The 1,083,389-nt window shown below is 44.9% G+C and overlaps 23 protein-coding genes, 4 long non-coding RNA genes, 6 other non-coding genes and 4 pseudogenes across 69 annotated transcripts; 16 read left to right on the top strand and 21 right to left on the bottom strand.

Moving 5' to 3' along the window:
* The first annotated feature begins 1,356 nt into the window (after nt 1-1,356).
* Nucleotides 1,357-97,514, top strand: Tesk2 (testis associated actin remodelling kinase 2). 8 transcript variants are annotated; one of them, XM_090334968.1, is made up of 13 exons: nt 9,227-9,302; nt 15,853-15,929; nt 31,495-31,799; nt 47,379-47,500; nt 64,320-64,368; nt 85,219-85,389; nt 93,743-93,825; nt 94,021-94,105; nt 94,286-94,369; nt 94,543-94,629; nt 95,486-95,603; nt 95,884-96,521; nt 97,368-97,514. In XM_090334968.1, the coding sequence occupies exons 3-13, from the start codon at nt 31,578-31,580 to the stop codon at nt 97,407-97,409; spliced, it is 1,701 nt and encodes a 566-aa protein (XP_090191094.1). In that variant the 5' UTR covers nt 9,227-9,302; nt 15,853-15,929; nt 31,495-31,577; the 3' UTR covers nt 97,410-97,514. The 8 variants fall into 8 exon arrangements, with proteins under 8 accessions (XP_090191091.1, XP_090191088.1, XP_090191089.1 ...); XM_090334969.1 differs by lacking the exon at nt 97,368-97,514 and adding an exon at nt 97,007-97,020; XM_090334962.1 differs by lacking the exon at nt 9,227-9,302 and adding an exon at nt 3,151-3,445 and having other exon boundaries at nt 95,884-97,449.
* LOC150061917 (U6 spliceosomal RNA) lies at nt 57,507-57,610 on the bottom strand. Its single transcript, XR_016536105.1, has one exon. It is a non-coding gene; the product is annotated as a U6 spliceosomal RNA (small nuclear RNA).
* A 24-nt stretch (nt 97,515-97,538) lies between the features above and the next one.
* Toe1 (target of EGR1, exonuclease) lies at nt 97,539-101,103 on the bottom strand. Of its 2 annotated transcripts, XM_090334970.1 has the most exons (8): nt 100,897-101,103; nt 99,876-100,018; nt 99,748-99,788; nt 99,530-99,626; nt 99,243-99,401; nt 98,786-99,045; nt 98,447-98,606; nt 97,539-98,367 (listed from the first exon to the last, which is right to left on the bottom strand). In XM_090334970.1, the coding sequence occupies exons 1-8, from the start codon at nt 100,946-100,948 to the stop codon at nt 97,744-97,746; spliced, it is 1,536 nt and encodes a 511-aa protein (XP_090191096.1). In that variant the 5' UTR covers nt 100,949-101,103; the 3' UTR covers nt 97,539-97,743. The 2 variants fall into 2 exon arrangements, with proteins under 2 accessions (XP_090191096.1, XP_090191097.1); XM_090334971.1 differs by lacking the exon at nt 99,876-100,018 and having other exon boundaries at nt 100,897-101,102.
* Nucleotides 101,104-106,394: 5,291 nt separating this feature from the next.
* Mutyh (mutY DNA glycosylase) lies at nt 106,395-111,990 on the top strand. Its single transcript, XM_090334972.1, has 15 exons — nt 106,395-106,531; nt 108,088-108,233; nt 108,324-108,363; nt 108,467-108,540; nt 108,674-108,715; nt 108,796-108,867; nt 108,944-109,057; nt 109,142-109,239; nt 109,320-109,464; nt 109,544-109,607; nt 109,800-109,991; nt 110,089-110,231; nt 110,315-110,467; nt 110,654-110,695; nt 111,811-111,990. Exons 1-15 carry the CDS (start codon nt 106,420-106,422, stop codon nt 111,931-111,933), a joined length of 1,560 nt encoding a protein of 519 aa, XP_090191098.1. The 5' UTR covers nt 106,395-106,419; the 3' UTR covers nt 111,934-111,990.
* A 383-nt stretch (nt 111,991-112,373) lies between these two features.
* On the bottom strand, nt 112,374-113,998 carry Hpdl (4-hydroxyphenylpyruvate dioxygenase like). The gene has a single exon (XM_090333765.1). It carries the CDS (start codon nt 113,811-113,813, stop codon nt 112,701-112,703), a length of 1,113 nt encoding a protein of 370 aa, XP_090189891.1. The 5' UTR covers nt 113,814-113,998; the 3' UTR covers nt 112,374-112,700.
* A 5,088-nt stretch (nt 113,999-119,086) lies between these two features.
* LOC150061921 (ATP synthase peripheral stalk subunit b, mitochondrial-like) lies at nt 119,087-120,188 on the bottom strand (annotated as a pseudogene).
* Nucleotides 120,189-141,415: 21,227 nt separating this feature from the next.
* On the bottom strand, nt 141,416-161,249 carry LOC150061922 (uncharacterized). Its single transcript, XR_016535859.1, has 3 exons — nt 161,086-161,249; nt 149,068-149,246; nt 141,416-141,883 (listed from the first exon to the last, which is right to left on the bottom strand). It is a non-coding gene; the product is annotated as an uncharacterized LOC150061922 (long non-coding RNA).
* Nucleotides 161,250-161,473: 224 nt separating this feature from the next.
* Zswim5 (zinc finger SWIM-type containing 5) lies at nt 161,474-257,247 on the top strand. Its single transcript, XM_090334974.1, has 14 exons — nt 161,474-162,238; nt 225,049-225,405; nt 235,020-235,168; nt 236,765-236,915; nt 241,352-241,531; nt 244,753-244,929; nt 246,293-246,439; nt 246,928-247,065; nt 248,027-248,287; nt 248,714-248,849; nt 250,204-250,361; nt 252,611-252,774; nt 253,630-253,711; nt 254,421-257,247. Exons 1-14 carry the CDS (start codon nt 161,617-161,619, stop codon nt 255,281-255,283), a joined length of 3,585 nt encoding a protein of 1,194 aa, XP_090191100.1. The 5' UTR covers nt 161,474-161,616; the 3' UTR covers nt 255,284-257,247.
* On the top strand, nt 171,361-171,919 carry LOC150061924 (large ribosomal subunit protein uL6 pseudogene; annotated as a pseudogene).
* On the bottom strand, nt 207,280-207,667 carry LOC150061925 (ubiquitin-conjugating enzyme E2 B pseudogene; annotated as a pseudogene).
* Nucleotides 227,265-227,740, top strand: LOC150061926 (large ribosomal subunit protein uL16-like). The gene has a single exon (XM_090333766.1). The coding sequence runs from the start codon at nt 227,310-227,312 to the stop codon at nt 227,649-227,651; it is 342 nt and encodes a 113-aa protein (XP_090189892.1). The 5' UTR covers nt 227,265-227,309; the 3' UTR covers nt 227,652-227,740.
* On the bottom strand, nt 228,643-228,913 carry LOC150061927 (small ribosomal subunit protein eS27-like). The gene has a single exon (XM_090334973.1). It carries the CDS (start codon nt 228,871-228,873, stop codon nt 228,715-228,717), a length of 159 nt encoding a protein of 52 aa, XP_090191099.1. The 5' UTR covers nt 228,874-228,913; the 3' UTR covers nt 228,643-228,714.
* Nucleotides 257,248-258,788: 1,541 nt separating the features above from the next.
* On the bottom strand, nt 258,789-262,644 carry Urod (uroporphyrinogen decarboxylase). The gene is made up of 10 exons (XM_090334975.1): nt 262,562-262,644; nt 261,878-261,990; nt 261,685-261,764; nt 261,532-261,594; nt 260,859-261,056; nt 260,609-260,770; nt 260,170-260,307; nt 259,912-260,012; nt 259,752-259,818; nt 258,789-259,027 (listed from the first exon to the last, which is right to left on the bottom strand). Exons 1-10 carry the CDS (start codon nt 262,579-262,581, stop codon nt 258,866-258,868), a joined length of 1,104 nt encoding a protein of 367 aa, XP_090191101.1. The 5' UTR covers nt 262,582-262,644; the 3' UTR covers nt 258,789-258,865.
* Nucleotides 262,645-264,138: 1,494 nt separating this feature from the next.
* On the top strand, nt 264,139-272,676 carry Hectd3 (HECT domain E3 ubiquitin protein ligase 3). The gene is made up of 21 exons (XM_090334976.1): nt 264,139-264,533; nt 264,679-264,839; nt 265,104-265,196; nt 265,276-265,411; nt 265,707-265,822; nt 265,912-266,025; nt 266,168-266,250; nt 266,655-266,820; nt 267,049-267,130; nt 268,250-268,432; nt 268,586-268,638; nt 268,817-268,881; nt 269,022-269,125; nt 269,355-269,474; nt 269,582-269,671; nt 270,589-270,795; nt 271,005-271,134; nt 271,231-271,305; nt 271,415-271,496; nt 271,591-271,662; nt 271,760-272,676. The coding sequence occupies exons 1-21, from the start codon at nt 264,165-264,167 to the stop codon at nt 271,842-271,844; spliced, it is 2,586 nt and encodes an 861-aa protein (XP_090191102.1). The 5' UTR covers nt 264,139-264,164; the 3' UTR covers nt 271,845-272,676.
* LOC150061930 (uncharacterized) lies at nt 270,688-330,623 on the bottom strand. Its single transcript, XR_016535965.1, has 5 exons — nt 330,528-330,623; nt 325,786-325,906; nt 312,796-312,927; nt 271,374-271,478; nt 270,688-270,774 (listed from the first exon to the last, which is right to left on the bottom strand). It is a non-coding gene; the product is annotated as an uncharacterized LOC150061930 (long non-coding RNA).
* Eif2b3 (eukaryotic translation initiation factor 2B subunit gamma) lies at nt 277,530-324,880 on the top strand. 3 transcript variants are annotated; one of them, XM_090334978.1, is made up of 12 exons: nt 277,530-277,582; nt 279,445-279,598; nt 283,216-283,361; nt 295,304-295,463; nt 298,339-298,450; nt 303,251-303,340; nt 310,876-311,003; nt 312,759-312,949; nt 315,541-315,618; nt 318,303-318,451; nt 319,567-319,670; nt 324,683-324,880. In XM_090334978.1, the coding sequence occupies exons 2-12, from the start codon at nt 279,451-279,453 to the stop codon at nt 324,733-324,735; spliced, it is 1,359 nt and encodes a 452-aa protein (XP_090191104.1). In that variant the 5' UTR covers nt 277,530-277,582; nt 279,445-279,450; the 3' UTR covers nt 324,736-324,880. The 3 variants fall into 3 exon arrangements, with proteins under 3 accessions (XP_090191104.1, XP_090191105.1, XP_090191106.1); XM_090334979.1 differs by having other exon boundaries at nt 277,559-277,628; XM_090334980.1 differs by lacking the exons at nt 277,530-277,582; nt 283,216-283,361 and having other exon boundaries at nt 279,522-279,598.
* A 338-nt stretch (nt 330,624-330,961) lies between the features above and the next one.
* Ptch2 (patched 2) lies at nt 330,962-349,176 on the top strand. Its single transcript, XM_090333767.1, has 22 exons — nt 330,962-331,153; nt 331,598-331,790; nt 338,728-338,917; nt 339,020-339,089; nt 339,253-339,344; nt 339,995-340,190; nt 340,966-341,087; nt 341,226-341,373; nt 341,457-341,588; nt 341,669-341,824; nt 341,909-342,001; nt 342,595-342,720; nt 342,812-342,930; nt 343,029-343,377; nt 343,498-343,810; nt 343,905-344,047; nt 344,132-344,312; nt 344,411-344,691; nt 344,822-344,959; nt 347,741-347,883; nt 347,965-348,064; nt 348,463-349,176. Exons 1-22 carry the CDS (start codon nt 331,079-331,081, stop codon nt 348,715-348,717), a joined length of 3,615 nt encoding a protein of 1,204 aa, XP_090189893.1. The 5' UTR covers nt 330,962-331,078; the 3' UTR covers nt 348,718-349,176.
* A 2,325-nt stretch (nt 349,177-351,501) lies between these two features.
* On the top strand, nt 351,502-351,616 carry LOC150061933 (U5 spliceosomal RNA). The gene has a single exon (XR_016536113.1). It is a non-coding gene; the product is annotated as a U5 spliceosomal RNA (small nuclear RNA).
* A 753-nt stretch (nt 351,617-352,369) lies between these two features.
* Btbd19 (BTB domain containing 19) lies at nt 352,370-359,769 on the bottom strand. Of its 2 annotated transcripts, none has more exons than XM_090334982.1 (8): nt 359,557-359,769; nt 356,873-357,086; nt 356,704-356,757; nt 354,975-355,034; nt 353,979-354,047; nt 353,773-353,904; nt 353,560-353,685; nt 352,370-353,428 (listed from the first exon to the last, which is right to left on the bottom strand). In XM_090334982.1, exons 1-8 carry the CDS (start codon nt 359,568-359,570, stop codon nt 353,294-353,296), a joined length of 804 nt encoding a protein of 267 aa, XP_090191108.1. In that variant the 5' UTR covers nt 359,571-359,769; the 3' UTR covers nt 352,370-353,293. The 2 variants fall into 2 exon arrangements, with proteins under 2 accessions (XP_090191108.1, XP_090191107.1); XM_090334981.1 differs by lacking the exon at nt 359,557-359,769 and adding an exon at nt 358,405-359,072.
* Nucleotides 359,770-359,884: 115 nt separating this feature from the next.
* Dynlt4 (dynein light chain Tctex-type 4) lies at nt 359,885-362,165 on the top strand. Of its 2 annotated transcripts, none has more exons than XM_090334983.1 (2): nt 359,885-360,062; nt 361,433-362,165. In XM_090334983.1, exon 2 carries the CDS (start codon nt 361,444-361,446, stop codon nt 362,101-362,103), a length of 660 nt encoding a protein of 219 aa, XP_090191109.1. In that variant the 5' UTR covers nt 359,885-360,062; nt 361,433-361,443; the 3' UTR covers nt 362,104-362,165. The 2 variants fall into 2 exon arrangements, with proteins under 2 accessions (XP_090191109.1, XP_090191110.1); XM_090334984.1 differs by having other exon boundaries at nt 361,436-362,165.
* On the bottom strand, nt 361,923-368,243 carry Plk3 (polo like kinase 3). Its single transcript, XM_090334985.1, has 15 exons — nt 367,965-368,243; nt 367,731-367,838; nt 367,520-367,636; nt 367,245-367,374; nt 367,047-367,134; nt 365,627-365,722; nt 365,338-365,536; nt 365,103-365,229; nt 364,231-364,322; nt 363,905-363,998; nt 363,683-363,766; nt 363,178-363,340; nt 362,949-363,078; nt 362,701-362,814; nt 361,923-362,604 (listed from the first exon to the last, which is right to left on the bottom strand). Exons 1-15 carry the CDS (start codon nt 368,172-368,174, stop codon nt 362,413-362,415), a joined length of 1,944 nt encoding a protein of 647 aa, XP_090191111.1. The 5' UTR covers nt 368,175-368,243; the 3' UTR covers nt 361,923-362,412.
* A 9,389-nt stretch (nt 368,244-377,632) lies between these two features.
* Nucleotides 377,633-380,821, top strand: Best4 (bestrophin 4). Its single transcript, XM_090333768.1, has 9 exons — nt 377,633-377,784; nt 377,872-377,966; nt 378,456-378,689; nt 378,867-379,021; nt 379,428-379,505; nt 379,734-379,916; nt 380,065-380,145; nt 380,288-380,442; nt 380,548-380,821. The coding sequence occupies exons 1-9, from the start codon at nt 377,633-377,635 to the stop codon at nt 380,819-380,821; spliced, it is 1,407 nt and encodes a 468-aa protein (XP_090189894.1).
* Nucleotides 380,822-383,108: 2,287 nt separating this feature from the next.
* Rps8 (ribosomal protein S8) lies at nt 383,109-385,847 on the bottom strand. Its single transcript, XM_090334986.1, has 6 exons — nt 385,771-385,847; nt 385,267-385,373; nt 384,797-384,896; nt 384,055-384,230; nt 383,566-383,695; nt 383,109-383,267 (listed from the first exon to the last, which is right to left on the bottom strand). The coding sequence occupies exons 1-6, from the start codon at nt 385,772-385,774 to the stop codon at nt 383,158-383,160; spliced, it is 627 nt and encodes a 208-aa protein (XP_090191112.1). The 5' UTR covers nt 385,775-385,847; the 3' UTR covers nt 383,109-383,157.
* LOC150061939 (small nucleolar RNA SNORD38) lies at nt 383,381-383,449 on the bottom strand. The gene has a single exon (XR_016536046.1). It is a non-coding gene; the product is annotated as a small nucleolar RNA SNORD38 (small nucleolar RNA).
* On the bottom strand, nt 384,964-385,067 carry LOC150061940 (small nucleolar RNA SNORD46). The gene has a single exon (XR_016536050.1). It is a non-coding gene; the product is annotated as a small nucleolar RNA SNORD46 (small nucleolar RNA).
* LOC150061941 (small nucleolar RNA SNORD55/SNORD39) lies at nt 385,458-385,537 on the bottom strand. The gene has a single exon (XR_016536044.1). It is a non-coding gene; the product is annotated as a small nucleolar RNA SNORD55/SNORD39 (small nucleolar RNA).
* Nucleotides 385,848-385,864: 17 nt separating the features above from the next.
* On the top strand, nt 385,865-396,887 carry LOC150061942 (uncharacterized). 2 transcript variants are annotated; one of them, XR_016535967.1, is made up of 4 exons: nt 385,865-385,908; nt 390,619-390,689; nt 390,992-391,088; nt 396,324-396,887. It is a non-coding gene; the product is annotated as an uncharacterized LOC150061942 (long non-coding RNA). The 2 variants fall into 2 exon arrangements; XR_016535966.1 differs by lacking the exon at nt 396,324-396,887 and having other exon boundaries at nt 390,992-391,158.
* On the bottom strand, nt 391,224-419,159 carry Kif2c (kinesin family member 2C). 6 transcript variants are annotated; one of them, XM_090334987.1, is made up of 21 exons: nt 418,978-419,159; nt 417,591-417,685; nt 415,128-415,229; nt 414,895-414,943; nt 408,975-409,097; nt 406,887-407,009; nt 406,119-406,219; nt 405,449-405,544; nt 403,375-403,429; nt 403,124-403,286; nt 399,725-399,815; nt 399,429-399,492; nt 399,263-399,354; nt 397,141-397,283; nt 396,364-396,568; nt 396,163-396,273; nt 394,938-395,005; nt 394,531-394,633; nt 394,316-394,429; nt 391,428-391,551; nt 391,224-391,341 (listed from the first exon to the last, which is right to left on the bottom strand). In XM_090334987.1, the coding sequence occupies exons 1-21, from the start codon at nt 419,045-419,047 to the stop codon at nt 391,259-391,261; spliced, it is 2,175 nt and encodes a 724-aa protein (XP_090191113.1). In that variant the 5' UTR covers nt 419,048-419,159; the 3' UTR covers nt 391,224-391,258. The 6 variants fall into 6 exon arrangements, with proteins under 6 accessions (XP_090191113.1, XP_090191116.1, XP_090191114.1 ...); XM_090334990.1 differs by lacking the exon at nt 417,591-417,685 and having other exon boundaries at nt 418,978-419,039; XM_090334988.1 differs by lacking the exons at nt 417,591-417,685; nt 418,978-419,159 and adding an exon at nt 415,365-415,687.
* A 3,701-nt stretch (nt 419,160-422,860) lies between these two features.
* Nucleotides 422,861-422,977, top strand: LOC150061944 (U5 spliceosomal RNA). Its single transcript, XR_016536111.1, has one exon. It is a non-coding gene; the product is annotated as a U5 spliceosomal RNA (small nuclear RNA).
* Nucleotides 422,978-424,460: 1,483 nt separating this feature from the next.
* On the bottom strand, nt 424,461-450,394 carry Armh1 (armadillo like helical domain containing 1). 5 transcript variants are annotated; one of them, XM_090334999.1, is made up of 13 exons: nt 449,946-450,131; nt 444,288-444,497; nt 439,837-440,064; nt 437,354-437,422; nt 435,743-435,909; nt 433,082-433,278; nt 429,578-429,662; nt 425,703-425,825; nt 425,560-425,632; nt 425,318-425,447; nt 425,159-425,236; nt 424,775-424,856; nt 424,461-424,662 (listed from the first exon to the last, which is right to left on the bottom strand). In XM_090334999.1, the coding sequence occupies exons 3-13, from the start codon at nt 440,040-440,042 to the stop codon at nt 424,541-424,543; spliced, it is 1,332 nt and encodes a 443-aa protein (XP_090191125.1). In that variant the 5' UTR covers nt 440,043-440,064; nt 444,288-444,497; nt 449,946-450,131; the 3' UTR covers nt 424,461-424,540. The 5 variants fall into 5 exon arrangements, with proteins under 5 accessions (XP_090191125.1, XP_090191127.1, XP_090191124.1 ...); XM_090335001.1 differs by lacking the exons at nt 444,288-444,497; nt 449,946-450,131 and adding an exon at nt 450,138-450,394; XM_090334998.1 differs by lacking the exon at nt 444,288-444,497.
* Tmem53 (transmembrane protein 53) lies at nt 450,382-467,477 on the top strand. Of its 3 annotated transcripts, none has more exons than XM_090335004.1 (3): nt 450,382-450,531; nt 462,700-462,821; nt 466,605-467,477. In XM_090335004.1, exons 1-3 carry the CDS (start codon nt 450,471-450,473, stop codon nt 467,256-467,258), a joined length of 837 nt encoding a protein of 278 aa, XP_090191130.1. In that variant the 5' UTR covers nt 450,382-450,470; the 3' UTR covers nt 467,259-467,477. The 3 variants fall into 3 exon arrangements, with proteins under 3 accessions (XP_090191130.1, XP_090191131.1, XP_090191132.1); XM_090335006.1 differs by lacking the exon at nt 450,382-450,531 and adding an exon at nt 460,605-460,905; XM_090335005.1 differs by lacking the exon at nt 462,700-462,821.
* A 3,503-nt stretch (nt 467,478-470,980) lies between these two features.
* On the bottom strand, nt 470,981-693,350 carry Rnf220 (ring finger protein 220). 4 transcript variants are annotated; one of them, XM_090334995.1, is made up of 14 exons: nt 692,655-693,350; nt 512,895-513,027; nt 504,381-504,426; nt 499,785-499,886; nt 491,452-491,494; nt 487,971-488,014; nt 487,379-487,511; nt 478,041-478,137; nt 477,772-477,858; nt 477,584-477,639; nt 477,402-477,480; nt 472,889-472,997; nt 472,693-472,767; nt 470,981-471,957 (listed from the first exon to the last, which is right to left on the bottom strand). In XM_090334995.1, exons 1-14 carry the CDS (start codon nt 693,277-693,279, stop codon nt 471,886-471,888), a joined length of 1,701 nt encoding a protein of 566 aa, XP_090191121.1. In that variant the 5' UTR covers nt 693,280-693,350; the 3' UTR covers nt 470,981-471,885. The 4 variants fall into 4 exon arrangements, with proteins under 4 accessions (XP_090191121.1, XP_090191120.1, XP_090191122.1 ...); XM_090334994.1 differs by having other exon boundaries at nt 487,893-488,014; XM_090334996.1 differs by lacking the exons at nt 499,785-499,886; nt 504,381-504,426; nt 512,895-513,027; nt 692,655-693,350 and adding an exon at nt 491,652-492,088 and having other exon boundaries at nt 487,893-488,014.
* A 52,155-nt stretch (nt 693,351-745,505) lies between these two features.
* Nucleotides 745,506-748,501, bottom strand: LOC150061948 (uncharacterized). The gene is made up of 3 exons (XR_016535968.1): nt 748,166-748,501; nt 747,632-747,833; nt 745,506-745,724 (listed from the first exon to the last, which is right to left on the bottom strand). It is a non-coding gene; the product is annotated as an uncharacterized LOC150061948 (long non-coding RNA).
* Eri3 (ERI1 exoribonuclease family member 3) lies at nt 748,487-889,022 on the top strand. 8 transcript variants are annotated; one of them, XM_090335014.1, is made up of 10 exons: nt 748,487-748,512; nt 750,970-751,045; nt 765,596-765,873; nt 782,878-782,994; nt 790,220-790,279; nt 794,003-794,094; nt 820,350-820,422; nt 830,827-830,883; nt 862,567-862,699; nt 888,486-889,022. In XM_090335014.1, exons 3-10 carry the CDS (start codon nt 765,619-765,621, stop codon nt 888,566-888,568), a joined length of 870 nt encoding a protein of 289 aa, XP_090191140.1. In that variant the 5' UTR covers nt 748,487-748,512; nt 750,970-751,045; nt 765,596-765,618; the 3' UTR covers nt 888,569-889,022. The 8 variants fall into 8 exon arrangements, with proteins under 8 accessions (XP_090191140.1, XP_090191142.1, XP_090191135.1 ...); XM_090335009.1 differs by lacking the exon at nt 748,487-748,512 and adding an exon at nt 748,519-748,880; XM_090335010.1 differs by lacking the exon at nt 748,487-748,512 and adding an exon at nt 748,519-748,880 and having other exon boundaries at nt 862,567-862,666.
* A 365-nt stretch (nt 889,023-889,387) lies between these two features.
* Dmap1 (DNA methyltransferase 1 associated protein 1) lies at nt 889,388-898,192 on the bottom strand. 2 transcript variants are annotated; one of them, XM_090335008.1, is made up of 10 exons: nt 897,866-898,192; nt 896,641-896,732; nt 896,199-896,394; nt 891,270-891,398; nt 891,015-891,182; nt 890,662-890,847; nt 890,445-890,516; nt 890,121-890,193; nt 889,702-889,997; nt 889,388-889,498 (listed from the first exon to the last, which is right to left on the bottom strand). In XM_090335008.1, the coding sequence occupies exons 1-10, from the start codon at nt 897,968-897,970 to the stop codon at nt 889,439-889,441; spliced, it is 1,377 nt and encodes a 458-aa protein (XP_090191134.1). In that variant the 5' UTR covers nt 897,971-898,192; the 3' UTR covers nt 889,388-889,438. The 2 variants fall into 2 exon arrangements, with proteins under 2 accessions (XP_090191134.1, XP_090191133.1); XM_090335007.1 differs by having other exon boundaries at nt 891,270-891,428.
* A 79,959-nt stretch (nt 898,193-978,151) lies between these two features.
* On the top strand, nt 978,152-978,932 carry LOC150061951 (serine/threonine-protein kinase 31 pseudogene; annotated as a pseudogene).
* A 59,439-nt stretch (nt 978,933-1,038,371) lies between these two features.
* On the bottom strand, nt 1,038,372-1,046,685 carry Klf17 (KLF transcription factor 17). 2 transcript variants are annotated; one of them, XR_016535860.1, is made up of 4 exons: nt 1,046,582-1,046,685; nt 1,040,899-1,041,739; nt 1,039,677-1,039,993; nt 1,038,372-1,039,057 (listed from the first exon to the last, which is right to left on the bottom strand). XR_016535860.1 is itself a non-coding variant. In XM_090333770.1 (3 exons), the coding sequence occupies exons 1-3, from the start codon at nt 1,046,636-1,046,638 to the stop codon at nt 1,039,749-1,039,751; spliced, it is 1,143 nt and encodes a 380-aa protein (XP_090189896.1). In that variant the 5' UTR covers nt 1,046,639-1,046,685; the 3' UTR covers nt 1,038,372-1,039,748. The 2 variants fall into 2 exon arrangements, 1 of the variants encoding a protein (XP_090189896.1); XM_090333770.1 differs by having other exon boundaries at nt 1,038,372-1,039,993.
* Nucleotides 1,046,686-1,083,389: the final 36,704 nt, after the last annotated feature.

Here is a 1,083,389-nt window from a genome sequence, read left to right on the forward strand (position 1 = left end):
TTGTTTACATATTTCACTAGGCATGTGGTTCATCTGGCATGGCAACCAGTACTTTACTAGTTTATCAACTACTTTCCACTAACCTCTGTGGGAGATAGGCTTGCAGGGTGTCAGATCTTTCACTATAGGAATATTGAACTTCAGTGTGGAACAATATATATGAATGGTCACCAGGTGGCAGCACATGATTTGTTGTCACAATAATACTGAAAAGGTTTTGGGCCAGAGGGTCTGGCCTGGTGTGATTGTTTTTTTTTCCCCTTTAGGGATTCTATGAGCTAAAATTAATCTACCTAAAACAGAGCTCTGTTTAAATTAGATTATACTCCTATTCACGAGTAATTTTCAGCATACAAACAAAAGACAAATTCAGCATTTAAACCAAACCCACATACAGCCTCTTCGGTCTCCAGTCTTTTTTCCCCCCCTAATCCTGGGGCTTAAACACTATTGCTGAGATTTTTGCTCAAGGCTAGTACTCTACCACTTGAACCACTGTGCCACTTCAGCTTTTTCTGTTTATGTGGTACTGAGGAATAGAATCCAGGGCTTCATGAATACTAGGCAAACACTGTCACTAAGCCTCATTCCTAGTCCCACCAATCTTAGTTTTTACTATAAACCTTTAATCTTAATTGCTTTCAAAACTACCTGTACTCCTCATTACTGTTATTAATATTTGAGGTGCTAAGGATCAATTCAAAGGCCCTACACACAACATATGCTCTGCCACTGGGCTATCTCCCAAATTCCTACTCTGATTTTTTTTGGTGGTTGTTATTGGTCACGGGGCTTGAACTCTGGGCCTGGGCACTGTCCCTGGCTCTCCAGCTAAAGGTCTCAGCTTTTTTTTTTTGCCAGTCCTGGGCTTAAGCTCAGGGCCTGAGCACTGTCCTTGGATTTCTCAAGGCTAGAGCTCTACCACTTGAGCCTCAGCACCATTTCCGGCTTTTTTTCTATGTATGTGGTACCAAGGAATTGAACCCGGGTCTTCATGCATGCTAGGCAAGCACGCTACCACTAGGCCAAACTCCCGGCCCAAGGTCTCAGCTTTTTGAGTAGGATTACAGACACAAGCTGCTGGTGCCTGGCTGTAGTCTAATTTTTATTTATTTATTTATTTATTTATTTTTTGCCAGTCCTGGGCTTGGGCTCAGGGCCTGAGCACTGTCCCTGGATTTTCTCAAGGCTAGGGCTCTACCACTTGAGCCAGAGCACCACTTCTGGATTTTTGCTATATATGTGGTACTGAGGAATCGAACCCAGGTCTTCATGCATGCTAGGCAAGCACTCTACCACTAGGCCAAACTCCCGGCCCTGTAGTCTAATTTGTTAAAAAAAAATTTTTTTTTGCCAGTCATGGGGACTGAACTCAAGGCCTGAGCACTGTCCTTGGGCTTTCTCAAGGCTAAAACTTCTACCACTTGAGCCACAGCACCATTTCCAGCTTCTTTCTATGTATGGGGTAATGAGGAATCGAACCTCGATCTTCGTGCATGCTAGGTAAGCACACTTACCACTAGGTCAAATTCCCAGCTCCTAACTTATTTTTTGTGTGCCTGTCTTGGGTCTTGAGCTTTTTCATTCAAGGTACAATTTCAGCTACAACCTTACATCCAACTTTTTGGTGATCCTGTGATCCTGACACCTGGTTCCAATTTCTAGTTATATTTTACACATCTGTCAAGGATCCCCTCTTTCAAAAGAACTCAAGATTTCTGAAGGTGGTTTCTTATCTCAGGGAGTGGCAGCACAGTACTCTCAGATCCTCTGAATCTCTGCTGTTCAGTCTGATAAGATTTTGAGCTCCAGAGATCCATGAGTATGGAAAGCATGTGCCCGTTGGATAGTATTTTTTAAATTTTTTATTAAAGAGTTTATTAACATTGATTTTTTTACATCATATTTCAAATGACATGTTTAACAGACAAGTATTCAAGAAAGGATTCTTTTCTTTTTTAATATTGTGGTTGTGGGGCTTGAATTCAGGGTCTGGGCTCTGAGTTTTTCACTGAAGGTTACAAGTGCTCTACCACCACCACTGGCTTTCTGGAGTTTTTTTTTTTTTTTCCAGTCCTGGGGCTTGAACTCACTGTCCATGGGCTTTCTCAAGGCTAACACTACCACTTGAGCCACAGCACCACTTCAGGCTTTTTCTGTGTATATGTAGTACCGAGGAATGGAATCCCAGGCTTTGTGTATGCTAGGCAAGCATTGTATCACTAGGCACTAGGCCACCCTCTTGCTCCATCCCTTTTTATTTTAGTCTTGGGGCTTCAACTCAAGATCTAGGCATCGTTCCTGGGCTTCTTTTGCTCAGGGCTAGCATTCTACCATTTGAGCCACAGCACCACTTCCAGCTTTATCTGTTTATATGATACTGTGGGATCGAACACAGAGCTTAACAGGCATGCTAGGCAAGCACTCTACAACTAAACCACATCCCCAGACCTTTTCTGGAGGTTAGAGACTTTCCTGTGCAGGTTGGCCTCAAATGGTTTTCCCTAGAATTCAGCCTTCTGAGTAGCTAGTATTACAGGAGTGAGCAGAATTTAATCTCTTCAACGAATTGTCCTCATTGTTTTCCTTAGCGAGTTGTTTGATTCTACTTACCCTTACTATCTCAAGTCACTAATATAGATTAGTTTTCACTCCCACTGTACTAAGATCCTTCTAGACACATTTTAGGGCTTTTCCTATCTCAGCCATACATTTACTATCCTAAGCCGCCCCAGTGTAGTACAACTCCCAATCACTTCTGTCTTTGACATTTTGATTAGCCCATCATGAATTAACTGTGCGGCTCTTCAACTCTTTGGACTTGGGTTTCCCCCAGGTGTATTCTTTGCTATTGGGTTCCGCTTTTCCAACACACAGCTTCTTCTGTTTTAGTCTCTACTTCCTTCCTATTGGTTTCCTTCGTCCTCCAAGAGTTGGCGCCTAGGGCCGTTGATTGGCTTCTCTGCACGCCCGTAGCGCCCGCCCTCGTACCACGTGGCCTTCCTGGCGCTAATTGGACAATTCCATTTGCTCATTTATCAATAAGTGACGATTGATTGGCCGCTCCTAGGGAGGGCCGCGGAGGGGGCGTGGTCACCGAGGCCCCTCCCCCAGCCCCAGGCGGTTCAGTGGCTCGGACTCGCAGTCCGGCAGACTTTCCAGCTGCCTTCTAGGTCTCGCAGGTCTGAGCCTCCTCTCAGACCCCGCCAAATTGGCGGCGGGGGGAAACAGGCCGCCTCACACGGCCATGGCAATAGCCTCCTCGTCCTCTGCCGCCGCTAGCCCCGCGGAATCGCCGGTTTCTGCGCGAGAGACCCTCACCGCCTCCGCAGGCTAACAAGCCGCTGCGGCCACCAAGCTGCCAGGGCTACTATGCTGCCTCTGGGCCACCACCTTTCCTTTTGGCCCGCGCAGACACCTCTCCGGCCGCTGGTTCCCGCCTCAGGTAACAGCGCGTGGGGGACGAAGCGGGGCATCCCGTCCCGCGCGCAGGTGCTCCAGCTCCTCGGTCCCGGAACCCTGGCACTTGGGTCGCTTAGCACTGGACAGGACCGGGTGACTTCCCTCAGTTCCTACCCGCTGCGGCTGGAACACTACCTCCTACTACCTCCTTCCCCCTCTCCCCCTTTGCCTTCTCCCTTTCCTCAGGGTACTTCTCTCAGAGGCGGGGAACCCTTTAGAAGTTACCTAAATTCTCTCGGGGACCTTCCTCATTTCCGAGATTCTGCAATCCTCCGGGTCCTCAGAAGACGCCTGCTTCACAGACTTCCAGCTAGCCCACCTCCCACTTCCCACCTCCCACTGAGTACCTCTTTGGGCTCTGTACCCGGTCCTGCCTCGGAGATCTAGACTTCTTCACTTATTTCCATCCAGCGTGCTTGTCACTCCGGACACCCACCCCTTCCCTCGGAAGAGACTGACTTCTCTTCCCCTTTTCCTCTTCGACCTTTTCCCTTCACGTAAAAGACTAGACTAAACCACTGTTTAAATGTAGCCAGAAATGAAACCCAGGTCTGTCTAATTTAAAAATTGCCAAGGAATTTGGACTTTATCTGTAGGCACGGGGGGCCTTGAAGTTTTGTAAGCAGTCTGATATGATTGGATTATCTCTAGTGAAAATCTAGATATAGTATTGAAAATGAAGACTGAAGGCCAAAGGACTAGGAGAAACTAGTATGCTTATTGAATTGGGGATAGCGAGAAATTCCAAGACCGTTCCTCCCCCCTTTCCCATGAGGTTTTGAAATAAGTGAATTACCTTTTTTTGAGGGATTTCTGGCTTATGCTACAGATGATGATGTTAATGAAAGTAGAGAATGTAAAGCAATTTGAGAGATGTAATGAATTTGATTTGGGCAGGTTCATTTTGAAATTTTTTTCAGATATGACTGGAAATGCAGGTCTGAAAATCAGAAAAAAAATACAACTGAATGCATAAAACTTGAGAATAAAGAGAAGGTATATGCTGGTGCAGTGGTTCACACCTGTAATCCTAGCTACTCAGGAGGCTGAGATATGAGGATCAAGGTTCAAAGCCAGCCTGGGCACAAAAGGATCTGAGACTCTTAAATTAACCTTTAGTAAACGGGAAGTGGGGTTTGGCCCAAGGGTAGGGTGGGTAGCCTTGAGCTGAAGAGCTCAGAGACAACATCCAGGCCCAGGGGGTAAGACAATAGCCTTGAGCAGAAGAGCTCAGGGACAGTGCCCAGGCCCAGAGTTCAAGCCCTATGAGGCACCAAAAAAAAAAAAAAAAGATATATCGGGAGACAATTTGACCACTTAGTACTGGATGTAATACTGAAGAGAAGAAAAAGGGCTGTGGACCTGAAGAAGCATAATTGCTTGGAAGATCATAGACACTGAATAAAAGAAGTTAAAGGAGTGAGACAAAAACTAGAATGAGCTGGACTCCAGTGGTTCATGCTTGTAATCTTAGCTACTCAGGAGTCTGAGATCTGAGGCTTGCCGTTCACAACCAGTCCCCACAGGAAAATCTTTGAGCCATCTCCAATTTGCCACCAGAAAAGCCAGAAGAGGAGCTGTGACTCTTCCTGGTGCTGTGACAAAGCTGAGGGACAGTGCCCAGACTGAGTGCTGGTGGTTCATGCTACAGGTATGAACTCTTGCTACTCCAGAAACTGAGACCTAGAACATCTCTGTTCAAAGCCAGTCTCGGGAGAAAAGTCTATGAAACATCATCTCCAATTAATCAGTAAAAATGCTAGACTGGAGATGTAACTCAAGTGGTAGAGTATTAGGCATGAGCAAGCAAGCCAGGCAAGAACTCCAGTCCCTGATGTTAAGCTCTGGTACTGGCATAAGAAAACAAGCAAAAGAACTGAAAACAGTGTGGCATTATATAGAAGCCAAAGGTAGAAAGAGTATAAAGATTCAAGGAGAATAACTCTCCAAAGGCAAGTAGAATGAGAATTAGAAGCTAATTAATTAGTAAGTCACTTGTTTCCTAGAAGGAATTCTTTTTTAAAAGAATTTATTAACATTGATTTTTATATCATATTTCAAATGACATATAACTAGTATTCAAGAAGGGAATCTATATATGAAGGTAGTTTTGATAGTGTGATGGTAACAGTGGTATGTCAGTTGTCAGATCACAGATTGAGGAATAAATGGGAGGCTGAGAGTAAAATACTCTTTCAAAACAATAATTGTGAAAGAAAACTGCCAGTTGAGACTATAGTAAACGTTAGGTACCAGAAAGATGCTTTAGAGATTATAATCACTTTGAGAATTGTCAGTACTCTTTGACAATTGAGAAAAATGTAAGATTTGAACAAGGTCTGCCTAGTTCTGAAGCCTGGGTTCTGTCTACTATGGTACATGTGTATTTCCCTTTTCCATATGAGTAAACTAGCTTGTAAGTTTGGGGAGAGTTTACCTTGATATTTCCTGACATCAAAACAATAAAGTCACCAAGGATATGATAGAAGAGAAAAAAAAGTGAGAAGGCTTTATTTATTTGCTTCTGGATATGTGTGTGTTGGTGTGGGTGTGTGTGTTGTGTGTGCCACTGTGTGTGCCATGTTGTGTGCTGGTCCTGGGGCTTGAACTTGGCTCAGGTGCTGTCCCTGAACTTCATTTTTGCTCAAAGTTAGCACTGTATCACTTGAGCCACTGCACACTTTCAGCTTTTTCTGAATAGTTTATTGGAGATAAAACTCACAGACATTTATTTGTTTATTTTTCCCAGTCTAGGGCCTTGAACTCAGGGCCTGAGCACTGTCCTTGGGCTTTCTCAAGGCAAGAGCTCTACCACTTGAGTCACAGCACCACTTCCAGCTTTTTCTATATATGTGGTACCAAGGAATCGAATCGGGTCTTTGTGTGTGCTAAGCAAGCACTCTGTCACTAGGCCAAAGTCCCAGTCTCTCATAGACTTTCCTGCCTGAACTAGCTTCAAACTACAATCCTTAGATCTCAGCTTCCAGGATAGATATGCTTACAGGCATGAGCCATCAGTATCTGTCTTGCCTTTTTTTTTTTTTTTTATGGTCCTGGGGTTGTCCTTGGGCTCTCTCAAGGCTAGAGCTCTATTACTTGAGCCACAGCACCACTTTCAGCTTTTTCTGTGTACCTGGTACTAAAGATTCAAACCCAGGGCTTCACTCATGCTAGGCAAGCACTCTTACCACTAAGCCACGCTTAGCCCAGCGTAAGTAACAAGGGCCTTACTTGTTTTTTTTTCCCCTGTCGGTCATGGGGCTTGAACTCTGGGCTTGGGTGCTGTCCCTGAGCCCTTCAGCTCAAGGCTAGTGCTCTACCACTTGAGCCACAGTGCCACTTCTGGTTTTCTGGTGTTTAATTGGAGATAAGAGTCTCGTAGACATGCCTGGGCTGGCTTTGAACTGCGATCCTTAGATCTCAGCCTCTTGAGTATCTAGGATTACCGGTGTGAGTCACCAGTGCCCAACACTAATAATATATTTGTAATGGCCCCCATATCATGAATTTTACATTTTCTTCGATCCAAAAGGAAGAGTGCACAGAAGATAATTAGGTTGATCCAGAAATAGATTTTGCAAAACAGAAGGATAAAATAGGGACCAACTTTACATTGCTTGGTGAGGGTGTGGGAGATAAGATTGATTTTGCCAGTCTAGAGTGTTAGTAAAATTTTGGCTGAGAACATGGCTCAAGTAGTATAATACCTGCCTAGCAAGCAAAAACACATCAGGAGATCCTGATTTCAACCCCAGTACTGCTAAAAAAAATTTTTTTTAAAATGTGAGTAGAGGCTAGTATATTTGGAGGATAAGGATATAATCAGAAATGTAGTTGGGAAGACCAGGTTTTGTAAAAATTATCTGAGTAGCTGGGGCCAGGAGTTTGGCCTAGTGGCAGAGTGCTTGCCTAGCATGCATGAAGACCCTCGGTACCACATACATAGAAAAAAGCCAGAAGTGGTGCTGAGGCTCAGGTGGTAGAGCGCTAGCCTTGAAAAAGTCCAAGGACAATGCTCAGGCCCTGAGCTCAAGCCCAGGACTGGCACACACACACACACACACACAGTGTTTCAAGGGAAGAAAAAAAAAGATATAACCATCTCATTGTTGTTGAAGGGCAATAGAAGTGAAAGTTATTTAAGTAGTCAGAGGTTGCAGGGGCTATGTGGAATATGTCATCTGCATGGATGTCACTTACCAAGAGGGCTACTTACCAAGGAGAAACTTAGAGATGCATTGGAGGTTCCTGGGCTCTTGTGAGTAGTAATAGCACTAGACAGTACAAATGTTTGTGTGTGAATTAATAGTAAAATTTTAGTTGTGAAGTATATCAAAGCTATGATATATTTTTCTTTTAAACAGATAGGTATTTGGGGGGACCGGGTATTTGGCCTAGTGATAGAGTGCTTGCGTAGCATGCACAACGCTCTGGGTTTGATTCCTTGGTACTGCATACACTGAAAAAAGCTGGAAATGATGCTGTGGCTCAAGTGGTGGAGCGCTGGCCTTGAGGAAAACCCAAGGATGGTGCTTAGGCCCTGAGTTCAAGCCCCAGGACTGAAAAAAAAACCCCACAAAAAACAGATAGGTTTTTGGGAACACAAATCCTCAAACACAAATACAATTTGTATGTTTTTATATATATGCAAAAGAAATATGTGAATTATGAAGATAAGGATTTCCTACCCCAGGATTTTCTTTTTTTTTTTTAAATTTTATTTTTTTTATTGTAATTAGTAAAAGGGTTACATGATATTTGCCAGATAGAAGGTGCATTAATTCACATACATTGATACCCTTTCACATGTCTTGGTACCCGTTTCCCTCCCCCCCACCCCAGGATTTTCAATAAGACTTTTTTTTTTTTTGTCAGTTGTGGGGGCTTGAATTCAAGGCTTAGGTGCTGTGTCTCTGAGCCTCTTTGCACTTAAGGCTAATGCTCTACCGCAGAGCCACAGTGCTACTTCCAGTTTTTGAGTAGCTAATTGGAGAAAGAGTCTCATGGTGACTTTTCTGCCTGGTTTGGCTTCAAACCATGATCCTCAGTTCTCAGCCTCTTGAGTAGCTAGGATTATAGGTATGAGCCACTAGCACCTGATTAGTTCAGTTATTTTTGCTAGTTAGTCAGTTAATAGTCTGTTGGACTCTTTGCTAGGCCTGACTTCTAACCTTAATCCTCAGATCTCAGCCCTGAGTATCTGGGATTACAGAGGTGAGCCATTGGTACCTAGCTTCCCTAGTTTCTATGTAAGTAGAAAACGGACTTGCTTTTATTTTTGCTTATTATTTATTTATTTATTTATTTCGGTAGTCCTAGGCTTGAGTTCAGGGTCTGAGCACTATCCTTGGACTTTCTTAAGGCTAGAGCTCGACCACCTGAGCCTCAGCACCACTTCCGGCTTTTTTGTATGTATGTGGTACTGAGGAATCGAACCTGGGTTTTCATGCATACTAGGCAAGCACTCTACCACTAGGCCAAACTCCCAGCCTGCTTTTATTTTTTTAAACCTTTATGAAAGTGTTTTATAGATACAGTCTTAGTATTATATACTTAATTTTGTTGTGTAAAATGAAGGTTGTGTCGGAATTTGAAAACTTGTAAGAAGAACATTTATGGGAATATTATCTCTTGTAGATAAAGCCCAATTATTACATTGTATTGTGTTGTGATAGCAAGTGTTCTGGACAAACAATTGTATTATACTAAGTCATCAATGAGAAATGACTTCATTGTGACTTCACCAGTGCTACTTTGCTGAGTAGCGAGGAGTGATTATCTCATCGAAAAGCCTACTTGTGATAAAATTTAAGCCTTTCATTCCTGAACATTTCAGAAAGGTAGTGTGATAAGTTGGGAATATATTAGAAGTCTGAATTGTAATAGACTGTTATTAACTATAATTATAGACAATTACTTATTCTCTCTAAGCTTTAGTTTGAGCACTGTCCTTGGGCCTTCTCAAGGCTAGAGCTCTACCACTTGAGCCTCAGCACCACTTCTGACTTTTTTCTATGTATGTGGTATTGAGGAATCGAACATGTGTCTTCGTGCATGCTAGGCAAGCACTCTACCACTAGGCCAAACTCTGCCCCCCCCCTTTTTTTTTTTGTATGTGTGTTAGTTCGGGGACTTGAACTCAGATCAGGGCCTGGCTGCTGTCTCTGAGCTTTTTTTGCTCAAGGCTAGTGTTGTACCTACTTCCTGCTTTTTGGTGGTTAGAGGTAAGAGCCTCATGACCTTTCCTTCAGTGGCTAGCTTTGAACCAAAATCCACAGATCTCAGCCTCCTAAGCAGGATTGTAGATATTAGTCACCTACATCTGGTGAGACTGGGATTCTACTCTTTTTTTTTTTTTTCTCTTCTAGCTTTGTTAAAGGCTAGTTCTCTACCACTTGAGCCACATTTCCAATTCTAGCTTTTTTGGTAGTTAACTGGAGATGGTCTCCCAAGCTTTCCAGTGATCATCAGATTTTAGCTTCCTTAGTAACTAGGATTAAGGTACAAGCCATGAGTGATTGGCTCTTTTTTGTTGTTGTTGTTGGTAATGGGGCTTGGGTACTATCCCTGAGCTTTTTTTGCTCAAGGCTAGTGCTCTGTCACTTGAGCCACAGTGCCACCTTTGTTTTTTTCTAAGTGGCACCGAGGAATCAAACCTGGGTCTTGTGTTTGCTAGGCTAACATTTTGCCTCTAGGCCACACTCCTGGCACTCCCAAAATAATTTTAAAAAACCTATCACAAGGTGCTGGGAGTGTGGCCTAGGGGTAGACTGCTTGCCTAGCATGCATGAAGCCCTGGGTTTAATTCCTCAGTGCCATATACACAGAAAAAGACAGAAGTAGTGCTGTGGCTCAAGTGGTAGAGGCTAGCCTTGAGCAAAAAGTATCTAGGAACAATGCTTATTCCCTGAGTCCAAGCCTCAGGACTGGCGAAATAAATAAAAAGTTTTTTTTCCTTTATACCCAATGCCTCATGCTAAGCACTTTTACACTACGCCATACCACCACCAGACTCATTTTGGTATTTTCCTTCTGACTTATTTGATTTTATTCTCATGTAGAAGTTAGATTTTTTTTTCTAGTCTTAGGGCCAGGGTAGGCTCTGTCCCTGAGCCTACTACCATTTGAGCCACAGCACCATTTCTGCCTTTTTTTTTTGTTTATGTGGCACTGAGGAATCTAACCCAGGGCTTCACACATGCTAGGCAAGCACTACCACTATGTTACATTTCCAGCCAGAAGTTCTACATTTTTCTGGAGACAAATTTCTGATTTTTTTCCCTTTAACTTTTGGATTTTGAGCTATAGTTCAAAAGGCAATCTACATTTCAATCCTTAGTTTTTAACCTATCCACTAAAAACAAGAAACAAGAAAACAACTATTGTAGAGGTCAAAGTGCTTTGTGAACTGTAAACTGTAAATCATTACATAGATGAAATATGATGTTATTTATTAATTTATCTTCTGGACAAGTTGTACAGAGGCTATCATCTCTTCCCCTGCATCAAATAGAATGATAGAATTTTCTTTTTGCAGTATGGAAAACTGGATGTCATTGCTCTTTTAGTTAATGTTTTCTTTGTACAATTTGCATAGGATTTTTTTTTTCCATTACTGGGTTTGAATTCAGGGCCTGAGCACTGTCCTTGGATTTTCTCAAGGCCAGAGCTCTACCACTTGAGCCTCAGCACCACTTCTGGCTTTTTTGTATGTATGTGGTAAAGGAATTGAACCCGAGCCTTTGTGCCTGCTAGGCAAGCACTCTACCACTAGGCCAAACTCCTGGCCCTGCATAGGATCTTTATTAAAATGACTTTCACAGGGGCCAGGAGTTTGGCCTAGTGGTAGGGTGCTTGCTTAGCACGCATGAAGACCCAGGTTCAATTCCTGGGTATAAAATACATAGAAAAAGCCAGAAATGGTGGCCGGGAGTTTGGCCAAGTGGTAGAGTGCTTGCCTAGCATGCACGAAGACCCAGGTTCAATTCCTTGGTACCACATACATAGAAAAAAGCCGGAAGTGGTGCTGGGGCTCAAGTGGTGTAGAGCTCTAGCCTTAAGAAAGTCCAAGGACAGGGGCCAGGAGTTTGGCCTAGTGGTTAAAGTGCTTGCCTAGCATGCATGAAGACCCGGGTTCGATTCCTCGGTACCACATACATAGAAAAAAGGCCGGAAGTGGTGCTGAGGCTCAAGTGGTAGAGCTCTAGCCTTGAGAAAAGTCCAAGGACAGTGCTCAGGCCCTGAGCTCAAGCCCAGGACTGGCAAAAAAAAAAAAAGCCAGAAATGGTGCTGAGGCTCAACTGGTAGAGCTGCCTTGAGAAAGTCCAAGGCCCTGAGTCCAGCCCAGGACTGGCACACACACAAAAACAATCTAGGGCCAGGGCTGTAGCCTGGTGATAGAGTGCTCGCCTACCATGCTCAAAGCCCTGGGTTCCAGTCCTGGATATCATGTACGCAGAAAAAGCTGGAAATACTGCTGTGGCTAAGTGGCAGGGAGCTAGCCTTGAACAAAAAATGTCCAAGGTCAGTGCCCAGGCACTGAGTTCAAGCCCCAGGACTGGCAAAAAAAAAAGAAATCTAGCCACACATCTCGAATGAGTACACACACACACACACACACACACACACACGCACATGTGTGTGTATATATACTCATGCAGACATCTGTATATATGTGTGTATACATGTATTATATATCTATATGAGACAAAAGCAATCATATTTACAAAATTATAAAATCATTTATATATATTTATATATAAATGACTCAAGGTGAAATGGGTAAAGGTATCTAGACCAGAACCTAGCATTATACGAAAATGGATGAAAAAGTAGTCAAGATCTGGGTGTCAATGGTACATGCCTGTAATCCTAGCTACTTAGCTGGCCAAGACCTGGAATATCAAGGTTTCAAGCCCTCATAAACAGAAGTCTTTGAGATTCTACCTCAAATTAACCAGCAAAATGCCATGCTAGGGGGATAACTCAAATGGTAGAGGACCAGCTGTAACCAAGAAAGCCAAGTGACATGCGTATGTGCACATGCACACTCTGTAATTTTAGTACTTGGGTACCTGAGGCAGTAGGATTATAAATTTGGTGGGCTAATAATTGCTAGACTTGAATGAAAGAAGCTTAGGGACAGTGGCAGACCCTGAGTTCAAGCCCTAGTCCCCCCTCCAAAAAAAAAAAAAAACCTAAGGAATACAAGATTTGATGGGAAAAGATAGACATTTCTCAAAATTTCCTCAAGAACCATGAGTTAACCAGTTTTGCTGGGTGCGGTGGCTCACGCCTGTAATCCTAGCCACTCAGGAGTCTGAGATCTGAGGATCATGGTTCAAAGCCAGCTTGGGCAGAGACTCTTATCTCCAATTAATCATTAGAAAATGGGAAGTGGGGCTGTGGGTCAAGGGGTAGGGAGGTAGCCTTGAGCTGAAGAGCTCAGGGACAGCGCCCAGGCCCAGAGTTTAAGCCCTATGACCCACCAAAAAATAATAATAACCAATGTTAACAGTTTTAGATTGCATAGTTTTCAGAGTTCTTACTCTGTATGTCTATTTTGTCAAAAGCAACTCTTACAGCTTGGCAGAGTGCCTGGCCCCTAAGAGGTGCTAAATAAATATTTGTCAACAGAATGAGGGAAAGCATGAATATCATTTCACATAGAAACTTTATTTTTTTTGTCAGTGGTGGGGCTTGAACCAGACCTTTTTATTATGTGTATGTGCATGTCCTGGAACTTGGACTCAGGGCCTAGGCTCTTTCACAGAGATTTTTTTGCCCAAGGCTAGCTAGCTCTCTACCACTTTGAGCCACAATGCCACTTTTGTTTTTCTGGGGTACTTAATTAGAGATAAGAGCCTCAGAGACTTTCCTGTCTGGGTTGACTTTGAACCATGATCCTCAGAGTTCAGCATCCTGAGTAACTAGGATTACAGTTGTGAACCACCACCAATGACTGGCTTTTTTTTTTTTTTTGGATCAGGATTAGGGCTTAAACTCAGGACCAGAGTGTTGTACCTGAGCTCTGTTACTCAACGCTAGCACTCTACCACTTTGAGCCACAGCTCCATTTTCAGCAGTTTAAATTTTGATGTCCAGATCTTTTTTTCCCCCTGCACTGTACATTTTAATTCTTACCATAGCATTTAAGTTTGTATGTTGTAATTCATTTGAATGTGATCAAGTGCATGGGTAGGCCCTTATGAAACTCATAGTCCAATGTAAGAGACAGATAAGCAACAATTAATGAGGTTTGTATATGGTATTATCCGAAGAGATTGATAGGTCAGAGAATAATTACACATGTATCAAGTACTGAGAACCACGTGGAAGAATCCAAGAAAAACACACTAAGGAAAAGCTATTATAGTCAGGTGCCAGTTTTTAATGCCTGTTATCTTGTCTACTCAAGAGATGAGATTTGAGGATGGAGGTTCAAAGCCAGTCCTGGCAGGAAAATCTTTGAGACTCTTATCTCCAATTAACAACCCAAAAGAGCTAGAAGTAGAGCCGTGGTTTAAAAAAAAAGAAAAGAGAAAAGAAAGGGGATGGGAATGTGGCTTGCTTACTAGAGTGTTTGCCTAGCATGCATGAAGCTCTGGGTTCTATTCCTCAGTACCACATAAACAGAAAAGACTGGAAGTGGTGCTGTGGCTTAAGTGATATAACACTAGTTTTGAACACAGAGAGGTTCAGGGACAGTTCCCAGGCCCTGAGTTTATGGCCCAGGACTGCCCCCTCCCCCCAAAAAAAAAGAGAAAATAAAAAAAGAAAAAGTGTCTAGATCTATGATGTTGTTGGTATAGCAAATTTCTAGCAAGTGTGAAGTCCTGCATTCAAATGCCATTATCACTGTTCTACTACTGAAGTACATCCTTAGTCTTTCCCTCCTCCCTCCCTCCTTTCTTGCCTCCCTTCCTTTATTCCTTCTTCTCTCTCTTTCTCTGTCCTGTCACTCTTGATTTTCCTCTTTTGCTATGTGACTTAGGCTGGTCTTCAGTAGCCTTCATGTCTCGGCCTCCTAGGTGGTTAGGAATATAGGCATGGACTGTCGTGCTTTGAAAGGCGAAACTTCAAAGAAAATTACCAGGAAAACTTTTTTTTTTTTTTGATTCTAGTACTGCAGCTTGAGCTTAGAGTCTGGATACTATTCCTTAGGTTGATATTCTACCACTTGAGCCACCGGTCCTCTTCTGGCTTTTGGTGGTTATACTCATATCTCAGCCTGCTAATTATCTAGGATTACAGACATGGGCCACAATTACCAGACTGGACAGGAAGATTTTTTTGTTATGGGGCTTGAACTCGGCCTGGGCACTGTCCCTGAGTTCTTCAGCACTAGGCTACTGCCCTAACCCTTGGGTCTGGATGCAGTCCCTGAGCTCTTTAGCTCAAGGCTACCACCCTACTGCTGGAACCACAGCCCCACTTCCCATTTTCTAGTGATTAATCGGAGATAAGTGTCTCATGTTATTTAGTGCCTGGGCTGGCTTTGAACTGAGATGAGATCCTCAGATCTCAGCCTTCTGAGTAGCTAGGATTATAGGTGTGTGAGTCATTGTGCCATTGAACAGGAAGATTTTTTTTTTTTGCCAGTCCTGGCTTGAACTCAGGGCTTGAGCACTGTCCTTGGTCTTTCTCAAGGCTAGAGCCCCTACCACTTGAACCACAAAACCGCTTCCAGCTTTTTTCTATGTATCTGGTACTGAGGAATTGAAACTGGGTCTTCGTGCATGCTAGGCAAGTACTCTGCCACTAGGCCAAACTCCCGGAGCCAAGAAGATCTTAATTTCATGTTTAGTAGGAAAATGAAAGACTTGGAGCCAGGCCAGATGGCTCTTGCCTGTAATCCTAGCTACTCTGGAGGCTGAAATCTGAGGATCAAGGTTCAAAAACCAGCCTGGGCACAAAAGGACCTAAGATTCTTATCTCCAGTTAACCTCTAGAAAAAGGGAACTGGGGCTTGACTTAAGAATAAGGTGGTAGCCTTGAGCTGAAGAGCTCAGGGACAATGCCCAGGCCCAGAGTTCAAGCCCCATAACCCACAAAAAAAAGAAAGACGTGAGTATTTTGTCCTTGAGAAAGCTTGCTACCTGAAAACCTATTGAAAAAAAAAAAGGAAAGAGAGCAGGGGCTGAGCCCTGACAAATGGCTGACAGATGGAACGATATCAACTTCAAAAGCTTCTAGAGCACAGCAAGAGAAACCATTACCAGAATTAAGAGATGGCCAGAAAAGGAAATAAATTCTTTATTATCTGTTTATTTGTCAGAGGATTAATATCTAGGGCATATAAAGAACTTTAACACCAAAAGAAAAATAATATAATCATGTAATTAGTAAATGGGCAAATGAATTGAATGTATACTTTTTTTTTCTGTGTAGGTGGTACTGAGGAATCGAACCCAGGTCTTCATGCTAGGCAAGCACTTTGCCACTAGGCCAAACTCCCAACCCTCAAGGTCAGTCCTTTATTATTGAGTCACACCTCCACTTCCAGCTTTTGTTAGTTAATTGATGATAAGATTCTCATATAAATTCCTGCTTGGGCTGGCATTGAACTGGGATCCTCAGATCTCCATCTCCTGAGTACTTAGGCATGAACCACTGGCCACTGGCTCTGGTATTCATTTTGGTAGAGTTTATTAGTTGGACAGTCACTTTTCAAATGAAGAATAACAAATGGCAAAAATTCATGAAAAAAATGTTCAGCATTTTATTTTTTGTTTTTGCCAGTCCTGGGCTTGAAGTCAGGGCCTGAGGACTATCTGGGCTTTCTCAAGGCTAGAGCTCTATCACTTGAGCCTCACTTCTGGCTTTTTTCTATGTATGTGGTTTCAAGGAATTGAACCTGGGTCTTCGTGCAGTCTAGGCAAGCACTCTACCACTAGGCCAAACTCTTGGCCTGTTCAGCATTCTTAACCATCAGGGAAATGCAAATCAAAACTACACTAAGCCCAGTGCCAGTGGCTCACACCTGTAATCCTAGCTACTCAGGAGGCTGAGATCTGAGGATTGCAGTTCAAAGCCAGCCTGTGCACAGAAGTCAGTGAGACTCTTATCTCCAATTAACCACCAGAAAAACTGGAAGTGGTGTTGTGGGTCAAATGGTAGAGCACTAGCCTTGAGCTAAAGAGCTAAGGAATGGTGCCCAGGCAAAGTTCAAGCTCCACTACCAACAAAAAAACAACAAAAAACTACATTGAGATTCTTCTTTACTCCATTCAGAATGGCTATCATCAAAAAAACAAATATTGGGGGTAGCATTCTACCACTTGAGCCATAATGCAACTTCCACCACAGTGCCACTTCTGGCTTTTTCTGTTTATCTGGTACTGAGGAATGGAATCAGGGCTTCATACATGTTAGGCAAGCACTGTACCACTAAGCCACATTCCTAGCCTTCAACCTATTTTTTTTTTTTTTTGCCACTTCTGGGACTTAAACTCTGGGCTTGGGCACTGTCCTTGAGTAGTTTTTGCTTAAAGCTAGTGCTCTGCTACTTGAGCCACAGCACTACTCCCCTCTTTTTTTTCTGTGTATGTGGTATTGAGGAATTGAACTCAGGGCTTTGTGTAAGAACTCTACCACTAGGCCATACTCCAGGTTCCCAGTATACTTTTTTTTGTAAGTTTATTTTTTTATTGTTGCTATAAAGGTGATGTACAGACCAGTTACAATGACATAAATCAGGTAAAGAATGCATTTCTTTTGGACTAAGTTACCCATTCCTTATACTCTCCTAGTTTATTCCTCCCGTCCTGACCCACAAGGTGTATAGTTCATTTTCAACATAGAGCTAATGTACTTCAAGAACTAGCTTTTGATCTATCTGGCACTAGTATATGCTATTGTGTATGTCCGTAATTAGATGAGTCCAGTTTTTATGCTAGAATGCCTTTGGTTTGAATGGAAACTGCAACTTATTTCACAGTAGGATGACAGACTCAGCAGTATTGCTTTTATTTCCAATTATGCATTCATCCTGAAATGTGACTGTATTTGTTATGTTGGTCCATAGAAAGAATAGCAGCTGAACAGACCTGTCATGTAGATTTGCCATGAGTTTGGTCTTGATACACTGCTAATGTATTTGTCAGTGTTCCTATTCTGGAAAGCAAATGGCAAGATTACATTATTACTCAAAATGAATTCTTTTTTTTTTTTTTTTTGTGGTTGGTCCTGGGGCTTGAACTCTGGGCTTAGGCACTGTCCCTGAGCTCTTCAGCTCAAGTACTGCCTTACCCCTTGAGCCTCAGCGCCACTTCCGATTTACTGGTGGTTAATTGGTGGTAAGAGTCTCACACACTTTAGTGCCTGGGCTGGCTTTGAGCTGCGATCTTCAGATCTCAGTTCTTGAGTAGCTAGAGTTACATTACACCCGGCTAAAATGAACCCCTGCTCCCAGCTGAATCCTTTTTTATTTTGGATTAATTAAGGAATTTTTCTTTCCATTCTTGAGATTGAATTCAAGGACTCACTAGTTAGAAATTTTTTACTATAGAAAGGAAGCAAAAATAGATATTATAATTTCTATAACAATATATTAGCATAGTTTGCTTGCATCTTTTTTTTCTGTTCTTAATCTTTAGGCTATAAAAGTCCACTGAATTCTTAGTTGACAATTTTTTCACTTTCTGGCTCTTAAATACTATGTATACTTGATTTTATATTTGAATAGACGTTGAAAAGTTTTAGCCACTGGTTGCCATTGCCCTATAATTTTTTTTTTTTGGGTGGGTCGTGGGACTTGAACTCTGCCTAGGTGTTGTCCCTGAGCTCTTCAGCTCAAGGCTACCATCCTACTCTTGAGCCAAGCCCCACTTCCGGTTTTCTGATGGTTAATTGGAGATGAGTGTCAGGTCCTTTTTGTGCCCTGGCTGGCTTTGAACCTTGATCCTCAGATCTCAGCCTCCTGAGTAGCTAGGATTATAGGTGTGAGCCACCATGCCAGCTATTGCCTTATTCTATATAAGGTGTGAATGAAGCATGTTTTTGTGAAATGGAGTAAAAAATAAACACTGTACATTAGAGAAAAATGATTGGGAATTAGAATATTTTTCTTGTCAGCTTGCCATTCATTTTTTTAGAGTCTGAATCAGTGTTGATTTTTATGTCTATAAGGATTAAATGATGAAAGACTTTTCCTTATAGGTTGATTGAGTTATGATTTGTATACTTTTCAGTCTTACTGTTCAGTGAGGGTAGAGAATAGGAGTAGCTTTTTGTTTGCAAATAATTTTCTGAAGAAATGTAGCTATGGTTCTGGAAGATGTATGCTTAGAATTGGAAACTACCAGATTTGATTTCCAAGACTGTCACAGTAAATGATAACATCTGAGGGTCTTTATATTTCTTCTTTTCATTGGAGATGATAGTACCTACTTGTAGAGTTGTCACCAAGATTAAAGTCATCATACATACAAAACTTGGGAGAATGCTTGGGCCTTAGTAAATGTGGCTATAGTTATTATTTCCAGTAATTCAGATAAGACTGATAAGACTTTGACTTGAGTGTCCTAAAAGTTTCCTTGATTCTCTGGAAAATGATTGTGGAATTCCCACTTTATTTTATTTATTTATTTATTTATTTAGCCAGTCCTGGGCTTGAGCTCAGGGCCTGAGCACTGTCCTTGGACTTCCTTAAGGCTAGAGCTCTACCACTTGAGCCTCAGCACCACTTCTGGCTTTTTTCTATGTATTTGGTACAGAGAAATCGAACCTGGGTCTTCATGCATGCTAGGCAAGCACTCTAACACTAGGCCAAACTTCTGGCCCTATTTTATTTATTTTATTTTATTTTTTGCCAGTTGTGGGACTTGAATTCAGGGCCTGAGCACTGTCCATGGACTTTTCTCAAGGCTAGAGCTCTACCACTTGCCACAATACCACTTCCAGCTTTTTTTTTTTCTATGTATGTGGTACTGAGGAATCGAATCCAGGTCTTCGTGCATGCTAGGCAAGCACTCTACCACTGGGCCAAACTCCTGGACCCTCCCACTTTATTTAAATTATTCTCTCTGTGTGTTGATACTGGGGCTTGAACTCAGGTTCTGGGTATTGTCCTTTAATTGTTTTGCTCAAGACTTGTGTCTTACCACTTGAACCACAGCAGCACTTGCAGCTTTTTGTTAAGGAACTAGAGAAAAGAGATTTTTGGACTTCCCTGTCTGGGCTTGCTTTGAACTATGATCTTCAATTTACAGCGTCCTGGGTAGGTAGGATGAAAGGTGTGAGTCACTGGCACCCAATGAATTCCACTTTTGAGACATAAATATAGGATATAGGATATATGGTTCATTAGTTTTTTGTTGTTTTTGTTGTTACTGTTATTTTGTTTTTTTTCCTGTTGTGGGGCTTGAATTGTGGGCCTGGGCACTGTCCCTGAGCTCTTCAGCTCAATACTGTCTTACCCCTGGGCCTGGGCCTTGACCCTGTGCTCTTCAGTTCAAGGATAACACCATACCACTTTGAGCCACAGCATCACTTCAGTTTTCTGGTGGTTCATTGGAGATTGGAGTCTCATGGACTTTTGTGCCTGGGCTGACTTTGAACTGTGACCCTCAGATCTCAGAGTAGCTAGGATTATAGGCGTTAGCCACTGGTGCCTGGCTTTCATTAGCTTTTCAATTTACTTTCTTATTTAATTATGACAGTCCTGGGGCTTGAACTCAGGGCTTGTGCACTGTCCTAGATACTTTTTGCTCAAGGCTAGCACTCTGCCACTTGAACCACAACACCACTTTGGACTTTTTCTAAGTGTGTGGTACTGAGGAATCAAACCCAGGGCTTTATGCATGGTAGGCGAGCACTCTACCACTAGGCTAAGCTCCTGGTCCTAAAATTACTTTCTTTAGTCAGAGCTTTTAATTGTTCTTTATGTAAGACAAATTATCTCCAATATATGTAAGCATTTTAGAAAAGAAACTTGCTTAACTTAAGTAGAAAGGAAAGGATTTGATCTTCTAAGTTTATAAATATTAGAACTGAAAACAGTTATTAAAAAATATCATGTATGGATTTATAAAGCACAGCAATTGTGACATTTTTGAAGGGCTGTTATAGGTTATTTCCTAGTTGAAGAACAAAAATGATTAAACTTTCTAACATTGTTTCATAATGGAGGCACTATTGGCATTTAGGGGAAGGACAATTCTTTGTTGTGCAGAACTGTTCTGTGCACTGTTGGATATTTGGCTTGCTTGGCTTCTGCCCACCTAAAGTATTGCCCACACCCTCAATATTATGAATTCTTCCTGATAATAAATCCCCAACTTCTGGCTAAATTTTTACATGTCTCTACTAGAAAAGCAGTAGAATTTGGCTTTGGCTTGAGACCCTTCTTTCTTCCTCCTCGTCCTCCTCCTCCTTTGTTCTTCCTCCTCCTCCTCCTTCTTCCCCCCACAATTCTCAGATCTCAGCCTCCTGAGTAACTAGGACTACAGGATGAGCCACCTGTGCTTACTTTTTTTCTTCCTTTTCTTCCTTCTCTCTCTCTCTCTCTCCCCCGCCCCCTGCCAGTCTGGGGCTTGAACTCAGGGCCTGAACACTGTCCTTGGGCCTTTTCCTTAAAGGTAGCACTCTGCCAGTTGAGCCACAGTACACTTCTGGCTTTTTCTATGTAGGTGGTACTAAGGAATCGAACCCTGGTCTTCGTGCATGCTAGGCCAGCACTCTACCACTAGGCCAAACTCTTGGCCCCCTCTTCTTTTCTTTTCTTTTCTTCTCTCTCTCTGTCTCTCTCTCTCTCTCTGTCTCTCTCTCTCTCTCTCTCTCTCTCTCTCTCTCTCTCTCTCTCTCTCTCTCTCCCTTCCTTCCTTCCTTCCTTCCTTCCTTCCTTCCTTCCTTCCCTCCCCCCTCCCCCCTTCCTTCTCCCTTCCCCCCTCTCTTTCCCTCTTTCTCTCCTTCTTTTCCAGGCCTGGGTGCTGTCCCTGTGCTCAAGGCCAGCTCTCTATCACTGGAACCATAACACTACTCTTTCCTTTTTTTTTTTATTGAGATGAATTGGAGGTAAGAGTCTCAAATACTTCTCTGCCAGTCTGGCTTTGAACCATGATCTTTAGGTCTCAGCCTCCTGAGTAGCTAGGATAACAGGCATGTGCTACCAGTGTCTGCTTTTTTTTTTTTTGGCCAGTCCTGGGGCTTGAACTTGAGGTGGAGGTAATGGACAGTGCCAAGGCCCAGAAGTTAAGTTCCATGACTGACAAAATAAATATATACCCCAAGGAGCATTTTTAGTTTCAAAAGGTAAGATTAGATAAATATGACCTATAGGCAATCCAGAGGCAGAAATACCTTAAAATCTTTTTTTTTTTTGCCAGTCTGAGGGTTTGAACTCAGGGCGTGGGCATTATCCTTTGGCCTTCTCAAGGTTAGTGCTCCACCTTTTGAGCCATAGCACCATGTCTGGCTCCCTCCTTTCTTTCTTTTCTTTCTTTCTTTGTCTTTCTCTCTCTCTCTCTTTTTCTCTTTTCCTCCTCTCCTCCCTTCTACTCCTCTTCCTTGTACTCAGGGCCTGAGCACTGTTACTGGGCTTTCTTAAGGCTAGAGCTCTACCACTCGAACCCCACAGCACCACTTCTGGTGCTGGTGTTGTTCTACGTATGTGATAACGAGGAATCAAATGTGGGTCTTGGTGCATGCTATGCAAGCACTCTACTGCTAAATCACTCTTGGCCTTTTTTTTTTTTTTTTACTCTTTCATCATTTTCTGTGTGTGTGTGTGTGCGTGCACTCATGCAAGACCATAAGCCCTTGTGTTGTTACTGGGTCATTAGTTACGGGCTTCACACACTCATTCATGAATGGCACTCTACCATTTCAGCTGTATGCCTCCAGTCCAAAATCCCAATATTTCAAACTGTGTATTTTCTGATTTTTGTTGTTGTTGTAGGTAGATTAAACTGGGCCTTAGGGTTACCAGAGACCATGTCTGCAGCCCTTTTGCTCATGGTTATTTTATTTTTTTGTCAGGCCTGGGGCTTGAACTCTGGGCCTAGGCGTTGTCCCTGAGCTCTTCAGCTCAAGGCTATCACCTTACCCCTGTAGCCACAGCAACACTTCCCATTTTCTAGTGATTAATTGGAGACAAGAGTCTCATGGTCTTTAGGACCCTGCTGGCTTTGAACTGTGTACTGGCTTTGAACTGCGATCCTCAGATCTCAGCCTTCTGAGTGGCTAGGATTACAGGTGTGAGCCGCCATACCTGGCTTCAAGGTTATTTATTTTTGCCAGTCTTGGGCTTGGGCTCAGGGCCTGAGCACTGTCCCTGGACTTTCTCAAGGCTAGAGCTCTACCACTTGAGCCTCAGCACCACTTCCAGCTTTTTTCTATGTATGTGGTACCGAGGAATCGAACCCAGGTCTTGGTGCATGCTAGGCAAGCACTCTACCACTAGGCCAAACTCCCGGCCCCTATTTTTTTTTTTTAGGTAGGATCTCACTTTTTGCTAGGCCAGTTTAGGACCATGATCCTCCTACTTGTGCTTTCTATTTAGCTGGGTTACAGGGATGAACTATCATCATTCAGTTTATTGGTTGACATAAAGTAATGTTCACTTCTTGCCCAATTTGACCTTGAACCTTGAGCCTTCCAATATCTACTTCCTGAGTAACTGGGATTATAGGTGTGAGCCATCTTACCTGGCTACTTTCTGCTTTTAAAATTAGTCATTTTCAGATTTTAAAAGATAGGGTGTGACTTTAGAGTATGGTCATATATATCTTTTCTGCCTTTTGTGGTTAATTAAAATTTGCTTGATGGGTGTGGTGGTGCACACGTGTAATCTTAGCACTCAGGAGACTAAGGTAGGACATTTCAAATTTGAAGCCAGACTGGGCTACGTAGCAAGACCCTGTTTGAAAAAAAAATATTGTTAGAGTCATTGATTATAGCTTGGTTGATTTCACTTAAATCATGGTTATTTAGTATGCTGGCTAAGGGAACAGAAGGCGTAGTTTGGAAATTTTCCCTTGCTCAACCTTTCTCCAAATGTATTAACAAAGTTCTTATTACCATGAAGGGGCTGTGCTTTTACAACGCATCCCAGTTGTCTAGTAATTAGTATTAGTGTGGCATGGAAGAGGGATTCCACACTAAATACTGGTGTTTGATGTAAGCTCTCTTTTATATTTGACTTGAGTAAGTTAATGCTATCTAAAAATTTCTGTAGTACTTTTGAGGTTTTAGCCTAAGATATAAATAATTCTTGGACCAAAAACTATATGAACTGCTGCAAAATAAAAGTTTGAAAATCCTGAGGTTTGGCTTGCATACTGGGCTATTTATTTGCCAAATTGCTTTCAATTTTTTTGGCATAAATATACTACATAGCTGTTGTATTAGCAAAGACTTTTCTTCTTCTTCCCATTTCCCCACCCCCATCCTTTCTGTGGTGCTGGGGATCAAACCTGGAGCGTTGTACATGCCACGCAAACATTTTCCACTAAACTGTATCCCCAGCAAACTTGTAAGTTAACAAAACAAAACAAAACAAAAACAAGGACTAGAAATTTGACCTAGTGATAGAGTGCTTGTCTAGCATGCACAAAGACCTGAGTTTGATTCCTCAGTACCACATGTGTCAAATAGGAAAAGCTGGAAGTGGTGCCGTGGTTCAAGTGGTAGAGCACTAGCCTTAAGAAAGCCCATGGACACTGCTCAGGCCCAAAAAAACCTGGCAGGTGCTGAATCCAAGATACTCAGGAGTGAGATCTGAGGATTGCAATTTGAAGCCTGCCCAGGCAGGAAAATTCATGAGATTCTTATCTTGGAGAGCTCTGTCTCAAAGTGGGTAGAACACTAACCTTGAGCACAAAGGCTCAGGGGCGGCTGCCAGGCCCTGAATTCAAGCCCCACCATTGATCCCTCCCCCCTAAAAAAAAAATCCCAAATCCTGGAAAGATAATAATACTAACCAGAGTCAACAAGTATTAAGTGAAAAAAAGAGAAAAACCTGATGTTGGTGGCTCACACCTACAATTCTAGGTACTGAGGAGGCTGAGAATGGAAGGTTTGAGGTCAGCGCAGGTGAAGATCATAAGACTCCTTCTCAATTTATAGCTGAGTGTGGTGGCATGTTCTTGTCATGTTAATCCATGTGCAGGTCTTTAGTAGGAAGAATTATAATTCCAATTCAGCCTGAGCTGAAAGACTGCAAGATTCCATCTCTACAGAAGGAAGGTGGGTGTGGTGGTACACACCTGTCATTCCAGTTATGACAGGAAGCCTAAAATAGGCCGATTGCATTTCAAGTGTACACCTAGAAAGGAAGTAAGACTGTGTTAAAAATGACCAGGACAAGCTGGGCACTGTGGCTCACACCTGTAATCCTGGCTACTCAGGAGGTTGAGATCTGAGGATCGCAATTCAAAGCCAGCCCAGACACTAAAGTCTGAGAGACTCTTATCTCCAATTAAGCACTAGAAAACCAGAAATGTAGCTGTGGCTCAAGGGTAGGGTGGTAGCCTTGAGCTGAAGAGCTCAGGGACAGTGTCTAGGCCCAGAGTTCAAGCCCCATAACCCCGGAGGGGCGGAGAGGGGGAAGACCAGGACAACATGCCTGTTATTCTAAGATTCTGGGGAATCATATGGCTGGTTATGGTGGTATGCCCAGCATTTAAAGAACATGAGGAAGGAAGAGGAGAATCACAGTACAGGCCAGCCAAAGTAAAAAGTGAGACCCTATCTTGAAAATACTTAACCCCGAAGGGTCTGGTGGAGTGTTTCAAGTGATAGAGTACCTGTATCCAGTACTGCCAAAACAGACAGATAAAACAAAATCCCAAACCTAAATATATCATTTGATGTATTTTTGAATAGAAAGAAACAAAACATTCTTGATGTATTTGAACTATCTCTTCACTTCGCTTTCTCTTTTTTTTTTTTTTTTGTAGTACTGGAGATTGAATCTAGCCTGCTAGCCAAATATTCTGTCACTTGAACCACACCCTCAGCCCTGAAAATCCTGTTTTCCTTCCTTGTCTCATTTCTCTTCCTTTCCATCAAAGCACAACATATCATTTTAGTTCTTTTTAGTTTATGTTCATTTTGTTTTGGTCGTGGGGTTTGAACTGTGGACCTGGGCATTGTCCCTGAGCTCTTTTGCTCAAGGCTATTGCTCTACTACTTAAGTCACAGAGCCACTTCCATGTTCGGACATTTCTTATTATCTATCTTTGACAATTGAATGTTTACTGTTTATGGGCTAGTATTTAATCAATAACCTTATGGCTATTATAAGGGTTAAATGAGCTGGTGTATAATAAAGTATTATAAGGCCAGGGACAGTGGCTTGCGCCTGTAATCCTAGCTACTCAGGAGGCTGAGATCTGAGGATCGCAATTCAAAGGCAGCCTGGGCACTAAAGTCCGTGAGACTCTTACCTCCAATTAGCCACCAGAAAACCGTAAATGGTCCTGTGGTTCAAATGGTAGGACAGCCCAGGCCCAGAGTTCAAGTTCCACAACCAAGACCAGAAGTTTTATAAGGTAGCTATTGTTTTCTTCCTGCAAATGGGAAATAAATGTAGAATTGATGCATGGCCATCTTCCTTGTTTTTGCATAGAAAACTGGATCCTCCACCTCAGGTGCCCTGAGAGCATTGAGGGGACTGATGTGTTTCATTAAATATGAAATATAGTAGGGTGTGAGGATATATGTCTATAATCCCAACACTCACTAGGTAGAGGCGGGAGAATCCAGGGTTCAATGTCAGATTGATCTACATCACAAGACCCTGTCTAGCATCAGGGACTAACACCTATAGTCCTAGCTACACACAGGAGGCTGAGATCTGAGGATTGTGGTTTGAAGCCAGCCCAGGCAGGAAAGTCCATGAGACTCATGTGTCTCATTAAGCTAATTAAATGGTAGTGTGCTAGCCTTGAGCAGAAAAGGATGTATGTATGTATATATGTAATATGTATGTATGTATACGTATCTCAAATAAAAGCAATGAAAAATCTGTAGCTGCCAAACCTGGAAAATTGGTTAGAGAAAACTATGTCTTATATATTTGTTCAGTTTCAGCTTACTATGGTTTATTTTTTGAAAGCTTCTTCTTCTTTTTTTGTTTTGTTTTGTTTTTATCCAAACTACAATCTGCATGGCTTTCCTCTGCACTTGTCTCTATCCTCTTTTCTATCTCAATGACTTGTTTAACTCCTTACAAGTCAGTGGAAAAACACAGAACAGTAATAATGAAATGGAAAAAGCTTGAGCATTGCTGCCAGGTGGAGCTTGCTTCTGGCTTTACCACCTGTAAATACTTAGGTTACTTTATCTTCTGATGCTTTTTTTTTTGTCTGTAAAATGAGGATAATGTCTACCTTGGACCTATGTTTTGAGGATAAAATGGAAAAATGGTAATAAAGTTCCTATGCCTAAAAAATAAGCAATTTGCCTTTCTTTTGTACAGCAGCCTGAGCTCAGCCAATATGTAAGAATCACTGGAGAGTTTAAATTTCCAGGCCTTATCTCAAAAGAGATTGATTTAGTAGGTCAAGCATGAGATATAGAACTCTGTGTTTATATAGGCTCAGGTAATTCTAAAGCAGATGATCAGCAGACATGACTTTAAGGAGTGTATTCCTGGAACGGTAAGTTTGGCCTAGTGGTAGAGTGCTTGCCTAGCATGCACGAAGACCTGGATTCCATTCCCCAGTACCACATACATAGAAAAGCTGGGAAGTGGTGCTGTGGCTCAAGTGGTAGAGCTCTAGCCTTGAGGAAAGCCCAAGGACAGGGCTCAGACCCTGTGTTCAAGCCCCAGGACTGACAAAAAAATATGTACTCCCTTAATGCCGAGTCTAATTTTAATAAATAGAATTAAGCATTTACTTAGAAAGTTTTCACTGTCTCATTCTTGTGTTTTCTTGACTTTCCTTGATAAGCTGTACTTGATGTAAAATTTAAAATTTTTTATCTTATATGCTAGAATTTTGTTTTGTTAGGATCTTACATTTTTATTAAAAGATTTTATTAACATTGACTTTTTATATCATATTTCAAATGTTAAGTTTAACAAATGAGTATTCAAGAATGGGATCTCTATATGCAATCATTATGTCTATAGAATATATATCCCATCATAGATTTTTATGTCTATGTAGTTATATTTATATCCAATACCATACTCAATGACCTTGAGTATTGAGTCCTCGCTCTTGTACTGTTTGGATCTAATATCCACATATCAAGGAGACCATGCGCCTTTTGTTCCTTTGGTCTTGACTTAATCTCACTCAACATGATTGGCTCTAGTTTCATCTACTTCCCAGCGAATACCATTATTTTATCTTGTCTGGTGACTCTGTAGAATTCCATTGCATATATGTACCACATTTTTTTTGTATCCATTCATCTATAGTGGGGCTTCTGGATTGCTTCCATCTCTTGGCTATTGTGAACAGTGCCATGATAAACATGGCTGTACAGCTGTTTATCGTTTTCTGGGTTATGATGCTCAGGGTAGATGCCCAGGAGTGGTATGGCTGGGTCATTGGGAAGGTCTATTTTTAGGTTTTTGAGGCACCTCCAAATTGCCTTCCAGAGTGCTTACACTAGTTTACATTCTCACCAGCAGTACAGTAGGGTTCTTCTTTTTCCACATTCCCGCCAGCATTTGTCATTGACTCGGTTCAGAATATTAGCCATTCTGACTGGGGCAAGGTGAATATTGGCCATTCTGATTGGGGCAAGGTGGTATCTTAGGGTTGTTTTTATTTGCATTTCCTTTAGGACCATGAATAATGAGCGTTTTCTCATATAATTCTTTGCCATTTTAACCTCTTTTTTTTTATTTGGTGGGTCATGGGGCTTGAACTCAGTCTGGGCGCTGTTCCTTAACCTCTTCTTTTGAAAGGCCTCCCTTTAGTTCCCTTGCCCATTTAGCGATTGGTTTGTTGGCTTTGGCAGGGTGGGGGGTGGGGATTAGTTTCTTGAATTCCCTGTAGATACTGGATATTAAGTATTTGTCTGATGTATTATTGGTAAATATCTTTTCCCAGTTGGTTGGCGGTCTTTCTACTTTAGTAGCTTTGTCTCTGTGCAGAAACTTTCTATTTTTAGGTAGTCCCATTTGTCAAGTCTCTCCAATCTGTTGTGACCCTGATACTCTGTTCAAGATTTTTTTGCCTGTGCCTATGAGTTCCAGTGTCTCTCCTACTCTGTGTTGTTAACAGTTCCAGAGTTTCAGGTCTGATATTAAGGTCTTTGATCCATTTTGAGGTAATGTTTGTACATGGTGACAGGCTGGGATCAGTTTTTAGTTTTCTGCATGTGGCTGCCCAGTTTTCCTAGCACCAATAATTGAAGAGTCTTTGTTTATTCCACCGTATATCTCTGGCTCCTTTGTCGAATATAAGTTGACTATAGGTATGTGGTTTTATTTCTGGGTCTTCTATTCTGTTCCATTGATCTTCTGGTCTATTTTTGTGCCAGTATCAAGCTGTTTTTGTTATTATGGCTCTATAGTTGAGTTTGAAGTCTGGAATTATAATACCACCTACATTGCTCTTTTTGCCTAGAATTGTTTTGGCTATTGTAGGTCTTTTGTTATTCCATATGAACCTTTCAATTACACCTTCTATTTCAGTAAACAATGTCCTTGGGGCCAGATGCAGTGGTTCACACCTATAATCCTAGCTACTCAGGAGGCTGAGATCTGAAGATCAAGGTTCAAAGCCAGCCCTATCCAAAAGGATCTGAGACTCTTATCTCTAGAAAATGGGAAGTGGGACTTGGCTCAAGGGTAAGCCAGTAGCCTTGAGCTGAAGAGCTCAGAGTCAATGCCCAGGCCTAGGGGTAGGGTGGCAGCCTTGAGCTAAAGAGCTCGGGGACAGCATCTTGGCTGACTTCAAGCCCTGTGACCCACAAAAAGAAAAAAAAAGAAAGTCCTTGGGATTTTGATGGGGATTGCATTGAAATTGTATATCAATTCTGGCAGTATGGCCATTTTTACTATGTTGGTTCTCCCTATCCATGAGCATGGGATGTCTTTCCATTTCCTAGTATCATTTTTGATTTCTTTTTTAGGCTTTTTTTTTTAAAGGGTTACATGATATTTGCCAGATAGAAGGTGCATTAATTCACATACATTGATACCCTTTCTTTAGGCTTTTATAGTTTTCATTAAATAAGGATGTTACATTTTTGTTGGTGGTCCTAATATTGCTGTTTGATAATGGCTTCATAGAAGTACTTGAATGTTTAATTTTTTTTTGAGAACTTGGAATATTTTTCCTTCTATAAAGTCTCTGGTAGGACTGACTTTTTTTTTTTTACCAGTCCTGGGACTTGAACTCAAGGGCCTGAGTGCTGTCCTTGGGCTTTCTCAAGGCTAGAGCTCTACCAATTAAGCCCCAGCACCATACCATTTCCAGCTTTTTCTATGAATGTAGTACCAAGGAATTGAATCCGGGTCTTTATACATGCTAGGCAAACACTCTACCACTAGGCCACACTCCTGGCCCCTAAAATCTTTCTTTCCTCTCTCTTTCTCTCTCTCTCTCTCTCTCTCTCTCTCTCTCTCTCTCTCTCTCTCTCTCTCTCTCTCTCTCTCTCTCTCTCTCTTCTCTTCTCTTCTCTTCTCTTCTCTTCTCTTTTCTCTCTCTTTTTTTTTTTTTTTGGGTCATGGGACTTGAACTCTGGGCCTGGGTGCTGTCCTTGAGCTGTTCAGCTCAAGGCTACTACCCTACCTCACAGCTCCATTTTCCATTTTCTAGTGGTTAAGTGGAGATGAGTGTCACAAGTTCTTTAGTGCCCAGGCTGGCTTTGAATCATGATCCTCAGATCTCAGCCTCCTGAGTAACTAGGATTACAGGTGTGAGTCACGGTGCCCGGCTTATATATATTTTTTTCACTTTCATTTCGTGTGTGTGTGTGTGTGTGTGTTGTTGTTGTTGTTGTTTTTGTTGCGGGTCATTAGTTCAGGGCTTTACACACTCATTCATGAATGGCACCCTACTATTTCAGCAGTGTGCCTCCAATCCAAAATTCCATTATTTCAAACTATGCATTTTCTGATTTTTGTTGTTGTTATTGTTGTAGGTAGGGGTTAAACTTGGCCTTAGGGTTGCTGATAGAACTAATTTTAATTAGTTAATTGTGTGTGTGTGTGTGTGTACACGTGTGTACGTGTACGTACGTGTGTACGTACATGCTGCTCCTGGGACTTGAACTCAGAGCTTGAACTCAGGGCCTGAGTTTTTTTCATTCAAGGATGGCACTACTTGAACCACAACTCCACTCTGGTTTTCTAGAGGTTAATTGGAGATAAGAGTCTCACAGACTTTAGTGCCCAGTCTGGCTTTGACTTCCATCCTCAGATCTCAGCCTCCTCCTGAGTAGCTAGAATTACAGGCGTGAGCCACTGTACCTGGCTCAAGAGGAATTTTTTTAGATGTGAAAATCAGGGCTAGAATGTGAAAGAAAACTTTTTTTTTACAAGCTTCAGTTATGTGTATGTACTCATTAATTTTTAAATAATTTTTCGTTATTAATAAAGGTGAGGTCACAGTTACATAAGTCAGACAAGGAATGCATTTCCTTTTGGAGAATTCCCTCACTCACTTCTAGTTTTTCCCTTCTATTCCACCCACAAGTTGTATAGTTTATTTTCAACATAGTGCCCAGTGAGTGCTGTGTTAATTCACCCTTCACCCTTTGTCCCTCCATTTCTTTCTTTCTTTTTATTTTTTTGGTCGGTTGTGGGGCTTGAGCTCTGGTGGGCCTGGGTGTTGTCCTCGAGCTCTCCATCTCCAGGCTACCATCCTACCCCTGGGCCTGGGCATTGTCCCTGAGCTCTTCAGCTCAAGGCTACAGCTCTACCCCTTGAGCCACCAGGTCACTTCCAATTTTCTGGTGGTTAATTGAAGATGAGTCTCATGGTCTTTAGTGCCTGGGCTGGCTTTGAACTGCAATCCTCATATCTCAACCTCCTGAGTAGCTAGGATTTACAGCATGAATCACCACACCTGGCTTCATGACTGTCTTAATGAATTTTTGTTTTTGTCTTGTTTCATTTAGTGTCAAACTGGAAGAGAAATAAAATTCAACAAAAACTTACTATGGTTGGATTTCCTTCTTAAAAGAAGTGATTTATTGAGATTATGGATCGGAGCAAACGGAATTCAATTGCAGGATTTCCCCCACGCGTGGAGCGTCTAGAAGAGTTTGAAGGAAGTGGTGGAGGAGAGGGGAATGTGACCCAGGCAGGAAGAGTTTGGCCATCTTCATATCGAGCTCTCATAAGTGCCTTTTCCAGACTGACTCGTTTGGATGACTTCACCTGTGAAAAAATTGGGTCTGGCTTCTTCTCTGAAGTGTTTAAGGTGAGTGATCCCTCAGCTTCTTTCAGCATCTTGCTGTCAGATTCACTGCAGAGTTGGTAGTTGAAATTCAGTAGGATGTAGATTTTTGCTTACTTGGGGTGCTGTGGATTTTAAGTTCTGTCCCAATATATTCATTGCTTTGTATGGTATTTTGTTTTCACTGTAGAAATGATATATGGTGTTCAAGAATTCAAAGCATGTGGAGTCTTTTTCATCCTTCTATTCTACTCATTCATATATGATACATGTATGTGCATGCATGTCTGTACATATGTATTCTGTATTGATTGCTATTTTTTAATTAGCTCACATCATCCTACAGAGGATTTCATTGTTACATTTTTTTTTACATGTTTGCATTGTATTCCCATCAGTCTTACCCCCTCTATTACTGGAGTCATGTACTTAGTAGGCAAGCACTTTCCCATTTTAGCTGTGCCCCTAGTCTGAACTGCGCCCATTTATTAATTTTTGTTTGGTTATTTTGAATCTGGGTCTAACTAAGTAGCCCAGGCTAGCTTGAAAGTCATAAACCTTTGGCTTGTACTTCCCAGGCTACTAGGATTATAGGTGTGTTCTACCACACCCGCATTAATTTTTTAAAGGATTAGTTGTGTGGCATTTATTCATTATTTATGAATAGAAGCCTGAAATAAACATTACGTAGTTGTGTTTTCTGGTCTCTATTTCATGACAAGATTATGAAGAAAGGTCGAAAGTATTTCTAGATATTTCTGTTTTGTAACTATGTTAAAAATGAAATACATAGAGAAGTAAAGCTAACAGGCTGTGTTATAAGAATGCAGGTAGGCTGGGTGCTGGTGGCTCACACCTTTAATCCTAGCTACTCAGGAGGCTGAGATTTAAGAATTGCGGTTCAAAGCCAGCCTGGGCACAAAGGTCTATGATATACTTATCTCCAAATAACAACCAGAAGACCGGAAGTGGTGCTGTGGCTCTACGTGGTAGAGGGCTAGCATTGAGGTTTTGAAAAGCTCAGGGACAGCACCCAGGCTCAGAATTCAAGCCCCATAATCAACAAAAAAGAAAAAAAATAGCATAAGGTTTTAGCTCAGTTTTGGGTTATGAAAACAAACTCATTTCAAAAAGCCGGTGCTAACTGGATACCAGTGGCTCATGCTTGTAATCCTAGCTACTCAGGAGGCTGAGATCTGAGAATCATGGCTTAAAGCTAGTTAGAGCAGGAAAGTTCTTGAGACTCTTATCTTCAGTTAACCAGAAAAAAACCAGTAGTGTAGCTGTGGCGTAAGTGATACAGTAAGAAAGCTCAGGGACAGCATCCAGGCCCTGAGTTCAAGCCTCAGGATCAGCACAAAAGAATGGATCAAGAGAATGTGGTATATAAACACAATGGAATTTTATTTAGCCATTAGGAGGAATGGTATTACATCATTTTCAAAGAAATAGATGGACCTGGAAAAAATTAGCTTAAGTGAAGTAAGTCAGGCTTATGCTTACTGATGGAGCACAGACAAAGTGTCAGTGTGTAATAAACAGTCATTTCCTAAAACGTCTTTCACCTAGCTATGTGGGCAGTTAGCTCAGATGTTCCAATATAATTGGTCTCAGCCTGTTAGGATTATAGCTGTGAGCTACTAATGCCTGGTATTCATAGTGAGAGAGAGAGAGAGAGAGAGAGAGAGAGAGAGAGAGAGAGAGTGTGTGTGTGTGTGTTTTGATCCTGTGGCCTGGGCCTGTTTTTGAGCCTTTTGCTGAAGGCTAATACTCTACCAGTTGAGCCACAGCTTTTTGGTGGTCATTTGGAAATAAGATTCTCATGGACTGTCATGCCCAGGAACTGTGATCCTCAGATCCTCAGATCTCAGCCTCCTAAGTAGCTAGGATTACAGGTGTGAGCCACAAGACCTAGCTCATTATGCTGTAATGTACCTCAATCACATTCACCTGCATTACCTTCTTTCCTCCATTCTCCTACTGGTCCATTTGTTACCAGGTAGTTCCACTTCTCCTTTCATCTTTTTTGTTATGTTTTGTTTTAATCTAGATTCTGCATTTCAAAGAATACATGTGATATTTGTCTTTCTGAGTCTGCCGTATTTCACCTGCAATGATGATACTTGGTTCTATCCATTTTCCTACAAATAATGTTCTTATTTATAGCTATATAACAATTGTGCAAATATATAACACATTTTGTTTAGCCATTCATCTACTGACAGACTTCTAGGCTGATACTATAACTTGCCAATTGTGAATAGTGATGGCCTCTATAAACATAGGTGTGTGCATTTCACTATTTGTCAAAATTTCATTCCTTTAAGTATGTATTCAGGAGTGGTATAATACTTGCTGTAATTTCCTTAATGATTGCCATTCTAGGTGGAATGAGGTGGAATTTCAGTGTAGTTTTTATTTACATTTTTTGATGACTGAAGAAAGTGGTTTTTCATGTATTTTTGACTATTTTACTTCTTTTGAGAAGTATCTGTTTGATTCAATTGCCCATTTATTGTTTGGATTGTTTGATCTTCTGGTGTTTAATTTTGGAATGCTTTATATATTCTACTTGTATATCCCTTGTCAAATAAGCAGCTAGGGAATATCTTCTCCTGTTCTGTAAACTTATCTCTTCACTGGTAGTTATTTCCTTTGCTGGGCTGAAGCTTTTGAAGTTGATGAGATCCTATTTGTGCATCCTTACTATTTCCTGAACTACTGGGTTCTAAGTCAGAAAGTTGCCTATTGCTAATCTTTTATTTATTTATTTATTTTTATTTTTTTGCCAGTCCTAGGGCTTGAACTAAGGTCCTGGGCACTGTCCTTGGGCTTTCTCAAGGCTAGAGCTCTATTGAGCCACAGCACCACTTCCAGCTTTTCTTTTTATGTATGTGGTATCAAGGAATCAAACACGGGTCTTCGTGTATGCTAGCGAAGCACTCTACCACAAGGCCACACTCCAGACCCACAACCCTAAGTTTCAAGTGTTTTCCCCCACCATGTTTTTATGTAGATGTTTCAAAGTTTTAGTTTTTACATTAAGGCTTTTGAACTTTTTTTTTTTCCCCAGTCCTGGGCTTGAGCGTAGGGTCTGAGCACTGTCCTTGGACTTTCTCAAGGCTAGAGTTTTACCACTTGAGCCTCAGCACCACTTCCAGCTTTTTTTCTATGTATATGGTACTGAGGAATCGAACCCCGGTCTTGGTGCACGCTAGGTAAGCACTCTACCACTAGGCCAAACTCCCAGCCCCTTGAACTTTTTTTTTTGATTGATCATGGTGCTTGGACTCAACTCTACCCCTGGGTGCTGTCCCTGAGCTCTTTTTCTCACGGTTAGCTCTTTTACTTCCACATTTCTACTTCTGGATTTTTTTATTAGTTAGTGGAGATAAAGAGCCTCATGGATTTTCCTGCATAGGCTGGCTTTGAACAGTGATCTTCAGATCTCAGCCTTCTGAGTAGTTAGGATTATAGGCATGAACTACCAGCCCCTGGCATATCCCAGCAGAATTTGTTGAATAGTTTGTCTTCTCCATTACATCTGTTTTTAGTATTTTTGTCAAACATTAGCACAGCCAAGGGCCAGTTTACTCATGCCCTAGCTATTTAGGTGGCTGAGGTCTGAGGATTGCAGTTCAAAGCAAGATGTGGTTGCCAGTAGGTTGCCTGTAATCCTAGCTACTCAAGAGGCTGAGATCTGAGGATCATGGTTCAAAGTCAGCCCTGGCACTAAAGACTGAGAGACTTTTATCTCCAATTAATCTCTAGAAAATGGGAAGTGGGGCTGTGACTCAGAGGGTAGGGCGGAAGCCTTGAGCTGAAGAGTTCAGGGATAACTCCCAGGCCTAGAGTGCAAGCCCAATCACCCACAAGGAAAAAAAAAAAAAAAAAAGCAAGATGTGGTAGGAAAGTCTGTCTTCTAGATTATCTCCAATTAAGTAGCACAAAGGCAGAAGTGGAACTACGCCTTAAGTGACAGAATACCATAAAGTACAGCACTGAGGCCTTGACTTCAAATCCTAGTACCAGCATAAAAACTAAAAACATTAATATAGATAAAAGTAATATAATAGACAAGTGAAATTAAGATGACAAATAAAAGGAAAAAAGAAGCAAAGTTATATAAAATAAAAGAAATAGAAGAAAACGAATGTGAGGAAGGAGAAAATATCAAAATCAAAGTCTGATTATAAAACAAAGAAAAGTTATACAGAGAAAATTAGACAAATGTAAAAGGAGGAGATTGTGATTTTTCTCTTGCAGCCCAACATAGGAAGCATTTATTTTGTGGTTTATAATACTTGTCTTTTCTTTCTTTCTTTCTTTTTTTCTTTTTCTTTTTTTATTGTAATTAGTAAAAGGGTCACATGATATTTGCCAGATAGAAGGTGCATTAATTCACATACATTGATACCCTTTCACATGTTTTGGTACCCATTACCCTTCCCCCCACACCCCCCACCCATCTTGGTTTTCCCCCCTTCCCTATCAAATTTCAAATAACCAAATACAAATAAATTCAATATATCAGATGACAAAGTGAGATACTATAACAATATGAGATAACCAAGGGACAGCAAAGGAGATGAGAGGACAACAATCATTCGTTATATGGCTTTTGTTTCAATATCCTGGAGGTCCTTTCAATTAGCTTCATTGTCTTTTCTTTCTTCAGAGTATATATTGTGTCCTTTGTTACCCTGCCTCTTGTCATTCACAGAATCATACAGAGGACACTTCTAATCCTCCAATTTAACCTCTGAAGCCCTGCACTTTCTTAGTTTACCTAATTCATTTTTTTATTGCAAATCTAATTTTAAGTTAGAGACTCAGCCCCCATTCTTAGTTTTAACTACTTGGAGAAACTCAGTTCTGAAATGATTGATTTTATGATCAGACAAACAGATACACACATACAATATTAAGCCCTTGATATTAAGTTTCCCAGTTTTTCTCTGGTATACTTCCCTAAATTAGAAACACCATGTCTGGAAATGCCAAGCTGCAGGAAACAATAAACTTATAAACTAAAAGAGTTCAATATTCTCCATCTGCTTGGTAATAAAAATTGATTTATTTATGTTCATGGTTATGCATTTATTATTTAGTACACATGCAATTTGTCATGAAAGCTTTAAGTATGTAGTATTATCAACAGATGTTGTTTCAGAAAACTAAGGGTAACATTTTTACAAGCAATTTTTTTTTTTTTCTGGAGCTGTATGGTTCAGTTGGAAGAGAGCTAGCCTTGAGCACAAAAGCTCAGGTACAGGACCCAGGCCCTGGGTTGAAGCCCCAGGACTGGCACACACACATACACAGATGGACAGATACACACACACACACACACACACACACACACGCCTGAGAGGGAGAAGAAGATAATGGCCCACTGCTTCTTAGGGGTCTACCCCATAAGAATGATTTTTCATTGCTTCTCAAAACTGCTTTTGTGCTGAATTTTCTATTGTTTTCCTTATTGTATTTATTTGGTTTTGCAATCCCTTTGAAGCACATGGGTTTCAGAGAGTTTTCCTTGGGAAGTTCACTATTTTGCAGTGCATAAATGGATGTATTTAAATGAGACCTCTCATATTTGTATTACATGTGCACTTAAATTTTGCACACAACAGTAGACAGGTGTAGCTTTCTGTCATATTTGCTCACTGTAATGTTTGCTCCAGAACTGATGTGGCAGCCTAGGTTACTAATTTGAAAAGTATTTTGTAGATGCCATTCGTGAGCTAATAAGCTCAGCACCAAGACCAAGGGCTAATTTCTCAGCAGCAATTTTACTGTATGCATGCTGTTCTGTTAGGAATACTTACTAAGATCTTTCATACCGACTATTCAGCTGGAAAAACAAATGAAAGCATGTATGTAAACTTGAATTCACTTAGTGCATGGAGATACTTCTGTAAATCATGTGTGAAGATGTGAAAGATAATTATAAAGAGCTCGTTCTAGAGTGAACTACTTTGCAGTGATTTTAAGGGTTGGGTGCTTTCCTTTTGTCATCTTTTAGCACCTTGTGAATACCACTATTTCAGAGTATAATTAACTATGTAATTAAGCCAGGTACCAGTGAATTATGCCCATAATCCTATCTACTCAGGATCTCAGTTCAAAACCCACCCAGGCAGACAAGTTTGTGAGACTCTTTTTTTTTTTTTCCCTTGGTCATGGGACTTGGTCTCTAGGCCTGGACATTGTCCCTGAGTTCTTCAGCTCCAGGCTACCACCCTACCCCTTGAGCCATAGCACCACATCCCATTTTCTGGTGGTTAATTAGAGATGAGTCTCATGGACTTTAGTGCCCAGGCTGGCTTTGAACTGCAGTCCTCAGATCTCAGCCTCCTGAGTAGCTAGGATTACAGGCATGAACCATCTCGCTCATCTTATTGTTTTATTTTTTCAATTGTATTTTATTGTTGGGGTGATATAAAGAGGGGTTACAGTTACATTCATCAGGTAGTAGGTACATTACTTCTTTTTTTTTTTTTTTTTTGCCAGTCCTGGGCTTGAGCTCAGGGCCTGAGCACTGTCCTTGGACTTTCTCAAGGCTAGAGCTCTACCACTTGAGCCTCAGCACCACTTCTGGCTTTTTTCTATGTGTGTGGTACCGAGGAATCGAACCCGGGTCTTCATGCATGCTAGGCAAGCACTTTAACCACTAGGCCAAACTCCCGGCCCCAGTACATTACTTCTTGAACATTAATACCCCTTCTGAGTTTATGGTTTTAAAATGTGAACATGATACACTGGTAGCTCAAAGCTGCAGTTCTCGTTACTCAGGAGTCTGAGATCAGTGGATCAAGGCTCTAAGTCAGCCTGGATAAGAAAGTTCACAAGATTGTATATCTGTTTAACAGCCAGAAGCTGAGATGGTGGTGTGACTCAAGTGGTAGAATGCTACTTGAATGAAAAGCTGAACAATAGTGCAAAAGCCTAAGTTCAAACCCCAGTTCAGGCACCAGTAAATAAATGCATAAATAACCACCAGTAAACAAAGAAACAAATGAATAAAATAAAAACCAACCACAGCCTTAAGTGACTAAATGCTCATTTCAATGGTGACCTGGATGGAATGACTTAGAAATAATTATGCTAAGTCAGCCAGCTCCAGAGAGACAAAGGATTTATGTTTTTCTTTGTATGTCTAAGCCAGATTTAGCTTATAAACTTACAAGAGAGGGAGAAGGGGAGAGAGAGAGGAGAGGGAAGGAGAGGAAGAGAGGACAGAGACAAGGGAGTGAGAAAATAGGTATAGGAGATAAATTGAAAACTTAGTTGGGCCAGGACTGTGGCTCACGCCTATGATTCTAGTTACTCAAGAGGCTGAGATCTGAGGATGGCAGTTCAAAGCCAGCCTGGGCACTAAAAAGTCTATGAGATTCTTATCTCCAAATAAGTGATAGCCTGAAGAGCTCAGGGACAGAACCCAGGCCCAGACTTCAAGCCCCATGACCTACCAAAAACAACAACAACAACAAAAACTTAGTTGGCAAGCAAAGAAAAATAGTTTTACTTATAGTTGATATTTTGAAATAAAAGACTAAATAAATTATTCTGAATATAAAAGCTACAAATGGATTCTGATGCAGATTTGTTGTATTGGGACTTATTAATCAGAAGCAGCATTGTCAGTTTTGGTTTGCTTTTCGAAAATGGGGGCCATCTGTAATAATGGCCTGAACAAAACCAGAAAAACTGGGGCTGGGATTGTAGCCTAGTAGTAAAGTGCTTGCCTAGAATGCAAGAAGCCCTGGGTTCAATTCCTTGGTACAACATACACGGAAAAGGCCGTAAATGGCACTGGGGCTCAAGTGGCAGAACGTTAGCACTTAAGCAAAAAATGTCCTAGGACAGTGCCCAAGCCCAGGGTTCAAGCCCCAAGACTGGAGAAAAACAAACAAACAGGAAAACAACTTTTTCTCAATTTGTAAAGTTGTTGTGTTTCTGGAAAATTCAGTCTATATTAAAATATCATGCAAGATGAATTTGTTTCTATGTAAAATAGAATTCGCATCCAACTGAGGTAATTATAAATGTTTTTCATTTATGTGAATGTCTGGCAAGACATTTGAATTTCATGTAGCATGAGGAACAATGCTTGCTTGTGAGGTTTGATCCTTGCAGGAAGTCTGGCATCTCTGGCCAGGAGTGCTGTCTGTCCCAATCAATGTCATAACCAAAACATTTCATCTGAAAATTTCTAAAGCACCTCCCAAGTGAATTATTATATCTACTCTGTTGAAAACTATCACTTTATTAATGTTACCATATATATTTATTGTTTTTCCCCCCTGCTCTGGGGCTTGAACTCAGGGCCTGGGCACTGTCCTTGGGCTTTCTCAAGACTAACACTCTACCCCTTGAGTCACAGCACCAGTTTTGGCTTTTTTTATGTGTTGAACCCAGGGCTTTGTGCATGCTAGGCAAGTACTCTACCACTAGGCCATGCTCCCAGCTCCCTCACTGTTGGTCACTACTAGAGCTTGAACTCAGGGGCTTGCTCTTTCTAGGGAAGTGCTCTTCCACTGAAAGACCACATCCCTAGCCCATATTTTTGCATTTTTCAAAAAGCATAGAAAGATACTCTTCATGTTTCAGGGAAATAACTACTAGGAATGGGCAGAGTAGATTGAGTTAATGTACCTGGTAGTCAAAAAAGTGACTTTAGCCTTATTTATATTGTTTTAATGTGTTACTTAACTAGAATATAAATTGAAGGGGCTGGGAGTTTGGCCTAGTGGTAGAGTGCTTGCCTAGCATGCAGAAGACCCAGGTTCGAATCCTCGGTACCACATACATAGAAAAAAGCCGGGAGTGGTGCTGAGGCTCAAGTGGTAGAGCTCTGGCCTTGAGAAAGCCCAAGGACAGTGCTCAGGCCCTGAGCCCAAGCCCAGGACTGGCAGAAAAGAAAAAAAAAAAAGAATATAAATTGGAAAACTACGTTTTCTGTCTCTGTCCCTATCCTTTCCTCCCTCCCTTCTTCCTTCCCTTCCTTTTTCCCTCCCTCCCCGCCCCTGTTGGCAATGAGTCTTGAACTTTAACACTTGAGTCACAGAACCACTTCTGGCCTTTTCTGTTTATGTGGTACTGAGGAATCAAACCCAGTGCATGCTAAGCAAGTACTCTATTACTAAGGCACTTTCCTAGCCCCCCTTTCTCTGTGTGTGTTTCTCCTGTCTCCTTTTTCTCCTCTCCTCTCTTTTCTTTTTTCCTCTTCCCTTTCTTTTCTCTGTGCCAGTCCTGAGGCTTGAACTCAGCATCTAGGTGCTGACCCTGAGCTGGTTATTTGTGCTCAAGGCTTTAGTGCTCTGTCTCCTGGGCCATAGCACTACTTTTTTTTTTTTTTTTTTTTTTTTTTGCCAGTCCTAGGCTTGAGCTCAGGGCCTGAGCACTGTCCTTGGACTTTCTCAAGGCTAGAGTTCTACCACTTGAGCCTCAGCACCACTTCCGGCTTTTTTCTATGTATGTGGTACCGAGAAATCGAACCCGGGTCTTCATGCATGCTAAGCAAACACCTTAACCACTAGGCCAAACTCCCGGCCCAGCACTACTTTTTTTTTTTTTTTTTTTTTTTGAGGCTTTCCTGCCTGTGCTGGTTTTGGATCTCGATCCTCAGCTCTCTACCTCCTGAGCAAGACTACAGGCATGTGCCACTGCTGCTTGGCTTACCATAGTTTCTGCCTCCTGAATAGCTAGGATTATAGACTTGAACCACTGGGTCCTCACTGTAATAGAAAAGTCCAAGAGACTCTTATCTCCAGTTAACCAACAATACTCTGCAAGTGGAGCTGTGATTTAAGTGATAGAATGTTAGCCTTGAGCACAAAAATGCTCAGGGACAGTGCCCAAGCCCTGCAAATTGCAGATATCATGACGCTTTGAACACTTTATTTTTTAATATTTATTTATTTATTTTTGGTGGTCTGGGGTTAGAACTCTAAGCCTGGGCTCAGTCCCTGAGCTCTGTCCCTAACCTCTTCAGCTCAAGGCTACTACCCTACCCCTGGAGTCACAGTGCCACTTCCCATTTTCAAGTGGTTAATTGGAGATAAGAGTCTCTGGTCTTTAGGATCTTTAGTGTCTGGGCTGGCTTTGAACCTTGGCCCTCAGAACTCAAACTCCTGAGTTGCTAGAATTACAGTCATGAGCCACCGCGTCTGGCAACACTTTGAATACTTTAATGTACATCTTCTATAAATATGTTCTCCTAGAAAGCTAGATCATTGTAACTTAGTCAGTTAAGTTTATAAAAATTAAATCATTTCATTTTCTCTTAAAAAATTTTTTTTTGGTGGGCCATGGGGCTTGAACTTGGCCTGGGCGTTGTCCCTGAGCTCTTCAGCTCAAGGTTACCACCCTATCCTTGAGCTAAGCCCCACTTCCCCCCCCCCCTTTTTTTTTTGCTAGTTCTGGGCTGGACTCAGCGCCTGAGCACTGTCCTTGGACTTTCTCAAGGCTAGCACTCTACCACTTGAGCCTCAGCACCACTTCTGGCTTTTTTTTTTTTCTATGTATATGGTACCGAGGAATCGAACCTGCGTCTTCGTGCATGCTAGGCAAGCACTCTATACTAGGCCAAACTCCCGGCCCATCCCACTTCCCTTTTCTAGAGGTTAATTGGAGATAAGTGTTTCAAATCCTTTTGTGCCTGGGCTGGCTTTGAACCTTGATCCTCAGATCTCAGCCTCCTGAGTAGCTAGGATTTCAGGCGTGAGTCTGACTTAAAATATCTTTCATAGCTTTGTTAAGAAGAAAAATTAAGAGCTAGGGGCTAGTGGCTCACACTTATAAGCATAGCTAGTTAGGAGACTGAGATTTGAGGACCATAGTTTAAAGCCAGCCTGGAAAAGTACATAAAACTCTTTAATTAGCCACTAAAAATCCAAAAGTGGAGCTAGGGCTGAAGTGGTAGAGTGCTAGCCTTGAGCACAAAAGCTCAGGGACAGTGCTTAGGCACTGAATTCAAGCCCCAGGAATGGCAAAAAAAAAGAAAAAAAAGGGGGGGGGGCAAAAATGTAGTGATTGAACCCAAGGCCCAAGGCCTCTAACATTCTAACACACTAAGCAAGAGCTCTGTCACTTGAGCACTCCTGGTGTCTGTTTTTGTTGTTTTTTCATTACCAACCTAAGTTTAAACTGTTTATTTAGGCCATCTCCTGCTATAAGCAAAGGAATGGAAGAACAGTTTGTCATTTGATGTAAGAAAGGAAGGTAAGCTTCAGGTCCCATCTATTTTTCTGGTTCACATGCAGAGGAATGGTCCAAACCAAAGCTGTGGTCTGGGGTACCCTTTTCTGGTGGTTAATTGGAGATGAGTCCCAGTGCTTTTGGTACCTGGCCTGGCTTTGAACCGTGATCCTCAGATCTGAACCTCCTAAGTAGCTAGGATTATAGGTGCGCCTAGCTTTTTTTGTTTTTTAAAACCAGTCCTGGGTTTGAACGTAGGGTCTGAGAACTGCCCTTGCACTTTTTCTCGAGGCTAGAATTCAACCATTTGAGCCAGAGCATCACTTCCAGCTTTTTTTCTATGTATGTGGTGTGGAGGAATCAAACCTGGGTCTTCATGCATGCTAGGCAAGCACTCTATCACTAGGCCAGATTTCTGGCCCCAGAAAATACTATATTTTTTTTAGAAGAAAGAAATCACAAATAATTCTCAGAGACAGTCAGGACTCTAGAGAAATGTGGAGATTTGGGTGTGGTCTTAAAAGGTAAGAATTTATCTATAGGGATGTAGGAAAGCAGAGAAAAGAATACTTATGCATATAAAGAACAAAAATGAGGGCTAGAGGTGTGATTCAAAAGGTAGAATGTCTCTCTAGCAAGAATGTAGCCCAGAATTCAAACCTAAGTACCAGAAAACAAGGCAAAATGAGTTACAAATATGTTCAACATTTTATCTTCAGGAAATAACTTTTTAAATTAGGTTAAATGTCAGAGTCAGGTTTGGTAGGGATAAGATGATCATTTAAATTCCAAGAATTATAAGACCAGCCTGAATATAAGTCTGTCTCCAAAAAGGAAGACAGTATTGGAAGGAAAGAAAAGGAAGAGAAAAGAAAAGAAATATCTCTGAGTTTTATGCATTGTTTTAGCATCAAGCTTTCTCAAAAGTGAATATTTCATTAAAAGTTCCATTTTCTGATGATGAGGAAAAAAGTGACTGTTAGGTGGAGAGACTTTATTCTGTAGAGTTGGAAAAATACTGTCAGTGAGTTCTTTGTATATAAATGTGCCTTTTAAACTTATCCATGCAGGATCTGAAAAGAAAAGCCACTTCTCTTTTCTCAATCACGAGGTGCATGACAGCAGATTCATTGATGAGAAGAGAATTAGGTTCTAAATCTCTCTAAGTGATCTAGACGAGGGGAAGGGCAGGACATTTTCTATTTTGTGGCTCTGAGTATTTTGCTACCCTGTTATTCTCTTCTGGTCTGGCCACTCTGAAACATTACCCTTTTTAAGAACAAAATGAGCTGTGATGTCTGTCTTGTACTGGTAGATATTTTAAACTTCTGGGGCTTAAGATCATTTAAATACATTTCAAAAAGTTACATAGAATGTGTCATATTTTCTTCTGAAATTCCTACTTGAAGTAAGATGGAGCGGGCTGGGGATGTGGGCATGCCCAAAACCCTGGATTTGATTATTCACTACCACATAAACGGAAAAAGCTAGAAGTGGTGCTGTGGCTCAAGTGGTAGAGTGATGATATCCTTGAACAAAAGAAGCTCAAGGACAGTGCCTAGGTCCTAAGTTCAAGCCATAGGACTAACAACAACAAAAAAGAATAACATAGTATAAATGGGTGCTGGAGGTTCATGCCTATACTCCTAATTGCTCAGGAGGTTGAGATCTGAGGATCACAGTTCAAAGCCAGCCTGGATAGAAAAGCCCCCATGAGACTCTTATCTCCAATTAACCACTTAAAAATCGGAAGTGGTATTGTACCTTAAAGGAATAGAGCACCAGCTTTGAGCAAAAGAGCTCAGAGACAGTGCCTAGGCCCTGAGTTCAAGCCCCATACTGACAAAAAACAAAAACAAAAAAACCATAGTGAAATAATAGTCATAAAATCTACAGAGTGATGATATTTTTGCATAACAAGCCCTTTTTTTTGATACTAAATCTGGGGCTTGAACTCAGGACGTTGGTGGTATCTCTGAACTTCTCTGCTCAAGGCTGGCTTTGTTTTTTTTTTATTAAAATATTTTATTAACACTGATTTTTTTTTTTGCCAGTCCTGGGCTTAAGTTCAGGGCCTGAGCACTGTCCTTGGACTTTCTCAAGGCTAGAGCTCTACCACTTGAGCCTCAGCACCATTTTTGGCTTTTTTCTATGTATGTGGTATTGAGGAATCAAATCCGGTCTTCGTTTATGCTAGGCAAGCACACTACCACTAGGCCAAACTCCTGGCCAACACTGATTTTTTTGCATCATATTTCAAATGCCATGTTTAGCAAGTATTCAAGAAGGGAATCTCTATATATAATCATTCTTCAGCTTAAGGCTACTGCCCTGCCCCTTGAGCCACAGCTCCATTTTCCCTTTTTCTGGTCGTTAATTGGAGATAAGCTTTTAGTACCCGGGCCTGGCTTTTGAACCATGATCCTCAGATCTGTGCCTCCTGAGTAGCTACAATTATAGATGTGAGTCACAGCACCTAGCTTTTTTTAACCAGTCCTGGGTTTGAACTCAGGGCCTGGGCACTGTCCTTGGGCTTTCTCAAGGCTAGAACTCTACCACTTAGCCACAGCACCACGTCTAGCTTTTTCTATGTATGTGGTACTCAGGAATTGAACCCAGGGCTTCATGGTAGGTAAGCACTCTACCACTAGGCCATACTCCTGGTTCAACTTGAGTGTTTTTAAATGATTATAAATATTTTGGGCTTGGTGTTTATACAATATAATCTATGAAAGTCTTACAGTTTATATTTAACCTGCAATACTGCTTCCCACACTCCATTTCTCCTTCTTTTCTTCCGTACATTCTTTACTTCCCTCCCTTCCTACTTTCCTTCTTTTTTTTTTTTGGTCAGTCCTGGGGCTTGAACTCTGGGCCTTGGTGCTATCCCTGAGCTCTTCAGCTCAAGACTAATGCTCTGCCACTTGAGCCACACAGCACCACTTCTGGTTTTCTGATGGTTAGCTGGAGATAAGAGTATCAGACTTTTTGTGTCTGGGCTGGCTTCCAGGTGTGAGCCACCAGCGCCTGGCAGAAGTATATTTTTATGATGCTTTGGGGAGGCTAAAAGTATGCACAGTCAATATCTTATAAAGATATTTTATTTTATTTTTTGTTGGTCATGGGACTTGAATTCAGGGCTTTTGTACTGTCCCTCAGCCTGTTTGTGCTCAATGCTAGCACTCTACCACTTGAACTGCAGCAGCACTTCTGACTTTTTCTGGGTGGTTTATTAGAGATAAGAGTCTCATGGACTTTTGTGCAAGGGCTGGATTCAAACCACAATCTCACTTCCTGACTTCCTGAGTAGCTAGGACTACAGACATGAACCAGTTCCCAGCTTTATAGAAATTTATTTTTCCAAGTTTTTTTTTTTTTGCCAGTCCTGGGCTTGAGCTCAGGGCCTGAGCACTTTCCTTGGAGTTTCTTAAGACTGGAGCTCTACCACTTGAGCCTCAGCACCACTTCCGGCTTTTTTCTATGTATGTGGGACGGAGGAATCGAACCCGGGTCTTCATGCATGCTAGGCAAGCATTTTAACCACTAGGCCAAACTCCCGGCCCCCAGTTCCCAGCTTTATAAAGATATTTTTACAGTTCATTAAGTGGTATATAAAACTTATGCATATTTATTTTTTGTGCACATTTAAAATTCCATGGAAGGGATTTTTTTACTGTATCCTGAGTCATCAGATTGACCACAAGGAGCGAGTTTAAAAATACTGACCCTGTTTTCTTTTTTTTTTTTTTCAGGTTTAAAAAAAGATATAATTGAGGCCAGTATTGTGGCCTAGTGGTAGAGTACTTGCTTTGCATGCATGAAGTTGGGTTCAATTCCTTTGTACCACATATACAGAAAAAGCTGGAAGTGGTGATGTGGTTCTAGTGGCAGTGTGCTTGCCTTGAGAAAGCTGAAGTACAGTACAGAGGCCCAAGTTCAAGCCCCAGGACTGGCAAAAAAAAATAAAGACATCATTATTGGGGCCAGGATTTGGCCTAATGGTAGAATGTTTGCCTAACATGCACAAAGACCCAGGTTCAATTCCTTGGTACCACATACATAGAAAAGGCCAGAAGTGGTGCTGTGGTTCAGGTGGTAGAGCTCTCGCCTTGAGAAAGCCCAAGGACAGTGCTCAGGCCCTGAGGTCAAGCCTGGGGACTGCAAAAAACAAAACCAAACCCATAATTTCTTTAGGTATTAACAATGGTTTTCTGCCCTGCTCAGTGTGGAACAGTTTTGATGTATGATAGAATAAATTCATCTTCCATCGGGGATATCAAATTATAATGTAGCTAGATATGTATTGTATCGAAAACATCTTGGCATGTTCCACAGTAGAGACTTCAACCTCATGTTTAGTTATTGCCCTTGACACTCTTGTTCTAATTCATTTTCTAGGTGCGACACCGGGCTTCTGGTCAGGTGATGGCTCTTAAGATGAATACGTTGAGCAGTAACCGTGCAAATATGCTGAGGGAAGTGCAGCTCATGAATAAACTCTCCCATCCCAACATTCTTAGGTAATGCAGTTACTTTTTCTTCCTTCCAGGAGCCACTACGAAAGTTGAAATATATGGAAGCCTTGCTACAATAGCATTGATGACTGAAATGGGAGGTTCAGGATTTAGTTCACTGAATTGTCTTCCCTGTGGTTTAGGTGTACTCTAGGTCTTTTCCTCCCTCTTGAGTCTAAATATTCTAGTAATTAGTTGCAATTATTAAGACACCTTTCTAATGTTTCTTTCTTCTCATTAGAGCATTAGTAACAGCTCATTAGAGCAGTTGTTTGCTGTTTCTAATTAGTACTTTATGAAAGAAAAGACCGATCTTTATATGGTTATTTAATTTGAAAAAAATTGTTTCATGAGGAATTATAATTAGTAAATAAAAATAAAAGCAAAATTATGTCCTTATGCTATTTACCCAGCCAGGATTTTTATCACTTACTGGAGGCAGTTTGCCATTGAGAATTATTATTACTATAATTATTGCTATTATTATCATTTACAGTACTGAGGTTGAAATCACGGCCTTGTGTTTGCTAGGACAGCACTCTTATCACTTGAGCATGCCTCCTTTCTTTAATTATTTTCCAGATAGTATTTGAGTTTTTGCCTAGGACCAGCCTTTTACTGAGAACCTTCTGTGTGTGCCTACCAGTAGCTGGAATTTCAGACATGTACCACCATACCTGTCCTCAGAATTATTCTTGCTTTGCAATATTAAAAGTACTATTCTGGGCTGGGAGTTTGGCCTGGTGGTAGAGTGCTTGCCTAGCATGTACAAAGACCCAGATTCGATTCTTCGGTAACCACATACATGGAAAAAAGCTGAAAGTGATGCTGTGGCTCAAGTGGTAGAGCTCTAGCCTTGATAAAGCTCAAGGACAGTGCTCAAGCCCTGGGGTTAAGTCCCAGGATTGGCAAAGAAAACACAAAGTGCTGTTCTTTTCTGGTAATTTATTGGGAATATTTTATGTATTTATTAGACTAGAGAAAAATTAGATCACTTATGATATGGCCTACATATTCAAGTATGTAAGTGGTACTTATGGTCAGTGGTACTAAATTATGGGGTTAGGTTATACTGCTTAACACTTTCTGTTTTTATGTAGAATCATTAACTTCTCAGTATACTATAAAAATATTCAGCTAGGGCTGGGAGTTTGGCCTAGTGGTAGAGTGCTTGCCTAGCATGCACCAAGACCTGGGTTCGATTTCTTGGTACCACATACACAGAAAAAAAGCTAAAAGTGGATGACTCAAGTGGCAGAGTGCTAGCTTTGAGGAAGAAGCCCAAGGACAGTACGCAGACCCTGAGGTCAAGCCCCAGGCTGGCAAAAAAAAAAAAATTTAGCTAGGATTTTTTTCATTTTCTTTTTTGATATTAAGATTTGAAACTCAGGGGTCTTATATGTGTCAGGCAGCCACTCTTCTACCTGAACCATGCCCCAGTCCTTTTTGTTTTATATATATCTTTTCAAATAGAGTATCACGTTTATGAGTAGACCTTGATCTTCCTATTTATGCTTCCTGATTAGCTAGGATGATAGGAAGGTGCCACTTGCTCAGCTTTTTATTAAATGATATTGGTTCTCCTGAAATTTTTGTTTGGGCTAGCTATCAACTCAATAGTCATGATCTCCACCTCCCACATTGAACCTAAGACAACAAGGTATGATGGCTGTAGAGATACACAACAGTTAATCAAATAAGAAAACACGAATTGTCCCTAATCAGAGTAGTTAGGGATAAAACCAGTATTAAAATTGGGCACATGGGGCCGGAAGTTTGGCCTAGTGGCAGAGTGCTTGCCTAACATGCACGAAGCCCTCGCTTTGATTCCTCCATACAACATACACAGAAAAGTCCGGAAGTGGTGCTGTGGCTCAAGTGGTAGAGTGTTTGCCTTGAGAAAGCTCAAGGACAGTGCCTTGGTCCTGAGTTCAAGCCCCAGGACTGGCAAGTTAATAATGATAATAATGATAATAATAATATATTATATTATTATAATGATAATATATTATTAATATAATGTCAGTGTTTTCATTTAACCTTTTTTTCCTCCCCTGTGATCCTTTTTTATCCATTTATTATAAACTGGGCTGACAAATGCACAGAAGACTGACTTTTTGGCATGTGCTTAAATAAATTTTATCCCATTACAGAAGAAAATTTAAAATCATTATATAATAGAACTAGTATATAAAAGCCTAAAATTGGGGACTAGACATGGTGGTGCAAAGTTAATTTGGAACCCTGTCAAACAACCACCACCACCAGGTAGAGTGTTCCATGCCTGCAATCCCAGTTATTCAGGAAGCATTTAGGACAGCTTTGGCCAAAAGTAAAACTGGAAAATAAAAGAAAAAGATCTTGGAGCATGACTAGTGGTTAAAGCACCTGCTAGACTTACTAGGGTTTGTTGTTGTTGTTTTGGAGGCAGGGAGGCCATGGGACTTGAACTTGGCCTGGGAGCTGTCCCAGAGCTCTTCAGCTCAAGGCTACTACCCTACCCCTGGGCCTGGGTATTGTCCCTGAGCTCTTCAGCTCAGGGCTATCACCCTTCTCTGGAACCAAGCCCACTTCCAATTTCTAGAGGTTAATTGGTGATAAGAGTCTCAGGTCCTTTTGTATTCATCAAAGCTATTATTACCTCCAACAGGGCTGGACTGGGTAGTTCCTGTTAAATATTTAGTGAATTGAAAGAATATTGTCCATTCTAATAAAAGAGTATTTATATAGTTACAAATATTTTGAAAAAGAGCTGAAGTGATTTTGAACAAAACTTAGGAACAGATCAAGCTAGCTGGTTCATCTCTATAATCTCAGCTGAAACTAGAAGTATGGCTCAAGTGGAATAGCAGCAGCCATAAGCAAGAAGGCCTAGTGAGATCAAGGCCTTGACTTCAAGTCTCAGTACTGACACAAAATGGAAAGAAAAAACAAAAAACAACAAAAAATTAAGAGGCCAGAATGTGGCCTAAAGAGTATGCAGGAGCAAGGCATAGTTGTGCATACCTAGAATCCTGCCTACTCAGGAGGTAGAGGCATGAAGATCATTGACCAAGGCCAAGCCCAAGCAAAAGTGAGACCATATCTTTAAAATAAAATAAAAGCTGGGCATGGTGGCTCAGGCCTGTAATCTTACCTACTCAGGAGGCTGAGATCTGAGCATCATAATTCAAAGCCAGCTTGGGCACTAAAGACAGTGAGACTCATCAATTAATCACCAGAAAACCAGAAGTGTTGCTGAGGCTCTAGGGGTAGGGTCTTAGCCTTGAGCTGAAGAGCTCAGGGACAGAGCCCAGGCCCAGAGTTTAAGCTCCCTGACCTACAAAACAAACAAACAAATAAATAAATAGAGGGCCAGGAGCATGACCTAGTGGTAGAATGCATGCCTAGCACGCACAAAGACCTGGGTTTGATTCCCTGGAACCACATACACAGAAAAGGCTGGACGTGGTACTATGGCTCAAGTGGCAGAGTGCTAGCCTTGAGCAAAAAGTATCCAAAGACAGGCCCAAGCAAAAGTGACATCATATATTAAAAAAAAATTAAGCAAAAAAAGCTAAATGCATGGTATAGTGGTAGAGTACTTGGTAAGCACGTGCAAGGCCCTGACTTTAAATCTCTAGTACTACTCTTCCTTCCTCCTCCCTTGCCCCCCAAATAGTTAGGAAAATATAAATGGGAATTCTAGTAAGACCTAACAGGGCATATCGTGACCAGGGCCAAAGGTGCAGAAAGTGATGATGCAGCCCATCAACCTCACCTTCAGATATTTACAAAATAGATCTTAAAGTCAGGTGTGGCCCTATGACCAAGTGAAGATGTGACTATAGGGCTATATCATTGGCTGTTTGGCTATTTTTTTGTTTGTTGTTAGCTCTTTGGAGCTAAGGACATCACTCATGGCCTGAGTTCTAGCCCACTACGAGCACACATGCATATATGTGCATGGGGGCGTGTTTGTGCCCCCACCTCCCAAGAATAATGAAAATGTATAAGAGGCCAGGCACTGGTAGTTCAGGCCTGTAATCCTAGCTATTCAGGAGGAGAGATCTGAGGATTACATTTTGAAGCCAGCCCAGCAGTAAAGTCTCCATAAAACCCTTATTTCCAAATTAATCAGCAGAAAACCAGAAGTGGTGTTGTGGCTCAAAGAGGTAGAATGTTAGTCTTGAGCAAAAAAAGCACAGGGACAGGTTCGGGAGTTTGGCCTAGTGGTAGAGTGCTTGCCTAGCATGCATGAAGACCTGGGTTCAATTCCTCAGTACCACATACATAGAAGAAGAAAAAAAAGCCAGAAGTGGTGTTGTGGCTCAAGTGATAAAGCTCTAGCCTCGAGAAAACCCAAGGACAGTGCTCAGGCCCTGAGCCTAAGCCCAGGACTGGCAACACACACACACACACAAAAAGGAAGCTCAAGGACAGAGCTCAGTCCCTAAGTTCAAGCCCTACAACCAATTTAAAAAAATAGTATGAGAAAAAATTTTGGTATAGGTTCTCAGAAAGACCAATGGGAAATGGAAGTGATAAGGGCATGGAACTGAGTTACAGATCTTGACCACAAGACTTCCTGGCATAATTAACCTTATTCAAAAGAGGCCCAATCAGCCCTGGCACTCAACAAAGTACTGTATTGTTTTCCTTAAGTGATGACTTAGATCAAGTGATAACAAAACAACCAATCTCTACTGTATGCATGTATAAAAAATTACATATACATGAATAAAACTTATATACCCCCTGCCTCAGTAACTTACCAGACTCCCTTGTTTCTTTCCAAATAGAAATTTTAGGAGGAAGAGAGAAAAAGAGTGAAAAAAAAAAGAGTGAAGATAAGCAGGTTAGGGGTAAGAAAAGAGAAAAAAAACTGCAAAACTTCATATCACTGGCTTGCTGGACACACAATATCTCCAGCAGCCTAGGACTAAGACATGTCCAAAAGATTAGGTGCTTACTATCTGGCAGGTCACACCAATACTCTTCTTACTCAGGTAGACTTTCCAAATCACTAATGCAGTATTTTTCTTTTTTCTTTTTTTTTTTGCCAGTCCTGGGCTTGAGCTCAGGGCCTGAGCACTGTCCTTGGACTTTCTCAAGGCTAGAGCTCTACCACTTGAGCCTCAGCACCACTTCTGGCTTTTTTCTATGTATGTGGTACCGAGGAATCGAACCCGGGTCTTCATGCATGCTAGGCAAGCACTTTAACCACTAGGCCAAACTCCCGGCCCCTAATGCAGTATTTTTCATATATGTGTATATATGTATATACACATATATATACACATATTTGGGGGTCCATTTGTCTGTTTGTTTAAGCAGGAAGTCCTTCCTTCCAAACTCATATGGATATGATGGCACATACCTATAATCTCAGCACTCAAAGCTGCAGGAGGATGATTAAGAGTTTGATCCAGGCCAGGCGTGGTGGCTCATACCTATAATCCTAACTACTTAGGAGGCTGAGATCTGAAGATCACAGTTCAAAGCCAGCTCAGGCACCAAATTCACTAAATTCCATGAGAAACCAGAAAACCAGAAGTGGGGCTGTGGCTCAAGGGGTAGGGCAGTAGCCTTGAGTTCAGGGACAACACCCAGGTCCAGAGTTCAAGGTCTGGGTCAAGGTCAAGCCCCACAACTGACAAAAAAAAGAAAAGAAAAAAAAAAGAAAGATTTGGTGCATGAAGGAAGGAATAAAAGAAAGCCTATAACAGGGCACTGAAGATATGGCCAAAGGAAAATAAACAAGTAATAATAGCTAACATTCGCTAATAATTTACCGCAGATCAGTGGGCCGGTAGTTTGGCCTAGTGGTAGAGTGTTTGCCTAGCATGCATGAAGACCCAGGTTCAATTCCTCGGTATCACATACATAGAAAAGCTGGAAGTGGTGCTTGTGGCTCAAGTAGTAGTAGAGCGCCAGCTTTGAGGAAAGCCCAAGGGCAGTGCTCAGGCCCTGAATTCAGGTCCACAATACTACTATTTTTTATGTTTTTTGTTTTTTTTTGCCAGCCCTGGGCCTTGAACTCAGGACCTGAGCACTGTCCTTGGGCTTTTTCAAGGCTAAGAGCTCTATCACTTGAGCTGCAGCACCACTTCAGGCTTTAAAAAATTTTTTTTTCTATGTATGTGGTACTGAGGAATTGAACCCAGTTCTTCATGCATGCTAGGCAAACACTCTACCATTAGGCCAAACTCCTGGCCCAATACTAGTATTTTTTTAAGTAAACAAATGCTATTTATTTATAGGATATAATGTGAGAAATCATTTTTGTTAGAAGACATGTGAAATTTACTATATTTTACACTGTTACTTCACACTATATTACTTTAAATTCTAACATAATAATTGAATATTTGTGGTTAATCAGAAATAAGAGTCTCACAGACTTTCCTGCCCTAGTTAGCTTTGAACCATGATCCTCAGATCTTAGCCTCCTGAATAGCTAGGATTACAGGCCTGAGCAACTGGCACCTGGTTAAGACATGTTCTTTAACCATTTATCCATCAGTTGCCACCTTGGTAGCAAATGAACATAGAAGCACAGATATATATACATCTGGGTGACAGCAGTTCTATTTTTGTTTTTTGTTTTTTTTTGAGCAGCCACCACAGTTTTCCATAATGGCTACGTCAATTTACATTCCCACCAATAGTGTACAAGTATTTCCTTGCCAACACTTGTCATCTTTCATCTTCTTAGTAACTGTCTCAAAAGTTAAGAAGCAGTACCTCATTATGCCTTTAAATTTGAATTCCTCTCATGATTGGTGGTGTTTACTGATTTATCATGAACTTATAGACCTTTTGTATATCTTCTTCCTGGTCCTGGGCTTGAATTTAGGACCTAAACGCTGTTCTTGAGATAATTCAGCTAAAACCTAGTGCTCTAATACTTGAGCCACAGCTCTGCTTCTGGCTTTTGGGGGTTATTAATTGGAAATAAGGGCCTTATGGACTTTGCTGCTTTGAATCACAATCTTCAGATCTTATCCTCCTGAGTAGTTAGGATTACAGACATGAGCCACCAGCACCCAGCTGTTTTATTTATTTATTTATTTATTTTTGCCAGTCATGGGCTTGAGTTCAGGGCCTGAGCACTGTCCTTGGACTTTCTCAAGGTTAGAGCTCTACCACTTGAGCCTCAGCACCACTTCAGGCTTTTTTTTTCTATGTATGTGGTACCGAGGAATCGAACCCGGGTCTTCATGCATGCTAGGCAAGCACTTTAACCACTAGGCCAAACTCCCGGCCCATTTATTTTTTTTTTATGAGAGTAAAGATAGCTAGATATATTTTAAATTGCTGTTGTACCTTTTCTTTCTCTTTCTTTCTTTCTTTCTTTCTTTCTTTCTTTCTTTCTTTCTTTCTTTCTTTCTTTCTTTCTTTCTAATTCTTTCTTTCTGCCAGTCCGGGGCTTGAGCTCAGGGCCTGAGCACTGTCCTTGGACTTTCTCAAGGCTAGAGCTCTACCACTTGAGCCTCAGCACCACTCCTGGCTTTTTTCTATAAATGTGGTACCATGGAATTGAATCCGGGCCTTCATGCATGCTAGACAAGCACTCTATCACTATGACAAACTCCCTGTCCCTGTATCTTTCTTTTTGTCTCTGTTTAGATGATAAACTTTCAGGGAGGGTCAACATTTTAAATATTTACTTCTGAGCTTTATGTAGAATTGTGAGTTCAATAAATATTTGACTGGCCGAATATGGATACCACAAAGGAACATTTTAATGTTACTTTCCTTGTGCTTGTTTAGAAAGAGTCTAAGCCTAAAGCCTATCTTACATCTGTGAACATTATAACACAGGATAGTGACCCAGTAAAAATTTATATGTGCTTATTATTAGTTTTCTCTTGACTTCACTGACCAATTATCATAAACCTTCAGAAGTTTGAAATGGGGTTTATGTGGGACAAGATAATTGTGTCTGTGGAGTTAGTCTTTCTAAAGGTAAAGATTTACATTTTTCAGCCGTGAGTGGCTGCTCTCATTCCCTGGCTACCAACTCTTACCATCTTCAACACTAGCAATGCAAGTTGAATCTTTCCCATGTGGTATCCCTCACATATTCTTTTTGTCTTCTTCCTGTGAGGACTTGGGTAATTACAGTACCCCACCTTGATAAACCGAAGTAATCTTCCTATTTTAAGTCAACTGATCAGTAACTTCCCTCCTTCCTTCCTTCCTTCCTTCTCCCTCCTGCTTCTCTCTTTTCTTTTTTTTTGGCAGATATGTTGGGGAATGGGGCTTCCTATGTAGCCCAGGTGATCTTCAAACTCAAAATTCTCTAGTCTCCTGCCTCCTAAATGTTGGGATCATAAATGTTGCTACCACACTTACTTGTTTAATTTTCATTGTTTTCAGTTGCATTTATTTAAGTTTTTGGTGCTAGTATCTGACCTTGAACTCAGGGCATCATGCTTTTACATAACTTGCTTGTTCAGGGCATGTGATCTGCCACTTGAGCCACATGACAGTCTGACATTTTTCTGGTTTTTGGGAGATGCATTCTTAGAGATTTTTCTGCCTAATCTGGCTCCAAAGCTCAACACTCCAGGTAGCTAGGATAACAGACATAAGCCACTGGTGCCTGGATTTTGTACTTTTTATTTTTGCCAGTTCCAGGGTTTGAACAGAGGGCCTGAGCACTGTCCTTGGGCTTTCTCAAGGGTAGAGTTCTACCACTTGAGCCACAGCACCACTTCTGGCCTTTTGTGTTTATATGGTACGAAGGAATTGAACCCAGGGCTTCATGCATGTAAGCACTCTACCACTAAGCCATATGGAATAATAATTTTGTTTTTGCTTTGTTTTTGTTTTTGTTTCTGGCCAGTCCTGGGCTTGAGCTCAGGGCCTGAGCACTGTCCTTAGGTTTTCTCAACGCTAGAATCCTACCACTTGAGCCACAGCACCACTTCTGGTTTTTTCTATCTATGTGATACCGAGGAATTGAACCCAGGTCTTCATGCATGCTAGGCAAGCACTCTAACACTGGGTCAAACTCTTGGCCCCGGAATAAGAATTTTATTATTATTCAGTAGTGTATAAAGGGATTACAGTTCTATAAGTTAATTATAACTTCTTGACAATGTCACTGCTTCCTTCATTCTCTCCCATTTTCTCCCTTTCATCCTTACCTTCAAATTACATTGTTCATTTTTACATGGTGTACATTGGATACAATGACTGCATCTATTCACCTTTCCTCCTTCCATTCCTGTGTTCCCCTTACCCCTCCAAAAAAACCATCTTTTCTACTTCCTGGTATTCATTTTGATAAACAGTGCTTTAGTTGTTCAGAAGAGTTACGCCTTTGGATTCCTCCCGTGCGTATACCTTCCCCTAGTCAGTTTGTTTGTGTGTAAATTCATTGAGCCCTGTACATGCTATCATGCCTAATTGTACTTTAGGTTTAACTTGTACATAGGAGAGAAAACATTCTCCATTTTTTTCTGTGAGCTTGGCTTATTTCACTTAACATGATTTGTTGTAGGTTCATCCATTTAAAAATATGTAATGAGCTGGGCACGGTGGCTCATGCCTGTAATCCTAGCTACTCAGGAGGCTGAGATCTGAGAATTGAAATCCAAAGCCAGCCTGGGTACTACAAAGCTCTTATCTTCAATTAATCACTAGAAATCTGGACATGGAACTGTGGCTGAAGGGTAGGACGGTAGCCTTGAGCAGAAGAGCTCAGGGACAGCACCCAGGCCAAGTTCAAGGCCCATGGACCCCTGTTCCCCTCCCCCCAAAAAAAGAATATGTAATGAGTCTGGCACCAGTGGCTCATTCCTGTAATCTTAGCTAGAGGCTGAGATTTGAGGACTACAGTTCAGAGCCAGCCTGTGCACAAAAATCTGTGACTCTTACCTCTAATTCACCACCAGATAACCAGAAGTGGTGCTGTGTCTCAAAGTGGTATTGCACTAGCCTTGAGCCTAAGAGCTTAGGGACAATGCTTAGGCCCAGAGTTCAAGCCCAAGACCAACTCTCTCCTCCGCCCCCCCCCCCGCCCCAATGGAAATGATTCATGAATTTGTGTGTCACCCTGTGCAGGGGCCATGTTAATCTTCTCTATCATTCCAGTTTTAGTATATATGTTGCTTAATCAGACACAGAATAAGAACTTTAAATTAAACTTCAGTAAATATTTTCTGAGCACTAAGTATAAGCAAGACAATATTTTACATATATAGAGAAACATAATTATATAGCATTTTAGTCCAGGCAGGATAACTACTGAAATAAATGATTTAAACTCTCATTGACTTACAGGCTTATTTCTTATCTTTGTGCCCATTTAATGCAGGTTGGGGAAGAGAAAGGGGAACTCTTTGATAAGCAGAAGACCTCAAATTGCACACTTTTAAATCAGCTCACAGATAAAGGGAGAACATGTAGAAGCTAATGTTTTATTAGGGTCAGGTTTAGAAATGACATAATCACCGTGTATATATAGCCAAACTTAGTGCTGTGGTTATAACCAACTGTAACCAACACAGGGAAATAAATGATTTGGTGACCCAGTAGATACTCTCTTCTACCTATAGGATCCCTACTCTCGAGAATCTTTTAAGTGAAAGAACTAGACACAGGTAAAACTTGAGGTAAAAGGCAGGGCCTGAGAGATGAAGACTACAGTTAAGGTTTCAAGATAGACAGAATATATAAGAAAGAGAAAATTTAATATTGATTGAGATGATCAAAGCACTATTTGAAACCACATCTCTTAAGTAGAAATTATTTTAGTCAAGTTTTGAAGGCATTTAATGGTATTTCATGATCGAACATGTAGCTGTGCCTGGCATATCAAATCTTACATATACCATGCTTGCTTTTATCCTATTATTTGGAGCTGAGTCTTTTTAAGAATTGGTATAGCTTAGAAAAATGGATTTCAGATATAATTTTCCTAGCAGCAATATGGACAAAACATATTTAGGAGTGGCAGGTTATATAACTCCAACATAGAAGATGATGGTGGATATAATTGGAGATAAGGGAGGCTTGAATCAGCTCACTCAGAACTCTGAATAATGTGTTAGGAATCTGGACTTTAATCAGGTGCTATGTGATCTGCTACAAAAGCTTTCTGAATAAGTAACAGCTTAGTAAGGAAAAAAAAATTGTGTCTTACTCATCTTTATACCCTTTTTATAACAATATGGAGACATAAGGTCCCGTGATTGAAGAGTACAGGTCTGAGTAACCCTCATTAGCTATATGACGTAGGCCTTAGTTTCTTTATTAGTATGATTGAGATAATAAAACTACTACTTAAAGCTGGGCACCAGCAGCTTGTCTGTATAATCCTAGCTACTCAGGAGACTCAGATCTAAGGATCATAGTTCCAAGCCAGCCCAGGCAGAAAGTTCTCCTGAGACTTATCTCCAATAACCTACTCAAAAAAGCTGGAAGTGTGCTGTGCCTCTACTGATAGAGTGCTAGCCTTGAGCACAAAGGCTTAGGGACAGCAATAGGTTAAGCTGGATGTGATGGGGACCTTGAGGAGGCCAAGACACGAGTTTTGTAGCCTGGCTAGCTTGGACTACAACGTGAGTTCCAGACCAGTCTGTGTCTCCTCTCTTTCACTCCTGTGGTTTAGAAGAAAAGATATAAGGCATGTGATAAAACATTTGAAAGGTGAGAAATGAGGCTGGGTATGTAGTTCAGAGATACAGTGCTTGCCTAGAAGGAGTGGATGGATGGATGGATGGTTGGATACATAGAGAGAAATGATGCTGATGCTGTAGAAAAGTGGTATAGATCAAGTGCATTGGTAATTGAGAGGTTGATAAATCACTTGTACTTGAGGGAAACAAAATTTGTTTTGTGGAAGAAAGTATTTGAATGGGGCTTTGTGAATAAGTAGAATCTAACTACATAGAAATGAAGATAGATGCACTCAAGGCAGGGATGGCCTGAGGAAAAAACCCAAAGGTTTGGAAAAAGCATAGTAATCCATGGGGAGCAATGAATTGTATTTCTGGAAAGAATGAGGCAAGTCAAGTGTCTGGTCAAAGTGTAGTTATCAGAGTTGAGCATCTCCTGTTGGCCTTAGAACAGTGGTAAGCCATCTTTTGTCTTGAAGAAGCCTTGCTACTCAACGTCTGGTCCATGGGCCAAGCAACATCAGCATCTCATGAGACCTTATTAGAAACTGAGACTCTCAGGCCCCACCTTGATGTATAGAAATTTAACAAGATCCCTTGTTGATATGTTTCCAATTAAAATTTGAGAAGCAAGCTGTGTACTTCAGTGTATGCCTTTAGTCCCTGACTGCCAAAATTGTCCCTAAAAAATAAAAATTGGGAAGCACTAGCCTAAAATACAAAATATGAAAGTGAAAATAGCAAGGTTGAGTCATCACTTTCATTCCCATGCAGCATACTAAGAAAGTACTTGCTTCCTGAGACAAACAATGGATGCTAGCTGGCATGGTTTTTAGAGATGGAAGTGGGAATAAGAATTGTTCAGAAGGTGATTTTTAAAAATTTTCCCTCCCTTTCTCCCTTCCTGCTTAGGCTATCTTCGGGTGTTAGAATTAAAGATGTGTGCCACCATGTCTGGCTAGAGTTGTGTAGTTTTCTTATCTAGTATTTCGGATAAGGAAATTGAAATTTATAAAGATTAAATTGTTTGTTTAATGTCTCCTTGATGGAAATGGATATATCCTTACGCTGTACTTCAGAAGTCGAGCAAGATTTTTCTGTCAGGGGTTAGAAAGTAAATAGTTTAGTCCTTGAAAGCCATGCAGTGTGTGTAATGAAGGACATTCAGCAATGCTGTTGTTTCAACAAAACAGCCACAGATCATACCACAACTGTTTTTCACTCAGACTTGATTTTATAGAGCAGGGCTTAACAACCCTGGGAGAGCCACACCTCCTGCCCTCAGAGCCCTTTAACGACTCCACTCTTAGGCTTTCTATCTTGTCCCTGGCCAGATGTAATTTTCTACTAGTCATCAGAGCCTGCACCCTGTTTTCAGTACCACCTAGATATTTTCTCAGTTGTTTCTTTCCTCAGGTTTCCATCGTCTCTGGGGCAACTTAGAGGAAACTAGCAGTCCAGAAATCACCGCTTGGAGTTATTCTGTGGTTACCATATTAGTTGAAATGTAGAAGAAGCATGTCCAAAAAACTCTTCTATACTATTACTGCTAGCCAGTTATGTTCTTCACTCAGCAATCACTCACTGGATTTGTCAGCTATTTACTCGATGCTGTGAGGTGTAGAAGTGTGTGTAGGGCCTGGACTCTGCCTGCATGGTTATTTATGGCCGACCCAAGAGTTATTGCTGTGCTTTGTACTTGTAGCCAGTCCCTTCCCTTCCCTGTTCTTTGCTCTTCTAAAGTACAGAGAGAGAGAGAGATTTTCTTTCTTGACAACCCAACCTCTGTTGTTTTATACCAATCACCTTCTAGCTTTATGAGTAGGTTCTCCTATTTCTCTTTTTTTTTTTAGCAGTACTTGGGTTTGAACTCAGGGCCTTGTACTTGCTGACAGGTAGGCTACCATTTGAGCCACATCTCTAATGCTTTCTGTTATTCTTCTTTTTTAGGGGGTGGAGGTTCCAGTCCTGTGGCTTGAACTCAGGGCCTGAGTGCTGTCCTTGGGTTTTTGTGCTCAAGGGTAGCACTCTACCACTGGAGCCACAGCTCTATTTCTGGTTTTTTGGTGATCATGGACTTTCCTGCCCAGGCCAACTTCAAACTGCAATTCTAAGATCTCAGCTCTTAAGGGGCTAGGATTGTAAGTGTGAGCCACCAGTGCCCAGCTTCTTTTGCTATACTTTCAAATAGTGGCTCATATTTGTGTCTGGACTGAAACTGGGCCATGACCATAATGCTTACACTTTCTACATAGTTGGGGTGAAAAAAGTGCACTGCCACACACACTGGTTGAGATGAAGCCTCATGAATTTTTTAGCCTCAAACAGCAATTCTTCTGATCTCGACTTTCTTCAGTAGCTAGGATAATAGATACAAGCCACTATGCCTTGCCTCTCTTCATCAACAGTCAAAATCAATAATCCATGGTTTTTATATGATAGATAGATGTAGATATAATCAGTTGCTTGAAAATAACTTCAGACATATTAAAAGTTGCTAGGTAGCCGGGTGCAATGGCTCACACCTATAATCCTAGCTACTCAGGAGGCTGAGATCTGAGGATCAGGCTCAAGGCCAGCCTGGGTACTAAAGTCCATGAGACTCTTATCTCCACTTAACCACCAGAAAACAGGAAATGGTGCTGTGGCTCAAGTAGTCCAGTGCTACACTTGAGCTGAAGAGCTCAGGGACAGAGCCCAGGCCCATAGTTCACGCCTATGGGGGAAAAAAAGTTGTTAGGGTTAATGTCTCACTCTTGGAATGCTGGCTACTCACTAGGCTGAGATCTGAGGATCTGGGTGGAAAGCTGCACTGTATATGAGACTCTTGTCTTCAATTAACCACCCCCCCCCCAAAAAAAAGCAGGAAGTGGAGCTTTGGCTCAGGTGGTAGAGAGGTAGACTTGAGCACAAAAGCTAATGAACAGCACCCAGGCCCTAAAATCAAGCTTCAGGATTAGCAAGTGTGTGTACACACATACAAGCACACAACCCCCCCCCACACACACATGCAGGTGTACACACAATTACATTAGAGAAAAAGTTTTTAAATATCAACTTTTCTTCTGTATTATTAATGCTTCTGGACCTTTTCCTTCCCTTCCCTTCCCTTCCCTTCCCTTCCCTTCCCTTCCCTTCCCTTCCCTCCCCTCCCCTCCCCTCCCCTCCCCTCCCCTCCCTCCCTCCCTTCCTCCCTCCCTCCCTCCCTCCCTCCCTCTCTCTCTCTCTCTCTCTCTCTCTCTCTCTCTCTCTCTCTTTCTTTCTTTCTTCTTTTTTTCTTTCTTTCTATTTTTGTGCTGGCCCTGGGGCTTTAATTCAGGGCGACTTTTTATGTGTATGTGGTACCAAGGAATCCTAGCTTTGTGCTAGGGTAGGCAGGCAGTCTACCACTAGGCCACGCTCCAGGCCTGAGTCTCACAAATTTTGAACTGCAATCCTCAGTTCTCAGCCTCCTGAGTAGCTAGGATACAAGTATGATCCATCAGAACCCAACTTGGACATTTTCTATGAATATATAAATATGTTTCTTCAATAAATGGAATGTTTCCTTTAACACTGTTTTAATTATTTTCCTATGTCAATGGATAAATACCTTCATTTTCTGTTATAGCTATATACATTCCAATCTGAATATACCATATATAAAAAGTCTTTTATTGATGAATGCATAGATGTATTACACTTGAAATAGATGTTCTTTGTTAGTATTTTGTGTTGCTATAGCAATACTTTAGAGTGACTTGTAAATAGAAATTTACTGTTTATAGTTTGGAGGCTGGAAAGAGCAAGATCTTTCTGTTTCACAGTTCCTCATTGTGGGTCTACACATTATAGGAGGGGCAGCACTCCCACCAGCCTCATTTATAAGGGCTTGGATGCCATTCAGGAGGCAGATACCTTATGACCTAATGGCTGCCTAAACACCTCACCTTAGGGATTAAGTTTCAACATAGGAATTGGGATGAAAAACACAAATATTCAGACAAACTTTACAAATATTTTACTCATCAGAATCAAGTATATTTGTATGATAAATTCCTAAAAGCAGAATTATGAGAACATTAAAAATTTTGTTGTATGCTATCACATCCATTTGAAAAAGTTGTGCCAAGAATTCAACAGTGATGTAATTTTATGATTCTATTTGGTTACTTTTTAAAATTATGTATTTGACCATAGCAGTGTTTCAAACCATGGGACTTTGTGCTTGCTAGGCAAATGTTCTATCTACCATTCCAGTTTTACCTTCAGCCCTTAAATTTTATATTTGGAAGAGGTTTTTGTATATTATAGAACTAAGTTCTTTGTCAACCACCAATTTTTTTTTTGCCAGTATTTTTTCTTTTATACCAGTCCTGGGACTTGAACCCAGGTCCTGAGTGCTGTCCTTGAGCCTGTTTGCTCAAGACTAGCATTCTGTCATTTGAGCCATAGCTCTACTTCCAGTTTTTGTTGTTATTGTTGGTTTTTTTTTTTTTTTTGCTGGTTAGTTGGAGATAAGAGTTTTAGGACTTCCTGCCTAAGCTGGTTTCAAGCTATGATCCTCAGATCTCAGCTTCCTGAGTAACTAGAATTATAGGCATCTTACCAACTTATTTGTAAATAGAGAAACAGACCCCAAAGAGGCCAGTGACATTTTTATTTCATTTTCCTTTTACTCTGTCTTTCTCTTCCTTCTCCATCTTCTTCCTCGTTACAATCCTCCTCATCACTTTTATTTTTTTTAATGAATATATAGTCAGCTGATATAGAGCTGTGACCAACATCACATGTCCTTACTTCCAGCTTCTCCCTATCCCAGGCTGTGTGTAAAGCTCCTGTCTCTTTCCATCATTGCATCCCTACTTCTCATCATCTTATTGGAGGAGTTATAGGATCATATAAGTCCCATGGGAGTTCATAAGAATTGTGTTATTTCTAACATATAAATAACTAGCTAGTTTCTCCATATGGAATTTATATTCATGTCTTTTTTTTTTTGCCAGTCCTGGGGCTTGAACTCAGGACCTGAGCACTGTCCTTGGGCTTTCTCAAGACTAGAGCTCTACCACTTGAGCCACAATACCACTTCCCGCTTTTTCTGTGTATGTGGTACCAAGGAATCGAACCTGGGTCTTTGTGCATGCTAGGCAAGCACTCTACCACTAAGCCAAACTCCTGGCCCATATTCATGTCCTTTTCACTTTTACTAAAATAAATCTTTTGTTTTTCAGATTCATGGGTGTGTGTGTACATCAAGGACAATTGCATGCACTTACAGAGGTAAGACTTCAATAAGTGTGTTGAGGTTACTTCTGAATTTTAGTGTTTGTAACTTTATAATATTTATATGTGTAATGGAAATATATGTGTATTTATGTCTACACAAAAATGGCAGTGAGGTTACTTCTGAATTTTAGTGTTTGTAACTTTATAATATTTATATGTGTAATGGAAATATATGTGTATTTATGTCTACACAAAAATGGCAGTGAGGTTACTTCTGAATTTTAGTGTTTGTAACTTTATAATATTTATATGTGTAATGAAAATATATGTGTATTTATGTCTACACAAAAATGGCAGTGTTGGGGCTGGGAGTTTGGCCTAGTGGTTAAAGTGCTTGCCTAGCATGCGTGAAGACCCGGGTTCGATTCCTCGGTACCACATACATAGAAAAAAAAAAGCCGGAAGTGGTGCTGAGGCTCAAGTGGTAGAGCTCTAGCCTTGAGAAAGTCCAAGGACAGTGCTTAGGCCCTGAGCTCAAGCCCAGGACTGGCAAAAAAAAAAAAAAAAATGGCAGTGTTAACATTGCTTTGTTTTTCCTTTTTTTTTTTTTTTTTTGTCTTCAGTCATAGGGCTTAGACTCTGGCCCTGGGCTCTGTCCCTGAGCTCTTGAGCTCAAGGCTGCCACCCTGCCCCTTGAGCCACAGCCCCACTTCTGGTTTTCTAGTATTTAGTTGGAGATAAGAGTCTCATGGACTTTAGTGCCCGGGCTGGCTTCGAACCACAATCCTCAGATCTTAGCCTCCTGAATAGTTAGAATTACAGGCATGAGCCACCACACCTGGCAATGCTTTGTTTTTCTGTTGTCCTGGGACAATCTCATTTTCTCTCTTTCCTCTCCCCTCTCTTCTCTCATTGCTGTACCAGAATTTGAACTCAAGTCTTTGCAATTAACCTGAACCACACCTGCAGCTCTTTTTGCTTTAGTTATTTTTCAGTTGCAGTCTTCAATTTTTTTTTGTCCAGGGACAGTCTCAGATTATTATCCTCTTTTTTTTTTTTTTTTCCAGTCCTGGGCTTGAGCTCAAGGCCTGAGCACTGTCCTTGGGCTTTCCTCAAGGCTAGTGTTCTACCCTGAGCCACCGCACCATTTCTGGCTTTTTCGATGTATGTGGTACTGAGGAATCGAACCCGGGTCTTCGTGCATGCTAGGCAGGCACTCTACCACTAGGCCAAACTCCCAGCCCCAGATTATTATCCTCTTATCTATACTTCCATGTAGGAGGGATTTCAGACATGAGCTACCATGTTGTTTTGTTGAGTTGTCTGCTTTGTTGAGTTGAGTTGTTTTGTAGGCTAGGATTACCGACATGAGCCACTGTGCCCAGCCTCCTTCCCCCGACCTCCACTTTCAGTACTGAGGAATGAATTCTGGCCTTGTGAACGCTAGGAAAGTGTTCTACCATAAAACTACATCCCCAGTCCCAATGGCTGTATCTTAATTCTCTTATGACTTGTCATATTTCTACATATGGATGATTGCTCTAAGAATATGACTGTTCAGGTATTAAATTGACCCTTGTTCCCCAGAAGATGCCTTTCTAAGTCAAAGGATAGCATCAACTGACTACAGACTCTTTTCTGGAAACAGCAACCAGCTGGGAAATGTTTACAATCCTGGTCTAGAATTCCACGTAGTGTTCTGGTTTCTGGACTGGTGTTATTTCTTATGGAATCAGCTTACATCTCCATTCTTATTCTATTTCTAGCCTAGGTTAAGTAGATAAATATATGGTAGTCATTTTTTATCTTCTTAGGATTAGAGAACTCTCTGTAGCACAAAGCTTCCCAAATTCTGTATTCAGTGTGAGCTTGAGAATGTGCTTGAATGCTTTTCTGAAACTGCCTCCTGGAATCTGATAGGTATAACAGGTAGGTCTCATTTGTATTTGTTTTGCTGGGAGCCACAGTCCCAGTTCTGAATTCTTTGTTTTGTTTTGATTTAAGACAGGATTCTCTCTGGGTAGTCTAGTTGATCTAAACTCAAGATCCTCCTGCTTTAGCCTCCTAATTGCTAGAATTATAGATGTGCCTTACCACATCTAGTCCTACAACTGTATTCTTTTTGTGTGAGGGTGTTGGTTCTGGTACTTGAACGCAGGGCCTGGGTATTGTGCCTGAGCTTTTTTGCTCTACCATTTGAGCCATAGTTCCATTTCTAACTTTGTTGTTCATGTTGATTAATTGAAGTTAAGAGCCTCATCAACTCTCCTGCCCAGACTGGCTTTGAATTGCCATCCTCAGATCTTAGCTCCCTGAATAGCTAGGATTTCAACTATAGTCTTTTATTTTATTATTATTATTTTTTTTTTGCCAGTACTGGGCTTAAGCTCAGGGCCTGAGCACTGTCCTTGGACTTTCTCAAGGCTAGAGCTCTACCACTTGAGCCTCAGCACCACTTCCAGCTTTTTTCTATGTATGTGGTACCGAGGAATCGAACCTGGGTCTTCATGCATGCTAGGCAAGCACTCTACCACTAGGCCAAACTCCCGGCCTCAACTATAGTCTTTTTTTTCTTTTCTTTTTTTGCCAGTCCTGGGCTTGAACTCAGGGCCTGAACACTGTCCTTGGGCTTTCTCAACTCTAAAGCGCTATCACTTGAGCTACAGCACCACTTTCAACTTTTTCTATGTATGTGGTTCCAAGGAATTGAACCTGGGCCTTTGTGCATGCTAGGCGAGTACTCTACCACTAGGGCAAACTCTCAGCCCTCAACTGTATTCTTTTTTTTTTGGTTGATCATGGGACTTGAAGTCTGGGCCTGGGCACTGTCCGGAGCTCTTCAGCTCAAGGCTACCGCCCTACCCCTTGAGCCACAGCAATCTGGTGGTTAATTGGAGGTAAGAGTCTCACAGACTTTAGTGCCCCAGATGGCTACTGCCCTACATCTTGAGCCACAGCAATCCTGTGGTTAATTGGAGATAAGAGTCTCATGGACTTTAGTGCCCCAGATGGCTTTGAACTGCCCTCCCCAGATGGCTTTGAACTGCTCTGTTTCCTCAGATCTCCTGAGTAGTGAGGATTACAGACATGAGCCACCGCATCTAGCTCAACTGTATTCTTAAAAATGCTTTAGATGATGATTTTTCTTTGTTCTCTCTCTCCCTCCATCCCTTCCTCCTCCCCTCCCTTCCTTTCTTCCTTTCAAAGTGGTAGAGCACTAGTCTTGAGCACAAAAGCTCAGAGACAGCACCTAGGCTCTGATTCAAGGCCCATTAAAGACCAAAAAAAAAAAAAAAAAAAAAAACTCTAGGAAGAAGAACAGACTGAGGAGGAAGAAACCAGGTGAGCATGTTGGTCTAGAATGGAAAGGAGGAGTTTCAGGAGGAGGGAGTAATTAAATATGACAAATGCTGTAAAGGATGAATGAACTCAAATGGTTGCTGTGAGTATTAATAAAATCCTTCTTTAACATAGTGCCTGGCATCTAGCAATTGTTTAATATATAGCAACTCTTACAGCTTTTATTATTAATAATGACTACTCCTGCCTTTGAACTCTAATTTATATTGCTGTTAAGGCCATTATGTTTTTGTTGTTGTTTTGTTTTGTTGGTCGTGGGACTTGAATTCTGGGCCTGAGTGTTGTCCCTGAGATCTTCAGCTCAAGGATATCACCCTACCCCACAGTACTACTTCTGGTTTTCTAGTGGTTAATTGGAGATAAGAGTCTCTTGGTCTTTAGTGTCTGGGCTGGCTTTGAACTACAGTCTTCAGATCTCAGCCTCCTGAGTAGCTAGGATTACAGGCGTGAGCCAGTGCGCCTGGTACCATTACTTTTTTTTTTTTTTTTGCCAGTCCTGGGCTTGAGCTCAGGGCTTAAGCACTGTCCTTGGGCTTTCTCAAGCTAGAGCTCTCTACCACTTGAGCCTCAGCACTACTTCAAGCTTTTTTCTATGTAGATGGTACTGAGGAATCGAATCCATGTCTTCATGCTTGCTAGGCAAGTACTCTACCACTAGGCTAAACTCCTGGCCCCTGCCATTACATTTTTAAAAAGATTTAAAAAATATTTTTTTACTAAATTATAACATGGCAAAGCACACATATATAAAACATGTAGGGCATTAATTTTTTTTCAAATGAACATATCCATACTAAGCACTCTTAAGTACGGGCTGGGAGTGTGGCCTAGTGGTAGCATGCACGAAGCCCTGGATTCCATTACCTGGAAACACATACATGAAAACGCTGGAAATGGTGCTGTGGCTCAAATGGCAGAGGGCTAGCCTTGAGCAAAAGTGTTCAAGGACAGTGCCCAGGCCTGAGTTCAAGCCCCAGGACTGGCAAAGGAAAAGAAAAAAGAAAGAAACAAAGAAAGTAAGAAAGATTGATTTCTGTTTCTGTTCTCAGAAGTGAGCCTACACATATAATAATCATGATAATAATAATAATTTTTCTTTTAAGAATTTGTAGGCCAAGCACAGTGGCACACACATGTAATCTTAGCTACTGGGAGGATCGTGGTTTAAATCCAGCCCAGGCAAAGAATTTGTTAGGCTCCATCTCAGCCAACATTCTTGGTATAGTGGAGTTCTTTTGTAATCATAGGTAGTGGGAGGCATAGCTAAGATGAGAATTACAGTAGGTGGTGAGCTCCAGGCAAAAATGTAAGATTCTGTGGGGAAAATAAAGTAAAAAGGGCTAAGGACTGAGCTCAAGTGGTGGGATGTCTGCTCACATATGTCATCCTATGAGAGCATAAAATAGGTTTGTGGTACAGCCATAAATCCAGACAAAAAGCAAAATCCTATTTCAAAAATAACCAATGCAAAAATCTCTGGGTGCAAGCCTGGCATGGTGGCTCATGCCTGTAATCCTAGCTACTCAGGAGGCTAATATATGAGGATCGTGGTTCAAAGCCAGCTTGGGCAACTAAAAAGCCCACCAGAGCCAGGCACCGGGGCTCATATCTCTAATCCTAGCTACTCAGGAGGCTGAGATCTGAGGATCTGGATTCAAAACCAGCCAGTGCACTAAAGTCCATGAGACTCTTATCTCCACTTAATCACTAGAAAACTGGAAGTGGCTCAAGGGGCAAGGCCTTGAGCTGAAGAGCTCAGGGACAGTGCTAAGGCCCAAAGCAAGCCCCACGACCCCCCCCCCACAAAAGTCCCAGAGACCCAGAGACTCTTCAATGAATCCCCAGAAAACCGGAAGTGATACTGTGTGTGGTTCAAGGGGTAGGGCTGTATCCTTGAGCTGAAATGCTCAGGGATAATGCTCAGGCCCAGAGTTCAAGCCCCAGGACCAACAAAAAAAAATCTTTGGCCCATTGTTCAGTGGTATAGTGCTTGCCTAACAAATACAAGGCTCTGATTTCAAACTTCATACTGTCAAGGAAAAGAAAGAGGAAGAAAAAGAAGGAATATCGGGGGGCGGGGGGGAAGGAAAATGTGCAGGAAGAGGACATCTTTAGCCATTAACATCTGAGTAAAAATGAAATATCATTAACTGGCTCTTTATTTTTATTTTTTTTATTTTTTGTCAGTCCTGGGCCTTGAACTCAAAGCCTGGGCACTGTCCTTGGGCTTTCTCAAGTCTAGTACTCCATGGCACCACTTTCAGGCTTTTCTATGTATGTGGTACCAAGGAATCGAACCTGGGTCATTTCATGCATGCTAGGCAAGCACTCTACCAGTAGGCCAAACTCCAGGCTCCATAAGTGGCTTTTCTTACTACATGATTTCTATGTGCTACTAAGTATCTACCCCTTCCACACGCCCACATTCTGAATATTCTCTCTGTATTCACATAGTCCTATAAAATAGATGAAATTTTCCCTCATAGTACAGATGAGAAATCTGAAGCTCAGTTAAATTTATATAAGGTCTGAGGGATCCTAGTAGTAATGCTGGGTTTTAAGTCCAAAGTCTGGCTGACTAAAATCTTGTGTTTGCTTTACACTTCAAAGCCTCTTGGGCTTGGCTATTGTTCATCCCTGCAACTTCAGTAACTGACACATAAACATGTGCAATAGAATGAGTAAATTGACCAGTGAATGAGCACTACTTTCTAGCACTTGAGCTTCCATCAGTTAGCTTCTCTGATACCTGCCTCTTTCTGCATGGTTTTTATCATCCATTTATTGAACCTTTTTATAGTATGTTAGTTTTGGGAGAGTAGAAGGATTTAGATAGTTCTATGGGAAGAATTTCTAGTGAATCCTTCTTCTAATCCCTCAGCATCATGAAACAATTGGGACAACTGAATTTACAAAGCTCTTTCTGAGTTAAACCTACGGGTTAACACAAGATCTGCCAAGTGTATTTTTCTTTTGTCTTTGCTAGTCCTGGGGCTTGAACTCAGGGCCTGGGTACTGTCCTTGAGCACTTTTGCTCAAGGCTAATGTTCTGCCACTTGAGCAACAGCAACATTTCCATCCTTTTCTATCTATGTGGTACTGAAGAATCAAACCCAGGACTTAGTGCATGCTTAAGCACTCTATCACTAGGCCACACTCCCAGCCTGTGGTTTTTTTTTTTTTTTAATTTAAATTTAATTTATTTTTTATTCTTTACTTTTTGGTCTGTTGTGGGGCTTGGACTCTGGGCCTGGGCACTGAACTCTTCAGCCCAAGGCTAGCACTCTACCACTCTGAGCCATAACACCACTTCTGGTTTTCTGGTAGTTAATTAGAAATAAGAATCTCATGGATTTTCATGCCCAGGCTAGCTTTGAACTGTAATCCTCAGATCTCAGCCTCCTGAGTATGTAGGATTACAGATGTGAGCCACTGGTGCCTGACCTCCATATGTATTTTTCCTTTTTCTTTCTTTTCTTTCTTTCTTTCCTTCTTTTTTTGTCAGTCCTGGGCCTTGAGCTCAGGGTCTGAGCACTGTCCTTGCACTTTCTCAAGGCTAGAACTCTACCACTTGAGCTGCAGCACCACTTCTGGCTTTTTTCTAGGTATCTGCTACCAAAGAATTGAACTTGGGTCTTTGTGCATGCTAGGCAAGCACTCTACCATTAGGCCAAACTCCCGGCCAATTAATATTGCTCACAAAAATGAAAAGAAAGGGACCGGGAGTTTGGCCTAGTGGTGGAATGCTTGCCAAGTATGCATGAAGACCTGGGTTCAATTCCTTGGTACGACATACATAGAAAATGACAGAAGTGGTGCTGTGGTTCAAGTAGTAGAACACTAGCCTTGAGAAAGCCCAACGATAGTGCTCAGGCCCTGAGTTCAAGCTCCAGAAATGGCAAAAAAAAAAAAAAAAAACGCAGACAGTCTAAAGGGCTAAAGGGCAAGAATGCAGAAATGCCTGTGAGTAGTGTAAATGTATGAGAAAGAGAAATTCATTGAAAGACCACCCTCTTTCCATAACCTTATTTACTACAGACTCAAAGCAGATACCTCTCAGGAACAAACATCTTGAGTAAAAGCTAAAGTTTTTGCAATAATCTTTGAGTCTCTAAGAGCTGGTTAGTATTTCTTCTCTGACTTCTGTCTACCATTCTCCTCTTCACTCTGGTACAGCCACAAAATACTCCTTGGAGTTCCTCAACCAGGCAAGCATACTTCTGTCTCCTGGTCTGTACTTGTCATCCCTCATCCCTGCTTAGAACACATTTTTTTTTTTTTTGTGGGTTATGAAGCTTGAACTTGGCCTGGTTGTCCCTGAGCTCTTCAGCTCAAGGCTACTACCCTGCCCTTGAGCCAAGTCCCACTTCCCATTTTCTAGAGGTTAATTGGAGATAAGAGTCTCTGGTTCTTTTGTGCCTTGGCTGGCTTTAAACCTTGATCCTCAGATCTCAGTCTCCTGTGTCTTAGGATTACAGGCGTGAGCCACCTTACCTGGCTGCTTAGAATACTTCTTTTTTTTTTTTTTTTTTTTTTTTTGCCAGTCCTGGGCTTGAGCTCAGAGCCTGAGCACTGTCCTTGGACTTTCTCAAGGCTAGAGCTCTACCACTTGAGCCTCAGCACCACTTCCGGCTTTTTTCTATGTATGTGGTACCGAGGAATCAAACCCGGGTCTTCATGCATGCTAGGCAAGCACTTTAACCACTAGGCCAAACTCCCGGCCCCTTAGAATACTTCTTATTCATACAGTTTCTTCTGAGAGTCCTTCCCTATTTGTCTATTATAATGGCAGACATTTGGCATTTAACACCAGATACAGCCCCTGGTCCTGGGGCTTGAACTCAGGGCCTGGACACTGTCCTTAGGCTCTACCACTTGAGCCACAGTACCACTTCCAGATTTCTTTCTTTCTTTTTTTTCTTTGTATATGGTACCAAGGAATCAAACCCAAGGCTTCATGCATGCTAGACGAATACTCTTATCACTGAGCTACATTCCTGACCCCACATTTTGATCTTTTTTTGTTTAGATAACTCTTCTCTCTACTGCTGATTACAGTTTTATTGCATCAGGAAAGATTTTAATTTGTTCATATATATATATGTATATATGAATACTATATAATAGCGTGTGTGTGTGTGTGTGTGTGTGTGCGCGCGCATCTTGAGGCTTGAATTCAAGACCTCGATGCTGTCCCTGAACTAGCTCAAAGCTAGTGCTCCAGCCCTTTAAACTATTTTAAACTACAGCTCCATTTCCCAAATAAGTATTTTTTTTTGAATGACTAAATGAACCAGAACAAGCAAGCAAGTCAGGAAAAACAAAACAAACCCTTTAAGGATAAAGTAAATCCCATAACCTCTTCTATTATTTGTGGGTGAGATTGCCAACTTCAAATTTTTATTTCTCAAATGTCATGAGAATTACTAACTAAAAATAAGAGCAGAAAACATGTACTACAATATATTTGGAAATTTTTTACTAAGTGACCAAAGCAAAAAAATTACATGAAAACTACCCTTTTCAAAAGTATAAAAGAGGGGCTGGGAGTGTAGCCTAGTGGTAGAGTGCTCACCTAGCTTCCTAAGCCCGAGGTTTGAGTCCTCAGTACCACCCCATACACAGAAAAAAATTGGAAATGGCGCTGTGGCTCAAGTGGTAGAGCGCTAGCCTTGAGGACAGTGCTCAGGCCCTGAGTTCAAGCCCGAGGGGAAACAAAAAAAAAGAGGAGGGGGGGTCCTCTGGAAGTAGAGGTGTGGCTCAAACAGAAGAACATAAGCCTTGAATGTGAGAGTGAAAATGTGAGGCCCTGAGCTCAAGCCCAGTACTAGTGTGTGCGTGTGTGCACGCACACTCGCATATACACACATGCGCAAGAAAGGAAAAAGAAAAAGATGTGTCCTAGCCAGGTACTGATGGCTTACACCTGTAATCCTAGTTACTCATGAGGCTGAGATTGGAGGATCTCAAAGCTAGTTCAGAGCCAGCCTGGGCAGAGAAGTCCAATTCACCAGCAAAAAGCCTGAATTGGAGATGTGGATTAAATGATAGAGTGCCAGTGAGTTCAAACTCCATTGGCCCAAAAATTAATAAGAAGAGGGTCCACTGATACCCCAGCTGAAGCTTAGACATAAGGGTTAAGGATACTGTGAAGCCCTTCTGAGTACCTGACTTACAAAATCACAAGCAAAGTAAAGTGATTGTATTAGTCACTACGTTTTAGTTTATTTTTTATCCTAAGCCCAGAGTCTCACAGCAAATCCATTCAGTGATTCTATGCCTAATAAAACCCTCCCTAGAGCCACCCCACACCTAAAAGACAGGTATGCCTCTACTGCCAAAGTTAAACCAATGCAGGACAGCAGGCAACTTTGCGTCCAACTCAAAGTAAACTAGGCCATGAAAGAATACTTTGTACTGAGATACACATACACACACACACACACACACACACACACAGAGGAAAAAAAATGAAAAGCAAACAAACGAGGAGACGCAGGAGGCACAACAAATGGCAATATCATAGCACATCAAGAAACTGGGATCTGGGTCTGGCTGCTCATTTTCATAAATTATGCATGAGTTTGGTTACTGAACCCATAGAGTTTCCTTTCATTGCAGGCTGTCTGATTATACAAGGCTTCTTATAAGTCTGACAAAGCCAATCCAGAAGCAACACATAGCAACCCACATAAAAAAAATTCCCAAAGTAGCTGCCCTAATAAAGAAGGGTATGGAGGTGCAAAAGGGAAGTAAAAGGGGGTTTGTGCATAGTCAACTGTCTGCAGCAGCTTGCAGGCCTCACCCCTGCCCTCATGGAACTAAGATCTTTTCTTTTAGTATAAAATATCTACTTGACTGAGGTGGTTTTGCTGTGACAAGAAAGAACCTCTTACTGGGAACATTCTGCAATTTCAGAATTAACTTAGTGGTCCTTGTGGCCAGAGTAGAAAAAAAAAAGTTTATGGTATAAAAGACTCCCTTAACTAAAACAATGTACACATGAAGTATTTTATTTGCTGAATCCTTTGTTCAAGGAGTATTGTTTTGAAATAAGGTCATACCTAAATTCAAACCCAGGCAGGCCTCTCAATCTTGGGATCTTTTTGCCACTGCAATCTTCCTGATTTTGCTTCCTATGTGCTGGTATTACAGATATGTACTGCTGTGTCTCATTGTGATTTTGGTATGTATTTCTCATTTGTTACAGAGACTGTCCTAAAGATATGCAAATGAAATTTCTAGGCTTTTTGTTCTGTTTCATTGATAAATATATGTCTTTATGCCCACACCAGAGTGTTTGCTAGAAGTCTCATTTTATTTCTTTCTGCATCAACTATAAACCTTTCTGTGTCTCCTTATTAGCCCCAAAGTAAAGGCAAAACTATCTGATTTCAGCACTTGGAAGACTGAGGCAGGAAGATCAACTTTGTTCAAGTTGAACTTTTGTTCAAGACCAACAACATAGGGAGACATTGTCTCAATAAAAACAAAGATTATCATCTTACTACTGCTTATCTCTGTGACCTCACTGTTTATTTCTTCATTGAACTCTCTGCTCCTCCTAAGCTATTCACTACAGCTGTGCTGAGCTTCCTTTAGCTCCCCAGTGGAACAGAACCCTTCTCACCTTTGGTCCTTTGCTCCAGCTTTTTCTTCTGCCTAAAACACTCCCATCTCTTCTCTGTCCAGCCAACTTCTTCTTCTTTTTTTTTTTTTGCCAGTGCTGGGGACTGAACTCGGTTCTGAGCACTGTCCTTGGGCTTTCTCAAAGCTAGTGCTGTAGCAATTGAGTCACAGCACCACTTCTGGCTTTTTCTATGTATGTGGTATGGAGGAATTGAACCTGGGCCTTCGTGCATGCTAGGCAAGCACTCTACCACTAGGCCAAACTCCTGGTCCCTTTCCAGCCAACTTCTTAGTACCCAGCTCAGCTATCACTCTGAAAGTTTTTTCTGACCTTCCAAGATTAGCTTGGTACCACTCCTATATGCTCCTGTATAATACAGTAATATTCTCCTAGTTACCCTTTCTATCTTAGTTGAATGACAGGTGTACCCACTACATCTAGCTTTTTCTGTTGAGATTGAGAGAAAGGGTATCTCGTGAACTTTTTTTTTTTTTTTTTTGCCAGTCCTGGGCTTGAGCTCAGGGCCTGAGCACTGTCCTTGGATTTCTCAAGGCTAGAGCTCTACCACTTGAGCCTCAGCACCACTTCCGGCTTTTTTTTATGTATGTGGTACCAAGGAATCGAACCCAGGTCTTCATGCATGCTAGGCAAGCACTTTAACCACTAGGCCAAACTCCCGGCCCTCTCTTGAACTTTTTGCCTAGACTATCCTTGTACCATGATTCTCCCAATCTCAGCCTTTAGAGTCACTAGGAGTATAGGCATGAGCCACTGCACCCAGCTAGGGGTGGTTAGTTTTGTTTTGTTGCCAGTCCTGGAGCTTAAACTCAAGGCCTGGGCACTGTCCCTGAGCTTCTTTTGCTCAAGGCTAGTGCTCTACCATTGGGCCACAGCACAGCTTCTGGCATTTTCTGTTTATGTGGTACTGAGGAATTGAACCCAGGGCTTAAAGCATGCTAGGCAAGCACTGTATACTAAGCCACATTCCAGCCCAGGGATGCTTTTTTGTAACAACAACTTTTTCTCCCCTTCTTTACTTTTCTTTTCTCCGGGATATTGCCTGCACTAGAATGATCTTGAATTTACTATATAGACTAGGCTGGCCTAGAACTCAGAATCATCTGTCTTCACTTCCAAGGTCCTGTGGTTATAGGCCTTCACCACACGGGTAGTACAGCTGAAGCTGCCAATGACTTTATAGTTGTAGATTCAGTGGTTACTTTCATAGCATTTGATACTTTCTTGATACTTTGATACTGTCTCTCTTTCTTTCTTTCTTTCTTTCTTTCTTTCTTTCTTTCTTTCTCTCTTTCTTTCTTCTTTCTTTTTCTGTGTGTATATGTGTGCATAGATATACTGTGATTTTTTAACTTAGTGCCTTATGCTTACTCAATACTCTCCTACTATGTCCTTGGCTGTGTTTTGCTTCCGTTATTATTTTTTAGGAAGGGTCTTATATTACTGCCTGGGGATAGTCTTGGACCACCATCCTTTGTGTATGGCCTTCTGCATAGCTGGGTTGACAGGCACATGTTTTTACACCCAGTTTATTTGTTGAGATGGGGCACTGCTTTTTTTTTTTTTTTTTTTTGCTCAGGCTGTCCTTAAACTTTAATCTTCCCAATTGCTCCCTTTTAGCTGGAATTAAGAGGCAGGAGCTGCAGTGCCTGGGTAATCACATCCTTTTGCAAATCTCCTTTAGCTTCTATTATGACTTCTTGCTTACTTCGTTGTCATCTTTAAATTTTATGGATTCCTTACTTAATTGTTTTCTCCTTTAAATTTTATGGATTCCTTAGGTTCTCACTTTATGCTTCAGAGTCCCCTGGGAAATCTCATACATTCTTTAGCATACAAGGCTCAACTGATACTTCCTAAATGCTAATTTCCTGCTCAGACTTCATTCCTAAACAGCAACAACTATTACTACTATTATTTCAGTCCTAGCAATAGAATCTAAGGCTTTGTGCATAGTAAGCAAGTGTTCTATTGTGTGAGCCATATACTCCCAATCCTCTTTTGGGAGTGGGGGTGGTAGTATCTTAATAACTTTGCACTTTTGAAATAGGGTTGCTAACCTTCACCTGTCTGACCTTGAACCTGAGATCCTATTGTCTCCACCTCTGGGAGTACAAGGTAAACCACCAGGCCCACTTTTATCCTAAACTTTAAAGTGACTCTTTAGGCTAGGCGCTAGTGGCTCACGCCTGTAATCCTAGCTACTCAGGAGGCTGAGATCTGAGATCATAATTCAGAATCAGCCTGCAGGAAAAATGAGTCCATAAGACTCTTTTTTTTTTTTTTTTTTTTTTTTTTGCCAGTCCTGGGCTTGAGCTCAGGGCCTGAGCACTGTCCTTGGGCTTTCCTCAAGGCTAGTGTTCTACCCTGAGCCACTGCACCATTTCTGGCTTTTTCTATGTATGTGGTACTGAGGAATCGAACCCCGGTCTTTGTGAATGCTAGGCAGGCACTCTACCACTAGGCCAAACTCCCAGCCCCGTCCATAAGACTCTTATCTTCAATTAACCATCACATAGCTAGAAGTGGAGCTATGGCTCAAATGGTAGAGTACTAGCCTTATGCCCAAAAGCTCAGGAACAGCATCCAGGCCCTGAGTTCAAGCCCCCAACTGGCATAGAAAATAAAAAAGAAAAGAAACCTACACATCTTGATGTCCAAATACTTGGGAGGTGGAAGAAGGACCATCATGAATTTGAGGCTAGCCTGGCCTACAAAGCAAATTATTGGTCAGCATGGACTACATAATGAGGCCCTACTTGTTTGTTTTTGTGGAGATACGGGGGCTTGAGTTCAGGCCCTGGGTATTATTGTCTTTTAGCTTTATCACAGAAAGATAGTGCTGTACCATTTCAGCCACAGCTCCACTTCTAGCTTTTTGCTGGTTAATCTGTGATAAGTCTTATGGACTTTCCTGCTTGAGCTGGCTTTGAACCACAATCATGAAATAACAGCCCCTGGAGGAGCTAGAATTACAGGTGTGAGCAATCAGCACCTGGCTTTAAATGAGTTTAGAAGGATGAATAAAAATTAGCAAATCTATAAAGGAGAAGAAGGGTGTTCTGGGCAGTAAAAGTCTTTTATTTTGTCACCAGAACTAGTGTCTCCTTTTTCTCTTTTTGAGTCAGCCCAGGCAAATTCTGATGAATGTCCTGGATGAGAAGCTGCTCCCTGGCAAACCCGGCCCTTGAGGATGTACAGGCGTACACTTGCAGTGACTGTGGATTCTTGAGCTGAGAACAGGAGGCTTCTTTGGAGCACAAGCCTCCCACAGGGTGCTCTTGGGATGCCTGTCCTGGAATTACCCAGCACAGTCACAAAGCTTTCTTTTCTTCTATAAACCAAGCCAGCAGATGGGATGTCTGCTAGCCTTTGTGTTTGGAACTGATCAACAAACATACAGTGGCCAGTACAAAGGCATTGTTGGGCTACAGTGAAAACTAGGTCGGGCCCAGGCTCTCTGTAGAAGGCCCATCCAAAGAGCAGGACTTCCATAAGCCACTGAGTTAGCGGTTTGCCATTTGTGTTCCTCCTTCCTTCCCTCCCTCCTTTTCTTTTCTTTTTCCTCCTCCTTCCCCTCTTCCCTCCCCTCTGTTTTCCCTTTGCTTTTTTTCTTTTCAACCAAATGACTTAAGATGTTTAGCTAGGCGAGGTGGCACATGCCTGTAATCCTAGCTATTCAGGAGGCTGAGATCTGAAGATCACGGTTCAAAGCCAGCCCAAGCACTAAAGTCCAAGAGACTCTTACCTCCTTTACCAGTAGAAAACTGGAAGTGGTATTGTGGCTCCAGGGGTAGGGTGGTAGCCCTGAGCTGAAAAGCTCAGGGACAGAGTCTGGCCCATAGTTAAGCCCCACAACCAACAACAAAAAAAGATGTTCAACTCAAAATTTAACTTAGCCAGGTGGGTGGCTCACACCTGTAATTCTACCCACTCAGGAGGCTGGGATCTGAAAATTGTGATTCAAAGCCAGCCTGGGCACTACAAAGCATTGAGACTCTTATCTTTAATTAATCACTAGAAATGGGGCTGTAGCTCAAGGGGTAGGTTGGTAGCCTTGAGCTGAAGAGCTCAGAAACAGCATCCAGGCTGAGTTCAAGAGCTGAGTTCAAGACCCATGACCCACCCAAAATAAATAAATGACATTTTTTGGGGGGAGGGAGGTCTTGAACTCTGGGTTTTCTAGTGGTTAATTAGAGATAAAAGTCTCACAGACTGGGGCCAGGAGTTTGGCTTAGTGGTAGAGTGCTTGCCTAGCACTCACGAAGACCCGGGTTTGATACCTCGATATCACATACATAGGAAAAAGCCTAACTAAAGTGGTGCTGAGGCTCAAGTGGTAGAGCTCTATCCTTGAGAAAGTTCAAGGACAGTGCTCAGGCCCTGAGCTCAAGCCCAGGACTGGAAGAAAAAAAAAAGTATTAAAAAAAATGTCTCACAGACTGCTTGGCACAGTGGCTCACACCTGAAATCCTAACTACTTAGGAGGCTGAGATCTGAGGATGAAGGTTTACAGCCAGCCAGTGGGGCTTGACTCAAGGGTAGGGTGGTAGCCTTGAGCTGAAGAGCTCAGGGACAGCCCCCAGGCCGAGTTAAAGTCCCACGACCCATAAAGGCACACACAAAAAAGTCTCACAGACTTTAGTGCCTGGGTTGGCTTTGAACTGAGATCTTCAGATCTCAGCCTCCTGAGTAGCTAGGATTACAGGTGAGAGCCACTGCACTTGACAAAATAGTTTTTGTTTTGTTTTTCTGTCAGTCATGGGACTTGAACTCTGGGTCTAGGCACTGCCCTTGAGTTCTTCAGCTTAAGGCTACCACCCTACCCCTTTAGCCAAAATGCCACTTCCTCCCTTTTTAAAGAAGGATTAAGGTTCACATTACTCATATATGATCTTGTCTTACCTTGATTACCTTTGCAAAGATTGTTTCCAAATAAAGTCACATTTATAGGTCCCATGGCTACCAGGGCTTCACCATATCTTTCTAGGGAACATAATTCAACCTCCATCAGATCCTGTAACATTACCTATGAACCATCATCAGGCCTCTGGTCTGATGAATTAAGTATAAATACTTCATCTTAGAATTCCAGAACTGCTACACTAATGAAAATACAATAACAGCAGCACTGTAAGGGCGAGGTAGCTCAGTGGTACATTTGCCTAGTATGTACAAGGCCTTTGCATTTTCCCTTGAATCCTTACAATTCTATGGGTTAGATGATAGTACCGCTGTCAGTCCTAGAGCCTGAACTCAGGGCCTACGTACCATCTTTGAGCCTCTTTGTGCACAAAGCTAGCACGCTGCCCCTTGAGCCACAGCACCACTTCTGGCCTTTCTAAGTGTTTATTGGAAATAAGAATGTCATGTACTTCTCTGCCCATACTGTGATCCTAAAATCTCAGCCTCCTTAGTAGCTAGGATTATAGGTGTGAGTCACCAGCACCCAGCATATTATTACTATTACTAGGTATTCTTCCCATTATATTATATATTACATAGTACATCATATATTCTATACTATATGATATATGATAAAATGAGAATATACATACATACAAAATACATACTAAGGAAATTCAGTAACCTATCTAGGTTTCCACAATTAGAAGTAATATTTGTAGAAGTAACTTGAATTCATATTCCTAAGTAAAGAACTTAGTGTCCACTTAAACATTCCTGTAGTGGTTTCTTTTAGGATATTGATGTATAACTTCTTTTAGTAATAAAGGTTTATGTTGTGCCTTTAGTTTGCACTTTTGATTATTGAGTGCCTTCTAGGAATAGCTGTGCCAGATATTCAAATTAAATGAAAGATTAAGTAAAGGAATTAAATGAAAGAAACTCTGTTGTAATAATTCATTAGACTATGAGAAGAGGCAGGTGTTGGTAAAGGGAAAGTTGGCATAGGTTACTGACAGTCACTGAGAGGAGCTAAAGTGCTTATAACATTTGATTGGCTGATAGTATGGTTTTCTGAATTTAAAGTTTAATAATAACTGGGATGGGGATAGGAGGGAAAAACTGACATTGTCCAAAAAGAAATGTATTCATTACCTGACTTACATAACTATAACTGCTCTGTATATCACCTTTATAATCACAATAAAAAAATAGCTGGCAGAGTGACTCCAGTAGTAGAGCACTTACATTCAAACCTTAGTACCACCAAAATTAATATAGAGATAGATAGATAGATAGACAGACAGACAGATACACACACATGTTGACACTTCTCTAAGTTATTTCAGTATATTACCAACGCCTTAGGTTGTTTCCTAGGGCTGCCCAAAGGAATAGTGTGAAAGAAATTGAAAGCAAAGCGTTTGTTACTCCCATCTGGGAAAGCTGAATATATTAGTGCAGTTGCTCTTGCCTTTGCATCCCACAGAGGGATTTGTGTAGGGTTCACACAGCTGAGTCTGCACTGGGAATTACTGGGGAAGTGAACCTTTCACTTAGTGTGTAGCAACCTAGAAATCTTCTTTGTTGGCAGATCGCAAGCTTCCTTTCTTCCTATAGGCAAAAGTCTTGAGACACTGAGAACATGTCGTTTCTGAGGGCCTACACATGCTTATCAGGCACACCAGTATATTCCCCAAGTATTCATCAAAAACAGACAATGGAGACTTTTTTGTGTGCTCTGTTTCTTATGATCTTCACTTTCTGGCTGGGTATATGGATTTCTTGGGCTTTCAGAAATATTACTGAACCAGATAGGTGTTTTTCTGAACCAGAACTGAGAGTCCTAGGCCTTCAGAAAGAACCTGAATGGTTCCTGAAGACTATCCTTCCACCTTTCTTTGCCACCATGCCAAAGAAGTGAACCTTGCCTCTCCATATTCTCTGTTGGAACTAAAGAAATTTTCACACATGATTAGATGCCAGCTAGTTGCCCCTGTGAGTTTCTTTTCATCAAATGGGCTCCTCAAGTATGAACCTTGGGCAGATTCAACCAGAGGGAAGAGAAGAAAGATTTGTGATAATGCCTTCATTGCACATTATTTTGAGATTTCCAAAGATAGATTTTTGAGTAGGATTAAGCAGACTGGCAGGTCTCCCTTTTGAGAGTTGTATATTTTTAACCATTCTCTGTCACATAGCCACCATTACAGGGTTCTGATTTGCTGCATTGTGCTGCCCTCTACTGGTTCATCAGAAAAATCTCACATCATACGGCCTTTAAGTTTTTCTGTTAAGAGTCTCATAATAATATTGTAAATTAGGTAAACGGATTATATCTACTTGATGTACGGGAAAACTGAAGTCTAGATAGCTTTATTAATTGATCGTTCTAAACTTAAATGCTAGCAGGAGGCAGAATTTGAGTAGAATTATTAACTCCTATTAGTAAGTTCCGTAGTCCTTTGTAAATTCAGTGACCCTCCTGTTCAAAAGTATTAAGAGATTAAATTTACACTTAGAGAAAGTTTCTACTTTTTATCTCCTTGAAAGAAGGGAGATAAAAGATAACATAAGTGTACCGGGAGTTTGGCCTAGTGGTTAAAGTGCTTGCCTAGCATGCACGAAGACCCAGGTTCAATTCCTTGGTACCACATATAGAAAAAAGCCGGAAGTGGTGCTGAGGCTCACGTGGTAGAGCTCTAGCCTTGAGAAAGTCCAAGGACAGTGCTCAGGCCCTGAGCTCAAGCCCAGGACTGACAAAAAAAAGAAAAAAAATTTAAAAAATAGTTACTTGTATTATCTCTGTTAATATACTTACTTACTCTTTAAAAAGAGGACTGAGGAGCCAGGTGCCAGTGGCTCACACCTGTAATCCTAGCTACTCAAGCATCTGAGATTTGAGGATCATTGTTCAAAGCCATCCCCAGCACAAAAGCCCATGAGACTCTTATCTCCAACTAACCACCAGAAAACAGAAAGTGGCGCCATGGCTCAAGGTGATAGAACACTAGCCTTGAGCTAAATAGTTCAGAGACAGAGCCTAGGCCCCTAGTTCAAGTCTACAACCAACCAACCAAAAAAAAAAAAAGAGGATTGAACTTTGAAGCCAGCCCAGGCTGAAATTTCAAGTCCAACGACTCTGCTGTCCAGTTATCTAACAAAAAGCAGGAAGAGCAAAAGACACAGCAAAAATCCAGAAGTAGAGGTATAGCTCAAGTGGTAGAGGGCTAACCTTGATCACAAAAGCTCAGGGACAGCACCTACTCCAAGTTCAAGCTCCATCCAAGGCCAGCATAAAACAACAGCAGCCGCAGCAGCAGCAACAACAATAATAATGTTGCTGTAGCCTATGCACAGGCTAAAACCCTTTCTTACCCAGCATACGCAAAACAAAATGTCATAAAGCTGGGCTTCATGAGAACACAGGCATGGTGAAGAACAGCCAGCTGTTTTGGAAGAATCTTCTTTAGGTTCTTTTTTTTTTCCCACTTACTCTTCAGTTTAATGGTCCTAACCACTTTACTGCAACTACCCTAGCCTCGCTTGTCAGTGACTTCCCGTTGCAAACTCTTGAGGACACTTTCAAGTACAGTTTATTGATCTGGAGCATTTGATACTGTTAGTCATTTCCTTTTTGAAATATTATCCTTGGCTTCTATGATGATTTCTTTGTTTAGTTCTCCTTTTTCTCCCTTTTCCTTTAAATTTGCCATACTTAAGGATTCTTATTTCCCACTTTTTCCTAAAGTCCTCGACTGCCTCAATTTACTATTTTGCCTTCTAATATTAGTATCCTGTTCAGACTTTGTTTCTAAACTTTGAACTTGATTTCATTATATTCCAGCTGACTTCAGGTGTATGTGTGTGCGTCTGTATATGTGCCAGCTAGTACTAGAGTTGAGGGCTTCTCATTCCAACTTTGTTTTATCTCCCAAGGCTAGTGCTCTACCACGTGGGCCACAGCTCCACTTCTAGATTTTTGCTGGCTAATTGGAGGTGAATCATTCAAATCTTTCTACTTGGCTAGCTTTAACTGTAATCCTCAGATATCAGACTCCTGAATAGCTAGGATCACAAATAACTGATGTAACTGAGTAATTTAACTTTTTTTTTTGTCTTTTCTTTTTTGGTATTGGGGATCAAACCCCGGCTTGCTAGGCAAGCCTTTTGTCACTGAGCTACATCCCAGCCCTAACTTTACTTTTAGCATTGTCATTTCTTTCTTTTTTCTGAAAAACTATATTTATTTATTTTTATTGTCGAGGTAATATACAGAGGAGTTAACATTTGTTAGGTAGTGGGTTCATTACTTCTCGCATATTGATATCCCTTCTTATGTTTTTGTCCCTGTTTCCCTCCCCCCTACCTCCTCCCAATCATCTTGTTAACATTGTCATTTCGTATAAATATTCCTCTCCAGGGCTGGAGTGTGGCCTAGTGATAGAGTGCTTTGGTAACACATACACAGAAAAATCTGGAAATGGTTCTATGCCTCAAGTGGTAGCATGGTAGCCTTGAAAAAGTTAAAAAAGACAGTACCCAGGCCACTATATTTTTGTGTTTGCTACCTACATTATCTCTGTCCCTTAATAGATTATGTTCAATTCAAAAACAGGTATCCCTGTGTACAGCAACTCTCAAATGCTTTTTGTTTTTCAGAATGGGCTTATGGTAATATAAGGGAGGAAAATGTCTATTTTCTAGATGTTTACTCTCTAGTGGTTTTTTTTTTTAATATTTATTTATTTATTTATTACCAGTCCTGGGGCTTGAACTCAGGGCCTGAGCACTGTCCTTGGGCTTTCTCAAGGCTAGAGTTCTGCCACTTGAGCTACAGTACCACTTTTGGCTTTTTTTTTTTTTATGTATGTGGTACTGAGGAATCGAACCTAGGTCTTCATGCATGCTAGGCAAGCACTCTACCATTAGGCCAAACTCCCAGCCCTCTCTAGTTTATCCCAAACTTAAACATTTTTAAAAAACAGAAGGTGGGTCTACTTTGTGTTTTTCAGTATATCAACTCTGGGAACCTGGAACAGTTGCTAGACAGTAACCTGCATTTATCCTGGACTGTGAGGGTGAAACTGGCCTATGACATAGCAGTGGGCCTCAGATACCTTCACTTTAAAGGCATTTTCCATCGGGACCTAACATCAAAGGTATGAGACTTTCACACCACTTTGAAAAACACTATCCTCTTTTCCAAGAAAGCTGTGTAAAAAAAGACATTGTTAAAACGTGATATATTTTCCACTTTAGGAAGAGTTTTATGAAGTTTGGGCTTCACTCAGAAAATTACTGAGAAATGTGTGATGTGAGACAAGTCATTCAACCTGTCAGTCTCAATTTTCTCATCTGTAAAGTGAGGTTAAAAATAGTATGATGTCTGACCTGGTTGGTCACGCCTGTAATCCCAGCTACTCAGGAGGCTGAGATCTGAGGATTAAAGTTCAAAGCCAGTGCTGGCACTAAAGACTGTAAGATTCTTATCTCCAATTAACCATCAGAAAACTGGAAGTGGCACTGTGGCTCAAGGGGTAGGGTGGTACAGCCTTGTGCTGAAGAGCTGAGAGACAATGCCCATGCTCAGAGTTCAAGTTCTATAACCAACCAAAAAAAAAAAAAAAAAGCAAAGAAAAAAGAAAGAAAGACAGATATTGTTAATGAGCTTAGAAATATGGAGCTCTTGGGCCGGGAGTTTGGCCTAGTGGTTAAAGTGCTTGCCTAGCATGCATGAAGACCCAGGTTCGATTCCTCGGTACCACATACATAGAAAGAAGAAGCCGGAAATGGTGCTGAGGCTCAAGTGGTAGAGCTCTAGCCTTGAGAATGTCCAAGGACAGTGCTCAGGCCCTGAGCTCAAGCCCAGGACTGGCAAAAAAAAAAAAAAAAAAAACAACACCCAGAACTGTCCAAATAAAATATTAAAAAAAAAAGAAATATGGAGCTCTCTTTTACAGGTTTAACATTTAACAGAGAACATACTTACTATTTATTACAGCTAATCTTTAGAAAGCCGGTATCTGTTCAGGTACCTTCCCAAGTTGAGGCAAGCAACACTTGACTTCTATCTCTGAGTTGTGTGATGCAGGAGCAGATGACATAAAGAAAAATAAGATTCTTGAGCTGTGAGGCTTATCAGTTTTCTCTCCTTGGGTCTCCAGGAAGTAGTTCTCATCTAAGAGCAGGAGCTGAGTGTGTCCACTTGAATGCATGTTTTAAGCACTCAGTGGGTCATTTTCTATCAGAGTGTTTGAGTTTCTGCCACCCTGTCAATTCTTTGGCATCAGCTGGTCTCTATAGTATTTTCTTGTTGTCCAAAGTTGTTTTCAGAGAAAGTTGGCTGTGCTACAAAGGAGGCAACAGAACTAAAGGCATAGGATATTGCCATGACAAGGCTTATTTAAAAAGATTGCCTGGTTACTGACGGAAGAAAGAGGAGGCCATCTAATATATTTAACATGGCTTCTGCCCAGGAGCCAAATTAAAGTCTCCTTGGAAGGTATATACGAATTTTGAACCTATTCAAGAATAACTGTCATTTCATTCCCTATCCCAGTATATACAGGAGCACACACACATACATATATGTATATATACATGCACAAAGCGCTTCTGTAATAGATGAAGGGGAAGGAAGCCTGTTGTAAGAAGCAATTTCCAGGGCTGGGAGTGTTGCCTAGTGGTAGAGTGCTTGCACGAACTAGCATGTATGAACCTCTGGGTTTAATTCCTCAGTACCACATACACAGAAAAAGCTAGAAGTGGTGCTATGGCTAAAGTGGTAGAGTGCTAGCTTTTTTTTTTTTTTTTTTTTGCCAGTCCTGGGCTTGAGCTCAGGACCTGAGCACTGTCCTTGGACTTTCTCAAGGCTAGAGCTCTACCACTTGAACCTCAGCACCACTTCTGGCTTTTTTTTTTTTTTTCTATATGTGGTACCGAGGAATCGAACCCAGGTCTTCATGCATGCTAGGCAAGCACTTTAACCACTAGGCCAAACTCCCGGCCCGAGTGCTAGCTTTAAGAAAGCTGAAGGATGGTGTCTAGGCCCTGAGTTCAAGCCTCAGGACTGGCAAAAAAAAAAAAAAAAAAAAAACCCAAAAGCCAAAAAAACAATTTCCAGGGCTGGGAATGTGGAGTAGTGGTAGAGTGCTTGCCTAGTGTGCCTAAAGCCCTAGGTTCAATTCCTCAGTACTACATACACAGAAAAAGGTGGAAGTGGCACCATGGCTCAAGGGCTACCTTTGAGTGAAAGAAGCTCAGGGAGGCTGGGAGTTTGGCCTAGTGGTACAGTGCTTGCCTAGCATGCAAGAAGACCCGGGTTTGATTCCTTGGTACCACATACACAGAAAAAAAAAAAAAACAGAACTAGTGCTATGGCTCAAGTGGTAGAGCTCTAACCTTGAGAAAGTCCAAGGACAGTGCTCAGGCCCTACGTTCAAGGCCCAGAACTGGCAAAAAAAAAAAAAAAAAAAAAAAAAAAGAAAGAAAGAAAAAAAAAGACCAGTATTGATTCCTTGGTACCACAAACTCTAAGTGGTGTGTGGCTCAAGTAATAGAGCTCTAGCCTTGAGAAATGTCCAAGGACAGTGCTCAGCTCCTGAGTTCAAGCCCCAGCACTGGAAAAAATCAAAACAAAAAGAACAATAAGGTATAAAGTCCCAGGTGACCTCATGTCGATGTGGCTCTGGTGTCGTAAGTAGCAGTACTGTTCCTAAGGGACTCTGGCTTTTGGTTTATAAACTAGTTACAACTAATTCCTGTGGGGAAGTGATTGCAAGGCAGAACCATTTGTATTCAGCTGCAGTATTCCTGAGCATGCATTCTAGGCTAGAAGGTAAGGTTGTATCAGTCTAGTAAGTTGATATGTCACTTCAGTTACCCAGCCCAAATCAGATCAGATCAACTCATTGTAGCTTCATTTCTTATAAGTTAGAAGGAGTTTGTGACAAATGATCCATCCTTCACATAGATATTTTCCCTATACCTACATGAATGTCTTTTGTTGTTGTTGCTGGGCTTCAACTCAGGGCCTGGACACTGTCTTCTCTGTGCTCAAGGCTAGAGCTCTACCAGTGGAGCCACAGCATCACTTCCAGCTTTTACTGTTTATGTGGTAACTGAGGAGTGGAACTCAGGGCTTCATGTATGCTAGGCAAGCACTCTACCACTAAGCCATATTCTCAGCCCTAGTATACACATTTTAGTATTCAGCTACAAACAGACTACCAGTTTTCAAAGCAGGGGAGATCACCGTAGACTAAACTTGGTAGGCTTTCTGGGAAGAAAGCTCTCCACTCCCTAAGAATTTATCCTACCCCTTCTGTGCTCTGAAAACTTTATCATATCATGCTAGTGTCCTAACACTAGTTAAGCACTATCTACTTTGTTCTGTCTGGGCTTGTTGTGTTAATGTTGTTAAAATAATAATAATAATAACCTCTAATCTCAGCATTTATGAGGCTGAATCCAGAGGATCACAGGTTCAAGGTCAGCCTGGGCTACACAGTAAGATCCAATCTAAACAAAACAGAGTAGCCTTTCTAGACCACCATCCTTTGATTTTCCTTATAGAGAGTGGGTATTCCTAGTGTCAATGGGCTTAAATCAGGAAGCACAGGACAAAGAGCTCCCTGTGTTTGCAAGTTGTGCTTCTATGGGTCTGGATTTAAAGAGGCACTCAGTGAAGGTACTTAGAGCTTACTTTTGGAAGGCTGGGAAGTCCACTAGAAGAGATATAATCTGTGCTCCTCACCATTTTATTATCGCAGATAAAGTTTTGGTTTTGTTATGTTTTCGATCAGTCATTGGGCTTGAACTCTTGGCCTGGGCACTGTCCCTGAGCTCTTTAGCTCAAGGCTAGCACTCTACCACTTGATCCATAGCACCACTTCCGGTTTTCTGGTGGTTAATTGGAGATAAGAGTCTCATGACTGGGCTGGGAGTTTTGCCTAGTGGTTAAAGTGCTTGCCTAGCATACATGAAGACCCGGGTTCAATTCCTTGGTACCACATACATAGAAAAAAGCCACAAGTGGTGCTGAGGCTCAAGTGGTAGAGCTCTAGCCTTGAGAAAGTCCAAGGCCAGTGCTCAGGCCCTGAGCTCAAGCCCAGGACTGGCAAAAAAAAAAAAAAAAAAAAGAGTCTCACAACTTTGGTGCCCCAGCTAGCTTTGAGCCGTGATCCTAAGATCTCAGCCTCCTGAATAACTAGGATTATAGCTGTTAGCCACCAGCACCAAGCTCCAGATAAGGTTTCTGTCTGATTGTTCTAGCATCTTGGGTTTCTGGGATTAGGTGTATTTTCATACTTACACAGAGCTGCTCACCAGACACTGATATAGGTTGGGCAATGGCCATAAGAATGAGATGCCCAAGTGGAGAAATAATGTAAAAGTGATGGAGTAGAAGGCTCTGAGGTTTCTAGATTATCTCTAAGGATCATGGTTCAAAGTCAGCCTAGGTAGGTAAGACCTGAGACTTATCTCCAATTAACTACTAAGAAGCCAGAAGTGGCACTGTGGTTTAAGTGGCAGAGCATCAACCCAGAGTGAAAAAACTAAGGGACAGTACCCAGGTCCTGAGTCCAAGCCCCGGAACCATTTGTCTGCCTGTCTATCTCTGTCTCTGTCAGTCAGTCTCTTTCTCACACATACACACAGATATACATACTCACTCACAAATACACATATACACACAAAAGAACACATGTGATTGGATACGGTGGAAGATGCCCGTAATCCCAACACATAGGCGGCTAAGGCAGGAGGACTGCAGAGGGAAACTTTATCTCACAGACAAAACCAAACGTGAATGTTGGAGGGATGTAGAGCACCCTGGAGTTTTTTTGTTTTTTTTTTTAATAATAATGAGAAGTGTCATAGCTTTTAGAAATCATTTATACTCTATTAGTAGATGACAGTACTGGCCACATAGAAATGGCTAGAATCCAATATGTACGCTCCTTGGGCTCTTAGCTTAGTTGGAGAGACAGGTGGGCAGGTCATTCATTACACTAGAGGAATGACTAAAGGATGGGACATATCACTCTAAACTGATAATCCCCTAAGAAACTCAGACTATAGCAGTTCCTGAAGCATTTTGGGGACATTTCAGTCCTTGATTGATCTGCCCTCTGAGGTGAAATGAACCTTTTCACTTTTCTGGAGATGTAGAATCAGTTCTTTCTTGCTTTTTTTTTTTTTTTTTTTTTTTTTTTGCCAGTCCTGGGCTTGAGCTCAGGGCCTGAGCACTGTCCTTGGACTTTCTCAAGGCTAGAGTTCTACCACTTGAGCCTCAGCACCACTTCTGGCTTTTTTCTATGTATGTGGTACCTAGGAATCGAACCCGGGTCTTCATGCATGCTAGGCAAGCACTTTAACCACAAGACCAAACTCCTGGCCCTTTTTTTTTTTTTTTTTTTTTGCCAATCCTGGGGCTTGAATTCTAGGCCTAGGCACTGTCCCTGAGCTTCTAGCATTCTACCACTTGAACCACAGCACCATTTCCACCGTTTTCTGTTTATGTGTTACTAAGAAATCGAACCCAGGGCTTCATGCATGCTAGGCAAGCACTCTACTACTGAGCCACATTTCCAGCCCCTTTCGTGCTCGATTCTATCTCGGTTTCTGAAATTAGTTTGTTGGGGTCAAAGGAGAAGTGATTACGCTACTTTTTGTGCCCTGTAGTGAGGTTTGAACTCAGGGCCTGGTACTGTCCCTTAACTTTTTCACTCAAAGCTGACACTCTGCCACTTAAGACAATGCTCCACTTCTAGCTTTTTGATAGTTTACCGGAGATAAAGTCTCATGGACTTTCTTGCCCAGGCTGGCTTGGAACCACAATCCTCAGATATCAGCCTCCTTAGTAGCTAGGATTATAGGTGTGTGCCTCCAGTGCCAACTTTAAGCTTCATATTATTATAAACCTGGCTTAAGTTCTGTCACCACATAATCTGTACTGGGGCTATGGTCAGGTTAGCTGAAAAATGTAACAATTTTCTGCCCTAGGATTAACCAACATTGGAGATACAGGCTAGGATCACTGCCCACATAGTGTAAGACCCTGTCTCAAAAATACCCCTTAGCTTATTAGAGGTAAATTATGTTTTCTGTGAGTTATATTTTAATAAAGTTGACAGTAGTCCTGCACAATGTTGCCTTTTTCATGGTGACTGGCCTGTATTGTATATCCGCATTGTTCCTGCTATAGGTTTGTGTCTTCAGCAGAGAGCCTTAAATCTGTCCCACTGGACAGGCCAAAAACCATGTGGGATGAGAAGAGGCTTTACTAGAGCCCACGGAGTAGCCAAAGATAGTGAGGGAAATCCAAAACTCTCGCAGCCAGGGGAGAAGTGTCAGGAAGCCTCCAAGTATCTCTAACAGGTGGTCTCTTAGCTGCATGTCACGACTATTTCATTCCTCACACATTCAGTACTAACAAATGCCAAATCCTATATAAGACCCCTGAAGGAAGTCATTAACCATGTCACAAGCAGGAAGATCAAGCCACCTAAGAACTCATTTTGTCTGCTTAGTGTTTGGAGCTCACAGGGTTCTTCAATGAGAATATGTTCCGCAAAAGCCAGGAAGGACTGAGCGGGAGAAAGGGAAAACAAGCAAGTGTTAGCAGCTAAACCTGACTAGCCTAGGTCCCTTAAAGGGAAGCTCAGGAATTTCTCAGAAAACCCCATAGGGGTTAATCCTTGTGAAGGCTCCTCTTCATTTCATTTTTTTCCCAGTTTAATCATTTATTGCAGGCATAACAGAGTTGGCGCATTCCATTCCTATCCTTATATTATTCCGATACCCTTCCAATTCCCTTCAAACCCTTCCCTATGGCCCCATTTGAGTCTTCTCCCCAGTGAGATTGCTCTCAAGCCTAACTAAGGGGACGGCCCCCCCCACACACACTTTGGAATAGAACCAGGGTTTGTGGTCTGTTTCATGTTCTCCACTATTAGATGGTTATCTTCATTTCATTTTTAATCACCACAGATGTAGAGCCCTAGTATTTGTAGGGGTTTTTTGTTGTTGTTTGTTTGTTTTCCAGTCCTGTTTTCCCCTTTGGCATCAATACCCAGCTATTAGCTGTAGAAAAACCTGGAGAGACAATGGTCACACTCCTTAGCTTGTTTCTTAACTACTTATGATATTGTAATCTAGAAATCCTTCCTACTGGATGGGTGGTTTGTAGCAAGTAGACATTAGGCCTCTACAAATATGATGATGAAGCAAAAACTGAAGGACTTTGACAGAGGTTACACACTGTAGTCATGTTCTGTTCCTAACCTGCTACTCCGAAGTTAACTTAGGAAACAAGATATTTCTAAGGCCTATAAAGCAAATAATAAATAGGACTTGATATTGGATCTTAGAGGCAGGAGTTTGAGTTATTGGTGAAATGGGAGGGAAGTGATCTGAAGTGCTACTTACTGCCTTACAGGCTCTAATGCCCTATACCCAGGGCTCTGGTTAATACACAGGTTGGCCTAAGGCCCATCTTCTCAGACAAAGTCAGGGAAGCGCTGATCCAGCAGGGCTGATAGGAGGACTAAAGCCAGGATAAGCACAATGACAATCCTTGGAAACCAGCCAGTGCACTTCCACTAGAGACCCAGGGTAGATGAAATGAAATCACAGGCTCCTTCTAGCTTAGGGAATAAAAGATTACTGTGTACCTGATGTAGAGAGTATAGAAGGTGGGTTAGTAATGTCTTGGCAACCAGATACCAAGGCTGGCTAGGAAGGAGAGCTGGGTTAGGTCACATAGGGCCTTGGTGGCCTCAAAATGTTTCTGAAAGCCAAAGCTCCTTGCTCTCTGCTACCTCCAGAGGGGGTGGGGTGAGGTGCCTCCTCAGGAGGTGGTGGAGAGCTATTTTGAAGTAGCTATCTGGGGAGAGCTGGTCACAGCTTTATTTATAGGTCATTTGGGTTCGTCTTTTCTCTGGAGGCAGCAGTATTTGTCCAGGAATCATGTTCTCATCCTCTCTCATGGATTGGATACTGTGAGGAAGCCTTAAACTGGAAGTTGTTCCTCAGGTGCTCACAGCCTGTGTGCTAGACTACAAAAGGAAGTGTCATAGGAAAGCGTGGTAGATTCTGGATTTGATTCCTAGCACAAAATAAGTAACAAGGAAAATGGGGGAGAGGGATTGGCTAGAGGGGGAGAGAGAACAGAGGTACAATATATTAAACAATGAATTTGGAGGATATTCAGAAGTGAGGGGCAAAGGTTTTCTGTGACAAGCTTAGGTTTAGATAAGCTGTAGAAGCACAGAGGCCAGTTAGAAAGAGCCAGATCAGACTGTGCATGTGAGGTGTGCTAGGGCTTGAGCCTCTAAGGCCTTATGTATGGGAAGAACATAGCCAGATCACAGACTTCTTGTGTTAGGAATGTTTTTGTGATCTTGAGGGCATTGAAGATTAGTGTGTCAACATGAGTAGTAGTTAGCTATGGCTGCCTGATTCCTCCATCTGAGCCTCCTTCCCTTCTCTGTTCTTTGGGAACTCTAGAACTGCCTGATAAAGAAAGATGAGAATGGTTACTCTGTAGTGGTGGCTGACTTTGGCCTGGCTGAGAAGATCCCTGATATTGGGTGAGTAGTCCTGATGGATGCTAGGGAAATCCAACTTCCTCCCCCAGAGACCAGTGTTTGGCCACAGTTCAGCCTGACTCCCTAAATTTAATCAGTCCTAGTCTGTCTGGATCCACCCTGGGGAGAAAATTCCCAACCATCAAAATAGCCCATTGTATCAGGCAAGCTCACTTCCCTTCTACTTCCATTCCATAGCATGGGATGTGAGAAGTTGGCTGTGGTGGGTTCACCCTTCTGGATGGCACCTGAGGTTCTTCGAGATGAGCCCTATAATGAGAAGGTAAGTGGAGGCTTGGATTTCCTTAGAATCCACTGTTAGCAGAAAGTGCCCAGGGTGAGGATCAACATCCTTTCTAACTTGGCTGAAATATGGGCAGTACAGCCCAGACATGGGCAATTGAGGGAGCAATACTGCACCCCTCAGTCCACCGAGGGAAACAGAGGTCTAACTACCCACCAGGCGGACGTGTTCTCTTACGGGATCATCCTCTGCGAGATCATCGCCCGCATCCAGGCTGATCCAGACTACCTTCCCCGCACAGAGGTGAGCCGTACGCATGCAGGCTGGGGTCATGAGGTAGGGCTGGTTTGGGGCTGTGGATCTATTTTCTCCTTGGGGAAAAGTGGCTGCTACCGAGAGGCAGCTCCTAGGATGGACAACAGGTGTGGGAGTTGATGACATTTACCCATGTCCCCTGTACCTTCCCCACATGGCAGAATTTCGGGCTGGACTACGACGCTTTCCAGCACATGGTGGGAGACTGTCCCCCAGATTTCCTGCAGCTCACCTTCAACTGCTGCAATGTGAGTATCTATCCCTTGGCCTTATTTCAGGAGCGAATTGACTTCTTTTTACCTGGTTATGACTGTAGGGAAGGCTACAAATTCAGTAGCTCTGTGAAGCCTCTTTTTTCTCTAGTGTGTTAGCACCAACCATACTTCCTCTTCAGGGCCTACTGAGGGTGAGAAATTTTGACCAAGAGAAGGGTAAACTGTGTCCCATTCCTCAGCCCGCAGGGCAGACCCACCATCTGTTGCCTTGGGTGTTGATAACACTGAGGTTGGGTTTTGTTATTCAACCATGGCTCCAGCCAGTCCAAAGACAATAAGAAAATGCTTTTCTTATTGGCCTTCATTTTATAGAGCTGGGCCTGATTAGTTATGACCAAAGGGCAACATGCTTTGTTCAGATACCCCAAACCAAACTAGCTCCAAAGAAGAGTGGAAAAAGAATCACGTGTTTTTGGAGGACACATACCTTAAGAAGTCTGGCATAAGAAAGTACAGTAGCCAGTCATTTTTTTCTGACCATAGCCATAGGGACTGCCCTAATGGTCTATGGCTTCTGTGAAGTTTTCTTAGAAGAACATCTGAATCTATTTTTTTTTTTGGCCAGTCCTGGGGCTTCAATTCAGGGCGTAGACACTGTCCTTTCTCAAGGCTAGCACTGTACCACTTAGCACTCTACCACTTGAGCCACAGCATCACTTCCCGCTTTTTCTGTTTGTGTAGTACAGGAATTGAACCCAGGGCTTCATGCATGCTATTCTAAGCAAGCACTCTACCACTAAGCCACATCTGATTCTTAAAAGACTCATATTTGATCTTTGGGGGTGGGAAAAGGAGGGTAAAGCTCGTGGATGCTTGTGGATGCCCACAGATGGACCCCACGCTGCGCCCGTCCTTTGTGGAGATTGAGAGGACCCTGGGGAAACTCTTGAGCCACCTGCAGGAAGAGGACATGGAGAGGGACAAAAAGCTGCAACCTGCAGCTAAGGGTAAGAGATCAGGACAGCCCAACCTGACCCTAAGGATGAAAATAGTCTGGAGGACCTTCCCTTCCAGGACTATTCAGGTCCCTAAGCAAGAGGGGAGGGCCATGAGATGAGTCTCAAAGAGTAGTTAAGCTGGCACATTCCTTCCCTCCTCTGAATATTTCTTCATTGATGAAACAAGACAATGGTACTTTACTTTCCAGAGAGAAAACACTGTAATAAGTGATATTTCTACTTAGTATGTCTAGTGGGAGTAACCCAGGCTTGATTCACTGTTATTCAGGATTTCTGGAGAAAGTTCCTGGGGGGAAGCGACTAAGCTCACTGGATGACAAGATTCCATACAAGTCCCCACGTCCAAGGCGTACTATCTGGCTGTCTCGAAGCCAGTCAGACATCTTCTCTCGTAAGCCCCCACGTGCAGTGAGTGTTCTGGATCCCTACTACCAGCCACGAGCTGGTGCTCCACGCACTCCCAAAGTTAACCCTTTCAGTGCTCGGCAGGACCTCAAAGGTGGCAAGATCAAGCTCTTTGATCTACCCAGCAAGTCTGTCATCTCCCTGGTATTTGACCTGGATGCACCAGGGCCTACAATGCCCCTGGCTGATTGGCAGGAGCCTCTGGCTCCATCTGCCCGCCGGTGGCGTTCTTTGCCTGGTTCACCTGAGTTCTTGCGTGAAGAGGCTTGTCCATTTGTAAGCCGTGAAGAATCACTATCTGATGGGCCCCCACCACGCCTTAGTAGTCTCAAGTACAAAGTAAGAGAGATCCCACCCTACCGGGCATCTGTCCTTTCAGCTGCTATAGCCCATGAGGCAATGGACTGCTCTAACCAAGAAGAAAATGGTTTTGGGCCCAGGTCCAAGGGGACCACCAGCTCAGGCCTTGGAAATGCCTTTGAGGAGATGGAGGTTGAAGAAGTAAGATCACGGGACTTGCTTGTAATTCCCTCAAGCATACGCCTACAAACCCAGGGAGAACAGGATGGGTGAGGAGGGGTTACTCCTACCATACTTTGGGGATGAATCTTCAGCTGAAGCCATAGGTGCACAGCCCTGACTTTTCTCTGGAACCCACAGAGAAGGCAGGCTGCTTAGCTTTTGGGCTTCCAGGGCCCACTGGCAGCGTATGAGAGGAAGCAGCAATGAAAGAGGCGTTCTAGTTAGGGCCAACCATTGGTACTAAGCCTCAGAGATCTACCAAGGAGCTTCAACTCCCACTTGTTCCTAGTGTACTTCCCCAGACAAGACCACCAGTGGACTCCTAGTTCTAGGCTAAGCCGGCAGGTGGCTAGTACCCCAGTTCTCCTACCCTGGGTATCTTCTGTCCTTTTGTGGGGCATATAAACTCCTGGATGGAATTCAGAGCTGACCGGGAGGCCCTAATAGGTATGACTGTTTTTTAGACTTGAAGACTGGGGTGCTTCTTGCCAGGATGTCTAGGACACTTGAATGATTGCTGTTTGCACTTACTGCATGGACAGACCACATCACTACATTTCTATGCAAGGGGGGAGGGACGAGATAATATGGTGGTCATGGCTCTGAGCTAACCTATTCAAAGATCTTTTCCAGTTGATTAATCTATTTTCCTATTTATAAAGGAGTCTTAATGTTCTGCCTCATAAGACTTTCAGCCTTGCGGTTGGGAGTGGGGGCTGGTTTTGTAAGCCCTAGGGCCTGCTCTAAGTATTTTGTTAACAGGTGATATAACCAGTTGGTTAAACGGTTTATACTTGGACTGATTTTCTTCCCTTCCTGCTATAGCTGGAGCATCGGGAACAATCTGTCCTTACAGAGCCGCAATAAGAAATAACCAAAGAATGAAGTTGGTCAAAATATTTTCATAACTTCTGTTGATTTTCTGGGTAAAAACCTTCCCAAGACACTTTCAGATTTAAAAATAAAGATATATTGCAGGTGCTGGTCAGCCTTCTTACTTGTGCTCTTGTACCTCAGCCTCTGAGGTAAAGCAAAGGTCCCAGAACAACGCAGCAGGATCTCTGCCAGGACTCCTTTACTCTGTTCCCCTTATCCACTTGCAACTCTCTTAGTTGAGAGCGTATTCACAGGCTAGAGAGACTCAACAACTCTGTTCTATTCTCTGTTCTCTTCCTGGGAAGAGTGCCAGGTAGAAGCTGGGTCAGCTCTTCCCCCAAGCCAGCTTCATCTTTTGGTTATGAGCTTTGGAGGAATGAGAGAACTGGCTTTTGGCTACTATGAGAGGCACAGCTTTGCCACTCAGATACACTTTGTTGTGACATTCTGGTAGCCAGGGTTCAGAGCTGCAGGGCTGGAGTTCTTGGCTCACTCCTACAAAGGCCATCACATAACCTGTCATAAAGGCATCAAAGCCAGCCCGGTGCAATCCATCCCCGGGTACTGGGTTAGGACTGGCTTGCCTCCCTGCCACTTCTGAGGAAGTCATATCAGTTATTCCAGGCTGAGCTGTCTTAAGCTCCATCCCCACATCATTTTTGTGATCTTGCTCACAGCCAGACTGGTCCTTGGCCAGGTCTTCGGCCACTTTTTGTTCAGTCTCCTCAGCCTTCATGGCACCATCCCCACAGACTTGCTTTGTGGGAGGACCGTCCTCAGTTTCTCCACAGGTCTTCGTCTCAGGCTGGTTCATCAGAGCCCTCCTCCGTTTTTCTTTCCTCCGTCGTCGCCGCCGCTTGTCCTCTGCCACAGCCTCATCAGTGTCAATGATCAGATCAATATTATGGGAGCGAGGACACTGTGGCCCCAGAGGGCACCAGCCATAGGCCTACAGGTAGGAAAGAGACTTAGAAGGGGTTCCAGTGTCAGAGCCTCCCCTCTCCCAGGAAATAGGCAAGAGTTCTCACCGAGAATTTGTCACAGATGCTGGTGGGATGAGGATGGTGGGTTGTAGGGGACATGCAGCAACGGTAGTCAATGTGGGCCCTCATGCTAGAAGGATAGCTGCAGAACTCCAGAATAAGGTGTGGGCTGCCAGCTGCACGCTGCTTCTCATTTTCCCGCTCACTGCAACAGCAGAAGAGGGTATTGCATCACTAACATGTAAGCCTTATGAGAGCACGGGTTCCTGATTTGCTCTGTGCACTGCTGAATCCTCAGCACCTAAAAAACAGTGCCTAATTCATGGTTAGCACTCAATAAATGTTAAGTGAATGAAACATACAAGACGCCACCATTTCCCTCACCATTTCCGGAAGGCATATTCTAGGTAGGAGGCCACAAATCGGACATGAAACTCTGCAGCATATTTGGTGTCATAAATGCCTGCTGGGAACATCTCACACAGGTCAGCAGTGAAGGTTCCCAGGTTCTCAGGCAGGTGGGCATAGAAATTCTGGTACAGGAACACCAAGTCTATAAGACCATTATGCAGCACCAGGGGCCGGCGGGCTCGGATCAGCTCCAGGAACAACGTTCGCACTGATTGGCTCTGGCTCTCATCACCCTAAGTGGAAGGGAAGAGGTCAGAGGGAAGCAGAAGGTTCCTTCTATAGACTACTTCTCTTTGGTTCCCTCATCTGGAACCAAAGTTGGTTCTTCCTCATTACCCAGCCCAGTTCTATGTATCCTAGTACGTCTTGCCTCCTCAGCCCTGTCCATGGTGAGGCATATGAAGAGGGGCTAGGGAAGTTAGATACCTACCTTGTCATTGCCCTTATGGTAGGGGATGCCCTGGGCATACTGCCGGTTAAAGTTGAAGCCATGCTGTACCAGGAACTGCACAGACTTTGGTTCTATAACATACTCCTCCGTGCACAGCAGAGTGAGATTGAACACCTGGACCAAGTAGGAATGTTCACCCTGAGAAAGAAGGCTGTATCAAGACTTGAGATTAAAAAAAACAAAACGTATACCTAGTGCTCTCCAGAACTTCAGCCATGCTGTGAACCTCAGCCACAGATCAGGGATGAGGATGACATAGCTCATACCTTCTCTGGCTGCTGCTTGAAACAGGCGAGGCCCAGTGACAGCACAGAACGAGTCCTGGCAGCATGACACACGGCCTTATAACGTTCTTCAATGCACCTTAAAAGTGGGTTTGGGAGTAGCTGTAGCTGATTTTGCTTCATGAATGACCCAAACCACCCCTCCAGGGCTGAGATCTATCCCTTCTGCTGGGGCTGGAACTAAAGAGAAGGCTACTTACTGGTTCAGCAAACTCTTCCTGTCCCCTAGCCCACTCAGCTCCTAAGAGTGGGTAAAGGTAGGGTTGTGATTGACCTCCGGCACCAGTCCCTTCTCAACCACCTGCCCTCCCTGTTTCCCAAGCCTCACCGTGTCAACAGCCACGAAGCTAGCTGTCTTTATGGCCAGCAGGAGAGATGGCCACATCTCCTTGAAGTTGTCGCTTTGCACATCTACCACAGGAACTTGGACTACTAGCTCCTCCCTAGATTTTGTGCTTTGGTTGATACCACCTGGGCATAAGGAGGGTGGTGGATGTTTATGCTCTGGCAGGGCCCCAGGGGAATAGACACCAAGCTAGGCTGTGGGGAATCCCATTGGTAGCTGCTTCTCTTTACCTCAAGCTCTTTTTCCTACCCCATGTGTTCTGCACATACATTTCAGAGTGGGGTATACCCTGAGTTTGGGAAGAGAACACTTGGGTCTTCCCAAGAAAGACTTTGGGAAGAAGTTACTTTCTCAGCATCACGATCAGTAGAAGGTAAAGTTGAAGGGGACATCTTTGATTTTTTTTTCCCTTACCCTCTGCAGGAAATATTCTGCAGGGCTCGGAATTTAAAATCCTTAAGCTCCATAAGGACGATGGTGTAAGTCTTTAATCTCCCAGCACTGGGGAGGGTGAGGCAATTGCCTCGAGTGCGAAGTCAGCCTAGGCTACAAAGCCAACCATGTCTCAAAAAGAAAAAAAAAAAAAGGCAAAACAAAGCCCATCCTCTAGTCACAGGACGCTGCTGCTCTCAGACGCCCCGGCCATAAGCTAAGCGGCGGTCCTAATGTGCCTCCAAGCCTGATGAAGACCCCACAGCTATCAACGCGTCCGGCTGAAGTTCTTCAGGCTCAAAGGCTCCACGGCTCCGTAGATTCCCACCCACTAAAATGAGCCCCACCCCGACCCCAAGCCCCCTCCTCGGCCCCCGCACAGCTTCCAACCCCTGGGGCTTTGCGGCGAGCACATTGCATGCCGGGACCTGTAGTCTCCTCGTGGCCGCCTAAGAACGAGGGGGGGCTAGCTCGCTGCACCTCCAGGTCAGACTCTAGAACTACGGTCCCCACGCTCTCCTCCTTCCCGGGACGTAGAAGCTTTTAGGGCGACCCCAGGAAAGCCACTCACCATCGGAGGCCACTGGAGCTGCAGCTACGCCATCCTCACTGCCTGCAGCCATGACGGCGCGCGTCCCGTACTGGATGCCGTGGGTACGCGGGACTTCCGCTTTGTCTCCAGCCGCGACGCTGCCTGGCAGGGATGGGGCGGGATCCTGCTTGGGGGTAGCTGCGGAGTCGGACTTCCGGACTTCCGCTCAGACCTCTGGGGCCTGGTGCCGGGAGCGGGCCCGGCGCGCGCTGAGAGCCTATTGGCTGGTGCGTCCGGCTCGAGCCCGGATTGGCCGGAGCCACGCCCCCTGGAGCGTCGGGAATCGCGCGCGGGAGCCGGCCCTTGAGGTAATTTCTGATCCCGCACGCCCGGCGGGAGCGCGGGAGCGTGCTTTCTCCCACGGAGCCCTCGGCTGGGCTGGGCAGGGTGGTCTTCTCAGAGCAGGGGGCATGCCTATGAGTTAGGGAAGGAGAGAGGCCCGCTTCGGGCTGGGGCGAGTAGGTGGAGAGGTTACAACGAGTGGGTCCCTGCAGCCCAGGAGCTGCAGGTTCGGGGAGCGTTCCACGGGACCAGGCTGCAGAACGGGGAGCGGCCGGCAAGCAGGGGAGCTTTTGATAACGTGGACTTGAGTTCAGGCTCTGCGGGCAGTAGGGATGGCGAGGGAGAAACAACGTGTGAAGCTGTTAATTGACCTGGAGGGCGTTTGGGCTTGATTCCTGCTGCAATAAGAAACGACCCTGCTGAAGTCCAGCCCCTCCCTGGGGGTTCTACCTGCCCTACCCACTGCCCACCAGCCCTTTCTCCTCGGCTGGGCCACGTATTTTTCTGTCACCTTTACTGAGAGCTTTTCATCATTGAGAGTGCTTTGGATTTCTCCCACCCTGAAAAAGGAATCATTTCCATTGACTCTACAACTCATCCAGTTATTTATGGATTGGTCTTAAGGCTTGAACTCGGCCTGGGCGCTGTCCCTGAGCTCTTCAGCTCAAGGCTACTGCCCTTGAGCCAAGCCCCACTTCCCATTTTCTAGAAAGGTTAATTGGAGATAAGAGTTTCAGGTCCTTTTGTGCCCGGGCTGGCTTTGAACCTTGATCCTCAGGTCTCAGCCTCCTAAGTAGCTAGGATTTTAGGCATGAGCCACCATACCTGGCTAATTTTATTTTTACTGTGTTGCTTGGTGGTGTTACAGCAGCACAAAACAGCAAGATCAAGACCACTTTTTAGATAGGAGAAAGAAGCTTATTTCCAGTGACCTGAATCAAGCTAGTGACAGAAGTTCAGACTCATGGTCTTATACAAGGGAGGAGAGACCCATGGTTTTATACAACCTAGTTACACACAAAATAGATTTTGATCAGATATACAAAAGTTAAGGTGGGGGTCAGGAGTTTGGCCTGGTGGTAGAGTGCTTGCCTAGCATACATGAACACCTAAGTTCGATTCCTTGGTACTACATACATAGAAAACAGCTGGAAGTGGTGTTGTGGCTCAAGTGATAGAGTTCTAGCCTTGAGAAAGTCCAAGGACAGTGCTCAGGCCCTGAGCTCAAACCCAGGACTGGTAAAAAAAAAAAAAAGTTAAGATGGGCTGGTGTCAGCTTCTGACCAGATGGCCAATTGCTTTCTAGTGGTGGCGAAATCATGACATCCTGCCGCTAGCCCTTTTGTATTATTTTTTTAATGCCTATGGGCTGTTGATTCAGATAGCCCCTACTGCATGCTGGGAAGTGCCTTCACCTGGAAGTGTCTTACACTTTGTTTACTTCAGTAAGAGGGCTTGAACTCTGGGCTTTTTGTTCTTTCTCTTGGCTCTTTCACTCAAGGCTATGAGTCATCACTTCAGCCACATCTTCACTTCTGAGTTTTGGTTAATTGCTGACACTAATTTCACTGGGCTGACGTCTCATCAGGATCTTCAGATCTCAGTCTCAGTAGCTAGGATTTATAGGCATGAACCACCAATGCCCAGCAGGTTAATTAATTTTACAGGTATTTGTTGTTTAGAAGTACATTATGTGAAGCCTCAAAGTAGATAACTTGAGAGATTGAAGCAAATAATTAAATGTGGGTAAGGCCTAGTGGGAAGGGATGAGGCATGTGAAGCCCTGACCCATTGACCTTCAAAACTATTTAGAGGATTGGCTCTTAAGAGCAAGCAGTATGACAGCCAAAGCCCTCCCAAAGGTACTTTATGGTGCTACCCACCCTTCCCTTCTTTACCTCCTATCACTTACCCATTCTCATTCCGCCTAACCATCACTGGCCTGCTATTGTTTTACTAACATGCCAGGCAGCCTCCTTGTGACCGTCCCAGCGGCTTCTTAGTTTCCACAATTATTTGTTCTAATTGCTGCTAGTCATTGGTCAAGTATCACTATAAATAAGGCCTATCTTGACCACATTCTTTTTTTTTTTTTGCCAGTCCTGTGGCTTTAACTCAGGGCCTGAGCACTGTTCTTGGCCTTTCTCAAGGTTAAGAGCTCTACTACTTGAGCCACAGCACTACTTCTGGTTTTTTCTATTGTATGTGGTACTGAGGAATTGAACCCAGGTCTTCTTGCATGCTAGGCAAGCACTCTACCACTAAGCCAAACTCCCAGCCCCACGTTCTTTTAAATTGTGGCATTCCATACTCATCTGGGCACTGGATACCCTTCATTTGCTCTACTTTTCCTCTTTTTTCCCCCCAAAAATGTATGTTATTGTTATTGTAGGGGTGATATGCAGATGGGTTACAGTTACATAAGTCAGGTAATGAGTACTTTTCTTTTTGACCCATGTCACCCCACAGATCTTTCTTTCTTTCTTTCTTTTTTGGTGGATCATGGGGCTTGAACTCGGCCTGGGCGCTGTACCTGAACTCTTCAGCTCAAGGGTAGGGCAGGAGCCTTGAGCCTTACCCTTGAGCTAAGCCCCACTTCCCATTTTCTAGAGGTTAATTGGAGTCTCACGTCCTTTTCTGCCTGGGCTGGCTTTGAACTTTGATCCTCAGATCTCAGCCTTCTGAGTAGCTAGATTATAGGCGTGAGCCACCATGCCTGGCTGATCTTTTTTTCTTTCTTTCTGTCTTTCTTTTCATTTTATTTTTTTTATTATTGAGGTAATGTATAGAGGGGTTACAGTTACATTAGCCAGATTTTTTTTTCCAGTACTGGGGCTTGAACTCAGCGCCTGAGCACTGTCCATGGACACTTTTTCTCAAGGATGGTGCTCTGCTACTTGAGCCACAGTGCCACTTCTGTCTTTTTCTGTGTATGTGATGCCCAGGACTTCATGCATGGTAGGCAAGCACTCTACCACTAGGCCACATTCCCAGCCCATACTTTTCCTCTTTATATTACTTACCATTGCTTTCTGTAAACTCCTTATGTGCATTACTTTTTTCTTTTTGGTCTGCTTTCATTGGAATAGAAGCAATATAATAGTAGAAACTCTTGCCGGGAGCAGTGGCTGCCACCCAGGAGGCTGAAATCTGAGGATCACAGTTCAAAGCCAGCCTGGGCACTAAAGACCATGGGATTCTTAGCTCCAACCACTAGAAAACCAGAAGTGGCCTTGAGCTGAAGAGCTCAGGGACAGCTCCCAGGCCCAGAGTTAAAAAAAAATAGTAGAAACTTTTGATGTTTTGCTTAAACTGCGTGATATATAGTAGGCACTCTAGGGAGATAATGGGAAGACATTAGTAGCTTTAGATAAAGAAGTGACATAATGTCTTGAAAAGGCCGCCTTGTTCTGGAGTGTTAGATAATATGCAGACTTGGCTAATAACCACTCAAGTCCAGCTACAGGGAACAAAGGAAGAAGTTGAATGCAGGAGGGAAGGTGGGGGGGAAGACATGGCAGGCCCCTCTCACCCATGTGGGCATGTGAGAAGAAGCACCGGCTATTGTCTGGGCTGACCTATATAACCTGTAGGATTTAGGGGGCGGAGAGGAAGTGGAGACCCTAAGGTGGTTGTGAGGACTCAGGGCTTATCATGGCAGACTAGGATTTATGGATAATGTCCTAAAGGATAGATAAGGAGGTCTGCAGTTGCTCAGACCTGAAGGTCACTCTGGGGGGGATGCTCTGGCCCAAATGGTTTATGGCTACCCAGGGGAGTGTCATCTCCAGGTAGAGGGTGGGAACTAATTCTTTACTGCCCTAATCAGAGCTTGCTGGTGTTTATGTAGGGCATGCTAAACTATGGGAAGGGGGGAAGGGGCCCTGGGCCAGGGCTGATGGTTGTTCTTGTGCAGGACATGCTGAGCTACAAGCTAACATACTAGAAAGGAGGCCCCTGGGCCTACACCATCACCATCATGGAGAATGGATTGTAAAATGAATTGTAGATTGTAGAATGAATCTAAAGAAGCTGGGTTAAAAAGGGGAGGAGATATGGGGCCGAGAGTTTTGCCTAGTGGTAGAGTGCTTGCCTAGCATGCAGGACGACCCAGGTTCAATTCCTTGGTACCACATACATAGAAAAGCTGGATGTGGTGCTGTGGCTTAAGTGGCAGGGCTCGAACCTTGAGGAAAAACCCAAGGATAGTGTTCAGGACCTGAGTTCAAGCCCCAGGACTGGCAAAAAAAAAAAAAAATTAAAGATGGGGGAGAGGAGAATGAGTCTTGCATGGAAGGATGCAGGAGCTGGACCCTGGGAAAGGAAAGGAGCTCTTCATATAAACAAGGAAGACCATGCAAATAAGTGGGAATTTGTACATTAATGTGTTTTCCCTGAGGAGGAAGACAGCTCTTGTGATGAAAATGAGGTGGTGAAGTCAAAGCTTTGGAGAGAGTTCAAGATAGGCTTAACAAGTACCACGGCATAACAGGAGCATAAGAGTGCACACTCCGGGTTTGAAAGATCAAGTTGCTTAATCTCCCCAAGTCTCCATTTCCTTAGCTGAAATGGAGGAATACTAGTACCTGCTTCTGGAGCCATCAGGAAGTTGAGCAAGAGTTCCAGTAAAGTACCAGTAAATGCTAAGTTATAACTACTAGATAGAAGGCATCCAGAAGGGTCAGAGAACAATGAACAGCCAAATGTATTTTCTCATTACTAAGGGTCAGCCAGATGTTTACTGTACCAGGAAGAGATAGGAATGGAGTAGCTCCTACCTCCATTAACTTGCCATTGGCAAACCGTTTTCCTTCTCTTAATTCTTGATTTCTCCTTTTCTATCAAACTAGACGATTTGGACTAGACATTTGCTAAAAGCTTCTCCAATGTAACCATAGTACATGAAGTGGATAGGAGAACCTCTAGGCACTTATATGCAAGGTTTCCCCACAGAAGACTTTGGCTCTTGGCCTATCCTCATTCTACCCTTCTTATTCTATGTGTATCCAGAGCTGTTGATATGATGGTCCCCTGAGACCATTTGCTAAACTACGTCATACTTCGCCAGCCAGGAACAAAACCATGGGCATCTTGAGAGACTGTGAAAGCTTCATGCTATATAAGTGGTGTAAGGCAGAGGTGTCTAGGATTCTGCAGGGGCCCCAAGTTTTAGCTTGCATGTGACTGACTCCTTTGGCTGTGTACGTGTTTCAGGCCATCATGAGGAAGCCCCGAACAACTGTGAGAAGTCACAGGAAGCAGGCAGCCTGTCTGGAAGGAAGGGAAAATCATGCCCTCAATAGCACCCAGGCCAAGCCTTCTGCCCCTGATGGTAAGAAACTTGTCCTGGCCAAACTTGCTGGGAACTCATTTCACTGACGATAATAAAGGGCAGATTCAAGCTGGGAAGGGAGTCTGGTATGTACCAGGGTCTAATTCTGTGTCACTGCATGACTTTGGAAGAGTTAGTCTAGTTGCTTTCTTTCCAGTAACATGGAATAGTAGGCTGTATTTCTTCTTTCATGAGACTTCCATGAGGTCGAATGAGTTTGTGAGCTTGAAAGTGTTTGTTTCTTGGTTTGGGGGGATTTTTGTTACTGCTTTTGTTTAGGTGCTGGCACTGGGACTTGAACTCAGGGCCTCACCCTCTTGCTCAAGGCTCATACTCTACTACTTGAACCACACTTTTTTTTTTTTTTTTTTGGTCTTTTGTGGGGCTTGGACTTTGGAATCTGGGCTTAGGCACTGTCCCTGAGCTCTTCAGCTCAAGGCTACCGCCCAACCCTTGAGCCACTGCACCACTTACAATTTTCTAGTGGTAAATTGGAGATAAGAGTCTCACAGTCTTTAGTCCCTGGGCTGGCTTTGAACCTTGATTCATTCTCAAAGCTCAGCCTGAGTAGCTAGGATTAGACATGAGCCACTGCGCCCAGCCCACACTTTTTTTTTTTTTCTAGTCCTGGGACTCGAACTCATGGTCTGAGAACTGTCCTTGAGCTTTCTCAAGACTGGAGCTCTACCACTCGAGCTATAGCACTACTTTGGGTTTTTTCTATGTATGTAGTACCAAGGAATCAAACCCGGATCTTCATGCATACTAGGCAAGCACTCTTAGCACTAGGCAAAACTCTTGGGTTTTTGTTGGTTAATTGGAGATAAGAGTCTCAGATCTGTCTACCCAGACTGACTTTGAACTTTAATCCTCAGATCTCAGTTTCCTGCATAGATTACAGCTGTGAGATACCAGCACTCCTGCTGATTTCTGATTTTGTTTTTGAAGTTACTTTTTTTTTTGGTCAGTGGTGGGGCTTGAATTCTGGGCTGGGCGCTGTCCCTGAACTTTTCAGCTCAAGGCTAATGCTGGGCCATTTGAACCACAGCACCACTTCCATGATTTTGTTTTTCTAATTTGTTATTTTATTTATTTTGCCAGTCTGCGGCTTGTGCTCTGGGCCTGAGCTTTCTCAAGGCTAGTACCACTTGATTCACAGCACCACTTCTGGCATTTTTCTATGTATGTGGTACCAAGGGTCGAACCTGGGTTTTCATGCATGCTAGGCAAGCACTCTACCACTAGGCCAAACTCCGAGCCTTGATTTTGTTTTTTAACATAAAGAAATACATACCCCTATATGGGTACATATTATGTCTAGCTGAAACTGTTGGGTATTCACTATGGCCCAGAAATAATGCAGCCAGCAGTACTACTCTGAGAAAATTAAGGTTATAAGTACAACTAGAGACCCTAAGGCCTGATACCAGCTCCAAAGATTAAGCAAGGCATTAGGGTGTGGAAAGTGAAGCACACTGCCTTGGGCTATTGCTCCCTGGGTCCCTGGTACACAGCCTGGTCAGTGATTATCCTTGAATGTCCTGGGGCCTCTGCAGGCCTGGTGAAGCAGAATGAAGAGGTATTGCAGGGCTCCGTCTGCCCGTACCATCTATTCAGGGACACAGCTGAGATCACGGTCTTTCGGAATAGCCTGCTGAGCTGGTATGATCAAGAGAAGCGGGACCTACCCTGGAGACGATGGGTAAGCAGGCAAGGGATAGGGACAGTGGGGAAGAAGGCTGACACTCAGCCCTTTTCACACTAATTCCCAGCCTGGGCTTGCATTGGACAGGCAGAAGATGAGGCTGACTTGGACAGGAGGGCATATGCTGGTCAGTACATCTCTTGAGAGCAAGGTTGCCTGGAAATCCTTGGGGCTGGGGACGAGGAGCCAGGCAGGTTAGCGGTGCCCTCATGCCTGTCTCTCGTCCTCAGTGTGGGTGTCAGAGGTGATGCTGCAGCAGACCCAAGTCGCCACAGTGATCAACTACTATACTCGATGGATGCAGGTAATGCCAGAGGAGGGAGGGGAGAGCTGGACCAGACCTCACCTGAGCCTGTATTTTGGGGGTGGATATAGATGCTCCCTTCCCATCACCCTCACCTTAACCTCATCTCTTTGTGTCTGCCTTGGGGCAGTAGAAGTGGCCAGCACTGCAGGACCTGGCGAGTGCTTCCCTGGAGGTGAGAGCCACCCCTGGGTGCAGGAAGTGGAGGCAACTGAGAAACAACCACTGATCCTTTGGCTCTAACTCCACCTACAGGAGGTGAACCAGCTTTGGGCTGGCCTGGGGTACTATTCTCGAGGCCGGCGGCTGCAGGAGGGAGCTCGGAAGGTAAAGAGGCGATAGAGAAGGAGAGGGCTAGGAACTCTGCTCTGTGTCTCACCTTGAACCTTCCTACCCTGTTCAGGTGGTTGAGGAGCTAGGGGGGCACGTGCCACGCACAGCAGAGACCCTGCAGAAGCTTCTGCCTGGTGTGGGCCGGTACACAGCTGGCGCCATTGCTTCCATAGCCTTTGGCCAGGTGAGCCCATAGCCCACCTACAGTTTGCGTGTGTCCACCCTATTTCCTCTTGCCTAGACTGACTCTTGGGTTCCTCTGTGCCAGGCAACCGGTGTGGTGGATGGGAATGTAACACGAGTGTTGTGCCGTGTCCGAGCCATTGGTGCGGATTCTAGCAGCACCGTTGTTTCCCAGCAGCTGTGGTAGGATATTGGGGTAACAGGAAATTTGGGGGGAGTATCTTCAAAGGGTCTTTGGCTTCCCCCGATGTCCTTTCTTTCAGGAGCCTAGTTCAGCAGCTGGTGGACCCTGCCCGGCCAGGGGACTTCAACCAGGCAGCCATGGAGTTAGGTGCCACCGTGTGTACCCCACAGCGCCCTCTCTGCAGCCAGTGTCCAATACAGAACCTGTGCTGGGCACACCGGAGGGTGAGCTTCCTGGGAAGGGGCAGTCAGAGGCCCTCGTGAGTGACCTGTGCTTCGTGCCACACTGCCTTGTGCCTCTCAGGTGGAGAAGGAACAGCTTTCAGCCTCACAAAGCCTGCCAGGCAGTCCTGATGTGGAGGAGTGTGGTGAGTGCCAGGTCTGAGCCTAACCCCATTCCCTCCCGACCCTGCCAGTTTGCTGCCTGTAGAAGGCTCACTGTAGTTCTATCCTCTAACCTGAGTAAGATTCTGCACCATGGGACCAAGCCTGCTCTACGCCAGGCCCAGAGAGCAGGCCTCAGCCCTGATCTCAGCAGGATTGGGGATGTCTGTTCCCAGCTCCCAACCCTAGACAGTGCCAGCTGTGCCCGCCTCCCACAGAACCCTGGGATCCCACCTTGGGAGTGGCCAACTTTCCTCGAAAGGCCGCCCGCAAGGCTCCCAGGGAGGAGTGCTGTGCCATCTGTGTTCTGGAGCAGCTCCAAGCCCGTGGGAGTGCCTGCCTTCTGCTGGTGCAGAGGCCCGATTCAGGTGCCTGAATACTGGGAGCGGGTGGAGTGGCAGGAGCACCAGGGAGGAATGGGCAGCAGCCAAGGCCTCACCCTCACCTGGCTGGCCTGGCTCTCAGGTCTGCTGGCAGGACTGTGGGAATTTCCATCCGTAACCTTGAAGCCCTCTGAGCAGCATCAGCGCAAGGCCAAGGCCCTGCTCCAGGAACTGCAGAGTTGGGTTGGGCCTCTCCCAGCAGCCTCCCTGCAGCCCCTTGGGGAGGTAAGTGAACAGTGGAGAGGTCTGGAACGATGGCTTTTGTGACCACCTCCAAGAGCCATTTTCAGCCCCATTTCTCCCCTCAGGTGATCCACACCTTTTCTCACATCAAGCTGACTTACCTGGTATATGGACTGACCCTGGAAGGGCAAACCCCAAATGCTCCTCTACCACCTGGCGCTCGCTGGCTGACTCGAGAGGAATTTCATACTGCAGCTGTCTCCACCGCTATGAAAAAGGCACTATCTTTGTTTTCTTCATTGTACTTTTTTGTGTGTGTAGCTTGTTCTATATGAACCTATTTCTTATAAACAGAAAAACAAAAACATTTTAAATAGAAGTGCTGAGGCTGAATACAGGTTAAGGGGCAGAGAACAGGAGTCAGCTCTTTTTAGAGGTGTTTTTGTTTCCCCGTTCTTGACTAGGTGTTCCGTATGTATGAAGACCATCAGCCAGGGAGCTGCAAGGTGAGTTTCCTGACCCTCTCCCAGACCTTTCTCTCCACCCTGAATCCATGTTTTTACTGACACATGGGTGCACAGTCTACGCTCCAGAGAACAGTTTTTGTTACAGCTTAGGGTACAGGGTGAGGACAAGAACAATTTGGTGAAGGCAGTAGTGTCACAAGTATGGGACCTGTTTAGGATAGGTTTTACAGAATATGAGGTTGGAAGCTGGCAATTCTGTTTGGGAGGCAAGGGTAGGGAAAAGCTGCTTAAGAAAACAGTTGCTGCCGAGCACAGTGGCTCACACCTGTAATCCTAACTACTCTGGAGGCTGAGATCTGAGGATCAAGGTTCAAAGACAGCCCAGGCACAGAAGGACTTGAGACTCTTATCTCCAATTAACCTCTAGAAATGGGGAAGTGGGGCTTGGCTCAAGGGTAAGGGGGTAGGTAGCCTTGAGCTGAAGAGCTCTGGAACAGCACTAAAACAGTTGCTAATCTGGGTCCTAAAAATAAGTTATTTTCTCCTGGTTAGGGAGGAGTCAAGCTGTAAGGATGTCTTTTTCTGACCCACAACGTAATCTATGGTGCTGAAGTAATTGGAAGAGGTCAGCAGGGCCTGTTCAGGTCAGCCAGGCCAAGACCAGGCTGTGAAAACATCATAGGTGAAGTCAGATTTTCATCTCAGGAAGATTTTCTCTGGTTGCCTTTTGGAGAGTTGGCAGAAAGAACAGCAGATACTTGGAGACAGGTAGAAAACTGTAACTGGCCAGGTCCCCCGTGGCTCTCACCTATAATCCTAGCTACTCAGGAGGCTGAGATCTGAAGATCATGATTCAAAGCCAGCCTGGGGCCAAAATCTGTGAGATTCTTTTATCTCCAATTAACCACCAGAAAACTGGAAGTGGCTCTGTGGCTCAAAGTAGTAGAGTGCTAGCTTTGAGCTGAAGAGCTCAGGGATAAGTACTGAGTTCAAGCCCCATGACTGACCCAAAAAAAAAACCAACCACACACACACACACCACCTCTGAAACTTTCCAGGATAGAACCTGAGTGAGATCAATTGAGTGGGAGGGAGTGGGGAGGGGATTCCCTGTGTCCTCTACTCCATACCTGTCACTGTCTATTTTTGCACAGGTTCAGCCATCTAGCCAGAAAAGGACCAGCAGGAAAAGGCCCAGTCGGGGCCAGCAAGTCCTGGAAAAATATTTTCAGCCCCATGTTCCTACTGATTCACCCGGCCTTAACAGTGCCACCTAATTATGTCTTGGGCCCGGATACCCTGTTGTTTAATAAAGTGCTTATTTTTGTAGTGAATTAGAGCTTTCTATGGCTTAAATCTCCCTGGCCCCTTCACTCTTCAACTCTTAGAGCTCCAGAAAGTGAAGTCCTGCTCATTCCTGGATTTCCACTGGCTGAGCTCCCAGTCAATCAGTCCATGGCAGATGGACTGCCTGAAGAATGAAAGTGCAACACTGCACAGAGCAGTGGTTTACACCCAGCCCTCTCATTCTGGATCTCAAGTCAGCTCTAATTGGAGCTGGGACCATGATTGAGCTGTCTGACCAGTCTGTTCTCACCTGCAACCATTGCTCCCTGGGGAGAAAAAAAAGCACAGAGGATTTGTCTTAAATTCCTACTTCAAACACTGAATCATATACCTAGGGAGAATCCCATCATATAAAGTGAAAAATACACAAAGCAAAGGTTTAATCACAAAATTGGGGGATGGGAATGCAATCAGGAAACAAAGGCTCCAAAAGTACAGTCTCTGTTCTGTGACCTAATTTTGTGTCATTCTTGGTTAGTTTTCATGTGTACTTGATATGAAGCTGCAAGCCTTTTAAAGTCCCATCCCAGTAAGAATCTCAAATGCTGGCTGGAACTGTAGAGGTGGAGGCCACACCTGGTCCGGAGGGCAATAGTTGTTCAGTAGCTGGGTGTTGTTCCGGTAGTGTCTCAGTTCCAGCAGGCTCAATGGACCCTACAGCACCAGGACTAGATGGCTGGCCTAGCCCTCGCCAGCTTCAGGCTTTCTGTGCTCTAGTAGCTTCCTCTTGCACAGACTGCCATAAAGCTCGGATGTTGTTCTGGCCAAAGCCTGTGGCCCCCTGTCTTTGAATCAGCTCTAGGAAGAAAGTGTCCTCCTTAAAGAGAGACTTAGTGAAGACTTGAAGCAGGAACTTGTCTTCCTCGCCATCTAGCAGGATGCCTTGCCGGGCCAGAAGACTAGGCTTGTGCCCTGCAGCTAGGATCTGCAGCTCCTTGCCCGGCTGTTGGTAGTACGCTTCTGGGGGTGTCAGGAGCTGGCCTCCGGCCCCCGCTATCCTCTCCGTAGTCTCAACGATGTTGGGCGTGTACAGCCCTACGTGCTGCAGCCCTGGCCCCCTGTGCCTGGCAAGAAATTGCTCCACCTGGTCCTGTTCACTGGTGGCTCCGGACAGTGACTCGGCCAGCACGAGGGTGGGAACCAGGTTGCCTGGCGTCTCCAAGGCAGTGAGCCGCAGCCCACCGCGCCCGGACCCTGCTGCCACCTCGAGACCCCGCTCCGGATCCTCGCCTGGGCTCAGCGGTAAGTGGCGGAAGCCTAGGCACTCGTGGAACCAACGCCTAAGCGTGGGAGAGCTGCCGGAGGTGCAAGCCAAGGTCAAGTGGTCCACGTGGCTGACCCAGCCCGGGGCTGGCGCCGGGGACACGTCGGTGAAGCCGGGCAGGAAGGGCCCGCGGTAGCCGGCGCGGTCTAGCAACGTCAGGCTGAGGTTGCCCGCCGGCGAGCTGACCACGGCGTAGACGGCGGCGCCCTGCCCATCGCGCACGCACACCGGGGTCACGGGCACGCGGTAGCCCCGAGCGGCCAGCGCCCGGGCAGCAGCGGCCGCATCCTCCACGTCGAAGCACAGGTTCGCGGCGCTGGGCACCGAGTGACTCGGGTCCAGGCCATAGAGAGGATCCCCGGGTCCTGCGCCCTCGTTTACCAAAAAGACCGCCTCTCCGCTGCGCAAGGCCAGCTGCCGCCAGCCGCCCGCCTCCCGCGCCGCCAGGGGCTGGAAGCCGAAGCGGCGCTGCAGGTCTCGGGCCAGGGGTTGCCCGGTCGGCACGTGGAAAGCGATGTGGCACAGACGGCGAGCGTGCGCAGCCATGGCGGGCCGAGCGTCCACCGGGACCTGCGCCCCGGGACCGTCCACGGGTCAGGAGGCCCTCTGGGATCTGAGGGGTGAAGCCGTGGGGGCAGTTCTGTCCGAAGATCCGCGTTCTCCCCTCTGGTGCCCGGAGAGGTCAGAGACTGAGTCCTGGAGGGAGCGGTCCTGACCAGGACCAGGCTCGGCACCGCCGGCGCTGCGCCAGCGGGGCGGGGCCGCGAGGGGGCGTGGCCGCCCGGGGCGGGGCCTCGCTCGTGTGGTCTGACTCGACCACGCCTCCCACCAGCTCCGACCTTGCAGTCAAGGGTGCAGCCAGGGATGCCGGCTGCCCTTTCCCAGGGCCTCTGGCCTGGTGGTCCCACCCAGGGCACAGAGCCTACTTCCTCCGCCCGGGAAATCACAATTGCCCCCTACATTCGGTGCCAGCCTCACTCTTCTCAGACCTCAGAGGGAAGGATTCAGTCCGGGTTGAGGGAGGAGCCCCAATTCTCCTCCACAGAAGGGAATTTCTGTTTATTCTTTGGAAACCAACTCCTTTAAGTACTGGTAAGATAGCTGTTATTGTTGTTTCTTTTGAAATGTTTTACGTTCTAGGCTTTTTCCTTAGACCCTTAAAATGGTCCAGGGAAATATTGAGAATACAGAGAACAAGTCAAGCAGTGTTTTTTTTTTGTTTTTTGGCCAGTCCTGGAGCTTGAGCTCAGGGCCTGAGCACTGTCCTTGGGCTTTCTCAAGGCTAGGGCTCTGTCACTTGAGCCACAGCACCACTTCCAGCTTTTTCTATGTATGTGGTACCAAGGAATGGAACCAGGCTCTTCCTGCATGTAGGAAATATTCCTTCCTTCCTACTCTAACCTTGTTATACTAAAATCCCTGTTAAAACTTACATTTTGGGAGACTTTTTGTGATACACCTTGATTGAAATGTTTTTCATATATGGATCTCAAGGACCTGCAATTTTGTATGGAAACTGGGAAACTGATGATGGAAACATGGGGACCTAGCTTACCACTGTCTAGTCTTTCACTTACCCTACAGTCACTTAAGGTCCAATCACAATATCAAGGTTCACTGTCAAACTGTTTACCAAGATGCATCCTAGAAAGGAAGCTGAGCTAGGATAATACACTCCTAGATTGATAAGTGAAAAGGATGAGCTTTACTCAAGGTCATGTAATAAATTAGCAAAAAGCTGGACAGAAGCTAGGGAACTGGTTCTCCACTTTCCACTTTCACAGTGGCTGAGATTACAGGAGAAGCCTTACAGAGATGAAGATAAGGAGGAAGATAGATTTTGCCCTTCTATCAGGACACTTTGCTGTGAGCCATTACTAGGCAGTTTCTTGACTAAGCTACTTGGCCTTTGTCCCATGCCAGTGCAGACCCTGACCTCATTCCTCTACTATGTCTGCAGCGTCCTCCGTGTGGTACCACTGTCATCGTACAAGGATTGTATAAGGAGATATGCAACAGCTACCATTTATGGAAAACGTATTTTGTATCACCTCACAATAATCCTATGAAGTAGACACTATTATTCTTGCCACTTTTGACCCTGAGAAATTAAGGCTTAGAGAAGTTAAGCAACTTGCCCAAAGTGATACAATGAAGTATCGGAATTAGATTTCTTTTTGCCAACTCTGGGACTTGAACTCAGGGCCTGAGCACTGTCCTTGGGATTTCTCAAGGCTAGAGTTCTACCACTTGTACCACTGAGCCACAACACTACTTCTAGCCTTTCTTTTCTTCTTCTTCTTTTTTTTTTTGTGGGTCACGGGGCTTCTACTCTGGGCCTGGGTACTGTCCCTGAGCTCTTCAGCTCAAGGCTACCACCTTACCCCTTGAGCCATAGCCCCACTTTCCCTTTTCTAGTGATTAATTGGAGATAAGAGTCTCACTGTCTTTTGTGCCAAGGCTGGTTTTGAACTATGATCTTCAGATCTCAGCCTCCTGAGTAGTTAAGTGCCAGCTTTTTTTCTATGTATGTGGTACCAAGGAATTGAACCCAGGTCTTTGTGCATGCTAGACAAGCACTCTACCAGTAGGCCAATCCTCAGAATTAGATTTTTGATTCAAGTCTGTCTGGCTTTAGAACATTTGTTGTCATGTTCACTGATCTGCAATAGCAGATCACAACCCTGAGCACCCAATCAGGCTTCTTTTTCAAAGTCCTCCCCTACAGAGCAGGCTGTCAGAGGTTCCCTTGAAATGCCTTGGACAATGGTATACATCACAAATGCCAGGCCAAAGCTCAGTTGCTCCTCTGAGAGTTTGGCTCAGACTCTGAGCTTTTACTTACGCCTTTTGCTATGGCACTCACCCTCTCTCCCTCCCTCCGTCCTTTTCTTTTTTCTTTTTTTATTTCTCTCTCTTGTTTGCTTTCCTCCTTTCATCTTTCTCTTTTTTCTTTATTCTTTTCTTGGGGGAGGGGGTCAGGGGGCTTGAACTATGGGCCTGGGCACTGTCTCTGAGCTCTTCAGCTCAAGGCTACCACCCTACCCCATGAGCCTCAGCTCCACTTCCCATTTTCCCATTGGAGATAAGAGTCTCAAGGTGCCCAGCTTGGAAACCTGAATCTTAACCTGCCTCTGACCTGGCTACCCACAAAGTCAGCAAGTGGATTAAGCAGCAAAACAGTGCCACATAGAGAGCTGTGGGGCCATGTTCATTCTTCACAATAGCCAAGAGATGGAAACAACCCAGTTGCCTCACTACAGATGAATGGATACAAAAACTATGGTACCTATATACAATGGGGTTCTAAATAGCCACCAGGCAAGATAAGACAATGGCATTTGCTGGGAAATGGATGAAACTAGAGCAAATCCTGTTGAGTTAGGTAAGTCAGGACCAAAGAGACAAAAGGTCTCCCTGATATGCTGGTATTAAATATAAATAATGCAAGGGCAATGATGGAACAGAGAGAAAGAGGGAACAACCAAATCCCTAGCAAAGGGAAGAAATGTACATAAAATCCAACCTGGGAGAAATGGTTTCATTGCCAATATTCAAAGAGTTAAATCTTAAGCTGGGAGTGGTGGCACATGCCTGCAATTCTAGCTTCTCAGGTGGCTGAGATCTGAGGATCTCATTCAAAGTCAGCCGGGGCACAAGAGACACTTATCTCCAATTAACCACCAGAAAATGGGAAGTGGTGTGTGGTTCAAGGGGTAGGGAGATAGTCTTGAGCTGAAGAACTCAGGGACAATGCCCAGTCCCAGAATTCAAATCCCACAACAACAAAAGAGTTAAACCTTTCATTCTATGTACGTCTAGAGATTTTTTGTATATTCCAACAATTATCAATTTTGTAGACTAGAAAGATGATACTTAGTACTATAAAAACAAAAAAGTGACTGTGATAATTGGTAGGAATGACTATGTCACAGTACTATAAAATATATGTAACCAAGCCACCTAATTGTAACAATTAAAAAAAAGGGGGTGGGACTGTGGGGTCAGGGATTGAGGCCTAATGGTAGAGTGCTCTCCTGGCATGCACAAAGCCCTAGGTTCAATTCCTCAGTATCACTTACTCAGAAAAAGTCAGAAGTGGTGCCCCGTGCCTCAAGTGATAGAGTGCTAACCTTGAGAAAGCCCAAGGACAGGGCCAGGCCCTGAGTTCAAGCCCAGGTTAGAAAAAAACGGAAAAGGCTATGGTAAGATAAGAAATAACACATAGTAAGGCTACTCCCTGGGTATTGGGAAAGCACTGAGAGTGCTCAGATTGTGGTAGATTCTGAGGAAGTTCTCTGGGAATAGGGTTCTAGGAAGGCTAGGGGCAGAGTGGGCTACTTACTTTGACCCTTCCTAGTCTGGGCTCCAATCCTAAAGCCTCCAGGCTCTTGATCCAGCTTCAGGAGTGAAAGCAGCCATCTCAGAAGACCTAGGGACATAATCACGGTCCAAGTGAAGGAGGTTTATCAGAGGGGCTGACGAGGCCATCGCCCTCAGGGGAATGGGAGCAGTATGGCGCCTGTCCCTTTCCTGGAGCATCCTTGTAACACCGAGACTACAGGTGGGAGGTACTTTGTGGTGACAGCTAGGTCTGGGTGGAGAGTGGGAGTGCAGACCTCTCCCAGAAGAACAGGGTGGAGTTCAGGTTTGGGTGGAAGGCTTTGGGGGGGGGGGCGATACTAGCTGCTCCGTGAAGGGGGTGCTGCTGCTGCTGCTGAGGATCTGAGATGGAGGGAATGCTAACAAGGAATTTCTGCTCCTGAGATACTTCTGTGTGGTGGAGGAGGACGTTCTAAAGGACCGCCTGAAAGATGATTCTGAGTGAGGCATGGGGTCCAGTACTTCACCTTCACCCGGGACAGATTGGCTTTTGGGGGGGGGGTGCTGGTCCAGGGGCAGTGTCTCTGCGCTTTTTTAGCTCCAACTATACAGCACCACTTCTGGTTTGGTGGTCCGTGGGAGATGAGAGTCTCACGGACTTTCCTGCCTGGCTTCGGAAGCGAAAGCGATCCTCAGCTCTCCGTCTCCGGGTTACAGGTGTGAGCCAGCTTGGCCGTTTAGCGGCCGAGGTGGCTGTGGATGAACCTCCTTCCGCGCAGGACACGTGTTTTCCTCAGTCAGGACCGGCAGAGCCCGAGAGACGCAGGTCCCGCGCTCCTGCTGCAGCCAGCGGAGGCGCTGACGGTCTTCTCCGTCTCTCCCTGAAGCCCGGCTTCACCTGTGTCTGGCTCCGCCCACCCCTCGCTGGGTCTCAGCCACACGACCCGGAAGCACACAACCCCGGAAGTTCATCCTTGCCGGACCCGCCCCTCCCTGGCTTTGCCCCGCCTCCCCCAGCCCTTTCATCTTTCCCTTCCGCCGGAAGCCACCCGGAAAGCTCCCGAATGTCTGGATCCGCCCTCGTGTTCGCCTGACTTCCCCCCCCACCCCGTCCGCTCCCCGCCCCCCCCACCCCCCCCCCCGCGTCCCTGAGCGTCTGTCGCTCAAGGCCTCAAGGCTAGCACGCAACCACTGGAGCCACAGCAGGCCCTTGCGGCTTTTTCCGTGCATGTGGTACTGAGGAATCGAGCCCCGGCTGCATGCATCCTAGACAAGCACCACCACTGGGACCACGAAGCCACCTGCTTTGTGGACGGATTGATGCAAGATCCGCCTGGGAAGGTCTGCGAATTGCAATACCCTTCCTCCGCCCAGTACCTGCGTTTCCTGGGTGACTGGCAACACCTGGAGGCAGTTACATCCCCTTCTCTGAAGTCACCTCCGGGCCGCGGGACGGTCCCGGCGACTTTCACGGCGACCTCTGAAGGGAGGTTAAGTTACATAACCTGCTGAGCTTGAGCCTTCCCCAGCGTCTTTAGATCTGTGCTACTCTGGGCAATTGTCTCCTTTTCCTGCTGTGCAGAGGCACTCTGTACCACGCGCTCCTCCACCCAGTTTAGTTTATCCTGTGCTCTTGGTCCTTTCCATGCAGCATATTCTGCACAGAGATAGGGTAGTCCGGGCGATTCCTTACTTCCCTGTATATACTCTATGCAGCCGGTAAGTAACCTCCAAGGCCATAGCAGTGTTATTCTTCTGGACATCAAAAAAGTAGTGGCGTTTATCAACAAGTGCATGCTGTGCCTTCTCTGTATCAATTGCTTTCTCGAATTGTTGGATGGAAGCCTGTTTCACCTCTTCTAGTTGGGCAATTTTTTGCTCATCGAGTTTATCAATAAAATCTGCACAAGGGACCAGAGTTTGGCCTAGTGGTTAAAGTGCTTGCCTAGCATGCACAAAGACCCGGGTTCAATTCTTCGGTACCACATACATAGAAAAAAGCCAGAAGTGGTGCTGAGGCTCAAGTGGTAGAGCTCTAGCCTTGAGAAAGTCCAAGGACAGTGCTCAGGCCCTGAGCTCAAGACCAGGACTGGCAAAAAAAAAAAAAAAAAATCTGCACGAGGCTCCATATTTTTTAAAATATATTTTTATTGTAATTAATAGAAGGGTTACCTGATATTTGCCAGATAAATGGTGCCTTAATTCCCACACATTGATACCCTTTCACATGTCATGGTCCCCATTTCCCTTCCCCCCTCCCCCACTCCATATTTTTTTTTTTTAACATCATAGACCATTAATCCTAATAATGCTAAGCCAGAGAAGGTCTCTGGAGTAATCACATATATTTCTTTGGGTAAAAAATACAAGATAAGCCCAGTTCCAAGCACATAGGGTCCTGGTACACCAGTTTTAGGGTAGAGAAACTGGAAGAATTCCTCTGGAATCACCCCCCAAACTGTACTTTTCCTCCATATTCGGGAAGAGGTGGTACAGGGGCAAAACTTTTTTCTGCAGTGTCCTGGGTCCCAGCAAGGCTGTGTTCTTCAGACAGGGAGCCGCAGCGCTGAAGGTGGAGGTTGTCACCTGGGACAACATGGCTAGCAAACCTCCATACAGCAGCACAGAATCCCTGTGACCTCCACCGGAGACTGTATCTGTGCTTGATTTTTTTTTCTTTTTTCCCAGTCCTGGGGCTTGAACTCAGGGCCTGAGCACTGTCCTTGGGCTTTCCTCAAGGCTATCACTCTACTACTTGAACCACAGCACCACTTCAGGCTTTTTCTAAGTATCTGGAATTGAACCTGGGTCTGTGTGCATGATAGGCAAGCAATCTACTACTTGAACCAAGTTGTTTGGTGTTTAATTGTAGGTGAGTTTCATGAACTTTCCTGCCCAGGTTGGCTTTGAACTATGATCCTCAGATCTCAGCCTCCTGAGTAAGGTAGGATTATAGGCATGAGCCACTGGCACCTGGAATGTTATATTCTTTTTTTTTGCCAGTCCTGGGCTGGAGCTCAGGGCCTGAGCACTGTCCTTGGACTTTCTCAAGGCTAGAGCTCTACCACTTGAGCCTCAGCACCACTTCTGGCTTTTTTCTATGTATGTGGTACCGAGGAATCGAACCCGGGTCTTTGTACATGCTAGGCAAGCACTCAACCACTAGACCAAACTCCCGGCCCCTGGCATGTTATATTCTATTTTATAAAATGTCATGGCAAACATCCCCTCCACCAGCCTTGTGCATAAAGTTTAAGAAAGGACACTTCAGAGATAATCCGTAGACGATATCCAAAGCACATTTGGAGACTAATTTCCATAATTGCTATGGTAAAAAGGTGTATGTATGTTTCTTTTCTATTTTTGCCAGTACTGGACTTGAACTCAGGGCCTGGGTACTCCTTGGGCTTTCTCAAGGCTAGCACTGCACAACTTGAGCTACATCATCACTTCTGGCTTTTTTGTGTACATGTGGTACCAAGGAATTGAACCCAGGGCTTCATGCTTGCTAGACAAGCACTCTACCACTAGGCCGCATTCTGGTGCCCCATCATTTTTTTTTTTTTTTTAAGAAGTAGTGGGGGCCGGGAATTGAGAACTCAGCAAATATAAGGCCTGGGATTATCTCTAGGCTACAGTTTTTCATATGACCTCTAGGTGTCACGCTTGGACTCACTTTAACCAAATCTTGGCTGGCTATTCTAGAGAGGTCAAGCCAGGCAAAGATGACTAGCTGTCACCTATAGTCCTAGCTACTCATGAGGCTCAGATCTAAGCATCTCAGTTCAAAGTCAGCCTGGGCTGGAAAGTCTACAAGACTCTTATCTCTAATTAACCACTCAAAAGCCAGAAATGAACAAAGAGCCTTGAGCAAAAAAGCTCAGAGATAACTCCCAGGTCCTAAATTCAAGCCCAAGGACTCTCCCTCTCTCTCCCCTTCCCCACACAGACACACACACACACACAGACACACACACACAAAGTCAAGTGATATCCAGCCTGGTTTATCCGCCCAGCAAACTGGAAAGGGCATGGAAGGATGCCTTGATACAGTGACCAACCATTCCATTTTTCCCTGACTGAACTTTCATCAATACAAGGGCAAGGAATTTGTATTACTAAACCAGATAATCGCAGGAGTTTGTGAGAGTTGATCAACCAATCACAGACAGAAAAACTGAATTTCCCCAAGTTTCCCCTAGACTAAGGTCTAGGTCCAGGGCTGGGAAGGTAGCTTTGTAGTGGAGTGCCTGTCTAGTAGTCATGAAGCCCTGGGTTTGATTTCTCAATACCATATAACAGAAAAAATGGGAAGTGCTGCTGTACCTCAAATAGAAGAATGCTAACCTTGAGCAAAAGAAGCCCAGGGACAGTGGCCAGCCTCTGAGTTCAAGCCCAAAACTGGAGAATAAGAAGAGAAAGAAAAAGTAGAGGAGGAGGAAAAGGAAGAAGAAGAAAGATCTAGGTCTAGTAAGAGAACCTAGCTCCACTTCAAACAGGCCCTAGTAGCAACATTGTGGATGGATACAGCATGCGGCCTGGTGGCTATCAGAATTCAGGGAGAGAGGATCTATCTATCTATCTATCTATCTATCTACTTTAAATTAACCACTTTCTGACAGTACAATAGCTAACATTTGTTGAGTGCCACTGAGTATAACACATACATTGTGTGTGTGTGTGTGTGTGTGTGTGTGTGTGTGTGTGTGTGTGTAATAGTTCTGGGATTGAATTCAGGGCATGGACCCTGAGACTTTTCTCTACCTTTGAATTTTGGGTAGTTAATTGGAGATAAGAGTCTCACAGACTTTCCTGCATGGGATGACTTTGAACCTTGAGCCTCAGATTTCAACGTCCAGAGTAGCTAGGATTTTAGGCACGAGCCATAGGTGCTCAGATGACATATTGTTTATCATCTGAACAGAAACCTTAGGAAAACATATTTTTCCTTGTCAGAAATGAGATATCTAGATGGAGTTGTAACTCCTCGGCGGAGCAGATACATGAAACCCTGGGTTCAGTCTTCACACAGAAAGAAAATTAAAGAGGGAGGAGGACAGGAGGATAAACAGAAGGAAGGAAGGAAGGAAGGAAGGCAGGCAGGCAGAAAGAGAGGAAGGTAGGGAGGGAGGGAAGGAGGGAGAGAGAAGTCTGAGACAAGAGAATGTAAATGACCAGCCCAAGTCAACCTGGAATTTTTTTTTTTGGGTGGTGGGGCTTGAACTCTGGGCCTGGACGTTGTCCCTGAGCTCTTCAGCTCAATGCTATCACCCTACCCCTTGAGCCACAGTGCCATATCCGGTTTTCTGGTAGTTAACTGGAGATAAGAGTCTCACAGGCTTTTTGTGCCCAAGCTGGCTTTGAGACTCGATCCTCAGATCTCAAGTCTCCTGAGTAGCTAGGACTACAGGTGTGAGCCACTGGCACCCAGCTATTTTCTTCTTGTCTTTAATTGTAAGGCTAGGAATGGGAGGTAGTAGGAAGGCAGTTATAGGTGGAAGAATTGAAGAGGGTATATGAACAGGGATTGGTAGGGGTCAAACAGCATTGACAGCTTGCTGCTGCTTCTTTTTTTCCCCCCAGTCCTGGGGCTAGAACTCGGGGCCTGAGCACTGTCCTTGAGTTTTCTCTATCACTTGAGGCATAGCACCACTGCCAGCTTTTTTGTTTTTTTTTTGTGTATGTTGTACCAAGGAATCACATCCAGAGCTTTGTACATGCTAGGCAAGCACTCTACTACCAGGTCATGCTACTGGCTTGACAGCTTGTTTCTTAAATGAGATCTTCTGCTTTGGGCTAGGTGTACATCTAGCTAGGAGATGTCCAAGGAGTCCTCTTAATGGCTCCAGCTTGCGTCCTCCTTGAGGAGCCAGGCTTTTGTAGAATCCAGGATAGACCCAGCCTGCTTTATGTGTGAATAGATATTTGAACTTGAGACAGGTACAGGGAAAAGTCAGGAGCTAGCCTCAAATGAGGGACAAGTGAGGGGTTTGAGATCTGTAGGGGTTTTGACATGGGTCATGCTAAGTACATTGTCTTTTTACCCAAAATTTGGGTTCATTGAAGAGCTGAGATGAATGCTATAGTCAGACTTCTCTTCACAGAGATATAAGGCTGGGTTTTATTTTGTCCATGCAGTTAGTCATATAGTATTCAACCTGCTGGGTACATTGTCATCTGGCATGTCTTCTGTCTTATGCCAGTCTCTATGAGATTTAAGAATCTTCAGCTCTGGGGTAGGAGCTTGCTGCCAAATGCAGTAGGTTTTGAACTACATAGGATCACTGCATTTCATGGATGATCCAAAGGCTATTACAATGCAAGATGTGCCCCACCCTGTCCTGCCCTAAAACCTACTGACCTGGTGACCGTGGCCGGTTTCCACTCCTGGCTCCATTTTGCCAGTCAAGTCCTCAGACAGGTGGACCTGTAGAAGTCCTTGCCCTAAGCCATGTCACTTACTGTTCTTCACCAGCTGAACTTGAACTCAGATCTCAGCCTCTTGAGTAGTTCATGCTTGTATTCCTAGTTACACAGGGGACTAAGCTCTGAGGATTGTGGTTGAAAGCCAGCCTGGACAGAAAAGTCCAAGACACTCTTATCTCCAATGAAGTACCACAAAGCTGGAAATGGAGTTGTGGCTCAAGCCTTGAATGACAACAATAAAAAGCTAAGGAACAATACCTAGGCTCTCAGTTCAAACCCTAGTAGTGACACAGGAAAAAAAAAATTATTGTGTGGTAAGTCATGTTTAAGTGCTTGCTAAGTATGATATGAACTCATATGGCCACATGAATTCCATACTTTGTGCTTTGTAAATGTAAAGACTGAGACTGGAGCGCTTGAGTAACTTGCCCAAGGTCACAGAGCTGTTAAGGGCAGTGTGTTTGGGAGTGGGGGAAGGGAGGGAGGATTTTAGACTTGGGTACTTAGGTTCCAGCTCACATGTACTGAACTACTCAGCCATGGTGCCATATGGAGTGGGACTGAATAAAAGAATAGCTATTATGATCATTGTAATTTAGCATTAAGTGCTTTTTATATCCACAGTGCTAAGTGTTAATTATTAGCGTATTTAGATGCAACATTTATCCTTTTTGTTCCTGTTTTTTTTTTTTTTTTTCCCACAGCCATGGCAACAAAGGGCCTTGTGCTCTCTATAGCAGAGCGTCCTGCCTTTGTCCCATCCAGCCTGGTGCATCAGTCTCTGCAAACAACAAAAGATGTGCCCAGCCGGCAGGCTGTCCCTCCCCCACCGCCGCACAAATGGAGGCTGAGGCCTCTTCGATTGGAATTGTGCTAGGAAGGCCGCAGACAGGTACAGATCAGCAGACCAGGAGCAGGGCTCACAAGTGAGGTCATGCTTAATAAACCTGATTAATTTCTTTGAGCAGCAACAATGCAAGAGGACAGGGGTGAAGGGAGAGACAATAATTCATCCTGATTCCAAGGCACAGGAGCACAGCTAAAACCAGTAGAGAGATTTTGTAAAGATGCTCTTGGGGCCTTGAGGGGCTCAGACATGGTGGCAGCAGGAAAATTCAGTGAGCAGAAGATATTTGCTCACAGTAATCTAGTAAGGAGGCTAAGAGACAATCCAGAGCAGGGCCAGAACACAGACTACTCAAGCCATCAAACCAAATCTGATCCAGGATACTTTCCTGCTTAAGTCTTTTGTAGTGGCTTCCTACCAATGACTCTAGTAAGAATGTAGAGAGCAATACTTGCACATATTTGATATTTATTATCTATGTGGTGCTTTATGGAGGAGGACACTGAGGCAGGCTGCTGAAGTAACCAGCCCAAATCACAGCTATTTATACTGAATGAGCATTCCAACCCAGTCAGCTCTTTCAGACTTATCCAATTCATATGTGTATTGTCCATCTGTTTTGTTGTTGGTCATGAGGCTTGCACTCAAGATGTGGTCTCTGAGCTCTTTCTCTCAAGGCTAGTACTCTACCTCTTTGAGCCACACTACCACTTCTGCTTTTTTTGGCAGTTAATTGGAGATAGGAGTCTCATGGACTTTCCTGCCTGGGCTGGCTTTGAACTTCCATCCTCAGACCTTAGTTTCCTGAATAGCTAGGATTATAGCTATAAGCCATCAGCGCCTGTTTATTTTATTTATTTTTTGTGGGTCATAGGGGTTGAACTTGGCCTGGATGCTATCCCTGAGCTCTTCAGCTCAAGGCTACCACCCTACCCTTGAGCCAAGCTTCACTTCCTGTTTTCTAGGGGTTAATTGGAGATAAGAGTCTCAAGTTCTTTTGCGCCTGGGTTGGCTTTGAACCTTGATCCTCAGATCTCAGCCTCCTAAGTAGCTAGGATTATAGGTGTGAGCCACCGTGCTGGCTTTTTTTTTTTTTTTTTGAGAAAAAAGCATTCAAATTCTTTGCGCATTAAAACAAAACAAAACAAAACAACCTGCACAAAGATCGGGGTTTGATTCCTTGGTACCACACACATAGAAAAAAGCCAGGAGTGGTGCTATAGATCAAATGATAGAGCTCTAGTCTTGAGAAAGCCCAAGAACAATGCTTAGGCTCTGAGTTGAAGGCCCAGGGCTAGCAAAAAAATAAATAAATTAAAAAAAAAATATATATATATTTTGTTTTACAGCTATGTAATTATTTGAGGTGTGTCTCATCTGTGTGATGTCTCACTAGACATCTATTCCCTTGATATTATAATGTGACATTGAATTTACTTTCCAGACTCCTTTGCTAGTAGGGTTCCTTCAAACAAATGCATCCACATTGGACCTGGAGCTGAACTGATTAGAGTGAGAAAGAAGTTTGAGGCATTTATTTTGTTGGTTTTGTGGTTGTAAGGCAGTTTGATCTGGACCTGCAAGTACAATGATATTTCCCTAATTTGAGAGCCTGATAGGTGGCACCATTCTAGAGCTAGTGGCTACCAATGACCACCCTCAGAGATTCATTTCTTGTTTGGAGCCACAACTTCCTTGAAGCCTAGAAGATCAGCCTCAAGTCTGTCTCTTCAACCCATCTCATGATACTGGAAACTAGCACTGGAATACCTTCCAATGGATCTTCTTCAGTCCAAAGGAAATTATTTTCTCTGATATTGAATCCTAACTAAAGCATGGGTCTAAGAGTTACTACATACATGACAAAATGCTTTGTTATTATCCAGGTCATTAAATACAGATGCAAGTGAATATTTATGGAATGTCACATATTTGGGTATCAGAGAGATACAATTTCAAACAAACATTTGTGGAGCAATCTATAAATATTTTCAAAATCTTACAGAACTTAAATTCTGTTTAAGTATACCTATTGATGATACTGTTAGGATTTTTTTGTTGTTGTTGGTTGTGGGGCTTGAATTCAGGGGCTAGGCACTGTCCCTGAGCCACAGTGGCACTTCCGGTTTTCTGGTGGTTAGGTAGAGATAAGTGCCTCACGGACTTTTCTGCCCAGGCTGACTTTGATCCTTAGATCTCAGCCTCCTGAGTAGCTAGGCTTATAGGCATGAACTACTGACACCCAACAAGGAAATTAATTTCTATAAAGACATAGGTCATCTCATAGAATCCAAAGCTGTTCTTGAGAGTGACGGTAGCTAAGGGATATAGTGCTGAAGAAAACCCAGATTACACTTCTTTTTCTGTATATCTCCTTCATTCTTTCTGATTATATTCTCTGCCTCCTGATTCAGGGGGTTTAAAAAAAGTTTCCATCTCCTCTAATAAGAGGATAGATAGACTGAAGCAGAAAAGAATTCTGGAATGAGTCTATGAGTAGCCAAGTCCCATTCAGCAAAGTTATGTACTCTAAAGGATGTCAAGCTTGCTTGCTAGGCAGCACCTCTAGAGTGTAAAGCTCTTTTTTTTTTTTTTTTTTTGCCAGTCCTGGGCTTTACCTCAGGGCCTGAGTTCTGTCCTTGGACTTCCCTCAAGGCTAGAGCTCTACCACTTTAGCCTCAGCACCACTTCTGGCTTTTTTCAATGTATGTGGTACATACATTGTCTAGGCAAACACTCAACCACTAGGCCAAATTCCTGGCACAAGACATTGTTTTTTTTTTGTTTTGTTTTGTTTTTTCTTTTTTGGTACTGGGGATCGAACCCAGGACATTGTACTTGCTAGGCAAACGCTTTGCCACTGAGCTACATCCCAACCCTTAGAGTGTAAAGTTCTATGGAATATAATGTAAATGGTGCCACTGAATGCCACCATCTTGAATCAATTGGTATGCCTGGATCCATATAGATTACATGTAGGGGGAGGTAGATTTTCCAGAACAAGAAACAACTATACATGAGGAAATTCTTGGAAACTCTAAAAGTAGGATCATGGTTATCTGTTCTAAAAATGTTTTAATATATTAGGTCAGCAAATGGCAAACTATGACCCATAGGCCAAATCAACTCTGACCCCTGTGTCTGTGGATGTAATTTTATTGCAACATCGTCATGCCAATTCGTGCTTTATTTGTGACTGTTTTTGATCTAGAATGATAGATTTGATCATCTGCAGCAGAGACAGTATAGTTTACAAAAACTATGGAATCAACTGTTTGCTTCTTTACAGAAACACCCAGCTGAGATCCTGCTTGGCTGCTCCAAAAGAGGCTTAGGAGGCAGCACATGCAGCACCACCTTGATGTTTGCTATGCTTCTCCTCCTTGAACTGCAGGATAGGAATTTGCTTTTTAAACAAGATCCCTAAGTGATTCATAGGCACACTAACGTCTGAGAGGCAATATATTAAACTCTTCAGTGGGTACAATCAATATTATTGAAACTTTCATTTCACATAGCCCCTTTCAGCCTGTGGGACATGTACAATGCCCTGGGCACATTAGATTATTGTATCACTATCCCTGGATTCTATGTAGTGATTATTTTTTCTCTCTAAGTCAGAGAGCAGTGTCATTTACTACCAGCCAGAGCCCTTACTGAACATCTTTCTGGACAAAAAGGATTCATAGCTAGATGCAGTCTGTCAGGTGCGTGTACATTCATTCAATCAAAGGCATACTTTGTATCAGGATTGGAATTTGGTGGATGAACAAATTGGCAGAGTTGAAGCCTTCACAGTGTTTTGAAGCTTTTATATGTCATCTACTTCTTCCTAAAGATCTTCCATAGGTGGGCCTCCATGAGGAAACTGGGGCTCAGAGAGGGTAACTGACTTACTCAGAGTCATATGGCTTGTGAGTGGCAGAGATGAAAATTGAACTTATGTGTTTCTGACACTACAGTTTATATATTTTCTTCTATGCAGCCCAGCTAGATACGGTTCTAGGAGATTGTAATCTAAATTAGATCTACAGCTAGAGAGCCAGTGTTTTATAGATAAGAAACAGAATATTCTTATCTCCTACCTCCCAGACATAGCCAAGATGATACTGCAAGATTGAGGCAGGCTAAAAACTAGAGGAGCTGAGCTCTTCTCCTAAGACCCGCTCTTTTGAAGTGATAAGTCTGCCTCCTTCATTTGTGAGAGAGACAGGTGATTCTAGTTCAATTACTCCTTCTAGACACCTGAAATAAGAGCTACACCAGACACCCTGGATTGGATAAGCACTGCCTTAGAGAGACAAGTGGTCAGGACTAGTGCTTTTCCTCCAAGAGACTCCCCCAAACTGAGGTCACCTTAATTTTCCAAGTCTTCTACCTCTTCCACACCTCTTCGGTCCACCTCCCCAGCTCCTGCCCTGCTTTGCTTCTCAATTGTGCCATTCTACTTTTTTTGACTCTCATTCTTTCAGGGTGTGAGGGCAGTGGAGGAGTTTGAGACAGAGTTTGCTATGTAGTCTAGTTTAGCTTTAAATTTGCAAATCTCCTACTTTGTCTCCTGAGTGCTAGGATTGCAGACATACAGTATCAGACCATCTTAAACTTTCATTTCTTTTGTCAGTCCTGGAGCTTGAACTCAGGGCCTGAGCTCTGTCCCTGAGCTTCTCTGTGCTCAAGACTTAGAGCTCTACCACTTGAGCTACAGCAGGGCCTGGAAATTGTCCTTGAGCCTTCTCAAGGCTAGCACTCTACCACTTAAGCCACAGCACATGCTTTTCTGTGTATGTGGTACCAAGGAATTGAACCCAGGGGTTCATGCATGCTAGGTAAGCACTCTACCACTAAGCCACACTTCCAGTCCTGAAATTTCATTCTTATATATTCAAATATATTTTCTCTGTTTAACTTATGTCCTGCACTTGGAGGAGAGAAATGAGGTAGGCAGAGAGAGGTGCAGAATTAGATACAGGTGCTGGAGTATAAATGAGTGGCTAAGAGGAGTAAAAGATGATTTTGAGGAAGGTTCTGGTATGGGAAAGGAGGAGGGAAATGTAGGAATGACAGACAGAGATTAGAATGCTCTATGGTGGGATAGGAGAAAGGAGATGGTTATGAGAAGCTAGCAGGGATGAGCCAAAAACTGCAACATCAACATCCCCAGCCACATCTAAGAGCAACCTTACAAGGAAAGTACTAGTATTTCCATCTTATAGAAATAGAGGGATTGGATCAATGTTCCAGCTTACTTGGAAGGCAGTCAAGCTAAAGTGAAGAAAAAGACAGGTCAGTTTCAAAATCCTGAAGTATCTCAATTAAAATATAGGAAGGACTATCAACAGTTCAGCTGAGTCCCAGGCTTGAGAGAAGGCTTTGTTGAAGCTACACTGGAAGACTTTTGTCACACAGTTCCTATAAACAGAATCTAGACAAGCATGTGCAGTTTATTTGAGGATGATCCCAAGAAATACTGTGAGACAGCAAAGAGAATAATTGCCAGTGAACAGACTGAGAGACAAAGTCATTGAGAGCTATTCATCAGATGGGATTAATACCCAGAATATAATCTATCCAGAATATATAAAGAACTTGAAAAATTGAATATCAACAAATGGGCAAATGAATTGAACAGACTTCTCAAAAGAAGTACAAATGGCCACTAAACAGAAAAAATGTTCAATATTCTTAGCTATTAGAGAAATGAATATCAAAAAAAGTACTTTGAAGCCAGTTCTTATGCCTGTAATCCTACCTAGTCTGGAGGTTGAGAACTGAGAATGGTGATTTGAAGCCAGTCCAGGCAGGAAAGCCTGTGAGACTCTTATCTCCCTCCAATTAACCACAAGAAAACCATGAGTGGCACTGTGGCTCAAAGTGGTACTGTGCTAGCCCTGAGTTCAAGCGCCACAACTGACAAAAAGAAAAACTACACACACACACACACACACACACACACACACACACCCCGCCCCCTCCCCACCAAAAAACTACTTTGAGATCAAGAAAATCAACAGCTAGGTAAGGTGGTACATGCCTGACATGCCTATAATACCTGTGCCAGTCCTTGGACACAGAGCCTGAGCACTGTCTCTTAGCTTTTTTTGTTCAAAGTACTCTACCTCTTGAGCCACAGCTCCACTTCTAGCTATTCAGTTGTTAATTGGAGATAAGAGTCTCACAGACTTCTCTGCCCAGGCTGGCTTTGAATTGTGATCCTCAGATCTCAGCCTCCTGAGTAGCTAGGATTACAGGCGTGAGCCACTGGCTCCCAGCTTCCAAGAAGATCCTGAGTTTGAAGTTAACCTAAGCTGAGCTACATACTGAGATCCTGTCTCAAAACACCACAAACGAACCACATCGAAACAACCTCCCCCCAAACAACAGTGAGCAAAACAACAAAGCTGGGAGCTGGGAGCTCATGCCTATAATTCTAGCTACCCAGGAGGCTGAGATCTGAGGATTTTGGTTTAAAGAAAGTCCATGAGACTTCTATCTCTAGTTAACCATCAGAAAACTAAAAGTGGATCTGTGCCTCAAAGTGGTAGAGCACTAGCTCTGAGCAAAAAGAAGTTCAGGGCCAGTGTCTAGGCCTTGAGTTCAAGCTCCACAATAAAATAAAATAGAATAAAAGAGTAGTGGGAAGGAAGGAATATATTCAGTGGAATTTACATTAGTGCAGAAACAATGGAGAACAGTATAAAGATTTCTTTAAAAAATTACCATGTAATCCAGTGATATCACACATGGATATATGTCAGAAGAAGTCTAAGTCACATATAACAGACATACCTATACACTTGTGTTCACTGCAGCATTAATCACAATAAACTATAGAATCAGCCTAGGGACCCATTAATATAATGAATAAAGAAAATAAATTATATACATTATATGTACAATGAAATATTATTCAGTCATACCGAAAAATGATAATGAATGAAGATGTATATATACACACATATGCATACATATGAATTCACATGTATTTACATGTATATTCACACATAAATATGCCGCGATGAAACACGCAAAATGTTGATCGAAAAAGGCAGGGAGATGGAGAGGAAGAAGAATAGAAAAATGGTGGAGGGTGTAAGTTTACTCAAAGTGCTCTATGTACATGTGGAAATATCACAATAAACCCTCCCCTCATATTACAACACATGCTAATTCAAAACAAAGAAATTGAGCTTACTTTTCTGTACTAAGGATTGGATCTAAGGCTTTGCACATACTAAGCATGTGTTCCATGTGTTCTACCATTGAACTATTTAGTTCTTCCCTAGGTCCCTCTTTGTTCTTATTTCTTACTCGTCCTGGGCTTGTCTTTTACCTTTAGGATTACCAAATGGTCTGTGGGTCGTTGAGTGGACCCTCTGGTTGTTGCCTTTTGTCTTTGTTTAGGCTCTGAGCCTACCTGTGAGAATTCCTTCTACCTCTCCCCACCAACTATCTTCTTATCCTTCAAGATTCAGCACAATGTGTAAGATTTGAGGCATCTTGATCCATTCATTCTTCCCCACCAAACTGAGAGTTGAAGTCAGAAGACAACATATGGTTCATCTTGTAGCCTCTCTCAGTGCTTGTCAGTCAGACTGAAGTAGTTTAGGAAACATTTGTGATCAAGCTGACTTCCTTGTACTTCCATGACACTTAGAGCTGTCATTACATCTGTGTCCAAATGCTTGACTTCCTACCAAGGAGCTGAGGTCCGGGAAAACAGTCTGAATTTTAGTTATGCTCAAGATGCAGTATTTTGAACACAAGAAGTTGCTTATGAGTATTTATTGAATGACTGATCAGAGAAGGAACATTTCAAATTAAATTGCCCTTTTCATGACTCCAGCAAAACACTGGCCAAGCCATCCAAAGGGAAGTTTGGTCATCTTTGTTAATCTATTTAGGGTACAAAAGAAATACGTAGCTGGAAATTGTATAAAGCTGGGTGAGTAATACAATGTAAGCCTCTGAGGGTGACAATGTTCAAAGGGACATTATTTAGTCGGGCAGGGAATTGTCCGTCCTCCGGCTTCTGCCTCCTGGCTGCTGGGATTATGGATGTGCCCTACAAATCCTCGGCAGCAATTTCTCTTACCGGGTTCAGTAATATGCAGCTAGATTAGATGATTACTTTAAAGCATTACTGTTTAGAAAAAATAAGATGGAATAAAAAATAAGTACTGGAATCCACAGTACTCCCAGACTTGAGTCAAGAGGAGACTGAGAATCACCCAGAAAAGGAGAGGTGAATGGCAGAGAGGAACAGGGGGGGTGATGTAAGAGTAAGTAGAGAGAAAGGAAGCAGTTTGACCTTGGAAAGTGTCTGGCATGGAAGATGAGCAAGAAAGGGACAGGTGACTAATCAATTACAAGAGGTTCCACCTACCACTGTCTGGATTCTGGAAATACATTGATGTGGTTTGAATTTAATAAGCATTAAAATTCTAAGAACACTTAAAACTGTCCAGGGAGGCTATGGAGTGAACATCATATGAGCAAATTTCTAAGGCTCAACCAGACACCATCTATTATGGATGGTTTGAGACTAACATATCCATTCTGCTACTATAGAGAGACCTTAATGACCCCTGAGGTCTTATTCCAAAGTTGTGAAAGGCAGAGGGAGGTTCATTCTGCTGTTTCATCGAACACTCCCTATGATTAATTCAGATACATTTGATAAGTCTTTTCTCTATACAAAAGGAGAGGGAGGAGATATTAAATTGTGGGTCTTTTCATGAACATTGCTATCCACTTACCACCCCCTCCTTCTCTTTTCTTTCTTTTTTTTTTTTTTTGGTCTGAGAGTGGGACTTGAACTCAGGACTCAAACTTGGTACCTGATGCTTTGCTCATTAGCTGGCACTCCACCAATTGAACCATGCCTCCAACCCCAAGAGTTTATTCTTTTTTCCCTATTTACATATCTCTACATAGTAAAATTCTATACTTAATAAATTTGGACAATAGTTTGAATGGGGCTGGGTTAAAGTGGAACCTGAGGCACAAGCATGGTAGAGTCTTGTTCATTAAATATAGAAATAAAACCAGGGGGCTGGGAGTTTGGCCTAGTGGTAGCATGCTTGCCTAGCATGCATGAAGACCCAGGTTCAATTCCTTGGCACCACATACATAGAAAAAAGCCGGAAGTGGTGCTGAGGCTCAAGTAGTAGAGCTCTAGCCTTGAGAAAGTCCAAGGACAGAGCTCAGGCCCTGAGCTCAAGCCCAGGACTGGCAAAAATTTACAAAAGATAAAACCAGGAAAGATGGACATAGTTATAATAAGGTAACTAAGAGTTCATTTAAAAGACTAAGCAGTGGGACTCAGAAACTGGTTGTCTACTGTTGGGAGCCAGAGTGGAATCAAACTGTACCTTGACTTGCATCAGACGATGGCTTTATTGTCTTATTGCTTTCTGGCCCTATTCTATGTAAATGACCTGAGAATTACCATATGAATGTAACACCTGGAGGTTCCCTGGGTCTGGAGGAGGGAAGAAGGGGGAGTGGAAAATAAACGCGGCAGTCTCGGCAGTCTTTGGCTGGACTGCGGACATCCCGGACCCGGTGTGTCTGTCTCTCTTCTATTTCTTCCTAGTCCTTGCCCCCGATTTCAGGAACCCCAATCTGCGAACCCTGGTTTGCTGCCGGTTGGCCCCGGCAGTCTACCTCATGACTCTTAGGCTGTTGCTTTATGTTACCCCTAACCCTCGTTTGTTTCCCCCTTCCATTTAGGCAATTTATCAGGCTATCATTGGTGTGTTTGAAACTCCTCTAGGAAGTAGCTGTAGGACTGGCTATGGAAGGCATTTCCCCTCCCCCACTTCAAACCCTGTTTCTAAACCCCTTATATCCTAGATTAAAATGTAAATGTCAAACAATGTAGAGTGTGTAGCATGGCAAGCTTTTTCCCTGAGGACTAACATTTTGTGCTAGGATAGAGAACAGAAGTGAGGTTCCAGTAATCAAAGAAAGATGATTCACATGTCTGCTTCCCTACCAGATTACAAATCTGATAGCAGGATCTTGGGCTTGAGTATTTCTACTCTTTAGCCCAGGGCTGACACCTAAAGGAAGTGCAGTAAGTTTTCTGGTAAAGTCAATTAAGCAAGAGAACATTCTTTTTAGAGTAAGGAGCCCTGTCTTAGAACACAATGATATATTTTCCATTTCAGGGAGAGTTTTATGAAGTTTGGGCTTCATTCAAACAATTACTGAGAAATGTATGATGTAAGACAAGTCACTCAATCTGTCGGTCTCAAATTTCTCATCTGTAAAGTGAGGTTAAAAATAGTATGATGCCTGGCATGGTGGCTCACACCTGTAATCCTAGCTACTCAGGAGGCTGAGATCTGAGGATTGAGGTTCAAAGCCAGCCTGGGCACTAAAGACCACAAGACTCTTATTTCCTATTAAACCACTAGAAAACTAGAAGTGGTGCTGAGGCTCAAAGAGGTAGGGTGGTAGCCTTGAGCTGAAGAGCTCAGGGCCCAAGTCCAGAGTCCAAGCCCTATGACCAACCAAAAAAAAAATATATATATATGAGTTATATATATATACATACACACACACACACACACACACACACACACACACACACACACACACACATATATATATATATATATATATATATATATATATATATATATATATGAGTAGCCAGGAGTTTGGCCTAGTGGTAGAGTGCTTGCCTAGCATGAACAAAGTCCTGGGTTGGATCCTTGGTACCACATACATAGTAGAAGCCAAAAGTGGTGCTGTGGCTCAAGGGTAGAGTGCTAGACTTGAAAAAGCCCAAGAACAGTGCTCAGGCCCTGAGTTCAAGCCCCAAGACTGACAAAAAAATAGTATGAGTTGCCAGCTCACATCTGTAACCATAGCTACTCAAGAGGCTGAGATCTGAGGATCTCAATGTGAAGCCAGCCCAGGCAAGAAAGTCCATGAGACTGTTATCTCCAATTAACCACCAAAAATCTAGAAGTGGAGCTGTGGCTCAAGTGAAAGAGTGCTAGCCTTGAACAAAAAAAGTTCAGAGACAGCACCCAGACCCTGAGTTTAAATCTCTGGATGGGCATATGCATGTGCACACACATGAACACACAAGTACCATGGAGTGGTTTGAGAAAATATGCTCTTCTACCAGATTTTTACTGTAAAACATGGCTTCTCAGCCTCAGCACCACTGACATTTTAAGTTAAGTGATTCTTTGTTTTGAGGGACTCTGCTGGCTTTCTTAGATGATTTGTGTCATATCTGGCCTCTAGTCACTAGATACCATAGTAAGTACCCCCCAAGTTATAACAGTTAAAAATGCCTCCAGCTATTGTCAGATGCCTCTGGGGGTAAAATTGTCTCTGGCCAAAACCTACTTCTATCAAATTATTGTAATTAATATATTACTGGTTCAGGGATAGACAGCCATTGAACAGAAGAAACTAGAAACAGACCTCTGTGTATATAGAATCTGATATAGGATAGATGGAATTGCCTATCAGTGGAGAAAGAATATTTACTAAATGCCCAAGTAATTGATTGAAAAATATAACATTGTCTCGCATTATTCATAAAAAATTTTGAGAATGGGGAGAATACCTTTGCTGCTTCAGGGTAAGAAAGATTTCTTAAATAGGATATAAAATGAAATGAGAAATATTTATACATTTTATGTTAAACATTATATGCACTGGCTGGGGAAATAATTCAGTATCAGAACACTTGGATGTGTGAACTCTGCCAAATATATATACATCAGTGGTATATACAAGATGAAAAGCTAAGTTGCAAATGAGAAGTTCTTTTTGGCACAGATATTATATATAAATAATTATATATAATATAGTAATATATAGAATATACATATATATGTTTTAATATATAAAACAACAAAGAACTAGTAAACACCTAAATATTGGCTATACTCATTTCTTATGCCTGATGTTACAAATTGTCACAAGTTGGGTGGCTTAAAGCAATACATAAATGCTGGAGGTATGGCCTCTAGCTCTGCCTTGTAGGTGGCAAGGTTCTGTTCCCAAGAGCACCAAAATACCACCACTACCACCACCACCACCAAACCCAGTCTATTACAATTTTGGAGATGTTCAAAACTCTTCTGGCTTCCCAGAGTCTTCATTTCTGTGGTGTTTCTTGGCTATAGCCAAGGGGCGCTTTCCTGTGTTTCTATCTCTGTCTTTCCATGGGTTTCTTAGAAGGACACAAAATTGTTCCTTCTTGTGCCAGTCCTGGGGCTTGAATTTAGGGCCTAGGCACTATCCCTGAACTTTTTTTTCCTCAAAGCTAGTGCTCTACCACTGTGTCACAGCTCCACTTCTAGCTGTTTGGTAATTACTTAGAGATAATAGTCCCTCAGACTTTCCTGCCAGACTGGCTTGCAATTACAATCCTCCAATTTCAGCCTCCTGAGAAGCGAAGATTATTGCATTCATGTTCACCAGCAGCACAGTGGTATTTTGAACATACTCTGCTATGACTTTTATTGAATCATGTGTGTTGCTGAGTAATTATATCAGTCCATTTTTTCATCTATAGTATCTTTTGAGTTTCACAACCTTTCTCCATTTTATTCTGTCTCTGTTCTCTTTTGTCCAAGATATCCATGTTTCTGATTGTATAGCATTCTCAAAGACCTCGTTGATCTTCCAGATATGTCAAGAGGATTCACTTCATTACAAAAGAGTTTTCCACAGACCCTTCCTGAATAATTCCTTCTCCATTTGTGGCTTTTGCTGAGATAATTGATTAGATCCATAGGTCAAGCATTTACTCTTTTCAGCAAAGTTCTCTCAGCTCCACACGGCTCTGATTCTGAGCATAGAATCTCTATAGTGAGAAAGCTAGGCATGTCAGGCTTGGTACGTGGTAGCACATTTATATATATGCACGTCTATGCATTGTGAATATATATGTTTGTATATATAACATATAATTATATGCCATATAATATGTGCCACATTGTCCACCTGATTATTAAGAACTTTCTCAGAAGTGGTTGTCATTTAATGGGCATGAAATACAAATATCCTTATATTCTTTTTTAAATAATCAGTACTGGGACCTGAAATCAGGGGCTGGGTTCTGTCCCTTAGATTTTTCACTTAAGACTGGCACTCTACTACTTGAGCTACAGCTTTACTTTCGGCTTTTTGGTGGTTAATTGGAAATAAGAGTCTCACAGAATTTCCTGCCTGGGTTTATTTAGAACCACAGTCCTCAGATTTCAGCCTCCGGAGTTGTTAGAATTACAGGTGTGAGGGGGAGGGTAATGGGTACCAAGACATGTGAAAGGGTATCAATGTATGTGAATTAATGTACCTTCTATCTGGCAAATATCATGTAACCCTTTTATTAATTACAATAAAAAATATATTAAAAAAAAAGAATTACAAATGTGAGCCACTGGCACTTGATTAACATCCTTATCCTCCCTGTTCATCTTGAGAACCCCATCCACTTACGCTTCTCTAGATTTCCAAGTTTGTTTCTTCCAAGTCATTATTTTATTCAGTAGTACCTTTAAACTAGTGTAAATACATGACTCTGGCTTTTTTTTTCCAGGAAAAGCAACGAGATGTATTGTTTACAATTATGTACTTGGGGGGATTTTCTGTTCATTCATAATCATCTCTGAAGGGGACTGTGATGCTCTGACCATTCACTTTCAGGTGATGCCACCACATTGTGCAGACAGATTCATCAGAAAAAGAGGGGGCTGGGAGTTTGGCCTAGTGGTAGAGTACTTGCCTAGTATGTATAAAAACCCGGGTTTGATTCCTCCGTACCACATACATAGAAAAAAGCCGAAAGTGGTGCTGAGGCTCAAGTGATAGAGCTCTAGCCTTAAGAAAGTCCAAGGACAGTGCTCAGGCCCTGAGCTCAAGGCCCAGGTCTGACTAGCAAAAAAAAAAAAAAAAAAAAAAAGGGAAGCTGGCTATAGGCTATAGGAAAAGAGCTGAAGGGGGGCAGGTATTAGTGTAGCAGTCAAATGTCCTTGCTTGTCTGTAAAACAGAGTCACTTGTTTGTATATATTCAAGGCCATTCTTGTATATGTGGTAAATACAAATTAATATCTCTTATTCCCAGTTGATGGAATGTTGCTCCAATTCTCTTATTTCCTATTAGATTGTAAGTATCTGGAGACTATGAACAGTGTCTAACATAGTGTCTTACATAGTATAGTTGCTCAAAACAAGTATTTATAGATTATTTGTAGATGGACAAGTATGAGGAACAAATTGGATTTCATTTCAACTTGCTGAACAATTTCAGATTTTCAGAAAAGTTACTGAGTGCATAAAGAGTTCCCATATACTCCTCACCCAGTTTCTTCTATTTTTAATATCTTATATTAGCATGGTACAGTTGTCAAAATTACCAAATGACATTACTATAAACGTCAGACTTTGAGTTTCAGTAGTTTTCTCATGTTCTGTTCCAGGATTCAAACCAATGTACCACTTTGCAGTTTTGTTCTACTTTGTATTTGCCACAATGAATTTAACTTGTCATGTTTTCTCAATATTCCTTGTCTAGAATGTTTCTCGGTCTATTTTACAATTTTGAAACACTTGTGGAGTAGTGACAAGGAACTCTGTAGAATGCCCCTCAATCTCAGTTTGTTCTAATTTTTTTCTCATGATTTGACTGGGGTAAATGAATTTGTAAAGAATATCAAAGAGAGGGGCCAGAAGTTTGGCCTATTGGTTAAAGTGCTTGCCTAGCATGCACGAAGACCTGGATTCGATTCCTCGGTACCACATACATAGAAAAAAGCCAGAAATGGTGCTGAGGCTCGATTGGTAGAGCTCCAACCTTGAGAAAGTCCAAGGACAGTGCTCAGGCCCTGAGCTCAAGCCCAGGACTGGCAAAAAAAAAAATATATCAAAGAGAGAAAGTGCCCTCCTCATTATATACATCAGTGACAAATGAAAACCATGCGATGTCACTAATGATGTTCACTTTCATCACTCGGTTAAGAAGGTGTTGGCCAGATATCTCCACTGTATAAAAACTCTTGATTAACAAGACTTGATGAATTCATGGAGGTACTGAAATACTGACACCCAGGAAGGGCATAGAAAGTCTACTTCCTCCCCTTTTACATCTTGCCCTGTCCAACTAGCTGCTTTCCTTTGTAATTTCCTTTATGAAGAACTAGTCAACACAAAGTATTTTTCTGAGTTCTAAGATGGGAGTGAGAGGGTGGAGAGTCCAGGGAACCAGTTAGAGGAATTAACAGAGGACAGAAACATTGGTAGTGGTGCAGGTTTAGTGGTTGGAGGTTGAGAGCTCTATTTGATGTGATACAGCTAAGGCACCTCCTGTGGATGAAGGTTATAGATGAGAGAAAGACAGGATTCAAAGTAGTGTTTGGATAGTGGGAAAATTTAAGTGTTTGATGGACAAATCTAGATTTTTTTTTTGCCAGTCTTGATGCTTAAACTGAGGGCCTGAGCTCTATCCTTGGACTTTCTTAAGGCTAGAGCTCTACAACTTGAGCCACAGCACCACTTCTGGCTTTTTCTATGTATGTGATACTGAGGAATCGAACCCCGGTCTTCTTATATGCTAAGCAAGCACTCTATCATTAGGCCAAACTCCTGGCCCTCCAGATCATTTTTAAAACTTTGGATTCTGAAAAATATCAAACACGTACAAAGTAAACTTGATGTGCCCACCACCTGTATAAGTATAGATTATTTCACATTCTACACTTTTATGTCTGTACCCACTCACCCCAATTGTTATTTTTTGCAATTATTTTAAATTAAAATTTATATATATTGAGATACAGAAGGTTAGTTATAGAACTTAATTATACAAATGAATACTCTTTACATCCTACACCCTATCAGGATACTAAAGCTCTGTTTTGTTCCTTGTTTATCAACCCCTTTCTCTGATTCCCTAAGAGGATTCTTCTGATTATTTTCTCTCTAGAGTAAGTTTGGCTGTTGATGAGTTTCATATACACTGATTATATAGTATATACTCTTTTCGTTCATGATTCTTTAGGCTAGCATTGTTTTTGAGAATTTTTCCATGTTAGTGCTATATCAATAGTTGTGCTGCAGCATGTCTACATTGTTTCATGTGTTACACTGTTGTGAATAAGAGCTGTCATGAACACTACTTGTACAAATCTTGTGGATGTGTCTTAATTTCTCCTGACTAAATACCTAGCGGTAAAATTACAAGCCAAGGGGTAGGTTTATGTTTGACTTTATAAGATGTTACCAAATCTTTCCTAAGGTGATTGTTTCACTTTATTTTTCTACCAGAACTATATGCGAATTTAGTTTGTCCCTTATCTTTGCTGATATTTGATGCCAGTTTTTTAAATCAGTTAACCAATCTAGTTAATGTTGAATGGTATCTCATATGACTTAAATTTATGCTTTCTAGACAGATGCTAGTGGCTCACACCTGCAATTCTAGTTACTGAAGAGGCTGAGATATGACAATCACATTTTTTTTCCTTTTTATTTTTTTTTACTTTTTTTATTTATAATTTTTTATGGTAATAAAAGGGTTACATGGTATTTGCCAGATAGAAGGTGCATTAATTGACATACATTGATACCTTTTCACATGTCTTGGTACCCATCACCCTCCCTGACAATCACATTTTGAAGGCAGCCCAGTCAGGTAAGTCTGTGAGACTCTTCTTCAATAATCACATGTGTGTGTATACAAGCAGAAGTGAACTTGTGGCTCAAGATGAGCAAAAAAAGCTAACGGACAGGCCCTGAGTTCAGCACACATACAAAAACGTGTGATTTTTTTCTTTTGTAAGTAGTGAGGTTGAGCTCCCCCCACCTACAATGTGGTATCAGCCTTTCATATATCTTTCTTTGTGAAGTGGCCAGTCAAACAATTTAGTCAAACTTAGGACAGTTTGAGGAGAATTGACACTATAACGTAAAGTCTTACAAACCATGAGCAGGATAAATCTTCTCTTATTTAGGTCTTCTTTAATCTCTCTCTCTCTCTCGTCAGTCCTGGGAATATTTCATAAAATGCAATTTTTCAGTATATAGATTTTGCATATGCTTTCGAAATTTATGCCTAAGTATTTTATGTTTTTGATGCTATTGAAAATTGAACTATTTTAAATTTGATTTTCTAATTGGCAATTTCTATCCCATACAATCTGTTGATCAGATATTCTAAAGAAATGTGTAATATACATTATGGGGTCATTCCAGGGTTCTGTAGCTGGTCCTAGTACCGGAAAAATGACATGGAGATTGGATACTTTTAACTAGTAAGGGATTCCTTTGATGGAATTGCTTGAAATTGGGTACAACAATGGTGCTGACATTTTTATTTTGGATGAACTAAATTATTTATATAGACTTGGGTCCTGTATAATTTTTTCCCCCAGTACCCTACACTAGCCAGCAGCAACCATCTCCAGTCATACGGTTGTCTTTCTTAAGGAGGAAGTAATCAATCCTAGGAGTTCTGTTCTCCTTTTGTGAGAACATTCATTCTGGAGAGAATAGCTATTCTCTGTGTCCTGGAATCTGAAAGAAGGGTAGTTCGGTATTGCCTTTCTGATTCCACCATAGACTTTGAAATGGGTCATCAAGAGAAAACAATTTATTCTGTGATCACATTGCATCCTTGGACAAAAACGTATCCCTGATTTCTTTTTTCTTTTTATTTATTTATTTATTTATTTATTTATTTATTTATTTTGTTGGTCATGGTGCGTGAACTCTGGGTCTGGATGCTATCCCAGAGCTCTTCAGCTCAAGACTACCACCCTACCCCTTGAGCCACAGCCCCACTTCCTGTTTTCTACTGGTTAATTGGAGATAAGAGTCTCACATTCTTTAGTGCCGAGCTGGCTTTGAACCTTGATCCTCAGATCACAGCTTCCTGAGTAGCTAGGATTTCAGGCATGAGCCACTGCGCCAAGCTTTGTACCCCTCATTTCTATTTAAGTACACGTTAGCATGACTAAAGTATTTACAGTTCAGGAAAATGAATCCCTTCCCCTGTGCATGTTTTCTGTTGCACAAGAGCTATTTAACTATCAGTTAGTATGGCTGGGCTCAATTTGGTCTTTTCTTTGGTCAGTCATGGGACTTCAGTTCAGGGCCTAGGTGGTCCCTGAGCTTTTTTTGCTCAAAGCTAGCACTCTACCACTTTAAGCCACAGGACTACTTCCAGTTTTATGGTGGTTAATAGGATATAGGAGTCTCATGAATTTTCCTGTGGGGGCTAGCTTTGAACTGCAATCCTCAGATCTCAGGCACCAGCCCCTGGCTCCAATTGTGTTTTATTCTGACTTTCCATCACATTGGACTTGGAGCCTTTTCAAGACTATGAAGTTGAAATGGGAAGCATTGTGAAAAGCTGGTGTGAATGTTCTGTTTACTCATGGGTTTTATATAATTTATTCATATTCTTGTAGGTCAGCAAAATGATTTCCATGTTATTGTAGTATTTCTAATTAACCAAAGTGAACCTGATTGAAGATGGGAGGACCACTCAGATGATGGATGTCTCTCTACTGAAATCAGCATTACGTTGGTAGAAAACAGACACTATGCCTCTTCTTCTGAGCAAAAGAGTCCTTGATGAGTAATTTTTAGATTTTTCACTTATTCTTAGCTTTTGGTTTTGGAAGAAAAGAGTGATATTTTTCTCCTAGGACTGAATATGTGTTCAGTCAATACAATTCTTATGTTGATTCTCATAGAACTTGTGGTATAAAAAGCAATCACATTTGATATGGCTAACGTGCAGTTCAGTGGTAGAGTGTCTTTTGCATGGTGTGAAGTTTAGGTTCAATCTCCAGTTCTCCCTACTCCTTCTAAAAAAGTACATCTATATTTCATAGAACTACAAAGTAGTTAGGTGGCTAGAAATGTTTCTAGCAAGGAGTCCTTTTGTCCACGGCTAGTACTCTACTCACCATGTTAGTACCATGTTGAAAGACACTTGCTTGGGTAAATAACACTCTGCCTCAACAAATCTCCAATATAGCAAGTTTGGATTTTCTCATTTGATGCCTATTAACACTCAAATAAATGTTTCTGTAAACAAGTGAGCTTGCATGATCATTTCTTCTTAATACACGTCTGGAGACACAATTGATCAGTTTAAGGAATATAAATAGTTCTATGGATTATTCAATTGCCTTCTAGAAAAACTTCAATTTACTTCTTTGTTAGCATTATAGGAAAGTGCCCATTCCCCCATATTTTCACTTACATTTATTACTAATAATCTAGTTTTTTTTCTGGTATGCTAAACAGTTGTTAAAAGATAGAATTGTTGGCAGGATAATCTTTGTTTCTGAGCCTAGTAGGAATATTTCTAGAATTTTGACATCAGTATATGATACTTGCTGGCTTTGTTCCAGGTCCTCCAATGGATGCCCCAAATCTCAGATAGCATCAAATCCTGTATATACTATATTTTTCATAGGTGACCTGCAATGTTGCAACGTAGTGTCAGTCTTTCCTTTCATGATTAATGCTCTGGCTTATTGCATTATAACTGCAGCACTTTGGGGCCATTATTATATAAAATTAGAGTTCCTTGAACATAAGCATTGTGATACCATGGTTTTCAATCTGATAACTGAGACAATTTCATGATACAGTGTGGCTACACTGGAACAAGAGATGATTCATATCCTGAAATGAATATGAATGGATACTATTCAGAATGGCACAAAAGTTAAAACATATGAATTGCTTTTGTTTGTTTGTTTAGTTTTTGTTGGTAGTGGGACTTGAATTATGGGCCTATGTGTTGTCCTTGAGCTCTTCAGCTTCAGGCTACCACCCTACCCCTGAACCACAGCCTCACTTCCCATCTTCTGGTGATTAATTGGAGATAAGAGTCTCTTGGTTTTTAGTGCCCTGGCTGGCTTTGAACCAGATCCTTAGATCACAGCCTCTAGAGTAGTTAGGATTACAGGCATGAGCTACCTCGCCCAGCTTCTGCTTCATTTGGATAGGGGAGGGGGGCTTACTGATGGTTAGTGGCTAAGATTGCAGAAAGTGAAAGTCCAGTAAGGAGGGACTGTATTCATCATGATGACAAGGTTTGGCTAATGTTCACAGTATTAGCTGAAACCTGGGAAAAGTGTCAGAGTAAAGAAGGCAGAGACTAATAGTAGATGAGTAACCTAGGTGCTGTTGCTCACATCTGTAATCCTAGCTACTCAGGAAGCTGAGATCTGAGGACTGCAGTTCAATGCCAGCCTGGACATAAAGTCTGTGAGACTCATCTCCAATTAAAACCTCCAGAAAACTGGAAGTGGTGCTGTGGGTCAAGTGGTAAAGTGATAGCCTTGAGCTGAACAGCTCAGGGACAGCACCCAGGCCCAGAATTCAAGCCCCACAACTGACCAAAAAAAAAAAAAAAGAAAGAAAGGAAAAGAAAAAAAGAAATATTACATTGGGAAGAATCCATTGACCGGGCTCCTGCCCCTATTAATGAACTTAGTGTGTTCAGTTTGAGATGGCTCTAATAACTTAATGGGTTGAATGGACATTTTGACTTAATAAGAACATGTGTTTAATGAGAATAAGATACCCTCACTTGCTAGCACGAAGTAAAGAAGGGAATCAAAAAACTTAGACGTAGGATAGTTGGAACAGACTTGCCATGTGCAAATTGTGTGTTCATTCTTCCACTGTAATTCCCGAGGAGGCCTGGAATAGTATACTACTGTCACTAGGGCACTGAGAAATTCATTAGAGAGAAGAGAAATACTAATGCACTGAGAAATATACAAGGGATCTCTGATTATTTTTCTTTGTAAAGTTGGTATGACCAGACAAGTGTTGCCGTTGAGATAAAACTCCCAAATTTCACTAGTAATGGTAGTAGAGATCAGGTGATGGTTCTTAGCTATGAAAAGACAAGGCAAGGGCCAGGAGTGTGGCCTAGTGGTAGAGTGTCTGCCTAGCATGCATGAGGCCAGGTTCAATTCCTTGGTACCACATACAAAGAAAAAGCCAGAAGTGGTGCTGTGGCTCAAGTGGTAGAGCTCTAACCTTGAGAAAGCCCAAGAACAGTGCCCAAGCCCTGAGTTCAAGTCCTGGGACTGAAAAAAAAAGAAAAATAAGGCAAGTAGGAATGTTATCAGTTTGCTTGCTGTAACCAAAGTATATATAGACTGGGGACTTTAAAGAACAATATTTATTTTTTTCACATTTTTTGATGCATTTATTGCCAAACTCAAACGGTATTTGCTTAGTGATAATGCCCAAAAAACATAATAAAAATAGAGCCATAGTTGTACATTCATCAATTTTTACAGAAGGCATAAATGTACTTTTATATTTATGAATTAAGAGTTCCACATCTGCACACAAATCTTTTTCATCTGGCAGAAACTCAGCACTCTAAACCAAACGGTTTAAGTTTCTCAGCTATTATGTAATACATTATGTAATAGAACGTACTTTACCCTTTAAATTACTTCAGTAGCCTTTTCTAGTTTGAAACATACATTGGTTTTATGTCCTCTGAAGAAAATTTTAATGTACTAAAATGACTGCAGAATATAACCTGCACCAACACTATTTAGAACTATGTAGGTGGTGCTAATCTAAAGCCAAAAAGATTCTTCATCCCATATAGTTTCTTTGGTCAGTCTTGTATATCATTTTTAAGTATAAATGGTATTAAAAAAAAGTGGAATGAGCAAGGGGCCTTATCACTAACTGGCTGGCTACTCACTGATTATAATAACTAATCCAATCTACATAGATAGTGGACCATCAGAAAAAAAGACAGATTCAAATCCAGTTACTATCTGGTTTTAGGTTTTGAAATTAGAAATTCCTTGAAACTCCAAGATTTAATGTATACACTGGAGTCAAAAGGACCCATTAAATGCTCTTTGTGTCTGGTGGTTATCTATATTCTCTTAGGGTACCAGTGCTCTGATCATTGTTTTTCTTCTTTCTTACCAACACTCTCCACCTCCCTAAACTGGCCTTACTTTGCAACTCTTGCAACATTTTGGTAATGTCCAGCTAGACTTTGGTCACAAATGTGACCCTCAGAGGGCTGTGCCTTATTGGGTCTTCTAGGTCATGCCAGAATTATTTTCTCGTCTGATCTAATTTTGGTTCAAAACAACAAATAAGGCCAGAGAGTTTGGCCTAGAGATAGAGTGCTTGCCTAGCATCCACGAAGACCTAGGCTCCATTCCTTGGTACCATATACACAGAAAGCCGGAAGTGGTGCTAACGGCTCAAGTGGAAAAGCTCTAGTCTGGAGAAAAGCCAGGTCAGTAAGCCCAGGACTGGGCAAAAAAACGTACAATACAAGGTTTCCTTCTCTTGGACTTTGAATGCCTTGGACACACTTGTGATCTAAGAGTAGACTACTTTATCATCAATTCTGGGGCCATGAATCTATTCAGGGGTTGGTAGTAGGGAACTTCAATGCATATGGCCCCTAAATCTGGACATAGTGTCTTTTCCTGTGGCCATGGCTGCATTTTTTTTTTTGTCAGTCATGGGACTTGAACTCTGGGCCTGGATGCTGTCCCTGAGCTCTTCAGCTCAAGGCTACTGCCCTACCCCTTGAGCCACAGCACCACTTCCAGTATCCTAGTGGTTAATTGGGGATGAGTCTCATGGACTTTAGTGCCTGGGCTGGCTTTGAACTGTGATCCATAGACCTCAGCCTCCTGTGTAGCTAGGATTACAGGCGTGAGCCACTGTTCCTGGCCATGGCTACATCTTCTAATCATCCCGTAAAGTGGATTTTCATAATAAACGTTTCAGCCCAAGTATAAAACCTGGGTCTTAGTTTTTAAAAACTTCCAACCTCTGTATTTGTAAGATGATCATGAACAAATCTTGTTTTTCCTGCCACACTGACGGGCATATAGCTGCTGCTTAGACGGCAAAAGAAAGTTTTCTAAGTCCTTTTTACATTGCTCTAGTTCTTTTTTTAGATTTGGGCAAAGAGCTGTTGGCTACATTCCCCCTAGATCCTTTCTCCTCTGGTTTTTGGGTTGTATCCTGGCCATCTTGAGGAAAAGAGCTCAGTAACAGTTCCAAAGCCCTGAGTTCAAGCCCAACAACTCACACCCTCCTCCCAAACAAAGCAAAATTATCTGATAGTTTTATTGTCAGTTCAGGGACTGGCTCCTAACAAGTCAATATTCTCCCCCATCTATGGGATCGCACTTGCTTGATTTTCCTAGGCCTACAGGAATTATTGTTTCCCATTCTCTGTAGATCCACTCCTGTGACTATCCTTTGTACTCAGTAGCCCTAACTAGAGGTTTCCTGCATACTATGAAATTTGGTCCATTTCTAGCAATTTCCCTTGCAGGAGAGAACGCATCTCAGTCACACTCAACCTCCAAAATATCAGTTCTTCAAGGCAGTATTTTAAGAGTCCAGTTTTCCTACCCTAGCTCATACAAGTGGTTGCCTGGTTCAGAGATGCCTCCATTTTCCTCCCTGTTGTTCTTGGTACCTTCAGGAACTCTTGTTTCATGCAGAAAGTTGCCTGGTTGCAGATGTGCCTGCTTTTATCCACCCTATGTCATTCCTGCTGCCTTCAGGGAACTCTAGCCGAAGCTCTCTGAGGAGCTGGAGCCCCAGAGCACAGCCTCTTCTCTAGGCAGCCCCGGCAGCTCAAGAACAATGTTTATTTCACATACTTTGGGAGTCTACAAAGCCCAAGGTCAAAGTGTTAGCAAATTTAGTGTCTCCAAGCTCATTTTCTGGTTCAGAGATGTTTGTTCTCTTGCTGTGTCTTCACATAATTTTTTTGGAATTTCAATGTATGAATTTTGTGGGGGAATAAATAACAAAATATTTAGGCTGGGCACCAGCGTTTCATGCCTGTAATCCTAGCTACTCAAGAGGTTGAGATCTTATGATCTCAATTCAAGGCAGGAAAGTCTATGAGACTCTGATCACCAGTTAACTACTGGAGAGTCAGAAGTGGAGCTGCAGCTCAAGTGGTAGAAAACTAGCCTCAAACAAAATTGCTTAGGGACAGCTCCCAAGCCATGAGTTCAAGCTCTACTACCAGCACAAAACAAAACAAACACAAATATGTAGTCTATAGCAGGTATATTTAGGACCTTTAGTTCTTAAGACATTCAAAATATCTCTTGGAATGAAGTAGATGATTAACCTGTGTAGGTTTTTGGTGTCCAAAAACATGATTGACTTACTCATGAATCATCATGTCTCTCCCAGTTTGATTTAAGCCAGTTTTCACAAAAGTAGTTCCTTGACTGACAGGAGACCTCTTTCTCTTGAGGAGTGATCCCGAATCTTTGCTGCAATAACACACCATAAAACTTTCCCTAGGTTTTCTCCAAAAGAGCTTTCAGCTGTTTTTTTATTGGAGCTGTGCACAGGAAGAAAGGGAACATTCAGACCTTTAAGATATTAGAGATACTTAGATACCACTCTTAATGATTGCTATTTACTAGGATCTAAAAAATGACACTGTGGCTCACTGTGGGAGCTATTGGAGGTAGATGCTAAGTAGAATCTCAGCCTAAGTTAAGGTGGGATCAGTTAGTCCAAAGATTCATTTTATGGTTATTTCCCCAGCTGTTGATTTTGTAATGTGAATAAATATGTTTATAATATCATTGTGGTAGAAAGGTCTAATCCTATGAAAATGTTAAATCAAAAACAAAACTGTATCATATAGGGTAGTAATGACAGAATCAAAGATTTGAAACAAGCTAGAATGAATGCTAAAGCCCAACAGATCCACATTTGACATAGCTGCTCTCCTTATGAAACGTTGGAGGCAGGGCGGAAGTTTGGCCTAGTGGTAGAGTGCTTGCTTGCCTACTATGCATGAAGCCCTGGACTGGGTTCCTTGGTACTGAATATTCAGAAAAGGTCGAAGTGGTGCTGTGGCTCAAGTGGTAGAGCTCTGGCCTTGAGAAAAACCCAAGGACAGTACTCAGGCCCTGAGTTCAAGCCCCAAGACTGGCAAAAAAAAAAAAGATGACAGAGAAAGAGAGAGAGAGAGAGAGGGAGAGAGAGAGAGAGAGAGAGAGAGAGAGAGAGAGAGAGAGAGAGAGAGAGAGAGAGAGAGAGAGAGAGAGAGAGAAGTTGGGTGGATCTTGGAGAATGACTATAGATTATCAAGTTATAAGACTGCCCCATAAAAGGATAGAATTCTGTTTTATGGCCTGTAACAGACTCAGAGACCATTATATAATGTAGTTACATCTCTTCCATAATCAAAATTGGGAAGTCTGGGAGTGAGAGTGGTTCTTCTCATTATTACAGCCTATAACCCATTCACTCAACTTTTGTTTGCCTTTTCAGTTACTTTGTGATCTTATAGTTTGGTGATCTTAGTGTTTAATGGGAATACAACAATAGCTTCATGGAATCAGTAGATAAAACTGTATTTGCTATTCACTGAACCAGCAGGCAGATTAAAAAAAACCAACTTGAATGGTATGGAGCCTCACCCAGAATCCTTATGAATGCTCTCCTAAACAATAAAGTCACAGGTATATAACTATTCAAATTGTAATAAGGCTTTTATTAGCATACATTGTAATATATGATACACTTTGATCACATTCACCCTATTATTCTTACTCTTCCTCCTACTTTTTTTTTTGCCAGTCCTGGGGCTTGAACTCAAGGTCTTGGGACTGTCCTTGGGACTAGTCTTTGTCAAGGCTAGAGCTCTATCACTTGAGACACAGCACCACTTCTGGCTTTTTTTGTGTATGTGGTACTGAAGAGTCAAACCCAGGGCTTTGTGCTTGCTAGGCAAGCCTCTACCACTAGGCCAGACTCCCAGCCCTTCTCCCTACTTTTTTTCCTCCTCACAGTTTTTAATGGGTTTCCTTATGATATTTCCATGTACACATGTAATGTACTTCAATCATGCACACTTCCACTATTGTCTTTTTTCACCTTCCCCATTCCACTGACCAGTATCTCCCAAACAGTGTACAAAAGCTTTTGAAATTTACCAAATCCCATTGGTCAATTCTTGCTGTTATATCCAGAGGTATTTGACTCATATTCAGAGAGTATTGCCTATGCCTGTATCTTGAAGTATTTTCTTGTTTCTCCATAGTAGTATCAAATATTCAGGTTTTACATTAAGGTCTTTGTTCCATTTTGAATTGATTTTTTTTTTTTTTGCCAGTCCTGGGCTTGAGCTCAGGGCCTGAGCACTGCCCTTGGACTTTCTCAAGGCTAGAGCTCTACCACTTGAGCCTCAGCACCACTTCCGGCTTTTTTCTATGTATGTGGTACCGAGGAATCGAACCCGGGTCTTCATGCATGCTAGGCAAGCACTTTAACCACTAGGCCAAACTCCTGGCCTTGAATTGATTTTATACAGGGTGAAAGAGAGAGATTTGTTTTCAGTCTTCTACCTGTAAATATTCAGTTTTCTAACACCATTTATTTTAGAAGTTACATTTTCTCCAATATATGTTTTTGACACATTTGTTCAAGATCACATGGATATATATGTGTGGGTTTTTGTTTTTGTTTTGCTAGTCCTGGACTTGAGCTCAGGGACTGAGCACTGTCCTTGGACTTTCTCAAGGCTAGAGCTCTACCACTTGTGCCTCAGCACCACTTCCGGATTTTTTCTCTGTATGTGGTACTGAAGAATTGAACCCGACTCTTCGTGCATGCAAGGCAAGCACTCTCCACTAGGCCAAACTCCTGGCCCGTGTGTGTGGGTTTTTAATTTTTATTTTATTTTTTTTGGTCCGTCCTTGGACTTGAACTCTGGGCCTAGGTACTATCCCTGAACTCTTCAGTTCAAGGCTACCACCCTACCCCTTGAGCCACAGTGACACTTCCGGTTTTCGGGTTGTTAATTTGATATAAGAGTTTCACAGTCTTACATGTCTGGGCTGGCTTTGAACAGTGATCCTCTGATCTCAGCCTCCTGAGTAGCTAGGATTATAGACATGAGCCATCAGTGTGTGGTTGTGGGTTTATTTTTGAGTCACCTGTCCCATTGGCCTTTATGTCTATTTTTGTGTCTGCATTATTCTGTTTATGTTACTATGTATGGCTTTGTAGTATAATTTGAAATTAGATATGATAGCTCCAGCTTTCTTTTTGCTTGGGATTTCTTTGGCTAGTTGGAGTCTTTTGTAGTTCCATATTATTTTCTTCTTTCTGGAATTGGGTCTTTGTATTGAGCTTCTTTGTTCAAGGTTAGTGCTCAACCATTTGAACCACAGCTCCACTTCTGGCTTTTTTGGGTTAATTGGAAGAAAGACCTCATGGACTTTCTTGCTCAGGCTGTTTTTTGTTTTTTGTTTTTGTTTTGCCACTTCCAGGGCTTGAGTTCAGGGCATGAGCATTGTCTTCGGGCTTTCTCAAGGCTAGAGCTCTACCACTTGAGCCACAGCACCACTTCTGGCTTTTTCTATGTATGTGGTACCAAGGAATTGAACCTTTGTCTTTGTATATACTAGGCAAGCACTCTAGGCCAAAAGTCTGGTACCTCAGGCTGGTTTTGAACTGTAATTCTCAGATCTCAGCCTTCTGAATTTCTAGGATTACAAATATGAGCCACTGGCGCCTGACTCACATAAATTGTAGAGTTCAGTTCTTTATTTCTGTCAGGAATAACATCGGAATTTTGATGGAGATTGCTCTCAGTAATAATACAGCCATTTTCACAATATTCTGCTGGGAACATGGGCAGTCTTTTTGTCTTTTCTTGTCATTTGAGCTATGCTTCCAGTCCAGAATTCTGTTAGGTAACTGGAGATGGAGTCTCACAGACTGGCTCACAGATTGGCCTTGAACCGCTACTCTCCAGCTTTTTGAGCAGAGTGTATAACACTCCTGACATTGGCATTTGGCTCCATTAATTGCATTTTTGAGATCCTTTGTTTTCTACCCAGATTTCAATTTTTCTTCTATCCTCAAGACTAGAAACATAGAGTCACAGAATTTGAAAGCTAAGAAAGACCTAAAATGAGAATTCAGAATGGATAGTGCAGGAAAATAAAGATAAATGCTGGTGTGTTCTCTAGTATGAAATGCACTGCTGAATGAAAGAGCTCACTTCATTAACCTCTTCTGAGTTGTTCACTCAAGCAGAGAACCAGAGAAAGTCTGAGGTCTGATTCCACATGGGGAAGTAACTCTGGGAGGTACAAGGGGCTAGATTGTGGGAGCCATGAAAATGCTTTTCTCAGATGTCTGGCTGAAGGGAGCATATTATACTGATTAGGTTAGCTGCTATGTTCTAAAATTCATCCCTAAATTCAGCCTGCTTTCTTCAGGCTGCTCCCACCTAAGGACAGAGTGCAGAAGGGTACCAAGATTTATTCCTGGGAGATACGCAACTCTTCTGATGGGAAATGTTATTTTATCAAAATTTCTTGAAATGGTACTGCAGTCTATCTTTCTTTTAACTTTTTTCTTTCTCCTTTTTGTTCTTCTGCACTGAAATATGTCTCTCAATAGTCTTCCCTGGCTGCTCACTTCTTCATGTTCCCTATCAAGCACAACATTTAATAGTTTTTTCAGTCATGGGTCTTGAACTCAGGGCCTGGGTTGTCCCTGAGCTCTTTTGCTCAAGGCTTGTACCTTGAACTACAGAGTCACTTCCAGTTTTCTGGTGGTAATTGGAGGTAAGAGTCTCATGGAGGGGCTGGGAATGTGGATTAGCAGTAAAGGTAGAGTGCTTGTATAGCATGCTGGGTTTGATTCCTCAGTACCACATACACAAAAAACCAGAAGTAATGCTGTGGCTCAAATGGTAGATTGGTAGCCTTGAGCTCAAGCCCTATGACTGATTAAAAAAAAAAGTCTCCTGGACTCTCCTGTCAGGGATGACTTTGAACTATGACCTTCAGATCTCAATCTCTTGAGTAGCTAGGATCACAGCCATAAGCCACTAGTGCTCAGTTTTAATAAATCTTCAATGAATCTTTAATAACTAGAATTGATATGTAGTCAATCCTGTCTTGACTAACATACCTCAAAATGTCCATAAAGAGAGAATGGGTGACATCATGTGCTACATTTACATAGTAGAATACCACCCAGTATAAAACCAGAACAAGCTTCCTTAGAATGACATAGATGGCTCTCAAATACATTATGCTTAGTGGAAAAAAAACAGACAAAAATAATTCATTCTATGCAACAACATTTAGATGAGTAACAGGTGTTTTGGGAACATGGGTATTGACTAGAAAAAGAGACAAGGGAACTTTCTAGAATGACAGAATATCCTACATTTTGATCTGTGGTATATGGGGAACACTTGAATTTTAAAAATGATCAGCCTTTACCATTAAGACTTGTGTATTATAATATATGTAAGTTGGCTCTACCACTTGAGCTACAGTGCCACTTCCAGCTTTTGTCTGTGATTTAATTGGAGATAGAGTCCCACAGACTTTCCTGCCAAGGCAGACTTTGAACTACTTTGAACTATGATCCTTGGATCTCAGTCTCTGTCTCTGTCTGTCTCTCCCTCTGTCTGTCTGTCTGTCTGTCTCTCTCTCTCTCTTTCTCTCTCTCTCTCTCTCTCTCTCTCTCTCGCTCGCTCGCTCGCTCGCTTGCTCGCACGCTCTCGCCTCTTGTCCTAGGCCTTGAACTCAGGGCCTGTACACTGTCATTGGGCTTGCCTCAAGGCTAGTGCTCTACCACATGAGTTACAGCATTACTTCTGGTTTTTCTATGGATGTGGTACAAGTAATCGAACCCAGGTCTTCATGCATGCTAGGTAAGTATTCTAGGCCATACTCCCCACCCCTCTCAGTCTCTTGAGTAGCTAGAATTACACTCGTGAGCCACCTGAACTTGGCTTACTTCCTGCTTTTTGGGGGGTGTTTAACTAGTCTCATGGACTTTCCTACCTAGCCTGACTTCAAACTGATCCTCAGATCTCAGTATGTTGATGAGCTAGGATTACAGGTGTCAACCACCAGTACCTAGATCCTTATAAGCTTTTTAATCACATTTTTACACTGCTGTTATAGCTTATAATTCATCCTCTGCTTCCAGGATCTACTTTCCCGATTCTTCTTATATACTTCTGTCTGACTCATCTTCCTGAAGCACAGTTATTTGACTGCATCTCTGCCAGCTTAAGAACATTCAGATTCCTCAAATTAGCATGTTGAAGCTTTGTACCCTGTCTCCTACCATCCCTACAGTTTGTTGCACGTCTCCTCACTAACTTTGTGTTCCAATCAATCTAGTGTACCTGCTGTTCCTATCAACCTCAGCAAGTGGGAACTACAAGTATACTAGAGATCAACTGGATTATCTTCATATTGGAATACCATCCCTATTTCCAAATGTCTCTTATTCCATGTCATTACCATCTGTATTTATTTATTTATGTGCTGTTTAATGTCTGTTTCCAGAAATAGACTATATAAGTTAGGCCGTCTGTATGTTGACCTTTGTATTCAAAGCATTAGAACAACAGTGCTAATATCAACAAACTGGTATTGTTTCAATATGAACCAATGTTTACGCTGATTTTGAAGAGCTGGAAAATGTCAACAATGATCTCACATAGCTCTCAATAACAATATTAACCTCCATATTTACTCCACACAAGTCACATATCCAGAAGTCCTTACTTTGGGTTTCATTATTATCCTGCCTAGTCTTGCCATAAATCACAATTGCTTCTTCTTCTCCTTCTGTTTCGTCCTCCTATTATTTTTATGTGTGTTCTAGTCCTGGAGCTTGAACTCAGGGCCTGAATGCTGTCTCTGAAGTTCTTTGTTCAGGGTTAGAGCTCTATGAGCCACAGCTATATTTCTGGCTTGGGGGGGGGGCGGGGAGAAGGGTAGCTAATTGGAAATAAGAATCTTATTGGCTTTCCTACCTGGACTGCCTTTTAACTGCGATCCTCAGTCTCAGCCTTCTGAGTAGCTAGATTTACAGGTATGAGCCACCAGTGCCTGGCTGTTCCTCTCATTCATGTTTTCTTTCCATTTTTACTACTTAATTATAAACAAGGGACTGGTTTTCATACTTATTTGGAAATCTTATAGCTCATTCCTGTCTAAGTTAATCAACCCAAATAGCCCATTCTGGCTAAATTTAATCCCTGTTCAGGAAAGATAATAGATGATCACTTTGATGGAGCTTTTATATTCAGTCTCCTGGGAAAGACAACTATAGTATAGAAAGAAAATTTTACTACATTCAGAATTCAACAAACAGAATTTATTCCTAGTTCTTACTAGGAATAAATCTGCTAGGGGCCCTGATTAAGATATAACTTTTCTGCACTATTCCTTATATAATAAAATGAAGGTAAAGGTACTAATCAGTTAGGGATAAATAATAGGGTTACTAAGTAGCATTTAGGAATCAATTGAAATTGAAATGGTAGTACTTTCCACTACACAATTCACTCAATTTTCTTCAGCAATGCTTTATTTTTCAGCGGAAAAATATAATAATGTACCAATTTTAAGTATCATTGTTATTCAATGTCCTTGGCTTCCTTATCTTTCTCCTCTTTTTCTATCAATTCGCAGCCTCATGTAAGGTTCCCCTCCCCCAATTCCTAATGTCCAGATAGTCTTAAACAATTCAGGAACTTTCAAATATAAACATATATATAATATATATACATGTTGTCAAAAATTTTTTTGTATTTGTTTAAAAATGGCAAATGTGTTAGAAAACACAAAATATAGTTTCATGCCTGTCCCCCCCAAAAAATCATCCTGTTAATCTAAGACACATCACCAATGTTAATACAAATTGTATCAGTTTTTAGAAATGATAGAAATTCTGCATAAGAAAAATTCCCCTATTAGCCAGGAGCGGTGGCTCACACTGTAGTCCTAGCTACTCAGGAGGCTGAGATCTGAGGATCATGGTTCAAAGCCACCCAGGGCACTAAAAAGTCTGTGAGACTCTTATCTCCAACTAATCACCAGAAAACTAGAAGTGTCACTGTGGCTCAAGGGGTGAGGTGGTGGCCTTGAGCTAAAGAGCTCAGGGACAGTGCCTGGGCCCAGAGTTCAAGTCCCACAACTGACAAAAAAAAAAAAAAGAAAGAAAGAAAGAAAGAAAGAAAAGAGGAAAGAAAAATTCCTCTATTACCATTATCCAAATTGAGGATACAACGATAACATTATTGGAATATATTCACAAGAAGTTGGTAGTCTTTCATTTCTTCCCTTCAAACAGATTCTCCTCATCATAGCCAGATTTTTCACTCACTGAGGATCCATTTGATTTATTGAGGATTTATTGAGGACCTATAAAGTGCTAAGTACAAAGCCTACAAAGCCTAGACTAATGGAGGAAAAGATGTAAAAATAATTTATATTCAGTGTTTTCAGCTATACTGATACATATTGACATCCACTTATTTGGTTCTCCATTGCCAATACTGTTTATCAAACTATATTTAATTTGGCATTTGAGATTATTCACCAGGTTGGGGGTGTATTTAGTGGTAGATTTCATGCAAATATAAAGCACTGGATTTGATCCCTAGCACTGAAAAAAAAAAAATCCAACTTTTTTTTTTTTTGTGGGTCGTGGGACTTGAACTCAGCCTGGACATTGTCCTTGAGCTCTTCAGCTCAAGGCTACCACCCTACCCTTGAGTCAGTGTAATTCCAAGAAAAATTCACTGCAAAGACCTTTCTTGGTGGGGGGGGAAATGTAAAGATTCATAGAGATAAAAAGGTGTATAGCTAAGATAAATTTGAAAGTCAAAGACAAAGGAAATACATCCTACTAATCACCTAAAATTTCCAAGTTTAATTATATACCACCAAATTTAGTTATTTAAGTGTATTATTGGAAGAGGGGAATAGATCTTTAGAAGTAAGATAAAGGGAATGGGAGCATGGAAGAGTGCTTGCCTAGCATGAACAAATCCTTGAGTTTGATTCTTCAGTACCACATACACAGAAAAAGCTAGAAGTGGTGCTGTGGCTCAGGTGGTAGAGTGCTAGCCTTGAGAAAGCCCAGAGACAGTGCTCAGGCCTTGAAGGAAAGAAAAGAAAAAAAGTAAGGTAAAACAGAAAATTGAAGGCCAGAAACAATTCTATGCACATAAAATAAGTTCCCCCACATAGGTCAAATGGTTTTAGAACAATTAATATCCCTTCCTAAAGAAAAGATTAATATTAGAATCATGAAATTTTAAAAATTGGGGGCTGGGAGTTTGGCCTAGTGGTAAGAGTGCTTGCCTAGCATGCATGAAAACCTGAGTTTGATTCCTTGGTACCACATACATAGAAAAAGCCGGATGTGATACTGTGGCTCAAGTGGTAGAGCACTAACTTTGAGAAAGCCCAAGGACAGTGCTCAGGCTGAATTCAAGCCCCTGGACTGGCAAAAGAAAAAAAAAATTGGATGTGAAAAAAAGACTTAAAAATGAAAACAAGAAAAGCCCTCTAAAATTATCAGAGGAAAATAGAGAAGGCTTTTAAATAAAATAATATGTGCCAAACATAAAACAAAAGTTAGGTATACAACTTCATTAAAATTTAAGACACTTCAGGAGTTCAAATAGTATGTGCTATGTGCTTAGTATGCATAAGCCCTGGGTTCAATCCCCAGCATCACCAACAAACACACACTTCAGTATAACAAAATATAGCAAAAACATAATTAACAAAGTTAATATGAGTAACCAAAGAAGATATTTGTAACGTGTGTAATGAAGCAGTACTATCTAGAAGAAATAAAGTAATAGAAATAAAAACAATTCCAGTAGAAAAATGATGTAATTAGGCAATTAACAAAGAGGAAAGATAATGGCCAATATATATAAGATGATGCTTAAATTCACCATTACTAAACTAAAACATTGGCCCAGCCACATTGAAATACAAATACATTTAGTTAAATGGAAACTATACATTCTATAGTCAGTAACTCAATTGAAGCTATATACCCTAGAGAAATTCTAGAATATGTATATATAAGAAAGCCTACAAATGTTGATTGATGTACTGTTTGTATTAAGAAGAAACAGGGGGAAAAACCCTTAAATATCCATTCTTAGTGAAGTAAAAATGCAATAGCTAACATTTACTGAGTACTTACCATACATTAGGTACTATTCCTTGTAATGTAAGTATATTAATTACATAATAATCTTACTGGATTTTTAACATCACCATTTTACAAATTAGAAAGTTGAGATATATAGGGTCCCTAAAGTATATATAGAGAGACAAATAGTGATGTTAGGCTTTGAAACGAAATATGATATTTTGTTGTCATTTTTTTTGTCTTGCTATATAGCTCACATTGGTCTAACTCCCTATTTGGCCAGAAACTGTGATCCTCCTGATTCAGCCTTCTGAGTTCTGCGGTTACAAGTTTATAACATCATACTGGGCTTCAGATGGACTAGTTTGTGTCACCAGAGGAGGAGTGACATTTTTATGTATATATAGGTAAAGCAAGAGACAAGTATGAGAATACTGTTATTAACTTAAATGTACATACACATATATATTTATAAACACAATTTAAAAATAGACTCTAGGGGCGAGGAGTTTGGCCTAGGGGTAGAGTGCTTGCCTAGCATGCATGAAGACCTGGGTTTGATTCCTCGGTACCACATGCATAGAAAAAAAATCAGAAGTGGTGCTGTGGCTCAAATGGTAGAGCTATAGCCTTGAGAAAGCCCAAGGACAATGCTCAGGCCCTGAGTTCAAGGTCCAGGACTGGCAAAAAAAAAGATATAAAAATAAGCTATTTATTTATTTTGCTGTTTTGGGGGCTTGAACTCTGCCTGGGCACTGTTTCTGAGCTCTATCACTTTGAGCCACAGGACCATTTCCAGTTTTCTGGAAATAAGAGTCTTACAGACTTTCCTGCTGGGAAACCAGGATCCTCAAATCTCAGCCTCCTGAGTAGCTAGGATTACAGTTGTAAACCAACAGTGCCCAGCAACTGTATATTAAAAAACAAACAAAACCCCAAACAAACCTCTGTTTAACACTTCTCTTGTCCCAATCTCCATTTAAAACTGTTTATCAGCAACTGATTTGATCGTATTAGCTGATCCAAAATGAAATATTCTTCCAGCAGCTTCCATATGTAGGCATGATTTTGGGTGTTAAGGATAGACAATTCTATAGGAATGGTTTCTACCTTATATCTGATAGTCAGGGAGATAAACATTGAAGGAATACTTACTTCCCCTCTCCCTCAAACAGAAATATTCTAGAAGAAGAACCTAAAATTGTGATGCCAGATTCAAGAGGGATCACCACTTTATAAAGTGGCAATACAATCACGGATATAAAGAAATATTAACTACTATAGGAAGTCGTCAATTTTATCTCTAATTCTTACAATTGTATGTTGAGACATTGTTAGTGGCTCCCCTTCACAAATGATTTCACGCCAAGTATCATGATTAGCATCATACAGAATTGAGAATGATTCACATCAACTGAAATTAATGTCCTGTGCTCTTTAATTTTGAGATTAGAGAGCAACCAAAGTTACTTTGGCTGCAGACTGTCTCCGATCATTTGTTCCCTCTCATATTCTTTGTCTCTCGCCGGCTCCAGTATCTCATCAAGTAGTCCAGACTGGCCTTGAACTTGTGATCATCCCGCCCTAACCCTCCACCATCACCTGTTTCATTTTTCTTCTCATTCTTTAGACACTCTATTTCATTCATTTTTGAACGCTGAGCTCAGCTATAAAAACAAAAAACTCTTTCAATATTGTTCTTGGGTTGGTCTAAAACCTGAACAAGGGACGGTCACAACTCTGTGCGGTTTATGGAGAACATTGGGACGAAGCTGTCGTTCCGCACTGATGTGCACGGACCCGCTCTGACACGGAGTTCAATCCGTTGGCCAGAAGACATCAGACAAATCAAACCAGGGAGGTGGTGTTAAATCCTATCAAGGTGTAAAAAAACAAAAAAACCGGTCTAGAAACGTGAGACTGGAAGCAGATTGGAGACGTCTACCAACATCCGCACAAAGTGATTTCTTTCCTAGGGCTGCAAGGTGCAGAACGCTCCCACGGACCCCACGAGGGAGCTGCAGCGCCGGCAGTGCGACCTTTGTCCGGACGCAGCCCCCCGAGGTTTGGCGGCTTTCCGGGCGGGGCGCGGGTCGAGCCCGGGGAGAGTGTTCAACCCCGAACTTTCGGATTCTTCCCCCCAAGGTCTTCCCTCGCATCGCTCCGCCCCGTCCTCTCCTCCGCGGTGACCGTCTCCTGTCAGGTCTGTTTACCTCAGGAGTCCGAAGAGGAGTTTTCCTCTCCGTGTACCCACCTGCTCAGGGCTTCGCGCAGATGGCTCGCGGGCCGCGGCCGTTGGTCCGCCCGGGCGGAGGACCCGAAGGCTCGCAGGAGGCTGCCCTGGCTCTCCCCACCCCTGGGCGGCCGGCGGTCCCGAGCGGGCGCTCGGCGCGCGTTCTGGGCTGCCTGTGCCCGGAGCGCGCCGGGGACTGGTGCTCGTTCCCGTGTCTCCTCGCGCCCGCGGCGGCCAGGATAACGCGCGCCGCCGCCTTTCGCTCGTCTCCGGGTTACCCCTGCCGGCCCTAGCTGGCGGCGCGCGCACACCCGACCGGCCCAGGCGCCCCACTCGGGCCAGCGGACTCGTGGGTTCCCTTTGCCCCGCCCCCAGGCGCCGCCGCTGGGCGCTTGCGCGGGGCGCGTGGCCGTGGCCGGGGTCTCTGCCGCCGCCGTCGCCGCCGCCGCTGCCACCGCTACCGCTGCCCGAGCAGCCGCCTCCGCCTCAGTCAGTCAGTCAGTCCCCAGCAATGGCGGAAGGAGGTGAGCGAGAGGAGCTGCTCTCGCCGCCGCCAGTCTCTCCGGCCAAGAGGCTGTGCCCATGGCCCAGCCCGCAGGCTCACCACCCCCGCGGCTTGCCCGGGGCGGCCGGCGGAGGGGTGGGGGGCGTCGGCAGCAGCTGCCTGGCCCCCGGGGCCCGCCCCCACCTGCAGCCGGAGTCCTTGCTGGACTGCGCGGCCAAGACGGTGGCAGAAAAGTGGGCGTACGAGCGGGTGGAGGAGCGCTTCGAGCGGATTCCCGAGCCCGTGCAGCGCCGCATCGTCTACTGGTCCTTCCCGCGGAACGAGCGGGAGATCTGCATGTACTCTAGCTTCCAGTACCGGGGCGGCCCGGGCGCCGGCTCGGCTGGAGGCGCCGCGGGGGCTTCGCCGGCCGAGGAGGGGCCGCAGCCGCCCCCCGGGGCCGCCGCTCCGGCCGGCTCCGCCTCCGGGGCCTCGGCAGCTGGGGCGTCCCCGGGGCTGGGCAGTGGGGCTGGCGCGGTCAGTGGTGGCGGCGGGGGCGGCGGCGGCGGCGGCGGGGGCGAGGGGCTGCCGTTCCGCCGCGGCATCCGTCTGCTGGACAGCGGCTCCGTGGAGAACGTGCTGCAAGTCGGTAGGTGCTCGTCCGTCCCCTCTCCGGTCCCCGGCCTCCTCCCCTGCAGGTGCCTCCTCTCTGTCCCAGCCCGGGGTCAACGCGGCGGCTTTCTGCCCAACTCCTGCATCCCCGCCAGAGGACAAACAAGTCACACAAAAAACTTTTCTCAACATTTCCTTTAAGTCCACTACTACGCTTGCACCCACTGGCCCTCTACCCCGTTTCTTTTTGTTTGAAGAGCAGATAGGTAGCTAGCTAGCGCTCTCTCGCGCTCTCTCTCTCTCTCTCTCTCTCTCTCTCTCTCTCTCTCTCTCTCTCTCTCTCTCTCTCTCTCTCTCTCTCTCTCATCCTTGTCCCACACCAGAGGCAAAAAAAAAAAATAGGGAAGTGTGCCTTTTTTTTTGTATGTACTAATTTCTAAATGCTCCCCCCCCCATTTAAGTTTAGAAAGGAGAGGATTGTGAGTGAATCCGAAGCAAGCGGTCTGGGAGTGTTTGAGGGACAGGCTGTCACAGCCAGTGTATCGCCCTAGCAGATCGAATCTCGGTGTAATTAACTTTAACATGGTGGGGGGGAAAGCAAAATAAAAACAAGAACAAGATACCTTGCATTTCAGACTATTTGAATTGTCTACTTTAATATTTTTTTCCCCCTGAACCAGTGATGCTTGGGCATTTAGACGGGACTAACAATAACCGAAGATGGAAATTGACAGCTTCTCCTTTCCACACCCCCCATCCAAGGGAAAAAAAAAAAAGCCACACAATCTGGAGTGGGGGTGGGGTTTCTCTTCCTTGTCAGACTAGGGTAAATCAAAAGCTGGTCACATTAGATTTCAAATGCTTTTCATTTAACAAGTCTTTATATGCTTTTGTTTCATCTTTTTTATATGAAAATGGAAGGTGATTTTCTTTTACTCCTCTTGAGCTTCTAGCCAGCTTGTTAATCTATTAAATATATAAATAGGCTGTACCTGATTTGTGGAATGATTAAGGGGGAAAAAAAAAAGAGACATTGTTTAACATCGACTTTCTGTGTGGAAAATTTTAAAACGTTGTTTCCCCCCTCGTTCGGATTACATAGCATTCTACATTATGGAAGTGTATACATTATGCATTTTATTGTACAGTACATGCCTATGTGTTTATTAAAGAAAATATTGATTTTTGAAAGAAGTTGGTAGGAGATTATTTCACAAGCTCAGGCATGCATATATTGACCCCATATATCTATCTCTCTTATACCCAGTTAAAACTAACCTTTCTAAAATTATTTTCATTTGAAGAGGAGTACATAGCAGTATTTCATATAAAGCAGTCTGCTTAGGGTTTTTGAGAAGCACTAAATCCTGTGTTTCTTATTAAAACAACAGCATACCATAATTTTTTTTGCAATTGTAAAATGAAAATCTAACAGTGAACTGAGAAAGTTTTGCTTATTTGAAAGATGTTAGTCCTTTCTGTGTTTCTGTGTATTTTAGAGTGAATAAACAGATAATTAAGGTACACAAGTTGAATACTAAAATGTTGAAAACATGAAAATAAATATAAGTATTAATCTGTAAGCTTTAATCTTTCTGAGTTAATGCTTAAGATTCTTGTTTAAAATGTTTTAAATGAAAGAACTTAAACTGTCACTTTACAGTAAGACAGATTTAAAAGAATGTTCAAACATTAAAGAGCAAATGAGAAAAAAGTAAGGTGATGTACAGAGGGATCGCTATTTCGTAAGTCAGGTAATAAGTACATTTTGAGCAGTCATCCTTCCCTTCCTTCACTCTCTCCCAGTTTCCCTCTCCCATCCCCACAAAAAGGTATCTATTTTAAAAGCGATTAAAAAGAATAGTTCAAGTCAAATTAGATTTTGTGGATAAGCTAGATCATGTTTAAATCAGTCATCCCTCTCCCCCTCTTGTGCCAGTACCCAAGACTTGAACTTAGGGCCTTGTGATTTATCATGGTTTTTTTCCAGTCACAGCTGGAGCACTTTACCACTTGCATATCCCTCCAGTCTGGCTTTTTTCTGATTAGAGATGGAGTTTCATGGATTTTTTTCCTTTGAATTTGCGTCCTCAGATCTTAGCCTCTTGAGTAGCCAGGATTACAGATATGAGCGACTGTGCCAAAACTCTTTAAAAGAAGATTCATATGGAAATGTAACCTTTTTGTATTTTTTTGGTTGGTTATGTGGCTTGAACTCTGGACCTGGGCACTCTCCCTGAGCTCTTCAGCTCAAGGCTAGTACCCTACCATTTGAGTCATAGCACCATTTCTGGTTTTCTGGTGAGATAAGAGTCTCATAGGCTTCAGTGCCCTGGCTGGCTTTGAACCATTATCCTCAGGTCTCAGCCTCCTGAATAGCTAGGATTACAGGCATGAGCCACTGCGCCCAGCTTAAATTTAAACTTGTTTTAAAGGCACAACCTAAGGAATTGGAGCTGGGGCTGAGTAAGTAGAGCCCAGTCAATGAGCAAAAATGTCAGGTACCAAGTTCAAGTCCTGGTCTTGGACTAAAAAAAAAAAAGACAACATAAGACAAAAGCTTTTTCTTTTTAAAGGAAAAAAGAAAACATTTTATTTTGTTTGTTTTTGCTAGTTGGGGGCTTGAACTCTGGTCTTGGGCGCTCACTGTCCTTGGGCTTTCTCAAGGCTAGCACACTACCACTTGAGCCACAGCACCACTTCCAGCCTTTTCTGAATATGTGGTACCAAGGAATTGAACCCAGGGCTTTGTGCATGCTAAGTAAGCACTCTGCTACTAGGCCACACTCCTAGCCCCCAAGACAAAAGTTTTGAAAGAAATAAAAGCAGATTGAAACTTCTATAAAGAGTATATAGGTTCTATAACATCTGATGGATTTCCATATACAAGTTAAATTCTGTAACTAAAATTACATTCCATGTGTCAGTTAAATTGTAAAATTTCTGGTTACTTTCCATATCTACTCAGTAATGAAATCCATAGGATCAGGTACTTTGTAGAAAATAACATCTCCCTCCCACCTCTGTCTGTCTCTGTCTCTGTCTCTGTCTGTCTCTCTCTCTCTCTTTTTGCCAATCCTGGGCTTGAGCTCAGGGCCTGAGCACTGTCTGTGGATTTTCTCAAGGCTAGAGCTCTACCACTTGAGCCTCAACGCCAATTTTGGCTTTTTTTTTTCCCCTATGTATGTGGTACCGAGGAATCCAACCCTGGTCTTTGTGCATGCTAGGCAAGCACTCTACCACTAGGCCAAACTCCCCGCCTGAAAATGACGTATTTTTGAATCAGAATAAAAGCTTTGTTTACCTTGATGTCCAAAAAGGGGAGAATTTGTTGTGTACAAAGGATATACCTTTAAAAAATAATAGTACTAAATCAGAAATACTGCTCCTTTAAAAGGGAAAATTGCAAATTTTCTTTTTCGTGGATATCTGTAAGTTTGAAACTGTGTCAGTAGACTTGCAGTCTGATCAGTTGTTGTTATAAAGATAATGGAGTACAGTGTTTTTCACAACCATATTTTTTATGTACACGTGTGTCCTAAGGCTTTACTTCAGAGGCTGGACACTGTCCCTATGCTTTTTTGCTCAAGTGTAGAGCACCCATTGGAGCCACAGCTCCACTTAGGGTTTTTTGATGGTAAATTTGAGATAAGATTCTCACAGGCTCTCCAACCTGGTCTGGCTTTGAACCTTGATCCTCAGATCTCAGCCTTCTGAGTAGCTAGGATTACAGGTACTTGGCCACAACTATATTTTTGTTTTTGTCGGTCATGGTGCTTGAACTCTGTCCCTGAGCTATGCAGCTGAAGGCTAGTGCTCTACCACTTATTCTGGTTTTCTGGTGGTAAATTGGAGATAAAAGTCTCATAGACTTTCATGCCCTGGCTAGCTTTGAACCATGATCCTCAAATCTCAGCTCTTGAGTAGCTAGGATTACAGATTTGAGCCACCAGCACCTGGCAACCATATCTTTAAGATGTTTTGGAAACATGGAAATAGCACTATAAACCTTGGAAAATATTTATTCAATAGTCTGCAGATATCCTAATAATTAAACAATTGTAATTTACTAATGGTTTTAAAATTTTGATCTTTTCCCATTCCAAATTAAATTCTCTGTTTCACAAAACTTAAAGATTTGTTCCTTCTCAAGAAATCAGAATCAATTAATAGAAAAGTAATATTAATAGTTTTTTCTCTTTAACACTAAAATTTATTTATTTGGACTTAAAAAACGATTCATCATGGAGGAGCCTTTTGTATCTAGCATAATTTAATTATGTGAATATCCAGAAATTTTAAATAGATTCTGACAGGCGACTTCCTCAAATCTCTATACTTATAGTCCATATATTTTCAAACAAGCACATAATTTGTCCTTTAATGATCTCCCAGACTAGAGCTTCAGTACTAAGTATTACCTTGTGGATGAGGTACAAGTACAAAGTTAACCATTATAGACAAAAACAGACCATTTTAGAAATTCATCTACAACTTAGACATCAAGTAATACGTTCATAATTGTGGCAGAAATTGTATATCATCTAAAACACGTCTCTGAACTTTTTCTGTAGTATAACTTTTGTGAAATGCGTCAGTAGTAAGTACAACTGCTGTTGATTTTATGTGTGTGCACATACATCTGTATATGTGTGCAGTGCAGGTGATTCAGTGTTGATCTGAACTATACCTGTAGCCCCCAGTATTGATTCTATATTTAGTTTGTTTTTATTACATTGGAGAAAAATACCTGACAGAAGCCAATAAAAATAAATTAATTTATTGGCTTTTATGTGGGGGAGTGGAGGTTTGTAACATCTCCACACTTGTTTACACCGTATTCCAGCTTTGAGTATTAGACGTTATCTCTGTTTTAGGAGTTTTGGGGACTATAGCTACATGGTAGAGTACAAAGTCCCAGGTTTGATTATCAGCACCATAAGTTTAAAAAAAACTATAAAAATCTAATATTACTGAAGTGTGGTTAATATATATATATGTATATATTTTAATCATGGGACTTGAACTCTGGGCCTATCCCTGAGCTCTTCAACTCAAAGCTACCATCCTAACCCCCCTTGAGCCACAGCTCCACTTCTGGTTTTCTGGTGGTTAATTGGAGATAAGAATCTCATGAACTTTAGGGGCCGGGAATTTGGCCTAGTGGTAGAATGCTTGCCTAGCATGCAAGAAGACCCGGGTTCAATTCCTTTGTACCACATACATAGAAAAAAGCCGAAAGTGGTGCTGAGGCTTAAGTGGTAGAGCTCTAGCCTTGAGAAAATCCAAGGACAGTGCTCAGGCCCTGAGCTGGCTTTGGCTGAGCTGCCTGGGCTGGCTTTGAACTGCCATCCTCAGATCCCAGCCTCCTGAGTAGCTAGGATTACAGATGTGAGCCATTGCACCCAGCTTTAACTATTCATTTTTAAAGAAAAAGACTACAAGTTTATTTATGCCTCTGTGAAACAAGTCATTTCTCTTGTTTCAACCATGACTATAAAAAGTCAAAGTATTGGGGCTGGGAGTTTGGCCTAGTGGTAGAGTGCTTGCCTAGCATGCACGGAGACCTGGGTTCAATTCCTCAGTACCATATACATAGAAAAAAAAGCCGGAAGTGGTGCTGAGGCTCAAGTGGTAGAGCTCTAGCCTTGAGAAAGTCCAAGGATAGTGCTCAGGCCCTGAGCTCAAGCCCAAGACTAGCCAAAAAAAAAAAAAAAGGCAAAGTATTAACTGCCAGTATATTACTATGGTGAGTATTATGTGGATATATACGTGTTAAATACAGAACTTTATACACTAGTGTTTGATATTAGAAATAGTTTATTATCTATTCAGGGTTATGAATATAGCTCAATGGTAGAGGTCTTGCCTACCATGTGCATGGTCCTGAGTTTGATGCTGAGCACTGACAAAAGGAAAAGAATTAATTTCAGATTACTTTTTTTTTTTTGCCAGTTCTGGGACTTGAACTCAGGGCCTGAGTACTGTCCTTGGGCTTTTTCCTCAAGGCTGGTGCTCTACCACTTGAGCCACAGCACCACTTACAGCTTTTCTATGTATGTGGTACTGAGGAATCGAATCCGAGTCTCTGTGCATGCTAGGCAAGCACTCTGCCACTAGGCCAAACTCCTTACCCAATTTCAGATGACTTTTATGTGAGTTCTTTACCTTGTAATTTATTTAAATAGTCATTCCTGGTGTAGGCAGCATAGGTCTTGGCTACTCTTAGCTGGTGTGCTAAGGAAGTCATAATCACTTTAATTTGTGGTTTTCTTTTTTTTTTTTTTTGCCAGTCCTGGGCTTGAGCTCAGGGCCTGAGCACTGTCCTTGGACTTTCTCAAAGCTAGAGCTCTACCACTTGAGCCTCAGCACCACTTCCGGCTTTTTTCTATGTATGTGGTACCAAGGAATCGAACCTGGGTCTTCATGTATGCTAGGCAAGCACTTTAACCACTAGGCCAAACTCCCGGCCTTAATTTGTGGTTTTCAGTGTAACTCTTCTCCCTTAGAATGGTTAATGTGATTTACCCAAAATGGTTCTCAGTAAATGTTTATTGAATAAATCAGTAAATTGTCTCAGTCCTTTTAAAATTTATCTAATTTGGACATATCTTGGTTTATATGTTACTGAAGCCTGGAAAAAATACTGGCATTTTATGACCTAATTTCTGGATGTTTCTAATTTTTAAAACATTACATAGATAAAAGAAAAATACCCTCAGTGCTTACTATTAACTAGGTCTTGAAGTGTGTGTATGTGTGTGTGTACAAGTCCTGGGTCTGGGCAGTCCCTATGCTTTTTTGCTCAAGGTTAGCAGTCTACCACTTGAGCCACAGCTCTACTTTCAGTTTTTAGCTGTTACTTGGAGATAAGAGTCTCACAGATTTTCTTGCCTTGGCTGTCTTCAAACTGTGATCCTCAGATCTTAGCCTCCTGTGTAGCTCAGATTATAGGCATGAGCCACTGGCACCTGGCTTGATTGTTTATTGAATTAGTATTTAGAGATTTATATAAATCCCAGAAAATAATTGTTCACCTTATTTGTGGAATTGATTTCCCTTATTTCTAAAGTACTGTCTTTTTCTTCTTTAGATTTCTTCTTTAGACTTTTCATCAAAACCTAAGTTTCTGAGTACTAGATTATATTGCCATCTTTCTGTAGGCAAGAAGCTTTTCACTGAATAAGTACTTGACCCTAAATCTCTGAAACTTGTTTTTGAAAAATTCTGTTTGTGCAGGGTGCTGGTGGCCCATCCCTATAATCCTAGCTACTCAGGAGGCTGAGATCTGAGGATCTCAGTTGAAAGTCAGCCCGGCATAAAAGTCCATGAGACTCTTATACTCCAGCCCCATGAAATTCTATTTAGTATTTTTCTTGTTTAAAGGACAGTTGTCAGTATGCACTTCGGCAAGTGCATATTAAAATCCAAGGAAATAACGTATGTTATACACATACTAGATTGTTTAAAGGGGAAAGATTTATAAGATCTGAGGAGAAACCAGAGTATACACACGCTAGATTGGTTACAAATAAAAAACTGAAAAAAAAAAAGACTGACAATACAAAGTGCTGGCAAAAATGTGGAGAAATTGGCTGGGAGTTTGGCCTGGTGGTATAGTGCTTGCCTAGCATGCATAAAAACCTGGGTTCAATTCCTTGGTACCACATACATAGAAAAAGCTCAAGTGGTGCTGTTGCTCAAGTGGTAGAGCTCTATCCTTGAGAAAAGCCCAAAGACAGTTCTCAGGCCCCAAGTTCAAGCTCCAGAACTGGCAAAAAAAAATGTGGGGAAATTGGAATTTTTCATACATTTGTGGTCTGGATACCAAATGGTATAGCTACTTTGGAAAATAATTTAAGTTAATTTTATAAGAAAATTATGAAATTTAGCAATCCTACCCCTAAGTATTTACCTGAGAGTAATGAAAGCATAGTTGATCTAAAGACTTGAATATTCATAGCAGCTTTATTCACAATAGCTTCAAACTGCAAACAATCAGAATGATTATCAAGAGAGAATAAATTGTTTTTATTCATACAGTAGAATATAGTTCAGCAATTAAACTGATAGCCCAGCAATGGATCTCAAAAGGATTATGTTAAACAAGCCAGACACAAAAGACTATATACAATTTATTTCAATGTATGTGAATTTTTAGAAAGTACAAAGCTCTTGGAACATAGATCATATGCTAGGGAGGTGAGTTTGAGGAAGCTTTAGGGGGATGATGTTCTGTGTCACAATTTGGTGGTCACATGATTATATTCACTTGTCAGAACTTACCGAATTGAATGCTTAAGATTGGTACATTTTAGCTGGGTGCCAGTGGCTCAGACCTGTAACTCTTACTACTCGGGAGGCTGAGATCTGAGGATCTCAGTTCAAAGCCAGCCAGGCCAGGAAGGTCTGTAAGACTCTTACCATCAATTAACTACCAAAAAGTGTATAGTGGAGGTATGCCTTAAATGGTAGAGTGCTAGCTTGAAGCACAAAAGCTCAGCAACAGCACCAACCCCAGAGTTCAAGCCCTAGGATTGACACACACACATACACACACACACACACACACACACACACACACACACACACATACAAAAAAAATGGTAAATTTTGTTGTATGTAAATTATACCTCAGTACAAGCTCAGGTTTATAATCCTAGCTACTTAGATGATGGAGAGCTAGAGACTGAGATTTGAGGCCAGCCCAGGCAAAAAGGCATTTAGGAGGCTAGGAGTTTGGTCTAGTGGTAGAATGCTTGCCTAGCATGCACAAAGACCCTGGTTTGATTCCTCAGTACCATGTACACAGAAAAAGCCAAAAGTGGCTCAAATGGTAGAGTTCTAGCCTTGAGAAAGCCCAAGGACAGTCCCAGGCCCTGAGTTCAAGCCCCCAGGGCTAAGGAAAAAAAAGGAGTTTAGGAGATTCCATCTTAATCAATGGCTAGGCAGTGTGGCTTGCACTTGCTATCTCAGCTACATGGGAAGCACAATGGATGCAGAGGTCCATGATGTCACCCTCAGTGACATGGGGAAGCACCAAGGAGTGTAGCCCAGGCCAGCCTGGATATAAAAAGCAACAACCTACTTTGAAAATAGCCTATGTTAAAAGGAATTGGAGGTGAGAAACTCGTGTTATAGAGAGCTAGCCTTACCAGTATGAGGTCCTGGGTTCAATCCCCGCTACTGAAAAAAGAAACGAATTATGAATCTTGTGTCAAATATGTTGTGAGAATAAAGCCCATTGTCAACAATCAGATTGTTGACATTCCAGAAATTGTTGACTTCACTCTGAAGGGACGTAATATTATCTGGAAGGGCCCCAGAGGAACTCTGTGGAGGGACTTCAGTCACATTAGCGACACTCTCCTTGGAAAGAAAAATAAGTAGCTTTGATTAATCAATGGTTGAGAAACAGAGGTAGTGGCTATTGTTTATGTTATCTGTATAGCTGTGTACAGAACACAGAGTTTCTGTTACAAGACAAGGTCTCTGTGTGCTTACTTCCGCATCAAGGCTGTTATTCAGGAGAATGAAGCTCTTGTTGAAATCCTAAATTTCTTGAGTAAAAAAAATGTATCTGAAGGGTTTACATGAGACCAGTTGTTGCTTGTTCAGTATCTCAAGCCAAGAAGGATGAGATAGAATCCTTGAAGGAAACAATATTGAATCTGTTTCAAATGCAGCTGCTTTGATTTGGCAAACCACAACAGTTTAAAAACAAGAATAACAGGACTATATGTGTAAATCAGAGCACTTACTCTAGGGTATATGGTGAGATATACACACACACACACACACACACACACATACAGAATTTGGGAGTGGCAGTTATGTTTCTAAAAAGGGATGGATCATCAGGATGAGGAAAAAGGTCAAGTGCTGTTCAATTAAAGGGACAAGTTACTAGATTATAAAACCAATCTGCAGTAGTTTATGCAATACATCTCTTAGATTAGAAAGGGAAAAAGTATTTTGAGTTCCAATCTTAGTTTCATATTAAAATTATCTGTAGGAAGCCAGGCTGTACCTATTCAGGAGGCTGAGATTTGAGGATCTTGTATGGAAGCCAGTTCAGGCAGGAAAACCCAATAAACTGACACCCCTCCCCTCAAAAAAAAGTCTGGAAGTGAAGCTATGGCTGAAGTGGTGGGGTGTTATCCTTGATCAAAAAAAGATAAAGCTTAGAGATGATACCCAGGCCCTGAGTTCAAGCTCCATAACTGGCACTCCCTCAAAGCAATCACCTACAGAAAAAATATTTAAACTGACAGTGCCATAACTCACTCCCTGATACTTACGCAAGAATCTGTAGAAAATGAGGACCAAATTACAGCATTTTAAAAAAGTTTCCAGGTATGTTCAGCCAATATTCAGAAACACTACTCTCAAAACAATTGGTTACCTTTATTAGTTTTTTTTTTGGAGAAAAACATGCAAACCTTTATTAGTTTTATTGCTTTTTCTAAATGTTCCATTTTATAATTTTTATAGCACAAATACAATGGATTGTGTCAACTTTCTCTTTTTTATTCAGTTTCATCTATCTTTCAGTGTACTAATGGATTTGAAAGAGAATTACTCTCTTACCACATAAAGACTGTTTCTCTCTGCAGTTTGGAAAGTTTTACTTCCAAGTATATATAAATTGTTTGCCATTGTCACTGTCATCAAAAGACACTTGGATTAATGCAATGCCAAGCTATAATTTTCTTCATGCTTGTTCATTCGTTTATAAAATTTAATATTTTTAATGTTCTATAAAATAGAACTTAATTTCTATATTATAAGGAGTACATAATTTAATATAGGAGACATAAAAATAGCATTCAATGCAATGTTTTATAATAAGGCAGGGAGTAGGAAATAATTAAATAGGGGAATGGGAACAACTGGATACAAATTGCCCTATTTTAAAATAATTACAGTTATAAGAAATTTAACAAATTATGTCTAATATTGCAATATTGAGAATACTATTGACTGTTACAAGTTTGATCCTTCATATATTTTCTTATGTCCTCTAATGCTGCAGTACATGATTAATTCAAAGGAATTATATTAATAAGGACAAAGACAGAAATATCAAATACTATTTTTTCTCAAAATAAACTTTTCAGATTTCTGACCTTACAATAGCTTTGTTATCTTTAGAAAATCTTTTTTATTTTTCTAGTCCTGGGGCTTGAACTCAGGACCTGAGCACTGTCCTTGAGCTTTCTCAAGGCTAGACCTCTACCACTTGAGCCACAGCACTACTTCTGGCTTTTTCTGTGTATGTGGTACTAAGAAATCGAACCTGGGTTTTTGTGCATGCTAGGCATTCTACCACTAGCCGTCATCCTGGCTCCTAGAAAATCCTTTTTTTAATGAAAATTATTGCTTCTTTTAGCTACAGAAATATGGTAGAACTGATGGCTAAAATAGCTCTTGTCCATCCGTTCATTATTTTGTACTCAATAAGCACATATGTTGTTTCTTTGAAAGCTTTGGTGACGATTACTTTTCCCCTATTCACGTGTGGTTTTATTTAGTAGAAGCCTTTTTTTTTTCCCCTCGTCAGTCCTGGGACTTGAGCTCAGAGCCTGAACACTGTTCTTGGGCTTTCTCAAAGCTAAAGCTCTACCACTTGAGTCTCAGCACCACTTTTGTTTTTTTTTTCTATGTATATAGTACTGAGGAATCGAACCCGGGCCTTCGTGCATGCTAGGTAAGCACTCTACCACTAGGCCAAACTCCCAGCCCCATTGAGTAGAAACCTTTATATTGCATTAGTAAATTCAAAGAAAGCCAGTCTTGTCTTTTCTCTTCTTTCTTCCTTTCTCTTTCTTTCCTTCTTTCTTTCTTTCTTTCTTTCTTTCTTTCTTTCTTTCTTTCTTTCTTTCCTTCTCTCCTTCCTTCCTTCCTTCCTTTCTTCCTTCCTTCCTTTCCTCCTCCTCCTTCTCCTCCTCCTCCTCCTCTGCCTCCTCCTCCTCCTCCTCTTGTTGCTGTTGTCTTGAACTCAGGGCTTAGGTACTATCTCTTCTGGGCACTGTCCCACTTCTGGTTTTCTGGTGGTTAATTGGAGATAAAGAGTCTCACAGATTCAGCTATCCAGGCTGGCTTTGAATCTTGATCCTCAGATCTCAGCTTCCTGAGTAGCTAGAATTACAGGTATGAGCCACTAGCTCCTCCTCCTCCTCCCTCCTCCTCCTCCTCCTCCTCCTCATCCTCCTCCTCCTCATCCTCCTCCTCCTCCTCTTCTTTCTCCTCCTCCTCCTCTTCTTCCTCTTCCTCCTCCTCTTCTTCTTCTTCTTTTTCTTCTCCTCTCTCTCTCTCTCTCTCCCTCTCTCTCTCTGTGTCTCTGTCTCTCTCTGGCTCTCTGTGTCTCTGTCTTTCCCTCTGTCTCTCTGTGTCTGTCTGTCTGTCTATCTGTCTCTCTCTCTCTCTACCAGTCCCAGTGCTTGAACTCAGGGCCCATCAATGACTTTGGGCTTTCTCAAGGCTAGAGCTCTACCACTTGAGCCACAGCACCATTTTCTTTCTTTTCCTTCCTTCCTTCCTTCCTTCCTTCCTTCCTTCCTTCCTTCCTTCCTTCCTTCCTTCCTTCCTTCCCTCCCTCCCTCCCTCCCTCCTTCCTTCCTTCCTTCCTTCCTTTCTGCTAGTCCTGGGGCTTGAACTCAGGGCCTGAACACTGTCCTTGGGCTTTCTCAAGGCTAGAGCTCTTTCACTTGAGCCACAGCACCACTTCTGGCTTTTTCTATGTATGTGGTACTAAGGAATCTAACCCCGGTCGTCGTGCATGCTAGGCAAGCACTCTACCACTAGCCAAATTCCTGACCTCCTTATCTTCTTTTACCATACAAAGATAGGATTACTATCTTGTTTCAGATCCTCTAACATAGTCTGATTTATTTCTACAACTTTATGAATTTTATATATTATGAATTTATGAATATTTTATGAATTTAAGACATTATGATATGATGTAATACAATGTATGATATAATGGTAATAATATATAACATGATGTATACTAAAATTTTAAGCAATGGTAACTCTTATTTTCAAGTATAAACTTAGAAGAATTTTGCACACACGCATGCGCATGCATGTATGTGTGTGTGCCAATACTGGTGCTTGAACTCAAGGCCTGTACTGTCCATTAGCTTTTTCATTCAAGGCTGGCACTCTTACCACATGAGCCACAGTTCTACTTCCAATTTTCTTATGGTTAATTAGAGATAAGTCTCATGGACTTCCCTGCCCAGGCTCGGCTTTAAATGTGAGAAGCCTCAGATCTCAGGCTCCTAAATGGCTATGATTACAAATGTGAGCCACTGGGCTGGGAGTTTGGCCTAGTGGTTAAAGTGCTTGCCTAGCATGCACAAAGACCCGGGTTCGATTCCTTGGTACCACATACATACAAAAAAGCCAGAAGTGGTGCTGAGGCTCAAGTGGTAGAGCTCTAGCCTTGAGAAAGTCCAAGGACGGTGCTCAGGCCCTGAGCTCAAGCCCAGGACTGGCAAAAAAAACAAACAAACAAACAAAAAAATGTGAGCCACTGTCACCTGGGTGGAATTGTAGCTTTTTGCTCTGTACTATTTTAGGGATTGTGATAGAGCTGAGAACTTCATCAGTTTGACCAGTTACTTCTTCTCTGTGTGTTTTATTTCGTGGTACTGTTTATTTGTTTGTTTGTTTATATATTTATTTCTGTGCCAGCACTGGAGTTTGAAGTCAGAGCCTAAGTGCTATCCTTAGCCTTTCCACTCAAAGATGGCCCTCTAGACCCCCCCCCCCCACACACACACACACCTCCTTGTCCTCCTTCATCTTCTTCTTCTTGGGCCTGGATGCTGTCCTTGAGCTCTTTTACTCAAGACTAGCACTCCACCAGTTTGAGCCACAGCACTGCTTGTAAATTTTGAATGGTTAATTGGAAATGAGTCTCATGGGACTTCTCTGCCCAGGCTGGCTTTCAACTACAATCCTCAGATCTCAACCTTCTGAATAGCTAGGATTACAGATGTGAGCCACTGGTGCCAGGCTCACTTATTTCTTCTTTTTGAACCCCTGAGAGCACTTCCAAATAATCTTAATGTTGATATTTGAAGACAGGAGATCTGCCTTAGTTTTCCTCATCTGTAAAAGTGTCAGGATATTTCCAAGATTGGTAAGTAAGCTTATGTATGATACTTACTTTTTTTTTTTTTGCCAGTCCCAGAGCTTAACTCAGGGTCTGAGCACTCTCATTAAGCTTTCTCAGGGCTGGTATTCTACCACTTAAGCCACAGCACCACTTCTGGCTTTTTCTATATATATATGGTATCAAGGGATCAAATTGAACCTGAGTCTTCATGCATACTAGGCAAGAACTTTTACCACTAGGCCAAATTTCCAGCTCCATATATGATACTTTTTAAAGGTCACTGTGCAAAAAAAAAATAGACTATTAAGTCTACATGTTTGCTTCTTCCTCTAGAATTCAAGATCAACGTGCATATTTGCCTGCTGAGTATATCTAAATGGATCCTTAACTAGCCATTCAAAACCAATTTTTCTAGTAAGGTATTAGCATCCAGAATATATAAAGAACTCCATCAACTCAGTGAAAAATATTGATTTAAAAATGGAAAGGGGCTTAAATATTTCTCAAATGAGTATATACAAATAGCCAATAAACACAAGGAAAATGGTCACTACTACTGTGAGATAAATGGAAATCAAAACAGCAATGAGATACCAATTCATACCCTTCAGGATATTATTTAAAATAAAATAAAATATCCCCCGAAGCCAGAAAATAACAAACATTGACAAGAATGTGGAGAATTGGAATCCTTTGGAGTAAATGATAGGGTAGCTGCTATAGAAAATGGAATAGTAGCTGGGTGCCAGTGACTCAATGCCTATAATCCTAGCTGATCAGGAGGCTGAGATCTAAGGGTCTCAATTCAAAGCCAACGGATGCAGGAAAGTGCATAAGACTTAACCACAAGAAAATTAACTACCAGAAAATCAGAAGTGGTGCTGTGGCTTAAAGTGGTAGAGGGTTAGCCTTGAATAAAAAGAGCTTAGGGATAGCTACCAGCCTCTGAGTTCAAGTCTTGTAACTGACCAAAAAAAAAAAAAATGGTATAATGGTTTCTTAAAAAGAGAGCCGGGCACGGTGGCTCATGCCCGTAATTCTAGCTACTCAGGAGGCTGAGATCTGAGGATTGGGGTCCAAAGCCATCCTAGGCACTTAAGAACATGAAACTCTTATCTCCCATTAACCACCAGAAAACAGGAAGTGTTGCTGTGGCTCAATTCTTGGCCTGGGTGCTGTCCCTGAGCTCTTCGGCTCAAGGCTACTGCCCTACCCCTTGAACCACAGCACCACTTCTGGCTATTCAGCTGAAAAAAAAATTTCATCGTTACTACTGTTACAGTGTTGTACAAAAGGGTTACCATTGTATAAGTCATGAGTACAAGTTGTACAATGTCACCCCTTCCTTTGTTTTTCCATTTCCTTTCCCCATCCCTACCGACAAATTACAGAGGTATTTTCCACATAGTGCATACTGAGTAGCATGATTGCATTTGTTTAGCCTTCCTTTCTCTACCTTCTCTTTATCTGTATCTCCCCCCACCCTTAAAGAAGACAAAGAAAACAGCAAAACCAAAACAAAACAAATCCCCAGGAAGTGGCACTGTGGCTCAAGGGGTGGGGTGGTAACCTTGAGCTGAAGAGCTTAATGAAAACTCCCAGCCCCAGAGTTCAAGTCCCACAACTGACAGAAAACAACAACAACAAAAAAAACCCCAAACCCACCAATACCACCCATTCTCAATGGGTTTTATTGAAGTCTGTTAAAATAAATTGATATTGTTAGTTTATTTATTTTCATAGGCTGGCTTCCAACTGCAATCCTCAGATCTCAGCCTCCTCAGAAGGTTGGATCACAGGCATGAACCATCAGTGTCTGGCAAAACAACTTTGTGCATTTAATAGCTACCTACAATTTTTTTAAATATTGAAAAATTTGAAAAGGTTTGCATTGAACTGATAATCTCTTTGAAGAAATATATAAATGGGTAGTGACCCAGAGGGAAATTAGTTTAATGTATATTGTTTGAATTGTTTTATGATGATAATGTATTCATATATTCCATGTATAATTATGGTAATAAAAAAGATTAAGGACAATATGGTTTATTTGGCTGCAATTTTTGTTTACCATCTTTGCCCTTTTTCCTTAATGTGGTTTAATTTAGGATACAGTGATATTATCTTTATTAAAATGATTAGGGCAGGTTTGTTTGTTTTTCCCAATACTAGGGATTGAACTCAGGGTCTTGACTATACTACTAGGTAAGTTCTCTGCCACTTGAGTTATGCCCACAGCTCTTTTTTTTTGTGTTGATCTGTCATGGGACTTGAACTCTTGGCCTGGATACTGTCCATGAGCTCTTCAGCTCAAGGCTACTGTCCTACACCTGAGCTATAGTGCTACTTCTGGCTATTTAGTGATTAACTGGAGATAAGACTCTTGTGGACTTTCATGCCTGGGCTGGCTTTGAACTGTGATCCTCAGATCTCAGCCTCCTGAGTAGCTATAGGCATAAGCCACTGTGCTGGCCTCTTTTGTTTAGGTATTTTGTTTCAAGAGAAGGTCTCACTAATCTTATGAGTTTGACCTCAAATTCATAATCCTCCTGTCTCTACTTTCCAAATAGCAGGGATTATAGTTGTGCACGACCATGCCTACTTTTGGTCAAGAGTTCTTAACTTCTTCAGGTCTATAAAGATCTTTAATGGATCTTTGAAACCCCTGAAATGATTTTTAGATTTTACAAAACATATGGACTTTTAAATAGAAGACAGTGCCTACTTTGATACTCAAGAGAGTTCCTGTACCAGATAAACTAAGGAAGCACTGGTTTATGTAAGAGAATATTCTTTATTAATCTAATTAACTCCTGTTGTCTTTGAGCCATACTCTGTGTGTGTGTGTGTGTATGTGTGTGTGTATTCGATAAAGCTGATCCATTAACTTTCTCAATTCTATTTTTAGGTTATGAGTAAAATAGTTTTCTTAAGGATTAATACAACCCTGCTATTTGCTATTTCTTTTGTTAACTATCTCAGTTTCAGAATCTCTGACACATTCATCCTGTTCTATCATTTAGCCAAACACTGCAGTATAAAATTTTTTTTGGTTTTTGTTGTTTCAACAGAAAGATGGCTTGATATTGTTACGTTACAGACTGCTGAGCTTTATAATTGTGCTAGCTAAAATAATTTCCCATGAAGCTGCTGAACAGAATAGGTCAGAGCTACTTCTTTATTTAATCTTCCTATAGAATGAGGAAATTGAGATTGTGTTCCCTGGGAATTAGACATGTACATGGAAATTTGTTTGCAGAGGGTACATTGGGAAGTGCTTTCAGGATAATGAACACTTAAAAGGAAATGAGGGAAGCAAGATTAGGGGTCAGAGAGATTGAATTGATGCAGTTGTAAGAGAGGTCAATTCTATGGGAGCTTTGTACGTAGTACTTCAGAATTTTTCAGAATAGATTTGGGCTGATTGGTGGGGAAGGAGCATAACCTTGCGTGGTGCACTTTCCTTGACATAGTGGAGATGAGTTCCATAGTTCCTCTTTAAAGAACTCCTTGCTGCCTAGCTTTAGGAAGAGCTTTCTTGAGGCTGTTTTCATCCATCAACTGGTTCAGGACGTGTCTGGTGCAGAGATGTTTCACCTATGGCTATACATTTCTAGGTTCATCGTACATATAGTTAAGCAGGATGAGATTTAAAAGTCTTAATTTTGGAAGTGGCACTGTGGCTCAAGTGGTAGAGCGCTAGCTGTGAGCTGAAGAGCTCTGGGACAGAGTCCAGGCCCAGAGTTGAAGCCCCACAACAACAATAAAAAAGTCTTAATTTTATGTTATATCATGAACCTCTTTGACAGGCAATACTTGCTTCAGAGAATCACAACTAGTTGGCTGAAGTTTTTTTTTGGGGGGGGGGGTGGCAGGGAGGATCATGGGGCTTGAACTTGGCCTGGGCACTGTCCCTGAGCTCTTCAGGTCAAGGGTACCTTCCTGCCCTTGAGCCAAGCCCCACTTTCCATTTTCTAGAAGTTAGTGGGAGATAAGAGTCTCAGGTCCTTTTGTGCCTGGGCTGGCTTTAAACCTTGATCCTCAGATCTCAGACTCCTGAGTAGCTAAGATTACAGGCTTGAGTCACCATGCCCGGCAGTTTTTGGATTTTGAGGGGTTTGAATTCAAGACCTTGTGTTTGTAAGGTGAACATTGTACTACTTGAGCCATATCTCTTCACTGAGCTTTTGTTAGGCTTGTATTGCAGTTTGGCTTCTTCCTTTTTTCAATCTTTAAAAAAGTATCTTGTAGGTCCCAAATACATATGGTGCATCCTGAGCTCCATTTTGTCTGATTTAGAGAACTTAACCTATTACATGCAGGCTGAAGATAGATTATGGTGGAGGACATAGCTGTAAGCTGCCAGTACCCATCTTAGCTGGAAGTTAGAAAATGATTGCCCTGGTCCTGCAGGAAGGATCTGGGCAGTGCATTCCCTGTGACTCTTGAGTTCACTTCATCTTCATACAGTGAGTTCCCTTTATAAAAAGAAACAATTCTTCTAGGAATTCCTTTAAGATCTTTTCTAGGAAAACTTGAGAGTAAGATTAGTAGGCAAATTTAAACCTTAGCCACTGTAGCTTGTCTTCTAACACAGCTGATACTGTCTGCCTTCTCCAGTTTATATTCTAGATTCTTGGACAGAATCTCTGGTGTCTAAGTGGTTTCTCAATCAAGGAGGACAGATGTCTTCACTAAGGACTGAGCTTCACTATCATGTCCTTTCTCACCCCTTGGTTATTTTATTGTTCATTACCATTAACAGAATATCAAGCAATGTTCAGTGATGCTAAATATCACCTAGTTTTTGATGTTATTTTTTATTGTTTGTTGATAAATCTGCCTTTTTTTTTTGCCAGTACTGGGGCTTGAACTCAGGGCCTGGGCACTGTCCTTGGGCTTTCTCAAGGCAAGAGTGCTGCTACTTCAGCCACAGAACCACTTCCAGCTTTTTTTCTATATATGTAGTACCAAGGAATGGAACCTGCATCTTCCTGCATGCTAGACAAACACTCTATCACTAGGCCAAACTCCCTGCCCTTACTTGTGCCATAGCACCACTTCTGCTTTTTTCTGTGTATTTTGTACTGAGGAATCAAAGCCAGGACATCATGCATGCTAGGCAAGCACTCTACTAGGCCATGCTCCCATCCCTAAATCTGCTTAATTTTATAAACACCATTCTGTTGTTAAGGTATCACATGAAGATCAAATAAAGATTTATATGGATCACAAATCCATTTTAATTTTCTTAATTAGTTTTTGATACATTATTATAGTACTATTTGCAGAAGTTTGTAGATTTTCATTTCATCTAATGTCCCCTGCAAATATTATTACAGCACCAGAATTATTGGCAACAAAAGAAGTCATTCAACCAAAACTCCATGGTTTGTTTTGTTTTTGTCGTGGGGCTTGAACTCTGGGCCTGGCCAGCTCAAGGCTAGCACCCTACTATTTGAGCCACAGCACCACTTTAGGTTTTCTGGTGGTTAATTGGGGATAAGTGTCTCATGGCTTTAGTGCCTGGGTTGGTTTTGAACTGCAGTCCTCAGATTTCAGCCTCCTGAGTAGCTAAGATTACAGGTGTGAGCCTCTGGTGCCCAACTTTCATGTTTTCATATTTTAGTAGTGTAGTTTGATTTAGAATTTAATTTAGTAATGAGTGGCTTCTAGTACTTATTTCTTAATACCTAGTCACTTTGTGATTAGACTTGATTATTGAGTTGGATTTTACTTTGCTGCAATGATATTGCTAAATGAAAAATATGTCATCTAGTGGGTTATCAAGAGAAATTAGCATTGCTGGAGGATTTTGTTAAGGAAGCTCCCTCGCACTGCTTTGAATTCAAGTTGTCTAATGAAGACTTGATAGGAGTAGTGAACAAGGGGAATCTAAAAGCAGATTTTACTCCTAACCCAGCACCTTTAGTGAGATAGACTTCATGTACTAGACAACTTACCAATTTAAATATGAAATTCCATAGTTTTTAGTATATTTACAGCCCTCTTCGCAATCAATTTTAGACCATTTTGTTATCTTGAAAGAAACTGTACCTGTTAGCTATCATTTTCTATCCTCTCTCTACTAGCCCTAAGCAACCACTAATCTACTCTTTCCCAATGGATTCACCTATTTTAGACATTTCATATAAATGGAATCACAATGTATTATCTTTGTTACTAGCATCTTTAGCATACATTCAAGGTTCATTTATGTTGTAGCATGTACCAATACTTAATTCTTTTTCTTTTTTTTTTTTTTTTTTGATGACACCAGGTTATATTAGGGCCTAACATTGCCTCGGCAGGCATTTTGGAGACGGAGTCTTGCGGATTTTTCTTCTTGAGCTGAATTCTAACCTAGATCCTCTTAATCTTACAGGCATCAACTATTGATACTTGGCCTTTTTACTAGTGAATCATATTCCATTATGTGGATATAACATGTTTTGTTTCTTATTCATTAGTTGTTATGCTTAGTTTCTGTTTGATTGTTATGAACAGTACTATGGAAATGTTTGTGCACGTGTGTGTGTGTGTGTGTGTGTGTGTGTGTGTGTGTGTGTGTGTTTTGCCAGTCCTGGGACTTGAACTCAGGGCCTAGGTGCTGTCCAAGTCTGTGCTCAAGGCTAGTGAGCCACAGTGCCACTTCTGACCTTTTTCTGAGTAGTTTATTGAAGAAAAGAGTTTCATGGGACTTTTCAGCCTGCATTGGCTTCAAACTGTGATCCTCAGATCTCAGCCTCCTGTGTAGCTAGGATTACAGGCGTGAGGCACCTGTGCCTAGCTTTCTGTTTTAAGTTTATGTGTATACATATTTTCATGACCATCAAAATATATAGTTTATACCCATGAGTGGAGTTGCTTGGTTATATTATAACTGTGCTTACCATTTTGCAAAATTTTTGGTCTAGGCCAGGTGCCAGTGGCTCATGCCTGTAATCCTAGCTACTCAGGTGGCTGACTTTGAGGACCTCCGTTCAAAGCCAATCTGGGCACTAAAGTCTGTGAGACTGTTATCTCCAAATAACCACCAGAAAACCAGAAGTGGCTCTGTAGCTCCAATGATAGTGTGCTAGTCTTGAGCTGAAGAGCTCAGGGACAAGCACCCAAGCCCACAACTGACAAGACAAAACAAAACAAAAACAGCAACAATTGCTGGACTATTTCCTAAAATGTTTACACCATTTTACAGTTTCACTAACAATATATGAGTGTTTTGTTTTCTTTTCAACTGGCCAACACATCATTTATCCTTCTGATTGTTGCTATTCCTATTTCTATATAGGGGAGTGGTATCTTATTGTGATTATGTTTTATTTGCATTCTTCTGATGCGATTTTGAACATTTTTCGATGTTTTCTATATATTTTTGTATCTTCTTTGGAGAAATACCTATTCAGATCTTTTTTCCTTTTTTGAAGGGGGGCAGTCCTGGGCTTGAGCTCAGAGTCTGTGCACTGTCTTTGGGTTTTCTCAAGGTTAGAACTCTATACTTGAGCCACAGCACAACTTCTGGCTTTTTCTACGAATGTGGTACCGAGGAATTGAACCCAGTACTAGGCAAGTACTCTATCACTCTACTACTCGCCGCCCCCTTTTGTCCATTTTCTTTTTTTTTTTGCCAGTCCTGGGCTTGGGCTCAGGGCTTGAGCACTGTCCTTGGACTTTCTCAAGGCTAGAGCTCTACCATTTGAGCCTCAGTACCACTTCCGGCTTTTTGCTATGTATGTGGGGTACCAAGGAATTGAACCCGGGTCTTCGTGCATGCCAGGCAAGCACTCTACCACTAGGCCAAACTCCCGGCCCCCCTTTTGTCCATTTTTAAATTGAGGGATTTGTCTTTTTCTGTTAAGCAATAAGAATTTCTTAAAAATTTATTCCACGTAAGTCCCTTATCAGATACCTGGTTTGGAAATAATTCTGACATTTTATTGGTTGCTTTTTCATTTTCTTGGCAGTTTCTTTGGGACCAACAAGTGTTAGATTTTGAGGAAGTAGAATTCATTTAGTTTTTTCTAAATTTTCTTTTAATGGTGAAGTTAGGAAATTCATTGCCTAACTTAAAAAAGTTGCTTCTATATTTTCTTCTAAGTTTTATAGTTTTAGCTTTTAGATTTAAATATATTTTCTACTTTAAATTGATTTTTGTTGAAATGTAGTTATATGTTAAAACAACTATTATTTCTCCATTAAGTCATCTTGGAATACTTGTTGAAAATCAATTGATATTTATGGGTTTATTTGTAGATGCTGAATTCTATTTCACTGATCTCTCTGAATATATGTATCTTTATGTATTACTGTTGCTCTGTAGCAAGTTTTGAAACATTAGAATCTTTCTACCTTATTTACTTTTTCAATATTAGTTGATTATTCTGGCTCCCTTGAGCATCCATACATTTTAGAACTAGTTGTTCACTTTTTGGAAAAGAAAAAAAAAGCCCTGTTCGGATTGAATTTTACTTTTTGATCAGATTTGTCAGATTCTGTGAATTAGGATGTGGTTATATTTGGGGAATTATATCATTTTTATCTATAATAGCATCTTAACCTTTAGTCTTCTGATCCATGAACATGGGATGTTTGTCCATTTATTTGGACCTTTAATATCTTGTAATAATTTTTATCTTGAGTACAAGTATAATATTTTTTTATTGAATTTACTCCTATTTCCATGAGCCTATAAGTGAAATTGTTTCCTTAATTTAATTTTTGGATTGTCAATTGCTAGTGTGTATGAATAATTTTTGTATATTTTTGTATATTTATTTTATACTTCTACCTTTCTGAATTCATTTGTTAAATAAATAAGATTTTTTTTTGTCAGTTCTGGGGCTTGAACTCAGGGCCTGAACACTGTCCTTGGGCTTTTTCAATGCTAATACTCTACTGCTTAAGCCACAGCACCACTTCCAACTTTTTCTGTGTATGTGGTATCGAGGAATCAAACCCAGGACTTTGTGCATTCTAGGCAAGTGATTTACCATTAGGCCCCCCTCCCAGCCCTAAATAAGATTTTTTTAAATCTTTCTCTTTAATCTGGAGCTGTTTGTCCTCATTAAGTCATAAATGGTGTTTGTGTTATAGAATGCATTAGACCAAGACAGTTTTGTTTGTATTGAATCAGGAATTGATTTTTATTTTATTTACTTACTTATTTATTTTGGTGCTGGTTCTGCCACTTGAACTCAGGGCCTAGGCACTATCTCTGACTTTTTTGCTTTTCCATATTGACATCTACCTTATTTGAAATTTTAATGTAGGGCTGGGAATGTGGCTTAGTGGTAGAGTGCTTGCCTAGCATGCATAAAACTCTGGGTTCAATTCCTCAGTACCACATAGAAATGGCCAAAAGTGGCACTGTGGCTCAAATGGTAGTGCCAGCCTTGAGTAAAAGAAGCTCAGGGGCAGGGCTGAGAGTTTGGCCTAGTGGTAGAGTGCTTGCCTAGCATGCACGAAGACCTGGGTTCAATTCCTCGGCACCATATACATAGAAAAAAGCAGGAGGTGGTGCTGTGGCTCAAGGTTAGAGCTCTAGCTTTGAGAAAGCCCAAGAATAGTGTTTTGCTGATATTATTGTTCTCACCCAAGTGGTTCCTGCAGAAACTGCTCTAGACTTTCTCTTGTCTATTCACCTTTTCTGTTAGTGTGATTTTTTCTGAAAAGACAAAAGTGATGATGTGCTCAGGCCCTGAGGTCAAGCCCCACAACTAGCAAAAAAAAACCCCAAAACCAAAAATAACCAAAGAAGCTCAGGGACAGTGCCCAGGCTGAGCTCAAGCCCAGGACTGACAATAAAAGAAAAGAAGAGAAAAATAAAAGAATCTGGGGCCGGGAGTTTGACCTAGTGGTAGAATGCTTGCCTAGCATGCACAAAGACCCGGGTTTAATTTCTAGGTACCACATACATAGAAAAACTGAAAGTGATGCTGTGGCTCAAGTGGCAGAGCCCTAGCCCTGAGGAAAAAGCCCAAGGACAGGGCTCAGGCCCTGCGTTTAAGCCCCAGGACTGGTATAAAAAACAAACAAACAAACAAAAAAAAAAACAAAAGAATTGTCAGCAACTGCCTAATTATCATATAATTAAAAATTAGAAAATAATGTAATACTTATTGAACACCTTGTATTTATCAAACACATTGAAACATTATGTAAATGATCATAAGTGTATAAAACTACTCGGGAGCTGGGATCTGAGGATTGCAGCTCATAGCCAGTTTGGGCACTAAAGTCCAGGAGACTCTTATCAGAAAACTGGAAGTAGTTCTGTGGCTCCAGGGGTAGGGCGGTAATGACGAAGGATGAAAAAAAAAGCCTCAATTCCCATAGCTGGTTATGTGTGGAGCTAAGATCTAAGTGTTAGCATTTCTTTAGTTCTATAGATAGTACAGTAAATACTTGTTCCCAGAGGGATAATGTTAAAAACTATATACTTGACAGAAGATTGGCATCTAAGATATATAAAGGACACATATACAAAGATATAAAGATACACATAGAAGATCATTACAAATGACTAGTAAGCATATAAAAGTTTTCAACATAACTAGTTACTAGAGACATTTAAATTAAAACTATAAAGAAATAATACTATATTCTTGCCATAATTGTGACTAAAATTTAAATCTTAAGACTGGTAAGAATGTGAAGGAATTAAAGGTCTTAAATACACATTGTTGTTGGGAATATTAAAATAGTGTAATCGCTTCAGGAAAAGGTCTAAACATGACCCAGGAATTCCAACTTAGATGAAAATGCATCTCACAATGCCAATAAAAACTTTGGGCAAGAGCTGGGTGCGGTGGCTCACACCTGTAATCCTAGCTACTCAGGAGGCTGAGATCTGAGGTTAAAGGTTCAAAACCAGCCTGGGCACAAAAGGATCTGAGACTCCAGTTAACTTCTAGAAAGTGGGAAGTGAGGCTGGCTCAAGGTTAGGGCAGTAGCCTTGAACTGTAGAGCTCAGGGACAACGCCCAGGCCCAGGGGTAGGCTGGTAGCCTTGAGCTGAAGAGCTCAGGGACAGTGCCCAGGCCAAGTTCAAGCCCCATGACCCACCAAAAAAACCCAAAACAACTTTGTGCAAGAATATTCATAATAGCTTTGGCCATAGTAGCCTCAGCTGGAATCGTCTCATTTTACTTGAATAAGAAAATAGCTAAGCATGGGCCGGGAGTTTGGCCTAGTGGTTAAAGTGCTTGCCAAGCATGCATGAAGACCCGGGTTCAATTCCTTGGTACCACATACATACAAAAAAGCCAGAAGTGGTGCTGAGGCTCAAGTGGTAGAGTTTTAGCCTTAAGAAAGTCCAAGGACAGTGCTCAGGCCTTGAGCTCAAGCCCAGGACTGGCAAAAAAAACACAAAAAAACAAAAAATAAAAAAACAAGAAAATAGCTAAGCAGATAACTACTGTTCAGCAATAAAAAGAAACCAACTACAGATATATACCAACAACATACTCAGATATAATGTTGAATGAAAACTCAGGTCTACTGAAAAGAGTATATAGTATATGGTTTTATTTATTTTTAAATTTAAATAATCGTGTGTTTTTAAGAATCAGAATAATGATTGCTTTTGGAGTGGATTGATGGACTAGTAGAAGCATGAAAGAATTTTCTAGGGGAATTTTTATATCCTGATTTTTTCCCTTAATTTTATTTTTTGTGTTTATTGAAAGTATGTGCAACCAATTTTTTCTTTTTTGCCAGTCCTGGGCTTAAGCTCAGGGCCTGAGCACTGTCCTTGGATTATTCTCAAGGCTAGAGCTCTACCACTTGAGTTTCAGCACCACTTCTGGCTTTTTCTAAGTATGTGGTACCAAGGAATCGAACCCGGGTCTTTGTGCATGCTAGGCAAGCACTCTACCACTAGGCCAAACTCCCGGCCTCCCAGTTTTTTTCTTTTAGCAGTCCTGTGGCTTGAACTCAGGGCTTTCCTCAAAGCTAGCACTCTACCCTTTGAGCCACAGCACCACTTGCAGCTTTTTCTGTGTATGTGGTACCGAGGAATTGAACCTGAGTCTTCGTGCGTGCTAGGCAAGCACTCTACCACTAGGCCGAACTCCCAGCCCATACAACCAATTTTATATATTGAACAGTATAATATGAGTGTGTTTGTTATCTCTAATAGGTTCTTTAGGATTTCTTTTTATATATATATATTTTTATTGTAATTAATAAAAGGGTTACATAACATTTGCCAGATAGAAGGTGCATTAATTCACATACATTGATACCCTTTCACATGTCTTGGTACCCATTACCCTCCCCCCACCCACCACCCACTCCCCGTATTGGTTTTCCCCCCTTCCCTATAAAGTTTCAGATTCTTTAGGATTTCTTGCATATTTATAAATCAAGATTATTGAATAGCTGTAAGAGTTTTACATCTTTTCAATGTTTCCGATTATTTATTTTCTTTGCCTAGTGGCTCTTTAGCACCTTTGCATTCCATTCCTACTCTAACTGTCGGGTAACTAAGTACTTTCTAGCTATGTTCAGTTATCTAATCTTTTTAGTTCATCAAATTTAGTATGTCTGCGGCCAGGAGTTTGGCCTAGTGGTAGAGTGCTTGCCTAGCATGCACAAAGACCAGGTTTGAGTCCTCGGTACCACATACACAGAAAAAGCCAGCGTGGTGTTGTGGCTCAAGTGGTAGAGCACTAGTCTTGAGAAAGCCCAAGGACAGTGTTTTGCTCATATTATTGTTCCCACCCAAGTGGTTCCCCCAGAAATTGCTCTTGACTTTCTCTTGTCTATTCACCTGTCAGTGTGATTTTTCTGAAAAGACAGAAGTGATCATGTCATTACCCTACTTAAAACCTTTTTGTGGCTTCCTGCTCAGATACTTGAACTTAATTGCTTTTTATCATTCTTTGTATAAAAATCAACATATGGCCTGGAAGGTCCTGCAGGATAGATATACCCTCTGTCTCAACAGAAATTGTTGCCTTAGCCTTTTTTTTTCTTCCTTGAACTGGACACCTGTTGGACTGTAAAATACAGGAATCATACATCAGTGTATACTCATGACTTAATAATGGTAGGTATCACTATATCAGTTGAATAAATAAAAATTACCGGCTAAGGTGGAGGTAGATACATTAATTGCCTTGAGTAGTGAGGGTTTCATATGGAAACTTATGTCAAAGTTCACACATCAAAATTTTAACAAGTTGTATATATTAGACAGGTTCAGTTTATTGCACATCATGTTTTTCCCTCAAAATTGCTGTGCCAACAACTGTTTTCTTTTTGGGGATATTAGCACATTCCTTTTGTCCAAAATCTTTCACCCTTTTTTGGCTCATCTATTTCCTACTTATCATTCAGTCTTTGTCTAAATAGATTTTCTCAGGGTCTTGCTTTCTATCTCAGTAGGTTAGATCTTCTTATTATATATTGTACATTTTCTATGAGAACATTTATGATTATTATGTAATTTTTGTATAATGTCATGGCTTTCCTCTAGACTGAAAATGTCCTGAAGTAGGAAACTATATCTTTCTTGTGTACTCTTGAAATATATTATAGGTACTGAATATTTGTTGACTGAATTAATAAATGAAACATGTGTTTATTGTATTTATTTTGAAAGTATTGATTAAGCCATGCTATGAGTCAGGTACTATTCTAGATCTGGAATTACTGCATTGACCTCTGATCTTTTTTTTTTTTTTCTTCTTGGAACTTTGGAACTTTAACTCTGGACCTGGGGTGCTGTCCCTGAGCTCTTTTGTTAAGGCTAGTGCTCTACCACTTTGTGCTATATCACCATTTCTGTTTTTTTGTTGTTGTTGTTTTGTTGTTTTTTTGGTGGTGATAAGAGTCTGGAGATAAGAGTCTCACAGACTTTCCTGCCAGGGCTGGCTTTGAACTGCAGTCCTCAGATCTCAGTCTCCTAAGTAGCTAGGATTTCGGACATAAGCCACCAGTGTCTAACTCTCATCTCTAATTTTGTATAAGGCACACAAGAACAAGCAGGGAGTGGGTGGAATAGGTAGAGCTGAGGCAATTGGAAAACATGGCTTCAGTGCTTATAGTCATATGGGTATTGGAATCTAGGCGTTGTGTTTATGACTTAGGAGTTGTTAGTGTCCTTGGTATAACTGGGCAGAAAAGGCATATTTGGAGATTGCTTCTTAGGGGCATGAGGTAATTAGTGAAGCTGTTTGAATTGAGCAAGGAGAGGATCACAGGTCTTGGTAGGATCATGCAGAATCCTGAATTTCTTCACTTAATCCTCCAGATGGTGATGAGGACGTTTAGGTTCAATCAAAGCTCTAGGTCTTTTCCTTGCATGCTGCTGATGGAATTACTAGATTATGATCATGGGTGAAATCTGATAGGACAAACATCATTTTCCCTAGACTCAATCTTTGTTTCAAAGAACACAGTCTTGTTGACCAGACATAGAAAAATAGTTATGATACAAAACAGAGCATAATAGAAGTGTAGAAATGCTAAAAGAAGGCAAAAGAAATTACAAAGGATGGAGGATATATAAATATTTAATGGAAGGTGAAAGATAAGATTTTAGTAAGGAGAAATGGTAGGAAGTTGTTTCTAAGCCATCATTTCCATTTGGATGTCTTATCTTCTATTCAAAGTAAGTAATTTTCCACAAACTCAAATCTTTCTCCCCATTTCCCTGTTGGTAACAGTTCTCTTTAACATGCAGACTATGGATCTTGTATTCCCTCTGAAGTAATGTCAGCCACAATAGCTACCATTTATTGATTCTTTGCAATGAGCCAGATACTGTGCTAAATGTTTTGCATAATCATTGCTTCACAATGCAGACAGCGAACTATATAGCTCATCTCTCTTGTAATTTAAATTAAAACCAACCAAAGTCTCTATAAGTTATATTTAGCAAAGATATCAGCATCACCTTTCCACATATTATCTGTGGTCTGAAGATTTCAGTAGATTTGTTGATTCTAAACATAATATCTGACTTCAACTTCCCAGTAGGGAAGAATCTTGGTAACTCAGTGTGGTACTGTCCTTTGTTGCCAGGTGGTACAAACACCTCAACTGTCTGGTTATACTGGTCTGTACACAGCAAAATTTCACTAGCTCTTTTTTTTAGATAAAATTTCATTTTGTATCTCAGGCTGGTGTCAAACTAGCAAGACCCCTGTCTCAGCCTTCTGAGTACTAAAATTACAGGCCTGTACTAACAAAGGCCAGTAATGTCTTCTCCAAGTGAAGGTGACTCCATGGACTTGCTAACTTTATCCGTGCTTCAGTTAATCCAGGGTGTCTTTCTATGCTTTTAGTTCGCAATCCCACAAGCATACAATGCAATCTGTTCTTTTTTTCTTTCCTTTGTTGGTCATGGGGCTTGAACTCATGGCCTGAGTGCTATCTTTGAGCTCTTTTAATCAAGGCTAGCATTCTACCACTTCTGATTTTCTGGTGGTTAATCAGAAGGAAGAGTCTCAGAGAGTTCCTACCTGGGATGGCTTTGAAGCCCAATCTTCAGATCTTAGCCTCCTGAGTAGCTAGGATTACAGGATAGGTCACAAGTATCTGGCCAATCTGTTCTTTTTAAAGACCCCTTCTGCCCTTGAGGAGTACAAGTAACTCAGTTTGGTTTTCTATGAAGTCTACCATCAGAGTCTTTCTATGAGAATCTCCCAATAATTCAAAAACTTTTTCCTTCATCTATTAAAAAAACTTATCTTTTACTTCTTCCTTGGTTGCTTATTTTTGCTTAAGCCAGAATCCTCCTTGCTTGTTGTATGTGTTGAGTATTAAATAATTTTACTAAACCCTACTCACTAAACAGGAACTTCTTTCTTTATATTTACATAAAACTAAGCAACTCTCTTTAGAACCAAAGTAATTTTCCTTCTCTTAAAAAATATGTAATCTGGGCCCGGGAGTTTGGCCTAGTGGTTGAGTGCTTGCCTAGCATGCATGAAGCCCAGGTTTGATTCCTCGGTACCACATACATAGAAAAAACCCAGAAGTGGTGCTGAAGCTCAAGAGGTAGAGCTCTAGCCTTGAGAAAGTCCAAGGACAGGGCTCAGGCCCTGAGCTCAAGCCTAGGACTGGCAATAAATAAATAAATAAATATAAAATAAAAATAAAAAATATGTAATCTATATGGGACTGGGAGCATGGCCTAGTGGTAGTGTTTGCCTAGCATGCATGAAGACCCAGGTTTGATTCCTCGGTACCATATATATAGAAAAAGCCAGAAGCAGTTCTGTGCCTCAAGTGGTAGAGCTCTAGCCTTGAGAAAAGCCCAAGGACTGTGCTCAGGCCTTGGGTTCAATCCCTAGAACTGGCAAAAAAAAAAAAATATATATATATATATACATATATGTATATATATGTATGTATATGTATATATATAAATAATCTACAGTTCTCAAACTAAGATTCCTTGGCAGTTGCTAAGATAAATAAGCTAGCCCCACAGCTTCAGAGGTTCTTTGTTAAACCTGGGAGTAGGCCTACAAACCAGCATGATATCGTATATGATTCAATTAAGGCCATATGATTCTGATGTAAAAAAATGCCTTTTAAAATTAATTGTACTAGTGGTAGGGCACTAGCCTTGAGCTGAAGAGCTCAGGGACAGCACCCAGGTCGAGTTCAAGCCCCATGACCTACCAAAAAAAAATAATAATAAAATTAATTGTGTTTGTGAATGTTAGGAAGGTTCTTATTTTTTTTAATTTATTTTTTGTGGTAGGAATTGAACCTAGGGCCATTACCACAGTTCCACTGAGCTATACCCCCAGCCCTAAAATGGTTTTAAAATCTGACAATAAATGCTGGTGGGGATATGGGGAAAAAGGAACCCTACTTCAATGCTGGTAGCATTGTAAACTAATACAACCACTGTGGAAAACAGTCTGGAGGGTCCCCCCAAAACTAAACATAGACCTTCCCTACGACCCAACCATACCACTCCTTGGGTATCATGAGCCAAAGACAGTGCTTAGGCCCTGAGTTCAAGGTCCAGGACTGGCCAAAAAAAAAGTCAGAAATGTATTTGTTGTCCCAGTGATGGATTGCTATCCTTAAGCAAAAAAGCTCAGGAACAGCACCTAAGCCTTGAGTTCAAGCCCTAGGATGAGCACATACAAACAAAAAGCCTGCTAACTTATTCGTTTCCATTTAGCACTTACAGATTATTTTACTGTATTTGTAACACTGTGTAGTTTGAAGAGATTTTTGTGGAATGTATCTCTTTAAGCAGCAATGATCTTACTCTGTGTTGGTGTAAATTAAATATAAATATAGGAAAAGGGCTACATGAAAAACTATTGTATTTTAAATGAGTTCAGTGTCTGTCTTTGGAACATGAGGGAACACTGAATATTAGCTACCTAAGAAGTCCATCATAGTGTACAGTTTTGCTTCTTTTAGAGAAACTTCATGATGCTCTAGAATATGCAGTTAGAAAGCTTTGGATCTTACAAAAGCCTGAATACTTCTTTGATTGGTTATATATTAAAGGAAATAGTCCACAGCATGGTGCCAGATGAGTGTAGAGCCCAACCAATTTGATCCTTAAGCAGGGAGAAGAATTCTATTCATCATTAAGAGGTTCAGTTGTAAAATGTTGTAATTATTTCAGCCTAAATTGATTTACAGCTATTTCTTTTCAATAAAACTTCTCTTTAAATTGTGTGGCAAGAAGACAGTTTTCATTTTGATGACCTTTCCTGCATTCTATTTTTCTTCAAGTCCTCCCACCCTGCCCTGTGGCCTACTCTGTTTACTATTCAAATCTGAATCATAATGTGCATCTGGAGAGATCCTGAGTCATGTGACTGATTGAAGTGTCTCTTGTCATTTATTAACACTCTTTGGATGTCTAATTATGACATAGCATTTGGTTATATCATGAAGAAACTTGCTTCTACTCTTGATAGCTTTAGGGGTTTGTACATATGTAGCATTACTTTTTTTTTCTTTTTCAGCTATACATAATCTTTTCAGGTTGTAAAATGGAACAAAGAATAACAGCCACATTGGACCTTGACAGGATCCTTTCACTTGAAGGACTACTCCTATAGTGAATGATTTTTATTCAAGTGAATATTCATATATTTCTCTGACTCTAATTTGTATGAAATGACAGCCTGCAGACCATTTTGTTTGATTACAATCCCTTCACCTTCATTATCTTTTATGTCTATTTAAACTCTGGACTTGCCATACCCATCTTGACCCTCCCCCACATCTCTCTGTTTGTATTTTCTTTCATTGCAATTTTCCTCTTTTCTCTTCTGTGGGTATTCACAGATTGTTTTTGAAGTTCATTAAAAAGGGAATGTGTTGTCTGGGTAGAAAATTACATTTGCATGCTTGAGAGGGGCCTAAGGGTTTTTATGGGGTTTGGCAAGGATCCTGCTTTTTGGGGAGGAAGAAGGCAGATGAGAAAAGGGAGGCATACGATGAGACTTTTCGAAAGGAAAAAAAGTAAGAGATGTTTTGATTTCTCCTAGCCCCAATTTTTTCTTTCTATATTATATATGTCTAACTGATTTTCTTTTTTTTCTTTCCTGCATGTATAAACCACTTGACTAACAATGGAACAAATTAGAGGCCTTTCTTAGAACTGTTTTTGAATGCACAATTGAGTTCTGCAAAGAGAAACCTTTCCTATGATGGTAATTGTACATTTACTAGTGGAACTGGCAAGTTGCTTCCCCCTCCCCCCCCCCCCCCCCCCGTCTCCCTCTCTCTCTTTCCCTCCCTCCCTTCTCTCCCTCTCCCCCTCCCTCCCTTCCTCCCTCTTTCTCCCTCTCCCTCTCCCTTTGTGGTTAGTTAGAAAGGGTTTTATAGGAAAGTTGTTTCTTCAATTAATATATTTCAACTAAAGGTATCTACATAGACGTTTTCCCATGTTTTGAATTAGAATTTACCACTTAAAGCTAGGTGCAGTGGTTCACTCCTGTTATCCTAGAGGCTGAGATTTGAGGATTGCAGTTCAAAGCCAACCTGGGCACTAAAGCTTCTAATCTCCAATTAACCACTAGAAAATGGAAAGTAAGGCTGAGGCACAAGGGGTAGGGGTGGTAGCCTTTAGCTGAAGAGCTCAGAGACAGCCCCAGAGTTCAAGCCTCATGACCACCAACAACAATGAAAAGAATTTACCACTTAAAAAAAATTAGATTTGGACCAGGCATCAGTGGCTCACATCTGTAATCCTGGCTATTCAGGGGGCTGAGATCTGAGGATCATGGTTCAAAGCCATCCTGGGCAGGAAAGTCTATAAAACTCCTATCTCGAATAAACTAGAAAAAATCCAGAATTAGAGCTGTGGCTTACGTGGTAGAATGCTGGCCTTGAGGAAAAAAAAAAAAAGTTCAGGGACAGCTTGAGTTCCAGCTCTAGGATGCTCCCTTCTCAAAATAATTAGGTTTGGGGCTGAGAGGTAGTACAGTCTTAGTATGGTTTCCTAGTATGCATGAGGTATAGGTTTTCAGACATTTTAGCCCTTTTTAAAGCTGGTAACACTCATCTTTTATTAAAGATGATGACATTTGTAATCTAGAAAATATCATTTGTGCTCATTGTAGCATTAAGGAACCATAAGACATTTATAGTAAAAGGACTCTATGGCTGAATGTGTTGGCTCAAACGTTATGCCGAATGTGTGTGATTCAGAGCAGAGTAGATTAGCATTGGGCAGAGAAATACAAATTGCTTTGACTATACTGTAAAGAATATTCATGGAGGGGCCGGGAGTTTGGCCTAGTGGTTAAAATGCTTGTCTAGCATGCATGAAGACCCGAGTTCGATTCCTTGGTATCACATACATAGAAAAAAAAGCTGGAAGTGGTGCTGAGGCTCAAGTGGTAGAGTTCTAGCTTTGAGAAAATCCAAGGACAGTGCTCAGGACCTGAGCTCAAGCCCAGGACTGGCAAAAGAAAAAAAAAAGAACATTCATGGAAAGGCAAACTGATTTAAGTTTTTTTTTGGTTGGTCGTGGGACTTGAACTCCAGGCCTGGGCATTGTTCCTGAGTTTTTCAGCTCAGGCTACTGCCTGACCCCTTGAGCCACAGTGCCACTTCTGGTTTTCTAGTGGTTAGTTGGAGGTAAGAGTCTCATGGACTTTTTAAAAAGTCCCTGGGCTGGCTTTGAACCGCAATCCTTACATCTCAGCCTCTTGAGTAGCTAGGATTACAGGCATGAGCCATCACACCCAGTATGTTATTACATATTATAAGCCACTTCACAGATACTTTTACTTAAATTACTTAAATATTAGGACAACAAAGCTGGGTAAAACAAAGTTGATAGGAGAATGTATGTATGCCATTTTGTGTGTGTGATCTGTAAAGTATGGAAATGGAGATACTTATATTCTATATGTATATTTTAGAGATCAGAGGTGATGTATATATTGGCTTCTGTTTCTATACTGTATAGTTATCATATGCTAAGTATATATGTAAACAGTTACAAACATATGTACTGAAAATTTTACTAAATAATTTGAGTTACATTATAATTTTTCATTTTATGTTGGATATTCCAATTGGCATGTAAACATAGTTTATTTCTTGCTTCAGGAGCCACCAGGCAGGGTGGCTCATGCCTGTAATCCTAGCTACTTAGGAGGCTGAGATTTGAGGATCATAGTTCAAAGCCAGCCCGGTCACTAAGGTCTGTGAGACTCTTATCTCCAATTAACCACCAGAAAACCATAAGTGGTGCTGTTGCTCAAGAGGTAGGGTGGTAGTGTTGATCTGAAGAGCTCAGGGACAATGCCCAGGCCCAGAGTTCAAGTCTTACAACTGCCCTTCCCCCCCCAAAAAAAATTCTTCTTATGGATGAGGGTGTAATTCAGTGAGGCTGTCTGTTCAATCCCCCACATCAAACAATAACAGTTCTTAACTTCAGTCAGTTCTATTTCTGTCTTTTGTAGTAAAACGTCAAGAGTTTCCTGTACTTGTTAATTTCAATTTTTCTTTACCTGTTTTCTCTAATATCCATTTCATCCAGTGTTTTCCATACTAATGCAAATCTCTTCTTATCAGAGACACCAGTAACCTCTACATTGCTAGTTATTTTCCAGTCTTTGACTTACTGGACTATTTGATAGTTGATCACTATCATCCTTGATTCATTTTGTTCATAACTTCTAGATATTACACCGTTCATTTTCTTCCTACTTTATTGATAGATCCATCTGCATAGTTTGCTCATCCTTTTTCATTCTGACTTTATTTCAATTTTAAAAAATGTATGATATTCTGATAAGTACCAACTTTTTTCTACACACAGTTCTGTGAATTTTAGCGCACCTTTAAACCCATGTAACCAGCACTAAAATGAAGACACAAATTGTCTATTACTTGAACATTTCCTTCATGTTATCCCATGTGGTTATATTTATATAAAACTATTGTCTGTATTTATATATTAAAGAATGTTATATGAAGTCGAGTGCTGGTGGCTCATATCTATAATCCTAACTACTCAAGAGGCTAAAATCTAAGGATTGAGGCTCCAAGCCAGCCCAGACACAAATTCAAGAGACTTTTATCTCCAGTTAACCAGCAAAAAACTGAAAGTGGAAGAGATGTGGCTCAGGTGGTAAAGTGCCAGCCATGAATGAAAAGACAGAAGGAGCCCAAGGCCCTGAGGTCAAGCCATGATAATGAGACATGTGTCCATGCATATATACACACATGCACACAGAATGTCATATGAATGAGATTATACAGTATGTAACCTGCTTTTTGTTATCTACTGTAGCTCTACCACTTGAACCACACCCTCAGTCAGCCATTTTGTTGAATTGGAGATAAGAATCCCTTGGACTTATTTACCCAGGCTGGCTTCAAACTATGATCCTCAGAACTCAGCCTGTTAAGTACCAAGAATTAGAAGTGCGTTATAAGTGCCTAGCTGACTTTAGTGGGTTTTTTGTTGGTGGTGGTGATGGGTTTTTTTGGTTTTTGTTTTTGGGTTTTTTTTTTTTTTGCCAGTCATGGGCTTGAGCTCAGGGCCTGAACATTGTCCTTGGACTTTCTCAAGGCTAGAGGTCTACCACTTGAACCTCAACAACTCTTCTGGCTTTTTTCTATGTATGTGGTACGGAGGAATTGAATCCTAGGCTTCATGCATGCTAGGCAAGTACTCTCCCACTAGGCCAAACTCCCAGCCCTGACTTCAGTGTTTTTATAGTTGTGACATATATTTGTCATTTATTCTCCCTTATTGCTTAGTAATATCTCATTATATGAATCTACCATTAATCATTTATACTATTAAAGGGTCTTTGACGTTTTTTCAGTTTGCATCAACTATGAAAAGAGCTTCTATAAGCATCGATAATCAGGGCTTTGTGTTACTATGGGTTTCAATTTCTCTAGGGAGAAATCGCAGGAGTGGGATTGCAGGGTAATATGGTAAGTATATGCTTAAGTTAAAGAAAAGGTCAAGTTTCCTCAAAGTACCCATATTTTTGCATTCCCACAAGCAAGTCATGAAAGTCCCTGTTGTTTTGCATCCTCACTAATACTTGCTTTTTGTTGTTGTTGGTGGTGGTCATGGGGCTTGAATTGCACCTGGGCATTTGTCCCTGAGCTCTTCAGCTCAATGCTATCACCCTACTCCTTGAACCACATTCCACTTCCTTAGCACTTGTTATATTGTTATTTTGTTTTGTTTTGTTTTACTGATCATCATATATATGTAGAATATCTTACCATCATTTTAGCTGTTTTTGTTGTTGTTTTTTGCTAATCTTAGGGCTTGAACTCAGGGCTTGAGCACTGTCCTTGGGCTTTCTCAAGGCTAGGGCTCTACCACTGAAGCCATAGCGCTACTTCTGACTTATTCTTTGTATGTGGTACCAAGGAATCTAACTTGTGTCTTCACGCATGCTAGGCAAGCACTCTATCACTAGACCAAACTCCCAGCCCTTTTATCATCATTTTAATTTGCATTTTCCAAGGGATAATGATATTAAACTCTGAGTGTGTGTGTGTGTGTGTGTGTGTGTGTGTGTGTGTGTGTGTGTGTATGTTTGCAGGTCATGGGGCTTGAACTTGGCCTGGGCACTGTCCCTGAGCTCTTCAGCTCAAGGCTATCACCCTGCCCTTGAGCCAAGCCCCATTTCCCATTTTCTAGTAGTTAATTGTGCCCTGGCTGGCTTTGAACCTTGATCCTCAGATCTCAGCTTCTTAAGTAGCTAGGATTACAGGCATGAGCCACCATGGCCAGCTCTGTGTGTGTGTGTGTGTGTGTGTGTGTGTGTGTGTGTGTGTGTGAGAGAGAGAGAGAGAGAGAGAGAGAGAGAGAGAGAGAGAGACAGACAGACAGACAGACAGACAGACACAGACAGACAGAGAGACAGAGAGTGACAGAGAGACAGAGAGTGACAGAGACAAAGAGACAGAGAGAAACAGAGAAGAAGACAGAGACAGACAGACAGACAGACACCCAGAAAAACTGAGACTTGAACTCAGGGTATGCACTCTGTCCCTGGGCTTTTTTTTTCCATATATTTTTTATTGTAATTAATAGAAGGGTTACATTATATTCACCAGATAGAAGGTGCATTACTTCACATACATTGATACCCTTTCTCATATCCTGGTCCCCATTTCCCTCCCCCCAACCCCACCCCTCATCTTGTTTTCCCCCCTTCCCTATCCAATTTCAAATAACCAAATATATATATATATATATATACAATATATCAAATAACAAGGTAAAATACTGTAACAATATGAGATAACCAAGGGACAGCAAAAGAGATGAGAGATAATATAGTACATTAAGGACAACAATCATTATATGGCTTTTGTTTCTATATCCTGGGAGTACTTTCCTTTAGCGGCATCCTATATGGCCTTATGTATCTAGGTTTTGCTCTATTGTAAATCTCTGCTAGGAGAGCCCAAGGTTTCTACTGATTATAACAAGTGAGGGAAACTATTGAGCCTATGTTCCTTTGAGTCTGGCTTAATTCACTTAATATGATTTTTTCTAAGTCTTTCCATTTCCTTACAAATGGGACGATGTTGTTCTTTCTGATAGCATAGAATTCCATTGTGTATAAATACCACATCTTGTTGATCTACTTATCAACTGAGGGACACCTGGGTTGGTTCCATATCTTTGCTATGGTAAATAGTGCTGCAATGAACATCGTTGAGCTTGTGGATTTAGTATGTCCTTGTTTCTGGATGATTCGGTAAATGCCAAGTAGTAGAATTGCTGGGTCATAGGGGAGTTCTATGTTTAGTCTTTTGAGGAACTTCACTGGGCTTTTTTTTGCTCAAAGCTGTCACTCTGTTACTTGGACTACAGTTCCATTTCTAGCGTTTTGGTGGTGAATTGGAGATACACATCTCATGGATCTTCATGCCGGGGCTGGCCTCCAACAGGGATAAACAGATCCGCCTGTTGAGTAGCTAGATTACAAGTATGAGCCACCAATAACCAGCTGAACATTTTTTAATGTGCATATTTGCTTATTTATGTGTGCATTCTCTTTGGAGAAGTAGCCAAATTTTGTGCCTATTTTAAAATTGGATTGTTTTCATCTTTTGAGTTTTGAGAGTTCATAGCATATTTAGGATACTAGTCCTTTGTTGAATGTGAGTTTTGCAAAATTTTTCTCCCAGTTATCAGCGTTTTTTTTTTCAGTCTTTTAATAGTACCATAAGTAACAAAAGTTTTAAGCATTGATAAAAATCCAGTTTATCAGGGCCGGGAGTTTGGCCTAGTGTTAGAGTGCTTGCCTAGCATGCACGAAGACCCAGGTTCGATTCCTCGGTACCACATATATAGAAAAAAGCCGGAAGTGGTGCTGAGGCTCAAGTGGTAGAGTGCTAGTCTTGAGAAAGTCCAAGGACAGTGCTCAAGCCCTTAGCCCAAGCCCAGGACTGGCAAAAAAAAAAAATCCAGTTTATCAATTTTTCTTTTATGGATCTTGCTTTTGTTGACATGTCTAAAAATTTTGCCTAGTTCAAGATAACAAAGATTTTCTGCCTTATATTTTTTATAAATTTTATATTTTTACATTTTACCTTGGTATGAATCTCCCCCTCCCCCCTCAATTGTGAAGCTTGAATTCTGCGACTGGGTGCTGAGCTCTTCAGCTCAAGGCTAATACTTTAGCCACATTGCCACTTCCACTTTTCTGGTGGTTAATTGGAGAAAGTGTTTCATGGACTTTCATACTCAGGTTGGCTTTGAACTCTGATCCTCAGATCTCAGCCTCCTGAATAGTTAGAATTACAGGCGTGAGCCACTGTGCCTGTCTCGACTTTTCTTATAGTAATAAAAATTTAACTAAGAAGAGTATCTCTGTTGCTCTATTTCTTCTCTTCTCCCTTCCCTTCTCCCTCTTTCTTTTTCCTTCTCCCCCTCTTTCTCCATCTTCTGCCTTCTTCCCTCTCACACTGGGATCAAACTCAGGGCTTCCTGTATGACAGACATACATTGTGCTTAGTGACTACTCCACTGAAGATTCTCATACAGGCTGTTTCTGCTATCCTAGTTCAGCTTTTGCTTGCCTCCTGACATCTTTCAGCATCCTGCTATTTTCTAGCTCACCCACTAAGAAAGGAAGTAATTCTTCTTACATATGCACTGTTTTCCCAGGATTACCCTCTGCTGTTTTTTCCATTCTGGATGGAAAGTCACTCATGAATTCTCGGCTGCTTCCTGTTCTTTGAAGGCTGACACTGTTATAAAAGCTAATTGGCATTGGACACAAAAGATTATTCATTAACTTTTTTTCTAAAACTCATAGCCCTTTCCAAGCCACACAGGCCTATCTCTTTCTTTTCTTCACCGCAAACGTTTTAGAATGCATTCGAGCAGAGTGCCCATATTTTAAAAATATTCTTTTATATACTGAATTTAGTTTTAAGTACTTTCTTAAAGGAACAGTTTTATAAATGGTGGGTTGATTTAGCCAGCTAACTCTAAAATGGTTTTAACTTGTATCACAAACTATTTCATTTATGATGAACAATAACAAAGCTTATTTTCTAGGACAGAGAGATAAATGAGTTGTCCTAGACTACATAGAGATTGGACCTACAAGGCCCCAATAATAATTAACTTTCTACTCAAGCAGAATAGATTCATAGACTTTATAAGCTACAGAGACTTCAGAGACAAAATAAAAATAGTAAAACAGTCCAAGTTACTTTGTGTGTGTGCTATACTGAGGCTTGAACTCAGAACATTATGCTCTCTAGGCAGGTGCTCTGCCATGTGAGACATACCTCCAGACCATTTTTTTTAAAGTTAGTTTTTAGATACAATTTTGTGCTTTTGTTTTCTTTTTTCTTCTGTGCTGGTACTGGGGCTTGAACTTAGGACCTGTGCTCTGTCTGTTAGCTTTTTTTGCTGTGGCCAGCAAGGTCATTGGGGTGCAGGGCTGTCCAAGCTCTTTGTCTTATAACCTACTGCCACATGCCCCACATTGCTAGACATAGAGCTGTTGGATTGAATGTTTGTCTGGCTGACTTTGAGTCTTTATTCTAATCCTTCCTTGATAGTCTTCTATTCCTGACTTTTGGATTGGGGATGTTTATCTGTGCCATCATATCCTGGAGGTATATAAAGTGTGTGGGGGGGTATGATATAAGGGCTCTTAACTAAGAGTTTTCCTTAGCCTCAATGAAAACTTTTGAGACTTTGGAAACTCTTGGGGATGAACTCAGTACATTTTACATCATGAAGTAGAGACAGCCTTTGGGGGTCAGGGACTTGTTATGGTTTGAATACAAAGGGTTCCACTGCAAATGTTTACATGTTGCATGCTAAGCATGCTGTTATGATTTGAATATGAACTGTCCGCCCCCAAATACTCTTGTATTTAAGGCTTAGTTCACATCTGGTTGAGAAGTAATTGGAACATAAACCTCTAACTAAATCTATGTTATGTTAAAGTATGAGTTCCTATAGGTTCGTGTAGTGAACACGTGGTTTCCAGCTGGTAGCATTATTTTGAGAGGTTATGGAAACTGTAGAAGCTTGGGGCCTATCAAGAGGGAAGAAGTTCCAGGAGGTGTAACTTTGAATGTTATACCTGGTGTGCACTCTCTTCCTTGCTCTTTGCTTTCTGCCTCTTCTACATGTTCCCACCACTATGGTATTCTGCCTCACCATAGGCTCAACATCAAGGGAGCTAATGGAGAAAAGTAACCAATACATTTCTTAATTGGCTACTAGGTGAAGGAGCCTGCTTTAAAGAAGTAGATTGCTGGGATTGTGGTTTTTTGCAGGGTCTATCTTGTGTCCTTCCCCTTATTGTCTGTCTCTCTGATTCTCCATCACCATGAGATGAACAGCTTTCCTCTCCCATGCCTTTCCACAATTACATTTTGCTTTACCACACATGGACCCACAACCAAGTGACTATAGACTGAAACCTCTGATGCCATGAGCCAAAATAAGTCTTTCTTCTTTTAGGCTGTTTTCTCAAGTATTTTGTTGTAGTTATGATAGATTAATACACATGATCTCATCACTGGGACCCATCACCATCTCTAATACACATGCTTTTGTGATAACTGTGTTGTTTTTTTTTTCCAGTCCTGTGATTGAACTCAGGGAGTGAGCACTGTCTTTGGGCTTTCCTCAAAGCTAGAGCTCTTCCACTTGAGCCACAGCACTACTTCTGGCTTTCTCTGTGTATGTGGTACTGAGGAATTGAACCCAGGGCTTCATGCATGATAGGCAAGCAGTCTATCACTAGGCCACGCTCCTGGCTCCATGACTGTTTCATTTTGTTCCTTTTATTTGGCCAGTTCTGGGGCTTGAATTCAGGGCCTCAGCCCTGTCCCTGAGCTTCTTTTGCACAAAGTTAGCACTCTAACATTTGAACCACAGTGCCATTTCTATATTTTTCTGTTTATGTGATACTGAGGAATTGAACCCAGGGCCTCATGAATTCCAGGCAAGCACTCTACCACTAAGTCACATTCCCAGCCCATGAGATGACTGTTTTCATTTCACATAATTCTCTGGAGATGCAAATTATATGGTGCTTTTGTATATTACCAATTTTCTTTTAAATTTTTTGTTAAATAGAATCCAGTGTATTTGTACAGATCTGGAACTTTAGCACTTGAGAGACTAAGGCAGGAGAATCATGAGTTGTAGGCCAGGCTACATAATGAGCCCTTGTCTCAATTTTTTTTTCAAAATATATGTCTTTTAATTTTTTCCTAAAAAAATAATGTAGTGGATAGGTTTTTACTTATAGTCAAGAAGTCATCTTCTTGGAACCAGACCTGAAGGTACATACCTGTTAATCCCGCCACTTGGGAGACAAAGGCTTCCCTTCTTTTCCTTTCTTACTTCCATTCTTTGCCTTGTCTCAAATTTTTAAAAAATGTTGAATAATTCCATTGCACAGGTGTACACTACCATTAACTTCTCACTATAGTTTAACTCTTCATTCATTAAAGGATATCTGATAGGGGCTGGGAGTTTGGCCTAGTGGTAGAGTGCTTGCCTAGCATACATGAAGACCCAGGTTCAATTCCTTGCTACCACATACATAGAAAAAAGCTGGAAATGATGCTAAGGCTCAAGTGGTAGAGGAGCTCTAGCCTTAAGAAAGTCCAAGGACAGTGCTCAGGCCCTGAGCTCAAGCTGAGGACTGGCAAAAAAAAAAAAATGAAGTCTTACTGTACAGTTCAGGTTAGCAGTAGTTGTATGCTTAGTTCTCTCTCTCTCTCTCTCTCTCTCTCTCTCTCTCTCTCTCTCTCTCTCTCTCTCTCTCTCTCTCTCTCTGTCTTTCTGTCTGTCTGTCTCTCTCTCTCTTTCTGTCTGTCTCTCTGTCTTACTGTCTGTCTGTCTGTCTCTCTCTCTCTCGCTCTCTCTGTCTCTGTCTGTCTGCCTGTCTGTCTCTCTCTCTGTCTTTCTGTCTCTGTCTCTCTGTCTTTCTGTCTGTCTGTCTTGTCTGTCTGTCTGCCTCTCTCTCTCTCTCTTTCTGTCTCTGTCTTTCTGTCTGTCTGTCTGTCTGTCTCTCTCTCTCTCTCTCTCTCTCTCTCTCTCTCTCCCTGTCTCTCTGTCTTTCTGTCTCTCTCTCTCTCTCTCTCTGTCTCTGTTAGTCAGGGGGCTTGAACTCAGGGCCTGAGCACTGTCCCTGAGTCTTTTTTGCTCAAGGCTAGTACTCAACCACTTTAAGCCACAGTGCTTCTTAGATTTTTCTGGGGGTTAATTGGAGATAAGAGTCTCATGGACTTTCTGCCCAGGCTGGCTCCAAACCACAATCCTCAGATCTCAGCCTCCTGAGTAGATTAGAGGTGTGAGTCACTAGCTCCCATCTAGCTTCTTTTTCATTTTCATTGCTGACACTCATCCCAGGGTATCACACATGGTACATAAGCATTTTCCCATTGTGCTATATTCCCAGCCCCAAAAGTATAGCTGGTAAAGAAATTGCCAGTCTGTTTTCTAGAGTTCTGTACCAATTTACATTCCTACCAATAACTAATGAGTGATTCCACTTTTCTACATCCTACCAAGTTTGTTGGTGTTGCTATTTATTTTAGCCATTCTGATAGATATGTAGTGATATCTCATAGTGATTTTAATTTACATTTCCTTAATGGCATATGGTGTTGAACATCTTTTCATCTGCCATCTGTATATCCTTTTTCTTCGAGTCTTTTGTCCCATTTGCTAATTAGATTCTTCAGTCTTTTAATAGTGAACTTCAAGAGTTTTTTTTATATATTCTAAATGCTAGACTTTTTTTTAATATGTGGCTTGTAAATATCTTATCCTAATCTCTATCTCATATTTTTATCCTTTTAACTTTTTTTTCATAGTGCAAGCATTTGTCCTGCTGATGAAGACTAATTTACAGTATTTCCTTTTATGGAATATGCTTATGGTATTTAGTCTAAGAACTCTTTGTTCAGTCCGTGGTTCATTATGGTTTTGCATTTTGTATTTAAGCGTATGACACATTGAGTTAAATTTCATATAAGGTCTGAATCTCGAGTAAGTCTATTATAATTTATTCCTTTGCATATATACTTAAATCATTTTTTCAAGGCTTTCATCTGATAAATTGCTTTTTTACCTTTTCTGAAGTTCAGGATTATAGCAAGTTTTAGGAAAACAAGGTTAACTAGATGTAAATAATACAACATTGAAATTCAAAACATAACACTGCTTACATTAGTAAAATAAAGAAAAGAAGCTGGGTGCAGTGGCTCATGCCTGTAATCCTAGCTACTCAGAAGGCTGAGATCTGAGGATCAAGGTTCAAAGCCAGCCCAGGCACAAAAGGACCTGAGACATTTTTCTCCACACTGAGGTTATGTATTTTAATAGCTTTACATGTAATATTTATATATAAAAACTTTAAGTGCTTTTCTCCAATTTAAAAATCTAAAGAATTAAAAAATAAGGCGTTGAATATTTGAAAAAAATTACAGATTTACAAAATGTGTAGATTCTGTCATGAAAACTCTACACCAACATTATACACTTGGAAAAAATACAAACAGGATATATTACAAATTTATGCAGCAATAACTTAGTTCATACCATTCAATAAAAAATACATTAATCAAGATACACAAGCCTTTTTTTTTTTTTTGGCCAGTCCTGGTGCATGAACTCAGGGCCTGAGCACTGTTCTTGGGCTTTCTCAAGGCTCGAGCTCTACCACTTGAGCTACAGTACCACTTCTGGCTTTTTCCTGTGTATGTGGTACCGAGGAATCGAACCTGGGTCTTCACGCATGCGAGGAAAGCATTTTTATCACTAGGCCAAACTCCCAGCCCAAGATACACAAGCTTTTTCTAGGTTCTAAACTGAAGAACTTTTTTTTTCTTTTTCTTTTTCCTTTTCTTTTGCAGAATCTTTAAAACCGGTGGCACTTAAAATTTGTTAGCCTTTCTACTGGGAGGTAAATTATATACAGCAATAATGAAAAAGATGAACAGACCAATTGTCTATTATAAATCGTTCCAGCTTTGCTCAACTTTTTTCTCATATTCTCGTTTGTTTTCTTCAGTTCATCCAAAAAAGACTAAATTGATGTTAAGATAGAAGATATATCATATGTTGGACTCCATCGATTCTGAAGGATATCTAAACATTTGCTACCATCAGTGTACACATTTGCATAAACATTTTGACTAAAAGCCTAACAGCTGGTGGTTTATTTGGATATTCTTCAGAAAATTCTGTTACTAGTGTAAAAGTACTATCCTCAAAGGGTGTCCCTTCTGGCCCATTCCACTGCGTGATGTTTTCTCATGGTGCACCACTGACCCCCATGGGTAGATCCTCTTGCAGTCACTTGAAATCCAATATGAGCCTTCTCTGAGCTGGGGTCAACATGCTTCCCCAGCTCCCCCACTGTCAGTCTCAGGACCTGAGGCTTTTATCTCTAGTTGACCACTAGAAAACTTAGAAAATGGGAAGTGGGGCTTTGCTGAAGAGTAGGATGGTACCCTTGAGCTGAAAGAGCTCAGGGACACTGCTCTGGCCCAGGGGTAGGGCAGTAGCCTTGGGATATAGAGCTCAGGGACAGCACCCAGGCTGAGTTCAAGCCCCATGAGACACACACACACACACACACACACACACACACTAAATAAATAAATAAATAAAAAATAAATAAATATTTCAGGGATGGGTAAGTAATCTATGGTGTATCTAGACAATAGAATGTTACTCAACCCTGAAAAGAAATAAGCTGTCAGGCCAGGAATTTGGCCTAGTGGTGGAGTACTTGCCTAGAATGCACGAAGACCCAGGTTCTATTCCTCGGTACCACATACATAGAAAAAAGCCAGAAGTGGTGCTGAGGCTCAAGTGGTAGAGCTCTAGCCTTGAGAAAGTCCGAGGACAGTGCTCAGGCCCTGAGCTCAAGCCCAGGACTGGCAAAAGAAAAAAAAGAATAGAAAAAGAGGTAAAATTTAAACTTCATTTCTCCCATCCTATTTGTTATTTGTTATTTTCTATAATTCTATACAGTTCTATTATACTATTACCATAATAGCTGTTTACATGTCATTCTATTCAGATTATAATATATTCAAGGAATATGTCTAATTTAATTATCTGTCTTCACTGATCAACTTTAGCACATTGTTCCAAAGATTATTATGATTGGTGGCTGAGTGAATGAGTGAATAGCTTATAAAATCATTTTGGAGAACTTGTCAACTATGTATGTGGGAGGTAAGGCAGAACACAAACTGTAGAATATTAGATCAAAGTTGACCAAATTTCTACCTTTAATAGGACCTGGAAATCAGGAAGCACATAATTTTTTTATTAAAGAGTTTATTAACATTGATTTTTTACATCATATTTCAAATGACATGTTCAACAAACAAGTATTCAAGAAGAGAATCTCTATATACAATCACTGGCACTTAGACTTTAGAACATAATTAAAATTAGGCTGAGGGTTTGTATGTCATAGATACAAATTAATCTATGTAATAAAAGCACATAATTTTTAGGAGAAAGATGATTAATTCAGTTTGGGCCTTGATGAATTTGAAGTGATTTCTTAGGAAATGCCCAGCAGGCACTTGGAAATGTAGGTCGAGAACTTAGATTTCTAAAGAAATTGGAGTTGCTAGCAAAAGTAATATTGGAGCCGGGTGCCAGTAGCTCATGCCTGTAATCCTAGCTGCTCAGGAGGCTGAGATCTGAGGGTCTCGGTTCAAAGCCAACTTGGGCAAGAAAATCTTTGAGACTCCTATTTCCAATTAACCACTAGAAACCTGGAAGTAGCACTGTGGCTCAAAGTGGTAGAGTGCAAGCTTTGAGCTGAAGAGCTTAGGGACAGTACCCAGGCCCAAAGTTCAAGCCACACAACGGACAGAAAAATAAATAAATAAATATTGGAATTACTTCAAACTCTGCTACTTCTCACTATTATTTTCTCTCGTATAGAAACCGTAACACTATCCTAATAATGCTTGTTTTTGTCCCAGAAACTTTCTTTCAATCCATTCTCTGCATTCCTGCAGAAAATGATCTTTAAAAAAAAAAAAACAACCAAATCTGGTCATAATATTGCTTTATTTAAAAAAAGCCTTGTGGGGGCCAGGAGTTTAGCCTAGTGGTAGAGTGCTTGCCAAGAATACATGAAGACCCAGATTCGATTCCTTGGTACCACATACATAGAAAAAGGCCGTAAGTGGTGCTGAGGCTCAAGTGGTAGAGCTTTAGCCTTGAGGAAGTCCGAGGACAGTGCTCAGGCCCTGAGCTCAAGCCCAAGACTGGCAAACAACAACAACAACAACAACAACAATAATAATAATAATAATAATAATAAACTTGTAAAGGGAATTGTGATGGGTGTAGTGATAGAGCACTTATCTACCAAATATGAACTGCAAATAAAACTTTTAAATAATTATTTGATTTTTTTTTTTTTTTTTTGCCAGTCCTGGGCTTGAGCTCAGGGCTTGAGTACTGTCCTTGGACTTTATCAAGGCTATCACTCTACCACTTGAGCCTCAGCACCACTTCCGGCTTTTTGCTATGTATATGGGGTACCAAGGATCGAACCTGGGTCTTCGTGCATGCTAAGCAAGCACTCTACCACTAGGCCAAACTCCTGGCCCCTTCTTTGATTTCTTTAGAAAAGAACTTGCAGGGTTTTATAGGATGAACAGAGGGGAGGGATGAATCTGTTGGAGAAAGATTGTTGCTGATTGCTATGTCTGAACATACCAATTGCAAGTTATAGGGGCCTGAAATATAGCTATTATGACAAGTGAAAAGTTCCCACTGGTCTAGAGTGATTTGAGGCCTGATGGCAAAGCTTGTTTCCTTGTTCCCATCACTCTGAGTAGAGCAAACGCCAAGTACATGAGTGAAAGAGGGAAATAGGAGACTAGGTGTCATATTGATACAGCCATTGCTGGCATCAAAGATAAAGGAAAGGGCCATGAGCCAAGGAATACAGGCAGCCTTTTACAGCTAGAAAGCTTGGGACCTGAAGGAGGATTGCAACCCTGCCAACATTTTAATTGAGCTCAATGAAACTCATTTTCAACATATGACTTCCAGAAAGTTAGATAATAAATTCGTGTTGCTTTAAGCCATCAAATGTGCGAATCCTTAATTATCAGTAGGCAACTAATAGCTCTTGAAAGATGTATACACCATAGTCATATAATCATCAGAATCCTGACATCAGAACTACAATTTTTATAGTAGAAATAGAAACTAATACAATTACTCTGGGTCTGGGTGTTGGCCCTGAGCTCTTCAGCTCAAAGCTACCACCCTACCCTTTGATCCACAAGAGCCACTTCCAGTTTTCTAGTGGTTAGTTGGAGATAAGAGTTTCACAGGGGGGGGGGAGTATGGCCTAGTAGTTAAAGTGCTTGCCTAGCATGCACGAAGCCCCAGGTTCGATTCCTTGGTACCACATACATAGAAAAAAAGCCAGAAGTGGTGCTGAGGCTCAAGTGGTAGAGCTCTAGCCATGAGAAAGTCCAAGGACAATGCTCAGGCCCTGAGCTCAAGCCCAGGACTGGCAAAAAAAAAAAAAAAAAAAAAAAGAGTTTCACGGGGGCTGGGATTTTGGCTTAGTGATAGAGTGCTTGCCTAGCATGCATGAAGACCCAGGTTTGGTTCCTTGGTACCACATACATAGAAAAAAAAAATGCCAGAAGTGGTGCTGAGGCCCTAGCCTTGAGAAAAGTCCAAGGACAGTGCTCAGGCCCTGAGCTCAAGTCCAGGACTGGCCAAAAAAAAAAGTCTCATCAACTTCAGTGCCCGGGCTAGCTTTAAATGGCTCCTGAGTAGCTAGGATTACAGGTGTGAGCCATCACATCCAGTTTGATTTCTTTCTATATATAACTCTTTCTCCTTTTCTCACTTCTGGAGAGCCTTTTCTAGCCCATATTAATCTACATTGATTATTTCACCTCTGTGTTTATCTCATACTATAACATTTCTTTTTTTCTTTTTTCTTTTTGTTAATTCTATGGCTTGAATTCTGGGCTTGGTGTTGTTCCTGATCTCTTTGCTTAAGGCTAATGCTCTACCACTTGAGTTACTTCTGGTTTTCTGGTGGTTAATTGTAGAGTCTCACAGATTTTCTTGCCTGGGCTGACTTTGAACTATGATTCTCAGCCTCCTGAGTACTAGGATTACAGGTATGAGCCACCAGTGCCCGGATGCCATATTTCTTATATTGTTAATGCAGTCCTTAAGTACCTATCTGTGTTCTAACTATTTACATTTTCAAGACTTAACTTAGGAGCAAAGAGTATAGCTTAACAGTAGAGCACTTGCCTAGCATACACAAGGTCTTGGATTTAATCCCCAGAACTGCAAATAAATAAATTAGTAAATCAAGTGATTTAACTCAAATATCCCTAATACCTAAAAGTCCTTTCTAAGCCGTTGGCCCCAGCCTTGAATGAGTGTCAGGTACTCTGTTCTGTTCTTTTTTCTTTTTTCTTTTTTTGCCAGTCTTGGGTTTAGACTCAGGGCCTGAGCACTGTCCTTGGGTTTTTGTTCTATGACTTGAGCCACAGCACCACTTCTGGCTTTTTTTTTCCCTATGTATGTGGTACCAAGGAACTGAATCTGGGTTTTTATACATGCTAGGCAACAAGCACTCTTACCACTAGGCCATACTCCTGGCCCCAAGGTACTCTGTTCTATGATATCCCTACCACTTGCTGATTTTTGTCACTAAAATTAATGTTCCTTCAATTATAAATCTTTACTTATCTGTTTGTCCAACTAGACAAACTAGGTATCACATTAAGGGCTTTAAATATGTTTAATGATGAATAAGTCTATCTCTTAGAATTACTGTGGATGTATTATATTCACCCCAATGTTGGAAACTACCTCCCATTCCCAAATTAGGGTATAAAGAAATAATTGAAAGAAAAAGCATTCTCCATGGCCACCATTATAAAATATGAGCTCTACCCCTGATGATAAGAAATGTGGCCTCTCAGAAGTTATCTTCTGAAATGTTTTGTTTTTATTTTACTTTCTCTTAATAATTCTGCATTAGAAAAGATCAAACATCTTACCTGTCATAATATTTTGGTTCAGAGACAGGTTTACTGTGGAGTTCAGACATTTGAGCCAAAGAAGCTTCTTTGATCTACATGTACTCTTTTTTTTTATTATTTTATCAACCTTTCAGGTAAGAGTGTTTTCTTTTCTTTTTCTGTTCTGAGGACTGAATTCAGCCTTGCACTTACTAGAGCAAGCAGTCCTCCATTGAACTAAGTCCCCAACCCCAAGACTATTCTCATTTACCCTACAAGAGTCTTATTATGTCCTTTTCTAAAAAAAAAAAAAATCCCAGGCCTCTAAATAATGGGGAAAAAAATCCCAGGGCTCTCTGAAATGGTCTTTCATGAACCACAAAAAAAAAAAACCCTCTTGAATGTAGATGTAGATTAGGTGGGGGAAATGTTTTGTCTAGCCTTTTTGTTTTTCCTGTAGGCTTAACCAATAAGTAAATTTGAGTCTCAGAACTCACAAGAGCTCTAACCTGCTTTAATTCTGAGATCATCATTAGTCTACATTGATTATTTCACCTCTGTGTTTATCTTATACCATAATATTTATATTTTTTGTTTTGTTTTGTTTATTGGTCAGGTATAGGACTTGAATTCTGGATCTGGACACTGTCCCTGATTTTTGTTTGTTTAAGGCTAATGCACTACCACTTGAGTTACAGCCTCACTTCTGGCGTTCCGGTGGTTAGCTGGAGAGTCTCTTGGACTTTCTTGCCTAGGTTGGCTTTTAAACTGTGATCCTCAGATCTTAGCCTCCCGAGTAGCTAGGATTATAGGCATGAGCCACCATTGCCCAAATGAGGAAGAATATTCTATGTAGCAATTTTTCTCACCACCATTGGTGTTAGAGCAGCAAAAGAGTTAAAAGCCATGTAAAAACATAAGGATGAGATTACATGGCAATATAATTTTGATTCAGAAGAGTTGCTGACACTTTTTTCTTTTTTTTTCAATGAAGAACCAACCATAACTCATATCCAAAGGATGCTATGAATGTCTTTGAAACCCAAGTGAAAAGTTGATGAGAGTGTCTTTATCTGATTGGTGTTTTTACCGAATCAGATTACTGTAGATTGTAGAAAAATGGTTTTTGCTCCATTTTCTAAAGTAAATGAAAAGTATTGCCCTGATTGAATTTGTTTTTGCATTCTTGCAGGCCCATAGAGGTCAAATTGCAAGAAAGAACAAAAGAATAGAAATGAAGTGTAATATGACCCCAGGACCAAAATGCAATAAATGTTAGGAATGGCATTCTTATTAGTAGTACATGAAACCTTCTTTAAATATAAAGAATGCAGGCGGGGAGTTTAGCCTAGTGGTAAAGTGCTTGCCTAGCATGCACAAAGACCCAGGTTTGATTCCTCAGTACCATATACTTAGAAAAAAAAAAAGCCAGAAGTGGTATTGAGACTCAAGTAGTAGAGCTCTAGCCTTGAGAAAGTCCAAGGACAATGCTCAGGCCCTGAGCTCAAGCCCAGGACTGGCCAAAAATAAATAAATAAATAAAATTAAAAATAAAATTTAAAAAAATATATAAAGAATGCTATGGGACTTGCATTCATCTCCATATTTTAAGGACCATATTAGAACTAAAATGTCAGGGAGTTTAGAAAAGATGATACAACTGCCTGAAAATTATTCTTTTGATTACCATAAGAATTTAATTACAGTTCATATGATATTAAGGCATACTAAGGCATAGGCATTTTTCTTTAGACCATTTGAAGTTAAGATCTACCTGAAATGAGGAAGTCTTTAGATATTGGAATAAGGAAGCCAGCTAGAATTATAGTTAAAACACTAAATAATCGGCCGAGAGTTTGGCCTAGTGGTAGAGGGCTTGCCTAGCATGCAGGAAGACCCAGGTTCAATTCCTCGGTACCACATACATAGCAAAAAGCCGGAAGTGGTGCTGAGGCTCAAGTGGTAGAGCTCTAGCCTTGAGAAAGTCCAAGGACAGTGCTCAAGCCCTGAGCCCAAGCCCAGGACTGGCAAAAAAAAACAAAAACAAAAACAAAAAAAAACACTAAATAATCTACAAACACATATAATTACAATTTCAATAAATTCTGGTGACCTGATTCAGTATACAGTCTCAGAGGAGTACAGTTTTTGTTATGGAAATAAAGAATTATATTTTGTTAGTAGTGGGCTTGAACTCAGGGCCTGGGCACAGTCCCTGAGCTTTTTTCACTTAAGGCTACTGCTCTACCACTTTGAGCCATAGTACTTCTTGTTATCTGGTGGTTAACTGGAGATAAGAGTCTAAGAGATTTTCCTGGCTTTGAACCACAGTCCTCTGATCTCAAACTTCTGAGTAGCTAGGATTACAGGAGTGAGCCATCAACACCCAGCTGCAGGGCCCCTTTTTCTTTTTGAGATAGTGTCTTGCTATGTAGCTCAGGCTGGCCTCAAATGGTGTAGAACCATCTACGATTGAACTCATGAATCACCTGCCTTAGGTTTCAGAGTGCTGGGTTTTCAGGGATATACTACCATATACTAAGCTTGCTTGTTGAAATGGAGTCTCACTAACTTTTTGTCTGTACTGACCTCAAACCACAATCTTCCTATCTTTGCCTCCCTGTAGCTGGGATTACACGAATGAATCACCTCACTGAGCCTGAATACAATTTTTTATTCATTTTTATTGTAAAGGTGATGTACAAAGATGTTACATATGTCAAATGAGTATATTTCTTTTTCTGAATACAATTTTGAAGACTCAAAAATAAGCATTTGAACAGTGCCTAGGCCCAGAATTCAAGCCCCATGACCTCCCCCGCCCCCGCAAAAAAATTTTTGCTCATTCAATATTGTAATTGATTTAAAATAGCTTTGGATATACTTTCCTTTTGAAAAACAGTTTATTGTTTTTATTTTCCATTCATCACTGATATAAACTACTGAATGAAGCAGAGTAAGTCCTAAAATCTTTGTAACTCATAACTTTAGAATTATGTGCTGTCCTTTTCTTTGTTTGAATTAAGAATCCAACCAAGTAGTTGTATTAATGTATATCATTTTGGCAACATATATACTTTATAAATATGTACATTATATATCTGTAGAAAATTGCTTCCATTGTAATATATTTCTTTCTAATCCATGTTCAAATCTATAAACTGAAGTGAAGAAACCTGATATGCAGTTCCTATTGATTGCCTACCAGTACACAAGATAACTTGTCTTAAGTCTTATGAACCATAGAATGATTACCAAAAAGTGAAAGTACTATTTTCAAAGTAATTACGTTTTTCACATTTTAGAGGGTTTTTTGTTGTTGTTTTGTTTTGTTTTTGCCAGTCCTGGGGCTTGAACTCAGGGTCTGGGAACTGTCCTTGGATACTTTTTGCTCAAGGCTAGCATTCTGTCACTTGAGCCACAGCGCCACTTCCAGCCTTTTCTGTGTATGTGGTTCTGGGGAATCGCACCCAGGGCTTTGTACATGCTAGGTGAGCACACTACCACTAGGCTACACTCCCGGCCCCCTATTTTAGAGGTTTTAATGAGTTCTTCCATTTCATCTTTTTTTAAACAAGCTATTTCTAAAATAACAGAAAAATATCAGTCTTTTAAAGTATACACCTAATTCTCACAGAGTTCCAAGTAGAAGAATATCAGAAAACTAGGTAATGCAAGTGCATGGCTGGATTGGAGAAGACTTGTTCTTTAACTGTAACTGCTAGGGATTGCAGAGACCACTGCTTCTTAAAACTAGTGCTGAGAAGGGCCATGGCCATTCTTCAGAGGTTAATACAAGGAAAACCTCTTGATTTGTCAGAGGAGTCTGGGAGGGGAGCAGATGGCTTTGAGAAGGGCCCTCCAGCTTACTCAGCTGCTCCTAGAAGCATAGAGTGACCTCTGTAATACAAACAAACCAAGTAGCTCTCAGGGTAATGGGGCAGCATCATTTGTATGCTGCAACAACAATACTGCTCCTCACTTTATCTCTCACACCCTCACCCAATGTGTGGGCACCATCTGTTTCTTGTGATTTATATAGGACCTGGCCCTGGCTAGTTGGGATTATTATTGAAAGGTATCTGTAAGTAATGTGTTATATATAAATTACTCTCACATGAATCTGATAAGCAGATAAGTTTTATGTCCATTTACATAATTAAGAAACTGAGGCAAAGAAGAATTGAGGGCATTGGAATCATAATGTAAGCCTTCTAATTTTTGGTCTATTTGCATCCTGGTACTAGTCACAGAACCATTCCTTTGCTACTGTTTAGACATTAGCTACAAAGCTATTGAGTTTTAGCATTCAAGAATATTTGTTATTTTGCAACATTATTGTCAAGGTTGTAAGCCTTTTCATTGCCACTGTTTTGGTAGGGGATAGAAAGGAGAGAAAGAGTGACCTGCTTTATTTTCTGTCAGTATATTGCTGTGGTCTTCCAGTAGACAGAAAATAAGAAGGTCCAATTTACTTTATAGTTTTATCAAAGCCAAATTTATTTAAATGAACACATTCTCGTTCAAAAGAGTTAGTTTGTATATTCATATATATGTATTATACATATATGCATACACATTATATTTAAACTGACTAAAGAAAAATTATTCATTCTAGTAAACCACAGCTCTCTTTTTCTCTGTCATTGGCTGAAATAACATTCATTTTCATGCGTTAGCACCTGCCTAGGAGCCTGGTGAATCAAAAGAGCAATGAGCAAAGTGGTTTTAATTGCCCAGGCTTTGCTAGAGCTTTTCTTGCACTCAGAAACACAAAAGACTTTGAATGGTGTCAGAGGGCTGTACTGAGAAGTGCTTTCCTTTAGAACTCTAAGCAGATGATTCACTTACTGTGGTGAGCCATTGTCTTGTACAGATGAGTTCATGAGCCCATCTTAGTCCCAGCTGTGAGAGCATCACAGAGTACTTGTGAGTTGCAAGTTGCCTTAAACAGTTGCCCAGGAAACCAGGCAAATGTCAGCTTACTGACTTATCGTTAATGCAGAACTCTGTCTTTATAAAATTGTACTTGCCAATTAGCCCCATAAAGTTTATATACATAAATTGAAGTGTCCTGTTCACAATATCGTAGTGGTAGCAGTACAGACTATGGAGCCAGACTACCTGTCTTCAAATCCTAAACATAGTTTATAGGTTGTATGATCTTAGACAAGTTCCTTTGTCTCTCTAGCCTGTTTTCTCATCTGGGGGTGGGGGGGAGGGAAGCAAGGATGGGGAGCTGGGGGAGGGTAAGGGAGAACAAAATTTAACTTTGTTGTGAGGACTTGACTAGTAAACACCTGAACCCTCTTTTGCATGTACTAAGTATTCAGTAAATGTTAGCTAATAAAATTACTCATATTTTAAATTTCTTAAAAACAGATTATGTTGGGCTGGGAGTTTTGCCTAGTGGTAGAGTGCTTATCTAGCATTCATGAAGACCTAAGTTTGATTCCTTGGTACCACATATATAGAAAAAGCTGGAAGTGGTGGTGCTATGGCTCAAGTGATAGAGCTCTAGACTTGAGAAAGCCCAAAGACAGTGCTGAGGCCCTGAGTTCAAGCTCCCGGACTGGCAAAGAAGAAAAGAAAGAAAGAAAAAAAAGAAAGGAAAAGAAAAAATGTTATGAAAAGGAGAAGAAAGATAACTGCTGTCCATTGAGGCAAGAAAATGAATTAGAGAAAATAACCTTGGTACATCAGTATATTAACATATATAAATTGTTACTTTGCTCACCATTCCAGAGAAACTGGTTAATTTGCTGATTTTATTTTAATCACAAAATCAGGAATTTTATAAACATGTTTAATCCTCTGTGAATTATAAATATAAATATGTAATTTAAATTTCAGTTTAGTGTTCATTTATTCATCCATCCATAAACACTTAGTAAGCTTTTAGAATATCCCTGATAAAAATATAGAGATGAAAACCATATCGCTTACTTTCAAGGCATTCATAATCTAAAGGGAAAAGGCAAATATGAAAACTATTAATTACACTGATGGTTGCTGTAATAGAGGTATGACTGAAGAAAAGCAAAAGCTACTGAAGAAGCACTTAATTAGTTGTCCAAAGAGATTAGGGAAAACTTTCAGTTTTAAGTGGAGAATAAGTTTGAGTGGAGAATAAAGAATAAGAAGTAGGTGAAAAGGCTATATGTAGTATAGAGAACTTCACATCTAAAAGGATAGAGACTAAGACAATGAAAAAGACAGATTGCAAAAGTCTGGTGTGTTTAATATGTTGAGAGGTAGTAGGGAACAATTCTGAAGAGAGGAAGAAACCACATCAAAAGAAATTTACGCATTATCCTATAATCAGTAGGAAACCATTAAAATATTTTAAGCAAACTTTTTTTTTTCCTTTTTTCTTTGTTTTGGGAGATCAGTCTTAGAGTTTCAATCCAGGGCACGGGTGATGTGTTGGCTCATTCACTCAAGGCTAGCACTCTACTACTTTGAGTCACAGCTCCACTTCCATTTTCCTGGTGGTTAATTGGAGATAAGACTCTTACAGCCCTTCTTGCCTCAAATGGTTTTGAACTGCAGTCCTCAGATCTGAACCTCCTGAATAGCTAGGATTATAAGTATGAGCTACCAGTATCTGGCCAGCAATTTTTTTTTTTTTGCCAGTGGTGGGGACTGAACTCAGGGCCTGAACACTGTTCTTGGGCTTTCTCAAAGCTAGAGCCCTATCACTTGAGCCATAGCACCACTTCCAGCTTTTTTCTATGTATCTGGGTACCGAGGAATCGAACCCATATCTTTGGGCATGCTAGGCAAGCACTCTTACCACTAGGCCAAATTACCGGCCGCAGCAAATATTTTTAAAAATGAACATTTTTCTGTAATTCTTTATTCTGCTAGACTGTGTGCAAGCAATAGAAACGTTAGTTAGATAAAGCCTGGCACGGTGGCTCACTCCTGTGATCCTAGCTACTCAGGAGGCTGAGATCTGAGGATCAGGGTTCAGAGCTGTCCCGGCACTATAGACCATGAGACTCATCTCCAATTAATCACCAGAAAACCAGAAGTGGCCTGTGGCTCAAGGTGTGGGGTGGTAGCCTTGAGCTGAAGAGCCCAGGGACAGCGCCTAGTCTCACAACCGACAAAAAAAAAAAAAGATAAATAGGTTACAACTTTGTAGTAATGATATGAATATTCTATTCATGTTCTGGAAGATGAGTAGAAGTAAGATTTTTGTCAGGAAGATATAGTTAGTCCAGACAAAAGATTTTTGAGCTCTTTGGTTGAGGCACTGTTAGGATAGTTCAAATAGTAAGTCTGGAATGGAGGTACTTAAGAGGAAAAATCTACAAAATTTAATAATGTATTGGATATGGAACAAAAGATGCTAAGGATAAATCCCAGAGTTTCAGCTCCTACCTGCCTCTACAGCCTGTTACGTGCCAATTTACCCCTTCCTAATTTTCTCTGCTTTCTCTTGCTGAAGCACTTTTGCCTCTCTTCCATTTCCACTTTTCCTTCTCCTCTTCTTCTTCCTACTCTCTGTCTCTGTTGGTCTTTATTTGACACCCTCTCTTTCCCCCTTCCTGTCCCTCTCCCCTTCCTGCCAGCCCTAAAATCCTCTTTACCACTACTATACCATTTCCCATCTCTTCACATAATTAATCCCTGCTTAGACTATAAACCAATTTTGACTCTCATTTCATCAAGTTCATCATCCTTTAACACCTTTGAGCTAGTTCAGTTTTATACTGTTGTATATTGTCCTATCATTGTATATTTCTCCTTCATGGCACTTACCACAATTACAATTAAAGAATATTCTTTGTGGAATTTTGTTTAATATATTCCTGTCAGAGAGCATTATATCTTTTTAGTAGATAGATGTGTCCTTGATATCTAACAGAGTATATGTTAAATAATGATTAGTTGAATGACTGAACATTGATTTGAAGGTATTTATTTAAAAATGAAAGAAATTAACATATGTCTGAGTTTTAAGTGTTCAAATTTCCTATAATCCCAAGATGGAAAGACAAATGCTATGCTTTGGATTTTTTGTTTATTTTAGGCCACCACATTGAATCTTACTGGGAGACTACATGTTGTATATCCTATGCCACTGTGTCTTAGGATTTCTTTTTTTTTTAAATCAGTTTAGTAACTGAATGGGTATCATAGTGGCTGAATGTATGTAAACAAAGATTAAAATCGAGTTTGTATGATTTAGGCATATTTTAATTATAAAAAAGATTAAAGCAATATGAAATGTTACTATCTTTCCTCATCTTGGAAAATGGGGTAGATGTTTTGAAAATGTTATAATGGAAGTAAAATGTAGCTTTAGGAGTTTAGACTCTGAAGCCCAACTTCCTGGGCTCAAGTCCTAGTTCTGCCCTTGTCCCTTCACCAACAAAAACAGGAATAATAATAGTACTAAGCACAGAGTACTGTGATGAAAATTAAATGATGGGATGTATGTAAAAGGTCTTAGAAAGTATCTTACACATGGTGGTGCTCAAAATATATTACTGATTTAAAATTTATTTTCTCTTTAGGCTATCTCTGTGGGAGAGCACTTACCTAATATGCGCAAGGACCTGGGTTTGCTTATTAGCTCACACAGGGGCCAGGAGTTTAGCCTAGTGGTGGAGTGTTTGCCTAGCATGCACAAAGACCTGGTTTTGATTCCTCCATATCACAGACATAGAAAAAGCTGGAAGTGGTACTATGGCTCAAGTAGTAGAACTCTAGCTTTGAAAAAGCCCAAGGACAGTGCTCAGGCCCTGAGTTCAAGCCCCAGGACTGGCAAAAAAAAAAAAACTCACATGTGTACATGTGCATGCATATGCACAAACTCATACTCAAACACATTAAGGAAGAAAACATATAGATTGAATTGAAGAAAACATATAGATTTATGTTTCCCAGGGTATTTCAGAATGTGAAATTAAGGTCATTTTAAATTTTGTTCTCATGACTACAATCATGCAATAAAAGTGAGGCAATACGGGACTGGGAGTTTGGCCTAGTGGTAGAGTGCTTGCCTAGCATGCATGAAGCCCTGGGTTCGAGTCCTCCATACTACAAACAAAAAACTGGAAGTGGTACTGTGGTTCAAGTGGTAGAACACTAGCCTTGAGAAAGCCCAAGGACAGACAGTGCTTAGGCCCTGAGTTCAAGGCCCTGGTCTGGCAAAAAACAAACAAAAAGTGAGCCAGGCCAGGTGACTCCCTCCTGTAATCCTAGCTACTCAGGATGCCGAGATCTGAGGATATTGGTACAAAGCTAGCCCAGCACTAAAAATTGTGAGAGACTTTTATCTCCAATTAATCACTAAAAAACAGGAAATAGCTTAAGGAGTAGGGCGGTAGTCTTGAGCTGAAGAGCTCAGGGACAGCCTCCAGACCCAGAGTTCAAGCCCCACAGCCTACCAAAAAAAACACAAAAAACAAAAAACAAGCGAGTTTTGTCCTTGATTCTTATTTTAAAGAAAAGGAAAAGAGTTAATGTGAGAATTAGTTTTTATTAGAAAGCAATAAAATTTTAACATAGCTCACCTCTAAATAACAGGTCCAAAATAGTGATCTCTTCTGACTATTAAAGCCATAATGTGGCTGTCACATCTGTAATCCTAGCTATTTACGAGGCTGAGATTTGAGGATGGTAGTTCAAAGCTAGCCTAGGCAGGAAAGTCAATGAAACCTTTTGTGTTGTTTTGGTAGGTCATAGTGCAAACTCAGGGCCTGGGTACTGTTTCTGATCTCCTTTTGCTCAGGTGAGTGCTCTACTACTTTGAGCCACAGCTCCACTTCTGGTTTTGTGGTGCCTAATTGGAGATAAGAGCCTCACAGACTTTACTATCTGGGATGGCTCCAAACTCAATCCTTAGATTTTAGCCTCCTGAGTACATAAGATTATGGGCATGAACCACTGGCACTAGGTTTCATGAGACTCTTATTTCCAGTTAACCACCAGAAAATATGAAAGTGGGGCTGTGGCTGAGGTAGTAGAAGGCCCTCCTTGGGCACAAAAGCTGAGGGACAACCTCTAAGCCCTGAATTCAAGCACCAGGACTGGCACATGTGCACACACACACACACATATAATCCTCAGTTATAGAAATATTGAATTACACAATTATTTTGAATTTTAAGGGTTTTTTTGTTTTTGTTTTTGTTTTTTTCCAGTCCTGGGCAAGGCTAGAACACTACCATTTGAGCCTCAACACCATTTTTGGCTTTTTTTCTATGTATGTGGTACCGAGGAATCAAACCCAGATCTTTGTGCATGCGAGGCAAGCACTCTACCACTAGGCCAAACTCCCAGCCCTATCTTAATTTTTTTTAAAAATAAAAAAGGGTTCATTCAAATATGATTATGTTCTTATTAGTTAAGGACTAAGGAAGAAGTGCAGAAATGAGAAGCTATTTCTCTCCAAGCATGCCTGCTCACTCAGCAGTAAGACCACTCTAGCTGTGGCCAAGAGTAAGATAGTGAGAGCGCATCATACTAGGAATTAGGCAACCAGATATGCTATTTACTCTGTAAATCTCAGGCTACTCACTTTACAATGTTAACATCAGATTTCTTTTTAGTGAAATGATGATAATAACTGCTCTGCCTATCCTTCAAAAGTACATTGTGAGACTCTTCTATGGATTTACTATTATGATTTTTATGCAGTTTTTGCTAATGGGTCTCCATGTAAAGGGATTCAGAAATAACTTCCCCAATGGCCAAGTTTCACAGTGGTTGGAACAAAATTAGGAAGTATATTCTTAATTTTCCTAAGTTTCCAGAGTATGTAGCACATTCTTTTTTGGTGGTATTGTGGTTTGAACTCAGGGCCTTGCACTTACCAGGCAAATGCACTACCACTGGGGTCATACCTTTAGACTTTTTTGCAATGATCAAATTTTCAGATATGGTCTCATGCTTTTGACTCAGGTCCAAAAGCAGTCTTCCCATCTCTACACCCTGAGTATCTAGGATTACAAGTGTGGGCTGCCATTCCAGGCCCAGTAACAAATGAAAATAAAATTTATTTTCTGTTCACAATGCGTGGTCCTTTTAAATAATCTGAAATTAGCCTTACCTTTGATCCTATCTCTATAGCAGCTAGCATACCATGTTGTAATCCTTTACTGATTATTATTTTTTTTGTCAGTCATGGGGCTTGAACCTTGGGCGTGGGCGCTGCCCTTGAGCTCTTCAGCTTAAGGCTAGTGCTCTACCACTTGAGCAACAGCACCATTTCTGGTCTTCGGGTGGTTAATTGGAGACAAGAGTCTTACAGACTTTAGTGCCCAGGCTGACTTTGAACTGGGATCCTCAGATCTCAGTCTCCTGAGTAGCTAGGATTACAGGTGTGAGCCATCAGCACTGGCTCTTTACATTTTAAGGATTATAGCACAGATAATGCTGTGGAATCAGACCAGGTTCCAAATCACAAGTCTACTACTTGGTAGGGCCTTGAATAAATAACCTTTCTGAACTCCATTTACATACAGTTAATAAAGAGGACAGTACTCATTTCTTAAGGTTGTTGTGATGAGGTGTTAAATGAATACAAAACTTCTGACAAAAAAAGGCACAGGAATATTTGATAGTCACACCACCTCCTTTTTTTTGTTAGCATTCTTAGGCCTGGTAGTCCTGTGTTTAAGGCCTCATTGAACTTTTGTTGAATGATTGAAATGGTTAGATGAATATATGTTCTTGTTAAAGGGGAAAAATCATATTTAAAGAACTAAATATGTAGAAGAGCTTAGGTTTTTCAATTTAGTTATAACTTAAAGATATATTCTCAGCGGGCCGTGATGGCTTACCTTGTAATCCTAGCTACTCAGGAGGCTAAGATCTGAGGAGAGAATCCACACCCCACGATCAACAAAAAAAGAAAGAAGGAAGGAAGGAAGGAAGGAAGGAAGGAAGGAAGGAAGGAAATATAGTCTCTGCATTTCAAAGTTTTGGGTGCTGGTTGGGTGTACCTAATAAGTAGAGATATAACACTATGTAATTGTACTGCATTAAGCTCTAACCTGTATAACTTAGAAAGTTTATCCTCTTTTGGGTATTCCATATGGTCACCAGTTTGTAATTTTAAAAAAGGTGGGGTCTTGACCTCAGGCCCTTAAGCTTTTATGCTTAAGGCTAGCACTCTACCAGTTGATCCACAGCTACACTTTGGGTTTTTGGGTTATTAATTGGAGAGAGTCTCATGGATTTTTCCTGGCTGGGCTTGCTTTGAACCACAATCCTCAGATCTCAGCCTCCTGAGTAAACTAGAGTTACAGGTTTGAGCCACCGATGCCCAGCTGTTGGAATTTTAAATAAGGAAGAAATATTGTCCTTAATTCCTTGGTTTTCCTGATAAAATTATTTTCATTTGTAGTGTTTACCTTACTCTAGATTTTAGTGAAATTTTGTGACCTTACCTTTGCCTGTACCTCAAGCTTAACAGGTATTTTTAACTTTAAGTGATTTCCTTCTTAACCATTTTGAGACTGTGCTAAAAAGCACACATAGGTACAAAAGTTTTCAGCTGGTTTGCTGTCGCTAGAATAAGAAGTTTTTCGAGCTTGTATATTCCTGCAGCAGAGTAATATTTGAGTTTCATTGACATTTGTGTCTGTGGCAAAGCCTACCTAAGATATAACAAATTGTACACTGATCACTAGAAATGCAAAATAAGACACTTTCAAATTTATTACTACTGAATCTCAATAAACAGAATTTTTTTTCTTTTTTCCTTAGGCTTCCATCTGAGTGGCACAGTAACTGAACCAGCCACTGCTTCAGAACCAGCAGTAACTTACAAAGTTGCAATCAGTTTTGATCGATGCAAAATCACTTCTGTAACATGTGGCTGTGGGAATAAGGACATATTCTACTGTGCTCACGTGGTAGCACTCTCACTATACAGGATCCGTAAACCAGAACAAGTCAAATTACGTCTTCCTATTTCAGAAACGCTTTTCCAGATGAACAGGGACCAGCTACAGAAGTTTATTCAATATTTAATCACGGCCCATCACACTGAAGTTCTTCCTACTGCACAAAAACTGGCAGATGAGATTTTGTCCTCCAACTCAGAAATCAACCAAGTAAACGGTAATTGTACTTTTTTTTTTTTGCTAAAAATGGCCTTTTCTACAATCACTGTCACCAGAGCAACCCTCTCCCCTCTATTATGTTGATTTATTGCATTTTAAGAGGTTGGGAGTTTTCCTACAATTATAATAATTTAATCTTAATCATTCCATTCTGTCCAAAGAACTATGTGCTTAACTCTTAGTGTCTTAAAGAAATTAAGTTGTCTTCTTCATAAAGATCTTGGCAGGAAGTATTAGCACTGTTCTATTTCTCAACTTTGGTGAGAAATTCATTAATCATAATATATATTTAGTAAAGAACTTAGAAACTAGGGCTACAGTACAGTAATAAGAGTGATAGCCTAGCATGCCCAAAGCTATGGGCCATCAGTTTGATCTCCAGCATCATAAAAATAATAAAAAAATTATTTCTTAAATAATAAGGCACTGGTAGCTTACCCCTATAACCCTAAACACCTAAAACTTGGAGCCTAAAATCCAGAAGATTATTGTTCAAAGCTAGCAAAAGACTCCATGAAATTCCATCTCCAATTAACTAGCAAAATGCTGGACTGGAGGTATGGCTCAGATGGTGGAGCACCAGCCATGAGACTAGCCATGAGCAAGAAAATTGAGCATGCATGAGGCCCTGAGTTCAAGCCTCAGTTAATTTTTAAATCAGTATGTGTACATGCATGTGTATGGACAGAAAACCGGAAGGAAATTCACTCTTATATCCACAGTGGTAATCTACAGCTCCTAAAATTGTAGATGAACTTTTAAAATCTCATATAATTTTATAATAAGTATGTAATGTTTTATGATTTAAAAAGACATTTAAGAATGAAATAAATATTAGCTTCGTAGACTTACTAGCCCCTTCAGGAAAAGTCTTATTTTATTGCTTCATGCTAATTTGGGCCTCAACTCATAACAATGGTTTGCTTCTATTTATAAAAGACATCTTTTCAGCTGGACAATATGGCTCACACCTATAATCCTAGCTACTCAGGAGGCCGAGACCTAAGGATTATAGGCATGAGCTACCAGTGCCTGGCTCACATTTCTTTATCCATGCAACTGTTGAACACTTCTTAATGTGTTTATTGGACATTTGCACTTCTTTTCCAAACTATTTATTAGTTTATTTTTCCACTTGTTACTTTATGAGTTGAGAGTCTTACGCACCTGGCTGGCTTTGAACCGCAATCCTCAGATCTCAGCCTCCTGAATGGCTAGGATGACAGGCATGAGCCACTGGTGCCCAGCTCTAGGCTGGATTTATTTTATTTTATTCTATTTAGGTTTTTTTTTTTTTTTTTTTTGCCAGTCCTATGCTTGGGCTTAGAGCCTGAGCACTGTCCTTGGGTTTTCTCAAGGCTAGAGCTGTACCACTTGAGCAACAGAACCACTTCTGGCTTTTTTTTTTCTTTCTTTTCTTCTTTTTTTTTGATCGGTTGTAGGGCTTGGGCCTGGGCACTGTCCCTGAGCTCTTCAGCTCAAGGCTACCACCCTATCCCTGGAGCCACAGCACCACTTTCAGTTTTCTAGTGGTTAATTAGAGATAAGAGTCTGACAGTCCTCTTTCCCTCCGGCGCGCCACTGAAGATTCTGGTGTCACCATGGGTCACCGCCCCGCCCCGTGTTACCGGTATTGTAAGAACAAGCCATACCCAAAGTCTCGCTTTTGTCGAGGTGCCCCTGCCAAGATCCGCATCTTTGACCTGGGGCGGAAGAAGGCAAATGTGGAGGAGTTTCCACTTTGTGGACACATGGTGTCTGATGAATACGAGCAGCTCTCCTCTGAAGCCCTGGAGGCTGCCTGTATTTGTGCCAATGAGAACATGGTAAAAAGTTGTGGTTAAAGATGGTTTTCATATCTGAGTGCGACTTCATCCTTTCCATGTCATTTGCATTAACAAGATGTTGTCCTGCACTGGGGCTGACAGGCTCCAGACAGGTATGCAGGGTGCCTTTGGGAAGCCCCAGGGGACTGTGGCCAGGGTTCACATTGGCCAGGTAACCATGTCCATCCTCACGAAGCTGAAGAATAAGGAACATGTGATTGAGGCTTTACACAGGGCCAAGTTCAAGTTCCCTGGTTGCCAGAAGATCCACATCTCCAAGAAGTGGGGTTTTACAAAGTTCAATGCAGATGAGTTTGAAGACATGGTAGCTGAGAAGCGCCTCATCCCTGACGGCTGTGGAGTCAAGTATATCCCAAACCTCAGTCCTCTGGAAAAGTGGCAAGCCCTGCACTCATGAGGACCCCCACCCACCGGGCTACATCATCACACCCACCCCACTGACATCATGCTCACCAATAAAACATGCATTGTAAAAAAAAAAAAAAAGGAGTCTTACAGTCCTTAGTGCCCGGGCTGGCTTTGAACCAAGATCCTCTGATCTCAGCACTCTTAACTACTTGAGCTATACCTCTAGGCCTTTTTATTTTGTTTAGTTGGCAGTACTGGGGGTTTTGAACTCTGGGTTTTAGACTTTCTAGGTCAACATTCTACTACTTGAGCCAGACCCTTAGTCCTGTTTTGTTTTGTTTTGTTTACATTTTTATTAACATACATTAGTTGTAACAAAGAGATTTCATTGTGATATGTCCATACATGCATACAACCCCTTCTATCACTCCTCTTCTCCTCTCCTTAAAACTATTTCAGCAGGTTTCATTATTATATTTTTAGACATATGTATAAAATACTTTGATCATATTTATCCCCTTTTTCCCTCTCCTTTTGCCCTCCCTTTGAACTAGTTTCATAATCTCTTTTTTTAAAATAAATAGTAAGAGTAAAATATGCTGGATAAGAGAGACCAAAAAGCACACTCGAAGTTTTTAACTGCTACTAAGTAACAACTGTGTATACAGATTTTATGTTAAGGATGTCTTGTCCTCTCTCTGTGTATAATCAGTGATTGGTCAATACTTGTTTGTGGGTCCCTATGCTAGAAATGGTAATTTAATTGGTCTGGATATTTCCTGAACAAGGACAGATTTGAGTGCTCCAGGTGCTACAACCACTTTACCAAATTACCAAATTATTCAACAGTATTTTTTTTGCCAGTCCTTGGGCTTGTACTCAGGGCCTGAGCACTGTCCTTGGGCATTCCTCGAGGCTGGCACTCTACCACTTGCCTGGCTTTTTCTATGTATGTGGCACCTAGGAATTGAACCCAGGGCTTTGTACATGCTAGGCAAGCCCTCTACCACTAGGCCATGCTCCTGGCCCCAGTCATTCTCTTTTTTTTTTTTTTTTATATCCAAAATGTGTTTATTGGGACGGTTTCCCACTCATCTTGGTTGACGGTGCTTTTAGTGCTGCTTCCTTCTGAAGGAACATCCTTCTGTAAGCCTCGCTTTTCCTCCTGTAGGCTGGCAGAGGACAGTGGAGCAACCAACACACAAAACTACTGTTTGTGCATGGCTAAAGACCGTGGTGATTTTATAGCATCCTGGGCATTTCACATCCATCAAGTAGGAATTTGGGCTCTGCACCACGCGCTTCTTCTTGTGTTTCCTCTTCTCCTCTTCAGGAGAGGGATGAAGGAGATCCTTTGCGAGAGGCAAAGCCTCTCACAGCCGGAAAGCCAGTCATTCTCTTTTTAAGGACTAGATCCTACATATGAGAGAATATTTGTCTTTCTTAATCTGGCTTTTTTTTTTTTTTTTTGCCAGTCCTGGGCCTGAGTTCAGGGCCTGAGCACTGTCCTTGGACTTTCTCAAGGCTAGAGCTCTACCACCTGAGCCTCAGCACCACTTCCGGCTTTTTTTTGCATGTATGTGGTACCGAGGAATCGAACCCAGGTCTTTGTGTATGCTAGGCAAGCACTTTAACCACTAGGCCAAACTCCCAGCCCTGGCTTATTTTATTTAACATGATGAATGATGGATCTCTAGTTCCATCACGCCCTTGCAAATGACATATCATTGTTTTTGGCTGAATGGTACTCCAGTGTGTGTGTGTGTGTGTGTGTGTGTGTGTGTGTGTGTGTGTGTATGTGTATGTGTGTGTGTCCCACATTTTCTTTTTTCATTCATTTGTTAATGGGTGCTTTGTCTAGTATTTTGGTTCTGTATTTTGGCTTGTGAATAGTGCTGTAAAAATGGATTTCTCAGGTATCTGGACTGTTTGTTGACTTACATTTCTCCAGATAGTTTCTTTAATTTAAAGCTAGTATAATACTGTATTATTAAGTTGTTATGCAAGTTCCTTATTCAACAAATATTTGTTCAATGCACTTTTCTGCATGTTACAAATATACCAGTAAGCAAATTTCTGTTCTAGTGTGTATTCTGCTGGGCATATTAATTTTGGAATATAAAAGAAGAATAGAATATAGTATTTGCTTATATCTAGATGACCCATGTATTTGTTCAATCTATAAACATTAACTTGGTACTATAAATTCTACTAATATTAACTCAGTACTATAATGAGTTACAAAAATAAACATATCCTTTTTTTTGTCAGTTGTGGGACTTGAACTCTGGACCTGGGTGCTGTCTCTGAGCTTTTCAGTTCAAGGCTACCACCTTACCCTTTGAGCCACAGTGCCACTTCTGGTTTTTTGGTGGTTAATTGAAGATAAGAGTCTCAGGTCCCTTTATGCCCAGGCTGGCTTTGAACTTTGATCCTTAGATCTCGGCCTCCTGAGTAGCTAGGATTATAGGTGTGAGCCACCTCACCAGGCTTTAAAAATAAACATATTCTTAAAAAATCTTTTAGTTTGTTTGGGAATATAAATTGCATTGTGAGGTTTAAAAATAGTGTTCTTAGCTGGGTGCCAATGGCTCATACCTGTAATCCTGGCTACTCAGGAGGCTGAGATCTGAGGATCCTGGTTCAAAGACCGCACAGGCATGAAAATCCTTGAGACTCTTATCTCCAATTAACCACCAGAAAACCAGGAAGTGATGCTGTGGTTTAAGGGGTAGAGTGCTAGCCTTGAGCTGAATAGCTCAGGGACAGCACCAGGCCCAGAGTTCAAGTGCCATGACAGACCAAAAAAAAAAAAAGAATTGATGGTAAAGTGCTCTGAAGAGTATTATTTCACCTAGATGCTGATGACTTACACCCATAAACCTGCTTGCTTGAAAGGATGAAATTGGGAGGACTGATGTTTGAAGCCAACCTGGGCAAAAAATTACTCCAAGTTACATAAGAAAAAGACTAGGGGACTGGGAGGTTAGCCTAGTGGTAGAGTGCTTGCTTAGCATGCAGGAAGACCCGGGTTCGAGTCCTCAGTACCACATACATAGAAAAAAGCCGGAAGTGGTGCTAAGGCTCAAGTAGTAGAACTCTAGCCTTGAGAAAGTCCAAAGACAGTGCTCAGGCCCTGAGCTCAAGCCCAGGACTGGCAAAAAGAAGGAAGGAACGAAGGAAGGAATGAAGGAAGGAACTAGGAAGATCAAGGTTCTAGCCAATTTTAGCAGGAAAGTCCACAAAAGTCCATCTCCCCTCAGAAAGCTGAATGAGGTAGCATATACCTGTCATCCCAGTAACTATAGTAAGCCTAAAGTAGACTTAGGTGGGGCTGGGAGTTTGGCCTAGTGGTTAAAGTGCTTGCCTAGCATGCATGAAGACCGGGGTTCGATTCCTCGGTACCACATACATAGAAAAAAGCCGGAAGTGGTGCTGAGGCTCAAGTGGTAGAGCTCTAGCCTTGAGAAAGTCCAAGGACAGTGCTCAAGCCCTGAGCCCAAGCCAGGACTGGCAAAAAAAAAAAAAGTAGACTTAGGTGTATACCTGGGCAGGAAGTATGACCCTACCTAAAAAATAACCAGTAACAAACAGTGTTCAAAGCATGAGTCAGCATTAGAGTGCCAGCCTAGCAAGTTCAAGGCCTGAAGTTCAAACTTAGTTACACACACACACACACACACACACACACACACACACACACGGAGTTTACTGCCTTTATTTGCTGAGCATATGGGCATAGAATTAGATAGACTTTAGCAAGAGGCAATGGATATATTACTGATTAAGTGATGAGGCAAAATTGGTTATTCCCAATTAACCACTAAAAAACCGGAAATGGCACTGTGGCTCAAGGGGTAGAGTGGTAGCCTTCAGCTGAAGAGCTCAAGGACAATGCTCAGGCCCAGAGTCCAAGCCCCAGGACTCACTCTCTCTCTCTCTCTCACATACACACACACACACACACACACACACACACACACACACACACACACGCACACACTAAAGCAGAACCTCAGCCTCAGAAATGTTAGTTACTGTATATTTAAGGTTCCCACTTTTCATTGTTGGATTCATTCCCATTCTCATTGGTCCTGATTGTAGAGATGAGAGAATACCAACAACAATAAGAATGGCTAGATTTTGCCCCCAGAATCTTTATTTATATATACATATATGTGAGTACACATACATGACTACAAATGAATGACAGGGCCAAAACACAAAGGACTTTTGCATGCAAGCTAAAAAACTTGGACTTCATGGTATATTACTGAGGACTTTTGAGCAGAGAAGTTATATGATTAAAATTGTGCTTTAAAATAAAAGCATATAGTAGATACCATAAACTAGATTATATTTTATAAATACCTGAGAAATAAATTAATGTGTGACCCATTCTAAATTCCTAGAGAATAAGATGCACTAAAACAAATCAGCAGAAGATATGTCTTATTTTGAAGAATTAGAGTTTACTTAAGTAGAACAACTAACATAGGGAGTCAAGGAAAAAGACTATTGGATTAAAATGTGATAAGAATTTGTGTCCAGACAGGGAATGTGGCTTATGATAGAATACTTGCCTATAGCATACATGAAGCCCTGGGTAAAATCCCTCAGTAGCACATAAACAGAAAAGGCCAGAAGTGGTCCTGTAGCATAAGTGGTAGAGTGCTAACCTTGAGCAAAAAGAAGCTCAAGGACAGTGCCCAGGCCTTGAGTTCAAGACCCAGAACTAGCAAAAAAATAAAAAGAATTTGTGGCCACTCATGGTGGTACAAGCCTGTAATCCTAGCAACTTGGGAGGTGGAAATCAGAAGATCATGGTTCAGGGCCATACTGGGCATAGAAATTCACAAGGTTCTATGTTAGTCAATGGCTGGTCAAGATTGTACATTCCTGTCATCCTAGTAATAAAAGGAAGCACAAATAGAAAGATCACCATCCAAGCTGGCCTAGACATAAAATGAAGCCCTATCTTAAAAATAGCTAATACAGGGGCTGGGAGTTTGGCCTAGTGGTAGAGTGCTTGCCTAGCATGCCCAAGGACCCGGGTTTGATTCCTCAGTACCATATACATAGAAAAAAGCCAAGAGTGGTGCTGAAGCTCAAGTAGTAGAGCTCTAGCCTTGAGAAAGTCCAAGGACAGTGCTCAGTCCCTAAGCTCAAGCCCAGGACTGGCCAAAAAAATCCAATACAAAGCTGGAGTATAAGTTGGTAGCAAAATGCTTGATCCCTAGCACCAAAAAAAAAAGAAATGACAATTTTTTTTTTTTTTTGCCAGTACTGGGGCTTAAGCCCAGGACCTGGGCACTATTTTGGGGCTTTCTCAAAGCTAGTACTCCACCACTTGAGCCACAGCCTAATTCTTGGCTTTTTCTTTGTATGTGATACTAAGGAATCAAACCCAGAGATTCATGCATGCTATGCAAGCACTCTAGCACTAGGCCATGCTCCCAGCCCTGACATTTTTTTTTTCAGTCATAGGGTTGAACTCAATCCTGGGTACTATTTCTGAGCTCTTTCCTGGGTACTGTTTCTGAGCTCTTTTTCTCACGGCTAGTGGTCTACCACTTTGAGCTACAGTGTCAGTTCTAGAAATGACTATTTTTAAAATTAAAATAAAGACACCATGGCTCACACCTGTCATTCTCACTACCTAGGAGGCATAGATCTGAGGATTGTGATTCAGACAGCCCAGGCAGGAAAGTCTGTGAGACTCATCTCCAATTAGCCACCAGAAACTGGAAGTGGCACTGTGGCTTAAAGTGGTAGAATGCTAATATTGAGCAACAAAGCTCAAGGACAGTGCCCAGGCCCCGAGTTCAAGCCTCATGACTAACCAAAAAATACAAAGACATGAGCTAAAGGGATGCATAGGGACAAAGCATATGTAAAAAAGAGTCAAGCTTCCAAATCCTGTCCAAAAACTGTGACTCTAAAGGTATCTCCCCCAAAGTCTGTCATCTGAAAGCTCTAAAAACTCTGGGTTTGGGGGCCAGGAGTGTGGCCTAGTGGTAGTGTGCTTGCCTGGCATGCATGAAGCCCTGAGTATGAGTCCTTGGTACCACATACACAGAAAAAGGCAGAAATGGTACTGTTGCTCAAGTGATAGAGCACAATCCTTGAGAAAACCCAAGAACAATGCTCAGGCCCTGAGTCCAAGCCCCAGGGCTGGCAAACACACACACACACACACACACACACACACACACACAATCTCTGGGTTTTTGTCCCTGCAGCATTACGTAAGTGTGATTGGCTAGGTTATTGGTTATTGATGATCTACTCAATCTTCAGCCCTTTTCTCCTTCCTAGAAGTTGGGTGTATGTGGCTGAAAAATCCCAACCCACTAATTCTGCTGAAGGGTAAATAGAATTAGGCTTCCTTACCCTAACTTCTGGAGGGCTTTGGGCCTGTGCTTCCCAAATACTGTGAGTCAGTTGATTCAGCTTACTCATGTAACCTTGCATCAAATACACATGCACTACGTTAGGAAACCTTGAGGCAATATTTATCCAGCAGCCACTTTTTTTTCTAGTAAAAGTATAAACAAGCACCATCACCAGATAGACTGCTGGTAGACAGAGGGGGAACCTGTAAATAAAGTGACACTGGTGCTCTAGGCAGAGTCTGTGCTGGGATGGACCAGCATAGAGTGCCATTGGGTATTGGTGCTGTGTGCTGCTGCCTCCAGAAAGTCTGAATAAAGCATAATTGCTGCCTGGATTTTTTCCCCAGAATTTTGGCCTACTGTAATTATAAGAGAACCACCACCAGTGTTACATCTGCCTTGGTGAACAGAGCCCATGGTATTGTCTAAGCCTGCCTGTCGACTCACTCGCATACTTAACACTTTGAAGATTCTAATGATTTTAGCATTATTTGCTGTGAAATGGAATAGACCAAGTATAAATTTCATAGTGTCACATTTTTATTTCCTTCTAGATTTTTTTCATTCATAGAACTTAGAAAATAATACAACTACTGGGTGTGGTGGTTCACGTCTGTAATCCTAGCTACTCAGGAGGCTGAGATCTAAGAATCGTGGTTCAAAGCCAGCCTGGGCAAGAAAGTCCATGAGACTATCTTCAATTAACCACCAGAAAACTGGAAATGGCACTGTGGCTCAAGGGATAGAGTGGTAGCCTTGAGCTGAAGAGCTCAGGAACAATGCCCAGGCCCAGAGTTCAAGTCCCACAACTGATAAAAAGAAAAGAATACAACTGTGAACATGAAACTAGCATTAGATCTTTTATATTTCTTTAAGCCCACACAGGTGACAGAGTACATATTAAAGCAGACTAAATAAATACAGATACTTAACTAAAAGCTCTAATTTGCTCACAAAATTTCCTTCTTGCTATATAGCATGTAAATGCTAGTGATTCATTTCCCCATGTCCATTTCTTACAGGTGCCCCTGACCCCACAGCTGGGGCCAGTATTGATGACGAGAACTGTTGGCATTTGGATGAAGAACAGGTGAAAGAACAAGTGAAGCTCTTTCTTTCGCAGGGGGGTTACTATGGCTCTGGAAAGCAGCTTAACTCAATGTTTGCCAAGGTAAGATATCAGAAGAGTTTGGTTAGTTTGTTTGTTTAAGACTTTAAGTAAACACATTCTGCCTTCATGCCTTGTACCTAGTTTTATTTTGTACTGAAACCTATTGGCTAACCAGAACAACCTGAGCAAGCAGCAGGGAGCCCTTCAACCTTACCCTGGTAGTCTTCCTTCTCCAGGCACTAAATGAGCTAGCATTTTTGGAGGATTTGAGCCCAAAACTGCTTATGGAAAAGGAGAGTTTCAATATTTCCCTGAAAAAAGCTAGAAGGCACACATGAGAGGACTCTTTTCTTTCCCTCCTTCTTTCCTTCCCTCTTTCTTCCCTCCATCTAGCTTTCTCTTTCTTCTTTCTCTTTTTTCTTGACATTTTTGGTGAAATAATTCATGTATCATTTAATTTACCCATTTAAAGTATACAATTTGGGCTGAAGATACAGCTCATTAGTGGAGTACTTACCTAGTTTATACATAAGGCCCTAGCTTATATAAAGCCCTATTTTTGATCCTCCACATTTCCAAAAACAGATAAAAATAAAACAATAGTTTTGAAGTATATTCACATACATATGTATGTATATATAAAACCATCATCACTGTCAATATTTTTATCACCACAGAAAGAAGCCTCGTACCTCTTTGCCTGTCATAGTCTTAGCATCCATATCCCTCTCCCGATTCCTTAGCAATCTCTAATTTACTTTTTAATTTCTGTAAATATCCCAGTTCTGAACTTTAATATGAATATGATCATCTGTATAGTATGTCATCTTTTTGTGGCTGGCTTCTTTTACTTAACTCAATGTCTCAAGGTTCATCTGTATTGTAGAAGGAATCTGCTTTTTTATTGTTGGGATGATGTATAGAGGGTTACAATTACATTAGTCAGGTAATGGGTACATTACTTCTTGAACATTGATACCCCTTCACATGTTTTTCTCTCACATTTCCTCCCCCCACCCCTCCCAATCATCTTGTTTTTCCCCTTCCCTTCCCTATTTCAAATAAAGAATCAGTACTTCCTATTATTTAATGATTTGATCTCAGCCTCCTGCTTACTTGCTGGCACTCTACCTCTACTTGCACTGGTTATTTTGAGATAGGGTCTCATTTTTGTTCAGGCCAACACAGGGACACAGCATTTCTCCTATTTTAAAGCTTCCTGCCATAGCTGAGATGACAGATATGAACCTCCATGCCCAGGCTCTCTTATGTTGAGATCGAGTCTAGAAAGTTTTCTTCCTGATCTGACATGGAACTCCAGTTCTTCTCAGCCTCCTAAGATTACAAGCACGAACCCCATATGTAGCTTCTTTCTACTGTACATATGTGTGTGCACACATGTATGTCAGTACCAGTCTTGAACTCAGAGTCTTGAACTCTTGATCAGCTTTCTTGCTTGTAGCTGGCACTCTACCACTTGAGCCATACTGCCAGTCCAACATAGGAGATGGAGTCTCTTGGTTCCATCTTCAGTTATCATTCAGATCTCAGGCTCCTGAGCAGTTAGGGTAAATAAACATGAGCCACTAGCACTCAGCTCCCTTTTACTTTTTATGCTATGTAGTCACCAATCTCTTGTCTCTCCTTGCATGCCAGGTTAGAGAGATGCTGCAGATGAGAGATTCCAATGGAGCCAGGATGTTGACACTTATAACAGAGCAGTTTATGGCTGACCCACGACTCACGCTGTGGAGGCAGCAAGGAACAAGCATGACAGAGAAGTGCAGGCAGCTCTGGGATGAACTAGGTAAGTCCCCATCTCCCAGAAGCTCTGTCATGCCAGCTTACTCTCTAGCACCAATGTCAGTGATTATTTGCCATCAATGATTACATGGAGTTTGCTATATCTGACTTGTAGAAGATTGTAAGTTCTACAGAGGCTACTGAGAGTAACTCCAAACTCACTTTTGCTGTTTCTCTAGCATTGTACTTAGATGTTGACATTAGTGTTCTGTTCCCATGGTTAACTACATAGAAGCTTTTGTTGAAGAAAAACCTTTTCACTTGGCTTCTGTTGCATGGCATTAGCCTAGCTTTCCAAATACTTACCCACTCTGAGTCTGCACTTCTATGTGACTCTTAGCCAGACCTTTTTTGACAAAAGATAGTTTCCAATACTTAGGCTTTAGCCTTCCATTCTTACTCTGTACTCCTGTATGAACATTTTTGCGTGTAATGGCATTAGAGGTTACTTATGTGATGAGCTCACCCATATCTTCTTTCCATTTTCTAAGTCCCTGTTCCATATTAGCAGTTTCCTATTGACTGTTTTTGTTAGAAAGTCCAAAATAAACTGGAGTTTTCTATAAAATGGTTTCTCATGACTCTGGTATAGGTACTTACCAAACTGACTTTCCAGCAATCATTTTCCTTTCGTTTCCTGCATGTAGTCACCTACTCCAGTTAATACCTTGACTGTTAAAATAAAACATAATATCCATTTTCACTTTTTATTTCCCATCATCACTGCTCTGATTATTCACTTTACAACTTTTAGACTTGATTAGAACTGTGGCTCTTGAACGGCCTCTCTTTCTAGATTTTCTTTGGTTATAATTTATCTTTTTTATTCCTCTGCTTCAAGGCCAGTTTTATAATGTTAATACTCAGGTCCTCTTCCTTTTTCCAGAATCTTCCATACCCTAAATTCACCATCCATTCATGGCACTATTTGGGAGTTACACTGAAACGATAATAATGTAGTATATTCTAAAAGTTCTAATATAGCTCCATACCTCTGGCATCCCAAGAAGCAGCTGGGCACCACAGTAGCTCACACCTGTAATCCTAGCTACTCAGGAGCCTGAGATCTGAGGATCAAGGCCGGCCCCGGCAAAAGGACTTGAGACTCTTATCTCCAGTTAACCTCTCGAAAATGAGAAATAGGGCTTGGCTCAAGGGTAGAGTGGTAGCCTTGAGCTGAAGAGGTCAGGGACAGCGCCTAGGCTGAGTTCAAACCCCAAGACCCACCAAAAAAAAAGGCCAGGACTGGCCAAAAAAAAAAAAAAAAAAGCAGATCTTGCCATTCATAGAAAGTATTACAAGAAAATACTACAACTTAGAATTTTAATGAGTTTTCCTGGACCAGTGCGTGTATTTTTTTTGTGGGGGGAAGGGAGGACTGGATTTTATTGCCAGTCCTACCACTTGAACTCAAGGCCTAAGCACTGTCTTTGGGCTTTCTCAAAGCTAGCACTCTACCACTTGAGACACAGCACTACTTCTAGTGTTTTCTATGTATGTGGTACTGAGTAATTCATGCATGCTGGGCAAGCACTCTACCACTAGGCCATATTCCCAGCCCCTAGTTTTTACACTATTTAAGATACAAGAAAACATGCTTTTTTACACTTTTTGTGGGGGGGGAGGGGGTCATGGGGCTTGGACTCTGGGCCTGAGCACTATCCCTGAGCCCTTCAACTCATGGCTACCACCCTACCCCTGGAGCCACAGAGCCATATCCAGTTTTCTAGTGGTTAATTGGAGGTAAGAGTCTCACTTTGTTTAGTACCTGGCTGGCTTTGAGCTTTGAACTGTGATCCTCAGATCTCATCCTCCAGAGTAGCTAGGATTACGGGTGTGAGCCACCACAACAGGCTTTTTTATTCATTTTTTTTCTAGTCCTGGGCCATGAACTCAGGGCCTGAGCATCGCTTTCTCAAGGCTAGAGCTCTACCACTTGAGCCACACTTTTTCTATGTATGTGGTACCGAGGAATCGAATCTAGGTCTTCCTGCATGCTGGACAAGCACTCTACCAGTAGGCCAAATTCCTGGCCCTTTTCTTATACTTTTAAAGGTTAATGTGTTTTGTTGTTATTATAAAAAAGATGTACCTCCAGTTAACCACTCGAAAACTGGAAGTGGTGCTGTAGCTCAAAGGGTAGGGTAGTAGCCATAAGGTGAAGAGCTCAAGGACAGTGCCCAGACCCAGAGTTCAAGTCCCACAACCACTGACAAAAAGTCACCAGTAGCTTTGATATTGCCAGATACAATGATCACTCCCCAATTCTCATTTTTCTTGACTTCTCAATTTTCAGTAAAGTTGATTCTTCTTGAAAATTATTCTTCTATTAGCTTCTATTCAAGTGCACCCATTTTATTTCCTACATTCATTAGTACTTTTCTCAGTCTGACTTGTAGCTTCTCTGCCTTTCCTCAACCCTGAATATTAGGTATCTCACCAAGGCCCATTTCTTGTTGGTATTTTCTATGTAAGTGATTTGATTTACTGCTGTTAATTGAAAACACCATACAAGTGCAAGTGAGTCTCAAACTTACATCTTTAAGGATTTGTGAAATAAGTAAGTAGTATTGCACTTGTCTAGCATACATAAGGCCCTGGGTTTGGTCCCTAGCACCACCAAAAATAAACTTATATACCTATCCCTGATCTTTTCCTTCTGTTTTGTACTGTGCCAGTTGCCAGTCACTTCAAAAAAAAGTCTTGGGGTCCGGGAGTTTGGCCTAATGTATATAATACATGATGTAGTTAAATTTATAAATTTATATTATCTATATATACCTTAATATAAGGCCTAGCTGTCAGGGTCCTTCGTCCCCAGTCCCTCTCTACTAGCAGAGGGGATGGAGAAAAACACACTCCGACCAGTCCAAGCCACGAGAGGAAAGGGCCCACTGTCCTCCCGCACTTAGCCTTCTTACCCCAGAGCACGAACAGAGACGCCATGCAGCTTCATCAAGGCAGGAAAATCTCTCTCTCTCTTTATTCCCCAAATCCCTCCTCCTTATATTGGGTGCGGGAGCCTATCAGTATAAAAGATGGACAGGACAAAGAGGTGTTTTATCCCTATTACAAGCCTCAGCAGAGAGTGATCAGGATATGGCTTTACACGGCTCCCAACACCTAGCTATAAAATAAATGTAAGAATTAGATATTGTATATGTAATGCATGATAAATATACAAATTTTAATTTCCATTATAGCTACCTTTACTTACAGTTTTTACACTTTAATTTTTAATTTTTAATTTTTTTTTTGCCAGTTCTAGGGCTTGAACTCAGGGCCTAAGCACTGTCCTTGGACCTTGTGAAGGCTATCACTCTACCACTTGAGCCACAGCACCACTTCCAGCTTTTCTATGTATGTGATACTGAGGAAATGAACCCAGGGCTTCATACGTACTAGGCAAGTGCTCTACCAGTATGCCACATTCCCAGCTCCTAGATTTTACACTTTTTAAGATACAAGAAATCATACTTTAAAAAAATAATTTTCAAGGTTAATTTGCTCTATTGTTATTGTAAAAATTATGTACAGGTGCTGAGAGTGTGGCCTAGTGGTAGAGTACTTGCCTAGCATACACAAAGTCATGAGTTTGATTCCTCGGTATCACATACGCAGAAAAAGCTGTGGCTCAAGTGGTAGAGTGCTAGCTTTGAGCAAAAGAAGCATAGGGATAGTGCCCAGGCCCTGAGTTCAAACACCCGGACTGGCAAAAAAAAAGAAAGCAAAACAAAAATGATGTACAGGGCCAGAAGTTTGGCCTGAGTTCAAGGCCCAGGACTGGCAAAATAAAATAAAAGAAAAGAAGTAAGAAATAATTATTTTTTTAAAAAAAGGGTGAAAAAGTGCAATAATAGAGCTCACTGAACACTAATGAAAGTAAACTAAACAATATATAGGTGGAGAAGGAGGGAGGACTGGGAGACAGTAAGGGAACAGAAGACACTATTAAGGGCTGGGAGTTTGGCCTAGTGGTAGAGTGCTTGCCTTGCATGCACGAAGACCTGGGTTTGATTCCTAGGTACCACATACATAGAAAAAAGCAGGAAGTGGTGCTGAGCTCAAATGGTAGAGCTCTATCCTTGAAAAAGTCCAAGGACAGTGCTCAGGCCCTGAACTCAAGCCCAGGACCGGCAAGAAAAAAAAAAAAAAAGGAATAGTTTCATCAAATCATGATTTTCATATCTTTTATTACCAAGTAGCTGTGATTTCAGGTATAAGTCTGGAAAACTTATTTGTTGCTCTTCAGTTTGGGTGCTAGGGATTAAACCTCAGGATCTTATGCTTGCTAAGCATACACTATTACTTCTGATCTCCCCCTTCAGTTGCTGTTGCTTTGGGAAATTTTTCTACTACCCATAAAGGAAACTAAACCTTTAAATCTTACACATACATTAAAGATCAGCTTTCAATAATATGAATTGCTTTATTTTCTAGGAGCATTATGGGTATGTATAATTTTAAACCCACATTGCAAGCTGGAAGAAAAATCCTGTTGGCTACAGCAACTACAGAAGTGGAGTGACCTGGATGTCTGTCCCCTAGAGGACGGAAACTATGGACATGAACTACCCAACATCACCAATGCACGTCCCCAGAGTGCCAGTCACAGTCCAGGTGAGACAAGTGTCTTTTTAGGCTCTTTGTGCCTAGAACTTCAGAAGGTGGAAGGTAAAGCCTCAGAACAATGGCGACTAGACAGCCTGTTAGCTATGTAAATTGCCATCCTGAGTAAGAATAGCCTGTGTTTTTTGTTTTGTTTTGTTTGTTGTTGTTTTGCCAGTCCTGGGGCTTCAACTCAAGGCCTAGGCACTGTCCTTGAGCTTTCTCAAAGCTAAGGTTCTACCACCTGAGCCACAGCACCACTTTCAGCTTTTTCTATGTATGTGGTACCGAGGAATCGACCCTAGAGCTTTGTGCATGCTAGGCAAACACTCTCTCACCAGGCCAAACTCCTGGCCCCATGACCCTATCTAGTGGATCTTAACCTCAGATTGGGTTGATTTGGGTAGTCAGAAGATCTAACTCAAGGGAAAGATAGAAAGACTACCAAAACATAAATTTCCTGCCAACAGCCTGTCTTGCTAATTCTTTCTCTCTTTCTTCCTTTTTCTTTCTTCCTTCCTTCCTTCTTTCCATCTACCTACCTTCTTTCCCTCTTTCTTTCTTCTCTCCCTCCTTCCTTCCTCCTTTCCTTTTTCCTTTCTTTCCCTCTTTCTCTTTTCTGTAATATGAAAGGGTTTATTTGTGCTATTTCTGTACATGCATACAGTCTTACTTTTGAACAAATTGACTATTGCTCTCCTCTCACCTCTTCCCTTTTTCAAACAACATTTGGTGGGTTCACTATTATTATTATTTGTGGGTCATAGAGCTTGAACTCTGAACCTGGGCACTGTCCCTGAGCTCTTCAGCTCAAGGCTACCACCCTACCCCTTGAGCCACAGCCCCACTTCCCATTTTCTAGTGATTAACTGGAGATAAGAGTCTCAAGGTCCTTTTGTGCCTCCGCTACTTTGAACCTTGACCCACAGGTCTCAGCCTCCTGAGTAACTAGGATTATAGGCGTGAGCCACTGCGCCTGGCATGTTTCATTATTCTTTTGCTGTATTTATGTGTGTATACATCTACACACACATACACAACATATTTTCTTTGTCTTTTCATTGTTAGTTGGGACCTCAGCTAATTCTATAATTTAGCTCTTTGAACATGCAGATGAATTTTGGTTTTGAGGAGCTTCCATACTGATTTCTGTAGTGTTAGACTAGTTTACATTCCTACCAGCAATATATGAGAGTTCCCCTCACATACTTCTTGCCAGCATTTGTTAAGAATTTGTTTCCAGGTGCCCATGGTCTATGCATATAATCCTAGCTTCTCAGGAGGCTGAGAACTAAGAATCTCAATTCAAAGCCAACTCTGGCAGGAAAATCCATGAGACTGTCCCAAAAGCTGAAATGGAGCTGTGGCTCAAGTGGTAGAGTACTATCCTTGAGCAAAAAAGCTCAGGGACAGTGCCAGGCCTGAATTCAAGTTCCAGGACTGGTGCACACATGCATGTGTGCACACACATATATACATACACACATACACACACACAGAAACACACATAGACACACACAATTTTTTTGTGTGTGTGTCGATTGTGGGGCTTGAACTCTGGGCCTGGGAGCTGTCTTAGAGCTCTTCAGCTCAAGGCTAGTACTCTACCAATTGAGCCACAGCACCCCATCTGTTTTTTTGGTGCTTATTTGGAGATAAGAGTGTCAAGGACCTTTTGTGTCCTGGCTGGCTTTGAACCATGATCTCAGATCTCAACCTCCTGGGTAACTAGGATTACAGGCATGAACTACCAGTGCTCAGCTCACCCACACAATTCTCTCTCTCTTTTTTTTTTTTTTTTATTTGCCAGTCCTGGGGCTTGAACTCGGGGCTTGGGCACTGTCCTTGGGTATTTTCGAGGCTAGCACTCTACCCTTGAGCCACAGCACCACTTCCAGCTTTTTCTCTGTGTATGTGATTCCTGGAAATCGAACCCAGGGCTTCATGAATACTAGGTGAGCACTCTACCACTAAGCTATGCTGCTGGCACACACAATTTTTGATGATTGTCATTCTCACTAGAGTAAGATGAAATCTTATTGTAGTTTTCATTTACATTTTCTTTTTTCTAAGGATGTTGAGCATTCTTGTTTCTCTTTTTTTCTCAAATTTTTCTTGGCAGCATTAGAACTTGAACTCAAGGCTTACCATTGCTACAGAAGTGCTCTGCCACCGGGCACAGTGCTCACGCCTGTAATCCTAGCTACTCAGGAGGCTGAGAACTGAGGATCACAGTTCTGAGTCAACCTGGACACTAAAGTTCATGAGACTCTTATCCAATTAATTACCAGGAAACCGGAAATGGCACAGTGGCTCAATTGGTAGAGCACTAGCCTTGAGCTGAAGAGCTGAGGGACAGCGCCCAGGCCCAAAGTTCACATCCCACAAAAAAAAAAAAAAAAAAAAAAAAAGCTTACTCACACAGTAAGATTCTATTTGCCAGTTTTGTCAACTTTCCTTATTAGGGAATAAGACTATAAATTTGGAAATATTGGTATGATAAAAGTACCAAAACATAACAGCTTTAGCTCTTTTTTAATTTTTACTTAGTTATTTGTGGTGTTTGCTGTGTCTTCTTTTTTTTTTTTTTTTTTTTGTGGGTCATGGGACTTGAACTCAGCCTGGGTACTGTCCCTGAGCTCTTCAGCTACTGCCCTACCCTCAAACCACAGCTCCACTTCCCACTTTCTAGAAGTTAATTGAAGATAAGAGTCTCCGGTCCTTTTGTGCCCTGGCTGGCTTTGAACCTTGATCTTATCCTCCTGAGTAGCTAGGATTACAGGTGTGAGCCACTGTGCCCTGCTGTGTCTTCTTATTTTCGTACTTTGTTTCAGACAAAGTCTTAATTCAGTGTGAAGCCCATGAGAGCCTGGAACTCATGATCATCTGGAATCAATCTCCTGAGAAATTAAAAGGAAACCTTTAATATAATAAGGGTCATACTATAGATGATACAAATTATGGATTAGCCAGGGAAAGTATCTGCTTGCTTCTCTCTTGCTTTGACACAGTTTATATCCTCATTATTGAGCATCTGAGCATCACTGCCTCTCCTAACTTCCATGTGGCTCTGAGTTCTAATAGAAACTGATCTTCAGTAGGAGACCATAGGCAACCATGTTTTTGTATAAAGATTCACTCACCCAAGAAGAATGATACCTGGACACAATGGTTTGTCTCTCATTGCTCTCAGGGGTTAGAATTAGCCAATACTATTTGTTTTCTTTCTCCAGACTCCTTATCCCAACCAAGACGAACAGTGTTCACTAGAGCCATTGAAGGCCGCGAATTACACTGGCAGGACAGCCACCTACAGCGAATAATCAGCAGTGATATATATATAGCGCCTGTCTGCCAGCGAGAAAATGAGCGACTACTCTTTAATTCCCATGGTCAGCCACTGTGGCTTGGTAAGTCTATCCATATTCTACTATAAGAATTTCAGATCAATTGAAGAAGGTGGGGGCAGGGAAACGGGGACAAAAACATGAAAAGGGGTATCAATGTGTGAGAAGTAATGTACCTACTACCTGACAAATGTAACTGTAACCGCTCTATACGTTATCCCGACAATAAAAAAAATAAAAAAGAATTTCAGTTCAAGGTGCTGGTGACTGATACCTGTAATCCTAGCTACTCAGGTATCTGAGATGTGAGGACTGATATTTGAAACCAGCTCAGATAAGAAAGTCAATGAAACTCTATCTCCAATTAACTACTCAAAAAGCAGGAAGTAGAGGTGTGGCTCAAATGGTAGAGTGCCAGCCTTGAGCCAAAGAGCTCAGGGAGAGTTCCCAGGCCCTGAGTTCAAGACAAGGATTATCATCATCAATATTAGTTTTAGGGCCCAACATCACCTCATACTAGACCCAAATGAGCAATACCAGCTACAGTGTGGACAGTTTTCACACACTCATTTCAGGCCTTTACTATCAACTCAGGATATGTATTTGAAGCCTAAGCTATATAAATATGTGTTTAGCTGAGGTATAGTAACTTCAAATCAGAATTTATATGTAGTCCCCTATGTTTGGAGAGGATAAAAGAATGAATACATCTTGAAGTATTTTTGAGTGTTAACAGAGCCATTAGACATCATTATACATTCTTAATTGTCACCAGTTACTGAACATTATAGTCTCTGAATCATATTTTTTGCTTAAAATATACTATTTAAAACTTACTTACCTTATGCTATAACTAGGACACAATTTACATTTGTCACCAAACTTTTCCTTTCCTCTTTCCCATCTTCACACTTTCTTTTATAGCACAATAGAACTGTTCCATGCTGAGCTTAATATTCCCTCTGAAATAGTTTTGTGGCTTATTATCATTCTGTCCTTGACTTTATTATAGTATACCCACTCCAAAATAAACATTCTCTTAAAAAATACTCATTTTCTATATACATTTTAATCATTTTCTCCAGTTTCCTACTTCCATCCCTCTCCCCATATTTTTGTCTTTCTTAAACTCTTGCTGAATCTTTAAATATTCCTATCTTTTTCTAAGAGCTTTGGCAAACTGTGGGTCACCATCTGAAGTTCCCTGTATTCACAGATAATACATTTTATTTTGTATATATCCCTTCTGTACTATACCATCACACTGAGGCTTCAATGTAGCTCTTTCAAGGTAGCATTTGTGACTTTTTTTTTAAAAAGTAGAAGATATAAGGTTGAATTTGAGGAATGAACTAAATACAAGCTTCCTTTGTCAAGCACGAGTTCTTTAATTTGAAATGTTAAATAAAGTATTCTTTCCTGGTAGAGCATGTGCCTACAGCTTGTGCTCGAGTTGATGCCCTGCGTTCTCATGGTTATCCAAAAGAGGCCCTCAGACTTACAGTGGCCATTATTAATACCCTGAGGTTACAGCAGCAGCGACAACTAGAAATCTACAAGCATCAGAAAAAAGGTATAGTGATCTGAAATTATCTAATTTATTTAGGACTACTGCTAATAAACATCCTCAAGAAATAGGCCAGGAACCTAATTTTCATTATTATGGTATGGCAGAAGCTGGGAAAATCAAAGTAATTCTGTCTTCTATGGGGAGTATCTTCCTTTTTATCTGTATGCATCTCAGTTTTATCATGTAAAATGGAAACATGGTACTTGCCTCACTCCTTCTCAGTACAAATAAAAAGCCCACTAAGGTCCTATATGGAAAGTTCCTTCTTAAGCATATGTTCACATAATATACAATACCAGCAGTCAATCTAAATTCAGACCACAACACCTTGAAGCTGGCTCTAAGGAACTATCAAGCAAAAGCAAGGCTATAAGGGGAGCTTTTCTTGTACTCTAATGTCAAGGTCTGAATGAGACTGATGAGACCAAAGTACAAAACATGAGTAATAAATCTCTATTATTGTCTAAAACTTTGAACCTACTTATTTCCAGAACTGTTGCAGAGAGGAACCACAACCATCACAAACTTGGAGGGCTGGGTGGGCCACCCTCTTGATCCTATTGGCTGCCTGTTTCTCACTTTGACTGAGGCTTGCCGCCTGAATGATGATGGCTATATGGAAGTGTCAGGTATAAGAATCAACCTGAGAAGCTGAGATTGCCCTCGCAGCCCTCTTGTCCCTGTAAAACTCAGCTCTACCTCTCTTGAAGCTACTTTTTTCCATTTCATTCAAAGGACACCTGCTTCCTCTCTTTACCACTTTCCTTTACCCCTATGGTCTGACCTTGTCCTCCTTTCCCATTTTACCTTACCAGCTTTCTTGCATCTCTTTTTACCACAAATACCTTCAGAATGTACTCCAAAGTGGAATAAAAACAGTTACAGGAATTTCAGGAGTCAAAAACCAGAACTTCAGAGCAATTTGGAAATGGGAGCGAACTTCCATGAAAAAATGTATGTGTCCACCAAATACAGTGGTTCAAGCCTGTAATCCAGCTGCTTGAGAGTCAGAGACCAGAAAGATATCATGATTTGAAATCAGCCCAGGCAAAAAAGATAGTGACACACACACACCCCCATCTCAACCAACAAGAAGGGCTCGGTGGTTCAAATCTGTCATTTCATCTATTGGGAGGACTAGGTGGGAAAATCACAGTGTTGAGGCTTTGGACAAAAAGCAAGCCCCTGTATAAAAAATAACATAAAACAAAACATGTTGGAGTTTTGGCCCAGAAAGTGTGAGGCTTGGGACCAGGAGTTTGACCTAACAGTAGAGTGCGTGCCTAGCATTCACAAAGCCCTGGGTACAGTTCTTTGGTACCATATACACAAAAAAGGCTGGAAGTAGTGCTGCAGCTCAAGTGGTAGAGTGCTAGCCTTGAGTTGAAAAGCTCAGGAACAGAGCCCAGGGCCAGAGTTCAAGCTCTACTACTTATATAAAAAGCTGGAAATGGCACTGTGATTCAAGTGGCAGAGCACGCTAGCCTTGAGCAAAAAGTGTCAAAGGACACTGAATTCAAGCCCTAGGACTGGCAAAAAAAAAAAAATCTATTAATCCTGTCTAAAGAATCTGGTGTTTGTTGCCCTCAGATATAAATGAAAGTAGACTCCCTGTGTACCAGCATGTACCTGTAGCATCAGGCTGCCCAAACAGTGGTGAGTCCTACTTGTCATTGGCCCTGGAAGTTGCTCTGATGGGCATGGGTCAACAAAGGGTAATGCCTGAAGGCCTCTACGCACAAGACAAGGTATGCCGTAATGAGGAGCAACTTCTGACCCAACTCCAGGAGCTACAGCTAGATGATGAGCTGGTACAGATACTACGGAAACAGTGCATCTTATTGCTGGAAGGTAAGTAGAGGACTATTATCATAGTATTTGGGGCTGTGAATAGACTTCCCTCTCTAGAAGAGCTCAGGTATAGGAGTACTTAGGACATTAACATGTGACGAAATTTCCCATGGCTAGCAAACACACATAGGACCCTAAAGTTCCCACATCTAGGCTAGCAAATGGAAATATACAGATAAATAACTGGCTGGTTGGCAGAGAGTTTGGCCTAATGGTTAAAGTGCTTGCCTAGCATGCATGAAGACCTGGGTTCGATTCCTCAGTACCACATACATAGGAAAAAGCCGGAAGTGGTGCTGAGGCTCAAGTGGTAGAGCTCTAGCCTTGAGAAAGTTCAAGGACAGTGCTCAGGCCCTAAGCTCAAGCCCAGGACTGGCAAAAATAAAATAAAATAAAATAACTGGCTGGTTTATCTTCTTCCTGCAGGAGGCCCCTTCAGTGGGCTAGGAGAAGTCATCCACCGAGAGAGTGTTCCCATGCATACCTTTGCCAAGTATTTGTTTTCAGCTCTGCTGCCTCATGACCCAGACCTTTCCTATAAATTAGCCTTACGTGCCATGAGGTGGGTAGCCCATTTCTAAGCCAATTGCCTCCATTTCTCTTTCTTTGCTTATCCTGCTTTTTTTTCTTTCTTTTTTTTTCTTGTGTGTGTGTGTGTGCTGATCCTAAAGCTTGAACTCAGGGCCTGGATGCTATGCCTTAGCTTTTGTGCTCAAGGCTAGCACTCTGCTACTTGAGCCATAGCTCCATTTCTGGTTTTTTGGTGGCTAGTTGAAAAGAAGAGTCTCATGGATTTCCTTGCCCAGGCTGACATTGAGCTGAGATCCTTAGATCTCAACCTCCTGAGTTACTAGAATCACAGGCATGAGCCACCAGCACCTGGCTCCTACTTTCTTTTCTTTCCCTCTTTGTTTATTCTGGTGACTTCTCACCACACCTACCTCACCATGGCTATTAGTTTCATGTTATAATTCCTATCTGAAATTCCTTGTTCATGAACCACTTGGCCTCCTAGCTATATATTCATGGTACCGTGCCTAAAGAAGCCCCTGAAATACTAATAGATATAGAGTATTTAAGATCTGAGTCTTTCTGTTCTGAAGGTATGTAGCTGAGATGTTTGAGCCCTTCAGCAACCAAGATGAGTCACAGTTTCTGTGTCCAAGTCTCCAGAGGAAGTAGAGATAAGTATGTGTACTTCAAGACTTGGAAACAATGATCTATGGGAATCTTGTTTCCAAATGAATATAGGATCCTTGATCTGGGATGCAGCAGAAAATATAGAAGAGTTTTAGACTATATGACTAAAGTGACTCCTCAACTAAAAAGAAAATTCCTTGTTTTGCTGGGTGCGGTGGCTCACACCTGTAATCCTAGCTACTCAGAAGGCTGAGAACTGAGGATCACGGTTCAAAGCCAGCCCGGGTACTACAATTAATCACCAGAAAACTGGAAGTGGCACTGTGGCTCAAGGGTAGAGCAGTAGCCTTGAGCCGAAGAGCTCAGGGACAAAGCCCAGGCCCAGAGTTCAAGCCCCATAACCCGGAAAGAAAGAAAGAAAGGAAGAGAGAAAGAAAGAAAGAAAGAAAGAGGAAAGGAAAGGAAGAAAGGAAGGGAGGGAGGGAGGGAGGGAGGGAGGGAGGAAGGAAAAGAAAAGAAGGAAGGAAGGAAGGAAAAGAAAGAAAAGAAAAGAAAAAAATTCCTTGTTTTAAAATAACCAGGCTCTTGATTTGTTTTTCAAATCCATTTGCAATGCGAACTATTCAGCTTGCATTTTTACAAGTGCTCAAACACTTGCCTCAAATATAGTAGCATTGATTTAACAACTTTTGAATTTCTTCTCTCACTAATTCTTCCCTAGCAAAGGACAAGCCAGTATCTAGATGTTGGCTAACAACTTTTCGTGGGTTTTCTAGGTTACCTGTTCTAGAAAACTCAGCTTCTACAGGTGACAGTTCACAACCTCACCATATGGTGTCTGTGGTACCCAGCCGTTATCCTCGCTGGTTCACACTTGGACATTTGGAATCACAGCAGTGTGAACTAGCCTCCACCATGCTGACTGCTGCCAAAGGTAAATATAATGTATTAGACTCCCAAGCCACCACTGTGCCTTCTTACCCATGGCCTGTCAAGAACTTGGCTTGCAGTCTCCTAAAGAAGAGAAGCTGGGCCGGGAGTTTGGCCTAGTGGTTAAAGTGCTTGCCTAGCATGCATGAAGACCCGGGTTCGATTCCTCGGTACCACATACATAGAAAAAAGCCAGAAGTGGTGCTGAGGCTCAAGTGGTAGAGCCCTAGCCTTGAGAAAGTCCAAGGACAGTGCTCAGGCCCTGAGCTCAAGCCCAGGACTGGCAAAAAAAAAAAAAAGAGAGAGAAGCTATTTTTTCTTTCCTGAAATTTTAAGTGGCAGAGATCCTCATGTTGATTGCTAATCAGAAAGAATTGGATTCAAGGGGCCGGGAGTTTGGTCTAGTGGTAGAGTGCTTGCCTAGCATGCACGAAAACCTGGGTTCGATTCTTTGGTACCACATACACAGAAAAAGCCAGAAGTGGTGCTTTGGCTCAAGTGGTAGAGCTCTAGCCTTGAGAAAGCCCAAGGACAGTGCTCAGGCCCTGAGTTCAAGCCCCAGGACTGGCAAAAAAAAAAAAAGAATCAGGCTGAGAGTTTAACCTAGTGGTAGAGAGTGCTTGCCCAGCATGCATGGAGACCTGGGTTTGATTCCTCAGTACCACATACATAGAAAAAAGCCAGAAATGGTGCTGTGGTTCAAGTGGTAGAGCTCTAGCCTTGAGAAGGGCCAAGGAGAGTGCCCAGGCCCTGAGTTCAAGGTCCAGGACTGGCAAAAAAGATAAAAAGAAAAAAAAGAAAGAAAGTAAGAATTGGGTTCAAACCAAAAGTTTGCCCTAGTTACTAACTATAAGATCCTGAATATGAGAATCAAATTATCTTCAAGTTAACTTTTAAGCATTAACTTTTAAATATAACATTCTAAAATAATGAGTTTACTTTTCCAAGTCTCAATCTGATACTAAAGTGCCAAACATTTTATACAAATTATTGAATACTGTATGGACAATGGAAAAACATAAGGCAGTCTTTCCTAAGTTGAGTCACCATAAGTCAAGGACCATCTGTTTATTAATATCCAACAAAGGTACATACATGGAGACTTGGGTGCTAGAGCAACAGGGGAGGATCAAAGATAAAATGTAAGGAGTACAATATTTCTTCAGAAAATATAATCAAAACAATCGAATTATGTATTATTCTTTGTGGGAATGTAAAGGTACTGAGCGTTGTATAGCCTAGACTGGTCTCATACTTGAAGTCTTCCCGCTAGCATTTCTGGTTCTAGGATAGTGAGATCCTATCTCAAAAAGAAATTTAGCCAGGTGCCAGTGACTTAAACCTGTAATCTACTACTTAGGCAGCCAAAATCTGAGGGTTACAGTTTGAAGCCAGCTGAGGCAGAAAAGTCTGTGAAACTCTTCTCTCCAGGTAACCACCAAAAAAGCAGAAGTGGAGGTGTGACTCAAATGGTAGAGCATCAGCTTTGAGTGAGAAGTTAATGGACAGCATTCAGATCCTGAGTTCAAGTCCCTGTACCAGCCCATGTGTGCACGCTCATGCACATGTATATACACACACACACACACACACAAATTAATTACTAAAATAATAGCATAAAAAGACAGGAAAACTACTTGATGATAGGTCTGACATAAAATGTACAGATTTGTAACAAAAACTATAGGAGATTGCCAAGATAAAGATCTATATAAATGCAAAGACATACTATAGTCATAGATTCATTAGAAAACTAAATATTGTTAAAATAGTGATTCTTGCTGGGCACTGGTAATTCTAGCTACTTAGGAGGCTGAGATTTGAAGATCACAGTTCAAAGTCAGCCCGGGAACAAAAGTCCATGAGACTCTTATCTCCAATTAACCACCAGAAAACTTGAAGTGGTGCTGTGGCTCAAAGTGGTAGAGCACTAGCCTTGAGCTGATGAGGTCAGGGACAGCACCTAGGCCCAGAGTTCAAGCCCCACAACCAACAAAAAAACTAAAATAAAGCTTTAATGTATATCGAGTAAAAGAGATACATTAAAAAGGTGGAGAGAGTATTTATGTAACTGCCTTGAGATAGAAGGAGCCACCAATTAGCTTAGTAGGGACAGCCATAAGGGATTCGTAGCATTCAGAAATATTCTATGAATTGATATTAGTCAGTTCAACCAATACCTGTTGTGTTCAACTGCCCAGGGAAAGTGTAAAGCGAACTCTGTTGTTCCTTTCCCTTCTCCTTCACCTATAGGTGATACTCTGAGGTTACGAACTATTCTGGAAGCAATACAGAAACACATCCATTCTTCCTCCCTCATCTTCAAACTGGCTCAAGATGCATTCAAGATTGCTACTCCCACAGACAGTAGTACAGACAGTACCTTGCTCAATGTGGCCTTGGAACTGGGATTACAGGTATGTGGTAGGAGTGGGTAGGTCTCTGGCTTAATGACAATCAGCAGAAGATAAATACCCTTAAGGAACTGAACATGGACTTGTTCTTTTTGAATCCTCAGAAAATAAATTCTATGCCAGGCAAAATATACAGACTCTACAAATTAGGCTCCATTTTAAAGTTAAAGCCAGAAACATATTAGCTTTGGGATCTATGATGTCCCTATCTTCTGTCTACTTTCCATCTCTACAAATCAAGCAAAGTAAGATAAGAACTTTATTTTCAGGCTGAAGGAGTGATTCAAGTGGTTAAGCGTATCAGCCAAGCAAGCAAGCTGAGCAAGTAGGACCCCTACTTCAAACCACAGTACCATAGAACTGACCAGAAATAAAAGAAGGGAGGGAGAGAACAGACCAAGGCACAAGTGGATCATGCCTGTAATTGTAGCCACTCAGAAAGCTGAGATCTGAGGACTGTGGTTCAAAACCAACATGGGCAGGAAAGTCCATGAGACTTTTTTTTATCTCCAATAAACTACAGAAAAAGCTGGAAGTGAAACCACTTGTGTCTCAAATGGTGCAGCACTACCCTTGGACAAAAGAAGCTCAGGAACAGTGTCCAAGCCCTGAGTTCAATCCCCAGCACTGGCGCATACACACAAAAAAATGAATTTTTATTTTTATTTGGTCCGAGTCATCAGTGAAGCTTATTTAACTAGTGGAAGTTATCAGAAATTAAACCTACCCGTACTTATCAGGGGAAAGACAATGTTTAAGCACGCACAAAAAATGGTTGCATAGATATAAGAGGAAGTAGGAAGGAAGGAGTCACAACTGCCATTCCCTTACCACTATAAATTCCTCATTTGTGCCCAGGTGATGCGGATGACATTATCAACTCTTAACTGGAGGCGCCGGGAGATGGTTCGATGGTTGGTGACCTGTGCTACAGAAGTGGGTGAGTGTCCCACTTCCTTCTATCCCCAGGGGAGTGTGTAGGCCCAACTCTTTAAATGGGACTGTGAATCTTTAGTGCTGTCATAGTCCTGTCCCTGGTTCCCTAGAAGTTGGGGCTGCTGGTAGCAGCAGATGGCCTCTGTTCTGCCACCCCCAGCTCCACTCCCATGCTTGGTCCATATCCTCTTGTCAGCACACTTCAACCCTCTCAGAGACGTGTGTAAGAGAATGAATTTTCAGCCACTCTTACTCATATACTTACTTGGGAGATAGAAGGCCCCAATCCCTTCTGTGCTTCTGAGAACAGAAGCCCCACATAATTTGGAAGCTCAGGGACCCCTTTTAGAGCCCAGAGCCCCAACATAAGACCCTTTCCAGAGGCCCCACTTCAGCTCGAACTCCCAAGACAACCCATGCTTGGGACAGGCAAACTATAGGCTCTGTTGCTCCATCCTTGTGAGGAGCTAAGAATTGCTGCAGAGATCTACAATCCTCTGACCCAGGGAAGGAAGGGATGGGAAGAGAGCCCAAACAGGGTCTGGCCATCTGGGATGCTCCCCTTGCCCTGGTTTGCCTCAGATCATCTCAAGGCTGCTGAGGAGGAGGGAGAACTCGTCTCTGCAGGCCAAGTTCAGACCCCAAATGGTAATGTGGGCAGACCTGGATCAGGACCCGGATGGCCACTGCTGAGCTCAGGCTCTCCCTGACAGGTGTGCGGGCCCTCGTGAGCATCTTGCAGAACTGGTACACACTCTTCACCCCCACCGAGGCTACTAGTATTGTGGCTGCCACAGCTGTATCCCATACCACTATCCTGCGCCTCAGTCTTGACTATCCACAGCGGGAGGAACTGGCTAGCTGTGCTCGCACACTGGCCCTGCAGTGTGCCATGAAGGATCCACAGAGCTGTGCCTTGTCAGCCCTTACACTCTGTGAGAAAGACCACATTGCCTTTGAGGCAGCCTATCAGATTGCCATTGATGCTGCTGCTGGTGGTATGACCCATTCACAGCTGTTCACCATTGCCCGCTACATGGAGCTCCGTGGCTACCCGCTACGTGCCTTCAAGCTGGCCTCACTGGCCATGAGCCATCTTAACCTGGCCTACAACCAGGATACACACCCAGCCATCAATGATGTGCTCTGGGCTTGTGCCCTCAGCCACTCGCTAGGCAAGAATGAGCTGGCAGCTCTCATCCCCCTGGTGGTGAAGAGTGTGCACTGTGCCACGGTGCTTTCAGACATCCTGCGGCGGTGCACAGTGACTGCACCTGGCCTGGCTGGCATCCCAGGCCGCCGCAGCTCTGGAAAGCTCATGTCCACTGACAAAGCTCCACTGCGCCAGCTGCTGGATGCCACCATCAATGCCTATATCAATACTACACACTCACGTCTGACACACATCAGCCCCCGCCACTATGGAGAGTTCATTGAGTTTCTGAGCAAGGCTCGGGAAACATTCCTGCTGCCCCAGGATGGCCACTTACAATTTGCCCAGTTTATTGACAACCTCAAGCAGATTTACAAAGGCAAGAAGAAGCTGATGCTGCTGGTTCGGGAGCGTTTTGGCTGAGAAAGCAGGTGTCTCACTGTCAGGGCAGCCTGGGCTCCCAGGTACCATCAAGTCAGGCTAAGGACACTGAAACATTTGTCCACCCTGAGAGGACTCTGAGCACTCAGAGCAAAGGATGGGGAGAGTCCAACTGTAGCCAATATGCCTGCCTTGGCAAATTTTTTTACAGCCCACTGTTCCTGGAGGATCTGGGCCCTTCATATTGATCAGAAACCCCACAACATGCCACCTCACGCCCTTATATCCTGCGTGTCCTGGGCATTGGCCCCTCTCCCTTGGCAAACACAAAAATTGTTCCGACTCAGGGATTGCTTAACCAGAGAAACAGAAGCATTTATGGTACTGTACATACTATAGTATATGTGTTGCCAATTATTGTAAAGTTGTAACTATTTATAATTCCAGCTTTGGTTTGATGAGCACTTAAAAGTAGCTGTGGGTGGGAGGATAGGCTTGTTTTCTGAGGAGACTCAACCATTTCTCAGGTTTCCCTTGCAGAGTGTATGATGTTGTCAGTGGACAAGTGGGGGTGGCAGAGAAAAAAATGGACAGTTAAAATAAATCCCAAGTCTTGTCTATGCAGAAACCCCAGCCTGAAGACAAAGAATCTGTAGCCCAATAGTGGGCAAGGGGCAGAGGCCAAGACTGGACTTAAAACTCTTGCCTCTCAAAGCAATGAAGATACTGAAACTCCTGCCCCTGCCTCACACACTCTCTCAGGAGCCTGCTAGTCCCTGGACAACAGGTTCAGGGAGAAGATGAGTCTGAGAAGCCACTGAGTTCATAATATGCATCTGCTGTGGTCACCTTTATGTTAGTGAGAATCTGGTTTCATCTCCAATTCTCTGTATGTGGTTGTCAGTATGGCTAAATACATGTGTCTATGTATATATGTGATACATGTTTATGTTGAACTGTAGATTTCTGTTCACTGTTTAATTTGCAAATGTGTGATAATATGTATCTGTAAGTCTACTCCTTTGCATGTACATGTACACATAAGTGTATGTGTATAAACATGTTTGTGTCTGTGTGTCTACCTGCTAGCCATGGGTCTGTTTAGTGTACCTTTATATGTATAACTAAGTTATTTCTATATTAGTTACATTCATGTATTCATGTTTGAGGATCTGCATGAATGTGTCCATTCTCATGGATTTTTTTTGTTTTTTGGGTTTTTTTTTTTTTACCAGATCTCTTTCCTATTCCTTAGTCTCTTTCTCCAACTAAACATTTGTTCCCACCTCATGCCTCCTCTGTTCACCTTTCTCTCAACAAACAAGCCTCTAAACACCAGTGTCCATTTTGTCCTAAGACTGGTTACTTCAGCTTCAATTCTTTTCTCACCAATGCTTGCTTCTTTTCTCCTGCCTTTCTACCTCAAGCTTCCTCTGCCTGCTTTTGTCATAGTCCCATTGGTTGCTCATTTGGAGACTGAGGTGGTTATGCCTTTGGCCTTCCCCTTCCTAATTTCTAGCTCTAGTGGACAACCTGTCTTAGCCTTAGCTTATCTTCTCAGTGTATTATGTTCCTGCTACCTTCCTGACTCATATGCTCAGCCTAGAATCATTATAGGAGGTAGCAAGGGCATTCAAGAGTCAATTGGATACCAATGTCTTGGGTGTTTACTGTTTTGTGTCTTAGTTCTGAATTAGAGTGGGGTTTGATAGGGAAGGGGTGGTGTAGCTAGAGTGTGAACCAAGGACCTGTCTGCTTTACTTTTCTCTTTAGCAAACTATTTATGTCATCTTTTTTACTTCGAACTGTCCAGTAAGTTGTATTTACTGTTTGTGGCTACTAACGTCTTGCTGTCCAGCCAAGGGCCCCTCCAATGTCTCAGCCCAATGGGTTGGTTTAAAAAAAAGCCACTCCCATTTCTGTATCACAATTGTCCTTTTTTTAGCAAGTGTGTAAACTCGATGCTTTTCTATGAATAAATCATGGATCACAGAAAAGAATTTTCTAAAAGCAGAACTTGTGTTCTCTCAATAAATAAGGTCCTTCTTTTCCTTTCGCATTGCTCTGGCTGGGTAAGGAAACTGGCTGAAGCCTACAATAGATATAGAATGACAGATGTATTTAATGTCACACCAGACCCCTCTCCAAAGCTCACAGGCTCCTCAGAGCCTTGTTCTCAGAAAATGAGAAACTCAGAAAATAACGTGAGCAGTGAATGTGGCTTAGTGATAGAGTACTTGCCTACCATGCATGAAGCCCTGCATTCAATTCTTCAGTATCACATGAATAAAAAAAGCCAAAAGTGGCTCTGAGGCTCAAGTGGTAGAGTGCTATGCTTGAGCCTGGGCTGAGTTCAAGCCCCAGGACTGGGGGAAAAAAAAATAAGAAAAGACTAGGTGCAGTCGCTCATGCCTGTAATCCTAGCTACTCAGAAGCCTGAGATCTGAGCATCGCAGTTCAAAGCCAGCCCGGGCACTAAAGTCCGTGAGACTCTTACCTCCAATTAACCACCAGAAAACCAGGAGTAACGTTATACGTTATGGTTCAAGGGGGTAGGGCAGTAACCTTGAGCTGAAGAGCTCAGGAATAGTGCCCCGGCCCAGAGTTCAAGCCCCACGACCAAAAAAAAAATTTTTTTTAATTAAATAACAATGCAATGACTGTGAATGCCAGAGGATCCTTTGGATTCCCAGACCTTGGTGATAGCCCAGTTTAATCATCTTAGCTCTGGATCTTTAGTGTCAAATCTGAAGGTTTGTCAGATATGGTAGTGCACACCTGTAATCCCAGCAATCAGGAGGTGGGAAAATCATGAGAGTTTTTTGTTTGTTTTTGTGTATTTGTTTTTGCTTTTAGTTTTTCTTTTTTGTGTATGTGTGGTCATGGGGCTTGAACTCTAAGCTTGTGCATTGTCCCTGAGCTCTTCAATTCAAGGCTACCACCCTTCCCCTTGAGCCACAGTGTCACTTCCCATTTTCTAGTGATTAACTGGAGATAAGAGTCTCACATTGTTTAGTGCCCAGGCTAGCAGTGAAACGATCCTCAGATCTTAGCCTCCTGAGTAGCCAGGATTACAGGTTTGAGGTACAATGCCCACCGTGAATCATGAGTTCTAAGCCAACCTAGCTATTAAGGAATACCCTATCTCAAAACAAAAACAAACTTTAAAAAGGCCAAAATTTCTTTAGCTTATCTAGACTCCATCTCCCTCTACAGGATCCTCAAGTGTTTTAGCCATTTTGTGTTTTTCTTCAGTCTGTCTTCCCCAAACTCAAAGCCCTATCAGCTTGGCCTTTGTGTTAATGGAGACCCCATCCTTTTTTCTGTAAATGCCATAGCTAGCCCCATCTTCTGGGAAGTTCTACCAAATCTCATGTAGCTCTGGGACTTAGAGCTCAATGATGGTAAAAACCTGACATTAATTACTATAAAGTACACGTTCATTGATATCTGAATCCTAAGATATGTAAGAATGCAGAGAAAGCTTCATGAAAAGAAAACAGATTTAAGGAACTAGAAAGGGCACAGAACAAAACCACATACTAGATTCCAGTTCTGAAACTTTTATTCTATTATTAGAAATAATCATCTGTATTAGTGGTACATAAAAGGAAAACTCTGTGCTTAGTTCTTTCGAAGTAGACGTGAGTATCTGTGCACAGCATCCACAAAGGCACCTACATGTTCTGGGTCCATGTCAGGATAAAGTCCATGGCCTAAGTTGGCAATGTAACGTTGTGGCCCAAAGTCATCCAGCATCTGCTGTACCAGCTGCCCAATCTCCTCCTAGGAGACCAAGATGGCACTGTCTGTATTGGGAGCAAGCCGCTGTCCTTCCTATATGTGATAGTGGCTCACAGATACGCAGGTATGCCTCCATACAATGCTGTTTAATCATTAACTTAACAGAATTTATGAGATGCCTTATATGGATCAGGCACTAAGAAAACAAATGAGTAAGAAAAATTGTTGGGGCCCAGAATGTGACCTAGTGGTAGAGTGCTTACCTAGCATGCACAAAGCTCTGGGTTTGATTCCTCAGTACCACATATACAGAAAAAGCTAGAAATGATTATGTGGCTCAAGTGGCAGAGAGCTAGCCTTGAGGAAAGCCCAAAGACAGTGCTCAGGCCCTGAGTTCACTCCCCAGGACTGGCAAAAAAAAATTATATATATATATCATCAGGAGTAGGAATATAGCTTAGTGGTAGAGTGCTTGCCTACCATGCATGAAGCCCTGGGTTTGATCCCTCAGTACGACATAAACAGAAAAGGCCAGAAGTGGCATTGTGGCTCAAGTATAGAGTGCTAGCCTTGAGCAAAAGAAGCTCAGGGACAGTGCCCAGGCCCTGAGTTCACGCCCCAGAACTGGCCAAAAAATGTGTGTGTGTGTGTGTGTGTGTGTGTGTGTGTGTGTGTATGCACATACACATATACACATATATATACAAATATAATCATAAAACTGTAATACAAAGACAAACGTGTTCATAGGAGCCTTATTTGTTACCTCAGAGGCATAGAGAGCACAGGGGTCCAGGTTGCCCTGCAAGGTCACAGTCTTCCCCACACGCTCCCTAAAAACAGAGCCAGGGCCGCGTTTCAGTAACTGCGTATTTAATAGCTACATCTCCTCTAACTCAACTTCTAACAGCCCCTCCATCACTCACCGGGCTTTCTTGGGGGTCATTGTCCAATCAAGCCCAACCACCTGGTAGCCAGCCTGGGCCAGCTCCTCTAAGGCAAAATGTCCATCCTTAGCAAAGATGATCTAGAGGGAAAAGAACATTTCAGGCTATGCCTTGGCTATACCCACTGTCTTTATTGACTGTGCTGCTGCTGCCCTCCAGTGGCAACTTCAGCCCATTTCAAGCATGCTCTAAAAGGTCAACAGACACAACTTGACTCAACTTTATCCCATTCCTCACCATGGGTACTGGTGCCAGGTCAGCCTTCTGCAGCCCAGCTTTTACTCTCTTTGCTATATCACGGATGTATGGCAGTGCAAACTTGTTAAAGAGCTGTGGGCCAAGATGTCCTGCATGGGACTCAAAGAGCTGTAATGCCTACAGTTAAAGGGTAGTAAAGAAAAAAAACAAAAACACTTCAGGCTACACATACAGAACATGCCTCGATTTTCCCCCAAATGACTTTAAATTCCGAATCTGCCTGACATAGAAATCTAGATAAAAAGTTTAGATTTCTCTGTATCTCAGAACTGGTTTTAGTCAGAACATTGGTCCCTTGCTTGGCTGCTCCAGCCAGATTATTGGAGGCGAGGCTAAGAGCCCTGGCCTCACTACTTTAGTAGACTATTGCTTCTATTTCTTATCATCAGGTCCATGCCTATCTGTCTTCACAACTCACCTGGGCACCAGCAGCCACTTGTCCTATTAGATATGGGACCAGAGCATCAGTGAGGATACGAAGCAGCTGGTGACTAGCCTGAGGTTTTTGATAGAGCCAGCGCTTGGCCTGAGCCATAGTGCTTGAGCCGCCTCCCTCAATCATGTATGTCATCAGGGTCCACTGCAGAAGGATACAAAGATGTGGAAAACAGTCTTTTTTTTTTCCTATCAGAGTAATTTCCTCATACTCCAGTTCTATCCCATATTACCGGGGCACCAGCAAACCCAATCAGTGGCACACGCCCAGCCAGCCGCTTTCGGGTAAGAGTGATGGCCTGGAACACGTAGCCTAGCTCAGTGGCCACTACTGCTGGATCCTGCAGACGTTCTAGATCCCGCTCTTCTCTTAATGGCTCTGGGAAGCTGGGTCCTTTGCCAGGTACCATGGTCACTTCCATGCCCAGTGCCTGGAAAGGAATAAAACATCTGTGTCCCCAGCCTAGAACTACATGTAGAAGGGTTCTGTTCAGCAATTGCCAAGAAAAAAAATGAAGAATAAAACTCAAGCACATCTTTTCAACCTCATAATAAAGTACTCAATTCCTTGAATTTCAGTAGGATGGCTAGTATTTCCAAGAATGTCTTTGTTCATTCGTTTGTTTTGTCTGGTCATGGGGCTTAAACTCAGAACCCAAGCACTGTCCTTCAGCTCTTTTCCTCAAGGCTAATGCTCTACCACTTTGAGCCAGTTTGCCACTTCCAGTTTTCTGGTAGTTAATTGTAGATAAGTGTCTCACGGGGCCAGAGCTGACCTTGAACTATGATCCTTAAATCTCAGCCTCCTAAGAAGCTGGGATTATAGGCATTAGTCACCAATGCCCAGCCTCCCCTCCGTTTTTTTTTTTTTTTAACTCAGTCCAGGATCACGTTTGAGTAACATACCTGAGGTACAACAAGAATGTCAGAGAAAATGATGGCAGCATCCAGAGGAAATCGTTGCAGTGGCTGTAGGAAACAGGAAACAGGTTCTAGGCTCTGGTTCTAGGTGGCAAGCTGAAGGAGTAAATCCCCCCCCCTCTTATATAAACCTCTCACCTGTAGAGTCAACTCACAGCAGGCCTCAGGAGAGCGACAGGTGCTAAAGAAGTCCTGGTTAGCCCTAGTTTCCCTAAATTCTGCAGACCAAGGAGAAGATAGAGCTCAGGGGTGAGGCCTAAGAGCCCTGTCTGCCTCTGGAAAACTTTCACCCTCCAGAGTTTTGCCTAGGCTATGGGGCATAAACTCTGACCTGGTAGGTAGCGGCCTGCCTGCCGCATGCACCAAACGGGAGTATAGTCTGTTTCTTCTCCCCAGGCTGCACGCAGGAATGTGTCATTCTTCAGCTCGGGAAAACCCTGGGGTCTGACAATCAGGTGCGGGTGGAGGTAAAGATAAGTGTCAGTATGCTAGGCTGGGGGGTTGGAAAGGCACAGGTTCTTGAGGCAGATTCCCTCTAGGACCATTATCTTCCTCCTCCAGACCAGCTCTCAAGCTGTGGCTCCCCACCCATTCCACCTCCTATCGGGTAGGTGGTGCACAAAACTAGAAGGGCCGGTGTTGGGGCCTCTTCCCCAGTTCAAACTGGAAGGACCTGGGGAAGGGAGAGGGGAAGAGATGGAAGACCAGTAAGAATAATTTGGGAAAAGCCGGTCACTCAAGTAGCGAATCTCAAAGAAGAATAAGAGTTGACCGTCCCAGAATAAAGATGTTCCTTAGAAATGGCAGGGTATCCCATGAAAGAATGTCTAGGGAGCGCAGTCCAGCAGGGCAGTCCTGGAATGAGGGTCTCAGGAATCCACGATAGGACGATTCGGGATTCCAGCGACGGGCTGATATTGGGAGAGCTCCACGAAAATGGTGAGTCAGGGGGATCCCTAAACTGGAGGAGTTAGATCAGAAATCCCGCTAGCCAGACCCCTCTCGGAGAACTCACCCTGACCCGTTGGCCTCCATGGTGAAATGTAACTGCGAAGACAGCGCTCCGCTTTTAAGCCTGCCCCCAGCCCAGACTCCGCCCCTTCCTGGCCGGTTCTGCGGACACGCCTTGCTGAGAGCCACGTGACTGGGTCAGGGTGACAGCTCAGGGGCTGTCTGCGCAGTTGCCGGTAGGACCCCGACTATTTTTTACCGTAAAGTTCAGTGTTGCGGCGCAGAAACAAACGCTCCGCAGAAATAACTTCGTTATTAATTACACTGTAAATCGGCATGCAGAATTCCTTGTCATGGGACAGTCTAAGAATTCCAGAGGCTTGGCCCAAGAATCTCGTCACATATACTCTCCTAATGATTTTAGCAATCTTATCCAGTAGGCATTCAGCAAATGATAGAAAAATGTTGTAGGGGGAAGGCGGGGAGCGTGGCCTAAAGCCGGATGTAGTGTTGTGGCTCAAGCTCTATCCTTAAGAAAGCCCGAGGGCCAGTGCCTAGGCCCTGAGTTCAAGCCCCAGGACTGGATTTAAAAAAAAAAAAAAAAGTTGTATGGGGAACTGAAATTTGTTATACTATGTATTACCTACTAAGAACTAGAACTATAATAGATACACGGTGTGCTGAGCAAACCTGCCTCAGCATCTAATGAAGTACAGACTGCTCAGCCAACCTAATGGAGAAATAAATCGGCAAACGTTAAAGTAGATAAAGATTATCAATATTCTTCCAAGCATTTTAGTAACATGCTCCTAGGATATCTAATGTATTTTAGAATATTTCTATGATTTTTTGGAAGGAAAAGGCAAAAAGCTCATGTAATAATCCAGTTTATTTGATGGGGTGGTTGGTTTGAACGAGGGTAGTAGCAGTGGAGGTAAAATGATAGCAGTGTTGGGCACCAGTGGCTCACGCCTGTAATCCTAGTTACTCTGCTTACAATCACAGTTCAAAGCCAGCCAGGACAGGAAAGTCCATGAGACTCTTATCTCCAGTTAACCACCAGAAAACCAGAAGTGCCACTGTGACTCAAAGTGGTAGAATACTACTAGCCTTTCGCTAAAAAGCTCGGGAACAGCACCTATGCCCTGAGTTCAAGCCCCGTGATTGATCAAAATAATAATAATAATAATAATAATAATAATAATAATAATAATAATAATGATAGCAGTGAGCAGGTTGTAGCCCACACCTACTTGTCCAGTATTCGGGAAGCAGAGGTACCAGCCTGGCCTACTACACAGAAAGGCCCTGTATGTAGTGTGTGGGGGGGGGGGGCGGAGAGAAAGAGAGAGAAAGAGAGAGAGAGAGAGAGAGAGAGCACGAGCTCAGTAACAGTAATAATGGGAATGGAAAATGAGTATTGTAAATTGATCAAATAAAATCCACCAATCTTGGGCTTCGTTGGGGGGAAAGGCGCACAGAGGTAGATTTAATCGTTGATTTAATCGTGTTCTACTCGGCAGAAGTGGAGTGTGCGCTTAATCCAGAACATACGGTAAAGGTTGGCGCAGGCGGGGCTGGGCGCGGTGGGAAGCTGGGCTCCCTCTCGGGACCGCGGCTCCCGGCGGTGGGTTGCCCCTTGGTCTCCCCCCAGCGACTCCTTCGCCATGGCCGGCCCGGGTCCCGGCGCGGCGCTGGAGTCTCCGCGGCAGCTGCTGGGCCGCATTCGCTTCTTGGCGGAGGCAGCGCGGAGCCTCCGCGCCGGGCGGCCGCTGCCGGCGGCGCTGGCTTTCGTGCCACGAGAAGTGCTCTACAAGCTCTACAAGGACCCCGCGGGACCGTCGCGCGTGCTGCTGCCGGTGTGGGAGGCAGAGGGCCTGGGGCTGCGTGTGGGCGCCGCGGGCCCAGCCCCCGGGGCCGGCTCTGGGCCCCTTCGTGCTGCGAGGGACAGCATCGAGCTCCGGCGCGGTGCCTGCGTGCGAACCACCGGCGAGGAGCTGTGCAACGGCCACGGGCTCTGGGTGAAGCTGACTAAGGTGCGCTGTAGCTTCCGGGACCCCGCGAAGACCCTGGGACCCCAGGGGAGTTCCCGGCTGCTCCCTTTCCCTGCCCTATCTTGAGCTGACATTGCATTTGGTGCCCTTTGCCCCTGGGCCGTGCCCGTCGGGCGCCTCCCTGCAGGAGCAGCTGGCGGAACACCTGGGTGACTGCGGGTTGGATGAAGGCTGGCTTTTGGTGTGCCGCCCGGCGGAGGGCGGGGCCCGCCTCGTCCCCATAGACACTCCTGACCACCTCCAGCGGCAGCAGCAGCTCTTTGGCGTGGACTACCGGCCGGTGCTCAGGTCCTGCAACGGATGCAAGAGGGGTTTGCTGTCAGATGGTGGGGCAATGGGGGTTTCCGAACCCATTGTGTGGTGGGGGCGTACTATTAGAACGAAGGCAGGGTTAAGAGCAGAAAGAGACAAAACCTGAAGGAGGCTGGAGGTGAACTTCTAGAGGCTTGGGGCTAGAGTTCAGGAGAATGCTCTAGGTCTTGAAGGGGATATGGGGAGGCCGACTGATGCCCCCCACCCTCAACAAACTATTCCCCATTTCTATTCTCACAGATGGGAACAGGTGGTGGACCTGACATATTCACATCGCCTGGGATCAAAGCCTCAGCCGGCAGAGGCTTACCCAGAAGCTGTTCAAAGGCTACTGTGAGTGAGCTGGGATGAGATGGGTGGGGAGAGCTCCAGCTCTGAGTCCGATCTAATTAAGGGCTTGGAATTACTTTAGCTATGTGCCCCCAACATGGACCTACGAGTGTGACGAAGACCTGATCCACTTCTTGTATGACCACCTGGGCAAGGAGGATGAGAACCTGGGTAGTGTGAAGCAGTATGTGGAGAGCATAGATGTTTCCTCCTATACGGTGGGTGCTGGGATTCTTCCTGCCTGAAGCAAGATGTAGCCACACCCCTTAAAGCAAGAACCAAAATTCCATCTCCAAACCCGTGCCAAACCAAAAGTCCTGCAGGCCACACTTAGTCCAGCTCCACTTGTCCAGTCCAACTTGGACATTCTATAGAAAACCCCAGACATTCTCCAAGCCCACCCCCATGCTCACCTTTTAGCCCAACTCTACCGCATTATGCCCCTTGACCTAAAGCACATGCCAGAGTAAAGGTGAGGATAACCTCTGACTCCACCTCCCTGTTCCTCTCTAGGAGGAGTTCAATGTGTCCTGTCTGACAGACAGCAATGCAGATACCTACTGGGAAAGCGATGGGTCTCAGTGCCAGCACTGGGTACGACTTACCATGAAGAAGGGCACGATTGTAAAGTTAGTAAGCTCTGGTCAGGACAGGGTGGGTGAGCTGTATGCCTGTGGATGCACAGAAATGTACCCAGGTGTATTTTCTCACCCCTCAGGAAGCTGCTGCTCACAGTTGATACCACAGATGACAACTTTATGCCTAAGCGAGTGGTGGTGTACGGAGGTGAAGGAGACAATCTTAAGAAGCTGAGTGACGTGAGCATTGACGAGTGAGCAAGCTGGCCTGGGGTGGGAGATTGGGGTATGATCTTAGCAATGGGACCAGGCCTAGCTTGGAAGCTTAAATTTTGGTGGGACCTCAGCAAGGCCTGAGGAAGAGGTAGCTGAAGTGCTTCACACCTGTCTCCTCAGGACGTTGATTGGAGATGTCTGTGTCTTGGAGGACATGACAGTTCACCTACCTATCATTGAGATCCGTATTGTGGAGTGCCGAGGTAGGGCTTCCGTCTGTAAGAAGGAAAAGGGAGCCTACGATAGGAGTGAGGCAGGTGACATTGAGTGTGAAAGGAAGGGGATGGACTTAGAGGGAGGATGTCAATTTTAGCTAACTAACTCGAGGATTTAAGGCCTAGGACCTAACCTAGTGGGAGACAGAAGTTAGGGTTATATGAAAAAACTAAATTGGGATCCACAGGCATCCAGTAGTATAGAGGTAGACAGAGGAACCAGCAGCAGGTATGTAGATATCAGATAAGAGAATGTGATTCCAAAGATCTTAAGTTTCTAGGAGCTAAGAATGACAAAAAGCTTAGCATTAAATAGCCATGTCTGAGGATGAAAAAAAAAAAAAAGAGCAGCAGATGCAGTAAATGACCTTACACTGATCTCTCCCCCTCAGATGATGGGATTGACGTTCGCCTACGAGGGGTCAAGATCAAGTCATCTAGACAGCGGGAATTAGGGCTAAATGCAGACCTGTTCCAGCCAGCCAGTCTAGTGCGATACCCACGCCTGGAAGGCACTGATCCAGAAGTACTGTACCGCAGAGCTGTTCTCCTGCAGAGGTGGCTATGGTCCTGGGCCTACAAGCCCCTCTCCTTTCCTCCATCCCTGAGTCATGTGCATCAGCACAGAGGAGGCCCCAGGGTCTTATAGTATAAGTTATTCTGCTTCCAGAAGGATCAGAGCAGCCCCTGGGCCCTACTGTCTGACACAATGTGTTGGGAAATTGGGGATCTTGCATCTTACATGCCAAACTCTTTAGATGCAGTTGTCTTTACCTACTATCTCAGATTCATCAAGATCCTAGACAGTGTCCTGCACCATCTAGTACCGGCATGGGACCATACTCTAGGCACCTTCAGTGAGATTAAGGTGAGTCTGGCCTCTCTGGTACTAGTCTGGGCAGTAGGCTTCTCCTTCCTGATAACCTAGTTTACTTTTCAACAGAGGTCCTAAAACCTACTCTGGGGCTAGAGATTTACCGACCTTGGGAACTGGGAAGAAAGCCAGAAACAAGTGATCAAAGTTTAGTATTTTGGGGAATGGTGAGGGCTATTTCCAAAATGAATGTGTGGAATATGTAAGAGCAGTAGGAAGAGAGATGACATCCTAGCCAGAGAAGCTTGCATGAAAGGGTCACCCTGGACACTTCCAGAAGCTGCGTATGACTTGAGAAAAGTATACAGATAGATGTGAGTATGGATGAATACACAATGAAGCTGGAAGAGTAAGCAAAAAGCAGGTTTGCTTAACCAAAGATCCTGAGGGCCAAGCTGAAAAGCCAGGGATTTTTGTCCCAAGTCAGTAGAGCAATAAGAAAAGTTATGAAGTAATAATACTATTTGTTTGAGAAAGCTGCTCCTGGCTGGGAGTATGGCCTAATGGTAGAGTGCTTGCCTAGCATGCATAAAGACCCAGGTTCAATTCCTCAGCACCACATCCAGAGAAAAAGCCAGAAGTGGTGCTATGGCTCAAGTGGCAGAGCTCTAGCCTTGAGAAAGCCCAAAGACAGTACTCAGTTCAAGCCCCAGGACTGGCAAAAAAAAGAAAGAAGGAAATAAATAAAGGAAGGAAGCAAGCAAGCAACCAGCAAGATCCCCCTGGTAGTTTCACTAAGAAAGGGACTGGGGCTGGGCCCCAGTGGCTTACACCTATAATGGTTGCTACTCAGGAGACTGAGATCTGAGGATTATGGTTCGAAGCCAGCCTGGGGAGAAAAGCCCATGAGACTTTTATCTCCAGTTAACCACCAGAAAACCAGAAGTAGTACAGTAGCTCAAATTGGTAGAGCACTAGCCTTGAGCAAAAGAGCTCAAGGACAGTGCCCAGGCACTGAATTCAAGCCCCAGTACTAAGAAGGAAGGAAGAAGGGGGGCAGCGGGGGGGAGGACTTGGAATGGTAGAATTGGATCCAGGTATAGAGGAAAGTTCCAGGGCTTGAACAAACACCGACTGTCCACTGATCCTGCTCTGGCCATCTGTCATCACCAGCAAGTGAAACAGTTCCTACTACTATCACGCCAGCGGCCCAGTCTGGTAACACAGTGCCTGCGTGACTCAGAGAGCAGCAAGCCCAGCTTCATGCCTCGCCTATATATCAATAGACGCCTTGCCATGGAACATCGTGCCTGTCCCTCGAGGGACCCTGCCTGCAAGAATGCAGTCTTCACCCAGGTCTGGACCACCCGAGTTAGACTGGGGGAGAGTCAGTAAAGGACCTAGGCAGCTAGTTTAAGAGGAACCTGAAGCCAGGTCTTTGAACAAGTATAGAGCCAGGTTTTAACACAAACCTGCCTAAAAGCACTTCCCCTTTTTCCATTCCCCAAGGTTTATGAAGGCCTCAAGCCCTCTGACAAGTATGAAAAGCCACTGGACTACAGGTAAGCCTTGAGGGTAAGAGACACAAGTATACATGGGGAACACACATAACACCCATACCCTGCTCCTGGCATCTTCACCATTACCACTCTGTTAACTCTTTTCCTGATAATCTCTGGGCTGATGAATTAGCCTAAAGACTGGTCCAACTTAATGACAGAGATCCACTCCCACTTACAGGTGGCCCATGCGCTATGACCAGTGGTGGGAATGTAAATTCATTGCAGAAGGCATCATTGACCAAGGTGAGGGCTTAAGGAAGGATGACACACAGCTGGCTTGTTGCCTTATAGAGTACTAAGGACTCTGGGGAGCCTGGTTATAACCCCCACCATGGGGGATAGGCTGTTGTGTGTGTGTCCAGCTAAGGTCTCCCTCATTTCAGGGGGTGGCTTCCGAGACAGCCTGGCAGATATGTCAGAAGAGTTGTGCCCTAGCTCAGCTGACACCCCTGTGCCTCTGCCCTTCTTTGTGAGAACAGCCAACCAGGTAATCTTCCTCCAAATCCCACCCCCACATTTCTGCTATTCCGTCTCTGCAAATCTTCAGGTGCCAGATTGAGTTGGAGAAGGAGCAGAGGAGGTTATAGGATATCTAGGGCAACTCAGGCAGACAGGGAGAAGAGGAACTTTCCTCTTTGGGGGGAAACTTTTGGTATGCCTTGGGTCGGAAAGTAGAGTCTACCCAATACTGTGCTGATAGTTTTGTCTCTGGACAGGGCAATGGGACTGGTGAGGCCCGGGATATGTATGTACCCAATCCCTCCTGTCAAGATTTTGCCAAGTATGAGTGGATTGGACAGCTGATGGGGGCAGCCCTTCGGGGCAAGGAGTTTCTGGTGAGTAGCCTGATCTTTAGATCAGCCCTGCCTGAACCCTGAAAGAAAGGGGCCAGAAAATTTGGCAGCTCAGGAGGAGAAGACAGTACTGACTGTTTACCGCCCAGGTTCTGGCTCTGCCTGGGTTCGTGTGGAAGCAGCTGTCTGGTGAGGAGGTGAGCTGGAGCAAGGACTTCCCAGCTGTGGACTCTGTGCTGGTGAGTAGGACTGGAACCAGTGTTTCTGATCCCCAGACCTTAAAACTTGGTACTCCCCCAGGACTTTTCTGCACTCTACCCTCTTCTGCTATACCCATGCTCCTCTGCATTCCCATATACTACCAAGATTTTGGTTACTAAATAACTATATAACTAAAATTAAATAGCTCCTAAAATCTTGACCTCCAGCTCCTGGGACATCACCTGCATCCTGGACATTCACCTCAAGATGGCGCACTTGAGGCTCAGGATTAACACTTTCCCCTTATCAATTGACTCCTGGCTTCCTCACTGTTCTGAACACCATTGTTACCCTTCTTCATGCCACAGCCCACAGTGTAATTCTTCACTCCTTCCTCATCCCCACATTGTGCTAGGTCTCCCTCTAGAATATTTTTCTTTCTCTCATCTGACTACCATGCTCCTGGTTCAGGCCACCTATCCTTCTACCCTAAACATTGCAAAAGCTAGTACTTTTTCTCTCCTTGTTTAAATTCTTTGACAGCTCTGCCCAGAGCTTGGGACAGAGCAGGCTCTGTAAAGGCTTTACATGATCCCTGTATCTCTCGCTAAAGATAGGGTCATATTTGGGCTCCATCCAAACCTTTCTCCGGCCTTTTGCTTTCAGCTTTATCTAAGATATTTTCTCCCCTGAGTTCCCTTATAGCACAGCCAATTCCAAATCATCATTTAGGTGTCAACTCAAGTACAGGTGTCCTCCCTAGCTTCCATGGCTGCTTAGGTGTTAGGTGTTACTGTAGTTTTTCTAAAACCCTGTATCAGTCTCCTCATTCCCCATTGCCTGCCTGTGGACTCCCTTGACTGTTGCCTCTCTGTTTACCCATGAACATCTTGAGGAAAGACAGAATGTCTCTCCCAATGAAACGTTGACTGCCCTTCCTTACCCCAATCCCCAGGTGAAGCTCCTGGAAGTGATGGAAGGAATGGATAAGGAGACATTTGAGTTCAAGTTTGGGAAGGAATTAACATTCACCACCGTACTGAGTGACCAACAGGTTGTAGAGCTGATTCCTGGGGGCACAGGCATCGTGGTGGGATATGAAGACCGTTCTCGTTTCATCCAACTGGTGCAGAAGGCACGGCTAGAGGAGAGCAAGGAGCAGGTAGTAGCCAGAGGCCAGTAGAGCAGAGAACTTCACACCATCCCAAGCCTCAGGCCCTAATTACCAAAGCCCGGGCTAGTAGGCCAACAGTACCAGTCCTAAGAACTCAGGCCCCTACCATAACTGTGTCCCACAATACAGAGATGCCCCCAGCGTAAGCAGAGAATGGCACCCTTTCTCCAAGTTCAGCCTTGCTCCTTTTTCCCCAGGTGGCAGCCATGCAAGCAGGCCTGCTAAAGGTTGTGCCACAAGCTGTGCTGGACTTGCTGACCTGGCAAGAGTTAGAGAAGAAGGTGTGTGGGGACCCAGAGGTCACTGTGGATGCGCTGCGCAAGCTCAGTGAGTTCCAGGCAGTGGGGAGGTAACGCTTACTGGATGACTAAAGGACTAGGTTGGGTGATACCTAAGAATGAATTCTGGCCTTGTCCCCTTCAGCTCGGTTTGAGGACTTTGAGCCATCTGATACCCGTGTGCAGTATTTCTGGGAGGCGCTGAACAATTTCACCAATGGTCAGTGGAGGAGGGCAGCATGGACTCTGTCTTTGGGATGCAGTTAGGGTGGAAGTTATCTAACCTACCTCACCATCAGGGCCAGCTGATTTCCTTCTTTTCCACCCAGAGGACCGGAGCCGCTTCCTACGCTTTGTCACAGGCCGCAGTCGCCTTCCAGCACGGATCTACATCTATCCAGACAAGCTAGGGTGAGTATAAGTGCAGCAAGGAGGACCAAAAGGGCCCCCCGACAAACTTGCCTCTACAGATCTTCCTAATCCATGGCCCCTCAACACCCCCCAGCTATGAGACCACAGATGCGCTGCCCGAGTCTTCCACCTGCTCCAGCACCCTCTTCCTACCACACTATGTCAGGTGAGTTTTCCTAGGCTCAGGCCTAAATGCCCAAACTGGAGGCTCCTTTGTTCTTGGGAGGGGGGCGAAGGGGCCTGACTGAGTCCTTGCCCCACAGCGCCAAGGTGTGCGAAGAGAAGCTCCGTTATGCTGCCTACAATTGTGTGGCCATCGACACCGACATGAGCCCCTGGGAGGAGTGAGGCAGTGCCCACTTCCCAGAAATGAACACACCTGTCCTGCCCAGCTGCGGCTCTGTGCTCCATGCTGAGCTGATGTGTTAAGACACCCACAGGGTAACGCAGAGCACCTGCTGCTCCTGTGTGCTTGGAGCCAGGGCAGTAAGTGGACAGTGGTCCAGCCCTCCTCGTGCTAAGGCTTGCTTCCTGAGAAAGAGGGAATCTTCCACAAGCCCAGCACAGCTGCCAGGCCTGAGCTACTTGAAGGGGGCCAGTCTGCTCCTCACACCATGGACTTTGATTCCAATTTCTGTTTTTCCTCTTCTGACTTAGCCATGGCTCAAAGTTTTCAAAATGTTGGAGGGAAGGGTATTTTTCCCATCAAGCAAGAGGCCATGGGTGGAAAGGCATGATGACCATCCTCTCTGGTCATCTACCACAAAAGAGGACCAGAGGAGCATCCCCACCCTCACATTCTGGCCTCTCACTCCTGTCCCTCCATGCCAGAGCTGTGAGCTTTGTCCATCTTTACTGACAGAGTGCCACTTCCTGGCTCAGAACTTCCATCTACCCAACATCAGCTCTTTACTATATTCACTCCATATCCACCACTGTTGCAGCATCGCCAACCCACTCCCCATCTGTGGTTCACCCCAAGATTTTATGCAGATTAAAGATACTTAGGACCTCTCCAAGATTTTCTTTACCCTATAAAGCCTAGACGTTAAATTTGTTCTTAGGGCTATGTAAGCCCCTTACCAGTCCTCCCTGCCTTGAGAGCCTCCGTGACACTCCTTCAAAAGAAAGTCTTACACATGGGAAATTTGAATAAATGGATGAATTATTTCCTTCAGAATGTTTTTGGGCTCCTACGATCTGTGTTTATTGGGTTTCCTACTAGGATCAAAAAGAACCTGGATAGTTGGGCACTGGTGGCTCACTCCTGTAATCCTAGCTACGCAGAAGGCTGAGATCACCGTTAGAAGCCAGCTTGGGCAGGAAAGTCTGTGAGACTCTTATCTCCAGTTAATCAGAAAAAAGCTGAAGGGGAGCTGTGGCTCAAGTGGTGAGGACTAGCCTTGAGGAAGAAAAGCAACACCCAGGCCCTGAGTCAAGGCCCCAGACAAGCACAAAAATGCACCTATAGGGCCAGATACTGGTAGCTGACACGTGTGATTCTAGCTGTTCAGGAGATTGGGGTCTAAGGATCATGATTCAAAGCTAGCCCAGACAGAAAAGCCATGGACTCTTACCTCCAATTAACCAACAAAAAAACTGGAAGTGGGGGTGCGGCTCAAGTGGCGGAGCACCAGCCTTGAGGGGAAAAAAAGCCAAGCAAGAGGATGAGGCCATGAGATCAATTCCCAGTACTTCCAGAGGGTGTGGTGGGAGAGGATGAGAGAAAGAAGAGGGAGGGAGAGAGGGAAAAGAAAGAAAAAGCTGGAGAATTGCAATGTCCTTGAAGATCTTTTTTTTTGAGGGGGGGTGGTCATAGGGCTTGAATACTGTCCTTGAGCTCTTCAGCTCAAGGCTACTACCTAACCCTGGGCCTGGGCGGTACTCTTTGTTTAATTGGAGATAAGAGTCTCACATTCTTTAGTGCCCTGGATGGCTTTGAACGTGACCTTCACATCTCAGCCTCCTGAATAGCTAGGATTCAGGTGTGGGCCACTGCACCAGGCCTGGAAGATCTTTGGTAGCTAGACTCTGCTAGTAGCAAAAACACGCATTCCTAATAAGCTGAAGTTGAACGAGAATAAGAGCCCAGAAGAGATAAAGCCTGTCCTGGCATCTTCTGGGATGGGTGTGTTGTGACTTGGAGGATAGAAGTCTACTTCTTAAAGCAAAAGAGCAGAAAACTATTATATAGAGGACAAAGTCTTGGGATGACTGATAAGACAACCAGGTGAGGATTTGGACACAAATAGCATCACTGTAGAAAAAAGCTGTAAGTGGTGCTGTGGCTCAAGTGGTAGAGTACTGGCCTGAGATAGCCCAAGAACTGTGCACAGGCCTTGAGTTCAAGCCCGGGACTGGAAAAAAGTTAAAAAAAAAATAAATAGCATCACTACCAGCATCTATCACTTGCCACCCAGCTAAGGTACAGAAACCTCATGGGGGACAGCCCTCTTAACAGGAGAACAATCATACCCTCAAGCCCAATCTTGGGGCCCAGGTGTCTCAATAGATCCAATGTGAGACAGTGCTAGGCAAATTGCAAGTTGCCAACTTTGCAACTCATTCTTCGGTTGTTCTTTAAGGTTCATTCTGATGCTACTTAGCTGAGAAGCTCCTTGTACCAGCTCATGAGTTTCCTCTTCAAGAGCTGCATCCCACACTTGCCCAGGCTTAGCTCCATATAATTCTGAGCCTGAACACACAGCCTGGCCTCCTGGGCAGCCTCCACTTGACTCCTAGAACCCATACCCTTCCTCTCCCCAATCCCTGTTCCTTGGGTGGTCCCCGGGAAATTCCCTCTCTTTCTCTCGCTCTCTCTCTCTTTTTTTTAACCAGTCCTGAGCTTGAACTCAGGGCCTGAGCCCTGTCCTTGGGTTTTCTCAAGGCTAGAGCTCTACCACTTGAGCCTCAGCACCACTTCCAGCTTTTTTCTATGTATGTGGTACTGAGGAGTCGAACCCAGATCTTCATGCATGCTAGGCAAGCACTCTACCACTAGGCCAAACTCCCGGCCCCTCTTTCTTTCTTTCTCTCTCACCCTCAGAGCTGCAGAAGTAGGAACTAAGAGGCTATCACACCCCACTCAGAGCTGCTCTCCTGCTCTTCCTAGCAAAGCTCCTGAAGGGCCACCTTCTCTGGTCTTCAGAGAAGGCCCTGCTGTGCATGTCCTGTAGAAGGTGGTCATCCGTCTTCAATCTCTCCTCTACACTGTTGATTTTAGTCTTTCCATTTACTCATTCATCCATTCAACAGCAAGCATGGAGCATCTATGTCAGGCACCACTGGGGGCTAAAGCACTGATTATATTTGCCTTCCTGAATTTAATAGTGGAGACATAGAGCATATTAAACAAAGAAATAAATGAACCATATTAAATAATGGTGTAAGAGCTAGAAAGAACAAATGAAACATGTTTAGGAAATAGAACAGAATGGTTCTAATCAGTGGGGTTCAATGAGATACTTTTTTTTTTCTTTTTTTTTTTTTTTTGCCAGTCCTAGGGTTTGAACCCCAGGCACTGTCCTTGGAAACTTTTTCTCAAGACTAGTGCTCTGCCCCTTGAACCACAATACTGCTTCTGGCTTTTTCTGTGTATGTGGTATGTGGTACAAACGAATCAAACCCAGGGTTTCATTCTTGCTAGAGGAGCACTCTGTCACTAGGCTACGCTCCCAGCACCCCCTTTTTTTTTTTTTAAAGAACGGGGATTTGAACTCAAGGCCACATATTTATTCTCAAACACTTTAGCCACAAACCTAAATGTTTTTGTTTTTGTTTTTTAACCTGAAACACACTACTGTTTATATTTCCCTTTGTAACTAGGGTGACAGGTGAAAATACCTTTTTCAGTTGAAAATCACTTTTTTCAGTTGAAATGAACTCCTATGAACTTTTTTCACCAGTCTGGCCTTGAACTATGATCCTTTTGATCTCAGCATCCTGAGTAGGTAAATGATTTACTGGGCCTGGTTAGTTATTTTTCATACAAAATCTCATATTTTCCTGTGGCTGCCCTGTACCATGATTTTCCTACTTTCACTTTCCAAGTAACTACAATTACAGACAAGAGCCACTGGCCCAACTGCAATGCCACATTTTTAGGGAGAATGACTGACACAAAGGCCCCCTGAGAATCATGTTAAGTCCTAGATTATAATCTGATATGCTGATTAGGTTTCCTTTCATATGTGAAGTCTCACACATGGTTTCATAAAAAAGCCCATATTTTCTACAATTAATATATGCTAATATATAAAAAGCTGTGCACTGGTGGCTCGTGCCTGTAATCCAAGCTACTGAGAAAGCTGAGATATGAGGATCATTGTTGTAGTTTTTGTTGTTTTGTTTGGGTCATGGAGCTTGAACTCTGGGCCTGGGCACTGTCCCTGAGCTCTTCAGCTCAAGGCTACCACCCTACCTTGAGCCACAGCCCCACTTCCTGTTTTCTAGTGGTTAATTGGTGATAAGAGTCTCTTGGTCTTTAGTGCCTTGGCTGGCTTTGAACCTTGATGCTCAGATCTCAGCTCCTGAGTAGCTAGGATTACAGGTGTGAGTAACTACATCCAGCTTGAGGATCTTTCTTTGAAACCAGCCTGGTAGGAAAGTCTGTGAAACTCTTATCTCCATTTAAGTACCAAAAACAAAAGCCAGAAATAGAGCTGTGGCTTTAGTGGTAGAGTGCTAGCCTTAAACACAAAGGACTGTACCCAGGCCGAGTTCAAGCCCTGGAACTACCATACACACACACACTTAACCTATTAGCTTAGAATATGAGTATGTACATCATTAACTTTTAAAACCACCAACATTGGGCAGGGAGTTTGGCCTAGTGGTAGAGTGTTTGCCTAGCATGCACGAAGACCCAGGTTCGGTTCCTCGGTACCACATACATAGAAAAAAAAAAGCCGGAAGTGGTGCTGAGGCTCAAGTGGTAGAGCTCTAGCCTTCAGAAAGTCCAAGGACAGTGCTCAGGCCCTGAGCTCAAGCTCACGACTGGCCAAAAAAAAAAAAAAAAAAAGATTGAGTTACTAAAAAAAAAATAAATAAATAAAATTAAAAAAAATAAAACCACCAACATTAAAAATTCTGTATATACTCCAAAAGAAATACTAAAGTGCTAGTTAGTGAAATTTCTAAGTTTTTATGTTAGAGAATGCAGCTTCATTCTCTATCACTAGTCATTAACTTATCATTAATCTCTTAGGCAACCACTAGATTTATATACAAAAATAAAACATAATGTTTTGAAATTAACTGCCAGAATAGTTTTTTCATTTTTATTGTTCATGCAGCACTCTAATTAATAACAATTCCCTGCCCCCATACAAGTCCACAGCCAAATTAAACTGGTAAATATTATGATGTGGCCAGAAAATTCCCTGAGAGATCTCTCGCAGACTGTGGGAAATATTTGAGTCACGGCCCAATTTTGGAATGGTTTCCTTTGTTTTTCACAGTTCAGAGCTTGCCCTTCTGAACCTATCACTTCCCTCATGAATTCCATGTGTATGTATGTGTGTGGGTTGTGTACACACTCCCCTTGGGGAAGAAAGGAGAAATAACCACTATGAACAGAAAATAGACATTATAGGGAATAGCCTGTATTTAGTAAGCATTTATTATTTCCTTTAGTAAGCATTTATTATTTCCTGTACTTTAATAATAATAAATAGTAAGCATGAGGCTAGGTACAGGAGTCATATAGGTTGACATAATAAGAAGGAAAGTTCAAAAGAAGACCAACAGTAGGGCACTGGTGGCTCAGGCCTATAATCCTAGCTTCTCAGGAGGCTGAGATCTGAGGATCATGGTTCAAAGGATAGCAACTGCAAAATCGGAATGTCCCCACGCGCCGGAGGAACTTGAAGGGCTCTAGGACCGCCCAGTCTCTTCCAGCCACGCCTCCCCTTCTTTGGGCTGAGGAATGGGGCTTCCTTTTCGTAATCCATCGCTCGGTGTTCACCCCTGGGCCACGGAGTCTGGCCCGCGCATCCCATCGATATGCTCGGCCATCGCGCGCCTGCGCTCTGGGACTGTCGGTCAGAGGCGGCGTGAGAAGCGGCGGCGAGGCGCTGGAAACTGAGGTAAAGCCGCGGCTCCGGTCTTGGCCGGGCAGTTGGCTGAACCCGGGTGGGTACTGGAGAACCCCTTTCGTGTGAGGGAGGCGAGTTCGCTGAGCCAGGACCCGAAGCGGGTAAACAAGGGGTAGTGAGCCCCGAGGTCGAGAGCCGGCCGCGGAGCCAAGCGTCTTGATTAGAAGGGAGGGTGGGGAGGATTCGAACCAAACACCGCGAGCAACAGGTGGAGAAAGTGAATTTCGAGGAGGAGAGGTTCTGCTGCAACTCACCCTGACACCAGACCTCCTGAACTCCTTCATGATCCAACGCTGGGCACTGAGATACCAGGACGGTCATGTCCCCACCTCACGTGGCGCCCAGTGGACGAGACACTCACGGGCCTGTTGGAGGCTGTCTCAGCTCTTGACAGCTGGAGGTGTCAGGGGGCGCTGGGACCGAAGCCGACCCGAGATGCCTGTCCTAGTTCTTTTTCACCCCGAGATTCATTGGAGAGCATTTGAACTCCCCATCCCAGCGACCTGGGTTCGAATGCCTTTCTGCACATGGTGAACTTGGGTCTCACAGGGGGCTGTTGTGAGGTTCAGATCCTCATTCTACACACGCTGAGTACCCGGCATCTGACGGAGAATTCGGGGATGACCCGCCCACACCCGGGCTGCAGGGAACTCACTCTTAGACATTCGAACCCTTGGAGTTCCCTTGTACCTCGGTGTGAGAAGGGTTAGATGACTTCATGGGCAAGATGATTGTTGAGCTGTCTTGTAAGTTTAATAGTGGATTCGTAAGCACAGGAGAAAAGCAACCGAAGGAGCAGGAACAGCAGTGCAGCTGGGCATAGTGGCACAAGGGTAGTCCCAGTTACCTTAGATTTTGAAATGAGCCAGGAGTTCCAGGCTGTAATATGCTTTATACTCAAGTGTCAGCACTAATTTAGATATCCATGTGATGATTTCTGGAGAGCTAGGGACTACCAGGTTCCATGTGACGATCCATAGTGGAATCATGTCTGTGAATACATACTGTACTCCAGGCCGAAAAACCATCGCCCCTGCCTCTTAAATAACATAGAGGGAGAATAGTTGCTCAAGATTCATTGCCCTCATAGACCAGCATAAAACCCTTTTTGTAAAAAAGAAAATAGAGACTAGAGACAAGAATTAATGAAATAGCATGGCTCATTTGGTTCAGAAAACTTTTCATGCTTTAGCCTCTGTCCAGTAATAAACAATTATGCTTGTAATGGAATGGGCATTATTTTGTAAGTTGAATATAAAACTTATTTCCTTCTTTCCTTTTTGAGATGCAGGGAATCAAGTCTAGTGCCTCATGCATGCCAGACAAGCAAACCCTTGTTTAATCTTAATAACAACTCAGTGAGACTATAATTATCCCCATTTTACAAAAAAAAAAGAGGCATAGAAAAGTTATGAAGCTTGCTCTAGTTCACATAGCTAATAAATGGTAGAGCTAGAGTGTGTATCTTGACAGTCTAGCTCTAGTATCTGTGGACTTAACCACCAGGTGACCTTCTAAAAACTAAGGATGCTGTGTTAAATGTCAAGTCTCCGGTTATACCACGTAGGACAGAGATAGAACTCAAACTCTTTGACGGTCTGATACTCTTTTCATAGTATTAAATGTGTTGAAAGTTACATAATGCCAAAGTGAAGGTTAAATTCCAAACTAAGCTGAGTGCTGGGAGCTCATGCTTGTAAGTAATCCTAGCTACTCAGGAGACTGAGATCTGAGCATCATGGTTTGAAGCCAGCTGGGCAGTTGCAAATGATGCATCTGATGTATCAGCAACTTAAATAGAAATGGGTGTGTGTCTTTTTTTTATTTTTATGATTTTTTTCCTGTGTTTGCAGTTTAAGATGGAATTTCAAGCAGTAGTGATGGCAGCTGGTGGGGGATCACGGATGACAGACCTAACTTCCAGCATACCCAAGCCTTTGCTTCCAGTTGGGAACAAACCCTTAATTTGGTATCCACTGAATCTGCTTGAGCGTGTTGGATTTGAAGGTGAGTTATGACAGTGAGTGAGATTTACCTATAAAACTTTTAGTTTATAGTTATAGTTTATAGGTCAGCATTATGAGGGTAAGAGAGGATGAATGATAAAAGACTAGTGATTAAAGACTAGCCTCTTTAAGTTAGAAAGTCTCTTTGTTGCTGCATGTAAAAGGTTGAGAAGATAGAACTGGTCTCCACAGTGATCTAAGGTGAAACTTGTAAGGATATCACAAAGAGCAGATAGGGAGTCTTAAGTGCCTAGTGGCTTTTACTTGCTGAGAATCTGCTATGTGCTGGTAATACATTAAGCATATATATGAGTAAAGATTGAAAAGATAGCTCAGGCCAGAATTTTAAATGTAGCTCAGACTTCTATAACTTCAAAATCTGCTGGGAAGAATTCTGTTTTTGCTTGAATGACTGAATGGGAAATGAAGTCGTTAAATAGGAAAAGGAATGAGAGATATGTAATAGATGTGAACAAACAAAATGAATTTAGTTTTGGCCACATTGAGTTTGAGGTATCCTAGGGTCAGGTAGAAAAAATTAAAATACTGTTGAGATGTAACAGATTAGAGTGCCAGATTCTGGGGCCTGGTCACATTGTGAGCCAGTGTTGATTCTTGTATAAGAGTTGCCTTCCTGAATCAGATTCAAACATTTCTATGTGATTGACTATATGACACTAGTGTTGAGATAGGTTTTAGAAATTTTTCTCTTTAGAGTCTAACCCCAAAATAAAGGTGATTATAATACATCTTAATACACTAAAGATGGTGGCACATGCCTATAATTCCTCAGAAGGCTGAAGTAAGATTTCAAGTCCAAGAATAGCCTGGAGAAGATAGCAAGACCCTGTCTCTAAAAATGAAGTAAAATAAAGTATCTTTCTTTTAGCAGTATCTTTTTTGGCAGCACTAGAATTTGAGCTTAGAGCCTCATTTTGCTATGCAAGCACCATATCACTTAGGCTATGCCCCCAACCATTTAGTAACTCTTTGTGGATCTGTCATCATTGCTGAGTGTGCCCCTGTGTGCCTGTGTACACGCACATGCGTGTGCATTCTGGAGCTTGAATTCAGAGCCTGGGCATCGTTCCTGAGGTTTTCTGATTAAATCTAGCCCTCTTATCACTTGAGCCTCAGCTCCACCTTTTTAGTAATTAATTAGAGATAATCATCTCAGGGGCTTTCCTTCTCTGTCTGGCTTTAAATTGAGCTCTTCATATCTCAGGCCTTCTGAGTAGCTAGGATTATAGGCATGAGCCTCTGGCTCCTGGTCTACTCTTTTTACTTTATCCTATCTTCTTTAGTTAACACCTGGGAGTGACCTTTTGTGATACATTTAATACGTACTACCTAGAAAATTCTTTTCTTTTTTTTTTTTTTTATATATTTTTATTGTAATTAATAGAAGGGTTACATAATATTTGCCAGATAGATGGTGCATTAATTCCCATACATTGATACCCTTTCACATGTATTGGTCCCCATTTCCCTCCCCCCTAGAAAATTCTTTTCTTGCTGAGGCTCACTCAAAATTTGAGGCATGCTTCCTCAAATATATATCTTCTTTTTTTTTTCCTGTGCTGCATTCTGGTTTTGAACTCGTAATCCCTGGCTTTAACTTCCTGAGTAGCTGGAACTATAGTCTACTACCTGGTGAAAATAAATCTGGCAGACCTTGAACTCAGGAGTAGTTAGGATTATAGGCATGCATCATCATCCCATCAAACAGTATTAATGGTCGTGTCCACTATGCTTCCAGCATACTTTGTTACTCTGTTTCAGCACTTTCTTTCTAGGACTATTTCATACCATAGCTAATGCTGTAGGAGATTCTGCCATCTAAGAGCAGATACTAAATCTAATTCATTTTGTATTGTCAGCTTTATGTGTCATAGTATGGATGAGAAATTTTTGTTGGAGTTTGGTACTAGTGGCTCATGCCCGTAATCCTAACTACTCGAGAGGCTGAGATCTGAGGATAACGGTTCAAAGCCAGCTTGGGCAGGAAAATGTGTAAGACTTTTTTTTTTTTAAAGTGGGTCATGGGGCTTGAACCCTGGGCACTGTCCCTGAGCCCTTCAGCTCAAGTACTGCCCCACCCTTGGAACCACAGCCCTACTTCCTGTTTTCTAGTGATTAATCAGAGATCAGAGCCTCATAGTCTTTTGTACCCAGGCTGGCTTTGAATCACGATCCTCAGATCTCAACCTCCTGAGTAGCTAGGATTACAGGTGTGAGCCATCTTGCCCGACTTGCATTCTTAGTTCTTGATGCAATTAACTACCAGAAACCCAGAAGTGTTGCTATGGCTTAAAGTGGTAGAAAGCTAACCTTGAGCAAAAAAGCTCAAGGACAGTGCCAGGCCCTGAGTTCAAGTCCCATGACCAACAAAAAGGAAAAAAATGTTTTAAAATAGGGCAGTAGCCTTGAGCTGAAGAGCTCAGGGACACCCAAGCCCAGAGTTCAAGTTCAACAACTGACCAAAAGGAAAAAAAGAAGAAGTTTTTCTTGGACTTGAATGGATGCTTTTAAAGTATATCTCTTCCACGAAGTCTTAAGGAAGACTTTATTAACTAATCATCTCCTTGTCTTGTTCCTCCAAGTTAAATTTCTTGAGTATAGATATGGTGTTGAGTTCTTTTCTGAATTCTCAGTGTTCATTTGTCCTTTTTGGGGAGTCAGTGTGGGACTTGAACTCTGGGCCTGGGCATTGGCCCTGAGCTTTTCAGCTCAAGGCTAGTCCTCTACCCGAAGTGGTGCCATAGCACCACGTCCAATTTTCTGGTGATTAACTGGAGATAAGAATCTCAAGTGGGGCCAGGAGTTTGGCCTAGTGGTAGAGTGTTTGCCTACCATGCAGGAAGAACTGGGTTCAATCCTTGGTACCACATATATAGAAAAAGCTATGGCTCAAGTGGCAGAGGTCTAGCCTTGAGAAAGCCCAAGGACAGTGCTCAGGCCCTGAGTTCAAGCCCCAAGACTAAAAAGTCTCATGGACTGTTTAGTGCCCAGACTACCTTTGAACTGCAACTGCAATCCTCAGATCTCAGCCTCCAGAGTAGCTAGGATTACAGATGGGAGCCATCAAGCTTGACACTAATGTCTTTAAATCTAAGGGATTTTGTTTTTGTTGGTCCTGGGGATTGAACTCTGGGCCTGAGCGTTGTCCTTGAGTTTTCAGCTCAAGGATACCACCCTACCCCTTGAGCCTCAGCCCCACTTCCCAGGTTTTTTGTTGTTTTTTTAGTAATTAATTGTAGATAAAATGTCTCACAGTCTTTAGTGCCCGGGCTGGCTTTGAACCTCGATCCTCAGATCTCAGCCTCCTGAATAGCTAGGATTACAGTCATGAGTCACTGCATTCAGCCAGTTTCCTCTTTTTGTATTTTGCTTTTTGGGGTTTTTGAGTCAGGACCTCACATGTAGCCCACACTGGCCACAAATTTAAAATCTTCCTGCTGCATCTGTCTATCCCAGTATAAAACACATTGAGAAGGCTCAGTAGTATTAGCAATTATTATTTTACCTAGTAACAGGACACATCTAATTGAAATAGTGAAATCATTGTTTAATGGAATGAAGTTTTATTTTTGTCCTTTTTTTTTGTTCATTCTGTAGAAGTCATTGTGCTTACAACCAAAGATGTCCAAAAGGCTGTGTGTTCAGAATTTAAGATGAAAATGAAACTAGATATTGTATGTATTCCTGATGAAGCTGACATGGGTACCGCAGATTCTCTACGCTACATATATCCAAAACTTAAGGTGAAAAATTATTTTTTATTTTTTGGGTGTTGATCTAAGGCTTGAACTCAGAGCCTCAGTATGTTTTTGTCTTAAGGCTAGCACTCTACCATTTGAGCCACAGCTCCACTTCCAGCTCTTTGATAGTTAATTGGAGATAAGAGTCTCATAGACTTCCCTGATTGGTCTGGCTACAAACCACAATCCTTATATCTCAGTCTTCTGAGTGAGTCACTAGGATTTTAGGAGTAATCCAAGAAGAAAATTATGTCTTGACTTTTTATTGGTGATAAATAAAATCTTGTATCCTACCTAGTGCATTGCAATTTACACCCCCCCACACACACACATACACACACATTCTGTTTCACATACTTTATACTTTGTTGCCCATGTAGTCTTCAACTGCTTTTTGTTTTGATTATTACGAAAGATTGAGATATTCAGTTATCACTATCTGGTTTCCAAGTACAATGTCTCTTGATCATTGTTATCCCTTCCATCATTCTCCCCTGTTCTCCCATCTCTACCCTCAAGTTAGGTAGTTCAGGTTTTATATAATTACATTGGATATAATGACTGCATTTGCTCACCTTCTCTTCCTCCATTTCTGTGTCCCCCTTTGTCCTCCCTCAAAAACATGTTTCCACTTCCTGGTATTCATTTTGATAAACCATTGGTTCTTCAGGGGAGTTATACCTTTGGATTCTTAACTGCATTATCCTTTAGTCAATTTGTTTGGGTGTATAAAACCCTGTATATGTGTGTTTATATTTTAGATCTAACTTCTGCATATGAGAAAAACATGTACTGTTTTGTTTCTCTGAGCCTGACTTTTCTTGACATAATTTTTCTATTTATTTCCCTGCAAATGACATATTCTTCATTCTTTCTAATAGATGAATAATATTTCATTATATATTTGTACCTTGTTGTCTTGATCCACTTATCTGTTGTAAGGCATCTGGGCTATTTCTGTAACTGACTGTTGTGCATAGTGTAACAGTGTATATGGATATACAAGTGGCATTACTGTATCCTAACGTAATATTCTGGGTAAAAACCCAAGAGTACTATTGCTGGATCATGGAGTAGTTCTGTGTTTAGTTTTGTTGTTATTGTTGTTTTGTGGGGGCACTGTCCTTGGGCTTTCTCAAGATTAGAGCTCTAGGACTTGAGCCACAGTACCACTTCTGGCTTTTTCTATGCATGTATACTGGGGAATTGAATCCGGGTCTTTGTGTGCATGCCAGGCAAGCACTCTACCAATAGGCCAAACTCCCAGCCGCTCTGTTTAGTTTTTTGAGGAAACTCTCAGCTGCCTTCCAGAGTTGTTGTACTAGTTTACATTCCCACCAAAGAAAATCAGGCCAAGAGTGTAGCTCAGTGGGAGGGCACTTGTCTAGCATTCATGAGGTCCTGGGTTTCATTCCCAGCACTTGCAAGGGAGAAAACGATACATTTCAGAGGGTTTCATTTGCTCATTATAAGAAAAATTAATATGTAGTGAAAGAAATATGAGTAGAATTGACTCTACAGGTAAGAAATTGACTACAAAAGATTTTTTAATGCCATAGGTCTCTTATGAAATAATATTTAAAATTTTAATCTTTTTTGATGAAGAAACTAACAACATATGACTAAAAGAGCCCAGTCTGTCCAGTAGCTTATGGCCCATAAACTGAGACATATTTGAAAGTTGTTGCCCTTTGGGAAAAATTCAGTTTTTATTATGTTGCTATATTATTTGAGTTGGGGCACAGACTTTCTTCTGCCTAAAGACCTATTAATATTTTCAGCCTGTCTTTGTAATAAATACAGGCCAGGTAACCAGGGTTCACACCTGTAATCCTCGCTACTTAGCAGATTGAGTTATAAGGATTGTTGTTCAAAGCCAGTAGAAACCAGCCAGGGCAGGAAAGTTTGTGACTTTTTTTTTTCTTTTTTTCTTTTGCCAGTTCTGGGCTTGAGCGCAGGGCCTGAGCACTGATCTTGGGCTTTCTCAAGGCTAGAACTCTACCACTTGAGCCTCAGCACCACTCCTGGCTTTTTTCTATGTATGTGGTACCGAGGAATCAGACCTGGATCTTCATGCATGCTAGGCAAGCACTCTACCACTAGGCCAAACTCCTGGCCCAAGTTTATGACTTTTATCTCCACTTAACTACCAAAACAGCTAGAAGTTGAGCTATTGCTCAAGTAGTAGAGTGCTAGCCTTGAGCAAAAAACCTCAGGGACAGCTACCAGGTCCAATACTAGCATTCTACCACTTGATCCACAGCACCATCTCCTACTTTTCAGTCATGAATTGGAGATAAATGCCTCATGAACTTTCCTGCCTGAGGTGGTCCAAACCATGATTCTCAGATCTCAGCCTTGAGTAGCCAGGACTATAGGTGTGAGTCACTGGTAGCTGACACAGCCAGAAACTCTTAAGTAAATATTATTGCATAAAGCTTAATTTAAGGGGCTGGGAGTTTGGCCTAGTGGTTAAAGTGCTTGCCTAGCATGCACAAAGACCTGGGTTCGATTCCTTGGTACCACATACATACAAAAAAAAAGCCAGAAGTGGTGCTGAGGCTCAAGTGGTAGAGCTCTAGCCTTGAGAAAGTCCAAGGACAGTGCTCAGGCCCTGAGCTCAACCCCAGGACTGGCAAAAAAAAAAAAACTTATTTAAAAACTAGAAAATCTAATAGGATCCATATATCTTTACAACTTTTGTTTCTTGGTATCTTTTTATTTTATTTTATTTTTGCCAGTCCTTGGGCCATGAACTCAGCCTGTCCCTGAGCAAAAGTTTGCTCAAGCCTAGCACTCTACCACTTGAGCCACATTCTTGGCCTATTTCTTGGTATCTTTTTTTTTTTTAATTGTAATTAGTAAAAGGGTTACATGATATTTGCCAGATAGAAGGTGCATTAATTCACATACATTGATACTCTTGGTATCTTAAGTGAAGATGATTCTAGTCTGTCAGGAAGACTTTCTATCCTTTGCTAAGGTCATATGTTCAAGAAGCCTAAGTAAAAATGCAGTCTGTGATCAGCGCATAAAACAAAGCTTGGGCCAAGTGCCAGTGGCTGTTTTATACATGGTTCTGTTTTGGTACCTTAAAAATAGAATGCAGCTGGACATAGTTCATACCTAGACTCCTACCTTCTTAAGAGATTGAGGTTTGGAATAGCAATTCAAAGCCAGCCCAGTCAGACAAATCCAAGAGACTGTTAACTCCCATTAGCTAACAAAAAGTCAGAAGTAAAGCTGGATACTGGTGGCTCACACATGTAATCCTAACTGAGATCTGGAGATCATGGTTTGAAGCCACCCCAGGCAGGAAAAAGTCCATGAGAAGTCCCTGACATGAATGGCAAAAAAACCCCAAAAAACCAATGAGGCTCTGATTTCAAGGTCCAATACTGGCAAAAATAAATAAATAAATTATTCCTTAGATAAATGTTTTGAGGGCCGGTTAGTGAGTTATGTTAAGAGACCTGAGCAAACTAAACCTACAATAGTTCTGTAGCCTGTATTTCTGCTTTTGCCAGTCCTGGAAACTGAACTCAGGGACTGAACACTGTCCTTGGGTTTTCTCAAGGCTAAAGCTCTACCACTTGAGCCCCAGCACCACTTCCATCTTTTTCAATGTATGTGGTCCTCATCCATTTCATCCATGCTAGTCAAGCACCCTACCACTAGGCCAAACTCCCAGTTCCTGCACAGGAATCTTTCTTTGTCCTCAGGCACACACTTAACTTCTGTTTCAGTATTATAAGGCAGAAAGTAGGAATAAGGAAACCAGCATGCTAATTGTTAGAACTTATATAAATCCTTTGATGTAGAAAAAGAGACTATTGTTACATGTCTTAAGAAATAGTTAACATGCTACAACAGAGAAAAAACTATACCGGTGAAATCCCCTTCCTGGAGACAGCTAGTGTAAGATTGGGCATGTATTATTCTGTTTTTGGATGTTCAAACAGCAAAGTACTTTCAGTTGAGTATTTGATGTCTTTATCAAACTACAAATCTCTGTCATTCTTTACTAGAACCTTTGATTTTGCCTAAAGTTTTGTTTTTGTCAGATTTCTGTCTTCTTGGTAAGAATAAATATAGTTTGATCAAGGGAAGATCTGAGAACTTAGCCCTACCCTGCTGAAAGACTTTCATTAAGTGGTGACTTCCATTCTGATGGAAAGAAAAGCTGCGGAGGGTCTCAGCATACTCCTGATGCATTTTTTGACACTGTTCTTGGCTTAGTTAACAACCCAGGAGTTTATGACAATAAACAACTTGAGTTTAGGGGATTTTTTAGCTTTTTATTCCTTCAGAAATTCTCAATGGTGCTTTTCTTTTTATTATATTACTCTAGCTCGTGTGTGTGTGTGTGTGTGTGTGTGTGTGTGTGTGTGTATACCACAAATTTGAAATGTTTTCATCCCACCTTCATACAGATTGTTACTTGTTAGAACTCTGTAAGATGAGACTTCTATAGCTTTGTATTTTATTTAGTACTCAGAAAACTTGTAATCTTTGAGTTCAATGTCTTTCTTTCCTTTCCTTTTTTTTTTTTTTTTAAGTCAGTTGTGTGACTTGAAGTCAAGGCCTGGGTGCTTTCCCAGAACCTCTCTGTGCTAAATGCTAGTGTTTACCACATAGGCCACAGCATCACTTCCAGTTTTTGAGTGGATAGTTGTAGATGAGAGTCTCATGAGACTTTTCTACTTGGGTTGACTTTGAACCCCAATCCTCAAGATCTCAGCCTTCTGAATAGGCCTAATTTCTTTTCTTTTTTCTTTTCTGTTTATATGGTACTGAGAGATGGAACCCAGGGCATCATGCATGTTTGGCAAGCAGTCTACCACTAAGCCATAGTGAGCCTTTTTTTTTTTCCCAGTCATGGGGCTTGAACTCTGGGCCTGGGTGTTGTACCTGAGCTCTTCAGCCCAAGGCTACTGCCTTACCACTACTTCTGATTTTCTATTGGTTAACTGGAATTAAGAGTCTCACCGACTTTAGTGTCCAGGCTGGCTTTGAACCATGATCCTCAGATCACAGCCTACTGAGTAGCTAGGATTACAGGTGTGAGCCACCCCACCCAGCCTGGCTGAGCCATCTGTCCTACTCTGAATCGTAAGATAACACTACAACTTGTCAAGTAGTGTGATCCAGTACAGTTTATGGAAAGTCAGTAAGCATTCTGTCACCAGGACCAGGAGTTCATCTGAAGGACCTTGTAACTACTGAGACCCTTTGGTTCATTTTCTCCACCAACCTTTCCCTAGTTCCCTAAGGCTGAATCACATGTCATGTTTCTATACTTATGCAAAAGACTTGGGTGGGGGGCAAGAACTATATTTGGGCCTAGCTAGAGGATGCTGTACACACACTCATGCATGCACAAAATTATGAATAAAACATGAAGGGAAAGTTTGTGCTAACATTTGGAACAAGGTCCTTATTCATCATTATATGATTATTTGAGGATGAGTTTCAGTGACTTCACAACAGAGGATTGATATGGCATTGGGCTGCTTAGTGTTTAGTATTTGAAACCTCCCAGAAAGCTTTAAATTTAGTGATATGTTACTGATCCTAAACCCTAAACATGTTCTCCTAAAAGAATTCTTTTTGTGAAAAGGTAGGGTAGCATGATGAAAAGAATATATTCTTGCCAGGTGTGGTGGCTCACACTTATACTCCTAGCTACTCAGGAGGCTGAGATCTGAGGATCTCAGTTCAAAACCAGCACCTAAGCCAGCCCAGGCACTAAAGTCAGTAAGACTCTTCAGTTAACCATTAGAAAACTGGAAGTGGCGCTGTGCCTCAAGGATAGGGCAGTAGCCTTGAACTGAAGAGCTCAGAGACAGTGTCCAGGCCCAGAGTTCAAGCCCCGGTACTGTAAAAAAAAAAAAAATATATATATATATATATATATATATGTATATGTATATATATATATATTCTTTCAAACACAGGTAGACTTCTAAGTCTAATTTTTATTTTATTATTCTTTACTTGCATGACCTTAAGTAAGCTTATAAGTTCCTCCTAAGCTTTTCATCTGTGACATTTTTAGTTATTCAGTAAATATGTATTAAACAACTACTATATGCCAGGCAGTTTTGTTTTGTTTTTTTTCCAGTCCTGGGGCTTGAACTCAGGGCCTGGGCACTATCCTTGGCTTTCTCAGGGCTAGAGCTCTACCACTTGAAACACAGCACCACTTCTGGCTTTTTCTATATATGTAGTCCCAAGGAATTGAACCCACGTGGTTATGCATGCTAGGCAAGCACTCTACCTCTAGGCCAACCTCCTAGCCTTTTTTTTAAGCCAGTCCTGTGATTTGAACTCAGGGCCTAGGTGATGTCCCTCAGCTTTTGTGCTAAAGTCTCCTTGATTACAGGGCCTACGTGGTAAGCAAAAAGGCTACCATTGAGTTATACCCCTACCAAGGTTTTAAATTTTTATTTTTTCCATTGATAGATTGATTGTCTGCAATGGGGCTTTGAACTCAGAGCATTATGCTCTCTTGACTTTTCCACTCAAACCTGGCAGTCTTATCACTTGCGCCACACCTGTACTTCCAGCTTTTTGTTTTTGTTGGTTAATTGGGAATAAGAGTCTCAGTTTTCTGCACGGGCTGACAGATTTAAGCTTCCTTAGTAGCTAGGATTACAGAATGTGAGCCACCAGCACCCTCCCTATCATCTCCTTTAAAAACATCTAATTTTAAATTTTTATGAAATATTTATGTATATGTTATCATTTTAATGATTTCTATATTTTAAAATAAATTTACAAGGTCAGTGATGATAAATTCAACCTTTTTATGTTTGGAGAACAATGTTTTTAGGGTATCTTTAAGCAGAACAATGACAGAAAACAGTGTACATTGGAGTATGAATTAGAGTAAGAGAAAACTAGAATGACCAAGACGAATACAAGACTGGAGCCTGAAGAGATATAGGAAGAGATATAGGAATATAGGCAATGTTGAAGATACACAGGAAAATGAGGGAATGATAGGGACTGGGCAAGAGGGAGAATTTCAGCCCTGGATATAGCAAGATTTCTGACTTTGATCCTGAATGGTATCAATTAAGCTAAAGAACACAGAAAGAATATTAGCTCTTAGCCTAAGGATTATCGTATTTCTTCTACACCAAGTTGGTAATTCCTTCATGTTCCTATGGCTCCAACTTCAGTGAAAATGAAGTGGCAACTGGTGTTCCTCTGCATTTTAAGGACTATAAACTAGGGAACTTTCCTAAGCATTTCGACAAAACAAAACTAGCAAGGGTCTCCACAAGTTAACTGTTGAAGTTTATTAAAGCACAAAACTACTTTTGAGAATTTAATTGGATTAGGCCATATAAGAAGATGTAAATTGTGGCCATTTGTACTCACACCAAATAACTGAATTCATGAGTTTCATGTTGGCAAGGGGGTGGTGATTTTAATCCTGGCCGTTGTTTGAGGAAGGGCTGAGTGGGTAAAAACATAGTGAACTACCATGTTCTGATAATTTTTTCCCAGAGAAGTGTATTTTTTCCCTTGCTGTAGAAAAATTGTTTGCCAGATTATGTTATTTATAACAAGCTGTCATGGAACAGCTGCCAGAAAAAGAAACAGATTACTCCCAGTAGTTCTCCTCACAGTCCCCCTTCATCCCCCACTACCACACACACATATCCGGTGTTCTGATTTAACCTTCTTTTTTTTCCCCTTTAATTTTACTCAGTGGTTTTGGCCTCATAGAAACTATTCTTGTAATGAGAGATTTCTGGGCTTTGCCATGACATGGTAAGTGGGTTTTCTGAACTTAATTTGTGTACATTAGTCAACACTAACTGGCAGCTGGTTTTGTTTTGAATTCCTGGCTGTCTTGATCTCTCACTAAATACTAGAGTGATATCGTCCTTGGTGACTGTGTATGTTTTTACACTGTCAACATTGCATACATTTGTTATCCCTAAAAGCTGTGCTTTTTGCCCTTGAAATTATCCTGGCTTAGGATAGAGTAAGTGAGAACTGGTACAACAGTGAGGAGGGAGCCTCCAGTTGGTTTCTATAGAAGATGCTTACTTGGTATTAGAAAATAAGTGGATCCTTCAAATAGGGCAGCAAAGAGTTGGAGTTTACAAGGAACTTTCAGACTAATTGCATTTCAGATGGAACAACTCACATTTCAAACACACACACATACTTTAAAAATATTCTAATATAGGGACTAGGAGTTTGGCCTAGTGCTAGAGTGCTTGCCTAGCATGCACGAAGACCTGGGTTCGATTCCTCGGTACCACATACATAGAAGAAAAAAAATCCAGAACTGGTGCTGTGGCTCAAGTGGTAGAGCTCTATCCTTGATAAAGCCCAAGGACAGTGCTCAGGCCCTGAGTTCAAGCCCTACGACTGGCCAAAAAAAAAGAAAAATTCTAATATAGCAACAAAAAAAAAGAAACTTCTCTGACTCCTGTCAGTTTTTCTGATTTCTTTTCTGTGGGTTTGTCAGTAGAAGTCCAAATGCAATTCTAGAATGGGATTCACATTTCTAGAATTAAAAAAAAAAATGAAATAATAATCCTTTCCTTTCATTACAGTTTTCATTAAAATGTAAAGAAAAATAATATTATGAAAGTCTAAGAATAATTTAGTTTTTCTTTTTCTTTTTTTTTTTTTGATGAATAGAGGGGTTCCAGTTATATTTGCCAGATAGAAGGTACATTATGTCTCACACATTGATACCCCTTAGGCTTTTTTGTTTTTTTGTCCAGGATTTCTGCCTTTTGAAAATAGTGCACTGATGAGACACAAAGACTTTCCTTTGAAAGTTGTGGCATTGCAAATAAGATGAGAATGTGTTGGTTTTCAGGGAATCTTTTATGGCTCCTATTCTGGAACAGAGTAAGGATAGGGTCTGATTCAACAGCCGTCTCTTGTCTGTATTCCAGGACCTCCTCTTACAGACTGATGCCTTTCTTTTCACACTGAGAACAGATGGCAACCAGACATTAAAAGAATAAAATCTATTCCTGGTGATCCTTAGGGATTTTGTATTCAGTTGAGCAAAAAGTCATACAAAAGCAAAAAAAGAAATGAGCCTATCAGCCAGTTCACAATTATGCAGGACTTGTTCAGCATTTACAATACTAACACATTTAAACATTTCACTAATACTAAATAGTAATAGCATTTGTTTTCCAAGACAACATTGTCACCACTTTAAAAACTCCTGCATCAGGCCTGGGAGTTTGCCTAGCATGCATGAAGACCCGGGTTTGATTCCTTGGTACCACATACATAGGAAAAAGCCAGAAATAGTGCTGAGGCTCAAGCAGTAGAACTCTAGCCTTGAGAAAGTCCAAGGACAGTGCTCAGGCCCTGAGCTCAAGCCCAGGACTGGCAAAAAAGAAAAAAAAAGCTCCTGCATCAGGGTCATTTTCTTTACTTAGAGGTACATCAATTAATTATAAAACAGTTAATTTGTAAGAGTCAGTCATTAGAAAAACTTAGCAAAACAGGACATTTTTTCCCCCCTGGCAAACTGTTATCTTCATAATGATAAGATGTATCAACTCTACTATTTCAGTGACACTTGTTTGACTTGTGCCAGTCCAGGGGCTTGAGCTCAGGGCCTGGGCACTGTCCCTGAGCTTTTGTGCTCAGGCTAATGCTGTACCATTGAGCCACAGCTCTACTTCCAGCTCTTTGATAGTCAATTGGGGATAAAATTCTCATGAATTTTTCGGCTCAGGCTGGTTTCAAACCTCAGTCTTGAGATCTCAGCCTCCTGAGTAGCTAGGATTATGGGCTATGGGCACCCTGCTTTATTTTTTTTCTTCTTCTCTAAGTGTTAACAGTAGGATACAGCTCTAGTTATGACTGGATATTCTCCACCTTTCAGTGCATTATTAGAAATAGGATTCTATAGACTAGCTTGCATGTCTATGGTCAGTGCCCAGTATCTTTTAAGGGGTAAATTGTAACCTTAGAAATTTCTTTTTTCTGGGCCAGGAGTTTGGCCTAGTGGTAGAGTGCTTGCCTAGCATGTACAAAGACCTGGGTTCAACTCCTGGGTACCACATATATAGCAAAAAGCTGGAAGCGGTGCTGAGGCTCAAGTGGTGGAGCGCTAGCCTTGAGAAAGTCCAAGGACAGCGCGCAGGCCCTGAGCTCAAGCCCAGGACTGGCCAAAAAAAAAAAAGAGAAAGGGGCCGGGAGTTTGGCCTAGTGGCAGAGTGCTTGCCTAGCATGCACGAAGACCCGGGTTCAATTCTTTGGTACCCCCACATAATAGCAAAAAGCCGGAAGTGGTGCTGAGGCTCAAGCGGTAGAGCTCTAGCCTTGAGAAAGCCCAAGGATAGTGCTCAAGCCCTGAGCCAAAGCCCAGGACTGGCAAAAAAAAAAAAAAAAAGAAAGAAAAAGAAAAAGAAATTTCTTTTTTCTGAAAAGATGATGGGAATAGAAACCTCATATTATATTAATCTCAGTGAAGATCCAAAAACAGCTGGGTACAAAAAGCCACCTGCACAAAATTATTCTTTTTTTTTATTCTTTTTTTATGGTTTGCTTTTTTTTCCATATTTTTTTATTGTAATTAATAAAAGGGTTACATTACATTCGCCAGATGGAAGGTGCATTACTTCACATACATTGATACCCTTTCTCATGTCTTGGTCCCCATTTCCCTCCCCCCAAAATTATTCTTTTTAATTAGTTCTGATTAACAGAAATTTAGCATAGAAACGAAAAATACTTCTATTTATTTTAACTAGTTTATCTTGGTTTTTGTTCTTGAGCTACGCAGATAAAATCTGAGTAGCTAGATTAATAGTGGTTAGTAGTAGTAGTAATAGTTGTAGTAATAGATTATCAAGTATTTAAAGTGGACTATTATCTCCTTCTGTTTTTCTTTTGAGAGGTCTTCTTGCTGTGTTGCCCAGGCTGGTGTCAAAAATGTGATCACCCTGCCTCAGCCACCTGAGTAATGGGATTATAGGGTTGCATTGCTGCACCTGGATTCTAGCAGACTTTTCTACCTAGGCGCTTAAAACCTCAATTCTCCAATTCAGCCTCCTGAGTGGCTAAAATTTCAGGCATGAGATATTTGGTTGTTAGAGCTGGCTGTTCTGGTAATGGAAATAAAAATCCAGTATCTCACACATGTGCTCTACCACTGATCTATACTCCGGACCCTTCATTTGTCATTTATAAATGCCTACTATGTGCTATAGGCCTCATTTTTCTTATCTATAACAATAGAGACAAATGAGCTTCATATAGTGATATGCACCTGTAATCCCAATACTTGAGAGGCTTCAGCTGGAGGATTGAAAATTCAGATTGTAAATTTGGGACTAGCTTGAACTACATAATGAGACTCTGTATCAAAAAAAAGCTGAATAAAAAGATTAATAACAATAATAAAATACTGATTATATGGTTTTGTTATAATAGTAAATCAATACTTTGTAGATATTTCAGATTGTTTCTTAGAAGTCTAGCTGGAAGCAGGGTGTGGTGGCTCACACCTGTAATGTTAACTGCTCACTGCTCAAGAGGCTGCGATCTGAGGATACAGAGTCTTATCTCCAATTAACTTCTAGAAAATGGGAAGTGGGGCTTGGCTCAAGGGCAGGGCGGTAGCCTTGAGCTGTAGAGCTGGGGGACTGGGCCCAGGCTGAGTTAAAGCCCCGTGACCCACCAAAAAAAAAAAAAAAAAAAGTCTAATTGGATGTTAAAGATAGTAAGGATCACAGAGGCAGTAAGGATCACAGAGGGCAGCAGATTTTGGACCTTCCCCTCTCCCCCTCAAGCACAATCCATTAGGCAATCTCATTTATTTTACTTTTTGTGCTACAGAAAAGGCATTAAATATTTTATTTGTGTGATTCTAAACTGTTGTGTGCTTACCTTGTGATAAATTGAGTGATCTCATGATATTGACTTTTCTTATCTAATAGACAGATGTTCTGGTACTCAGCTGTGATCTGATAACAGATGTTGCCTTACATGAGGTTGTGGACCTGTTTAGAGCTCATGATGCATCACTTGCCATGTTAATGAGAAAAGGACAAGATAACTTAGAACCAGTTCCAGGTCAAAAGGGGAAAAAAAAGACAGGTAAGAATGATTGGGGTTTATTTTTTGTTGGGTTTTGTAAGTGGTTTTTTTATTATTATTATTTATGCTTTCATTAAGAAACATTTAATGAAGAATTGCAATGAACTATGAATACTGTACTAGGAGTTGATTACATAAAGTCAAGTAAGATACATTCAGGTGCCAGTGGCTCCAACCTGTAATCCTCGCCATTCAGGAGGCTGAGATTTGATCATCACAATTCAAAGCCATCTGGGCAGAAAAGTCCCTGTGAGACTCATATCCAGTTAACTACCCAAAAACTGGAAGTGGTGCTGTGGTGGCGCTAGCCTTGAGAATAAAGAGGGTGAAGGACAGCACCCAGGCTCTGTGTTCAAGCCCCACAACCACTGCCAACAACAAAAAATAAAATACAGTTTCTGTAACTAAAGGCATGAGTCAAGTAGTGGAACATCAGCTGTGAGCAAAAAAACCTGAGCCAGAACATGTTACCCTAAGTTCAAGCCCCAGGACCAACACACACATAAAGAAGATACTCCAGAATCCAATTAAAAGCTAGAAGCACTTTGAGAGAGGGACTGTGGGGGGGGAGGCAGGGACCTGGGCACTGTCCCTGAGCTTTTTTGCTCAAGGCTAGTGCTCTACCACTTGAGTCATAGCTCTGCTTCTTTTTTTCTTTTTTTTTTTGAGGGGAGGGTGCTTAATTGGAACTAAGAGTCTGACAGACTTCCTGCCTGGGCTGGCTTCAAACTACGATCCTCAGATTGCTGCCTCCTGAGTAGCTAGCATTACATATGTGAGTCACCAGTGTTCAGCTGTCAGATCATTTTGTATATGGGGAGGGGAATTCAGAACTATTTAGTTTCTATTTAAGACTCAAATAATTGAGCACATATGTACTTGTCTCTCAATATCAATGAGTGATTGATTCTAGAACCCATGGAGACAACACACATGTGCTATGCATGTATATTTGCATGCTCACGCATATATGCTTTGCCATGTACACATACTGCAAAATCTGTGGATACTCATCTCCATATATAAAGTGGTATGTGTAGTATTTATACATATGTGTTATATATATCTCCCAGATATTTAAAATCATCTCTAAATTACCTGTAAAGCCTGAAACAATGCAACTGGTGTGTAAATAGTTGTTATACTATATTTTTTAAAGAACTTATTAGCATTTATTTTTACATCGTATTTCAAATGATATATTTAACAAACAAGTGTTCAAGAAGGGTTATGCTATATTTTTTAGGGAGTAATAACAAGGGAAAGGCTAAGAATGTGGCCAAGTGTTAGAGGCTTGCTAGCATGCATAAAGCCCTGGGTTCAATTCTTCTATACCACATACATAGAAAAAGGGGGAAGTGCTGTGGCTCAAGTAGTATAGTGGTAGCCTTGAGCAAAAAAGCTCAAGGAGGGGCCAGGAGTTTGGCCTAGTGGTAGAGTGCTTGCCCACCATGCATGAAGACCAGGGTTCGATTCCTCGGCACCACATACATAGAAAAAAAAAAGCTGGAAGTGGTGCTGTGGCTCAAGGGTAGAGCTCTAGCCTTGAGAAAATGAGAAAAGTCCAAGGACAGCGCTCAGGCCCTGAGTTCAAGCCCCAGGACTGGCGGGAAAAAAAAAAAAAAAACCAGAAGGAAGGAAGGAGAAAACCAAAGGAAAAAGGTTGTGTATGTTCTGTGAGCAAGAAAATTGAGCAAGAAGCCAAGAGCCAGTGGCTCACACCTATGATCCTAGTTACTCAGGAGGCTGAGCTCTGAGGATTGCAGTTCAGAACAAGCTTGGGCATAAAAGCCCATGAGACTCTTATTTCCAATTAACCACTAGAAAACCAGAAGTGACACTGTTGCTCAAAGTGGTACAGCACTAGCCTTGAGCTGAAGAGCTCAGGGACAGCACCCAGGTCCAGAGTTCAAGCCCCATGACAAAAAAAAAAAGTCCATGAGACTCTTATTAACCACCATAAAACAGAAGTAGAGCTCTGGCTCAAAGTGGTAGAGAGCTAGACTTGAGTGAAAAATGCTCAGGGATAGCTCCCAGGCTATCCAGCGTTTTTTTTTCAGTCCTGAGGCTTGAACTCAGCCTGGGCACTGTCCTTGAGCTTTCTCAAGGCTAGTGCTCTACCACTTGAGCCACAGTACCACTTCCAGTTTCTTCTGTGTATGTAGTACAAAGGAATTGAACCCAGGACTTCGTGCATGCTAGGCAAGCACTCTACCACTAGGCCACACTCCTAGCCCTGTACTTCTTTCTAAAATTCCACATGTATAGCATAAAATCTAGTGCATAGTAGACATTCAGTTAATATGAATGACCTTAAATATTCTTACCTGGGACCAGGAGCTTTGCCAAGTGGTAGAGTACTTGCCTAGCATTCATGAAGTCCTGGGTTCTTCCCTATCACATACATAGAAAATGCAGAAAGTGGTACTGTGGCTCAAATGGTAGAACTCTAGCCTTGAGAAAAGCCCAAGGACAGTGCTCAGGCCCTGAGTTCAAGCCCTGGGACTGGCAAAAAAAAAAAAGCAATCCTGCCTGTACAACTTCATTTTGTCAGTCATGAGTCTTGAACCGTGGACCTGGGTGCTGTCTCTGAGATCCTCAGCTCAAGGCTATTGCTCTACCCCTTGTGCCACAGTGCCACTTCCGGTTTTCTGACTGTTAACTGGAGGCAAGAGTTTCTCATAGGACTTTCATGCCCAGGCTGGTTTTGAACCACGATCCTCAGATCTCAGCTTCCTTTGTAGCTAGGATTACAGGCATGAGCCACCAATACCTAATCTAAACAATATAACAGTATTTTTACTGCCCTTTTTTGTTTTTCATTATTGCTATGTGGATTGGCTGATTTGATTTTTTTTTTCTTTGTATGATTCAGTGGAGCAGCGTGACTTCATTGGAGTCGACAGCACAGGAAAGAGGCTGCTCTTTATGGCTAATGAAGCAGACTTGGATGAAGAGTTGGTCATTAAGGGCTCCATCCTGCAGAAGTAAGCCCTAAGGATTGCCTTCTTGGCAATTCTCCTTGTCTTAAAACAAAATAAAACCACCCACCAAGGGAAAGAGGGAATGAAAACTAGATGATACTGTGTGAAATTGACAGAAGTATGTGAATGTTTTCCATGAGACAGGATGAAGGCTTCTCACTGTATGAGCTTACCTTTCCTTGTCTTTTCTTGCCAAGGTAACACCAATGCTGCATAGGAGTAGGGCATAAAGCTGTGGACAAAACAGGACTAGTTTCCTTTTTTTTTTTTTTTTTATGTGTTGACAGTGTAACTCAGTAGTAGATCACTTGTTTGTCACATGCAAAGCCCCAAGTTTAATCTCTATCACTGAAAAAAAAAAATAGTTTGGCCCTATGTGGTGGCACACACCTATAATCTCAGTTATTTAGGAGGTAGAGGCAAGAAGATAGCAGTTTGAGGCCTGCTAGGGCAAAAAGTTAGTGACACTCTATCTCAGAATATTATTTTTTAATATGAGAATATAATATAGTACTTCCGGTCTGTGTGTTTGCACACCCATGCGCGCGTGTTCCAGTTCTGGAGCTTGAACTCAGAGCCTGGGCGCTGACCTTGGGCTTTTCTTGCTCAAGACTGGCACTCTACCACTTGAGCACCACTTCTAGCTTTTTCTGCTTATGTGGTATCAAGGAATCAAACCCAGGTCTTTGTTCATGCTAGACAAGCACTCTCCCACTGAGCCTGAACTTCCAGTCTTTTTTATAAAATTGAATTTCCAAAAGTAGGAGCTAGCTCCTATTGGATGAAGACCAAAATTATCTTGGGAAAGGATTTTGTTTAAATAGGAAAGTCAGAAATATCTTTTTTAGATTTTATCACTTTTGTGATGATTGTAGGAGAAAGGGACAATGAAGGAATGAATGTACATCTCATCTATTTTCTCAGAGAAAGTATTACTTGATTTTTGACATTGTTATTTCTTTGGGGTTCTAGGCATATTTGTATTAGGATAAGACACATATTGAGCAGGACATCTGCTAAACCTATGGTCAGGTCTAGAAGCAATTTCCCAAGCAAGCTTAGTCATCAGGTAATACCTTTATTCCAAAAGACTCATATTCTTACAGCTTCATTGGATTTGGACAAAGCCCATGTCTCATTGGTATATTTAAGACTTGTAGATACACTGTGTATAGTGAGGAAGAATATTAGCATCATATTGGAAATTCAAGTACAGAGAATTTGGGACTTCACCCAGAGAGACCAGCTGTGTAGCCTTGACAGCAAATCATTCTGTTTCTCTAAGCCTCAGTTTCTCCAGCTGAAATTGACTTAGTTGGACTTTAAAAACACCACTTCCCAGCTAGAATTCCTATTTTATTTGTAACAGACATGTGTTTTTAATAGTTTGTGGTTTTAATGGTTTGGTATTTGTGCCAAATACTTAATAAAGAATCATGAAGCTTTTTCTTCAATGTTATGGTCTTTGAATTCTAGTTAAGGGTTTTTTTTTTCATTACTGAAAAGTATTGAAATTTTTTTAACAAAATTATCTTTTAAAACAGTTATTTCGAAAGCCTTGAGCAATAGAAGCTTGGGGAGAGTCCTCAGTTCCTGAGTTCAAGCCCCACCACTGGCAAAAACAAGAACAAAAAAAAAAAACAAAAAAAAAACAGCTGGGGGCCGGGAGTTTGGCCTAGTGGTTAAAGTGCTTGCCTAGCATGCATGAAGACCCGGGTTCAATTCCTCGGTACCACATACATAGAAAAAAGCCGGAAATGGTGCTCAGGCTCAAGTGGTAGAGCTCTAGCCTTGAGAAAGTCCAAGGACAGTGCTCAGGCCCTGAGCTCAAGCCCAGGACTGGCAAAAAAAAAAAAAAAAAAAACAGCTGGGCACGGTGGCTCACACCTGTAATCTCAGGAGGCTGAGATCTGAGGATCAAGGTTCAAAATCTGCCCAGGCACACAAAGGACCTGAGACTCTTATCTCCAATTAACCTCCAGAAAACAAGGAGTGGGGCTTGGCCCAAGGGTAGGCGGTAGCCTTGAGCTGAAGAGCTCAGACAGCGCGCAGGCCAAGTTCCAGCCCCATGACACACAAAAAACAACAACAAACAAACAAACAACAGTTATTTAGCCAGGCACTGATGGCTCATGCCTGAAATCCTAGCTACTGAGGAGGCTGAGATCTAATAAGCATGGTTCGAAGCCAGCCCAGACAGGAGTTGCTGTGAGACTCTTACCTCCAACTAATCATGTGAAAATCAGAAGTGATAGTAAAAACCAGAACTGGTAGCTAGTCTTGAGCAGAAAAGCTTGGGGACAACACCCAGGCTCTGAGTTCAAATTCCATGACCAACAAATAAAGGAGAAGGAAAAAGATATCTTTTAAATGGAATAAAAGCTTCACAAGTTCATCTTCTAGTTCATTTGTACCTAGGGTGATAGAAATTCAGTAATGACCTCACAAATCATATCCAAATCTTTATTTCTCAGACTATAGAAGATGAAAAATGGTTTACGCTCTTATTTTCTCGGGTGTGGGAGTCTTTATGCTAATTAATTCCTAAAGTACATCTCTAATTTGCAGTTTAGGGGAACCTAGAATCACAAACCTTTCCCAAAGTGTTTCTAAGGTTTGTGTTGTCCAAAATGGACAGAGACTTTATTTCATACTTCTCTATAATCTCCTTGGTGGATAAGAGTTATGCTGCCAAGTCCTGATCATTCCAGGTCTTTAGTAAAGCACAAATCAGATCGTTCTTAGTTTTCTTTGTCTGGTCCAGCTTTTTTGTCCAGCTTTCTTTGTCCAGCTTTTTTGGATATGCTAAATCAGTTATCACATCTTTGACTTTTCAGTTCTAAAATTTTCTTGTCATCTCTTTTCATAGTCTCTGCCCTTGCAGAGAGAAGAGAGATAAAGAACTTTACAGTCATGACATTTAATTTCAGAAGCGGTAGGGCTTGATGCCTACGTTTGCTTTTCATCCTTACCCAGAATCCTGTTTACTTCATTTCAATCTCATTACATTTTTCTACACGCTCCCCTCCCCTTCTCTCTTCTTTTATTCCCTTTTATCCCTTTTTCACTTCTCTCTACCTTCTCTCTTTTTCATCCAGTGTAGATCCTATGCCTCCAGCTTTTCCCTCTGTGCCCTCACTATCCTCTTGCTGTGTTTGTCCTTCTACTCTCAACTTTCAATTACTTTGAACTTCCCCTTTGTCTGTTGTATGCCTTGTTAAAGTTTCAGGAGACTATTATGCAGTACCATTACAAATTCATGGTTCCACCAACACAATCAGGACATGACCCTACTTACTCCTTCTCAGGGAAAATCCTACCTGATACTAATTTATCAAGTATGCCACTCCTGCTCATAATCTTATCTTTACTCAGACCTATCTTCTTTTCCATTGCAATCAGGCATAATTTATGCCTTTTCCCCCACACTTATCTCCCATCATTGAAACCCTATACCCTTGGTTTTCTAGCACGCCCCAGAATTTGCAATGTAGATCTCTACTAGCTTTTTCCTTAGAATTATAAATATAGGCCAGGAGTGTAGCCTAACAGTGGAGTGCTTGCCTAGCATGCACAAAGACCCAGGTTTCAATTCCTTGGAACCACATATAGAGAAAAGCTGGATGTGGTGCTATGGCTCAAGTGGTAGAGTGCTAGCCTTGAAGAAAGCCCAAGGACAGTGCCCAGGCCCTGAATTCATGCCCCATGACTTACAAAAGAAAAAAAAGAGAGAAAGAAAGAAAGATGGATGGATAAGCAGTAAGAAAATAAGTTCCAAGACTGGGCCACATAGTTAAGATACTTATATTAACTTATTTTTATGCCAATCCTGAGACTCTAACTCAGGGCCTAGGCTCTGTCCATTTGCTAGGCACTGGTGGTTCGTGTCTGTAGAATTAGTTATTCAGGAGACTGAGATCTAAGAATCAAGGTTTAAAGCCAACCCTTACAGACAAATCTGAGACTTTTCTCTCCAGTTAACCAGCAAAAACCTGGAAGTGGGGAGATGGCTCAAGTGGTATAGTTACAGCCTTTGAGCAAAAAAGCCAGGCAAAGAGTATGAGGACCTGAGTTCTAGTCAGTACTGGTAGAAAGATAGATAGATGGAAGAGAGAGGGAGGAGGGAAGGGGGAGACATGGGAAGAGAGGGAGGTATAGTTGCAGAAAAGGTAAATGTTTTCTTATACAATATTGGCAATCTACCACATGAGCTACATCTCCACTACAAAGACTAGCACATGCCAAATCTTGACCTTCAGAAAGTGAAACAGTTAAACTGGGGTGCCGTGGCTCACACCTGTAATCCTAGCTACTCAGGAGGCTGAGATCTGAGCTTTGCAGTTCAAAGCAAGCTAGGGCACTAAAGTCCATGAGACTCTTATCTCCAGTTAACCACCAAGAAACTGGAAGTCACACTGTGGTACCACTGCCATAACACACTAGCCTTGAGCTGAAGAGCTCAGGGATAGTGCCCAGGCCCAGAGTTCAAGCCCCATGACTGACAAAAATATATATATATATATATATATAGATATATATATATATGTATGTATTAAAATGGTTAGTGTAAAAACAGAAAAATGTCTCACCAAAATTTTTGAGAGCCTAAAAGCCTCATAGTTTGAGACAGAGTTTCCAGAAAACTCTTTTATGTGGTAGAATCAAAATTGGTCAACATCCTAGCCTACCCAGGATGAGGTGAAGGCAGTATGGCTTCATAGTGGTTTCTAGATGCATATTACCTGATGATAGAATAAAATATGTTACCTAATTGTAAACCCCTTCTTTTCATTCTTTTTGTAGGCACCCTAGGATACATTTCCATACAGGCCTTGTAGATGCCCATCTCTACTGCTTGAAAAAATATGTTGTGGATTTCCTAATGGAAAATAGGTAAGAAAGAGGGAGGCACTGGTAGTTCATGCTTAACCATAGGGGATCTAAGAACCTGACTTTATCAGCTCTGTCTTTAGCTGATAGATTTGGAATATGCAGGAATATTAAGGGAAGAGAATTACTTCTCTGTGTCCAATATGATCTTTTCCCCTCAATTAGGAAGGTCAACATCAAGCTATGGTAATCATATGGAATCATACAACACTTTCCTGAAAATTGTTCGTTCTTTCTTTGCTTCTCACCCCTCCCAGGACACCGTTACCCAGCTCCTGTACGACTTGTTCTGTATTTCATTCCATCAACACATATATACTAGGCATACTTTATGAGGGGGCATTGTGTTAAACCTACTATGTGATCATTATATATTTTAATGGAAATAGGAATCTGTATCAGAAGTAAGAAGCAAGTTAGGAGAATAATGCCAGACAGTAAGGGAAGAAAACTAAGGAACGACCTGGCTGGGTATTAGTGGCTCATTCCTGTAATCTTGGCTATTCTGGAGGTGATTTAAGGATCATGGTTTGAAAGGCAGTCCAGGCAAAATGGTCCCCCATGAGATTTTTTTGCTTGCTTGTTTTTGTTTTTATGATTTTTTTTATTGATTGATTGTTTTTGTCATCGGTTGTGGGGCAAGATCTCTAGGCCAAGGCGCTGCCTCTGAGATGTTCAGCTCAAGGCTAGCTCTCTACCATTTGAGCCACAGCATCACTTCCAGTTTTCTGGTGGTTAAATGGAGATAAGAGTCACAGACTTTCTTTCCCCTGTTGGCTTTGAACCATGATTCTCAGATCTCAGCCTCCTGAGTAGCTAGGATTACAGGTGTGAGCCACTGCGCCCAGCTACTGCCAATAAATTTATTATATAAGCTGTGGTTGTGTGTCAGCTTTGACTCAAATTAACCTTTGTGTAGAGAAGTGTTTCAGGAGGAAGCTGGGTGCACACCTGTAATCCTGGCTACTCAGGCTGGAAGCTGAGATCTGATATTTGTGATTCAAAGCTAGCCCTGGCAGGAAAGTCAATGAAACTCTTACCTCCAATTAACCAACAAAAAACTGAGAGTGAAGCTGTGGTTCCATTGGTAGAGTACCAGCCTTGAACAAAAGAGCTAAGCAAGAGCATGAAGCTCTAAATTTAAGCCCTAGTACTGGCACACACAAATAGAAAAATAGAAGACTGAGTATAGCTCAGTGATATAGTGCTTGGCTAACTAGCACAAGACCCTGATTCACATCCCTAGTTCCACTATAGAGAGGGAGGTAAACAGAAAAGGAGGGAGAGAGGATGTTAGTTTAGCTAGTAAGTTTTAGACCAAGGTCACGATGTTCATAATGTTGTACCTCTTCTTGGCAGTCTTTGATCTGCCTCCATTTTGACTAGGAAACAGGAATAATAATTATGTCCTTCATTATGTTGCTCAGGCTGCTGCCTTATAGGATTTGCCTAATGCTGAACTCAGCAGAAATTGGAGGGACAGCTTCATATCATCTCTTAAAATTACTCTTTCCAAATCTCCTTGAGCCTCTGCTGCTGGGGCTGTGTGCCAAGGGTTGTTTGCTTGCCTCTCTTGCAGTGACAGTCTGTTTGGTCCATAATATAAATATCATGGCTCTGAAATTCTCCAGCTGTCCATGCTTTGTCACTTCTTCTAAAGGAACTGACTTGTTTTCTAACTGAGGGGGCCCAAGGAACATTTGCTACCCACATAGTGTGGAACATTAAAATCAGAGAACATATAGCCAAGAATGACTGTTGTTTCTTTCTCTGTATTCATATGGAAATTCTTAATCTCTATCATCAAAGGAATAGAGGGAAAAAAAATCACATAGAAATTCAATATAAGAACTCTAGCTTACACAGAATTTTTCCAAGATGTTTAACTTGATCCTTTAAAAATAACACGCACAAAAAAATAAAAATAACACAGACCATGAACTGTGTAGCTCCATGGTTTGTATTTTTTTTCTTGCCCTCCTCAGTCTGTGCTTCTGTCTTGCCTTCCTATCTAAGCAATAGCAGTCAGATTTATAGGGTTACCAATACTTCAACCCTTCTCAGGCCTCGAGTATTGTAACTAATTTCCATATTTTTCGTTTCCTTACTCTGGGACACATTCCATACTTCTACCAAAACTTACTGAGAAGTAAAACGGATCTTTTTTTTTTTTTTTTTGCCAGTCCTGGGCTTGGGCTCAGGGCTTGAGCACTGTCCTTGGACTTTCTCAAGGCTAGAGCTCTACCACTTGAGCCTCAGCACCACTTCCCGGCTTTTTTCTATGTATGTGGTACCGAGGAATCGAACCCGGGTCTTCATGCATGCTAGGCAAGCACTTTAACCACTAGGCCAAACTCCCGGCCCCTAAAACAGATCTTTTTATTTCTACTTAAAAGCTACCACTGGTTTTCAGTCCAGATTTTCTTGACCCACGTGCTTCTTCCACACTATGGCTTTCCTTGCCTACTCTGATCAACTTCATCTCCCTCTACTTTTTCTCCTTAAGTACACACTAGGCCAGTGCCACCAGACTATTAATTCCTAGAAATCAGAAACAGATTTTGCAATGAAGATAACTAGGGAACATATGCTGTTCACTCATCCTAGTGTACCAAAGCCTAACATGGTGATTGGCATGTTATTACTTAATATAAATTCACTAATTTAAAATTCTAACTAGGTCTCCATATAAGAGAGAAAACTGAAAAACATGCTAGCCTCTTACTTATCTGCTTTCATTCCCTATACAAAGTATAAATAAAAAGCATACTTGGAGCTAAGCACAGTGGCTCACACCTGTAATCCTAGCTACTCAGGAGTCTGAGATCTGAGGATCAAGGTTCAAAGCCAGCAAGGTTTGGAGGGGGGGGACTGCCACAAAAGAACTTGACTCTTATCTCCAATTAACCTCTGGAAAACAGGAAGTGACATTTGGCTGAAGGGTAGAGCAGTAGCCTTGAGCTGAAGAGCTCTGGGACAGCACCCAGGCAGAGTTCAAGGCCCATGACCCACAAAAAACAAAAAGCACACTAGGGCCAGGAGTTTGCCCTAGTGGTTGAGTGCTTGCCTACCATGCACAAAGACCAGGGTTCAATTCCTTTGTATCACATACATAGAAAAAGCTGGAAGTGGTACTGTGGCTCAAGTAGTAGAGCTCTAGCTTTGAGAAAGCCCAAGGACAGTGCTCAGGCCCTGAGTACAAGCCTCAGGACTAGAAAAAAAAAAGAATGGCATAAAATTGTAAAGTTTGATAATTTATACAAAGAAGAAAGTCACACACAATTAAACTTACTATGAGAGAATATGCAATGGAAATCTTGTATAAAGTCATTATCTAACATAGATGTTATCATTAAAAGATTTTGAGAGGGGCCAGGAGTTTGGCCTGGTGGTAGAGTGCTTGCCTAGCATGTGTGAAGACCTGGGTTCAATTCCTCGGTACCACATACACAGAACAGCCAGAAATGGTACTGTGGCTCAAGTGGTAGAGCACTAGCCTTGAGGGAAAAGCCCAAGGACAGAGCTCAGGCCCTGAGTTCAAGCATCACGACTGGCCAAAAAAAAAAAAAAAAAAGATTTTGAGATACATAATTAATCATTATGACTACATTAAAGAGGAAAATAAAACTTGATGCACTCAAAAAATAATTTAGTAAAATTCAGTACTCCTCTATACAAGCTAGGAATAAAAGAAAACTTCTTTAACTTAATAATGAATAACCAAAATATCCTTCAACAGTCTTCATTACAAATAAACAATACAGGGCCTGAAGTTTGGCCTAGTGGTAGAGTGCTTGCCTAGCATGCACGAAGACACGGGTTCGATTCCTCAGTACCACATACATAGAAAAAATGCCAGAAGTGGTGCTGTGGCTCAAGTGGTACAGCTCTAGCCTTAAGAAAATCCAAGGACAAAGCTCAGGCCCTGACCCCAAGCCCAGGACTGGCAAAAATAAACAAACAATACAATACAATACTATTTATAATTAAGAATAAACCAAGCCTGGCACAGTGGCTCCCGCCTGTAATCCTAGCTACTACTCAGGAGGCTGAGATCTGAGGATCTGGGTTCAAAGCCAACCCAGGCACTGAAGTCTGTGAGACTTTTTTTTTTTTCTTGGCAATCCTGGGCTTAGGTTCAGGGCCTGAGCACTGTCCTATGGTTTTTTCAATGCCAGAGCTCTACCACTTGAGCCACAGCACCACTTCTGACTTGTTTCTGTGTATATGTGGTATCGAGGAATTGAACCTGGGTCTTCATGAATGCTAAGTAAGCACTCTACCACTAGGCCAGACTTCCAGGCCCCAGAGTCTTATCTCCAAGTAAGGAACAGAAAACCAACTAGAAAACCGGAGGTAGTGCTATGGCTCAAGGGATGGGGGGATAGCCTTGAGCTGAAGAGCTCAGGGACAATGCCCAGGCCCAGAGTTCAAGTCCCACAACTGACAAAAAATAAAATTAAATTAAAAAAGAAAAAACAGATAAAGTGGCATTATAACATGTGCTTTGACTTTTCACTGGCAACAATTTACAAAAAAGTAAGATACTTTTAGTCATTATATTCAATGTGCATACTGTATGTAAAAAATGAACTTGGAACAAAGTAGCTTGACAGTAGGGACATGAGGGGAAAAATGGGGGAGAACAAAAGAAAGGGTGACATTGACCAAGAAACATTGTATTTATAACAACTTCTGGAATTGTAACCCCCCTACAATTACTTAATTATAACATTGAAAAAAGAAAGAAAGGAAGAGGAAGGAGGGAAGGATCACTGTGGCTCAAAAGGGTAGACTCTAGTCACCATTGTCTCACACCTGTAGTCCTAGCTACCCAGGAGGCTGAGATCTGAGGATCGTGGTTCAAAGCCAGCCTGGGCACTAAAGATCCTAAAGACCAAGAGACTCTTATCTCCACTTAACCACTAGAAAACCGGAAGTGGGGCTGTGGCTCAAGGGGTAGGCAGAATCCTTAAGCTGAAGAGCTGAGGGACAGCACCCAGACCCAAAGTTCAAGCCCCATGACAAAAAACTATGTACATCTTCTGGTAGATAACTCCTAATTTTTTTTTTTTTTTGCCAGTCCTGGGCTTAAGCTCAGGGCCTGAGCACTGTCCTTGGACTTTCTCAAGGCTAGAGCTCTACCACTTGAGCCTCAGCACCACTTCTGGCTTTTTTTCTATATATGTGGTACCGAGGAATCGAACCCAGGTCTTCATGCATGCTAGGCAAGCACTTTAACCACTAGGCCAAATTCCCGGCCCTAATAACTCTTATTTTTTTTTCCTTTCTTTCTTGTCGTCCTGGGGTTTGAACTCAGGTCCTGGACTCTGTCTATGAGCCTCTCTGTGCTCAAGGCTAGTGCTCTTCCACAGCCCCACTTCCAGCCTTTTCTATTTATATGGTTCTAAGGAATTGAACCCAGGGCTTTATGCATGCTAAGCAAGCACTACCACTAAGCTACATTCCCAGCCTTTACTTGTATTTTTTTCTTAAGAATCTTAATTTTAATATTTTTCCAATGTTTTAATTAATCACAAGAATTATAATACTCATCTGTAGATTCTGATGATCATTTCTATTATGAAAAGGACACTTTTTCTTTTTTTTTTTTTTTGCCAGTCCTGGGCTTGAGCTCAGTGCCTGAGCACTGTCCTTGGACTTTCTCAAAGCTAGAGCTCTACCACTTGAGCTTCAGCACCACTTCTGACCTTTTTTTTTCTATGTTTGTGGTGCTGAGGAATCAAACCCCAGTTTTCGTGCATGCTACGCAAGCACTCTACCACTAGGCCAAACTCCCGGCCCCACTTTTTCTCTTTTTTTTTTTTTTTTTTTTTGCCAGTCTTGGTGCATGAACTCAGGGCCTGGGGTTTCTGAAGGCTAGAGCTGTACCACTTGACCACATAAGCACTTCCAGCTTTTTTCTATGTATGATGAACTGAGGTATCAAACCCCAGTCTTCCTGCATGCTAGGCAGGCATTCTACGACTAAGCCAAACTCTGGCCCGGAAAGGACAATTTTCCTCCTCTGGAATATGTGTATCTTTGTATTTTCATTATCTTATATTGTCCAAGGACTCCAATACAATCCAAGTTAACAATTATTCTTGTTTATTTATTTATTTATTTTAAAGATTGGATCTTGCTATATATTATGTTTTCCAGATAGGATCTTGATATATTTTGTGCTGGTCCTGAACTCCTAGGCTCTACTTAAGGCTCTCTTGCCTCAGCTTCCCCAGTAGCTGGTACTATAGGCATGCCACTCTATCTGGTTTATTTTTTTTTCTTTGTTTTTGGTTTTTTGTCCCTTGTGGAACTTGAGCTCTAACCCTGGGCATTGTTCCTGAGCTTTCAGCTCAAGGCTACTGCCCTGCCCTACCCCTTGAGCCACAGCACCACTTCCGGTTTTCTGGTCCCTAATTAGTGCTTCCGTTGATACTATAAAAGGGGGAAGGGCTAGAGGTATTTGTCCAGCAGGTACAAAGCCCTTAGTTCAAACTCTAGTATCAATTTTATTTTTTTTTTGTCAGTCCTGGGGCTTGAGCTCAGGGCCTACACACTGTCCTTGGCCTGCTCAGGCTAATAATATAGCTGGGTGCTGGTGGCTCATACCTATAATCCTAGCTACTCAAGAGGTTGAGATCTGAGAATCAGTTCAAAGTTCAAAGTTAGCCTGCGCAGGAAAGTTCACGAGACCTTTATCTCTAATTAACCACCAGAAAACTGGAAGTAGCACTGTGCCTCCAAGTGGTAGAGCTCTAGCGTTGAACTGAAGAGCTCAGGGACAGTGCCCAGGCCCACAGTTCGAGCCCCACAACCTACAAAACCAAACAAAAAAACATATATTAGCCAGCTACAGTGGCTCAAGAGTGAAATCCTAGTTACGTGGAAGGCAGATATCAGGGGACCTTGATTAGAGGCCAACCTGAGCATAAAAGTTTGGAAGATTCCATCTCAACCAGTAGCTTGGTGTAATAATATGTGCCTGTTATCCCTGCTATAGGAGAAGAACAATGGCTGGGCACAGTGGTTCAAGCCTATCCTCCCTAGCAACATAAGGGAAAAACAGTAGGAGGATTGAGCCTAGGCCAGCCTGTGCATAAACCAAGATCTTACCTTGAAAATAACCAAGGCAAAAGGGGCTGGTATCATAGCTCAAGTGGTAGGATGCCTACTTTGCAAGCGTGAGACCATAAATTCAATCTCCAGCAAGTAAAAAAAAAAAAATACCTATATGTATATATACATGTATAGGTACACATATACACCTATGTAGATGGGGTTTATGAAAAAAATTCATGTCTTGACCTGAGGGGAATAATTCTCAGATTCAGTACATTTTCCCCTCTCATTCCCAGCTTAGAACTTAAAATGAGAGTTCCAAACTCCAAATATATCTTACATTTTATTTCTTTCAGTCCCAAAGTGACATGAAAGAATTTGACTTTTCTTGATATGCAGAGTTGTTGTTTTTTTTTTTTAATCCCAGTAGGATCTAATCAGGTCTCTCATATTGGGCCATTGTTTCTTCCTAGGTCAATCACTTCTATTCGGAGTGAACTGATTCCATATTTAGTAAGAAAACAGTTTTCTTCAGTTTCTTCACAACAAAGGCAAGAAGAAAAGGAGGAGGATGTAAAGAAAAAGGAGCTGAAATCTTTAGGTCAGTGCTTCCGTTGACACTGTAAAAAGGGGAGGGGCTAGAGGTATTTGCCCAGCAGGTACAAAGCCCTTAGTTCAAACTCTACTACCAATTTTATTTATTTTTTTTGTCAGTCCTGGGGCTTGAACTCAAGGCTTAAGTACTGTCCTTGGGCTTTCTCAAGGCTAGAGCTCTACCACTTGAGCCACAGCACCACTTGTGGCTTTTTGTCTGTGTATGTGGTACCAGGGAATTGAACCTGGGATTTAGTGTATGCTAGGCAAGCACTCTATCACTAGACTAACCTCGCGGTCCCTCTAGTACCAATTTTTTTTTTTTTCCAGTCCTGGGCTTGGGCTCAGGGCATGAGCACTGTCCTTGGACTTTCTCAAGGCTAGAGCTCTACCACTTGAGCCTCAGCACCACTTCCGGCTTTTTTCTATATGTGGTACCAAGGAATCGAACCCGGGTATTCATGCATGCTAGGCAAGCACTTTAACCATTAGGCCAAACTCCCGGCCCCCCTCCAGTACCAAGGGTAACCCTACTCCCTCAAATCTAGATAAGTGATAGATAAATTTTGTCACTCTTCTCTTTAGGGACATTCTTCTATCCCAATTCTCTGTTCATAGCACTATTTGGCTATGTTCCTCACTAGACCGTTATGTCTTCAGGTAGAAGCTCTAATGCTGAGTCATACCTCTGGCATCCATTATACCTTTAAATTCAGCTTACTGGGGCTTGGGTATGTGGCCTAGTGGTAGAGTGCTTGCCTAGCACAAAGCCCTGGGTTTGATTCCTTGGCACCACATACACTTCTGAGTGCTAGCCTTGAGAAAGCCCAAGGACAGTGCCCAAGCCCTGAGTTCAATCCCCAGGACTGGCAAAAAATTTAAAAATAATAAATAAATAAATAAATAAAATTCATCTTACCAAGTATCTCAGGCTCTAAGCAGACCTACTGCTGATTTAACTTAGCCTCTCTGTCAAGAAAGATAAAGGAAGCATACAATAACAGTCCAATCAGAGACAAACTAAACTGTCTCCATTCCAAGAGATATGTCTGTCATGTTTGCTCTGTCACCTCTGACCTGAACTAGTAGGTAGGGAAGGAATGAAGGAAGGAAAGAAGAAAGGAAAGAAGGAAGGAAGGAAGGAAGGAAGGAAGGAAGGAAGGAAGGAAGGAAGGAAGGAAGGAAAAGGAGAGGAAAGGGAAGAGGTGAAGGAGATGGGAGGAATAGAGAAATATATATGTATGTATGTATGTATGTATGTACGTATGTATGTATGTAAAATAAATGGTCAAGATTTGAAATCTGCCCTTTTTAGCTCTGTGACCTGAATCAGATTATTCATTATTCTCTGTTTTTATATAAAAGATAACAAAGTTTTGTTGTGAGAGTTGAAAATATAATGCCCAATTTCTTTAACTCCCAGTGATGGGCTATTTCTGTCATAGCACAGCTATTAGGATAAAGCCACTGGTCACTAAAGTCCGGTACTTATTTGTATTATTTCATTTATAAAGGTCATCTATGTTAATTTCCCAGTAGTCCTTGATTGTTTATCAAAATTACTTTTAAACCTTCTTATTAAGCATTTTTATATCACATAGTATCTCAAACACACAAAAAAAACACTCTTTTAACTTACTCTCTCTCGTTTTGAGTTCCAGGAGGAAAGTGTTAGGTGTTATCCTCTTTGAAATCTTGACTGAGTATATATCCTTTCTGTCTTCTCTCGTTCACTTACTTGTTTTGGATGTGTGTTCTGAAGATATTTATAGTTTTATAAAAGAACCCAATGCACTCACCTTGGCTCCTTATGATGCCTGCTGGAATGCTTGTCGAGGAGACAAGTGGGAAGACTTGTCCAGATCACAGCTGCGCTGCTATGTCCACATCATGAAAGAAGGGCTCTGCTCTCGAGTGAGTACATTAGGACTCTACATGGAAGCAAACAAACAGGTAAGAAGTAAGAAGATAGGTTTAGCTTCTAGAAAATGGGAAGTGGGGCTTGGCTCAAAGGTAGGGCAGTAGTCTTGAGCTTAAGAGCTCAGGGACAACGCCAATTCCAGATATCAAGTCCCATCTCACACACACACACACACACACACACACACACACACACACACACAAGATGGCTTTAGAAGAGGAATCATGATTCAAGCCCCATCACACACACACACACACACACACACACACACACACACACACACACACACACACACACACACACACACACAGATGGGTTTAGAAGACGAATCATGGAGTTTGTACCCCAAAAGTACACTTATTCTTTGTCTCCTTAGATACATAGTAACTTATTCAGAATCCTTCCTATTTCCAAGGCTGAATAAGACATATCACATGAGGAGAGACCATTGAGAGACCCAGGTAGAGCAAGGGGAAGTAAGGGGCCTGGTCTTAGAAGTAGGAACTCTATGGTTACAAGGAAAGGCTAAGATTTCCAGGAAGGCTAACTTCTTGACTATGGTTTTAGCATCTTCCTCATATTCTGTTCAGCATAGAAATATCTATAGTAGCCAGATGCCTGTGGATCACACCTGTGATCCTAGCTATTCAGGATGCTGAGATCTTAGGATTGCAGTTCAAAGCTAGCCAGAGCACTAACGTTCCTGAGAGTCTTATCTCCAATTAACCACCAGAAAATGGGAAGTGGCGCTGTGGCTCAAATGGTAGAGCAGTAGCCTTAGACTGAAGAGCTCTGGGACAATGCCCAGGCCCAGAGGCTGATATGTACTCTAAAAAAGAATGAGAAGAAGAGGAAGAGGGAGAAAGAGGAGGCAGAAAAGGAGGGAGGCAGAGGAGGAGAAGGAGGAGGAGGAGGAAGAGAAGGAGGAGGAGGAGGAGGAAGAGGAGGAGGAGGAGGAGAAGAAGAAGAAGAAGAAGAAGAAGAAGAAGAAGAAGAAGAAGAAGAAGAAGAAGAAGAAGAAGAAGAAGAAGAGGAGGAGAAAAAAAAAATGGTTGGGAATGTGGTTAATGGCAGAGTGGCAGAGTGCTTGCCTAACATGTATGTGTCCCTGGGTTCAATAAGTGAATATAGAAAGTGAAGGCCTGGAATAGTCTAGTGGTAGAGTTCTTCCCTAGCATACATGAAGCCCTGGGTTTGATTCCTCAGTATGACATACACAGAAAAAGCCAGAAGTGATGCTGTGGCTCAAGTGGCAGAGCACTATCCATGAACAAAATGTGTCCAAGGACAGTGCCCAGGGCCTGAGTTCAAGCCCCAGGACTGGCAAAAAAAAAAAAAAAGTGAAAGAAAGAACACTATATAGAGTGGCCAGATGGCAAAGACTCAAGGAAGGATTGTCTGAGAGAATTGTCTGGAAACAGCCCAATAAAGAGTCTTGCCCCTCCTTCTAATCCTACAGTGTGTGAGCTACAGACAGTGAATGGCTTCCATTGAAAGGGGACCACTGCCCTCAAAGATAAGCCAGATCTTAAAACAGAGGGTAGAAACAGGAACAGTGAAGTGATTGGGGGCATAACAGAATTCTTCAATGTATTGTGAGTCCAGGAGAATCATTTAAGAGGAAAGGATGGTAAGACAAGTAACAAAATTCAGAGGAATAAGGCTGTAAAATATTAAGGTAAAATAGGAAAACATAATTGAGGGAGCTACATTGGAATTACATTCAGAGATAATAAGAATGAGATTATGAAAACATTAGCTATTGGCAATGTTTCTGGTGGAACTCTGAAAACTGTCATATCAAGTACCATAGGGTTGGATGTAGATTGAGATTTGAGATTTAAAAACAAAAACAAAACTGACTCTGGAAACTTCAGGACCCATACAGGTACATGACTATAACCTTAATCCCAAATCTTAAGCTTGCCTCAACCTGAATTGGTTATATCCATGGGAATCCCCTAAATCAGAAAACTATGAGAAATCAGAATTGGTCCCATGTTTACCCAGTACTAGAAGCTGTTGGCCTGATCAGGAAGCAGATTTATAGATAGCCTAAAGCTAGAAAAATAATCTCTGCAGTACCAGCAACTGTGCAGGTTGGAGTGTAGTAAAGAAGATCCCAGGCCTGGAACGGAACTGGTCACATGTTCAGTGTAACCAGTGCTAGCAATGCCTCCTTAGCTAGTGTGGCCATCACATACAGTGTTCTCACTAATATTCTGCCCATGCTGATAGGTCAGTAACCAAAATCTCCTAGACTATTAGCCTGTTTTTCAGTTTTCTCATCCAGGAGAAAGAATACTATGAACTTCCCTTTTACATGTTCTTTTGACTGGTAAAGAACACAGATTCCTTCTCAGGATCAGTCCTGATTATAACATTTGTCTAAAATCTTTTCTAGCCTTACCTTATACATGGCCACTATAATCCAAGAGGTAAGCAGGAACATAGCATGACTATGGTCAGGAGAAAATAAGGCCATCTAGACACTGCATTCTTGCCAGACAAGCAACAGTGGCTGAGAACTTCCATATCTTTATTAGGTATAGGATTTTATCTAAAGTGATTTCTTTTTTTAGATGTTTTTCTGGACTTTAGTGACCAAACTTTTTTCCTCAAGGTGCCCAAACTGCTGTCTGTCCTTTGTCCAGAAGAATCACTGATTCATTCATCAGCCCAGATTGTCAGCAAACATCTGGTAAGTGCTAGAATGGGCAGGATAGGTGTGGGACATTTTCTGGGAGCACTGAAACTTATCCTTAAGAATTAGGTTGGGGGGCCGGGAGTTTGGCCTAGTGGTTAAAGTGCTTGCCTAGCATGCATGAAGACCCAGGTTCGATTCCTCGGTACCATATACATAGAAAAAAGCTGGAAGTGGTGCTGAGGCTCAAGTGGTAGAGCTCTAGCCTTGAGAAAGTCCAAGGACAGTGCTCAGGCCCTGAGCTCAAGCCCAAGACTGGCAAAAAAAAAAAAAAAAAAAAAAAAAGGTTGGGAACATAGCCTATAGTAGAGTACTCGCCTAGCATGCAGGAAGCCCTGGGCTCAATTCCTTGATACCACATACAAAGAAAAAGCTGGAAGTAGAGCTGTAGCTCAAGGCAGAGTGCTAGCCTTGAGCAAAAAGTGGTCAAGGACAGTTTGCAGGCCCTGAGTTCAAGCCTCAGGACTGGCAAAAAAAAAAAATCTAGATTGGGGAGCTGGGAGTGTAGCCTAGTGGCAGAGTTTCACTCAGAATATTTTCTGCTGTACTAGTGCATGGCTCAAATATAGCACACCTGAATAGCAAAAAAAAAAAAAAAAAAAAACAAGCCCTGAATTCAACCCTAGTCCCACCAGCACCAAAAAAGATAAACAGAAAAATGAAAGAAAACAAGCTCTGAAGCTTAATCCCCATCTTAAGAGGCTAAGAAAAGAAGATTTCAGGTTCAAGGATAGTTTGAACTACATAGCGAGAGCCTATCTCGAAAAAAAAAAAAACAAAAACAGTGGTTGCTAGGTGCGGTGGCTTATGCCTGTAATCCTAGCTACTCAGGAGGCTAACATCTGAGGATCAAGGTTCAAAGCCAGCCCAGGCACAAAAGGACCTGAGACTTTTATCTCCAGTTAACCTCTAGAAAACAGAAAATGGGGTTTGGCTCAAGGGTAATGTGGTAGCCTTGAGCTGAAGAACTCAGAGACAGCACCCAGGCCAGGTACAAGCCCTCTGACCCACCAAAAAAAAAAAAAAAAAACAGTGGCTCATACCTGTAATTCTAGCTACTCAGGAAGCTAACAGGAGGACTGGGAAGAGAAGCATGGCTCACTTGATAGAGAATGAAAGCAGCCACAGGTATCAAGTTCCAGTGATAGTCTCAAACTAAAGAAAAAAAAAAAAGAATGAAAAGAACAGGAAGATCATGATTCCATGCCATAAAAGTCTGAGAGACTCCATTTCTACAATGGGAAGCTAGATGCAGTGTCATACACTCATGGTCCCAATAAGTATACCAATCCTAAAGTAAGTAGATCAGGGCTTAGGCATGCACATAGGATGAAAAGCAAGATCCTAAAATAGCCAAAGATCCCAGTAGCCAAATAGATCCCAGATAACCAATAGATCCCAAAAATAGCCAATAAGAAATAGGGCTAGGGGCCAGGAGTTTGGCCTAGTGATAGAGTACTTGCCTAGCATGCAGGAAGACCCAGGTTCAATTCCTTGGTATCACATACATAGAAAAACGCTGGAAGTGGTGCTGAGGCTCAAGTGGTAGAGCTCTAGCCTTGAGAAATCCCAAGGACAGTGCTCAGGCCCTGAGCTCAAGCCCAAGACTGGCAAAGAAAAAAAAAAAAAAAAAAAAAAAAAAAAAAAAACCAAACAGAAAAGAAAACAGGGCTAAAAGTGAAAAGTATGGCTTAGTTGTAGAGTACTAGACTTACAAGCAGAAAGCCCTAAGTTCAAACCCCATTGAGGGGGGGTGGTGAAAAAAAAGATGATTTATAAGGTAAGTGCTGACTCTATAAGGAAGGGTCCATTTAATATTGGTCTCTCTCTCTTTCTCCCTCCCTCCCCCTCCCCTTCTCCCTCTCCTTCTTCTCCTCTTTCCCTCTCCCTCCTTCCTTCATCCTCTCCCTCTCCTTCTCCTTCCTTCCCCCTCTCCCTCTCCCTCTCTCTCTCTTTCCTACTCCCTCTCCCTCTTTTTTTTTTCTTTTTTTTTTTTTTTTGAGTTTTGGAGCTCAAATTCATGGCCTGAGCACTGTCCTTGAGCTTTTTCACTCAGATCTCAGCCTCCTGCATAGCTAAGATTATACATGTGAGCCATCAGCCTCTGCTTTCCTCTCTTTTCAAGGGAAAACTCATGCTTCAGTATAGATTTGAATTGATCCCAGAGAAATACTTGATACTTGAAAATAGTTGAAGAGTCTCTATAAAAAAAATTTCTAGGGCATACCACATACATAGAGAAAAAAATAAAAAAGCTGTAAGTGTACTGTGACTCAGGTGGTAGAGCTCTAGCCTTGAGAAAACCCAAGGACGTTGCTCAGGCCTTTAGCTCAAGCCCAGGACTGGCCAAAAAAAAAAATTATAGCTGGTCTCCAGTGGCATACGCCTGTAATTTAAGCTACTCAGAGGCTGAGATATAGAGATCACAGATTAAAGCCAGCCCAGGCAGGAAAGTCAGGGAGACTCTTATCTCCAGTTCATCACCAGAAATCTGCTCTGGCTCAAAGTGGTAGCGCGATAGCCTTGAGCAAATGAGCTCAAGAACACCCAGGCCCTGAGTTCAAGCCCCAAAACTGACAAAAAGAAAATAAAACATATATTATTCTCATGTTCAAATGACTTGGGGGTGCTTTACAGTTGGTTGAGATAGATGGACAAGATTTACTCTTTGCCTTTTGCAGGTTGGAGTTGACAGCCTCATTGGACCAGATACACAGGTTGGAGAGAAGTCTTCCATTAAACACTCAGTTATTGGTTCATCCTGTCTCATAAGAGATAGAGTGACTATTACCAATTGTATTCTCATGAATGCAGTCACCGTGGAAGAAGGGTATGTTTCCCTTTGTGCTCACTTGAGGCAAGATTCCTAAGTATCCCTAGAAGGCTTTGGGGAGCGAGTCCAGCTCAGGAAAGGACTTGCTATGGAGAAAAGAAAGGAGTAGCACCTAGATCTTTTGAAGCCTTAGTATTACTTCTGTAATGAAAGACATGATCTCTCAGAGCATCATTGTGATCCTGGGAGAAGCTGCCTGCCTGGCCTTGGAGTCCTGCTTGATGAATCTTGGCTTGGTGAGCTGTTGACAATTGTAGAGAAACACTGCACCCAGGCCTGAGGGTCATTTTCCCTTAGTATCCCAGAGCAACCCTGAAGGCAGAGATATAGATGGAGCAGATCTGTAAGCTACTGTGTTTTTGAGGGCAAGCTTTTCTTCAAGTTATAGAGAAGTTTCTCATTTGAAGATACTTGTATGTGAGAACTAAGGTCTCTTTTTTCACTCGTTGCTGGTGCTCTATCACTTTTACTTTCATGAAGTCACTTACAACATCCTAAAATCCTGCTTTATGAACAGCTTAAGTTTAAATGAGAAGAACTGAAAGAAGTTTAATAAGCTGGGCACGGTGGCTCTCGCCTGTAATCCTAGCTACTCAGAAGGCTAAATCTGAGGATCAAGGTTTAAAGCCAGCCTGGGCACAAAAGGACCTGAGACTCTTATCTCCAATTAACCTCTAGAAAATGGGAAGTGGGGCTTGGCTCCTGGGGTAAGGCAGTAGCCTTGAGTTGAAGAGCTCAGAGACAGCCCCTAGGCTGAGTTCAAGCCCCATGACCCACAAAAAAAAAAAAAAAAAAAAAAAAAGATGTATAATAATTTTATCCTTCTATGTAGGCCTCAGGTATAAAATGTAGGTGTGATTAGTAGGAGAAGATTTTTAGGAGGTAAATGATTTTCAGTCCTTTTAGGAAAGGAACTTTGCTGAAGCTAAAGCTTAGGGAGCCTTGAGCAAAAACACTAAGAGGCCAGTAGTTCATGCGTGTAATCCTGGCTACTCTGGAAGCTGAGATCTGAGAATGACTGTTCAAAGCTAGTCCAGGCAGAAAAGTTCATGACATGGTGGGGATGGTGACTAGAGCTCTTAATACTCTCTAACTTGGCTCTTGTGTTACAGAAGCAACATCCAGGGCAGTGTCATCTGTAACAATGCAGTGATTGAGAAGGGAGCAGACATCAAGGACTGTTTGGTTGGAAGTGGTCAGAGGATTGACACCAAAGGTAAATAAGAGCCCAATTTACAATCACACATGATATCTACTTTATATATATATTTTTAACCTTTCTACTTTAGCACAGATAAGGCTCAGTGGGCGAGATGTGAGAAGCCAGCATATACACACACTGCAAGTAAGAATACAAATATAAAGCCATCTTTGAAAAGCAGCTAACATCACTGTCAAAAAAAACTTTTTGTTGTTGTTTTATCAGTCATGGAGTTTGAATTTGGCCCTAGGCACTGTCCCTGAGCTCTTTTGTTCAAGGCTAACACTCTACCACTTAGAGCCACAGAGCCACTTTTGGTTTTTTGGTGATTTATTAGAGATAAGAGTCTCACAGACTTTCCTGCCAGGGCTGGCTTTAAGCCTTGGTCCTCAGATCTTAGCCTCCTGAGTGGCTGGGATTCCAGGCATATGCCACTAGTGTCAAAAATTTAACCTTGACTTAACTGTTTCCATTTCTAGGAATTATAAATAAACCTATTAAAAGGATACAGTATACTAACAAAAAAATTCAAAACATTAATAGGTCAAATGGCCCAGATTGGCACTGATTTGCAGTTGTTTAGACGACACAGGACAAGTAATGCAGCAGAAACTCTGGAACTAGCTCTGTCTTCCTGAAGACCAGTAACATTTCCTCTGACCTGGTGTGAGCCACCACACCTGGCTTTTGATCTGGTTTTTAAGGGAGCTAGTCACCAAGATTCCTAGTCTGAAAAACACCAAGAGCCATCCTCAGTGGCTTAAAGGTGATTCTATAAGCTGTGCTCTCCAGCAACTTATGCAAAGATTATATAGTACTTGAAAAATATACAATGGGCCAGGAGTTTGGCCTACTGGTAGAGTGCTTGCCTAGTACGTACGAAGACCCGGGTTCAATTCCTTGGTACCACATACACAGAAAAAAAAAAAAGCTAGAAGCGGTGCTGAGGCTCAAGTGGTAGAGCTCTAGCCTTGAGAAAGTCTAAGGACAGTGCTAGGCCCTGAGCTCAAGCCAAGGACTGGCAAAAAAAAAAATACAAAAACTGGGTGAAGCTGAGTGCCAGTGGTTTACACTTATAATCCCAAATACTCAGGAGACTAAGATCTTAGACTCATGGCTCAAAGTCAGCCCTGGCAGGAAAATTCATAAGACTCCTACCTCCAGCTAACTACACCCCAAAAAACCAGAAGTAGAGCTGTGGTTCGAGTAGTAGAACACTAGTCTTGAGCAAAAAAAGCCCCAGGACCAGCACACAAAAAAAAGGGAGGGGTGAACTGGGTGAACAGGACAAATTTTAATTATCCTTAATTTGATTACATTTGTGTGTTGTATGAATAGGAACCAAACTCAAGGATATACCCTTATGCTAGGCAAATAGTCTGCTACTGAGCTGCATTCCTATTTCTGACTGAATTTTTTTTGTTTTTGTTTTTTTGGTGGGTCTTCGGGCTTGAACTCTGGACCAGGGCCATGTCCCTGAGCTCTTTAGCTCAAGGCTACCGACTGACCCCTGGGCCGACCCCTGGGCCTGTGTGTTGTCAGCTCAAGGCTACTACCCTACCCCTTGAGCCATAGTACCACTTCCAGTTTTCTAGTGATAATTGGAGATAAGAGTCTCATGGTCTTTGGTGCCCAGGCTGGCTTTGAACCTTGATCCTTAGATCTCAGCCTCCTGAGTAGCTAGGATTACAGGTGTGAGCCACCACGCCCAGCCTGGAGTGTTTTTGTGTGGAGTGTGTGTGTGTGTGTGTGTGTGTGTGTGTGTGTATGTGTATGTGTATGTGTATGTGTATGTATGTATATGTATTTGTTTGGAGTGGGGAATTGTACCAGTCTTGAGTCTTAAACTCAGGGCCTACATGCTGTCCCTGCATATTTTTTCTCAAGACTGATGCCCTACCACTTGAGTCACAGCTCTATGTCTAGCTTTTTGGTAGTTAATTGGAGATAAAAGTCATGGGCTGGGAGTTTGGCCGAGTGCTTGCCTAGCATGCATGAAGACCCGGGTTCAATTCCTCACTACCACATAAACAGCCAGAAGTGGTGCTGTGGCTCAAGTGGTAGAGCTCTAGCTTTGAGAAAGCCTAAGGACAGTGCTCAGGCCCTGAGCCCAAGCACAGGACTGAAAAAAAAAAAAAAGCAAAAACCATGAAATAAGCACAGCAGGATATTTATGGCATAGGCTGATTGAGATAATTCCTAACCTTTGAGAAAGTAGGATGACACCATCCTGCTGAAAGAATCAATCCCATTGACTATGGCAGCCACATCATTTTCCTTTTCTCCAGCAAACGGAAGCCTTCTTTAGTTTTTTGTTTTTCCTCAAGGTACAATTCTTTATTTATTTGTGGTGCTTGGGATGGAACTTCTATGTGCTAGGCAATTTGCCTAGACAAGTACCATTCCTTTTGTCACTTTTTGTCTACTTCTGTCTGTCTGTCTGTCGATCTATCTAGTCTTACTAGGCTCAAGTGATCCTCCTACCCTGTGCTCACCTAGTTGCCAATTTAAGAAGTGATTTTTAGATAAAATTGGTGATTCAAGTCTTTCACACCAAAGTGTATATATAGTATATGTCAAATCCCCAGTCAGAGTTAGGGGTGGGGGGATTTTCATCCTGAGACCTAACATTCAAATTCCAGTCATTTTCCTAGCTCCAAGCCCCCATATTCAGTCCTTTACCTCAAAAAGGTGATTCTGGGCTGGGAGTGTAGCCTAGCAGTAGAGTGCTTGCCTAGCATGCACAAAGCCCTGGGTTGGATTCCTTGGTACCATATACACAAAAAAAAGCTGGAAGTGGTGCTGTGTCTTAATGGTAGAGCATTACCCTTGAGCACAAAGAGGCTCAGGGACAGCTCCCAGGTCCTGAGTTCGAGTCCCAGGACTGGCCGAAAAAAGGTGATTCAGTCGGACATGGTGGCTCACGCCTGTTATCCTGGCTACTCAAGAGGCTGAGATCTGAGGGTTGCCTTCAAAGCCTACTCCAAAGCCTACTCCAAAGCCTACTCCAGCACTAAAGAACAAGAGACTCTTATCTCCAGTTAACCACTAGAAAACTGATAGTGGGACTGTGGCTCAAGGGGTAGGGCGGTAGCCATGAGCTGAAGAGCTCAGGGACAGCACCCAGGCCCCAAAGTTTAAGCCCCTTGTCCCACAAAAAAAAAATAATAAAAGGGGCCGGGAGTTTGGCCTAGTGGTAGAGTGCTTGCCTAGCATGCACAAAGGCCTGGGTTCGATTCCTCGGTACTACATACATAGAAAAAAGCTGGAAGTGGTGCTGAGGCTCAAGTGGTAGAGCTCTAGCCTTGAGAAAGTCCAAGGACAGTGCTCAGGCCCTGAGCTCAAGCCCAGGACTGGCTAAATAAATAAATAAATATGTATGTGGGCCAGGAGTTTAGCCTAGTGATAAGAGTGCTTGCCTGCCATGCACGAAGACCAGGGTTTGATTCCTTGTACCACATACATAGAAAAGGCCAGAAGTGGTGCAGTGGCTCAAGTGGTAGAGCTCTAGTCTTGAGGGAAAAAAAAAAGCCCAAGGTCAGTGCTTAAGCCCTGAGTTCAAGCCCCAGGACTGGCTAAATAAATAAAATAAAATAAATATGTGATTCTGGTAATCCAGTGCAGACCTCACTGCTCTATCCCCCCCCAGTACTGAGTTTGAACTAATATCCTTATACTACCTCACCTTACTTGTTTAACTAGTACACAACCACGTGAGCTACACCTCCAACTCACCTTTTTGCTGGTTATTTTTGTAGGTAGAATCTTAGCAACTTTTCAGTTGGCTTCAAACCATAATCTTCTTCCTCCTGAGTAGCTAGAATTACAGGCATGAGCCACTGCACCCAGCTCTTACTACCCTTTTTAGCACTTAAAAAAAAAAAAAAAAAAAGGCCAGGATCATAGCCTAGTGGTAGGGTGCTCGACTAGCATGCACAAAGCCCTGGGTTCTATTCCTTGTTACCACATACTTGAAAAAGCTGGAAGTGGTGCTGTGGCTCAAGTGGCAGGATGCTAGTCTTGAGCAAAAAGTGTCCAAAGACAGTGCCCAGGCCCTGAGTTCAAGCCCCAGAAATGGCACAAAAACAAACTTCTCACAACTTTTTTTGTTGTTGTTGTTGTTTTTGTGGGTCATTTGTTTTTTTGTTTGTCATTTGTAGCTTATTATTACCTTATACCACACTAATTTTTCTCCAGTTTATTATCATAGAGTCCCTGATAGTCTGTGTTTTGAGGTTTTTCTCATAGCTAGGTGAAAAACTATCATATCTGTAAGGTTTTACTATCTGTAGTTTCAGGCATCCATTGAAGTCCTTGAATATTATGTGTGAGGTTTCTCTTTCTCCCTTGCATGTATGTATTCTATTAGCCTCTGTTTTCTCTATTCCCCACCCCACTCCCCTCCTGTCCTTCTCCCTCTCTGTCAGTTCTGGGGCTTGAACTCAGTGCCTGAGCACTGTCCTTGAGTTTCTTTTATCAAGGCTAGCACAGTGCCACTTCCAGCTTTTTCTGTTTATGTGGTTTTTGAGGAATTGAACTAGGGCTTCATGCATGCTAGGCAAGCACTCTCTAACACTAAGCCTCATTCCCAGCCACACTTCTGGTTTTTGCATGGTTACTTGGAGAAAAGACTCTCACAGGGACTTTTCTGCCCATGCTGACTTTAAACCATGATCCTCAGATCTCAGCCTCCTGTGTAGCTAGGGTTACAGGCATGAGCCACCAGCACCCAGCCTCCTCTTATTTTCTGCCTCTGGGTACACCACAAATTTCATGTTCCCCTTTCTCACATCCTCATGTTCTTCATAGAGAAATTCTATCCAATCCTTAAGACCCAACTCCAGATACCGTTGTATGAAGCTTCCCCAAAGCAAGGTTCATGTCCTTCTGTGTCAGGTTATGTTCTCAAGAGTAGAACACACACATGCAATAAGAGAAATGTTTGTAAAAAAACAAATCAGAAGAAGTTGTGTTTGAAATGAACTCTTTTACTGCCAATTCTCTAAAAATCTTTTTTTCTTTTGTAGCTAAGCGGATAAATGAAGTAATCGTGGGGAATGATCAACTCATGGAGATCTGAAATCTGGCAAGTTGGACTCCTTCATTTGGCCCCCAGAACTACAGCTGTTGGCTGGCCCACCTGTTTGACTCTGTATTTATTTTCCAATAAAGACTTCCAAAGGCATGGTAGAGACTTGTGGAGAAGTCTCTGGGTGCCAGATATATACAGTGTGTTCATGGATCATGTGATAAAGACCATGTAGGGCAAATGTATGGAAAAGGACAGACCAGAGGCCTAGCTCTTTTGTACTGAAAGTTAATAGGCTATTGAAGTAACTGACTACTGATAAAACTCTAGGGAAACTAATTTCTGATTGGCTACCCAGCCCAAGCCATAAGTACCTCTCACTTAAAGGACCTGGAAATACTTCAGTACCTGATCCTAATCAGGCTTTCTAGACCCATAGACCTAGCTGCTGCCACCTCTTGGCATCAGGCTAAGATTTACTTACTTTCTGCTTCAATACTTACACCACAGATACTCAGCAGCTGCCTCACTATTCTCATCTTTCCTGCCTCTAGCCTTTTCTCCAACTTAACTATTGTCCCTTGGAGGCTCTTTAAAGCAAATAGGAGGAATGCCTCCAGCTAGTCAACAAGCCTGACCAACAAGTTTTCTGGGAGGCTAGAGCCCTATCTGAGACAATAATCTAAGCCAACCATATCTACCTTCCCTTGTCTTGGGAAGCCTTTCAGCCTAATGAGGAAGAGCCAGAAACCTTCCTGATTCATACCACTTTATGTCCTAATGATAGATACTCGTGCTTCAGATAATTGAGAAACAAGATTTTTATATTCACAACCCTTCTGGAGTTTTATCCACCTATTTGCCACCCCTACTCCCAAACGTAAGTACACTCTCCCTACACTGCTTTTACAACCTACGGGTGTTTGGTAGAAGATAAAAGTGGCTCCTGGGGTGAGATCTCACTTCCTAGAATTATCAAAGTAAAGGTTTCTCTTGATGTCCTCACTGTGGGTGGTAGTAATTATAAAGAATGGTTTGAAATACTGGTTTCTACATTGTTTAAAAATTTCAAGACTCCCAAATTCATTTGCGTAATCTTACCTGATCTTAGTGTTCTCACTGAGAAACAGGATGCACATTTCTACCCTGGGGGAACTCTACCTCCAGCAGCCTTATGGGAAGCTCAGTAGCCAAATTCCTCCCACTGGTTAGGGCTGGGTTCCTGAAAAAAGTTAGCTAGGTTAGGAGAGGAGCTTCAGTGGCTCTCAGCAGAAGTCATTGGAATCAACTAATAGGACTCAGAGGGAGATGGGGATAAGCAGCTGTAGTGGTACCCAAGATGATCTCCTTTGACACTAAAATAAATTTGTGAGACTCATGTAGTGCTAGAAATGGAATCTTGGCCTAGGTAGCACAAGAACTTGCCTTCCAGTGTGAGATGAAGAGGGAGTTGACTTAACTGTCCTATCCCCTTCCTGTCCTTCCCCAAATGAGCCCTCAGATCTTGACAGTAAGATAGAAGATAATCTCTCCCTTGCCTTCCTTTTCCACATGTCCATTCCACTGTCTCCATAGCAAGAAAAGAAGGAAGCAAAAGCAAACAAAAGACAAGTTTCTCATCTGGGAGCAGGCCCCACAGTATGCCATTGTCCAGAACTCCAAGACTGGAGGCTAAATACTCAAAGTGCTTCTCTCTTTGTCTGCCTGCCTGACTGCCTTCCTCTCTCCAAACTTCTCCCTCCCTGCCTTTCCCCCAGCAGAGCTCATGTTTGTTTCCATTGTAGAAGCTACAGAGAAGTTCTATCTAAAGCCTAGTAAGTAATTAAATATCCACTGGTTGGCCAACAGGCAATCTCCCTCTCTAATGATTCTTGATGGAAGAAAAATAAAAAAATAAAAGAGAGGATCAAGGTGAGCCTCCAATGCTGATTCAGGGAAGACTGAGAAAGTGCTGAGAAACTACGTCTTAGAGCTTGCGAGGTCAGATGAAATTTGACAGCTATTACTCCAGGAACCCCTTCTCCTCAAAATCTCATTCCTGCTTATTGGCAAGCACTCCTAATGCTTGGAAGAGGACTGACTGCTAAGACTATTCTGCAAGTTATTTCCTAAGGCCAGAGCTGAACTTCTCCCCAATCCACTACATTCCCATCCCACTCTCATCCCCAGTACAAGGAAGAAAACTTAGCCTAGGCTCCAAGAGCAATCCAGTGGCCTACACTACTGAGACGTTATTTCTATGTCCAAAGAATTGCAGGGGGTAATACTATCCATAGTCATCATGCCTCTACAGAGGTACGTAAAATCAAACCTTTATATGCTGCTTCCTAAATAGTTTACTATAAGCCAGGAATTTATGCCAGCACTTGAGAAAGAGGCATGGTCCCAGAACAACCTGACTAATGTAGCAAGACCCTTTCTCAATAGAAGCAAAAACAAAACACTGAGTCTGTCTGAGGAGAGGGAGAAGAATCACATAAAGAAGACCTGAATAAAAGGTCTAGAAAAGGGGCTGGGAGTTTGGCCTAGTGGTTAAAGTGCTTGCCTAGCATGCATGAAGACCCGGGTTCGATTCCTTGGTACCACATACATAGAAAAAAGCCAGAAGTGGTGCTGAGGCTCAAGCGGTAGAGCTCTAGCCTTGAGAAAGTCCAAGGACATTGCTCAGGCCCTGAGCTCAAGCCCAGGACTGGCAAAAAAAAAAGGTCTAGAAAACTACTGGATAGAGCTAACCCAGAGGGAAAGGCTGGGCAGGAAAGCATTGTATTTGAAGTCCAAAATGCCTGGGCCTTAGCCTAAGCCATTTTGGACTACTCAGAAAGATTTTATCAAAGTCCTTCCATAAATATGAGGAAACTGCTTTGGTTCCTCACCTCTGACTCCATACTCAAGGTAAAGGGCCATTCTCTTATCTCTAGTTGCAAACCCTGTCGCTAAATACTTAATAGATGCTACTGGCCAGAAGTTGCCTGAGGGAAGGGGTACACATGCCAGACTCACACCTAATAGGTGGGGTTGAAAATTATCCTTCCCTCCTCCACAAGGCATTCAAGGGTCATTGAATCTGCCTAGTCCAGAAGCAAACAGAGGTAAAAAGCAGAGGGAATGAGAAGCCTGAGAGAATGCTGGGAGAAGAAGGCTTGACCTGGCTCCCTTTGACTCCCACATGGATTGGCCTCTAAAGTCAGACTAGTCATTTTCCACCAACACGAGTACATACCCACCCAATTTTCCGGTACCATTCTGCATCCGTATGTACTGCTCTTTTAATCATTATGTCGATGTCAGATTATGTGACTTGCCTAATATCTCATGGCTTATATTAGAAATACTCAGATCTTGAACCATGCCTCCTTTCAGATATCTTCCCACCTCTCTCATCCAGTTCTCAATTCTGGAACCCAGCATCCCCTTAATATCCCCATTTACAATCCTTTTCCCCATAGTCTCTGTGCTCCCCTCCAAAGTGCAGCAAAAGGGTAGACATGTTTGCCTAATTGCTTGGTAATTATATTCTTGGTAATATTTGCTTTTTTCTTTGTAAGTCTTTGGTTTAAGCCCAAGACACAAACCCTTGCCAGGCACCAGTGATTTCGGTTAGTGATTAGCTACTCAGGAGATTTGAATTGGGTGGATCTTGGTTCTAGGTCAGCTTAGGGGAAAAAAATTTATAAAACTTCAACTCAATAAAATGAGCATGGTGGACAAGGTGTACACCTAGGCAAAAAAATCAAGACCCTGCTAGGCACAGTGGTTCATGCCTATAATCCTAGCTACTCAGAAGGCTGAGATCTGAGGATCAAGGTTTAAAGCCAGCCAGGGCACAAAAGGACCTGAGTCTCTTATCTCCAGTTAACCTCCAGAAAATGGGAAATGGGGCTTGGCTCAAGGGTAGGGCGGTAGCCTTGAACTGAAGAGCTCAGGGACTGTGCCAGGCTGAGTTCAAGCCCCATTACCCATACACACACACAAAAAGCAAGACCCAATCTCAAAGAAAATAGCACTGTTGTTGCCAGTCCTGGGGCTTGAACTCAGGGCCTGGGCACTGTCCGTGAGCTTTCTCAAGGCTAATGCTCTATCACTTGAGCCATAGTGCCACTTCCGGCTTTTTCTGTGTATGTGGTACTGAGGAATCAAACCCAGGTCTTTATGCATGCTAGGCAAGCACTCTACTACTAGGCCACACTCCCAGCCCCTGCACACAAGTTCTGAAAAATCTGTTTCTGCAATGTGTAGTAAGAACATAAAAATGTTTATATTAGCTGGGTTGCCACTGGCTTATGCATGTAATCCTAGCTACTCAAGAGACTGAGATCTGAGGATCATGGTTTGCAGCCAGTGTGGGCAGGAAAATACAAGATTCTTATCTCTAATAAACTACTCAGGAAAAGCCAGGAGTAGAGCTGTGGCTCAAGTGGACAGCTATAGCCTTGAGCACAAAGAGGCTTGGGGACAGTGCCCAGGCCTTGAGTTCAAGCCCAAGTACTGGCAAAAAAAAAAAAAAAGTTTATATTTTTTGACCCAAACAATCCCACTTCTGGGAATCTGTCCTAAGGACACTCTGCAAATGACTGATACAAAGACTATGCAGTAAACACAAAATATTTATGATGTAATGATAAAGAAATCAGAAAGGAGGGACCAGGAGTTTGGCCTAGTGGTTAAAGTGCTTGCCTAGCATGCACAAAGACCCGGGTTCGATTCCTCGGTACCACATACATAGAAAAAAAAAAAAAGCTGGAAGTGGTGCTGAGGCTCAAGTGGTAGAGCTCTAGCCTTGAGAAAATCCAAGGACAGTGCTCAGGCCCTGAGCTCAAGCCCAGGACTGGCAAAAAAAAAAAAAAAAAGAAATCAGAAAGGATTGACCAAAGTTGGCCAAAGATAATTGTTGTGTTAGAATCATGAATTTATTGCAGATTCCTTTTCTCTTTCTCTGCAAATTGAAATACTGATTTACCCTAATCTTCCACTCAAGGTTTTCAGTTAAGAATTCAACAGAATTAGCACACTCAGATGGAATAACTCTCTCTTCCATTTCCAGTGTCTTATATTCAAGTTTCTGCAACTCTTAGTGGTTCACAATTATCGATCACTTACTATCTAGTAAGGGAAGCAGCTTGCAGGACTCTAGATAAGTTATTTCATCATTAATGCAATAATACATATATAGGGGCCAGGAGTTTGGCATACTGGTAGAGTGCTTGCCTAGCATGCATGAAGACCTGGGCTCAATTCCTCGGTACCACATACATAGAAAAAAGCTGGAAGTGGTGCTGACTCTCAAGTGGTAGAGCTCCATCCTTGAGAAAATCCAAGGACAGTGCTTAGGTCCTGAGTTCAAGCCCAGGACTGGCAAAAAAAAAAATACATATATCCATATGTACATGTATATATTGAATGTTATAAGGACCACAAAGAAGCAGTTCCCTGCCAGGAGGGAGGTATGATTCAATGAATGCTTCAAAGGTGTGATTGATTCAGTTCAGTATTCTAAGATTATCTGCCAAGATAGAAGCGCCAGTTGCACAGAGGCAGAAGTGCAAAGAACGACATGGTGTGCTTAGCCATGGCATGTGGCTCTTCAGAGCTGGAAGGAATATTAGGTGGGTGTGAGAGACATATGGGAAAGTGTTAGATTGTACGGGGGCCCTGTGCTTCCATTGGACCTAATTCTTTAGAGCTCTCATCCACATTTGCGTTTTAGGAAGAAGATTGTGGAAACAGCCTGGAGCGGGTAAGAATGGAGGTCAAGAAAAGTGAAGTCTTTGGGTTTGGGCTGTGCTGGGAAGAAAGTATGACTCCAGTGGGACCGACAGCCGCTCTTTCTCAGCATCCAGACTTACACTTGGCCAGTGTGAGGCTGCTCGGGAATCTCCCTTCCATCTCCTCCCGGAGGGCCCCGAGGGTGGGCGGGAGGCGGGCGGGGTAGGCAGGCGAGGCCTGGGGTGGCCCAGCCTGGGTGGTCTCCAGCCCCGCCCCCTGCGGCGCCGTTACCTAGCAGCGGATCCGGCTGCGCGGCTCTGGGTAATTTGCCGCTGGCTCAGCCAATGGGAGGGCGTCTCCCCAGCTCCCTTTTCTGGGGCTCCAACCACCACCCGAGCACTGTGGTCGCCACCCGGAGCTGCGAGGTGTGTCTCTGCCCTCCAGTTCTAACCCTGCTTTGGTCACTGCTGTCCACCAGGTAAGGATAGCCGCGCCCCGGGGCCACTGCCCGGCACTTCGGCCTCGCAAGCCACCACTACGACTCTACACCCCGAAGATTCCCCTACGACTACGCAGCTCGCAGCCCCGGTGAATCTCAACGCGGGGCGCGTGTACAGTGGGACCAGGCTAGCCTATGGGAGCTCTCAGATAACACAACTTGGGGGCGTCCGCGCCCCCCATCCCCGCCAGCATGGCTCGGCCGCCACCCTTGGAAGAATTGCCCCGCTGCTGCCACACACTTCCAGTTCCATCCACTGCACCTCAGGTGAGTAGACAAGCTGGAAAACTTGGGAACAGTTTTGTCACTTGGCCCTCTACAGTGCAGTGTTGTCGTGTATCACTGGCTATCATGGTTTTTTTTTTTTTAAGTTGTGCCTATGTTTCCTTGTCATCTGAACAGTAAGAATGAGTGTGTCTGTAGGTTCACCTCCGTAACCACCTGACAACGTGTGTGTGTGTGTGTGTGTCTGTGTGTGTGTGTGTGTCTGTGTGTGTATTCGTGTCTCCTCTCAGAAAATGAGTCTGTGATTTTCTTAGAGCAGGAAAGGAGTTAAGTCTCCCAGTTTAGGTTTGTGTGTGAAGGTGTTTTCTGTCCTGCATCCAGAAGTCGAGGGATTAGGGCTTAACAGAGGGTGTACCTAGGGACAAAAGGGAAGAATTTCTTGCAGTGCTGTAGTGACACTGGCTGACCCTTCTCTTTCCATCCCAGATCCTAGCTGGGAGCCTGAAGGCTCCGCTGTGGCTTCGTGCTTACTTCCAGAGCCTGCTCTTCTCTCTGGGCTGCAGAATCCAGAGACACTGTGGCAAAGTGCTCTTCTTGGGACTGTTGGCCTTTGGGGCCCTGGCACTGGGTCTCCGTGTGGCTGTTATTGAGACTGACCTAGAACAACTCTGGGTAGAAGGTGAGTTGTGAACACTGAACACAGCTGCTTGAGTATGTTGAGCCCTAAATAAAGGGGCTAGTCACTGAGGCCCAGCAAGCCTGGCCAAGGGCCTGGATGAGGCATCAACTGACTAGAACCCGTGGACTTGGGTTCTCATACCCATAAATGTATGCCTACAGAGATGGCAGCATTCGTGACTGGGATACTGAATATTTATCTGTGATTCTGTGCATTTGTTTGCCTTTTATTCCAAACCTGTGTGTGTGTGTGTGTGTGTGTGTGTGTGTGTGTGTGTGTGTGTGTTTGTTGTGTTATGCCTGTCCTGGAGCCTGAACTCAGGGACTGGGCACTGTTCTTCAGTTCTTTTGCTCAAGGGTAGCTTAAGCCACAGATCTGCTTTGGACTTTTGGTGCTTAATTGGAGATAAGAATCTCACAGACTTTCCTTGTTGGCTGCCTTTGAACCCCAGTCCTCAGATCTCAGCCTCCTGATTAAGCTAAGATTATAGGCCTGAGCCACAGGCGCCCAGCCCTGTGTGTATTTTTTTTTTATATAGTACCAGTAGGGTTTACAAAGGCAACTAAAACAAGACCCATCTTTAAAGTTGCGTGGAAAGTAAAATATATACTATGAAAGTACATTATAATACAGAGCAGAGTATGATTATGTTGTGTAAGAGAAGACTAGAGTCACTTTTTTTGTGCCAGGCCTGGGTCTTGAACTCATAGCCTAGGCACTGACCCTGAACTCTTTTGCTGAAGGCTAGTGCTTTACCACTTGGGCCATACCTCCACTTGTAGCTTTTGTGTGATTAATTGGAGATGAGAGTCTCACAAGCTTTCCTGTCTCAGCTAACTTCAAACTGCAATCCTTTAGATCTCAACCTCCTGAGTAGCTAGGCCTACAGATATGAGGCACCTGCATCTAGCTAAGGAAAATCATTTCTTTCTCTTTTTTTTTTTTTTTTTTTTTTTTTTGTTGTGGGGCTTGGACTCTGGGCCTGGGTGCTATGTCTGAGCTCTTCAACTCAAGGCTACTGCCCTACCCCTTGAGCCATAGAACCACTTCTGATTCTCTAGTGGTTAATTAGAGTCTCCAAGTCTTGCCAGGAGACTCTTGGAAACTCTTATGTCTGATTAACTTCTAGAAAATGGGAAGTGGGGCTTGGCTCAAGTGTAGGGTGATAGCCTTGAGCTGAAAAGCTCAAGGACAGCACCCAGAGTTCAAGCTCCATGACCCACCAAAAAAAAAAAGTCTCCAGGCCTTTAGTTCCCTGGGCTGGCTTTGAACCAGGATCCTCACAGCCTCCTGAGTAGCTAGGATTACAGGCGTGAGCCACCACGCCTGGCAGGAAAATCGTTTCTGACTAGGAAAATTAGAAAAAGTTAGGACCCAAAGTCCCAGCTCTCAAACAGGAAGTTCATTTGAGCCCAGGAATTCAAAGCCAGCCTTGGCCACACAGGAGAAGCAAGATAGGAAGGGAGGGAAAGAATGAAAGAAAACAAGGAAGGAGAGAAGAAATAGAAAATTTAGGACTGAGAGGCTGAGAAAATTGAATAAATCATCTGAGCCAGAATCATGTTCCCAGGTCTCGTGCAGCCATCAAGTAGAAAAGCTCCAGACCACCTCCCCTCTCCTCCTGCTCTCCACCTCTCTCCCCCGCCCTGCCACAGACTGCCAAGGTCAGAACAAATCCTCACTTCCTAACGGGAAGCACTAGGTAAATTTTTCTTCATAATAATTTCATCATAACCTCTTTCCTGAGGCTCGGCTTCACATGGTAGCTACTAACAGGATCAAAACTCTGTTTTATTCTTCCTAAGAAATTTCCTTTTGTGGGTTCCTCCTCCCTACCCCCACTTTCCTCAGTGTTGGCCCATACTCAAAGGCAAGACCCAGGTTGTTGGAGTCTCATACCCTTGAGTTATTTCAAATGCTGGCAAGTTCCCGGATCTAGAGCAGATGTTTCTTGGAGCTTGCCTGCCTGCCTGCCTGCCTGCCTGTTAGGCATCCACACCCCCCTCCCACCCTACCCCCAGCCTTCTTCAGACTCTTAAAAACATTCATGCCCTAGGCCAGCCCTAGGGTCCAGAGCAGATGTTTCTCTCTGCCTGCCTGCCCCAGCATCAACACACGTGTGTATACATGCACATATACATACCCACACCCATACCACTGCTGCCTGGGTGGTCCCAAATGACTTGTAAATTTCCTACCACAACTGAAGTAGTTGTGTTCATTCCTTCCTTCTCTTCCTCTTCTCAGCTCCCCAGATCTTCCCCAGCCAAACACTGCTTGAATCTCTGTTTCCTTGTTCCTGACCCAGGCCTCCAGCACAGAAAGAACTTACCATTACCAACTTTTTGCTACTTAGAGGAGTGTATAGGATCCCTAGGCTTTTGTTTTATTTTGTTTAACTTAAGTTCAGAATATTATGCTGTCCTGCATCAGTTGAGTGTGACTTAAAGCGGTGGTTAATTTGTTTGTTTGTTTGAGAAGGGTTTTGATATGCATCCTAGGTTGGTCTTGAACTCATGATCCTCTTGAGTACTAAGATTACAGGCACGTATTGGTACACTGAGCTACAAGCAATGGAGCCTTTTCTGTATTTGAGCTTTATTCAATTTCCTAAGCAATAAGAACCTGGCCAAGTTGAATACAATATCAAAAAATAGAGGACCGGGAGTGTGGCCTAATAGTAGAGTCCTTGCCTGGCTTGCATGAAGCCCTGGGTTCGATTCCTCAATACCACATACACAGAAAAAGCTGGAAGTGGTGCTGTGGCTCAAGTGGTAGAGCACTAGCTTGAGAAAGCCGAAGGACAGTACCTATGCCCTGAGTTCAAAACCCTAGGACTTGCAGAGACGGAAGGAAGGAAGGAAAGGAGGGAGGGAGGGAAAGAAAGAGCTGAGTGCTGGCTCATCCTTGTAATCCTAGCTACTCAAGAGGCTGAAATTTAAGGATTACAGTTCAAAGCCAACCCAGGTAGAAAAGTCCCTGAGATTCTTACCTCCAGTTAACCACTTAAAAATCAGAAGTGGCACTGTGGCTCAAAGTGGTAGAGCATTAGCCTTGAGCACAAAGAGGCTCTGGGACAGTGCCCAAGCCCTAAGTTCAATCCCCAAAACTGAAGAAAAAGAAGAAAGAAAAGAAAGTAGAGGAAGAAGCAGGATATTGGCTATCAAAGTTCTGAGCCAGAGTTTAAGATCCTCCCCAGCTTTGCCATGATAAGACTTAGAATATGACTTGTTTGCTTTTCCTGATCAACTCCTCTGAACCCCTGTCCCTGATGAAAAATCTCATGTATCTAATGAGTATTGACTGGATCTTTGAAGGAGACAATCTAGAATAGGAGTTATTCCTAAAAATAAGGAATATACAGCCATTTTGTTGAGAAGTTGCGGAAACCAGGCTCTGGTAGCTCATGCCTGGGTAGCTACCCTGGAGGATGAGATCTGAGGATTGCAGTTCAAAGCCAGCTTGGGCACAAAAGCCCATAAGATTCTTATCTCCAATTAACCACCAGAAAACCAGAAGTGGTTCAGTGACTCAAAATAGTAGGGTACTAGCCTTGAGCAAAAAAGCTTAGGGACAGGGGCCCGGGAGTTTGGCCTAGCGGTTAAAGTGCTTGCCTAGCATGCACAAGGACCCGGGTTCGATTCCTCGGTATCCCACATACACAACCAAGCCGGAAGTGGCCGAGACGAGACACAACCAAGCCGGAAGTGGCCGGAGCGAGCGGGCCCGGAGCGAGCGGGGCCAGAAAGAGAAGGAGGGAGAAAGAAAAGAAAGAAGGAAGGGAGGGAGGGAAAAAAGAGACAGGTGTATAGTATTTGTAACAGGAAATGTAACAGGAGGGGGGAGGAGGGAGAAAGAAAAGAAAGAAGGAAGGAAGGGAGGGAGGGAAAAAAGAGACAGGTGTATAGTATTTGTAACAGGAAATGTAACAGTAGAGAAATTCTGGGGTGGAAGTTCCAGCAGCCTGAGAACATCAGCAAGAACCAGGTTCTCTTTCCCCTCTTTCATCTTTAGCGTGTTAGGACTCGTGTTCTGAGACTTACCCCAAGGAAACTAATGCAATGGGAGAAAAAATAAGTCATCTCTTTCTTGCACCCCTCTCCCGTTTGTTTTTGTTTTTCTTTGGTGCTAGTCATGGGCACTGAACTTAGGGCTTGGGCTCTGTTCCAGAGCTTCTTTGCTCAAGCCTAGCACTCGCACTCTATCACTTAAGCCACAACACCACTTCTGGATTTTTCTTTTTTCTTTCTTTCTTTTTTTTTTTTTTTTTGGTTGTTGTTGTTGGGCCTGGGGCTGGAACTAGGGGCCTAGGCGCTGTCCCTGAACTCTTCAGCTCAAGGCTACCACTTGTGCCTCAGCACTACTTCTGGTTTTCTGGTTAATTGGAGATAAGAGTTTCTCAGACTTCGATGCCTGGGCTGGTTTTGAGCTGTGATCCTCAGATCTCAGCCTCCTTAGTAGCTAGGATTACAGATGTGAGCCACCGCTCACATCTACTTCTAGCCTTTTCTGTTTATGTAGTTAGTACTAAGGAATCAAACCCAGGGGTTTTTGCATGCGAGGCAAGCTCTTTACCACTAAGCCACATTCCCACCACTTGTACCCCTTTTAAAAGTGAGGAAAGAGCTAGATGCAACTGACTCAATCCTGTAATCCTAACTAACCAAAATTGTAAGAATAGCACTTTGAAGTTATGTTGGGGGTGGGGGTTAGTAGGAGAGTCCAAAAGATTCCATCTCCAATTAGCCAATAAAAATTCTGCCTAGAGGTATGGGACAAGCAGTATAGTGCCAGTCATGAGCAATAGAGCCAATGGAGAGGGCAGGGCCCTGAGTTCTAACCCTAGTAACAGCACTAAATACATAAATTAATAAATAATGCATCCATGGCTCATGGTTCACATCTATAATCCTTGCTACTCAGGAGGCTGAGATATGAGAACTGCTGAGAATCACAAGCTTAGGCAGACAAATCCTAGAGATTCTTCTCTCCACTTAACCAGCAAAAAGCTGTAACTGGAGGCATAGTTCAAGTGGTAGAGCACTAGCTATAAGTGAAAAGGCCCACTGGCATAGTAAAGAAAGAAAGAAAGCAAAAGCTTTCTCACTGAATTCCCATTTAGCCTCTGACAAGCATATCCTCGATGTAAATCCTTCACTTGGCAAGTGCAATGGAATTATGTAATTGGCTTCTTAGTCCCATCACATTTCAACCCCTAATGCTAGGAAGGAGCCTGACTATCCTTCATCATCTGGTCTTTGAAGGACTCGCCAGTGAAATCAAATCAGTCTGTTAGCTAAGAGAAGAGGGAAGAGATCTGTCTTTTCATTCTCATTCTCCCTCCCCCCCCCTCTTTCTTTCTCTGTACTGAGGTTTGAACTTGTTCTTGTTAGACAAACATACATTTCTCCTCTCCCTCCCTTTTTTTGGCTAGTCTTGGGGCTTGAACTCAGGGCCTGGGCACTGTCCTTGGACACTTTTTTGTGGGTTGTTCTTTGTTTTTTGCTTTGTTTTTTTTGGCCAGTCCTGGTCTTGGGCTCAGGGCCAGAGCACTGTCCTTGGACTTTCTCAAGGCTAGAGCTCTACCACCTGAGCCTCAGAACCAGTTCTGGCTTTTTTCTATGGATTTGGTACCGAGGAATTGAACCCAGGTCTTCGTGCATGCTAGGCAAGCACTCTACCAGTAGGCCAAACTCTTGGCCCTGTCCTTGGACACTTTTTGCTCAAGGCTAGCACCCTGCCACTTGAGCCACAGTGCCACTTTCAGCTTTTTCCATGTATGTGGTACCAAAGAATTAAACCCAAGTCTTTGTGCATGCTTAGGCGAGCACTCTACCACTAGGCCAAACTCCTGGCCCTATATTTTCCCTTTTATAAAGGAAAAAAAAAATTCTGGGGCTTAAACTCAGGGCCTGAGCACTGTCCTTGTGCTTTCCTCAAGATTAGTGTGCTACCACTTGAGCCACAACACCACTTCTGGCTTTTTCTAACAAACGTATTGATTTGGTTTTGGTTTTGCCAATCCTAGTGCTTGAACACTGTCCTGTACACTGTCCCTGAGCCTCTTTGTGCTCAAGGCTAGCATTCTACCACTTGAGCCACAGTGTCACTTCTGACTTTTTCTGAATAGTTTATTGGAGATAAGAGTCTCACAGATGGGGGGTGTCGGGGGGGGGGAAATGGGTACCAAGACATGTGAAAGGGTATCAATGTATGTGAATTAATGTACCTTCTATCTGGCAAATATCATGTAACCCTTTTACTAATTACAATAAAAAAAATTTTAAAAAAAGAGTCTCACAGATATGGTGGGGCACAGTGGCTCACACCCATAATCCTAGCTACTTGGGAGACTGAGATCTGAGGATCAAGGTTCAAAGCCAGCCAGGGCACTAAAGACAGTGAAAGTGAGAAGTGGTGCTATGTCTCCAGGGGTAGGGTGGTAACCTTAAGTTAAAGAGCTCAGGGACAATACCCAGGCCCAGAATTCATGCTGGGAAAAGTGCTTGCCTAGCATGCACGAAGACCTGGGTTCAATTCCTCAGTACCACATACATACAAAAAGCTGGAAGTGGTGCTGTGGCTCTAGTGGTAGAGCACTAACCTTGAGGAAAAGCCTAAGGACAGTGTTCAGGCCCTGAGTTCAAGTCCTGGGACTGGGACTGAAAAGAAGAAATCCAATCAACCTGGTTCGTGCTTAAAGATGCACAAAAACCAAGCAGTTGATGCTTTTCCACTTCCTTGGCAGAGCTCCAGATTCTGAGATGAGGGGCAAGAGCTTAGGAGTGCACTTGGACCATGGCAAGGCTGGAAGGGAGCAGGCAGAGCCTCTGCGCTTCTTGTCCTGAGATTCCTAAAGGCTAGGATCCCACTAACTGCCAGAAGTTTAATTCCTCCATGGGCCCTTTTTCCCAGCTTTCTCTTTTTCCTCTGGCAGTGGGCAGCCGGGTAAGCCAGGAGCTTCATTACACCAAGGAGAAGCTGGGGGAAGAGGCTGCATATACCTCTCAGATGCTGATTCAGACTGCACGCCAGGAGGGAGAGAACGTCCTTACGCCTGAAGCACTTGGCCTCCACCTCCAGGCAGCCCTCACTGCCAGTAAAGTGCAAGTATCACTCTATGGAAAGTGAGTCTGACTGAGCCCCTGAGTGGCTGAGGGTGAAGCCTGCTGTGGGAGTTCTGGAGTGGAAATCTCCACTTCTGTTCAGAACATCTGTACCTATTTCAGGTCCTGGGATCTGAACAAAATCTGCTACAAATCTGGAGTTCCCCTTATTGAAAATGGAATGATTGAGCGGGTGAGTATCCTCAGCTGTCTGGGGATAGAATGAGGGGCAGGGCATCACCCCCATAGACTCCTCAGGAGGTGGGGCCTACTGGGAGAGGAGCAGCATCCTACTGAGTCCCTGGGGAAAGTAACCCAGGGACTGATGTGCCTGGGGTGTCCTGTGTCCTTGGCAGATGATTGAGAAGTTGTTTCCGTGTGTGATCCTCACCCCACTTGACTGCTTCTGGGAGGGAGCCAAACTCCAAGGAGGCTCTGCCTATTTACCGTGAGTGCTGCCATAGCTGCTGCTCTTGGGTCCCCCTTCATCTCCTGCCAGGGACTTCCCCTACAGAGAGGATGGTGGGAGTGCAGAACAAAGTGGAAGACAAAGCAATATTATGTTAAGTCTTCCCTGTCAGGCTAAAGTGAAAGTCTGAGCTGCCTAAGGTTGTCACATCTACCTGGAGGTTGTCACATTACCCCTGGAGGAAAGGAAGACCTTGTTTAGACAAAACACAATAGCTAGATCTCAGCAGAGGAACAAAAGATCCCCACAGAGAGACCTGCCTGAGAGAAATTGGCTAGGTATCAGCTAAACTATTGCTTAAACCAAAAAGAAAACCTATTAGATGCAGGTGCCTATCTGGTTATATATTAGAACCAAGAGTAGAGTAATAGTGAGGCAAACAGCTTGGTACAAACTCAGTGGGGCATTTCTGGGTATTTCTGTATAACGTTTATTTGTCCTGACCTGTCTCAGTCCCTAGTAGCCATCCATAGCTCACTGCTGCAACCTGGTGGGCTAATAAGGCATAGCAACTCTGAGAAGCTGAACCATATATACAAGGGGAGGGTGTTGTAGCATTTGTTCCAGATCAGCTATTTGAAGGACAAATATTGAATCTTTGACCCTCCTAACTCTGGGCCTCCCCCCAGGGGCCGGCCTGACATCCAGTGGACCAATCTGGATCCAGAAAAGCTGCTAGAGGAGCTAGGCCCCTTTGCCTCCCTCGAGGGCTTCCGGGAACTGCTAGACAAGGCACAGGTGGGCCAGGCCTATGTGGGGCGGCCTTGTCTGGATCCTACTGATGCCCATTGCCCATCTAGTGCCCCCAACCATCTCAGCAGACAGGTGAGTTCCAACCAGATCTGTTAGAGAAAGACTGCTTTTTTTCTCTTTCCCCCTCCTTAGGTATTCCTGTATTCTTAGAGAGCATTCAATGCTCTGCCCATCATTTCCCCCAGGCACCCTCAAGTGGCACATGGATATCTTTTTCCTTTTCCAAGCCTAAAGCTAGACTTTATCATCATAGACGATTCAGGAAAACGAAACAGCTAACTGTGAGTCCAGCAATGGTGGCTCACACCTGTAACTCTAGCTACTCAGGCAGCTGAAATCTGTGGATCACAATTCAAAGCTAGCGTGGGCAGGAAAGTCTCTAAGACCCTATCTCCAGTATACTAAGAAAAGGTCAGAAGTGGTGCTGTGGCTCAAGTGGTAGAATGCTATCTTTAAGAACAAAGAGGCTCAGGGACAGCACCCAGGCTCCGAAGCCCCCCAAGCCTGGCACAGGCACCCATGCTCACACACAGAGGTAACCATGAATACATTAATATCACACCTAGCATCCCACATATCTCCATGGCCCTGTGTGAGGTACATTTTCCCGTCTCCACCATAGTTATGCTAGCTCCTCCCAGGCAGTGCTGTCTGTAGCTTTCTGTCTGCAGCACACTCCCTGCTCACTCTATATACAGAGTAGGTCAGAGGCTCAAGAGAACAGTCATCTAGACTTAAGGCCTACTGACCACTGTGGCAGGCCTGGTTTGTGGAGACACAAGCCCACAGACACCTGCTCCCACAGCCAGAGGCTTGAGTATGAAACTCATCTCCTGTCTGTCCCCAGGCTCCCACTGTGGCTCAGGAGCTAAGTGGTGGCTGCCATGGCTTCTCGCACAAATTCATGCACTGGCAGGAGGAGTTGTTGTTGGGAGGCATAGCCAGAGACCCCCAAGGACGACTGTTAAGGTAGGACTTCCCTGAGAGTTGGCAAAGGGACCCCACAGGTGGGAATCCACACCCTAATGCCAAAGGGCCCTGAAATGGGGGCGTGGACCAGCTCTGACTCTTTGGTACCCTACATCTCCCCTCCCCACACCTCCCCAGGGCAGAGGCCCTCCAGAGCACCTTCCTGCTGATGAGTCCCCGTCAGCTGTACGAGCACTTCCGTGGTGACTATCAGACGCATGACATCGGCTGGAGCGAGGAACAGGCCAGCACTGTGCTGCAGGCCTGGCAGCGGCGCTTTGTACAGGTCAGTCCATGTGGACGTGGACAAGGAAGGGCGCCCAAGGCCACTCCCCCGCCTGTCTCCTCAGAGCCACCCTGTCTCTCCAGCTGGCACAGGAAGCCCTTCCTGAGAATGCTTCCCAACAGATCCACGCCTTCTCCTCTACCACCCTGGATGACATCCTCCACACGTTCTCTGAAGTCAGTGCTGCCCGCGTGGCAGGAGGCTATCTACTCATGGTGGGTCCCACACCTGGCATCTTGTCCCACCTCCACCCTGAAAGCCCCAGTCCAACACTGTGCCCTTTCTCTGTCCACAGCTGGCCTATGCCTGTGTGACAATGCTACGGTGGGACTGTGCTCAGTCCCAAGGTGCGGTGGGTCTGGCTGGGGTGCTGCTGGTAGCCCTGGCAGTGGCTTCAGGCCTCGGGCTCTGTGCCTTGCTTGGCATCACCTTTAATGCAGCCACTACTCAGGTAAACTTGGACTTTAGGACAGACTTTGGGAACTGTCACTAGACTACACAGCTCCTCCAGCCTGACACCCCTCTACCTCTTCAGGTGCTACCCTTCTTAGCTCTGGGCATTGGAGTAGATGACATATTCCTGCTGGCACATGCATTCACAGAGGCCCTACCTGGTACCCCTCTCCAGGTAAGGCTCCATCCTGTAGAACAGCTCAAATGAGGTATTTTAGCCTAGTGGTTAAGATCATCTTGGGAGTGAGGAGCTGTTGGCTCACATCTGTAATCCTAGCTACTCAGGAAGGTGAGATCTGAGGACTGAAGTTCAAAGTCAACCCAGAAGGAAAATCGTTAAGACTCTTATCTTCAAAACACCAGAAGTAGAGTTGTGGCTCAAGTGATAGCATACCAGCATTGAGTGAAAAAGCTAAGGGACAGTGTCCAGGCCCCAGTACTGGTTCACACACACACACGCCTTGTTTTAAGTGAACTTGGGCTCATTTGTTCTTTAACCTCAGTCTCCTCATCTATAAATGGAGATAATGATAATAGTGCTTGTATCTTAAGGGTTGCTGTGAGGATTCATGAGAAAAGGTAAATGCTTAGCACAGCCCATGACTTATTCACAGTACTCATTAACTGTTGGCTGCTGTGGTATTGTTGTCCTGTGATATTGTTGTCACACCTCTACCAAGTTCCTGAGCTTCCCGTTTGACTCTACCTTAAAGACCCACCACCATCCTCCCAGTGACCCTGGGGCCTATTCTTGCTGTGTCCTGGCAGGAGCGCATGGGCGAGTGCCTGCAGCGCACAGGCACCAGTGTCGCCCTCACATCCATCAACAACATGGTCGCTTTCTTCATGGCTGCCCTGGTTCCCATCCCCGCCCTGCGGGCCTTCTCCCTGCAGGTGAGGCTTCATGCACAGACAGGGGAGCTGGGGTGGGCATGGGGCTAGAAGAATACTTCATCCAGCCTTTGTGCTCCCCTCTCCTCCCCAGGCAGCCATAGTGGTTGGCTGTAGCTTTGTAGCTGTGATGCTTGTCTTCCCAGCCGTACTCAGCCTGGACTTGCGCCGACGCCACTGCCAGCGCCTTGACGTGCTCTGCTGCTTCTCTAGGTACTGTCCTGGCATCTCATGCCTTTCCTCCCTCCACCCCGCCACGACGCATCCCTTCACCACACAGACCTGTCATCTACTCCCTCTTCCTCTTCCAGCCCCTGCTCTGCTCGAATGATTCAGATTCTACCCCAGGAGCTGAGTGAGAGGACAGTACCAGTGGGCATTGCCCACCTGACGACCACGGTGCAAGCCTTTACACACTGTGACGCCAGCAGTCAGCATGTGGTCACCATTCTGCCTCCTCAAGCGCACCTGGTGTCCCCACCTTCTGACCCACTGAGCTCTGAGCTTTTCAGCCCTGGAGGGTCTACACGGGACCTTCTGGGCCAAGAAGAAGGGACCAGGCAGAGAGCAGCCTGCAAGTCCCTGTCCTGTGCCCACTGGAATCTGGCGCATTTTGCCCGCTATCGGTTTGCTCCCTTGCTGCTCCAGGCACAAACCAAGGTAAGTATAGATGGAGTGGTACAGAAGCACAGTACCCATGGGCCCCAAGAGGGGCAGCAGGCCTAGCCTACCACCTGAAGGCCAGCCCTGTGCCTCCAGCTTAGTGGCCATTTCTCACAGGCTATGGTGCTGGTGTTCTTTGGGGCTCTTCTGGGCCTGAGCCTCTACGGAGCCACCTTGGTGCAGGATGGGCTGTCCCTGACAGATGTGGTACCTCGGGGCACCAAGGAGCATGCCTTCCTGAGTGCCCAGCTCAGGTACTTCTCCCTGTATGAGGTGGCCCTGGTGACGCAGGGTGGCTTTGACTACGCCCACTCCCAACGTGCCCTCTTTGATCTGCACCAGCGCTTCAGTTCCCTCAAGGCTGTGCTGCCCCCTCCTGCCACCCAGGCGCCCCGTACCTGGCTGCACTATTACCGCAACTGGCTGCAGGGTGAGAGGCCAGGAGGTGGGCAGGGAGGCGGGCTGCCACAGGGATGTCTTGCAGAACCATGGGCCAATTGTGGCCTACACTGTGGTTCCCCCAGGAATCCAGGCGGCCTTTGACCAGGACTGGGCTTCTGGGCGCATTACCCATCATTCCTACCGCAATGGCTCAGAGGATGGGGCACTGGCCTACAAGCTGCTTATCCAGACTGGAAATGCTCAGGAGCCACTGGACTTGAGCCAGGTTTGGAGAGGATTAGAACATTCAGAGGGTGATGGAGGCTCTAGATCTCATAGTCTAGAACTTCAGTCATCTTTGCCTTTGCAGCTGACCACAAGAAAGCTGGTAAATGAGGAGGGACTGATTCCACCAGAGTTCTTCTACGTGGGGCTAACAATGTGGGTGAGCAGTGACCCCCTGGGTCTGGCAGCCTCTCAAGCCAACTTCTATCCGCCTCCTCCAGAATGGCTGCACGACAAATATGACACCACTGGGGAGAATCTTCACAGTGAGTCCCAGGGGTGGAGCTCCACCTAGAGCCTCAGCCCCCACAGGCCCTGTCCATTCTTCCCATGCTCACTGTCCCCCTCCTTCTGCCCTTCACAGTCCCAGCAGCCCAGCCCCTGGAGTTTGCCCAGTTCCCCTTCCTGCTGCATGGCCTCCAGAAGACTGCAGACTTTGTGGAGGCCATTGAGGGGGCCCGGGCAGCATGTGCAGAGGCAGGCCAGGCGGGGGTACACGCCTATCCCAGTGGCTCCCCCTTCCTCTTCTGGGAGCAGTATCTGGGGCTGCGACGCTGCCTCCTGCTGGCTGTCTGCATCCTGCTGGTGTGTACCTTCCTGGTCTGCACCCTGCTGCTGCTCAACCCATGGATGGCTGGCCTCATAGTGAGTACTTGTGTGTGTGGGGGGGGGGGGGGAGTGAGGTTGCAGAGACCCAGTGTAGGCCCCCAGCCCTACCCTATGGAGTCCAGCACCCCTGCTGACAGGAGCCATGAGTGAGCGCTGCCCTCCTCAGGTGCTGGTCCTGGCGATGATGACCGTGGAGCTGTTTGGGATCATGGGCTTCGTGGGTATCAAGCTGAGCGCCATCCCCGTGGTGATCCTCGTGGCCTCTGTAGGCATTGGTGTTGAGTTCACAGTCCATGTGGCTCTGGTGAGCGCAGGTCCCGGGGAGGGATGGGACAGCTGAATACTCAACCAATGTGGCTCAAGCACTTCTGTATCCTAGAGATATATTTTTTTTTTGGTGGCGGGGCCGGGTGGGGGGTGTCAGTCCTGGGCCTGAACTCAGAACCTGAGCACTGTCCTTGGGTTTTTTCAGGGTTAGAGCTCTACCACTTGAGTCACAACACCATTTCCAGTTTTTTCTGTGTATGTGGTACCAAGGAATCGAACCTAGGTCTTTGTACATGAGAGGCAAGCACTCTACCACTAGGCCAAACTCCTGGCCCCAGTTAGGGATTCTTTAACTGTTTGGAATAACCCAGTAGTGTGCCCTATTTTTTTTTTTTTTTTGCCAGTCCTGGGGCTTGAACTCAGAGCCTGGGCACTGTCCCTGAGCTTCTTTTGTTCAAGGATAGCACTCTACCACCAACACAGTGCCACTTCTGGCTTTTTCTATTTATGTGGTACTGACATGCTAGGCATGTACTCTTCCACTAAGCCATATTCCTATCTCATAAGGCCCTGATTTGATTCCCAGCAATAGAGAAAAAAATAGGAATTCTAGGTGGTAAAGGTAGATAATAAATAAGTAATCAGTCATTTCTGCAGTTGTTTAATGAAAGAATCAAAGGTTAAAAAATAGGAATCAGTGAGTCTTTTTCTTTTTTCTCTTTTGCTGATCCTGGGGCTTGAACTCAGGGCCTGGGTACTGTCCTTGGACTTTTCTCAAGGCTAGAGCTCTACCACTTGAGCTACAGCACCACTACCAGCTTTTTTTCCATACGTATGTGGTACCAAAGAATTGAACCCAGGTCTTCATGCATGCTAGACAAGCACTGTACCACTAGGCCAAACCCCTGTCCCTGTCCCTGAGATTTTGTGCTCAACGATAGTGCTCTACCACTTGAGCCATATCTGCACTTCCAGCTCTTTGGGGTTAAATGGAAATAAAAGTCTCATGGACTTTGCTTCTCAGGCTGGCTTCGAACAGCAATCCTCACAGCTCAGCTTCCTGAGCAGCTAGGATTACAGGTACTTGGCTTCAAGTCTTCTTCTTTTTTTTTTCCTTTATTGCAATACTAGAGGTAAAACTCAAGGCTTCATACATGCCAACTAAAGTGCCCTACCACTAAGCTACATACTCATCTCCAAGAAAAAACCATCCTCTTGGATAGTCTTCCTGTGAAAGTGATCAAAAAAAGATAGAGGCCAGGAGTTTGGCCTAGTGGTAGAGTGCTTGCCTAGCATGCACAAGGACCAGGGTTGGGTTCCTCGGTACCACATACATAGAAAAAAGCCACAAGTGGTACTGAGGCTCAAGTGGTAGAGCTCTAGCCTTGAGAAAGTCCAAGGACAGTGCTCAGGCCCTGAGCTCAAGCCCAGGACTGGTCCAGAAAAGAAAAGGAAAGAAAAGAGATAGTAGCAGCATGGCAGTGTGGGTGTGGAGGAAGAATGCTACTACAACGGAGAATATAGAACTGAGGAGGGCACAAGCCTCTCCTAAATCACATTCTCTGGCAGAGGAAGTGACACACATACCAACTGCAGTCACCAACATAAATCTAACTACACTTAGCCGGAGGCAGGTGGCTCATGCCAGTACTACTCAAGAGGCTGAGGTCTGAGGCTCTCAGTTCAAATCCAGCCTGGGCATGAAAGTCCACAAGACTCTTATCTTCAATTAACCACCAGAAAAACTGGAAGTGGTGCTGTGCCTCAAGTGGTAATGCACTAGGCCTTGAACTGAAGAGCTCGGGGACAATGCCCAGGCCCAGAGTTCAAGTCCCATGACTAACTGAAAAAAAAAAATAGGCCCAACAAACATCTCTTCATTTCTAACATCCAACCCTATAATAACAGACCAAAATATACTCCTTGAATAAAATGAACAAAGAAGCCATGTATCTCTCATCCTAGCTACTCAAGGTGCTGAGATCAGAAGACTTGTTCAAAGCCAGCCCCACCAGGAAAGTCCATGAAATGCTTATCTCACAGTAACCAGCAAATAGCCAAAGGGGAGCAGTGGCTCAGGTGATAGAGCGGTGGCCTTGAACAGAAAAGCCTTAAGGACAGTGCCCACCCCCAAAGTTCAAGCTCCATCACATACACATGAAAAAGATTGGGGTATGAGGCACAAAAGGACCTGGGACTCTTATCTCCAATTAACCTCTAGAAAATGGGAAGTGGAGCTTGGTTCAAGGGTAGGGCGGTAGCCTTGAGCTGAAGAGCTCAGGGACAGCACCCAGTCTAAGTTCAAGTCCTATTAAAAAAAAAAAGACTGGGGTATGGCCCAGTGATAGAGTACTTGCCTGACAAGATGAGGCCTTGGGGTTGATCCTAGCATGCAAAAGAAGGTCAAAAACAGATTTGAAATCCTTTGAAATGCCAGCTGAGCAGTGACTAACTAACACCTGGATGTCCATCTTTCTATACCTGAGTTTGTACTTTCTTTTTTTTTTTCTGTAAAGGACCAGGTAGTAAATACTTCGGCTTAGCAAGCCATACAGTCTCTGTTACAATTCTGCCATTATTCCACAAAAGCAATCATAGATGACAATGTCACAGTAGATTATAGCTTGCTAGCCTCTTCTGGACATCCTTCTTTGTCACCAGATAGCACTACATAGTGTCATCTTAGTGGATATCTTCCAGATAATTCTATGAACTCAATTCACCTGGCCTTTCATGGGCCAAGCATGACTGTCCTATGGGAACGGAAGAGCTGGCCATGATTGGCAGAGAAGGAGCTCAGACCATCCTCTTCCTCCAGGGCTTCCTGACCACCCAGGGTAGCCGGAACCTTCGGGCTACCCAAGCCCTAGAGCATACATTTGCCCCTGTGACTGATGGGGCTGTCTCCACGTTGCTGGGTCTGCTCATGCTTGCTGGCTCCAACTTTGACTTCATTGTAAGGTATGGTGGGATTGGAGGAGGCAGTGGGCCTGCCTGACTGGCCTCAGGGCTTGCCCAGTCTGACAGCCCACAACCTCCCAGGTACTTCTTCCTGGTGCTAACAGTACTCACACTCTTGGGCCTCCTCCATGGACTTATGCTGCTGCCTGTGCTGCTTTCCATTCTGGGCCCCCCACCAGAGGTAACCACACCCTCCTTTTGTTCCTACTCCCATGGACAGGGTGGGGACAAGCAGGAGAAAGGCAGAGCCATTACTAAATGCCCTCAGTAGCCAACAGAGAGGATTCAGAATATAAAGTCCTTCCTAACAGGTGCAACTACCCCCCCCCCCCCGCCCTTTTCCAGGATACTGTACATCTGCCCTCAGCCTTCTCTGGAAACTACCTTAGCCTTTCAGGACTCAGCAAGGTGCTGGGCTTGCCCAGGCATTGATAGCTTGATGCCTGTGAACTCTTCTACCCTGCTGACCAGCAAGACCTCAGCTTACCAATATTCATGGTATTCACCACAAGGGAGCTGCTGAAAGATGTTGTAGCTCCAGTAACCCCCAGACTCACTGAGACCTCTCTCTTCCCCCAGATGGTCCAGATATACAAGGAGGGCCCAAGGGTCCTGGGTCCTGCAACTCCACAGGGACCCAGACTCAGGTGGGGGGCATCCCCCACCCTCCGCCAGAACTTCGCCAGAGTGACTACCTCCATGACCTTGGCTCTCCACCCACCCCCTCTCCCTGGAGCCTACATCCATTCAGCCTCTGATGAGCCCACGTGGTCCCCAGTTGCCAGTGGCTCTAGCAATTTTGGTTCTAGAGGATCATTTCCAACCACTGAGTGAAGAAACAGTCAAAGCAAGGAGACCCTGCTTGGACCTCCTAAAGTCACTGGAAAGCAATGGTGGCACATAGAATGCCAGAGGGATCTCCTGGAGGGCCTGTGACAGCTGTTTTCATCCTCTTCCCTGTCTCAGACATCTACCTACCCCGACGACAGTAACCCCCAGATTGAGAGCATCCTGGCACGTGGGGGTCCCACTGTGCCCATAGCTGCCTGCGTGGGAATGGAAGCAGCACTTGGGGCTGCAATGTAGCCCTGCTGCCCTCCTGCCCCACACCATCACCCAGGCAGCAAAGGACCCCTGCAGCACACCATCCTGGCCCATCTCTGCTTGGTGACTTCTGGGGAGGACCACCTCTCACCACATAAATTATTTATATGAAGATGTTTATTTTTGTAGTATATATAGATGTTAGCTCTGTTGAAAGTTTTATTTTTTAAAGAAATATATTCTATTTGAACTTCTCTTAAGTGACTGATGCTTTTCCTTCAGAACTGGGAGTTTGCAAAAGAGGATTGAGTATAGGAAATGACCACGTGGTGTGCAGGGCCTGAAGTTCTGGGACCTTGTTGAGTTGTGGAGTCAGAGTTTTTGTCATATACTTAGTAGTAAGTGTTTAGTATACAAAATGAAATTTTTTTTGCGGGGGGTGTCCATGTGAGCCCATCTCCCAACTTTCTGCTTCATCAGCATGTGGTGCAGGGCAGAAGAGCAAAGACAGGCAGAAGGGGAAAGGGAAGATAGGAAAACAGGACCTGGCTGCAGTGAAATTTTGTGGACAGAGGGACAGAAGCCACAACTCAGAGCATCATCCAAGGCAGAGCCTCTATACTAGCAGTCAGCCTGATAACTGTGGCCTTGGCCAGCATACAGGTAGAGAAACTCAAGAATTGGAGGTGTTAGCTACTGGGTAAGGACACTGAAATCAAGTTGTGTGCATATGAAAGTTGACTAGCCCTGTCTTCCAGAGACCTTGAAGAGCCTGGCCATATCCCTGGGCTCAAGTACCAAGCCTTACCCATTGGGGTGGGAAGGTCTTTTCTTTGTCTTCCTAAGTTATCCCTGGACTAATAAATACATATACCCTGGGAGCTAACGACCCATTCTACAGGAATGATCCTGCCCATCAACATAGCCTTCTCACACCTCACTACCACACCCAAAGGCCAGAAAATCATGTTCTGACCAAATGTTACACAAATATACACATCAGTCAAATCAACACTAAAATGCCTAAAAAGAGAACACAGTGGAAGATATAATCAAGAGGCTGAAATCTGAAAATCGAAGTTCAAAGCCAGTCTGGGCAGAAAAACCTGTGAGACATATCGCCAATGAACCACCATAAAAAAGTGGAGCTAGCCTTGAGCACAAAAGCTCAGTGACAGTACCTAGGCCCTGAGTTCAGGATCCAGGATTGCCCCCAACCTAAGAAAAAGAAAATTAACTATCTGGCAAATATCATGTAACCCTTTTACTAATTACAATAAAAAAAGAAAAGAAAAAGAAAATTAAGAGAAGGTAACTTAGAAACTAGTTTAAAAGGGGTCCAGCATGTGCAAGGAATGGAGGCTGCATTCAGGTCCAGTTGTGTTTCGAGGGACATTTGGGTGAAACAGAGACAGCTCACCAGGCTAGAATAGTATTAACAAACCTCAGAATTTCAATATTTTCATCTGTGAAATTGGAGAATTGAAGCATTTCTGGTGGCAAATCTTCTAGCATGTCTTTTTCTGTTGTTAGTCTGAGGGCCTTGGGGCCCTGAACCCAACCTTTTGTGCTCAAGGCTACCACTCTACCACTTTGAGCCACGATTCTACTTCCAGTTTTCTGTTGGTTAGTTGGAGAAGAGTCTCATGGACTTTCCTGCCTGGTCTGGCTTTGAACCACAATCTTCAGATCTCAATCTCCTGAGCAGCTAAGATTACAGGTATGAGCCACCAGTGCCCACCCTTGCAGCACGTGTTTAGGTGTGTATGTGTATGCATGTGTACACACACACATGTATACACTAGAGATGTATACACTTGGGGAATGCCCAAGGAGAGCAACATTTCCACATCCTCAATCCCTTTCAGGATCTGTGTATGTCTGTGTGTATACACATATGTGCATATGTGTATGGGTGCCAGTCGTGGAACTTGAACTCAGAGCCTAGGTGCTGTCCCTTAGCTTTTTTGCTCCACTTTCAGATTTTTTGTGATTCATTGTAGATGAGAGTGTCACAGACAGTGTGGCATGAGTGGCTCATGCCTGTCATCCTAGCGACCCAAGAGGCTTGAGATCTGAGGATCGAAGTTACAAGGCAGGAGGAATTGGGTACCAGCTTCTCCAGGAAGATAAGACAATCTGCCTCATGTGTATAGACTGGGCCCAGTGAGGGACCCCTGGGAGGGCACCTGGCACGAGCCGGCGAGTAAGTGCCCAGAGCTCTCTGGCCTTGGGCCAGAGAGGGCGGGAAGGGAAGGAAGTGAAAGCTCAGTGGCTCTACGCCCCCTATGGCCCTGCTGCAGGGTCCCAGAGCTGTGCCGGGAACCTGCCCAGCCCCGTCAATTTGCATACCCATAATGCACAACGATTTTTTTTTTTTTGCGACTTCATGGTGCGCGAGTGGCACCCCCACTCCTGAGTGTGTTTCTCCACCACTGTAGGCCCGACCACCTTCTAGAAGTTTACCTGGTTGTAAATGACAGCCTTGCAGTGCCTCCAATTCAGGCAGTTAACAACCATAAGTGTATTAAGTGTGGGATCTCTTGGGGAGGTTGGGCGCAAGGGTGAGGGAGTATGCTCTGGTTTCTCTTCAGATCGTATAAATCTTTCGCCTTTTACTAAAGATTTCCGTGGAGAGGAACAACTCTGAGTCTTCAGAAATTTTTTGAGGCCTCGTTTTGTCGAGGCTACGTTTGTTTGTTCAAAGAAAGCCTGAGCTAAAGAGTTTAGTGGAGGAACAGTTCCTGGGGCTGCAAACCAAGCTACCCATGAGAATGAGATCTGGTGATGATGATTCAGAGCCAGCCCAACCGCAAAACATCACCTGAAAGGGCAGTATTCTTGAGCTCAAAAGTACAGGGACAGGGCCAGGCCAAGACCAACGAAAGAAAAAAAGTGCTGAGGCTAGGAGTGTGGCTTAATGGTAGACCATGCTTATTAGCATGCACAAAACTCGGTGTGATTCCTCGGTAGTGGCTCAAGTGGTAGAAAGCCCAAGAACAGTGCTCAGGCCCTCAGTTCAAGTGCCAGGACTGGCAAAAAAAAAAAAAAAAGTACTTTGAGGTTTATTGGGCTGTCTACTCTCCATTTCACTAGTGGGGTTTTGTTTTTTATTACCCGAACAACAGCCAGAAGCACTGTGAAGGAAAACTATCCCAGACATTTCTATGGCTTTTGTCCTGAGCCATTCTCTCAGGCAAATCACTTTGCAATCAATCATCTGGGAGTCCAGGAAGGACCAGATCACTAGCTAGGCAGCAATGATTTATAGCAAGGCTCCATTAGACCAATCCCAAGACTGCCCTATGTCCCTGCTGAACACACCTGTGACTCGGGACTGTTTCAACTATGCATATCTTCTCACCCCCCTGTCCCCCACCTCAGAGAACTTATAATTTAAAAACAATATTTAAAAACGTTAAGGAATTAAATGGGATTTAATAACCATTCATTAAACATGTACAAAATTACACACCTGTAATCCTAGGTACTCAGGCTGAGATTTGAGGATGGAAGTTCAAAGCAAGAGATCCTTACCTCCAATTAACCAGCAAAGAGATGGACCTACAGCTGTGGTTTAAGGGTAGAGCACCAGCCTTGAAAAGGCCAAAGCCAAGTAGGCCAAGTAGAGAGTGCAAGGCCCTGGGTTCAAGCCCCAGTACCAGAAAATAATAGTGCATGGAGAACAAAGCACTCCTCCAGACCCCCAAGGGATCTGTCTCCACTGTAATTGAGGTCTGCTGAAAGGCTGAAGTGGAGGCTTGATAGCGCTGGAATGTAGAGTGCTTGCCTGGCATGCATGAGCCCTGGGTTCGATTCCTTGGTACCACATAAACAGAGCCGGAAGTGGCTCTGGGCAAAAGAAGCTCAGGGACGGTGCCAGGCCCTGAGTTCAAGACTCAGGATTGGCAGAAAGGAAGAAAAGAGAGAAAGAGATCTGACAACTATAAGGAAGAGACACAAGTTTCTGGGGCGTGCACCCTCACAAATGAGCCACTCCATGGGCACAGGGGAAGATGGAAGCTCCACTTTACACCGGGTCTGAGGTAGATGTGGCACACTGAGGGAGAACTCCTTTTCCAAGAGCCTGGTCTAGTCTGAGCTGCTGAGACGTTAGCAAACCCTCACCAAGGGCAGAGCCCGTGGGCTCCGAGAGCAGAGAGTTTAAGACGCGTAGCATTTGGGTCCTACCCGGCCCCACCCACAGGCAGTGATCCCCAGAGGGATCGCGGGGCATGCTGGGACCGGAAGCCAGCTCCTGGAGCAGAGAATGCCGGGAGCTGTAGTTCCCGAATTCTCTCAGCCAGGCAGGCAGGCGGGCGGGCAGGCAGGCAGGGAATTCTGCCGACATGGTTGCGGGACGGGGTCACTTGAAAGGTAAATCCAGAAAGCGGTGGTGCTCCCGGGGCGCAGTGCCCCTCCGCCGGCGGCACAGGGTGCTCCGGGCCACGTTTCCTCTCCGCAGGGCGTGGCACTTCCAGGCCTCCACGATCTGCTCCACCTGCAGGGGGACGCCAGTCACTGCGCAGTCCCGCAGGACGCCCTCACCCCCAGGACTCGGGGCAGCGGGGCCGGGTTCGCGGAGGGTCCCCGCTGCAGAATGGATCGGAGCCTCGTGCAATGCGTCCGCACCGGGATGAGAGGTTCCCGCCGGTTCTGCTCCTCCAGGGCGCTCAGCTCCGCAGCGGCCAGCAGTTCCAGCCTCAGTTCTCCAACTACAGGGGCTGCCACCTCCGCCACCGGCCGCTCCAGCACCGCCTGCAAACGCCAGCCCTGAGCCCTGGCCAGGCGGCACATCTGCCCCCCTCCTCCCTGCAGCCCCGGGCTCCCCTAGGCCACACTCACCGCGCCCACGCGTGCCCAGCCCCGGACCGCCCCGACCAGCTCCGCCTCGTCCACGCAGAGCCGGTCACTGCGCAGCAGGGCCAGCAGTGCAGAGGCCGACAGCTCCAGGAAGCCCCGGGTCTGCAGCGCCTCCTGAGGGCCGGGGGGTTGGTCAGGGAGGTGCACAGGGGGTGTGTGGGTTTGGGAGTGTGGAAAGGGAAAGGTACCTGGCTGTGGCCCTCAATGAAGGCTATGCACCGTTCCTGCAGCGGCCCCAAGCCAAAGGTGACAGCCACCTGGGAGAGGAATGCGGGAGGACGGCCCTCGACACTGGGGACCACCACTGTAAGTCTAGCCCTGGGTGAGGAAGCTGACAGCACCTGTGGCTCCCGCCCCCCAGGAGACTAAACCCAGCCAAACCTGTGTCGACACACCCACGTAAAGGACTGTCCTTCAAGCCCTATCCTGATGCCTTGGCGTGGCTTTTGAATGCCACCCTCTGCCCCCTTTCCCTCCCCAAAAGTGAGACCATTTTCCCCTTTTTTTTGGTGCCAGGACTAGGACTTGAACTCCCCCCCCCCCTGAGTTTCTTTTGATCAAGGCAAGCACTCTACCACTAAGCCACATTCCCAGCCCCTTCTCCTTTAGCTTTTTCACTCAAGGCTAGCGTTCTACCACTTCTGGCTTTTTTTTTTTTTTTTTTTTTTTTTTTTTTTTTTTTTTTTTTTTTTTTTTTTGCCAGCCCTGGGGCTTGAACTCAGGCCTGGTCACTGTCCTTGGGCTTTCTCAAGGCTAGTACTCTACCACTTGAACCACAGCACCACTTCTGGTACCGAAAGGTAGAACCAAGGCTACTAGGTGCATGCTAGAAAGGTACTCTACCACTAGACTACACTCCCGGGCCCTGCTTCTGGCATTTTGCTGATGAATTGAAGATAAGAGCCTAACAAACATTCCTGCTCAGCCTGATTTTGGACCTTTTTGTCAGACCTAGCTAGGATTACAGGAATGAGCCAGTGGCTCACTTGAGGCCCATTGACTTTTCCTCCTGTACCTGACTGAGGGGATAGGCCCTGGATCCCACAGGTCTGAGTATAGAATGTATATGTCCCCTCTCACGTACCCAGATTGTTCCAGAGCAGATCTCCTAGGTCCTGGTAGCAGCACCTCAGTACCACACACTTAAAGGCATACTCCTTCAGTACCTGTTTAGCAACACTTACCTGCAAGGCCTCACAAACCAACTCCACATCCAGCACCTTCACTATGAACTCCAGGCACAGCTAAGGACAGAAATCAGAGAGCAGACTTGAAACAGTGAGTCACCCAGACTCCTAGCAGCCTCAGACCCATCTGACTCCAAGGCCTGACTGAAGACACAGACTTGCTAGGGCTTGAAATTTGGCAAACCCAGAGGGCAATGAGGCTAGAAAAGTCAAACCCAGAAATGCATCTTCTAGCATGTTTGCTTCTGATCAGATCGGATGATACCATGCAAATTTTTAATTCTTTCCTCCCAGGACACTAATCTTTGTCCACTTCCCACTTCTTTTCTGGTGTGCGTGTGGGTGTGTGTGTGTGTGTGTGTGTGTATACTGAGGCTTGAACTCAGGGCTTCATGCTTTTGCCTCATGCTTTTACCCCCAATCCCCTACCACTTGAACCACACCTCCACTTCTGGCATTTTGATGATTAACTGGAGATAAGAGTCCCTTGGAAAGTCCAGTGTGATGGCTCACACCTGTAATCCTAGCTACTCAGGAGGCTGGGATCTGAGGATTGAGGTTCAAAGCCAGCCTGGGCACTAAAGTCCATGAGACTCTGTCATCTCCAATTGCACCCAGTAGCCTTGAGCTGAAGAGCTCAAGGACAGCACCCCGGCCCAGAATCCAAGCCCCATAATCCACAAAAACAACAAAGAGTCCCTTGGGTTTTTCTACATTGGATCTGCGTTTAAACTATGATTGTCAGATCTCAGCCTACTGAGTGAGTAGACAGAATTGCAGAAAGGGGCCCCAGCTCTGGCCAACACATCCGCCCCCACCCCCCATTTTTTTTTCTTTTAATTTGGTTTTAGCATCATGAATGCTAGACATGTGCTCTGCCCTTGAGCTATATTCTCACCCTAAAGTTCAGATTTCGTTTTGTTCTGTTTTGTGGTGCTGGAAACTGTACAGGTCTAACCCACTGAACTGTACCCCCAATCCTTTGTTGTTTTTTTTCTTCAATGCTGGGGATTGAATCATGACTGCTTTTTTTTTTTTTCCAGTCCTGGGCACTGTCCTTGGGCTTTCTTATGGCTAGCACTCTACCACCTGAGCCACAACAGGACTTCTAGCTTTTTCTATGTTTGTGGTACCAAGGAATCAAACCCCTGGGACTTCATGCATGCTAGGCAAGTACTCTACCACTAGGCCAAACTCCCAGCCCTGTTATTATTATTATTATTATTAATATTATTTTACCAGTTCTGGGGCTTGAACTCAGGACCTGAGCACTGTCCTTTCTCAAGGATAGAGCTCTACCACTTGCGCCACAGCACCACTTCTGGCTTTTTCTATGTATGTGGTACCAAGGAATCAAGCCCCGGTCTTTGTGCATGTTAGACAAACACTCTAGGCCTAGCACCACTAGGCCACACTCCCAGCCCCACCCGTACTTTTTATTTATTTATTTATTTTTGCCAGTCCTGGGGCTTAGACTCAAGGCCTGGGCAATCTCCTTGGACACTTTGTGTTCAAGGCTAGTGCTCTGCCACTTGATCCACAGCACCACTTCTGCCTTTTTCTATATATGTGGTATCGAACCCAGAGCTTCACGTATGCTAGGCAAGCACTCTACTACTAGGCTATGCTCCTGTACTTTTCTTTGTGTGCACACATGCTCTCCTCAGATTAGTGTGAAATGGTATGAACTGACCCCACTCGAGGCGGGAACTAAGGCAGAGCCTACCTCTCGCAGATCCTCCAGCCCGTACTCCACGGCGGCCGTCAGCACCTCCAGCACCTGGTTTGGAGAGCAGAAGATTCCCTCTTGCCTGGCCCACTGTATGAGGGGAGGATGCCTGCCTTTTGCGCCCCCAGCACCTCCCACCCCTCAGGCCACTGCTTAGTGGGCTCACAGTATGACGGTGCAGCGTGACACTGTTCGTATACAGGAACTCCAGTACTGCCAGGAAAGCTTCAGCTGGTACAGTGCTTAGCACCACAGGACTAGGTATTCCAGAATCCAGGTCTGTACTCAGAAGTCTCTGGAAGAAGCTGCATCTACAAGCCAGCAAGCACCGATGGGCGAACACCTCCTGCCTCTCTTGACCAACCACGAAGCGAACATCACTGAGGGAGAGAGGGGGGAGAATCCAGAGCCGGGAGCACAACTTGGGCTTTCCCACTGCCCACTCTGACTTTTAGGCCTTAGTTTCCTTTTGTGTATGTAAGAATTGGGGCTTAGGAAGTGGCCCTGTGGCTTAAAGTGATAGAGCGCTAGCCTTGAGCTAAAGAGCTTAGGGATGGTGGTGCTGGGGGCCCGAGTTCAAGCCCCATGATGAACCAAAAAGAAAAAAAGAAATAGAGCTTATGCTTCTGGGTGCAGGTCTTGGACACCTGGGCCTGAGTTCTAATCTCAGCTCTTCCCCATAATAATATAGTGATTTCCTGTCTGGCTTTTCACCCAGAAGATCTCATTGGAGGTGACTGTGCTTTGTCACCTAGGTAAGATCGACCCCACCCCTCCTCACTAGTCTTAGCCTAAAGGGTAGAGGAAACTCGCTTGACTCCTCCTCCTCCTCTGGCTGCCAGCTCAGCTTTTTTCAGCTCTCCTCCAGAAAAATGTGGGTGTGGGGTACAGAGTGTGCACACAGACACAGACCAGTGATGCACTGAGGTCAGACCGCATTTTCCATCTTCCTGATCACTTCCGGCCCCAGCCTCTGGGTGTCTGAACAAGATAAGCCAGTAGAAGGCAGGGGAAAACTTGAGCTTCCTGAAGCCATCTATAGTCCCAGGCCTAAGGCCTGGTGTTCCCACTACTCAGGCCAGACTGTGATCCCCAAAGCAGGGTTGTGGGAACCACTGATCCTTTCTGAGGATGGGGACAGAAAGGGGAGTCCTGACTGGCCCTGCCCCAGTCCATGCTAGTCCTGGCTTCAGACAGCACTAACATCTTGGCCAGTCGGTGCATGGTCAGCATCCTTGAACTACTTCCTGTCTAGGTCACTGGTTCAGTCCCTGGAGCTTTCTTTCTCTTGTGAATCCCCAGTTCCCAGAACAGTCATCTGTTCCTCTGCCTCTTCAAAAAGGGAGGCCCTCACACTAGCTGAATGTTGGCTAGGAGGGAGTCAAGTTACAATCCACCCCTCCGGATCCTGAAACGGAAGTCTCCTTGCCGGAAACAGAGAAGGAAAGAGTTGAGCTCACACAGCAGCCCCAGGCTCCGATTCTTGCTGTTCCCCACCTCTGGCGTCTCCGAGGGCCTTGGTCACTGAGTGGCCAACAATCACCTTCCGTATTTGATATCCCCACAGACTGAGGTCATCAGGGAGAAGTCCAACTCCTCATTCCCCATCTCCCCTTCACCCAGGGCCTCCCTGGTTAGAGACACAGGCCCAAAAGAGCTACCTAGGGAAAACCCCGCCAACCAGGCCCACACCCTCACCTGTATCTGGGGTTGTTGACAAGGCTCCGGAGTGCTGTGGAAAAAGACACAGCCTGTCCATGCACAGTCAGTCCTGACGTCTCCATGGGTGAGATGGTGTAGGGGGGAAACGAGTAAAAGGGCCTAGAAGGCCTGCTGAGGCTTCTGGTCTGTGGAAGATTTGACCAAGGCCCTAGAGCCAGCCAGGAGCCCGAAGAGGGAGGATTAGGGGCTTAAGAGGCCTAAAGTTTAGGGAGGAAAAGAAGGCCAGGTTCCTTAAAGAAAGTGTTTGAGTCCCATGGAGGAGGCCAGAAGTTGCATGGATGGTGACGAACACAGAGGAGGTCCTGGAGAGACCGATGCTGGGAGAATCTGCCAGCAACAAGGCCTAGCCTGGGAGCCTGCCCAGGCAGCAGCTGGTAAGAAGCCTGTGGGTTTCCATGGAAACAGGAGCAAGGCTTGAGAAAGCCCCGCCCATCTCCTTACAGTTCCAGGGAAAAATCTCTGCCTGTGGTAGGGCCCTAAGCTGAATCTGAGAATCCCAGCACTGGCCCCTGTCTGTTCTAGATTCAGAGTTCAAGCCCCTTGTCTTCCTAATTCCTTTCAAAGACTCACAAGTTAGATCTTGGCTAGGGAGGCCAAAAGAACCCACCTCAAAAGGGAAAATAAGAACCTTTGGGTGTTTCTCAGGAAAAAGATTTAGCTTGTTTAGGAGGTAGCTGCACCATCCTTCCATGAGGGTCAGCTCATGAGGTGTCAGCTGTGACACAGGTGGCACAGTCTCTAGCATTCCTGAAACACAACCCTGGAAGGGATTCTGTAGGTACTGAGGCATGCAAAAGATGTGCCAGCTCAGGACAGGCCCCAGGGCCCCAGGATCAGTCAGCATTGGTCAGGAGATGGAATTTGCACTCCCTCCTGAATCACAGCAGCCTCAAGCCTGGGTCTCCTAAGTGGAGTCTATGGGCCTCTCCTCCCCGTCACACAGCCCTGAACTGAGGAAGTCATCCAAGCCCCACCCAAGCTCTGCCTACAACAGAAATCTTTGTCCTTGTTGAGGCGGACAGAGGAACCATGACATGCTCTTTCCTGTGGGCCCAGACTCTGCATTCCTGAACAACCACCCCAGCAGCCTCAAGGCTTTCCCATACCCCCAAGGCCCACGTGACTCACAAATGGCAAGTCATCTGGCCATTATATACAGAAATGGACAATGGCTCTGGAGTCTTCAGGCCTTCTTTCCTTCTTCCCTCTTCTTGTTGGTCCCTAGTAGTAACAGGTCTTTGAACTTCAGGTCCCTGAGGGAATTCTTGGGCTCCTTAGCCTCAGAGCTAACTTAGGGGCATGACAGATGTTCACAGTAGTAAAACTCTGGTTATACCAGAGTCAGGCTAGAGGGAGGAACTCTGGGAGGGAGGTTTCTTGCCATGGCAGCCATAGCAACTGCACAACACAGCCCTTCCCCCACCCACCTTGCAGTGAAGTCAGGCCGAGCCAGCCAGGTGAGAACTCAGAAGCCAAAGGCTACAGGTGACTCAAGTGCCTGAAGGAGTTTCGGGGGAAGAGGGTGGCCATCCCAGAAGTGATTCTGTAGGTGGAGTCACAAGCTGGAGCTGAGGGTGGAAGGTGCCCTGAAGGTCACCTGGCCCCAGCCTCTTCTAAGAGCCTACCCAAAGCAGGTAAAGTTGGAAGATAGCTGGATTCAATACTTCCTGGGCTAGAGGGGTTCTGTGGGGAAGGAGTTGGGTCTATTCCTCCTCTTTAAGAACTTGGAAGCCACAGCTGGGTGCTGGTGTCTCATGTCTATAATACTAGCTATTCTGAGGCTGAAATCTGAGAGATCTGAGGATATTGGTTCAAAGCTAGCCCCAGCTGAAAAGTCCACGAAACTTATCTCCAATTAACCAGCACAAAGCTGGAAGTGGAACTGTAGTACAATGGTACAGTGACAAGTGGTACAGTGCGAGCCTTGAGCAAAAAAACTCAGAGATAGCATCCATGCCCTGAGTTCAAGCCCAAGGACCAGAATAAAACATTAGAAACGCCATTCCCACTCTTCAAACTGAGTCAGAAGCCATCTTGTTGTCCTTTTCCCTGGTTATCTCAGGTCAAGGAAATGTACTTAGTTCACGTAACCAATGACATAGTGATGAAGGGAATGTGGAATTCTGGGTGGCAGAGACTTCAAAGAATTGTAGACAGAACATTATTTCCTGCTGTCTGACAGACCTTAATCCTCAGAGCATCCAAAAAACCCAAACAGCTTATCTGATCCAGTTGTTCCAAAAAACAGCTGGTAAGGGGTAGCCCCCATGCAGTGATGGAAACCTGTAGGCTTAGTTGTTCCAAAGGCTGAGGTGGGGATTGATTGAGCCCAGGGGTCCAAGGCCAGCTTGGGTAATACATAAGATGCCCTTTGAAAACAAACTGCTAGGCGCCTGTAATCCTAGCTACTCTAGAGGCTAAGATCTGAGGATCACGATTCAAAACCAGCCCAGGCACTAAAGAACTAGAGACTCTTATCTCCAAACAATCACTAACAAAAAGTGGGAAGTGGTGCTGTGGCTCCAGGGGTAGGCCAGTAGCCTTGAGCTGAAGAGCACAAGGACAACACCTAAGCCAAGTTCAAGCCTCATGACCCACACACACAAAAAAACCTAATAAACTTTTTTTTTTTTTGGTCTGTCATGGGGCTTTGAACCCAGGGCCTTGCTGCTATCGCTGAGCTTTTTTTGCTCCAGTATTCTACCACTGTGAATCACACAGTGCCACATCCTCCCCAAAGTAACACTTTTAAAAAGGAGACATTGGGGCTAGGAGTTTGGCTTAGTGGTAGAGTGTTTCCCTGGCATGCATGAAGACTGAGGTTCGATTCCTTACATAGAATAAGCCAGAAATGGTTCTGTGACTCAAGTGGTAGAGCTCTAGCCTTGAGAAAACCCAAGGACAGTGCTCAAGCCCTGAGTTCAAGAAAGAGGCATCACTAAGCAAGACGAGTGCAGAGAAAGAAATGGCCAGTAAAAGCCACTCAGAAGTGTGGGTCTTTCAGCAGGCAAGTCCATGGCTGGCAAGTGTCTGTCTCCTGGACACCAGGAAGAAGAGAGTGCCAAAGACCCAGTGCCCAAACCACCATCAGTGCGGCCCAGAAGCCGGCTGCCCAGCATTGATGAAGTCCGATCCACTGGTCTAGGCCCAGCCTCCCGCCGAGGTTCAGTGCCAGGCCTACCCATGTCCCTGTCACACCGAAACTCGCTGGCTGGATCAGGAGCTGGTCATGGAGGTCGGCGACAGTCCTTGGGCCCGGTGCCTCCTCTCGGCTGGCGGGTCAGTTTCTCAGGCCTGCCCCTAGGGCCTATCCGTCGAGTGGCACCTTCCTATCGGATGGAGCCCGGTCCAGGGGAGCACTGGGAGACGGCACATGCACAGCGTGTCCTGGAGGCAGTGTTGCATGCGGGGCTGTGTGATGCCAGCTACTCTGGCTTAGAGGCTGGGCAACTGGCACGGGAGCTGTGTGAGCAGGTGCGCCTGCGCCTTCGAGAGCTCAGCCCACCTCGATACAAGCTGGTGTGCAGCGTTGTGTTGGGGCCACGTGCAGGCCAGGGCGTGCATGTGGTCAGCCGTGCCCTGTGGGATGCAGCACACGATGGGCTAGCCTCTGCCACCTTCACCAATGCCTCGCTCTTTGCAGTGGCCACAGTCCATGGGCTATACTGTGAGTAAGCAGACCTCCAAATTCTGCAAAATGATTTATTATCCCAGGAGAAAGCCCCCCTGGGGCTCACATCCCAATAAATAAATGTTTCTCAATAAATAAAAGTGGTCCATAAATAATACCCCCTAGCAGGGGGGCTAAGGCTCAGGCTTAACTCAGAGAAGGGGTAAGAAACAGCAAGGACAGGCTGCCCCTAACTCCAGTAAAGCTGGTCCCTGATTCCCTGGGGGGCTTCATCGAGGAGCCCCCAGTGAGGCACCGAAGGGACAGGGAGAGTCTTGCAGGCGGGGGCTCCGGCCGGCTCTGCAGGTTGGGGTCTAGGTGGGACTGCGGTCACGGAGCAGGCGCAGAGCATAGCAGAGTCGCTGTCGCAGGTCCGGGGAGCAGCCCAGCTGCCGAAGGTGTGAGGCGAGGTAAGTACAAGCACTTCGATTTCGAGCCACGAAGGTCACAAGGAGGGGCTCCCAGCCACTGAGAATCAGCTTGGTGTGGTCCCCATAGAAGTTCACCTGTGCACAAGAGGGTGACAAGGCTCAAGCCTTGTGCTCCAGGCTCAGAAGCCCGTCCCAGCAGACCTTCCACCCAGCTCCAGCATGCACTCTTACCTGGACAGTACCGTCGCTGAATATCATGAGCAGGGCTTGATCAGTCTTGACCCACTGCAGCAACAGGGGAGGACCTGGTACCTCCACCTCTTCTACACTTGGCAAATCTCCACCCTGGGAGCAAGGGCAGGGACGCGTCACTGATCTGACCTGAGCTGGATCCTGCCCCATGGATGAATCCACCAAAGGAAAATCTGGGGGGATCTGGATGTATTTGTTGTCCACACGCCTCAGCCCAACCCGAGTACCTTCATGAGGTGCTGCTCCATGTAGGAGGCAAAATACCGCAGGATGCCCAGCTGAGGCTGCAGAGCCCGGGGCACAGCACCCACAGAGAAGGAGAAATGCTTTGTGCTGGTGGGGTTGTAGTGCACAGTCCTAGATGGGAGGGCGCAGGTCAGAGAGAGAGAGCCCTGCACCCACATTCCGTTCCTCCCCTGCCGTGGTACAGCCTTGTGGGGCACCCACAACACTTACTTCCTGTTGGCTGACAGGGCCATGTGGGTGCCATCATTGAAGAGAACGGCTACTCGCCGGCTGGACAGTTGATACCCAAAGCCAAACTTGTTGGAGTAGTCAACCCACTTGCTGACCCACACAAGAGGCTCTGGCTGTGCCAGTGGAGCTGGGTTCTGTTCCGCTGTCCCAGGAAAGGAGAAAGTGAGGACTGAACCCTTAGCCAAGGCCAAAGAATTCCCCATATCAGAGCCAAGAGTGGTGGGCACGGTGGCTCATGCCTGTAATACTCAGGAGGCTGAGATCTGAGGATCAAGGTTCAAAGCCAGCCTGGGCACAAAAGGGCCTGAGGTTCTTATCTCCAGTTAACCTCTAGAAAATGGGAAGTGGGGCTTGGCTCAAGGGCAGGGTGGTAGGCTTGAGCTGAAGAGCTCAGGGACAGCGCCCATGCTGAGTTCAAGCCCCATGACTCAAAAAAAAAAAAAAAATTCCCCACATCATTCACAGGTACCAGACCCCACCTCACCTGGGGGCATAAAGGCCACACAGTTTCTCAGAGCACACAGAGCTGACTCCACCACTGTAGCCACAGTCAGACCTTCCTCAAACCCTGAAGGGAACAGCACTGCGATTTAGGCATTATCCCCATACCCCAGACCAAGGTCAGATCCCTGTCAGCTTCTTCACTCTGGTCACCAGTGTCTACTCCAGCAATATGTGGCACCTATGGTCCTCCCTGGTTCCTTACCATCTCCAGTGCTTGCCAGTGTCCCACGGGGAGAGCTGTCTTCGGCTGCTGTCTCTACCAGGCTGACAGGAGCTGGACCAGAAGCTGCTGGTGCCTAGAGGGTTGCGTTAGGAGAACAAGTGAAATGAGTTCCACAGTCCAAATCCTTGAAAGTCCAGGTCCAGCCTGGCCCTGGCTTCCAGGGCACCTCAGGTCAGCCCTAGCTCATTAATGAGATGCAGCCAATTAGCCTACCACGAGGCTAGATGCTTCATCAGCCTTTTATCCCAGGCTTCCCTCAGCTGCTAGGGCGGATGAGTCAGAACAGTGCCCACGTGAGCACTCACCTCAGGCTTGGCATCTGGATGGCCAATGGATGTACGCATGAGGCCGCTCACCAAACATGACACTTCGTCCCGCTCCTCAGGGTGGCTCTTATCTGAAGTGAGGGAGAATTCTGCCCTTAGTCCCCCGGGGATGGCAGACAGGCCTTCCCGAGGGCTTGGGCAACCCTCTTCCCCCAGGAGTTCACAGGCATCGCATGCCTACAAAGTGGATACAATGTTTGAACTCAGGGCCTGGGTGCCTTCTCTGAGCTCTTCAGCTCAAGGCTAGTGCTCTACCCCTTGAGCCACAGCACCACTTCTGATTTTCTAGTGGTTAATTGGAGATCTGTGTCTGACTGGACTGCTGTGCCCTGGCTAGCTTTGAACCTGGATCCTCAGATCTCAGCCTGCGAAGTAGCTAGGATTACAGGTGTGAGCCACCATGCTCACTGTCCTGAGATTTTTTTTTTTTTGTGCCAGTCCTGGGCTTGAGCTCAGAGCCTGAGCACTGTCCTTGGATTTTCTCGAGGCTAGAGCTCTACCACTTGAGTCTCAGCACTACCACCAGCTTTTTTCTATATATGTGGTACCGAGGAATCGAACCCGGGTCTTCATGGATGCTGGGCAAGCTCTCTACCACTAAGCCAAACACCCGGCCTCTCCCCTGAGTTTTTTTGCTCAAGGTTAGTTAGCAATCTACCACCTGAGCCACAGCTCACTTTCAACGTTTTGGTAGTTAATTGGAGATAAGAGCCTCATGCGCTTCTCTGCCAAGCTGGCTTCAAGCTTTGATCCTCAGATCTCTGCCTCCTAAGTAACTAGGATTATAGCAATAAGCCACTGGCAATGGCTGATTGACAGCTCTTATACCTCAGCTGACACCCCAGACTCACTTTTGTTCTTCTTCCTGCCAAACAGGCTCTTGGTAACTTTGGCAAAGAGACTCCTGGCTGGGTTGGGAGGCGTCAGATCTGGGACTGTCACACAGCTGCTCACAGGGAGCCTGTCAGGAGTATAGCCCTAAGGAGGAGAGCCATGTCAACAGAGACCCCGAGGGCCCTCTCCCCTGTCTCCATGTGTTCCTTCAGGAACATGCAGGCTGAACTCGAATGTTAGGAGGTGACAGACCTTGGTAAAGAAATCATGGCGCAGGATCTGCTCAATAGAGGGGCGATCTCGGGGTGAAGCTCGTAGGATAGAAGCCAGGAGCTGCCGAGCAGGCAGCGAGAGGCTCGCAGGCAGCGTGTAGTGAACCTGTTTGATGCAGCGGTACGTTTCCTTCAGGTCAGCTGTCTCAAAAGGGGGGGTCCCACACAGCAGTGTGTACCTGCAGGCCAGGGATAAGGATCAGGAGTGGTGAAGGAGGAATACCCTCCCACACACCCACCACCTGTCTGCCAGTGACTGTGTCACTCACATGACACAGCCCAGTGACCACACATCTGCCTCAGGGCCATGGCCCTGTCTCAGCAGCACTTCTGGAGCCACATAGTTGGGAGTGCCACAGATGGTCCTGAAAAATGGTAGGAAAGAGATGGGGGGGTGTTCAGATCCAGCCTAGCAGCCTCCATTCTTGCCCCCACTGTGAGTCCAGACAAAGCAGCTGCCTGTCACCAAAGGCCAGAGAGCTCCTGCTTGTCTTGAGACAATGGATGCTGGGGATGGCAGCTGAGTCCCCGCCCACCCGCCCAACCCAGCTGCTCAGTTGCTCAGCAGGACAGGGGGAGGCCTGACCCCCAAGCAATGGCCTCCTCCAAGGTCAACACAAAGGGTCCAAGAACTGATCTCATCCTCCACCAGTCTGTCAAAAACTCATCAGGCTGTTACCTTCCATAGTCTGTGCCATACCCATACCAACAACACCTCTAATCCCCCCATAGACCCCAAACCTACCACACATGCTTACCTAGTCACAGTAGCCACAGTGGGGTCATCTTTTATATGTGTATTTGCACCAGTACTGGGGCTTGAACTCGGACCCTCATACTCTTGCTTAGCTTTTTTTTTACCCTAGGATAGGGCACTACCATTTCAGCCATATCTCCACTTCTGGATTTTTGATGGTTAATTCCAGATAACAACTCCTTGCTGGGTGCCTGTGGCTCACATCTATAATTCTAGCTACTCAGGAGGCTGAGATCTGAGGATTGTGGTTCAAAGCCAAGCCCAGCACAAAAGTCCATGAGACTTATCTCCAGTTAACCACCAGAAAACTGGAGTGATGTTGTGGCTCAAGTGATAGTACTAGCCTTGAGTTGAAGAGCTCAGGAACAAATAACCAGGCCCAGAGTTCAAGCCCCATATCAAAAAACAAAAACAACAACAACAAAAACCCAGCTTCTTGTATTTGTCTGCCTGGGCTGGCTTTGAACCTCCATCCTCAGATCTCAGACTCCTGAGTAGCTAGGACTATAGGTATGAGCCACCAGTGCCTGGCCTCTCAATAGTCAGTCTTCTTATGCACATTCTGCCATTCCCACACTCAGTCTCTCTCATACACGTACGTGCTGCCTGGCCTGTATTACTGCCCCCACCATCACAGGCTCAGTTATACAATTCCAAAAAATCTCATACACATATAACCTCCCTCCATCTCTGGAACTTAGCTCACCTTCCCCATCGGTATCATACCTATCTCAGTCCTCCAGGGTTCCCACCAGACCCAGCAACCCAGGCCGCCACCTCCACCCTCAAACACTCAACACAAACAGCTCATCACCCTTCCCTATTATCACATGCTCACATCAGGCGGTCACCTTGCCTCCCACATACATACTGTCTGTCTGTCTGACACACACACACACACGGACTGTACCATCCCTCCCTCAAACACTCACTTCTTCCTCTGCTCCGGAGGCTCTAACCGAGCTGCCAGCCCAAAATCCCCCACCTTCAGTTCCATGTTCTCAGTGATGAAAAAATTTCCTAGACAGGGCCAGAGGGGTAGATCAGATAACTCCCCTCCTCCTTCCCTGTCCCTCCACACCCTACCGTAGGTCCCTCCCTCCTTTCCCCTAGCTGAACAGGAGTCTCACCCAGCTTGAGGTCTCGGTGCAAGATGCCCCGCTGGTGCAAGTACTTGAGGCCTGAAAGGATCTGCCGCAGGTAGTAGCGTACTTCGGGTTCCAACAGGGTGTGCCGAGCCTTCCAGATGTGGGCCAGAGACTGCACAGAGCCACGGCCTGAGGCCCAGCTCGCCCTCCCTGACCCCCCACCCCCGCCCCCACCGGGCTGGCTGAAAAAGACAGAGCTCCAGGTCCAAGTCTCAAGACAGCTCTCCCCCCCATCTCTTCCCACCCCTGTGCCTCACCTTTCGGCTGCAGAGCTCCAGGAAAATGTAGATATTCTCAGCATCCTCGAAGTGGTGTGAAAAACGAACGACATGGCGGTGCTGGAGGTCTCGGTGCAGCTCAATCTCGTTTAGGATCTGCGGAGGGGGCGCCGGCCGGGTCGTTACCTTCCCGGGGTCCCCAAGCCCCCCTTCCCCTCCCCAGCGCTCGCCCCTCGGGGCCTGGTGCCACCTTCTCGCGTTGATGCGGCTTGGCGACGCGGCTCTGCGGGATGACTTTGACGGCGTAGGCGCTGCCAGTCTCCGTGTCCGTGGCTTCGTAGCAGCGGGCGAAGCCCCCCTAGGAGAAGGGCGCATCAGGCCGGCGCCCCAGACGCCGCTCTGGCCCGCAGACGTCCCCACGTGAGGGTCCCGACGGGGCTCCTTCTCACCCCAGCTCCACCACCCCACACCGCCCCCGACCCACCTTGCCCAGCAAGCGCCCTTTGAAGTAGGTACGGCCGCTGTGCGGGTCGGTGATGAGGCGTCCAGGGTCCGGCGCCGGGGTCCCGGCCAGCATCTCGGGCTCGGATCCCGGCAAGGCACTCGGAGGGGGTCCCGGCCCGGCGGGGGGCGCGGGCGGGGCGGCAGCACGCGGGAAGGGGCGCGGGGACAGGAAGCCGGCGGCGGGCTCCATCCCGGCGGCGCGCAGAGCGCGAGCCCGTCTGCCTCTCGGTTCCGCCCGGCCCCAGCCGCGCGTGGCGCTGCCAGGTTTCGCTACGCAGCGCTCGCCCGAGAGAGCCGGGCGTTTTTGTCAATGAACGCCTGCCTCCGCCCAGCCTGACGTCACCGAGAGCCACGCCCCCTTCCCGTGGGCGAGTCCGATGGAAGCCACGCCCCCTGTCAGGCCTGCGGGCGCACCCGAAGCTCCACCCTATTTGGCACCCTTCCAGCCTCCGCCTTCTCCTCTGTCTCAAAGGCTCAGCCACAGTGCTTGTCTCCGGGCTTGTCGCCTTGCAGGGGCTGCGCAGATGTAGGGACTGATATTTGTTCTCCCACCCACCCTGTCTTGCTGACTGTGTCCTGCTAATAACAGCCTCTTTCTATCCCTGTTTTTCGGGACAGAAGTTGAAGTCAGGGTGGAAGTCAGGCATCTGAGAGCTAGGAGAGTAAAGGCAAACCAGAAGTGGTGCTCCGTTTCTTGGGCGGGGCACCGATACTGTCCTAGTGCTGCCCCCTTTAGAACTAAGGAAAAATATACCCTAAAAGCCTGGCTTGCTTGGCTAGGTCTGGCTGCCCGACTGCAGGCTGGCTTTGGTGGACAGAGTCTAGTATTCAAGACTTTATTTTATTTTATTTTATTTATTTTTTTGTCAGTCCTGGGCTTGAGCTCAAGGCCTGAGCACTGTCCTTGGACTTTCTCAAGGCTAGAGCTCTACCACTTGAGCCTCAGCACCACTTCTGGCTTTTTTTCTATGTATGTGGTACCAAGGAATCAAACCCAGGTCTTCGTGCATGCTAGACAAGCGCTCTACCACTAGACCAAACTACCAGCCCTTCCTTGGGTTTCTCAAGGCTAGAGCTCTACCACTTGAGCCAGCACCATTTCCAGCTTTTTTCTATGTATATGGTACTGAGGAATTGAACCCCGGTCTTCATGGATGCTAGGCAAGCACTCTACCACTAGGCCAAACTCCCAGCACTCAAGACTTTTTTTCACGCTCCAGGCCCCCCATCTTCTGCTACCTACTCCTATATATCCCCCCCCCCCTCTGTTTTGTTTTGTTGCTGTTGTTTTGGTGGAGGGAGAGCATGCTAAGAACATGCTCTACCTCTAAGCTATATACCTAGCCCCTCAAAATTAGTAAGTTCCTTTATAGACCTCTTATAAGATCCTTTTTCTGGTGATATTAGTTCTACATGCTTGCAGATCTCAGGCTCCTATGGGATCTTTATCCCTTCTGAAGTACCCAGTGCTTTTATTCTGGTGAAAAATGGAAATTACAAAGTTTCAAACGTTAGGAGCTGTGCACAGTTAGTTTTGTGCTCACCAGGAACAGTAAGACCCTGCTCAGTACCCATCTTTCATAGGGTGAGAGTCAGAGACAGGACTGAAATACCCCTGAAAATTTTGAATTTGTCCCAAAGTGACAGTAAGGACTTCTTGTTTGTGCTCAGGTTTCAGTTTAACTTGTCCATCTACATATACAATGCTTTTTTGGGGGGGTCGGCAGGGGTGCTGGTACTGGGGCTCGAACTCAGGGCTGCCTTGGTGCTATCTCTTAGCTTTTTCACTTAAAGCTGGTTCTCTATCACTTGAGCTACAGTTTCACTTTTCTGCAGTTAACTGGAAAAAGGAGTCTCACAAATTTTCTTGTCTGAGCTAGCTTCAAACCTCAATCCTCAGACTTCAGCCTCTTGAGTAGCTAGGATTACATCTGTGAGCTACTGGCACCCAACTGTACAACAGAGTTGGCCCTAACCTCATCCCCCTCCCCCAGGCCTCCTTTCCATCTCGCAGAATCCCTCAAATCTGTTTTCACTCTGGTCCAGCCAATCAATCACTAAATCATTAAGACCTCTCAAAATTTTGGAAACGCCTTCTAAGTGCTAGGCTTGGAATAAGAATGGTCAAGGTGACAACCCTTGTTTAGTTTACTTGATTCTGCTTTATGGAAGCAGATACTAGACAAGTCTATAAACAAAGTAATTGTAGGCTGTGAAGGAAGTAAACGAAAGAACAAACCAAGCACCTACTGCAAAGAAAACAAATACGTATACCTAATTCCTGCCAAGTTTATCTCACTAATATCTCATCTGCATGTACTTGGATCTGTCTTGCCCTCACACACAGGTCTGAGTTGGTCTTTTGACTCAGCAGCCCACAGGTCTCCCATCCTCTGGCTTAACTCCATTTCCTGTCAGAGGTCCTATGTTCTCAGCAGACTCACAGGGAACTACTTCAAATTTTCCCTTCACCACCACCAAAGGGAGACCCCAAACAGGCTGAGATGTGGAAAGCCACAGGTAAATAAGCATGTGGTGGGCAGGAAGGGCTTGAGTGCCATGCTCAGGAATTTGGTCTTTATCCTCACAGGTCAGCAATTCCTAAGGGATAGAAATGGTGGGGTGATAACCAGGCCTGGTGGCTCTCAGCAGTAATCCTAGCTACTCAGGAAGCTGAGATCTGAGGATCTCGGTTCAAAGCCAGCCAAGGCACTAAAGTCCATGAGACACCAGAAAACCAGAAGTGGTACTGTGGCTCAAGGGGTAGGGTGGTAGCCTTGAGCTGTAGAGCTCAGGGACAGCGCCCAGACCCAGAGTTCAAATCCCATGACTGGGAGTGTGGTGGGGGGAGAAATGGTAGGCTGGGAGTATGTGTGGCCTAGTGGTAGAGCGCTTGCCTAGCATGCAGGAAGTCCTTGGTTCAATTCCTCAGTACCACTTACACAGAAAAAGCCAAAAGTGGTGACTCAAATGGTAGGTAGACCGCTAAACTTGAGGAAAGCCCAGGGACAGTGCTCAGGCCCTGAGCTCGAGTCCAGGACTGGCAAACAATCAAACAAACAAACAGCAAATCCAAATATCTCTGTATTAGGTTGCTAGAACTGCCATAACAAAATACTGTAAGTTGAGTGATTTAAGTGGCAGAAATTTATTTTAGCAATTCTGGGGTCTGTAAGTCCAAGGTAAAGATTTGATTGATTTCTAGGTAATTTCTCTGTTTCTGTTTTTCTCTCTCTTTCCGCCCCTCCGTCCTTACTTTATCTGTTTTATTTGTTTTGATGGGGAAGGTTTTTTGGTTGGTGTTTGAGACAACATCTCTCTATGTAGATTAAAGGTATATACCACCACACCCAGCTAGGATTATTATTTTGAGTGGCCTTCTCTGGTTTCATATGATCTTTATCTGGGTCTGAGCAACTTTGTCTTGGGCCTTGAACTCTAGGCCTGGGAACTGTCCTTCTATCACTTGAACCTCAACATCACTTCTGGTTTTATGGTTAATTGGAGATAAGAGACTAATGAATTTGAGTGCTTGGACTGGCTTTGAACCGAGATTCCCGTGATCTCAGCCTCCTGAGTAGCTAGAATTACAGGCATGAGCCATGCCCCCACAGTCCTTATCCTTTTAGAGAACTCCAGTTAGATTGGATTAGGTTTATCTTAATAGCTATATCTAACTTAATTATTTTTTCAAAGACCCTAGCCAAGCATACCACCATTCAGAGGAACTGGGGGTTAAGATTTCAAAGTATGGGGCTGAGTGTTTAGCCTAGTGGTAGAGTACCTGCCTAGCATGCAGGAAGACCTGGGTTCAATTCCTCGGTACCACATACATAGAAAAAAGCCAGAAATGGTGCTGTGGCTCAAGTGGTAGGGCTCTAGCCTTGAGAAAGTCCAAGGACAGTGTTCAAGCCCTGAGCTCAAGCCCCAGGACTGGCAAAAAAAAAAAAAAAAAGATTTCAAAGTATGAGTTGGGTGAATTGGGAAAGGGCACAGTTTAGTTCATACAGCCTGTAATTTATTTATTTGGTACTTGTTCTGAGACTTGATCTTAGGGGCTGGGTGCTGTCCCTGAGCTTATATGCTTAAAGTTAGTGCTCTATCATTAGAGCTACACATCCACTTCTGGCTTTTTGATGGTTAATTGAAGATAAGAGCCTCACCAGGAGTTAAAATTCTTATGGACTTTCTTTCCTGGGCTGGCTTTGAACCATGATCCTCAGTTCTTAGCCTCCTGAGTAGCTAGGATTACAGGAATGTGCCACAAGTTTATTTAATTGTTTAATTAATTTATTTTTGCACTGGGGATTTAACCCAGTGCCTCGTACATGATAGGCAAGCATTTTATCACTCTACCATTGAACTATACCAGTACACTAATGGCTTTTTATTTTATTGTCAGTATAGGCTTAAACCCTGGGCCTAGCACTGTTCCTGAGCTTTTGTGCTCAAGTCTAGGGCTCAAGTTTGGGCCACTGCTCCCTTCTGGATTTTAGGTGGCTAATTGGAGATATGAGTCTCCAGCTGGGTGCTAATTGCGCTTGCCTGAAATCCTTATTACTCTGCACTCTGAAATCTGAGTATTCAGGTTTAAAGCTAGCTCTAGGAAGGAAAGTTTGAAAGACTCTTACCTCCAATTAACCACCAACAAAAGTGGCCTGGTGGGTCAAAGTGGTAAAGCCTTAGCCTTGAGTGAAAGAACTCAAGGACAAGGCCTGATTTCAAAACCCAACAGATTTCCATCTCCCGAGTAGCTAGGATTACAGGTGTGAACACCAATACTTGGCTATGACCTTTAATTTTATAAGAAATTTTAGTAAGCTCCACACACTGGTTTTGGCTGAGAGAGTAAATGGACCTACTACCTGAGATTCAGAGAAATACTCTGGCCAGAATATAACCCTGTACCCCATAAACCTACAGAATATCATCTCAGAAGCTAGGTCCCCTGGCTCACACCTATAATCCTAGCTTCTCAGGATGCTGAGATCTGAGGATTATGATTCAAAGCCCACCAGGGCAGGAAAGTCCAGTTATCTCCAGTTAACCACTAGAAAACAAGACTTAGCACTGTGGCTCAAAATGATAGAACATTATCCTTGAGCTGAAGAGCTCAGAGACAGTGCCCTGGCCCAGAGTTCAAGGGTTATGACAAACAAGACAAAACAAAACAAAAGACAGAAAGAAAGGGAGGGAAGGAGGAAGGAAGGAAGGAAGGCAAACGAAAGAAAGAGAGAGAGAGAAAGAAATGAAAGACAACATCATCTCAGGCTTAGCGGTAGAGTGCTTGCCTAGCATGCATAAAGCCCTGGATTCAATTCTTCAGCACCACATAAATAGAAAAATCCAAAAGTGGCTCAGGTGGTAGAGTGCTAGCCTTGAGCAAAAAGAAGCCCAGGGACAGTGCTCAGACCCAAGTCCCAAGACTAGCAAAACAAAACAACAAAACAAAAAGCAAAAATAAGAATATCATCTCTCGAGGGAAATGGGGGCCAAGACATGAAAAAGGGTATCAATGTTTGTGAAGTAATGCACCTTCTATCTGGTGAATATAATGTAACCCTTCTGTTAATTATAAAAAATATATGGAAAAAAAGAATATCATCTCTCCTATAGTCCAGCTCACTAAGAGAACTTACTTTCTGGGGGGTGCTGGTAGTGGTACTTGAACTCAGGTCTTGGGCATTGGTTTTTTGTTTTGGGGGGTTTTTTTTGGTCATTCCTAGGGCTTGAACTCAGGGCCTTGTTGCTGTCCTTGAACTCTTTTGCTCAAAGCTAGTGCTCTACACTTCCAGTATTCTGGTGGTTAAATGGAGATAAGAGTCTTTTAGACTTTCCTGACTGGGATGGCTTTGAACCATGATCCTCAGCCTCCTGAGTAGCTAGGATTACAGGTGTGAGCTACAGGGCTGGGCTGCATTGATCATATTGATGATGCACAGTGACCTATCATGTAGATGTGATCTTGTTATCCCCACTATATAGATGAGAAAACTGAAATCTGTCTGATTCCACTTTTCACAGTGTCTCTTTTCTGCAGTCATGGGGTTCCTGTCTTCAAACCTGTCCCCTTCCTACAGTGACCCATATCCTGCTGAGGTTTTCTGAGCTCTCTGGGTCTCCATCCCCCAAAAGATTCTATTAGCCTTGCTGCCCGGTTGAACACACGTCCCAGACTCCCTGTCTCCACAGCAGCTCAGAGTCAGACCTGAGGAGATGAGGGAGTGAGAGATGCCAGGTAGGCTAGCACTTACCAGGGGCAATTGGAGAGTGACCTTGGGGATGGTTGGTGTGTGCTACAGCCCATAGTAAATTATGTGCTAATCAGGCTAACACAGGAAGACGGTGAGTTCAGGCTAGCCTAGCCTACACAGTAAGACCCCCCAAACCTACCGGGAAAAAAAAGTGCTAACAGCTAGATTATTCTTTGTGTTTACCACTGTGCTATTCTGAACCATTTATACTGATAACTCACTTAATAATCACAACTCAGACTGGCATTATTGCCTCTGCTTCTCCATGGAGAAACTACGCATGCAGAAGTTAAGTGGCTTGCCAAGGCCAAGGCTAACCCTCTGACTCACGTAGGAGAGAGGAGGGAAGGGCAATGGAGGGCAGAACTCCAAAGAGGGAGAAATAGATGTGGGGATAAGCAGGGTGGGACGAGTGATTTATGGACTGCAAGGTTCCCTCTCCTGAGCCATAAACTGGGGGGAAGAGGCCGTGTGTGCAGTGGGAAGGGAGATAAGCTGATCCAGGAAGGAGGCCGAGTGAGTGGCCCTTCCTAGGGTGGAGGCTTTGGGTCCTGTAGCTTTGCCCTGGCTCTGTGGGAAACTCACAGATCTGCGTGCTAGTAGCAGAGTGGTGCCTAGAACCTCAGAGCAGCCACCCCAGCTGGGCTGCCCTGGGCAGCTGCCAGGGAGACCCAGAGGCTGGCTGCCTAAGGCCTAGAACATCTTTCAGTGATAAGCAGCCTGCAATGCTCAAGGAAAGGCACAGATCAAAGCTTAGGAAGGGGCTGCGTGGGCCCTCATGGCTGAGGCTCTGGAACTGTTCTTACCTTCTGGAGCTCACGTTCTGATTGCTTGTATGTGCTTGTGCATGTGCACGCGTACACACACACACACATCACACACACACACTCCCCCCCATGTTTTCCTTTACTCATGGAGGTTTCTCATCTGAAAGGAGGACATAACACCAGTCAGGCCATGAATAGGTTTTCAGACCATGACTCATCTGAGAAAGCTCACAAAAAAGGCAGGCAGGGCAGGCTGACAGTGGTAGAACTGGATGTCTTTCATGTTAAAAATAGAGAGGGAGAGTGGCAGAGAGACAGAGGGAGGTGGAGCAGGAGGAAGAGGAGGAGGAGGAGAAAAGAGATTGGGAAGGAGGGAGGGAAAGAAAAGAAGTCTTCCAGATTTCAAGTCTTTATTGTTGCTTACAGGCATGTGCCACTACGCCAGGTATTTCTTCCTGGGTTCTTTACCATTCATGCTGTCTGCATTGTACAATCTATGGCATAGAGACCTTACTATCCCTTTTTACCTTTGATTGGAGTCTGGTGTGGGAGGCAACACTGGTATAAGGGGGTGAAGAAAAATAGTTCTCAGCTGAATCTTGAAGGAGCAGTTAAGAATGAGCCGGGCACAGTGGCTCACCCCTGTAATCCTAGCTACTCAGGAGGCTGAGATCTGAGGATCAAGGTTCAAAGCCAGCCTGGGCACAAAAGGACCTGAGACTCTTATCTCCAATTAACCTCTAGAAAATGGGAAGTTGGGCTTGGCTCAAGGGTAGGGCAGTAGCCTTGATCTGAAGAGCTCAGGGACAGTGCACAGGCAGAGTTCAAGCCCAGGACCCCCACACACATACATACACAATAATAATAATAGTAATAGTAATGAGGTCTGCCTCTTTTGGGGTGTAGCTTGGTGGTGGAGGATATTTAGCTTGCCTCAGATCTGGGATAGATAGCCAAAAAGCTCTCCACCTCCACATCTGCTACCAAAAAAAAAAAAAAAAAGCTAGATTAGAGGACTATGAGAAGTAAATGTGGTGACTCTCAGAGAACCCGGGTGTAGCGCCAGGGGCCCGGGGCCCATCCTGGCAGAGCATCCAGAGAACGGTCTCAGCTTCCTCATATCTGAAGCATGTTCTGGTTCAGGAAAGCTTGGAAGGCACCAGGAAACAAGTAGGTAGAAACCAAAGGGAACAGATTTGACGTTTAGCAATACTAGCTGAGGGCCCACAGTGTGCCGAGCTGTGAATACTCACGATTGCCTTTGAGGTTGGCGTTATCCATTGTGCTTTGTGGAAGAGGGAGCTGAAGTTCAGAGGTTAGGTAACTTGCACAAGGTTACAGAAAGCTGGAATTCAGATCTGTTTCTGACTTCTGAGCTCAAGCTTATAATCACTTGTCCACACCTTTTTGTTGTTGTTGTTTTGGGCTAGTCCTGGGGCTTGAACTCTGGGCCTGGGCACTGTCTCTGAGCTTCTCTTGCTCAAGGCAAGCACTCTACCACTGGAGCCACAGCATCACTCCCAGCTTTTTTTTTTTTTTTTTTTTTTTGCCAGTCCTGGGCTTGAGCTAGGGCATGAGCCCGGTCCTTGGACTTTCTCAAGGCTAGAGCTCTACCACTTGAGCCTCAGCACCACTTCCGGCTTTTTTCTATGTATGTGGTACTGAGGAATTGAACCCGAGTCTTTGTGCATGCTAGGCAAGCACTCTACAACTAGGCCAAACTCCTGGCCCTGTCCGGCTTTTTCTATATATGTGGTACTGAGGAATCGAATCCGGGCCTTTGTGCATGCTAGGCAAGCACTCTACCACTAGAGCAAACTCCCGGCTCCAAGCAGCTGGTATTTTAATAGTTTATCCTGAGTCTGTCTTCCCAGGATGCCAGTAATCGCAGTCACTCTTGTTTGAAGGACATAGAGTCGTCTATGATGAGCTGTGGAGTCAGGGAAGATGGCACTTCTGCCACTAAATGGCCAGCCTCACCTTGCAGGGGTAGAAAGGCAGGTCAAGTTCCCAGGACCAGAGGAAGTTGAGTGACAGCCTCAATTCATCAATGATAACCTTGTTCCAGCCTAACTTTATGGATCTAGTAGATACTTAAATTTGTGAGGAGTGAAGACTGGTTCAGTTTTCCAGGCTGCTGCTCAGAGAAGGTAGGCAGGATGAAGGAAGATGAACAGGCCCTGGGCTCTGAGAGACCAGATAATCAGGTTCCAGAACAAAGCCCCAGGGAAAAGTGTGGCTCTGGGCTGGAATGGAATTGGGGTTTTCTTTTTCTTTTTTCCCCTTGAGTCAAGGTTTGGCAATATAAGCCAGGCTGACGTCTGACTCAAGATCCTCCTGCCTCAGCCTTCTAAGTGCTAAGGTCACAGGTGTGTGGGAGGCTTGGGGCCTTGCTGGAAGTACGGCATCTATTTATTTCTGCAGGTGCAAGAGCTCAGTGTCTCACTTTGCCCAGCTTCACTCTGGCTTCACCTTTGCTTTGCAGCGGATGGGTTGTATTTGTCCGCCCCAGTGTCTACACGCAGAGTAAAGGCTGGGATGTGGGTGACAAGAGGTGACGAGCTTGGGGAGCTAAGCTTAGTGATGTCTTCAGAGACGGGTGACCTTCTACCCTAGGCGCCAGCACCATGACAGTTTCATACACCCTCAAAGTGGCGGAGGCGCGCTTCGGAGGCTTCTCGGGGCTGCTCCTGCGCTGGAGGGGCAGCATCTACAAGCTGCTCTACAAGGAGTTCCTGCTCTTCTCTGCCCTGTATGCCACACTCAGCATCACCTACCGGTAAGGGAGACCCTCAGGGCTGGCCTGGCCTGTGGGGGCCTAGCTGCCCATGTCCCTCTAGCTCAGGCCTACCTCTGTTCTTCCTAGGTTGCTGCTGACTCAGGAGCAGAAGCATGTGTACGCCCAGGTGGCCCAGTACTGCAGCCGCTCTGCGGAGCTCATCCCCTTGTCCTTCGTACTGGGTGAGGTCCCCTTCTGTTCTCTTTACTGTCTTCTTTCCCCTGACCCTGGCTAATAGCACTGAACAGCTGGAGCCAGCTAATGCTGCGTCCAGGGCTTCCCCAGGCCTGGAGCCTGTCAGGCACTCGCTGGACCATCACTCTGCACAGACATGAACCCCACTCAGGCGGGGGCCTGGAGGGCAGCTGGGAAGAGGGACCGTCCCCCCCCTCTGGAAACAGACTGAGGGTTAACCATCACCTGGCCTTGAACTCCTCTATTTCCCCTCCTCCCAAAAGGTATGCCCTTCTCCCTCTGGTCCTGTTCCAGCAGGGTGGTAGGAGGGAGGAAGAGGCAGAGTTGATGAAGCTGAACATGTCCCCTCTCTCTCTGGGTTCAAGAGCCAGGCCAGGGCCCCTGCGGGGTGGGGGTGGGAGGATGGGGCAGTGTGGGGTGGGAAAGCCTCTCCCCCGGCCTGCTTCCTGCCCCCACTCCCCACGTGGGCTCCGCAGGTTTCTATGTGACCCTGGTTGTCAACCGCTGGTGGGCTCAGTACACCAGCATCCCGCTGCCGGACCAGCTGATGTGCGTCATCTCGGCCAGCGTGCACGGCGTGGACCAGCGCGGCCGCCTGCTCCGCCGCACCCTCATCCGCTATGCCAACCTGGCCTCGGTGCTGGTGCTGCGCTCGGTGAGCACCCGCGTGCTCAAGCGCTTCCCTACCATGCAGCACGTGGTGGACGCAGGTTCGCGGCCGGCAGGGGCTGGCGCTGGGGCTGGAGGTCGGACCCCAGCGGGGTATTCGGGGCCCCCTGGTGGCATGCTCCGGGACTGCGGGTGGTGGATGCCCACGAGCGAGGGCAGCTGTAAAATGCTGCCCTCTGGTGGCGGAGCGGGGGTCTGCACCTACTTCACCCTCGCAGGTTTTATGTCCCTGGAAGAGAGGAAAAAATTTGAGAGCCTGAAATCCGACTTCAACAAGTACTGGGTCCCCTGCGTCTGGTTCACTAACCTGGCAGCCCAGGCCCGCAGAGATGGGCGAATCCGTGATGACATCGCTCTTTGTCTCCTTCTGGAAGTGAGTCAGTCCAGGATCAGGGCACATGGCCTTCCATAGTCTAGTTATGCAAACAAATAATTCTGGATGGTACTTAACACTTCAATGGCACTACCAATATAGTGCCACACATTCTTGGAAGCAAGTACTTGTATTAGCTTACTTAACTCTCAAAATAATGTTTTCCCAAATGAAGAAACTGAGGCACAGAGCAGTAAAGCTAGTTAGTTTCTCCACAAGCAGTTAGTGGAGATGTAATCTACAGTCATTCTGGCTCCAGGGCCTGTGTTAGCCACGACCTTGCTAAACTGCTTCCCATCCCAGGCACCCAGCCTGATAATCTGAATGCAGATTGATTCTCAGGTTTGTTCCCTTCCTAGTCTTCCTCCTCGGCTCTGCTGACCTCTTCTTCCTGCTGTTCCACCAGGAGCTGAACAAGTACCGTGCCAAGTGCAGCATGCTGTTCCACTATGACTGGATCAGCATCCCTCTCGTCTACACCCAGGTAACTGCCTTCACCTTTCCAGTCCCAGTGCCTCTGCATGATTCTCAGGAGTATTAAGAGCTGGTCCTTACCCAGGGCCCAGTCCGAGAGGCACTTCACAGGCAAGGGCTTATCGTCAAAGGGTCTCTTCCTTTTGGGCAAAATAATCCTATCCCCACCCTATGACTTGTCAGATTCCTCCCAGGTCCTCAGAAGCAAGAATGGTAGTTCTGGTTTTCCCTTCTCCAGGTGGTGACTATAGCTGTATACTCCTTCTTTGCTCTCACCCTGGTTGGCCGGCAGTTTGTGGAGCCAGAGGCAGGAACTGAAAAACCTCAGGAGCTTGAGCCACCACCAGCCCTGGGGGACCTGGACATGTATGTCCCTCTCACAACACTGCTGCAGTTCTTCTTCTATGCTGGCTGGCTCAAGGTGGGCACTTCAGATGATCAGGTCAGCCCATTCCTCAGAGATGTGGGCACAGGAAAAAAAAAAACAAAACCACTGTTGCACTCTAACACTGGGGACAGAGGGACTCTGGGTCCAGATGACACGGTCTAATAGGTCATCTGATTAACAGGTGGCAGAACAGATCATCAATCCCTTTGGTGAAGATGATGACGATTTTGAGACTAACCAACTCATAGACCGAAACTTGCAGGTGTGTGGGACCAGGATCTAGGGGTAGCTGCGAGTTGTGGAGCTGGGGTCCAGGGGCCTCGCCTTGGCTCCCTCCCCCAGCAGCTCAGTACAGGTGGAAGAAGAAGGAACATCTGCAGCGTGCTGTCTTTCTGCTAGCCCAGGTGTCCCTACTGGCAGTGGATGACATGTACCAGAACCTGCCCCCCGCAGACAAGGATGCATACTGGGATGAGGAACAGCCACAGCCGCCCTACACAGCAGCCACAGCGGCTGACTCACTGCGGCCTTCCTTCCTGGGTTCCACCTTCAACCTGCGGTAAGTGGTCCCTACTAACCAGATTCCTGGCCTCCCCAGGAATCCGGGCACCAGCGTCACTGCCCCATCCCTGACTGGTCTCAAGTTCTACCCTCCGACCCTCAGAATGAGTGATGACCCGGAGCAGAGCGTGCAGGTGGAGGCCTCCCCGAGGCTGGCTGGGCCTGTGCCCACTACACAGACCCCACTGCTCAGCCGCTTTCTGGGGACTGGTGCACCCTCTCCTGCCATCAGCCTCCGGAACTTTGGTCGCCGAGTTGTCCCCCGGACCCCTCATCTGCTGCGCTTCAGAGGTGAAGAGGGAGGAGAAGCTGAGGCTGCTCAACGCATTGAGGAAGAAGTAACAGTAGAATTGCCAGATGAACACCTGGAACCCTGAGACTGCCCTCATGTTGTCCCCAACACAGCCAAGCCCAAGGCTGGGGTGAGGAAGGAAACTTGGACAAGGCTACAAGGAGTGAGGCCTCCAGTGCCTGGAGTTTTGTCCACTGTTGGATACCCCTGAGCTCTCACAACATAGAGACGGAGCACAAGTGTTGCTGAAAACAGCAGTTGTGTTGTTGGTCTTGGAATGACAGCTCGAGTCATATATGAAGACCCCCTCATTTCAATTCCTCTGTACCACTACATAGAAAAAGCCAGAAGTGGTGCTGTGGCTAAAGTGGTAGAGCTCTAGCCTTGAGAAAACCCAAGGACAGTGCTCAGGCCCTGAGTTCAAACAAAACAAAACCCAAAACAACAAAAAACATGTATAGAAGCATACACTTTCATAACCTAAGTAGAAAAGGCAGTGAATGTCTTGGAACTTTATCTTTGCCACGCAAGTCCTGGGACTTGAACTCAGGGAATGGGCATTGTCCTTGGACACTTTTTGCTCAAGGCTAGCACTCTGCTACATGTGGTAGCAAGGAATCAAACCCAGGGCTTCATGCATGGTAGGTGAGCACTCTACCACTAGGCCAAACTCCCGGCCCTGTTCTGGAACTTTTGTTATGAGAATGTATACACATTACTTATCTTTAAAACTGAACAGGAATAAAGGGCTTGGCAATACGACCTAGAAGCTGATTTGACTGGAAGCGGGAGCTAAACACCATCAGGACTATTTATTAAGCTTTCCTCTCTACTCCCCATGACTATGGTAAGCCTGAAATGTCCAGAAGATGGGAAAGAGCCTGTGGGAATAGCAAAAGACTGTTGTCTTAGGGCCGGGAGTTTGGCCTAGTGGTAGAGTGCTTGCCTAGCATGCACGAAGACCCGGGTTCAATTCCTCGGTACCACATACATAGAAAAAGCCAGAAATGGTGCTGTGGCTCAAGTGGAGAGTGCTAGCCTGAGGAAAAAGCCCAAGGATAGTGCTCAGGACCTGAGTTCAGTCCCTAGGACTGGCACAAAAATAAGTAAAAAACAAAACAAAAACTGGGTGAGGGAACCAGACCTGGTGGCTTAAGCCTGTAATCCTATCTACTCAGCATCAAGGTTCAAAGTCAACAGCACAAAGGATCTGAGAATCTTATCTCCCATAGAAAAGGGGGAGAGGATTGGCTCAAGGGCAGGGTGGTGGCCTTGAGCTGAGTGGCCTAGCTTGAGTTCCAAGCCCAATGATACACTGTGCTTCAAGGAGGCCGTAGTCTTGAGCTGAAGAGCTCAGGGCTACACCTCAAAGGGGAGGCACTGGGAGTTTGACCTAGCGTAAACTGCTTACCCACATGCTAGGGTTCAATTCTCAGGTACCACAGAAGTGGTGCCGCTCACATGGCAAGGAATATGGCCTAGAGTTCAAGCTCCAGAAATCTTTTCCAAACCCACCATCTGCAAAAGTAGCTAGGATAAAAGGTAGATAATCAAGACAAAACGGTCACTTGAAACCTGTGTACAAGCACTTGGAAAAACAAGCCAGTAAAATTGACCACAGTTCAAAGCCAGCCAGGGTAAGTAAGGAAAAGTTTAACTAGCCAGTAATAAGCTGGTAAGACTGGCAGAACTAGTGCTCTAGAATGAAAAAGCTAAATATCTAGTATACTTGCTTGCCATTCTCCAAGACAACTTAAATCAAGATGTATAGTTGTGTGGCTCACTTAAATCCTAACTACTGTTATAGCTCTTGGAGTTGACTGCAATTTGACGATATATTTTCTTTGTGGGTCATGGTACCCAAACACTGGGCATTGCCCCTGAGCTCTTCAGCAAAAGGTTACCAGCACTACTTCCCATTTTTCTAGTGGTTAATTCAAGATAAATCTTAAGGATTTTAGTGGCTTTGAATGAAATCCTGAGATCTCAGTCTTCTGAGTAGCTAAGATTACAGGTGTGAGTCACCACACCCAGCCATTAAATTCACATTTTTTTTGGTACTGGGGATCAAACCCAGGATGTTGCTTTTGCTTAGCGCTTTGCCACTGAGCTACACTGCAAGTCCCATTTTCTATACTGAAATGCTTAAAGAAATGGCCCCATGGACTAATGGTAAAGTACTATTTTAGAGCAAAATATCAAGGACAGTGCCCAGGCCCTGAGTTCAAGAACCAGGACGGGGGGAAAAAAAGATCATGATTTGAACTCAGCCCCAACAAGAAGTCCTTGTGAGAGACCATGAGTAGGGGGGAAATTTATGGTGTGATAATCCTACAACAAAAGTTGCAAACCATCAGAGAAATAGAACAGAGTACATAGAATAAACACCTTTATTACATGAGCTAAGGATGGTAGATGACTTTATTTGCCTTTCCGGGCCTTGATCTTCCTCAGATAGAATTCCAGCTCTTTGCCTTCCAGCACATAGCCATCTGCTCGGCCACACTGGCCTGGTCTGGATGCAATGCAGGCTGAAAAAAAAATACAGGGGTCTTAAGAGAAACAAAGTGACAACAGGCCAGATATTATCTATTCATCTCTTCTGTTGCACGGATATCCTGACCTGCTAGGCATAAAAGCCCCGTCTCCTCAGATATACTTTGTCGTCACATTTATTCAGTAGCAGAACTGGACAAAGTTTTCATCACCGAGACAGGTCCTACCAATGCTAACCACAATTTCCCATTTTTTTTTGCCCCCATGCCAGGCAGAACACCGTATCCCGGGGTGTGCTAGTTTTCCCCAAAATACATCCAACAGCCAACTTACCAAGAAGCTTGCCCTGCTGGAATTGCTCCTCCAAAAGACTGCTGATCTTGGCATTCTTTTTCCTTTCATCATATTTCTTCTGAATTTTCTTGGATCGCTTTTTGTTTAAAATCTCTTCCTCTTCAGGAGTCTGAGTAAAGAGGACATAAATTAGTGCAGGGAAGAAAGGTCATTAGAACCTGTGAGCTTTGTGCTAATGGCTGCTTCTTTTGTGGGCACTGTCCTTGGACACCTTTTTAAAGCTAAGCCCTCTGCAACTTGAGCCATAGTGCCACTTCTGGCCTATTCTGTGTATTTGGTTCTGGGGAATAGAACACAGGGCTTCGTGCATGCCAGTGGACCATGATAACACTAAACTATGCTCCCAGCCCCAATGCTTGCTTCTTTAGCACTAAAGGCAGTTCTTCCTTCAGCAATGGAGCATTTTTATCACAACAAAGTCAGAAAGCCAGCCCCCAACCTATACATGCTTTGGAGGGAAGGACTCACCAGCTTGGCCCCCTTCTTGCGGCCCAGGGGCATTGCATAGTGGGATTCGTACCACAGCCGGTAGGGTGTACTGTCAATGAGCACGATGCAGTTCTTTACCAGGGTCTTGGTGCGGACCAGCTCGTTATTGGATGCATTGTAGACAACATCAATGATCCTTGTTTTACGAGTACAACCTGTTCACAAAAAACAACGAATAAAGGTCAGAATTAAAGGGCTGGAGTGCATCTCAGTGGGAGAACATTTGCCAGGTGCACACACGTACAGGAGACCCTGCCTTCAATCCTCACCACTAAAACAAAAACCAAGCTACCATTGTTATCAATGATGGAACCCAAAATTCCAATGTCAGGGCCAGGAGTTTGGCCTAGTGGTAGAGTGCTTGCCTACCATGCATGAAGACCCGGGTTTGATTCCTTGGTACCACATACTTAGAAAAAAGCCAGAAGTGGTGCTGAGGCTTAAGTGTTAAGAGTTTTAGCCTTGAAAAAAATCCAAGGACAGTCCCCAGGCCCTAAGTTTAAGCCCAGGACTGGCAAAAAAAAAAAAAAAAAAAATTCCAATGTCATTGCAAGCTAAACCTCATACCCATCTACTGGTCATTTCCCACAATTAGTTGGTGGGAAATGAATCACCCCAACACAAAACAACAGGGTCTTTTAGTAAGGACCAACTTCAAGACTAGCCTGGGCCTAGCACATTTCAGTGCTCTGTTCTTACCCATCCCAGAAGACCTACTCACACTCAGATCCCCAGGAAAAGTTGCCCACATCCAGCCTCAGAGCGCGGTATTTCTTGTTGCCGCCCCGAACTCGGACTGTGTGTATGCGACGGGGGCCAATCTGGAAAGGAGGAACCAGGTTATCGGAGAAAACGACTCAGAAAAGGTACGTGGGCTGGACTGAGGCAGCTCAGTCAGTGTAACTATGACAAGTCCTTGCATTGGCAAGTGGCAAATTAGCAACCAGGACGGCCGCAACCACGCCTAAGGATACTTTCTCATCATTCTAGCCACCGTCGAAAGAAAAAAAAAAAAGCAACCGCAGACAGCCAGCCATGTCTACAGACCACAATTACGACCCTTCTCATGGTACCGGAGCCCAGCCCTCCAGTCCCAACACATGGCACCGATCTCCACCAAACTAAGTCCTGGGGGACGGGCGCCAAAACCACGTTGCAAAGCCCCTTCCCCACCGGCAGCCAGGACCATACCTTAGTGTTGGCAGCAGGGCGTCCCAGCTCATACTTCCGCTTCTTGTGGTAGGGCTTCCTCTTGCCCCCGGTCTTGCGGCGCTTGTGCCAGTTGTCCCGAGAGATGCCTGCATGTGGGAGCAGGGAGGCGAGCTTGAGCCACTGGGGCTCGGCCGAAGTTCGCCCGCTTCACATAACCGCGCCGGGCGGGCCGCACGCTCAGTTCTCCAAGGTTGGCTTCCCCACGACGTAGTCGGGAGTTTGCAGCATTACCGAGTTGTCATCATGCACGTGCGGCCCGCCTGGGCTTCCTGCCCGCGGCAGCCATGTTCCTGCCGATTGCACCCCGGGCCCCTGGCGGGGCCCTCAGCGGGCTTCGGTAGCCCAAACCCCAGAATCTCTCTTTACCTTAGCTGTTCAAAGCCGAAGGCACGGGTGAGTGCACTCCTAGGCTGGCCGCGGGTGAGGATGGCTCCGGATTGAGGGCACCCTCCCTCCCAGGTCCCCGCATAGAGAAAGACTCACCCATCGCTCGGCGCTGGCTGGAAAGAGGAAACGCAAAGCCTCACGGTCCCATTTGTGATACGCGGCCCCGCCTCCTCTACATCACTTCCGGCCGCGATGAACGGGAGGTGGAGCTGCTGAGCGGCAGAATGGGATTGGGTGAAACAGTTTCAGCGGTCCTGGGGCTGCCGAGGGTCTAAAGGCCTCCGCAGACTCTGCCAAGAATCCTGGGCGCCCGCCTCTCAAGCTGAGTCTCAGGCCTTGGGGAGCTTAGTTCTACTCAGGAGGCTGGAGGTTTGAGGTTTGAAGCCAGTTAGGGCAGAAAAGTGCTTCTCTGTAATGACCAGCAAAATGCCAGGCTGGAGACTTGGTCCAAGTGGTTGGATGCCAGCCAAACAACTCTTGGAACTTTTGTTGTTGTTTCTTTTGGTAGGGCTTGGGCACTATCCCTGAGCTTTTTCGCCCAAGGCTAGAGCTCTCCCCTTGGAGCCACAGCGCCACTTCCAGTTTTCTAATTGTTAATTGGAGATACGAGTCTGTCTCTCAGACGTTTTGGTGCCCAGGCTGGCTCTGAACCATGATTCTCAGATCTCAGCCTCCTGAGTAGCTAGGATTATAGGCGTGAGCCACCAGTGCCCAGCAGACCACTTCTGTTTTTCTGGTGGTTAGTCTTAGGGACTAACTTGCTAGAGCTGCCTTTAAACAGGTCCTGGGATCTCATCCTTCTGAGTAGATAGGAATACAGGCGGGAGCCACAGGCACCGGCTCAGTGAGACTCTTGCCTTCAATTAAGCACTACAAATGCAGAAATGGAGCTGTGGCTCAAGTGGTAGAGCTGTAGTCATGAGCACAAAGCTCAAGGACATGCCAGGCTCTTAAGTTCTTTAGTATGACACACACTAAAAAGCTGTCAAGAGCCATTATTTTGCACTAAGCTCCTGCACTAAAGACCCAACACAGCAGACTAAAATTCAAAATGCAGGAACAAAGTGTATAACTTAAATGGTGGATGGCTTACCTGGCATGCCTAAGTGATTTCCCTGGGAGGATGAAACTTGCAATAAAGTCACCCAATAGCTAAGTTTTTGAAACAATCCAGTTTCTTTCCCTTTTTCTTTTTTATGTATTTTTCTGGGTGGTGTTAGAACTGGGCTTTGGTCTTGGGCTTGTATTCTGCATCTTTAGCCACACCTCCATCCCTTTCTGCTTTTCTTATTTCCCAAATAGGGTCTTTTTCCTAGTTCAGGTCTGGATTGTGATCCCCTTATTTACTCCATACCTAACTTGTTATTGGTTAAGATGGATTCATTCTGAACTTTTCAAGAATGTCTTCAAACAAAAGTTCTCTCAAAGGCTGGTAATTTTCCTAGTGGTAGAGTGCTTGCCTAATATGCACGAAGGCTCGGGTTCAATTTCTCTGTACCACATATATAGAAAAAAGCTGGAAGTGGTGTTGAGGTTCAAGTGGTAGACCTCTAGCCTTGAATTTAAGCCCAGGACTGGCAAAAAAAAAAAAAAAAAAAAAAAAAAAAAGCCTGAAATGGTGCTGTGGTTCAAGTAAAAGTTCTCCCAAGCTCTACTCCTGTGCCTCAGGAGACCTCTATCAGAGGATGGAGGTTCAAAGCTAGTCTGGGCACTAAAGTTCATGAGACTTATCTCCAATTAATCAAAAGAAAACTTGAAGTGGCCTTGTGGCTTAAGGGGTAGTCTTGAGCTGAAGAAAGGGACAGCACCCAGGCTCAGAGTTCAAGCTCCATAACCAAAAAAAAAAAAAGAATTCTCCCAATCTCCCCCCACCTTTTTAGCCAATTGTGGGGTTTGAACTCAGGGCCTAGGAACTATACCTGAGCTTCTTTTATTCGAGGCTAGTACTGTACCCGTTCCAGCTTTTTTTGTTTATGTGGTACTGAGGAACTGGACCTAGGGCTTCAAATATGCTAGGCAAGCACTCTATCACTAAGTCACATTCTCAGCCATGAAATGCTTAGGGCATTTTGCCAGTATTCGGACTTGACCTCAGGGCCTGGGTGCTGTCCCTAAGCCTCTTTGTGCTCAAGACTCGTGCTCTAATACTTGAACCACAGCACTATTTTCAGCAGTTCTTCCAAAATGACTCTCCCAAATACTTAAGAATACAGGCTGGGGCCACTGTCCCACTGCTTTTCTTTCTCCTCTCATTCGCTCTTTTTCTCCCATCCTTTGTTCTCTGTTCTTTTTAGTGCTGGTATTGGGGCTTGAACTCAGGGCTTTGTGCTTTTGCTTGGCTTTTTTTGCTCAAGGCAAATGTAGCTTTTTTGTTGTTTAGATAAGATCTAGTAGATTTGTTTATTTGAGCTAGCTTCAATCCTCAGATTTCAATGTTCAGCCTATATAGGATTATAGGCTTATGGGTGTAAGCCATTTTTTTTTTTTTGTGGGTCATAGGGCTTGAACTTGGCCTGGTCACTATCCCTGAATTCTTCAGCTCAAGGCTACCACCCTACCCCTGGGCCTAGGGGTTGTCCCTGAGCTCTTCAACTCAAGGCTATAGCTCTACTATGGAGCCAAGCCCTACTTCCTGTTTTCTGGAGGTTAATTGGAGAGGAGTCTCAGGTCCTTTTGAACCTTGATCCTCAGATCTCAGCCTCCTGAGTAGCTAGGATTACAGGCATGAGCCACCATGCCTGGTTTCAAGATCTAGTCTTCAAGACTAGAGGGATATTTATTCAATAATGGGTAAAGGTCAAACAACTTACATTGGTAAGGGCACTTGATGAGAATACTTTTGGGCAAAGAAATACATACATATACATATACATATATATATATATATATTTTTTTTTTTTTTGGTCAGTCGTGGGGATTGAACTCTGGGCCTGGGCACTGTCCCTGAGCTCTCCCCCTTAAGGCTAGTGCCCTACCCCTTGAGCCACAGCATGACTTCTCATTTCTAGTAGTTAATTGGAGATGAATCTCTCAGTCTTTAGTGCCCTTTAGTTCCGGGTTGGCTTTAAACCTCAATCCTCAGATCTCAGCCTCCTGAGTAGCTAGGATTACAGGTGTGAGCCACTGTGCCCAACTGGGCAAAGAAATTTTTTCAGCAGGGCTGAGAACATAGCTTTGTGGTACAGGGCTTGTCTGGCATGCTTGAAGCCTTGGGTTAGATTCCTCAGAACCACATAAACAGAAAATGCCACAAGTGGTGCTATGGCTCAAGTAGAGTGGTAGCCTTAAGCAAAAGAAGCTCAGGGACAGTGCCTAGGCCCTGAGTTCAAGCCCCAGGACTGGTAAAACAACAACAACAACAACAAAAATTCCTGCAAATATCTGTGAAAAGTTAATTTTTGTTGGACCTAGGGCCTAGACACTGCCCCTGAACTCTTTTGCTCAGTCAGTGCTCTACTACTTTGAATCACAGGGCCACTTCTGGTTTTCTGGTGGTAAGAGTGTCAAGGATACGTGGAAGGCTGAGATTTGAGGATCTCGGTTCAAAGGTAGCCAGCACACTAAAGACTGAGACTCTTATCTCTAGTTAATCACTAGAAAATGGAAAATGGGGCTGTGGCTCAAGGGGTAGGAGGGTAGGCTTGAGCTGAAAAGCTCAGTGCCAACACCCAGGCCCAGGGGAAGGACAATAGCCTTGAGCTGAAGAGCTCAGGGACAGCACCCAAGCCCAGAATTCAAGCCCCATGACCCACCCAAAAAAAAGTGTCAAGGACTCTTCCTTGCCCAGGTTGGCTTTGGATCTTGATTCACAGATCGTTTTTTTTTTTTGGCCAGTCCTGGGCTTGAGCTCAGGGCCTGCGCACTGTCCTTGGACTTTCTCAAGTGGTAAAGCTTTAGCCTTGAGAAAGTCCAAGGACAGGGCTTGAGTTCAAGGCCCAGGACTGCCAAAAAAAGAAAAATGGCAGAGGAGTAGGCTTGAACTGAAGAGCTCAGGGACAGTGCCCAGGCCCAGAGTTCAAGCCCTATGACCGACGAAGAAAACAAACAAAATACAATCTTTTTTTTTTGTCCAGTCCTGGGGCTTGAACTGTCCCTGAGCCTCTTGGTGCTCACAGCTCTACCACTTGAGCCACAGGACCACTTCCGATTTTTTTTCTGTGTATGTGGTACCAAAGAATCAAACCCAGGGCTTCATGGGTGCCGAGAAATCACTCTACTGCTAGGCCACACTCCCAGCCTAAAACCATTTTTTCCCCCTTCACTACTGGGAAATGAATAGGGCTTTGTGTTTGATAGGCAAGTATGTTACTAATTGAGGTATTCCCCAAGGCCATTTTTTTTTTTTTTTTTTTTTTTTGAGATTGGGTCTCGAAATCTTTTTCCCTTTATTTAGGGACATAACCTTCATTTCCATTTGGTTAATGCACACTCCAGGACATAGAATCTAAGCCTTCCCATGCCTTAAACTTAAGTCTTTTATTCCATCTAGCACACAATTCATTTTTCAGTATCAAATTGGTTGTTGCCTTTCAGATCCTTGTTGCTCCATCAAGCCAAGTTGTTTTCTTGGTGGTGGTTCCTGTAAGGTCTGCCAAAAGGAAACTCCATGCAGTTCAGAAGAGGGTTTATTGCATGAGGAAAGAGCAGACTCCTGCTGCTTAGGGCGGGAAGTGAGAGATTATATAGGGAGAGGGGTGTAGCCACAGTGGAAGTGGATGTGATCTCAGAGGATGGGGAAATACCTCAGTGGGGACCTCCCACTGCCCCCAGGCATGCCAGTTGCCAGGGTTACAGGTGCTGAGCAGGGATTTAAAGGTGCAGGGGGAGAGAGCCAAGGGAAGAAGTCATTTCTTTCAGTGGGACCTAGCAGTTCCTAGTCTTTTTAATTTGCCCTAAGTAGACTGTATGGAATGGAGAGACTGTAACTGTACTTCCTATCCCTAGGGAGGACCTAGATTCACAAGCTCCAGTACTGCTGAGAAGTCAGAGGCTGGGTCTTCAACCTGTCATTGAAGGTAAGTATGGATCTGGCCTCCAAGAAGAACCCAGAGTAAGTACTAGCAAGAAGCCCAAGTCACAGCAGTGTGCTCGGTCTCAAAAGGCTCAGATATATCCCAAGCTCATTACACTCATCACTCAAAGGGATAATTTTTTTTCTTTATTGTTAAAAGTATACAAATACATAAAGCATCTTGGACTTCAAAAACAAAGGAAAAGGTCTCAGAAACAGTTTAAAAAGTATAAAACATACAACTGCTTTATCCAAGCATGTAGAAGATAGCTAAAAGATGGGATAAAAGTTCCTCCTCTTTTTCAGAGCCAAGACAACAGTGGGGAGCCTCCAGAAGCAGCTTAGTCCACTCTCAGAGAAAATGCTATCCAGTCAGCACACCCTTCTTGATGGAGAGAAAAGGGTAACATATGGCTTACCTAAAAGCTCTTTCCTCCTGCTCCAAATGGAAGGAAAGGAAAGTTGTGTCCCTTTCCCAGCTGCCCTAGGCCCAATGTTTACCCTTGGTATTTACCAAAATGTGTTCCTGCTCAAGACCTTCCATGTGAAACCAAACATCTTTATTTGAGGTGATCACAGGGGCCATTTCTTGCTGCTTATTTGTTTGCTAGCTTGCTCTTCCAGCTGCATGGCTAGCCGCAAGGCCTTGATAACATCTGGAATGAATCAGAAGTGATGCATGGGTGTGTGTGAGTACTCGGAGGCACCTACCCACACAGTGCACACATGCAGCCACACCTACCTTGCAGAGCTGAGAAGTGCTTGGCTTGCTGGGCCAGAGCAGATTCTGCTTTGTTCACAAAAGTCTCCAAGTCGTAATCTGGTTGTTCTGTCATCTCGGAGAGCTCAAGCCAGCCTGGTCCTTGCTAGAACAAGGGGGTAACAACCAAAATACTTCATCACATTATCCCTGCACCAACTGCCCACAATGTTGCTAGCTATGCAAGAGGCCATTCCTCTGTTCATGCCCTATGCCTTTCCTCCTAACCTCCCTCCCCTGGGAATAGCTCAACTGGCACTCATCCTTCTCCTACCCAGACTTACCGTAACTCCATCACTGCTCCTGCTGCCCAAACCAAAAGGTGGAATAACAACTTCCAGTCTCACAAAATCCTGCCAATTCTACTCCTTAAATGGTTTTTGAATCTCATGCCCTCACTCAAATCTCAAGACCATGGACATGGCCTGGTCTATGTGCTATCATGTATCTTGAACTCTTCCCAATTCCTAAGTGCTTCTATCTCCCAAGCTCCTAAGCTGGACTCTATACTGTGGCCACAGTGACATACCCTGTGTGTATCCTGCACCCACACACAAACCAGTACTGGTTCAAGTCTCTTAGCATTTTCACTCAAGGTTATATCACTCTACTACTTTTTATTTATTTATTGCCAGTCCTGGGGCATGATCTTAGGGCCTGGACACTGTCCTTGGACACTATTTGCTCAAGGCTAGTCCTCTGTCACTTGAGCCACAGCATCACTTCTGCCCCTCCCCCCCCATACATGGTTCCAGGGAATGGAACCCAGGGCTTTGTGCATATGCTAGGTGAGTACACTACCACTAGGCCACATTCTTGGCCCCTCCTCTTTTTTCCTTTCCCTTATTCCCCATCTCTTCAGTAATGGGGAATGAATGAATCTAGGGCCTCTCACATGCAAAACAACACACTGCCAATGTGCCCTCAGTCATACATTTATGCAAAATCCAATAGGAACCAGGTATGGTGGCACATGCCTGTAATCACTTGAAAGATTGAGGCTACAGGCTTGTGAGTCAAGGCTAGACTGGACTAAATATAGTGAGACTTTATCTTGAAAATAAAGGGCAGAGCCAGGTGCTAGTGGGTCATGTCTATAATCCTAGATACTCAGGAGACTGATATCTGAGGATTATAGTTCAAAGCCAGTCTGGCCAGGAAACTGAAAGACTGACTCAAAAAGTCAGAAATGGTGCTGTGGCTCAAAAGGTAGAGCATTTGCCTTGAGCAAAAGCTCAAGGACAGTGCCTAGACCCAGAGTTCAAAGTCCCAGGACTTTGATAAATAATAAATAAAATAATGAAGGGTGGGGATTCAGCTCAGTGGTTGAGTACTTGCAAGAGACTGATACAACAAACCATGTCACTACTTTGCTAAATCCCTTCAAAGCCTTCCACTGTCTTCATAATGTCCAAGATTTTGGTACAAACTATATATAAGCCTGTTAGCTTCAGGGCCCTGCTGATCTGTCCAGTCCAGTGATCCTCCTTTATATTATCTCTTCAAACCATTGCTTGGACCACAGTGCATCTTGCATTTGTCCTACAAGTGCCATATCCTTTAAACCTCAGTATCCTAAACAGTCCAGGTAGGTGAGGACATGCCTAAGCACTTAGCCATCACAGCCCCGCATCACAAGTGCTACAAATTCTTCCTTTCTGCTCTGTAATCCCCAGAATGCCACTATGATAGGAGGTATTTATCGTTCCTTAATAGCAGAAGTAGCACCTCCCACTTACCCAAGTCCTACCATTTAATCATCAAACACATCATTCTATCTCCCCCAATTTAGGGATGAAAAAATTGAGGCCCACTGAGGCTGACTTTCACAGGAAACTAAATCCTGATCCAGAAGGGACAGGATTGACCTCAAGTCTACTTAAGAGTATACTACCTATAACTGCTGGTTTAGGCCCATAATTGTAGCATAAGAGTTGGAATATAGGCCCGGGAGTTTGGCCTAGCGGTTAAAGTGCTTGACTAGCATGCACAAAGACCCGGGTTCGATTCCTTAGTATCCCACATACACAACCAAGCCGGAAGTGGCAGAGACGAGACACAACCAAGCCGGAAAAGTGGCAGAGACAAGACTGCGACGGCGACAGAGAGCGAAAAAGAAGCGAGCTGAGCTGAAGTGAACAGAGCCCAACCGAGTGGTGGCCGGAGCGAGCGGGACCGGAGCGTGCGGGAGCGAGCCGAGCCAGAGCCAGCGAGGCCGGAGCGAGCGGGGCCAGAGCGAGAAGGGGCCAGAGCGAGCAGAGCCAGGAGCAAGCGAGAGCTGGCCGGGCCGGAGCGAGCGGGGCCAGAGCAAGCCAGGAGCAGGGCCGGGCCGGAGCGAGCGGGGCCAAGAGCAAGCTGGAGCGAGCCGGGCGGAAGCAAGCGGGGCTGGAGCGAGCGGGGCCTGAGCTAGAAAGAGGGCCTAGCCGGGCCGGAGCAAGCGGGGCCCGAGCGAGCAGGGCCGGAGCGAGCAGGGCCGGAGCGAGCGGGGCCAGAAAGAGAAAGGGGCCAAAAAAAAAAAAAAAAAAAAAAAAAAAAAAGAGTTGGAATATACAATGAATAAAAAAGCCAAGTTCTCTGAATTTTCACATTTTCAGTAAAGGGAGCAAGAGGAGGCTTAGCAGCTCTAGCCTGGAGGACACAGAAAGGCATAGTTATGCCAGATGATGTGATCACTAGTTGCCCTAGAAGAACAGCTAGACTAGACCAACGGGTAGAGAATAAGGAATGCTAGTGTAGGGCACTGCCTCTTACCATCCCAACCTGAAGACTCATGGGAGCAAAGCTCAGGTTATGTCCAGTAATGGTGCTGAATACTTGCAGGGGTTACCAGTATGGACATGCAATGCCTCCCTGGCAGAGCCAACCCCTACCTGTATAATCTCCTTGAGCTCTTCCATGGCTCTCTCCTCCAGCTCCCTGATCTGAGTCATGGCTTCATTAAAGCTGGACATCTGGGAAGACAGCTCATCTTCTTCTTTGGAGAACTGAGGGGTCCAAAAAAAGACAACAATATAGACTACATGGTGTGGTTCCTACCTCAGAGACCACATTTTCATCTTCCCTCCCTTCCCTGCAGCCCTCTTACACTGCTTGAGATCAGAGCCCTAGAGTTGGTTTCCATCTCTTCTGTTTCCATTTGAATTGGCTGCTCTCCACTGGGCCCACTGTGGGGGCTTAGCTCCTTGACTCTGAGGAAATAGGAAGTTTTGGATCTCACAATAGCCCCCTCGGCACTCAGCATGGAGTACAATGCCATACAAGTTAAAAGGCTTGAGATCCAAGGTTAAGAAGCAGTAGCTTTGCCACTGGGCATGGGAAAATGAACTGGACAAAACCCTCATACAACGCTAAATGGAGCTGGGAAAGGTCTAGCTCCACAAGCTGAACTTCCATGACTTAAACAGTCACCGAATCACAGGGAGTATATAGTGTATCCCACCCTCTTCTCCCATCACTGCCATTCCATTCCCTACCCCTTCAGGCTAGAGGTACCTGTCTGCATATCGTAGTGTGTTTAAAGTATATTCACAGGAGCTTATGCCTGGGGAGATCATGGCAATCTGCAAAGAGGGAAGAAATAGAAGCTGTGATTCACAGGTGGAGATGGCAGTCAGCCTGCTCCTGGAGTGGCTGCTGATGACACTGGTAAAGTAGGAGGAGGACGCATTAGGCACCCATGTTGTACCAGGCAACTTGCCTAAGAAGCAATGCAAACTAAAACAAAAAAGGCAGAGTGAGGTGGCTCACACCTGTAATCCTAGCTACTCAGGAGGCTGAGATTTGAGGATCGTGGTTCAAAGCCAGTCCAGGCACTAAAGTCTTATCTCCAATTAACCACCAGAAAACCAGAAGTGGCACTGTGGCTCAAAGGGAAGGGTGATAGCCTTGCTCTGAAGAGCTCAGGGACAGAGCCTGGGCCCAGAGTTCAAGCTCCATGACTGACAAAAAAACAAAAAAAGCAACTGTTTTTCTTTTTTGGTCTGGTCTGGGGCTTGAACTCAGGGCCTTGGGGCTGCCCTGGAACTTCTTTTGCTCAAAGTTAGTGCTCTACCACTTGAGCTACAGTTCCACTTCCAGCATTTTGGTAGTTCATTGGAGGTGAGACTCATGGACTTTCCTGCCCAGGTTGGCTTTGAACCACAATAATCAGATCTCAGCTTCCTGAGTAAATAGTGCATTAAAGACATGAACCACTGGCGCCCAATAGAAAAAAGAAATACCCCCCCCCCAGCTTTTTTCTTCATGATCTGAGGATCATGGTTCAAAGCCAGCCTGGCACTGCATGAAAGACTGTTGAGACTCTTTTTCTCCAATTAACCTGCCAAAAAAATGGAAGTGGCGCTTTAGCTCAAGGGGTAAGGGTGGTAACCTTGAGCTGAAGAGCTCAGGGACAGTGCCCAGGCCCAGAGTTCAAGCCCCACAATTGACCAAAACAAAACAAAACAAAAACCAGTCTCAGGCACTTTCCTGCTTGGGCTGGCTTCAAATTGCAATCCTGAGATCTCAGCCTCTTCAGTAGTTAGATTACAGGCAGGAGCCACCAGTACCTGACAAAGAGCAGGTTCTTTCCTCCTTGCTTGGGGAGGTAAGGTGGAGGATCCAGCAGTAAAGGAGGTTAGAAGTCCAGTAAACAGGCTGGAATTGTAGGCAGCCAGGACTGAGCCTGCTCTCCAGGGACAGAACTAAGTATCTCCTCCGTACCAAAGTGACTACTCACCATGCAAGTCCTTGAATTCTCCCCGATAAAGGAGTCTCTGAGCACCTGTGTCAGTTTGCTCTCTCGGAATGGGGTGTGAGCCTTGTTCTGTCCTAGAGCCCTGATACATTCCTGTGAAGCAGCAGGAACAATTAAAGACCCGTCTTTCCCTGCCTTCCCAGCTGCCCTCCAGGCACTACCACTAGCTCGGGCCTCTGCTACCTTCAGGGCCAGAAGACTTTTGTTGATTTCTGCACCCTCCATGCGAGTTTGCCGGTCAGCACTGGAAGTATCTGCCCCTCGTTCGTTTCCTGCCAAATCCACCAAAGAAAACTTGCCATACAATTTCCCTTTGACTCGAAGAAGAATCTGGAAGCAGGCGTGTGAGCGAGAAGAGTTGGAGTTGGCAAATGTTTGCCCAGAGGTCCTGTGGCAAAAGTGAGGGGGGAGGCAAAGAAAAGTTATAACCTTCTGGGATCACCAATCTCCAACTTTGGAAATCATAATATCCTAGGAAGTCAAATCAGTAGGCCTTAGGCAGAACTGCAGAAGGATGAGCCGTATCTGCTCTGGGGCACATATAAACTATCTGAGAACACTTGAAGGCCTTGAAGAGGGTAGCCCCACCCTGGACCTCCATAGTTGCCTGTCACCCCAATATACCACACCAGTATGTCTCTACTTCTGTACAAAGGAGCTATTGCCCCATTCCTTCTATCCAGTCAGGAAGCTCAACATCCACAAGAAAGGGGCAAGGACAGTCCTATACATGCAGAGAAGCATGTCTATGAATAAAGCCTGCCCTGGTTAGAGTTGGGTTGCTTTGATTTGGTTGAGAAGCCTCTGCTTTGGGTTATCTGTCCCACTGAGAGCCCAGAAAGCAGAAACCCTACCAGTCTTTACCAAGCTGGCAGAAAGCAGCACTATAAGAAACAAATGGCATGAGTAAGGCTAAAACCAGCCATTAGGTGATAGCCCCTTCTCTGTTAGAATTCTGACCTGCAGGCACTGCCCACGTTGATCATCTTGATGACATCATCGGCGGAGTTAACCAGGTACTCCTGCAGCCCCACCACCTGCACCTGTTGCTTGCCATCCTCCAGCACACGTAACTTGGCTTTTTTGTTGAGCAGATCAAACAGCTGTGCAAGGCAGAGAGCAAAAACTTAAGGGTATGAGTGCAAGGTACCCCGTCCAGCTCCTCCATTCTCCAGATATTAGGCTAGTAGAGTACACTATACTTGGAATCTGACCAGTTTATCTCAGTTCAGTTTGGATCTGCTACTTTTTCCCCCCCCCCCCAGTCCTGGGCTTGAGCTCAGAGTCTGAACACTGTCCTTGGACTTTCTCAAGGCTAGAGCTCTACCACTTGAGCCTCAGCACCACTTCAGGCTTTTTCTATATATGTGGTACCAAGGAATTGAACCCGGGTCTTCGTGCATGCTAGGCAAGCACTTTAACCACTAGGCCAAACTCCCGGCCTGGATCTGCTACTTTTTAAAAATTATTTTTTGGTTATTTTTATTGTTGGGCTAATGTATAGTGGGGTTACAGTTATATTCATTACTTCTCACACATTGATACCCCCTCTCATGTTTTTGTCCCCATTTCCTTCCCCCCATCCCCGTGGATCTGCTACTTTACTAGTTGCCAGAGCTAAGCAAGTTACTGAACCATACTATTCTGTTTCCTATTTGTAATTCCTACCTGTAATTCTAACTACTCAGGAGACTGAGATATGAGGATCCAGTTTCAAAGCCAGCTCAGGCAGACAAATCTGTGAGATTCTTATTCCCAGTTATGCAGCAAAAAGCTGGTAATGGACATGTGGTTCAAGTGGTAAAGTGTGCCAATTTGAACAAGTGAGAGAGAGGCCCTGAATCCAAGCAACGACCCCCCCACTCAAAACAAAACAAAACAAAACACCCTCTCAGTTCAAACTCAGTACTGATACAAAGCTCAGGGACAGTGCCCAGGCTCTGAGTTCAAGGCCTAGGACAGGCACACATCACACATGTATGTGTACACACGAACATGCCACAGGCACACAGTACAGTGCTTAGTAGATACTAGCCTGTCAGTAAAAAATATTAGCTACTTTTATAATCTATGCTCTTTGCTAGGGAAGGCAATCCTATAAAGTGTATAGACCACAAAGAGATCCTTGATCTGAGCATCAAGGTTCAAAGCCAGCCTGGGCACAAAAGGACCTGAGACTCTTATCTCCAATTAACCAGTAGAAAAAGGGAAGTAGGGCTTGGTTCAAGGGTAGGGGGGTAACCTTGAGCTGAAGAGCTCAGGGACAATGTCTAGGCCCAGGGTTAGGTTGGCAGCCTTGAACTGAAGAGTTCAGGGACAGTATCCAGGATGAGTTCAAGCCCCATAAAAAAAGTATACATACATGTATATATTAGTGAGTGTGTGAATGAGAATGTATAAAACTGAGGAGAAAGATTATGAGGGAGGTATATTAAAGGAGAGCAGAGCATACACAGCAAACCTTTCATCTGAGAGGGAGCCTGAGGATATGCCTATTCTTTTTTTGTTTTGGTCAGTCATGGGCTTGAACTTGAGGCCTGGCTACTGTCCCTGAGCTTTTTTGCTCTTCCATTCTGAGCCACAGCTGTACCTCTTGTTTTCTGGTGGTTAATGGAGATGAGAATATCATGGGCCAGGTGTTGGTGGCTCATGCCCATAATCCTAGCTACTTAGGAAGCTAAGATCTGAGGATCAACTTGGGAAGGAAAGTCTGTTTGGCCCCTATCTCAAATTAGCCACCTGAAAAATAGAAGTGGAGCTGTGGCTCAAAGTGGTAGAGCATTCGCTTTAACTACAAAAGCCCAGGGACAGCAGCCAGGCTCCAACTTCAACCTCAGGACCAAAAAAAAAAAGTTTCATGGACTTTCCTGGCCAGACTGGTTTCGAATTGCGATCCTCAGATGTCTGATGCTCTTATTCAGCTTTGGTGCCATCTCACTATCAGATTTTCACCTCCTTACATAAACCTGGGCTGAGTAGCTCAAATCTAACCTACAGCTAGTAAGTTATTTGGCTTCTAGCCAACTTTGTTTTGGAAAATCAGGAGCTCCCTCAGCACAGATAGGTACTCCCTAACTATTACCTTCCCATTGTAGATCTCAAAGAATGTCACATAGACTTCCAGGCCCAGGTTCCGGTAACGGGACTGTTTCTTCAGGAGGAAGACATCCCGGGCTGAGGAAGAGAGCCTGGATAAATAACATACCTTTCTGCACCCAATCCCAATTGAGACAAAACATATTACTCACAGGCCATTGCATAGATCCCTTTGGATGCATTCTGTGCTTTACCAGACAGGTCTCCACCCATAGTCTACAAAAGGAAAAGTAGACAACTATGATTAAACTTGCTCTGGGCCAGAGCACCACTGGCTGTATTGCTAAAGTGGGCCACATGAAAGCCAGGAGACTGAAACTGCTGATACCCGGTATAGTGAGAGTGTCTGGTGGTGGGGCATCTGCACTGAGAGGACTTTCTACAAGACATTCTCTTCATTTTTAGGAGTCTAGTATTATGCTACCTCTCTGCAGACTTGAATACTCACATGTGTCTTGCCACTTCCTGTCTGTCCATATGCAAAACAAGTTGCTTTTCCCCCTTCAAAAATCGTCTGTACCAGTGGCCTTGCTGTGAACCTAGGGGAAAGGATAGCGGAGAGGGGAAGGCATTTGAACAGTCAATAATCTGTGGGATCTAAGAGGCACTGGGAATATGAGGGCTCCCCACTACCACCAGGGTGGATTTGGCTGATCTGGCTAGCTAGGTGGGTATCCCTTCCCTCTTCCCTTATGGCTCTATGTGCATCCTTCCCAAAGCTGCATGCCTGGGGGAAGCGGATCATCTCCCCCAATAGAAACTATTCTTTGGTCAAGGGTAGATTAGTAGCCATGTTCCCCTGCTACAACCTCCAAAGAGCTCTCCAAGGCTAATGGGAATGTTTCCAGGAACTCCTTAAACAGATATTGAGCAAATTTGCAAACCCATTACTCTTATCCTTTAATTTTAATTTTGATAGTAATAGAATTGAGGGATCACATAGGCTAGCAAGTACTTCAAAATCCTTATATGTAATTTGGTATATGACACCCTCCCCCTCTTTGCATAATTTCTAGATTGGTAATGCTTAATAAAATGTAAGTGCAAGACAGTTATGCTGAGTCAAAATGCACATGTTCAATACAGAACCAATCTTTTTTTGATCTGTGGCTAGCTAAATACACAGCTATATAGTTCAAGAATATAGAGGGCCAACTGTATCTGTTTCTAATGCAAAATCCCTGAGGTCCTCCAAACCTTCTATGTATAGCACTCTGCTCACCTGCCTTAGTAGTCCATCTTCATCTTGATCCCAACTAACTAATCTAAATTACTAGCTCAATGGGGTGAGGGGGCTGGGGGTTGTAATCTGCCAAAACAGACTGATATTCACATTCTAAATGTCCAGATTCTCTTTTGACACTGGAGATAGAAGTTGAAAACCTCAGCTTGGGGGATGTGAGTTTGGCCTAGTGGTGCTTGCCTAACATGCACAAAGACCTGGGTTTGATTCCTTGGTACCACAGTCATAGAAAAAACTGGAGGCTGGGTGCAGTAGCTCATGCCTGTAATCCTACTCAGGAAGCTGAGATCTGAGGATCAAGGTTCAAAGTCAGCCAGGGCAAAAAAAGGACCTGAGAGCTTATCTCCAATTAACCTCTAGAAAAGAGAAGTGGGGTTTGGCTCAAGGGGAAAGTGGTAGCCTAGAGCTAAAGAGCTTAGGAACAGTGCTCAAGCCCAGGGGTAGGGCGGTAGCCCTGAGCTGAAGAGCTCAGAGAAGTGCCCAGGCCTAGTACAAGCCCCACAACCCACAAAAAAAAAAAAAAGAAAAAAGAAAAAAAAGCTGGAAGTGAAGCTGGGCACGGTGGCTCACACCTGTAATCCTAGCTACATAGGAGATTGAGATCTGAGGATCACTGTTCAAAGCCAGCCTGGGCACTAAAGACAGTAAAACTCTTATCTCCAATCAACAACTAGAAAACCAGAAGTGGTGATGTGGCTCAAGGGGTAGGACAGTAGTCCTGAGTTGAACAGCTGAAGGACAACGCCCAGACCCAGGGGGAGGGCAGTCGCCTTCAGCTGAAGAGCTTAGGGACAAACACCCAGGCCTAGAGTACAAGCCCCACGACCACGACCACGACCACCATCACCACCACCAACAACAAAAGCCGGAAGTAGTGCTGTGGATCAAGTGGTAGAGTTATAGTCTTGAAAAAGCCCAAGGACAATGCTCAGGACCCGAGTTCAAGCCCCAGGACTGGCAAAACCACCACCACCACCAGCAACAAGAAATCTGAGCTTGACAGACAGCCTACAGCAGCACCCAGGGAATATTTTATGCTTTATGTGCTAAATAAGAGTCTCTGTCACATTTTTCTGTTTGACACAGGGTTTCAATAAGTAGACATGGCTGGGTCATGAACTTTCTCTATCTTCCTATCTTGGCTTCTTGTGTGTTAGGATTGTAGGCATGAGTTACCCCACCTATCATTTTGGTTTTTGGTGTGTGTTGCTACTAGGGCTTGAACTCAGGGCCTCACATTTTCACTGAGATTTTTTGCTCATGGATAGCATTCTACCACTTGAGTCATGCCTCCAAGTCTAGCTTTTTATTTTAGGTGTCTAGTTGTAGATAGGAGTCTTTCAAGACTTTTCTTCACAACTGTCTTTAAACCACAATCCTCAGATCTCAGCCTCCTGAGTAGGTAAGATTACAAATGTGAGCCATTGGTACCACAAATTTAAAAAAAAATTGTGTGGGAGGAAAAGAAAATACAAAAACACCTAGAAGTCAGTAATTCCAGCACCTGGGAAGCTCAGGCAGGAAAGTTGAAGGGCACTTTGTGCTAAACCAAGTGCAAGGGACTTTTTGAGCAAGAACCAGTCCCACAAATCAAAGGCTCAAAAGTTATGTGAATATAATCATGTGAAAATGATCATATAAAATATTATTTATCAAAATGAACTCCAAGAAATGGAAATGAGGGTTTTTTTGTTTTGTTTTCTGTACTTTTTGTCTTGTTTGTAAGCTTATCTGTTTTGGGGAAGATGAAGACGGCACAGAAAGGGTGGGACAAAGGGTGAACAAATGGGCAGTAATATACCTCCAGACACTATGCTGAAAATGTATTACACACCTTGTGGGTGGGGATGGGAGGGAGTAAACTGGAGAGAGCAGGGGAAGAGGTGACTGTTCAAAAAGAAATGTAGGGGCTGGGAGTTTGGCCTATTGGTAGAGTGCTTGCTAGCATGCACAAAGACTTGGGTTCGATTCCTCAGTACCACATACATAGTAAAAGCCAGAAGTGCTGTTGTGGCTCAAGTGGTAGAGGGCTAGCATTGAGAAAACTTAAGGACAGTGCTCAGGCCCTAAGTTCAAGCCCCAGGTCTAGCCAGAAAGAAAGAAAGAAAGGAAGAAAGAAAGATACTCATTATCTAACTTATGTAACTGTAACCCCTCTGTACATCACCTTTATAAGAATATTATGTATACACACATACTATATATATAATATGCTATATATACAATATACTATGTATGTACATATATACTATATGTACTATACTACACACACACACACATACACACACACACAATGGCTAAGAAGCCAGGTGCTGGTGGCTCATGCCTAAAATCCTATAGCTATTTAGGAAGTTGAAAATGAAAGGGTTATGATTTAATGCCAGCTTGGGTAGAAAGTTAGTGGGAATGGACCAGGTGGCTTGAGCTCCTGGCCCAAGCAGGAAACAAGATGTTATCCTAAAAATAACCAGTGAAAAATAGGCAGAAGGTTTGGCTCTGTGTTATACTAACCGCCAGCAAGCACAAGGACCTAAATTCCAACTCGGTACAATCAATAAGTCTGTCAGTCACTCAATGAATCAATCAAATAAGAAACAGACTAACCTGTAGACAACTTCATTGGAGGCTGTTTCGTCAAACGCAAAGTCAAAACAGAATGCCTGGTTCTCTAGATACTTTGTTAAGTCCACTTTTAATTTGGGTTCATGCACCAGGAGGAGGCACTTGCTAGGAACAGAAATCACATCGATTTCTTTCTTGGCCAGTTCTGCAGAGGGAGAGAACTTCAGGGGATGCTCCCTGGACACAGGAGACCTGCAGTCAGTCTGAAGCCTCTTTTTGACTGACCGACTTACCTTGCTTATTTAAAGGGCGTTTCCTAACACAGACACAGATCCTGTGCTCTTCAATCTGTAAGAGGATCAGAAAAAACATAAGAAGGGTCAGAGCAGTATCAAAAAATTTGTCCAAACCTCCCTGCCCTGCCCAGTCAATGGATACACTGGATAAAATCTTAGTGATCTTGTTAATCACGCTAGAACATAGGAAATTGCATTCATTTCCCTCAATTTTCTTTTTTTTTCTTTTCTTTCTTTTTTTGTCAGTCCTGGGGCTTGAACTCAGGGCCTGAGCACTATCCCTGGGTTTTTTCTCTCAAGGCTAGTGCTCTACCATTTGAGCCACAGTCCTACTTCTGGCTTTTTTTCTGTGTATGTGGTATTGAGGAATCGAACCTGGGGCTTCATGCATGCTAGGCAAGTAAGGCAAATACTCTACTACCACTAGGCCACACTCCTGGCCCTACCTCAATTTTCTTATTCTGCTGCCTACAAGGGTTTTCAGCACTACTTTTATAATTATTAGCAGCAGTCTAGCCAATCTATACTAGAGGAGATAGGATACCATTTGTAAAGATCAGATTCTCTCTCCTGAGCCTCACTAGCTGAATTCCTTCAAAGAGTATTAAAAAAAAAAAAAAGTGCCAGGGGCTGGGAGTTTGGCCTAGTGGAAGAGTGCTTGCCTAGCATTCGCGAAGACCCAGGTTCGATTCCTCGGTACCACATACACAGCAAAAAGCCAGAAGTGGTGCTGTGGCTCAAGTGGTAGAGCCCTAGCCTTGAGAAAATCCAAGGACAGTGCTTAGGCCCTGAGCCCAAGCCCAGGACTGGCAAAAAAAAAAAAAAAAAAAAAAAGTGCCAGGCATGATGGTTACACACCTGTAATCCCAGCACAGAGTAGACTGGTAGGACCACTAGTGTAAAGCCAGCCTACACTATATAGCAAGGCTTTGCCTCAAAAAAGGGAGACTAAGAGTGGGCTATCAGCTAGTTCAAATAGTAGAACACTTGCCAAGCATGCTTGAGGCCCTGGGTTCAATTCTAGTACCACAAAAAGGGGTAGGCAAATAAGAAAGGTGGGTATATGATTCAGTAGTAGACTTGGTGCTCAGTATACAGGAGGTCCTATGTTCGATCTCCAGCAAAAGCTGATTGCTGACAGCTAACACTTGTAATATTAGCTACTTGGGAGGCTAAGATAAGGAGGATCAAAATTCAAAGCCAGATTAGACAGAGAAGTCTCAGTCCAAATAACAGCAAAAACAGCTATATTAGAGGAATAGCTTAAGTAGTAGAATATAGTTGTGAGCAAGAAAGCAGAATATGAGACCTGAGTTCAAGCCTTAGAACTGATGGAAAAAAAATATTTAGAAAAGCCGGGCGCAGTGGCTCAGGTCTGTAATGCTAGCTACTCAGGAGGCTGAGATCTGAGGACTGCGGTTCAAAGCCAGCCTGGGTACAAAAATGTCTGTGAGATTCTAATCTCCAATTAATCCCCAGAAAAAACCAGAAGTGGCACTGTGACCCAAAGTATTAGAGTGCTAGCCTTGAGAGAAAAGCTCAGGGATAGTGCCCAGACCCTGAGTTCAAGCCCTATAACAACAACAAACAAACAAAAACCAATGGCTAAAGATCCCTGCATGGTTTTGTTTCTGCTGCCCCCAAAAAACTGGGGCTTAAAATCAGGGCCTGAGTTACCTTTTTTTTTTTTTGCCAGTCCTGGGGTGTGAACTCAGGGCCTGAGCACTGTCCTTGGACTTTTCTCAAGGTTAGAGCTCTACTACTTGAGCCACAGCACTACTTCCAGTTTTTTTCTATGTATGTATGTGGTATGGAGGAATTGAACCAAGGTCTTCGTGCATGCTAGGCAAGCACTCCACCACTAGGCCAAACTCCCAGCCCTTGTTCTACCATTTGAGCAACACCTCCACTCCTGGCTTTTTGCTGGTTAATTGGAGGCAAAAGTCTTGGGGATTTGTCCCAACTGGCTTTGAATTACAAACCCTGTACATATCTCAAGGTCTTGAGTAGCTGGTCCCTGTATGTTTCCATTTCTTGTAAAGGTAAGTTTTCTGTCTCTCAATGTACTTACAGGATCAGTCATTGTAAGTGGATGACATTCCAAAGTAGTTCGATATTCCTTAATCATCCGGGCAAATTCCCAGTTTGGAAAACTACTGTCGTACTCCTATTTGAGAAAAGAGAAAAATGTGAAGATATAAACACTCCTGGAATTAGCACTAAAAGGTAGCAATGACGCTCTTCAGTAAAACTTTATAGTTAAAGTCTTCATCCTGGCTCCAGGGTACAAAAGCCTTGGGGAACAATAGGCAGGAGAGTCTAGGCATGCACCATAACCAACTAAGAAGTAGGACAGGCTCGCAATTCCACACTTCTATTAGGAGGCACAGCAGCACACTATACTTCCCCAATGAACCCATTTCAGGGGACTTCATTGCAGACACTCTCATCTTGCAATAGGGGGAGCAAGTGACTGCCCAGCATATTAGTATGTGATGAGCTTCCTTATTGGACAATTGGCATCAGGAGCTGTTCATTTGAGGGCCTTTTAGATAACTTCTGAATGATGTATTTACTTTCAGAACAAATCTGATGAGGAATCAATTACATTTTCTGGATATCAGAATTGGCATCTCAGAAATGCTATGGCCCAAGTAAATTTCTGTTGCCCGTAGTGCTTCGGTTCAGGAGGCCCATTGGCCTGTTCTAAAACCCTTGCCCAAATCTCCCATAGAAGGTACCTGGGCTCGCTTTATTCTTATTTCAGAGTTTTGGGCCCTCTTCTCTTCCCGTTTGGTCTTCATTTTTTCAATTTCCTTCACAATACATGATTTCCTCCGAACTAGGGGGGAGTGGGAGAAGGAAGTCAGTCTTTACTTGTCTAGGTCAGCCTGCTGTTCTTTGGCTGTTTTGTTGAGTTCTGGGCCTTTCTCATGAACAGGTCTTCTTTAGATCCTTGCCTGTAAATTACTATGCACACTAAGCAATAAATGTGAATCTTGGATCGATAAGTGAATGGAATAATGACTTGGCTAATGTGAGGTCAGAACAGTGACAATAGTACTATGGTTCTGACCCCAACTCTCTTTATGCTTCCCTAACCACCCAAAAAGTGAGGCAGCCCTGTATGGTTTCTAGGATCAGTGTGATAACACCAGAATCACCCCACATCAGGGGGCTTCTGCATAATCTTTTCTTTTTTTTTTTTTGCCAGTCCTGGGCTTGAGCTCAGGGCCTGATCACTGTCCTTGGACTTTCTCAAGGCTAGAGCTCTACCACTTGAGCCTCAGCACCACTTCCGGCTTTTTTCTATGTATGTGGTACCAAGGAATCAAACCTGGGTCTTCGTGCATGCTAGGCAAGCACTTTAACCACTAGGCCAAACTCCCAGCCCAATCTTTTACATCTTTTAACAGTCCATGGCCACATGAAGCCTTGCCTTCACAATGACACATCTTAACTACCTGTTCCATACCAGAGAAGACTAGCAGACAATTCACTGTATGTACCTGAGTTCACAGGGTGTGTAGAAGAGCTCCCTCGGATGGGGTGGACTTGCTCTTCCACCTCCTCACTGATCATTGTCAATGGTATTTCAGTTCCTGCAGGGCATGAGGGTCTTCCAGAGCCAGCTGTGAGGGAATAAGAGTCACTAGAGAAACAGCAGGTACATTGCAGCTGTCTTCACTGTGGTCTTGGCAGGTCATGGGCCAGAAGGCTACTGCCAGCTTAGCAAGAGCTCAGACTCTTCCAACATGAGCAGAACTTAGGCTTTTCCCTTTACTTTGGCCCACACCTGAACCCAACCATCTTCTCTGCAATGGCAGGCTCCTGGGCTAAACGTCTTATTTTATTTTTTTTGGTGCCGGTCCTGGGGCTTGAACTCAGGGGCCTGGATACTGTCCCTCCCTAGACATTTTTGCACAAGGCTAGCACTTTACCGTTTGAGCCACAGCTCTACTTCTGACTTTTTGGTGGTTAACTAGAAATTAAGAGTCTCATGGGCTTTTGTGCTCAAGTTGGCCTCGAACTGTGATCCTCACTCAGATCTCAGCCTCTTGAGTAGCTAGGATTATCAGAAAATATTCTCCTTCTATTTGGCAGTAGAAATTAAACTCAGGGCCTTAGATTCTTTTTTTTCTTTTTCTTTTTTTTTTTTTTGTGGGTCTTGGGGCTTAAACTCTTGGCCTGGCTCTTCAGCTCAAGGCTACTGCCCTACCCCTTGAGCCACAGCCCCACTTCTCATTTTCTAGTGGCTAATTGGAGATAAGAATCTTATGGTCTTTAATGCCCAGGCTGGCTTTGAACCTCAATCCTCAGATCTCAGCCTCCTGAGTAGGTAGGATTACAGGGGTGAACCACCGTGCCCAGCTAATTTTTTTTTTTTTGGCCAGTCCTAGGTTTAAGCTCAGGGCCTGGGCACTGGCCTTGGACTTTCTCAAGGCTAGAGCTCTACCACTTGAGCCTCAGCACCACTTCCAGCTTGTTTCTATGTATGTGGTACCAAGGAATCGAACATGGGTCTTTGTGCATGCTGGGCAAGCACTCTACCACTAGGCCAAACTTCCATACTCCCACCATCCCCCCCAACTAAATTTTTGTTTTTTGTGTTTCACCAGTCCTAGGGCTTGAACTCAGGGCCTGAGCACTGTCCTGGGCTTTCTCAAGGCTAGAGCTCTAGCACTTAAGCCACAGCACCACTTTCAGCTTTTTCTATGTATGTGGTACCAAGGAATCAAACCCAGGTCTTCATGCATGCTAGTCAAGCACTCTACCACTAGGCCAAACTCCCAGCCTGAGTCCATGAAGTTTTGATTCCAATTAACTACCAAAAAGTTGGAAGTAGAGCTATGGCTCAAGTGTGGTAGAGCACTAGCCTTGAGCACAAAAGCTCAGTGATAGCTCTAAGTTCAAGCGCCCCAAACTGCACTCTCATCAAACAAAGGACAAAGCTAATTTATGCTATTAGAAGTTAAAATTATATTTAGTAAAGGGGAGGCCCCGAGTTCTGGCACTGCTAAAAAAAAAAAAAATGAGAAGTCAAGATTATAGGTAGGCCGGAAGTTTGGCCTACTGGCAGAGTGCTTGCCTAACATGCATGAAGACCCAGGTTTGATTCCTCAGTACCACATACATAGAAAAAAAGCTGGAAGTGGTGCTGAGGCTCAACTGGTAGAGCTCTAGCCTTGAGAAAGCCCAAGGACAGTGCTCAGGCCCTGAGGTCAAGCCCAGGATTGGCAAAATAATAATAATTATTATTACTATTAGTAGTAGTAGCCAAAAAAGGAGGAATGTGAGCATTTCTAGGGAACTGTTCAGAGTGCTGCCAGTGCTGTCCATGAATGTAATTAGTTAACAGAAACTCACTGAACTATGAACTAGATTACTGGCATGAGCCACTGTGCCCAGCTCAGTTGAGTTTTTTAGAAGTGTAATGAGAAGTTTCCAGTTCAGGAAACGGTGTTGACCAGGTAGGGGAAGAACAGTATTAGTGCCAGGGTAGTGGAGGAATTATAGGATGTTCTACCACAGACACAGGAAATGTGTGAGGAACCCACATCAATGTCTCAAAAAGGGTCATTACATTCACTACTCACTGGGAACTGAAAATTGCTTGCGGGTGTTTGTAGACACAGGTACCTCCACTTCCATTTCATTCTCCTGAGTGGTGATATGAAACTCTGAGACAGTAGACATTCGAGTGGAGCGTCTTCGAAGACCTGAAGATTTGAGCAATCAACCAGTGCTGAAAGATCAGGATGGCAAGAGGAAGGCAGACAGGGCAAGCCTCTAAGGTCCTGTACAAGTTAGCAGGGAGACCAAGTACTGGCATCCCTTAAATATTTGTGTATGTCCTGCAAATTCAAGGCTACCTGAAGGCAACGATACCATCCATAAGAAACCTGGCTTAGGTAAATAAAGGGAAGCTACAGCAAATCTGAAATCATTTCTGTAGAGATAGACCTAGTTAAGTCCTGAGGAACAAAATTATGTATGTATGCATGCTTCAATTTGCCAATTCCAAGGCTTGAACTCAGACAGGGCTTTAAGCTCATGTGGCTTGATTGCTTGGATAGCGAGTGCTTTAACTAACACTTAAGCCATGTCTACAGTCTAGCATTTTGCCTGTTAAATCAGATAATCAGTCTCAAGGACTTTTCTGTTTAGCCTGACTCTGACCATGGTTTCTTGAATAGATATGATTACAGGTAGGAAAACTGGCACCTAACAAATATTGATATTTTTTTCTTTTGGTTAGTCATGGGGCCTGAGCTTTGGGCCTGGGCACTGTCCCTGAGTTCTTCAGATCAAGGCTAGTGCATTACCACTTTAAGCCACAGCACAACCTCCAGTTTTCTGGTGGTTAATTGGAGATAAGAATCTGACTTTGGTGCCCAGGCTGGCTTTGAACTGTGATCCTCATATCACAGTCTCCTGAGTAGCTAGAATTACAGGTGTGAGCCAATGGCACCCAGCAAATATTACCAACAGCAACAATACCTACTATTGTACAACCTTCCCACATCTTTAGATTTAGGATGTGGGCCAGCGGCTGTTTACTATGCATAAGAACCTGAGTTCAATTCCTAGTACTACCTTCACCAAAAACACACAAACACACACATACACAAATACCAAAGGCTGGGTGCCAGTGGCTCATGCCTGTAATTCTAGCTATTCAGGAGGCTGAGATATGAGCATCACAATTCAAAGCAAGCCTGGCCAGAAAGTCTGAGATTCTTTTTTTTGCCAGTCCTAGGCTTGAGCTCAGGGCCTGAACCACGGTCCTTGGACTTTCTCAAGGCTAGAGCTCTACCACTTGAGCCTCAGCACCACTTCTGGCTTTTTTTCTATGTATGTGGTACCGAGGAATTGAACCCGGGTCTTCATGCATGCTAGGCAAGCACTTTAACCACTAGGCCAAACTCCCGGCCCCAGTCTGTGAGACTCTTATCTCCAATTACTCACAGAAAAAGCTAGAAGTGGGCTGGGAATGTGGCTTAGTGAGGAATACTTGCCTAGTATGCATGAAGCCCTGGGTTCAATTCTTCAGTACCTCATAACCAGGCTCAAGCGGTAAGGTATTAGCCTTGAGAAATGGAAGCTCACCTAAACCCAGCATTCAAGCCCTAGGAACTGCAAAAAAGAAAAACTAAAAAAGACAGACAGACAGACAGACAGACAGACAGACAGACAGGGAGGGAAGGAAGGAAGGAAGGAAGGAAGGAAGGAAGGAAGGAAGAAAGAAGTCACACACAAAAAAATCCCCAGGAATCATGGTGTGTAATTGTACCCCTCCCAATCCTAGTATTAAGGAAGCTGGAGCAGGAGGATCATCAGTTCTAGTCAGCCTGGGATACACAGTAAAACTGGTGAAAATCAAAACCTAAAAAAGCTAGCTACTAAAGAGGCTGAGATCCAAGGATTAAAATTCAAAGTAAGCCTGAGCAGGAAAAGTCTGTGAAACTCTTATCTCCAATTAACCACCAATCAAAGTTGGTGGCTCAAATGGTAGGTGATAGCATTGAGCACAAAAGCTCAGGAACAGAGCCCAGGGCTCGAGTTCAAACACCTGGAATGACACAAAACAAATGAACAAATTCAAGGTTGTATTGTAAATAACATCTTATAGAACATTAAAAGACAAGAAGTAAAGCCAGGTGCGGTGGCTCATGCCTGTAATCCTAGCTACTCAGGAGGCTGAGAAGTGAGGATCATGGTTCAAAGACAGCCCAGGTAATACAAAGCTGAGAAACTCTTATTTCCAATTAATCACTAGAAAACGGGAAGTGGGGCTGTGGCTCAAGAGCAGGGTGGTAGCCTTGAGTTTAAGAACTCAGGGACAGCACCCAGGCCCAGGGATAGGGTGGTAGTCTTGAGCTGAAGAGCTCAGGGACAGTGTCCAGGCCAGAGTTGAAGCCCCATGACAACCCCTCCCCCATCCCACCCCCCCCCCCCGCAAAAAAAAAAAAAGACATGAAGTAAGTTATTCAATATCACCCAACTAAGACCCACAGACAGGGTATGAACCCTAGTGTGTCATATTATGAAAGCAGGGCTTTTCTTACTGTTCCAGGTTGCTTTACAGAGCTCATCATTGGAAACCTACAGGATCTATTTGTAAGGAAATGGAAAGACTTGGAAAAAAAATCATATTAACTGAAGTAAGCCAGACCCAAAGGAATATAGGCGCAATGGTTTCCCTCATTTGTAATAATCCTAGTAGAGGAATAAAGTAGCGCACAACCTAGATATATAAGGCCATACAGGATGAGTCTAAATGAAAGGATCTCCAGGATGTGGAAACAAAGAGCTTTATTTTGTGTGACTGCTGTTTTTTTTTTTTTGGCCAGTCCTGGGTTTGAGCTCAGGGCCTGAGCACTGTCCTTGGACTTTCTCAAGGCTAGAGCTCTACCACTTGAGCCTCAGCACCACTTCCAGCTTTTTTGTATGTATCTGGTACCAAGGAATCGAACCCGGGTCTTCGCGCATGCTAGGCAAGCACTTTAACCACTAGGCCAAACTCCCGGCCATGACTGCTGTTCTTAATGTATTATGTTACCTCTTCTCTTTTGTTACCCTTTGGTTAGTCTCATATTGTTACAGTATCTGACTTTGTTACCTGGCATATTGTATATATGTTTGTTTATCTGAAATAGGAAAGGGAAGGGGAGAAAACAAGATGATGGGGGGGAAGGAAGGGAAATGGGGACAAAAACATGAGAAGGGGTATCAATGTATGAGAAGTAATGTATCTACTATCTGGCGAATATAACTGTAACCCCTTTATATATTACAATAAAAGAAAGAAAGAAAGAAAGAAACCTATAGGATCAGATACATTGGTTTCCCGGAATTTTTTTGTCTTCCTTGCTAGTACTGGAGTTTGAACTCAGGGCCTATGGTTGCTTGGCTGGAGTCCTACAACCTAAACCATACCTTCAGCCTGGCTTTTTGCTATTTTTAGAAATAAAATCTTGTAAATTCTAGACACCTCATGACTATAATCCTAGCTACTCAGGAGGCTGAGATCTGATGATCACAGTTCAAGGCCAAATCAGGCAGGGAAGTCCATGAGTCCATTGGTTATCTCCATTTAACCACCAAAAAACTGGAAGTAGAGCTGTCGCTTAAAGTGGTAGAGCATTACCTTTGAGCAAACAAGAGCTCAGGGACAGCATCTAGGCCTTGAATTCAAGTCTCCCAACAGACAAAAATAAAAAAGGAAATGTACTTTTTACCTGTCTTAGGTAACTATAACCCTTCTGTACATTACATTTATAATTAGAAGACTCTATTAAAAAAACATAAAAAGAAATGCATGGTTGCCGGGAGTCTGGTCTAGTGGTAGAATGTTTGCCTAGCTTGGACAAAGACCTGGGTTTAATTCCTCAGTACCATATACATAGACAAAAACAGAAGTGGTACTGTGGCTCAAGTGGTAGAGCTCTAGCTTTGAGAAAGCCCAAGGACAGTACTTGGGTCCCGAGTTCAAGCTCCAGGACTGGCAAAAAAAAAAAAGAATGCACTCTCTACATTAGTTATATAATTGTAATCCCTCTGTATATCACTTTTACAATATCAATATATTTTTTTTTCCTCTTCTTTCTGTTGGTCTTGCAGCTTGAACTCAGGACCTAGGCACTGTCTCTTGAGCTATTTTGCTCAAGGCTAGATTAGAAACTAGGATTATAGGTCTGAGCCACCAGCACCCAGTTAACAGTTTTAAAAAAAAAAAAAGAAACAAAATTAAAATAAAGTAAAATAAAAAGCCAAGCGAGAGCCCGGCCTATGGCTCATGCTTGTAATCCTAGCTACTCAGGAAGCTGTGATCTGAGAATCGAGGTTCAAAGCCAGACTGGGCACTAAAGACCTTGAGACTCTTATCTCCCATTAACTACTAGAAAACTGGAAGTGGAACTGTAGCTCAAGGGGTAGGATGGCAGCCTTGAGCTAAAGAGCTCAGTGAGAGTACCCAGCCCAGAGTTCAAGCCCCATGACAGGGGGGAGGGGGGGAAAAGCCAAGCAAGAGTTTGAGGTCCTGAGTTCAAGCTCCAGTAGCAACAGACATACATAAAAAAGCTTAAGAGAAATGGTTGAGTAATATCTGAGCTTATCAATTTCTAGAAATATAAATACTTCTATCTATAAGAAAAAAATTATCACCTATATTTCAAGTCATAAATTTTGAAACAAAACTTGGTATTATAAATTCGAGCCAGTGGCTCATGCCTGTAATCCTAGCTACTCAGGAGGCTGAGATCTAAGGATCAAGGTTCAAAGCCAGCCAGGGCACAAAAGAGCCTGAGACTCTTATCTCCAAATAAACCTCTAGAAAACGGGAAGTGGGGCTTGGCTCAAGGGTAGCTGTAAGCTCTTCAGCTCAGGCCAAGTTCAAGCCCTGTGACCCACAAAAACAAACAAACTTGGTATTAATAAGTATGAATACCAATTTGTACTAGTATCATCCATTTTGACCACTTCCACTTACCAGTGGTTTGATGTTGATGTGAAAGCGAGGAACGTTCATTAGAAACTGAATTTTGATCTTTTCCCAGGCTACTAATATGTTGTACAATACTCTTTCAAGACACTGGTTAGTAACAGCAGGCTGCAGCTCTCACTCAGCCATGAGATCACAAAGATGGACAACTCATACCCTAAAGTGTACTGTGTTGCTAAGCTATGATGTTCCTCAAGTTAACTGTATTAAGTGCGGTTTTGACTTTTTGCCAGTCCTGGGCTTCAACTTAGTGCCTTGGCACTGTTCTTGAGCATTCTCAGGGCTAATGCTCTACCACTTGAGCCACAAAACTACTTTTGGCTTTTTCTGTGTATGTGGTACTGAGGAATGGAACCCAGGGCTTCGTGCACACTAGGCAAGCAATCTACCACTATGCCACACTCGTGGCCCTATAGAGTGAGCTACCGTGATAGCTTCCCATGGAAAAAGCTAAAGAATAGTGCTCAAAGCCCACTGCCAGTGGCTTCCACCTATAATCCTAACTACTCAGAAGGTTGAGATCTGAGGAGCAAGGCTAAAAGCCAGCCTGGGCAAAAAAGTCCATAAGGTTCATCTCCAATTAACTGTTCTGCTTAGAAGGGGCATTTGGCTTAAAGTGGTAGAGCATTAGCCTTGAGTGAAAAAACTCAGGGACAGTGCCTAGACTCTGAATTCAAGTCCCATGATTGACGAAAAGGAAAAACAAAAAGTTCAGGCTAAGTTCAAGCCCTAGTACTAGCACATGCACATACACGCACAAAAGGATTCTTCTTAGGGGTTGATCATGTGGCTCAAGTGGTAGGACAGTGCTTTTTAAGTTCAAATACCTACATTCAAACACCAGTATCCCCCTCCCCCACCCAAAAAATATTTGGAACACAACACAGACCTACCTCACATGCAGATCACGTACTGAAATTGGAGTAACAAATCTGCTTCAATTTCCACAACTCTGAGCCCTAGTATCATCACACCTAGTGCAAATGCTATAATTACAGTGGAAATCTGTTTACCTTCTTTTGGGGCAGGAATTTTGGAGTTGGCTGATTTGCGCTTTTGTTTCTGAAAAAAGAAAACAAATCACGTGTATGTATTCATATATATATACACATACATATATGCTCATCAATTTTATAGGTCCCAAGTGCTCTGTTGAAGCTCTAAGCAGGTCCCAGAAAACTAATCAGCAAAGAAATAGTAAGTGAAGTTCTAGATCATTAGCTACAGCCAGATGACAAGTACCTACCTGGATGGTAACATTTTCCTGTAGTGGCAAATTGTCTTTTGGGTGTAATGGAAGAAGTTGTAAGAGTTCTGGGTTTATTGCAGCCACATCATCAAAATCAATCTATAAGGAACAAGTATGAGTTTCAGTAAACAACTTAGTGTTCAATTTAAATGCACATCTACAATCAAGGCTACTTTTCCAGACTTTACCAGCCTTAAATTTTACTAAATACAAATCATCTTAATAACGATTTACCATCTAGAAGGCTATGAGATTCTGAAATCCAAGACAATGGTTGACTGTCAGTGATGAGAGGAAAGTAAAGAGGAAGAAAGTCAGGCAGGCCAATAGTCATGTGGTCGTCGGTGGATCTAGGCCACTTGGCTCTCTACCAATAGCTAGATGGTGAGATCCTGATGGGACACAGGATTACTTATTGCTGGCTGACAAGGAGGAGGAAATAAGTTCTGTCTGGCAATTGTCAAAATGGAAGCCCCTTCAGGATTTTACAGGCAGGAACAAGTTTCACAAAGCTACTACCTAAATCTAAGTCTATCTAAATTTTCTACTGGACCCAGAAATTTCTTCCCTAGTTGCAGCTGCCTGCTCACACATGTGCCGAGGTCACAATTCTTGGTTTACATCATCAAAGCCTTGCAATACTTTAGGAATAACTCAAACTTCACCAGCATAACTACAGCAGGTACAAACACACTAAACTGTGCTAAAGGTGTAGTAGCTCAGTGGTAGGCTGTTTGCCTAGCATTGAGGCCCTGAGCTTGTTTCTTCACAGAAAAACACAGCAAATGAGTGCTATTTTATTATATTTTGAAATGTGAGCTGAAGCCTTTAGTTAGCTTTTGTAGGCCCTGATTACAGGCGTGAGCCACTGCGCCCAGCTCTATCTACTCTTTTTTTTTTTTTTTTTTTTTTTGCCAGTCCTGGGCTTGAGCTCAGGGCCTAAGCACTGTCCTTGGACTTTCTCAAGGCTAGAGCTCTACCACTTGAGCCTCAGCACCACTTCTGGCTTTTTTTCTATGTATGTGGTACCGAGGAATCGAACCGGGGTCTTCATGCATGCTAGGCAAGCACTTTAACCACTAGGCCAAACTCCCGGCCCCTCTATCTACTCTTCTATCCTCCCCGTTCAACATATATTTATTAACTGGCCTATACAAACAGGCACAAATAAGAGAATAGCATGCAAGGGAAAAGTAATAAAAGATTTTGCCTTCAGTGAGTGTAAAGAAAGTTTAAAGGAAGACAAGTCTACAGAGGGGTAGAAAATAAAGCAATATAGGATAAGGCATGCTGCAAAAGCTGTCAAGTGCCACCTTTCCTTTTTTCTTTTTTTTTGTCGGTTGTGGGACTTGAACTCTGGGCCTGGGTGCTGTGCCTGAGCTCTTTAGCTCAAGGCTACCACCCTATCCCTTTAGTCACAGTGCCACTTCTGTTTTTTTGGTGACTGATTGGAGATAAGAGTCCCATGGACTCTTTTTAGTGCCCGGGCTGGCTTTGAACCACAATCCTCAGATCTCAGCCTCCTGAGTAGTCAGGATTACAGGCATAAGCCACTGTGTCCAGTGTCTCACCTTTCTTTTCTTTTTGCTAGTCTCAGGGCTTGAACTCAGGTCTTGGGTACTGTCCCTGAGCCTCTCTATGTTCAAGGCTAGAACTCTACTACTTGAGCCACAGCACTACTTCTGGTAAAGTGCTAGCCTTGAAGTTAAAGAGCTCTAGGGTAGTGCAGAGGCCCAGAGTTCAAGTCCCAACAAAAATAACAAAACAAACAAACAAACCCCACAAATGTATGTTACAAATTACAAAAATTAAAAAAAAAAAGAGGAAAAAAAGAAAAAAAAAACCATATATTTTTATTTCCTCACTTGGGTTATTGATTTTGTTATTTGAAGTGTGATTACCTCTAATGTGCACTCCAAATCTGCTTAGGTGAGTGGGCAAGGCTTTAGGGTATTTTGTTTTCTAAAAACACCAGAAACGTAACTGCTTCAGCTTAGGACAGGCCTCACCAGGCAATTATTGGCACATGCCTCAGCCTGAGCCTGAGGCAGGAGGATCTTGCGTCGGAGGCCAACCATGTCTATGTAGGGGGGCACTGTCTCAAAAAACACACAAAAAGAACAAAGGGGAGTTCGGCCTAGTGGCAGAGTACTTGCCTAGCATGCACAAAGCCCTAGATTCAATTCCTTGGTTACCACATACACAGAAAAAAAAAGTCAGAAGTGAGGCTGTGGCTCAAGTGGTAGAGTGCTAGCCTTGAGAAAGCTCAAGGATAGTACCCAGGCCCTGAGTTAAAGCCCCAAGACTGCCCTCCCCCCAAAAAAGGCATAACTACAAAAATCCGAGTGCATTCAGAGAGCCATGTTTTTAAGATTGGAGAAGAAAGGGCAGCATCAGAAGCTAAGCTCAGAGTAGGTCTGAATGATGTTCAATGTGTACAAGCATTTTCATGGAACCTACCTCCTTGCCTTTTGTGGCACCTCCTTCTGTCCATTCCACTGAAACACAAGAAGTCTCCACATTCACGGTGCTTATGTTGGCACTGTGAATTAAGCCTATGTAGGAAAAAACAACAACAAAAAAAACATACACAGGGTTTTATCTTCCTATCCACTGAAAGCCTTACTTTTAGGATCCACTTCCCTTTCTGTTTCTCAGAGATTTTTTTATGTGGAGCTTACCTGGGAGAGACAGCTGATTATTCATTTGTTCTGCCAGTCCTGGGGTTTGAAACCAGGGCCTGGGCACTGTCCCTGAGCATCTTTCGCTCAAAGTTAGCACTTTACCACTTGAGCCACAGTGCCTTTCTGTTTATGTAGTACTGAGGATTTGAACCTAGAACTTCATGCATGCTTGACAAGCACTACATTCCCGACCCCAAGCTGATTAGATTTCCCCTTTCCTTTCTTCTTTAAACAAATCAAAAGCATAAAGACTAAGAGACAAAAATAGACCTGTGGATCTTCACCCTTATTTTACAGTGAGGTGGGTTGAAAACTTTTTTTTTTAAAGAATTTAACAACATTGACCTTTACATCATATTTCAAATGACATGTTTAACAAACAAGTATTCAGGAAAGGAATCTCTGTATGGAAACGGTTTTTAAAACCCAGCTACCTGAGGACTTATCCCTACTCAAAGGAGAGTTTTGTGTGGACATCTGTGGCTCACGTCTGTAATCCCAGCTACTCAGGAGACTGAGATTTGAGGATTTCGGGTTCAAAGCCAGCTTGAGCAGTAAAGTCTGTGAGACTCTCATTTACAATTAACCACCACAAAGCTGGAAGGGGAGCAGAGGTAAAGCACTAGACTTGAAGCAATAAAGCTAAGGGACAGCAACTCCCTTGTGGGGCCCGATCCATTCTCCCAATGAGGGGGTATTAGTCCAGCCAGAGCTACAGAAGACAACAACAGGAATCCGGATTTCCAGCTTCCCGGGACCAGGGATCTTGTCTCGTTCACCTAGGGCCACTGTTCACAGCACAGAGGTTAAGGGCCTAGGAGGCCGAGGGCCCTCAGACGCACAGCAGTGTCGGTGAATTTGGGGAGGAAGTCCTTCTACACGCCCCAATTTCATGAGAGGTCCAACATCCACCGAAGAAGCCTTCCCTGTCAGAGGACAGGAAAGGGGCCTCCCCGCTCACACACGGAGAGGGGAAGGCGGACGACAGTGCAGACCTACGGGCGGTGTAGGTAGGTGCGTGCGTGCGTGCGTGCGCGTGCCCGCGCAAGCGGGGACTCCCCGAGCGCAGTTCAAGACCCTGCCGTTTGGAGGCAGGGCAGTAAGCTCCCCAGTCCTACGGCTCACGCGTCCCCCACCCCAGGCCTCGGGACCCCGCCCCTCACCATTACTGCGTTGGATCTTGATGGCGAGACCAGGGAACAAGCGGGCCTGAAGCGTCGAGTCCATGGGCATCCGGAAATCGGCCAGGAAAAGAAACTCTCACCAAAGCGAAAAAAAATAAACACACACAACTCTGACAAGCGAAGCGTCTCACCGTCGCGTAAACCGCCGCTGTTTAAATCCCGCGCGCCAGCGTCCTTGGTGACGTCATCGCGCCAGCGCGGGCCTTACTTCCGTCAGTCAGCAGCGCCCAGCGGAGCCTTGTGGGTTATGTAGTCTCCCGCCCAGTTCCTGGCCCCGCCCACCTGTCTGGCCACACCCCTGGACAGCTACTCAGCTTGTTTCCATGGGCCCGAGATCCTGGTCTTGGGTTTTGTTTTTTGTGGTTCGTGAGGCTTGAACTCAGGGCTTGAGCGCTGTCCCCGGGCGCTTTCACTGAAAGGTAGTATTTTTTTAATGCCAATACTGTGGCCTGGAAGCCAATTCTTGGCTTTCTTACACAAGGCTGGTTCCTCCCTTGTCAATCCTAGGGCTTGAACCCAGGGCCTGTACACTGTCTCTGGGCTTTCTCAAGGCTAGCTACTCTACCATTTGAGTCACAGTGCCACTTCTGTGTATATGGTACTGAAGAATTAAACCCAGGGCCTCACACATAGTAGGCAAGCATGCTGCCATGTTCCTGGACCCTGGTACCCTATCTCTTGATTTTATGGTGATTAATTGGAGGTAAATAGCTAAGATTACAGGCATGAGCCACAGAGGTGATATTATGGAGTGCTTTCTTGGAAATCAGAGGGTTCTGAAATATTAATGCCCCAGCAGTGGCAATGAAGCTAACCACAAGCATGCCAAGTAACACTGGACTTGTATTCAAAGTTTGGCTCCATTTCCTGATTTTCTGTCAATTCGTTTCCCACAGGGTAAGAGAGGTTCGTTCTATCTTGGCCAGAAAATGGAGGGAGGGGACGGGAGTTTGGCCTAGTGGTTAAAGTGCTTGCCTAGCATGCATGAAGACCCGGGTTCGATTCCTTGGTACCACATATAGAAAAAAAGCCAGAAGTGGTGCTGAGGCTCAAGTGGTAGAGCTCTAGCCTTGAGAAAGTCCAAGGACAGTGCTCAGGCCCTGAGCTCAAGCCCAGGACTGGCAAAAAAAAAAAAAAAAGATGGGGGGAAAAAGGGACAGAGGAGGAGGTGAATCAGTGGAGTGGTTTGGGCAAAGACCAGTCCCCTAAACAGTCATTAATGGTCATCTTTAGGGTGGTGAAACTGCACTCCCACCTTAAAAGTGGACCGCCATCCCCCTTCACCAATCTCCCATCCCTTCCTGAGTATTATTTTTTCTCCTGGAGCTTCATTTTATTCCCTCCCTCTGTACTGGCTTGCTTCCCACCAACATTTAAACATGCTCACCACTTTATTATTTATGGTGAACACACCGTCTCATGCTAAGTAAGCATTCCTTCACCAAATTTCCAGCCCCTGAGAGCAGACCTTTCACTTTGAAGCCTCAGCTTTTTCCCCTCTCATTTCTCTCTTCATGCTAAAGATAGAAACCAGAGCCTTAAGCATGTCAGGTAAAGTGCATTATCACTGAGCCACATCTCCACAGCTAACCAGCCTTTTTTAGGAATTTCTTCTACAGAGCCAGGCACTGGTGGCTCACACCTGTAATCCTAGCTACTCAGGAGGCTGAGATCTGAGCATCAGTTCAAAGTCTGAAAGACACTTATCTCCAATTAACCACCCCAAATCGGAAGTGGAGCTGTGGCTGAAAGTGGTACAGCACCAGTAAAAAAAAAAAAAAATTCCTTCTACAGTCAGCCATCATGCTCCGCCTCCACTTCCTCACTTCCTCCCTTATTACCTCCATGAGGCTGGCCTCCTCTCATCCTCACTCTATAGAAACAGTTCTGGCAGAGGCGATCAGTCACCGCCCTGTACTGAATTCATGTACTCTGCAGTCCTTACCTCATTTGAACTTTCATTTACAATGTTGTCCACTCCTTTAACTTCTGCCTCCCCCCCCTTTTTTTTTCTTCCAGTCCTGGGGCTTGAACTCAGGACCTGAGCATTGTCCTTGAGCTTTCTCAAGGCTAGAACTCTATTGCTTGAGCCATAGCACCAATTCCATCTTTTTTCTATGTAAGTGGTACCGAGGAATTGAACCTGAGTCTTTGTGCATACAAGGCAAGCACACTACCACTAGGCCAAACTTCCGCCCCCCACTTTCTTTGTGTGCTGACAATGTACCCAGTTTTCCTCCTAATTTCCTTCACATGCTCCTTAAAAAAATACACTTTTGAAACAAGGCCTCATTATGTGTGTACCTCAGGTTGGTTTGGAATTTGCTATGCAGCTGGACTCAAATTCTACTCAAACTTGGATCTCTGACTTCTCTTTGTGTCACTGTTCTCTAGGGACCTACCTATCCTTTACTGTGTTTTCTCCTCACTTTACATACTTTCCTCAGGCAATAGACACCCCAAAATAAAGGCACGTTCTGAAATTAGAACTTCAACACATGCCGTTTTTGTGGGAGGAGAGATAGGAAAATGTCACCCCTACCACCATATGCTGCTGCTGTTTTGAAATACCAGTCTGAAAAGAGCAAAAGCAAGCAGACAAACCCCACAACGAATCTGATCATATCCTCCTTGAGTTAGGGTAAACATAAAATGCCTTTGGGATCACTGAAAGTTCTGTATCATGTATTCAAAAAATTTTTTTTGGCTGTTTGTGGGTCTTGAACTTGGGGCCTGGGCACTGTCCCTGAGTTCTTCAGCTCAAGGGTAGCACTTTACCACTTTTGAGTCACAGCGCCACTTCCAGTTTTCTGGTGGTTAACTGGAGGTAAGAATCTCACGAGGCCTTTCCTGCCCTGGCTGGCTTTGAACCATGATCCTTAGATCTATGCCTCCTGGGTAGCTAGAATTTCAGGTATGAGTCAGTAGTTCCTGCTTTTAAGTTTTTAGTATTAATTTATTGATACTCACGATGAAACCCAGAGTGTTGTGCATGCTAAGCAAGTGCTCTACTACTTAAATATATCTGAGTTTATTTTTTTAAATTCAAGAGGTTTTTTTTTTTCTTCTGGGCTGGGAGTTTGGCCTAGTGGTAGAGTGCTTGCCTAGCACGCACAAAGACCCGGGGTTCCATGCCTCCGTACCACATACATAGAAAAAGCCATAAGTGGTGCTGTGGCTCAACTGGTACAGCTCTAGGCTTGAGAAAGCCCAAGGACAGTGCTTAGGCCCCAGGACTGGCAAAAAGAAAAAAAATAAAGTTGTTTTTTTTTTTTTTTTTTTGTGGATGGCTGGACTTGAAGTGTGGGCCTGGGCCCTGTCCCTGAGCTCTTCATCTCAAGGCTACCGCCCTACCTCTGGAGCCAACCTGGTGTTCAAGTGGTTAACTGGAGGTGGGAGGCTCATGGACTTCAGTGCTCCGGCTGGCTTTGAACCGTGATCCTCAGATCTCAGCCTGACAGGCGGGAGCCACCGCGCCCGGCTAACAGGAGCTTTTTTGATTCCTGCTGTCCTAAGGCTCACTTCCTTGTTGCACCTAACTTCCTTTCTGCCCTCTAGCGGCGGCCTCACGCGTCGCGGCGGGTGGGGTGGGGGCACCAACGCAGCCAAGGAATTTCCGGAAGCCGGCGGGCGGCGACCCGGGCTGATTTACATACCCACAATGCATCGCGCGCACTGCTGTACGTACATTAAAGCCAGATTAGATTCTTTTTCTTTCTAAATTTCTTCGCTTCACGTGAGGTAACGTTCACATACTGAACTGACATAAGAGCTGAAGTCACCATCTTTCTTGGGTAACTAATGACCGTTGGTGATCAAGGAGTTGCGGTTATCCGAGTGCTGTGTGCTGGGGCCTCACGACATACTCTGGTTTCTCTTCAGATCGTATAAATCTTTCGCCTTTTACTAAAGATTTCCGTGGAGAGGAACAATTCTGAGTCTTAACCCAATTTTTTGAGGCCTTGCTCTTCGCAGGGCTCACAATACTGTTTAAAGAAAAGAACCTGTACAGTGTTGATGGTTGTAGTTAAATAACTGGTGTTTTGCCTTGACGTACGCAGAAGTGTTGGGAGTCGAGGTGTTCTTTATTACCCAAGCTGACTTGGAGCTGGTCGCTCTCCAGCTTGTACTCGCTTGTGCTGAGTGTCACAGACATACTCCACGATCGATCACTCCTCCTCTGTGTCCCCAAACACTCCAAAACTTTAAGAAGCCAGCGACACAGCACCGGGGTTTTGGCCTAGTGGTAGAGTGCCTGCCTAGCAAGCATGAAGACCGGGGTTGGATTCCTCCGTACCACATACACAGAAAAAGCCAGAAATGTCTCAAGGCTCTATCTAGCCTTGAGAAAGCCCAAGGACACTGCTCAGACCCTGAGCTCAAGCCCCGGGGCTGGCAAAAAAAAAAAAAAAAAGCCATCAACACAAATCCCACTCCCCTCGGGAGGGAGGCAAAGTATAATTGCTTTTTTTTAGACACATACACATATGCTTATATGATGTGCAAAGTGTACGCTATACATAGCTTCAGAATGGACACATGCTAGGCAAGTATCCTACCACCCTAGCTTCACTACAAGCAGGACACATATAAAACAGGAAATTTATTTAGCTTGATGGAAAATAAAAATATAACTACAATGTTTTCCTTCTTCCTAGGTCTAAATAGAAGGAAGCTGGGGGTGTGTATCAGCTTACAGAAAGCTTGCCTTAGAGCAAATGTTCAGGCCAGTGATGCCCTCTTGTGCTCTCCTAGAGAATTGCTGCCATGTGACCTCTCCTTTAACTTGGAGACATTTAAGTACCTGAAGCATCCATTCAACATGCTAGGTATTGTCCTGCATGTTTGGAATATAACATACCCTGATGGTTGAAGCCATGATGAAAGAACATAGAACTGGGAATGTGATTTACCGATAAGAGTGCTTACCTAGCATGCATGAAGCCCTGGGTTCTATTCCTCAGTACCACATACACAGAAAAAGCCAGAAGTGGTGCTGTGGTTCAAGTGGTAGAGTTCTAACCCTGAACAAAAGAAGCTTAGGAGAAATAGGAAGTGGAGCTGTGGCTCAAATGGTATGGTAGAGCACCAGCCTTGAGCTGAAGAGCTCAGGGACAGTGTCTAGGCCCAGAGTTCAAACCCCATGTTTGACAGAACAAACAAAACAAGCAAACAAAAAGACCTGGTGGGTATGGCATGTATGGCGTTTTGGAGAAGATTGTGGGGCCACCTGGGGCTAGGCAGGCCTCATGTTCAGCCCTGAGCTTTGCAGGAAGCTGGTGGCCTTCCCCTACAGACCTGTGTTTTGGGAAGCAAATGCATCCCCCCATCCATCGCGACAGGGCCCATCTGATCTCCCTTCTCCACACCATGTACAACAAGCAGATGTTGAGAGTGTTTATTGAAGTCTTCCCAACAGCTGATCCTCGTCCCTGCCCCCCGACTTCCCACCCAGGACCCAGGGGAGATGCCCTCTCTGCCAAGCTTTCCCATCAGGAAAGGCCTGGGCCTACTTGGTTTGACATACAAACAGTTACTCTTTTTATTCTAGATCCTTTGCTTTCTCCTCCTCCTTTTCCTCCTCTTCTTGCTTCTCCTCTTCCTCCTCCTTGTCTTCCTCCTCCAAGGACATGACGTATTCCATAGGATTGGAGTGACGGAGGTCTGAGAAGAAGTCGCCCTTATAGCCCCTGTACAGGGGTAAGGCTTCACGCGGTAGAGCCGGGTGAGCCGGGGCACGCGCCTTTGCCACCAGGGCTCCTCCGGCCCTGCTCACCTTTGGTGACATTGACCTTGTTGGCTGCCAAGATGTCTGCCTGAATGCTGTCTATCTTCCGGTACAGGTCCTCAGCGCTGCTCTGAGGACAGGAGTGGGAGGGCAGTGCGGGGGACCCAGAGGTGGTGGGCGGCCAGGCGGGGCGGGGCCCGAGGGCGGGCCCTGGGGCGGGGCGGGGCCCGTGGGCGGGGCCTGGGACGGGGCGGGGCCCGTGGGCGGGCCCTGGGGCGGGGCGGGGCCCGAGGGCGGGCCCTGGGGCGGGGCGGGGCCCGAGGGCGGGGCCGGGGCGGGGCGGAGCCCGAGGGCGGGCCCTGGGGCGGGGCGGGGCCCGAGGGCGGGGCCTGGGGGCGGAGCTGGGCCCGTGGGCGGGGCCGGGGCACTTACCAGGAACAGCTGGTAGAGCTCCTCCCCCATGGACCTGCGCACGTGCTCCTCCACCAAAGGGAACATCTGCACGAAGAGCTGCAGCCCACCCGGCCGTGAACGCCGGGCGGTGCCCGCCCTGCCCCGCGGCCCCGCCCCCGGCCCGCCCCGACCCCGCACCTCCAGGGTCATGCTGGCCAGCCGCTGGCTGTTGCTGTGGTCCGTGTTGCCCATGGCGGTCAGCAGCGCGTGCACCACGCGCATGTGCAGCAGCTCCTCCGCGATGCTCAGGCTGCCTCGCACCAGGATCCTGGCGGGGGGACGGGGCCCGGGTCTCTCCCACGGCGGCCGGGGGCACGGGGCCTCGCTGGCAGTGCCAGGGCTGGCCGGCCGCACCCCACCCGCCTTCCCTGCCCGCTTACCCGATGGTCTTGGCGGCCGCAGCCTGCTGCAGGAAAAGGGGCAGTTGGGCCGTGAAGTCGAGAACCGAGGAGTCTGGGAGAGGCAAGCGGCCTTGAGGCAGAGGCCCCTTCCCGGGCCCGCCGGCCCATCCAAGCCGTCCTACCTAGGATCATCCTGGAGGGCAGTTTGGACTTCTCCTTGAGGGATGGGATCAGCAGGGTCACAAGGCCCTTGAGCAGGGGAAAGCGCACATCGTAGTTGACCAGGTCCTTGATCAGCTCGATGGCTAGGAAAGAGCAGAGACACTGGCGAGGCAGAGGCAGTGGCTCGCGTGACTTCCCTCTCCACTCTCCTCGCCATCACCCTTCTCTGGTACCCAGCCTTCCCTGAGCAAGACCTGGGGAGGTGACAGCCCTTCCAGGCCTCCTGGGAGGTGTGGAGGCCACATGCCTACAGGACCAGCCCTAAGGAAAGGGGAAGCGGGAGGGGGAAGGGTTGCGTGGTGAGCCACCTTAGCAAGGGCCGTGGAGAAGGTTAGAGTATTGGAGGGGAGAGTTCCATGCTGAGGCTCCACTTCTGTGGGGCCCTTTATTTTCATTTTATTTAAAAATTTTTATTCTGTGTGTCATGGGGCTTGAAGTTGGGGCCTGGGCACTGTCCCTAAGCTCTTTTTGCTCAAGACTAGCCCTCTACCGTGTTGAGCCACAGTGCCACTTAATTGGAGGTAAGAGTTTCATGGACTTTTCTGCCTGGGCTGGCTTTGAACTGTGATCCTCAGTTCTCAGCCTCCTGAGCAGTTAGAATTACAGGTATTAGCTACCAGCACTCAGCTTTGTCAGATCACTTTATAGGATAAAAGTGTCACAACTTCAGAGGGAAAAGAGTTATTTATTTATTGTTGATTATGGGGCTTGAACTCGGCCTGGGTGTTGTCCTTGAGGTTTTTTTTTTTTTTTTTTTCTCTCAAGTCTATCACTCCACCACTTCTAGTTTTCTGATTAGAGGTAACAGTCTTACGGACTTTCCTGCCCAGAATAGATTCAAACCGTGATCTTCAGATCTCAGCCTTCTGAGGAGTAGCTAGGATTACAGGCATGTGCCACTGGAGCCCAGTGGAATCTTAAAAGTTAAACTCTGCCTACACACACAGCCATTTCCAAAGTGTTAAAAAGTTCTGAAAAGGTTTGTTTCATGGTAAACCAGTGTCTCTATTCTTTCTCTATACTTCCAGACAGGACTGCCACCTACTGGTCATACTTGAGAAATGTGCTTCTGTTCAAGTTTGCTTCCTCTTTCAGCAGAGAGCCAGCAAGAAGATAGATACATTGCACTGAGCCCCAAATCAGGCATCTTCCTGACCATTTTATTTTCTACCACTCATGCCTGTGCATTCCACTATCTCCTTCCTCATATTCTGTTCAAAGCCCAATGTTAAATCACTGAAAGTACTTTTTAAGGGCTAGGAGTTTGGCCTAGTGGTAGATTGCTTGCTTAGCATGCATATGCACGAATACCTGGGTTTGATTGCTTGGCACCACATATATAGAAAAAGCCAGAAATGGTGCTGTGGCTCATGTGGCAGACCACTAGCCTTGAGAAAGCCCAAGCACAGTGCTAAGGCCCTGAGTTTAAGCTCCAGGACTGGCAAAAAAAAAAAAAAAAAAAAAAAAAGCACTACTCTTTAAGCTAGACTTGGTGGCTTAACCCTGGAATTCTAGTTAGTTGGCAGGTAGAGATGGGGATGGGGTGAAGTAGGATGTGGGTTGAGGTCAGCCTCATAATAAAAGTTCAGGAGACTCAATCTCAACCAGTGGCTGGGTGAGGTAGCACATGCCTGCTACCTCAACTACAGAGGGTTGTGGTTTCAAGCCAGCCAGACAGGAAAGTCTGTGAGACTCTTCTCCACCCCACCCTTTTGCCAGTCCTGGAGCTTTAACTCGAGCCCTGCCACTGTCCCTAAGCTTCTTTTGTTCAAAGCTGGACCTCTACCACTCAAGCCACAGCTCCACTTTTAGCTTTTGAAATAAGTGTTTCATGGACTTTTCTGCCCATGATGACTTGGAATTGACAGCCTCAGATCTCAGACTCCTAAGTAGCTAGGATTACAGGCTTGAGCCACCAGCACCCCGTAGCACACATGTGCTGAGCTGCACAGCAGAGTCAGAAGCCCCAGAGACTGCCAAGGCTGAATTCTCCCTGAGCTCTTACTCTCTCATAATACAACAAATATGAACTACTGTAACCTTTACAAATATTGAAAAGAAACTTAGTTTGAGTAGATTGGTAATTTGGTAAATTAGCCATTCAGCAAATTGATCATTTGGCCAATTGACCTTTTGGCAAGCATGCATTTGGTGAATTAATTTACAGTAAATTAGATTACTTATAATTATCATACACTTGAGCCACAGCGCCACTTCCAGCTTTTTCTGTTTATGTGGTACAGAGGAATAAGCCACATTTCCAGCCTGAACAGTTCATTTTTTAACTTCAGTTCTGCAGCAGCTCCCCCTTGTGGACACTTTCATAAGTGCAGTCTATATTCAGTCACATCAAGACTATTTTTTTTTTTTTTAATGAACTTGGGCCAAATTTATTGTCACAGTAAATGTTAAAGTAAAAAAAATAGACACTTTTATAAAACATAATAGAAAGAGTACTAAGCTAGCAATCATCAGATCTGAACAGGAAGATTGATAAGTTGAATGACTTTAGGCCAGATCACATCTCTCCGATCCTTGATTCTTCTTCATCTGTAGTTGAACTACATCCCTATGGTTCTTTCCTATCACAAAGTTTTATACATCTACTACATTCAGTAAACCAATAGTCATTGACATGTTAAGCACATTTCACAATAACTAAATTTATTATTTTTTAGCTTTACTTCTGTTTTTATTTCCTTATTTCCTTCTCTTTTTTAAAATATTTTTTTATTGTAATTAATAAAAGGGTTACATGATATTTGCCAGATTGAAGGTGCATTAATTCACCTACATTGATACCCTTTCACATGTCTTGGTCTCCATTACCCTCCCCCCACCCCCTCCATCTTGGTTTCCCCCCTTCCCTATCCAATTTACATCAAGACTATTTTGAAGTGCCTACAAAACAGACTAATTCAAATATACTCTTTGTATATTTCTTATGTAACTGTATTCTGACTTATATAATTGTATTCCCTCTATAAATCACTTTTATAATAATGATTAAAGGGGCCGGGAGTTTGGCCTAGTGGTAGAGTGCTTGCCTAGGATGCATAAAGACCTGGGTCTGATTCCTTGGTACCACATACATAGAAAAAAGCCGGAAGTGGTGCTGAGGCTCAAGTGGTAGAGCTCTAACCTTGAGAAAGTCCAAGGACAGTGCTCAGGTCCTGAGCTCAAGCCCAGGACTGGCAAAACAAAAAACAAAACAAAACACCCCCCCCAATAATGACTAAAAACTTCAAGCTGGGTGCAATGGCTCACAACAGTAGTCCTAGCTACTCAGGAGGCTGAGATCTGAGGATCACAGTTCAAAGCCAGCCTGGGAACTAAAGAACTTGAGACTCATCTTCAATTAATCACTAGAAAATGGGAAGTGGCGCTGTGGCTCAAGGGGTAGGGCAGTAGCCTTGAGCTGAAGAGTTCATGGTCAGGGCCCAGGCCCAGAGTTCAAGTCCCACCACCAACAAAAACAAAACAAAACCAATCTGGGTGCTGGTGGTTCATGCCTGTTATCTTAGCTGTTCAGGCTTCTTTTTTTTTTCTCTTGGAGATAAGTGTCTTACAGGCTCTTCTGCCTGGCTAGATTCAGATCTCAGCCATCTGAGTGTCTAGGATTATAGGTGTGAGCCACTGGCATGTGGCTGGATTCTAACAACAGTTAAAGCACAATGTAGCTGATTCAAAGCATGACTATGACTGTCATATCCTTAAAAACTGCTGAGTGCCACTGACTCAACATCTTCCACCCAGGATGGACAATAAGCTCTGTGTGACTTGAGAGAAGAGTCTGAGGCCCACCGCCTTCTCTCCCCTGGAAGTGTCTCCTTACCTTCATACTGAACTTCCAAGTGCATTGTGCCCAGAACCTTCAGCACACAGTCCACGATGCTGGGGTGTGTCGTTCCGATGATCGACTGTAAGACAGGCAAGAAGACAAGGTGGTTTAGCTCTTGCACTAGTGGAATGAAACCCCAGCTTACAAATCAAGAGGTGCTATGGGGAGGGATAGAGAGAGGAACCAAACCAAACAAACCCCATAGAGTGACAGAGATGCTGCACAGGTCGCTATTGAAGCATCTGGGTCAGGATGCACTCATGGGAGGCTACCTGGTCTGCGGGAGTGTGGATCAGTTACATCTCTTTCTCAGGAGCCTCACCCATTGGCCAACCCCTCTTTTCTACCTTTTCCAAATGACTCACACTCAGCTCAGGGGCTCCTGGAAAGCCTAGAAGGCTTGGGGAATTTAAAGGAAAAGACATCACTACTGGGCACCTAGAGGCTTATGCTGGTAATCCTAAGAAGGCTGAGGTTTGAGGATCCCAGTTCAAAGTCATCCTGGGCAGACAAACCCAGGAGACTCTTATTTCCAATTAACTAGCAAAGAGCCACAAGTAAAGTTGAGGTTCAAGTGGTAGAGCACCAGCCTTGAGTGAAAAGCTAAGGGACAGTGTTCAAACCCTGAGTTCAAGCCTTAGTACTGGTGCACATGCACACTCATACACACACACACACGCACAAGAAAAAGAAACATTAGATTTCTATAAATCACTTTAATAATGATGATGATGATGATGATAGAAGCCAGGTGTGGTGGCTCACACCTGTAATCCTAGCTACTCAGGAGGCTGAGATCTGAGGATCAAGGTTCAAAGCCAGCTTGGCACTGAAGACCATGAGACTCTTATCTCCAATTAACCACTAGAAAACCGGAAATGGCACTGAGTCTCAAGGGTAGGGCAGTATCCTTGAACTGTAGAGCTCAGGGACAGAGCCCCAGCCCAGAGTTCAAGCCCCATGATGGACAAAAAAAAAAAAAAAAAACAAAGAAAGAAAAAAGGAAAGAAAGAAAGAAACATAAATAAACACAGGGTATTCCCATTTTAAAAAATCATTAGCAGGAACCACAGTTAGTCTATAAGAGGAAGGTTCTAGATTCATAAAACAAAACAAAACAAAAACAACCTCAAAACCAAATTCTACATTTGCATCTAGCTTGGCCTGCCTTTCAGATGGGCACCTGGGAACCATGAGAGCCTACCAAGTCTATCAAGTTAGGAAGTAAAAACCTTAATTCCTTCCAAGCTAAGCTGAGTTCTCTCCCCCCCACCCACATACTTGAGCCTCTTTGTGTTCAATGGTAGTATTCTAATACTTGAGCCACAGTGCCACTTCTGTTTTTCTTTTTTTTTAATTTAAAGAAATTTGAATGCTGTACTAAAAAATTGAACCCAAAGCCTCATGCATATTAGGCAAATATTTTACCTTCAAACCATATTCCTAGGCCCACTTCTGGTTTTTGAGAGGTTAAAATTGGAGATAAGATGGGCTGGGGGTTTGGCCTAGTTGTAGAGTGTTTGCTTAGCATGCACGAAGACCTAGGTTCGATTCCTCAGTATCACATACATAGAAAAAAGCTGGAAGTGGTGCTGTGGCTCAAGTGGTAGAGCTCTAGCCTTGAAAAAACCCAAGGACAGTGGTCAGGCCCTGAGTTTAAGGCCCAGAGCTGGCAAAAAAAAAAAAAATGGAAGTAAAAATTTCACAGGGACTTTTCTGCCCATACTGGCTTTGAACTGCCATCTCAGCTTCCTGAGTAGCTAGGATTACAGGTGTGAGCCACTGGCGCCCCATTGATCTCAACCTCTTGCTGGTATCTTACATGCTGCTGTCCAAGTGCCAAGTTGGCCACGCAATTTATTGTTTTTATCAGTTTTTAGTTCAGTGGCACTAAGCATATTCACAAGATGCTGTACGTCCCTACTTCCACTCGTTCCAGGTCTTCTCTCTATGTTCATTCTTCTTTTTTTTATTGTTGGGATAATGTAGAGTGGTTAGAGTTATATTCGTCAGGTAGTAGGTGCATTACTTCCCACACATTGATACCCTTCTTGGGCATCCTTCCTTGTAGAGATCATTATTCTATTTTTTTTTTTTGCCAATCCTGGGGCTTGAACTCAGGGCCTGTCCTCGGGCTTTCTCAAGGCTAGAGCTCTACCACTCTGGCTTTTGGTATGCATATAGTACCAAGAAATTGAATCCAGGTCTTCATACATGCTAGGCAAGTACTCTACCATTAGGCCACACTCCCAGTCCCTATTCTATCCTATGCTATCCTCTGTGTGTGTGTGTGTGTGTGTGTGTGTGTGTGTGTGTGTGTGTGTGTGTGTGTGTCTGTCTGTCTGTCTGTCTGTGCAGGATGGTACTGAATCTTGAACTCAGGGTCGCATGTCCTCATTTGTTATTGTTGTTTCCTCTAGCAGTTGAGCCATAGAGCCATTTTCTGGCATTTTGCTGGTAAACTGGAGATAAGAGTCTCATGGAATTTCCTGCCTGGGCTGGGTTTGAACCACATCCTCTTAGAGCTCGGGCTCCTGGGTAGCTAGGATTACAAGTGTGAGCCACCAGTACCTGATGAGATCTCTATTCTTTTTTTTTTTTCTTTTCTTTTGTGAGTCATGGGGCTTAAACTCAGCCTGGGTGCTGTCCCTGAGCTCTTCAGCTCAAGGCTACCTCCCTACTACTGGGCCTGGGCACTGTCCCTGAGCTCTTCAGCTTAAGGCTACTGTCCTACCCTTGAGCCACAATCTTACTTCCCATTTTCTAGTGATTAATTAGAGGTAAGAGTATCAAGTTCTTTAGTGCCAGGCTGGCTTTGAACCATGATCCTCAGATCTCAGCCTCCTAAGAGGCTAAGATTAGAGGCGTGAGCCACCGCACCTGGCTTCTTCATCTCTATTTTTGTCTTAAAAAGAAGGAAACTTAGGCTCAGGTAGGTCGAGGCCAAATCTTTCCTACAATGGATTACTCTCTTCATTTCACATGGAAGGAGAGGCTGGAGATGCAAATAGCTTCCCAGGATGTCTTGGCTCAGAATCCCCACCTCCTCACCTTCTCCCACTCCACTTAGGGGTGAATGTTTCTACGAGTCAGAGCAGAGCCACTGACCATCCTTAGGCATGGGGTCACCACGTGTGTCCTAAGTACAGCTCCACTTAAAATCTAGGACTGAAGCCAAGGAAGAAGCTCGGCTAGCTCCACGAGGGCGATCTGGCCTGTCACACACACTGTCTACTCACGCACCCTGGCTCTTTCCCTAGTATCTTTTCTGCAGACTTCTCATTATCCTTGTTGTTTGTCACAATCACTTTGAAGTCTGCCTTAAGTAAACAGGACAGATCACTGCCGGGATACATGAACTCTGTGATCCACCTGGGCCTTCTAGAAGAGACACTGATTGAGGCGTGAAGGAAAGACATGCTGCAGGAGGCTGAGCAAAGGTAATTGGGAGACAGAGGCAGCCAAACAGGACCCCAGAAGCACGCAGCCTCGGCTCACCTGGGCTGTCCTGAGCGTTTGCAGGGACAGCTGCTGAGCTTTCGGGGACACGCAAGGCAGCAAGGCTATTAGACCTTTATATACTTGATTCTGGTACTTGGGGTTTCCATGGAGCAAAGAATCTAGCAGAACCTGCACTTCCTCCTGGGTCTCTTCTGACTTAGACTTTGCCAGAAATTCTGCTATGGATCGCACACCTGGGGGAAAAAAAAAGAGAAAATGTTAAATTGAATGGGACTTGTGAAAATAAACCCCACTCAAGATTGCATGGTAGCTGGCACCAGTGCCTCTTGCCTGTAATTCTAGATACATAGGAGGCTGAAACCAGAGGATCTAGTTTTGAAGCCAGCCCCAATAGACAAATCTGAAAGGTTTTTATTTTTTTTTCAGTCCTGGGCTTGAGCTCAGGGCCCGAGCACTGTCCTTGGACTTTCTTAAGGCTAGAGCTCTACTACCTGAGCTTCAGCACCACTTCCAGCTTTTTTCTATGTATGTGGTACCAAGGAGTTGAACCCCAGTCTTTGCGCATGCTAAGCAAGCACTCTACTACTAGGCCAAACTCCCGGCTGAGAGGTTTTTTGTTTTTGTTTTTATTTTTTTTCTTTTTGCCAGTCCTGGGGCTTGAACTCAGGGCCTAGGCACTGTCCTTGAATTTCTTTTACTCAAAGGTCATGCTCTACCACATGAGCCATAGTACCACTTCCAGATTTGTTTATGTGTTACTGAGGAATTGAACCCAGGGCTTCATGCATGCTAGGCAAACATTCTACCACTCAGACACATGAGATTCTTATCTATGATTAACCAGAAAAAGGCCAGAAGTGAAGCTGTGGTTCAAATGGGAGAATGCCAACCTTGAGTGAAAAAGCTATGAGCAAGAGCATCTAGCCAGAAATTTGTGTTTTAGGGGCTGGGGATATAGCTTAGTGGTGGAGTACTTGCCTAGTATTTGTAAAGTCTTGGGTTTGCTACCAAGAGGAGGAGGAAGATGAGGAGGAGGAGGAAGAAGAAAGAGATTGTTTTAGTCCTACATTTTGTAGGATCATTAATTTATTTTATTGTTGGTCATGGGGACTCTGATCCTGGGCGCAGTCCCTGAGCTCTTCAGCTCAAGGCTACTGCCCTACCCTTGAGCCACAGCACCACTTCCGGTTTTCTAGTGGTTAACTGGAGATAAGAGTCTCATAGTCTTTCGTGCTTGGGCTGGCTTTCAACCAGAATCCTCAGATCTCAGCCTCCTGAGTAGCTAGGATTACAGGTGTGAGCCACTGCACCTGGCTTTAATTTTTTTTTAAGATGTGTGTGTGTGTGTGTGTGTGTGTGTGGCACTCTATCAAGGAGCTAAAGCCCCTGCCATAAAACACAATTGTGTGGTTTTTTTGTTTGTTTGTTTTGTTTGGCCAGTCAGTCCTGGAGCCTGAAGTCAGGGCCTAGGCACTGTTCTTGGACACTTTTTTGCTCAAGGCTAGCTCTCCATCACTTGAGCCACACTCGGCTTTTTCTGTGTATGTGGTTCCGGGTCATTGAACCCAGGGCTTCAGGCATACTAGGCAAGCACTCTATCATTAGGCCAAACTCTTGGCCCAAAACATGCATTTTAAAAAATGGATAACACTTGGAGTGTATGCAGTTTACAAAATGCTTTCATGCACATTGTCTCACTTAACCTGAGAAACTGTAGGAGGGAGGTTTTCGTCCCCGTCGTTTCTTTCCTCTTTTTTAAAATCGGCAGTACTGGCATTTGGACTCAGAGCTTCATGCTTACCCTAGGGCTCTACCACTTGATCCACATCCCAGCTTTCCTCCTCCCCTTTAGCTTTTAGAGTCCCCCCTCACCCCCAGCCCGGGTAAGGTCTTGTGGCTTTGCCTGGGGCTGGCCTTGGTCTGCAATCCCCCTTATGAACTCCACACAGTTGGGGCCACAGCCCTGTTCCAATCATGCCTAAGTTATTGAGACAGAATCTTGCTTTTTCCCCAGGCTGGATTCAAAACAATGATCCTCCTCATCTTTACCTTGCAAGTATCTGGGCTTACAGCTGTGAGCCACTGTACCTGCCGAGTATTCCTTTCTAAACATGATGACACTGGGGCCATGGAGTTGACAGAAGGGAGAATTCTGATCAAAGTCCAGGCTAGGAAATGCTTTGAACCAGAGCTGCCTGGGGGTGCCATTGTCTTTACATGCCTCAGTCAGAACACTTGAAATTCTAGAAATGACTGGGTTGTTAGCTTTCTCATCAGATGGTAAACTCTTTGAGAACAGGGCCCGCATTTTATTCATCTTTGTATCCCTTCTCCCTTTGCCAGTATCAGGCGCATCATAATCAGGAATTTTACTTTCTAGAGTTATTCATAACTCAGTTTCACACAGGATTTTTGGCAGCAATGAAATCAGTCTTTGTTGCAGATGTGTGAAAGAGAACATATTTAAAATGGAGGATTTCTAAAAACCACCATTGAAAAGTGTGAACAAATGATGAATCAGTTAAGTCATAAATCCAGCCTTCTGGTGGTCATATGGACAGAGGCTAATTGAGTCCACTGTTCTAAATGCTTCCTGTGCAGCTCCTTGCTTTGGGACGGACGCTCCCACAGAAGGGTGGGGGACCCTGAAAGAAGGGCGATGCAGCACTCCCCCAGTCTGTCACATGTAGTACTCACCGTAGCTTTCACAAATGAGCTCCTTGTACTTCCTGCCAGAGTTTGCAATAACCTGAAGGAGTTTGATGGATTCCTTTTTGTCTTCTTCCTTGATCTTCTCCAGCCCAAGGATTTCCAAGAGTGTCAGGACACCTCCAACCTCAAGAAATTCTGTCAGGTACCGATTGCTGTGTGTGGAGGGGTTCAGGGAACAGTAATGAAAGCCTGTCCAGTTGCTTGCCCCTGACCTTCAAAGGAGTTCCCAGGTCCTTTCTTCAACTTTGCCTCATATCAAGGAAATGTCCATAGGAAAGTGATATAGTTCAAAATTCTTCCTTCCAGAAAGAAGTACTAGATTTGTGTGTGTGTGTGTGTGTGTGTACACGAGCGGGTGCATACGCATGTGCACATGCCAGTACTGGGCTAGTACACACCAGGGCCTTGCAACGCTTGCCTGTTTTTTGTTTTGTTTTGGTTTTTATTGTTGTTGGTCCTGTAGCTTTAACTCAGGGCCTGGGCACTGTCCCTGAGGTTCTTTCTTTCCTCTCTTCTCTGTCTCTGTCTCTGTCTCCCTCTCCCTCCCTCTCCTTCTCCCCCTCCCCCCCCCCCCCCCTCTCTCTCTGTGGGTTATGGGGCTTGAACTCAGCCTGGGCACTGGGCTGGAGCTTTTCAGCTCAAGGCTACCGACCTACTCTTGAGCCAAGCCCCACTTCCCAATTTCTAGAGGTTAATTGGAGATGAGTCTCAGGTCCTTTTTTGCCCAGGCTGGCTTCAAACCTTGATCTTCTGAACTCAACCTCCTGAGTAACGAGGATTACAGATGTGAGCCACCACTTCCAGCTTGCTTATTTATTTATTTGTTTGTTTATTTATGTCAGTGGTGGGGTTTGAACTCTGGGCCTAGATGCTGTTCCTCAGCTCTTTAGCTCAAGGCTAGCGATCTACCACTTGAGCCACAGTGCTACTTCTGGCTTTTCCTGTGTATATGGAACCAAGGAGTCAAACCCAGGGCTTTGTGCATGCTAGGCAAGCACTCTACCACTAAGCCAAACTTCTGTCCCTGTCCCTGAGCTCTTTATGTTCAAGGCTGGCACTCTATCAGTTTGAGCCACAGTGCCACTTCTGGTTTTCTGGTGGTTAATTGGAAACGAGTGTCTCACAGGCTTTCCTGCCTGGGCTGGCTTTGAACCGATCCTTAGATCTGAGCCTCCTGAGTAGTTAGAATTACAGACGTGAGCCACGGCACTCAACTGAAATTCTTTTTAGCATTTCCATTCTCTGGGTTTTCCAGCAAAGCAATAAATGCCCTTTGTCTGAGTCTAAGTGTGAATTGAGTGTCTATAATTCTCAGTCAAGGGAGTGCTGAGTAGTAAATGGCCAATGGGGAACTTTGAGTGATGGAGCAGATAGCCAATGAGGAACACTGGATGGAGGAGCAATGGAACAGATGGCCAATGGGGAATAGAGGGTGGAGAAGCAATGGAGTGTGGCGGGGACACACTGGGCCCATCCCAAAGGCGACCCATTCCCCTCCTGGTATCTAGACTTCCTGGTTCCCTGTGGTCTGAGTCTGGGGACATCGCAAGCCTGACCTGCCATTGATCTGGGGCTCACCTCTGCAACACAACTCACCTGCTCACCGCTGACAGGAAGATGCCGATAGACTTCAGAATCTTCTCTAAGCACAAGCCAGTCATGTAGCTGCGCATTAAGTTAAAGAGGACTTTCCGGGATGGTTTTTCATACAGGCGCCTGACCTTGCGCCTAATCCCCAATCCCACCCAGGGCCTGGGATGACAAAGCAGGCGAAAGGTGCACCCTTTTCCCTGCTAGGATGCAGGATGGGAAGAGGGGGCACTGGATCAGTGCTCGTTCTCTAGGAAGTTCCTCCACTGTAGTTTGGCCTCTTTGGTTGTGACTGTTTGCTAGAAAGCAAGGGGGGCTACAGGACAAAGTTCAGGATTGGTTAATATATAAGTCTTGCATCCTTGAGTCTTAGCATACTTCATTTTTTTTGGTGGGGGAGGGGCTCAATCCTAGACTTTGTGCATGCTTGTCCTGAGGCTTGAACTCAGGGCCTGGATGCCATCCCTGAGCTTTTTTGCTCCAGGCTAGTGCTCTACCACTTGAGTCAGAGCTCTACTTCCACCTTTTTGGTGGTTAATTGGAGATAAGAGTCTCATGGACTTTCCTTACTGGGCTGGCTTCAAGCTTCAATCCCCAGATCTCAAATTCTTGAGTAGCTAAGATTACAGGTGTGAGCCAATGGTGCCCTGCCACCATCCCTAGACTTCTCTAAAAAGAATTAGCTTCACTAGCCTTATGAAGAATTGCATGGTTTCCTAATAAGAATAACAAGAGATGGTGGAAAATTAAATCCTGATTTAAAACAACCTCTGTATTTAATGTTATGTTTTAATGTGTGCCTTTGCAAAAAGCCTCATTGTAATAAAGCACCCAGAGCACGCATCAGCTCGGATACAAGGTATGAAATCAAGCCACAACAGAGAGAGAACCCGTCAACAATTACTAGCCTCATAACCCATCGCACGCTCTTAGAACACTTAAGAAATTAGCTGGAATTATTGCAGCTCATGGAGGATGACTGAGAGCTTCCAAGACTGATAAAGGCTAATGTAATGGGTTGGAGGTAATGGTGCTTTGTTGGGGGGTGGGGGAGAGCCGGGTGGGGGAGGCAAATTATCTCTGCTGCACCCAGGCTCCCAGGATGCCAATAGAGGTAGAGACAGATTGGCTCATTAGGAAAGGCTCTTTACTGCAAGTAGAGTGTCTTCTCTGGAGCCAGGCTCTCTTGCCTGTTGCCGCCATAGCTGGAGTTCAGGATGAGCCCTTATGGTGCCTCTTCTTACCTGTCCTCTCTTTTCTCCCAATCCCTGCTTCTCTGCACCCTCCTCCTTTTCATCAGTTCCTAGTTAGGCTGATCAACTCTTGTGACTTCCTTTTCTTCCTCCTGTCCCAGGATGGTTGTGTATGTGGTGAGTGTGAATGAGTGTGTGTGTGTGTGTGTGTGTGTGTGTGTTTGCCAGTCGTGGGGCTTGAACTCAGGGCCTGAGCACAGTCCTTGGGCTTTCCATGGCGAGAGCTCTACCACTTGAGCCTCGGTATGAGGTACTGAGGAATCAAATCCCGGTCTTTATGCATGCGAGGCAGGCACTCTTACCACTAGGCAAAACTCCCAGCCCCCTAAAAAATATCTTTAAACAATTAATTTCTGTGAAGTGCTTGCCTAGCAGGCATGAAGCCCTGGGTTAGATTCCTCAGTACCACATAAACAGAAAAAGCTAGAAGTGGTGCTGTGGCTCAAGTGATAGAGTGCTAGCCATGAGCAAAAATGGCTCAAGGACAGTGCCTAGACCCTGAGTTCAAGCCCCAGGACTGGAAAAAAAAAATGAGATGAGGATTTAATTTTATTTCTAAAGGCGGGAAAGATTTTAGCATATATAAATATTGTTGAAAAAAGTCAGTAGCTAGGCACCTGGCAGGCTCAACCTTGTAATCGCATCTATGTATGTGTGTTTGCAGGGGGTGGGGGCTGGAGATCTGAAGATGGTTTGAAGAAGCCCAGGCGGGAAAGTCTATGAGACTCACCTCTAGTTAACCACCAAAAACCACAAGCGGGCTATGGCTCAAATAGTAGAGTGCTAGCCCAGAGCAAGAAAGCTTAGGAACAGCATCCAGGCTCTGAGTTCAAGCCAGGATCAGCATCTGTGCATGCAAGTGTGTGTGCACAAAAGTGTGTGTGTACACACACACACACATGCACGCACAGAATTGGTAATAAGGTTAAAGGGAAAGCTACAGGATAGAAAAAGTGAAGACTCTAAGGAGATGAGAAGAAACTCAAATAGGGAAAAAAAACAGATTCACCCTACAGAAAAGAATAGCTTCTTTCCTTCTGATGAGAAAAGAAAGATAGAGGAATGAGGACACACAGGTTGTGAAGACAGGAAATCCATAAAGTTCTTGACTTTTGAGATATTTTTAGATGTCATGCTCAAAGATGTGAAAGAGAATCAAGAGAAACAATTCCTCAACCCCCCGCTCCCCATTTGAAAACTGTCTACTTTTTTCCTAGACTGTTTGGTAAAGGATACGTGATTCTCAGCCAGGTGGTCAAGCGTACCAGGAACAGGCTGGCTCCCTGGGAAAATTCCTGCTCCAGTTCAGGGGCAGTCTTTCCTTGATTGGATTCAAGGAAAATGTTGAGAATGTGACTCCTTGCCACTTTGCCAGCATTGTCCCACTCCTGTAAAAAACTCAGGAGCCTGCTAATTGCTGCCTGCTCCTTTATAGACGTCATGGCCAATCAGTCTTGAGGTTGACTGCGAAAGGATGGAAGAGAGACAGGTCATCAGTCGGTGCAGGACTATGCAAATCTGTAGCCTTTCTATTGATTTTCTGGAGACTTGGTGAGCTTCTGGTATGGTGTGTGTGTGTGTGTGTGTGTGAGTCCGGGAGCTTGAACTCAGGGCCTGGATGCTGTCCCTGAGTTTTTGTGCTCAAGGGTAGCACTCTACCACTTGAGCTACACTTCCACTTCTGGCTATGGGTTGGTTACTTGGAGATAAAGTTTCAAGGACTTTCCTGCCCACACTGGATTTGAACAGTGATGCTTAGATCTCAGACTCTTCAGTAGCTCTGATTATAGATGAACACCTGGCTTGAGACTGGGGTCTTTCAGTTCCCCTCTCCTGCTAAATTGCTCTTTAACCTTGTATGTAGAGCTTTTACACTAACTCTTAAAAAAAGTTAGTGGGAAGAAAAACTTCATATTGCATAGTTGGATTAATGGCCTGAGCTTTGTAGGAGTCTATGTCCTTGGGAATGTTTTCAATGGGGGAGGGAAGGTTTGAAATAAACCCGTTTTCCAAAAATAGTTGTGATTGAAAGTGTTATTATCCATAACAAATGTTAGTCAGTGCTGATGGGAGAAAGGCGTGTGTGATTCTTTTGTCTAACAGACAAGTGAAAGTCATATTTCACATTACCATGGGGTTTTCTGTGATTTACAGAATATTTGTGAAACATTACTTGCAAAGGCCGTGATTGATATGGAGAGAACAGCTTGTTGTAGGGGAGATGTGTATTTCACAAAGACTGTTCAACATGAAATTTACAGTCCCATAAAGTGCTTCTACATCTTCGCCAGAGATCTAGTTAAAAGGACTTTACAGTCTGAAACATCCGAAAATTGATTCTAAATTAACGTTTCCTCGCATGTATTTGAGATATTGATGGGACTCAGCTATCAGAATTTTATTAAGAAGCAAGAATCTGAGGTATGCTCAGACAGACAGACAGACAGACAGACAGATCTCCACTGCCTCTAAGGCCACACTGGGAATGTGTTACAGGGGAAGGGAGTCCCACAGAGCTAATCTCAGTGGGGTAGACAACCACACCATCCTGTTATCTTTAACAACGGGGTGGGCAATGGGGACCAACATAAATGCCCAAATGACCAAAGCCTCTTCTGAGATGATGCCATCAATCACAGGAATGTCATTATGGTCACAAGTATGAAAATAACTTTCAGAGGCCATCACCACCTTTAATAGCCAGACTAGACTAAAGAAAAAGAAAAATGGAAGGGTCTACGGGTAGAGTGCTTGCCTAGCATGAATGAAGACCTGGGTTCAATTCCTTGGTACCACATACATAAAAAAGAAAGCTGGAAGGGGTGCTGTGGCTCAAGTGGTAGAGCCCTAGCCTGGAGAAAGCCCAAGGACAGTGTTCAGGCCCTGAGTTCAAGCCCTAGGATTGGCAAAAAAATAAAATGGGGATGGATGGCTATTCTAGACAGTGCCAGCATTGGTTGTATCAGGATGGGCCGTTCCCAGAGTCAAACCTCAAAGCCCTGTGAAACAAACGACCAGCAATGCTAGGTCACAAAGTCAGGCATGCACCATCCTCAAGGTAGTCCCCCAGGGACCAGAGTCTTCCTCTGTGTGCCACCTGTGTACACTAAGAGCCTGCAGCTCATACCTGCAATTCTAGCTACTCAAGGGATCTGAGGATCGTGGTTTGAAGCCAGCACAGGCAGACAAATCCAAAGAGACTCAAGTGATTCAATGGCAGAACACCATCCCTGATTGGAAGAAGCTGATGGTGCAAGGTCCTGAGTTTGTGTGTGCACTGTGCACACACAAAAGAAACCTAGTGTCCTCCCTCCCTCCCTTACTGCCTTCCATTTTTTGGAAGCCCCATGGGGCTTAAACTCGGTATGGATGCTGGTGCTGTCCCTGAGCTTGCTTTCTTTTCCTCCCTCTCCCTCCCCCTCCCCCCTCCCCCGTTCCCCCCTCCCCCCCCCTCTTTGCCAGTCTTGGTGCTTGAACTCAAGGTCTGGAGTACTATCCCTGAGCTTCCTTTTTTTTTTTTTTTGCCAGTCCTGGGCTTGAGCTCAGGGCCTGAGCACTGTCCTTGGACTTTCTCAAGGCTAGAGCTCTACCACTTGAGCCTCAGCACCACTTCCGGCTTTTTTCTATATGTGGTACCGAGGAATCGACCCCGGGTCTTCATGCATGCTGGGCAAGCACTTTAACCACTCGGCCAAACTCCCAGCCCCGCTGAGCTTCCTTTTTGCTCAAGGCTAGTGCTCTATCACTTGAGCCACAGCTCCACTTCTTGCCGTTTCTGTTTATGTGGTACTGAGGAATTGAACCCAGGGCTTCATGCATGCCAGGAGAGCACTCTACCACCAAGCCACATTCCCACCCCTGTCTCTGAGCTTTTTTGCTCAAGGCTTCCACTCTACCACTTGAGCCACAGCTCCAATTCTGTTTTTTTTTTTTTTTTTTTTTTTCTTGTAGTTAATTGGAGGTAAGACTCTCTTGGATTACCTTGCTCCCTGACTGGGTTTGAAATGCAACCCTCAGATCTCAGTCTCCTGAGTACCTAGGATTACACGAGTAAGCCACCAGTGCCTGGCAGGTTTTCTCTTTTGGTGGTAGTTCTAGGTATGAAACTCAGGGTCTTGCTAGACATGTACTCTGCCACTCTGCCATGTACGCTGAGTTCTATCTCCAGTTCTAGTGGCAGCTTTTGATTTGAAAGTAATCCAAATCAATGAAACGAATTTACCATGTCCTCACACCTTCCCTGGCCCTCTGCTGGTCTGATTTTAGTGCTTAGGCCATCACTCTTCTAGCCAGCAGCTCTGGATTTGCCCTCCTTATCTGAACTGCTAGTTGCCAGTTTCTGCCAACTACCTACATCTGCATGGCCACTACAGTAGTGATTTTGGCCCCAATCCCTCAGACAGATTCCTGCAATGCTCCTAAGTCCTTTTCAAGGCTAACCCCACCATAAGTTGGCTGATTTACTTACTTGCCAGTGCCAAAGCTTGAACACAGGGCCTGGGCACTAAGATTCCTAAGTAGCTAGGATTACAGGCATGAGCCACCAGCAGTGCCCAGTTTCTTTTTCCTCTTCCTCCCTCCCTTCCTCCTCCTCTTCTTCCTCCTTTCTTCTTCTTCCTTCCTCTTCTTCCTCTTCCTCTTCTTCTTCTTCTTCTTCTTCTTCTTCTTCTTCTTCTTCTTCTTCTTCTTCTTCTTCTTTTGTGGGTCATGGGGATTGAACTCTGGGCCTGAGCATTGTCCCTGAGCTCTTCAGCTCAAGGCTACTGCCCTACCTCTTGAGGAGCCACAATGCCACTTCCAGTTTTCTAGTGGGTCTTTTGTGCCGGGCTGGCTTTGAACCTGATCCTCAGATCTCAGCCTCCTGAGTAGCTAGGATTACAGGCATGAGCCACCATGCCAGGCCTCAGTTTCCTACCTATTTTGATTCTTTCCATCTCTTTTGACTTCCCTTAAAGTTTTGTTCAATACTAACCAACCCAATCAACCGAATCCAGAAATAAACCAAATTCAGAAACAGTCTTTCACTGAGAGTCTACATATCTTCCCTTCTTCCCTCCCAAATTTCTCTATTAGCCCTTCATGAATAAAAATCTATATTCAGGACCGAGAGTTTGGCCTAGTGGTTAAAGTGCTTGCCTAGCATGCATGAAGACCCGGGTTCGATTCCTCGGTACCACATACATAGAAAAAAGCCGGAAGTGGTGCTGAGGCTCAAGTGGTAGAGCTCTAGCCTTGAGAAAGTCCAAGAACAGTGCTCAGGCCCTGAGCTCAAGCCCAGGACTGGCAAAAAAAAAAATCTATATTCAATGTGGCATTCAAGACACCCACCTAACCTCATCTCTAGTCAGATCTGAACTTCTTCACCCTAGAAGAGCTCTGTGTATCTCAGCACTGAATCTGCCTCCAGAATGCCCAGCTGCCCCTTCACCCTTTGGCAACTTTACTGAGCCAGTTAAAAGCAAGCTGAGGGGCTTTTGGTCTTAAGGTTTTTGTGTCTGTCACCTTTTCCTTCCACTTGCATGTGAGTTTCTCAAGGGCAGAAGTTGGTCTTCTCTAGCTCTATGTCCCCAGGGCCTGGCATGAAATAGATGTTTAATAAATGCCCACTGTGAATGAATGAAGCAAGTAGCTAGCTCCTATCCATGGTTATATCTTGATGTCCATGATATGTAGGTTCATAAAATTACCAACTTTCCAAAGCTTCCATGTGCAGAGTGGCGGAATCTCCATTCAAGGCCAGTGCAAACCTATGAGGCATTTTACAGCCATGACAGGAAATAGCAATGTCAGCAGCAGTGTCATCTTTGGACACTGAGGACAGGGATTCAGTGCCATGAACGGTCAGTTAAATTGTAATTGGAGTGAACTGTTCTTCTGAAAACCATAATGTTCTTTAGCTGCAACCAAATGGCATCCAAGAAAGAGAGAAAATTTTTTCGAAATGTCAGGGAAATTATTTCCAATTTGGTGCTCACAAGCAGACACTCTAATGATCAGTGGAAATGAGAAGCAAACAAATTAGCACTAATGGAAAATGGCTTTTGGAAAAGGGGATTTAATTTATAGTCAACCCATCATGGATGGCACCCAGCATGCAGTAAAAGTCAGCTTCACCAGCTTGATCATAAGAACTGGAGCACGCAGAGAAGGCCAGAGAAAAATGTACAGATGCCATCATGCTTATTGGAATCTCTCCGTCCTAAGTGGCAGCCAATTAAAAGAGCCATCATTTTACCTTGGAAAGAAAGTGGTGGGAGAAACCAAAGCACATGAAATTAAAATCCAGATTAGGAACCTTGGTCCAAATAGGTTTGTTTGTCACTTTCTAACCTTGGCAAAGTGTTCAGCAAGGAACACCGATCTACTTTGTCTCCAGCACTGAGTGGACTCTCTGCTTTTAATTTCCTCTCCATCTTCAGAGGTGATTAATAAATATAGACTCATTCATAAATCATTTCCACAGCAGCCAAATGGTTCCTCTGCATGCAGGGAAACTCAAATCAGAAAAATCTCAAACACCAGCTCCCAAGCCAAGCCAAAGGTCCTTAGAAACTAGCAAGGGGAAATATTAAAAATTAAGTCGTCAACAGGTCTTGTTTCTGAATAAAATTTCCTAGAGGGCTTTTTCCCCCATTTCCTAAATAAAAAACACATCTGTGAAAGCAAGAAGCCTCCAAAGTATGGGCTATTAGCCTGGCCCCCTAACCCCTGATGGCCTTAAGAGACAAGAAAGCAGTCACTGTCTACTGTCTCTGGTGGGTTGCATGCAGAATGAGATAGAGGCCTTCTCCTTGTGTTTCCATCTCTTGACTCCTTCTGTTCCCAGTCTCCATTCAGAGATAGGATACTGTCATCTATCTGTTTATCTATCTATCTATCTATCTATCTATCTATCTATCTATCTATCTCTATCTATCTATCTATCTATCTATCTATCTATCTATCTATCTATCATCTGTCTGTAATGAAGATGTGTTTGGCACTGGTGACTCACACCTGTAATCACAGAGGATCAGGAGGCTGAGATCTAAGGAGCACAGTTTGAAGCAAAGCCAGCCTAGGCAGAAAAGACTATGAGAACCTCCTAACCAAAAAGCTCAGGGATAATGCTCAAGGCCCCGTGTTTAAACCTCAGGACCAGCATGCATGCATGTGTGCACACCAACGTGTGTGCGCACAAACACACACATACAAGATGCAGATATACACATGGCCTACATGGGTGTAGGCCTAGAAGAACCAGGTTTGTCAACATCACTGTTTTCTACCACCACATCTCTCCCACTGGACAAGGGACAAGAGTACATGTGGACCTGTCACCTCCTATGACAATGCCTTCAGATCCTGTTTAGGTTCTTCTTGAGCAGATGTCACTCTTTTCAAGAGCTATATCCATGGTGATTTGCTTCTTTTTAAATCATATTTGCTGGCCAGATGCGGTGGCTCATGCCTGTAACCCTAGGTACTCAGGAGGCTGAGATCTGAGGATCAAGGTTCAAAGCCAGCCTAGGCATAAAAGAACCTGAGACTTTTATTTTCAATAAACCTCTAGAAAACGGGAAGTGGGGCTTAGCTCAAGGGTAGGCCTTGAGCTGAAGAGCTCAGGGACAGAGCCCAGGCTGAGTTCAAGTCCCACGACCCACACAAAAAAAATCATAAACAGATTTTCAACCAATGAACATTCATATCTATTAATGAAAAAAACCTCTTGATGTTAGGTCCATTGTATATTTTGACTTTTTTTGTACTAAGGATAAACTCAGGGTGTTGTGCAGCAGGCTTTGTGAAGCATCATATTTTCAAAGTTTTCAAGGAGCTTTCAAGGTTTGGAGATAAGAGTCATGTGCCCAGGCTGGCTTTGAACCACAATCCTCAGGTCTTAGCCTCCTGACTAGTTAGGATTACAGGCATCAACCACTAGCACCCAGCTTCATCTACACCTTTTAATGTTTCTATTAATCAAATTCGTGAGTACCCCATACCACTTGCAGCCATGCAAGCACTGGACTATGTTCTGTGTTCCAGCTTGGCTGCTCACACGCTGAACCCTGGTCATCACCTGCAACAATTCAAACTCCATTACTAGCTTTCTTTCTTTTTTTTTTTTTTTTTTGCCAGTCCTGGGCTTGAGCTCAGGGCCTGAACACTGTCCTTGGACTTTCTCAAGGCTAGAGCTCTACCACTTGAGCCTCAGCACCACTTCTGGCTTTTTTCTATGTATGTGGTACCGAGGAATCGAACCCGGGTCTTCATGCATGCTAGGCAAGCACTTTAACCACTAGGCCAAACTCCCGGAATTCTGGCCTTTTCTATGTATGGCTTTTTCTATGTACTGAGGAACCTTACCCGGGTCATCGTGCATGCTAGGCAAGCACTCTACCACTAGGCCAAACTCCCAGCCCTCATTACAAAGTTTCTGATTACAATTCCCTCCTTCAACTATTCCAAGACACAGGTTTTCTGAGTGCACTGAGATATCCAGTCAGTAATGTAATCTCTCTGCTATCTAGTTGAGATTCTAAGACCCATCATTTCAACTACTCTGTTTCAGGAATCCTTCCTTGTCCTTTGTTTAAGTCTGATGAAACTCAAATTGGGTTAATTTAATTCACCTCTGTCTACCATTAAGTGACTGGATGTTGGGGTAAAATATACATCCCATAACTATGTAGACTACTGTTACAAATGAACTGTTATCAACTTGGACAGCCATCATAACTGCCCAGAAAGCTCCATGCTTTTCAGTTACCTCCACATCATCTCCAATCCTACTTTCACAGGCTAATCTCATGTCCCTATTTCACAGATAAAATACATCAAATGAGAATTCCCTCAACTTCCTGTTACCAAATTTAGCAGTGCACTAATCTCAACACATGTGCTTCCTTTCTGCTACAATTCAAGCATGTTCCCAGCATCTCTACTAGGTTTTTGGATATCCTATCTATCTAATCTCTGTTCCTAAGGCCAGCACTTCCTGTTATCTTCTTCCTATCATGTGATCTCCCAATCCCAGCCCCCCCCAGCCTTGAACAGAAGGTGTAGGCTATTGCTTTACCACTGAAGCCAAAGCTCCACTTCTGGGTTGGTTTTTTTTTGGTGGTTAACTGAAGATAAGTGTCTCACAGACTTTCTTGCCCAGACTGGCTTTGAACCGTGCTCCTCAGATCTTAGCCTCCTGAGCAGTTAGGATTACAGGTATGAGCCACTGGTGCCCAGTTTTGATCTTTCTCTTTTTTGTTGGAACTATGCCAACAGTATCTCTTCCATCTGAATTAAAAACCTATAACTTCCTTCTGGATACTGCATTCTCTATTTTCGCAGATAGCTAAACTTTTTGAAATTGTCTGTGTCCTCACCTTCCCATTCACTTTTCCAGGCACTACAACCTCCTGAGTAGATAGGATAATAAGCATGAGCCCCAAGTACCTGGGCATAACTCCACGTTTCTATTTCCAATGTAGACCTGTCTTGTGAACTCCAGTCAGGCTTGCTCAGGTGTTTCCTGAACAGAATCATTTGGATGTTCTATCAACATTGTAAACTCACTTTGAGAACTGACTCCTTCCTAAAAATCCTTTTTGCCCAAATTAGGAATTTGGAAGTCATCCTCACCATTCTATTTTCTCCACACCCACGCAGTCAGCAACTGCAGCCCTTTGTAGCTATAAGTATCTAAGGAATGCACATTTTCTTCTCCCTTTCAGCTACAGATCCAAGCTTTTGGCTATTGTATTGCTTTCCCATCACTGAAACAAATTCCTAACTTGCCTTTCGCAATTCTTAATGCATTGTTTGTGCTCTGTTCTAATGTCTGATCATTAGCCCCATTGCTGAATGCCCTACAGTGACTCTTCACATTCCTCCCGATAAATCGAAGCTCTGGTGATCATGGGTACAAAGTTTGCTGGGAATTTGTTAACATCAGCAAAATCAACCTAGAGGTTAAAAGTGGGATTTAGCATGAAACATTTCTTGGGCTCACAACTGTAATCCTAGCTACTTTGGAGGCTGAGATCTGTGGACCAAGGTTTGAAGCCAGCTTGGGCAGTGAGACTCTCACCTCCAATTAACCATCAAAAAGCCAGAAGTAGGACCAGGGGTTTGGCCTAGTGGTGGAGTGCTTGCCTAGGATGCCAAAGATCCGGGTTCAATTCCTTGGTACCACATACATAGAATAAAAGCCAGAAGTAGTGCTGTGGCTCAAAGTAGTAGAGCTCTAGCCTTGAGGAAAGCCAAGGGCAGTGCTTAGGCTTGAGTACAAGCCATAGGTGTGGCAAAAAAAAAAAAAAGCCAGAAGTAGATGTGTGGCTCAAGTAATAGATGGAGAGGCCGAGCAAAAAAGTCAAGTAAGACAGACCCTGAGTTCAAGTTGCAGTGAGGCTCCACACACAAAAAAACAACTTGACTCATGTAACTAACGCAGACAAAAAATTCCCTGCAAGTTGGTCTGCTCTTCCAAGGTTTCTCTCACATTCATTACTCCTTTGGCCAGAAGATGCTTTGTGTAATTTCTGACATTGCCATAGCCACTCACACCCTCTATCTTTTCTTTCTCTCTTTCTGGGGTGATCTCTCATCTTTTTTCCTTCCCTCCCTACTTTGCTTTTCTTTTGTTGGTCCTGGGGCTTGAACTCAGAGCCCAGGCACTGTTTGAGCTTTTTTTTTTTGGTCCAAAACTAGTGCTTTAACATGTTAGCCACAGATCCACTCCAGACGATAACTGGACGTAAGCATCTGACGGACTTTCCTGCCCAGGCTGGCTTTGAATCTCAGTCTTCACATCTCAGCCTCTGGCTCATTAGGATTACAGGTGTGAGCCATCTGTGACTGGCTTTTTTACTTGGCCAGTATTGTGGTCTGAACTCAGACCTTGCTCTTACTGGGGCCATTATCATTTGAACAGTGCCTTTTTTTTGGTCCCTGAGAGGTTTTGGGACTGGGATACCTTCTACAAATGTCTCCCACATAGCTGGGATTACAGGTGTGAACTAAAGCACCCAACTCACTTTCCTTTCCTGAAGCGTCACTTTGTCACAGATGACCCTGCTTTCAGATTCTGCTCCCCAAACCCTTATTAATTCAGTATTTATCCTGCTCACAGGATTGATGGTGGTTCGTGTATGGTTTCTCCCATTAGGAATTATAAGCGTTAGGGTCAAACGTTTGATTCTCACTAGAACCCATGGAACTTAGCTCAGACTCGGGGACATAACAGGTGTTGGGTAAATACTTGTTAAATGCACGGATAAGTGCAAGGAAGCTGCTGCACTCCTCACCCCCTCGGTGTCCCTCGCTGCCAGCATATTCTCTAGGTCATTAACTGAAGATCGCGTCCTACCTACCCAGCCAATCAGAATGGGTCGGCGCGGGCCGCCTAGTCGGTTTAGCTCGGTTTTCTACTCCAGGCCTCTAAGCGGCGGCTCAAAGTTAGCAGCTGAAAGTCCACGAGCACTCTCGTCTGCCCAGGAGGGTAAAAAGCCGCTCGGACAACAGACCCACCTAACTCCAGGAACACAGCAACTCAACACTCTTACCTACACGGGAGGGGTGGGGACTCTTTCTGACCGGCATCCCAGATGACCAATAGATAACCCGGATTTAAGAGCTCTAGCCAATAGCTGCAGACCATAGATCTGTAGAGGGCGGAGCGTGGTTGCTAGGGAAAGGCTAGGTGGGGGGGCGATTGAAGGCTCCGGGGGACTCCACGGTTGCTAGGAAGGGGAGGTCACAGAGCGCGGCTCGGGGATTGGGCAGCGTCGGGAGGGGGGGGTGGGGTCTGGGCGGTGCCCACCGGCGCCCGGGCGAGGCGTGGGCACGAGAGCTGGAGTTCCGGCAGTAGGCCCGAGCTGAATGCCGGCACCCTCACCATGGCGTCGGTGGAGCTGGACTACACCATCGAGATCCCGGATCAGCCCTGCTGGAGCCAGAGTATGGAACCAGGGTGGGGACTACTCGTGGGGAGGTGACCTGTGAGTCTGCGGGTCCCGAGAGCACCTGCGGCCCCGCCCCCTCGCGGCCCGCCCCCCTGCGGGGTCTTGGAGGTCTTGGACTTGGCGGGTCTCAGAGAGCCCCGCCCCCGCGGCCCCGCCCCGCCCCGCCCCTGCGGCCCCTGCAGCTGGGCGTCTCTCTCCTGTCTGTCCACGGTTCTCAGGCCTTGCTCTTGTTTCTTAAGTTGCTGGGAGCTGCCTCGAATCCTCATCTGGTTCTTTTGTTTGGGATCAAGCGTCCCACTTCCAGGCCTGCGTTGCCAGTGGTGCTTAGGGGTTACACCCATTATTTTCCCCGAAGGAAGGAGGTTCTCAGAATCCTCAAGATCTCAAGGAAGCCCGGGACTCAGAATTTCTAACCTTCTACTCTTGGCAGTGCTTAACAGAGCAGTCTGGTCCAGCAGAATACTGATAAAATCCTACTTTATTTAGTTATTTATTTTGTAATTGAACTTCAGTTTCTGCCTTTGCAAATCCAGGGTAACAATAGAAAACTCCCCTGAAGGAATGTTGGTTGCACAAATGAGATTATTTATGTGAAGGACCCAGCATAGGGCCTGACGTGGAGTCAGTTTAATTATTAGCATTTAGGAGTCATGCCCCCCACTGGAGCCATGCCCCCAGCCCTTTAGTTGGCATTAAGGATTAACAGTATGCCCTCCTTCCCCTAATATTGAAGAAAAATGTGTGGGAGGCTGCACAAAATTAGTAATCCTTTAAGGCCGACCTGTGACCCTGGCAGGATAAGTTGAGAGGTCCAGAGAAGGAGAGCTGGTTCTGCTGGAAATCATAATAGAGCAGTATTGGAGCGAAGGTCAGCCTGAGCCCAACATGTCTGTCTCCTGCATTACTCCAGCATTACCACCAGCCTCACTGCCCTGCACCTTAGCCTCTTATATTGCCTGTATATTGCAGTGGCCTTCCCTGGGCAGTTGATAGTGCCTATACTCTTCAGGAAATCCTTTATCTCCTTACTGCCCTCAGGGTAAAACCAAGTCCAGGTTCCTTCTATTCATTGTTTGTTTTGTCCTGGTGCTGGGACTTGAACCAAGGGCCTGGATGATGTTCTTTAGCTTATTTCCTCAAGGCTAGTGCTCTACCACTTGTACCACAGCTCTCCTTCTGACATTTTGTGGTTAATTGGAGATAGTTCTACTAGACTTTCTTGCGTGGGCTAGTTTCAAACCTTCACCCTCAAATCTTAGCCTTCTGCGTAGTTAGGATTGCAGGTGTGAATCCTTCATAATTTAGCAGTCCTTGCCTATCTCTTTGCTCACTATGTTCTTTCAGTGTTCAATGTGAATTTTATGATCTGGCAACCCCAAACTCGTGATTTTTTTTTTTTTTTGCCAGTTCTGGGGCTTGAACTCAGGGCCCGTACACTGTCTTCTTCTCAAGGCTAACACTGTGCCACTTGAGCCACAGCACCACTTCCAGCTTTGTGGTACCGAGGAATCAAATCTGGGTCTTTATGCATGCTGGGCAAGCACTCTACTACTAGGCTAAACTCTTGTCATTCTTTAAATACCTCTTTCTTCTCTGCCTTTGCTTCTGCTCTTTTTTTTTTTTTTTTTGTGCCAGTCCTGGGGCTTGAACTCAGGGCTGCACTGTCCCTGAGTTGCTCTGTGCTCAAGACTAGTGCTCTACCACTTGAGCCATAGTGCCACTTCTGACTTTTTCTGTTTATGTGGTGGTGAAGAATTGAGCCCAGAACTTCAAGCATGCTAGGCAAGCAACCTACCACTAAGCCACATTCTCAGCCTGCTTCTGTTTTTTCCCCTATCTGAAATTCCCTTTCTCCCTCATTTGCTCAGCTCATCATGTAAGACATACCTCTGCTGCTTTTCCAGAATCTTCTAGACCTTTTCAATAGCAATGTATGTTCCTTGGTTAAAATCTAGGAAGAAGCCGGTTGCGGATGGCTTATGCCGGTAATCCTAGCTACTCAGGAAACTGAGATCTAAGAATCACAGTTCAAAGCCAGCCCAAGCACGAAAATCCATGAGACTCTTATCTCCAGTTAACCACCAGAACATCACAAGTGGCTCTGTGGCTCTAGTGGTAGAGCACTAGCCTTGAGCTGAAGAGCTCAGGAACTTGAGCTGAAATGTTGAGGTCCAGAGTTCAAGTCCCACAACTAACAAAAAAAATCTGGGAAGAGAGGTAGCATCCCTGAGCTCTCAAAGACAGGTTGCTTTTCATTACATCTGCACCTGTTGGTTTAGGGTTCTTGGGTCTATAGTTGTAAAAGTCTTGACTGCTACTTGAGATGAAGTCTCATAGAATACCATCAACTGCAAAGGACTGGGGCTGCCTTGTGCAGGAACAGAGGACAAATCTCCCTGCCAAAGTGGGCAGCCTGGCTCATGCCTAGCGACTCAGGAAGCTGAGATCTGAGGATCAAAGTTCAAAGCCACCCTATGCAGCAAAGTCCATGGACTCTTTATCTCTCCAAGTCACCCACAAAAAGCTGAAAGTGGAGCTGTGGCACAAATGGTAGAGCACTTGCCTTGAGCAAAAATGCTCAGGGACAGTGCACAGGCCCTGAATTCAAGCTCTAGGAATCTCTCTCTCTCTCTCTCTCTCTCTCTCTCTCTCTCTCTCTCTCTCTCTCTCTCTCTCTCTCTCTCTCTCTCTCTCTTTCTTTCTCACACGCACACACAGACAACCTGAGGGTTGTCTTGGTTCATATTTTTGCTTTTATCTAGATCTATGGCATTTGGCAAGTTATTGAACTTTACTGAGCCTCAAATTTCTCCACTGGCAAACAGGAATAATGTGGTGGGGGGGGGGATGTGCCTGGGAAGGAGAAGGTCCTGTGTGTGCATTTCTTTCCCTGGGAAGGTCCTTCCTTCCATCATAGGATGTTTCCTTCCATTAGAAAACACTTCTCCCATTCTTGAACCACAGTGAGTCTTCCTGTCGATTCTACTTTCTGTTCAGCATTTGCTGTGACTTGGCCTTGAGGTAGTTGCCCCTGTCTCAGAAGTGATGCAGTCACAGGCATCCTTCAGGGAGCTGTGGTTCGGGGACTGAGGGCTTCTAAGCAGGTGGTTTCAAAACCAAGTAGATTATTTTGATGGGCTCAATACTGAACAACTACTTCCTCTTCCTCTTTTAAGAGACAGTTTCATGCTTTCAATGAATCTCCCTTCTCCAAGAGAAATACCTCAGGAGCTGTCATTGCTTCCTCTGAGTTATGTTGTGTCCAGACAGGCCTTGGTTTATCATTTTCCTTCTCAGAGGGGCATGCCCAGAGCTGACCTGGGCATCAGAGAGCCCTTTTTCTAGTCCTCTTCCTTTTCCTTCTTGCCTTATGCTCTTGCTTAGATTTTTCACTTACACTAGCACTCTTTACATGAGCCACACCTCTACTTCTTTTTGGCTAGTTAATTGGAGGTAAGTTTCCTGGATTTGTCTTCCTGGGCTGACTTCAAATCTCAGTCCTCAGATCTTAGCCTCCTGAGTAGTTAGGATTACAGGCATGAGCCACCAGTGCCTGGCCCAAGCTGCCTTCTTAGAAGTACTTCATGCTGCGTTCATGGCTAATGAATGTTTTTTAAAAGTCATTCATAAAATTAATGGGACTGGGACCCTGGGGCAGAGACGAGAGTTTGCTCTTAAACAGAAGGCTTTAAGGTAATCCCCAGAGGAAAGTGAAAGGTTTTAAACATCAAACTTTACTTTCAGCTTTTTTTTTTTTGGTCTGTCATGAAGTTTGAATTTTGGGCCTGCATGCCACCTCTGAGCTCTTTAGCTCAGGGCTGGCACTCTACCACTTGGAGCTACAGTTCCATTTCCAGTTTTCTGGTGATAAATTAGAGATAAGAGTCTTAGACTCTCCTGCCTTGGGTTGGCTTTGAACTGTGATCCTCAGATCTCAGCCTCCTTAGTAGTTAGAATTACTTGAGTGAGCCACCAGCGCTGGCCATGGCCAGCTTCTTTACTGCTCAAAGGCCAAATAATGTAGTCATCTTGTCTTAACATTCACATAGCTTTCCCTTGTGCCAGGAAGGTTATATTGAGGTCTGGACCACCACAAGAGGCTAAGAGGATGGAGGTTTGGGAATACTGACAGATTCTTGGTGAGCAGCAGAAAGTACAAAAGGAAGGTGTTTGAGGAAGTTGCTGGAAGGAGCAGGGCTCTGGCAGGAGGCTGTGGTGTGCTTTGAGTAGAGGAGAATGAGTCAAAAACTAAGATCTTCTTAGCTACTCAGTAGGCTGAGATCCTCAGATCAACAGTTCAAAGTCAGCCCAGACAGACAAGTATGGAAGACTCTTGATCAAAAAAGCTAAGCAAGAGTGCAAGGCCCTGAGTACAAGCCCTTGTACTGGCACAAAATAACAACAAAACCCTTTAAGATCTAGTTTGATCCTTTAACATCAGTACTTAGGAGACTAAGGATGGAGGATAAGCTAGAGGTCAAACTGGGCTAATAGTAAGACCTGATCTCAACAAAATAAAACAACCCAAAAAGCCTGAGGTAAGGCCTAATGGGAGGTCACCTGCCCAGGGTACATTTAGTCCTGAGTTTTTATTTTCCCTTGCATTACAAAAAAAATCAACAAAACAACAATCTAAAAAGCTATCACCAAACAGACCTCAAAGCCCCAGGAGGGAGGAGAGTGAGAGAACAGTAGGTCCTAACCTAATTTGTGGGCCCCCCCAAAAAAAGATGCGGTCACTACCATCGCCTAACAGTTTCGTTTATTTGGTTCTTCCTGTCTTCCACCCTGAAAAGAACCCTTTCTAAGTGCTTACTCTTTGTTAGGTGCTCCGTTAGGCCCTGTATTTGAGGTCGAGACCTGACACAGGTCAGCTTTGCCAGGCCTGTTATTCTGAATGTCTCTCATGTTGATCATGTCCGCACTCTACCCACAAGCCAACCTGCCAGGAGTTCCCTTCATTAGCTTATTTTTCTTCACCCTGACCTTGTGAGGTGAAAGCGTCCTTCAGCGTGTTTTACAGTGAGGAGCAGGTGTGAGGTGAGAGGTAGGTGATATTTCTTGCCCAGAGTTCTTCCATATTGTGGCTGGAGAGCTTTCCTCAAAGCCTGTATTTGCCAAGATTTCAGTTGCCATTAGGAAAGGGCTGCCGTGATACAATGGCGTTTCTAGGAAACAGTGAGGGACAGTCACAAAGAAAGGGGGTGTCCATTAAAGTATTTTTATTACAGCCCCAAATTGGAAATAACATCATGTTCAATAATGGGAGATTGGTCACCGTAAATTACGAAACATTTTGTAGCAGCTCTGAAGCCACTAAAAATAATGCTGTAGACATATATAAACTGACAGGGAAAGACATTTGCAATATATTGCTAAACGGAAGAAAGCAGATTACAAACAGTAGGATTCCAATTTTATTAGGTATTCAGCAGTGTCTCCTTTTTTTTTTTTTAACAGTGAGCATGCATTGCCTGTGAAGTAATAATGATTTTGATTGATTGAACTCTTTGTGCCGGGAACATTGCTGAGCCCACTATAGTCAGGATCTTATTGAAGTCTTTAAAATTATCCCCATTTCACAGATACAGAAATTGAAACTTAAGGGAACCTGCACAAGTGACAGAGTCAGAAATTTGAACCCTGGTATAGTTTTGTACAATATGTACTGTTAGTAAGTGCTTGATTCTGTGTTGGTAAACTGAAGATAGTTTGATTTCAAGATAGAAGCAATGAGACTCTACAAAACGTATTTTGGGGAGCAGAAAAAGTAGGGGATCCTTTGGTTATTTGTGTTAAAAAAAATAAGCCAGTTCTTTGTGTTTTGATTCTGGCTCACAAAGAAAAAACACACATATTGAACCACAAACCCTCATTCCTGTCAGCTCTCTCCTTTGTCTTCCCGCTGGGCCCCTGGGATACACACAATCTAATTTATGCCTGAGTTTATGGCTTGCACTGTTGTACAACATACATATTTGTAATTCTTGTATTCTCAGTGTTGGCGTTATTTGTAGAGAAATTGTGGATGACAGGGAGCTTGGGAGATTGAATTGCCAATGTGGAAAAGAATACTTATGCACTGCCATGGGGCTTCTGGGTATCCTTGACCTCTTTTACTTCTTTACAGCTTTGATGGGACCACTTCCCCTATTGTTGCAGTTTTCCAAGTCATTTTCACTCCTCTTGCCAAAGCCGTACATATTGATTTTAAATCTTTTTTTATTTTCGTACTGTTAGGAGTTGAACCCAGAGCTTGGCCCATCTAGGCAAATGTTTTATGCTGAGCTACATTCCCAGACACATATTGATCTTTTTTTTTTTTTTTTTTGCCAGTCCTGGGGCTTGAACTCAGGGCCTGGGCTCCATCCTTGAACAATTTTTGCTCAAGGCTAGTGCTGTGCCACTTGAGCCTCAGCACCACTTCTGACCTTTTCTGAGTATGTGGTACCAAGGAATCAAAGCCAGGGCTTCATGCATGCTAGGCAAACACTCTACCACTACACCACACCCCAAGCCCTAGAATTCATCTTTACAATGTACAATGGTTGGTTTTTATTAGAATTATAGAATTATAGATCTTCACTGCTGTGTAATTCTGGAACATTTTCACCTTGCACATATCAGCGATCCCTGCCCAGTCTCTTTTCCCTCTTGCCCTTGACAGCCACGAGTCTGCTTCCTACTGACACATTTGCCTAACTTGGATTTTTTTTCTTTGTGGGACATGGGGGCTTGAACTCTGGGCCTGGGTGCTGTCCCTGAGCTATAGCTCAAGGCTACCACCCTACCCCTTGAGCCACAGCCCCACTTCTGGTTTTCTAGAGGTTAATTGGCAATAAGAGTCTCAGGTCCTTTTGAGTCTGGGATGGCTTTGAATCTTGATCCTCAGATCTCAGCCTCCTGAGTAGCTAGGATTACAGGTGTGAGCCACTGCGCCTGGCTCTAACCTAGATATTTTATATAAGTGGAATCATACAATATGTGACCTTTGGATCTTACTTTTTCATTTAACATGCTTTCAAAGTTTAGTTGAAAATGAATAGTCCTTTATTCCTTTTTATGACTATCCTGGATGTACCCAATTTTGTTATACATTTCCACTGAAGGAATATTTCTACCTTTTAGTTATCATTGCTCTGAAATTCCATGTACAAGGTTTTTGTATTTTGGTTCTCTTGGGTATATATCTGGGAGTGGAATAATTAGGTCATATAGTAACTTTTTTGTTTTACAAAAAAATGTATTATTGGGCCGGGAGTTTGGCCTAGTGGTTAAAGTGCTTGCCTAGCATGCATGAAGACCCGGGTTCGATTCCTTGGTACCACATACATATAAAAAAGCCAGAAGTGGTGCTGAGGCTCAAGTGGTAGAGCTCTAGCCTTGAGAAAGTCCAAGGACAGTGCTCAGGCCCTGATCTCAAGCCCAGAACTGGCAAAAAAAAATGTATTATTACAAAAAGGGTTACAGTGATATAAGTCAGGTAAAGAGTAAGGGCAGTGGCCTGTAATCCTAGCTACTCAGGAGGCTAAGACCTGAGGATTGAGGTTCAAAGCCAGCTTGGACATTAATGTCCGTAAGACTCTTATCACCGGGCCGGGAGTTTGGCCTAGTGGTTAAAGTGCTTGCCTAGCATGCACAAAGACCTGGGTTCGATTCCTCGGTACCACATACATACAAAAAAAAAAGCCGGAAGTGGTGCTGAGGCTCAAGTGGTAGGGCTCTAGCCTTGAGAAAGTCCAAGGACAGTGCTCAGGCCCTGAGCTCAAGCCCAGGACTGGCAAAACAAAAACACACACACAAAAAAAACAAAAAAACCCAAAAGACTCTTATCACCAATTAACCACCAGCAAACTAGAAGTGATGCTGTGGCTCAAGGGGGCAGTAGTCTTGAGCAGAAGAGCTCAGGACAACGGCCAGGCCCAGAGTTCAAGTCCTACGATAGACAAAAAAAAAAAATTAAAAAAGAGTGAGTACATTTCTTTTTGGACAATGTCACCACTTCTTTTGATCCAGTCTGATCTAGTTTGATCTGGTTGGAACTAGTTCAACCAGTCTGATCTTTTTTGTTTGGTACCAACCTACAAGGGTTAGTGCCAAAGGCCCTCAAAGTTAGAAGCAGGACAGAGAGAAGAGCTCTGGCCAGTAGTGTGAGCAAGAGAGGAACAGCAGTTTGTGCACAAGGGTGGAGGAGTCAGGGTCCCCATGTGGCCACAGCCATAAATCTTTATACTTTAGAAAGGGCAGTGGGAACAAGGGCCGTGGTCCAACAATGCTGGCCACTGGGGACGTGGAACTAAATAGAAGACCCACTTTCCTGCTTTCATGGAGCCTAACAGTTAGTGGAGAGAGACAGACATCAAACTGGTAATTGTATAAGTCAGTGATCAATACAGATTGGATCATGGCCACTTCTGTATTTCAGAATCTTTATTTGTTCTTCATTGCTATGCAATAATTGCTGATTCCTCAGTGTGGTCAGACCCCGATCCCATTCTTGGCAGCTACTTCTGCCCACTCTTCCTTCCCACTCCCAGCATTCACCCCTTCCCCAGGAGTGCTTGCCACACCCCAGATGAGCTAGAACATCTCCATGCCCCCTGCCCTGCTCTATCTACCCAGCATGCTCTCTGATTCCACTTTCAAGGCCACAGTAGCAAACATGTTTTCGTATGGAAAACCTTTCTTGGTCACAGTTTCTCCTAGCCATGTTTCCAGGGTACCATGGGCTTTCTGGGATGATAGTATTTCATGTAGAGTCAGAAGGGGCAGTGTGGTTCTAGCAGGGAGGCCTAGATGAGGCTCTGCGTTAGGAAGGAGCATGGAGCCCAGGACACTGGGAAGAGCACATGTTAGGGGACTGGGGAGGCCTACAAGTAAGGAAGAACAGGTGCAGGAGCAGTCTCCAGTGCCTGGTTGGAGAGCTAAGGAACCAGTTGTTCCCTTTAAGAACATCAGGGAAAGTGAGGCACTGGTGGCTCATGCCTATATTCTTAGCTGTGTATGAGGCTGAGATCTGAAACTAGCCTGGGCAGAAAAGTCAAAGAGAAATTACATTTCTGGGCTAGGTGTTGGCTCACACCTATAATCCTAGCTACTTAGGAGGCTGAGATCTGCGGATCTTGGTTCAAAGCCAGCCTCAGTAGGAAAGTCTGTGAGACCTTTATCTCCAATAATCTACTCAGGCTCTGATTTTTCAAGCCCCAGGACTGACATTCAACAACAACAACAACAAAGAAGTCTTATTTGTAGTGAACCAGCAAAAAGCCAAAAGTGGAGATGTGACTCAAATGCAAAAACACTAAGGGAGCCGGGCGAGGTGGCTCATACCTGTAATCCTAGCTACTCAGGAGGCTACGCTCTGAGGATCAAGGTTCAAAGCCAGTCCAGGCACAAAAGAACCTGAGAGTCAAGGGTAGGGTGGAAGCCTTCAACTGAAGAGCTCAGGGAAAGAGCCCAGGCCGAGTTCAAGCTTCATGACTGCCTCTTTCCCCCCCCCCCCCAAAAAAAGCTAAGAGTCTTGAGTTCCAGCTCCAGTATGGGCATAAAAAGCCAAACAAAACTCTGCACTTCAGGGAGAGGGAGTCCATTCTCAGAGAGAGGTAGCCAGGGAGGGGTCAGAAATCCAGTAGCTCGACCTCAGAGTTACAGGATGCAAAGAGTAGCAGTTGATTATTATCTAGGCCTGGGTTTCACTGCGAACAAGATGAGGGTAGGGGTGGGGAGAAGTCGGGGAGATATTTGGAGCCTCCTGAGGCAGATCAGGAACCCAGGTGAGACTCTACAAAGGCTGGGAGGGGTGCAGAAGCACCAGCAGCTTCTGCTCCTGGCTGAGTTGCAGCCAGCCTAGAAGCCCTATGGGTGCAGGCAGTTAATCTCTGAAGGCCAGAGTCCTCCCGCTACTAGAGAGCAGGAACATTGAACTTTTCAATCACATTAATTTCCACAGGAAATTGTTGTCTTCCTTTTGTCCAAAGGTTAGTGATTTATATTTACCATCCTCTTAACTAGCCTTGAAATTTACTGTTGCCAGGTCACCACCGACATCCATAAATTTCAGGTTGGCAGCGGAGCATAGCCAAGTGGCTCGGTCCTTGGAAGGGTCCACAAGCAGTCCTTTGGAGAGGGCAGCCGTTGTAGCTATAGACAGTCCTTCGGCAGACATCTGCACGCACTTCACAGGGAAATGTGAGAAAGAGGTCTATTGGAGAAGACTACAGGAGGCCCCTTCAGAAGGTGCCGTGGTGGGAGCAGCTGGCATGAGCCTCTCGTGTTTCCTGCTATGGCCTGAGCCACTAAGGTGCTCAAAGTGTTTAGAGTTGGGTACGGGGCCGAGAACCCCGGCTCTGCACTTCTGGTGGGACCACAGGTGAGTCCTTTAACCACACGGCCTCAGTTTCCTTATCTGTGTCAGTGTTGTCACAAGGGGGTAAACCTCAGACAACATAGGCTGTGTTGTTCTCGGATAGGACAGGGTAGCTGTGGTATGGACTGTTGGCCTCATGTCCCTGCTTGCATTCTTTCTTTTTTGTCAGGCATGGGGCTTGAACTCGGGGCCTGGGTGTTGTCCCTGAGCTCTTCAGCTCAAAGCTACCGCCCTACCCCTTGAGCCACAGCTCCACTTCCTCCTGTTTTCTGGCAGTTAATTGGAGATGAAGCTCAAGGACTTTTTAGTGCCTGGGCTGTATCTGAACCGTGATCTTCTCTCAGCCTCCTGAGTAGCTAGGATTACAGTAGGTTTGAGCCACCAGCACCTGTTTTTTTTTGGTATTGGTCCTGGGTCTTGAACTCAGGGTTGTCCCTGAGCTTTGGTGCTCAAGGCTAGCATTCTACCACTTGAGCTACAGCTCCACTTATGGCTGTTTTTGGTATTTAATTGGAGATAAGAGTCTTGCGGATTTTCTTGATTGGGCTGGCTTCTAATTGAGATCCTTGGATCCCAGCTTTCTTGAGTAGCTAGGATTGCAGGTGTGAGCCACTGGTGTCTGGCTCCAGTTTTCCTTTTAAGTTTTCCTATCTGCTCAAGATTTATCTGTCAAGGGCCAATAATACTTGAGGCAGTATGGGCTTTATGATCTCTTTTGTAGCTACTCAGCTCTGTTATCTTAGTCAAAAAATAGTTATAGATAATAAATTGGAGGAGTGTGGCTATTTGCTAATAAAATGTTTTTTTTGCTTTTCTTTTTGTGTTGTTAGGGATTAAACTCACTGCCTCACTTATGCTTGGCAGGCACTCTACGAATGAGTAATCCCTACTCCTTGCTCTTCAATAAAACTTTATTGGTAGACATAGAACTTCAATTTCAGCTGGGTGTTGGTGGCTCAGGTTTATAATCCTAGCCACTCAGGAAGCTGAGATCTGAGGATCATGATTTGAAGCCACTCTGTCAGCAAGATTCTTATCTCCAGTTAACTACCAAAAAAGCTAGAAGTGGAGCTCAAGTGATAGAGTGCAAATCTTGAGTAAAAAAGTTCAGGGACAGTGCTTAGACCCTGAGTTCAAGCCCCAGGATCAACACAAAAACAAAATGAAACTTTAATTTCATATAATTTTCATGTATCACAACTTTTATTCTGACTTTTTTTAAACAAATCTCTGTGTAGTCTAGTCTAGGTGGTCTTGAACTTGCAGTCTTGCCTCAGCTTTTAATGCTGGGATTATAGGCATGTTCCACCATATCTGGATTGATTTTTTTTAAACCGTTTCACAATGTAGAAGCTGGGATTTAGGATGTAGCCCAGTGGTACAGTGTTTGTTTAGTGTTTGCTTCATATGAAGCCCTATGTTCAGAGGCCGTATAAAGACAGGCAATGGAAAGCTGGAGGCATGGTTCAGGGGGTAGCCTTTGGACAGAAAAACAAAACATAGGCATGGTTCTGATTCAGCTGATGGGCCATGGTTTGCTAGCCCCAGGTTGGAAGGTGAAGGCATTCCCTTTATTGTCTGGGCTGTCTTTGAGTCATTAAAAAAGGTACTCAGTGAAGTCCAAGTGCCTGCATACAGATCTGCAAAGAGGCTTTTGGCAGGAGCACTGTCAGGGGCCTGGAGTGGGGGGCTGGTACCTGTTGGTTCCCTGCCTATAACCTCAGTGGTGTTAGCGCTGGATTGGCCAAAGATCCCCATTTTTACCTCTAGTGTTGACAGTCCACATTTGTGTTTCAGAGGACAGCACCAGCCAAGATGGGAAGGAGGGAGGGACGCGACAGCCCGTGGTGATTCTCTTAGGCTGGGGTGGCTGCAGGGACAAGAACCTCGCCAAGTACAGCGCCATCTACCACAAAAGGGTGAGTACTGCAGGCGTGTGGAGAGTCAATGTATGGGGTGGTGGCTTGTGGGGGCTGCCATTTGTGGGGTCTGGCTATCTGTGTATGTTCTGTGATCAACCTCAGGCCCCTGGCTGTCTCACCTGGGCTTCAATGAAGGCTGCCCACTAAAGTGGTAGACCTAGGAATGCTGTCAGGAGTGGCTGTGTGGAAGATGAGTCTCAAGGTCTTGTTCAGAATCGGCACTCCTTTGCTGCCAGTTTAGTCCTCCCGTTCCCCTCGGTAGTCCTCTGACTTGTTTCCCCAGTGGGTAGCCTTGTATTCCCTACTTGTGGAGTCAACCCAGGCTTCCAGTCCAAAGCAAACTGCCTCTGTGGGAGGCAGGTGCTTGGGCTGGGTATGCTGGCGTAGTTTATGGCCCTAGCACTTTTCCCCCTCTCTACCAGGTGAGTTTGTCTTAGACTGGCCCTGGATATCCCCTCAGGCTACATCTACCCCAAAGCAGGTATGTCAGTACAGACAGCCCAGCGCCCAGCTCAAAGTCTGGGCTGAGGAGCAGGTGTCATCTGGAAGGAAGGCCAGGTGATGCCTTCTTCTGCCTCCACTTGCCCAGGTCTGCATCCTGGTGTCTTCACCAGAATGGGATGGAGGCCCTGGAATGAGGAGGACAAGAGGAGACCTAGGTTTGACTTTGGAGTCTCCCCTTAAGCCAAGACTGGCCCTCTTAAGTTGCCCTTTTCCTTTGTCTTACTCTGCAGGGGCTCAGTTCTGAAGTCTATGTGCTGGCTGGGCCTGTTTGCCTGCCTTCTTCTTTTATTTATTTATTTATTTTGTGCCACTCCTGAGACTTGAACGAAGGTCCCAATGCTGTCCTGGAGCTTTTGGGCTTAAGGCTAGTGCTACAGCACTTGAACAATAGCTCTACTTCTAGCCTTTTGCTGGTTAATTGGAGATAAGAGTGTCACAGATTTTCTTCCTGAGCCTGGTTTCGAGCCAAGTTCCTCAGATCTCAGCCTCTTGATTTTGAGGCAGTTGTGGTGACGCAGGATAGAGGGGAAGGGGGTAGGGCTCTTGAGGCTGGTGGTGCCAGTGGAGAGAAGGTGGTGGTTCAGGAGCTTGTGGAGTGGTAGAATGCTAGGTTTATGAGATGTGGAGTAAGCATCACCTGATGATGAGCTCAGGGTGTATCTTCTAGGCTTTTCCTGTGCATGTCTTCTTTCTGCCTAAGCATGACTTAATGAGTGTACTGTTGTTAGCCTGCTTTGTTGAAGCCTTGAGTTCCACCTCTCATATTAATAAGTTTTCACCGAGTTTTGTTTCCAGCCCATGTTCAGATGCTCAAATTGTACTCAAAGTGCCCTTCCTAGTTGATTTAGCCAAACTGGGGTCCAGTCCAGAATCACAACATTGCATCTGCTTCCATTGAGTTGTCTAGCTCCTTTAAGGCCACATCCAGAACAGCCCCTTTTCTTACAAGTAAGAGAAAAGCTCCTAGCTATGTGCCAGTGGCTCATGCCTGTAATCCTAGCTACTCAGGAGGCGGAGATCTGAGGACCACAGGTTAAAACCAGCCAGGGCAGGAAAGTCTGTGAGACTCTTTATCCAATTAATTTCCAGAAAACCAGAAGTGATGCTCTGACTTAAAGTGTCAGAGTGCTGGCTTTGAGGTTGGAAAAGCTCAGGGATAGCACCTAAGCCCTGAGTTCAAGCACCATGACCACCTCCCCCCCCCCCCAAATAGCTACTGCTGGATGCTCATGGCTCATACTTTCAACTACTCAGAAAACTGAGATCTGAGGATTGCCATTCAATGCCAGCATGGACAGGAGTCTCTGAGATTCATATCTTCAATTAACTAGTAAAAACCAGAAGTGGAGCTATGACTCAAATGGTAGAGCATTAGCCTTGAGCAAAAAAGTTAAGGGACAATATGTAGGTTCTGAGTTCAAGCCCTAGTACTGGTGGTGGCGGCTACTTCCTCCTCCTCCTCCTCCTCTTCCTCCTCCTCCTCCTCTTCCTCCTCCTCCTTCTTCTCCCTCTTCTTCTTCCTCTTCCTCTTCTTTTTTTGGTTAATTGTAGGGCTTGAATTCAGGCTGTGACTGTGGCTGTCCATTCCTGTTTGGCTGTGGGTTTTTCAAGAACCATACTCACATAATTCTCTCCTAGTTATTACAACTATTTCTCATCACTGCTATTGGCTGACAGTTTACTTTGTGCTAAGTGCTGTTTTAATCACTTGAGATACCTTGTTATGCTGTCAGATTGGCCTTGAACTTGAGATCTTCTTACTTTCGTCTACCATGTCTTATGATTATAGGTATAGCCTCAGTGTCAGGCTTCAAGTACCATCCCAGGTTGAGGGGGTATGGCCAGCAAGAAGCAAAGAGGCCACAAATGGGACCTGAATATACCTTCAACCCCTGGAAGGCACCATTATGTGATACTCAGACTAAAGCAGGGCCTTCAGGATTGCTGGGCTTTGTGGGCCCTGTGGAAGTTGGGGTACTGATTTAGTTTATGCCTACCACCCTCACCATGCCTGGCCAGACACTCGCCCCCCACACTTTTTTTTTTCCTTTCAATTGTATTTTATTGTTGGGGTGATGTGTAGAGGGGCTACCGTTACATTCATCAGGTAGTGGGTACATTGCTTCTTGAACATTGATACCCCTTTTCATGTTTTTTGTTCTTGTTGTTGTTGCTTGTGGGGCTTGATCTCTGGTCCTGAGCTCTTCAGCTCAACCCTATTTCCCTACCCCTTGTGCCATAGTGCCACTTCTGGTTTTCTAGTGGTTTATTGTAGATAGGAGTCTCATGGACTTTAGTGTCCGGGCTGGCTCTGAACCGTAATCTTCAGATCTCAGCCTCCTGAGTAGCTAGGATTATAGTTGTGAGCTACCATGCCCAGCTCCATGTTTTTCTCCCAGTTTTCCTTCCTTCCTCCTCCCACGTATCTTGATTTCCCCCTCCCCCCACCACTTACTTTCTGCCACAACCTATGGCCAGGCAGGCTGGCTTTGGCTGCCTTTTCTTTCCAGACTAGGAGACCTCATCTAGAGGTTTTGTAATGTATTTGGTCTAGGCGATGAGAGGTACAGAAGTCTAAAGGGAGTTTGAACCCAAATACAGAATATTTTGAGGAAAAAATATTGGTTGTGTTTGGAATTTCGAAGTGAGTTTGAAAAGTGACTTAGACCTGGGAACCAGATTCCCTGGAGGCAGGCAGTTATGGGCTCTGCTTTCACCATCTTGGCAGGAAAGTGACATTGACTAGAGACGGAGGTGGTGTGGTCTTGGCTCACAGGTGGCCTCTTGTGGTGAAGGCTGGGACCTGCAGGCTTCCTCTCAAGGTGTTGGTCTCCTGGGAAGTAGGAAGGGACAATGCAGAGCCAAGTAGCCTCAGCAAGATATAGCTGAGCAGCAAGGCCTTAAATGTGTGAGGTCTGGGGTGTGGGTGGTGGGGAGGATAAACGAGGGGGAAACCAGAGTGAAAAGACTGCCTTCGGGGCAGCTCAGATGTCTTCAAAATGGGTCTCCAACTCCAGGCCTCAAATACCATCTTGGTCTGAGAGAGTTTGGCCCACATTGTCTCCCAATGGGCCTTGAATGTACCTACAATTCCCAGAAGATGCCTGTGCATAAACAGTGAGCTTGCACTCTGAACAAACTAGGGCCTTGAGCACGGCTGGACTTGTTGGGTCTTGTGGAGGCCTCGAGGTGGTTGGGCCCCTCTGACTCACCGTGTGTCTGTTCTTTACCCCCACTGCACCGCTGGGGACTGACCAGGCCTCTCTCCTCTCCCAGGGCTGCATCGTGATCCGATACACAGCCCCATGGCACATGGTCTTCTTCTCTGAGTCCTTGGGCATCCCTTCACTTCGCATGTTGGCCCAGAAGCTGCTTGAGCTCCTCTTTGATTATGAGATCGAGAGGGAGCCTCTGCTCTTCCATGTCTTCAGTAATGCTGGTGTTATGCTGTACCGCTACGTGCTCGAGCTCCTGCAGACTCATCGGCGCTTCTGCCACTTGCGTGTGGTGGGCACCATCTTTGACAGTGGTCCTGGTGATAGCAATGTGGTAGGGGCGCTGCGGGCCCTGGCAGTCATCTTGGAGCACCGGCCGGCCATCTTGCGCCTGTTACTCCTAGTGGCCTTTGCCCTGGTGGCCGTCCTGTTTCACATCCTGCTTGCTCCACTCACTTCCCTCTTCCACACCCACTTCTATGACAGGCTACAGGACTCAGGCTCGTGCTGGCCTGAGCTCTACCTCTACTCAAAGGCCGATGAAGTAGTCCTGGCCAAGGATGTGGAGCGCATGGTGGAGGCCCGCCTGGCTCACCAGGTCCGAGTGCGCTCTGTGGATTTTGTGTCATCTGCACACGTCAGCCACCTCCGTGAATACCCTAGTTACTACACAAGCCTGTGCATTGATTTCATGCACAACTGTGTCCAGTGCTGAGGTCTTGCTCCAGAAATAAACGTCTGACACCTCCCTCCAACCTCCCTCTGTCCTGGGGAACTGGTGGCAGTTTGCTTGTCCCAGAATCCTAGGGTATGAGTGCCCAGGCAGGTTTCTGTGGGAGCCTTACAGTTAATTTGACAAATGAAACAGATGCTGATTCCTGTTTCATTTAGGTTGTAAAGGGTTAATAAAGTTGGGGATAAGGTCAAAGATGAACGGTAGAATTGTTGTTTTTTTTTGTGACAAGAACCGTTAACATGAGATCTACTCTTCACAAAATTCCAAGTTGCAAGAGTTTCTATTTTTTTTTGGTTGGTTGTGGGACTTGAACTCAGGGCCTAGGTGGTGCTGTCTCTGAACTTTTTCTTTCTTGCTTTGTTTCTTTCTTTCTTTTTGCCAGTCCTGGGCCTTGAACTCAGGGCCTGGGCACTGTCCTTGGGCTTTCTCAAGGCTAGAGCTCTACCACTTGAACCAAGCACCATTTCTGGCTTTCTGCTATGTATGTGGTACCTAGGAATGGAACCCTGGGTCTTCGTGCACGCTAGGCAAGCACTCTACCACTAGGCTAAACTCCTGGCCTTGTCTCTGAAATTTTTCATTCAGGGCTAGCACTGTGCTACTTTGAGCCACAGCACCACTTTCAGTTTTCTGGTGGTAAGCTGTAGGTAAGAGTCTCACAGACTTTCCTGTCCCTGCTGAGAGCCTCAGATCTCAGCCTCCTGAGGAGTTAGGATTATAGGTGTGAGCCACTGGTGCCCATCAAGCTTTGAGGGTTTTTTTTTGTTGCCATTTCCTAGAGTTCATTTTTCTTTTTTGTTGTTGTGTTTGTCAGTTGTGGAGCTTGAACTCAGGACCTGGGCCCGAGCCTCTTTGTGTTCAAGGCTAGCACTCTACCTCTTGAGCCACAGTTTCACTCCTGGGTTTTGAGTGCTTAATTGGAGATGATTCTCACGGGGACTTTTCTGTCCGGGATGGCTTCAAACTGTAATCCTCAGATCTCAGCCACCTGAGTAGCCAGGATTACAGAAATGAGCCACTGGCACCCAGCATTTTTATTTGTTTTTAGAAGATTTTGCTATAAGGCCAAACTGGCCTCAAACTCCTGATTCACCTGGCTTAACCTCCTGAGTACTGGGTTTACAGGTGTTCTACCATGCCTGGCACTGATTTATGGTTAATTTATGGTACTGGAGTTTGAACTTGGGGCAGGTGCTCTTCCACTTGAGTCACTTCACCAGCTTGATTTTTTTTTTGGGAGGGGGTGTCATGGGGCTTGAACTCGGCCTGGGCGCTGTCCCTGAGCTCTTCAGCTCAAGGCTACCAGCCCTACCCTTGAGCCAAGCCCCACTTCCCATTTTCTAGAAAGGTGAGTGGGAAAGAGTTTCAGGTCCTTTTGTGCCCGGGCTGGCTTTGAACCTTGATCCTCAGATCTCAGCCTCCTGAGTGGCTAGGATGACAGGCGTGAGCCACTGTACCTGGCACCAGCTTGAATTTTTTCTTTTTTTTTTTTTTTGCCAGTCCTGAGCTTGAGCTCAGGGCCTGAGCACCATCCCTGGACTTTCTCAAGGCTAGAACCCTACCACTTGAGCCTCAGCACCACTTCTGGCTTTTTTTCTATGTATGTGGGTGGTACTGAGGAATAGAACCTAGGTCTTCGTGCATGCTAGGCACTCTACCACGAGGCCAAACTCCTGGCCCCCAGCTTGAATTTTGATTACCTTTGTAGGGAGGTGCTAGAGGGTAGTGAGGAGAGATGAAATCTAGAAAGGCAAATATCTACCACATGCAGCACTGTCCCCTCATGATCCAGCAATCTGAGATAAATGTCAGGGAGGAGCTGAAGACAAAGGGATTTGTTACTTGCCTGACTCTCTCACACTTTAGAACTACTACCATACTTGGTATCACTGGATCTGATAAAGTTGCAAACTGTGTGTGTAAGAAGGAAGGTAGTTATGTTATGATGGGGAAATGGGAATAATTTACTCCTGTGTCCTGAAAACTAGGATCAGGGCTTTTTTTTTTTCCCCTGAAATGATATGTTATTGAAGGAGGATCCACTCCATTGTTCACACAGAAGAGGTGGCTTTTGGCCTTTTAGTCCTGAATCATCTATCATTCCGTAAGTCATTGCTGCACAGTGCTGGCACACAAATACTTGTTGATTGAATGTCTGGCTTTGGAGATTTGGCAGGCAGTAAAGGGAATGGTTAGGAAGATTTGATTGGGAGCTGGCCATTGGTACTCTCAGAGTGACATTCTGCTACTCTGAGTTCTATCTGCAGTGCATCAGCCTTCCAGGAGTCCTGCTGCAGCCTGTGCTGTGGCTGCATTCCTAGCCATGGCCAACAGGTGGCAGTGCTGCCTGTGCCATGAGACAGCTCAAGGATTCCCTAGCAGGGCAGGCTTCAGTGGAATGCCCTCACTCTGGGTTAATGTGTCCTATTAGAGAGCATATGGCCCCCAAGGAGTGGATAACCAGCCATCAAGGTTCTACTGAGTCAAGGCAGGGAAAGGGGTGAAGAGACATAAAAGAAGTCAGCTTCCCCAAAGCTGAGTGTTTATGACAGTGCCCTCAACCTCTTACCCGTTTTGCAAATGTGCTTCTTTCCCAGACTAACAGCCATCACTGGGACTACTCTACCTCTTAACAGAGGCCATAAACATTGCCTGTGATCTCAACAGATCTCTAGGATCAGTGTTGATATCTGTCACCATGAAGCTGGGTATGGGGCCTGGGAAGAGCCTTTGCTGGGCTCCAAGGATAGCTTCTCTTCCATGCTCCTGCTGGAGCGGGAGCTACCAACTACACCCAGTTCTACAGTATTGCTTGTCAGGATACATGGAGAAGTACAGGTATCTGAAGACAGAGGGGATTTGGGCCTATGAGAGGTGGAGCCAGGTTGTGAGAATACCAAGGAGTTTGGAATCACTGGCGAGACTGGGCCCTTGATGTGGTAAAGTCCATTCTTCTAATTGGTGTAGTGGTATAGCTGTAATGGCAGCTGCTGAGGAGGTGAAGGGCAGGACAATCACAGGTTAAAGAATAGTCTGGGCCAACATTGTCTCAAAATAAAGCAATCTGGGGTATAGCTGAAGCAGCACAGCATTTGCCTATAGCACACACACAGAGGGCCTTAGGTTCGATCTAATGTACAGAAAAAAAATCTGTTGTGCATGAGATTTACCTGGTTTTGAGCACCAAGCATCCCCAGCTACCTCACTGGCTGTGGGGAGCTCTGGAGATGAGAATGTCCCATCTCCAGTGTTGGCAGCCTAGTGGCGGTTCCTTGACTCGAGCCCATCTTGATTATACCAGACTGTTGGACACTAGGGGACTAGAAAGGGACAGTGACCTAGGGCTTGTTTTTGTCCAAGGTGGTAGCTGCTCCTGCCCTACCTTAGGGTATAGGACTTGCATCCCCTCTGTACCCCAAGCTCTGACCTCTTCTGTGATTAATGAGCTGACGATTCTGCATCGATAAGGAATTAACCTAGAGCCCCTACCCATCAATAGTCAGGAGCCCAGCGTCCCCTGTCCCCACCCCCATCCCTGCTGGAATGCTCCAGGGCTGGCCAGGCCAACCCTGATACAGCTTCACACACCTATAGCTAAGGCCTTTCCTCCACACAGCTGCCCAGAATTAACGCTTTAACTGCCTTAGTCTACTGCTCTTTCCCATCAGCCTTTTCTCTGCTACACAGACACATAGGCAACAGCTGTTTATATTGGTTTAATCCATGTCAAATGTAGTTTACAAAGGGGAAGGACAAGTACCTTTGTATAGAATATACAGACACAGCATCACACCATGGGGCCCACGGAAGGGGCAGGGCGACAACACTTCCCCCTGGGAACGCAGCTCTTCTCCCAGAAATGGTTCTCAGCAGAAGGCTGGGCAGCTGGGTGCCCTCAGCCAGCACCAACTTCAGCCTCTGCTTCAGCTCGGGTCCCAATTCCTGCCCCACCATCAACTCCTTATAAAGAGCCCCAAGAGCTAAGACTAAGGAGAGGATCATGTCCCCTGGGGTGTATACCCCATGTCTGGGAGAGAAATATACACCACTGAACACCGAGCACATGGGAGAGGGAAGGGACGCCACAGGAGAGAGGCAGGCACCCCGAGACTTGGATGGGCCGAGCCCCCAACCAGCCCTCAGCAGGGTACTGCTTCCACGGTTCTTAAAAAATGAAGAAAATCATACAACCAAAGGGGAGGGGTGGAGGGCAAAGGAGTTGTCCCATTTATACACAACATTGTAAACATACACGGTCTATATTACATGTGCTTCAGTCTGGTGTTTGCCTGTCTCTCATCTGTCTCTCATCTGGGGGTTGGGGGATCAGGAGCCTTGCCCCACTATGCCCCATCCCCACCTCCCTGCCCACCCTAGAAACAGAGACTGGAACGGGTATGGTCCCCAAGCTTGGTGGGAGCCAATAGGCAGGACTGCTCCCCTCTGGCTCCAGAGTCCTATACGTGTGTATGTGTGTGTGCAAGTGTATATGTGCATGTATGTACATGGGAACGTGTGTGCAAGTATATACAAGGGGGAGGGTCACTGTCACAGAGGCTGGGGGCAGGTGGGGTTGCTCAAGGCAAGGCCTGCTCAGGTGGTTAGCTCACAAGTAGATCCTCCGCAGATCTCCAGGCGCTGTGATCGTGTTGCACTGTGGACATAGCTTCTTGGCACCCTGCAGGGACAACAGGGGGGTCCTGGTTAGCCACAACATGCCACAAGCTTGAGCACATGAGCACCTGGGCCTGTAGCCATGTCTGTACCATGTATGCGCTGGACCCTTGGTCTCTAGCAGCCAGACTGGGGATGCTTGGGCAGCCTCTGAGGCAGGCAGGCACACTCCTGTGTTGGGGGGACGCCAGGATCAAACCGCCTGGCCAGCCCCGCAGCAGGAGCCCCGGTAATGAGAACAAGGCTGGGTCCAGCTGTGGCTGCCTCGGCCCTAACGAGATTACACGCGGCCTTTGATCAGGACACAGAGCCCACGTCCAGGCCTTTTATTGCTGTCTCCGGGCGACATTTTAATGGCTGCTCCAGAGCGAAGAACAGGGGCAGGAGCAGAAGGAGCTTAGTAATGGGAGGGGGAGGGGCAGAGGCTCTGGTCCTGCTTACCCACCACCCGCCTCCTCCTGATATGGGGGTCTCACCAATACATGGGATGTAGCGGGCTTTCTGGGGGAAGGAGCAGGGGGAGGGGAGAACACTGGGAACCTAGAGAGTAGAGAGTTTAATATATCTGTGGTAGAGTGGGGGGGGCAGACAGTGGTTGTGGAGGGTAAATATCCTGGCTCACTGTTTTACACTCCTGGCTCTCCCTGGCTTCCCCTAAGCAGGCACAAGCACAGGCACACTCGACATCTGAACAGTACCCCAAACAGCCACCCGCTCCCCGGCCTCCAAGCTGCCTCACCAGGGTCCGCAGCCAGCACTCCTCACAGTGCACGTGCCAACACTGGATCGACGTTAGTGGCATGGAGTATGAGTCCTAGGGAGGAGGTGGGCAGAGAAGGGGTCCATGAAGTAGGCCGAACTTCAAAGAGGCCCACTCTAACTCCCCAGAGGGTCCCAAGGCCTGACCAAGAGCACCCCCATTCCCTCCAACTCACCATGCAGATGAGGCATTTGTACCGGTCTCCACGAGATAGTTGACGTTCAAGTTCTCTGACCCGAGCCTTCAGGGCCTCAAATGTGGTGACAGCTGAATCTTCAGTGATTCTGTAGAGGAGGCACAATAGGGAGCAAAGTGGCACCGCAATCTCAACTTACCTGCAGAGTCGCATACACCTATTTCTCAGGGACATCACCAGTGCACCTTCCCCAAGGGCCCAGAGCTGTAGCAGCCCACATTCTCGAACTCTGTTCCTCAATCTCCACCTGATGAGTTTCCAAAAGATATCTGAGAACCATTCTTAACTCCTACTCCACAGTAGGACTTCCCAAATCTATCATTTCTCTCCCCAATACCTCTGAACTCTTTACCTCTCCCTCCACCAATTCCACCCAAATAATTGTTTCTATTAGTCGCTCCCCTTAGCTCCATCCCATTTGCCTAGCAAGTAGAATTTGCATTCTGAAAGTAAAATTTTGTCATCTTGATTTCTAACACTTCAAGGTCTCTCTGAGTAAAGTGCTACTAAACTCTTAGTGAGCACAGCCCACCCACTGCAGCACCCTGCCATGTTATAGGTCATCCACACAAACTTATTATTCTTTCCTACCTGCTCCCCCAGCCTCGCAGATCTTCCCATGCACTCATTAGACTCATCACCCATCCCCTCTAGGAAATCTCCTGCAATGCTCCCAGACAGCAACACCACTAGAGGCTCTGAACTCAGCCCTACTGCAGCCCTTCATCAGCCCTACAGCAAAGGTGTTGGGTCTCAATGGTTAGACTGAGTTGCCTGAGGGTAGATGCTTACTGCTCCAGTATTTATTGTGGACAGAAGCTCCACTTTGGGCATATGAGCAAGAGTGAATACTTGCTGAGTGATGAGCCAGTCCAACCTCTAGGGAAAGGGTAAAAGATGTGGAGACCTGTCTGGATCCCTCATATGCTAGCTTTGCGCACAGGGCTAACTTCTCTGCAAGCCTGTTTATTTCTTCCTAGCCTGTGCTGCCACGAGAGTCCTTACTCTGTCCAAGCCTTACATTACAGGGTCCCTACAACTTTTCCAAGATTGACAGTCTTGATAAACAGGGACCAACTAGGGAAATTCCAATGATCCCTCTCCTAAAACAAATTAATAGCAAGGATGTTCCTAGAAGGAGAGAGATAGGATGTGGGGAATGAAATGCTACAATTATAATTACAGGAACTTATTAAAAACGTAATAAATACCAGGAACTATACTGAAGGTTTGGTAATTTTCTTTTTTGGAGCAGTAATGGGGTTTGAACGCAGGCCTTGCACTCACTTAGTCAACTGGAACTCTGCTAGTTGAGCCATGGCTCCAACCCTGCTCTTTGCTGGCTATTTTGAAGAAGTAATCTCAAGGACTTTTTCACTGTGTTGGCTTTGAACCTTGATCCTTTCACATCTCAGCCTCTTGAATAGTTAGGATTACAGGCATAAGCCACTGGCACTGGGCTACATTGGTTATTTTTGAGAATGGATCTTGCTTCCTGTCTGGTTTGAACAAAGACTGAGATCCACCTAGTGCAGGCTTCCTGTCATATCTAGGATGACAGGCACACACCACCACATGCAGCTTTTCCCCTTAAGAAGGAGTCTTGTAGACTTTTCTTTTTTATTTTTCTTATTTATTCTTTTTCGCTAATCCTGTGCTTGAGCTCAGGGCCTGAGCACTGTCTTTGGACTTTCTCAAGGCTAGAGCTCTACCACTTGAGCCTCAGCCCCACTTCCAGCTTTTTTCTATGTATGTGGTTCCGAGGAATTTAACCTGGGTCTTCGTGCATGCTAGGCAAGCACTCTACCACTAGGCTAAACTCCCAGCCCTTGTAGACTTTTCCACCATGGCTGGCTTGAAATCACAGTCCTTCCAATCTCAGTCTCCAAAGTGGCTACGATTATAGGCATCTGCCACAACTGCCTGGCTATTAATATCTAATTCACACCTTATATACATGTGAGAAGATTCTAATAGTCCATCATATAAAGGAAACTAAAGCACAGAAAAATGAAGTAGCCTGCCCAAGGTTCACCCAGATTTCGGAAGATGAGATTTCAATGAGCAGGATCTTCAGGCCAAGGAACAGTAGAAACAAAGGCCAAAAGCTGAAGAAGTCCAGTTAGGTAGATGGTGCTAAAGTGAGAAAGACTTGCCTGACAGGCTTTAGATGCCACATTCTGAATTGAAGTTAATCTTTTTCTAAGTTTTTGGAGTCCTGGGATGATAGGCATATACCACACCTAGTTGTAGCAGTAACGTTTAATGTGCTATAACGGACTTGACTCTCTGGCTTTTTTCTTTTAGGGGATCAGAAGCAACATGGAATGTGACTCCCTCATGGTTATACCCCTAAGAGTACACTAGATCCAGCATCCCAAAATTCTCTTCGCATTGTTTCTTCAGGGATGTGAGAAGGACTCTGCTTCTAATTCTTTCTAATAATGAGATTCCCTGGAGTTCCCACTCAGTCTTCTAGTTCTGGGAAGCTTCATGATCCTCTTCTTCCTCACAAGCACCTACATCTGGCCCCTTCATTAGCATTTTGCTCAGTCTCATATGTACCATCCATCTAGATGTTGGTAAATACTCAACAATGATGGGGATCCATGCTTTCTTCCTCTATAAATACCATGTCACAGCCCAGCACGGTGGCTCATGCCTGTAATCCTAGCTACTCAGGAGGCTGAGATTTGAGGATCTTGGTTCAAAGCCAGCTTGGGCACAAAAGGACCTGAGACTCTAGAAAATGGGAAGTGGGGCTTGGCTCAAGGGTTGGGTTGTAGCCTTGAGTTGAAGAGCTCAGGCCAAGTTCAAGCCCCATAACCCACGACCAAAAAAAAAAAAAAAAAAAGATCTTTTTGTGCATTTCAGCTGGGGAAATGAAGGCCTGCTCCATTTCCAAGAATTCCAAGGTTGCATGAGGGGGAGCTGAGACACAGTTCATCAGCCCACTTATTCTGAAATGTTCACTATTACCACCTCTCATCTTCAGTGAACTATCCATCCTCTAGCCCCTGGACCCAGCTTGTTTGTGAGCTACTTCTGAAACCCGCCACAGTACAAGGTGGCCAGACTCCTGGAGGAAGCACCATCACCTTGCCTTTCCTCTTCCTTAATATTTGAAATGAACATAGGGCAGAAACTCATACTCCAAGTACAAGGGAGACTGAAGGCTCCCAATCTTGGCAGAACCATAGAGATCTCCGTGTGTAGGAGTCAGCCAATCCTCAACTTATCCCAGACAGCACCACCCGCACCCACTGGAGTCTATGCTCACACAGGTGGGACAGAATGGTGACTTTCCCCAGCCTTGGGAGGGTACTACTTTCAGGGATGGTCACTGGCTCTGGCCCCCACCTCCCCCTCGGGCGCCATCCCTGATTAATGATCTTGTCTTTCTGATTTATGAGCAGCCCCTCCAGACGAGGGTGGGCGCCCCTTATAGCCCCGCCCGCCCTGCTCAGCTGGAGTAGGAGAGAATTATTAAATAAACATCCATACGTCATCCCCCCTCCCAAGCTGGTTGCACCGAACCCGTACGGCCCGCTCTGGCGCTGACACGGAGCAGCTGCGGTGATTCATGGGCAGCCGGGCCCTGCGCCTCGGCCCATACATCATGCCAGCAGCACTCGCGGCCCTGGCCGAGATAAACTGATCAACCACAACGGGCTGGAATGAATTTATGACAACACAAAATGGAGGGAAACAAATGGGAGGTGACCCTGGGCCACCGACCCAGCCCTGCACTGGCCTGCAATCCACTCTTCTGGCAGGAAGCAAGATGGAACACTGGGTCCTAGAATGAAGAGGCTGCCTTTTACCCCCAGGCAACCTAAGCTGCCACTTGGAGGGAGTGGGTAGGTGCAGGGAGCTAAGCGATGGCCAATGGCAACAGCTCTGGGCAGCCTAGACTGGACAATGCCACTTCTTGGTAGCAGAACTGGCCTTGCTTGCACTTCTGAAAAAGCAGTAGGATGTCTAGCTGGTAGCAAACCCTGTAACTTCTACAGGTGCTGGCTAAGGGCTCCCCAGTCCTGGATAAGATACCAGTGGGTCCTCTCTTACTCTGCCACAGAACCCTAACCAAAAATTCCTAGCAGAAGTGATGAGACCCAATGCTCCTACCTAAAACCCACTGCGAATGCCACCCGGGACAAGAAAAATGAAACCAATTTAGCTCCCGATTAAGAAACAGAAACTGGAGATGAATCAAGTGCGCCGGCTGGGCTGGGCGGCCATACATCACATTCCCTGGGCAGAGGCCGCCTCAGCGGGCAGGCAGGCAGGCAGGCAGGCAAGCAGACTGCTCCTCCCTCCACAAAGGCTCCTAGGGCCGTGGCCCAGTGATCAATTCACAGAGTACGCTTAGCACCAGCTGGGCTCCACTGCCGGCTGTGTGCCCAGGGCAGCAGAACTGAGCTGCACTCAGAAGGCCAGAAGGCCTGGCAACAGGCCTTTATGCTAGTAAAGTGCCCCCTGCCACACTCACTTCTCGATGTCGCTGTTCTTACAGGTCTTCTGCATAGCCTCCTGCTTGCTGCTTTCTCCATTGCTGGTGGATGGCATCTCTGTGGGGACAGACAGGGTGCACAGGTGAGGGCTTGAGTTTGAGCCAGTCACCATCACCTAGAATGCCCTCTCCTCTCCTCACTTGACTGAGGTGGGACTTACCATCACTGGCCCACTTGGAGAACTCTGGTGTGATGCGGGTGCTGGGAGGCCCACCACTAGAGAGGAAGGATAAAGAACAGGGCTGAAGTCAGGCAAGACAGCCCTAATGGTGGTTCCTGGGTTGAGGCCCGCTTGTGGGCTTCCTTATCCCTCCAATCCCATCCACCCATGCTTGTGCCCACACTTGCTTTAGGACTGCACCCCGGAGCGCCTCTCTCTCCTTGGCTTCACCAGGTTCCTCGCCTGTGCAGGGGATGACATCAGCCTCCGTGTATCTGACATGGCGGTCAAGGACAATGGATCCTGGGTCGTGTGCAGTACGGCAGAGGGCTGAATCCTTTCTTCCTTGGTCAAAGCTGAGACTGGCCCAGGGGGTCAGTACCAGAGGTACTATCTACTTCTTGTCCTCATTGGCCTACCCACCAGCCCACCTTGTCCCACAGCGCCCCAAGGATACTGTGGTTTCCCATACTCCAGTGTGTCATCCCCATCCACATCCAAGTCAGCATCACTGTCTGGGTTCTCTTTGCCACTGCACATGACGAAGCCAGAGCCTGTGGGAAACAGAGTGTGAGAAAGGCCAGGGACCAAAAACTCTAGATCAAAGGTGATCCTTTTGCTACCTTAGGGCTAGATTAGGCCCAGACAGAAACTTGGGCTTGGGATATTTAGAAGCAGATACTTGAGTGCCCCTGACTCTGACACTGCAGTCTCTTTCTTCCTTCTGTGTAACTGTTCCTTTTGGTCACTGCATGCTTCTTTAGGTAGTCTCTGTTTGAACACTATGCTAGGTCCTTAGGAGACACCACGCCTATGCACTTGTGTTCCAGGTCCATGAAGAGAGGACAGACTAAGCTCCGGAAGATGTTACCCCGTACCAGAGCTGGGTCTCCTGATGTCCTCACTGTCCAGTGTGATAAGTCAGTCAAAGAGAACAGTCTGGTCAGGCCAATCAAAGCCACAGAGTGGGACCCCCAGCCAGCATTCTGATTTTGGCCGCCAGGTCCTTGCCAGCAAAAATACCAGGCAGCTGTTCAAATATTTGGTGTCTGAAGCGCCTGACATTAATTATTCATCTCTGCCTCGTGCAGCCCAGATTCCTGGACAAGTGTAGTTATAAAGGGATTAGGGAGAAAGAGAAAAGGGAGGATAGGCATGCACACCTGCTTCTCAAAGCAGTCCATGAAAGCAACCAGGCTGGCTGGGCAGGCCAAAGGCCAGATAGGTCGGCTGACACTCCTTTCCCCTTAGGAAGATTTGCATAGTTACAAGGCAAACTCTTGACTAAATAGGGAGAGGTGTGCTACTGAGGCTACACCAGGTAGCTCACCTGTCAGATCATTTCTGACTCCCAGGACCACTCTTTCTGATAGTCCATGGGCAGGCACTACAGAACTTCCCCTAACCTCTGCTGTTTCCCAGTGGGTCTCCTGCTGACCCATCAACTCATTCATCAGTACAGCTGCCCAGCTTAAGGAAGTCTGGAGGAAGTGTATGGCTCTGCCCAATGATCTCAAATATCTTCTTGTCCATTTTTAGCACTCTTAGGTCCTTACACACCAATTAGGGTAAGTCTTGAAAGCCTCTTGTCTTATTGCTTCATTCAGCTTACCAAATAGTTCTGACCCTTCTTTTTCTTGTTCCCAAACCCCTAAGACTCTCCACTATATGCACAGCCACCTCTGTAACTCTTTGGTTAGATCCATAAAGATTTAGCTGTATCTATTACTCTATATCCTCTCCAGAGCCCTGTGCATATGGACGTGGAGACTGGTCATTGTGCTCCTAGATTCACATTGCTCGAGACCTTTGTCCATGCTGTTAAAACCCATCTGGGATGTTCACCTTTCTTTTTTATTTTTTTTTGGGGGGGGGGCAGTCCTGGGGCTTGAACTTAGGGTCTGGGCAGGGCACTGTCCTTGGGCTTTCTCAAGGCTAGAGCTCTACCACTTGAGCCACTGCACCACTTCTGGCTTTTTCTATGTATACAGTATGGAGGAATTGAACCAAGGTCTTTGTGCATGCTAGGCAAGCACTCTGCCACTAGGCCAAACTCCCGGCCCTGGATATTCACCTTTCAAGAGTTGAAAAATTACCTTTATCTTTTTTATCCCGTCAGTCTCTGGCCTTGAGTCTACCCATTCCAGAGGAAAACAGGGATAGGAAAGGGAACAAATGCTACCTAAGCTCCACCTTCCCTGACAGTCCTCATTTACCTTCTACCTGAGGTCTCAATACACTTGAGGCAGCAGGGCCATTAAGCTGAGAAAACACCAAGTTACAGCTTTGCCTCCTGTTCACAGCCAGGTGTTCTGACAAGCAATTCCTACCCTGTGGGTGAGTGGCACCTCTATAAACCCTCTGACAGTTTGGGAGACAAACTCTGCCATCAATCAGAATGTAGCTATCAGGTTCACTTACAGCCCACGCCCTCCAAGCCCTGCCAATCGTCCTTTCTCAAGTCCTCACAGCTCAGAGCCAGCCTCTGTTCAACTGCCTGCCCTGCCCAGTGGGTGAGCAGAAAGGAAGCAGAGAAACCTGGCACTATTCCTGAGCCCAGTATGGCTCTCTTGACAGAGCAAAGTAAATGACAGCCAAAGCGGCCTGGAAGTCCCAACACGTAAAGCAGCCCTACTCTCTTCCCTCTGTAGTCTCCCTGCATGCTCATTTACACTAGGACTCATAACTTCAGTAGGCCCTAACTACTGTGTTTCCCATATCCTATATGTACTATGTCCCATGCTGTTGAACCTCCTCATGTCACCACAACAAATGCTTATTGGGCAGGTCTGACTCAGCTCAACTTATGATGCCTTCTACCATGAACTTGTAGTGACTATGCAAAGTCACTGCTATATAAATCTTTGCTGAAGGAATGATGTCTTCCATCTAACATTCTTTCAATCTTTTTGTGTTGAGAATAGACTTTCAGGACCTTGTTCTTATCTTCCATGTGCTATGTGGTAGGATATATGTTTCTTCCATGGTATCTACCCAGACTCTGTGTGTGTGTGCGTGTGTGCGTGCGTGCGTGCGCACAGGAGTACACTGGTACTGGGGCTTGAACCTAGGGCCTGGGAACTGTTTTTTCATTCAAGGCTGGTATTTTAAACATTTGAGCCACTCCAATCTCAGCTTTTTGCTGGTTAATTGATGATGAGAACTTCACACTTTTCTGCTTGGGCTAGCTCTGAACTGCAATCCTAAGATCTCAGCCTGAGCACCTAGGATTACAGGCATGAGCCACTGACACCAGCTCCACCCAATTTTTTTTTTTTGGTGGTGGGGTGGGGGTGCTCATAGGGGCTTGAACTCTTGGCCTGGGTTCTGTCCCTGAGTTCTTCAACTCAAGGCTACCGCCCTACCCCCTGGGCCTGGGTGCTGTCTCTGAACTCTTCAGCTCAACGCTACCACCCTACCCTTGAGCCACAGCCCCACTTCCCATTTTCTAGAGATTAATTGGAGATAGGAGACTCTCTGATTTGTATTGCCTGGGCTGGCTTTGAACCTTGATCCTCAGATCCCAGTCTCCTGTGTAGCTAGCTAAGATTACAGGCGTGAGCCATTGCCCCTGGCTCACCAAGCTCTTATGTAACTCCAAAATCACATGTAACTCACTGTATTATCTCTTACCAGCTGGAAAGCTGCAAGGGTCTCAAGCCTGCCTCATTGCTGTTTTTGGCATCACCCAGTAGAACTGGCCACTCACAGCAGTTGCCTTATTACACATCCCAATAACACTGGCTAACTACTGGAAACATTTCTCAGTGAGGGCCTGGGAACCCCATACCATAAGAAAAGCCAGGATTGATAGGCTAGTGGCTTACAGAAACCTACCAGGATACAGCCTTCCCTACCAGTCTCCAGCTCCTAGCTGGGGAGCAATCTTCTGTACCTCGGACAAGGGAGATGAGAAAGCAAGCATGACATATCTTGTCTGTCAGGGAAAAGGCCTCCCTGCTTCTACTTTGACCCTGATCCCGATCCTGACCCTGTCCCCCAGCTAAGACAGATGTTGGGAACCTCTCCCTACCCCCACAGGTGTTCGGATCAGGCTGCCACCACCAATTTCACTCTGGTGCTTGCCCCAGCCTGCTCCAACCTCCTTCCCAGCACATTAAACTTTATTTTCTTAATGAAATGTCACTTGCTGACTTCTGGCAGAATCATAATAAAAAGAAACGGCCATAAAGCCATTTTATGCAGACAGAGCCCTGCCAGCTTGCCTCCCCCCTCCCTTGCTTTGAGGAAAGCTCCACAGTCATTTTATGTTCTCAGCTGCTGGAATATCCCAAGCCAGTACTCAGAGGCAAGATGGCACAGATAGCTCCTTTCCAAGTCTCTGGCTCCTCTTCTATGTAGCTTTGGGAGTAACAGGCAAGCTGCCACTCCTGCTGCTGCTATCCTGGGAAGAGCTCAATTCCATGGACCTGCAGGATGATCCAGAGTATCCCTTAGTCACAAAGGCAGCCTCTTGCTATGATTCTGCCCCGAATGAAAGTGATACAAAAGGCTGGGCTCTCCTAGGCAAACCAAATCTGAAGGTCAACTCTGTCCAGCAAAGTGAGTTGCCCAATCCTGGATGTGCAGAAAATTCCTTTCCTTCCAGTAAAAAATACTTGGCAACACAATGGGAAAGGGTGAAGTTCAGAAATGATATGTAGGTCTAAATCTTATGAAAATTACCCTTCTCCAATAAACTCATTTCTTCCTGGGTCATTGAGAAGGGGAAAAAAGATCAGTGTTAATTTAATCAATTGATCACATGATTGATTGAGAAACTGGAGAAGCTGGTTTACTGGGAGTAGTAATGTCTTAGAACCTGAAACCACAAAAAAGGAGTCATTGATTTCCTCACCTGCTGCTCCCAGCCAACCCAGAGCCCAGGGAGAAAGTCTTGAGGCCTTCCAGAGACCAATGCTCAGCAACAGGGAGGGCAGGGGCAGCAGCTTCCGGGGAGTTTTACACTGGAATTAGTTACAGATGCAGTTACGGTGTCTTGTGTAAACGCCATCGATTGGGGAGCTGACAGTCTGGGGAGCTGCGATGCGGGACAATCAATCGGCCTGCAGTGTCACCTGCCACCTCGCTGAACAGTTGACAATGCAATTATCCAGTGTGGAGGCAGGGAGTTGGCGTGTGTCAAACGCACTTAGCCACTTTCCGGGCCTTCTCGATAACGTGTTTCACTGCCTCACGTCAGAAGAGACGCACAGAGACAGACGCCGTTTAAAACCATTGATACTTGCTCCTTCTGCCTGCACTCTCCCTGTCTCAGTTTAACAATTGTGTTGCAAAGGCGATTAAATCCTGTCTATTGCCACAGGGGACAGAAGAGGTCTTGCTCCTTGCCATCTCTTTTCACCCCTCCCACCAGGCAACAGTCATAACTAAAGGTGGTAAGGAGTTAAGACGCCGAACCCCTCCATTCAAAGGCTACCTCCTGCCATGCCTTATTCCAACACCTATCACTGACAGGACCACAGGGCAGAGCTGCACCCAGGATCACTTAAACACCTGGGGCTTCCATCTGTGGGGAACTGGCATGCTAAAGGAGTAGTTAAACCAAGACCTATACTTTTGGCCTCACAATACCTCTTAGCCTTTTGCCCCATAATCTGGTGCTAAAGTTTTGATAAAACAAATTTCAAAACAGCTGTGACAAAGCTATCCACTTGTTCTCTCCAATGACTATTCCAGGCTACAGCAGGGCAGAAGCCTTCACAACTAAATGTTTCAATATCCTCTCTCTTCTTACTTTACCTGTCTGCTTCATAGGGCTAGATTCCAGCAATGCACCCCCCTAGGGCTCAAAGATAGCTGCAGATTCCTGCCACTTTCAGTGTAGCATCCTGTCACTTATTTGAAACTAATCCTATGTCCTATATCCCTTTCCCATGTGATGAGTTTTGGGTTCCCCAAATTCAACCAGGTGAACTCTCTCACAGGTAATCAATATAATCAATATAGCTTACTACCACAGGTCTCTTCTGCAGGAACTAGGTACAGGGAGCAGTAGGAAATGAGAGAGAAGGCATGCCATGATTCGTGTCACATATTTTCTTTGACTCTAGGAATGGGCAGCTTCATCACAAATACTTTTCTCTGGCCCATTTCTGTAGCCTGGAAAGACCCCTACTCCACACAGGTTTTTGGTAGGGTACCCCAGAGGAACATCTATTTCTAAGTGCTGATCTCTTGAGTGAAGTGCCAAGCTCTGTGTGCTACTATGCAAACAGCACTAGCAGTTAATTAAGAAACCTCGGCCAGGGCCGGGAGTTTGGCCTACTGGTTGAGTGCTTGCCTAGCATGCACAAAGACCGGGGTTGATTTCTCGGTACCACATACATAGAAAAAAAGCCAGAAGTGGTGCTGTGGCTCAAGTGGTAGAGCTATGTATGGCCTTGAGAAAACCCAAGGACAGTGCTCAGACCCTGAGCCCAAGCCCAGGACTGGCCAAAAAACAAACAAACACCCTACTCCAAATCTTGGTCAGAAGCACAGCTGAGTGGTAGAGTGCTTGCCTAGCATGCACAAAGCCCTGGGTTCAATTCCTTGGTACCACAAACACAGAAAAAGCTGGAAGTGGTGCTGTGGCTCAAGTGGTAGAGCTCTAGCCTTGAGAAAGCCCAAGGACAGTGCCCAGGCCCTTAGTTCAAGCCTTAGGACTGACAAAAAACCAAGCAAGCTAGCTCATTTTGAATGAAGCATTGGCACTGAGGCACATAGTTTCATGTTTCCTCAACACAAAAACCTCTTACAACTTATACTCTTGAAACCTTTATCTGTTTTCTTGGCTTTTAAAAAAGAAAATCTATCTGGGTGCAAGTAGTTCACACTGGTAATCCTAGCTGCTTAGGAGGTAGATACCTGAGGACTGCAGTTCAAAGCCAGCCCAGACAGGAAAATCTGTGAGATTCTTATTTTCAATTAACCACCAGAAAACTGAAAGCGGCACTTACGCTCAAAGACAACACCCAAGCCTGGAGTTCAAAGCCCACAACTGCAAAAAAAAAAACAAACCCAAAATGTATCTATGCAGGGTGCTCTTGAGTTGTGGCTCAAGTGGTGTAGTGCTGGCCTTGGGTAAAAAAGCTCAGGGACAGTACCCAGGCCCTGAGTTCAAGCCCCAGGACTGGGAAAAAAAAAAAAAACCCACCCCCCCCCCAAAAAAAAACCCACCTATTTTTGCTTGGATCTATTGATGTTTTTCCTGTTTGGCCCTTTACTTTGCCCTAAAATACCCAAGCACCCAAGTTCCAAGATACCTGGACCTCCCACTCACTAACCAGGGGTCCCCCATCCTGATTCCCTTGCCAAGTGTCTCCATCAAAACACTTATCATGGTCTCCTACAACAGATTACATTCAAGGCAACAGATCTGACCCACCAGACCAGCTCCTAAGGGGGTAGGTGAAAAGTATTGCTGGGGATGATGAAGGAGTCCTAGTTTGGGAGGAGGAACAGGTGATGATCAGATAGAGGAACTTATCTGCAATTCTTCAATTCTTTCATATCTAACAAGAACAGCAATCTCTGTTCTGTCAGCACGCATAGAAGGCTTAAATGGGCCTTGCTGCTCGCCTGCTCATCCTGCCTCTGCCTTCCTTTCTCTGAAGTCGGCTGGGCAGCTTCTTCAGCTGGCGTTATCACTCCCTCTAACCGGTCTTGGCAGGCAATCTAATTCCTCCTGAAAAGGTCACCGCCATTTTAACTGCCTTTCAATCACATTAAGCACGCGCTGCCCGGCTTGCGGCCTGGCCCGCCCGGCGGGCGATCAATGCACTGCACTGACACCGGCCCTCCTGGCGGGGCCACACCCAACCCCCCAAGAGTTGGGGCCTAGTGGTCCTGGCTAGGAAGGGTAGGTTGACAGATGGTCAGCTTTTGCAGGCAGGGTTTGGGGGCAGAGGCAGTCAGGACCAGCCAGGGCCTCCCTTTGATAGCCCCCCCCACTGAGGAGGCTCAGCCTCCTCCGCTCCACTGAGCCAGCTCTCTGCTTCGTGGCCCCCGCTGATCTCGCTGTAGAACAGCCTTTCAAGTCAGCCTGTCTTTTGACTGCACTAAGCTGTTTAAGAGGCGGCAGCAGCTTCTATCAGGAAAGCTGGAGCAATTCTCTGCAGATAAAGGCACCTCCAGCCTTGTTCCCTCTTCAAGTCTCACTCTCATTCCGCTCTCCAAATCGCTCAAAGAAAAGCCCCTTTGAACTCTCCTCAGGAATTCTTGAAAGAAACAACCTCACAGTGTAAACACTCAGGGAAAACTGATACCCGCCCAGGGCCTAAGAGCCCCTCACACAGCTCTGCCAGCCCATCCCAGCCCTGGAGAAGACTTAACCAAATCAGCAGGCTCCACTCAGCCTGACCCTCCCCAAGTCCTGTCAGGTGCCCAGAAGCCATGAGGTCCACTTCTGTGCCAAGAAAACTTATTAAGTTGCCATAACCATGGAAGACATGAATAGTTGCAGCTGCCAACAAAGCTGAGGCAGAGCGGCATTCTGGAACTGACCTGCTGAGACTGCCATCACACACCTGTGTGCATAATTCCTGAGCTCATGGGCTCTGCTATTCATTCTTTCAAAGCCTAAGATATACTAGAATTCCAGCACATGCATGAAAATAGTGTAATGGCAACTAACACTGTTCAGCTCAGGAGCAAGGAAACCTTTCTGACTTATGGTTTGGTTTGTCATCAGACTCACTGGACATCTGAGAGAAGCCCAAAGGTGTAAGGTTCCATCTGGACTCAGTCCCTTCATCTAGTCTGGCACTGCAGAGGCCAGTCCTTAGTTTGGCCCAGGTTGCATAGCCCCAAGGAAGCAAGACCCCCTTAGCAGCTGCTGTGTGATTCCCCAGAGACCATATACAGCGGTACTCCCAAGGGAGTTACCAGCAAACAGGAGGCAGATGGGAAGCAGGCTGGCTCCTTTAATGACCCCAAGCTGCAGTGCCAGCTGTGCATGTAGACAGAAAGAGAAAAGGGCTGGAGGGCCAGGAGGCAAATAGCTACTCCCTTCCCCTGCCATGGCAGGGGAGTTTGACAAGAGGACACTTTGTGCACTCAACTAATTCTGCTGTTTGATCAGGAGGGGGCAACCATGACCCATCAAGGAGCCCTGGAGATGGCCTGGGCCCTGCAAAAACTCCTCTGCAGCAACTGGGGAGAATCAGGGAACAGGGAGCAGCTGGATCCAGGCCCCTCTTGCTTCGGGGCAGAGGGTGCCCAGGGAGAAAGGATGGGATTAGATTCACCAATGAAGCTCATGGGAGGTCAAATTTTGCTGTAACTCACGTTCTCCTTTGTAACTGATTTCCCTGACATAGGGAGGAGGAGGAGGAGGAGGAGGAGGAGGAGGAGGAGGAGGAGGAGGAGGAAAATCCAATGTGTTTGTCTGGAAACCCTCAGGGCCCCCAATGCTGGAGGTGTACAGCAGGTTGCTGGATTCTCATTTATCAGCCTTAAGAGGGATGGAGTGATAAATGCATAACCGTCCCTTTAATATTTTATGCAGGTGCTAACGCGGCTTGGCTGTCACCTTCAATGCATCACCCGAGGCTGAGAGCCCCCCTCGTCACTCCTAGCTTGCAGCCTCACAATTCCATTTCCCCACCCAAATACATCCATTTTAATATGTACACCACAGGCAGGCAGCATGGTCACAAAGGAGTCCCACCACCAGCAGTTCCCACGTGGTAGCACAGATGACCAGTCACTAGCTGTGGCCTTGTGGCTTCCACTGGAGATACCAAAAGCCTGCCACTAGAATGCCACTGCCTATGTGTCAGCTGCTAGTACCTCGAAAGCCACCTTCCAGGAGTGTAGTGGCTCGTATCCGCTTCTGCCCACACCACTCATACTCCTCAAAGCGGTTGTTGTTTTCATGCTCAATGTCCACAGCATCATCCTCAGTCATACAGGAGCCTTCCCTCTGTAAAGAGCAGAGTAAAGTCAAGCCAGGCTCAGACCATCCCAACCAACCTGCTCCCTAGAGCCTGCAAGGAAAGCACAGCCCTAACCCGCCCCCTCCCCTCCAGCCCTGCCCTGATGCAGTATGCCAGCTGGGCCTTTGGCACTCACGATGTTTGAAATTAAAACCAACCTAGAGGACAAAGAACTGTACCCCTTCCCAATAATTTTCCATAGGAACCCCAGGAAGGAGGGAGTAAAAGCAAAGAGGGCAAAGAACGTAGGCAAAGAAACAGCTGAGATCACATGGAGGAGACCCCAAGAGCCCACAGATTTAGGAGCAGTCAGCAGCTAGTGTCAGGGGAAGATGGGAGGAGGAAGGTGGTGGCAATAGCCCCTCTACCTTAGAAAGGCAATGCTCCACATGCCTACTCATCTCCTGCTCCGATCCTGCCAGGGGGCGGTTGCACAGGGGACATACCTGCCCTTCATCTTGCTTCCTCCGTTTCATTTTCCCAATCCGAGCTGCATAGAGAAATGGAAAACAAAGCAACAGAATAAGCAGACGGTCACTAGCTTTGTGGCTCAGTCCCAGTGATGCCAACACACCCTGACCTGCTACCAGTCATTAGTCCTTTTATTAAATGCTTGACATGGTCCTCATTGCAGTGCTTCTTACTCCTTTGGTGACTGGGCATTGCCCAGAACATCTGGGAGAAGACTGATGCTGGACCAAGGAGTATGGACACCATGTGGCTCTTTGGCCAAAGCTGGCTCAGGCTCAATTTATTTCTCCCTATCTGTAGTACCCAAGGAGTTCAACATGCAGAGACATTTCATAGTACTGTGATCTCCCCAAAAGATCAAGACCCAAGATTCCTCTAGAGTCTGGATTTGGTCAGCTGTTTACTCATCAGTTAAAACCACTTTTGGCCAGGAGTGGTGGCTCACGCCTGTAATCCTAGCTACTCAGGAGGCTGAGATCTGAGGACTGCAGTTCAAAGCCATCCGGAGCTTCTAAAGTCCCTGAGATTTTTTTTTTTCTTGAGGGGGGTCATGGGGCTTGAACTTGGCCTGGGTATCGTCCTACCCTTCAGCCAAGCCCCACTTCCCATTTTCTAGAGGTTAACTGGAGATAAGTCTCAGGTCCTTTTGTGCCCTGGCTGGCTTTGAACCATGATCCTCAGTTCTCAGACTCCTGAGTAGCTAGGATTACAGGCATAAGCCACTATGCCCAGCTCCTTAGACTCATCTCCAATTAACCAACAGAAAACGGGAAATGACGCTATGGCTCCAGGAGTACAGCAGTAACCTTGAGCTGAAGAGCTCAAAGACAACGCCCAGGCCCAGAGGTAGGGTGCTTAGCCTGGAGCTGAATAGCTCAGGGATAACGTCTAGGCCCAGAGTTCAAGCCCCACAACTGACCAAAAAAACCCCCAAAACTACTACCACTTTGGGTGTAGGGCCAAGAGCCCTGAGGTATGGGCCCTAGCATCCTACCTAGATCATCCCAAGAGGAATTTCTCCAATGTGCACTGGTTCCATTTTATAGGAAAGGAGACTGAGGGTATGGGTCAGACCTTGGCTACCTGGGTCAGAAGGTCCAGGGTACCTGAAGAGGGTAGATCTTATTATGCATACCCAAACCTGTCCTATCATTTCTAATCAGTGCAGAGGGGGTTGGCTGGCCCCAGAGGCAGAGGATTGCCTGCCATGCTGTCCTGCAGGAGGTTCAGTTCCAAAGTGCACACCACAAGCCCTCAGCACTGCTAATTAATGCTGAGAGATGCAATCATTTCTAATTAGCTCACTAATCCTTCTCTGCAGTCTTCCTGTCAGTGAAGCAGGAAGGGGTCAAAACAAGGGACTCTTCCTCCTACCCCTTCCAGGATGCAAGAGCAGGATCAAAGATGGCCACTCTGAGACCACACTGATGGGAGAGGAAGGGAGTATGCCAAGAAGGGAAACATTCTCTACTGAAGGGCCATGAAGAACTTTCTTATGGATGTTGACCCTGATTGGAAGGTCATGAATGAGGCAGAGGAACAGAGGTGAGAGTTGTTATGTTAGAGGTTCTATGTATCTCACGCTTAAAGCCTGGTACTTTATTCAGTCTATATCCTGAAGCTAAGATCGCATTTCTACATTTTAACAGAAAAAGAAACCTGAAGCTTAAAGCTATCAAGGCACTTGTCCAATATAAGGACCCAGGGTCCTTCTTCCAGTGAACAGCATGAGCAAGATTGATCCCCCTATATGTTAGGGCTTCAGGGCTTCTGCTGGTTACAGATCTGAGGCAGAAAGCTTTTCCAGCTCCAGAGCAGAATGACCCTACAAAGACCCAAATAAAAGGAAAAGCCAACAAGAACTGAGTGTAGAATTTGAGAAATGTTGGTCTGTAGCTCAGATCATCTCTCCAATTTCCTGTGTTTCCACTACAGAAATGTGACTATGTTCTGAGGCCCTTTACTTGGCTGGTCTAACCCTTGGAATCCTATGTTCAGGCATCCTTGACACTACAGAGCCAGATCTGGGATATAGAAGGGGTACAAGACATCATATATACGAGGGTCTTGGGACTTCTAGAAGTCTAGTATGGTGTAATGTGCCAACACAAAGGATTCTCACCTGCCTAGAGTTTGAGTGCACTTCTGGGTAAAAAGGGGCTGATGATAACAATGTCAATAAAGAATCAATGACTGAGTTGGAAAAAAAAATATCTTGGGACTTCTAGATGTTCTTTGTCTAGGACATGTAGGACTACAGAAAGCTAGGCCCAGAAAGCCACTTGATGGGTTGTGTTTCATCTGGACAGTCTCAGGTAAGTAGGCAGGTTTTTTTCCCCCCTCTTGCCATTCTTCTTTTAAGTCCTGAACTAAGCAGTCTGGCAAGAAGTTTTGTTCTCTACTGAAGGTTACCTAGAAGTTGGAAGAAACAAAGCATTTGCCAAGGAGGTGGAATGGCATGGTTGGAGAAGCATAAGCTTTGGAAGTAAACAAATTTCACTCCGATCATGGCTCAGTTACATCCCAGCTATATGATTTTCAACAAATAACTTCCACCTCTCAGATCCTAAGCTGCCCTATTTGCAAAACGTGTGTTACCTTTCTCTCTCAGAGGTGTGCTTAACATAGTGCCAGCTTAGCATAGTGGTGCTTAACATAGTGCCAGCTCTCCCCTTTTCCAGGCTGGGGCTGAGCCTGGCAGCAGCAACCAAAGAGACATGGGATCTTGAACTACTACATTCTCATTCACTTACCAACTGCCCTAGAGACCCTAAAGCCCCTTAAAACCAACCCCCATATACACCACATCAGCACAAAAAGAGAGGACCATTCAATTGTGTTCAGCAAACAGGATTGCTCCAGAGGTTTGAATCCAGAAGGGGGACCGCCAGGTAGTGCATACACGGGCTGCTTTCAGAGGCCTCTAAGAGCTGTCGAACCCACGCTGATCACCTTTGTGAAATGTGGGCCGACTGATAACTCAAAGAGCCCTCGGATGAGTTAGTTCCTGTTGCCGTGGGAACTCCAGATCTCACTGCATTGTCAAGTCGCAGCGGAGAGGCTGTATTCATACTACTGGGCACTGATTAAAAACTAGAAGAAAAACATTCTCAGCGCCCCGCCGGCTTGAATAGTGAGGTCCCAGCAGTTAGCAAATTCAAAGCTGAGCTCCCGACTGGAATTGTGTAGCTTGTTCCTCATTCTCCGACACTTATTGCCCCCCAGGGTTCTTCGGGGCCTTTAGAGAGGCTTTCAGCAAGAGCTGGGAACCATAACCTCCATTAGACAGACGGGGAAACTGAGGGCAGCAGCTTTGGTTTGCACATATTCAGATGCTGTGACTGCAAAGGAACCAGTGGGCCCCCACAGTGGAAGAGACCCAGGCAAGGCAAGGACTGTGGGCAGCGCGGGAGGAGGCCGGGGGTGGGGCGGAGGGAGGGGCCGGACCAGACTCACCATTCAGCCGGGTCTGCCGGTTGGCTCGCACTCGCAGGAAGGTCTGGGAGAAAAATCCCCGGCAGATGCAGAAGGGGGGGGGAGAGAAAGAGAGAGAGAGAAAAGAGCGTCAGGTGCGATCTGGTGTCCTGGTCCCCAGCCCTAACATCCGACCCCTGCCCAAATGCGCCCCGCCCCAAACAGCCCGTAAACAAACCTACTTCCTCCCTCCCGCCGGTGCCCCTGCTCCGCCGGCCGCTCCGGGCCCTCGGCATAGCCGCCGGAACTGCTTTAATAAGACCCCGTGGCCGCCGCGCGGTGCCGCCCCTGCCCCGGCCTCCAGCTCTTTGGACCCCGCGGCCGCCCAGCCGGCGAGGGCGGCGATGCAGGCGGATTCCCCCCGGCTGCCCGGCGGTGGCGGCACCTCAGCTCCCAGCAGCGGCGGCGGCCATGTTGGCCCTGGTCACGTGATCCGCCGCCGTCGCGCGCTGGAGGTGAAAGTTCACCCTGGGCTGGGGGTTGGCCGGACTGGGACCAGGAAGCCGCCTATTTGCACTCCAGCCTACTGGCTGGGGCTGCCCCCGGGGTCCCTCCTACCGCCCCTGAACGACCGCCCCGGCCTCCGCGGCTGCGGGGACTGTGCCTCCGCCCCGCGCTCCTCCCTCCGCGGGACTCCTTCCGGCCGGGCCTGGCGGGCCCTCCGCTGCTCGCGCGGCCGTCGGGTCCGGTGGCTGCGAGGGGCCGCGCTTTGCTTGGGCGTCAGGAGTCGGAATTCCCGGTCATCCTCCGGCCACCCCACCGTCGCCGACTCGGCCCTCAGCCCATGGCAGCCCTGTTGAGAGGATTCCCGACACTTCTGTCTGCCGGACACCCCTGGGCCCCTCACAGGCACTGCATACCCCTCTCGGCCTACAGTCGACTCCAACCTCCCCGAGCAGGTGCCTTCCTTCTGGGTTCTCAGTTCATCGAGGGAGGCCATCGTTTACTCAGACGTGGCCCTTGACCCGCCCCTTTCATTTATCCTTCACCTTCAACCCTCTGAATCCGGGGAATCCATCTCTAAAGATCTCTTAATTTTTCTTATTGCCATCTCTCTTCTACATCTACTCAACCTTTAAGGACTAATGAAAAAATGATGTGTGTACATGTCTGTCTTCATCATAGCGTGCGTGTGTGTGTGTGTGTGTGTGTGTGTGTGCGCGTGCACATATGCGGGGGGGGGCAGTCATGGAGCTTGAACTCAGGCCTGAGCACTTTCTTTCGGCCTCCTCAAAACTAGAACTCTACCACTTGAGCTATAGCACCACTTCTGGCTTTTTCTATGTATGTGTTACCAAGAAATAAAACCTGGGTCCTCCTGCATGCTAGGCAAGCACTCTACCACTAGGCCAAACTCCTGGCCCTATAGGCTGTATAATATTTTATCGGTGGACTTGACCACTCCTGGATGAGACTATGTGTGAATCATTTGGGTGAACCCAGAGCCCAGCATGGTCCTGGCATTGGTAAAGACGTCCTTCAGTGTTTCTTCAATGGCTCTGCCTTCCTTTTTTGTCAGTGCTTTAGTTCTTAATCGCATTAGCTGCCTCACTTTGCAGCTGTCTCTAAGCTTATCTGTTGCTCTTCAGTTTCTCTTCTTTATCCTCCACATATTTGTACGAAATTAATGTTTACCCTTGTTTAAACCCTTCAGTGATTTTTTTCCACCTACAAGATCGGTAAAATGGCATACATGCCTGCCTTGTCTGCCTCTCCAGTGTCTTCTACCACATCTAACTTTCCTCATACTCCTGGCACTTAGCTTTGCTGAGCTTTTTGAGCACCCCATGTTCAGTACTCTGGGCTAGATGCCTCCCAATATATTGTTTAGTTAACTTGTTCATCCTTAAAGCTCTGGGCAAGCCTTTGTGTCCCTTTCATCGTAATCCCCTGAGTTTTTACAGTTCCTTGGCTTCCCTCTGATGACATGTATTTTGACTATATTTGCCCTTTGTATTAAGAATCATTTCTATTCCATCATCCAGCATAGGGTGTAGCAAGAAGGGCTAGCAAGTGGGGCAAGGGCACTGACAAGCCCTGACCCCAGTGCAGAACTGGAGGATTGTTCTAGTTTGGATCTGGAATGTCTCCAGAAGGTCCATTTGTCAAAGGTGCATTTGAAGTTTAGATCTGATACATCCTTTTCAGATCTCCTTTGGATTCTCAGTGAGAATCCAAACCAGAAACCAATACCTTCTGCTTTTAAGGCCCAGCTCAAAGATGCATGGCTTTATTTTCATTGCTAAGAAAACAGACCTGGGAAGAGGAAGCGACTTCTCTAACCTAAGCTAGGAGAATTGAATCAAAATTTGAAATCAAGTACCCAGAATCTTAGATTGTTAGGTATTATTCAGTTTTCTCTTACCATAACAAATAGGTGATCAAGCTATTTGGAGAAAAGGTTTATTTGGCTCTCAGTTTTAGAGGAGACTTTCTAATTAGTTGGCCTGGTAGCTCTCTGGCTGTGCAGCACAGGACCACACCTGCTCACCTCATGCTGGGAAAGCCAAAAAAGGAGGAAGAGCCTGGAGTCTTGACAATTCCCTTTGAGGGAATTCCCCTAAGACCACACCTTCAACTGAGTCCTACCTACCACTTCCACAGCATGGGCCAGAATGCAAAACAGAAACTGGGACTAATGGCTTTTAAGACCCAGTGATTTGGGGGGGGGGGAAAGGGACTGGTCATGGGGCTTAAACTCTGGGCCTGGGCTGTCCCTGAGCTTTTCAGCTCAAGGCTACTGCCTTACCTATGGGCCTGGGCTGTCCTTGAGCTCTTCAGCTCAAGGCTACTGCCTTACCTCTGGGCCTGGGCATTGTCCCTAAACTCTTCAGCTCAAGGCTACTGCTTGAGCCACAGTGCCACTTCCGGTTTTCTGGTTTCCTTGTGGTTAATTGGAGATGAGTCTCACAGTTTTTAGTGCCTGGGGCTGGCTTTGAACTCAGATCCGCAGATCTCAGCCTCCTGAGTAGCTCAGCTTTTTAAAAGGTGGCCTTTTTTTTTTTTTTTTACAGTCCTGGGACTTGAACTCAGGGCATGGGCATAGTCTTTGGGCTTTCTCAAGGGTAAAACTCTACTGCTTGAGCCACAGCACCATTTTCAGCTTTTTCTATAAATGTGATACCGAGGAATCACATATATAGAGTGCATGCTAGACAAACACTCTACTACTAGGTCAAACTCCTGGTCCCAGTTAAGTGATTTTTTTTTTTTTTAAAGCCTGGCACTAGTGTCTTGTGTCTGTAATAACAGCGACTCATAGGCTGAGATCCAAGGACTGGGGTTCAAATCCAGCCCAGTCAAGTAGATCCTTAAGATTTGTCTCTAACTACCAAAAAAGCTTAAAGTGGAGCTGTGGCTCAAGTAAGTGAGTGCTAGCCTGGAGCACAGAAGATTGGGGACAGTTCAAGCCTCAGGACTGACACCAAAAAAAAAAAAAAGAAGACAAGAAAAAAATATATACAGACAACGGTATCAAGGCAACTAATGGCCAGGCATTGTGTAAAAAGCAGGTGAGGGCCAGGAGTTGTGGCCTAATAGTAGAGAGCTTGATTATCATGCATGAATGAAGCCCTGGGATTGATACCTTGGTACCACGTACACAGAAAAAGCTGGAAGTGGTTCTATGGCTCAAGTGGTAGAGTGCTACCCTTAAGCAAAAGAACAAGGCGCTTGGGCCGGGAGTTTGGCCTAGTGGTTAAAGTGCTTGCCTAGCATGCATGAAAACCCAGGTTCAATTCCTCGGTACCACATACGTAGAAAAAAGCCGGAAGTGGTGCTGAGGCTCAAGTGCAGAGCTCTAGCCTTGAGAAAGTCCAAGGACAGTGCTCAGGCCCTGAGCCGAAGCCCAGGACTGGCAAAAAAAAAAAAAAAAAAGAACAAGGCGCTGTCCCTGAGCTCCTCAGCTCAAGGCTACCACTCTACCCTTGAGCCAAGCCCCACTTCCCGTTTTTTGTTGGTTTTTTTTTTTTTTTTGGGTGGATCATGGGGCTTGAACTTGGCTTGTGTACTGTCCTTAACCTTTTCAGCTCAAAGCAACCACCTTACCCTTCCTAAGCCTGGGTGTTGTCCCTGAGCTCTTCAGCTCAAGGCTACCACCTTACCCTTGAGCCAAGCCCCACTTCCCATTTTTCTAGAGGTAAATTGGAGATAAGAGTCTCAGATACTTTTGTGCCCATGCTGGCTTTGAACCTTGATCCTCAGATCCCTGCTTCCTGAGTAGCTAGGATTACCATGCAAATCACCAGTTTCCCTTCTAACATCAATGAGCATTCTCCTTCCCAACAGAGCTATTAACAGGTCCCTCAATACATCATCATTCCATGCTACAGCACTCAGCCCAGTATACACTGTATAGCCTTTATCTGAGATCAGTTTCTTCCTTGTCCAGTGAGTATCTCTGTGATGCTTGTTCTGATTTTTCCTTCTGCCCTGACTTTAGGAACTTATTTATACTTTTCTCACAGCACTTAAAATAATGGGCCATAATGATCTATTTGCATATCTAACCCTGCAAAAGCCAGGACTTTGGGCGGAACATGAGTGGTACTAGATAAAACTTTGGATAAAGGAAGGATAAGACAAGGTCTTTGCCTTGGAGGAACTCCAAGTCTAGTGAAGAGTCAAGATTTGTTGTGATAGATTAAATTGGCCAGAATTCTTTTCAGCTTCTCTCAAGAGCTGCATTTCCTCATCCCTTGATTAAAAGCTAACTTTTTGCTCTTGCTTTGCCTGATAGAAAGTGGGAGAATCATGGATGTGAATACCAGATTCTAGCCTCAAGCCTTGCAAGTTTGCTTTTCACTGTCTTAGTAGGGTACTACTCAGTGACTGCTAAGTGAAGGAGCTGAGAGAACTAGGGTACCTCCAAATTCCAAGATATGAGGAGGCCAAGTTGGACTTCTGATGAGCTGCATAAATGAAGGAATGCCTAGTCAACTCATAGAATCCCCTAAAATGTTAACTCGTGTTAAGCCAACAAGTTTTGGGACAGTTTGTTATCCAGCAGAAGCTAACAGAAGCATACCTGAGTGATCACAGTATGAACCCAGTAAGAATGAATGGTGGGAAGTAAGAGGGTCACACAAAGGTCATGAGAAGCATAGCTAATGCAGAAAGGCTTTTTGGAAGAGATGGCTTTTGGACAAGATGTTGAAGGATAAATAAAAGAGTACTTGGGGCAAGTGGTAGAACTCTAGCCTTGAGAAAGTCCAAAGACAGTGCTCAGGCCCTGAGCTCAAGCCCAGGACTGGCAAAAAGAAGGAACGAAGGAACGAAGGAAGGAATGAAGGAATGAAGGAAGGAACTAGGAAGATCAAGGTTCTAGCCAATTTTAGCAGGAAAGTCCACAAAAGTCCATCTCCCCTCAGAAAGCTGAATGAGGTAGCATATACCTGTCATCCCAGTAACTATAGTAAGCCTAAAGTAGACTTAGGTGGGGCCGGGAGTTTGGCCTAGTGGTTAAAGTGCTTGCCTAGCATGCATGAAGACCTGGGTTCGATTCCTCGGTACCACATACATAGAAAAAAGCCGGAAGTGGTGCTGAGGCTCAAGTGGTAAAGCTCTAGCCTTGAGAAAGTCCAAGGACAGTGCTCAGGCCCTGAGTTCAAGCCCAGGACTGGCAAAAAAATAAATAAATAAATAAAAGAGTACTTTTCTTTAAAGAAGCAGCTTGTGTAATGATAGGAGGGGAAGGGCACATTGGAAGGGCATCTCGTGGGAGGGGGAACATTTATTCACAGAGCATTGCCATTGCATTCTTGGAAGGCAGTGTCAGTAAGGGAAGTTGGAAATATTAAATCCAAATGACTAAAAGCCTCAGTGTTATGCAAAGGAGTAAATTTTATCTTAGAGGAAGTTAGTGAATCCATTATTTTAAAAGTATACTTTAGAGCCTAGAAGTTGGGTCATAATCTGGCTCTAGAGACTTTTGAGGGACAGCTGGATTGGCTGTAAGGGTTTCCTCAATTCCCAAATCTAATTGTACATAAAACACTACATAGAAATGTGGGTGTACATGTGTGTGTATGTTTGTGTGTGTGCCTTTCTAGGCAAAAGGCTTTCCTCATATTCTGTAGAGAATATAAAAGGATAGGAATGGAAGTTTGGGAGTTGAGGTTTTTGATTTTTGTATTTGTTTTTGTTTTTTGTCTGTCCTAGGGCTTGAACTTGGCTTGGGTGCTCGCTGTCCCTGAGCTCTTCAGCTCAAGGCTACTGCCCTACCCCCAGAGCCACAGCACTACTTCTAGTTTTCTAGAGGTTAACTGGAGATAAGTGTCTCAGGGACTTTAGTGCCCTCACTGGCTTTGAACCTTGATCCTCAGATCTCAGCCTCCTGAGTAGTTAGGATTACAAGAGAGAGCCACTGTGTCAAGTTGAGGCTTTTTGCCTGTTGATTCCTCTTTGTATAGTTCAGCTGGTGGTTAGGTTCATGGTGAGGCGGGAGGGTGGGGCCCTTAACACTTTCCTCTGCATATCCTTTTCAGAATATAGCCTTGTCAGCTCACACCTGTAATCCAAACTACTCAGGAGGATGAAATCTAAGGATGGCGGTTCAAAGCCAACCTGGGCATGAAAGTCCATGAGACTCTTAAGTGGTAGAGTGGTAGCCTTGATCTGAAGAGCTCAGGGACAGTGCCCAGGTCCAGAGTTCAAGCCTCATGACCAACTTAAAAAAAAAAATAGAATATAGCCTTGTCTCTCTCACAGACCAGAATTCCTAGTTGAACCATGTTGCCTGGATAATGACAATGTACCCCAGAAGCTGACTGGGAAGTTTCTCTTAAAACAGAGTTCATGAGAACTGGGATGTAGCTCAGTGTCAAAGTGCTTGCTTAGCAAGTGCAGTGTCCTAGGTTCAATCCCCAGTACCAAAAAAGAAAAGTTAGAATTCATGAGCTAGGTGCCAGTGACTCATGCCTATAATTCTAGCTACTCAGGAGGGTGAGATCTGAGGATCATGGCTCCAAGCTAGCTTAGGCAGGAAAGGCCAATGGAAGTGGAGCTGTGACTCAAGTGATAGAGAGCTAGCTTGGAGCTAAAGAGTTCAAGGACAATGCTTAGTCCCTAAGTTCAAGCCCTAGGACCAGGACCAGCAAAAATAAATAAATAAAATAAAAACCAGTTTGTGAGCAGGATTCCCTCCTTAACACTGGCACTTTGAGCTGTGCAGTTTGAGTTCTATACAAAATCATACATTACACAAGGTGCCAGCAGAGGCTAGTGTCCAGCCTAAGCTTGGCATTCCACTCCCCAGGCTCTTTCCTGATGCTACGCTATGTCAGCTGGGAGGAAAGAGTGCCTAAACTAAACACCTTTGTTTAGTTCCATCCAAGAGCTCCTATGTGCTGGAGGCTCCATGGCTCTTTACTCAGCTTACAAATCCTGCTGTTCTGCTTTTCCACATCAGATCAGGGCTATATTTCCCCCTTTTCACATTGGGCTCTCTAGAATCCCTGCTGCTATTTAGACAAATGTTTCTTGTAGCAGGACCTTGTTTTTTTTCCATCTAATGGTAATTTCCAAAGGCAGAGCTCTTCTACTCAAAACAAGGCTTCTGGGGGATGTTCTCTTTCCTTCCTACCTCACAGAAGGCCTATCCATAGCTGTGCCGGTACTTTTTTTTTGATCGGTCATGGGGCTTGAATTCAGTCTGGGCACTGTCCCTGAGCTCTTTAGCTCAAGGCGCTCTACCCTTGAGCCAAGCTCCACTTCCTGTTTTCTAGAGGTTAATTGGAGATAGTCTCAGGTCCTTTTGTGCCCTGGCTGGCTTTGAACCTTGATCCTCAGATCTCTGCCTCCTGCGTAGCTAGAATTACAGGTGTGAGCCACAGTGCCTGGCTTATGCAAGTACTTTTAAGGTTCCTTCCCAGTCTGATTGTTAGGAGTATTATTATTCCCTGGTTGCCTAAGGTACCCAGTGTCTGCCTGTTTCTGTTTCTGGCCTGATACCATGGATTGGATTGGCAGGACTGCAGGGTTGAAATTACTCAAGGGATCCAGCTTTTGAAGGCTGAAATCTTCAGTGAGGCAAGGCTGTTTCTGGGTCTCTCATAAAACCCCAAAGGATACTTCTTGATAGATAGGATGCTTCAGAGGTGCTCAGAATCTGAAGAACCTTGGCATCCCATCCTGAAATCCGTCTTTTTAATAAGGCCCTTTCCCTGACACCTGGGCCTTCTGAGTTCACTTGGGAAACTAGACACAGAGGGTTCCAATCACAGTTCAGGCCTCTGGTCTCCCAAAGTGAAAGGAGTTAGCACCCTCCATGGTCCTGAAGCTGTCTCCCAGGTGACCTAGCTGTCACATCTCCTCACCTGGTATCTGTCTGAATGGTGCAGGTCATCAGTGGCAGATGAGTGTGGTGATGCTGTTGGAGACTCTCCTTCCCTCTTGATGGAAGCAGACAATAGGAGGGACTGGAAGAAGAAAAGGACACGTGGCTGAAAGAGACCTACAGCAGTTCCCTGGAATTCCCACTCCTATCAAGCATTTGCTAGTAAGGCAGAAAGGATAGCAGAGGGCAGAAGGCTACTACTCTTGAGGTTTTTAAAGGCACATGGTCAAGCTCAGGAATGTGGGTGTGGAAGGGGGTAAGTTATAGACCCTTATAGGAAGTCTCTTCCACTACTGTGCTGGCTAATCTCTGCCCAGTGGGAAAGGCTTCCCAGCTTACTCCCAGTAGGCTGAACCATACATACTTTGTTCTCTCTCCCTTAGAGAGCAGACACTCTTGGATCCCTATGAAAGGTTGGGGCAAGGATTTTGGCTTAGTGGTAGAGTGCTTGCATAGCATGCACAAAGACCTGGATTCGATTATTTGGTACCACTTACATAGAAAAAAGCCAGAAGTGGTGCTGTGGCTCAAGTGGTAGAGCTCTAGCCTTGAAAAAACCCAAGGACAGTGCTCAGGCTCTGAGCCCAAGCCCGGGACTGGAAAAAAAAAAAAGATAGAAAGAAAGGTTGGGGGTAAAGCCACATACTTGTCACTCTGCCTGCCCCTAATACAGGCTGATGGCTGCCCTACTAAGGAGACAGTAAATTAAATAGTATGTATGAGTTTCCTGTGTGCAGCTAGGGAGGTATGCTGGGTCCATTTATCCCTGTGCTATGGCGATGACCCCGGCAAAATACCCAGCAAAACTAATCCCCCCACGTCAATCCCACATGGCCTCTTCTACATACGCCTGCAGTTTAGATTAATAAACTGTCTGCTTTAAATTGTGTGCAAGCACCACAATTCTAAATACCACATGGCACGTTCAGCCTGAGAACCGGCTCTTGCCAAGGCCTGTTCAGTTGCAAATGGGGGGTAGCCCAGAGACCTGAAAGCAATCCATACTTCCTTCCCCCACCTTCTCCAGCGCTGAGCCGGAAGCACACAATTCCCTCTGAGTCTGCCCCAGCTTAGAAAACCATGCCAAATCGCCAGTGACAGCCCAAAGAAAGCAATTTGGAAAAGATGGAGCAGCCATTTATCCTTCATCTCCGACTGAGCCTTAGGATGTGACCTGCATGCTGTGGCCATGTTGTACATCCGAAGGAAACAGGCACCTCCCTCCCTTGATGTGCCTGTAATTCAGCAGCTGGAGGAGAGAGGAGGCTGCAAAGGGCCTGGGGTGGTATTTCCTATAACTAGAGCTTGTTCTTTACCTAGCTAAACCTTTGGAAGGGCTGGCGAGTGACTCAATCCCAGCCCAGAAAGGAGATACTGTCAGGCAATGTCCTTTTTATGGTCTCAAGGAAGAGGAACAATGTAGGTCCCCCAACCATGAGGAAACCTCTACTTTTGGGTGATCTCTCTCTCCTCTCTCCTCTCTCTCTCTCTCTCTCTCTCTCTCTCTCTCTCTCTCTCTCTCTCTCTCTCTCTCTCTGTCTGTTTCTCTCTCTCTCTCTCTCTCTCTCATTCTCTATCTCATTCTAGGTTAGAAGCCCTGAGAGGCCTCAGTATTACACCTGGGGCAAATGGAATAAAAAAAGGTCACTGGTGCTTTTTAAACATGGACCAAAAAGCAGTAAAATGTGTTTTGAAAAAAAAAAAAATCCTGGCATTAAATCATGACTTTTTGCCTGGCTCTTCGCCTCATTAAAAGTGGCCTTTTGGAAGGTAAAATTATCATTGTAAGCGATAAGATCTTTAAGAAAATAATTCACGGCTTCTTCACCCTTTAATATGATAGCCGCCACCGGCTAATTTTTTTCTTAATGGCAACGAGGCCATCAATCTTGTCTTAGGCCCCCTCACCCTCTCCTCCTCCTCCCTCCCTCCTTTCTGTCCTCTCAGTCTCTTGCTTCAACCTTCTATCTCAGTTTCTTCTCATGGCTTGCTTCCCTAGAGCCAAGTCAAGACATAGGATAGACTAGGAGCTGTTCAGCTTTGTGGATGTTCATCTTTGGGGGTGTGAGCATGTATCTAGAAGTGGGGAACAATTTGTCCCTTGTCCCTAATCTGATGATCAATATGCCTAAGTCTGTGGAATGAAGGAATGTGTTTGAGATTAAAAGACTTCTTGAGTGTGTATTTGGACATGTGGGTCTGTGCTCATCAGGAGGACAGAAATTGTGTCTCCCAAGGTTTGTTTAGAGACCACAGGCTTCTGTGTGTGTGTGCACATGTGCACGCAACGTGCCAGTCCTAGAGCTTAAACTCAGGGCCTAGATACTGTCCCTGAACTTCATTGCTCAAAGTTACCGCTTGAGTCACAGTTCACCTTTTGAGCAGAACTTTCCCGCCCAGGCTGCTGCCCTCAGAGCTCAGCCTCCTGAGTAGCTAGCATTATAGGTGTGAGCCACCAGCATTCTGCTCACCTCTACTCTTTCAAAAGGTTAACCTCCCCCCTTCTCCTGCCTCCTACCCCTCCGCCATGTGGAGCTTGAACTCTGGGCCTGGGCACTATCCCTGAGCTCTTCAGCTCAAGGCTATTACTCTACCATGTTGAGCCATGGCACCACTTATGGTTTTTGGGTGGTTAATTGGAGATAAGAGTCTCAAAGACTTTCATGCCCTGGCTGACTTTGAACTATGAGCCTCAGATCTCAGCCTCCTGAGTAGCTTGGATTACAGGCATGAGTTACTGCACCCAGCTTGGGCCAATATTTTTTTTTTTTTGGCCAGTTCAGCTTGAACTCAGGGCCTGACCTAGACTTTCTCAATACTTGAGCTCTACCACTTTAGCCACAGCACCACGTCTGGCGTTTTCTATGTATGTGGTACCGAGGAATTGAACCCAGGTTTTTGTGCATGCTAGGCAAGCATTCTACCACTAGGCCAAATTCCCAGCCCCTTGGGCTAACCTTTTATTTGGATGGCATTTTTTTTTTTTTTTTTGCCAGTCCTGGGCTTAAGCTCAGAGCCTGAGCATTGTCCTTGGATTTTCTCAAGGTTAGAGCTCTACCACTTGAGCCTCAGCACCACTTTCAGCTTTTTTCTATGTATGTGGTACCAAGGAATCAAACCCGGGTCTTCGTGCATGCTAGGCAAGCACTCTACCACTAGGCCAAACTCCTGGCCCCTGGGCTAACCTTTTATTTATTTTATTTATTTTTTAAAATATTTTTATTGTATTTAATAAAGGGGTTACATGATATTTGCCAGATAGAAGGTGCATTAATTCACATACATTGATACCCTTCCACATGTCTTGGTCCCCATTACCCTCCCCCCACCCCCCTGGGCTAACCTTTTAAAAGTAATATCTGAAGCCAGGTGCCAGTGGCTCATGCCTGTAATCCTAGCTACTCAGGAGCCTGAAATCTAAGGATCATGGTTCAAAGCCAGCCAAGCCAATTGATCATTTTTTTCCTTAGAATCCTGGGATATCCTGCTTTCTGTGACCCTCCTAACTTACTACTCGATCCTCTTCTATCTCTTTTTTGGCCTCCTAAACATTATCTTACTAGAAGTGCAGAAATTCCTGAGATTCTTTTTTTTTTTTTGCCAGTCCTGGGCTTGAACTCAGGGCCTGAGCCCTGTCCTTGGACTTTCTCAAGGCTAGAGCTCTACCACTTGAGCCTCAGTACCATTTCCGGCTTTTTTCTATGTATGTGGTACCGAGGAATTGAACCTGAGTGTTCGTCCATGCTAGGGAACTCCACCACTAGGCCAAACTCCCGGCCCCCCCGAGACTCTTTTTTAAGTGATTTCACTTTCGTGCTCATCTTCCTGGATTATCCCTCACTGAATTTAAACCCACCCACCCCAAGCTTCAACATCTACTTCTTACTCCTATAACTTGTGAGAAGAGATTATTGTGAGAACCATTGGAAACAGGGCAGAAAATGCTTAGTAAGTAAGGCTTTAGCCTTCCTCTCCAGATCTGCCTCTGGCCACTTATGGAGACTACTTGATACAAATTACATTGTTGTGTTAGGGCTCTTTTGGTCCTTCCTTTGTTCCAGGTACTTGGCATTCACCCATTGCCACCCCATCTGACACTTCCCAGTTTTTCTTCCATAGTGTCTGTCCAGAGGGGCAGATTGTCTCTCCAGATGGACCTAGCATTCATTGTTCTCTTGTATCTGAGCACGTATGTTCGTGCGTGCGCGTGTGCGTGCACACACACATACACACACACACACAATGATCTGGCTTTTAAGTTCTTGTACTATTTGTGTAGACCTGTATTTCTATGTTTTTCTTCATCTTCCTCTTTTGAACCTCCCAACCTTAGTGTCTGGGTTGCTGGAAGCCCCCAGACATCTCTTGATTTGGGTCCCTTTCCTAGATGAGCATTCCTTTTTCATAAACAGAATGCATTCACAAAGTCAGATGCATAGACGCTCAAGGCCTCAGGCTGATGTTGAAGTCCTGGAAATAGTCTGGAGGCCTCAAAGAGCTCCATTCTTTCAGGAGGAACCAGATCTGGGTAGGCCTATTAGGGTATATAGGAGGAAAACCATAGATGGCCACCTACCTTGGGGGTGCCTGGAGCCATGGCATCCTTCAGAAGGGAATTCTTGCTGCCAAGAAAGAAGAGAACAGGGTAACCATTCTATCTGCTGCCCAAGTCAAGTGAGGATAGAGTATCAAGAAGACCCCCAAAAAGAAGGTATAGCCAGTCTGTTCCAGCCAGCTCAGAGACTCTACCCAGTCCATTCAGCTGTGAGGCCAAGCCTAGCCCAGCCTAGCTAAGAACTATGCTGGTTATTTGGAGTTGACACAGACACCTGGTATGGTAGACTACCCACTGTATCTTGGGAATCAGATTTTACCTGGCTCCTGAGATTCTACCAGTTCTGGAGACCCCCTTCTCTCTACCCTCTTACCCCAGCCTGCTTCTGTTCCTATGGGATTGAGGTGATGGAGCTGACATGGCTCTTGTCAATTCTCCCTGCAACATGCTGTAAACTGTGTTAGGCTAGGAATGATCTCCTCCTGATTCAATTTGTCAGCCCCAGGCCCTCCGGCATTGGGCGCGGCAGGCGGGTGAGAGCTGGGCCCTGAAATATGGTGGGCAGCATAGAGCAGGCAGGGGCTGGGGCTAGAGGTGATGGATGGGCTGTGGGGGAGGCAAGAACTGTGTTTAATAACAAAATTGGTATGCAAGGCCACATCTTGTGCTAAGCATGAGTGATCCAGAGCCACAAAGTATTACAAATCCCCGCTAAACAGATGCTGACAATGGAACAAGACGTATCAAATCAGATCCACTTCAGAAACATTAATATCCCTGTTCCTGTCCCTCCTGCCTGCTGCCCCCACTACACTTGCCTACATCTGTGCTTACACTTTTGCGCACATGCATGCACACGTGCACACACACAAATACGTGCATATGGAGGGGTTGGCTGATACGTGCATGAAGGCAGATGCAGTCCATTTTCAGAGGGTCCCCACAGAGACACAGAGGAAGTACACACGTGAAGCATACCCACAGATTATAAAAAGAAAAGCGCAAAAGAGTCAGACATGCATCCAAGACAGAACACAGGGGGCATACATGGACTTACATAGTGTGATATGGAAAACATTCATACAGATGCTCAGGCACCCATAGGCCCAGATGTAGATACACCTTATGTGCAAGCAGAATCATAGACAGACACAATGGTTCTCAATGTGGGGAGAGACGTTAGGCAAGTACTCTATCACTGAGCTATATCGTGAGCTCCTGGAGATATTTTTTTTTTTTTTTTTGGTCAGTCCTAGATTTAAGCTCAGGGCCCGGGCACTGTCCTTGGACTTTCTCAAGGCTAGAGCTCTTCCACTTGAGCCTCAGCACCACTTCCAGCTTTTTTCTAAGTATGTGGTACCGAAGAATTGAACCTAGGTCTTCGTGCATGCTAGGCAAGCACTCTACCAGTAGGCCAAACTCCTGGCCCCTCCTGGAGATATTTTTGATTGTTGAAACTTGGGAGAGGGGATTGCTTCTGGTATTCCCTATCTTCTGGTGGGTAGAGGTTGTTAAATATTCTACAGTGTCTCAGACAGCCTCTCACAATACAAAATTATCTGACCCAAAATGTCAGAGCTGAGGTTGGAAAGCATTGGTCTAAAGCCCTACACACACACACACACACACACACACACACACACACACACACACACACACACACATATCCACAGACTATAATTCTGCCAACAGGCACACAAAAACATGCAGTCACCCTGGGAGATCCGTACATGCATACAGATATACAGGGCTACAGGGCCATATTCTCAGAGACATGACCATAAAGACAAATTCACAGTGGCTACACAGGCTGGCTGAATTACTGCTCATGCACATAAGTCCATATAACCACATGTACAGATGTGGAGACCCATAGGCACCTATACCCACCCAGACACTCATGTCCCCACAGATGTGGACACTTGTAGATACTCCTGCGCATATATCACAGGACAGAGTCCACGGGTGTGACTGAAGCAGGATAGGCCAAGAATGTGAAATAAGAGCTGTTCACTAGTCTGAGCACACAGTTGAAACATCACAGATTGGGAAAGATAGCCAGAAAAGATCCAGTTCTATTACATTCTGATTACAAATGGTCCATGCTGCTGGGTAATGGTGACTCATGACTATAGTCCAGCTACTCAGGAAGCTTAGATATGAGGATTGCAGTTTGAAGTCAGCCTGGGCAGAAAAGTCTGAGAGACTCATCTTCACTACAACTACCCAAAAAACTGAAAATAGAGCTGTAGCTCAAGTGGCGTCCAGCTCGGGGGTGGCACCCAGGCCTAGAGTTTAAGCCTAAGGATAGGCAAAACAAATTTTTAAAAAATGGTCCATGCTCAGCCTCCTTCTCCTGTCCCCACATCTAGGCACTGGGGGTACAGTAAAGAAACTGAGCAGCTCTTGAGGAATAGCTAGATAGTTTCTGATTTTATCAGTACTGACATCACCACTCTGCCTACAAAGTGAGAGTCTAGTGTACATACTATTCTTACCACACCTTGCCTTGGTGAGTACTGTCTAGATTCTGGAATTACGTAAGAAGAGAGAAGGAATGAACAGTTATTGTGCATCCATTGTAGATGACAGGCCCAGACTTTATATATGTTAACTTACAGACTCTTCACCAAAACTTTACAGATTTATCTACTAAGTTGATACTTTTCTCACAGAACATGAAGGGGCTGGAATTTGAGTTTATTTAACCAAGCCCAAATTGCTGATTTTTTTGGGGGGGGGGGGAGTTGTGGAGGTTAAATCCTGGAAGGATTACAGGCATGAGCCACCAGTTGGCCCCTGTGTGTGTGTGTGTGTGTGTGTGTGTGTGTGTGTGTGTGTGTGTTCTAGGGCTTGAATTTAGGGCCTAGAAGCTGTCCCTGAGCAAGCCTCTGTGTGCTCAAGGCTAATGCTCTACCTTTTGAGCCACAGTGCCATTTCTGGCTTTTTCTGACTAGTTTTTGGAGATAAGAGTTTCTTAGACTTTCCTACCCAGGCTGGCTTTGAACCATGATTCTCAGATCTCAGCCTTAGATTACAAGCATGAGCCATCGACACCTGACTCAAACTGCTGATTTTTAATTTTCCATGCCTGGCTCTAAAGATACTCAAGACTTAGGCTGTAGGGCAGAAGTCTGAGTCCTTTTTCTTGCTTGCTTGCTGTGCAACTAAGGGGGAGTGTCTTGCTGACACTGGGCTCCATCTTGCTCTTTTGGTGGACATAATGGCGCCACTGAGCATCTGGTTTTGCAAGCATATCCTTTCTCCCTTTCTCTCTCTCTCTCTCTCTCTCTCTCTCTCTCTCTCTCTCTCTCTCTCTCTCTCTCTCTCTCTCTTTTTCTCCCCCTTCTCTCTCTCTAGCAATGTTCTTCCCTTTCTTTGCATAGGGCTGGTTCTACCACAAACTACTTTTCTTTCTCTGAGCAAGGGTTCTCTCTCCCCTTTCCTCCAACAACTGCAACACTTCCAAGTTTGCCTGGTCCCCTAGAGACTGAGGAGCAGAAGAGAGGCCTTAGAGCCTGGCTCCTGCCCAGCCCATCAGCTCTGCCTTCCATCCCTCCTTGTTTCCACAGCCCGCCCCCAACAATTTCCTGCCTTGCTCAGTCACTCGCTGCCTAGTGATCCATGGGTTTTAAATTATAACTGGGACCCAGGAAACGCGTTCCTAAGTACAATATTCATGGGCTGGGCTGACACTTTTAATTAAGGTGATTTACACTGAATTATCCTTGGAAATAAAGAAATGGTGCACTGCCTGGGAATAAACCATCATCACCAGCCGCCTTTGTAAGTTACACTTCGTTTTAATCTATTTGGGGAATTGTTTATCTAGTTCATTACCCAACCAAACACCGAGGCCAGCCTTAAATAAGGCTTAAGTGGGGGTGGGGCACTGCCATCTCCACACCCGCTCTCCTCCAGTCACCCAGCCTCAGCCTTTTAAAACACTACCCAAAGAGCCAGTTCTCGCAGTAGCTCAGAAAGCCTTCAAAAGAGGAGATCTTTAAGCCCAGCCAAGTCCCACTTCTAGATTGTTTCCTTTCCCCTCTTTTTTCCCCTTCCTCTCCTGCCCTTCCCTCCCCAGCTCCCACCTGAGGGCTATAGAGAGGTCTAGGAGGCAGACCCTGCCATCTGCCCTTCCATCTTTGGTCCCCACCTATGTCCCTGCCTCTCTCTTTTCATTCTAGTTCTAATGCGCTCAGTATCCCAGAGATGTTTTGGCCTCTGCTTGCCCCAGAGTTGTGCCTTTCTTCCTTCAGCCTATCAACATTTACTTCTCTGCCTCTACCACCTCCCAATCATCAAAGAACCAGAATGTTTCCTCCTTACTAAGTACCCCAAGCTAAGTCCTCTAGCTTCTTTCCACCCTTTTCTTTTCTTTTTTTTTTTTTTTTTTTGGTTGGTCATGGGGCTTAAACTCTGGGCTTAGGCACTGTTCCTGAGTTCTTCAGCTCAAGGCTAATGCCATACCCCTTGAGCAAAAGTGCCACTTGCAGTTTTCTGGTGGTGAATTGGAGATAAGAATCTCATGGACTTTAGTGCCCAGCTGGCTTTGAGCCACAATCCTCAGATCTCAGCCTTCTGAGTAGCTAGGATTACAGGTGTGAGCCACCATGCCCGGCCTCTCTCTTTTTAAATCTCTGCAGCCTGTCTCTTAGAGGAGAATGGCCTCTAGTGCCATTCTCCTACAACTCATGTTGCTTATGAATGCTGCTATGACACCACTCTGTCTAGGACCCCTTCCATTGTGAAGACCTTCTATGACCAGCAGGGGTGTGTGCATACCTGGTGTCTATGGGGTTGGAAGGTACCTGCTTTGTAAACCTTGGCTGTGTGGGGAATAACAGGCCATTCCTAGAGGGTCCTGAACAGGCTCCTCTGAAATAATCTGGTCCCAGAACAGTCCCTGAAAAGAAAAAGAGCTCCTCAAGCAGAGCTGAGTGGGAGGCCGAAGGCATAGTGTAGCATGATCCAGCATCATTCCCAGGCTCAGAAGAGGGCTAGGCTGGCTGGGCACTGGTGGCGCACTCCTGTAATCCTAGCTACTCATGAAGCTGAGGTCTGAGGCTGGAGGTTCAAAGCCCGTCTGGGCAGGAAAATCGGAAGTGGAACTGTGGCTCCAAGTGTCTAGTAGAGTGCTAACCTTGAGCGAGAGAGCGCCCAGGCTCGGAGTTCAAGCCCTGCGAGAAAGAAAGAAAGAAAGAAAAGAAAAGAGAAAGGAAGGAGTTAGGATGAGAACAGGAGGGCAAAGGAGGCAAAGGCAGGGTTAAGAGGAAAAGCAGAGGAGAAATGTGAGAGGGAGGAGCTGAGAAGGGAGCCTGCCCTAAGGAAGGGAGCATTGGAGAGCTGGGGAGGAGGCCTTGGCTACTGGCATTTGGGTTTTGTCTTCTGCGTGACTCAGTTTCCCTGTCTGTGAAATGGCTGGAAGGCCACTCTGTTCAGGATACCGATGGTGGGGAAGGAGGGAACTGGGTGTCTCGGTCACTTCCTCACGTCCCCCTCCCTCTGCTGCCCTGCAGAGAGCAGGCAGGGGCGGGGCAAGGGCAGCCAGGGCCGCGCTCCTCCCCACGTGCCAGCCGCCCGGAGGGAGCTGACACGCTCCTGGGGAATTTATCACGCACCCAATTACAATGTTAATTGGCAAGTTCCTGAAATCAATTAATTCGCAAATTTTTTCCAATTAAAAATCCAGATAAATCACGAGGGCGGTGGCGGCCGGTCCAGCTCGCAGGCCGGTGGGCGCAGCGGCCGCGGGGAGCGCAGCCGGGGCGGCGGCGCGGGGAGGGGGCGGCGGGCGCGGCTGCCCTTGAACGCCTTTGCCGGCCGGTCGGACTGTCAGCGCGCCGGGCGCGGCGGGGCCGAGACAGATAAAACCATCGACCCGTCGCCGCCAGCGCTTCGGCTTTATCGATCCGACGGGAATTTCACTTGCTGTGCAGATCCCGCTGTCCGGCTGTCAGACACCCGGAGGGAGGGGGCGTGCCGGGGGCGCGGGGCGCGCACGTGCGGAGGGCGGTGTGACGGGCTAGGTGGGGATCAGGGCGTGGAGGAACGGGGTGCTCTGAGAGGACTTGGGATGAAGAACTGGGGCCTGGCCAGCCACACGTTGCGGGGCGGAATCGGAATGGCTGAGAACAGGGGGGAATGCGGTGGGCAGAGCAGGGTGGAGACCGCCGCTAAGAGGCAGAGAGCCTCCATTCTCCACGACCTCGGGGGGCATGCGGCCTTTACAAGGCTTTGCAGACCCCCTCCCTTTCTGCCTCTGTTTTCTGTTCTTGTTCCCATTGGAAGCAGTTTACACAGAACTCCTGGACTGCCCAGGTGCGGCACTCCAACTGCAGGATATTTCTTTCACTAGCCGGTGGAGCCCTTGGATGTCAGTGCTGGAGGGAGGGGTGGGGTGCGTAAGAGCCTGGGCACTGGTGTCCTGATGGCTTGAGTTCTAATGAGTCTTTACCACTTACTAGCTGTGCAACATCAGAGAAGTCATGTAACCCTTCTGTACCTCCTCATCTGTAAAATGGAGGTGATAATTATACACCATGTAAGGATGTTTTGGTCAGTAGACCACATGAACTACAGTGATACCATAAGATTATATTGCCTAGTGACATGATAGTTTGTGTAAGTTTATGCTAGAATTTTTGCATGGCAGAATTGCCTCAGGGTTAATTTCCCACAACATATCCCTATAATTAAACAACACAGATTAAATAAAACAACGCAATGTAAAGTAGTTGGCAAATAGTATTATATGAGGCTGTGATGATTACCGATTAATAACCTGTGGGGCTTTTAAAGTATGACCACAATTTCTGTAGGTGTTTCTTCCTTTAACATGCAGAGTTCAAGGCATTTGTGACTTATGCCTGTAATCCTAGCTACTCAGGAGGCCAAGTCTGAGGATTTCTGTTTGAAAGTCCTGGAGACTCTTATCCCCAATTAACCAGCAAAACGCGGGAGTTGGAGATGTAACTCAAGTGGCAAAGCACTAGCCTTGGGTGAAAATGCTAAGGGATAATGTGTAGGCCCTCAGTTCAAGTTCCAGTACACACAAACACATAGAAAGAAAGGAAGGAAGGAAGGAGGGAGGGAGGAAAGGAAGGATGGAAGGAAGGAAGACAGGAAGGAAAGGAAGGAAAAAGGGGATCCAGTTTTCATCTTTGCTGCAACATTTCATTTGGAGCCCTAAGTTGCCATATAAGGAGTCCATCTACTCCAAGGCTATGAGGCTATGAGGAAGCCCAGTCTACACAGAAGCCATGAACAGATGCTTTGGGCCCTAGTTACCACCAACCATCAGACATCTGCATGAAGGAACCTCTAGATGACCCCAGCTGAGGCCTCAGACATCTGGAGGAGACAGGCCTTCTGTACTGTCTGAATTCCTAATCCCACACATTGTATGAGTGTAATGGAATAATTGTTCTATACTGCTAAAATTTGAGGTAGCCCCCCCCCTTTTTTTTTTGCCATTTCTGGAGCTTGAACTCATGGTGTGAGTGCCATCCCTGCTTGTTTGTGCTTAAGCTCTTCTTACATCTTTTTGGTAATTAATTGGAGATCAGAGTCTCACAAACTTTTCCTGTCCACCTGGCTTCAAACTTGATGCTTAGATCTCAGCCTCCTGAATAGCTAGGATTATATATATAGGTAAGAGTTACCAGGACCCAGCTCTTTTCTTTTTCCTTTTATTTCTCTTTCTTCCCTTCCTCCTGTCCCCTCTCCCTTCCTAACTTCCATCTCCTTCCTTCCTTCTCTCTCTTTCCTTTCCTTTTTTTTTTTTTTGTGCTGGTCCTGGGGCTTGAACTCCGGGCCTAGATATTGTCCCTTAGCCTTTTCTACTCAACAGTGGTACTCTGCCAGTGGAATCACAGCTCCACTTGTGGCTTTTGGTAGTTAATTGGAGATCAGAGTTTCATAGATTCTCCTGCCCAGGCTGGCTTTGAACAGCAATCCTTAGATCTCAGCCTCTTGCATAGTTAAGATTACAGGCATGAGTCAGTGGTGTCTGGCTAGGTAATTTCATAATGATTCTCCTATGTTCCTTTGGTTAACGTGGCTTCTCCCAAAGCCTCTGAGAAAGCTTAGTCCAGTCCTTTAACAGGGACAGGATGTGTGTACACGCCTGAACATATTCTCAAGATTGTCATCTCCCAGCCCTTGAGATTCATGGAGGAAATACTTCTCACACTCCCTTGGATGGTGGAACCAGGCTGGAGGGAACGACTGGACAGGCTTTAAAAAGAAAATCTTCTCGAGACCTCAGCTGGCAGTGCTGGGCCCGTGGCAGTGGCTTGTTCCCTGTGTAGTTCCCTTGAATTCTGAGACTGGGGCCTGAAGAGTCATTTTTTTCCCCCATTTTTCTCTCCCAAAAACTAAAGCAAGAAGAGGAAAGGTAGAACCATTCAGCTGGAGAAGGAACACTGAAAAGGGAGTACTAGAGAATGGCCGAAGACTCCTGCTTCTCCCTACAGGGAGTGGTGAGACCTCCCTGTAGAATCCCCCGTGTCAAGCTCCTCATAAGTGGCTTACCTGGTAGGCAGCTGGGCCAGTTGCTCAAGTTCCTGCTCCATATGTTCCTGCAACTCGCTGGGCCTCAACAGGACTTGACAGATGGGGCAGATCGGAGCCTGGCTGTCAAACAATGCTGCTGCTTTCTTCTTGCCTGGCCAGGAAGGAGACATGAAGGAAGACATGAAGGAAGGCCAGACACACATGAGCCAGGCTAGTCCCTTGAGGGGAAATCCAGTATCTCAAGTCTCTGGCCCAAGTCTACTTGCTATCTATTAGGGATTTTTTTTTCTTTGTGTGTGTGTGTGTGTGTGTGTGTGTGTGTGTGTGTGTGTACATGCCTGTGCGTACATGCCTGTGTGCACATGTATGCATGTGTACATGCCACTCCTGGGACTTGAACTCAGGACTTGGGTGCTGTCTCTGAGCTTTTGTGCTCAAGGCTAGCATTCTACCACAGCTCTACTTCTGGCTTTTTTTTTTTTTTTTTTTTGGTGGTTAATTGGAGGCAAGAGTCTCACGGATTTTCCTGCCCAGGCTGGCTTTAAACTGTGATCCTTATCTCTCATTCTCCAGAGTAGCTAGGATTAGATGTGAACCACCAGTGTCTAGTTTCCCTAGGGATTCTTGACCTGGAGGAAGGGTGAATCTGAGGTTCTCAGAACCAGTGGGCGTCACTCTTTACAGCTCCACAGGCTGTGATCATAAACCACACCTCCTCAACCAGCGGTCCATCTCAGAAATCTGTTGGGACACAATCAATGCTCTGTGCAATCAAACGTTGATCACTCTATTTCACAGATGTTTAATCATACCATCAGCCAGATTATAGAGTGCCCTGCATCCCTGTTCTCTTCTCACTGCTATCACATTCCCCAGATCTAGGAGAATGGAGACAAGAGAATGGGAAGAGATTCATTCTTGAAGTCATTCAACAGATACTCTCTTTTGCTCACTCTTAACCAGACCCAGTGCAGAGCAGTGGAGTCCTAGGATAGAATCAAGCCTAGTCCTTGCCCATCTAATTGCCTGGGAAAGACCAACAGGGACCAAGTGATTTCCAGGCTAGCATTCTCTCCTTTCTTCACTTTTCACACATTCTGTGTGCTGGATGATTTCATTGAATCTGTGGCCATAATTTCCACCAGTATCTTGTTGACTGCAGACCATATGACTCTGCTCTAATCCTTCCAGGGCTCTGTATCCAAATATCTAGTAGACATCAATGCTTAAATGTCATATGGATTTCTGAAATTCAGTAATTCACAATTGAGCTCTAGGGCCGGGAGTTTGGCCTAGTGGTAGAGTGCTTGCCTTACCATGCTTGAAGAACCAGGTTCAATTCCTCGGTACCACATGCATAGAAAAAGCCAGAAGTGGTGCTGTGGTTCAGGTGGTAGAACCTTGTCTTGTGAAACCCCAAGCACAATGCTCAGGCCCTGGATTTAAGCCCTAGGACTAGTTTAAAAAAAAAAAAAAAAGAGCTCTTTAGTCCTTCCAAACCTGCCACTCTTTCAGTGATGTACATGTTGTCTTTTTTTTGGGGGGGTGTACAGGGGGAAGAATCCTGGGGCTTGAACTTGTGACCTGGGCACTGTCCCTGAGCTTTTTGTGCTTAGAGCTAGTGTTCTATCACTTGAGCCACAGTTCTACTTCCAGATTTTTGCTGGAAATTGGAGATAAGAGGCATAGACTTGTCTTCCAATCTTGATCCTCAGATCTGAGATCTCAGCTGGATTACAGGCATGAGCCACTGGCATCTGGCTTATAAGGCAATGTTCATTTTTTTCCTTTCTTTTCTTTTTTAAGAATTTTTTTGCCAGTCCTGGGGCTTGAGCATTGTCCTTGGGGTTTCTCAAGCCTGGAGCTCTACCACTTGAGCCGCAGTACCACTTATGGCTTTTTCTCTGTATGTGGTACCAAGGAATCAAGACCTGGTCTTTGTCCATGCTAGGCAAACACTCTACTACTAGGCCAAACTGACCGAGCAACATCCATTTCTGATAATGATACCTTTATTCATCCTGTCCTTCATTTGCTTTCCTACCCTTCTCACATTCACTCAACTACCACATCCTCTCCATTCTACTGCTTAATAAATATTCTTGGAATCCATATTCTTATTTAGGTCTCATGGCTTCTCCCTTGGATAACCTTATGGGTCTTCTGCAAGCTCATGATTCAGAGGTCTGTCTCTTCAATATGCCCTTCTAATAGTGTATACCCAGAACATAAGCACAGTGGAGACTGGCTGAAGCCTGAACTCTATTTACACTCGGTCACTAATGGTAACTAAGGACAAAACATCTTAGAAAGAAGCTTGCAGGTGGCCTAGTTCATCTTCCTTGAGGAACTGAGCCCATTTCCTGTCCCCTATCCAGGACTCCAGGTTTGCTTATAGTCATGGGGTCAAGAAACCCTAGGTATGCATGGGGCTCTGTTTACTGGACTTCTTCAGCTTGAATCTTCCTCCATTCTTCCCTCTGGTGCCAAGAGAGGGTAAAAGAAAAATCAGCTTTCAGAGAGATAAAGACTGCTGGTGACTAGGATGGATATCTGAGTCCTTTTGGTAGATTAAATACAGAATGCCTAGTTAAATTTGATTTCAGATATATGATAGTTTTTTTTGTTGTTTGTTTGTTTGTTTGTTTGGTAGGTCATGGGGCTTGAACTGGCCTGGGCACCCTCCCTAAGCTCTTTAGCTCAAGGCTACCTCCTTACTCCAGAACTTGGGTGTTGTCCTAGAGCTCTTTAGCTCAAGGCTACCGCCTTACCCTTGAGCCAAGCCCCACTTCCCATTTTCTAGAGGTTAGTTGGAGATAAGTATCTCAGGTCCTTTTGTGCCCGGATTGGGTTTGAACCTTTATCCTCAGATCTCGGCCTCCTGAGGATAGGATTACAGGTATGAGCCACTATGCCTGGCTTGACAGTTCTTTTTAAGTGTGTGTCCCAACTATTTCACAGGACATATTTATACTATGGATTATTTTTTTCTAAAATCACATCTGCCTAGGTGCTCTGGTTTTCTTTTCTTTTCTTTTCTTTTTTTTTTTTTTTTTTTTTTTGCTAATCCTGAGCTTGAACTCAGGACATGGGCACTGTCCCTGAGTTTCTTTTGCTCAAGGCTAGTGCTCTACCATTTGAGCCAAAGCACCACTTTTGGCCTTTTCTATTTATGGAATACTGAGGAATCGAACCCAGGGCTTCATGCATGCTAGGCAAGCACTCTACCACTAAGCTACATTTCCAGCCCGTGCCCTGTATTTTTATTTGCAACCCCAAGCTTGAGGGAGCTTCTAGTTCAGGCTAAGCACAGAACCCATTTCCTTTTAAACCAGACCCTGGAAGATTATGACTTTCCTGGATGCTGGGATTGAGTCATCTGAGGACTCAAAAGAGAGGAACAGTTTAGTCTGGGTATGTGTTCTGGGTTTAAGAAAGAAAGAAAGAAAAAGGCTTAACCAAAGAAGTAAAATTTAAGTTGTACTTTAGAATTAAACCAGGCATGGAGCCAGTGGCTCATGCTTGTAATCCTAGCTATTTAGGAGGCTGAGGTATAAGATGTGAAGATGGCCTTTCCAGCATAGGCTGGAAAGTCTGTGAGATTCTTAGCTTCAGTAAACTACTCAAGAAAAGCTGGAAGTGGAGCTGTGGCTCAAGTGGTAGGTTGCTAGCCTTGAGTGAAAAGAAGTTCAGGGACAGTGTCTTTCCTTCTCCCCCCCTACCCCCCGCAAGAAGTATATGGGAAAAAATGATTGAATTAAGGAAAAAGTTATGATTTCCTTGTGGGCAAGGTCCACTTCTTTTTTGTTGTTGTTGTTGTTGGGTCATGGGGCTTGAACTTGGCTTCAGCTCAAGACTAGAGCCCTAACCCTGGGTCTGGGCATTGTCTCTGAGCTCTTCAGCTCAAGGCTACTGCCCTACCCTCAAGCCAAGCCAAGACTCAGGTTCTTTTGTGCCGGGGCTGGCTTTGAACCCTGATACTCAGATCACAGCTTCCTGAGTAGCTAGGATTACAGGCGTGAGCCAGTGTGCCCGGCCAAGGTCCACTTCTTATTCATATATATTTATAGGCAATTAGTAGCAGGCCTATTTGACATAGACCAAATATTCAACGATGAATCAAATGAGGAAAGGACGAAGATAGGGAGAAAGATGGTCAAAAGACAGCTTGTCCTCAAAACCAGACAGTTGAGAGGTCAGCCATAGAAGCTTTTTTTCCCCAGGGTGTGGCTAGGTCTAAGTGGTGGGGAAGGGGTCCCATTTTCATGAGCCTTGGTGATTGTGCCTTCAGTATTCATACAATAGCTACAAGGTAGTAGTGAATGGAAGAAGCAGATGTGGTCTTGGTCTGAGATGTGAAAGGTAAAGATTCTAGTTTCAGTGTTGCCCCTTATTCATTACAGTCATCCAATTTCAGACGTGAGATCCTGAAAAATTTCCAGGACATTTTACAAATAGGGAAATTGAGGCGCAGAACTGAATAGGACCTTGAATGCCATTCTTGAGCTCATAGCTTTATTTACCCAGCAAACATTTATAAAACAATTATGTCAAGTATTATTCTAGGGGAAACAGGAGCTCAGAGATAAATAAAACACATTCTTGGCTTCTAGGAAATCACAAATTAGTGGGAAAGCCAATAAAGAAAGCCAGTATTCCAGTCACTGGTGGCCAGAGCCATGAAAGATGCAGGAGCCATGAAGGGTCCAGGATTCAGTTTCCTGAAGTCCTGGCCTGCATGTCTGGGAGCCAGGCACCAGTATTTCCAGATATCTATTCTCATTTTATCTGCTTTTCAGCACGAGCTTTTTCTGAACTTAGCCTCTGTTTCCCTATCAGGATATTGGACCCTCTTTTTGGGTCCCAGCGTTAGGATGGACACTGACAGGGACCAGCCTCTAGGCTTCATCCCATCCCTATTTTCTTAGAGGTTAGAGTGGCAGATGTTAGTATGGTGATGAGCCCCCCATTTCCCTCCACCCCCCCCCCCCCCCGCTGTGTTCCCTATAATTTTATATTGAGACCTGTGGTCATGACGTGGATTTTACTGCACTAACGACATGGCCTGCCCAGGTTTAATGACAAAATCCATACTCTGGCCCTGGGCCTGCTCCTCGTTTGCATAATTTCCAGAATACAGCTCCCTGAAGCTTTTGACCTGGACCATTACAGTGGCCATAAAATGGGCCATAAAACGCTGGGGATGGCCAAAGGGAGGTGGGGAGAGGGAGGGCCGTGGTCTTGCTGGGGTGGGGATGAAGCCCTCCACCCTCTACTCTTCTTAGGCTCAGGAAAAGACATCCCCTGGTGCTTCTTCTCCACACTTCCCAGAATCTGGGAGTTCATCTCAGACGGATGAAGGCTCCCAGAAACCCTCAGTAGGTTACCCACGGGGGTGCAGGCACCCCTTCTCCAGCTCTGCAGGCGGCATCCCAGGTGCACGTCTGGAGCCCACCTGCCAGAGCATCCCTGGCGCCTGCCTTTGACAGTTGCTCCAATAGCTGGGCAAGGCCTTTGCCACAGGTGGGTCCAGGTCATTCAGTCGTAGGGTGAACCCTGCCCCTCTGTAGGACACCTAATCCCTCCCCCGCTCCCGGGGGGGGGGGCAGGTTCGGAGACTGGCAGAGCCGGCGCTGTGGGGAGCGGAGGGAAGGCCCGAGGGGATGGGGACAGGGACTGGGTCGGGCTGTCAGTGCTAAAGATGATGAATGGGGGAGGTGAGGCGGGAGGCCCGGTGTTATCGGCGTGGATGGCGGCAAGTGCGGGCGCTCGCCGCTCCTGCTAATCCCCGGGCGCTGCCTCAGCCCTTGCACTGATAACGAGGAAATGGGACTGACAACAATTTTTAGCTGAGAGATTCTTCACCAAAATGCCAGGCGGCCGGAGGTCTGACAGCGCCTGATTGAGTGTGTGGGGTGGGGGGACGCCCGCAGCCCCCTCCCCTCCCATGCAAAGATGGATCGCTCATTCCGCCTCCAGTCCACATTCATTAGAGCCACCCTCCCCGCCACCCCTGCGCGCAGGGCCCGCCACCGCCACGTCCCCGGCCGCCAAAGCACGAGGAGGGCAAGGAGGGGCACCCACTCTTCCAGCCGAACATCTGGGCAAGCGCAGCCCCAAGAGGAAGGGTTGAGAGGCCTTGTCTGGAGGCTTCCTGATCGGGTGACCTTGGGCTGTGCTCAACGAAGAGGGACTGGCCGAGTGAAGAGGGAGAGGAGGTTCAAGCCCGCGGGGCCCTCAGGAAGGGCCGGGCTCCAGCTGGCCAAATCTTCAAGGCCTCTGCTACCTGGGGGCCTAGATCAGCCCTCTGCTGCCCTCCTCTGTTGGGAATTACTGACCACTGGGAACAGGGATCTCATGCCCACCTAAGCTACTCCGTGTCTGCCATCTTCAATGCCATCACTGGACCACTAACCCATGTCTGGCCTTGCAGCTCCCCAAAATGTGATTGCCTCTCTGTCATGGCCAGTTTTTTTCTTTTTTAAAGTAGAGGGTAAGTTTATTTGAAAGTGAAAGTTGTGAAAAGAAAGTAGTGAGGACTATGCATTTGGAGAGAGGCCCTAAAGAGGAATCCCCCTCCCCAGTTAGTGGCCTAGGGGTTCAATCCTTGCTTCTCTCTTTACCTAAGTAGCAATTCCCAGACCACAATAGTATGGCTTGACTGCCTGGTGTCTGACTAGAGATAGGGAACATGATAGTGAGGATGAGCTTACTGACAGAAGGCGGTGAAACCTAGGACTTTTAAGAATATGTAAAGGATAGCTGGGCATTGGTGGTTCACACCTGTAATCCTAGCTACTCAAGAGACTGAGATCTGAGGATTGCAGATCAAAGCAAGTCCAGTCAGGAAAGTCTGTGAGACTCTTATAACCAATTAACCACCAGAAAACCAGAAATGGTGTGCTGTAAGTGGTAGACTACTAGCTTTGAGCAAAAATTGCTCAGGGATACCTCTCAAGTCCAGAATTCAGGCCCCAAACTGACACAAAACAAAAGCATATAAATACTTGTGTTCTATTCTTCCCTTCCCTCACTCCATCCTTCAAAAGAAGGATCTCCATTTTCTAGTGACCAAGATGCAGAATATAACTTAAGCAGAATTCAACAGAGTTGCTTCTTACTCCCTGTATAACCTTGGGCAAATCACTTAACAATTCTGAGCGTTATTTCTCCTTGTGCAAAGTAGTGCTAATGATATACAACTCCCAGGACTTTTGTCAAGATAAAATTAAATCAAAGCTGTTTCCAAGTAAAGTCATTATTGTTTCCAGTTTGTTGACCATTGGTTTGTTGTGCCTATATCTGCTTCATCCTGGTGTCTACCTGGCCTTGCCCCTTATCTAGGCTTCTTTCCTGTGATGATGATCACCTACCACTTAGTGGGTACCCAGGCCCATCTGGCCCCTGTATAATTCCTTCTCCTATCTATCCATACCTTTATGTACCTTACTGGTTTTTAAGTCAGACTTAGAAGGAAAGAAAATGAGTTGGGTTTTAGATGTGCTTAGTTAGAGGAACTGTGAACATGCTGAGTAAGCAGTATATGTAAATCAGAATTAGAATTATAGGCCTGTCATATAGATAAGATTGAGGTTTACCACTGTATTCGTTATGCCTAGAACAATGTCAATCCTAGGGTAAGTACTCAGGAAATATCTACTAATTGAATAAGTGAATGAAGTTAAGAGTATGGCCGGAGTTTGGCCTAGTGGTAGAGTGCTTGCCTAACATGCAAGAAGACCAGGGTTGGATTCCTCGGTACCACATACATAGAAAAAAGTCGGAAGTGGTGCTGCTGAGGCTCAAGTGGTAGAGCTCTAGCCTTGAGAAAGTCCAAGGACAGCGCTCAGGCCCTGAGCTCAAGCCCAGGACTGGCAAAAAAAAAAAAAAAAAAAAGAATAGGTAAGAGATCACATAAGGTTAGAAGAGTCAGGAAGAGAATCTCAACTCTGAACAGGTGAAGGAAGTTTACATCATCAAGGACTGAGAACACTAAAGAGGTAGGAGAAAAACAAGAAAAGGATGATTTCACTGAAGCCAAGAAAGGAAGTTTTGGGGCTTCAGGGGTGTCATTAAGAGTCAAATGTTGCTGAGAGATCAAGATCATCAAACAAAAAAGTTCCCCATCCATATATCCTGTCATATATAGCACAACCCTCTTCCCTCCTCTTCATCCATCTATCACAATCCCAACCATTGAATGCCTCATCTCTCCTCTCTTGCTCATCCCCTCCTCCTCTTCTCTCCAGAAAACCATGGTTGGTGCCTCTGCTGGGTATGGGACAGGAAGAGTTAACATGCTGACAGACGGCATTTTTTACCTTCAGTCAATATGAACAAGGCCCCAAGACTATGATTCCAAACATCTGGATTTCATCAATATGTGATCTGTCATCGTATATTGGCATTCCCCAGTCCCCGCGCCAGAGCAATGCAGCTGGTTTTATTAATACGTCAAATACATTATCCGTGTAATACACTTGTCTGGCTGGGGCCTCCCGCTGGGGCGGGGCGGCGGATTTGAATGTATGATGAATCAGTTTGCATTACATGTTCGTAAGTCATCATTTGTCAGGATTAATAGGCATCCCTGGTCGAGGAGGTGGGGGTAGGGCAGGCGGGGAGAGATGTGTATTTAGCTGTAGCCCACACTTATATGCTGGTGCCCAGGGACACTCGGGAAAACAGCTGTGTACCCTTTTGCCCACACGCCAGGATAGTGGCTGGTGCTCAAAGGTGAATTTCTTGTTTTGTTTTGTTTTTGAAAGCAGTTCTACATCACTTGGAACCAAGTAGCCCTATTGGTTTCTGCTTTGGGCTTGCTGAGCACCTGAAAAAAATATAGCAGGAGCTATTTGCACAAGACAGCTAACTCACGTTTTAGGATTCAACCTAGAATTCCTTCTTCCAGGGAGACTTCCATGATTCCCCCAGACTGGTGTTAGTCATCTCCTCTGTATTGTCTCTTACTGCATTTTTTCACAGCATTTGCCACAATTACTATGGCTTCATGTGTCTATAGCCTTTCTGCCTGCTTGCTTGCCTGCATTCCTTCCTTCCTTCTTTCCTTCCTTCCTTCCTTCCTTCCTTCCTTCTTTCCTTCCTTTCCTTCCTGTCTTCATTATTGCCTTCCTGCCTTCCTGCCTTCCCACTCTGGCTATTTTTTTTTAAAGGATAGAATCTTCTATGTAGCCTAGTAGCCCAGGCTGGCCTTAACTTGTGAGCCTCTTGCCTCAGCCTCTCAAGTGCTGCAATTACAGTGCCTAGCTTTGGATAGTAAATTCCTTGAGGGTAATCATTAACTTATTCACTACTACAGCTTCAGCATCTAACAGAGGGCCAGGACCCAAAGTAAGAGAGAAGTAATAGTAGGAGTAGACATGATTACTGACTTTCTCAAATCCCCAAAGATATAGACATCCCTGAAGATGAGGGCTTTCTCCCCACCCTGCTCTGGTTTAGCTGGGTCATTTGTCCTGCGGCACATGCTTTTTTCATTTTTATTTTTATCTGTTCCTTGTCTTTGCATAAGGCATTCACCCAGCATCAGGTTTCACACATGTGACCTATATATCAAGATGGAATACACAGGGGTGGCAAGTCATTCCCTTACCATCTTCTTTCCTCCTCTTTGCCTACAGAAGCTTAGACTGGCACTTAGACTGGCCATTCCACATGGCCTCTTACAAAAGCCTGGCTGGCGCTCTGACTCTTGGGATCGATGCTATTGTCTGTAGCAATATGTTGGTGTCTGACTGAACTAGATATGACTGCTGAGTGGCCAGTGGCTAACATCTGCAGGGCAGCCAGGTGGAGCTCAACCTAAGGACAGGTTTAGACTTAGATTCAGTTGAAGGGTAAAGAAAGGCTCCTGGACAAGGCACAATCAAATTCACTAAGTCCTGGTCATAGTACTTGAGCCTTTGGCCCCATGAACTTTTGCTGTAGCTAAGTGCACCGGCTGACCTGTTCAGAGGCTGATAAGTCTTCAAGGGACCAGAACTGTTTCATAGCGCTGACCTTGGTTATTCCAAATGTAACAATTGCCTCCTTCTTTTTGAGGAGCTATACTTTGTTCTCCTCCTCCTCCTTGAGCTAATAATTTCCAGATAAATCCTGGTACTGGGCTGGGCCAGTGGTGGGTAGAACAGGTAGGGTCTGTCAGTAGTGTCTGGGATTAGGCTTTGGGAATGGCAGTAAAGAAAAATATCCACATATGGACCAGACACACCTAGAATCTCCAGTGTCTGGACACACATAGGTGCTCACACAGGGTGGGCACTTTTTTTTTTTCACATCTAAGCACACATACACACACCTGAGCATCTATGTTTACATTCAGGGGCAGCCTGAGTTATACCTGCCCATTCTCCTTGGCATACCTCTACACTCCCCAATCCCCAGCCAGTGCCTGCCTTGCCATGCAGCCAAAATGCCAAGACTGTTGTGTGTAAAGTAACTTCAAGTGTGCTTTACCCCCTGCTGGCTCTGACTATGGGCTTATAAAAATGAAGTTGGAACCTCCACAGCTGTGGGCAATAAATCCTGAATGGTGGAGGAGGAGGGGGCCGGGTTACCTGCTTTCTAGGCAGATGGGTGGAGCACGGGGCACCACCAACGATGGAGATTGGATGGGCAGTAGGCCCAGCTGCCTGGCCTTAGGCACTGCCTGCTGACCGAGCCTAGGGAGGTGCCTCCCGGCAGACCTGCATGGTCAGAACCACAGCACTGGGCAGAGAGCAAGGACTGAAAGTGCAGGCAGCTCAGGGAGGTAGAGGAAGAGGAGGGTTAGGGTGGGGAAGAATGAGCAAGACAGCCACGTGCTGCTGAGGCTGAGGGGAGCCCTCACATCTGGAGATCAATTAGCATCAATTACTGACTTCATTTAATTGTCGTCCAAGATGAATTTGTCATTTTTAGCTGGGAATTAATGGGAGACCTTCACCTCTCGCTGGCAGTAGCAGCAAAGCCAACAACGGTCACCCCCTACCCCCCCCCCCCAGCCTCCTGAAACCCTGCTTTCCTGCTTGGGGCAGGGGCAGGCAGCTTCGTGGGGCTGTGGCTTCGTGGGCAAGCTCTAGCCCGACCTGCTAGAGCCCAGGGCCAAGGAGGAGGCCATGGGTCCTGGGTAGCAGTCCTTTGCTGCCTCTGGCTTCAGCCAGAAATTAATTTGCTGGGCTGAGCATGTTTACCTTTTCCCAGCAAAGGCGAGACGGTAAACAGCGGCCCAGCGGCTGAAATTGAATTGATAACTGCATCCACGCGCCAGATAACGCCTAAAATAATACGCCGATAAGGAAATTCGATTTGATTTGTTGCTGCGCATCAGATTGGCCCCATCTGTAGCTGCCTGTAATCATTTTCAATTGCGTTGGGAAACCTTATTTGTCCTTAAATATTTCTGTCATTTTTCATTGCTGGCGACAGATCCTTGGGCAGGTGGCAGGGGTGCGCTGCCTCTGTGGGCGAGGGGCGGCGGCCCGAGGAGGAGGAGGGGTGGTGCGGACCCGGGAGGGAAGGAGGCAGGGAGCAGGCAGCCGGGCGGTGACAGCTGTTCCTCCAATCAATCACACTGTCGACAGGGAGGGACGACTGGCTGGCAGAAATTGAGTTTGCCTCACAGGGGACGATTGAGCAAATTAATAGCCCATTAGCCAAGCAGTGACCTGAGAAATGAAGGCACAGGGGTTCCTGCTCGCTCAGGCCGGCTGGGGTGGGGCAGGGCAGGGGAAGGGTCCAGAGAAGGGACAACCAGAGAGGGAGTGTGGGAGGAAGAGACACGGAAGGATGGATGGATGGATGGATGGAGGAGATGGGAAGATGTGTGGGTAGGGTGGGAGAGCAGACAGTCTAAGAGGAAGACCTCAAGTTGGGACAAGAAGGCCAGAGATACGGAGAAGTCCCAGGAGTGATGCTGAGGGTGGAGGTGGCTCGGTGGATGCCTCTCTACCACCTTCCTGGGGGTGCCACACTGAGAAGCTCCCCTCCACCCACAATCCTGGGCTGTGATATCCTTCATGTCCTCCCTCCTACAATGCTGACCTATCCCCAGACACACCTCTCCCTTGCAGTCTTTTGCAAGGTAGGATGCTATTGTCCCATCTCTGTGCTTCAAATTCTGTGAGGTCAAGTCCATCATTCTCTATATTTACTGAGAACTTTGATACCTCTGTTCTCTAAGCCGGATGATAACCACCACCACCACCTCCTCCTCCTTCTCCTTCCCATCTTTCTCTTCTTCTCCCCTCTCCCATCTCCCATCCTCTTCCTTGACTTTCAACAGCCTACTGTGCTCTAATCTAGAACTTTTTCCCCTTGCCCCACCTTCCCAGTCCTCTCATGGGTTTTGGACCCATTAGGTTTGATTCCCGGTCAGTCTCTCAGCTCTCAAGCCTTCACTCACTAATGCCTAAAGCCTGGATTCCATGGTATATTACTTCAACACCCTCTTGTCAACAGATGCTTTTTGCTTTCTCCTCCATCCAACCAGTTTCCCTTTTGTTTTAGTCACAGAGGCAGCTATGTGTAGCAGTAAATCATAGAACTATGCAGATATGTGCCAGTAAAAATCCACTTTCCACAAAAGCTAATACTATTTTGCTGCTTTGAGTGCTTTGCCCTACTTTTGTCCCCTGTCTCTTACCAAGTGGCTTTACTCCCTATTTCACTCTGCAGTTGGGAGTCCGTTAGACGTGAATTCACTCAACTTCTCTCAAGCCACCTTCCCTCCATTTTCAGTGGGAGAGGTATTCATCTTCCTGTTTCAGTTTAATCCCTTCTCCTGGGCTCTCTTCTCCCTGTAGAATCCAGTAGAGATTTCTACTGGGATGTCCGACAGGCTCTTGGAGCACAGCAATCCTGAAATTTCAGGAACTTCTCTTCCTCTGGCCCTGCCTTCCTCTGTTTTGTGTTTCGATGAGTGGCACTGCTATCCTTCCCTAAATTGACAGTCTTGACTCTTATTCAGGACCTTGCATCCAGGAAATAAACAGTGGTTTATATCTCCATCTCCAAAGTGCTCAGTGCATCTTCATTTCCCATTGTCCTAGTTCAGGCATCTCAGCTTTTTTTTTTTTTTTTTTAAACTATGGTGTCTCCCAGCACACATTTCTTTCCCCTCTAGTCTACTGACTTCTGTATAGATAGAAAGAGCTTTCTTTTCTTTTATTGTGCCTGTACTGGAGGCTTTTTTTTTTTTAACTGGTTAATTGGAGATAAGAGTCTCTGAAATTTGTTTGCCAAGGCTGGCTTCAAACTAGAATCCTTGGATCTCAGCCACCTGAGTAGTTAGGATTACAGGTATAAGCCACCAGTGCTTGGTAGAAGGAGCTTTTTTTTTTTTTTTTGCCAGTCCTGGGCTTGAGCTCAGGGCCTGAGCAGTGTCCTTGGACTTTCTCAAGGCTAGCGCTCTATCTACCACTTGAGCCTGAGCACCACTTCCGGCTTTTTTCTATGTATGTGGTACCAAGGAATCGAACCCGGGTCTTCGTGCATGCTAGGCAAGCACTCTACCACTAGGCCAAACTCCCGGCCCTAGAAGGAGCTTCTTAAAACACAAATTGAGAGCTGAGTGCTGGTAGGTCACACCTGTAATCCTAGGTAGTCAGGAGGCTGAGACCTGAGAATAGAGGTTCAAAGCCAGCATGGCAGAAAAGTCTGGGAGACTCATTACCAATTAACCACCAGAAAACTGGAAGTGGCACTGTGGCTCAAAGTGGTAGAGCCTTGAACCTTGAGCAAAAGAGCTAAGGGACAGAGCCCAGCCTTTGAGTTCAAGCCCCATGACAAAACAAGTAGACAAATACTGCCCCCCATTAGATCCTGCCATTCAGCCACCTAGGACCCTTTCCTGGCCCCCTCTAAAGCTCACAGCATAAATTCTAAAATTCCGAATTCCACCCTGGCCTCCTCTTAGTTCACATCTTTAGCAATTCCATTTGCTACAGCTATTCAACACTCAGCTCTTCTTTTTATTCTCACTGACCATAATGTCCATGATAAATAAGTCTTACTTATTCCTTAAGACCATCCTCAGATAACACTTCCTTTCTCCGATGGTTAATTACACTATTTTCATGCTATGTTACTTTGCACAGCTATCACTTCATCATTGCACATATGAAATATTACACTTGGGCATTTATCCATGTCTTACCCACCTTGAGCTCCTTGAGGGCAGGAAGGTTATCTGATTCATCCTGATCCAGTTAAGACATAGTCTGGGGTTGGGTATAGAGTGGGTACTGAATGATTCAGTGGCTAAGTTAGTGGGAGGAGGACTTAAAGGACTTGTAGGGAATATCTGGAAGGTGAAGGATGAGAGTAGCAGAGTGCGGGGGAGAAGGAGACAGAAAGAGGTAAAGGAAAGCTATGGGGGTGATATTGAAATTTCCTTTGGCATAAATGCAGCTTTGTTTATGATCAAGTGAAATCAAAAGCTCTAAGGGTTTTTTTTGGGGGGGGGTGGAGGGGGTCATGGGGCTTGAACTCTGGGCCTGGGAGCTGTCCTGGGAGTTCTTCAGCCCAAGGTTACTGCCCTACCCCTGGGCCTGGGCGTTGTCCCTGAGCTCTTTAGCTCAAGGCTACTGCCCTACCCCTTGAGCCACTTTCTGTTTTCTAGTGATTAATTGTAGATAAGTCTCATGGTCTTGTGCCCAGGCTGGCTTTGAACTGAGATCCTCAGATCTCAGCCTCCTGAGTAGCTAGGATTACAGGCGTGAGCCACTGTCTGGACTAAGGATTTTTAAATATGGATGCTCTCAAAAGATATAGCTCTGCTGGGCACCAGCGGCTCACGCCTGTAATCTTAGCTCCTCAGGAGGCTGAGATCTGAGGATCTCAGTTTGAAGCCAGCCTGGGCAGGAAAGTCTGTGAGACTGTTACCTCCAATAAACTACTCAGAAAAAGCTAGACATGGCACTGTGGCTCAAGTGGTAGAGCAGTAGCCTTGAGAAAAAGTAGCTCAGGGATAGCATCCTGGCCCAGAGTTCAAGCCCCAGGACTGGCAAAATAAATAAATAAAAGATAATAGTTCCATCTGTATTCTTAGTTCTCAAATATTTGTCAGGTGTTCAAAGATTGGTAGGAGGGGGGCTCACAGTGAACCTGTGAATACAATTGCACAGTAATTTCCATGTCCCGAAGCATGGACAAACAGACACATGCACCAGGACAAACTGATGCTCATATGCTCCTGGAAGGGTCCTGGCCACCTCTAGCATCCTACAGCCAGTCTCCACGCTGGCCCACCACCCTACCCGGAACCCCTGGGCAGCGCGTGCTCTCTCTCAGCAATTTCCCTACCCAAGAAAGCTCTAAGGGTTTCAATTACCGGCGCGTGGGATTTAGTGCCCTGGGCTTCTCTGACTGGAGGAGATTTATTTGAAGGTTTAGTGTCGTGGAGAATTCACGTCTTCACTCCCAGGAGCCCAGCTTCCGTCCTGAGCCCCTAAATCAGGAACCAAGATGGGCTATTGTCACTTACCGCATTAGCCTCGTTAGCGGGACCAGGAGGGGTGATTAATAGCAATGCACACACAGCCATCCTGCTCGCTGCGGCTCCTGCTGCGGCTCCTGACCTGGGAGGGGGTGGGGAGTGGCTCAGGCTGTTCCTGGATGACAGAGGACTCTGGGATTAGCCCCCTCCCCCATGCTAGGTCGGGCTCTTCCAGATGTAGAGACAGTTCAACTGCAAGCCTAGCCTCTGGGGGCCTGGCTCCTGGGGACGGAGGGGGCTGAGAGAGCAGGCTATGTGGAGATGAAGGAGTGAGTTTCTTGTTCTTACATATCCCAAGCTCTGTTGGAAGGCACACTATTAGCCAGTGATGCATCAAGAACTGTGAGCCTGTCTGCTGTCCTGAAAGGAGGAGGGGCAAACTAGTGGGGCAGCGGGGGGTGGGGGGCACCTCAGGCTGTGAGAAAGAATGGGTGGGTGAGAGAGAGATGGAGGTCAGTGAGTGTGAGCAGAAGAGGAGAGGGAGGAAGGCCACTAGAAAGGATTTGTTTGTGGGAATGGTATGTGTGAGATGGAGATAGGGCTGTATGACAAAGGTACATTGTGTGCGGTTTGTAAGAGGTGTGTCTGGGGGTGGTGGTGGTGGAAAGGCATACCACCAGAAACCAGGGTGGAGGGGTGTGATGGAAGCTTGTGTGTGTGTATGAAAGAGGCAGAAAAATGGAGGGTGAGATAGGAGAGACAGACAGGAAAGACAGAGGGAAGTGTGTGTGTGTGTGTGTGTGTGTGTGTGTGTGTGTGGCAGAGAGAGATTTTTTTTAAAGTTTTGGAGTTAGGCCAACCTGAATTTGAATTTCAGTTCTGGCTACTTCATTCATTTATTTATCCATTCATTCAACAAATGGGTACAGAGCATCAAGTGGCTTTTATCTTCCCTGCCACATTTTTCTTACCCATAGAAGACAGAGAATCATGATATTGCCTAAAAGGTGGTTGTATAATTCTGTAATGTGATTGATGTGGAACAGTTTACAAGAACACAGAATCCAGCGCATGATGTAGCTTAGCATCTGGACACAGGTCAAGCACTGGTAGTCACGATGCCGGGTGTGGCACTGCATGCACATCTGTATCCCAGTGCTTGGGGGGGCGGAGGCAGGAGGACGGAAAATTTGAGGCCACCCTGGGCTACTTAGCAACCCCATCTCAAAAACAACAGCAACAAAGAAGGAGTAGTCACCCAGCTAGTGTTTGCTTGTCAATCCTGTTCCATTCCTTTTTTCTTCTCTCTCCCTCCCCTTCTCAATCACTGTTGAGCCACAGTATTAATTATTAGAACCAATTGACTGTTTAGACTCTGATGTTTTAACTAATCACCACTAATGGCAGGCACTAGTGGGCAATCACATTCATTTAGTTCTTAGGCAAACCTCTTCTCACTGTGCAAAGCAGACCAGAGGAGAGCCAGCAGTGACTGAGATTTGGAATGATGAGGGTGGTCTCGGCTGCCCAGATGTCCTTCTCCTTCCTTGGCAAGCCAGGCCCTTCAGTGGTCAGTTGAGTCCTGCCTTGGAAGTAGTTTGGCTTCCTTCTCTATCTTTGCACATTTCCACTCTTTGGCCTCAGCCTCCCCTTTTGATTTAGAATTCTGTCGTGAGAGTCTCTAGCATCCACCACCCTGGACCAGAAAAACTTTCCCTGTTCCCCTTCTCTGAGTTGCTCTTTGTCTCTCTTAAAATCCCATTTCCAGAAAGAGGCATTCAGATATCCATCTGTACAAAATCCTACCTTCTCACAGGACACCAACCTGCTATACTCTGTCTATGTGGCTGGGGGCTTGAATGAAAAGAGAGAAGACAAGCACGTGTCCAGCATTGCTGAGCCTGAAGAGAAGACTGGGGGTAGGGATGTGTCCTGAGCATCCTAAGACATTTGCTCACATGTCCTGCTTTACTTAAAGTGAAGCCCCATGTCTCAGCCTGTACACTGCCATCTTTCACACTGAGTCTAGACCTATACCTTCTCTAGCCTGGCTGGGAGGCCAAATCCCAGCATTTAGGAATGTTAGCTTCAGTTTGGGTGGAGGCCAGGCCGGGCTGGAACACAGGGCCCAGACATCTTAGAGGAGGTGGCTAGGTGCCCAGTAGGTGTCGCTGTGGTTCCAGCACTAGGAGGGGGTGTTAGGCTGGCGTTCTTTGGCAGGTGCCCCTTGGCCTCTTCCCCTGCATCACACCTGCCTACAAGGGAAGTTTTACGTGGGCTTCTCAAACTTAAGAGTACACACAGAACAGTTAGGGGGTCAGATTGAGATGTAGGTTCTGATTAGGCCTTGGGGGCCCAAGGTTGTATTGCTTTAAGCTCCTTGGTGACTTCCGTGCTACTGGCAGATGCCCTGTGCTTAGCAAGGCCCTAACTAAGCAACCTGCCAGTGGGAGGGACACTGATGCTGTTCTACTCTGAAGTTAGCCCACACTCCTATTTTTAATGATAGGCTCAGCTAGAGTAGCATAAAACAAGCAGCTTTTAGACATGCCCTAAACCAAAACCAAACCTCAGTTCTCTGGATCTGTCCTGCCCTGCCTCCTAACCCAGCTCTGGAACTTAAATCAAAACCCAAATCCAATCCTAATTCTTCACATTAGCCCCCATTTCAATGGCTTATCCTAAGGCTAAATGTTTCCCCAGCCTCTCTGAATATCTCCTGGGCCACTGACATACTTGTCTCTGGATATTAGCCTGGACCAGGACAGTGAGCAATGGGGTGAGGGGTCATATGGCTGGATCAAGCTCTTCCTGAACTCAACACAGAGGAGCACCACAGTGTGGAGATGCCATAGACCCTCCCCTGAAGACCCTTCGCTGTTGGGGAAAGTGGAGTTTTATTCTTGTTGCTCTACTCTATCTTAAGGGCTCCATTTCTAGGGATGTGGAAAGAAATTTGCCCATCAGTTCTTCCCTAACTGAAGAGGGAAGAGATTTGGCTTTATGGATAAATAGGCAAGGCATCCTCCAGGGCTTTTCTTTAAGGGACCTTCTTCCTTCCTTGTTCTTCCTTCCTTGTTCTACCCCCTGTCTGGCCCTTCTGTATAGCACTGAAGCAGAGTCTAGAAGTAGAACTGTGGCTCAGTGTCAGAGCACCAGCTTTGAGCTAAAAGGGCTAAGGGACAGCTGGGTAGCTCATACCTGTAATCTAGAAGGCTTAGATCTAAGGCTCGAAGCCATCCCAAGTAGCAAAATCCTTGAGACTCTTATCTCCAATTAACCACCAAAAAGCTAGAAGTGGAGCTGTGGCTCAAGTGACAGAATGATAGCCTTGAGCAAAAAAGCTCAAGGACAGTGCCCAGACGCTGAGTTCAAGCCCTAGTGCTGGAAGAAAACAACCACAAAAACAAACCCAACCAACTAAATGTTAAAAAAAAAAAAAAAAAAGAATCCACCCCCCCAAAGCCCAGAGTCCTGCAGAGGTGATAGGTAACATGAGCTAGACTTTGAGAATTTATCCTTTCTAAGTCCTCAGGCTTTCCCTGCTGTGGCATACTCTTCAGAGGTGGTGTACAGGTGGCATACAGGTGGTGTAGGTGGCCCTTCAGAGAGGAGCCATCACTCGCGCAGTGAGAGCTTGTGACATTACAAATACTTCTACACGGATCCCAAACTTCAACTTCCAAAAGCTTTGTCCTCTCTACCCCCCTTTACAAATACATCTACTTAGGAAACATGTCCTTGTGTTTATGAAGCACCTCCATATCTATAAAAGGTCTCCACAGTTTTACAAATCACTTTCTTATCCCCATTGAAATAAAAGGTCTGTTTGAATACCTTAGGAAAGTTAGTTAATTTCTCTGTGCCTCATCTGTAAAATGGAAAGAGCCAGAGTCTCTGCTTTATGAGGTTATATACAGTCACTCAAATAGTGCCTGACACCTTGTAAGCACTATATGTCAAGTATTTGATATTATTGTAGTTACTCTTATTATCTAGCATTTTAGGTTGATACTTAGCACTTTAGGTGGAGAATATTTCTTTCTTTCCTTCCTTTTCTTTTTTTCTTCTTCTTTTTTTTTTTTTTTTTTTGTGGGTCATAGGGCTTGAACTCTGCGCCTGGGCATTGAGCTCTCCCTGAACTCTTCAGCTCAAGGCTATGGCCCTACCCCTGGGCCTGGGCCTTGTCCAGGTGGCTACACCACCCTACCCCTTGAGCCACAGAGCCACTTCCCGTTCTCTAGAGGTTAATTGGAGTTAAGAGTCTCTCCATCTTTACTGCTTGGACTGGCTTTGAACTGCGATCTTCAGAGCTCACGCCTCTTAGCCTACTTAGTAGCTAGGATTACAGGCCTGAACCACCAGCTAAGTAAATAGCTTTTTTTTTTTTTTTTTGCCAGTCCTGGGCCTTGGACTCAGGGCCTGAGCACTGTCCCTGGGCTTTCTCAAAGCTAGAGCTCTACCACTTGAGCCACAGCACCACTCCCAGCTTTTTCTATGTATGTGGTACCGAGAAATGGAACCTGGGTCTTCGTGCATGCTAGACAAGCAGTCTACCATTAGGCCAAACTCCCGGCCCTAGGTGGAGAGGATTTCTTTACATAGGAAAATGTGAAATCATTGTCTAGAGTCACAATGCTAGTAAGCTTAAGATTAAAATCAATTGTATCCAGACCCTGGTGGCTCATGCCTGCCATCTTAGCCATATGAGAGGCTTGAGATTGAGAGCCTCAAGATTCTAGGCGGGCATGGCAGGGTTCACCAGGGACTCCATGTTAGTGGAAGAAGCTAGGCATGCTGAGCTATACCATCAACCCAGCCAGGACGTGAAACCTAAAGTAGGTGCTTCATGATCTGGGCATACTTGCAGGCAGGAAGTGAGACACTGTCTCAACAGTAACCAGTGCAAAAAAAAAATGCCTAGAGGTATGGTCTAGTGATCAAATGCTCACCTAGTAAACATAAGGTTCTGAGTTCAAACCCTAGTACTGTAAATAATGAATGAAATCTGGCTGTGGTAGTCTAGGGCTGTATCTGAAATGTGGCCAGAGGAATCTCAGGAAGGCTAGGTCAGCTTAGCAGGAGTGTAGTTCTAATCTTCCTTGCTTCCCTCCCATCCAGGGATGAAGGAGCAGGGAGGGGAGCCTCATCTGCTTAACTGAATCCAGGATAAGTGATGGGACCTGGGGAGTTGGCTTGGGCTTGGAACTGTGTTGGGAATAGAGATCTAGTGGGGTTCTGGCTCTGTTCTGTGGCTGGCTTATTAAGATGAGAGGCATTAGGGCAGCTCTGGGCCCAAGCTCTTCGTTCCTACATGCATCTTCTCATTTCTCTCCACATTGGCATTCACGACCACTCTAATCCCTGCTCTGTATTGGTACTTAAGCATAAGAGAATCCTAGGGCTAAGGCTGAGCCAAAGTTGGGGACAGGGTTAGGCAAGGAGTCTGGAAAGGTAGAATGTGGAATTCAGAGTCAGGAAGACCTTGTCTTGAAGCCAGTTTTAACATTGATAGCCGTGTGCTTCTGGCTAAGTGTTATCTCTAGGTCTGTCCACCTAGAGATTCCGGACAATAATACTGCCTCCCTGCTGCTTTAACAAATGCTTGGGGTGTGTTACATGAAGTACAGGAACTTGTATAGAGAGGAACTTAGCAGGCCTTGCTGCCCTATGGGGGGAAATTGTGGATCTTTAGTGCCCTGGGAGTGTAGGACCACAAGGGCTGATAACCTGGTGGCCTAGGGGAGTCTTCCCCCAACTCCCTAGCCCATGCTACAGTTCCTCTGCCCACGTGAGACTGGACATTCTGCAGGCACAGCGATCAGTGGTCAACAGGAAAACACAGGCCTGTGTCATGAGGAGGGCAGCTGGGTAGGGGGTTGGGTTAAAGGCTGTGTATAAAGAAGGCCCAAGACAGAGGGGCATCTGGGAGGCCTGGCTGGGCACAGCATGTTACCCGCTGTGCAGTGGGCCTCTCAGTCACCAACACATCTTCCTGGCTGGAGGGCTCAGCACGAGAGCCCATAAGTGGGCTGTGGAAAGGAACCATGCCTCAGATAGGGCCTGCACCAGGGAAGGCCTCTGCCTCCACCCTCTGTCTCTGTCTTTGGCCTATCTGTCCTCCCCCCTCCCCCCGCCCCCCTCTCTCTCTCTGTGTCAGTCATGGGGCTTGAACTCAGTACCTGGGTCACTGAGCTCTTTTTGCTCATCACTAGGACTCTACCACTTCCAGCGCCCACAGCTCCACTTCTGGTTTTCTGGTAATTAATGGGGGATGAGTCTCACAGGTGTTTCTGCCTGGGCTGGCTCTGACTGCGATCCTCAGATTTCAGTCTCCTGAGAAGCTAGGATTATAGGTGTGAGCCACCAGCACCTGATTTTCTTTCTTTCTTTCTTTTTTTCTTTTATGACCTCTTCCAAATTTAGTTCTAGAATACCTTGAAAAATTTGGGTATCAGTAAGCCAAACTCAGAGACACAAATGGCACATGTTTTTTTTCTCATATGCAGAAGCTAGATCTAAAATACCCTGGGACATGATATATTATATAGAATTCTCAGCATTCACACACAGTGAGACCAAAGGATGATTTTTTTTTTTTCTTTTTGGCCAGTCCTGGGACTTGAACTCTGGTCTGGGTGAAAACCCTTTTGCTCAAGGCTTACATTCTACCACTAGAGCCACAGCAACACTTCTGGCTTTTTCTGTGATTAACTGGAGATAAGAGTCTCATGGATGTTTCTGCCCAGGTTGGCTTAGAATTGTGATCTTCAGATCTCGGCCTCTTAAGTAGCATGAGCCACCAGTGCCCAAGCCTAAAGAAGATACTCTTAGGAGAGGAACACAACACAATGCTTATGTGCATCTGATCATATAAAATAATACTGAAATGAACTTGAGGAAATGGCAACAGTGCTTTTTCTTTTGTCGATCATGGGGCCTGGGCGCTGTCCTTGAGCTCTTCAACTCAAGGCTACTACCCTACCCCCTGAGCCATAGAGCCCCTTCCTGTTTTCTAGTGGTTAATTGGAGATAAGAATCTCACAGTCTTTAGTACCTGGGTTGTCTTTGAATGGCCATCCTCAGATCTGAGCCTCCTGAGTAGCTAGGATTACAGGCGTGAGCTACCACGCCTGGTTACAAGTGCTTTTTTTTTTTTTTTTTTTTTTTTTTTTTTTTTTTTTTTGCCAGTCCTGGGCTTGGGCTCAGGGCTTGAGCACTGTCCTTGGGCTTTCTCAAGGCTAGAGCTCTACCACTTGAGCCTCAGCACCACTTCTGGCTTTTTGCTATGTATGTGGGGTACCGAGGAATTGAACCTGGGTCTTTGTGCATGCTAGGCAAGCACTCTACCACTAGGCCAAACTCCCGCCCCCCCCTTTTTTTTAATTGCTGTTTTTGTTTTCTTTTTGCCTTGCCAATTCTTGATTGTTTATCTGTGTTTGGGAGGGTAAGGGGGACAAAGGGTGAACAAATGTAGCACTGACACTCACTAGACACTGTGTTGAAACTGAACTATACAATTTGTGATGGGGGGATGGGAGGGAAAAACTGGGACTGAGCAAGCGAAGTGGTGACCTTATGCAGAAAGAAGTGTACTTTTTACCTGACATGTTATTGTAACCCCTTTGTACATTGCCTTTATAATAACAATAAAATAAAACATTTAAAAATGTGGCTGTCAGACTTTAGCAGGTACAGAGGAGTGAGGGCCAGGCTCAGCAACTCATAGGCTGGGAGATGGCTTGGCCCTTAGATGGATGAGAGAAGGGCTAAGAGGGAGAAGAAAGCCTAGGCAAGGCTCAGAGGAGAGAGGCTTCCTGGAAGAGGCAGGGGCAGAAGTGTGGAAGGTGAGGAAGGGAAGGAAGTGTAGAAGAATAAGCAACAGAGGCACCAGGAGGTGGTCTACTGGGCCAGTGAGGCTGGGATGGGGGAGGGAAGAAGGAATAAGGGGTCCCCGCAGTTGTGGTCAGTGCAACCTCCCCTGGGACTTTGTTGTACAGGCATTTTAGAGCTGAGAAGACATATGGACCCCATATGGTTGAGTCCTCTCAATATTTAGACAGGGGATTGAGGCTAATGACTAGAGCAGTGCTTTGTAGACAATGTGCCCTGGCCATGTCTCTAACCACAACCTAATAAACCAGGACCTAGCCTAGCATGAAGCAGTTTGGTTCTTCTGTATCTGTTTTACCGAGCAGGGAAGTCATCTAGGTCAAGCAAGAGGACCTAAGTCCCATCACCAGTACAGGTGCTGCCAGGACCTGAGGGCCAGGTCTCCTTAGCAAGGCCTCTAGGGACATCTGGGTGGATCCCTGCTGACCACTTGCTGCACATACTATACTGCTCTGGCCTCACTGAGTTGTTCAATTTTTTCAAATGGGACATTTTCCCCTTGGCTTTGGCCTCCAGAGGAGGGAGGTGAAAAAGTCCTCCCCGGCCTGCATCCACCCCCCTCAGCTCTGGTATCCACGGCATCATTGTTTATGGGCTTCCTGAGGAAGCAGTCCTAGGGAAGGGTTGGGCTCAAAGATCAGAGATGGCCTTCCACCTGCCAGGAAGGAGCACACGAGCAAAAGGAGACAGTAGCTTAAGCAGAGACTCATTCACATTTAAGTTCACCGCAAGCCCCCGCCTAAAGCAGCAAGTGTCTGGGGCCTGGCCTTTGGGCTATGAGAGCTCTAGGGATGAGAGACTCCTAAAGGTTGGGAAGGGCCCACCAAGAGGAAGCCAGCTGGACAGTGGCGGCGCACACCTGTTACCCTAGCTACTCAGGAGGCTGAGATCGGAGGATTGCCGCTTGAAGCCAGTTCAGGTAGACAAATCCAGAGCTGCTTACCTTCAATTAACCACCAAAGCTGATGTGCTTCACTTTCACAAGGCTGTGGCAGAGCACCAGCCTTGAGTGAAGAAAGGTAATGGACAGTACCCAAGCTCCTGGTGTAAGCCACCAGTGGGGAGAGGGGGAGGAGACAGAGAGAGACAGAGACAAAGAGAGACAGAGAGGGAGAGAGGGAAGGAGAGGAAGAGAGAGAGGGAGAAAGAGGGACCTAAGAGAGAGAATGCTGAGCTTCATAGAGGGCAGAACACTAAGCTTATGAACAGGGAACATGGTGGAGGCAAAGATGGAGAGAAAAAGGAACCCAGTCCCTACCTAGTCTTTTCTTGCTAGCAGGACGTGGGCTGCCTCTACCAATGGGCATTCTGTGCTAGGAGGCCTGCCCTTGGGATGTGCTGCCTGGATGAACTGGGATGTCATAAATCACACCTGTGAATTCTGGCTGTGGCACTTGCTCCCTAGCTCTGGCTTATGACAGAATCCTTTGAAGGTCCCCCATGGGCCTGCACCCTCACTGCCTCAGAGCTGCACACACCAGCTTTGATGTACCCTATCTATTCCTGGAAGTACCATGCTTTGCAGATCTGGTTTTGCCTTGGACACACGGACTGTGTCTATTTCTCTTATAGCATTTAGTGTCACCATTTGTGCCAGGGCCCACAGCTTGCACTCCTTCCCCATGTAGCCTTAACTTAAAGCAGCTGATGACCCAGTCTCCTTTCCCTACCTCCAAGCCAGGAGGGTCCAGGGTATAGAGGTGTGATCTTAGAATCATCTTATTTCCAGTGACAAATTTCCTTGATACTTCCCAGCCTAGGTGCTGTGTACACACACACACACACACACACACACACACACACACACACACACACACACACACTATGAGGAGAAAAAGAGAAATGCAAGATACAGGACCTGGGTATTGTCCCTGAGCTCTTCTGAACAAGACTAGTGCTCTACCACTTTGAGCCACAGCTTCATTTCCAGTTTTTCTGGTGGTCAGTTGGAGATAAGTGTCTCACAGGCTTTCCTTCTTGGGCTGGCTTTGAACTGTGATCCTCAGCTCTCAGCCTCCTGAGTAGCTAGGATTATAGGCGTGAGCCACCAGTGCTGGACACAAGCCTGTTCTTTATATATAAAGTGGAGACAGGAATTCTCTGATCTGATTCTTATGATGTGTGAGGTTAAGACGGATGCTCTTCTCTCTTTGGGAGGATAAACTCTGGTTATCCCTATTTCACAAAAGAGACACCGGTGGTCAGAGAAGCTTGGTGACAGAGCAGGGAAATGGAGAGGCTGAATTCAAACAAGTGCTCTCTACTTTGTACCACTCTATAGCTCCCTAGAGGAAGTGATGACTTAACGGTGATGTAGCTAGGAGAGAGGTTTCTCCTCTGACGAACTGGGTTGAGTTCAACTGGGCCACAGAGCAGAGCAGGGGAAGTTCTGAAAGAACAGTGCTAGGCAAGCGTGCCTCAAAACCAAGGACTACTTAGGGACTGCATGCTGTGTTGTCCTGGGAGGGGGAAGGGTCCTGATAAGTTCTAAAGGAGGAGGCAAGCCTTGGCCACAAGCCTTGGCCACTGCATGAGGGTTGGTATAGAAGTGCTTGGCATAAGGGAAGCCTGAGCTCACAGTGCCTGAAGGGAAGGAGGAAAGCCAGAGAGAGTCTTCCCCAGGCCAGGGTAGTCTATCCTGATCGTCCATGTGGGGGTAGGGACTGGCCACCTGCCACCTTCTCACACCTGAGCCTGGGCCCTGCTCATAGGCAGCCCTGGCTCCAACCACCTCTGCCCCCTGGCCCAGCAGCAGGCCCAGCTGGCTCACCTTCTCAATCAATACTGTGCTCTTAATGGGCCCAGCCACCAGCACCAACCAGGGGCATTAAATGTTAATTATATCTATTTGGATTTGAAAAATTTTATTACTCAAGTTAATTATGGCTGGAGTCATAAAAAGGTTTCAGAGTGAAAGGGCTGCCTTATTGGGGCCACTTTCTCTAAGACAGATTGGAAAGGCAAAGAAGAAATAAAAGCATCAGGCTCGGAGGGTGGCCACTTCATGTCTACTAGGCTGGAGGCTCTGGGCTCAGGACTGGCATCCTCCAAGAGCCTCAGCTGAAATCGCTCAACTCAGCTTACCCACTGGCTGTGGTTGGTACCCCCAAATACAGCAGAGGCCTCTCCTGGAGGGGCGGGGCCACAGGCGGCTTCTGGAGATCAGGATTTCAGCAGATGCTCAGGGTTTCTCTCCAAGTGGTTCAAACACTGGGGCCTCCCCCTGCCCAGCTCCACCCAACCCTGCCTGATTGCTTCCTGCCAAGCCCCTCTCATGATTCATGGGCCTGACCTTGGGCTATAAAGTGTCCACTCTAGCGGGCATAGAAGCAGGATTTACAGCCCTGGGGTCAGCTATAGGCAATGACACACACAATAGCTGAGTCATGGGGTGCCCCATTCCCAGCCCACACATAATTCTTTTGCATGCACAGGTACACACACACACACACACACACACACACACACACACATCTAGGTAGAAACACAAATATAATTCATGCCCAGGAGCTATCTGATTTTACACCTCCAGTAACAGAGTGCCATTTGTGGGCAAGCACTGAGCCTAAGATGCTTTACAAGCATTTGTCTAATGCTGAATGCTGATTCCGTGAGGTCAGTTGAAGTCAGCATTACTCATTTTATAGAACAGAAAGCAAATGAAGACTTGGCAGTTTGGATTATTTGAACACACAAGAGGACCAGCTCTGCTGAGAACTCTGGTGCTCCTGCTTTTCTGGAGGCATTTCCCTCACTCTAGATTATTTCTCCCTGCCCCCCAGCTTGTGGGTTTGTGTGTGTGTGTGTGTGTGTGTGTGTGTGTGTGTGTGTGTACTGGGACTTTGACTCAGGACCTGAGCACTGTCCCTAATGGAAAAAGCTTGAGCCACAGCTCCACTTTTGGCTTTTCGTGTTGTCTTTTGGTCAGTTGTGGGGCTTGAGCTTTTACACTCAAGGCAGGTACTGTACCACTTTGAGCCACAGCGCCATTTCCAGTTTTCTGGTGGCCAATTAGAAGTAAGAGTGTCATGGACTTTACTGCTTGGGCTGACTTTGAACCACAATCCTCAGATCTCAGCCTCCCGTGTAGCTAGGATTACTACCATCGCCCAGCTCACTTTTGGCTTTTTGATGGTTAATTGGAGATAAGAGAGTCATGGACTTTCTTGCCTAGGTTGGCTTCGAACTGTGATCCTTAGATCTCAGCCTCCTGAACAGCTAGGATTATAGGCATGAGACATGGGTGCTTGCTATTTTTTTCTTTCCTTTTCTGTGTTCTGTTCCTCTGTCTTCAAGGTTGTAACTTCTGAAAGTACCTTTCCCCCACCCCTCATCCCAGGTCCTCTGATTCAAGGCTAACTCTTGTGCTCTTTGCATTCTGAAAACTCATTTTCTTCCACGGCTCTCTGCAGGGTTCCCAGACCTGCCTCCACGTGGGCACCTCTCCTGATCTGTCAACTGCCCAAGGGTCATCCCATGCAGATGGCCTGCTGCCTACTCAAATGACACATACTAAAGTTGGAAGTAATTCTCTTCTCTTTAAAGTGGAATCCTACCAAGTGAATACTTCTTGTACCTTTCCCAAACACAGAGCCACATGAATTAATATGTTGAGCAAATATTCTCTAGGAAACCATCAATATTTCTCCTGACCCTCCCCATGCTAGAGATTGAATCTAGAGCCTTGCACATGCCAGGTGCACATTGTTCCACAGTGCTACATTCCCAGCCCGAATAACTACCATTTACAATACCCACGGAGCCCAACGCGAGAGGCAATAAGAACAGATGAGGGAAAGTTGTAGAATAGGAAGATCTGGGCTGCTACTGGCCCTGTGGCTTACCAGCTGTGCCATTTTAACCAAGTCCCTTGAAGTAAACATCCATTATATGCTAACTTTTGTGATTTACTTCAACATTTATTACAACCTTCATAATACTATGTCTCCCATTGATTAACTGACTCATTCATTCATTCATTCATTCATTTGTGGGTTTGACTCAGGGCCTTGCACTTGCTAGACATACACTCTATCAGTTGAGTTATAGACAGGGTTCCATACTTTTGCCTGGAACCATGTTCATTCTACTTATACCTCCTATATAGCTGGGCTTATAGGCATGTGCCACCAAGTTCAGAAGAGAATCCTGTTTCAGAGCTAGAAAAACCAGACAGAGTGGTGAAGTGAATTCCCTTGAGATCACAAAACTTAGTAAGTGGCAGAGATAAGGTGTGTGACCAGGAGGGCTGGCAGAAATTGTGTGTGTGACACCTTTCACTCAAATTTCATTTTTGTTTTCTTGGCTTACTATTGTGTTGCCAGCATGTAGGAACCCATTGTGTATCTTTTGCAAAAAAGGGCACAGATCAATGATTAAAATGCCTTCATTAAATGCAGTAGTTTGCTGCAGTCGCTGACATTGGCAAAAGCAGAGTCAAGGTTGAAGTGAAGAACAAGCTCTACAGTGGTTTCATGGTGTGATCAGGCATCAAATGGACAGTCCATCCAAGAACTTAGGGGAGGAGAGAAAGGCTCATCTTAGAGACCCAAGAACTGGAGAAGAATCAAAGGGTGGTTTTCTGTTTGGAGTACAGAAGAGTGCTGGAGCTCCAGGAATGGGACAGATAGGCTCTAGGGGGACCCAGAAAATGATTCAAGCTCAGAAGAAGGAACAACGCCTACCCTATCTGTAACCTGGAAGACAGAGCTGAGCTGGGGGAAACTCCTAGGGGCTGATGGAGCCGGAAGAATGGTGATGCCATGTAAGACCATCTTTATCTGTAGGGTAGAAATGTGAGTTTCTCTCCACTGCTCCCTCAGATGCCGAGTGTCTCCATCAAGAGGAGTCTGGGGACTGAATTAGCCATGTTACTTCTAGCTGTGCCAAGAGAAGCCAGTGGAGTGATTCTCAGACTTCATGTACCTGAGTGCTAAGCCCCAATCCTGCCTATATCAGAACTACTGCCAGTAGCAGCTGGGATTTCCCCAGCATCATGACAGGCTTTGGGGAGAGCCAAGCCCTATTTCCACAGCTCTAGCCAGCTAAGCCTTCCTTGAGTGCAGCAATAAAAGGGGGAAAATCAACATCCCGATGATCTTGTTTATGGTGCTAAGTAAGCTGTGCAGCTTAATCCCAGCCAGGTTAATGAATTTACGACTTGCTTTGGAATTTGACAAGGGCTGTAAAAGAGGAGTGAACCACTCTCAGCTCCTTCCCTGATGGCTGGGCTGCTATGGCTGGGCTAGCCTGGCTTGGCTGCTCTCGTGAAGGAGGGGAGACTTCAGTGGTGGGTTCATGGCCAATGATCTAGGCTCTGAATTGAATGGATGAAAGGAGGGACAATTCAAGGGCCAAAGGACACTTCCTGTGACCTTCCTGCTAGGTTAGAACACCGCTCCCCGCCCCCCATCAATTTCACCATCTTTAAGACTTTTAGTTTTTAGTCAAGTGACTTAATCTCTTTGAGCCTTCATTTCCTCATCTGCAAGGGACAGGTGATATTTCCATCTCAGCATAGCTGTGAGAAGAAATTAGCAGTGAATTTTGAACGCTAATTATTTCATTCAGTCTTAAATCATCATTTGCTGTTTGCTCGTCTATGTCCCCCTACCAATTTACCCATTCATTCAGAAATTCAATAAATCTTTATTGAAAAATTAGACTGCATGCCAGGCCCTGGGTCAGACACAGTTTGGAGTGAGGCACCCACTTTAAACTATATGAAGGTGAAGACAGGAGTGTGGAAAGGAAGGGTATTCTAGTCACCCTGCAAGCACAAAGGAAGGAGATGTTAAATGGCTGCTCTAATGGGGACCAAATTGAAAATAAAGCTTCTCACTGGGAGGATACACTTGCAGGAGACCTTCACATGCTGACAATGTCTACCTTTTCTCTTCTTCTCTTTCCTTTCCTTCCTTTTTTCTTCTTTTCCTTCCCTTTCTTTTCCCTCCTCCCTTCCTTCCTTTCTTCTTGTACTTTTCTTCCTCTTTCCTTCTCCCTCCTACCCTCCTTCCCCTTCCTTTCTCCTTTTCTTCCTTCCTTCTCTTCCTCCCTTCCTTCCTTTTCTACCAGTACTGGAACTTGAACTCAAGGCCTTGAGCTCTTGTTTGGCCTTTTCTCTCAAGCCTGGCACTACTACTTAGGCTGGACCTCTACTTCTGGCATTTTGGGGGGGTGGTAGTGGTGGTGGTAAATTGGACATAAAAGTCTCATGGAGTTTTCTCAGTGAAACTTGAATCCTCAGATCTGAGTTTCTTGAGTGATTAGAATTACAGGCATGAAGCTGGGCATAGTAGCTCATGCCTGTAATCCTGGCTACTCAGGCGGCTGAGATCTGAAGATTTCGATTCAAAGCGAGTCTGCACTCTGGGCACTAAAGTCCGGGAGACTCTGATCTCCAATTAACCATTAGAAAACTGGAAGTGGCCCTGTGGCTCAAGGGGTAGGGCAGTAGCCTTGAGCTGAAGAGCTCAGGGACAGTGCCCCAGCCCAGAGTTCAAGCCCCACAACTGACCAAAAAACAAACAAACAAAAAATTCAGGCATGAGCTCCCTAGCAATATCTACATTTTCTAAATAAAAAATCAGAACCAAGTGGGGCCCTATGGTAATATGACAGGTCAAAACACACAGCTTTGGAATTTGGGACATTTGGAGTTCCTTAAACAGATGAGGCAGCACTTTCTAGGACCACTGTTAGAATAGTTATGAAAATGAAGCTCATATTGTCAGTGAGAGAGCTTGAAGCTTTGTCTCATTTGTTCATAAATCATTCTGCAAGGTGCCAAAGGCAAGGACCATGCCGCTCACTTTGGGTATACAGCCTCTGGCACAGAACCATGTGGAGATTAGGGCCCCAATAAATGCTTCTCAAGCGAATAAATGAATCTTTGTATAAATGTACATATCTGCTCCTGGGAGAGGAGCAAAACTCCACAAAAGAGACATCAATACTCATCATTTTCTCTTCCTTCTCTCCCACCCCTTCTTGAAAGTTCTCTTCCAGGATTGCCAATGACTTCCATTGTGCCTGGGTAAGTCTCAGAAATCCTCATGTGCTAGTGGCAGCACCTTTGGTAACACGGGCCATGCCCTTCCTGCAAGTTTATTTACTTGGCATCTGGCTCCTCTCACTCTCCTTTGCCTCAGTTACACATTCCTTAGTCTCCTGGCTGTGGCAAGGACAGACATGTAAAAGGGGCTTGTAATGTGTGAGCCAGAGGTCTTCTCTAATAGTCCCACCCAGTAAGCCGAGACCTAAGGATCTTGAGCAGATGTGATTCCCACTTAGCTGGCCAAAGAGGAAAAGTATCAAAGTGGTCTGCAGATGCCAACGCTGACAGAGGCCACACAGAATTGGGAAGAGGCATGAATATTGTGCTGTCTGGCTTGTCTCTTGCTTGAACTCAGAGCCTGTCCCTGAACCTCTTAGTGCTCCAGGCTAGCAGTGCCACTTCTGGCTTTTTCTGAGTAGTTTTATTATTATTATTATTATTATTATTATTATTATTATTATTATTATTATTATGTTAGAGATAAGAGTCTCACAGACTTTCCTGCCTGGGCTGGCTTCAAGCTGCGATCCTCAGATCTCAGCCTCCTGAGTAGCTGGGGTTACAGGTGTGACCACCAGCATCTGACTTATCTTTTAACCACACCAGCACCAGCACTAACACCTATTACCTGTTCCCAGGTGTCTGAGTGGTCTGCACTGTGACTTCCTATCTCAGGGTGTTTAAAGAACATGAGTGGGTCACCAAGACCAAGCTTGGGTCAAAGAGAATAGGAAGCCCAGATTCTAGACAGGCCCTGATGCTGTTACATGGTCTTCCAGGCTTCTGCCTTTCCCATGTTCCTGATCTCTTCATAGAATCTACATCCTGGTCCTTTGGCAATTCTTTCTTCAGCCCAGAGGATGACTCTCAGGAAAAATATTGAGGCTTTGGTTCTGTGTTTCCTTTTCTAATGTACTAAAAGCCACAATTGCCTGGCCAGAGGATTCATTTCCTCTGGATACTTCCCCTCCTGCCTTCTCAGGCACAGGCATGTGTACAAAGGAGCTTGCCCTGGCCAGTACCCTGGGGAGGCCTTTTGCTCTCCAGGGAGGGTCCCTGTGGGCTCCACCTGTCCAGCCGGCCCCACTCTAGGGGACAAGCAGCTGGGACCCATCCTGCAGGCGTAGAGGCTGAAACAGGCTAATGAATCCTGATGGGAGAAGTGACCTTTTCCAAATGCCACATGTCATTGGATTTTATATCACACAAGGACAATGTGCCATGGGTATTAAAATCGTTTTTCCAATAGTTATATATGTGTGTGAGTGTGGCGCACACTGTGTATGACGAGAGGAAAATCCTAATGAAGATGTCATCAGATGAACCTTAGCTCCTCGCAGCAGACAAGCTCCTTCAGGATGCTCCCTCTCTCCACAAGGAGTTGGCTTCGACCTCAGTTTGCTTTTCTCCCACAAGGTTCATCTGGGCCAGACTCTAGTCCTCACTCCATGTTCTGGAAAAAGCAAGATCGGAAGAGGGCAGCTACCTAGCAAATGGAGGCCCTGCTAGACATAGCTACCAGATACGCTGGTTTCTTTAGTCTCCTAGGGAAGCTGTAAGACATTTTGGGAAGGAAGGGTACAACAGGAAAGGACAAGCCAGGTGGCAGGTATGGAGCTCAGAAGCTTCCAGAGTTCTGAAGGCCAAGAGAACCTAGACCCTTATATTACCTGCTGGAAATCTCAAAAGGACTCACTGTATAGGCCATCTCTGCCACCTTCCTGACAAGTAGCCTGCCTAATCATTTCTCTCAAGAGCCAGGAGGTTTTAGGCATGTCTAAAACAGTATCACTGCTATTAGAACTCTCACACCTAAGCTGAGCATTGGTGGCGCAGGCCTGTAATACTAGCTACCCAGGAGATCTGAGGATCATGGTTTGAAGCCAGCCTGGGCAGGTAAGTCAGTGAGACCCCTTTCTCCAATCAGCTACTCAGAAAAAGCCAGAAATGGTGTTATAGCTCAGGTGGTAGAATGCTAGCCTTGACCAAAAGGAGCTTAGGAACACTGGCTAGTCTCAGAGTTCAAGTCCAAGGACAGGAGAAATAAAAAAGAAAAGAAAAGAAAAGAAAAGAAAGAAAGAAAGAAGAATCTCAGGGACTCTCTTACACACACACACACACACACACACACACACAAATACATAAAAAAAGACGCACACAAAGGTAGACACTAGCAGGCCACATGTGTAATCCTAGCCTCTCAAGAGGCAGAGATATAAAGGATTGAAGTTTGAAGCCAGCCCAGGGGGGAAAAAGTCTGTACAGCCAAAAAAAAAAAAGCTGGGTTGGAGACATGGCTCAGGTGGTAAGAGTACCAGCCAAGCAAGCATGAGGCCCTGAGGCAAATCCTAGAGTGAGCCAAAAACCAACAAAAATCCCTTACAATTGGGGCTATAGTCCCTTTCCCTGGAAATTCTACCCAGACTGGTCAACGTTTAATTCATCAGTCTGTGTCAACTTGGACATGTAACAGCCTTTTGGAAATCTGAAAGAAGAGGAATGTTTCCTAGTTGTCTCTCTCTATTCACCATTCTCTAGTTTACCTGTGAGTCCCAGGACAACCTGACTGCAAGAATCCTGAACCACAGACACCCAGTTCTATTCTGCACAGAATAGCAGGCCCATTTTCTATTGTCATGTTGGAAAAAGGCAAAACGTCTAGAGAATCTCAAGGCTTAAAATCCAAGCCCATTTAAAACACACAACACCCATGTGAAGAATTGGAGTAACTGAGTAATTCTTGCAATTCAGCTTTTGTATCCCAACACCAGATGAAGGGATAACTCTCTTCTTTGAACACTTGTTTAGGATGCAGCCAAGGCCAGGCCATGACTTCGGTGGAGATCTATCTACAGGAAGTTATCAGAAGACACAGCATGGAGAGAGGGACACAGGCATAAATAATATCCATGAAGAGTTGGTTGTCCCCAATAGGCCCAAAGTTCTAGGAAATAGCTTCAAATACATATGCAAGTTTTTTTTTGTTTTTGTTTTTTTGCCAATCCTGGGCTTGAGCTCAGGGCCTGAGCACTGTCCTTGGACTTTCTCAAGGCTAGAGCTCTACCACTTGAGCCTCAGCACCACTTCCAGCTTTTTTTCTGTGTATGTGGTACCTTGGAATTGAACCCGGGTCTTTGTGCATGCTAGGCAAGCACTCTACCACTAGACCAAACTCCCGGCCACACATATGCAGTTTATTCCCATTCCTATTCTTTTACTCAGGCAAACAAGCCCACAGGTAAGAGACTGCTTATTCAGTGATTGAGCCACTCCCTTTCTAGGCCCCACAGTACCAGAACTCAGAGTCACAGCTGAGACTAAGGCTTCCTAAGCCTACATTGGGATTACAATCTAGCAAGCAGTACTTGCTGAAGCAGTTAGTACTACCATCAGGCCTCCCTATCTTTTGTTTACTCAGACTTCTTAGTAGTCTGAGTATGACGTTTGTTTTGCCAGTCCTGGGGTTTGAACTCAGGGCCTAAGCACTATCTTTAGGCTTTCTCAAGGCTAGAGCTCTATCACCTGAGCCACAGTACCACTTCAGGCTTTTTCTGTGTATATGGTACTGAGGAATTGAACCTGGGTCTTTGTGCATGTTAATCAAGCACTCTACTACTAGGCCAAACTCCTGGCCCCTGTATATGACTCTTGATCTTATCATTCAATAATTGTGTGATCTTGGTTAAGCACTGGAACCTTTTTTTAAATATGCAGATAACTTCCTTACCTCTAGTCATTATAATGAGCATTGCATGATTTTTCATAAGACATTTAGAACAAAGAATGTTTGGCATATAGTAAGCATTTAACAAATACTACTGCTGTGAAGGTCATAGATGCTAAATAATAGGAACATGTCATACTTGGGAAACTGTCAAGGTTTGTTCTATGGGAGTAACTAGAGTTGTAGGCCAGTTTCTACTCTCCCAAGTTGACTCTGGTCCTCTAGATGGATGGATCACTAGTTTGACCAGTGTAGAACAGAGAAGAACTATTTATCTCCTCATGTGTTCTGAGATATGGATGATACTAGATGTCTGGGGGTAGGTACAGCACTTGCTGGCTTATTCCCAATTCAAAATTTTTTTCAGCTTAATTACAAACAAATAAAAACATTTAATTTGTACTCTACATTCCTCAGAGAACTGTATAGTTTGTGATGACACCTCACTAATACATACATACATACATATATATACATATATATATATATTTCAATCAGTACCCAACTTACTACATGTTAGACACTGATAGCTGTGAAGTTGAAGCCTAGGAGAATAATTAGGGAAGGATGATAAGTGAGTGTTCCTTGGAGTAAATAGTTCTTGAGTTTAGTCTTGATGGATGAGTAGAAATCCAGCAAAGACATAAAGGTAAAGGATGTTCCCAGTGAAGAAACAGAAGGACAAAAAGCACAACCTCTGAATCTGAATCTTCATCCACACATTTACTAGTTATATGGCCATGCAGCTAGTGAATTATGAACAATGACTAGTAAAGAGACTTAACTTCTCTCTGTCTCAATGTCTTCATCTGTAAAGTAGGGAACATAGGGGCTGGGAGTTTGGCCTAGTGGTAGAGTGCTTGCCTAGCATGCACTAAGACTTGGGTTCGATTCCTCGGTACCACATACATAGAAAAAAAGGTGGAAGTGGTGCTGAGGCTCAAGTGGTAGAGCTCTAGCCTTGAGAAAGTCCAAGGACAGGGCTCAGGCCCTGAGCTCAAGCCTAAGACTGGGGAAAAAAAAATGTCAGGGCATCTTTTCTCGATCATTTTATAGAAAGTCATCCTTACCATGACTCTATCTTCACATGCCATTATGCTCTTCATAACACTGCTCACCCGCTCAAATGCCTTGTAATCTGTTTTCCAGCTTTATATCAAAAGCTCCTTGCTAGCAGTCCCTTTTTTTTTTTTTTTTTTGGTTAATTGTGGGCTTGAACTCTGGGCCGGGGCACTGTCCCTGAGCTCTTCAGCTCAAGGCTACCACTCTACCACTTGAGCCACAGCACCACTTCATTTTCTAGTGTTTAACTGTAGATAAGAGTCCTATGGACTTTTGTGCCAGGGCTGGTTTTGAACCACGATCCTCAGATCTCAGCCTCCTGAGTAGCTATGATTACATGTGTGAGCTACCAGCACCTAGCTGCAAGCAGAGCTTTGTTCACTACTGTTAGCTCCAGTGCGGAGAACACAGAATATGTTAAGTGCCCCAGGATTAGTGATGCACAGCTAAGTGGTGATAAAAGTCACTAAAGTTGAGGATATCAAAACCAGAGAACTAGAGTACTAGACAGATCCCTTTGTGAGCCCTGTAATCTCCTAAAATGGCCAAAGGAAATGGTGCAGAAAAGACTGGTAAAGAATTACAGGGTAGGAACAACCAAGAAACCAGTAGAGGAAGTGATAAAGGATAGTCTAGCCAAGGGTATCACAAGGTGTGAAGGGAAATGTGATTTTCATTTTACATAAGGGTGGAGTAGTGGCCTAGGAGACAGCGAGGTTTGAATCTTGGAAGAATGAATGACCTCAGAAACAGAGAACTACAGAGAAGGGGGGGCCTTTTCCCAGCCATTTGAAATACAGTTAAGCTGGAAAGCAGAGGAAATATAAGCCAAAGTTTGGTAGTAGCCAAAGTTGTGGCTTCTAATGACAGGGCAAGGAGAGAAGGAAAGAAAACACAGTAGTGTGGAGATTAAAACTACTCTGAAAGCTACAGGGGTCTTGGGTGGTAACCAAGGATGAGTAGGAGGTGAAGCCTGATAGGAACGATGGGCCTGGGATTCCCTCTGGGACTCCAGGAACCAGGATTCTTGTAAGGTTAGAATGGCTGTGCTTCACAGAGCTAGAGTGGAAGTGTATTAAACAAAGTTATTCTAATTATCTCGATTATTTAGTACTCCATATCATCTCGTTTTGTGTTCTCTCAACCCCTTTGGCTCTATCTCTATAGATATAGGCTGTACCTTTACAGAAACTTGCAAATGCCCAATCTTGACCCGCCTATTAGCTCCTGGAGTCTGTTTCCACTTGTTAGCAGTCCCCAGCTTAGTTCCTTCCCAAAATGAGGCCAGGGTAGAGAAGGCAAAATGAGTTGAGGTGAGGTGGAGAAGGGTGGAGATTCACTTCTTCACCGAGGCTTGAGCCCCTCCACATAACTGCACCAAGCCTAGCCCAGCTCAACCCAGCCCCACCAACAGTACAGCAACGGTCCGGCTGAAATAACAAGTCAGAGACTGAAAAACTGGCTGGCCCTCTCTGTTTACTCAGCTTTTTTCCCCCCTTTTTCTTTGGACAATGCCCTGCTGGGTTGAGGCTGTCCTGCTGGGTTGTTGCTGGGGCTCCCCTGCCAAGATGGAGCCCAGCTGCTCAGCTGTTTACAAGGCAAATCCGGTTTACACTGGAGCCCATCCTGCCAGGCTGGGTTGAGGAGTTCCAGTCAGAGCTCAGAGCCTCTCCTGGCTCAGGATTTCCCCAATCTTATCTGGAGAGGGTGATTGGGTTGGGAAGGGTCCAAAGGCTAGAGAAGGCATCAGCTTCAAGATGGAGAGCAAATGGTAGAGCCTGCCCTCCCCGCACCCCTCTAGCTCTCCCTCCTCCCCCCAGGAACCTGAGGGACAGAGCTGCTGGAATCTCCTGGCTTCCATCTTTTGTTCTTTCAAGTGGTGAACTTGTGATAACAAAGATGGCCGCCCCCTCCTCATCCATCCATTCTTCCTAGTAGCTAAAGTCTGGAAAGGAATCCGCCATTCTCTCAAAGCTACTGTGAAGATCAAAGGAAGTTATGCATATGCAAACACTTGGAAAGCATCTGTCACTATGACCTATGGTAATTCACCAGAGTGAAACTCTCATCTCTGGAGTTGAGGATCAAGTCCCTAGACTAGTAGCTTCTCAAGAGCAGGAAGGCCCATGACCTAGTCAACTTGGTGGCCCTAGGGCCCGTGACAGAGCATGACACCCAGTGGGGCACAATTATTTCATGTCTTAAACAGATGTTTCTTCTTGAAGCTTGCAGAGCAGTTGGTCAGTAATAAAAACCAGAGTGATAGCAAGGGCTCCCGAGGAGTCAGTCCACATAGAAGGCTATATAAGCTTTCTGGAAAAATCTCACCTGTTCTGTGGGTCAGGAAAGGTTGTCCAAATGTGGTGGGATCTAAGGTATACCACCCAGATGTGCTTACTCAGGAAGGAAGGGAGAACTGTAGAATTCCTTAATATTAGCACAGGGGCAAGTTGACTCTGATGCCTTTGGTTCTTGAGTCCTGGGACACAGGAACTGTCTTGTTTTGGCTTTCCTAAGTAAATTTATTAAGGAATCACAGTGAAGTCCTGGGAGGCTTTGATTTCTGCTACTTGGTGGTTCTTTTTCCTCCTCCTCTTTCTCTTTCTCCTCCATTCTTTCATCTATTTAATTAGCATGTTTCTAAAGATAGAGTCTTGCTATGTAGCGCAAACTGATCTCAAACTTGCCATCTGTCAACATTTGCTTTCACCACCACACCCAGCCCTAAAGTCCTAAACTGAACTTCAAGAGTATAGGCGGTGCATGGAAGGCTGCAGAAAGCTCATCTCAATGAGAAACGATTGAAAGCTGGGTTTATAAGTGTGATCAAATGAATAAATGGGCAGCCAAATGAAGTAGTGCAGGCCAGAGGGAGTTCTAAACAGGCTTGGAATGTCAAGAAAAGGCCTATGAGAAGAAGAGAATGGCCCAGCTGAGGAAATCCAAATATGATAGTCTAACAAGAGGTGAGAGCACTCAGAAGGGACATGGAGGTGATGATTCCAGAGAGGGTCAAATGATGAAGGCCTTAGGAAGTCCAGGTCGTGATTTGGTGATTATAAAGTTTCTGTTCCTACCCTTGAGCTCTCTGGGGGAGTATCAGACCATTTATTGTCAGTCCTAACACTCTAATTCTCCAATGTGAACACTCTGTTTAGAATATTCTCTGTTCTGATCTCTTTCTAGACTTGCTACTGATCCTAGTTCAACTTTGTTTTCCATGATACTCACCTTTAGCTTTCTTCTTTGGATTGTGGCCTCCTCTCTTCTCTGGCCTGCTCTCCCCATGGACTGAAGGCTCAGTAGTGACCTTTGATTATCCTAATCTGGAGACCTCCCTTTTCTAAATGCAATAGTCCATGTGCAGACCTGAGGCTCGGCCAACCACAACTCTCCTCCTTGCAAACCCTTACGAGACCCCATTTGTCCTCAAGATAAGCAAGATGAAGCTCAGACACTTAGCATGGAATGCATAGAGGTCTAGGGAAGGATAAGTGGATGATGCATGTGAAGCACCGGAAACACTGCTTGGGACACTTTTGGCATCCAATTAATAATAATCATTATTATACATTGTAATAATTATATCATTTATAATTATAAGCTATGCCTCCCCTGAAGTATTCAAGGTCTTTGTCTTCGGCCTCCTTTCGTGGCCTCTCCTTCATGCTTTCTCCTTGAGTGCCTAAAGAACTCTTCCAAGTCTTTTTGTCCTTGTCCATTTCAGCCAACATGATTTCCACCTGTAGGACCTTCCCTCCACCTTTTGAACTTTCCATCATCTTCCCCAAGGACAGCAACAGAGAATCTACAACAAAACATTTTCCTTAAACAATGACATTGTAGAAAAAAGGGATAACTTGAATCCTAACAGGAAACAGCTCAGGGCAGAGATCCAACGTGCCCTTTGAGGCAGATCCTTGCAAGCTGGCTGAGAAGTGACTAGACCAAAGAAGCTCACCCCCTGGAGAATGGCGAGTCTTGCTGCTGTGGAAGCTGACAGGTTAGAAGTAAAAGGACTAGTACATAGGATGTACCAGGGTGAGATGAGGCCTTAGTTAATAAACATGGAGGATTCATTCATGCTGATGATTTAGCCACAAAGGAGGAGCTTACTGTTCAGCGAGGAGTGAGACAGGTACTTAGTGATTAGAGTCCAGTCTGACAAATATTAGAATAACAGTGGTGGGTAGCACTGAGGCCTGCACTCCAATAACAGTTCCTTCCTTAATGAATTTCAGGATTGGCCACACGCGATAAGCATTCTTGAGCCCTTACATTGTGCCAGGCACTGTGCTGGGTGCTGAGGACACAGAAGATACAAAGATGAATGAGGCAATTTCTGCCACCTAGTGGGAGGAGACAGCTACGTTTAAAAATGCCACAAGGCAGTCAAATGTCACATGTCCCCACACTGCTTCCTCTTCCATTTAATGTGATGGGAGTCATTATCATCTAATTCCTCAAGCTAGAAGCCTGGATATTATCTCTGACTCTAAGATTTATGTTTTAGACAAACCATAAAACATCTTGCGGAGGATGGATTACAGGGAAAGGAGGCTGGAGGCAGGGAGACCAGCTGGAGGCCGAGGCAGTAATTTGTGGAGACACAGAGGTGGTGGCCTGGGTTAGGTAGGAGCCTTGGAAGTGAAGAGGGGTGGATTGGTCTCACAGCTGTATAAAAGTAGGATTAGCAGAATTTAGAGACTGATTAAATGTAGAGATTGAAAAAGAAAGAGGAGTCAGAATAATCTGGGGCTTCTGAGTAGGCATCTAAGATCATGATGACATTGAATAAAATGGGAACCAAAGGAAGGAGAAGAACGATAACATTTTATGTTGGATATACTGTATTTAAGTGCCTTCATAGGAGACATGTCTAGTCTGTGTTTGCAAAGTGATCACAAGTTCAGGAGGTTGATTAGAAGTTAAGATTGAGAAGCCATTAACACACTGGAGTGGGCTATCACCATGGTGCATCATGCGTAGATAATAGCAGAGCAAATGCATTCATTTGTTCAATGTATTCGTTGAGCATCTGCTATACTCCCAAGTACTATTCCTAAGTATGCACCTTGCCTTCTATGGATGGAGGAGATAACCAACAAATAAAAGCACAACAATCTATCAAGCTGGGATAAGGACAATGCCACAGTATGATTCAGGGTAAAGAGCTGCTAAGAGGGACAACATGCTGTTAAGAGCTAACTTGTGAAAGGATTGCTGAAAGAAGTGCAGAGGAGATTGCTTCAGACAGAGAAAAACAAATGTCCCAAGGCTCCGTATATTCCAGAGGTGTCAAGGCCAATGTGGTTTAGAGGCTAGGACAGAGGGCAGAGGTGCAGGAAGAGGGGTGGGAGGGGAGGAGCAGATCACGATCACCATACAGGGTTTTACTTATAGGTAATCAGAAGGCTTGCAAATGTTTGGGGCAGGGGAACCATAGAATCTATTTTATGTTCTCAAGGACTATTTTCTGCTATGTGGGGAAGATTGTAGGAGGGTAAGAAAGGAAGCTGGGGTATTTTTTTTGCCAGTCCTGGGGCTTGAACTCAGGGCCTGGGCACTAGCCTTTGGACACTTTGCTCAAGGCTAGTGCTCTGCCATTTGAGCCATAGCACCACTTCTGGCCTTTTCTGTGTATGTGGTACCAAGGAATTGAACCCAGAGCTTTGTGTATGCTAGGCAAGCACTCTACCACTAGGCCACGCTCCTGGCCAAAGCTGGGGTACTTTTAAGTACTATGGGTGAAGGGTGCTGGCAGCTTATATTTCCCTCAGTAAATGTGGGGAATAGGCTGAATGCCTTCCCATTTGCTGACATATCAGAACAGTAAGGAAAAAAGTGTTGTCCAGGCCAGGAGGTGCTGTGGAAAGGAGACTTCAGCTTTTTTCTCTGTTCTATGTAGCCACATGGTCTCACCGCCATTCTGTCCTTCACTTCCACTAACACAACTAAGACCTACAGAGAGCTCCTGCATGTAGTACTTGGTCTGGGTGCTGGCCAGCCAGTGTGGAATGGGATTGATCGAGAACCCGAATGCCAGTAGGAGAAAATAAATGTTTTTATTACCTTTTTATTTGATTTTTTTTTTTTACAGTTTGAGGGAAATCAAGTGTTTTACCATGAACCCACCTCTCCAGCCTAAAAACAAACCATTTCAAAAAGTTATAAATGTTACAAAAAAATCAATCAGGGTCCTGAGAAAGTGGCAAGGGACAGGTACCAGGTGAAGCTCCTGTGGGGGTGGCAAAGGATGGGGCCTGCACCCTCTCTGGGTTTGCATCAGCATTGCCAGTGTCCTTTGGGACAAGGGATGGGAAAGCATACTGACTACAATCTTAACTTGGCTCTGTTCTCTTTCCCATTACCCAAACAATACCCCATCATTTCCATTGAGACCTGCAGAGAAACAATGGCTCCTCCTTGCTTTGTGCTAGGAAGATGGCACCTTCTCTGATATCAGTCTCCACTTAAGGGACCTCACAAGATTATCAAGGAATCCAGGTCTTCTAGAAGTCCTTGGGATCGAGAACCACTGGCAAAGGAAACCCCAGAAGCCAACATGGAACTGCCACTCCCTTCAGACTGTGAGCTCCTCTTTGCGCCCAGGACACCGCAGGCCCCAAGTGAGTAATGAAGGAAGGAGCATCCTAAAAAGGAACTCTTCCTGTCCACTTTTCTCAGCTCTCCACGGCCTCCCTTTTCTCTTTCTGTCTTTTCCTCTTAGTAGCACCACACATCTTCCCAGCAGGCCTTGAAAGCTGCTTCTTCCACAGGCTGGGCAAAGATCCTGGGCCCTGTGGGGTGGGGTCCAGGCTAGTCAGAGCCTAAGTCAGCAGCTTAGCCTCAGCCCCACCTCGGCAGGCGGTGCCTCTGGCAGCAAAGTCATGGCCCTGATTCCTCTGTCTTCACGTTTAAGAACATCTCTAACTGCTCCTTGGATAGCTCAATTAGTAAAGTGAATATATTATATAAAGTCTAAAAGATTAAACTATCATCGTCAGCCCATAATTTCATGAAGAAGTCAGGGGACCGTATCCCTCTTATTAACTCTATAACAAATGTGATGAAAATGTTCAAATAGAATGTTAATGCAATGTTACGTGTAATTTTCCCAGGCGATTTTCTGCTGAAATATTTCTTTATTAATAGTAATTGAGGGTATAAATTATGAATGAGGCGATTTTCTCCTTTCAGTAGGAAAGACGTACTAATGGCAATAATTCTTTATAATAATTTTTGGGGATCGTGGGGCGGGGAGACAGGCTAGTCTAAAAACAGACAAAAGCCCCTTTCCAGAACCTCCCTTGGGGAGGCGACACCTTTGCCACAGCTAAACTCTCTTTTGCTCTTCACACCTCAGACTGTCCACAAATGAAATCTTTGTTCTTCATCAATTTTTTCCAGAGGCCTCAAGGTCTGCTTAGAGGGCTGAAAGGAAGTTTTTATGTTTAGTTCACAGACCAAGTTCTGACGCCAAACTTTTCTGCTTAGAAACGGCAATGTCAACAAGACCAAAGGCAGTTTCTCTGTTGACCTTCCAGATCTAGTTAGTCTTGACCCAAACTGTCTTTGTAGCCTTCTAGAATATGTTCAAGTAAGATCAGCCCTCAGGAATCTTCCCATCTAGCCCTCATCCCATTCTGTGGAAGGAGAGGGGGAGAGGAGTGATTCCGAGACCCACAGTTCCTTGATGAGTGTACTGGGATTCAGCCCCATGGCCCGAATCTCAGCCTCCCCCTTGTAGACCACTGCTGTCCTGGGTTACAGCTCCATCCTAACCCGGTCTAGAGCACAGGACTTTGGCTACTTTTTGACCAGACTTGTCATAGGTCTGTATAGCACATTAAAAAGGCAAGAGCTACAGGCACCTTCTATGTTTTGCATAGTAGTTGGACTAGTGCATTTCTCTGAGGTCTTTCTTTAGGTAAAGATACACCATTTGCCATTCTCCCCATTCATATGTTTAACAGCCATTAAACAAACATTGATCATGTGCCAGGCACTGTGCAAAGTACTAGGGTTATACCAGTGAAAGATGAATTATCCAACTGAGAATGAAGATTAATTTAGCACTCTCAAGAGTGTAGGTGGGAGAAAGCAAGAACAGGTGCACAAATACCCATCTGAAACAATGTAGGTAAGCAATGCATGCTGATTTCACAGACTTGGTTTTTAGCATTTGTTGTGTGTGTGTGTGTGTGTGTGTGTGTGTGTGTGTGTGTGTGTGTGTGTGTGTTTTCATTCTTGAGACAAGGTCTCACTATGTAACCCTAGCTAGTCTTACATTTATTATCCTCCTATCTCAACTTTCTGAATATTAGCATATTCTCATTGTTTGGGACTATTATTACAATGTTTGAGGAACTGACAAGCAGTCACTGTGGCAGGAGCAGAATGAGCCAGTGAGAGTGGTGGCATAAAAGCAGAGAGGCTGATGAAATCAGGTCTCTGGGAGCTGACTGAGAGGAATAGCCACTGGAGGGTTCTCCACAGAGGTGTGGCATGGTGTCATCTACTATGTTAGAAGGGACACTGTGATGGATCATTATTGGACTGTAGAGATGGAGAGAGAGAGAGAGCTGTCCTGCTGGCTCTGGTGATGCAGGACAGAGAACTGTAGTGTGTTGAGTCACTGAAGGAGGAACAGATCTGGAGGCAGGATGGCAAATTCTAGTGGTGGAAATGTAGAATCAGAAGTCAGACAAATGGGAAGATCCAAGAGTGTAGGCAGAGTCTGGACTCTAGTGTCCCAGGCTGCTTTTTGACAGTGACCTCTGAGCTTATCCGGGTGTCCCCCAATCTGTTTTTATCATCTATCCCATGGCCCGTTTCTCCTGACTGCATATGAGCTCTAGAGGGTGAGGGCAAGAAGTGGGCCTGGTGACTCCCCCGACCTTCACTCAGTACCAAGCAGGTTGCACAGTGAACCATGGCCAGAGTATGCTGAGTGAATGAATGAATGAATGAATGAATGGAGAAAGAGCAACAACAGCTTATGTTCGGTGAGGCCATCCTGAGCATTGGGGGCTACCTCAGCAGTTCTCACGATTGCCGTTAAACAGAAGCTGTTCTATTAGAACCACCCCTATGCAGAGAGGGTAGGCCTTCTCCAGATCTCAGATATCCCATGAGTCTCTGGTGCTAGCCATTCCCAGTGTCATGCATCCAGCCTCTTAGTCTGTCACCGTTAGGAGTATCTGGTTCTTCCCTGGAGCAGGAGAGAAGGTCCTTCTCAGTTCTAAGACTGCTGGAGACTGTACAGCTGTCACAGGATCCCCACACTGCTGCACATCTAACCCCACGCCTTTCCCTTCACCTTCTTGCTAGTACCCCTACACACTGGGGTCACTGTAATATTCAGACCTTGTTTTTGCTCAATATACCACTCTTCTAAGCCTTCTTTAGATTTTTCTTTGTTCCTAGCCAGAACCCATGAGCAAGAACATTTCCTTTACTGTGCCTCCAGGAAGAACACTAACCTACTCACTCCATCCACTCCCAACAAGCCAGATTTGGAAGCCTGGCGAGGGCTAGGAAACAATTTTCCATCAGCTCTTCTTTGTCCTTCACCATCTTTGGCCTTTCCTTCTGTTTATACATAAGAACCTTATTGGGAATATTCTGAGAATCCCTGGCTGGGGCAAGGCCTCAGTCTATGTAAGAAGGGTGGCTCAGCTTTCTTTCCTCTGATGAAGCAGAAATGAGGGGGATGTGATGGGAAATAGAGCTGTGTTAGTGATGATCTCTGAGAGGTCATAATGACCTCTTGACCAGAGGTCACTGGGGTGACCTCCAAGGGCATCTCTGTGTCTCCCTAAGCTGTGCTCAGCCTCCCTCTCTCAGGGAAATCTACCCATTAGAGGCTGCCCTTCAAATTAGGGTAATGTACAGGGCTCTTGTACCGGCCCCTATGTATAGCAGCAGATTCGCAGCTTCTCAAGCTTACATCAGCAATGTGGATTGCTTGTCTGGAAAAATTCTAGCCCAGTCTCAGACTCCTAGTCCCTATTCTATACTAGGCCCTTTCTGTAGAATGAATGCTCAAGGCGAGCGCAGGCAGCACTGATGGGAGAGGGCGATGGACTCTCATGGCCGAAACTGATAGCCCCAGCTCCAGCCCAGATCTTTCAGTCCCCTCTGTGCCCATAGGCTGGGTTCTTGGAGACAGGCAGGCTTAGCCAGAGAGGGGCTGAGGACTCCACTCACCCCCTCCCTTCCATGCTTAGTCTTGGCTCCCCTGGGTACGTGCCTTCCACCTCAGGCCCCCTTCCTTGTTGAGCCAACAGCTCGATCTTGATCTCTTGAACTGGAAGGTCGACTCCAGAGGGGCCCCCTCTGAAAGCCAATGCTAATCTGGTTAGAGGCCGGGCTGGACACCACATTCCCTCTGTAGGACCAAGTGCAAGTGAAAAAATGCCAATTACCAGATGACAAAAAGGGTCTCTGCCCCTGGGGAAGGGCAAACTAGGGGGAGGGAAAGGAGGGGGCAAAGTAACTGAACACCTTGCCGGAAATAGCTGCTATCAGTCCACTTAGGGAGCCATCAGCCCCTGCAGATTTATGGGCAGCGTGCCCCTTCTGATAGATCGGACTATTTAAAGGCAGCTGAAGCCTCCATTTATATCAATGTGGAGCTGAGAGGGAGGGTGAGAGGTTGAGGTGGGGAGGGGAGAGTGGCACTGGGGGCCAGTCCCAGTTGGAATTGGATCTAGTGCATTGGCCTCAGGAAGAGGTAAGGCTGCCGGGCAGGAGGATGGAGGGGTCACAGGGCCTGGAAGGCGATGACCAGGTCAAGCCCCATGGGTACGCCATAGAGGGCAGAGGATGTGGTAGTGGAAGAGAAACTTCCAGCCATCTCTTTCCTAGCCTAGCCTCTATGCGAGCCCCCCAGGTGAAATGGGAAGCTAAGGCTAATGCTAAAGTATAACTAACTCCTCATTGCTAGCCAGGTCCCTACCTCCCCAGCTGCGGGGCATGCTTGCCCTCCATGCAACCTCCCCCTCGCCTGAGTTGAGGGAGAAGGAAGGGGTAATTGTGTTAGGCTGGGGGCATTAGCCGCTGAGGAATGGGCCTGCTGCCTCCTGCCTGCTTGTCCCCAGCCTGCACTTCCTGGGGGCAGATTAAGCAGCTCCCATTGCTCTCCCTGGCTCTCCCTGGGCCTTCTTTCTTAACTCCATTACTCCTGGGTTGAGGTGCTTGCCCGACCCATGGTGGTCCCTCTGATAATTCACCTCTCAGGAAACTCTGCCTTTCTGACCTCTCCCTGCCTCCCGCCCCACTCCCTCCTTTGGCCCTCCCTTCTCTGCTTTCTCCCCAGGCTTCTGGATCTGAACCCAGCTAGCCTTAGTCTCTAGGTTCCATGGCAAACTGCTCTGAGTGTCCCAGTGTAGTCCTAAGCACAGTACCGTTGTCCACTTGTCAGTTACTGCTTGGTTAATTCGTTCATGCAATCAGTCCATTCCTGGGATTCTGGGTGAACTCTTTTCATAGGCTGATTCCCATGCTAGGTGCTGGGGAAGCAGAATTGATTCCCAGAAAATCCTTGTTCCCTGAAAATCCTTGAACTTTGCAATTCTATGGGCAGGTATGGCCAGAACTGTGTTTTCCAAGTTTACCCTGGCTACAGGTGGAGTAAAGAGCAGACTAGTGAGGATGAGGCAGGAAAACAGAATAAGGCTTCTCAATCGTGGTTCGATAATTGTGGTTAAACATGTGGATGATTAGGCATGATTGATTACATCAGATTCTCTGGGCAGAGATCCAGGATCCAGGAATTTTGAAAAACACCTGTCCAGGGGCCGGGAGTTTGGCCTAGTGGTTAAAGTGCTTGCCTAGCATGCATGAAGATCCGGGTTCGATTCCTCAGTACCACATATATAGAAAAAAGCCGGAAGTGGTGCTGAGGCTCAAGTGGTAGAGCTCTAGCCTTGAGAAAGTCCAAGGACAGTGCTCAGGCCCTGAGCTCAAGCCCAGGACTGGCAAAAAAAAAAACAAACAAAAAAAAAAAACACCTGTCCAACTGAGGAAGTACAATGGTCAGCCAAGCCAGTAAACTTTTCAGGAAGGCTACTGTACCCATCTCGGCAAGAAATGACTGTGAGCTGAACAAGGCAAGAAGGGGAGGGGAATTGAGAGCTATTTCTCTTAGAGTTCTTTTCAACAGTTAACTTTTCTCTCTGGTCTCCTTCTTATTCCTCAAACTCTTAGCAAATTACCCTAGCTATAACTCCAATATAAGAGACTGAGACCAGTGGGTAAATTCTAAAGAGTCTTAAATTGTGAATCTACAGGGCTCAGTAGAGTTCCACTGGACTTGTATCTAAATGTGGTATTAGACTGAAACACTGAGCCCACTGACAGCTGTGATGTGGGTCTCTCACTCAGGAGAGAATAGTGGAAAGGAGACTTGAGTGACATCAGCCCTGACCCCAGAAAAGACCTAGAACGAACAATCAGAGAAGTTAGGAGAGATGGGGTATAGGAAAAAAGGAACTAATGTTGTGGGCTTCATGCCAAGCTGTCCACACACCTCATGGTTGTCTCATGTGGGCTATATGACACCTTTCAAAGAAGGTACTTTAGGTCTGAATTTCAGTTGGAGGAACAGGTTTATGGGGGTTAACTGCCCAAGGTATCATTAGGCCATTCAAATTTGAGAGCTAAGGTTTGAAATCAGGTCTGTCCACTGCCCAGGCGACTTTGTATTAGGTCATTTGACCTACAGGAAACAACAGAGGCCCAGAGAATTTCAGGAATGAGGGAGGAGCCACTGCTGTTGACTTGTAGCTGCTCCCTTCTTCCTGTACACCTGGACCCATTTCCCTGGATGGCCTTGAAACAGGCACCATCAGGGCAGGGGGAGGAAAACTGTACCCCCAAGCTCTCACTGTCAGATCACCTCCTGCAGCGGAGATCCGATGGCTCAGCCTCACTCAACCAGTATGGAGAAGGTTCAGCTCAGACAAGCCCGGCCTGACCCAGGCAGGATAGAAGGCACTTCCCTTCCTTCCAGACCAGCTCACAAGAGTCCTTTCTCAATCAGAATCCCACAGCTGTCCCCTTCTTGGAGAAATGCTCCTCCCCACATTCCCAGCCTCATCAAATGCCTCACCCTTGGTTCTTACCACAGCACTTAATTCAAGTCTTTGAGACCTTTGGCCACAATATATTTTTGGTTATTTAGAAAGGTGTCCATTATTCCCAGACCTGTACAGCAACTCAGTGAGTCAGAAAAGTAACGGTAGGTTGAGGATGGAAGGGCTGGGTTTATGGAAGGGAATGGGGAAGGAATGAAGCCTTCTTTGATTTATAATGGCTAAGATGTGATACTATCTCTAGGCTTTCAGTGATCATTTCCAAAGATTTCCTGGGGGCTTACAGGGGTTTTGCCTACCTTATTTGGGACTTCCTTGAGTTAAGGGTGCTCCAGTTTCTTCTGGACAGCCCCCACTCAGCTTCTTCGGGTGTCTGGGACCTGCTGAGGCTGATGCCAATACTGACACAGTGGCGGCAACAATGTGGCTGAGAGACTGAAGGCACTCCTATATCTTTGCTCAGGAAATGGCCTCATAAAAGTGCCAAGGAGACGCACCTATGGATGCTTGTTAAAGTTTTATTACTAATCACCTCCAAAGTCAGTGAGGCAGAGGGAGAGGGCTGGGAAATGGAGTCATCAAGGTGGTGTCATCAGCCTTAGCATCAGAGGCTCGGACTGCCACACGGGTGTCGGCAGCTCCAGCTTCTGGCAGAGCCCTACAAGCTCCATACAGTTCTGGGTACATCAAGGTGGGCCTTCCTGAATCTCTCCTCAACTGGAAATGGACAGCTCCTCATTTATTTCTTGTATTCATAAGATCACCAAGAGATGGTCAAGCTTCCTGTAGAGCCATCCAGTTAGAGGAATTTCTTCTCACGTAAACCACTGTATTGGTCTGTTTTCCAGAGTTGTAAGAAAATACCCAAGGCTAAGTGCTTTATAAAGGAAAGAAGTGTTTTGGGCTCATGACTCTGATGGCTGGAAGGTCTCAACAGCACAGTGCTGGGCCCCTGCCAATGGCAGAGCATAGAAAGAGAAGCAGCCATGTACAGAGAGTCCAAACCTGTGGTGTAGGGTTGCTTCAGTGAGAACTGACTCCACAAGATCAGAATGACTCTCTTCCTATGGTAATCTCCCCAGAGACCCAATTCCCTTCCACTAGGCCTTATCTTTTAAAGGTCCCACCATTTCTGTAGTTCTGTAGTTCTATAGTTTTGTTTTCGGAGACCGGATCTTGTTAGATAGCCCAGACTGCACTCATCCTGCATCAGCCTACTGACTGCTGCAGGTACAGGTATGTGACACTGTGCCCCGCCCTACCACCTCTCACTATTGCTACATTGGGGATCAAGCTTTCAGCACATGAACTTATGCACCGATATGGTCCCCAAATGAATCCTGTATTTAACTCTTCTAGATAATTCCACATGGCTGCTGAGATTATTTTCCCTTTAATCACAATGGGTTTAATTCCTTAACATGGTATGCAGATTCTTTTAGAATTGGATTCAGCTTATCTTTCCATTCTCTTACCCATGGACACATGATTTGATTTTTCTCCTGAAATCTACATGTCTCTGCCTAGAAACTCCTTCTCTCTGAATGCTAGGCCAGCACATATTCTTTGGAAAGATCCTCCCCCACCAACATCTTGAGGGAAGGTTTTCCTACTTCTTGGGCTGGGTTAGCTCAGTGCATGTTTCACACTGTTTTACAATCATCTTTTCACTTGTACATGTACCTCATAGACTGTAAACTCCTCTAGGGCAGGATTCATGTCTGAGTCATTTCTCCATCCCCAGGAGTCCAGTTTGGCATCATTGTTTGCTGAACAAAAGAATTAATGAAGAACTGTTATGATGCTTACATTCCTCAAGACTAGAGCTACAGAAGAGTGAGGACAGTGTGGGGTCATTCATTGAGATGACCCCAGTGTACGACAGGTCACCGGAGTCCAATAACTATTGGTAAGTGAATAAATGAGGATTAAATAAGCTCACTGGTGTGAAGACACTCTGGAATTCAGGAAGAAATGATTACTTTTATTGTTCTGTCCACACGTGTTCCCAGCATCTTTTCTCTTATCCACTTAGTCACCACCACCTCTGCCCCCTGCCCCCAGGAATTAAACCTATGAAGTAGGAAAAAATAAGTGAAGATATTGGAAAATCTTGAGGTGCTTTTCCTGTTTGGGAAATGATGCCTGCCTCTTCACTCCCATAGCCGAACGTTCATCTTCCTGCCAATAGCTTCCAATATGGAGAAAGAGGCAGAATCTTCATCTGTTCAATCAGCTCTCAACACAACTTTATAGACAAGATGCTTCTTTTGGGAGCCAAGCTGCATACTAGTGCTGGCCAACTGAATCAAAGCTAGTTTCCATTCACCAGGAGTCTTAACTTCTCTCAGGAGGAAGTGGGACCTGCCTTCAAGTGGCTCCAGCCTTTTTAAAAGCCCTCCCACTCTGAAGCTCAGCTCTGCTGGGGGCAGCTGGATGGCTTTGCTGAAGCCAGGGAGTGAAGAGCTTGGGATGCAGAGGTTGTCAGCAAGCCTAGAAGCCTAGCAAGCCCAGGAAATGTGTCTTTCCCACAGGGAGCTCAGGGTTCATGGAGCTACAGGCAGATGAGCTCTGCACGACAGAAGACTCCAGAGAGGCAGTTCTGGAGTGACTTCTTGACTATAGAAACTTCCTTTCTGGCAGATCACAGGTCACCCTACTCAGGCAGATAGTTTTTCAGTGATATAGACAAGTGTGTCTTGCTTAAAGTGGGCCAAGGTACCCAAACCCTGCAGAGCCAGTGTCTCTTCCACCCACTGTCCCACTCCATCCATTCCACTCACTGTCCCAGGGAAGCTAGAAGCTTCTAAAGGGAAGCCAAAGTTTGCTCTAAGGTCCAGGTCAGTCCCTTTCCATGAGTCAGATCTGTGGCTCCATTCTCTAACAAGTACTACATACCCAACGCAGCACCAGCACCCCTCCTCCCCACCATTTCTGAGCTAGCCTGAAGCCTCCCTAGAGATGCCTCTGTCTCACTGGCTTGAGCTCTGTGGTCCTGTGGAGCAGCCCCCTCTCTTTCCCTCCCTCCCATCTCTATATATCTGTCTAATGAACATTTCAATAAGCCGAGCACAGCTTTTTCCACTTAATAAGCAGAGTGCTGACTTCATTGCGGGTTTGCTCTTCACTTATCTGTTCGGGGTTTTAAATCATTTGCAGGAAAAAAAGCTTAGCAAAGGGAAACCTGCTATCCTGGCCATGGGCTGGTTCTGTCAGCACCTACCCTGCTAGGGCTGAGGGGGAAAAACCTCATTCCCACAAACCTGCAGGGAAGCGTGAGGAAAACTCCCAGGACAACCAAGAGACTGAGATTGCAGCTGGAGGATGCTGTATGTAGTCTTTGCCATCAAAGAAGGTTCTAGAGACAAGGCGAGAGTAGCAGGGGATACTGCTGGTCGTATCCCACTTCAAGCTGTGTCTAGGGAAAGATTGGAGGGCAAGTGAAGTCCAAAGGGAGACAGTCTGCATAAAAACAAGTTTAATGAGCATCTACTCATTAAACTTAGAGTTAGGCACCAGGACATTCCCTGACCTCAGCAGTGTTACTGAGTCCCTATATGAAGGTGGAGAGGGAGGAGTGCAGGCTGCACCGGGATGGGTCGTGGGGGCTAGGGAAAGTTTCAATGAGGTTGAAGCTAAGGTCTGAAGAAATAAGGTGAAGACAGGTGACAGTCCAAGAGACACCAAAACAATTCAATAATGGACCAAATTCCCCAGGGATGCTGCATGCTGTATTTTTTCTATTGAAACCATGCATGGTAGTGGCAAAGGACATAGGCTTTGGAGTAAGACCCACCTGGGTCTGAATTATAGCTCTGTGAAAATATTAACTGTGTGATCTTGGAGATGTTATTTAACCCCTCAGTGCCTTGATATCGACATCTCTATTTGTAAAATGGAGTTAAAAGTTTCCCATTGTAGAGTTGTTGTTAAGGTTGATACTCAATATAAAAAAAATATTGTCTTGGAAGCCACAAGTTCAAATCTCTGTACCACTATTACCACAAAAATAATAAAAAAATATATGAAGCTCCTTTCATACAGAACATGTTCAGTAAGCACTGGATGTTACCATGAATAGTATTAGCATATGTGTTTTTCCTTTCGATTCTGTAGTGAGGTCCTTGAAAGCTCAAAGTCTTCAAACATAATGTATCTGATCAGACAGGCAGCAATGGAAGAGATAGATATTTCACATTGTGCTAGCAAATAGTCCAAACATGGTATGCATTCATACGTAAGTGTGGGGGGTTGGCAGTTAGGAATAGGCCAGGAGAGGCTGTGTTCCAGCTTCTTTCTGGATCTACTTGGCAGAAAGATGTCAGGGTAAAGGGCACAGAGCCAATAAAACATGGACAAGCACAAGGCGATAGCTTTTGTGATAAACAAGCCAAACCTCTTTTCCAGTGCTCAGCTCCACTTGGTCAGCCACAGTTCTGGCACAGGACTTGGAAATCCTTCTTCACTTAGCAGCTCCCAGAGGCTGCTGGCCAGGAAGCTAAGGCAGCCGTGAATAAGACATCAAGCAGAAGGAGCACATAGTTCTTGAGGTGTCCAACTGGAAAGGCCTACCTGCAGGGCTCAGCTGCAATGATGCGCCTTGTCCTGGAGAAGACCCATGGTTATAAAACCCTCCTCTGCAGGACAGACAGAATGACCACTCTCTAGCCTGGAAATGAGAGGGCTGCTGGGAACGTGAAGGAAATCCCAGATGGTGTGGAGATGACTGGAGTCTCATTCACAAAATCTCCAAGTTGTAGAAAGTAGGTTTGCTTTGAAACTTGAGCACTTGTGGGTGAATAAAGGTGGTTACTGTTTTGTACAATGGCCAGTCAACTTAAGAAATCCATTATCCCAAGTGGTAGATCTAGCAGAAAACATAAACCAGTTGAAAAGTATTTGGACAAGTCTATGAAAGACACAGTCACATATATCCCTGAATCAGGGTTTAGCCTCCTGAATGAATAAATGAATATGGATGAGCCTGGTTTTCAGGGTATTTCAATTCAATGCAATAAATATTCATGGAATGCCTACTGTGTGCAAAGCATCATGCAAGATGTAAAGCTGAATGGTTTCTGTCTAGAGGCTTACACTTTCATAAGGGGATTAGAAAAGACACAGTCAACACAGGGTCAACATAGTGCTCTAAAAAAAAATGCAAGCAACTATAGGCAATCTAAAGGGAGCAATTCTGTGAGGTTTGTTGATGTGTGAAACCCGCCTAGAAAAACAAGTTGGCTTTTAGCAGGTAGAAAAGGAAAGGAAGGTGCTGGGGGCATAGCTCAAGTAGTAGAGTGCTTGTCTGGAAAGCTCAAGGCCCTGAGTCCAAACCTCAACCAAAAAAGGCATCCCAGAAAGAGAGAATGACAAGTTAGGGGTGGGGGGAGAGAGAGAGGGAGAGAGAAATATGTTTTGGTACAGATAATAGCTTAGTGAGGGAGAAAAAGAGAGAAGAAGAGAGACGAGGATGCTCATTATCCCATGACAATCGGGTTCTGGGAGGGTGGGCAGAAAGCTTCTTGTAGCTGTCCAATTTCTAGACTCAAATAACTAAGCAGAAAGAAACTCCTTGTGCTCAGCTCTCCGAGAGATGCAGAGAATGAGGTCCCATGGTCCCCCATTAGCTCATGGGTTGTCTTTGGTATTTCTGGTCTCCTGGGGTTCTCAGCAGGCAGGGACATTCAGCTCAGTTGTGGGGTGAGCACCTTGGTTCTAGCAATATTTATGCAGAGGGGGAACTTCAGTTAAAAATGAACATTAAGAGCAGCCTGGAAGAGGCAAGAGAGGGAAGGAGATATCCTAGATTGGTCCAGCAGTCATAGGATAGCAGCAAGGACTTGAGGCAGATAAGAGACTATTACCCATTTAGGTCATCATTAATGGCTACTTGTTGAGCATGTTATGCAACAGGCACTGTGTTAGATCTAAGGAAATATAGTACCTTCCTGGCCTGGTGGGTAGGGGAGAAAATCAAGTGGAGAGATAATTAGAAAATGGTGCGGTGATCGAAATAAATCCTGGGTAAAGGCCCAGGATTGCTGAGAATTCTCAGCAATGTCAAGAAAGGCTTCAGGGATCATGTGAGCTGGGGCTAGGAAGATAGGCAGGAGTTCAACAGGTAATGAAAGGTCTTTGGGCATTCTGGGCAGAAAAAACTGTGTGTGAAGGCACACAGGTAAACAGGAATGGGACCCTTCAAAGGAAGTAATTCAGAATGGCTGGAATTCAGGGTATGCAAGATAGTCCAATCATAAAAGACCTTAAATGTTATACCAAGGAGTCTGGACTGGATCTTGTCGGCAAGGAGTCATTGAAGGTTGTTAAGGACAAGGAGCAACGTGATTGGCTTTGCATTTCGAAATGTCACTCTCAAAACAGTGTAGAATCATTGGTGGGGAGACTACTTAGGATGTGACTGCAAAAATCGAAGAGAAAGATCTGTGCTTAAACAGTGGAAATGGGAGATAGAGGAAGAGGGGGCTGTAGAGGGAGATCAGTGGTAGAGTTGCTTGCCTCATATATACAAAACCCTGAGGTTGAGCCCCAGTATGAAGGTGGAAGGAAAACAAGAGGCAGAGACCAAAAGAAGATGAAGAAGTGGACAGGTAAGGTAAGTAGAGAAGGTTATTGTCTAACACCAGCTTGCTGAGCAATTCCAGCTGAGACCAATGCTGATCTCGCACCTGCTGCATGCCGGCAACTGCTGCACTGGGTCCCTCGACCCGGAGCATAGCCTTGGAAGCCTTCTTGGGGAAAAGGTAGCTAGTTGTAGACTCCAGATCAATTGGAACTATCGCTGTATCAAAGAAGCAATTTGTTAGGACACCCCAAAGCAGGAGAAAGAGTCTCTTTCATTTTCCCCTCAGAACCCCCTCCATGCTTACCACACTGCTGGTTCCCCACATTCTGGGCTCTCCTGATCACAGACTCTTGTTCCTTTATCCTGGGAAGTCTGAGTATACAAGGAGTCTCAGCTCTCCTCCTTTCCATCCCTCCTCCAGTCTCAGGACTCAGGCTGGCTCCCAACACCTGGAGTACCTCACCTTCTTTGTAAATAGTTACTTCACTAAACTTACTTTTTGTTATTCCATTTGTATGATTCTGTTTCTTGTTAGAATGCTGACCAGAAAAGCAGAACTCTTCAGAGATGTGACACTGGCTTGACTTAATTGTTCTAGAAAGTTCCATTGTATTTTATTTACTATGAATCTTTAATTCTGTGTTAATACATGCTTTACCCTGCTAAGTTGCTGGGTAGACTGCAGAGGAAACAAACAGATATCTAATCTCAGGCCCTTGGCCTGAACATTTTTCATAGCTCTACCTAGCTGTTCATTTGTACAGCTTTACAGAGAGCACAGTGGCCAAGAAGAGAACTTTTCATCTAGTGAGATTCACAAGGTCAGATCTGGATAGCTAGATGGCTTGAAACATTCCTTCACTGTGTGTGTATGTGTGTGGTGGGGTGTGGGTGTGTGCATGTGTTTGTGTCTTCATGAATGTATATGTTGCACATGCTGATACTGGAGCTTGACCTCAAGACTTAGGTTCTGTCCCTTAGCATTTTTTTTCTCCAGACTGGCACTCCAATTGTGTCTTTTTGCTGGTTAATTAGGGATGAGTCTTATGGACTTTTCTGCCTGGGCTGACTTCAAACCATGGTTGTCAGAGCTCAGCCTCCTGAGTAACTAACATTACAAGTGTGAGCCACTGGCGGCCAGTATCATTCATTCTTATTGTCGACAAATATTTGTGAAATATTTACCATATTTAAGACCCTAAGCCAACAGATACAACAAATAGTAAACAAAATGTAATCCTAGTCTCTAAACACAGTCTTACTGGAGAAACAGTTAATTAAGCAAGTAATTATAATTAAGTAACCTTATTAAAAGACTGAGCAGGGGGTTATGTGGAAATATGCAAAGTGGCACCAGTCCTGATTGTGGGAGGTGGGCAAAGAAGGCTGTTCAGAGGAAGTGTGCCTGGGCTGAGGTCCGAAGGAGATCTTGGAGCTAAGAGGAGTAGGGGTGAGGGAGAGGGTGGGAGAGATAGGGAGAAGGAGGAGGGAAGAATGTGCACAAAGATAAGCAGTTGAAACTGGTGCTTGGGAAATGGAACGTAGGTCAGTGTAGAGCTCAAGGGGGAGAGTGGTGAATGACGAGGCTGGGGAATGGGAGAGACCAGCATATATGCGGCCTAGGCTGTATTGAGGACTTTAGGCTGTTCTGAGAGGGATGGAGAGTCACTGGTGGTTTTTAGGCAGGGAAGGAATCTGATCAGGTTTTCACGGAAGTCCCTGGCTGCACAGGGAAATGAGTCTGGAAAAGGAGGACAAGAGCAGGGAGAGGTCTCAGAGGCGGACACAGTAGCCTAGCACAGGAACGAGGAGGCTTCAAAGGATTCGACCTGTTGAGTTGATGCTGGGGAGATAAGGGAGACAGAGGGGCTGAGTCCCTGACCCATGCCCACTTAGGTAACCAGGGAAGTGGAGGAGGAGCAGATCTGGCAGGAAGGTGAAGATGGGAGTTTTATTTTCATGTGCGTGTGAGTGTGCGTGTGTGTGTATGTGTGTGTGTGTGTGTGTGTGTGTTATACATGTGTGAGTCTAAATGAAGTCAGTTATAAGACTTAGAGTTTCCACGATCACAGGTTTTTTGGAAATTGGAGCCCCTTTCTCTGAGCACCTTAGGATAATCTGGTACTAGGTTTGGCAGAGCCAATCAAACAACTTCTGTACCTCTTGCTTCCAGAGCCTGATGCTTTGATGGCATTTCCTAGCACTGAAGGGCAGTCAGTCCCACTGGAGCTTTAGACCACTTGCAGCTCTGGGTCAGTCTCTATCACCAGAAGGAGGTAAAAATGGAAGTCTGTATGAGATGAAGCACAGTGTCTAACTGTGGGAACATCTGCAGGAGGAGTTTATTTAGGTAGTAGGGAAACTGGGGGGGGGGGGGGAACTGAAGGATACTGAGAAGTAATGTGGCAAAACTGTAATTCTAGGATGTACCCTAAGTGGTGGTGACGTGCACGGTGAATTGGAAGGCTGATGGGGTTGTTGCTACAATAATGTAGAAAGGTTTTTTTTTTCTTTTGCTAATCAAGTTAGTAAAGATTTAAAAATTGATAATATGGATGATGTTTTAGGAAAATGGACATAATCATTCACTGCTGATGAGATTGTGAATTGGTATAACCTTTCTAGAAGGCCTTGTATCAATTATATCAACAGCTTTTCTTTTAACATACATTTCTATCTCTCTCTCTTTTTTCTCTCTCCTTCTCCTTTGTCAGCCATAGGGCTTGAACTCAGGGCCTGGGCACCATCCCTGAGCTCTTTTTTGCTCAAGGTAGTGCTCTACTACTTTGAGCTGCCTGGGGTGGCTTTGGCCCTCAGATCTTAGCCTCTTGAGTAATTAGAATCACAGACATGAGCATTAGTGCCTAGCACCTTTCTTTCCTTTTATTTCCATTTCCCTTTCTTTCCTTTCCTTCTTTGCTTGTTTGCTTTGCTGAAAATTAAAACAACAACAAAAGAACTAGAGTCCTTACACATGCTAGGCAAGTACTCTTCCCCTAAGCTATAGCCTCAGACCCAACGTTCATACCTTTTGGCCTACTAATTGTTTTTCTAGGATATTAAATCTAAGGAAATGATCAGAAAGGCTCAAAGATATGCATGTTTAAAAGTATTCATTAATGGAGCTGGGAGTTTGGCCTAGTGGTTGAGTGCTTGCCTAGCATGCACAAGACCTGGGTTTGATTCCTTGGAACCACATACATAGTAAAAAAAAAAAAAAAAAAAAAAGCCAGAAATGGTGCCGTGGCTCAAGTGGTAGAGCTCTAGCCTTAAGAAAGCCCAAGACAGTGCCCAGTCCCTGAGTTCAAGGCCCAAGACTGGCAAAAAAAAAGTATTCATTAGTGCTGATGCCAGTGTCTCAGGCCTGTAATCCTAGCTACTCAGGAGGCTGAGATCTGAGGATTGCAGTTCAAAGCCAGCCTGGGCACCAAAGTCCAAGAAACTCTTATCTCTACTTAAACATCAGAAAACTAGAACTGGCACTGTGACTCAACATGGTAGAGAACTATCCTTGAGCTGAAGAGCTCCCAGGCCCAGTTTAAGCCCCATGACCAACAAACAAACAAACAAACAAACAAAAGAAAGAAAGAAAAAAGAAAAGAAAAAGGAAAAGTATTTATTAGTGTTATTAATAACAGCAAAAAGGAGAATGAAGCCAGCTAAATATTCACCAAGGGGAGAATGGCTGAACATATTAAAATATACTATATGATGAAATATTTTAACATCATTAGAAAAAGGGCTTGGAAGCATATTTAATGGAATTAGAAAATGCTCACAATAAAATGACAAGTAGGGGCGAAACAATTCAAATGGAAGACAATGTCCTGAGTAGGATTCAGAAAGAGAAAAAAGGACATCTGGAAAAACTGGGGAAATGCAAATACAGTGTACAGTTTAGTGTGATTAGTTTAAATAACTCTGCTCCCCTTACCAAGTCCTGAGGGCATGGGTGCTGTTCTTAAGCTTCTTTTGCTCTAGGTTAGCTCTCTACCATTTGAACTACAACACTTCTTCTGGATTTTTCTGAGTAGTTTATTGGAGATAGGAGTCTCATAGGCTTTCCTGCCAGGGCTGGCTTCCAGCCTCAATCCTCAGATTTTCAGCCTCCTGAGTAGCTAGGATTATAGGCATGAGCCACTGGCACCTGGCTTTACAGTTGATATTTCTTTCTTCTTTTTTTTTTTTTTTTTTTTTTTTTTTTTTTTTTGCCATTCCTGTGGCTTGGGCTCAGGGCCTGAGCACTGTCCTTGGGCTTTCTCAAGGCTATCACTCTACGACTTGAGCCACAGCACCACTTCAGCTTTTTCTATGTATGTGAGGAATCGAACCTGGGTCTTCATGCATGCTAGGCAAGCACTCTTACCACTAGGCCAAACTCCCAGCCACTAGTTGATATTTTTTGATTGTTACTACATATCAAGCATTGTGCTAAATGCCTTCCTTTCCACATTCCCTTGAATCCTCATTACTGCCCCATGACACAGATAATTATGGCAGCCCACTTCACAGATAAAGAACCAGAGACTCAAGTCATATAGCTTTTAAGTGGTAGAGACAGAAATTCACATTCAGACATTCCTGATTGTAAGGCTGGTGATTTTCAGTTTTGCATGGGAAAAGGGACATATCATTATCAGATGATTAGTAAGGTTATTTCGAGAAGGTGAGATCAGGGGTGTTTATTGGGGAAAATAAAGGCAGGCATTTAAACTGGCAGTAAACTTGGGTATAACTTCCAAAAACCACAGAGGGGAGGAGGCAAAGAGGAGAGGGGAGGTAGGAAAGACAATGACTTTATGTTCTGTTGCTCTGGGGATTCTAGAAATATCCAGACACTATAAGCAGCTTAGAACTGTATCTAGGCTGTAGAAGGAGAAGCTGCTTCAGAGTCTCATGGCTCTTAGGACATGACTCAAGTGACACTAGGAGAGTAGGCACATTTGGGAGGAGGGTATGGAACTACAGAAAGACTGTGGGGTGCAGTACAGCCCAGCTTCCTCTGAGGTGCCACCAAAGCCACTCATAGGCTCAAGATTAAAAAGCTTGGAAGAACCCATCATTTATTGATTGCCTGGCTGTAATACTTTGGTATAGTTCCTGGGACCCAACCTTGGGGCAGAGATAAAGATACAAATTTGTAGCTTGTTCTGGACTGCCAGGATTTATTTTCTGGAGAAGTTCTTGTTTCTTAGGATGGATTGTGCATCTTTTTAGAACCTTTCTCTCCTGGTTTCCCCATTTCTTCCTCCTCTCTTTGATAACCCTTACCAGATGGGTTATCTAGAAGAACTCTGCCCTGTTACTCTGAGTTGGGAGAACTCAGAGAGAATCAGAGTCCTGCTGCCTAGAACGTGTGGAACCTCACTTAGCTGCTTGGTATCCAATAGCTTTCTAGCTAATGTGCACTTTAAGACATCTTAAAGTGGATCCCTCAAGGTGCTCTTTCCACAACCCCAAATATCCCCCCCACCCCTTACTGCTGCTCTTCTTGGCTACAGGAAAGTCAACCTAGGCAATTGAGTCATAAAACCAGAAGTCTTTGCAGGTCAGGGGACACATTCTGCATGTAGTTTTTTTTTTTTTTGCCAGTCCTGGGCTTGAACTCAGGGCCTGAGCACTGTCCTTGACTTTCTCAAGGCTAGAGCTCTACCACTTGAGCCACAGCACCACTTCTGGCTTTTTTTTTTCTATGTATGTGGTACCGAGGAATCGAACCCGGGTCTTCATGCATGGGAGGTAAGCACTCTACCACTAGGCCAAACTCCCAGCCCTCTGCATGTAGTTCTGTTCCAGGGCCTTTCAGAGCTGCAGGCTGAGGACAGGACTCCTATGGTGGCTTGGATCTCTTTTTGGAAGTTGGACAGATGGTGCCCAAGCATAGGATAAATAAACCAATGAAGTCTGAGAAAACAACATCCCACCACTTTTCTTCAGAGCCGCAGCTCACCCCCTCCTCAGTGAAAGGGTGGGAGTGCCAGCTAAGAGGCTGGTGTGGAGAGTCTCCCATCCCTGGCTTCAGACCCTCCACCGCACACCCCTGCAGCTTGGCATGTTTGTTTAACATGGGGAACACATGCTTTCTGTGAAGTATTGTATTTTCCCTCTGAGGCCCTTCGGTCATCTTGGAGTGCCCAGCTAAGAGGCAGAGGGGGGAAGAAGTCACTACAATAGAGAGGCAGAACTGGATGGAAAGAGACCTCAGGCTGGTTGAGTGAGACACAGACAGAAACACAAGGACCCCATGCAGGAACAATGTGCAACAAGAAAGACACTATCCCGTTGAAATCCATCCCTTCCGAGACGCACAGAAAAGGCAGAGAGAGAATTTTAAAAATCCCACTTGCAGATGGGTGTTATTTGTGGATGGTGTGCCACCTTCATTCAAATTTGGCTTTTAATTATCAAATGTTCCCTGGGCTTCCCACTAAGGCATGGTGCTTGGTGTGGGTGCTAGTGTCCTGTTGGGGCAGATGGCTGAGTGCATGACATGTGATGCTACCCTGTCTATTCTTTCCATTAAGCAGACTTGTTTAGTGGAAAGAAGGACTCATTTCTACCTGGCAACATTGAGGGAGACATTACTGGGGACAGAACCTCTGAGCAGGATAGTAAGGAATGTTCAAGATGGTACCAAATGGAGGCTGGGTGAAGGGCAGGGTGGAGAGCTTGGAGACAGCAGAACATTCCAGGTAAAGGAAGGGAACAGTGAGGCCATTGGGGAGCTTTAGACATATGTTGGAGTAGTATTTTTGTGAGATCGTGCTAGCAGCAGAGTGGAGAATATATGGTAGAATATATGGGAAGCAGCTGGATGGTAGATCCCATCTGGGAGGAATTTTACATATTAAGTGTGTCTCCACTTATAGTATGAGGACTCAACTAAAGCAAGGAGCCAAACATATTGAGTAAGAGGAGAGCTAGGAATAAGAGGCCATACATAAGGGATGGTAAGGAATCATAGGCTCTAGTGATTGGTAAGATATGTAAGGACCAGAGAGAAGACAGAGGATGTCTAGTTTTCCATTAACTGAAGGTTTAACGCAGCTATTCATGCTAGTGAGGAAGAAAGGAGAGCAGTGTGTGAGTGTGTGTGTGTGTGTGTGTGTGTGTGTGTGTGTGTGTGTTGGGGGTACTAATGGTTGTGTAAAAAGCCCAGGTGGAGATTATCAGTATGCAGTGGGTATACAAGTCTAGAGCATCAATGCCAAAGCCCACTTCAAAATTTCATGACTGGGTAATTGAGAGGATGATAATGTCATCAACAGAAATAAGGCTCTGTGTGGGTGCATTATCATGGGGGAGGCGAGAGGAGAGATTCAATTTTGAGACGTCTATGGGACACGGCTCTGAGGACGTTCACCAGGCAGTTGGAAAAAATGGGAGCAGAGCAGCAAGAGGTCAGATTTGGAGCTTTATATGCAGGAGTCCTCTAAATAAAGATGATAGCTGAGCGCAGGAACGATGAGCTCATCAGATTAAAGTGCTCATAGAGGGAGGAGGGTCAAAGACAGAACACTGGGGAACACCTCCTTTTCTTCAGGTGGGAGGAGGGTGAGGAATGAAAAGGAGCTGTGGACAAGGAGAACCAGGGATGGCAAGAGAGAAAAGGGTTTCAGGAAGGTGGTTGGCAGAGTTTCCTAAGAAGGGAAAGGACTAATTTGGACTCCAGATTCAGATGAATGACCTTCAAGAGAAGGGATTCAATAGAGAAGAAGCACGATGGCAGCACAGAGCCGGTGGGAAGATGGGGAGACGGTTAAATATAAATAAGCCTTTAAGCAGCGAGGCAGCGATGGAAATGCAAAGAGTGCTGAGGGTTTAAAATCTTGTGCATTTCCACACGGGGAAAACTTGATCTGGTTGTATTTTGTAATACACACAAGGACACATCTTTACTTTGGCTCTTGTGGGGCTGTTGGCCGTGCTCCTTGTCCCATGGCCTCCTGTGGTCACAGATTCTAAGGCCTTGTATGCCAATGGCCCCAATGAAGGGTCCCTGTCAGCCCCTAACATCCATGAACATCTCACTTCCTTCCGACCCTCTTCCTGCCCTGTGGTCTTCTCTTCCTTTATTGATGGAACATTTACTATGCCTCCTCAGGTATGATTCAGGGTTAGAACAGATGAGAAAGGATTTCTTAGAAGAGACCAGAGTCATGCTCGGAAATTCAGTAGTTTGGACTGTTCCAAAAGGATGGAGAAGGTAAGAGGAGGGTAGATTTGGGACATAGGTTTGAGATGGGGTCTCCAGGACTTTCAGACTAATTGGAAATGTGCTAAAAGGAAGGAAGAGAGAGAGAGAGAGAGAGAGAGAGAGAGAGAGAGAGAGAGAGAGAGAGAGAGAGAGAGAGAGAGAGAGAGAGAGAGAGAGAGAGAGAAAGAGAAACAGGCCCAGAAACCCCAGGTTTGGGTAGCAGGGAGGAGTCAGATGTGATTCCTGAGGCTTCTCTTGCCTGCCCAGAGCCAGAGCTTGGTGCATCGACAACCGTGAGGCAAGCACTCAATCTCGGGGTAACATGATCCTGTAACGCAGGGCTCCTCTGATGTGGGCTGCTTGCCTTTTACAGCATTAGGGGAGCAACATTTCATGGAAAATTCAATAAATCCCCCTGTACAGCCAGACGTCTGTAAACAATGGCTTCCAAATTCAATCAGGCTGGGGACCCGCAGCAGCATTTATGAGCTCTAACGTGGAATATTATATAGGGGGTGAGTAGCAAGGGACTGGGGGAAGGGACTTCCTGGAAGAAGAAAGCTCCTGTGTGCTTCTCATTCGTAGCTCCTTACAGGTAGATCTCCAGGTAGAAGTCTTGGTCATGGGAACTCTTAGGTAGGGCCTGGGGCCGCTGAGCCAAGGCTCTGGGCTTGGGAAGGACGAGCACTTGGTACTAGCTGTACTTTAGTCCTGTCTGTAAGGATTGTGAATGATAAGTAACCAAGGCTGTGAACTTTCCAGTGCCTGCGATAACCTGTACCAGATATCCATCTGAGTATGATGGACAGTGGTTATGGTGGGCATAGCTTATTGCTTTTGTCTCATAGTAAAGGACTCAGAACTTGGAAACCTCTGTTCTCTATCTAGCCTTTCCTCTCCTTTGGCTCTGGTCTGGTAAGGATCTTCTGAGAACGAGTCTCTGTCTCTCAGGCCCTTAATTTCATACAGAGAATCTGCAACCAGGTCAGGGCCTGTATGGAAAGGTTTTGATGAGTAGGTTGCAGCCTGCTATTTTGGGGAGACTCAGAGGTCTCGTCCATCTGTACACTCCCTGATAGATTTTTTCCCTTCCCTTTTATTTTTGTTCTTTGCACTTTAAATGCCCCTGTGCTCTGGCTAACTCTCCCCAAATCTGACTCCTTCATACCCTTTTGCATGCTTTCTTCAAGCATGCCAGTGTGAGGGATTATGGTGTGAGGGAAAGAACAAAGGCTCTGAATTCACACCAAGTTCTTGCCATTTCCCAGCTATGGCCCTTTTCTGAATCTTTTCTGATTCCTTTTCTGAATCTCAGTGTTATTTTATATAGGAACATAAATAATTGCCTTGTAGACCCTTCAAGAGAGAAATGACACAATGTATGAAATTACCTGAGAGTTCTGGCATTGAATAAGCATGACATGCAGGTAGCATCTTCACCTCCTCCTCCTCCTCCTCCTCCTCCTCCTCCTCCTCCTCCTCCTCCTCCTCCTCTTCCTCCTCCTCCTCCTCCTTCTCTTCCTTTTAGATTCCCCCATGCACCCCTGCAGAGCTTCTAAGTATGCTCAAAGCTGCTTCCCTCCCAACAAAAGTCCATTAGCTCTTCTCTCCTGCCCTGCTCATTTCCCAGGCCCCTTTGCAACTGGCTTTCTTATGCAGGCTTGATTTGACTCAGTAGGCTATGGGTGTGCTGAAAATGGTAGATAAGAGGTAGCATCAACACTCAGAAGGTTACCATTTATCTTTCCTTCCTCCCTCCCTCCCTTTTAGTTATTTTTGAGCTACAGTCTGGCCTGGATCACGAGCCTCCTATTTACACTGAGATGACAGGTGCTCATGATCACGTTTCCTTTGGTTGTTGTTGGACTTGACTTCTGGGCCTAGGTGTTGTCCCTGAGCTCTTCAGCTCAAGATCACTACCCTACCTCTTGAGCCACAGAGCCACTTCCAGTTTTCTGATGGTTAATTGGAGATAAGAGTCTCATGGACTTATTAGTGCCTGGGCTGGCTTTGAACCATGATCCTCAGATCTCAGCCTCTTCAGTAGCTAGGATTACAGGTATGAGCCACTGTGCCCGGCTTACTATCACTTTTTAAAGGTTGAGATGAGATCTTACAAACTTGTCTGGGTTGATCTTGAACTATGATCTTGATCCCAGCTTCCCATTTGTTTTCTTGGAAAGACTGCAGTAAAAGCTCCACGAGGGTAGGATTTTCACCTGCTTTAGTTTTGGCTTGATATCCAGGGTCAAGAGCTGTATTGACACTTGTCTAGGTTCAATAAGTATTTCTTAACTGAGCTAACTAATCCTGCCTTTTCTATTTTCCTCTGGGTTTTCTCTGGTCCCAGGGGGAGAATGGAGAGTTTGGTCTCCAGAACACATAGCAAATACTCTTGAATCAGAAAGAAGGCTAGGCATAGTGGTTCATGTTTATAATGTTCTGTGCTTCAAGGTCAGCCCTGTTCAAAAACCGTGAGACCTTATCTGAAAAATAAAGGGAAAAAAGGCTGGGCTTCTGACACAAGTGATAGAATGTCCTTGGAATACTGGTTGGGCTCACCCATGGAACAGGTATATGGCAGAATATCTGCTAACAGGCTTCTCTCTTTAGCTTATCGCTAGAAGTTTAAGTCTGGTAGGAGGAAGGAAGAGGTGATTCTTACAGGTAAGCTTCATGTGGGCTCTGAGCTAACACATACCTGCCTTTGGAAGGAGAAAAGATGTATCATCTGTGAATATGGACTGGCTATGCACTTCTCTGCCTTGTCACAGGATGGTTCCATGGAGTTTCCTGGTCAATCTTAAGACACAATCCAGCCCCAGGGTAGTAAGAAGTAGTATTTATAAAAGGTTCACCATGCGCTAGGCTCTGCACAAGCACTTCATGCACTATTGGCTCATTTAAACTTCATAGCGGCCTAGGGAGAAGATCCTAGTGTTATCCTCATTTTACTTACAGGAAACCAAGGCTTAGGTTAAATAGTGTGTTCTCTCAAGACCAAGAAGAAAGATAAGACACAGTCTCAGGTCTGGCTGATTCCAGAGCACAAGGTTCTGACCACCAAGTCCTTTGTCTTACAAGAAGGCAAGGGAGCTTATACCTATAATTCTAGCTTTTGAGGAGGCTGAAATCTGAGGATCAAGGTTCAAAGTTAGCCCAGGGAGACAAAACAATGAGAATCATGAACCCAATTAATCAGCAAACAGAAGTGTAAGTATGGCTCAAGTGGTAGAGTGCCAGCTATGCCCAGAGTGGGCATATGTGTAGACACATACAATATACATGTGTACACACATACACACACACACCCCTCCAGATCTCCTGCCAGGCGTTCTGACCGGAGAAGGGAAGATGGGACAGAGGCTAGGCAAGAACTGATGCTCCATGAACTTGGCATGCTGGAAGCCTTGCTGGATCTCAGGCTTGAGCTGGGCTGTTTGCTCTCACACGTTCAGCTGCCCAGCAACACCATCCCACTGGAGGAGAGGTCCACCTTTGGTTTTTCCAGTTAGCACAGGGAGGGAGGAGTCCAAGGCAAGAGATCCCAGGAGCAACTACACCGATCCCACCCTCATCCCATCCCCAGCTGCTAGGTTTCTGGGCATTACTCCTGGGGCAGGCCCACAAAAACAATGCTTTTTATTTTTTAAGGCCCAACATAGGATCATAGGATGGCTCATTTCCTGAACACCTCAGTCCTGTACTTGTATCCATGAGGACCTAGCTTCAACAGCGACTTCTTGGCTAGCCTGTTCTGAGTGCGCTCGCGCGCACTCTCTCTCTCTCTCTCTCTCTCTCTCTCTCTCTCTCTCTCTCTCTCTCTCTCTCTCTCTCTCTCTCTCTCTCCTCCTCTCATTCTCCCAGCTAGCCGCTGTAAGGATCAGTCCCCAAAGAAAAATGCCCAATTTGTCATGTCATGTCCAGCTGTTAACCTCCCGTTGGTAAGCCAAGGGGAAGACTTACTTTCTCCTATTTATTTATTTGCCACTTGGACAATAGAAGGCCCCAGGCCTGCTGAGTTCTCCATAATAAAGCCACCAACGATCTCCCCCACACCAATCCCCTCCCCTCCCCCCCACCCCCATGTCAACAACACTAGTCAACCTGCAGGTGTCACTGGGCATTAACCCCGAGCTTAACTCTGGCTCTGCTGAACTGGAGGGAAGGGGGAAGGGGTAGGCAGCAAAGGTGGGGGGTCTGATGGGGAGGTCTCAGCACAAAGAAGAAGGCCTGGGGATGGGCTGGCTCATAACCATCCCTCCGGAAAGCTCACTGTGCTGAGGCTGGGGGAGGGAGGGAGGGATCAACCAAATAATGCAGCTCCTTCTTCCCAGCCTCCCCAGTGGTCTCCAGGCAAAGACTTGGCCAGCCGGTGGCAGGCGCCCCACTCACCGCACCTAGCAACCCTGCTGAGAGACGGCCCTCCAGGAATGAGGCTCAGTGGGCTGGCTCTAGAGCTGGCCTGGGCAGGACTGAGGCAGGGAGAGGCCCTTCAGGCTTCAGGCCCCCTCAGGGTGCTGGATTCTTTCTCCAGACCTTGTTCCCTTACATCAGGCTTCTTTGGCCCAGCTCATTTCTCCAAGAGAGAGTTTCAGGAGGAGCCACTGGCAATATTCCTTGATGGCCTGTGTATTAAATGAGGGTAGAGGTAGGGAGAATGGGTTGCTCCTTCTTCAGGAGCATGACCTCCATTCAGATGTCAGAATGAGTTACAGGTCACCCGGCGGGGCAGCTCCTATAGCCTCTCTGGGGCCATGCACGCCATGCTGTTAAGAGTACTACCTTTTCTTCCCGAGGCTCAGGTTTCCCCTGGGGGTGAGCTGCGGAGGTCTGCAGTAGCTGGGATTGTGCACTCACGTCACTCCCAAGCTATCTCTGTCGTTCTCCACTTCCAGGTGAACACGCCACTCCACTCAAGATGTTCTCCCCATCCTACCATCCCACCCCACAGGACAATCTTTTTTGGGGGGCAGACTGAACACTGTCCTTGGGCTTTCTCAAGGCTAGAGCTCTACAACCTGAGTCACACACTACCACTTCCAGCTTTTTCTATGTATGTGGTACTGAGGAATCGAGCCCAGGACTTCATGCATGCTAGGCAAGCACTCTACCACTAGGCCAAACTCCTGGCCCCCACGGGACAATCTTAAGTACAGAGGTGCTGGAAGGGAATTTTCCAAGGCAAGTCAGTGCAGACTGAGTTTGTAATTCTCCACTGATGTCCTTGCGGAGGCGTTGGCCCAGTGGCATCCAGCTAACTGATGAAAGACTGTCAGGTCCTGCAGAGATGCCTATGTGACTTTGTGGACTGGCTGACACTAGGAATTAGAATGGCAATATTGAGGGAAAGGGGAAGAAAAGATTGTGCTATAAAACTACCCAAGGGTCCCCTGCTGTCCACTGTTCTTCGTCTACACTGGGTATCATGTGTATAAGGATCAGCTGGACAGACTAGGAGCCTAGAAAGTATGGAGACAGAGGTCAATAATCAGAGAGGCCAGAAGGAAAGAGGACCAATTAGAGTTTATTGGGTCAAGCCTACGCTGTCCTATAAAATAGGCCTTAATTGCCACAGGGGTCACATTCTGTGAGGGGCAACAGAAGTTAAAATTTGCATAGCCTACAAAAGGCTCCTAGTACTGAAAAGAAAAGTTAAAAGTTTTCTCAAAAGGAATCCTTCCTTCCTTCCCTGCTTCGCCTACTGGGGCACAGTACTGGTCCTGTCCCTTAGTTTTTTGGTGTTTTTTTTTTTTTTTTGGCCAGTCCTGGGGCTTGAACTCAGGGCCTGGGCACTGTCCTTGAGCTTCCTTTGCTCAAGGCTAACATTCTAGCATTTGAGTCACAGTGCCACTTCCAGCTTTTTCTGTTTAAAGGGTACTGGGGAATCAAACCCATGGCTTCATGCATGTTAGGCTAGCACTCTACCACTAAGCCACATTCCGAGTCCATGTCCCTTGGCTTTTTCACTTAATGCTGTCACTCTACCATTTGGGCCACAACTCTACCTTTAGCTTTTTGGTAGTTAATTGGAGATAGAGTCTTCAAGGGCTTTTCTGTCTTGGCTGACTTTCAGCCAGATCTCCACTTCCTGCCTGAGAAGCTAGGATTGATTATACACGTGAACCATCAGTACCTAGTTTCCAAAAGAATCTTCCTCCCTCCCCACCCTCTTTCCTTCTTTGCCAGTCCTAGGGCTTGACTCTGGGTTTGAGCTCAATTCATGAGCTTTTTGCTCAAGGCTAATGCTCTACCACTTGAGCCAAGCTATTCTTCCAACTTTTTCTGAGTAGTTTATTGGCGATAAGAGTCATTACAGACTTTCTTTCCCAGGCTGGCTTTGAACCATGAACCTCAGATCTCAGCCTCCTGAGTAGCTAGGATTATAGGCATGAGCCACAGGTGCTTGGACAAGAAGAATTTAAGTTTTATATTCTAAAAATATCTATACCCAGGAGACATTTGGCAGAAGGAGTGTGATAGTTGCAAAGATTCAACACTAGATGACCAGAATGGAAACACAACTGACCCACCTTGAGATGCCAGATCACTGCTTCAGTGTGTGAAGCCCTGCGAACTACCTTAGTCCCTCTCTTGGCAGGTCACCACCAAGTTCCTTCTGGGAGGCCCTGAGACCCAGACTCTTCCAGTAGGAGACAGGTTGATGACTGGCCAGGAGCTACGACTATGAAGCAATTGTCTGAGCACTCTTTCTAATAGTACTCAAAAGTTATGATCCTAGAGACATTATCATTTAGCCTAACATTTCATGGAATAGTTCTGGATTTGAACTCCGACTCAGATGATTATTAGCTGTGTGACTTTGGGTAAGTTACTTGACTTTTCTGAGGTTTGGTATCCTCTTTCATAAAATGAGCATAAGCGTACCTAAATTAAGTGAAATAATCTAAGAGAAATGCCTAACGTAATGCCTAGCACATTGTAAAAACTGGAATAAATGTTAACTGCCATTTCTTTTCCTTGTCTGAAACGTATGCCTCAAGGAGGAAACCAATTTGTTGTTGCTAGTAGCCTCTGTGGAGGGAGACAGGCAGCAGGAGCCCACATCCATGGCACCTGTCTTGTCCTCTCCAAGACTCTGAACTTCTCTCTAATATTACCATCAGTCCTGGATAGAGATACTCGAGTGGTTGGCTTGTGTGGGAGGCATACACACATTTCTTGTCTGGCCTGAATAGCAGGCATTAAAATGCATTTTGGTTCACCCAGGACAATAAAGAAAAAAAAGGAAGCTTTAAGTCACTAATAAAAATCAAATGTAGGCAGTTTGCAGGACTGATCAGCTCAGAGCTTTGCTGTTCTCTTGTTAAGGGTCTGGAGCCATAAATAACTTCCCCATAAGAAGGCAGAGGCGAGGGGGAGTGAGTGAGAGGGAACGCAACCACACAAAATTTTTCATTTTTCTCCATAAATCATTTCAGCGTGCGATAATATTTGTTTTTTCTAATGAGTCTCTTGTGATCCATTCCAGGAGCTAACATCAGGGCCTGTCAGGGGGTGATGTGTGGTACAGTTCAACGCTTTACAAAAACTGCCTGCTACACAGATTTTTTTCCCTCTCTTCCTTATGCTAAGTATTCATGAAGCCCATTATTCTGTGCTCATGCTTTACAGATTCTTCCTTTCTGATCTTTTCCTTTGGGCAGCAGCGGTTCTGTTCTATGCCTGCTGACACTGTGGGGCTGTGTGGAAGCCTGGGGAAGAGCTGGGGGCAGTAGTGGGAGAGCAAGGCTGCTTGCTCTTGGGAGGCCATCAAGTATAGACTTTGATCTCGGATGGGCTGGAGGAGCATTGTTCAAAGTTCACCCGAAGCCACTGTGGGACAATGCCTTCTATATGTTGGATTTCTCTTGGCCAACTGATGGACCCTACCACAGCGGGAAAGACCACCTGCCAAGTAAGATCCGATTAGTAAAGCAGGCTGTGCCTACCATGCTCAGAGTTACGAGTTTATTCTGGAGGCAAAAGGTATCCCGTAGAATTTCTACAAAGACCAGGGCTTAGCAGGGTGTGGTGGCTAGATCTTATGTCCTGAGTACAGTAATCCCAGTACTTGGGAGATAGAGGCCAGGAAATGGGGCTATCCAGGCTAGCCTGGGCTATTTATTGAAACCTTGTCTCAAAATGAACCAAAACAGCCCCAAGGAGATTTGTATTTTGGAAGGATTTTTTTTTTTTTTTTTTTTTTGCAGGCTTCTTGGAAGAGGAGACCATGGTATAAGAATGCTTTTATGTTATTTAGATACAGTATGGAGAAAAGTAGGTCATAGACATTAAGGAGGGAGAAGGAAATCAGAAAATTTTCTGCTTCCTGGCCACCATGAGGTGAGCCACTTCTTCTGCCACACCCTTTTCCCACCTTGATATTCTGCCTTGCTTCAGGTGGCCAGTGCTAAGGTAGCAGACTCAGAGATGAGAGATTGGGGGAAGGAGCAAATTTAGGTAATCCCTACTCAATCTTGAAGGCTGATTTCAGTGATTTTCAACGGATTTAGACTGGCTTAGACATCTCACCATCTCCTGGTTAGTTCATTCATTCTTTTTGGCTCCTGTAAGATATTTTTCACACCACTCCCACCTTCAGGCACTCGCCACACTATACGGTTACTGTTAAGGTCCTTGAAGGTGGGGCCTATGGTACATAAATCCTTGTATCTTAATAATACAGTAAATGGCACATAGAGTTATTTTATGACACTTACTCAAATAAACATACAAATGATGCATAAAAAGAAGGAAGACAGGCTGAGTGTGGTGGCCTACACCTGTAATCCTAACTACTTGGAAGGTGAAGGGAGAAGGAACTAAGTCTAAGGCCAGCCAAGGGCAAAGTTAATATAAGATCTTATCTGATAAACAAACTAAAAAAGCAAGAAGAGTAGGTGTGTAGTGCATGGAAGACAGCACTACAAATGGAAAGCTTGGGAATTTAAGAGTGGGCACAAGAAATAGGAGTCACCTAAGGAGACTGGGCAAGAATCCTCAGAGAGTTAGGAAAGTTCTAGAAAATTATTCTGGTCTCATACAAAAATGAAATGAAATATGACAAAACCCCACAGGATTTGGCAATTCTGAGGCTAGTACTGATGTTTGTGAAAGAAGTTAATTGGAACAGAGAGGGCAGAAGCCAGACTAGCCAGTTTACTTCTGCATGAGATAGGAAAATATGTAAATGTATCTTTCAAGAAATATAGCTAAGCAGTAATTTCTTTAAAAAAATTCAGGTAGTATCAGGGGAAATATAGGATCAAAGTGAAATATTTTGGGGAATGGTATAGTGTTACAGTTTGGATGTGGTTTCCCCCAAAAGGTTCAGGTAATACAGTCCTGGTCCTTCTGAGCACCCTCAGCTATATGGTACTATTAGTAAGGGATTGGATGGTGGAGGCAATAAATGCATCAATAGATGAATCTAATGATGAGGTCATCATTGAATGGCTACTGGAGGGAGGATCTAGATGGAGGAAGGTCACCAAGATATGCCTTTGAAAGTTATCTCTTGTGAGGTGCTGGTAGTTTATGCCTGTAATCCTAGTTACTCAGGGGGCTGAGATCTGAGGATATCAGTTCAAAGACATCTTGGGCAGAAAAGTCCATGAGCTCTCCAATTAACCAGCATAAGTAGAGGTGGAGGCATGGTTCAAGTGGTAGAGCACCTACCTTGAGTGAAAAGCCAAGGGAGAGTGAGAAGTTTGAGCCCTAATTCTTCACCAAAGGGCAAAAAGTTATATTCTCTTTCTCTTTCTCTCTCTCCCTCTCTCCCTCCCTCCTCTCCTCTCTTCTTCTTTTACTCCCTCCCTTGTTCCCTCCCTCCCTGACCAGTCACTATGATATTCTGTCTTGCCTCAGGTCTAAAGCAAGGAAACTATCTGCCTTTGGATTGAAACTTCTGACACTGTGAACCAAATAACCTTTTTCTCCTTTAAGTTGATTTCTCTCAACTATGACAGAATACTTGAGAGAAATACTGATTAACACAGGTTAAACCAGGCAGAAAAGAAAGGATGTAAGAGAAGAATCCAAAGAAAGTTAGGTAGATCCTGGCTAGATAGCCATACTCAAACAATATTGATCAGTGTTTGATAAAGAAGTCTCCAGTGACATATTATGGGATTTGTCCTTTGCCCTGCTCAGCATTTTTATCAACAACTTGAAGCCATAAACAATTTAACTAACAAATTTACAGTGAGACAATGCTAGGGATAGACAAGATGGGGTACAGAATTAGAATTTTAAAAGAAGGAAGGAAGGAAAGAAAGAAAGAAAGGAAGGGAGGGAGGGAGGGAGGGAGGAAGGAAGGAAGGAAGGAAGGAAGGAAGGAAGGAAGGAAGGAAGGAAGGAAGGAAAGAACATTTCTAGCCAGGTGTTGTGGCCCATGACTAATCATAACTACTCAGGAGGCTGAGATCATTGTTCAAATCCAGGCTTGGCAGGGAAGTCCATAAGACTCTCATCTCCAATTAATCAGCAAAAAGCAGTAAGAAGAGCTGTGGCTCAAATGATAAGTACAAAAGCTCAGGGAAAATACCCAGGCCTTGAGTTCAAGTCCCAGGACTGCTACACACACAAAACAAAACACAAATATACTTCCACATGCTGGAAAACAAAATTTAATAGAGAATGTGACTCATGTGGCTAAAATAGAAATTATGGAAGTAGTGGAACTTTGAGGCTGCAGGGAAGGAAACCTGGGAGCTCTGGGTGATTTGATATTATACAAGGATTTCTGAAGCCTGTGGCCACATTAGCAGAGGTACAGTGTACAGAACAAAGGAGGGCTTGTCACACCATCAACACAGAGAACAATCTGCTCTCATTTAAGTTTCTTATCATCCAAGAGACACCATTGATGAGGACAGATTTTGTCAGGATAGAAGGATGTCTTGAAAGCATGAGTTGTGAGAATTGATTGAGATTTGAGGAAAGAATAATCTGAGAACTGTGAGAAGAATTTCTAAGTATTTGCCAATTTATCACATAGTGAAGAAAAGAAACTACCTCTAAAGAGATTCAAAGGGTAGAGAATTTTTGAAAAGCAATATTTGGGCTCAATAGGAAGAAAAAAGTCTATATCCTCCTCCATACATAGACAGAGGCTTCCTAAAATGGAAAATAAGATGCTGTGTATATGTGAATATATGTCTTTTTTAAAAACTGAGGGACAGTTTATAACATATAATGAAGTCTTAAAAGAATGTGGAACACATATACATTAAGAACCACGGACTAAGCAGGCTGTTGGTAGATCACATCTGTAATCCTAACTACTCAGGAGGCAGAGATTTGAGGATTGAGGTTTGAAGCCAGCCCAGGCAGGAAAGTTGATAAGACTCTTCTACTAACTAGTAAAAAGTCAGAAGTAGAGATATGGCTCAAGTGATAGAGAGCTAGTTTTGAGAAAAAAAAAAAAGGCTCAGGGACAGCACGCAGGCCCTGAATTCAAGCACCCATACCAGCAGAACAGAACAGAACAGAACAAAACAAAAACCACTAAAACAGAAGAACCACAGAAAACAGGAGAATGCTCTTTCAGTATGACAATTACAATGGAAACAGGCCTTGGAGGAAGCACAGGTTTCCTATCATGGGACATGTTCAATGGTCGAGTTCTGAGGTCTCATATAAGAAGATGTGTGTGTGTGTGTGTGTGTGTGTGTGTGTGTGTGTGTGTGTGTGTGTGTGTGCAGAGGGGGAGAGGGGAGAAAGATAAAGGGGAAGGCAAGACAGAGGTAGTGAGATAAACACTGTCATGGGCCGTTTCCATCATGTACTCACAAGAGCATAATAAAGCCCTTGTAATATACTAGAACTTGTGTGGTCCCGGGGCCTAATTTGCATACTAATTACTGAGTGCAAATGGGACTGAGAGGTAGGGAGGGGAGGGTGGGGGGGAGGCATGCAGGGAGCAGGGGCCTGGACTGTTTGCTCTGCCATTTCATATCATGCTAACAAGCTAATCCGGCGTGCAGTTAGCTCCTGATATATAACTGCTCATTAGTATTATAATAAAGTACATGAAACAACCATAAAACGTTATATACTGCACAAGTGTTGTTTTCTTGCCAATTATCTGCAGGCGGATTTATCACCACAGTTGTTTCGAATTCCCCTTGGTGAGGTTTGGGCGGAATAAAGAAAGGTGTTGGTGGCGGCAGCAGCAGAGGGGGGCCTTTTCGAGGGGCAGACCATGTGTTTTCTTAAGTAGCACTTACTGATGCGCCATTTCATGAGCGTGAAGGCTCGAGATCCATCCTTCCTCATCTCCATGGCTGAGGAAAGAGGAGTAGGGTTCAAGGCCCACAGGTCTAAGGTTCTGGAGACTCATGTCCCACAGCCTCTGGGACAGCCCAGAACCCCTAAGTATAGAGACTTTTAGGCTGTACCACTCATTTCAATCTGCCAAAGGCCCTGTTCCAGGAGGCCTAGCTCAATGCAGCATCCTCATCCCCAAGTGCGAGATCCTAAGGGATCTGCCCTGGGGACCAGTGGATCCTGGAGACTTCTTTCTGCCTCAGGGCCCTGAGGATGTTCTCATGCTCCACATATATTAACTGTGTACTGGAGAAACTGAGAACAGCTCAACAGCCAAAGGGAGCCCTGATTCACCCTGCCAAGCGATTGGGCCCAAGTCACAACCTCCTAATGTTGCTCAGTGCCACCATCACCAGCAAATACCAGCCTGGCCTTGAAACAGAAACAGAGCAGCCGTCTCTCCAGTTTTCTGTGTTAGATCAGAAGGACATTTTATGTGGCTTGCCACCTCTCATGCTTCTACAGCCTGTCTCACTCTTCCCAAGCGGAGGGAGCTTGCAGCATGCTCAGTACGGCCTCCTAGGAAGGCTTCTTAGAGAAGCCCATAGCCTGGGGCTTCACCAGCTCCTCACAGTTTCTCTTCTCAGGAATGGCCATGGGGGCCGAGTTCCTTAAAGGGAAGCTTGCTGGCTGGACGTCTCCGTTGGACTGCAGGTATCCTCCCTCACCTGTAAGTGCTCACTTCCCCATTGTTCTATGGGATGCTGAAGCATCAGAAAGCAGAGGTGGGAACAGAAATGCAGGGCTCTGCCTCCAACAGTTTATGACCATCCCTGGTCATATCCATTCTGCACAAACCAGCAGCTCACCTTCCCCCCTCTTTGAATAACAGCTCCACTTGAAGAGCTTTCAAACAGTTTAAACACTTCGAGATAAGTTCTTTGTTGTCTTAGTTCTTTATACCTTCCTAAATGTGATCCATATTTCACTACAAATGGTCAGTGAAGTCACCACTGGTTGATTTTTCTGATGCCGTAGGCAAGGTGAATATATCATAGACTTTAATGATCACATCTCTCTCTCATACACAATTCTAAGTTTCATGACTGGGTTATTATGAAGGCACCATTATGATGATGATTTCCATGAGTAGAGTGTCCACCTCTCTGATTCTCAATCTCCAAATCAAAGGAGAGAACAGTAGAGTGATGATGATGGATGACTGAAACCCAGCACTTGGGCTTCAGGTATAACCTTCAGTGGATTTTCCACTCTGCCCCTCACAGTATGTACCTGCATCACTGAGGTGGGTCCAGTTTCTCCTCACAGAGACTGCTTTCTTTTGTTTCTCTGCTCTTGTTCATTCTGGGCCCTTCCCTGGAAAGCCCATCCAGTTTTCTATTGTCAGGTCTTCTTAATCTGGGTAAGGCACTATCTCTTTCAGAGACTTTTTCTATTATTCCACTCTTAGTATACCAAGGGAGCCCCTTCCCTGCCTAAAGAACCCTGTGTTTACCTCTATCTCAGTGTCCATCAGTGGCTTTTGAGCCTCTTCAGGGAAAGTGTCTCAAAGGTGCCTTATTCTTTGTAGGCTCTGTTGCTCAACCTTGCTGGCCCAGGGTAAGGACTGAATCCATGTCCTCATATATTACACAGTGAGGGAGAATCAAATGGGACTGAGGCTTTAAACTCACAACAACACAGAACCAAGAGCCTTTAGTAAACTTTACTCTTCCCTTTTAGCACTACTATAATTTAGATCTTTTAATAACTATTTCAAGGCTTAGTCCCCAACGTGGTACTTTTGGGAGGTAATGGAACCTTTTAAGACATGGGGTGTATTGGAAGGTCTTCTGGCTATTGGAGGTATGCCCCTCAAGGGAATAGTGGGGCCTTGTCTCTTTTGCTCCCTAATTTATAAGGTGAACAACTTTGTTCAGCCTCACATTTCTGTCACGATGGACTACCTCGACACATGACTAAATGCAACAGACCAACTATGGACTGAAACTTCTAAAACTGGGAATCAAAACGACCCTTTTTCTGTCTATAAATGTATTTCCTTGGGTATTTTTTTCTTTACATTCCTAGAAAACTAACAGAGGCCCCCTTTAGGAACTCAAAGCTGAGGTATCACCCTCAGAGACCAAAGTATAATGTGTTCTGTTTTTGTAGTTCTTATAGGAGCAGTGGGGACTGACAGTCTTCCAGAGCAGGCAGTTGTCCTCCCCAACCAAGGCTGAAGCTCTGCTCTTACTCCCATGCTGCTGTCCCAGGTCTGCAGGGGCCAGTCAGCAGAAGGCCTCAGCAGTCACCTAGACTTGTGCTATTCCCATCTGTAGGAGCTAAAGATGGACATTGAGATGACTGAGGCCTTTCAAACGACTGTTGTGGGGACTCACTGAGACAGAGAAAGTCTTGGTTCTCCGATCAATGCTCAAGTGATATTGTTCCATATCTTTTTTTCTCTTACATGGCACATTGTTAAAATTTAGAAAAAAAGAAGTCAGAAAGCAAATCTGCCTTTCCTAAGCTAATCAACTTCAGAAAAACTGTCTTCCTATTTGTAAAAAAAAAAAAAGTCTACCCATAGTTTTAACAGGGAATAAAATATGTGGTAAAATATGCCAATATAGGGCCAGGAGTTTGGTCTAGTGGTAAGAGTGCTTGCCTAGCATGCATGAAGACCCAGGTTCAATTCCTCAGTACCATATACATAGCAAAAAGCTGGAAGTGGTGCTATGGCTCAAGCGGTAGAGTTCTAGCCCTGAGAAAGCCCAAGGACAGTGCTCAGGCCCTGAGTTACATCCCCATGACTGGCAAAAAAAAAATGTGCCAATATATGCACATATCAGGTGTCTTTCTCTGATACAGAGAATAAATAGGAGAAGATAATACTAAGAACCATAAAGGCATGAATTAATATGTAAAATGCACACAGAAGAACAGGAATAAAGGAGACATGACTCAGCAGTGGAGAGAGTAAGTGATTTAGATGAGAAATTCCTATGGGTTATCTGCTCATGTACTACTCAAAGATATTCATAAATCAAGGACAGGCTAGCCCTCTCCTAGGTGAGATCTGAATACCATTCTTTGAGAATCCAGCATAATAACCTATGTAAAGGCCTATTATAATCCAGAGAGCTTTTACATGTGTAAGACCTTAATATGAATCATTAGCAGCAAAGACAGAAATCACCAGTCCTGACTTCATAGGGGAAAGAAAACAGTATATTTACAAGGCCAATAAGGGCAGAGGCTGTCCACTCTTTTATGGCCCCATCAGGAAAACTCACAACAGTTAGTAAAACTGTAGTTCATTAGAAGATTTCAACTCATTTCAAGAAAGTATTTTCCTTAAAAAAAAGATGCTGTTTTATTTTTAGGTAGTTTATGAATACAGTATGTTTTCAGAAAGTATTTTCTAACATCAGAAGATGTCTAAACAAGAAATGCTCTGAAGTGTAATGGGATCTCCCTTAGCTAGGACCTAGTAGCTCCTATGATCCTAGCTTCTCAGAAGGCTGAGATCTGAGAATCACATAGTTCAAAGCAGCCTGGGCAGGAAAGTCTATGAGACTCTATCTGCAATTAACCACCAGAAAACCAGAAGTGGAACTGTGGTTTAAAGAGGTAGAGCATTTACCTTGGGCAAAAGAACTCACCCCCCCAAAATAGATCTCCCTCATAAGAAGTAGTCAAGCAAAGACTAGAAGATAATTGATAGTGGGTGTGTTTTTGTACACGTGTGTGTGTGTGTGTGTGTGTGTGTGTGTGTGTGTGTACACATGAGCTGGTCCTGGGTCTTGAACTCAGGGCCTAGGTATTGTCCCTGAGCTTTTTTGCTCAAGGCTAGTGCGCTACCACTTGAACAACAACTCTTCTTCCAGGTTTTTGGTGGTTAATTGGAGATAAGAGTTTCACAAATTTTCCTGCCCCAGCAGGCTTTGAATATCCTCAGATCTCAGCCTCCTGAGATACCAGGATTATAGGCATGAGCCACCAGTCCCTGGGTGCTGTTTGTTTTGGGGTTTTTCTATACTGGATAGATGATCCTTAACTCCCCAGCTCAAGAGATTCTTCTGCCTCAGCCTCCCAAATACTGTGACTATTATGCACATACCTTCACATTCAGCTTAAAAACGATTATTAATGGCTGCACAGTCTTTTTTTTTTTTTTTGCCAGTCCTGGGCTTTCGCTCAGGGCCTGAGCACTGTCCTTGGACTTTCTCAAGGCTAGAGCTCTACCTCTTAAGCCTCAGCACTACTTCTGGCTTTTTATCTATGTATGTGGTACCGAGGAATCGAACCCGGGTCTTCATGCATGCTAGGCAAGCACTTTAACCACTAGGCCAAACTCCTGGCCCTGCACAGTCTTTTATAATATGACTCTATTATATTACTTAGCCATTTCCTTGTTATTGACCACTTAGGCTGTTTTCAAATTGTTTGTTATAAATAATACTGAAATGATTCTCCTTAAGCATACTTTGTTTTTCAGGTGACATTTGCTTTTTATTTTTGGCTTATTTTTCTTTCATTGTTGCAGAGTAATTTTTGAGGTTTTTGGTAACCCATTTTGTGCTTACACTAACAAAAGTCATTCTCTAGCCAGATACATAGCTATATCTAACACAGATCTGGTTACAGCTTTATCCATTGCATGAAACTTCTTGAGTCTGAGGTGTTTTGTAAGCACTCATGGAGAAGAGTGAGTTGGAATGGGGGCAGGAAGCTCGGAGACAGGTTGAGGTTCAAGTTATATGTGTCTGTGTGTTTAGAGAGCAGGTGGAATTACAGTTATTCAGAGTAGATGTAGTGAGGTGAAGGACGCATGGTACTCGAAAGCCAAACGATGGGAATAAGGAGCAAGGGGTGTACTAGATCTCAAGAATTGCATCAGAAAAGTTCAGAGAGAGGGGCCAGGAATTTGGCCTAGTGGTAGAGTGCTTGCCTAGCATACACGAAGCCCCAGGTTCGATTCCTAGGTACCACATACATAGAATAAAGCCGGAAAGTAGTGTTGACACTCAAGTGGTAGAGTTCTAGCCTTGAGAAAGTCCAAGGGCAGTGCTCAGGCCCTGAGCGAAAGCCCAGGACTGGCAAAAAAAAAAAAAAAAAAGTAAACAGAAAAGTTCAGAGAGAGACTCTGAAGAATCAAAATGCCAGCAAAGTAGTGAGACAGAGCAGAGTCTACAATGGGCCAGTGGATGGGAAATGCGGAAACAGGAGTAAAGGAAGATTGCTTTTGAATAAGTTACCAGCAGGAGAAAGAGGAAGATGGGCTTGCAATTAAGATGTGTCTGGTTAGATGGAGATTATAAAGATGTGTGAAGGCAGAGGAAAAAGCATTGGTAGAAAGCTGGGCTCCAGGGACTCATGCTATTTGGGAGGTGAGACCTGAGGCCGGCGTTCTAAACCAGCCCAGTCAGGCAAGTCCATGGAGATTCCACATTAACCTCCAGTTAGCTTCCAGAAAACAGGAAGTAGTGCTATAGCTTGACATTTCAGAGCAGTGACTTTGAATGAAAAAGCTCAGGGACAGTGTCTAAGTCCTGAGTTCAAGCTCTATGACTGACCAAAGAAGAAGAAGAAGAAGAGAGCAGAGATAGTGTCATAAAGCATAAAGTTTCATGGAGTGATAGACACTGGAGATGTAGTTCAGTGGTAGAGTACTTTTCCTAGCATGCGCAGGGCTCTGGAATTGATCTCTAGAACCACAAAAGAATCGGGGTGATGACCGTAGGACTGTCTAAATCTTGTCAGTGAAGTGAGTACCGGGATCAACAGTAAAGTTAAGAGGAGAGAAGAGTTAAGCTTCTTGGTCTCTCTTAACTTGGAAGTGCAGGAGAGGAAGTTGTGCAAGGAGAATGAGGTAGACAGAGACAGGGCAGAAAATCTTTTTGGGAGAAGGGTTCAAAACAGCTGTTCCAGAAAAGGAGAGAGAAGATCGATTATGGGATAAGGGAAGAGTCTGGCCAGAACACTCAGGGTCGCTCTGGTGTGCGGTTGTGCCTCCGTGGGTACAGTAGTTCTTCCCTACTCTGTGCATTCCATCTTTCCAGCTGTGTAATGTTCTTCCCCTTTTTCTCTGAGGGGATGGGGGGTGGGGAGTCAGCATGATTATACTTTAATGTAGAAACTGTGACATCTGAATATAAATGTTAAATTAAATGGACGTTACCTAAAAAAAAAAAAAAAAGAACACTCAGGGTCTTGCCAGTGTTGACACAAGTTGCAATAGTGATGTGATTTTCAGTCAGGCATCACAGGCCAGAACAGAGGAGAAAGTAAATGCTGTGAGGATTTGCAATCTGAGGCAGGGAAATGGGTAGGATAGAAAGGCAAAAAGGTAAGGAAATTGCATGAAGAAATTCTTTAAAGAGATTGACCAGAGGGTCAAGGTTGGGTAGGAAAGGAAGTGAAGCTAGGAGGGGAATGATGGGCTTGTTAAATTAGGAATGGTCCATGGATTGAAGGTCTAAATGAGGTCAAAAATCAGATTTAATAGGGGTGAGGCAGCAGGATAGATGTAAGGATAGAAGGCTCTGTTTAGAAAGGGAGAATTTTGGATTTATGATTTTTTTTTTTGCCAGTCCTGGGCTTGAGCTCAGGGCCTGAGCACTGTCCTTGGATGTTCTCAAGGCTAGAGCTCTACCACTTGAGCCTCAGTACCACTTCTGGCTTTTTTCTATGTATGTGGTACCAAGGAATTGAACCCAGGTCTTCGTGCATGCTAGGCAAGCACTCTACTACCAGGCCAAACCCCCGGCCCCTGAATTTATGATTTCTAAAGTGAAGAAATACCAGACTGAAGGGGCAGGGGATGTGCTCCCCATCGCCTCAGCCAGGGTGGCAGGGATTCAGATGGTCCATGTGGATGTTGACATTCTCCGGATGAAGACAGGGACAGAGAAATGAACAGACTGACGCTGAGCTGAACACCAGCATTTATACTGAACAGAGGGGTAATGTCATTAGCAGAAGACAAGAAGGGATCTCAAAGCCTTCCAAAAGCAGGGTGCTTCTGTAAGGGTGAAGGTACTCTTTCATAGGCAGCAGAAGGTACCAGCAAAGGCATACCACTAGGGTGAATGGATGCCAGGCAGTCAGGCAGCAAAGGCAAAGGCTTTTGGTTTTGTTGTTGTTGTTTGCTGGCTGGTTGAATTAAGCAGACATGCATTCCAAAAAGAACTGATAAGTCTACAGAGCCCTGTGTGTGCTGGATGCTGCTTCTAGAGGAATGCACTGCAGCCAACAGCCTCTCCACATTTTGCCAAAGGTGGCCCCACTCCCTCTCAGCAAGGCCCCCACACCAAAGTCCTGGCACCAAAGCCAGGCAGGCCCTGACACGGGCTGCTGACCAGTAGGGATCTTCTTGTTACAGCTTTTTCCCCAGAGATAAATAGGCCACAGTAAAAAAGATTGCTACATCCTTTCAATAAAGATTTTTTTTTCTTTTCCAGACAGCTTGAGAAATGTTTTAAAAGCTTCTCACATTTCCAGTGAAACCCACAGAGAAGAATTTTGCTTGTTATCAGCCCTGGAAGCCTCTGATAGACGGGTGACATTTTTTTTCCCCTTTTTCTCTTTCTTTTTCTCTTTTCCTTTTTTTTTCCCCACCAGCTGAAGAGAGAGTCACAGTGTGTTTTATAACTGGCTCTCTGCATTTCAAAAGCTCAACGAGGGCTCTCTGCTAACCCCGATAAGCCTTGGGCTCTTAGCGTCTTAAATACCTCTGACAAGCTATACATTACAGCGCTAATAATTTGCCAAATTTGCGCCCATAATATGATATCTGTAAAACGTCAAGGGCAGTAATGCGATTAGCGGTCTCAAATGAAATATCGAACATTCAGCGTTTAGGTCCTGAATAGGGGGAGAAAGGAAAGGAAATCAATTTCAAAAGCAGGAGGGAAAAAGGCGATAAGCGTGTAATAAAAATAGAGAGAGACAGAGGAGAGATGGAGAGGAAGAGATGGTTGAGCGAGACATGGGAAGAGAAACACCCAGCAAGCATTCATTTTTTTTCTTTCCCCAAAGCAGGTAAGAAATGTTTAAAAAAAAAACAACAAAAAAACTTTCATAAATTAGTTTGACTATGAAGCAGAGAATAACATCTGATCACCACAGCAACCACGGATGGGTGGGGGCTGGGAATGGAGGAAGGGGCTGGCCTAGCCTAGGGACCAGCCTTTCACTCTCTGTCCCCAACAGCCTGCTTCCATAAAACACAGGAAGTTGAATTACAAGGAGACTGAGGGTGGGCTCTCACCCTGCCCCCACCCACCCGAGGTGGCAGAGTCGTAATGGACTAATTATCTGGCCAGCAGAGTCGGTGGTGGCGGCAGTTCGCAGGAGAGAGGGCCGGGGCTATCACATACCAGGCTCTAGACTAAATAACAACATCTCACACCTGCAGCTTTACGAGCCCTTGCCAAGAGCAGGGAGTGCAAGTGCCCCTCCTGCTCCCTCTGGGTTCTTCTGGTGCACTTTTGGGCCCCCACTCCAGCCAGGCCGTGGCTGAGCTCCTCATGGGGAAGAGAGTTCTCACCTTCACCAAAGCCATGGTCCATGGCTCAGTCCTTACGTCCTATAGGTAAGTCCACAAGCAGGGCTCCTTCTTTTGTCCTCTTCCACACGCTAGACCAGGTAATTCTTCAGAGATGTCCACAAGGCAAGGGAACCATGCCATGAAAAGAACCCCTGCCAGGGTTGCCTGAACCTGCAGCTACAAGGCTCAGACTCAGAGGCAGGGAAGGACTGAGTGAAGAAGTTACTGGTGGGCCCTCTAGGGTTTGGGGGGACAGGAGGATGGTAGGAGGCCCTCAGCACCTCCATCTGCTTTCTCCTTTCACATCTCTCCCCTAGTACCATGCTCCATGAGGCAAAATGGTTCTTTGGAAATGTGGTGTGCTTGCCTAATCTGCACTATTTGGACTTGGCAGTGACTCCATAACCCTGAACCCCCTTCTTTTTCAAAGACATGGGATGGAGCTACCTCAGAAGGGGAAGCTGTTGCTGATGGGTGCTGCAGAGGCAGGGCCTAGTGGGGGGGAGGGCAAGGAGGAAGAGGACCACCAGCGCCCTCTGTCCCTTGGCCTCTCCCCAGCTGGAGGATCTCAGCTCTGTAGGCTGCTCACCTAATGAAAAGAGGGGCAGAGAGTGGTGAGCAGCCCGGGGGAAGGGAAACGCAAACAGGCCTGCCTGAGGTTTTCCTCAGATCCTTCCTTAGGGCGGCCTGGAATGGCCATTATAGGGCCACTTCTTGCGGCACCACGAGCCATTAAAGCAGGAGAGCTCAGGGAGCCATCAGCACAGCGCAGATGACTTCCCCAGATGTGGCAGTGGGCAGGACGTGGAAGCCCCCAGCCTCAACTCTACAGACAAAACATTCCCGCACTAACCGTCCTCGGAAACCCCACTGCCCAGAGCCCCTCTTACAGATGCTTTCTAGACCATTTAGCAGGAGGCAGTGTTTATTTTTGAACATATGTTCTTCCCCATCTCTTGCCTTCCTTCTCCCTTACTGGTCTTTCCATACCCAAGGCTACCCTATACAAGGGCTGCTGTGGTTACTGCCAAGTTCTGATGCCAGTGTGGGTAGCATGCTTTGTTTTGGCTATGATAAGAGCTTAACTGTGTGCATCTAAGCTTGCCTGCAAACACACACACACACACATATACACACACACACACACACACACCATTCCCATTTGCCTACACCTCCATTAGTAGAAAGCATATACCACAGGGGCCGGGAGTTTGGCCTCATGGTAGAGTGCTTGCCTAGCATGCACCAGGACCCGGGTTCAATTTCTCGGTACCACATATATAGGAAAAAAGCCAGAAATGGTGCTGTGGCTCAAGAGGTAGTGCTCTAACCCTAGGCCCTGAGTTCAAGGCCCAGGACTGGCAAAAAAAGAAAAGAAAAGAAAAGAAAACATATACCACATAAGCTCAAGAATGCAAACTCTTCAAGACCAAGCTGTGTTTGAAAGTGGGGTACAGTAGTAGAGAGTTCAAAGGCATTATCTTTCTATTGGGAAGGTGAAAAGGTTCCAGGTCAGGTTCTAGCTCAGAGCTAGAACAAGGCTCTGCTGATGTCTCTTTCTGTCCAGTATAGTGTTGTGTTTGGTTATGCTCACATCCCTCAGGCAAGGTTGCTCTCTTTTCCTCAGTCAAATAGAAGCCTAGTCCTTAAGTGACTAGCTCAGATTTCACCCTCTTTAAAAAGCCTTTTTCCTTAAACAGCCCAGAGTTTATCTTCTAAGACATAGGAGATTCACATTTACTAGGTGCTTATTGTATGCCAGGTGCTATTTAAAGCATTTTGCAAATTATTTAATTTGGCTTTCGGAAATCTAGACAGCACTGTTTCTGTTTTATGGACAAGAAAAAGAATTCTGAGACCTTAAGTGATGTATCATGTTCAACTAGCAAGTGGTAGAACTGGAATTCAAATTTATGTCTGATTCAGAAATCCCATGATCTTTCCTTTCTGTGATGGAGTGTCCACATGGAAATGTTTGCAAACATTTGTCACAGCCCTTTCTAATGTGTGGCCCTCAGGAAAGAGAACAATACATTGGAGTAGGGTGAAATACAGACAAGATCTTTGATGTGTGTCCCTGTACTAGGGCTTGAACTCAGAGCCTGGGCACTGTCCCTGAGGTTTTGTGCTTAAGGCTAGTGCTCTACCACTTGAGCCACATCTCCACTTCTGGTTTTTGTTTTTGTTTTTGTTTTTTTGGTGTCTAATTGGAGATAAGGGTCTCACAGACTTTCAGAACTAGTGGCTCATATTTATAATCCTAGCTACTTTTAGTTATTTAATTTTACTGTAATGTGGACAAGAGCCTGATATCTAAGAATGGCAGTTCAAAGCCAGCATAGTCTGGAAAGCCTTGAAACTTTTATTTCCAATTAATTATCAAAAAAAAAAGCCAGAAATGGAGCTATGACGCAAAATATTAGTACTAGTTTGAGCACAAAAGCGCAGGGACAGAACCTAAGTTCAAGGCCAGGATTAGCCCAAAAAATATTAAAAAAAAAAAAAAAAAGATTCTCAAGGACTTTCCTGCCCCAAGCTAGGTTTGAACCTCAAATCCTCTGACCTCAGCCTCTCTAGTAGCTAGGATTGCAGGTGTAAGCCACCAGCGCCTGGCAGAAATTTTCTTAATACAACCCAATGTCTTAGCCATCTTACTTCCTAGTTTCATCTAATTTGATGATCAACCAGACAGATTTTCTCAGATACATTTCCCTCTCAAACTAGTTGGCCACATAAACCTTTTCTCCTCGTTCCCTCTATCTGTAGTATCCCGCCTTCACTCATTCACTTGCTAATTTATTCACTGATTCTTTCATCTGTCCAGTAGAGATGAATTGAGAGCCTACTGTATGGTAGGTATAATAGTATTGGGGTGCACTGGTGGTACAGGTTTTCTCCTGTGTATGTAGTATGATAGGGTGATGGGCATGACTTGAAGAATGACAGAAATAACTGTGCAGCCACAACAGGGAGAAGTTCTGCAAAAGCAATCCCTATTGCCCCAGGAGATGTGACCTTCTTAGGGGAGTTATGGAAGGCTTACCAAAGGAAGCAACGGTAATGCTGAGATTTGCTGAAAACCAGGTCTCCTATCTCAAGCCCTAATCTTGTCCAGAAAAGTTAAGTCGTGTGTGTGTGTGTGTGTGTGTGTGTGTGTGTGTAAACCTTCCTCTTCCTTGACAGTCCAGACCAGGTCTCTATTCCATTCTCTATTTTCTCTAGAGCATCAGTTAGTTAAAGTTTACCATCCTATAGACTATAGCCTCAATGAAGACAAATGATGTGTTTTCCAATTTCTTGCTTTATCAAGGCAATACTTAGCATGCTGTTCAAAAGATGTTTGCTGAATGGAATGGGCCAGCTTGAATTTTTTTTTTCTGTACTAAGGAAGAACCTAATGACCTTTTGTTTACTAGGCAAGTGCTTTCCCACTTGAGTCATGCTCCATTCCTGAATAGGCTATCATGATTTCCTATTCTATATTCCTGCTGCTAAAATTTTGGAGTCCAGCACATGAATGTGCATTTATTAGATACCATATTATTAAATCACCCCAGCTTACTGGTATTCTAGGACTTCCTATTATTTACTGAGAATGTGCTGTTTACCATGGCCCATATTTGATATTAGTGAGTCCAAGAAACTTGGAGAAGTGCTATAACTTGAGGGAGCTAGCTGAAGAGGTCAGTAATTTGAATGTAGTTGTTATGGGCTGGGAGCGTGTCCTAGTGGTAGAGTGCTTACCTAGCATGCACAAAGCCCTGGGTTCGATTCCTTGGTACCACATTCTCAGAAAAAGCTGGAAGTGGTGTTGTGGCTTAATAGCAGGGCACTAGCCTTGAGCAAAAAGTAGCTAAGAGCAGTGTCTGGGCCCTGAGTTCAAGCTCCAGGACTGGCAAAAAAAATGTTGTTGTGCCCATGTGATATGGTATCCCAGAGAAGAGAACTGTTAAATCTGTGCTCAGGCCCTGAGCTCAAGCCCAGGACTGGCAAAAAAAAAAAAAAAAAAAATATGGCTGGAGAATAGTTGTTTAGGTAAGGCTTGAGTTCAGTTTTACTGTAATGTGGACAAGAGGCAGGTCTTCCTGTTGTAACTGCAAAGAAAGCATTTATACAGTCACAAGGGAGGTGAGACAAGTGGTAAGGTACAGACAACCCACCAAGGTCAGAACTTAGTTTCCTACAATTGTCAGTCTGTCTCTTTCTGTCACACATACACATTGGACTTGGTCTTTGCTTTGCTTTGTTTTTGTCAGTCATAGGGCTTGAGCTCTCCAGCTCAAGGTTACCGCTCTATCACTTTGACCCACAGTGCTACTTCCAGTTTTCTGGTGGTTAATTGGAGATGAGAGTCTCACAAACTTTCCTTCCAGGCTGGCTTTGAACTGTGATCCTCAGATCTCAGCCTCCTGAGTAGCTAGGATTACAGGTGTGAGACATCAGTGCCTGGTGGACTTGGCATTTTCTTTCTTTGGAGGGGTCATGGGGCTTGAACTCTGGGCCTGAGCACTGTCCCTGAGCTCTTCAGCTCAAGGCTACTACCCTACCCGTTGAGTCACAGCCCTACTTCCTGTTTTCTAGTGATTCATTAGAGATAAGAGTGTCAGGGTCTTTAGTGCCTGGGCTGGCTTTGAACTGTGATCCACTGCTCCCAGCTTTGGTATTTTCTTTTTGTTCTATTTTTTTCCTCCTCATCTGAAGAATTCTGTTTGATACAAAACATGATAGTTTCTGGTCATGTCCCCGTGAATCCATTCTTCACAGTAGCCAGGAGTTGCATTTACTATGTGGATCCGATCAAGTAAGCACCACTACCGCCACAATCACTCTTCCCAGTGAAATCTTTCCCATTCCTGGAAGTCGTACTTCATTCTGCAGGAGGTCTAGGAGGTTTGTGACTTGGGTCTCAGCCCCCAAGGCTACCATTTCCCCCATGCCAAGCCATAGTTTTCTGAACCCTTTCTTTTCCTGCTTGGCTTTTGCATCTACCACTTCCTGTTTGAAACTGGCACTTACTTCTCCATTCTGCAGGATGTGATTAGAGGTATTGTTTTCTCTGGGAAGTTTTGGTGCCTTCTGTTCATATTTTTGCCCTGGGGATCAAACTTAGGCCTCCTTCCTCTTCTTTCTTCCTCCATCCCTCTTCCTCTACTTCCACAGTGCTGAGTCTTGGGGTGCCACTGTGTCTGGCTGCCTTCTCTTATTAAGCCCACAGCTTTAGATTGTGGTCCACTTTAATGATAGAGATGACCATTGTTCATTTTAATGTCTATTTTCTTACCCATTTCTTTCCCTTTCTTTCGGTTACCATATGTTCATCATGCCTAACATGATGCTTCGCACATACTAAGTTTTAAACAGTTGTCAAATTAATGATTACATCCATAAATGACGGAATGAACAGATTTGCCCTTGTTGGCAAAACATTGCAGGCCTATTGATGACTGGGCCTTTCTTTGCGCATCATTCCACATCTAAACTCTTTTCTTCATTTCTCTCCACCCCTCCCTATGTCTCCAACAATCTGTCCTTCCATTCCCCTCCCCTCCTCTGTAAATGCTTCTTCTGCCTATTGGATTGTATTAGAATCCTGACAGCTTCCCATAGTTCATTTATGCATTCACTCATTATTTACTGAGCACCTGCTCTGTGTCAGGCACTTTGTTTCACAGTGAGAACATAGTGTCAAGCTGCCAAGAGTTCACTTTCTAATCAGGATTAATCTCTGAAGGCTCTCCATCCTTTTTCTGAAACATATTCCAGGAATGCCCACTCTCCGGTTACCCATGTTAGATTTTACCCACGGAAGACAAGATGGTAGAAAGGAAAGAACATGGGCTTTGATGTCAGAAAGCAATGGGTTTAAACCCAAATGTTCTCTCTCCCTTTTTGTGGTACTGGGATTTGAACTCAGGGCCTTGTGCTTGGCTGGTGCTCTGTCACTGGAGCCATGCCTCCAGCTCCAGATCCAAAAACTTTTTTTTTTTTTGCCAGTCCTGGGCTTGAGCTCAGGGCCTGAGCACTGTCCTTGGATTTTCTCAAGGCTAGAGCTCTACCACTTGAGCCTCAGCACCACTTCTGGCTTTTTTCTATGTATGTGGTACCAAGGAATCGAACCCGGGTCTTCATGCATGCTAGGCAAGCACTTTAACCACTAGGCCAAACTCCCAGCCCCCCAAAAGCTTTTTTTTTAAATTACAAACATATACCATTCAGTCTGTCTTTTAACAAAAATCATATAATACACTATAATACAATATATGAATGTTTATTCTATGCTTGATAATATATAAAGTAGTTCTTATTCAGTGAAGAATAAGAGACATATAGTTATCTCTCTGTATCTTTGGGGACTGGCTCCAGGATCCCTCACCCCATATCAAAATCATGTCCCTTCTACAAAATGATAGAACATTTGCATATAACCTATGTACATCTTGCTGCACACTTTCATTCATCTCTCTGTTACTTCTACTACAATGTAAATTTTATGTAAATCATTACTATAAGACTGTCTATCCCAAAGATAGAAGCAGTATGTAGGAATCAAACATTTTGGAATCAAACACTCTGCAGGCCTCTGTTTCTCCTCCCTCCCCCCTTGCTCAGAGTTCTTGAATTCTCTTCCAGCATCATTAGAATTTTCTGCCTGCTCCTTTAGGGCTGCTCAGAAAAATGTTATTATATTGCATTGTTAGAGAATAATGACAAGGAAAGAAGGTCTGTATGCATTCAGAACAGCTGGAGTATATTTCTTTTCTTTTCTTTTCTTTGTCTGTTGTGAGACTTGAACTCTGGACCTGAGCGATGTCCTTAAGCTCTTCAGCTCAAGGCTACCACCCTACCCCTTGAGCCACAGAGCCACTTCCTGGAATTTTTTTTAAAAAGTATTTTCCTCCTGTGACTGGTTGACGCTGTAAATGTGGGCCTGGATCTGGAAAGGTGACTGTAGTCCTGTCCGCATAGAGTTTGCATTTAGTGAAAGAGACAGATACCTAAGAAAGACACAGGGAAATGTCTACTGCAAGCCCTCCTACATACTTGAAAAATAGAAAAGAAAATAAATAAAAAACACATGTAATCTTTTTTGTTGTTGTTGTTAGCCTAGGCAGTGTTCTCTGAGGAACTGGCATTTAGGCTAAGATCTGAGGGATGAGAGGGAGTCAGCCATGCGAGGAGGGAGTGAGCGTGAAGGGAGCAGATGCAGGCCCCAGAGGCGTGACAAGGGTCAGGGGAGACAGGAGCCGATCTTCCCTGGATTAAGGATTATGGATTTGATGCTAGAGGTCATGGATCTTAACGATTTCTGGGCTGCCAGGTAGAGAGGCTGGACTAGGAGGTGGCCAGAACAGAAAAGTCAAATAGATGATTCTAGCAGTGTTGGGGGACAAATGAAGATGGCACAGTTAGGGTGGCACCACAAAAGTGGGGCAAATGGGAGGGCACCTGAGGGATGTTGTCCAGGCAGTATGTCATGATGTGGATTCATGGGAGGAGAAAAGGGGAAAGGTCAAAGGGTATCCCAGCTTTATATGTTGAACAATGGAAAGGAACAAAGTTAGGAGAAAACAAAAGTTTTTTGTTTTTTTTTTTTTCATGCCAGTCAGTCCTGGGGCTTGAACTCAGGGCCTGGGCACTGTCCCTGAGCTTTTATGTTCAAGGCTACCACTTGAGCTACAGCTCCACTTCTGGCTTCTTGCTGGTGAGTTGAAGATAAGAGTCTCACAGACTTCCTTGCCCTAGTTGGTTTTGAGCTGTGAGTCTCGGATCTAAGTTTCCTGAATAGCTACGATCAATTCCAGGTGAGAGCCACCTGTGCTTGGCCTTTGAAAAGGTTTTAATTATTTTAATAATCATTACATCATTGTACAAAGGGGTTTTAATTCAACATATCAATTTGTGAGAGCGTATCTTGATCAAAGTAATCCCCTTCCCTCATTCTGGAAGGGAAGGTTCTTAGCAGAAGTTTCAGCCAGTTAAGTCAGAATTCATGCTGCAGATCCAAGTAGAAAAAGCAAACAGGAGGAAATGGTCATTAAAGAGATGTCTGATTTGACTCTAGAGGTGATGCATCTTAAAGATTTCTGGGCTGCCAGGTGGAAAGGCTGGAAGAGGAAGTGGCCGGAATGGAAAAATCAAATGGATGATTCTAGCAGGGTTAGGATGGTGGCAGGAGAGGAGGAAAAGTTAGGGTGATGAAATTCAGTCACCAATTAGAACCACAATTTCTTAATTTACAAAATGAAACTAATACATGAAATGAGATTATGTAAAACCACCTGGCACTTAATTAGGTACTCAATAACTAATGTTTTCCTGAACCTTCTTCTTCCTTAACTGTACATTATCCTCATCTTCCTTTTTCTTTTCTGTTTTCTTTTTTATGGTACTGGGGTTTGATGGTTACAAGGCCTTGTGCTGGCTTGGCTTTGTTTGCTTGGCTCGCACTCTACTTGAGCCAAACCTCCAGCCTTTCAACTTTTTTTCTGGTTCCTTAAGCCCTTCCTTCCCCTCCCCCCATTATCTTTCTATATTACACACAAATTGTCATCAAAATGACAACTTTAAGGAATCTTAAAGGAATGAAATGTCAGGATTAATTGATTTCATATTCACGCATCCGACAATCATTTAGTGCTCTCTGCTTAAAATATGTTTCTCTTTGCTTTTTCCATGTGTAACAAACTTATCCCTAAGAGCTTACTGTAAGCTTTTGGCAACATTGCCACCTTCCCTGGGGTCTCCAGCTAAGGGGGGTGCTTGCTTCTTCTAGCAGGGGCTACATTTACACCTGTGTTAGCCTTTACTACATTATATATCTCTTTGGCTGGCTGATCTGGCAGTAGACTATGAATAGTCCTGGAATACAAGGACTGTTTTTTGTTTTTGTTTTAATATATTTTTTATTGTAATTAACAGAAGGGTTACATGATATTTGCCAGATAAATGGTGCCTTAATTCCCACACATTGATACCCTTTCACATGTCATGGTCCCCATTTCCCTTCCCCCTCTCCCCCAGACAAGGACTGTTTTTAAAGCTATATGCTTCTCCAGAACTTAAGACTAAGCAGTCTATTTCAAACCCATGGTTGTATCACCTCCAAGGGTGCTGAGATGCCTTAATTTAAAGTTTAGATCTACCCTTTCAGAAGGGTATGGTGGGGCAGCTCAGGTCAAATCTAAGGAAGTTACTGCTAGAGCTTTAGCAATTCATCTTCAGATCAACACTGATAGAAGCCAAATACCCAGAGCCACTTGCAGCCAAACTGTTAGTCAGATCCCTCTGGGATTTTTGGGAAAATGCATGCAATTTACAATGTTAATATGTTATACAGAAGTATTACATGGAGACAAAGTTGCTATCTGTGTAAAACATTCTAAAAGAGGAAAATCCTTTAAGCTGTAGCTATTTCCCCTAGACCTTGGAACATCTACAAAGCTAGGAGCCTGAGATTGTCAAGAGAAGGGGCGTTCAAACATGGTGAAACTTTGATAGAATGTCAGCCATTTTCTTTTCTTTATTCACACTCTCAATTCAGCATATAAAGGGAAAGTAGTTGGGCAGAATACACACAGTAATCCCGGCACCTGGGAAGTAGAGGCAGGAGAATCAACAAACAAGACCTTGTCTCAAGAAACAAACAAGCTAGGTGCCAATGACTCATGCCCACAATCCTAGTGACTCAGGGGGTTGAGATCTGAGCTGGTTCAAAGCCAGCTTAGGCCAGGAAGTCCATGAGTCTCTTTTCTCCAATTACCCAGCAAAAAGCTGGAAGTGGAGGTATGGCTCAAACAGTAAAGTACTAGCCTGGAACAAAAAAAGCTCAGGTACAGTGCCTAGGCCCTGAGTTCAAGCCCCACAACCACCACCACCACAACAACAAAAGAATAAGAAAATTAATAAAAACAAGAGGCAAATTAAACAGGAGACCTGAAAATCTTGATCAAGAATGATGCGTGTCAATGTTGGCACCAATAAATAAATAGCCCCCAGATTCCAAACGTCCGGGTCTTTCTAAAGAGAACTATATCCTGACGAGAAGCAATCACTTCTTCCTTTCCACTCCCAGAGCATGCCGCTCCCATAAATCACTTACACTGGGTCTGCCATTCCTGTACTGAATACAGTACCTGACACACGAGCTGCACCTGTATTATTTAGGGCCACTGCTGTCTACTGAATTGTTCTGACCTCGCTGTCAGGTGATGTTAGTCACAGTGCTCTTAGCTCTGCACCATTTCCATCTGGGTATAGACACCGCAGCACCTCCCCTGCCCCCAGCAAGGATCATTCAGTATCCTGTATTCTGGATTTCCTGAGTGGTCTGGGAATTGTCTGGTTGGTGAGCTGAAGATTTCATTCAAACACTGAAGAAAAATGGAATGGACACAGACTCTTGGCTTGTTTCATGTTATGGGTTCCTAAACAATCCTTATTTTATACTAACTTCCTGCACTCCTTTTTTTCAGAATTTACTTCCATTTACACAGCACCTCCCTGGCACAGTTATTGCTAGGTTTATTCTTCACCAGGGCCTCCTTCCTAGGTTCTCAGTATAGCCCAACCTAGCCGAGATCTCTCAATCTTACCGCTGTAAGCTCTTGACTGCTGGGATTACAGGCATGCGCCACCATCTTCATTTATTGATATTAGCTTCTGCTACCCTTTCCAGAGATGTCAATCCTTCAAACATGATTAGTAAGAGATAATTAGTAAAGAATAAACTTTAGAACCTCGAGTGCCACTCTACAATCTCAGTTCTGTGACTCTGCCACTTTCTCTGGACCTCATGTGAGGCAAACATTTGATTTAGTTTCCACACATCTAGTAAACTCCATGTGGAAATGGTTTTTGTCCCGGAAATGACCACTAATTAGCATTAAGAAGTCAGTTGGCCAGGCACTGGTGGCTTACATCTGTAATCCTAGCTCCTCAACAGGCTGAGATCTGAGGATCAAGGTTTGAAGCCAGCCTGGGCAGGAAACTCTGTAAGATTCGTATCTTCAATAAACTACTCAGAAAAAGCCAGAACTGGCACTGTGGATTAAAGTGGTAGAGCACTAACCCTGATCAAAAGAGCTCAGGAACAGCATCCAGGCCCTGAAATCAAGTCCCATGACCACCACCACCACCACCAACAAAAAAGTCAGTTGTTCAACTACAGAGCTTCCAGGGATGTGTATCCTGGAGAACGTCTTCATCATGTGAACTTTACCCCACATTCCAGTTCCACTGCCACATGTAGATAGGTTATGTACAATGGTTATCTCAGTTATCCGCAGTCTAGTACCCTGGATTCATTTAACAAATACCGAAAGCCTGCTGGGAGCTGGACACTGGGTTAGGACACTAACCAAGAGGATCAGCATCCTGCACTCAGAGAGGGCATGGAGGGGAGTGGAGATCAGACATCAAGCAACTTGAATTATGCAATCTGTTGGTTTGGTTACATGCAGGACTAAGTACTATGAAGACAAATATGAGATATCATGCAGCTGTGTGTACACTGAATCCCAACAAGGCCTGTGGTGGTGAAAGCAGAGGATGGTCTGATATATGACTTGAATGGTTGTTTCTTTTCTCCTTGCTCAGGCTCTTTCTACTTTTTGGAAAGAAACTTATAAAGCTACTCTGTGCCTCTCTTTGACCAAAGATGAGAATAGAAGGCATTGATGATGCCGGTGTATAATACACACATACCTGGGCATTGTGAACACATACACGAACACACACATGTGCGCGTGTGTGCACACAGACACACACACAGAGACACACACACTCACACACACAGAGCTGAGGATGACCCATGAAACATGCCCTAAGGGGAAGAAGAGGAAGAAAAAAAATGAAATCCAAACAGTCTTTTTCACCCCGAAAACATATAATTTTGTGTAAATTTTTACTTTAAACATCTCTCTTTTCCTGAGCTGTGATATGGGTCCTGTCAAAGCCGGGGCCAATTACTGCCATTAGGTTCCCATCATGTCACCGCTTCTCCCCCCGTGTGGAAGGCCCTCGCCTCACAGGCCTATAATCTGCACTCACTTTCACTCCATCACTTTCAGAAGGAACAAAATTGTTTTGTGTGTTTTTTTTTAAAAGGGCCTTTATTTGGCCCCTGTCAACTCTGAAAAGAAGAGAGAGAGGGAGTAAGAGAGGGGGAGAAAGAAAAGAGGAGAAAGAAAGATTGTTTAAGTGTTTAACCATGAGATTGCCAACAGGAGGTTTACAAAGGGATGCAGCCCAGCTCATCTTAGGTCCTAGGCTTAGGGACCCTTGAGACCCCAGATCCTGTGCCTTGTTACTTTCTCTGCCTCTGGGGAAGGAGTGAGTTTTTGCCCTGAGAAGAGATCTCAGAGATTCAGGTCTCAGGGCCTTGGAAGAAATCTATCTGAGGGCATCACTGGAGAACAACCTGGTTATGAATTGCTGAAGCAGCTACTGAGAATGTTTGTCATACACCCCAAATGGGGCAACCTAACCAGGTGCCAGTGGCTCACACCTGTAATCCTGGTTACTCAGGAGGCTGAGATATGAGCATCATGGTTCAAAGCCAGCCTGGGCAGAAAAGTTAATGAGACTCTCCTCTCCAATTCACTACCAGAAAGCTGGAAGTGATACTGTGGTTTGAAGTGGTAGAGTGCTAACCTTGAGCAAAAAGGGTTCAGGGAGAGTTCTCAGGTCCTGAGTTTAAGCCCCATGACTGACCAAAAAGAAAGTGGGACAACCAACCTTTTGGGACCCCCAAACCCCCCTAGAACACTGACTGTGATGGGACCGTGGGTCAGAGAAGACCCCCAGAACTACTAAAGATGCTGGTAGCAAGATGAAATGCAAAGATGAAAGCTGGCCTATTGGTTGGGTTGCTTCGTGTGGTTTCTGCCCCCCCCCCACTCCCTCCCTCCCTCTGTTCCTGGGTCAGCAGGCTACTCTAGGAGTTTTCCTTGTTGGAAAACTCCCCTGTCGTTTCTTCTCCTGTTGAGGGCTAAAGCTCCTCGCAGCCATCTGAGGGCCACTCTTCTGGCATTGTAATCCCACCTTTCTGAAATCTGCAGACACTTATCACACCCTCTCCACTGGCAGGCCCAGCATGCCTCTCCACGTCACTTAGCCAAGCTAAACAGATTTAGCCCCTTTAATCTTTCCTCATTAGCTGGCAATCTGAAAAGGAAACAAATGCTCACCCCATACAGGTTCAAGCTGTTGCTTTAACCTTGTTAAAAAAAAAGAACGAAAGAAAAAAGTGTGTAGGTGCTGGGGCTGTGGAGTCAGTAGGCTCGTTACCATATGGAGCCACTCCCTCTCCGCCAGCCACTTAGGGGTGACTCTATGAAACCACCCTAGCATGTCAACCTCCTTTCTAGTTCCAAGAGCTCCACACCCAAACTTTGTACCTGCAGCCTCCACAGAAAGGCAGCCGTCAGAAAGAGCCTTCTCAAGACTCTATGATGAGCTAGAGCAGTCCTCCCCACCCTGAAATATGTTCATCAGTTCTAGCCCGCCCCCTACCCCTTGGAAACTCAGTCTGGGATTTTTTGAGTTCCTCTGTTAGTCCTTGATGATGTCTACCCCTGTTTCTTCCGTTACATGCCATTTGTTCTTTCCAAGAGGCGTTGTTAAGCACTGTCAGAAGGGTGCCCTTCTCCCTGGACGCATTCCCTGCATTTGCATACCTACACCATGGCAAAACCTGAACCTGTTTTAACAACAGCCACTTGTGGTGTGCCCATTATGACACATCTGGTTTTCTGTTTCCAATTTGATCACTTAGTGTTATTCTGTTTGGTGTGGTTTGGCCCTTAGGCATGCTCAACACACACACACACACACACACACACACACACACTGCAATTTTATTCTCCTCTTAGAGATGATGGACTTTCTCTTCCCTCTCATTGTCCCTAGTGTGCAAAACTGGTTGGCTGAAGACTTTAGGACTGTTGTGCAATTTTTGAGAAGACAGGGGTCTTGTCTGTTTCACTTCCCCACATTCCTGATGGCCCCTTTTACTTTCTATGATTTTCCAGAGATAATTATAAGTGATTCCATCAGCGCTCTGCTTAGCATGTTCCCAGAACACTAGCTTTAATACCTCGTGATGGATGTCGTCCTGGCTTGCTCATATGTGAAACCTTTACATTTTCTGAGTATTCTCCTACCTACTTTCTATCAGTAACGATTTTTGCACAGTCTGCATTTACTTCCTAATTATCCAAATTCCTTTTTGTCATTTTTCTTCTTAAAGACTGATCTAAAAAATGAGCTGAATATCTGAATACCTGTAGGAGGTAAGATGAATCTCCTGATGCTCTTCATTTATTAGCAGTCTCTATGCTCACTGGTCTTCCCTACCTTTTCCCTCACCTCACCCTCAATCTATCACTAAACATGTTGATTCCTTTTAACCCTTCACTAGTTTCCCTCCCTTTCTTCCAGTTCTTCCTCTTGTCTACAAGCCCCCGGATCTATCCTTGTCTTCGCTTCTGAAGCCAATCTCTTCATCTTGAAGGAAACTAAGATGTCCTCAGCCCAAACTATGGCAACAGTTTGAGCCTTTCCTTTTTCCTTGCTCGCCCTTCGAACTGGAGATAATGTGAGCGTTCTTCCGCAGGCCTCCACAATGGACTGGCATCTTGGAAACACTCCCGGAAGTGGAAGCTTTCCTGACGCACCGAGAGGGCCTCCCATCACACCCTTCAGTCCTTTCTTTGCCTCCAAAGTGTGTTCTGGGGTCCTAAAGAAATTTTTTAGATTTCAAAGCAATAACCAAACCTCCCTACCTCTTACTTATCATTTTGCTTATTTTTCTCAATGAGTTGCCATCTTTTTTTCTTCTACTCATTTACTTAGTCTGTGTTATATCCCTGAGTGATTCTCCTAAGCACTGGGGAATACAATAATGAGTCACACAGCTAGACATTTACTTTTTTTTTTTTTTTTGGCCAGTCCTGGGTTTGGGCTCAGGGCCTGATTACTATCCTAGGACTTTCTCAAGGCTAGAGCTCTACCACTCGAGCCTCAGCACCACTTCCGGCTTTTTTCCATGTATGTGGTACCCTAGGAATCGAACCTGGGTCTTTGTGCATGCTAGGCAAGCACTCTACCACTAGGCCAAACTCCCAGCCCGACATTTGCTTTTATAAGTCCAAACCTGCAGAGGAAAAAACTTCACTAAATACTCACCCAACTCAATCAGGCCACATTACATCAAGGATTAGGATTTTGGAGGACAAGATTTATATTGGGAGGACAGAGAGGCTTCCTTGAGGAATACAGTTCACTGAGACAGATGATAAGACTGGGAGAGGTTGGGTAAGGTAGGTGCCAGTGGCTCATACCTGTAATCTTAGTTACTCAGGAGGCTAGGATCAGAGGATCTCAGTTCAAAGCCAGCATTGGCAGAAAAGTTCATGAGATTTTTACCTTCAATTAACCAGCAAAAAACCTGAAAGTGGAGGTATGGTTCAAAAGTGGTAGAGTGTCAGCTTTGAGTAAAAAAGTCTGGGCTCTGAGTTCAAGCCCCATAAGAAGCAGGAGTGGGGGTGTAGGGAGGGGGAGAGGAATAGAAGAGAGGTGCTCATTACCATGTTTGTTTTCTAATCCTCACCTGTTTCTCTGAGGAAACCTAGGGCCAGTGAAAAATTAAATGCCAATGCTGGATTTATTTCCTCTTTTGCCTCAGCTAACTTGAGTAGTTTCCCTGATTTTCTCATCTACAAAGAAAACTATCCGTACTTGGCTAAAAGAAAATATAAAAGACACCATTTTGCCAGGTGCTGATGGCTCAGGCCTGTAATCTTGGCTATTCACAAGGCTGAGATGTGAGGATCGTGCTTCAAAACCAACATAGGAAAGAAAGTCCAAGAGGCTCTTTTCTCCAATTAGCCACTAGAAAACAGGAATCGATGCTGTGGCTTAAAGTAGCAGAGCATTAGTTAGCTTTGAGTGAAAAGCTTAGGGAAAGTGCCCAGGTCCTGAGTTCAAGCCACATGCCCGTCACCACCACCACCAACAAAAAAAGACACAATGTCATTGAAGAGCCCCAAACGAAGCTGCAGGCAGGCATAGGAATGGTGAGAATTTCTCAGTCTCTTAGTAAGGATGGCCAATTTGAAAATGGCCCTAAGTGATGCTAATGGGCTATCCAGGGGACAGAGACTCCATTTTGCAGATGCAACTCTCTATCTTCATTTTCTCACGCTAGGAGGATTAATCCTTTCCATCTCTCTCCACAGATTAAAACAAGGCTCAGAAAATGTCTTTGAAAACTACAAAGAGTTCATCAAGTGACTGAAGTCTCCCACCACTGGAGATCCGGGAAGAGGAGAAGGCACTGAGTTTGCCTTGTGGAGTAAGGAAGAGAAGCAGGACGAAAGCTTGCTGTGAGAGCCGGGAAGATAGGGATGGCTGTGGGATGGAGCACTGGGGATATGAGAACTGTAGTCTTTGCCTCTGATTTCCAGCTGGATTCTTCTCTATTTTATTCTATGTTGCCAATGGGGAAGGGGAGGAAGGCGCTGTAGAGCTCATCTAGGCCAAAGCACCAACTAAAAGTAGAATCTCTTTGACAAATGCCCTTCCATCATCTGGCACAAGAGTAGATACTAAAGAACAGGCTTTCTTGTGGAAAGTGAGGGAAGAGGCATAGAGAATAGGGGGTAGCCATTGGTGGAAGGTAAACGGGTCCTGTCTATGAGCACCTGAAGCCTCAATGACCACCTGCTCATGCTAGGCTACGTGTCCACTTCTCCTGTGCTGGCCATCCTGGACGTATACATGCAAACCCAATAGCTCCCCAGATGGGACCTAGACCAAGAACACAGAGGGGTTTCCAGAATATTCACCAGGAAAGGGTTCTTCTGCCTAGCCCGAGGAAACAATCCACTGTCCACCGCCCCCTCTCCAGCCCAGCCCAGCCTAAGGAAAGAAAGGTCATTCCCTCCTTCTCCCTTCCACAGCAGCTTTTCAAAGGTTAAATTCAACCAGCCTGCCCCACCCCCCCTCACGCCCACCCCCAAACAAGAGAGGAAAAGTTAATTGAAAATGCTGTTTAATTTTTCAGCTCCAGTGGATCCTACCCCAGCACAGATGGCTCCCCCAGGACTGTCTGTCCCCAGCCCATCTCCACTGCTCCCCCCCCCCACAAGCATTGGGGGGGGGGTAGAAGCACAGCTAGCAGTGGCTCAAAGGGAGAAAAAAAGAAGGGGGAGTGGGTGTGGGGGGGCACCTCCACACAAAAGAGCATTCTGAGCCCTTGGTTCCCTGGCCCAGAGAACAATGCTCCCGACTTGATCCTTTCATAAAGAGAGTTTCTGGTGTCAGGAGACAGCCGCCCAGCGCCCACACCGGCCACTTCACTGCCCACCACCAACTGCTGTGCTGGCTGGGCTTCATTCTGCGCCCCCACCCCCTGCGTCCAGCTGGAAGTGAGTGCAGTACCAGCCCCCACCCCACTGCCAAGCCTTCTTGCTACTGTTGCCCCTAAAGGCTCTGACAGGGCCCCAGAGAGGCCAGCCAACTGAGATGAAAGGCTAGGACTCTAACTGGATTACCCCAACCAGCCCCAGGACTAAAGAGGCCAAGAAGCCCTAATTAAAGCCATCCCCCCTTCTTCCCCTGCACCCCACCCCAGTCACTGCAGCATGTCTCCTTTTATCCCAGGTTCTCCACTTTGTTCAAATTTCCGCTATTGATGAGTTACTAGGCTCTGGAGAGGTGGGTTAAGTGGAGAGAGGAACAAATCCCTTTGGCCTCCTAGAGCTTAGCCCCACTGGCTGTCAACTTGTTTGGACTTTGTTGGCCCCTCTGGTGAAGCCAAGAGGGAGAAAACTCCAGGAGGAAGAGGAGAGGGAAGGAAAAGAGTCAAGACATGTGGCTGGAGGCTACAAGGAAATCTTCCCTGTTTAGCCAAGGTGTAGGCCCATGTCCCCTCCAACGAGAAGAGCAATAGAGACTTCTTTCCCAGGACCTCTGTGGGGGCTGAGGCACCTCAGATTCTCTCCTACTCTCCACTGCCTTCATTTCCTTACCTAGAAATAGCCACTTCCTTTTGCCAGAGCACCTGATGAGATAGCCAAGACTCAAGCATGGGTACGTTTAGCCTACACGTTGTGTTTCCTTCATGATCTTTGTAAGACAGGCATTTTTGCCTTTATTTTACCCATGAAACCACAGTACTCTGTTGTCTATAAGTTTATGACACTGGGAAAAATGAAGGCCCAGTCCCAAAGTGGTTGAGTCTTGTCTCTAAAGTTCTTACCTTGGTCAAACTCCCAGATGGTAACCAGGCTCAGTATGGGCCTGAGTACCCTTAACCAGAGTGTTCTCTGTGATGGAGAGGGAAGAGGTTTCATATTCCTTGGGCCATCCAGCCTGTGGGGTACTGCTGGGGGCTGAGAGTGATCCACAGGGGCAAACAGTGAAAGCCAGGAAAACCCCCTAATGGGAAATCAAAAGACACCGAGGGCTTCTGGCACCCTGCCCTCCATCCCATTTCATGTCCTTCCATGTCAGCATTCTTCCAGGACACAACAGACATGGGTATGACACTCAGCAGGAAGCAGCAGTGGTCCCCTGACTTGGTGTGATGGTATGGAGAGGTGAGTTCCAGTGGCGCCCAGAAAGGAGTGATCACTTTCCATCTTCCTGTGCTCCCAGCTCTTCTGACCACAACCAGCCTGGGAAGGGCTGCCAGTCTTGGAAGCAAGGAAAGGGACAATAACCTCTGGGCTTGGATGCCTGGGTCCATGAAAATGCATGTTCCTTTTATGTGATTATTCTTTTGTTTTGTGTTGTTTGCTGCCCAGGGCAGAGGTAAGGAAGAGAGGAGCTCCATTAACCCAATTTTCAAAATTGGAAGGTAAGATGGGATACCTCAGAGAGATGTCACATGGGTGTGGGGGGGGAAATCTACTATCCAGAGTAGGGCGGAGATTGGGGCAGGGCATGGGGGGGAGGGGAGTGGAGCGGATTGGAGGGAGGTCAAGGGAGAAACGAAGAAAGAGGAAAAAAGAAAAACCCAGCAGTGCGCCATGTCGCATTGTTCATGCTCAGCCCTTCAATTTGCTCTCTGCATTCTCCTGCCGTGGGGAGAATGTTACGCTGGCTTAAGGGACAAATCAGACACAAAATAAAGACCAACACTCAGCAGTAAAGCAATTATCGCAACATTTTATGCCAGGACTGTTCCTTTTGAAGGCAGCCTGGTGCTACCCGCCTGTACCTTAACCCGTTCCTAATAACCATAAAGTTACCATTATTTACGGTACAAGACATTAAATAAATAATGCAAACTCAGGCAAGCGAGCAGTCTGAGCAGAGCTAGGCAAGAAGGCTTCCCTGCTGTGGGCCAGCCGCAGGGGTTAACGCTGGTTGGAGGGACTCTCACAGTGACCTGGCTACAGGCCTTGTGGCCTCACTCGGGCCTCTTCTGCAGGATGCTGTGTAGAGCCAGAGAGGTGGATGGCTCACTGGCCAGGAGAAATCAGGTGCAGTCTACCAGCCTAATCAAGGGGGAATCTGGTTAGCAGTGATGAAGCCCATGAACTTGGCCGGGTGCCTGTTTGCCTGGCTTGCCTATGAGGGTACCAGGGCCTGGAGGACCTGTCTCTGGGAAGTCTCCTGAGACAATGTGGTAAAAAGGAACACACACTCTGAAGTCAGTCAGAGGTAGGTTCAAGTCCTGACTGCTACTTAGAATCTATATAAGGGTACACACATGACAAACTCACCTAAATGTGGTTTCCCAGTGGTACAATGGGCAAAATAGCTGAGTATGTGGAACTGTGAAGAGGACTGATGTAGGCACAGAGAAAGCAGTGAGCACGGTGACTGGTACTGGATATCTACTTCATGGTATTTGTCTTTCTTTCTGACAGGAATTCTTCCTCTTACTATTACAGTTCGAAAGTAATGATTTGGTTACTGAAATCTAAATCATGTGGAGGTCACCCAAAGTTTCTACTTCTTCGGGATGGAGAGGCCAGAGAGACAAATTTGAAATTTGAAAACAAAACAAAACAAAAGGACAGAGGCCAACTTCATGAGATAAAAATAGTCCTGTGGTTTTGGCAAAGGGATGTTCTATAAAGAAATTCTCACCTATGCCAGGAAAGATACTAATGCCAATGAGACACAGTGCCAGGACCTCTTGGGCCTTGTCCATGACATGCTAGCTACTATCTAGAAACCTTCAATATGGAAGGGAAACACTGCTCCTCCCTCTGGTCTTTCCTATTCTAACCAGCCCTTCAAAATACCTGTCTATGCAGAAACTCCAGAGAATTCAATTCTGTGATGTGTTATTCTAAGCCTAGATTCCTGAAAGGACTCTCACAAGGACTAGACACCACAGATGGTCGCTGTCCACTTCCACCAGCCTCTCTGCTTGCCAGCTTCTACTCTCTCCATGTGACCACAGGGACCCAGTAAAGATTAGAAAGGACTAGGCCCTAGATACTCTGGATATAGTGTCTTCCCTAAAGCTTTTATGTATTAGCCATTTATATCACACTCTTGGGTAGATTAGCCCAAGAACCAACCAAAGATTTAGGTGCTAGACTGGATTGGCCCTCACTGGCCTGCCTTGTACCTATTGTAAAGGATTTTTAAGGAGCTTCAGGGTCTTCTAACCAAGAATACAAGTGTTGATTGGCATGTTAGAACCATAAGGATAATCAGAATCACCCAGAAGCTGTTCAAAATATAAACTGCTACATCTACACTTGGAGTTTCTGATGCAGTACCCTGGGTGGGTTCTGAAGGGCTGCATCTCCAAGTTCCCAGATTATACATATCTTACTGGACAAGGCTCGGAGAACGCTGGCTGAGGAAGCTTTTCTCTACTTCCTCTGTCCAGCTGAGATCTGGACCTAACAGGTGAACAGAAAGGCATGGGGTGGCTGGATCGCTTTGGGTGGAGATGGTGATGCACGGTCTAGGATTCAAATTGTAGTCACACACCAAATAGATCCTAAAAACAGCAACATAATTTCTGTCTGTACTGGATCCTGTGAGGTTCAAGAATAAACATAATGCCTCTTTTTTTTTTTTTTTTCCCACCCTTAGCCTGGTTTTGGAGACCTAGCCTTTCTTGCTTGGTGGAATAAGTTTTTCACCTTTGAAAACAAATTTGATGAATTCTTCCAGTGTACCAAAATTAAAGATAAGAATAGTAAAGCAATATCAAAGGCAATATACTCATTTTTTTGTATCCTTGTCAAGTGAAGTTAGATGTAATACATGCTACGACGTATTGTGTACTCTTGTAGTATTATCTTACTAGATTATTATTATTCGCATTTGTTTTGCTGTTGTTATTTTCTGTTGGGAATGGGCTTCTTGAGGGAAGTTCTTACTTTCTCAGGACCTGGCACAAATATCTAACAAAGAATGCCAAATAATGGCTTAATGAATGAATATATGATCCACAAAGATGATGCCTAACACTGTGAAGATGTTTATTAAATATAAATATAATAACCCCAGTCTGGGGGGGGGAAAATGGGGACCAAGACATGAGAAAGGGTATCAATGTATGTGAAGTAATGCACTTTCTATGTGGTGAATATAATGTAACCCTTCTATTAATTACAATAAAAATATATGGGAAAAAAGAATAACACCAGCCTCATATTCTCTCTTTTTTTTCCTGACCCTTTTACTGTCAGTTATTTTCTAGGCTAGAGTTCAAAGGTTTGTCTTGGGATTCTCATTGACAGATCCATAATATATGGAACAAAGAATACATAACTGTGCCACTTAGACCCCACAGTTTTCTTACTAGGATCATGCTGCAGCTTTAGCCAGAAGCAAGTGTGTGTGTGTGTGTGTGTGTGTGTGTGTGTGTGTGTGTTGTATGTGTAACAAATTTAGGAAAGGGAAAGGATAGAGCTTTTCTCCATCACATAGCTATGAGGTCAGTGGCACTGAGCTGGTGAATGCCAACACCTGAATTTGGAATTGCCAAATGTTCTAACCCTGTTCCACAGCAACTCCCTGCTCCCGTCCTTTCTTTTTCCTCTCATCTTCTAGAAAGGAGTATGCTGCCTGTTTTAGACTGCAAGAAAGAAAGAAAGAGCTCCAGGCTTCTCTGCTTTCTTTTTGGAAGAGCTGAAGTGCACTGGAGGTGAGCAGAAGCCAGGAGAAGGCAAAGCAGCTGATTCCTCAACACCAAAGGGTCCCAAGCCCCCTTGCTCCCCTCCCCCAAGCCTCTGCACTTGTCACAGAGTCATTCCAGGCAAAGAATTTCTACAGCCTGAGATTGCTTGGCGAGGAAGGGGGAGAGGGAGGGAACGTCATTCTTTCCTGGCTTAAAAAGTCAAAAGCCCTGTAAGACAGCCACTGCTCAGTCCCAGATAGGTGTCTTGATGTTCCCGGGACTGGTATTTCTCAATCTGGTCCTGTCAAGGAAGATGGAACCCCTCTCTCCTTCATCATCTTGGCCTCCCTATCCCTAGCCTTTTTGCCAACTTGGGTGTCCCACCACTAATAGCCAGCAAACAGGACTCTATCTCCAGAACCTACACCCTCCCCCTCAACTTTAGCATTAACCTTTCTCTTTCTTTCAACAAAAGCCAAACTCTTTCAAAGCCAACCTGATTGAAATTCAAAAACTTTCCAGGGCCTCTGCACCACTCTCCACTCCTCCCCATATTGACAGCTCTAACCACCCCCCAATCTCCAACCCCCCCACCCGCACCCCCCTACAGCAATGTATAAAATAGCAGAACAAAGGCCTCTCTCCACACCCCCCTTCCCACAAGCACAAGACTCTCCCTTTGTATCATTGTATCACTTCAGGCTGGTGCAAAAGCTGCCCCGGCTCTGAGCGGCCCATTGTCTACACCACCCCCACCCCCAGCCTCTTGCAGCTTGGAGGCCCGGGTGCTGGGTCTTGCTTATTTGGCCAAACCAAGGGAAGTTGAGCCTTCTGTGAGGTCTCTGAGCTCACCCTCTGGCCACAGAGAGCCAGGATCCAGTCTTCCTGAACAGTTCCTGTCCCCAAGGCTTCCTAGGTCCACAGGGTGGATTCCAGGGTGGACCCAGAACAGCTCCAAACTTGCCCCCACATCTTCCTGGATACCAGATGGAGCTCCTCCCTCCCCTTTCTCTTCGGAGATCAGCTCCCTCCCTCTGCAGCAGGAGCAATTAGAAGTCTGGCAGGCTCTGGGGAGGGGAGGGGCCCAGGTGGTAGCCAGGAGGCTATTAGAAAAGGGAGAAAGGCAGCCAGAGGCACCTCCCCATATAGGGCCACTGGGGAGGAACGACCAAAACACTTTTCAATTAATGAATTAATTCAACAAGTATTTATTGAATATCTATCTTATGCTCATGGTGGTGGTGGGGGGACGCAAGAGAAGAGCAGTCACCAAAACAAAGTCCTCCTCACTGAGCTCATTTCTCAGTATGCAAGCAACAAATCACTGCATAGCATTTCAGGTAAAGTCTACGTAGAAAACCAAGGTTGGGGGTGCGTGGGGACTTTATTAGCGGAAAAGCCTCCAATATGGTCAGAATTTAGAAACTAGATAGTGAAAGAGGGTCTTAGAAAAGAGAATTCCAGCCTGTGGGCACATCAAGAATTTAAATTGTATATGAAGAAACTGAAAGAGGGCATGCACAGCAAGTGTAAGGTCCCGAGTTCAAATCCCAGTAAAACAAAACAAAAAGAAAGAAAGAAACTAAAAGTTGAAACAGAGACCAAAGAGAGGGTAGGGTATGAGGTTAGATAACATAGGGGAGGCCAGATCACTCATGTCTATATAAGGAATTTGGCTTTTTTCTGAACAGGGGCAAGCCAGAAGAACCACAGAATTTGTTTGCATACTGAAAGGTTTTATGGAAAGAGTAGAACTGGGAGGACATTCCAAGACTGTTCTGATTTATATGTGAGAGATAATCATGGCCTGGACCAATGTAATGTGGTAGAGATGAGAAGTGGTCAGATTTGGAATCAGATGGTAGAACCAGTAGGATTTGTTGATAGGTTATATGCATGGTCCAAAAAGGGAGTCAAAATGACTTCAAGGTTTTGGCCTGATCCAAATGAAAGACCAAAATAGCCATTTACTTATATGGCAGAAATAAAGGAGGCAGTTAGAAAGCTGAGAAATGGCATGTTTTAAAAGTATTGTAAGTATGTATGTATTTTTGTGCCAGTACTGTAGCTTGAACTCAGGCCTGGGAGCTGTCCCCTAGCTCCTTTTACTCATGTCTGGCACCCTACCACTTGAATCACATACCCAATTCTGGGTTTTTTTGGTGGTTACTTGAAGATAAGAGTCTCTGAGATTTGTACATCTGGACTGGCTTCGAACCATCCTCAGATCTCAGCCTCCTGAATAGCTAGGATTATAGGAGGGAGCCATCAGCATCCAGCTAAAGTTGCATTTTGGACTTATGGGCTGCCAATTGATGATGCCCAATAAAGCCACTGAGTATGTGTTGAGGGAAAAGTTTGGACTAGATATGGAAATTTGGCATCTTCAGCATAGAGCTGGTGTGGAAGCCAGGAGAACAGATGAGATCACGTAGGCAGGAAGTACAGACAAGGAGAGAGGAACAAGTTTGTCTTTCTATAGTTCAGAGCTAAGACAAAGGAGGAGGAACCAGACATTTGGCAATAGGGAATTTGATAAAAAAAAAAATCTCTGTTATAAAAACTATGAGGGGGAAGTCTACATCAAGAATGAAAGGAGAGGAAGGGAAAAGAAATGGAAAAGTAGCTGTAATGGAAGTGCAGCCAAGGAGAAGGCTTTTTATAAAGATAGCAACATTATTGCTCGCTTGTGTTCTGATAGGAATGAAAGAAAATTGGCTGATGGAACCTTCTGGAACCATACCTTACTGACCTTCTGAGGAGACTCACTGAGCCGTGACAGTGCCAGTTTAATGCTGGTGACTAATATTAAAGAAAGTAAACCTTCCAGACACCGGCAGCTCACGCTGATAATCCTAGCTACTCAGGAGGCTGAGATCTGAGGATCACAGTTCAAAGCCAGCTTGGGCAGGAAAGTCTGAGAGCCTGACCAATTAACCACCAGAAAACTGGAAGACACACTGTGGTTCAAAGTGATAGAGCACTAACCTTGAGCAAAAGAGCTCAGGGATAGCATCTAAGCCTTGTGTTCAAGAGCCATGTCTATATAAGGAGGAATCACTCTGACCCCCAAATAGATTTGCTTTCTTTAGCAACATCCTGAGTTCAAACACCAGTATTACCAAAAAACATGAGTGTAGCTCAGTGATAAGCATGGAAGGAGGACAACAAAATTTCTTGTGTGTGTGTGTGTGTGTGTTGGGGCTTGAACTCTGGGCCCGGGCACGGTCCCTGAGCTCTTCAACTTAAGGCTACCACCCTACCTCTGGAGCCACAGCATCACTTCCCCTTTTCTAGTGATTAATTGGAGATAAGAGTCTCGAGGTCTTTTTTTTTTGCTAGTTGTAGGGCTTGAACTCAGGGCCTGAGCACTATCCTTGGGGTTTTCTCAAGGCTAGAGCTCTACCACTTGAGCCACAGCACCACTTCCAGCTTTTTCTACGTATGTGGTACCGAGGAATTGAACCCAGGTTTTCATGCATACTAAGCAAGCACTCTACCACTAGGCCAAACTCCCGGCCAGAGTCTCAAGGTCTTTAGTGCCCGGGCTGGCTCTGAACCATGATCCTCAGATCTCAGCCTCCTGAGTAGCTAGGATTACAGGCGTGAGCCACTACGTCCCGCTAACAGCAAAAGTTTTCAAGCAGAATAAACTGTATACCATGGCTCAGTGGTGAAAAAGGAACTGAAAGTAGATCAGGGTAGCTAGAACTCAGGAAAGCAGAGATCCATTTTGCACACTCTGTGTCCCAGAATTTAGAATATTGGCCAGCATGTGTGTATTTATTGGTTGAAGATGACTGGATGGATGGATGGATGGATGGTTGGATGGATGGATGATGGAACAATCTTAAGAGATAATGCCAGAGACGTAGTCAAGGGTAGGTTCCTGTGGAACTTTTTAGAAGCTTCACTAAGAAGCGTGGACAAAATCCGAAAGACAACGGGACGCCTGTCTGGTCCTATACTTTAGCAAGCAATGTAACTGAACAATGGAGAACAAGGAGAGCCTGGGTGATGGGGTGAACAAAGAGACCATCCACTGATGTGGCAGGGCAGATCACTGTGAGGGGAGAAAGAACAATGAGTTCAGCTTTTGACACATTCAATTTCAGGCACGGGGAGGGGGGAGGGGCTGTTGGACCCTGGTGAAGAAGTTGTAAGGCATGCAGTTCTACCAGAGTGAAACTCGGAAGAGGGATCTAGTCTGATGACTGAGATTTAGAGTTGTTAATATGTATATCATAATTGAGAATAAATGGGATTATCTTTGGAACAGAGAGGTATAGACATAAGGAAGGGAAGAAGGAAGGATGGATGGAAAGAAGAAAAGAAGGAAGGAAGGAAGGAAGGGAAGGAGGGAAAAAACTACTCTGAATCACTTTGGTTAGAAACCTGCAGGATGATGAATGCTGAGGAAGAAAGGGAAGGCCTGAAGTAATGAAGCAGCATTCCCTCCAATCGCTTCCTGTAGAGCTGGGTGCAGGGGAAAGAAAGCTACATGCCCCAAGTAGACAAGGGTGACTTACCACATCAGTAGTCCCTACTTTTCCCTTCTGCCCTTTGCCATCTCCACAGCAGCATGGCTCTCCAGTTCAGCGTGGTGCTGGTGGGTAATAGATTTGTGTGATGTGGGTGATGGAGCAGAGCAGAGCTCTTATTCTAGTTTTTCCGTCCTTCCCCCAATAATGAAACAGCCCCTCGCCCCATCTTGTTCACCTAGCAAGTTGCTAAAATTAAAACGTAATCAAGCATGTTCACTTAGGAATGCTGAATAATTTTTACAGCCTGCTCCAGAGAGCAGGGAAACTGCTGGGCAGACAGTTGCCATGTGAGAAGTCCAAGTGGATCTCCTCTTTCTCATGGACTGATGCCAAGCTCCTGGTAGACAGAAAGACAGCGGGGAGTGCCCTTGCTTCTGCCAAGCTAGTGACTCTGAGATGAAGAGTCTTGGCCAGTAATGACTCCTCTGGACCACTGCCTCAGAATGGGGCAGGATTTTTGGATTTCTGGCTTTCTCTTCTGACCAGTTCTGTCCTTTTCACTAGAAGAGAAAGGGTTATAATAGTGTCACCTTTCAAGTAAACTCTGAGACTCAGAACCTTCAAGTCCTATAGTAACTGAATATGCTGCCCCAGAGACATATTTGAAACAGGTGCCTTGTCCTTTCTTAGTATGTCCACATTGCCCAGATACTTTTGATCTTAGTTCCTAGCCTAAACCAATGAGTACATAATTCTTGGCTGAAACTAATGAGTATCTGATAATTCTCTTCCTACATTGAAACAGGTATTCTACCCTGTGCTAAGAGTCCAAGCTCCTTCTGTATAAATGACTTACTCTTTATGCCCTTGCACCCACATCCACTCGTGTGAAGCATCCTCCTGGAATCCTGGGTGAAGACCAGGGCTCATCAGTGTGGTTACACTCCAGTATGTTACTCTCTGTCCACTGGTGTGACAGTCCTTTATTGACCCATCTCTATCAGGTGATAATCATTGCCATCGGTCTTAGTGTTACTTCATTAGATGAGATAATTTCCCCTAATTAAGTCTTCTGCATGAAGGCCAGACCTTGTGAGTTTATGATTACACACTTCCTACGCTTACTACACAATACTCACTTCATTCCCTCAAGTTCAACATGCCCTCATTCCCAGGTCCATTAGCTACCTACATTTATTTTATTTATTTTATTTTATTTTTTGCCAGTCCTGGGCTTGAGCTCATGGCCTGAGCACTGTCCTTGGGCTTTCTCAAGGCTAGAGCTCTACCACTTGAGCCTCAGCACCATTTCTGGCTTTTTTCTATATATGTGGTACTGAGGAATCGAACCTGGGTCTTCGTGCATGCTAGGCAAGCACTCTACCACTAGGCCAAACTCCCAGCCTCAGCTATCTACATTTATTTCACACATCCGGTACTATGCTGTTCCCAGGATTCCCCTTTCACATGTCCTCCTGCTTCTGCTGCTAGAAGCTGGCTTCTAAATTCCTAGAACAAATATTTCCCCAAAGTTAATGTTACTTCACATCAGAAATCCCAAGGGATCTGGATGCACACTCTACCCCCGCCACCCCCCACATCCCCGCCCAAAGGCCAGGATGCCTTGGAAAACTGCATGTTTCCACTATAAAGCAGAAACCAGCTGGGGGAAAACCTGACCTGGCCAAAGAGCTTGCTGACTGGGAGCAAAAGATCAACAGTAGCTTGGACCTAACTTGGCTCTTGCTTCCCTCAATCGAGGTAAGCCAGGTAGAGGCTCTCCTTTATTATGGAATATATTTGGTGAGTGGCACATTTTCCTACTTCTTTCATTTATAGATCCATTCCTCCAAAATACACTCCCCCCCTTTCTGTGTTCCCATTGGTTCAAAATAGAAAAGACAGAGGTCTCCAAGTTCTGAGGGTTTTGTCATACCTAAATTCTGCCACTCTCTAACCAGGACCAACCCCTTCCTGCTGGTTGTCTCATTCACCACAAAGCTTCCTGAGGCCGAGGCAGCCTTCACCGTTCACACTGTCATTCAGCAGGGCTCTAGATCCCCTCAACAGAATGGCTCTCAACCTTGCCTTAATGTTGCATAGCCACAGTAGCAAACCACTCCCATTCTGATTCCACCTCTCTGTTCACCTCAATACGAACATTGCGCCCAAACCCCTACAGCAGTGATTCTCACACTTAATCATCATCAGATGATTCTAGAAGGTATGTTAGAAGGTAGTTTTCTGAGCCCCACCCAGAGTTCCTCATTCTGGAAGCCTGGAGTATCCCTAGAGATTCACATTTCTCATAGGTTCCCAAGTGTTATTGATACTGCGAGGTCAAAAAACATACTTAGAAAACCATTTCCCAGCTGGGCGAGGTGGCTCACGCCTGTAATCCTCACTACTCAGGAGGCTGAGATCTGAGGATTACAGTTCAAAGCCAGCCCTGATACTGAAGAACTTGAGACTCTTATCTCCAATTAAGCACTAGAAAACTGGAAGTGGCACTGTGGCTCACGGGGTAGGGCTGTAGCCTTGAGCTGAAGATATCAGACACAATTCCCAGGCCCAGAGTTCAAGCCCCATGATCTACAAAAAAGAGAGAGAGAGAGAGAGAGAGAGAGAGAGAGAGAGAGAGAGAGAGAGAGAGAGAGAGAGAGAGAGAGAGAGAGAAGGAGGAGGAGGAGGAGGAGGAGGAGGAGGAGGAGGAGGAGGAGGAGGAGGAGGAGAAGAAGAAGAAGAAGAAGAAGAAGAAGAAGAAGAAGAAGAAGAAGAAGAAGAAGAAGAAGAAGAAAACTATTTCCAGTATTCTGCTGTTTCAGTTCCTTGGCTTTCTCTCTCCACTGGACTTATCCTTCTACTTCAGGCAGGGACTGATCATTGTGCCATTTGTAACACCTGTCTTGAACAGCTTGCCTTCCAGTCTCCAATTCACTCCATGTAGTGTCCCATGCCAACCTCAGCGGGACTCCACTTTACTGACCTATTTTTCACGGCCCCTTACCCTATCCTACTCTAACCTCTCTCTAAACCCAGCTTAGATTTCACAGCCCACTGTTATTTTCTGTTCCTTCCTATAGCTTCCGTGAATTGGCTCCTCCTTCTTTGGTTATACTCTCCTAGAAGATTTCAAATCCTAGTTAAGTCCACCTATTGCATCTTCTATCACTTTAATTGAGTAAGTAGGAACAAGTGAAAGATGTCTCCTACCTGTTTCCACCTTCTCATATGCCAACCCATTTGTGTCTACCATTGCCTTCTCCCCTATTATGTGGGTGGCCTGTTACTCAAAGGCAAGCTTCTCTACTTGTTACTCTGGATCCCATTCCTTCTAACTTCCTTACACTTACAGTCGTTCCTCACGATATTGTGGTTCACTTACTGCGGCTTCACTGTAGCACAGGATTTAAAATATATGTATATCGTAAATAATGATCTCTCATCTGTGGTGAGAGCTGCATTCCAGAGGGGACTCCCCTCCACACCCAGATAGGTGAAAATCCGAGAAGCAGCTGATATAGCAAGGGACAAGTATGTAATACTGCTACTTCTCGGATTTTCACCTATGGTAGGGGTCCCTGGAATGCAATTCCTGCAACAGGTGAGGGAACACTGTCGTAGTCTAACGCTATGGCTCCATCCCTACACCATTCCTGCACTTCTTCTCCTCACATGGGCCCTGTGTCATCTCACATCATCCCAAGACAAGGGAAGACAGCACAATATTCTGAGTGTGGGTAAGAAAAAAACTGTATTTACATAACTTTTTTTTTTTTTGGCCAGTCCTGGAGCTTGAACTCAGAGCTTTAAGCACTGTCCTTGGGCATTCCTCAAGGGTAGCACCCTACCACTTGAACCACAGCTCTACTTCTGGGTTTTCATGCATGCTAGGCAAGCACTCTACCATTAGGCCACACTCCCAGTCCCAACACATAACTTTTGTTATATGATTACTATTTTAGTATTAGTTATCGTTAATCTCTGACTATGTCTAACTTATAAACTAAACTTCATTGTATGGGGCTGGGAGTTGTAAGCATGTAGATATAGGATAAGATGTAATGTACATAAGATTTGGAAGGTGGGGTGCTGGTGGCTCACGTCTGCAAACTTAGCTTCTCAGAAGGCTGAGATCTAAGGATCATGGTTGAAAGCCAACCTGGGCAGGAAGGTTCATAAGAATCTTAAACTCCAATTAAACACCAAAAGTGCTGGAAGTAGAGCTATGGAACAAATGGTAGAGCTGTAGCCCTGAGTCAAAATAACTCAGGGACAGCACCCAGGCCCTGAGTTCAAGCCCCAGGACAAGAAAGGAAGGAAGGAAGGAAAGAAGGAAGGAAGGAAGGAAGGGAGGGAGGAAGGGAGGAAGGAAGGGAGGAAGGGAGGGAGGAAGGGAGGAAGAAGGGAGGGAGGGAGAAAGAAAGGAATTTGGGAGAACCCATAATTAACAGTTTCAAGCATCTACAGCTTCAGGGGTCTTGGAATGCTCTACAAATAAGACAGACCACTGTACATAAGGGTGGAATTTTGGGGTAAAATAGTAGCTCTAGGGGTTGGAGGCATGGCTCAGGTGGTAGAGCACTAGCTAACAGAGTTGTGCCAGATACTGAGTTTGAGTCCTGGTCCCAAACAAAACTTCTATTTTTAACTTTTTGAGAAACTTACAGATTATTTTTCCAAGTGGTTATACCATTTGAACAGGGAATAAGTATTCTAATTCATTCACATCCTTACTGTAACACTTTTAATTAGCTGACTTTTTCTTTAAAAATCCACCTAGTGGTTGTGAAGTTGAATCTTACTATGGATTTGATTTGTATTTGTCTAAGGACTAAGGATGCGGAGTATCTTTTTACATGTTTATAGAGTGTCTATATATCTTCTTTAGAGATACAGCTATTCAGATCTTTGCCCATTTTAAAATTAAATTATTCTTTTTATTATTGAGTTTTCTTCTTTTCTTCCAATCTGATGCTTTTTATTTCATTTTCTAACTTAATTATTAGGATCTTCAGTATAACATTGAATAGAAGCAGTGAGAATGGTTTATCATTGTCTCCTTCTGGCTCTTAGAAAGTATCCAGTCTCAGAATTAAGAGAGAGTCTTTTTCTCTTTCCTTTTCCTTCCTTCCTTCCTTCCTCCCTTCCTTCCTTCCTTCCTTCCTTCCTTCCTTCCTTCCTTCCTTCCTTCCTTCGCCAGTCTTGGGGTTGAACTCAGGGCCTGAGCACTGTCCTTGGGCTTTTCCCTCAAGGCTAGCACACTACCACTTGAGCCACAGCACCACTTCTGGCTTTTCTTGTATGTGGTACCAAGGGATAGAACCTGGGTCTTTGTGCATGCTAGGCAAGCACTCCACCGCTAGACTAGACTCTTGGCCCGATCTTTTTCTTGCTCGGTATAGGGGTTGTACCTGAGATTCTAGTTACTTGGGAAGCTAGGATTGGGAGGTATGTGATTTTAGTCCAATCTAGAAAAATGTTTACAAGATTCCATCTCAATCAACAAAAAGCTAGGTGTAATCATTCTGACACACATTCAACAACTGTAAATAGGAGAATTGCAGTCCAGGCTGGTCATGGGTAAAAAACAAGACTCTATTTGAAAAATAACAAAAGCAAAATGGGAGCCAGGCGCTAGTGCAGTGCCTTATGCCTATAATCTTAGCTACTTAGGAGGCTGCGATTTGAGGACTGAGGTTTGAAGCCAGCTTAGCAGGAAAGTCCATGAGACTCTTATCTCCAATGATCCATCAGAAAATCTGAAATTGCACTGTGATTCAAGTGGTAGAATACTAAATAGAACTCAAAGACAGTGCCCAGGTCAGGAGTCCAGGCCCCATGATCGATCAACCAACCAACCAACCAACCCACAAAAGCAAAAAGGGTTGGGGACAGGTCTCAAGTGGTGGAACACCTTCTTAGCAAGCACAAGACTGAAATCCCAGTACTGAAAAAATCAAGTCTCTTCTTGGTTTGTTGGCTAAGTTTTGTCATATGCCTGTTTTTGGCCACTATTGAGATAATCGTGTAGTTTTTGTCTCTTCTATTAATATGGTTATTACACGGCACTGATTTAAAAATATTTATTTATTTAGAGACAGGGTCTTACCATATATACTAGCCTTGAACTTGCAATACTCTGGCTCAGCCTCTGAATGCTCGGACTACAGATATATGCCAGTGAATTGATTTATTTTGTATGTTCAACCATCTTTGCATTGTTGAGATAAATCTCATTGGATCATGCTGCATGGTGCTGAATTTAGTTGAGAATTTTCACATATATTCATCAAGATTAATGGTCTGTAGTATTATTTTTGTGACTTTTTCAGTAGACAAATAGTGGCTTCCTGAGATGATTTTGAAAAAACCTTTCTTCTTTTCTTTTGTAACACTTTGTGGAGGACTGGTATCCATTGTTCTTTAGGTTTAGTAGAATTCATTGGGGAAGCCATCTGGATTTGAACTTTTCTTTGTGAGAAGTTTTAAAATTAAAATCCAATTTCTTTTCTTGCTATAGGTCTATTCAGATTTTCTTTCTTCTTCTGATAGTTTGTGCTTTCCTTTCCTAGTAATTTGTGTATTTTATCTAAGTTATCTATTTTTTAAATAAGAAAAGTTGTTGATTTATTCTTGATTGATTCATGATGTGTGTAGTTGCATTATGAGTGATCAGAGAATATTACAGTTATTACCCATAAAAATGCAAACTTAATGGCCTAACTTTTAATGATCTTTTTTTTTTTTTTTTTTGGGTGGATCATGGGGCTTGAACTCTGGGCCTGGGCGCCGTCTCTGAGCTCTTCAGCTCAAGGCTACCACCCTACCCCTTGGTCCACAGTGGCACTTTCCCTTTTCTAGTGGTTCAATGGAGATAAGAGTCTCACGTTCTTTAGTGTCTTTAGTGCCCCGTCTGACTTTGAACCGTGATCCTCAGATCTCAGCCTCCTGAGTAGCTAGGATTACAGGTGTGAGCTGCCACACCCGGTTTATTGATCTATTTTTGGGGCATGGCATTATTCATGGTATTCCTGATTCTAATTTTTATTTTGAACAATGGTAGTGATATTGGGTGCTGGTGACTTATTCTTGCAATCCTAGTTCCTCAATCTAAGGACAGCTGTTTTAAGTTCACCCTGGGCAGAAAAGTCTATGAGACTCTTGTCTTTAGGTAACCAACAAAAAGCCTGAAGTATAGTTGTGGCTCAAGTGGTCGAGTGCAAAAAGCCAAGTAAGCACATGCCAGTCCTGGCCACCCTGCCCCACAGCCCTGAAAAAAAAAAAAAAAAGAATGGTGGTGATCTCTACTTTTTTAGTGTTATGTTTTAAGTTTTCTCTCCTTTTCTTATTCAGTCCTGCTAAAGTTTTATCAATTTGTTGGTCTTACAGATAACCAATGTTTGACTCATTTGTTTTCTATTCTGTATTTCATTTATTTATGACCTACTCTGCTATTTTCATTTTTCTTTTCCTTCCTTCCTTCCTTCTTTCTTCCTCCTCCTTCTTCTTCTTTTCTTTTCTTTCTTTTTTTTTTTTTTGGCTGGCCTTAGGGTTTGAACTCAAGGTCTGGGTGCTGTGCTGAGTCCCATGGACTTTCCTGCCCAGGCTGGCTTTGAACTGCTATCCTCAGATCTCAGCCTCTGGAGTAGCTAGAATTACAGGCGTGAGCACTAGCTTTATTTTCATATTTCTACTTGTATTAGGTTTAATTTCTTCCTTCCTTTCTGGTTCCTTAAGTTAGAAGATTAGGTTAGTGATTTAAGTTCTTTTTTTTAAATGGGTGTTTACAACCATAAATTTCCCTTGGAACTTGTTTTAGCTTCGTCCTGTAAGTTATAGCACTGTGTTCTCATTTTTATTTATCTAAAGGTACTTTCTGATTTCTCATGGGATTTCATCTTCGATTGAGTTTCTCCTCTTTTGCACTTAACTATCCTTAAGAAACATATTCAGAATAAAAAAGAAACGTTTAAGATCTCTTTTTTCAGTTTACAACACATTATGTTACCCAACTGCGTTGATACATGGAAACATATATTTATATTCAAGCACACTATATACATTCCAACATCTAATAAATATATAGCTTGGTACACTGACTAATTTGATAAATTCAATAGTATTCTCTCTCTCTCTCTCTCTCTCTCTCTCTCTCTCTCTCTCTCTCTCTCTCTTTCTCTCTCTCTGTGTTCCCTGAAATTTTTTTTGCTCAAGTCTAGCACTCTACCACTTGATCCACAGCTCCACTTTCAGCTTTTTTGGTGTTTAATTGGAGGTAAGAGTCTCATGGACTTTCCTGCCTGGGCTATGAAGCACAATCAGGAAGATTTCAGCTTCCTGAATAGCTAGAATTACAGGCATGAGTCACTGGCTCCGGGCCAGTATTCTTATTTTTAAATATATATATACATACATATATATATCCCTATCTATCTGTCTGTCTATCTATCTATCTATCTATCTATCTATCTATCTATCTATCTATCTATCTATCTACCTACCTACCTACCTACCTATCTATCTATGGAGAGAGAGAGAGAATAACTCTCAAATAGGTAGATTTCTCAATAGAGGTAATTACTGAGCCCGGTTTCTAAGGGCAAACAGAGCTCATCAGTTGGGCAAAATGATAGATCATTTTCCAGTAGTGGAAACAGAATGTATAAAAGCAGAGTTGTAAAACAACTCTGTTATCCCATTCCCTGTCTATGAGGTTCTGGTGAACAGGTTTCCCCCTTCACTGTGTGCTAGTAGATGTGAAGTAGGCACAAGACAACTGGAGCATTATGTTCTTCTGTCCTTGACGACTGATTCAGGAATGGACAGACATCAAAGCCAAAGGGATGCAGTGGGTCTTTGATAGGAATTTGAAAAATACAAGTTTGCATTCTCATGCCAGAAAATGTCCACCAAGCAGAAGAAAACCTAACTCATCCTCACATAGTTGAAATCTAGGAGATGGACAAGAACCAAGAGAGAGTGCTGGAAACACAGGGACAATTCAGTAAATATTCATTGTATAAACAAATGAGCGAGCCATGTACAGAACAGAATCCTAAAGAATACCAGGAGTTCACAGCTGAAAGTCATCTTACCTTGCTTTGAACTTCCATATTTCTCAGAATCCTGTGTATTTATACCTTCTATTTTATAGTATAGCATAGAATAGTATATAGTTTGTGTTATATCTTTTCTTAGTATCGAATGTGTATTTGATCCTACTTATTTGTATTGTAGATAAGATTTTATATGGCTTCTTGCCTACCTCTTCAGCATTTGCTTTTATGGCTCCATGAGTTTGGTAAAACTTGCTGTTCTCTGCATAGACCAAGCTTTTATCTTTCCATAGCTCCCTTCTATCCCACCAATACCAGAGTGCTCCATCTCAACCCATCAAGTACTTTGGGAGAATTAACCAAGGGAAGTCACTGTGCTCAGGGACTTATTTCCCGTATCTCTAACTTGAATTTTGAAACCAACATCTCTACCCCCACCCTATTCTCACTTATAATAATAACTAAAATTTAGTGAGCACTTGCTGTTTACAAAGTGTTGTGCTAAAGCTCTTTATATAGGTTATCTCACTTATTTCTTACGTTAACTCTAGAGTTAGTATCATTGCCTATTTATTTATTTATTTAACTGGAAATAAGAGTCTTACACACTTTCCTGCCTGGGCTAGCCTCTGCTCTGGACCACAAAGACCTAGGGCTTCCCAGATGGGCCTATGGTTGAACAAGCACAACACACATGCCCCATAGACAGCTCTTTTGGAATCATCCTATGTTTCTAGCACCTGAAGACTATTATTTACACTGTAGCTCCTATCTTTCCTGACCAACCGTTTTGATCAAGAACAGTCTGATTTATTTGGTCCTGGATCTGTAGGCCAATGTTAATCTGTACATGGTTTAAATTCTCACCGGTTCCCTTGGAGAGAGAGAAAAAAGAAGAAAAATCAGGCCAAAATTCATTTCCATTTTTAAAGTTATTTTTAAAAAAGGATGATGGGGGCAGAGAGCACATGCCTGTCTTTTGAAAGGAATGATCCTCTGTCTCTTGCCCGTGATTTTCTCTGACTTTGAAGCTCTGGTCCCTGCTGGAGCCTCTGAGCTCTCCCAGGCTATGTGCTCCCGTTGAAGGTGATGAGAACAAAATTGGGACAGGTCACCCCAAATCTCTCCCACCCCTTGCTTTGTTCTGAGTGAATGTTCTCTCTTTCTGAGCTTTGGCTTATAGCAAAGAAAAGGGCAGCTCCTACTTCATAAGAAAGAAGAGAGGCTGGGAAGCTGTCCTTCTCCCCCCAAGAATTCAGTGAGTTGCTGAATAATAGGGAAAGAAGAGTCAGGGAAAGGAAGGACAAAACAATATATATTTTTTAAATAAGAAGAAAAATAAATACAATAGAAAATGACACAGCACAGCTCTAAGCTCTTCTTCTATCAGGTTTCACAGAGGGGCAATAGATTTTCTTCATTGCTAGCCCTGACTTATCACAGCCTTGTTTTTAATGAGGTATAATAAGGGGAACATTTTGTAACAACACGGTTCCCCTATTTTATCCAGCAAACAGCTGTGTCATGCTTGTGGCTGGAAGAATGAATCATATCTCTGCCGGCATATGCTAACTCCCATGTAATTACCCTGCATCTTAAATAAAGCAGGCCCTAAACCTGTCGCTCACATTACAAGCAAACGGTGCAGACCTCATAACTGGGGCCTCTATCATTACAATTAATTTATCACAGAAGCAACTGAGATTAGAGGAGGCTCGAATTAAAACCCAGAGCATGGAAGAGTCACTGCGGTGACACTGAAAAACAGGCTCTTGAGAGGTGGCTGGTTCCTGCCCTGCCTGACTAATGTCTTTCCTGGGGAAAGGAGCTGGAGTTGGATTTTGTTTTCTTTACATTCCCCCCCCCCAAAGGTTTTTACTAAAGTGGATTCAAAATGATGCTGGAAAAATTCCACCTGATACTTAACCAGAACTCTGAGCAAGAGTCACCATTTTCTCATTCTTAAAAGACCACTGTCTCTCCATAGGAGCAGTCCCCCGGGAACTCCCATTTGTTTTTGTTATTCGAAAGGAATTTCTCATGACATCAGTTTGTTTCCTTTCAGGGGGCCAAGAGACTGGGGGGAGGGGGAGTAAACAGTCCAGAACTTTGGCCTTGGATAGAAGATGCTGTTTGTGTCTCTTCAGCAGCGTTTCTCAGAAGACAGGATTCCTTCACTGGACCACCCAGGCAGAAAAATGACAGAGGTAACCAATTTCCTCAGTTCTCTTAAGGACTTGCACAACTGGATGGTACATTCTAGAAGTACAGGAGAGAGATTCATCCATTACGGCTTGGGGTTGTCTTTGTGGCATGTGTGCTCACTCTGGTTCTAAGCAGCTGAAGACATTCAGGTTGATGCAGCTACTGCAACAGAGACCAGCAGAGACCCCTGCTCTGAACCAGTATCAGTTCTCACCCACTCACTCATACATGGACTCTTTCCATCCTAGGAACAGATAGTGTTATCTTCCAACCACCTTACCTATATTTCTAAGGACACATTAGATTGCCAGACACAGGAACTGGGGGAATCCTGTTAGCCTCACTGAGCTCAGCTGTCAACCTTCTGTGCCACCAACTGTGTGGCATGCTCATTGAACTCTAGATCATTTTCTTGCTGGGCAAACAGCTAGCCTGCATTTCAGCCTCCTTTGCTGGGAAGTGGATATGCCTAGATTCTTCATCGGATGGTAGGTGGAGGTGATGTGTGCCATTTCCCTTGGGGCAGTAAAAATCGACCTGATCTTACATGTTCTTTTCTCATATGTCAGCTATTACATCCAGCAAAGGATTCTGGACCTTCAGAGGAGGGCTAAGGCTGAATTCCAAAGTTACCAGGATGAGGCAGCCTTCTAAACAAGATTTTATTTAATTCAGTAATCTCAGCCGACACTGACTGACATATAAACCCTGAAAGTGACAGGATCTAATGTGAACTTCAGCTTGTGAAAACCTGGGATGGAAAACCTGGAGGCTGGAGTGGGGGGAAAAGTCACTGTTCCTGGGTCCTAGAGCCATCCCGCTACTTATACAGGAAGAGCAACTGAACTCCAGGCTAGCTGTGGGTCAGATTCTCAGAAAAGGAGCTTATAGTATGGAGGTGGCATAAGGGAGGGGGTGTTTCATAGCCCTGCATGTTTTATTGTGATAGGCCTTGGAAGGCTTGAGGCAGAAAACATAATAAGGGGCAAGGCCATCTAGTTCAAACAGAACAACAAATGTGTATGTGAAAGCAAATTACAACTCCATCTCAAAGCAGATGTGCACCATGGTTAGTTTCCTCAGCCATCTCTGATCTGGTCCCTTTGCTACCCTGCAACAGCTGGACACATCTTCCTGGAATGACTCTCCTGGGTAAAGCAATCTGCTTGCTCACCAGCTCCAGAGTTCTTCAATGTAAGAAGGACCTCAGGCATCTCCATACCTGTTAGGCAGTTCAAGGCCTAGAACTTGGCAACCACTTAGTATCTGCTACACGAATGAGCACAGAGCATTGCATATGTTGGTAAGATAACTACATTTTCTAGGTGAGATAGTCCAGCCTTTCCTTCCTCATCTACAGTTTGAGTTGTTTTCTAAAAACAGTGCTGTGAGACTAACACTAGCTCCTCCATGTGCTTTTTCCATATTCCGCATTTTTTTTTTGGTCTGATAAGAACAGGTACTTGAAAACTGGGCTTCTGGCATGGACAAGGGCAGAGCAGGGCCAACTGACCACAGTTCCAAGGACTCCATGCCCTTGAAAGGTCTGTATTGACAGTTTGCTGGAATAAATGTAAAGAATCTGGTTTCAGATCCCTAGAATTTAGGGATGGCAACCAGAAAATAGCTCCTGGTCTTCCTATAGGAAAACTTCTAGCTCCACTTAAACTCTTCATGATTCACTGTGATCCTGCCAAAATGCTTTGAAAACAGTCAGCACTATACATTGAATGGGAACGGATCACTATTAGGACTCTCAAAAGACTCCCCAAAGAGCCTGGCAGAGCAACAGATTGGAGATCCATCCCTAGGAAGTGAAGCAGTCCCTAATCAGAGAACATTCCCTGCCTCTAGGACACTGCAATCTGTAAAGATTTGCCAAGCAGAATTTTAGAACTGCTGTGGTGTGATATTTTGGGGTTTCTTTTTTTGGAGGGGGAGAGTACTGCAATTTGAACTCAGAGCCTCATGTTTGCTGAGCTGACACTCTACCACTTGAGCCACTCTGCTACCCCTTGGATTGATTATTTCTGTGTGCCTCTACTTCTTCCCCTTTTTGAATGCAATAGTTTACTGCTATTATCCTGTAACTATTCCACCAAAGGAGGAGAACAGTTATATAGTCTTCAGATCCTCGGGTTTCCAGATCAATGTTCAGGTTTATAAAGATATGACCAGTTCTGGATTGGTATAATGTTTAGAATAACTATATAGCAACAGTTTTTGGTTTTTTTTTTTGGCCAGTCCTGGGGCTTGAACTCAGGGCCTGGGCACTGTCCTTGAACTTTCTCAAGGCTAATGCTTTACCAATAAAGCCACAGCACCACTTCCAGCTTTTTCTGTGTATGTGGCACTGAGGAATCAAACCCAGGGTTCCGTGCATGTTATGCAAGCACTCTACCACTAAGCCATACTCCTAGCCCCCAATATATTATTATCATCATCATCATCATTATTATGACTATTACACAGGGTCTACTATGTAGCTCAGACTAGCCTGAAAGTTGCTACCTAGCTCAGGCTGGCCTCAAATTTGAGACTGGCCTTCCTCAGACTCTGAATTGTATACTAGGGGTCTGTATGTCCATGTGCAGCTCACTAAAATCGGAGGGATCCTGGAATTGTGGATGTGTATTTTTAGGTGGGAAGACGTGAATGTGTGTGAATAAGAGGTAGATGGTAGCAAGCTAATTATTGTTCAAAAATATTGTCTCCTTCACTACACTTAGAGAAAATTTTACTTCCCTACTTTTTATGCAATTATATTAGTTTTTGACCACCAACACATTAATGACCCAAGCCTGGTTTGGGTCATTGGAGGGCCAGCTGTGTGGCTGGCCCAGGAGGGGTAACAGCTTGCCCCCGGAAGCCACTGCCTCTTCTGCTCAAACTGTAGAAAGAACATGCATGAATCAAACTGTAGCTCAACCTACTAGGGGTACAGAGATGCCTGGCTGACCTGAGATTAGATTAGAACACCCGCAGGTGATGAGAAATAAGTACTACCGTTGTATGCAACAGGGATTTATATGCCTGGCTGTTATATAGCAATAGCTGGCTGGTTCTTTCTCATTCTTCAAATTCAACAAGTATTTTTCTGACTCAAGACTGTTAAAATAGCTTATACCTTCTTTCTGAACATGCCCTTGCTCATTGCAGGTCTTAACCTCAGATTTTAATTTAAATGCATTTCTTCAGAGACCACCCTTGACAGATCACCTTATTATTCCATATAGTTGCCATTTATTTCACAACACTCATCCCCATTTGTAACAATAAATAATGCCTTTTCCTTGTTTGTTTTTCCCACTGGACTCAGCCTTATAAGGGAAGAAACAGATCAAGGTATTCACCAATGCATTCTCAAGGTCTAGGTTTAAGGTGGGTGCCTAGTAGGTTGTCAGTAAATATATATTCAATAAAGGAATTTTAAACTGAGTGAGTGAACCTAGCTATGTTGGGAAATACTTGCTTACACTCTACCTTATTATTTCTAGATCAATATTTATGGCTCTGGGTCCAAAATGCAGCTCAAGTCAGCTGCTATGTCTGTCAGAGCCAGACAAACGTTTTCATTAAATTTGGCAGGTGGGTTCTATCTACTTCAAAACACAAGCAATATTCACAAAACACATGCATACACACAGAGCTTAATTCAAGGTTATGGTAGCAGCCCGAAACCCTTAACTCTCTTCTACCTGATGATTCCAGGCCCAGAGATACCTTCTTCAAGCTTCCTGCCTTTAACATGCGCTATTCCAACTACAAGCTCTCAGTACCAATCTTTGGAAATGTTTCTCGAGGCACAGATCACACACTATGAGCAAAAGAGGGCTCCAGAGCCTGGGCATCTGCTCATAAGGGAAGGGCATAAGGAAAAGTTGGGAGACAGATCCTGGTACAAGCTACCAAGCTTATTGGTTTTCTGGCTTTATGTGAACGTGTGTGTGTGTGTGTGTGTGTGTGTGTGTGTGTGTGTGTGTGTCTGTGTGTGTATTGGTTGCTGGACTTGAACTCTGAGTTTGGGCGCTGTCCTTGAGCTCTTCAGTTTAAGGACAGCACTCTATCACTGAGCCACAGTGCCACTTCTGGCTTTCTGAACAGGGACAATGCCTAGGTTCAGGGGTAGGGCGGTAGCCTTGAGCTGAAGAGCTCAGGGACAGTGACCAGGCTGAGTTCAAGTCCATGACCTCCCCCCACTGAAAAAAAAGTCTCACATTCTTTGTGCCTAGGCTGGCTTTGAACCTTGATCTTCAGATCTCAATCTCCTGAGTACCTAGTATTACAGGTATAAGCCACTGCACCCAGCTTCCGCCTAATATTTCTAAGAGTGTTTTGTGTTGATTCACATGATTATAATGTTTTTCTTGTCACTACTTTATAGTATTCAATTCTATGAATATGCCATAATCTGCTTATCCATGGGGGGGGGCAGTTAATGGAACTTTGGGTTATTTACATGCATTGCTTTGTTGTCACTATTAGCAGTGTTGTTCATACACATTCCTTGTAGTGTATGAGAAAGTGTTTGAGAACAGATCTGCTGTGTCAAAGAATAGAAACTCCAGAGGCTGGGAGTTTGGCCTAGTGGTAGAGTGCTTGCCTAGCATACAGGAAGACCTGGGTTTGATTCCTTGGTACCACATATATAGAAAAGCCAGAAATGGTGTTGTGGCTTACTAGCCTTAAGGAAAGCCCAAGGACAGTGGTCAGGCCCTGGGTTCAAGCCCCAGGACTGACCAAAAAAAAAAAAAAGAATAGAAACTCCAGTACATGAACTCAGATCTTTATTTTTTTCTTCATCATATCCCCAGAATCTAAATCAGTGTAGGGTACAAATTAGGAGACCTAGGGCCTGGAGTTTGGCCTAGTGGTTAAAGTGCTTGCCTAGCATGCACGAAGACCCGGGTTCGACTCCTCGGTACCACATACATAGAAAAAAGCCGGAAGTGGTGCTGAGGCTCAAGTGGTAGAGCTCTAGCCTTGAGAAAGTCCAAGGACAGTGCTCAGGCCCTGAGCTCAAGCCCAAGACTGGCAAAAAAAAAAAAAAAAAAAATTAGGAGACCTACTAGTTAATTTAATTAATTGAATAAACTAATAATAAATTAATTGAATAATGCTTTTCCAAAGTAATGATCCTAACTTATAGTCTCAGCAGCCTATCAAATAATTATTATTACTATTAAAACCAAATATAAGCTGCTCGTGAAAATCCATGAGACTCTTATCTTCAATTAATCACCAGAAAACCCGGAAGTGGGACTATGGCTCAAGTGGTAGAGTGCTAGCCTTGAGCTGAAGAGCTCAGGGACAGTGTCCAGGCCCAGAGTTCAAGCCCCACAACCAAATCAAACATAAATACTTCTTCCCTGCTCATGAATTCCACATTAGGCTTTCTCTGTTCCATAGCTAATAGAACTGGGATTTTCATTATCTCTGGGCTAAGTTAGCCATTCTAGGCCTCAGTTTCCTTACTTGTAAAATAGGGATCACAATGAATCTGTCTATAAAGATTTAATACACTCAATAATGACACCCAATAAACAATAAATCAAATTACAGACAACCTTATTCAATGAATTGTTTAGTTAATCCAAAAAGTTCCATAAAGCAGAACATCATTAAAAGGATATATCCATACTTTTCTTGAACATTCTATTTTAACTTAAAATACATGAATATAGATTCATTCTCCAGTATATTGATGTAAGGCCAAAGCATGTGTCTCCTAACTGGCTTTCCAGTTCTTTCCTGCACAAATCATACTCATAAAACATTGTCTAAAATTATACTTTTTAGTAAAATAAGAATTTAAAACAATTAGAATATAGATCCCTTGATTGTTGTGCTATTTTCCTCAATCAGTCTTTCAATAGCAATTATTTTAGACATTCATTCTAGTTTGCAATTTGGCTTTCATAGAGAAAAAAAGCCCTTCAAATTGTGTATCATTGAGCTTATAAAATATGTAATGAAATTAGGCAATTTCAAGAACAATTCTTCCTGGCCTAAAGAGGGCTGGGAGTAAGTTCAATTGAATTCTGGTAAGCACATAGCAGTCAACCAATAACAGTGGCAGCAATCAACATACTGTTGAATAGCAAAATCAAGAGTCATGATCAAGCCAGGCTTTAGTGGCTCATACCTGTAACCCTAGCTACCTCAGAAGGCTGGAATTTGGGCACTGTGGTTCCAAGCAAGCCTGGACAAGAAAGTTTGTGAGACTATTCTCTCCAATTAACCACCAAAAAGCTGAAAGTGGATCTGAAGCTCAAGTGGTAGAGTTCCAGACTTGAATAGGAAAGCAAAAACTAAGCACAGCACTAATGGGTCAGCCAAGAGTACACTATGACCATCAGTTAGTACACTTCATACAGGGTATGAAAAATGTCTATTAGCTTGGCAAGTAAGTAAGTGAAAGCTGGATAAGAGAACTACTGTACCTTTTCCCCTCTCTGTTTCTACCATTAGCCTAGTTATAGGGACCTATTCTCTCCTAGGAAGAAGAGCCCCGACAGAAATGATCTTCTAATTAGACTTGGTTCGTTGTTTAAATAAAGGATAGAAGAAATGATGGACAACCCCATAAAACAAAGCCTACTAAGTTAAAGATCTCAAAATATTTAGTTGTTGAGGCATTGCTCCAGATTTTTGATAATTCCTTATCTCTGATGAGCTGAAATGGGAATCTTAGTGGGGAAAAAAGTTCTAGCCTCAGACATTGTCCTCTGATGGGCACAGCACATGGACAGGATGAAGGTCTGACTTTAATTAGCCAGCCCATCACCCTACTAAACTCCACTGAAACCAAAACAAACCAGGCAGTCCCATATGTCATAAGAATTAAAGGCATGGTTCCCACTTCCTAACGATGCTTTTACAGAAACCGTTCCACTGTAAAACTTTATGATTTGAATCTTTATAGCCGCCAGCAGAGCACATGTTCACTGCCTTAAATTATAACTTAATCACAATAGAAGCTGACTTTCCAGCCCTTTGCAGTCAAGACGGGAAAGGGCAGGGACCCACAGAACAAATTGCTTGCTATTCCTCTGCACACCTGCCTCCTCCTAGGTTGGAATCTCTGCCTGCTGTGGTAGTCCCAGGAAAGGGAAGCGACATGAGGAAACACACAGCTCTCAGTCAGGGAAACCCAAAGGCTTAGACCTTTCAGAAAGGTCGAGGACCACGCACACTGTTCTGGATAGGACTCGTGTGGCTTAGTTAGGATGATGTGAGTGCTGTCAAGAAGCAAGGCAAGGAAGATCAGGGGTGAGGAGGGAGTAACAGCAGGTACTGAGATCCCACCCCATCCCTCTGATGACTTATTTCTTTGACTTTGGTTGAGCATTCTGGATTGTTGCATCTCCTCTGTTCAACATGGCTAAAGCATGATGAGGAAGAGAAAAGACGTTGGGGCCGGGAGTTTGGCCTAGTGGTAGAGTGCTTGACTAACATGCATGAAGACCTGGGTTCCATTCCTCGTACCACATATATAGAAAAAAGCTGGAAAGCGGTGCAGTGAAGACAGTGCTCAGGCCCTGAGTTCAAGCCCCAGGACTGGCAAAAACAAAACAAAAAGAAGATGCTGAACAGGAAGGCTAAATCTATATCCTAAAGGTATCACATTAGGAAATCTTTATTTTATTAGTAAGCCAATAAGGAGCAATTAAAAATTTTGAATACTGAAGCAACACAATGAGGTTGCTCTTTAAAAAATACTCTATATCCAAACAAAGATATGAAAATGGTTCAAAATTGAAGAGATATTCAACATCATTAATCACTAGGGAGATGGGAAACAGCACCACAATTAGATACCACTTTGTACTCACTAGGATGCCAATAAAAAAAAATCAGAAAATAAAATGTGTTGCCAAGACATGGAGGAATTGGAGCCCTGATACATGGCTGATGGGAATGGGGTAAATGATGGAATGTCTATGGAAAATACTTTGCAATTTCTCCAAATGTTAAACAGAGAGTTACCATGTGACCCAGCAATTCCACTTCTAGGTATATACCCAGGAGAATTGAAAACACATGTCCACACAAAAACTTATACCCTAATAGCCATAGCACATTACTTGTAATAGCTAAAAAGTGCACGCAACTCCAGCACCTCTCAACTGATGAATGGGCAAAGTTTGCTAAACTCATATAATAGAATATTATTCAATGATATAAAGGAATGAAATACTGAAACATGCTACATTAATGATAAAGCTTGAAAACATTGGCAAAAAAGCCAGCCACCAAAAGCCACATGTTATAAAGATTCTATTTATGTGCAATGCCAGAATAAATAAATCCATGGAGACAGGATGCCAGGAGATGGAGAAAGAGGAGAATTGGGCAATACAGGGTTTCTTTTATATGTGACAGAAATGTTCTAGAATTAGGAGTTTGTGATGCTTGTATAAAGTATTCTAAAAATTATTAATATGTGCACTTCAAAATGATTAAAACAGTAAATTTTTATCATATATAATAGAGAAGAGTGAGATTTAAAAATAAAAGCCAAGGAGACTAGTTAAAGCTTATAAAAAATGATCACAGTAAATGGAAGAAAAATGAAGGAGGAGGTAACACTGTTAAAAAAGAAATGTACTCATGATCTGACTTATATTCATGATCTGATTTATATAACTGTAACCCCTCTGTACATCACTTTTATAATAATAAAATAAATTAAAAAATGATCAAGGTGAGCTGTGACAAGAGAGAGAAAGGAAAATCCAACAAGGATCAGGTAAGTCCTTACAGGAGGATAGTGCAGAGGAGACAGACTGGAACACATTTACCGAAAATACATTCTCTGGTGTTTAGAGAGGGCGAGCAGATTTACAATGCGATCGTTCATCAGAATAGGGAACAGAAAATGAGAAGTGGATTGGAAGGAAGAGTTTATTCTGAACATATTAACTGTGATATCCTTAATAGGATTTCCACTCCTTTGTTCAACTAATATGGAATGAATAGATACCTACTGTATACCTGGTGGAAGCGTCCAGCGACAGTTAGAGACATTTCTGGAGTTTGGTAGAAAATTTTAAGTTGGGCATGAATAATCAGGGAGTCACAACACAGATTGGATGAAAATGTTTAGGACAAAGGGATAAAGGAGAAGAAGGCTGAAGATAATCCTTGAGAATTATAGTCTTTTGAAGGCCAGAAGTTTGGCCTAGTGGTAGAGTGCTTGCCTAGCATTCACGAAGACCCAGGTTCGATTCCTCAGTACCACATACATAGAAAAAGCAGGAAACGGTGCTGTGGTTCTAGTGGTAGGGCTCTAGCCTTAAGAAAGCCCAAGGACAGTGCTCAGGCCCTGAGTTTAAGCTCCAGGACTGGCAAAGAGAAAGAGAGAGAGAGAGAGAGAGAGAGAGAGAGAGAGAGAGAGAGAGGGGGGGGGGGGGAAGAATATATTATGGTCCTTTGAAAGAGACTAAGAAACAGTAGCAGGAAAAGGCAACATTATCAGAAATATTAAAGAGAGGTCTAGTGAAGCCAGGAAACCAGAGTAGTGGAGGTCAAGCAAGACAGCACTGGGCTGGAGAAATAATGGGAGATAAGAAAGTGGAGGGCTGGCAGTTTGGCCTAGTGGTAGAGTGCTTGCCTACCATGCACTAAGACCCGGGTTCAATTCCTCAGTACTACATACATAGAAAAAAAAGAGCTGGAAGTGGTGCTGAGAAAGTCTAAGGACAGTGCTCAGGCCCTGAGCTCAAGCCCAGGAGTGGCAAAAAGAAAAAGTGGAGGCAGTCATTCAGTCAATGGTTAATTTTTTGAAAGTCTGTTACACGTTAGGCCAGGACAGGGAGGAGGTCTTAGAGAGATCTGGAAATACGAGGAATGACAAAAACAGGATAGAAAACAGAGGTAGATTCAGACATAAAGAGAAACTAAGAGATCTGCAGGGGTAGAAAGGAAAGTCAGAAAGGGATGTGTTCTTTGTGGTAAGGTCCATGGTATGGTCACAGAATGGCCAGATGACTGAAGTGGCAATAAGGATCTTTAGAAATTAATAGGCCAAGAAACTATAATCATAAAGTACTGGATCATTCTATCTACCAAGTGAGAACATTAATAGTAAGAGCCAGAAAATAGACAAATGATAGCAGACTACATACCTGAAGAGTAAAATAGCAAGAACTGCAAAGAAGGGGGGATTTTATTTATGCTTGGTTTTTCTTCACAAAGAAACCCTACCATTCCATTACCAGCTGCTTTGTGGATACTCTGTAAATAAATTGGTCAAGAGACCAATGTGCATTCTCAAACATATTTCTAATCTGGCATGTACTCTATTATTTCTTTTCAAACCTAAGTTCCCTTCTGTTATTTGTCTCCATGAAGGGCACATCACCTACCCAGTTGTGTGTGCCAAAAGCTGAAGACATTATGGAGATGTAGGACCATGTCACTCTTGAGATGGAATCCATTGTCAAGACCAGTCACCTGCAGTTTCTGAACATGTCTTACCTGTGTCCAGTTGGCTCAGCCTCTGCTGCTCAGATACAAGCAATCAGCATCTGTCTATAGCATCTGCTTCCGACCTGGGCACAGCTGTTCTTGCCTCCCTCCAATCTGCTCTCTGCTAGCAACAGGATTGAAGTGGGAATCTCATCAAGACTCGAGTCTCTTTCCCCTCCATTCTCAAATTCCTTAAGGTCTTCCTGTTGCTCCCTTCATCCCACAATGTCATCATTGTTCTGTCTTTGCCACCCTGTCTCTGTCATGGCGCTAAGTATAAAGTTGAGCATCATTTCATAGATTTAACATGCTTCAGGCCACTTCACACTTTTTTTTTTTTTGCCAGTACTGGGCCTTGAACTCAGGGCCTGGGCACTGTCCTTGGATACTTTTTGCTCAAGGCTAGTGCTCTGCCTCTTGAACCACAGCACCACTCCTGGCTTTTTGTATGTATGTGGTACCGAGGTATCGAACCTGGGTTTTCATGCATGCTAGGCATGCATTCTACCACTAGGCAACGTTCCCAGCCCCATACTTTTTTTTTTTTTAATATAGCTTCTAGATCTTTCCATTTTAGGAGAGTTAGGATTAGGAAGGATTACTGTAATTGATGGAGAATCTTCAGTTAATCTAATTAAGGCTTTTGCTGGTTGCTATTGCCTCATGTTTTCTTTCTCTTGTTCCCTAAGTTCTTAGTCATTCTCATCTAAGTTTCCTATCTGTTGGATCATTCTCTTTGGCTCTCAGAACATTCTGCATAATTCTCCATAATGCCTGCCATAGTTGCAATTTTACAATTGTTTGCGGGGTGGGGGAGGGAACTGTGATTAATGTCTGTTTCTAGGAGGATGGGCTGTGCCTGACACACAGAAAGAACTCAGTAAATATTGATTGATTAAATGAATGATATATTAATAAACTTACTCAACATTAAGTGGCAGAGACTGGGTCTCTGGAGGGAAGGAATTAAGTGGGAAGTTTTCAAAATAAACGCCAATTTGCCTTCCATTTGTGAGGTTTGGGGGGTTGTGTGTGAATTTATATTATTTTCCCTTAGTCTGGACCTTATCAATGTGCCTCCACTGATAAAGAATCAAAGACCCTGAGGGATGGAAGGAATTCGTGTCTTCAGGTGCTAGAAATCTTTCCTTTATCAGAGGACTGAAAGAAACTCCTGATCAACTTTAATAATTGGTCATTTCTTTTTTATTTATGTTTTTGGTTGTGGGACTTGTATTCTGGGCCTGGGTGTTGTCCCTGAGCTCTTCACCTCAAGGCTACAACCTACCCCTTGAGCCACAGCACCACTTCTGGTTTTCTACTGGTTAATTGGAGATAAGGGTCTCTCAGACTTAGTGTCTTGGCTGGCTTTGAACCTTGATCCTCAGATCTCATCCTCCTGAGTAGCTAGGATTACAGACATGAGCCACTGCACCTGGCTGGTCATTTATTCTCTACCTGAGCATATCTAATAAGAGTGTTCTATTCTTCTCAAAGAATTTCTTCTGACTTAGTATTGTACAAGTTAGGCATCTTTTTCATAAGATTGTTGGCCTTTTGTATTTATGCCTGAAACCAGTGCTAAGTGTTCTCTTTTTTTCCATCTCCCTCCTTTCTCTTTCTTTCTTCCTTCCTTCCTTTCTTCCTTCCTTCCTTCCTTTCTTTCTCTCCCTTTCTTTTTCCCTCTCTTTCTCCCATCCTTCCTCTCTCCCTCCCTCCTTCCCTCTTTACTTTTTCTTTTCTTTCTGCTATTACTAGGGCTTGAACTCAAAGCTTCTCCCTTTTAGCCTTTTGGCTGGCACTCTACCACTTGAGTCACTCCTCTACTTCTGCTTTTTTACTGGTTAATTGGAGATAAAAGTCTTTCAATATGTCTACCCAAGTTGACCTTGAATCACCATCTTCAGATCTCAGTTTCCTAAGTAGGATTACAAGAATGAGCCAATGGCACCCGGCTTCTTTTAATTTAAAAAAAAAAAAAAAAGAAAAAAGAAAGAAAGAACTAATGTATAAACCCTGTAGATTAAGCAGTCATTTTCCACATTACATAAAAATATGTTTTCTCATGACATTACTCAGGAAGCCTAGATCTAAGGATTGAAGTTTGAAACCAGCCTGGGCAGGAATGCTCATGAGACTCCTGTCTCCAATTAATTACCAGAAAAATGTGTGTGGAGTCATAGTTCACGTGGTAGAGCAAAAAAAAAAAACAAAAAACCAAACAAACAAAAACCCAGGTACTGGGCTGGGAGTTTGACCTAGTAGTAAGAGTGCTTGCCTAGCATGCACAAAAACCCAAGTTCAATTCCTCGGTACCACATATATAGAAAAAAAAAAGAAAGCTGGGAATGATGCTATGGCTCCAATAGACAGCTCTAGCCTTGAGAAAGCCCAAGGACAGTGCTCAGGCCTCAAGTTCAAGGCCCAGGATTGGCAAAAAAAAAAAAAAAAAAAAAGCCCAGGCACAGCACTGAGACTCTGAGTTCAAGCCTTAGGACTGGCATGTATATATCTCCTGCCCCCCCCCCACAGTTTTACACCTTATTGATCTTTTGATATTACTTCTGGTCATCCAAAAATTTCTGTTTTTGGTGGCACTGAGGAAGAAAATACCTCAACAATTCTATTTTCTGTGGAATAAAAATTTAAAGGTATAAAAGAATATGAAATGAAAGCTAAATCTGTCTTTCACTCTGATTTTCTGACTCACTTCTCCTCTCCAAAAGTGAGAGCTGTTAGCAGTTTCTTATCTATCTTTCCAGAGCTTATGTAAGCAACGACAGAATGTATGTAGATCTGGCTTTCTTCCCACAAAACACAGAGAAAGTGACACTGGCCTCCACTTCTGCACCTTGCCTCTTGGCTATCAACACTTGATCTATTAGAGACCCTTTTATATCAGCACATAGAGTTGATAGATATTACCAAATTGCCCTCCATCGAAGTTGAACCAATTTATACTTCCATCAGCAGTACACGTGAATATCTCATTCCATATCTTCACTACTTCACTACCCTTTTTGATCTCTACCAACCTTACAGGCAAAAGAAAAGACATGTATATATTTCCCAAAGACTAAAATGGAACATCACATCACAGATTTACTGGGTTTATGGCCATTTAAAATTTTTTATAGCTTCTAGACCTTTCCATTTTAGAAGAATTAGGATTAGGAAGGATTACTGTGATTATGGGGGGGAAAAAGAATCTTTAATCTAGAGATAGCCACATGCTTTTCCACTGGTATAGCAATGGGAGGGGCTGAATTTTATCCTCAGTTTTAATCAGCCACACATCTGTGACTCAGGATATATGAAGGAGAGAGAGAAAGAATATGGGCTTTAATGTCATGAAGACTTCAAAAGGCATACCCTCTTCCTCCCCTGCTTCTCCTTTTCATGTTAACCTGCTGAAGTTTTACTATGTCAACATGCTGGAGATTCACAAATAAAAATCCCACCATTCCCAGCCATCCGCCCAGAAACTCTTGATATAATGAAAGAGCTGGACACAAAACCAGTACACGTAATGGAAAATGGATAATAATGGTGATATGATGTTGATGAGACATGGGTAAGAGGTGGCAGCTCTGTGGATGATGAATTGGGAAATGGTGACACCAGAGACAAGGATGGCAGTTAAGGCAAGCTGTTCAATGAGGATGAAAAAGAAGAACCAGATTGTAGATATAGAGAAGCAAGAGAAGTAAGACAGAGATTTGGGAAAGAGTGGGGAACGAATGAGGATACACTACAGCAGGTTGAGGATGTACCTGAGGGGTAAAGACAGATTGCTTTTCTTTGATATGTTGGCTCTCAGATTATTAAGATGGTTGTTTACCAAACACCTGCTCTCTCCATTCCTCTATCAACATCTTCTCTGTCCCACTCATGTGCCTTGTTCACATGACTTGCTTTGTCTTCAGAGCTGGGTGTAGTGACTTTTCTACTCTTTGATTTTGGACTTGGCTAGGGAATTCCTTCAATCAATGGAATGTTAGCAGACAATGAAAATACAGGCTTGAAATGTGCATGCAAAAAGATGTGGTCTCTGAGGCTGCCACCTTCCACCCCGAGAAGATGTCTCTGGTAGCTGCTAGTTCATGGATAATAAAGGGCCATAGGAAGACCCAGACCTAACTTAGAGTTGAGAGCCAAGCCTACCTGAGCCTGCTCTAGATCAGCTGCATTTCAGGCAATCCACATATGTACTTACCACCTAATGGCACTGAATTTTGAATCCATTTGTCATGCAACAGTGCTAGTTCATCTTTAAGCTAAATACTTCTTCTTTAGCTGCTCATCGTATGCCTCCCCCTTCTCATTTCTGTCAGACTGCTCTGAAAGATACCTCAACCAGTTAGGATGAACCCCCTCTCTCTAAGAGTCATCAAACTAGAATTCTGCACACATGCAGCCCTCTTCCCCATCTTCTTTTCAACTCTTTTTTGAGAAGTAGCCATATGGCAAAACGGAGTCTGTCAGTGAGAACTGGATTCAGAATGACTCTAGACCCAGCAAGATGAAAACTCAAGTTCTATGAGTCAATCAGAAAGGAGTGGTCCTCAGCTTCTGGCAAATTCTGGGGACTCAAGTGATTCTCTAAACCAAAACACAAGTTCTAAAGATATTCAGAGCATCAATATGAAAATCAGTCACATACCACTTATCTATAGCCAAGCTTCAAAAGATGGTATTGTTTACATCCAAAACCATCTCAGCCTAGAAGAAAGATAAGCAGCTAGTCCATGTTTTGTGACATCTGAGGTCTCCTTTGAAACAAAAAAAAAAAAATTACAGTGCCCTATCTATCTATCTATCTATCTATCTATCTATCTATCTATCTATCTATCATCTCTCTGTCTTGTGCTTGTCCTGGGGCATGAACTCAAGGCCTAGGTGCTGTCCCTGAGCTTTTATACTTAAAGCTAATGTTCTACCATTTAAGCCACCTCTGGCCTTTTCTGTGTAGTGTATTGGAGACATGCACTTTCCTGCTCTGGCTGGATTTGAACTGAGATCCTCAGATGTCGGCCTCCTAAGTAGCTAGGATTATAAAGGTGAGCCACTGCGCCCAGCTCCATACATTTTAAGCTTGGTGCCTCTTGTATCTTAGTGTACCAAAGGACATGTTCATGCCCCTTTAATAAGCTCTGGCCCTGCATTGCCAGTGCCAATACCCACAGGGTTAGCATAATGGCAGGAGCTGACGAGGGCCATGTGTACACAGGACAAACTGCTGTCTGGTAGCTCTGCATGGAAGACACAGTGACCCATGTAAATGGATCCCATTAAACCCAAGTAAACAAAACATATTTCCAGCTCAATTTCTGCTGAAACAGACCCCCAAATTGCCTAGGGCCACTCCCAAGCCACTCCAGCAAAGTGAAATGGGAAATCAGAGTGGAAACAGTAGTCCTAATTTTAAGGTATTTTATGTTCCTAGCTGGTAAATGCCACTCTTTCACATCCACATGTTTCTGTGAGTGTAAGTCACAGTGATTGTTCATGTACTGGTGTAGAAGTTACTGTATTTTCATGACTAAATAGTCTGAAAAGCAATGGTGTAAAAAGAAATGTTTGGGGTAGAACTTACTAAAAGTAAGTGTTCTGGGCTAGGAATGTGGCTTAGTGGTAGAGGGCTTGTGTAGCATACATGATGCCCTGTGTTCGATTCCTCAGTACCACAAATGGAAAAGGCCAGAAGTGGTGCTGTGGCTCAAGTCGTAGAGTGCTAGCCTTGAGCAAAAGAAGCTCAGGGATAGTGCACAGGCCCTGACTTTAAGCCCCAGGACTGCCCTCCCTCCCCTCAACAAATAAATGTTCTTTTAAAATACCATTGTTCGATATGGATTCGATAACTGGAATAGAGTTAATACTTAGTGAATGTTTGCTATGTGTTAGTACCTGTTTGATCATCACAACAGCCCTGCAATATGGGCACAGAGGGAACTGAGGCATAAAAACTAAGTAACTTGCTCATATCAGGAAATGGTACACCCAGGATTCTAAGCCAGGTAGTTTGGTTTGTGAGATTGTGCTCATAAAGTACACAATCGTATAAAAATATGAAAAAGGTACTAGTCTATACTAAGATGATCTCACAGGCATACTTAAGTTTCTTGTTTTATCTTAAAGACGTGGAAATCCCAGATAATTTGATATGGATGTGTTTATTCAAGAATCAGGGCTCTGTCTTTATGGAAAGGTTCTTGGTTTTCTACCCAAAGATGATTAAGTAATCATGCATTTCTAAGTTAAGATAACACCCTGAGAGTATATATGCAGTACTGTTTGTGAATTCCTGCTCTGATTAGCCAAGCTAGTAGCAACGATTAACCTATTTTAGAATTATAAAATTTAGAGATGGGATGGCCACAGATGAAGAATCCATTATCTCCCCTAATCTGAATAGTCCATTCCTTTACTTTATTAACATCTTTTATTTCTAACACCCACTTCCAATCTCAAACAGGAAAAAAAAAAAAAACAGTTACAAGTGGGAACCTGCCTACTTTTATAGTCTTATGGTGAACAAGTCAGTTTCTCTTGGCCCTGTTTCTAATTGCAACAATTATCTAATCTGCTCTACATCTCTGCATGTGGGTTTCTGCTTCCAATTGTAGAAATTGAACTCATAACTGTTCTTCATTCATTTATTCTGAACATTACTATTCTGTGAATAATGTATAAAATATTATAACATATGATATGCAGTACATACATATGTGTAATATATAATTGTACCATGTCCTTATTGAAATGTTACAATCAGCTTTTTCCTCAAAGCATTTAGTTCATTGTACTATTATATGATCATTTTGTTTCTTTAGTGTTTGAGGGAAGGAGGAGAGGAACAGAGGAAGAAAGGAGGGGAGCTTAGGCCCAGATTATTATAGGGATGCATGTCGCTTGCAGGGAAAGGAAAATGGTTCAGGATACTAGGTTGAGTCACACTGGAGCCCAGATCTGCTTACCTGAACAAAGTGGGTTGGAGGTGGGAACAGGTAGGAGAAAAGATGGTGTAGGAAGACACATGTTTCAGATGAAGGGTACAGAAGGTATCAAGATGCACAGGCCAAAGGAGTGGAGATATTACTCGGAAACTCAAAGAAAGCCTCTTGCCCCAGCATGGAGGAGACTAGGAGATGAGACTAGAGAGGGAAAAGGGCCATGTCCTATATGATTACATGTAGGCTGTGTAAATAACTTGGATCCTTATTGGAAAAGCAACAGAAAATCATTTAAGCAAGGAAATAACACTTTTGAGTGTGTGATTTTTTTTGAGGGGGGGAGAGGTCATGGAGCTTGAACTCTGAGCCTGCATGTTGTTGCTGAGCTCTTCAGCTCAATGCTATCGCCCTACCCTTTGAGCCTCAGCCCCAGTTCCTGTTTTCTAGTGGTTAATTGGAGATAAGAGTATTTTAAAGCCCTGGGCTGGCTCTGAACCATGATCTTCAGATCTCAGCCTCCTGGGTAGCTAGATTGTAGGCGTGAGCCACCACCACCATGCCTGGTATCTGTCGTGTAGAGAGCAGACTGGAAATGTGGGGAGTGCCACTCCTCTCCTAAGCCTTCTTCAGTCCCATGCTGTGTTAAGGCTTCCTCCTGTGTGTTTCCACTACAATTTAGGAAGGTCCCTGAAGGCTGATACCTGGTCTGTTTTATTCACTGCTGAATCCTCAGTGCTGAAAACATCATTTAGTAGGTTGCTTTTTAATGTTACAAAAATAATATACCTACATTATGTCATTTCTCATGCAACACTATTTTCTTATTTAGTATTTTAACTCTATAGGCTTTCCAGTGCTGTAAAAGCAAATGAACTTACTTCCTTCCTTCCTTCCTTCCTTCCTTCCTTCCTTCCTTCCTTCCTTCCCTCCCTCCCTCCCTCCTTCCTTCCTTCCCTCCCTCCTTCCTTCCTTCCCTCCCTCCTTCCTTCCTTCCCTCCCTCCCTCCTTCCTTCCCTCCCTCCTTCCTTCCTACCCTCCCTCCCTCCCTCCCTCCCTTCTTTTTCTTTTTTTTTTGATCAGTGGTGGGGCTTGAACTCACAGACTAAGTGCTATCCCTGAGCTCTTCTCAAGGCTGGTGTTCTATCATTCTGAGCCACTTCCAGTTTGAGGGTGGTTAACTGGAGATAAGCATTTCACGGACTTTCCTGCCAGGGCTGGCTCTGAGTTGCGATCCTCAGACCTCAGTCTCCTGAGTAGCTAGGATTACAGGAATGAGCCACCTGGCACTAGGCCAAATGATTTTTCTCATAGGAAGAATAACACATTTACAGCTCGGGCTGTAAACAAAATTCATATTTGCTAAAGAGAGGAAAACATTTGTCCCACTACCAAAATGCTTTCCTCTGCTCCAGCATGTGATAACCTTATCTGATAATAGGAGCATCAGGCCCGTCATAATCAAATAATTTCATAAGTTCTGAAGTGGAGGGGAATTTCTTTATCTCCTAAATTAAACACCTCCAAAAACAATGGTAATTGTCTTGACCGGGATAACCCAATAGCTTTTATATGTTCTTTCTTCCTGAAGGTCTTAGGATCTTTCTCAAAAATCAACAGAAATCTTATTCTGGAGACTTGGCACTGACAATATAGTCACTAGAATGACAAGATCTCAAGGCTTAGAAGAATTCTTTAAGGCCAGTCAATTGACCCCTCTTCCCCATGACACACTGAAACCCTCTCAGTATATTGCTTATCACTTGGCTATCCAGTCTCAACTTGACACAAGTTCAGGTGTCAACCTGGGATAGCAGGCAGGTGTGACCCTGGTCCTAGCTACTCAGGTGGTTGAGATGTAGGGATCCTGGTTTAAAGCCATCCTGGACAGGAAAGTTGAGACTCTTATCTCCAATTAACCACCAGAAAACTGGAAGTGGCATTGTGGTTCAAAGTGGTAGACTGTTAGCTTTGAGCAAAAGAGCTCAGGGACATCAGCCAAGAGTTCAAGCCCCATGACTGATAAAACTTAAAAAAAAAAAAAAAGAATGTAATATTGTTTTATTCATTATATTTACAAAACTTAGAGAGCCAATAATATCCAATGTTGGTGAAATCATTCTTATTACACAGTGAATGTTTTCACTTACTGTGGGGTATGAGTAACTTTTTTTTTTTTTTTTTTTTTTTTTGCAGGTTTTGGGGTTTGAACTCCGGGCCTGAGCACTGTCCTTGGGCTTCTTTCTCGAGGGGCTAGTGCTCTGCCTCTTGAGCCTCATCATCACTTCCAGCTTTTCTATATATGTGGTACCAAAGAAACTCGGTCTTCATGCATGCTAGGCAAGCACTCTACCACTAGGCCAAATTCCCAGTCCCATGAGTGACTTTTTGAAGGGTAATTTGGCACCATCAAACAAATATTTAAGTCCTTACACCCTTTAACCCAAGACTTCCACTTCTAGAAACTTACTTCCAGAAATAAGTGGATATTTCTGTAAAATGATATGTGTAAAATACAACATAATTAGTTATAATAGCAAAAACCTAAAGTGAATGAGAAGGCTTCAGCAGAGGAAAAAAACTAAATAATTATTGTACTTCCAAAATATTCCAAAGCTATTCTGGTATTAAAAAGACTAAGATAATTCTATTATGTATCAACACAGAAAAAAATTTAAAGACACATTGTTAGATTAAAAAAAGCAAGAACTATGTTTATGGAACAAAATGGTATTTCTAGCTATATAAATATATATAATGGGCCGGGAGTTTGCCTAGTGGTTAAAGTGCTTGCCTAGCATGCATGAAGACCCGGGTTCGATTCCTCCACATATAGAAAAGTGGTGCTGAGGCTCAAGTGGTAGAGCTCTAGCCTTGAGAAAGTCCAAGGACCGTGCTCAGGCCCTGAGCTCAAGCCCAGGACTGGTAAAATAAATAAATAAATAAATAAATAAATAAATAAATATATATATATATATAATGTACATAGACACAGAAAGAGCTAAATATTAGATAATAAACAATAATACATCTGTGGAAGGGAATAGAATTAAAGAAGTCAAGTAAGAGAAACTTTTGTTTTTTTCAAGCTTATTTACTATTATTGCTTTTGAAACAGTATGAAAATAATAATCATAACTATTTACAGTGCTAGAGGATCAAGTCTAAAGCCTGGAACATTGCAAGATAACCTTCTGCCACTGAGCTACCTCCCCAGCCTGAAATTTTTAAAAATTATTTCTGTAATTCAAATTCTTTGCAATGAGCATGCGTTGGTGTTTTACCTATATGTTTTCTTAAACAGTAATAATAATAGCAATAAAATCCTACTGCAATCTATGCAGTAAGAAGTACAAGCTCAAGCAAGGGCACTGGTTTTGAGAAGAGAAAGAAATTTCTCTTTCACGCTTTTTTTTGGGGGGGGGGGGGTAGGGGGAGGTCATGGGGTTGGACTTGGCCTGGGCGCGGTCTCTGAGCTCTTCAGCTCAAGGCTACTGCCCTACCCTTGAGCCAAGCCCCATTTCCCATTTTCTAGAGTTTAATTGGAGATTAGAGTCTCAGGTCCTTTTGTGCAGGAGCTGGCTTTGAACTTTGATCCTCAGATCTCAGCCTCCTGAGTAGCCAGGATCACGGGCGTGAGCTGCTGCGCCTGGCTTCCAGGCTCTTTTTAACACACATTGTGTTATTTCCATCATTTGAATCATCTGAAGGCTGCAATTAAATCAGCTTCTGTTTCTCCAGGCACAGAGAATGGATTCAATTCTTCATCTTCAGTGCCTAGCAATGTATTTGTATTTTGTTAGATGGTGCATTAAGTGTGTGTTGAGTGAATCATAATTCGAAAAATAACAAGGTAGAAGACAGTTTTTGGTAACTAAGTAAATGAGATGGGGGGTGGAGAAAAAGGATTGGAAAAGGAAATGGTATCATTATCAAATAACAAGATGACATTTGAAGGAAATTAGGGTTGATAATTGCTAGCATTTAATGTCTAATGGTTACTATGTACAAATACTGTTTACTATGTACAAATACTGTTTTAATGCTTTGAACCCACTGTTTCCTACAGTTCTTCTTTCTTTTTTTGAGGGGAGGGTTGGTTGTGGGGCTTGAACTCTGGGCTTTAGCACTGTCCCTGAGCTTTTTAGCTCAAGGCGACCACCCTATCCCTGGAGCCACATCACCACTTCTGGTTTTCTAGTGGTTAATTGGAGATAAGAGTCTCTTGTACTTTAGTGCCCAGGCTGGTTTTGAACCGCCTCAGCTCTCAGCCTCCTGAGTAGCTAGCATTACAGGTATGAGACACTGTGCCTGGCTCCTCTTTTTTTTTTTCTTTGGTGCCAGTCCTGGGGCTTGAATTCAAGCCTAGACACTGTTCCTGAGCTTCTTTTGCTCAAGACTATCACTCTACCACTTGAGCCACAGCACCATTTCTGGCTTTTTCTGTTTATGTGGTACTGAGTAATCAAACCCAAGGTTTCATTCATGCTAGGCAAGCACTTTACCACTAAGCCACATTCCTAGCCTCTACTTCACGTAGTTCTAAGAACAATCTTGTATTCATTCACACAAAGAAAGAACAGGTGGGGCAGGGAGTGTGGCCCCCAGGACCACCCCAACCCCCATCCCCCAAAAAAGAAACAAAGAAAAGAAAAAGCAAGTATAGGAAAGATATATTCCCCAGGTCATTCACCAAAAGTTGTGATTCTCAACACTTTCCTAGACTCACGACTTTAGCCAAATATCTTTGGCTCATAAATACACTTTGATGTGCTGAGGTTCTCAGGAGTGGCTCATTGAGGAGAAATATCCTCTGGACAACTGGAGACTTAGAATCTGTAGCATCTTAAGAGTGTTCAGGGCTAGAGATATGAATGGGAAGCTGGGTGTGAGAGCATGGTATCTCAGAATCATCAAGTTCCCACATAAAAGCCAGGTACACATCATACCAAACACTCAACCATGTGCTTACTATGTCAAAGTACTGTGAGCTGGTATTTTGAAATGTTAGTACTTCTAGTATTTTTTAAATTTTTATTGTAAACGTGATGTTTACAGTTGCACTGTCCTTGGGCTTTCTCAAGGCTAGAGCCCAAACACTTGAGCCACAGTACTTCCGACTTTTTTAATGTAGGTGGTACCAAGGAATTGAACCTGGGTCCTCATGCACTCTACCACAAGGCCAAACTCCCAGCCCACACATTTCTTTTTGAACAGTGTCACCCCCTCCCTGATTTTCTTCTAGTTTTTTCCCTCCCAGCCCCCCTCAACCCCCAAATTGAATAGTTCACTTTCAACATAGTGTCTACTCACCCTTTGTCTCACCTTTTCTGTGCTTCCCCTCCCCCGCCCCTTATCAGATAAACTTACAAGGCAAAAGGTATACAAATTCAAAACAGTGACAAAAGGGGAAAAACAAAACAAAAAAAGAACCACCCACAAAAAGTAAAATGAAAACCTTCTCTTTCCAGCATTTAAAAAAAAAATTCTAATGTCTCAATGTTCCTAGCTATTCTGTAAGCATCCTGAGGGCAAGGACAAAATACTAAATATCTTTGTATTCACCTGATTATAGGGCTCACAGTGTATTTGTTGATTGAATATCTGAGAAAATATTAAGAAATGAGTCTCAGAAAATCAAATGCAGCTGAAAGTGGTGGCTCACTCCTATAATCCTAGTTGCTCAGGAGGCTGAGATCTAAGGATTCTGATTCAAAGCCAGCCCGGGCACTAAAGTCCATGAGACTTTATCTCTAGTTAACAAACAGAAAACCGGAAGTGGCGCCGTGGCTCAAGGGGTAGGGTGGTAGCCTTGAGCTGAAGAGCTCTGGGACAGCTCTCAGGTCCAGAATTCAAGCCCCATGACCAAAAAAACAAAAAGAAGGAAGGAAGGAAGGAAGGAAGGGAGGGAGGGAGGGAGGGAGGGAGGGAGGGAGGGAGGGGGGAGGGAGGGAGGGAGGGAGGAAGGAAGGAAGGAAAGAAAGAAAGAAAGAAAGTCAAATGAAATCAGTGAGGTCATTTCTTTATGAACTAAACGTCTATAAAAACAGGTTTGTAGGAGGATGGGTAGAATGGGGTACAATCACATTAAGTGAAACAAGCTAGTCTCACAAAGATAAGTGTTCAATGTTTTCTCCTATGTGGAACTTGGGGACAAAGGAAGGAAGAGAAGGGATAAGAAAGGGCCAGAGTAATGGTCAAGTTTCATTATATGCATGCATGGAAATTTCATAATGAAAGCCATTACTTTGTACAATTATTATATGCCTTAAAAAGCTAATTAGATGAATATAAAGATTCCCTTCTTGAATACTTGTTTGTTAAATATGACATGTGAAATAAAAGTCTTAATAAAATCTTTCAATAAAAAATACATATTCCTTAAGGAGAGTATGAGATAAAGAGGATGTGTATCACACACACACACACACACACACACACACACACACACACACACAAGCTAATTAGACCTTTAGGACTGAGAAAGTGACAGAGTGAGCAAGAGGAGTCGGTCTCACACCAAATAAAGATTTTTCATCACTGTTATAAAGGTGAATTGTAGGCATCTGAAAGTTTGGAGCTCTGTGTAGTGGTACACTCCTGTTAGTCTAGACTTTGGGAGGGAGAAATGGAAGGATCATGAGTTCAAGGTCAGCTTAGGCTACAGGTCTAGACCCTGACAGGAAGAGACAGAAACAGAAAGACAGAGAAAGAGGAGGTGAAGAAGGGAGGGCGAGAGGAAGGAAGTAGAAAGGAAACGAGAGACATAATGAGATAAAGAAAGAGACACACAGAAACCGAGAGCCAGAAACGCAGTGAAGAAGGAAGGAAGGTACCTCGTTTGGAGAGGCAAACTGGCTGCTGTAAGGCTTATATCAGGTGGCATTTTCTCTTAATCACTTGGTCAAAATCCAAAGTCCAGCTTTCAGCCTGTTGATCTAGAAATTCAAGAGCTAGCTCAGGGAGACTGCTATATGCACAATCAAAAGTATAGAACCAGTTTCAGTTTATTAATTCACCAAAAGGCTATTAAGTGCCAAAAGGAATGTGACTGTTGGGCAGATCAGATACTCATATCACCCTTCATCCTCCTGTATCCAAGTCATGTGCAAAGCCAAGAGGGTAAAGCCAGAATGAGCACATGAGCGGTTAGTAATAGGATTAGAATGTTGAACACCACCTCAATAACAGGGTGCATGACACAGAAACAGCATGCGCTTCTGAATGGACAGACCCTGACACACTTGCTAAGGGCAAGTCACTCAACATTACCATGCTCTATTATTTTTTTTGTCGGTTGTGGGGCTTGTCGGTTGTCTGGGTCTGAGTGCTATACCCGAGCTCTTCAGTTCAAGGCTAGCGCTCTACTATATTGAGCCACAGTGCCACTTCTGGTTTTCTGGTTATTAATTTTTGGAGATGAGTCTCATGGACTTTCGTCCCCAGACTGGTTTTAAACTGTGATCCTCAGATCTCAGCCTCCTGAGAGGAGGCTGTAATTCAGCTAGGATTACAGGCATGGGCCACAGGCACCCTGCCAAGCTCTAGTATTTTAAAGGTGAATGATGACACTGGTTGATTGTGTGAAAATTAAATGAGATAACTCATAAAACGTCAATTAGCCCTATCATATAATAGGCACTCAATAAATGGCAGCTACATATCCCTCTGCATCAGAGACATACCCATTAAGGTTCAAATCAGCCTTCCAGAACAGTCTTTTTGCTCCGGACAAAACTGGGCAAGCAAGTCTGAAGGCAAACATCCAGTAAGAAGGTTGCAGAATGATCCAGATACATAAAATATAGCTATAAAGTAGCTCCTGCTTAAATATCAGGGGAAATGTGTGTGTGTGTGTGTGTGTGTGTGTGTGTGTGTGTGTGTGTGTGTGTACACTGTCAAAAGATATGAGATACTTAGACTGAGTGCTAGCGAAATCCTAGGTACTTGAGTGCTGGTAAAATCCTAGGTGGAGATCTGAGGTTCAAAATTCAAAGCTAGCCTGGGCAGAAAAGTCTGTTAAGAATCTATGAGACACTTAAATCCAATTAACCAACAAAAAGGTGTGGCTCAAGTGGTAGTGTATCAGCCTTGGGGGGAAAAAAGCCAAGTAAGAGCAAGACACCTTGCGTTCAAGCCTCATTACTGGCATAAAAAAATAGTAATAAAAAGAAGTGGAACTGTGACTTAAATGGTTATAGCACTAGCCTTGAATGAAAAAGTTCAACAATAGTTCCCAGAGGCTCTATGTTCAAGCCCTAGGATCTGCACAAACAACAACAACAAAAAACAATAAAAAACCCCACAAAGTATAAGAGAAAGAGAGAGACAGAGAGATATTTAGGAGTTATTTTATACAAGAATTTATAGTCCCAAGAGCAAATTCTAAAGTAGAGAGAGAGAAATTTTAAAAAGGAAGGAAGCAGGGGCTGGGAGTTTGGCCTAGTGGTAGAGTGCTTGCCTAGCATGCATGAAGACCCAGGTTCAATTCCTTGGTACCACATACTTAGAAAAAGACAGAAGTGGTGCTGAGGCTCAAGTGGTAGAGTTCTAGCATTTAGAAAAATCCAAGGACAATGCTCAGGCTCTGAGCTTAAGCCCAGGACAGGCAAAAAAAAAAAAAAAAAAAGGAAGGAAGGAAGCTGGAAGGGAGGGAGGGAGAGAGAGAAAGAGGGAGAGAGAGAGGGAGGGAGGGGAGAGAGAGAGAGAGAGAGAAGAAGAAGAAGAAGAAGAAGAAGAAGAAGAAGAAGAAGAAGAAGAAGAAGAGGAGGAGGAGGAGGAGGAGGAGGAGGAGGAGGAGGAGGAGGAGGAGGAGGAGGAGGAGGAGGAGGAAGAGTGTCTTAGTCCTCTAAGGGGCTTGCCATGCCTTAGATTAGGACTTAGAAAGAATGATGGGAAAGGGCAGACCCATTGACCAGTACATGTAAACAATGCCCTTCTAGAAATAATACTAGTGTGCTTAGTAGAAAGACAACAATGAAGTTAATGAGAGATAAGGACAGTTTTCAAAGGAGGTGATTTTCTTTAATTTTAAAAGATAAATAAATATTACCCAAATTAATGGCAAAGGAAAAGGGTAAGGCAGATGTATATATAGACAGATTGGTATTTTAGGAGCTGTAAGCTGATTAGCAGAGATAACATTTATAGTAAAATAAGATGGGAAGCAAGGCTGGAGAATATGGCTTAGTGGTAGAGTGCTTGCCTACCTAGCATGAACAAGGCCCTGGGTTCAGTTTTCAGCACCACAAGTAAAAGAGAGGAGAGGAATTCAGAGGTCCAGTAAAAGATGAGAAGTGTTAGGCAAAGAGAAGATCGGAGATTGTCTTTTCTTCCATGATGTCTAGGAGTCATTTGGAAGGGTTGTAGGCCTGAAAACTACAAGAATAAGGTTTTTCTTAGAAATAGACACAAGTAGCTATGAAATGGATACAATAAAAAGGTTCTAGATTAGATTTATAGAACTTGGTTATAATATGTAAGTTATAAGAGACATTCATAAAGTATAATAAGTTATTGACATGAAATCGGGAAAGAGACAACCCAATAGTAAAATGAGCAAAGCTTCAAATAGGCACATCGAAAGGAAAAAATTCAAAAAGAAAAGGAAACATTTTAAATAAATATATTTAAAAATGTTCTTGTGTAGAAGTGGTTCTGTGGCTCAAGTGGTAGGGTGGTAGCCTTGAGCTGAGGAACTCAGGGACAGAGCCCAGGCCCAGAGTGGAAGCCCCATGATGGACCAAAAAAAAAAAAAGTTTTTCCTTATTGGTAACCAGGAAAATGCAGATGAATATTAGATTTAGAAATTATTATGCATCCACAAAATTGTCAGAAATTAAAAAGCCTGGGGCCAGGAGCATAGCTTAGTGGTACAGTGCTCGCCTGGCATGCACGAAGCCCAGGGTTTGATCCCTCAGTACCACATACACAGAAAAATCTGGGAGTGGCACTGTGGCTCAAGTGGTAGAACACTAGCTTTGGGCAGAAAGTGTCCAAGGACAGTATGCAGGCCCTGAATTCAAGCCTCAAGACTGGCAAAAAAAAAAAAAAAAAATAGAAAGCTTGATAATTCCAGGGTTACTACAGTTGTAGAGCATCACAGATTATATGCCACTGGAAGGAGAAAAAACTTGTAGAAACTATATTTTGAAATATAGTTTGAGGGCTGGGAGTTTGGCCTAGTGGTTAAAGTGCTTGCCTAGCATGCATGAAGACCCGGGTTCAATTCCTCGGTACCACATATAGAAATAAGCCGGAAGTGGTGCTGAGGCTCAAGTGGTAGAGTTCTAGCCTTGAGAAAGTTCAAGGACAGTGCTCAGGCCCTGAGCTCAAGCCCAGGACTGGCAAAAAAAAAAAAAAAAAGAGAAATATAGTTTGACATTAGCCAATCATGTTCAACCCTTGACCCATTTTTCATAGGAGCCAAAAATAAGAGAAAAAATTAAACAAAATGTGTTTTATTATTAGAATGCATAAATGAAAGGGTACAGTCATACAACAAACAGAATGAATGAACTCTAGTTATGTGACATATGATAGCTAAAGTCTACAAACATGATGATGGACAGAAGAAATGAAATAAAAACAGTACAGGAAAACATGATTTCTCTTATATAAATGTCTAAAAATGCTGAACTAAGCTATGTTATTTAGAAATGCTTACATAGGAAGTAACATTATAAAGAAAACCAGCCTATAATCCTAACTACTCAGGAGGCTGAATGTGAGGATTGCAGTTCAAAGCTAGCCTAGGCAGAACAGTCCATGAGATGCTTATACCAATAAACTACTCCGAAAAAGAGAGAAGTGGAGCTGCAACTCAAGCGGTAGAGCACTAGCCTTGAGCAAAACAAGCTTAGAGACAGCGCCTAAGCCCTGAGTTCAAGCTCCAGAACAGGCATTTAAAAAAAAAAGAAAACAAAATAATCACAGAAGGTAATGTCACCCGAGGAAAGGGTGCTTCCCATGCCATGGTTTGTCTCCTAGTGCAGAAGTGTCTCGTGCACGGCCCTGCGTGTATGCTATATTTCACAACACAACACAAAACAAAAATAATGTACTTGGGGGAAAAACCAAAAGTACATAAACAACTATATACTGTTAGATGTGTTTATAGACCAAAATAAAAAAGAAATAAACAATAGAAGGCTTTACCTAGGAGACACATATGAATTGAAACATGAAGGATTGGCTAGAATTTAGAATTGGCTAAGAACAGAGGAAAAAGGAAATACTGTGTAAGAAGAATAGTATGTTCCACCTGAAAGAAGCCGATGAGAACAAAAGCATAATCAGAGAGAAGTAATTAATTTTGTATGACTAAAATAGAAGTTTAGAGGAGAATAGTGAGAAAAGAGGCCTAGAAAGGGAGGCCAAAGTATCCTAGATTTTTTTTTAATACATGCTGATGATCCTGGGGCTTGAATTGAGGATTATGGTACAAAGAAAGCCATGTAGACAAATCTAGACAAGTCTTATATCCAACGAAGCAGCGAAAAGCCATAAATGGAGGGGTGGCTCCCCAGTGGTACATCGCCAGCTTTGAATAAAAAATCAAGCAAGAGTGAGAGGCAAGTAGCCTGTAATCCTGTAATCCTAGCTACTCAGGAGGCTGAGATCTGAAGTTCTTGGTTCAAAGCCAGCCCAGACAGGGAAGTCCCTGAAACTCTTATCTCCAATAAACCACCAAAAAACTGGGAATGAAGCTATGGCTCAAGTGGTAGAGTGTTAGCTTTAAGCAAAAGAGCTCAGGGATAATGTACAGGCCCTGAGTTCAACCCCTAGACCTACCTCCCATCCCACACCCTCAAAAACTACAGGTCAGAGGCAAGCTCATCCATGATCAATACTTCCTCTACAGAAATACTCCCTCAGTGGAGGACGCTGTTGTATGACCACTAACTAGATGCACAATATTTTATTTAAACTTCTGAAATTCCAAGTTTCAAATCTATTATCTGTACATGTACCTGTTAAATAATGAATATTAATATCCTTTCCATTTCTTCTTAATCAGTTACTAATTAGGAATATCGGCCCCAGACTTAGACTAAGTCCCTCTATTCTGTGCTGTCTTTTTTCCCTCCCTCCCTCCCTCTTTCCCTCCCTTCCTTCCTTCCTTCCTTCCTTCCTTCCTTCCTTCCTTCCTTCCTTCCTTCCTTCCTGTTTTTGTGAAACTGTGGCTTGCTAGGCATACACTTCGCCACTCAGCCACATTTCCAGCTCTCCCCGCTCCCTTCCCTATGCACACTGGTTATTTTTATTTTTGCCAGTCCTGGGTCTTGAATTCAGGGCCTGAGCACTGTCCTTAGGCTTTCTCAAGGCTAGAGCTTTACCACTTGAGCCACAGCACCAATTCCAGCTTTTTTGATGTTGTTGTTGGTCATGGGGCTTGAACTTTGGGCCTGGGCTCTGTCCCTGAGCTCTACAGCTCAAGGCTAGTGCTCTACCATTTGAGTCACAGTGCCACTTCCAGTTTTCAGGTGGTTAACTGGAGGTAAGAGTCTCACGGACTTTCTTGCCCAGACTAGCCTAGAACTGTGATCCTTAGATCTCAGCCTCCTGTGCAGCTAGGATTACAGGTGAGCCACCGTTGCCTGGTATTCCAGATTTTTCTGTATATGTGATACTGAGGAATTGAACCCAGGGCTTCATGCATGCTAGGCAAGTGCTCTACCACTAGGCCACATTCCCAGCCTAAAAAGGTTTTTTAAAAGGAAAAAAATAAAATGACTCAGTAAAAATTAGAACTATATGAAAAATAACAATAACAAAACTCCACTAACTTAAAATACCAAGACAAGTGGGAGAAGGGATGTACAACTTTCAAAAGAATGAAAATTGGGCTGGGAGTATGGCCTAGTGGTAGAATGCTTGCCTAGCAACCATGAGGCCCTGGGTTTGATCCCCTGGTACCACATACATAGAGAAAGCCGGAAGTGGTGCTATGGCTCAAGTGATAGAGCACTAGACTTGAGAAAGCCCAAGGACTGTGCTCAGGCCCTGAGTTCAAGTCCCAGGACTTGCCCCCCACCCAAAAAAAAAAAAAAAAAAAAAAAAACGAATGAAAATCTTTCTTATAAAAAGAGCTCTTAAAAAATCTAAAAATCAGGGCCTGGAGTTTGGCCTAGTGGTTAAAGTGCTTGCCTAGCATGCACGAAGACCCGGGTTCGATTCCTTGGTACCACATATATAGAAAAAGCCTGAAATGGTGCTGAGGCTCAAGTGGTAGAGCTCTAGCCTTGAGAAAAATCCAAGGACAGTGCTCAGGCCCTAAGCTCAAGCCCAGGACTGGCAAACAAACAAACAAACAAACAAACAAAAATCTAAAAATCAATAAGAGAGGGAACATAGCTCACTGGAAGAGTGCTCACCTAGCATGCACAAAGCCCTGCGTTTGAATCTTGGTACCACATACACAGAAAAGGCCGGAAGTGATGGTGGGACTCAAGAGCTAGAGTGCTAGTCTTGAGAAAGCTCAAGGACAGTGCCCAGGCTCTGAGTTCCAGTACTGGCAAAGAAAAAAAAAATCAGTAAGAGAAAGAGAAAGATAGATTCCGATAAAGGACATCAACAGGCAAATCAAAAAAGAAGATGAACTAACCCTAAAAACAAACAACAACAACAAAAAACCAGAAAAGACCTACTGAAGTTGTCAAAGATAAAAATACTATATTGTGTTGATAAGAACCAACTGGTGATGCCAATAGGCATAAATTATTTTATTTGCCTTCCTTTTATCCAGTAATTTTTGAAACTATAGCATAAGAAAATAATCAGACACATTGAGGAAATAAGTTACAGAGCTGTTCTCTACAGTATTGTTTTTGTTTGTTTGTTTGTTTCCCAGTCCTAGGGCTTGATCTCAGAGCCTAAGCACTGTCCCTAAGCCTCTTTGAGCTCAAGACTAATGGCTAACACCCTACCACCACAGGGTCATTTCTGGCTTTTTCTGAGTAGTTTATTGGAGATAAGCATCTCATGGGCTTTCTTTCCCTGGGCTGACTTCAAACTGAGATCCTCAGAATCTCAGACTCTTGAGTAGCTAGGATTTCAGGAGTAAGCCACTGGCTCACAGAATTGTTTATAATACTAATGAGCTGAAAACATCCTAATTAGACCAGAGATGGGTTAAAACAACAACAAAATATGATACATTCTTGCACTGGAACACCAAGTAACTATTAATAATGGGAGTAGAGATCTATATTTATGGATATGGAGCAGTCCATGTAAGAAATGAATAAATGAAAAAGGAAGCCACACACAAGCATATTAGTACAAGCATATTGTATAAAAGAACGTCAGTCTATTAATCTGCCTTCTGTAGAGGAATCTAGAAGGACACAAACCAAAATATTAATGATTTGTTCTCTTTCTCTACTTAAAATCATCGCAGATAGGTAGTATCGGAACATCCACAAGATTCGCTAGTCTAAGGCTGTCCTTTCCTCTCATGGCTCCCAAGGGACCAAGAAAATATTCCACACCCGGTATCTGGCTACAGCAATGAGAAACTCACTGGGAGCCCAGGCCAAATGTGCCTTATTTACGGCTTCATCACCAGTGCCTACAATTGTGCAGCACATAGTAGGCATTTGATAAATAACTGCTCAATTAATGAATCATGGCCAAGCCCCATTTTTACAATGATAAATATATTTAAATGTTACTTTGTATGTCAATCTTAAGTGCAACATTCCCAAAAATCTCAAATATAGGACTTCTATGTTCTATTTCCTGTACACTATTGCAATGCAAATATTTATTTTCCTTTTCCTTGTGTGTCCTTTGCCAGAAAAAGTTTGAGCAAAGGTGAGTAGTGTCTTTGTGCAAGGAAGGCCTCTCCCACCGCCTCCCAGGGTGAGAAATTCACAAATGAGAAAAATGAAGGTTCAGTGTGGTTGTTGAAGGTCACACAACCTACCCCAGAGAGGAATCAGGATTCAAATCCAGGCCTGTTTGTCTTGACAACTCAAGGTTCAAAGCAAGACAATGAAAAGGACATGTACAGGACCATGACAGCTAATGTCTGTGCTTCCTAACAAGTCACCATCTCTTAGCCCTGAGCTCCAGGTCTGAGAGGTGCTTTTTCTTAACCCTTGGAGAATCCAGAGGATGATTTGTCACCAGGGTTATTAGCATTTCTCCCTGGATATCGACAGCTTGTCTTTCCTCCCTCCAACCAGTGACTGATTTCTTCAAATGCTCGCCAAATACAGCCCACGTCACCATGGTAAACGTATTGACAGAATCATATTAACAGCTACCAAGCATTTACAGGGTTGTAAGTTATGCAGGGCGGGGGGGATGATTAGAAAAACATTCAGAAATAAAACAAGTTCAATCAACAGTGACAATTATTTATTTAGAAGCTTCTAGTCTGAACAGGTTTTTTTTTAAAAAAAGTATTTTTAATTGCTAATTATGGTTTCTAACAGGATTGGGGCCTCAATCAGAGCTGCTCCTCCTTAAAGCTCATCATTAATATTTTAGTTGCTCAGCTCAGAAACTCTGTTCATGCCGTGGACTCACCCGCAGCATTGTGCGTGCAACCAATGTGAGCCCCAGCTACTGTCTGGACAACAGAAAATTCTAGTGCAGCGCTTGGTTTGCTATACCAATCCCAATGTGAGCCACTCCACCCGCCATAAACACAGCCATCACAGAAGTTCTCACTTCTAAAGATTGGGGTGGGTTCAATAAGCAAAACTGTACTCTAAGCACCTAAACAAGGGACAGTTTTTCAAAGGAATGAAGTATCTTTTTTTAAATGTTAATTTGCACCTTTTATTAGGGATAGAGGAACCCAAAGTGTTGCCTTTGGCAAAATAGAATACAAAACAGTTTGTTTTCAGTTATGAATTCCCTGGATACTTCTAGGTGACCCTTCTGACAAATAAGGTCAGTCTCCAGACCCAGGAAGGAGCTAAGGGTAGGGAGGCATGGGACACTCTGAGGTGTGGGTATAGAGTGGCAGAGCCTCTTCTCCCATGTTTCCAACTTCACATGCTTCTTAAGGAGGATCTAATCCTCATAGGAGGTTTTAATCTGTTTATTTGCACACATCTCATCAGCACCCTGCTTTGTGGAAGACTGTTTGATGTCCCAAGAAAATGACTTCCAAGTCTTTTAAAGCCTGTTTTGATGTGAACCAGAAAAATCACGTTTTGTCAAAAGCGAGCGCACTCAACTTGAACCTCAAAAGGTTCAGGACTCAGAAACCACATGGTTCAAGTGGGATTCACAGTGGGCAAAAATCACTTCCTTGTCTTCTCCAGAAAAATCCCTTCCCTGATCTTCGTGCTAACAGTATCAAGTGCCCTGTTGGATCCAGTTTTCTTTTTCTTTCTCTTACATACACCTACATTGCTGGGCTACAAAACATCCTGGGGGGAAAAGCAGGTGACCCTTGAGGAAGTGGCTATCACTTCCTAGGAATAAAAGCCATCAGCATGGGACCGGGAGTTTGGCCTAGTGGTTAAAGTGCTTGCCTAGCATGCATGAAGACCCGGGTTCAATTCCTCGGTACCACATACATAGAAAAAAAAAAAAAAAAAAAGAAAAAAAAAAAAAGCCATCAGCAACTCCACCCTCTATTTCTAGACATGGGAGGGTCGTGTGTGTGCGCTCCAGAAGTCCCAGCAGCTCCAGGTGAGGGTCAAGTGATTTATAGACCCTAACAACAATGATTACATCCTTCCTCAAGGCATTTAACTAGGTACAAAATGAGAGCTCCCTGGGAGCTCTCTGGGAGCATTTGCAAAGAAAGGCAGAAACTGGCTTCAGGGAGGAGCTACTCAGGACCATGCTATCAACCGAGAAACGAGGGAAGGGATCTGACTCTCCGGAAAATCAGGTGCAAGAGCTGGGTTGAGATTGAAGACTCTTCCCCTAATTTTCTATTGCCAAAACACTCTTACAGTTTTTCCTCTTGAGAGTTAAAAACCCAGTCACTCAAAGGCCAGCAGTTTAGACTCAGTAGATAGAATCTTAATCATGAAGGGAACCAAGGCTATACCTCCTGCCTCAGGTCTCTGATGGACACGGGTTCCCAGAGCTGGACTCCCATTGGTCTCCCCTAACCACTGTCTCCAAGAGGCCTCGTGTCGCCATTTATGGAGAACTTACCATGTGACAAACCCATTTTCTCGATTTGGGAAATAAAACAAAAATGGTAATGTCATGACCTGCCCCCCCACCCCCAGGTACCTGGCTAAGTGCCAGCCATCATTGTGCTTAGCACCTGGTTTGTTGCAGATTGCTCATTTTTTGGTTGTTTTGTCAAGGTTTTTCTTGTGGGGAGGAGGGGCTGGTACTTACTGTTTTATAAATTTATTGATCACTTATTGAGTACCTAGTATGGGCAAGGTACTATGGATGTTTCAATAAGCGGAAGGTGTTATTTCTTCCTCATCTCTCATTGTGGCTACTGCAGTGGCCATTTTACAAGACTTCTATTACCAACTTCCCCTAACTCAATCCATTATGGGTACAGCAGCCAGAGCAATCTTTTTAAGGGATAAATCACAACATGGTATGTCTCCCTGTGTAAAACACTCTGTGGCTTCCTGTGTACCTAGAATAAAATCCAAACCCTCTGTGGCCTTGAAGATTTATGGAGGTCTGGCCCTCTCTGTCTCATCTGCTATCAAAGCACCCCAAGCTCACACTTTCTCTCTACTCCTAAATAAGCCCGAATCCTCTCTTCACAAATCCTTCCATAAGTGTTTCCTGCTCATCATTCATATCATTTTCAGGAGCATACTGGGCATATTTGATAGGGTGGTACTTTTATGATAAGCAATTTTGATAATCAGTCATAACTACTACTTTATCGATCAACTCCTTAGAACAATTGACGATTTAAAAAGAATAAGCTTGTGTGCTTGCTTCATTGCTTACTGGCTTGCTTTATTCATTCATTCATTCATTTATAGCAGTTCTGGGGATCAAACGTAGGACCTGGTCCCTGTTCCTCAGCTTCTTTTGCTCAAGGCTACAACTCTACCACTTCAACCATAGCTCCACATCCAGATTTTTTTTTTTTGGTAATTTATTGGTGATAACGGTTTCATAGATTTTCCTTCCCAGGCTGCCTTTGAGACATGATCCCCAGATCTCAGCTTCTTGAGTAGCTAGGATTACAGGCATGAGCCATCAGCATCCAGCTAATAAATTTTATTCTCAAAGACAAACTAAGTCTGCTGATGTCAGAAAGATTCTGCATATAACTGGAAGTCCTCCAAATTCTTTCTTATAGATGATACTGTTTATTAAAGAACAAATCATTTTAAAATGTGCTAATTTAAACCTTACCTAACACATCAAAACTCAAGAGTAACCACATTTTTGTTCACATTTAGACAGTTTTAGCATGGAGAAATATTTTGCAACTGACACTTTTTAAAGCCTCCAGTGCATGGTGATTCTAAAACCAACTTTTAATGGATTATTGTTTTAAAATTCCTCTATAAAGTAACCAATCCCCCTCCCCAATACATACTTCTACCACAATTCTTTTAAGTGCCAGAGTATAGGGAATGGTAGGGAATGGGGCATAGTGGGATCAAAGAAGCAGAAGAACATGAATGCATAACATCCCAGAAACCAGTGGAAGGGAACCAAAGGATGAGGTAGTCTGTTGTAACCAATACTACAGAAGGGACAGAGGACTGTCCCTCCTGAACTGGATACCAGGCCCAGTTAGAAGCAGGGCCCAACGTATTCCCTCTCCCTCTCCCCCTCCCCCCTCTCTCTCGTAGAAAGATGAAGCCAAAGAATCTTCTCCTGGTGAGGTGGTAAATTAGTTCAAAGGGAAAAATCTCTTGTATTTGGTCTTAACCATTTCTTGGTATCACAGGCAGGAAGATAAATGAGCGCATATCAGGTTGAACCTATGGCAAGTCTACGTTCTATAGATCCTAAGCCTGCAAAGGACTCAGCCAATGGCTATGACCAGTCCTGACAGGAAGACAGTTAAGATGATAGTTAATGCGCAATCTTCTGACCCTCCTACTAGGATGTAGTACCAGTTTGAAAAATGAAGGTACACAGAGTTGGTTAAATGGAATTCTGTTTACCTCTCATCTGTTCTGTCCACCGACATGCATGAAGAAAGTAGCAAGCATTTGACCACCTGTAAGTTCCTTCATTTTAAACTTCTTTTTACTACATAGCGCTCAGAGCAGTCTGTGCTTTTTTTGGATTGTACAATTGAAGTAATCATCAGTTAACCTTCTTATAAACGAACTCAGAAAAGAACGTTAAATCCCTAAATAACGAAATCAGACACTTTCTCAGCAATTGTGACGATAATCCTGCCCACATGGCCATTTAAAAGAAGCAGAACCAACTAATTCATTTAGGAGCCAGAAGAATCACTCAGTTTTATCAATTCATCTTTTCAAGATTCGATCTTTAAATGCTAGGCTATGGGTCTTTACCACAATACAGGATTCCAAATTATCTTTTCAAAACCAACTTTTGTTTAAAAATGGTATTGAGACTTCCAGAAAAACTGCAAAGATAGTAAAGATTTCCCATATATCCTACACTCACTTTCCCCTACTTTTACCAGCTAATATTAATATGGTACATTTGTCACAGCTAATGAACGAATATTGATCACAACATTATGAACTAAAGCCCATAGTTCATTCAGATTTCTTTACTTTTTACTTGATATTATTTCTGTACCAACATCTCCAAATTATCTTTTTAAAATCATAAACTAGATTTTTTCACTGTAAAAATAACACATTCACACACACTATTTCGTCAAATAGTATAGAAGAGCAAAAATAAATTGCATTTCTCCTTTCTTCTCTATTAGGCATATTTCCCAGAGGAAACTACTGTTAACAATTTCCTATATATTCTTCTAAATGTATTATATTCATATATAAAGACAAAAATATGTCTCTCTCACACACATTTCTATAGTAAGGGGCTTCTTTTTTCTCTGCAATTTGTTTTACATATAAGCACTTTGTGTTCTAACTCAGTTTTTAAAACCACATAATATTTTACTATATGGATGAATTATAATTTATTTTACCAATTTCCTACCAATGTACATTTAGGTCGTTTCCTTTATCACATTACAAATAATATTATATGGAACATGTCTTTTTTTCCAAACCTGGGGCTTAAATTCAAGGCCTACGTGCTGTTTCTGGACTTCTTTGTGCTCAAGGCTAGCACTCTGCCACTTGAGTCACAGTGCCACTTCTGGCTTTTTCTGAATAGTGTATTAGAGGTAAGAATCTCACAGGCTTTCCTGCCCAGGCTGGCTTTGAGCTGGGATTTTCAGACCTTAGCCTCCTGAGTAGCTAGGATTACAGACATGAGCCACTGGCACCTGGCAAGAAATATATCTTTATATACTTGACTAAATATATGCTGGATAACTTCTTGTAGTTGAATTCACAGAATTATAATGATATTTAGGTCCCAAGGGCCTGTGCACTACCCTTGAGCTGCTTTTTGTTTAAGCCTAGCACTCTATCATGTGAGCCACAGCTCCACTTCCAGTTTTGTTTTTGATTTTTGTTGTCGTTGTTGTTTTGTTTTTGTAGTTTATTGGAGATAAGGCTTTCCCATCCAGACTGGTTTCAAACAGTGATCCTCAAATTTCAGCCTCCTGAGTAGTTAGGATTACAGATTTGAGCCAATGGCTCCCAGCTGACATTTAGACTTCTAATAAATTTTGGAGGCCAAATTGCCTAAAAACTCCACTACTTTTACTCCTACTAACTGCATATACATATCATATCATATCAAACAAATCATTCATTATTCCTTAGGATGCTTCAAGTTTTCCTTCTTCTTGCAACCTCCAACTTTTTGTTTTAGCTCTCTGGTCACTAGATTATCCTCCTATTTTTCCTGGTGGAGATTGTGCTATACTTTTCCCTCCTCTCTACTACCCCTCTTGATTTCCTTCCCTTGCTTCTCCAACAGCCCTACTTTTTCTTCTCACAAATTCCTCTTATAGTTTCTCTGATCCTCATCATAACCGAATAAAATCCACACATGTAACTGAGCACCAGTGGCTATAATACTAACTACTCAGGAGGCTGAGATCTGAAGGATCATGGTTCCAGTGAGCCCAGGCTGAAAAGTCCACTAGCTTCTATCTCCAAGGCAACCAGCAAAAAGCAGGGCAGAGGCATGGTTCAAGTGATAGCGTACCGGCCTCAAAGCCTTAAATTCAGTTTCCAATATGGGGTGTGGTAAGGAAGGGAGTTTCCCCAACCTGTTGTCCTGTTTAACCAAGACAGAATGTTGTAGGGAAAGCTGAAAATACTGGAAAGGATAAATGTACTTTGACATAATCCAGGGAAAAAAATGTCCAGGAAAAGTATTGTTGGCTTGTGCCAAACTTGAATCTGTTTCTCTTTTTTCTTCTGATTTTCCCAAGTGGAGAGAATCCCTCCTTTTAGATCAATGGTTCATAATTCTTATTCATCGCCTTTGAGTTAGAGTGAAGGCAAAAATAGAGGTGGAATTTAAAATACCAAAGTGGCAGATGGAAAAGTAACAGCAAATGAGCAGGAAGGGCAGGTGAAAAAGCAAAAGGAAGCTCTGGGGGAAAATCAACTTCTCAAGTATTCTGAGAAAAGTTCTCTACTGAGTTCCATCACTGTTCCCTTAATTCCCAAATGACAAATCCAGCAGGAATGGGTTGGAGAGTAAAGCACAGAGGAAGCAAGAGGGAAAGTTTCTTATTTCTCTTAGTGCCACTTTCCCCACTCCCAACTTCTTATCCAGCAACACTCGATCCACCACCAAGAATCAGCTTAATAGAATAAACCACTTAGGGCTAAGGCTCACGAAAAGTCAAAGACCCCACAATCTCTGTGCCCTATTAAGCTTCTTAGAAGTTAGAACACTGCTACAGAAAGCGATAGCAAGACCAAGCTACTTAGAAAGAATGCAAGGTACAAAGTCGGGAAGAGAGAGGCCACATTGGATTAACTATAAAAAGGGCTGGTGAGGTGGGCCCTGAAATGGGCACTCATGTAAACCTTCTAGTCAAGATTTAGGAGAAAAGTATTTTAGAATACTCAAATGGGATGAGATCTGGATGGGGCAAAGGCAATGTATTTCTTAGGATAAAGGGGGAAAACACAACCTTAAGCTTTATTTAAGTAGAGTAACTATGAGAAATAATAATAATAATAATAATGAGGAAAAATTAAGCAACTTGTAACAGCTCCATCTTAGCTCATATCTCAATGACTCTAGGTGCCCCAACATTTCTTGTTCTCTCCCCAGGTAGGTGTGAAAGAATAAATGACTTCAGGATTGCTATCTGAGTGGCTGGCCACGAAGTGGTAGAGAACTGTACAAAACCAAGTCCCTTTTGCCCCACTGAAAGTTCTAGAGACTTACTGGCAGCTGGGCATGGGTGGTTCATATCCGAGCTACTCAGGAAACTGAGATCTGAGAATCTCAGTTTGAAGCCAGCACAGGTATGAAAACCCCTGAAATTATTTTCATTATTATTATTATTATTTGCCTGTCCTGGGGCTTGAACTCAGAGTGTGGGCACTGTCCTTGGGCTTTCTCAAGGCTAGAACTCTACCCCTTTGAGCCACAGCACCACTTCCAGATTTTTTTTTTCTGTGTATATGGTACCAAGGAATTGAACCCAGGGCTTCATGCATGCTAGGTGAGCATGCTACCCCTAGGCCCCCACCTTCCAGCCTTGCCCATGAAATTCTCCAACTGACCACCAATAAATAAATAAATAGCCAGAGGTAGAGCTGTGTCTCAAGTGGTAGAGCATCAGCCTTGAGCAAAGAGGCTAATGGACAATACTCAACCCAAGTTTAAGACCTAGTACTGGAACAACAACAAAAAGACACTGTCCTTTTCTACTTAGAAGTCTACTGTGATATCCTAGCAATTTTTACTTTATGCATTTCTTGAGAAACTCAAAGAGAGGAGTCATTGCATAGGCTCATGCAACTAACTGGACCAGTAAAGAAAGCAAGCTTACAGGTACCTGCTCCTTAATATCAATTGGGAATATGTTTTGGCTATCAAACTATTATCAATCTCTAAGAGATTAAGGCTTGCCAGAGTCATTGTCCCTGTCATAGGATCAAGAGTAGAGGTATGTGAGGAGGGAGAGCCTGGTTCAAGAGACTTCAAACTTATACCCAAACCATGGTAATGTTAATCAGAGCCAATATTTCTTGTGCCAGGCACTATTCCCAGAATTTTATTTGTATTTTATATTAACTCATTTAATCCTTAAAACAACCTCAGAGATTGGCAGTGGTGCTGGCCTTTCCTTACCCTAGGGAAACAGAGGCACAGGAAAAACATGAGTGCATCTATTTCATCTCAGAATTGGCTTTTTTTTTTTTGTCAGTCCTGGGGCTTGGACTCTGGGCCTGGGGGCTGTCCGTGAGCTCTTCAGCTCAAGGCTACCGCCTTACCCCTTGAACCACAGCGCCACTTCTGGTTTTCTAGTGGTTAATTGGAGATAAGAGTCTCATGGACTTTAGTGCCCAGGCTGGCTTTGAACCTCCATCCTCTGATCTCAGCCTCCTGAGTAGCTAGGATTATAGGTGTGAGCCACCACACCTGGTAGAACTGACTCTTCTTAAACTAGTAGACCTCTGAGATACTTAGAGGGTCCCCAACTGTAACACTGTGTTTTGAGGACCTTTTTTTCTCTTTCTAGGTTATAAGTGTCAGGCAACGCATTCGTACTGGAAACAGAAATAAGTGAGACATCCACCTTACTGCTAGGAACTCTGCAGTGTAGTAAAGAGGACAAAGGCTTGGTGAGTGGATCAAGATGGAGTGCCTACTAAGGAATCCTCCAGTTTCCTAGAGAATGGAAAAAGCCTGAGAAATACACCTGAAGGGCTTACAGCAGCCTCTGCACACAGTAGGCATCTCCATGTAGTTTCCTTACACACATCTTCCTTAGGACTGGACTCAGGGTCTCATTCAGGCTGCTGAAGCACATTATCACAGAGCCACATCCTCAGTGCTCCTAGGCTCATCACCTCATGCCACTCTGAACCACAGGCCTTCTTCTCCAGGAGGTTTTGCCTGGAATGTGGGGTAGAATCTCTTCTTCACTACTTTTTGCTTGTCTGCACTGCTTAGACACTCTATGCTGCAGTTTCTTCATATATATATATATATATATATATATATATATATATAAATGGAGACAATACTGATCTATCAGGATTTTATGAGGATTAAATTACTACCTTGGAAATAATAAATGTTTACATGGAAAACACTTAGTAGTGCCCAACACATCAAAAGTGCTCCAAAAGAGTTGGCTATTATTTTTAGAAATAGTGTTACATTTCTGCCTTGGCAAGCAGTCATTTCACTTGTAATAACAGACTGAGTTTAAATGCCTCTGGTCTGGTTAGTTTAAGGAGGATGTGAAGTCTTGGGGACTAAATAGAAGGAGAACAGTTCCCTTGGGAAGTGGAAGGAATAACCCTGGAACTTGTTAATTAAGATCTTGTTAATGAATCTGCTTGTTAATGGTGTATTAAATAATCACAGAATGGAGTTTACCACATAAGGATAGCCTTTTTCGAATGCTTGCTCTTTCTAATCCTCTTGGCCAAGTTCTAACTTCTGAAGGTCTTGCCGAAGGGGAAAAGCCTCCCTAAATCCTTCCCAATTGGATGTAGTCCCTTTGTCTTGTCCTATTGACCCATACAGCAGGGCTTTCAAGCTTAACAGCTGAGGAAGAGGCAGAAAGCCCTCTTCATCTACATTCTGCCCTTCATCCCTCAAGCCAATGCACTATACTTCTGAGCCAAAACATCTCTCTACAAAACTGGAAGAAATCCCTAGAAATAAAAACAATAAATAAAAGGTTCTCTGAAATTTGCTGAGAAGAAAAGCAAAAGGGGATCTATGTCAGAGTCCTTTCAGTGGCATCTAGTAAAATAAAATTTCAACTGAGATGTCTTATAGCTGAAGACAAAGTGACCTACCAGCCAATGTTCACAAAACAACTATAAAGTCTCAAACCACCAAGGAAAATGACATCGCTAATGCCAGAGAATGGACTTCTCTTCTATAGCCCAACTTCAAGGATAGAACACACAAAAGGCTCGTTCCCTCAAAGCTGAATTCTTATAGTTCACAAACTATTTTCATTCCTTAAGATCCTCTTTAGAGGTGACATACTTGGAAGTGTGTGTGTGTGTGTGTGTGTGTGCGCGCCCACGTGCGTGCGTGTGTGTGAGTGTGTGTGAGATTTACATTTCACTTTTATTTAATCTTTTTTGGCAGTATTCAGTCTAGTACTTGCTAGGATGGTACTCTACCACTTGAACCATGTCTAGCCCTTTTCTGCTATGGTTGTTTTGGGGGTAGGGTCTTATTTTTCCCCCTGAGGCCAACTTCAGATGGAGATTCTCCTTTCTATAATTTCCTGTAGCTAGGATTACAATTCGCACCATACACCACACACAACTATGATTAAGAGTCTTGCTAACTTTTGTCCTGCTGGCTTCAAACCACTATCCTACTCTCCATCTTCTGAGTAGCTAGAATTACAAGTCACAGCAGTCACCTGATATATACTTACTTTTAGACTATAGAGCAAGTCATGTTATCCTTTCTGACTCAACCCTTTTCTAAAATACAGCAAGGATCATTCACACACAGCTCAGGCTCACAGGAACAAAGCCATTTACCCAGAGTTATGCAGCTAATAAATGAGCAGCCTAGAACACTTCACTCTGTGCTCATTCCCTATCACTAAACTGTCCCTTTATTTTTAGTTACCCCTCCCCACATATAAATGCACCATGATATGCTCAGTGTTGTGCTGGGCACTGTGTGGTCCTTTAGCAGATGCCAAAACAGTGAAGTCAGTTGGCAGCCCCAGCAGAACTCAACAGAGGAAAGAGGTTCTGGGTTCATCTATTCTCACTCCAAATATTTATTGAGTCCAGTGGTACATGAAGGCACACATGGATAGACACACCATGTTGAAGAGATAGACTCTTGGGAATCCATGAGAGGGACAGTAAGCAAGTAACTACACTATTTGTGGTGAGTGCTAAAAAAGCGTCCTTCTAACTCTAGAAGCAAGGTTGACAAAGGACAGACAGCTCCAACGCCACAGGCCCCTCAGCCTCAGAATTCACCTCCTGGCAACTGTCTCACAGAGGGTGTTAGCCAGAAGTGAAAGCTAGTCTGCAGCCAGACTCAGTGGCTAAGCTAGGGTGCATCCTAGCTTCTTCGGGGCTGGAGATGTAGGGATCTCCAGCTCTGTCATAAAAACCTGTGACATCCTATCTCAACCAATGGCTGGGCATAGTGGTACGTGCCTGTTACCCCCCAGAGACAAGTAGGGAAATCACAATCTAGGCCAACCTAGTTATAAAAATAAGACTCCACTGTGAAATAACTAATTGTTTAAGGGGGAGGGGTGTGCTGTAAGTAAGCTGGTCTAGTAAGTAGAAGCAATGACTTCAATTTCCAGTACCCCCCCAAAAAAAATCCAGTCTGCAGGTGGTAGCGACTAATTAGGTCATAGAGAAATTCCTCTAATCCTCCAACCCTTATTTCTTTACAAATGAGCATTTGAAAGTTTAAGAGCTGAGGAAGTGGGAGAGAAGACAGGCAAAAGGAAAACAAAAACAAAAAAAAATGGAAACAACCACCACCCAACCAGGCCCCTGCAGCCACTTTTGGCAGAACTACAGTAGCATTGAGAAGACAGCTGCTGGCCAGAGCCCAAGGAGCACTGAGGCATGCTGGCCTCCTGCACATCTGGCTAAGCACCTCGAACCCCTCCGCTGGGCTGCCTCATAATGACAATATCGCACCAAGAAGAGGAGGTCTGAACACACATGGTCAGCTGATCAGCAATAAGGGAGAAAAAAAGGAAGCAAGGAAGTGCCAACGGGGAGGGAGAGGGGGCTAGATGCAGCTGAACAGATGCTCCCTATGGTGGGAGGCTGTGAGGCAAGGTACTGCTGCAGCTCTGAGCCGGTGTGTTCACTTTTATTCTTCCAGACTCCAGTGGAATGTCATTCTGCCCTCTTTACTTGCTTGCCATTTTGTCTCTTATTCGCTTGGTCTTAACTCTTCTTCCTTTAAGGCTAAGCTCCTCACCAGGTACTGGTGCCTCATCTTATCAACCTAGCTAGCTCAAAGCCAGCCTGGGCAGAAAAGTCCATGAGACTCATATCTCCAATTAACCCCCAGAAAGCTGCAAGTGGAGCTGTGGCTCAAGTGGAAGAGTGTTAGCTTTGAGCAATAAAAGCTAAGGGACAGCACCAGGCAATGAGTTTAAGACCCAACAGCAACACACACACACACACACACACACACACACACACACACACCCCAAGCTCTTCTGAAAAAAAAAAAAAACACGTAAGAATCATACAAGCTGGATGCTGGTGGCTCTCACTTGTAATTCCAGCAACTCAGGAGACTGAGATCTAAGGACCATGGTTCAATGTCAGCCTAAGTCAGGAAAGTCCATGAGACTCTTATCTCCAAATAATTACCACCAAAACTTCAGAAGTGGAGCTGTGGCTCAAGTGACAGAGCACCAGTTTTCAGCAAAAAACTAAAGGACTGTGCCCAGGCCCAGCCCTCCCACCATTTTCTAGTTATGTGTATGTGTGTGTGGCATACAAAAGAATCATTAGACTCAATAAGGAAGACTACTTCTAAATACACAGTGTTCCTCAGGATTCTGAAATGCTGGTCCAATGTGGGCCCTGGGAATCTGCATTACCTAAAACAGTCTCCACCAGTCCCAGTGGATCCTCCCTCTCCACACCACATACTTCTGATCCCACAGTACCACAGGTGATCTGAAGCAGGCAATGTTAGATCACATTGGGACTGATTTTCTCTCTTGAAATTCCACACTTTTTTTCCCCCTCACCTTAACCTCCATGCCCTCCAAAAGAGGAAGTGTGTTCTCTTTGCAGACATCACTGGGTGAAAAGTTGTGTGCCCAAGAGCTCAGGAAATGCCCAGATGATGAAGATAAGAAGTTGGGGAGGGGAAACCACAATGGGGATGGCTGAGGACAGAGGTCCGGGTGGAGGGAGGGGGGATTGTTTTAGTATGTCTGCACACTAAAAGACAGCAACATCATTAAGTTTGCTTTGCCTTCTTTTCCTTCCCTCAATACCCTTAACACCATATGCCTAGCCTACTCCATAGATGTCAATCCTGAGCAACGTACCTTCCTAATGAAAGTTTGCCAAGAAATCCTGCCAAGAATCTTGGGTGCTACATGGCTTAGTTAAGGCTAAGCAAGCATTCCAGGTCCTGAGACTACCATGTAGCTGTATAGGACAAAGTATACAACTGCAGGAATTTAGTAAAACATTGGCAGGGTAATGCCGCCCTCACTCGCTAAATAGTGGCCGAATGTCTACGGGTATGCCAACTGTGGCTCCAGTGCTCACAGATCTGCTGCTGGCGAAGATATCAGACATTATCAGAAAGTGTTTCTTACTGACGTATTCTTAGAAAGTTCCTTTCTCATGCTGGGCCTCATTACCACGTAAGCACCAAATGGACAGCCTGAGGAAAGGCTGCTGTCAGGTCACAGATATTGGTGAGGAGAAATACTATTCTTGCTTTATTGTGAACAATCCTTGGCTGCGCTGGGGTCTTCCATTCTCAGATGTTATACTTTGCCTCTCACCCCCAAAAGAAAAGCATACTCCATACCTAACTCCTTAGAAAAGTATCTCCTTGTCAGTTTTTCAGATATCAACTTAAAGCTAGCTTGTTGCAGAAAGCTATCCTCGACTCTTAGGCAAGATCAGATGCTCCTACCTACTTCTTGTCAGTCCCAATGGATTTTACACTTCCCCTGTAAAAGCACTTACCACAATACCCTGCAGTTGCTACCTAAACTTGATGTTCCAGTAAGTTAGCGGCTGTAATCTATTGTGTTCATCATTCTAACCCCCAAACACTTTGCACCGTGCTTGAAAGAATGTAGGCATACTTAGTAAACATGGTAACATGATTAAATGGGTCAATGAGTGCATCATGGCAACTGAATCATACCTTGTACTCTGCCATCAATAAACAGCTAAGACCAAGCAGTACCATTTGTTCTAGAGTCCGCATATCTTTAGAGACAGAAAGAGCTTCACTGGATCGCCCAATCTAGATTCCAGGAGACATTTCCTATTGTCAAAGACAGATGCAATGAAGGCTTCAAAGTTAACCAAATATTACCAAGAACCCAAGAGCTACCTTTGCCATAAGCCACCATGCTAGTTCTGCCACAGACCTGGTAGTAGTTCTCACTTCCTTTAATTTACTCAACATCTCAAAGACTCAGATTTTCCATGAAAGAGATTTAGGCACTTCAATAGTAGGCACTACGAGAAAATGACAATAAAAAGCTACTCTACCCACACTGGGAAGTTGGAAGTAGAAAAGAGCATTTGCAATGAAGCATCCCTGTGGTTAAGAAAGGGTTAAGGCCACATGTCTGGGTTTTTTACCCGTAAATCAGCCTTGACTGCTGCTCAGTCTGAATGAAGCCCCACCAGGTTGGCCTGTCAGGAAGGAAACCCATGCGTCCAGACTTTTGTTGTTCTAAGGATTTTTTTTTTTTTAAATTTTACTGCTCAGGAAGGAAGCTGAAGCCTAGGTCCTAACTGCAGTCCTGCTGATTCCTTCTAGCATGTGCCACTGCCCTACCCCTTTAGTCACCAAAGATGCCCTCTTTCATCTCCCAGAATTCCTTCTTAGCTAGTATGATGGCATTTGGACTTACATCTCAAGCTCCTGGCCCTTCCTTAAAAAGGAAAAAAAAAAAAAAAAAAAAAAGCTGGGCGGCCGGGAGTTTTGCCTAGTGGTTAAAGTGCTTGCCTAGCATGCATGAAGACCTGGGTTTGATTCCTAGGTACCACATACATAGAAAAAAGCCGGAAGTGGAGCTGAGGCTCAAGTGGTAGAGCTCTAGCCTTGAGAAAGTGCAAGGACAGTGCTCAGGCCCTGAGCTCAAGCCCAGGACTGGCAAAAAAAAAAAAAAAAAAAAAAAAAAAAAGCTGGGCATGGCTCACACCTGTAATCCTAGCTACTCAGGAGGCTGAGATCTGAGGATCAAGGTTCAAAGTCAGCCCAGGCACAAAAGGACCTGAGACTCTATCTCCAATCAACCTCTAGGGAAAAACAAACAAACAAAACAAAACCAGGAAGTTGGGCTTGGTTCAAGGGTAGGACAGTAGTGTTAAGCTGAAGAGTTCAGGGACAGCACCCAAGCCGAGTTCAAGCCCCATGACCCATAAAAAAAAAAAAAATGAATGTCCAGCATTTCTTCTTTGTGATTATATACTGGAAGGGACTAGATACAAGAAGAGATTGGAATTGGATGCTCTGTGATCTGCAGACACTGTGTGTATTCCTAAAGAAGTACTGAACCATTTTCTTTAAAGAAACCATGAAGGAGCCAGCAGGGACAGAGGAGCACGTCACTGGCCTCCAATGGCTACTTCTGCTTTGTGCATGTATGAACATAAGTCTTCCCAAATATGAACCACTAGACTGAAACAGACTTAAATCCAAGATCCTCAAGCAGAGGCTCAGTCTTTCTCACTCCTGTCCTCCACTCCCCACTTCTCCACTGACATACAGAGTCATTCTCTGGTATTCCAAAGCCCCATGGGGCTTTCTTTCTACAAAGAGAAAAACTGAGTTTATTTGTGCGCCCGGGGTAATGGACAACCCTCTTTTACTCTTAGGAGAATGCACACAGACACTATGTGAGAGGCCAGTCTCCGCCCAGCCCTCCCCCCCTCCCACCCCTCCCCAGTATTCCCCACCCCATCACAGCCCTGCTGCTGTATTTCTCCCCTGACCTGCAAGGCCCCTTCAAGCCCAGGCCTAAGCCTTCTCCAAGCAGAGACAATCCATCATGCTGTGGGACTGTGACACACACAGATGGGGGAAGGTTCACAGATTTGTCTCACATAGGCAAGAGGGTAAAAGTGTCTGTATAACTTAAAATCTAAGGACATACTAGAAACTCTGGGATTTTATATTCTAATAGGAGTCAAATACCATTGTAGCAAACCTGAGTATACATAGCCCAAGTTTCTGGCACTCATAAATTCTAATAAACTCATTTATTTCACATAATACAAAATTCCATAATAAGAAAACATTATGAGATCAAGATTCTCTGATCTGGGCTACCACTAGGGTGGTATCTAATCCAGTCAAATATCTTTTGGAGTCAGAGCCTCAGTTTCTCTATCTATAATAATAATTTGCTTCTAAATAACACCAGGGCTAATAACACCATCTTAGTGGATGGGAAAATAATGAAGGGAGATGAAGCAGCTGGCCATCACAGAAAAGGGCTGCCAGCCTCCTCTCCTCCTTCTTCTTCCTCTCTCTGTCTCTCTCTGTCTCTGTCTCTCTCTCCCTGTCTCTGTCTCTGTCTCTCTCTCTCTCTCTGTCTCTCTGTCTCTCTCTTCCCCCCCTTGTCATAAGGCACAGAATGTGTGAAAGGATCTTAAATACATGCTAGTTTGTTAATGACCCTCTGTTTGGCTACATCAGTACTTCCAGCAAGAAAGATTATATCACCACATTGTTCTGGAAATAATAATAGCCATTGTGTATTGAACTCTGAGTTTGTGTGAAGAACTATTCTAAGTATAATCTGTGTAAATGATCTCATTAAGCTCTTCAAAACAACCCTTTACGGCTGTATCATTCTCATTTTACAGGTAAGAATACTGAGGCCAGAGAGGTTATGTAATCTGCCTAATATTGATATCACACAGCTAGAAAGCAAAAGGTTTGAATTTAACTCAGAGACTACACTCTGAACTATTATATTAATTCTCCAACTTTGATCTGAAGCATGTTCAAGTTGAAGCTCCAATGAGCAGAAATGTCTGGATTTTTGTTGTTGTTGTTTGTTTGTTTTTGGAGCCTGTACTAGGGCTTGAACTCAGGGCCTGTGCACTGTCCTTGAGCTTTTGTGCTCCAGATTCATACTCATCATTTCCAGCTTTCTTTAGGTGGTTAATTGGAGATAGAAGTCTCATGGACTTTCTTGCCCTGGATGGTTTTGAACTGTGATCTTCAGATCTCAGATCCTGAGTAGCTAAGATTACAGACATGAGCCACTGGTGCCCAGCCAAGCACAGCTTTTGTTCCTTTAATAAATGTCTATTATGCAAGGCTGTTCTGAGTTGATTTAAATCGAATTCCAAAAAGCAAGGTTAAATGAGAGCAACATAGGATTAGCTGGGCACCTAACTGGGAGTCATATACTTCCCCCACAAAAAACAGTGAAGGCCTCTCCAGAGCTGGTCCTTGTCCCCTCCCTGTAGCAATCTGACTTTGGTCTCTGCCACTCTAAGATGGATACAGAGCCATAAGTCTCAGCCAGCAAATGAATTTCAATGGAAAAAGACAATTTTCATCCGGTGAGTCATACTCAGGCTTACTGAACTTGATTTCTCATGAGACTCTACCCAAAGGGGCCTTCTCCACCTTCACAGGCTCCAGAGCGCCTAAAGCTCTGGGTCTGCTCAAGAGAATGTCTGAGGTACAACTCCCTCTATGGTTTCCCCTAAAAAAATACAACTTTCATTTCCTCTGGGTCATCTTTAATTATAACACATTCCACCAGAGAAAACTGACAGTCAAATATCTGAATTGCCAGATGGTTACATGTGTCTACAAAGCTCCTCCTATCACTTGACTGTTTCCAGCTTCAAGAAGAATCTGGGCTAGAACTTTTCTCTAAAATATATGCCAAAAGCAGATTCTGCTATAAGCAACGTAATACTGTGGTGAAACATTTGGAAAGGGGATACTATTTTTAAGTTATGAATGATTTTTCTTACCCCAGATAAATGATAATGTAAGTCTGTATTTGAGAAAGGGGATTTTTATGTCCCTCTTTGTCTTTATCAAAACTCAAGCCCTAAATAAGTTCTTCCTCTCTTTTCTTAAACTCCTAGCCTGTAGGCTAGCAGTCTTACAGATTCCATTTGTGGAGTTCAGCAAAATGGCCACTGATGAAATCTTCTAATAAAATCTAGATTATAACAACCACCATCAATGTATTCAGTATCAAACTAGAATTTACTGTACCCTTTGATGGGCTTGGCATCAATGCAAAAAAATCTTAACACTAACATTAAAATGTGATTGAGATATTAGTAAAGTCTAATCCACTGGGCAAGGTGAAGTACTGCTATTAATCCAGCCTGGACCAAATTTACTGATTCTTTCCACAGCCTATCACTTCTCTAGACCTAAACCCCAGACTCCCAATCAAAGACCTTTTCCTGGAAAAGGTATAAGAAAATAGTAGAAAAATTTTCTCCTTACAAAAAAAAAAGAAAGAAAAAAGTCCTTATAGCAGACACATTGAGGAGAATACATTCTGTTCAACCACAAATGCCAGAACTCAAATGATACTTTTAAACAAAATTTAAAGCATTAAGCAGCTGAATACCAATAAATTACTCTTAAATCTGCACTTCATCTTTAAGAGGGATAAAATGGTGCTGAGAAATGCTGTAAAAGTGTTAGAATAGTCCACTCCAAAAATTATTGTGATTTTGGTGTTAAAATCATGTGGACTTTACAATAAAACTGTACCATCCCTCGAAGTCTCAAGTATTTATAACAGATCATGTTCCAGCCTGCGCTCTGATATTTATTAATCAAGTGCACGTGGTTAATGAGTGAACAAGAAGAAAAAAACATCTAAAAATGTAACTCTGTAAAATGCATTGTTAGTCCAGGTCCTGAGTAACTACCAAGATGACATTTCAATGTGTGCTAATATCTATCAACTAGATAAAGTTAGTTAATAAGCGTTAAAAAAAGAGAGAGAGAAACCCAATATAAAAATGTGATTGTGTTTTCAGTTTCCTCTTCCCAGCCTAATGAGGAAAGGGGGTGAAAGGAGAGAAAGACTTTTGTTATTTGGAGACAATGTGTTTTTTTTGTTTTGTTTTGTTTTCTAACAACAACAGAGGGGAGGGGGGCACCAAATGATCAATCTGGGGCCGCTGGCCGGAAGGCAGCCCCGGAAAGCTTCCCGTGGGAAGAGTTCCAGGAGCGGCCGGGACGTGGCCGAGCCCGCCGCGGACGGACGGGGAGAGAACCGACGGGGCCGCGGCGGTCCTCGGCCCCGAGGGGCAGGTCCACCCAGGGGTCCCCGGCACCCCGGTCCCGGCCAGGGCGTACCCCCTTCTTGCCCTCCTCCCCCTCGCCCTCACTCCTGCCCCCACCCCCGTCTCTTCTGCACCGACGATGAGCGGGAAACCGACCCGGGGCGCACTGTGACTTGGGGGCGCAGGGGCCCTGGGTGGGCAGCCGCCGCGGTGGGGTGGGCAGCGCGCGGACGTCTCCCCCTCGGCCTCCACGTCCCCGCCGAGCCCCGACGGCGGCGCCGGGGTCACCCGGCTCGCGGCCCGAACTGGGCGGCGGGGGGGCGGGGGCGTCCTCAGCCCGGGCGCGCAGGCCGCGCCCCGCGGGGCCGGGCCTCCCCCGCGCCCCCGCCCCCGCGCCCTCTCCCCACCACGATCAATTACCAGCCACCCCTCTGCCAGGCGCGGCTCGGGGCCGACGCGGCCGCGGCGGCCCGGATCACTTCTGCATGACAATTGAGGGGAGGGCGGGCGCAAGGCGGGGGTGGGGGGGCGGCCACGGTGTCCGTTTTCTCACCATGGTGATTAGGCATTCCGGGGGCCGTGGGGCGGGAGGAGGCAGCCACCGAACTGCGGCGCGGAGGAGCGAGGGCAGGGGACCAGAGAGCCGGAGCCAGAGCGAGCCCAGGCGGCCCGGCGCAGCGAGCGGCGCACGGAGCCCGGCCGAGCTGAGCCAAGCCAGGCCAGATGGCTCTGCAGCCATCAGGGACCGCTCCCGTCCAGCCCGGCCCCACTTTAGCTGTGCAAACATTTCTTTATCCCAACAAGACAATTAAACCCAGCAGCATGAAAAGGGAGTCTCCGTGACTGTATTGGGAGCGAACCACCAGAAACAACCACACACATCACAGGAGTGCTTGCCCACCGCCTCCCCCCCCCCCCAACCACACATACACTTGAGGAGGGGAGAAGGGGAGGAGAAAAAGCCTGTGGGGGAAGACCGCCCCCCAGCAGCTGAATCAAGCGTAGATCTGGCAGTCAGGCCAGAGGGACCCATGTAACCCCCCAGTCTCTGGTGATTTTGCTGGCCATTCATATTGGTCATCTGGCTCCAGCCACAAGCCAGTAGTGGGGCTTGGTGACCAGGAAACTGTCCCAAACATCCTCCCCCTCCCAAGTCTAGACTAATGTTCTTGCTTGCCATGTTCCCGATGCCCTTGGAAAGTATCCCCCCCTCCGCCCCCCACCCTATGCTGTCTTCAGCTGGCCCTCATTTCAGGCAGCCTTAGCTTAGATGGGCTTAGCTGATTCCTGGGCCACAGGGTCTTCAGTGACATATGCCTTTATAAAGACACATCTCAGAGTACAAAATACCATCTCCTACTCAGGGCTTTGGGGACCTGAGAATGGCTTTTCAAATACATCAAAGATGAGAGCAAAGCAAAACATCCAGGAGCTGCTGGGAGCCATCAGATTTCCTGTCTACCTGTGAATCTGCCAGAGCACTGGGAAGGAACCAGGGAAGAGGGCCAAACAAGGCCACTTATCAGTGCCCAGTGCCTATCCCTGCAGTGAACCAGAGAACAAGGCCAGACACAACTCAACATGGGCGGTTCTGAGTCCTCTAGGCCTGGAGGTGAGCATGCAGTACCAGCCAACTCCAGTTTGGGCTCAGTGGATAGACAGGCAGGCTGGCCAAAGGTTGTGTTAAGTCTGGGTACAGGGCTGCCTAAAAAAATTCAGTTTCCATCAGGAAACACACATGACTGGAAACAGAGTGCTGAGGGGATAATAAATGTATGGATTCTAGCACAAGGCAGCAGACAGTACTTACCTTCCCTTTTGTTGTAAAGTTTCCTTAATGAGGAATGTTTATTTTAAAGGCCCTGGGAAGCATATCTGGAGACACTTCATACGTAAGACACAACATGGACTATTTGTAATTGGTCCATAAATTCTAGCATCATTTCCCTGGACTAGGAGCCTTGGGGAACTGTTCAGGGAGTGACAATAAACGGGAGTTACCTCAGTCCCCTTCCTGGGGAATTATGCATCCTCCATGAACAGCTTCGCATAAAACACTTCTCCCATGTTCCAGGGCAAATAAGTCAGTCCTGTAGAGCAAAAGCTTCCTTGTTCCATAGAGTACCACACCTACCTCAGGATCACCTGTGGTGGTGCCAGGTGGATGGACAGGCAAGCCAACTGGAATCATCTACTAGGAGAGAGAATACTTTACCCAAATAGCTATACTTCTGTCTTCAAAAAAATAATGCATATTTAATCACCAAAGAAAACCTGCCTCTCCAAACCCAGGTTGGAGGAATGAACACGTGTGCATTTTACCATGTCTGCAGGCCCCTCTTTCAAAGGCATGTGGACATATCTGCATATGGATGCAGTATGCAAGCAGGGGGTGGCTGCAACAGTAAAAACCTGTCAGTGTTTCCATTATAAAACTGCTGTGTTTTTTTTTTTTTTCAATGACCTACAACTCAGTCATAAAACTTCTCTGAGTAAGGACACACCCCTCCCACATTAAACCCTATACACTACCCTACCCCCACCCAACAAAACTCTAAGGCTAAGTGCTTCTTTAGAAGTTTTACTATCATATTTAACAAAAACATGTTTTACATTTTATTTATAAGAGAACTGAAAAAACCAGTTAACCGTGTCAGAAATTAATTCTACATTTTAATAACCAAAAAAATTGCTCAAATATACTTGGTTCATTTTGGCAATCTGAGCAAAAGCACTGCATCCTATTTCTTGCCTCTTGAACATTTGCTCTCCTCTCTCCTCTCGCCTCCCTAACCCCCCCTCACTGCCCCATCTGCCCCTGAGCTCTCTCTCCCTTTGGAAGCAGTCTTGTATACTGTCACTCGATTATCTGAGAAATATTACTTATTTCAAAACGGTTCTGTAGGGAGGGCCTGAAAGGCATCTAGTGGGAATAATCAGGCCTTCTAACGGCCCTTAAATATGTATTTACATAAAACAGACCATAAATATTCCGACACACGTCGGCATATGACAGGAGCCAAGAAAGCTGCTGCTGACTTTGTCATAGTGCTTCTTCAGCCCTTCCTGGCAGAAAATGTTTCTGCCTTCCAAAACCTCAAAATCAAAAGCCCAAATCTCTCCCAGTCTTACCCTGTGCAGGCTACTACACTACCTAAGACAAGGGGAAAGAGAAAGGAGCACTGAACCAAGGCTACCCACAGGAGGACAGGTTCCTCTTCACTTGACACCTTTGTTTCTGCTTAAAGATGAGCCACAAATGCAACTCTGACTAGTAATATGGACATGTAGAGACATCCTCCCTCCCTAAACCCTCCTCCAGTTTTCATGTCTATGGGCAAGAAAAAGAAGACCACAAAAAAAAACCCTTCAGGGAAGAATATTTTAAACAAATAAAAGGGGAAAGGACTCCAATTTATATAACATGACAATTTGAAAGAAAGAAGTTTCCCCCACCCTTCTGATCAGAATCCCATTAATTTCAAGGTCAGAATTCCATTTCACTTTGGGAGACAGACTCATTTAATTTTTCTCCACCCAGGCGTATTCCTGTGTGAGGGATCCATCTCCAGGGGGGACGGCACCACCACACAATGCAAACCAGGCAAACAGAAGAGTTATGGCTTTGACACTCCAAGGGGAATGGATATCCACATCTATGAGTTCCGACTTGACTAACAAGCTTCTGCCTGCTCTGGGAAGTCTGAAATCGGCTTGGACTAAAAACATGGCAAAATGGAGCGGCTGCCGGATCTTGGTAGGTGAAAAGAAAGGACTCTCCATCTCCAGATGTTACTTTGTAGACTAATTAGCTTCCAGAGAATTTCATTTTCAACTTGTACTTGGAGGAAAAAGGAGCGGAGTGAGTCACACCCCAAACCCAGAGCAGTCAGAGCTAGAGGTCAGTTTACAGCTAGGCTTGATCTTTTACCCATCACTCAACAAATGAACACTTAAAAATAAAATGAAACAACAACAAAAAAATAGACAACACAATGCCAACACCTGTCCGGCAGGTCTATCCAAGTCTACAGAGAGTAAAAAGGTGACAGAAGAGCGAGAACTAAGTGCCTAGCCACACTAGCAGTTGTCTGTCAGACAGCAGCCTTCTCCCTTAAGTGGGGAGGTCTCTGGCTTACAGACGCTGACATAAAAGACACACTTGCAACATATTTCAAAACCAAAGAGCGATGGATTTACAAGGCAGGTTGATTTTATGATGACTTTTATTGAAAAGGTACGCTGGGTGTAGGCAGATGCCTTTTAGCGCAGGAAAGTTAACACAGTGCCTAATTCAAGGAGACAGCCTAAGGAAGCAGTGCCGACAGGGGAGAGAGCTACAATGTCTCTATTACTCTCCTCGGCATCATAAAGAGAAGAGAAAAAAAATGGTATTCATGTTGGTGGTTATTGAGAGGACAGGAACACACACACACACACACACACACACACACACATAGAGAAGAGGGGAAGGCAAACCTCAGAAGTAGTTTTCTTAAGAAAATAAAAGGGAGCAAATCTTAGAACAAAGGGTTAGTGGGAAAACACGCTCAGTTCATAAATTCTCACCAGGCTTAAAGAAAACTGCTCTGTCTACCCACAGCCCAAAAGCTCCAAAACACAAGTATTTTCTGGTTATATCAGAACAGAAGATTGCAGGGTTCAGCACTCCCAGTCTGCAAGTTTCAAATAAAGGTTTAGGTCCACTGATGAGTGAGCCTAGTCAGAGCTCAACAAGCCACTTGGAGAGCATGAGAAAAGCCATTTCATAAGCAGGAATTAATAATAGTTGTGAACATCAACTACAGAGCATTCCCACAGGCCCCACCACGTCAAGTGCTAACAGGGAGCCTCAGGAAAAGTGTCCAGCAAACCTGTCACATCCCAAGAGAAGTCAGCTTTCCAGCCTTGCAATCACAAGGAAAACACAGATGTTTGAAATGCTTTATGGTGATGGACGATACCTTTGTCCTTCTCTGAAAAATAGCCTGATGTACATAAGGACTGAGTTGTGAAAATAAAAAGCACGTGGAATCTGCTGGCTGTGCTACAATGTAAAAACTATAATAATAATAATAACAATAATAATAGTAACAGTAGTGAGTCATAATCAGGAAGGGACAAGTTTCCTCAGACCTTCTCAAGTTCTCTAGGAACCTATGTCTGTAATGGAACGATCTTCACTCCAGTGTACCTATGGCTCCCTCTTTCCCTCCACAGTCCCCAGAGCAGGAGCCAGTCATGTCCAGAAGAGAAAAGACAGTGCTGAGGCCAACTTGCCTCTAGCTACCTTCAGGAAAACATGATCAGTTCTCATTGATGAGAGACAAGCAAAGGTTAACCATCCACAGCTATGGCAAGGAAAGCGGCCGGCCCTGTCACCACTCTGTCGACCTGTTGAATACTACTGCAAGGCAGGACTTACTGGGGGGTGAGGGAGGACTCCAATCAAAGTACTTACATCTGTCGTTCCGATCCTCTGGGCTAGATGAGGCTTCTCGATCAGAAATGAGGCCAGAGACAGCAAAAATCTTCTTCCCCGTATCATCAACCTTAAGTGAACCGGGGGAGCTAGATGGCAGCTGTGTCCCAAAGTCATATTCCTTGCCATCTGCATCTGAGAAGCGCAGATGGGGAGACTCTGTGTCATGGCAGTTCTTAAGTCGCTTGGCAGGTGTAAAGGCTGACTGGTAGCTCTCCCGGTCCTCAGTGGATGCAAAGGGACGGAAGGCCCCCACACCACTATGATTCAGCATACTGATTGGGGTGCAATCTAGATTTGGGGGAGCAAACTGAGGGTGGAGGTGTAGTAAAGAAGGAGGGAAATCACGATTGGCAAAAGTGCCTGGCACTCCACCTTGCCGATGGTACATAGAGGCAAAGGTGTAGGAACCATTGGTAAAGGGAATATGCACATCCTTATCTACCGAGACAGGTACACCAAAGGGTCGTGGCTGCTGACAAGGGATGGAAGCATCCCGGCTGGCCTCGGCTGTGGATGCCAGGACCATCAGCGCTGGCGATGCCAGAGGGTTGGGGAGGTAGGATGAGTTCTCCATTTTGAAGGCTGCCCGGTGTAAGTCCATTGGAGTCTCTTTTGATGGTCAGCGTCAGACAAGAAGCAGTCTTCCCTGGAAAGGAGGAAGGAGAGCACCTTGGATCTGGGCGGGGAATATTACTGAGGAATCATGTCCTTCTAAGACCTGTGGAGACAGCAAAGAGAAAAAAAGAGAGAGAGGAAGGACTGTCAGGGGAGAGAAAAAAAAGGGAAACCCCAAGTGATCGAAACCCCATCCTTCTGGCTTACAAATGCGTGGGCAAGAGATACCACAGGCTTTAGGAGCCAGTGGGCAGCGGCAGCAGACCATTTTCATTCAGGAAAATCAATAGACAACTTACTGTGATGTACGCGTAGCTGACTTTGGTCCCTACACGTTCCGGGTGAAATGCGTCTGAGCCCAGCAAAGAAAAAAAAATCATAAAATCTCCAAATACAATATTCCCTGAGTAAATGAGCTTTGGAAAGCCAAGGGGAGGGAATCTATATTTTCTGAGGCTTCTACCTACATACACTACTCATGTGCAGGCCTGATGTTCAGAGATCAGGTTCTATCTATCTGAGTCCTCATGTTTGCATGCTCTCTTCATCTCCCTGAACAATGCCCCAAGACTGAAAATCAAATGCCTACATCACACACATCTTGACCAGAAACATCTGTACATGTTAGTTGGTACAAATTGTACATGTGACTAAATCACTCACATTGACACATATATTTTCATGTATCATCAGAGAGTGTTTCCAGAAAGAAGTGCTATGTGAACAAACAGCAACACAACCCTGCAATCACCCAGGCTTTCTATTTCACTTTTCTGAGAAGGAACAAAACCATCATCAATAAGATCCTGGACACCTCTGACAATATTTAAAAACATAATAGGTACCTTTGGCTCTCTAGAAGCATCTGTCTTCCAGAGGCAACAAAGAATGGATTGGTAATTTTAGTTACTAATGCACTCAGTCTTAAGTAGATTTGTAAATGGCCTTGGATTTGCCATTAACATTTAGAGCAAAATGTTAACAAAATTTCTGACTTATTCTGTTCTGCTTATTGGCCCAGTCAAAGCTGATGTTCAATAAAGGCCCCAGAACAAACTGGAGTCCAGAGAGTCTTCTTTCAGCTTCCCTTGTACATTTTCATAGCCACTGATTTGGTTTCAAAATTTATATTGACTAGAGAATGGAGGAGGACTATATATCAAGAGCTAGAATATAAGATGAATACTAAAACTTACTACCTGCAATGCTATGAACTCAACAGAAACTGAGTGAAAGAAACTCCAAGTGTAACTAAAAATCACCATCTGCTACAAAAGGTAACCTTTAGCTTGAAATAAAAGTGATCGACCCTCCCTTTTAAAAGACCACCTCCTTAATGCAGTATCTTTGGTATTCCCTCAAACAGAGAATCCTGCAATCCTCCAGACTTAATGCAGTACGAGAGAGTATTTCCTTCCCCCATCCTGTAGTAGATGTGTCAATGACTGTTATTAATTGGGAAGATGAGTGGACACCATCAGACTGCTTCCTCATTTGGCTTCTTTCCTTATAGACATCATTGCTAAATTACCAGATTATGTATCTCACATTAACGGATTTTCCTCTCTTCCAAATTTTAAATAACTTTCCTGTCAAGTTATAGCAGTGCAGGGAATGATCTGCCAAGGACAGCCAGTTAGCTTGACAAGTCTGGGAATCCTGTTTTTGGCTGTTTTCAAGTCAGATTAATGGTCACACAACATGGATGCTCTGAATGTGGGAGTCTACGAAGATAGTCATCACAGAAATAATGTCTACTGACAAGTCATCATACACAGGCCAGCAGAAAGAAAAGACAAACACAGGGGTTAAGGGGAGGACTGTTTCTCTCCAGAATGAACCCCCACATTCTTTTTTACTTCTTTGGATCACCCCATTATGTTAAATAAGTTTCATGAATTAGTCATCTGGAGGCAGCACTAGATACTCCAACAGAACATAGTGAAACACTCAAAGCTGTGTATTCATTTGGAAACTTCATTATAATGAAAATAAATTTTTTTAAAAAATGTTTTTCTCCAGGCCAGGTTTCTTTTACTCTCCTGTTGCGTGGTCCTGATGGGAGAGGAGGGGTGTTTCTATCTTTTTCCTTTTCTTTCTCCCCTTCTCACATTAACAACTTGTATAGATGATGCTTCAGCAGACCACAGTCATTATGAAAATCTATAGTTAATACACTCCCAATGTCAAAATGTCATGGGTTTAAACACAGAACCCAAAATAAGAAAACTAACTGACCCTCTTAATTAAAAAAATATGGATTGTAAGATAATCAGCTTGATGGAGTATTTGGGTGACTGTAAAGAACCAAGGAAAGGGAAGGTAAGTAACTGTTACTTTTTCTGCTTCTATGCTGATTTTTTTTAATTTAGCACTTCGTGCAAATCCAGATTAAAATAACTCCAGCTATTGATCCAAGCAGTGGAATTGACATTAATTTTAGTTCACTTCTCACTTTGCAAAGGGATCAATAGGAAGTAATAACAGCTGACATGCCCGCTGAAAGGAGGAGAAAGAAGGGCTGAAGACAGAAATCGAAAAGCAACCAAATAAATCATCAGCTACTTTTCCACGGCATCAGACAAACTCCAAACAGATTGCAAAAAGTCTTTGTTGAATTAACTAAACAAGGAGGAGGGATCAATCCACGAAGCTAAATAAATTGTCTGGCAGGCGGGCGAGGTTGGACAGAAGGACCCACTCATATTGAGTTTTGAAAATTTTCAGATTCTTGACGTGATGGGTTAGGTTCCGTTCTGTATGAGCGAGTTTGTTTGTGTCTTAAGTCACACACCTGACCCTGGTTTGTCTTTTTTTTTTTTAAGTGATTACAAGACGCCAGCGAATTGAATAATTAGTGATTACTAATTGCGTGGTTAAACATGCCAGACCCAAGACAAATGAAACGAAAGAGCCGGCGTGCGCATGGAGAACGTGTCTGAATCTGGGCAAAAGGCGCCGCCGTCCGCCCTTGGCGGGGCAGACTGGACACTTTTTCGCGCAGGGGGCAAAAAAAAATCCTGAACCCAGAGAGCGAGAGAGGGAGAGCGAGAGAGAGAGAGACAGACAGAGAGCGCGCAAAAAAAGATCTCGGAGAGCGGGGCCATCCCCCACGCCCCACGCGTGGCCCACGCCTGTCGAGGGTTCGGGCCCCGCTCCCCGCCCCGGGGGTCGGGTGGACGGAAGCGGCGTGGCCTCGGAGGCAGCTGCCGCCGGCAGCGTCGGGGAGGCAGACGCATTTGCAAATGACTGCCACAAAGCAAGCTGCAAAGGGCTCTTTCCAGGAGCGGAGCAGCTCAGCGCGCCCACCGAACTGCGTCTCGGCTGCCAATTAAAATGCACACACAACCCTCCCCTGCTTATTACAACAGGTGACATTTTTGTGGTCTCTGAACCGTTTCCAAAAAAGAAAAAAAAAGCCGAGACTTAAAAATAATAGGAGAAATCAAACGGTATTTTTCCTCTGCATAAACTAACTTTAAAAAAAAATTGAACGGGCAACTTAAAAAAGAAAAGCGAAGGACAATGGGAAAGAAGGCTAGAATAGCGGGGCGACTGTGAAGAAAGGAGGAAAGAGTTTTGGGTTTTTGGGTTTTTTTTTTTTTTTTTTAGCCTACAGACGTCCCTTGAAGAAAATGTCTCCCCCTCCCCACGCGCTCACCGCCCCACCAAATGCCCTGAGGGTGTTCAGAAACACCGCCCCAACAGAAATTTCCTCCACTTCAACCAGCGCTCCGAAAACAGAGGGGGAGCAGGGCCCCCGCCAGGCCGGCGCGTGGGGTTCGGCCCGGAGAGGCGCCCGGCCCGCGTCCGCCCGAGACCCGCGTCCTGCTGGGCCGACCGCTGAGATCCGCACCCGCCACGGCCCGCCGGACGCGAAAGCGCGGGGCCGCGGGGCTGCGCTGGGCCACCGGGTGCAGCCTTCAGCCCAGGAAGTCTCGATTCAGAAAAGAATCCGCCTGCCAACACCACCAGCTCCTTGAGGGAAAGCAGCAACGCCCCCATCAACTTGGGGCGCCGAGCCGAGCCCCCTCTCCCTGGGTCTGACCTCTCTTTCTCTCTCCAGGGCTCCGCTGCCTTTGCACAAAGAATACTTTAAATCCCCACCACCCCGGCACCACACACGCGGCTTGAACTTTGGGGGAAGCTAAGCGCCAGTCCAGGAAGAGGCGACGAGCAGCCGGGGCCGGGGTCTGCAGCCCCGCGGGGCCTCGAGGTGGGGGGCTCCACACAGCCTGCCTTCGACCAAAGTCCAGGGACGTGGAGCCCCGAACAGCTCCGCCCTGCGGGTCCTCCGGGCTCCGTCCTCCAGCGCCACCGCTTCGGCGAGCAGCCCCGGACTCCTCTACTCGGCTCTCCCGCGAATGCGGGCGAGGGCTGGGGCTGCCGGGCCCTCGCGGAGCCCGGACGGTGGGCGCGGGGCGCGGGAAGGCTGTGCCGTCCGCGCGGCCGCCACCTGGCCGCTGCGCTCGGCGCGGTTGGCAGAACAGGTGTGTCGTTCCCCACTCGCTCGGAGCCCGGGCTCCGAGGCCGGCCCCGGGCCCCGCCGGTCACCAGCGCCCGTCCGTGGTGGCCGCCCTGTCCTCGGCCTTCCCCCACGTCGCCCCTTAGCTCAGGAAAGAGAACTCAAGCCACTTTTACCGGGGTCTCCGCCGGCCTGGAGGGATCCGAACCGCAGACGCCCGCAGCGCTTTTCCTCGGCGCTCCTTCGGCCTTAATCCCCTTCGCTCGTTTTCCCTTTGCGGGAAGAGCACCGGGCAGACCGAAAAAGAAGGCCAGACGAGGCGGCGCAGAGCCCCGGTCTGCGGCTGCCCCCACGGCAACTCACTGCTCCCCCACTCCACCGCCCGCCCTTCTCCATTTCCCCTTTCTCTCCCCATCGCCTGTCTGGGCTGGGTGCGGAGCCGAGGCAGGACGCACGCCGTGGCTGCTGGGCAGCGGGGGCCGTTTTCACCTCCGCTGCTCGGAGGACCGGGAGCCGAGAGCAGGCGGGAGACCTCGGACGACCCAGGCAGGCCAAGCAAGCCAGGCTGGGCTGCGCCCCACCCGGACGGCCCCGGGCCTCGGCAAGCCCGCGGTCGGTCGCACGTCCTGCTCGGGGCCCAGGCCCCGGGCCTCGGCTGAAGCCGCAATTAGGACCCCAGAAAACAGCGCGTTCGTAATAGGAACAGAGAGCATTTCCTCCACCTTCCAGCACCCGGAGTCCCCCCTCCTCCCCGCTACCTCGGGGCTCCTGCGTGCCCTCGGGGGGTGGGGGGCGAGGGTCACCCAGGTCTTGAGCTCTTGCGGGGGTTCCTGGAGCGCGGGGACGGACCGGGCAGTACCCTCCGATGGCCTCACCTCCGTGGGCGGCCTCGCCCGGGGGGCCATACGGAAGCTCTCCGCCCAAGTTTGTTGTGCCCTGAAAGAAAAGGCTTTTTCTTACAACGCACAAAGGCGAAACGCCCAGGCCGAGCCCTGAAAAGCCCGGAGTTGCAGGGGCGGGGGGGGGGGTGTTGGAAGGCTCGGGAGCGCGGTGGTGGGGCCAGGCTCCGGGCAGGGAAGGTCGATCTGCCCGGGCTGAGGAGCGCGGCGGCGGCCGCGGCACTCCCCGGAGCAGCCACGGCGTGCTCGCGGAAAAGTTTTGTTCTCAAGTCGGGAGGAGAGAAATTGTTAACTCTGTTGAAAGCAGGTCTAGTATTTAAAAAGAAAGAAAAAACACTTTAAAAATAAAAAAAAAGATCTGCGCGCCCGAATCTATAAGACGGCGCTCCACCTCGATCCTTGGAACCGTGGGGAGCACGCGAGCCCTCCCACCCGAATTCTGGGAAGCCCCCCACGGACCGCGGGGCCGCCCGCTCCGGGGCCAGACCGCCCCAGCCCGGAGGAGCCGGGAGGGAGACTCGTTACATTCCGTCTGCTTTACCTCGGAAGCGGCCACCTGCCTCCTGCCAGCCAGCAGTGGATTCCCACCCCACCCCACCCACCCCCTCCTTCCCACACCCGCCCCATTCGGAAAAAGTAAACGGACTCTCCGGGGACCCCAGGTCTCTCCTCGGGTACCCCACCGGGCCGGCAGTGTGCTGGGTTGGGGCGGCTGGGGTGGCTGCTCCACGGATCTCCCGGGATGGACCCCGCCCGAAGCCTCGGGCTCCCCCGCGGAGTGCCACCCAGCCGGAAATCACCGCGGGACGCGCGGGGGAGCCGGGCCAGGGAGCACACTCGAGACTGACCCGAACAAAGTGGCCACGGCGTTTATTTAAAGATGGAGAAAACAAGTCCCGCTCCCTTCCCGTGGCGGCCCCCTCCACCCGCCCCTGCTCGTCCAGTTCTCGCCCCGGTCCCTCCCCCCCCCACCCCAAATAAAATAGATTAAGGAAAACTCAAGACGGGAAAGTTTGAGCGAGGCGGCGCGAGGAGCGCACCGGGCACCCGACGCGCGGCGCTTCCTCCGCTGAGTCCGACCCGAGACGCGCCGGTGCGGGTCCCCGCCCCGGGCCCGGGAGTGAGCAGACGCCCGAATCCCTGGGAGACGGACCTGGAAAGTTAGCCGGGTTCCTGAGCCGCCCAGCCACGCTCGCACCCACACCCCTCTGGTGTACGCACACACACATCCACACCCCTTTCTGATCTCCGTACTTGCCGTGGAAATTCCCGGGGAGACCGGTCACACTTTTCAGGGCACGGAGGGAAGCCGGCGGGGAGGGTGGCGCATGAAAAGTCCCGGGCGCGCGGAGCCGGCGGCGGCAGAGGCGGCGGCGGCGGCGGCGGCAGCGGCGGCAGCGGTCGCAGCAGGCGGCTGGCCCCGGGTCTGTGCTCGCGAGCTGCCTGGGATTGCATGTACAGATCAAGAGACTGTTGGTGTGAGAGAAGGAGCAGTGCTGCCTCTCAGCGCTGGCTCTAATCAGTGAATGAGCCTCCACTCTCCCAGGGACTCGGAGGCGCGCGCGCACACGCACACACACACACACACACACACACACACACACACCCGCACACAGACGGGGGCGCACACACATTCTCTCACACTCACACACATACAGGCACTCTGAGCACTGAATACATTAGGGCACGGAGGGACTCTGGGAAATGGAGTCCAGACAGACCCAGAGCACTCCTGAAGAACAGACCTGCTGGCCCTCACAAAAGGGCTTGGAAGTCTTGGGGTAGCCTGCCTCAGGGATGACTACGGGGACTGGGGGCTTTTGTTTACCTCTCCCCCTCTCCTCCTTGCCCGTCTCAATGAATGTTTTGATGTCCTTTCTTCTTTCTTGAACCAAAAGTAAGCCAGGGTAAAATGGATACATCTTTAAGCCGGACACCCAACCTTCAATCCATGTGTGTCGTTTTGTATCTAAAATTTTTTAATGAACAGTTCTTTAAAGAAATGGTTTGTTGGATCAATCAGAATTCTATGGTTACGACCAATGCTGCGCCATAAGTCACAGGATTAAGGTTGTGTGTTTAGGAACTTCTGATCCCCAAATCCTGCCTTCCTCATAAACCCAGCCTTTCCCCAGAAAGATCTTAGTGTTCTGTTCTTAGAATGCTTCCCTGGGTCTTTGCCTATAACAATAAAATTATAAATGAAGATGAATGAAACTCTAATACTTGGAGTGGAGAAGGCCTAGTTTAACACCAGATTTGCCAGTGTTTCGTTTTATCATTGGTGTTGTTGATGTTTATATTTCTTTATCTTCACATCTTTTAATTCATGAGGTAAATAGGGGACTCTGGTAGGGATTAACTTTCTTTCCTTCTCCTCCTCCTCCTCCTCCTCCTCCTCCTCCTCCTCCTCCTCCTCCTCCTTCTTCTTCTTCTAAAATTAAGACAAGGTCTCACTGGGTAAGGGTTTAGGAACCAAAAAAAAAAATCCTGGGATAGAAAAGGAAGGTCCTCACTTCAGCTCCCAGTTATCCAATGTTTCTAGGCCCTTGAATTCAGTAATAACACAAAAGTAAGGAGCCAGAAAAGATTGTTTAGTATGTCAAGGTAAAGCGTGGAGAGAGAGAGAGAGAGAGCGTGGCTCCCTGACTTGCAGAAGATGGGAGGTAAGAGGCTCTAAGAGCTAACATTCTTGAAAGTCCTCTAGGAGCGAGGCTATGGGACTCAATGCCTTTGCATAATCTCATTTAATCATTAAATTATTCTGCAGATGATATTATCACTAGTTTATAAAAAAAGAGACTGTAGTTGATAGGCTTTTATGAATATAGTTAACAAGTCTAGTATAGCAGGTAGTCCTAGCACAGAAAGCAAAGCCCAACCAAAAACAAATCCTGGTTTAACAAGTCTTTCCTTTGTTTTATGGCTGTTTCTAAAACCTCAGATTTCTTAAACGGGGGAAAAAATAGGTGTCCCCCCCTTAGAAGTACATAAGGATAATTCATCCTGCAAAGAACCACGTAAAATTACAAATGGTTTAAAACAGAACAAGATCCATTCTTAATAATATCCATCATCCCTTTTATGTTTAATGTTAGTGTAGCATCTAAATATTATGTGTGCTCAAGTATAGATGGGTTATGTCTGTCAAACATGTTAAATTAATACTTTTTTTGCCAATCCTGGGGCTTGAACTTAGGGCCTCAGCACTGTCCTTGAGGCTTTCTCAAGGCTAGAGCTCTACCACTTGAGCCACAGCACCACTTCCAGCTTTTTGCTATGTATGTGGTACCGCAGAATCGAATCCAGGTCTTTGTGCATGCTAGGCAAGCCCTCTACCACTAGGCCAAACTCCCAGCCCCTAAGTTAACAATTCTTTAAATAAATAGTTCATTGGGTCACCTACTGTTCTGTGTGTATAACTCTTTCTGTTTCTGTAATTCATGAGATCAAGGTGGACACCAACATCCACTGTGCTAGGTAGGCACTATTCTTTTCACTGGATCGTGCTTTCCTGTTGGATTGTAAATTGCAGGTGAACAGGAACTATGTTGATATTATTGAACATTATTAAAAATGTATAGACATACCTTATATGGACAAGACTCTGGATTGAGCCTCCCAGCACCACAAAAGAAAAAACAAGTGCCCATGGTTTATGCCTGTAATCCTAGCTACTAAGGAGACTGAGATCTGAAGATTGCAGTTCAAAGCCAGCCCAGCCAAGAAAGTCCTATGATATTCCTATCTCTGCTTAACCCCTTGAGAACCAGAAGTGGCACTGTGGCTTAAAGTGGTAAAGCATTACACTTGAGCCAAAAAGCTGGGACAGTGCCCAGGCCCTGAGTTCAAGCCCCACTACTGACAAAAACAAAAGAGAAGAAACAGAGATTTCTATCCCTAAAGAGTTCAAAATCCAGTAGAGGAGCTAAAGAAAGTCAGAATCAGGCCGGGAGTTTGGCCTAGTGGTTAAAGTGCTTGCCTAGCATGCATGAAGACCCGGGTTCGATTCCTCAGTACCACATATAGAAAAAAGCCAGAAGTGGTGTTGAGGCTCAAGTGGCAGAACTCTAGCCTTGAGAAAGTCCAAGGACAGGGCTCAGGCCCTGAGCTCAAGCCCAGGACTGGCAAAAAAAAAAAAAGAAAGTCAGAATCAATTTGAGGACTGCTATGATTAGGGTAACCACAAAATTTAAGTTTGATAATGAAAGGGATGCTCTTAAAAACTATGCTGGGGCCAGGTGTGGTAGCTCACACCTGTAATCCTAGCTACTCAGGAGGCTGAGATCTGAGGACCAAGGTTCAAACCCAGTCCAGGCACAAAGGACCTGGGGCTTTTCTCTCCAACTAATCTTGAGAACATGGGAAGTAGGGCAGAGGCTCAAGGCTAGGGCGGTAGCCTTGAGCTGAAGAGCCCAGGCCCATGACCCACACAAAAACAACATCAAAATATATGCTGGGTTTGGGCCAGGAGTGTGGCCTAGTGGCAGAGTGATTGCCTAGCATGCATGAAACCCTGGGTTCAATTCCTTAGTACCACATATGCAGAAAAATGGTGCTGTGGCTCAAGTTGTGGAGCACTAGTCTTGGGAAAGCCCAATGACAGTTTCAGGCCTTGAGTTCAAGCCCCAGGACTGATTGGCAAAAAATTTAAAAATAATAAAAACTAGCCAGGTGCGGTGACTCACACCTGTAATCCTAGCTACTCTGGAGGCTGAGATCTGAGGATCAAGATTCAAAGCCAACCTAGGCACAAAAAGACCTGAAACTCATCTCCAGTTAACCTCTAGAAAATGGGAAGTGGAGCTTAGCTCAAGGGTAGGGTGGTAGCCTTGAGCTGAAGAGCTCTGGGACAGTGTCCAGGCTGAGTTCAAGCCCTATAATCCACAATACATACATACATACATACATACACACACACACACACACACACACACACACACACACACACACACACACACACTATGCTGGGATGACAGGGTGAATATGTATCATCCCGTACCTGGCAATTGAATGTACACGGGATGTTTTGTGCATTCATTCAGTAGTTATTGAGCCCTCTCCTGTGATATTTTGAAAGAACTACTTCCCTGAGGTAGAAATGGAGTTGGAGGTATGATTCAGGTGGTAGAGCCCCAGCCAATGAGTGAAAAATGTCAGATACTGAGTTTGAGTCTGAGTGGAAGGAAGGAAAGAAGGGAGGAAGGGAGGGAGGGAGCGAGGGAGGGAGGGAAAGAGTGGCAGAAGTGGACCAAATCACAATTAGCTTTGACTACCAAGCTGGGGAAAGTAGGGTTTATCATCAAGATTATAGGAAGCCACGCGAGAGATTTTAAGGGTTGTGACACTGTGAGATTTCTGTTTCGTAAGTGTTCGTTGTTGGGTAGACACAGGGTAGAGATGAGGCAGGAAAATAAATGAAAAAAATTCTATCACAGGTAACTCAGTTGAAAAATTCTAGACCTGAACCAAGGTATGAGGGCCATAGGAATGGAAAGGAGCGAGCATACTTCAGTGATGGCTAAAAGAATCAGCTGAGCTTAGCCACTTCACTGTGGTAGATGAAGGAAGGCAAAACAAATAAAATACCATCTATAAACCCCGAGTAGGCTTTATCATGCCGCAAGATGCTTATACTTTAATGCTCATCAGTTGTAAAGGCTTCTTCAGATCAGCTTATAGAGTTCTTGCAAACCCAATGACCATTCTCACAATCATCGAGCCAAATGTTCCTTTTTTCTTCCCCACTCTCCCTCCTTCCCTCCTTTTCTCTCTCTCTTCCTCTCTTCCTTCCTTTCCTTTTCTTTTCCCTTCCCATAGGTCTTGGACTCTGGGCCTGAGCATGTCCCTAATCTCTGCAGCTCAAAGCTGGCCCTCTACCACTTGAGCCTCAGCACTGCTTCCAGTTTTCTGATGGTTAATTGGAGATAAAAAATTTCACGGACTTTCCTGCCTGTGTTTTGAACTGTGATCCTCCGATCTCAGCCTCTTGAGTAACTAGTATTCTAGGAGTGAGCCACCGGCACCTGGCTTTATGCCGGGTTTCTAGCTGCTACAGTATGCAATGGTCCACACTGAAAGGCAAGTACTTAGAAAGTAAAGGAAATAATTACTGTTTAAAAGGAGTATGTAAATGAAACAAATTAATGCAAACTACCTCCAGAAACCATAGCAAAATTATATAATACAAAACAATAAAAACGGTAATACTTCACTAATTCATAGGTCACATGTACAGCAATCTCAGCTGTCCAAAACACAATGAAGCAGGAAATAAGCAAAAAGAGTCCCAGAATAGCCAAAACAAACATTACAAAAATCCATGCACTAAAGTTAACACATTTTACTCCTAGGATTTCACAAGCCTTCACTCAGAGCTGATTTACTCTTTCTTAAGTACAATTCTAATAAGCTTGATTATTTGGCTTTCCCATTTACAGCTGATTAAGATTGTCAAATTAAAAGGGGGCAGCCATTAAAAAGAATGAGATCGAGTTGGATATACTGACATGGAGAAAGGCTACTATACTGTCAAGTGGGAAGGAAAGAAAATCAAAGGCCAGTATGCATATCATGATTCCATATTTGTGTCTATATATGTACATACACTTTGACAGAAAAAGGTCTGAACATCAAACTGTTAGCAATGGTTATGCCAAGAGAATAGGGAAGCAGATGTGGAATAATGTGTGTGCTTGAGAAAAGGTAAGTGAAGGGAGGAGTTTGACTTTTTTTTTTTTTGCCAGTCCTGCGGCCTAGACTTGGCTGAGCACTGTCCTCGGACTTTCCTCAAGGCTAGAGCTTTACCACTTGAGCCACAGCACCACTTCTGGCTTTTTCTGTATATGTGGTACCCAGGAATCGAATCCAGGGCTTCATGCATAGTAGGCAAGCACTCTACCACTAGGCCATACTCCTGGGCCCAGGAGTTCGACTTTTTACTTCATTTATTTTTGTCCATCTCCAATGTACAGATACTAGTTTTGTGATTTTAATATCAAAAAGTAGCACTGTGGCTCAAGTGGTAGAGCGATAGCCTTGAGCTGAAGAACTCAGGGTCAGTGCCCAGGCTCAGAATTCAAGCCCCATGACAAAAAACAAACAAACAAACAAAAAAAACGAGCAAAGGACCCAGAGGGAAGTAACCTCATGCCTGTAATCTTAGACTCAAGAGACTGATGTTTGAAGACAACTCAAGCAGAAAAGTGGGAAAAACTCCCATCTCCAATTAGCCAGTAAAACGTTAGGACTAAAGGTATGGTTCAAGTGGTAGAGTACTAGGTATTAGCAAGCAAGGTAACAGATCCATTAGGCCCTGAGTTCAATCCTTGGTCCTGGCACAAAACCAACCAACCCTTAAAACCCAGGGTTGAAGTCATGGGTCAGCAGTAGAGCATCTACCTAGCATGTGTGAGGCCCTGAGTTCAAACCTCAGGACCAACAAACAGACAACTGACAAAAACCTAAAATCCCAGAAAAGAATAGGGTTATTCAATGTGGAGGCAAAAAGTCCTATCCTATCAGTGGCTCCAGTGGACATTACGATTTCCAATCTAATATAACCGTGTTATTTTCAAGGAGAATTCACCAAGGAATATGTTATGCTTAGTATGTTTACTGATAAGTTTATTTATAAACTTAGTATGTTTTACATATATGCTTTAAACAGTATATTTTGATACATCAGGAAGTAAATTTCAGTGGCCTGGGAAATACACTTTTGTATAACATGCCAGTCCTTGAAAATGAGGCGTAAATGGGGCTGGGAGTTTGGCCTAGTGGTAACAGTGCTTGCCTAGCATGCACGAAGATCCGGGTTCGATTCCTCAGCACCCCACATACATAGAAAAAGCCAGAAGTGGTGCTGTGGCTCAAGTGGTAGAGTGCTTGCCTTGAGAAAGTCCAAGGACAGTGCTCAGGCCCTGAGCTCAAGCCACAGGACTGGCAAAAAAAAAAAAAAAAAAAGAAAAAAAAAAGAAAGAAAATGAGGTTTGAAGATGTTGCTTTATAACAAGAACAGATATATATGGTTCAGAATAAGGAATGACCTGCAAATTGAACACTCAACATTTATGGAGTGTCTCCAAGTCTCTACTATTAATTGTCTACTAAGAACATAGCATAAATTGAAAGCTAGTTTCTGCTCTAGAAGAACTAATGGTCCAGCAGCAGAGAAAAGATACACATAGGGTAAAACATGAGTAGTGCTATCATGGAATGCCTGCAAAATAAATAAATAAATGAATAAATAAATAAATAAATAAATGTATGTATGTACTGAAAAAAAAACACAAAAGAGAGAAGTTCACCCTGCCAGAAGCTATTAGGAAAGGAGGAGTCAACACAAGTGGGTACTCAAAAAACTGACTATTCTATGGGACATTTTTGTTTTGTTAAAGAATGACCATCATATAGGATGACTTTTAAGTTGGGATTTGAAGAATGAGTTTACCAAAGGACAGATGTGGGAAGAAACTTCTAGGACAAGAAATAGCACATGTCAAGGTGCAGAGACATGAAGTTTTCTCACATACGTAGATATCAAACTTCAAATTTTTCCAACAGAAAGAGGTGATAGTGCCTAAGACAGTATCTAAGCTGCTTCACATTTGTCACTAGCTTGGAATTTATGCATCCTATCTTTATCTTGAAAAATAAGTGGAAGGACCGGGAGCATGGGCTATTGGTAGAGTGCTTGCCTAGCATGTATGAAGCCCTGAGTTCGATTCCTAGGTACGACATACTCAGAAAAAAAGCTGGAAATGGTGCTGTGGCAGAGCTCAAGTGGGCCTTGAGAAAGCCCAAGGACAGTGCCTGAGTTCAAGCCCCACGGCTGGAAAAAGTAAAATAAGTGGAAAATTTATCTTCGCCTCTATAATCATGCTTTTCAACACTTCTCAAGAATCCCATCCAATTATATATCTACTAACAGATTAAGTTAGAGCCCTCAGGATCCAATCAGTTTTCCCAGACTCTACTTCTGAACACTGAATTGAGGGCTGAGTCTTCAACAATAAGGGTTTTTTGTTTGTTTGTTTGGTTGGTTTTGAACATTTCTTATCCAAACCCTATGAAGATATAAATGTAGACTAGAAGAGTCAGTCAATGGATTGTGATGGGTCTTGTTTGTCGCATTAAGGAACTAGACACTTTCAATCTCTAGCTCACTTCTATTTGGACATTAAAATTGTTTAGTCATGGTGTCTTCCAGAAAGCTGCTCTGTCCAGAAACCCTGTTTTGTTTTGTTTTTTTCCCCCAACCTTTTTTTCTATAGCATTCAGTACTTTTATTTACCCTCTAAACGGGTGGTATTAGAATGATAGATTAACCTTAAAGGCTCACCTACTGGGGTGTGTGTGTGTGTGTGTGTGTGTGTGTGTGTGTTGTCTCCTGAGGCTTGAACTCGGGAGCTGGATGCTGTTCCTGAGATGTTGTTGTTTGTTTGCTTGACTGTTTGTTGTTTTTCTCAAAGCTAGTACTCTACAACTTCTGGCTTTTGAGTGATTAGTTGGAGAGAAGATTCTCATGGACTTCCTGCCTAGGTTGGTTTTGAATTGCAATCCTCAGATCTCAGCCTGTGAGTAGCTAAGATGACACGTGTAAGCCACCCACACTGAGATGGACTTGATTTTCTTAAAAGTAGAATTCTGACTCAATTAATTTGCATGAGTTAATACTCTAGATACTGGTATGCATATGGAAACAACTGAGTTAAGTAAGAAGGTGATAATCAGAAAGCATTCCCTGGTCTAAGCTTCTTGAAGAGAGGGACTGTTTGTACACCATTACATCCCAAACATTTCACACCTGAAACACCATAGTAGGTGACTGATAAATAGGTAATATGAACAAGTGAGAAGAATTCAGGAAAAAATTCTGAACAGGAATAATATGATCAGAACAGAATTTTTTTAAAAAGCTTTGGAGGCAATGTTAATTGTAGACAGGAGAGGGACAAGACTGGAAATCAAGAAATTAAGGGATAAATTGCAAAAAGGAAAAGAAATACATATATAAAAATATATAGGGAGGGGATGAGGAGAGAGAAATGGGGACAAAAACATGAGAAAGAGTATCAGTGTGTGAAAAGTAATGCACCTACTACCTGGCAAATGTAAAACTATAATACCGCTATACATTACCCCGACAAAAAAAAAATAATAAATAAATATATAATACCCTTTCTTAATAAGTGTTTCTCTAATTGGTTAATTAGAAAATTAGGTGTTTGTTTTTATTTTACAAGGCCGATCTTTTATTCTCTTAGGATTTCCTGATGGAAGAGATTTAGTTACATCTCTCCTGACCCCTCCTCCCCCAACCCGGCTGAGCCTTCGTGTACATCTGGAGGGCACTGAGTGCTGAGTCTATGTCTTATTCATCTTAGTATCTCCAATGCGTAGGACATGACTGCTCAATAAATGTTTGCTGAATGAATGAACACATAAATTGATCTATTAGTATACTGTACTCAAGCTCCGATCAAGAGTAGAGGACCTAATGACCTCAGTGTGTAGGTTTCTGGATACAGGAAACAGAACAAATAAGGCAAGCCTAGTTCCGGAGGTACACCTATTCCACAGGTAACACAGGGTAAATTTCTTTCTGTGACCCCTCCATCCTCATTCTGAAGAATAACTCTCATTGAGTGAAAATCAATAAAAGTCATTTTAAGGGAAGTAGGTTTAGAAAAGGCTCCAAAGGAGGAAAAAGGAGGAGGGAAAACTTCAAGTTCAACCAATTTGGACTTTTTTTTATGAGAACTTGTAAGCTTCAAAAAAAAAACCCTTTAAAAATTAAACTCTGCCTTTTCACATTCTTTTTAAAAAAGAAATCCTCCACACAGAGACCTGCAGTCTGTTCTGAGATTTTTTAACCCAGTTAAAATCCACTTAGTTTTTTAACCAAGAAAGAAAAAAAATGGAAGTTGAGTGCTCGTGGCTCAATACCTGTAATCCTAGCTACTTAGGAGGCTAAGATCTGTGATTTGTAGTTCAAAGCCAGCTCCAACAGACAAATCTGAAAGATTCTTATTTCCAACTTGCCAACCCACATCCAGAAGTGGAGGTGTGGCTCAAATGGTAGAGCACCAGACTTGAGCATAAAAGGTCAGAAAGATTAGCAGGCTGAAAAAAAATTGATTAGGAGGCTGGGACCCACACAAACAAAAAAATCACAATAGCAATAATAAATCCTCTAGTGTCCAGATCAGCACCAACAAGAAACTCTTTCAAGTAACTGCAGACAGCTCTTAGAAACATTCTACTAACATGAGTTTATTTTATTTTGCCAGTCCTGGGGCATGAACTCAGGGCCTGGACACCATCCTTGAGCTTTCTTGAGGCTAGTGCTCTACCACTTGAGCCACAGCACCACATTGTTTTTTTTCTGTTTATATGGTACTGAGGAAGTTTTATTGTTATTCTAGAGGTCATATGCAAAGGGGTTACAGTTAAATGAGTCAGATGAGTACAATTCTTCTGGAATCATGGATCCCCTTCCCTCATTCTATCTACCCCAGTTTTTCCCTCCCTTGGGCTTTCTCAAGGCTAGAACTCTACCACTTGAGCCACAGCACCACTTCCAGCTTTTTACTATGTATGTGGCACCGAGGAATCGAACCCGGGTCTTTGTGCTTGCTAGGCAAGCACTCTACCACTAGGCCAAACTCCCAGCCCTTCCAAGTTTATTCTTCTCAATTATAATGAAGACAAAATGTACCTAGAAGCACCACAAACTGTTGAATGATTCAAAGACCATGGCGATGATTAGGGTTTGAGGTGGTCCAATTATTTTGGGATGAAGTAAAACCTAAATAGGGTATACAAGGATATGAGATTTTGTGGTTGGTTGTGGGGCTTGAACTTAGGGCCTGGGTGCTGGCCCTGAGCTTTTTCACTTACGGCTAGTGTTCCAACACTTTGAGCCACAGTTCCACTTCTGGTGTCTGGTGGCTAATGGATGATAAGAGTGTCTCAGACTTTCCTGCCTGGGCTGGCTTTGACCCATGATCTTCAGGTCTCAGCCTCCTGGGTAACTAGGATGACAGGCATGAGCCACCAGTACTCTACTTGAAGATAAGATTTTAATACTGGATGATGGAAAGTATCCCAGGAATAATAGCCCTGGAATGACCGGGAATAAGTTACTCAAGGATGGCACCATAATGAGTATTTACAGTAGATAAGAGGTATTAAAATTTGAGATAGATACATAGCACCACAGTTAAGAATAAAGGAAGACGGCCGGGAGTTTGGCCTAGTGGTTAAAGTGCTTGCCTAGCATGCATGAAGACCCGGGTTCGATTCCTCGGTACCACATACATAGAAAAAAGCCAGAAGTGGTGCTGAGGCTCAAGTGGTAGAGCTCTGGACTTGAGAAAGTCCAAGGACAGTGCTCAGGCCCTGAGCTCAAGCCCAGGACTGGCAAAAAAAAAAAAAAGAAGAATAAAGGAAGACATATATTTTGGGGGGAGATTTTGTTTGCTTTTGCCAGTCCTGGGGCTTGAACTCAGTACCTGGGCACTCTACCACTTGAACCACAGCACCACTTCGAGCTTTTTCTGTGTGTGTGGTACCGAGGAATCCAACCTGGGTCTTCGTGCATGCTAGGCAAGCACTCTACCACTAGGCCAAACTCCCAACCCAAGACAGATATGTTTTTAAGTCTTGTTTCTAGCACTAATTGGTTGAATGACCCTGACACATTTAACTTCACTCAGGTTCACTTTCCACAACCTCAAAACAGAGATAATGTCAATATACCAGCTTCACCAAGGTAACATGAAGATTAAATGAAAGGTACCCAACCACAGTTCTTAGCAAATAATAAACATTCCTCAAGTGATAGCTTTATGCTTTGTTCTCCAAGAATCAGTTTCAGGGTTGAAACTTATAGGGATTGAAAAGGAACTATGTTTCTTTGAACAGTGTAGAACATAGCCAAATAGTATACAGAACATAACCAGCCCTTTTGCTTTCCCTCTGTCCAACAAAGCAGTGACATCCCTGATGATTTCCACTTGGAACAAGATATTAGCATCTTTACAATTTGATTTTGTGTCATCCACCCAACAGTCCTCTGAGTTCCACTCACCTCCACTATCATCCTGACTGTCCTTCTGTTGTTGGACAACAGAACGGTCTGCAGATTCCAGATTTTGTTCTTTGCATCTATCCATTCATTGATTCAATAAATATTTATTGAGCACTCATTTTTGAAAGATGAAAAGCTATCCGTCATTGCCTCAACTTCCTACTTCCTTTCTTCACGTGCAGCTCTTCTCCCTGCTCTCTCTCTCACTCCTGTTACAGAGGAGGAAGAAGTCCTCTTCCTTAGATATGCTACACCTTTCACCTGTGCTTTGAAGCCCCAACTTTCTTTGGAGGTCTTTGCAACCCACTGGTTCCTGTTTGCAACCTCTTCCTCTTCAAGGATTTCAGCACTTAAACACACTGGAGTATCTCCAAGGAAGACAAGAAAGAGAGAAGGAAAGAATAGTTCACCATCATCCTTCCTCCATAACCTTCTTCAGCTCCAGTATTTTCTCTTTCCTCTTTTCCTCTCATCCGAAGCATTGCTTGTAGATTGTCCCCACTCTCAGTTCCTACTTGTCAACCCCATCAAGCTCTAAGGTCATCAAGTTTTACTTTTTTTTTTTTTACGTGACCAGTGCCTTTTAGAAATGCTTTCTTCACTTGGCTTCCGTGGTGGCACATTGTTCTAGTTTTCTTCTTTTCTTTCTAGGTATTCCTAATTATCCACCTTGGGCAGAGCTTCCTTCATAAGGTCACTGGATGTTTGTTCAGAAATTTGCTGTAATATACACTTCTTTTTCCATCTTTGTTCATTCTTCTTTTCCTTCCTCCTTCCTTTCCTTTCTCTCCCTCTCTTCTCCTGCCTCCCTCTCTCTCTCCTTCTCTTCCTTCCTTCCTTGCCTTATATGAGCAAGCACTCTACTCACTGAGATGTCACCAGCCCAACTGTGGCTTTTATGTAAGGTTAATACATTCACTCCCATAACTTTATTACCATTGTTACACCTAAAACTATCAAATCTATAGCTTCAAACTCATATGTACAATCACCTACAAAAGCCTTTCATGAGTATATTTTATTAGTTTTAAACTCAAACGTAGATTCATCAGCCTAAATCTGGCCCTCCTCTAACGTTCCTTGACTTAGAAAATAATGGCATGAGCTAACTAGTGGCTAAAGACAGAAATTGGAGAATCATCCTCAACCATCCCATCTTTACTACTCATGACAAATCAACTACTAATTTTGTCATTATATGCCCTATATATTCCTAAAAAGCAAAACCTCTCCCTTGTTATAAATAGTCTGTTATTATGACAGCTTCCTTAAAAAAATCTGTTTACATGTAAGTATCCTTAGTTCTTAATTACAACTGTTCAATGACCTTGAGATAAAGTCTCAAATATGCCTACAAGGGCCTGTGTGGGCTGGGAGCCAGTGGCTCACACCAATAATCCTAGCTACTCAGGAGGCTGAGATCTGAGGATCACGATTCAAAATAAGTCTGGGAAGGAAAGTTTGTGAGACTCTTATCTCCACTTAACCAGCAGAAAACTGGAAGTAGAACTGTGATTCTAAATGGTAGAGCACTAGCCTTGAACAAGAAAGCTTAGGGACAGTTTCCAGGTCCTGAGTTCAAGCCTCCTGCTCCACCACCATCAACAAAAAGGTCCTGTGTGTTCTGACTTCATTCTACATCCAGCTCATTCTATGTCCATTTTCCTGCTTTTCTTCCCTTTTCAGCCATATTAATCAGGATCCTCTTCCTGCTTCAGTATGTCTCTACCTTTCATCTCAATACCTTGCCCTGTTCCTCTCTTCTATCAGTCACTACCTGCCATCTAACTACTCTTAGTGGTCTTTGGGGTTTCAGCTTAGCAGTTCTGGAATAGGAAATAGTTAGTTAGTTGCCCATTAATATATTCACATAATGCCCCATTCTTATACTGTCCCCATTTTTATACTGTCTGCCTTCCCTAATAGTCTATAAACTTCAAGAAGACAGAGGCCATTCCTGTCTTGTTAACCAGTGCATTCCTGGTGTATAGCATAGTGTCTAGCAAATAGTTGGTCATAAAAATGTTTTAGAGTTAATTCATACAATCAGCTGCAGTTCGACTTCAGCTTTATTTCTGCAAAGACTTCATTGAACTACCCAGGTAGACAATTTGCACACTCATATCACTTGGTATTTGCACTTAATACAGTGCATTATAATTATTTGTTTACATGTTTAACTCTTTCCTAATATATTAAATTTATGGATATTAAGTTTCACATCCCTGATTTTTTTGGGTGGTGTTTAGGATTAAACTCAGGACCTCATGCTTATTAGGCAGGTTGCTACAATTTGAACTATGCCTTAGCCTCGTGTGTGTGTGTGTGTGTGTGTGTGTGTGTGTGTGTGTGTGTGTGTTGCCAGTCCTGGACTTGAGCTCAGGGCCTGAGCACTGTCCTTGGACTTTCTCAAGGCTAGAACTCTACCACTTGAGCCCCAGCATCACTTCCTGCTTTTTTTCTATATATGTGGTACCAAGGAATCAAACCCGGGTCTTCATGCATGCTAGGCAAGCACTTTAACCACTAGGCCAAACTCCCGACCTATATGAGACCTGAAGGGAAGTCAAAGATAAACTGTAAAGTATGGTCTAGCCTTTGATAGAAATGAGAAACGGGTAAAAGATTCTAACAGGAAATGAACACAATTCTAAGCATAGGTATTTTTAATTGAGTACTAAAGTTTGAATTTAAGGACTTGTGCTCTCTAGGCAGGCACAACTCATTAGTTAAGCTACACCTCCATCTCTATTTGCTGCCATTATTATTTATTTTTTTTTTTTGGGTAAGACTTTCAGTCCTGATCCTCCTGATCTCTGCATCTCAAGTAACTGAGATTACAAGCGTGAGCCACGGCACCCAGTTAACACAGTATAGTTATTAACAGTGGTGGAGACCTAGGGGAGAATTTATACTCTGCGCGAAAGTCAATAATGCAATGAGGTCCTAAAAGAGACACCAGAAAAGTAGTTCCCAAGGTAGAAAGCAGTCTGCTGTAGCCAGGAGAAGATAACCGACAGGATGTCCAAGTCACCTGGGACACTCACAGTTAGCAAAGTTGTCCTAGTATAATTAATGACAGGGCTATCACCTTATACTCTCCAATGTGTTCCAGCAAAGTTACATTGTCAGTCTCTCAGAAGATCATGTAAATTTGGAAGGCTGAGTGATGTAAGGGCAAAACTGTTTAGGACAGGAGCATGGCAAGTTAGACTGTTTTCTAGTAGAAGGGGTATGCTGTCATGAATTTTACAAGAGCTAGCTATGAAATGAAGCAGGTATTTTGTCAGCCACTTGCAAATAAATGTTGTCACTTAATCCTTACCAAAAAATAAAACAAGGAGGAGGAGGAAGAAGAAAGGAGAGAGAGAAAGAGAGAGAGAGTGGGGGGGGGAGCGAGATTTGGCAAAATCAGAGGCAAAAAGAAGTTAATCTTGATTATAATATATGATAGCTATGATATCATTATCATTTTTAAAAAAGTAAGCAGGAGAAGGCTAACCTAATAAAAGAGACAAGAACTGTGTGTAGAAGTAAAAATTGCTGTAAAAGTTGAAGTAGTTGAGTGACACAAAGGCAGAGTATGCTCAAGGAGTCATGCAGTAACTTAAAAGCTGTAAGTTGGAAAACAGGTTGACGTGTGATGATTTCTTCAAAGTGAAGGAAAATTGCATTTTAGCAGTAAATATCCTTCAATCTTTCCCAAGAGCTAAATAAGGTCTCTTTACTATGCAATAATAGTAGTCTCACTTTTTACTGCCTCTCTCATTGAATGAGGTCTAATAAGCAATTATACCTCAGCTCCGCTGCATCTTTCCCTCTCTTTCTTTTGAAGACTAGAACGAGTTGAACACAGTAGTAGCCCATAGGTACTTAGAACTCCACTTCGTGTCAATTGGTGTTAAGACGCACTTTGCAAAAATGGGCCACATTTTAGAATGCCTTTGGTACATCTGTTTTTTCAGATACAGCATAGCCTAGTAAAGAATAAGCTCTATAAACAAGAAAGCAAAAAGCACTACCTAGTTGTAGGACTTAGGAAAACCATATAGTTTATTATCTGAATAGTCATTAGTCCATTTATATTGCAATTTTTGGGGATTGAATTCTACCATTGAGCTACATGTCTGGTTCTAAACCTACTATTGAATCATAAAATTAGCTAAATAATCCATTTTCCTCCTTCCCCCTCCTCACCAGATAAGATCTCACTATGTATTTTTTTACTGTATTAAAGCAAGAATTTTATAATCCAATTTACATTTCTTCCCACAGTTGTCTATTCTGTTATTTAGAACTGACATCCTGAGTTATTCCACTAACTATGTATTCTAGGCTGCCCTTGATTAGAAATGTATATGATAGCTATGTAGCTCAGCTGGTCTCAAACTCAAATTCCTGCCTCACCCTCCAATGGCCAGGATTATAGGCATATACTACTATTCCAAGCTTCTTTTCTTGTTTGTTTGCTTGTTTTGTAATAGTATCTAAATATTTACTACATAAGGATTTATGAAGCTTATGAGTTTGAAGAAGTGCTAGAGATCAAAATAAAGCTTGTATTTAAGTAATAGTTTGAGTTTTATGGCTTCTTAATTTGCATACAAGTGAATCAATAAACAAACATTTGTTTATTGCTCACTCTGTATGCAGAAATGAAACCAAGTATTTTATCAAAGACAATTTGGATTATAAGAAACATTTAAATTTTAGAGCTGTGAAACCACATCTTTTTCACAGTTCTAAATTTCATATTATTTCATAGGATTGATTATACGTAGGTTAACAAAATAAAGAATTTCCACAGTTAAAAAAAAAGAATGCATCCATACAAAATAGGTTACTGTTAGAGATAAGGCTCTCAGAAGCTTAGTGAAGCAAGAAGTATTCCATGTGTGATACTAACCTGATTCTGCTAATGCCTTTTCTATTGATTCTATAAGGTGTTCACAAGTAAAGGACAAATTAAAAACTAAGCTTTATATTTTTCCTCCTTTAATGTGACAACTTTCAATTTGTAAAGACTTCTGAATTTTATCATTATACTAATCTGAAAACACTTTGAGGAGGGGAGTTGAAATTTAGCTAAATAGAAATCGCATACATTAAAAATTAAGCAAGCACAAGTGGGGCTGTGGCGCAAAGCGGTAGATCACCAGCCTTGAGTAAAGAGAGCTCAGAGACAGTGTTTAGGCCCTGAGTTCAAGTTCCACAACTGCCAAAGGGGAAAAAAAATAAGCAAACACATAATATGCTAAAATAAGAAGTAAAATCCTAGGGAAATGACCCAATTATTTACATGTTTTTAATTGTATTTTATTGTCAGGATAATGTGTAGAGGGGTTACAGTTACATTCATCAGGTAGTGGGTACATCGCTTCTCAAATCTTGATACCCCTTCTCATGTTTTTGTCCCCTTTCCCTTTCCCCTCCCCAACTGTTTACGTGTTTGACCCACAAAAAAATGAACTACTCAGGAGGCTGAGATCTGAGGATTGTGGGTCCATGACAGTCTGGGCAGGAAACTCAGTGAGACTCTTTTTTTTTTTTTTTTGCCAGTCCTGGGCTTGAGCTCAGGGCCTGAGCACTGTCCTTGGACTTTCTCAAGGCCTAGAGCTCTACCACTTGAGCCTCAGCACCACTTCCGGCTTTTTTTCTATGTATGTAGTACTTAGGAATTGAACCCGGGTCTTCGTGCATGCTAGGCAAGCACTCCACCACTAGGCCAAACTCCCAGCCCTCTGTGAGACTCTTGTCTCCAGTTAAGTTCTAGAAAACTGCTAGTGGAGTTGTAGTTCAAAGTGGTAGAGTGCTAGCCTTGAGCAAAAGAGCTGAGACAGCACCCAGGCTCTGAGTTCAAACCCTATGACCATCATCAACAACAACAACAACAGAAAGTGAAAATACCTTGAAAAAATAGTTTGGACTTTATTTTTCTATACTTAGCAAAAATTAAAATTGTGCTAAAGCTGAGTGCTGGTGGCTCATATCTACCTTCCTAAAGAGGAAGGTGGAAATCAGATTGATTGTGGTTCAAATCAGCCTGGGCAAAAAGTAAGACCCTATCTCAACACACACACACACACACATACACACACACACACACACACACACACACACACACACACACACACACACACACACACCCCTAGACACTGGGCAGTGGTAGCTCATGCTTGTAAACCTGGCTACTCAGGACTGTGATATCTGAAGTTCACAGTTTGAAACCAGCCTGGGCAGGAAAGTCTGGGAGACTTATCACTAATTAACCATCAACAAGCCAGGAGGCATGGTGGCTCCTGTCTATAATACTAGTTACTCAGGAGGCAGAGATCTGAGGATCAAGTTTCAAAGCCAGCCCTTGCACAAAAGAACTTGAGACTCTTATCTCCAATTAACCTCCAGAAAACAAGTGGGGCTTAGCTCAAGGGTAGGGTGGTAGCCTGGAGCTGAAGATCTCAGGGACAACACCCAGGCCTAGTTCAGGAGCTGAAGATCTCAGGGACAACACCCAGGCCTAGTTCAGGAGCTGAAGATCTCAGGGACAACACCCAGGCCTAGTTCAAGCCCCACGACCCACAAAAAAAAGAAAGAAAGAAAGAAAAAGCCAGATGGTGAGCTATGGCTGAAAGTCATAGAGCACTAGCTTTGAGCACAAAAGCTCAGAATAGTGCCCAGGCCCTGAGTTCAAGCCCTAGGATTTTTTAGGTAACAGCTGACTTTAAAGCTCTATGTCCATCGATCACCAAGGGTCAGCCAGAATTAAACCCAGTAAGGTTTGTTCCTATTTTCACAGGTCCAAGTTGCAAATACAAGTATTTGATTTCTACTGTTATGTAAAAAAAATCCCTGCAACCATTTTCCTGATTAGTTACTGTATTCTACCACACACAAACCCCAATGCTCCTATTGCTTACAGAAAACACTGACATTTGGTTTCTGTCTTTTCTTATAACCTGAGTCCTGCCAGCATCATAAGTGATTTTATAGTTAGCATGTAAAACCCACATTGTAGTCTTCTTTTTGACAGTAGTAGAAGCAATAGAGGCATGGGCAGTGCTTCATGCTTGCTAACCAGGCATTCTATCACTTGAGCCATGTCCCAGCCCTTTTGCTTTCATTATTTTTCATAGCTCTTGTAATTTTGCCAGTGTATCAGCCTCAGCCAGCCAATCCCCGAGCCTGTGCCTCTTTCATGTTGTTACTCAGTCCAGGTTAGCCTTGAATTATCTATATAGCCCATACTATGTAGGCTTATGAAGTTCCTGCCCTAGTCTTTCAAGCACTGAAATTACAGGAGAATATGTACTCAGTGCCAATTTTGAATAATCTTACAGATAATATTATATTTTATCAAACTGGTATCTTAATGTTGCTTTAATTTTATTTCCTTAGTTAATGTAAAGGTAAACTTGAGAAATTTCTGAAAGGTTTATTACAAATTAAAATCGATTATATTTTTGGTGGGAGGTTGTTATTTCCTTATTTATTATTAGGATCTCTTAATATATTGTTGCTACTATTCCTTTATTTGTTATATGTGTTACAAATATATCTCTCTAGTCTATCATAGATTCCAAATTTGTTCAGTGTTTTTCATTCTATTGTTAAATTTTGAAGAAGGAAAAAAGAAAGGAAGAAAAAAGTTGGAGGTGTGGGGGTGCGGCTCAAGTGCCTTCTCAGAAAGTACAGGTCTTATATTCAACCCCAGGACCGGCAAAAAAAAAAAAAAAAAAAAAAAAGCAAGCAAGCAAACCAAGAATCATTTCAACAGGTGCTGATGGCTCAAGCCTCGAATCCCAGCTACTCAGGAGGCTGAGATCTAAGGACTACAGTTTGAAGCTAACCCAGACAGGAAAGTCTATGAGAGTCTTAACCAGTAAGAAGCTGGAAGTAAACTATGGTTCAAGTGATAGAGACCATCCTTGAATGAAAAAATTAAGTCCCAGTACTTGTACAAAAAGTAAACAAACTACAAAGAAATATTTTAACAAGATTTTAAAAATATTCTATGTTTCTCTTTGTTTTCTATTTCATATTTTTCACTTAAATTTTTGCTTAATTATCAAATTCACATAAATTAAGATGATAAAATATAGATTATCAGATTCATAAAGAACAAGTTCAAAAGTATAAACCATAATACAAGTTGATTTACAATTATATCGCCATTGTAACATAAGCTAAAATTATAGCATAAGTTACAGTGGAGATACAATTTTCTATTGACTAGAATGCTTGAAACCCTGTCAAAGACACCCCTCTCAGTCTTTAAGTACCTGTGTAACAGAATTAGTAAAGCAACACCCTGACAATGTTCCAAGAACTAATAGCAGAAAGGAGAATATTATATCCAGGGCATCTCATCAGCCAGAAGAAATAAATAGCTCTGAAGATTCATGATGGAAATTCCCAATATTTTTCCAATATCTTTCTCCCATCGACAGTGCTAGAGTTGATCTCTTTGGCTTTCCTATATTCCAAGTGTCAGTATGGTTGTATTTCGAATCATACTGAAGCTTTCTTTCCTTGGATGTATTAATAACTCTAATTAGTACAGTCAAATAGCAGTTCCCAAGGGCCTATGAGACTTTGGGTTCCCTTTCATCACCATTTGATTAAGTTAAATTCTCTCAAGGACAACCTTATTGGTGAGTTGTTAGTCCTAACAATAGTCCTGGGAAATAAGGCTAACATGAAGGAAAAACAAGTACTGACAAGGACAATGTATAGCAGATGAAAAGTTGATACTACAAGAAAGTAATTAAAGGCTGTTAGGCCTGGAAACAAATGGTGGAAGCAGTGAGGAGACTAGCTGGTCAGTCACATGCTGGTGGAAGCTGCAGCTGGGGAGAGTAAGCAGGAAGATGTCACGATGATCTAGACCAGGCCAGCTCCAAATTCTAGAGGCAGGGTATATAACAAACTCACCTCTGTATCATGTTTATGTTTTGTTTTGCCAGTCCTGGGGACTGAACTCAGGAGCTGAGCACTGTCCTTGGGCTTTCCTCAAGACTTGAGCCACAGCACTAGTTCTGGCTTTTTCTATGTATGTGGTACCAGGGAATCGAGCCCTGGTCTTTGTGCATGCTAGGCATCCCGGCCCCTATGTTTTTTTTGTTGTTGTTCTGAAAAACAATCATTGCTTTTATGGTGACAAAGCCAGAGCCACAGATCAGGTAAAACAGTGGTCTTCAAATTAGTCATACATATCTATCAATAAAAAACATATACAGCAGGGTGTGGTGGTTCATATCTGTAATCCTAGCTACTCAGGAGGCGGAGATCTGAGGATCAAGGTTTAAAGCCAGCCCTGGCACAAAAAGACCTGAGACTCTTATCTCCAATTAACTTCTAGAAAATGGGAAGTGGGGCTTGGCCCAGGCCCAGGAGTAGGGTGGTAGCCTTGAGCTGAAGAGCTCAGAGACAGCGCCCAGGCCAAGTTCAAGCTCCATGACCCACAAAGAAAGAAAGAAAGAAAGAAAGAAAGAAAGAAAGAAAGAAAGAAAGAAAGAAAGAAAGAAAGAAAGAAAGAAAGAAAGAAGAAAGAAAGAAAATAAGAATATGCGCCCCTAATATATGTATGTATTTATTTATAAATTACCATTATTGATTAATATCCTGAACTATAAAATATACACAGGGAATAATTCATTGTAATGTATGTAAATCCATTTCACAATCATTCTGAAAACATTTTTTTTTTTGCCAGTCAAGGGGCTTGAACTCAGGGCCTGAGCACTGACCTTGGACTTTTCTCAAGTCTAGTTAGTGCTCTACCACTTGAGCCTCAGAACCACTTCCAGCCTTTTTCCATGTATGTGGTACAGAGGAATCGAACCTGGGTCTTCATGCATGCTAGGCAAGCACTCAACCACTAGGCCAAACTCCGGGCCCCTTGAAAAGATTTTTTGTCAACTTCTTTATTCCCATGTAGTTGTATTTATCTGAAAATCTGTTTAGTAGCTCCTATCAGTCAAGGTTATTACTTGTGCTACTGCTTGTGTTATTACTTCTGTTTGTACTATTCTCAAGCCATATTTTATGGCAGGAATCTTTCAAAATCATCTGTTTACTCTGAGAAGATGTTTAAGTCTAGCATGGGTAATCAACAAATCACTTTATGGACAATGGTTAACTATAATGTGTCCTAAGCTCCCCTATCATCCCCTTAGGTTGTTTCAGTCCTTTTGAGGCTCAGTTAAAAAAATAAAATATGCCGCCTGGGACTTCAAACTGAGAGTCTTTAGGGAGTAGCAAATGTAGCATAGTGTTGGCTCTTAAGTTCCCTTATTTATCTAAAGACAGTATCCACCAAGAGAACACAATTGCCTTCCAATTTTTTTTTTTTTTGCCAGTTCTGGTCCTTGAACTCAGAGCCTGAGCACTATCTTTGGGCTTTCTCAAGGCTAGTGCTCTACCACTTGAGCCACAGCACCATTTCCAGCCTTTTTCTATATTTGTGGTACCAAGGAATTGAAATCAGGTCTTCGTGCATGCTAGGCAAGCACTCTTACCATTAGGCCAAACTCCAGGCCCTGTCTTCCAATTTTCCTACTTAAGTTTCATTAACTAAAGAAGACTGAAAATTATATCACAAAGGAAGAGACTGCAAAACAATGTCCAGGGGAACATTGTTTTGGTCATTATCTGTTCTCCAGACTCACTCTCACCTGTAAAAGTCATTTTCTGGGCCGGGAGTAGAGTACTTACCTAGCACGCACCAAGCCCTGGGTTTGATTCCTTGGTACCACACATACACAAAAAGCTGGAAGTGATGCTGTGGCTCAACTGATAGAATGGTAGCCTTGAGAAAGCCCAAGGACAGTGCCCAGGCCCTGAGTTCAAGCCCCAGAACTGGCACACACATACACACACATACACACGTCATTTGCTAACCCTCTAAAATTGCCCATAGCACTTCCATTTCACTCTACCCTATGAGAAGAGTTGGGTTGTTTTGTTTTTGTGCCACTCCTGAGGCTTGAACTCGGGGGCTGGGTATTATCCTTGACCTTTTTTTTTTAATCAAGTCTAGCTTTCTACCACTTGAGCCACACCTCCATTTCTGGCCATTTGGTAGTAAGTTGGAGATAAGAGTATCATGGACTTTCCTGCCTAGGTTGGCTTTGAATAACCATCCTCATATCTCAGCTTCCTAAGTAGCTAGCATTACAGACATGAGCCATTGGTGCTAACTGAAGAGGGTTTTGAGCCTTAATTATCTGACTCTTCTTTGAGTATCATGCTTTATATGGGTCTCAAGCACATATACATATTAATAAATATATGTGCCCTTTCTCCTGTTGATCTGTCTGTTGTCAGTTTGTTTTGGCATATTCAATTCCCCACCATTAGTGGGAAAGTTTGAATTTCCTTATTTCCCTGTCTCCACTCAGGATGCCACATGTCTTCTATATGACAGGCAACCAAATGACATACCAAGGGAGAATACTTGTATTAATGTGCATATAAAATATCAGTTGAGCCTAGTTTTAAAGACTAAGAATATCTCTCAATTGGATTTCTAGCGTTTTCTTTTTCTGACCTAAAAAAAATTATCTTTGAAGATCTCTAGACTAGAGAATTTCTTCAAATAAGATGATCAGAAGTCTTCTAGTTGGCATCCTACTTCCTAATCAGGGGTTTTCCTGGAAATGCAGTTGCCAGGAAGAAGTACATTCATCCTTGGCTGGCATGTTTTCCAAGTCTTTTTATGAACTGGCATGGTAGATGAGTGTACTCTGAGTATTTGCATGGGTAAGGGGTTAATATGGTCTTTCTTATAGGTACTAGTGACTACAAGTATCCTTGTCAACCCTAAACTCAGCTCTACTCCTCCATTTTCCTGGTGGTTCCACAAGAAGAGACAGCATCTCCAGTAGATTGTTGATAAAGAAGCTTTTGGAGGAGGCTTGTGAGAGGCCCTCATTTCAGTGAACTAGGGGCCTTATGCCCCTATTACTCCTCTGGATCAGGGCTAGAAACCTGAGTGTCCCCTTCTCTGGTGTAGCCACTATTTAGAGCCTCTAGGAGGCTGAAAGCTCCAAGGACAAAAGTATAGAAGAAGGCTGGCTCCACCTGGAGGCCAGCTGATTTACCCTAAGGATGATATCCTAGGTCAGGGGAGAGTTCAAGTTCATGTATGCCTTCCTGGCCACCATAGGGTTGGCTTGCCTTTCCTATCCCAACTGGTTTCAAATCGGGATCCTCAGATCTCAGCCTCCTGGATAGCTAGGATTATAGGCATGAGGCAGAGCCTGTTCTTATACACTTTGATAAACTTACATGGAAAAATGGATGTTTCCGCTAAAGCCCATTGGGAAATGTATTGATCTGTATTATATAAGATACACAAATACAGTGAAGAGGTGGGTCTCCCCAGCGGCCTTGCTTCCCATACTGCCACTGCCCCAAAGACCTTTCTACCCAGATTCTGGAACTGCTGCTACAAATGCCCTTCATCTGGATCCTCCAGACCGTTGGGTCCCCATGGCCAGCTTTCTTGGTGGTCTTGTCTGTTTTCAATGCTGGTCTTTCACACTCCTCAAGGGAACACCTGCAGTGCTAACTAGCTAAATGTTTACTCCTCTTTCTGGAAGGAAGATGAAAGCAAGCAAGGAGAGCTGGGTACACAGACATCCATCAACAGAGCTTTTGATCTCTTCCCTGAGAAGCAGCTACACCCAAGCCAACTGTAACAAGTTTTACTAGCAAGCTTTCCTATGCTATCCCATCCAATCTGGAATGGAATCAGCACAGCGGTGAGCCTCTTCCATACCACGTTCCCCTAAGGGATTCGGGGTACTATGACCACTCTGCAAGTGTTTCAGCAGGACCTACAGCTAATTACTGTGGTGTTTGAACAGCAACAGACTCTAAATTCAGAGCTCTAAACTCCTTCTATGTGCAGTGCTCACATCTTAGAGTTTGTCTTACAGCCACAGTTAGAAGGAAAAAAGACACACATTCATTGGGCACCAAGGCCGGCTCTGTCCCACACTGCCATCCGTGAGCTCTTGAATGCTGATATAGGGTCAGGTAGATAACGAACACATGACATGGCTGAGAAGGGAATAGGTAAAGTCACTCCATTGGGTGGTATGTGTTAGCTGAAACTGGTAGATTCAAGGGAGAACTCACATAGTGTAGTTCTTTAGAAAGGCAAAGTTTAGCAAAATAAAACAACACCAAGAAATGGGTACTCCAAAGGGGCAGGGTGGGGGGCAGGGTGGGGGGCAGTCATGGACAAATGAAGAGATGAGAGGGATAATGCCGTCCAGAATTCAATGTATGTCCCACAAAATTAAGAGTACGGGAAGGATAAGTGAAAATGTTGAGAGGTGTGACATTGATCAAGATAGACCATATTCATAAACTGAGTTGTTAAATGGCGACTCCTTGGCACAGGGACATAAAGATAATTTTTTTTGTGTGTGGGTTATGGGGCTTGAACTCGGTCTGGGCACTCACTGTCCCTGAGCTCTTCAGCTCAAAGCTACCACCCTACCCCTGGGCCTGGGTATTGTCCCTGAGCTCTTCAGCTCAAGGCTACTGTCATACCCTTGAGCCAAGCCCCCCTTCCTGTTTTCTAGAGGTTAGAGATAAGAGTTTTGGGTCCTTTTGTGCCCGGGCTGGCTTTGAACCTTGATCCTCAGATCTCAGCCTCTTGAGTAGCTAGGATTACAGGCATGAGCCACTGTGCCCGGCTAAAAATAGTTTTTTTTTTTTAATTTTTACAAAGGGAAAATTCTGTTAATAGAAGTGGGGATTTCCTGGGGCTGGAAGTGTGGCCTAGTGGATAGAGTACTTACCTAGCATGCTGGAAGCCCTAGGTTTGATTTCCTGGTGTCATATACTCAGAAAAAGCTGGAAATGGCGCTGTGGCTCAAGTGGAAGAGTACTAACCTTGAGAAAGCCCAAGGACAGTGCCCAGGTGCCCAGGCCCTCAGTTCAAGCCCCAGGATTGGAAAGGAAGAAGAAGAAGAAGAAGAAGAAGAAGAAGAAGAAGAAGAAGAAGAAGAAGAAGAAGAAGAAGGAGGAGGAGGAGGAGGAGGAGGAGGAGGAGGAGGAGGAGGAGGAGGAGGAGGAGGAGAAGGGGAAGGGGAAGAGGAAGAGGAAGAGGAAGAGGAAGAAGAAGAAGAAGAAGAAGAAGAAGAAGAAGAAGAAGAAGAAGGAGGAGGAGGAGGAGGAGGAGGAGGAGGAGGAGGAGGAGGAGGAGGAGGAAGAGGAAGAGGAAGGAGAAGGAGGAGGAGGAGGAGGAGGAGGAGGAGGAGGAGGAGGAGGGGAAGGGGAAGGGGAAGGGGAAGAGGAAGAGGAAGAGGAAGAGGAAGAAGAAGAAGAAGAAGAAGAAGAAGAAGAAGAAGAAGAAGAAGAAGAAGAAGAAGAAGAAGAAATGGAACCAACCTAGATGTCCCTCAGTTGATGAGTGGATCAACAAGATGTGGTATTTGTACACAATGGAATTCTATGCTGCTGTCAGAAAGAATGACATTGCCCCATTTGTTAGGAAATGGAAAGACTTAGAAAAAATCATATTAAGTGAAGTAAGCCAGACTCAAAGGAACTTAGGCTCAATGGTTTCCCTCATTTGTCATAATCAGTAGAAACCTTAAGCTCTCCTAGCAGAGATTTACAATAGAGCAAAACCTTGATTCAAAAGGCCATATAGTAGGACGCTAAATGAAAGGATCTCTAGAATATAGAAACATAAGCCATATAATGAATGATTGTTGTTCTTAAGGTACTATGTTATCTCTCATCTCTTTTGCTGTCCCTTGATTATCTCATATTGTTACAGTATCTCATTTTGTTATCTGCTATATCGGATATATTTGTATTTGGTTATTTGAAATTGGATAGGGAAGGGGGGAAAACAAGATGAGGGGTGGGGGTGGGGGGGAGGGAAATGGGGACCAAGACATGTGAAAGGGTATCAATGTATGGGAATTAATGCACTATCTATCTGGCAAATATCATGTAACCCTTCTATTAATTACAATAAAAAATATATGAAAAGAAGAAGAAGAAGAAGAAGAAGAAGAAGAAGAAGAAGAAGAAGGAGAAGAAGAAGGAGAAGAAGAAGAAGAGGAGGAGGAGGAAGAGGAGGAGGAGGAGGAGGAGGAGAAGAAAAAGAAGAAGAAGAGGAAGAAGGGGTTTTCCAAGAGGAGATGGCAGGCAGTAGGTAAAGTAGAAGAATAGCAATCAGTGTAGGCAAAGAAGTGCAGGAGACCAGCTGTGGCTCGGGCCAAACAGCTGGCTGGCCAGCAAAGTCTTTAGGATGTCATTCAGGACCCAAAATGTGCCCTCAGCAGGGTAAGTTATTGCAATGTCCTTGCAAATATAAAGTGCTGTACAAACACTAAATCTAGAATGGCTAATAATTTTGTTATGTTAAAGCATTTGTGTCAGGTAATTAATGTACTCATTGTGATCATTTAATTTTATGGCAGGTAGTGTAGGGCTGGACAGAAATAGGGCTCTTTGGCCCAGTCCTCTCATTTCTCCTTAGATAAGCCAGCAACAGAAGCTCCCTGGTCTGCCGAGCCAAGGCCTCGCTGGGGGGAGGAGCTGGGGGAATTTAGCACCCAAATCTCCACACTGGGATTTCCTTTCTCCTTGGCCCCTGGTGCCTAGATGCCCTAGTGCCCCCTGGTGGTTCCAGAGGCACTACCATTTTCTCACAGGAAATTCACAGCCCATTTAGTGGGGAAATAGAAATTGGGTCTCCTGTACACAAACTTTTCACTTGACTAGTGTGTCACAATGGCTCCAGGTGTTATAGGCAGCTCCTCTTTACTGCTTCCAAGGCCAGCATGTAGGGTAGAAGGCTCTGTAGCAGTAAAAGCTCTGGAGACTTGGTCATCTTGCTTCAAGAAAGCTCTGAAGGGAAACTGACCAGGATCCTGTCCTGTGTGGTCTGCCATGGGGCTAAGTATCCTACGTACAGTAGGGTACTATGCTCTATTCTTTCTCCTTGCCCATCACCCCTTTACTTCCTCAACACAATGCAAGCCAAGGTAGATGCTTTCCTTATATCCCCAGACAGTCTCATCATTGGAAGCCCTTTCTATTTAAGTAAGTCCTCCCAAAAAGCCTAACCTTCTGTCCTTCCTCAGTCCCAGTCTGTTCTACTGGCCTTGAGAGAGGTTTTGGGGAACACAGGAGTAGCCTTGTCTCTGCTCTAAATGTGCTCTCCAACCTAACATATATCTGCGGCTATAGAAATGGTCAGACATCTATGTATGTCTAGACCTTCTTACTGATTCTGTATGCCTAGAGGTGGCGACCGGATGACTTTTCTGTGCTGGATTTGTAAAGACTGGCTCTCATAATACTGATTTCTACTTTACAGAATCCCTTATTATGGTCAAATGCATTCTTCTTTTTTCCTCCCCTCCCTTCTCCCTTCCCCTTCTTCTCTTCTTTTCTCTCTCCCTATCTTTGTGTCTCCATTACTCTTCCTGGACAGCTCCCACTTCTGGGAGCCTGCTTTCCTAATAGTGAACATATTTACAACTGACCCAGAAAGGTTTTTAGGGTATATCTTTTCCTTACTAATGTCAGCAATGATTACATGGATGACTCAGGTGAGAGTATAGGGAGGATAGTGGGCTAGCTAACCCTGTCTCTGTCAGTCCCAGAATCATTGCATGTTTAGATGGTTGGACCTTACTTCCCTCAGGTGAGGGCAAGACACAACTCTCTCTTCTAGATCAGTATTTGGCATAGAGCTCCATATTCATTAGCTTGTGTCCCATGGAAGAAAATAATACTACTACTGTCTATTGAGGTATTACCATGAGACAGAGACTACAGAATTTTTTATATAAATTTTGCCCTATCGAATTTACTTATATTCCTATGACATTGAGACCACCGTGGGCTCATATAGGTAAGTGGCTTGCCTAACATCATGTAGTTGCTAGGAAGCAGGGCTGGAATTTGAACTCATGCTGCTTATGCTAAGCATCTATATGAATAACCACTTCTCTATACCACTTCCTTGTGATATATTGCTAGATACACTGGCTTCCTAGCCGAAATATTTATCATTGTCTACTCTGTCCCAGGCATTGTACAAGGACTTTGGGAAATTGACTTTGTATCAGATAAATTGATTGACATTGCAGTTTGCCAGTCACTGTACTAAGGTACTAAAGATGAGTCTCCTATCCTGTGAATAACTGATACCTGCAGAGAGAAGGGCCCTGAGTACTTTCTTATGCATAGGTGGCTATGTTGGTATCAAGCAGCCTTGCCAACCTGGCTGCAGCTAACTGGATCAGGGACAGGCACCTGGACCAAACAGCAATCTGTTGGTGTGGAGTCCAGGAAAGTGTTAGATATTGTAGAAGCAAAAACAGAGTTCTACATGATTATAATGGTGAAATGTAAGAGTTGAGATCCATAAGGGCTTAATTCGAAGATAGCAATGACATCATCTAATTTCTAGCACTGGGCTGTATCCCGTGAAATGTCCAATTCCCAGAGTTTGTTACATGGCCTCTGTGAAGTCTCACTGTGTGGCTCCATCTTCCTTATTTTTATTTAAATCCTTACAATTGTCCTCTTTTGTAGGACAATCACAGTTTATCTTCTTGGAACTCGCAAATAAATAGGTAATATGGGGAGACAATGCAGCAATTGTAATAAAGTGTAAGTACTGTTGTGGAGGAAGGTCAGGAGGCCGTGACAGCAGAGGATGAATCTGCTCCAATCAGAGAAAGTCAAGGATGAATCTGCTCCAGTTTTCCAAAAGGGAAGATACAGCTTCTACTTTACTCAGAGAGAAGCCATCATCTTAACATGACCCACAATGTCCTACATAATCTGATCCTTCATCTCTACCTTCCTGCCTACATTTCTATTCTTTTTTTTTTTTCCAGTCCTGGAGCTTGAGAGCTGTCCTTGGGCTTTCTCAAGGCTAGAGCTCTACAGCATCATTTCTGGCTTTTTTTTTTTTTATGTATATAAGGTACCAAGGAATCGAACCTGGGTCTTCATGCATGCTAGACAAGCACTCTACCACTAGTCCAAACTCCCAGCCCCTACATTTCTATTCTTATTTCAGTATTCCTCTCTTTACTCACAGGCCCAGCCTCACTGGTCTCCTGGTACTCCTGAAACATGACAGCTCCTACTTTATTTAGGATATGAGGTGTTGCTACCCTCTTTCCCTGGAAGGTCTCCAGATACCAATGTTCAACTCTTTCACGTGGACTTTTTTTTTGCTTTTGCCAGTCCCAGGGCTTGAACTCAGGGCCTGAGTACTGTCCTTAGGCTTTCTCAAGGCTAGAGCTCTAACACTTGAGCTACAGCACCACTTCTAGCTTTTTAAAAAAAAATTGTATCTTATTGTCTGGATAATGACTACAGGGGTTACAGTTACATTCATCAGGTAGTGGGTACATTACTTCTCTAACCTTGATTCCCCTTCTCATATTTTTATCCCCCATTCCCTCACTGTACCCCCTCCCAATCATCTTGTTTTCCCCCTTCCCAGGGTTCAAGCCCCAGGACTCACAAAACAAAACAAAAGATTTTATTTGGCTGTAAGAACTTCCCAAGGCTAACAATTGAAGACTGTCTATAAGCAGCACTCCGTAGAGCTGAAAAAATAAGCCCCTGGTTTCTGAAAGTGGACCTGGTCCCACCATTCACCACAATTTACTCCATACCACTGTGTGTGTGTGTGTGTGTGTGTGTGTGTGTTTTCTGAGAGTATCTTCTCCAAAATTTTCATAGGCCTCTTCCTAAGAGAAATTTAGAAATGGAAGGTTTGCAGCCAGGTGCAGAGGCTCATGCCTGAAATCCTAGCTACTCAGGAGGCTGAGATCTGAGGATCAAGGTTCAAAGCCAGCTTGGGCACAAAAGGACCTGAGACTCTTATCTCCAATTAACCTCAAGAAAATGAAAAGTGGGGCTTGGCTTAAGGGTAGGGTGGTAGTCTTGAGCTAAAGAACTCAGGGACAGCGCCCAGGCTGAGTTCAAGCCCCATGACCCACAGAGAAAAAAAAAAAAAAGGAAAGAAAGGTTCGCAGAATCAAACACAGAGCCCATGGTTGCAGTTGGTCTTGGGGCTTGGGGCTCTAACTTATATGCACATTATATCCCTTTTCTGCTAACAGTTCTAGATACTGATCTTGATAACTTAATGTGTAGCACAACCTAGACAAATCTCTTTGCCCTTCCCAGACTGAGGTTGCTGCACATAGGTATCCTGCATTAAAATCCAAAGGGAGTGCCAATAAATGCTCATGTACTAAATGGGTAACATCTGGGTACTCCTACTATGTAACACAGCCTATTGCCTTCTGATGATCAGAGTTGATGATGTCTGCCCAGATGTGATTTTTTTTTCTTGCTGTTTTTTTTTTCTTTCCTGCCTAGTATGAAGAACGTAGAGAACAGAAGGAGCAGCCTCTGCCATATGGAGCCCTGTCATGATTCTGGCTGTGTCTACTAACAGAAGTATTTTCCTTTTTGGAGCCAGGTTCTTTAAATTTGCAAAGCCAAGAATTTTACAACTTCCACAAGTGAATTACTGAGAGTAAAAGTAAATGAGGCTGTTCCTACTTCTTCCTCTTGGTTTCTAAACCCAACTGGGACCTGTATCCATGTAATGGCCTTTGATTTGAAGTGTACATTGTGTGCCAGAACAGAATCTCTCAACTTTAGCACTGTTGACTTTGTTTGTGTATCAGTCCTGGCTTTGAACTCAGGTCCTGGGCATGGTTCTTGAACTTCGTTGCAGTCTACCACTTGAGCCACAGCTCCACTTCCAACTACTGATATTTTTGACTGGATGATTTCTTGCTGGGGTGTACACACCCTTGGCCTCTTTTTACCAGATGCCTATAGTACTATTCTTTCCCTCTGCCAGCCACATTCCCCACCCTTACTATGAAGGTTAGAAAATCTGATATCAAGATACATTGTCCTGACAATAAAAATTATGTTTCAATATATTGTCAGATATCCCATAGAGGGCAAAATAGTCCTCAGTTTAGAACCAGTAACCAAGAAGTTTGTGCCAACTCTTATGAAGCATCCTGCCTGAAATAGGTAATTCCATTGTTCTATCAGGCTGGAAGTTTCTGATGTTGGTGTAACCAATGGATTCCATTCTGTTAGCACACTTTTATTTATTTATTTATGCCAGTCCTGGGGACTGAGCCCTCAGGGCCTGAGCACTGTCCTTGGGCTTTCTCAAGGCTAGAGCTCTGCCACTTGAGCCACAGCACCACTTCTGGCTTTTTTCTGTGTATGTAGTACTGAGAAATCGAACCTGGGTCTTCATGCATGCTAGGCAAGCACTCTACTACTAGGCCAAACTCCCAGCCCTCCTGGCCTATTTTTATTGTTATTATAAAGGTAATGTGCTGAGTGGTTTCAGTTATGTAAGTCAGGTAAGAAGTACGTTTATTTTTGGACAATGTCACTTCTCTCACTCTCTCCCAGTTTTTCTTTCCTATCTCCACCCATGAGTTGCATAGTTCATTTTCCACACAGTGTCTAGTACTTGGGCTTCACTTTTTAATCTCTTTTTCTGTGAAGCACAGTATCTTGTCTGTCATGATGTGAATCATCTGAGATCTGATGCTGCGTTGGATCACTCTATGTGATTCTTCAGTTAGAAGTGTTGGCTAAAACCCTGTAGGAAGAAAAGGCAAGTCCATAATCAAAGATGTGTCTATTCCTATCAACATCAACTTCTCCTCTTTCCAGAATGGAAAGATCCTCAAATAATCAACTTGCACGCTTGGTGGCTAGTGACATAGTGGGACTTCAGCATTGATCTGTGCTATTGGTGGGTTGGACATTGTAAATCAACCTTGGGAATCTGTACAGTTGGACTCCTGATCAACTTCCATCCATCCCTACCTTCATGGTAACTTCATCTATGCATTCCCTGTGCCACTATTAGGGTAGCTAGTGCCAGGGGATGGTTGATATTAACTGGAGGGTGAGTTATTTTGTTAACTTGATGGCTTATTGGTTGTTTCATAGTAGATGCTCTTTCATGGGAATTAACATGCAATAATGATTTTCATACTCATTTCATATATGCCCATTCTCATATATCCACTCACCTACTACTACACCAGCCCACTCCCTGTCAGTGACCTTCCAATCTTCCTTCTATCAGGCTTCTGGTCAGTCATCCTAGTCACAAACTGCTGCCCATAAGCCTGCATATATTATAAAATTAAAATGTTTCTTTCATATGAAGCAGAAAACCAGTACTCTACACATTAGTAGAATTTTCCCCTACCATTGTTTTTTAGTGTCGCACTGTGTACTTTTAACTTATACCAATACTGAAGCAAAGTAAGGTTTAGCTTCTTTTCATAAAGAACGAGGAATTCCATAATATATTTTTCTACATGACCATGTGTGAGCAGAAAGGGGCCTGGAATACCTGCCTTATAGTCTGCTGTGTCCTCTAGTACTACTGCTCATTTTCAGTCTCACCTGTTTCATTCCCATCTCAGAATTAATGATTACTGGGCCTACCCCATCTTATAGTTTGGTAGGTTTAAGACTGTGTGTGTGTGTGTGTGTGTGTGTGTGTGTGTGTGTGTGTGTGTGAAAGAGGGGGGGGGAGTTTTCTTGAATTCAGGGCTTGAGCACTGTCCCTGATCTTTTTTTTTTTGTCGGTTGTGGGCCTTGAACTTGGGGCCTGGGTGCTAATGCCTGAGCTTTTGTGCTGAAAGCTAGCACTCTACCCCTTGAGCCACAGCTTCACTTTTGGCTTTGTGTGGTTAGTTGGAGATGAAATTCTCAGAGACTTTCCTGTCTGGGCTGGCTTCTCAATCTCAACCGCCTGAGTGGCCATGATTATAGGTACAAGCAACTAGTGCCCTGCAGGATTTACATTTTAATAAGAGAATCTGCCTTTAAAATCAGGCAATGGCAAGGAATGTACTGTTCCTTCAAACAATGAAGATAAGAATTAAGGGGCTGGGAGTTTGGCCTAATGGTTAAAGTGCTTGCCTAGCATGCATGAAGACCCGGGTTCGATTCCTCAGTACCACATACATAGAAAAAAGCCGGAAGTGGCGCTGAGGCTCAAGTGGTAGAGCTCTAGCCTTGAGAAAGTCCAAGGACAGTGCTCAGGCCCTGAGCTCAAGCCTAGGACTAGCAAAAAAAAAAAAAAGAATTAAAATGTTTGCAGGGAGTGTGGCCTAGTGGTAGAATGCTCGCCTAGCAAGCATGAAGACCTGGGTTTGAGTCCTCTGTACCACATACATAGAAAAAGCTGGAAATGGTGCTCTGGCTCAAGTGGTAGAGCTCTAGCCTTGAGAAAGCCCAAGGACAAGTTCAAGCCCCAGGAATGGAAAAAAAAAAAAAAAGGAATTAAAATGCTTTTAGTTTTAAATTTTACTGAATCTTGCTGTATTAGCACACATTCTATGTGTCAGACACTATTCTAAACTTTTTATATGCAATTAAAAATTGAATCCACATGCCCAGTGCAGTGGCTCACGCCTGTAATCCTAGCTACTGAGGAGGCTGAGATCTGAGGATCACAGTTCAAAGCCAACCCCGGGCACTAAAATTTGTAAGACTCTTATCTCCAATTAACTGCCAGAAAACAGGAAGTGGTGCTGTGGCTCAAGGAGTAGGAGTGGTAGCTGAGCTGAAGAGCTCAGGGACATTGCCTAGGCTCAGAGTTCAAGTCCCACTACTGACAAAAAAAAAAGAAAGAATTTAATCCACATGACCTATTAGATGTTATTATTGTGCCCACTTTGCAGAGGAGGAAGCTAAGACTTAGGAACAAGGTCTAAATCCCATGCTTCTGGGACTCCATGAAGCTGGACCCTATTGTTTGCTGGACAAGCCCTATTTGAGCTATTTTCCCAACCAAGGCTTATTCTTTAAATAGCCATATTATTCTCCATTTTCTTTAGACCAGTTCCCACAAACTAGAATGAGGAGAGAACTGTGTATATGACACAAGCCTTGCTTCTTCTGTGCTACATGAAGAACTTTGGGATTTTCTTGTGTTCAATTCTTCATTCAGCACTCACCACCTCATTGGTGCAGATTTTTTTTTAAGAGCATGTCTTGCTGCTTTACCCTTGTCACTTCCCTTAGGAAGGTTGTCCTACAAGAGGAGAGTTGTTGCTAGAGTAGGGCAGGGCAGGCTCTATGGGAAAGGATGTATTTGCCAAGAATTTCTCTGAGGGCTGGAGAAAGGAAAGATGGATTGGCCATTGGATTCCGAGATGTAAACTCTCTTCCTTTGCTTCAAGAGTGGTCTCTATTGGGGCTGGACAGAGGCGCGGACAGTTTGGTCTTTTGATATGTGTTAGTCCATGTGTTAGTCTTCTCTTTTTCAGAACTCTCTGGTCCCCTAAACCTCAGCAGTACCCTGTCCCACCTCATCATTAGAACTATTATTTACTTTCTACCTCATAGCTCAAGTCTCTTCTTAGTAGCCACTCATCCACTTGATGATTCCTTGCCACTCCTAGTATATTTGGACCTATAGTCAGACCTTTGGCTCAGGATGTATAGTTGAATCTAGGAAGATTAACAACTATAGCAACTTGCATTTAGTGAGCACTTACAGTGCCTGATCAAGTGCCACGCATTATACAGGGATGATTTTCCTTAGCGCTCATGCCAACCTTCTGATTGAGGCCTTGGTCCAGTGCTGGAGGTAGAAGACAGAATGCAGAGGTAGCTCTTTGGTGAGAATTTGGCTGCCCTCTCCTTCCTCCCATACTCATTCAGCCCCTGCACCTGCTGTTCTGGTTTGCCTCCGCTATGGGCTGGCCTCCTCTGGCCTCTTCTGAACAAACATCCCTGGCTAGCTGGGCTCCTTCTCTCTTCCTCTTAAGCTTTCCCTTGCCTTAGCTGTTCCTTCTGTCCAGAATCTCTGCTTCCCCTTTTCTGCCTGGTAAAAATCCTTATTTTTTTTTTCATGCCTCGCTTTAATGTCATCCTGACCTCACTGCCCTCCCCTGTCAGAATTAATTGGTCCCTCTTTTGTGTTGCTTAACAGCACTTAACCACTGAGAACTGCAGTTCCTTGTTTGGTCACTCTCTCTGTGAGAAGAAATGCACAGGACTGGTCTCATTCCCCTCCTTGACTTGTGCTCAGGGGCTGTCCAGTATTTGAGGAAGCCTACTGGGATTGGGGAAAAGGGCTAGGATGTTAGACTAGAAACAACTCTGAGAAAGGACCTTTGGTTCTGTCTGTCTAACCTCTTCCTCGCTGGCTTGCCACAATGATTTCAGTAACTAAGATCAGATTTCCTCAGCTGAAAATAGGTGGACCTCCTCTCCAGATGAATCTCCTTCAGTGGCTCACCTGCCACCTGCCTCCTATCTGGTGTCCCCTCCAGCCCTGGTGTTCCCAGCTCTCCTCCATTTAGCAGCATCTGCAGATTTCATTAACTTGCTACTTAACCCCTCTCACTCAGATCAGCTCTGAAGATGATAAATCAGGCCCAGGGCCTGTCCCTGCAGCAGCCCTCCTCTCCACACCCCCTCTAACGAGGCTCTGGCTGCCCCTATTCATCATTGACTGCCCTTTCCTCCTGTAGTTTCATTGCCTGTTCCCCCCGCTCCTAATCCCCCTCCCCAGATAGTGTCAGAATCACTATAGTTCAGCTATTTTGGATTGAATCTAGACTTGAGGCCAGGATCCTGGAGATGGTGAGTTTTCTGGGTCAGACAACCTCTGTCCCTAGAGGTTTATGGGCCTTGACTTTCCTGCACAGTAGCCTAACCCAAAGACAACACTCGGGCTGTATGTGATGGTTGGCCATGGCCTGGGAAAAGATGGGGAAGGTTAGGGAAAACAGCCATAGGGTCAAGTGCGTTTGTATATAAGCAAAGGTGGGGCTGAACTTAACGTGGACCTGTACTCTCATTCCCTTTTCTTTCTTCCTCAAGATGTCTCTGAAGCTGCCCTTCTCCTCACTGGTCCTTAAGGGCAGGTCAGAGTGAGGTTAGGATTTCTCCAAGACTGCACAAGGGTCCTTCCATCCCCTCACCCTCTTTCCCTAAGCCCTGCCTAGACATTATCTGGGTTTCATTTTTCTTTTTCTTCTTCCTTATCCTACACTCTTCTAGGTCCCAGGTCCCTCCTTCTTGCCTTATTCCTATTTCTCTACCATGTCTGCCCTGATCTTACTTTTTTTCTAAGCATAAACTTTCTAATAGGAACCACAGTAAATATGTCAGGGATCAAACCTTTTTGTAGTTCTGAGAAGGACCCTTCTGTTGTTTCCTTTCTTCAGATCTCTCTCCTCTCTGGAGCCCCTTTCTAGCCCATTTGTCCTCATTCTAGCTATTATATCCCCTGACTCCACACCTTCCCTGTCTCTAGCCTTCTCTGGAGACAATGTTGGAGAAGGTAGAAGATCCTGCCTGGATCGCAAGAGGTTCTTCAAAAACCCCTATCTGGCTCAAAGTGGAATCTTCCACCCTTGTTTCTTTCCTGTCCCTTCCCAGACCCTGAATGATCCTCCACTCTCTCTGCTGGTCAGCAGGAATCCCCCCTACCAGCACCCTTCTTCTGTCTGGAGGGAGGATGTGTCAAGGCTATTGGAATGAACACGTAGTCCCCCCCCCCCTGCACCCCATGTGTGCTTTTGTCAGGTGCTTTTTCTATGATGTCTTCATTACCACCTAATTGGCCAAATCTCTTTTCTTTATTTTTCTTGTTAAAACAGATTTAAACAACGAGTTCAGTAGCTCAGCCATTTTCAGACCCTCATTAATTTCCCACCTTCTTATTTATTAATGGGGCAACATCCTTGCTGGTATTTCTTGTTCCCTGGATATCTATGTAAAAGCCTGCCTTGCTCATGCAGCCCCTGGGACTAGTGCTAACTCACTCTGACTTTATGCTGCCCTCAGCTGCTCTGGTGTTCCCTCCATTGCCTCTCTGGTCTTATAGTTCTTCATGGTCAAGGGCCTTCCACTGACTACCTAGAGGGAGGAGAGCAGGGGACAATGTGTGCAATCTGAAGCTGCTTTCATGTGTATGAAGTGGACTGAGGAGTTCTCTCCTCCACCCCTTCTCTCTATCTACTGTTTCAGATGCACACGAAGCTGACACACGCAGTCTCATTCACTCTTGAAGCTCCTGGGGAAACTATAGATCAGGAAGCAGCAATGACTTGGCCAGGGGCATTTTGCTTAGAAGGAGTAAAAAAAGAATATGAGTTTGCTTTTTCCTAGCTCCCCATTTTGAGCATTTCCCCCATGCCAGCTTCAAGGAAGCCAATTTAGAAGAGGTTATGGTTGGGATAAGTATAAGTATTATTAATTCTTGTTATTGTTTGGCTTTTAGACAAGGTTTCACTATGTAGTCCAGGCTGGCCTTGAACTTGAAGTCCTCCTGAGTTATAGCCATGTACCACCACTCTCAGCCATTAGGATAAACCTTGATAAAGAGGGACAGTAGCATACTGGGAAATAAGAGTCAGTGCTCTGAGGATTAGCTGGACAGAGGTTAGCAAACTGAGGGAGTGATCTATTCTTTCCTTTTCGAGGTGTGTTCCAAGTTCACATCCTTCCATATGAGTTAGTCAAAAGCCTCATGTCCCAATGGTAACATTACTGACCGTTGGGGGCAGTTATCTCCTGCCTCTGAAGGCATGAACCTGTGCATATGGTCTCCTTCAAGGCTTACTCTGGGTTATTATCTTTTCATTCTGGCTCTCCAGGAGCCTCTGCCCATGTCTCCAAGTGAGGAGGCTGCACCTGCTGCTGTTCACAAACCTCATCACCTAGGGATGAGGTGAGCATCAGTCATCACTGGGCTTTTGCGAGAACAGCTACCTCTGTAGTGGCCAGGTCTGGGTCTGTGCATGTACTAACTCTACTATAATTGTTGGGGCCTGATGGTAGAGCCTTGTTAGGGTTTTCCCTAGGCTTTTTAATGAGAAATACGATGTGAGTAGACGCTTACCGTCCTATAGAGCCCAGGGCTCAGTGACCAAGGCTGCAATGGTGCCAAGACAGTTTCTACGCTAACAGGGAGCTAGTCCTAAGACCCCCCCCCCCATAGCTTCTACCAAATGCCAAGTCATTGTTCTTCCCTTTTAGAAATGAATAGTAATGGGCAGGCCTTTAGAAGGTTTAGGGAGAAGAGGAAGAGATGGGGAGTACTCAGAGTAGAATCATCCTGCCTGATCTGGAACCCCAGTCTCCTCCAGCAAGCAGTAGTCCTGAAGCAAGCAGCGGCTGCTGAAGGGGAGTCCCTTGAGGCCGAGCCCTGGGAACTGTGTTTTTACACTAAAAGACCTTGTTTCTTGTCTCATCCTGGTCATAACCCTGCTTAATAGAGACATTAAGATGAATGATTGAGGCTGCCTCTCACTATAGCCAGAAGGAGGAGTAGCTTGCGTGACCCTGGACAGGGGACACAGTGGGGATGGGGTTAAGGTAAGAGGGGATTTATGAAGCAGCCCCCTCCACACTGAGCCTCAGCTTGAGTAGACTCAAACCCTGTGCTCCCTAAAAGCTGCCAGTTTCACCTAGCAGGCTGTTTGGCTCAGCATCCCCAGCTTTATTCTGCTTCCTCCAGCATCTGGGAGGACACGGTGTTAGCAAGGGAAGCTCTACTTGCATGACTGTGGCTTTCAAAGGGCTTTAAGAAATATAAAACTTCTCTCTCTATAGCTTTTCCTATTTATAAAACCAGTAGATTTTTATTGAGCATTCAAATATTTCAAAGATGGTGTCTGGTACTATATGAATGTCACATCTGATCTTCACCATAGTCCCAAGATACAGGCCAACTTATTACCCCCAATTTACAGATGAGAAAACTGAAGCTTAGAGTAGTTAAGCCACTTGTCCAAAGTCATCCAAATAAGAAGTCATGGCGTTTAGGCTATGAACCCAGGCAGTCTGATTTCAGAGCCTGTGTTCCTAATACTGTCACAGTCCGCTGCCTCTGGTTTTACAAATTGACCTAGCTTGGAATGGGGAGGAGGGCAGAGGAGAACTGAGGTTTTGAATCAGAGAGGGAATTGATTTAGAGGTCAGAGACAACAGTTAGGGATAAAGCAGGCTCATCTCTGGATGGGGCTGCCGTAGCTGCGGGGCCCCAGGGAATGTTGCTGAGACAGGCCTCATTTAGCATGTTTATGACAGGTCTGGTGGAGGGCAGCTCAGGAAAAGCTGGCTCTTCTAGGTGACACCTAACACTTCTGGGAAGGAAAATGTCGTGGTTTTTGTCTTGCCCCTCACTCTTTCACTCGACACTTTGCTAAATATGGAATAAATATTCAATAAGCAAATGTAGATGCTAAATAAAAGAGTCTCAGTAAGCCTTGTGCCTGACTAAGGAGCAAAGAAAAATGCTCCATGCCTGCTGATGTGACAATGCAATTGGCGAAGATGGGCCAAAGATGCAGAACCTTGCTCTTCTAGGTGTGGACTGAGCAGCAGCAGCAGCATCAGACTCATCAGGAAACTAGTTAGAAATGCAGAATTTGAGACTTGTTCTAGATCCAGTAAACACAACTTGCATTTTAACAAGGTGATTGAAATACATACATATTCATAAAGTTTGAACAGTGTTGCTCTGACATGGGTGGGGCTACCTTAGATACTGAGTGGCTTAAAACCCTTCACTGGCTCTTTATTACTTCATAGATCAAACCCAAATTCTTTAAGAAGGCTTTATACAGTGGTGAGCACTAGCTAAGTGAGTCCTAGCTAAGTAGGAGGCTCACGCAGGAAACTTTCTTGAGCCAGGAGTTGGAGACCAATCTGGACAATGCAGCAAGAACCAATCAAAAACAAACAAACAAAAATGATGATTCTTATGATTTTTTTTTGCCAGTCTTGGGGCTTGAATTCAGGGCCTGGGTACCATCCTTGGGCTTTCTCAAGGTTAGAGTTCTACCACTTGAACCACAGCACCACTTCCAGCTTTTTCTATGTATGTGGTACTGAGGAATTGAACCCCCGTCTTCGTGCATGCTAGCACTCTACTGCTAGGCCAAAGTCCAGCCCTTATGATCTAACTCTTCTTCCCTACCAATTCACTTATCACATACTCTATTATAATCACATTGTTTCTTTCTTTCTCTCTCTTTTGTGTGCATGCATGCATGTGTATATGTGTCTGTCTGTGTGCTAGTACTGGAGCTTGAACTCAGGGCCTTGGTGCTGTTTCTATTTTTGCTAAAGGTGTGTGAATTACCACTTGAGCTACAGCTGCCTCTCCCTGTGGTTTCTCCTTATCCTCCCTCATAGGAGCCATTTCTTTGGCATTGCTAGGAATGCTCTGCCCTCTTCACTCTTGTCTTCTCTTGTTCTGGGACATTATTCAACTTTCAAGACTAGCCTTCAACATCTGTTCTGGAAAATCTTTCCAGCCTGTGCTAGATGTCTTCAGATCCTCACTGCAACTTACTTTCTTTCCCTCTCTCTCATCCTCTCCTCTCCTGCTTGCTCTTTCCCTCTCTCTTTCACAAGTGGTTTTAGAATCACAGTTATCACTCTGAGTGACCATGATTTCTTTACTCTTTTATTTTTTGGCAACTGTCCTGGGGCTTGAACTCAAGGCCTGGCTGCTGTCCTGAGTTTCTTTTGTTTCAGGTTAGTGCTCTACCACTTGTGCCACCATGCTACTTTCAGGTTTTTCTTTTTCTTTTTTTTTCTTTTTGCCAGTCCTGGGGCTTGAACTCAGGTCTGAGCACTGGTGTTGGGCTTTCTCAAGACTGTCACTCTACCACTTGAGCCATAGCACCACTTCCAGCTTTTCCTATGTATGTGGTACCAAGGAATTGAACCTGGGTCTTCGTGCATGCTAGACAAGCACTCTTACCACTAGGCCAAACTCCCAACCCATCTTTGAGGTTTTTCTGATTGGAGATAAGAGTCTGATGGCCTTTCCTGATCAGGTTGGTTTCAAACAATACTCCTCAGATCTCAGCCTCCTTTGTAGCTATGATTACAGGCGTGAGCTCCCAGCATCTGGGGACAATGATTTCTTTACAGTTATGTTTTCCTCATTAAAGTTTAAATTCTTTGTGGACAAGGATTGCATCTATTGTTCACATTCCTTTTTTGTGCTCCTATGAAGCCCAACACAAAGCATTTCAAAAAATTTTTTTTCTTGAATCCTGAAGAAAAGTACACACTCAAGATTATACACTTAGTAATGACCTGGGAAAAGTAGACTGGAGTTCCTGGAGGTGCCCTGAAGGCTTTGGATTTAGCACTCTCAGGTCCTGAGGCTCTGTAGCCCTGGTACCGCCTAGAGCTGAAACTGCAGACCAAGCTCCTGTCCTGCACAGGGCAGGACAAGAGGCTGAGGTTTGGAAGCTCCCTGAATGGGCAAAGCACTTCCAGTAGAGAGATCACCACACCAAAGGCTTAAACATATAAGCACAAAAAGCACTTTGGTGAGTAATAATTAGTCCTGCTGGAAAAAGGAAGGAGCTAAAAGAACTACCAGAAACTCAGGCTTAAAGGATAGGTTGAAACTTGAGTATAGAGGACTTGAATGCCATATCAAGACCAGGGAGGAAAAGCTATGAAATCTACTACAAAGACTACTGGGAAGGTAAGAGAAGGTTATAGCAGTAAGAGGAGTGTAGTCACTAAATCCTGAGGGGAGGAGATGCAGTGTAATGAGGATACTTGGCTTATATCGAGTGTGAGAAAATTAAGCAATATACCTTGATTTAAAATATTTATTTGAATCTACTGATTTACATGGAAACCATATTTTTCCTGTATTTTAGGACTATTTTGTGAGAATTAGATGTGACAATACTTAACAACCTATAACTGGATCAGGTAGATAATCAGTGTGACCTGAATAGAAGCCTGTGATAATATAATGCTCACTATATTGCTGGAAGGGTCAGCAGAGCTGCAGCAAGAGCAAGAGTGAGAGTAAGGAAATGTGAGAATCTTTAGTAGAGGAGAGAGCCCAACAGAGTAATCCAGTTTCTATAGTGGGACTACAGGTTGAAAGAGAATCACACCTCTGGTTCAGCATCCTGGCTCTCAAGTGAACTTACCCTGTCTTGGCTATTTTGGTGGTTGTAAATGTACACAATGAAAAGAGAAAGGACTACCTAAATGGAAAGAATCCAAACAGCACTGCTGTGAGTTCCACTCTCCACCTACTCTGTTCCTTCTTGAGCCTCAGCCTCAGCCTCTTTGCCCCCACAACCTTTGCCCAATGCCCCAGAGAGAATTGTGAGTCACATGATCCACAGGTGTGCCTCACAAATCGTATGAATTCCAGTTCCACACCACCTGTGCAAGGTCTGCCTGGGCTACCTAGCTGCTCAAAGCAAGTTCCCTAGAAAAAAGGGGAGACCAAAGACTCAGGTACCCAAAAGGGCAGAAAAAGCAGTTCAAAAAGAAAGGAGTTCCTTCTAAAATGGTATGTTGTCCTGTTGGGATCTATGAATCAGAAGAATATATATCATGAATATGTTTGGGAAAATGAGGGAGCCAGGCAAACACTGGCACTGATCAGTGACAGAATATCCCTCGTAGGCAAGTGGAGCTTGACGGTGAGATAGAACAGGTAAAAGGGAGGAGTTTAGGTGCTGATGACTTGTCTCAAGGGAAAACTGAAGATAGACACAAAACTTACTAAGTATTTATGCTGAGTAGACACTGCAAGTGTCTTGACTATACTGGAGTCATGGATATGATTTCCATTTATAAAGGAGGAAGCAGACTTAGAGAAGATGACTTATTCTTCAAATATAGACACATGGAATACAATGGCAATTAAGACAGTCTGTTTCCTTGAGGATCTCAAGGAAATAAGATGATACCTCAGTTCACGAAAGCAGTATGTGTCAGAACCAGAACTTCAATCCTTGACATCTGGGTTCAAAGCTCAGCACCTTCTACCATTCTAGGTATATAGCTGTTGATCTCAGGAACCTGGCAGCTCTTTGCTGCCAGCAGAAACAAAGAATAAAGCAAGGGCACTGAGAACTGGGATGTGGCATGGTGACTTAGTAATATATTAGATTGGGGAGAGATTATTGGTGCCTGTAGGATGACCAGGCCATGGAGATTCCTCTGAAACAGAACTGATTCCAGAGTCTAAAGGTGACAGTTGTTTAAGCTATGGGAGCCATTGGGGCACTGGAAATAGACTTTAGAGAGACAGATTGAGGACAGAGCTGGGAGGGAGGGCCGGGAGCATGGCCAGTGGTAGAGTACTTGCCTAACATGCACAAAGCCCTGGGTTCAGTTCTTTGGTACCACATACATAGAAAAAACCAAAGTGGAGCTGTGGCTCAAATGGTAAAGCTCTAGATTTGAGAAAGCCCAAGGACAGTGTTCAGGCCCTGAGTTCAAGCCCTAGGACTGGCAAAAAAATAAATAAATAATAAACAAATAATAAAAATAAAAATCAAGCTGGACGTAATGGCCATGGCAGTGGCATATGAGAATGAAGTCCAACAATATGGGCTGCTAGGACAACATTCCCACTTTCTAGGATTGTCATCTCTTTTTGGCTTCTGTTGAGTCTAGCGGATATTGACAGAGACAGCAACTCCTTGGCTTTCCAACAGTTTTCTCTTCCTTTTTGAGAAGCCTGGGTCCCCCATCTTTTCCAGGGATTCCTTGCCTCTGACTATGGGTAGCCCAGAGTAGACCTTGTACAGGCAGTTCAAGGTAAGTCAGACAGATTCATAGCATTTGGGAGACACAGTTGTGGGTCATGGGGATCATGATTCTCTAGGGGGCAGTGGGTAGAGCAGGGTGAAGTCAGAGGCTTTCAGACCAGGAGGTTAGGACTAGAGAAGGGACAGAGACTAAGTACAGCGTGGAGCAGCTTGGGAAAGAGAGCTTCCCTGGGCAGGTGGCTCCATTTGATTTCCGATTTAAAGGGGGAGGCTTAGATAGCCAAGAAGAAAAAGGCTAATAAGAAAAATATTAAACTGCAGTGTGTGTGTCCCCAGGGACTTCCTGTTGCCATGACTGACCTCCCGGAGAGCGCCATTCGTTCCCGAACATGGCAGCTTTATAGGCACTTGTAGGCCTGCAAAGAACACCAATTTGCTGCTGCAGTTTGTTTTGATAACGGAAACTTTCAATAAATCTATATTAAAATCAAAGGGAAAATTAACTAGGCCCCAGTGAGGGGTACAGAGATAAGGGAGCACATTCCCCCCCTGGCCTTAGCCACCCCACATCTATCTCTTAGTTCAGATTTAGGTCACCAGGGAGATGAATGGCTCAGGCTTGTGGGGAACAGCCCTGGGGAAAGCAGGGAAAGCAGGAAAGGAAGGAAGGCCAGGTCTAGCCCTACTGTTTCTCATGCAGCAGAGGAATCCAGTGGATCGGGGTGGTCATGTTGGGAGGAAGAGTGGAGAATGGCAAGAATAGTGGCAATGACAGCCACTCTTTAATGAACTCTTTATGCTAAGGACTATACTAAGCATTTTATATTTGATTCTAATAAGTATTAGTATTATCTCCACTCTAGAAAGGAAGAAACTGATCCTGAGAGAAGTATTGGACACAGCTAGGACTCAATCTTCAATCTGTTTCTGAGCCTATACCTCTCCTACTAATACACCATACTGCTATCTGTTGCATGTAGGTATATAGTAGTGGCAGCAGCAGTTTTTCCAGTTCCAAGATACACTTATTATTATTATTATTATTATTATTATTATTATCAACTCTGGGCCTGGACATTGTTCTTGAGCTCTTCAGCTCAAGGCTAGCACATTACCACTTGAACCACAGTACTGCTTCCAAGATAAATTATTTCAGACTCAGGTTGGGTTCTCCCAATCATGACAAGTTTTGGGGCTGTCATGTACTATCCTTGCACCTTGCATTTTCTTCCTTTCAATTGTTGGTTACTGTTCCAGCTTTGATAAGTACTTTGTTCTTTTTCTTGGTGGCTTGAAGAAAAACTACCAATTTGGTCCAGTCTTTGGTTCCTCTTGTCAGTTTCCATTTTAGTCAGTTATTTAATCTAGAAGCTAAAAGACAATGAAGGGTATATTTGAGTCTGTACATTGAATCTAGTTCATATGCCCTAATTTACGTGAATTCCCTTTTGGGTGCTCTAGGACTCAACTATACTGATTCCAGACCTCACTAGAAGGTAAGCTCTTTTTGGACAAAAGACCAGACACCTCATTCAAATATTACAACAGTTTGAGAGCTCAGTCTATACTTGAGTGAGGGCCTTAGCCACTTATTTATTGGATAGCTCAACTAGGTTGGGTTTTGACCCCACCCCCACTTCAATATGCCCACCATTTCCAGACTCAAATAAACTGTGTGCTTCAGGTGTGGGATCTGGCACCCCTGTGGCTACCAGAATGTTTGGGAAACCCAGCCCTTCCTTTCTTTCTGTCTGGGATGAGATCATTCTATGGAGCTTATCTAGAATTCAATCCGCATGACAGTGAAACTAGCTGTTTTCTTTGAAGGTCTAGGCAACTTGATGATATGCTGCCATGTACTTTGATTCTTTCCTTCTTTGACTCACTTCTCTTTTCCCTTCCTTCTTGATGCTTAGACTTATTCTTTCCAATTGAATCTAAGCATATAAGCCTTGCCTCAGGGTTTGTTTCCGAGGAAACCTAATAACACAAAACAAAGGCAAGGTTTTAGGGAGCCAAACGCTGAGTGCGATGCAGTGCAAGGCACCAAGTATATTCTGAGCTCTCAAACTGTTCTATTATTTGAATGATATGCCTGGTTCTTGTCCAAAAATAGCTTACACTCTGGTGAGGTTCTGGAATCTGCACAGTTGTAGTCTTAGAGCACCAAAATGTTGCATATTCTGGAAGGAAATCAGGGCTACATGGAAAATGTTTAGGCTGGGCCTTCACAAGACCTCTAATCCAGACAGGCAAATTTACTTCATTCTTGTAGCTAAAAATGTTGCCAGAACCTTATTCTTAGGCTAGAACTTAAGATACAACAAAGCCACAGACATGTGAGGCCATCTCGTGGCCTCTCATTTACATTATTTTATTCTTATATTTACTTCTTCTTCCCATTACATATACATATATTATTTGTAAATATTTACCAATAATTTTTATCAAATATAAGCTCCTCAAAGATAAAGGTTTTGTGTCTTATTTACCACTTAATCCTCAGCAACATACAATGCCTAATATATAGCAGAGATACTGAGCTGGGTGTCAGGGGCTCACGCCTATAATTCTAGCTACTCAGAAAGCAGAGATCTGAGGATCATGGTTTGAAGCCAGTCTGGGAAATAAAGTCTGTGTGACTCTTATCTCCTATAAACTACTCAGAAAAAGCTGAAAGTGGTGCTGTTGCTCAAGTGGTAGAGCCCTAGCTTTGAGTACAAAGAGACTCAGGGGCAGCACCCAAGCCCTGAGTTCAAGCCCCAGAACTGACAAACAAAACAAAACAAAACAAAAAATTCACACACGTGTGTGCATGTGTGTGTGGAGTGGAGCAGTGTGTGTATACATTGTATGTATGTATGTGCACACATCACACACACACACACACACACACATACACACAGAGGAGTAATTGAAGGCTTTTGTCTAGGTAGCAAGAGGAGGAAGACCTAAGAAAGGGGATAGGCAGATAGATGTGCTTCCACTTTCATGACATTTGGGATGAGTGATATCTGTCCTGGCTGCTTCTTATCCTCTCACTTGTTCATGAACAAGTATGATTGTTTCATATCTAACATGTACTGGGTATAACTGATACAACATGAACAATATAGAAATAATACTTAACCTAAAGGAGCTTAAATTCCTGGGGGGAAAGATGATAAGGACATAGATAATTACAAAACACTTCAATCAATTCTGTAGGTGCACAGTGAAATTGCCTAACCCCTTATGTGAATGAGATTAAGAAAGGCATTTTCTGATATGGGGATTACCAGGCATTTCCAGCTCAGGCAGAAACCACTATGTTAAGATTTCAGAGGTGGAGGGACTGCAGGTGGCAGGCAGAGGTGCTTGTTAACTGAAACTGGCCTGTGAAATGTGTTCCGATGAACTGAGAGGCTGTCAAAGTCATCACTGGTTTGGTTACCATGGAGGTTTCCCAGGTCATCACCTGTTATCCTAGAGAAGGCTTTCCTAGAGAAGCACAACCGGGATGTAAGAACATATCCTTGATTTTGACAAAGGTTCTCCCAGCTGGCAGGAGAGACTGTGGAAGCTTGTGGCCAGAAATCCTTTCAACCCTTTAAGTGTCTTCAGTAGAGACATAAACAAGTCAGTAGCTTCTTTCTTAGAAAGTCCTTTAGCTATCTGAGCATTTAATTTTCTTACCCTAATTCGCCTCCCTTCCTCCTAGTTCTCTCCCAGGCCTTCATCAGAATAGATAATAGTGATTATTTGAATGAATGAATGAACCATAAGGAGGTGTCAGCTAAACAGAATATGTCAGTTTATGAGCTGATACTCACCCCGTGCAGATATGTGGGGGAAAGGAGGTGGGTATACTTGAATTGCTGTGGGCCTGAAGAAATCTCCGTGTTTTTTTTTTTTTTTTAATCCCTTTCACTGCACAGAAGTGACCTCCCCTTGTCTTCTGAGTACGTGAACCCACAAGACTACAAGTCCCATAAAGCCAGTGGCCGGCAGCCACCATCTTGGCACACCTTAGCACGCATGCGGGAGGAAGAACAAGCCCTTTAGGAGAAGAAGCCCCGCCTCGCAACAGCCCATTGGTCAAAGGGGTAGGCAGCGGGCTCAGCGGTTGGCCACGGCGCCCGCCCGTCCACCGCGTCGGTAGGGGTCAGAGTGCGCGGAGGTGAGTCGGTGTGTTGTGGACTCGTGGTGCTGGCTGCTGCTGTTGAGGCGGCCAGGAACGGGCTGTGGGGAGCGGGCGGAGCTGGTCCTGCCCCTGCCTGGCCAGCGCCACAGTCGGCGCGGGCCGCACCCGCCGCCACCAACTGCCCTGAGCGCCTGCTGAGGCCGAGGGAGACGTCGGGGCCTGCACCTGGAGAAAGCCTGCCGCGCTGGCCCCAAGGAGGGGGCGTTGCCATGGCGACAGCCTCTCCCGCAGCTGATGGGGGGCGGGGGCGGCCCTGGGAAGGAGGGCTGGTCTCTTGGCCTCCTGCCCCTCCCCTTACGCTCCCCTTGACTTGGATGGGCCCGAGTTGGGGGCAACACCCTGGGGTGGGTGTTGCGGAGAGGCCCCCAGCTTGGGCCCTGGTGTATTGCATGCGGGATGTGGGTCAGGGCGCGCGATTTGTGCAGCCTGGGGGGTGTGTTGGGGGTGAATGTTGACCCTAGGTGCATGATCTGAGTAACGTTTTAGAGAAGGGTGGGGGTGGGGGGGGAAGGGGCATTGCTTGGGAGATTGATTAAAGGGGCTGACTTGTTAGATGGGATTAATGGAAACGTTGAAGAGGTTCAGCCAGAACTAGAAACAGAGGCAAGGAGATAACTAGATAATATAGTATGACCCTTTTCCTTTCATCCTGGACACCCGGGCACCGGTTAGCAGTTTCCCTCTTTGTAAACATGAAGTTGTAGCACTAATGGTGGAAAGAGGAAAGGAGAGGCCTAACCTGGCAAGCTTTTTGTTTGCCTTTACTGTAAGTGGTCCAGCAACAGGTGTCTCCTCAAACAAAACAAAAATGCATGAAGGTGGGTTGAGGCTTGACTGTATTACATTAATTGCTCTGTATTGACTTGGAAGATGGTGGATGCGGAGCCCTTGGAGCCCTTCGTTGGGGATGTGGAGGTTTGGTCTTAGGGCTGGATTTTTGCAAGGAATACTTACCCGCATTGTCTCTGCTAGAATTCTCTGGCCATTTCTTTGGCTTTTGCTCTTTTCAAGTATTTCATCAGTTTTCCAGTAGCATCAGCAAAGCATGGATCCCATTGGCTAGACTATATATACTCTATTGGGCTATAGTGGGCTGTGATTGGCTGAGTGATTTTTGATTGTAGAGTTTCTGCCAGAAATTGGCTTCATCAAATGCCACTTTATTCTGACTTCATCATACACAGCAAACCTTGTTTTAGTGGGCTCGTTCTTGGAGCTTAAGTGTATTATACCTGAATCCCCTACCACTTAAAAGCCAATTTATAAACAGGGACTTCGAGTGTGACTCGACTAATGTGAGTCTGTGATCTTGGTTAGAAACCCACTTGGCTGCCTTTGGGATGGAAGTACAGAGTGGGGGTAGGGAATGGAACTGCCCGGAAGTGATTGATAAGGTTTCCTTTATGGATTCTGTGGTGCTTCACTGGAGCTCAGAGCACTTTGGCAACTTAAGCACTCCAAATTAAAAGCTCATTAACTATTCCTGCTCAAAGATCCTGTAAATAATCAGCTTGCTAGGTCATAGAGCTTGGCTAAGAGCTCTTCCTCCAACTTGAAATTTCCAAATAAAATTGCTTTTATTCCATTTCATTTTGAGAAGTGTTTTCTCTGTGGTAGAGCAAATTGGTAAGTGGCATTTTTCCCAGGTGATATTAGTTAAGTCTTAAATGTCCATTATCAATGGATTGATCAGTTGATTGTAGCTATTTCTTTGTGTGAAGTGCAACTTCAGATCCTTTCAAAGATCTTAATTTGGTGATATATATGACAGGTAACCTTTATTTATTTATTTATTTATTTGCCAGTCAGGGCCTGGACAGTCCTTGAGTTTTTTTTTTTTTTTTTTTTTTTTTTTTGCTCAAGGTTACTGCTTTACCACTTGAACTCCAGCACCACTTTTGGCTTTTTATGTGTACGTGGTACTGAGGAATCTAACCCAGGTTTTCATGCATCCTAGGCAAGCACTCTACCAGTAGGCCACACTCCTGGCCTCCCCTTGATGTATTGATTTGGGATTGGTTACTTTGACTTTTTAGACCTTGAGGTAGATCTAGAAGTTTCTTAAAATATTTCCTGCTTTGTGTGTCCTTTTGCAACATGGCATGTGAATTTGTAGCAGCCAACTCCTCCCTCAGTTCTGGCTCATTTGTTTCTGGGTTCTGACTATTGTTAGCTTTATATACTCCTTGTCCTGGATAGGACTGCAAATTATTCAGTGAGCAACCACTTCATGAGCATCTTTCTAAGTATACTACCAGCGAATATAAAATTGATCTTCAAAAACCAGATGTAACTTCTGAAAGTTTTGTTGTAGGGTTAGTAGATGTTATCTCAAAATGAGATTAGCAGTTTGAGGTATATTGTGATTCTTATTGGGGATTTGATCCTTTGTATGGAGGTAGACTTGTTGCAGAGATGTGTGTTTGTCCACAGCATTGGGGCTTTCCAGCTCTCGCAGAACCTTCAGCATCCCCAGCAGCCAGTCTTGGCATCTTCGAAGTACGGAGAGGTGAGAATCCTGTTGCATGGTTATATTTGGCCTTTTCTGAGAATTTAGCCTTGGTGGGTATGGGATGGGGGTGGATACAGACTATATTTGTGTGTGTCTATGTAGATAGATAGATAGATAGATAGATAGATAGATAGATAGATGGACAGATGATGGTATATATGGTGTCTCTATATATGGTATGGATATCATATAATGGTCTGTACATATGGTATCTATACATCACACACATGTATCTTATATACAGGCTCTAAATATTGTTAGCTTTGTATCCTCTTTGTCCTGGATAGGACTCCATATAGATAGATAGATAGATAGAGAGAGAGATAGATAGATAGATAGATACTATATATACCATCTCTATATAGCTGCTTTTGATTAGGTAGTATGTACTCAAACCTATTGAAACTTATACCCTAAGTCTAAAGAGTAAGGGGTAAAGGTAAAAGTTGAAAGTAGACTCTGAAGATTGTAATCCAGGGACTTGGAGGTTGTTTGTTTAATAACAAAGCACTAGGCACTTTGCTAGTGTTTAGAATTGTAATGGTGAACAGGCAACTATTGTCCCTGATATCAAGGAGATAGGTAAAAAAGAGATAGCTTTGCTATTTTCAAGAGTGCTAGGGGCTGGGGAGTAAGATGTTTCCTCTGGACTTCTGGACTCTGGGATGACTTCCTGGAGGAGGTTACCTCTTGGCATAGAATTAGATGAAGCAGAAGGGACCAAATGTCAAAGTGTGTTGGATTTGAGAAAGTTGTTGTTTTTTTTTCCATGGGGATCATGGGACTTGAACTCTAGGCCTGGGCATAGTCCCTGAGCTCTTCAGCTCAAGGCTACCTGAGCCACAGCCCCACTTCCTGTTTTTTAGTGATTAACTGGAGCTAACAGTCTCATGGACTTTAATGTCCAGGCTGGCTTTGAACTGTGATCCTCAGATCTCAGCCTCCTGAGTAGCTAGGAATACAGGTGTGAGCCACTATGCCTGGTGAAAGTTTATCATTATTAATAGTGCCTCAGTAGGTATGTGTGTGTGTGTGGTGAGAAATAAAGAGGCATGAGAAATGAAATAGGAAAGATAAGCAGAGACCAGGTGAAAGTTTATCATTATTAATAGTGCCTCAGTAGGTATGTGTGTGTGTGTGTGTGTGTGGTGAGAAATAAAGAGGCATGAGAAATGAAATAGGAAAGATAAGCAGAGACCAGGGCTTTAAAACCTTGAGGATTAGACCAGAGATGACTATAGTTGTGTGTGAATGGAGGAAGAAAAGAAGATCAGAGTTGTCAAATTTTCTATAAAGGACTAAATAGTAAGTATTTAAACTTTGTGGGAGAAACTATTCAGTGGCACAACTATTTTATGCAACTTGTTGTCATAGACATATGAAACAATGAACACAGCTATGTTCCAGTAAAACTTGTAGAAATAGATTTGGTCCGTGGGTGAGGTGGTATGGGATTGTAACCCCAGCACTGGTGGGTATAAAACAGGAGGATTGAGGCAGGAGTTTGAGGCTAACCTTGGATCCATAGTGAGACTCTGTTTCAAAAACCAAACCAAACCAAACCAGAACAAAAAAGTTATAAGCAGCAAATTTGACATTGCATTTATGCTGTAGAAAGTTTTATTTTTATGTCAGTATAAGGCCTGGATTGAAGGGTATGGGTAATTTATGGAAGAAGCAGAGACTAGTAAGGAGGCTGTGGCAGTTACATGGGTAACATTTGTACATTTCCACCTTTGTAGCACGGTTTGATTCTTAAGAACTAAGTATAAGGGCTGAGGGCTAACTATAAGGGCTCAAGTGGTAGAACAGCTGCCTAGCAAGCATGAAGAGGTCCTGAGTTCAAAACCCAGTACTACCAGACAAACCAAGTACCAAAAAAACGATGTATAGGGCTAGGAGTGTGGCTTAGTGGTAGAGTGCTTGTGTGTAGCATACAGGAAGTCCTGGGTTCGATTCCTCAGTATCACATAAACAGAAAAAGCCAGAGTGGTTCTGTGGCTCAAGTGGTAGAGCACTAGCTTTGAGAAAGCTCAAGGGCAGTGTCCAGACCCTCAGTTTATGCCCCAGGACTGAAAAAACAAAACAAAACCCTAAGTATAATTGGGTTTTACATACCACTGTTTATATTGATTCTTTAACTTCTTAGCCAAAATTTTTTTTTTTTTTTGAAATAGTAGGTTGCTTTCCATGACTAGGAAACAAGGACAAGAAAGTGTAGAATTAGAAGGTTTGGAGGATTCCCCCCTGTGTTAGCCCGTTGGCCCTCCCCCCCTTTTAGCCACAGAACCATTTCCTGTTTTTTGGTAGTTAATTGGAGATTATTTTGAATCTCATAGACTTTCCTGCCCAGACTGGTTTTGAAACTCAGTTCTCAGATCTCAGCTTCCTGAGTAGCTAGGATTTACAAGCATGTGCCACTAGCACCCAGCCTGAGGATTCTTTTTGTAAAGTATTGAGTGTTTGATGAGTAGGCTAGGATCTATAGTCCCGTGTCTGCAGTTACAATCAGTCATTATCCTTTTGTCTTCCTCTTCCTATGACCCTTTTATATTCTCTGTGATTGAGGGAAGCTTGTAAGTTTCTGATAGTAGTGTTCTGATAGTAGTGAACAGGTCTCTGGATTTCCCTTTCCTATCTCTTTTTTTTTTGTTGTTTTGTTCCATGTGACATAGTTCATTTTTATTTTAGTTTTCAAATAGTGGACTTACCACAAAAAGAAAGTTGCATAGTCATGGGCACAATATAAGTAAAATATATACATTTAAAATTTTATATATACATAACTTTCCTCTTTACCATATGCACAAAACCTTTCCTATTTCTTAAATGGAGATAATGAGACTTAACAGGATTAAAGGCTTTAATGGTGTATATAAAGCTTCTACCTTTTTTTTTGCCAGTTATGGGGCTTGAACTCAGGGCCTGAGCACTGTCCTTGGACTTTTCTCAAGGCTAGAGCTCTACCTTGAGCCACAGTACCACTTGCAGCTTTTTTCTATGTATGTGGTGCCGAGGAATTGAACACAGGTCTTCGTGCATGCTAGGCAAACACTCTGCTACTAGGCCAACTCCTGGCTCCACTTTTTTTTTTTTTTTTTGTGATGAGAACTCAAGGCTAATGCTGTACCACTTGATCCATAGCTTCCATTTCTGGCTTTAGTGGCTAATTGGGCATAAGAGTCTCACAGACTTTCCTGCTCAGGCTGGCTTTGAACTGTGATTCTCAGGTCTCAGCCTCCTGAGTAGCTAGAATTATAAGCACAGTAGTTTTGTGACCTGGTCTTTAGCTTAGTATGCTTTGGGTTTACATCCCTAGACTAGAGACAGTCTCTGTGATGGCACTCTGCACAAAGGAGGAAGTTGTAACTATAGCAAGGTGCTGTTCTTTGTAATGGAAAATTCACATTCAGCAAAAGTTTTATTTTTTAGGATAGACATTAGTTCCAATATTGTCTGTAAAACCAGTTGAGTTAAAACAGTTTCTAAGTAGGAATCCACCAACATGTTAGGGTCCTTGGCTTTCTGGGATCATTTATTAACAGTGCCAACTTTGTGGCCACACATCTTTGTAAAGTGCCTCTTGAATGTTTTTTCTTTTCATCATTACTCTGGGAAATTGTTTGGGCAGTCAGTATTTGTTTGTTTGCTAGTGTGAGAAAACTTAGGCCCAAGAAGGTTGGTTATTAGTGAGTTATTCAAGGTCACACTGTGAGGTACTGACAAAACTAGTGCAGACTTGCCCCAGATGAAATTGTTAGTTGATTGCTATGATTTTGTTTCCTTTGAGTGAGAGATGCAGAGTCATTGCAGAGCTGCAGTATGATACATGCCTTGTCCAGATCTAGTAGGAATGATTCAGATTTTATTTTATTCATTTGGTTTCTTTTGGGTTTTAATTGATGACTGCTTTGACCAAACGTGTTGGGAAGCAGAGTTCCTTTGGGTTGTTGGTTTTACTCTTTCCTCCATTGGGGGACTCTTCCTAGAGAGCCTTAGGTTACAAGGGATTGCTTTGATATGTTCAAAATTGTGCCTTGTGCCCCACAGCTACAGGTAAAATCAAAAGGCAGATAATTTATGGGAGTGTCAAAGCTGGCCGCTGGCACCTCAGAAGGCCATTAGTATGCCTGTTCAGACCCTGTGTCCTTGCAATTGATTCCTCTTTGCATGAGCCTGATTTGGGAAGCTGTAGATCTGTGGATAGTGATTGGATGTGACAGTCCAAACACCGGTCCCTAAATTAATCCTTTTAATGGTATTCCAGCATCAAGGCAATCTCTCTCTCTCCCCCCCTCTCTCCTTCTCCCCCTCCCTTTTCTCCCTCCCTCCCTCTCCCCTTCCACCTTCCTCCCTCCCCCTCTGCTCCTCCCCCTCTGCCCCTCTCCCCTCCCTCCCTCTCTCCCTCCCTCCCTCTCTCCCTCCCTCCCTCCCTCTCTCCCTCCCTCCCTTTCTACCTCTCTCCTTCCCCTCTTCTCCTCCCCAGTGGAACCCTACCCCCAAACACAGTGAGAGAATTGAGTGGACTGGAAGAAAGAAAAGAAGCTTTGTTTGGTGCTTGGGTATTGTCTGTTCCAGCATGTTCTAACTCCAGAGCAGTTAATATCATGACTTTGGGCATATAAATTCATTCAGCAAATCTTCACTCTTTGTATCTGGCTCTGTGCTAGGTGCTGGGAATATAAAAATGAACAAAATACAGTCCTCAACTTTAAGAATCTGATTTAACGTTTCTTAGGCTTTTAAAACTCATGTACCACTGGTATAAAACTGAGGCCCTACCTCAAAAACAAACCAGTGTTAAAAAAAAAAAGCTTGAAGATGTGGCTTAGGTGGTAAAGCACTGCCCAGCAAGTGCAAGGCTTCAAGTTCAGTCCCTGGTATCAACAAAGAATGAACTGTGTTACTGAGTCAAATTTAAGCAATTAACTTTATTTTACTGGAGAAAAGCTACTGAAAGGGAGATTTAAACTAGGACTTGAAGGAAGTGGTAATTTTCCTGGTGAAAAATGAAAGTGCATTTCATAAAAAAGGGAGTAGCTTTTGCCAGAGTCCAGATAAGGTCATATTTAGGGACTTGAGCAAGAGCTGACTGTGCCTCTTTCAGTTTCACGCTCAGTAGGATGAGAGGATTTGAACCTTTATAATGGTATTTGGAAAGGAGACTTGAATTCCTTGTAGTGGCTTGCCTATTATTATTGTCATTCATTGGGTTTGAACTCAGGGTCTAGGCACAGCCCTTGAGCTCATTTGCTCAAGGCTAGTGATCTAGCCTTTGAGCCTACAGTGTCCCTTCTGGTTTTCTCACGGACTTCCTTCCTGGGCTGGCTTTAAGCCATGATGCTCAAATCTTTGCCTTCTGAATAGATAGGATTACAGGCATGAGCCACTAGCAGTAGGCTGTACTGCCTTTTTTTTTTTTTTTTTTTTTTTGTCAGTTGAGGCTTGAACTCTGGGCCTGGGCACTGTCTCTGAGCTCTTCAGCTCAAGGCTAATGCTCTATCACTTTGAGCCACTGCACCACTTGTGGTTTTCAGGTGCTTAACAGGAGATGAGAGTCTCACAGACTTTTGTGCTGGGGCTGGCTTTGAACTGCAATCCTCAGATCTCAGCCTCCTGAGTAACTAGGATTATACACATGAGCCACCAGAGCCCAACTGTACTGCCACTTTAATTCAAGGACTCCCATGTTATGGGTTCCAATTTTTTTTTTTTTAAGTTTTATTGGGGGTGCTGGGGTTTGAACTGAGTAAGGACTTTATGTTTGCTAAGCAGGTGATTCACTGCTGGGTCATACCTCCAGGCCTTTTTTGTGCCAGTAGTGAGATTTGAACTCAGGGCCTTGTACTCTCATTTTTTTTTTTTTTTTTGCCCTTAAAAATCTGGTACTTTTGGGACTGGGAGTTTGGCCTAGTGGTAGAGTGCTTGCCTAGCATGCACGAAGACCCAGGTTTGATTCCTCGGTACCACATACATAGAAAAAATCCGGAAATGGTTTTGAGGCGCAAATGGTAGAGCTCTAGCCTTGAGAAAGTCCAAGGACAGTGCTCAGGCCCTGAGCTCAAAAAAAAAAAAAATCTGGTACTTAAAAAAATATTTTTATTAAGGTGTTGTTGTACGGAAGGTTTCCTATTCTATAAGTCAGGTAATGAGTACATTTCTTTCTTGGGGCAATGTCAACACCTCCTTTATTTTCCTCCACTTTTTTCTCCCATCCCTGTCTGTAAGTTACATAGTTCATTTTCTAGGTAGTGTATACTGAATAGCATGATTACATTTATTTACTCTTTCTCCCTCCCTTTCTGGGGTTCCCATTTGTTCCCCTCATTGAATAAATCCCAAAGCCAAACCAAATGCCACCACCAGCAACAATATAACAAGCCCATAAGGCTGGTGCTTAAATCTCACTTTCACTTCTAGCTTTTTGCTGGTTAATTGGAGATAAGAGTTTTCTGCCTGGGCTGTCTTTAAACTATGATCTCAGATCTCAGCTTTTTCTTTTCCTTTTTTTGGTCAGTAGAGGGGCTTGAACTCTGGGCCTGGACGCTGTCCCTGAGCTATTCAGCTCAATGCTAGTACTCTACCACTTGAGCCACAGCCACTTCTGGTTTTCTGGTGGTTAATTGGAGATAAGAGTCTCACAAACTTTCTTGCCCAGGCTGGCTTTGAACCTTGATCCTTAGATCTCAGCCTTCTAAGTAGCTAGGATTACAGGCCTGAGCCACTGGCGCCCAGTTTTTCTCCCTCAGCTTTCTATGTGGCCAGGATTACAGGCATAAGCCACCAGCACCTGGCCTTGAGGATGCACTGATTATTTTTGAGATAGGATCATGCTTCCTGCTCAGGTGTGTATCTGGAATGCAGTCTACTCATTTTAGGTTTTAGGTTTTAGGTCATAGCTGGAATGCGAATGCCAGGTATTTTGTCATAGTGTACAACCTCTTTTCATTGAGATAATCTTGTGGCTTTCCTTACTAGGATGGGCTAAAACTATGATCCTTCCAGTCTTAGCCTCTCATATAGCTAAGGGCAATACTTGGCAAAAATTTTTCCTTCCTTTTTTTTGAGGGCCATTCTTGGGGCTTGAACTCAGAGCCTGGCCTCTCCCTGAGCCTCTTTGTGCTCCAGGCTAATGCTCTATCACTTGAGCTACAGTGCCACTTCTGGCTTTTTCTCAGCATAAGTTATTGGAGATAAGAGTCTCACAGATTGTTCTGCTTGGGCTGGCTTTGAACTGAAATCTTAAGATCTTAGCTTCCTGAGCAGCTAGGATTATAGGCATGAGTCATCAGTGCTCAGCCCTTCCTTTTTTTTTTTTCTTTTTGGGAAAGGAGGTAACTGTACTGAGAGTTGAACTTAGGTCTTCATGCAGACATTCTTCTCTGACTTGAACCATTCCTAGTCCAGGCTTTCTTTTTAAAATCTAAAATAAATTGCTACGAAAAAAATTTTTGGGTGCTTTAGACAACTGAAATTGATAGACCTTGTTAGCCCTGTGGCTACTGGAATAATCTATCAAATGGGAACTATGGATCATCATACATGGAACCCCAGTAAAACCCCACAGAGTTGAGTACTTTTTGGGTTTTCTTTCCCCTTTGACAGTCTGTGGTTTTCATAGAAAGTCCTCTAGCAGTACAGATGCATTCATCAGATTCTCCAGGTTATTTTTAGCTACTTGAGAGAAAGCCTGGGACCTAGTGAGTTTCAGACAGGTAATATAGTATTCTTTGTTGTTGCTTCTTGACCTTAGCATCTATGGTTCCAAAGATCAGACCAGGGACTCATCCCAGGACTGTGAACTAAGGAGAAACTAAAGATAGGGTTTTTAGTCCAGTTGCTTCCAGTCTGGACCTGCCTCTGGTACCTTGTTTTCCTCTGAAATGTACCCCTACCTCCTAGTCTGGCCTTTAATGACATGAATTAAAGGATGATGTGAACCCATACACTCTAAAAGATCTCAAGATTGTGTGACTGGAGAGGTGGAGACTATATTATAGTTTCCTGATGGACTCCTCTTGTCCCATTCCTGAGGCTCCTCTGGCTTGTGGATGTTGAAGGATGACTCCCTCCTTCTGCCCTCCCTTCCCCCTCCAGTAATGGAGGCTATAAAATGTCTATTTACCCAAGACACCAGAACGACTCCTCTGTGGTTCCACTAATCTGGTGATTTGGTGCTTCTTTGGTCTCTCAGGTAAATACAGATTGAGTCTTTTTATAAAGGCATATTATTTCCCTCATTAAATGTGTGTCTTGGCACATGTGTTATTTACCTGATAGACAGTAATGGCTGCAGAGGAGCCGTTGGTGTCTGTTGTGTAAATACTCTGCACAGAGACAGTTCTCCAGGGGCTCTGGCTCAGGCCTGTTTCTCCAAATCGGGCCAGCTCAGGGCAGTCCCTATTTACCCCTTTTCTGTCTCTGTTGGGGGAGCTGATTCCTTCATTTTGAAGTGAGAACTGTTTCCTCTCTTTGTAGGCTGCTTACTACTTTTAATTTGCTCAGAAAGGGATGTCTGAGAATAAATGGGTATACATTTTGGTTCTGATAAAAGATAGTTCACAGAAATAGAGTCATAAACTGTTTCTTTTCAGTACTGCCTTTAAATCATATAATCAGCCCAGCACTGGTGGCTTATACCTATCTATAATCCTAGCTACTGAGGAGTCTGAGATATGAGGAACCATGGCTTAAAGCCCGACCAGCCATGAAAGTCCATAGTACTCTCCAATTAACCACTAGAAAACTGGAAATGGTGCTACAGCTCAAATGGTAGAGCACTAGCTTTGAGCACAAAAGGTCAGGGACAGTGCCTAGGCCCCAAGTTCAAGCCTCAGGACCAGCCACCAAAATAAACCCTAACCCCCCCCCCGAAGTTCTAGATGATTTTTATAAATCTGTGGACGTAAGTTATGCAAATCTGTAACTATAAAGTATGAAGGCATAGTGGAAAAATCCCTAAAGTTGCCAAGGGATAGAAGAACTAGTAGAATGCTGCAGCTAGAGTTACAGGAATGTTTCCTAAGAAGAACATGGCAGAGAGGAGAGTGTCCCATTGAAGGGTATAAGGTGTGTCTGTGGGGGTGTTCTTTTGAAGACTGAGCTGGTTAAACTGTAGTTTGAGGATGCTTTGAGGACTGACATGCATACCTTCTATGCACACTATGGGGAGATCTCTTCTTCATATCCTATATGTTTTGTTTTTCCTTTTAAAAACTACATTGTAAGCTGGGCACTGGTGGCTCACATCTGTAATCCTAGTTACTCAGGAGGCTGAGATTTGAGGATTGAGGTTTAACGCCAGACTGAGCAGGAGAGTCCATGAGACTCTAATTTCCAATTAACCACTAGAAAACAGGAAATGACTGTAGCTCAAAGTGGTAGAGTGCTAGCCTTGAGCTGAAGAGCTCAAGCCCCATGACTGACAACAAAACAAAACAAAAGCCCCAGAGACTACATTGTATATGGACTTCGTTATGTTTGTATGTATGTATATATGTATGTATGTATGTATTTATTTAATTGTCCTGGGTATTGAACTCAGGTCCTTATGCAAGTTTCCTCAGCCCTATACATAAAGTTAAAACATAATTTTTTTGAAATAGCCCCAAATTGGTATAGAAATTGTAAGTACAATCTAAAGAATTTTTTCCTTAACCATTTGAGGATTAAGTTCTTGGATTAATGCCCTATCTCCCTGAATACTTTTGAGTATATTTCCTACAAGCAAGGACATTTTCTCACCTAACCACAATACAGCTGTCAAAGTCAGGAAATTAACATTGATATGTTACTGCCATCTAAGCCACCAATCCATTCAGGTTTTTCCAATTGTTCCAGGTTTGTTCTTTGTAGCAAAATGATATGGTTTAGAATTGTAGTTTGCATTTACTTATTATCCAGTCTCTTTAGCCTCCTTTAGACTTTTCTAAGAAAACTTTCCTTGACATTCATGATTTTGATTCTTTTGAAGATTACAGCCTGGTTATTGTGTCCTTCAATTAGGGTTTGTCTGATATTTTGTCATGATTAGATTAGATAATGTCTTTTGCAGAAATGTTATCTTTTTTGATAGCACATGATTTTGCTTTACCCTATTATTGATGGTGCTTATTTTTGCTCCGTTGATTACAGTGATGTTTGCAAGGCTTCTATATCATAAAATTACTTTCTATTGTAATTAAGCATTTTGTGGAGAAATTCTTTGAGGTATGTAAACAGCCATCTATACACTTTTAGTTAGTTGTATGTATGAATGTTTGTATGTATGTATGTACTTATGTTTTCCTCATTTATTCAGGATATAACAATCTGCTAGTATCATTATTTACTTGGCAGTGGGAGTCCCATGTGTCCCTTTGATATATTGCCTTCATTTTTGAGCTTTTCTTTTTCTGGGACAACAAGGTATTTCAGGCTCATCTTGTACATTTTCTGCCACAGTCCTGAAATCAGTTATTTCTCCAAGGAGCTCTAGTTCTCATAGTGGAGAATGATATTTAGAAGGCAACAACGTGCTATTTGCACTCATCACTACAGAGTGTTGCTAGAACATAGCTCTGTGTGTGTGTGTGTGCATGCCTGTGTGTACGTGTGTGCCAGTACTAGGGCTTGAACCAAAGGTTTCCCTCTCTGGCTTAGCTTTTTTTCTTCTTAAGGCTGGTTCTACTATTTGAGCCATACCTTCCAGGGCCTGAGCACTGTCCTTGGGCTTTCTCAAGGCTAGCCACAGCACCACTTCTGGTTTTTTCTATATATGTGGTACTGAGGAATTGAACCTGAATCTTTGTGCATGCTAGGCAAGCACTCTACCACTAGACCAAACTCCCGGCCCTAGATGAGAGTCTTATGGCATTTTCTGCTGGTACTATTTTTGAACTAGGATACTCAGATCTCAGTTTCCTATGTATTTAGGATTCTGCCTCTAGCAGAATTAATAATATTCTTATTGCTAATTCCAGTCCAACACCACTGATTTTCTCCCCCTCCATTTCCAAATTTTATTTTCATATCAGAAACCTGGTTCCCATTACCTATGTTAAGTCATATGTATTTATTTGCTCAGTTGTTTTGTGTCTCCTCCATCTCTACTGTCTTTTACCCCTCCCGAGTGCTGCTTTTATCCTGCACATGATTCCTCACATTTTGCTGCCTTCAACATGGATGCGTGCCATACAGGTTACTGCCACAATACCTTTCGCACCTTTTCATGCATGGCTTCTTCATCCTGCCAGGGTTCTGCCATTCCATCTAGATCCCTTCTGAATCCTCCATTCCAACTGGTGTAGATACTTGCCTTATTCCACTGCATTTAAGTGTTTATTGTTGTCATTGTTTGTATGGGATGTGATACTGGGATTTGAATTCATGGACTTGCACTTGCTAGGCAGGTACTCTTACCACTTGAGCCATGCTTCCAGATTTTTGTGGATTAGTTATTTTTTTTCTGATAGAGTCTTTCACTTCTTACCTGGGTAGTTCTGGACATATGCCTCCTGTAGCTGGGACTACAAATGTATACCCCATGTCCAGGTTACTTGTTGAGAGAGTCTTGCTCACTTTTTGCCCCAGTTGGCTTCAAACCCTAATTCTCCCATTCTTTGCCTCATGCTGGGAGTTACAGGTGTGAGCAACCACACCCAGTCTTATGCTTCATTCAGTGGTTTTAGGATTGAATTTTCCAGGAAGGGAAAAGGAAAAGCTAACCTGTTAACTTTAACTGAATTTGGTTGCTAAAGGTAGTGGCTGCTGACTTGTGGAGGCTGGTGTCTATTCTTAGGCTTAATAGGCTTAATGTCTATTCTTAAGATTTAGTATAGGTTTTCTTCCTTCCTTCCTTCCTTCCTTCCTTCCTTCGTTTCTTTCTTTCTTTCTTTTTTTTTTTTTTTTTGCCAGTACTGGGCCATGAATTCGAGGCCTGAGCACTGTCCTTGGGCTTTCTCAAGGCTAGAGCTGTACCACTGGATCCATAGCACCATTTCCAGCTTTTTTTTTTTTTTTTTAATATATGTGGTACTGAGGAATCGAACCTGGGACTTTGTGCATGCTAGGCAAGCACTCTACCACTGGGCCAAACTCCTGGCCCCTCTTTCTTTTTTTTTATACTGGGATTTGAATTCAGATCCTCACACCTGCTAGGCAAGCACTCTACTGCTGAATCTTACCTCCATTAGGAAGTTCTTTTGATGTGGGTTAAATCAGGTGAGAAAACAAGGTCTTCACATACAAGGATCTCTAGTCATCAATATGTTGTCCATAAGAAGGTGTGTGTGTGTGTGTGTGTGTGTGTGTGTGCGCTCGCACACGTGCGAGCATGTGCATATAATGTCCTATGGGATGAAAGAGATATTGATGTAAATCTATAAAACTGCTTTGTGTATTTATTAGATTTATTGTTCTAGAGTATGGGGATACAGAGTTGGTGAAGGGGGCAAAGCTAATTGAATAGTAGTAGTAATAGTAATAAACTAGCATTTATTGAGTCCTATGTACCAGACACTGCTCTTTGTTGCTCATCTCATTCTCCCTTAAGAAACAGGTCCTTTACAGGCAAAGGATGGAAGAACAGAACTCAGGTAAAGTTAGGAGTCAAACCTGGAGACCTTCATTGATCATACTTAATTGCCTGTGGTATTTGTCAGATAAGAGACTGTATGCTATTAACTATGGATACATTGGAGAGCACTCAGAGTTTCAAAAGTCTTTATGAATAGCCTGCTTGCATCAGGTTAGATAAAAATTCTAAGTTCCTGAAGGTCTTTGGATCCATAGTAGAATGCATAATGGAGCAGGAGCAGACTGATGTCTCCCGTGTCACTAGGTTTTCTAGCACTCTTCAGGAATGGGTGACATATGGGTTATTTTGAATTTTGGCTTTCAAAGGGACTGTGGCCTTTGCCTTTGCAAAGGATTCCATAGCTAAACTCAAGTCAGCCTTTGTCTACCTGGACTGAGGAGTTTTGGCTACACTTCTGAGAAGGCTATCAAGCAATGGTAGAAGCAAGTATTATACTTATTCTGGGCCAATGAAGAACATAAAGTTCTTTTTGATCTTCACCAGGTCCTCATGACATCTCACCATATGAAAAAGGAAATTGAGGACCCACTCTAGCATATATCCTAATAAATAATGTATGTTAAAGCCAGGCGCCGGTGGCTCACACCTGTAATTCTGGCTACTCAGGAGGTTGAAATCTGAGGATCAAGGTTCAAAGCCAGCTTGGGCATGGAAGTCCATGAAACTCCAAATAACCACCAGACAACCAGAAGTGGCATTAGCCTTGAACTGAAGAGCTCAGAGACAGTTTCCAGGACCAGAGTTAAGGCCCCAAGACTGACCCCCCCCTCAAATATATATATGTATGTTTGTAGAGTTGGTAGAGGACTGAAAGGAGTATACTTGCCATTGACCTTTTCTGTTTGGGAAGTAGTGGCCTCACTTCCTTTCTTGTGCTCTATACCTACCCCACATGGAAGGAGCAAAGTGCTTATTTGCAGCCATTGAGAGCCATGCCTTTGACTCTGTTGCAGTGGGGTTTCTGTGTAGAATGGTAATATTTCTTGTTTGAGGTTTAAAGTTAGGCAAATTTGTGTGTTGGGTATAAAAAGAGGAAAAATGCAAAATTTCTGCATTGTTTCTTTTTTTCTTTCCTCTTTTTTTTTTTTAACTTGGGTTTTTTAAAGCTTTGATTTCATATTTAGTTAGCCCTCTGAGGAACAGATATTCTGAACATTTAAAGGGAAAATGTACAGGAAAAGTGATTTGAATTTTTTTTTTTTGCACATGTTCCCTTAGAAAACTTTACTAGATTTTTAGCAGTGCTCCCATTACTGCCACATCTGGGTTTTCTCTTTTTCCCTCCCTATTTAAAAAGCCCTGAAGTTCTCAGAGCCTCTAGGAGAGAGTGAAACTGAAGGCAGCACATGATGAGGCCTGAGGCTGTTGCCAGCTGTGCTCTCCAGGCCTCTTTCATTTCCCCAGGGTGCCATACTAGAAGGGGGGTTGGGGAATCACTACAATGTGAACAAACTCCCTTGGGATTGCCGGTGTTCACTTTCACACTTTCAGCTGGGGTGGTAGGTGGAGACACAGACTAGAGAGCCAGGGGCCAGTGGCAAGTAACAGCTGAGGAGATCCTTGGACTGTTTGAGTCTACATAGTTCCCAGAACTATTGCACAATTGGGTCACCTCATGTTATGTTAGGACCCTTAGCTTTAATGTTAACTGTTGCACCTGAGAAGTCACCTCAGCATTTTTCTCTGTTCTCATTTGAACCAGAGTTCCACTTAAAGATGAAGGCTAGCATTGCATGTTGTTTTTGAGAATGATGTGGGAGACTCAGAGCTGTAATAATGCTGCAGGTGCTGGTGTCAGGGTCTTGAACTTCAGTAACGAATACTGTGATTTAGAAAAGCAGTCCAGAAAGCTGGGAAGTGGCTCAAGTTGCATGGATATTCCTGAAGTCTAGATGGAACAGGGCCACAGTGGGAGGGGAGTAACCCAGGCTCTCTGTTTTTTGTTTTTCTTTTAACTTTCCTCCCCTAAGTTTTAGATGCTTCTGGATGTTCAATGCTAGCACCTTTACAGACTGGAGCAGCTCGATTTTCTTCGTATTTACTTTCAAGAGCAAGAAAAGTGCTGGGCTCGCACTTATTTTCTCCCTGTGGTGTTCCGGAGTTCTGCTCCATATCCACCAGAAAGCTGGCGGCCCACGGCTTTGGCGCATCAATGGCGGCAATGGTGTCCTTCCCTCCTCAGAGGTATCACTACTTTTTAGTGCTGGACTTTGAGGCCACGTGTGACAAGCCACAGATTCACCCTCAGGTAACAGTTGCATCAATGCTTCAGAAAAGGTGGGGTGGGCAAGGAGGGAGGGAGGAGAGTCTTTTCCCAAGTCTTCCTAGCATTTAGCTACTTATGTGGAGATCCTGCCTTGGAAGCAGGTCTTGGTCCAAAAATGCTAGGACAAGGTAGACCTGAGAAGTCGCTGGAGAACTGGGCACATTGTTTCTGTCTAGATTCAGATTTTGGGAATCAAAATATTCCCTTCTCTCTTGTTCTTTTTCTTTCCTTCTGTCCTCCATTCTTCTGCTATTCCCCCTCTACCCCCCTACCCACATCACACTTTTTTTTTTTTTTTTTTTGCTTGTCCTGGGGCTTGAACTCAGGGCCTGGGTCCTGTCCATGAGCTTCTTTTGCTAATATTCTACCACTTGAACCACAGCACCTTTTTTTGGCTTTTTCTGAGTGGTTAATTGAAGATTAAGAGTCTCATGGATTCTCCTGCCTGGACTGGCTTTTGAGATCTTCAGATCTCAGCTTCTTGAATAGCTAGGATTATGGGTGTGAACTTTGAGGACCTGGTTTGCTACTTGTTCTTTTAGAGTATGTGATACCACGCCTCCAAAATCACCCCTAGTGATCCTTAGTCCTGGTATTCATACCCTTGGAAGTTTTCCTCCTGAACTGAGTCAGATGACCCTGTTTCACCAATAAGATGTAGTGGAAGAGACAATGTATAATTTCTAAGCTAAGTTATGAAAACATTGCAGTTGGCTTTGTTCTTTTGAGTCATTTGCTCTGATAGAAGCTAATACCAGACTACAAGATTACTCAAGTAGTCCTGTGAGAGATAAGTGTGTATGGGAGCTAAGGCTGTAATCTAGAAGCTAGTACCAATTTTCAAATTATGTGAATGAACCATCTTAGAAAGCAATTTAACAACCCCAGTCAGGCCTTCAGATGACTACAGCCCTAGTAGACATCTAACTTCAACTTCAGCAGAGACCTTTAGCCAGCCAACTCACTCCCAAGTCTCTATAAGAGATAATGATTATAGATGGTTTTGAGTTATAAATTTTGGGATGATTTGGGCTGGGAGTTTGGCCTAGTGGTAGAGTGCTTGCCTAGCATGCCCAAAGACTGGAGTTTGATTCCTCAGTACCGCATGGATAGACAAAAGCCAGAAGTGGTGCTGTGGCTCAAGTGGTAGAGCTTTAGCCTTGAGAAAGCCCAAGGACAGTGCTCAGGCCCTGAGGCCAAGCCCAGGACTGGCCAAGAAAAAAAAAAATTATCTAATGATTTGTCAGTAGATAACCTGAACTAGTATCTTTATTAGTCTTTTAGGAAGGAAAATTTCTTTGCTTGCTTTCTACCTGTGTAAAAGCCTTCTACCTTTTAAGGTAATGCTATTAGGAAGCAAACAGGTACCTATTCTAGATGATATTGAAGGACTTGGTGTTTACATGAGTGAATGGTGGGAGAGCAATGCAGTAATTCATTATAGTGAGAGGACTTCAGATATACCTGGCTATAGGTCTGTAATTTTTCCGTGCAAAGCTAGGTAGGACATAGAATGTTTAATTTGGGGATGTATAGATGTATTGCTATTAAGCAGAAGGAAGAGAAGATGACAATAACATGGAATTCTTGGTGGAAATGATCAGTGAGGTCCATTCAAATATAAATTGATTTCATTTCTCGCTCTCTTTTTTTTTTAAGGAAAGAGTCTGCTTATAGAATGGTAGATTATTTTACTTAAAGCCAACGCCATACCCCTTTTACCTTTCTCCTATTCTCTTTCCTGTTTTCTGTTAAAGCAGTGGTTTGCCTTTAGGGCATTGGAATCAGACCAGGCCTTGGAAGACTAGTGTTGGATAACAACAGTTCCCTGGGAAGAAACTTTGGATGAAAGTGAATACTTGTTGGTTGCTACCCAAGTCACATACTTGCTCTATACCTGTTTTTGCCCTCTCCAGACTACTGGATTTTTCTGGCATTGTGGGTGTCCTTGTGTAGTTGGTTGGAAATTTTGCTTATATAGAGTTTCCCAAGTAGGGAATCAGGGATCCATATTCTAACATTTCGTATATTATTTCCCTTATTGATTAGGTTTCAGTCACTTTAAAACACGAGTCATCTCTTCAGAACCTTCATAATTGCTTAGTACCTCCATTAGGGCATTTGTTGCTTCTTGTTTTCTGGGGCTTGTTTAAGTGTGTGTTTCTTATTTTTTCTGTTAGATTATAAATTTGCATGATTGTGTAGCTCTGCTTATTCTGCAAAAAAAAAAAGTTTCTATGTTCGTAAAGATAGAACCTGACTCATGTCTCATTTGGTTTGTCTGTGTTACCTTTCCCTTGTCTTTCAAAGGTATCAATTCTATTGACTGATTGATTGCAACCCTGAACACATTATGTAGAACATATTTATATCGTTTGCATTACCAACTTTATTCCCAGCTCTAGGTACCAGGGCTTTCTAGACACAGTCTCAGTTAGAGCTTGGTACTGTTTACCAGAATCTGAGTCTGCTTAACGATTATCTACAGACGCGATGAACTCTGATGGTGTGATTCCAAAGACACTTAAGGAATTGGCTGCCCTAGTGCATTATTAGCAAAGCATTAGCTGTTGCTTTAGAGAACTCAGAAAGACGCATTTGCTGTCTAGCTTATCTTTAAAAGGGGAATACGAATGATCTTGGAAATTATAGACCTGTTAGTTTACTGTGATTCCAGAGGAGATACTTGACCTGATCGTCAGATAATCAATCAACAAACAGCTAGAAGAGCGTGGGGATACTGAGTAATAACTTACATGGTTTTGTGAAGAAGAGCAAATCCTGTCAGATCAATCTAACTTCTTGCAGTGACATAATGATAGATTTGAGTGGATCTAGGGCAGGTGATAAATGTAATGCATCTTGACTTCATTAAGCTTCTACAGTGCTCTGATCAACAGGTGGGAAGGTGACTTAAGGGCCACATGTTAGTATTGGCCTAGCCTCAGTAAAGAAATAGGCAGCCCTGAGACCTGTTATTAGTAGCAACTTAAAGCATCTTTGTCTCTCCCTATCTCTATCTTGATCTCTTCTTTTTCTTTAAGATTTGCAGATACCTGGATTCTAACTGGATTCAATAAAAGGTTGGGAGATAGATTAAAGAAGTTTTTAGCCTAGATAGGCAGAATCCTTACAGTGCAGTCAACATAGGTCAGGTCCTCATCTCAGCCTCTGTTTAGGTCTTCTGGTCAGAAAAGGAAATGGGGAAATTAGAAAAGCTCTGAAAAAGAGAAAGAAAAATTGCCAGGCCTTTAGCGCTTACACCTGTAATCTCAGGTACCCCGGAGGCTGAGATGTGAGGATCACAGTTTGAAGCCAGCCCAGGCGGGAATGCTCATGAAACGTTTTTGTTTTTTTTGTTTTTTTTGTTTTTGGCCAGTCCTGGGAACCCAGGACCTGAGCACTGTCCTTGGGGCTTTCTCAAGACTAGAGCTCTATCACTTGAGCCATAGCACCACTTCTGGCTTTTTTCTATGTATGTGGTACTGAGGAATGGAATCTTGGTCTTCATGCATGCTAGGCAAACACTTCACCACTAGGCCAAACTTCTGGCCCCATCCATGAAACTTTTATGTTCACTTAACTACCAAAAAGCTGAAAGCGGAGCTGTGGCTGAAGTGGTAGAGTGCTATCCTGCCAGACAGGGTAGTGCCCAATCCCTGAGCTTAGCCCAGGACTGATTTAAAAAAAAAAAAAGAGCAAAACTCGTTACAGGCAAAACGTAGGATTTTGTAAAAAAGACTCAAGTTGTAGCAACTGATTTACTGTTCATATTAAATAATTTGGCTTGGTGTGGGGCTCCTCATCTTTCTCTGGTTTTCAAAAGTCTGAGCTAGATTATTGGAACTATCCTAAAGGAATGCTGTTGTGAAAAACTAACAGGTTTAAGCTCTGTTGTACTTGGGTGAGTAACAATATTGGTTTTAGTATGGTAAAACATCTAGTATTTTCCATTTGTCATCATTTTTGCTGTTTATTTTTGTGCTTTGTTCAGCTAGGTGAAATTGGAGTGGTTGGTTTGCCAGTAATAGGTTTTGGTGTTCTGTTTCAAAGCTCATTTTATTTGTTTTATATGTTTTGATACAGATTAATAAGATAGGTATTGGTTGAATATAAAACTGTTTTCCATTGGAAAACATTTTCTCTTAAATGTTAATTTAGTAGTTTAAAATATTTTAGAGCCTCTAAATTTGAGAACTATAGTTCCTCTCTTGTTTTAGGAATTGCTACTTGATATAGAAACAGATTTTTATCTGGTTTAAGAAAATCACAGCTCCTTTGTCCTCACTAGCAGGAGTTCTTGTTGCTCATTTTGGTGTGCATGTGCTTCGAATGATGGTTGTTGTGACCCTGAGGCCCAGAGAGCAGCCTGAAAGCTTTGGTGGGATCTTTAATTGTGCATCTTTAACCTCAGGGCAAGTTCTCTTACCACCTCAGTGTTCAGAGGAGACCAAAGCAAATGTAAGTGAAGAAAATGTAGTGTAGGCCACAGTTCAGGGGGAGGAGGAAGTAACCCCAGCTGTCTGGATGGCCTCCGAGGGAGGGGCAGCTCAACTCACTCCATCTAGGGAGCTGACATCTGACTGCTATCTTCATTCCTCCTGAGTCCCTCCATTCTCCCTGGTCCCTCCATTAGGCTCTTGCTAGCCTGTCTCCCTGCTCTGATTCAACTCTGACTGCTGTTTCCCTTGTCACCTGTATTTGAGTGCCTGTAATTTTGGAGAAGATTGATCTTTTGGGTTAAGGTTTTCTGGTATTTGGACTTTCTCCTTAGGGGCTGGTTGGCTGGTCTTCCTTTTTTTCTTCAATCATTTTTCCTTCTTCTTCCCTTCTTCCTCCCTTCCTTTCCCTTTTCTTTTTACAGAAACCTTGAAAAGACTCCCATCTGCATTTTGAGTTAGAATCATGACTGAAAGAGTTTCTCTTTTATAGAAAATTGTCCAGATGCTGGGTTATTTTTAGAGGGTAGGGGGGAGGAAGGTCTGATAGTGACAGAAGAGAAGGAATAATACAGAAGAGAAGCATTTGGAGGATTTCAATATGGCCTCCAGCCGGCATATTCTTATAGTCTTTCATGAAAGAGACATTTTGGAGAACTTTATGAGACATTGGTTAATAGCCCAGAAATTAAAGTATATTGATTATCTTCCATTGGTTTTCCTCTATTCAAAGCTGAAAGGCAAGAATTCTCTTACTCCTGCTCCAAATATTGTTCTTTCCACTATGATTAACTTCTTTCCTTCTTTCTGTTCTTGGTTTTTGCAATCTCCAAGTAGACAGAAAGTACCTTAGAGATAAAGAACTCCTTTCCCTCCATTAGCCTATCTTGGTTCCACCTCCTCCAAATGGGAGAGGTTAAATTAGAGCCTAGTAGTTGATTTTGGTCTCTTTGCCTTTGCTCCAATCAGCCTGTACTTTTTCCTGTACAAACAGGCAAAGACACGAATGCTATTCTTCTAAACTGGGAAATGAAATGCAAAACTGACGTTAATGTAACATTATGGTTGAGATTAAATGCACCAAAATCAGGAAATTCAAAGTTATGCTTCCCACAGCAACTATAACTCAGCCTCATCTGGCGTGTGTAGTATTTTGTGATAGTGTGGATGGTGTTATATGTTAAGACATTAAAGTTAACACCATAAGCAGAGCACAAAATGCTTGAAGGGGCTGAGTTATGATGACTATGTGAGCCATAAGTGTTCTTGCACAGGCTCCCGACTCCGGAAATAATTTCTCCCCTGCCCATCAGACCAATTATTGCCCTTCTTTTTTGTTATATCTCTGCTTTAACATATCTCCTAGCATCATTATAAATGAATTCTACTATTGGTGCCTAGTAATGGTGGTAGGAATGGGGAGGCCCAGTAGGCCTTTTTGTCCTTTTTGTCATTGCCACCTTCTCCACAAGCTGCTGTTTTTCAGTGATCTTCCCTAGAGATGAACCTTTCCCAGACTTTCATGTTCCCTCACTAGTGCTCCTTGAATGAGAACAAGCATTTGTTGTGACTAGATCTTGACCGTGTTGTAACTCCACAGGACAGAAATCTCTCTATGGAGAGCAGATACAGCAATGTAGACATAAAATCTCAGAGAATGGAGCACTGATATATGGTGATGTTGCACGATCCAAGTGGGTTTATTTGTTCTGTTCAGACTGCTTCTCTATATTCCCTAGGGTTTATACCTATAAGCTGCCATGGTGTGTTGTTAGTCTGTGGAGTTGCCTGAGGGTGGGGCTAGGAATTTTCTTGGGGACTACTGGGTCACTGTAACAAAATCACTACATAATTTAGTACAAATCAGGAAACATCCCCCCTAGTGACTCTCCAGGGCTGAGACAGCTGTTGGAATGCAGATTTTGTTAGGCACAAGGCTAAGTTTGGTGATAGGGAAGAGCTCTGAAGAATAGTAGTATTGATAAATGAAATCAGCGTCTAGTGACACTGGGGTGCCTTTTAAAATTTTCGTTGGACATAATAAATCTAAGTCTGTAAAGGAATGGAGAAGACTTTATTTTAACCACCAGTGGCAATGAAAAGGTTTCTCTTTGCTCTTTAGCAGTTGATTGGATAAAAAGACACTAAGAAATAGCCCCCTAACCTCAAGGAGTTCAGAGTCCATGAGGGTAAGGCATTTTTGTAAGTACAATAACTACCTTTACATATGTAAGTATTTGTTCAATGGGGACTTAAAGTAGCTATCAGCCCTGCTCAGTGTGTACCAGAGTGGGTAAAGAGGCCACATACTATGAGAAATTTAGTAGACTAACAGGGCCACATAGGGTCTGGGGCTTCTCACAAATATGATAGCAGGGACAAAAGAAGGGATCACAGAGTGAAATGGTAAATTGTCCTAAGTCTGAAAAAACTGACCAGGATTTTAAGCTTGTTTGTAGAAATGTTAAAATAAGAGAGGGAAAATGAAAACTTTGAACCTGGAGAGTATTTCTTGTTGTTATTTGAGTTTCCTGTATCAGTTATATGACATTACTCACATCCAAGCTAGAAGGTCTCACTGCAACGCTGTGAGAGAATGAAGCTAGAAGAGGCTTAAGAGAATTTGAGTCAATAAAGTCTGGGTACGACGGATGAGGGTCAGAATGAAAGTATGTGAGTTGAGACTCTGAGGCATTGTCAGGGAGACTAAAAGCTGATAGCTCAGCTGTCATTAAAGGTAGCACTTGGATGAACTACTAAGTCTCTAGGGAGAGGCAATGACTAGAGAATGACACAACCCTCTTTCCCTTCCCCAAAGTATTGAGAATTTGGAATTGGGTCCTCTAGGACACAATTTCAATAGAACATGGAGGTTTAGATCCTTCCAACAAACAAACAGCCAACTGACTAATATTGAGAAGAATGTGGAAGTAATGATTAATGAAAGAGGTAAAAGGGTCCAAGTAACAAGAAATAAGCAAGAGCAGAGCTCACTGATGGGGGTAGAGCTTAAGCCTTTCCTCTGAACCCCTGCTTAGCTGTAGGAACCTAGCCATGGGAAACAAGCTGACAGGACAGGCTGGAAATGGTGAGGTAGGGGAGGGACTTCTGGAGGGAGGCATGTGTGAAATGACCCCATAGGCTTTCCTTCTCTCTGCCCCATCTTGTCTTGTTTCTCCTCTCTTTGAATGGATTTTTTTTTCCCTCTGCAGCCTGATCTCTGTTGTCTAACCTGAGGAAACAGATAATAGGAGAAGCTTATTCCATTTCTGTGTAACATTGGGTAGGAGAAACTTGTTAGGATCCATTACTGAAGAGGAATGTATTAGTTGAGAGACATGTTATTGGGCTACACAAAGGTGGTGATGGAGGGAGTAGAGAGAAGTTGTGTGGTATAACTTATAAGTGCTGAGAGAGAAAAGTCTGAGAACCATGCTCTTTGATAGCTCATAACTCCCTTGGATTTTAGTGGATTTATGATAACAAGTTGAATATAGACTCAGTGGTTGTTATAAATGGAATACTCTTGAGTTGAAAGTGTAAATCAAAGGGAGTAGGTAAGAACAAGTGTTTTAGATGAGCCTCTTAGTGTGATGAGGGTAGTGACCCATGGGATCTATGGAAGCACCGTCTATTTTTCTAGAGGAGGTAGGTAGTGATGGGTAGGCAGATAGGATGATAACTGGCTAGAAAGCTTAGAATCCTGCTCTTTCCATAAGAATGATAAAACTGAGAATTCTGACTTGAGATTGGAGTATCTGGAAAGGACACCAGGCATGGTGTCTATGAGTCCTTCTTCCAGTTTTAGCAGCATTAAAAAGCCTACTGTTAAAATGAAAGAGAGTGCTTAGCCTAATTTTGATTAAGTTCTAAATACTAAGTCCTAGTGATTGTAAACAGAGATTCCCTTCTTGAACACTTGTTTGTTAAACCTGTCATTTAAAATATGATGTAAAAATCAACGTTAATAAAGAAAAAAATGAAAGAGAGTGATGGTTATTTGGGTCAGGAAAGGTAGATACTCATGAATGAGATCACACATGCCATTTTGATAAGGTCTGTTTTCACTACAATACCAGTGTCAAGGGCAAGTCCAAAAGGCAGTTTTATGTGGATGGTATAGAATGGAATGTGATGTTGAGAAGAAATACCCATGTTGGTATCTCAGGATCAACAGGAATTTATTTTATCCTGTTCCAGATTTGTGACCAGTATTAGACCTTTCCCAAGATTAAACAGACAAGCCAACTTGCTTCTTTCTTGAGAAGCTTTTATAGGGAATGTATCTAAACTACCTTTATGATTTGTTGGACTGATGAAAGAAAGGTTCCTCTCAGAGTCTCAGATAGGATGCTGAGCATTCGGTAGACAGTAAAAAGTAGTTCTGGATTGTTAAACTTTTGCTAGTCAAAGTGTGGTCTGAGGAACTAGTACATTAACCTGGGAACTTGTTAGAAATGAAGACTTACCAGGCCGTAGAGCAGAGCTAAACAGAATCAGAAGTTTTAGAATTTGAAGTCTGAGAAACACTAGTCTGGACCAGTGCCTCTCAAATTTCAGTGAGCATCATCAGAAACACCTTGTAGGGTGCCCTCTTCTCCATACTTAGGGCTTCTGATTCAGGTAGTCTGGGACAGAGACTAGGAATAGCCCTCCCCAACCCCCTTTTTTTCTTTAAAACAAAAAAACAAAACACCAGTTCTGGGTTTCCAAGCCAGGACTCCATCCTGCTAAGCACTCTACCATAAGCAGAAGTTTGCGTGTTTGCGTTTCTCACTAGTTCCCAAGTGATGGGCTGCTGTTTATGAGGTACTTTGGTTTGAGAAGCATCTAACTTTCTCAACTTTCTTATCCGTCCATAAAATAGAGGATTGGTTCCCACCAGCTTAAGAGGAAAATGGGAGCCAATATGTGAGAAAGAGATTCAGTGCATTGTGAACAGGACATCTGTCATCACTTTCTTGGTAGTCCGCTTTTTTAAAAGTCTCCCATGCCAACACAACTGTTTCCCTGTCCTTGTTCTGGCTATCAGGTGTGGATGGAGAACAGGGAGTCTGTGAATTAACCCTAAAGGAATGTGCTCTTCTGGGGAGATATAACTAGTTCTTGGGGTTGTGGATGGTGAGTGAGTAGGGGCTCTTAAACAAATTGCCTGGCCAGAACACTTTTTGCCCAAGTAGGTCTTGACTTTGGTCAAGTTACTTTTAATTGCTTAGTAATTGCTTACTGGTATAATGTAGTTAGAAATAGTATGAACATTCTAGGACTCATGGGAGGATAAGATCAATTAATGTAAGTGTTCAGAATAGTGCCTAACATGGAGTAGTTATATGTGCTAGCACTTATTAGTAGAATTACAACAAATATTCTGATCTATGGCCTCAGAATAGGCTTTTGGATTATAGCAGGTGGCTGGGAGGTAAAACCTATGTCTCTGAGAATAAAGAGAGTGTCTTCTGGACCTTTGTTTACATAGGTTAGAGCCGTGGCACTTACCCAGAATGACTTGTTTCCCCCATTGGAATGTAAGTTGGGCTTAGTACCTTTCTGTACTTTATGCTCATCCTTAGTACTACCTCAGGGGGACCTCTTCTGCACACACACAATCTGATATTTGTTTAAATCAATTACATGACAAATATATATATATATATATATATATATATATATATATATATATATACAGCTATAGAGAAATAATCTGATTGTTTGCTGCCCTGAAGGGTCAGCTTCATAAAGGCTGGTAATATCTGAAATTATTTACAATCAAGTATATAGGATTGTCTAAGTGGAACAATTTCAGAGTTAGGTGAGTATGAGGAGATCCTAATGCATGCACTGTGGGTGAGGGTATAGTAAAGACTTGATTTCCTTCCCTTACTGGTATTGTGCGAATGTGTGTATGTGTCAGATTTTAGTAAAGGTAAATTATAATTTCACTCTACTCGCACTTCAAATAATGAATAACATTGTCTGTTTTCAGCCTCTTTTCTACATTTTAATTGCTTCAGGGTCTGTACAGATGGGTGGAGGGGGACATGTAGGTGAAAAATCAGCCTTTTAAAGCTCTGATTTTTTACCCTTCCTTGTCCTGAAACTTTGAACATCAGCTCTCATCTGTCAAAGTGTAAATCAGCAATTAAAACCCAAACAGCCAAATGCCAAAGATGACCTGAAGCACAAAGCAACTGACAAACAAGTCCGGACAAATCGACGGGTAATTTATAAGCTTTGCCCTAAAATCTAATTATTTGGCAATTCGAATTTGCAGCCAGCCAGGGCCCGGCAATAAATTTAACCCGCCATAAATTATTTAGGAGCAGGCTGTGGTGTAAATCAAAACCACGAGTGTTTGTTTAAGAAATAAGCTCCTTGTGCATAAAATGCTTTTTTTCCAAGAGAGAAATTGTTAAGCAAATTATGCCCCACTGCCCAATGCAAACCTCACTTTCCTTCTTCTCTGTGGCCACGAGGCTCCTTGATCCTTTGGAGAAAGGCCTGCCCTTGCCTAGCACTTTATCCTAAAGGAAGTATTTGACTTAAACCTCATGTGCTTGCCATGTGGTGTGGTATTATTTTTGGATTTTATCAGCCCTGTAGTAAAGGGACACATCCTTTTTGGAATTTTCTTTGGGGGACTGGTAAGAAAGGATATATTAATTTGATTGTCCCCAACTTGAGGGAATGTCAGGTATTTCTTAGATTGAGGCAAACCATGGAAAATAGGCCTGCTCATTCTTTTATATAGGACCACAGAAACATCAGCTCAGGCAGAGGAGAACCTGTTCTTTGAAAAAATGGGCTAGACTGCTAGGTGATTAACCACTGCCACAAATTTCAGCAGTCCAACCTGTCTTTTCTGTTTTAAAATTTCTGTTGTTTTTATCTTCTTATCCAATCTTATCACACTGTGGACAATTTAGTTGAAAGGAGTTTGAATACCCTGAAAAATATCTACACATTTATTTCTTATAATATCGGCTGATAGTAAGTTTGAAATTTCATTTGAAATGCTCTTGTTTCTCAGGTTACCTGAGAAATCATTGTTTCCTGGATAAATAAATTTATAGCAACTATATCTAAAACTTCTGAAGCCAAGTGTTGTGGTTCCTGTCTGTAATTTCAGCCACTCAGGAGGGGGATTTAGGAGGATCTCAATTTGAATACAGTCCAGGCAGAGTTAATGCAAGACCCTATTTGAGAAACAAACTTAAAAGGGAAAACAGCTGGGGAAGAGGAGTTTTTAAGAGGTAGAATACAAGACACAGAGTTCAATCTCTAGTAATACAAATAAAACCAAAACCTGTCTGCTCCAATTCACTTAAAAAGATAAGGCAAATGAGGGTTTAGTACTTACTTTTTATTTCTCTGGCCTTCTCTATCCTCAAGAATAACATAGTTGCAGTTGATCATTTTTATTTATTTTTTTTGGTTGTGGGCCTTGAACTCTGGGCCTGGGTGCTGTCTTTGAGCTCTTCAGCTGAAGGATAGTGCTCTACCAACCTTGGTTAATTGGTGATGAGAGTCTCACTAACTTTTTGTGCCAGGGCTGGCTTTGAACTGCAGTCCTCAGATCTCAGCCTCCTGAGTAGCTAGGATTACAGAGGTGAGCCACTGGCAGCCAGTTTAAGTTGGCATATCCAGGTTTAGAACCCTGGATATTTTGGCAAACTGAATTTTGGGGTTTTTGCTTTTAGTGGTGGCTATTTCCCATCCACCATCAGCAGATCAGCCTCCTGGACAATGTAATAATGTAGTTTATGAATGGTTATAGGATAACCTTTGCAATTTTATTTATTTATTTGTTTGTTTGTTTGTTTATTTATTTATTTATTTATTTATTTATTTTTGCCAGTCCTGAGCTTGAGCTCAGGGCCTGAGCACTGTCCTTGGACTTTCTCAAGGCTAGAGCTCTACCACTTGAGCCTCAGCACAACTTCCGGCTTTTTTCTATGTATGTGGTACTGAGGAATCGAACCTGGGTCTTCATGCATGCTAGGCAAGCACTTTAACCACTAGGCCAAACCTCCGGGCCAACCTTTGCAATTTTAATACTGAAAGGTCCTGTATTTCCAGAACTATGTGTTCCCACACAAACAGTTTAGTTGTTCAGGCTAGTTAAAACTGGGATTTGGTGGGACTCTTGCTGTTGAGGAAGAAAACCACTTAAAGGCATGAGAGTGAACAAATCTGATAGAATGTACTCTGGAATGCTATGTATGTAGACATGAACCTGACTCTGCTATATATTCTCTTTGTCATCTTAGATTAACTCCCTGAACTTGTTGAAAGTCCTCTGAAAGCAGTGTTTTATTTTCATTTGAGACAGTGTCTCTATGTAGTCCAGCTACTCCTGAACTTTCAGTCCTCCTGCCTTTACCTCTCAAGTGCTGAATTGCAGGTGTACGCCACCTTGTCTAGCTCTAGATCCAGACATATATTCTCTATCTGTCCCATAGCTTCTTCATCTGTATGCTTAACAAAAGTTGAAAGAGGGAAACTCAAAATGGGAGTGAAGTAGCAGAGATCCTAGAGAGTCCTGCCATTCTGGAGCTTGTAACAGTACCATCTGTGCTACTGCACCTGTAACTGTAAGCTTTTCAGTAACAGACCTCTAGGACTTTTTTTTTTTTTTTTTTTTTTTTTGTCAGTTGTGGGGCTTGAACTCTGGGGCTGGGTGCTGTCCCTGAGCTCTTCAGCTCAAGGCTACCACCCTGCCCTGTGAGCCATAGTGCCACTTCTGGTTTTCTAGTGGTTGATTAGAGATAAAAGTCTTATGGGTTTTAGTGCTCAGGCTGTCTTTGAACCTTGATCCTCAAATCTTAGCCTCGTGAGGAGTTAGTATTACAGGTGTGAGCCCCTGTGCCTGGCTCCTCTAGGACTTTTTATGATTTAAGAGTGACCTTTTTCTAGGAGATAACAGACCGACTCCCCCCCCCCCCTTTTTTTTTTACCCTGTTGGCTTTGAAAGCTAAGTCTCTTTATTTCTTATTTCTAGTTTTGCCTTCATCCTTATTAGAAGTATAGCTGTAAGCAAGTGGTCTTAACTTCTTGGGCCTTAGTTTATTGTGAAGTAGGGATAGTAATGATTCCCACCTAATGAAGTATTTGGAGGATTGAGATCCTATTAGCACTTAGTACAATGTCTTTTGACAGAATAAACAATAAATGTAAGAAATAAGATACTTCTGTCTGGTACTGTTGGCCCATGCCTATAATCCTAGCTACTTAGGAAACTGAGATCTGAGAGTTGTGGTTCAAAGCCAGACTTGGCAGGAAAGTCTGTGAGACTCCTATCTCCAGTTAACCAGCGAAAAGTTGAAAGTAGAATGATGGTTCAAGTGGTAACAGTGACAACCTTGAACAGAAAAGATAAAGGACAACATCCAAATTCAAGCTCTAGTACTGGCACGGGCGCACACGTGCATGTATGCACACACACGCACACACAACCTTCTTCAAATGTTGTTGAGAGTATTGGAGACTAATTGTTCTCTACCCTTTGTCTTGACTCAGAATCTCAGAGAGGAATGCCACATCTTGTATTTATCTTTGCATCTATACCTAGCTCCTGCCTAATAATCAATAGGTGTTTGATAGTATCGGTGCATGATATGATGATGATGACGACATGGCCTAGCTCCTAAGATTCATAGGATAAAATCAGAAAATGTACCTAAGTGAGGTCCTTTCTGTTCTGACTGTTCAGAGTCAGAACAAAAAGCCTAAAAGCTCTTCTTGTGCATCTTTAGTGGATGTATCCAGAATGAATGTTTAGGCCTATTGTTATAATAATTCTTAATGCCAATGAGGAATTGCTTCTATCCTGCAAAATCAGGTTGTGAGACTGGCTCATGAAAGTCCCTCTTTTTATTCTTGAGTAGGACTGGCCAATGGGTTAGCAACATCAGAGAAGTATGTCATAATGGGCCCAATTTGATGTGTTGGACCTAGATGTTTCAGGGATTGATGCTTTTGGGGAGGGGGAAGGGATATGGAGCTATAGTGGGCTTGTTCTTTGTCTGTAGAAAGATGACACTGGGTTTGAGATTGGTTCCATTTCCCTGAGTATAAGGAATCCGCAGCAGGAGAGCTTGATACTAAGCTTCAATGGAGAAACCCCCAAGACCAACAGTTTTAGAGAAACCACCAGGGATGCTGGCTTTGGTGCTGGTCAGAGTGGGAGGTGAAGTGCTTACTATTTTATAATAAATACTAATGGAATTCCAGATCTATAATAACATTTCACTTATCTAAAACAAACCATGTGCTTGTAAAAAAGTGGAAAGAGATCAACTTTAAGTCATAAATTTTTTGTAATAGAGGGTTTTTTCCTATTTATATTTGATAGATACTTTTGTTTCCAGAGGAATGTCAACTCCTAATTTCATAATGTATCATGGGCTTAAGAAAATTGAATTAAATAAAAGCCAAAGATGAATGGCATCTTTAAAGGTCCCAACACTTGTCTTTATTAGCAGGACAAACTGCAGGACTCCAAACACTGCTTCTCTCCAAATGAAAGTTTAAATGAAAAGTACAGTTGTGTCACAGGTTAAATTTCATTGTGGGCCTAGCTAACATTGTTAGTGAGGCTCTGGCCATTTTGTTTCCTTAGATGCCAGAGCATCCAAACTCACAAGGCTAAAGGAACTCTTTCTATTGGGGGAAAGTGCTTTTCTTAGTGAGAGGAAGGATTTACCAGCAATTAGGGAGTTAGGGCAGCCTGACTCAACTGTACCAGAGTTAGCTCTCAGAAACGTTGAATAGTTGATTTTTCATGGGGCTAAAATGTGTATGCAAGTGCTCAAATTTGTTTTCAGAGAAAAACTCCATTTCCTTGGTCTGCTTTGGATGGTTTAAGGAAACAGAAGCCCTAGTTATTTGGGAAACAAGTATCGCCCTCAGTTGGAATTGGGAGGGGAGAGATCACCTGCTCTAAGCAAGCAGCCTGGGCCTCCTCTTGGTCTCTTCTCTGCTTCATTCTTGCAGCCATTTTGCCCTTTCTGGGTCTAGCAATAAACTCCTGTTAGCTTCCTCATCTTTGGGGATCAGCCCAGGAAGCCCAGACAACCAGAACCTTTGAATTTCTCTGGCATGAATCTGAATGCCGTGATTTGGTTTGCCTCCCTGCTGTTGTGTATTGGCTTGAAATAGATGCTTGAAAAATAAGTTCAATAGTAGAGGTATGTTTTGGAGGGGAGGATATGTGGGTTTCCTGGGACAAGGAGATTGACAACCTCTGTTTTCCCACCCACCCATTTCCTGAGTGCAATCTGGTGTCATAAGCTGCTGTTACTTCTCTGGACAGTCTCTAAAGAGAACCAATGTGCCTTGATTTTGGTGATGCTGGAAGGGGCCTCTCTAGACTAGGGGTCCTTGGGTAGGGATGTCACTGGAGCTGACTGCGGGGATGTGAGTGGATAAAGCCCCTTTTCTTTCTCCACATGCTAATTTTACTCAAAGGATTTTTGTTTTTATTTATTTATTTTTTTTATTATTTCCTATTTGTCTCTTCCAGATGTTTTCAGGGCAGTTTTTGTGTGTGTGTGTTGTAAACTAATTCCATTCATGTTTTAAAAATTTATGAAAGCGCTAATAAAAATGTCAAAGTGGTAAAAATGTTAGCTTTTCCTCTGCTTTGATTAAATTTTGCAAACTGTTTTTGAATATTAAAAAGCAATATTTTTTTTATTCTCTCTCCCTGTTTTCCCTCTTCTCTCTAGTATGTGCGTGCTCTCTTCTGCCCTCTCCCCCCTCTGGTGCATCCCTCCCTTCCCAGGAGCGATGTATGAGGCGTGCTGCACAGCCAGTGTTCTGCAAGCCTGTTTGCACACCAGGACCTTGGTGCCGTGCATCTCTATTAAATAACAGAGACAAATTAATCTTAGAGACACCAAACAAATTGTCACTCCTCCTCCTTCTCTTCCATTACGTTCCAGTGGACTGGGAAGGGCTGGCTAAGTGATTGGGCGGGGAGGGAGGGGAGGTGAGGAAGAGTGTGTATTGCCTGAAAAAAAGGAGACACTATCTCCTTGTGTTCTATTTTCTTTTTTAGTATCTCTTTTGGCTTTGTTATTCATCTTATTTTTTTTCCCAGAAGAACTAATGAAGATACTATTTTTTTAAAAATTTCTTATAAGAAAATGTATGTACTACTCTAATGACTGGTTGTCTATGTGGCTGGAGATCCAGATTCAGTCTGGGACAGGGACCTGGGCAAGAGGAAAGAGGGCCTCTTTTTTTTAGCAACTCAAGTCTCTGCTAGAAGACTGTTAAGGAAACTAAGGCAGATTATTATGTTTCTTCCTTTTCCTGGAAATGGTAGGTGGGGAGGATTTCTTAGCCCTAGAGCCCATGAGCCCATTAGCAGCCTGGAGGGTTGGAGAGTTAGATTTACAACTGGGCTGGTGCTTTCTTTCCCAATTTTGGGCTTGGCCTGAAGGAGTAATGAGCTTAAATACTGATCCTTTCTGAAATTAGAGTTATTACTTGAAATGGTTGACCAAAATAACTTACTTTCTTTTCTGTGTCTTGGCATTTTTAGGAAATCATTGAGTTCCCTATCCTGAAGCTAAATGGCCGGACCATGGAGATTGAATCTACCTTTCACATGTATGTCCAGCCTGTAGTCCATCCACAGCTTACCCCCTTCTGTACAGAGGTAAGGACCCTGGATGTGGACAGCAAGGGTTGCTGGGAGAAGAGCTTTGGGATCATTATTGTTCTGTACAGACTACTTAGGGAAAGCTTAGGTCTGATCAAGGATTAAGACAAATGTACTTTGGGCCTACCAATTGGCTTTTCAAGTAAACATTAGTCTGTGAAGAATCACAGGCTCTTAACTTTTGCAACTGTGACTGCTGGGGCCCAGGGACAAGCAATAGTGGCAAAATCTGCTCCACACTTCCCCAAAATTTTCCTTATATTTCATCTCTACCTTTCCTGGTGACTGGGCACTTTGAGTCAGGTGCCTCTGGGGTTCAGTTCCATTCCCCTTAGGTTTCATTGGCAAGAGGTGATGATTTCAGGAAATGTTATATTTATGCTTTCTTAGCTTTCTCAACGTTACTCTTTCCTTGAATAAACTGATCCTGTGTGGCATATAGTATGTGGAAGGGATGAAAGGCTAGCTAAGATGGAAATGTCCTTACCCATTCTATTGTGATACTTGGCCTTCTGGTTAGCAGGTTGGAACGGACCCATTGTATAGGTTAGAAAGGGTCCATTTTGAGAAACTGGAACTAACAGATTTTGGTGCCTGCTGGAGAAGAGGATCCCTTGAGAATCTTACTCCCAGGATGTAGAGAAGCTTTTTTTTTTTTTTTTTTTTTTTTTTTTTTGCCAGTCCTGGGCTTGAGCTCAGGGCCTGAGCACTGTCCTTGGACTTTCTCAAGGCTAGAGTTCTACCACTTGAGCCTCAGCAGCACTTCTGGCTTTTTTGTATGTATGTGGTACCGAGGAATCGAACCTGGGTCTTCATGCATGCTAGGCAAGCACTTTAGCCACTAGGCCAAACTCCCGGCCCCTGTAGAGAAGCTTTCTATAGCTATTTTTCCCTCTGCAATGTCAGGTTGTTAATTCTGTGATCATGGGTTGAGTAGAGATGATGGAAAAACATGGGTATTTTTGGAATCTTTTAAAAATTTGAAGATGAGCTACATTAGAGACTTCATTTATTTAGAGACCTATTTTCTACCTATTTCCTCCTATTGAGTAATCCTAAACATCTCCTCCTATTGAGTAATTCTAAACATCTCTGTCATGTAGAGCAGGCTGGGGAAGGGATTCTTTGGCACAAGTGGGCAGCTCAATGGGCTCGGAGGCAGACAAAGTCCAGGTGCCAGGTCTCACATGCTGATCCTGGACTGAATGCCAGTGCTTGCTGTCTGGCCAGTGGGCCTTTTGTTGTGGATACCTATCTGCTAGGCTCTTTTGTTCCAACTAATAATGTTGAGGTGTTCCTTATTTTTCTTTCCTAACATTCCCTTTCTCTCTTAACCAGGTATGTTAATTTGTCCTTGGACACCTTTTGAAAATTCACCATTTTAATTGTGATAGAGATGTCATTCCTTACAGGAAAGTTACACTGAACAGTTACCCAAACCTTCCAGGCAGTTACCCAGATCTTCCAGTGGCCTAAAAGTCTAATGTCCTTTTGTCCTTCTTTTATTCAAGTATTGATCAGGCCTGATCTTGTTGAATTTATAAGGTCAGATGAGATTGGGCCTGTCCAGGGTGATATGGCAGTAGACTCTCTTGTCCTCTTCATCTTCTATGAAACAAGATTGCCTGGCATGGACACCCGAGCCAAGTTTTAGAAAGTTTGCTTAGGAATGGCTCAAAGTGCTATGGGAACATGGCTCTACACAGAGTAGGTATTTCAGGGTATTGGAAAAAGAATTGCTTTCAGAGCAAGAATGCTGCTGTGCTGCTGTTGCTTTTTGAGCAAAAGGGAAGAAAGATTATGAAACTGTGAGGAAAAGTTACTTCTTCACAGATAGTTTCAAGAACACTTGGAGTCAGTAGTAGTTATTGGGGTCTTGTTATGAGCCCTGTTATGAACATGAAGATATGATTGTGCTGCAGACATTGAGTCAACCATTCTGTTTTGGGCTTCCAGAATTCGACATTTGACATCCTCATATTTCCCTCCTTCATTTCTTGCTCCCCCACTCCAAAGGCTGTGTTCTTACAATCTATTCTTGTACATAATGGTTACTCTCCCTATACACAGATCCCATTATTCTACTCCATTTCATCTTGTTCTCTGGGACTGTACTTAGGGTTACTTTTCTTGGGAAGCTTTCCCTGATCCCCACCTTGGCTTGTGCTTACTTCAACATGGTACTAGTTAGACATTTTACTTTAGCTAAATACTTATCTCCCTATTAGATCACGAGCTCCTTGAGGGAAGAAACTAGACCTGATCCAACTGCCCCATCTTTATGGTCTGGTACCCAGTAATCTCTTGAAGCATGCTCATTATATGAATGAATATTATCAAGGTGTTATTCATTCCCAAAAGCAACTGTACTTGCTCTTCTGAGTAAGATTTTTTTGGAAAACTCCAGATTACCTAAACATTGCCCTGTCTCCATACAGATGGAACGAGATCACAGAGAGGCATGGACCGGGAATGGTGCCTATCAGCCTAAGACTAGTAGTAGCTGTTATGGGGCTAGTGGTGGAGATCACTCTAGCCAGAGAAAATGTTTTATTATTATTAATTATAAGCAACAACTCCAAACCTCCAGAAGAGCACCTAATCAGCGCTTCTGGCAAGATTTTTTGTTTTTCCTCTCTCTCTCTTGCCAGTCCTGCACTTGATTGCAGGGCCTGGGCACTGTCCTTGAGCATTCTCATGGCTAGCACTCTACCACGTGAGCCACAGTACTACTTCTGGTGTTTTCTCTGTATGTGGTACTGAGGAACCAAACCTAGGATTTTGTTCATGTTAGGCAGGCACTGTCCTGCTAGGCCACACTCCTGACCCCAAGATTTTCTCTTTAGTGCCCAAGAAGTTCTTAAAAATCTTAAGTCTGCATGTGTGTGCATGGACATGTGCATGAATATGTATACACATGCTTGTGTGGAGAAAGGAATGGGTTCAGTGCTGGATAGAAGGAAGGAGGATTCTGCCTTCATGAGTTAGTATTTATTTATTTATTTATTTATGCCAGTCCTGGGGCTTAAACTTAGGTCCTGGTCACTGTCTTGGACTTTCTCAAGGCTAGTGTTCTACCACTTGAGCAAGGAATCAAACTCTGGGCTTCATGCATGCTAGGCAAGCACTCTACCATTAGGCAAGCACTCTACCACTAGGCCACACTCCTGGTCTAGTGAGTTTTATTTATTTATTTATTTATTTATTTATTTATTTATTTATTTATTTGTGATACTGGAGTTTGAACTAAGGGCTTTATACATGTTAGGTAGGCCTTAGCTACTTGAGCTTTATATACCTCCAACCCTTTTTGCTCTGGCCATTTTTGAGATAGCATCTCACTTTTAGCCTAGGATTACTGTAGCTGGGATGACAGACTTGTCCCACCACACCCAGCTTTTTCTGTTAAAATGAGGCTTTATGAACTGTTTTCCCTTGGATGGCCTTGAACTGTGATCTTCCTGATTTGAGCCTCCTGAGTACCTAGGTTTATAGATTTGAGCCACCTGTGCCTGGCTTGAATGAATCTGTATTCCATTTGCTAAGACTCTTATTCTTCTAAGACATGTGTTCTTAGTCTTCTTGAAGTTCTTTCTTAGTTCCAAGCGATAGCTTGCTTAGAGATATAATTCCAAAAGAAATAGGGATGAGGTAAGTTTCATTTTCTTTGGAGCCTCTTCTACCTATGACCTCCAACATTTCCTCCAACTCATTGTATTTTTGTTAGTAACAGCTGAGCTGTTATCTAATCCCTGACTGTGTGTGGTGGTTTGTTTTGTTTTGGTTATATTTGGAGATTGTTGTTACCATGAAAAAACTAGAAAAATACTCATTTTACTACATGTCAGTAAAGGGCTTTGTCTTGCACCTGTACTTAGAAAGAGTGAGGTTTATTGGTCTCTTTGTCTGAAAAGAAACAGTGGGTCTGATTATCAGATTGCACACCAGAGACAAGTGCTTATGTAATCAACAAACTGTCTTGGTGTCAGAATACGATTGTGTTGAAGATAAACTGTGAAAGGAGAAATCGCTGGATGCTGACATGCTATTGGCACTGAATTTCCTGGGTTGCTTCTTGTAGTTGGCAGTGTTTATGATGAAAGTGGCTCATCCCTGGACAAAGCCCCTTGTGTGGGTAGGAGATCTCAGGAAGCAGCCATGTTATCAGTCAGGGTCAAAAGCCTCTCTGTGGTTTCAGAATCTGGTGAGGTGAGAGTTAATCTGAATCCCTCAGTGAAAGGAGCCACGGAATATACATTAATTCTTCCTCTCACCTCTCCTGCTTTTAAGTGGTTAAGGTCTCTGAGCCCTGTTTAGCCTGTGAGCTCTGGTTCTCAGCTTAATAATACTTGGCTTTGCTCTAGTACTTTTCATTGTGAGAATGTAAAAGCTTTTTACAAATATATATTAACCCAAGTGGGAACAGGATTAATATGTAGCATGGAGGATTTAAGTTAGTCCTAGGATAGAACTTCCACTATTAATTTTACATAATTGTCTCTCATTCACTGCTTCTTATATGTCTTACATGTTGTTAGTATCAGGTGTAAGCACTTCTAAATTTTACCTCTCTTCATCCAGTTCATTGGGAGAACTGGTAAGAAGTTGTTCATTCTTGAATGGATGAGTTCATATCCTTCCAGCAATCCCCTCACCCCTTCACTGGGCGTCAGATCTTTCCTTACAAGACTGTACCTACCTGAACGACTGCTCGGGCCTCTCTATATTAATGGGTTGAGTTCAAATCCTTCAGGAACTCAGTGGAGAGTCATGACTGGTTGGACTACCAGTAAAAATGCATGTTTTCTGGGAAGCAAAGAAAGGGTAGGAGTGGATCTCATTCACCAACTTCCAGGCTGATGATGCTGACCCTAGACATCTGTAAGAGCCCAGGATGCTGGAGCCACAGCCCTAGGTGGGGAGAAGTCTATGTGGTGAGGATGTCTACAGTAGGACATCTGAGCAACCTCCTAGTTTTCCTTTTAGGTGTTAGTGAAGGTGTTTCTTGTGGTGCTGACGATGGAACTCATGTATACTAGGTAAGCACTGTACCCTTTGAACTACGAAGTGTAGTGAGTTCCTCATTTATACCATGGTTTTCCTGGCCCAAGGCAGGTACTTGTTGGATACACATAGGTGATGACAAAACCTCTATTTGCAAAGAGGGAGGGTTTTTGGTACTGATATTTTTGGTTCTGTGTGTGAGGAAGACTTTTTTTTTTTTTTTTTTGAAGCCCTTTAGTGTTGTATGAATTACTTTCAGTGAGAGCTAGGAGGAGCAGGTCTGACCTTGCCCAAGGAATTTCAGATTTGACGCATGACTGACATTCAAACCCTAGAACTTTCCAAAAAGTAAGAATGACTGTAGTCCCTCTTTTCTACAGTAGTCCTGACCCTAGCCACAGCTCTGTAATCTAGAAGAACATAGTGAGAAAGATGTAGGCTAGCATGGACAGCAGTGGTGCCTTTTTTCTTTCGCTCTTTTCATTTCATACCTTGGCATAGGTAAGAAGTAACTTTTTTCTTGGAGAGATGTAATCTGGACAGTGGACCAAGAGTTAGATATTAGTTTTCTCTTGACTCTCTTTGGTCCCTTTGTGCCTGAGACAAACTGCAAGGCAATTACCTGCCTGTTTAGTGTGTGGCTCTGGATGGTAGACAGGCTCTAGGTACTAGCTGTACTGGGCATAAAAGGGGACTGTTAAGATGAATGCAAATTCCAGAGACAGTTTTTCTTTTTTCTTTTTTAATGTTCTCTGTACATTTCTGGATCCTAAAATAGGGCATAACACATAATAGGATCTCTGTGAATAAAGGGAGAAATCCTTTGTTCTTCAAGATTAAAATCTCTGGCCCAGGGCAGTTCCTCATCCCTCAAACCTCCTTCCCCATCCCCCATCATTCTGCAGCAGACCAACCTTTTCTTCTCTTTGACTCAGGCCCTCCCTCTGCTGGGCAATTCTTCAGTCTCCCAAGCAAGCAAAGGGTGTAGAGGTGCCAGCCGGGTGGGCATGCTGTGGGTTAAAGCTTTGCGAAACAACAGTGTAGTTAATCTTTCTAATTTATTTTCCTTTTAGACCATGGGAAGTCTGTAGGCAGCAGCTGTTACCCAATTAAAATACAGATTAATATAAAAACAGTTTCTGGAATATAAAATAGAGTGGCTGTGTCCTTACACTTCCTTAAAATACCACCTAATAATGACTTGATGAACTACAGAAACCCACCTAGAGGAACTCAGCGTTCTTAAAATGAAAATTTCTTCCCTAAAAGGTGTGTATTACCATTCCATGTAAGTCACTATGAGAAAATAACCTCCCCTCTTAGAGCTGGCAGTTTCTGTGAGTTGGGTATTTGGTATTCATTAAGAGTAATTATAGTTTAATTGGATTTTTAAACCCCTTCTCCCCACTTCAACAAAAAAGTTGTTTCCAAGCAAGCCGGAGACACCACTCTTTGTGGAAGTGGCCCAGGATATGTTGGGCATAGTGATTTCTAGTTGATGTCCAAGACAAGGGGATCCTCATTCCTCAGATCATTTTTAGGAAATCTGTCCCTACTCTGTACTTAAGGGCTGGTTTTACCTCAAAACAAAACAAAATAATAAGCTCATCTGGACCTAGATTGAACCGAGAGCCTAGGCCTGTGGGCCAGATTTTGCACATTTTGTCTCAGTTTCCACATCCCATCATAGGTGACTCTTTTCTGCTTGACTAGCTTGTTATCAAGGACTCAGGTGTACAGGATAAAAGCAGCTGACTGTGCGTGGGGCTTTCCTGGTTTTACAGTGACTGTGGCAGAGTGATTGGACAATGAGACTCAGAGAAGGGAGAAACCTGGAACCCAATGTGCCCGTCCTATATAACAAATACTCTTCAAGTTTCACAGAAACTTCTGTGAGGCATGGAACTGAATTGAGCCTGTTGAATATAAAAGTCATAAAATCCCCCCCCACCCCAAATAAAAGCTGAATCAGGTTGGGACATAACCTTGTGGTCAGTGTATGTACGCATAGCTAAATCTTAGGGCAAGTTTTTGTGGGTGACGCCTATTTGTGTTATGGGACTTTTTTTCCCCCAAGTCTCCTAATCTGGTTCTCAGCCTGAAGCAATGCCAAGCCAGAGCCCTTTACAGTAGAAGAAGAGAAAGAAAAGGAACCAAACCAGCTTTAAGTCTCTCTGTTACAGTTTTCCACCCAAAGACTGTTTGTCTTTCTTTTCAGCTCACTGGGATTATTCAAGCCATGGTGGATGGTCAGCCAAGCCTGCAGCAAGTGCTGGAGGTAGGTTGAATGACCTTTCATTCCTGACCTCTGACTTCTTCCTGCTGCCTTTCCTCCCTCCCCTCCTAAGGACGTAGCCATGTAATTTGACTATGATTATGGCTTGATTAGAATAACATTTGCTGTCACATCAGTGACATGCTGTTGAGAGTATTGAACCATTGATCTGTCATCTCCAGCTGTTCCCGTCAGGAATTACTGACAAGATGTCCGAGTGCTGCCAGGAGTCAGGCAAAGGGTCCCCACCATGCCTGGCTCATAGCCCTCTGTTAGAGTTCTGTGCAGCCTGTGTTGGGTGGGCAGGGGCAGAGGAGAGCTGAGCTGTGGTGTGGTGGGACTAGCCCCAGGGACTGGAGGTGTTTTTGTTTAGCTTTTAGTGTTGGCATGTGAGCACTTCATTAACTCACCCAGAACTCCCCATCGATGGCTTTTGTTTGCTGTCAGCTCCTCTAGGAGCTGCGCTGAGGCTGCCGGCCCCACCGCAGCCTGCTGCTGGATGCATTGTGCCTGTCGGGTGTAGAGGCTGCACTGGGTAATGATTCCTAATCAGAATAATTACAACAATTGCCTATGTGAGGAAAATCAAATTAAAGACTTTAAAACCCTTGGCAGAGACCACACTTCTAGGATGTTCTCCTCAGGGAGCTGGAAAAGGTTAAGATGCTGCTTCTTGTGCTCTAGCCCAAGGGAATAAGAAAGGGCTATGCTTGGCATCAGCTTCACTCTCATCCCTCCCAGCTGAGATGTTCAGAGGGGGGAAAAGTTCCCCCCTCCCCAAGTAGGCCTGCTTGGTAGGGGGAAGGGAAAGAAGAAAAAGCCTGTGGATTTCATTAGGTACTTTATTTTTAAGACCCAGAGCTTGGCTCTTATCAGTGAACAAAAGGAAGGTGAGCATCTGGAGGAGTGGCAGGGCATGTCTGTGTGGGAGGTGGGTAGACGGTGGAAGTAGGGCAGGAGGGTCCAAAGAGCCCCTTACCCAAGAATCCTGTCCGAGGGACTGAGTGTTGGGTGCTTCTCATGGGCCCCTTATGAAGAAGCAGGTCTGAGAGGCAGGTTTAGGCTTACTCTATGAAGAATGTACTGGATGTAGTGTCCTTGTCAGCTTTCCTATTGTAGGCTCTTGTCAGCTTCTGATTGGGTCACAATTAGGGTTAGGACAGCTATTGTAGATTGGGAAGAGATAAATACCTCCTAGTCCCATTGTTGCTGTTTTTGCCAGCCCTGGGGCTTGAACTCAGGGCCTGGGCACTGCCCCTGAACTTCTTTGTGTTGAAGGCTAGTGCTGTACCACTGAGACACAGTGCCCCTTCTGGCTTCTTCTGGATAGTTTATTGGAGATAACAGTCTCATGAACTTTCCTGCCCAGGCTGCCTTCTAACCACGATCCTCAGAACTCAGCCTTCTAAGTAGCTAGGATTATAGGTGTGACCCACCTGGCTTCCCATTGCTTTTGAGGAGAGATTCACTCCTATCCCTGAGGGACTTCCTCAGCATGGGCTTCTCCTTAAAACATCAGACTCAAAGAGAAATGCATCTAGCAGTACCTCTGCCTTTTGTCTATTTCTTTTTCCTTCAGTACTCAGCACTTCGTACTCTCCTACTTTATCCATGCATTCAGCCCCTTTTTGCATTGGTTATTTTCACGGTAATCTTGCCCAGGCCACCCTGAGCTGCAGTCCTCCTGCTTGTGCTTCCATGACAGGTACATGCCAAGGTGCCTTGTCATTGATTGTGATGTAATCTAGGGAACCTTTTTACCTGGGCTGATTAACTGTAACCCCTCAATCTTTGCTTCCTAAGTAATTATGATTATAAGTTTGAGCCACTGTACCTGATTCTGCCCCTTCTTTTCGTGTGCTGTGAATTTTGCTTATACTAAACTTTTACCTGTTCATGTTCTCAGTCAGTCAGAAAATAGCTTTGGACTCAGTGCCTCACACTTGGTCAGATTCCCTCTGGACTCCAGTTTCCTGAGTAGCTAGCTTAGAGGTGTGAGCCGTTGGTGCCTGGCAGCAAATAACTTTTTCAACCCCCCCCCCCCCCTTTTTTTTTTGCCAGTCCTTGGGCCCTGTCCTGAGTTTCTTTTGCTCAAAGCTATCACTCTACCAGTTGGGCCACAACACCACTTCTGGCCTTTTCTGTTTATGTGGAACTGAGGAATTGAACCCAGGGTTTCATGCATGGTAGGCAAGCACTCTCTCACTAAACCACATTCCCAGCCCTTCAAACCATGTTTTTGAGACAGGATCTTGCTAATATAATCTAGGCTGGCCTTGAACCTGACATTCTCATTCTGGCTTCCTTATTGCTGAGATTACAGAAGTGTTCCACCACACTTGGCAGCAAATATCCACTGAATAGATGCTGTGCTGGGTTAAGGGATAAAATTAGTGATTGAAGCAGAGCTTTGGAATTCAGGATGCTAATGGTGTGACTGGGGAGGCAGATGTTAAACAGGTAATTACTCATCAAGTACTCATTTCCGTATGTCTGCTTCTGTCAGTAGTAGCCACTTCTTCCTTTAGGTCCTGTAGAGGACCTAGAGGACTTCTTTGTTGTGTTGTTACGATGATTGCCTTTCTTCCCTTTTCAGCCTATTGTCTGTTTTGTGCTAAGCACTTAACACATCATCACATTTAATTCTCAGAACAACTTTATAAGGTTTGCCATCCTACTGTTTTTTTTTTTTTTCATCCTACTGTTTTGTATATGAAGGAAACTGAGGTTCAGAGGGGTTAAATGACTTTTAAATGACTTCCCATCAATGACACAGGCAAGATAAGGAAGAGCTAAGGATTGGAGCCCAGATGTGTCTGACTTTCAATCCTGAATTTTTAACTACTATGTGATATAGACTTAAAAAATAATCCTCCTGCGTGAGTAGAAGTGGTGATGTGATCGTTTGCACTGCTTCCTCATGCCTGGGATCTTCTGAAAAATAGGCAGTGCTTCATGAATTCTTTATGATAATTCTCTTGTTAGATACTGATTTTAGCATTTGTATTTTCAGTGTGAGTGCAAATAAAACCAGTCAGAGAGATGAAGGGGAAAAAGAGACACAAGGTGTGATTCGGAACAGTTTATTTCCTTGCATAAGGAATTAATCTCCACCTTCAAATATTTTTTTCAAATATTTTGCTGAATCTGAATCTGCAACCAGGAAAAGGAGAAATACAAAACTGCTGCTGGAAAGGCCATGCAATCCACTTGCCAGTGTGGCATTCCACTGCAGCAAAGAGGCCTCCTCTGAAGAGGGGTTATTCACCTTCATGTGGTGGATAACCACATTCACAAATTTGTTTAGTAAGAATTGTTGGAAGGGTTAAATGAGTGAATAGGCTATGGACTGGAGTCCCTGCTTGGGGCATCCTGCACAATTCTCATACAGGATAACCTGTGTCTGTGCTGGATATGCCGTTGACTAAGGACCAACCATATCATATCACTGCAGGGTGTTTGTAGTAACCTGCTGGGATCTGAAGCAGGCCGCCAGACCAAGGGAAGTGTAGGGGCTCCCTCTCCCACCACACTTGGGCTCCTGGAATCTTCTGTGAGGGATCATTCTCCAAGAGGTTAAGAGTACAGAGTAGAGCTATGGTTGAATAGGATTATAATTTTTCTCCTGATCTGTTTACAAGCAGCTTATCTTTATTTCATTGTTGTTGCTCTGCATAGGCTCAGGGAAAAACAGGAAAATCTCATCTATTCTTGTGTACTTTTCAGAGGGTCGATGAATGGATGGCAAAGGAAGGCCTCTTAGATCCAAACGTCAAGTCAATTTTTGTTACCTGTGGAGACTGGGACTTGAAAGTCATGTGAGTATGAAAAGAGCTCCTTTGCTGCCAGGGCTTGGAATCTTGCCTTATGGGGGTGTAAATGTTTAATACAGAACAACTTTTGGATAGATTTCTGGATCTTTGAGATTGCCAGGTTTAGAAGAGGGCTGGGAGCTCTGCCTTTTGTCTCTTGAGGTTAGAGTGGGGACAGACAGAGAGAGCTCTGCCTAGATTGCATTTGCCTAATCTTGCTGCTCATGACAGTCCTTCTAATTGCTGGGCTATATGTTATTGTCTTGGAAGCAAGCATTTAAAGAGGGTCTGGGATTTTTTTTTTTTTTTTTTTGCCAGTCCTGGCTTGAACTCAGGGCCTGAGCACTGCCTTGGTCTTTCTCAAGGCTAGAGCTCTACCACTTGAGCCTCAGCTCGACTTTCGGCTTTTTTCTATGTATGTGGTACTGAGGAATCGAACCTGGGTCTTTGTGCATGCTAGTCTCTACCACTAGGCCAAACTTTGGCCTCTGGGGAAAATTTTTTTAACCATATTTATAGTATTTACTGTTCAAAGTGTTTTAGAAATAATAACTCATTTACCAATCTTATAAAGCAAGTACTATTCTCATTTTATTTTATAGCTGAGGAAATTTAGGCAAAGAGGTGAAGTAACTTGCCTAAAGAGACACATAATCAGGATTTGGACCCAAGCAACTTGATTCTGCAATCCTGGCCCTTGACTAGTTACCATTTTGTCTGGCAGACAAGACCAGTTAAAAAGCCTGGAAGGATGAGGGAGGACTGCTTCTAGGAAGCTGTTCAAATCACCAGCTTCTTCTCTTTTATACCTACTGTTTTTCCTGTTGTGTCTCCTGATTCTGTCCTGGTTGTAGAAGACAGAACTGGCTCCTTTGCTGGGTTGACACTGCTGCATCTTGCTTGTCCTCATGGTTACCTGACTTCAGACATACCCCAGGGAACTAAAGGCGGGTGGGGGAGGGGGCACTGTTTGCTAAGAATTGATAAGATCAATACTGCTATGTTCTTTGTGGCTGAAGCAGCAGCAAGTGTGTTGAGTGGGGGAGAGTGGGAGGTGAGGAGTGACCAGATCAGGCCTTATCTCCTCACCTGTCTCCTTTACATGCCCTTTGGACACAGGACATCAAGGTGCCCTGTAGAGGAGCCAGAAGGAAAAACAAGCCCCAGCACACATGTATCTCATCTGCCACATCCTTTGGGTTGCTCCAGAGGGTCTCTGTCCTCTCATATGATGCTCACTTGTCAGGCGATTATATCGACTGGAACTGGAAGCAGACATGAATTAGAGGAGTCTGTAGACAACAAGGAAGGGAAAGCAGTTTTTGTTTGTGGTATCTTGCACAGCTTTGAGTCCTTGAAGGCTGGAGAGTCTTAACGTGGAGCTCTGCAGCCCAGGAGAAGCTGTTTAGACTGAGGCAGGACTCCGGCTGATACACAGAGTTTGGGGCTCTCATGGCTCAGGAAAAGTGTGTTTGACCCACTCCAGAGGCCCAGTTCTTCTGGGTAGCTTCTCTAGGATTCCTACTTTCTAGTGTTTTTCTCTTTCTGCTTCCATATGCCTGCATTTCACAATCTTCTGCTGTAACTGGGATAGTATGTATATACATCTGTATATGAAAATTTTCCTGTTTATAAGGTAAGAGACATCTGATTGAGCCTCCTAAGCTTGGAGTCGGTCTCCTCCATGAGCTGGAGAGGCAATTTCAGAGGCTGGTGTCATCTTTGATTTCGGCCTACTCTGTCCTGTGTCTGTAATGCAGCCCTTGAACCCTGCACTATATTGCACCACAGTGGGCCCAGGACAGGGGTTGATGATGCAGGATACTGCTTTGCATCCATCTTCAGAAGAAACTTGGTAATGTTGAAGATGAGATGAGTAGTGAAGGAAACCAAGTTATAATGAGCCTATAACCTTACTTCATTTGGTCCTCCTAGCCAGTGTCTCTGGTAGGAGGTGATTGCTCCCTTTTGTAGAGGAAACAAACAAACCCCTGGAAGCTATGAAGTAAACACTCATAGCTAAACAAAATTGAATTCAAAGCAACACAGTTTCCTGAAGAAACTAGATGGCTGATTTGGATGGGCAAGGCCAGTGATGCTCTGGAGAAGGGTGTGCAGGAAGAAGCAGCTGTCAGGTGGCACGGTGGGGGAGGAGGGCTCTGTAACTGCCTTTTAGAATCAGGACTCCACATAACTGCTGGGAAGGCTCTTAATTAAATGTGTAACAAAATAAAAACAGCCAGAGAGGAAACCTAAGTAGTGCAGCGTGACAGTGCACAGCTTATCCATGTTCCTGGAACCTCTCGTCAGAGGCTTGTCAGTAGCTCTCGGCAGAGCCATCACCTTTCTGTGTGCCTGGTAAAGGCTGCTGATGAGCCTGACAAGGGTGGTGTAAAATTGACACTCAAAACTTGTTAGTATGTGGCTTACTCCTTATTTTGACATCCATTTCCAGATTTAACTAAGTCTAAAGAATTCAGCAAATGTTTTCATTTCACACACTCATTTCTGGAAATCACTGCTCCCTTCTCATTGCTGTCCTTGCCCCACCCCCCTAAAGCAACTTCACATCACTTTTGTTGGAAACTGCCTGATTAGTGTGCCACTGAGAAATAGGAACTGAAATCCTACTGGAGAAGAAAAATCTGCTCTTGTCTTGACAAAATCATTTTGTGTCCATCTTTTGTCAAAGCCTGATGAGCTGATACTCCCAGGTCTTTTTTTTTTTTTTTTGCCTGTCCTGGGGCTTGAACTCAGGGCCTTGGCATTGTCCTGAGACTTTCTTTAAGGCTAGTACCCTGCCACTTGAGCCATAGCACCTTTTCTGTTTTTTTCTATGTATGTGGTACCGAGGAATTGAACACAGGTCTTCGTGCAAACTAGGTAAGCACTGTATCACTAGGCCAAACTCCTAGCCCTGATACTCCCAGGTTTATGGGGCTTGATGCTATAGTATCAAGATCCTACTAACGTGAGTTTAGATTTAATTTTTTTTTTCTTTAAACTTTTTCAAGAAGTAACACATAATATGGGCTTAGTTCTTGATCGCTTACCTTCCCTACTTGGCCTACCATTCTTTCATCTCATTTGGTGTTTATTGATACTTCCTTGGGATTCGGTATTGTTTCTCTCCTTACCTAGGTAGGAAATGTATCTTTTAGGAAATTCCATTTTGGTGGGTAGGCAGGTTGGACTGGTAGAGAGTAAAGAGTAAGACCTTCACAGGCCCCCACTTGAAGACCTTGAGGGTTAGCCCACAGCCTGAAGATCTAGGTTTGCCATCCCTGCATGGCCTGGTTGACATCTTAATCAGAGGCTTTCTGTGACTGAGAAGAGGGGCAAATCAGGAAGAGGGCAAGGCAAGTGGAAAAGCTTGAGGGAGGCCCAAGCTTTTGGTTTTGTTTAGGAAGAGGTTCCTTAGGAGAGTGTTGGGGTATTTGGACCCGGTTCTTTGATGGGCATGGGGTTGGGGGAGGATGGCTGCAGGGCTCTACTTTTGAGTCAGTTCAGGAGAAACTCATACATTCAATTTACCTTTGGCTCAGGAATTTCACTGCTATAGGTAAGTGCTAGGCTGATACTAGTCTTCACTTTGTCCTTGCCTTCTTGGAAGGAGTGGTGGAAGGCATGATATATCTACTACCTGTGCACAGATGCACTTGGGGGCACTACAGGCTTTAGAATATCTGAAGATTGAAAAGTACTTGCCCAGAGTGTAATACCTGTTGCCACTATGAGGAGCACATACTCAGCAGAGGCTATTGACATTTCCCTCCTGGCTGCAGTCAGGTGCCCTAGACCAATCTTGAAGAGTGAGACTCCTGGCACCCAGAGTGAAGTGGCAGAGTGATAGAACCACACACCTGGAGAGTGTTGTGGATACTGTCTTCCTAGGAGGGAGAGGAATAGAAGATGACTGACTGCCTTCCTTTTGATCTCCACACTTGCTCTTACCAGAGTGATCTCATCTTTTGCCATAGTTTCAGCTATCCTCTATAAACAGGCCTTCTAGTCTTTTTCCAAGTGAGAAATTAGAACTAGCAATCCTGCTGAAGAAAAGAAATCTGCTCAGTATTTCACTTGAACTCTGTCTGAATGTTCAGCTGCCTATCTTTAATCTCCATCTGGATGGCCACCAGCCTCTTAAAACTCAATTATTGTCAGGTGCATTACTCAGGAGTCTGAGATCTGAGATGGCAGTTCAAAGTCAACCTAGGCACTAAAGTCCGTGACATTCTTATCTCTAATTAACCACTAGAAAACTGGAAGTGGCTCTGTGGCTCAAGGGGTAAGGTGGTAGCCTTGAGCTGAAGAGCTCAGGGACAGCACCCAGGCCCAGAGTTCAAGCCCCACAACTGAACTGAAAAAACAAAAAACAAAAAAAACTGTTACTTTCTCCATTCAACCTGTCCTCCATTATTCCCTTGAATAATACCTAGATCCTTCTACTCAGCTGTCCTAAGAAACCTGGAAATTATTTCTTTAGCCACCACCAGTAGTTGCCAAATCCTCCTGATTTGTGTCTTCTAGAGGTTTCTCAAACATATTCTGTACCACCACAGCCGAAAGTAAGATGATTATGTTCTTACTGTAGTCTTCTAACTTAGTGTCCTTGACTCCAGTCTTGTTACTTCTTTATTCCAAATTGTAGTGCATTATGTCATACTGCTGTCTAAGCCATGGCAAGGTATACCCTTGCCCTCTAGTTCAAGCCCACACTGTGGAGTCCTTCAGATCTCTTAGTAACTTCTTTCTCTAGATCTGTAAGTATTCTCTATGAACCCTCCACTTCATTCAGAGGCTATAGCTGGCTACTTTCTAACATCTTTCTCTAGGTGCTTTCCTTTGTGTTCCTGAAACCTGCCTTTATTCATTCACAAAATTATAGCTTTCTCTACTTGTCTGTTTTCCTTACTAGATTGTAAACGCAATTAGGACAAGGCTTCACTTGTAATAGTTGGTCAGCAAATATTGGTTGAATGATTTTCTTTTTTTTTTTTTTTTTTTGCAAGAGTTACCTTTTTGGTGTTGGGGTTATACCCAGGGCCTCACATATACTAAATACATGTTTCACCTCTGAGCCACACCCTTGATCCTATGAAGTACAATGAAGTGATTTTTGGAATCCCTTGTCCAGAAGAATGGCCATAAAAAAAAATTGGTAACAAGTAGATTATGGGAGCATTAGTTGTTCTTGTGCAGGATAAATGGAACAGAAGGTGAAATCTTTGGCCTTGCTGGTCTGGCCAAAAGGTGAGAAGTAAAAGAACTAACCTGCTGATATCAGGGAGTTGAGTAGGGCCACAGACCATGCATGGCCAGGAAGGAGAGGGCACTGTCTGTGACACAGGGCGAAATGCTTTCTCTGAAAGGGCTAGAGGTCTTGGGCTTTTCTGGAAGAGTTCACATTGGATGCCAGGAGTCTATGTGTGCTGTCTATGCATATGTCATCTAGTCCTTTCCACAGTTCTGTGAAGTAAGTTCTTTTTACAACATTTCTTTTACTGCCAGCCCTGAGGCTTGAACTCAGGGTCTTACACTTACTGACTTTTTCTACTCGAGGCTGGCTCCTTATGACTCAGGCCACATCTCTACTTCCTTTACAACATTCTATTTTATTTTATTTTATTTGTTAGTTGTGGGGCTTGAATTACTGGGCCTGGGCACTGTCCCTGAACTTTTCAGCTCAAGGCTACCACCCTACCCTTGAGCCAAGCCCCACTTCCCTTTTTCTAGAGGTTAATTGGAGATAAGAGTCTCAGGTCCTTTTGTGCCTGGTCTGGCTTTGAACTGCAATCCTCAGATCTCAGCCTCCTGAGTAGCTATGATTATAGGTGTGAGCCACTGGCACCGAGCTGTAACATTTTTTTTTTTTTAAATGAACAGGGAAACTGAGGTCCAGAAAGGTACATAATTTGTCACATAACCTGTTGAAATAGAGCAGGGATTTGAGCATAGTCTTTCTGACTCTGGAACCCTGTGTTGAAGCACAGTGCTATCCAGCCTTCTTCATGATTCATATGGCTTTATGGTCTGGTAGGAGTACCTTCTTCCTTTCTTTTGTCTACACTGAATGACAGAGCTGTGGATGTTCTCTGACACACAGGCTGTTAGATTTTGGTTTGGTACTGGAAAGGCTCTAAACTTGTATATTCATTTTGGTATGGGAATATGGTTGATCAAGAGATGTGGCAGTTTGGGGGCTGCCCAAGTGCTTCCTTGTTGGGCCACAACTTAATCTTCAGACCCATTTTAAGGAAATCTTAACCAGTGACACTTTGGACACCTCTATTTTGTATTGTTTGGAAGTGCATGCGGCATTGCATTATGCCACTAAACTTACCAAAGCCCTGCCCCTTGCCCATGAGAATGGTTGGTCCTAACACTGAAGTGCTTCACTTTTGATTAGCAGCAGCCTGCTGGGGGAAGGTGCTGGAACTCCCTGCCAGTCCTGACTTGTCTCATTTCCTGTTACTTTTATCTGTCACTGTAAGCGCTTGGGCTCCCCTCCTGAACTAATTAAGTTTGCATGTGTTTAGACACATTGCCAAATAGGGCTTAGCAAAGCGGAACTGAGCCACATCTCTTTCTAAGTAAAGAAGGTAGGGTCTATGAATACCCCTCTACAAGGGCTAGGGAGAATCACAGATGACATGCAGTGAGTGTGTGTGTGCGGATGATAGACATCTGCCCTGGTCCTCCTAGGTATATAGCATCCTTCTGATTGGCTGACATGGGCAAGTGAGAGGCCACCCTCCAGCATTCTTAATGAACTGGACATTCTAAGGAGTATGAGAATGGAAACAGCAGGTTCTGAAGTGTGCCTTTTCTCCTATGCACAGGGAAGTTCCTTGTGATCTGAGGAGTGTGCATAAGGAGTTGGGAAGGTTGTGTGCTGCTTGTTGCCAGCCTGCACACACCTAGCTCCTGTATCTGCAACCACCTAAGTGATCAACAGGAGTGCAGGATTTCAGTCTGAGAGAAGTACATGTGAAACTGGGATAGCTGAAGGCTCAATTTTTCCTTTTTTGCCTAGAAGACCAAACTCCTCCTCAGTCACCTGTCAGCCTTGCAGGATGGTGCCTGGGGTGGGAGAATGGCCTAAAATCTTCTAATCCTGGAAATGGAATTTGGCCTGGTAGAACATCATAATGAAATGAGACTGATTCCTGCCTTTCCCTAGTGCCAGTTAGACTTGTATCTGAGATGCCCTATGGCAAAATGTACTTGGGTTCTATCCAGATAGCAGTTATGGACCTCCTATTCCAAGGTAAAGAATGAGGATATCACTTGGTAAAAAGCCAGCAGAAAGCCATGGTAGGGGCTTTAATCCTCAATCCATATCAGTAGCTATGAGGCTAGTGGGTCAGCTTCCCAGCCATGAAGAGGTTCTGGAGAGAGAAAATTGCTTGGTCAGCCGAGGTTCCCAATTCACACAAAGTGCATGGTAGAAAGGGAAGGATTTTGTGGAGATTGCCTAGGAATTCTGGGCCTTAGAGTTGTAGTCTAAGCTTAGGAAAAAAAAATGGGAGCCAGACCTTCTGCCCTCCCTTCAGTTTCCCTAGAGCCTTCTCGTCAGCAAAGGTGCATTGGGTTAGCCCCAAGAAGGCAGCTTGAGTTGATGGGGTCATGTTTCAGCTCTAACTAATCCAAGTCACTCGATATAAATCTCTCCCTGCTGCCTCTTCCTCCCTCCCATCCCCAACCCACAGACAGGGAAATGAATCCTGGCCCTTACCCTGAATACATCATGGCAGGCTTGCCTCTAATGAGAGAGGGCCATTCATTGTGGGGTGAAGCTCCCTGCAGAGCCTGGGATGCCATTAATTAAAGAAGAGCCACCTGAAGCCAGCCGTGCAGTGCTGCCTGCCACGCTCAGATGGAGTGGTGGTGGGGTAGCCTCGTTAGCCTGACAGCTCCTTGGGATGAAAGTTCCTGGGTTTAGAAGAGCACTCCCGCCCTGCCTGAGAACTCAGGTGCCCCTGGGGCCAGTCTACTTACAAACATCTGACCCTATCTCCCCATCCCCCCACCCCATGTCCTAGGGCCTAGACCCCAGCAGCAGAGGGGCTCCTGATTTTGATCTTCACTAAGGATTAGCCATTTCCTATATGCTATCCCTAAGGCAAGAACAGGTTCCTTTGGAGCCAGGGCAGTCTTGGTTCCCAATCTTTGTTTCCTTTGCACTCTTCTGTGTGGTCCTGGTATCTCACCCTGTCACTTTCCCTTGGAGTTTTAGTGTGGGGCATTTGATCTGCCCTGAAAGGACTTAGGACCTGAAGGATCACTGGGGGAAAAAAACCCTGTTATCTAGTTAAGAACCACAGCTGCTACCTGGTTTGGGGGCTTCTCTGGCAATGGCTGGAAATCTAGTGAGAGACTCATCTTCTCATTATAATAATTATATCATTGTAGTGATTATAGGACCCCCTGAATGGAAGTTTTGTCCAGATTAAAGATAAATATATTTCCTTAATGACTGATCAGGCTGTGAGATGGTGAAGGCTATGAGAGCCTTATCCTTTGGCTTGCTACAGAACTTGTGACTGAATAGTACATTGCTCCTTAGTTGGTCCAGAAGCAAGTGTTACTGCCTAGGTTCTGGCCTCCAGATTTGATATATGGAGCTCTCCATATATCTTTCTATCCGTGAGAGGCTTATCACTGACTCCTTGCTATGAAGGGCTAGAAATGCTGAGATTTTTACTTTATCCCAGAGATGAGCTAGGTCAGCCAGTCTCTGTCTGACTTTTCAGGCAGAGATCCTATGTGTGTAGCTCTTCAGAGTAGTTTCTGGGAGTCTGGTCTGTTGCAGAATCTGACAGACAGGCTGCTTCAGAGGCCTGGTTATACCTGGACTGTGTGATCGTTCCAGACTTCAAAGAGCTCACCTGTCATGGGATGGAGCCTCCAATGCAGCCTCCCAACAGGCTGTCTCCACATAAACTAGAACTTAGTCCTGGCTCCTCAGTATTTTGAACATTTTTGGTCTTCCCAGGTCTTGGCTATTGGCTTGTACCCATCTCCTCTGTCAGGTAGATAGTGAAGAGTCTCAAGACACTCAACTGAAGAGTTTTGATCTTAAGCTCCTAGGAGAAGAAAATATTGATTCTCAAAAAGCATTTTCTTTTGTGTGAGATACTTCTTAAATCAGTGTTTTTGTTCGTTCGTTTGCTTTTCTCAGTTGTGGGCTTGAACTTTGGGCCTGGCCACTGACTCTGAGCTCTTCAGCTCAAGGCTAGCACTCTACCACTTTGAGCCACAGCGTGACTTCCAGTTTTCTGGTGGTTAATTGGAAATGAGAGTCTCATGGACTTTCATGCCTGAGCTAGTTTTGAACCACAATCCTCAGATCTCAGCCTCCTGAGTAGCTAGGATTATAGGCCTGAGCCATTGGTGCCAGCTCAGTGGGTTTGTTTGTTTGTATGTTTTTCTTCAACTTTATTTGTGACAAGTTTCAGGTTTTGGTGTTTTGTTTCTTTTTAAAGATGGAAGTATTAAGCCGGGTGTGGTGGCTCACGCCTGTAATCCTAGCTACAGAGGAGGCTGACATCTGAGGATTACGGTTCAAAGCCAGCTTGAGCATTAAAGAATGTGAGATTCTTATCTCCAATTAACCACTAGAAAAGCAGAAATAGTGCTGTGGCTCAAGGGGTAGGATGGTATCCTTGAGCTGAAGCACTCAGGGTCAGTGCCCATATCCAGAGTCCAAGCCCCATGTCACACCAAAAAAAAAAAAAAAAGATGGAACTATTAAATAGGTATGGTAGTACATTTGAAGTCTACACTGATATGTGGTATGCTAAATTTATATACCAGTATGATAAAAAATTACATACCTATGTCACTGCCACCCAGAATAAGATCAAGAACTTTTCCCAGAGGCACAGAAATGGAGAGACAAAGGGTAAACAAATGCAACAATGTTATTTACTAGATACTATGTTGAAAATGTACTATACAACTAGTAGGTGGGGATGGAAAGGAAAAAACTGTGACAGAGTTAGGGAAGGGGTGACAAAAAGAAATGAGCTTTTTATCTGACTTCATAACTGTACATTGCCTTTATAATGACAATAAAAAATTAAAATTTTAAAGAAGAACTTTTTTCATTATCTCAGAAAGTTCCCTTGTGTCTAACTAGTCAGTAATGACTTCTGCTTCCAGGTAAGATTGTTTTGATTTCTTGTTTTTTTTTACCCTTTCTTCCTTTTCCAGTCCTCTCCCCCCTCTCATTCTTTCTTCCTCTTTTCCTCCCTTTTTTCCTTTCTTCCTTCCCTTCCTCCTCTCTCTCTCTCTCTCTCTCTCTCTCTCTCTCTCTCTCTCTCTCTCTCTCTCTCTTTCTTTCTTACTGGGGTTTGATCTTCAGGGCCTGGTGTTTGCTAGATAGATGTTCTATCATAAGAAATATAGCCAGTCCTGGCTGGGAGTTTGGCCTAGTGGTAGAGTGCTTGCCTAGCATGCACAAAGACCCAGGTTCAATTCCTCGGTACCACGTACATAGAAGAAAAAAAAAAGCTTAAAGTGGTGCTGTGCCTCAAGTAGTATAGCACTTGCCTTGAGGAAAGCCTAGGGACAGCGCTCAGGCCCTGAGTTCAAGACCCACCACTAGCCAAAAAAAAAAAAAAAGAAAGAAAAATATACCCAGTCCTTCTTTGATTATTTTTTTCAAGTAAAGTCTCATATTTATCCCCCAGACCTTCCTGGTACTCCTAGTTACACTTCCCCAGTAGCTGAGAAGTAAATCATCATGCCTGGTTTTTATTGGCTGAGTTGAGTCTTATGAACTTTTTTGCCCAGGTTGGCATCAAACCATCATCCTCTTGCTCTCCATTTACCTTGTAGCTGGGATTATAGATGTGAGCCACTGCACCTGCTCTTGACTTTCATAGAAATGAAATCATACAAGTTATATTCTTTTTGTGTTTGACTTCTTTTATTTTGCATGAAATATTTGAAGGATTAAACCTTGTGCTTTTATGTATCAGCTTAACTGTTTTATTGTTGTATAGCATTCTCTTGTATTATTATGCTGTACTTTATTTTCTTTTGATAGAAAAAAATCTACCTTCTTTAGTCATTTAGTACATATGTGTTTAATGAGTATGAAAATGTTCAATTTGATAGAAATAACTCCCTAGACTTTTTAGATTCCCAACTCCTGTCATCCTTTAAAACACAATTCTAGTGCTTTAAATCCCGGTTCTAATCCAGGCCTTGTGATTATCCCTGGCTGTTCTGGAAACTGCATTGGGCTGTGTTTATATTATGGGAAGAGGGTGGTCTTGGGCCTGTTTATAAAATGGCCTGTCTCTTTCTTCTTTCAGCAGATGTATGCTGACTATGCACTGTCTGCGCTGTACTCTATTGAGATTATAGCATTCCAGTATGTGTAGCCAACACTGTCTGCTGCCTTCATGGTCTTGATGTCAGAAGAATCTTGGATTTTCCCAGGCTTTCGTACCAGTGGGGTTCTGCAAAAGTGGTAGCAGTGGCTTTGTGGAGCCTCCATAGAGCTGTGAACCTTAACTTTTCAGTCCTTGCTAGTTCTTGTTCTTGTTGCTGGTGCAGTTGTGGCTGTGGTTGCAGCAGCCACTGCTGCTGCTGTTTGGACAGAGTTTCTTGGGTTGTTTATTTTTTTCCCCCTTCCATTATCCTAGAGTCTGATTCCCTCTGTGAAAGGAGTAAATTAATCTCCAACTTTCCTTGCCTGTAAGGTGAGTGACCTCTTTTGTCAGGACTTGCCGGTCTGTCCTCTAATTCCCAGCCAGGATAATGGAGACATTACTTTGTATTAAAGCAAACCACCTGTTCTGTGCAGATGCCGGGAAGATCCAGGTCCTGGGAAACAGGTCAACATGCAGGAAGCCCCTCATAGAGGCATATGGAGGTGGAAAGGTTTTGGCCTCTAAGCTGCTTTGCTCCTAAGTGGTGGTTGGTAGATTCACAAAGGAAGATTTCCTGTCATCATACTTTTTCTAACTGCATTCATACCCAAAAGGCAGACGAAAAGGTTTGGTCTGAATTAGGTTAGGTTAATTTTGTTAGGGTCCTACAGTACTACATACACACCCCAATGAGGAAGAGTCAGGGAGAGGAGGTCCTAGGAGTTGCAGGTCAGGGAATTCAGGATTGCTGTTGTGCCTGAATGATTTGTGGACATTGAGGACTTTGCTTTGTGGGGCTTTGGGAAGGGTAGCTATGAGTGGATAGGATAAATTCTCAGTGTCCCTGGCTGAAAGGTGACATAACTCAGGCTTGATAATTCTGTAAAACTGTTTCTTCCAAAGCCTTCAAGGATGTTGGTTTGGGGAAGAAAGCCAGCCAACTCAGAGAATCCCAGGAGTCTGACAGGCCTTTTTCTCTGCGATTCTTTCTTGCAGGCAGCCTGAGGCAGCCTGTCTCTTTGTTAACAGAGTGACAGCAATGTGACACCATGGAAATAATTACTAACAAATCACGGTGCTGACTGCAAACAGCTCTCTGTCTTCAGAGGCATGTCAGGGTGCATTAGAGCAGGACTGGAGGAGCAGCACATAAAGCCCGGGGGGGGGGGGCACTGAGGTACAGCCTGCACACAGACACTTCTGTCTTCCCCAACCCTGGCCCCTTTCTGTGATGTCTGACTTCCTTGGTTTTAGCCTTTCTCCATAAGGTCAGCTCAGGGGCATCTGGGTCAGCAAGTGCATGTGGTTGGTCTAGCTTCATCTGTGCAGGTAGCCAGGGCTCCCATCTTTTAGTAAAGAGTACCTTGGTAGTGATGAGATCCACCAGTTTCCATTGTGGAGCCCTCAAAAGGTTGAGGGGTGCTCAGTTCTCTAATTTACTTGCTGCCAATTGGGACCAGCTTCACTTGTTGTGGCTTAGGATTTTGGAGGGTGCCAGAGGGGTATCTGCCCTCTGCAGGACCTGGAGTTTGAGGGAAGCCTTGCATCTGTGTTGGTTCAGCTCCCTTCCCCCACTGGCTCTGGTTTCTTTTTCAGTTGCCATAGTCAATTTTTGGTAAGTCGACTTTGTCCATTCCCTCTTGGTTAGCAGAGTGATTGCTCTGACTGTCAGGGCTGTAAATAATGTTTCTGGTGTGTGTGGCTGGAGGCAGCTGGGTGGGGTGTGAAGAGGAGAGGAAGGAAGGAGGAGCTGCTCTGTGATGGCTCCCTCATCCACCCCCTCCCCTCTCATACAATATTTATCCAGGGATGGGAGTCAGATGCAGCGACCTCAGGGGTCACCCAGTTAAATAGCTTCTGAACCTCCCTGCATTCTAATTGCTGCAGTTGTCCTTTGCTCTGGAGACTTCTCCTCCCTATTGTCTGCTGAGGCACACACTAATGGCTGTCCTCCCTGGCCCTGCTGGGAGGCATATATGTGCGTGTGTGTGTGTGTGTGTGTGTGTGTGTGTGTGTGTGTGTGTGTGTGTGTGTGTGTGTGTGTACGTGTACTCATTGCTACCTTCCTTTCCCTAGGGATAAAGGAATCCAGGGCCTATTAACAAGTGGCTTTATCTAGGAGGATCCAAATCCTCTATTACCCCTACCTTTCCCAAACCTAACTAGAGGAGGCTCAGGTAGTGGGCTTAGTTTTTGGGGCCAAGAGACTTCACCTATTTTGGGGGCATTTGTGAATTCTCTATTGGCTACCTAAAGCAGGAGACAGACCCTTACTTAGTACTTGGCTGACAAGTAGCACCCTATATGCCTCTATATGTCCATAGTCCACATCCAGGGTTTGGAAACTTCTAATGAGTGGTGCTTTCTATTGGAATATTCTACATTTTCCCAAAGATTTGTTGAATGCAATCTGTCTGGTCCCTGGAGGCAGTTTAGATGATTGATCCTGGTAGCAGGTGTGCCCCATGTGTTGATTTAAGAGTGGCATGTGTCTCACATTTTCAATAGGACCTTCCTATAAATATCAGTCCCCACCCCCACCCCCGCAGCTTTTCTCTCCCAACAAATACTGTTAGAAACTGCCACTGAAGAGGCTAACCACATTTATCCCTATGGCGCTGGCATTCAGCAGTAGCCTAAAGTTAGCTCCTGTTAAGAGCTACTCTGGGCCTAGTAAACACTGTCCTGGGAACAGAACAAGGGAGGGAAGGGGAGGGGAGATGAGAGAAAGGGAGAGTCATCAGAGGGTTAAGGGCAACAGCTATGTCTTGAGCACCTATAATAGAGCAGAGGTCACACTGCTTCCAGATCTTGAGCGTAAGAGAATGCCTCTCTCCAGTGCCTCCAGAGGGCATTGCAGACCTCACAAAGACAGCCCAGCATAGGGTCAAGATGGCCACAGGCCAGGTGATTATAGTAGATGAGCAAGGTATTTGGGAGACAACTCAAACTTAGGAGCTTCTGGCCAAAGAGAGTGTAACCCCTTCCCCTTCCCTACTCTCTGCTGGGGCTTCAATCATTTTGTCTGTGGGAAAGAGCTCTGCCCAGATCCTAGTGATTATTCTAGCACTGTAGGAGCGTGAGTGGGCTCTGTACACAGCCCTGAAAGAACACAGGAAGGACACAGAGAAGGGCTTGTCCCGCTATTTTGAGACTGGGAGACAGAAGTGGTTCATTTTTGTGTGGATATTTGTGGCATTGGGAAGATAAATGTTATACTTTTTTTTCCTGTAGGATGTTTGTGGCACTTGTGTGTTTTCTGTGGGCTCTGTGGTGGAAAAATAGGAGTAGAGCTAGTTGGTAAGTGAGCTGAAAAGCTGTAGAATCATGAGGCACTACATACAGAGACAGTGCTTTTTGGAGGCTTTGAGCAACTCTTTGGCACTAGGGATGTGAGGTTGGTTTTCCTCAGGAGGATCTGCATCCTGGCCTTGGAGGCATCCCTCCGCACCCACCTGTGCTCTGGTTTCTGCTGGGAACTCTCCAGAGTAACATGTCTGGGAATACTTCCAGCTGTGCCACCAGACCCAGACGCAGGTGACGGCCTTTCATCTGTACTATAGGGATACAAGAGGAAATTAAATGTCATTTGCCCCCTGCACAGCAGGTCGATGCCAGATCAGACACTGCTGCTCAGAGTTGGGCAAAGGGCACCCAAGGGAAGGCTTAGGCTTCATGCATGTCCTCTGTGCTGTGGAGACTCCCAGGTAATGATGGCTTGGCTCACTCCCAAGGCTTTCTCTGCCTCACTAGGTTCACCCTGGCCTGAAGCCCAGCCTAGTGCTACATGGCATCTGTGGTCCATACCACGCCACAGAGGTATAGGTAACAGTGGAAAGGAATAGAAAGGAAAGGCAGGGATTGTCAGAAGACATAGGAGATAGTGAGATGGCTAGCCCTTTCTCCAAGATGCTGTATAGTATTGTGGGAACAGGAGGGCTGTTCAAATTTAAGACCTGGCTCCACTACTTACTAGTTGTAGTATCTTGAGGTAGTCACATGACCACTCTCAACCTATTTCCTTATCTGTAAAATCATAAGCATTTATGTCTCCTCTTACGACTGGTGCTGGAGTCTCCCTCCCCTCCCCTCCTCTCCTCATCCTTCCTCTTGGTTTGAAAGGAATGGCTTATAATGCCTCTCTAGCTCCCATGGAGTTAGGTGTAGTTGTTATGAACTGAGTGATGGGTAGTAAGTCTGTTGAGGGAAGGCAGAAATGGTCACCTCTCCCTGCTTGGGACCCTCTATTCTTGTCCTTGTTTTCTCAACCAAGCATCCCAAAGTCTTTATGAGATGGGTAGTAAGGCAAGGTGAGAGATTTGCCAGAGGTCCTAGTTATGGGGCTCATCTGACTTCTCCAGCCTCCCACTTGCATTCCCTGTCTTGTCTGGGAGAACAACAGGGCTTGGCCCAACCTTCCCTCCATTGAAGTCCTGGGCAAGCTGTAGTTCTCAGTTCCACAGTGACATATATAAACAGGGCTTTGGGAAAAAGATGTTTTAATCCTGGAAGAGTTCTTCCTAGAAAGTGCCCCACCCCCTCTTCACCCTCGCCCCTCTTGAAGCATGGCTGCTGCTGGTGAAATTCATTAGTGTTCCCTGACAGGCAGTGGCGACAGAGGCGCTTGCTGTCTGCTTCCCGCTCCCTCGCTCTCGTGCTCCTGCTTCACGCACACTGATATTTAAAGCTGATGGGCTGCTTATAGACTTCTTGTACCATGACAAGTTTGGGGAGGGGCTTGGGGGAGGAAGAGACAGACAGGGAGCCAGCTGTCATGCTGGTATTTCAAATAGTACTCTCTTCTGACCCTTTGCAGGCTCCAGCAAGTGTATCGTCTTTCTGAAGCCTGTGGTTGGAATTGTAACCTGCAGCTGTCCCAGAGGATGTGAGCAAGTGTAGGGGCAAAGTGGGCTGAGAAGCTGGCAATGTGTTCACCTAGGGCTGAGAGCAGACAGGGGACAGTGAGGGGACAAAGTGTGTACCTAAGTACTGTGCACTTGCTTGAGCAGAGAGCATCCAAGCACTTTCTTCATAGTGCTCCAAGACATTGCCTTCCCTTCACCAGAAGCAAGGTGGCCCTTTCTCACTAGTCTCTTCTGGAGTGGTCAGTGTTTATGCTGTGGCTATCTACTAGGTGACTGGACTTGGAAGCCTCTGAATGTAAGAATCAAGCTTGCATAACCTCTACCTTGAGAGTCCTGTGGCTCAGCAGTACTCATGTGTGGTGGAAGCTAGGTGCGGTAGCTCACATCTGTAATCCTAGCTACTCAGGAGGCTGAGATCTGAGGACTGCAGTTCAAAGCCAGCCTGGGCACAAAAGGACCTGAGACTTTTATTTCCAATTAACCTCTAGAAAAGGGGAAGTAGGGCTTGGCTCAAGGGTAGGGTGGTAGCCTTGAGCTGTAGAGGTCAGGGACAACGCCCAGGCCGAGTTCAAGCTCCATGACTCCCCCACCCCCCCCAAAAAAATGTGGTGATCAATTAAGGTAGGAAGTCTTCCCATTTTATGTCTAGGATACTGTCTTGACTTTTGTTTCCTTGGTATTGTTTGCTGATTCTTTGGGTTTGAAAAACGAGTCCCCAAGCTATCACCTATATCCATATCTCTTTCTGCCCAGATTTCTAGGAATTCATTACTGTAGCTCTTGAGTGATTCTAGAACTTTGCCTTTTTGGGGGAAGGAGATGTTTCTGATCTCAAACTCAGGGCCTGAGCACTATCCCTGAGCTTTTTTGCTTAAGGCTAGCTCTCTACCACTCTCATGAGCCACAGCTTCACTTGTTCTTTTTGGTAACTAATTAGAAATGGGTCTCATGGGTTTTCCTGCCCAAGAAACTGTGATCTTCAGATCTTAGCTTCCTGAATAGCTAGGAGTATAGGTGTGAGCTACCCAGCATCTAAGATCCTGTCTTCTCAATTCAGGTAACTTGAGAATATGTCTAAGGCTATTGCAGGTTTGGTATCAACTGATTTCCTTCTAGCCTGAATCCTTCCCTTGAGCCTATATTTATAAAGTATATTTCCCTTAACTGACTCCTTTAAATCTTGCGCAGAGTAGGGCATAGGTGTTGCTTGCTCAAGGATACACAATCACTTGTGTAACTTGTCATTGAGTACAGTGGAGCCTTGGATCTGGATGGGAGCAGAACTACATTGCCACTTTCAGGAGCCTTTCCAGATCCAGGTCCAAGCATGGGGAAGGTCATTGGGCAAGTAGGCCAAGCTGCTTCTGCTTGGTCATTTAGCTTTGTCAGTACCACTAGTCCTACCATTCTATATAGATGCCTGCCTGCCTGCCTGCCTGCCTGCCTGCCTGCCTGCCTGCCTGTCTGTTTGTCTGTCTGTGAGGGTTTACTCTAGAATAGCTTGCACATCTTCTGTTGGAAAATGGATCTAGAATAGTTTTTATGTTCTGTAGATTTAAATGTATTCTTGAACCATCAAGGACCACCTTTGATGTGATCAGTCCCTGCCACCCTGCCTCTAACCCTTCTTCCTGCCCAATACTCTCCCAATATTACACTGCTTCCAGCAGGGATTTCTGACTTGGGGCTGATGTCTTTGGGTTGCACCCTTTTTATTCCACCCTGTTCCTGCTGATTCTTAAATCAGTTTAAAGCACTGAGTGCTAGGCCTGCCTGGGGCAGGCCTATGTCTTGTGATGTGGTGTATCTCAGGGGTGAAATGGAGACTTAACCAGCTTTGGTAAGTAGGAGGCTTGAGCATTAATTTTTTATACATCCACAGTGGCCAAGTGAGTGGATTTAATTATGAATCAGCTTTCTACCTTCCTCTTCATAATGTGGTGGTTCAGAGCTGAGACTAAGGAACCTGTTGAAATGAGAAACCCCTATTTCCTAGCTTGACCCCCTCACTAATTTGGGTTAAATTGCTGCACTGTTGCAGTGATGACACATTGTGTCTGCCTCTGTTTGTATAAGACGATGCAGTGGGGGAGGATGGACCAATTTGTGCAGAGATAAAAGGTGTCATAGGCAGATAACTAACGTCCCAGCCTTGTGCCTGCTCACATTGTTGCTCAATTTGCTCCGTGTGTAAGCCCAGCCTTTTCCTCTTTCTTCTTTCCCTCCCCTTGGTCATATTTTACCTCAGTGCCACAGTGTAATGATGCCCTGCGTAGTGGGGGAGGAGATAGGCACCTCTGGCTGACAGCCCTTTCTGATAACCAAATTCCAGCCCATCCATCACCAGCTACTCTCCTCAACTTGAGGAAAAGTGGTCGTGAAAGGCCGGCCGTTCATCACCAGGGTCTGTTTATCTCCTCTGGGTAGGGAATGGAAGAAGGAGAGACAAAGGGCTGTGTTCCTAGCTAAGTGCTGCCCAGACTGGGGTGGCTTGTACATGCTGGATACAGACTCATGTGGGCAGCTGTTGAGCTCTCACTAGATAGGGCTCCCAGATTGGGCACCAGGAGGCTTGAAAACCTTTCCCAAGGTTCAGCCTCAACACTAGGAGAGTAGCAGAGGAAATTGTGGCAGTTCTATGATTGGGGACATCTGGTGACAACAGTCATTGGAATTATATTGGAGTTAGCATATGTGGAAACTGGATGGAAACAGATCCATATATATCATAGGTATCCTTTTGCAGAATCTTCCTATGGCTTCTCCAGGCCCATTGCTTCCCAATCCTGGCCCTCTAATGGCTGAAGAAAACAGCCTCTCCCTTACTCCACTTGAACACAGCAGCTGAACTCCTACTCACTTGAGCATAACAATTTACTCCTACTCACTTGAGCATAACAATTTGCTTCTACAGGAGAGTGGTGTACCTGTATCTTGGTGCTGTTAGGTCACAGAACCAGCAGTCGTATTTATTCTGAGACTCAGATCGCACAGCCTTTTCAGAAAGGCAGAAAGCGGTTGAGGATAACTTCAGAGTCTGTTGATTCCCTCTTCCATTTAAGGGCTTGAGTCTTAAAAGGAAGACTGACTTGCATCTCTTGAGTTGGGTTTGACTCTAAGATTTGAAGAGATAGACTTGGATAAGGAATACTGTGATCTTTTCTAGCACAAGTTGCCTACTCTCTGGTTGGCCCTGGCTATTGATGCCTGTCTGTCAGTCTGTCTGACTAACATCAGACCATCATGGCTTCTGACTCAAGCCTAGCAGCTCTCCCCCCAGCTTTGTTCACCCAATCTTCAAAGCTGAGCTCTTGTTCACAGTGGCTCCACCTTAGCCATACCAATTAGCGAGGTGTAGGGGGGTGTTCTCTTAATGAGTTACTCCCCAGCATTGGCTAGGGCTGAGCTAGCTACACCTGTTTGCTATCAGGGCTGTCTGGGCCAAGCCAGAACAGCTCAATTTGCAGGTGGTAGAGTTGAATGAGGGTGGGGTAGGAAAGAAAATCTGGGTTCCTTTTGCTTTGTTGTCTATGCTTATAAGAACAGATAGTTTTCTGCATCACTGTTCTTCCATATTGTTCTCTTGTTTCTAAGAAAGAGAGAGCTTGTCTGATTCCTTTCTTGTTATTTAAAAGATAAAACAAGTGGCCCGGGAGTGTGGCCTAGTGGTAGAGTGCTTGCCTAGCCTGCAGGAAGCCCTAGATTTGATTTCTCAGTACCACATACACAGAAATAGTTGGAAATGATGCTATAGCTCTAGTGGTAAAGCACTAGTCTGGAGAAAACACAATGATAGTGCCCAGACCCTGAGTTCAAGCCCCAGGACTGGCAACAACAACAACAACAACCCACCACCACCACCACCAACAACAACAACAAAAAGCAACTTTTCTAACTTCCTCTGACATAGAAATGAGGAATCTGATGGTAGTCTGATGCTCTGCTCTGATGACCCTAATAGACCAGTAATAAGGCAGGGCCATACGATAAATGCCAAGGGTAGACCTTCTTTCAGGTTCTGATCCCCACAGTCTCTGTAAAGTGATAATGTACCCTGGTTTAGAACCCACAGGCAGGATTGTGGAGGAGGGCTTCTTTAAATTCATGAAACTGAAGGAAGTTTTGATTTGGTGAAGAGGGGAGGGGGAGGAGGGAATCCCATTCCTTTTTATGGCTTGAACATAATTGGATCTTTTCTATTGGCCATTGGTGATGTCATTCTGACCCTCATAAAGAAGGGGAAATCACACCTGTGGACTTGATGCATAAAATTTCATTGGGCAACAGTAATAAGCATGGCCAGATGATGTTTGGGCAGTTGGGGAGTTTTGTGCCCAGTGAATCCAGCTGCATGGAGAACTGGGTACCATAAATTTGCCTGTACATTCATGCCCGCAGGCTAGTTCAGGGCCCACTGCCAGTGGCTCTTGTGATCAGTGTCTGGTAGGAACTTACAGCATTCAGACTCTGTGCCTAGAAGACTTCTTTTTCTTTTCCTTCCTTCCCTCTCTTCCCTTCCTCCCCTCCCTTCCTTCTTCCCCTCCCTCCCCTCCCTTCTTCCCCTCCCTCTTTTCCTCCTCTCCCTCCCTTCCTCCCTCCCTTCCTCCCTCCCTTCCCTTCCCTTCCCTTTCCTTCCCCCCTCCCTCCCTCCCTCCCCCCCTCCTTTCTTGATTTTTTTTTTTTGCCAGTCCTGGGCTTGAGCTCAGGGCCTGAGCCCTGTCCTTGGACTTTCTCAAGGCTAGAGCTCTGCCACTTGAGCCTCAACACCACTTCTGGCTTTTTTCTTCATGCATGCTAGGCAAGCACTTTAACCACTAGGCCAAACTCCCAGCCCTCCTTTCTTGATTTTTGTGGTAGTAAGGTTTGAACTCAGGGCCTCTGGTTTGGTAGGCTGGTATTCTAGGAGCTGTGCTTTTGGCTGATTATTTTCAAGTTAGGATCTCATGAACTTTTTTGCAGGCTGACCTGGGATCATAATCCTTCCATTCTCAACCTATTCCCCTCCCAAGTAGTTAGGATCACAGGAGTGAGGCATTAGCATCCAAATGTTTTCTGAACTTGTGGAATCACATTTTCATTGCTAACTGCCGACCCTAGCTCCTAAGAACCTCAGTAGAAGACATGACTTGAGCAGTGACGACCACCCTCCCTGCCTCAGCCTTTGCCTTTCCGAGGCTTAGAGACCTTTAAATGAGCCTTTGAAGGCAGAGCATCTGCTTCCAGTTCTGTTCTTTGATATGTGATTGACCAAATCCTTTTTCTTCTCTGAGCCTCAGTTTCTTCTTTTGTGTGGAGGATAAGGCTATTCTGCCATGCTAACATAGTTAATCTCTTGGTATAATCTTAAGTTTGGATGTAGTTATGTGATAGAAATGTATAGCTGTCTTCGCATGAGATACTTGGGAGGACAAGTTGGCCCTTAGTTCCATGTCTGTCATAAAGATGGGGCTGGGCTCTGGTACATTTATAGTTCTTGTTTCTTGGTGTCATAGAACTGAAATATTCACAGGACTTTTCAACAGCCTGAATGAATATGTGTTCTTAGGCTCCTGGATGAGATTGATAGTTCTCCTCCTTGTCATGCTCCAGTCAGGCATGGGTGGATAAAGAATTCAGAGCTGTTGCTGAGCCCAATAGATGGATGTGTATCTGGCTCAGTAATCTGACCTCAAAGTGGTCCTTCTGGTGTAGATCCTCCAAAGGAGCAAGCAGGATCCAACCAAAGGAGACCCTTCCTAACAGGGCGGAAGTGTGTAGTTGGTTTGCACTGTATTTCTGAGATCTCACTGAAGAGGCAGCCCTTTGGCCTCCAGCCCTGGCCAGCACTAATAGGACTCCTCGTCTGTGTCAGTTAAAAGAGCCCAGATGCTGAAAATGAAAATGGCCCTGGGAAAATAAGAGACTCCCTGCCTTTTGATGCCTATTCCCCCATGCTGTTCATTCTTCATTCATGATTTTGATGCGATTTGTCTAAAATAGCTGAGCTCAGCAAGCATTTTCACAAACATCAAGAGTAAGAAATGCAAAAGAAAATGAAAGAAAACAAGACAATTATTCAATCAGACAATTATATTCTAGATCCTCAGTCTACCTCTTACTCTCATAAACGGTGTCTGATAGCCCCATAGTCTTGGTCCCTGGCCCTACGTGAGAATATGGTCTCTGGTACTCCTTCATCCTCTTGGTCTCAGCCAGAATTTCTCTACCAGAAAACTAGCTGATTATAGATAATGTCATTGTTTTTCCTGGGTGTTTGAATAGAACCTGCGCCTCATGTAAGAGATTTTGGAGCTTAAAAGAAATGAGTCCTTTGGAGCTCAATTGATAATGTGTTTCCTAGGCAAGCATAAGGCCCAGAGTTCAAACCCCAGTACAGCCAGAATAAGAAAAAAATTGGGTAGAAGTGAATATATACTATACTGCCTGAGCATGTTAAGTGTTTGAAGGCTGAACTGGCCTACTCATTTCAATTGGACTCTTGTAGCCAAACTTTATAAGAAAGGAGTTTCTTATCCCTTACCTGTTCTACACTTTGTAGGCTCCCTCTGCCCTCTCCCACCTGGCCTAATGATATAGACATTGCTTTCACCAAGATTAATTGTGACTTCCTCCTTACTAAATCTGATGGGGTTTTCTTTGCTCTTGTCTTGCGTGACCATTCTATGACCTAGATTTAAGTTACTATAGGTAATGTGATGTGGGATCATAAGAGCATGTGTAACCTTATTTGGGCATTTTATACCCTAAGAAAGAGAGTGAATTGGCTGAGTCCTTATCTTTTTTTTTTTTTTTTTTGCCAGTCCTGGGGCTTAAGCTCAGGGCCTGAGTACTGTCCTTGGACTTTCTCAAGGCTAGAGCTCTATTCTTGAGCCTCAACACCATTTTCCGCTTTTTTTTTTCTATGTATGTGGTACCGAGGAATCGAATCCGGGTCTTTGTGCATACTAGGCAAGCACGTTACCACCACTAGGCCAAACTCCGGGCCCCTGAGTCCTTATCTTTTGAAGAACTCTGAAAGGGAACTTTGGGCTCTCAGATCTTAGAAGGATTCTGCAAGAAAGAGATAGAAGTCTTGTTCTCTTCATATACCTCTTAACTCAGGAGAGAAGTAGTGAGGAGGCAACTTTTAGTTTAGTATTTAAAAGTTGTTTTAGAGTTCAAAATTGTAATTGGCTTCTAATTGATATACGAATTTCTCAAGTGTGGTGATGGTCTAGTGAAGGTGGTTTATTTTATTTTTGTTTTGTTTTGTTTTTTTGGTTTTTTTTTGCCAGTCCTGGGCTTGAGCTCAGGGCCTGAGCACTGTCCTTGGACTTTCTCAAGGCTAGAGCTCCACCACTTGAGCCTCAGCACCACTTCCGGCTTTTTTCTATGTATGTGGTACCGAGGAATCGAACCCGGGTCTTCATGCATGCTAGGCAAGCACTTTAACCACTAGGCCAAACTCCTGGCCAAGGTGGTTTATCTTAGGTCATCGAAAATAAGACATGAATGTAGGCCCTCTGCATACCTCATTCTGTATTTTTCTTCCTAGGTTATCCTGTCTATTGTTGTGATTTTAATTTTACTTATATTAATGAATCAGCAATTTCAGTCTGTAGTTCAGAACTCTCTTCAAACATGTTTGTCTTCAAAAGTGTGTGTGTGTGGTATGTATGTATGTATGTATTCTTTCTAGACATTGTTCTTCTACCAAATATTTCCTAGATATCTTCAGACTCAATAAATATTTAATGTTTATTATATGTCAAAAATTTATCTAAAACTGCATTTATCCTGCCTTTTCCCAGAGAATTACTAAGAAGCAGGATTGTGAGAGCAGCCTAAACCAATTTGGGATGCAGAAAATTTAAAACTAATAAGAAAATTAATCAAATACTAGCCTCCTTGAGTGATAGATATGCTTTTTGTGCCATTGCCTCTTACTATATATGTGTCTGAGGACCATGAAGCTAACTCTCTTAGTCTGTTTTGTTCTGCTGTAACATTATATTGAGACTGGGTAATTTATGAACAATAGGTATTTATTTTGTACGCTTTTAGGGGTCCACATCTGAGAAGGGCCCTCATGCTGCATCATCCCATGGTAGTAGGTAGTAGGTAGTAGGTAGTAGGGCAAGGGTACGTATAAGGAAGAGATGTGAAGAGGGAGATGAAAGAGAGGAGGAAGGAGGGGAGATGGGAGGAAACCGGCAGAAAAAGAGGTGTAGACAAGAACCCAGGAGCTGAACTTGTCTGTGTGTGTGTCTGTGTGTGTGTGTGTGTGTGTGTGTGCGCGTGTGTGTGCACACGTGCATGCTAATACTGAGACTTGAACTCAGGGCCTGGCACTGTCCCTACGAAATTGTTTTTTGCCAGTCCTGAGGCTTGAACCCAGGGCCTGGGCACTGTCCTTGAGCTTTCTCAAGGGTAACGTTCTACCACTTGAGCCACAGCAACACGTCTTGCTTTTTCTGTGTATGAGGAGTCAAAAGATGGGCTTTGTGCATGGTAGGTAAGTGCTCTTACCACTAGGCTACACTCCTGGCCTCCCTTAGCTTTTTCATTCAAGGCTGGTGCTCTGTCCCTTGAGCCACAACTACACTTCCATCTTTTTGCTGGTTAATTGGAGTTAAGAGTGTTAAGGACTTTCTTTCTGGGCTGGTTTCAGATCTCAGCCTCCTGAGTAACTATGATTACAAGTATGAGCCACCAGCACTTAGCCTTTGAACTTATCCTTTTATCAGGATAACCCCCTCCTGTGATAACAGTATTAATGCCAGTCATCTTTTAAAGATTCCACTTCTTAATGTTGTTGCATTGAACATTGTTTCCAGTACCTGAATGTCTAACATTGTCAAGCCATAGCACTTACCAAACTACTTGTCTTTGACTTGGACTCCACTGTTTTCTCCTCCTTGGGAACCATGTTAGCCCTTCGTTACTGTGACAAAATATTTGAGATAATCAGCTTAAAACAGTCAATTATTTTGGAACCTAGTGGTTTCAGAGGTTTTGGTCTATGGTCGTTCATCCTTGCTGCTTTGGGTAGCGCAGTCCATGATGCCCAGAACTGTTTACCTCACAACTCTCTGAAGAGACTCACTGCTTCTTCGAAGAATCTCTGCCCACCTATTTCTATATCATGTGCTTCTCCCCCCTCTTGCCTTATATCTCTGCCTCTCTGCTTTGGGTTCACTTAGAACTAAGTTGTTTTTAGTAGTATCAATTTTTATCTATGTGACACTGAATAACTTTTCTTAATTGCCTTTTCTTCTCAATGAAACATAGACAGCAGTTCATACCTCACAGCATCATTTTGAAGATTAAATGTGAAGCACTTGGCATAGAAAACTTTAGAAAACATTAGCTGCTGTTATTACTAATTATTATTATTATTATTATTATTATTTCAGTTGTGGGGATTAAACTCGGGGTCTAGGTGCTATGCTTGAGTTCTTTTGCTCAAGGCTAGCCCTCTACCACTTTGAGCCACAATGCCACTTTTGGTTTTCTAGTGGTTAGTTGGAGATAAGAATCTTGTGGGCTAGGAATGTCGCTTGGTGGTAGAGTGATTGCTTAGCATACATGAAGTCCTAGGTTCAATCCCTCAGTACTAAAAAAGCTAGCAGTGGACAGTGCCCAGGCCCTGAGGTCAAGCTCCAGGGCTGGTGGGAAAAAAAAAAAAAGGGAATCTCAAGGATTTTTCTTCTTTGGGTTGGCTTTGAACTGTAATTTTCACATATTAGCCACCTGAGTAGGTAGGATTATAGGTGTTAGCCACTGGTGCCCAGCCTGCTGATACTATTTTGAGTGGGTTCTCTAGGCACACACATTTGAATCTTAGTGAAGGTTCTCGAGCCCAATGTTTATGGTACTAGAGATAGAATCCCTTTCTTGAGAGGCATAAACCCATGGCTAAGGCATTAACTTCTGAAATCTGTCTTGTCATGTGTTGAACTTTCTAGCTTAAGAATCCATAGTTGGGACATCCTTTCATTCATCTTGTTCTCTCTTTTCTTTCTTGTAGGCTCCCAGGACAATGCCAGTACTTGGGCCTTCCAGTGGCAGATTACTTCAAGCAGTGGATTAATCTGAAAAAGGTACTGTCCAAACTTCACCCAAAGCCTTGCTCTGGTTCTCCTGTGCCTAAGAGCTCCTCTTCCATCTCTGCTATCTTTCTATTTGTTCTCTTTCAGCATCCCCTTTTCCTCTTTTCTTGGGTAGTAGGTACTGAAATGTTGTAATTATTCCTGGGAACGGGGAGCTGCATGGGGCCAGGACACTGGGTAGAGTCTGAATCATTGTAATCCTAGTTGGAATCACACAGACATGGATAATACCAGGGTTCTAAGTCAGCTGAATCTCTGGGCGGAGTCATGTTGTCACCAGGAGAGACGTTGTCCTAGCTGAACCTTTGGAAAAGCATTCTTCTTTGATGTCCTTAGGAGTGTGCGTCTGAGCCTCCTGATACCTTCACATCACCCTGTAGTTGGGAAGAAAGCTTCTTCGAGTAGGCTTTGATTCCATCTGATACCATCAGAGCCTTGCTCATGTGGGAACCTAAAGCCCTGTTCTCTTTGGACACAGAAGAGGGCCAGGCACTAACACAATGTACCCCATGGGTTGCCATGAGTCTGGGAAGGAGCTGTGTAGCTAGGATAGAGACCCTGATAGAGAGTAAATAATCTAGAAAACTGTGCTTTACTTGTATGTGCTGTGTATCCTAGATGAGCAGAAGAAAGGATGTGTAAAGTAGACTCAACTGATCCCTGCTCTGGAGAGCTCCTTGCTGTGGGGGACTTGGTCTACAGGAGACTGACCCCATAAATCAATCTGATACAAAGACCTCAGAAACCTCATGCCACGGATTAGCTTAGTAACTCCTAGGAAGTTAAAGGTAAAACACACCAGAGACCATGGTGAGGGCTACTGGAAGCTCAGAAAAGAGGCCATAAGGAGTCAGAGTAAATATTGTAAGGATTTCGATCTTGAACTGGGGAATGAAGGAGGATATGCCAGGCTACCAGGAGAATGATTTCTAGGCATATGTTGTAGTAAAAAGACGCTTTTGATCTGTGTAGCTGGAGCTAAGGGAGCATATGGAGCAGTAGGAAAGAAGTTCTACACTGAGAATGACTATGGACTTGGTTCCTTGCTTTGTGGTAACATTCTTTGCTTTCCTCTGGTATGCAGGTCCTCTTCACTTCCCTTTCTTGTTCTTTGACCTCTACCCCTCTCTCCTGCTGGTCACTTATGCAACTGAGTCACTACTCCCACTACTTCCATTTTTGTCTGAGGAGTTTAGGTTCTGTCCTACATCTGACCTTGGCCTGTGCTCTTCTTCTGCCTGAAATGTTCCACAGTCATCATATGCCCCCTCCTTGAAGATTCTATTTAGATATCACTTCTCTTGCCTTGAGGCCCCTTGTACTTAGGGATAACAGTTCACTTAGTTGAAACAGAGTTGATGTGTGTTTCCTTCTAGTCATGTTTGTCTGGAGTATGGGGACCAAGTCTGTATGTCCTGGTTGTGAAATTGGAGCCAGATACACAGTGTGTACTTAGTAATTGCTGGCTGACTAGCTTGTCTTTGAGAACTAGTGCCATAGGGGCAGGGCTTGATGGGGCTAGGCATACGCTCCTAGAAGACAGCATGCCAGCTGTCACAGCTCATTGCAGGCTGCATGCTGGCCTCAGCAAATGCAATGTGAAGGCCCGGCCAGGCGAGGCAGGCACTGACCATGAACAATTACTCTGTGAAGTTCACTAGACTTTTTGGTGTGTGGATAGCTGCCTGCCTCTAGGTCCCTTGGCAGAAAGGTGGAACAACAGCTGACCCATGTGGTAACATTGCATTTGGGGCCACTTTGGTGCCTCTGGGCCAAAGGCTGTCCTGAGCCCCTTTGGCTTGGTTCTCCACCAGACTACCAAGCTTTAGAAGGGAGGGTATGGGTACCCAACAAGGGAAACTGAGAACTTTATTCATTTTTTTTTTTTTTTTTTTTGGCGCCAGTCCTGGGGCTTGAACTCCAGGCTTGGGCACTGTCCTTGGACACTTTTTTTTGCTTAAGGCTAGTGCTCTGTCATTTGAGTCACAGCACCACTTCTGACTTTTTCTGTGTATGTATGTGGTACTGAGGAATAGAACCCAGGACAGTGTATGCTGTGCAAGCACTCTATCACTAGGCCACATTCCTGGCCCCAAGAACTCTATTCTTGACCCACTGTTTTCCTCTTAGGAGATAAACTGAGCAAGTCTGGAAAAACAAGGGAGTCTAACCCTTTCTTTTGCCTCTAGCCACTTCATGTTCCAGGTATGCACCTAAGTGAGCAGCTGGGACTGAACTGCCATCCCAGTTTCTCAAGGACTCTATAATCTGTGAAGAGATAAAATGTCTTTCAGATGCCCTCTATTCAGAAGTGGTGTGGGCAGCATCAGGAAAGAGAGATTTTTCATCATCCAGCATTCCACATCTGCCACCTCTACCTACTTCCCCTGTAACAAAGTGGATCAAGATGGTGTTTGCTGACATTTGGAATGTCATTGAACTGTCAGCTTAGAGCAGTCTTGAGACCCTACTCCCAGCTCCTTCCAGGACAATTAGAGCTATCACTGAGGATCTAGAAGAATACAGACATGAACATGCATACATGCATACTTGTGAATGAATACAGCCAGAATTTTATGTATATAAAATTGGATATCCTGGGGCTAGGAGTTTGGCCTCATGGTAGAGTGCTTGACTAGCATGCACAAAGACCTGGGTTCAATTCTTCGGAACCACACACATAGAAAAAAGCCATGGCTCAAGTGGTAGAGTGTTAGCCTTGAGAAAACCCAAGGACAGTGCTCAGGATTGGATATCCTTACTTTCATCCTTACTTATATACATGTGTATGCACATGTATATGAGAAAAAATTGGAACTTAGCCTCCTGCTTGCTATGCTATTGCTTTATTACTTGAACTATGCCCCACTCCTACGTTTTTGTTTTTCAATACTGGGGTTTGAATTAAAAACCTAGCACTTGCTTGGTTTGCTTTTTATGTTGGTGCTCTTCCACTTGAGTCATGTCTCCAGCCCTGCTTCTTACTGGCTACTTTGGATTTGGAGTTTCATAGACTTTTTTCAGGCTGGCCTTGAACTATGATCCTGTGAATCTCAGCCTTTTAAGCAGTTAAGATTATAGGTGTGATCCACTTGTGCCTGGCAACAAATATTTTTGAGCAACTTCTATGTGCCAGGTCCTGGGGGTGTAAAGAATTTTCTTTTTCCTCCTCCTCCTCCTCCTCCTCCTCCTCCTCCTCCTCCTCCTCCTCTTCCTCCTCTTTTGGTGGGAAGGGGTGTTTGGCAGTACTAGGGCTTAGGGTGATTTCCTTCTCACAAGACTGGTGCTCTCCACTTGAGCCATACCCCCACCTCTGACTTTTTGCCAGTTAACTGGAGGTAAGAATCTCATGGACTTTCTTGCCTGGGCTGTCTTCAAACTGCAGTCCTCAGAGCTCAGCCTCTCAATTTAGTTTATTTTTAATAGTCTTACGTCAGCCTCAGTGTTCTTCTTACATCACCTCCTAAATAGCCGGGATTACAGGTTTGAATGGCACACTTGGTTTGTTTACTGAGAGTCTTGCTGGCTGCTGCTGCTACCTCTCCTCTTCCTCCTCCTGCCTCTCTTCTTCTTCCTCCTCCCCCTCTTCCTCCTGCCTCTCCTTGTCCTCCACCTCCTGCCTTTCTTCCTCCTCCTGCCTTTCTTCCTCCTCCTGCCTTTCTTCCTCCTCCTACCTTTCTTCCTTCTCCTTGCCTCTCTTCCTCCTCCTGCCTCTCTCCCTCCTGCCTCTCTTCCTTCTCCTGCCTCTCCTCCTTTCCCTTCCCCTTCCTCCTCCCCTCCCCCCTTCTCTTTTTGTCCTGAACTGGCTTGGAATTGTAATCCTCCCATTTCCACTTTCTGAGTAGCTGGGATTGCAGACATGTACCAAGGGTAGATGTTTCTGCAAATATGGATGTTGGACAAATAATTTCAGTTGCATTGAGTAACAGTAAGCAGTTCAGAGTGAAGTGAAGTCAATGTATAGTTTCCAGGGGAAAGTGTACAAGCTAAAATCTGAAGGAGGAATTGGCTAAGCACAAAAGCAGCGTGTTGTGAGGACCTTAGTTGTGACCAGATCTTGTAACTTCATAGAAGCCAGGAAAAGAGAGAATGTGTGCTGCCTCTTGCTCACTGTGATATCCTCATCACTCTCTTGGCTGGTTGGTGATATACAGATACTTAATCAGTATTTGTTGAGTGAATTGCTAAAGAAAGCTAGTCAGAGGAGGAGAATGGCCTGAGATGAAGCTGGAGAGGAGGCAAGAGCTTTAAAATCACACTTTATCTTTATCTTTAGGGTAAGGGAAAGCTATTACAGGGTATTAAGGGGCCAGGAGTTTGGCCTAGTGGTAGAGTGCCTGCCTAGCATGCACAAAGACCTGGGTTCGATTCCTTGGAACCACATACATAGAAAAAAGCTGGAAGTGGTGCTGTGGCTCAAGTAGTAGAGCTCTGGCCTTGAGAAAGTCCAAGGACAGTGCTCAGGCCCTGAGCTCAAGCCCAGGACTGGCAAAAAAAAAAAAAAAAGGGTATTAAACATAAAAGAGACATCATCTGATTTGCATTTTTAAAAAGCTCTGCTGCAGTTTAGAGAGAGCTAAGAGCAGATATGAGAAATCAGTTACTGGGTTTTCTTTTTTGTTCTGGGGTTTGAACTCAGAACCCTACGCTGACTAGGCAAATACTCTGCTATGGCTTAAGCCATACCTCAAGCCTCTCATGTATTGGTTATTTTTAAAGTAAAGCCTTGCTTTATGCCTGGGCCAACCTGGGCTATGATCTTCCTACCAGTACTTCCCGGTGTCACTGGGATGACAGACCTACACCACTGCTTCCAGTGATTGGTTGTTATAGTATCTCACAAACATCTTTTTGCCCAAGCTGACTTTAGTATGATATCTCTGATCTCTGCCTTCCCAGTAACTAGGATTACAGGCTTGAACCACTATAAATAGGTACTTTTTTTTTTTTTTGCCAGTCCTGGGGCTTGAACTCAGGTCCTGAGAGCTGTCCTTGGGCTTTCTCAAGGCTAAAGCTCTACCACTAGAGCCACAGCACCACTTCCAGCTTTTTTCTATGTATGTGGTACCGAGGAATCAAACCCAAGTCTTTGTGCATGCTAGGCAAGCACTCTACCACTGGGCCAAACTCCCGGCCAGGTGCTTTTTCTTAATGGGGCCTCTTTTGGCATTTTTAGGTAAGACAAATTATGTGAATGATATTGTTGAACTTGTAGTATTCCTGGCTTCTGCCCATTGAATCCAGTAGTGTCTCTCATAAAATTGTTATGCAAACAAAAATGCATTCATTCACACACACACAGCCCTGTACATGCCTGTCCAGTTCTCCCTCCCTCCCTCCCTCCCCCCCCTCTCTCTCTCTCTCTCCCTCTCTCTCTCTCTCTCTCTCTCTCTCTCTCTCTCTCTCTCTCTCTCTCTCTCTCTCTCTCTCTCTCTCTCTCTCGTAGAACTTGGACTCTGGGCCTGGGTGCTCTTCAGCTCAAGGCTACCACCCTGTCCCTTGAGACACAGTGCCACTTCCAATTTTCTGGTGGTTAATTGGAGATAAGAGTCTTATAGATTTTAGTGGCCAGGCTGGATCTGAACCATGATCCTCAGCCTCCTGAATAGCTAGAATTATAAATGTGAGCCACTGTACTCGGTTAGAGCTTTTTCTAAGTGGAAGATGATAGTTACTTGAATTAAACTGATAGCAATGAAAATGTAGAAAAATGGACTGATTGTAGAATGTTGAATAGTATAGTCAACTCTGCTATAATGGAACATATAGATTACTAAAAATTCCTATACTATGGAAAGTCATGTGATAAAAATGCAATTAGTAGTATGATACTCAAAACTTCAGTGATATATATGAAAAAGATAGAAGTTTAATTAAAGCGATAGTGAATTATAGTATTATGTGCTAAACAGTTAATCTTGTCTACTCAGGAGGCTGAGATCTAAGGATTGTAGTTCAAAGCCAACCTGGGTAGGAAAGTCTGTTAAAGAGCCAGAAATAGGAGTTGTGGCTCCAGTGGTAGAACACTAGCCTTGAGCAAAATAGTGCTAAGGGACAATGTCCATGTGCTGAGTTCATGCTTCCAAACAGCATGGAAGGAAGGAAGGTTGGAAGGAAGGAAAGAAGGAAGAAGGGAAGGCAGTAAGAAAGGAAGAAGAGAAAGGAAGGAGAGTGCCCAAAGTTAGCCAGGGCATAAGCAGTGTCACAGCTTGTAAGTGACTGTGAAGTAGTTGACGAAGAGTCCCTGATATCAGATGAAAGTTGGAACCAGTTTGGTGTGGCCTGTAATGTATGTGGCTGGTAGATGTTTCTGGTATATGTGTTTTCTAAGTTCTGCCACAACTCTGTTTAGCTGGCTATACTTTGCTCTATTTATCCAGCATATCTTTTGTTGTTGTTTGCTTATCTTCTGAGTCAGACAAGGCCCATACTAGTCTTGAACTCCTGCCTCTGCTTCTTGAGAGTTGGAATGGAATTGTAAACATATGCTACTACACCACAGCAGATACACATTAATGTATCTTGTAGACCAAATGACAATAAACAAATGTAAAATTTACATTATGCTAACTTGTCCCCTAATAATTCCTAAATCAGTTACCTTGAAACAAATGTGCACTTTCAAATCTAGTGTTACAGTAGCACTGACTGTGTGACAGACAGGAAATGGTGGCTGATCGGCTGTGAGGGTTGAAGGTGCGCGAAAGGACCATAATGACCCAAGGTTTATGATTTGAACACCTGAGTGGATTGGAATATGAGTTTTCTGAGATAGTGGAAGAGAAGAAGCTTTAGAATTAGAAGAGATGATAATTGGGCTTGGGAAATGTTAAGTTTAGATGCCTTAGGGACATTATTTTGAAGCTGTTGAAGAGGCTAAGGGGTGACATTGGGATAAGATATATTGATTTGGGGGAATTATTAGTGTATGAATAACAAAATCATGGAAGAAATGGATGGAATTACAAATATATAGGGAAAAGAAATAAAAAGAAAAAAATCTAAGGACAGAACACTGAGAAATAATCAATTAGCATTTGATACATTGTGGAGAAAGAGTCAGACACAGAGAACCAGAGTGGTCATCTTAATAATAGTGATAACAATGATGCTAGGTATTTATTGATTGTATATTGTGTGCTAGAACTTTTGCCCTAGTTTATTTACTGCTGCTATCACAGACTGGGTAAATTACAAACAATGCAAGCTTGTATGACTGATGGTTCTGAAGGCTGAGATATCCAACATCTGCAGGCCTCATTTAGTGAGTGCTTTTTTGCTCTATCTTAATGTGTGGTAGAAAGTTTCATGTGGGAAGAGAGCACATGAGAAAGATTAAAAGAGGGCCAAACTGTACCCCCCCTTTTTTTTTTCCAATCAACCTGCCCTTGCAAGAACACCATTAGTGCACTCATGAGGATAGTATCCCTAGTTACCTAATTACCTCTGTTAATAGTATAAAATAGCAATTAAATTTCAACATGAAGTGAGAGGACAGATATTCAAACCATAGCATTTGTGTTGTCCAGTATAGTTTCTGCTAATATAATTGGTAATAAGTTACTTGAAATGTTATTTAGCATGATTAAAGGACAGATGTTACTTTTCCTTATTTTATTTTTGTCAGTCCTGGGGCTTGAACTTAGGGCTAGGCACTGTCCTTGAACTTTCTCAAGGCTAGCACTCTATCACTTGAGCCTCAGCACCACTTTTGGCTTTTTTCTGTGTATGTGGTACCGAGAAATCAAACCCAGGGCTTCACACATGCTAGGCAAGCCCTCTACCACTAAGCCACACTCCAGGCCCAACTATAAGCATTCTTAACACATCAGATTTCATACTTGATATGAAAAAATGCAAGTGTCTTGTAATTTTGCACTGATTAAATGCTGAAATAATAACTGAATAATAATAATAACTGAATAATTTAACTATTTTTTGCTAGTCCTGGGGCTTGAAATCAAGGCCTGTGCACTGTCCTGGGCTTTCTTAAGGCTAATGTTCTACCACTTGAGCCATAGCATCACTTCCTGGCTTTTTCTATGTATATGGTACCAAGAAATTGAACCTCGGTCTTTGTGCATGCTAGGCGAGCACTCTACCACTAGGCCAAACTCTGGGCCACGGATATATTTATTAAAGACACTATATTATTAAAATAATTCCATCTGGGCTGGAAATGTGGCATAGTGGTAGAGTGCTTGCTTGGCATGCATGAGGCCCTGGGTTCAATTCCTTGGTACCACATAAATAAAAATTATAAAAAAAGAAAAATTTTGGGCCAGGAGTTTGGCTTAGAGGTAGACTGCTTGCCTAGCATGCACGAAGACCCGGATTCAATTTCTCAGTACCACATAGATGGAAAAAGCCAGAAGTGGTGCTGTGGCTCAAATGGTAGAACCCTAGCCATGAGAAAGCCTAAGGATGGTACTTAGGCCTTGAGTTCAAGCCCCAGGACTGGGAAAAAAAATTCATCTTTTACTTTTTAGTGTGGCTGCTACCAAATTTCAAATTTTGTATGTGCTCATCTAATATTTGTATTGAACAGACGTGTGCTGGACACTGTGCTTATGTACCTACATTATTTATGTTACAAGTCCTCACAACAACCCCGTGTAGTAGTTACTGTTGTTCTTCACATTTTGAGGTTGAGAAACCAAGGCATAGAGTGATGACAAAACTTGCTTGATGTTTTCATGCCAGTATGTGGCAGAACTAAAACATCAATTTAGTTTTGCCTGACTCTTCATGATAAAGAAACAAGAGAAAAAAAGAAAGTAATAGCATGGTGATGGAAGAGAGACTATGAGAGTATGATTTCCCAATCAGGGAAAGAGTTTTCAGTTCAGAGAGGCCTTCCTAAAACCAAAGAATGAGCACAGGATTTAGCCACAAGGAACATTGGTGACCTTAGTGAAAGCTTTTGAGTGTATAATAAAGGCAGGAGCTAAATGAGGGTGAGGTGGAGAATACAGGAGAAAACAAGAAGATAAAGACATTTTAACTTGTTCAGAAATGTGACTTTAATCCTAGCTACTCAGGAGGCTGAGATCTGAGGATTGTGGTTCAAAAAGCCAGCCTCAGCACTAAAGTCCGTGAGACTCTTTATCTCTTAACTACCAGAAAATCAGAAATAGGGCTGTGGCTCAAGGGGTAGGGTGATAGGGCTGTGGCTCAAGGGGTAGGGTGATAGCCTTGAGCTGAAGAGCTCAGGTATAGTGCCCAGGCCTGGAGTTCAAGCCCCAGGACCACTATCACCTCCACCAACAAAAACAAAGAGAGAAAGAGAGCGAGAGAGAGCGAGAGAGAGCGAGAGAGAGCGAGAGAGAGCGAGAGAGAGAGAGAGAGAGAGAGAGAGAGAGAGAGAGAGAGAGAGAGAGAGAGGAGAGAGGAGAGAGGAGAGAGGAGAGAGGAAGGGGGGAGGGGAGAGAGAGAGAGGGAGAAAAATGTAACTTTGCAGGAGAAGGAAAGGGTAAGAACTGTGGTAAGGCTACTGTGGGGTTGAGATAGGGCTGGAGTTCTGATACATATGCTTTTTTGTAGGACCTTTTAGAAAAGAAAAATTCAAAGGTGCTGGAGTGAGAAGTAAGCAGTATGAGAGGGGAGATGTTGAGGGGGATGGGCACGAGAACCATATTATCGAAATTGTTGGGATTTTTTTTTTGTGGGGAGGAGATGGTTTGTACGTATTTGTTGTTTGCTTGTTTTGGTAGTATTGGTGTTTGAACTTAGAATCTGGAACTCTTAGAGTCTGGAACACTTGGGGGTTTTGGCTCAAAACTAGTCCTCTACCATTTGAGTTTTTTTGCTGGTTAATTGAAGATATGGATCTCTCAGATTTGTCTGCCTGGGCTGGCTTTGAACTGATATCCTCAGTCTTCTGAGTATCTAGGTTTACAGATAGAGCAGGAGATACTGCTGAAGGGAGTGTTGATATCTACAATTGCGCCTGGCTTTTCCTGACCTTGGCGCATTCAGAGTCCCAATCAGTGAAGTAATAAATTAAGGGCTTATGTAGGAATAAATTCTCAGCTTTAATGAAGTTCTTCGCTGGGGGCCATAAGTGGGTCAGCAGGTTGGGATGATGCAGATTGGAGGCTTCAGCCAAGGGGTGGAGCTAGCTGAGAAGCCCTGGATCAGAAGAGGATCCTGAACTCTGCTAGCCATGGTGTTAGTGTTTTGGAGCTGTGCTAGTAAATCGGCTTGGGTGACTCGCAGCCAGATAGAGCTAGGGGCTTTATTCAAAGGTAGCTGCCTGGGCCAACCACTGAGCTCCTCAACCAGGACTACTCAGAAGTGAATTGGGGAGGGGAGAGAACAAAACAAAAATGAAGAGTAAGCAAAACATAAATATCTAGAAATGCTGCAATGTGTTTAATTTGTTTTGTTTTGAAGGAAGAAGAGATGACACTATGGGTAGATGCTTCCGGGCTGCTCGGTGCCCAAAATGAGGTAGATACTGCAGCCCAGCCTCGTAGAGGGAGAACATTGTGGTTCAGGGCTGGAATCCTGGTGGGAGCCAGCTGTGGGAACCAGCTTGGTGGGGATCTCTGGGCACTCAGTGCAAATGGCACAGGGCACAGGGTAAAGAGCTGGAGAGTGGGAGAGCTGCTTAGGGTACGTGATGCCATGTTGGCTGCTGAAGTCCTAGGTGGGACTGATCTTGAACTGGAGGTTACTGAAGTGTAAGCTGAAACTAGAACCCAAGGAGCCAAGTGCCAGATGCTAACTTCTTCCTCTTTGATCCCACCCTCTTCCCAGGGCATCTTGAGATGCACTCCATGCTGTGTTTGTAGAGGGGCTGCCAGCGCTAAAGGGAATGTCTCCTTTCTTCTCTTCTTCCCAACCCCCATGGTGTAGTGCCCAGCCTGGGTTTTCCTTTAAATATGTCTTACAGCTGTCTGAACTCTGAAATTTCTTTCACTCCTTCCCTCGCCTTGTTAACATGTGTTGCCTTTGGGGTAATCAGGGAAAAAATATTATGTCCTTTTACAATTACCGGGTTTTGGAATATTAAAATGTCTCGCTGCATCGGCACTGTTATTTTGATTGGTATTCTAACCTTTGACTAGCCCATAAAGCGCGCCGCTCCTGAAGCCAATATTGCAGGACTGAAATTTAATTCCGAAATGATTCCAGATAATAGGGAGACAGATAATATATGCATGAAGGATATTATGTTTGGACTAACTGCAGCAGGGCCAGGGCTGGGGAGCTGAATAATAGCCCAGAGTGAGTTATAATCTGTGGGACAGAAATGCCTTACTGTCAGGGCCAGGAGAGGAACTCTTAAATCAAAGGCACCGGAAAGGGTGTGATTGCAGGGTATTTGTTTCGACAGGAAGAGCACTAGAGCCAAGAGGGTAGGTACTGAAGGCTTTATCCCATCTTTGAGGGAGACATCAAGGTCCTGGTTGATCTTGTTCATTGCAGCTTCTCTAGCTCCATATCCTCTGTAACCCATAACATCAAACTCCTTACTGTTTTACACATATACATGACTATTTCATTTCTCTTTGTGTATGCTGTCCCCTTTGCTTACTGTGTTGAGAAAACTCCTGTTCATCCTTCAGAACCCCTTCATGTGAGACCTTCTCTGACATTTTCCTACTTTGGAAGAGTCAGTCATCTCCTCCTCGGCAGGTCTTCAGTACTTTGTACTAAGCATATCACATGCTTAAATGCTTGTATTTCCTATTGAGCTCTTGAAGTCCATGTGCCACACTTCTCTGTATTTCCAGTGCCAAGCACTAGATCTGGCATACACTAGACATTTGGTTAAGCTTTGAACTGAATCCACACTGAATTTAGGGCTGGACTGGAAGCTCTAGTACCTAGGTGCCTATCCTTCTGTTAAGAGTTCCCAGAAAATTGGACTTTGAGAAATTAGGTAAGTTGTCTAAGGGCACATAACCAGGAAGAGGTGAGACTAGTCGTGTGCTCTTTCCCCAAACCATGTATCTTAGACAGATAAGCAGGGAAGCAGTTGTTGTTTGTTACAGCAACAACACTGCACTATGAAGGTAAGCACAGAAGGTACTGGTGGGGAAAACAGGAACTCACCTCCATGACTTCTTCCTTCCATAGCCCAGGACCTGAGTCCTCTTGGCTGAAGAGTACATTGGTCCTTAACACTCATGGGACTCCAGACCAGAAGAAATTGTGCCCTTGTGGGGGCTGTTGACCTTTGGGGCAGTTTTCTACATCAAAGATACTTCTGTAGAGCCTGTAGGCAAGTGTGAGGAAGGTGGTGTGGGAAAGGTACCTTGCTGTGCTTTGGAGAACTCTTAGCTAGGCAGGCCGAGTACAGGAGCTTTTAGTGATGTCAGAAAACTTTACCCCCTTAGGACTTGGTAGAACCATGTTTAGGGAATATAGTGATAAGACTGTAATGAAAACAAAGCTAAGGTACTTCAGTTGATTTTTAAGTACATGAATTAAAGTAATGTCTTCATAAATCTGAGTGGTAATGTGGCTAATGTGTGACTTACCCTTCATTTAGTGTTCAGCTAGTGCATGGTATATATAAGACCTTGAAGGTGCAGGAATATGGCTCACAGACCACAGAGCATTGGTGCAAGAAAGAGAGTGGAGCCGGCTATCCATGTGAGCTGGAGCAGCCCCCTCTCTGGACCTGTAGAAAACAACTGATACCTGATGCCCATGCCCTGGAGTCCAGGGGACCTGATTAGGAATCTTGGTTCTGCACTTACACATTGAGCTTTATAGGAGTCCTTTAACTTCTTTACGACTCAGCATCCTCCTCTATAAAACAAGAAAAGTAATAGCTTTGTCTCAGACTTGACCTGAGAGTAGCATGAGAGCATCTGGCTATGACATTAGATGGCCAGGCTCAGGAGCCCAAGTTAAGCACATAGGGTTCTGCAGGCAGGAATGGGAAACATTGTTCTCCAGAGAGTTCTGCGGGCATCCAGAGAGTGAACTTGCTGTGTTGGACCCTCTCGCCCTAACACGCGCGGAGGATCAGGAAAGATGGTTACACACCCATGATTCCCGCTGCTGTCATCACGTCTGGCTCTCTAGTGGAATACAGATTTACGTTTGAGCTTGATATTTTTCTTTGAATCTTGGTTTCCTAATTTGTAAAGTGTAGATTATGTGAGGCTAACAAAACATAGACTTCTCTGATGCTTTGTATGGACTGTTAGCCCTTGAAGTATTTTTATTAACCATTGTTCAGATGAAGTATGTGCCGGCCACAAAGTCCAACTACAGTGAGTGATTGAGTAGGGATTATAGTCTAGGCCATAGGCTCCAGACACCATGTTCTTAGCTGCTTTATTCTGTTGCCTCCAGAGCAAAGAAGGGAAGAGTCACTTTCATCTGAGATAGGGCGAGAAAGTCAATCAACTTTCAGTGAGGAGACACTTTTATTGGGTCTTGAAAGAGCAGAAGGAACATCAACGCAGAGGAAGTATGTGAATGAAGGCCTGAATGGTGAAACAGCTTGCTGGACTAGAGAACTGTAAGCAGTAGTGTTCAGAGTACTGGTATGGCTAGTTGTGTGTGCCTTCTATTGGAGGCACAGGAATATGACAGCAAACAAGAGCAGTAAGAAACAGCAGTAAGAGTAGTAGAGCCAGTCTATGCTTCCTTCTAAGGTATGGGGGAGGGAAGGAATACTAGAACATTGCCGTGTCTGTTGATGAAAGAAGAAAAGGAGCGTGTAGGTTAGGTATAGCAGCAAGGGATGTTGCCATACTGATGTATCATGTGTATCATCTGTGCATAGCTTGAGACTGCTAGAGGAAGACCTTGACATCCTTATAGCAGAATGCAGGAAATATAGTCAGAGGAGTGCATTAGAGAATGTTTGTAAAAATCTTAGAAAAGGAAATAGGAGTGTTGCTCAAGTGGTAGAGTACCTGCCTTGAGTAGAAAGCTAAGTAAGAGAGGCCCTGAGTTCAAGCTGCACTACTGGCACGGGCCATTCCCCTCCCCCCCCCCACACACCATCTTAAATCAGTTCCTGTACAGGCAGGAACAGAAGGTACTCTGTGCAGACTTGGCAGCTTGGCACACCCCTAGCCCCTAGCCAACCTGCCTAGTGCCAGTCAGCCAGCCAGCCTCATCCTTAGTGGGTGTGGCCATAAAGGAAAGAACAGGAGAGGAGCTTACGGTAGAAGGTTCTTTCTTCTTCCAAGGTTCCCTGTAGCCACCACTGGTGGGCCCTACTCCAGCATTCTTGCAGTGAGTGCTCTTTGTGGCAGGTCTGCACACTAGGTCTGTTCACTTCTCCTTTTGGCTTCGATCTGTGACTTGGCAAGTGGAGTGTCCTCTTAGCCTTGATCCCACCAGGAGCCACTTCCATTTCTTCCCTGAAGGCTGTTCTGGGAGTGTTTCGGAGAATAGGAAGCTCTGTGGGGTTTGATGGAGGCCTAAATTGAAGTCTAGCAACTCTTACCATAGATTCCATCAGTACTCCATCTTTGGGGCCAGTTTCTACGACCCAGAAGATACCCATTTTTTATTGTGTGAACTGGTCTGACCTTGTGAGGGAACATGAACAACTTCAGGAAAGAGACAAGATGATAATTCTCTGAATTCATAGAGCTAGAGACACAGGAGGGACTTCAGTATCTGCTAAAGACATAGATACTGTAAGAGCTAAGGATAGTAGAGAACATCTAGTTCTTTCTTCTCCCATGTTTTTGTTTTTCCCTTCTTTTGTTTTGGGTTGGTTGGTGGTGTTCTAGATTCTGAAAACTGAAATGTGTTGCAGAACAGGATAGAATGGGATAGGGAGACTTTCTGGAAATGCAGGAGGCTCCACCCCACTTCCCATGTGCACCTTGTCACCACCCTGCACAGGCAGGCTTTACGCATATCTGCCAGCATTGGAATAGTAGGGCTTGGATGCATTCACCCCTCATTGGTACCAGCTTCAGTGCTAGATGATTTGCCCATATTATTGTATGTAAACTCCAGAGCAAGGAAAAAGGTTTGTCCTCTTTTTAAATGGGTGCTAAGTAGAACCTCAGAGAGGCCAAGATGCCTACCTGCCCGGTGTCACCAAGAGGATATAAATCCAGATTATACACAAAGCTCCTGTGGCCTAGCCTGGTTTGAGCTACAGGCAGACACACAGCAGCCATTACTAGTTATGTGGTCAGTGGAAGTCTGTGATGGTGAAAAGGTAGGGATTGGCCAGATGCAGGTCTCTAAAGAGTGACTCCTATCTGAAAGCGTTCTGGGTAGGTAAGGGGGTATACATGTGTACATATGTGACTGTGTGTCTAAAGAAGTAAATCTCCCCACGTAAGGAGGTTTGTGGGCCGGGATACATGTGTCTATTCTTGTATATTCACATTTCTGCATAAGAGAATTTGAGAGAGGTTTTGGAGTTGGGTTTGTGGTCTGACTCCGGGCACTGGAGGTTGGCAGATCAGGCCCTTGGCTCTAGAGGGCAGCATGGGGTAATACAAGGAATCCTGGACCAAACTTAAAGCTAGAAAATGGAAACATGGCTCTGGTATTGTCATTTGCCCTTTCTCATCCAACGAAGAAGTTGGATGAGGCCATTTCTTTTCTGTCTGCCTGCCTGCCTTCCTGTCATCTTTGTTGTCATCGTCTTCTTCTCTTCCTCCTCTTCTTCCTTTTTGATACTAGGGTTTAAATTCAGAGCCTCATGCTTTCTAGGAAGATTATACCACAAGATTATACTTGATCCACACCCCCAGTACCCTTGTCCTTTAGTTATTTTTCAGATAGGTTCTCACTTTTTTGGGGCAGGTGTATGGGCTGACCTTGGGACCGTACTTCTACCTGGTAGCTGTGATTATAGGCATGCCCACCACTTTGCCTGGTGGCAGTTTCTTTTTGTTGTCACTTTCTTTTGTTGTCACTTTGCCAGCTTTTTGCTCCAGCTAAAATAAGACTGATGCAAGGAAGATCAGAAAAAAATTCCTAATTACCATTACCTTCTTGCATCTGTACCCTTGGGACTGTTCCGCTATCTCCCTGGGACATGTCAAAGGGAAGGGAAGATGGTATTGCCAATATCAGGTCAGGAGCACACAGATGCTGTGGTAGCTGGCACCTATCACAGTTCAGAGTGGCATAGATGGAGCAAAAAGTCACTAAGCTTTTAGCTTCACATGAGGACATGAGGTAATAAGAAGGTTCTTGTCTCCTCACTTCTTTCAAATTAGAAGGAACAGAACTGTCATAAAGCCAGGGATGTAGACCTTCCTTTGTTGGTTGGCTTGCAGATGCTGAGTGGTAGTCAAGAAGAGACCAAGAAAAACAGCAGGCTGAATGTTCACAATCACATGGGACTGTGCTAGTTCAGCCCTTGGTCTTTCTGTAAACTGAACTGTCCTGCTGTTAGCTCTCATGTGGCAAGAGTGTGTGTGAGCTTGCATGCCACCACTTTCCCTGCTTGGTGATCAGAACCTATCCTGAAGGCTCCTAGAAATACATAGGACCTTTGGCTTTCTCTGACTTTAAGTGGGATTTCAGCAGGTTTTGCCCCTTTTGTCTTAATTAACATTTAGTTCCTTATTTTCTGAATTTATTTGGGTTCCTTAAAAAAGCAAAACAAAACAAAAAGCTAAGCAATAAGTGTATGACCCTCAGCTCTAATGAGTACTTACCTTTTTTTTTTTTTTGTCAGTTCTGGGCCTTGAACTCGGGGACTAGGTGCTGTCCCTGAGCTCTTCTGCTTAAGTTTAGCACTCTACCACTTTGAGCCACAACTCCATTTCCTGTTTTTGAGTGATTAATTGAAGATAAGAGTTTCTCAGCCCAAGATGGCTTCAAACCTCTACCCTCAGATCCCAGCCTCCTGAGTAGTTAGGATTACAGTTGTGAGCCACTGTTGTCTGGCATGAGTACTTCTCTTTCTTGGTCGGCTTAGATTAGCCTGGACCTAAGTTTTGGGTAGTAGGTACACTACCTGGTCTGAGACATCTATATTTTCTTCCAGCCACCAGTCATTCTCTGAAGTCTTGTCTGTCAGGGCATCAATGCTCTGCTGGTGACTCCAGCCTGATCTCCACTTGTACAGAGCTCCTTGTCTGGTTGGAAAGATGAATATGTCAATAGGAAGTAATGGGGACAGGGGAGTCTGCAGGGAATATTATGGCCCCTAGCTCATACTGCTCTTTCTCCAAAATAGCTGACAGTAGATTAAGTCAGCTCACAGAATGACTAAAGGTTGACACAGTCCCATATAAATGTGAAAACATGACAATAGGAGCACTGTGATAGTGGTACAGTGATAGGAACCTGCATATGGGGTATATATATAATTTGTGTTTTAAAAAACTAATATATTTTGGATTCAGCTCTTGTCAGAGCCAAAATTGACAAGAGACAGGAGTCTATATAAATGTCTGTTTGCTGATGTGCCTCCTGCCTTTGCTACGTAGTGAGCAAAGAGGTGTCCTGATGAGCTAGTCCTGCTACATTCTGCTATGACTTTTTCAAACACCTGAAAGTAGGGCCCTCTTAAAACCTTAAGTTCCCCTCTTTGGAAAAGACAAGTGGCACTGCTGGACAGATAAGACAAGACCCAGGCTGGCTGCTTAGGAAGTGTAGTGGGGGTCTGATACTCATGAGTGTGCACAGGTCTGAGCTCTGGGGTGCCAGTGGCAGCTATCACCAAAACCAGGTCTTATAGTGTTAGGCCTGGACTTGACACTTACCTGGTTCAAGCAAGAAGGCGGGCTGCAGTCGGATCCCAGAGCAGGCCTGAGGCCTCCCCAGTGGTGTGTTTGCTGTGCCTAATTACCCAGCAGTTGTTTAACTATGCAAGCTGCATGCCTGCCTTTATTGCACTGTGATTGCCGAGCTGCCTATGGGGAGTGTCATAAAAAGATATAAAATGCCCATTATCTGTCTGACGCCCTCCTCCTGGACTGTGGGTGTTTGTGTTTTATTTTATTTTTATGGCTAGAGGGAAGCTCTGTAGGAAGAAAAGAGAAGAGAAGAGAAAAGGGAGGGGGAACTGCCCTATAGGAACTGGGGGGTTGGGAGACAGAAGAAGCTCCTTTATACTGTGGTCAGAAGGGCTCTTCTGACCAGAGGAAACATGGAAATGGCAGATCTCCAGACTCAGGACAAAGTGCTCAGGAAACAAGACCCTGATCTTCCCCTCTCAGTCTACCTGTCACACAGCTTACATTTGTATCTTATCAGTGCTGGCTTCCTCCCTTACAGTACACCCATCACCTTGGATGCAGGATTGCCTGCAGGAATAGCTTCTACTCACCACTCCATTCTTCCCCAGGTTTATGACTTGAATTGCCTGTTGGCATCCTAGAGTACTGTGGCTTGCTTTGGGGCAAAGACCATGGGCACCATGATCTGGTCCTATTGCTCTACTGAAGCCTTCCATCCCTACAGCTTCAGCTTCCTGTCTCCCGTCAGTTACAGTGATGTGTTCGAGCTGAGCTTACCAAAAAGTCACTGGGCTATAGGGAAATCTAGACCAGAAGAAAGCAGGGAATTACTACAGGTAGAGAACCATTTCTCTATGCCCAACAACTTGTGAGAAATATGAGGCTGGAGATCAGACAGGGACCCTGGAGCTCTTGAAGAGCTCATGTCTATAAGGTGCTAGATAAATGTTTGTCAAAGGGATTCAATTCAACATAGTCATTCATGCATTCTGTTGAGTACTACTGAGCCAAGCACTATACCATGCACTGAGGAGAAAATTGAGCATAACAGACAAAAATCTAAGTCCTTGCTGATTATTAGAAGTTACTAGAAAAACTTAAGGATTTAAATCCTGGATAGCATGATCCATAACCATTGCCCTTTCAACTGTAACACAGTGCTTCCCATGCCTGACCCATCAAACCACAAAACTATCCTATAGTAGCTTTTTTTTTTTTTTTTTTTTTTAAACTTAAAATGAGGAGATGAGAGTTTGGCCTAGCGGTCAAGTGCTTGTAGCATGCATGAAGCGCTGGGTTTGATTCCTCGATACCATATACACAGAAAAAGCTGGAAGTGGTGCTGTGGCTCAAGTGATAGAGCACTAACCTTGAGAAAGCCCAGGGACAGTGCTCAGGCTCTGAGTTCAAGTCCTAGGACTGGCAAAAAAAATTGTGTGCGTGTATATATGTATATACGTATATATGTGTATATATATATATAGAGAGAGATATGTAGATATCTATCTAGATATCCATATTTGTTCACCATTTTTCCTAAATTTCATTGATAGATAGATAGATAGATAGATAGATATCAATATATCTCACTAAGCACTGTGTTGAAAATGAACTATACAACTTGTGGGTGGGGAAGGGAGGGAAACGCTTGGAGAGAGAGAGGGAAGGGGTATCATTGACCGAAAAGAAATGTACTCTTACGTAACTGTAACCCCTCTGAATATAACCTTTATAATAACAATAAAAAATAAAAATAAAATATTTTTAAATTTAATTTTATTGTCATGGTGATATAAAGAAAGAGGGGTTACAGTTACATATGTAAGGTAGTGAGTATATTTCTTGTCAAACATTGTTACCTCTTCCCAAAACAAAATATCTTGATGACTACTGAATTAAAGTATAAATTATCTAGCCTGATCTTCCAGTTCACCATTGTACCTTTACAACTGTGCCAAGATGGTTTTTATGATACACTTCAGAGCCTTATTTATATTTGTTCCATTTACCTAGACAGCTCTTTGCTCTATTCTTGCCCAGTGCATGAGCACCTACTTGTCCTTTAAAACCTAACTTCTTATGTCTTCGGTGAAAACATTTCAAATTTCCTGATGAAATTTAGTTCCTTTTCACACATCTATTCTAAGTACCTTTAGAGTACTACCCACTTGGATGGATCTTGCCCTGACTTACTTTTTTCCCTATTGATAAGCTCTCTGGGCTGTTTGTACTTTGATAATAGTATTGTGTGTGTGGGGGGGGAGGGTGCCAGGTGCGGAGGGATTGAACTCAGGGCCTTAATCTTTCAGCTTGGCATTTTCACTCAAGGCTGGCACTTTGACTCAATTTCCAGCTTTACTTCCAGGTTTTTGTTGGTTAATTGGAGATAAAAAGTCTCACAGACCTTTCTGTCTGGGTTGGCTTCAAACCAGGATCCTTTCAGCTCAGCCTTCTAACTAGTTAGGATTACCAGGTGACAGTATGTTTGTTTTAAATAGTTTTACAGACTTTAAGTCAACAAGTTAGATTATGAATATAATGTAGCTTGGTTGTCACCTCTTCCATCATTCTCCCTATCTTTCTCAATCCTATGAAAGTATGTATTTTTTAAGGTGCTTTTTTGTTTTTGTTTTTGTCGGTCATGGGACTTGAACTCAGGGCCTGAGCATTGTTCCTGAGCTTTTTTCACTCAAAGCTAGCACTCTACCACTTTGAACCATACCATTTCCAGTTTTCTACTGGCCAATTGGAGAGAAGAGTCTCATGAGCTTTTCTGTTCAGACTGGCTTCAAACTGCGATCCTCAGATTTCAGCCTTCTGAGAGCTAAGATGACAGATGTAAGCCACCCACACCTGACTGAAAGTATGTATTTTTTAAAAGTTAGTTTTATTGAGATATAACTCATATACCATACAGTTCACACATTTATTATGTACAGTTTGTTTTTAGTATATTAATAGAGTTATATAGACACTATTATCATCTAAATTTAGAAAACTTTGTCCGTTAGCAGTCATTTCCTGTTTTGCACAAAAACACCTTGGCCCCAAGGAATATTTATAGATTTGCCTATTGTAGCAATTCTGGGAATTTCTTATATGTAGTCTAATGTGACCCTTAATTTCTTCCACCTAGCATAGTTTTCACGGTTCATTCATGTTGTGCCATGTATTAATCAGTTCTTTACATATTGCTGAATAATATTCTGTTATGTGGGTATTCACTTGCCAGTTGATAAACATTTGAATTTTTGCCCACTTTTTGGTTATTATGAGTAATTCTGTGAATATTCATATTCAAGTTCACTTACTGGTTTTGCTTTTTTTTTTTTTTTAAACATCTCTCTGTCTTGGTAGATTATGATCTCTATAAAAATAGGAGTTACTTCTGTATCCTCACAATTTAGCTCATGGGTAGCCAGTGAATAAAAAACATACATGCTGGGGCTAGGAGTTTGTCCTAGTGGTAGAGTACTTGCCTAGCATGCACAAAGACTCAGGTTCCACTCCTCAGTATCACATACATAGAAGAAGCCGGAAATGGTGCTGTGGCTCCAGTTGTAGAGCTCCAGCCTTGAGAAAGCCCAAGGACAGCACTCAGGCTCAAGCCTGAGTTCAAGCCCTAGGGCTGCCAAAAAAGAAACATGCTAGCTGGTGTTGTTGGTTCATGCTTGTAATCCTAGCTACTCGGGAGACTAAAATCTGAGGATCATGGTTTGAAACTGACCAAGCAGGAAAGGCTGTGGGACTCATCTCCAATTAACTACCAAAAAACAAAACAAACAAAACCTGGAAGTGGAACTGTGGTTCAAGTGTTAGAATTCTAGCCTTGAGCAAAGAAGCCCACAGATAGCACCCAGGCCTCAGAATTCAAGCCCCAGAACACTGTCTTTGTCTCTCTGTCTCTTTCTCTCTTGTCTCTCTCTCCTTCCCCTCCTCCCTCCCTCTCTTTCTCTCCTCTCTTCCTATCTCTCTCTCTCTTTCTTCCCTTCTCCCTCCCTCTCTCTTTCTCCCTCTCTTCCTCTTCTCTCTCCCTCCCTTTCTCCCTTCTCTCTCCCATCCCTTATCCCCCCCTTTTCCTACTGTCTTGTCTGTCTGTCTGTCTGTCTGTCTGTCTGTCTGTCTGTCTGTGTCTCTCTCTCTCTCTCTCTCTCTCTCTCTCTCTCTCTCTCTCTCTCCCTCCCCCTTTCTCTCTCTCTCTCACTCTCTCTCTCTCTCACACACACACACACACACACACACACACACACACACTGCTTTTACCCCTTCATGATGTAAGAGCAAAAATTTTAGACTCTTAATCTCATAGCCCTCTCTGCCATTAGTATAACAGTACACAGATCTGCCATTCATGCTAGAGCTCAGGTTCACTTCAACATTCTTGAACTTTTCATTCCATTGGTGGCCTCTAGAGTGGCTAACATGGCTTCTAGCTGAGTGCACATAGTAGACTCCACTATTCCTTTTTCCCTCTTCTGAGGGACTCTAGATTGTGCACAGAGGGTTCTTCTGTGCCAAGACCCTAAAAGAAGGCACTTTGGGCTAGAGGCTTCTTTACTCAGGGCCAGACTGGCTTTGTAATAGTTTCTACTGCCTGGAAAGGTAAGGAGAAGAAGCTACTGCTGCCATCCTAGTTAGTTAGCTGATACAAATCAAGTGCCTAGAAGAAAAGGGACTTTGAGGACCAATAGCTTCTGAGAGACTGGTAAAGCCAATATTTCTCTTTTCTTTGTACTTATTCACCCTAATAGTTTGAGCCTATAATTAGAATTGGGCTTTATTAAGCTAATTAGGAGGTAGGAATGGTGGCAGGAGAGCATGTGAAGATGCATCAGGGCGGTGGGCAGTAAATCTAGGGTTTTAATAGGTTTGTTCCATCATCGGGTAGTATAGAAGGCTGACGGGTAACTGGGCCCTCCCCCCTTCCTTCTACTCCTACCATTCCTTGAAGTGGCCTTCACACTTTGCTGTCCTTGTCTTCAGTACTGGCAGTGACTCTGGGATATGGGGACTCAAGGAGGGAGGAAACCCCACCCGGAGCTTCATTGCCTATGCACACGCCGTCCAGCCTGGCGGCATGATTACCTTGCTGAGAAATCCGTCCAGGCACGGGGCTGCTGATAGCAATCATTGATTAAGAGGGTAATTGTCCTGAAAATTCAGATTGATCAGAAGGCAGAAATGATAACTTGTGTAACTGTGTTTAAAGCCACGTCCTGTCAATAGAAGAGACGGAGATGTATCGCGCCGAGAGGGGGCAGAACGGATGGGTGTGTGAAGGCAGGCGGTGCTGCCATCCTTCTCTCAGGGTGAACAGGATGTTTCTTGTCAGTAACCCGGACTATTGGAGATTCAATCACTTTTATCTCCCCCTCTCTCTCAATCCAAATGCCTTTTCATATTAGGAAATTAGAATCGGCCCTGCTCATGCAAGATTTATTAGCTCTGCTGAGCAGTCACACTGAAGAGTAAATGATTTTGCTTTGCTGGGGCTTTTTACACATTAGGACCCAACTTCTCCTCTTGCTTTGGGCTCCTGGCTGCCTGGAGGAGTGAGCTCTAGAACTAGCTACTTGGAGCAAAAGGGAAAGCGTCTTTGGGGTCTGACTTCTTTTAATCTACTAGAAACCTTAGTTTCTGGCTGACTTCCTTTCTGGTCCCTAACAGGTCTCGAACTGGGGTCTATGGCTGTTTCTCTAACTGAAGTGTCATGCTCCCCTGAGGTTTATCCCTCAAACATGCAGTGAAGTTTCGCTTCTGGGTGAAACGGGCTCAAAGAAGCTGGAAGATGGGGTTGGAGCCATGGCTCTGTTGGCAGAATACTAGCCACTGAGGGAAAGTGTCGGGTACAGAATTTGAGCACCAAACTTGGACCTAAAAAAAAGTTGGAAGTAGCAAAGAGAGGAAGAAGCAGTAGAGGCAGAGGGTAGAGGGTCTGGAAGGATTTTTCTTTTTCAGAGCTGGGTTCATCCTTCTATGAGAGACAGGTTTGTAAGAAATGGAGCATCTTTCAGAAACCCTGGAAAAGCTATCTTGTACGTTGCCTGATTCCTTGCACATGGAAGCCATAGATGCAGGCAGGCAGTAGGATTCATGATGGCTGATGCTGTTAGGGAAGGAAGGGCTCAGGGTCCATGTTTCTAGAACTTATTGTGACTTGGGGCTTTGAGGAAATGTAGGCCCATATAGTTACCAATTGGGCCGTTTTACCACCCAGGGCTAGGGCATTGGTAGACCAGGTTGGCTGCAGAGAAGACCAGTCCTCATCAGTGAAACAGTGTCATTTCTCTTCTTCTCATCCTTCTTCTTTACCCCCTCCTCACCTCCTTGAGTCCATGGAGGAACATTAGTCACTAGCATCTTCCCTATTGCAGGTATCTGATCCTGGAGGTCTGACAGAAGAGGAGTGTAGACTTAAGGTTAATGGAACTTCTGAGGTTTTTGCAGGTGAGAGGGATCCCAAAGACTGCCTTCACAGATTTTAGTATCCTTTCTCCCTGTAGTTTGTTTTGGTATGTTTGTTTATTTGTTTAAAATGGGACCAGTGAAGCCTCCTTTTCTCCCACATTTCAAGTTATTACGCCAAGTGGAGATATAATGGGTAGACCTGAGAATCAAGTGATAGGGTCCCAGAAATGAATGATGGGTATGAGTGGCAGCCATTCAGGTCTAGGAGAGCTGAATGGGAGAAGGGATCCGAAGGAAGGAAGAGCAGTCTTTGTGGAAGAAAGAGTGTGTATGAGATCCCTTGGATAGGACTTGCCTCCAAACAGACTACCAGCTTTCTACCCTGGACCTGCTTCAGGGCCTTCCTGTTCACCAGGCTCCCTATTCTAGGAGAAGCCTTGACTCCTGAAAGGTTCCTCCGGTTGGGCTGGATTGGGCAGGCCAGGATGCCTTTCTGCATGCACTTCCCTCTTCTCAGCCTCCAACTTGACATGAGTGTGCTGAGAGGTGAAGTGGTTCAGGAAGCCTTCTTTCCCTGACTCATGGGCTGTGAAAGCTGTGTATGCATAGGTCCACTGGAGCCTCCTGTCATGCTGTGCTTGTGCTCCTCCTTCTGAGCCAGGCTGGCTAGCAGCCTAGGAATGATTTGCATCCCAGAGGGAAGGTCAAGCTGGTTTTAGTAAGAGCTAGTATGGACAAAGTCACAGAGAGTAGAAGTGCCATGGAAAACTTGGACATAAGAATAGGGCAATCAAGATGGGGGGGTGGGGAGGAGGGTAATGAGGACCAAGACATGTGAAAGGGTATCAATGTATGTGAATTAATGCACTTTCTATCTGCCAAATATCATGTAACCCTTTTATTAATTACAATAAAAATATTTTAAAAAAAGAATTAAAAAAAAAAAGAAGAGGGCAATCAGGCCGGGTACCTGTGGTTCATTCCTGTAATCCTACTACTCAGGAGCCTGAGATCTGAGGATCACCATTCAATGCCAGCCCTGCACAAAAGTCCATGAAACTCTTTTTTTTTTTTTTTTTTTTTTTTTTGCCAGTCCTGAGCTTGAGCTTAGGGCCTGAGCACTGTCCTTGGACTTGCTCAAGGCTAGAGCTCTACCACTTGAGCCTCAGCACCACTTCTGGCTTTTTTCTATGTATGTGGTACCAAGGAATTGAACCCAGGTCTTCAGGCATGCTAGGCAAGCACTCAACCACTAGGCCAAACTCCCGGCCCCCCCATGAAACTCTTATCTCCAGTTAAACCACTGGAAAACTGGAAGTGGTGCTCTGGCTCAAGTGGTAGAGCACTGGCCTTGAGCTGAAAAGCTCAGGGATAGGTTCCAGGAGTTTGGCCTAGTGGTAGACTGATGGCCTAGCATGCATGAAGACCTGGGGTTGATTCCTTAATACCACATACCTCAAAAAAGCTGGAAGTGGTGCTGTGGCTCAAGTGGCAGACCACTAGCCTTGAGAAAGCCCAGGACTGGCAAAAAAAAAAAAATGCTCAGGGATAGCGTGCGCACACACATACACACACACACACACACACACACACCACCACACATACACAGAGAGAGAGAGAGAGAGAGAGAGAGAGAGAGAGAGAGAGAGAGAGAGAGAGAGAGAATAGGGAAATCAGAAGACAGACCTCCCAGTGAAATGAGGGAAACACATACTCACTGCAGGGTAAATGGTATTCCCTTTCAGAGCCCAGAAGAGAAAGTGACTGAATTATTCTGAAAGAACTCAAATGGCATCCATAAGGGGGCACTTTAGCTGGGGTCTTTGCAGAATAGTGGCAATGTGCTGTGGAGACAAATGTGGGTGAGTTTTTGGGCAGAGAACAAGAATTATGCCAGATATCCATTGGGTTATGGTAGGACTAGGGCTCATTGGGTTTATTGTCTTTTTCATACCCTAATTTAGAAGTGTAACCCAAGCTTGGCTTTAGCAACCGTAAGGGGTATCTACTTCTACCATCTGGCTGGGCTGTGGGGTAGGGACCCTGGCTTGGGCCATCTGGAGCCTTCTGGAGGCAAGGAATAGAGCATAGTGCTTTCCGGATTGGACCCCAACACTTCCCTTTTTTCTGTTTCTATTCTCATTATTCCAAAAGAGCAGGTCAGGGGTGTGGATTCAAGTTAGGGGAGCAGCTGTGATGAACTTGCCTAAGACGTGGTATCCTTCTGCACCTGCCTCTGAGCCAGGCCAGCTGGCATCCTAAGCAAGCCTGTCCTACCCTTTAAACCATTCCCAGCCCGTCATGTACCCATACTTCTGCCAAGGTCTAGGTTGGTTTTCTGGGCCTGGTGAGGAGGATGGGAAGAGACCAGGAAGCCAGGAGAGTCATTTTCATGGAATTTGACCTAAAGCAGGATTGGAAGGGAAGAAAAGAATTTGAACAAAAGTGCCAGCAGGAAGGCACTGTTAACGAGCCTTTCTTTTTCTTTGGGGACAGAGCGGAGTGCATAGCGGGGCGCAGCCGCCAGCTCTCCTCAGAGCGGCTCTCTGAGGCAGCTGCAGTCTCTGGCCGCTGCCTGCTCTCTCTCGCTCTCCTTTTTTCCCTCTCCTCTTTCTCAGCTCTCTCTATTATGGGTACTTGCTCCAGCTCTTTCTCTCTCTTCTGTCTCTCCTTTTGTTCTCTCTTTGTCTATTTATCACACTGTGAAGGTTGAAAGAGATGTTATTAATCTGGGAGAATGAAGGCAGGATTAGTGGTATGAATCGGATTTTGAGAGGTGTAATGATAGAAAGACTCGCTCGGCTGGCGGCCTGCGTGAGCTTGATAAATGGGGAGCACTCCAGACTGACTCGCGCCTTCCTCCGCGCTGTGTGCCCTGCCCGCTGGGGCGTGCCGCGCTCTCAGATCTGCCAGCCGGCCCACCCCGCTCCTACCTGAACCAGAGCAAAAAGCCAAGGGTAAAGCAGACACAAATATCTCCCATCACACTTAGAGACATCATTGCTTTTAGCACCCTTTTTAAGTGGAGGCCTGTCGAGTTCTCAAACTGTGGGCAGAAGGAAGGGGGACCTAGACCTCAGGCTGGAACAGCATGTGCCTGCTTGTTGACTTTCCATCCTGCCTCAGAAATGGCTATCAGAGGTCAGGGAGCCAGTAATAGGACAATTCCTAGATTAGCCAAGAGTGCCAATGCATATGTGATGAGTGAATATAAACTAAATACTGTTGAGAGAATTGGGTGTGGCAGTCTAGGTGAGACTTGGAAGAGGAGGAGGGGGAAAGGGAGGTAGAAATTAAGAAAGAGACTCCCTTAAATTGATGCCCTAGCAGACAGGTAGGGGGTTGGAGAGGGTGAAAGGTGAGTGTTGTGAATAGGGAAATAGCAAAATATAGACAGGCAGAAATAAACCTGCTTCCTGCTGGAAGTTGAAGTCCCTCCGGTATGATAAACTTCAGATCAAGAAGGAACCTAGAAAATCTAGTAATTAAGTTCCTTGTTTCCAGGGAAGAAATTGAGGCCAGGGACTAGAGTTACTATTTCCTGAAGAGACATTTCTATCCATGTCCTCTTGGTATTTTTTTTTTTCTTTTTTAAAGACAGGATCTCTCTATGTGGCCTAGGCTGGCCTCAAATTCTTGATCTTTTTGCTTCAGCCTCCTGAATAGCTGGGGTTATAGGTACATATCACCATATCTAGCTCAGTTACTTGAATTCTCACTGACAATGGAAAAACCATTGGATGGCCTTAGGAAGGCATATAAAACTTGGACATGTATTTTGAGGCCCTGCCTGGACTGTATCACCTGCCTCTGTATCAGTCATGTTTCATACCTGCTTTATGTGCTTCAAGGATGCTAGCTTTGCCGACCGAAGTAGCTCATGCCTATAATCCTAGCTACTCAGGAGTCTGAGATCTGAGGATCTTGATTCAAAGCCAGCCTGGTCACTAAAGCAAGGGAGACTCTTTTTTCATATATATTTTTTATTGTAATTAATAGAAGGGTTACATTATAGTCACCAAATAGAAGGTGCATTACTTCACAAATATTGATACCCTTTCTCATGTCATGGTCCCCATTTCCCTCCCCCCCCCACAACTTGATTTCCCCTCTACCCTCTCCTATTTCAAATAACCAATTAAGCATATATAAAATATATCAGATAACAAGGTGAAATATTGTAACAATATGAGATAACCAAGGGACAGTAAAAGAGATGAGAGATAACATAGTAGTTAAGGACAACAATCACTCCTTTTATGGCTTTTGTTTCTTTATCCTGGAGGTCCTTATGTTTAGTGTCATACTATATGGCCTTATTTATCCAGATTTTGTTCTATTGTGAATCTCTGTAGGAGAGCCCAAGGTTTCTACTGATTATGTCAGATGAGGGAAACCATTGACTATGTTCCTTTGAGTCTGGCTTACTTAATATGATTTTTTCTAAGTCTTTCCATTTCCTTACAAATGGGGCAATATCGTTTTTTTCTGACAGCAGCATAGTATTGCATTGTGTATAAGTACTACATCTTGTTGATCCACTCATCAACTGAGGGACATCTGGGTTGGTTCCATATCTTTGCTATGGTAAATAGTGCTGCAATGAACATTGTTTTGCTAATGAATTTAGTATGTCCTTGTTTCTGGACGATTGGATAAATGCCAAGTAATGGAATTGCTGGGTCACAGGGGAGCTCTATATTTAGTCTTTTGAGGAACTGCCATACTGCTTTCCATAGTGGTTGGACGAGTATGCAGTCCCACCAACAATGTAGTAATGATCGCAAGGGAGACTCTTATCTTCAGCTAACCACTAAAAAACCGGGGCTGTGGCCTAGAGAGTACCCAGGCATAGAATTCAAGCCCTATGACCTAAAAAACTGAAAATAAAAAAAAAGGATGCTAGTTTTGATTTGAATCTTTCCCAGTGCTGGGAAAGATTAGTTGACCCAAACATATTCTCGGGCTTCCCCACCCAGAGTCAGTTTCTGCTTGCTTGTCTTGGGGGAATTATTTCTCAACTAGGTCAAGATCTTCTCTTCTGCCCTGTCTTGATTGCTTATATTTGTTTTTTTGTTTTTCTGTTTTTTTTGTTTTTGCCAGTCCTGGGCTTGAGCTCAGGGACTGAGCACTGTCCTTGGACTTTCTCAAGGCTAGAGCTCTACCACTTGAGCCTCAGCACCACTTCGGCTTTTTTTCTATATGTGGTAACGAGGAATCGAACCCAGGTCTTCATGCATGCTAGGCAAGCACTTTAACCACTAGGCCAAACTCCCAGCCCTTATATTTGTTTTTTGCACCCTTCTTTTTTTGTTTTTGTTTTTGTGTTGTTGGTCATGGAGCTTGAACTCTGGGCCTGGGCGCTGTTCCTGAGCTCTTCAGCTCCAAGCTAATGCTGTACTCCTTGAGTCACAGGGCCACTTTGGTTTTCTGGTGGTTAATTGGAGATCCGAATCTCATGGACTTCCATGCCTGGGCTGGCTTTGAACCGTGATCCTCAGATTTCAGCCCCCTGAATGGGTAGGATTACAGGTGTGAGCCACCAGTGTCCACTTTTTTTCAGCCCTTCTTATAGCCAACTCTTAATGAACATTTATATTGGTATTTAGTTAACATCTGCTTTCTATAGTAGATTATAAGCTCTCTGAAAATTGCACTTGTGTCTCTGTTGCTATATGAGAACCCATAGCCTACCATATTATAAATGAGTTGGTGGTTTCCAGTGCCTGACTGAAAACTGATTTGACCAAGGGAGACAAAGGGACCAAGATGTTGGGTATGTTTCTGAGAGAAGGTTCTTTGGACTTTAGCTCTGGAGGCTCCAGTGTTCAGTCTTCTCATCTCTTGGCCTTCCTTTTTTCCAACATCAGAGAAGAGCTTCATCTGATTCTATGGCTTCACTCTTCTGTGTGATCTTATCCATTCCATTTCACCTGCCACTCAATGCCTTCTTAGGACTTTCTTGTCTCTACTCAGATCACTAAACTGAATATCCGGCCTGTATATCACCTTACCTCATATGTGTCCCACTGTAGGTGATCTGGGTCCTTTCCCAAGATATTCCAGGCTTCATTTCTCCCCTGGGTTTTATTTTTGCAGGATGTTGACCCTTGCTACATTGTTTTGCAAATATGTTAATATGTCTCCCTTCTAGCTCAAGAGTTCCTTGAGGGCACTGGTATGGCCCACTTGATCAAGTATCTCAAGCATTGGGTTTCCTTTACCACAGAACAGTTGCTCAAAAAAAAAAAAATGTGTGTTCCATGTGCAGTCCAGTCAAGAGGCAGGAGGAGCTAGAGCAAATGTTTTACCATTCTTTTTTCCCTAAGAAGAAAGAAAGCAAAGGTGTGTGTGCTGTGTGCAGGCATACACATACCTTAGTATGTGAGAGGTAGGCAGATGGTAGTGTCACATGCTCTATAAAGGGTTATATTTTAATTTGGAAAGCACTTTGGAAACTTAAAGTGCTTTGCCTAAGTGCTGACTGCTATTAGTGTCTCTCTCTCTCTCTTTTTTTTATTAGGAAAAAGGATATGATTTTTCTCTTTTATCTTCAGGCCTGTCCAACTTCTGAGAGTCAAACTTAGCAAAATGCCTGCCCCTCACTGAGGACTAGTTACATGCCAGGTTCAAAGCTTTGGACTTGAAACACAGAATTCTGCTTTGCAGACTGGTTCTGACACCCCTGAGGGGATTAGCCCTAACAGCTTAGTATCAGGAAAGGGGGTGTGGGAAAGACAGGGTCATTCGACATAGTTCAAGCGCAATCCCAGTCCCTCTTCTATCCATCTAGGGCTGGGTGGGAGGACATAAGAACTTACACTGTTTGGGGGATAGGGTAACAACCCAGTGGTTATCAAAAACCCACTTGTCATGTAATGCGAACAGCTAGACTTCAGAGGAACAGCTGGAGGAATGGCTCCAGGAGGAGTTGGGTTTGTACAGCTATCCTCAGGACTGATGGGACCAAAAGACCCATACATTACAGCTGCTGAACCTGGTGATGGACCAGAACTGTCTAGCTGGGTTGGAGGTAGGGAGTGCTACTGTTGTAGCAGGAGGAATTCTGGTGCTGGAGGCAAAGCCTTGCCTTGTACCTTCAGAATAATTTTGAGATTTTTGCTGGTTTGAAGGAAGGTAACACCACTCCTTGTGGAGATTTTGGTTATGCCATGGTGGAAGTTCTGAAAGGCTTGAGTTGGGCCTCTCTGTGTGGTCTCTGTCTCAGGCTCTTTCACAAGTAGCCACAAGACAGACATTCTGATCTCAGTGTGGACTATCTGTCAGCCCTGAAGACTAGAGGCTCTGCCTGGTGCTGAAGCACTGAGGGCTTTGGCCCAGCCTGCTAGTGCCTTGCAGTCTTCATCCTAACCTAGTCCTAATCTAGGGACAGCTAGTATGGGGGTGGGGGACAACATTGAGCCCACTGCCTTAACTGAATTTCCATACCTCCTGTTGTTAATTATAGAGATGTAATAATGCGATTAGTGCACGATTAAAAAAAATCCCTGATATGATTACCATGGATTTAATATCACATGATATATCATTATATCATTATACAGTGACAGATGTAATTGAAATACACTTATTGGAGCCGGGGGTAGTGTTTCATTCAATCCCCAGCACCCTGGAGAGGAAAGGGCTAGCTAAAAAGCAGTAGAAGAAGAAATCGTAATGAAAACAAAGAAAACTCACAATGTAGCTCTCACCCTGGGCAGTTGGCTTAGACTGACCTGCTGCCTTGGCCTCTGACAGTGCATGAGGGGCTCTCTTCTGTAGAAGCTCAGGCAGCATGGCTCAGGAACTTCTTACCTTGTTCTCTTCCTAGAAACCTCACTGTCCCCCAAATCCCCTCTGACTCAGCAATGAGCCAAGAGGTGTGGGAATAGGAAGATTCTTCCCCCTGCAAATACTCAGAAGCCTAATAGGTTCAAACTGAGCTGGCAGCTGTCCTCTTCTCTTTGGTCCCCAATACCAAATGCTGTGAAACCTGGACCTGTGGCCCAGCGTATTAGAGGCAGCCATCCTGTCGTAAGCAGTGAGCAGTAAGGTTAAGTACACATAGAAGATAATTATCCCACTCAACTCCTGTTGATGGACAGAGGCAGTGGCAGCTCTGGAGCCCCTGATGTATATTGTTAGCCAGAAGGCACTGTGCACATAACAGAACTATCCATTGGAGTAGGAGAAGATGGGTTTATAATCACTTAAGATAAGATACCATCCCTTTACTGCTCTAGGTGTGCTGGCCAAGCCTCTGCTGGACCAAGGAATGGGGTGGAGCTACAGGTAGGCTAAAGAGTTCAGAAAAGGAAAAGGGGACCTAGAGGTCTTTTTTATGACAATGGAAGATTGCTTTTCTTCTGGGCAGCAGTAGCTTCTGAAGGACACTAGGTAGGATTTTCAGGAATCAAAGCTCTGTAAACCAGGCCTTCATGCTTGGCAGAAGTGTAGCCAAAGAGGCTGGGTGTGATGGTCTGTATCTAATCCCAGCACTCAGGTAGCTGAGACAAGAGAATGGAAAGTTCTAGGGCCGACCTGGGATACATAGTGAAACTCTGCTTAGAAAACAAAGTCAACAAAAAATGAAATATACTCAAAGCGATGTCCCTTCCTCTTCTCCCCTCCTTTTCCCTTTCCTCAGTAGAAACCATCTAGAGATAACAGGCAGGACCCTGGCTCTTCGGTATCTTCCAGCAAAATGAGGTAATGTTACAGGTGCTGCTCAGATGGAGGGTGGATTTAAAGCATGATGAGTCAGGAGAGACAGTAAAGGAAAGTAGTTTTAGGTTGTGTGTTGAAATAAACTAGGATAAAAAGCAGGTAAAGGCAAGTGGCGTTTTTTGTTGTTATTTTCTTTGTGGGGCTTGAAGTCAAGACTTGGATGTTGTCCCTGAGCTCTTCAGCCCAAGGCTAACACTCTGCCACTTGAGCCACAACGCCACTTCAGGTTTTCTGGTACTTAATTGGAGATAAGAGTCTCATGGATTTTCATGCTTGGACTGGCTTCAAACCACAATCCTCAGACCTCAGCCTCCTGAATAGCTAGGATTACAGGACTGAGTCACTGGTACCTGGCTGCAAGTAGCATTTTAAGGCTAAAGAAATAGCTTGTGAGCTAGAAATATTAAACAGAATCACAGTAAGCCAGGATTGTGAAAAGGAAGAGGACAGACTTTAGCTTGACCCTCAGAGTTCTGGCTTAGCAGACCAGTTTCACGGTAACAACCTGCTCTGGAATTGGAACCATGGAGAAGGAGCAGCTTGAGGAGGGGATGTTAAAATAGGTTTTAAATACAATGAGAATCAAATACCTATATGGAATCCAGGTGAATATCCTAATTAGGCAGTAAAATACATATCTTTGATACTTGCATGGCAGTAAGAAATATAGATTTGGGAGTTAGAGTTGGGAAAAATCATCCAAGGGAGTGGTAGCATGTAGGGCAAAATAACAAGAGAGGACAGAAGGGAGGCTATCCAGGAGTTTATGACAAACATGGCAGAGCTAGGAAAACTGAAAGAATGAAATGTTCAGAAGGGCCAGGAGTTTGGCCTAGCGGTAGAGTGCTTACCTAGCATGCACAAAGCCCTGGGTTCGATTCCTTGGTACCACATACACAGAAGCAGCTTGGAAATGGTCCTGTGGCACTAACCTTAAAGGCTTAAGATCAGTGCCCAGGCCCTGAGTTCAAGCCCCAGGATTGGCCAAAAAAAAAAAAAATGTCCAGAAAACCAAAGGGAGATAGACAGTGGTGATTCATACCTATAATTCCAGCTACTCAGAGTACTGAGATCTGGAGAGTCACTGCTCAAGGATAGTACAGGCAGAAAAATTTGCTTGACTCCCATCTCCAAAAAAGCAGGACTGGAAGTATTGCTCAAGTGGTAGAGCACCAGCCTAGGATGCATGAGATCCTGAGTTCAAACACCAGTACCACCAAAGAAAGAAGGAAGGGTAAGAGGGAAGTAGAGAGAGAGAAAACAAGGGGTTTCAAAGATGGAGTAAGCCTCAGAGTGGTAAAGACAGGTAAGAATCCCAAACTATCATTAGATGAGGGCAGCATGGCAAGAATAGGTGACTTAGCAGGAGCTAAGTGACATGGCAGGGATAAAACCTATAGCAATGAGTTAATGAGTTATAAGGGAGGAGAAAAGGGGAAATTGGGGTAAATTTGGCTGCTAGCAGAAGAACAGGCTATAACCAGATCTTCATCTGGAGTGATTGGAGGGCTTTGAAAATAATAATCCCAAGATAGGCACTAGTGGTTCATGCCTATAATCCTACTTACTTAGGAGGCTGAGATCTGAAGATCATGGTTTGAAGCAAGCCTGGACAGGAAACCCTGTCAAGATCTTCCAATTAACTACCAGAAAAGTAGTAGAGTATGAGCCTTGAGCACAAAAGTCCAAAGACAGCACCCAAGCTCTGAATTTGTTGCACAAAACAACAACAATAATAATTATAATACAAAAGTTAACACAGCTTCCAAAGAACCAGACATCATTATATGCACATTACATAATTCTCACATAAACTTTATGGAGTTAGAACTATTATCCTTGTTTTTCAAAAAGGAAATTGAGCTCAGAAGTAAAGATGGAGATGGTAGATCTACACATATGTGAAATGCAAAGGGAAAGGACCCAATGGAGATGAAGTTCAGGATTTAGAAAGGAGCAAGTGCCTGAGAAGGTAGAAAGGGGAGAGGAGAAAGGCAAAACTGGCCTTAGACAGCAGTGAAGTATCCTGTTATGAGAAGTAAAGTAGCATGTAAGGAAGGACACACATGAGTTAGAAATGAAAAGTGTGCAAATAAAAAACTTCTGCCTAAGCTGGGTACAGTGGTTCACACCTGTAATCCTAGCTATTCAGGAGACTGAGATCTGAGGATCGTGGTTCAAAGCCAGCCTGGACACTAAAGAACATGTAAGTCTTATCTCCACTTAATCACTAGAAAACAGGAAGTGGGGCTGTGGTTCAAGGGGTAGGGTACAGACTTGAACTGAAGAGCTCAGAGATAGTGCCCAGGCCCAGAGTTCAAGCCCCATGACCCACTCTCACACAAAAAAAGTTTTGCCTAGTGTCTTTTATTATGCTTTTGTAAACAGGAGGAGAGTAATCTGTTGAGGTGAGGATTGCCAAGGTTGTAATCTTTGAATCTGTAGTAACCGCTTCCTACACATAACTATGACTTGTTTTTTGCATCACTTAGCTCAAGTGCAAATGTGGCAGAAACAGTCATTCATTGATCAAGATGCCTTGTATTCATAACCTGGTTTATAGATTTGAAACCTTGTTATACAACTACTTAAAAAGAAAAAGATATAAAAGTTACAAATGAAAAAGCAAAGTCATAAAAGTTTCAAGGAAGGTGTGCAGAACAAGCAGATAGCTGAAGACTATGTAGTGGATGATTCAAATAATAGATTTAAGAAATCAGGCTTACTCTACTGGAAAAGGGGTTGAGGACAGGAAGGGGGAAGTCTGTAGGAACAAAGCACGAGTAGAGGGAGAGAATGTACAAAAGCTACAAGGATATGTGACTGTAGTCAGTGGACTCTGCCATTGGTGAGGTTTCAGCGAAAAAGCAGTTCTAGGTGATAACAGGGCCCTTGTATGGCCATGGAAAGCAGATATAGGGAGAAAGATACAAGAAAGCTTATTCTAAGAGATTGCTCATGATCACTAGGAATCAAAAACATTAAATGGCAGCCAGGCACTCGTAGCTCATGCCTGTAATCCTAGCTACTCAGAAGGCTTAGAGCTGAGAATTGTAATTTGAAGCCAGCCTGGGAAGAAAAGTTCCTGTGAGACTCCAGTTAGCTATTCAAAAACCAGAAATGGTGCTGTGGCTCAAAGTGGTAGAACACTAGCCTTGAGCAAAAGAGCTCAGGGACAGTGCCTAGGCCTTGAGTTCAAGCCCCACAACTGACCAAAAAAGTAAAATAATATTAAGAGGCAATTTCGTGGGCTGAGTATTCTGTTGATACTAAAGTACCCACAGTGATCATGATGTGAAATGAAGACCCTGGGAAAGAAGAGTAGTGTAGAAGCAGCAGAAAAAGGGAATTTGAAAATCCATCATTAATCATTCCCAAATTTAGTGGCTTAAACAACAAATACTTTATTATCCCTGTGGTTCCTGTGAGTCAGGAATTAGGAAGGGTCTTGATTATATGAGAGTTCCGGTTTTTTCATGCAAGTAGAGTCAGAAAGTAACCAGACTTTTCTTTACTGTGTGATTGGAGCGGTGAAAGGGAGTGAGGGGGGTGGAGGGGGGGCTGGCTGAGCATCTCTGTCTCATCTATAGTCTTATGGCTTCTCTCGTAGTCTGTCTGCTTGGGATATTTTGGGCTTCCTTACAGCATGACTACCTTGGGACAGTGCCTACTTAACACAGCAGGCCAGGGTCCTAGAGGAAAGTATTCCAGCAATTGAAGTGATAGCTGCATTAGTATTTCTGTAGTACTCTTAAAGTCATGCTTCTTCTACATTACTCTATTGAAATAGTCAAAAAAGCCCACCTTGTCTCCAGATCAAAAAGAGGCAATATTGACTCCTTCTTTTGATGACAGGTATATCAGTTATAATGTAAGACAATGGGAAATAGTATTGCAGCCAACTGCTGCAAGTGGCATTAAACTGAACCTATAAAAGGAAGAGAGAGCAGTGTTCTCAAAGACTACATGACAACAGGGCTAAAGGTGGCAGTGGAAGATTTTTCTTGACTTCCTGAGCTCTGGGCTTACTGACTTTCTGTGAGGGTTGTTGAGTATGCTCTAAGTACACATTGTATACCACACCTCACTGATAAACAGTGGTCTAAAACTTGCCTTTCTACATAATGAAGAGTTGGTCATAGTAGAGCACCTGCCTACCATGCACAAGGCCCCGAATTCAATCCCCAATCCCCTACCCTTATCCCCCCTCCAAATGGTTTAGTCAGTTGGATGAACACCTCGCTTATATCTGTCAGACTTCTCCTTGTCCTTTAGAGAAGCGCCTTCTCTAGTGGGCATTAGGAGAATAACAGGTGGTTAGAGTCATTCCCTCATCTTCCTTGGGAAATGTCCCATCCACTTAGGCTGATGACTCATCCAGAGTTAGGGCTAGAGGCCTGTTTCTCCCCACATGTACCTGCTGGGTAGGCTAAGTGTGCTGGTGCTCGATTGAGAGCCTGGGGTTTTCTGCCTGTAGTGTGAGCTGAGTTGCTAGTACCTTACTCAACCACTACCCTGCCCACTTGGCATCCACCCACTCTTGGGTACCTGATCAGTAGTATGTGGGTGGGCAGAGACCCCAGAGCAGCTGTTGATGCTTCCTTTTTTCCTCTTTGAAGAATCTGATGCTGCTGTTGAGGGCTACTTCATCTATTAAACCCAATACACTTGTCGCAGCTGCTAAGCCCCCGTAAGCTGCCGGGCGCCGTGTTTGTGATGGGACTGACAGTGCATGGAGGAGGCTGATTATACACGATTCCATTTCGCAGGCCCAGCAATGTAATTTCACAGGGCGATCAGCGTTTGCATGTAATAGCAGGCTGTGCTGAGGTGTCAGAATATTAAAGGCGCTAATGGCAAAGCTCCCTGTTACACAGGGGGCCACCCGCCGCGCCTACAGCATGGCTGTGAGGCAGGCCCGTCGCAGATGGCTGGCCACTAAGCTAATGGGGCAGCAGCCAAGGCGGGCAGAGCCACGAGAGGGGAAAGCCAGCCGGGAACAGCTCAGCACCTGCTTCCCTGCGCATGGAAATTACAGCAGCCCAGGGGAAGAAAAGTGTGCGTGCCTGCCTGGCACAGGACTGGGGGGGAGTTGGTTTGGTAGATCCAGCATGTTTTAGCCCAGTTCTGTCTGCCCTTGTGGCTTGGCATTGGTGTCTGAGTGGACAGGACTCAAAGCTTCTCTGAGCAGGAACCCCAAGAATTAGGTATGCCTGACTACACAGCTGGGCGGGTGGACCCTGATAGCTGTTGGTACAGCTGGAGAAGTGGTACCCAGAGAGTCTGGAATCAGCACTGGAAAGAGGTTCAGGGTTCAGGCACAAGGTTGCATAGGGAGCTTGCAAAATAGATTCCTCACACATACCAATCAAAATTGAAGGACATGCCAGCTCTGGGCCTCTTTTTTTTTTTAATTTTTTATTGTAATTAATAAAAGGGTTACATGATATTTGCCAGGTAAAAGGTGCATTAATTCACATACATTGATACCCTTTCACATGTCTTGGTACCCATTACCCTCCCCCCCACCCCTCCCTCCCATCTTGGTTTTCCCCCCTTCCCTATCAAATTTCAAATAACCAAATACAAATAAATTCAATATATCAGATAACAAAGTGAGATACTATAACAATATGAGATAACCAAGAGACAGCAAGCTCTGGGCCTCTTACTCCCATTCCCCACAGGCTGGCAAGAGAGAGGGAAAGAGCAGAGACATGAAGTATGGCGTGGGGGGGGGGGAATGAAGGGGTAAAGAGGATCCCTCCTGCCTCTGCAGTTCTCCTTTGTCCTTGCTCTGTTTTCTCTCCTGTCATCTGTTCTCTGTCCTCCCCAGTACAAGTTTCTCTCCAGCAAGCTTTCCTTTCATCCTTCAGCCCCCTTCATTGTCCCCCATGGGCAATCCACAGGTCTCAGCCTCCCTGATCTCTAGATGTCAGCCTGACTACCCATCCAGAATCCCTAGAGATACAACTCATACCACCTCTGCTAAGATTTGTAGACAGATGTAACCTCATCAGGAGGGAGGACAGGAGGGAACAGGGAATGGCAGGGTAGGCAAAATTCCTGAAGGAGAGTCTGAGGCCTATATGGGAGGATGAGTATATATGAGATATCATAAACACATATACATATGCACATCTGTGTATGCATGTATACATATATACACGTGTATCTGTATGTGTATATATAGGGAAAGGGAAACGCTTCAGAAGTGACTACTGGGGAGTGTGGGTGCAGCTACCTACATGTATAGGAAGTACATGTGAGGGTCTGAGAAAAAACATCAGGAACGTGGGTTGCTTGCTGTAGGGCCCTCTGTGTCCTCTGGGTTGCTGTCTGTGAGTGCTGGTTGTGTCTGACAGGTACCTGGGATGGCAGGAATTACGAGAGATTTGAGGTGCTAGATCCCAGTTTTAGGCCTAGGCTGTTCCTGTGAGGTTAGTTGTCCTGTCCAAAAAGGGTAGGCCCTGGAAGAGTCAGTACCTGGGGGAGACATGCTAAGGTTCTCAGCAGGGGCAACAGCAGGGGAGCCCAGACTGAAGGAGAGCAGTTTTAATTAACCGTTTTTAATATCATTTTGGACTTGGGCTGCTATGTGAAGGCCCCGCTGGAAGCAGCATTTGTAAAAATTAAATCCCTCTTATTAGGAACTTGGCAGACCTATGTGCACATGCCATCCCTCCTCCACTTCATCTCCTCGCCCTGAGGAAGTGCTGGATCAGGCTGTGTCATGGCAGCAATGGGATGTCAGGCCTTATTTGGGAATGTGGAATTGTGTGGCATAACACCTTGGCCACAGTGGAGAACCAGTTGATCTCACCCTCTTTCTGACAAGCTAGGAGATAGACTGCCCTTCCTGAAAGGCATTGGTTAGGCAGTCCTGGACTACCACCCTTTGGGTAGCTCTATTCCCCTTCCTGGCATCCCAGCCCAGGTCCACCCTGGCCCTGCTGGGCTCTCCTGCCCTCCATCCCCCTTCTTCACATCTCAGTCTTTGGAGGATCTTTGGGAGTCATAATTACAACAATAATCTAATCATGGTGACGCATCGGGCAAGCGCCTATGTTATCTGGAGTGGTCCTCCCGCTTAGCTGCGGTAAGACTCAGGATGACGTGCAGATAACGTTGAGCTTCCCTGTCCCTGAGCCCAGGCAGAGTGGAGGGGCTCTCAGCAGCCCTGCCGCCCACCCGCCACTTTAAGCCGGGAAGCGGCAGCACCTGCTAATGCAAGTGTTTAATATTTGATGGGCTGGGATAAAGCAGGATCACCTTCGAATTGAATTGAGTGTCAGCCGAGAATCTATTACTGAAATTCGGGTGTGATTTGACAGCAAAGTAGACGATGTTATTCTTCACTAGTTACTGCAATCTTCTCCTCGACATCACTTAAATATTTTTTTCTTTGCTTGAGTAAACACACATTATCCTTCTTTTTTCCCCCTTCCTTCCCTTTTTCCTTTTTCGAGGGGGAAAAAAAAATCATCCAGCTTGCCTTCTCCAGGCTGATAGAGTAGATTGTTATTTCTTTATTTGTCCTATTAAATGGAATTTCTGATCGTTTAATCCGGCCTTTGTAAGTGATTTTAAAGTACTTGAAAGGCAGCCGCCACTGCTCTCTGGCCCACTGCGCTCCAGCCTCAGCCTAGCTATGCTCAGTGGTTCCCTCCAGCTGTGCCTCACCCACTGGCTGCATCTCCTTGATGCCTGTGTCCAGGCTCTAGACCAGCACCTACCCCTTGAGCCCCACATTCATCCTCCTGTTGTGGGTACAGCTGTGGCCTGGGAGACCATGGAGGAATGTTACCTGGGAGTTAGGCTCTGTATGGTACTTCACAGTAAAGGAAAATGGTTTAAGAAGGTACAGAAGTTTGAGTAACATTGACTTCTAGTTTCCTAGTCTTTGGGGCTGGAAGGTTGGTTCCTGCAGCTGGGAAAGAAGGGTATTGGCTCTCTGTCAGAATAGGGTCTGGACCCTGACACAGACACTGCATCCAGCCTCTGGTCTTTTGTATCTGACCCTGTGCTGGACCCTTTCCTGTGGGGGTCTTGTGGGTCCAGCAGTGAATTGTGGGCACTGTAGTGCTTATCTGAACAAATCACTTTGGTTTCATCATTGGACTCAACATGAACTTCTAGGAATACACTCATGCTTTAACCCTATAATCACCTCAGTACATGCTGTTACCTTCTGCCATTTAAGAGGATAGGTAATGTTTAAAGAGTCAACCACCATGTCCACTGACAGAAGCCCCAGACCTTGTCAGTAGGCTAAGCCAAAACTAAATCTAATGTAGCCTTGTTATAGTATTCTAACCATGTCAGTCTCTTCTCTCTGGGTCTGTTCTTTATGTGTGACATCGGGCCAGCCATGCTGGGCCAGCCATGCCTATAAGGGAAGATGTTGTTCCTAAGCTGCCTCTGTTCCCCTCAGAAGGAGGAAGCTGGTGGTGCAATAGGGAATGGAAGGGACAATGGAGTGCTGGGGGCTTGAGCAGATCGATGCCCCCAGCACTTCCTTCCCCAACCCCAGGAAAACAATTAAGTACAGATCGATGGGTGGCAGCTTTGAATATGCATAAGTGAGCACTTGACCTTCAACAGAGCATCTGCTCCCCCCAACACTTACACACACACACACACACACACACACACACACACACACACATACACACACACACACACACACAGCATGCATGCACGCATACACACCATGTACTACTTTTCCCCTCACAGCTGCCCAAGTCAACCAAATGATCTCACTTCCCTCCTCCATTGAACCCACACATAGCATTTAGAGCCCTTTACAGTCTTGCCTGCTTGGAGGCAAAAGCAACTTGGATTCTAGGCACCTCATTGGCAAGTTCTTGTTTCAGTATTCCCAACTATGGAGTAAATTTTGGATACATTGGTCTCCAGGGTCCTTTCTGAAGCCAGTCTTTATGACCAGTTATACTAGGGGAAGGAAGTCCAGAAAAGTTCTAAGGACTCTAGAGATTTGAAGATGTGGAGATATGCAGAAGGGCATATGATGAAGGGGTGCAGTGATAAGGGGAGGACTCCTTCATAAGGAAGATCTTAGTAATTGGGGGGGGGGCTTTCTAGAGAGGAGCCTCTGCAGGGGTACATAAAAGTGTTAAAGGACTGTGATGGGAAGAAGCCCCAGAGGAGGGATTCTGAAGAAAGATGGGTTTTCTGGTGGGGAAGCTTTAGTGACAAGGGAATCTTGTAAAGGGAATCCTATGAGGTAGTGTAAGACAGGGCAGGAAAATCTGGGGGCTGGAGGAAACTTGGTGAGTGGGGTTGGTTCAGGGGTCAGGATCTCCGTTAACCACTCTTGCCTCCTGTCTTCCAGGCTTACAGCTTCGCCATGGGCTGCTGGCCCAAGAATGGACTTCTAGACATGAACAAGGGCCTCAGCCTGCAACACATAGGCCGGCCCCACAGCGGCATTGGTCAGTCCCTCCACAAATCCCCCTGGCAGCTCGGTCAGTCCCCTGCCCGCATGCCCCAGTCCCCTGGCATGCAGAGGGTTTATATAACTTACTCAATGACCCAACAATGTTTTCATCATAGCTGGGGTTTGGGGATCAGGGGGAGGATGGTGGAATAGAAAAAGACCTCTCAGAACACATCAGAGGGGTATGGGCTTTAGGTGAATCACAGGTGGCTTGGGATGCAAGTTCAGGTCCCCCTTCCCCATTGTCTGCATCCCTGATGGGCAGTGTTGTCAGGGATGTAGGCACATGTTGGCTTGCCTACCCCCACACCCTGTGTGGAGCTGGAGGAGGCTGTTTAATATTGTTTCAAGTCTGGCCACTAAACTGGACGATCAATGGGAGTTAAGGAGATGAATTATTTAAACCTTACCAGCTTTTAATTAGTCGAAGTCTTTCTGACCGATGGCTTCGTCCATGGGGTATTGACTCCCCCACAGGAGCAGCAGCCTCCATTGAATAGTGCCTAGGTTGGGAGGGGCCATTTGGGGTACCAGGTGGGGCTACAGCTTCAAGAGGTTTCCTGCTTTGGGAAGATTGGAGTGGTTATAAGCTTCTGATACTTTGATATGCATTATGTCTGCCTGTGTGTGACACCCTTAGCTGTGTATCTGTTTATCTGTCTGAGTATAATGTGCCCATGATGATGTATTCTGTCTGAGGGTGTGTGTATAATAATGCCTTGTATTTACCTGAGGGCAAGTGTCTTAATTGTGGAAGACATCACCAGCCTGTGTATGTATCTGTCAGAAGGAGTGTCTTCATTTCTGTGTATCTTTTTTTGTGTGTATGTACATACATGTATTTGTGATTGCTTTCAAGCAGCTTCCTTGACAAGGCATAGGCTTTGCTTCAATGCCTTGGAGGATCCAAGTGTTCCTAAATGGCAGTATGACCTGATTACTTTAGGGAAGATATCTTTGGTAGAGGCATTAGGAAATTGGAAGCACCTTATACTCACTAGCTCCCTTATCCCTTCCACTTTCATTCGTGCCTAGTAGGTGCTGAGTATACTGTATACTGGGGAGCTTACATTTTGGGAAGAGACAAAAGAACAAAAGAGGTACTTGCCGTCAGCATACTAAAGGCGATGATTAAGACACCTAGGATACCCCAAAGGGAGGTTTCTCCTGTTCTCAGTTTTCAAAGTTGCTTTTGCTTCATAATTTACATCTCATGTATTCCTGGGGTGTTGCATATCATTCCTGTTGAGATATTCCAAGACTCTCCTGGGGTCCAGGAAAAAAGATGAAATGGTCATTAAGCCTTGAGATTGTGGGGTACCCTCCTTAGTTCCTGTTCCTATTCCCGCTCAGAAGCCTTTTGGTGCAATCTACATATGCCAACAAACCATCTAGGTAAGAAAAGTCAGAGAGAGGACACTTGAGATCTTTGAAGGATAAAAAGAAATTTGCTTGACAAAAGAATGAAGGAAGGGTATTCTAAGTTGGAAGAATGTATGTAGAAAGACCTGGGGCATGTGAAAGCCCAGTATATTGAGCAAATAAGTTTAGATATCAACAAGTAGTTTCCCAGTGCTGGAATATAAAATTTTATAGAAGACAAATGGAAATAAGCAGTTTGAATGCCTGATTAAAAGTGGTAATTTTCTGATGCCTTGAGTTCAGTCTCTACTACCACAACCCCCCAAAATTGATTTTTATACCCTCTGGGAATTTGAGGAGACATAAAAAGTATATGAAAAAACAATAAGGTCATAGCTCTTATTCACAATCAGGCAGTTTGTTCTGCATAAATTAGTTCTTAGTAGGTGTTTATTAAGTGCTTATAGAGGGATATATACACAGTTGGATGAGTAAATGAATCAATGGAAGAATCATCATTCTTCCACAAGGGTGACACCAGAGAGACGCAGTGAGAAGGCTTACAAAAACGGAGTCTGGTGGTGGGAGGAACAGCAGGACTGAAGTCACACATCCTACAAGGTCTTGAGCTTCATATCCTGCTTCTGTGTGCAGGTGCATTCTGTGTCCCTCTGCCCATACCATTGCCCCAAGAGACTCAGTGCTACCTTCCTGTCTGTTCACTCCTGTTGACCCTGGGTTAAGGTCCCTGAAGTAACCTCTCCCTTAAAGAAGGAAATGTTTCCATCTCTCCCTAGAGGAGAGAGGGAGAGCTCAAGGCTCTGCATGACATGAAGTCTTGGCTTTGAATGAAGAGCAGCTCTAGTTTTACCATGTCACACCTTGGGACTTTGAATGAGGGGCAGTGCTCCCTGCCTTGTAGGGCTGTTGGGAGAGGTCCAGGGAGTAGCCTGTGTGAGGGGTTGGGTTAGTGCCTGGTCCACCACAGGTGCTCAGAGAGCTTCCTCTCTGTAGCCTGCCAGGGCATTGGTAGTTCTTGGCACTTGGTCTTTGTAGTCTTGGAATGAAGAGGGCTGCCCTGCCAACTCCCAGCTGGCTCTGAGGTGTGGGTGAGGGTGTTTGGAAGGGAAGGAGAATGCAGGGCATTAATTGGGCTGGGAGAGGTGGGGAGGGGAGGTGTGGAGTTTGAGCAGTGAGGTTAATGGCCCTCGCACCAGAGAGACAGCTTTAATGAGCTTCAGCTGGCGGTGCCCTGAGTTACTATGCGTGCTAAAAGGGTCGCGCTGTAAGAGTTTGATGTGGACTGCTTCCTAGCCCTGGGGTCAAGGGTCAGCTCCTGTCACTGGCCACTCAGGCTGGTCCTCAATGACATGGTGCTAATTAACTGTGTGAGGAGCTGCCAGCCTAGAGTAGGGAGTGGTATGTGTGTGGGGGGCAGGGTGGAGAGGGTGAGACTGCATTGGGTAATGCTGGGTGAGGCTTATGTAGATCCTACACTTACCCATCTCTAGGGTCTGCTGGGTTCTCCCACAGTCCATGGGGGATGATATTGGTGGTGTGGACGTATTGAGAGGAAGGAGGTAGCTTGCTGGGAGATAGGGCTGTAGGTTGGGAGGGGGTTGGTAAGATAGTTACACATTGGAGGGGAGCCCTAGGAAGATTTAGAGAGGAACTGACTTAGGCTTGTCCTTCATTCCGAGCAGTCTGGTAGTTGGTAAGGAAGGACTGGTGAAGAGTCCATGGATGGGGAGGTCAAAAGGAAGGTACAGTACAGTAAGGTAAGCAAGAGGGCGTGGGTACTTTAGAGCCAGTAGAGTGGCTATGAGAACAGAGGCAAGGAGCAGGTAAAGCTTTCTTTCATTAATCACTGACTTTGCACCTACTGTATGTCAGGACCTATGTCAAGAGCTAGGAATGACTTAGTAAAGATCACACAGTGCCCTTGTCCCAATATAGCTCACAGATAGAATTGTAGGCTTAGCCCTAGAGTCTGATAGACACATTGGTTCAGGGAGGGTTGGTGGTGTGGACTCTTAGAGGCTCATAAGCATGACATCTTAGCAGGGCACTTCCCCCTGTGTGAAGGATTTGCCTAGAAAATGTGGCACACAGGGTGGAGCTGGAGTGGGACGTACAAGAGGAAGAATTGCCTGCAGGTCCAACTACTGACTTCCAAGGCAGTGGAACTCTGTCAGCATCCTCGTTTTGGGCCAAAGTCTCTGAGGCAGAGTAACCTCCACAGGAAACTGCCGAGTGGCCCTTCCTTTCATTTCAAGCAATAGGGTCAGCAGAGGGCTGATGTTATTTTATATTAACTCATTTCATTTCACAACACTCTTGTAAAGGCAGGCATCTTCATTCTGTTCTTACAGATGAGGAAACAGGCTCACGTAAGTGACTTGCCAAAGGTTACACAGCCAGTTGAATTGGGGTGTCAGGATTCAAACCCAGGTTCACCTAAGTGCAAGCCTGAGTTCTGAACTGAATCACTGCTGACCCAGGGCTTTTATGGTGGTAGTCTTTGTGCTACCAAGAGATGGTATAGCCAAAGACATGCTCCCTTCTGTCATTTTTCTCAGCATCACATGAAACATGCTCACCATGACAAAATGTGGCCGACAGCTGAGGAGGAAAGGAAACAGAGGCATTGCTGTCCATCTACTCTGCTGTGGTTACCTTCAGAGCCAGGGCCCTGTGCCTGCTGGCCTGTCCTCATTCTGGCTGTGACAGCTTTTTTCACAACTAGAATCCCAATCTCTCTGTGATTGCAGTCTGCTCTTCACCTCTTGGCCCAGGAAAACCGTACCCATCTTTTAGGAGCCACCTCCTCTGGGGCTTTTCTGGTGCTCCTCATGTGAGTGTACAGAAGACATACTTGACCCCCTATCATTTGCTGAGGTATAATTGGGCAGGCCCTTCATAGTTGGCCTCTCTGAGGCAGGGCCTAGGCTCTTTCCTCTCTTTCCTTCTGGAAATGTGCACAGGAAATACCAATAAAAGCTCACCTGCTCTTGTGACAGGGTGGCCCCATGGACTGCTAGTTTCAGCTGGCTGAGTGAATAACTGGAACCTTCTCTGATACCCAGCTGGGTGGTCTTGCATGCAAGCATAACCTCTCTGCTCTGGGACTGAGGAGGGTCTTTCTGAAGCACATGTCCAGAGACCAGAGGGCTTTCACAAGTTGCTGCCTACTATAGCTGGAAGCAAGAGAGCTGGGCTGGTGGGTGGCAGGGTGGGGGTCTGGCCCCAGGGGCAGCCCTGGCCTGTGGTCTCCCATAAAGCGTGGGGTATCTATCAGAGTCCAGTCAGAACACATTAACTCTGCGACACAGATCTCATTAGTGCCTGTGAGAGGTGTCACTGTGGGAGAATTGTCTGCTCAGGGAGACGCTTGTACCAAAAGGAAGAAAGGACAGTGACAGCCTTTTCTCTGCCGCCACGCTCACTGGGCTGCCCACCCTCCTCCTCGGGGGGAGGGGGAGGGGTGCTGGCTAATGAGCTCATCTGCACTCAGGCTTTGCCTTCCCCTCCTTGAAGTTTCCCAGGTCCCTCTGAAGACCTCAGGCCTGGGATTAGCACACACCAAAAGCCAGCTTCGCTCTTGCCCAGCGGGGAGTTCCTTCTGATCACCCTGCTACCACTACCACAGGCAAGGGGAAGGAGGCGGCACCAAGGCAGAGGCCAAGGAGAGAGGGTCTTGTGCCCCTGGGGATGCTCAAGCCCCTCAGCATCCTTTGACAATGACCATGTCCCCTTATCTGCAGAAGAATCCTGCTTCTAAGAGTTGTAGTCCTCCTCTCCCCTGACTCCATGGCATCTGCCAATTTGGCAGTGAGCCCCTCTAAAGGCAGACACTGGCTGAGGGGTCAGCAAGTGACAGCTGGACCTCACAGGACCTAGGACTTTCTGGTTCAGGTAAAGAGAGCTGAGCTCAGGCTTCAGAGTTAGCAAGACTTCAGCGTTTAGGCCATTGGTAAGCTGAGATGGTGAAATATTGATTTGAGTCCCCCATAGACCCTTCATGTGTTTCTCCCCATCTGTCCCCAAGAAGTGTCTCTCCATTAACCACTATTACCATCCCGCTTTGATCACCTTTAGGGCCAATGGGGAGGAGTCAGCCCAGCTACCACTATGGAAAGGGACAGAAAACAGCACTAGAATGTCTTCCCCACCAATTCTTTCTGGTATGGCCCTGAGAAAGTGATAAATTGAGGGTGGATGGCCTTAAGAAGACTACAAGATCTCCACTGCCCTGCCTGAATACTGACTGGGGCCCCTTCCTTCCCTTTCCCTTTCCCTTTCCCTTTCCCTTTCCCTTTCCCTTTCCCTTTCCCTTTCCCTTTCCCTTTCCCTTTCCCTTTCCCTTTCCCTTTCCCTTTCCCTTTCCCTTTCCCTTTCCCTTTCCCTTCCTTCCTTCCTTCCTTCCTTCCTTCCTTCCTTCCTTCCTTCCTTCTGAGCTGACTCCTGGGACCCTAGAGGGACACCTGAGGAATTGGTTCTTGTCAGAAACCAGGCTGTATTTTTCAGTTGCAACCATACAGGGGAGCAGGGAGGAGATAGATGATGGGCGAATTGTCAGATAAAGGAAGGTTTAGGTCTGTGTGTATATGTGTTCTTAGTGGGTGATGCATTGGGAAGTACAATCTTTGTTTCCCTACCTTCCTAGCCCCAGGCTGGCCTGGCCTCCCCTTGTCTGTCTCTGTATCTTCTGTCAAACCATTGCAGACATAAATGACAAAGAAATCAGAAAGACAGATCAATGCTGGCCAAATTAGCACTTGCAGATAGACTGTGCGGGGGATGTCAGCGCCCTGACCCCTGGTGATCTTGCAGCCTCCGCTGCTGATATTATGCAAATTGCATCCATCTGGCAGGACCCGTGTACTGGCTGCTTCTACTCAGAGGAGTAATGGGCTAGGGGTGGGCGGGAGTGTGGAGCAGGAGTCAGAGTGTGTGCATGTGTGAGCATGTGTGAGGGTGTGTAGTGCCCACCAAGCACTGGGCGGTGATTGAATGATTGACAGGATAGATAAAGGGCTGCATTGGATTCCTTTGGGCTGCAGGATTAGGAGCAACCACAGATGTAAGATAAACTGGACTTCATTTCAGTTTATTTCTCTCCTTATCCCCTCTCCCCACCTTCACTTCCCGAAAAATACAATCTCTGTAGTTTGCGTTTTCATCAATATTTGCAAGTCATTACCACTGGTTTAAGGTGAGAGGCAATGTCAGGGCCCAGATCAGACCAGCCCCCCTGAACAAGCCAGGCACCCTGAGAATCAATTCCTAGAGCAGCCTTCTCTCCAGAGATATTCACAGAAACCCTTTCCCGGGCCTACCTCATCTGACCCAATACAAGCTGGCATTCCTTAAGCTGACTTCCTTACCTTGAAGCTCCTGCATGACATCACTGTGCCCACACCTAGTCTGAAGGCCCCCTCCCCCCTCCCCGGACTGCTTCTATGCTTCTGCAGAGCTCTGGATCCCTCCTACTCTTGAACCTGACTGACCTGAGCCCAACTCCAGCTGGGCAAAATGAGTCCTGAAGCATAGAAGAAAGGATTTTGTCACATATGCATTCTACACCTTTTATGAAGTACAAAGGGCTTTGTTTCTGTTATCTCACTGAGTTTTCAAGCCTTGTGATAGGCTATTATGTCTATTGTTTGTGAGGAAACTGAGGCTCTGGGAGGTTGTCATTCATCTCAGGTTGCATAGCCAGCAAGTGGGAGCACTGGGAATTAATACACAGATTTCCCCTGGTTTAGGCTTTGTACTCTTCACTCAGCCCTGTCACTTTACTCATGTGCCTCCAGCCCTAATATCCAACCCATCACCATGCCTAGATCCACTGAATGTGCTATCTTGGATAGCAGGCAGAGGTGTCCCATCAGCTCCCAGCCTGTAGACACAGACTTGGGCCTTCTGCTTGGCTAAACCAGGTTAAAGGAAACATGAGCCAAGAGGCCTTGTGCACAGGCTTTGTGTCTGAGATAGTTGGGCTGCAGCAAGGACACACGGAGGACAGAAATCACCGAGGAGCAGAACTAGTCACAGTACATGGCACCAGGCCCTAAAGTGGAGGTCCTGATGTAGACCAGTTCCCTATGACTGAGGGCCCCCTCCCAAACTGGGTCCCTGCTGTACCCTCCCACTAGTCAGGGTGGAGATCTGGGAGCATGTCTGGGGACACGTGTGCAAGGGGAGCTTGTCCTAATGAGGAGAACATGGCTGCTAGTTAGGCAAGGGGCGGGCAGGAGCCGCTGAGTTGATTGAAGGCAGGGGCAGGGGTCAGACAATTAGGCCCAGATCCGGCCGTTTGATGTGAGTTCTGAGGCCTCAAAGCCTCCCTTCAGCTGGCTCCCTCCACTCCCTCCTCTCCCTCCTCTTTCCTTTCTTCTTCTGCCCAAAGGCAGAAAGGATGGAAACGCTTACACTTGCTGTTACTATTATTAAACCCTGTGGCCAGCCCGCCAGACCCCAGGACTCCTGCCCACAGGGGGCACTCAAAGCTCCAGGAGGCTCCTTGGGCCCCAGAGGGTGCATCCTGCCAGAGCCCAAGGCCAGGCCAGTTGAGCCCAAAGGCAGAGTAACCCTGCTCTCTTGCCTCTGAGGCCAAAGTGAATGGAGCTTGCATTCAGAAATTAGGCCTGGACTGCTAAGACTATATCCCAGGCCTGCTTTTGCACATCAGCTGCTTAGTTCTTTTCCATCCTGTCTCAGAGGCGGGGTGAGGGCGTGGTTTATTCACATCCATACCCCATCACACAAGTGGTCATCTGCAGCAGGCAGGCCACACCCTGCCAGTCGGTAAAGACACAGAGCCCGACGACACTGTGGCATTCACAATGCTGAGAACACTGGGTGCTAAGTTCCCTCCCCCAGCCAGCAATCAGATCTTAGGATGGTGGGTATCAGGCCCTTAAAGCTCCCCATCCTATAGGAAATAGGCCGAGAGAACTGGCACTGACCACAGAATGAGAGGAAAGCAGGTTGGAGCGGGGGCATTGGGGAGAGGGAGGGTGGGAGCAGAGATAAATGTTAGCTCATTTCTTCCGTAATTAGTTACTCCCTCATCCCCACGTTGTAATTGTGAACAAGCTGTAATGTTTAATTAGTCTGTAAATGAAACCCCAATTTCATAATGGCCTGGCTGACAGGGCTAAGTGAGCAGGGGAGGAAGCAGAGGGGAGGTGACAGAGGAGGGTCTGTGGAGGGAGGGGGACAAGTAGGGAGATCACCTCCTTTTCTCTCCAGTGGATTCTGGCCCCTAGAGGGGGAGACTCTGTGAATGGGCCCAGTCTTGCACATCTGCCTTTGGTCTTCTCTCCCTGGCCCTTCCTACAGAGGAAATGCATTCTCCTTACCCAAATTCAGTGCTCCTGATTGGGACAGTTGACTCCAGGTGGCCCCAGCAAGCTCCAGGTCCTTAGATTTACTCTTTACCCTCCTCTTCTCTGCCCCCCCTCCTTTCCCACCCTGCTCAGGCCATCCATCCAACTGAGACCTGGGCTTGACACCTGACACCTGGGGCCTCAAGATTTGGTCTGGCACACTTAAAGGAGTCCAGGATTGGCTTGGGCCCCTCTCCCTCCACCAGTGTGAGGTCTAGTGCCCTACCCCAGACCAGACCCACTGTCTGGCTGTGTCACTGCCACAGCCTGTGTTGAACCGGAGCTGCCGCAGGGGGGAGCACCTAGCCCCACAGCTGCCTCATCCGTCTCTCCCATCTCCCCCAACATCCTCTCCACTGCACACGCCCCCGCCCCGCCTGCCGCAGCCATAAATCTCAATTTACGAGGGCAGCTTTGGTGGGGGAGGGAGGCAGCACCGCTAATGATGGTACCTCAGTCGGATTTTTCATGTTGCACAGTCATAAATTTTTAAGAACAGCATGGGCAGCACGTTAGCAAGTTATCGAGGCTGCCTCCATGCTGGCTGCCTGGCTCCCAGAGAGGAGAGCAGAGACCCGGTGGGGCAGGGGCGACATTCACAGCAGGGTAGGGTGGGGCAGGCCATGGGCGGTGGCCTGCTGGCTAGGACTGGGTGAATCCTGGGACATGGTGAGGCAGTGCTGCTCTGGCATCAGGGGTGGGATCAGGCATGTGGGCACGCAGACCATGGTGTTCAGGAGCTGCTGATGGATGCCTCTGCTCCAAGACTTGACACCATGATGTACGGGGAGCCCCGAGACATATGGATTTTCAAAGTGGCCACTTTGACTAGAATTACAAACCTCGAGCATGTGCACTGTGAGGCCCCGCTCCAGCAGAGCTGCACTTGCTTCATAAACCAGGGACCTTTTAGTATCATTCTGAGGCTCCCTAGAGTCACCAGAGAATAGCCACAGAGGGAGGGAGCTCATCCCCCAGGAGCTAGGCTGGTTAAGGCCCCCATTCCAGGTTGTGTGATCCTGGGCAGGTAGGTCATTCTCCCCACAGGCTTCAGTTTCCTCCTCTTTAAAATGAGCCTGACTCGCAAGCTTACAGAAATTAAGTCCCGTAAAACCCTAAGGACAGATTAGCTGCTTTGTTCATCTCTACAAAGGACATATTTGGGGAAAGGGCTGCATGAGAGATGGTAGGGCCCTTACTTTATTCCGTTGTTCATTCCGCAAGTGTGCCAGAGGCAGGTGGAATTCCTTCCTGGAAGATGAGGTGAGCACTTTGGCTAAGACAATGTTACCCAGGGTCAAGAGGCCACATCTAGCCCTAGCCTTCTAGGTCCTGAGCATCCTCATTGAAAGCCCTGAGCCAAGTGCTCACCTGGGTTCCTTGGTGTGCACAGTTGAGAGTTACTGGTCTCCATCACCTCAAGGGTGTGCTAGAAGCAGAGAGTAGGAACCTGACATTCCTTAAAGGAGTAGGCCTGGGGTCAGAGCCCGCCTCTGGAAATCCACAGCAAGAGGATGAGAAATCAAGTCACTGGAGTCAGCACAGATAGTGAGACCATCTGTTTATATCCAGGTGTTCTGAGTGACAGGCTGGTGTTCAGGACACAGTTGGCTCATTTAACAGAAGAGCCCCAGGCTGAGCCCTGTGAGCTGAGGGTAGTATCTGTCTCCCTGGACTCAGGCTTACAGCCTCTGTCATGCTGACCTCTCCTGCCCTCTACAGCATGGAAGCACTGTGTGGTTAAGAATTACTTGCTTCAAAGTTGTTTAATGCTTCTCTTCCCATCGGACTGTAAGTTCCCTGAGGGCAAGAACTTAGATCTCTTCTGTTCACCTGTCCCCAAAGCACAGCATAGTGTCTGACAAGTGTAGGCAGATAATAAATAAAATGTGCTGTTTTGAATTGAGTTAAATTGAGTTGAGATGGCCCTGGCCCACCCCTGGGTGCCAGGGCGGTGGAGGTGGCTGGGGAAGTGCCTGGAGCTGAGGTGTTTCCCATTAGTTCTCATGATTAATTCACAGCCGCACTGCGATGGAGTGGGTTTGTCCCCAGTCAGCGCCTCCACTGGGGCCCACCTGTTAGCGACAAATAAACAAAGGGGATAAATAATGCATTGGGAGCTGAGCCAGGCAAGGCGGCAGTATTGAAATTAATAGGGATTAGCTGAGCAGCTTGAGGATGAAATATTTACCAGGTGGGACTGGACTTAGGGAGGGCAGCTACCCTTCCCAGAGTCCCTCAGCCGAGCTATGTGCTTCTGCCAGGCATCATCATCAAGGACTGGGGAGCCCTAATGCTCCTTACAACTACCCTACAACTGGTGTGGTCCTAGGAAGTCTGCTGGCACAGAGTATTGGGGAAACCAAGATATCAGGAGGAGACAGGTAGGAAAGAAGCTGAAGCCTCTACACTATGGAAGCTGGAAACAAAGACTGCAGCTGGCTTTCAGGGGCTTTGGATGGAAAATATGAGGTTAGAGTAGGTTCACCTGTGTTCTTATCCCTCTCCCCTCCTCTCTTCTCCAGGCCTTTGTTTTATCCACTCTGCACAGCATTCCAGGAGGCCCCATGTAGATAATCCGTCCAGGAGGCTGTGGTGTAGGGGTAACAGGTAGTCAGCCCTAGGGCATCTGGGTTGCTGTGGGATGCACAGGGAAAGCACCCCAGAGGTGTGCGAGCAGCCGGTCTCCAGAGGTGGGGATGCATTTTCCAGGCAGAAGGAAGAAAATGTGAGGTCAAGAACCTGAACTCACTGCAGGCCCAGAGAGAGAGAAAGATGAGACCCCAGGAGTAAACAGGGCCAGATCCTCCAAGCCTTTACAAGAGTGTTTGCATATTAAACTTTTTTACTTTGAACTAATTTTTATTATTTTCAAGGAAATTTCGTGTTTCACTTGCCCAGCTTTCCTAATGTTAACATCTTGTTTAGTCACAGTACAATTGCCAGCACGAGGAAATTAACATCGGCTCTGTACTATTGACTAAGTGAAAGGCCTTGCTTTCTTTTCACTGTGATTTCCATTCATGGCCTTTTTTCTGCTGTTGTCGCAGGCAACGAGATGAGCAGGTCTGCGGTGGGAAGGGACACTTGGGGGGAGCACTGCTTTTTACCTAGATGAGAGATGGTGTGGCCTGGGCTACAGTGGTGGAAGTGTGAATATATGTTTATAAATTATTGGAAATGGTATGGTAACGGAGACCTTAGGGCTAGATGAGGTTGCCGAGGAAGAGAAGAGAGGGCAAAGGGGAGAGGGCCGATCACAGCCCTGCACTACCCTATATCTGAGAGGCTGTCAGAAGAAAAACGTTCCCAGTAACCAGGATGGGATGGGATGGAAGGGGGCGGTACTGACGCTGAAAGAACAGGGCTCCAAGGAGTATCAGTCAAAGCTAAGGAGCCCTCCCCTCCCAAGGCCACAGGGGTGAGACTAGTGAGAAGGAGCTTTAGAGAAAGTAACTTTGGAAAAGAGACCTTGAGTGCCTGTCAGTGGCTGAAAGCTTGGGTACCGGCCAAGCAGGAAAAGCAGCTAGAAGGAGCCTTGTTCCCCCCATAGGAGATAATTTATCTGTTGCCCTGCTTAGGAGGAGAAAGTAATGGAGATGACAGCATTGGGTCTGGCTTGAGAGCAGAGAGAGCAGGGGAAGAGGGGCAAAGGAGGGGCATTCCCTGGAGAGCCAGGTGCTTTGTGTGATGTCAAAGCCCAGATGAAGAAGATGGATAGGCTTTAAAAGTGATGGCAGGGGGAGCTGGGAGTTTGGCCTAGTGGTAAAGTGCTTGCCTAGCATGCATGAGGACCGGGGTTCGATTCCTCAGTACCACATACATAGAAAAAAGCTGGAAGTGGTGCTGTGGCTCAAGTGGCAGAGCTCTAGCCTTGAGAAAGTCTGGGGACAGTGCTCAGGCCTGAGTTCAAGCCCAGGACTAACAAAAAAGAAAAAGAAAAAAATGCTAGCAGGGGCCTAGGAATGTGGCCTAGTGGTAGGGTGCTTGCCTAGACGCCCAAAGCCCTGGGTGCAACATAAAGCCCTCAGTACCACATACACAGAAAAGGCTGGAAGTGGTGCTGTGGCTTAAGTAGTAGAGTGCTAGCCTTGAACAAAAAGAAGCTTAGGGACAGTGCCCAGTCCTGAGTTCAGGACTGGCAAAAAAAAAAAGTGATGGCAGGCTTGATCCCCTCTGAGAGGGGCGAAGAGCAAGCTGCGTGTATGCAACAGGATGTGGCTCCAGTACAGTAGCAGACAAGGCTGTCTCAGTCTGTCCAGGCAAGAGTAATGGTTAGGGTGTTTGTTGATGGTGTGAGGGACTTAGACAAAGGAGAGAAACTTTGCAGTGCCCCGAGGGGCAAAGGGAAGGAGCACATTGGGTTTGAATGGTGAGGTGGTCTGGGCAGTTTTACATTCAGAAGAGGCCATGGCTAATCTTGTAAGTGGCACTGATCTATAAGATAACAATCTTACAGGCAATACTCAACCTAGATGCATAGTGAGAAAAGGAAGTTTGGGGTTTCCCAGACAAGAGGATCACAGGCAGAGGGAACAGACTTGAGACTTGAGGTTATTGACAAGAAAAAGTTTGAAATGATGGACCATAGAACTCTTACTTCAAAGCAAGTATTATGTTGCTTCACTAAAACCACACGATACATACTCAATTTCCTTTATCCTCACTGGATAGATCCTCTCTGTAATTAAGACATCATTTTATACCCAGTTAAAAGACTGTTTGCTTTCTTCAGATGGGCTCTTGCTGTGTAGCTATATAGTGGCCTGGAACTCACCACCCTCCTGCCTTAGCCAACTAAGTGCTGGGATTACACACGTGTGCCACCACACTCAGCTAAATCTGCTTATTTGGTTTTACATTCAGCTAAGTATGGCCTTATCTCTAAGCTCTGCCAATGAGAAAAAGGAAATATGGTGAGCTGGGCCTCCAGGAATAATATTAGGAAAACCACTCTGTCAGGAAGTTCTCTATTCTTGTCTTTCCTGTCTCTTCCGTTTTCCTGGAATGTTTACGTGATGGTATATCTCTAGCAGTTATTTTTGACCATGAAAATAGTCTAGGTGGGCCGAGAGCCATGGCTCTCGCCTGTAATCCTAACTACTCGGGAGGCTGAGATCTAAGGATCTCAGTTCAAAGCCAGACCAGGCACTAAAGAAGGTGAGATTCTTATCTCCAATTAAGCACTAGAAAATGGGAAGTGGTGCTGTGGCTCAAAGGACAGAGCAGTAGCCTTGAGCTGGAGCTCAGGGACAGCACCCAGGCCCAAAAAGGAGAGAGAGAGAGAGAGGAGGAAGAGGAGGAGGAGGAGGAGAAAGAGAAGAAGAGGAAGGAAAGAAAATAGTCTAGTGGGCTGGGAATTTGACTTAGTGGTAGAGTGCTTGCCTAGCATGCATGAAGTCTTGGGGTCACTTCCTCAGTATCACAGTAACAGGAAAAGCCAGAAGTAGCACTGTGGCTCGAGTGGTAGAGTGCTAGACTTGAGCAAAAAGAGGCTCAGGGACAGTACCCAGGCCCCGATTCCATCAAGCCCCAGGGCTAGTAAGAAAAGGGCGAGGGGGGGGGGGCGGAGAGCAAGGAAATGGAAGAAGGAAAGAAAACAGTCTGGGCATGGTGGTACAGAAAGAAGCAACTTGAATCTGTTGATTGAGGAGTTGTGAAGATTTTTAGTTAACTGACATTGTAGGCCACAAACTAAAACACCAGCCAGTCTCTGTAATACTTTTTTTTCCTCTCGTCTTCACATAGATTTTAGTCCAGACTTGATTTCTTTTCGTCTTTTTAGTATTATGTCCTAATATATAGCAAGAAACAATTATTACTTCATATAACAATTATTACTTCATATAAGAGAGTTTCATCATGATGCATCCATGCCTATGTATAACGTACTTCAATAATATATCATTTGACCCAATGATTCTAGAGCATGAGGGTTACCAGCTTCTTTGCCTAGAGTAGCAACATCCTCTCTGCCCTTGCCCTGTTCAGTGAGTGAGTTGTACATCAGACGTCCATTCCTTCCCATCTTCACATTCTGTATCAGTTAGCACACTTTCAAATGTGAGAAGATAGGCCATGGATTGTCTACTTTAAAATATCTTAAATAATAAGGGGATTCATTATCTCACAAAAGAAATTTAGAGGTGAGTGATTGATCTAGCATCTCATCCTTACATCCAGGAGCCACATTTTCTTCTACTTTTAGCTGCAGCATGGTTTTCACTGGCTAATTGCCTTCCAACTGGGAGATGGCCTCTGCAGTCCTACACACTGTCACATCTGCAGAAACAGCCAGCAGTACAAAGATCCCCCTCCCCCAATGCTTCTTTCATAGGAGTGAAGACATTTTACTTGAAGGGTTTTCATGAACTTATCTCTCAGGTCTCATCAGCTAGAATCCCTGCCTGCCTCTACCCTAGTGACTGGCAGGGGTAACAGGATCACCCCAAAGTCTCCTAGTTTGGAGGCTTAACTTAAGGCCATAGTGAGCTTTGCCAGCATGGCACAAGAATGTGCAATCCAAAGTGGGCAAAAGATAAAGTGAAGACAGGAGGAGTTATGTTCATGCAGAGAGCAGAGGTGTAAATGGCTTCTAGCTTCCAGTAGTGAAAGAACACATCTGTAATTATCAGAGCCTAGGAATGTTTAGATTTAGTATGTCAAAGGGAAAATAGTAGGATATTTAAAGATTTTAGGGTATTTCTATGGAATTGGTAGAGGGGACAAAAAGGTCCAGGAGCATAGTGATAAGGTCAAAGAGAGGCAGGCAGCACAGCTTCTCAGAAGTTACCATGGCAGGCTGGGCAGCAGGCCTCTTGGGAAGGAGGTGCCAGGCCTACCTTGACAGCAGGCTTACAGGAACATTCCAGCAAGACTGCTTCTACCTGGCTGGGAATAACTACCCTTGAATCTAAGTGGCCCCATTTTGGAAAGAACTGTTGGGGTTGTTTTGAGTGTCCAGGCCACCTGGAAAGAGTGAATTCCTGACACCTTCCTGTTGGAGCCACTGAAGGGCCCAGAAGATTGCTTCGTCCATGACCCCAGGGAAAAGGTCATGTGGAAGCTTGGTGGTTGGGGGATAGATGGCTGCCGGGTATGGCAGGTCTGCTCAGCCGTTCTCCGAAGCCACCTTCTTTCCTCCACCTCTCAGACCAGATTCTGTCTCTGTTCTTCTACTGGTTGTGGCAGCCCACCGAAAGGAGGCAGGCGAGGCTGCCTGATCCCTCTACCTGGATGAGGCATGGGCAGGGGATGGGCTGGTGGAGGCGGGCATCCATTGTAATGGCCATTGCAGCCACTCTGTTACTCCGGTGTATTTCACTTTTAATTCTGACATATAATGTAATGATCTTTTTTAAGGCCCGATGATATTATCTGCCTGACTAGATTATTGAGTCTTCATCATCTCCAGATAAATTTATGGCCAGGACGAGGCTCAGGATTTATCATCAGTCAATAGAGCTCGATACTCTAACAAGGCGTGTAATAAGATATACATATTTAATGATCCAAGGGGAGGAGTGCTAATGGGAGCCCAGAGTGAGTGGTCCAGGGGTTGGGGCTTTGCCCTGCGGCTGCCATGGCTGTAGGGATCTAGATGTGGTCTTTGCCCTGTGGTCTCCAACTCGGGTGTTTCTCAGGACACCTCAGTCTCTTAACTAAGACCTCCAGAAGAGGCAGTCAGGGGAAGGGAGAGGCAGCCCTAGCCAGTGCCTGAGTCTCTCCAGGTCACAGAGTCTCCCCTGGGAACTCTTCTCCCACTTCTAGACCTATGGGGGCTGAATTGTCCGTAGACCTGCCTGCCCAGGCCCCTGAGCATTCGGGTTGGGCCCCCAAGGGAGGGAGTGCCGGGGCTGAGTGCCCGGCCGCACTGATGGTGACGGATGGTTTTTCATTATAGCCTCTCAGGTCCTGCCCGTGCCCTGTGTGGAAATTCTATTTATTCCCTAATTTGTAAAAATTCCCTCTTTATCTGATCCCAATCAGGGCGGGGTAATTGGCTCTCTGGGGCAGCGGCTGGGGTCCTTGATGAAGAGCTATGTGGATGTACCCAGCCCGGCCCCCACCCAGCCTGCCACCAGGGCCCACAATTAATAATGATTTGCAAATGGCAGACAAGCAATAACACAGAAAGATGTGGCGTCCGCGCTGCCTCTTCATTTCCTTTCCTCGTAGATATAAATGGCCACAGAACAAAAACCCAGCACTATAAATTCTGGAATTAGTTATTCACTGGGATAAATGGGGCCTGGAGCCACCAGACCCTCGCCTGCCACCCTTCTTGCTTGCTTTTCCTGACCCACGTTGTGTTGTAACAGAGCCTAGACTGGCTCCTCTATCTCTTCAGTTCCTAACTTCTCCTCAGTTTCCTCCTCCACTCAAGTGACCCCTTTTTGTGTGGCCCAGTCTTAGGAGTAGTCACCTCGCTGATTCTGCACTTTTCTTGGCAAATTGCTGGAAGAGCAGTAGGACTCTTTTCTGCCACCTCTCATCCACCTGCATAGTGGCCTAAGCTGGCTTCTGCGACCGTGATGCTTTGGGTTTGAGTGGAGTTGACCTGTCCTGCCAGGCCTGGGGGTCCGGATCAGGGGCGTTGATGCTTCTTGTTTGGTATTTGGGACACCATTTGCCTCACCAAGACTGGAATTGGACTCCTGGTAGCCACATGTGTTCCTAGTGACTTTAGGGTTATGGTGCTATACTTAACGGTCAGGCAGCTCTGGAAGTTGGCACAGGCATTTCCGGGCACCATGCCCTCTCGGCCAGGCGCATCCTCCCCCCACCCCCCAAGTGGCTGTGAGCTGGCGGGTAATGGGCGTGTAATGGCCTCATTTCCATGCCCGGCCTCCAGGAGCTGCGGTAAGTGTTTGATTGCCTTAATTTCCAAACACATCATTATCCCAGCTTTACCAGCGCTTAATAAACACTTTATGAGGATTTTTTTAAAAACATCTTCGGTCCGCATACTTCTCTGAAGTGATAAACTCTAATTAAGTCTAATATTTAAAAATATGGTAATGGTGAGTTGTTTGAATAAGTGGACTGCATTTCTGTAATTTCATTATTACGTAAAACACGCTAATTATTTGGAGCGCGCTTATTACGGGGAGAGAAATCGCCTGCTAATCAAGATGAAATTGCCTTTTCCCCTTATTGTGGAACCACCGTCATCCTTCACCATCAGCCCTGTGGCACCTCCGGGCTCCCCAGTGGAGGGGAGGGGCCGAAAGAAGGGGTCACTTTGGAGTCGAGGCTTGAAGACCCTCTCAGGGAGGGGAGGAACCCACAGGAGCCCTGTCTGTGGGAAGAAGGAGCACATGAGTGGCAGTGTGTCAGGAAGAACAAGGGGGCTGTGAGTGGGGACCCAGGGAGCTGTATGGGCCGAGACTAGGACAGGGACAGGACAATGAGGGACAGCAGGACATTACTGGACCTTCTTGGAACAATAAACACAGACTTATCTTTAAGCACTTTACAGCTTATTTCATCTTAACAATCCTTTGAGGGAAGCAACTACTGTAATTATTATTATTCCCGGCAAAGTTAAGAGTTCAGAAACTTGCTCAGATTCACAAAGTTAAGTTGTGGCGTTTGGATTAGAGCTTGAATAGAAGGGTAGAAAAGAGCTCTGCTGTTTCGGTCCTAACTTCACTGCCTTGGCTCCATCTTCCTCTGGAGCTTGCCACCGGCTGCCACCACCCATCACCACTGAGTTGTCAGACTGAGCAAATAAAAATACAGGGCACCAGCTAATTTTTTTATTTCGGATAAATAGTTCAGAGGTTTTAAGCGTGTGTGTGTGTGTGTGTGTGTGTGTGTGTGTGTTGGTACTAGGGTTTGAATTCGGCCTGAGCAGAGTCCCTTAGCTTTTTCAGATCAAAGTTAGCACTCCACACTTTCATCGTTTTGGTGATTCCTTGTAGATTAGTCTCATGGACTTTACTTCTCTGAGATGGCTTCAAACTGAGATCCTCAGAGCTTTAGTCTCTTACAGGTGTGACAAGTAAGCCTTTAGTGTAAGTATGTCCCCATGTGGGGCTCAGACAGCACTTAACCCGCTCTTAGGGAATTACTGATGGCAGGGTGTTCAGGCAGGCAGACACAATAATGAAGACCCAAGATTCTTGCTGTCTTATGCCTCTCCTTACACTCTTTCCCCTATCACACCCATCTTTGCTGGCTCCTGGGATATGGACTCTGGCTCCATGCCTCAGCAGTTTCTGGAGACCACTTGTGTTGGCCAGGCAGGAGCCTGCAGAGATTCCAGTGAATTTGTAGAATATGTCTGCGTGCTCCTCTGGGCCCTGCTACCCTTCCTATTGCCCCAAGTTGATTGACTGCTTCAATCATTTCATGTCCATATTTTCAATCTTTCCTAGTTTCCACTGACTCACATATGAGAATGTGTGTATGATAGAGGGGCCATTTCAAAAAGGTATAGGAAGTTGAGGAAAATTTAATCCCTGGTGATAGGATCATAAGCTGTCAAAAAAAAAAAAAATAGGGCCAGGAGTTGGGCCTAGTGGTAGAGTGCTTGCCTAGCATGCACAAGGCCCTAGGTTTGATTCCTTGGTACCACATACATAGAAAAGGCTGGAAGTGGTGCTGTGGTTAAAGTGGTAGAGCTCTAGCCTTGAGAAAACCCAAGAACAGGGCTCAGATCCTGAGTACAAGCCCCAGGTCTGGCAAAAATAAATAAATAAAATTAGAGCTTCTTTTTTGGGGGCAGGGGTGGTAAGACTGGGACTTGAACTCTGCCTGACACTTGTGCTCATGTTAGCATTCTACCAACTGAGCTGTACAGCTTCTTTTCCTTACCACATTCAAAAATCAATTCTACATCAAAAAAAGTTAAGTGTAAAATATAGCTGAAAGTATTGAGAGAATATATAGGATAGTGTGTGTGTGTGTGTGTGTGTGTGTGTGTGTGTTAGAACATTGGCATAGGGAAGGCCCTCTTGGCCAGATACTAATCCTTAAAGGAAATGTCTGATAAATTTGGATGGTCCATATAGTCTTATATAACTCATCCAAAACGAAGTTCATCACTGCCAAAGATTTCTTACCTGGTTTCACAAGTGAATAAAACTAGCTCTTCATTCTCCTCATTCTCTTTCTTAAAAACCCCATCTTCAGGCTGGGAGTTTGGCCTAGTGGTGCTTGTCTAGCATGCACAAGGACCCAGGCTCAATTCCTCAGTACCACATACATAGAAAAAGCTGGAAATGGTGCTGTTGGCTCACGTGGTAGAGCACTAGCCTTGAGAAAGCCCAAGGACAGAGTTCAGGCACTGAATTCAAGCCCCAGGACTGGCAAAAAAAAAAAAATCCTCTTCACCCAACATGTATATGTACCTGTACCTGTGCCTTTATGTTTAACCCTTTGATTCCTGACTTAACATTTTACATAATTTTGAAACACAGATCGGTCTTGTTGTCCCCATCCTTAAATGTGTAATTGGCTCTACAGGAGAATGATAAAATCTTGAGCTCTTTAATTCACAGTATTTGTTCCTCTAGTAAGCCATTGCTAATTTCACCTGCTTCATATCTTGTCAGTTTCTTCCATCACCCTTTATCCCTTCCCCCCTGCTTACTAAATTTGGGGGGAGGGTCTCTCCACCTTTTATCTCCTCCAGAAAAATATCTGTACTTTATTATACTGACACCCCCTCTTCATGTCACCCTGACTTGCCATCTCTGAAACCTCTGCCTAGCTTGTTCTGCCCAAAATCCACTCCTGAACCTCAGGCAGAACTAGGTAAGGTTTCTGTAGACCCCTGCATGGCTCATGTATGCCAGCACATGGAAGGGGTCAGTGCACATTTGCTGGTGAACTGGTGTAAGAATGAATGAGTCTAAGGATCTCTTGGACCCTTTTCTTCCTGAAGGTCTTCCTGGCCCAGGCCCTGTTTGTCTCCCACTCCCCACAGTAAGACTTGACAGCATTAAAAAAAATGTATGCAAAGAATTACTGAGTGCCAGTGGCTCACACCTATAATCCTATTCAAGTTGAGATCTAAGGATTATAATTTGAAACCAGCCTGGTAGCAAAGTCCATGAGATTCCTTTTTTTTTTTTTTTTTTTGGTGGGTCATGGGACTTGAACTCAGCCTGGGAACTGTGCCTGAGCTCTTCAGCTCAAGGTTACCACCCTACCCCTGGAGCCACAGCCCCATTTCCCATTTTTTTGTTGTTTTTTCTTTTCAAGTATTTAATTGGAGATGAGAGTCTCAGGTCCTTTTTTTTTTTTTTTTTTTCCCAGTCCTGGGCTTGAGCTCAGGGCCTGAGCACTGTCCTTGGACTTTCTCAAGGCTAGAGCTCTACCACTTGAGCCTCAGCAGCACCATTTCCAGCTTTTTTTTTTTTTTCCCCATGTATGTGGTACTGAGGAATCGAACCTGGGTTTTCGTGCATGCCAGGCAAGCACTCTACCACTAGGCCAAACTCCCAACCCTGTCTCAGGTCCCTTTGTGCCCCAGCTGGCTTTGAACCACGATCCTCAGGTCTCAGCCTCCTACAGGTGTGAGGCAACCATGCAGGGCTTAAGCCCATGAGATTCTTACCTCCAGTTAACCACCACCAAAAAAAAGCCAGAATTGGGGTTGTGTTTCAAGTAGTAGAGCACTAGCATTGAGTACAAAAAACTCAGAACCTGAGTTCAAGACCCTGTGCAAAAAAAGGAGTGAGGTAAAGAAGGAGAGAAGAAAGGAGGAAGGGAAAAGAAAAGAGAAAAGGAAGAATTATAGCCCAGCACAGGTCCCCCCTCCTTTTTTTCACTAGGAGTTTCACATCCAGCTGACGACCTGTAGGGGTGGTGGAAAATAGCTATGGATCTTGGCTGAGTCCCCTGCTCTACTGCCTTAAAGTGTACAGATCTCTCAGCTTTCTTCTTTGCCAAAACCTAGAAAGCTACTCTTCGTGCATGCCTGAATGCTTTGCCCATCCACCTGGCATTCTTACCTACATACACACAAAGGCAGCGCCTCCTTGGCCAGGATGCTAGCTGCTCTGCTCATCTTGAAAGACTGGTACACCAAGACTGCCACCACTTCTGCTCTGCTGCCTGTGTTTGCCTCTGTCCATAAAGCTGTGCTGAACTCCCAGAGGCTACCTGGAGCCTTCTCAGTAGCCAGATGTGCTGAAAGTCAGCGCTAGCAAGAAGACCACACAGAAGTTTAATGTGCTGTTTTGCTTATGTTAATAAGGGAAACATTTCTTCTAAGGTTGTGGTTTTCTACTTAAATTCTTTCCACTTCTTTAAGAAATATTACTAAGTTGGGTGCTGATGGCTCAGGCATGGATTCCTAGGTACTTAATCTGAGGATCCTAGTTTGAAGCTAGCTTGAATAAAGAAATCCCCAAGACTCTTACCTCCAGTTAACCACCCCACTACCCCCCAAAAAAAATCCAGCAATGCCAGAAGTAGAAGTGTGGCTCAAGTCATAGAGCACCAGCCTTGAGCAAAAAGAAAAAAAAGCCAAGTGAGAGCCCAGGGTCCTGAGTTGAGCTCCAGTACTGGTTCAAAAGAACAGGAGAAAGGAAGAAACATAACCCTAAATCTTCATAGGCAATAGAGGTCCTCTCATGAGTGTAGAAGACATGGAGGAGACTCCACAACCAGAGCTCTCCACCAGCCAGCCTGTCCTCTTCTTGGGTTCCCAGATGAGTGCAGCCAAGAGGTGTTGTCTCTGCAAACGCTCAGTGGCATCCTACGGGACTGTGCCATAGGAGCCTCGGGGTGGCTGCCTTTGCTCAGCAAGCTGTCTGGGAGGCAAGCCTGCTAACTCAGTGGCCTTGGAGTTCCAAATAGAAGACTCCAAAAGATGGCTCGCCATACTACTGGCTTTCCGAACATTTGGCTTGTGGATAGCCCTAGACTGCTCTCTGATGCTGCTTCTGCCAAGTTTCTGCTCCTCTCCCCCTCCTCCTCCCTTCCTCCTTTTTGAAGTATGTGGATTTGAGCTTAGAGCATCATTCCTGCTATACCATTTTAGTCAAGGCTCCAGCCCTTTTTATTTGGCTTATCTCCTGAGCAGGGTCTAACCTTTATGCCTTAGCCAGCTTAGACCATGGGCCTTCTGTGTATGCTTCCCTTGTAGATGAGGTAACAGGCTCATACAAGATGGGATCTTGTAAACTTTTTGCCGACTATCCTTGAGCCTCAGTCCTCTTAATTTCTGACTTCTAAGTAGCTAGGAGTACAGGTATGAGCCATCTCAAGCTTCCTTCTAATTGTGCCATTGACTTTTTTTCTTAGCTGATCAGTAGTTTATATTGCCTTCAGGGAAGAAAAAGCACTGATTTCCCCATCTTTTTTTTTTTTTAATTTTTGTGGACTTATTGCTACAAATTAGACTTTAGGATCCCTGGTTAACAGGGTGGAGTAGTTAGGGTCCAGGAGTGGACAATTGGTTTCAACAGGTGTGCCAGCCAGCCTGCCATGTGTGCCGTGTACTTCCCCGCCAGATAACTAGCACCCCAGCTTCTCTTCAGAAGAGGTGTTCTGAGCAGAAAGAACAGCTATGCAAGTGGCACTCACAGTGAAGCTGCAGCTGTTCTTAGTCTTAAGGCGGCTCAGAGAAATGAAGCGCTTGGTGCATGTGGGTGCCGTTGGGACTAAAACAAGTTTGTCAGAACCCAAAGCCCACCTAGTCACTTTCAGAAAATACTAAGTGGCCCCTTGAGATGGGAATACAGGGGCTGGGGATAGAGAGAGGCAGAGGTGAGACCAGGTAGCAGGGATGGCAGAGGCCATGATCCATGTTAAAGAGTGGTGTGTGAGGCCCTGAGGGGTTTACGGAGGGAAGGGCATGGTCAGATGTGTTCAAGAGAGTGCATTGCCTGCAAGAGGATGGATTAGAGGGAGAGCAGGACAGACTGTAGTAATCCGAACAAAAGGTGATGACTCACGATGGCTGCTGTGTGGCGTTCAGGAGGCTGAGGCTTGAGGAGTGACTTTCCTGGTAGTAGGAGCTCAGGATTGGGGGTGAAGTCACCCAGGCTGTGGGGGTCGGGGAGATGAGGACAGGCTGGGGTGTGTGGACCCCGCCCAGCACAAGCAGAAGAGCGCCCACCCGCTGGCTGGCTGGTTGCCTGGGGGTCTGGGCTGGGACATTCACTTGGGCCAGGGGAAGCAGATTGAGTGATTTGTCCAGCAATGAGGGAGGAGCCAGATGAAGTCAATAGAAAACTAATTTTCTTTTCTGCTGGAAGAAATGAGGTGTGTGGCCGCTGGGTAATTGCAGATAACGAGGGGACTTATTCTTAATATGCACAGTGGCTATGGTCCCCAGAGTGTAGGAGCCCGGGAGGATGGGAGCTGCCTGACAGGGAGAGGCTTCTTTGGGAAGAGAATCCCTGTCCTTGGCTCCCACTGGTTCACAGCATCTCAGCCCCATTTGTGAGCCACTGCCCAGCTCCCTGGGCTCCTTCCTGTCCTGTTTCGGTCAGCTGCCCGGCTCTCCTACCAGCGCCCCTCTCCTCCATCCTCTACCCCCACAGCTCAGGCGTACACACTAAGGGAGACAAATGACAGAGCCTCAGCTGAGCGGGGTGCGTGTCCGGCCCATAAAGCAGGGGGATGGGTCATGTCTGGAGTTGCCATGGCCGCCACTACCCACACATCTGTCTTTCCCGCCATTCTGCCTTGTGGGCTCCCAAATCCCCGGGCGAACAAGGTGTCTGTCACCTTCCCACACCTCCTGACACCACATGTTGCGCTTTGTGAAACAAGAGCCCCCTCTGACTTTTTCCTACATTCTTGGCTGACTAGAACTGGTTTGTCTGAGTCCTGGCATGGGGAGAAGGGGAAGAAGGCTCCCCTTTTCCTGGGTCCTGGCCAGGATGAGCCCAGTGGGGGGCGGGGAGGGGGTATGGGAAGGGGACTGAAGCAGAGACCTCCTGACCCCGCCCTGACCTTACCAGTCCCCCACACTTGATTACGACACCGATGTACGATATTTCTGCAATTACAGCATCGATCCCTGGGGGCAGATGGAGACTGAGGCCCTGGTTATGGTGCAGGAACATGGAAGGGGAGTAGGAGGAGCGTGGAAAGAGGCAGGTTAGGGCCCATCAGATGGAGCAGCTGATCAGATTTTGTGCCAGGCTTACTGTAATGGAACAAGTTCTGGGTAGCTACCCCTCGTGCGAGTGGTGGTACAATAAATTCTGGCTGTGTCCCCAGAATAGCTGCTGTCTCCAGGGTGCCAGGACAACTCACAGCATCCAGCATTTCACAAGGACTCACACTAGAAAACCTGTGATGGGGTCTGGCGCATGTAGATGTTTTTAACTTGAATATGAGCACACACACAAACCCAAAAATGTGATCCGCATCTGCTTTGAGCCTCCTGGGGCAGAGGCAGGATGTGGCTAACATACACTGGGCGTGTGGTGAGGCTGATAGCCAGGGCTAAAGGCGGGTGCACACCTGAGCCCTCCCCAGACAGGAGGCACACAGGAACAGGTGCCTGAGGGCAGGCGAGTCTCTCAGGGCCTTGGCCCCACAGTGCCGAGCCTTGTGTCTTGTCACTAGTGATTATGGCCCGGGCCACACTCCTACAACACGCAAGTGCCGGCAAAGTCACCCTGGCCGTGGGTGTGATGAATGGCCGCCCAGTAATGAAATGGAGACATCAAGGAGGGTGGCGGGAAGACGGAGTGTGGCGGACGTGCCGTCCCCACACGGCGGCAACAAGAAGGATCGCCCAGCGGCCGGGGGCCGTCAAGGGAGAAATTACACATTTACTCTGCCTTTTTCTTACTGCGACGGCGCCCATACATCACCGCTGGGGCCAGGACGGGACATGCTGGCCAATTTCCAGCATGAATTATGGGACTGAGAAGCATTGAGACCGGGCTTCCTGCTGGCCCAGTATCACCCAGCCCAACTTGACGCTGGTGGTGTTGCCACCAGGGTCAGGGCCTCTTTCTCGAGCCTCTGGCTCTGGCTCTGACCCTACTCACTGCTTCCCCCCACCCCTTACAAAAGCCCTTGGGCAGGAGGGGAAGGACCTTGGGCCCCTCTAAATGTCTTCCCTTCTCCTTATAGATGACTGCAAGAACATTGCCAACATCATGAAGACACTCGCCTACAGAGGCTTCATCTTCAAGCAGACTTCAAAGCCGTTCTGATTGGCCGAGGATGGGATGGGGCAGGACAGGGTAGCTGCTTGGCCCAGCCCAGAACCCTCTTCTCCCTCACACCTGAGGGGAAAAGGGAGTGGCACAGCCCTGCGCCCAGAGTGTCCCCTAGCTGCCCTATGGGCTTGTGCCCTGGGCGGGGCTTGGCCACTTGGCCCCTCTGGAGCAGACACTTTGTGCCCCCCCACCCCCACCCCACCCCTCAATCTTGGCCCAGTATTAGCCCCTCCCATTGTGGGCCTGGGCTAGGGGGACCAGTACTCACTGCCTCCTCCCTGGTACACAGGCTTCTGCTGGGGCCACTAGGCCCCCCCCCCCCGTGCCCCCTCCCATCCATAGTGCATGGTGTGTGGTGCCCTCAGGCTCCAGGACAGATCAGGCCCTATCTTGTGTCTACCCCTATCCCCACTGTGAACGTGCCACTGAATAAAGTTGGGGAAAACAAGACCTGTGTATGTGTGTCCCTGCATGTGTGCATGTAAGCCATCTTTGTGTTCAAGGCTATTGCTGGGCTAGCACCGGCTGCCTCTCCACTCAGGGCTGGCATGTCACTGGCATGCACAGGTCTGGTTGTGGGAACTCTCCAAGCACAAGGCTCAAAGCTGCTGACAAGCTAAACCACTTCTACGCGCAAGGCCATCTTGAGTTGAGAACTACAAGTATTCGGGGTGCAGGATTTGAGGCAGTGTTGGTTAGTCCAGGCCACCAAGAGTCAGAATGGCCAGGCCTGACTGCCACTGGATGGACTGGTGTCCAGCCTCCCAGCCAGGAGCATCAGAAGTGCAGAAAAGGAAGCAGAAGCCAGCTCAGTCCAACTCAGCAGCTCTATTTACACCATAGCATCTCCTGTGCCCTGGCCTCTCATGGCTTCTTGGCTTTCTTCACAGAAGATGAGCTGGAGGCTGATTCCCGCCGTTTCCGCTGAGGACACAGAAGAGGTTAAGGTCAATGGCTCACAGCCTCACCCAGACTTCACGCATGTCACACTCAGAGGAGGTGATGCCCACTGGTCCACCTCATCTTGCCCTTGGCTGCAGCCCCCTCACCGTAGTGACATCCACTCCCTGCAGGCACTGGAAGGATGGGTGGGGCCAGACGTCCTCCCCATTCATAGGAGTGCTTACCGAGTTAGGTGTGAGAGGTGCTCCCACCACATCAATGATGGTGTCTTTGGTGGGGTCAGGGCCAAGGCCAGGTTCAGACACTGCAGGCTCAGCAGAGGCTGGGGTGGGGCCCACTGCTGGTGTGGCCAGGCCCCCCAGCACCCCTGCCCGGGCCAGTGCCTCGTGCCGGTGCCGCAGCATCTGCAGCTCATACTCGCAGTTGGCGCAGGCCTGCTTGAGCTCGTAGAGCAACACCAGGTCACTCCGCAGCTCGTTGAACATGTGCACCAGCTCCTCGGTGGGGGTCGGGCTCAGCTCTACAGGTGGGGTAGACAGAGAACGGCTGCAGCGGATGGCTCTACCAGGAAGCTCGCTGCCCTTGCCCAGGCTTCACACGCAGCAGGTGTGTGTGTGTGGAGGGGGTCCTGCTCCATACTCACCGACACCAAGCTCTAACAGCATCTGTTCCAAGGCCTTGATTTTCTTCTGACCCACAGAGCTGGGCAGCTTCATCTGCAATGACCCAGGCAGCTAAGCCATCTCCCACATAGGAGGTGTGGGATGAAGGGGCTAAAGGCAGTGGTGGGAGCAGGGGAGGAGGAGCAATGGCCAGCACAGGAACCAGCCGGAAGTATAACACAGCGAAGGCCAAGACCACAGCCTGGCCACCCCCAAGGTCCTGGAAAAGCCTTCTACCCATAGCCACCTCTCCCATGCCCCAGCCATCTGCGGACCGCCCAAACCAAGGGACACAATTCACATACCCGCTGGCTCCTCAGCGTGACACCAGCAGACTTGAAGTCTGGAAACTTAATGCCTGCGGTCTCAGGTACAGCCTGGGGGAGAAAGAGGAAGACTTCGGTGTTGCAGGGAGTGGCCCAGGGTCAGTGCCAGCAGCCCACAGACTCTGGATGCTTTCAGTGCTCCCTACTCAGGGCAGGGTCCTGTTCCAGGAGACCCTTCCACACCAAGCTCCCATACCGGCTTCTCGGCCTCCTTTTTCTGGGGCAGCTTCTTCTTGGGGGCTTTGCGCTCCGTGCGCCGTTGCTCCGCGGTGGTGTCCGCGGCAGTGATCAGCTTCTGCAGGTCTTGGCTGCGTTTCTCCCGCTCCTTCTTCCGGGCCTCGATCTTGCGCAGCTCCTGTAGCAGGTACTCTTCCTCCGCCACCTGGAGGGATGAGGCACACGGAGGAGTGCATGAGGGCAGCCCGGAGGGAGCACGACCATGGAGGTAAAGGGTGCTGGGAGGGTGGTAATGAAAGGTAAAGGGGCTGAGATGGAAGTGAGGGAGAACCAGAGCTGGCAAGGGGGTTCCAGCTTGGGAGTATCGCCGACCTGCTCGGGGGTCCGGTTGTAGAGCCGCTCTAGCTGCTCCTTGCGCCGCCGCTCGTGCCCAGCATCAAAGACTGGGATCTTGAGGTCTGTGCCTGGCACAGCCCGCACATTGGCAAGCTTGGCACAGATGTGGTAGTACCGCTCCTTCAGGTCCTCCACGGAACGCTTCTGAAAAGAGAGACAGATGGGATGGCATGGAAGTAGCGCCTGCCAGACTGGGAAAGCCAGGCACAAAGCAAATGCCTACCAACTCACCTTGAACTGCTGGTGATCATACCGGTCGTGGATAACTACAAACCGCAGGTCAAAGCGGCGGCTGAGGTCAAAGAGGTGGTCAGTCTCTGCCTTGGTCCAAGCATCATCGTGGAGATACAGCTGGTACTCCTGCTCTGAATACACAGGCACCTGCACAGTCTACTGGCACAGAGGGACACAGTGGTGGCATGCTCATGTCAGACCACGCCCAACAGGCTCTGGCCGCACACCTACAGCCCTTCATTTATTACCAACCTGTGGGCAGGACAAAAGCAGAGGGCAGCCTGGAGTGAGAAAAGCACCTGCCTGCCCCACAGCCCTGGGAGGCTCTGGAACTGGGGCCTGCCTAGATGTACTCCAGGGGCAACCTCACCCTACCTTCAGCTCACCCCTGACTCCATGGTAAGATGAGGGCCCACTTGGATTCAGGCACAGCAGTACACCTGTCAGAGAAGTCCAAGCACCTGGTATGCAACTCGTATCTAAAGCACTACTGCCACCCAGTGGTGACAATGGGACTTGCTGCTTACTCAGAGCCTCAAGGTTGGCTTGTCTCTATGCAAACACCACCAATGAACTCTTACCTACACCTGCCCCTAGCCTAACACATACCCCAACCCCAAGTACCCGAGACACAATCATGACTTCCACCAGCTGAGTCAAAGACCCAAGGAAGAAGTCACTGTTAGGCTGGACCAGGGAAATTTCTCTTCTTGGTTCAAAACCAGACTGCTGCCAGGCCCATGCCTGTAATCATAAACCAGCCGGGGCTGGAAAGTCTGTAGGATTCTTTTCTCCAATAACTGGAAGTGGAGTTGTGGCTCAAAGTGATAGAGCACTAGCCTTTAGCAAAAAGAGCTCAGGAACAGTGCCCAGGCACTGAATTCAAACTCCACAACTCCCCCCACCCCCACCTCCACACACACACAAAAATACACACCCAACTTTTTCCAGCTGCCTCTCAGACACGTCCTATTGAAGGTCCAAAATCCTTCCAACTTAACATATCCAGTACTGCCTCTCAAATTCACATTTACAATGTCCTGGCCCAACCCAATGCCCCAGCCAGAAACCATGAAGGCATTTTCAATTCCTCTCACCAAATGTACAACTTTACCACCAACATCCTTGTATCTCCACTGCCACTTCCAAGCCACACCAACATGATCACCCCTCTGAACCAGAGAAACAGCCTCCCTGCTGGTGCCTGCCTCCACCCACCATGCATGCAGCTCCCCGTCTGCAGCCAAGACGTGGCCTCTGCATAGTGCAACTTAGAGGGCAGACTGCCTGGTCTATGGTAAGAATAGAAATGAATATCAGCTACTCCAGAGCTGGAGATAAGAGGATTGTAGGGCCTGGAGCATGGCCTAGTAGTAGAGTGCTAGTAGTAGAATGCAGGAAGCCCTGGGTTTGATTCCTCCATATCACATACACAGAAAAGGCCAGAATGGTGCTGTAGTTCAAGTGGTAGAGTGCTAGCCTTCAGAAAACTCAAGAACAGTGCCCAGACCCTGAGTGCAAGCCCCAGTACTGGCCAAAAAAAAAAAAAAAGGTTGCAGTTCAGTTCAACACTAGCCTAGGAAAAAGCTAGCAAGGCAAGCGGAGTGATGGTGCATACTTGTAATCCCAGCTACTTGGGTGATAGAAGTAGGAGAATCTTAGTTTGAGGTTATCCTGGGGAAAAGCTTAAAGCGTATGTCTCAAGTGGTGGGGAAAAGTAGAAATTGAGAGGAGCTGAAAAATTTTTCTGTAGTCACTGTACTGCTGAATGTAATATAAAGAAACATGGCCTTGGGCTATCCTTCCTTTCTTTCTTTTCTACCTCCCTTCCTCTCTCTCTTTCTTTTTTGCCACTCCTGGGGCTTGAACTCAGGGCCTGAGCACTGTCCTTGGACTTTTTCCTCAAAAAGGAAAACTTGAGCCACAGCACCACTTCCAGCTTTTCTATGTATGTGGTACCAAAGGAATCGAACCCAGATCTTCGTGCATGCTAGGCAAATACTCTACCACTGGGCAAAACTCTTGTTGGCCTATCATTTCTTATAATTTGATTATCAGTCTCTGATAAATTCAAAATACAAGAAAGTACCAGGCACAGTATCACATGCCTGTAATCTCAGAGATTGACTGAGGCAGATCACCAGTCCAAGGCCAGCCTAGCCTACACAGTGAAACCTAGTTTCAGAGCAAAAAGTGCCTTCCTAAGCAAGCAGAAGGCCACAAGTTTAAACCTTATTATCACACACACACACACACACCCCTCTGCAACAAATTAAGATGCACTGTTCTAGAATGTATTTTACCACATCCCCTACAATCCTTTCAAAGCCCTCTAGATAATTCACTATCACCTCAAGAATAAGAGTTATCTGCTCATTTTCCTTTATTGCAGGTGAATAACCACTGAACTCAATGAGTAACAAAAGTCAATCACCTGGCCTTCCACAGCCACTGCCCCACACAGACCCTCTGTTCTAGCCAAATAGCCAGCAGTTTCTGGAACATACCAGGTTCTCCCCCACACTTCACTCCTTTCCAGCCATAGAATGCTCTCATCCTTTTTGATCTCCTTCACAGAGCTCTCCTACACACTGACTCATGTTTAGTTTTAAAAAGCTCCAAATTGACCAGTTGTAGAGTGCTTGCCTAGTACGCACAAAGACCTGGGTTCGATTCCTCGGTACCACATATAGAAAAAAGCTGGAAGTGGTGCTGAGGCTCAAGTGGTAGAGCTCTAGCCTTGACAAAGTCCAAGGACAGTGCTCAGGCCCTGAGCTCAAGCCTAGGACTGGTGGGCTGGGGGTGGGAGGGGGGAGCTCCAAATCTCAAGCTAATCCCACTCTCAAGGTGCTCACAGTACATTAAGCAAGACATTCCTTCAATCATTCATTCATTCAACAGTATCTGTCTGCAATAGCTATGCTAAGGACACAGCACTGACAGGAGTCTTTACCTTTCAGAGCTAACAATCCAAGTTAAAAAAAAAAAAACATTTTCTCAGGCTGGGACTGTGGCCTAGTGGTAGAGTGCTTGCTTAGGATGCATGAAGCCCTGGGTTCAATTCCTCGGTACCACATACACAGAAAAAGCTGGAAGTGATGCTATGGCTCAAGCGGTAGAGCCCTAGCCTTGAGAAAGCCCAAGGACAGTGCTCAGGCCCTGAGTTCAAGCACCAGGACCGGCAAAGAAAAGAAAAGAAAAGAAAAACGTCTGAAATGGTTACTAAGACATCAGGCAGCGCCTAAACTCTCCAGTGTGGCTGCCATGTGTTCACCTGCCTGGGCACTTCCCACCACACCCTACCTTGAGCCTTAAGGCGTCATAAAAAATGCCCAGAGAATCCCACATAGGACACATTGAAGTTTCTGTTTCTGACTTTGTTCCTACTGCCTCCTCTGCCTGTTTACTAAAAATACAAGGTGACTTCCTTCCACTCCAGGGAAACTCCATTCATCTTCAAGGTTTTCCCCTTAATGCAACATGCATCCCACCAGTAATTGTCTCTACCTCCCTTCACCTCTCCTCAACAATATGGAGTATTTTGTGCCTGGTCCATTTTGTGTCCTCAGTGTCTAAACCTTGGCTTGGCATGAATCACTCACCGTGTCTCATCCAATCTCCCTCCTGCTGCCTGGCAAGCCTCATCTCCCCCACTTTGACTTCTCTATCTTCACCTCCGCTCTCCCCCTCCCCTGGGCCTCTGGGCCTAAGCTTGACAGTGCAATAGAAGTACCCTGGCTAGGGATGTGCGGAGTGATGGAGTCACACATGGCCAGGCTCACTCTGGGACCCCACAAGCTATCCAGGGAAGGAGTCCAGGGGCCCATGACAGAAGCCAGGGTTTGAAGTTCTGGGCTGGAACCCTAGTACTTACAGGCTCCAAGTCTTGGTTGTCCCACATAGCTGATGTGTGGACACACTGAACAATGGCTTCAGTCTGGGCTAGTAAATTCTAGCCCAGTCTATATCTGCCTCTCACTGAAGACCTTGCTCTGACCGGGTCTCAGTAATTTAAATCAGAGATGTGATTTACTCTATGGAAAGAGAATCAGCAGGATGTAATGTTAGATGCCTTACTGAGATCTAGCTCAAATGCTGTTTTCTGAGGGGCATACTCCAGCTGCCCACTAATGGTCTCCCCTCAGTCTCCAACTCACTGCTTACCTCATTTCCTATCCACTCCTCTTCTGCTTTTTATTTGACTTCCTCACATGATTAATATGTCTTCCCTTACTCCTGTCTTCTTTTAAGAGCTACAGTAGAAGCCTAAGTCAGAGACATCCCAGGCTGGGAATGTGGCTCAGCAACAGTTTGCTTGCCTAGCCTGTACGGAACCCTGGGTTCAATCGCTCAGTGCCACAGGAGATGCAGTAGCTGAAATGGTAAAATGCCAGCCTTGAGCACTGAAAGGCTTAGGGACAGTCCTGAGTTCAAGACCAGGACTGAAAAAACAAAGATGACCCCAAGTTTCTAGTGTGGATAACAGTGCCATTCACTGAGAAAAGAACTAGGGGAAAGATTACGCAGTCTGCTCAAGAGTAATTGATGTGGGGAACTTCAGAACCTTCAGAAAAAGAATGTAAATTGATGACATGATAGGAAAAAACCTCTCTAGACTGGAGACATTATCTTGGAATCACTAACTTATAGACGGTTATTGAAGAGTGAGTGAGATATGCTAGGGAGAAAGGAGAGTGAGAAGATACAGCTTTGAGGAACACCAATATTTGAAAAGCCAATAGAAGCCACCAAAAACTAGTTTCCGGAGAGGACAGGCTCACAATCTCCCTCTCCTGCATCTGATACAGGCCTGTGTGGACCATCATGCTTGGCTTCAGAACCAACCCTAGGAGAATGGAGAGGGAGAACAAAGTAGCTCAGTGTAGGTGGGCAGCTCTGGCCCAGGTGTGAATGGTGGTAACTCACCTTATTAAACCTGGCGAAGGGGTAGTCCTTGCCCTCCTCGGCTGCCCGTCGCCAGTGGAAGAACATGGCTCCATCCTTGCGGGCTGGGTTGGTGAATGGCATCCACTTCCAGGGCCGAACCTTCTTGGAGCCCAACTTGGCCTTCACAGTGCGGTAGCCCTGACCAGTGTCGCTAGGTAGCAGCGGGGGTGCATCCCTGGCAGTGGAGTTTAAGGGGGTGGAAGGTTAGAATCAGAAGATGTGTGGGGAGCTGATGAACCCTACAGCAAGGAAGGAGATCCTAGAGAAACACATTCATTCTCCTTCCGCATCCTGCGAAGTAAGCAGGATCCCTGGCGGAGGAAAGGAAGTGGGGAGCAAACTGGAAGAGAACACCAGGAGTTAGAAACATGACAGGTGAGGCCAAGGTGGGTGCAGGGGTACTTGGGATTTCAATACTTGCTTCTTGTCAGAGTAGAGCAGCGCATAGACCTCTCGGTGCATGCCCTCAGGCCTCTTAAATGTCAGTGTCTCTGACGACTTCTTAGACTTTTTCTGAGAAAGAAACCACAGAAAAGAAACTATAGGCTAGACCCGCTTTCTTGAAAAATCTTCACTAAAGGCAATCCTTGAATAAACCATCACCTACAGATACAATAACACACAATAAAAATAGAGAAACTCAGCCAGGAGCACGGTCTAGTGGTAGAGTGCTCACATAGCATGCACAAAGCCCTGGGTTCAATTCCTTGGTACCATATACACAGAAAAAGCCAGAAGTGTTGTTGTGTCTCAAGTGCTGGAGCTCTAGCCTTGGGAACCCCAAGGACAATGTCCAGGCCCTGAGTTCAAGCCCCAGACTGGCACATATATACACAGAGAGAGGGGAAGAGGGAAAGGGAGGGGGCAGGGGGGAGAGGGGTAGAGAGAGAAACTTGCTGGGTGCTGATGGCTCATGTCTGTAATCCTAGCTACTCAGAAGGCTGAAATCTGAAGATTGTAGCTCAAAGCTAGCCCAGGCAGGAACGTCCATGAGACTCATCTCCAATTAACCACCAGAAACTACAAGTAGAGCTATGGCTCAAAGTGATAGAGTGCTAGCCTTAAGCAAAAAGGGCTCAGGAACACCACCAGGCTCCAGGTCCAAGCCCCACAACAGACAAAAGAAAAATGAAATGCCAGTTGGGTGCTTGTGGCTCATGCCAGCTAACTATTACTCAGGAGGCTGAGACCTGAAGAGTTTGATTTGAAGCCAGCCCAGGCCAATTAACTAGCAAAGGGGGGGGGGGGGAGAAGAGGATGTGTGGCTCAAGTGGTAGAGTGTGCTAGCCTTAAAGTTAAGGAACAGCACTTAAGCTCCGAGTTCAAGCCTGAAGTACACGTACACGTACACACACACACACACACACACACACACACACACACACACACACACACGAGTCTGCACAGGTCATTCTCTTCCCCACATCTGATCTGAGTGGAGCCCAGATCTGTCAGAATAGGAAGCCCTTCTCCCATCACTCAAGACTGTCAACAAGGTCGTGTCTCCCTTCCCAATAAGTTACACAGCCTCTGTGCCTCGATGTCACACCTTTAGTCATGCACCTCACTAGTAGGGAGCCGTCCATCACTGACTCCCGTCCCTTCTCCCTTCTCCCTGGCCCCACGCCCCCAACAGCCCCTGGTACCTTGTCCGGGTTGATGATGTCCTTCTTGCTGATGGTCCCCGACGCTGCATCTCCCTCTGGACCCCCGAGCTCTAGAATATCTCGTACGTCCGCGCCCGTAGCCATCGTGCCTGACAGACGGGGCGGGGTGGGGGGGGGATGTCAAAGGTCCGGTGCTGAGTGGGGCTCGGGGCTACTCAGACCCAAAAGGAAGCGGAAGAGACTGGCTACCAGGAGAGAGGAGCAAAGTCAGGGCTCGACCCGGGTCCCGACGCTTGAGAGCCACTAAACAGCTCCGCCAGCCTCCTGCCCCCAACCCGCCTCCACACCGGGTATCCGCCGCTCCCCCAGCCCTGCAAAGCAGAAACTTCCGGTTGCGCTCCTTCGAAATGAAGTGGACGGAAACACTTCCGGTTGGTGCTTCGCGGAAACGGAGCCGGCCAGCAACCCAGTGTGAACGATTCCGGCCGTTCCGAGCCTGTGCTCCCGCGAGCTCGCGCGTGGTGGTGCCCTGCCTGCTTGCTGGCATTTACTTTCTGTGTTGCCTCTCGATCGTGAAAAGGTAGCCCAGAGCTTCGTCACACTGGACAGTCACTTAATTTCTCTGAAATTGTGCCTTCATTTGCAATAGTAGTGCCTACTTAAATAAAATACCAATAATCCATGTAAAATATCAGTACAGTGCCTGGAACACTTAATGTTATTTCTTTTAACTTTTAAAAATTTTATTCTAAGAAGATTAAACTATTAGTATCTTCAAATAAGACTATTTAATAATTGCTCTGAAATGTTATCTCTGTCAAGCATTTTCTATATACAACTGTTACAATGCTCAGAAAACCACACTTGATTCTCACAGAAATTTTCTGTGTTTCTACAGATAACACTGTGTTTACAAATGTGAGAAATTGCACGTAGGGAGTAAATTGAGCTAAAGACTACGTATGCCCCATTCTGAATCCCAGGTTAAATTTATTTTTAAAATAATGATGTTAATTGCTTCTGCTCACAAAGTGCCACCATAGTATCAGGCATTGGACTAAGCTTGCAGTGAAAGGAGAAACCAGATGGGCCGAATGCCCTGGGGGGACCGTCAAGATGGGAGCCGAACCCTCAGACTTCTGTGAGTTGGGGCCCTTTGGGGCTTTCCCAGAGCCTAGCTTCTTAAGGATGCACTCACTTTGAGTTACAAGGAAACCCAAAGCAGGCAACTCAGGGAACAGCTGTAACTCTCCGGGAAGAAACGTGCTGATCTCACTGGAGAAAGAGGGATGGGCAGAAAGTCCTGAAGAGCAGACATGACAGAGGTTGCAGCTTCCAGCGTCACCTTCTGCAAACCAGCCTGCCAACATAGAGGATACAGGGCCAATGAGTGTGAGGTTCGGGTAGGGCTTATCAAATATTAAGGATGCCAAACCCCTGACCAAAATCTGCTAGAGATCTTTCTAGGGACGAGAGGAACCGACAGCATGTAAAACATAGATGATGTAGCCTCTTCTGGCCCAAGCCCAACTAGGGTTACCATGGTTGCAGCCACACGACCAGAGCTTAGAAGTATAAACCTTTCTTTGTTCCTGTGGCCTGATTCGTTGATCATGGATCTACTGAGCTCCACGCAGTTTGTGGGGGAACCTAGGTCTTGCAACAGAAATTGCCCTTGAGGCCTATTCCTTGGAGCCATAAGTAGCCAGAGTAATGGGAGAGGGCCTTATGCTTGTGCCTCAAGCACTTGATTCTACACAATGAATCGTGGTAATGATTTTTTAATAATTTTAAAATATTTTAATATGTAAATAAGTGTATATGCCAGTCATAGTTCTAAATTGGGGAAGCAGTCAACACATGAAATACAAATATATCTGTTGATGGAATTTACATGGAGAGAAGGGAAAGAAATATATATATATATAAACAATGAAAATTTATGATCTACCTTTTGGTGGTGACAAGAGTTATAAAGGAAATAAAATAGAGTGAGAGAGTAGATTCGAGTGTAGTCAGAGAGTTTCTCTGGGGAGTTGAAATCTGAATTGAAATTGAAACTGTAGAAAGAACCGTAGGATATCTGGGAAAGGAAGGTTTCAGATAAAAAGAAAACCAGTGCAAGTTTCTTTATATGGAGGGCGGTTTATTTGTTGAAGGGGCATAGAAAATGAGAGTTATTTTGGTTTCAATCTTAAATGCCCTACAAAAGCCAGCGAGTTAAAGCCAGATGCTGATAGCTCACACCTGTGTACTCTTAACTACTCAGGAGGCTGAGATCTGAGGATCAAAATTCAAAGTCAGCCCAGGCAGGAAAATCTGGGAGACACTTCTCTCCCATCAACCAGAGGGGAAAAAGCAGGGGCGTGGGGGGAGAGGAATGGAGCTGTGGCTCAAATGTAGATTGTCAGTCTGGAGTGGAAAATCAAAGGGACAGCATCATACCTGGAGTTCAAGCCCCAGGACTAGCATAAAACAAAACAAAAGAATTGCTCTTGAGCCCCATACTGTAGTGACCTGTCAGGATTAGGTGCCTAATCCTTTTGTTTGTTTGTTTTTATAAAAAATAAAAAATACTTAAACTCTTTGACCACTTACATGTGGTGTTTTCCTGGTGAACTGGACCACCTGTGTGTGGTGCTCTCCTTTAAAAGCTCAGCCCCATGGACGATCAGGGCTGCTGTCAGCCTGAAGGTGGAGAGCAGCCAATGCGCTGCTATGAAATGGACACCTAGCTCTGTTCACTGAGTGCTGGTAACTCTATTGCTAGGAGTTGGGAGATCCTAAAATGTCTGGGCTATAACACCACCAGTGGGTCACACGGGCAATCCTAGCTACTCAGGAGGAGGCTGAGATCTGAAGATCACAGTTTGAAGCCAACCTGGGAAGGAACACCTGTGAGACTCTTATTGCCAATAAACTAATCAGAAAAGGCCCGAGGTGGCTCTGGGGCTTTGTGGTAGCACAATAGCTTTGAGCAAAAAGAGGCTCATGAAAAATGCCCAAGCCCTGAGTGTAAACCCCAGGACAAGGGGGAAAAACAGGTTCCTCTCTAGACTGTGGTGCTGCTAGTGGATGCTCTTTAGTCCAGGTTGGCCTCAAAATTTACAGCCCTATTTCTGTAGCCCTCCTACGGCTGAAGTTGCAGACATGGACAGGCAAAAATTTTACAATTACAGCACTTTTATTTTGCTTTTGTTTTGTTGAGACAAACATCTCACTGTGCTATCCAGGCTGGCCTTAAAATTTGAGTGATCAGAATGTCTCCCCCTCTTGAATGCTGGAATTATAGGTATCTGCCCCTATGTCCAGCTGTGACACCCATTCTTGACTAAGAGACTCACAAAATAAACATTAGCCTTAATAAACTGTTGATTAGAAAGTGAATAATTCCATTTTGTTAATTCATTCAACAAATATTTTATCTAGTACTTACTGTAACCTCCTTATGTGTACACCACATTGTACCAGCATTGTGCCAGTCTCTATACAGTGTCATGGTGTTAATGTCACTGAATAATTTTTTGTTTTAAAATGGTTCTGTTATGTAGATTTCACCTCAAAAATTATTTTAATAAAAATATCTGTTAGAATCAACGGCATGGATATTATTCTTACTCATGAGGTAGGACACAAGGTGAAGCAACTTTTACTAAGAAGAGGAATTGGGCATGTTCTGGAATATCCAGAAACATCATTGAGATCTAAGGTATTTTGATCCCAGTGCATTCCTGACCTATTGGAAGAGGTCAACACAAGAATTTCAACTCTCCTCACTATTTCTGCCAAATTTGATTTCAAGAAGTCCTCAACTAGGAAAGAAAGAGAGAGAGAAATTTAAAAAAGGAAGGAAGGAAAGAAGAAGGGAGAGGAGAAGAAGAAGAAGAAGAAGAAGAAGAAGAAGAAGAAGAAGAAGAAGAAGAAGAAGAGGAGGAGGAGGAGGAGGAGGAAGAGGAGGGAGGAGGAGGAGGAAGAGGAGGAGGAGGAGGAGGAGCAGGAGGAAGAGGAAGAGGAGGAGCAGGAGGAGGAGGAGGAGGAGGAAGGAAAAAGAAATCATGTAATAACCTCTGCTGAAGAAGAGGAGGCTGGGGGGGGGTGGGAAGATGGTTCAATGATTGAATTACTTAGATCTGAATGCCTTTTCTTTGACCTTTGCATGACCTGGAAATATGTGGATCTTACTCATCCTATACCACAGTAATTCTTAATACCTTAATTTCCAGCTATAGTCAGCCCCATAATCCATAGACATAGGAAGTCAATGATTTGAAGACTTACCTGATGGCCACATTTTGGGGGGTTGGTTTGTCATTCTTATCTGCCTTCTGTCCTAGACAGCAGAAGACACTCCCCTTCACTGTAGAGTTTTAAAGTCTGCCCCCTCTGCAGTCCTGTGACAGAAGCTTCAATGTATCTTTCATTCAGACTTCTATTAGCTGCAGGTAGGAGACACCTTTATATTCAGTGAAACTGGACTTTCACTGCCCATACATAAATATCAAATGCTTATCTGTTTTGGGTTTTTTTTTTTTTGCCTGTCTTGGGCTTGAGCTCAGGGCCTGAGCACTGTCCTTGGACTTTCTCAAGGCTAGAGCTCTACCACTTGAGCCTCAGCACCACTTCCGGCTTTTTTCTATGTATGTGGTACCAAGGAATCGAACCCGGGTCTTCGTGCATGCTAGGCAAGCACTTTAACTACTAGGCCAAACTCCTGGCCCGCTTATCTGTTTTGATACCGACTTATACGTTAGTTACAATTCATAACTGTCAGTTATTTTTTCAAATTTATTCCAAGAAGAGTTAGACAACAAATAGAGAAAATACCATAAAAATTAATGAGCTAAATTTTAAAGCTAACAGGTTGAAAATTACAGATTGGTAAGTTCAGTTTGACATCTACATAACAGATTGCTACTTATTTATTCAAGTTAACTTTGCAGTTGAAACGTCTCTCAATTCAACTTAAGAAAATGACACAATATCAATACCAGAGACTTAAAAAGAAGGAAACCACTGAAGAATATGCAACTTTTCAACTTATGAAAATTATTTAAGAAAATGCAGGGCCGGGAGTTGGGCCTAGTGGTAGTGTTTGCCTAGCATGCAGGAAGACCTTTGTTCCACATACCTTGAAAAAGTTGAAAGTGGTGCTGTGGCTCAAGTGGTAGAGCTCTGGCCTTGAGAAAGCCCAAGGACAGTGCTCAGGCCCCAAATTCAAGTCCCAAAACTGACAAGAATAAAAAAGGAAGTGTGCGCTATGGTGTGGTTCAGGTGATAGAGTGTCTGCTCCTGGAGCTCAACCACCAAAATGGAAAAGAAAAAGGAAAGAAAAGAAAAGAGAAAGTTAGAAAAGATGAACAGAGTTGAGCGCTGGTGGCTCATGCCTGTACACCTCAGGGGGCTGACCCTGAGAATATGTTTCAAAGACAGCCTGGACAGGGAAGTTTGTGAGACTCTTTTCACCAATTAACCACCAAAACAAAATACAACAACAAAAACAAAAGTGGAGCTTTGGTTCAAAGTGGTAGAGTGCTAGCCTTGAGCAAAAATACCTCAGGGACCCTGCCCCCAGTCCCTGAGTTCAAGCCCCATGACAGACAAAAAAACCCCAGCTTCCCCCAAGAATGTTTTTACAGATGAGTATATTCTAAAAACTAAAACCAGACAGTAACAGAAAAATAAAGTTTACAATCCTAGTTATGAACAATAAAACAAAACAATCTATATGAGTTTTTTTCTTGGTGCTGGAGCTTGAACTCAGGGCCTGGACTCTACCCCTTAGCTTTTGTGCTCAAGTCTAGCACTCTATCATTTGAGCCACACCTTCACTTCTAGATTTGTTGGTGATTAACTACAGATCAGAGCCTCACAGAGTTTCCCTGCCCAGGCTGGCTTTAAAGCATAATCCTCAGATCTCAGCTTCCTGAGTAGCTAGGAGTACAGATATGAGCCACTGGTGTGCAGCTCTATGTAAAATGTTAATGAACTAAATTCAACAGTATATTAAAATAATGATTCAGCAGCTCTAAAGAGGATTTACCCCAATGTTTCTATCAAAGTTTAATGTTACAATATATGTCAACTTAATTTATCATACTAATGGATTCAATATAAAATATGACTATCTCAACTAATTCAATTCCCAGTAATAATATCAAATAAAAAAATTTCCTAATAGACTAGGAAAATAACATTTATAATTTGATGTAAGGCTTATTTTCCAATTGAGAAAAAGACTGGAAAAATCTATAGTAAATGCCACACTTAATGAAGAGACAATAGAAGCATTTAGATTGAAGCTAGGACAAACATGACCATTAGGATAAAGGTGCATAGTCAGTTATCTCTCTAATTCACTCAGAGAAGGAAAGCAATAAAATGCCTAAATGTTATGTAAGAAGAGGCAAATTGTGATTATTTGCAGTATTGCTTACATAGAAAAACCTTAGAAAATCAATTGACAAACTATTAGCACTAAGAAGAAAATCCAGCAAGGTGACCACATATGCAATAAATGTCCAAAAATCAATAGCTTTCCTATATACCAGCAATAACCAATTAGAAAATGTAATGGGAAATAAGATTCTGGTCACAATAGCAACAAAAACTATTAAGCACCTAAGAATGAACCTAAACAGAGAATTTATTTCAGGTTCCTAAGGGTAGGTTAGTATGAGAAAATCCATCAACTTCATCAATAACAGGATAAAATAAATTGAAAACTACATAATTGTATTATGTAGCAGCAGATAAAACACAAAAATCATTTTGGCTACAAATACTAAGGTAAACAAAAGACAAAGGGTATTTCCTAACTATGATGAAGTAGTGTGTGTGTGTGTGTGTGTGTGTGTGTGTGTGTGTGTGTGGTGGTAGTGGTGGTGGTGGTTTTGTTGTTGTTTCCAGAAACTAAAAGCAGAAACCATAGTAAATGGCCATTATAAAACTGTCATTAGAGCGGGAAAAAAAAGACAAGGACATTACTATGCTACAAAACCATTTTCAATACAAATAAAATGGAAGATTTGACAATGGACGTAAAACTTCAGATAGGATACCTCGTTCCAGAATCTGTTCAAATTAGAAAGGTTTGACAAACAAGACTATTCTGATTCTACACAAAGATGCAAATTAAAAATTCACCCAGAGTCAAACAAAAGGGTCTTTCTTTTCTGCCCTGTCAAGGTTATTACCAAGCACTATCCAGATGTGCCTCACACCACATCTGTCCTCTGAGTGGAAGAAAAACTTTATAATTATCCAGGCAGTCCCAAGACCCATGACAATGGGGTTTGGTCACAGAAGGTGCCTGAAGGGATGCTAAGTACCTATGGGCACAAACAGCTGGCAAGCCTGAAGTTCTCATAGCTTCAATCACTTTCTTAAGATAAGATATTATACCCATAGTTGAAATTCTATCACTCCTACAGTTTTGGATACTAGGAGTTGGATTTATTCCTCTTTCTTTTCTTTTGTGCCCCTGATGTTGAGAATCAAACCCAGAGCTTATTGTGCTTGCTAGACAACCACACTACCACAGAGCTGAATCCTCAGCCCATATACTCTGTGTGTGTGTGTGTGTGTGTGTGTGTGTGTGTGTGTGTGTGTGTTTGCACATGCTCATGTGCCTGTTGGGATGGAATTGAAATCAGGGTTTCCCATTCTCAATTGGCCTTTTCACATATGGCTGGGGCTTTGCCACTTAAGCCATACTTCCACTTCCAGTTTTTGCTAGTTAACGGAAAATAAAAGTCTCACAGAATTTTTTACCCCAGCTTTGGACTCAAGAACTTATACCACCTAAGGCCTTCTGGCCACACCTGTCCCCACCACCCCCAGTTCTCAGAACTTTGACCTCAAACTAAATTCCACCACCAGACTGCTCTGGCTCTGCAGATTTCAGATGATGTATGGTGGGATGCTTCATGCTCCATAGTCCAGAGAGCAAATCCTGTGTTACATCTGCTTCATCTCAGTCCATCACATCCATCTATCTATCCTCTGTGAATCTATTCTCTCTTCATTTCCTCATGATCAATTTATCTCTATCTACCGTCTCAATTACCTATTAATCTACCCATCATTCACCAATCCAATATCTATTTGTCACTTATTATCTACTTATCCTCTATGTACCCGTCCTCTATCTTCTATCATCTTCCTATCAATCCACCATATCCCCATTATCCATCTATCTATCTGTTATCTATCATCTATTTGTTGCAAGTATTTTTTAGAATCTTGATGAGTAGATTGTCATTTTATATGGAAGATAGAGAAATATGCCACGTGATGTCTCACACTTACAAATCCAAATCCAGGATGTGAGAAATCCTACATGACAAGTTACCCATTTTCTTCAGCCAATAGCCTACAACTGAAAGCAGAAACGAGACTGTAATGCCTAGTTTTGAGGTCCCCAAAGACCACCAAGGAGCTGACTCCAGTGTAAGTGCACGAACGAGAGTCTTTTATTGCAAACTCAAGCCTGGACTAACAACCATTGCCGACACAGCGGGTCAGAATTGAGAGCCCTGATTGCTTTGTTTCCAGGGTTTTTATAACCCACTGACCATATGGTGCTAGTTGACCATACACAGGGGCCAATAGCATTGTAACATTCATACAGATCTGCACAATCTTGTTACATCACAGTGAGTGACCACTCAAATCCTAACCTGTCTCTGGGGAGTCATTTGTACTACCCTATCTTTTTCTACCTGACTTTGGCACACATTCTTGGTGGGCAAGAGGAGGGGTCAAGCAGCTGTGGCAGGAAGGGGGGGCTGCCCATCTGCCTCTTCCTGATTGGGTTTGTCCATTTAGTTTCTTGCCTTTTGTTCCTGAGTTATCGGGAGTTCACAGTTCACAGCTTGTTTGGGAACTTCCTGAGTTAATTGACTTTCTATGGGGTCTGGGTTACTTTTAGGTAACATAAGATTAATGTTTCACAAGTTACGTACTCAATTGTCTTCATTGTGGGAATGGGAGATGCGAAAAGAGGATAGGAGAGGGATCTTACAGGAGGTTTTAGGGGAAGGGGTCGTGGACACATTTCTAGTCATTGTGTCTTTAGCAGGATGAGATAAGCCTGAAATGGCTATATTTTGTTCGGGCTTCACATGACAAAAAAGGAAGTCATTTTCTTGCTTAAGAAACAAACCCTGCTGTTTGTGTTGGTTGTGAGTCTAGGCTTGAGCTTGCAATAAAGACTCCCTTGCTCTTACATCGGATTCAGCTCCTTGGTGGTCTTTGGAGACCCAAAATCTGGGCACAACAGAAAAGGTCAGGCAGCCAGTTTAAGAAGTTTTGAGACCACACCAGTGACCAGAGGCAGTGTCGGAGGCGGCAGAGGCTGCAGCGGCATGGGCAGAGCCAAGACCAAGACATTGGAGCATTGGAGCCTGAGGGCTCAGTGCCTCACTTACCTACGGCACAGACTGGGTAACTACTAGTGGAAATCTTCATCCTGCCAGCTACAGACAGATGCAGACAACCAAATGTCTTGCTCCCACTTCCAAATGGGTAGAACAAGAAACTCAAGAAAAATGGCAAGTCAAAATAAACAGGCAACAAAGAAGCCAATGGAAAACCTAGAGAAGAGTCCTCAAAACAACTACAAATGTACTGGTAAACATGATGAATGAAATGTTTGAAAGCATGATGAAGGATATATGTGAACACACGGAAGCCTTAAAGAATACATGTGAACGTGAGGAAGCCATAAGAAGGATTTACATGAATGGGATGAAGGCATAAAGAAGAATATATGTGAACTGGATGAAGCCATAAAGAGGCATGAAGCCATAAAGGATAGACGTGAATGGGATGAAGCCAATCAAAGAATAATGAAGGAATTCATGGAATCCACAAACAGAATGCTGAATGAATTCCAAGACAAGTGCACAGAGGGTAGAGCCTTGGAAATAAAGGACTTCAAGGAGAGCTTTCAAATCCAAATCAAGGAGGTAAAGAAGGCTATAATAGATCTAAAACAAGAGATGCAAACTATCAAAAAATGACCAACTAGAAGAAAGAGAGATGAGTCTCTTGGACATTCCTGCCCTTGCTGGCTTTGAACTGCAGTCCTCAGATCTCAGCCTCCTGGGCACAACAGAAAAAGTCAGGCCCCATTTAGCAAAAACAATTCTTAGAAGAAAGAACAGTGCAGGAGGAATGTCAATACCAAACTTTAGTCTCTATTACAGAGCTACAGTAACTAAAACAGCTTGGTACTGGCACAAGATCAGGCCTGAGGACCAATGGAATAGAACTGAAGACCCAGAAATCAACCCACAGACCTGTGGCCACCTAATCTTTGATAAGGGAGCCAAAAAAAAAAAGAATGGAAGAAAGACAGCCTTTCAACAAGTGATGCTGGCAGAACTGGTTAAGCACCTGCAGAAAGCTAAAGTTGGATCCTTCTATGTCACCTTGCACTAGAATTAACTCCAAATGGATCAAAGACCTCGAGGTAAAAGCAGATACCATGTAAACTTTACAAGAAGGAATAGGGGATACACTAGGTCTCCTTGGCACAGGTTAAAACTTTCTTAATCAAGACCCAGAAACACAACAAATTAAAGAAAGTTTGGACAAATGGGACTGCATTAAACTGCAGAGCTTCTGTATGGCAAAGGACATAGATAGCAAGTTAAATAGAAAGCCCACAGAGTGGGAGAAGATCTTCACTAACCATACAACAAACAAAGGCCTCATATCTAAGATATATCTACAGCTAAAAAAATTGAATCTCTCCAAAACAAGTCTTCAAAGAAACAGCCATCCCATTAAAAGATGGGCCAAAGACTTAAAGAGAGTCTTCTCTGAAGAAGAAATAAGAATAGCCTATAGACATATGAAGAAATGGTCGACATCTCTGGCCATAAAAGAAATGCAAATCTGGGCTGGAGTTTGGCCTGGTGGTAGAATGCTTGCCTTGCATGCATGAAGACCCGGGTTCTATTCCTCGGTACCACATACATAGAAAAAAAAAGTCGGAAGTGGTGCTGAGGCTCAAGTGGTAGAGCTCTAGCCTTGAGAAAGTCCAAGGACAGTGTTCAGGCCCTGAGCTCAAGGCCAGGACTGGCAAAAAAAAAAAAAAGAAAAAGAAATGCAAATCAAAACAACTCTGAGATTCCACCTCACTCCAGTCAGAATGGCCATTATCAAGAAGTCTAATAACAATAGTTGCTGGTAGGGATGTGACCAGGAGGGATCACTACTACACTGTTGGTGGGAGTGCAAACTCGTCCAACCACTATGGAAAGCAGTATGGCAGTTCCTCAAAAGACTAAACATAAATCTCTTCTATGACCCAGCAACCCCACTACTTGGCATTTACCCATTGGTCCAGAAACAAGGACATACTAAAGCCACTAGCATAACGATGCCCATTGCAGCATTATTTACCATAGCAAAGACATGGAACCAACCCAGATGCCCCTCAGTTGATGATTGGATCAAGAAGATGTGGTATTTATACACAATGGAATGCTATACCACCATAAGAAAGAGCATCATACCATCTGTAAGGAAATGGAAAGACTTGGAAAAAATCATATTAAGAGAAGTAAGCCAGACCCAAAGGAACATAGGCTCAATGGTTTCCCTCATCTGTAATAATGAGTACATATCTAGAACTCTCCTACCAGAGGATTACAATAGCTCAAACCCTAGATACATAAGGCTTTATAGGATGAGGCCAAATTAATGGACCTCCAGGACATGGAAACAAGAGCTTAATTATAAGTGACTGTTATTCTTTATGCGTTATGCTTTTCTTTCTTCTCTGGTGTTGCCTTTTGGTTAATCTCATATTGTTACAGTATCCCACTTTGTTACCTGGTATATTATATAGATGTTTACTTGTTTATTTGAAATAGGAGGGGAAAATGAGGGGAGGGGATGGGGGAAGGAAATGTGGACAAAAACTTAAGAAGGGATGTCAATGTGTGAGAAGTAATGCACTTTCTACCTGGCAAATATAACTACAACCCCTCTGTACATTGAAAAGAAAGATGCAAAATGAGCAACATGTAGCAAAATGAGGAGTTCTGTGGAGAAGGTTCAGAAAAGCCTTCAGCTCAGAAGCTTCTTTCCTTGTGGAGTCTGAACTGTGGCTCCCTCTGAGAACATGGTCATGTTCACCAATTCAGACACTTCTGTGATCCTTGTTATTGAGTAGGGGTATGGTTGTTTCATTGCCTAGGTATGGTTGGTTAAACCAGGGATAAATGAGATTAATTCAATCTCCAGCCCTTCAGAGGAGTGAAAGTCTCAACACTGTAATGACATGATTGACAACCATTTCCCAGTTGGCAGGAAGCAGCTATTCACCCAGGGTAATTCCTTACCAGAAACTCAGGTGAGAGGCCAGGAGAGTGGCCTAGTGGTAGAGTGCTTGCCTAGCATGCGCAAAGCCCTGGGTTCCCTTCCTCAGTACCACATACTTAGAAAAAGCTGGGAGTGGTGATGGGGCTCAAGTGGTGGAGCCCTAGCCTTGAGAAAGCTCAAGGACAGTTCTCAGGCCCTGAGTTCAAGGCCTGGCAAAAAAATAAATCAATTACATTAAAAGAAGATGCTTCCAATACCTTAATCACTCAAGAAATTCAACCTACGATAGAATTTCTGTGCCTGAGGCAGAGGAACCAAACATGCACACTTCTTTTTTTGTGTGTGCCAATTCGAGGGATAGAACTCAGGACCTCTGACTTTTTTTCTTGCCAGTCCTGGCTCTTGAACTCAGGGCCTGGACACTGTCCCAGAGCTTCTTTCTCTTGCTCAAGGCTATCATTCTACCACTTGACTGACAGCACCACTTCTGGCTGTTTCTTTTTATGTGGTACTGAGGAAACAAAATGAGAGTTCCATGCATGCTTGGAAAGCATTGTACCTCTAAGCCACCTTCCCAGCCCAGGACCTCTGAATTTTGCTTAGTGTTTTTGCTCAAGACTGATGCTGGACCATTTGACCACTTTTGGCTTTTTGCCAGTAATTGGAGATAAGAGTCTCATGACCTTTCTTTCTCCCAGTTGACTCAGTCCTCAGATCTCAGATTCAGGAGTAGCTGGGATTACACCTGGGATGACACCTGACTTTATTTCCTATTATGTCACAATGTTTCAAGTAACCTATACTTCTTTTCTGTCTTCTTATTTAATCAGTACAGACATATGAGGGAAATTTTGGGATGATGCAAAATTGTTAAAATGATTTACAACCAATTTCCAGTTTTTGTGTCAGTATGGGGGTTGAACTCAAGGCCCTAGTTGGGCCTGGAATCGTAGCCCATAATCTCAGCCTTCTGGCCTAATATCTGAGGCTCCCAGTGCAAGAACTTCAGTCCCTAGGCAGACAAATCCAGGAGATTCTATCAAGAAGGACACTGATTGCCCCATTTGTAAGGATATAGAAAGACTTAGAAAACATTACATTAATCTGGATATAAGTTTACCTGGTAAGTACAGAAATAGTGGGACAAAGGATGAACTAATTTAGCAGTGAAACCAACTAGAAACTATGTTGGAAATGAACTATATATCTTGGGAGGAAGGAAAGTTGGAAGGGGAAAATTGAGAGAGAATGAGGGAGTGGGTAGCACTGCTCTAAAGGAAATGTACTCGTTACGAGAATCATGGAACTGTAACCCCCCTGTGTATATCACCCTTACAAAAAATTTAAATAGATAAATATATTAATTACATTTTTTAAAAAAGTGAGTGGTGGGGGGAGGCCTGGGACTTTGGCCTAGTGGTAGAGTGGCTGCCTAGCATGCACAAAGACCCAGGTGTGATTTCTCATTACCATATACATAGAAAAAGCCGGAAGAGCTGCGTTGGCTCAAGTGATAGAGTTCTAGCCTTGAGAAAACCCAAGGATGCTGGTGAGGCCCTCAGTTCAAGCCCCAGGACTGGAAAAAAAAAGGAGGCCAGGAGTGTGGGCTCTTGGTGGTAGAGTGTTAACCTAGCATGGAGGAAGCCCTGTTTTCAATTCCACAGTACTACGTATTCAGAAAAAGTGGAAGTGGTGCTGTGGCTCTAGCCTTGAGAAAGACTAAGGGAAGTGATGAGGCCCTGAGTTCAAGCCCAGGACTGACAAAAAAAAAAAAAAAGGAAAACTTCTTTAGTGCTCTCCTCAGTTCCCGCTCCCCTCTTTCACTTCCCAACTTCCCTCCACTCCCCTCCAGGACAGGTCAAAAACACAATGCCATCAAAAGACCCCTCTTCTGGCTCCAAGTCTGTTTCCCTGCACATTTTGCAACCAAAATTCTCAATTTTCCCATAAAGTCTATGTGCATGTTACCCTCGGCCCACCTGCAGCCCCACACACTTACAGGTATGAATACACCTTCAAAACCCTCCCCCATCTTATTATTACACAGGGGTAAACAATTGGGCTAAGCAAACAAAAAAAAACCTTATGAAATCACTGTAGTATATGAAAGACAAAAACTGGAAATCTTGTTCCATGTGTGTTTGGGAGTTGCTTGGATCTGGGCCAGAGGACAAGGGACAGTTCTGAGGAAGAGGGACATCATAGTAGGGAAACCGCAGAGAGGGTGGTGTAGGCTGCGGTCTGCTCACTAGTTGTTTACTTCCCCTTGATTTTTTTTTGCCAGTCCTCCTTTCAGCTCAGGGCCTCAGCACTGTACTAGGACTTTCTCAAGGCTAGAGCTCTACCACTAGAGCCTCAGCACCACTTCTGGCGTTTTTCTATATATATGGTACCAAGGAATTGAACCCAAGTCTTCATGCATGCTAGGCAAGCACTCTACCACTAGGCCAAACTCCAGGCCCCTGTACTTTCCGATTTTATGAAACAAATCAGGAGGGGTTTTGTTGTTGTTTCATCCCATGTGGGGCTTGACCTCTACACATGGGAACTGTTCCTAAGCTCTTTAGCTCAAGGCTACCACTCTACCGCTAACAGCTACAGAAACACTATCACATTTCTACTGGATAAGGGAAGGTAAGAGTCTCCCTGGACTTTCCTGCCCGGGCTGGCGTCAACTGCAATTCTAAGATCTCAGCCTCCTGAGTTGCTAGGATTACACGCATGAACCACCAGTGCCCACATATTTTATCTAGTTTATATCATTTCTTTCGAAGGCTTAAATTTTAAAACTCTCAAAGAAATTAAACAAAACACTAGGACAGAAACCTGGAATAGCTAGCTGCAAGGGAGTCAGATTCCTTTGTGAGTCATGTGACTCCAAAGTCAGCCAAATCCAGCCTCAACTTCTAGGGTGACCTAAAGGAATCTGCAGGATTTTGAGTTCACTCATGAAGCACAGGTACCCACCTTTTTGATCTAGTTTATATCATTTCTTCCTAAGGATTACATTTTAAAACTCTGAAAGAAATTAAAGAAAACACTGGGACCCAGACAGAAGAGTATGAAATCTGGAATAGCTAGCTGCAAGGGAGTCACATTCCTTTGTGAGTCATGTGATTCCAAAGGCAACCTAATCCAGCCTGCACTTCTAGGGTGACCTAAAGGAATCCGCAAGAGTTTGAGTTAGAAGTAATTCATGATTCAATTGAAAGCCTACCATGAGGTGGGATGTGCATGAGTCAGCAGCTGATGGAACTAGAAATCAAGGTCATGAATGGATTGAAGGATTCTGATGAGATCCAAACCCAGAACCTATGTTGCCTGCACATGTAGTGTCTATAAATCACCTTTGCGCCGACTGCCTAGCCTCTTGTGTTTCTATATTCCAGTTCTTCACTTCCTTCCTAAAGTTGTGGGGTGAGGGAAACGTTGCTGTAAAGGCGGGAGGCCCCACAGGCGGGCTCTGCCCCAGGCCCTTCAGAGCAAGATTGACTGCTATGGGTCGGTTGACCTTTTCAGCTCCGCCCTGTGGGCGTGGCTGTCACCAATCGGCCCCGCCAAGAGCGGGCCCCTCCCACTATAAAGAGAGGCCAGCGCCGCGTCCAGCTCATTTGCCTGGTGCGCTGTTGCCCGGTGCGCTGCTTGCCTGGTGCGCTCTTGGCGTCCGTGCGGCCTCAGCTCTCCAGCTGCCCAAACCGTCCAGGGTGGCGCGTCTCTGCCGATCGCCAGGGCACCAGGGGACATCGGGAAGAGCTCCTCTCTTGAAAGAGCCATTGCTGAGCATGTCTCTGCATTCCTGGTGTCCCGTGCTGGACCTGAGCCCCGTGGCTGTCCCTCTCCGCTCTGTTGGCTGAAACGGCCTACGGTTGTGGTCCTCAGCCGAAGCGCAGACCTCTGGACGCAGACCTCGAGCCCCAGCTCTGAACCAGCTCTTGGTAAGTCTAGGAGTCCAATGCTTGTTGGCCAAAGGCAGGTGTCCTGAGCCAGGAGACCAGAGACTCCCAAATGGAGGGGTCAGGCCCGCTAGTGCTGCAAGGATCTGTTGACTGTGGAGAGGGAATGAAAGGTCTAAAAGGGTTCCTTTCTCCAGTGCTGTGCTACAGACCCCCCTCCCCAATGCCTGCTGATTCTGTTTGGAGAGCCAGAGAGGGACACTGAACTTTGACTTCATACTGGCTTCTTTGACTTTTCACTCAGCTGGTGGCTACTCCTTGAGACACACCGTTCATCTCTGGACCAGATCTCCAACTTTTTTCCTTCATCTTGCCTGCTAGCCACAGCGCACAAATGTTCTAATTTTTCCACATCCTCCACACTTCCTTTCTGGGCTTTAGATGTGTTTGGTTGTGTTTGCCAGTCCTGGGGCTTGAACTCAGGACCTAGGCACTATCCATCTGCTTTCTCCAGGCAAGGGCTCTACCACTTGAGCCACAGCACCACTTGGGCTTTTTCTCTACTTGGTACCAAGGAGTTGCACCCAGGGTTTCGTACATTCTAGGCAAGCCTTCCACCACTAGGCTAAACTCCTGGACACTGCGCTTTCCATGTTTGGATTTACAGTACTGGGATTTGAACTCACAGCTTCTTGCTCTGTGTGTGTGTGAGTGTGTGAGTCCCTCTGTCTGTCTGTCTGTCTGTCTGTCTGTGTCCATGTGTGTGCGGGTAGAGATGTGAGCCTTTGCTAGATCTTGAGCTCAGCTTCATGTTCCTGCTTAGCTTTTTCACTCAAGTCTACCACATGACTCAGAACTGCACTTTTGGCTTTTGGGTGGTTGATTGGGAATAAGAATCTCATGAACTTCTCCACCAGCCTTGGCTGGCATCCAACTGCAATCTTCAGATCGCAACTTCTTGAGTTGCTAATTGTACAGGCCAAAGTTACCAGCTGCTTCTAATTTTTATTTTGCCAGTCCTGGGCATTGAACTCAGAGCCTAAGCACTCTCCTTGGGCTTTCTCCAGGCTAGAGCTCCACCACAGGAACCACAGCACTACTTGCGGCTCTTGTCTATGTCTGTGGTGCTGAGGAATCCAGCCTGGGTGTTAGTGCATGTTAGACAAGCAGTCCAGCACTAGGCCAAATTCCTGGCCCAACTTTAGTGGTAGCCATCCTAACCAAGGTAAAGTAGGAGCTTCCGTCCTGCCTAGTTATGTATCTGCTTTGCGTTGTTTGTTGAGACATGGAATATTTTGGTTGGTGGTGGTTATGGGACCTGGAACTCTGGGCCTGGGCATTGTCCCTGAGCTGTTGAGTTCCGGGCTCTGTTCTGTCACTTCCAGTTTTCTGGTGGGTAAAAGATGCAGGAAGAGTCATTGGTGTCCGGCCCAGGTTTAGGCCAAACAGCAATTGTAGTACGGAGATGCCTGGGATACACAATCCTATAATCCTTCACTATAATTGACATTATGATTTTGAACACTTCTTGCCTGTGCTTTTGCCTTGCTTTGGATAAAGAAGCTTAGGGCTCCAGCCTTTCTTCAGTGCTGGGCATTGGACTTCAGCATTCCCTATTTTTTTGGGGGGTGGTGAGGGGCTTGAACTCTGACCTGGGCACTGTCCTTGAGCTCTTCAGCTCAAGGTTGATGCCCTATCCCTGAGCCATAGCCCCACTTCCCATTTTCCAGTGATTAATTGGAGAAAAGAATCTCTCAGCTTTGTATTGCCCAGGCTGGCTTTGAAGGGCGCTCCTCAGATCTCAGCCTCCTGTGGAGCTAGGATTACAGGCATTAGCCACTAGTGGCTGGTCTCTAAAAAAGTGTTTTTAAATTTCCAAGTGAACCAATTTTGTGAACTTTCCAGTTTTCCTGTTGTAGACTTTTTGTTTTTGCAGTAGCCAAGGCCTTCCACAGGCTACTCTTCAACCCTGTCCCAAGCTCTACCTCTATAGAGTCCCTCAGGAGTTTCTTGTCCTTGGCTGTGTGCTGGTAACTCACACCTGTAATCCTAGCTATTCAGAAGGCTGAGGCTCTTAGTACTAATTTACCGCCTAAATGCCGGAAGTGGAGGTATAGCTTAAGTGGTAGAACTCTAGCCTAACCAAAATAAGCTAAGCAAACTAAACAACAGGGGATTGGAGTTTGGCCTGCAGGTAGAATGCTTGCCTCGCATGCACAAAACAGGGGTTCAATTTCTTGGTACCACGTATATAGAAGAGATGGAAACGGTGCTGTGGCTCAAATGGCAGGGCACTAGCCTTGAGGGACAAGCCCAAAGACAATACTCAGGCCCTGACTTCCAGCCCCAGCACTGCCAAAACAAATAATAAAGGAAACAAGGCTCTGAATTCAAGTCCTAGTACCAACACCACACACACACACACACACACACACACACACACACACACACACACACACACACACAGACTCCATGGTTCTGCCGGCTCCCCTTGATGAAATCTCTTCACAGACAATGCATTGGTGATAAAGGTGGCCCTCCCTCATTCAAGAATCAAAGAGATTGAGCTCAGACCAGGTTGGGTATACAGTGAGCTCCTTTTGAAAGCGTGGAGTTGGTAAAAGATGGGAGAAAGGAAGGGGGATAGGGGAGATAAGGAAAGTTGACTTCCACAGATATCTAGTAAGACACCTGAGAAGGCTGGCCATCTTTGGGGAAGTGTCCTGGCGCCCGGGGAGATCTCCACAGGGAGGGCAGGACACTGGGCATTCATCTCAACTCCTGCCTCCACTGGTAGCTACGAGTCCCATTTTAGATGGGTGCTATCGTGTGTGTGGAAGGTGCTCGTGCTGGAGTCAATTCCACCATGAGGGAGGCCAGCGGAGAGGCAGTTTCAGGGTTCTCGATGAGATGGTGGGGCAATGCACGCTCAAGTCTGTTGATGGAGGACTGTATGAGTACTCAAGCTGCTCCATCTAATGTTCTTTCAGGATCTGACAACTGAAGAGCTGGCTCAGCTAGCAGACAACAGGAAAAAGATGAGCTCCCTCCTGGAGACATTTGATGAAATGGAGGAATCTTTCCAGAGCTTCTCTAACCCATATAGAGACTATGCAAACAGCTCTGCTGCTCAAGAATCACATCCATGTCAAGCTCTGCCTGCCATTGCAGAGAGCAGCCATCTGGATCCAGCCCAGAGCCAGGTGATAGCTCCTCCAGCAGCTGCTGGTAACCAGACCATCTCTGGGAGTCAGATGGCACGCTCCAGTGATGCCCAGACCACCTGTGGAGGACAGATGCCTGTCCCCAGAGAAGAGCAGAATCTCTTGAAAGACCTAATGTCATTCTTCAGTGATGAGGAGACCATGGATGAGGAAGAGACAACAGTCCCCAGTAATGACCAGGCCATCTGGGAAGACCTAATGTCATTCTTCAGTGGTGACCAGGACACCACGGCAGGAGAGAAGCCAGTCTCCAGTGATGACCAGACCATCAGTGGAGGACAGATGCCAATTCCCAGTGAAGAACAGACCATCAGTGGGGGACAGATTGCAGTCCCCAGAGCAGACCCGACCATCAGTGAAGGCCAGATTCCAGTCCCCAGTGACGACAGGACCATCAGGGGAGGACAAGAGTCAGTCCCCTGTGACGACCAGACAATCAGTGGAGGACAGATATCAGTCCCCCGAGAAGACCAGACCGTCAGTGGAGGACAGATGCCAGTCCCCAGTGACGACCAGACCATCAATGGAGGACAGATGCCAGCCTTTGCTGGTACCCAGACCCTCAGTGGAGGACAGATGCCAACTTTTTCTGGTACCCAGACCCTCAGTGGAGGACAGACGCCAGCCTTTGTTGGTAACCAGATCACCTATGGTGGACAGATGTCAGGCCTCACTGGTACCCAGATCATCTGTGGAGGACAGATGCCAGCCTTTGCTGGGAACACCATATTCTGTGGAGGACAGATGCCAGCCTTTGCTGCTAACCAGACCATCAGTGGAGGACACATGCCAACCTTTGCTGCTAACCAGACCATCAGTGGAGGACAGATGCCAGCCTTTGTTGGTAACCAGGTCATCTGTGGGGGAGAGTTGCCAGGCTTTTCTGGTGACACGATAATCTATGAAGGACAGACGCCAGCCTTTGCTGGAAACCAGGCATTCGGTGGAGGACAGATGCCAGCCTTTGCTGGGAACCACACTAACTGTGAGACTCTGACAACCCCTCTTCTTAGTAATCAGACTTTCTGTAGCAGTCTTGGAACAACCTCCAACAGTAACCAGAACATCCCCTGGGGCTCTACACCATCTCATCAACTGTCACTCTTAATGCCAAAACTCACCTGTTTCTCAAGTTCTCCGTCAATCCAAGGACAAGCCCCAGAGAAGGGGACCCTCGGGAGCCGGGTGAAGGGTCAGGCCCGTGTGAAGCCCTTCGTCTGCACCTACCCGGGCTGTGGCAACTCCTACTTAAAAGCTGCTCATCTCCAGATTCACAACCGCAAGCACACTGGTGAGACCCCCAGGACCAGGGAGGGACCATGGCTGGACATTTGGGTCATATATGAAATCATTGCTGCCTGCTTTCAACCTGGGCCTAGAAAAGGTCCTAGGAAACGTTTGAAAGAGCAAAACTCTCCTCATGGGCCAGAGTGAATCTGGCTCTAGACTTTACTGAGATGGAAAGAAGTGAAGGGACTTGATGGTTCCTTGTAAAGGTTCTTGGGTGGGTTGGGATTTCTGTTGTTTTCAAAGCAGTTCCTTCACTCTTTTCTTGTTGACTTGAAAAGAGAAAGAACAAACACGATTTTGCCAGTCCTAGGGCTTGACCTCATGTCCTGGGCATTGTCCCTGAGCTGTTTTGCTCTGGGTTAACAACACTCTACCACTTGAGCCACAGTGCCAGTGCCAATTCTGGTCGTTTTTCCCCAGTGTGTATGGAGTAGAGAGGAACCAGACCTAGGGCTCCGTGGGTGCTCGGAAAGAACTCTGCCACCTTCCCAACTTAACAAAGCTTTTGTCTGGTTCAGGTGAGAAACCCTATGTATGCGATGAGCCTGGATGTACATGGAAGTTCACCCGCTTAGATGAACTCAAACGACACAAACGGAAACACAGTGGAGAACGGCCCTACCTGTGTACTAAATGCAACAAGGATTTTGCAAGAGCTGATCACCTAAGACAGCATCATAAAAGCCATAGACATGGCTTTTATCATCGAGTTTGAACTCGGGGCCCGCGTGTAGTCCCAAGCTTCTGTTTCTCTAAGGCTAGCACTGGACTATCTGAGCCACAACACTACCTCCAGCTTTGTCTGAGGAGTCTATTTCCTGCCTGGGCTGGCTTGAACTGTGATCCTCACATGCCTGAATCCTGAATAGCAAGTGTACAGGCATGAGCCACCAGCAACCCTCTGAAATTTGTGATTTTGGCAGGCATTGGGGTGGGGGTGCAGGTTGTGTGTGTTGAGGGCCTGAAGTGGCGGGTGGGGGGCGGAGATTTAGTCTTGGAGCTTGAATTCAGAGCCTGGGCTCTGTCCTTTGAGCTCTTTGGTCCAAGGCTAGCAGTCTATCAGTTTCAACCACTGTACCACTTCTGGTTTTCTGGTAATTCATCGAAGATAATTTTCACAGACTTTGTTGTCCAGGCTGGCTTTGAACTAGAATCCTAAGATCTCAGCCTCCTGAACAGCTAGGATTCTACGTCTAAGCCACCAGCTAAAGCCCTGTACTGTAAATGTTTAATCATTTGTATATTACATTTAATATATTAAACTATATTGTGTATGCTATATTTCCATTATATTTAATGTTTGTAATTATTTGAAATTATTATGACTATTACATTGGAAATAAATATTTTATAAACTGTTCACATTTCCAAATAAAGTACCACTATGAAATCATGGCTGCAGCCACAATCATGTTTGTCAATGTGACTGGAGAACATTGTTTTGCACCGGGAGAGTGACCTATTTCTAGGGTGGTTACCTAGCATGCATGAAGCCCTGGGTTCAATTCCTTACTACCACATACACAGAAAACAAGCCAGAATTGCCTCTGTGGCAAAAGTGCTCCAGCACTAGCCTTGAGAAAGCCCAAGAATGGTGCTCAGGCCCTGAGTTCAAGCCCCAGAACTGCCCCACCCCCAAAAAGGAGGCCAGGAGTGTGGCCTCATGGTGGCAGAGTGTTAGCCGAGCATGGAGGAAGCCGTGCTTTCAGTTCCTCGGTACCACATACCCAGAAAAAGTGGAAGTGGTGCTGTGGCTCCAATGATAGGGCCGTAGCCTTGAGAAAGCCCAAGGGCAGAGCTGAGGCCCTGGGTTCAAGCCCTAGGGCTACTCTGGTCATTTCCGGGCTCTGTTCTGACACTTCTGGTTTTCTGGTGAGTAAAGGATGCAGGCAAGATTCATTGGTGTCTGGCCCAGGTTTAGGCCAAACAGCAATTGTAGTACTGAGATGCCTGGGATACACAATCCTATAATCCTTCACTATAATTGACATTGTGATTTTGAACACCTCTTGCCTGTGCTTTTGCCTTGCTTTGGATAAAGAAGCTTAGGGCTCCACCCTTTTCTCAGTGCTGGGCATTGGCCTTCAGCATTCAACTATTTTTTCTTTTTTTTTGTGAGGGTCTTGTACTCTGAGCTGGGCACCGCCCTTGAGCTCTTCAGCTCAAGTGTGACGCCCTAATCTTGAGTGATAGCCCCACTTCCCATTGTCCCGTGATTAATTGGAGAAAAAAATCTCTCAGATTTCTATTTCCCAGGCTCGATTTGAACTACGCTCCACACATCTCAGCCACCAGTGGAGCTAGGATTACAGGCATTAGACACTAGTGGCAGGTCACTAAAAAATGTCGTTCAATTTCCATGTGAAGCAATTTTTTGAACTTTCCAGTTTTCCTCTTGTAGGCTTTTTGTTTGTGCAGTAGCCAAGGCCTTCCACAGGCTACTCTTCATCCCTTTCCCAAGCTCTATCCCTGTAGAGTCCCTCAGGAATTTCTTTTCCTTGTCTGTGTGCTGGTAACTCACACCTGTAATCCTAGCTATTCAGAAGGCTGAGGCTCTTATTACTAATTTACCGCCAAAATGCCAGAAATTGAGGTATAGCTTAAGTGGTAGAACTCTAGCCTAAGCAAAAAAAGCTAAGCAAGGGCTGGGAGTTTGGCCTAGTGGTAGAGTGCTTGCCTAGCATGCACAAAAAGCCTGGTTCCATTCCTCAGTACCACACATGCAGAAAAATAAAGCTGGAAGTACTGCTGAGGCTCAGGTGGTAGAGCTCTAGCCTTGAGAACGTCCAAGGACAGTGTTCAAGCCCTGAGCTCAAGCCCAGGACTGTCCAAAAAAAAAAAAAAGCTAAGCAAAATAAACAACAGGTGACAGGAGTTTGGCTTAGAGGTAGAATGCTTGCTTTGCATGCACAAAACAGGGGTTCAACTTCTTGGTACCACATCTATAAAAGAGATGGAAATGATGCTATGGCTCAAATGGCAGTGAAGGCCAGATTCCAGTCCCCAGAAATAACCAGACCATCAATGGTGGACAGATTTCAGTCCCAGGTGATGGCCATACCATCAGTGGAGGACAGATTCCAGTACCCAGAGATGACCAGACCATCAGTGGAGGACAAGTGTCAGTCCCTTGTGGTGACCAGACAATCAGTGGAGGACAGATATCAGTCCCCTGAGAAGACCAGACCGTCAGTGGAGAACCGATGCCAGTCCCCAGTGATGTCCAGATCATCAGTCGAAGACAGAAGCCAGTCCACAGTAATGACCAGACCGTCACTATAGGACAGATGCCAGCCTTTTCTAGTACCCAGACCCTCAGTGGAGAACAGATGCCTGCCTTTGTTGGTAACCAAGTCATCAATAGTGGACAGATGTCAGCCCTCCCTGGTAACCAGATCATCTATGGAGGACAGATACCAGCCTTTGCTGCTAACCAGATCATCAGTGGGGGACAGATGCCAGCCTTTGCTGCCAACAAGACCTTGAATGAAGGACAGATGCCACCTTTGGTGCTAACCAACCATCCTAGGAAGACAGATTCCAGCCTTTGCTGGTATCCACACTAACTGTGAGGCTCAGATAACCCCTATTTTTAGTAATCAGACCTTCTATTGCAGTCTTGGTACAACCTCCAACAGTAACCAGAACATCCCCTGGGGCTCTACACCATCTCATCAACTGTCACTCTTAATGCCAAAACTCACCTGTTTCTCAAGTTCTCCGTCAATCCAAGGACAAGCCCCAAAGAAGGGGACCCTCGGTAGCCGGGTGAAGAATCAGGCCTGTGTGAAGCCCTTCGTCTGCACCTACCCGGGCTGTGGCAACTCCTACTTAAAAGCTGCTCATCTCCAGATTCACAACCGCAAGCACACTGGTGAGACCCCCAAGGACCAGGGAGGAACCATGGCTGGACATTTGGGTCATATTTGAAATGATTGGTGCCGACTTTCAAACTAGGCCTATAGAAGGCCCTTGGAAAGGTTTGAAAGGATGGAGAAAACTGTGAGAAAGACTCTCCTCATGGACCATAGTGAGTCTGGCTCTAGACTTTACTGGGATGGGAAGAAGTGAAGGGACTTGATGGTTTCTTGTAAAGGTTCTTGGGTGGGTTGGGATTTCTGTTGTTTTCAAAGCAGTTCCTTCACTCTTTTCTTGTTGACTTGAAAACAGAAAGAACAAACACGATTTTGCCAGTCCTAGGGCTTGACCTCATGTCCTGGGCATTGTCCCTGAGCTGTTTTGCTCTGGGTTAACAACACTCTACCACTTCAGCCACAGTGCCAGTGCCAATTCTGGTCGTTTTTCCCCAGTGTGTATGGAGTACAGAGGAACCAAACCTAGGGCTCCGTGGGTGCTCGGAAAGAACTCTACCACCTTCCCAACTTAACAAAGCTTTTGTCTGGTTCAGGTGAGAAACCCTATGTATGCGATGAGCCTGGATGTACATGGAAGTTCACCCGCTTAGATGAACTCAAACGACACAAACGGAAACACAGTGGAGAACGGCCCTACCTGTGTACTAAATGCAACAAGGATTTTGCAAGAGCTGATCACCTAAGACAGCATCATAAAAGCCATAGACATGACTTTTATCATCGAGTTTGAACTCGGGGCCCGCGTGTAGTCCCAAGCTTCTGTTTCTCTAAGGCTAGCACTGGACTATCTGAGCCACAACACTACCTCCAGCTTTGTCTGAGGAGTCTATTTCCTGCCTGGGTTGGCTTGAACTGTGATCCTCACATGCCTGAATCCTGAATAGCAAGTGTACAGGCATGAGCCACCAGCAACCATCTGATATTTGTGATTTTGGCAGGCATTGGGGTGGGGGTGCAGGTTGTGTGTGTTGAGGGCCTGAAGTGGCGGGTGGGGGGCGGAGATTTAGTCTTGGAGCTTGAATTCAGAGCCTGGGCTCTGTCCTTTGAGCTCTTTGGTCCAAGGCTAGCAGTCTATCAGTTTCAACCACTGTACCACTTCTGGTTTTCTGGTAATTCATCGAAGATAATTTTCACAGACTTTGTTGTCCAGGCTGGCTTTGAACTAGAATCCTAAGATCTCAGCCTCCTGAACAGCTAGGATTCTACGTCTAAGCCACCAGCTAAAGCCCTGTACTGTAAATGTTTAATCATTTGTATATTACATTTAATATATTAAACTATATTGTGTATGCTATATTTCCATTATATTTAATGTTTGTAATTATTTGAAATTATTATGACTATTACATTGGAAATAAATATTTTATAAACTGTTCACATTTCCAAATAAAGTACCACTATGAAATCATGGCTGCAGCCACAATCATGTTTGTCAATGTGACTGGAGAACATTGTTTTGGACCGGGAGAGTGACCTATTTCTAGGGTGGTTACCTAGCATGCATGAAGCCCTGGGTTCAATTCCTTACTACCACATACACAGAAAACAAGCCAGAATTGCCTCTGTGGCAAAAGTGCTCCAGCACTAGCCTTGAGAAAGCCCAAGAATGGTGCTCAGGCCCTGAGTTCAAGCCCCAGAACTGCCCCACCCCCAAAAAGGAGGCCAGGAGTGTGGCCTCATGGTGGCAGAGTGTTAGCCGAGCATGGAGGAAGCCGTGCTTTCAGTTCCTCGGTACCACATACCCAGAAAAAGTGGAAGTGGTGCTGTGGCTCCAATGGTAGGGCCGTAGCCTTGAGAAAGCCCAAGGGCAGAACTGAGGCCCTGGGTTCAAGCCCTGGGGCTAGCTCTGGTCAGTTCTCTGTCCTCTAATTCTCCTCCCTACTTCCCTCCCGCTCCTCTAGGACAGGTCAAGGGCCCCGAGCCTTCAGTAGGCCCCTGGTCTCACTGTGGACCTGTTTCCCTCCACGTTTTTGCCAACAAAATTCTCAATTTACCCATAAAGCCTATGTGCCTGTTCCCCTTGGACCATCTGCACACGCACGCACAAAACAACTTATAGGCATCAATACACCTTCAACACACTCCCCCAGCTTGTGGTTGCATTGGGGTCAACAATTGGGCTAAGCAAACAAACAAAAAAAAACCCTTATGAAATCACCGTAGTTTATGAAAGACAAAAACTGGAAATCTGATTCCGTGTGTGTTAGGGAGTTGCCGGGGCTCGGGCCCAGGGAGGGGGACAGATCTGAGGAAGAGGGGCCCCTATGCAACAGCACCATGGCCGGGAGACCATGGGGGAGGGGGCTTGGTGGCCATCTGCTCTGCTGGCAAGCTGTTTACCTCCACTTTCTATGAAAAGCACCAGCAGGGGTTTTGTTGTTGTTTTGTCAGCTGTGGTGCTTGAACTCTACACCTGGGCACTGTTCCTGAGCTCTTTAGCTCAAGGCTACCACTCTACCATTCACAGCTACAGCAGCACTTCCTGCTGAAACCGGGAATAGCTAGCTGCAAGGGAGTCACATTCCTTTGTGAGTCATGTGACTCCAAAGGCAGCCTAATCCAGCCTGCACTTCTAGGGTGACCTAAAGGAATCCGCAAGAATTTGAGTTAGAAGTAATTCATGATTCAGTGACAGCCTACCATGAGGTGGGATGTGCATGAGTCAGCAGCGATGGAACTAGAAATCAAGGTCATGAATGGATTGAAGGATTCTGATGAGATCCAAACCCAGAACCTATGTGGCCTGCACATGTAGTGTCTATAAATCACCTTTGTGACCTTGGGCCGACTGCCTAGCCTCTTGTGTTTCTATATTCCAGTTCTTCACTTCCTTCCTTACGTTGTGGGGTGTGGGAAACGTTGCTGTAAAGGCGGGAGGCCCCACAGGCGGGCTCTGCCCCAGGCCCTTCAGAGCAAGATTGACTGCTATGGGTCGGTTGACCTTTTCAGCTCCGCCCTGTGGGCGTGGCTGTCACCAATCGGCCCCGCCAAGAGCGGGCCCCTCCCGCTATAAAGAGAGACCAGCACCGCGTCCAGCTCATTTGCCTGGTGCGCTGTTGCCCGGTGCGCTGCTTGCCTGGTGCGCTCTTGGCGTCCGTGCGGCCTCAGCTCTCCAACTGCCCAAACCGTCCAGGGTGGCGCGTCTCTGCCGATCGCCAGGGCACCAGGGGACATCGGGAAGAGCTCCTCCCTTGAAAGAGCCATTGCCGCGCATGTCTCTGCATTCCCGGTGTCCCGTGCTGGACCTGAGCCCCGTGGCTGTCCCTCTCCGCTCTGTTGGCTGAAACGGCCTACGGTTGTGGTCCTCAGCCGAAGCGCAGACCTCTGGACGCAGACCTCGAGCCCCAGCTCTGAACCAGCTCTTGGTAAGTCTAGGAGTCCAATGCTTGTTGGCCAAAGGCAGGTGTCCTGAGCCAGGAGACCAGAGACTCCCAAATGGAGGGGTCAGGCCCGCTAGTGCTGCAAGGATCTGTTGACTGTGGAGAGGGAAGGAAAGGTCTAAAAGGGTCCCTTTCTCCAGTGCTGTGCTACAGACCCCCCTCCCCAATGCCTGCTGATTCTGTTTGGAGAGCCAGAGAGGGACACTGAACTTTGACTTCATACTGGCTTCTTTGACTTTTCACTCAGCTGGTGGCTACTCCTTGAGACACACCGTTCATCTCTGGACCAGATCTCCAACTTTTTTCCTTCATCTTGCCTGCTAGCCACAGTGCACAAATGTTCTAATTTTTCCACATCCTCCACACTTCTTTTCTGGGCTTTAGATGTGTTTGGTTGTGTTTGCCAGTCCTGGGTCTTGAACTCAGGACCTAGGCACTATCCATCTGCTTTCTCCAGGCAAGGGCTCTACCACTTGAGCCACAGCACCACTTGGGCTTTTTCTCTACTTGGTACCAAGGAGTTGCACCCAGGGTTTCGTACATTCTAGGCAAGCCTTCTACCACTAGGCTAAACTCCTGGACACTGCGCTTTACATGTTTGGATTTACAGTACTGGGATTTGAACTCACAGCTTCTTGCTCTGTGTGTGTGTGAGTGTGTGAGTCCCTCTGTCTGTCTGTCTGTCTGTCTGTCTGTGTCCATGTGTGTGCGGGTAGAGATGTGAGCCATTGCTAGATCTTGAGCTCAGCTTCATGTTCCTGCTTAGCTTTTTCACTCAAGTCTACCACATGACTCAGAACTGCACTTTTGGCTTTTGGGTGGTTGATTGGGAATAAGAATCTCATGAACTTCTCCACCAGCCTTGGCTGGCATCCAACTGCAATCTTCAGATCGCAACTTCTTGAGTTGCTAATTGTACAGGCCAAAGTTACCAGCTGCTTCTAATTTTTATTTTGCCAGTCCTGGGCATTGAACTCAGAGCCTAAGCACTCTCCTTGGGCTTTCTCCAGGCTAGAGCTCCACCACAGGAACCACAGCACTACTTGCGGCTCTTGTCTATGTCTGTGGTGCTGAGGAATCCAGCCTGGGTGTTAGTGCATGTTAGACAAGCAGTCCAGCACTAGGCCAAATTCCTGGCCCAACTTTAGTGGTAGCCATCCTAACCAAGGTAAAGTAGGAGCTTCCGTCCTGCCTAGTTATGTATCTGCTTTGTGTTGTTTGTTGAGACATGGAATATTTTGGTTGGTGGTGGTTATGGGACCTGGAACTCTGGGCCTGGGCATTGTCCCTGAGCTGTTGAGTTCCGGGCTCTGTTCTGTCACTTCCAGTTTTCTGGTGGGTAAAAGATGCAGGAAGAGTCACTGGTGTCCGGCCCAGGTTTAGGCCAAACAGCAATTGTAGTACGGAGATGCCTGGGATACACAATCCTATAATCCTTCACTATAATTGACATTATGATTTTGAACACTTCTTGCCTGTGCTTTTGCCTTGCTTTGGATAAAGAAGCTTAGGGCTCCAGCCTTTCTTCAGTGCTGGGCATTGGACTTCAGCATTCCCTATTTTTTTGGGGGGTGGTGAGGGGCTTGAACTCTGACCTGGGCACTGTCCTTGAGCTCTTCAGCTCAAGGTTGATGCCCTATCCCTGAGCCATAGCCCCACTTCACATTTTCCAGTGATTAATTGGAGAAAAGAATCTCTCAGCTTTGTATTGCCAAGGCTGGCTTTGAAGGGCGCTCCTCAGATCTCAGCCTCCTGTGGAGCTAGGATTACAGGCATTAGCCACTAGTGGCTGGTCTCTAAAAAAGTGTTTTTAAATTTCCAAGTGAACCAATTTTGTGAACTTTCCAGTTTTCCTGTTGTAGACTTTTTGTTTTTGCAGTAGCCAAGGCCTTCCACAGGCTACTCTTCAACCCTGTCCCAAGCTCTACCTCTATAGAGTCCCTCAGGAGTTTCTTGTCCTTGGCTGTGTGCTGCTAACTCACACCTGTAATCCTAGCTATTCAGAAGGCTGAGGCTCTTAGTACTAATTTACCGCCTAAATGCCGGAAGTGGAGGTATAGCTTAAGTGGTAGAACTCTAGCCTAACCAAAATAAGCTAAGCAAACTAAACAACAGGGGATGGGAGTTTGGCCTGCAGGTAGAATGCTTGCCTTGCATGCACAAAACAGGGGTTCAATTTCTTGGTACCACATATATAGAAGAGATGGAAACGGTGCTGTGGCTCAAATGGCAGGGCACTAGCCTTGAGGGACAAGCCCAAAGACAATACTCAGGCCCTGATTTCCAGCCCCAGCACTGCCAAATAAATACATTAATAAAGGAAACAAGGCTCTGAATTCAAGTCCTAGTACCAACACCACACACACACACACACACACACACACACACACACACACACACACACACACACACAGAGACTCCATGGTTCTGCCGGCTCCCGTTGATGAAATCTCTTCACAGACAATGCATTGGTGATAAAGGTGGCCCTCCCTCATTCAAGAATCAAAGAGATTGAGCTCAGACCAGGTTGGGTATACAGTGAGCTCCTTTTGAAAGCGTGGAGTTGGTAAAAGATGGGAGAAAGGAAGGGGGATAGGGGAGATAAGGAAAGTTGACTTCCACAGATATCTAGTAAGACACCTGAGAAGGCTGGCCATCTTTGGGGAAGTGTCCTGGCGCCCGGGGAGATCTCCACAGGGAGGGCAGGACACTGGGCATTCATCTCAACTCCTGCCTCCACTGGTAGCTACGAGTCCCATTTTAGATGGGTGCTATCGTGTGTGTGGATGGTGCTCGTGCTGGAGTCAATTCCACCATGAGGGAGGCCAGCGGAGAGGCAGTTTCAGGGTTCTCGATGAGATGGTGGGGCAATGCACGCTCAAGTCTGTTGATGGAGGACTGTATGAGTACTCAAGCTGCTCCATCTAATGTTCTTTCAGGATCTTACAACTGAAGAGCTGGCTCAGCTAGCAGACAACAGGAAAAAGATGAGCTCCCTCCTGAAGACATTTGATGAAATGGAGGAATCTTTCCAGAGCTTCTCTAACCCATATAGAGACTATGCAAACAGCTCTGCTGCTCAAGAATCACATCCATGTCAAGCTCTGCCTGCCATTGCAGAGAGCAGCCATCTGGATCCAGCCCAGAGCCAGGTGATAGCTCCTCCAGCAGCTGCTGGTAACCAGACCATCTCTGGGAGTCAGATGGCACGCTCCAGTGATGCCCAGACCTCCTGTGGAGGACAGATGCCTGTCCCCAGAGAAGAGCAGAATCTCTTGAAAGACCTAATGTCATTCTTCAGTGATGAGGAGACCATGGATGAGGAAGAGACAACAGTCCCCAGTAATGACCAGGCCATCTGGGAAGACCTAATGTCATTCTTCAGTGGTGACCAGGACACCACGGCAGGAGAGAAGCCAGTCTCCAGTGATGCCCAGACCATCAGTGGAGGACAGATGCCAATTCCCAGTGAAGAACAGACCATCAGTGGGGGACAGATTGCAGTCCCCAGAGCAGACCCGACCATCAGTGAAGGCCAGATTCCAGTCCCCAGTGACGACAGGACCATCAGGGGAGGACAAGAGTCAGTCCCCTGTGACGACCAGACAATCAGTGGAGGACAGATATCAGTCCCCCGAGAAGACCAGACCGTCAGTGGAGGACAGATGCCAGTCCCCAGTGACGACCAGACCATCAATGGAGGACAGATGCCAGCCTTTGCTGGTACCCAGACCCTCAGTGGAGGACAGATGCCAACTTTTTCTGGTACCCAGACCCTCAGTGGAGGACAGACGCCAGCCTTTGTTGGTAACCAGATCACCTATGGTGGACAGATGTCAGGCCTCACTGGTACCCAGATCATCTGTGGAGGACAGATGCCAGCCTTTGCTGGGAACACCATATTCTGTGGAGGACAGATGCCAGCCTTTGCTGCCAACCAGACCATCAGTGGAGGACACATGCCAACCTTTGCTGCTAACCAGACCATCAGTGGAGGACAGATGCCAGCCTTTGTTGGTAACCAGGTCATCTGTGGGGGAGAGTTGCCAGGCTTTTCTGGTGACACGATAATCTATGAAGGACAGACGCCAGCCTGTGCTGGAAACCAGGCATTCGGTGGAGGACAGATGCCAGCCTTTGCTGGGAACCACACTAACTGTGAGACTCTGACAACCCCTCTTCTTAGTAATCAGACTTTCTGTAGCAGTCTTGGAACAACCTCCAACAGTAACCAGAACATCCCCTGGGGCTCTACACCATCTCATCAACTGTCACTCTTAATGCCAAAACTCACCTGTTTCTCAAGTTCTCCGTCAATCCAAGGACAAGCCCCAGAGAAGGGGACCCTCGGGAGCCGGGTGAAGGGTCAGGCCCGTGTGAAGCCCTTCGTCTGCACCTACCCGGGCTGTGGCAACTCCTACTTAAAAGCTGCTCATCTCCAGATTCACAACCGCAAGCACACTGGTGAGACCCCCAGGACCAGGGAGGGACCATGGCTGGACATTTGGGTCATATTTGAAATCATTGCTGCCTGCTTTCAACCTGGGCCTAGAAAAGGTCCTAGGAAACGTTTGAAAGAGCAAAACTCTCCTCATGGGCCAGAGTGAGTCTGGCTCTAGACTTTACTGGGATGGAAAGAAGTGAAGGGACTTGATGGTTCCTTGTAAAGGTTCTTGGGTGGGTTGGGATTTCTGTTGTTTTCAAAGCAGTTCCTTCACTCTTTTCTTGTTGACTTGAAAACAGAAAGAACAAACACGATTTTGCCAGTCCTAGGGCTTGACCTCATGTCCTGGGCATTGTCCCTGAGCTGTTTTGCTCTGGGTTAACAACACTCTACCACTTGAGCCACAGTGCCAGTGCCAATTCTGGTCGTTTTTCCCCAGTGTGTATGGAGTAGAGAGGAACCAGACCTAGGGCTCCGTGGGTGCTCGGAAAGAACTCTGCCACCTTCCCAACTTAACAAAGCTTTTGTCTGGTTCAGGTGAGAAACCCTATGTATGCGATGAGCCTGGATGTACATGGAAGTTCACCCGCTTAGATGAACTCAAACGACACAAACGGAAACACGGCCCTACCTGTGTACTAAATGCAACAAGGATTTTGCAAGAGCTGATCACCTAAGACAGCATCATAAAAGCCATAGACATGACTTTTATCATCGAGTTTGAACTCGGGGCCCGCGTGTAGTCCCAAGCTTCTGTTTCTCTAAGGCTAGCACTGGACTATCTGAGCCACAACACTACCTCCAGCTTTGTCTGAGGAGTCTATTTCCTGCCTGGGCTGGCTTGAACTGTGATCCTCACATGCCTGAATCCTGAATAGCAAGTGTACAGGCATGAGCCACCAGCAACCATCTGAAATTTGTGATTTTGGCAGGCATTGGGGTGGGGGTGCAGGTTGTGTGTGTTGAGGGCCTGAAGTGGCGGGTGGGGGGCGGAGATTTAGTCTTGGAGCTTGAATTCAGAGCCTGGGCTCTGTCCTTTGAGCTCTTTGGTCCAAGGCTAGCAGTCTATCAGTTTCAACCACTGTACCACTTCTGGTTTTCTGGTAATTCATCGAAGATAATTTTCACAGACTTTGTTGTCCAGGCTGGCTTTGAACTAGAATCCTAAGATCTCAGCCTCCTGAACAGCTAGGATTCTACGTCTAAGCCACCAGCTAAAGCCCTGTACTGTAAATGTTTAATCATTTGTATATTACATTTAATATATTAAACTATATTGTGTATGCTATATTTCCATTATATTTAATGTTTGTAATTATTTGAAATTATTATGACTATTACATTGGAAATAAATATTTTATAAACTGTTCAATTTCCAAATAAAGTACCACTATGAAATCATGGCTGCAGCCACAATCATGTTTGTCAATGTGACTGGAGAACCTTGTTTTGGACCGGGAGAGTGACCTATTGCTAGGATGGTTACCTAGCATGCATGAAGCCCTGGGTTCAATTCCTTACTACCACATACACAGAAAACAAGCCAGAATTGCCTCTGTGGCAAAAGTGCTCCAGCACTAGCCTTGAGAAAGCCCAAGAATGGTGCTCAGGCCCTGAGTTCAAGCCCCAGAACTGCCCCACCCCCAAAAAGGAGGCCAGGAGTGTGGCCTCATGGTGGCAGAGTGTTAGCCGAGCATGGAGGAAGCCGTGCTTTCAGTTCCTCGGTACCACATACCCAGAAAAAGTGGAAGTGGTGCTGTGGCTCCAATGGTAGGGCCGTAGCCTTGAGAAAGCCCAAGGGCAGACCTGAGGCCCTGGGTTCAAGCCCTGGGGCTAGCTCTGGTCAGTTCTCTGTCCTCTAATTCTCCTCCCTACTTCCCTCCAGCTCCTCTAGGACAGGTCAAGGGCCCCGAGCCTTCAGTAGGCCCCTCATCTCACTGTGGGCCTGTTTCCCTCCACGTTTTTGCCAACAAAATTCTCAATTTACCCATAAAGCCTATGTGCCTGTTCCCCTTGGACCATCTGCACACGCACGCACAAAACAACTTATAGGCATCAATACACCTTCAACACACTCCCCCAGCTTGTGGTTGCATTGGGGTCAACAATTGGGCTAAGCAAACAAACAAAAAAAAACCCTTATGAAATCACTGTAGTTTATGAAAGACAAAAACTGGAAATCTGATTCCGTGTGTGTTAGGGAGTTGCCGGGGCTCGGGCCCAGGGAGGGGGACAGATCTGAGGAAGAGGGGCCCCTATGCAGCAGCACCATGGCCGGGAGACCATGGGGGAGGGGTCTGGTGGCCATCTGCTCTGCTGGCAAGCTGTTTACCTCCACTTTCTATGAAAAGCACCAGCAGGGGTTTTGTTGTTGTTTTGTCAGATGTGGTGCTTGAACTCTACACCTGGGCACTGTTCCTGAGCTCTTTAGCTCAAGGCTACCACTCTACCATTCACAGCTACAGCAGCACTTCCTGCTGAAACCGGGAATAGCTAGCTGCAAGGGAGTCACATTCCTTTGTGAGTCATGTGACTCCAAAGGCAGCCTAATCCAGCCTGCACTTCTAGGGTGACCTAAAGGAATCCGCAAGAATTTGAGTTACAAGTCATTCATGATTCAGTGACAGCCTACCATGAGGTGGGATGTGCATGAGTCAGCAGCGATGGAACTAGAAATCAAGGTCATGAATGGATTGAAGGATTCTGATGAGATCCAAACCCAGAACCTATGTGGCCTGCACATGTAGTGTCTATAAATCACCTTTGTGACCTTGGGCCGACTGCCTAGCCTCTTGTGTTTCTATATTCCAGTTCTTCACTTCCTTCCTTACGTTGTGGGGTGTGGGAAACGTTGCTGTAAAGGCGGGAGGCCCCACAGGCGGGCTCTGCCCCAGGCCCTTCAGAGCAAGATAGACTGCTATGGGTCGGTTGACCTTTTCAGCTCCGCCCTGTGGGCGTGGCTGTCACCAATCGGCCCCGCCAAGAGCGGCCCCCTCCCGCTATAAAGAGAGACCAGCACCGCGTCCAGCTCATTTGCCTGGTGCGCTGTTGCCCGGTGCGCTGCTTGCCTGGTGCGCTCTTGGCGTCCGTGCGGCCTCAGCTCTCCAACTGCCCAAACCGTCCAGGGTGGCGCGTCTCTGCCGATCGCCAGGGCACCAGGGGACATCGGGAATAGCTCCTCCCTTGAAAGAGCCATTGCCGAGCATGTCTCTGCATTCCCGGTGTCCCGTGCTGGACCTGAGCCCTGTGGCTGTCCCTCTCCGCTCTGTTGGCTGAAACGGCCTACGGTTGTGGTCCTCCGCCGAAGCGCAGACCTCTGGACGCAGACCTCGAGCCCCAGCTCTGAACCAGCTCTTGGTAAGTCTAGGATTCCAATGCTTGTTGGCCGAAGGCAGGAATCCTGACCCAGGAGACCAGAGACTCCCAAATGGAGGGGTCAGGCCCGCTAGTGCTGCAAGGATCTGTTGACTGTGGAGAGGGAATGAAAGGTCTAAAAGGGTTCCTTTCTCCAGTGCTGTGCTACAGACCCCCCTCCCCAATGCCTGCTGATTCTGTTTGGAGAGCCAGAGAGGGACACTGAACTTTGACTTCATACTGGCTTCTTTGACTTTTCACTCAGCTGGTGGCTACTCCTTGAGACACACCGTTCATCTCTGGACCAGATCTCCAACTTTTTTCCTTCATCTTGCCTGCTAGCCACAGCGCACAAATGTTCTAATTTTTCCACATCCTCCACACTTCCTTTCTGGGCTTTAGATGTGTTTGGTTGTGTTTGCCAGTCCTGGGGCTTGAACTCAGGACCTAGGCACTATCCATCTGCTTTCTCCAGGCAAGGGCTCTACCACTTGAGCCACAGCACCACTTGGGCTTTTTCTCTACTTGGTACCAAGGAGTTGCACCCAGGGTTTCGTACATTCTAGGCAAGCCTTCCACCACTAGGCTAAACTCCTGGACACTGCGCTTTCCATGTTTGGATTTACAGTACTGGGATTTGAACTCACAGCTTCTTGCTCTGTGTGTGTGTGAGTGTGTGAGTCCCTCTGTCTGTCTGTCTGTCTGTCTGTCTGTGTCCATGTGTGTGCGGGTAGAGATGTGAGCCTTTGCTAGATCTTGAGCTCAGCTTCATGTTCCTGCTTAGCTTTTTCACTCAAGTCTACCACATGACTCAGAACTGCACTTTTGGCTTTTGGGTGGTTGATTGGGAATAAGAATCTCATGAACTTCTCCACCAGCCTTGGCTGGCATCCAACTGCAATCTTCAGATCGCAACTTCTTGAGTTGCTAATTGTACAGGCCAAAGTTACCAGCTGCTTCTAATTTTTATTTTGCCAGTCCTGGGCATTGAACTCAGAGCCTAAGCACTCTCCTTGGGCTTTCTCCAGGCTAGAGCTCCACCACAGGAACCACAGCACTACTTGCGGCTCTTGTCTATGTCTGTGGTGCTGAGGAATCCAGCCTGGGTGTTAGTGCATGTTAGACAAGCAGTCCAGCACTAGGCCAAATTCCTGGCCCAACTTTAGTGGTAGCCATCCTAACCAAGGTAAAGTAGGAGCTTCCGTCCTGCCTAGTTATGTATCTGCTTTGTGTTGTTTGTTGAGACATGGAATATTTTGGTTGGTGGTGGTTATGGGACCTGGAACTCTGGGCCTGGGCATTGTCCCTGAGCTGTTGAGTTCCGGGCTCTGTTCTGTCACTTCCAGTTTTCTGGTGGGTAAAAGATGCAGGAAGAGTCATTGGTGTCCGGCCCAGGTTTAGGCCAAACAGCAATTGTAGTACGGAGATGCCTGGGATACACAATCCTATAATCCTTCACTATAATTGACATTATGATTTTGAACACTTCTTGCCTGTGCTTTTGCCTTGCTTTGGATAAAGAAGCTTAGGGCTCCAGCCTTTCTTCAGTGCTGGGCATTGGACTTCAGCATTCCCTATTTTTTTGGGGGGTGGTGAGGGGCTTGAACTCTGACCTGGGCACTGTCCTTGAGCTCTTCAGCTCAAGGTTGATGCCCTATCCCTGAGCCATAGCCCCACTTCCCATTTTCCAGTGATTAATTGGAGAAAAGAATCTCTCAGCTTTGTATTGCCCAGGCTGGCTTTGAAGGGCGCTCCTCAGATCTCAGCCTCCTGTGGAGCTAGGATTACAGGCATTAGCCACTAGTGGCTGGTCTCTAAAAAAGTGTTTTTAAATTTCCAAGTGAACCAATTTTGTGAACTTTCCAGTTTTCCTGTTGTAGACTTTTTGTTTTTGCAGTAGCCAAGGCCTTCCACAGGCTACTCTTCAACCCTGTCCCAAGCTCTACCTCTATAGAGTCCCTCAGGAGTTTCTTGTCCTTGGCTGTGTGCTGGTAACTCACACCTGTAATCCTAGCTATTCAGAAGGCTGAGGCTCTTAGTACTAATTTACCGCCTAAATGCCGGAAGTGGAGGTATAGCTTAAGTGGTAGAACTCTAGCCTAACCAAAATAAGCTAAGCAAACTAAACAACAGGGGATTGGAGTTTGGCCTGCAGGTAGAATGCTTGCCTCGCATGCACAAAACAGGGGTTCAATTTCTTGGTACCACGTATATAGAAGAGATGGAAACGGTGCTGTGGCTCAAATGGCAGGGCACTAGCCTTGAGGGACAAGCCCAAAGACAATACTCAGGCCCTGACTTCCAGCCCCAGCACTGCCAAAACAAATAATAAAGGAAACAAGGCTCTGAATTCAAGTCCTAGTACCAACACCACACACACACACACACACACACACACACACACACACACACACACACACAGACTCCATGGTTCTGCCGGCTCCCCTTGATGAAATCTCTTCACAGACAATGCATTGGTGATAAAGGTGGCCCTCCCTCATTCAAGAATCAAAGAGATTGAGCTCAGACCAGGTTGGGTATACAGTGAGCTCCTTTTGAAAGCGTGGAGTTGGTAAAAGATGGGAGAAAGGAAGGGGGATAGGGGAGATAAGGAAAGTTGACTTCCACAGATATCTAGTAAGACACCTGAGAAGGCTGGCCATCTTTGGGGAAGTGTCCTGGCGCCCGGGGAGATCTCCACAGGGAGGGCAGAACACTGGGCATTCATCTCAACTCCTGCCTCCACTGGTAGCTACGAGTCCCATTTTAGATGGGTGCTATCGTGTGTGTGGAAGGTGCTCGTGCTGGAGTCAATTCCACCATGAGGGAGGCCAGCGGAGAGGCAGTTTCAGGGTTCTCGATGAGATGGTGGGGCAATGCACGCTCAAGTCTGTTGATGGAGGACTGTATGAGTACTCAAGCTGCTCCATCTAATGTTCTTTCAGGATCTTACAACTGAAGAGCTGGCTCAGCTAGCAGACAACAGGAAAAAGATGAGCTCCCTCCTGGAGACATTTGATGAAATGGAGGAATCTTTCCAGAGCTTCTCTAACCCATATAGAGACTATGCAAACAGCTCTGCTGCTCAAGAATCACATCCATGTCAAGCTCTGCCTGCCATTGCAGAGAGCAGCCATCTGGATCCAGCCCAGAGCCAGGTGATAGCTCCTCCAGCAGCTGCTGGTAACCAGACCATCTCTGGGAGTCAGATGGCACGCTCCAGTGATGCCCAGACCACCTGTGGAGGACAGATGCCTGTCCCCAGAGAAGAGCAGAATCTCTTGAAAGACCTAATGTCATTCTTCAGTGATGAGGAGACCATGGATGAGGAAGAGACAACAGTCCCCAGTAATGACCAGGCCATCTGGGAAGACCTAATGTCATTCTTCAGTGGTGACCAGGACACCACGGCAGGAGAGAAGCCAGTCTCCAGTGATGACCAGACCATCAGTGGAGGACAGATGCCAATTCCCAGTGAAGAACAGACCATCAGTGGGGGACAGATTGCAGTCCCCAGAGCAGACCCGACCATCAGTGAAGGCCAGATTCCAGTCCCCAGTGACGACAGGACCATCAGGGGAGGACAAGAGTCAGTCCCCTGTGACGACCAGACAATCAGTGGAGGACAGATATCAGTCCCCCGAGAAGACCAGACCGTCAGTGGAGGACAGATGCCAGTCCCCAGTGACGACCAGACCATCAATGGAGGACAGATGCCAGCCTTTGCTGGTACCCAGACCCTCAGTGGAGGACAGATGCCAACTTTTTCTGGTACCCAGACCCTCAGTGGAGGACAGACGCCAGCCTTTGTTGGTAACCAGATCACCTATGGTGGACAGATGTCAGGCCTCACTGGTACCCAGATCATCTGTGGAGGACAGATGCCAGCCTTTGCTGGGAACACCATATTCTGTGGAGGACAGATGCCAGCCTTTGCTGCTAACCAGACCATCAGTGGAAGACACATGCCAACCTTTGCTGCTAACCAGACCATCAGTGGAGGACAGATGCCAGCCTTTGTTGGTAACCAGGTCATCTGTGGGGGAGAGTTGCCAGGCTTTTCTGGTGACACGATAATCTATGAAGGACAGATGCCAGCCTGTGCTGGAAACCAGGCATTCGGTGGAGGACAGATGCCAGCCTTTGCTGGGAACCACACTAACTGTGAGACTCTGACAACCCCTCTTCTTAGTAATCAGACTTTCTGTAGCAGTCTTGGAACAACCTCCAACAGTAACCAGAACATCCCCTGGGGCTCTACACCATCTCATCAACTGTCACTCTTAATGCCAAAACTCACCTGTTTCTCAAGTTCTCCGTCAATCCAAGGACAAGCCCCAGAGAAGGGGACCCTCGGGAGCCGGGTGAAGGGTCAGGCCCGTGTGAAGCCCTTCGTCTGCACCTACCCGGGCTGTGGCAACTCCTACTTAAAAGCTGCTCATCTCCAGATTCACAACCGCAAGCACACTGGTGAGACCCCCAGGACCAGGGAGGGACCATGGCTGGACATTTGGGTCATATATGAAATCATTGCTGCCTGCTTTCAACCTGGGCCTAGAAAAGGTCCTAGGAAACGTTTGAAAGAGCAAAACTCTCCTCATGGGCCAGAGTGAATCTGGCTCTAGACTTTACTGAGATGGAAAGAAGTGAAGGGACTTGATGGTTCCTTGTAAAGGTTCTTGGGTGGGTTGGGATTTCTGTTGTTTTCAAAGCAGTTCCTTCACTCTTTTCTTGTTGACTTGAAAAGAGAAAGAACAAACACGATTTTGCCAGTCCTAGGGCTTGACCTCATGTCCTGGGCATTGTCCCTGAGCTGTTTTGCTCTGGGTTAACAACACTCTACCACTTGAGCCACAGTGCCAGTGCCAATTCTGGTCGTTTTTCCCCAGTGTGTATGGAGTAGAGAGGAACCAGACCTAGGGCTCCGTGGGTGCTCGGAAAGAACTCTGCCACCTTCCCAACTTAACAAAGCTTTTGTCTGGTTCAGGTGAGAAACCCTATGTATGCGATGAGCCTGGATGTACATGGAAGTTCACCCGCTTAGATGAACTCAAACGACACAAACGGAAACACAGTGGAGAACGGCCCTACCTGTGTACTAAATGCAACAAGGATTTTGCAAGAGCTGATCACCTAAGACAGCATCATAAAAGCCATAGACATGGCTTTTATCATCGAGTTTGAACTCGGGGCCCGTGTGTAGTCCCAAGCTTCTGTTTCTCTAAGGCTAGCACTGGACTATCTGAGCCACAACACTACCTCCAGCTTTGTCTGAGGAGTCTATTTCCTGCCTGGGCTGGCTTGAACTGTGATCCTCACATGCCTGAATCCTGAATAGCAAGTGTACAGGCATGAGCCACCAGCAACCCTCTGAAATTTGTGATTTTGGCAGGCATTGGGGTGGGGGTGCAGGTTGTGTGTGTTGAGGGCCTGAAGTGGCGGGTGGGGGGCGGAGATTTAGTCTTGGAGCTTGAATTCAGAGCCTGGGCTCTGTCCTTTGAGCTCTTTGGTCCAAGGCTAGCAGTCTATCAGTTTCAACCACTGTACCACTTCTGGTTTTCTGGTAATTCATCGAAGATAATTTTCACAGACTTTGTTGTCCAGGCTGGCTTTGAACTAGAATCCTAAGATCTCAGCCTCCTGAACAGCTAGGATTCTACGTCTAAGCCACCAGCTAAAGCCCTGTACTGTAAATGTTTAATCATTTGTATATTACATTTAATATATTAAACTATATTGTGTATGCTATATTTCCATTATATTTAATGTTTGTAATTATTTGAAATTATTATGACTATTACATTGGAAATAAATATTTTATAAACTGTTCACATTTCCAAATAAAGTACCACTATGAAATCATGGCTGCAGCCACAATCATGTTTGTCAATGTGACTGGAGAACATTGTTTTGCACCGGGAGAGTGACCTATTTCTAGGGTGGTTACCTAGCATGCATGAAGCCCTGGGTTCAATTCCTTACTACCACATACACAGAAAACAAGCCAGAATTGCCTCTGTGGCAAAAGTGCTCCAGCACTAGCCTTGAGAAAGCCCAAGAATGGTGCTCAGGCCCTGAGTTCAAGCCCCAGAACTGCCCCACCCCCAAAAAGGAGGCCAGGAGTGTGGCCTCATGGTGGCAGAGTGTTAGCCGAGCATGGAGGAAGCCGTGCTTTCAGTTCCTCGGTACCACATACCCAGAAAAAGTGGAAGTGGTGCTGTGGCTCCAATGATAGGGCCGTAGCCTTGAGAAAGCCCAAGGGCAGAGCTGAGGCCCTGGGTTCAAGCCCTAGGGCTACTCTGGTCATTTCCGGGCTCTGTTCTGACACTTCTGGTTTTCTGGTGAGTAAAGGATGCAGGCAAGATTCATTGGTGTCTGGCCCAGGTTTAGGCCAAACAGCAATTGTAGTACTGAGATGCCTGGGATACACAATCCTATAATCCTTCACTATAATTGACATTGTGATTTTGAACACCTCTTGCCTGTGCTTTTGCCTTGCTTTGGATAAAGAAGCTTAGGGCTCCACCCTTTTCTCAGTGCTGGGCATTGGCCTTCAGCATTCAACTATTTTTTCTTTTTTTTTGTGAGGGTCTTGAACTCTGAGCTGGGCACCGCCCTTGAGCTCTTCAGCTCAAGTGTGACGCCCTAATCTTGAGTGATAGCCCCACTTCCCATTGTCCCGTGATTAATTGGAGAAAAAAATCTCTCAGATTTCTATTTCCCAGGCTCGATTTGAACTACGCTCCACACATCTCAGCCACCAGTGGAGCTAGGATTACAGGCATTAGACACTAGTGGCAGGTCACTAAAAAATGTCGTTCAATTTCCATGTGAAGCAATTTTTTGAACTTTCCAGTTTTCCTCTTGTAGGCTTTTTGTTTGTGCAGTAGCCAAGGCCTTCCACAGGCTACTCTTCATCCCTTTCCCAAGCTCTATCCCTGTAGAGTCCCTCAGGAATTTCTTTTCCTTGTCTGTGTGCTGGTAACTCACACCTGTAATCCTAGCTATTCAGAAGGCTGAGGCTCTTATTACTAATTTACCGCCAAAATGCCAGAAATTGAGGTATAGCTTAAGTGGTAGAACTCTAGCCTAAGCAAAAAAAGCTAAGCAAGGGCTGGGAGTTTGGCCTAGTGGTAGAGTGCTTGCCTAGCATGCACAAAAAGCCTGGTTCCATTCCTCAGTACCACACATGCAGAAAAATAAAGCTGGAAGTACTGCTGAGGCTCAGGTGGTAGAGCTCTAGCCTTGAGAACGTCCAAGGACAGTGTTCAAGCCCTGAGCTCAAGCCCAGGACTGTCCAAAAAAAAAAAAAAGCTAAGCAAAATAAACAACAGGTGACAGGAGTTTGGCTTAGAGGTAGAATGCTTGCTTTGCATGCACAAAACAGGGGTTCAACTTCTTGGTACCACATCTATAAAAGAGATGGAAATGATGCTATGGCTCAAATGGCAGTGAAGGCCAGATTCCAGTCCCCAGAAATAACCAGACCATCAATGGTGGACAGATTTCAGTCCCAGGTGATGGCCATACCATCAGTGGAGGACAGATTCCAGTACCCAGAGATGACCAGACCATCAGTGGAGGACAAGTGTCAGTCCCTTGTGGTGACCAGACAATCAGTGGAGGACAGATATCAGTCCCCTGAGAAGACCAGACCGTCAGTGGAGAACCGATGCCAGTCCCCAGTGATGTCCAGATCATCAGTCGAAGACAGAAGCCAGTCCACAGTAATGACCAGACCGTCACTATAGGACAGATGCCAGCCTTTTCTAGTACCCAGACCCTCAGTGGAGAACAGATGCCTGCCTTTGTTGGTAACCAAGTCATCAATAGTGGACAGATGTCAGCCCTCCCTGGTAACCAGATCATCTATGGAGGACAGATACCAGCCTTTGCTGCTAACCAGATCATCAGTGGGGGACAGATGCCAGCCTTTGCTGCCAACAAGACCTTGAATGAAGGACAGATGCCACCTTTGGTGCTAACCAACCATCCTAGGAAGACAGATTCCAGCCTTTGCTGGTATCCACACTAACTGTGAGGCTCAGATAACCCCTATTTTTAGTAATCAGACCTTCTATTGCAGTCTTGGTACAACCTCCAACAGTAACCAGAACATCCCCTGGGGCTCTACACCATCTCATCAACTGTCACTCTTAATGCCAAAACTCACCTGTTTCTCAAGTTCTCCGTCAATCCAAGGACAAGCCCCAAAGAAGGGGACCCTCGGTAGCCGGGTGAAGAATCAGGCCTGTGTGAAGCCCTTCGTCTGCACCTACCCGGGCTGTGGCAACTCCTACTTAAAAGCTGCTCATCTCCAGATTCACAACCGCAAGCACACTGGTGAGACCCCCAAGGACCAGGGAGGAACCATGGCTGGACATTTGGGTCATATTTGAAATGATTGGTGCCGACTTTCAAACTAGGCCTATAGAAGGCCCTTGGAAAGGTTTGAAAGGATGGAGAAAACTGTGAGAAAGACTCTCCTCATGGACCATAGTGAGTCTGGCTCTAGACTTTACTGGGATGGGAAGAAGTGAAGGGACTTGATGGTTTCTTGTAAAGGTTCTTGGGTGGGTTGGGATTTCTGTTGTTTTCAAAGCAGTTCCTTCACTCTTTTCTTGTTGACTTGAAAACAGAAAGAACAAACACGATTTTGCCAGTCCTAGGGCTTGACCTCATGTCCTGGGCATTGTCCCTGAGCTGTTTTGCTCTGGGTTAACAACACTCTACCACTTCAGCCACAGTGCCAGTGCCAATTCTGGTCGTTTTTCCCCAGTGTGTATGGAGTACAGAGGAACCAAACCTAGGGCTCCGTGGGTGCTCGGAAAGAACTCTACCACCTTCCCAACTTAACAAAGCTTTTGTCTGGTTCAGGTGAGAAACCCTATGTATGCGATGAGCCTGGATGTACATGGAAGTTCACCCGCTTAGATGAACTCAAACGACACAAACGGAAACACAGTGGAGAACGGCCCTACCTGTGTACTAAATGCAACAAGGATTTTGCAAGAGCTGATCACCTAAGACAGCATCATAAAAGCCATAGACATGACTTTTATCATCGAGTTTGAACTCGGGGCCCGCGTGTAGTCCCAAGCTTCTGTTTCTCTAAGGCTAGCACTGGACTATCTGAGCCACAACACTACCTCCAGCTTTGTCTGAGGAGTCTATTTCCTGCCTGGGTTGGCTTGAACTGTGATCCTCACATGCCTGAATCCTGAATAGCAAGTGTACAGGCATGAGCCACCAGCAACCATCTGATATTTGTGATTTTGGCAGGCATTGGGGTGGGGGTGCAGGTTGTGTGTGTTGAGGGCCTGAAGTGGCGGGTGGGGGGCGGAGATTTAGTCTTGGAGCTTGAATTCAGAGCCTGGGCTCTGTCCTTTGAGCTCTTTGGTCCAAGGCTAGCAGTCTATCAGTTTCAACCACTGTACCACTTCTGGTTTTCTGGTAATTCATCGAAGATAATTTTCACAGACTTTGTTGTCCAGGCTGGCTTTGAACTAGAATCCTAAGATCTCAGCCTCCTGAACAGCTAGGATTCTACGTCTAAGCCACCAGCTAAAGCCCTGTACTGTAAATGTTTAATCATTTGTATATTACATTTAATATATTAAACTATATTGTGTATGCTATATTTCCATTATATTTAATGTTTGTAATTATTTGAAATTATTATGACTATTACATTGGAAATAAATATTTTATAAACTGTTCACATTTCCAAATAAAGTACCACTATGAAATCATGGCTGCAGCCACAATCATGTTTGTCAATGTGACTGGAGAACATTGTTTTGGACCGGGAGAGTGACCTATTTCTAGGGTGGTTACCTAGCATGCATGAAGCCCTGGGTTCAATTCCTTACTACCACATACACAGAAAACAAGCCAGAATTGCCTCTGTGGCAAAAGTGCTCCAGCACTAGCCTTGAGAAAGCCCAAGAATGGTGCTCAGGCCCTGAGTTCAAGCCCCAGAACTGCCCCACCCCCAAAAAGGAGGCCAGGAGTGTGGCCTCATGGTGGCAGAGTGTTAGCCGAGCATGGAGGAAGCCGTGCTTTCAGTTCCTCGGTACCACATACCCAGAAAAAGTGGAAGTGGTGCTGTGGCTCCAATGGTAGGGCCGTAGCCTTGAGAAAGCCCAAGGGCAGAACTGAGGCCCTGGGTTCAAGCCCTGGGGCTAGCTCTGGTCAGTTCTCTGTCCTCTAATTCTCCTCCCTACTTCCCTCCCGCTCCTCTAGGACAGGTCAAGGGCCCCGAGCCTTCAGTAGGCCCCTGGTCTCACTGTGGACCTGTTTCCCTCCACGTTTTTGCCAACAAAATTCTCAATTTACCCATAAAGCCTATGTGCCTGTTCCCCTTGGACCATCTGCACACGCACGCACAAAACAACTTATAGGCATCAATACACCTTCAACACACTCCCCCAGCTTGTGGTTGCATTGGGGTCAACAATTGGGCTAAGCAAACAAACAAAAAAAAACCCTTATGAAATCACCGTAGTTTATGAAAGACAAAAACTGGAAATCTGATTCCGTGTGTGTTAGGGAGTTGCCGGGGCTCGGGCCCAGGGAGGGGGACAGATCTGAGGAAGAGGGGCCCCTATGCAACAGCACCATGGCCGGGAGACCATGGGGGAGGGGGCTTGGTGGCCATCTGCTCTGCTGGCAAGCTGTTTACCTCCACTTTCTATGAAAAGCACCAGCAGGGGTTTTGTTGTTGTTTTGTCAGCTGTGGTGCTTGAACTCTACACCTGGGCACTGTTCCTGAGCTCTTTAGCTCAAGGCTACCACTCTACCATTCACAGCTACAGCAGCACTTCCTGCTGAAACCGGGAATAGCTAGCTGCAAGGGAGTCACATTCCTTTGTGAGTCATGTGACTCCAAAGGCAGCCTAATCCAGCCTGCACTTCTAGGGTGACCTAAAGGAATCCGCAAGAATTTGAGTTAGAAGTAATTCATGATTCAGTGACAGCCTACCATGAGGTGGGATGTGCATGAGTCAGCAGCGATGGAACTAGAAATCAAGGTCATGAATGGATTGAAGGATTCTGATGAGATCCAAACCCAGAACCTATGTGGCCTGCACATGTAGTGTCTATAAATCACCTTTGTGACCTTGGGCCGACTGCCTAGCCTCTTGTGTTTCTATATTCCAGTTCTTCACTTCCTTCCTAACGTTGTGGGGTGTGGGAAACGTTGCTGTAAAGGCGGGAGGCCCCACAGGCGGGCTCTGCCCCAGGCCCTTCAGAGCAAGATTGACTGCTATGGGTCGGTTGACCTTTTCAGCTCCGCCCTGTGGGCGTGGCTGTCACCAATCGGCCCCGCCAAGAGCGGGCCCCTCCCGCTATAAAGAGAGACCAGCACCGCGTCCAGCTCATTTGCCTGGTGCGCTGTTGCCCGGTGCGCTGCTTGCCTGGTGCGCTCTTGGCGTCCGTGCGGCCTCAGCTCTCCAACTGCCCAAACCGTCCAGGGTGGCGCGTCTCTGCCGATCGCCAGGGCACCAGGGGACATCGGGAAGAGCTCCTCCCTTGAAAGAGCCATTGCCGCGCATGTCTCTGCATTCCCGGTGTCCCGTGCTGGACCTGAGCCCCGTGGCTGTCCCTCTCCGCTCTGTTGGCTGAAACGGCCTACGGTTGTGGTCCTCAGCCGAAGCGCAGACCTCTGGACGCAGACCTCGAGCCCCAGCTCTGAACCAGCTCTTGGTAAGTCTAGGAGTCCAATGCTTGTTGGCCAAAGGCAGGTGTCCTGAGCCAGGAGACCAGAGACTCCCAAATGGAGGGGTCAGGCCCGCTAGTGCTGCAAGGATCTGTTGACTGTGGAGAGGGAAGGAAAGGTCTAAAAGGGTCCCTTTCTCCAGTGCTGTGCTACAGACCCCCCTCCCCAATGCCTGCTGATTCTGTTTGGAGAGCCAGAGAGGGACACTGAACTTTGACTTCATACTGGCTTCTTTGACTTTTCACTCAGCTGGTGGCTACTCCTTGAGACACACCGTTCATCTCTGGACCAGATCTCCAACTTTTTTCCTTCATCTTGCCTGCTAGCCACAGTGCACAAATGTTCTAATTTTTCCACATCCTCCACACTTCTTTTCTGGGCTTTAGATGTGTTTGGTTGTGTTTGCCAGTCCTGGGTCTTGAACTCAGGACCTAGGCACTATCCATCTGCTTTCTCCAGGCAAGGGCTCTACCACTTGAGCCACAGCACCACTTGGGCTTTTTCTCTACTTGGTACCAAGGAGTTGCACCCAGGGTTTCGTACATTCTAGGCAAGCCTTCTACCACTAGGCTAAACTCCTGGACACTGCGCTTTACATGTTTGGATTTACAGTACTGGGATTTGAACTCACAGCTTCTTGCTCTGTGTGTGTGTGAGTGTGTGAGTCCCTCTGTCTGTCTGTCTGTCTGTCTGTCTGTGTCCATGTGTGTGCGGGTAGAGATGTGAGCCATTGCTAGATCTTGAGCTCAGCTTCATGTTCCTGCTTAGCTTTTTCACTCAAGTCTACCACATGACTCAGAACTGCACTTTTGGCTTTTGGGTGGTTGATTGGGAATAAGAATCTCATGAACTTCTCCACCAGCCTTGGCTGGCATCCAACTGCAATCTTCAGATCGCAACTTCTTGAGTTGCTAATTGTACAGGCCAAAGTTACCAGCTGCTTCTAATTTTTATTTTGCCAGTCCTGGGCATTGAACTCAGAGCCTAAGCACTCTCCTTGGGCTTTCTCCAGGCTAGAGCTCCACCACAGGAACCACAGCACTACTTGCGGCTCTTGTCTATGTCTGTGGTGCTGAGGAATCCAGCCTGGGTGTTAGTGCATGTTAGACAAGCAGTCCAGCAGTAGGCCAAATTCCTGGCCCAACTTTAGTGGTAGCCATCCTAACCAAGGTAAAGTAGGAGCTTCCGTCCTGCCTAGTTATGTATCTGCTTTGTGTTGTTTGTTGAGACATGGAATATTTTGGTTGGTGGTGGTTATGGGACCTGGAACTCTGGGCCTGGGCATTGTCCCTGAGCTGTTGAGTTCCGGGCTCTGTTCTGTCACTTCCAGTTTTCTGGTGGGTAAAAGATGCAGGAAGAGTCACTGGTGTCCGGCCCAGGTTTAGGCCAAACAGCAATTGTAGTACGGAGATGCCTGGGATACACAATCCTATAATCCTTCACTATAATTGACATTATGATTTTGAACACTTCTTGCCTGTGCTTTTGCCTTGCTTTGGATAAAGAAGCTTAGGGCTCCAGCCTTTCTTCAGTGCTGGGCATTGGACTTCAGCATTCCCTATTTTTTTGGGGGGTGGTGAGGGGCTTGAACTCTGACCTGGGCACTGTCCTTGAGCTCTTCAGCTCAAGGTTGATGCCCTATCCCTGAGCCATAGCCCCACTTCCCATTTTCCAGTGATTAATTGGAGAAAAGAATCTCTCAGCTTTGTATTGCCAAGGCTGGCTTTGAAGGGCGCTCCTCAGATCTCAGCCTCCTGTGGAGCTAGGATTACAGGCATTAGCCACTAGTGGCTGGTCTCTAAAAAAGTGTTTTTAAATTTCCAAGTGAACCAATTTTGTGAACTTTCCAGTTTTCCTGTTGTAGACTTTTTGTTTTTGCAGTAGCCAAGGCCTTCCACAGGCTACTCTTCAACCCTGTCCCAAGCTCTACCTCTATAGAGTCCCTCAGGAGTTTCTTGTCCTTGGCTGTGTGCTGCTAACTCACACCTGTAATCCTAGCTATTCAGAAGGCTGAGGCTCTTAGTACTAATTTACCGCCTAAATGCCGGAAGTGGAGGTATAGCTTAAGTGGTAGAACTCTAGCCTAACCAAAATAAGCTAAGCAAACTAAACAACAGGGGATGGGAGTTTGGCCTGCAGGTAGAATGCTTGCCTTGCATGCACAAAACAGGGGTTCAATTTCTTGGTACCACATATATAGAAGAGATGGAAACGGTGCTGTGGCTCAAATGGCAGGGCACTAGCCTTGAGGGACAAGCCCAAAGACAATACTCAGGCCCTGATTTCCAGCCCCAGCACTGCCAAATAAATACATTAATAAAGGAAACAAGGCTCTGAATTCAAGTCCTAGTACCAACACCACACACACACACACACACACACACACACACACACACACACACACACACACACACACACACAGAGACTCCATGGTTCTGCCGGCTCCCGTTGATGAAATCTCTTCACAGACAATGCATTGGTGATAAAGGTGGCCCTCCCTCATTCAAGAATCAAAGAGATTGAGCTCAGACCAGGTTGGGTATACAGTGAGCTCCTTTTGAAAGCGTGGAGTTGGTAAAAGATGGGAGAAAGGAAGGGGGATAGGGGAGATAAGGAAAGTTGACTTCCACAGATATCTAGTAAGACACCTGAGAAGGCTGGCCATCTTTGGGGAAGTGTCCTGGCGCCCGGGGAGATCTCCACAGGGAGGGCAGGACACTGGGCATTCATCTCAACTCCTGCCTCCACTGGTAGCTACGAGTCCCATTTTAGATGGGTGCTATCGTGTGTGTGGATGGTGCTCGTGCTGGAGTCAATTCCACCATGAGGGAGGCCAGCGGAGAGGCAGTTTCAGGGTTCTCGATGAGATGGTGGGGCAATGCACGCTCAAGTCTGTTGATGGAGGACTGTATGAGTACTCAAGCTGCTCCATCTAATGTTCTTTCAGGATCTTACAACTGAAGAGCTGGCTCAGCTAGCAGACAACAGGAAAAAGATGAGCTCCCTCCTGAAGACATTTGATGAAATGGAGGAATCTTTCCAGAGCTTCTCTAACCCATATAGAGACTATGCAAACAGCTCTGCTGCTCAAGAATCACATCCATGTCAAGCTCTGCCTGCCATTGCAGAGAGCAGCCATCTGGATCCAGCCCAGAGCCAGGTGATAGCTCCTCCAGCAGCTGCTGGTAACCAGACCATCTCTGGGAGTCAGATGGCACGCTCCAGTGATGCCCAGACCTCCTGTGGAGGACAGATGCCTGTCCCCAGAGAAGAGCAGAATCTCTTGAAAGACCTAATGTCATTCTTCAGTGATGAGGAGACCATGGATGAGGAAGAGACAACAGTCCCCAGTAATGACCAGGCCATCTGGGAAGACCTAATGTCATTCTTCAGTGGTGACCAGGACACCACGGCAGGAGAGAAGCCAGTCTCCAGTGATGCCCAGACCATCAGTGGAGGACAGATGCCAATTCCCAGTGAAGAACAGACCATCAGTGGGGGACAGATTGCAGTCCCCAGAGCAGACCCGACCATCAGTGAAGGCCAGATTCCAGTCCCCAGTGACGACAGGACCATCAGGGGAGGACAAGAGTCAGTCCCCTGTGACGACCAGACAATCAGTGGAGGACAGATATCAGTCCCCCGAGAAGACCAGACCGTCAGTGGAGGACAGATGCCAGTCCCCAGTGACGACCAGACCATCAATGGAGGACAGATGCCAGCCTTTGCTGGTACCCAGACCCTCAGTGGAGGACAGATGCCAACTTTTTCTGGTACCCAGACCCTCAGTGGAGGACAGACGCCAGCCTTTGTTGGTAACCAGATCACCTATGGTGGACAGATGTCAGGCCTCACTGGTACCCAGATCATCTGTGGAGGACAGATGCCAGCCTTTGCTGGGAACACCATATTCTGTGGAGGACAGATGCCAGCCTTTGCTGCTAACCAGACCATCAGTGGAAGACACATGCCAACCTTTGCTGCTAACCAGACCATCAGTGGAGGACAGATGCCAGCCTTTGTTGGTAACCAGGTCATCTGTGGGGGAGAGTTGCCAGGCTTTTCTGGTGACACGATAATCTATGAAGGACAGACGCCAGCCTGTGCTGGAAACCAGGCATTCGGTGGAGGACAGATGCCAGCCTTTGCTGGGAACCACACTAACTGTGAGACTCTGACAACCCCTCTTCTTAGTAATCAGACTTTCTGTAGCAGTCTTGGAACAACCTCCAACAGTAACCAGAACATCCCCTGGGGCTCTACACCATCTCATCAACTGTCACTCTTAATGCCAAAACTCACCTGTTTCTCAAGTTCTCCGTCAATCCAAGGACAAGCCCCAGAGAAGGGGACCCTCGGGAGCCGGGTGAAGGGTCAGGCCCGTGTGAAGCCCTTCGTCTGCACCTACCCGGGCTGTGGCAACTCCTACTTAAAAGCTGCTCATCTCCAGATTCACAACCGCAAGCACACTGGTGAGACCCCCAGGACCAGGGAGGGACCATGGCTGGACATTTGGGTCATATTTGAAATCATTGCTGCCTGCTTTCAACCTGGGCCTAGAAAAGGTCCTAGGAAACGTTTGAAAGAGCAAAACTCTCCTCATGGGCCAGAGTGAGTCTGGCTCTAGACTTTACTGGGATGGAAAGAAGTGAAGGGACTTGATGGTTCCTTGTAAAGGTTCTTGGGTGGGTTGGGATTTCTGTTGTTTTCAAAGCAGTTCCTTCACTCTTTTCTTGTTGACTTGAAAAGAGAAAGAACAAACACGATTTTGCCAGTCCTAGGGCTTGACCTCATGTCCTGGGCATTGTCCCTGAGCTGTTTTGCTCTGGGTTAACAACACTCTACCACTTGAGCCACAGTGCCAGTGCCAATTCTGGTCGTTTTTCCCCAGTGTGTATGGAGTAGAGAGGAACCAGACCTAGGGCTCCGTGGGTGCTCGGAAAGAACTCTGCCACCTTCCCAACTTAACAAAGCTTTTGTCTGGTTCAGGTGAGAAACCCTATGTATGCGATGAGCCTGGATGTACATGGAAGTTCACCCGCTTAGATGAACTCAAACGACACAAACGGAAACACAGTGGAGAACGGCCCTACCTGTGTACTAAATGCAACAAGGATTTTGCAAGAGCTGATCACCTAAGACAGCATCATAAAAGCCATAGACATGACTTTTATCATCGAGTTTGAACTCGGGGCCCGCGTGTAGTCCCAAGCTTCTGTTTCTCTAAGGCTAGCACTGGACTATCTGAGCCACAACACTACCTCCAGCTTTGTCTGAGGAGTCTATTTCCTGCCTGGGCTGGCTTGAACTGTGATCCTCACATGCCTGAATCCTGAATAGCAAGTGTACAGGCATGAGCCACCAGCAACCATCTGAAATTTGTGATTTTGGCAGGCATTGGGGTGGGGGTGCAGGTTGTGTGTGTTGAGGGCCTGAAGTGGCGGGTGGGGGGCGGAGATTTAGTCTTGGAGCTTGAATTCAGAGCCTGGGCTCTGTCCTTTGAGCTCTTTGGTCCAAGGCTAGCAGTCTATCAGTTTCAACCACTGTACCACTTCTGGTTTTCTGGTAATTCATCGAAGATAATTTTCACAGACTTTGTTGTCCAGGCTGGCTTTGAACTAGAATCCTAAGATCTCAGCCTCCTGAACAGCTAGGATTCTACGTCTAAGCCACCAGCTAAAGCCCTGTACTGTAAATGTTTAATCATTTGTATATTACATTTAATATATTAAACTATATTGTGTATGCTATATTTCCATTATATTTAATGTTTGTAATTATTTGAAATTATTATGACTATTACATTGGAAATAAATATTTTATAAACTGTTCAATTTCCAAATAAAGTACCACTATGAAATCATGGCTGCAGCCACAATCATGTTTGTCAATGTGACTGGAGAACCTTGTTTTGGACGGGGAGAGTGACCTATTGCTAGGATGGTTACCTAGCATGCATGAAGCCCTGGGTTCAATTCCTTACTACCACATACACAGAAAACAAGCCAGAATTGCCTCTGTGGCAAAAGTGCTCCAGCACTAGCCTTGAGAAAGCCCAAGAATGGTGCTCAGGCCCTGAGTTCAAGCCCCAGAACTGCCCCACCCCCAAAAAGGAGGCCAGGAGTGTGGCCTCATGGTGGCAGAGTGTTAGCCGAGCATGGAGGAAGCCGTGCTTTCAGTTCCTCGGTACCACATACCCAGAAAAAGTGGAAGTGGTGCTGTGGCTCCAATGGTAGGGCCGTAGCCTTGAGAAAGCCCAAGGGCAGACCTGAGGCCCTGGGTTCAAGCCCTGGGGCTAGCTCTGGTCAGTTCTCTGTCCTCTAATTCTCCTCCCTACTTCCCTCCAGCTCCTCTAGGACAGGTCAAGGGCCCCGAGCCTTCAGTAGGCCCCTCATCTCACTGTGGGCCTGTTTCCCTCCACGTTTTTGCCAACAAAATTCTCAATTTACCCATAAAGCCTATGTGCCTGTTCCCCTTGGACCATCTGCACACGCACGCACAAAACAACTTATAGGCATCAATACACCTTCAACACACTCCCCCAGCTTGTGGTTGCATTGGGGTCAACAATTGGGCTAAGCAAACAAACAAAAAAAAACCCTTATGAAATCACTGTAGTTTATGAAAGACAAAAACTGGAAATCTGATTCCGTGTGTGTTAGGGAGTTGCCGGGGCTCGGGCCCAGGGAGGGGGACAGATCTGAGGAAGAGGGGCCCCTATGCAGCAGCACCATGGCCGGGAGACCATGGGGGAGGGGTCTGGTGGCCATCTGCTCTGCTGGCAAGCTGTTTACCTCCACTTTCTATGAAAAGCACCAGCAGGGGTTTTGTTGTTGTTTTGTCAGATGTGGTGCTTGAACTCTACACCTGGGCACTGTTCCTGAGCTCTTTAGCTCAAGGCTACCACTCTACCATTCACAGCTACAGCAGCACTTCCTGCTGAAACCGGGAATAGCTAGCTGCAAGGGAGTCACATTCCTTTGTGAGTCATGTGACTCCAAAGGCAGCCTAATCCAGCCTGCACTTCTAGGGTGACCTAAAGGAATCCGCAAGAATTTGAGTTACAAGTCATTCATGATTCAGTGACAGCCTACCATGAGGTGGGATGTGCATGAGTCAGCAGCGATGGAACTAGAAATCAAGGTCATGAATGGATTGAAGGATTCTGATGAGATCCAAACCCAGAACCTATGTGGCCTGCACATGTAGTGTCTATAAATCACCTTTGTGACCTTGGGCCGACTGCCTAGCCTCTTGTGTTTCTATATTCCAGTTCTTCACTTCCTTCCTTACGTTGTGGGGTGTGGGAAACGTTGCTGTAAAGGCGGGAGGCCCCACAGGCGGGCTCTGCCCCAGGCCCTTCAGAGCAAGATAGACTGCTATGGGTCGGTTGACCTTTTCAGCTCCGCCCTGTGGGCGTGGCTGTCACCAATCGGCCCCGCCAAGAGCGGCCCCCTCCCGCTATAAAGAGAGACCAGCACCGCGTCCAGCTCATTTGCCTGGTGCGCTGTTGCCCGGTGCGCTGCTTGCCTGGTGCGCTCTTGGCGTCCGTGCGGCCTCAGCTCTCCAACTGCCCAAACCGTCCAGGGTGGCGCGTCTCTGCCGATCGCCAGGGCACCAGGGGACATCGGGAATAGCTCCTCCCTTGAAAGAGCCATTGCCGAGCATGTCTCTGCATTCCCGGTGTCCCGTGCTGGACCTGAGCCCTGTGGCTGTCCCTCTCCGCTCTGTTGGCTGAAACGGCCTACGGTTGTGGTCCTCCGCCGAAGCGCAGACCTCTGGACGCAGACCTCGAGCCCCAGCTCTGAACCAGCTCTTGGTAAGTCTAGGAGTCCAATGCTTGTTGGCCGAAGGCAGGAATCCTGACCCAGGAGACCAGAGACTCCCAAATGGAGGGGTCAGGCCCGCTAGTGCTGCAAGGATCTGTTGACTGTGGAGAGGGAATGAAAGGTCTAAAAGGGTTCCTTTCTCCAGTGCTGTGCTACAGACCCCCCTCCCCAATGCCTGCTGATTCTGTTTGGAGAGCCAGAGAGGGACACTGAACTTTGACTTCATACTGGCTTCTTTGACTTTTCACTCAGCTGGTGGCTACTCCTTGAGACACACCGTTCATCTCTGGACCAGATCTCCAACTTTTTTCCTTCATCTTGCCTGCTAGCCACAGCGCACAAATGTTCTAATTTTTCCACATCCTCCACACTTCCTTTCTGGGCTTTAGATGTGTTTGGTTGTGTTTGCCAGTCCTGGGGCTTGAACTCAGGACCTAGGCACTATCCATCTGCTTTCTCCAGGCAAGGGCTCTACCACTTGAGCCACAGCACCACTTGGGCTTTTTCTCTACTTGGTACCAAGGAGTTGCACCCAGGGTTTCGTACATTCTAGGCAAGCCTTCCACCACTAGGCTAAACTCCTGGACACTGCGCTTTCCATGTTTGGATTTACAGTACTGGGATTTGAACTCACAGCTTCTTGCTCTGTGTGTGTGTGAGTGTGTGAGTCCCTCTGTCTGTCTGTCTGTCTGTCTGTCTGTGTCCATGTGTGTGCGGGTAGAGATGTGAGCCTTTGCTAGATCTTGAGCTCAGCTTCATGTTCCTGCTTAGCTTTTTCACTCAAGTCTACCACATGACTCAGAACTGCACTTTTGGCTTTTGGGTGGTTGATTGGGAATAAGAATCTCATGAACTTCTCCACCAGCCTTGGCTGGCATCCAACTGCAATCTTCAGATCGCAACTTCTTGAGTTGCTAATTGTACAGGCCAAAGTTACCAGCTGCTTCTAATTTTTATTTTGCCAGTCCTGGGCATTGAACTCAGAGCCTAAGCACTCTCCTTGGGCTTTCTCCAGGCTAGAGCTCCACCACAGGAACCACAGCACTACTTGCGGCTCTTGTCTATGTCTGTGGTGCTGAGGAATCCAGCCTGGGTGTTAGTGCATGTTAGACAAGCAGTCCAGCAGTAGGCCAAATTCCTGGCCCAACTTTAGTGGTAGCCATCCTAACCAAGGTAAAGTAGGAGCTTCCGTCCTGCCTAGTTATGTACCTGCTTTGTGTTGTTTGTTGAGACATGGAATATTTTGGTTGGTGGTGGTTATGGGACCTGGAACTCTGGGCCTGGGCATTGTCCCTGAGCTGTTGAGTTCCGGGCTCTGTTCTGTCACTTCCAGTTTTCTGGTGGGTAAAAGATGCAGGAAGAGTCATTGGTGTCCGGCCCAGGTTTAGGCCAAACAGCAATTGTAGTACGGAGATGCCTGGGATACACAATCCTATAATCCTTCACTATAATTGACATTATGATTTTGAACACTTCTTGCCTGTGCTTTTGCCTTGCTTTGGGTAAAGAAGCTTAGGGCTCCAGCCTTTCTTCAGTGCTGGGCATTGGACTTCAGCATTCCCTATTTTTTTGGGGGGTGGTGAGGGGCTTGAACTCTGACCTGGGCACTGTCCTTGAGCTCTTCAGCTCAAGGTTGATGCCCTATCCCTGAGCCATAGCCCCACTTCCCATTTTCCAGTGATTAATTGGAGAAAAGAATCTCTCAGCTTTGTATTGCCCAGGCTGGCTTTGAAGGGCGCTCCTCAGATCTCAGCCTCCTGTGGAGCTAGGATTACAGGCATTAGCCACTAGTGGCTGGTCTCTAAAAAAGTGTTTTTAAATTTCCAAGTGAACCAATTTTGTGAACTTTCCAGTTTTCCTGTTGTAGACTTTTTGTTTTTGCAGTAGCCAAGGCCTTCCACAGGCTACTCTTCAACCCTGTCCCAAGCTCTACCTCTATAGAGTCCCTCAGGAGTTTCTTGTCCTTGGCTGTGTGCTGGTAACTCACACCTGTAATCCTAGCTATTCAGAAGGCTGAGGCTCTTAGTACTAATTTACCGCCTAAATGCCGGAAGTGGAGGTATAGCTTAAGTGGTAGAACTCTAGCCTAACCAAAATAAGCTAAGCAAACTAAACAACAGGGGATTGGAGTTTGGCCTGCAGGTAGAATGCTTGCCTCGCATGCACAAAACAGGGGTTCAATTTCTTGGTACCACGTATATAGAAGAGATGGAAACGGTGCTGTGGCTCAAATGGCAGGGCACTAGCCTTGAGGGACAAGCCCAAAGACAATACTCAGGCCCTGACTTCCAGCCCCAGCACTGCCAAAACAAATAATAAAGGAAACAAGGCTCTGAATTCAAGTCCTAGTACCAACACCACACACACACACACACACACACACACACACACACACACACACACAGACTCCATGGTTCTGCCGGCTCCCCTTGATGAAATCTCTTCACAGACAATGCATTGGTGATAAAGGTGGCCCTCCCTCATTCAAGAATCAAAGAGATTGAGCTCAGACCAGGTTGGGTATACAGTGAGCTCCTTTTGAAAGCGTGGAGTTGGTAAAAGATGGGAGAAAGGAAGGGGGATAGGGGAGATAAGGAAAGTTGACTTCCACAGATATCTAGTAAGACACCTGAGAAGGCTGGCCATCTTTGGGGAAGTGTCCTGGCGCCCGGGGAGATCTCCACAGGGAGGGCAGGACACTGGGCATTCATCTCAACTCCTGCCTCCACTGGTAGCTACGAGTCCCATTTTAGATGGGTGCTATCGTGTGTGTGGAAGGTGCTCGTGCTGGAGTCAATTCCACCATGAGGGAGGCCAGCGGAGAGGCAGTTTCAGGGTTCTCGATGAGATGGTGGGGCAATGCACGCTCAAGTCTGTTGATGGAGGACTGTATGAGTACTCAAGCTGCTCCATCTAATGTTCTTTCAGGATCTTACAACTGAAGAGCTGGCTCAGCTAGCAGACAACAGGAAAAAGATGAGCTCCCTCCTGGAGACATTTGATGAAATGGAGGAATCTTTCCAGAGCTTCTCTAACCCATATAGAGACTATGCAAACAGCTCTGCTGCTCAAGAATCACATCCATGTCAAGCTCTGCCTGCCATTGCAGAGAGCAGCCATCTGGATCCAGCCCAGAGCCAGGTGATAGCTCCTCCAGCAGCTGCTGGTAACCAGACCATCTCTGGGAGTCAGATGGCACGCTCCAGTGATGCCCAGACCACCTGTGGAGGACAGATGCCTGTCCCCAGAGAAGAGCAGAATCTCTTGAAAGACCTAATGTCATTCTTCAGTGATGAGGAGACCATGGATGAGGAAGAGACAACAGTCCCCAGTAATGACCAGGCCATCTGGGAAGACCTAATGTCATTCTTCAGTGGTGACCAGGACACCACGGCAGGAGAGAAGCCAGTCTCCAGTGATGACCAGACCATCAGTGGAGGACAGATGCCAATTCCCAGTGAAGAACAGACCATCAGTGGGGGACAGATTGCAGTCCCCAGAGCAGACCCGACCATCAGTGAAGGCCAGATTCCAGTCCCCAGTGACGACAGGACCATCAGGGGAGGACAAGAGTCAGTCCCCTGTGACGACCAGACAATCAGTGGAGGACAGATATCAGTCCCCCGAGAAGACCAGACCGTCAGTGGAGGACAGATGCCAGTCCCCAGTGACGACCAGACCATCAATGGAGGACAGATGCCAGCCTTTGCTGGTACCCAGACCCTCAGTGGAGGACAGATGCCAACTTTTTCTGGTACCCAGACCCTCAGTGGAGGACAGACGCCAGCCTTTGTTGGTAACCAGATCACCTATGGTGGACAGATGTCAGGCCTCACTGGTACCCAGATCATCTGTGGAGGACAGATGCCAGCCTTTGCTGGGAACACCATATTCTGTGGAGGACAGATGCCAGCCTTTGCTGCTAACCAGACCATCAGTGGAAGACACATGCCAACCTTTGCTGCTAACCAGACCATCAGTGGAGGACAGATGCCAGCCTTTGTTGGTAACCAGGTCATCTGTGGGGGAGAGTTGCCAGGCTTTTCTGGTGACACGATAATCTATGAAGGACAGATGCCAGCCTGTGCTGGAAACCAGGCATTCGGTGGAGGACAGATGCCAGCCTTTGCTGGGAACCACACTAACTGTGAGACTCTGACAACCCCTCTTCTTAGTAATCAGACTTTCTGTAGCAGTCTTGGAACAACCTCCAACAGTAACCAGAACATCCCCTGGGGCTCTACACCATCTCATCAACTGTCACTCTTAATGCCAAAACTCACCTGTTTCTCAAGTTCTCCGTCAATCCAAGGACAAGCCCCAGAGAAGGGGACCCTCGGGAGCCGGGTGAAGGGTCAGGCCCGTGTGAAGCCCTTCGTCTGCACCTACCCGGGCTGTGGCAACTCCTACTTAAAAGCTGCTCATCTCCAGATTCACAACCGCAAGCACACTGGTGAGACCCCCAGGACCAGGGAGGGACCATGGCTGGACATTTGGGTCATATATGAAATCATTGCTGCCTGCTTTCAACCTGGGCCTAGAAAAGGTCCTAGGAAACGTTTGAAAGAGCAAAACTCTCCTCATGGGCCAGAGTGAATCTGGCTCTAGACTTTACTGAGATGGAAAGAAGTGAAGGGACTTGATGGTTCCTTGTAAAGGTTCTTGGGTGGGTTGGGATTTCTGTTGTTTTCAAAGCAGTTCCTTCACTCTTTTCTTGTTGACTTGAAAAGAGAAAGAACAAACACGATTTTGCCAGTCCTAGGGCTTGACCTCATGTCCTGGGCATTGTCCCTGAGCTGTTTTGCTCTGGGTTAACAACACTCTACCACTTGAGCCACAGTGCCAGTGCCAATTCTGGTCGTTTTTCCCCAGTGTGTATGGAGTACAGAGGAACCAGACCTAGGGCTCCGTGGGTGCTCGGAAAGAACTCTGCCACCTTCCCAACTTAACAAAGCTTTTGTCTGGTTCAGGTGAGAAACCCTATGTATGCGATGAGCCTGGATGTACATGGAAGTTCACCCGCTTAGATGAACTCAAACGACACAAACGGAAACACAGTGGAGAACGGCCCTACCTGTGTACTAAATGCAACAAGGATTTTGCAAGAGCTGATCACCTAAGACAGCATCATAAAAGCCATAGACATGACTTTTATCATCGAGTTTGAACTCGGGGCCCGCGTGTAGTCCCAAGCTTCTGTTTCTCTAAGGCTAGCACTGGACTATCTGAGCCACAACACTACCTCCAGCTTTGTCTGAGGAGTCTATTTCCTGCCTGGGCTGGCTTGAACTGTGATCCTCACATGCCTGAATCCTGAATAGCAAGTGTACAGGCATGAGCCACCAGCAACCATCTGAAATTTGTGATTTTGGCAGGCATTGGGGTGGGGGTGCAGGTTGTGTGTGTTGAGGGCCTGAAGTGGCGGGTGGGGGGCGGAGATTTAGTCTTGGAGCTTGAATTCAGAGCCTGGGCTCTGTCCTTTGAGCTCTTTGGTCCAAGGCTAGCAGTCTATCAGTTTCAACCACTGTACCACTTCTGGTTTTCTGGTAATTCATCGAAGATAATTTTCACAGACTTTGTTGTCCAGGCTGGCTTTGAACTAGAATCCTAAGATCTCAGCCTCCTGAACAGCTAGGATTCTACGTCTAAGCCACCAGCTAAAGCCCTGTACTGTAAATGTTTAATCATTTGTATATTACATTTAATATATTAAACTATATTGTGTATGCTATATTTCCATTATATTTAATGTTTGTAATTATTTGAAATTATTATGACTATTACATTGGAAATAAATATTTTATAAACTGTTCAATTTCCAAATAAAGTACCACTATGAAATCATGGCTGCAGCCACAATCATGTTTGTCAATGTGACTGGAGAACCTTGTTTTGGACGGGGAGAGTGACCTATTGCTAGGATGGTTACCTAGCATGCATGAAGCCCTGGGTTCAATTCCTTACTACCACATACACAGAAAACAAGCCAGAATTGCCTCTGTGGCAAAAGTGCTCCAGCACTAGCCTTGAGAAAGCCCAAGAATGGTGCTCAGGCCCTGAGTTCAAGCCCCAGAACTGCCCCACCCCCAAAAAGGAGGCCAGGAGTGTGGCCTCATGGTGGCAGAGTGTTAGCCGAGCATGGAGGAAGCCGTGCTTTCAGTTCCTCGGTACCACATACCCAGAAAAAGTGGAAGTGGTGCTGTGGCTCCAATGGTAGGGCCGTAGCCTTGAGAAAGCCCAAGGGCAGACCTGAGGCCCTGGGTTCAAGCCCTGGGGCTAGCTCTGGTCAGTTCTCTGTCCTCTAATTCTCCTCCCTACTTCCCTCCAGCTCCTCTAGGACAGGTCAAGGGCCCCGAGCCTTCAGTAGGCCCCTCATCTCACTGTGGGCCTGTTTCCCTCCACGTTTTTGCCAACAAAATTCTCAATTTACCCATAAAGCCTATGTGCCTGTTCCCCTTGGACCATCTGCACACGCACGCACAAAACAACTTATAGGCATCAATACACCTTCAACACACTCCCCCAGCTTGTGGTTGCATTGGGGTCAACAATTGGGCTAAGCAAACAAACAAAAAAAAACCCTTATGAAATCACTGTAGTTTATGAAAGACAAAAACTGGAAATCTGATTCCGTGTGTGTTAGGGAGTTGCCGGGGCTCGGGCCCAGGGAGGGGGACAGATCTGAGGAAGAGGGGCCCCTATGCAGCAGCACCATGGCCGGGAGACCATGGGGGAGGGGTCTGGTGGCCATCTGCTCTGCTGGCAAGCTGTTTACCTCCACTTTCTATGAAAAGCACCAGCAGGGGTTTTGTTGTTGTTTTGTCAGATGTGGTGCTTGAACTCTACACCTGGGCACTGTTCCTGAGCTCTTTAGCTCAAGGCTACCACTCTACCATTCACAGCTACAGCAGCACTTCCTGCTGAAACCGGGAATAGCTAGCTGCAAGGGAGTCACATTCCTTTGTGAGTCATGTGACTCCAAAGGCAGCCTAATCCAGCCTGCACTTCTAGGGTGACCTAAAGGAATCCGCAAGAATTTGAGTTACAAGTCATTCATGATTCAGTGACAGCCTACCATGAGGTGGGATGTGCATGAGTCAGCAGCGATGGAACTAGAAATCAAGGTCATGAATGGATTGAAGGATTCTGATGAGATCCAAACCCAGAACCTATGTGGCCTGCACATGTAGTGTCTATAAATCACCTTTGTGACCTTGGGCCGACTGCCTAGCCTCTTGTGTTTCTATATTCCAGTTCTTCACTTCCTTCCTAAAGTTGTGGGGTGAGGGAAACGTTGCTGTAAAGGCGGGAGGCCCCACAGGCGGGCTCTGCCCCAGGCCCTTCAGAGCAAGATAGACTGCTATGGGTCGGTTGACCTTTTCAGCTCCGCCCTGTGGGCGTGGCTGTCACCAATCGGCCCCGCCAAGAGCGGCCCCCTCCCGCTATAAAGAGAGACCAGCACCGCGTCCAGCTCATTTGCCTGGTGCGCTGTTGCCCGGTGCACTGCTTGCCTGGTGCGCTCTTGGCGTCCGTGCGGCCTCAGCTCTCCAACTGCCCAAACCGTCCAGGGTGGCGCGTCTCTGCCGATCGCCAGGGCACCAGGGGACATCGGGAATAGCTCCTCCCTTGAAAGAGCCATTGCCGAGCATGTCTCTGCATTCCCGGTGTCCCGTGCTGGACCTGAGCCCTGTGGCTGTCCCTCTCCGCTCTGTTGGCTGAAACGGCCTACGGTTGTGGTCCTCAGCCGAAGCGCAGACCTCTGGACGCAGACCTCGAGCCCCAGCTCTGAACCAGCTCTTGGTAAGTCTAGGAGTCCAATGCTTGTTGGCCGAAGGCAGGAATCCTGACCCAGGAGACCAGAGACTCCCAAATGGAGGGGTCAGGCCCGCTAGTGCTGCAAGGATCTGTTGACTGTGGAGAGGGAATGAAAGGTCTAAAAGGGTTCCTTTCTCCAGTGCTGTGCTACAGACCCCCCTCCCCAATGCCTGCTGATTCTGTTTGGAGAGCCAGAGAGGGACACTGAACTTTGACTTCATACTGGCTTCTTTGACTTTTCACTCAGCTGGTGGCTACTCCTTGAGACACACCGTTCATCTCTGGACCAGATCTCCAACTTTTTTCCTTCATCTTGCCTGCTAGCCACAGTGCACAAATGTTCTAATTTTTCCACATCCTCCACACTTCTTTTCTGGGCTTTAGATGTGTTTGGTTGTGTTTGCCAGTCCTGGGTCTTGAACTCAGGACCTAGGCACTATCCATCTGCTTTCTCCAGGCAAGGGCTCTACCACTTGAGCCACAGCACCACTTGGGCTTTTTCTCTACTTGGTACCAAGGAGTTGCACCCAGGGTTTCGTACATTCTAGGCAAGCCTTCTACCACTAGGCTAAACTGCTGGACACTGCGCTTTACAAGTTTGGATTTACAGTACTGGGATTTGAACTCACAGCTTCTTGCTCTGTGTGTGTGTGAGTGTGTGAGTCACTCTGTCTGTCTGTCTGTCTGTCTGTCTGTCTGTCTGTGTCCATGTGTGTGCGGGTAGAGATGTGAGCCATTGCTAGATCTTGAGCTCAGCTTCATGTTCCTGCTTAGCTTTTTCACTCAAGTCTACCACATGACTCAGAACTGCACTTTTGGCTTTTGGGTGGTTGATTGGGAATAAGAATCTCATGAACTTCTCCACCAGCCTTGGCTGGCATCCAACTGCAATCTTCAGATCGCAACTTCTTGAGTTGCTAATTGTACAGGCCAAAGTTACCAGCTGCTTCTAATTTTTATTTTGCCAGTCCTGGGCATTGAACTCAGAGCCTAAGCACTCTCCTTGGGCTTTCTCCAGGCTAGAGCTCCACCACAGGAACCACAGCACTACTTGCGGCTCTTGTCTATGTCTGTGGTGCTGAGGAATCCAGCCTGGGTGTTAGTGCATGTTAGACAAGCAGTCCAGCACTAGGCCAAATTCCTGGCCCAACTTTAGTGGTAGCCATCCTAACCAAGGTAAAGTAGGAGCTTCCGTCCTGCCTAGTTATGTATCTGCTTTGTGTTGTTTGTTGAGACATGGAATATTTTGGTTGGTGGTGGTTATGGGACCTGGAACTCTGGGCCTGGGCATTGTCCCTGAGCTGTTGAGTTCCGGGCTCTGTTCTGTCACTTCCAGTTTTCTGGTGGGTAAAAGATGCAGGAAGAGTCATTGGTGTCCGGCCCAGGTTTAGGCCAAACAGCAATTGTAGTACGGAGATGCCTGGGATACACAATCCTATAATCCTTCACTGTAATTGACATTATGATTTTGAACACTTCTTGCCTGTGCTTTTGCCTTGCTTTGGATAAAGAAGCTTAGGGCTCCAGCCTTTCTTCAGTGCTGGGCATTGGACTTCAGCATTCCCTATTTTTTTGGGGGGTGGTGAGGGGCTTGAACTCTGACCTGGGCACTGTCCTTGAGCTCTTCAGCTCAAGGTTGATGCCCTATCCCTGAGCCATAGCCCCACTTCACATTTTCCAGTGATTAATTGGAGAAAAGAATCTCTCAGCTTTGTATTGCCCAGGCTGGCTTTGAAGGGCGCTCCTCAGATCTCAGCCTCCTGTGGAGCTAGGATTACAGGCATTAGCCACTAGAAGCTGGTCTCTAAAAACGTGTTTTTAAATTTCCAAGTGAACCAATTTTGTGAACTTTCCAGTTTTCCTGTTGTAGACTTTTTGTTTTTGCAGTAGCCAAGGCCTTCCACAGGCTACTCTTCAACCCTGTCCCAAGCTCTACCTCTATAGAGTCCCTCAGGAGTTTCTTGTCCTTGGCTGTGTGCTGCTAACTCACACCTGTAATCCTAGCTATTCAGAAGGCTGAGGCTCTTAGTACTAATTTACCGCCTAAATGCCGGAAGTGGAGGTATAGCTTAAGTGGTAGAACTCTAGCCTAACCAAAATAAGCTAAGCAAACTAAACAACAGGGGATTGGAGTTTGGCCTGCAGGTAGAATGCTTGCCTCGCATGCACAAAACAGGGGTTCAATTTCTTGGTACCACGTATATAGAAGAGATGGAAACGGTGCTGTGGCTCAAATGGCAGGGCACTAGCCTTGAGGGACAAGCCCAAAGACAATACTCAGGCCCTGACTTCCAGCCCCAGCACTGCCAAAACAAATAATAAAGGAAACAAGGCTCTGAATTCAAGTCCTAGTACCAACACCACACACACACACACACACACACACACACACACACACACACAGACTCCATGGTTCTGCCGGCTCCCCTTGATGAAATCTCTTCACAGACAATGCATTGGTGATAAAGGTGGCCCTCCCTCATTCAAGAATCAAAGAGATTGAGCTCAGACCAGGTTGGGTATACAGTGAGCTCCTTTTGAAAGCGTGGAGTTGGTAAAAGATGGGAGAAAGGAAGGGGGATAGGGGAGATAAGGAAAGTTGACTTCCACAGATATCTAGTAAGACACCTGAGAAGGCTGGCCATTTTTGGGGAAGTGTCCTGGCGCCCGGGGAGATCTCCACAGGGAGGGCAGAACACTGGGCATTCATCTCAACTCCTGCCTCCACTGGTAGCTACGAGTCCCATTTTAGATGGGTGCTATCGTGTGTGTGGAAGGTGCTCGTGCTGGAGTCAATTCCACCATGAGGGAGGCCAGCGGAGAGGCAGTTTCAGGGTTCTCGATGAGATGGTGGGGCAATGCACGCTCAAGTCTGTTGATGGAGGACTGTATGAGTACTCAAGCTGCTCCATCTAATGTTCTTTCAGGATCTTACAACTGAAGAGCTGGCTCAGCTAGCAGACAACAGGAAAAAGATGAGCTCCCTCCTGGAGACATTTGATGAAATGGAGGAATCTTTCCAGAGCTTCTCTAACCCATATAGAGACTATGCAAACAGCTCTGCTGCTCAAGAATCACATCCATGTCAAGCTCTGCCTGCCATTGCAGAGAGCAGCCATCTGGATCCAGCCCAGAGCCAGGTGATAGCTCCTCCAGCAGCTGCTGGTAACCAGACCATCTCTGGGAGTCAGATGGCACGCTCCAGTGATGCCCAGACCTCCTGTGGAGGACAGATGCCTGTCCCCAGAGAAGACCAGAATCTCTTGAAAGACCTAATGTCATTCTTCAGTGATGAGGAGACCATGGATGAGGAAGAGACAACAGTCCCCAGTAATGACCAGGCCATCTGGGAAGACCTAATGTCATTCTTCAGTGGTGACCAGGCTACCACGGCAGGAGAGAAGCCAGTCTCCAGTGATGACCAGACCATCAGTGGAGGACAGATGCCAATTCCCAGTGAAGAACAGACCATCAGTGGGGGACAGATTGCAGTCCCCAGAGCAGACCCGACCATCAGTGAAGGCCAGATTCCAGTCCCTAGTGACGACAGGACCATCAGGGGAGGACAAGAGTCAGTCCCCTGTGACGACCAGACAATCAGTGGAGGACAGATATCAGTCCCCCGAGAAGACCAGACCGTCAGTGGAGGACAGATGCCAGTCCCCAGTGACGACCAGACCATCAATGGAGGACAGATGCCAGCCTTTGCTGGTACCCAGACCCTCAGTGGAGGACAGATGCCAACTTTTTCTGGTACCCAGACCCTCAGTGGAGGACAGACGCCAGCCTTTGCTGCTAACCAGACCATCAGTGGAGGACACATGCCAACCTTTGCTGCTAACCAGACCATCAGTGGAGGACAGATGCCAGCCTTTGTTGGTAACCAGGTCATCTGTGGGGGAGAGTTGCCAGGCTTTTCTGGTGACACGATAATCTATGAAGGACAGACGCCAGCCTTTGCTGGAAACCAGGCATTCGGTGGAGGACAGATGCCAGCCTTTGCTGGGAACCACACTAACTGTGAGACTCTGACAACCCCTCTTCTTAGTAATCAGACTTTCTGTAGCAGTCTTGGAACAACCTCCAACAGTAACCAGAACATCCCCTGGGGCTCTACACCATCTCATCAACTGTCACTCTTAATGCCAAAACTCACCTGTTTCTCAAGTTCTCCGTCAATCCAAGGACAAGCCCCAGAGAAGGGGACCCTCGGGAGCCGGGTGAAGGGTCAGGCCCGTGTGAAGCCCTTCGTCTGCACCTACCCGGGCTGTGGCAACTCCTACTTAAAAGCTGCTCATCTCCAGATTCACAACCGCAAGCACACTGGTGAGACCCCCAGGACCAGGGAGGGACCATGGCTGGACATTTGGGTCATATTTGAAATCATTGCTGCCTGCTTTCAACCTGGGCCTTGAAAAGGTCCTAGGAAATGTTTGAAAGAGCAAAACTCTCCTCATGGACCATAGTGAGTCTGGCTCTAGACTTTACTGAGATGGAAAGAAGTGAAGGGACTTGATGGTTCCTTGTAAAGGTTCTTGGGTGGGTTGGGATTTCTGTTGTTTTCAAAGCAGTTCCTTCACTCTTTTCTTGTTGACTTGAAAAGAGAAAGAACAAACACGATTTTGCCAGTCCTAGGGCTTGACCTCATGTCCTGGGCATTGTCCCTGAGCTGTTTTGCTCTGGGTTAACAACACTCTACCACTTGAGCCACAGTGCCAGTGCCAATTCTGGTCGTTTTTCCCCAGTGTGTATGGAGTACAGAGGAACCAGACCTAGGGCTCCGTGGGTGCTCGGAAAGAACTCTGCCACCTTCCCAACTTAACAAAGCTTTTGTCTGGTTCAGGTGAGAAACCCTATGTATGCGATGAGCCTGGATGTACATGGAAGTTCACCCGCTTAGATGAACTCAAACGACACAAACGGAAACACAGTGGAGAACGGCCCTACCTGTGTACTAAATGCAACAAGGATTTTGCAAGAGCTGATCACCTAAGACAGCATCATAAAAGCCATAGACATGACTTTTATCATCGAGTTTGAACTCGGGGCCCGCGTGTAGTCCCAAGCTTCTGTTTCTCTAAGGCTAGCACTGGACTATCTGAGCCACAACACTACCTCCAGCTTTGTCTGAGGAGTCTATTTCCTGCCTGGGCTGGCTTGAACTGTGATCCTCACATGCCTGAATCCTGAATAGCAAGTGTACAGGCATGAGCCACCAGCAACCATCTGAAATTTGTGATTTTGGCAGGCATTGGGGTGGGGGTGCAGGTTGTGTGTGTTGAGGGCCTGAAGTGGCGGGTGGGGGGCGGAGATTTAGTCTTGGAGCTTGAATTCAGAGCCTGGGCTCTGTCCTTTGAGCTCTTTGGTCCAAGGCTAGCAGTCTATCAGTTTCAACCACTGTACCACTTCTGGTTTTCTGGTAATTCATCGAAGATAATTTTCACAGACTTTGTTGTCCAGGCTGGCTTTGAACTAGAATCCTAAGATCTCAGCCTCCTGAACAGCTAGGATTCTACGTCTAAGCCACCAGCTAAAGCCCTGTACTGTAAATGTTTAATCGTTTGTATATTACATTTAATATATTAAACTATATTGTGTATGCTATATTTCCATTATATTTAATGTTTGTAATTATTTGAAATTATTATGACTATTACATTGGAAATAAATATTTTATAAACTGTTCACATTTCCAAATAAAGTACCACTATGAAATCATGGCTGCAGCCACAATCATGTTTGTCAATGTGACTGGAGAACATTGTTTTGGACCGGGAGAGTGACCTATTGCTAGGATGGTTACCTAGCATGCATGAAGCCCTGGGTTCAATTCCTTACTACCACATACACAGAAAACAAGCCAGAATTGCCTCTGTCGCAAAAGTGCTCCAGTACTAGCCTTGAGAAAGCCCAAGAATGGTGCTCAGGCCCTGAGTTCAAGCCCCAGGACTGCCCCACCCCCAAAAAGGAGGCCAGGAGTGTGGCCTCATGGTGGCAGAGTGTTAGCCTAGCATGGGGGACACCGTGCTTTCAATTCCTTGGTACCACATACCCAGAAAAAGTGGAAGTGGTCCTGTGGCTCCAATGATAGGGCCGTAGCCTTGAGAAAGCCCAAGGGCAGAGCTGAGGCCCTGGGTTCAAGCCCTAGGGCTACTCTGGTCATTTCCGGGCTCTGTTCTGACACTTCTGGTTTTCTGGTGAGTAAAGGATGCAGGCAAGATTCATTGGTGTCTGGCCCAGGTTTAGGCCAAACAGCAATTGTAGTACTGAGATGCCTGGGATACACAATCCTATAATCCTTCACTATAATTGACATTGTGATTTTGAACACCTCTTGCCTGTGCTTTTGCCTTGCTTTGGATAAAGAAGCTTAGGGCTCCACCCTTTTCTCAGTGCTGGGCATTGGCCTTCAGCATTCAACTATTTTTTCTTTTTTTTTGTGAGGGTCTTGAACTCTGAGCTGGGCACCGCCCTTGAGCTCTTCAGCTCAAGTGTGACGCCCTAATCTTGAGTGATAGCCCCACTTCCCATTGTCCCGTGATTAATTGGAGAAAAAAATCTCTCAGATTTCTATTTCCCAGGCTCGATTTGAACTACGCTCCACACATCTCAGCCACCAGTGGAGCTAGGATTACAGGCATTAGACACTAGTGGCAGGTCACTAAAAAATGTCGTTCAATTTCCATGTGAAGCAATTTTTTGAACTTTCCAGTTTTCCTCTTGTAGGCTTTTTGTTTGTGCAGTAGCCAAGGCCTTCCACAGGCTACTCTTCATCCCTTTCCCAAGCTCTATCCCTGTAGAGTCCCTCAGGAATTTCTTTTCCTTGTCTGTGTGCTGGTAACTCACACCTGTAATCCTAGCTATTCAGAAGGCTGAGGCTCTTATTACTAATTTACCGCCAAAATGCCAGAAATTGAGGTATAGCTTAAGTGGTAGAACTCTAGCCTAAGCAAAAAAAGCTAAGCAAGGGCTGGGAGTTTGGCCTAGTGGTAGAGTGCTTGCCTAGCATGCACAAAAAGCCTGGTTCCATTCCTCAGTACCACACATGCAGAAAAATAAAGCTGGAAGTACTGCTGAGGCTCAGGTGGTAGAGCTCTAGCCTTGAGAACGTCCAAGGACAGTGTTCAAGCCCTGAGCTCAAGCCCAGGACTGTCCAAAAAAAAAAAAAGCTAAGCAAAATAAACAACAGGTGACAGGAGTTTGGCTTAGAGGTAGAATGCTTGCTTTGCATGCACAAAACAGGGGTTCAACTTCTTGGTACCACATCTATAAAAGAGATGGAAATGATGCTATGGCTCAAATGGCAGTGAAGGCCAGATTCCAGTCCCCAGAAATAACCAGACCATCAATGGTGGACAGATTTCAGTCCCAGGTGATGGCCATACCATCAGTGGAGGACAGATTCCAGTACCCAGAGATGACCAGACCATCAGTGGAGGACAAGTGTCAGTCCCTTGTGGTGACCAGACAATCAGTGGAGGACAGATATCAGTCCCCTGAGAAGACCAGACCGTCAGTGGAGAACCGATGCCAGTCCCCAGTGATGTCCAGATCATCAGTCGAGGACAGAAGCCAGTCCACAGTAATGACCAGACCGTCACTGTAGGACAGATGCCAGCCTTTTCTAGTACCCAGACCCTCAGTGGAGAACAGATGCCTGCCTTTGTTGGTAACCAAGTCATCAATAGTGGACAGATGTCAGCCCTCCCTGGTAACCAGATCATCTATGAAAGACAGATACCAGCCTTTGCTGCTAACCAGATCATCAGTGGGGGACAGATGCCAGCCTTTGCTGCCAACAAGACCTTGAATGAAGGACAGATGCCACCTTTGGTGCTAACCAACCATCCTAGGAAGACAGATTCCAGCCTTTGCTGGTATCCACACTAACTGTGAGGCTCAGATAACCCCTATTTTTAGTAATCAGACCTTCTATTGCAGTCTTGGTACAACCTCCAACAGTAACCAGAACATCCCCTGGGGCTCTACACCATCTCATCAACTGTCACTCTTAATGCCAAAACTCACCTGTTTCTCAAGTTCTCCGTCAATCCAAGGACAAGCCCCAAAGAAGGGGACCCTCGGGAGCCGGGTGAAGGGTCAGGCCTGTGTGAAGCCCTTCGTCTGCACCTACCCGGGCTGTGGCAACTCCTACTTAAAAGCTGCTCATCTCCAGATTCACAACCGCAAGCACACTGGTGAGACCCCAAGGACCAGGGAGGGACCATGGCTGGACATTTGGGTCATATTTGAAACATTTGGGTCATATTTGAAATGATTGGTGCCGACTTTCAATCTAGGCCTATAGAAGGCCCTTGGAAAGGTTTGAAAGGATGGAGAAAACTGTGAGAAAGACTCTCCTCATGGACCATAGTGAGTCTGGCTCTAGACTTTACTGGGATGGGAAGAAGTGAAGGGACTTGATGGTTTCTTGTAAAGGTTCTTGGGTGGGTTGGGATTTCTGTTGTTTTCAAAGCAGTTCCTTCACTCTTTTCTTGTTGACTTGAAAACAGAAAGAACAAACACGATTTTGCCAGTCCTAGGGCTTGACCTCATGTCCTGGGCATTGTCCCTGAGCTGTTTTGCTCTGGGTTAACAACACTCTACCACTTAAGCCACAGTGCCAGTGCCAATTCTGGTCGTTTTTCCCCAGTGTGTATGTAGTACAGAGGAACCAAACCTAGGGCTTCCTGGGTGCTCGGAAAGAACTCTACCACCTTCCCAACTTAACAAAGCTTTTGTCTGGTTCAGGTGAGAAACCCTATGTATGCGATGAGCCTGGATGTACATGGAAGTTCACCTGCTTAGATGAACTCAAACGACACAAACGGAAACACAGTGGAGAACGGCCCTACCTGTGTACTAAATGCAACAAGGATTTTGCAAGAGCTGATCACCTAAGACAGCATCATAAAAGCCATAGACATGACTTTTATCATCGAGTTTGAACTCGGGGCCCGCGTGTAGTCCCAAGCTTCTGTTTCTCTAAGGCTAGCACTGGACTATCTGAGCCACAACACTACCTCCAGCTTTGTCTGAGGAGTCTATTTCCTGCCTGGGCTGGCTTGAACTGTGATCCTCACATGCCTGAATCCTGAATAGCAAGTGTACAGGCATGAGCCACCAGCAACCATCTGAAATTTGTGATTTTGGCAGGCATTGGGGTGGGGGTGGAGGTTGTGTGTGTTGAGGGCCTGAAGTGGCGGGTGGGGAGCGGAGATTTAGTCTTGGAGCTTGAATTCAGAGCCTGGGCTCTGTCCTTTGAGCTCTTTGGTCCAAGGCTAGCAGTCTATCAGTTTCAACCACTGTACCACTTCTGGTTTTCTGGTAATTCATCGAAGATAATTTTCACAGACTTTGTTGTCCAGGCTGGCTTTGAACTAGAATCCTAAGATCTCAGCCTCCTGAACAGCTAGGATTCTACGTCTAAGCCACCAGCTAAAGCCCTGTACTGTAAATGTTTAATCATTTGTATATTACATTTAATATATTAAACTATATTGTGTATGCTATATTTCCATTATATTTAATGTTTGTAATTATTTGAAATTATTATGACTATTACATTGGAAATAAATATTTTATAAACTGTTCACATTTCCAAATAAAGTACCACTATGAAATCATGGCTGCAGCCACAATCATTTTTGTCAATGTGACTGGAGAACATTTTTTTGGACCGGGAGAGTGACCTATTGCTAGGATGGTTACCTAGCCCCACCCCCAGAAAGGAGGCCAGGAATGTGGCCTCATGGTGGCAGAGTGTTAGCCGAGCATGGAGGAAGCCGTGCTTTCAATTCCTCGGTACTACATACCCAGAAAAAGTGGAAGTGGTCCTGTGGCTCCAATGGTAGGGCCGTAGCCTTGAGAAAGCCCAAGGGCAGAGCTGAGGCCCTGGGTTCAATCCCTGGGGCTAGCTCTGATCAGTTCCGGGCTCTGGTCTGACACTTGCGGTTTTCTGGTGAGTAAAGGATGCAGGCAAGATTCATTGGTGTCTGGCCCAGGTTTAGGCCAAACAGCAATTGTAGTACTGAGATGCCTGGGATACACAATCCTATAATCCTTCACTATAATTGACATTGTGATTTTGAACACCTCTTGCCTGTGCTTTTGCCTTGCTTTGGATAAAGAAGCTTAGGGCTCCACCCTTTTCTCAGTGCTGGGCATTGGCCTTCAGCATTCAACTATTTTTTCTTTTTTATTTTTGGTGAGGGTCTTGAACTCTGAGCTGGGCACCGCCCTTGAGCTCTTCAGCTCAAGTGTGACGCCCTAATCTTGAGTGATAGCCCCACTTCCCATTGTCCCGTGATTAATTGGGGAAAAAAATCTCTCAGATTTCTATTTCCCAGGCTCGATTTGAACTACGCTCCACATATCTCAGCCACCAGTGGAGCTAGGATTACAGGCATTAGACACTAGTGGCAGTTCACTAAAAAAGTGTCATTCAATTTCCATGTGAACCAATATTTTGAACTTTCCAGTTTTCCTCTTGTAGGCTTTTTGTTTGTGCAGTAGCCAAGGCCTTCCACAGGCTACTCTTCATCCCTTTCCCAAGCTCTATCCCTGTAGAGTCCCTCAGGAATTTCTTTTCCTTGTCTGTGTGCTGGTAACTCACACCTGTAATCCTAGCTATTCAGAAGGCTGAGGCTCTTATTACTAATTTACCGCCAAAATGCCAGAAATTGAGGTATAGCTTAAGTGGTAGAACTCTAGCCTAAGCAAAAAAAGCTAAGCAAGGGCTGGGAGTTTGGCCTAGTGGTAGAGTGCTTGCCTAGCATGCACGAAAAGCCTGGTTCCATTCCTCAGTACCACACATGCAGAAAAATAAAGCTGGAAGTACTGCTGAGGCTCAGGTGGTAGAGCTCTAGCCTTGAGAACGTCCAAGGACAGTGTTCAAGCCCTGAGCTCAAGCCCAGGACTGTCCAAAAAAAAAAAAAGCTAAGCAAAATAAACAACAGGTGACAGGAGTTTGGCTTAGAGGTAGAATGCTTGCTTTGCATGCACAAAACAGGGGTTCAACTTCTTGGTACCACATCTATAAAAGAGATGGAAATGATGCTATGGCTCAAATGGCAGTGAAGGCCAGATTCCAGTCCCCAGAAATAACCAGACCATCAATGGTGGACAGATTTCAGTCCCAGGTGATAGCCATACCATCAGTGGAGGACAGATTCCAGTACCCAGAGATGACCAGACCATCAGTGGAGGACAAGTGTCAGTCCCTTGTGATGACCAGACATCAGTGGAGGACAGATATCAGTCCCCTGAGAAGACCAGACCGTTAGTGGAGGACCGATGCCAGTCCCCAGTGATGTCCAGATCATCAGTCGAGGACAGAAGCCAGTCCACAGTAATGACCAGACCGTCACTGTAGGACAGATGCCAGCCTTTTCTAGTACCCAGACCCTCAGTGGAGAACAGATGCCTGCCTTTGTTGGTAACCAAGTCATCAATAGTGGACAGATGTCAGCCCTCCCTGGTAACCAGATCATCTATGAAAGACAGATACCAGCCTTTGCTACTAACTGGACCATCAGTGGGGGACAGATGCCAGCCTTTGCTGCCAACAAGACCTTGAGTGGAGGACAGATGCCAGCCTTTGGTGCTAACCAACCATCCTAGGAAGACAGATTCCAGCCTTTGCTGGTATCCACACTAACTGTGAGGCTCAGATAACCCCTATTTTTAGTAATCAGACCTTCTATTGCAGTCTTGGTACAACCTCCAACAGTAACCAGAACATCCCCTGGGGCTCTACACCATCTCATCAACTGTCACTCTTAATGCCAAAACTCACCTGTTTCTCAAGTTCTCCGTCAATCCAAGGACAAGCCCCAAAGAAGGGGACCCTCGGGAGCCGGGTGAAGGGTCAGGCCTGTGTGAAGCCCTTCGTCTGCACCTACCCGGGCTGTGGCAACTCCTACTTAAAAGCTGCTCATCTCCAGATTCACAACCGCAAGCACACTGGTGAGACCCCAAGGACCAGGGAGGGACCATGGCTGGACATTTGGGTCATATTTGAAACATTTGGGTCATATTTGAAATGATTGGTGCCGACTTTCAATCTAGGCCTATAGAAGGCCCTTGGAAAGGTTTGAAAGGATGGAGAAAACTGTGAGAAAGACTCTCCTCATGGACCAGAGTGAGTCTGGCTCTAGACTTTACTGAGATGGGAAGAAGTGAAGGGACTTGATGGTTTCTTGTAAAGGTTCTTGGGTGGGTTGGGATTTCTGTTGTTTTCAAAGCAGTTCCTTCACTCTTTTCTTGTTGACTTGAAAAGAGAAAGAACAAACACGATTTTGCCAGTCCTAGGGCTTGACCTCATGTCCTGGGCATTGTCCCTGAGCTGTTTTGCTCTGGGTTAACAACACTCTACCACTTAAGCCACAGTGCCAGTGCCAATTCTGGTCGTTTTTCCCCAGTGTGTATGTAGTACAGAGGAACCAAACCTAGGGCTTCCTGGGTGCTAGGAAAGAACTCTACCACCTTCCCAACTTAACAAAGCTTTTGTCTGGTTCAGGTGAGAAACCCTATGTATGCGATGAGCCTGGATGTACATGGCAGTTCACCTGCTTAGATGAACTCAAACGACACAAACGGAAACACAGTGGAGAACGGCCCTACCTGTGTACTAAATGCAACAAGGATTTTGCAAGAGCTGATCACCTAAGACAGCATCATAAAAGCCATAGACATGACTTTTATCATCGAGTTTAACTCGGGGCCTGCATGTAGTCCCAAACTTCTGTTTCTCTGAGGATAGCAGTCGACTATCTGAGCCACAGCACTACCTCCTGCTTTCTCTGAGGAGTCTATTTCCTGCCTGGGTGGCTTGAACTGTGGTCCTCACATGCCTGAATCCTCAATAGCGAATGTAGAGGCATGAGCCACCATCATCCAACTGAAATTTGTTATTTTGGCAGGCATTGGGGTGGGGGTGGAGGTTATGTGTTTTGGGGGCCTGAAGTGGCAGGTGGGGGCGGAGATTTAGTCTTGGAGCTTGAATTCAGAGCCTGGGCTCTGTCCTTTGAGCTCTTTGGTCCAAGGCTAGCAGTCTATCAGTTTCAACCACTGTACCACTTCTGGTTTTCTGGTAATTCATCGAAGATAATTTTCACAGACTTTGTTGTCCAGGCTGGCTTTGAACTAGAATCCTAATATGTTAGACTTCTTTACAGCTGAAATTCTAGGTCTAAGACACCAGGTAAGGACCTGTACTGTAAATATTTTATCATTTGTATATTACATTTATTATATTAAACTATATTATGAATGCTATATTTCTATTATATTTAATGTGTGTAATTATTTGAAACTCTTCTGACTATTACATTGGAAATAAATATTTTTTAAACTGTTCACATTCCAAGTAAAATAATACTATTGAATCATGGCTGCAGCCACAATCATTTTTGTCAATGTGACTGGAGAGCATTGTTTTGGACCGGGAGAGTGACCTATTGCTAGGATGGTTACCTAGCATGCATGAAGCCCTGGGTTCAATTCCTTATTACCACATACACAGAAAACAAACCAGAATTGCTTCTGTGGCAAAAGTGCTCCAGCACTAGCCTTGAATTGTGTTCAGGCCCTGATTTGAAGACCCAGGATGCCCCTTCCCCAGAAAAAGGAGGCCTGGAGTATGGTCTTGTGGAGATTCTCCAGACCCACTCCCTTCCGTACAAATAGGAAAACCATAAAACTTGTCTCTGACAGTTCAATGGGATCCAGCTTGCGTGAATACTTCTGTCGGTTTCCACCAGCCTGGGAAGCTCCCTAAATCTTATCTCTCTCGACCACTTTATGAGTGTAAAAAGGCTGTGTAAACCCTGAGCAATGACTCCTCCCAGCCTCACTGAGTAGTGCCTGTGGATGTGTTCCCTGCCTGGCTTGTATCCCACAATAAACCTTAGTTTTGTATTTCAGACGCATCTATCTTGGTGGTCTTCTTTGGGGACACCCCTCCTGTGGGCACAACATTTGGGGGCTCGTCTGGGATCACCCAGAAACCCCACCGGGACCCTCTGAGGCCCAAAATGTTTTTTGCTTGGTAACCGGTAAGAGCCCTCGCTGTTTGTCTGTGTCTGGGTTGTTGCTGTTTTCACTTCCACTTTCTAGCGGTCAATCTGTCCCATTTATATCTAGCAGGCTCTCACTGGGATAGAGGATTCCGGAGAGTGATCCTGGAGAGAACAGAAGACCTCCTGATCCCCACTCTGAAGAAAGGGTCCAATTTGGACCCCAAGCCTTCTGGGGGCACCAGAAGTGTGTCTGTCTGGGCAAAGGGTCTTTGGACTCCAAGCCATCTGGGGGCACCAAAGAGGTGTCCATCTGGTTTGACACACTGAGTAGAGTATGTTTGAGCAGCTCCCGAGTGAGAGTAAGGTAGTGCTGTTTGGTCCCAGGAACTTTCTGTGAACTTTGTCTCTTTGAATTTGTTGGTTGTTACCTGTTGTGTGTTTGTCTTCAGTCTAAAACTCTTGGCCCCTGATAGCAGTTTTTGCAGGTAGGATGGCCTTGACCATCCACCTGCCAGAGAATGGAAGTCTCCACAAGAGAGGGGCCCCCTGAGAGTTTTCAGGGCCCCAGGTGTCTTCCTCACTCTGGCTGCTGCCAGGCATGCCATAAAAATTTGAGGTTACTTAAAGGTCTCTGCTTCTGTTTTGTTAGATGTATTTTAAACATTTGAAAAAGCTTCAGCCCCCCCTGGGGTAGGTCTCGAGCCTGATATCTGCTTCTCCCACTCAGATGCAATTGAGGCAAGTGAGGCAGCTGCAAGCCTAGTCTAGTTTAACAACCTGGCTAGAGTAACAATCTGGAGACAATTGGTGACAGGACATAGTCATCAGTCTTGGTTTCCTAGGTTTAAATTTGGTTCTGTAAACTGTTATGTGAGATGGCTTAGTCAAATTGGGAAAATGACTAGAGTCCTGCTCAAGGTGGGCTAGATTTGGCGCTGGAAATTACCTTGTAAAAAGTTCTGTTCTGAACCTGGTTCTCACCTGCAAGTGTAAAATTGGCAAAGCTCTCTTGACACAAACTTCCAGAAAATGTACAGCTGATATTAACTTTGCGTGCTTTAAGATCTTTGAGTATCTTTGAGTATGAATGTGTGTGTGAATGGGTGTGAGTGAACATGCTCATTGCATTATTTTAAAAAGGAACTGGTTAATAGAATTTTTCTACTTGTTTAGCACAGAAGCATTAGGGAATTTGGAATTTTAATCAAATGCTAAGAGAAAGGACGGGAAAACTTGGGATAATCCTGTGTGACCATCTTTGGGGGTTAGAGGTGGACTGGCAAAGGTGCAGCTCTGGGTTCCAATGGTGGAAAAGGCCCTAAGGGAGGGTCCACACATGGTGAAAGAAGATAAGCTGGCACAAAGACTGTTCATCTAAACCTGCTCAGATGGACTGAGTAGACCATCTTCGTCCTTTTTCCTTGCAGACTGACACTGGAAATCTGATGGTAAAATGTAGGTGATGTAATTAGTATTTCTTAAATTGCCCTCTAAAATGTGTTACATTGGGGAAAGGGTTTTTAAGAGAAATGTTTATGATTTGGTTTCGTGCTACTGAGTTGCAATTGGATGTTTTATAGGGAAAAAAAGGGAACTAAGTCTGGACTTCTGGTGCACTGATGATATTCGTAGTTCTTGCATTAAGGAAGCACTTATTTGAGCTTAAACTATTGTTGGAGATCCAGGCAGTAACCTAAACTGCAGGGAAAAAAAACTTCCTCGTCTAAAAGAAGGCCGGAGGCAAAAGGGAATGCCTTGAGCCCTTAAGAGTTTTTCAAATGCTGATAAAGGCTAAACTGTTAAATGTTTAAGCAAATATCAGTAAAAGTTTTAAAGAACATTAGAAATGGGTTTCTAAACAAAATTTGAAAGTGAAGTTGTCCTAAATGCTTGTTTAAAATTAGGATGTCCAAAATGATTGCTTAATTGCTATTTCAGCTTGCTCTTGTATAGCAATTTCCAGCTGGCCCATGGAACAGCAAATCCTCATTTAGATGTAATTTTGGCCCTTACCAAATTCCAGGTACGATCATGCTTAGAGACTGTTTCTATGATGACCCCCTGTTGCTTCTAATTGGAGTAACGTGGATTTATAAAGGACTCATTGATCTGAAAGCTGCAGTTTTGAGCCAGCCCGGACAAAGAAGAGTCCCCATGAGACTGTGGTGTCTAATTTGGCAGCAGAGTGCTAGTGAAAACAACCTATTAAGATGCAATAACAGTCATTGCTCAGGCTGACTAAGGTGGTGTGGATAATGGGGAAGAAGTGGCTAAGAAAGGATTTGCAGAAAAATGCAAACTTCCTTCCAGCTCTCAAGTCTGTGAGGAAAAGAAATCAGACCTACTATACTATTGCCTTGTGGGGGCACCGATCCAACCAGCCAAACTTCAGCAGACCAAAGGGGCATTTAAATGGGAGGCTGCCTCTTGAATTGCAGGATGAGAGTAATTCAGGAAGTCAAGTGACATTTCCAAAGGAAAGTTTGACTGTTGGTAACTTTAATTTGGGACCTAATGTTAGTCTGGAAAATATTAAGCAGGACAAGAAACTGATTGAAGAGAATGAAAAATTTAAAACTGAGAAAGAAGTTCTACTTGAAAGTTACAAGGCTTTAGAATTGAAACAGACTGCTCAGGAACTACAGCAAGAGAAAGCAACTACTATGGATTTGAAAAATCTGGCAGCTAAAGTGGAAATATCAAAAGAATGGCTCAGAAGAAAGTTGTTAGAATGAGGATGAAGGGAATATTTTGATTGCTGAAAGAAATGAAATGCAACAGATTCTGGAAGTAAAGGAAAAGAGTTCACTAGTGTTAGGAAACAGAAGCTTCTCTGCAGCATCTTATAGCATGGTTCCAGAGCATTCTAAAGGTTTTTTATCTTTCTTTAGAAAAATCACTGACTTCTCAAGACAAAACTGATGAAAGGACAGAGTTGTGTGTTTGCAAAGAGCTGGAGTTATCTCTAACTGAACAGTTGAAGAAGATCTGTTTAGAGGAAAGGCTCATTGTCACACTACAATCCAAGTATGAGGACAGTGTTGAGTTTAAATGTCAGAATATTGAATGTTTAAATAATCCAGTGTGGATCACTTGCTGTCCATTAAGGAGACGCTGAAAGGGTTAAAGCTCAACTGAGAACATGGACTCTGGTGGTCTTACTACAAGCCTGGAACAAGATCTTCTTGATGGTGAGCCCATGAAGGTACTTAGTAGCAAGCGGCCTATGGTATGCTCTGAAGTTAAATGGAAGCCAGTTCTTTTAAAGGGCTATTCTGTGGATGTTGATACAGAAGTTAAGGTGATTCAGAGAGCAGCCACTTATCACAGAGCTTACAGAAAAACTAAAGAGGAGTCTGGGTTACTGCCATTGATATTCCTGTTTTTGTGTAAGTCTGATCCAATGGCTTATGTGATGGTTCCTTATTATCCTAAAGCAAATCTGAGTGCAGTTCAACCCAGTAGGCTTTAACTTCAGAAGAAGGTTTAAACAATGTATTTGCTTTAAATCATGCACGAGGAACTATTGAGGATTTTGACTTCACCAAATCAGTGTGTCAACGAGCCTCAGTGAACATGATGCTTGGTGGCTTGGGTTTGATGTCACCTGAATTGAAAATGGGAAAACCTCCTTCCCAAGTTCAGACTTATATGCTTATATCTGCCTTTTATTATGGCTTTCTATTCAAAATCAGGAATTTGAAACAAATGAAGATGGAATCCCCAAAGTGGATCAGTTTCATTTGGATAATGTCAAATCCCTTCTCTAACTTTAAAGGTTTGATGACTTCTGAACAAGATTTGAATGCTGAATGCTTCTTGGTGCCCAAGGGGAAGTCAATTCCAAACCCAGAAGAAGAGGTGGAATAGAACTTGGATACTCTGAAGACTTGTGTGGGTACCAGAATGAGACACTACTGGGACAAAAGCATCCAGATGCAGTAAGCCACTGCTTGGATGGCAGAGATGGTGCCAGATCCTAGAGTCACTTGTGCTTGGCCATTCAAAATTAATCAAGAACCAGGAGGTCATAGAATAGTTGGTAAGCATGCCTTACTAATGTCCATGTCTACTGGGTAGGAACTTCTCAATCATCTGTGCGTAGTTTACAATCCTGAACCCCATGTTTACTCAAAGCTCTAGCTGAGCGAAATTTGGAAATTCAGGAAAGTTTGTAGACCTGAGACTGTGTCCCTATTGATCTGTTTAGGCCTACAACACCCCTGAGTCAGCCTGGAGAAGTTAAGAAGATGAATCTTTGCCCATCAACCCGCTTAGATGAAGGGACTAGAGTCATTTTTGGCAAGTGAAAAAAACCAATGGGGTTCCATCCTGCAAAAATGAATAAACCCTTCGTGGTGAGACATTCTATCTGTGCTAAGTTCAAAGTCCCATAGGTTTTTGCAGCCATTATGGTGACTCTGGATGGGTGAAGGTAATTTTCCATCCAGTGCTGAACAGCCTAGAGTGAGAGGTACAAATATAAATGAGGGTTACAGTCAAATGAAAAAGAGAGGTTAGTAAAGGTTTGGGGAGAGGAGTAAAAAAAAAAACCAGTTTATGAAGGATAAGAAAGGATCTGAAAGAATGTAGCCAATGGTATGAGTATTTCTTGAGTAATGTTGGTATTCAGTTAATGCAGTAATGTAAATAAAGTACACTGATGTGAGGGGTTGCTATGCTTGGCCTAATTGTGAGGGTTTTCTTGGGTGCAGAATCTGCCCGAGTCTGATAACAATTGTTGGCCGCCCCAACCATGTGTTATCTCAGCTGACACTGTTAACATTAACCATGATTCAATCCGGTCCTTACAGGCCTTATGGGGACCTGCAAAAATGCCATCATGCATTGTCCCGGTCATCAAAAAGGGATTGACACAGTGACCAGAGGATGATTCTGCCTCTGTCCCTACCCCCAATTTGTTCAGACCAGGCGACTGGGTGCTCATCCGGAGACACAATCCTAAGACTCTGGAACCACGGTGGGAAGGGCCCTATGTGGTATTGCTGATGACCCCCACTGCTCTAGACAGAGTCACCTCCTGGGTCCATTACTCGTAAGTTGCACCAGCAGATCCCTTTGCCCTGGATGATCGTGGAGATAGCTTGAAGGCCAGCAGACACCCTAGTTCCCTTGGAACCAGACCTGGCAGGAGAATTTGGGAATCCCTGGGATAGGACCCGAGCTCACCACTTCTATGTCTGACCAGACCACTCCCGATCCCCAAGTCAGACTCTAGCTGGGGAGGTGAGTCCACTGGGCACATAAGGTGGAGCTCTCCTATGAAGGGAAATTTGATTAGTTCTCTGGCTGAAGTAGTTGTGCAAAACAGGAGAGGGCTAGATTTATTATTTCTACAGCAATGGCAAAGGTTAGGGAAGGTTTACAGAGGTGAAGACAGGAACTAGAGGACTAAAATGATTTCATAGAGTTAAGAGAAGAGGAGCCAGTGTTGGCTCCTATGGAACAAACTGTGGGGCACGTCACATCAGGAAAATGGGCCCATTTCCTGGTCTTGAGATCCAACCTGCCTGTCACCTGGTTGGGAGGCTTGGCTGTGGTTTGTGATGTAAAGTAAGGCTACCTCTGTTGGAGACCATTGCTTTCAGCCTCCTGAGGAAGTAAGATTATAAGATGGCACCTGGCAGCTCGCTAATGAGTCAGTACTTGCTGACCAGGAAGTTTCTTTGCATTTGTTGATTTGTTTCTTCCGTGCTTGTGGATAGAGTGGATCACTAGATTTCTTCCAGGTTTGTTTGCTGCTTTGCAGATGACCTTTACTGTGATTGGCTGCTTAAGGTTATAAATAGTGTGGGATTTCCGGGGAAAGGGAGAGAAGAGAGAAAAAGACGGAGAAGGGAGAGGAGAGAGGAGAGAGGCAGAGAAGAGAGGAGAGTGAAATAAACGACCTCTGCTTGCAGCTATTTGAGTCTGTGATCATTCCCAGTAGGCCTCCGAAGTGACGTGTCGTTGCAGCGGGCAGCGACAAGTGATGGCCCGTACGGGGACGTTTTTTTCAGCCTGGTGGTAAGTACTGAGAAACCTCGTGGGGGGGCCAGGCAATAATCATTCCCAGTCCACCGCCAAAGCACACTTCGGCACAGTGGGGAAACTGAGGAACCTCGCGGAAGTCTCTGTCCAGAGCAGAAAGGGCGAGGCAATAAGGGGTTCAGTAAAGAACCGGGACTAAGGGGTTCAGTAAAGAACCAGGAATAGGGGTTCTGTAAAAAACCAGGAATAACGGATTCAGAAAGAACCGAGAATAGTGGGTTCAGGAGATTACAAGAACCGGATGTTGTAGTCAAAGAAAAGGTTTGTGCAGTTGTTAAATGTGAATAATGGGTTCAGAAGTTTCCAAGGACCAGATGGTTAGAGTCATAAGAGATTTACTTAAAGTTAATGGTACTGTCATAAATGAATCCACGGTTAAGGCTTATGTGGATACTATAGCAAAAGTAAGTCCCTGGTTTTTGAATGAAGGACTTCTTAATGTACCACAGTGGGATTTACATAAGTTAGATTTAGAAAAAGCGTTAAGACAGGGAGACCTCCGGCGAGGAACATTTCCTATGTGGCAACTTATCTGGGAGTGCGTGCTTTCATCCAAACAAAGAGTTAAACAAAAGGTGGAAAGAAGCGCAGAGACGCTTGGAGAAATATATGAGAGAGAATCTTGTAAACAGGAAGAGGAGGAATTAAGTGGTAGTGATTTAGAAAGCCGTACTCGGGGGAGGAATTGCAAGACAAGGGGCCACTGCCTGTAGTTCAGCCGTCTGTGCCTCAGTAGGAGGATCTAGCAGCTAGCCTCCTCCGATCTGTCCGCAAGTTAGCTAAAAGAGTAGAAGTGTTAGAAATGGGGGATGAGTGGGGTTTCCAGTGTTTGAGGATCAAAAGCAGGCGAGATTTGTCAAAGATTTCAATGGAAAGTCCTACTTCAGGGTATAGCTAACAGCCCCACAATCTGTCAGGTGTATGTTGATGCAGTTATTAAGCCTATTAGAGAAAGCTATCCTGACATAATGGTGATACATTATATGGATGATGTCTTATTGGACCACGCCAATTTAAATTTACTTTTACAACTTTTTGGCTTGATGTTGGATATGTTAAAGAGTCATGGACTTCATGTAGCTGAGGAAAAGGTACAATTAGGATCTTCCATTCTTTATTTGGGATATCAAATTATGGATACATGTATTAAGCCACAAAAAATTCAAATTGCTACGTTCTGCAACAGATAGACATTTTAATCCTTCTAGAAGTCATAAACCTTTAGTATTGTAGAAAGATAGTTTCTCTGGACACTGGAAAGGACCAGACCCTGTCCTCATGTGGGGACGAGGAAGTGCTTGTGTTTTTCCACAGGATGCTAACAGTCCCATTTGGGTGCCGGAGAGACTGATACATCAGACGGTGGAGGCTCCTCAGAAGCAGGTCGGTCAAGATGAAGGCTCTTCTACGTAGCACGAGTACGTTTCCTGGAATGAATCCACAGCCCAACGATATACAACCCTGTCAACGTCACTGAGGACCACGCTGCTGGTTACCTGAACAACCTTGGCCACCCTCCTGAACTGGATGTCAAGGATCCTCAAGAGCTAATTTTGTGGCTCAGTCATCTTTTATCAAAATCCAACTGAGGACTGGAATTGTTATGCTTAATCAACGAGTTGATTTATTGCAAGAACAATTGAATATTGTGGAGTAAGTGATTAGCACCTCTTGTGTAGCTGCCTATTCCAGATTTTGACCTTGGACATAACATGGGATACTCAGGTTGATAACTTGATGGCCTCTCTATCTACACAAATAAATGGACACATGTTAATATTCCAACCTTGGGTTATTGGTCATGTTTATTTGAGACTGTTTTGGGCTTTGGTCAAAGGTGGGCAGGATTGATTGGCTTGGGTTTGTTTTTATGTGTTATAGTTGTAATATGTCTATATTGCTTGTGTAAAATAATGCAAGTCAATGTAGACAGCGAATGCTGATATGACAGGTGTTCGCTGCCATGGAAACAGGTGCCTTCCCTCAGGTCTGGCTTGCTTAAATGGATGACTGGTAGTCAGAGACGGGTAAGTCCCAGTTGTTGGCCTATCAACCTAAGACAGGAGCCAAGTAAAAAGTACTTGGTGATCCCATGACGGGTAAGAAGACTAACGAGCTTGGAGACACCTAAGACAGGCACAGTCAATCTGATATGATGGTAGCCCCACATATCCTAGTTCTTCTCCTTTCTTTCCTTTCTTTCTTTTCTTCTTAAAGTAAAAAAGTGGGAGATGTTGGAGACCATTGCTTTCAGCCTCCTGAGGAAGTAAGATTATAAGACAGCACTTGGCAGCTCGCTAATGAGTCAGTACTTGCTGACCAGGAAGTTTCTTTGCATTTGTTGATTTGTTTCTTCCGTGCTTGTGGATAGAGTGGATCGCTAGATTTCTTCCAGGTTTGTTTGCTGCTTTGCAGATGACCTTTACTGTGATTGGCTGCTTAAGGATATAAATAGTGTGGGGTTTCCGGGGAAAGGGAGAGGAGAGAGAAAAGATGGAGAAGGGAGAAAAGACAAGAAGGGAGAGGAGAGAGGCAGGGAAGAGAGGAGAGCGAAATAAACGACCTCTGCTTGCAACGATTTGAGTCTGTGATCATTCCCAGTACACCTCCGAAGTGACATGTGGTTGTGGTGGGCAGCGACAACCTCTAACTCTGGGATTGGCCCCGCCGCCCCCTAGGACAGCACCCACCTCCCCCTGCCATGCCCACCTCTATGCTGATAGGCTCCTGCATCCTATACCTACCCATTGTATTTTCCCAATAAACAAGTTTCTACCATGATGGATCTCCCTGGCGCGTCTGTTTGTCCTCCTGCAAGGGAGGGTTGGGTGAAGGCAGCCAATTGGCCCTAACCTTTCTCGGCCTCCTCTAAGTCGGGGCGTGTTATCTTGCGGGTTAGGAGGCAATAAGGACTAAAAACCCCAACATTCTGGTGCCCAAACATGGGACACAAAAACAACGTTCATCACAGGCGGAACCGTTGGCAAGCCGAGCCAAGCGGGTTACGAGGTAAGGGTCTCCCTGAAAAGATGGGGCAAACTCAAACGAAGAAGGACCCGGTGCTCAAAGCGTCTAGATCTAAAATCAGAGGTTTGGAGATTTCAGAACCCCAGGCTGAGAGGTCTCGGAGGCCTTAACACGCGACCCTTCCTGGTTAATGGCAGCCAATCTTTTCAATTGGGTCCCCTGGGACCACGTAGAGCCCCTGGTGAGAAGGAAGATTAACTTGGGAGAGGACATTCCACTTGGGGTCTCTCCGACTTTGTCCTTAAGGCCTGCTTCTGTCCTGGCTCAGTTACATCTAAGGCCAAGGACACTTTAATTGAGGAGTGCTCAGAGTTGTGGAGGAAAAAAAGGGTTTAGAGCCTCACCCAGAGGAGGGATTTTCGATCCCCTTTGATCCTGGGGTCCAGCCCCTGTAGCCTAAACCAAGTGCTCCTGCCCTGGAATTTCCAGACGATTGGGGTGCAGAACGACCTCTGCCATTTTACTATCCCTCTTCCCGCGAAAACTCTTCACCACCTGGTGTTGAACTGGAAGAGGAGGTTAAGCCGCCATTTTGATCCTCCTCTGCACCGGAAAAGGAGGTTAAGTTGCCATTTCACAGCGGCGGCTCCTGCCCTAAACCGAAATCAGTGGTGACTCCTCCCTACCATGCTTGGCTATCCTGGTAAATGCTAACCCTGGGGGCAATAGACCTGCCCTAAAAGAGCTTAAGAAACCAGTCTCTGAGGATGGGCCAAATCGCCCTTGGCCAAAACCATCCTCCAAGGCCTGGCTCACCAGCAGTGCACCACCCAAGATTGGAAAAATTTAATTAAGGCTGTGCTCCCTGGCCCCCTGTACCTCAAATGCTGTGCATTTTTTAATGAGGAGTGCCATGCCCAGGCTGAGAGAAACCAGGCTATTAATCCCCCCAGTCCCTGTGACTTATGGGATGCTAAATGGATCCAGTGATCACTTTTCCACAGGCCTCCAGCAGGCTGCTATCCCTGCCCCTACAAAGAACAGGTGCGGGCTTTGGGACTGGCTGCATGGAAAAAATTGGAAGAAGGCCCCTCAGAGCCTCCAGTAATTACTCAGAAGGCTACCAAGGACCTTGCCACCTTTATAGAAAGAGTAGAATGGAGCCTCCAAAGAAAGTTCCTCTTGAGGTCCCTCGGAGATCAGTTTATGCTGGTCTGGGAGGGGATGACCACAGACCACAAACTGGCCTGTGCAGCAATGAAGGAAAGATCTATGGGGAGGTGGATAGTTGCCACTACGTGGGCACTCAGGCCCACCAGTCACAGATGCTAGTTGCGGCCCTAGGAGCCCAAAAGGCTTCACTTATTAGGATCTTTCTACCGCCCTTACCTCTTTCAATGGGGCTGGAAGAGGAGTTTGTAATGGGTGTGGCCAGCAAGGCCACTTTAAAAGAGATTGCCCTAGGGGATGGATAAGACCTGATCCCCCTCACAGGGGTGTCTTTCAGGCCAGACAAAAGGCCTAACTCTACCCTATCCCCAAGGAGCTACTATCTACTCTCTGGCCTTAAGTTCCCAGCTCCTGGGCTTAGCTGGCCTAGCAGCATCTTAGCAATTGTCATTCTCCCTGTCCTGGCCAGAGCCATTCAGCCGCTGCTCTTAAAGAGGACCAGCCCTATAATCTCTAGGGAGACACAAGAACCAATGTTGTGGCATTCTATGATGACTGCATTACTTATGAAAAAACTGACATAGAACTGCTCCCCCAATTCTAGGGGCCACAGTCTAATTGCATGGCCCCCTGTGGGTGGAGCAGTGGCCTATTGGTGGGAAAAACAATTGGAGCTACTACAGGAACAGCTTCAGAATTCCCCATGTTTGTTATCATAAGGATCAGGCAAATACAAGTTTCAAATACAGGTTTCTTCATGATCTCCCTGCAGTATGCCCATGGGGATCACCCAACCAGGGCTCCCAAGTCTTTCAATTCCTAATAATTTGTATATTTATGCTATTGAGATAAAGGATTGCTTTTTTCTAGAAACAGTGGTTTTCCTTTACTGCCCCTCCTATAACAACCTTTTTTGGAAAAGACGCCCAGGTTTAAAGCAAAGGCCTCCAGAGGTAAGTAAAAGTCGGCCGACCACCCTGTATGTCTGTCTAAAAAGTGCACTGTGGGCCAAAAAGCTGGACACAGCAAGCTCTCTAAGGCCTGGGTGGTCAAGGGATGCCTTGACCCCCTTCTGGATTTCTTGTCAGTTACAGGGCATTCCTGAGAGTCTCACCGGCAAGACACATCTAAATCTAAATAAATTGTCTGGTGAGAACATTCATCTGAGTTCGTGTTTTGGGATTAAATGTATCTGATTGAGTCCCATTTTCTGTTGTAAGTCAATGTCTGGTTCTGTTTGAGAGTAGGTTAGGATGGCCTCCACCGGCCAGCTACCAGGGAATGGAAATTTGCATAGGGGAGTTGCCCCCTGAGTTCAGGGCCACTTGGTCTTTCCGTCACTCTGGTAGTTTAAGGCCAGGCATGCCATCAGAAGTTTAGGAGTTTCTTTAAAGTCTCTGCTTCTCTCTCTTGTTCTTGTTCTTCCTTGGGTATCTATTTAATTATTTCTGCAAAGTAAAAGTTTCGGCCCCACCTGAGGTAGCCCTAGGGCCTGGTATGGATCCTCCCACTCGGCTGCAGTTGAGGTGAATTGAGACCAGACAAAACAGCTGCAGGCTTAGTCTAGTTTCCTTTTTCCTAACAATCTGATGAAGTGACAGAGTAAAGACAGTTGGTGGCAGGACGCAGACTTTAGTCTTACTTCTCCCACCCAACTTTCCTCTGCAAAAAGTAGTATGGTAAAATTGACAACCATTCTAAATACGGATCCTTGTGGTTTGTGTGCGTGTGTGTATGCGAATCCATTTTAAAATATACGGCCGATATTAATTTTGCACGCTTTAAGATCGTTGAGTATGAATGGGTGTGTGAATTGGTGTGAGTGAACATGTTCAAGGTTAAATTGTCAGCATTCAAAACAATGGATAAATTCATAATTGAAACACAAAGGCAATTGGATAAATCTAAGTCTAAACTTCAAGAAAACTATTACGTTTGAATGTTTTGCAGTGACTCAAAGGATTATTGCATTATTTTAAAGGGAAATTGGTTAATAGAAGTTTTCTGATTCTAAAATCTGCATTAAAAAATCTGGTATTGTAATGCATAAAGCTATTTACCTTGTAAACATTGTAATATTAATAAAACAAAAAGGGGGAGGCAACCTCCATGATCAATTGAGGACAGCCATGCTTACACTACATATTTTAAATTTTTCCAAGGATCAGCCTCTGACTGCCTTTCAGAGACATTGGTCTAATCAGACACCTTATTTAAAGGTTGAAGTCCACTGGAGAGATCCTCTTACTGGATCATGGAGAGGCCCTGATCCCCTCATTACTGTGGGGAGAGGATTTGAATGTGTCTTCCCAGTGGGAGAAGCAAACCCAACTTGGGTACCGGCTAGAGATTTAAAATATTGTCGGCAAACTAAAAAATAATTACCCAAGAGCACTCTCTCTTGACGTATGCCTTCTCCCTCTTGTTCACAGGAATGAGGAGACCATACTGGACACTCTGCTTACCTGTGGTTGGATCCCTCAATCACCTTCCTTCTCCCCAGCGTGAGCATCAATATCCACGCCGCCCACAAAGACACTACCTACAATATCAGCTTGATTTCCTGACTGCAGTAGTCCTCCAAAATCATCAAGGCCTTGTTCTGCTAAAAAAGGCTACAGGAGGTTTTCAACTGCCACCAAAATGAACTTGATACAAACTATCTATGGACTGGACTAAATGGTTGGCTCCCTTACTTTCTCCCGTTTGTGGGTGGGCTCCTTGCTTACTGTGGGTTTTGTAGTCACATTCAGTCCTTGTGTAATCAATAAGATCCTTCAGTTTCTTACAGATCAGGATCAGGTTAAAGCTGTTCAGCTAATGGTGGACTGGAAACAATATGATGTGCTGTGAGATGGCAGACTGGGAAACCTATAAGGTTCGCCCTGGCCTTCCCAGGATGTCAGGTGTCAAGGGTTTCCTTTACTGATGTTGGCCATCCTCCCTAATCTCCGTTTGGGTCTGCGAACCCTACAGATAAGTTGCAACAGCACCATGCCTGAGAGACCATGGGGAGGGGGCTTGGTGGCCATCTGATCTACTGACTAACTGTTTCCTTCCAGTTTCTATGAAAATCAACAGCAGGGGTTTTGTTGCTGTTTTATCAGCTGTGTGGCTTGAACACTACACCTGGGCACTGTTCCTGAGCTCATTAGCTCAAGACTACCACTCTACCATTCACAGCTACAGCAACACTTCCTGCTGAAAACTGGAATACCTAGGTACAAGGGAGTCAGGTTCCTTAGTGAGTCCTGTGACTCCAAAGGCAGCCTAATCCAGCCTCCATTTCTAGGGTGACTTAAAGGAATCCGCAGGAGTTTGAGTTAAAAGTAATTCATGATTCAATTGACAATGTACAGGCATGAGCCACCAGCAACCATCTGAAATTTGTGATTTTGGCAGGCATTGGGGTGGGGGTGCAGGTTGTGTGTGTTGAGGGCCTGAAGTGGCGGGTGGGGGGCGGAGATTTAGTCTTGGAGCTTGAATTCAGAGCCTGGGCTCTGTCCTTTGAGCTCTTTGGTCCAAGGCTAGCAGTCTATCAGTTTCAACCACTGTACCACTTCTGGTTTTCTGGTAATTCATCGAAGATAATTTTCACAGACTTTGTTGTCCAGGCTGGCTTTGAACTAGAATCCTAAGATCTCAGCCTCCTGAACAGCTAGGATTCTACGTCTAAGCCACCAGCTAAAGCCCTGTACTGTAAATGTTTAATCATTTGTATATTACATTTAATATATTAAACTATATTGTGTATGCTATATTTCCATTATATTTAATGTTTGTAATTATTTGAAATTATTATGACTATTACATTGGAAATAAATATTTTATAAACTGTTCACATTTCCAAATAAAGTACCACTATGAAATCATGGCTGCAGCCACAATCATGTTTGTCAATGTGACTGGAGAACCTTGTTTTGGACCGGGAGAGTGACCTATTTCTAGGGTGGTTACCTAGCATGCATGAAGCCCTGGGTTCAATTCCTTACTACCACATACACAGAAAACAAGCCAGAATTGCCTCTGTGGCAAAAGTGCTCCAGCACTAGCCTTGAGAAAGCCCAAGAATGGTGCTCAGGCCCTGAGTTCAAGCCCCAGGACTGCCCCAGCCCCAAAAAGGAGGCCAGGAGTGTGGCCTCATGGTGGCAGAGTGTTAGCCGAGCATGGAGGAAGCCGTGCTTTCAGTTCCTCGGTACCACATACCCAGAAAAAGTGGAAGTGGTGCTGTGGCTCCAATGGTAGGGCCGTAGCCTTGAGAAAGCCCAAGGGCACAGCTCAGGCCCTGGGTTCAAGCCCTGGGGCTAGCTCTGGTCAGTTTTCTGTCCTCTAATTCTCCTCCCTACTTCCCTCCCCCTCCTCTAGGACAGGTCAAGGGCCCCGAGCCTTCAGTAGGCCCCTCGTCTCACTGCGGGCCTGTTTCCCTCCACGTTTTGCCAACAAAATTCTCAATTTACCCATAAAGCCTATGTGCCGGTTCCCCTTGGACATCTGCACACGCACACACAAAACAACTTATAGGCATCAATGCACCTTCAACACACTCCCCCAGCTTGTGGTTGCATTGGGGTCAACAATTGGGCTAAGCAAACAAACAAAAAAAAAACTTATGAAATCACTGTAGTTTATGAAAGACAAAAACTGGAAATCTGATTCCGTATGTGTTAGGGAGGTGCGGGGGCTCGGGCCCAGGGAGGGGGACAGATCTGAGGAAGAGGGGCCCCTATGCAGCAGAACCATGGCCGGGAGACCATGGGGGAGGGGGCTTGGTGGCCATCTGCTCTGCTGGCAAGCTGTTTACCTCCACTTTCTATGAAAAGCACCAGCAGGGGTTTTGTTGTTGTTTTGTCAGCTGTGGGGCTTGAACTCTACACCTGGGCACTGTTCCTGAGCTCTTTAGCTCAAGGCTACCACTCTACCATTCACAGCTACAGCAGCACTTCCTGCTGAAACCGGGAATAGCTAGCTGCAAGGGAGTCACATTCCTTTGTGAGTCATGTGACTCCAAAGGCAGCCTAATCCAGCCTCCACTTCTAGGGTGACCTAAAGGAATCCGCAAGAGTTTGAGTTAGCAGTAATTCATGATTCAATTGACAGCCTACCATGAGGTGGGATGTGCATGAGTCAGCAGCTGATGGAACTAGAAATCAAGGTCATGAATGGATTGAAGGATTCTGATGAGATCCAAACCCAGAACCTATGTGGCCTGCACATGTAGTGTCTCTAAATGACCTTTGTGACCTTGGGCCAACTGCCTAGCCTCTTCTGTTTCTATATTCCAGTTCTTCACTTCCTTCCTAACGTTGTGGGATGTGGGAAACGTTGCTGTAAAGGCGGGAGGCCCCACAGGCGGGCTCTGCCCCAGGCCCTTCAGAGCAAGATTGACTGCTATGGGTCGGTTGACCTTTTCAGCTCCGCCCTGTGGGCGTGGCTGTCACCAATCGGCCCCGCCAAGAGAGGCCCCCTCCCGCTATAAAGAGAGGCCAGCGCCGCGTCCAGCTCATTTGCCTGGTGCGCTGCTGCCCGGTGCGCTGCTTGCCTGGTGCGCTCTTGGCGTCCGTGCGGCCTCAGCTCTCCAGCTGCCCAAACCGTCCAGGGTGGCGTGTCTCTGCCGATCGCCAGGGCACCAGGGGACATCGGGAAGAGCTCCTCTCTTGAAAGAGCCATTGCCGAGCATGTCTCTGCATTCCTGGTGTCCCGTGCTGGACCTGAGCCCCGTGGCTGTCCCTCTCCGCTCTGTTGGCTGAAACGGCCTACGGTTGTGGTCCTCAGCCGAAGCGCAGACCTCTGGACGCAGACCTCGAGCCCCAGCTCTGAACCAGCTCTTGGTAAGTCTAGGAGTCCAATGCTTGTTGGCCAAAGGCAGGTGTCCTGAGCCAGGAGACCAGAGACTCCCAAATGGAGGGGTCCGGCCCGCTAGTGCTGGAAGGATCTGTTGACTGTGGAGAGGGAATGAAAGGTCTAAAAGGGTTCCTTTCTCCAGTGCTGTGCTAGAGACCCCCCTCCCCAATGCCTGCTGATTCTGTTTGGAGAGCCAGAGAGGGACACTGAACTTTGACTTCATACTGGCTTCTTTGACTTTTCACTCAGCTGGTGGCTACTCCTTGAGACACACCGTTCATCTCTGGACCAGATCTCCAACTTTTTTCCTTCATCTTGCCTGCTAGCCACAGCGCACAAATGTTCTAATTTTTCCACATCCTCCACACTTCCTTTCTGGGCTTTAGATGTGTTTGGTTGTGTTTGCCCGTCCTGGGGCTTGAACTCAGAACCTAGGCACTATCCATCTGCTTTCTCCAGGCAAGGGCTCTACCACTTGAGCCACAGCACCACTTGGGCTTTTTCTCTACTTGGTACCAAGGAGTTGCACCCAGGGTTTCGTACATTCTAGGCAAGCCTTCTACCACTAGGCTAAACTCCTGGACACTGCGCTTTACATGTTTGGATTTACAGTACTGGGATTTGAACTCACAGCTTCTTGCTCTGTGTGTGTGTGAGTGTGTGAGTCCCTCTGTCTGTCTGTCTATCTGTCTGTCTGTCTGTGTCCATGTGTGTGCGGGTAGAGATGTGAGCCATTGCTAGATCTTGAGCTCAGCTTCATGTTCCTGCTTAGCTTTTTCACTCAAGTCTACCACATGACTCAGAACTGCACTTTTGGCTTTTGGGTGGTTGATTGGGAATAAGAATCTCATGAACTTCTCCACCAGCCTTGGCTGGCATCCAACTGCAATCTTCAGATCGCAACTTCTTGAGTTGCTAATTGTACAGGCCAAAGTTACCAGCTGCTTCTAATTTTTATTTTGCCAGTCCTGGGCATTGAACTCAGAGCCTAAGCACTCTCCTTGGGCTTTCTCCAGGCTAGAGCTCCACCACAGGAACCACAGCACTACTTGCGGCTCTTGTCTATGTCTGTGGTGCTGAGGAATCCAGCCTGGGTGTTAGTGCATGTTAGACAAGCAGTCCAGCAGTAGGCCAAATTCCTGGCCCAACTTTAGTGGTAGCCATCCTAACCAAGGTAAAGTAGGAGCTTCCGTCCTGCCTAGTTATGTATCTGCTTTGTGTTGTTTGTTGAGACATGGAATATTTTGGTTGGTGGTGGTTATGGGACCTGGAACTCTGGGCCTGGGCATTGTCCCTGAGCTGTTCAGTTCCGGTCTCTGTTCTGTCACTTCCAGTTTTCTGGTGGGTAAAAGATGCAGGAAGAGTCATTGGTGTCTGGCCCAGGTTTAGGCCAAACAGCAATTGTAGTACTGAGATGCCTGGGATACACAATCCTATAATCCTTCACTATAATTGACATTATGATTTTGAACACCTCTTGCCTGTGCTTTTGCCTTGCTTTGGATAAAGAAGCTTAGGGCTCCAGCCTTTCTTCAGTGCTGGGCATTGGACTTCAGCATTCCCTATTTTTTGGGGGGGTGGTGAGGGTCTTGAACTCTGACCTGGGCACTGTCCTTGAGCTCTTCAGCTCAAGGTTGATGCCCTATCCTTGAGCCATAGCTCCACTTCTCATTTTCCAGTGATTAATTGGAGAAAAGAATCTCTCAGCTTTGTATTGCCCAGGCTGGCTTTGAAGGGCGCTCCTCAGATCTCAGCCTCCTGTGGAGCTAGGATTACAGGCATTAGCCACTAGAAGCTAGTCTCTAAAAAAGTGTTTTTAAATTTCCAAGTGAACCAATTTTGTGAACTTTCCAGTTTTCCTGTTGTAGACTTTTTGTTTTTGCAGTAGCCAAGGCCTTCCACAGGCTACTCTTCAACCCTGTCCCAAGCTCTATCTCTATAGAGTCCCTCAGGAGTTTCTTGTCCTTGGCTGTGTGCTGGTAACTCACACCTGTAATCCTAGCTTTTCAGAAGGCTGAGGCTCTTAGTACTAATTTACCGCCTAAATGCCGGAAGTGGAGGTATAGCTTAAGTGGTAGAACTCTAGCCTAACCAAAATAAGCTAAGCAAACTAAACAACAGGGGATGGGAGTTTGGCCTGCAGGTAGAATGCTTGCCTTCCATGCACAAAACAGGGGTTCAATTTCTTGGTACCACATATATAGAAGAGATGGAAACGGTGCTGTGGCTCAAATGGCAGGGCACTAGCAGTGAGGGACAAGCCCAAAGACAATACTCAGGCCCTGATTTCCAGCCCCAGCACTGCCAAATAAATACATTAATAAAGGAAACAAGGCTCTGAATTCAAGTCCTAGTACCAACACCACACACACACACACACACACACACACACACACACCAGACTCCATGGTTCTGTCGGCTCCCCTTGATGAAATCTCTTCACAGACAATGCATTGGTGGTAAAGGTGGCCCTCCCTCATTCAAGAATCAAAGAGATTGAGCTCAGACCAGGTTGGGTATACAGTGAGCTCCTTTTGAAAGCGTGGAGTTGGTAAAAGATGGGAGAAAGGAAGGGGGATAGGGGAGATAAGGAAAGTTGACTTCCACAGATATCTAGTAAGACACCTGAGAAGGCTGGCCATCTTTGGGGAAGTGTCCTGGCGCCCGGGGAGATCTCCACAGGGAGGGCAGGACACTGGGCATTCATCTCAACTCCTGCCTCCACTGGTAGCTACGAGTCCCATTTTAGATGGGTGCTATCGTGTGTGTGGAAGGTGCTCGTGCTGGAGTCAATTCCACCATGAGGGAGGCCAGCGGAGAGGCAGTTTCAGGGTTCTCGATGAGATGGTGGGGCAATGCACGCTCAAGTCTGTTGATGGAGGACTGTATGAGTACTCAAGCTGCTCCATCTAATGTTCTTTCAGGATCTTACAACTGAAGAGCTGGCTCAGCTAGCAGACAACAGGAAAAAGATGAGCTCCCTCCTGGAGACATTTGATGAAATGGAGGAATCTTTCCAGAGCTTCTCTAACCCATATAGAGACTATGCAAACAGCTCTGCTGCTCAAGAATCACATCCATGTCAAGCTCTGCCTGCCATTGCAGAGAGCAGCCATCTGGATCCAGCCCAGAGCCAGGTGATAGCTCCTCCAGCAGCTGCTGGTAACCAGACCATCTCTGGGAGTCAGATGGCACGCTCCAGTGATGCCCAGACCTCCTGTGGAGGACAGATGCCTGTCCCCAGAGAAGACCAGAATCTCTTGAAAGACCTAATGTCATTCTTCAGTGATGAGGAGACCATGGATGAGGAAGAGACAACAGTCCCCAGTAATGACCAGGCCATCTGGGAAGACCTAATGTCATTCTTCAGTGGTGACCAGGACACCACGGCAGGAGAGAAGCCAGTCTCCAGTGATGCCCAGACCATCAGTGGAGGACAGATGCCAATTCCCAGTGAAGAACAGACCATCAGTGGGGGACAGATTGCAGTCCCCAGAGCAGACCCGACCATCAGTGAAGGCCAGATTCCAGTCCCCAGTGACGACAGGACCATCAGGGGAGGACAAGAGTCAGTCCCCTGTGACGACCAGACAATCAGTGGAGGACAGATATCAGTCCCCCGAGCAGACCAGACCGTCAGTGGAGGACAGATGCCAGTCCCCAGTGACGACCAGACCATCAATGGAGGACAGATGCCAGCCTTTGCTGGTACCCAGACCCTCAGTGGAGGACAGATGCCAACTTTTTCTGGTACCCAGACCCTCAGTGGAGGACAGACGCCAGCCTTTGTTGGTAACCAGATCACCTATGGTGGACAGATGTCAGGCCTCACTGGTACCCAGATCATCTGTGGAGGACAGATGCCAGCCTTTGCTGGGAACACGATATTCTGTGGAGGACAGATGCCAGCCTTTGCTGGGAACACGATATTCTGTGGAGGACAGATGCCAGCCTTTGCTGCTAACCAGACCATCAGTGGAGGACACATGCCAACCTTTGCTGCTAACCAGACCATCAGTGGAGGACAGATGCCAGCCTTTGTTGGTAACCAGGTCATCTGTGGGGGAGAGTTGCCAGGCTTTTCTGGTGACACGATAATCTATGAAGGACAGACGCCAGCCTTTGCTGGAAACCAGGCATTCGGTGGAGGACAGATGCCAGCCTTTGCTGGGAACCACACTAACTGTGAGACTCTGACAACCCCTCTTCTTAGTAATCAGACTTTCTGTAGCAGTCTTGGAACAACCTCCAACAGTAAGCAGAACATCCCCTGGGGCTCTACACCATCTCATCAACTGTCACTCTTAATGCCAAAACTCACCTGTTTCTCAAGTTCTCCGTCAATCCAAGGACAAGCCCCAGAGAAGGGGACCCTCGGGAGCCGGGTGAAGGGTCAGGCCCGTGTGAAGCCCTTCGTCTGCACCTACCCGGGCTGTGGCAACTCCTACTTAAAAGCTGCTCATCTCCAGATTCACAACCGCAAGCACACTGATGAGACCCCCAGGACCAGGGAGGGACCATGGCTGGACATTTGGGTCATATTTGAAATCATTGCTGCCTGCTTTCAACCTGGGCCTAGAAAAGGTCCTAGGAAACGTTTGAAAGAGCAAAACTCTCCTCATGGGCCAGAGTGAGTCTGGCTCTAGACTTTACTGGGATGGGAAGAAGTGAAGGGACTTGATGGTTTCTTGTAAAGGTTCTTGTGTGGGTTGGGATTTCTGTTGTTTTCAAAGCAGTTCCTTCACTCTTTTCTTGTTGACTTGAAAAGAGAAAGAACAAACACGATTTTGCCAGTCCTAGGGCTTGACCTCATGTCCTGGGCATTGTCCCTGAGCTGTTTTGCTCTGGGTTAACAACACTCTACCGCTTGAGCCACAGTGCCAGTGCCAATTCTGGTCGTTTTTCCCCAGTGTGTATGGAGTAGAGAGGAACCAGACCTAGGGCTCCGTGGGTGCTCGGAAAGAACTCTACCACCTTCCCAACTTAACAAAGCTTTTGTCTGGTTCAGGTGAGAAACCCTATGTATGCGATGAGCCTGGATGTACATGGAAGTTCACCCGCTTAGATGAACTCAAACGACACAAACGGAAACACAGTGGAGAACGGCCCTACCTGTGTACTAAATGCAACAAGGATTTTGCAAGAGCTGATCACCTAAGACAGCATCATAAAAGCCATAGACATGACTTTTATCATCGAGTTTGAACTCGGGGCCCGCGTGTAGTCCCAAGCTTCTGTTTCTCTAAGGCTAGCACTGGACTATCTGAGCCACAACACTACCTCCAGCTTTGTCTGAGGAGTCTATTTCCTGCCTGGGCTGGCTTGAACTGTGATCCTCACATGCCTGAATCCTGAATAGCAAGTGTACAGGCATGAGCCACCAGCAACCATCTGAAATTTGTGATTTTGGCAGGCATTGGGGTGGGGGTGCAGGCTGTGTGTGTTGAGGGCCTGAAGTGGCGGGTGGGGGGCGGAGATTTAGTCTTGGAGCTTGAATTCAGAGCCTGGGCTCTGTCCTTTGAGCTCTTTGGTCCAAGGCTAGCAGTCTATCAGTTTCAACCACTGTACCACTTCTGGTTTTCTGGTAATTCATCGAAGATAATTTTCACAGACTTTGTTGTCCAGGCTGGCTTTGAACTAGAATCCTAAGATCTCAGCCTCCTGAACAGCTAGGATTCTACGTCTAAGCCCCCAGCTAAAGCCCTGTACTGTAAATGTTAATCATTTGTATATTACATTTAATATATTAAACTATATTGTGTATGCTATATTTCCATTATATTTAATGTTTGTAATTATTTGAAATTATTATGACTATTACATTGGAAATAAATATTTTATAAACTGTTCACATCTCCAAATAAAGTACCACTATGAAATCATGGCTGCAGCCACAATCATTTTTGTCAATGTGACTGGAGAACATTGTTTTGGACCGGGAGAGTGACCTATTGCTAGGATGGTTACCTAGCATGCATGAAGCCCTGGGTTCAATTCCTTACTACCACATACACAGAAAACAAGCCAGAATTGCCTCTGTGGCAAAAGTGCTCCAGCAGTAGCCTTGAGAAAGCCCAAGAATGGTGCTCAGGCCTTAGGTCAAGCCCCAGAACTGCCCCACCCCCAAAAAGGAGGCCAGGAGTGTGACCTCATGGTGGCAGAGTGTTAGCCGAGCATGGAGGAAGCCGTGCTTTCAGTTCCTCGGTACCACATACCCAGAAAAAGTGGAAGTGGTGCTGTGGCTCCAATGGTAGGGCCGTAGCCTTGAGAAAGCCCAAGGGCAGAGCTGAGGCCCTGGGTTCAAGCCCTGAGGCTAGCTCTGATCAGTTCTCTGTCCTCTAATTCTCCTCCCTACTTCCCTCCCGCTCCTCTAGGACAGGTCAAGGGCCCCGAGCCTTCAGTAGGCCCCTCGTCTCACTGCGGGCCTGTTTCCCTCCACGTTTTGCCAACGAAATTCTCAATTTTCCCATAAAGCCTATGTGCCTGTTCCCCTTGGACCATCTGCACACGCACGCACAAAACAACTTATAGGCATCAATACACCTTCAACACACTCCCCCAGCTTGTGGTTGCATTGGGATCCACAATTGGGCTAAGCAAACAAACAAAAAAACCCTTATGAAATCACTGTAGTTTATGAAAGACAAAAACTGGAAATCTGATTACGTGTGTGTTAGGGAGTTGCCGGGGCTCGGGCCCAGGGAGGGGGACAGATCTGTGGAAGAGGGGCCCCTATGCAGCAGCACCATGGCTGGGAGACCATGGGGGAGGGGTCTGGTGGCCATCTGCTCTGCTGGCAAGCTGTTTACCTCCACTTTCTATGAAAAGCACCAGCAGGGGTTTTGTTGTTGTTTTGTCAGGTGTGGGGCTTGAACTCTACACCTGGGCACTGTTCCTGAGCTCTTTAGCTCAAGGCTACCACTCTACCATTCACAGCTACAGCAGCACTTCCTGCTGAAACCGGGAATAGCTAGCTGCAAGGGAGTCACATTCCTTTGTGAGTCATGTGACTCCAAAGGCAGCCTAATCCAGGCTCCACTTCTAGGGTGACCTAAAGGAATCCGCAAGAATTTGAGTTAGCAGTAATTCATGATTCAGTGACAGCCTACCATGAGGTGGGATGTGCATGAGTCAGCAGCTGACGGAACTAGAAATCAAGGTCATGAATGGATTGAAGGATTCTGATGAGATCCAAACCCAGAACCTATGTTGCCTGCACATGTAGTGTCTCTAAATGACCTTTGTGACCTTGGGCCGACTGCCTAGCCTCTTGTGTTTCTATATTCCAGTTCTTCACTTCCTTCCTAACGTTGTGGGGTGTGGGAAACGTTGCTGTAAAGGCGGGAGGCCCCACAGGCGGGCTCTGCCCCAGGCCCTTCAGAGCAAGATAGACTGCTATGGGTCGGTTGACCTTTTCAGCTCCGCCCTGTGAGCGTGGCTGTCACCAATCGGCCCCGCCAAGAGAGGCCCCCTCCAGCTATAAAGAGAGGCCAGCGCCGCGTCCAGCTCATTTGCCTGGTGCGCTGCTGCCCGGTGCGCTGCTTGCCTGGTGCGCTCTTGGCGTCCGTGCGGCCTCAGCTCTCCAGCTGCCCAAACCCTCCAGGGTGGCGCGTCTCTGCCGATCGCCAGGGCACCAGGGGACATCGGGAAGAGCTCCTCTCTTGAAAGAGCCATTGCCGAGCATGTCTCTGCATTCCTGGTGTCCCGTGCTGGACCTGAGCCCCGTGGCTGTCCCTCTCCGCTCTGCTGGCTAAAACGGCCTACGGTTGTGGTCCTCAGCCGAAGCGCAGACCTCTGGACGCAGACCTCGAGCCCCAGCTCTGAACCAGCTCTTGGTAAGTCTAGGAGTCCAATGCTTGTTGGCCAAAGGCAGGTGTCCTGAGCCAGGAGACCAGAGACTCCCAAATGGAGGGGTCAGGCCCGCTAGTGCTGGAAGGATCTGTTGACTGTGGAGAGGGAATGAAAGGTCTAAAAGGGTTCCTTTCTCCAGTGCTGTGCTACAGACCCCCCTCCCCGATGCCTGCTGATTCTGTTTGGAGAGCCAGAGAGGGACACTGAACTTTGACTTCATACTGGCTTCTTTGACTTTTCACTCAGCTGGTGGCAACTCCTTGAGACACACCGTTCATCTCTGGACCAGATCTCCAACTTTTTTCCTTCATCTTGCCTGCTAGCCACAGTGCACAAATGTTCTCATTTTTCCACATCCTCCACACTTCCTTTCTGGGCTTTAGATGTGTTTGGTTGTGTTTGCCAGTCCTGGGGCTTGAACTCAGGACCTAGGCACTATCCATCTGCTTTCTCCAGGCAAGGGCTCTACCACTTGAGCCACAGCACCACTTGGGCTTTTTCTCTACTTGGTACCAAGGAGTTGCACCCAGGGTTTCGTACATTCTAGGCAAGCCTTCTACCACTAGGCTAAACTCCTGGACACTGCGCTTTACATGTTTAGATTTACAGTACTGGGATTTGAACTCACAGCTTCTTGCTCTGTGTGTGTGTGAGTGTGTGAGTCCCTCTGTCTGTCTGTCTGTCTGTCTGTCTGTCTGTCTGTGTCCATGTGTGTGCGGGTAGAGATGTGAGCCATTGCTAGATCTTGAGCTCAGCTTCATGTTCCTGCTTAGCTTTTTCACTCAAGTCTACCACATGACTCAGAACTGCACTTTTGGCTTTTGGGTGGTTGATTGGGAATAAGAATCTCATGAACTTCTCCACCAGCCTTGGCTGGCATCCAACTGCAATCTTCAGATCTCAACTTCTTGAGTTGCTAATTGTACAGGCCAAAGTTACCAGCTGCTTCTAATTTTTTATTTTGCCAGTCCTGGGCATTGAACTCAGAGCCTAAGCACTCTCCTTGGGCTTTCTCCAGGCTAGAGCTCCACCACAGGAACCACAGCACTACTTGCGGCTCTTGTCTATGTCTGTGGTGCTGAGGAATCCAACCTGGGTCTTAGTGCATGTTAGACAAGCAGTCCAGCACTAGGCCAAATTCCTGGCCCAACTTTAGTGGTAGCCATCCTAACCAAGGTAAAGTAGGAGCTTCCGTCCTGCCTAGTTATGTATCTGCTTTGTGTTGTTTGTTGAGACATGGAATATTTTGGTTGGTGGTGGTTATGGGACCTGGAACTCTGGGCCTGGGCATTGTCCCTGAGCTGTTGAGTTCCGGGCTCTGTTCTGTCACTTCCAGTTTTCTGGTGGGTAAAAGATGCAGGAAGAGTCATTGGTGTCTGGCCCAGGTTTAGGCCAAACAGCAATTGTAGTACTGAGATGCCTGGGATACACAATCCTATAATCCTTCACTATAATTGACATTATGATTTTGAACACCTCTTGCCTGTGCTTTTGCCTTGCTTTGGATAAAGAAGCTTAGGGCTCCAGCCTTTCTTCAGTGCTGGGCATTGGACTTCAGCATTCCCTATTTTTTGGGGGGGTGGTGAGGGTCTTGAACTCTGACCTGGGCACTGTCCTTGAGCTCTTCAGCTCAAGGTTGATGCCCTATCCTTGAGCCATAGCCCCACTTCTCATTTTCCAGTGATTAATTGGAGAAAAGAATCTCTCAGCTTTGTATTGCCCAGGCTGGCTTTGAAGGGCGCTCCTCAGATATCAGCCTCCTGTGGAGCTAGGATTACAGGCATTAGCCACTAGTGGCTGGTCTCTAAAAAAGTGTTTTTAAATTTCCAAGTGAACCAATTTTGTGAACTTTCCAGTTTTCCTGTTGTAGACTTTTTGTTTTTGCAGTAGCCAAGGCCTTCCACAGGCTACTCTTCAACCCTGTCCCAAGCTCTATCTCTATAGAGTCCCTCAGGAGTTTCTTGTCCTTGGCTGTGTGCTGGTAACTCACACCTGTAATCCTAGCTTTTCAGAAGGCTGAGGCTCTTAGTACTAATTTACCGCCTAAATGCCGGAAGTGGAGGTATAGCTTAAGTGGTAGAACTCTAGCCTAACCAAAATAAGCTAAGCAAACTAAACAACAGGGGATGGGAGTTTGGCCTGCAGGTAGAATGCTTGCCTTCCATGCACAAAACAGGGGTTCAATTTCTTGGTACCACATATATAGAAGAGATGGAAACGGTGCTGTGGCTCAAATGGCAGGGCACTAGCCTTGAGGGACCAGCCCAAAGACAATACTCAGGCCCTGATTTCCAGCCCCAGCACTGCCAAATAAATACATTAATAAAGGAAACAAGGCTCTGAATTCAAGTCCTAGTACCAACACCACACACACACACACACACACACACACACACACACACACACCCAGACTCCATGGTTCTGTTGGCTCCCCTTGATGAAATCTCTTCACAGACAATGCATTGGTGATAAAGGTGGCCCTCCCTCATTCAAGAATCAAAGAGATTGAGCTCAGACCAGGTTGGGTATACAGTGAGCTCCTTTTGAAAGCGTGGAGTTGGTAAAAGATGGGAGAAAGGAAGGGGGATAGGGGAGATAAGGAAAGTTGACTTCCACAGATATCTAGTAAGACACCTGAGAAGGCTGGCCATCTTTGGGGAAGTGTCCTGGCGCCCGGGGAGATCTCCACAGGGAGGGCAGGACACTGGGCATTCATCTCAACTCCTGCCTCCACTGGTAGCTACGAGTCCCATTTTAGATGGGTGCTATCGTGTGTGTGGAAGGTGCTCGTGCTGGAGTCAATTCCACCATGAGGGAGGCCAGCGGAGAGGCAGTTTCAGGGTTCTCGATGAGATGGTGGGGCAATGCACGCTCAAGTCTGTTGATGGAGGACTGTATGAGTACTCAAGCTGCTCCATCTAATGTTCTTTCAGGATCTTACAACTGAAGAGCTGGCTCAGCTAGCAGACAACAGGAAAAAGATGAGCTCCCTCCTGGAGACATTTGATGAAATGGAGGAATCTTTCCAGAGCTTCTCTAACCCATATAGAGACTATGCAAACAGCTCTGCTGCTCAAGAATCACATCCATGTCAAGCTCTGCCTGCCATTGCAGAGAGCAGCCATCTGGATCCAGCCCAGAGCCAGGTGATAGCTCCTCCAGCAGCTGCTGGTAACCAGACCATCTCTGGGAGTCAGATGGCACGCTCCAGTGATGCCCAGACCTCCTGTGGAGGACAGATGCCTGTCCCCAGAGAAGACCAGAATCTCTTGAAAGACCTAATGTCATTCTTCAGTGATGAGGAGACCATGGATGAGGAAGAGACAACAGTCCCCAGTAATGACCAGGCCATCTGGGAAGACCTAATGTCATTCTTCAGTGGTGACCAGGACACCACGGCAGGAGAGAAGCCAGTCTCCAGTGATGCCCAGACCATCAGTGGAGGACAGATGCCAATTCCCAGTGAAGAACAGACCATCAGTGGGGGACAGATTGCAGTCCCCAGAGCAGACCCGACCATCAGTGAAGGCCAGATTCCAGTCCCCAGTGACGACAGGACCATCAGGGGAGGACAAGAGTCAGTCCCCTGTGACGACCAGACAATCAGTGGAGGACAGATATCAGTCCCCCGAGAAGACCAGACCGTCAGTGGAGGACAGATGCCAGTCCCCAGTGACGACCAGACCATCAATGGAGGACAGATGCCAGCCTTTGCTGGTACCCAGACCCTCAGTGGAGGACAGATGCCAACTTTTTCTGGTACCCAGACCCTCAGTGGAGGACAGACACCAGCCTTTGTTGGTAACCAGATCACCTATGGTGGACAGATGTCAGGCCTCACTGGTACCCAGATCATCTGTGGAGGACAGATGCCAGCCTTTGCTGCTAACCAGACCATCAGTGGAAGACACATGCCAACCTTTGCTGCTAACCAGACCATCAGTGGAGGACAGATGCCAGCCTTTGTTGGTAACCAGGTCATCTGTGGGGGAGAGTTGCCAGGCTTTTCTGGTGACACGATAATCTATGAAGGACAGACGCCAGCCTTTGCTGGAAACCAGGCATTCGGTGGAGGACAGATGCCAGCCTTTGCTGGGAACCACACTAACTGTGAGACTCTGACAACCCCTCTTCTTAGTAATCAGACTTTCTGTAGCAGTCTTGGAACAACCTCCAACAGTAAGCAGAACATCCCCTGGGGCTCTACACCATCTCATCAACTGTCACTCTTAATGCCAAAACTCACCTGTTTCTCAAGTTCTCCGTCAATCCAAGGACAAGCCCCAGAGAAGGGGACCCTCGGGAGCCGGGTGAAGGGTCAGGCCCGTGTGAAGCCCTTCGTCTGCACCTACCCGGGCTGTGGCAACTCCTACTTAAAAGCTGCTCATCTCCAGATTCACAACCGCAAGCACACTGGTGAGACCCCAAGGACCAGGGAGGGACCATGGCTGGACATTTGGGTCATATTTGAAATCATTGCTGCCTGCTTTCAACCTGGGCCTTGAAAAGGTCCTAGGAAACGTTTGAAAGAGCAAAACTCTCCTCATGGGCCAGAGTGAGTCTGGCTCTAGACTTTACTGGGATGGGAAGAAGTGAAGGGACTTGATGGTTTCTTGTAAAGGTTCTTGGGTGGGTTGGGATTTCTGTTGTTTTCAAAGCAGTTCCTTCACTCTTTTCTTGTTGACTTGAAAAGAGAAAGAACAAACACGATTTTGCCAGTCCTAGGGCTTGACCTCATGTCCTGGGCATTGTCCCTGAGCTGTTTTGCTCTGGGTTAACAACACTCTACCGCTTGAGCCACAGTGCCAGTGCCAATTCTGGTCGTTTTTCCCCAGTGTGTATGGAGTAGAGAGGAACCAGACCTAGGGCTCCGTGGGTGCTCGGAAAGAACTCTACCACCTTCCCAACTTAACAAAGCTTTTGTCTGGTTCAGGTGAGAAACCCTATGTATGCGATGAGCCTGGATGTACATGGAAGTTCACCCGCTTAGATGAACTCAAACGACACAAACGGAAACACAGTGGAGAACGGCCCTACCTGTGTACTAAATGCAACAAGGATTTTGCAAGAGCTGATCACCTAAGACAGCATCATAAAAGCCATAGACATGACTTTTATCATCGAGTTTGAACTCGGGGCGCGCGTGTAGTCCCAAGCTTCTGTTTCTCTAAGGCTAGCACTGGACTATCTGAGCCACAACACTACCTCCAGCTTTGTCTGAGGAGTCTATTTCCTGCCTGGGCTGGCTTGAACTGTGATCCTCAGATGCCTGAATCCTGAATAGCGAGTGTACAGGCATGAGCCACCAGCAACCATCTGAAATTTGTGATTTTGGCAGGCATTGGGGTGGGGGTGCAGGTTGTGTGTGTTGAGGGCCTGAAGTGGCGGGTGGGGGGCGGAGATTTAGTCTTGGAGCTTGAATTCAGAGCCTGGGCTCTGTCCTTTGAGCTCTTTGGTCCAAGGCTAGCAGTCTATCAGTTTCAACCACTGTACCACTTCTGGTTTTCTGGTAATTCATCGAAGATAATTTTCACAGACTTTGTTGTCCAGGCTGGCTTTGAACTAGAATCCTAAGATCTCAGCCTCCTGAACAGCTAGGATTCTACGTCTAAGCCACCAGCTAAAGCCCTGTACTGTAAATGTTTAATCATTTGTATATTACATTTAATATATTAAACTATATTGTGTATGCTATATTTCCATTATATTTAATGTTTGTAATTATTTGAAATTATTATGACTATTACATTGGAAATAAATATTTTATAAACTGTTCACATTTCCAAATAAAGTACCACTATGAAATCATGGCTGCAGCCACAATCATGTTTGTCAATGTGACTGGAGAACCTTGTTTTGGACCGGGAGAGTGACCTATTGCTAGGATGGTTACCTAGCATGCATGAAGCCCTGGGTTCAATTCCTTACTACCACATACACAGAAAACAAGCCAGAATTGCCTCTGTGGCAAAAGTGCTCCAGCACTAGCCTTGAGAAAGCCCAAGAATGGTGCTCAGGCCCTGAGTTCAAGCCCCAGAACTGCCCCACCCCCAAAAAGGAGGCCAGGAGTGTGGCCTCATGGTGGCAGAGTGTTAGCCGAGCATGGAGGAAGCCGTGCTTTCAATTCCTCGGTACCACATACCCAGAAAAAGTGGAAGTGGTGCTGTGGCTCCAATGGTAGGGCCGTAGCCTTGAGAAAGCCCAAGGGCAGAGCTGAGGCCCTGGGTTCAAGCCCTGGGGCTAGCTCTGATCAGTTCTCTGTCCTCTAATTCTCCTCCCTACTTCCCTCCTGCTCCTCTAGGACAGGTCAAGGGCCCCGAGCCTTCAGTAGGCCCCTCGTCTCTCTGCGGGCCTGTTTCCCTCCACGTTTTGCCAACAAAATTCTCAATTTTCCCATAAAGCCTATGTGCCTGTTCCCCTTGGACCATCTGCACACGCACGCACAAAACAACTTATAGGCATCAATACACCTTCAACACACTCCCCCAGTTTGTGGTTGCATTGGGGTCAACAATTGGGCTAAGCAAACAAACAAACAAAAAAAAAACCCTTATGAAATCACTGTAGTTTATGAAAGACAAAAACTGGAAATCTGATTCCGTGTGTGTTAGGAAGGTGCCGGGGATCGGGCCCAGGGAGGGGGACAGATCTGTGGAAGAGGGGCCCCTATGCAGCAGCACCGTGGCTGGGAGACCATGGGGGAGGAGGCCTGGTGGCCATCTGCTCTGCTGGCAAGCTGTTTACCTCCACTTTCTATGAAAAGCACCAGCAGGGGTTTTGTTGTTGTTTGTTGTTGTTTTGTCAGCTGTGGTGCTTGAACTCTACACCTGGGCACTGTTCCTGAGCTCTTTAGCTCAAGGCTACCACTCTACCATTCACAGCTACAGCAGCACTTCCTGCTGAAACCGGGAATAGCTAGCTGCAAGGGAGTCACATTCCTTTGTGAGTCATGTGACTCCAAAGGCAGCCTAATCCAGGCTCCACTTCTAGGGTGACCTAAAGGAATCCGCAAGAATTTGCGTTAGAAGTAATTCATGATTCAGTGACAGCCTACCATGAGGTGGGATGTGCATGAGTCAGCAGCGATGGAACTAGAAATCAAGGTCATGAATGGATTGAAGGATTCTGATGAGATCCAAACCCAGAACCTATGTTGCCTGCACATGTAGTGTCTATAAATCACCTTTGTGACCTTGGGCCGACTGCCTAGCCTCTTGTGTTTCTATATTCCAGTTCTTCACTTCCTTCCTAACGTTGTGGGATGTGGGAAACGTTGCTGTAAAGGCGGGAGGCCCCACAGGCGGGCTCTGCCCCAGGCCCTTCAGAGCAAGATTGACTGCTATGGGTCGGTTGACCTTTTCAGCTCCGCCCTGTGGGCGTGGCTGTCACCAATCGGCCCCCGCCAAGAGCGGCCCCCTCCCGCTATAAAGAGAGGCCAGCGCCGCGTCCAGCTCATTTGCCTGGTGCGCTGCTGCCCGGTGCGCTGCTTGCCTGGTGCGCTCTTGGCGTCCGTGCGGCCTCAGCTCTCCAGCTGCCCAAACCGTCCAGGGTGGCGCGTCTCTGCCGATCGCCAGGGCACCAGGGGACATCGGGAAGAGCTCCTCTCTTGAAAGAGCCATTGCCGAGCATGTCTCTGCATTCCTGGTGTCCCGTGCTGGACCTGAGCCCCGTGGCTGTCCCTCTCCGCTCTGTTGGCTGAAACGGCCTACGGTGTGGTCCTCAGCCGAAGCGCAGACCTCTGGACGCAGACCTCGAGCCCCAGCTCTGAACCAGCTCTTGGTAAGTCTAGGAGTCCAATGCTTGTTGGCCAAAGGCAGGTGTCCTGAGCCAGGAGACCAGAGACTCCCAAATGGAGGGGTCAGGCCCGCTAGTGCTGCAAGGATCTGTTGACTGTGGAGAGGGAATGAAAGGTCTAAAAGGGTCCCTTTCTCCAGTGCTGTGCTACAGACCCCCCTCCCCAATGCCTGCTGATTCTGTTTGGAGAGCCAGAGAGGGACACTGAACTTTGACTTCATACTGGCTTCTTTGACTTTTCACTCAGCTGGTGGCTACTCCTTGAGACACACCGTTCATCTCTGGACCAGATCTCCAACTTTTTTCCTTCATCTTGCCTGCTAGCCACAGCGCACAAATGTTCTAATTTTTCCACATCCTCCACACTTCCTTTCTGGGCTTTAGATGTGTTTGGTTGTGTTTGCCAGTCCTGGGGCTTGAACTCAGAACCTAGGCACTATCCATCTGCTTTCTCCAGGCAAGGGCTCTACCACTTGAGCCACAGCACCACTTGGGCTTTTTCTCTACTTGGTACCAAGGAGTTGCACCCAGGGTTTCGTACATTCTAGGCAAGCCTTCTACCACTAGGCTAAACTCCTGGACACTGCGCTTTACATGTTTGGATTTACAGTACTGGGATTTGAACTCACAGCTTCTTGCTCTGTGTGTGTGTGAGTGTGTGAGTCCCTCTGTCTGTCTGTCTGTCTGTCTGTCTGTCTGTCTGTCTGTCTGTCTGTCTGTGTCCATGTGTGTGCGGGTAGAGATGTGAGCCATTGCTAGATCTTGAGCTCAGCTTCATGTTCCTGCTTAGCTTTTTCACTCAAGTCTACCACATGACTCAGAACTGCACTTTTGGCTTTTGGGTGGTTGATTGGGAATAAGAATCTCATGAACTTCTCCACCAGCCTTGGCTGGCATCCAACTGCAATCTTCAGATCGCAACTTCTTGAGTTGCTAATTGTACAGGCCAAAGTTACCAGCTGCTTCTAATTTTTATTTTGCCAGTCCTGGGCATTGAACTCAGAGCCTAAGCACTCTCCTTGGGCTTTCTCCAGGCTAGAGCTCCACCACAGGAACCACAGCACTACTTGCGGCTCTTGTCTATGTCTGTGGTGCTGAGGAATCCAGCCTGGGTGTTAGTGCATGTTAGACAAGCAGTCCAGCACTAGGCCAAATTCCTGGCCCAACTTTAGTGGTAGCCATCCTAACCAAGGTAAAGTAGGAGCTTCCGTCCTGCCTAGTTATGTATCTGCTTTGTGTTGTTTGTTGAGACATGGAATATTTTGGTTGGTGGTGGTTATGGGACCTGGAACTCTGGGCCTGGGCATTGTCCCTGAGCTGTTGAGTTCCGGGCTCTGTTCTGTCACTTCCAGTTTTCTGGTGGGTAAAAGATGCAGGAAGAGTCATTGGTGTCTGGCCCAGGTTTAGGCCAAACAGCAATTGTAGTACTGAGATGCCTGGGATACACAATCCTATAATCCTTCACTATAATTGACATTATGATTTTGAACACCTCTTGCCTGTGCTTTTGCCTTGCTTTGGATAAAGAAGCTTAGGGCTCCAGCCTTTCTTCAGTGCTGGGCATTGGACTTCAGCATTCCCTATTTTTTGGGGGGGTGGTGAGGGTCTTGAACTCTGACCTGGGCACTGTCCTTGAGCTCTTCAGCTCAAGGTTGATGCCCTATCCTTGAGCCATAGCCCCACTTCTCATTTTCCAGTGATTAATTGGAGAAAAGAATCTCTCAGCTTTGTATTGCCCAGGCTGGCTTTGAAGGGCGCTCCTCAGATATCAGCCTCCTGTGGAGCTAGGATTACAGGCATTAGCCACTAGTGGCTGGTCTCTAAAAAAGTGTTTTTAAATTTCCAAGTGAACCAATTTTGTGAACTTTCCAGTTTTCCTGTTGTAGACTTTTTGTTTTTGCAGTAGCCAAGGCCTTCCACAGGCTACTCTTCAACCCTGTCCCAAGCTCTATCTCTATAGAGTCCCTCAGGAGTTTCTTGTCCTTGGCTGTGTGCTGGTAACTCACACCTGTAATCCTAGCTTTTCAGAAGGCTGAGGCTCTTAGTACTAATTTACCGCCTAAATGCCGGAAGTGGAGGTATAGCTTAAGTGGTAGAACTCTAGCCTAACCAAAATAAGCTAAGCAAACTAAACAACAGGGGATGGGAGTTTGGCCTGCAGGTAGAATGCTTGCCTTCCATGCACAAAACAGGGGTTCAATTTCTTGGTACCACATATATAGAAGAGATGGAAACGGTGCTGTGGCTCAAATGGCAGGGCACTAGCCTTGAGGGACCAGCCCAAAGACAATACTCAGGCCCTGATTTCCAGCCCCAGCACTGCCAAATAAATACATTAATAAAGGAAACAAGGCTCTGAATTCAAGTCCTAGTACCAACACCACACACACACACACACACACACACACACACACACACACACCCAGACTCCATGGTTCTGTTGGCTCCCCTTGATGAAATCTCTTCACAGACAATGCATTGGTGATAAAGGTGGCCCTCCCTCATTCAAGAATCAAAGAGATTGAGCTCAGACCAGGTTGGGTATACAGTGAGCTCCTTTTGAAAGCGTGGAGTTGGTAAAAGATGGGAGAAAGGAAGGGGGATAGGGGAGATAAGGAAAGTTGACTTCCACAGATATCTAGTAAGACACCTGAGAAGGCTGGCCATCTTTGGGGAAGTGTCCTGGCGCCCGGGGAGATCTCCACAGGGAGGGCAGGACACTGGGCATTCATCTCAACTCCTGCCTCCACTGGTAGCTACGAGTCCCATTTTAGATGGGTGCTATCGTGTGTGTGGAAGGTGCTCGTGCTGGAGTCAATTCCACCATGAGGGAGGCCAGCGGAGAGGCAGTTTCAGGGTTCTCGATGAGATGGTGGGGCAATGCACGCTCAAGTCTGTTGATGGAGGACTGTATGAGTACTCAAGCTGCTCCATCTAATGTTCTTTCAGGATCTTACAACTGAAGAGCTGGCTCAGCTAGCAGACAACAGGAAAAAGATGAGCTCCCTCCTGGAGACATTTGATGAAATGGAGGAATCTTTCCAGAGCTTCTCTAACCCATATAGAGACTATGCAAACAGCTCTGCTGCTCAAGAATCACATCCATGTCAAGCTCTGCCTGCCATTGCAGAGAGCAGCCATCTGGATCCAGCCCAGAGCCAGGTGATAGCTCCTCCAGCAGCTGCTGGTAACCAGACCATCTCTGGGAGTCAGATGGCACGCTCCAGTGATGCCCAGACCTCCTGTGGAGGACAGATGCCTGTCCCCAGAGAAGACCAGAATCTCTTGAAAGACCTAATGTCATTCTTCAGTGATGAGGAGACCATGGATGAGGAAGAGACAACAGTCCCCAGTAATGACCAGGCCATCTGGGAAGACCTAATGTCATTCTTCAGTGGTGACCAGGACACCACGGCAGGAGAGAAGCCAGTCTCCAGTGATGCCCAGACCATCAGTGGAGGACAGATGCCAATTCCCAGTGAAGAACAGACCATCAGTGGGGGACAGATTGCAGTCCCCAGAGCAGACCCGACCATCAGTGAAGGCCAGATTCCAGTCCCCAGTGACGACAGGACCATCAGGGGAGGACAAGAGTCAGTCCCCTGTGACGACCAGACAATCAGTGGAGGACAGATATCAGTCCCCCGAGAAGACCAGACCGTCAGTGGAGGACAGATGCCAGTCCCCAGTGACGACCAGACCATCAATGGAGGACAGATGCCAGCCTTTGCTGGTACCCAGACCCTCAGTGGAGGACAGATGCCAACTTTTTCTGGTACCCAGACCCTCAGTGGAGGACAGACACCAGCCTTTGTTGGTAACCAGATCACCTATGGTGGACAGATGTCAGGCCTCACTGGTACCCAGATCATCTGTGGAGGACAGATGCCAGCCTTTGCTGCTAACCAGACCATCAGTGGAAGACACATGCCAACCTTTGCTGCTAACCAGACCATCAGTGGAGGACAGATGCCAGCCTTTGTTGGTAACCAGGTCATCTGTGGGGGAGAGTTGCCAGGCTTTTCTGGTGACACGATAATCTATGAAGGACAGACGCCAGCCTTTGCTGGAAACCAGGCATTCGGTGGAGGACAGATGCCAGCCTTTGCTGGGAACCACACTAACTGTGAGACTCTGACAACCCCTCTTCTTAGTAATCAGACTTTCTGTAGCAGTCTTGGAACAACCTCCAACAGTAAGCAGAACATCCCCTGGGGCTCTACACCATCTCATCAACTGTCACTCTTAATGCCAAAACTCACCTGTTTCTCAAGTTCTCCGTCAATCCAAGGACAAGCCCCAGAGAAGGGGACCCTCGGGAGCCGGGTGAAGGGTCAGGCCCGTGTGAAGCCCTTCGTCTGCACCTACCCGGGCTGTGGCAACTCCTACTTAAAAGCTGCTCATCTCCAGATTCACAACCGCAAGCACACTGGTGAGACCCCAAGGACCAGGGAGGGACCATGGCTGGACATTTGGGTCATATTTGAAATCATTGCTGCCTGCTTTCAACCTGGGCCTTGAAAAGGTCCTAGGAAACGTTTGAAAGAGCAAAACTCTCCTCATGGGCCAGAGTGAGTCTGGCTCTAGACTTTACTGGGATGGGAAGAAGTGAAGGGACTTGATGGTTTCTTGTAAAGGTTCTTGGGTGGGTTGGGATTTCTGTTGTTTTCAAAGCAGTTCCTTCACTCTTTTCTTGTTGACTTGAAAAGAGAAAGAACAAACACGATTTTGCCAGTCCTAGGGCTTGACCTCATGTCCTGGGCATTGTCCCTGAGCTGTTTTGCTCTGGGTTAACAACACTCTACCGCTTGAGCCACAGTGCCAGTGCCAATTCTGGTCGTTTTTCCCCAGTGTGTATGGAGTAGAGAGGAACCAGACCTAGGGCTCCGTGGGTGCTCGGAAAGAACTCTACCACCTTCCCAACTTAACAAAGCTTTTGTCTGGTTCAGGTGAGAAACCCTATGTATGCGATGAGCCTGGATGTACATGGAAGTTCACCCGCTTAGATGAACTCAAACGACACAAACGGAAACACAGTGGAGAACGGCCCTACCTGTGTACTAAATGCAACAAGGATTTTGCAAGAGCTGATCACCTAAGACAGCATCATAAAAGCCATAGACATGACTTTTATCATCGAGTTTGAACTCGGGGCGCGCGTGTAGTCCCAAGCTTCTGTTTCTCTAAGGCTAGCACTGGACTATCTGAGCCACAACACTACCTCCAGCTTTGTCTGAGGAGTCTATTTCCTGCCTGGGCTGGCTTGAACTGTGATCCTCAGATGCCTGAATCCTGAATAGCGAGTGTACAGGCATGAGCCACCAGCAACCATCTGAAATTTGTGATTTTGGCAGGCATTGGGGTGGGGGTGCAGGTTGTGTGTGTTGAGGGCCTGAAGTGGCGGGTGGGGGGCGGAGATTTAGTCTTGGAGCTTGAATTCAGAGCCTGGGCTCTGTCCTTTGAGCTCTTTGGTCCAAGGCTAGCAGTCTATCAGTTTCAACCACTGTACCACTTCTGGTTTTCTGGTAATTCATCGAAGATAATTTTCACAGACTTTGTTGTCCAGGCTGGCTTTGAACTAGAATCCTAAGATCTCAGCCTCCTGAACAGCTAGGATTCTACGTCTAAGCCACCAGCTAAAGCCCTGTACTGTAAATGTTTAATCATTTGTATATTACATTTAATATATTAAACTATATTGTGTATGCTATATTTCCATTATATTTAATGTTTGTAATTATTTGAAATTATTATGACTATTACATTGGAAATAAATATTTTATAAACTGTTCACATTTCCAAATAAAGTACCACTATGAAATCATGGCTGCAGCCACAATCATGTTTGTCAATGTGACTGGAGAACCTTGTTTTGGACCGGGAGAGTGACCTATTGCTAGGATGGTTACCTAGCATGCATGAAGCCCTGGGTTCAATTCCTTACTACCACATACACAGAAAACAAGCCAGAATTGCCTCTGTGGCAAAAGTGCTCCAGCACTAGCCTTGAGAAAGCCCAAGAATGGTGCTCAGGCCCTGAGTTCAAGCCCCAGAACTGCCCCACCCCCAAAAAGGAGGCCAGGAGTGTGGCCTCATGGTGGCAGAGTGTTAGCCGAGCATGGAGGAAGCCGTGCTTTCAATTCCTCGGTACCACATACCCAGAAAAAGTGGAAGTGGTGCTGTGGCTCCAATGGTAGGGCCGTAGCCTTGAGAAAGCCCAAGGGCAGAGCTGAGGCCCTGGGTTCAAGCCCTGGGGCTAGCTCTGATCAGTTCTCTGTCCTCTAATTCTCCTCCCTACTTCCCTCCTGCTCCTCTAGGACAGGTCAAGGGCCCCGAGCCTTCAGTAGGCCCCTCGTCTCTCTGCGGGCCTGTTTCCCTCCACGTTTTGCCAACAAAATTCTCAATTTTCCCATAAAGCCTATGTGCCTGTTCCCCTTGGACCATCTGCACACGCACGCACAAAACAACTTATAGGCATCAATACACCTTCAACACACTCCCCCAGTTTGTGGTTGCATTGGGGTCAACAATTGGGCTAAGCAAACAAACAAACAAAAAAAAAACCCTTATGAAATCACTGTAGTTTATGAAAGACAAAAACTGGAAATCTGATTCCGTGTGTGTTAGGAAGGTGCCGGGGATCGGGCCCAGGGAGGGGGACAGATCTGTGGAAGAGGGGCCCCTATGCAGCAGCACCGTGGCTGGGAGACCATGGGGGAGGAGGCCTGGTGGCCATCTGCTCTGCTGGCAAGCTGTTTACCTCCACTTTCTATGAAAAGCACCAGCAGGGGTTTTGTTGTTGTTTGTTGTTGTTTTGTCAGCTGTGGTGCTTGAACTCTACACCTGGGCACTGTTCCTGAGCTCTTTAGCTCAAGGCTACCACTCTACCATTCACAGCTACAGCAGCACTTCCTGCTGAAACCGGGAATAGCTAGCTGCAAGGGAGTCACATTCCTTTGTGAGTCATGTGACTCCAAAGGCAGCCTAATCCAGGCTCCACTTCTAGGGTGACCTAAAGGAATCCGCAAGAATTTGCGTTAGAAGTAATTCATGATTCAGTGACAGCCTACCATGAGGTGGGATGTGCATGAGTCAGCAGCGATGGAACTAGAAATCAAGGTCATGAATGGATTGAAGGATTCTGATGAGATCCAAACCCAGAACCTATGTTGCCTGCACATGTAGTGTCTATAAATCACCTTTGTGACCTTGGGCCGACTGCCTAGCCTCTTGTGTTTCTATATTCCAGTTCTTCACTTCCTTCCTAACGTTGTGGGATGTGGGAAACGTTGCTGTAAAGGCGGGAGGCCCCACAGGCGGGCTCTGCCCCAGGCCCTTCAGAGCAAGATTGACTGCTATGGGTCGGTTGACCTTTTCAGCTCCGCCCTGTGGGCGTGGCTGTCACCAATCGGCCCCCGCCAAGAGCGGCCCCCTCCCGCTATAAAGAGAGGCCAGCGCCGCGTCCAGCTCATTTGCCTGGTGCGCTGCTGCCCGGTGCGCTGCTTGCCTGGTGCGCTCTTGGCGTCCGTGCGGCCTCAGCTCTCCAGCTGCCCAAACCGTCCAGGGTGGCGCGTCTCTGCCGATCGCCAGGGCACCAGGGGACATCGGGAAGAGCTCCTCTCTTGAAAGAGCCATTGCCGAGCATGTCTCTGCATTCCTGGTGTCCCGTGCTGGACCTGAGCCCCGTGGCTGTCCCTCTCCGCTCTGTTGGCTGAAACGGCCTACGGTGTGGTCCTCAGCCGAAGCGCAGACCTCTGGACGCAGACCTCGAGCCCCAGCTCTGAACCAGCTCTTGGTAAGTCTAGGAGTCCAATGCTTGTTGGCCAAAGGCAGGTGTCCTGAGCCAGGAGACCAGAGACTCCCAAATGGAGGGGTCAGGCCCGCTAGTGCTGCAAGGATCTGTTGACTGTGGAGAGGGAATGAAAGGTCTAAAAGGGTCCCTTTCTCCAGTGCTGTGCTACAGACCCCCCTCCCCAATGCCTGCTGATTCTGTTTGGAGAGCCAGAGAGGGACACTGAACTTTGACTTCATACTGGCTTCTTTGACTTTTCACTCAGCTGGTGGCTACTCCTTGAGACACACCGTTCATCTCTGGACCAGATCTCCAACTTTTTTCCTTCATCTTGCCTGCTAGCCACAGCGCACAAATGTTCTAATTTTTCCACATCCTCCACACTTCCTTTCTGGGCTTTAGATGTGTTTGGTTGTGTTTGCCAGTCCTGGGGCTTGAACTCAGAACCTAGGCACTATCCATCTGCTTTCTCCAGGCAAGGGCTCTACCACTTGAGCCACAGCACCACTTGGGCTTTTTCTCTACTTGGTACCAAGGAGTTGCACCCAGGGTTTCGTACATTCTAGGCAAGCCTTCTACCACTAGGCTAAACTCCTGGACACTGCGCTTTACATGTTTGGATTTACAGTACTGGGATTTGAACTCACAGCTTCTTGCTCTGTGTGTGTGTGAGTGTGTGAGTCCCTCTGTCTGTCTGTCTGTCTGTCTGTCTGTCTGTCTGTCTGTCTGTCTGTCTGTGTCCATGTGTGTGCGGGTAGAGATGTGAGCCATTGCTAGATCTTGAGCTCAGCTTCATGTTCCTGCTTAGCTTTTTCACTCAAGTCTACCACATGACTCAGAACTGCACTTTTGGCTTTTGGGTGGTTGATTGGGAATAAGAATCTCATGAACTTCTCCACCAGCCTTGGCTGGCATCCAACTGCAATCTTCAGATCGCAACTTCTTGAGTTGCTAATTGTACAGGCCAAAGTTACCAGCTGCTTCTAATTTTTATTTTGCCAGTCCTGGGCATTGAACTCAGAGCCTAAGCACTCTCCTTGGGCTTTCTCCAGGCTAGAGCTCCACCACAGGAACCACAGCACTACTTGCGGCTCTTGTCTATGTCTGTGGTGCTGAGGAATCCAGCCTGGGTGTTAGTGCATGTTAGACAAGCAGTCCAGCACTAGGCCAAATTCCTGGCCCAACTTTAGTGGTAGCCATCCTAACCAAGGTAAAGTAGGAGCTTCCGTCCTGCCTAGTTATGTATCTGCTTTGTGTTGTTTGTTGAGACATGGAATATTTTGGTTGGTGGTGGTTATGGGACCTGGAACTCTGGGCCTGGGCATTGTCCCTGAGCTGTTGAGTTCCGGGCTCTGTTCTGTCACTTCCAGTTTTCTGGTGGGTAAAAGATGCAGGAAGAGTCATTGGTGTCTGGCCCAGGTTTAGGCCAAACAGCAATTGTAGTACTGAGATGCCTGGGATACACAATCCTATAATCCTTCACTATAATTGACATTATGATTTTGAACACCTCTTGCCTGTGCTTTTGCCTTGCTTTGGATAAAGAAGCTTAGGGCTCCAGCCTTTCTTCAGTGCTGGGCATTGGACTTCAGCATTCCCTATTTTTTGGGGGGGTGGTGAGGGTCTTGAACTCTGACCTGGGCACTGTCCTTGAGCTCTTCAGCTCAAGGTTGATGCCCTATCCTTGAGCCATAGCCCCACTTCTCATTTTCCAGTGATTAATTGGAGAAAAGAATCTCTCAGCTTTGTATTGCCCAGGCTGGCTTTGAAGGGCGCTCCTCAGATATCAGCCTCCTGTGGAGCTAGGATTACAGGCATTAGCCACTAGTGGCTGGTCTCTAAAAAAGTGTTTTTAAATTTCCAAGTGAACCAATTTTGTGAACTTTCCAGTTTTCCTGTTGTAGACTTTTTGTTTTTGCAGTAGCCAAGGCCTTCCACAGGCTACTCTTCAACCCTGTCCCAAGCTCTATCTCTATAGAGTCCCTCAGGAGTTTCTTGTCCTTGGCTGTGTGCTGGTAACTCACACCTGTAATCCTAGCTTTTCAGAAGGCTGAGGCTCTTAGTACTAATTTACCGCCTAAATGCCGGAAGTGGAGGTATAGCTTAAGTGGTAGAACTCTAGCCTAACCAAAATAAGCTAAGCAAACTAAACAACAGGGGATGGGAGTTTGGCCTGCAGGTAGAATGCTTGCCTTCCATGCACAAAACAGGGGTTCAATTTCTTGGTACCACATATATAGAAGAGATGGAAACGGTGCTGTGGCTCAAATGGCAGGGCACTAGCCTTGAGGGACCAGCCCAAAGACAATACTCAGGCCCTGATTTCCAGCCCCAGCACTGCCAAATAAATACATTAATAAAGGAAACAAGGCTCTGAATTCAAGTCCTAGTACCAACACCACACACACACACACACACACACACACACACACACACACACCCAGACTCCATGGTTCTGTTGGCTCCCCTTGATGAAATCTCTTCACAGACAATGCATTGGTGATAAAGGTGGCCCTCCCTCATTCAAGAATCAAAGAGATTGAGCTCAGACCAGGTTGGGTATACAGTGAGCTCCTTTTGAAAGCGTGGAGTTGGTAAAAGATGGGAGAAAGGAAGGGGGATAGGGGAGATAAGGAAAGTTGACTTCCACAGATATCTAGTAAGACACCTGAGAAGGCTGGCCATCTTTGGGGAAGTGTCCTGGCGCCCGGGGAGATCTCCACAGGGAGGGCAGGACACTGGGCATTCATCTCAACTCCTGCCTCCACTGGTAGCTACGAGTCCCATTTTAGATGGGTGCTATCGTGTGTGTGGAAGGTGCTCGTGCTGGAGTCAATTCCACCATGAGGGAGGCCAGCGGAGAGGCAGTTTCAGGGTTCTCGATGAGATGGTGGGGCAATGCACGCTCAAGTCTGTTGATGGAGGACTGTATGAGTACTCAAGCTGCTCCATCTAATGTTCTTTCAGGATCTTACAACTGAAGAGCTGGCTCAGCTAGCAGACAACAGGAAAAAGATGAGCTCCCTCCTGGAGACATTTGATGAAATGGAGGAATCTTTCCAGAGCTTCTCTAACCCATATAGAGACTATGCAAACAGCTCTGCTGCTCAAGAATCACATCCATGTCAAGCTCTGCCTGCCATTGCAGAGAGCAGCCATCTGGATCCAGCCCAGAGCCAGGTGATAGCTCCTCCAGCAGCTGCTGGTAACCAGACCATCTCTGGGAGTCAGATGGCACGCTCCAGTGATGCCCAGACCTCCTGTGGAGGACAGATGCCTGTCCCCAGAGAAGACCAGAATCTCTTGAAAGACCTAATGTCATTCTTCAGTGATGAGGAGACCATGGATGAGGAAGAGACAACAGTCCCCAGTAATGACCAGGCCATCTGGGAAGACCTAATGTCATTCTTCAGTGGTGACCAGGACACCACGGCAGGAGAGAAGCCAGTCTCCAGTGATGCCCAGACCATCAGTGGAGGACAGATGCCAATTCCCAGTGAAGAACAGACCATCAGTGGGGGACAGATTGCAGTCCCCAGAGCAGACCCGACCATCAGTGAAGGCCAGATTCCAGTCCCCAGTGACGACAGGACCATCAGGGGAGGACAAGAGTCAGTCCCCTGTGACGACCAGACAATCAGTGGAGGACAGATATCAGTCCCCCGAGAAGACCAGACCGTCAGTGGAGGACAGATGCCAGTCCCCAGTGACGACCAGACCATCAATGGAGGACAGATGCCAGCCTTTGCTGGTACCCAGACCCTCAGTGGAGGACAGACACCAGCCTTTGTTGGTAACCAGATCACCTATGGTGGACAGATGTCAGGCCTCACTGGTACCCAGATCATCTGTGGAGGACAGATGCCAGCCTTTGCTGCTAACCAGACCATCAGTGGAAGACACATGCCAACCTTTGCTGCTAACCAGACCATCAGTGGAGGACAGATGCCAGCCTTTGTTGGTAACCAGGTCATCTGTGGGGGAGAGTTGCCAGGCTTTTCTGGTGACACGATAATCTATGAAGGACAGACGCCAGCCTTTGCTGGAAACCAGGCATTCGGTGGAGGACAGATGCCAGCCTTTGCTGGGAACCACACTAACTGTGAGACTCTGACAACCCCTCTTCTTAGTAATCAGACTTTCTGTAGCAGTCTTGGAACAACCTCCAACAGTAAGCAGAACATCCCCTGGGGCTCTACACCATCTCATCAACTGTCACTCTTAATGCCAAAACTCACCTGTTTCTCAAGTTCTCCGTCAATCCAAGGACAAGCCCCAGAGAAGGGGACCCTCGGGAGCCGGGTGAAGGGTCAGGCCCGTGTGAAGCCCTTCGTCTGCACCTACCCGGGCTGTGGCAACTCCTACTTAAAAGCTGCTCATCTCCAGATTCACAACCGCAAGCACACTGGTGAGACCCCAAGGACCAGGGAGGGACCATGGCTGGACATTTGGGTCATATTTGAAATCATTGCTGCCTGCTTTCAACCTGGGCCTTGAAAAGGTCCTAGGAAACGTTTGAAAGAGCAAAACTCTCCTCATGGGCCAGAGTGAGTCTGGCTCTAGACTTTACTGGGATGGGAAGAAGTGAAGGGACTTGATGGTTTCTTGTAAAGGTTCTTGGGTGGGTTGGGATTTCTGTTGTTTTCAAAGCAGTTCCTTCACTCTTTTCTTGTTGACTTGAAAAGAGAAAGAACAAACACGATTTTGCCAGTCCTAGGGCTTGACCTCATGTCCTGGGCATTGTCCCTGAGCTGTTTTGCTCTGGGTTAACAACACTCTACCGCTTGAGCCACAGTGCCAGTGCCAATTCTGGTCGTTTTTCCCCAGTGTGTATGGAGTAGAGAGGAACCAGACCTAGGGCTCCGTGGGTGCTCGGAAAGAACTCTACCACCTTCCCAACTTAACAAAGCTTTTGTCTGGTTCAGGTGAGAAACCCTATGTATGCGATGAGCCTGGATGTACATGGAAGTTCACCCGCTTAGATGAACTCAAACGACACAAACGGAAACACAGTGGAGAACGGCCCTACCTGTGTACTAAATGCAACAAGGATTTTGCAAGAGCTGATCACCTAAGACAGCATCATAAAAGCCATAGACATGACTTTTATCATCGAGTTTGAACTCGGGGCGCGCGTGTAGTCCCAAGCTTCTGTTTCTCTAAGGCTAGCACTGGACTATCTGAGCCACAACACTACCTCCAGCTTTGTCTGAGGAGTCTATTTCCTGCCTGGGCTGGCTTGAACTGTGATCCTCAGATGCCTGAATCCTGAATAGCGAGTGTACAGGCATGAGCCACCAGCAACCATCTGAAATTTGTGATTTTGGCAGGCATTGGGGTGGGGGTGCAGGTTGTGTGTGTTGAGGGCCTGAAGTGGCGGGTGGGGGGCGGAGATTTAGTCTTGGAGCTTGAATTCAGAGCCTGGGCTCTGTCCTTTGAGCTCTTTGGTCCAAGGCTAGCAGTCTATCAGTTTCAACCACTGTACCACTTCTGGTTTTCTGGTAATTCATCGAAGATAATTTTCACAGACTTTGTTGTCCAGGCTGGCTTTGAACTAGAATCCTAAGATCTCAGCCTCCTGAACAGCTAGGATTCTACGTCTAAGCCACCAGCTAAAGCCCTGTACTGTAAATGTTTAATCATTTGTATATTACATTTAATATATTAAACTATATTGTGTATGCTATATTTCCATTATATTTAATGTTTGTAATTATTTGAAATTATTATGACTATTACATTGGAAATAAATATTTTATAAACTGTTCACATTTCCAAATAAAGTACCACTATGAAATCATGGCTGCAGCCACAATCATGTTTGTCAATGTGACTGGAGAACCTTGTTTTGGACCGGGAGAGTGACCTATTGCTAGGATGGTTACCTAGCATGCATGAAGCCCTGGGTTCAATTCCTTACTACCACATACACAGAAAACAAGCCAGAATTGCCTCTGTGGCAAAAGTGCTCCAGCACTAGCCTTGAGAAAGCCCAAGAATGGTGCTCAGGCCCTGAGTTCAAGCCCCAGAACTGCCCCACCCCCAAAAAGGAGGCCAGGAGTGTGGCCTCATGGTGGCAGAGTGTTAGCCGAGCATGGAGGAAGCCGTGCTTTCAATTCCTCGGTACCACATACCCAGAAAAAGTGGAAGTGGTGCTGTGGCTCCAATGGTAGGGCCGTAGCCTTGAGAAAGCCCAAGGGCAGAGCTGAGGCCCTGGGTTCAAGCCCTGGGGCTAGCTCTGATCAGTTCTCTGTCCTCTAATTCTCCTCCCTACTTCCCTCCTGCTCCTCTAGGACAGGTCAAGGGCCCCGAGCCTTCAGTAGGCCCCTCGTCTCTCTGCGGGCCTGTTTCCCTCCACGTTTTGCCAACAAAATTCTCAATTTTCCCATAAAGCCTATGTGCCTGTTCCCCTTGGACCATCTGCACACGCACGCACAAAACAACTTATAGGCATCAATACACCTTCAACACACTCCCCCAGTTTGTGGTTGCATTGGGGTCAACAATTGGGCTAAGCAAACAAACAAACAAAAAAAAAACCCTTATGAAATCACTGTAGTTTATGAAAGACAAAAACTGGAAATCTGATTCCGTGTGTGTTAGGAAGGTGCCGGGGATCGGGCCCAGGGAGGGGGACAGATCTGTGGAAGAGGGGCCCCTATGCAGCAGCACCGTGGCTGGGAGACCATGGGGGAGGAGGCCTGGTGGCCATCTGCTCTGCTGGCAAGCTGTTTACCTCCACTTTCTATGAAAAGCACCAGCAGGGGTTTTGTTGTTGTTTGTTGTTGTTTTGTCAGCTGTGGTGCTTGAACTCTACACCTGGGCACTGTTCCTGAGCTCTTTAGCTCAAGGCTACCACTCTACCATTCACAGCTACAGCAGCACTTCCTGCTGAAACCGGGAATAGCTAGCTGCAAGGGAGTCACATTCCTTTGTGAGTCATGTGACTCCAAAGGCAGCCTAATCCAGGCTCCACTTCTAGGGTGACCTAAAGGAATCCGCAAGAATTTGCGTTAGAAGTAATTCATGATTCAGTGACAGCCTACCATGAGGTGGGATGTGCATGAGTCAGCAGCGATGGAACTAGAAATCAAGGTCATGAATGGATTGAAGGATTCTGATGAGATCCAAACCCAGAACCTATGTTGCCTGCACATGTAGTGTCTATAAATCACCTTTGTGACCTTGGGCCGACTGCCTAGCCTCTTGTGTTTCTATATTCCAGTTCTTCACTTCCTTCCTAACGTTGTGGGATGTGGGAAACGTTGCTGTAAAGGCGGGAGGCCCCACAGGCGGGCTCTGCCCCAGGCCCTTCAGAGCAAGATTGACTGCTATGGGTCGGTTGACCTTTTCAGCTCCGCCCTGTGGGCGTGGCTGTCACCAATCGGCCCCCGCCAAGAGCGGCCCCCTCCCGCTATAAAGAGAGGCCAGCGCCGCGTCCAGCTCATTTGCCTGGTGCGCTGCTGCCCGGTGCGCTGCTTGCCTGGTGCGCTCTTGGCGTCCGTGCGGCCTCAGCTCTCCAGCTGCCCAAACCGTCCAGGGTGGCGCGTCTCTGCCGATCGCCAGGGCACCAGGGGACATCGGGAAGAGCTCCTCTCTTGAAAGAGCCATTGCCGAGCATGTCTCTGCATTCCTGGTGTCCCGTGCTGGACCTGAGCCCCGTGGCTGTCCCTCTCCGCTCTGTTGGCTGAAACGGCCTACGGTGTGGTCCTCAGCCGAAGCGCAGACCTCTGGACGCAGACCTCGAGCCCCAGCTCTGAACCAGCTCTTGGTAAGTCTAGGAGTCCAATGCTTGTTGGCCAAAGGCAGGTGTCCTGAGCCAGGAGACCAGAGACTCCCAAATGGAGGGGTCAGGCCCGCTAGTGCTGCAAGGATCTGTTGACTGTGGAGAGGGAATGAAAGGTCTAAAAGGGTCCCTTTCTCCAGTGCTGTGCTACAGACCCCCCTCCCCAATGCCTGCTGATTCTGTTTGGAGAGCCAGAGAGGGACACTGAACTTTGACTTCATACTGGCTTCTTTGACTTTTCACTCAGCTGGTGGCTACTCCTTGAGACACACCGTTCATCTCTGGACCAGATCTCCAACTTTTTTCCTTCATCTTGCCTGCTAGCCACAGCGCACAAATGTTCTAATTTTTCCACATCCTCCACACTTCCTTTCTGGGCTTTAGATGTGTTTGGTTGTGTTTGCCAGTCCTGGGGCTTGAACTCAGAACCTAGGCACTATCCATCTGCTTTCTCCAGGCAAGGGCTCTACCACTTGAGCCACAGCACCACTTGGGCTTTTTCTCTACTTGGTACCAAGGAGTTGCACCCAGGGTTTCGTACATTCTAGGCAAGCCTTCTACCACTAGGCTAAACTCCTGGACACTGCGCTTTACATGTTTGGATTTACAGTACTGGGATTTGAACTCACAGCTTCTTGCTCTGTGTGTGTGTGAGTGTGTGAGTCCCTCTGTCTGTCTGTCTGTCTGTCTGTCTGTCTGTCTGTCTGTCTGTGTCCATGTGTGTGCGGGTAGAGATGTGAGCCATTGCTAGATCTTGAGCTCAGCTTCATGTTCCTGCTTAGCTTTTTCACTCAAGTCTACCACATGACTCAGAACTGCACTTTTGGCTTTTGGGTGGTTGATTGGGAATAAGAATCTCATGAACTTCTCCACCAGCCTTGGCTGGCATCCAACTGCAATCTTCAGATCGCAACTTCTTGAGTTGCTAATTGTACAGGCCAAAGTTACCAGCTGCTTCTAATTTTTATTTTGCCAGTCCTGGGCATTGAACTCAGAGCCTAAGCACTCTCCTTGGGCTTTCTCCAGGCTAGAGCTCCACCACAGGAACCACAGCACTACTTGCGGCTCTTGTCTATGTCTGTGGTGCTGAGGAATCCAGCCTGGGTGTTAGTGCATGTTAGACAAGCAGTCCAGCACTAGGCCAAATTCCTGGCCCAACTTTAGTGGTAGCCATCCTAACCAAGGTAAAGTAGGAGCTTCCGTCCTGCCTAGTTATGTATCTGCTTTGTGTTGTTTGTTGAGACATGGAATATTTTGGTTGGTGGTGGTTATGGGACCTGGAACTCTGGGCCTGGGCATTGTCCCTGAGCTGTTGAGTTCCGGGCTCTGTTCTGTCACTTCCAGTTTTCTGGTGGGTAAAAGATGCAGGAAGAGTCATTGGTGTCTGGCCCAGGTTTAGGCCAAACAGCAATTGTAGTACTGAGATGCCTGGGATACACAATCCTATAATCCTTCACTATAATTGACATTATGATTTTGAACACCTCTTGCCTGTGCTTTTGCCTTGCTTTGGATAAAGAAGCTTAGGGCTCCAGCCTTTCTTCAGTGCTGGGCATTGGACTTCAGCATTCCCTATTTTTTGGGGGGGTGGTGAGGGTCTTGAACTCTGACCTGGGCACTGTCCTTGAGCTCTTCAGCTCAAGGTTGATGCCCTATCCTTGAGCCATAGCCCCACTTCTCATTTTCCAGTGATTAATTGGAGAAAAGAATCTCTCAGCTTTGTATTGCCCAGGCTGGCTTTGAAGGGCGCTCCTCAGATATCAGCCTCCTGTGGAGCTAGGATTACAGGCATTAGCCACTAGTGGCTGGTCTCTAAAAAAGTGTTTTTAAATTTCCAAGTGAACCAATTTTGTGAACTTTCCAGTTTTCCTGTTGTAGACTTTTTGTTTTTGCAGTAGCCAAGGCCTTCCACAGGCTACTCTTCAACCCTGTCCCAAGCTCTATCTCTATAGAGTCCCTCAGGAGTTTCTTGTCCTTGGCTGTGTGCTGGTAACTCACACCTGTAATCCTAGCTTTTCAGAAGGCTGAGGCTCTTAGTACTAATTTACCGCCTAAATGCCGGAAGTGGAGGTATAGCTTAAGTGGTAGAACTCTAGCCTAACCAAAATAAGCTAAGCAAACTAAACAACAGGGGATGGGAGTTTGGCCTGCAGGTAGAATGCTTGCCTTCCATGCACAAAACAGGGGTTCAATTTCTTGGTACCACATATATAGAAGAGATGGAAACGGTGCTGTGGCTCAAATGGCAGGGCACTAGCCTTGAGGGACCAGCCCAAAGACAATACTCAGGCCCTGATTTCCAGCCCCAGCACTGCCAAATAAATACATTAATAAAGGAAACAAGGCTCTGAATTCAAGTCCTAGTACCAACACCACACACACACACACACACACACACACACACACACACACACCCAGACTCCATGGTTCTGTTGGCTCCCCTTGATGAAATCTCTTCACAGACAATGCATTGGTGATAAAGGTGGCCCTCCCTCATTCAAGAATCAAAGAGATTGAGCTCAGACCAGGTTGGGTATACAGTGAGCTCCTTTTGAAAGCGTGGAGTTGGTAAAAGATGGGAGAAAGGAAGGGGGATAGGGGAGATAAGGAAAGTTGACTTCCACAGATATCTAGTAAGACACCTGAGAAGGCTGGCCATCTTTGGGGAAGTGTCCTGGCGCCCGGGGAGATCTCCACAGGGAGGGCAGGACACTGGGCATTCATCTCAACTCCTGCCTCCACTGGTAGCTACGAGTCCCATTTTAGATGGGTGCTATCGTGTGTGTGGAAGGTGCTCGTGCTGGAGTCAATTCCACCATGAGGGAGGCCAGCGGAGAGGCAGTTTCAGGGTTCTCGATGAGATGGTGGGGCAATGCACGCTCAAGTCTGTTGATGGAGGACTGTATGAGTACTCAAGCTGCTCCATCTAATGTTCTTTCAGGATCTTACAACTGAAGAGCTGGCTCAGCTAGCAGACAACAGGAAAAAGATGAGCTCCCTCCTGGAGACATTTGATGAAATGGAGGAATCTTTCCAGAGCTTCTCTAACCCATATAGAGACTATGCAAACAGCTCTGCTGCTCAAGAATCACATCCATGTCAAGCTCTGCCTGCCATTGCAGAGAGCAGCCATCTGGATCCAGCCCAGAGCCAGGTGATAGCTCCTCCAGCAGCTGCTGGTAACCAGACCATCTCTGGGAGTCAGATGGCACGCTCCAGTGATGCCCAGACCTCCTGTGGAGGACAGATGCCTGTCCCCAGAGAAGACCAGAATCTCTTGAAAGACCTAATGTCATTCTTCAGTGATGAGGAGACCATGGATGAGGAAGAGACAACAGTCCCCAGTAATGACCAGGCCATCTGGGAAGACCTAATGTCATTCTTCAGTGGTGACCAGGACACCACGGCAGGAGAGAAGCCAGTCTCCAGTGATGCCCAGACCATCAGTGGAGGACAGATGCCAATTCCCAGTGAAGAACAGACCATCAGTGGGGGACAGATTGCAGTCCCCAGAGCAGACCCGACCATCAGTGAAGGCCAGATTCCAGTCCCCAGTGACGACAGGACCATCAGGGGAGGACAAGAGTCAGTCCCCTGTGACGACCAGACAATCAGTGGAGGACAGATATCAGTCCCCCGAGAAGACCAGACCGTCAGTGGAGGACAGATGCCAGTCCCCAGTGACGACCAGACCATCAATGGAGGACAGATGCCAGCCTTTGCTGGTACCCAGACCCTCAGTGGAGGACAGATGCCAACTTTTTCTGGTACCCAGACCCTCAGTGGAGGACAGACACCAGCCTTTGTTGGTAACCAGATCACCTATGGTGGACAGATGTCAGGCCTCACTGGTACCCAGATCATCTGTGGAGGACAGATGCCAGCCTTTGCTGCTAACCAGACCATCAGTGGAAGACACATGCCAACCTTTGCTGCTAACCAGACCATCAGTGGAGGACAGATGCCAGCCTTTGTTGGTAACCAGGTCATCTGTGGGGGAGAGTTGCCAGGCTTTTCTGGTGACACGATAATCTATGAAGGACAGACGCCAGCCTTTGCTGGAAACCAGGCATTCGGTGGAGGACAGATGCCAGCCTTTGCTGGGAACCACACTAACTGTGAGACTCTGACAACCCCTCTTCTTAGTAATCAGACTTTCTGTAGCAGTCTTGGAACAACCTCCAACAGTAAGCAGAACATCCCCTGGGGCTCTACACCATCTCATCAACTGTCACTCTTAATGCCAAAACTCACCTGTTTCTCAAGTTCTCCGTCAATCCAAGGACAAGCCCCAGAGAAGGGGACCCTCGGGAGCCGGGTGAAGGGTCAGGCCCGTGTGAAGCCCTTCGTCTGCACCTACCCGGGCTGTGGCAACTCCTACTTAAAAGCTGCTCATCTCCAGATTCACAACCGCAAGCACACTGGTGAGACCCCAAGGACCAGGGAGGGACCATGGCTGGACATTTGGGTCATATTTGAAATCATTGCTGCCTGCTTTCAACCTGGGCCTTGAAAAGGTCCTAGGAAACGTTTGAAAGAGCAAAACTCTCCTCATGGGCCAGAGTGAGTCTGGCTCTAGACTTTACTGGGATGGGAAGAAGTGAAGGGACTTGATGGTTTCTTGTAAAGGTTCTTGGGTGGGTTGGGATTTCTGTTGTTTTCAAAGCAGTTCCTTCACTCTTTTCTTGTTGACTTGAAAAGAGAAAGAACAAACACGATTTTGCCAGTCCTAGGGCTTGACCTCATGTCCTGGGCATTGTCCCTGAGCTGTTTTGCTCTGGGTTAACAACACTCTACCGCTTGAGCCACAGTGCCAGTGCCAATTCTGGTCGTTTTTCCCCAGTGTGTATGGAGTAGAGAGGAACCAGACCTAGGGCTCCGTGGGTGCTCGGAAAGAACTCTACCACCTTCCCAACTTAACAAAGCTTTTGTCTGGTTCAGGTGAGAAACCCTATGTATGCGATGAGCCTGGATGTACATGGAAGTTCACCCGCTTAGATGAACTCAAACGACACAAACGGAAACACAGTGGAGAACGGCCCTACCTGTGTACTAAATGCAACAAGGATTTTGCAAGAGCTGATCACCTAAGACAGCATCATAAAAGCCATAGACATGACTTTTATCATCGAGTTTGAACTCGGGGCGCGCGTGTAGTCCCAAGCTTCTGTTTCTCTAAGGCTAGCACTGGACTATCTGAGCCACAACACTACCTCCAGCTTTGTCTGAGGAGTCTATTTCCTGCCTGGGCTGGCTTGAACTGTGATCCTCAGATGCCTGAATCCTGAATAGCGAGTGTACAGGCATGAGCCACCAGCAACCATCTGAAATTTGTGATTTTGGCAGGCATTGGGGTGGGGGTGCAGGTTGTGTGTGTTGAGGGCCTGAAGTGGCGGGTGGGGGGCGGAGATTTAGTCTTGGAGCTTGAATTCAGAGCCTGGGCTCTGTCCTTTGAGCTCTTTGGTCCAAGGCTAGCAGTCTATCAGTTTCAACCACTGTACCACTTCTGGTTTTCTGGTAATTCATCGAAGATAATTTTCACAGACTTTGTTGTCCAGGCTGGCTTTGAACTAGAATCCTAAGATCTCAGCCTCCTGAACAGCTAGGATTCTACGTCTAAGCCACCAGCTAAAGCCCTGTACTGTAAATGTTTAATCATTTGTATATTACATTTAATATATTAAACTATATTGTGTATGCTATATTTCCATTATATTTAATGTTTGTAATTATTTGAAATTATTATGACTATTACATTGGAAATAAATATTTTATAAACTGTTCACATTTCCAAATAAAGTACCACTATGAAATCATGGCTGCAGCCACAATCATGTTTGTCAATGTGACTGGAGAACCTTGTTTTGGACCGGGAGAGTGACCTATTGCTAGGATGGTTACCTAGCATGCATGAAGCCCTGGGTTCAATTCCTTACTACCACATACACAGAAAACAAGCCAGAATTGCCTCTGTGGCAAAAGTGCTCCAGCACTAGCCTTGAGAAAGCCCAAGAATGGTGCTCAGGCCCTGAGTTCAAGCCCCAGAACTGCCCCACCCCCAAAAAGGAGGCCAGGAGTGTGGCCTCATGGTGGCAGAGTGTTAGCCGAGCATGGAGGAAGCCGTGCTTTCAATTCCTCGGTACCACATACCCAGAAAAAGTGGAAGTGGTGCTGTGGCTCCAATGGTAGGGCCGTAGCCTTGAGAAAGCCCAAGGGCAGAGCTGAGGCCCTGGGTTCAAGCCCTGGGGCTAGCTCTGATCAGTTCTCTGTCCTCTAATTCTCCTCCCTACTTCCCTCCTGCTCCTCTAGGACAGGTCAAGGGCCCCGAGCCTTCAGTAGGCCCCTCGTCTCTCTGCGGGCCTGTTTCCCTCCACGTTTTGCCAACAAAATTCTCAATTTTCCCATAAAGCCTATGTGCCTGTTCCCCTTGGACCATCTGCACACGCACGCACAAAACAACTTATAGGCATCAATACACCTTCAACACACTCCCCCAGTTTGTGGTTGCATTGGGGTCAACAATTGGGCTAAGCAAACAAACAAACAAAAAAAAAACCCTTATGAAATCACTGTAGTTTATGAAAGACAAAAACTGGAAATCTGATTCCGTGTGTGTTAGGAAGGTGCCGGGGATCGGGCCCAGGGAGGGGGACAGATCTGTGGAAGAGGGGCCCCTATGCAGCAGCACCGTGGCTGGGAGACCATGGGGGAGGAGGCCTGGTGGCCATCTGCTCTGCTGGCAAGCTGTTTACCTCCACTTTCTATGAAAAGCACCAGCAGGGGTTTTGTTGTTGTTTGTTGTTGTTTTGTCAGCTGTGGTGCTTGAACTCTACACCTGGGCACTGTTCCTGAGCTCTTTAGCTCAAGGCTACCACTCTACCATTCACAGCTACAGCAGCACTTCCTGCTGAAACCGGGAATAGCTAGCTGCAAGGGAGTCACATTCCTTTGTGAGTCATGTGACTCCAAAGGCAGCCTAATCCAGGCTCCACTTCTAGGGTGACCTAAAGGAATCCGCAAGAATTTGCGTTAGAAGTAATTCATGATTCAGTGACAGCCTACCATGAGGTGGGATGTGCATGAGTCAGCAGCGATGGAACTAGAAATCAAGGTCATGAATGGATTGAAGGATTCTGATGAGATCCAAACCCAGAACCTATGTTGCCTGCACATGTAGTGTCTATAAATCACCTTTGTGACCTTGGGCCGACTGCCTAGCCTCTTGTGTTTCTATATTCCAGTTCTTCACTTCCTTCCTAACGTTGTGGGATGTGGGAAACGTTGCTGTAAAGGCGGGAGGCCCCACAGGCGGGCTCTGCCCCAGGCCCTTCAGAGCAAGATTGACTGCTATGGGTCGGTTGACCTTTTCAGCTCCGCCCTGTGGGCGTGGCTGTCACCAATCGGCCCCCGCCAAGAGCGGCCCCCTCCCGCTATAAAGAGAGGCCAGCGCCGCGTCCAGCTCATTTGCCTGGTGCGCTGCTGCCCGGTGCGCTGCTTGCCTGGTGCGCTCTTGGCGTCCGTGCGGCCTCAGCTCTCCAGCTGCCCAAACCGTCCAGGGTGGCGCGTCTCTGCCGATCGCCAGGGCACCAGGGGACATCGGGAAGAGCTCCTCTCTTGAAAGAGCCATTGCCGAGCATGTCTCTGCATTCCTGGTGTCCCGTGCTGGACCTGAGCCCCGTGGCTGTCCCTCTCCGCTCTGTTGGCTGAAACGGCCTACGGTGTGGTCCTCAGCCGAAGCGCAGACCTCTGGACGCAGACCTCGAGCCCCAGCTCTGAACCAGCTCTTGGTAAGTCTAGGAGTCCAATGCTTGTTGGCCAAAGGCAGGTGTCCTGAGCCAGGAGACCAGAGACTCCCAAATGGAGGGGTCAGGCCCGCTAGTGCTGCAAGGATCTGTTGACTGTGGAGAGGGAATGAAAGGTCTAAAAGGGTCCCTTTCTCCAGTGCTGTGCTACAGACCCCCCTCCCCAATGCCTGCTGATTCTGTTTGGAGAGCCAGAGAGGGACACTGAACTTTGACTTCATACTGGCTTCTTTGACTTTTCACTCAGCTGGTGGCTACTCCTTGAGACACACCGTTCATCTCTGGACCAGATCTCCAACTTTTTTCCTTCATCTTGCCTGCTAGCCACAGCGCACAAATGTTCTAATTTTTCCACATCCTCCACACTTCCTTTCTGGGCTTTAGATGTGTTTGGTTGTGTTTGCCAGTCCTGGGGCTTGAACTCAGAACCTAGGCACTATCCATCTGCTTTCTCCAGGCAAGGGCTCTACCACTTGAGCCACAGCACCACTTGGGCTTTTTCTCTACTTGGTACCAAGGAGTTGCACCCAGGGTTTCGTACATTCTAGGCAAGCCTTCTACCACTAGGCTAAACTCCTGGACACTGCGCTTTACATGTTTGGATTTACAGTACTGGGATTTGAACTCACAGCTTCTTGCTCTGTGTGTGTGTGAGTGTGTGAGTCCCTCTGTCTGTCTGTCTGTCTGTCTGTCTGTCTGTCTGTCTGTCTGTCTGTCTGTGTCCATGTGTGTGCGGGTAGAGATGTGAGCCATTGCTAGATCTTGAGCTCAGCTTCATGTTCCTGCTTAGCTTTTTCACTCAAGTCTACCACATGACTCAGAACTGCACTTTTGGCTTTTGGGTGGTTGATTGGGAATAAGAATCTCATGAACTTCTCCACCAGCCTTGGCTGGCATCCAACTGCAATCTTCAGATCGCAACTTCTTGAGTTGCTAATTGTACAGGCCAAAGTTACCAGCTGCTTCTAATTTTTATTTTGCCAGTCCTGGGCATTGAACTCAGAGCCTAAGCACTCTCCTTGGGCTTTCTCCAGGCTAGAGCTCCACCACAGGAACCACAGCACTACTTGCGGCTCTTGTCTATGTCTGTGGTGCTGAGGAATCCAGCCTGGGTGTTAGTGCATGTTAGACAAGCAGTCCAGCACTAGGCCAAATTCCTGGCCCAACTTTAGTGGTAGCCATCCTAACCAAGGTAAAGTAGGAGCTTCCGTCCTGCCTAGTTATGTATCTGCTTTGTGTTGTTTGTTGAGACATGGAATATTTTGGTTGGTGGTGGTTATGGGACCTGGAACTCTGGGCCTGGGCATTGTCCCTGAGCTGTTGAGTTCCGGGCTCTGTTCTGTCACTTCCAGTTTTCTGGTGGGTAAAAGATGCAGGAAGAGTCATTGGTGTCTGGCCCAGGTTTAGGCCAAACAGCAATTGTAGTACTGAGATGCCTGGGATACACAATCCTATAATCCTTCACTATAATTGACATTATGATTTTGAACACCTCTTGCCTGTGCTTTTGCCTTGCTTTGGATAAAGAAGCTTAGGGCTCCAGCCTTTTCTCAGTGCTGGGCATTGGACTTCAGCATTCCACTATTTTTTTGGGGGGGTGGTGAGGGGCTTGAACTCTGACCTGGGCACTGTCCTTGAGCTCTTCAGCTCAAGGTTGATGCCCTATCCTTGAGCCATAGCCCCACTTCCCATTTTCCAGTGATTAATTGGAGAAAAGAATCTCTCAGCTTTGTATTGCCCAGGCTGGCTTTGAAGGGCGCTCCTCAGATCTCAGCCTCCTGTGGAGCTAGGATTACAGGCATTAGCCACTAGTGGCTGGTCTCTAAAAAAGTGTTTTTAAATTTCCAAGTGAACCAATTTTGTGAACTTTCCAGTTTTCCTGTTGTAGACTTTTTGTTTTTGCAGTAGCCAAGGCCTTCCACAGGCTACTCTTCAACCCTGTCCCAAGCTCTATCTCTATAGAGTCCCTCAGGAGTTTCTTGTCCTTGGCTGTGTGCTGGTAACTCACACCTGTAATCCTAGCTTTTCAGAAGGCTGAGGCTCTTAGTACTAATTTACCGCCTAAATGCCGGAAGTGGAGGTATAGCTTAAGTGGTAGAACTCTAGCCTAACCAAAATAAGCTAAGCAAACTAAACAACAGGGGATGGGAGTTTGGCCTACAGGTAGAATGCTTGCCTCACATGCACAAAACAGGGGTTCAATTTCTTGGTACCACATATATAGAAGAGATGGAAATGGTGCTGTGGCTCAAATGGCAGGGCACTAGCCTTGAGGGACAAGCCCAAAGACAATACTCAGGCCCTGACTTCCAGCCCCAGCACTGCCAAAACAAATACATTAATAAAGGAAACAAGGCTCTGAATTCAAGTCCTAGTACCAACACCACACACACACACACACACACACACACACACACACACACACACACACACAGACTCCATGGTTCTGCCGGCTCCCCTTGATGAAATCTCTTCACAGACAATGCATTGGTGATAAAGGTGGCCCTCCCTCATTCAAGAATCAAAGAGATTGAGCTCAGACCAGGTTGGGTATACAGTGAGCTCCTTTTGAAAGCGTGGAGTTGGTAAAAGATGGGAGAAAGGAAGGGGGATAGGGGAGATAAGGAAAGTTGACTTCCACAGATATCTAGTAAGACACCTGAGAAGGCTGGCCATCTTTGGGGAAGTGTCCTGGCGCCCGGGGAGATCTCCACAGGAAGGGCAGGACACTGGGCATTCATCTCAACTCCTGCCTCCACTGATAGCTACGAGTCCCATTTTAGATGGGTGCTATCGTGTGTGTGGAAGGTGCTCGTGCTGGAGTCAATTGCACTTTGAGGGAGGCCAGCGGAGAGGCAGTTTCAGGGTTCTCGATGAGATGGTGGGGCAATGCACGCTCAAGTCTGTTGATGGAGGACTGTATGAGTACTCAAGCTGCTCCATCTAATGTTCTTTCAGGATCTTACAACTGAAGAGCTGGCTCAGCTAGCAGACAACAGGAAAAAGATGAGCTCCCTCCTGGAGACATTTGATGAAATGGAGGAATCTTTCCAGAGCTTCTCTAACCCATATAGAGACTATGCAAACAGCTCTGCTGCTCAAGAATCACATCCATGTCAAGCTCTGCTTGCCATTGCAGAGAGCAGCCATCTGGATCCAGCCCAGAGCCAGGTGATAGCTCCTCCAGCAGCTGCTGGTAACCAGACCATCTCTGGGAGTCAGATGGCACGCTCCAGTGATGCCCAGACCTCCTGTGGAGGACAGATGCCTGTCCCCAGAGAAGACCAGAATCTCTTGAAAGACCTAATGTCATTCTTCAGTGATGAGGAGACCATGGATGAGGAAGAGACAACAGTCCCCAGTAATGACCAGGCCATCTGGGAAGACCTAATGTCATTCTTCAGTGGTGACCAGGACACCACGGCAGGAGAGAAGCCAGTCTCCAGTGATGCCCAGACCATCAGTGGAGGACAGATGCCAATTCCCAGTGAAGAACAGACCATCAGTGGGGGACAGATTGCAGTCCCCAGAGCAGACCCGACCATCAGTGAAGGCCAGATTCCAGTCCCCAGTGACGACAGGACCATCAGGGGAGGACAAGAGTCAGTCCCCTGTGACGACCAGACAATCAGTGGAGGACAGATATCAGTCCCCCGAGAAGACCAGACCGTCAGTGGAGGACAGATGCCAGTCCCCAGTGACGACCAGACCATCAATGGAGGACAGATGCCAGCCTTTGCTGGTACCCAGACCCTCAGTGGAGGACAGATGCCAACTTTTTCTGGTACCCAGACCCTCAGTGGAGGACAGACGCCAGCCTTTGTTGGTAACCAGATCACCTATGGTGGACAGATGTCAGGCCTCACTGGTACCCAGATCATCTGTGGAGGACAGATGCCAGCCTTTGCTGGGAACACCATATTCTGTGGAGGACAGATGCCAGCCTTTGCTGCTAACCAGACCATCAGTGGAAGACACATGCCAACCTTTGCTGCTAACCAGACCATCAGTGGAGGACAGATGCCAGCCTTTGTTGGTAACCAGGTCATCTGTGGGGGAGAGTTGCCAGGCTTTTCTGGTGACACGATAATCTATGAAGGACAGACGCCAGCCTTTGCTGGAAACCAGGCATTCGGTGGAGGACAGATGCCAGCCTTTGCTGGGAACCACACTAACTGTGAGACTCTGACAACCCCTCTTCTTAGTAATCAGACTTTCTGTAGCAGTCTTGGAACAACCTCCAACAGTAACCAGAACATCCCCTGGGGCTCTACACCATCTCATCAACTGTCACTCTTAATGCCAAAACTCACCTGTTTCTCAAGTTCTCCGTCAATCCAAGGACAAGCCCCAGAGAAGGGGACCCTCGGGAGCCGGGTGAAGGGTCAGGCCCGTGTGAAGCCCTTCGTCTGCACCTACCCGGGCTGTGGCAACTCCTACTTAAAAGCTGCTCATCTCCAGATTCACAACCGCAAGCACACTGGTGAGAACCCAAGGACCAGGGACATTTGGGTCATATTTGAAATCATTGCTGCCTGCTTTCAACCTGGCCCTTCAAAAGGTCCTAAGAAACGTTTGAAAGAGCAAAACTCTCCTCATGGGCCAGAGTGAGTCTGGCTCTAGACTTTACTGAGATGGGAAGAAGTGAAGGGACTTGATGGTTTCTTGTAAAGGTTCTTGGGTGGGTTGGGATTTCTGTTGTTTTCAAAGCAGTTCCTTCACTCTTTTCTTGTTGACTTGAAAAGAGAAAGAACAAACACGATTTTGCCAGTCCTAGGGCTTGACCTCATGTCCTGGGCATTGTCCCTGAGCTGTTTTGCTCTGGGTTAACAACACTCTACCGCTTGAGCCACAGTGCCAGTGCCAATTCTGGTCGTTTTTCCCCAGTGTGTATGGAGTAGAGAGGAACCAGACCTAGGGCTCCGTGGGTGCTCGGAAAGAACTCTACCACCTTCCCAACTTAACAAAGCTTTTGTCTGGTTCAGGTGAGAAACCCTATGTATGCGATGAGCCTGGATGTACATGGAAGTTCACCCGCTTAGATGAACTCAAACGACACAAACGGAAACACAGTGGAGAACGGCCCTACCTGTGTACTAAATGCAACAAGGATTTTGCAAGAGCTGATCACCTAAGACAGCATCATAAAAGCCATAGACATGACTTTTATCATCGAGTTTGAACTCGGGGCGCGCGTGTAGTCCCAAGCTTCTGTTTCTCTAAGGCTAGCACTGGACTATCTGAGCCACAACACTACCTCCAGCTTTGTCTGAGGAGTCTATTTCCTGCCTGGGCTGGCTTAAACTGTGATCCTCAGATGCCTGAATCCTGAATAGCGAGTGTACAGGCATGAGCCACCAGCAACCATCTGAAATTTGTGATTTTGGCAGGCATTGGGGTGGGGGTGCAGGTTGTGTGTGTTGAGGGCCTGAAGTGGCGGGTGGGGGGCGGAGATTTAGTCTTGGAGCTTGAATTCAGAGCCTGGGCTCTGTCCTTTGAGCTGTTTGGTCCAAGGCTAACAGTCTTACAAGTTTCAACCACTGTACCACTTCTGGTTTCTCATAATTAATCGAAGATAATTTTCACAGACTTTGTTGTCCAGGCTGGCTTTGAACTAGAATCCTAAGATCTCAGCCTCCTCAATAGCTACGATTCTAGGTCTAAGCTACCAGCTACCGACCTGTACTGTAAATATTCAATCATTTGTACATTATATTTAACATATTGAACTATATTTTACATAGTATATTTGTATTATATTTAATGTTTGTAATTATTTGAAACTAATCTGACTATTACATTGGAAATAAATATTTTATAAACTGTTTACATTCCAAATAAAGTACTACTATGAAATTTTTTCAGCCACAATCATTTTTGTTAATGTGACCCGAGATCTTTGTTTTGGGCTGGGAGAATGACCTAGTGCTAATATACTTACCTAGCATGCATGAAGCCCTGGGTTCAATTCCTTACTACCACATACACAGAAAAAGAGCCAGAAGTGCTGCTGTAGTTCAGGTTATCCAGTACTAGCCTTGAGAAGCCCAAGAATGTTGCTTAGGCCTTGAGTTCAATCCCCAGAAATAACAAAAACAAAAGTATTTCATCAAAACCTTTATTTTTAAGGAAATTCAGGAATGCTCTTGATTCATAGAACACCTCTAACAATCACAATTATGTAGCTATCACAGGAAATAAGCAATAACGCTGTCTTTTGTTATGCACATCTACTCCTCTGGATCATATTTTTTTTACAATAGCATGTATAGTCCATTAATTAGTCATGAAAAATTGTAACATTTTTTCAACCCGTCAAAACCCCCAGTAATCTCTTCAATCCTCAGTACAATTCATGGAACAATCTACCAAGGATTTCACAATATATACAGCATTAAAATTCCCAATTATATCCTTATTCAAATCGTAATGAACTCATTAATAGACATGGTAGTATGAAATATATAGCAGTACTCTAGGTTTGGATGCTGATTGCATTGTTCTTTCCCAATGGCAAGAACTCTCTCATTGAATTGGCCTGAGTCCAGCCAAGGAACAAAACACGCAACTACTGTATTTGTTTTCAGACCAGTCCTAGGCTTAAACTCAGGGCCTCAGATCTAAGCCTTCTGAGTGGCTAAGATTACAGGGGTTAGCCACCTCTGTCTGGCTCAGGGGAAGATTAAGATATTTTAAAATATGAAAAAGAACTAGCAGTAAAGATGTAAGATAACATTATGTATGGGTATAAAGAAACTTGGAAGATGGGCTCCGTGTGTCTCTGTCTCTCTCTGTCTCTCTCTCTCTCTCTCTCTCTCTCTCTCTCTCTCTCTCTCTCTCTCTCTATATATATATATATATATATATATATATATATATATATATATATATATGGTAGAGGCTCATATCAGTGTTAAGGAAGACAAACCTTGGGAGTTATTAGAGGGCTGGGAATATGTGGACCTGTTGTGGGTGAAAGGCTGGAAATAGAATAAGCCAATATGGTCAAATAGCTCTTCGAGAGCTTGAAAGGCCAATGAATAATGTCAAACTAGTGAATTTATAGACAAAAAGGATGAAATAAAATGGCTCATAAAGACAACTACATATGGAAAATAGCCATATAATAAAAATGACACCCCAAGCCAAAGATAAAATTAAGAAACATTGCATAAGGGCAACTGGTTAGCCAATCATAAAAAGCTAGAATTAGCTAGGTATGGTAGTCCACACCTGGAAATTTTGCAAGAGACTGACCCAAAAGAGTTCAAGATCAGTTTGTGCTACAGACCAAGTTCTAGGCCAGCCTAGAGCTACGGAGTATATAACAAGTAAAACTTTGACTAGCATCTATAACTTACCTATATATAAGATTAAAATCTCAAAGAATCAGTATCTAAAAGTAATTTGAAACATGCAATTGCTAATAAAAAAATAGGTAAATCTCTACTCTATCATTGATAGGAAATTGAGCATAGACAAATATTTCATTCAGAAAAGTCAGTAAGCAAACTAGCAAGCATTAAAAAAAGCCCTAAAGAGATTTCCAGTGTTGCAGATTTTAAAATCCAATTGCCAATTAGATTTTAAAAAAATATGACCCATCTATTGGAAAATAGTGACCAATTGGCTGGGGTCCTATCCCTTAGTTTTTCATTCAAGGCTCATGGCTTTTTGGTGGATAACTGGAGATAAAAGTCTCATGGGACTTTATGTCCCTGGCTTTGAACCATAATCCTCAGAGCTCAGCCTCCTTGAGTATCTAGGATTACAGGGATGAGCCATCTGATGCCATGTACATTCTGAATTTTCATCCATTCTTTTTTCTGCTCCATAAGAGACCAGGTGGAATCCTTCATGTCTAGCACAAAGCACAACGAAGGGAATGGAAGGGAGGGCTAAACCCAAGTCCTCTAAGTCTGATCATAAACCTTTTTGGGAAGTCTTCTCTTCCCTAACACCCCCATAGATGTCTGTGCTCCTCAGTATGGCTCTACTCACCCTGTGAACACCAACCAGTGTCCTTTTCCTGAGATGCCCTTCCCTCTTCATTCACCTGTCAGCTCAATTCAACACTTGTAGGATTCCTAGATATTATTCTTACTAAAATTAAGGGTCACATCCCGCTTCGTGATGACTGAGATCTGAGGATCAAAGTCCAAAGCCATCCTGGGCAGATAATCCAACAGACATCTCCAATTAACCAGCAAAAAAGCTAGAAGTGGATGATATACCCTAAGTGGTAGAGCATTAGCCTTGAGAAAAATAGAGCCAAGGAAGAACTTGAAGTCTGGAGTTGAAGCCTCACTACTAACACCGCCCCCCCTTCAGAAAGCCTCTATGATTTCCTCTTTAGAAACCTAACTTCCTCATGGCCACTGCATCTGGGTGGACCTTTCTACTCCTAGACCAAGATGGCTCCTTGAGCACAAGAATCAGATCCAAGTTGTTTGTCTGTAGCCCTCACTTGGCAGTGCCTGGGCACTGGATAAGCCTCAGGCTAGCATCTATAGAAAGCACCGTCTTTCCTGTTTGTTTTAGGAGACCCTAGGGCAGACAGGTCCTGGTTGGGATACTGGTTCTGTCTCTTGATGACCTAACCAAATTCCTTGTTGGTCAATAAGATAGCCTGTTGAATCCAGAAGTGGGGCTTTTCACTACCAAGTTACCAGGACTCTCATCTTCCTTCCACCCTGAGAGCAAAATAGATAGGCCCCTTAATATCTGATTGCCCTGGCCCAGATGCCTTGCTTAGATGGGGAAGGAGAATATGGAGAGATCTGTCCTTTTTTTGCCCTAGTTGAATGTCATCCTCTCATTCTACCCCTGAGCCATTAGAAAAATAGAACCTAAAATAGGACCTAAATACTGATGTTTATTTGTCAGTGAGGTGGGGAGAAAGGGAAGTGAGGCAAGGCGATACATTTCTAAGTGAGGCACTGCTCCATGACCAGCCTTGAAGAAGACCCCATAGGGGTTGGCCTCGCTGCAGTCCTTGGGAGGAAGAGGGAATTGATCTGCATGGCTAACTCCTGTCTCCCATTTCCTGCAAGTCCAGCTCTAGGTTTCTGTGGCTGCCTGGGTTTCCACAGTCACCTCCTGTGGTGGTACTTTCTATCCACGTCTGATGGGAAGAGACAAACTAGGCTAATGAATAGCTGATACTAAGGAGAATCTGATGTGTGTTTAACACAGCCCAGAACGGAGGGGGGCGAGGGGAGGGAAGCGGGGAGAGTGTTTCCCCCAGTTTCCAAAAGATGAGATATAGTTTCAAAGACCTTCCCCCAAAGTCATTGAGTGGTCAGATTTAGATTTGAATATAGCTGGGTTCTGGGAATTATTGAAGACTAACATCAAGAACTTAGACTTTCTGCAATGAGGAAAGGAGAATCATTAGATGATTTCAAGCTAGGGTTCAGGGAGAGAAAATGAGGTTTTTAGTACAGCTCTCTCTCTCTCTCCCTGCTCCATCTTTCCATTTGGCTAAATGGCAGGCAGCCAGAGGTGAAGGGCATTTGAGACAGACTGAAGGTTTTGAGGAATCCCTGAGCTTCATTTGGGCTTTAACACTGACTCCTATTCTTTCTCTGGTTCCATCTAGACCAACACCTACCAAACAGATATGAGTGGGCCAGAGGCAGGCAGGATCTGGACAGAGAAGCCAAACTGAGAGGAAGCGATGAGCCTAAAGGCCAGCAGCAGGAGGATTGCCCATTTGCCCTCTGTTGGCCTGAGGTTCTGTGGATTCTGATGGTCTCTGATGGATCTTTTCGTGTTGTCTGAGATGGTCAGACCGCATGAAGCTTCGGCCACACTGACTACACCGGTGTGGTCGATCTCTGGTATGCCTCCGCATGTGTCGTCCAAGCTCATCAGAACGGAAGAAAGACCAGGTGCAGCCTTCCCATTGGCATTTGTATGGCTTCTCTCCTGATGAGGGAACAAGGGAGAGATGGAATTAAAGATGGTTAAACCCAGCCAGGTACAGATGGCTCATGCCTGTAATCCTAGCTACCCAGGAGACTGAGATCTGAGGCTCACAACTCAGAGACAGCACAGGCAGACAAACCAAGACTTTTTGTCTCCAACTACCCAGCAAAAGGCCAGAATTGGAGAATTGGAAGTGTCACCCAAGTGGTAGAGTACCAGACTTGGGAGAAAAAGCTAAGAGAGAACTCAAGGCCCTGAATTCAATCCCCAGTACTTGCATGTGCACACACACAATAGGCCAAAACTAATTTCTGAACCCCTGAAGATGCAAAACTATGGCTATAGATGAAGTGCTATCTCCCAATGGCATATTTATGCCATATAGTCTCTTTCTCTGCTATACTTCTTTCCACTTAGAAAACATATAGAAGTCTTATGCCTACAATCCTGGCTACTTAGGAGGCTGAGATTGGAAGATCATAGTTCAAAGCCAGCTTGGAGAGTAAAGTCTGGGAGACGCAGACTTTACTGAGTAGTTATTTTCTAAGTAACTACCAAAAAGCTGAAAGTGGAGCTGTGGCTCAAATAGTAGAGCACCAAAAGCTCAGAGATAGTGTTTAAACCCTGAGTTCAAGAAAAAGAAAAAGGTGAGAAGGAAGAGATATGACTCTAAGTCAAAGAACACATGACTGGGTAGTCAGAAAATACTGGAACTAGTCAGGGCTGTCTGACACAGTAGTGCCTGGTCACACCATCCTGGAGTCAGTCATTCTGGGTGGCAAGTTGATAGGGTCAACAGAGCTTGGTTCCAAGCTTGAAAGATACACACAGTTCCAAATCAGTAGCCTGGCACAAGAAGCCTGAAGATTTCCCCATCCCCTCCCAACTTGAGACCTCTCACTCACCTGTGTGTTTGCGCTGGTGACTCAAGAGATGGGAGCGCTTGGTGTAAGCTTTCCCACAGTTAACATGCTCGCAGATGAAAGGCCTTAAAACCGAGGAGCTTTCCTGAGGGCTGCTGAGGTTCTCTGGTTGCCCCTGTGGAACAGATGTTGGCTCCTCAGGAAGGAAGGGGATTTCCTGGGACAGGGACTGGCTCACAAGAGAATGATGCGATTCTAAAGACATCAGTAATTGAGAGTGAGCTGAAGGCATCTCCAGATTGTAGACCTCTCTGTTTGACATCTGAACCATAGAGGGGTGCACAGCCTGGGCCTCAGAAGAAGGCATGGTTGGTGCCAACATCATTTTAAATGTTGAAGATGTGTTGGTGGCCATTACTGTGGAGGAGCCAGAATAAGGCATGGCTGGAGCAGTAGGTTGAGACATTACTAAGGCTCTACTGGAAGCTGCAGCTGGTGGCCCACTGGGAGGCATCCTTAGATGTTCATTGAAGTTCACAGCCATTCCTGGGACACCTGTGTCTCCTAGGGGCATCATCTGGGATGCCTGGCACATCATTGTCACAGGCTGGGAAGGAGACATTCCCTGACAGTACATCTGGGGAGGAATGGAAGTCACTGGGGAACCATAGCCTGCTCCATGTTCCATGCTCCATGCTCCATGAAACCCCATTTCATTCACATTCTGCTCAGATGCTTTAGCAGCTAACAAACGATTCTTCCATATCTCCATGACCTGAGGAAACGGCTGGAAGCTTGATGGGCCATGGTGCCAAGAAGTATGCATTACGCTGCTTCTGGTAAATGTAGATATATCCAAGAAGGATTTTGACTTCTCATTTTCCTGGAGAGAAAGAGAGAAAGAAAGTTCTAGGTGGCATTCATCCTAACTCCATTTGGAGTTCACTTGTCTCTTCCAGATCCCAGTCTCCATACTAATCTAGGCTTCTATCACCTGTGGTCTGAATTACCCTGTCTCCAGGTTCTTCTTAGGCTTTCTATGGTGTAAATACAGGTCTGATAAGGAGTAATGAAATGGAAGCCTTTAATACAGAGCAACAAAGAAAAAAAAATACTCCATAAACTACATCTTCAACAAAATGTCAAGAAAATATTCCAATTCCAAGTTATACATTAGGAACTGGGTGAATATTAAAAAAAAAATCTCAAGCCAGCCAGGGCACTAAAGTCAGTGAGACTCTTATGTCCATTTAAGCACTAGAAAACCAGAAGTGGTATTATGGCTCAAGTGATAGAGTACTATTAGCCTCGAGAAAGCTTAAGGTCAGTATCCAGGCCCTGAGTTCAAGCCCAGTACCAGAGCACACACCTGGGTGGACACACACACATAAATAAATATAAATAACTAATAGCAAAGGGGATAAGGAGAGGCCATGACATGTGGCAGAGCACATACCTAGAAAACATGTGTTTTAAAGCCCCAATAAGGGCCAGGAGCATAGCCTAGTGGTAGAGTGCTTGCCTAGCATGCTTGAGGCCCTTGCTTTAATTCCCTGGTACCACAGAAAAAACTGGAAGTGGTGCTGTAGCTCAAGTGGCAGATCACTAGCCTTGAGCAAAAGTGTCCAAGGGCAGTGCCCATGGCCTGAGTTCAAGCCCCAGGACTGGTTAAAAAAAAAAAAGCCCCATAAATGCCCTCTCCGAAAACTCTCAAGCTGAATGTGATGAAGCCTTCACAATCCTGTTTTAGCAGGATTGTGACTTCAACACCACTCTTGTTAGAGAGTAACTGAAAATCATCATCATCATCTAAAAAAAGTCCTTGAAAATGAAGAAATGAAGATATTAAAACATTGCCAAATAAAATAAAAGCTGTGAGATCATTGCCATTTTATCTTCCTGCAAGAAAAGCTAAGACAGTCCTTCAGGTTGAAGTGAAAGGACACGGAGTAGCTTGGAATCACAATCATTAAAGTTATTATTATTATTATAATTTTAGTTTTTAACTCCACTCTTTCTTTTCTACACAATTTAAGAGACTAATGCATAAAGATTATAAACCCATATTTTTGAGCCTATAATGCATAAAAAGTATAATGCTATAAAGAATAATATAATACTGTAGGAATCTGTGCTGTTCAGAGTTAAGCTGGTATAAATTAAAATTAGTGTTATAACTTTAGAATGTCAGCTGTAATCCCCATGGTAACCACAAAGAAAATAGTTACAGAATACATACAAAAGGCAATGAGGAGGGAATTTATGGTTTCACATCAAAGCTGAGGATGTAGCTTGGAGGTAAAAGGCTTGCCTGCCATTTATAAGGTCCTGGTTAGATCCCTAGTGCCTCAAAAAAATAAAACCAGACTCGGGCCAGGAGTTTGGCCTAGTGATAGAGTGCCTGCCTAGCATGCAAGAAGACCCAGGTTCGATTCCTCGGCACCACATACATAGAAAAAGGCTGGAAGTGGTGCTGTGGCTCTCAAGTGGCAGAGTGCTAGCCTTGAGAAAAGCCCAAGAACAGTGCTCAGGCCCTGAGCTTAAAGCTCAGGACTGGCAAAAAAAAAACAAAAAAAAAAAAACAGACTCACACCTTTAATCCTTTACTCATAAGATTTAAATCCAGAGGATGAAGATTTTAAGCCAACCAGGAAAAATAATCATTAAAAAGCAGAATTGGAGGTATGGCTCAAGTGATAGAGCCCCAGCTGGGCAATAAAACTAAGCAAGTACAAAGCCCTGAGTTCAAACCCTACTAATAAAAAACATCAAGTAAAACGGACATAGTGTAGAAATAAAGGACAAACTAACAGAATTCAATCTCTCCTTGTTGGGAATTACTTTATTTAGAAGTAGATTATACTTTCTAATCAAAAGACCAAGAGTTTGGCCTAGTGGTAGAGTGCTTGCCTAGCATGCACAAAGACCCGGGTTCCATTCCTCCGTACCACATACATAGAAAAAAGCTGGAAATGGTGTTGTGGCTCAAGTGGTAGAGCTCTAGCCTTGAGAAAGTCCAAGGATAATTCTAAGGCCCTGAATTCAATCCCCAGAACTGGAAGAAAAAAAAAAAAAGACACATTGGCAGAAGGAACTAATCCCCCCCACCCCACCCCCACACACATCCAGGGCTTGAGCTCAGAGCCTGGGCATTATCCCTGAGCCTCTTTGTGCTCAAGGCAAGCACTCTACCACAGGAGCCACAGCACCACTTCCAGCTTTCTCTGAGTAGTTTATTGGATATAAGGGCTGGGAGGGTGGCCTAGTGGTAGAGCACTTGCCTAGCAGGCAGGAAGCCCTGGGTTCAATTCCTTGGTACCACATACACAGTAGAGTGCTAGCCCTGGGTTTGATTCCTCCAATACCACATACTCAGAAAAAGTGGGAGTGGTGCTGTGGTTCAAGAGGCAGAGTGTTAGCCTTGAGCAAAAAGTGTTCAAGGACAGTGCTCAGGCCCTGAGTCCAAGCCCTAGGACTGGGGAAAAAAAAGATAAAATAATAAACTATTTTAACAAACCATCACCATATCAAGACTAAGAATGGAGAACAGTTCTATAACAATAGTTGGAGACTCCAAAACCTTACTCAACAATGGATAGAACAGTCAAAAGTAAAAAGAGGACTCAAACAACAAAATTAGCCAAGTTGAATAAAGATATACTCAGAACATTCTACCAAACAGAATTCATATTTCCCTCGAGAACAGAGGTATTCTCTAGTACAGATCATATGACAGTCTATAAGTAAATTCTCAACAGATAGGGAAGTTTATAGCTATAAAAGCATATATGATCTCAGCTGGGCAAGGTGGCTCAGGCCTATAATCCTAGCTACTAGGGAGGCTGAGATCTGAGGATCATGTTCAAAGCCAGCCCAGGCAATACAAAGCCATGAGACTCTAATCTCCAATTAATCACTAGAAAATGGGAAGTGGGGCTGTGGCTCAAGGGTAGGGTGGAAGCCTTGAGTTGATGAGGTCAGGGACAGTGCCCAGGCCAGAGTTCAAGCCCCATGACCACCCCCCCCCCCGAAAAAAGCATATATGATCTCAATCTAGATTTGTACCTTAAATAGAATAGACCCTAAAGCTAGCAGAATGAAGGAAATAGAAGAAAAGCAATAAACCTAAAAGTTGATTCTTAGGACTAACAGATGAAATTGCCAAACCTTTAAACAAAGATTATAATTGACAAGGATTGTACCTAAGTGATTGGATAATCTAGATGAAATGGACAATCCTAGGAACACAAAACCTGTCATGATTAAATTGAAGGGATTGAATTATTTATCAAAAGTCTTTCAGGCAGGGCCTGGAGCTTGGCCTAGTGGTAGAGTGCTTGCTTAGCATTCATGAAGACCCTGATGGCCTTTCTCCTTCCCTCTTGACCCCCCCCTCCAATCTCTCATAGTTTTCCAATTGTACTCAATGCTTTTGTATATCCTACACACGTTTTTCCTGTTTAAGTCAATGTTAGATTACAATATATAATATAATGTAAGTGCTACATAAATACTTGCATTGCTTAGAGAATATGACAAGAAAAAAGTTGACTCAATTTCAGTACAGACAAGGTTTTTTCTGAATATTTGTATCCTCAATTGCTTGAATCCACAGGTAAAGATGTAAACAAATTACAATAGCAATGACTGTTAGTTCTACTTCCATAATTTCATCTGTTTCTGCTTCTACAGCTAAGCCATTATTTAGATTCTTACCTAGATCACTGATAAGACTCCTGATTGCCTTTAACTTTGTCCCAACCTGCAGGGAATTCCTTTAAAAGTGTAAATCTAATTATGGAAGTTCCCCTTTAAATTAAACTCTGAGGCTTTCAATTGCTCTTGGCATAGCTAATTCCAAGTTCTCTGACCCTACCTTAGACTCAGCCACCAGGTCTCTGGTCTCAGAACAAAGCTTAAACTCTATTTTCTCCTTCTCTAGCCCCCTCTCTCTCCACTCTTTCTACCCCTCTTTTCTCTTTCCTCTCTCCACAACCCCCACCACTTGTTTTTGTAGTTAACTGGAGATAATCTCAGCTTTTTCTGCTGAGGTTGACTTTGAATCTTCTAAGTAGTTGAGATTATAAGCATGAGCCACAGATCCCCAGCAAAAGGCTCCAATAAATGTTTTAACCCCCAGTCCTCTAAACAGACTTCCTTAGTCTGGCTTCCCAGAGTAAGGAAATGGAATTATCTAGAACTCCATCTCTGCATCCAACAGAGCCTAGATGAATTAAATCATCTAAACTATTCATTTATAAACTAGGTAACTAACAATTATTTATGCACAACCTCCTCCCTTAGTCCTCTCTCCCTCCCTTCCCCCTCCCTCTTCCCCTCCCCCTTTGGCCCCCTCCCAGTCTGTCTCTCCTCTTCCCCCTCCCTCCCTCCCTCCCTCTTTCTCTCTCTCTCTCTCTCTCTCTCTCTATATATATATATATATGTATATATATACATATATATATACATATATACATATTTCCTTTATTGGAAATGACCTGCCCAAGCCAGGCGCAGTGGCTCACGCCTGTAATCCTAGCTACTCAGGAGGCTGAGATCTGAGGATCAAAGTTCAAAGCCAGCCCGGGCACTAAAGAACCTGAGACTCTTATCTCCAATTAACCTCTAGAAAACGGGAAATCGGGCTTGGCTCCAGGGTAGGGCGGTATCTTTGAGCTAAAGAGCTTGGAGACAGCACCCAGGCCCAGAGTTCAAGTCCATTCACCTGGATGGGCTGCTGCACAGCCTGACACTGGCTCAGCTCCTCAGTCTTCTGCTCCATGTCAGCGGGGGCCAGCTGTCCTGGGAGGGTGCAGACCCACTTCCAAGCCGAGGGGAAGGCACCCTGCGCGGCGGCGCGCCGCGGCGTATCCGGGCAGGAGCACGCCACAATCCCCATTGCTTCGCTGAGCTTCTACTTAGCTCCTGGGAGTCAAGGGCGTGCCCGCCAGCCACACCCACCCACCCCGCCTGCGGACCCGCCTTCTCTGCCAGCCTATGGGGCTGGATGGGCCTGCGGCGGGGGGGAGGGCAGGGGGGAGGGCAGGGGGGAGGGCAGGCGGGGCAGGGCGGGGGAGGGGGAGGGGAGGCAGGGCGGGGCGTGGGGGGTGCTGTCTCCGAGCTCTTCCCGCTCCAGGCTGGCGCTCTATCACTTGAACCACAACTCCACTTCCGACTCTTTGGTGGGTAATCGAGACCAGGGTCTCTAGGACTTTCCTTCCCCGGGCTGGCTTTGAACCGCGATCCTCAGATCTCAGCCGGCCCCTTCCCCACGTCTTCCCAGCCCTGTTTCCCGGGCCCTGCCTGCGCCTCCGTGGCTGGACCCAGCGGGGAGCCAGGCGGCCTTGCCATCAGCTCAGCAGTCTCCACTCCAGCTGGGCCTGTGTCCCTTGTGTGAGGGCCACCACGCCATGTCATCCGCCTTACTAGGAACTGAACCCATGGCTTGAGCCGCGGCCCTTTTTGCATCTTATTTTTTGAAACGGAGTCTCACTAACTTTGTCCCTGCTCACTTGAAAGCCGTGATCTTCCTGCCTCAGCCTCCGAACCGGCCAATGCCCACCACGCCCCGTAGCATTCTGCGGGTTTGAGGAAGTGCAGATGCAGAGGAAATGATGAAGTGGTTGACCTCAACGGATTTCCAGCCTACTGGGCAGAAAGAGAGAGACAGAGACAGACAGACAGACAGACAGAGAGAGAGACAGAGACAGACAGAGACAGAGAGAGAGGGGGGTGCGGAGAGAGAGAGAAGAAAAGAAAAGAAACATCACTGGTGGCTCACACCTGTAATCCTGTTTACTTAGAAGGCTGAGATGGGAGGATTGTGGTTTGAAGCCAGCCCTAGCAGCCAAGCTCAGGAGATGCTTATCTCCTTTAAACAAACAAACAAACAAAAAACTGGAGGGGCCAGGACCATAGCCTAGTAGTAGACTGCTTGCCTAGCATGCACAAAGCCCTGGATTCGATTCCTTGGTACCACATACGCCAAAAACTGCCAGAGGTGGTGCTGTGGCTGAAGTGGCAGAGTGCTAGCCTTGAGCAAAAAGTGTCCAAAGAGTGCCCAGGCCCCCGAGTCCAAGCCCCAGGATCGGCAAAAAAAAAAAAGCTGGAAATGTAACAGTGGTTCAAGCTAGGTTCAAGAAAGGGGAAAAAAAAAGTGGGGGGAAAGGAGGGCTGGGAGTTTGGCCTAGGGGTAGAGTGCTTGCCTAGCATGAAGACCTGGGTTCAATTCCTTGGTACCACATACTTAGAAAAAGCCAGAAGTGGTGCTGAGGCTCAAGTGGTAGAGCTCTAGCCTTGAGAAAGTCCAAGACAGTGCTCAGGCCCTGAGTTTAGTCTCCAAGACTGGTAAAAAAAAAAAAAAAAAGAAAAGAAAACACTGGAGAAAGCTACTGTGCTGGCGTGGAACGGATGGGAGCAGTGAGAGAATCAGGTGGGAATAGAAAGCCAAAAACCAACTTGAAGGCTCAGGCTTAACTTCATCATGTATTATAGAAAGATGTCCTGTTTCCTGTCATGATGAATACTTTAAAGAATACTGTTTCTGGGACAGGAGTTTGGCCTGGTGGTAGAGTGCTTGCCTAGCATGCTCGAAAACCCAGATTCAATTCCTGGATACCACATACATAGAAAAAAAAAATGCTGGAAGTGGTGCTGAGACTCAAGTGGTAGAGCTCTGGCCTTGAGAAAGTCCAAGGACAGTGCCCAGGCCCTGAGTTCAAGGTCCAGGACTGGCAAAAAAAAAAAAAGAATACTGTTTCTAATAAATGAAATTTTGATACAACATAAATTGCAACCAATAGGATAATAAATACATTGTGGATGGTCATATGAATTAGGATGAATGACATAGAATGGCATGCATCATGTTTCGTGTTTATTTATGCATTTTTTTTCCAGTAAGCCTGTGGTCTCACTCCTGATAGTCAAGTGTTTTGCCATGATTCCACTCCTGGTTTTGCTGGCTACTTTTGAGATAGGATCTGCCTAGCTTGTCTTGAACTCAACCTGTCCTTGGGTTCTCAACTTCCCATAGAGCTAGGATTATAGATGTGAGCCACAAATACTCAGCTGCTTTGAATGCATGAATGCATGGTGGGGGAGGGGGTGGTATTGGGCCTTAAACTCTCATACTCTCATTTTGTTTTTGCTCAAGGATAGCACACTGCCACTTGAGCTCCACTTCTGCTTCTAGTTTTTTGGGGGTCTTTTTTGTTGTTGTTGGTTTTTGTTGGTCATGGGAGTTGAACTCTGGGCCTGGGCATTGTCCCTGAGCTCTTCAGCTCAAGGCTACCATCCTACCCCTTGAGCCACAGTGCCACTTCCAGTTTTCTGGTGGTTAATTGGAGATAAGGGTCTCATGGACTTTAGTGTCCAGGCTGTTTTTAAACCATGGTCCTCAGACCTCAGCCTCCTGAGTAACAAGGATTTATGGGTGTGAGCCACTATGCCTGGTGTGCAAATCTTAAAACATATAAAATAAATGGAGGGACAAAGGGTAAACAAATGCAGCAGTGGCACTCACTAGTTTAAAATAGACCGTATCACTTGTGTGTTTGGATGGAAGGAAAAATCTGGGAGAGAGGGAGGGAGAAATGTACTCTTCCCCACTACTGGAAAAAGGAAAAAAAAAATCTACTCTAGCTTTTTTGGGGGGGAGGGAGACTGGGAGATTATGGGACTTAAACTCAGCCTGGGCACTGTCCCTGAGCTCTTCAGCTCAAAGCTACCACCCTACCCCTGGGCCTGGGCGTTATCCCTGAGCTCTTCAGCTTAAAGTTTACCTCCCTACCCTTAAGCAAGCCCCACTTCCTGTTTTCTAGTGGAGATAAAAGTGCCAGGTCCTTTTGTGCTGGGGCTGGTTTTGAACCTTGATCCTCAGATCTCAGCCTGCTGGTTAGGAAGGATTATATCTGTGAGCCACCAGGATCCAACCTGACAAACATTTCCAGCCTCCTGACAAACTTTTGATATCAGCAGTAATTAGGTTCTACAATATATCATTTAAATAAAAACAAGGTCCTTAAGTTAACTTTAAAGCCTAAAAAAATATTAAACACCTTTGCTTATCTTTATATATTAAGAAACAGTCTGATTGAATATATTAATAACATCATTTTAAGAAAATATCTATGTTCATTGTAGTCACTCATTCTCATCATCTTTGTTAATCTAATAAAATGTTTGTAAAGGTAGTCGAGCTTGGAACTGATGACTCACACCAGAAATCCTAGCTTTGGCATCTCCAGAGGCTGAGATCTAATCTTCCATGAAGTGAGCATAAGTAAAAAAAATGTTCTTATCTCCAATTAAACAGCAAAAAGCTGAAATGGGACCTGTGGCTCAAGGGATAGAGTACTAACCTTGAGCAAAAAACGCCATGAGAGATTGAAATCTTGAGTTCAAGCTCCAGCATTGGGAGAGAGAGAGAGAGAGAGAGAGAGAGAGAGAGAGAGAGAGAGAGAGAGAGAGAGAGAGAGGGGGGGGGGGGGGGGAGAGGGGAGAGGGGAGAGGGGGAGAGGGGAGAGGGGAGAGGGGAGAGGGGAGAGAGGAGAGAAGAGAGAGAGAGAGCTTGGCTATTGGCATGTACAGAGAAAGGCACTTGGTTGCTTAGGTACGACTTAGAATGAAGGTGACTGAGAAGTACCTAGTGGCAAAGAAAAAAAGAAAAAGAAAACTGTTGGGGCCAGGAGTTTGGCCTAATGGTAGAGTGCTTGCCTAGCATGCATGAAGACCCGGGTTCAATTCCTTGGTACCACATACATAGCAAAAATCCGGAAGTGGTGCTGAGGCTCAAGTGGTAGAGCTCTAGCCTTGAGAAAGTACAAGGACAGGGCTCAGGCCCTGAGCTCAAGCCCAGGACTGGCAAAAAAAAAAAAAAAAAAAGAAACCTGGTAAAACCAGGGCAAGCCAAAGGTGGGTTTTTTTTGTTCTTTTGTTCTTGGTAGAGGTCTTGGAGCTTTAACTCAGGGCCTGGGCTCTCTCTGTAAGCATTTTTCCTTAAGAATCTCAGACTTTTTGTTCATGCTAACATCAAACCATGATTCTCAGATCCCAATCTGAGTAGCCAGGATTATAGGCAAGAGCTACCAGCACCCGAAGTTTTATTTTCAGGAAAAAAAAAATGATGAAAGCCATCTGACTTATCCAAGGGTGAAATTTTGCTTCAATACAGGAACTTAAATTATTGTTTAAAACCACTTCTGATTCAGCAGCTTTGATGAGAAAGGTTTCTGTTTTGTTTATCCTATTTAAATTATCAGAAGTTTAGCCTCTTTGTTTTCTGTGAGTTTAGATAAAATTGGATTTGTATAAGCTCTGCTCAGTTTCCATAAACCAATTTAAAAAAAAAAAAAACAAGCTTCATTTAAGTCTTTCTAATCTAGTTTTGTCAGTGCCCTGGGGAATCAGTGAGATTGGAGACTGAAGGTTTGTCTCACCTTCAGGCTGTGGTAGCCCAGAATCTGTAGCCCACACACACACAACCCACATCATAAAGGATTGTTCTTCCTCATGGAAATGTCATAGTGACCCCTCTCCCCACTGTATAATCAATCTATGCAAAAGAAACACCAAAAGGCTCTTTTTCCCAGTGGAAGTGATTTGATCTCACAAATAATCAATCCAACAAACATGAATTGCCAGACCAGAAAATCTGTCATCCTCTCCCAAAAGAACTGTGATCCCACTATCTTCCCCTGGAGAGAACTCTGGTGTCAAACTCTGAAACACTGCTTCCCACAACCCCTGGGGAAATGCACTCACACATTGACATTGCATAGTTTGGCATTTTATTCATCCTGAAGTACTTTTTTTGCGGGGGTGGGGGCAGTATATTTTACTTAGCAAGCATTAATTGCTCAAAATGTGTTTTATTGTAACATTTTGAATATGCACTTAATATATTTTGACTACCTACTAAATTTTCTTTCCTTTTTTAGTTTTGAAGTCCTCTTGTGTTGGTATTGGGGCTTGAACTTGTGGCCTGAGCACTGTTCCTTAGCTTTTTTTTTTTTTTTTTTTTTTTTTTTTTGCTCAAGGCTGATACTCTGTGATTTGAGCCATAGCTCTGCTTCCAACTTTTGTTGGGTAATTGGGGATAAAAGTCTCACAGAGTTTCCTTCCTTGGGGTAGTTCTAAACTTTGATTCTCAGATCTCAACTTCCTGCATAGTTAAGGATTACTTACAGGCCAAGAAACTTGTACCTGGACTGTTTTTTGTTGTTGTTGGTGGTGGTGGTGGTGGTTTTTGCCAGTCCTGGGCTCGAACTCAGGGCCTGAGTACTGTCCTTAGACTTTCTCAAAGGCCAGTGCTCTACCACTTGAGCCACAGCACCACTTCTGGCTTTTTTTTTTCTATGTATGTGGTACCCAGGATTCAAACCTGGGTCTTTGTTCATGCTAGGTAAGCACTCTACCACTAGGCCAAACTCCCTGCCCAAAACACAACAGTTTTATAATGCTAAGTAAAATACTTAGGAGACATTGTTTTGCACTAGGTTCCTTCACTCAGCCACATTAAACCAGATTAAAAATTAAAATGAGGGGCCAGGAGTTTGGGCTAGGGGTAAAGAGTAACCAATTGTTAATCCTTAAATTTCCATTATATTCTTTCTTTCTTTTTTTTTCCCACATTGAGGGCTTAAACTCCAGGCTCAATGCTTACTAGGCAGGTGCTCTATTGTTTGGGTCATTCCTCCAGTCTTCCCTCTTTGGTGATTTTTTTTTGGTGGGTCATGGGGCTTAAACTCAGGTGCTGTCCCTGAGCTTTTCAGCTCAAGGCTACCACCCTACCTTTGAACCAAGCCCCACTCCCCCTTTTCTAGAGGTTAAAGATAAGAGTCCCAGGCTCTTTTATGCCCCAACTGACTTTGAACCTTGATCCTCAGATCTCAGCCTCCTGAGTAGCTAGGATTAGAGACCTGAGCCACCTCATCCAACTCTTTACTCTTTAGTCATTTTGAGATAAGATCTTCTTTTTTCTGCAAGGTAGCTTGAACCAAATTTTCCTCTTTTTTTTTTTTTTTTTTGCCAGTCCTGGAGCTTGAACTCTGGACCCGGGCACTGTCCTTGGGCACTTTTTGCTCAAGGCTACTACTCTGCCGCATGAGCCACAGTACAGCACCACTTCTGCGGGCTTTTTCTGTGTATGTGGTACCAAGGAATTGAATGCAAGGCTTTGTGCATGCTAGGTGTGCACTCTACTACTCGGCCACACTCCTGGCCCCAAATCTTTTCTATTTCATGTCCCTACATAGCTAGGATGATTGGTATAAGCCACCATGCCCAGACTTTTTTGGTCAGTCCTGGGATAAGAACTCAGGTCTCTTTATGCTCAAGGCTGGTACATGACCACTTGAGCCACAGTGTCACTTCCAACTTTATTGTTCTGTTGAGAGAGTATCCAGAGAACTTTTTGCCCAGCTCGACTCAAAGCTCAGACCTCCAGATCTCTACCTTGTGAGAGGATTACAGGTATGAACCACCAGTTAAGTGCTTATTTTATTTTTAATCTGAGTTGATCTTCCCTTAGGCACTTTCTAGGTTAGAGATTTAAAATCTCTGAAAGGACTTTTTTTTCCTGTTTTATCCTTGCCTGAGTTTAGTTTATACATTTGGAGAAAGAAGGATGTCCATTTCTGTGCTTGATTTTTAAATTTCTTTCTTTTTTTAAATTGTATTTTATTGTCAGGATAATGTGTAGAGGGGTTACAGTTACATTCATCAGGTAGTGGGTGCATTAATTCTCGAAACTGGATACCCCTTTTCATGTTTTTGTCTCCCTTTCCCTCCCTCCACACTCCCTCAATCATCTTATGAATTTATTTCAAGGTAAATTTTCCTATCTTCAAATGTTTGTCTGAAGACAATTTCATTTGGTGTCATGGTAGTTTTCGAGGACTTGGAAAGGTCATCACTTGAGCTATCTTTTCTTTTCTTTTCTTTTTTTGTTTGCCAGTCCTGGTCCTTAAGCTCAGGATCTGAGCACTGTCCTTGGGCTTTCTCAAGGCTAGAACTCTATCACTTGAGCCACAGCACCACTTCTGGCTCCCCCCCCCCCACCAGTCCTGGGCTTGAGCTCAGGGCCTGAGCCCTGTTCTTGGACTTTCTCAAGGCTAGAGCTCTACCACTTAAGCCTCAGCACCATTTTCGGCTTTTTTCTATTTATGTGGTACCTAGGAGTTAAACCCGGGTCTTCATGCATGCTAGGCAAGCACTCTACCACTAGGCCAAACTCCCTGCCCTTCTTGAACACTTTTTGCTCATCTAGCACTTTGAGCCATAGCACCACTTCTGGCTATTTCTGTATATGTGGTGCCAGGGAATTGAACCCAGGGCTTCGTATATGCTAGGCAAGCACTCAACCACTAAGTTACACTCCTGGCCTCCCTAAGCTTCTTTTGCTCTTTGCTACCACTCTACCATTTGAGCTACAGCACCAGTTTTGGCTTTTTCTGTTTATGAGGACTCAATCTTACCCAGGGCCTTGTGCATCTTAGGCAAGAACTCTACCACTAAGCCACCTTTTTGTTGTTGTTGTTATGTCTGTCTGGTTTGGGAATGAACATAATACCAGCGTCATACAATGATTTTAGAATTGTTCCTTCTTTTTTTTTTGGTCAGTCCTGGGGCTTGGACTCTGGGCCTGCGCGCTGTCCCTGAGCTCTTCAGCTCAAGGCTATCACTCTACCCCTTGAGCCACAGCACCACTTCCGGTTTTCTAGTGGTTAATTGGAGATAAGAGTCTCACAGACTTTAGTGCCTGGGCTGGCTTTGAACCACAATCCTCAGATCTCAGCCTCCTGAGTAGCTAGGATTACAAGCGTGAGCTACTGTGCTCGTTCAGCTTGTTCCTTCCCTTTCTATTCATGAAAGAATTTGAGGAGTAGTGGTACTTGTTCTTTAAAGGCCTGATAGAAATTGGCTGTGAATCCATCCAGTTCTGAGCTTTACTCTTCTTTTCTTTCTTTCTTTCTTTCTTTCTTTCTTTCTTTCTTTCTTTATTTATTTATTTATTTTTCTGGTCCTGGGGCTTGAACTCTGGGCCTGAGCTCTGTCCCTGAGCTCTTCAGCTCAAGGATACCACCCTAACCCTCGAGCCACAGCCCCACTTCCCATTTTCTAGAGATTAATTGGAGATAAAAGTCTCACATTCTTTAGTACCCAGGCTAGCTTTGAACCATGATCGTCAGATCTCAGCCTCCTGAGTAGCTAGGAATATAGAAGTGAGCCTCTGTGCCTAAAGCTTTTCTTTTTGGGGAAACTTATTACTGCTTCACTCTCAATGCTTGTTATAGATCTGTATATGTAGTTCAGTTTTCCTAGGTCAACTATTTAGAAATCATCCTTTTAATTTCTACTGTAATGTTACCTTGGAATTTATTCTAGTCCATTTATTCATTTTCCAGCTCATTTGAATACAGGCTTCCAAAAAATAAATAGTTTATTTGAATACAGGCTTTTAAAGCATTCCCTCATGATTCTGTGAATTTCACTAGTATTTATTGTGATATCACCTTTTTTCATTTCTAATTTTATTAATTTGAGTCTTCTTCCTCCTTCTTTTGTTCACATTAGCTAGGGGGTTGTCAATTGTTTCTTGTTGTTTTGTTTTGTTTTGTTTTTGTTTTCATAGAACTAAACTTTGGTTTTATTTATTCCTTTTTTTTTTGTCGGTCATGGGGGCTTATAATCTGGGCCAGGGTACTGCCCATGAATGTTTCAGCTCAAGGCTGCCGCCCTACCCTTGGGCCTGGGCATTGTCTCTGAGCTCTTCAGCTCAAGGCTACCCCTTGAGCCACAGCACCAGTTCTGGTTGTCTAGTGGTTAATTGGAGATAAGAGTCTCTCAGTCCTTAGTAACCAGGCTGGCTTTGAACATGATCCTCAAATGTCCCTAGGTTTACAGGCTGAGCCACCACCCCAGCTTTGTTTCATGGTTTCTTTGAATAGGATTTTAAGTTTTCATTTCAATAATTCTTTTGTGTGTGGGGGGGGGGTCATGGGGCTTCAACTCAGCCTGGGAACTGTCCCTGAGCTCTTCAAGCTCAAGGCTAACACCCTACCCTTAAACCAAGTCCCACTTTTCATTTTCTAGAGGTTAATTGGAGATGAGTCTCAGGTCCTTTTGTGCCCGGCTAGCTTTGAACCTTGAGCCTCAGATCTCAGCCTCCTGAGTAGCTAGGATTACAGGCCCGTGAGCCATCACTGATTCATTAATTCTTGCCCTATTTTTACCAGTCCTGGCCCTCTGTCCTAATTTTTTAAATGACTTATTTCCATCTGCTAATCTGGCATTTGGCTTGTTCCTATTTTTCTAGAAGTTTGAATAGTGTCATTAGTTTGGGATAGGAGTTTGACCTAGTGGTAGAGTACTTGTCTAGCAAGCACAAAGACCAGGGTTTGATTCCTCAGTAACACATACATAGAAAAAGCCTGTGGCTCAGTGGTATTGCTTTAGCTTTGAGAAAGTCCAAGGACAGTGCTTCGGTCCTGAGTTCAACCCGAAGACTGGCAAAATAGAGGGGGGGAGAGAGAGAGAGAGAGAGAGAGAGAGAGAGAGAGAGAGAGAGAGAGAGAGAGAGAGAGAGAGAGAGAGAGAGAGAGAGAGAGAGAGAGAAGTATATCATTAGACATTAGACTATTTGAAAGCATCCTGGTAATTCCTTTTGGTCTCTCTGCACATTCACAGAGAAAAGGCTGTGTGAGACACAGGTAAGATGGCAGAAATTGGTAAGCCAGAAATAGCCCTGCTTGTACCTGGATCCTAATTTTCAAAACTATGAGAAAAATGAATTCCCATCATTTAAGCCAGCCATTTTCTGACAGCCTTCAATGACATCCTGTGCAGACACTCTGAGCCAGTTTCCAATTGATGCTCTGTCATAATAAACCATTGCAAACACTTTTCTCTGCCTGGGCTGAGGGCTCACTGTACATAACTGGTTTGGCAAAACCCAAACCCTAGTGAAAGCCAATTCTCCATCTACATTGGTGCTACAAGTCATAGCTAAAGAAAAGCCAGTCTCTTGACTGGACTACTTTAAATTCATGACCACCTACCTCTGTGGGCACTTGACTTCCTAGCAATTATTCTACATTGTTTCTAGTCCATTTACTCTCCTACTCTGAGTTAATTACTTCCCATCTTTTCCTCCCTCTTCAGGCATGGTCCCCTGTCTCCCTCTGCTGATGACCTTGCATCTTACTGCTCTAGAGGAGGCCACCATAAAGACAGACTCTCCCCAAGCTCCCCCGGTCAATTTACTTGCATCTGTACACCAGCGCTCAGCCCCCTTCCTACCTGCCTGTGCCTCCTGGTAGCACTGCAATCCCCCCACCTTTCTACACCACTGAGATGCACTCCCCAGGGCATAAATTCATCAACCCAGACACAATCTCAAGCTTGGGTTCCTACTCGGTGATAGCATTTACTCCGCACCTGAGAGAAACTGGGTTCAATTCTCAGCACTGCAAAAAAGAAAAGTTGCTTATTTTTGTTTTTGTTTTCCTGCCAGACTTGGGGCTTGAACTCAGGGCCTGGGCACTGTCCCTGATATTCTTTTGCTCAAGACTAGCAATCTATCACTTGCGCCACAGCACCACTTCTGGCTTTTTCTGTGTATGTGGTACTGAGGAATCAAATCCAAGGCTTCATGCATGCTAGGCAAGCACTCTACCATTAAGACACATTCTCCCCACCCCCATTTTTTTTTTTTTAGTGTGTGTGGGTCATGGGGCTTGAACTCCACCTGGGCACTGTCCCTGAGCTCTTCGGCTCAAGGCTACCAACTTACCCCTGGGCCTGGGCATTATCCCTGAGCTTTTTGGCTCAAGGCTACCACCCTACCTTTGAGCCAAACCCAGCTTTCCGTTTTCTAGAGATTTATTGGAGATAAGAGTCTCTGGTCCTTTTGTGCCCCAGCTGACTTTGAACCTTGTTCCTCAGATCTTAGCCTCCTGAGTAGCTAGGATTACAGGCGTGAGCCACCATGCCTGACCCCCAATTTTTTTATTAGTAAAATAAAAATAAAAGAGGCTGTCTTATCTTCCCACCCATTTACCCCAAAATAAAATCAACAATAAAAAGAAAAGGCAAGAACTTAATTTCCATGCCAGCATTGCAGTATTTCTGGATTCTTTTTGAGACATGATGCTTATACCCAATTGTTTGTGTTCACCATCTAAAATAAATTTTTTGGTACTACTACTGGGGCTTGAACTCAGGGTCTAGGTTCTGTCCCTGAGCTTTTGTGCTCAGTTGGAGATAAGAGTCTCACAGAAGCTGGGTGCTGGTGGCTTATGCCTGTAATCCTAACTCCTCTGGAGACTGAGATCTGAGGACTGCAATTTGAGCCATCCAAAAAAGAAAAGTCCCCATGCGACTCTTATCTCCAATTAGCCGCTCAAAAGCCAGAAATTGATGTGCCTGGAGTTTGGCCTAGTGGTAAGAGTGCTTGTCTAGCATGATCAAAGACCCAGGTTCAATTTTTTTGGTACCACATATATAGGAAAGCCCAAGGACAGTGCTTCAGCCTTGTGTTCAAGCCCCAGGGAAGAAGAAGAAGAAGAAGAAGAAGAAGAAGAAGAAGAAGAAGAAGAAGAAGAAGAAGAAGAAGAAGAAGAAGAAGAAGAAGAAGAAGAAGAAGAAGAAGAAGAAGAAGAAGGAGGAGGAAGAGGAGGAGGAGGAGGAGGAGGAGGAGGAGGAGGAAGAGGAGGAGGGGGGGAGGGGGAGGGGGAGGGGAGGGGGGAGGAAGGGGAAGGGGAAGGGGAAGGAAAAGGGGAAGGGAAGGAGACTAAGAGGAGCTCTGGCTCAAAGTGGTAGAGTGCTAGCCTTGAGCAAATGAACTCAGGGAGAGTGTCCAGGCCCTTGAGTTCAAATCCCATAACCAAATAAATATCTAAGGGATATGAATACATCTCAGTGATAGTACATTTGCCAAGATGGGTAAGGTTCTACTTTGATCTCCAGCCTCAGGGATAGTATATAGACCCTGAGTTCAAGCCCCCGGATCAACAAAATAAATACATAATTTCAGTCCCCTTCCAAATCCTATACACATACTGTCTACTCACTTCCCTTGCTTTGTTTTGCTCATTTGCATTAAGTGCTATCTATCATAAAGTATGTATTACTTCTGTGCCACAAACACCTCTTCTTCCACCTCCACCTAACCTTTCTCCTCTTCCTTCTTTCCTTTTCTCCTTTTTTTCCTAGACAAGGACTGGCTGTGTTGCCCAGGCTGGTCTTAAAGATGAGAAGAAAAGAGCCTTACCCAACTCTTATCTCAAATGTGTACAGATGTCCTTGCTCTGCTTCCTGCCTGCTGTGAAGTGAGCTGCTTTGCTGAGCTACACTCATCCCTGTGAGTGATGACTGACATCTGAAACCCTCCCCCTTCTCCCTTGCTGGGGTCATCAATATCAAAAATCAAAAAGAAACAAGTCCAATTGCTAGTCAGTCTCCTGTGTGTCTTGAAACCCTTCAGTTTCTTCTAGAACAAGGAGCCAGTTTGAAGTAAAGCAAATCAGACACACTGCTACTTTTGTCATGTAACTTTTGTGATAAATTATAGGGATTCTATAGACTCTTGATCAAATGTTTGTTTTTACTAATTTAAGGTGATGTGCTATAGTGTTGCAGACTCTATACTTTAGTTGTTGTTTTTTGTTTGTTTGCCAGTCCTGGGGCTTGAACTCAGGGTCTAGGCTCTATCCCTGAGCCTCTTTGTGCTCAAGGCTAGCACTTTACCACTTGAGCCACAGCGCCACTTCCAGCTTTTTCTGTGTATGTGGTACTGAGGACTGGAACCTAAGACTTCATGTGTGCTAGGCAAGCTCTCTGCTACTAAGCCACATTCCCAGCCCTCTGTGCTTCAGTTTTTGTTAATTTTTTAGTTTAGGGTTTGTGCATAACCAGTCCTGGGGCTTGAACTCAGAGACTGGGAGCTGTTTTTCTGTTTGTTTGTTTGTTTGTTTTTGCCTGGAGATTATTTTGCTTAAAGCCAGTGCTCTACCACTTGAGCCACAGCTCCACTTTAAAAGTTTTTGGTGATTTATTGGAGATAAGAGTCTCACAGACATTTCTGTCCAGGCTGGCTGGCTGGCTTCCCACCACAGTCCTCACATCTCAACCTCCTGAGTAGCTAGAGTTCCAGGCCTGAGCACCAGCCTCCACCTTGTGATTTCATTTTGAGTTTTCTAAATAAATGCATTTCCTATCCAAGTTGAACCCTTTTTCATGGTGACCAGATGTCAGAAGGCATGGCCTTTCTCGTCTCAGTGTCACTTGGTGCTCAGAGCTTCTGCCACATTGAGCTACATCTGTTCCCCAAGGTACCAGCCCTTGCCTTCTGGTGGAGTGAACCTGTCCTCTCTCCTCCTGCCTCCTAGCTCATTGGCTAATAAACTCCTACATAATGGGAAAACCAAAAAATAAAAATAATAAAACAAAATCAAAGTTTAGAGATGTCATTGTACAAATGACCTTAGGGTGTTTACAATACAGGGGCCATAAAGCAACATTAATAATAGTAAAACTAGGGATCCTGCAGTAAGGTTTACCATTCTTCTGCTGGTCCCTTTGTTCTGGGAGTAGGCAAGACAACTGGCCACAGTGCCAGCTACAAACCCCTGCTGAAGTCTTTGGTTCCATTTGGGATCTCATTTCTAAAGCATAGAACCAAAAGACGATCTAAATGCCTGAGAAGAGATCCAAAATGAACAAGAGGCCTTTGCTTGATTGCTGTTTATGGCTGTGTGTCAAAAATCCAGCAATTGCAACCACACTGTCCTTAAACTGTTCTTTCATTTCATTAAAAAAAAAAAAGGTTTCGTAATTCTTGTTACGCTTAGACTAGTATCCCTCCTCTAAGCCATAAAAAATGTTTCTGCCAGGTGCTGATGGTTCTTATGTAGAATCCTAGCTACTAGGGAGGCTAAAAATCTATGGATAGTGGTTAGTGGTTCAAAGCTAGCATGGGAAGACATACTAAAGAAACGCTTATCTCCAATTAAGCAGCAAAATGTTGAAAGTGGAGGCGTGGCTCAAGTGGTAGAGTACCGGACTTGTGTGAAATATCTAAGCAAGAGTTGCAAGACCCTGAGTTCAAGCCCCAATACTGATTTTGGCAGGGTGGAGGAGTTGTTTCTGACTGATACTGGTGCATGACCCTTTAGATCCATCCTGTCCCAGCTTAATTTCCACAAATAAGCACCACCATTAAAAGATTTTAATGTTTCATCCAAAATGGATTAGTTCCTGTGGCCAATAGCCAATGTAATTATAATAAATGTTGTATTAATTCTTAGGACATTTCCCTGACTTCAATACATCACTATATCTTAATCTTCCGCTATTCAGTTGCTCAATTACCCAATTAGACTGTTGGTGATCATTTATTGGGACTTATTTCATCTGAGCCTACTTTTGGTTCCCAAGGAATTGGTCTGGCTTATATGATTATGGGGATATTATTCTGGTTATGCACCACTTCTAGTCTCTCCCCTAAGCAAAATTATAAAACCTCAGAGAAACAACTGAAATGGAAAGGCTTCGGACATTAATTTTCCCAATATATGGCATTTCCAGGTCCATTAAGAAAAATTATCGAACATTTTAGAACAAGCTGGTAATGTCCCATATATCGCCTAGGAGATATTATAACAAAAAAAAGTTTTCTACTATCTGGTGAATAGAGCTCACTGGATATGTTTTCAAAAGGCCTTGCGCTTAGCCGAGTATGAGGGCTCACCCCTGTAATCCTAACGACTCATGAGGCTGAGATCTGAGGATCAAGATTCAAAGCCATCCAAGGCACTAAAGTCCATGAAATTCTTATCTCTAATTAATCACTAGAAAAGGGGAAGAGGGGCTGTAGCTCCAGGGGAAGGGCAGTAGCCTTGAGCTGAAGAGCTCAGTGCCCAGGTCCAGAGTTCAAGCCCCATGACCCACAGAGAAAAAAAAAAGGCCTTGTACTCTTTAAGTGCATGAATATTGAATATGTTTCACCAAATCTATGTTCATGTACTAGGACCCTAAAACAAATGAGAACTGAGATCCGTACCATAGAAACCTAGGCTGCCATGGGAAAATGGGAGTACAAGAATCTAGGGCTTTGGGGACTCACAGGCACTCTGGAAATTGAGAGACAAGTCTTGAGCCTTGATCCAGAGCAAGCTGGTACTCCTGTATGAGCACTGGTCCAAAGCAGCGATCAGCCTCAAACAAGCATAGGACACAGATCTAGGGTTATTGGGAGGTTTTATTGACAGAGGTATGGTCCGGGGTGGCAGGAAGACCGGTTGGATCTCTGCGATTTGTGCCAGAAGGAGAAAATATGCATTCACTGAGACAAAATGACTTCATCCAAGTCAAAGTGTACCTGTTTGATCTTACTATCCATGAGTCTGGCCCTTTCCTGGTATAGTTGTAAAACTCCACTTACCACTCTAGTGGTTTTGTCTATTTATAGATTACTGGGAACTGCCCGGGAAAACCCAGCATGGTTATGATAGGAGCCATCACAGCCATCAAGACTCAAGAAGGCTGCAGTACATCAGGTTGAATCCCTACAGGTCTAAAGAAGGCAAGGTGAAAATTGGGTGTGCAGATACATGCCTATAGCCCAGCATTCAGAAGGCAGAGAATCATGAATTAATGGCCAACCTGGGCTTCTTAATTGGATCTAGGCTTGCTGGACCAAGTAGCAAAATCTTATTTCAAAAAAAACAAGAGTTGTGTTCTAGTGGCTGATGCCTATAAACCTAAATACTCAGGAGATGGAGATCTGAGAATTATGGTTTAAAGTCAGCCTGGGCAGGAAAGTTTGAGACTTTTATCTCCAATTGACCACCAGAAAACCAGAAGCGGCACTATAGAATGCTAGCCTTGAGTAAAAGAGCTCAGGGACAGCACCCAGGTCCTTAGTCCAAGCCCCATGACAAGAGAGAGAAAGAGAGGGAGAAAGAGAGTTGGGGGAAGGAGGGAGAATGAGCAATAGGGAGAGAAGAAGAGGGAGGGAGGAAGGCAATGAGGAAGGAAGGAAAGAAGGAAGGTGCTAACAAGGAAACTTGTTCTGACTTTAAGTGCAAATAGTAGCAACAACATCAACATTAGCAGCTTTCCCTAGAGGCTTTAACCAGGAACCAGCGTTCTCCTAAGTCTGGGTTTCATGATTCTAATGTTACAGATTAATTTTAGTCATATATAAGCAACCGATAAGAAAGTAAATCTACAAGTAGAGCACTTTCTTAGCATGCTCAAGTCCCAACCCCACCCCATATACCACACACACACACACACACACACACACACACACACACACACACACACACACACACACACACATATATGCGCGCGCGCGCGCGCGCGCACATGCGCACAATAGCGCTGGCACAGAAGAGCAGAGAGGAAGGTGGTCTCTTCAAATAAAAGCTTTTTCCTACATATCTGTATGAACAAAGTGAATGAGGACTCTTGGATGATATCAGGAAGACAACCAGTCAGGTCCCAGTGAGGAGAAAGAAATCTTACCAACAATTTGAACATAGTATAGGGGCCGGGAGTTTGGCCTAGTGGTTAAAGTGCTTGCTTAGCATGTATGAAGACCCGGGTTCGATTCCTCGGTACCACATACATAGAAAAAAGTCGGAAGTGGTGCTGAGGCTCAAGTGGTAGAGCTCTAGCCTTGAGAAAGTCCAAGGACAGTGCTCAAAACCTGAGCCCAAGCCCAGGACTGGCAAAAAAAAAAAAAATTTAGTATAAAGAATTACTAACAAAAAAGCCTGACAGTAGCTCACACCTGCAATCCTAGCTACTCAGGAGGCTATCTGAAGATCAAGGTTCAAAGCCAGTCCTAGTACAAAAGAACCAGAGTCTTATCTCCAATTAATCCCTAAAAATTGGGAAGTGGGGCTGTGGCTCTAGAGGTAGGGCAATAGCCTTGAGCTGAATAGCTTAGGGACAGTGCCCAGGCCTTCAAGCTCCATGACCCACAAAAAAAAAGGGTGGGGCAGGAGCATGACCTAGTAGTAGAGTGCTTGCCTAGCATGCACGAAAACCAGGTTCATTTCCTCTGTGCCACATACTTAGAAAAAAACGGGAGTGGTGCTGTGGCTCAAGGGGTAGAGTGCTAGCCTTGAGAAAGCCCACAGACAGTGCTCAGGACCTGAGTTCAAGCCCTAGGACTGGAAAAAATGGGAAAAAGCCAGGTGCGGTGGCTCACACGTGTAATTCTAGCCACTCAGGAGGTTGAGATATGAAGATCACGGTTCAAAGCCATCCCGGGCACTAAAGACCATAAAGACAGTGAGACTCTTATCTCCAATTAATCTCTAGAAAAGGGGAAGTGGGCTATGGCTCCAGGGGCATGGAATAGCCTTGAGCTGAAGAGCTCAGGGACAGCACCCAGGCCCAGAGTTCAAGCCCCATGACCCCGCTCCCCCCGAAAGAATCACTAACTAGTATAATCTATAGTATTTTTCCAAGTCCACAATGGTTATGTATTCCTATGTCATCCGCTGTGGATGGGAGGGAATTCTCTGATTTAGATTGAGAAGCATGTTAGTGAATTTTACTACCAAAATGGTAACTTGTCACAAGTAATTGTTCTTTGTTCGTGTTTTTTCCTTTTCTTTCTTTCTTTCTTTCTTTCTTTCTTTCTTTCTTTCTTTCTTTCTTTTCTTTCTCTCTTTCTCTTTCGTGCTCTCTCTCTCTCTCTCTCTCTCTCTCTCTCTCTCTCTCTCTCTCTCTCTCTCTCCTCCCCCCCCAGTTGTGGGGCTTAAACTCAGGGTCTGGACACCTTTTGCTCAAGGCTAGCAGTCTACTGACTGAGCCATGCAGGCTAGGTGAACACTCTTCCCTTCCTTCCTTCCTTCCTTCCTTCCTTCCTTCCTTCCTTCCTTCCTTCCTTCCTTCCTCACTTCCTCATTGCCTTCCTAGGCTACGCTCCCAGGCCCTCTTTTTCTTTCTTTCTTTTGCCAGTCCCAGGACTTGAACTTAGGGCCTAGGCACTGTCCCTGAGCTTTTTTTGCTCAAGGCAGTCTACCAACTGAGCCACAGCACCATTTCCAGCTTTTTCTGTGTATGTGGTTCTAAAGAACAGAACCCAGACTTCATGCATGCAAGGCAAGCACTACCACTAATTCACATTCCGAGCGCTCTTTTTCCTTTTCTATTTTAATCAGTTTATCTTCCTTTCTTTCCTTTTTATTATATACCAGTAACATCTTCTGATTATCAGTTCAGGGTTCAATGCCAGCCTGGGGAAGACAAATCTGAGAAGTCCTTCTCTCAAATTAATCAGCAAAAACCCAGAAGTGGAGGTGTGGTGGAAGTGGTCGAATAGAAGACTTGAGTGGCAAAAGCCTAGTGAGAGTGTGATCCAAAGTTCTCAGATCTCAGTTTCTGAGTAGCTAGGATTACAGGCATGAGCTAAACCAGCACTTGACTGCACCTGTGAATTTTTGCCACGAGGATTTGCTCACCCTGGCCCCTGAAAGGAGCCTATGCCTAGGTCAGAGGATGGGTAAGGAAGGCAGAGGCAAAAGTTCATTAAAGCCACTGTTATCATTTGAATGGCTTTGTGTTCAGGAATGGATTAATGCCATTGTCACAGATCAGGTTAGTCATCAGAAAAGGGAGTTAGTTATCACAGGAGTGGGTACATGGTAAAGGAACAATTCGCATGAAATTGTCATATATAAAACAGTAAGAAGATCCTCATCAGATGTTACCTCTCCATCTTAGGCTTCCCAGACACCAGAACAGTAAACCAAACCTTTCTTTCATTATAAATTACAGTCTAAGCAGGGTGCCACTGCCTCATATCTGTAATATGAGCTACTCGGGCACATGAGGTCCAGAGGATTGAGGTTTAAAGCCCTAAATCCCCAAGATTCTATCTCTGATTAACCAGCAAAATGCTGGATAGATGCATAAACTCAAGTGGTACAGTGCCAGCTTAGACATGCAAGCTGACAGAAGCATGAGGCTCTGAATTCAATTCCTAGAACAGGCCAAAAATAAAATAAAGGCCAGGAGAGTGGCCTAGTGGTAGAGTGCTTCCCTAGCACTCATGAAGCACTGGGTTCTATTCCTCAGTACCACATACACAGAAAAAGCCAGAAAGCAGTGCTGTGGCTCAAGTGGCAGAATACTAGCCTTGAGAAAAAGTGTTCAAGGACAATGCCCAGGCTCTGAGTTCCAGCCCCAGCACTGCCAAAAAAAAAAATCAACATAAATAAAGTGAAAAGATAAAATATTAGTCTGCTATATTCTGTTACAGCCATGGACCAAAGCAGCCATTTATTAGTAATGTCACCAATGATAGGTCCACAGAGCCTATTCAGAGCGCTGGGGTACAGTTTGGTTTGAAAGCGGATGGGCCTGTGAATGGTGTGTGTAGATAGCAGATCCACCTCTCCAGCTTTCTTTGCTTCCTGTCTGTCATGAAGTGAGCTTCATTCTACCACCTGCTTCTGGCCACCAAGTTCCACCTCACTACTGGCCCAGAAACAATGGAGCCATGTGACCACCGACTGAAACCAGGAAACCAAGAGCCTAAATAAGTGCTTTTGCCTTTAACTTTTCTCAAGTGCTTTGTGACAGTGATGGAAAATCTAAGCCAATCATGTTCCTAAGAGGCAAATTTCTGTGTCTCTGATTATACAATTATACAAGGTAATTGTTACCCAAATGATGGTTCAATTTCCATACCTACTATCAATGTAGAAGAGATCTTTACCATTCTCTTTGGAAATGATTATCACAGCTTTTTTTTTTTGGAGAGGGGGAGAAGGGTTGTGAGGTTTTTTGTTTTGTTTTGTTTTGCCAGTCCTGGGACTTGAACTCAGGGCCTGGGCACTGTCCTTGAGCTTTCTAAAGGGTAGGGCTCTACCACTGGAGCCATAGCACCATTTCTGGCTTTTTTTTCTATGTATGTAGTACCGAGGAATCAAACCTGGGTCTTCATGCTAAGCAAGCATGCTAAGCCAACTCCCGGCTGCAGGTTGTCTTTATCAGTCCAGGGGCTTGAACTCAAGACCTAGGCCCTGTCTCTGAGCTCTTTTGCTCAAGGCTAGTGTTCCTACCACTTTGAGCCACAGCACCACTTCCAATTTTCTGGTGGCTAATTGGAGGTAAGAGTCTTAGGGACTTCCTGGCCCAGGCTGGCTTTGAACCACATGATTCTCAGATCTCAGCCTCCTGAGTAGCTAGCACCCAGCCATCACAGTTATTTTTTGCCATTTGAACAGATGTAAATGGTACATTGCTCTATTCTTCATTTGCTTCTCTGATTATTAATAAAATGGAGCATTTTCATCCATTTTTAATCTTACACGTTTCCTTTTCCAAGACTTGTCTCTTGCCAGTTTTTCTACGAATTACTTCCTTTTTTCATACTGTTTTATAGGTGTTATTTATGTATGCTAGTTATTAGCGTTTTATTGGTTTTATGGTTGTAAATACTTCTCCTTTTCAGCGACTTGTATTTTTATTTCTTCTAAAAGGTTATAAATAAACAGGACCAATATAGCTGTTAAAGATTATTTTATTGATGCTGTAAATACTATGATACCAAACAATTCTATAAAGATCAGAATTATGATATACTATGGTTACTAGTGTTCTGATTTACATTATTCAAGTTGTGGTAAACACTCCTCTTTAAAATATAAAATTATTCTTAAAATACCTATGGAGCTGGGGCCAGGAGTTTGGCCTAGTGGTAGAGTGCTTGCCAAGCATAAGTGAAGACCCAGGTTTGATTTCTCAGTGCTGCATACATAGAAAAAGCCAGAAGTGATGTTGCTCAAATGGCAGATCACTAGTCTTGAGAAAGCCCAAGGACAGTGTTTAGGCCCTAGGTTCAAGCTCCAGAATTGGGGGGGGGGGGGGAACTACAGAACTGGGTATTGGTGCCTTATTCCTATAATCTTAGCTACTCAGGAAGCTGAGATCTGAGAACTGCAGTTCCAAACCAGCCTGGGCACAAAAGACAGTAAGACTCTTATCTCCAATTAACCTCTAGAAGTGGCACTGTGTCTCAAAGTGGTAGAGGGCTAGCCTGGAGCTGAAGAGTTCAGGGACAACACCCAGACCCTGAGTTCAAGCTCCACAACTGAAAAAAAAAAAAGCTACAGAACATACTTTCTCTTCAAAATTGTATGCACTAGAGCTAAGCCTGTAGCTCAGTAATAGAGCGCTTATTATAGCTCAAGGTCTTAAACCCAGACCCAGACCACATTCATTTTCAATATATTCTTTTTTTTTTCTTTGTCAGTCTTGGGACTTGGACTCTGGGCCTAGGCGCTGTCCCTGAGCTCTTCAGCTCACAGCTACTGCCCTACTCCTTGAGCCACAGCACCACTTCCAGTTACTGCTGGCTAATTGGAGATAAGAGACTCACGGACTTTCGTGCCGGGCTGACTTTGAGCTGAGATCTCAGATCTCAGCCTCCTGAGTAGCTAGGATTTCAGGTGTGAGCCACCAGTGTCCTGCTTTTCAATATAATTCTATACTTAAATAATTTGAAGTTCTGGCTCATTGCTTTTGTGAACACAAATAGCAACTTTCAAATCATTCATTATGATAGCATTTTACTTGTGAACTGTTAAATATATGGTTAAGCTGCATGCTGATGGCTCATGACTATAATCCTAGCTACTCAGGAGGCTGAGATCTGAGGATTGAGGTTCAAAGCCAGCCTGGGCACTAAAGACCTTGAGACTCTTATCTCCAATTAACCACTAGAAAACCAGAAGTGATGTTGTGGCTCAAGGGGTGGGGCCATAGCCTTGAGCTGAAGAGCTCAGAGACAGCACCCAGGCCCAGAGTTCAAGTCCTACAACTGACCAATCCCCCCTCCAAAAAAAAATAAAATCAGGTGAGTGGTTGCCTAGCAAGAAGAGGGAGAAGGAGGGTAGTGGTTGAAAGACACTAGGGCAGCAAACCATCATTCTGGATGATTAGTGCTAGGAATTGAGTTCAACAAGCATGTTGAGACCCTACTTCCCTGTGCGAATGGGTATTAGAGAATAGTACCATTGGGTGTAGGTTACATGAGTCTGAGTGGGGCCCTTTTGACAGCATTAGTGCCCTTATACAAAGAGGCCCAGGCTGCAGGGTTTGCTCCTTCGTTGCCTTTGCTGTTTGAAAACCCAATGAGAAACCAGGTATAATCCTAGCTACTCAGGACGCTGAGATCTGAGGATCTAGTTCTAAGCCAGTCTGTTGTGCCAAGATTGTCCCATGTTCTGGAATGACTCCCTCCCCCCCTTGCTCAGGGCCCATGTACTTGAACCCCAGGTGGCAACAGCTTGATGCTCAGTGGTTAGACACCTGAGTTCTGACTAATCTTAAGGCGACCAGTGGTTTGAGTTACCAAATAGCCAATCAGGTGATTTTAACTATGGAATTCCCCTATAAAAGCTGTGTAAAATTCTTGTTCAGGGCCTCTTAGTGTTGCCGGCTATGGGTATGCGGAGGTCGGAGTTTAGACTCGTAATAAACGACCCTTGCTTTTTAGCTTTGACTGTGGCCTCTGGTGGTCTTTTCGGGGTTATAGGAATTCAGGTACAACAAGTTCAGCACAAAAGGACCTGAGACTCTTTTTTTTTTTCTTTGTGGGTCTTGGGACTTGAACTCAGCCTGGGTCCTGTCCCCGAGCTCTTCAGCTCAAGGCTACCACCCTACCCCTGGGCCTGGGTCCTGTCCCTGAGCTCTTCAGCTCAAGGCTACCACCCTACCCCTGGGCCTGGGTCCTGTCCCTGAGCTCTTCAGCTCAAGGCTACTGCTCTACCCTTGAGCCAAGCCCCACCTCCCATTTTCTAGAAGTTAATTGGAGATAAAAGTCTCAGGTCCTTTTGTGCCTGTTTAGGCTTTGAACTTTGATCCTCAGATCTCAGTCTCCTGAGTAGCTAGGATTACAGGTGTGAGCCACCGTCGGCCTGAGACTCTTATCTCCAATTAACCTCTAGAAAACGGGAAGTGGTGCTTGGCTCAAGGGTAGGGTCGTAGCCTTGAGCACAGCACCCAGACCAAGTTCAAGCTCCCCCCTCCTTCTTCCCCCCACCTCAAAAAAAGGAAAAGAAAACCCAATGAGAGAGTAGCTTTGCAAGCCAAGGAAAGAACCCTCTTGCTCCAGGTCCTAGGCTTACAGGCACTTGATCTTGAACTTCCCAGGCTCCAGAATTTTGAGAAGCAAATGCCTGTGTTCAGCCATGGGGTGTGAAGTCAGGGCTTGAGTATTGATCCTGAACTTTTGTGCTCAAGGCTAGTGCTCTACCATTTTAAGCCATAGCTCTGCTTCCAGTTTGGGGTGGTTAATTGGAGGTAAGAGTCTCATGCACTTTTCTGCCCATCTGACTTCGAATCCTAACCCTCAGATCTTAGCCTCCTGAGTAGCTAGGATTACAGGAGTCAACCACCAGCAGCTAACCGCGTTATTTAAACTATCCAATGAAGGTATTTGTTAAAGCAGCCCAAACAGATGAAGGTAGCTAGGATTACACAGATTTGTCCAAGTTGCAATGATGCATAATACCTATGATTAATGTCCTTTTCTGCATGAATTATTTACTACCATATAGTTCATTAAACTAAGGTACTCCTGTGTTATTTGCACACAAAACAAAAAAAAGCTCATTTATCAGAATAATGTGTCTAATTTGAAGATAAGCCTTACTGTGATTAATAAATTAAACACATTATACTCTGACCAAACATCCAGACAATTTTGCCAGGAGAAATTTAGGTTAACAAAAATGCAATTGTTCTGTGTGCTTAGGAAAAAGGGACTGAGCAAAGCTTTGATCCTAATTTTTTTTCTTTTCTTTCTTTTTTTTTTTTTTTTTTTTCAGTTGTGGGGCTTGAACTCTGGGCCTGGGTGCTGTCTTTGAACTGTTCAGCTCAAGGCTACAGCCCTCTCCCTGGTCCTGGACACTGTCCCTGAGTTCTCCAGCTTAAGGCTACCACCATACCCCTTGAGCCACAGCGCCACTTCTGGTTTTTAGTGGTAATTGGAGATAAGAGTCTCACAGACTTTAGTGCCCAGGATGGCTTTGTACCAAGATCCTCAGATCTCAGCCTCCCTGAGAAGCTAGGATTACAGACGTGAGTCATTGCACCTGGCTTCTGATACTAATTTTTAACCAACTGGCTCTAATTCTTGTCATATCAAAAATACGATAAACATTTGCTATGATGATGATGATGATGATGATGATGATGATGATGATGAAAAGCTCTCTAACTCATCTGTTCTTTTCTTCCTCATCCCCTGAGTTGCTGGGGATCAAATCTAGGATTTTACATAAAATAAGGGAAGCACTAGAGTGCTAAGCTACATCCTCAGCATTGTTTGGGGTGGGTGCATGTGTGTGTGTCTGTGTGTATGGTCCTGGAACTTGAATGCAGGCCCTTGGCACCGTCCCTGAGCTTTTTTTGCTCAAGGTTAGTCACTTGAGTCACTGCTCCACTTCCAGCATTGTGTGTGTGTGTGTGTGTGTGTGTGTGTGTGGCTAATTGGAAATAAGAGTGTCACAGAGGGCTGGGAGTTTGGCCTAGTGGTAGTGTGCTTGCCTAGCATGCATGAAGACCCGGGTTCGATTCCTTGGTACCACATACATAGAAAAAAGCCGGAAATGGTGCTGAGGCTCAAGAGGTAGAGCTCTAGCCTTGAGAAAGTCCAAGGACAGTGCTCAGGCCCTGAGCTGAAGCCCAGGACTGGCAAGAAAAAAAAAAAAAAGAGTGTCACAGACTTTCCTGTCTAGGCTGTGTTTGACCCAGGATCCTCAGATCTCAACCTGCTGAGTAGTAAGGATTATAGGTGTGAGCCCCTCGTATTCTGCCTCAGCCTTCTTTTTTTTTTCCCTCCTTGGTTCAAGACAGGGACTTAAACTCTGTACCTGCCAATTTTGATCATTGGCTAACTACCAACTATGCCATGCCTCCAACGCCATCTTTGTTAAATTCTGGCCTCAAACTTTCAATTCTTCTGCCTCAGTCTCCCAAGCAGCTTGGATTACAGGACTAAACTACCATGCCTGGCTTCATTTTTTCTTATCTTCCCTTCTCCAAACTTTTTAGTTTCCTCACTGACAAAAACATCCTTTTATCTTACTGTAGATAGCCTGTCTGGAGGTCTTCTCCCTATTCCTCAAGAGTCAAGGAGATCATTACAGGGCTGGGAATGTGGCTTACTGGTAGAGTATGTGAAGCCCTCAGTTCCATTCTCAGTACAGAAAAATCCAGACATATTATTGTGGCTCAAGTGGTAGATGCTAGCCTTAAGCAGAGAGATTCAGAGACAGTATCCCAGGCCTGGCCTGAGTTCAAGCCCCAGGACTGACAGACAGAGAGAGGGAGGGACAGGGAGAGAGGGAGACAGAGTATTTATCATCTTAACTAGACATCCAGATTCAACCCAGGCACAAAATCTGAGGGTGGAGGTTCAAAGCCAGCCTGGGAAAGAAAATTCATGAGACTCTTATCTCCAATTAACCACTAGAAACTGGAAGTGGAGCTGTGGCTCAAAGTGGTAGAGGACTAGCCTTGAGAAAAAGAGCTCAGGGACAGTACCCAGATCCTGAGTTCAAGCCCTAAGATGGAACAAAAATAAAAAGACTCTCAAGGATTTTCCTACCCAGGCTAGCTTTGAACTGTGATAATCAGATCTCAGCTTCCTGAATAGATAAGATTATAGGCATAAGCCACCAGTGCCCACCTCACACAGCATAGCATTCTTTTTTTTTTTTGCCAGTCCTAGGGCTTGAGCTTAGGGCCTGAGCACTGGCTTTGGGATTTCTCCAAGTAGAGCTCTCCCACTTGAGCCACAGCACTACTTCCAGCTTTTTTCTATGTATGTGGTACTGAGGAATCGAACCGGGGTCTTCACGCATGCTAGGCAAGCACTCTACCACTAGGCCAAACTCCTGGCCCTCACACAGCATTCTGATGAAACTGTTTTCCACTTTGTTTTATTGGCATACATCTGTTGTAGTCGTTCTGCTTTCCTCTCCAAATGCCAAATCCCTGATTAATAATGTTCCCTTGGATGGGCTCAGCTGACCGTAATCTGCCTCTTTCAGACTGTCATGGTTAAATTCCCGAAGCCTCCATGAGAGGGCACTACAATCCCATTTCTAACATCAATTGGTTGCAGAATGGTCCTGAGGATTCCCAGGGGAATCTTCCTCTTCCTATCCAGCCTCCCCACATGTTTCCACATGATCATGCCTTACACTAGTCACCTAAGAAGGAAACAGGTGACATGGAAAAGGAAGGAAGTAGCACCCTATCCATTGCCCTCCCCTCCTGCCCCTGACCGCAGGGCAGGATGCTCTCACGATCTAGGCATTCTTTCCCTCAGGACAGATGTAATCATGCAGATGTGTCAGTGCAGTGGATTTGACTGCACTAGATCCTGGCTAGTGCTCTGGGGGAAGTCTCAGCGTTGAGTTGGGTCCACCATAGCTGCTTCCTCTCATGACCAGACTGACTGAGTCTTGTCAAAATATCTCTCTCAGCTGGGAGTTTGGCCTCATGGTAGAGTGCTTGCCTAGCATGCACAAAGACCCGGGTTCGATTCCTCGGTACCACATACATAGAAAAAAAAGTCAGAAGTGGTGCTGAGGCTCAAGTGGTAGAGCTGTAGCCTTGAGAAAGTCCAAGGACAGTGCTCAGGCCCTGAGCCCAAGCCCAGGACTGGCAAAAAAAAAAAATAATGTTCCTCAAACCTTGACTCAGCCACATGCATTGACTCTGAGGTCCTGCGCTATCTAAACCCTCACATCACCTACCAGTCAGCCCTCAAGACTATCAGCCATAACCCTGACATTGAAACTTCTGTAATCTCTTGCCCAGTGGTGGTCATGCCTCTTGGCACCCACAGTGTCTTCACAGAATCAGGTCACGGAGCTGCTGTCAGAGACAGGAAGACAGAAGTGCAGAAGCACGTATTCGAAAGCAGAGGAAGCCCATGAAAGCCAAGGGACTTACAGAAGCAAAGGAGACAGAGGGCTGAGTCCTCATGGCCACACTGGTTATGTGAAATGGGTCATCAGGGACCTGCCAAGGCAAGGCCCATAAACTTGCTGTTGCCTTCAGGCTCCCTCACCCTACCTCCAGATTAGGCCTGGGGGGTAGAGAAGCTAGATTCTGAGGGTAAGGAGCTTAGACCTAACGTGACAGCTAATCACCCTCACAGGGTCTTTGTTTAGGTCACCAAGCCCTGCACAGCCCAACCCTCACTCACCCTGTTTCCTCTGTTCTTCAATGGACAAACACCCAACCAGTCCACTGCCAGGCCCACAGCCTGGGCAGGGCAGAGGAACCAGTCTAGACGCTTCCAGAATCCCTTCATCACCACCTAGCAGAAGCATAGGAGAATACTAGGAGGTGAAAGACACCCAGCAGCATCTAGGATGTCAGTCGGTGCTGGAAGACTAGAGAACTTGAACTTGCCAATAGATTGAGGGAAGCTCCGTCTTCCCTGAATGAGGAGGCCAGAGGGGACAGTGGTCATTCTTTCTCTGGACAATCTGATCTATCAGACCCTGAGAGTTATCAAGAGAGAATTAGAGCATGTCAGAACATGTTTGGGAGTAATAAAAGACTAAGGAACCCTGCCACACCCTGCCTGGTTGCCATGGGGATTCCCCAGCAGCTCTGGAGGCGGGGTAGCTGCTGGTCTTTGAAGTGGGGATGGACAAGGCAATGGATCCTTACAGCCAGGCGGGTTGGGGTGAGAGGTCAGTGCTATGTGGGAACATTCCTGTGTGGGAACAGGGCTGGGGCCTAATGGTCCCGAGTTCTCTACTCTGGCTTTCCTGGCTCACCCCTGACTCCACCACTTCCTGGCTCTCCAGAGTCCTCTTCTGCCTCTCCCTGGACAGGCTCAGTGTCAGGAGGTGGTGGTTCTAGCGTGAGCTGCCGCTGGCTGAAGTAGGTAGACGCATGTAGGATGAGCCTGATGCCTCAAGGAAGGGTTCAGGGAGGATCTGGTGAGGAAAACGGGTGTGAAGATTTGGTTTCAAAGTTCTGGTGGAGAATAGTCAAAACAGGAGTGTAAGCGTTCAGGTCTACCCTAAACATGACATGGGGCTCAGGTAAGGACCCCAAAGTAAGACCTTAGGTAGAGATTCAGCTCTAAGGGACTAGGGGAAGTCCAGGTTAAGGATTTGAGATCTATAATGGTGTCTACCCATTAGTGATAATTTATTGTTAAGAACAATTATACTAGGCTCCAGATGAATAATTTGTGTACTAGCAGTACTGGGGCTTGAACTCAAGGCCTGGATGCTGTTCCTTTCATTCAAGACTAATGCTCTAGTTGGGTGCTGGTGGCTCACGCCTGTAATCCTAGCTGCTCAGGAGACTGAGTTCTGAGCATCATGGTTCAAAGCCAGTCTGGGTAGGAAAGTCCATGGAACTATTTTTTTTTTTTTTGCCAGTCCTGGGCTTGAGCTCAGGGCCTGAGCACTGTCCTTGGACTTTCTCAAGGCTAGAGCTCTACCACTTGAGCCTCAGCATCACTTCCAGCTTTTTTGTATGTATGTGGTACCAAGGAATTGAACCTGGGTCTTTGTGCATGCTAGGCAAGCACTCTACCACTAGGCCAAACTCCCAGCCCCAGTCCATGGAAATATTATCTCCAACTAACCACCAGAAAACTGAAAGTGATGCTATGGCTCAAAGAGTGGTAGAGCACTAGCCTTGAGAAGAGCTCAGGACAGTGTCCAGGCCCAGAGTTCAAGCCACACAACCCACAACAGCAACAACAACAAAATCTTACAAACCTTTCTTTCTGCTTCAGCTAGCTTCGAACTGTGATCCTCATATCTCAACATCCTGAGAGTAAGATTCATTGAAGTAAACCACCATATGGTTCGGGCAGAAAAGTTAACTGAGGGGTGCTGGGAAGCAAACTGCCAGCCTGCACCAGATGGAGGTGCATGGAGACAAAGGGGAAGGAAAAGGAGAAAAAAGAGGAAGGGACTCCATTGAGCGAGATTATATAGGGAAAGGCAGGAGGCAGGACCATAGAGGACATTGAAATGATCTGAGTTTGGGGAGCCTCTCATTGTCCTAGGGAGGAATGACCAGGGCAGTTCAGGAAATAACCTCAGCAGATGAGGCAATGACCTCAGAGCCTGGGATCCTTTGCTGACTCACAGTCAGGTGATTGACAGGTGATTACTCGCTACACGCAGATGAAGAGGTGGGGAGAGGAGCTGTTCTCCCTGGCAGTCCTAAGTAGCTAGGATTACAGACATGAAGCACTGGCACCCAGCAATGAACAACATTTTTTTCTTTTTTTGCCAGTCGTGGGGGTTGAATTCAGGGCCTGGGCACTGTCCCTGACCTTCTTTTGCTCAAGGCTGGAGCTCTACCACTTGAGTCACAGAGCCATTCTAGCTTTTTCTGTTTATATGGTATTGAGGAATCAAGCCCAGAACTTCATGCATCCTAGGCAAGCACTCTACCACTAAGCTGCATTCCCAGCCCTCAGTTCCTTATAAGTTTCCTTCTCTTTTTGAGAAGTTGGGGTTTTTTTTTTTTGAGTCTATTAAAAAAAAAAATCGATATGGGCTCATGCCCATAGGATTACAGTGGCTCATGCCTGTAATCCTAGCTATTAGGAGGGTGAGATCTGAGATCAAGGTTCAAAGTCACCTCAGGCACAAAAGTCTGTGAGACTCTTATCTCCAATTAACCACTAGAAAACCGGAAATGATGCTGTGACTCAAGGGGTAGGAACGGGACCCTTGAGCTCAGAGACAACGCCCAGGCCCAAGTTCAAGCCCCATGACCAAAAAAAAAAAAAGGATATAGTTCAGAAATATGGTCTAGTGGTACAATGCTTCCCTAACATGTACAAATCCCTGGGTTCAATTCCTTGGTACCACACATATACAGAAAAAGCCAGAAGTGGTGCCGTGGCTCAAGTGGTTGAGTGTTACCCTTGAGTTAAAAAAGCTCAGGGACAGTTCCCAAGCCCTGAGTTCAAGCCCCAGGAGTGGAGACTAAAGAGTGGGGGATTAAAGGATATAATAGGGAGTACGAAGCCCCGGATTCAATTCCTCAGTATCACATACTCAGAAAAGGCCAGAAATGGTGCTGTGGTTCGAGTGGTAGAGGGCTAGCCTTGAGAAATCTCAAGGACAGTGCGCAGACCCTGAGTTCAAGCCCTAGGACTGGGAAGAAAAAAAAAAAAAACAGGATATAATGATAGGCTCTAGCTCATACTCATTGTGAAAATCAACTGAGAAAAGAAATGTAAAGTTCTTTACACAAAAAGTGCTTGGTAAATAATAGCTTTCTAGGGGCCGGGAGTGGCCTAGTGGTAGAGTGCTTGCCTAGCATGCACGAAGACCCGGGTTCAATTCCTCAGTATCCCACATACATAGCAAAAAGCTGGAAGTGGTGCTCAAGCCCTGAGCCCAAGCCCAGGACTGGCAAAAAAAAAAAAAAATAATAATAATAGCTTTCTAAAGTAGCCTTAGAGGTCAGGTACCAGTGGCTCACAACTATAATCCTAGCTACTCAGGAGGCTGAGATCTGAGGATCACAGTTTGAAGCCAGCCTTAATAGGAAATTCAGTGAGACTCCAACCTCCAGTTCATCACAAAAAGCGAGAAGTAGAGCTGTGGCTCAAGTGGCAGAGTACTAGCCTTCAGCACAAAAGCTCAGGGACCCTCAGTTTAAACCCTAGAAAACACACACACACAAACACACACACACACACACACACACACACACACACACACACACTTGAAGGAAGGCAAGAAAAGAAAGGGAAGAAAAGAAAGAAAGAAAAAGAAAGGAAGGAAGAAAAGAAAAGAAGAAAAGGGGCTGGGAATGAGGCTCAATGGTAGAGTGTTTGCCCAGCATGCATAAAACCTTGGGTTCAATTACTCAATACCACATAAATGGAAGAAGCCAGAAGTGGTGCTGTGGCTTAAGTGATAGAATTCTAGCTTTGAGCAAAAGAAATTCAGGGACAGTGCCCAGGCCCTGAGTTCAAGCCCTAGGACTGGAAGAAGAAGAAGAAGAAGAAGAAGAAGAAGAAGAAGAAGAAGAAGAAGAAGAAGAAGAAGAAGAAGAGAGAGAGGAGGAGGAGGAGGAGGAGGAGGAGGAGGAGGAGGAGGAGGAGGAGGAGGAGGAGGAGGAGGAGGAGGAGGAGGAGGAGAAAGAAGGAGGGAGAGGGGGAGAAAGAAGGAGGGAGAGGGGGAGAGGGAGAGGGAGGAAGAGGAGATAAGCTGGGTGCCATGGCTTAGACCTCCAACCCTAGCTACTCAGGAGGCTGAGATCTGAGGATCTCTGTTCAAAGCCAGCCTGGGGAACTAAAGTCTGTGATGCTCTTACCTCCAATTAACCACCAGAAAACAGGAAGTGGTGCTGTGGCTCAAGGCTAGGGTGGTAGCCTTGAGGTGAAGAGCCCAGGAACAGTGCCCAGGTTGAGTTCAAGCCCAAAGACCGCAGAGAGAGGAGGAGGAGGGGGGAGAAGGAGAGAGAGAGAGAGAGAGAGAGAGAGAGAGAGAGAGAGAGAGAGAGAGAGAGAGAGAGAGAGAGAGAGAGAGATGCAAGATCACCAGAAATTATGTAGAACCAGTGACCAGCTACAGCTAGCCAGAGTGATGGGTTCGGGAGCCAGTGGCTCCTCAGAGATGGACTCCTTATTCATTCAGGAAGAAAATAAGGGGCTGTGTGGGGAGAAGGAAGCTTTCCACAAGGGAGAGAGGGAGAATGCTGCTCACCACACTGTCACCATGCTAAAGCCTGTAGGCCTCAAGCCCTGTAGTACAAACAGTAAAACCCACTTATTCCTCAATTGTGCTCTGACCCTTGGGTTTGTCACTCATTCGAGACTGGAGCTCTACAACTCAAGTTATGCTTCCACTTCTGGCTTTTTGGTGGCTAATGGAGATAAGCTTTCCTACGTAGGAGGCTTCTGATTCACATATTTACTTCTAGACTCAGACTGTTGAGATATTTGTTTTGTTTTGAGCAATATGAAAGAAACTCACCTTCATAATGTTTCTCATTTGAAAGTTGAGTAGCATTAATAGTCATTGCAGTTAATTGTAGGTTTGGTTTTTTGGGGGGTTTTTTTGTGTGTTTTTCCTTATCCTGCAGCTTGGTCTCAGGGCCTAGGTGCTATCCCTGAGCTTCTTTGTGCTCAAGTCTAGCACTCTACCACTTAAGCCACAGTGCCATTTCCTACTTTTCCGTGTAGTTTATTAGAGATAAGGAGCTCAGGGACTTTCCTGCCCAGGCTGGCTTTGAACTGTGATCCTCAGATCTCAGCTTCCTGAGAAGCTAGGATTACAGGTGAATCTAGCTATAATTTCTTTTCTTTTTGTTATATAGGTAAGGAGATTTGAACTCAGGAGTGTAGTTTCTTACAGAATATATGCTGTTACATTAAAATCCATTGGTCTAGATGGGTGTCAGGAGGAAATCAAGTTTAAGTTCAAATCAAGTTAGATTGCTGAACAATCTAACAAGATTCTGTCTCAAAAGAAAAACACTATTGCTCCGTTTTAGTTGTTATCTCTTCCTTCTTTTTTAATTTGTGGGCTACACTATAAATAGATCTTTCACCCAGGCATGATTTTGTGATGTTGTATATTGGTCATTTGGAAACTATCAGTTCACTGACTTATGAAAATCTTTCAAACGCTGACACATCTCATTAGATGATATCAAAAAAATATACCATATGCATATATGCAATAACACCACTACCAATCTCATTAGAAACAGCCGATAAACTTACTAATGTGCAACAATTATTATTATTATTATTATTATTATTATTATTATTATTATTATTGGTGATGGTGCTAGGACTGGAACTCAGGACTTGTGTGATGTTTCTGAATTTTTTTGCTCAAGGCTAGACTTTACCACGTGAGCCACACTTCCAGATTCTTGGTGACTAATTGGAGGTAAGAGTCCCATAAAAATTCCTGCTCAGTTAGCTTCAAACTATCATCTTCAGATCTCAGACTCTTGATTAGCTAGGATTGTAGACATGAGGCACTGGCACCTGGCAAAACATGTTTCAACTTTCAAATTTACTTGATTTACTTTTGAGAAAAAAGTTGTTGGGTATGGTGGTATATGCCTGTAATCCCAGAATTTAGGAAGCAAAACAGAAGAATTGCAAATTCAAGGTTAGCCTGTACTACATAGCCAGACTTTGGCTCAAAAGAGAGGAAAGAATAAAGAGGGAGAGAAAGGGGAGGGAGACAGTCATATACGCAAGTCTGAATAGCTATAACTACAAATTATCATTCGGTCTTTAAATAAAACTGGTGTTGAAATAATTCAACTTATGACTCAGTGATGTGTTTTTCCTTGAGTTAAAGCATACTTCCCATTTTATCACACAAAACATTAAAGGGAATGGATACCGAGTTAACAAGAAACTCTCCTTTTTGTTCTTTTCCCTCTGTTCATTGCACAGTGGTAGGGGAGAATACAAAGACTACAACACACAGACCTCTGCTTAGATGCCAGCAGTTTTACTCAGTCACCTTTGTGTCCAAATACAAATATCAGCAAGGTAAAAATGATAAGCCAATGCTGTTGGCTCAGGCCTGGCATTTGTAATCCTTGTAATCGTAGCTACTCAGGAGGCTGAGATCTGAGGATTACCGTTAACTGGGGTAGTGCACAGGGTGTCGGAGGGTGGTAAGAGATAATTAGATGAGTGATAATTTGTTAAGTATGCAGCATGACTGGACATAAGAGAACAACAAAGAGAAACAAATGGAATGCTGGTGGTTCATGTTGATAATTCTGGTTTTGCCTTGTGGATAACCTGTAAGGATAACCTTTAGTGATCCTCCGGAATCGTCAAACATTGTGAGATTGGATGTTCAAATTAATGAATTACCAGTAATCTCTATTTTTCTCTTTAAACAACATTCTCCTCTTAGACATCCCTCAAAAACATGTAAAATACTTTCATAGATATCTCATGGAAAAAAACAAAGACCAACTTCATCTGTAGCACTACTAGCTTTACTTCCTCAAAAACTTTCAAGGGGGGAGGGGAGAACAGGAACTGAGCTAGGCCCATGGGAGTCCAGCAGGCATGTGAAGTCATCCATCATGCATGTCCTGGTGAGCACACAGTCCTGGGACAGCAAAGGCCAGTGGCTCTGGGAACTCAGGGCCCTCCATCACCCCCAAGTCCCAAGCTACAGAACTCCACAACATAGACAATAGCCATAGCACAGGCACACACTCTCTCTCTCTCTCTCTCTCTCTCTCTCTCTCTCTCTCTCTCTCTCTCTCTCTCTCTCTCATTCATACACACACACACACACACACACACACACACACACACACACACACACACTGCCAGGGCTATATGATGATCTCACAAGACATCAGTAATAAGCCCAAGCATGGTTACATTCACATAATACAATCATACAGCCATATTTAAATCTACAAAGTACAAGTAATATCAAGCAAAACTTTTTGGTGCCCTAAACCAGTTCTCATTATTATTTTATGGTCACAGATGGAGAATTTCAACAACCACACATTCAATCATAGTGACACCCAAACTAGCAATAAAGCTTCTACGAAAGACCACTACAGGGGCCAAGGGGCCATGTATGCACACACCCTAAGCCATCTGCGCATTATATGGAAGAGTAGGAGCTTAGGTTTTGGAGACATGCCAACCTGGACTCAAGCTCTACAGCTGATCAGTTGTGTAACATGCCTAACCTTCGTTCTAGAAAATGGAGATAATCCCTATCCTATACATTTGATCTAGAAACGACATAAAATAACCATATGACAGCAACTTGTCTGACCCAATACGACCTAGGGAGCCAATTGTGACTGCTATGTATAGCTTTTGTCACCAGAGGGCACCAGGGTTCCAAGGTGTCTGCGAGTAAGGAGCATTGGAAGAACATATACTACAAAGAATAGGGACCAGCATGTTGGCTCACACCTGTAATCCTAGCTACTCAGGAGGCTGAGCTTTGAGGATTAAGATTCAAAGCCAGCTCAGGCACAAAAGACCTTGAGACTCTTATCTCCAATTAATCACCAGATAACAGAAAGTGGGGCTGTGGCTCTAGGGGTAGGGTGGTAGCCTTGAGCTGAAGAGCTCAGAGACAGCACCCAAGCTCAGAGTTCAAGCCCCATGACCCACAAAAAAGCAAGAAAGTAAGAAAGCAAGCAAGCAAGAAAGAAAGACAGACTAGGATTCCTGAGTTTAGGGTTGCGTGTAGACTAAATAGACATGTCTGGGGTTAGGAAGCTTTCTAGAAACCCTAGGTAGGCCCTAACTGTACCAATATCCTGGGCATACCAGTATTTCCCCTTTACCGGGCCCCTTCTGGAACTGTTTCACACATGGTAAGTCCTTTCATCCCTGCACAATGCCAGGACTGGTAGTCACTGTGTGCGCCTCCTGAGGAAAACCCGGTTCCCAATTTCACCTTCCTATGAAGCCACAGCAGGAAGCCTGGCTTCAGTGCTCATGCCCACAATCACCACCTTCACGTCATGGGCTTTCACAGTGACTCCCTTACCCCCTAGCCACCATTCTGGGGGTTCTGCCAGCGCTCTCTGATCCTGGCTGTCTTCCCTGGACACCAGCCAGCCCCAGATGGCCCTTTCCCCTCTTAGCTCCCACCTGCTCTGCTGGACCAGACCATGGTAAGAGGCTTATCAGGCTTGTGTGAGGAATAGATAAGGCAGGGCCCCTACAAGGCTTATCTGACCCCGCCATCCCAGCTGCTGGGAGTTTTGGGGAGCTGCCAACAGATAGAACCCCACCCATCTAGGCAGCAGGCTACTGTGCTCCACCTCCTCAGGTCCCCGGTATCTTTCCTTGTGGCATCATCCCTCCTGGTGGTGTCATCATCGGTAGTGACATCATTGCTTTGTCCCTCTCCAGACCAAGAGGACAACTCGGGCAGGAGTTGGGGAAGTGGAGTAAGAGAAGAGGCCATCCAGGCTCTTGGTCAGCAGTGGGAGTGGGAACCTGGGAGGTGTCCCAGGATCCTCCCCGTGCCAGATAGCTATTTCTGGTGTTAGCTCTTCCCTCTTATGGCCACCTCCCTTCCTGTCTTCCCAATCCAAAGAGGCTCTGGGCCCATCAGGGGGAGGGAGACATCTATGTCTTTCTGCAGGGCAGCTCCAGGGGTTAATTTTAGACCAGATCCAAGATAAGAGCATCAGGGAAACAAAGGCTACTTCTGCTAGCACTGCCAGTCCATCTCTGTCATGGCTCGTTCTGAGATCACACCAGTTACTGGAAGGATCCTAATCGTGACAGTCATCTCTTCCCCCCTCTCCTTTTCCAGTGAATTAGGACACTACTGCTCTGAAAACTGGATATTAGAAGTGCTGACTGGTCCAGATGTTGGGCATCCTAAGCGTTAGGCCCCTTGAGGTTTGAGCCCTGGGGACTTTAGATACTGACAACTCTGTGTTTTGAGTTCTCTGTGGTGTTGGAAACTGGCATCTTTGGCTTTGGGAATGCTGGA

Source organism: Megascapheus bottae, chromosome 6 (assembly GCF_031878675.1).
Source record: "Megascapheus bottae isolate mThoBot1 chromosome 6, mThoBot2.hap1, whole genome shotgun sequence".
NCBI lineage: Eukaryota > Metazoa > Chordata > Mammalia > Rodentia > Geomyidae > Megascapheus > Megascapheus bottae.

What these genes read in the sequence shown, in the direction of transcription:
- Eri3 (XM_090335009.1), top strand. Translation starts at nt 748,746, where the DNA reads ATGGCGACAGCCTCTCCCGCAGCTGATGGGGGGCGGGGGCGGCCCTGG. An exon ending in AGCCACAGATTCACCCTCAG is followed by an intron (nt 765,874 to 782,877) that starts GTAACAGTTGCA and finishes TGGCATTTTTAG; the next exon opens with GAAATCATTGAGTTCCCTAT. An exon ending in CAAATCCCCCTGGCAGCTCG is followed by an intron (nt 862,700 to 888,485) that starts GTCAGTCCCCTG and finishes TTCTCCTTATAG; the next exon opens with ATGACTGCAAGAACATTGCC.
- Best4 (XM_090333768.1), top strand. Translation starts at nt 377,633, where the DNA reads ATGACAGTTTCATACACCCTCAAAGTGGCGGAGGCGCGCTTCGGAGGC. An exon ending in ACACTCAGCATCACCTACCG is followed by an intron (nt 377,785 to 377,871) that starts GTAAGGGAGACC and finishes TGTTCTTCCTAG; the next exon opens with GTTGCTGCTGACTCAGGAGC. An exon ending in GCAGCACGTGGTGGACGCAG is followed by an intron (nt 378,690 to 378,866) that starts GTTCGCGGCCGG and finishes TCACCCTCGCAG; the next exon opens with GTTTTATGTCCCTGGAAGAG.
- LOC150061926 (XM_090333766.1), top strand. Translation starts at nt 227,310, where the DNA reads ATGTTGTCCTGCACTGGGGCTGACAGGCTCCAGACAGGTATGCAGGGT.
- LOC150061927 (XM_090334973.1), bottom strand. Translation starts at nt 228,873, where the DNA reads ATGGATGTGAAATGCCCAGGATGCTATAAAATCACCACGGTCTTTAGC.
- Kif2c (XM_090334987.1), bottom strand. Translation starts at nt 419,047, where the DNA reads ATGCCCATGGACTCGACGCTTCAGGCCCGCTTGTTCCCTGGTCTCGCC. An exon ending in TACACACCCTGTGAACTCAG is followed by an intron (nt 406,220 to 406,886) that starts GTACATACAGTG and finishes ACTCCCCCCTAG; the next exon opens with TTCGGAGGAAATCATGTATT. An exon ending in TAAGAATAAAGCGAGCCCAG is followed by an intron (nt 405,545 to 406,118) that starts GTACCTTCTATG and finishes TTTCTCAAATAG; the next exon opens with GAGTACGACAGTAGTTTTCC.
- Armh1 (XM_090335001.1), bottom strand. Translation starts at nt 440,042, where the DNA reads ATGACGTCTATAAAGGAGCAGGCAGCAATTAGCAGGCTCCTGAGTTTT. An exon ending in GCTCATTTGTGAAAGCTACG is followed by an intron (nt 433,279 to 435,742) that starts GTGAGTACTACA and finishes TTTTTCCCCCAG; the next exon opens with GTGTGCGATCCATAGCAGAA. An exon ending in AGCTCTACCAGCTGTTCCTG is followed by an intron (nt 424,857 to 425,158) that starts GTAAGTGCCCCG and finishes TCCTGTCCTCAG; the next exon opens with AGCAGCGCTGAGGACCTGTA.
- Klf17 (XM_090333770.1), bottom strand. Translation starts at nt 1,046,638, where the DNA reads ATGGAGCAGAAGACTGAGGAGCTGAGCCAGTGTCAGGCTGTGCAGCAG. An exon ending in CTGTGCAGCAGCCCATCCAG is followed by an intron (nt 1,041,740 to 1,046,581) that starts GTGAATGGACTT and finishes CTTTCTCTCCAG; the next exon opens with GAAAATGAGAAGTCAAAATC. An exon ending in TCACCAGCGCAAACACACAG is followed by an intron (nt 1,039,994 to 1,040,898) that starts GTGAGTGAGAGG and finishes TTCCCTCATCAG; the next exon opens with GAGAGAAGCCATACAAATGC.
- Ptch2 (XM_090333767.1), top strand. Translation starts at nt 331,079, where the DNA reads ATGGCTCGGCCGCCACCCTTGGAAGAATTGCCCCGCTGCTGCCACACA. An exon ending in GGAGGCTCTGCCTATTTACC is followed by an intron (nt 339,345 to 339,994) that starts GTGAGTGCTGCC and finishes GCCTCCCCCCAG; the next exon opens with GGGCCGGCCTGACATCCAGT. An exon ending in CACTGGGGAGAATCTTCACA is followed by an intron (nt 344,313 to 344,410) that starts GTGAGTCCCAGG and finishes TGCCCTTCACAG; the next exon opens with TCCCAGCAGCCCAGCCCCTG.
- Rnf220 (XM_090334994.1), bottom strand. Translation starts at nt 693,279, where the DNA reads ATGGACTTACACCGGGCAGCCTTCAAAATGGAGAACTCATCCTACCTC. An exon ending in ACCATTCAGACAGATACCAG is followed by an intron (nt 491,495 to 499,784) that starts GTGAGGAGATGT and finishes TTTTTCTCCCAG; the next exon opens with ACCTTCCTGCGAGTGCGAGC. An exon ending in AAGAACAGCGACATCGAGAA is followed by an intron (nt 472,998 to 477,401) that starts GTGAGTGTGGCA and finishes CCTCCTCTACAG; the next exon opens with AATCACTGAAGATTCAGCTG.
- Dmap1 (XM_090335007.1), bottom strand. Translation starts at nt 897,970, where the DNA reads ATGGCTACGGGCGCGGACGTACGAGATATTCTAGAGCTCGGGGGTCCA. An exon ending in CTGCTCTACTCTGACAAGAA is followed by an intron (nt 896,395 to 896,640) that starts GCAAGTATTGAA and finishes CTCCACTGCCAG; the next exon opens with GGATGCACCCCCGCTGCTAC. An exon ending in ATGATCACCAGCAGTTCAAG is followed by an intron (nt 891,183 to 891,269) that starts GTGAGTTGGTAG and finishes CTCTCTTTTCAG; the next exon opens with AAGCGTTCCGTGGAGGACCT.
- Urod (XM_090334975.1), bottom strand. Translation starts at nt 262,581, where the DNA reads ATGGAGGCCAACGGGTCAGG. An exon ending in ATGACCCCCAAGAAAGCCCG is followed by an intron (nt 259,819 to 259,911) that starts GTGAGTGATGGA and finishes CTCTGTTTTTAG; the next exon opens with GGAGCGTGTGGGGAAGACTG. An exon ending in GTGCTCTCTATGCCTCTGAG is followed by an intron (nt 259,028 to 259,751) that starts GTAACAAATAAG and finishes TTGGTCTCCTAG; the next exon opens with GAGGAGATTGGGCAGCTGGT.
- Tesk2 (XM_090334965.1), top strand. Translation starts at nt 31,578, where the DNA reads ATGGATCGGAGCAAACGGAATTCAATTGCAGGATTTCCCCCACGCGTG. An exon ending in GAGAAGATCCCTGATATTGG is followed by an intron (nt 93,826 to 94,020) that starts GTGAGTAGTCCT and finishes TCCATTCCATAG; the next exon opens with CATGGGATGTGAGAAGTTGG. An exon ending in ACTACCTTCCCCGCACAGAG is followed by an intron (nt 94,370 to 94,542) that starts GTGAGCCGTACG and finishes CCCACATGGCAG; the next exon opens with AATTTCGGGCTGGACTACGA.
- Btbd19 (XM_090334981.1), bottom strand. Translation starts at nt 358,490, where the DNA reads ATGGAGACGTCAGGACTGACTGTGCATGGACAGGCTGTGTCTTTTTCC. An exon ending in GCTGGGCACGCGTGGGCGCG is followed by an intron (nt 353,686 to 353,772) that starts GTGAGTGTGGCC and finishes TGGCGTTTGCAG; the next exon opens with GCGGTGCTGGAGCGGCCGGT. An exon ending in GGCGGGAACCTCTCATCCCG is followed by an intron (nt 353,429 to 353,559) that starts GTGCGGACGCAT and finishes GTCCCCCTGCAG; the next exon opens with GTGGAGCAGATCGTGGAGGC.
- Zswim5 (XM_090334974.1), top strand. Translation starts at nt 161,617, where the DNA reads ATGGCGGAAGGAGGTGAGCGAGAGGAGCTGCTCTCGCCGCCGCCAGTC. An exon ending in AGAAATCAACCAAGTAAACG is followed by an intron (nt 225,406 to 235,019) that starts GTAATTGTACTT and finishes CATTTCTTACAG; the next exon opens with GTGCCCCTGACCCCACAGCT. An exon ending in GCAGCTCTGGGATGAACTAG is followed by an intron (nt 236,916 to 241,351) that starts GTAAGTCCCCAT and finishes TTTATTTTCTAG; the next exon opens with GAGCATTATGGGTATGTATA.
- Hpdl (XM_090333765.1), bottom strand. Translation starts at nt 113,813, where the DNA reads ATGGCTGCGCACGCTCGCCGTCTGTGCCACATCGCTTTCCACGTGCCG.
- Toe1 (XM_090334970.1), bottom strand. Translation starts at nt 100,948, where the DNA reads ATGGCTGCAGGCAGTGAGGATGGCGTAGCTGCAGCTCCAGTGGCCTCC. An exon ending in ACCATAAGGGCAATGACAAG is followed by an intron (nt 99,046 to 99,242) that starts GTAGGTATCTAA and finishes CCTTCCACTTAG; the next exon opens with GGTGATGAGAGCCAGAGCCA. An exon ending in GCATCTGTGACAAATTCTCG is followed by an intron (nt 98,368 to 98,446) that starts GTGAGAACTCTT and finishes TCCTACCTGTAG; the next exon opens with GCCTATGGCTGGTGCCCTCT.
- Eif2b3 (XM_090334978.1), top strand. Translation starts at nt 279,451, where the DNA reads ATGGAATTTCAAGCAGTAGTGATGGCAGCTGGTGGGGGATCACGGATG. An exon ending in AAAGGAGCTGAAATCTTTAG is followed by an intron (nt 311,004 to 312,758) that starts GTCAGTGCTTCC and finishes TGTGTTCTGAAG; the next exon opens with ATATTTATAGTTTTATAAAA. An exon ending in AGATTGTCAGCAAACATCTG is followed by an intron (nt 315,619 to 318,302) that starts GTAAGTGCTAGA and finishes TGCCTTTTGCAG; the next exon opens with GTTGGAGTTGACAGCCTCAT.
- Hectd3 (XM_090334976.1), top strand. Translation starts at nt 264,165, where the DNA reads ATGGCCGGCCCGGGTCCCGGCGCGGCGCTGGAGTCTCCGCGGCAGCTG. An exon ending in AAGAAGGGCACGATTGTAAA is followed by an intron (nt 265,823 to 265,911) that starts GTTAGTAAGCTC and finishes CTCACCCCTCAG; the next exon opens with GAAGCTGCTGCTCACAGTTG. An exon ending in AGAGCTGTTCTCCTGCAGAG is followed by an intron (nt 266,821 to 267,048) that starts GTGGCTATGGTC and finishes CTACTATCTCAG; the next exon opens with ATTCATCAAGATCCTAGACA.
- Plk3 (XM_090334985.1), bottom strand. Translation starts at nt 368,174, where the DNA reads ATGGAGCCCGCCGCCGGCTTCCTGTCCCCGCGCCCCTTCCCGCGTGCT. An exon ending in GCACCGAGACCTCAAGCTGG is followed by an intron (nt 367,135 to 367,244) that starts GTGAGACTCCTG and finishes GGCCCTGTCTAG; the next exon opens with GAAATTTTTTCATCACTGAG. An exon ending in TGGCAGGAAGAAGAACAAAA is followed by an intron (nt 364,323 to 365,102) that starts GTGAGTCTGGGG and finishes CCCTCACTTCAG; the next exon opens with ATAAGAGCCACCCTGAGGAG.
- Dynlt4 (XM_090334983.1), top strand. Translation starts at nt 361,444, where the DNA reads ATGGCTGGCAAGTGTCTGTCTCCTGGACACCAGGAAGAAGAGAGTGCC.
- Mutyh (XM_090334972.1), top strand. Translation starts at nt 106,420, where the DNA reads ATGAGGAAGCCCCGAACAACTGTGAGAAGTCACAGGAAGCAGGCAGCC. An exon ending in GGACAGGAGGGCATATGCTG is followed by an intron (nt 108,364 to 108,466) that starts GTCAGTACATCT and finishes TCTCGTCCTCAG; the next exon opens with TGTGGGTGTCAGAGGTGATG. An exon ending in GGTGCAGAGGCCCGATTCAG is followed by an intron (nt 109,992 to 110,088) that starts GTGCCTGAATAC and finishes CCTGGCTCTCAG; the next exon opens with GTCTGCTGGCAGGACTGTGG.
- Tmem53 (XM_090335004.1), top strand. Translation starts at nt 450,471, where the DNA reads ATGGCGTCGGTGGAGCTGGACTACACCATCGAGATCCCGGATCAGCCC. An exon ending in TCAGCCCTGCTGGAGCCAGA is followed by an intron (nt 450,532 to 462,699) that starts GTATGGAACCAG and finishes TTTGTGTTTCAG; the next exon opens with AGGACAGCACCAGCCAAGAT. An exon ending in GCGCCATCTACCACAAAAGG is followed by an intron (nt 462,822 to 466,604) that starts GTGAGTACTGCA and finishes CTCCTCTCCCAG; the next exon opens with GGCTGCATCGTGATCCGATA.
- Rps8 (XM_090334986.1), bottom strand. An exon ending in CTTTTCCTGGGGATCTGAGT is followed by an intron (nt 384,231 to 384,796) that starts GTGAGTAGGTCT and finishes TTTTGTGAACAG; the next exon opens with GTTGTACTCGTAAAACAAGG. An exon ending in CCAGCAGGGCAAGCTTCTTG is followed by an intron (nt 383,268 to 383,565) that starts GTAAGTTGGCTG and finishes TTTTTTTTTCAG; the next exon opens with CCTGCATTGCATCCAGACCA.